The sequence below is a fragment of the Schistocerca serialis genome, chromosome 6 (assembly GCF_023864345.2).
Source record: "Schistocerca serialis cubense isolate TAMUIC-IGC-003099 chromosome 6, iqSchSeri2.2, whole genome shotgun sequence".
Classification (NCBI taxonomy): Eukaryota; Metazoa; Arthropoda; class Insecta; order Orthoptera; family Acrididae; genus Schistocerca; species Schistocerca serialis.
The window spans coordinates 341,505,829-342,659,261 of NC_064643.1; the positions used below are offsets into that span (position 1 = coordinate 341,505,829).

The window sequence follows — 1,153,433 nt, forward strand, 5'->3', positions numbered from 1 at the left end:
GTATTTATAAAGGGAAGCATATATGAATGTGCAAATTGTCGAGGCATCACAAGTCTCAGTTCAATATCGAGACTTAAAAGTAGAACAGAGAAAGATTTCGACGAAGTAGGAGAACGGAGTGGCTTTCGGGCAGGAAAGTCTTGTTTCGATAATAACTTAAGAATTAGACAGGTGACCGATAAGAGACAGCCACGAAATTTGGAGACACTCATGGTTTTCATAGACCTGCAAAAGGCCTATGACACTGTACCACTTTGTATGACGTGAGACGTAATGAATAACCAGGACATTCATAAATGTTATGTGACAGTCGTTAGAAAGCTGTATTCAGATAATACTTATCGTGTTTAAGTCGGGAAGTCGGTACCACAAAGTTAGCAATGGACCGAGACAAGAATTACGTTTAGCGCCTACCCTCTTCAAAATAGATTTGAACGAAACAACGAACAGTTGGAAAGAAAGTGCAAGAACACGGGAATTACAGCATGTGATGACATTCTTCTCCCTAAATTACGCCGACGATCAGGTTACCTTCGACGAGGAAGAAGTGGGTGTCTTACATGTTAAGAAAGCTTAAAGAAGAATATGAGCGGTGGGGTATAAAAATTAACCTTTGAAAGATTGAAAGCTTGGTTGTCTGAGGTATAGGATGGGATCTTGTTATGCTGATGGATCTATAGTGAAGTGTAGTCGACCATATAGATATTTAGGGACAATCATTTCAGATGAACGTGTTAGCAACGAGGAAATAAAGCACAGGTTAGCAAAGGGAAAAGCGGCAAATAAGCACTTACACTCCACTATTTGGGAATAAAATTACGTCAAAAAGTCTGAGGAGGAGGATTAACGAAACTACAGTTGAGAGCATTGCCCTGCATGGTGCTGAACTGTGGGAAGTCTCCAGGGTCAATGACGAGAAAATAAAGGCAATGTAAACGGAGTGACGGAGACGAAGTTGTGAAGTAACAAGAACATGTGGGCGTTACCAAGAATTTGGTAGACAAAATTGAAAACAAACGGCTAACATGGTATGGACAACTTAGAAGAATGCCAGGTGGAAGATGCCCTTCTTTAATATGGCACAACAGACTTCCACGACACACGAGATGAGGAAGACCCCGGGTACATTGGAACTATACAGTAAGTGTGCGGTGCAGGACAGACCCAAGCAAGAAGAGGACCGACAAGATAGAATGAGCTGAAAACTTGGATGCGAGAGGCGTCACGCCTTGCGATTTTGATAACTCCTTGGTGTATTAAGGAAAAGAAATAAAGAGAATTTTTACAACAAAAGAAAAACACCGTGTGAACAGGCCTTGAATGCCCAATAGCGCCGACCGGCCACCGCGTCATCCTCAGCCCTTAGACGTCACCTGATGCGGATACGGAGGAGCATGTGGTCAGCACATCGCTTTCCCGGCCGCATGTCAGTTTTTGTGACAGGTGCCGCTACTCCTCAATCAAATAGCTCCTCAATTGGCCTCACAAGGACTGAATGTACCCCGTTTGCTTACAGCACTCGGCAGACCCAGGCAGTGACCCATTTAAGTGCTAGCCAAGCCCGACAGCGCTGAACTCTGTGATGTGACGGGAACCACTGCGGCAAAGCCGTTTATACAACCACTGAATGTATTAAATTTGATCATGGTCAGTTAAAAAAAAATCTACATCGACTTGGACTGACTGCACCCCTCTTCGTACATGTGGAGACAAGGAAGATATGAAACACATAACACTAGGAGTCCTGGAAAGAAAGCTGCGAGCTATCGAATATCGAAATAATTAAGTACTACAGGACACAACGTCCCTCAAAGCGTTAACATTCTCCTAAGGACAACAGACGCTAAAGCTTGTAGACTTCTTCAAAAATTAAGAGTGTCCATATAATCAGCGGCTGAAAATTTTAGATCTTGCGAGTAACTCAAGATTTCTTTGCATGCAGCAGATGTCGCCAGAGAGGCATTTTGGACCAGAAATGAGCCAGAGAAGAACTGCAACACTAGTCCACAAATGTATACGGTCACTCCAAGGTGTCTACATCAGTACAGAAAAAAAACTGAAATTAAGAAAGGTCTGGCCTGTACGAAAGAGTTCAACTACCCAAAACAACAGAAGAGAAGTGGACATACGGAATGTGGTACATACAGACAGCGAATTTCACAAAAGTTTATGAGCATTGTACTACTTATTTTGTAAATGAATTCTCTCTCTTCCGTAATGGCATAATATTGTTATTAGCGTGAATGTAAGAGGCCCACTCATGAAGTATTAATTATTACAACGAAAAAATAAAGTCACGTAATTAATTTGTTGCTTGCTTGGAATTCTGGTAGAGAAACGGCACAACCCACTGGTAAACAGAGATCAGAAATGCACTCCGTATACTCGCTTTAAGCTCGCCAGCGAGTTCTGTGACGTCTCCGAACTCGGTGTCTCCCAGAGCCCGTAATTAAGTCTCGTGACTTGAACCTGTTGTCCGGTACAAGTGGACAGAGCTCGCTCAGGAAGGAGAGAGAGCACACGAGTTCGCAAGTATGATCGCGGACTCGAATCACTCCCGCTACATACACAACGATTTTGAAAGAAATTTCCGCCAAAAACTGTAAATAACCATTCATTCACAATCATGATTTCGGCTTTATAACCATTCTCAAGATCAAGGTGAAATGTCACAAAATACAACAATACAATGACTGGTCGGTTAGCAGTGAATATTGTTCTGTTTACACATACATTTACACAGATGAAACTTTTTCGAACAATGCTGTAAACGTTTTAAAATATTGTTTAGTACCTACCCAAAGAATGTACGAGGGTAAGTCAATTATTATCCGCAATTTAGTTATATTTTTGTTTATTTTGGTAGAACTGTCGTTTTACGTTGATGACGCATGCTTTGTTTATTTGCTGTTATATCTTTGCAATTTTGCAACCTAGTAGGATAATTTCGTTATCGCTGCCGTGCTGCTAATCATGACTGCTCCGTTGTCTATTTGCACCAAAGAAGAGCAGCGTTCAGTGATCCGTTTTTTTGTGGTCGGAAGGCATATCAGGGGACGAAATTCTTCGAAGACTTACGCTAAAGTACAGGAACAGTGTTTTGCCACAACGGAGTGTCTAAGAATGGATTGAAAAATTCCGAAATGGTCACACAAGTATTAGCACGATGAAAGAGCCGGACGACCGTTTACCACCACTAATGAAGAAACCATTGAGCGTTCACATGAAATGAGCCTCTTAGACGAACGAGAACCATTGACAAAGTGGCACATCGTTTGCATATTAGTCACGGTTCTGCCTACGATATCATCCACAACAGATTTGGGTTTCACAAACTTTGTGCAAGATGGGTCCCAAAACAACTCACACAGTTGCATAAACGCACATGGGCATCTGCAAAAAACATTTGGATCGCTATGGCAATGAAGGGGACAACTTCTTAGACAAGATCATTACTGGTGACGAAACATGGATCAGTCATTACGAGCCGGAGAATAAACGGCAGAGTATGGGATGGAAACACTCAAATTCGCCATGCAAGAAAAAGTTCAAGACCCAACCGTCCACAGGAAAACTAATGCTTACAGTTGTTTGGGACGCACAAGGGTACAACAATAAACAGTGTACATTACAGTGAGATGCTTACTCCCAGGCTAAAGCCTGAAATTCGAAGCAAACGCCGAGGATTGCTGTCAAAAGGTGTTGTGTTGTTGCACGACAATGCCCGTCCGCATACTGCTGCCCACACTGATGAAACGCTCCAGAAACTCAAGTTTGAAGTACTTGATCATCCTCCATCTGGCCTCTTCTATCACTTTTTTGGTACACTCAAACAGGCATTAAGGGGCCGTCGGTTTGCTTCGGACGAAGCAGTGAAAGAAACGGTACATTCATGGGTCGCAGCTCAACGGAGAACCTTCTTTTATGAGGGCATCAGGAAGCTTGTACAACGATGGACCAGGTGCATTGAAACGAAAGAAGACTATGTTGGAAAATGATGTTCTTGTAAGTTTCCGATTTGATTGCAATAAAATTTTATAACTATTTTGCGGATAATAACTGACTTACCCTCATATAAAGTTAAATTGTCGTAAGCACACTTTCGAGGCTTTACCGACTCTATAACGACAGAACCAGACAATGACATGAAGATGAATTGCAGTCTCTAAATAGTGATTAATTATTAAAATAAACTACACAGCGTGGACATACAGCTATACATAAGTACCTGGGCAATACCGCGTTTCTTACGAGTTATTGAAATAAACAGCAGAAGTGAATGGTAAGCTACACATGTCGCCATCATGCCATAGACGCGAGATGGCATGACCAAGCGAATACAGAAGTAGAGCGCTTTTTGTCGCAGTGATATAACAGTGACGATGCTCTGTGCTCAGTTCTCGTTTGATGCAGCACATATGTTTTCTGATAATGGAGACGGCGGAATAAACAACGATACACCCATTTTGTCTGCGTTGGACGAAGTCTGTATGTTTTACGTCTGAAGCATGGATCATAACGTGAAACTCAGTCCAGTTATCAACTTCTTGTGATTTGCAATAGTGTACTTTGCATCAGGAAATTCCGTCTTACACTCTCCACAGTCTCACAAAACACAGCTCTATTAAAGGTTATCAGATATCGACAATAGGTTAGTTCGCTTTGTCAGTCCTGCTTCACAGCACACGTGTCAGCTCGCTTTGTCAGTCCTGCTTCACAGCACACGTGTCATTTTCCGTTCTAACAAGAAGTCACGACCAGCCTTACAATCAAGAACGCTTCACTAAGAGAGAACGAGTGGAGGAGTATGAAGCGATCGCAGCTCCACATTTCACGGACTCGTCATACTCGTGGAACTACTGCGGGATTGAAGAAAGCAGGTTAATACTGATGTAACAGCGGCGCCTTGATTTGTGAAGTATGCAATCTTTGCGGGAATTATATAATGTGTGTACGAGTACAGGTTGCGACACAGGATTGACGACATACGGTAGTTTGGGCCTGGTCGTGGATCACGTGTGGGTAGCCAAAGCTGTCAAGGCGACCTCTCGCTGAAAGCGGGATATCCGGGTTAGAGTCCCGTCCAGGTACAAATTTTCACTGTCGTCATTCCCTTATAAGAGCTGATGGTCGCACATTCTGACAACTGCGAATACATTTCATATACGGCAGTGAGGAGCTGACTATCATAAAAATGTTCACAAACTGAGGCAAAGTCACAGCCTCAGCAGACAGGCATTCAGTTCCCCCATCCCACGCTCTCCAGCGGGGGTCATCGCATGGCCGCTTTCTGCCGCAAAGCGCAGTATTGTTTGTACGAGGGTCACTCCAAAAGAAATGCGCACTATTCTTTTTTTTAAATCCATCTTTTATTCTACATGTTTGAAAGTTTTACAGAGTGTAGATACATCCTTTAGGAACAATATTTTCGTTTCTCCACATGATTTCCATCCCTCTCAACTGCCTTACGCCATCTTGGAACCAGCTCCCGTATACCCGCACGGTAAAATTCTGGACCAACTTGTTGGAGACACTGTTTGGTAGCGTGTACAAGGGAGTCATCATCTTCAAACCTTGTTCCACGAAGAGAGTCTTCCTTGTTCCACGAAGAGAGTCTTTCAGTTTCCCAAAGAGATGATAGTCACATGGAGCCAGGTCAGCACTGTAAGGTGGGTGTTTCAGTGTTGTTCATCCGAGTTTTATGATCGCTTCCATGGTTTTTTGATTGACATGTGGCCGTGCATTGTCGTGCAACAGCAAAACATGCTGCTTTTGTCGATGTGGTCGAACACAACTCAGTCGAGCCTGCAGTTTCTTCAGTGTCGTCACATATGAATCAGAATTTATGGTGGTTCCACTTGGCATGATGTCTACAAGCAAGAGTCCTTCGGAATCGAAAAACACTGTAGCCATAACTTTTCCAGCAGAAGGTGTGGTTTTGAATTTTTTTCCTTGGGTGAATTTGCATGATACCACTCCATTGACTGCCTCTTCGCCTTTGGTGAAAAATGATGGAGCCATGTTTCATCACCTGTCACAATTCTTCCAAGAAATTCGTCTCCACCATTCTCGTACTGTTCCAAAAGTTCTCTGCATACCGTTTTTCTTGTGTCTTTGTGAGCCACTGTCAACATCCTGGGAAGCCACCTGGCACAAACCTTTTTTAACGCCAACACTTTCAGTATTCTGCGAACACTTCCTTCCCCTATCCAAACGTAGCGTGACAATTCGTTCACTGTGATGCGTCTCTCAGCAGTCACCAATTCGTTAACTGTCTGCACATTGTCTGGAGTTTGTAGTACGAGGCCTGCCACTGTAAGGACAATCCTCAATATTGCTGTGCCCGCTTTCATCACGTAATCTGCTTGCCCACCGACTAACTGTACTGAAATCGACAGCATCATCTCCATACACCTTTTTCAACCTCTTGTGGATGTTTCCCACCGTCTCGTTTTCACAGCACAGGAATTCTATGACAGCACGTTGCTTCTGAGGAACGTCAAGTGTAGCAGCCATCTTGAAGACGTGCTGTGGCGGCGCCACTCACGGGAACAGGTTGAACTAAGTTTGAAAACAAGCGGGATGGATGTATCTACACACTGTAAAACTTTCACACATGCAGAATGAAGACTGCATTTTTACAAAAATAGTATGCATTTGTTTTGGAGTGACCCTCGTAGAAGCCTTTGAGGAAGATGAGACCTCTAGTCAGGTGTCGCTTACCAGAGTTAAGTGCATGAATCTTCATTATCTGAGGAGCAATGCCACGAAATTAAGTTCAATTCAAATTTTTAAAATCCTGCGTTCTGATTTTTTCTTACTGTAATTTTCCATAGAGCACGCGGTTTCTCGGCTGCGCCTATGTGTCAGCCATCTCATAGGTTTGTACCAAAGTTGTGTCATGTTAATGAGAGAGAGTGTTTCTGCCTTCCTCCATCCTCCTCACCCTCCGAGCACTGTTGGTTGTAAATAACAAATATCTGCAAGAGTAGGAGATGGATTAGCATCTTTACTTGAGTTTTATTGGATAGAACTTGCAATGTCTGACACTGCTGGCCGGGGAGTTCCTGCTGTGGTAAAAAGCAGATAAGTTACAGAGAATCCAGGAAGAAAACACTTCACTCTAGGTGACGAAAGAAAACACTCCACTTTAGGCTTTTACAGAGTAATGCCTTCATGTTAGATGAGGAAAGAGTACGTGTTAGGAGATGGAGGATAGACAGCGGTCGTAGAGAAGGATGTTGCGACTCGAATTGCGAGCACAGAAAAAGTGCTGAACTTTGAGAATCCGGCCACTAACGCCAGAGCAGGGTAAGATGCGCCTTCATTACGATCGGCAATTCAGTAGGCATACGATATTACTTCAATCTCTTCAGGAGGCAGTTATTCCATTTTAACACTGGCAGCCAATTAGTTCGCTCTCAATATGTGCTTTGGTGATCTCACTGGTATTCGATCCTGTTTTACCTGTGACTAAGCTTGCTTACAGGCACTGATCGTATTCTAGCATTATCCACAAATCTTTGCTTTTATAGTGCCCACCCACCTTTCCCAAGGTTACAGTTCACCGAAAGAACCCGTTTGCCAAGTATTTAATTTTCATTTATTTATCTCACTGGATAACTCATGTGTTTTACGTCGCCGTATTAAATCTGGTTGTTACAGAGCTCACTTGTTTCTGCTATAGGTTAGATGATCCATCCTTTCATTAATATGTCTATGTGTGTGGCGTGCTACCCATATTATCATGTTTGATTGGGCCGTCCGTAATAATAGTTATTCAGTAAGACGTTTCTGTAGTCTGGCATTATTATTTCCTTTGATTAACATGCATGATCATATAGAGCGCTTGTCTTCTCAGTACGTCACCAGAGATTCAACATCAGCGTGATAGGGGTATGCAAAACAACGCAGCTGCCACCTCACATTGGACAACGCTTTATTTTTCCGAGGTGATAACAAAAAAATTTATGACCATTCCAAACAGGTAACATTGAAACTTGCTCTTTCTTAGTGTATGTGTATTATGTATGGCGGTGTGGTCGTGAGATAAAAGGCCAATAATAACGAAAATATCACTGCACGTTTTTCGAACTCTCATGCACCATTCGTTTTGCTCTACTGTAATAAGCGTACTAGCAGAAGAGTGGAAAAGAAAACTGAGGCCCACTTTGACTTAGGAAAGATAAAGGCATCAGAGAAGCATTTATGACATCATTGTTGACAGTGGAATCAAGACTGAAGAATAATCAAGGCACTTTCATAGGATTCGTCGACCTGGAAAAAGCATTTGACAATGTAAAATGGTGCGAGATGTTCGTAAGTCTGAGAAAAACAGGGGTAAGCTATAGGGAAAGAACGATAATATACAAGAACCTAGAGGGAACAAAAAGACCGGAAGACCAACAGCAAAGAGCTCAGATTAAAAAGGATGTACGACAGGGGTGCAGTCTTTCGTCTCTGTTGTTGAATTTGCACGTAGAAGCAGCAATGGCAGAAATAAAAAAAATGTTAGAAAGTGGGATTATAATACAAGGTGAAAAGTTGTCATTGCTAAGATTCACTGAAGACATTGCTATCCTCAGTAAAAGCGAGGAAGAAGTACAGGATGTGCTGAATGGAATGAAGAGGCCACTGAGCTCAGGTACGGTTTGAGAGCAAACCGAAGAATGACCGAAGTGATATTAAGTAGCAGAAGTGAGGTTAGTGAGAAAATTAACATAAAAACTGGTGACCACTAAGTAGACGAAGTGAAGGAGTTCTGCTACACTGGAACCAACGTGTAATAGATGAAGCAAGAATGACATAAAAAAGGAGAGTAGCGCTGGCAAAGAGAGAATACCTCACTAAGAACGGCTCTGCTAACATCAGACATTGGTCTCAATTTGAGGAAGTAGTCTCTGGGAATATACGAGGGGCGTTCAGTAAGTAATGCAACACATTCCTGAAAGCAAGTTGGTTTTATTCAGGATTCGAATACACCATACTATTCCCCAGTCTTATGGCTACAGAACCTTACTTTTCAACATAATCACCGTTGATTGCGACACCCTTACGCCACCATAGTGGGAGTGCCTTTAAGCCCCCATGGTACCATTCCACTGGTAGACGTCGGAACCAACGACTTGCTGCATCAGTAATCTCCTCATCATGCATATACAGTTTCCCGCGAAGTACATCGTTCACTGGACCGAACAGATGCAAGTCGGGAGATGAGGAACCTTGCGCGCATACACCTATGAGCACCCCGACTGGTAGACGAATGTGTCAGCACTACCAACAGAGACATCTAGTTGAAAAAGTGACGTGTTTGATTGTTACCCGTTGATTACTCGAATAGGAGTGTCCGCACGTTACCAACATTTCAGGACTCACGACTGTGTGCTGGCCACCACGCGGGATATTGAACAAGTTTGCGTGACCTTTTTACGACGATGACAGCGCGTCACCCAACAAGTTACCGTGCTTTTGTTCACTGCCAGGTTTCCGTAAATATTCTGCAAGCGCCTAGGAATATCTGCGATGTTGTGGTTTTCCGCCAAAAGAAACTCAATGACATCTCTCTGCTTGGAGCCCACCTCTGTTACAGACGCCATTTTGAAGGCTACGCATAGCGTCGCCACCTATCGGAACTTCATGAAACTATAGGGTCTGAAGCGGGAATACCCTATGTTGTTCCAGAAAAAATTCTGCATTTTTTCAATTGAAACTGACTGAGAAAAACACGTGTTCCATTACTTACTGATCCCCCCTCGTATGTCTGGAATACAGCATTGTATGCAAGGGAATCATGGACTTTGGGAAAATCTGACAATAAAATAAAGGTTTGAAATGTGGTGTTACTGAAGGATATTGAGACTTAAGTGGACTGATAAGAAATGAAGTGGTTCACCGCAGATTCTGCAAGGAAAGGTATACGTGGAAAACACTGACAAGAAGAAGAGACTGGATGAGGACGTGCGTTAAGGTATGAGGGAATAGCTTGCAGAATACTAAAGGACATGTGGACATGTGATAACTGTAGACAAAGACCGTAGTATATCCAATAAATAATTGAGGTCGTTGGGGGGATGATACAGGAACGGAAGTTGGGGTATCAAACCTGACGGAGGATATGTGATATAAGAAATAAAAAAATATCGGCGACTTGCATTGAGTTTGGTGGTTCTGGGTGTGAGGCCACGTGATTCCGACCTCACGTCGTTTAATGCGGCGTGCGACTCACCAACGCATGCAACCCTACACCTGGCACTCTGACCACAAAGCCGGCGCCGCCAAGGCCAGCTGTCACACGCAGAGGGGCCAAGGGTCACATCGTGTGCAACAGATCCTTTTGCAATGTCGACCTCCAGGCGGCACTTTCTGACTGCGTACTTCACACTGACAGTCATAAATAGGTGACTACAAACAGCCATCAACCTTCCAGTTTCCTCTCACTAAGTAACCGAAGCAATCTGGCAAGCCTTACTGTCGTGGACTTACAGGGTGGTATATGAATTGTTTACATATTTAATATTGCCACAACACTTTTATTTATAAAATGAAAATTTTCAAATCCTAGTGTGGTCCACGGAAATGAATGTCACTTCATCAAGTGTGCAATATGCGCTTCGTTGCAACGGACAACTTTGCGAAGGCAAGTTCACATATTCCTTACAACTTGCTGCACAAGACTTCATTTATCTCGTTGCACAGTTCAACTGTCCAGGCACGCATTTCGTGTTTCCATAATATTCTGTGGTATCAAAAGGTGCAGTTTCTCTTTCAAACATCCTCCTCTCCTCTCCCCTCCCCCCCCCCCCCCCCATCTCCCACCGCAACAAGAAAAGACAAATGGGTTTAAATCTGGACTTGAAGGAGGCCAAAAGAATCCCCCGTGATGGCGTCCGGGTAAGGATGGAACATGACACCATTGCCGAATATTTCCTGTAGAAAATCCACTACAGCACTAGCCGTATGAGGCGTTGCGCCATCTTCCATAAACCATTGTGTTCGTTGGAAGACTGGTGGCAAGAAGAGATGGCACGAGACATTTTCCAACACTGTGTTGTATCGGCCAGCATTGACAGTTTCACTGAAAACCACTGGTCCGATTAGGCCACAAATGGACAGAGATATCTACATTGTCACTTTTTCCGAATGCGTCGTTTCTTCAAGAACACGAAGATTTTGCATTTTTTTCCATCCCAAAATCGAACATTTTGTTTGTTTAATGTTACATTGAGGTGGAAATAAGCTTTGTCTGAAACCATGTCTTGAACATTATTACATCTTCGCCGTCTGCCCATAATGAATACTCCAGTCTTTTCTGTTTGTTCCGCTCAGTAGCTTCTGCAACACAGTCATTTTGTAAGGGAAGTGCTTGAGGTCACTCTGTAAAATTTTTTGTACAGAAATGGGGGATACCCCCTTTCCCCTGCTGTCCGCGTGATGACTCGTTCGGACTTCTTTGAATGGTGACCAAAAATACTGCGATGTTTTCCGGAGAACGAACAGTCGGTGCCCGAGGCCGGTTCCCTTCCAGAGAACCGCATTCTTCTTCAAAATTTTCTCGGTAATCGGAGAGTTGTGTTGTTTGATGGAACCCAACGCGTGTAGAATATTGCCTTAAACCTCCTTTGCGTTGCTGTGACACTTTTCAATTCAGCATAAACTAAAATTGCTTTAGCACGCTGCTGAGGAGATAAACGCCCATGATCGGCCATGGCGAAACGAGAACTGTGAAACAAGGGACTGGCGATATTGCAGAAACATGACCTCTATCTATGTTTCCGTGAAACAAAGTACAGCGAAATTTGAATCAAATATAATTAGAGGTACAATTTCTGTTTAGTGTTATGTATCAACTATTCGTGCGCCACACCTTACGAGTTAATAATAGGATGTTTCTACCCACCACGATATTCCGACATATCCGTCTCGATAGCACTGAAATACCACAAGCATACAGTACTAGCAGTTGGTGAATGCCGCTTAGCTACATCTCATGTGTCTACGTTTCCTATTTTGTGGTGACGTTAGCATTTGATATCATACATTATTTAACTGCTCTAAACCGTACATGATGGCGATTACAACAAAATGCTAGAGCTTTATGTGGTCGTTCTGAGCAAGGAGATGGGAGATAAAATCCCCTTCGATCTTTAGTGTTCGTTGACGAAGGTACGAAAAAAAAGTGCGAATGTGAACAGTCAGTAACTGGGGAACACGGCAACGACATACTTTAGTCGATACGAGAGAGATCCTCCAAAGCTTCATGCGTTTTGCGTCATTTCCCGAGAAACGATTTAAGATTATTTCTTTTTTGTGCAAGAAATGGTCAATGCATTCGCATAGGTAAATATGCTGTTTGCTTTAAACTGTTGTGAGAACGTACTGAAAATGTCACTTTTCAACAGGACGGAGCACAATCACACTGGCTCTTACACAAAATTTTTTTAACGATCATTTGCCTCAAAAATCTTGCATTGCATCATTGCCCTGTAACATTGCATGGTCTCACAGTACGTAATTTTACTTATTATTTTTTTCTTTAAATTTGTGAATGATCTCCTATATCTCAACCACACATATCTACTACGGTGGATACTACAATAGTCCAGACATAGTCGCAGAAGTATGGAACGAGTTTGACTATTGTCTGGATGTTCGTCGTACGTCCGGTGGAGGGCACACCGAACGTTTATGAAATGTAAACTTTGATCCCAAACGTAACTGCAAAAATTACCTCAACTTTGAATGAGCAAGCCTCTAAATCAGGAAATGCCAAACAAAATCGGACGGTCCTGTTGAAAACAAAAACTTTGTACTAATAAAGAAAACAAATTTCCCGTCTAAGTCCATGATCATTATTAATACTTTATGAATAAAATCGTCTAGATCGCTAAATAAAATGTCTTTATTATGACGCTTCAGCGTCTGCCGTTACCTGATATCAGGACGGAGGGGAGGGGGGTGGGGGGTTATTCCGTGGTTTCTCTAATTCGTTTAAGGCAAACACCGGGGTGGTTCCTTCGGAAGGCCTCAGCCGCTTGCCTTATCCATGCTTCACAATTCGAGGTTGTCCTCCGTCTCTAATGATGTCGATGTCGACGGGAAATTAAACATAATCTCCTCCTCCTCCGCAGCTGATACCAAAAAAGTTATTAGTTGACACCTCGATTAAGTATACAATTTAATATTGACACCTCACCCTGATTTGCAAACTCAAAGTTGTTTGGTGTATGATGATGGCAGGTACAGAAAATTAGTAATAAAGACATTTTGTTTAGAGATCTAGAGAGTTTATTCATAAGAAAACTATGCACTAGAAACTGATCTCCAGTTTCCTGCCAGTGTTTTACTTGGTGTCCGCCTCCGTAGTGTAGCGGTAGCGTTACTGCCCATCACGCAGGGGGGCCCGGGTTCGATTCCCGACAGGGGACTTGAGTGTTGCGTGTCCTGCATCATCATTTCCTTCATCATTGATTCACAAGTCGTCGAAGTGCGTCAACTAAAAAGGATTTGCAATACGGCGGCCGAACTCCCCCGAATGGGGCCTCCCGGCCAACAATGCCATACGATAATTTCCATTTTTACCTGGTCTTCATAAACCACGCGCGAGATTTTTCATATTCTCTCGCTCGCTTAGCGCAAACTATTAGTCCTACTGAAAAAATGAGGAGGACCTTCTTGTAGGAAATTCAGTGTAGTTAAATCTTGTACTGACATACGTTTTAGCTGGAAGCCAAGGTTTCAGAGTTATTCAAGAAAAAACGTACTGAAGTGACCTTCAAACGCACCTCCTCACCACACTCATCCCTCACCAGTCAGGATTTGTAGCAGCCGGTTACTTCGTGAACACTGTTCATTTAAACATTCCCGTGAGAGTAATGAACGAAAAACTACCTTCGTAAACGTTACGCTAAAACTAATTACGTTGACAGTTCGAACCAAACTTGACCTTTACGACCACACTAGTTTCGTAGCCAGAAGGCCTGACGAATGCAACGATGTAACTGTTTACTTTGTGTGTTAAAATTCTCAAATCTGTTAGATAAAATTTGAACAAACGCCATTTTTACAATTTGTAAGTGCTCACTAACCGGTAGCATATTAAGGCCAGTCAGTAAGGACCAAAAATATCGAATGTGGGGAATAATTCGTGCACTCGTAGATATTTGTGCAGTGGTAAGAGCGAGCGCCATGAACAACATACTAGAAATCCTGACTGGTGGGTGCTGAGAGTGACCATACGTCACTTTTGTAATTTTCTTAAATAACTGGAAAAGCGTGGCCTCCAGCAAATACGTATCCCAGTATAAAATTTAATGACATTAAATTTCCTACAAAAAGGTCTTGTACATTTTTTTTCAGTACGACTGACGATCTGCAAGTAGCGAGCGAGAATATGAAAATCCAGAGCGTGGCTTACGAAATACGGGTATAAAATTGCGGGTTGCATAAAACGACAGCAGTAAAGGCAGCTGGGCCACCTTGTATAAACTGAGTTAACAGGGAGTATATGTGGACAAAAAGAAAAAAAAAATCCCGGATTTCCAGGTTAAAAACACACTTTCTCCTCGGTGAAAACACAGGTTTTTTTCCATGTTAAATGACAATATAGCTCCCCACGGAGCTGAAAAACGTATCAGTCCTTTGAATCGTAAAGGTTTTACACACCGGCCTTGAACTCTACGGCACTTAAGGAAACGAAACCCAGGGGAAAAAAACCACGCGTTTTGGAAAGATCTTTAACGCGCGGCGACATGTACATTGCATATTTACGCATTGCCAAAGTACACATACGAATTCCACCAAAATACAGCACGATAGCTTCTGAAGCACTGAAACAGAGATTGCGAAGCGCTTTTGTCAGTCAACAGTAGCTCATGTCAAGTGATCTAGCCAGCCAATGGCAGCTGATATTCAAAGGATAGGACAATCAGCCAATAGTAGTCTAGTAGCGCGAATATGCAACTAGGAAAAGTTAATGGTTAAGTTAATATAAACACGGTATAGGTAAAAGAAAAGCTGATATTTAACATATAATGTTGATCTTTTTTAGCGTGTGTTACCTTTAAGGTATATCAAGCACAAATGTGCCAGCGAAATTTTAAATAACGGCGCAAATGTCTAATCTTCTGGGTCCGAAGCTTTTCCATGTGGTTGGTCCTCAGTGTGTTAAGTTTTGAATAAGAGTCAAACGATCTGTAATGTAAGAAATTCATCGCATATTCTCAAATGCAACAAATTCAAAAGTGTTTCAAATGGCTCTGAGCACTATGGGACTTAACTTCTGAGGTCATCAGTCCCCTAGAACTTAGAACTACTTAAACCTAACTAACCTAAGGACATCACCCACATCCATGCTCGAGGCAGGATTCGAACCTGCGACCGTAGCGGTCGCGCGGTTCCAGACTGTAGCGCCTAGAACCACTCGGCCACTCCGGCCGGCTGCAATATAATTTGTCTTGTTTAAAATGAAATTTACTTTGAAAGCAACTACTCTCAAGGCACCATTCGCAATATTTTCTTTCACCTGTTAAGGGCCCCACACAAGAGCGACGGACCGAGCGAGGTGGCGCAATGGTTAGCACACTGGACTCGCATTCGGGAGGACGACGGTTCAATCCCGTCTCCAGCCATCCTGATTTAGGTTTTCCTTGATTTCCCTAAATCGTTTCAGGCAAATGCCGGGTTGGTTCCCTTGAAAGGGCACGGCCGATTTCCTTCCCCATCCTTCCCTAACCCGAGCTTGGTTCAAATGGTTCAAATGGCTCTGAGCACTATGGGACTTAACATCTGAGGTCATCAGTCCCCTAGAACTTAGAACCACTTAAACCTAACTAACCTAAGGACATCACACACATCCATGCCCGAGGCAGGATTCGAACCTGCGATCGTAGCAGTCCCGCGGTGCCGGACTGAGCGCCTAGAACCGCTAGACCACCGCGGCCGGCTAACCCGAGCTTGCGCTCCGTCTCTAATGACCTCGTTGTCGACGGGACGTTAAACAACACTAACCTAACCTAACCCCATGAGCGACGGATCGCAGCGTCGGCGTCGTATGCAATATCTGTTATAATCGGTCGCTCGCCTTGACACCTCATGCACGAGCGATTTGCCAAGCACTTTCAAACAGTTTTATGAACGTCACTGTGTCGACGAGTTCTGCTATGAAAATGAACTGCTGTATTTAGCAACAGATGCATCTTATTTCCGTATCATTAAGAATACTTGCAAAACATGAATTTAAAATAAAGGAGAATTATAATCTATTGAACTTGTTTTGAGACGCTTTTCCTGGGAACTGTAGATTACTTTACATAATATTACATTTTTTACTGACGCAAAATGGGTCGTCTAGATCTTCCCAGTGTGCCAATGTAATTTATGATCATTAGTAGTCAATTCCTATTTATTCATTAGTATTATAATTTAATTGCTAGAATTTACACATGTCTATAGGAATATTTTCACTGAAAGCACTACTGATTACCGTAACTCTTGTTATAAATTGTGTGAAGGAGAGTTAGAGTACATCAAATGACAGAAGAGTTGAGTGTAACTGTATAATACTCGTTGATTTGTCCTAAACATTTAAATTAAAATGTCCTCTTAACATTACAGTTGGGACGTACGTCATTTGGTTTGGAAGTTAAAGAACTTTAATAAGGTGTATAATTATTTCATAACTAACTCAAGATCATAAGAGGGAGACCACTGTAGCATGACAATGACTCCCCATCAATTCCACTTATATAGCACAAGCTTCAAAATGCTAACCGCTGTAACATCGGAGGATGTTATTTGTTTTACTCCTTGATATAAATGGCAACTCTGACTTCCACTTCACTTCTTAGGGTAGTTCGTGGTCTTTGGATAACTTTAAGTTCTAAAGTAAATTTCTTACTCAACATGAGCAAAGCGAAACGAAACAAAATTGCACAACCATGCGTAATAAGTAGAAAAACGAATCTCTACCATATTGCCACACACTGTTGTTAACCGGCGAGGTAGCGGTACCGCGAGCACGAATTGCATGTGTGATCCATCAGATTGTCTGGGATTCCCACGCGATCAGTGACCGATCCCTGCGATTTGCCCACACACGTGCGATCTAAGAAGCGATAGGTCGGCTATATGATCCGTCGGTGGTGTGTGGGGCCCATCAGGAATGTAAATAGTTGTGACGTCACGCTCATCAAAAGAAGATTATCGTTACGAAGTATGGCATAGTTTTCATCCTAAAATCTGTGACACTTTTGACTGTCGGCAGACGCTTATATGTGCACTGTGTTTTGTTGTTGTAAATGGCGCATTTTCCTTGCAACTTACGTTTTATTTTGGTGTTATTCTCTTGTTTACGTTTTATTACTACGGTAGCGGGCTAAAGTAAAATTCTTTGTTATAGTATCAGTCCTTACCAGTCAAAGATACAAAAATTTAACTGAAAATTAAAACAACAAAACTTTTTGGAATTCTAAAAAGTTCTCAGTTTTTTCCTGAATTTTTCCCGGATGAAAAAATTGCCGAGTTTTTCCCAGATTTTCCGGGACGTATACATCCTGGTTAAAACCACGATACACAACTATGATTAAAGAAACCCTAACACATTTACTGGAAAGAAAGCAAAGCGTGTATCGCAACACTTCAAAATTGAACAAATGCTAGCATTTTCCATTGACAAAGAAGAAACCTAACACTAAGGTAGGAGATAGCCCGCCCGGTTGGCAGTGCGGTATAACGCACGGCTTTCCGGGTGGGAAGGAGCGCCGGTTCAAATGGCTCTGAGCACTATGGGACTTAACAGCTCAGGTCATCAGTCCCCTAGAACTTAGAACTACTTAATCGTAATTAACCTAAGGACGTCACACACATCCATGCCAGAGGCAGGATTCGAACCTGCGACCGTAGCGGTCGCGCGATTCCGGACTGAAGCGCCTAGAACCGCTCGGCCACTCCGGCCGGCGGAGCGCCGGTCCCCGGCACGAATCCGCCCGGCGGATTTGAGTCGAGGTCCGGTGAGCCGGTCAGTCTGTGGATGGTTTTTAGGCGGTTTTCCATCTGCCTCGGCAAATGCGGGCTGGTTCCCCTTATTCCGCCTCAGCTACACTATGTCGGCGGTTGCTGCGCAAACAAGTTCTCCACGTATGCGTACACCACCATTGCTCTTCCACGCAAACTTAGGGGTTACACTCGTCTGGTGTGAGACGTCCCCTGGGGCGTTCGCCGGGGGCCGAACCGCACAGTAACCCTGGGTTCGGTGTGGAGCGGCGGAGGGGTAAAGTGGACTGCGGTAGTCGTCGTGGGGTTGCGGAAAACTGCGGCTGTGGCGGGGACGGAGCCTCTCCGCGTTTCTAGGTCCCCGGTTAACATAACATAAGGTAGGAGATGATGGGGAAACAGAAATAGGAGCTCGCCTACAAAGACGGGGTTGGGCAAATAAAAGTGGGCCGGATGAGAATATACGATTGGACGTGGATGTACGCACACCACGTGTACGCCCGGCACTTGATCCACACTGGTTCAGAGTGCAGTGCGGGCTGTATTAGTGTGGGTGGAGCAGTGCAAAGAGGACGATGGTACCCACAGTGGGGCAGCTGGTGTTCGTTGTGGAAAATTACGTGTCAACAAGGTCCTGAAAACGGAGTGGTCAGTTGTTCGCTGAGAAGCTTTAGTGGTGTCAAAGTGCCAGCAACATCCCTCACAGTTTTCAGCAGCAGTACATTTCGGATGAGATTCCAGCAATTCCAGCAGTGCAGCTTCGATCCACCTTCAGCAACTTGCTGACCAGTATCCAGAAGAGTCAAGAGATGAACGGTGGCCGGCCGTTGCAGCCGAGCGGTTCTACGCGCTTCAGTATGGATGTGTGGGATGTCCTTAGGTTTAAGTAGTTCTAAGTCTATGGGACTGATGACCTTAGATGTTAAGTCCCATAATGCTTAAAGCCATTTGAACCATTTTGAACCAACCTATCACCTCGGATATCACAACATACTCCGAAAAAGAAACACGTAAGAACATCTTACTGCATTTTATTAGGAAATAAAATAAAAAAGGCGTTACATCGGCGATGATTTGGAAATAGCTTACAGATTGTCCGAAAGGGGCGCTAACGCAGCCCACGTTTATCAGTGCCAACTGTTCCTTTCATTCGGACTAGTGCAGAAGTGTATACAGGGTTTCTAGGAGGAAAGGTCAATATTCTGGGATATGCCAGGAACGATCATTAGAAGCAAAATAGCGTAGTACCATCTGCTCTAAAATGTATACTTAAGAGCTGTGCGCACTTGTTTTCAGTAGAAGAGATGTGTTTTACAGTAGCGAAGATGAACAAGTGCTCATAGTTCTTAAGGTAGGCGTCTTAGATCCCATGTTTACTAGATTTACTTGCTTACAATTGTTGTTCATGTAATATCACTGAAGACTGGCTTCTCCTCCTGAAATACCAAGCATACAGTAAATCGTAAAGAGAAAAGACTGACAAACCGACGATGTCCTAGAACTGTCGCGGAAATAGAAGAGGCGTCACTTTGTTCCTTACATCAACGAAAATTTGACAACGAGTAGGGTAGAGAGGAGGTATTCTGCTCAAAGGACTAATCCGTCTGAAATAATAAATTTGTAACAGTGTGCCAGTTCCTCACAGAGTGAAGGTCGCTTTGCCTTCAGTGTGTGCCAGTATCTGGAGAACAAAGTGTAAAGATAAGCGGATTGTGGTGGATTATTGCCATAGTTAAAGAATACAACCTAATGAATGAAGCTGTACCATACACAATAACGCGAAAATTTAAACACTTGTTGTTACTTGTATAATAACACAGGTTATGCGATATGTGCATCAAAAAATATTGCTGGCTTTTTTCATAAAGGTCTGATCTGCAGCGTCTTTCGAAATGTTTGCACATGGGGCTATTTCAGCTCGGTTATATTATTATTTAATTGATGTTTTGCTGCGACATTAGTGAGAACATAATTTCTTGGTTTCTTTGCAGATGGTCCATACATACAAAGGAGAAAGCCAAGTCCAAGAAAGATACGAAACAAGCAGTATCAAATGTTAATAGGCAGCTCCTCTGTGCTACATGGTTTCACGAAATGCATGTGGGCGCAAAAGGACGAAGAAGCTTCACTTGTGGTAACTGCTTCTGCTTTTGACACTGAAATATACTGGGCGGAATAGTCTCTTGACTGGGTGGAATAGCTCCACCATTTTTAAGTACTGTGATTTCTACCTTCTTCAGATGTTTGTTCAATACTTCGTTCATGTGAAGGAATTTCGACCTTACATATACTAGAATCATTCTCAATTAACATACCATAGTTGTATCACATTGACAGATGTTTTAAAAAGTTTCGTGTCGTAATATGTAGGGCTTACAGTAGAAATTAGCGGAGTAACCGCACTCTACCCTAATGCTAGAAGGAAATTAAATTCAAAATACGCTGAAGTGCAACCATTACACTGACGTTGCTGACAAAGCCGAGGCCCACGAGAAAGACAGGCACTGGATATTCAGAGCTGAACAACCAGTCATTTTGAATCTCAGTTCGGGGACTGTGTTCCATGTTTCGTGTGGCGTGGAAAAGTGAATCAGCCAATTTTGCTTAATTTTATTGTTTCAAAGTGTCAAGTGGTGGGTGTGCAGCCCGAAACTGCTCAAATAACAGCAGACATGGTCGCTACAAGTTTTACCGGTTTCCTTCAGATACAGATCGGCGTAAAAGGTGGCTGGTAAATTCAAGGCGCAAAGGTTTGACTCCAATACTGAGCAAGTGCCTGTGTAATATGAGTAAAAAAGCTTTTTTTCGTTGTTTTCTGAACAAATGTGCTCACAGAGCGGTGTAATTAGAAATTTCATTTTTGGCTGCCTTCTTGTGAAGTGGGTGTTTCCTTTGACATTTTCAAAACATCTAGAAATAAACTTTTCTCAAATGATGAATTTAAAAAGTCTACTAGTTGTTCAACTAGTAATGTTGCACTTGCCTTGATAACATCTAGTAATTCAACACCTCCTGAATACTTATTTGGTGAAACCTATATAACATTAAACAATTCCTCAGGTGTCACTGAATGCGTAAAGAACGTCTTTCCGTGAATTTTTGTGTGTATTACTTCCTTATGGTCTGGTGGTTGGCATGACGTGTATTTATCAGTTGCTCTCAGCTATGTTTGAGAAGTAACAGTTAAGAGTATTAGCCACTAGTAAAACTGGAAATTTGTGGTAAGGTCTTATGGGGCCAAACTGCTGAGGTCATCGGTCCCTAAGCTAACTTAAACAAACTTACACTAAGGACAACACTCACTTAGCACACTGGGCTTTCATTCGGGAGGACGACGGTTCAATCCCACGTCCGCTCATCCTGATTTAGGTTTTCCGTGACTTCCCTAAATCGCTCCAAGCAAATGCCGGGATGGTTCCTCTGAAAGGGCACGGCCGCCTTCCTTCCCCGTCCTTCCCTAATCTGATGAGACCGATGACCTCGCTGTTTGGTCTCCTCCCCGAAACAACCCAACCCAACAACACAAACGCCCATTCCCGAGGGAGGGCTCGAACATCCGACGGGGGGAGCCGCGCGGACCGTGACAAGGCGCTTAGTGAGGGGTGAGTTAGTTTATTGCTTTTTCGATCGGTTTGATATTACTTTGATTATCTGACCTAGCACCTAACACCCTTTTAATAACTTGCCACGTTGCTTCAGTTTTATTTCTAGATTTACAAAACAGTTTGTCATTTCCCAGCTTCTTTTTAAATAACTTCTGACAGATTTCTTTTAAAGCTTTTGAAATAGTCAATGAAAGAGGGATCAGTAATATACTTTGAGTACTCACGTAATTCCATCTTGTGCTGACATGAAATTTTTGATACCCGTTGTTTCATTTTAACATTGTTCCGTAATTGTTTACGAATGCAACTCTTATCGTAAACATAAGTGGACGTATCAGATGTGTAAACCAGAAAATAATATACTGGTACGCACTTTAACAGTATTTGGTAAATGTTTAGAACAGCAACGTACGACGTACATGGAACGTAAGTGAATGTATCATATTTCCAAATACTCGTCCAATCACCTATTTTAATTTGCTTGCCTCAAAGTCAAATGTAAGCCAATACATTTACTACGCTATAGTATTATCTGAGGAAGGAATGTACAGTCGTGGACAAAACGAGCGAGACCCCTCGCCTTTTTGTTTTGCTGGTCCGCACAGCTTTAAAGTCTGCTACACAGCATAACAGGCAAGGCGACGAAGTGCTACCAACATACTATGCACAGGCATGAAATTGAAAACCATCCGAAATTTGTCAGACTGTTTTCAATCATGTGTAAGACTATATTAATGCTGATTAGTGTGTTAACCACAACACCTAAATATAAGATATAAATGAAAGAAGAAACGCTAATTAGTACGAACTGTACTAATAAAAATGAATTTCAGCTTATCGAGATAACATAACTGTTTTAGTAAGACAAAGTAACCCAGATCGTTACGAATTAGCAAAATATTATGCGCATTCGGCCGCGAAATGGTCTGTGTCAACTTTCAGACCAGTCATACTGGATTACCGTTGCTGACCTTCCATAAAGGTGCGAAAATTTAGCAATGCGTGAAGATTCATAACGAAATTCAGTTAAATATCATTCAGTGCCACACTTAAGTCAATTCAATTACTGACAGAAGCGGAAAACGAGGCAGTAACAAGTATGAAATTCAACAAGAATTTCATATCGACATCCACAGGACGCCGGTACAGAATAAAGGTAGCACCAAAACATATCGGAGGCGCGAGAATTTCATAAAATTGCTTTACTGATAGTCTATCTGCCTCCATCGAGATTAGAACAGAAAATAAACCAGACCCACCCCTTGCAGTAGCAAACACATTTCACTACGCTAGCAGACGACCCAGGCAAACAGTCCTTTTGTTATTACCCCAGACATGAATAAGCCGGCAATTTCACAATGAAAATGGCAAAATGATCTGCAGTTTCTGTTGCATAAATCTTTCTGGACTCAAAAACACATATTGTCTACCCTTACGTCACCGCTTATGTGACAATCATTCGGGATGTTCATAGAAATAACAAAAAACTGTTATTAGCGAGTAAATTTAGTAGGATAATTCTGCATACCCCAGGAAATAAACGGCGACGTAGCTGCCAAACGTATTCTACAATGTTTAGAATTCTCAATTAGACATGTCACAGCCAGAAAACGTTAAATTAGCCGAAGTGTTCCTTAAGGTAGCAAGCAATGGGAATGCTCGCACATCTAAAACGCGGTGGCATTAACAGTGGGATCTGAATTACCACGTGTATAGGCAAATGGATTTTATTTGCATTCCTGTAAACGTGATTTGGATCGAAAGCGTAGCTACGATTAATATGCTGATGTATCGAATGCAACTGGAACATTTCGAATAAAGAGTAGGGGAAATCATTATGCGGCCCTCATCTTCAGTAACTGTGGTAGTTATTTTCGTTGTTAGGATTTCGTCAAGTAAATCGAAAAAAATGGAACCTTACTAGTCTCACTTTCTTGGCCGTCTATTTGTCTACCCAGCCCTTAAAACCCATTTATCTCGAGTACGGGTGGACATAATAAGCAGAAATGTATCGCACTTCCTGCGGTATACGGTCCCTTGGTGGTGTAAAAAAGTGAGCTATATCAACGCAATCCAAAGATACGGCCGTTTATGTAAAGAAAATTTACGCGAAAGGTCAAAAAATGGCTCTAAGAACTATGCCACCAAACTGCTTAGATCATCAGTCCCCTAGACCTAGAACTACTTCAACCTAGCTAACTTAACACACATCCATCCCCGGGGAAGGATTCGAACTGACGGCGCAAGGAGCCGCGCGGTCCGCGATATGACGCCGTTGAGCGCACGGCTAACCCGCGGCGGCAAGCTGTTAATACCATCTGGTGTTGCTAAAAAGTTATTCACTTCTGGTGAATGATTTTCTGCGCAGTCCATTTAAGAAAGAATAACTAAAATATATTTGATGTTACGGTAGAGGAAGGACGCCTAATTCATTTCCCCTTGTCTTTATTCATGATGTTAAATTCGCAATCTGAGCATACGTACTATCCATAACCACACTTTAGATCCAAGTCATAGTCACATACATGCGAATACAACACATTGGCTTATGCTTGAGGTATTTCGTTTCCCACGAGGTGGTGGCAGACGATGCTGTGGCGTCTTCGAAGCGCGAGTTTCTCCAGTGTTGCTATCTCAGTACATCAACTGAGCGAACTTGCACAGTATGTTGGTAGCACTTCGTCGCCTTGCTTGTTATGCTGTGTAGCAGACTTTAAAGCTGTGCGGATCAGCATAACGAAAAGGCGAGGGGTCTCGCTCGTTTTGTCCACGACTGTACATTTTATGGCCTTAAGGGCGTATTAAAAAGTGTAAGTGTTCCGTAGTTTTAATGAGCGCCTTGAACGTGGGATTCAAAATGGCAGATTGTTCAGCTTGCACTATACAGTGCTCTGGCCGTGGAGCGTACGTCACAGCACTTGGCGGGGAGTGAGTAACTATTTCAGTAAACTTTAATAATTCTTGACTGCTCGCTTAAATGCATGCAAGCACACTAGAAATTTAAGACTTTTAGTGGATCCCTTTTGAATTACATATTGATTTTCGGTGGGCCGTGCACGAAGCCGAGCGTTCGCAAAGCGTGACGCACAAGCCGACTAGTGTGACGTCACAAGTTCGTTGCAAGGCCCGTACATCTCGCGGCCGTGGCAAAGCCGACAGGCGGTATCGGAAATCTCTGTTAGTAGTCGCCGAGAAGCAGCCAGGACGCCTTACCGTGACACCGCCGCTGGCTCCTGGAGCGCTGGCGCCTCGACACTAGCGCCGCACAGCGGGCGGTCAACTTCCGCGCCGCCCTCGCCAGCTTCCCCGGCATTGTCTCCGTCACTTCCGCTCGTTTCTATGGAAACCAAAGCGTCCCTTTAATCACAACCACAACCACAACTTAGGTGTGAGTGCAGGCTTTCTCGGCGAATTTCATATATGAAGTCTTCACGGGTTGTCAACCGAGCAGCGTCGTCGTCTCGTAACAAAGTTTCGATGGAATGCGTCACCATCATTTGCAGGCGAAGTGACTTCGCCTGAAGATGATGGAGACGCATTCCATCGAAACGTTGCTACGAGACGACGACGCTACTCGGCTGACAACCCGGGAAGACTTCATATATAAGCACAATTTAGATATCCAGTATCTTTAGAATGAGCATTCAGATGGTCAGAACGGTATGTTTGTCGCCAGTATACAACAACATTCAAGCAGTTACGTGATTACGGTGCGGTGTAAGGTTTACCCGCAAGCCTCCTGCGGATTTTAAATGTAACTACATCTCTAGTACAGACAGATCTCGCTCCAAAGTACCGTGCAATCTGCGACGCGTTTCGGGTCAACAGAAGAATGGGGTACAACACGTCGGCTTTGACTAATGACGTCGGAGTCTATTCATAGACATTAATGTTTTTCGCGCCAAATATAACAAATCGGTTATCCTCTGCGGCGAGGCGTCATCATTGTAAATTGAAATAAATGAATGTATTTTTAAAAGACAAGGCTAGACATTTTGTACGATTTTTGTCGCTTGTATTAATTTAAACGATTTGTTTGTTCCAATTCATTCGGTACTTATTTTCATTCTGAACAGTTTTCACTTTTTGATTTCCGTTTGCGGCTATGGATTTATCTATTCCTTTGAATGGCGAAGGTTTGACGCAGGGTTCGCCAACTGCGGTACGGAATAAAAATTTTACAAGTGTCGCTTCTTTTTGCCTTCATTATTACTACGATATTTTCCAGTCGATCCTAGTACTATCGAAGGCTTAGAAATCGACGTTCGAAAATTGACCTATATAGGTCAGCTGAAGAATAGGACACTAGAGCTAGCAAAGAGCTTCATATCTAACATTGACATTCTGTACCTCAGTTCAACTACGAAGGTAGTATCCTGTTCTTCTGTCGAACTATATAGGTCAACTGAAGTACAGAATGCAAATCGTAACTTCTGGCGTTATTGGTCAAGGCCGAGGGGTTGTATTCCATTCTTGAGTAATCCCCGCGTTTCATAGGCGTCTTAATACGAGCGTTGGAACTTGAAGCTTTTTATTCACAACCGATACAAAAGAGTTCATGTTTGCACCTGTTACTGTCCTTCAAAGTAGTCGCCAGCGTTGTGCAGAACCCGTTGCCAGAGATGTGGAAGGCGTAGTTTACCGTTAGCAGAGCCTGTTCTGTTGTTTGTGCGAATGGAGCAGTCTACTGCCTGTCGAATCTCTGGAACAGTTCTGAAGCGAATGCCACGAAGTGGTTCCCTCATCTTCGGAATCAAATCAAAGCCACAAGGACTCAAGTCCGGGGAGTATGGTGGGCGGTGCAGTACTTCTCAGACCCATCGACCGAACAGAGCAGCCACAGTTTGAGCTGTATAAGCCCGCGCATTGTCGTACAAAATGATGGGTGGTTTGAGCAGAAAGTGTCGCCGCTTCTTTCGCAAAGCTGGTCGGAGGTGCTGCTCCAAAAACGAACAGTAATACAGTGCACTGACGGTCTGCCGTGAAGGAACGTAATGCGTTAGGATAACAACAATATAGTCGTACACGAGATTCACCATAACTTTACACCGCTCCATTCGCACCATCAACACAACAGGCTCTGCTAACGGTATACTACGGCTTCCACATCGCTGGCGACGGGTTCTACACAACGGTGGTGACTACTTTGAAGGACAGTAACAGGTGCAAACATGTAGCTTTTTGTATCGGTTGTGAATAAATGGTTGCCACTATTTAAGGTCCAACCCTCGTAATTTATATTCATTGAATAGACTTGAGTTAAAGGTTTAAGGAGATAAACGGATGAGAATTTTATAATTTTCCCAGTTTTTATTCAAACAAATTTCGGGCTTGCAGCCGATCGTTGTTGTTCAATAGATCTCACCATATTTCAACTGGCTCCTGCCAGTCATCCTCAGGTGCGCAATCGAAGACTGAGAAGAAGTCATCGGTTCCGCAATATAGCGCACTGTGAGTAATCTACATACACTACTGGCCATTAAAATTGCTACACCAAGAAGAAATGCAGATGATAAACGGGTATTCAATGGACAAATATATTATACTAGAACTGACATGTGATTACATTTTCACGCAATTTGGGTGCATAGATTCTCAGAAATCAGTACCCAGAACAACCACCTCTGGCCGTAATAACGGCCTTGATACGCCTGGGCATTGAGTCAAACAGAGCTTGGATGGCGTGTACAGGTACAGCTGCCCATGCAGCTTCAACACGATACCACAGTTCATCAAGAGTAGTGACTGGCGTATTGTGACGAGCCAGTTGCTCGGCCACCAATGACCAGACCTTTTCAGTTGGTGAGAGATCTGGAGAATGTGCTGGCCAGGACGGCAGACGAACATTTGCTGTATCCAGAAAGGCCCGTACAGGACCTGCAACACGCGGTCGTGCATTATCCTTCTGGAATGTAGGGTTTCGCAGGGATCGAATGAAGGGTAAAGCCACGGGTCGTAACACATCTGAAATGTAACGTCCACTGTTCAAAGTGCCGTCAATGCGAACAAGAGGTGACCGAGACGTGTAGCCTATGGCACGCATACCATCACGCCGGGTGATATGCCAGTATGGCGATGACGAATACACGTTTCCAATGTGCGTTCACCGCGAAGTCCCAAACACGGATGCGATCATCATGATGCTGTAAACAGAATCTGGATTCATCTGAAAAATTACGTTCTGCCATTCGTGCACCCACGTTCGTCGTTGAGTACGCCATCGCAGGCGCCCCTGTCTGTGATGCAGCGTCAAGGGTAACCGCAGCCATGGTCTCCGAGCTGATAGTCCATACTGCTGCAAACGTCGTCGAACTGTTCGTGCAGTTGTTGTATTGCAAACGTCCCCATCTGTTGACTCAGGGATCGAGACGTGGCTGCACGATCCGTTACAGCCATGCGGATAAGATGCCTGTCATCTCGACTGCCAGTGATACGAGGCTGTTGGGATCCAGCACGGCGTTCCGTACTACCCTCCTGAACCCAACGATTCCATATTCTGCTAACAGTCATTAGATCTCAACCAACGTGAGCAGCAATGTCGCGATACGATAAACCGCAATCGGGATAGGCTACAATCCGACCTTTATCAAAGTCGGAAACGTGATGGTACGCATTTCTCCTCCTTACACGATGCATCACAACAACGTTTCACAAGGCAACGCCGGTCAACTGCTGTTTGTGTATGAAAAATCGGTTGGAAACTTTCCTCATGTCAGCACGTTGTAGGTGTCGCCAGCGGCGCCAACCTTGTGTGAATGCTCTGAAAACTAATCATTTGCATATCACAACATCTTCTTCCTGTCGGTTAAATTTCGCGTCTGTGGCACGTCATCTTCGTGGTGTAGCAATTTTAATGGCCAGTAGTGTATATGTCAAAATCAAGTTGACAAACGGACCACACTTTCCAGCCGCAGAAACTTCGCTGGTGGAACCGCCGAACTCAGCTGTCCCCTGCATTGGCGCTTGCCTTGGGCGTTAGGCGCTCCGTTCTTTTCGATTAGAACAAAACGTGGAGATGATGGGGTTCTGCGCACTGTCCAACTGGTGACCGCTATCACAATTCATTAGCTTTTTGATGGTTGCTGTAATAATGGCGTCCCAAAAAGATGTCAGAATGGTAGTTTTACCATACTCCATTGAATGTCCATTGGAAACATTGTCTTCGCTAATAGCTTAGTTGTTTGGTTGCAAAAGGTGTGTCCAAATTTGATGTTCTGTGCAACGTTCTTTTACAGTGCGTGTGGTCTGACCTATGTAATCCATGTCACATTGCCAAGTTATTTAGTAAATTCCGGCCTTCCGCAATAACAAGCCGTCCTTCACTGATGCCAGAAGGTCTGCAATCTTAGATAGTGGACGGAAAACCACTTTCACCTGACATTTACGGAGGCTTGTTGCTATTTTAAAGGAAATTTTGCCCACAAAAAAATAAAAGCTCAAGATTTTGCTGGTGCGTGCTCTCCTATTTACCCACTCTCTCGTTCTTGTTTTTAACTGAAAGTGCCTCGTTAACCTGCCGGGTAGAATATCCATTTTATCTGAAGACTTTAGGCGGGCGTGGTCTTTAGGTGAACTATCCGGATCTAAAACTATGAGAGCTCTATGTACGCGTGTTTTAAACACGTTCGTAGTTTGCGGCAGGTGATAACTTGAGGCTTGCGAATACAAGTCAGTAGGAGCGGACTTACGATAAACTGAATGCCCCAGAGAACCATTGTTCCGTATATTAAGACATCTAAGAAAGGCAGACAACCATCCCTCTCTGATTCCACAGTGAAACGAATGTTGTTATGAATGGAGCTAAGATGATGATAAAACTCCATTAATTTGTCTTCTCCACGAGGCCACACTATGAAAATATCGTCCACATACCTCCAAAATACATTTGGTTTAAAGGCAGCTGATTCAACCGCTCTCTCCTCGAAATCCTTCACAAAAAGGTTGGCCGATAAGGGAGCCGGAGAGATACCCGCGGTGACGACGTTAGTCTGAAGGTTAAAAAAAGTGGTCCGGACTGCTTAGATGGAGAGCCCTCAGACTCCCGACAAAGTAAGCTGAGTTACGGATATGATGTGAGCATTTTTCACTAAAGGTTTCAGCAAAGAAGCAAGTAGTTTGGCTATTTCGTGTGCAGGAGTTCCAATGCCACTCCCTATTGGACGATATGGAACACTTTCCTTACTAATTTTTGGAAAGACATTTACTCTTAGTAATTCACAACCATGTGCTCTTAATATTATGTCTCCATGCTTGTCGTCACATAATACGTCCAGCCTTGTCGTCGAATATGGGGTGTCTAGGAATCCTTCGTACTCGGTTCGCTAGACAATCAAATAAAGCAAGTGGTATTAATGAGTTTTGTTACAAAAAAGTAAATGACAATACTTAAATCTGACTATTACACAATAGTGTTTTCAAGCAAAGGGCGACATACAAAATAAGCGATCTTCTTCAGTATAAACAATCACAAATGTGAGCTACATAGATACTACAAGCGAAGCAACATGCATTGACGCTTCTATCCAAATCACTAGTCTTGAAGCTGCTATTGAACTGGGCATCGACAGTTGGTCACGGCGCTTATATCCTCTTCACATAGGGGCCGCTGCCGTAGCATTGTCGTCTTGGAGGGAGGTCAGCTCAGTGCACAGTTGGATGACGTCTTCTCACAGCCATCTCTCACAGCCATCTCTCACAGCCATCTCTCACAGCCATCTCTCACAGCCATCTCTCACAGCCATCTCTCCTCTATCGCTCCCAACTGTCGTGCCGGTGCTTGACTTACCGCCGTAACACTTAACCACTTGATGACGTCTTGACGTAAAGAGGAGGAATTCAAGCATGCAAAACTTTTCCGCTGCACATTACCTACAGGGTCGTAATCAGTCCTCCTACATGTAGAGTCACTTAGCTGATCATAGGTATTATCATCCACACTGCGAGGCAATAAAACGCTTGCATTGCTTCCTGTGCTCTTTTGAGAGCTCCTCTGCAACGTTGTAACTTAAACTCCGCAGGAAGGACTGCAGTACGAAATTTCGAGAGGACACTGATGCAGTGATACTGAAGGCTGACAAAGATCATAGGTACTAGTACTGTCTCCCGTTGTGATCACTTTAAAATAAGCGCAATGGGGTAATGACTCATGCCATATGTAAATCTTAGTTGCAGATAAAAACTGCTGAACATGAGAGTTCTTTCAATGTGTTGACTGACAGCACACTGCCGCACTACCGAAATTATGTAGAACTTAACTCATAAATATGTGGCCATACACTGACCTACGATATTGATTCTTTATTACACTCTTTCTCGATATTTTCCAATGCAAGCTGTTACTACTGGTATGATAACAGTAATTAAACCTCTGTGGTGCTTACCTATGGAAAGTGACTATTCCTCGCTTGACGAGTTTCGAATGACAGTTCAGCACTACTGTTACTAATAAATAAATGTGCGAAAACATAGTAAATACTTAGAGAATTAAAGTTAGCGTGTTTGCGCAAAATGTGAACAGTAACTTCACAAGAGCATCATGTGGCTATTTTCATTTGACATTGGCTATATGTACTGTACAGTATGCTCATTCCGGGGTGTATAGGATGGCTAATAAGGACAGTGATTCTCTATCGAAGATGGGTGCAAGTATAGCAGAGACGCCAGTACGTGGACACAAGAAACCCTTCATTGGTATCTATTTACATTCATTAGAATCTGGTGCTGCTAATTCGATGGCAATTGCGGCCATTATACCATCACGGCACCACTCGGTACACCAGTGTCTGGCCTGGCGTTGTAGATGATAGCAGCGACTGTGCACCATCCCTACAGCTGCGCTGTGCTGGAGAACCTCACGTTACCGCCGGCCCGTAATGTGGTCAGCTTGGCAAAGACGTCTGTTGCTGCATCTTACCCTCAGTGGCATAAGGAAAGGAGTCCTCCTTTAATACCTTGGCAGGAATGCCTGCATCCTCCCCCCCCCCCCTTTCCCGTTGCAGTCCTGATAAGGTGGAAGACTGCTGAGATGTCCGAGCACACAGATGACAGGCAGAGATTTGAAGCCCAGCGATGGTAGAATGATAGAGTCGTCAGGACGATGCTGACCAGCACAGAATGGACATCACATTATTGCGCAGATGTTCGATGATGAAGTGCTGATCTCAGCGAGTTTACATGCAGGTGCTGTGAGCTGACTTTGTGTAAGAGACTGTACTTGTGTTTCACGCAGAAATGTCTGGAACAGAGACCGATAACCCATGCATGGCTGTTGTTACATGGTAGCCAGTCATGCTATAGAAACTTCCTGAAGGTTGGTCCACTCCCAGGCCACTGAAGCAAAGAAATCTGTCGACACGGAAGCACTGCTTCGGGTGAGGTGCTGGACATGCAGAAGTGTTGTCCGACAGTGTTCTGTGTCCTGGTAATTGCATTCTGTCTTCAGCTCTGAACACTGCTATGGTCTTTCCCGTTAGACGTCCTTCCTCCATACAATAATCTGGCCCTCTGGGCTTCAGTTGGAAACTAGCTATAAGTTAAGCACTGATTCATTTACAAGCATTTACAGTTTGTGTTCTCTGTTTCACTCACAGTGGCACTTGCTCCTCTCCACTATTTGCAACTGGCCTCACATTCGGTAGGACGACGGTTCATACCCGCGTCTGGCCATCCTTCTTGAGGTTTTCTGTGTTTCCCCTAAACCGCGTCAGACAAATACCAGGATGATTCCTTTGAAAGAGGATGGTTGACTTCCTTCCACATCCTCCCCTAATTATATGGGACCGATGGCCTCGCTGCTTGGTCCCCTCCCCCCAAATCAACCAACCAATCAACCACTATTTGCATTTATGTTGTGGTTTCGCTACCACTTGGCCCACACACTGAGTTTATGGATCATTATTGATACTGTCCTTTGTCAGGCTTTTCCTCATTGGTGCTGTTATTACTGGTATTAACCTGTAGGCTGAAGATTGGCAAGGATGGAATTTGGCCAACTTCCTACTTGAACTGGTAGTAAGCAACATCTGTTACGATCTAGAAGGCGCTCCGCTAATATGTAGCTATTTTGTGTAATTAAATCTGATCTAGGAAGACGGGCAGGGTCAGGTCTAAAGCGTGAATGAAGTAAGTCAGGTTTCCAGCATCTCAAAGAGCAGGTCACATCGGTAAAATAATGTGTGAGTGATTTTTAGGGTGGTGGATCCTGTTATATTGGTGCGTAATTGGAAAGATGGTTCAGATGTCTCTGAGCACTATGGATATTAACATCTGAGGTCATCAGTCCCCTAGAACTTAGAACTACTTAAACCTAACTAACCTAAGGACATCACACACATCCATGCCCGAGGCAGGATTCGAACCTGCGACCGTAGCGGTCACGCGGTTCCAGACTAAAGCGCCTAGAACCGCTCGGCCACTCCGGCCGGCGTAATTGGAAAGTTGGTCCGGAAACAATCGCATCAGGTACCATTGGTCAATAACCTTTGACCTGTGCGCCACTGTAACGTCTTTAGTTGTAATAAGTAAAAAAAATGACCACTGGGTGCGCTACCGGGTTTTCCTTTGGATAAAATCTGCTTTTTTTTTTCTGTGATTATCTCTTTAGAACATTCTGTAGCAGATATCTGTGAGAAGAGCAAGGTGAATCACACTACCTGACGACAGTGTGTACGTGTTGTACAGGGCGCATGGCAATTGGCCAAGGTTGAATTCCTGTGTTGGCGCAGGGCATGAGACTTACTGTCTAATACTACAGTTCATCTTACAGAAGTACTGATTTAGCAAAAAACCTTTATCTTTAATGCACTCTTCATAAAATAATTAACATATACGATATAACATCGTTTTTTTTCTACCAGACTATTTCTAAAGCTCTACCGCCATTTACAATACATAAAAAATTTCACCTAAAAAAACCTTCAAGCTAGCAAATAAAAAATGTTCCTTTTATGCTCAACTGATAATCTCTTTCGCAGAAACAACACTCTCTATTATTCAGTATTTCTTAAACTTATATGCACATACAACCCTAGGATGTAAACACATAAACTTCACATGTGCGCAGCATCCTTAATTATCTTGCAATCCACTTGTTACTTTTTCATTACCAATTAAGGCCTAATTGTGTAGCGATGTGTTGGGATAACTGTGGGAGAGTGCTGCTTTTCTTGTCTAATTTTACCTTTCGATTCCTTTTTTCCCAGACAGTCCTCTTCCCTATCCAACGGTGCTGCCACAAATTGAGGCAGCACTTCTGGGGTTTCTTTAAAGGGGCAGACATGACTTACAAGGAATTCCGTGGTGTGTGATGTAACAGCAGGTGACGTCATTTGTATCACTTTATAAGATCATTGGTAACATATAGCATTTTTTTAAAGTCTTTTCCCTTGGAATATACGGGTTGGATGGCATAGACCATCGCTCAACTTGATAATTTGGTAATACTGTTTTGTTATTAACGATACGTTCCCGCCATTCCAAGGCTTTATTGGTCATCTTTTTAATCTGGTGTCAAATTTTCTTTAACCTTTTCAAAAAATTTTCCTGGAGGGGTCTTGCATAACTCAAAATGAGACAATGTCTTCCGAGTGAAAACAGGCTCATATGGGGACAACCCTGTACTGTCATGTACTGTTTTCTTACACACCGCTACCACATATGGGAGCAGCGCCTCTCAGTCATTGTGATGACTGTTAACATAGTAACTCAATACTTTTCTTCGGTTAAGTTTGTCAATTTGCCTGTGAATGTAATGCACTGTGTAACCGCTCTTTAGAGAGCGGTTATACAGAAACGAGTATTAGATTAAATTCTGTAATACGAAATGACCTAAGAGCCAAAAACCGGTAGTAAAATTTCGAAGTAATTGTTAGTTAAAATTTTACAAAGAGTAGATATTCGAAATAGAGTAACGCAAAGTAGTACAAAGGGAATCCAAGGAAGACATAACAGAGCTGCGTTTTTTTTAATGTAATATACAAGCCAATGCGCAGCATTGTTAGGTCTCTTGAGTTTTTGTTTTCAGCGGTGGCGATTGTCTTCGCAGTTCTTCCGTGGTAGTCGGAATTTTGGGATTATAAGCCTAATTAAATTGCATTCTTAGAACTGGATTAGACATTGGAGTGGTGGAGAATAGATTATTTTGGGATAAATTCAGAGACGGAGTCAGAGGTGATTGAGTGTACGAACATCGATCTTCAACTGAATGGTGATTGTACGTGTTAAACGAAACGCTACGATCGTATACTTACGGTTGTGAAGAGATTCATTGACAATACGGAAACTTTTATGTTGAATTATCCGACCGGTGTGGCCGTGCGGTTCTAGGCACTCTGGAACCGCGCGACCGCTACGGTCGCAGGTTCGAATCCTGCCTCGGGCATGGATGTGTGTGATGTCCTTAGGTTAGTTAGGTTTAAGTAGTTCTAAGTTCTAGGGGACTGATGACCTGAGATGTTAAGTCCCATAGTGCTCAGAGCCATTTTTTTATGTTGAATTAGGACTTTATTCGCTGTATGCGAATTATTAAAGAGTATTGGGACCGAAAATAGTTTGGACCTTATCACACTAGTATCTTTGTCGCTCGTTGTCAAGGTGATTCTGCTAATAAACGAGAAGTGAAAAATAGTGCCCGTTCTAAGACTAAACTTGTGCTGAACAGACATTGAAAGGATTCGAACCCATATTTAATATCGTGTCGTGAGAATTGAGAAGCTTAGACATTGTAAGGCCCAGAGACATATTTATAATTTATCGGACATTAATGGCAAAGGACAGTTTCATGGGAAAGCATATCTTTGGCGATAGATACACGAAGGAATGTAGTACTGAATGACTGTTATCATATCGAAACAATACTCACTAGGATCAACTCTCCTTTCATTGACACCCGGTGCTATATCCCATTAATTCAAGAACTTAATTGTGTCAATAAAACAGAAATATAAGAGACATTCCACGTGTTTACTAAATTCCATAATGAGCTAGTACATAGATAATAATGTCTGTGAACATTCAAGGGTTATTGAAGGAAGCTGATAAACCTTTTTACAAACAGATTTAATAGGACTGAACGAATGCATACAGACTGCTAAAGTAACTAAATAAACTTACTCAGGGAAACAAATTAGTAAAAATAGACTGAAACTCAATTGATATCTTACTCCAGAGTAATAAAAAACAAAACTGTCTTTGGATCCGTCGTGGTTGAAAGTGAATGAATTATCTCTGGAAAAACGTGATCAATTTTCAACTGCTAGTTCACGCGACTAGACTCACAACGTGATTCAGAGATGTTTTATGCCCGACCCACACGGCAGGGAATGGTTCTTAACTAGCCGGAACAATATATACACAAACTTCCGAGATCAGCTCCGCTGACGGAGGAGGAGGAGGGGGGGGGGGGGGGGGGGACACGTCGAAGCGATATCTGTGCAGTCGCGACGACGGTGGCTGTTCGAGCGTAACAGGTTCCGTCTTTCTGGCACAACTAATTTATTGAATCTGACATCAGATTTGTTCCTTGGTCTATTATAACTGTCTCAGGTGTTCCAAACTTCAGTGTTCATTAGTGAAACAACGTTTGTGCCACTTTTTCTGCCTGCTGTTTAGGTATTGTACTATCATGGACATGAAATGTGAAAAATGATCAATTATTGTTAGCTCATAACGGTTCCTTGGTGGTGGCATGTTAGCCATAAGTAATCTTGCACAACTCTGCATCCTGTAGCTGCCTAGGATTGAATCATTACCCTACCTCAACACTTCATTCCGTAATTTCGCTAGTACCACTGTACATGTGAGGGCTATCCAGAAAACAGATCATATTTTCACCTGCATCGTCAATGGGCAGACCTAGCGTGGCCATATTGTTGTTTGAGCGTCTGTCCGGTCAATCGACATGCAGCAATGCCAGCAAGAGGTTCGTGTCGTTTGCCGTTATTTCACAATAAAGGTTAAAAATGTGTGCCACAATTTAAAATCCCGTTTTTGCCAAAACCATAAACTGATTTAAATTGATAAGCAACACCAGAAGTGTACAGAAACAACGTAATCACTGCAAGTGAAGTGCGCCGATGGTGCATTGCGTTTAATAGTAGCTGAACTAAGATTCATGTTTAAGAGTGAGGTGGACGACCAAGTATTGTGACTAATGAACTGGTTACAAAAGTCGATGAGGAGATTCCAGTCAACTGCCAATTTACAATGACGGATATCTCCTTTAGTTCTCCACAAATGTGACGAAGTTTGTCGCATCAGATCGTTGTACAGAAGCCAGGCTATCACAAATTTTGGTCTCGTACGACAACATTCAGCAACACATAGCAAATAGCACACAAGAAGTACTCGATGCTTTCAAGTAGGTGGTGTTTCCTTATGCACTGTACAGTCTGGATCTTGCACCTATTGTCCACTGTCTGTTTCCAACGATGAAGTTATGGTTCTCAATGCGCCAGTCTGATGATGTGGAACTGTGGGAGGACATGATTCACAGGTTGAAGTCTCAGGTGGCAGAATTTTATGACAATGAAATTTCAAAACTTGTTCACCACTTTGATGAGTACCTAAATTTGTATAAAGACTAGGTTGAAAAATAATATTTAAATGCTGCTTTCTCTCTATGTTTTTCTAAATACCGAAACGTAATCCCTTGTACCAAAACGTAATCTACCTTCTGTACAGCCCTTGTGACCTACATCTTGTCTTGCAGTGCTGCCCTCCGTCTTCCCAGCTGAATTGCGGCTGCTTAGTGAATCGTCGACAGTCTGGGTGAACGTTTTGCGCTTCTCTCCATACTTCTGTGTTTCCCCCGGCACAGTCCATGATGCATATTTTGCAACTGAGACTGTCTACATTTCTATGTGGTTTCCCCGGTTGATGTACTACCTCACAATTATATTCACTCCGTCGTAATGACCAGCTAGTTAAATGGCACGTTGGACCTTTAATTCCTAGTAACCATTTCAAAGCCATTACTTTGAAGCATCATCCCTACAGATAAGAATGGAAATAAGTTACTCCACGTATTTGCAGTTGGATTTCTTTCTCAGTAATTGAATAATTTTTTTCTGTTTTACTAAGCTGTCTTGTCGCTTATGCTATCGGATGTTCTTGTCCGTTTACCTCCTGGCTGAAAATGCAACCTAAGCGTAAATTGCTGGTGTCACATGACAGTACCAATTGCGTTGGGCAACCTGGAAAAGTGAGAGTTAGACTAAAGATCAATAAATATTTTAGTTTTACAAATGCTGTTTCAAAATATAGAGAACACTGAAACTTTACTCCTTTTTTCAATAATTGTGTGAGGGGTCCTGCAATTTCAGCGAATTTTGGAATAAATTTTCTATGAAAATTTTCTAAGCCTAGGTTGCGTTTTTGAATGGGTGTCAGGATATTTTTGACAGCATCAGTGCGTACAGCGTTCTGGCCAATAATATTGCCAAAGTAATGGATATATTGTAACATGAAATGGCATTTTTCCAGGATGAGAGTTAATTTTGCTGCACGTAAACGATCAAAAATTTCTCATGAACGCGTTATATGCTCCTGTATACCCTTGGAAAACGCAATATTATTGTTTAAATAGACCATGCATTATTTTGATTTTTATTCTCACAATACACCATTTAACAGGCACTGGAAAGTTCCTGGCGTTTTTTTTTTTCAGTCCGAAAGGAATGTGACGATATTGACAATGAACAAGTGGAGTTCAGATCATCATTTTTGGACCATCTTCAGGCACTACCTCTAATTTATGGAACTCACTTCGCATGTACAAAATTGTAAAAGAACGTCACTGGCCTAGATTATCTGAAGTCTCTGTTGTATCAGGGATAGGGTAGGCATCTAACAGTACTCTCAACAAAACCCATATGCCTTACATCCATCGGATGATTTCTTTGGGAGAATGACAACAGGTGCAGATAAAGGACTATTACTTTCTTCTGTGATCCAATATTGAAGTTGTTGATCTATTCTTCCATGATAATTTGTAAATACTGTGGAACTCCATACAGTTTCCCGTAGACAGGTGGATCAATCCCAGCTGGAATGTAATGTTTAGTTAGTGGTGTGTCAGGCAATGGTCCAGAAGGATCAGATAAATCAGCATATTATTCTGTCTCTGCATGTCCTCATTATCCTGTCCCTCTAGATGTGATACTTTACTTCTTAGTGCAGTTAAACTGACAGACTATCCTGACGTTGCGTAGACTGACGTGCAATCTCTATCTAAATCATCACTAACCAGTACTTCCAACCTGGCTATAAGCGTATCAGTTCCAAAGAGGTGAAGTTATCAATGCTGACAGGCCCAACTCTGCTCCCCTTAATTTCTCGTACTTAGGACAAACTGAGTCATGTAAAAAATTGTGCTTTATCTAATTCTTCATCCTCAGGCAAAGGCTAAACTTTTAACTAAAAGTTAGCCAGCAAATCAGTTCCTACGTAAATTCAGATTAATTTTCCGGCACATTTCGGTGTGATATCCCACGAGTCGACTTTAAGGGATCTTGTACAGAGTTTTGGCTGCAGCACATGGCCTGGGGGTGATTCCAGCCGTAAAACGAACATTAAATGGTGTTCCATACAATTCCATTCAGTCAATCGACAGCATGACGGGTTCAATTCTGTTTTACTCAGTGTATTCCTGTTTGCCATGGATACCTAAGAACCTATATCTACTAATAATTTGAACAACTTTCCTTTCGTGTAACCGGTCATAAAAACGTCTGCCACTGAATCTAGACGGAGACGACCTGTGCTCCCACTGGGAGCTTTGTGCAGTGCGCACACCCGGTTCGTGCCCCATTTAACAGTGAGTTATGAGATTCACCCCGTAACCACTTTCTTTGTCCTCCGTGCAAACTTTTTGTCGTACAGTTCTGTTAATAATGTCCAAAACTTTTAAACGCCCAACGTTGTTGTTCCCTGCAATTGTGGTTGATATGACCTGTACGATCACATCTAAAACATCTGAGATCTGTGTTTTAACACAATCTTTCTCGTGGTTTGGTGACCACAGCAATTCAGCTAGTGCTGCTTGATTCAGAATCTTTTGGAATTCCCTACAAACCTTATGTGACATTTCTGACGATAAAACCCATCAAAACGCATCAAGTGCTTTCTGCTCAGCTTTCTGTAGTGCGACCTTATAAGGATTACCATCTTCGTGAGCTCGCATGTATTAATTTTGCAAAAGTGATCTACAAATTTCTCTACCATTTCCAGTATTTCTAAAATATCCCGTTAAGATGTATCACAACGTATTTCCTTCTATTTCTGTCTATTAACCAAGTCGTCACATGGCTATTCTTCCCTTAATTTCTCATGGCACATTACATACGCCCTGGCATCTCCTTCTGCCTTAAATCTAGTTATACTCTGTAATTGCTCATTGCTACAATTTCTCAACCTGGCAGCTGTACTCAAATTATAAAAGTCTTTTCCTGATTTTCCAGAAAATGGATTGACCAACATAGTGGTGTTAATATCAAGGAGAGGGGCACTAGGATGTGACCTTTTCCTCCTTTCCTCCCATGGTGTTCCTGACTAAGGCTGCAGCTGAGCTGTTCGATGTTTCAGATGCTGAATCACCTCCTGAGCCAGAACTTGCTCATTCATATTGCCTACAAACTACCAGCGCAAATATACAGCGCACCCAAAATAATGAGGAGAGAATACCAACGACACAGGCTTAAAAAACTCTAATATCGGCACTTATGTTGCTCTGTCCCTGCTCTTCTGGATGTCTATCTTCATCTGCAGTAAATTTTGTGACATCAGTTATAACGGGGTGTGTAGGATGGCTAGGTGTGGGTGGTGATTCTCTACATAAGGTGGATACAAGTACAACAGAGAAGGCAGCTTGTGGATACAAGAAACCTGTCTTTTTTTCTTTTTTTTTTAGAATCATTTGACTTTGGTGCCGTTAATGTCGAGGGTGAACACGGCAGATACACGATACCTGGGCCCCTCAGTACGCTATCCTCTGGTGTGGCCTTGTCGGTGATGGCACCGACTGTACACCACCTCTTTGGCTGTACTGCACCAGAGAAGTCTTACGTTTCCACCAGCCTGTAGCGTGGTTGGTACGACAAAATCAGCTGTTCCGATGAAGAGGCCAGGCTGCGTCTCACCCACAGTGCCACAGGGTGAGGAAGTCCTCCGTTTATACCTTCGCAGAGGCGGGAATGTTTCTGTCACCCACGTAGTAGTCCCGAATGCCGGGATGCTCACGAGGGAGACAGAGATGCGTCATCAACACGGCGCCGCTCAGCACGTACTTGATGTCACATTATTGCCCAGCTCTTCGACAACAACGTGATGATCCATGGCGTTTTAAATGCAGCTGTTTCAAGCTGACCTTGTGGAAGAGACCACATTTTTGTATCATAGGAAATGCGTGGATCAATAGCCAGTGGCCAAGGTCCAGCTTCCGTCACACCGTAGTTGGTCAAGCCACAGAAACTTCCTGAAGACCGATCCACTTCCGGCTGTTGACATATGGGAGTCTGACACAGACAAGCGGCTGTCGCTTCTGAAGTCCTGAGTCAGTGGGCGCGTTGCCTGAGGCAGTCAATGCCCTGGTGCTAGTACTCTATATTCAATTCTGAGCACTGCTGTGGTCTATCCCATTACAGATATTACTATTCTCTTAGTACCACTGTCTGTGGGTGGGTCGTGTCTTTGATTACAAATCCAAAGGGGAATGACCGCTCTCCTTAAATGTAGATAAATGTAAGATGATAATGAATGTAACAAAGAGAACAAATAAGTCAATATACGATTTCATGATTAGTGGTAAAGGTCTTGAGCATATCACGTTGTATAACTGTTCAGAGCACGTACGGAGCCATATAGACAGCCACATTTTCTACGCTAAATACATCAACTTAATAGGGTAGAAAATCGATAATACAGCCATGCAACACACAGTGACCTACAGGGCGCACATATAGATGCAGAAAGGTCCTGGATTACCTCATTCAACCAATAAGGCGAAGGAGTTGATACAGATTTAGGAACCCTCTTACTACTTGGGGGGAGGGGGTGGGGGAGAAATTGCCTCTAAAGATCGATCAAATCAGCAGTGTCAACGGTAGTAGGATGTAGAAGGCAATGGAAAATACAGTATTAAATACATGTGTGTATCTAGAGGAAATTTGTCTTGTAATTAAAAAAACTGTCATGATGATCTCTCTATTTCTGATTAGTCGCCGTTCGGATCTCTAGGAGGAGCCCTCTAAGTGGAATGTGACTTAGAGAAAAATATTGCATAACCGACGAAATAGTATAGTACTAGTCGCAATGTAGAATGTCAGAAGCTTGAATGTGGAAGGGATGCTAGAAAATATAAATAGAGGAATGGCGATGCTCAATCTAGATACAGTGGGTTGATGAAGTGAACTGGATAGAAGATAACAACTTCTGCACTAAAATATCCCTTTAAGTTGCAGTCTTCACTATTATACGGTTTCGGCTGTATAGCCATTTCTAAATTGGTAATACCATATAACCGATGAAACGGATGATGTTTGGGTTACAGTCAAAACTTGTTGGTTATACACTGAAGGTAATGGAGGAGATGCACAACGACGTATTCTGAGCTTCTTCCACAGCTATGGCAACCGCATCATAGGAGTTTTGCTTCTGCAGCTTTTGTAATTCTGAGTTTTCTCACACTTTTCTACATACTTCCTTTTGGATCAGAATCAACTGCATGACAGTTTGTTATTCATACAAAACCATGTAGGGTCGAAGTTTTCGATAACCTGTTCCTTTATTTTCAATGCAAAATACGTGATACTGCACCTTAACCTTGATCCCCTCATGTATGGGAGTTATTTCTTATCGTGAAGCACGCCAAACGAGGATTTTATCTTGCGTTGTGCTCGATCAGAAACGACCTTACACATCATATGAAGTATGCTCCTCATCGTGACTTGCGATCACAACTCTCTGCTGCGTTAGTTGTCGGCTGTGTCTGGCGTCCAAACCACACAATTTTCTTAAGAAAATGGACGCACTTAAAGTTGCTAGAAAGCTTTCTTGGAACACACATTTGCTTTCTTTTCAATATGTTAGTCATGTTGTGTTGTCTCGAGTACTGTGTATACAGGTTGGGGGGAGGGGCATATAAAAGTGGCATGGAGAACAGTGTTCCAGGGTACAGAGAAACACAGCAGAGAAAAGGAAATACTGTACTAACCTGAAGATGGCAGATGTTGGAAGTGGTCACCATTCATCTCTTGGCACTTTTGGGCCATGTTCAGCAAATTTCTAAAGCTGGATAGAAGCTGGAATTGCTGCAACCTCATCCAAAATGTTCTGTTGCAGTTCTTGAAGACTGAGAGTTGTTGAGACACACCTTGGACTTGAGGGCTCCCCGCACGAAGTAATCGGACACCGACGCAACAGTTTAGCCGAGTGGCCAGCTAGGGCCAAGCTCAGGCTGACTTCTGCTAAGAACTCTGTCAGGAGTGAAGACTGTGTAAGTGTGATCCAAGGTTACGCCGGCTGTGTGGGCAGTTGCTCCATCCTGTTGAAAGTACCTGTAGATCTTTTCCTGCTCCGTTAATGCTGCCACAAATTGTTTCAAAATGTTGGAAATGTAATGCGGCGAAGTCAGCGACTGACGAAAGAAAATGGGACCAATAATACGGCGAGTGGACACTGCACACCAAACCCCAACCTTCTGATCATGCAACGGTGTTTCGTGGAAGTTATGTGGATTCTCCGCTGCCCAGAACCTGTGATTCTGTGAGTTGGCGTAACCACTGAGCTGAAATCAGGCTTCATTACACATTAAGAACAGGTCCATGTCCAATGTCGCGGTGGTTTGAGGTTTTCGGGCGCTAAACAGCGTGGTCATCAGCGCCCAAACGCATAGAAACAGGAACACATGCTTTGAAGGGACGAAGACGGACAGCGAACGGCTAAAAGACACAGACCTGACGCAGTTCCAAATCCTCAGATACAGAGGCAAAACAAGAGGAGAAGAAACGCACTAAAAAGGAAAGGAAACACAAGTGAACAAGTAGGTAATCGTGACTGGCGGACCTCTTACCTAAAATCTGGGTGAGCCAGTCACCCAGCAGCACATTAAAATCCTCTCCCTAAAATCCGAGACAATAAATTGGACAGGACACAAAACCGTAAGACCTTAACCACATCATTCATTGTTGTCTCAGTGAACAACCACTTGCAAAACTGGAGGCACTGAGGAGCATCTGCTGGTTTTAATTCATGAACAGCAGACACTCGGCAGGAATGCATGCATGGTTCCAGGTGGAGTATTTGTCCCTATGATCGACATGATATGCCAGTTTCTTGCGACAGGCATCGGGTTGATTTGGAGGACTCAAGCATTTTCTGGTGTGCGGACACGTTCCGGAATGTTTCAAAGTGGCTCTGAGTACTATGGGACTTAACATCTGAGGTCATCAGTCCCCCAGAACTTAGAAGTACTTAAACCTAAGGACATCACACACATCCATGCCCGAGGCAGGATTCGAACCTGTGACCGTAGCAGTCGCGCTGTTCAAGACTGAAGCACTTAGAACCGCTCGGCCACACCGTCCGGCTCAGAATTTTTCTTGATTTGTTCAAAAACAAATATTGTCTGACGCCATTTTCGGATTATGAATGCATGCACTCTTTGCTGGCACGATGACACCTCTAAACTTTTCAGTAAACAACTGACCACACCATTTTTTATTGTGACGTAACTTTTCGACAACGAACACCCGCTACTCTACTGTGAGTACCATCGACCCTTTTGCACTGCTCCACTCACACTGACATACCCCACACAATTCTCTGAACCGATGTGGATCCACTGCCGGGTGTACATGTGGTGTGCGCGTCATAGGGTGTGGTTATATGAATACATTCACGTGCAGTCGCGTGCAGTCATCCGGGTCACTTTTATTTGCCCCACCCTGTACAAATAAAAACTTTAATATCCATTAACGTGATAACCGGCAAAAGAAAAGTCCCATGTCCAGTGAGTAAGGATATCATCCATTACAAATGGTGTGATACTAATTTATAATAATCTGCCATGGAACACGAAAATTATTTCATCATTCTCCTTTTTTAATAAAACTTTAGGAACATTTTTATCAGAGTAGGGTACGTACAAAGGGGTACAGACAGTCGTTTCCTCGCCCAGTCCGCCAATTTAATAGAACAAAAAATCAATAGTATTTGTAAGATATAACCTCCGCCATGCGCTGAATAGTGGCTTACAGAGAATATGTATAGAAAGGTACTCGATATCCTTCTGGATCTACTATTTTTTGGGAAATATATAAGAAGCGTTTCATTAGACTAAGATCGAATGTTTGCTTAGTCCTTGTAGAAATGGCCAGCAGCCATCTGTTGTGATTGTGCAGGTGCACAATCACCATTGAAGAGTCTTGCGGATAATATAGCAAGTCCATAACCACCACTTGTGCACTCACAAAGTTTTTGGAATCGTCCTTAGAACCAGCAATGCTGTTATCCAGTCCCTTGCTGAATTATTAACACACGTGTAAACACTAACAGTCCCTACTTCTCACGTATTGTCCATATACTATGACCAACAGAAATGTGTGCAGTGAAATGGAACTTACAAGTTAATAATATGATGAACTGGTATCAATTACAATTGTATAACATAAGAATACAATAACAACAGTACAAAATACACCATTAAAAACATAATAATACAGATAACATTTGTAGGAATAGGGGCTTTACAAAAGAATAGAAATAAACATATACATCAGTGTTACAGGAATTATGACATAAGTAAATAAATATAAGATCAGAATAATTATTGAAATATCAACTTCACACATGAGCATTAAAAGAAAACAAAATAAATAATGTCTAAACATCTTTACAAAGTAAATAACATATTATTAGAAAAATTCTACAACATAACTCTTATTAGCTAAACACATAAAGACTGGAAAAACACAAATATACAAGAGTACACAAACACATAGGGGGATAACACAATGGAAAGGACAGGGTTCAGTTTCAGTGTAACGTTTGGTACTGCAGTCCAACCCAAAACTTCATTCCATATATCGTCCCTCTTATTTCAACATTTGCTCTAGCCAAAAAAAAAAAAAAAAAAAAAAAAAAATCCTATCCATGCATGCTTTCTGTATTCTGTTCACATCCTCTTTCAAAAATAGTTTTTCTCCACTGTGCACTACTTTTTTGTCCAAACCATTTTCTTATAGCTTCTCAATGCATTTCTTCCGATTCATCATAGTTAGTTTCTTATATAGTCTACCCCCTCTTAAGCTAACTTAAATCTACTGAGCTCAGATATATATACCAAGGGACAAGGCAATGCAGCAGCACATAACAAATTAACATGAACAGCAAGGACAAAAAAAAAAAATACAAATTGGCAAAGTAAGCAACAATATTACAACTAATATAAGGCAGTGAGCAGAAAACAAGAAAAATAAATCAGTAGTATACTGGCTTAGCAGAGTAACACAAAGTCAAATTTAGTAACACTATGCCTGGCAAACAGCAGCAGCAAATGCAATAACTTATATCTAAACATGACATAGCTCAAGCAGAAAAAATATTACACTAAAGACAACAATGCAGACAAGGGAAATGTATATTCACATCTTAATGTCTATGTAATTAAAGTGGTGCACCACAAGAAGTTATTCTACCAAAAAAAATGACCGAGTAGTTGAAAAGAAAATTCCGTACGCAATTCCTGTGAAGGGAAATGTCTTTTTATGCTCCTTCGTTTTTTTTAATAGATCGTAAAATTATTTACTGGATCCATAGGCATAAAATATTTATATTAGTACATCTATTAAATTTTATTTTAACCAATGCTGCAGTGCAGCTAGAAACTAGATATTAAACAAAATGAGTAAATAAATACATAAAGCAAGCCATATGGCATTTCTCTCAACTAGCAAGACAATAGCCGTGAAATGTTTCTCATCATTTCATTAGGCATTTTAGTAAATATCATAAATTAAGAGCTCCACAGTATAATCATATGTTTTCAAGTTTGAGCGTGTCGTATTTGCGATGCTTTGTACAAAGGAATGTCAATATCGAGGATAATGGCCTCCCTTTTTTTCTGCCTGTGCCTCTGAAAAGGCACACACTAATGGCTTTTTCTCCAGGCGTCTGACAGAGCTGGGTGCCCACAACGCATTATGTGCAGGTGGTCACTTAACTTTCTTACAGAAATATTTACAACAGCAGTTTCCACTACAGGTCAAGAATTTGCGTTACAAATCTGTAGAAACAAAATCCTATGATATAACAGTGTCCAAAAAATTTTCGTCGGCACTGTAATACATTCACGCATTTACATACATTTCATAACTCTTAAAGCACGATTCTTGGTTTCCAACAACTTTTTTCACAAACCAGAGTCCCTAACCACTACTCATTATTCCTTACCTTATTCGTCGACACTTCTTCAATATTTCATCATAACAGATACGTAGCATAATCAAATAACTCATATAGCATCAGCTTATTGATCATAAACATACTGCAACAGCATAATACACATCATCATCGTAATAATAACATCATAAAACCTCAGCCAAATTTCAAAATCGTTGTAGCTTCCTCCAATAGTTTCAAAACCTAAAAAAAATTCTCTGCTCATGTCTGTAGTGTCATTTACCTCAAACTTACTTTATAAATCATGCTCCCTTACCAAATACATCATTCAAAGCTCTCATAGTATCACAATGGTTCCAAAAAAATATGAACAGTTCACAAAGTACAGACAAAATACAATTTCATAAATGTGAAGTTATCCAACTGCGTAACTGCGTAAACATGTGTCACTGATGTAGTAAAAAAATTTTTATCTCTCAGTTAAATGATCAGATAGCTGTGTAATTTGTGTGTTAGAGAAATATGGTACCGATGTGTAAAGTTGCATAAGCAAATACCATATTAGCTAGGGCTCCTTGTGCTTGCCAAACACATGGTGCACAAAGTAAGCGTGTACCCCCCTGAGGATTAATGTAATTATACCCTCAGGTGTTACAGATTATAACAATGGAATGAAATGTATCACGGAAAACCTTTGTATCATTGTACTTCAAATATCTTTAAAAATAAATGATTTAAGTACAAAATTAATCACTCAAATACGTGTACTGTAGCGCCAAATTGTGTGTCTTGTTGTAAGATAATCTCTGTGGAAGTGTCGTAGCTGTTGTCCTCCGAAAGCTAAGTTCTGCAGAAGTCAATGTACTTACCTCATTATACACAAATGTGAAATGCTTTGCGTATAGATATCTTAGTTATTACGCTTATTGCCGTGATGAAGAAAGTACTGTGCTGTAACGTATTGTTGTCCTACGGAAAAGGCTGCCTCCTTGTAGCTATACCACAAAAGTTACTACTAAAACATGTTTTGCTTTCCAGAATAATTCAGAAAAACTGCGCAGATATAAAACAGATACAGCGCAAAAGCAATAATATAAATTGTGTCACTCATTAGTAGCGTCGTGATATAATCGTGTAGCTGTCAAATAAACTAACCACTGTGTCATCTGGTATCTCACAGAAAGTACTTTAAATCCAGAATGCATTTTCAAGTAAACCAAAACGTTGCATTGAAATCTCATTAGCAGTACTGGCAAATGTTCTAAGTATGTAAGCTTTATAGTCGTTACGTAATCGTGCAACTAACAAGCAAGAATATACACACACAATAACACTGTGTTGTCTGTTCACAATAACAATGCATTCGTAATTTCTGTTTAAAATAAGTTCTCTTGGTTCTTGACTGGATATTTAACTTCAAACATTGTTGCATGTCAACAGACTCTAATTCTGACAAAGTATACTAGCAATGTAAAGTGAAAAGTTTTATGGCAAAGACTAAGTTAAAAAGCAGATTATCTTTCAATAAACGGTTTTACATGACAAATGTGGTGTAAACCTTTACTCTCTAGTGCGCAGAGTTTCAACTTAAAAGCAATTATTATGTTGTACACGTCGGTAAGGAATGCTAAAATTTTTCTCAAGTCTAGCGTCTTATGTTATTTTTCTCGGAGCCAGCGGGCGCACGTGGCTGCCTGCGGTACCAGTCATTGTCTGTCTCTTTCTTGGCGCGCATCGTTATTGGGATTAGGAGACCTAACTTCTACAAATTCACCTTGTCGAGAGTGCCCTGCTCTGTTTGAATCCCGCCAGTTCTGATGCAATTCAGGTCTGTCGTTACGTCTCTGTGATAGTCATTACCGTGGAGAGGTGATCTTTCCCTGTAATTATTACTACTCTGCCAACGGTTGTCGTACGGGTGGTGTCTGTTTAGGTCACGATTTGTGTTGTGAGAATAGCCTTGTCGTGTCCAGTTATTATTTCTTTCATCACGGAATTGCGACGGATGTGACCTGTAATTGTTGTGTTCCTGTTTTTGCGTTCCGCGATTGTCAGTGTCAATTTCTAATTCTTGTAAGAGTCCCTGAAAAGCTTCAATGTCGTCTTTGCAACGTCCTGCCAAAATAATATGTCGTAAATGTTCAGGTAATTTGATTAAGCAAATGCGGATGAGTTCTGAGGGGCTGTATGGGTTTGACAGGTACTGATTCTTGTGCAACATGTCTTCAAAATATTTCACAAGACTGGAAAATTCAGATTGTTCAAAGTGTTTCATCATCATGATGCTATGTTTTACTCGGTCTTGTGTGGCTTGAGACCAATATGCTGAGAGGAAGGCATGATAAAATTCTCCTTCACTGTGACAATCGTGAATGACCGATCGCATTCTTACAGCTGGTTCATCCTCTAAATAGCCACACATAAATTTTAATCTGTGCTCTAATGACCAGTTGGGAGGAAAACAATGAGAGAATTGATGGAGCCACGCTTGTGGATGAATGTCGTTGCCAGAATTCTTAAATGTTTTAAATTTACATGTAGTAATGAACAGCTTATAGTCAAAATCATCATGTCGGCGAGTCGCATGTCGGTCATTGTTACGTCGTTTCGGCGGTTACATCTCAAAATTCGGTGTACCTTGCCAATTTCTTTCATAATTTCCGAAATGTCCTGTGTTATTACTGTATTTTGTGGTTGTTCCGTATTTCTATGTCCCTCTTCCCGTACTGGAACGCGAGTGTCCTCTGAAATATGTAATTCTTGTATTACTTGTGCCAACTGATCTTGTACTTCCCGGATTTCTCTTTTGTACTGTGTATTGATATGATTTTGATTTTGTTTGAATTTTCTAATTTGTTCATACTCTTCAGTGTCCGTGAAGGCTACAGGTCTTGTGTCATTCAGATCATCATCTACCTTTGTAGATAAGTTAGTGAACTGATCCGAAAGTTCAGCTACTTTATCCGATAGTGAAATTATTTCCTCTGTGTGTTTTTCTGAACCAAGTTTCAGAGTGTCCATTTGTGTTGAAATCGTATCTACTGTGTCCTTTAAGTTATTCTGAGTTTTTGCAAGTTGCGTAACCGAATCGGTAGATGCAACTGAGTCAATTTTAGCTTGCAAGGTGTCGTAATTTTCATGAACAATAGATTGCAGTTCTTTTATGGCTGCTTCGTGATTCTGTAATGCATTTTCATGACGCGAAAAAATAGGTTGGAAATGCTCACAAATTTGTGTTTTTACGTCATTACAGACTTTTTGACATTTGGATTCTATTTTATGTAACTCAGTAGTTAAATCTTCACGTGTTTGTTCAAGCGTGGTGTGAAGATTTTGTTCCATTGCGTCTAACTGTTGCTGTGTTTGTCTCTGGTGTTGTTCCAATGTGTCTAACTTTTGAAGATTTTGTTCCATTGTGTCTAACTTTTGAAGATTTTGCTGTGTTTGTCCCATTTGTTGTATTAATTGTAATAACAATGCACTGGTGTCTGAAACATGTTCCTCAGTGCTTTTCGGCAGTGAATTTGCACCGGCAACATTCACATTTTGACAAGCAGAAAATGTGTCTTGACTTATTTGAGAAAACGGTGAGGACCCAAAACCTGAATCTACAGTATTTGCGAGATTGTGTCCTGTCATTTCGGATTCCTGAGGCGAGCTGTTGCCGACCGATCGATCGATAATGCTTCCCTGTTCACTAATTGTTTCACTGCCTACACCATTATTTGCAGCCCGCACCATTTCCCTATGCACAATTACCAAATTACTACTTTGAACATTAGTTAATTCATTACACGGTGGCGCTAACACACTGCTTTCGTCTTCACTGTCATGTCTCAGTTTACTTTGGAGCCTAGTATTACGTTTTTCACACGCCATTATTGTCACAATATTTCACACGATAACACAGAAAAACACAATTTGAAGAGCAAAAATAAGAGAACACATTAACATAGCACTGAAAATAACATCTAGTTAATTGCAAGCGCAGCTGCGAAATACTTGGTGCAAATCTACATGCATGCCACAACTGTTTTACTGTACAACAATGAAAGACTGCAACTACAAAGGAGATTTTCTCTACAATTACGCGCTAGCAATAAACAAAAGCTACACTAATTACACAAACTACAAGAAAAAATCAGAAGATTCCAGTGAGGTATCCTCGGCTAAGGGTCGACATATGAAACGTCCCCTTAGAAAAATTGTACATGACTGTGCTTAAACTGACACACAATATTTTTAGCGCAACGCTATCTGACTTTCAATAATCCCTACAAAAGAGTGGCCTGACTAACATTAACCTATACCTTTCACAAATCACTTACCTTACAAAAATCTTCGTTACTCGAACTACTGCAATATAGCGAGCGCCACTACTGCCAGCTAAATAAAAGATTCAAACTACGGAAGGCACTAACTACTGATAGGCATAGTTAGCAAATGAAAGATTTTGTTTAGAACAAACAATGTATTTACCTTAATAGTGTTGAAAAATCATAATATACATAGCAGTTCATGACATCCAGTCTTACAAATTTCAAAACTCCGCTATTTCTCTCCCCACATCCACCACTGCCGGCGGCTCATCTCCAACTGCGCAACGCTACGCGCTGTTCACATCCAGCTGCCCAACACTACAATGGCAGACAACAATGCAAACTAGCCACAGACTGCACACAGCACAGCCAGTGATTTTCATACAGAGCGCTACGTAACATTGCCAATAAGAAAACATAAACAGCATACTTACAAGATAAAACATTTGATCTGTAGTTTACAACATCAGATCATTGAAACACCAGAGCAGGAAACTTCCCGAGTTTCTTTTGAACAATTACTTTCGTTTTTTTCTCGCTTACCTTTTTCTTCACACGCTTGTATCACTTAGATGAAATATCTACAGTAATTTATGGAACTCTTCTGTGTCTTTTTCTTTATAATTAGGTCAATTATTTAGGGACTGGCTTGGTAGAGAACACTTGACAGAATTTTTGATCATGAGATGCAGCATATTGCCACATATTTCCCTACGATTGTCATCCCGCTCCTTTGGCCTCACGGAGCTGATTGCACCGTGTTCCAACATTTATACCCCAGAAAAAATCTGAAAAGGTACCGGGAATCGAGCCCACGTCCTTCCGCTCTGAAGCCAGCGATGCTAATCTTTTTTTTAAATTTTGTTGAACAAATTTAACATTAACGTTACGAATACATCACAATAACGAAACCAAATCATTTTGTGAAAATTTGTGCATATTGTAAAGCATTCACACTTCAGTCTGAAGTACGGAAAATTGTAGGCGTACAGTTTCTACTTGTTTTGCAAATTAGAGTTTCGGCTATAGGACAGAACATCAAGACTCGTTTTAAAAATAATCAGAAGGCATTTCGTGAATTCAAATAAGTTTATATACCTATGTGCTCAGTTGTGAATAAGTACTTTAAAAGGCAATAAATAATTACCGAGTGCCTCGAATCCTCGCTTACAACAATAACGGTCACAACTTACAACGAATGTCCTGGTCTACCTCCCAACTGATTTATGAGATGCATTACCTGTAGCTTTTAATATTGTCTGTCTTTACACGTGAAGTGCGTTCATAATGATGCTGCACGAAACCCAGAAGCAGTTGCGCTTAAGTATGGTAGTGAATCAATGTGGTGGCTGTTATTGCTGTTCTCACTCTCAAGGCAGTGAACTGAATATTTAATTGCCTATTAAAAGTCCGCTATTATTGATGTAAAAACCAATTTTCTCAAGGTGAAACTGTCAAGAGCAAGTACTTCGCTACTGAACTTGATACTACTGACCTCACATTATAGCGTGTACGAATCTGTCGCGCAATTTGCTTAAATTAATCGTGGTAAAATAGCTTTGAAAGTTGTCGGAGTTTATTAACATGGCGCTGATAGCGATGCAGAAGGTTACGGTCCATGAGAATGCTCAATATACAGAGTGTAGAAAAATTCACGCACTACGACTTCACAGCTTGCATATATAAAAATAGATTGCAATATAGAAATGTGGAACTTCCTGGCAGATTAAAACTGTGTGCCCGGCCGAGACTCGAAATCGGGACCTTTGCCTTTCGCGGGCAAGTGCTCTACCATCTGAGCTACCGAAGCACGACTCACGCCCGGTACTCACAGCTTTACTTCTGCCAGTATCTCGTCTCCTACCTTCCAAACTTTACAGAAGCTCTCCTGCGAACCTTGCATAACTAGCACTCCTGAAAGAAAGGATATTGCGGAGACATGGCTTAGCCACAGCATGGGGGATGTTTCCAGAATGAGATTTTCACTCTGCAGCGGAGTGTGCGCTGATGTGAAACTTCCTGGCAGATTAAAACTGTTTGCCCGACCGAGACTCGAACTCGGGACCTTTGCCTTTCGCGGGTAAGTGCTCTACCATCTGAGCTACCGAAGCACGACTCACGCCCGGTACTCACAGCTTTACTTCTGCCAGTATGTAGTAGAAATGTCTCGTCAAATGCAAATTTTCGGTAGTAATTGTACCTCAAAAAAGGTAATATGGGTACTTTTTAAGCACAGAATACATTATAAAAGTGTTTCTCAGTCACTGGAATGGGTAGAGTTTTACGTTTACGACGGACCAAAAAAATTATTTTTTAAAAACTATATATTTTCAAATTTATTACAAAACAACCTTATTCTGTTCAAAATACTCTCCATTACGACTAATACATTTGTCCCACCGGTATTTCCACTGTTCGAAGCATTTTTTTAGTCATGTTTAGAAGTTGCTGTCAGCTCCTCCCTTGTTTTTTCTTGACTTCTTCGCAGGGAGCCAGGTCAGGCGACTAAGGTGCATGGGGCAGCGGAATCATGCCATTTTTAGCCAAAGACTGTCCAACAATGGCGGCTGAGTGTGTGCAGGTGGAAGAATCAGTCTCCTGTCTGCCACAAATCAGATCTTTTTTGCCGAACACTGTTACACATTCTTCTTAAAACTTAAATTGTCTGTCGACGGTCTGTGAGCACAAACTCTCGGATTTTTTCAGTATTTTCGTCGATTTGGGCAGTTGATGGACGTCGAGAACGAGATTTGTCATCAATCGACATGTCGCCATTTTGAAATCGAGCAAACCATTCGTACACTTAGTTTTTCGCACAACGTCATCTTGGTAAGCTGTTTTCAATATTAAAACAGTTTCAGAAGCATTATTACCGAGCAGAAAACAAAATTTCGCAGCTGCACATTGTTCACCTGAACGTACCGTTATAAAAAACTAACAAGAATAAAACAGCGCTAGCAAAAACAATCACTGCAGATGAACTGAACAAGCCAGGTCGACAACACAGATGGCACTGAACTGGCAAAGAGTTGCGTTATACACACCTAGCGGCAGAAATGTGTACTACACAAGGCACGCTCAAGGGAATGTTATTCTGATTTTTTTTAGGTACCTCCTCGTACACAGATGAGAGTTGGGTTCTGGCTACATTTATTAGCTAATTATAGACTGCATTGTATTTATTAATTTTAATTATTCTTAATAGTTTTATTTAATTGTTCGATTACATGGTTTCTCTCAAATATAAAACAGCAGCTTGCAGTGAAACTGCGTGCTTATGGAACATCGTCTCAGTTATGTGACTGGATTCGTGATTACTTTCAGAGAGGTCACAGTTTGTAGGAATTGATAGAAGTCATCGAGTAAAACAGAAGTTATTTCTGACGTTTCCCAACGAAGTATTATAAACCGTCTGCTGTTTCTTATCTATGTAAACAATTTAGGAGACAACCTGAGTAGCCGTCTTAGGTTGTTTGCAAATGATGCTGTCGTTTATTGTCTAGTGAAGTCATCAGAAGACCAAAACAAATTGCAAAATGATTTAGAAAAAGTATCTGTATGGTGCGAGGATTTGCAACTGACCCTAAATAATGAAAAGTGTGAGGTCATACACATGATTGCTGGAAGGAATCCGTTAAACTTTTGTTACACGATAAATCAGTAAAATTTAAAGGCCAGAAACTCAGCTAAATAGCAGGGAATTACGATTATGAACAACTTAAATTGGAAACAACACTTAAAAAATATTGTGGTGAAGGCAAACCAAAGACTGCGTTTTACTGGCAGAACACTTAGAAAATCTAGCAGATCTATTAAAGAGACTGCCCACACTACAGTCGTCCGTCCTCTTCTGGAGTACCGCAGAGTGGTCCGGGGTCATTACCAGATAGGACTGACGGAGTACATAGAGAAAGTTCAAAGAGCAGCAGCACGTTTTGTACTATCACGAAATAGACGAGAGAGTATCACTGATACGAGACAGGATTTGGTGTGGGCCTCATTAAAGCAAAGGCGTTTTTCGTTGCGGCGGAAGTTTCTCACGAAATTTCAATCATCACCTTTCTCCTCCGAATGCGACAATATTTTGCTGACGGGGACCCACGTAGGGAGAAACGATCATCACAAAAAATAAGGGAAATCAGAGCTCGCACGGGAAGATATAGGTTCTGCTTTTTTACACGCGCTGTTCGAGGATTATTGTGAAGGTGGTTCAATGAACCCTCTGCCAGGCAGACGTAGATGTAGACCGAGACTGGGAATAAAAAACATGAATCCCTCAAGAGGCTGGCGAACTTTTTGACTGGTCACGGGCCATTCACCGCCTACTGTCATCTAACTGGTAGAAGAAGGTGGTGCCTATGGTGAAGAAGGTACTTCATAACATAGTGTCGGGGATATCTGCTATATGCCAATGTTGCTGATACTAATCGGCTGCAACTGTATTGGCATGGAGGATTCAGTGTCGAGGAGATATTTCGTTGCGAGAGAATGTCGCTTTACGCGTATGTAGGCAAGCCATTTGGCACCCGAAGGTTGTATGAGGGGAGGTGAATCTGTTGTATGGCTGAACGCTAGCAGGGCCAGGGTTCAGGGAGCGCCGCGGCAGGTGGGGCTAGGTGACCAGTATGGGCGAGACCAGGTACAAATACCTTCAGCGTAGCTGGAAATGGGTAAACCGCAAAGCTAGTAATTTGGGCGGCTGTTGCTCGCATGGCTTTTGTGTAATACAATGGTTCAAGAAACGGCTGAATGCCAGACAAGCTGAAAGATGGCTTCTTACAACTCTTCAAGAATCTTTAGTAATTCACACTCAAGTACTAAAGAAAAATTATAATACTTCTGAAATGTCGGACAAATGAGGTGTATCCAATGAGACAATAATATTTCAATGCCTTTAAAACGATAGAAGTCAATATTACACAGCGAATAAATATTTTCACAATGAACTCCTAAACTATCAACTTTTAAACGCTTCATGGGATTTCACTATACGATGTCTCAGATGATAGCATTGCGCTATAGCTATCATCTATGAAAGCAATGTATCTGTATCTATTTTATTTATTGATTTATAACGATTTTTATATCTTTTCATTGTGCAAATGTTTGTCAGAACATCATATTCACCATGAATACAGCATGAATACCTCATATTTTGTCACACTTTTATATTTATTTAATGAACTATCTACTATTTTGCCAGTAACTTTGTTTCAACATTAATTACAAATGATAATACAAAATCATGTAGTTTAAGAATCCCTTGTATTAGCTGACACCACTTTTGTAAAAGAGCACCAAAAGACATTTCTGATAACCAGGCGTAAATAATTGGTTAAATAATATGTAATGACAATCTGTTGTCATTTATCGTAAGCGCACTTGTGCAAGAATACTGGCTTCTTTATTTATGGACAAACTTTCATTTATATTTATCGTGAATAGTCTGCCACGATTGTTTATAACATTTCTCTATTTACATGTTGTTGTAATATATTAGTTTACTCTGAACCATGGACCATGGGCCTTGCCGTTGGTGGGGAGGCTAGCGTGCCTCAACGATACAGATAGCCGTACCGTAGGTGCAACCACAACGGAGGGGTATCTGTTGAGAGGCCAGGCAAACGTGTGGTTCCTGAAGAGGGGCAGCAGCCTTTTCAGTAGTTGCAGGGGCAACAGTCTGGATGATTGACTGATCTGGCCTTGTAACACTAACCAAAACGGCCTTGCTGTGCTGGTACTGCGAACGGCTGAAAGCAAGGGGAAACTACAGCCGTAATTTTGCCCGAGGGCATGCAGCTTTACTGTATGGTTAAATGATGATGGCGTCCTCTTGGGTAAAATATTCCGCAGGCAAAATAGTCCCCCATTCGGATCTCCGGGCGGGGACTACTCAAGAGGACGTCGTTATCAGGAGAAAGAAAACTGGCGTTCTACGAATCGGAGCGTGGAATGTCAGATCCCTTAATCGGGCAGATAGGTTAGAAAATTTAAAAAGGGAAATGGATAGGTTAAAGTTAGATATAGTGGGAATTAGTGAAGTTAGGTGGCAGGAGGTACAAGACTTTTAGTCAGGAGAACACAGGGTTATAAACACAAAATCAAATAGGGGTAATGCAGGAGTAGGTTTAATAATGAATAAAAAAATAGGAGTGCGGGTAAGCTACTACAAACAGCATAGTGAACGCATTATTGTGGCCAAGACAGATATGAAGCCCATGCCTACTACATTAGTACAAGTTTATATGCCAACTAGCTCTGCAGATGATTAAGCAATTGAAAAATGTATGATGAGATAAAAGAAATTATTCAGGTAGTGAAGGGAGACGAAAATTTAATAGTCATGGGTGACTGGAATTCGAGACTAGGAAAAGGAAGAGAAGGAAACATAGTAGGTGAATATGGATCGGGGCTAAGAAATGAAAGAGGAAGCCGCCTGGTAGAATTTTGCACAGAGCATAACTTAATGATAGCTAACACTTGGTTCAAGAATCATAAAAGAAGGTTGTATACATGGAAGAATCCTGGAGATACTAAAAAGTATCAGATAGATTACATAACGGTAAGACAGAGACTTAGGAACCAGGTTTTAAATTGTAAGACATTTCCAGGGCAGATGTGGACTCTGACCACAATCTATTGGTTATGAACTGTAGATTAAATGGTTCAAATGGCTCTGAGCACTATGCGACTTAATTTCTGAGGTCATCAATCGCCTAGAACTTAGAACTAATTAAACCTAACTAACCTAAGGACAACACACACATCCATGCCCGAGGCAGGATTCGAACCTGCGACCGTAGCGGTCACGCGGTTCCAGACTGAAGCGCCTTTAACCGCACGGCGACACCGGCCGGCTACAGATTAAAACTGAAGAAACTGCAGAAAGGTGGGAATTTAAGGAGATGGGACCTGGATAAACTGACTAAACCAGAGGTTGTACAGAGTTTCAGGGAGACCGTAAGGGAACAATTAACAGGAATTGGGGAAAGAAATACAGTAGAAGAAGAATGGGTAGCTCTGAGGGATGAAGTAGTGAAGGCAGCAGGGGACCAGGTAGGTAAGAAGACGAGAGCTAGTAGAAATCCTTGGGTAACAGAAGAAATATTTAATTGACGAAAGGAGAAAATATAAAAATGCAGTAAATGAAGCAGGCAAAAAGGAATACAAACGTCTCAAAAATGAGATCGATAGGAAGTGTAAAATGGCTAAGCACGCATGGCTAGAGGACAAATGTAAGGATGTAGAGGCTTATCTCACTAGGGGTAAGATAGATACTGCCTACAGGAAAATTAAAGAGACTTTTGAAGAAAAGAGAGCCACTCGCATGAATATCAAGAGCGTTGATGGAAACCCAGTTCTAAGCAAAGAAGGGAAAGCAGAAAGGTGGAAGGAGTATGTAGAGGGTCTATACAAGGGCGATGTACTTGAGGTCAGTATTATGGAAATGGAAGAGGATGTAGATGAAGATGAAATGGGAGATACTATACTGCGTGAAGAGTTTGACAGAGCACTGAAAGACCTGAGTCGAAACAAGGCCCCCGGAGTAGACAACATTCCATTAGAACTACTGACGGCCTTGGGAGAGCCAGTCCTGACAAAACTGTACTATCTGGTGAGCAAGATGTACAAGACAGGCGAAATACCCTCAGACTTCAAGAAGAATATAATAATTCCAATCCCAAAGAAAACAGGTGTTGACAGATGTGAAAATTACCGAACTATCAGTTTAATAAGTCACAGCTGCTAAATACTAACGCCAATTCTTTACAGACGAATGGAAAAACTGGTAGAAGCCGACCTCGGGGAAGATCAGTTTGGATTCCATAGAAATGTTGGAACACGTGAGGCAATACTGACCTCACGACTTATCTTAGAAGAAAGATTAAGGAAAGGCAAACCTACGTTTCTAGCATTTGTAAACTTAGAGAAAGCTTTTGACAATGTTGACTGGAATACTCTCTTTCAAATTCTAAAGGTGGCAGGGGTAAAATACAGGGAGCGAAAGGCTATTTACAATTTGTACAGAAACCAGATGGCAGTTATAAGAGTCGAGGGACATGAAAGGGAAGCAGTGGTGGGGAAGGGAGTGAGACATGGTTGTAGCCTGACCCCGATGTTATTCAATCTGTATATTGAGCAAGCAGTAAAGGAAACAAAAGAAAAGTTCGGAGAAGGCATTAAAATCCAGGGAGAAGAAATAAAAACTATGAGGTTTTCCGATGACATTGTAATTCTGTCAGAGACAGCAAAGGACTTGGTTGAGCAGTTGAACGGAATGGACAGTGTCTTGAAAGGAGGGTATAAGATGAACATCAACAAAAGCAAAACGAGGATAATGGAATGTAGTCGAATTAAGTCGGGTGATGCTGAAGGAATTAGATTAGGAAATGAGACACTTAAAGTAGTAAAGGAGTTTTGCTATTTGGGGAGCAAAATAACTGATCATGGTTGAAGTAGAGAGGATATAAAATGTAGACTGGCAATGGCGAGGAAAGCGTTTCTGAAGAACAGAAATTTGTTAACATCGAGTATAGATTTAAATGTCAGGAAGTCGTTTCTGAAAGTATTTGTATGGAGTGTAGCCATGTATGGAAGTGAATCATGGACGATAGTTTGGACAAGAAGAGAATAGAAGCTTTCGAAATGTGGTGCTACAGAAGAATGTTGAAGATTAGGTGGGTAGATCACGTAACTAATGAGGAGGTATTGAATAGGATTGAGGAGAAGAGAAATTTGTGGCAAAACTTAACTAGAACAAGGAATCGGTTGGTAGGACATGTTCTGAGGCATCAAGGGATCACAAATTTAGCATTGGAGGGCAGCGTGGAGGGTAAAAATCGTAGAGGGAGACCAAGAGATGAATACACTAAGCAGATTCAGAAGGATGTAGGTTGCAGTAGGTACTGGGAGATGAAAAAGCTTGCACAGGATAGAGTAGCATGGAGAGCTGCATCAAACCAGTCTCAGGACTGATGACCACAACAACAACAACAAACTCTAGGGAAGTGATTAAGTTGACTCAAATCATATATGTAGAACTTGAGAACGATGTATTTCTGGTGTGGACGGCCTTCAGCCAATGGAAGACTATGGCAGTCAAGTGGAGACCGACTTTTCGAATGAAGAGCGCAAGGGATCGATTCCGGACACTTGCATGTTTTTTCTGAAAGAAGGCTGATCTACCTCTGATGATGTGTGATATTCGGTCGTGTCGGTGGCAGACTCTGGGCGGTGTACGGCTGCTACCCAACAAACTTCTGAATGGACCTTATATTTCGAGAGAACTGAATGTGCTCCAGAATAGAACTCTTAATTCTTTCCACTTGTACTATGGAACTGAGGATAGACAGAGTATGGGTTACTATTCTTTGTTTTGCGTGTGACAATTTCTAATTTGTTTTCAGCTGGTGAATATTTCGTACTTTGTGTTTACGAAATGAAATTATTATCCGCGTGTCTTTGATTTTTGGGCATTTTGGTGCTATTCTCGTTACGCTATGAACGTAACTTTACTGCATTTGACAAGGGTATTTTCTGTCTGTATTTTAACTGCATATCGTAGGACCACTTCCCGTTTATTTGAGATGTCCTTTCTTAAATAAACATTGTGCAATATAATTTTATGTCTCTTCAACAACTACCGAAGTTAGACTAGAAACCTTGTTATTAAATTCTTCATTTAACTATTATTTTGTTTAACTGTGTCTTTTATTAACTCGTAGCGAATGCATAGACTAATTCACTGTAGGATCACAGCTACAGGCTATTATTTGCAGCGAATTAACTACGAGGTATTAAAGCAGACGTGCGCAGCTCGACCGTTTACGACATACTGTATACAACATTATTCATACAACAGTGTTATTGAGCAACTTTAAAACGACAAATTAAAAGAGGTACACCCAAACTCGAGTCTTTTAACTCAAAACTTAACCAGTGTACTAACTGGGTAGCTCTATTACCCTGTACTGAATGAGTGTTGCCAAACTGCTATTCTTTGACGTACATTTTGTAACGAAAATATGCGCGGCGCGAAATTTAGGCATTTTTATTTTGCTACTGGGGAAGGATCACACTGTGAAGAACGAGAGCATGAATTTTCCCTCTCCTTGAATATTCCGCTACTCACTTCGTACCAATGTCATCAATGTTACCTATTCCTTTCGCGTATTGGGCGACGAAAAAATGATTTTTTTATATGCCTCAGTATGCGCCCTAATATCTCTTAACTTATGCTCATAATCCCTACGCATAAGTGGTCACAGACTTCGTCGAATACAGATTTTTGCGAAAACTGCGTCGTCTTTCTTACAAGAATTCATGTTTCAGTTAGAGCATATTTGTTACACTTTCATGTGCCCTAAACAGACCTGTTACCATCCTAACAGTGAGTCTCTGGATTCTTCGATGTCTTTTGCCATGCCTACATGATAAGGACACAAAATGCACTTACAAGGAACGTTTAAACATCCAAGTTTATAATCGTCAGCTGTAGGCTGGAGTGTATGTTTACCATTTACGCTATGAATTTATTATAAACAGCGTGAATGAAGAGGTTAGATCCTTAGCAGTCTCTTTACAAGCAGTTAATCACAGTAAGAACCAAAGTAAAGTACAGATCAGCTCGCGAGCATACACAAAATTAGTTATTCTCTCCTCAATGAAAAAAATCGGGTCTGGCAGAAAAAAGCAACACAAACATAGTAAAGATAAAATAACAGCATTAAAATAGTATTAATATCAAAAGAAACAGTCCACTTGTAGTAAAAGCAGACAAAGGGAATGCAGTATCTAGTATCTGACACTCGGTCCCGCGGCGGACCGAAGCTGTTGTGACCTGTCCAACTCGCCTTGCGCGCAAGCGTCGCTTTGGCACTCTCTGATTGATATGAGATGCTGCAGTCATGCCTACATAAGCGGAAAACCCTGCTAGCCCCGGTAGTCGGTGGTTTTTATTCCAGTCAAGTATGACAGAGTTAGCGATTGAAAACAAGTGTTTAATTTGGAATAACTATGTTTGAAAACCGAAAATATTTTATTCAGCTTCTAATACTGCTAATTATTTATGTATGAGACTACACCCTGGATACGCAATGAACTGGAAACATGAAACTTTATCTTTGACAAAATAAAAAAGCGAAATAAATCTTAACATCCAAGAAATGAAATTTATTGAAAGAGTGTTTGTAATGGTAGTGATTTACCTAGAAAAAGATAGCATAATGAAACGGGGTTCTTTCCTTAACCATGTGCTTTGCATCGTCATTGATACCAATAAAAAAAACGTGAATGTTCGTAAGTAATAATATAGATACAGGGTGTTTCAAAAATGACCGGTATATTTGAAACAGCAATAAAAACTAAACGAGCAGCGATAGAAATACACCGTTTGTTGCAATATGCTTGGGACAACAGTACATTTTCAGGCGGACAAACTTTCGAAATTACAGTAGTTACAATTTTCAACAACAGATGGCGCTGCAAGTGATGTGAAAGATATAGAAGACAACGCAGTCTGTGGGTGCGCCATTCTGTACGTCGTCTTTCTGCTGTAAGCGTGTGCTGTTCACAACGTGCAAGTTTGCTGTGGACAACATGGTTTATTCCTTAGAACAGAGGATTTTTCTGGTGTTGGAATTCCACCGCCTAGAACACAATGTTGTTGCAACAAGACGAAGTTTTCAACGGAGGTTTAATGTAACCAAAGGACCGAAAAGCGATACAATAAAGGATCTGTTTGAAAAATTTCAACGGACTGGGAACGTGACGGATGAACGTGCTGGAAAGGTAGGGCGACCGCGTACGGCAACCACAGAGGGCAACGCGCAGCTAGTGCAGCAGGTGATCCAACAGCGGCCTCGGGTTTCCGTTTGCCGTGTTGCAGATGCGGGCCGGCCCAAGTGGCCGTGCGGTTAAAGGCGCTGCAGTCTGGAACCGCAAGGCCGCTACGGTCGCAGGTTCGAATCCTGCCTCGGGCATGGATGTTTGTGTTGTCCTTAGGTTAGTTAGGTTTAACTAGTTCTAAGTTCTAGGGGACTAATGACCTCAGCAGTTGAGTCCCATAGTGCTCAGAGCCATTTGAACCATTTTTGCAGATGCGGTCCAAATGACGCCAACGTCCACGTATCGTCTCCTGCGCCAGAGTTTACAACTCTATCCATACAAAATTCAAACGCGGCAACCCCTCAGCGCCGCTACCATTGCTGCACGAGAGACATTTGCTAACGATATAGTGCACAGGATTGATGACGGCGATATGCATGTGGGCAGCATTTGGTTTACTAAAGAAGCTTATTTTTACCTGGACGGCTTCGTCAATAAACAGAACTGGTGCATATGGGGAACCGAAAAGCCCCATGTTGCAGTCCCATCGTCCCTGCATCCTCAAAAAGTACTGGTCTGGGCCGCCATTTCTTCCAAAGGAATCATTGGCCCATTTTTCAGATCCGAAACGATTACTGCATCACGCTATCTGGACATTCTTCGTGAATTTGTGGCAGTACAAACTGCCTTAGATGACACTGCGAACACCTCGTGGTTTATGCAAGATGGTGCCCGGCCACATCGCACGGCCGACGTCTTTAATTTCCTGAATGAATATTTCGATGATCGTGTGATTGCTTTGGGCTATCCGAAACATACAGGGTGCGGCGTGGATTGGCCTCCCTATTCGCCAGACATGAATGCCAGTGACTTTTTTCTGTGGGGACACTTGAAAGACCAGGTGTACCGCCAGAATCCAGAAACAATTGAACAGCTGAAGCAGTACATCTCATCTGCATGTGAAGCCATTCCGCCAGACACGTTGTCAAAGGTTTCGGGTAATTTCATTCAGAGACTACGCCATATTATTGCTACGCATGGTGGATATGTGGAAAATACCGTACTAGAGAGTTACCCAGACCGCAGCGCCATCTGTTGTTGACAATTGTAACTACTGTAATTTCGAAAGTTTGTCTGCCTGAAAATGTACTGTTGTCCCAAGCATATTGCAACAAACGGTGTATTTCTATCGCTGCTCGTTTAGTTTGTATTGCCGTTTCAAATATACCGGTCATTCTTGAAACACCCTGTAGATATTCGTTAGGAATAATGTCAAGGATGAAGAATTAATAAGGTTAGGGCTTTTTGTAATGCTCCCCAGATTTTTATTATCCCCAAAAATAAAATGGCCACTGAACTACTGAACTGCGCTGAACAAAGATGGAATTCACCGAACAAAAATGTATGCGATGGCAGAAATTTAAATTACCTGCTCTGCGTCTCTGGGATGGAGTTATAATGGGAGTTGCCATGAAGCCACAGACTTGAAGCCTATGTCCGTCGCCGGCCGCGGTTGCCGTGCGGTTCTGGCGCTGCAGTCCGGAGCCGCAAGGCTGCTACGGTCGCAGGTTCGAATCCTGCCTCGGGCGTGGGTGTGTGTGATGTCCTTAGGTTAGTTAGGTTTAAGTAGTTCTAAGTTCTAGGGGACTTATGACCTAAGATGTTGAGTCCCATAGTGCTCAGAGCCATTTGAACCATTTGAACCTATGTCCGTCATATTAGTTGCCCCAAACATTACCTTCTCCTAGAAATGATTTGGCCAAAAATGGCGGCTTGCATCACTTACGGGTGTGTAATCATTCTGATGAAAGTGTAAAGGTATCACATTTAATTTGTAAGTGGGCTCGTTCAAGCGATGTTTTCTTTTATATACTCGTACATGAGCTTCGAGTGTCCTGTTTGCTTTAACTGCAGTGGTTTTATTCCTGTCAGTTGACTTTTGATTTGTATCAGTCCAACTTGAAAAGCTCTCTGTGTGAATGCTGTGAGAAGAAAGGATTGGAAACCGACCGGACATAGCAAAATATGTTCTCAGCATTTTCCGAAAGTGGACTTACACCGAACGTCAGTTTAGTCAGTCCATTTTAAGAAAAAATGCCGGATTACGAAAGCGGCCTTTCCACACCAGATACTAGTCTTCTTAGGTATCCGGAACGTATACAAAAAAGAAATCTTCGTTAATGATGCGAAATGTGTCGTATTACTGGATCAAATACATATTTAAGATCAGGAGAACGTCTGAAAATGTCTTATTAACGAAAGCACTGTAACATTTTCTATTTAAAAAATATGTTGTGTGCACATCACAGAAATTAAGAAAAAAAAGCAATCGTAAAATGTAGTCTGCTAATATCTTGGGGCATTGAACAGGGTGGCCTGGATTAGAAACAACCTGCAGCGTCAATATGAAGAGCCATCTCCCCATATTATACCTCCATGGACTTTTGTGTAGTAACCATACAGTATTGGACCACGGCCATGATTTACTTTGTCGCAAAGTATCGTGTTGTAAATATTGTTTGAAGCGCTATGAGTTGTATTACTGAAAGCACAGGAATACATCTGGAAAACACTGGAATTCTCCGTACAGTAAAACATTACACAGATTAAGTAACATCTCTCTCAAATTTCCCAAAGACAAGAAAATTTCATAACAGATCACATTACAACACCATTCAGTTTGTATAAAAAAACTCAGAATTAAAATGAAGCAATACACAGGAACATTATTATTTGTAAACTATGTGGATGACTTACTTAATAAGGAAACCATACACAGAACTCGTTTGTGCATATATGCAGAAATTACGTACCGAAGTGCAAATAAATTGTTCAAACGGCTCTCAGCATTATGGGACTTAACATCTATGCCGCGGTGGTCTAGCGGTTCTGGCTCTGCAGTCCGGAACCGCGGGACTGCTACGGTCGCAGGTTCGAATCCTGCCTCGGGCATGGGTGTGTGTGATGTCCTTAGGTTAGTTAGGTTTAAGTAGTTCTACGTTCTAGGGGACTTATGACCTAAGATGTTGAGTCCCATAATGCTCAGAGCCATTTGAACCATTTTGAACATCTATGGTCATCTGTCCCCTAGAACTTAGAACTACTTAAACCTAACTAACCTAAGGACAGCACACAACACCCAGTCATCACGAGGCAGAGAAAATCCCCGGCCCCGCCGGGAATCGAACCCGGGAATCCGGGCGCGGGAAGCGAGAAGGCTACCGCACGACCACGAGCTGCGGACTGCAAATAAATAAATAAACCAGTATCACCAGATGTTTAAGTCCATAATAATCTTTATTTATTATATGACGGAAAAACATAACATCTCTGCAACCTAAGGGGGGCTAAATACTTGTAACATCTCTGGTAAAGCTGAAGACAGTGAATGTAACTCCAGAGCTCTCGAGGACAGCGCACAATGAAGATGGACAAGACTGCAGGTACACAGTTTTAAAATATTTCTTCTTACAAATTTATCAAAGCAGTCAGCAGTCTAAGTGGGAAACTTAAAAATTCTAGATATTTCGTTGCTGTTGATTTCCCAGGAGCAGTGAACCTGAGTTCAACGCTGGAACCGTCACCTGGTGATGGAGTAAAACCTCCAAAACGCATCGTAAATAAAAAAAAGCCCTTACATTTAATGACTCATTACGCTGTGTTTTTACTTACGTTTCAAGCCAAAAACCGCTGTGAAATAATACACTCCTGGAAATTGAAATAAGAACACCGTGAATTCATTGTCCCAGGAAGGGGAAGCTTTATTGACACATTCCTGGGGTCAGATACATCACATGATCACACTGACAGAACCACAGGCACATAGACACAGGCAACAGAGCATGCACAATGTCGGCACTAGTACAGTGTATATCCACCTTTCGCAGCAATGCAGGCTGCTATTCTCCCATGGAGACGATCGTAGAGATGCTGGATGTAGTCCTGTGGAACGGCTTGCCATGCCATTTCCACCTGGCGTTTCAGTTGGACCAGCGTTCGTGCTGGACGTGCAGACCGCGTGAGACGACGCTTCATCCAGTCCCAAACATGCTCAATGGGGGACAGATCCGGAGATCTTGCTGGCCAGGGTAGTTGACTTACACCTTCTAGAGCACGTTGGATGGCACGGGATACATGCAGACGTGCATTGTCCTGTTGGAACAGCAAGTTCCCTTGCCGGTCTAGGAATGGTAGAACGATGGGTTCGATGACGGTTTGGATGTACCGTGCACTATTCAGTGTCCCCTCGACGATCACCAGTGGTGTACGGCCAGTGTAGGAGATCGCTCCCCACACCATGATGCCGGGTGTTGGCCTTGTGTGCCTCGGTCGTATGCAGTCCTGATTGTGGCGCTCACCTGCACGGCGCCAAACACGCATACGACCATCATTGGCACCAAGGCAGAAGCGACTCTCATCGCTGAAGACGACACGTCTCCATTCGTCCCTCCATTCACGCCTGTCGCGACACCACTGGAGGCGGGCTGCACGATGTTGGGGCGTGAGCGGAAGACGGCCTAACGGTGTGCGGGACCGTAGCCCAGCTTCATGGAGACGGTTGCGAATGGTCCTCGCCGATACCCCAGGAGCAACAGTGTCCCTAATTTGCTGGGAAGTGGCGGTGCGGTGCCCTACGGCACTGCGTAGGATCCTACGGTCTTGGCGTGCATCCGTGCGTCGCTGCGGTCCGGTCCCAGGTCGACGGGCACGTGCACCTTCCGCCGACCACTGGCGACAACATCGATGTACTGTGGAGACCTCACGCCCCACGTGTTGAGCAATTCGGCGGTACGTCCACCCGGCCTCCCGCATGCCCACTATACGCCCTCGCTCAAAGTCCGTCAACTGCACATACGGTTCACGTCCACGCTGTCGCGGCATGCTACCAGTGTTAAAGACTGCGATGGAGCTCCGTATGCCACGGCAAACTGGCTGACACTGACGGCGGCGGTGCACAAATGCTGCGCAGCTAGCGCCATTCGACGGCCAACACCGCGGTTCCTGGTGTGTCCGCTGTGCCGTGCGTGTGATCATTGCTTGTACAGCCCTCTCGCAGTGTCCGGAGCAAGTATGGTGGGTCTGACACACCGGTGTCAATGTGTTCATTTTTCCATTTCCAGGAGTGTAGTTAGGGCATAGCGCAGTGCCAGTGACTATCGACTGTTTGTTTTAGTCGGGGCAGGTGTCAGGCAAACCTAATTATTAACTGATTTGTTTGGGGGGGGGGGGGGGGAGAGTCGGGGGAGAAACACACAAACCTATTGACAAATTTTTGGGAAAAGGGGGGGGGGCAAGCAAGCCTATTCGCTAATTATTTGGTGGGGTGGGGGCAACCAGACCTATTCACCGATTTCGTCTAATGATAATTAGACATAGATATTTCAGCAAAATCGTTGGACAAATATGTAAACCAATAGTGTGACAAAGTGTTAGCTAGTCAGCGCTATGTGGTTCACAAAGGGAAGCAATTAATTAACATTAAAAGTCGTAAATATAGGTCCAGTTTCATACATCATACTCCTTGGTGACAATTCTATAGTTCTGATTTTGAAACAAGACATCACATAGATAGGAAGAATTTAGTTACACTTCTTTCTGGTACTACTCACGCACAATAGTTCAGATTTCCTGGAGACTGCAATAATAATCGACCATCGATAAACCTCTTAATAATAATAATAATAATAATAATAATAATAACAATATTTCTGTATGGAACCCATTGGTTCGCGCAGTGCTTTTAGATTAATTTTCCTGATCCTCATAATGGCTTTTAAATATTTTTCATTTCAATCTATGGACGCATTCGTGTTTATAATGATTACTGGCGTAGTTCCATTTACAGATTTATTGAAGTTCTAAAAATAATGGACATGTGTTCAGAATGTACAGAAAACCAACTATTCGGATAATATAATATTCGGGAATTCCTGTCGCCCCGTACAGCCATACAGGATAAAAGAATTTAACTCTCTTTAGGAGCATGATTAAAAGACCTTCAAAATTGTCCTTGAGTATGTTCGAAAAGCAGAGCGAATTAGACATCCTTGAACAAGTGACAGGGGAAAACGGCTGCAAATGGAGTGAAGTAACCAGATTGCTTAGAAGAACTAAACTCAAAAAGCAGCAACTTCCGACAAGTAAAAGCGTACCCACCAAGGACATAGAGTATATCATGATCATGTGTAGAGAAAACGTCATAAAAATATGATATTCCCATAGATCATATGAACGATTCTCTTACCGAGATGAAGTGAAACGAGTCAGTTTACAGGAGTACATGATACATTATCAATGTTAACATTAATCAACACATTTTTAATCTTCATCTTACACTTAATCTACACTTAAAACCTAGTTTTTTATTTTTTATTTTTTTACACGCTACCAATTTTGCATAGAAATTCGTCCATGGAATAAGAGAAGTGAGCCAGGTGAAATAACTGTAGGTTAGACTTAAGACCTGCTTTACTAACTGTCAGACATATTATAAAGACGAGCTCCTCATCCATCCCGTAAAGGCCAAAGATATGTCGACTGGCCATTGCGGCATCCTCCGCTTTGGTAATGCGGGTACGGTATGGAGGGGCATATGGTCAGTGCATCGCTCTGCTGGCCATTTTGCTGGCTTTTCAGACCGTGAAAATGCTCCTGCTCGGTGAAGTAGCTTCTCAGTTGGTCTCACGAGGCTGAGAGCCCCACTTCTTAGTCCTCCCGTCAAAGAAAAATGCTTAGCAGTACCGGGAGTCTAATCCAGATCCTCCACATGGTAGCCATCTACACTGACCTTTAAGCTATTGAGGTGGGTTCAGACATTTTATGATATTGGACAAATGATCAAAAATATTTGTTGCTGCATATTGAACTCATTTCTGAGCCACGAACAGCTTTAATAATGGGCACTAAAGATCATTTTTTCCGGATTATTTATGAGGAATTTTTTAGCGAATATATGTATTTTGACGGTACAGTTAAATTGCTGAACTTCTGGAAGAGATACCTGCGGAATGATCATGGGTGAACACCACATTTGTATCAAAAACGGTTTCTTTGTAAGTGATGAGTTACCCCAGTCAGTTATTCCGTAAAACATTAATATGCGAAAATATGCGAAATGCGTCAGGAGGTTGATTCATTTGTTTCTAACACTAGCAATTATTTGAAGAGCGAAAGTGGCGAAACTTAATTGTCTGAAAAGCTTAATAACAATGATTCTACAAGTTCATGTTTTCATCCAGATGTACACCCAGAAATTTCAACGTTCTACCCTACTTACTTACTCCTGTTCATGTACAACACCAACGTTTTGTACAGACATGATGTATTTTCTTAGAGCTTGGGAATATTTCATTTTCAGAAAACCATTAATAATTCTTTGTAGAACATCATTAACAATATCTTATGTTGATTTCTCTCTAATGGAATTTATTATGACACTATTATTATTTGCAAAACGCACCAATTCTAATTGTTGAATCTTAAGTCGAGGTGCATTCACACTTACAAGGAATAAGAGTGGGCCCTGTGTTACACCCTTTGTGATTTTTTCCCATTGTCATTGTAATATTCAGTATTTGTCTGTAGTATTAAGCACAACTTTTTGCATTCTGTCTGATGATTAAAACATGTTGTGTGTAAAACCTTTAATTCCATTAAAATTAAGTTTTTATAAGAGTTTAGGATGATCTGCACAATGAAACGCCTTGGAAACATCACAAAAATACCAAATGGCGATATTTTACTATTTAAGGCATGTTATATTTGATGGGTGAATCTGTAAATAATATTATCAATTGAGTAACCCTTCGGGAATCCAAACTGTGATATGCTAAGTAAATTGTTTCTGCTAAAATGTGAGACCACTCTTTAGCACATTACTTTTCCGAACATTACGGAAAACTCTGTCACTATGGTAACTGTTCTATGATTAAAGTCTTCCGTAACGCTTAAGGCTTAACAACTGCATATTTTAACCCATTTGGAAAAATTCCCTGTGCCTTTGATGACTTGCATATGTCACTAAGGACGTTACTTATTAAGTTAGAATAACTTCTCAGACTTCTGTCTGAAATACCATCAACACCATATTAGCCTTTATTCTTTAGAACTTTTTAAAATTCTCTTAATTTCAGTGAAGAATGTTGGTTCTACTTCTAGTTGCTTCAAGATTCTGGAATGACGTTTTTATTATATTCTCTTGCTACTTAATCTGAACTGTGTAATCCTACTTTTGCTGCTAAATTTAGAAAAAGATTGTTAAAAGTACTTGCAGCTTGTGAATTATCAGTCACCACGTTGTCATTGTTGTCATTTATGTTAACTGTTTTGGTATTTTGTTTACTGGCTGGCTGCCCAACCTCCCACTTGACAATATCCCATACAGTGTCAATCTTTTAGCATGTGTTATTAATTGCTGTCAGGACTTCCATACTTCTGTGAACTTTAATGACTTTCCTAAACATATAAGTAATTTTTAAGATGGAAATAATGTCAGATCTTCACTTATTCTGGCCATTATTTATACATTTTCCTCTACCTCTTACATAAGAATTTAGTTCCCTTAGTTATCCACAGCTTGGTTGTTTTTAATGGATTTTCTGCATAATTTTTTAGGAAAGCTACTTTCAAATACTGATACAAATTTACTATGGAATAAATTAAATTTGACATTGGGACGTCTTTTTATATACACCTCATCCTGTACCAACTCAACCATCACTGCTTTATATGAACCTGCCGCAGGCATGTATGGTGTGTTGTTTATTTCCATTACTTGTGCATATTATCAAATAGAGCGTTATCTATTGGATATTCATTAATTGTTTAAACCTGAGTATTGTCTATAAAAATGTTATCAGTCAAGGAACTACTATCACGCTGCACTCGAGTTGGAAAATTAACACTGATATTAGATTGAAGTTATTACAAAATGATTCCATTTCATTTTTTTCTGTCCGTGTCTTTTTCAGAAATATTAATTTTTTCCGCAGATTCGGATAAGTTTTGTTTGTTTGGTGGTCAACATTTGTAAAACTCTAATTCTTCTCTCTCTCAAACCCTACCCTATGGGGAGACAGGGAGAGTTTTAGTTTTAGCGAATCAAAATTTACGAAGGAAATGAAGTATTTTTTATTTATCCGTAACCATTTTCCACGCAAAAATGAGAACACGGATTTTTTTTGAAACTACAGCGCCAACTACCAAGAATCAAAAGAAATGTTTAAGACAAAATGTACGTACTTTTTTTTATGTATAATCGGATTCTGCAATAAAAAATGGGGGTTCCCATTTGAAATTTTAAAGTTGCTTCCCGCCCCACCCCCAAGCGGCTGGGGTGGCGGGCTGATTTTAGCACAGGCAGATGCTCCGTCGAAAATAATCAACTTTGGATTCTACGCATGTTTTTCGTGTGAAGCTTATGTTTCGAGTTATTCTGGTTTGTCAATTTAAAATTTATGCCCTGTATACTGTTCGTCATGTCTTTCACGCAACCCCAGTGCGATGGAAATCGTCGGTTTGTTTCCCATTACAAACAAAACGATTTTAAAGTGTAATTTTAAGTGCCCATTCGACAGTGCAGTCTCAGATTAGACCAGTGTGATATTCGCTTTATTGATGCAGATTAACAGTGGCAGTAAACCACGAAGAATAGCCAGTAGCCCAGCAGCGGCTGAGCAGTGCTGCTGCGTAACAGTAGGTGTCAGAGCGGGCCAGGGAGGTGTAATGCCACTGTCAATAAGTATCGATAAAGCGAATATCACACTGATCTAACCTGGAACTGCACTATCGAATGGGCACGTAAAATTACACTTTAAAATCGTTTTGTTTGTAAAGGGTAACAAACCTCTCTTTTACGTCGACATCAGGGTTGCATGAAGGACATGATGAGCAGTATATGTTTGGGCTGAGTCCAGCTATAAACTGCAAAAATGAACCTGCAATAATATCAGCCGAAACACCAGGGAAAAGGCGCCAGAGGACTCTCAGGAGGTGTAGTGTCCCTTTTGCAATATTCACCATTATCGAGGTGAAACATAAATAAAAATGACTGTATGTGACTCAAAATGAACTGCAAACATCGATTTATCTGCGAAAGGTAATAACACTAACTGTAAAAATATACAGTATAGATCGATAGATGCAGAAAAGACGTTATTTTTATTGTATGAGCTTATAATGTGTAAGTAATTAAAAGAAGTATTATTATCTTTGTAAGAGTATAAAACACAATGCAACGCTCATTCTTCTGTCTAGTCTGTTTTGTTCTGTTCGTTCTGGTGTTGGCTGGAATAAGGTACACAAGCTATTGTGCTGCGCTAGCATTTGTTTCTGCCGTAACGTAATTGCAAATATTTAATGGTGTAAACTGTGTCCTAGTAAGAATATCTCCGTGTGTTGTTTCAAGAACCTACGCCACATTTATCTTATGAAAAGAATACTTAATGAAAATTATTTAGCGTGTTTCCAGCTGCTGCGGAGCGAGTAACAGTGATCTCTGACTATTAACAATTAGCCACCATTACGCGGTACATTTAAAAATATTTTTTCAAAGCACAATGTCTGATAGCTGGAGCGGAAGAAATTATGTAAAAATATTCGGTGAGATTAATTGAAGGAATCCAGTGAAAGAAATTTATGAAACTTGTCTGTTTTCTGTGATAGTAATAATTTCAGATCAGTGAACTGGAGCTGAGTAATACTACGCTATTGCATTTGCAGTAATTTGTAGGGAGCCTGGCGCTCGATAAAACCAGATATAATACGTAATTGGCAACCTACGAAATTCATTATTTTGCTTATTATATCTCTTTTGTATTTTTTTGAAAGCTAAACGTAAAAACTAGTAAATCAGTAACAGATCATGATAAATCAAAGGACAAACAAATTTACTAGGGGAGTGTTTCCTCTAAATAAATAGTTACATTTTTTTAAAGAGATATAATAGAGGACATCCTGTATCACATTTGCTGGAACTGAGCTTCCTGTATGAGTCAGATTACTGTGAATATTTCATGAATAAAACCGTTTGGATCGCTTATTAAATTTTTAAATTTACTATGACGTTTTGTTTACTGCCATTAACAGATATCAGAAAGCTTAGAACTTATAAAAGAAGGTTGTGTGTCAATAGTAAAACCTATGCCTAATCGGGGGATCAACTGTCACAGAACATTCTTTTATAAGTTCTAAGCTGTTTTATATCTGAAGCTGGGAGTTGTCAAAATAAAAAAAAAAACTTTCATAAGCGACCTACACGATTTTATGCGCAAAATATGTTTTTCTATAATACTTCATTTTTATTAAACCTACCTGCAAAATCACAAAATCTGTAAACATGAGTAGAACATATTTGCAGGATGATAGTTTTACGGAGCGAAGGGAGGAGGCGCAACTATAGCAGTTTTGCCCTAGGTGGAGGAAAACCGTGGTTTGTTAAGGCTCTGACTGCAGTGAGCTAAATAACATGTAAGAGTGACTCACAAACGAAGGAAACACGCCCTCCACGATGAAGTGCCTAGTGTTACCCTTTCTCGCGGTTTTATAACAGTGAAGATGGTTCTCTTCTCTCCACAGATGGAAACTACACTACTGGCCATTAAAATTGCTACACCAAGAAGAAATGCAGATGATGAACGGGTATTCATTGGACAAGTATACTATACTAGAACTGATATGTGATTACATTTTCACGCAATTTGGGTGCACAGATCCTGAGAAATCAGTACCCACCTCTGGCCGTAATAACGGCCTTGATAGGCCTGAGCATTGAGTCAAACAGAGTTTGGATGGCGGTACACGGTACAGCTGCCAATGCAGCTTCAACACGATACTACAGTTCATCAAGAGTAGTGACTGGCGTATTATGACGAGCCAGTTGCTCGGCCACCACTGACCAGACGTTATCAATTGGTGAGAGATCTGGAGAATGTGTTGGCCACGGCAGCAGTCGAACATTTTCTGTATGCAGAAAGGCCCGTACAGGACCTGCAACATGCGGTCGTGCATTATCCTGCTGAAATGTAGGGTATCGCAGGGATCGAATGAAGGGTAGAGCCACGGGTCGTAACACATCTGAAATGTAACGTCCATTGTTCAAAGCGCCGTCAGTGCGAACAAGAGGTGACCGAGACGTGTAACCAATGGCACCCCACACCATCACGCCGGGTGATACGCCAGTATGGCGATGACGAATACACGCTTCCAATGTGCGTTCAGCGCGATGTCGCCAAACACGGATGCGACCATCATGATGCTATAAACAGAACCTGGATTCATCCGAAAAAATGATGTTTTTGTCATTCGCGCACCCAGGTTCGTCGTTGAGAACACCATCGCAGGCGCTCCTGTCTGTGATGCAGCGTCAAGGGTAACCGCAGTCATGGTCTCCGAGCTGATAGTCCATGCTGCTGCAGACGTCGTCGAACTGTTCGTGCAGATGGTTGTTGTCTTGCAAACGTCCCCATCTGTAGATTCAGGGATCGAGACGTGGCTGCACGATCCGTTACAGCCATGCGGATAAGATGCCTGTCATATCGACTGCAAGTGATACGAGGCCGTTAGGATCCAGCACGGCGTTCCGTATTACCCTCATGAACCCACCGATTCCATATTCTGCTAACACCCCTCGGATCTCGACCAACGCGAGCAGCAATGTCGCGATACGATAAACCGCAGTCGCGATAGGCTACAATCCGACCTTTATCAAAGTCGCAAACGTGATGGTACGCATTTCTCCTCCTCACACGAGGCATCATAACAACGTTTCACCAGACACCGCCGGTCAACTGCTGTTTGTGTATGAGAAATAGGTTGGAAACTTTCCTCATGTCAACACGTTGTAGGTGTCGCCACCGGCGCCAACCTTGTGTGAATGCTCTGGAAAGCTAATCATTTGCATATCACTGCATCTTCTTCCTGTAGATTAAATTTCGCGTCTGTAGCATGTCATCTTCGTGGTGTAGCAATTTTAATGGCCAGTAGTGTATTAAACTCACCTTCCTTACTTTCAAGCTTGTTAAAAAAGTATTAAAGAAATCTGTGGGACAGGCACCTTGTATGTTGTCCGGGCTGCTTGCAGCAGTCTGAGCACAGGGGATAGGACCTTGGTCGGTGACGCTGTTACCTCACTACTGTATATGTATACGATTCGCCTTCTGCACAGTATGAGAACAAATGTACTTGTTTTCCGTGTAGAACATGGGCTCACTTTCATTTGCGTTGTGCTTATAAATGCAGATATATGGACTTGTATTGCTTAGAGGCTCTCCGAGACGCGCCGCGCGGTACCAGATGGCAGATAAACAGTGACATAAACACAACGCGTGTTAAGAAACGACGGACGCGAACGATTTTCTTAGCCACGGGACAGACGTCCACAAATAACGGGCGGAGAGAAGCAATCTGCCTGCTTACCAGAGCGACGCCACGCTTGAACGCTAATTTGCATCCAGATGCAGTTTACATCTCGGGAGAAATATTGACAGAGCTAATCGCGTTTGAGTAAGCACAATGAATGGCAAGCCTACAAGAAAGGTCAGGTGAACGAGAAAAACGAACAGATTCCTCATTAACCTTCTGCTTTGAGGCCGGTAAGTGCGACAGAAAAGTAATCACAAATAACGTAATTTCTCACTGTGCTGTCTATGGTAGCGGCTTGGATAATGGAGAAGTAAGTGAAAAATGACGAGAGGAACAAATGCCGTAAAAAATAGCAAAATCAATCGCACGTAACTTTCAAACAAACAAAGACACTCCCAGCAAAAGAGCGATAGCCATGATGCTTGTCACTTATTGACTGGTATTATGTTTTCGTGTCCGGGAAACGCCCATTGGGAGTGAACGTTTATCCCCTTATTGGCGGCAAGCGTGACATCCTCCTTAGTGCAAGAGTTGTCCGTTTCACGGCAGATAAATTTAACGATTGAGCAGGTAAGAGAGGCTACCCCAACCATAACTATACATTTGGAGGTGCTTTTTCCCTAAGTTGCAGAGGTCATTGTGGGTAATGTCCTGATGCACGCAAGTAATTTTTTAACGTTATAGCGGAGCAATTACGACATGCATGATTCTTTTAAAAATCCAAATATAGACGGGATTTTAAAACATATTCCATATTTTGAGAGATGGTAGTACGGACCACAACAAGACAAAAACGTCCAGTAAACGTGTGCCGTAAAATATATATCTGAAGAGCTATGAGTACTTTTTTATCTTCACTAATGTGAAACACACCGCTTCCCATATAAGTGCTTTGCTATTACGAACGACCTACAGAATGCAGTGAACAAATGAGCACACTTTCTTCTGATACTGTTCATGGACACAGTGCAGCCGGCCGCTGTGCTCGAGCGGTTCTAGGCGCTTCAATCCGGAACCGCGCTGCTGTTACGGTCGCAGGTTCGAATCCTGCCTCGGGCATGGATGTGTGTGACGTCCTTAGGTTGGTTAGGTTTAAGTAGTTCTAAGTCTAGAGGACTGATGACCTCAGATGTTAAGTCTCGTAGCGCTTAGAGCCATTTTTAGACACAATACGCAGTAAACACCTGTTCAGCCGAGTTGTTGTTCCCATTTTATGCACAATAATTTGGATGATCAAATCAGCCGTCTTCCTCCGCTGCTGCGAGTTCTGCTATTATGTGCACTCGGTGCCTGGACTCCAACCAGACTGTGCTCTGTCTGGTCTCACGCCGCTATTCATAGTCGAGTTCGACTCCTGACTGCCACTGCGCCCTTTGATGCTCTATTGTTTTATAGAGTACGCACTGACACTCCGTGAAACGCTAATTTCCTCAGCGTTTTTCAACTCTGGTGGATGTGATAGTCGGCGAGGTTTTGAGGGCCGGACCCCAAACATTATTTGCATTGAAACCTCCATCTCTGTTTATTAGATTTTCTGACATCTTTATTTCGACAAACTCCTCAATTATGCTGTTTCAGAAACATGGCGTTTCCACTACGATACTGATCTCATCGTATTTCCATTACATTATCCTATTCGAGGCAGTGCTTGTTTTAATACTTGTGTCGCTGATGTTCCTTGCATCTCTCCTCGACTAGTCTTTTAGCTTGTCCGACGTAAGACAAGCCACATTCCCATGGAATCCGATACACACCCGGCTTTCGGACGCCTACATCATTTTTAACATTACAAACACTACTTTTTATCTTAGTTGAAGGGAACGAAGTACACTGGATGCCATGTTTCCGTAGGATTCTACTGATCTTTCCGGATACTGGGCCAGCACAAAGCTGATAAGCGATTTTTGGCACCTCTTCCTTGGTCTCAGTCTCAATCTCTCTCTCAGTCGTTCTTGATTTTCACTGCATCGCCCGTTCAGTTTGATGCTCTGAGTACCCATTCCTTCGGAACACAGTCGTAGGTGTATGATTCTCCGGCGAGGCTCTCCTCGTGTGAAACGGTTCGAACTCTGTGAAGCAAAGACTTTTTGACGGATGGTGCTGCCTCGAGACGTGGATATAGGTCAGTGCGTGTAGTTTTCCTATATACACTGTGATCCAAGTGTCCGCCATGTTACCTCTTAATTAACACGTCAAGGAAAGTTTTTTGGGCGTCTTTTTCAAGTCCCATTGCGAATTTTATACTACGATGGATAGAGTTTAAATGTTCCAGGAATTCTTTAAGCTTTTCCGCTATTGTTCTACACGGGAAACAGCTGACATGGTCTTATGTAATGGTCTAGAAAATGGAGTCCTGTGACCTGTGTGCTGAAAAATATTCAGAACAGACGGCACAATATGTATAGTTATTCAGCTGTCTTTTCCTGTGACTAGTAGATTCTGCCTCTAACTCTGCCTCTGCCTTTTACAACGCTTGATCATGGAAGACGTCACTCTTGTTACGGAGGAATTGCAACGAATGAAAGAACATCCTCGAGCTTGTGTACGTAAAATCTCAGCATATATTGGGATTAATCATTCTCTAGCCTTGGCGATCCTGCGTGAAGAATTGCTGTACCCATATCTTATAAAGTGTGTCCGAGTCCTTAGGCGACAAGATCAGCATGCCAGAATGCAGGCCAGGCAATGGCTGTTGCAAAGATTTGCTGAGATCCACTTTTTACAACAATGACAGTGTTCACACGTGAGGCTTGTTTCACGCGGTACGAGGTTATCAATTTTCGTAATCAACATGCGTGGGCTGATGCAAATCCACAAGCAGTTGTGAACAGTAATGATAAGCGTTGATTTTTAATTAATATGGGCCGCGCGGGATTAGCTGAGCGGTCTAGGCCGCTGAAGTCATGGACTGTGCAACTGGTCCCGGCGGAGGTTCGAGTCCTCCTTCGGGCATGGGTGTGTGTGTTTGTCCTTAGGATAATTTAGGTTGTGTGTAAGTTTAGGGGCCGATGGCCTTAGCAGTTACGTCCCACAAGATTTCACACACATTTGTGAATTAATATGGGCACGAATTATTGGCGACAGGTTCTTAAATACTACTATGTGTTCTTATTTATTTACTCCTTTGTTTACTGCATTCTGTAGGTCGATCGCAATGGCAAAAAGCTTGCAGTAGAATAGATATTTATCATCGTAGCACAGAGGAGCAAGGGCTCATAACATTTAAGATATGCATCTTAGAGCCCATGTTTACTGCAAATTTCTTTCTTGTTTTGGTCCGCGCTACCACCTCCCATAATATGGAATATATTTCTTTAACACCCTGAATTTCTTTATATAAAATTAGTGAGAAAACAGTCTACATCGTGATGGTTATTTTATTCAAAACAATCGGTTTCGACCTAGACTTAGGCCATCTTGAGAATAGCACAGTGAAAGATAGAAAACGTGCTAGTTACAGAAAGAAGTCAGTGACTTAAAATAAAGTAATTAAGTAAGTTAAAATTGAAGAGTCGTTACTCATCAGCTGAGGATGACGATGTACAGCAACCAGTAAATCTCAATCGCTGAAACTACTGCTGTTGTTTTTTTTTTTTTCTTCGTTTTCATTGAATTTCGATACCCCCCAGAAGGGAGGGGGGGTGGGGGGTGGGGGCTGGCAGCAGCGAAATATGCCGCAGTGCAGCCTACAGAAGGGTTAAAACATAGAGGACATATCATAACAATAATAACAGGCGATAAAACGGTGACTGTTTAGAACTGGAACATGGCGAAGAGTGGCGAAGGAAAATACAAAAACAAAGGTGTGGTGATGCTGATTAAAACACATAGTAATTAGACAGGCACAATTAAAAAAACACAGCGACAGTCTGATTTCTCTTCGTAAGAGTTACAAAAACACACCTAGCGACAGTATGGTGTCTGTTTGCAGCACTTAAAAATGGGACGCACAAAACTGAACACTCATGTAAACATTGCACTATAGAGTAGACACGAAGGCTTATGGGGGGTGGGGCGAGGACCTGGACAGCTGAGGGGGAGAAAAGGGGGAGGAGAGGAAAAGGAAAAATGTGGGGAGGCGATGGAGGGAGAGAACACAGAAAAGGGGGTCAGGGCAGAGGCGAGAAGAAGTGGGGAAGGCGGTGGAGGGGAAAGCAAAACGACTCTGGGGGAGAGAATGGAGTGAAAGAGAGTAGGTGGGGAAAAAACAGGATAGAAGGGGGGCAGAGGGAGCCCGGGAAAAGGACAGAGGGAGGGAGGGGGAGGTGAGGATCAGAGTTCAAAGGAGAGCAGCCATTATCCGGGAGGGGGAGTCAACTTGGGAGAGGATATGAAGGGTGTAAAGGTGGGGGGTAGGGGGGACACAATGGTGAAGGTGAAGCAGCAGGTGGGGGTGGGAGAGGAGAGGAGCAACCAGGGGATGGGGAGGAATCAAGTCGGCGGGAGGTGTAGAGGACGCAGATATGTTTGAGGAAAAGGAGCAGGTGGGAGAAAGGAATCAGGCCATAGAGGATTCACGTGAGGGACGGGAGGCATATACGGAAGGTGAGGCAGAGTGTATGGCCCTCGAGGATCTGGAGGGAATTTGGGGGGTGGGGGTGGGGGTGGGGGGGGTGGATAACCAGGAGGGGCTGGCATAACAGGGGATGGGACGGATTAAGGATTTGTAGGTTTGGAGGATGGTAGAGGGGTGCAACCCTCATGTCCAGCCAGAGAGGAATTTAAGGAGACGGAGGCAGTTGTAGGCTTTGTACTGGATAGAGCAGAGATGAGGGATCCAGGTGAGGTGACGGTCAATGGTGAGTCCAAGGTAGGTGAGGGTGGGGGCTGCTGTTAGTTAGGCAGCATTGCATTATATAAATCTGGTGACGGCGTGTTTATGCTGTATGACATCAATGTCAGGCAATGAGGAATGATTTACATAAATCATGTATCATGTGAAAGTGAATAATTATAAAAAAGTAGCGCCTATAGGACACAACAGACTGTTAAGAATAGTGAGTAACTGTAATAAAATTATTTAAAAATTATTTCTCTTATTTCTTGTTGTACCATCTGGCGGAAATAATTTATTTAACCTGTGTAATATATCCATAGCATAGGCTGTTTAGTCAATACAATGTGTGTATGGAATAAACAAATGGATTTTTATAAAGTAATTACCATCTATGACAATTATGCAGTAATTACGCTGTGTTCTGAATAATACCAAATTTAGTAGAACATTGGAGCACTCTTCAGGCCTGAATTTGCTATCCACAGACGCCGTTGTCATGTAGATGTCTTAGCAAGATGGCCAGCAAGTTTCAAAGATATATGACATGGACGCCGAGTGTTACCATAACGACTGAGGTCGATCGCAGCCGCCGGCCGTTGTGGCCGAGCGGTTCTAGGCAAATCAGACTGGAACCGAGCGACTGTTACGGTCGCAGGTTCGAATCATGCCATGGGCATGGATGTATGTGATGTCCTTAGGTTAGTTAGGTTTAAGTAGTTCTAAGTCTAGGGGACTGATGACCTCAGATGTTTAGTCCCATAGTGCTCAGAGCCATTTGAACAATTTTTTCGATCGCAGCTGTCAAAGATAATCAGGATGGTGTCTTCTGAACTGACGCCTGTACGATTTTTACTGTAAGTTACCAGCAAAAAGCTACTCACACTCGTAATACATACATGTTTTGTATAGAACAACAGCACTTGGAAGCCAATAAACTTCTGTTTGTGGTGAAATTACGTCAACGTGTAAAATACGATTATAAAATAGCGTCTGATCATATTGTTTAATACAGAACTATTTTTTGACAAAAAAAAAGAACAGTGTACTTGGAAGCCCATAATCCCTTGTTTCTCGAGAAATTATGTCAACGTATAAAATCTGCTGATAAAAAAGAGTGTATGGTCAGTTAATAAACCTGGAAAAATGCTAGAGCAGTACTAGTGTCAACATTTTGTTAATAAATCAACAACAACATTATTGTATGTATCTATAAGTTACAAGATTTTGGTTTACAAAATGAAAATATCACTGGAAATAAGACGGAACAGAAAAGCAGCAGTCTATTTAAATGAGCTCTTCCAATAAATCGAAGGAACCTTTTTGTTTTGGAAATCTACCTGTTAATTCAACAGGGTTGGCGAATTACTTTTGAAATGCAAAAAGATTTCTAATTCTCCCAAACTGTTCAGGGATAAACTGCCGGAGTAGTTTGCAGAATTTGAGGTTATTCGTGATATCTCCTTCTGAATGAATGTTAGAATTCAGACGTTTTCCAAATACTGATTTATTACGTGCTGTACCCGAGATATATTCTTTGCATCGTGTTATGAAACTACGCACAATTTGACAAATACTTATTTTGTCACAGTCTCTGCACAATAATTTATAAACTCCTGATCTACACTGTCGATTATTAGTATTGGCAATCACGTATCTGAGTTTATTCGAAAGCATATTTGTAGTCGAAAAGACGAGAATTATGCCAGAGTTTCTAAATAGTTTGTTTATTCTCTCAGATATCGTTCCCATGCTTGTCATTTTTTTGTAAAAGCTTGTTTCGTGGGTGATGAAGCATATTGTCAACGATACGTGAATCATAGTCGTTGTTGAACGCAATTTCTTATAGCATCAATAATTCTTTTTGAACCTGTTCTGCAGATAAAGGTAGTTTAATTATTCTCTTTAGCATTGATGAACAAAAAGCGCTCTTATATTTTGCGAGATGACACGAATTGGCATTGATGATGACGTCAATAGTAGTTGGTTTCCTAAAAATAGCAAATGCATGTTTATCATTGTAATTAGAAATAGTTAAGTCTAAAACACTCATGGTCCCTTCTTTACCGTGCTCAATTGTGAACTTTTTGTTAATTTCTTCTTCAGGGCGACCGTATAATAGTACAGTGTTGTCTACATAACGTTTATAATAAATAATTTTACTATATATTTGTGGACTGTCCATAAAAAATCTGTTTCAATATAATTGACGAAGACGTCTGCATAGTACTAGCCAGTAAATTCTCCACGGCTTATCCATCATTTTGTATGCAAAATTTATCGTTAAATGTAAAAGAATTAAATCTTACGGTAGTTTCTAGCAGTGTGATAAACTCTGCAATTTCATTACAATTCATTATTAGATGCCCTACGACATTGTTCTAAGAATGTCTATAGTTTCTCTTACTGGAATGTTGGTGTATAAGTTTTTTTTTATATCGAGTGTAGTAAATGTAGACCCTGGCGGAATATCCATTTTATGAATTGTTCTTGCTAATTCATAACTGATCTTTATGGTGAAAGTTTCTTCAAAACTGTAAAATTCTTTCAATTTACTGACACTGAAGTAATGCTGACAGACTACAGTTGACTTCAATTATGTCCGAATTCAGCAGAAATAACTACAACATTCCGGTCTCAGACACTGGCAGTGGTATTGAACTACGATACAATATGTGTGAGGACTACCCAAGGATAGTGAAAATATTCATAAATGAGAATACCATGCTGCGCACTTACTTTCAGGTATCTACATTCTGAAACCTGATGTACTGGTAAGTCAGCAAAGCCATTCAGTGTGTGATTGTCTGGTGAAGCCTTACAGAGCTGGCTCCTAAAACATTTGAGAAGAAGTATTTGCTATGAATTTCGAGCATGTTATTCACTCGCTAGGAATGTGACATTCCAACACAGTAAACCACTTAGATGAAACATTCTATTTTTGACTGCATTCCCTATACCTTTATCCAGCATAGAAACGTCTAAACCATTCCATCAGCTGTTTATAGCTGATCTCTCATCATATACTATTACAGCATAGACATGTCTAAACCATTCCATCAGCTGTTTATAGCTGATCTACTCTCATCATATACTATTACAATTCTGTAAATGTGTTACTCATTCACCAGGAATGTTATTCTTTGTACTAACCTTCATGGATCTGTCGAACATTACATCAGCTTTCTAGTCCACAAACATTCAATAGCTGGTTGACAGATTTCCCGTTTCCCATTGAGTTTTACCTCATATCGTGGTGAAAGAAGGCTAACTGTGCTAAGTTTAGAATCCAAGTTGGCAACTCGTGCTAAGTATAAACTTCAAGATGCTTACTTATACTATTAGAACTAGAAACAGAGGAAATTCCATTTCTTAAGTCGAAAGGGAATTCAACACTCCGAGATCCACATTGTCAAGAGTGTACCGAGGATACCCAATTTCAGGCATTACGTCTCATCACGGACAATGCAGTAGCCGACGGTCTTCACTTAACGACCGAGAGCAGCGGCGATTGCGTAGAGTTGTCAGTGCTAACAGACAAGCAGCACTACGTCAATTAACCGCAGAAATCAGTGAGTGACGTACAACGAACGTACCCATTAGGACAGTGCGGCAAAATTAGGAGGTAATGGGCTATGGCAGCAGACGACCGACGCGAGTGCCTTTGCTAACAGCTGCAGCGCCTTTCCTGGGCTCATGACTATATCGGTTGGACTCGACTGGAAAACAGTCATCTGGTCAGATGAGTCTGGATTTCAGTTGGTAAGAGCTGATGGTAGGATTCGAGTGTGGCGCAGACCCCACGAAGCCATGGACCCAAGTTGTCAACAAGGCATTGTGCAACTTGGTGGTGGCTCCAAAACGGTGTGGGATGAGTTTACATGGAATGGCTCTGAGCACTATGGGACTCAACTGCTGAGGTCATCAGTCCCATAGAACTTAGAACTACTTAAACCTAACTAACCTAAGGACATCACACACATCCATGCCCGAGGCAGGATTCGAACCCGCGACCGTAGCGGTCACGCGGTTCCAAACTGACGCGCTTAGAACCGCACGGCCACACCGGCCGGCTTAAATGGAATAGACTGTGTCCTCTGGTCCAAATGAACCGATCATTGGAAATGGTAATGTTCGGCTACTTGGAGGCCATTTGAAGCCATTCATGAACTTCATGTTCCCAAACAATGATGGAATTGTTATGGATGACAATGCACCATGTCACTGGATCACGATTGGTTTGAAGAACATTCTGGATAATTCGAACGGGTGATCTGACCGCCTACATCGCCCCACATGAATCCCATCGAACATTTATAGGACATAACTGAGAGACCAGTTCGTGCACAAAATCCTGCACGAGCAACACGTGCACAATTATGGCCGGCTACAGAGGCAGCATGGCTCAGTATTTCCGCAGGCGACTTCCAACGACTTGCTGAGTCCATAATACGTCAGGATGCTCCGGACAAAAGGAGGTCCGACACGAAATAGGGAGGTATCCCATGACTTTTGTGACTTCAGTGTATTGTAAGTTAAAGACCTCGGCGCGTTTTACTATTTGTATGTTAAGACTAATCTCGGGAACTGGTATAGGCATTTTGGTATGGTTTTCATTAACACTCACGGGGAAGGTTTGTGTATATAATTTACTACTGCTACGCCAGAGACGTCGTCCAACTATAAATAGAGATACCTGTGGAAAGGCTAGCACCGTATATGCAGGATGTTAAAAGAAGAGTACTCCGTATTATGGGAGGTAGTAGTATGACTCAGAATAAGATAAAAAATGTCTAGTAAACATGGGTCCTAAGATGTATAACTTGATTGCTAAGAGGACTTTTTCATCTTCGATTCTGTCAAACATACGAGTATGTCTTCTACTGCAAGCTCTTTGCTATTGCGGGCGACCTGCAGAATACAGATGAGGACACACTGTCCCATTACTGTGAAACAGCAGACCTAACGTAATCTGCTTACTGTTTCATGTGACCTGCACTTATGAGCCGACCGTAGAGGTGGGTCCACGCAACCAAATAGGTTGATTGTTGCAAGGTATCGTCGGTTCCTATCAAACGCCTTATCTGTCCTGCTAGAGGGGGCATTCCAACAGCGGCTGCGAAAGTGGTTCATGCATGATGAAGCACCAATCCATGTTCTCTGAAATATCGGAGGACACCACACACAGACATTTAATGGGTAATGGATTGATCGGGGAGGTATAGTATGTTGGCCAGTTCGTTCCCCGATCTTAATCTCTTTGATTTGTGGTTGTGGAGAAACATGACATCTTTGTTGTAGACAAGCCCATTAATGATGTAAAAACATTATGGGAACGCGTCATCAGTGTCTGTCATACATCTGTGACCAACTTCGAGTTTTTCGAAGAATGCATGATTTCCTTGATGTCAGTCAGAAGTGTGTCTTACTGTGAATGGTGACCATACTGAGCACATCTGGCTCGCAAGTGCAGGCCATTAGTAATACCAAGCAGATTACATTAGAAGCTCTGCTGTTTCGCAGTAACAAATTTGCGTGTTCTCTTTTATGTACTGCATTCTGGAAATATCCATAACAGCAAATAGCTTGCAGTGGAAGAGGTGGGACAATAGCGAAAATGAACAAGTTCTCATAGCTCTTAAGGTGTGCATTTTAGAGCCCACGCTTACTGGGTATTTTGTGCTACCACCTCTCTAAACCCGGAATAGGTGTCAACATTTTATATAGAATTTCTAACCACTGCAGGTATGGCATCAACGTCATCTACGGTGTATGGACTGGACGCTCTCTACTTCCCTTTGTCCTATGCCTCTTCCTTAATCTGCTGGTAACTTCCTATCATTTACGAATGTCGTCAACTATCTCAAGTAATCGCATTCCTCTTCCTGTCTTCTGTGCAATCTTTCGATGAAAGACTCTTCGCTGCAGGCAGTTTCTTTGCGTCATTCCCCAGTCCAAGATATTTTTTTCATTATAACTATTTCCACTGGTTTTCTTCCTCTCCCATTCTTAGAAGCTTTGTTTCATTCGTTTTTATGCCACTTCGTTTCACTTTTATCTTTTTTTCCTATACCACATTTCAAAACTATCCAATTTCGTTTCCGATTTCTTTTTGACTGCCCATGATACGATGTTAAACAATACAGGGTGAGTCAAAAGTCCTTGGACACCTTCATAAGTTGGAAGATTAAAGAGAAAATTGAAATGTGAGGATGGGAACATAGGTTTGATGTGGGGCCACAACTTTTGGAGTGACTGTCATTTATGGCTACCACCTTGAAATCCGCCATTTTGGATTCAAGTATTTTTTATTTTTTTTAAATGGGAAGTGGGTGTATGACACATCAAATAACACTCACTTGATCTCTGGAATTAAGTGGTGTAATTTGTTTTTGTCTATCTTGTACAGTTTAGAGGTTATAAATGTTCAAAGTTGGGCAATTACCTGCATACCGACTGCTACAGCACGTGTTCTACATGTCCATCCCATGAAATGCACAACTGTAGTCGCCATAACCACTCTGACTGCACACAGAGGAGAGTGTCCCCTGCAATTTGGACAGAGGCGTGTTGTATGCGTTCCTCCAGGTGTCTCAAATCATGGATGCTCTCAGCATACACTATCTGCTTAAGATGTCCCCATAGATAAAAATCAAGGGGCGTTAAGTCAGCGGATCTTTGAACATTAATAACTTCTAAACTGTACAAGATAGACAAAAACAAATTACACCACTCAATTCCAGAGCTCAAGCGAGCGTTATTTGATGTGTCAGACACCCCTCCCCTTCCCATTAAAAAAAACTGACTTGAACCCAAAATGGCAGATTTCAAGATGGCGGCCATGAATGATATTCACTCCAAAAGTTGCGGCCCCACGTCAAACCTACGTTTCCATCATCACATTTCAATTTTCCCTTTAATCTTCCAACTTATGAAGGTGTCCAAGGAATTTTGACTCGCACTGTATTACACTACAAAAAATGGTTCAGATGGCTCTGAGCACTATGCGACTTAACTTCTGAGGTCATCAGTCGCCTAGAACTTAGAACTAATCAAACATAACTAACCTAAGGACATCATACACGTCCATGCCCGAGGCAGGATTCGAACCTGCAACCGTAGCGGTCCAGGCTGTAGCGCCTACAACCGCACGGTCACTCCGGCTGGCATTACACTACAGACAAAACACTTGGTGAATCTGTTCCTTAATTTTATCGCAATTCTTATTGCTGGGCAACAAATCTGTCACCTTTTCAGAAGCTCTTTTACCCACTGATATTGTTATTACCTCCGCGCAGCTTCCACTGCCTCGTTACTCAGCTGCGGCCGATCACGATGCAGCGCAATTGACGACTCACGCCCCACTTCGTCTTCTCGGTCCGCCGTTTTTTGCTGCTACAACGGCTTACGGCAGTGTCGACCTTTTGTGCTGCTCACCAGACCGGGGTCAAAGGCCACAGCGGGGTGCCCGCTCCGCGCCGCGTTTAACCCTGCAGCAGAGGGCAGCCAAAGCGGCGTCTCTATCCACACCAGGGATTCCAGCGAGGCTGAATGAACAGAGATTCCGAGGGAGCACAGATTCTTGCAAACTTTCAGACCAGAACGCTATTTACAAATCGTCCTACAATGTCGACTTTGCTCTCCAAAATGTGCTCGCTAAGCTAAACACAGGACGGCAGCTGAAAAGGACACGTCCACTGTTGAAAGGTGCCACGCGTTATTTTCAGTTTATATTTTCCTTCTACGGAGTAAAATTTATTTTAGTGTAATGGAGAATTGTTATTGTTAGTTTTTCCCTTTTTTTATTTTGTATACTGATCAAAAGTATCCAGACGCACGTAAATAATACGCATTGCATGCCACGAGAGGCGGTACATGATTATAAATGGAGAAACGTTGTGCTTGTCAGTGGAGAAACGGTAACAGCCGAATGAGTCGGTCAGGAGAACGAAGAGTAGTTACTGGTCGCCACCCTAGTAACAAATTATTCACGTACATAGCACTCTACTAAAGCTGCGCAAATCGATTTTTGGTGATGTTACTGTAACATAGAAACCCAAAGGAACAACAACAGTTAAACCAAGACCAGGCAGATGTCAAGTCTCCCCGCTGCGCGCTTTTTGATTTAAATGCAGTTTATGTACCTCTGTGTACTGCGTACGGTAGATAACAGTTCGGAGGGTGCTTGTATCAGCATAACAATGCAGCATGTGCGAGGCAATGGTTGGTGGAGAATAACATTTCTGAAATTGACTGGTATGCCCAGAGTCCCGACCTAAGTCCAGCTCAGCGTACTCCATATTAATGATCGCTATTAGGTGACCAGAAACCCTTCATCAGTGAGTGCACGTCTGTTAGTATGTCTGTACGAAACGTTCCTTCCCTGTTGATTTCGAAGTGAACCATTCAGGCTCTCCCACCCACAACCGATACGTATACACTCACAATTACGTAAGCCAAATTCTTCGACGTATACCCCACTGACTGGCTAAACAAGCGTTTATAGTTTGTTCAGATCAAACCTCATAGCCGCTAAACTTGCAATTTCCAAGATCATTTGCAAGCGGCATACATCAACGCGCGACTCTGTTCGCGCGAGATATCGATTTTGTTGACAACAACGATCGAGCTCTCAAAAGTCATTTCGCCAAATATCCGTTTTGTTTACAAAACAACGACAAAAGATGTACCAAATAACTGACAATAATGTAACCAGCCTTACTCGTGATCCAGATATTCGTCATCGACAATTCCGAATTTTGTATAGTCATCCTGGAGCAATTCTGTTTTGCCGTAGTCAGCGTCCACTTGAGCTGTAAATCTTTCACCACGTCAGGCACACGTCAACTCAGGACAAACCAAGCAATTCCTAAAATCGTTAATCAGCGCTAAATGAAGTCTAAACAGCTTTTCCCAACACACATTCTCGGTACTGACTCCCGCCATGTATTAGTAGTGCACCGGCCCCTTTTTTTTTCATTTATTGAATTTCAATTCCCCCCGAAGGGGGCGGGCTGGCAGCAGCTTAGTACGCCGCTCTTCAGCCGACAGATTTTGTGACAAAGAGCAAGAGAACAAATAATAAAAAAACAGGCGATAAAATCGGAGACTTAGAGAGTAACAAGGCGAAAAGAAATCGTGGAACTTAAAACAACAACACAGGGATGATGACGCTAATAAAAATACATACGAAGTAGACAGGGAAAACAATAGACAATTAAAAAACACGGCGACAGTCTGGATTCTGTTCGCAAAGGAAATAAAATTCACACCGAGGGACAGCATGGTTTCTGTTCGCAACACGAGAAAGACAAACAACACTGAATAGTCACTGGAACACTGCACTAAAAAGTTGGCAAATGTGACACCACAGTCGAGAGCAGGTGGGGGGAAACTGGACAGAAGATGGGAAAACGAAAAAGGGGGGGAAAGGAGAGGAAAAGCGAAGGGGGGAGCCGGGAAAGGAGCTGAAGGAGGATGAGGACCCATAAGAGGGGTGGGGGGCAGACGCGACAGGGAGTGGGGTAGGCAGAGGAGGGGAATACAAAAGGACTGGGGGGAGAAGGGAGGTAGGGAGAGGTTTAGTGGGGAGAAAAACAGACAGAAGGGGGGGGGGGGGGGAGAGGGAGCCCAGGGAAAGGACAGAGGAAAGGAGGAGGATGGAGGATCAGAGTTGATAGGAAGGATAAATGGAGGGAGAGAGGGCATCATCCGGGAGGGGGAGTTGACGGAAGCCACCTTGGGAAAGGAGATGGAGGGTGTAGAGATGGAGGGTAGGGGGGACACAACGGTGAAGACGTGGCAGGGGGTGGGGACGGGAGAGGAGAGGAGCAACCAGGGGGTGAGGGGGTTCAAGATGTGTAGAGGATGCGGATATGTTCGAGGAATAGGAGCAGATGGGGGAAAGGAATGAGATCATAGAGGATCCGTGTGGGGGACGGGAGGCGGATACGGAAGGCGAGGCGGAGTGCATGACGCTCAAGGATCTGGAGGGACTGATAGAATTTGGGGGGGGCAGATTAGTGCACCGGTTTCATTTCACTCATATATCGAGTTTGTTGAGTGCTACTGACGAGGTTCACTTTAGAAGAAGTTCTATTAACGATGCAAACAAAAACGATAACTATTCGATAACTCACGCCACGACAATCGCGCACTCGATATACAGCGTGGTCCATTGATCGTGGCCGCGCCAAATATCTGACGAAATAAGCGTCAAACGAAAAAACTACAAAGAACGAAACTTGTCTAGCTTGAAGGGGGAAACCAGATGGCGCTATGGTTGGCCCGCTAGATGGCGCTACCACAGGTCAAGCGGATATCAACTCCGTTTTTTTTTACATAGGAACCCCCATTTTTTGTTACATATTCGTGTAGAACGTAAAGAAATATGAATATTTTAGTTGGACGACTTTTTTCGCTTTGTGATAGATGGCGCTGTAATAGTCACAAAAATATGGCTCACAATTTTAGACCAACAGTTAGTAACTGATAGGTTTTTTAAATTAAAATACAGAACGTAGGTACGTTTGAACATTTTATGTTGGTTGTTCCAATGTGATGGATGTACCTTTGTGAACTTATCATTTCTGAGAACGCATGCTATTACAGCGTGATTACCTGTAAATACCACATTAATGCAATAAATGCTCAAAATGATGTCTGTCAACCTCAATGCATTTGGCAATACATGTAACGCAATTCATCTCCACAGCGAGTAGTTCGCCTTTCGTAATGGAGAAGCTTGCACAGGATAGAGTAGCATGGAGAGCTGCATCAAACCAGTCTCAGGACTGAAGACCACAACAACAACAATGTTCGCACATGCATTTACAATGCGCTGACGCATGTCAGGCGTTATCGATGGATCACGATAGCAAATATCCTTCAACTTTTCCCACGGGAAGAAATCCGGGGACGTCAGATCCGGTGAAAGTGCGGGCCATGGTATGGTGCTTCGACGACCAATCCACCTGTCATGAAATATGCTATTCAATACCGCTTCAACCGCACGCGAGCTATGTGCCGGACATCCATGACGTTGGAAGTACGTAGCCATTCTGTCATGCAGTGAAACATCTTATAGTAACATCGGCAGAACATTATGTAGGAAATCAGCATACATTGCACCATTTAGATTGCCGTCGATAAAATGGGGGCCAATTATCCTTCCTCCCATCATGCCGCATCATACATTAACCCGCCAAGATCGTTGATGTTCCCCCTTTCGCAGCCACCGTTGACTTTCCGTTGCCCAATAGTGGATATTATGCCGGTTTACGTTACCGCTATTGGTGAATGACGTTTCGTCGCTAAATAGAACGCGTGCAAAAAACCTGTCATCGTCCCGTAATTTCTCTTGTGCCCAGTGGCAGAACTGTACACGACATTCAAAGTCGTCGCCATGCAATTCCTGGTGCGTAGAAATATGGTACGGGTGCAATCGATGTTGATGTAGCATTCTCAACACCGACGTTTATGAGATTCCCGATTCTCGCGCAATTTGTCTACTACTGATGTGTGGATCAGCCGCGACAGCAGCTAAAACACATATTTGGGCATCATCATTTGTTGCAAGTGGTGGTTGAAGTTTCACATGTGGCTGAACACTTCCTGTTTCCTTAATTACCGTAACGTAACTATCCGGCGAACGGTCCGGACACTTGGATGATGTCTTCCAGGAGACCGAGCAGCGTTCATAGCCCACAACCGTTGGGCATTTTGATCACAACAGCCATACATCAACACGATATCGAACTTTTCAGCAGTTGATAAACGGTCCATTTTAACACGGGTAATGTATCACGAAGCAAATACTGCCAGCACTGTCGGAATGTTACGTGATACCAGGTGCTTATACGTTTGTGACTATTACAGCGTCATCTATCACAAAACGAAAAAAGTGGTCCAACTAAAACATTCATATTTCTTTACGTTCTACACGAATATGTAACAAAAATTTGGGTTCATATGTAAAAAAAACGGAATTGATATGTGTTTGACCTATGACAGCGCCATCTAGCGGGCCAACCATAGTGCCCCTTCAAGCTAGACAAGTTTCGTTCTTTGTAGTTTTTTCGTTTGATGTTTATTTCGTGAGATATTTGGCCCGTTCACGATCAATGGACCACCCTGTATATCGCTTGCAAATGATACTTGAAATTACCCGCTAAATTTCCAAAACTGCCTCCGTATAGTGGCCGGGCTCACAGTAACCCGTGAGAACACGTTCAGATAGTCAGCGCTCTTAACAATAATTGTACACAGTAAACACGATTTGCACCGTCAAAATTCCGGAAATTGACGGAATATTTTACACGTATTTTTATCTAAGGAACGCGTGTTCTGCTGTGGTCGTAATGTAATTATAATTTATTCGATTTGTTGCCCAGTTACATCTGCTTCTGTGAAAATATCTTCACAGCAATAAAGAAAGCCTGTAACATATACGTTCCTATGACGCACATGCGGTGTAATTCCACTTTTTTTTATTTTTTCGATGTTAGCGGTAGGATCTGATTCAGAAAAAGTTGTTCTGTTAACTGCTTAAAAGGTGTAAACTGTAGTTCACCTACCAAGTGCACTGTGTACTGGTTGCCCTGGGGAGAACAATATTTATTTATACAGAATTACGAACATTGCAATGAATAGAGACTTATGATTGTTTAAAGACCCACGTAAAATGTACAGAAAAAACATTTATCGTTCAACGTAATTGTATTTAAAAACAATATCGATTTATTGTGTATATTGTTTTTTGTTCTATGTTAAACAGTCGAATGATTTTATGTAATTTCTTACTCTGGTCTTGATCTTGGTTGATGATAGACGTGGGAGATATTCTAAGTGTACTTACGTTGCATTTTGGTTAAATATACGTGTTTATTTGCTCTTAAGATCTTTATGTATCTTTAGCTTTCCTACTTGTTAGGAAAGTAATGACTTATTTTTTCAGAATATCAGAACGAATTGTTTTGTCTGATGAATCACGCTATGCCCTGTGGTAAGCCAATGGAACGTGTGTACGGTCAGTAGTGAAATAAGGAGGAGGTGGTGTCTCGGTGTTGGAGGGTTTTCCATGGCATAGGCGTGGCCCCCATATTGCTCTTAAGAACACACGGCCGCAGCGTCTTATTTGAATACTGACAATATTAAACGGCATAGAGTCTCGGCTATAACTTGCAAAATCTGTATTTTAATTAAATTATTTTACTTTAGTGTCATTTTAATTTATCTGCAAAGACATGTTGTAGTTTTCATTAAATTCTTATGGTTGCCGCATAACGGCTATGTTTAATCTCAGCTTCGTAAATTCAAAGAAATTAACTTACTCCGAAATTGTCAGTGATAGATATGGCACACAATAATATTTTTCTACGCGAACCGATGAGGTTAAAGCAGTATTAATTTCAATGTAATGGCAAATCAAAAATAACCTGGGATGTTTTGGTAACAGACGAGGTAGTACGGAACTTCACACCGCTCTTCACGTGTGTCTCGCATTACGGGCACTAAACCTTCAAACAATACTTCCACAAAAAAGACTATGTAATTTGCCCGTAACAAGTTGTGTTGTCACTTTGGTGTGCGTTGTGTCATTTGATGTATAACTGTACGTGTATGTGCCTACAAAAATGGTTCAAATGGCTCTGAGCACTATGGGACTTAACGTCTGAGGTCATCAGTCCCCTAGAACTTAGAACTACTTAAACCTAACTAACCTAAGGACATTACACACATCCATGCTATGTGCCAACTAATGATACACTTTAATGAACTGCATATTTACACACAACTAAAGCGCATCACTTGAAGTACAGAACGGAATACAACAGACATGTTAAAAAAGAACAATACCATGGCGCCCAATATGTGGGTCAGGAATATTTTTGTGGTTAGGTTATACAATATTTGTACTTTGTTGTAATGCGTATTATGTTTTCTTTAATGGACCAAGTCAGCTTCAAGAGATAAATACTGATTGGCAGGGATTCCGCAAGAGAGAGGAAACATCGCTAATGCAGATTCTGAGAAGATTTACACTATGACAGAACATTCAAGGTAAGGAGACGGTTGTATGCCCATCAAGCTTCAAGGATACATGCAACTAGCGCCTTGAGGGCATGCAGTAAGTGATTTGTGTTTGTACATTTTTTTCTAAAATTATTTCTTGTTTCTGTACAGACTGCAGTGCTGTGGGCGATAGTTTCATTCACAGATTTGTTTCAATAGCTTATTAGACAGTAGGTTTAGTAAGCGGGGAAAGATTTTTTATTCGGTTTATTGCAACGTTATTAGTGTCTTATTGTTTTTTGTGTTTCGTATGTTATATTTGTATATATATCTAGTGTGTACTTTGTACTTAGTCATCAAAGATGGGGAGGTCGAAGAGAACGAATAGAGAGGAAGGTGACAATATGACAGACTTACAGGCGACTGAGAACATCAGGGAGTTACTGTGTACTGATACAGATGATATTAGCTCGGAATTCCAAGCTTTGGAAACCAAAGAGTCTGAATTAGGGAACTTAACGTCTAGTTCTAACGTGGAGACGTTAGAACCACAGACAAGCGCCACCTTAACTGACGCGAAAATCAATACCGAACATGTAACAGCGGTAGGAAAAGTGAAAGGGACTAAGGTCGTAGGAAATGACTTTCTCTGTACGTTAATCCATTGTGTAAATGAAATGCTAGCTGATAAGGAGCTAGAACGCGAGGAGAAAGAGGAGAGGTAAAGGATTAAGGAGATAGAACGTGAGGAAAAGGAACAATCTAAGGAGAAGGAACATGAAGAAAAAGAAGAAGAAGACCGGCTAAGAGAAACCGAAAGAGACAAGAGGTTACCGGAACAGTTCAATAAGGTCCTCGACGACGAGATAAGCGGATCGTTGACCATGTTAAAGATGAAATAAATAAACTGCGCACCCAAGTCGAAGAACTTGTTACGCAAGACAAAGATTTGCCTAACAAAGTGTGCTAACTAGACTCACTAGTCTCAAATAAAACTTAGGGAAGCTCATCAAGAGCTTTAAGAACAGGTTAAAAAGATTACGGCTGTAGACGTTTTGTCTATCAACTTAGATAGAAAAATTGAAATAAGGTAGACGGAAATATGCAGTGTATGAGTATCGCAGCGAGTTGCGAGGAAAACGAACATAGTAGAAGACTTCCACAGGATTGGCGTGAAGTACCGCAGCTTATGCCTGGGGCAGGGCGTGAGATCAGTGACAGCAAGTATCGACAAATTACTGGGACTCCACATACGAATTGTCAATGTGAATAGTCCAATCGTTGCCACGCCTTGGGAGAATTTGAATCGGTATGTTGCTGTTAGGTACAACCCGTGTAGCGAAGAACGCATTGTTTGCGTGGTGAACGCTGGAGCTGTGGGGCCAACATTTGCCCATATAAAACACGAGGAATCTGTAATCAAACATCGCCAATTCCAAACCTCGGAAGAGGAGAAAACTGCGCATCCCGCGATATTTATTAAGAGTTTCCGGAATGTACTGCCTACGTCATGGACTGAAAGATGAAAGATCCAGTTCGAGATCTCATTTATAACTGGCGGCGCAGCTATGGGCGATGGAGATCGCTGATAGTTCCCAAACATTTTTCGAATCTGAGACGGCATTCTTGGATCGCTTCTGTCGAAGTGTACACAAGAAGGCTTCTTGAAAATGAGTTTATAATCCTGAGCCATACAATCCAAAGCAGGGAAACTTGCGCAGGTACTTTGAAAAGTACTTGAACAAAACGTGGTGCTGGGACGGACTCATGCCTTCGCGCGACGTACACAACCAAACGGACATGTAAATCAAACTAAATATAACAACAATCCTAAACGATCGAACAGTAATCAGTTTCGCAATGTAAACAGGAATATTAACAGAAAACGTGGAATTAAAATAGTTATGATGCCCAATTACAACCTCAAAACATGTGTGAAATGAATGACCCTGGACAAAGAACAGAGCCAGTAAACTGGCATTCGAATCCACCACGGGATAGAAACCATCCCGTAAGCAATGTCAATGTAGTACCAATACCACCTCCTATCCTGCCACAACAGTGGATACCACCACAAAACGATATATTGCCGCACATGCAGCAGCATTCTCATAGTGTTAAGATTGTTGACGATTCTGTTGAACGCCAGCCCAACACAAGTGTCAAAATCCACACGACCTATGTAAGCTCTCTGCATATGGTCGTGGGGACACAAAAGGGGAACAACTGTCAAATAAATGTATTCACGCTCAGGTACAAAGAGCAGTTGGACCTGAAAGAGGTCTTGTGCACTGATACTTGCAAATGTGGTCTGCAGGACACTGTATTGGTGCAAGCTGCAGTTAAGGGAACTATTCATGGGCTGTCGGTGAATATTATTGTCGACAATGGTCCAAGTGTACCCATGATGGATTATGACTTATTCAGATGCATAAACCAGGTACATAAGTTACAGTCATTGCCAGTGCAGAACTGCAAAATTGTCAGAGCCATACATGGATGAATGCAACGAATCCAGAACCAGGTGCAGGCCATGATAGAAGTAGAAAACGAAGCAATTAAATGCTATGCTCATTTCTAGTTGTAAGTAATATTACGGTTCCCTGTATCGTTGGATGGGAATTTTTGGGAAAGAGGGATGGAAAAGTAGACCTTTCTTGGGCTGTCTGTTCACTTAGAAATTATGGCAGAGTTGTAGATCTGGCAACGATAAAGACCATCGCCCTGCACAGACAAAATTGTAGGGGTAAAGGTTACTTATGACTGGCCAAAGCTACTGTACATCACCTGCAAGTGTGTGCGGGAACATGGTTCGAATGGTTCGAATGGCTCTGAGCACTATGGGACTTAACAGCTATGGTCATCAGTCCCCTAGAACTTAGAACTACTTAAACCTAAATAACCTAAGGACAGCACACAACACCCAGTCATCACGAGGCAGAGAAAATCCCTGACCCCGCCGGGAATCGAACCCGGGAACCCGGGCGTGGGAAGCGAGAACGCTACCGCACGACCACGAGCTGCGGACGTGCGGGAAGACTACCCACTTACATATATGTAGGGACAGCAAGAATGAGATAGACGTCATAAAAAGGGACATCGATGCTAAGGTCACTGAGTCACATTATCTCAACGAAAGTCAACAGCACCAACTCGCAGAACCGCTAAAACATTATTCAGTGGTATTCTCCAAGAAACTGGGCACAGTAAACAGATACATATATGACATGCAAGATAAACCGCATGAGCCATATTGCCGAGCTATCTGTCCCTCAGAGCAAGAAAGAGGTTGTATCCAAAGAGATACAACAGATGATAAAATGGGGGATAATAGAGACCTTCTAATCCCCTTGTAGCAGCCCATTGCTCGAAGTCCCCAAGTCAGATGGTAGAATTCGCCTTGTGTTTGATGCATATGACATAAACAAGGTAATCATTCCTGTGTGAACACGAATGGAAAATGTGGAGTAACAAATTCACAAGTTTCAGGGAGTGAGATACCTTATGGGCTTGATTTAAAGACCTCATACTGGCAGGTATTACTATCTGAAACCTGTCGAAAATACACTGCCTTTATCTTTGCTTGTTGCAGCTAACAGTTTAGAGTTTTAGCCTTCGAGCTCAATGTCAGCTCCAGAGTTTTCATTGCAGCCTTAGGCGGTCCAGACCTGCTAGACAGGGTAACACTATGTGGACGACCTGCTTACAGTGACGATGTCATGGACAGAGCACCTGGAACTGGTAAGTCGTGTTCTGCAGAGATTTGCTGAGGCAGACATCAAAGTAAATCTTAAAAAGTCAGAATTCGAAAAGGAGGAAATAAAGTTTTTAGGACATATTATCACTCACACCTATTGGTATCAAGCCTGACCCATGGAAACTGGATACGATAAGCCGTGTGCCTTATCCCAGCACAGAGAAACAACTAAAAGCCTTTCTGTGCAGACACAGATTTTAAACAGCGATGCGTTACTGAGCCTATTGCGGAAAAACAGGCCATGGTTCTTCTAACAGGAATGCAAAAATTCATTTGACAATATCAGGCAAGCACTAGTCAGTTTCGAGATACTGCACCATTCCAATATGAACAAATACTTTTACCTTGAAACTGATGTGTCAGCCTGTGGATTGGGTGTGTATTTGTTCCAAATTGACAGTTCGTCGGTACAGAAGCAAAGGTCGTTGGCTTCGCTAGCCATCTCTTTTCTGGCTATGAGCGTGCTTACGCGGCCATGGAACTGGAGATCTTAGCAGTAGTGTGGGCGTTAAAGAAATATCACTATTATGTCGATGGCAGGTATCTAGTGGTCTTTTTGTGATCGTCAAGCCCTCAGCTTCATTTTGACATGTCGATTATTGCATACTAATTTGACCCAGGTGGGTCATTCTCTTCTATTTCAGATACATGATTGCAACATACTTATATGCAGTACAAAGGCTGAATATTCGGTACATTACGCACAAGTATCTGATTCGTGGTCACACCCAGAACGAGGGAGACGCAGTTCCCAGCAGCACTGAGAGAACATTTAAGAGTGCTAAGAAGTCAGAGCCAATTTATGTACCCAATCAATACATATCAGTCATCCGAAATGAAAAAAAAGGGAAATCCGCTACATCTTAGAGAAATGGGTTTTTCAGATTTCAATGACATCAAAGCTTTGCATGCTGAGATGGCTCCTTACATGGCCAAGAACGTTGACGGGAGTATTTTCAAAGTGTCCGAAATTAAATTATTTCGATGTGAAAAGGGATGTTACGTGTTTCAATATAAGAACAACTACAAACAGTCTGAATGGGGACAAGTTCTTTTCAAAGGGAGGAAGAGGCGTTTAACAGGGAATGTAGTTGGGAGTAATTTGGATCTGAAACCTGCTTATACTACTAAAATGACCCTCTCAGGAAACAAAATTGAAGATATAACAATTTGGTCAACAGAAACATCACTCCTAAATATTACAAGGCCTTCTATGATTCTTTTTCCACATAAATGTAATTTGTTGTTTTTATGGCAATGGCAAGGAAAGCGTTTCTGAAGAAGAGAAATTTGTTAACATCGTGTATAGATTTAAGTGTCAGGAAGTCATTTCTGAAAGTATTTGTATGGAGTGTAGCCATGTATGGAAGTGAAACATGGACAATAAAGAGTTTGGACAAGAAGAGAATAGAAGCTTTCGAAATGTGGTGCTACAGAAGAATGCTGAAGATTAGATGGGTAGATCACATAACTAATGAGGAAGTATTGAATAGGATTGGGGAGAAGAGAAGTTTGTGGCACAACTTGACCAGAAGAAGGGATCGGTTGGTAGGACATGTTCTGAGGCATCAAGGGATCACCAATTTAGTATTGGAGGCCAGCGTGGAGGGTAAAAATCGTAGAGGGAGACCAAGAGATGAATACACTAAGCAGATTCAGAAGGATGTAGGTTGCAGTAGGTACTGGGAGATGAAAAAGCTTGCACAGGATAGAGTAGCATGGAGAGCTGCATCAAACCAGTCTCAGGACTGAAGACCACAACAACAACAACATGTCATTTGGAAGTTCTTTATTTCACTTAGTATATTATTTTATGTCAGTCATAAGATGAAAGCAATAAAAATGATAATAAAACGATGAAACTGTAAGAGTGAACAGAAAATTATGGTTTAGAGATATATTTCTTTTTTTCCCACACACCATCTTTAGCCGCATTTGTTAGTTTCGACAACAACGTCGGAGGAACAATGACACATTTACTTAAAGGGTTGCAAGGGGGTGAATGGGATGCTGTTTGAAGGAAATAATTTTATATTTTGTAGAGAACACTTAGTGTCACAATCAGACCAACTTTCCATTTCAAAGATAATTATACTGTTGTTTTATGAAGTTTTTAAAAAATGTCGTTTGGCTTTCTGCCTCTCCTGTAAACTATTCATTTTGACATTTTATGTCATTGTTCTTCTGGAACGGCGGTTTGATCTTTGCACGGTACAAAGACGCTAGTGTGTTCTGAGCTTTGCTTATCAGTGGACGTGTTTCATGTGTCGTGCTTGTTCAATAAATCGTGTATCGGTAGTCAATACCACCGCTCCCGTTTCGTTAATGGTACATTCCCACCGTCTCGTAGTGGGTACCAACAAAATTTCGCTGTACTATTTCATTTAATTGGCAGGACTGGAAACTGATTTGGGTTAGCTGTAATTAAGTGATATTTCCGAGTTAATATAACGTTAACACTGACAGGGTCCCATTTAATGAGCCACGCACCAACCAACTTCATCTCGTATGTTAAGGCCAACACGCGGCCACGTGTTTATCACAAGAAACAAACTATTGCTTATTTGTCACTTGTTTCTTCTCCGGACTAAGATTTGAATGGAAAATTAACGCAACGAGGAAGGCGTTTAACGTTCTCAAGAAGAAACGTTCACATTTGTCTACCTCTACACTCGTGAACACATCATCTTACCGTGCCAGCAGGAACAGTTGCGAAAGCCGTCTTATACCCAATATTAGGGGGACCTCAGTGACTGCTGTAGGAAGTGAAATACCAATGAGTAAAACTAGTCTTTCAAATGCAATCCTCATTGTTTACTTGATATTTCTGCTTAGGCAAATTACTATTCAGAGGTAAAATGACCGACCACCATCGTTTGCAGACTGTACTCTGTCTTCAGGCCACGAGTGGCCTACCGGGACCATCCGACCGCCGTGTCATCCTCAGGGAGGATGCGGATAGGAGGGGCGTGGGGTCAGCACACCGCTCTCCGGCCGTTATGATGGTATTCTTGACCGGGGTTCACTCAGCCTCGTGATGCCAATTGAGGAGCTACTCGACTGAATAGTAGCGCCTTCGGTCGGTTTGCAGACAGAGTTTCCAAAAAAAACCATAGCAGAAAAAAAATTATCCAAAATATTTCATTTCGGCAACTTTCCCCCAGATATCTTAAACTTTTGAATCATTGTTGTGGCAGGTTGATGTGGTGTAATTGTGTGTTCAGGGCCGTTAAATTATTGTGTGCACCAAAACATTATAGTGCATAAACTATTTTTTTTAATTTGTAAAGAAACATAACAGCCTTAATAGCAAGGCAAAGCTAGGTATGTAAAGTACTTCCCCAGTTTCCCCGATACCGAAATATTCTTCCCAAAAAATTTACGTAAGGTTTCCATTTCACCAAAAGTACCCCCAAAAATATTTTTCCCCAAAATTGCAAAAAAAAAAAAAAAAAAAAAAAGTGGCAGCGGCCAGTCACATTCGTAGACAGCACTTCAACGTCTGCCGCGTTGGCACGTGCTCAAAGACAAGCAACAGTAAAATGTATTGTTCGGCCCAAAGGTGCTCTTGTCATCACATCTCACTGGTGTTGTAACTGTTTTCATAACAATAGAGATACAGCAACTGTGACCTCAAAACTGCCATGGAAAATTTTTCGGTGACATTAAAGGAATTGAAGAACGCAAAGTAAGATAATTTTGTGCCTCAGCTTTTGCAGTTCTGTCGTCCTCAGTTTCGTGTAATATAACGGTGTGTTGCTAATTTTTATTTTTGGAGCGTCTAGTTATAACTGAATGGGAGAGAGTTTGTTTGCCATACGCGTTTCGCCTTTATTCTTTAGAAGGCGCCTTCTGTGGCAGGTTTCGCGGATGTTGTGTTTCTTTTCCATTTTTGGAGATGTTCTTTTTCTTATAATTACCGTTTGAAACTTTGTTTTTCAGACTTCACACCACTAGGAACTGAACACTTGTTATTTTTATTAAGGTCATCTTGTCAGTCTCTTATTTTTCCTCAGAACTTCATTTATGAGGCCATTATCAACGCTAATAGCTGATATTAGCGAGGTGTCTCCCGGGAGTAGACTAACGTTTTGTCCAATTTGCTTATGTTGAGGCTGTACATCAATTACTTCATCCTTGTGTCTGATGATGAAGCCATTTGAAATTCAAATCTGTACCATGTGAACTATAAAACAATACAGATGAGCGGACGAGAAAATGTCCAAAAAATAAAAACGGAACGGAAAAAACAAGTGTTCAGTTCTTAGTTCTGTGAAGTTTGATAAACAAAACTTCAATTATAAGAAGAAGAACAGCACCTAAAGTGGAACAAATACACACATGTGGAACGAAATCCACAAAACCTGCCACTGTAAATGCCTTGCAAGGAATAATGGCGAAGCGAGTATGGCACAAAAATTGAGTTTCATTTTTCATTTTTAATTAACGATCCATAAGTAAAACTTATCAACACACCGTAGTACAAACGTGTTTCTTTCCTAACCATCACCACTAACTAAACTCGCTGAATTTAAGCGTACTAGAATATATCCATCTCCTCCTATTCCTCCTCCCGTACATTTTGACAAACTATAGACTGCGTGTCGTTTAAGGTCTTTATATTAAGGCTTTCTTGCTGTTATTGTCTCCCCAGAACTTTGTTCATGAGGCCATTATCAACGCTAATAGCCGGTATTAGCGAGGTGTTTCCCTGGAGGAGACTAAGATTTTGTCCAATGCGATTATGTTGAGTATGTAAACACATCAAAAAGTTTTTATAGACATTGACTGTGGGTATTGTATCAGAGACACAGTCCCTTTGACTGTTCAGAGATGTCATTAAACCCATCCAAAGATGTCAACAACTATGCATGAGCAGCGCCTATTCGGCGGAGGGGATCCGACAGGCGATCACTTCCAGTCGTTCCACCAGGAAGGAGGTACACGGCTCGTGTTGTCCGTAATTCAACCACGTCTAGATGGTTCGATCATGTCCGCGTTGTTACTTTGTGCCAGGAAGGGCTTTCAACAAAGGAAGTGTCCAGGCGTCTCGTAATGAACCAAAACGATGTTGTTCAGACATGGAGGAAATACAGAGAGACAGGAACTGTCGATGTCTTGCCTCGCTCAGGCCGACCAAGGGCCACTACTGCAGTGGATGACTGCTACCTACGGATTATGGCTCGGATGAACCCTGACAGCAACGCCACCATGTTGAATAATGCTTTTCGTGCAGCCACAGGACGTCGTGTTACGACTCAAACTGTGCGCAGTAGGCTGCATGATGTACAATTTCACTCCCGACGTCCATGACGAGGTCCATCTTTGCAACCACGACACCATGCAGCGCGGTACAGATGAGCCAAACAATGTGCCGAATGGACCGCTCATTTTGGCATCACGTTCTTTTCACCAATGAGTGTCGGATATGCCTTCAACCAGACAATCGTCGGAGACGTGTTTGGAGGCAACCCGGTCAGGCTGAGCGCGTATTGGCGAGGCATTCGTCTTCATGGACGACATTTCGCGCCCCCATCGTGCACATCTTATGAATGACTTCCTTCAGGATAACGACATCGCTCTACTAGAGTGACCAGCGTGTTCTCCTGACATGAACCCTATCGATCATGCCTAGAATAGAATGAGAAGGGCTGTTTATGGACGACGTGACCCACCAACCACTCTGTGGGACCTACGCCGAATCTCCGTTGAGGAGTGGGACAATCTGGACCAACAGTGCCTTGATGAACTTATGGATAGTACGTCACGAAGAGTACAGGCATGCATCAATATAATAGGACGTGCTACTGGGTATTAGAGGTATCAGTGTTTAGAGCAATCTGGAACCCACCTCTTAAGGTCTCGCTGTATGGAGGTACAACATGCGACGTGTGGTTTTCATGAGCAATAAAAAGGACGGAAATGATGTTTATGTTGATCTCTATTCCAATTTTCTGTACAGGTTTCGGAACTATCGGAACCGAAGCGATTCAAAACTTTTTTTTGATGTGTGTATATTAATTACCGAAACATTGCATCTGAAGACGAAGCCATTTGATATTGAAATCGGTAGCATGTGAAGAGTAAAACAATACAGATGAGCGGACAAGAAAATATACAAAAAATAAAAACGGAATGAAAAGTATATATTTCAGTCAATTGCTTCTCAAGATATATTACTCTAGTGCCAAATGTCTAAAATTTTAGGTGCCGGAATGTACCTTCCCCCTTCGCCAGCCCTAAAAACGATAAGTTTCGAATTTTGAAAACTTGTGTGATAAGTTACAATGTTCTAACAAGTGTGCAGGGCAGGGAAACAAGATGATGTGCTTCTTGGGTAAAGGAATGTAAGGGGAAGGATGTTTACGTATTGGCTCGAAAGGCTGCCAACTTTTAGCCGTGCGCGCGGCGTGCAACAAGTTGACCAGCAGCTATGGCATAAATTACGTCACGAAAGAGACAAGATTTAGTGAAAGCTCATTATGCCGACACTCCTGTTCCAATACTCCTTACGTGATTTGTTTCCCACTGACGTAAATAACACGCTACTTCATCATGCTACTAGATCGCTGAAGTTTCTGGCAATCGTAAATAAAAGGCGGTACGTACCGATTACAACTTCGAAACGAATTTCAAGAAATATCGATTACACTGTAGATCTCCGAAGTTGCTGACAGTCGCAATAACAAGAGTGTCAACATGAAGGCTATCAACATGTACCGATCACAACTTCGGAACGAAGCTCAACTTATCTTACATTTACTGGTGCCGACGCAGCGGAAAATTATAGTTAAGTTGCTATTTAATATATTCGTATTTGTAGTATTTTAAATGTATTGTAAGCTCGAAGAAAAAAGAAAGAAATAACGTTCCTGGTAGATGCAGGGACGCCTTTCCGGCCTACCGGCCGAAATTAGGCCCTGTGTTACACTTGTGTATGTACCATGGTGCACCAGCCTTGTAGCGTTGAATGGGTGCATACCTCTCTTTGTGGTGCAGCTGTTCTGCGGCCCGAGGTCCTGGAGCACCTGGAGACGTCAAGAGGGCACTTCCGTCTGGCTGGAGACGACGCTTCCAGCGGAGCTCGTCTTGACATGATTGCAGCAGCGCCGAGCCGTGGCTGGGAGGAGAGCAACGGGCATTGTTACTTGTTCAGGCGGCGGATGCGAAAGTATAACGGTTGCGGCGAAAGATCCTTTTTTTTTGGTTTCCTGAAACATCTGCCGCTGGATGCCTGCCTTAGAATGATCACACCTGTGCTGCTGTATCGCAAGGCAAGCTTCCAGCGAAGACTATATCTTAAGCACGAAGGCAGATATTAACTTGGGGTGAATTTTAACTTACGCGTAACAGTACAAGTTTCAAATTTAGAAAGAACCATCTGATTTTACAGCGGCATATCTTTTGCACGCAAGCACATATATACTTTTGGAGTACTTTCTAAAATTGGAGGGTCACATGCCAGAGTGAACGGAAGACGAATTACAAGTTTTCAGATATTGAACTCTAAAGTCCAACCGCAGAAAAAAGAATCACTTGAGATAATGACGATATCGGATGACATTCAGCAGACTCATGACACATATTCGCCGGCCGGAGCGGCCGAGCGGTTCTAGACGCTACAGTCTGGAAACGCGCGACCGCTACGGTCGCCGGTTCGAATCCTGCCTCGGGCATGGATGTGTGTGATGTCCTTAGGTTAGTTAGGTTTAAGAGTTCTAAGTTCTAGGGGACTGATGACCTCAGAAGTTAAGTCCCATAGTGCTCAGAGCCATTTGAACCATTTGACACATATTCAAAGTTATTTTTTGGATTTTCAGACAAACCACATACATTACACGTCAAAAAGAATTATGGTCATTATAAGTGTAATAAAAATTTAATAACACTGCCTCATCACAGATCTTACCCATACAACAGTCATGCTTCATTCAACTAAGGACTCTCTTTTATATTATATTATATTAAGAGACAATGTCTTGCATATCTGTAAACAGAATTTGGGGGATTCTCACTGATCTGACAATCCACCATCACTGAAATTTCCACCACTCGGAGTAGAACTTGGTAAATTTTTGAAAAATCGTGGTGATCGGGTGGAATGAAGCGTAGCATTCACTCTACGTCTTTATTGTTTACACTCCTAAATGATTTTTCGCTGGGAAACTTGATCAGGGTAATGTTTCGATGCTTAGCTGCCCTATTTCCCTACACTTTTAATAGAATTCACTTCACAGTATTTTATATCAGCATCATGTGTGTGTGTGTGTGTGTGTATGTGTGTGTGTGTGTGTGTGTGTGTGTGTGTGTGTGTGTGTACGCGCGCGCGCGCGCGTGTCCTTAAACTGCGTTACTTTCGGCTTATCTTCGATGACTGTGATCGTTTTTCCTATTTGTTTAAATTGAGGTTGAACAGTTAGAGACAACGAAATCATGATTTTTGATTTCCACCACGCCGAATTTTGGTTCTCAACTCTGCATGTTTTGATTATTTTCTGAATTTCGTGTGGACGGTAATTTGTTCGTTACATTTCAGCTTGCTCTCAATGCGACTGAATTCAGTGTAGTTGGGCAGATAACTGCGGCCTGAGATTAAAGATCTTTTAGTGGTCCCTTTGATGTGCTGAGCGGGCGCTTTAACTATTCGCATTAGAAGAGCTACAAGTTTGATTCTTCTATTTTGGTCACTACATGAATCTGACGAAAGTACTACAGTTCCTTTTTGTACGATTACATTCAAAAGATCCGACCCTGTCTCATCCAAACCTCGGCCAGATATTCGGTCATGTCCAAGTTATTCAAATCCTGCATACCCCAAATCGAAGCATAAGTTGACGTTTATGGTACACGGTACCAGCGTTTACTTCTCGGCGTGAAATTCTTTTTCTTTTTTTACATCAAATTTCGCTATTGCTTTATCTTTCGTCTTTTCACAATGTTGTCCTTGAAACGTCAACCTGGATATGACTTAGCTATTTTTGTTACCAAACATTTACGAGAGCCTTCACCTTCCAGGATTCTTGTCAAGTGCACTTGGAGACTGGATTTTTGTTTAATATGTGTCACAGTTTGTGCATGTGTTTGACAATAGATGTAAATTCAAAACGATGATCCTAAGTAATTTTCATATGCTAAAGTGAACCAGCTAATTCCTGACGTTCATGACCTCCGCGTTGAATGGATGTAATCACCTAGCAATGTATCTCTCTCTGTATAGTTGTATGTGTATTCCTCTACATAGTTCTCCTTTTACTGCTTTGATGGTACCATAACGCACCCTTCCATATTTTACTTTCGCTTATGATCTTAACTTCTTCATAAAATTGTTCACCACTAGAGAACCACGTCTTAGTTACCGTGTTTAAGTAGTTTTAAAAATTTCCTTCACTCTCTATTGAATGTGAGTCTGGTAGGGTGGGGGAGGGCGGTAGCACGTATTCTTCACTAAAACCACACTTGACAACAACACCACTATCACTTAATTCTTGTGATTTATCGTCTACAATTTGGTCCGCCGTGTTTTCGCTACATTTAGTTCACTTTCGCACCAGAAATAACTGCAGATGTGACATATGCAAAACTGCAAACATAAAAAGTATCCCTCACACTCTATCCAAAGTCTTGGTTGGGTTCGTTACAAATATTTACGATATTCAACATCAACTGAGACATGGCGAACTCTAAATGTAAAAATTTGTAATTGGTTCCCTCAAGTACAAGACCCTCCAATTACGTTTAGGACGAAAGTTTTCATTTGCATTTCGCACATGATTCATTTACGATCCAGTGCGTAGACGACAGAGTACGCCGATGGACGCGGCAACCATGGCAGAGTTCGCAGTTAAGACAGTGGGGGCGCTGCCATCAAGCACTGCGATGAATGTCACCATGAGCTTCACGCATGTGCGGAATAGACACAGCATGCTAATAGGAGGAGGCGTTCGATAAATAATGCAACACATTTTTTCGCGGTCAATTTGGTTGGAAAAAATGCGAAGTTTGTTGGGGGACATCGTGGAATTTTCCCGCTTCAGCCCCTATAGTTTCATGAAGATTCGGTTGGTAACGGCACTAAACCTAGCCTTCAAAATGTTCTCTGTAACGGTGGCGCATTCTGACCAGATATTCACATTACACGCTAACAGCCGACTAACTCCGCAGTTTTCGAGACTCCTGTTCACAGGAGCCGGGATATACGAGGTGCGGCTAGAAAAAAACCGGACTGATGCTGGAAAAAACGTTTATTTGCAATTATTTACAATTTCATGTTATCTCCTTCAATGTACTCTCCTCCTCGGTCTCTACACCGCTCCATACGAATTTTCCACTGTTCATAGCAATGCTGCAGATCATTTTCGGTAAGTCCGTACATTACTTCCATCGCTTTTTCTTTTACTGCTTCAACAGTCTCAAATCTAGTTCCTTTCAAAGCTGACTTGACTTTAGGGAAAAGAAAAAAGTCACAGGGGGCCAAATCAGGTGAGTAGGGTGGATGATCTTAGAAAGGAATGTTGTGTTTTGCCAAAAACGTCTTCACTGACAACGCTCTGTGAGCTGGGGCATTGTCTTGGTGAAGGATCCATGACTTTTTTCTCCACAAATCGTTCCGTTTTCTCCGTACTCGCTCACGTAGGGTAGCCAGGACGCTAATGTAGTAATGCTGATTCACTGTTTGTCCCTCTGGTACCCAATTAATGTGCACAATCCCTTTGATGTCAAAAAAAACAATCATCATTGCCTTGAATTTCGATTTTGACATTCGTGCTTTTTTTTGTCGTGGAGAACCAGGAGTTTTCCAATGCATCGATTGGCGTTTAGTTTCGGGATCGTAAGTAAAAAACCACGGTTCATCGCAAGTAATAACATTTTGTAAGAAGGTGGGATCACTTTCAATGTTTTCCAGGATGTCAGAACAAATCATTCTTCGGTGTTCCTTCTGTTCAATTGTGAGACACTTTGGAACCATTTTTGAACACACTTTGTTCATGTTGAAACTTTCATGAAGAATCTGCCTAACACTTTCCTTGTCAATTCCTGTTAACTCAGACACTGCTCTGATTGTTAAACGGCGATCTTGTCGAACAAGTTTACCGATTTTTTCAATGTTTGCATCAGTTTTTGCTGACAATGGTCTGCCAGTGCGAGTGTCATCACTGGTGTCTTCGCGGCCATCTTTAAATCGTTTAAACCACTCAAACACTTGTGTTCGCGATAAACAATCATCGCCGTACACTTGTTGTAACATTACAAACGTTTCACTTGCAGATTTTCCTAGTTTGAAACAAAATTTGATGTTAACACGCTGTTCTTTCTGTACACTCAACATTTTCCGACGCACAGACAAAACGTCAACTACTTAAAACAGACGCCACGGGCAGACTGAGTGCAAGAGGCAGATGAAACTCGAGCAGTAGGCGGAGCGAGAGTCACGTGACAGGCCACGCGACTTTCAGCCTTATTGCATTCGTTTTATTGTTTCACCAGTACTAGTCCGGTTTTTTTCTAGCCACACCTCGTAACAACACGCCCTTTGTCAAAGTCGCTTATGTGAGAGGATTTCCCCACTTGTGACCCATATCGACAATAGAATAATTGCCCATTACTCTCTGCTGTGCTTAGGTACTACCAAATCATGTGCCCGCATTCAAACTCGCGGTCGGCAATTGTAATGCTGTGCCTCCTCAGTGTGCATCGCGCAGTCTACATAGCCCAGTGGTCGCCAAAATGCGGTCCGCGGGCTGCGTGCGGTACGAACCAATTGTGAGAGGTGGAATATTTTACTGTTACTCTTCCAATAATAACAACTAACAAGCGTGTGCAACCATAATCAGCTGTTATGGTGTAAATGTCAAACAGAAGTAACATACGAGGGCCATTCGGAAAGTAAGTTCTAATCGGTCGCGAAATGGAACCCACCGTGAAAATCAATAATGTTTTATTTGAAACAGTTAGTTAGACCTTCCAGCTACATCTCTATGTAGTCGCCGCTCCGACTTAGACATCTGTCGTAGCGTTATACCAAATTTCCGATACCATCGACATACAAGGCAGCCGTCTGTGCTTTTCGCCAATTCTCTACACAGGTCTACAGCTCATTGTCTGTGCCAAACTGTTGTCTTTATAGCCAGCAGTTAATGTGAGCAGAGATGAAATTCAGCCATTTATGGGTTGTGTTGAGACTGATCAAACACTTCCCATCGAAAACGCTGCAGGAGCATCTTCACTGCCCCTGCAAAGTGCGGCCGAGTATTCTCATGAAGAGGGAAACGCATGACATTTTATGTGGGCTGCGTGACATCAGGCGAAATCTCTCACCAGGTACTCATACTAGGCGGGAGACACTACTGTTCTGTGCATATTTACGTATCCACTGTGCGCTCAAAACTGAAAAGAGTGACGTGACGCGATCGACAGGCATACTAGAGACACCGCCCAACACATCTGTGCAAAGCTTCATCGGATTTTCACAGTGGTTTCCATTTCACTACCGATCAGAACTTAATTTCCGAATAGCACTCGTAGATTCGTGAATGTGCGTTATAGAGACGGTCATCTTCAAATGTGATGCATGTTCGTATCAAGTAGTACAAAATTAAAGCTCTGTGCTCTTTGGTAGCACACCGCGTCCTATACACGTCCACCGCGGCGCTCGGGGTCACAGCACCAAGCTGCGGCACCTGAAGATGGGCTTATAACAGGCCGAAACCCGTCGTGTTATGATAAAAGAATCTTACAACTGAAGCGGTATTTCAACCTCTGGTAAATTAAAGCTGTTGTAATACAGTGTAACGTGTTAAAGGAAAATCACGTTCGAAACATTTAGTAAACATTCGTGATGCTGTCCCATATTGCAATTACTATTATTAATATTCTTTGTAGGTAATCGGTTAATAGTAAGATCGGTAGGGGAAGGTGTGGTGATGTGGCCAGGTCGCGAAAAGCGTATTTTTTGCCCTAACTGTGCTGCTGCCTGCCCAGAAGTAGTCACACTAGTTCGAATGTACAGGGAGGTTATAATTAAACTTTCGCTACTTGAATCAGCGAAGACGGAAAACTTTTTACTGTATCGGTATCTAACTTTATAGGAATGAAGTTCAGACTGTGCGCTGCAGTGCTTGCCGTTAGGCACCGGTACTGGTAAGGCGACGTAGGGCTGAAACACAAGCGTCAGTGTTCATTACCGTTGCAGACAGTCAACACGGATATGGCCACTGTGAGCAGGGCTTTACTCTTAAAGCTATTTTATTAATACAACACCAATAGTGCTGCTGCTCTTCGTGACTTTGACGCGTTGAGGGAATACGGAGAGATCTTCTTCCGGTACTGAAGCTCAGCAACATAATTCGAAAGTTGGAATTAATTGTGGCCGAGCGGTTCTAGGCGCTTGAGTCCGGAACCGCGCTGCTGCTACGGTCGCAGGTTCGAATCCTGCCTCGGGCATGGATGTATCTGCTGTCTCTAGGTTAGTTAAGGTTTGTTATTGTTGTTGTTGTTGTGGCCTTCAGTCCTGAGATTGGTTTGATGCAGCTCTCCATGCTACTCTATCCTGTGCAAGCTTCTTCATCTCCCAGTACCTACTGCAACCTACATCCTTCTGAATCTGCTTAGTGTATTCATCTCTTTGTCTCCCTCTACTATTTTTACCATCCACGCTGCCCTCCAATGCTAAATTTGTGATCCCTTGATGCCTCAAAACGTGTCCCACCAACCGATCCCTTCTTCTAGTCAAGTTGTGCCACAAACTTCTCTTCTCCCCAATCCTATTCAATACCTCCTCATTAGTTACGTGGTCTACCCACCTTATCTTCAGCATTCTTCTGTAGCACCACATTTCGAAAGCTTCTATTCTCTTCTTGTCCAAACTAGTTATCGTCCATGTTTCACTTCCATACATGGCTACACTCCATACAAATACTTTCAGAAACGACTTCCTGACACTTAAATCTATACTCGATGTTAACAAATTTCTCTTCTTCAGAAACGATTTCCTTGCCATTAGGGTTAAGTAGTTCTAAATCTATGGGACTGATGACCTCAGATGTTAAGTCGCATAGTGCTCAAGCCATTTGAACCATTTTTTGTAATTAACTGGCGATTTTGAAATCGCTCTTGGGAGAGCGTGATGGTCAAATACGGTACAAAGTGTTAAAGTTACTGTGGCCATGGCTGTTCCAAACTGCGTGGCCACCAAGATCACTAGATTTGAACCCCTGTGATTTCTGGCCTTGAGTTTATGAACGGGACAGTAGTACATGTTGAAAGTTGAAGATGGGCATAGCGAGGGAGGTAGCCAATATCCCACCTACGATGTTGCAGGCAGCAGTAGAGCAGTCTACTTTGGTTCCAGGCTGGTCTGGCTTGGATGCAAATGCTCAACACAGTGAGCATCATTTGTAACCAGAAACGTAGATATCATGCGCAGTTATCAAATGTTATCCTCTTGTGGATATCGAAACGGTTTTTTTTCAATGGTTTATTCGATATTTCTTTACAAATGTTACTACAAAGTTCATACGATTACTCGTTTTTAATGGGGGCCTCACAAGTAGTGAAAGTTTAACTATAATTACCCTCTAATCGCTATTATTATCAGTTATATTGACATAGGAAGCTTGTCCTTTTATTTTTTAGTATAAAAAATTTTGTTTTTGATTTGTCTGTTGTAAGAGAAGTCATTTATATTATTCTTGTTACTGCACTTTTATGGAGAGTAATAAATTTTTACAATATCAATGTTTAAACAATGTCTTTTGGGATACGAACGTAGTCCCTCGCTAGCTATTTCAGTTTGTGAATTTCTTCTGTGGACCACTGATGCCGACATGGCGTCCGATCGGGAAAAGTGATGAAACTACTAGTAGGGAAAAGTAGCCAAGGTGTTTACCGCAGTAACAGTTATTTCAAAAAATCACACACAATGCAACAAAGAAAAACAGTTTCTGTTCTATTTGGCCCAATGCAGGAGTCCAATTGAAAATTGTCTGCTGCAGGTGCTTGATATCCTTCCAGGTACCAGGACGCGAAGTTGCTTAGGAAATGTGCACGGACATCAGAAAAAAAATCCATGGGATCCTGTTGATAGCACTGGGCACACTACCCGATCAGATACGGAAAATTGGTCAGTATGTAAATCACCAAAAAAATGTAAGTAGTATCATTATAACTTCAATTAAAAATATTTGGTGTGATACCACATGATGTGCAGATTCAACATCTCAGTAACCAAAATTTGGCGAAAACTGAAGATATTGATGCAGGTGGACCCTCCTAGTGGCTCTGTAACAGTTTCCGAGATTTTTGCACAAGCAGGCAAGTGAAACAGGAATGTCTCAGAAAGGAAACTGTTAGAAGTGTCACCAAAGGCTGCCTGCAGTCTCTGTGTGTGGTCCCGTGTTCTGAGATATTGGCACAGACCATAAACTGAATCAGCTATAGAATACGACAAACACGAAGACTATCTGCTACCTATAGTATTTCACAACGAGGGCTAAATTAGAAGAGAAGAGAATAGTAGGGAAGAGCTTGAAACATCTAGAAATTGGTGCGAAGAAAATAAATTAACACTGGTAGTACACTATAAGCTACCGAAGGACTGGTGACCTCAGATGTTAAGTCCCCTCAGAGCCAGAGCCAAGCTACCGAAAGGAACATTATTAAGATCGAAAAGACCACAATCAGAACAAAACACCAACCTGTGAAGAGAAGGAAAGTACAGCATGCCTACGTATAAACATCGACGAAGTTAAAACTGACATGCACATAAATCGTTTGCCAGAGAGGCATTAAAATCCTGAGCAAAATTTCAATATCTGGCCAAAGAATTTTCCAGCTGCCTCTAAGTGCAATGAAACGTACCACACCACAATCTTAATCGCTGCTGTGGGCTACGGGAGGAGCATATGGGCCAAAAATGTAAGTACACCACAGCCTTTTCAGTGAGCATGAAGTGTACGCCTGCGCCTGATAGGTCCGTGTAGAACAACACCGACCGAGGCGTTGTTGGTCGGTACAAGAACCACACCGAATAAGGAAATAGAGCCAGACGTGAATAGAGAATGGCAAGAAAGCTGGGACAGGGCAGAAACAGGGAGGAGACCCTACCACCTCATTCCAAACATGAAAAATCGAGAATCTCAATGTCCCACAGATACTTGTGAATTTTGAGCAATCGGCACCCCATATCACATTATCTGTGAGTGTGCCATAAGCCAAGACGATACAGATCAGGCTAGGAAAGTCTTTTGCAGTTCACCTGTCTATAACACAATAAGGAATGAGCTTTGACACAAGCTGAGGTTGTTAACAGCCAAAATATGAGCTTACGAGCTGCAAGCCTACATGGCTGGGAGACAAACAGGAAGAGGCAATACATCATGACAACGAGACAGACCACGGCCGAATATCCACTTGCCCCTTCCGGGGGCAGCCAGGTGGTACGTCTTGAGGAGGACCAGACAGGATTTCCCGTGACAGCCATCCCCCTATATCTTCAACGATGGGTAGCATGGCAACAGAGTCTCCGTGAATTCCGATTTGTGTAGCAGCGCTCCAGGTGCTAATGTACAGACAAATAATTACTGTCGTTCTGATACCAATTGCAGCAGTGTAGTGTAGTAGTTTGTACTGCAGTGTTGTGTAGTATAATGCAGTATAAATTGTTATTGTTGTTGTTGTCGTCTTCAGTCTAGAGCCTGGTTTGATGCAGTTCTCCATGCTACGCTATCCTGTGTAAGCTTCATCTCCGAGTACCTAGTGCAACTTACATCCTTTTGAATCTGCTTAATGTATTCATCTCTTTGTCTCCCTCTACGATTTTTACTCTCCACGCTGCCCTCCAATACTAAATTGGTGATACCTTGATGCCTAAGAACATGCCCTCCCAACCGATCCCTTCTTCTAGTCAAGTTGCGCCACCAATTTCTCTTCTCCCCAATTCTATTCAATAGCTTCTCATTAGTTATGTGATCTACCCATCTAATCTTCAGCGTTCTTCTGTAGCACCAGATTTCGAAAGCTTCTAAAAAATGGTTCAAATGGCTCTGAGCACTATGGGACTTAACATCTTAGGTCATCAGTCCCCTAGACCTTAGAACTGCTTAAACCTAACTAACCTAAGGACATCACACAACACCCAGCCATCACGAGGCAGAGAAAATCCTTGACCCGCCGGGAATCGAACCCGGGAACCCGGGCGTGGGAAGCGAGAACGCTACCGCACGACCACGAGATGCGGGCTCGAAAGCTTCTATTCTCTTCTTGTGTAAACTGTTTATCGTCCACGTTTCACTTCCATACATGGCTACACTCCATACAAATACTTTCAGAAACGACTTCCTGACATTTAAATCCAAACTCGATGTTAACAAATTTCTCTTCTTCAGAAACGCTTTCCTTGCCATTGCCAGTCTACATTTTATATCCACTCTACTTCGAGCATCATCAGTTATTTTTCTCCCCATATAGCTAATTTCATTTACTACTTTAAGTGTCTCATTTGCTAATCTAATTCCCTCAGCATCATCCGATTTAATTCGAGTACATGTTGCAAAATTTGTGATGTAGCATTGTAACATAGTACAGATGACGCGTAGGATGTCCTGGATTTAGAATGAACATATGTGTGTGCCATATGGCCAAAACGTAGCATGTATCTCTTTAACATTATTTATATTTTTTAACTAAGCATTTTTGCCGCGCGGGGTAGCCGCGCGTTCTAGGACGCCTTACCACGGCTTGCGCGGCTCCCTCCGTCGGACTTTCGAGCCCTCTCTGGAGCATGCGTGGGTCTGTTGTCCTTAGCGTAACTTAGTTTAAGTTAGATTAAGTAGTGTGTAAGCCTAGGGGCCGATGACCTGAGCAGTTTGGTCCCACAGGAACTTTCCACAAATTTCCAAATTAAGTATTTTATCAGTTTTGTATTAAACACTGTAATGCTTAGCATACGACTATAGTGTTTGTGTCTTAAGGCGACAATGAGAGGAGGGAGAGGGTGAAACCCGGTGCCGGCACATAGCCTACTTCTCTCGAGTAGTGACAAGTGGGCTGCCGAACTTAACGTCCCCTCCGACGGACGGATCACCATCAAAAGCGTCACACTCCCTGATTTCAAGAGACACTGCGCAAAAATCTGAAATTTAACTCAGGACACTGGCGCGAAGTGTGATCGGGAACCGTACGCCACCACCTCTCATACCTTTGCCGGCCAAATAGCGACAGAAAAAATTTCATCTACCATCTACACTCATGTTCATAAACTAAGGATAATGCTGATACATGGTGAAACAATGCTCTGGTGGGCGGTTTGAGGGTTTCAATCACCTCGGGGTATGACCATGCGGTGGATTTGACCTGCGGTCGTCACACGGTGGCGCTGGCAGCAGTCCACATACGCAGAGGTGCACGTCAGAGTACTGTGCAGCGAGTAGGTGTGCAGACGTTTTCAGACGTGCTAATGGAGACTGTGTGTTGAAAATGGCTCAAAGAACTCATATTGATGACGTTATGAGGGGTAGAATACTAGGGCGACTGGAGGCTGGTCAAATATTGCAGGTCGTAGCACGGGTGCTCCGTGTGCCATAAAGTGTGATCTTAAGATTATGGCAACGATAACAGCAGACAGGAAACGTGTCCAGGCGCTACAGTACGGTACGTCCACAGTGTACAACACCACAAGAAGACCGATATCTCACTATCAGTGCCCGCCGACGGCCACGGAGTGCTGCAGGTAGCCTTGCTTGGGATCTTACCGCAGCCACTGGGACAGTTGTCTCCAGACACACAGTCTACAGACGACTAAACAGACATGGTTTATTCGCCCGGAGATCTGCAAGGTGCATTCCATTGACCACTGGTCACAGGAGAGCGCGTAAAGCCTGGTGTCAAGAACACAGTGCATGATCATTGGAACAGTGGTCCCCAGGTATGTTCACGGACGAGTCCAGGTATAGTCTGAACAGTGATTCTCGCCGGGTTTTCATCTGGCGTGAACCAGAAACTAGATAGCAACCCCTTTGGAAGGGACGGGTATGGTCTTGGTTTGATGATGTGGGGTGGGATTATTATGTGAGCACGTACACCCCTGCATGTCTTTGACAGAGGAACTGTAACAGGTCAGGTGTATCGGGACGTCATTTTGCACCAGTATGTCCTCCTTGTCAGGAGTACAGTGGGCCCCACCTTCCTCTTGCTGCATGATAACGCACGGCCCCACCGAGCTGCCATCGTGGAGTAGTACTCTGAAACAGAAGATATCAGGCGAGTGGAGTGGCCTGCCTGTTCTGCAGACCTTAACCCCGTCGAGCACGTCTGAGATGCTCTTGGTCGACGTATCGCTGCACGTCTTCAAACCCCTACGACACTTCAGGAGCTCCGACAGGCACTGGTGCAAGAATGGGAGGCTATACCCCAGCAGCTGCTCGATCACATTATCCAGAGTATGCCAACCCGTTGTGCGGCCTGTGTGCGTGTGCATGGTGATCATATCCTATATTGATGTTGAGGTACATGCGCAGGAAACAGTGGCGTTTTGTAGCGGGACGGTTTTCTCAACTTATCACCAATACCGTGGACTTACAGATCTGTGTCGTATGTGTTCCCTATGTGGCTATGCTACTAGCGCCAGTTTTGTGTAGTGCCACGTTGTGTAGCACCACATTCTGCAATTATCCTTAATTTATGAGCATGAGTGTAGATTCGAACCGACTTACCCCCAAGTCATGTGTACGTTAACAAACTCGCTACGGAGGTTCGTAGTGCGAGACTGATACATAATAATAACGTGTGTCATTTTTTCACTGGCTGTCTGATAACCTATCTTGGGACGCAGACGTGCTGAAGTAACCTCATTGCGAATCGACGTACAATGGGAGTGAAGATTGGTGAAGAGTGCATTCGCATTCAGAACTTAAGGATGAATGGTAAGATCTCCCCAAATGGATGTCCAACAGCTCTTCAGCATTAACAACGTAATGAAACTTGCAAACAATAATATGCGCTACATTCCTCTCTTTCACAAGTGGACATCATAAGTGGCACATCAGTACGTCGGGCTCATTTCGAAATACCTTAAGACTTCATCACGCCGCTGCTCCCGACGCTACGCGATTATGTCTGAATAGACAGATTGTGGCACTTGTCTGTACTTGGGCCTTAATTACTCCAAGAACCCTCGGGGCTGGTATTTTGGGGGGCATGCATATTCATGCGCACTTCCAATTGACATGTATATTCATGCGAGCTCGGGAACACTTTCATTGAGATCCGCCGTGACAGGATAATTCCTGACGATTACGCCTAACGGGACGGCACGGCGCAACAGATTGGTAACGCTTCGGAACGAGGCCCGGGCTAAATTGGCCGTAATTATTTTGCCTCCTCTGGGCTGGTCGCCTGCTTACCGCCTCCGCCTTACGTTCCGACACGCTGATGCAGCGGCGGCAACGGATGCCGGCCCACGCGGGGTCATCGGTGTCCTGTCTTTGTGGGGTTGCAGAGGTAAAACACAGCCGAATCACGCTACAGCCACCGCCTGCAATATGGCGTCAGTCGCAGGAAGGCCTTTAGGCGTTTCTCGTGTTATGAATCGGCATCGTCGGTGCAGACTCCACATTTACCTTTTGCTGCATGAATAGTACAAAGAAATCGAGCCTACTACAAAATAATGTGAAACAGAGACTTCGAAAGCGTGAAGAGAAAGTCGACTGTGACATGCTGGTAGTTACGTGCAATGTATCTGGCCTACAAAACAACTTACATTCTTACACGAAAATAAGTGTTTCTATCATGAAGAATGAAGTCGAAATAGTGAATTGTTTTCTAAAGAAACAAAAGACAGCTTCAGCTATCGGTAGGCCCTCTGTAGGTGTTTTAAATGTTATATTACAGTATTAAATGAAAATAATATTGTTACAATAACACAAATAAAGAACAAAACAATGAATTGATGACACAAGCAGCAGAGACGGGATTCCAGATCTCCATCGTGAAAATTAAATTTACGACAAACATCATGTCATCACTCTGTTTACGAGTAGTAGTAGTAGACGGGGATATCAAACGGAGGGAGAAGTTTAAATATCTAGCAGAGTGGCTAGTGCCAAACACGTATCAGAAAGAGGCGTTAGAATCACGGGTCTGAGAAATGGGAACAGCGGTGACCTAATCAGAAGTGTCGACAAGAAGAAATCCATATTAATTCTTCATTTATATCTACATCTACAACTTACAGGGTGTGGTGGAAGGTATTTTGTGTACCACTGTGACTTCACCCTTTTCCAGCTCCAGCCGTGAATGGTTCATGGGAAGACAGATTGCTTTAATCTTCTGTGCGGGCTCGAACCTCTTTGTGTGTGAAATCTTATGAGACTTAACTGCTACGGTCATCAGTCCCTAAGCTCACACACTACTTAACCTAAATTATCCTAAGGACAAACACACACACACTCATGCCCGAGGGAGGACTCGAACCTCCACCGGGATCAGCCGCACAGTCCATGACTGCAGCGCCCTGGACCGCTCGGCTACTCCCGCGCGGCTCGAACCTCTTTGATTTTACCTTCATGGTCTTTTTACGGGATACTGTATACATAGGAAGATGCGATATATTGTTTGACTCTTCTAGGAACATAAGCTTTCGGAAATTTAACAGCAATCCATACAGTGGAAGTACGCCTCTCTTGCAATGTCTACCACTAGAATTGGCTGATGGTCCCGGCGGAGGTTCGAGTCCTCCCTCGGGAATGGGTGTGTGTCTTTGTCCTTAGCATTATTTAGGTTAAGTAGTGTGTAATCTTAGGGACTGATGACCTTAGCAGTTAAGTCCCATGAGATTTCACACACACACACACACACACACACACACACACACACACACAGAATTGGCTGAGCATCACCAAGATGCTTTCACACTTACTAAATGTACCTATAATGAAAAGTTCTGCTCTTCTTTGGATCTTATCTGTTACCTTTATGAATCCTATCTGGTACGAATCCCAGACTGACGAGCAATATTTAAGTATTGGTTGGACGACTGTTTTGTTAGCTAGTTCCTTTGTTCATAAATATAGACAACACTGTCCATAGGACAATAGCGATCTGGTGCTATAATTTGGTTAAAATAACAGTCTAGATCAGAATGGTATTCATCTTCAGAGTGTGAACCCCTTATGGCTCGTGCTGGCGACTCCTCGACTATTCTCGTAGCGCACTCTGTAGATGACTGCAACTTAAAGTCGAATCCGGTCATAATAAATAAATACCATTGCGATATAGACTTTATTTTAACCAAATCACTTTATTTGTTGATGGACTACATTTTCTGACGATCCTTCCTATAAATCTTAGTGTGGCATCTGCCTTACCAGCGATTAATTTTATGTTATCGTTAGATTTCTGATCAGTCCGCATTGTCCTCGATATTTTATGGAAGCTTACAGTGATTGTTCTGCGATGGTGTAGTCATACATTATGGATTCTGTGGTGTCACCGCCAGACACCACACTTGCTAGGTGGTAGCTTTTAAATCGGCCGCGGTCCATTAGTATACGTCGGACCCGCGTGTCGGCACTGTCAGTGATAGCAGACCGAGCGCCACCATACGGCAGGTCTAGAGAGACGTACTAGCACTCGCCCCAGTTGTACAGCCGACGTTCCTAGGAAAGGTTCACTGAGAATTACGCTCTCAATTGCCGAGACGATAGTTAGTATAGCCTTCAGCTAAGTCAATTGCTACGACCTAGCAAGGCGCCAATTATCCTTTGCTATGTATCTAATGAAGCATGTACAGTAACAAGACCAATGTTCACCAATTGAGGATTAAAGTCAAGTATTCCAGCAGCTACGTACTTTTCTTTATAGCATTCATTACGTATCCTGTTTCAGACCTCACGCCAGCCTGCGTGAGTTTAAGCGCGTGCCTTTCGGTTACCCATCACTGTGGACTGGCTGTCTTGTCAGTCCACAACAGATTCTTTCTTTGTTTATGTTGTGAATTATTTGACACTCCCTCCGACAAGCATCGATACTCTATAGATCTTCCTGAATTTCGCTACACTTCTCTAGCGTTGCATTTCTCTGCTTACAACAGCATCGTCCACGAAAAGCTTCATTAAACTTCCGACGTTCTCGGTTAATTTCAAATGGGTTCAAATGGCTCTGAGCACTATGGCACTTAACATCTGAGGTCATCAGTCCCCTAGAACTTAGAACTATTTAAGCCTAACTAACCTAAGGACATCACACACAACCATGCCCGAGGCAGGATTCGAACCTGCGACCGTACCGGTCGCGCGGTTCCAGACTGATGCGCCTAGAACCGCTCGGCCACACCGCCCGGCTCTCGGTTAGGTCTTTATATATATTGCGACAAGTGATGTTCCTGTAACACTCCCCTGGGGAACACCCAAAGCTGTCTAAAGACAGTTTGTCTGATACTCCGTACGCTCGTGTTATCTTCTTTAGACGGCAGTGTGGTTCTGTATCGAACGCCTTCCAGAAGTCAAGGAAAATGGCATCTACCTGGGTGCCTGTATCTACTACCTTCTGGGTCTCATGGACGAACAGAGCGAGCCTGTCTTTCACAATATCGTTTTCGCAGCCCATGTTGATTCTTACAGACGCATTTACCGGTTCTCAGAAATACTATTATACGCTAGCATAAATATATTCCAAAATTCTACAATAGGCCGAAGTACACACTGTGAAGCGCCAAAGAAACTGTTATAGGTACGAGTATTCAAATACAGAGATATGTAAACAGGCAGAATAAGGCGCTGCGGTCGGCAACGCCTATGTGAGACAAGTGTTTGGAGCAGTTGATAGATCGGTTGCTGCTGCTACAATGGCAGGTTATCAAGATTTAAGTGAATCTGAATGTGGTGTTGTAGTCGGCGCACGAGTGATTGGACACAGCATCTCCATGGTAGCGATGAGGTGGGGATTTTCCCGTTCGACCGACCATGTTACGAGTGTAAAGTGAATATCGGGAATCTGGTAAAATATCAAATCTCCGACATCGCTGTGGCCGGAAGAAGATCGTGGAAGAACGGAACCAATGACGACTGAAGAGAATCGTTCAACGTGACAAAAGCGCAACGCTTCCGCAAATTGCTACAGATTTCAATGCTGGGCTATCAACAAGGTCAGTGTGAGAATCATTCAACGAAACATCACCGATGTGGGCTTTCGGAGCCGAAGGCCCACCCGTGTACCCTTGATGACTGTACGACACAAAGCTTTACGCCTCGCCTGGGTCCGTCAACACCGACATTGGACTGTTGATGACTGGAAACATGTTGCCTGGTCGGATGAGTTTCGTTTCAAACTGTATCGAGCGGATGGGCGTGTACGGATACGGAGACAACCTCATGAATCCATGTACCCTGCACGTCACTAGGGGACTGGTGGAGGTTCTGAAATGGTGTGGGACGTGCGCAGTTGGAGTGGTATGGGACCCCTGATACGTCTAAATACGACTCTGACAGGTGACACGTACGTAAGCATCCCGTCTGATCACTTGCATCCATTCATATCATTTGAGCATTCCGACGGACTTCGGCAATTCCAACAGGAGAATGCGACACCTCAGTCGTCCTGAATTGCTATAGAGTGCCCCCAGAAACACAGTTATGAGTTAAACACTTCCACTGGCCACTAAACTCGCCAGATATGAACATTATTGAGCATATCTGGGCTGCCTTGCAACGCGCTGTTCAGAAGAGATCTCCACTCCTCGTACTCTTACGAATTTATGGACAGTCCTGCAGGATTCATGGTGTCAATTCCCTCCAGCACTACTTCAGACATTAGTCGAGTCCATGCCACGTCGTATTGCGCACTTCTGCGTGCTCGCGGGGGTCCTATACGATATTAGGCAGGTGAACCACTGTTTTTGGCTCTTCAGGGTAGAAATATAGTTTTATGCGTCTGTTCGACGACCCTTCTTGAAAACGGGAATGACCCGGACATTTTTCCAATCACTTAGAACGTTTCGATCCTCAAGAGACCTCCCGTGCACCATTGCTAGAAATTCTTTCTCATTCATTATCTAGAATCGAACTGATAACCCTTAAGTTTCAGTGGCCTTTCCTCTGTCGAACAGTTTAAGTTACTTTTCTACCCTTTGGTCACTTATTTCGACATCTGTCATCTTGCCGTTCGTCCGACGATTTAAAGAAGAAACTAAAATACGATCTTCCTCTGTAAAACAGTTTTGGAAAAAGACTTAGTATTCCAGAGTTTTCTGTGTCATCCTCCACTTCAGTGCTACTATGGTCACAGAGCATCTGGAGAGACGGCGTCGATCCGTTTCCTCATTTATGGTGAGACCAGAACTTACGGTTTCCTGTGAAGTTGGTAGATAGAGCCTGCCTTACACTACGTTGGTTTCGTTAAGTTTTTGTTTGTCTATGAGGCTTTGGCTACGTTTAAATTTGCAGTGAAGCTGTCTCTGCTTTCTTAGTAGCTTCCTAACACGGTTGTCAAACGGTGGATCTTTACCATCCCTCACAGTTCTGTCTAAAGCGTGTTGTGCGATGTTCTTGAACTTTGTCCAGTACACAACATTGTCAGTGCTGGAGATGAAATTTTCGTGATGAGCTGTCATGCAATCTGAGATACGTCTCTTGTGGCTCTTGCTAAACAGAAAGAGCTTCCTGCCTCTCTTTGTATTCCCGGAAATCTGAAGCTGCAGTGGTGTCAGCGATCCGATGTGCCAGAGCATTCGTATCAGGTGCCCCAACACCACCGCAGCCTGAAGAATGTAGACTGTAGCCAGCACAGCTCCCCCTCGATCCGAACGCAACAGGCGCAGTCCCTATATATCTTTAATCAATATTTATCTCTGTAACTGTAACCCAAGAAGTCGCTGGATGCCATCTAAGTTCTGGGGCTACGCTGTCTCTAAGTTGTACTACACAATGTGCACTACAAGGTCGGCTCACACGAAGACAATGCATCAAAGTTTACTCCAAAAACTTAGAGTAAGATAAACACTAGTCTACGTACTAAAATACACAGGTAAAATACACTTCTCCGCAGAGGTGCGTGAAAAACAGGAACTAAACTACCTCACTATGTACTAAAGAAAACGGTACTGCTCCAGGAGAGTCCTCTCAGTTAGTGTGTGCCACTTGTAATATACATTACTGCACAGTAATACGACCGGACGTCCTATATGTCACAGAATACTTCTCTGTGAAATGACAGATCTCATCGAGAAATTAGGAGTAAAAAAATGAACAGTTACCTGGAATTTGCTAGACTAAATCAAACTTTTTAATTCAGGTGGATCAGAAAAAAACCACACAAACATCATTCATAGGAGGAGGATTATTTTGTATCGCCTCATTGGCCGTATGATTCCTACAGCTTTGAGCAGCTGGATTTTCCGCTACTTTCTTAACAAGAAAACCAAAGGAGCTTTGTCCACTGAGGTAGAAACAGGCTTCCAAGAAGTGGTAATAACAAAGAATGATACCCAAAAACCCATTACAGGCAAGAAGAAAGCCCATTAGCACCTTGTTTTCCAGGAAAAGCCTAAAATAAACAGGCTAACCGTGCACTGAAGAGAGGAATGAACAGCACAGGAAAAGAAAGCGGAAATACTGGGCTAAAGGACCATGCATAGGGAAAAGACAAACTGCCACTGAAATAGCATGGTCTGGAGACAATCAATATCAAATGGATAACAGTTACTGGTTGGTTGGTTGTTTGGTTGGTGGGGGGGGGGGGGGGGGTTGAGGACAGGGTCAAACAGCGAGGTCATCGGTCCCGTGATCCAAGGTGGTAGAAACCAATGGAGGAACAACACTAATTGCACAGTCCAGTCGATGGGAAAGGAAAATAGGTATATCAAGAGCCAGAATGTATGTCAGAGTGGCAGGAAGGGCAAAGGACAAAAGGAGGACGAAAGGTGGATAGGGGCAAGAGTGGTGGGCGTCCCAGAGAGCTGTGCATTATAGGGCGCTGACACCACTGCTGACCCACCCTGATCCCCACAACATACAGTGATCGTGACACAAGGAGGACAACAACAGGGCAAGATGACACAGGAAAAGGTGGAACAAACTGTCAGAAAGAACCAGACAAAACAGAGTGAACAGGAAGACGGGGAATATGGCTGGCATGGAAGCAAGGCCAAACACCTCCCAAACCAACACCAACGCTAACCAAGGGACTCCAGCTCCAGAAGGAACTTCAGGTAATTAGATCTTGGAGGACAAACCACTTTCTCAAAGAAAATGGAGGTGGGATGTAACCTTATGAATGTTGCCCACCAATACACATGACGAAAACAGAGGAAGAGCATGCTTAGCCCAAAGAGCCAAAACGCGGGGCAATCTGGCAAAATATGGATCACTATGAGGGAAAGGGGAAGTCTGGCGTGGGAGGGGGGGGGGGGGTGAGGACTCATTATTGACTTAAAAACAATGGGTCAACCTGGTATGGCAAGTGCAAAGATGGCAGAGGATAGTATATTCCTACTGGGATAGGCAGAAGGAAGAACACCATATGGTGGGAGTCCCATTAAACTCATGAAGTATGCTAGAGAAGATTCGGCCCATGAAAGTGAAAAGCATTTGATGTGAAGCCACAAATCCATCCCTGGAGGAGTCACGGAGAATGGGGGTAGGTGGCTGCCCCTCCTTCCCCTCCCCCACTGCCATACCATTAGCAAGTTCATTACCTAGGATACCCACATGGCCAGGAACCCAAAAGAAATCATCTGAACAAGCAGCCTGGTCAATATCGTCGAGAAGGTCGTGGATGGCAGAGACCAAGGGGTTGTGGAATAAACACTGGGTGATAGCCTTAAGGCCGCTCATTGAGACCAGACGTAATAAAGCTTTGGTGAAGGAGGACAACTTAATAAAGCAAAGGGTCTAGTAAAGGACCACCGGTTCCACAGAGACATGACAGGCAGGTTATGGTGTTCCATGCCAGCAGAAGGTCTGAAGAAATATCCCATATGATCAGCAGACTGAGAACCAATGATGTAAAAACATTAGCATTTTCAAAATCTCAAAAAGTGGGCAGAAGAAACAACAGAACACCATCAGAACGATGGAGACTTTCGGACCCTGGCATAGGTCCATACCTGGCAAAGGTCCCACCGAGGGGCAGGGTGTTCAGAAGAGACTGTGGGGAACAGGGTAAAGAGGGTGATGGAAATTGGGTAGAGAGTGGCGAAGCAGAGCCCAACTGGTAAGCCCACCCAAGGGCAGGCAGTAGACAGGCAAAGTGAAAAGAACAGCACAGGTGAGCAGGGAAGGAGTGGATAGCGATGGTAGAGGGAACCAAGAACTGTTACCACCAAGTGGAGAGGTAAAGATAACAGCGCCAGGCAGAACATTATCGACAGGCTCAGTGTAAAAGGCACCAGTGACCAAATAGATACCATGACGGTGGACCAGGTCCTAAAGGTGTGGAAGTGGCAGATGAGCCCTAAACTTGAAACGATAGTCCAGATTGAACAGAACTGAGACCTAGTAGAAGTGAAGAGTCCAATGATGGTGTGGGCAAGGGAGTGAAGTACACTGACTTTGCGAAAGCAACCAATCTTCAGAATGTGGATCTGGGTCAATAAACTAGGCTTATTGCCAAAAATAAGACTCAAGAAACGGAAATAGAGATGGGCATTATCGTAGAGCATCAGATCAGGGTTCAGTGCAGGACAGCTACAGAAATGCACCAACTGAGATTTAAGGGGAGGAAGTTGAACACCATGTGAAAGAGATCATGTGGAAGGGCGCAGGAAAGCACCCTGGAGCTCCACGGAGATACAGAGATCATCCACATACAGAGCAGTGATGACCAACAATCCGACAGTCTGTTAATAAAGCTGACGAAAAGAAGGACAGTATATGGAACACTGACAAATGCCGTTCTCCTGGGTCCACAGAGAGCTGAGAATGGAGCCAACTCAGAATGACTGGTGGACAGGGATTGGCGAGTAACAATCGGGAGGGGACCCAAATACACCACTCACGCATTGTAACTAAAATGTGATGGTGCCAAGTTGTACCGTAGGCCTTATGAAGATCGAAGAAAACTGTGACTGGGACTAAAAATAACTGCTAAATTGCGGTTTCCAACCGAAGCAGATGTCCCTCCCAAAAGCCGCAATGGTAAGGAGACAAAAAAGCCTGGGGTTCAGGGACCCAACAGAGCAGATGAGTCACATCCCAGATAACTTGCAGGGACGTTGGTCAGACTGATCGGCAGGCAACTATCGAGGGAAGAGGAGAGAGTGCCTTGGACCTAAATACCATTGAACACCTGGATAAGATATTGTCGTTGTGAAGGATTGAGGTGATGAAGCAATTTGTTATGGATGGAATCAGTGCCCAGTACTGAATCGTGGGAAGAGGAAAGGACCAGAAGACATTCCCATTCAGTAAAAGGTTCGCTCTAGGTTTCACCCTGATAAGGAGTAAAATGTAAGTAAGAAGCTTAGGCCTGTTTTTTGTTTCCAGAGGAGGAAGTTTGCTGGATAGGAGGCTGACACTGATGCTATTGCAGAATGGATCAGAAGGTATTCTGTGGCAACTGAGGATTCCATACAGAGCATAAGGAGCGCCAAAATCAGCAAGAAGGTTGTGGATAGCTTTGACCAATGAGTGGCAGAAAAAACACCAAGCGATAGCGAGAAGGCCACTCATTGAGTCAGTAAGTAACAAAACTTGGGAGAGGAAGGACTGTTTAGATGGTGTTCCATGCCAACAGAAGTCGTGAAGGCATATCTCACAATGGTGTATTTGGAGTCATCGGTGTGAAAAACAATAGCATACTAAAACTCCTGTAAGATCAGGTGGAACAAACGATAGAACACCATTGGAGCAATGGAGGTTTTTGTATCTTGGAAGAGACCCAAATCCAGGGCTGAGGAAGTGACCAACAGTGAGGGGGGGGGGGTAGGGGGAGCGGGAGGGGGCGCGGGAGAGAATAAGGGAAAGAGGACAAGGAAGGAAAATGCAAATTACGGCAGAGCCCGAGTGGTCAACTCACTCGAGGGCAAGCAGCATGTGGGTGGCATCCCAAAGCTGCAAAAGGAATAGGATAGGAGGATGAGTAGGGGAAGGGCAGATTGTGATGGCACAGGATAGAAGGTGCTGGGACTGCTGAACTGAAAGGGGAGGGATCCCAGAAACAACCAGAAGACTAAGGACAGGGTTAGTGCAAAAGGCACTAGTGGCTAAATGGATACCATAATGTGAAACTGAATCCTAGAAGAGCAGCTTTAAAGAGGCCGCTGACCCATAAACTTGACAACCATCATCTAGACGAGACAGATGTTTAATAAAGGCAGAACAGTCGAACGACCCTTGCACGAAGAGCTGTGGGCAAGGAAGCGAAGGACATAGAATTTACGAAAACAGCTAACGTTCAGCAGGTGCAATGGGTCAACCAACTAAGCTTGTCCATTAAATGAATTCGCAATTGCGAATAATAATAACCATCAGCTGTAGAATGCATAGAAAAGAAGGCCCAAGAAACGGGATTGGGGACCGAGGTAGGACTCCAGATCAGAATGGATCTGAGTACATTGACACAAACACATAGCCTTCCACTTAAGTGGAGATAGTTGAAAACGATACAAGAGTGTCCATGCAGTAGCATGCTGGATGGCACCCTGGAGCTGGCGCTCTGTAGATCCCACCAAGTGGGAGCTAGCCCAAGCACAGAAATCATCCAGATATGGAACAGTGGTGACCAATAGTCCAGCAGAGGGACAAGTTCATTAACAGCTATGAGAAAAAGGACACTTAATATGGAGCCCTGTGGAATGCCTTTCTCCCAGATCTGCTGAGAGCTGAGAACAGTGACAATCTGAACTCTAAAGACTGATGGGACAGAACTGTGTAGGGTGTCCCAAAGACGCCACTCTTGGAGCGTAAGCGGGATGTGACGGCACGAAGCTGTGTCATATTCCTTACGAAGATAGATAGAAAAAGGTAACAAAATGGCAGTGTTGAGGAAAGCCCTTCCGAACTGCATTTCCAGTCGAAGCACATAAATGATTGGAGAGCATCGCTTCTGATAGCCACGCTGTTGAGGGAAAAAGAGGTCCTGAGATTAGAGGACCCAGCTGAGGCTGGCAGCGCATGTTAGTCAGACTGGCCAGTAACTATCAATGGATGATGGATCATTGCCTGACTCAGGGACAGGAACCACAATACTGTCCCTCTACAGAGAGGGGAAAATGCCTTGGAGCCAAATATGATTAAACAACTTGGGGAGATACTGTCTTTGGGGAGGACTGAGTGTTCAATCAATTGGTTATGGAATCATGGCCAGTGGCTGAATCATGGAGAGAAGAGAGGGTCAGAAGTAGTTCCCATTCAATAAAGTGTTCATTGTAGGATTCCAGCAGACAAGTGGTACAACAAAAGTAGGAAGCTTCAACCCATCGCTTCCAGAGCAGGAAGGCGGCTGGATAGAAGGCCGACAGTGATGCCATCACAAAATGGGTCTTGAGGTGTTCTGTGAGATCTGTACAAAGACCACCTGGAACGGCAAGGCCCAGAATGGAAGACTGCCACTGACAACCTTAGAGGGTGGAGAGTGTAGCCCACATCCATGCCAAAGGGACAGAAAAAGCTAGGAAGGAGACAAACCATTCTCAACACACTTATTACCTGCCACTTAAGACGCTGCAAGGCGCAACAGCTATGACAGATGGTGATGGTAGTGGTCTTGCTCCACCAAGCAACAGGCCAGTGATGAATGGGGCCCATCGAGCGAGGAAAGGCAATGCTGGTGACGAATTATCTTATCAGGCAGACTACAAACGACTTCATCAATACAACATGACAAAGAAAGTGTAAAGACGACTAGGGAGCTATATAGAGACCAACCAGCAGAAATCCCAGTGGGGTAACCTGGCCATTGGGAGACGTAAAGGGAACGAGAAACTCAACTTGACTTTGTCACCATCACAGAGATCATCGTTGGCGACAAGTGTAAGAAAGCAAGGAGGGAAGGGGAAGTGAGCGAAAGATCAGTGGCAGAGAAAATGCCATAGGGAGCACTAAAATTATTAGGGGAGCCATAATGAAGAAGGCACAGGTCGTGGCTTACAAGAGATTGGTCAGTGAGGAGCCCCAAAGTAGATGAAAAAGCACTGCAACAGAAAGGTTGATGGACAATAAAGTTCCCAAAGTTGAAGAAGGGAGGGGGAGAGTTGCTGTAGGAGGGCAGTTAGGACAGCAGCTGAAGGTGGCCTGTCAGGAGGGAGGTAGAACTTGCAAACTGTGACCACTAAGTCCAAGTGGACCCAGACAACAACTGCTTCGACTGTGGTATGAAAGGGGATCCATGTACTAACAAAGTTCATGCAGACCAACGTGCAAATCTTACCAGAAGCCCTCAAAGGGCTGGCAAGGTTTTAATAGAATGCATGGAAGCCACATAAGGTCAGTGAGTGAGCATCAGTAAACTGAGATTTCTGGAGAATGATACAAGCTGCCATATAAAAGGAAACTCTGGAAGGTGACAGTAGTATTCATTACAATGCCATTGGATAAGCATGTACTGAGGATCAAAATGGGAGGGAAATGGGCCCAACAGGATCATCCACGACCAACTAGGATGGGCTATATCCATAAACAATGGGTCAGACTCAAGTTACGAGGGGAGATGTGGCACCAGAGGAGCCTTGTCCTGGGATTTATTTCTTATTCTTATCTTTCGTAGGCTGAGGAGGGGAGGGCCTGGAGAGGGAGCAGGCTTCAGTGAGATCTGTACTTGAGAGAGAGTGGGCGATCTACCTTGAGGTGCTTGGACTGTGGGTGCTGCAACTAACGTTTGGCAACTGGCCTCTGATCTGGGAGATGCCAGTGGAATTTGTCTCAGGAGTGTGCCTCAACACAAGCAGACATCAAAGAAGGGAGATACTGCTCCAGCTGGGTAGGGGGAATTGCACACAGAGGGGAGGGTATGGAAACAGGAGCGGATTAGGAGAGGAGAGAGGGGCGGGGCTAGCATATGGAGGTGGAGGAGGAGGTGGAAAGGACGCAGATGTCACAGGCACGATTGAAGATGATCGTACTTCTAACAAGCCTCAGTAGGATAAACGATCAATTTACCTATACTCCTGTACCTTGTTTTCTTTCTTATGAACTGGGCAATCTGGCGAGCGTGGAGAGTGATGGTCGCGAAAGTTAACATACATGGGTGGTGAAACATAGGAGCCCACCTCATGGAGTGTGTAACTACATTCGCTGCATAGGTGGTCCGTTGTACAGCAGGAAGACATGTGCCTGAAACTGAAACACTGAAAAAACCTCGTAGCTGCTGGGACATACAGCAACACTCTACACCGGTTAATCATAATGCTGACGCTCTCCAGGATGGTATACTTCTCAAATGTCAGAACAAAGGCATCGCTATTGGTGCAAATGTCTTTAAGGAATTTTCAAACACGCCAAACAAATGCATGCCCTGGTGTTCTAGATTGGCCCATTGTTCCTGACCCATTTGAAGGATGAGGTCGCTGTAAAAAATGACACCCTGAATCGTACTCATAAACTGGTGAGAGCAATGGACACCAGGATGTTGCCAAGATTGTCACAGGCACGAAGGGCTGGCAAAAGGGTTGATCAAAAGCAAATCCGACCACATCATACTGAGAGACTCCACTTCGCGAAACATGTCGTCGATAGTTCCTACAAAAGATTACTACTTGGTGGCGGTCAAAGGCTCCCTGTCAGTCCAGCTGTAGATTAGGTAGCGGGGAAAGGGCTTCACCCCAAGCAGGCGAGCCTGGCTCTCCTCTCAGTGAATAGCCAGGGAAGGGTAGGCCGTAGGTGCACAAGATACTTAGAGGACCCATTCCTGGCTGTAGAACAATGGCTAGTTTTTTGGAGTTAATACTTTCCATACGCAAAGTGTACCACCCACTCTGATCAGGAGCTCTCCCTGCGGGTGCAACCCAGCAAGGGCCATCTGACATGGTGGCTGTTGTCGGTAGTTCTGACTCTCGATAATGACAAGCAAACACGCCTAGGTATACATGATGAGGTAGCAGCTCAGGTATCAGAAGTGTGATCCCTGTGATGTCAGGGGGTCTCAACCGAAAGGATACATAGCTTACCCACCACACGGACTGGCTACTATGTTGGCTATATAGCATTAAAAGGATAATAGTGTTGAGTAATACATGGATGTGGGGATGTGGCAATAAGGCCACACGCTGAAAATGCTAAGCAAGGAGTTCTTCCTCAGTTGGCTGTGAGAACAAAATTTAGAAGGAGAGGTTAAACCCCAAATGTAAACCAAAAGCGCCGAAAACGCTGAAAAGAAAGGTGTAAAAAGAAAAGGAGGAACAAAACCGTAAGACACAACGGAAACCAGCAGGATAGACAGGCCAACATAAGCACACGGAGAACGGAGTGCAGCCTGGGAAAGAAGAAAGGACCGCAGTAGCTCAGGGCCCCGTGTGTGTCCTGCACGAACTCATGGAAAGGCTCATGAGCTCCCTAGAGGGATAATAGTAATACACTGACGTATTGGGCTTATAAAACTAAGAATTTAGCTGATGTAATGCAATGCTTCTGTTTACAAAGCGAGAACATTTGCATCGGAACATTAGAAAAATGAAGCCCTGCCCACTATTAGTTAAATGTCTGATTTCTACGAAACGAAGAAAAGTGAATGAATGAAATATATGAGATGTATTAGAACATAAATGAAGAGGATTTTCATCACATTGCCTTGGCTTTAACATGAAACAGATTCGTGCAGTGTGTGTATTTGATAATATCTGTAAAGTTCGATGCGATGTTCCTTTGCACATGCATGCATGTCCAAAGGATTAAACACTGCTGATGATTTATAGCCGAATTAAATCATGACATATATTCGCAAACTGAGAATATGGCACCATCACAGATATACTGTTTACTGAAAAAAAAGAATATTTTCTGCCAAACCGGAAGCTGAACTCCGATTTCCCGCTTTAAGCGAGTGGTTGCCTCAACCCCTTGGCTATCCGCACAGGCTTTACGGAGGAACCCAATCTTCCTCTGCTGATTAGCAGCTGTCGTATTGCTCGGCTTGGCCCAAAAGACGTGCGTCTCGTGATCACTATGAAACTGGTAGGTAAGAATACCGCTACAGCTTTCAGATTACGTACCTCAGGAATACGAGTTTCTCGGTAAAATCTACTGACAATCTATTGGCTACTGAAGCACTTCGTTGGTTAGAAAGAGCACGTCTAGGTATAAAAATGCGGCACCAACCGTTACATCCACGTAGTTCTGTTAGACGTACGCCGTTCCAGTCTTTAACTACATTATTTGTTAAGAGGTAGGTATCTCGTCTTTCGTTTTATCTAGTGCAATCCTGAGTTGAAGTTAAGGATTTTTCCAGGTTCGCTAGATGGAACGGCAGTTTGCAACTTTTTCTCCAGTATGATCCAAGGTCTCATTACATTCGTCCATTCGTATTTTTGCACTGCAATTTGGTTCAGTTTCCATTCACCACTCCAAGCTGTAGTGCGGGCTGTTTTATATCCGGCCAATTATAGTCAGTCAGTTGTTATGAGTCGAGCTGCTAGCGGGGCAGAGGGAGTCCCAATTGGGAACCAATTGTAGGGGATTACCGGTCCAGCATTTACATTACAAACGAGGAAAACCTCCGAAAACCCTTGGTCGGAACCAAAATGTAAAAGAAGTGGTTTATGTGTACTGCGTGTGTGTGTGTGTGTGTGTGTGTGTGTGTGTGTGTGTGTGTGTGTGTGTGTGTGTGTCACTCTATGGTGTCGATACGTTTTGCAAGGGTCCGTATGAGGTGTACTATTACCATAAAGAATAACTGCGACTTGAAATTTGCATCATAACTGCTCCGAATTCCGGAATTTGTTGATAATTGCTTTCTGCACTACCATTCATTGGTGACGACTAAATGTTACTCTTTGGTTAGAGAAATACTGTGTCTGTTTTGATGTATAGGATAAATAAACTGTGAGCAATGTAATAGTCAGTATCTGAATAGAACATTACAATCGAAGACTTTTACATTGTTAGTCGACTTATAACGATATAATGAACGAGCACTACCGCTGTGTCCAAATTTGGGGAAACCTGTGGCTTGTAATCGGGACATTAGCGTAACAATCTACTGTGTGCTACACCGGAGTGTAGTGAGGATGCCCGCATTGAAGGGGTCACTCTCGAAGACATTTTTGTCAGATGTACCTGAAAGTTTCCTCTCAGTGAGACAACCTATAGACGACGTGCTTAATAAATTTCAGCACTTCCTTGCGGCAAAAAGGTGTTGATTAAGGCATAAATCCACCAACTGTCACACAGAACACGTTATTTTTCGTATTTGTCTGACGCAGCGCTCTAAATTTGTAGATGCCCACTCTAAACGTCTCTTAATACCTCTCTGCAATCTTACGTTAATTCGTGGTAAGCTGAGAGCACGATGAGAGCAATTACGCGAAAAATAAAACGTCGCTCGGCAACTTTTTCGAGCAGCTACGGTGTTTCCCTTTGAGATTTAGTACGTCGCACCAAACTGGCGTTCTCGAGAAATGCTCTCTCCGCAGAGCGTTTAATCTGTATGACTGACTGCGCCGCAGAGAGATTAAAGAGCGCTGTCCGCATGGAGCTGTGATGAAGTGGCCAGCGTATTTGCTCTTCGTCTGACGTGCGAGGGCGTATGCAAAGCAGTCTTATTGCGGATGTATATCACGAAGCGCGCGCGTAATGCCGCCAACTTGTATTTCCACAGATAGGAGCGGCGCGGCGCGGCTAGCCCACACGCGAAGGCGGGCACTAGGCTTCATTCTCTAAGCCACCATATACGCACTGACCTACCCATGTAGATGTAAAGCACACAATGACTTCATTCCACGCGATATTTATGCTGAGACAGTAACAACATAAAAAGGTAGGTGTGTGTGTGTGTGTGTGTGTGTGTGTGTGTGTGTGTGTGTGTGTGTCAGAAGGCAAGGCTGCCGTTATGATGCAGTTCCAAGTGTGACTCACAGCATCACGAATATTTACTTTACAAGTCGCCTTGCCTCGGTAAAAGCGGATTGACGGGGACACAAATTAATCCCATTCATAATTATGTGAAGGTGATGGAAGACCCAGGGGCGTTTTTCTGTTAGATGGATATAATGCATTCTCCGCAAATTTTACCACTGTATGCACGGTACTGGCCTCATTTGTACCGAGACAGCGGTCCATGTGGGAGAGCAGTTTCTCTCTCCCTCTCTCTTTTTCTTTCTTTTTTTGTGGTCATCAGTCTTCTGACTGCTTTGATGCTGCCCGCCACGAATTCCTTTCCTGTGTCAACCTCTTCGTCTCAGGGTAGCACTTGTAACCTACATCCTCTATTATTTACTGGATGCATTCCAGTCTCCGTCTTCTTCTATAGTTTTTGCACTCTATAGCCCTCTCTAGTACAATGGAAATCATTCCTTGATGTCTTAACATGTCTTCTCTCATCCTGTCCCTTCTCCTTGTCAGTGTTTTCCACACATTTCTTTCCTCTCCGATTCTGCGCAGAACCTCCTCATTCCTTAGCTCATCCAGCCATCTAATTTTCAACATTCTTCTGTAGCACCACATCTCATATGCTTCGATTCTCTTCTGTTCCGGTTTTCCCATAATCCATGTTTCACTACCACACAATGCTGTGCTCCAAACGTACATTCTAAGAAATTTCTTCCTCAAATTAAGGCCTACGTTAGATACTAGTAGACGTCTCTTGCCCAGAAATACCCTTTTTCGCCAGTTCTAGTCTGCTTTTTATGTAATCCTTGCTCCATCCTTCATTGGTTATTCTGCTGTTTTGGTAGTAGAATTCAGTAACTTGACCTACTTCGTAACCATCAATCCTGATAACTTTCTCGCTGCTCTCATTTCTGCTACTTCCCATTTATTTCGTCTTTCTTCGATTTAGTATCAATCCATATTCTGTACTCATTAGATTGTTCATTCCATTCAGTAGATCATGTAATTCTTCTTCACTTTCACTCAGGATTGCAAGTCATCAGTGAATCGTATCATTGATATCCTTTCACCTTTAATTTTAATTCCACTCCTCAACCCTTTTTTTTATTTGCATCATTGCTCCTTCGATGTACAGACTGAAAAGTAGCGGCGAAAGACAACATCCCTGCCTTACATCCTTCTTAATGCGAGCGCTTCGTTCTTGGTCGTCCACCCTAATTATTCCGTCTTGGCTCTTGTACATGTTGTACTCGTATATTAACCGTCTCTCCCTACAGCTTACCCCTATTTTTCTCATAATTCCGAACATCTTGCACCATTTTACATTGTCGAACACTTTGACAGATCCTATGAACGAGTCTTGATTTTTCTTTAGTCTTGCTTTTATTATCAAGCGCAACGTCAGAATTGCCTCTCGGGTGGCTTTACCTCTCTGAAGCCAAACTGATCGTCATTTAGGACATCCTCAATTTTCTTTTCCAGTTTTCTGTATAGTATCCTTGTTACCAAGCTGATTGTGTGATAACTCTCGCACTTGTCAGATCTTGCCGTCTTCGGAATTGCGTGGATGATGTTTTTCCGAAAGTCAGATGGTATGTCGCCACACTCATACATTCTACACACCAACATGAATAGTTTTGTTGCCACTTGCCTCAATGATTTTAGAAATTCTGATGGAATGTTGCGTATCCCTTCTGCCTTATTTGGTCTTAAGTCCTCCAAAGCTCTCTTAAATTCTGATTCTAATTCTGGATCCCCGATCTCTTCTAAATCGACTCCTGTGTCTTCTTCTATGACATCAGACAAATCTTCCCCCTTATAGAGGCCCTCAGTATACTCTTTCCACCCATCAGCCCTCTCCTCTGTATTTGACAGTGGCATTCCTGTTGCAGTCTTTATGCTACCACCCTTGAGCCTTTAATGTCACCGAAGGTTGTTTTGACTTTCTATTTCTTCACGTTTTTAATGCAGCCATTTCATCTTAGGTTCCCTGCACTTCCTATTTATTTCATTGCTCAGTGACTTGTGTATCTGTATTTCTGAATTTCCCTGAACATTTTTTTACTTCCTTCTTTCATCGATCAACTGAAGTGTTTCTTCTGTTACTCGTGGTTTCTTCGCAGTTACCTTCTTTGTGCCTGTTCTCTTTCCCAACTTCTGTGATGTCCCTTTTTAGAGATGACCATTCCTCTTCAGCTGTACTACATACTGAGCTATTCCTTATTGCTGTATCTATAGCCTTAGAGAACTTCAAGAGTATTTCGTCATTCCTTAGTACTTCGGTGTCCCACTTTATTGCGTATTGATTCTTCCTGACTAATGTCTTTAACTTCAGCCTACTCTGCATCAGTACTACATTGTGATCTGAGTCTATATCTGATCCTGGGCACGCCTTACAATCCAGAATCTGATTTCGAAACTTCTGTCTGACCATGAAGTAATGAAATCTTTCCGTATCACCCTTCCATTTCCAAGTATACCTCCTCCTCTTGTGATTCTTGAACATCTGAAATTTATTACAGAACTCAATTAGCCTTTCCCCTCGCTCATTCCTTGTGCCAAGCCCATATTCTCTTTTAACCTTTTCTTCTACACCTTCCTTACAACTGCATTCCAGTCCACCATGACGATTAGATTTTCATCTCCCTTTATGTAATGTATTACCCTTTCAGTATCATATAATTTCCTCTATCTCTTAATCTTCGACTTGCGATGTTGCCATGTGTACCTGAAGTATCGTTGTTGGTGCTGGTTTGCTATCGATTCTGATAAGAACATCCCTGTCACTGAACTGTTCAATGTAACACATTCTTTGCCCTACCTTTTTATTCATAACGAATGCTACTCCGGTTATTCATGTTCTGCTGTTGTTGATATCATCCTATACTCATCTGACCAGAAATCCTTGTCTTGATTCCATTTCACTTCACTGAGCCCTACTATATCTTTGCATTTCCTTTTTCAGATTTTCTAGCTTCCATATCACATCCAAGCTTCTTAACGAGTCGCAAAAGGTCACAAAGTTTTGAGAATTGCGCTCACCTGGTGCCTTCAAGTAGTTGTTTCAGTACAATGAAAGCCGAAGCGTCAGATATTGAGCCTGTACTGTAGGCCGAAATGAACTGCTGATACAGCGAGAGCATAAAGTCCTCCCCCAATAAAAAAAAAATATTTCTAAGGATCTGCACTTGTTACAGTTGTGTGGTTTGTTGCAAATGGTAGGCTTAACTCACGAAGTTTTATATAGATACATTTCTAGTGCACTCTGATAGCAAAAATTATTTTGTCTCGCTTGTTACAAGTAGCATAATTCAGGAGTGCTGTTATCACAATGGCTTCTATGCAGGAGAAAGCGTGACGTGTTTTGTGGTTTCATGAAACATGGTCGGATATTACAGTTCAGCGGCACATCCCAAGTGCCTATTGTCGAGATCCGCCAGATGTGAACAGCAATGAGACTTTTCGCGTCTGCAGGAAAGTAAACAGACATGATGTCCGGATCTGTGGGTCGGAGAACCCACATACCGTGGTATAGCAGATAAAGTGAATGTGTGGTGTGGCTTATACATGATGTCCATAATTAACGTTCCGGTTTCAAATCGTTGTAGAAATAGAACCATTGCTCAGGTCAAACTTGAACAGCATTTTATTGACGCAAGGGGAAACGGCATTGAAACAAAATGTTAACGAAAATCAGCCCTGGCGCTTTAATCGTCAGAATACGCACACCAACAAGAGCGCGGCACACGGCTATTTCTCAGTTTGCGATCGGCTCTTTCCATGAAGGACGGCGCGCTGCTGGTAAAGCTCTTTTACAAGAACGGTAACTGTGCGCCTTTAGCCCTGCAAAAGTTCTGGGCACTTAAGGGTGTGAGAAAAGGCGATTGATGTCTGCTTGGGGTGTGGAGGAAATGATCAAAATTCGAAAGAACAGATTCTTTTGAAGTGCAGTGTGGCAGAGGGAGAAAAGCAGTTGATCCGATGTCCGTAGATGTGGCCACAGCATTGTAGGAGAGGTCGAGTGGTAATGTGCACACATGCAGTGCATGGAGAACTGCTTGAACGTTGAACATGTCTGAGAGCTCGCTGCATAGAATCCTACAAAACATCCAGCATTGCTATCCATACAGAATCACCCATGTTCAAGAGTTGCTTCCTATTGACCTGCTAGCAAGACAAACGTACGCTCTGGAATTTCTTGCTTGCATAGAAGTGGACAACGAATGACCATGGAATATTTTGTGGACAGACGACGCCCATTTCCATCTCCAAGTAAATGCAAATATGCGGAATTGCAGAATTTGGACAACGGAAACACGCACGCATATCAACCTGTACCACTGCATTTTGCAAGTCTGACTGTGTGCTGCGGGTTGATGGCATCGTTCATCGTACCGTCACTGGTAAACGCTACGAGACTCTTTTGCGTATGAAAGTCACTGCAATCCTCCAACGGCATGGACGTGTGGTAGGATCATGCAAGATGGCGCTCCTCCGCGCATAACACCGTCAGTGAAGCGGCCGCTGCAGAGGCATTTCGGAAATGCTAGTGTTATTAGCCGTCATATCTTACAGTCTGGTCTTCCAGATCACCTGATCTCAGTCGGTGTGACTTCTGGCTGTGAGGCCGTCTGAAAGATGTTGTGTTCAGTGCTCCAATTGCGAACGTAGCTGAACTGAAGGCTCGCATTGCGCAGTGCATTATAATAGTGGCCCGCGACACGCCATTATCTGATGTGGAACATGCAGTTTCTCGATAGCAGAAAACGGTGGACAGCATATTGGACATGTCTTGGTCCAGACTCACGACAGTTACAAATCGATATCCTTTTGCTTTTTATGCGGTTTTTGGCCCAAGGCCAATTAAAAACCGACTTTCCCATCCGACGTGGTACGACCTTACCGTTGTGGATGGACTTACCCAAGTGTGCCACAGCTGTAACTGCCGAACTTGTGTAGTCATGCATAGTGAACAGTACGGATGGTGTAATGTGCAACTCAATCCATAGCCATAGTATTACGATTCGTCTGTCATTTGTAGGCGACCCACATTTACATTAAGATGCTTAGAACGTAATCTACTGCCAAAATTTTCGTTAAATATTTTTTGTGTCATGACGTTTCCCCCTGCGTCAATAATATACTGTCCAAATTTGACGTCATCATGAGCACTGGTTCTCCTTCTACCTTTGCCGGCCGTGGTGGTCTAGCGGTTCAGGCGCTCAGTCCGGAACCGCGCGACTGCTACGGTCGCAGGTTCGAATCCTGCCACGGGCATGGATGTGTGTGATGTCCTTAGGTTAGTTAGGTTTAAGTAGTTCTAAGTTCTAGGGGACTGATGACCACAGATGTTAAGTCCCATAGTGCTCAGAGCCATTTGAACCATTTTGAATCTCCTTCTACACAGTTTTGTAACTTGAACTTTGGTTATGGACACTCTGTAGTACGAAATGGTGTGGTGTGAATGGTATGAAAAGTTGAAAGAGAATCAATTGAAGACATGAAGTCTGTAAATGAGTCCGCAACCATTTTTATTTTTAGCTCTTTTATTTTCAAAAATCCGTCTTGATCACACAGATTTCTTCACACTTCATTACCGATTTCAGCTTACCGGCATCTTCGGATCGTTAAAACATTCTGATAAAAAATCATCGTCAAGTTAAACATGTGAGTACATGACTTACGTTAAACATGTATACGCACCGTACGTACCATGTACTCACTTGTTTAATTTGACTCTGATTTTTTTATCAGAATATTTTAACACCCTGAAGATGGCGGTAAGCCGAAACCGGTAATAAATGTAAAGTAATCTGTGTGATCAAGACGAACTTCTGAAAATAAAGTTTACAGAGAATGGTTGTATTGCTGACAAGTTAAGAAGCGGTAGACCTGGAATGAGAGATGACACTGTTGATACTGTCTATAGAGCATTTCACCTCATTCCGTGGGGACTCACGCGTCGTGCTTCCAGAGAAACAGGCATCTCTCAGAGCACTGTGGTGAAGATTTTACACAAACGGCGGCATTTCCATGCCTACAAAATGCAACTACTGCAAGCTTTGTGGTAAGTTAATAGGCCCAGACGGGGTAAGTTTGCTAGGAACATGCCGGAGCGAACCGCTGCAAAGAATGACCACCTTAATAAAGCTTACTTTTCCGATAAAGCGACTTTTCTCATCTTCGGGAAAGTAAAGGGGCAGTCAACTGGACCTGGGGACCAGAGAACCCATTTACTACGGTACTGCACATAAGGGACAGCCGGAAAGTGTATGTATGGTGTGGCTTAATGCTCTAAAATGGTTCTAATGGCTCTAAGCACTATGGGACTTAACATCAGTCCTCTAGACTTAGAACTACTTAAACCTAAGGACATCACACACACCCATGCCCGAGGCGGGATTCGAACCTGCGACCGTAGCAGCAGCGCGGTTCCGGACTGAAGCGCCTAGAACAGCTCGGCCACAGATGCTATGGCTTAATGCAAAGTAAATAAAATGTCGTGTGACTAGGGCCTCCCGTCGGGTAGACCGTTCGCCGGATGCATGTCTTTCGATTTGACGCCACTTCGGCGACTTGCGCGTCGATGGGGATGAAACGATGATGATTAGGACAACACAACACCCAGTCGCTGAGCGGAGAAAATCTCCGACCCAGCCGGGAATCGAATCCGGGCCCTTGGGATTGACATTATGTCGCTCTGACAACTCAGCTACCGGGGGCGGACTTAATGCAAAGTGCACTTACTGGACTGCTCGTTTTCACTAAGCCTACCACTAACAACAGTCTAGCTGATGTGTTGGAACTTTACATTGCACCTCAGTTACAGGAATTTCAATCATCCATGGTGTTTCAAGAAAATGGTGCACCGTCATTCTGGGAGTGGAGGACAGATCTATTGCTGATTCAACATGACGGCCACCACGTTCGCCAGACATGATCCGTCTTGAAACTTCCTGGCAGATTAAAACTGTGTACCAGACCGAGATTCGAACCCGGGACCTTTGTATTTCGAGGGCAAGTGCTCTACCAACAGAGCTATCCAAGCACGACCCACGCCCCGTCCTCATGGCTTTACTTCTGCCAGTACCTCGTCTCCTACCTTCCAAACTTTACAGAAGCTCTCCTGCGAACCTTGTAGAGCTAGCACTCCTGAAAGATGCATGATCGCTCTTGACTTTCTTGGTACTGAGAAGGTTATGTCCACGAAATAGCATGGTTTCAGAACGCATCGCCCGTGCGAAACTCAGTGTGCCATTTTCTCACAAGATATATTGCGAACAATGGATGAAGGGCTACAGATAGGTTCCAAACTTTTAGATTTCCGGAAAGCATTTGAAACGGTGCCCCATTGCAGGCTGTTAACGAAGGTACTCGTACGAACATGTGGAATAAATTGACAGTTACTGGAGCGGATCGAAGACTTCTTAAGTAATAGAACCCTTCCTGTTGCCCTTGATGGCGAGTGTTCATAAGAGACAAGAGTATCGTCAGGTGTGCCTCAGGGAAGTGTGATAGTGTTCTGGCGTAAACACAAGCGCCGGAACGAAAAAACGGAAGACCAGAGGAGGCGGTGAAACGACTTAGGCTAATGGTGCGCTGATTAGGATCGCACCACGACAGGCGCGCCCCCTGCAAGAAGTGAATATAGGCGCCGCTCCTGCCAACCTCGGTGTCTCATATCGGTTCAGTATACTGACATCAGTGAACTGTATAGTGTAACGCCGCTACCCTTTGGACGCAAAAATGAAAAATGTAAATCTAGTCCTCACACCCCAATACAGGCCCCAAGTCCAAGATCGAAATTTCATAAAAAGAAAAACAAAGATCCTCTGTACTAATATTGCATGACTAGTAGCAAGTAGACTGAAAAGAAAGTAATATAAAAAGACATAGAAAGGAATCTTGGTAGTAAAGTAACCTAATGTTTTGAAAAAGAATAAAAAATAAATAGAATCAATTAGTTTCAAGATAAAATAATAGTAGATCGCAAGGTGGTAGACTTGTAGGTCACGGAGTATAATAAGTGACCTCAAAGAATATTCCTTGTGAGTACTCTTAGAGGACAATGCGAAATACAGAAGGTTAAGCTGCACATTGTTAATGTGCTTTTGGCGCTTGCTTTGTCGTGTCGTAGGCGATACGAGATGGTTTGTTACATTTTGAAGACCTGCGATCTGCTAGAAATGATTAAAAACTGAAAGAGGTAAATCAGCAACTTTGAAAATATCTTTGAAGTAATTCAGGCTAGGAAAATAACCGAATATATTGTCTTAATTTGATCATCATCAACGAAAGACTGAACTTAGACCCAACGTGATAGACAATTAATAGTTCAACTGATAGGAAGGAATGAATAGTGTAAACTGTGAGGAATATACCTAAACTGCGTTAAAGTAAATAGAGTAATCTGGTTCTTGCTGTGAACCCTTTGGCTGAATTTACGTAACTAATTCCACCCATCTGAAAGAAAGGTTACTTCTTTAAGACACTGATAGGATGTGCATAGACTAGAATAAACCAACATAAAGTGAATATACAGTGTTTGACATTTCTTTCAACCCATTTAATATTACGTGCTCATGAAACATTTATCTGTGCGACAACATAGATTATCAACAGAGCGCAGCCTTCATGAATATTCTTTGGTGCTCTAGAAAGTTATCGTACTGATTCACACTATTTAGCTCATGCGAACTGTAAACTTTCATAGATAAACTCTGGATGTACACCACTGGCCATTAAAATTGCTACACCACGAAGATGACGTGCTACAAACCCGAATCTAATCGTCAGGAAGATGCTGTGAAATGCAGTTGATTAGCTTTTCAGAGCATTCACACAAGGTTGGCGCCGGTGGCAACACCTACAACGTGCTGACATGAGGAAAGTTTCCAGCCGATTTCTCATACACAAACAGCAGTTGACCGGCGTTGCCTGGTGAAATGTTGTTGTGATGCCTCGTGTAAAGAGGAGAAATGCGTAACATCACGTTTCCGACTTCGATAAAGGTCGAATTGTAGCCCATCACGATTGCGGTTTATCGAATCACGACATTGCTGCTCGCGTTGGTCGAAATCCAATGACTGTTAGCAGAATATGGAGTCGGAGGGTTCAGGAGGGTAATACGGAACGCCGTGCTGGATCCCAATGGCCTCGTATCACTAGCAGTCGAGATGACAGGCATCTTATCCGCATGGCTGTAACGGATCGTGCAGCCACCTCTCGATCCCTGAGTCAACAGATGGGGACGTTTCCAAGACAACAACCATCTGCACGAACAGTTCGACGACGTTTGCAGCAGGATGCACTATCAGCGCGGAGACCGTGGCTGCGGTTACCCTTGACGCTGCATCACAGACAGGAGCGCCTGCGATGGTGTACTCAACGACGAACCTGGGTGCACGAATGGCAAAACATCATTTTTTCGGATGAATCCAGGTCCTGTTTACAGCATCACTATGGTCGCATCCGTGTTTGGCAACATCGCGGTGAACGCACATTGGAAGCGTGTATTCGTCATCGTCATACTGGCGTATCACCCGGCGTGATGGTATGGGGTGCCAATGGTTACACGTCTCGGTCACCTCTTGTCCGCACTGACGGCACTTTGAACAGTGGACGTTACATTTCAGATGTGTTACGACCCGTGGCCCTACCCTTCATTCGATCCCTGCGAAACCCAACATTTCAGCAGGATAATGCACGACCGCATGTTGCAGGTCCTGTACGGGCCTTTCTGGATACAGAATATGTTCGACTGCTGCCCTGGCCAGCACATTCTTCAGATCTCTCACGAATTCAAACCGTCTGGTCAATGGTGGCCGAGCAACTGGCTCGTCACAATACGCCAGTCACAACTCTTGATGAACTGTAGTATTGTGTTGAAGCTACATGGGCAGCTGTACCTGTACACGCCATCCAAACTCTGTTTGACTCGATGCCCAGGCGTATCAAGGCCGTTATTACGGCCAGAGGTGGTTGTTCTGGGTACTGATTTCTCAGGATCTATACACCCAAATTACGTGAAAATGTAATCACATGTCAGTTCTAGTATAATATATTTGTCCAATGAATACCTGTTTATCATCTGTGTTTCTTCTTGGTGTAGCAATTTTAATGGCCAGAAGTGTATATACATATGTAATGATGATTAGAGCAACAATCTCAGTTTGTATACATTTACGTGTAGCTAGGCTCGTACACGTCGGGGAACAAATACTCTTCTGGGTAAGGCGGTACAACCAACAGGCACTCGGCGTAAATACAGTGCGGCAAGACAATTCTTTTTTGTGACTTTCCTCGCAAACATTCTACTGCGAGCTAGCCCGAGCCTGAGCATCATTCATTAACAATCAATCAATATAGAAGGGGAAGTTATAATAGGTACAGTGGGAGACCGGGACTCGCAGATCATTATCTGTGACGTGTGTCAATTTGCAGGAAAAATGTGTATAGCAAGAACTCGGACTTATGTTGTATGTCGTCCATTGTTTGCGACACCTTTGTAAATACAAGTTAAGTATTGTCAATTTGTTTTATACAAATAAAAACTACTAATGTTATTTGCTTGTATTGTTGTATAGCATTCCGAAAACGCAGCCTCCCTTAGGCACCCTGTATACGAGACGAGACGAGTGTGCAAGACCCCAACAGATAGGACCGCTGTTCTCTATATACATAAAAGATTTGGCGGACAGGGTGGGCAGCCGTCTCGATTGTTTGCTGCTGATGCCGTGGTGTACGGTAACGTGCCGATGTTGAGTGTGTGTAGGGAGATACAAGACGGCTTGGACAAAATTTACACTTGGTGTGATCAATGGTCGCTAACTCTAAATGTGGAAAAATGTAGGTTAATGAGCATGAATAAGAAGAAAAAACCTGTAACGTTCGGATATAATATTACTAGTGTCCTTCTTGACACAGTCAACTCGTTTAAATATCCGGGCGTAACGCTGCAAAGCGATGTGAGGCGCAATGTGCATGTGGTAGAGAAGGCGAATGGTCGACTTCGGTTTACTGGGAGAATTTTGGAAAAGAATGGTTCATCTGTAAAGGAGACCGCACAGAGGAAGCTGGAGCGACCTATCCTTGAGTACTACTCGAGTGTTTGGGATCCGTACCAGGTCGGATTGGAGGAAGACATAGAAGCAGTTCAAAAATTTGTTAGCGGTAGGTTCGAACGACACGTAAGTGTTACGGGGATGCTTCGGGAATAAGTGGGAATCCATGGAAGGAAGACGACACTCTTTTCGAGAAACACCCATCTCATGGCAGTGTCGGCTTATGTGCCGTTTAGTCTGATGCCTCTTGTGCTATGTATGTGCCGGTCTTAGTCGGCTACAGCAGTTAACTTGTGCCAACACTTGCAACCATGGTTTTATCATTCTGTGACAACTGTCTTTTTTTGTTTTCATTCTTGACCCATGGAACACAAACATGTCATTTGATGAGAGCACTGTTGCTGAAATTTTAAAGTTATGTGATTTCATGTACGTACGGTTTTCTGGTTTTGGATGAGAATTTTCACGTATGTATCTATTTGTGTATATTATCTATACCTTGTACATTCTCTATGTAGCTTTTACCATTCTGGTGAAGATAGTCTCAGAACTGTAGAAATCTGGTTAATGTATTTTTTAAAAACGCTGTGTGCAACCGGTTGGCTATTGCATTTTATATAATTGCATACACGGCTACTGAGATCACAGCGACAAAATCTTTAAAATATCAAAATCTTTCACTACTAATTTTTCTCAGAGTGAAACACAATGTCAGAAGTAATACTATGAAAAAATATATCCTACATTTCGTTTCCCAACATGGGGAGTTGTGCGACATATAAGTTTTTTCACAAACACCTCCAGGGTTTCAGACGGTAACATTGCGAATCTACAGGAAACAGACGCACATCAGTGGACTTCCAAGTTTGTAGCTCACACAACAGATTCTCAGTTTGGGCACCGTTTGTGACGTGGCAGACCTCAATACGTGCGTGCAGTTCATTTGCACGAACCGTCCGGGAAGGTGCGACAGCTGCCCGCTTCGCAAAGCCGTTCATTGGGTTGCCTACCTGCAGGCACGAACTGATGTGGCAGAGGATTGGCAATGAAATTTGAAGGTGTCACAACCAAGAACAGTCTGAAAATGTAAGAATCCTGCAAACCATTACCAGGCCTCTCTTCACCAGTGGGACACTGATTCACTCAAATAACAAGCAGTAAATTCCCACAGGTTCTTTGATAACCTGTCGTGGGACACACACATTTCAAGGTATCAAAGGGCTAAATCTGGATTGTAGCTATCTTTTTAGTGTTTATAGCCATGCAATTCTATTTTTCTGTAATTTGTTTGACATTAATAAAAAATTTGGAACATGCCCTTTCTGTTCTTCAATATTAAATCCTATTGTCTTTGTGTCGGGTGTCTTGATACGTCCTGTACATATGAAGTGAGAGTTTCTGGAGCATGCCAATAATGTGTCCTGTTTACCTGTATCATGGCGGAGAACCCAAGTTGTGCGCGTTGTGCCCATTACAGTAATGTCACTGTTAACCTGTAACGTGATTTGAGGGTAGGTAATAACGTTACATACTAACTAAAAATCACATACATTCAAGCTACGAATCATTATTAATCAGAAATCAGATTTGTTTCCATAGGGAAATAGCTATGATTACACTCCTCCTAGATCGCATATGAGTACAAAATTTCTGGTAACAAATTTAATGTATTTCGCACATTATGACATTAATTAAGCGATGGTTTATCAGTTTTAACACCAAACTTTGTAAATTATAATGGATTTGTACACAAAACTCTTAAGGGAGGACAGTTTAAAGCTGAAAGATTCCTGACGTTTCGACATACTGTTGAGGCTAAGACGACTTACTGCGCCACTCTTGTCTGTTCCAATTATTTTGGCTGTACCTAGTATGTATCAAGGTTTTATTAAAGTAAAAAATAAAAGTTTCTATTAACTTAGGTATTTGAACAAGGTGTTTTGTATTTTTTTAATTATATTCAATTGTGAAACGCGCAGCAGTAACTGATGCCACTGCCTAGTTCACACAATTACCACCGTATGCAGGGTGAGTCAGGAGGAAAGGTAAATGCTTTGAGGGTGATAGTATTAGCGATTCTAAACCAAAAAACTTTATATGGACGTATGTCCTATTCCAAAAGCTTTCCGAGATAGAACACATTTAATGTCACTTTTGTATGTTTTTTCTTGAATAACTCGAAAACTGCACCCTCCAGCGAAAACGTATCGCAGTACAAAATTAGACTATATTAAATTTCCTACAAATAAGATTTTATCCATTTTTTCTCTGGAACTAATGGTTTGTGCGAAGGGAGCGCAAGAATGCTTGCTCGACACGCATGCACTGTAGCTTACGAAGTTTTTGTAGGCCAATTTGAGGTAGTTTCCTGTATCAAACTGTTCGTCTCAACTTCCTCTACACTACTGTGGTACATTGTAAACCTCAAACTGGCCTACAAAAACTACGTAAGCTACAGCGCATACGTGTCGAGCGAGTTTTTCAACATTCTCACAGTCTCTTCGCACAAACCATTAGTTCTAGAGAAAAAAATTAATAGGAACATTTTTTGTAGGAAATTTAATATAGTTTAATTTTGTATTGCGACACGTTTTCGCTGAAGGGCGCGGTTTTCGGGTTATTCACGAAAAAAGTAAAAAAGTGATATTAAATGTGTTCTATCTCGGGAACCATTCGGAATAGGGCATACGACCATAAGAAGGTTTTTGTTCAGAATCACTAATACTACCACCCCTCAAAGCATGTACCTTTCCTCCTGACTCACCCTGTATAACAGTAAAACATTAGTCACTGCTTTTAGTTTCAACCGCCTCATTTTATAAACATAAGCTTTTAATAAAATATAAAATGATAAATAAAATGGTAAAAGATACGAATTGTTAAGGTAAAATGAAGTTAATACATGTTGGTGCTGTAGACTGGTATGACGTACACTGAAGCCAGCTTTGTTGTAATTGTGAACAGCAGCCTCAGTGTGAACTCAGCCTCTGACATGAATAGTACAGTTGGGACTATGTCCATATACAAGTGTTTTTAATGTTTACATTCACTAGTGTGTATTTTATGACTGACTTACATTTAAAGCTTATGCAACTGTACATTTAATAAGGCCTGCACGTTACCTCATTGTAACTGGTTCTTCACTTTTCTTTTTTTGCACTGAAGATGACCGAAATACAGAAACACAATAGATGTGATTTGCGACTAATTGCTGTGCTCTTTACTTCTTCGATTGAGAAGTAACTTACATTCTCGACACCAAATGCTAATGTGAAGACCTAGTACCGATTGTACCATCTCAAAGATTTCGGTGAATTCGTAATACTCACGCTTTTCTTGCACCCTCAACGAGAACTTCTGTTTCGTAAAATTTTGTCAATTCTCGCACACACACACACACACACACACACACACACACACACACACACACACACACCCGACCCTGTTCACATGCCATGCTCTCTGCCATGGGTCCTTCTGACAAACTGTCGATACTTTCAGAACAACCACGCTGGCTTCTCTTCAACATGGTGCCTCCCTGTGCCTGCCACACTGTGAGCACTTCAACAAAACACAATGGTCCTCGGTAGCAAAATATGCGTGTCTCACGTGACATGACGACCAAAATGCTTGTTATGAATGATTTCCTTTTTCACGGCACTGTTACAACCGATGAATGAAATCAAGGAACCACTGACCCCCAGGGGTAAACTGAGGTATAACTTTTCTTATTAAAATTACAAAAATGTGTGTTAACAAAAATACTAGGTAACAGCTGAGGTTTCCAGGGCAATGGTCACATTACAGCGCAGCAAATATCACTTACACTACACAAATATACACTTATGAGCCAAAACGTTATTACTTGTTTGTCCGTCTTTGGAACGATATACATCACTGTTTCTGCGGATCAGGGATCCAACAGTTTATTGATATGTTTGTGGCATTAGATGTCTAAGCACAGAACATGTAATTCGAGCAAGTAACGGGCCATTGATTTGCGTACGCAGAGATGACGCGTTACAGCGACCCAGGTGGGTTCCAAAGGAATTACATGAGGCGAAATTGATCGCGGAGACATCAACGGGAGTTCGCTATAATGCTCCTCAAACCACTGTAGCACACTTCTGACTCCTAGACACGGACAATTATGCTGCTTAAAGATGACATCGCCGTTGGGGAAGACACCAAGCGGCAAGGGATGCAGGTGCTTCGCAGCTGTGAGCTTGTCTTCGATTACTACCATGGTCCCATGCAAGTTCAGGAGAATGTCTCCCATGTCATAATACTGCTCCCACCAGCCTGTGTCTGTGGTGTACTGCACGTTTCGAGCAGCCATTCACCTCGATGACGGCGCTTGTGGAGACGACCATCGACTTGTGTAGTAAAAATGTGATTCACCCAAAGAGCCGACACGTTTCCATTGATTCACGGTGGAATCCCTTTTGTCCCGTGCCCACTGCAATCATAACTGACGTTATCGTTGGGTTAACTGCTGCGGAGCTCCATGTTCAAGAATGTACGATGAACGGTGTGCTCCGAAACTCTTGTGCATGTACCAGCATTGTGCTCTTTTGGCAGAGGTGCCACAGATCATCACCTATCCTATTTTACAGAACAGAAAAACCTTCGAATCCCTGCCTGGTGAAACGTTGTTGTGATGCCTCGTGTAAGGAGGAGAAATGCGTACCATCACGTTTCCGACTTTGGTAAAGATCGTATTGTAGCTTATCGCGATTGCGGTTTATCGTATCTGACATTGCTGATCGCGTTGGTCGAGATCCAAAGACTGTTAGCAGAATATGGAATCGGTGGGCTCAGGAGGGTAATACGGAATGCCGTGCTGGATCCCAACGGCCTCGTATCACTAGCAGTCGAGATGACAGGCATCTTATCCGCATGACTGTAACGGATCGTGCAACCACCTCTCGATCCCTAAGACAACAGATGGGGACGTTTGCAAGACAACATCCATATGCACGAACAGTTCGACGACGTTTGCAGCATAATGGACTATCAGCTCGGAGACCATGGAAGCGGTTACCCTTGACGCTGCATCACAGACAGGAGCGCCTGCGATGGTGTACTCAACGGCGAACCTGGGTGCACGAACGCCAAAACGTCATTTTTTTGGATGAATCCAGGTTCTGTTTACAGCATCATGATGATCGCATCCGTGTTTGGCAACATCGCGGTGAACGCACATTGGAAGCGTGTATTCGTCATCGCCATACTGGCGTATCACCCGGCGTGATGGTATGGGGTGCCATTGGTTACACGTCTCTATCACCTCTTGTTCGCATTGACGGCACTTTGAACAGTGGATGTTACATGTCAGATGTGTTACGACCCGTGGCTCTACCCCTAATTCGATCCCTGCGAAACCCTATATTTCAGCAGGATAACGCACGACCGCATGTTGCAGGTCCTGTACGGGCCTTTCTGGATACAGAAAATGTTCGACTGCTGCCCTGGCCAGCACGTTCTCCAGATCTCTCACTAATTGAAAACGTCTGGTCAATGATGGCCGAGCAACTGGCCCGTCGTCACAATACGCCAGTCACTACTCTTGATGAACTGTGGTATCGTGTTGAAACTGCATGGGCAGCTGTACCTGTAGACTCCATCCAAGCTCTGTTTGACTCAATGCCCAGGCGTATCGAGGCCGTTATTACGGCCAGAGTTGGTTGTTCTGGGTACTGATTTCTCAGGATCTATGCACCCAAACCGCGTGAAAATGTAATCACATGTCAGTTCTAGTATAATATGTTTGTCCAATGAATACCCGTTTGTCATCTGCATTTCTTCTTGGTGTAGCAATTTTATTGGCCAGTAGTGTATTACCGCGTCACGTGCCCGCAACGCCACCAGGTGGCATCCAACTTCGCGGTGGGCAGTGGTCATTAGTGTTTTAGGTTATTGTATATGGTATGTGAGTTTTGTCTTATTGCAGGGTCATGCGTATGAAAGCGAGTGATTTGGCCGCCTGGAAATGGTATGAGGGGAGTTGAAACTGTTGTACGGCTGAATGCTAAGAGGCCGAAGGCTCAGGGCGTGCTGTGGGAGGTCCGGCTAGGCGACCGGTACGGTCGAGTCCCGTTACGAAGACGAGATGCTTTCGCCAGACATAGGTAAATCCCAAAGCTGGGGATTTGGACGGATGTTGCTCGCATGGCCATTGCGCAGGAAGTGCACCAAAAATTACGGAGTGTCAGACATGCTCAAAGATGGCTTCTTGTTGAGAATCTATAAGAATTTACTGTCAAGTATTAGAGCAAATCTGAATACATATGCGATCTCGGAAAACTGAGATGCACGTGAGGACACAATATTTTTAATATCATTAAAACCACTGACGTTAATATTTCACTGTGAAAAAACAGTTTCACAGTGAACCTACGAAATTACTTGTAAATGCATCATGCGATTTCAAAAAACAATATATCAGTTGATAGCACTACTCTATAGCTGTCATCCCTGAGAGCCACTCATGTGTATCTGTTTTATTTATTGACTTCTGACGTCTTTTTATCTTTTTTCACGGTTGTGCTTGAAGGAGGCATATTTGCGTGTGGTAACGAGTGGTACTAGATCGTGTAGATTATTGATTCTGGACGGTAAACAGCCGCTACAATAAGACAACTTTTGAAGGGACTTTATATTTGGAGACGTTTTAATATGCTCCGGAATAGGACTAACTTTCTCAGATTGAATTACGATACTGAGGACAGACAGAGTATGAGTCTCTACTCGTCATCTCGCGTGTCTTAATTTGTAAATCATAATGAATTCGGAACTATTTTGAGCTGGTGATTATTTCGTGTATTGTGATTACGAAATGTACTTAGTTTTCGTGTATCTTTGTTGACTCTTTACTTAGGAGATTTTGCTACCATTCTCGTATTGCTGCCAACGTACCTGTACTACATTGTCTATCTGTATTTTAACTTAATACTTTAGGAGCACAAACTTTTTATTCTTCTTGAACAAAGATTAGATTTTATTAACTTGTAATTCTAGCCAATGTGTAGACTATTTGACTGCAAGATCGCAGCTACAGGTCATTATTTGCAGCGAATTAGCAGACGTGCGGAATACGACCCTATGACTACAATGAACTATTCTTTCTGAAGACGCAGGTGGTTTGCTCGTGTGGGATGCTGTTTAGAAGATCAATTACACTAGCACTAACCGTTAGATACCGTCGCAAAATACTAGCAAGGATGATGTCAGAACATCTATTTGTGTACACAAAAACCAACACACACGCGAAACTGATCGTAGCGCTGAACAAAGTAATTATAACTAAGTTCCTAATGGAAATGATGTTCTTCAAATTTTTAAGGGGCTATGGGGCCCGCCCAGTAGAAGACAAGGCAAATGGTGGACTAAGAGCCTGAAACAAGTCACTTATGTTGGTGTACTAAAAATAAATTTTCGCCAGTAGGCCCCTTATTGTCCATCATTTAGTTGTATGATAATGTCCCCAGTCATGTTAACAAATAAGTTAACCAACATGATTGTTAGCAACAGATCTATATCACTTTTCTTCAAATCGATTACAGGAAAGACATAAACCGACTGCTATGAACAGAATGACCTAGGTCTCTAACTGTTTATGGTATTTGAAGTTCGAACACGAGCATGTTATCACTTATGACCATCCAAGAATGTATGACAGGCGCAGGTTAAACTGCGTTTAACATCGGTTTAACTACACAGCTCGTAGATTTTATATTTCTCGACTGAATCTTTTCCCATACTTCACTTTGTGGGCTAGTTACCCGCATTGTTATCAGTAGAGCTAGCGGCCAATCATGACTCTGTGTGAACCGAATTGTCTCTACTTACTTTCAGCCGACTGACTCGGGTAGTATAAGTGTGGCTTGTTTGTGCTAAGAATGAGGAGGTAAAGAACAGAATTTCTTGAAGTATTTTCCAATCTGAAGCTGCTTTTAATATCAAGGTAGCAATTAACTTAAGGTCGTCCGCTTGGACTTTATAAAGGAATTTGGTGATGAAAATTGAAAAAAAAAAAGAGTTTAGCACAGAATGTATCGATTTACATATCACATACAGTACTGAAACATCAATATGTAATGGAATCCTAAAAACGAATCCAAGAAAAACATGGTACCTGTGGGCATAATTTGTATATCAACATTTAACGTGATTCTCGTTATAGTCCCAAAATACAGACGTGTTGCTTTATTCCTGACGAATAGTGTAATATCGTAGAATCACAGACGTAAGGATCTGTATCTGAAACGAAAAGAGAGCAACCAATATTTGGTTCTAATCAGCGTACCAATATATGCAGCGTGTTAGAACAGATCAGTAAGTCTCGATAAAAAAAGTAAACAAGGTTTTGTAATCGTACAATATTATGCAGTCCGATGGGAATTCGATATGATATTTCTATCACGCTGATTCAGTTTAAACCGACCGTCAAAGCGCCGAAAATCAGTGTCGTGAATTCGGAGGAACACACTACAATCCGTACCCTTCCACTACGCTGCATTTTAAATTTTTCACAGCCGATGTGCGCTCTAAAGTTCCTAATACGCGCCATATGAATCTACCTGGCAGTTTTAGTTTTTATAACCGAAAGTGCATTCGATACGGCGCGAACGTAGACATTAGGTTACACTACAAATCAGTCCATTACAATCTTATTTCAGATACACATTCCTTGTAATTCTGTAACCTAACCTAGACCTATACAAGCGATCAGTCTGTCACCACAATAAATACTTTAAGGAGATGCGAAGCAACCTGCACATACTAGCCTTAAATTATTTCTCGACTAGAGAAAAAATTCGAGCCAGGCACTTAGGTGTCGAGAAACATTTATTTTCCTTGATTTATTGACATTAACAACAGTACTTTTACTGCCCACTGATTTGAAATTCTTTCCACAGAACAATTAATTAGAATTATGCTGTATGAAATTGTCATCCTAACGTAAAACATTCGACAAACTTACAAGGCTAATAACTGAAATAACATACGTGCTGTGGTCGTATCGAAAGTAATGCAGAAGTGGTCATGTGTTTTTTTATTTTTTTGTTAAGAAGAAAAAGTTAATGTTTTCGAAGCAGAATCAAAATGCACCGTGTAGCACCCCTCCCTCGCCCTTGATTCTTTGGTTCTTGAATGAACCGAAATACCATGTATGAAACAGCTTCATTCGACTGAGTACTTTACAAATGAGTTAATGTGTTAAATACACTGAAGAGCCAAAGAAACTGGTAGACCTGCTTACTATCGTGTAGGGCCCTCGGGGGCACGCAGAAATGCTACAACATGACCTGATATGGACTCGACTAACGTCTGAAGTAGTACTGGAGGGAATTGACACCATGAATCCGGCAGGGCTGCCTACAAATCCGTAAGAGTACGAGGGGGTGGAGATATCTTCTGAACAGCACGTTGCAAGACATCCCAGATATGTTCAATAATGTTCATGTCTGGGGTGTTTGGTGGCTAGCGGAAGTGTTTAGACTCAGAAGAGCGTTCTGGAGCCACTCTAGGAATTCTGGACGTTTGATATGTCGCACTGTCCTGCTGGAATTGACCAAGTCCCTCGGAATGCGCAATGGACATGAATGGATGCAGGTGATCAGACAACTTGAGTAGTCCGCTGCTGACATGCAGCGTCCATGGATTCATGAGATTGTCCATCCGCTCGATAAAATTCGAAACGAGACTCGTCCGACCAAGCAACTTGTTTCCAGTCATCAAGAAGTCCAGTGTCAGTGTTGACGGGCCCAGGCGAGGCGTAAAGCTTTGTGTCTTGCAGTCATCAAGCGTACACGAGTGGCCCTATGGACCCGAAAGCCCATATCGATGATGTTCCGTTGAATGGATCGCACACTGACACTTGTTGATGGCTCAGAATTGAAATCTGCAGCAATTTGTGGGAGAGTTGCCCTTCTGTCACTTTGAACGATTCTCTTCAGTCGTCGTTGGTCCCGTTCTTGCAGGATCTTTTCCCGGTCGCAGCGATGTCTGAGATTTGATGTTTCACCGGATTCTTGATATTCACGGTACACTCGTGAAATGGTCGTACGGGAAAATTCCCGGTTCATTGCTACATTGGAGATGCTGGTCCCAGCGCTCGTGCACCGACTATAACACCACGTTCACACTGCGATTTCAGCAGCAGTAACCGATCTAACAACTGCACCAGATACTTGTTGTGTTAATAGGCGTTGCCGACCGCAGCGCCCTATTCTGCCCGTTCACATATCTCTGTATTTGAACACGGATGCCTATACCAGTTTCTTTGGCGCTTCAGTGCATCTGACGTTAAGCATGTTAGCGAGAGGAGTGTAGAAAATATTTGAAATTATTAGCTAAATGCTATCATTAACAAACGTTGGATTAGTATAATGTGGGTAATGTTCGCTCCTTTTCAGACAAATCTAGTGTTACACGCATCTCAATGTGTATGACGTCATATCTCTGGAACTATGAATCGTCCAATTCTATAATTTTGCAGTGGTGTGTGTGAATACCGTCTGCAAAATGTTTTGCGAATAGAGTTAGTCGTAAAGAATGTAGTAATTTAGCAGTAATGTTAAATGCTGACGTTTAATGCCAGCCGCTGTGGCCGAGCGGTGCTAGGCGCTTCAGTCCGGAACCACGCGGCTGCTACGGTCGCAGGTTCGAATCCTGCCTCGGGCGTGGATGTGTGTGATGTTCTTAGGTTCGTTAGGTTTCCGTAGTTCTAAGTCTAGTGGACTGATGACCTCAGATGTTAAGTCCCATAGTGCTTAGAGCCATTTGAACCATTTTTGAAGTTTTCTTGCACGAACAGCAAAAATGTGGTAAGTTAATAAGCGATAATTGATTCTTGTGTGTGTGTGTGTGTGTGTGTGTGTGTGTAGGGGATAGGGGTGAGGGACTGTCAACCAGAAGAAGTTTCATAAAGGTTTCTAATTTTGTATAAACTGTTGGAAGTCTCTAAGTGCTCTCAAATACTGGAAGAATATACTGTGGTTACTTTGTGCGCCTTGAGTTGCACTGCCGGAGGAAATATACACGGTTTCTTAAGGTAATACTTGTCTTATTTTGTTCAACCTCTGTCATAAAATATAGTTCTTAATGAGTAGCTTATGACAACATTTTAAATTTTTAAATTCGGTCAATAATTATATAAATTAATAATGAAAATCAAATTTCTGATGGCCCTGGAAGCCATTAGATAGACCACGTACTACTGGTATTGTGCTCCGGTTTAAATGGCTCTGAGCACTATGGGATTTAACTGCTGAGGTCATCAGTCCCCTAGAACTTAGAACTACTTAAACCTGACTAACCTAAAGACATCACACACATCCATGCCCGAGGCAGGATTCGAACCTGCGACCGTAGCGGTCACGCGGTTCCAAACTGAAGCGCTTAGAACCGCACGGCCACACCGGCCGGCTGCTCCGGTTTAGCCGTTTAGTAATATAGACACACCGCGAAAGCTGCTGAAAGGGAAAGTAGGAGGGTACTTCATAGTAATGCAACATTAACACATTTTTGTTTATTTCACTAGCGTATTAAACCAGCGCGATTTTGCTGACTATGCAATGACACGATCTCCTCATCTCTTCCTCTCTAATGATCCGTAAGTGAGATATTCAGTGGGGACAGTTATACTGACCTATCTTTCTGAATACCTGTTCTCTAAATGCACCCAACAGGTCTTAGCGAATAAAAAAAAAACCTGTCATTTCTGCTCCCTGATTATCTGTTAGTTTCTCGTATGGGATACATAAAGCTACGGGCATGTGCTGAAAAATAATGCTTACGAATTTTTCATGTGAGAACTCAAAGCGTTTTAAATTTAAAAAAAAAATTATTAACATTCTACATCTTTATTTTCCATGCCCACATATTAATTTCCCAACATAGTCACCCTGGCGACGAACACATTTCTCCCAACGAGAGACCGGTTTGTTGATACCGTCATAGTCGAATGTTTGACTTTCTGGACGGAGCGAAAACCCCACTTTTGCTTGCATCGCTTCATCACTATCAAAATGTTCGCAAGTATTCTTTAAGTAGGGAACGACTGAAATTCGGGTGGGGTGAAATCGAGACTGTATGGAGGATGATCGACGACTGAACCCAAGATATCGCATTGAGTAGCGCTCATGTGTGGTCTTTCTTTCATTCTTCTATTGATTTAGACAGGAGTCAGGTTTCTGCAGTTACAAACTCGATTAAAGCACGCAGTTTCTCATGCACCGATATAGTTACATTACACACCGCAATTTTACACTCTCCAATTCGGAACCCTCTAGCGGCTGACGGTTGCAATTTGCGTCAGCGAAGCGGCTAAGTCGAGCGACTAATATGCGTAACACGGAATATTTCAACCGATATTGACAACAGAATAAAAAAGTTGGAGGCACATCTTTCTAACACACCCTCGTGTTATGATACTGGTAGCAAAGCCCTGAATTCGTATAATGATTTCTGTCATGTCTATTCAAAATGACTAAACGCTGGAGCAGTGGTGTAGAACGGCTCGCACTAGCATCTTACATCCACAGCACTTCCCCAGAATCCTACCAGTGACTAACTATTGCACACGCTTTCCCCGTTACCGTACTGAATTTACGCTTTCGTCGCTTTTCATATTGCTCCGTACTATTATCCCCAAATATTTAAACAACGTAACGGGCTCCAGAAGATTGTTGCTAATTATGTAATCGGTTACAGTCACGCACTGTACGTGCCGTTTCTTACGGTGCTGTAGTGCATTCATTCACATTAAAAGAGAGCCACCACTTAACACTCATTCTGGAAGTATTTTCCAAGCATCTGTTCATTTCGTTAATACACACATAAAAAAAGTTTTACATCACCCCGGTTCCCAGTACTTCTGAAGGCAGACATTGAGTGTGAATATTGTATCACAGACACAGCCCCTTTGACTGTTCAGAGATGTCAATAAACCCAACCAAAGATGTAACAACCATGCATGAGCAGCGCCTATTAGATGGAGGAGGGTCCGACAGCCGATCAGTTCCAGTCATTCCACCAGGAAGGAGGTACGTGCGTCGTGTTGTCTGTAGTTCAACCATACCTAGGCGGTCAATACCGCGAATCGATCGCGTCCGCATTGTTACTGTGTGCCAGGAAGGGTTCTCAACAGGGGAAGTGCCCAGGTGTCTCGGAGTGAACCAAAGCGATGTTGTTCTAATATGGAGGAGATACAGAGAGACAAGAACTGTCGATAACATGCCTCGCTCAAGCCGCCAAAGGGTTACTACTGCAGTGCATGGCCGGTACCTACGGATTATGGCTCGGAGAAACCCTGTAAGCAACGCCATGCATTGCGGTATAGATGGGCCCAACAACATGCTTAACGGACCGCTCAGGATTGACATCACGTTCTCTTCACCGATGAGTGTCGCATGTGTCTTCAACCAGACAATCATCGGAGACGTGCTTGGAGGCAACCCAGTCAGGCTGAACGCCTTAGACACACTATCCAGAGAGTGCAGCAAGATAGAGGTTTCCTACTGTTTTGGGGTGGCATTATGTGGGGCCGACGTACGCCGCTGGTGGTCATGGAAGTCGCCGTAACGGCTGTGCAATACGTGAATACCATCCTCCGACCGATAGTGCAGCCATATAGGCAGATAATTGCGGGACATTAGTCTTCATAAATTCGCGCCCGCATCTTGAACATCTTGCGAATGACTTCCTTCCGGATAACGACATCGCTCGATTGGAGTGGCCAGCGTGTTCTCCTGTCATGAACCCTATCGAGCAAGCCTGGGATAGATTTTTAACGGCTGTTTATGTACGACGTGATCCACCAACCACTCTGAGGTATCTATGCCGAATCGCCGTTGAGGAGTCGGACAATTTGAACTAACAGAGCTTTGATGAACTTGTGGATAGGATGCTACGACGAATACAGGCATGCAGCAATGTAAGAGGACGTGCTACTGGGTATTAGAGGTACCGGTGTGTACAGCAATCTGGATAATCACCTCTGAAGGTCTCGCTGTATGGTGGTACAACATGCAATGTGTGGTTTTCATAGGCAATAAAAAGGGCGGAAATGATGTTTATGTTTATTTCCATTCCAATTTTCCTTACAGGTTACGGAACTCTCGGAACCGAGGTGATGCAAAACTTTTTTTGATGTGTGTGTAGTATGATCCATCGATTGTACCCTCCTAAAGGCAATAACATAGCGAACATTCAGATAACGATGTCGGTCTTTTCCCACAGATAATTCGTGTATGCTGAGGACCTTACTGGTTGTTGTTCGCCAGAAGATGATGAATACGACACTCGTCCAAACGGTGTGGTATTTGAACATTGCTACTTGGCTAGAAATCCGAGAACTTTTCGTCAGTATATCTTCTCATAACAGCGGTTGAGTTCTTAGCGAAGAAGGACGGTTCGACGTACACAGAACTCTCAAAAATTTGTACGGAAATGACATCATGAAAAAGATCAATGCGTGCATATGGATGAAGTGTACAGAAGGGAAATACCAACCAGTGCTCTGGCAAGTGACCAAATGTTACGAAAGTGGAGAGTGAATTTTTTTCAAATAGGTTCAGACGACTATGTCGAATAGCAGCTTTGCATATAGGAGTGCAATCCATTTACATGTGCAGTTTTAACGACCATTTTTCCGTCAGTTTCAGTACAGCCCTCATATACAGTTGCACGACTGTTTACTGAAGGAGAGAGTGCAGTTTAGAAACGTGATTAATACGCCTCCAGCATGATGGAGATCGGCTTTATGTGTAGGTCATAGTCGCCTCATGTACTGTGGAAGTTGTGAACCATCTGTCGGAGTCGCCACTTATGCGTTAGTTTTCGCTTCGCAGGTACGAATCAATAAACTTAATTCAACTGTTTCCTTCGAGTAACAAAGGCTTATCTGAGACATTCGGCTGCTTGCTGTTTCTTCTGTTCTTCAGTGCGCTAAATATTCGAAATAACTTAAGCACGTCAAATAATTGGTTTTAATTTACATTGGTTGAAATGGCGCTAGGCACTATGGGACTTAACATCTGAGGTCATCAGTCCCCTGTACTTAGAACTACTTAAACCTAACTAACCGCCGGCCGGTGTGACCGAGCGGTTCTAGGCGCTTCAGTCTGGAACCACGCGACCGCTACGTTCGCAGGTTCAAATCCTGCCTCGGGCATGGATGTGTGTGATGTCCTTTGGTTAGTTAGGTTTAAGTAATTCTAAGTTCTAGGGGACTGATGACCTCAGATGTTAAGTCCCATAATGCTCAGAGCCATTTGAACCTAACTAACCTATGGACATCACACACATCCATGCCCGAGGCAGGATTCGAACCTGCGATAGTAGCAGCAGCGCGGTTCCGGACTGAAGCGCCTAGAACCGCTCGGCCACACCGACCGGCTATTTACGTTATTATATGCATCTGAAACATCGGAATTAGTGGACGACGCCATCTGAGCTGACAGACATGACTAGGTAGCCGAGATATGGGAGCTAGAAGTGACCACATTACCAAAACAGAAACAAAATATCTGAACCTTTAGGGCAATACTAATTTTTGAGTGGGATTTACTAAAACCTTCAGACATGCTAAAAACCTTAAAATTATAAGAACACTTTGGGAGAAATAGATGCTTTGACGTACTATGGAAACGTATGTATGGAAAACACAGCGCATATAAAAAGATTGTCATGACGTAACTTGTGGCTTCGTCAACTCGCAACCAGACAACTTTCCATGATAATATAGGCCTCAGTATATGTTACAGTTCGGTCTGTCTCCACGATTATAGTTTAAAAAAAGACGGTTGCGACAATAGTCGTAGGAGAACTACAGTCTAGCGATGTTCAGTACGCCGTCTGTCACTAGACTCCAGGGTTTAAATCTCGTCTAGCCATTTCAAAGTATAATCTGTTAAAACTTTTAAACTCGTGCTTGTACCAAGTTGGGTTTTGACAAATGAATAAAATTTATTCTGATATCGAAATACGTAAACCTCAGCGCAGGGCAACAAAAGTGTGCTACAGTTACATTTTGAACATAATATGCGGAGCTCACGCTACGCGATATGAGACGTAGATTGGCCAGTACATCAAACAATTCGCTGCGAGAAAGCAGTCCTTTCCCAGTCAAACTTACATACGCTATCTAACTGCAAAACAAATGATACAGTTTAAAATGTCGATCCTGATAATGTTTATCTTAACTTTGTAAACAATCACAATACCAGAACCATTAATTCCATTACACAGCAGATGAACATAAGACTTAACTCATCTAAGTTTCTGACAAAACAGCATGAAATCTCACAAGATAGCATTTTTCTGAAATCTTTTGCTGATTTGAAACCTCTAAAATGCTACGATATGTTTACAAATATATTTCGACAATCACTGGACCTTGCAGTGGACATGAATTTTGGGGATACTTAAATTTGTTGGTTTACCTGTGTGCACGGAACACTGATCTGTCCTGCAACCTGTTACTATTAGGAATATTGATCTGTCCGAAACCAAATCTCATCCGTCGTACTTTCGATGTGCAATGCAAGACGGTATCTTACCAATTTTCGCAAAAATGCTTCTGTAGCATAAAACTCGCGGTGTGCAATGCGAGTGTACAAACACATCGATAAAGGTAAACACTGAAATATGAGGAACTAAATTTAACGACTGATAAACGAGGTAGATTCCAAATACAACTGTGCTTCATTAAGCCAACAATACACCTTTCATAAATATCTCACAACTAGACAAGTTAGCAAAAATATTTCTTAATAATTTTCCTGTGTACAATTACTTTCTTTGACACTTATTTCAATTATAAGACAAATCCATATGCTTCGTTATAAAACTTCTTACAGCAAACTTTAACCATACACAGTATTCTAAGAATAAGAAACTACACAATTACGAATACATAAAAAAACTAGTTTACCTTAGAAAACTTTCCTTCTGACATTCTTCCATTCATGTGATCTCAGTTACACAAAATTTTTCCTCAGAGTATATTACTACAAAATCCTTTTCAAATAATGCTACCTCCACTAATCGGGAAGTCAGCTTCCGTCCTTCTCAAAGCAAGCACATAGCCAGACTGTCTAACACACACTGAACGCTACTCTGACAAAGTAAAACTAACCTCTCTAACCCAGATCTGTGGTCTCAGGGGCAGGATTACAAAGAGCATGGTTATATCGATACTACGGAGGTTGAGGACATTTATTAAGTTCATTCACATTTATGGATATAGCTTCTTGAAAATCGACATTGCAAATAGAAAAGTTAGCTTTCACATTCACATTACGGATTTTTCCTAAACCGTCGACAGCACGTCCGATTTTAGAGTCGAGTGAACAACACGAGCCCTCCGTATGCTCTTTCATGTACATCGTCACACAATACACAGATGGAATATGCGTTTTTTAATTGTATGAAGATGTCGTTAGTGTGTTTTGTTTACAATATGTCGTTCAGTGCTTAAGAGACCTACACACACACCGACCGACCGACGCACCGATAAATTTCGTGTGCAGCTTACACACGTCCCTACCGACTTTACTCAACGATTACAGCGCTGCCCTATTGCTATTGTTAGTTGCGATTTGTTTATAGCAACTTCATTAAATAGTTTTCGATGGTGTTGAGCCACAGTGATGCAATATTCTTTAAAAGAGTAAACCGCCATTTGACTGTGTATTACTATTTATCTTCTATCTAAATTTCGGCTTTTATGCCATTATCAAGTACAATGCTAAATGTAGCTAGACCATTATTATGTCACATCTGTTACGGCGGTCCAAAGCAGGTAAAAAAGATTACTTTGGATGGCCTTAACAGATGTAATAGCGGTATAACAACTTTTAGGATTGTACTTGATAATGACAGAAAATCCGAAATTGAGATAGTACAGAAGATAAATATAGTAACACACACTTAAAGGGCGGTTTACTCTTTCCTTTTTTTGTTAAAAAAAAAAAAAAAACAGCTTCATTATGGCTACAGTCGACGAGATGTCACTAGATTTGAAACAGAAACAAAAACTGAGATTTGCCTTGGCTATTTTTTACACGTAACAAGGCCAAGAAAAGCCGAGCGAAACCTGCGGGCAAAGAAGTTGCTAATGCAAAGAAGGAAATGCACTCAAGATTTGTTACTTGAGGAGATGGGAGCCGATGATTTTCGTAATTATCTCAGAATGGATAACACACGCTTTTTGGAACTGCTGAATATCATGAAACCATTCTTGATGCATAAGAATGTACTCGTGAGAGAGGCTGCTCGCTACATTACGATTTCTGCCACTGGCAGAGGTTACGAGAAACTCAAATGTAATGCAGTTGTATCCCTATAATTAACATCTAAAACGATTGCTGAAAAGCCCGTATCTCGTGGTCGTGCGGTAGCGTTCTCGCTTCCCACGCCCGGGTTCCCGGGTTCGATTCCCGGCGGGGTCGGGGATTTTCTCTGCCTCGTGATGGCTGGGTGTTGTGTGATGTTCTTAGGTTAGTTAGGTTTAAGTAGTTCTAAGTTCTAGGGGACTGATGACCATAGATGTTAAGTCCCATAGTGCTCAGAGCCATTTGAACCATTTTTTTTGATTGCTGAAACGTGCAACGTGATTTATAGTTGACTGAGGAAATACATCACGGTAAAGCAAAATAAATGTATTATGTAAATACATTAATGTATTAATGTAAATGTAAATGTATTAATTTATTTTTGTGTGTATCATAAAATATATGCCCTATAAGTGTAAGAAACTCATTTCAAATTACAAGAAGAAAGACTACAAATGGTGGTGGCATACATCATCTTATGAATGCAGCAACAGATACGTAAGGAATGAAGCATTCAGCAATTGTGATATCGGTTTTAGTAAGTCCTACACTTTGCTATTCATACCAGAAGGCGTGGCGATAGGCTGTTTTTTTTGGCAATTCTAAAAATAAAACAAGTATATTTTATAAATAAAAGTCCTCCGACTGTTTATATTTGGGTTTTTAGGTTTTATTTCCGACGCGAATCGGAAATAAAATGTGAACTCATATCTGTCTCTGTTTAGGCTTTTAGATTTAATTTCCGGAAAGTATCGAAAATAAAAGCTAAAAACCGAAAATACAGTCGATCGACGAACTTTTATTCATAAAAAAATATATATTTTACTGTCCGCGCGTCACAAAAAAACCATTGTGGATTCGTTGGATAATGAAACAAGTCCATTTCTTGCATTTCTATTGTTATACTCCTCCCACGACGTAACCCATATCTGTAAGGTTAAAACTTCTGTTGTTGAAGTTTCGTCCGCCTCGCACTGTGTCATGTTAGCCATATCTGAGCAGTGTTTAATCCGGCGCGCAGTGACAGAAGACGAACTTTCGTGTGGCGGGTGGCACGACGGCGTTACACACGACCCAACTGGGTGAAGTGATTCGGGGGGGGGGGGGGGGGTATCGGCTATCGGATGGTCATATCCAACCGATCGCCGAAGAATAATTGGTCGCTAAGTTGGACAAAGAGGCTACAAACGTCCAATTTGTCGGTCGGTCGGTCGGATGTTCTCTGAGGTCGAGTTGACAGATGGCGATCCAGTAAGGTTCAAATGGATCAAATGGCTCTGAGCACTATGGGACTTAACATCTGTGGTCATCAGTCCCCTAGAACTTAGAACTACTTAAACCTATCTAACCTAAGGACATCACACACATCCATGCCCGAGGTAGGATTCGAACCTGCGACCGTAGCGGTCACGCGGTTCCAGACTGTAGCGCCTAGAACCGCTCGGCCACTTGGCCGGAGATCCAGTAAGGAGGTCGATGTTTTGGATCATTTTGTGTAACTAGATCGAACACCGCTCCTTAATAATTCGTGCCCATTGTCTTAACCACTACTCTATCTTTCTTAATGATTCGGAATGTTCGTGACATGTTATACTGATAACTGACATAAATAAGTTTCACTACGAAATACTCAGAAAAATACAGAATGCGTTTCGGACACAAAATACCGGTTTCGGATCGTTAAGGTAGTGTAAAGCGAATATTAACGAGCGTTCATATTCGTCCGCACACCAGTACAAGGAGATGAATCCCATATTAGCCCCCAGAGAAAATTTGTTGGCGTGGCTCAACGGCGCACTATATCTGTCATGCGACGGAAGACGTATCGTTCAATCTAGCGGACCTACTCTCCGCTTTGACACCAGTTGGCGAACTACACGGCTGGATTTATGAAAACTATGGTGCCCCTACGTATTCTGACGTTGCCAGCATGGCCAAGAAGATCACAGACTTTTGTTGGTTAGCCGGCTGGAGTGGCCGAGCGGCTCTAGGCGCTGCAGTCTGGAACCGCGCGATTGGTACGGTCGCAGTTCGAATCCTGCCTCGGGCATGGATGTGTGTGATGTCCTTAGGTTAGTTAGGTTTAAGTAGTTCTAAGTTCTAGGGGACTGATGACCTCAGATTTTAAGTCCCATAGTGCTCAGAGCGATTTTGAATTTTGTTGGTTGTCTCAACAGTAGAACAACAAATCTTCGGTACTTAACATTTGAAAATTCCTCGACGCAGCGGCGGATACCCATGCTCACAAGTCTAAATCATACGCCGCAAGCAGAAATACTTCTGTTACCACTAACTGATTCTCCCTACCCTGTTCCAACAGCGAATGGTACTTTGAAAAAATGATTGTTGGTAAGGCTCTGTATTGACTCGAATTTTCACGTCGTCTTTATTACACGAGATGTATGTTGGAGGAAGTAATATGTTGTCCGACTCTTCCCAGAAAGTGCTCTCTCGAAACTTCAGTAATAGGCCGCTCCGTGATGTACAACGCGTTTCTAGTCTGGCAGTGTAACTCATTGAGCATCTTTGTAAAACTCTCGCGCCTGCTATGCGATCCCTCCTGACAAAACGCGCCGCTCTTCATTGGATCTTCTCTATCTTTTCTATCACTCCTGACTTACAAAGAGCCCAGACTTATGAACAATACTCCAGAATTGGTCGAACAAGAATTTTGTAAGCAATTTCTTTCATGAATGAGTTACATTTCCTTAAGACGCTTCGCATGAATCTCAGTCTAGTATCTCCTTTTCATACTATTATTTTTATGTGGTTCAAAAAATGGCTCTGAGGACTATGGGACTTAACATCTATGGTCATCAGTCCCCTAGAACTTAGAACTACTTAAAGCTAACTAACTTAGAACTACTTAAACCTAACTAACACCCAGCCATCACGAGGCAGAGAAAATCCCTGACCCCGCCGGGAATCGAACCCGGGGACCCGGGCGTGGGAAGCGAGAACGCTACCGCACGACTACGAGATGCGGGCATTTTTATGTGGTCATTCCACTTAATGTCACTCTGGATAGTTACACCTTCACTACTGGCCATTAAAATTGCTACATCACGAAGATGACGTGCTACAGACGCGAAATTTCACCGACAGGAAGAAGATGCAAGCTTTTCAGAGCATTCACACAAGGTTGGCGCCGGTGGCGACACCTGCAACGTGCTGACATGAGGAAAGTTTACAACCGATTTCTCATACACAAACAGCAGTTGACCGGCGTTGCCTGGTGAAACGTTGTTGTGATGCCTCGTGTAAGGAGGAGAAATGCGTACCATCACGTTTTCGACTTTGATAAAGGTCGGATTGTAGCCTGTCGCGATTGCGGTTTATTTTAGCGCGACATTGCTGCTCACGTTGGTCGAGATCCAATGACTGTTAGCAGAATAGGAAATCGGTGGGTTCAGGAGGGTAATACGGAACGCCGTGCTGGATTCCAACGGCCTCGTATCACTAGCGGTCGAGATGACAGGCATCCGCATGGCTGTAATGGATCGTGCAGCCACGTCCCGATCCCTGAGTCAACTGATGGGGACGTTTGCAAGACAACAACCATCTGCACGAACAGTTCGACGACGTTTGCAGCAGCATGGACTATCAGCTCGAAGACCACGGCTCCGGTTACCCTTGACGCTGCATCACAGACAGGAGCGCCTGGGATGGTGTACTCAACGATGAACCTGGTTGCACGAATGGCAAAACGTCATTTTTTCGGATGAATCCAGGTTCTGTTTACAGCATCATGATGGTCGCATCCGTTTTTGGCGACATCGCGGTGAACGCACATTGGAAGCGTGTATTCGTCATCGCCATACTGGTGTATCACCCGGCGTGATGGTATGGGGTGCCATTGCTAACACGTCTCGGTCACCTCTTGTTCGCATTGACGGCAGTTTGAACAGTGGACGTTACATTTCAGATGTTACGACCCATGGCTCTACCCTTTATTCGATCCCTGCGAAACCTTACATTTCAGCAGGACAATGCACGACCGCAGGTCCTGTGCAGGCCTTTCTGGATACAGAAAATGTTCGACTGCTGCCCTGGCCAGCACATTCTCCAGACCTCTCACCAATTGAAAACGTCTGGTCAATGGTGGCCGAGCAACTGGCTCGTCACAATACGCCAGTCACTACTCTTGATGAACTGTGGTATTGTGTTGAAGCTGCATGGGCATCTGTACCTGTACACGCCATCAAAGCTCTGTTTGACTCAATGCCCAGGCTTATCAAGACCGTTATTGCGGCCAGAGGTGGTTATTCTGGTTACTGATCTCTCAGGATCTATGCGTGAAAATGTAATCACACGTCAGTTCTAGTATAATATATTTGTCCAATGAATACCCGTTTATAATCTGCAATTCTTCTTGGTGTAGCAATTTTCATGGCCAGTAATGTAGATACTTTGCAGTAGGTACGGTTTCCAGCAATTAATCATTAAGGTAGCTGCACAGGAGTCTACTCCTTTTCCTATGTATGCACAGTACGTTACTTTTAATTTATATCCAGGGTCAACTGCCAAAGCCGCCACCATCTATCAATTCTCTACAGGTCATTCTGCAAATCTATACTGTCATTTGGTCGTGCTACTTTCTTATAGACAACCGTATCATCTACAATTCTTAAAGACCTTTGGACGCTTCCTACTAGATCATACATACATACTGCAAACAATAACTGTCCGATCATACTTCCTTGGGGCACTCTGGAAATTAACTTTACAGCTGTTGATTTTGTTCCGCTAAGACCGACGTGTTTAGTTCTTTAACATAAAATATTTCTCAGTATCGTAATGCGACATACCGTAAAAAAGTAAGAAAAATGCTGTACTGGAGAAGCCAACTTTTCTGCTGGGTCGGCGACGAAATCTTGAATCGAGTTGCAAATCTGATACGACACCCGATAAGCTCGGTTTTTTTTTTTCGCTACACAACAGTGCGGGACGATGTCAAATGCCTCCCTGAAGTCAAAGACATGGCATCAGCCTAAGCGACGTACTACAGCTCTATGGATCTCATGGACCAACAGACCGAGATGAGTTTCGCAAGATCTCTGTTTGCGGAATCTACGTTGATTCTGATTAAGGAGATTTTCGTCCTACAAAAACGTTATAATTTTTTGGCATAAAACATGTTTCGTAATTCTATAACAGGCTGACGTCAACGATAATTATATGCATCTGTCCTACGACCGTTCTTGAAAACGGGAATGACCTGCACATTTTTCCAGTTGCTGGGCACCCTTCGTTGTTGCAATGATCCACTATAAACTGCTGCTAGAACTTGAGCAAGTTCTGTAGCATAACCTTTGTAATCTTATAGGTATTTTAGGAGATGCTCTCAAAGGTTGAGTCATTCATGACTGGATAATCCTACTAAGCAATAGAATTGTTTCAGCCATAGAAGATTTACTATTAATTTAATTACTGGGTGCAACAAACTGTGATTTAGTTGTTTGTATGAATTTCTTCATCTAATGGTAATGAGCTAAATGTTTGGAGGTGTCATTGCTTATTAAGGAAACAGTATTCGATAGCATTTATTGTGACATTATCTTTGTGTTTCTTGTATGAGTAATGCTGTCGTCACAATGATGTATATAAGGCCTGATTATGATGAATTGTAGCACGAAAATCGATTGCACTGGATAAAGAAACTTTACAAAACACACAGCTGAAGGCGATTCCAACAATCCTTACATACTGACCAGCTGTCTTCCCACTTCCCATCAATGATGGATCTACGAAATTGGGATGGTTGTAGATTGTAACGTTACATTTAGGTAGGCGAGCAATTTGCCCGCATAGAGTTGGTAGGAGGTAAGGTGATCTTACTTTTGCAGACCAGGGGTTAGGGAGGAGTGGCATGGCCGCTTTAGTCTCGGATTATTGCTGAGCGGAACAAGAGAGCAGAGCGGAGGTGTGGTCAGCGCGACAGAATGTCAATCCTAAGGGCCCGAGTTCGATTCCCGGCTCGGTCGGAGATTGTCTCCGATCAGGGACTGGGTGTGGTGTTGTCCTTATCATCATCATTTCATCCCCATCGAAGCGCGCAAGTCGCCGAAGTGGCATCAAATCGAAAGACTTGCACCCGGCGAACGGTCTACCCGACGGGTAGGTATTTATTTTAGGTGTTTAATTAAACCAGTGCAGTCCTCGCCCAAGTAAATAAAAATTTTTCACCTGTATATGAATAATGCTTATTTCGTCACCTGGCACTTAGCAGCTCCTCGTTCACTACCTTTAAAAAGGCTGAAAGCAAGGGGGAACTATGTTTTTTCTGAGGACGTGCAGCCCCACTGTATGGTTGAATGAAGACGCTTATGTAAATGTATTAATTTATTTTTATGTGTATCATAAAAGATGTACCCTATAAGTGTAATAAACTCATTTTAAATTACAAGAAGAAAGACTACAAATGGTGGTCGATTGTAACGTTACATGTAGGTAGACGAACAATTTGCCTGCATAGAGTTGGTAGGAGGTAAGGTGATCTTGCTTTTGCAGACCAGGGGCTAGGGAGGGGTGGCATGGCCGGTCTAGTCTCGGATTATTGTTGAGCGGAACAAGAGAGCAGAGCGCTATGGATTTCATGGACCGAGAGACCGAGATGAGTTTCGCAAGACCTGCGGAATCTACGTTGATTCTGATTAAGGAGATTTTCGTCCTACAAAAACGTTATAATTTTTGAGCATGAAACATGTTTCGTAATTCTATAACGTCAACGATAATTATGTGCATCTGTTCTACGACCGTTCTTGAAAACTCTTGGGTAAAATATATCGGAGGTAAAATGGTTCCTAATTAGGATTTCCTCGCAGTGACTATTCAGGATTATAAAACTGGCATTCTGCAGATCGAAGCGAGGAGCTTGTTAGAGCTCTTAATCGGGCAGGTAGGTTAGAGAATTTAAAAAGGAAACTGGGTAAGTTGAAATTAGATTTAGTGGGGATTAGTGAAGTTCGGTGGCAGGAAGCACAGGACTTCTGGTCAGGTAAGTACACAGTTATAAATACAAAATCAAACAGAGGTAATGCTGGAGTAGTTCCAACAATGAATAAGAATATAGGAATGCGCGAAAACTACTATGAGCAGCACACCGAACGCCTTATCCTAGCAAACACCGACCACATTAGTACAACTTTATTTGCAAATTAACAACACAGACGATGAAGAAACTGCAAGAAAGTATGGTAATCTACATCTACATGATTACTCTGCAATTCACATTTAAGTGCTTGGCAGAGGGTTCATCGAACCACAATCATACTATCTTCCTACCATTCCACTCCCGAACAGCGCGCGGGAAAAACGAACACCTAAACCTTTCTATTCGAGCTCTGATTTCTCTTATTTTATTTTGATGATCATTCCTACCTATGTAGGTTGGGCTCAACAAAATATTTTCGCATGCGGAAGAGAAAGTTGGTGACTGAAATTTCGTAAATAGATCTCGCCGCGACGAAAAACGTCTTTGCTTTAATGACTTCCATCCCAACTCGCGTATCATATCTACCACACTCTCTCCCCTATTACGTCATTATACAAAACGAGCTGCCCTTTTTTGCACCCTTTCGATGTCCTCCGTCAATCCCACCTGGTAAGGATTCCACACCGCGCAGCAATATTCTAACAGAGGACGAACGAGTGTAGTGTAAGCTGTCTCTTTAGTGGACTTGTTGCATCTTCTGAGTGTCCTGCCAATGAAACGCAACCTTTGGCTCGCCTTCCGCACAATATTATGTATGTGGTCTTTCCAACTGAAGTTGTTCGTAATTTTAACAGCCAGGTACTTAGTTGAATTGACAGCCTTGAGAATTGCTCTATTTATCGAGTAATCGAATTCCAACGGATTTCTTTTGGAACATGTGGATCACCTCACACTTTTCGTTATTTAGCGTCAACTGCCACCTGCCACACCATACAGCAATCTTTTCTAAATCGCTTTGCAACTGATACTGGTCTTCGGATGACCTTACTAGACGGTAAGTGATCAGATAAAAGAAACTTTTTTTATATGTAAGGGAGCAGAAAATTAATTTTAATGGGTAACTGGAATTCAGTAGTAGGAAGAAGAAAAGGAAAAGTAGTAGGAGGATATGAAATGGGGGAAAAGAAGGAAAGAGGAACCCGTCTGCTAGAATTCTGCGCAGAGAGTTATTTAATTATCTCTAACACTAAGAATTGTGAAAGCAGTTTGAATACGTGGAGGAGAACTGAAGACGTCGGAAGACTTCATATTGATTAAAATTGGTACAAGTTTCGGACCCGGATTTTAGTGTGCAGGGCTTTTCCAGGGTAGATGTGGACTTGGCCCATAATTTACTGGCTATAAACTGTAAATTAAAACTCAAGAATTAGCAAAGAGGTAAGAAATTAAGGAGACAGGACCTAGATAAGAGAACGAGAGGTTGTTGAGAGTATCAGAAAGAGCATTAGGTAACGATTGAGTAATACAGGAGAAAGGAATACGGTAGACGACGAGTGGTTAGCCGTGGGAGGTAAAATAGTGAAGGCAGCAAAGATCAAATAGGTAAAAAGACGAGACCAAGTATAAATCCTTGAGTATCACAAGAGATGGTGAATTTAACTGATGAAAGGAGAAAATACAGAAGCCGGCCTTTGTGGCGGTTCAGTCCGGAATCGCGCTGCTGCTACTGTCGCAGGTTCGAATCCTGCTTCGGGCATGGATGTGAGTGATGTCCTTAGGTTAGTTAGGTTTAAGTAGTTCTAAGTCTGGGGGACTGATGACCTCAGATGTTAAGTTCAAAAATGGTTCAAATGGCTCTGAGCACTGTGGGACTCAACATCTGAGGTCATCAGTCCCCTAGAACTTAGAACTACTTAAACCTAACCAACCTAAGGACATCACACACACATCGATGCCCGAGGCAGGATTCGAACCTGCGACCGTAGCAGTCACACGGTTCCGGACTGAAGTACCTAGAACCGCACGGCCACCGCGGCCGGCTCAGATGTTAAGCCCTATAGTGCTTAGAGCCATTTGAACCATTTGAAAAACAAAAGTGCAGCAAATGAAGTAGACGAAAGCGAATACAGCCGTCTAAAAATGAGATTGACAGAAAGAGCAAAATGCTTAAGCAAGAATGGCTAGAGGAGAAATGCAAGTCTGCAGAAACATGTATAACTAGGGAAAGATGGATATCACTTACAGAAACGTTAAAGAGGCCTTCGGAGAAAAGGTAAACGGTTGCAGAACTAACAAGAGCGCAGAAAGAAAACATGCAAGGTGGGAGAGATATACAGTGTGAGTCACGTAAGACGTGACACACCTTTTATTTCATGAACTGTTTCAGATATCGAAACGTGGTTATCCGCAAATGATAGTTTGCTGTTATGTGATAAAGAGTCTTGATTCTCGCATTAATCGAGATACCCTGTATTACAGCAAGTACGATTTTGAAATAGAATGACAAGCTTTTTAACCCCATTGGAAAGGATGAGTACAGCCATATAATGTTTGCTAATTTTTATGTTAAAACTCTTCGCAAAATAATCCGAGGAACATCCCAAAGCTGAAACGCAAGCCGACACGACTCGGCAGTTACGTTGTAAAAACGCCCATGCCATAATACGTGGTTGTATCATGGCATTCGACTGTTTACTTCTCTTCAGTGCAGAACTTGTAGTCGATCGCAGTCTTATTGTAATTGGGAGAAAGGGCGCTTCGGTCGACTTATCGTGAGTTTTTATCGCGATGTTTTACGAGAATGCACTGAACCAGTTAATAGTTCAGTCTAGTGGAGTCTATGTCACGTAGTGGTCAGAGAGTGCTTGTGAAAAGGGTTGTAGTTAAATGTAAGAATTTTTACAAGTTTGATCCAGTGGTATCAATTCACACTGTAGACTTTTTCTAAGATTTCGGAGATATTTTACCCAGCTACTGGAATGAAAAAGATAAGCCGCCGTGGCGTGTACACAGTTATTGGTGCCAGAAACTAGAGATTTTTGGAAAAGGGGCAACGAACGTATGGGACATCTGAAGGGCTTGGCACAAAGTTAGTCGTGGATTTAGAAGCAGTAAAGGTTGTTATGGAGTTAAAAAAAGGCTTTTAGCCCTGAGCTAGTAAATGCAAGGGAGAGTGCTGGAGGACACTATGGTAACGGGACAGTTCAATAGAGAGAGAACGACAGTGATTGCTGAAGGGCACAGCTACTCAGTAGCAATAGGGTACGTAGACAGATTACAAAAGAGAGAAAAAAGGAAGATTATCTGCAGGCAGCTTGGGTTGTAGGTGGAGAACCGTAATGATAAAAACAATGAAGATGAGCATCTAAAAGAGGCTGTGAAGCTGATTTTATATCTGATGATCAAGGGTCTCTAGTGGCGATTACTGAGCACCAAGGTGATCAACAACTGATACAAAATATTCTCGAAGGAAGAAGTAAAGGAAAAGTACGACCTGATAGTAGTAGCAGGACTTGAACAGGTGTGACTGTGGTCGTAGTACTGGAGAAGAGCAGCAGAGGACCTGGCCATCAACGCGAAATTATTGGGTGAAGCAGCTCCAGTTGGCATGGTGGTTGTATTTCATCCGATTATTGAAGTTAAGGCGTAGACGTATGGGAGCATTTAGACAATGGGAGTGAACTTTGTGATCCGCCACTAAGGATACAGGATGTCATAAACGGTACTACGAAACTGTTAACTGTAAATGGAGTGAAGTTAGGAGGAACTAACCCGCCCGGTTAGCCGTGCGGTCTAACGCACGGCCTTCCGACTTGGGAAGGAGAGCCTGGTCCCCGGCACGAATCCGCCCGGCGGACTTGTGTCGAGGTCCACTAAGCCGGCCAGTCTGTGGATGGTTTTTAGGCGATTTTCCATTTGCCTCGGCGAATGCGGGCTGGTTTCCCTTGTTCCGCATCAGCTACACTATGTCGGCGATTTCTGCGCAAACAAGTTCTCCCTGGGGGGGGGGGGGAGGGGCGAACCGCACAGTAACCCCTGAAAGAGTGGTTCGGTGTGGGGCGGTGGAGGGGTGAAGTGAACTGCGGTAGTCGTCATGGGGTTGTGGACCACTACGGCTGCGGCGGGGACGGAGCATCTCCGTCGTTTCTAGGCCCCCGGTTAACATACAATACAATAGGAGGGACTATAGGGAGACACTAAGGCTGTCTAGTGGGCAATATTTTTACCTGTTAGTATTCAAGGGCACTATTTGGAACATCAGCTATTGATCATTCCAGGGATAACAGCACATGTGTTAATAGGGATAGGCTGGTTTAACGAAGTAAAAGGGAAAAGTGACTTAACATCTGAAGTCCTCAAATTCAGTACTGATAAATAAAGCAAGATGTACCATTTATAGGGAAGGTCAAGTATAACGAGAAATTGAAGTACTTTCTAAGATACTCGGCAAGCAATGAAGTGTATGATGAAGGGGGAGAAGCAGAAACTAAATTATTGTCATTATAATAAGAGGGTTAAATTGAGGACAGTGTTGAGAGGGTGGGTTAATTGATAGCTTGGATGACAAGCAGAAGGCAGATTTGAGAGGTGCAAACAGAAAGTGAGGGATTCGAAAAATATAAAATATAGTATCTGTGATGAAATACCACAAGAAAAGAGTGAGTCAGACTCAGATATCTCTATAAAAGAAGTCAGTAATTGTGTTGATGGAGAAAATATGGATCTAGTCGGTACCTTTGTTGCCGTCAAGTGCTTTGATGAAAAGGATAGTAGTCTCCTGGTCAGTATTTTCGATGTCGGAAATTACATCGAAAAAAAAAAGGAAATTGTCTATTACCCAAGTAAGTTATAAGATGTTGAATCCTTGGCAACACGGCAAAAATTGTAATTTCGGAAATGACATAGATGGTGTAAAGAAAACATTTCAGTTGGACTGGTTGTCATTACATCCATCACTGGTTTAGTCCAAAGCAGTTAAAGGTGCTCTTTGTAGGATCATTTTTTCCGGCCACGTATAATGCATGGCAGACCCATTCATAAACAGTTTATTCACAAATTTCGAAACGTATTACGAATCTGCGGAAATTCCGAATGGCATAAAGATGCAGTTGAAAAGTCAAGCAATTTTTTAAATGTTAAGACAAATAAAACTAAGAGTGTGGATTCTACACTGTAGAAGAATTCGTCAATAAGAATCTTACGAAATTAGTACAAAGTAACCGCGCGAAGTTGAAATCAGTTGTTTCTTGCATATTATTTCGTGGATTATTTAAATGAATTGCCTTTAAGACGAAACACAAATTCAAATGCTGTTTTTGATCATTTACTGCAGTTTGTCATGTGATATAACATTGCGGAAACATTTTGAAAATGCCATTTACATCCCTCGTAGAACCCAAAATTATTTATACTCTCAAACAAACTGTATAGTTTCATGTTTCGCAATATCTTATAGGTGTAGCGTGTGCGAGAACATGATGCAGCTTCTATATAGATCGTTTTGAAAATCGATGTTAAAACATATAGTAGTGGTTCAAAAGCACAAAATGTGGGAAACGTTGTCCATTTGAAAACTTTAATGGCTGCAAAACAGTTTATTGAGAGAAAAGGCCTGACGACGGCACCAACAGAAAAGAACGTACCGGTTAGTGCCGGGAAAAAATAAAGTCTGGAAATGTAAAAACAGGTTTCACTCTAATATTATGCCATTAACCAGTGGCGGCTGTAAGTGTACATTCTGGATGTTCACAAATATTTATATTCAGATAAATCTGAAAGTGCGAAATTAATAGCATCTGCTGTATAACAGCTATGCTTGTTATACAACTTCAGTCGCTGTCAGTAATAATAATAATAATAATAATAATCGTTATATCCATAACTTGTCTGGAAAAAGGAAAAATTGTTTTTATGGAATTTTGTTGTTTTGTATATAATTAAGCACAGTTTATAGCAAGAAGGAAATAATGTTTAAACTTTCTCTACTCTCCGTTTCGCATTTTTGTGTAACTGGGACTTTTCGTGCTATTTTACTTTTTCGGACAAATGTACAAGATCCCTAACTCACGTATTACTTAACGAATTAATTTTCGGCTGAAATTCAGGCATCTTACGTTGCACCCACACAACAACTTGAGCTTATTATGCACTTTTTTGTTAAATGTTCGCTTGTAGTCACACTTAATTGATTTCGTCACTTTCTCAGACAACGGATCTTGACTGGGAGGCCGTACTTCCTTTGCGGATAACTTTCACTGGTAATTTTCTTTTCTTGTAGCGCTTAATACAGATTCAACAGAGTTCATGTTGGCATTGCACAGGAAAGCCGATTTCTGTACAGTAAACAACCAACTCCAAACACAAACTGCTGTTTGCGGAAATTCAAGTAGTACTATCTACCAACAAGGTCACTTGATTAAAATACAAATGAGGCGCTGAGAGCCACAAGGGCCAAAAGCTCACGGTCTTCGGCCATGGTTCAAATGGCTCTGAGCACTATGGCACTTAACTACTGTGGTCATCAGTCCCCTAGAACTTAGAACTATTTAAACCTAACTAACCTAAGGACATCACACACACCCACGCCCGAGGCAGGATTCGAACCTGCGACCGTAGCAGTCGCGCGGTTCCGGACTGCCTTCGGCCCCCCATACAGAATAAAACTGCCTACAGATATTGAAGTATTTTTCAACTACTAATTGGAAATTGTCACCATAAATGTAGTAGTTTCATATAATATCTGCTCTTGCTCGATTAAGTTCAGTTCTAAACCATTCTTCGTCCTTTGTAATGCATAGAATTTATTCAAACAAAAAACTTCAAACAAGAGACTGAACTTAAGCGAAAGATCTGCTCTAAATTTCCAATTACTATTTAAAAACCTGAGTGACAGAGCAACTGTGTAGTAGTTTTGACTTTTGTTTGTTTCCACGAATAAATGATTGCCCTATAATTTTAACGACACGTTTAACTTACTTCTTTGTGCGTGGTGCAACATTTCCAGCAGGCAGTCTTTATCAGTGTGACTTCTCATTTTTCCGAGAGATGATAGCCCGCACGTTTCAATTAGTGGTATGTATCAGCAAAAACTAAACTTGAATTTGATGATCGGCAGGGTTGGTAAAGCTAAAGTACTTTACTGATGTACCATTAGTCTTCCTTTCGTATTTGCAAACCCGTAGAAGGCACGATCTGGCTTACTAACAAAGAATAACTAGCGTTATGCAACTGACGTCAATGCGCGGAGACATCTCAACTGCCGGCCGGAGTGGCCGAGCGGTTCTAGGTGCTACACTCTCGACCCGCGCGACCGCTACGGTCGTAGGTTCGATGTTCAGATGTGTGTGAAATCTTATGGGACTTAACTGCTAAGGTATAAGTCCCTAAGCTTACACACTACTTAACCTAAATTATCCTAAGGACAAACACACACACCCATGCCCGAGGGAGGACTCCAACCTCCGCCGGGACCAGCCGCACAGTCCACGGCTGCAGCGCCTCAGACCGCTCGGCTAATCCCTCGCGGCCCGCAGGTTCGAAGCCTGCCTCGGGCATGGATGTGTGTGATGTTCAAATGGTTCAAATGGCTCTGAGCACTATGGGACTCAACTGCTGTGGTCATCAGTCCCCTAGAACTTAGAACTACTTAAACCTAACTAACCTAAGGACGTCACATACACCCATGCCCGAGGCAGGATTCGAACCTGTGACCGTAGCAACAGCGCGGCTCCGGACTGGAGCGCCTAGAACCGCACGGCCACTGCGGCCGGCGTTGTGTGTGATGTCCTTAGGTTAGTTAGGTTTAAGGGGTTCTAAGTTCTAGGAGACTGATGACCTCAGAAGTTAAGTCCCATAGTGCTCAGAGCCATTTGAACCATTTTGAACATCTCAACTCGCGCTCTGGCTCGCGTGTGACGTCATAGCACTTGCAGTGGAAGGGGATGCATTCGCAGTGGCGAGCCCTTGTTTCCTTCCAACCTGGGTGCAGGGGTGCAACAGACACTTTTTTTCTCCTGTTATTATTAAACTCCTTCGGAAACAAATACAGGTATGTGTTCGATTTGTTTCCTAACCCATGCTCTGACAATACCGAGGGCCGAAAGCGGCTGTAGAATGTGCTGTAATTTATTCGCCTCCAGTCAAGATATTCGCCTCCAGTCAAGAAAATAGTTATTTTAAAAAGAATACTTGGAGTGTAACATGTTTTTAAAACGGGCTAAAAAGTATAAAATAATTTCTTCCAGCACCTTACAGATTCCTAAACCCATACAAATAGTCCTGAAAATTTGTGCTTGTGAAATTTTTATAGCTATGAAAATACTTGTAGAATTTAAAACGAAAAAAGTGGAGCGCATCCAATAGATAATAGTAACGAGGTGAACTATTGAGGTATCAATGATGTATTTCATACGTCTCACATTTTTCGTTTAAAATTATAAAACTAACGATTAAAAATTCGCAAGCACAAATTTTCAGTGCTATTCGCATGGTGTTAAGAATTCGTATGGACATAGCAGAAATCATTTTGAACTTTTTAGTCTGTTTTGAAACTGCGTCACATTAAAAAGCGTTTATTTTAATAATTATCTTCTGCTTTTTAGTCTTGAGTGTGTTAAATCTTTCATTTGATTTCAAACATTTCGATGAGATTACAACAGAAACCCGCGGTACATTTCTGGATTATCTCAGTTTTTCTTTACCTGTGTCAACCAATACATTGCTTCCTCCTACGATTATCTCCCGAAAAGACCTCGAAGGTACAAGCTGAGAGAGAACCGAGCTGACACGTGGACTTCACAAGCAACAGTTCTTACCACGAACCATTCACAAGTAGAACGGGAGAAGTGGGAAATAATAGTGATACACAAAATACTCTCTACTACGCACAAGACAAGAAAGCGACTTAACATTGCATTGTCATCTAGTTCCCAGGTATTGAAAGTTTCACGTCTCTAGCTTATCGGGAAGTTAGTTTAAACTTAATCGCAAAATTTGTACCGGTCAGACAAGAAAGAGTCTTAATGAAAAAAGGGTTAAATAGGCAATACCGGCAGAGTCACGAACGACAGCACCGAGAGGGGTGGCGCAGTGGTTAATACACTGGACTTGCATTCGGGAGGGCGATAGCTCAAACCCGCGTCAGGTCATCCTGATTTAGGTTTCCCGTGATTTCCCTGAATCGCTTCAGGCAAATACAAGGATTGTTCCTTTCATAGGGCGCAGTCGATTTCCTTCCCCATCATTCCCTCACCCGATGGGACCTATGACGCTGTTTCGTTCCTCCCCCAGATCAACCAACCACTAACCACAGCCTTCAGAATACACAACAATTAAAATGGTTCCCATAAATAATGAACAGAAATGAAGTCTAAATTCTATAGCGTACGTTTCAGTGGTGTAATGTGAAACGAGGGTTTTCTTCTTTATTCGACCACTCCGACGAAGAACACACTAACTACTATCGATGGCTGAGCCACCACAGAAGTCAGTGAGGAGGGGGGTGGAGTGAAATGCACCAACGCTGGCCACCTTGAGGCCTTGCACCATGTGTTACTGTGTATGCATGGTCGTCTTCCTTTATTTTTCTTAACTGTGCCATCGGCATAAGAAGTTATTGTAGTCTGAGTTACGTAAATTTTAATACTGGGTGGTTATAATTAAAAGTGCACTTAGTCACGGAGCTGCAGGGTGAGCTGTAATCATAGTATGGCAGCAAAACTTGGTAGGTACGCTACTGCATTAATACAGAACCGATTTACACTGGGAGAAAAATTAGTTCCAATTGTGGCCACCAGGTGCAAATCTGGTGCTGAACACCGTTTGTATGACGGCATGATACCCACGCTATCATCTGACAAGCTATAACGTGAGTGAACAGTACGGATATCGAGAAGAGAAACCGTGCACTTCAATGGAACTGTTTTACGTGAACGGCAGCAATCACAGTGCTGCATTGAGAGAGTACTGCCTCTGAGGAGAGGCTCGATCTCATTAAATGATTTAAAGAAGATGATAACGAAATTCGAAAACACGGATGAGCTTAGTGTGGCACCTGGAAGATTAAGGCTTCCTATCCGGGTGCAAGTTGTTAAAGAAATGGCTGTTGCTGTAACTGTACATGCAGGTGGTGCTAGTGTTCGTGGTACCCGTACAAGAACCAGACAGTGCAGCAACTGAAACCTCGATGATCCGCAGCAACGTTCTGAATTTTCTCTTCTGTTTCTGCCACGGATCGCAGTCGTAACCGGCAATATTCCCTGGAGCGAAAAGGCTCATTTTGCATTACAGGGTGCAGTAGAATACACAGAACAATCGAATTTCGGGTATTGTTAAACCGTCATTGAATTCACCGTATATGTCTGTGTGGTGCGGATTCACAAGCATCTTTATCCTCGGCCCATTTTTCTTTGAAGAGAATACACACAGAGGGCCTGTCAGGTGTACCACGATGTCTGCACGTTATCGAGACTTCCTTATACAGTATGTGATTCCCGCTTTGGAAGAGCGCAACTGTGTGCAAACCAAGATGGGGCAGCACACCCTAGTGAAGGATCTGCTTAATGCAACATTCCACGAGCGTGTTTTCTCCAGAGGTTTTCCAGATGCATGACCTACAAGATCAGCTAATTCGAGTCCATCCGATTTTTGGCTCTGGGGATGTCTAAAACAACGCGTTTACCAGGGACACGTTCGGTCTCTATCTGAACCGAAGGCCGGTATACAGGAACACGTTGCTCATGTTCCACTAAACTGCCGCGAGCAACTGTTAATTACATCGTTTTATGGATGCAGCAACTCGTCGACGTCTCCATTGCTCATACTGAATCAATTGCGTAAGAGCCAATTAATAATAAAATCGACATTATGCCTTTCTCACTTGTTTGGCCTTTCCTGCCCACTTCCCATTCCTAATAAATTACATATGGAAACATCTCTATACTTTTTTCCTGAGAGAAATTTGCGCCATTTGACTCTTAATTGTTCATTAATTTTACACAATCACGATTTCGGCTTATAGTCGTTCTCAAGTGCATTTTGAACTGAAGATTAATAAAGCGTATCTATCATACAGAGCAGGGCATGGAAACATGTGGTTATTGCGTATTTAAAAACATTACTTACGGTGTTTTGTGCACCGGTGTCGTATTACAGGTTACGAGTATACATCGAAGATATATAACATGGCTGCATTGTGCAAAGTGAAGAAACCGTTAACGTACAGTATGGCGTACTTAACAGCTGATGTATCCCTGAGACGTGCATTCGTTACTTCTATTCATCAACTGACGTTAACAAATGTCAAAACAGTGGCATAGATCGTAACAAAGAATCACTGCTTCAGCCATATCATCTCTGGATTACGAGAGGTATCACCAAGAAAGGGAAGGTGCATATTTATTTAGCTAAATGCTCAAGATGTCCTTGTAATAAATATTACATCATCTTACAGGTACACATTATAATAATCCATACTCAGAGTTTCTAGATAATATTTCAATTATCTCTGATGATTTTAATACCTCCCTTATTTACCTACTGTAAAATTAATGCATTTGTAGTGAATATTGAGAACTTAAAATGTTTATCGAGAAAGTTATGTATGCTTCAGTCATTAAGGCCATATCAGTATTATATTTTTCATAAATATGATTTTAAATTGGTAAGATATTTTATGAGTGTGTATAACCCCTCCTTCCTACATAATACACTACAGTGTATTGCTTTGTAGCTACATTGAGTTCGCTCTAAAGTTAGTAATATGTACTGTCACATAATGCATGACCTAAAGGACATGTTAATATTCATATTATTTTTTCACTGATTTAGTAATAATAATAATAATAATAATAATAATAATAATACCCTTCTTATTAACTATTTGTAAAATGATTATATTCATTTTATATGGTCAGACATCTAATATAGCTTACAGAACTACCATGCTCCTCCTATGCAGCCTCCCACCACCACCACTTCACCCCTACGCACATCCCCAAATCTATTCCATGCCTGAGCCACTCCAGACAGTCCTCATTGTAAAGATCTGTTGGAAACACAGTCGATTTTAACTGTCCTACGTGAATACATTTACCAGTCAGTTGTACACATCAAAACTAACATTGGTAATTACTGCACAAACAGCTCTGTCCATGACTGTGGAACAAGAGCTAGACTTACATTTACCAAGAAAAAATAAACATAAAACTCTAAAACAGCATTTTCTACCAAGGAATAAAACCGTACAACAAATGACCAAGAGAGATTAAAGAAATTGCAAAAATACACTTATTTAAAAAGGCAGCTAATTAGTACCTGTTATGCAATACATTTTACACATTGAAGGATTACTTAGATAAAACAGAGTAGGGGTTTAGTAAAAAACGTTATACAAATAAATAATGATTATAAAACATCCAGCATTACACATTACACCTTCGTACTATGTTTTTTTCCTTCTTTTTTCCTTTCCTAGAAAAACATACCCATAAGCTATGCATAGCACAATACCTCTTCATCTTTCTGAGCTCAACATCTCACTTATTATAGAGGGATGCTGACTCAGTTTTTCAGGGTAGCAAATGGGAAGTTAAGGTACAGAAAATGGCCCAGAGATCACCAGTGTGTGTGTGTGTGTGTGTGTGTGTGTGTGTGTGTAGTGAGTGAAGTGTTGTGAAACAATGTGTGTATAGTGTGTGCAGTGACTGATAATGAGATATGAGTGAACAGTGTGGCATTACATTATTTAATAAGTTTTTTGCAAAAAAAAAGTATACCAGGAGTTAATCTCATGTGTGTCTCTAACTAGAAGTCTGTAAATGTATGTGTATACGAATTAGCTTATTTTAAATTGGTCTAACCTTGCAAATACTTTGACATATCCTATATCCTTGTAAAAAGAGATATACGGATGAATAAAGCTACTACTACTACTACTACTACTACTACTACTATTATTACTATTACTCTCTCTTCTGCTCCCCTCACCACGTCTCTGACAGTTTTTCACCTGCCCCTCCTCTTGGCACCAACTTCTCCCTTTCTTTCTCCTCCCACCCAACAGTCATGTTCCATTGTGGAGACTTCCGTATTTTAGAAATGTGTTGATTATCGCTGAGTAGTTCTGGCACAGGATTTTTCATTTTCTGAGTTCTGTTGCAGTCGCACCACTTCATGTGAGTAGTGCAAGTTGTTGCACAGCTGTGGGGTCTTTCATGTGAGTCTCCACAAATCTGTGAACTGCAATAATAAAGTTCTGCAGCTAGGCGTTTGGTATGAGATAAAAAACTTACTGTGCATCTAAAATGATTATGTTTACTCTCTGAGTATGGATTATTATAATGTATATCTGTCAGAGGCTGTTAAGGACTGGTATTACAAGGACATGGTAAACATTTAGCTAAATAGGTATATGCTTTCCTTTTCCTGGTAATACCTCTGGTAATCCAAAGACGATGTGGTTCACGCAGTGGTTCCAGTTTGTACGATCTCTGTCACTGTTCTGACATATGTTGATGTCAGCTGACAAATAGACGTGACGAATGCCCGTCACAGGAATATATCGGCACTTATATAACCTTTACTGTGTGGTTAATGTTTTTTTCACTGTGCACAATGCCAGTCATATTACATATTTTGATACGTACTCATATTCTGCAATACTAGTGGTATATAAGACCAGAAATATGTTTTTTCGACGGTAAGATGTCACAGACAGGTCAGCCATTTTTAAAGTGTATGTAATGTTTTCAAATACGTGATAAACACTTGTTTCTATGCCCTGCTCTGTATGATACGTACGTTTTATTAATTTTCAGTTCAGCATGCAGTTGAGAATGTCTGCAAAGCCGAAATCATGAATGTGTAAAATAAATGAACAATCCACAGTCAAATGACAGAAATTTCTTTGAAAAAATTCTGTATTATTGTGGTCCACCACGAAAGAAAAAATATTTCTATACGTTTTTCTTGCATTCACAGCGACAAATTTGCATCTGGTGGCCAAAACTGGAACTAATTTTTTTCAGCATATATCGGTTCCGCATTAATGCATTAGAATCTCTACCAAGTTTCGCTGCCATACGATAATTACAGCCCACACTGGACGTCTGTGGGTAACTGCACTTTAATTATAACCACCCGGTAATTTTATTCAAACTCGTTCTCTTGTACAGGTATTAGCTTTTGCTCTTTGTATGTTAACGTCTGTGATAAATGCCCACTGGTAACTATAGGTATTGAGCTGTGCGCGCTGCGGTATGTAAGCGCAATTCAGCCTCTTTGCTCGTAGCTAAACGGCGACCTGATTAGCGTCCCATCAAGCGGCTCAAGTGCAGCCTGCTGCATCGACTTATGCCACCCCGGATCAGCTCGGTTCCAATCCTTGGCGACCGACGACATACAAGGGCAGCGTCTGGCCATTATGAGGGACATGGACGCGACAAGCAAATGCAGGAATTGAGTAGCCGATGGAGAGAGTGTCTGCACTGCCAATCTGTAATTTACATGCTTGAATGTAACGGATGGTGGCCTCTGTATTGAGTCAATGTGCAAGGTGTATGAGAAGCTATTTTGAGTTATCCGATCTGCCGTGATGTTCTTATACTGTGTGTTTTATGCTTCAGTTAACGCCAGACTTGCAAAGAAGCGTTTGCTGGTACTTATATTCGCGAACTTTTTTTGCTTCGTGCTTATGGCTGTCTATTGCCTTGGTGCTCTCAGGATAATTCATCAATATTATGAGCTATGCCTGTTCCATCTACTCAGTAAAAAGGCAAGTTCAATTTTTCTTTCTTAATTGAAGTGGTGTGGGCGTCTGTCTGTTTATGTTACAAATAAGGTTGTTTATTGTATTCGAGCCCGACTGGTAATAACTTAGGAGTATTATTTGGGCCGGCTTGGGTATGCAGGACTAAATGTATTACTGTTACATGAATGTGTGGCGTCTGTTCTTTCGGACATGTCAAGGAATCCACGATCCTCAGTGTGGACGCACATTTACGCTCGACCTCCAGTAGAAATATAAAATTGGCGAACATGGAGGACATGGATAGGAGCTGCAGATAGATGGCGCTAGATATGAGCATAGATCGGCCAGGAGGCATCCCAAGATGGTCCGCGCATTTATGATAAACACTGGGTCCAGGTGGCGCAGCAGTTAACGCAGCTGCTTAAAAGCAGGAGACCCGGGTTCGAGGCCCAGTCCGGCACACATTTTCACTCATTGCTGCTGATTTCGCACAAAGTCCCGACGCAGCTGACATTATTATTTCCTTCCCTTTCATTTACTGTCTCCCCCCTCTGCCTTCAATTTACATAATGTGTGTTACTGTTAGTGGAAGCCAGCTGGACGTTGTTGCCCAATGCTTTTAAAATGTTCTTTAACAGTGGCTCTTCGTCTGCAATGAGCTGATAAGTAAATGTTTGAATGTACACTCGTGTTAGATTATTGCTATACAACATCTGCTGATAGAAATGTTTTATCTCTGTTTAAGTTAATACTAACGTTGTTAATCTGTAATGAAACAGAACCATGGGAGTGAGGTGAAGCTTTGAGATCTTACTATCTTCAGTTAAACTGTTCAAATTGTATTGTTAATTTATTTGTATTTGGTGAATCTGCTATCTTCAGTTTGCTATTCCCAATTAGATGGTTCAGTTTCTAATTCTAATATTGTGCTGTTCATTTTGTTTGCATTTATTGAAATTTCTCAGAATTACTAAAGACGTGCTAAAGAAATATACACATATTTATATTTTCAGTACTACTTTTATAAATAAGTTGTTTTTTTATGATCCCAGAGTTACCTTTTTCAACCTGGCACGTTACCATTCCCAGCTCCTTCCCAGCTAAACGTTTCAGTTGTACTAATGAGGAGTTCGTTTTAATTTTTGTTCTCCTGACCTGTAAATTATTATAGTTTAAAGTATCTGAACTGAACTTCATTTTACGTTTATTATATCTGAAGGGTCTGTATTACGGAGAAGTGAGATAAAAAAAGTGATATTGGTTAGTGTGAAATATTTGATCTACCTGAAATCCAAAATTGTTTTTTGTAAAGAATATTTACGTACAAGGGCTATTCGGAAAGTAAGGAACGATAGGTCGCGAAATGGGAACCACAGTGAAAATCAAAACTATTTTATTTATAATGGTTAGCTACACCGTCGAACTACTTCTCTACACAGTCGCCACTCAGACTTAGACATCTGTCGTAGCGTTGAACCAACTTTTCAATTCCCTCGTTGGAAGACAGCCGCCAGTGCTTTTCGACAATTTTGTGCTCTGGACTGCAGCTTGTTGTCTGTGTCAAAATATTGTCTTCATAGCCAGCGGTTCATTTCATCAGAGATGAACCTCAGGAGTAGCCAATTACGGGCTGTATTGTGGGTGATCAAACACTCCCCATCTAAAACACTGCAGGAGCATCTTCATTGCATGACATTTATGTTATGTGGATTGCATAGCTTCAGGCGAAATCTTTCTCCAGGCCCTCATACTTGGCGGGAGACGCCAATTTCTAGCCATCTTTACGTTCTCACTGTGAGCTCAGAACTGAAAAGAGCGACATGAGACCATTGACAAGCGTACTAGACACTGTGGCCAACGTATCTGTGCAAACCTTCATCAGATTTTCACTGTATTTTCCATTTCGCGACCAATCGTTCCTTACTTTCCGAAAACTTGTATATACTTGTATATTAGGGATAAAAGTGATCAACCGTCAAGTTAGATCATTCTGCTACCCATCCATAGCAATTGCCGACATTTGAGGTGAAGATTTGTCATTCCCTCGTTACGTCTGCATAGCAATGAAAAATACGTGTAGAAAAATGTTGGAACACAGGAGCTAACCGAACAACGTTACCGTTATTTACAGTTTACATATATGCCGTGACACGGAACGAGTTTTGTAAGTACTTGCGTGTTAGCACGTTATTGAGGTTATTGATCAGACTGTCACTACTACACTGATGAGCCAAAACGTTATGACCACCTACTTTAAAGCGTTCAAAAATGGTTCAAATGGCTCTGAGCACTATGGGACTTAACTTCTGAGGTCATCAGCCCCCTAGAACTTAGAACTACTTAAACCTAACTAACCTAAGGACATCACACACATCCACGCCCGAGGCAGGATTCGAACCTGCGACCGTAGCGGTCGCGTGGTTCCAGACTGTAGCGCCTAGAACCGCTCGGCCAATCCGGCCGGCCTTAAAAGCGTGTTGTTCCACCTCGGGAACGCAATTAAGCAGTGATTCTGCGAGCCATGGATTCGAAAGTAATAGATAAGTTTCAAGAGGTTTGTGTCGTAAGATGCCTCCGCACAGGTCACCTACTTCCCGTAATTTACGGGGGATCGATTTGTGGGCGGAGAGCTAGCGCTCGATAACGTCGCAGTTGGGTTTCATCATTTTGTGATAAGCCGAATTTGATGGCCAAGACATCAACGTGAGTTCACTATCATGCTCCTCAAACCATTGCAGCCCGAGTCTGGCCTTGTGAAAGGGATAATTATTCTGGTGAAAGATGGCACCGCTGTTACGGAAGACATCAAGCATAAGAGGTTAAAGGTGGTCCATAATAATGTTCACGTAGGTCACAGCTGTCATGGTGCCTTCGATTAGTACCATACGTCCCATGGAAGCCCAGGTGAGTTTCCTCCATAACATAACACTACTCCCACCGGCCTGCGTCCGTGGCACGCTGCATTTTTCGACCAGCCGTTCACCTGGTTGACGGCGTGTCTGGACACGACCATCGACCTGATTTAACAATAAACAGGATTCATCTTACCAGGCGACACGATTCCAGTAATCTGAGTCCTATGACTATGACGTCGTGCTCACTGTAATCATGGCTGTCCATGTTGTTGGGTCAACATGGGAACACACAGAGGTCCTCTGCTGTGGAGCACCATGTTCAACACTGTATGACGAACGGTGTGCTCCAAAACACTTATACCTGCACCAGCACTGTACCCTGTCGTCACATTTGCCACAGATCGCCGCCTGAACTGCTTCAGAGAATGGGCAAGCCTCTGGTCCCTATGTTCTGTGATGTGATATGAACATCCAACTTCTTGTCACCTACTCATGGCTTCAGCATTCTTCAACCACATTTCACAGATGCACACGACAGTAGCACGCGAGCAGGCGACCTGCTTCGCCGTTTTCGAGACGCTCGCTCCCAGGCACTGCGCCACAACAATACTGAGCCGTGGTCGGCTCGCGCTAATGCCGTTTTTCCTTTTGGGCACTTTGTCACCATCGGGTGGCGTCTTATTCCTCCCTGAGTTACTATCTGAACGAGTTGCTCACTTGCCTCCGTCAGTGGCAGCAGCAGCGTTTATCGATACTAGTACTGCCGTAACTTTGGTGTGGCAGTTATATTTCCGTGTTATGGTGTGTGCGGGCAATTGGTCGGTTGCAGCGGAGCAGCGAAGAACGTCTCTGCGGCGTGTGACCAGACCGGGGCCGCTGGCGGCGTGCACGCGCGGTCGGAGTTGTGTGGCACCAGCTGCGAGAACTGCTAAGTTCGTCGCCCACTGCACCTGCGTACTGGAGTTGAGTAATCAGTGAACCTGTCATGAAACCTCAACCGTTGTGACCTCTTCGTTGATTGCTGGTTGTTGCATCCTGGGCTCTCCCCGCAAGCAGCAACGTGATGGTCTGTTGGAGTCGGCAATATTTTGCAGCCGTCTCTTTGTATGGTGTTTAACCTTTGAAATGATTATAATTTATTAGTGAAGTGCACCAGCGGTATCTTCTGTCTCGTGGCCGCTAGCGTTCCGGTTACCTGCCCTGGTCGTTAGCTTAGTTTTGCGGCAGTGTGTTTTCCTCGCCGTGTTGATGCTGTCTGGCACAGCGTATAGTTCGACAGCTTGGTGTCGTTCTCTTTATTTCTTTGGGTGTTTATTGTCTCTTGACTGTCTTTATACGCCAATTAAGACATAACCCTGCTGCAATCCGCGTCTTCGCTTTTGGTTGTCGTGCTGTTGGTCGGGTGGAAGGGAATTGATTAGGCGGTAGGTTGGTTCGTCAGCCGTCCGTAGGTCGTTCTGCAACCTGGTTGTTTAGTGTTACGCTTGGCTGTCTGTCTCACCTAAACTGTGGTTAGAGTTTCTTCCCCAGGCCGACTCTTGAAACACTTCTGAGCAGCACTCTTTGTTGTTTGTGATAGTCATTTAATTTGGTTGCAGGTAGTGTACCAGGCCTTCAGCCGTGTATTAATATTGTCTGTTTTATGTTCTGTATAAGGCCTTCAGCGGAACTTCATAACAACTTTAAGATTAGGCCCTCAGCTGCGTTTGTTTCAGGTTCTGTGGATTTAATATGTAAATCCTTGTCTGTAAGGTTTCTCTTTAATTATCTTGGATTCTTTAAATGGCCTTCAGCCGTATTCTGTAAATGTTTGTCTTAAGGTTGTCTTTAATTATTCTTGAGTAATTTTTGGGCCTTCAGCCGACAAGATACTTCAAGTTTTCTTAAGATGTTTTTCTGTTGTACTGTGTAAAAGCTTATCTTTAAAGCCTCTCTTTTATTATGTAAAGAAAAATTTTTTGTTGGGCCTTCAGCCGAAGAATTAACTTGAATTTTCCTTAATACGGCCTTTAGCCGGACTTTGTATATGCTTGGCTTCTAAAGAATTTCCTTAGGTGATCTGAAATATTATTTCAGCCTTTAGCCGAGAAGATATTGTAATTTTGCTTAAGTAAGGCCTTCAGCCCTTACTTTAAATCCTGGTGTTTTAAAAGCAATCATTTAAACTTATTCTGGAGATTCTTCCAATCCACATGTGGCATAACAGCATATGTAACCAATACAATTATTCTGGAGAAGTTACTTGGGCCCTTAGCCGTGAATTGATCTTTGTTGTTTTAGAGAGAAAACTGTGCATTGGTTCGAGGAATAACTTGCGTAACTAACAGTAATTGACCTTGGCCCCTTTCCACAACCTGATCCGCTCTGTCTTGCGAAACCAGATTTCAAATATAGTTTTTGTCGAAGCCGCTTAAGTCGTCGGATTTCCGCATTTGCGCCACTTATCGTCGCTAGAATTATTCCTCATTTGTCTATGCTCTGCCCATATACTTCTCTTTCCACTTCACGTGTCCTCAGCGCCACCAGGCAGCGTACAGCCTGGCGTTGGGCAGTGGTCATACTGTCTTGGCTCTGGCTTGACTCAAACGTTCATAACGGGTGGCAGGGACAAAGAATCCAGTGAAATTTTTTTAAGTGCTTTATCTGAAAACTACCTTGAGCAGTTAAACAGAGAACCGACTCGTGGCGATAACATATTAGACCTTCTGGTGATAAACAGACCCGAACTATTTGAAACAGTTAACGCAGAACAGGGAATCAGCGTCCATAAAGCGGTTACTGCATCGATGATTTCAGCCGTAAATAGAAATATTAAAAAAGGCAGGAAGATTTTTCTGTTTAGCAAAAGTGACAAAAAGCAGATTACAGAGTACCTGACGGCTCAACACAATTTTGTCTCAAGCACAGATAGTGTTGAGGATCAGTGGATAAAGTTCAAAACCATCGTACAATATGCGTTAGATGACTATGTGCCAAGCACGATCGTAAGAGACGGAAAAGAGCCACCGTGGTACAAGAACCGAGTTAGAAAACTGCTGCGTAAGCAAAGGGAACTTCACAGTAAACATAAACATAGCCAAAGCCTTGCAGACAAACAAAAATTACGCGAAGTGAAATGTAGTGTGAGGAGGGCTATGCGAGAGGCGTTCAATGAATTCGAAAGTAAAGTTCTGCGTACTGACTTGGCAGAAAATCCTAAGAAATTTTGGTCTTATGTCAAAGCGGTAGGTGGATCAAAACAAAATGTCCAGACACTCTGTGACCAAAATGGTACTGAAACAGAGGATGACAGATTAAAGGCCGAAATACTAAATGTCTTTTTCCAAAGCTGTTTCCTAGAGTAAGACTGCACTGTAGTTCCTCCTCTAGATTATCGCACAGATGACAAAATGGTAGATATCGAAATAGACGACAGAGGGATAGAGAAACAATTAAAATCGCTCAAAAGAGGAAAGGCCGCTGGACCTGATGGGATACCAGTTCGATTTTACACAGAGTACGCGAAGGAACTTGCCCCCCTTCTTGCAGCGGTGTACCGTAGGTCTCTAGAAGAGCGTAGCGTTCCAAAGGATTGGAAAAGGGCACAGGTTATCCCCGTTTTCAAGAAGGGACGTCGAACAGATGTGCAGAACTATAGACCGATATCTCTAACGTCGATCAGCTGTAGAATTTTGGAACACGTATTACATTCGAGTATAATGACTCTTCTGGAGACTAGAAATCTACTCTGTAGGAATCAGCATGGGTTTCGAAAAAGACGGTCGTGTGAAACGCAGCTCGCGCTATTCGTCCACGAGACTCAGAGGGCCATAGACACGGGTTCCCAGGTAGATGCCGTGTTTCTTGACTTCCGCAAGGCGTTCTATACAGTTCCCCACAGTCGTTTAGTGAACAAAGTAAGAGCATATGAAGTATCACACCAATTGAGTGATTGAATTGAAGTTTTCTTAGATAACAGAACGCAGCATGTAATTCCCAATGGAGATAAGTCTTCCGCAGTATGAGTGATTTCAGGTGTGCCGCAGGGGAGTGTCATAGGACCGTTGCTATTCACAATATACATAAATGACCTTGTGGATGACATCGGAAGTTCACTGAGACTTTTTGCAGATGATGCTGTGCTGTATCGAGAGGTTGTAACAATGGTAAATTGTACTGAAATGCAGGAGGATCTGCAGCGAATTGACGCATGGTGCAGGGAATGACAATTGAATCTCAATGTAGACAAGTGTAATGTGCTGCGAATACATAGAAAGATAGATCCCTTATCATTTAGCTACAAAATAGCAGGTCAACAACTGGAAGCAGTTAATTCCATAAATTATCTGGGAGTAGGCATTAGGAGTGATTTAAAATGGAATGATCATATAAAGTTGATCGTCGGTAAAACAGATGCCAGACTGAGATTAATTGGAAGAATCCTAAGGCAATGCAATCCGAAAACAAAGGAAGTAGGTTACAGTACGCTTGTTCGCCCACTGCTTGAATACTGCTCAGCAGTGTGGTATCCGTACCAGATAGGGTTGATAGAAGAGATAGAGAAGATCCAACGGAGAGCAGCGCGCTTCGTTACAAGATCATTTAGTAATCGCGAGAGCGTTACGGAGATGATAGATAAACTCCAGTGGAGGACTCTGCAGGAGAGACGCTCAGTAGCTCGGTACGGGCTTTTGTTAAAGTTTCGAGAACATACCTTCACCGAAGAGTCAAGCAGTATATTGCTCCCTCCTACGTAAATCTCGCGAAGAGACCATGAGGATAAAATCAGAGAGATTAGAGCCCACACATAAGCATACCGACAATCCTTCTTTCCACAAACAATACGAGACTGGAATAGAAAGGAGAACCGATAGAGGTACTCAAGGTACCCTCCGCCACACACCGTCAGGTGGCTTGCTGAGTATGGATGTATATGTAGATGTAAATGTAGATCAGTGTTATGTTACTTCAACAATTCATGCAAGCTGCTGTCCCATTTTACAGGAAGATTTGAATGACATTGCATGTGGACGGATCATTGGCACCATCTTTTGCTATTCAGCACAATGACAATTGAAATGATCGTATGGCATTTATTGGCCGGGATATCCCCTTCGGGGTTCGACCGCCGTATTGCAAGTCTTTTTAGTTGACACCACTTCGGCGACTTGCGTGTCAATGATGATGAAAATGTTGATGAAGGACACACAACACCCAGTCCCCTGCCGGGAATCGAACCCGGGCCCCCTTACGTGGTAGGCAGTAACGCTGCCGCTGCGCTACGGAGGAGGACAATGTTTTCCTGGGATGTGAGTGTCGCCCTTAGGAACAAGTAGACAGAGGTTTTAACGTTCCATCACCGACGACGTCAGTACCGATGGAGAACAGGTTTGAATTAAAAATAACTGGTGAGAAATGGGCCGTGTGGATTCAGAGGCAATTATCCCATTTAAACGATTTAGGTAAACTAGAAGTATAAATACAGGTGGATTCATGCGGATTTGCAACTCGCTCATCCCGAATAAAAGTTGAGAAAATCACTTTGCCACCTTCATCGGTTTGATCGATACTTCGTTTATCTCGTTTGACGACTGTGCATAAGACTCCAGTCATTACTGGTCTGTCAACGTCACATTGACCACATGTTGCAACCCACTAGTAGGATCATCATTTTGCCTTCGAATCAGCAGTCGACTTGCCCTGACTAGATACCTCTCGGCTACCTCCTGGGTCACACATCTCTCTGAGAGCGTGGAGAGATGTCTCCCTGTGCTCAACGGCCCAAAGACACATTCCCCTCAACAAAAGCTTCACAAAAGGAAAATATGATATACTGTACACCATAATTGTATTCAGGAATAAGTGGGAATTATCTCATTAATGGACAACTTGCAGTTTAGCCCAGAGAGCTATTCTGGGCATCTGTTTATCTGAATTTCCTGTGAGTCATGTTACAGGCCTACCAATACTACGGACAGAAATTACAATGTGGCGCCAGTGTTTACGTTTGGGGAGGCATTGTGATAGGAGCCAGCCTGCCACTGCGTGTCCTTCCTAGAAGTACAGAGGTTGCATAAATTTAAGTAGAACAAGCGCTGAAGAACTAGTGCTAAAAGTGTAGCAATGTAGTTCTGTATATTTCATTTGTAGATTTCTAAGCTGTTATTGCATCAGATAGTAGTGACGTAGAATCCGTGTTAGAAAAACTCATAGAAGAATATGATTGTCCCCTGACTAATAACTTATAAGACTGAATATAAAAATAAAACTGGAGATTTAGAGAAAATGAAATATGTAAGGTTTTCAAGCGTCTGGGAATAATGGTTATTAAATATGGTGAAAGTAAAGGTGACAGAAATATGAAAATTGGACAAGAATACGAAGTGAAACTCAGTATTGTGGATTCACGTGTTTACAGTAACGGGGTAGAAGTATGAGACGTAAACAAAAGGTCCAAAGAATAACTTGAACTGTTATCTTTTGGAAGTGAGTTTTGGTGAAGATGTAGTTGTCCCAAGGCCAGAATATGCGAAACTTTCTAGGGCCAGAGAAACAAAGGATATGGAAGGGAAAGTCTTAGATAAAATCGAAATAAATATATAGTGTGACTACAGGCACCCCAAAAGAATTCAATGAAGCAGTAGACGTAAGAGAATGAAAGTGGAGTCCCCAGAAAATAAGGAAACATAGGGGACCTCAAGGGGGTTGGAAGAATGATAGTTATTACGTTTTGCCCGATAGAAACGTTCAAAATCACGACTAGATTGATTGATAAATTTGTAGAACTGGAAGCAAGAAACGATGTCAGTAGCTAAAAACTAAATGAAATAAAACAACCAATGTACAATGCTTCTGACTGTCGCAGTCAAAGGATATGGCATACTAGAACGATATCTGAGTCTATTCTGTGATGCATACGTACAAGTGTCGCACGTGATGGATGACAGAACCCGGCTATAAAGAGTTGGACAAGGATACGACTGTCTGCAGCATGCAGAAGTAAGGAGTTTACAGCGACCACTTCACTCGCCGTATTTGAATCCGATTGAACAAGCATGCGATGTTTCAAGTCGAAGGTCCGGAGAGCTGACACCGCCACCACTCACCATTTCTTACCTCTAGAGGAAGTTTGTTCAGCAATGAGTGGGGCGAGTGCAAGTCATGAAGACAGTCTCAACCACAGTACATGGACTCGCAGTGCTTCCTGTATCGTTTGTACGAGAGTCTCAAATCAAATTATCATCATCATCAGCAACAACAACACAGACATTCAGTATCCACAGCAGCATAAAGGCATCTTTAAACCATTATGTACATTACAGTTTTAAACTATTTGCATTCATTTTACTCCATGTACTACCCCTATACAGAATGGTCAGAAACAGTTTGAAAAGGTTGGTTGGTTGGTTTAAAGGCGGGAGAAGGGACCAAACTACGAGGGCATCGCTCCCTTGTTCCTAATAAAACAATGCCACAAGTGTGAGAATAACACAAAACGGAAAGAAAGGAAAAGCCACAAGAACGAAGGGAAGGCAACGAATATTAAAAGGAACAAAAGAGGACAAGAAAACAACAGAGAGACGCTAGAAACAGAAGAGAGTAAAACATGAAAGCAGATTACAGTGGCTGGCCAACCACGAGAATAAAAAGGGAAAGTCAGCCACTCTGCAGCACATTAAAACCGCCACCCTAAAATCACTAGGGTGGAGGACACAGAAGGACAAAGGATATGCGCTAAAACCTACATAGACATATAAAACCCACTCTCACGGATAAAACGTAAAACTAAAGCTGCTGTGGAGGCATTGTTGCCAAACACCGAAGGTAGGGTGCTGGGAAAGTTAAAAGTCCGCCACAGAGCGGCCAAAAGTGGGCAGTCGAGCAAGAGGTGGACGACTGTCATTTGGGAGCCACAGCGACACTGAGGTGGGGCCTCGCGACGGAGTAGGTAACCATGCGTTAGCCACATATGGCCAATGCGGAGCCGGCAGAGGACAACTGATTACCTGCGAGAGGCCTGCATGGAAGACTTCAACACATTCATAGTCTCCTTAATGACACGCAGTTTGTTGTGCGTGCTGTTATGCCATTCCGTCTCCCAAAGCCGAAAAATCCTGCGGTTTAAGACAGAACTCAGGTCAGCTTCGGAGATTCTTACCTCCAGAAGCAGTTTCTGCGTCGCCTGTTTGGCCAGCCTGTCGGCAAGTTCGTTGCCGGGGATTCCGACGTGTCCTGGGGTCCACACAAACACCACGGAGCGGCGGGACTGTTCCAGGGCATAGATGGACTGCTGAATGGACGCTACCAGAGGGTGGCGAGGGTAACACTGGTCGATAGCTTGTAGGCTGCTCAATGAGTCAGTACACAGGAGAAATGAGTCGCAGGGCATGAGTGGATGTACTGAAGAGCACAAGATATGGCCGCCAGCTCTGCATTGAAAATACTGCAGCCAACTGGAAAGGAGTGCTGCTCAATATGACCTCCATGAACATATGTGAAGCCTACGTGACCATCAGCCATTAAGCCGTCTGTGTAAACCATTTCAGAGCCCCGGAACACGTCAAGAATCGAGAGGAAGAGACAGCTGAGAACGGCGGGGTTAATGGAGCCCTTAGGGCCATGCAAAAGGTTCAGACGAAGCTGCGGCCGAGGTGTACACCATGGAGGCTTACGTGAACGGACTGCAAGTAGAGGTGGTAAAGGGAAGGACTCCAGTTCGGAGAGAAGGGACCGCACGCGAACCGCAATCGTTAGCCCCGATCTGGGCTGCCGATGCGGGAGATGGACTGTCGCGGTCGGAAAAAGGAGACGGTAATTCGGATGCTCAGGGGAACTATGAATGTGTGCAGCGTAACTGGAGAGCAGTTGCGCACGTCTGATCTGCAGTGGAGGGACACCAGCCTCCAGCAGTATGCTGGTCACCAGACTCGTTCTAAAAGCTCCTTTCGCTGAGTGAACCCCACAGCGTAACCAGGGTCGAGTAAATGCAATGCTGAAGGCGCTGCCGAACCATAAAACACACTTCCATAGTCAATTCGGGATTGGACAAGGGCTCTGTAGAGCTGCAGCAGTGTACAGCGATCTGCACCCTAATTGGTATTGCTCAGGCAACGGAGGGCATTGAGGTGCTGTCAGCACTTCTGCTTAAGCTGACGAAGATGAGCGAGCCACGTCAACTGAGCGTCGGAAACCAGTCCTGATGGTCTCCACTACAGTGAGTGGATCGTAATTAAGGTAAAGTGCGGGTTCCGGATGAACGGTAAGACGCCGACAGAAGTGCATGCTACACGACTTTGTCGCTGAAAACTGGAAGCCGTGGGCTAGAGCCCATGACTGCGCCTTGTGGATGGCTCCCAGGAGGCGCCGCTCAGCAACAACAGTACTGGAGCAGCAGTACGAAATGCAGAAGTCGTCTGCATACAGAGAAGGTGAGACGGAGGGCCCGACAGCTGCTGCTAGACCGTTAATGGCCACTAAAAGTAGAGAGACACTCAATACAGAGCTCTGCGGGACTCCATTCTCCTGGATATGGATGGAACTATCGGAGTCACCAACTTGGACACGGAAAGTACGAAGCGACAGGAAGTTTTGGATAAAAATCGGGAGTGGTCCCTGGAGACCCCACTCATACCATGTAGCAAGGATATGATGTCGCCAAGTCGTGTCGTATGCTTTACGTAAGTCAAAAAAGACGGCATTAGGTGTTGCTGCCTGGAAAAGGATGTTCGGATGGCAGACTCGATGGACACAAGATTATCAGTGGTAGAGCGACCCTGGCGGAAGCCGTCCTGACATGGAGCCAGAAAGCCAATTGACTCCAGAATCCAACCCAACCGCCGACATACCATACGTTCCAGCAGCTTACAAAGAACGTTGGTGAGGCTGATGGGCCGATAGCTATCCACATCAAGCGGGTTTTTACCGGGTTTGAGCAGTGGAATCATGGTGCCCTCCCGCCATTGCGATGGAAAGACGCTATCGCACCAGATCCGACTGAAGATGACGAGAAGATGTCGTTCGTAGTCAGATGATAGATGTTTAATCATCTGGCTGTGGGTGCGGTCAGGCTCAGGAGCTGTGTCGGGGCAATGTGCAAGGGCACTGCGGAGCTCCCACTCTGTAAATGGGGCGTCATAGGATTCACTGCAGCGTGTAGTGAAGGAGAGGACGTTCCCTTCCAGCCACCATTTGAGTGTGCGAAAGGCTGGGGGGTAATTCTCCGACGCAGAGGCTCGAGCAAAGTGCTCAGCAAAGTGCTCGGCAATCGCGTTTGCGTCGGTACGTAACTCGCCTTTTATGGTAACACCAGAGACAGCTGTTGGGGCCTGGTACCCGAAAAGACGTTTGATCTTTGCCCAGACTTGGGAAGGTGACGTGTGGCACCCAATAGTGGAGACATATCTCTCCCAACACTCCTTCTTCTTTTGTTTGACAAGGTAGCGAACACGTGCATAGAGCCGTTTAAAGGGTATGACGTGCTCCAGGGAAGGGTGTCGCTTATGCCGCTGTAGAGCTCGCCGACGCTCCTTAATTGCTTCAGCGACTGCCGCAGAAGCAATTGTGCTAGACACCTGCTCAACCATCACATCGATGTTACCGTGTGCTGGAGATTCAGCGGTGATAGCAGAGGTGAAAGTTCCCCAGTCCGCTTTGTTCAAAGCCCATGTGGGCCGGCATCCGTGCGCCTGACTCTGTGTCAGTGACGGAGAAGTAGTCACTACCACACAGGTCGTCATGTCTCTCCAGTGGATAGATGGGAGAAGTCCTGGACTGCAAATTGAAAAATCAATGGCCGAGTAACTACCATGAGCCACACTGAAACGTGTGGCGGCCCCAGTTTTTAAGAGGCTGAGGTCGAATTATGACAGTAAAGTTTCGACATCACTGCCTCGGCCAGTAAGCATGGTAACAGCCCTCAAGGAATTATGGGCATTAAAATCTCCCAGAAGTAGGAAAGGTTTAGGAAGTTGATCAATCAGTGCAGCTAATACATTCAGGGGTACTGCACCATCGGGGGGAAGATATACATTGCAGACATTTCCTGTGTCGTCCTTATTTTGACAGCCACAGCTGCAAGAGGGGTTTGAAGGGGCATATGTTCACTACAGACAGAGTTTAAGGACATAAACGCCAACTCCACCTGACACTCGATTATAGTCGCTATGGTTCCTGTAATATTTCTCTTAGCCACGGAGGGCAGGGGTCTGCATTGCTGGGAACCAGGTTTCCTGGAGGGCAATGCAGATAGCAGGTGTAAAGCTTAACAGTAGCCGTAGCTCAGCCCAGCGGTGGAAAAAACAGACGTAATTCCATTGGAGGATGCCATCGTGAGACTGGGAAGGCATGGAACATTCAATAAGGCAGTTTACGCCTCAAAGTTACCTGCTGCCACCGATTTATTGCCTGAGCAGTCTGTATCCCTTATGTCTGAGGGTCTGGCGAGATCTAGGTCCTCATCGGACGCCAAAATCTCCACCCCATCCTCAGCCACAGAGCTTATAGGTAGCGGTAGTGTGGGTGCCACCGCAGTTTCTTTGGTCTTAGGGGTTTTCTTTTTGGCTTTCTCTCGCTGTTCCTTGGGTTTACCTGGCTGGAAGGACTTCGCTGGCTCAGTCTCAGGGACTGAGGATGAGTGTGAAGCCCTACAACCAGCTGCTTTTGGGCTCTTCAGCCACTGGTGGGTGTCATCTTTCTCACTAGAAGAAACCTAGGAAGGGAGTGACCCAAGGGACCCCTTCCTAGCGAGAGAAACCGAAGACGACTTACGCTTCTCCAGCTTAGAAGTGGGACGGACGTATCCGATGGTTGGGTGGGGGTGAGGGGGGGGGGGAGGTGTTGCTCGAGAAGTAGGTGGTACAGGAGCAACAGGGAGGGAAATGCCCCCCACCATCAAGATCAAGGGGGCAGGTGTAGTCTTCCAGCTCTGAGAGGTGACCTGGGTTGGCGGAGCTGGTAGTGCCAGAACTGTTGTAGCGGCGGTGTAAGACGATGTCATATGCACAGGATGCAGGCATTCAAATTTTCTCTTAGCCTCAGTGTAGGTCAGTCTGTCCAGGGTCTTGTACTCCATGATTTTCCTTTCTTTCTGGTGATCCCTGCAGTCAGGTGAGCAAGGCGAATGGTGCTCTTCCCAGTTGACACAGATGGGAGGCGGGCACATGGAGTATTGGGAGGTGATGGGCGTCCGCAATCTCGGCATGTGACGCTGGAAGTACAGCGGGAAGACATGTGGCCGAACTTACAGCACTTAGAGCACCGCATCGGGGGAGGAATATAGGGCTTTACATCACATCAGTAGACCATTGCCTTGACCTTCTTGGGAATGTATCACCCTCAAAGGCTAAGATGAAGGCACCGGTGGCAACCTGTTTATCCTTCAGACCCTGGTGGACACGCCGGACGAAATGTACACCTCGCCGCTCTAAATTGGCGCGCAGCTCATCGTCGGAGTGCAAAAGAAGGTCTCTGTGAAATATGATACCCTGGATCATATTTAAGGTCTTATGGGGCGTAATGGTTATATAAACATCCCCCAGCTTGTCACAAGCGAGTAACTCCCGTGACTGGGCAGAGGATGCTGTTTTCACCAAGATTGACCCATCTCATTTTGGACAAGCCCTCCACCTCCCCAAACTTGTCCTCTAAATGTTCAACAAAAAACTGAGGCTTCATCGTCATGAAAGATTCCTCATCAGCTCTCGAACATACTAGGTACTGGGGCGAATAAGATCTGCTGCCTTCCTTAGCCTGACGTTCCTCCCATGGTGTGACCAGGGAGGGGAACGATTTGGGGTCGTACTTCTGTGTGTTGAATTGAGATTGTGATCGCTTAGAGACTGCTGGTGTTTCACCACCACCAAGAGATGATGGACTACGCTTCATCACGTGTCATCCGCCCTGATGCCACCCACTCCAACCAGGGGCCCTCCCCACGGGCGCCACCCAGCTGCAGCAAAGGCCACCTGGCAGGACGGCCATCACTTGGAGTCCAAATGCCCCAGGAGATGGGCATCTACCCCTTGGCATACGTGGGGAGTTAACGGCGCAGTCATCAGCAGAGCGATCCTTGTGTGGTCAGGGGGCTACAAGCAACAGGGTACATGGCGGCCCCACCACAACGGACTGGCTACCGTGCTGGATATCAGATGCAAAGAAGTCCATGGTCATCGTCGACACAGAAGTCGACACTGCATAGCGCATGGTGGAAAACGCACCCAGGAAGGTATCCTCTCCCAAGAGATGGAGAATGGGCAGGACTGCAATGCGATGACGAGAAAGTGGGCTAAAGATCTCAATGCATGATGGAAACGATGCACCTTGTAAGGCGCCCTTCCTCAATTGGCTCGCTCTTCGGGAAAATTTTGAAGAATGGAGGTCAAACCCTACAGGGGACCATCACACAGAGGCTGAAACGTATAAAACTCCTTTTAGTTGCCTCGTACGACAGGCAGGAATACCTTGGGCCTATTATAGCCCCCAGACCTGCAGAGGGGTAGTTTGAAAAGCTTGTATGGGCGTTGCATGATAGTTTGCGCTGAGAAATAATTGTCAAGGAAAAAAGATTGATGCGTTACACCGTTTCCGAGGTAAGTAGCATTGAAGTAAGACAACCAGGCCGTTGGGCGGCGTTCATGGGGTCCGCAGTGATGACGTCTCCAAACGTGTTCTTCGTTTGGTATCCTAAAACCGAACAAAAGACGGTGATATAAAAGTTGAACATGGGACGGTAGTAGGAATCGGACTCGAGCCAAAGGCTGAGCGATCTCGTGCGTTATCATCAACGTTTTGAGAGCAACTGACACTAATTGGACCTGAGTGGCACTTCAGTCTCCGCGCGCAACGCCCTGACTGGCTATTTTCAATGCTAAATTACTCTGAAATGCCGCAACGTTTCAAATTTTTTTCTTAAACATTAATTCTTAGCAGGACCTACCCTCCCTGGAGCACTCTTCCAAACTTTTCACATTGTTTCTGACTCTCCATTTAAATATTATTCTTCCCTTTACTATTGTGTTTTTTCTTTATGTTTAGCAATAAAGATCAATACACTCAAACACAACAACAATATAAATTTTTCAAATATCTGTATGTATCTTTGCTAAAAGAGAGCGTTTTATCGTCCATCGAGACTGAAAAATCGAGAGGTAGGGCGGTGACAAATGAGAGGCGCAACCGTTGACGTGGTTCATGGCTTTGGAGTTTTTCGTGTGTGTGAAGACACGGATAAAACATTTAAATCAACGTGGAATGTTACGGTATAAAGTCAAGCGCCGGAACGCCAGTCGGGAACGATAGAGAAGAGATGGATGTGAGAAGACGTCAGGACGACAATGCTACAGCAGCAGCCCCTATGTGAAGAGGACATATGCGCCGCGACCTTCAACGATAGTTACTTCGCCTGTACTGTCTATGTAGCACATACTGAAGAATATTACTTATTTCGTATGTCCCCCTTTGCTCGCGACACTTCTGTGTAATTGTCAAAGTTAAATATTGTCTCTTTTCTTTTCGTAATAAAACTCATTAATCTGACTTGTTTGATTTGATTGTCTAGCGAACCGAGTACGAAAGATTTCTAGACGCCCCATATTTGACGACAAGGCTGGAGACGTAATATGGCATCTTACCAATATGAGCTGCAAGAAGACAGTGAGCCGACCGGGGTGGCCGAGCGGTTCTACGCGCTACAGTCTGGAACCGCGCGACCGCTACGGTCGCAGGTTCGAATCCTGCCTCGGGCATGGATGTGTGTGACGTCCTTAGTTTAGTTAGGTTTAAGTAGCTCTAAGTTCTAGGGGACTGATGACCTCAGCAGTTAAGTCCCACAGTGCTCAGAGCCATTTGATCCATTTTTTTTAAGACGGTGATTAATAACGAGGGAACTGCAACGCGTTTAGCGCTTTTAGCTATGGATTAACTAAGAGCCGGCCGCGGTGGTCTCGCGGTTCTAGGCGCTCAGTCCGGAACCGCGCGACTGCTACGGTCGCAGGTTCGAATCCTGCCTCGGGCATGGATGTGTGTGATGTCCTTGGGTCAGTTAGGTTTAAGTAGTTCTAAGTTCTAGGGGACTGATGACCTAAGATGTTAAGTCACATAGTGCTCAGAGCCATTTGAACCATTAACTAAGAATGTTTTTGCGTGTGCAGTGGAAGCAAATAGGTGAGCCACTGGTGTAACATCGGGTGTATACTTTATCAGGTTTGAACTTTTTGAGGAACGTTCTTTGATGTGACTAAGCCTTTTACATTGTCGTATCAATCACTGAACTGAAACTTTCTCGCAGGTGCCACGGAATAATATATTATACAGATAAATATACTTCGTAAATACGTCAATACTGCGTATTTCAAACTGAGTTCACTCTGGAGCTAAAATGTCACATCAAGCTCACGACAACAGCTGTGACAGTTCAGCAGTCTTATCAGTATCTGCAACAGATATATAACGAATCTGTAAATATTACATTCAACGTAGAATCGTCAAATATCAGCATCAGGCGTAGTCGTCGTCATACTATCACACTATCTGCCAATCCTGTAACAAGGTGAGGTGCAGTGAAAGCGGAGACTATTGAAACTGTCTGCTAAGTAAGATCAGGCTCTCAACTGTGGAAGTTGTGTATTGTTCTGTCTTTAGAATATAATGTTATTCCAGTTGCAATTTTGTAAATTGTCGATCAACAACTACATTGTCACTGCAACAGTACCAACATATAAATGTAATGTTTGCTCCACATCCTATCCTACAATTTGCCTATTTATTTTCAAAGTCGTAGTCACAAACATGGTCCAATTCATTCAGTACACTGCCCATGTTCCAAAGATTCTGATTTCTCACGTAATAAATAAATAGCTTTGTGTAGTGAACAAATCTTCAAACCGTCATTATACGACGTGCTCGCGAACCTATCTTGAATGTGTTTTGGTCTGATTGATGCAGAACCGTAGCCCGCGCTGTATCAGCATTTCACAACTTGTGTACAAGTATTTTCGGCTTGTTTGTTTATAACATTACGCGAGTTGCATGTGTTGGGCTCAGTACACTAATTCGAGTAACTGAGTGTATTTTGGGTGCGTGATTATTTGTTATTCAACAACGTTGGTACTTTAGGCTTGTGGCAACTTTGTTAATGTCAGGGAATGATGTTTATTTGATTTTTTTTCGTCCTGGATTTTGCAAGTTAGTGTAAAGTTGCAGGAAGAATATATGTACAGCATCGTTGCTTTTGAGCTACACAGTTTAACCTCATTCTTTTCGAGTTAGAAACCCACAGGTGATATGACCACTATTAATTAACACACTTAACTACGTTCAACGTAAAATAACGAAATTAGGTCATCACTTGATTCCATGGTCATTTGTATCACTTATATTTAGTTCGGCTATCACGTTGTGTTATATCCTTCGTGTTTCCAAATATCATCCCAAAATGCTCCATTGTGTTGTGCTATCTGTTTTGGTATGCAACGAAAACTTCCTTGGTGTATTTACTATCCATTCAACTTGCTGCATGTTTCATCCACCTGCATTTCATTTTCAATTCATAAATAATTACATCGTCCACTTCATCTTGTCCCTGATCCATTTGTAAGTTCTCCTGCCTCTCCTAAAAATTCCCAATGTGCATCTATGTAATTCTCGCTGAATGATGCGAAATTTTTAAGTGGTTTCTGCTCTCTACTCAATCAACGTCCTCCTAACTATAAAAGATAAAAGCTAGCACTCGCTATATACACGTTTTTCATCGTTGCAGTTATTTTACCGTCTCCTCAGCAGTCATAAAATATAGGTCTACCTTCGTATCCTACAGCTACAGAATAAACATAGAGGTACTCCCAAACAAGAGTACCGACCGACTGTGTTGAAAGACTACGTTGGCTCCTAGGAACAGCCAGAATGAACCAAAGGCCTCTAAAGCTGAAATAACGCAATGCCGCTTAGGGAGTGTCATTTAGCAGTACCAGAGCAAAGTTGTCTGGCGTACATCGCCATTATTTTTTTGCTGCTAATTACTACTCTATTCCATCCATGCAGCCAGAGCCACGATTCTCCACGGGTTCTTGTCTTCATGTAATGTTTCATGGCACAATTTACAACACACTTAGCAGTGTTCACCAAAATCAGTGGTTTCTGTGTGTGTATTTATATGCTGCCATAATGTAAAATGAGTTGTGAAGAGTTGTATGTTCTATTCTAGTAACTAGAATTAAAGGTAAAGGAAAATTAAGGAAAGGACACAGGATGTATGCGGTAAGTGGGAGATAAATAAATTGCAGAGATTTTTCGTATTACACACAGAGGAACATTCATTTTATTTCCACAAGATAGTAGTTGATATGTATGTCAGAGAACATTAATTGTAGTTAAATATTGCAATGTATTAAATCGTTACAGTGCTGACGTCTTGCATATCACTTGGAGTTACGTGTTGTGTACGGGTAACTTCTGTTATGCAGGAATTTGTCACTGTGTATGCATTAAATGTTTTCAACCTCACTAAACTCACAGCTGGAAATGGTTAAATAAGCGTCATGTAGACGAAGTTAATTGCATAGTCGGCTTTGTCACTTCGTTCCACCACAGAGCGCGTCCATACATACACTCATTAAATTATTAAAGTTCTGCGGAATGTATACTGAAGTAATTCAAGTCTTTTTTTTTTCGACCTTCGCGATTTGTACAATGCCGATTGCAGAAATAGTTCAGCGGTCAGACTCCAGTTACAACACAAACGACTCAAGCAGTCCAGCCCTTGCGAAGCAGCCTTGTTTATGTGTGATCCAACAGCACCCACAAAGTTCACTGCAAGAGTGGCACACGCGTAGCCGACGACACAGCTAATCACAGGTGAGAGTTCACGTGAGTATTGATGCTAGCAACTGCTCCACGTGACTTGGCGGCACTAATAGGAAGTACTGAGTTCAGGCCGCGTGTTATAATGCGCTGTTGTGGACGTACGCCGCAGCAAGGACACCTCCAACACCATGGCGTTGGAGAACGTGACGTCAGAGCGCTAACGGCACGTCACACGTGTCTTCAGAAACACCGACTCGTAAGTGCGCCATTGCGTGTACAGGGGTCAGGAAACACACGTGTCATCCTGTCCCATTAGAACAGGGAGCGACATCGTCAGTCCCACGTGTTACACAGCTCAGGTATCCACGCGGCAACAGGTGCCTATTTGCAAGTGTACTCTTCGGTGCGCTCGCTACACGTGTCGCACGTGACGTGGCAGCACCAGTGAAACTTGCAACGGCACTGCCACGTGCGCGTATACTGGTGTGTGTTGTAGCCGCGACCGCAGCATAGGATGTCACAGCTTCCCGTACCTGCGAACAGAGCAAACATCACTCTCATCATTACATATTGCTTCATTATGTTAAACGCTATAAGGAGTAACAAAATGGCCTTCCTGTCCTTGGCAGGATCACTTCATAAATTCAAACAGGTATTTCAAGCAATCATAGAGGTGGCAGGGATAAAATACAGGGATCGCTAAGTTATTTACAACTTTTACAGAAACCAGTTGACCAGGTATAATATAATGAAATTAATCATAAATAATAGTCACAATTTGAGAAGAAAAGCGATGTCCATACATATAACACTAGAAAGAAAAAATTATCTTTATTGTTATTATTTATTGAAACTATCAGGGGCTCAGAAACGAGTTCAGTACTCAACAACAAAAATTTTTGATCATTTACTCCATAATACAAAAGTCTAAAAGGTAGTAAAGCAAGCCTCAAACATAACATAATATCAATTCTTGTGGAGAATTCCTTGTAATCCATAGATGATTGTTTATTTTAAAGGTGGTAGCTTGAAAAAAATGTTAGTTTTCTGTCTTGCACGAGTAGAACGAAAAATAATATTCATTAATTTTAAATTTAGGCTAGTGTGCGATTTAGGAACCTGCAAATGGCCATCATGCATCCGTCCACTGAAATTAATCGTTTATACATTTTTTGTAAACGGAATCGTTCCACAAAATTTTGATAAAAAATCTTTCAAATGGTATGTGGAACATGTAACAAACTAACTAATAAACGGGGTAAAAGGCTACTAGTAGTTGAGAAACAACTGAGGCAGGATTGCTTCATATCCTCCGAAGCTACTCATTCTGCAAATTGAGCAGGTCATGGAGAAGAAATAAAAAATTTTAGGTTTGCTGATGAAAATGTAATTCTATCAGAGACAGAAAAGCTCTTGAAGATCAGTTTGACGGTGTATATAGTGTAGCTAATGAGACGAACATCAACGAAAGTTATGGTAATTGAAGGCAGTGAGATAAAATCAGGTGCCGCCGAGGGAATTAAATTAGGAAATTAGGCAGTGAAAGTTGTAGATTAGTTTTTCTATTTGAGCAGCGAAGTGAAGAAGGTAGAAGAATACAATATAGACCAGGAATATCAGGGGAAATATTTCTGCAAAAGAGAAATTTGGTAACATTGTATATATGATGAAATCTTAGGAAGTTATTTTCTGCAGGAATTTGTTTGAAGTATAGCCATGTTTGGAAGTGAAATGTGGACGACAAACAGTTCAGACAAAAAGATTATATGGATAGATCGGATATCTAACGAGGAGGTACTGAAATGAATCAGGCAGCAGAAATTTATGGCACAATATAACTAAAAGAAGGATTCTGTTGATAGAGCACATCATGAGGGATCAAGGAAGGTAAAACTTGTAGATGAGAACCAAGGCTTTTCCTACAGCAAACAGATTCAAATGGATGTAGGTAACATTATTGACTCAGAAATGCAGAGATTTGCACAGGATGGACTAGTGTGGGGATTTGCATCAAACCACTCTTCAAGACTGAAGAGTGCAACAACAAGTGCCTAGATTGCATACTGTATTTTCTATTTATTTCGTTACTAGCTGTAACCGGCCACGCGCTTTGCCGTGACTCAGTCTGCTTAAATGGAAACGAAAGAAAAGAGGAAGCATACGTTTCTAATATGTATGAGAATTGGATATATGTCCTTATCTCCTCCTCTTTCCTCTGTCCCTCTTCCTCCCCCTTTCTCTATCCATCTCCTCCTCCTCCCTCCTCTCTCAGACTATCACCTTCCGCCTTTCTCTGTCCATCTTCTCCCCCCCCCCCCCCCCTCTCTCTCTCTCTCCAGCTCTTCTTGCCCCCATGTCTCTGTCCGTCTCATCCTTCCCGTTTTCTACTTCCATTTCCTCCCACCCCTCTGTCCATCTCCCCCCCCCCCCCCGCCCCTCTTTCTCTGACCCCGAGCCTTGTTTATTGCTATTGCAGATTCACATTCTGTAGCAATATTCCAATCATAGACCAATAAGCTATAAATACGACTTCCTGTTTGCTAACAACGTTTCAGTACTAAAAGGTATATAGCCTACAAGATTTTGAACAAACGGTTACATTTTATTTATACAGAAGACTGGTATGTTTCCCATACTGCCATGAACAGATCCTGTAACTATGACCAAAATTAGTATGAGAATGTGAAGTGTTATATACTTGCTATAACAAAAATTAAGATAAGAGAGTAATGAAGACTGCCAACTTCTCATGAGTGTGGTACAGTGCCTTGTATTGATTAAATTTATTCTCTAATTGTGATGTACTTTCAATCACTCATCTCTTTGACAGTGTTACTTTATGAACATGCCCATACTGTTGCTATTACTCTCATGCTAAACAATGTCTCAGTGAAAGTGTGCTTATTTTCTTCCATTTAGGTTGCACATTAATTTAAATTTTGCAGCTCTAACTGTGTAGTTATTTAATTCTTTTCGCATTTGCAAGTAAACTGCGTCTTGAAGTCTGATCTTTGAGTATGGTTTCCACCCACTACCTTACTACACCATAAGCAGAAAATCTCCTTCCTTCCTCTGTGATGTTCAGAAGTTTAAATCCAGATGATGCCATTGTAGACTTGATCAGCAACAGAAACCGCTGATAATAATTCTATACTCTTTTGTTTCTGATAAAAAAAATTCTATTTTGTGAAGAGATGTAAAGCAGCTGATTACTTTCTCAGCAGAACTTGACATTATATTCAGCTGATCTGTATTTTGTGTCCATTGCGCGCCACTACTTGTTAAACAATAAATTCATTCTCAGTATCATTCAGTCATTCCTTACAAATGTTTAAGACTTTGAAGTTACTTTGCAACAAACTGTTATCGCAACATGTAGGTATGGGCGTACACAGAGAAGTGTTCGATAAGTCGTTGGCTTTGACAAGTGACATAGAGAATATGCGACAAATGGCGTAAAAAATATGGCGAGTACAGTGTGATCTTAGTGGCTTTTTTTTCAAAACTTCCTAAGTTTCAGGTCAGTGTGTTGTCTTCCCGGCGGGGTCAGGGATTTTCACCTGCCTCGAGATGACTGGGTGTTGTTGCGTCGTCTTCATCATCATCATTCATCCCCATTACGGTCGGAGGAAGGCAATGGCAAACCACCTCCACTAGGACCTTGCCTAGTACGGCGGTGCTGGTCTCCCGCATCTTTCCCCTACGCTCTGTCAATGAGTATGGTACTTCATCATCATCATCATCATCATCATCATCATCATCATCAACAGAAAGATGGCAACAGATTTAGAGTGGCTCTAGAGGGCGTGTTGAGGAACAAATTAGATGAAAATTGATGTCTGGGAACATTAACCAACGACGCTAAGACAGATTGTTCCAATGCTGGCTCAGACGGGACATAAAGTGTCAACCACTGGCTGGCTCGCGGACATGCAGCCATAGTATGGATACCCACCAAAAGGCCCTAATTACACGCGTTCTGCACATGCGCGAACCATTTGATCAACACTGTCCGAGTGAGTTCGAGCGGCGCATAACTGTAGCGCACATAACGACCCAACAGCCTTACTGCCCCAGCATCAAAGTTGTAGGTGCCACCGTCTGCGGCTAGGCCCCTTTGACAGCAAGTATGAATGTGCACTCTGATGGACTCTGTGTGGAACTTCATGCCATGGGTCTGACAGTATACCGCACGTTACTTGGCGTGGAATGTATCCATGCCTGTTACATCATCACTGTACCTACAAAAACTCATATTTCCTGCGTAATGAGCTCCTATCCATATTTCTTCCTCAAGACACTCTCTATAATACCCCAAGTTTGTCAGTATCCGAAGAAGGTCATTGTTTCACCGAGCTGTGTTTTAAATTACTTTATTCTGTACTGCTGGCTTCGAACACGGCCCATTCTCACTTTCATTTATAGCAACAGACGTGGATAGATCATCCTCGTCTCACCATAAAATCGCGTGCCAAGCGTATTTGTGCACACTATGGCCGTCAGCGTTCATTATGTTGTAATACATGGGTATAAACTACACTTATACACACTGTTTCGTGGAACTGACCAAATACAGCTGGGTGGAATAATCTCCTTCTTCAGATTTATCGAGACTGTGGTCCCCACCCAGAAGAAAATGACTAGTTTCGTTTTGTTACAACCTGTAGACAACACCGGTCAAGAAAAGTTAAAAACCCGCACATTAAATTTATAATTTGTGAACCAATTTCAGTAACAGTTGCAGTGAAAGCTGATGGAGGACGTCAACTGCAAACTGGGCTCTAAAGTCTACAAATCATGACACTTTTATAAACCATTATTTATAGTTACAATTAGATTAAATTCGTATGTGTGTGTTACTGCCATTTGAAATTCAAATTTTATATCTGTCGAATTGTACCCACTGGTCCCATGCTTTGTAATTCAACGTACAGTATTTACAATTTTAGAGTCTCTCCGTCATTTTATATTTACATGAACACTAGCGGCACCCCTAAGCTATCACTTCTTGTTTTACAAAGCTTTCATCCGAGTTGGCAGTTGACGCACTGCTTTGCCACAGTTTTTATTGCAACCAACACTGAACCTCTTTCCACAAGTTCTTGGTTTGTTTGTCGCGTTTTTACTTTTATTGACTGATATGTACACGGTGTTCCAAAAGTTAATGCCCTAACTGACAGATGTGGTAATGGAGACTGTATTTCGTTAAGCAATCAGATGTCAGAGATGGGTATGGAGTAAGTATGGAGTGTCCTGGAGGTCACTGGCTGCGACTGAAAATAAGCAATATGTTCCAGTCATTTCTTTTTGTGATCAACAAATGTTCAAAATAGGCATCATTAACATAATTTCAGAGACATATCGTCATAGGAGTACGTCCCATGTTCGAAAATGTGTGGGTGCTGCAAGGATTGTTGTAACTAACTCATTCTGTGATTCTACAGAGGCAGAAAAACTTCGGTTTGCAGTTAGCCCCAGGGAAAGTATAATGAGCTGCGGGCTCACGATCTTGCAGGCCAATGTAGTCGTACGTGTCCTCTGCGGTCGATACACCGTTTGTAAGAAGTATTGCTGCTCGCACTGGTTCTGAAAGTGCGCCGGGGCCCCACCACGTTCGAACCATATCGTCCCTCTGATTCGTGGAGGTTACTTCCTATAATAAAATCAGCAGGTGCTCTTGCAAGAACAATCCGTAAATTGGCAACTTGAGTAATGAGCAACATATGGTGCCCTAGCAACTAGTCACCCACAACACTAGACTACGTTTACTGCAAATTGGTTCTGATGACCTCACATAACTGTTTTATAAGGATTTTCGTCCGCCTGTAAATGTAAGTTATAACAACTGTACTAGTCTTCCTAAGAGAACTGAGTAGAAACCAGTCTACAAACACACGCCAAGGCGGATAATCACCTAATTCTACGTCGGATGAAAAGAATGAAACAGCTGTTCAAACAACACATTCCATACTTAACTATTATGAACAACAAACACAGTGGCAAAAGCTTGTGTAGAGACTCGAACTCGGAACCTTTGCCTTTCGTGGGCAAGTGCTCTACCACCATTTTTTCCTTTTTTTCCTTGATATCATTTTGTTCGTGATTGTTGTTCTATTTGTTCGGGGAGGACGTCCCATGACACTTATTCACCTTCATCGTCGTTCAATTAACTCAGTTTTTATTATAGAGGGCGGCTAACCCTCTGACCGAACACGCTGAGCTACCGTACCGGCGACTGACTGAGCTACCCAAGCACCGCTCACGACCCGTCCTCACCGCTTTATTTTCACCTGTACCTCATCTCCTACCTTCCAAACTTCACAGAAGTTGCCCTGTGAAACTTGCAGAACGAGCTCTCCTGGAAGAAAGGATACTGTGGAGACGTGGCTTAGTCACTGCCTGTGGGATGAAATTTTCACTCTGCAGCGGAGTGTGCGGTGATTTGAAACTTCGTGGCAGACTGGGGAGCTCAGTCGGTAGACCACTCGCACGCGAAAGGCTATGCCATGTCTCCAAAAATCCTTTCTTCCAGGATTGCTAGTTCTCCAAGTTTCGCAGGAGAGCTTCTGTGGAGTTTGGAAGGTAGGAGACGAGGTACTGGCTGAATTAAAGCTGTGAGGCTGGGTCGTGAGTCGTGAGTCGTGCTTGGGTAGCTCAACCAACAAAGCACTTGCCCTCGAAAGGCAAAGGTCCTAAATTCGAGTGTCGGTCCGGCACGCGGCTTTGATCTGCCACGAAGTTTGACCCACATGTTGTTTACACACATATATTAAATGGTTCAAATGACTCTGAGCACTATGGGACTTAACATCTGAGGTCATCAGTCCCCTACAACTTAGAACTATTTAAACCTAACTAAACTAAGGACATCACACACATCCATGCCCGAGGTAGGATTCGAGCCTGCGACCGTAGCAGTCGCGCGGTTCCGGACTGCAGCGCCTAGAACCGCGTGGCCACCGCGGTCGGCCACATATATTAGTTTTACTATATATATAGAGACATAAATATATGTCTGAACAATATGTACGTTGTTTATGAAATTAAATTAACTATCTGGCGGTGTGGGCTAAATCACACAACCAGATTCCCTTGATACAAGATCCTCAGCTTGCAAATGTATCATGGATTTCTGAACCTTCCAAGTCGTATCACTCCCTACAAATCGTTGAGTGAAGAGCCCTTCACTCGGCATTTTGCACCTGGCTATCTTCTCCTACATAGTTCCAGGCCTCAAACGCCTATAAAGCTTTCGCCTGACTTTATGTATCCCATAACTAATGTCCCAGAATCTGCTCCAGACCTTGAAATCCCTGCCTGTGGTCGTACATAAATACATACCGGTTTGTCATCTCCAAATACACTACTGGCCATTAAAATTGCTACACCAAGAAGAAATGCAGATGATAAACGGGTATTCATTGAACAAATATATTATACTGGAATCGACATGTGATTACATTATCAAGGAATTTGGGTGCATAGATCCTGAGAAATCAGTAGCCAGAACAACCACCTCTGGCCGTAATAACGGCCTTGATACGCCTGGGCATTGAGTCAAACAGAGCTTGGGTGGCGTGTATAGGCGAAGCTGCCCATGCAGCTTCAAAACGATACCACAGTTCATCAACAGTAGAGACTGGCGTATTGTGACGAGCCAGTTGCTCGGCCAACGTTGACCAGACGTTTTCAGTTGGTGAGCGATCTGGAGAATCTGCTTGCCAGGGCAGCAGTCGAACATTTTCTCTATCCAGAAAGGCCCGTACAGGACCTGCAACATGCGGTCTTGCATTATCCTGCTGAAATGTAGAGTTTCGCAAGGATCGAATGAAGGGTAGAGCCACAGGTGGTAACACATCTGAAATGTAACGCGCACTGTTCAAAGTGCCGTCAATGCGAACAGGAGGTGACCGAGACGTGAAACCAATGGCACCCCATACTATGACGCCGGGTGATACGCCAATATAGCGATGACGAATACACACTTCCATTGTGCGTTCACTGCGATGCCGCCAAACACGGATGCGACCATCAAGATGCTGTCCGAAAAAATAACGTTTTGCCTTCGTGCACCCAGGTTCGTCGTGGAGTACACCATCGCAGGCGCTCCTGTCTGTGATGCAGCGTCAAGGGGAACCGCAGACATGGTCTCCGAGCTGATAGTCCATGCTGCTGCAAACGTCGAACTGTTCGTGCAGATGGTTGTTGTCTTGCGAACGTCTCCATCTGTTGACTCAGGGATCGTGACGTGGCTGCACGATCCGTTACAGCCATGCGGATAAGATCCCTGTCATCTCGATTGCTAGTGATACGAGGCCGTTGGGATCCAGCACGGCTTTCCGTATTACCCTCCTGAACCCACCAATTCGATATTCTGCTAACAGTCATTGGATCTCGACCAACGCGAGCAGCAATGTCGCGATACGATAAACCGCAATCGCGATAGGCTACAACCAGACCTTTATCAAAGTCGGAAACGTGATGGTACGCATTACTCTTCCTTACACGAGGCATCACAACAACGTTTCACCAGGCAACGCCGGTCAACTGCTGTTTGTGTATGAAAAATCGGTTGGAAACTCTCCTCATGTCAGCACGTTGTAGGTGTCGCCACCGGCGCCAACCTTGTGTGAATGCTCTGAAAAGCTAATCACTTGCATATCACAGCATCTTCTTCCTGTCGATTAAATTTCGCGTCTGTAGCACGTCATTTTCGTGGTGTAGCAATTTTAATGGCTAGTAGTGTAGTAGTTGCCATATCCAATGGAAATTTCTAGCTGCCTTTACATCCCATACTAGAAAGCGATGTGGCACAATGGAAATACATTAGACTCATATTCAGGAGGACTGCAGTTCGATATCCCATACACCTGCTCAGTGTAGTGAATAGTTACCAAATTAGACGATGTGGCACAGCATCGAGACACACTTCTGTGTGTATTTAATTTCGACTACTGTGTTCAAGCGCCTGAAGATGAAGTTGTGAAAGGCTTCGAAAGCGACGCAAATACGCAGCTGAATGGAAAATCGGAAAGAAAATAGCCCAAGAAAATAGAGAGGGTGAGACGTTGGCAGATGGGCGTACTGACCCTTGGCGGTGCGGTTGCAGCGCCGCCCGTGCGTGCCCAGCGAGCCCTTGGCGAGGTCGCGCTCGCAGTAGTTGGGCGACTCGTCCAGGTAGACGAGGTCCTGGCGGCGCGGCTCTCGCGGCCGGTGCCCGTGGCCCCTGGCGGAGGCTCGCAGCACCAGGCGGCGGCCCACCAGCGTGACGGGCCGCGCGCGCGCGTACTGCCGCATCAGCGCGTCGCCCACCGCGCGGAACGGCGCCAGCGTCCGCCAGCAAGTCTTCATCGTGCAGCTGCCGGACACGCCGTGGCACTTGCACTCGGTGCGCAGCGTCGCCTTCACCGCCTGCAACACAGTGAAACGGGGCTTGTGTAAAGGGATGCTTCATCGTGCAGCTGCCAGAAATACTGTAGCACCTACACTCGATGTGCAGCGTCGCCTTCACCGCCTGCAACACAGTCAAACGGGGCTTGCTTAAAGGGATGCTACACCGTGCAGCTGCCAGAAACACCGTAGCACCTGCACTCGATGTGCAGCGACGCCTTCACCGCCTGCAAGACAGTTGAAAGGGGCCTGTTTATAAATATTATTCATCGTGGAGCTGCCCACGAACGCTGTGGCACTTGAACACAGCCGGCCGGTGTGGCCGTGCGGTTCCAGGCGCGTCAGTTTGGAACCCCGTGACCGCTACGGTCGCAGGTTCGAATCCTGCCTCGGGCATGGATGTGTGTGATGTCCTTAGGTTAGTTAGGTTTAAGTAATTCTAAGTTCTAGGGGACTGATGACCTCAGTAGTTAAGTCCCATAGTGCTCAGAGCCATTTGAACCATTTTTGAACTTGAACACACTGTGCAGCGGCGGCGGCGGCACCGCCGCCGTCTGCAATACGGTTAAATATATGTTTATCGGTGCTTCAATGTGCAGCTGCCTAACCCGTCGTGGCACTTCCAGTTGATGTGATGCGTTGCCTTCACTACAATACAGTCTAATGGATCCTGTTTACAAACACGTGCTATAAGGCTGTGGCCAAAAGGGGGGTCCAGGGTGTCCAGACCCCCACCTAAACAGCAAATGAAACTACACACGACCTAGTTGCTGTGAAGTAAAATTGAAAATATTTTTATTTTCAGTCATACAGCTTAAAAGGGATAGGCACTAACGATAGACCAACAATAGAATTGGAAGGAGCATTGGCCGTATTTTGTTTTTTTATTGTCAGCAAAATCGATTTTCGGTCACTTAGTGACCATCCTCAGTGCTCTAATATACAATTAAAATTGGTAGGCACTGGTATCAAGCTATAACCACAAGCTTAGAGCGATCACATAAACTCGCTCTAGCCGGCCGAAGTGGCCGAGCGGTTGAAGGCGCTACAGTCTGGAACCGCACGACCGCTACGGTCGCAGGTTCGAATCCTGTCTCGGGCATGGAGGTGTGTGATGTCCTTAGGTTAGTTAGGTTTAAGTAGTTCATAAGTTCTAGGGGACTTATGACCACAACAGTTGAGTCCCACAGTGCTCAGAGCCATTTTTGAAACTCGCTCTAAGCTTGTGGTTATAGCTTGATACCAGTGCCTACCAATTGTAATTGTATACTACAGCACTGAGGATGGTCACTAAGTGACCGAAAATCGATTTTGTTGACAATAAAACAAGAAAATACGGCCAATGCTCATTTTCCTTCCAATTCTATCCACTATTTGGTCGTGGTGCACACAACACGCCATGGAGTTGCCAATCAAGACCAACAATAGATTCAAACTATCTGTACATTGGCAGTACTAACGGCTATCACCTATCCCTGTTTTAGACAAGATCAGTTGTTCGTCTTGTTTGAGCTCAATTGTTCTAATGGCTCTAAGCACTATGGGATTTAACATCTGAGGTCATCAGTCCCCAAGACTTAGAACTACGTAAACCTAACTAACCTAAGGACATCACACACATCCATTCTCGAGGCAGGATTCGAATCTGCGACCGTAGCAGCCACGTGGTTCCGGACTGAAGCGCCTAGAACCGCTCTACACAGTGGCCGGCTGCTCAATTGTTGTTTTGTTAATCGGTTTAGTTCGTACTTGCAGCTGTGTTACAGTCTATTGTTTTTTGTGCTATATGGTGTAGTGATACGTTTTTAATAAGAAAAAAGGTGGAAATCGATTTTGTTTCTTCCGCTAGCGTTATGGTAAGTTAAAAATGTGTTCACCCTACTATAATCACCTAATTACGTATCCATAGCAGACTGGAGATGAATTCCGCCTCATGCAACACACCTTTATAGTAAAATTACAAAGGCGTCTTCGATAAAGCGGAATTCCTCTCAAATTTTATTGGCAAGCACGGAATTACGAAGAACTGCAAATTCACAAGATGATTATATCTATAGCAGTTTAATATTCATTAATTGGAAGCTCATTGTTGTTGCAATATTTCAGTATTTCCCAAGGCAGTGGAGCGATAAATATCATTACAAATAATATTAAATTAAAATCAGTGCATAAAAATACATTTCGATTTGTCTGCGTCGCCAAAAAATCGAGTTGACCAAAAAAATATCGCCCAAACGGCAATGATCGTATTTCTTTAGAAAAAAATTGTTCAGTATTCTGTCAATAGTTGCCCAAATGACAACATATCGACCACCTGGGCGGTATTCAATTATCAAAACCACTTTCGATTCGGAATGATGAGAAAGAGTTTGTGGACAGCTGAAGTGATACGGGAGGAGAGTACATTCTACAGTTCGTTCGTTCCTAAAAGATTTTTTGTTGTTCAAATGTGTGTGAAATTTTATGGGACTTAACTGCTAAGGTCATCAGTCCCTAAGCTTACACACTACTTAATCTAAATTATCCTATGGACAAACACACACACCCATGCCCGAGGGAGGACACGAACCTCCGCCGGGACCAGCCGCAAAAAGATTTTTTTTTTTTTTCCTGTGGGCTGATTGAAATCGTCCGAGGCAACTGCGCTCTGTATCCATCCCTCTGAAATTTTTTCACACTTTGAAATACTGTGATAACTGAAGTCTGCAATCCCGTGCACAATTAAATGTTAAAATATTTATGCATTCATGCACTATCGAATGACTAAACACGCACAATTAAAGAAGAATCATTCAACGTCAGAATTAAATCTTTTGTTGTGATGCATGTTATTTTATTTTAAAGCAATGTAAAACGGCCAGTTTTTCTTAATTCTCCACCGACTTGGGTCGCTGAGCTAGAAATCCCTGGATTCAGAAGGCGAGGTGGTTTGAACCCATTCACCTGCAAGCGTGAAAATGATTTTCTGTGGCATCACATTTTCAATCCACGCAAATGCCGGGGTTGGTCCCTTCTAGAGGTCACAGCCAATTCCTTCCGAATACCTTTCTTTCCCCGAAAGATTCCAGTTCCCTGAAAGATACAGCCCGTCTGCTTAAATGAAAAGAGCTGCATCGAAGGAGAGCCGAGTATATCTTTGGAGATTCCCAGAACTAAAAACCATATGATAAATAAATAATAATCTAAATTCTCCTCATTGAGGGTCATGCATTTGTCTGCTGGGACGTTCTTTAATGCAGAAAACGATGTTTCTTACACTGAAAGAAGTGAACATGAATACTTAAGTTAGGAAATTTGGGAGAGTGTAAGGCTGAATAATTCCAGATCCTCTGCATTTTCGCCACCAATAACTTCGGCGCGTCATACAGAATTTCGCTATTCGTCTGCGCCTCACCATCGACAACGATGGCAGACATATCGAACATGTCATAGCTGAATCCTAATATCTGTAGTGACGTTTACATGCTGTATGAAGTGTGTGCACTGGAGTACGACGAGTCTGTGGACGACCTCTGTCACGCGATGGTGGAAGGAGAGAACCTGATTCCCAAAGGCTCAGCTCCAGACGACGAAACATTTTTATATGGATGGCGTCGACGAGGACATCTAGCAGCATATTCAAGAGTGGCAACACCAGCCCAGTGAGCAATGACCAGAATCATATTCATCATTTGTGTATGCCATACGTCTACTACTCTGGTTCAGAGGTTTATAATGAGAAAATTCGGTAGGTGTACGCATGAACATTGGAGTCTGTCACGGGCTCATTACTCCGCTGGCAACTAGTCCCTATCTGGCCGACAGTGCCTACAGTGTAAATACGCCATCAGTCCTGCGCGTTGTTCCACTTGACACAAATTACCCCTATGACAGATACTGTTCTGTCCTGACACCGCTAATTGTGAAATGTTCGGTTTAGATTACACTGTTCCCCTAACTGTAATAGACGTGATGTTTCCACAATTTCATCGACAGAATAATAATAATAATAATAATAATAATAATAATAAACCCCGTGGAGGCCCGGGAAAAAATAGGCCTCCGGTATGTTCTGCCAGTCGTAAAAGGCGACGAAAAGAACAAACCACTAATAGGGCTAACCCCCCTTTTAGTGTGATTAGTTGGTTCAGGACAGAACTAAAGAAGCCTCGGACAAGCGCCGTCATGGTCGGGGACGACGTTTGAACCCTATGCCCGCCCACAATGGTAACGACACTGCTAGCCAACTGGAAAATGATTTAAATACAAATAGAGGTGTTTTGCAGGATATGCTTCCTGCAACCACCCTAGAAGGAAAACAAAGACAGAGGATGAGATGGTCAGATGAAGTTAATCGATACCTCATGTTCTGTTATTACCAAGCAACAAACCTAGGAACCAACACAACTGGATACAGATCACAAGTATACACAACATTTATTATCAGATACCCAGAATTAAATTTTTTAACAGAACAACGACTAGCTGATCAGATCCGTGTAATAATAAAAAATAGCGGGATACCCCAGTCAGAATTAGAAAACATCAAACAACAAGTACAACAAATACTGGAACAAAATAATGTGCAATCAGAAGGAGAAGAAAATACAGTAATGGACTCAAACATCCCAGAGCAAACAAACAAAGAACAACACGCATCAATTAAACAATCGGAGGAAAACGAAACCTTAAGACAGCCACCAGAACGCGCAAATAGAACTCGAAGTAACACACATGTTAGATATAGAAGAAAAATTTCAGCTTACATATATAAAATACAAAGACACAAATACAGACATTAGACCATTCTTGCATAGACCGCCAAATAACCCACAAGTCGAAACAACAATAAAAACTATCAACACAACCATACACAACAAAATAAATGAAAACACAACTATGGAAGAGTTACAACTACTGGTTTATATAGGAGCACTCACTACACTAAATATACACACTAGGCAGATCAGAACCAACCAACACACAGAAGAAACCCACAAAACCAGCATGGCAACACAGGCTACAGATCAGAATAGAAAAACTGAGAAAAGACATCGGACAGCTAACACAATTTACAGGAAATGAAATGTCAGAAAAAAAACGAAAAAGGTTAGGTAAAATCTCACAACAAGAAGCGATAGAGCAATTAGATGAAAAGAAACAGAAATTACAAGCATTGGCCAAACGACTTAGAAGATACAAAAAAAGTGAAAATAGAAGGAAACAAAACCAAACATTCAACACAAACCAAAACAAAATTTTACCAGACAATAGATAACACACACATTAAAATAGACAATCCACCAAACATAACAGACATGGAACACTTCTGGACCAACATGTGGTCAAACCCGGCACAAATAACAGGCATGCACGGTGGATACAAGCAGAAACAGATTCGTACAAGATGATACCACAAATGCCTGAAGTGATAATTTTGCAATATGAAGTCACCCAAGCAATTAATTCTACTCACAATTAGAAAGCCCCTGGAAAAGATGAAATAGAAATTTCTGGCTAAAGAAGTTCACCTCAACACATTCACATCTAACTAAATTATTTAACAGTTACATTGCAGACCCAAACACATTCCCTGATACATTTACACATGGAATAACTTATCTGAAACCTAAATATCAAGCAGACACAGCAAACCCAGCTAAATATCGCCCCATAACCTGCCTACCAACAATATACAAAATAGTAACTTCAGTCATTACACAGAAATTAATGACACATACAACACGGAACAAAATTATAAATGAAGAACAAAAAGGCTGTTGCAAAGGAGCACGAGGATGTAAAGAGCAACTGATAATAGATGCAGAGGTGATATATCAAGCTAAAATCAAACAAGGGTCGCTACACTATGCATACATTGATTACCAAAAAGCTTTTTTGATAGTGTACCCCACTCATGGTTACTACAAATATTGGAAATATACAAAGTAGATCCTAAATTGATACAGTTCCTAAACATAGTAACGAAAAATTGGAAAACCACACTTAATATCCAAACAAATTCAAATAATATCACATCACAGCCAATACATATTAAGCGTGGAATATACCAAGGAGACTCATTAAGTCCTTTCTGGTTCTGCCTTGCTCTGAACCCACTATCCAACATGGTAAATAATACAAATTATGGATACAATATTACTGGAACATACCCACACAAAATCACACATTTGCTATACATGGATGATCTAAAACTACTGGCAGCAACAAATCAACAACTCAACCAATTACTAAAGATAACAGAAGTATTCAGCATTGATATAAATATGGCTTTTGGAACAGACAAATGTAAGAAAAATAGCATAGTCAAGGGAAAACACATTAAACAGGAAGATTACATATTGGATAACCACAGCGACTGCATAGATGCGATGGAAAAAACAGATGCCTATAAATATCTAGGATACAGACAAAAATTAGGAATAGATAATGCAAATATTAAAGAGGAACTAAAAGAAAAATATAGACAAAGACTAACAAAAATACTGAAAACAGAATTGACAGCAAGAAACAAGACAAAAGCTATAAATACTTATGCTATACCAATACTGACCTACTCATTTGGAGTAGTGAAATGGAGTAACACAGACCTAGAAGCACTCAACACACTTACACGATCACAATGCCACAAATATAGAATACATCACACACATTCAGCAATTGAAAGATTCACATTAAGCAGAAAGGAAGGAGGAAGGGGATTTATCGACATAAAAAACCTATATTATGGACAGGAAGACAATTTAAGAAAATTCTTTCTAGAACGAGCAGAAACTAGCAAAATACACAAAGCAATCACTCATATAAATACATCGGCTATACCACTGCAATGTCATAACCACTTCTACAACCCTTTAGATCACATAACATCAACAGATACGAAGAAAGTAAATTGGAAAAAGAAAACACTATATGGCAAGCACCCGTAACATCCAAAACAGCCACACATCGACCAAGACGCATCCAACACATGGCTAAGAAAAGGCAACATATACAGTGAGACGGAAGGATTCATGATTGCAATACAGGATCAAACAATAAACACCAGATATTACAGCAAGCATATTATTAAAGATCCCAATACCACAACAGATAAATGCAGACTTTGCAAACAACAAATAGAAACAGTAGATCACATCACAAGCGGATGTACAATACTAGCAAATACAGAATACCCCAGAAGACATGACAATGTAGCAAAAATAATACATCAACAGCTTGCCTTACAACATAAACTTATAAAACAACACGTTCCCACATGCAAGTATGCACCACAAAATGTACTGGAGAATGATGAATACAAATTATACTGGAACAGAACGATTATAACAGATAAAACAACACCACATAACAAACCTGACATCATACTCATCAATAAAAAGAAGAAATTAACACAACTAATCGAAATATCCATACCCAATACAACAAATATACAAAAGAAAACAGGAGAAAAAAATTGAAAAATCCATCCAACTGGCTGAGGAAGTCATGGACACGTGGCATCAGGATAAAGTTGACATTACACCAATTATACTATCAACTACAGGAGTCATACCACACAATATCCACCAGTACATCAACGCAATACAGCTACATCCAAACTTATATATACAACTACAGAAATCCGTAATTATTGATACATGTTCAGTTACCCGAAAGTTCCTAAATGCAATATAACATATACCATACAGTTAAAAGGAAGTCACGCTTGATTAAGGTCCGCGTCACTTTCCATTTTTGACCAGACATAACGTCTGAGAAAAGAAAGAAATAATAATAATAACAATGCATTGAGATATGTACTACACAGCATGGGGTTACCACACTCAATGGTGAAAAGCATAAATAGTGGGGCCTTAGTGATAACACACACAAATAGTAACCGAGTTTGGACATTATTCGCAAAGCACATTGCTAGTCCTACTGGTAACGTAAGACCCTAAAGAAATATAATGGACCTGAACGACGCAGGTATAATAGTTGGTACTAATCTATGGGACCATGGAGGAGGGTACAAAGAAAAAAGGTTTCGCATCTCGTAAATGTAGTGGTGTGAATTTATTCCATGACTTGGAAAGGGCTTCTTTCAAAGCGGATCAGTCTTACATTTCTACGGTTGTAGTATGTAATTTGCAAATGTTTTCTAGAGGACCCGCTGCAATCGCTGTTGACGATTAAGGTGCCAGACACAGTACCACATGGACTAGATTTACCAAATAAAAAACATATGCTTTAACCCAGGAGCGATCCATCAACCTCTTGCATGCTAACGTAAATCTCTATCCACTGCACCAGCGGTACAGGACGACTAATGTGTGCTGACAGGGATAGTTACCACAAATATGGTTACACTGTTGCCAGATTGCCACTCTTCAACGTACTTTTTCTGCCAGATGTACTCGCCGGACGAAATTTTGTAAGAGACATTTCATTACCGCTGGCATGTGAGGAGTCGCGCTGCGAAGCCCGAGTGCGCGAATTTCGCTTCACCATATATATATATATATATATATATATATATATATATATATATATATATATGTGTGTGTGTGTGTGTGTGTGTGTGTGTGTGTGTGTGTGTGTGATTCAGCTGCACCTACCGATCGGTATTATGCAACCAGCAACGCCTAAAAATACCACTTGCAAAATTTTCATATTTTCGTTCTCATTACAGGCAAACTATAGCTCCTAAAGAAAAAACGAAACAAACTTTTTTGTAGAAAATTTACTGTAGTTAAATTCTATACTTGGACGCGTTTCAGCTAGCGGCCGTGGGTTTCGAATTATTCAAGGAAAACGTACAAAAGTGACCTTTAAATGCATTTATATTGAATAACTCGAAAACCATAGCCTCTCAGCGAAAACGTATCCCAGTACGAAGTTAAGCTATATGGAATTTTCGACAAAAAGGTAGCTAGTGAGTGAATACGAAAATACTGTGTGTGATTTTTGAATGTTTTGTGGGTTGCATAAAACACATCGGTAGAGACAGATGAAGAGCCCTGTGGATATGTACTATGTATTAGTACCACGAAGGAATTATCCAAAGATAAGGCAGAAATCGGTAGATGTGCTGTCCTTGTGCGGACAAACAAATGGTTACAAATTCAGAAAAATTGAATGGTTTGTTCAATTGAAACTGCTTTGCAAAGTGAGCAAGTCACTAACTAATTGGTCCACCCCTGGCGCATATGCGAGCAGTTATACGGAGTGTCATTCAGTGACAGAGTTCAAGATGTCCTCCTGAAGCACACTGTGACAAATTATGTTCAACTGGTGAGTTAGATCGTCAAAATTCTGAGCTGGTTGCAGGTCCCTGCGCCAAACGTTCTCAGTTGGGGAGAGATCTGGCGACTATGCTGCCCAAGGCAGGGTTTGTCAAGCTCGAAGACGAGCAGTGGAAACTCTTGCCGTGTGCGGGCAGGTACTATCTTGCTGAAATGTATGTCCATGACGGGCACCAAAACGGGCGTAGAATATCGTCGACGTACCGCTGTCTTTTAGAGCGCTTATACTGGGTGTTTTATGAAACTTTGCCACTTCATATATTACCGAAATGAAACAAAATGTTAAAAATACAATTGTCCAGGGAATCACACACTAGGGAGAAATGCACCTCCCCTAAAAGTAAACAGACTTCATTTTCAGCACAAAGTTAAGATTTTTAAACTGTTTTTTCTACTGAAATGGAAACTGAAGGTACAATTATTGGTGGTAGTTTTGGTTTCACTGTTCTGAAGCTTATACCTTCTGGAATACATAGACTTTAAATAATGGAAACGGCACGACAATTTCTGCTATAAAGCTGTAATGCCGTAAGGCAGGTTGACTGCACTGTGTTGAAGCCTGCTGTAGGCAATCTTTGCGCAGTACGACAGAAACTGTGGCGTCGTTGCCATCCTTTGAAATCTACGTATTTCAGAAGGTAGGAAGTTAAGAAGAGCGATACGAAGTCTGCAGTCACTAGTGGTAGCTCTAGTTTTCATCTGTGGGAGCGCTAACAGACTCCGCCCCTCCAGAGACGAAGCACCGTCCCTGAGCAGGGGTAGCTAGATGGTGGCCAGCGCCCAGCCTGTCGGTGTTAAGTGATAGCGCCTAAGCTGCTCGCAGCACAGCGCGGCCGGTGGGAGTTGGTCGGGCAGCGGGTGGGCGGCGGTGGCGGTGACGCGTGCCGGCCCGCGTGGGCGGCATTGTGCCGCGCGGACGCGGCCCTGTCATCGCCGCCGCTTCACGGCTGTTGGCTTAATCACCTGGCAGCGCAGCCGGGGCCCCGGCGACGCCGGCCAGTTAGGCAGCCCCGCGCGTGGGCGGCTGCCCCCTCCCCAGCCCGCCGCTGCCACACTTGGCGGCGCTCCAGGCCGCTGCGACTGCCGCACTGGCCGCTGTAGCCGCGCCTCCTCTGGCCTGGCGCCACGCGATCTGCCCACACGGCAGCTGCCACGCCGCGCGTTTGCCGCAGCTGATCGTCAAGTAGTGCATTCGCAGTACTTCTACCGAGTTTCCGGACCACAATTTCCGTACCACTGGACCACTTCACAAATCAGCATCTACAAATATACTCCGCAAGCCAGTGCAGGAGGTACTCCGAACAAATTGTAACTGCAGCCACTTCTTCCGTCTCGGCTGCTGCACACTCCTGAGCCAGATTTCCAATAATCGCAGGTGCAATGAACTTCCAGTGATCATCTTACAAAGGAACCGTAGACAGCCGCGCGGGATTACCCGAGCGGTCAAGGGCGCTGCAGTCATGGACAGTGCGGCTGGTCTCGGCGGAGGTTCGAGTCCTCCCTCGGGCATGGGTGTGTGTGTTTGTCCTTAGGATAATTTAGGTTAAGTAGTGTGTAAGCTTAGGGACTGATGACCTTAGCAGTTGAAGTCCCATAAGATTTCACACACATTTGAACATTTTTTTGAACCATAGACTCAACAGATCGCCATTATTTCATCTACATCTACATTTATACTCCGCAAGCCACCCAACCGTGTGTGGCGGAGGGCACTTTACGTGCCACTGTCACTGCCTCCGTTTCCTGTTCCATTCGCGTATGGTTCGCGGGAAGAACGACTGCCGGAAAGCCTCCGTGCGCGCTCGAAGCTCTCTAATTATACATTCGTGATCTCCTCGGGAGGTATAAGTAGGGGGAAGCAATATATTCGATACCTCATCCAAAAACGCACCCTCTCGAAACCTGGACAGCAAGCTACACCGCGATGCAGAGCGCCTCTTTTGCAGAGTCTGCCACTTGAGTTTGCTAAACATCTCCGTAACGCTATCACGCTTACCAAATAACCCCGTGACGAAACGCGCCGCTCTTCTTTGGATCTTCTCTATCTCCTCTGTCAACCCGACCTGGTACGGATCCCACAATGATGAGCAATACTCAAGTATAGGTCGAACGAGTGTTTTGTAAGCCACCTCCTTTGTTGATGGACTACATTTTCTAAGGACTCTCCCAATGAATCTCAACCTGCCACTCGCCTTACCAACAATTAATTTTATATGATCGTTCCACTTCAAATCGTTCCGTACGCATACTCCCAGATATTTTACAGAAGTAACTGCTACCAGTGTTTGTTCCACTATCAAATAATCATACAATAAAGGATCCTTCTTCCTATGTATTCGGGATACATTACATTTGTCTATGTTAAAGATCAGTAGCCACTCCCTGCACCAAGAGCCTCTGCCTCGTGATGGCTGGGTGTTGTGTGCTGTCCTTAGGTTAGTTAGGTTTAAGTAGTTCTAAGTTCTAGGGGACTTATGACCACAGCAGTTGAGTCCCATAGTGCTCAGAGCCATTTGAACCATTTTTGAACCAAGAGCCTATCCGCTGCAGATCTTCCTGCATTTCTTTGCAATTTTCTAATGCTGCAACTTCTCTGTATACTACAGCATCATCCGCGAAAACTTGCATGGAACTTCCGACACTATCTACTAGGTCATTTATATATATTGTGAAAAGCAATGGTCCCATAACACTCCCCTGTGGCACGCCAGAGGTTACTTTAACGTCTGTAGACGTCTCTCCATTGATAACAACATGCTGTGTTCTGTTTGCTAAAAACTCTTCAATCCAGCCACACAGCTGGTCTGATATTCCGTAGGCTCTTACTTTGTTTATCAGGCGACAGTGCGGAACTGTATCGAACGCCTTCCGCAAGTCAAGAAAAATAGCATCTACCTGGGAGCCTGTATCTAATATTTTCTGGGTCTCATGAACAAATAAAGCGAGTTGGGTCTCACACGATCGCTGTTTCCGGAATCCATGTTGATTCCTACATAGTAGATTCTGGGTTTCCAAAAACGACATGATACTCGAGCAAGAAACATGTTCTAAAATTCTACAACAGATCGACGTCAGAGATATAGGTCTATAGTTTTGCGCATCTGCTCTACGGCCCTTCTTGAAAACTGGAACTACCTGTGCTCTTTTCCAATCATTTGGAACCTTCCGTTCCTCTAGAGACTTGCGGTACACGGCTGTTTGAAGGGGGGAAAGTTCTTTCACGTACTCTGTGTAGAATCGAATTGGTATCCCGTCAGGTCCAGTTGACTTTCCTCTGTTGAGTGATTTCAGTTGCTTTTCTATTCCTTGGACACTTATTTCGATGTCAGCCATTTTTTCGTTCGTGCGAGGATTTAGAGAAGGAACTGCAGTACGTTCTTCCTCTGTGAAACAGCTTTGGAAACAGGTGTTTAGTATTTCAGCTTTACGCGTGTCATCCTCTGTTTCAATGCCATCATCATCCCAGAGTGGCTGGATATGCTGTTTCGATCCACTTACTGATTTAACGTAAGACCAGAACTTCCTAGGATTTTCTGTCAAGTCGGTACATAGAATTTCGGGTGGTTGTAGTAAATACTTACAAATAATAGATGATGCTCTGGTACCATGCTTTTGTCGAGAGTGTTCTATAAATACACGTTGAAAATTTTACTTCCCTACTGAATACTAAACACATCAAAAAGTGTTTTGCATCTCCTCGGTTCCGATTATTCCGGAACCTGTACAGAAAATTGGAATAGAAATCAACATAGACATAAACACATTAAGAAAATTTTACAGAGCCAAAGGCTCTTGTAACGGAGAACTTTAGTTCAAAACTGAACGACAAGGTGGAATACTTCCCATGGAGGTATTTATTCAGGACTCAGATTATTAATCATGGCCAAGGGAATATCACTACCGTCGGAAATGGCACTGCCAAAATATGGAGACAATATTGCATCAACCTTTCTGCTGAGGTCTCACAAGCAATGTCAAGGTACCAGAACACAATAGACGCTGAACAAGCGATCCTCAGAGATGAAGTGGAATTTATGTTAGAAGTGGCAGAATCAGAGATCAATTAGTGCTGAAGTCCTCAAAAAATCTTGAGTAACGTGGGTGTGGTTATCCTATGTAGGTTGTCAGAAGATCTGAACATCCGGAAATTGGCCAGACCAAATCATTCTCATACCATTGTTCGAGAAAGGTTCTCCACTTGACTGTGCGAACTTTCGAAAGGTTCCACCGTGACAGTTCTAGAATCATTTAAAGGGAGTCTACACTCTGTATCGCATAAGTACGCGGATCACGTTATATTAGTCGGAGGTGACTTCAACCTACCTAGTATAGACTGGGATGTCTATGGATTCATTAAAGGTGGTACAGACAAGCCGTCGTGTGAATTACTTTTGAACACATATCAGAAAACTGTCTTGTGCAGCTAAATCGACAGCCAACGCGTAATGGAAATGTTTTAGATCTGGTAGCCACGAACAAACCAGACGTCATCGACGATGTCAGTGTTGAGACAGGGATTAGTGATCATGATTTTGTCATTACGACTATGGTTACGAAAGTTAAAAAGTCGGTCAAGAAGGCTAGGAGAGTATTCTTGCTAGAGAGAGCAGATAAGCAGTTGTTAGCATCCCACTTAGTAAATGAATCGACTTCATTTACTTCCGGTACGATGGACGTGGAAGAATTATGGGCAAATTTTAAACACATTATAAATCACGCATTGGACAAGTATGTGACGAAAAAGTAGGTTGTGGGCGGAAAAGACCCACCGTGGTTTATCAGCGCAATTCGGAGAATGCTCAGGAAGCAAAGACAGTTGCACTCGCGTTACAAGAAAGATCGGGAGAATGAGAACAGGCAAAAGTTAGTAGAGAGTCGTGCTGCTGTAAAAAAAGCGATCCGCGAAGCATACAACCACTACCACCGTCATTCCTTAGCAAAAGATCTTGCTGAAAACCCAAGGAAATTCTGGTCTTACGCAAAATCGGTAAGGGGGGCGAAGGCTTCCATCCAGTCACTCACTGATCAGTCTGGCCTGGGAACGGGAGACAGCAAAACGAAAGCTGAAATTTTAAATTTAGCATTTGAGAAATCTTTCACACAGGAGGATCGTACAAACTTACCGCCGTTTGAGTCTCGTACAGATTCTCGTATGGTGGACATAGTGATAGACATCCCTGGGGTTGTGAATCAGCTGAATGGGATGAAAATAAACAAATCGCCAGGTCCTGATGGGACTCCAATTCGGTTTTACAGGGAGTACTCTACTGCATTGGCTCCTTACTTAGCTTGCATTTATCGCGAATCTCTTGCCCAACGTAAAGTCCCGAGCGACTGGAGAAAAGCGCAGGTGACGCGTGTATATAGGAAGGGTAGAAGGACGGATCCTCAAAATTACCGACCAATATCCTTAACATCGGTTTGTTGCAGGATTCTCGAACATATTCTCAGTTTGAATATAATGAATTTCCTTGAGACAGAGAAGTTGCTTTCCATGCATCAGCACGGCTTTACAAAGCATCGCTCCTGCGAAACGCAACTCGCCCTATTTTCACATGATATCTTGCGAACCATGGATGAAGGGTATCAGACGGATGCCATATTCCTTGACTTCCGGAAAGCGTTTGACTCGGTGCCTCACTGTAGACTCCTAACTAAGGTATGAGCGTATGGGACTGGTTCCCAAATATGTGAGTGGCTCGAAGACTTTTTAAGTAATAGTACGTTGTCCTCGATGGTGAGTGTTCATCGGAGGTGAGGGTATCAACTGGAGTGCCCCTGGGAAGTGCGGTCGGTCCGCTGTTGTTTTCTATCTACATAAATGATCTTTTGGATAGGGTGGACAGCAATGGGCGGCTGTTTGCCGATGATGCCGTAGTGTACGGGAAGGTGTCGTCGTTGAGTAACTGTAGGAGGATACAAGATGACTTGGACAGGATTTGTGATTGGTGTAAATAATGGCAGCTAACTCTAAATATAGATAAATGTAAATTAATGCAGATGAATAGGAAAAAGAATCCCGTAATGTTCGAATACTCCATTAGTAGTGTAACGCTTGACACAGTCACGTCGATTAAATATTTGGGCTAACATTGCAGAGCATGTAATGGCAGTTGTGGGGAAGGCGGACAGTCGTCTTCGGTTCATTGGTAGAAGTTTGGGAAGATGTGGTTCATCTGTAAAGGAGACCGCTTATAAGACACTAATACGACCTATTCTTGAGTACTGCTCAAGCGTTTGGGACGGACCCCTATCAGGTTGGATTGAGGGAAGACATAGAAGCAATTCTGAGGAGGGCTGCTAGATTTGTTACTGGTAGGTTTGATCATCACGCGAGTGTTACGGAAATGCTTCAGGAACTCGGGGGGGGGGGGGGGGGGGAGTCTCTAGAGGAAAGGAGGTGTTCTTTTCGTGAATAGCTACTGAGGAAATTTAGAGAACCAGCTTTTGAGGCTGACTGCAGTACAATTTTACTGCCGCCAACTTATATTTCGCGGAAAGACCACGAAGATAAGAGAGATTAGGGCTCGTACAGAGGCATATAGGCAGTCATTTTTCCCTCGTTGTGTTTGGGAGCGGAACAGGGAGAGAAGATGCTAGTTGTGGTACGAGGTACCCTCCGCCACGCACCGTATGGTGGATTCCGGAGTATGTATGTAGATGTAGATGTAGATCTCCGTGCCAGTAAAACCATGTTATTTTGAACGAGAGGCTGAAGAGCTTCTTATTCCCACAAATATCAGATAAAGGAATCTGTGAGTAAATACTAAACATCCAGCGACTCATAGGGAAAGCAAGGAAATATGATGTCGAGATGTTCATCTGCTTCGTGAACTACAAGAAAGCTTTCGGCATGGTGAAATATCCAAAGCTATGGACAGTCCTCACCGAGATGGGTACGCCAACACCTCCGGTATAGCTGATCCAGCAACTGTACTTATCGAACACAGCGACAGTAAGAATCACTAACAGCTTCTCAGAGGTATTTTCTACTATATCCCACTTGAGATGAGATTGCATTCTCTCTCCACAATTGTTCAGTGCATACCGTAAGCACATAATTACAAGGTTTCTTGATGCTGGTATGAAGGAATTGTTGTATGTGGCACAAAAATTGACAATCTCAGTTATGCAGATGACATTCATATAACAGTAACAGACGAACATTAAATGGTCGAAAGAAGCTGTGAATACGATCTGGAAATCAACAATAGAAAGTGATGACTGTTAGGCGTCCTAATGACAACGGGCCTAACATCGGAGGAATTGCTGGCTGCGAGGTCGTCAGTCGCTTCGATTAGTTAGGCTCTGTTGTCACTGATACTGGATATTGCAAGCCTGAGATCCGTAGGCGCACTTCGACTGCGAGAAATTCTACAGCAAAAGTACTTGCGTCTGAAAGGACACCCCCATCGCTGTCAAAACTAAGCTAACTAACTCTTGAGCTTCCCTATCGTGATCTGTGCAGCGGACGCTTGGATAATGAAGACGGCGGATCGTTGCATGACTGATGCTCTCGAAAATAGGTACTACGTAAGATTACTTCAAATACCATGGACAGCACGTCGAACTAATGAGTAGATGCTGAGGCAGCTCGGCATCAGAACAAGACTGCTGACTATTGTCAATCAAAATCAGTTGAAATATTTTGGTTACGTTGCCAGAAGGCCAGGGTCGATGGAAAGAACAGTCACAGAGGAAAAGTTGACAGTCGAAGACCTAGAGGACGCACACCATTGCGGTGGATAGACCAGATTAAGAGCCTGATAGGAACGAGTTTGCAGCGATTCATCATACCCGAGACAGAGCTTCGTGGGGACAGGTCATCAATGAACTTACCACATGATGCCACTTGCATAGGGTGCGACCAAAGAGAGAAGGAGCATCGGAAATCTGACTAAATATATGCCTCTGAAAGGGGAGAAATATATATATTAACGATGAAAGTTGTGTGGACGAGGAGATCATTAGAGAATAGCACAAGCCTGGACTGTGAAACGATACGTACGGAAATCGACTGAGTACTTACAAAAGAACTATCACGGCATTTGCCTTAAGCAATTTAGTAAAGTTAAGGACAACTTTAATGGGGATGGACGGGTGGCAGTTTGAACCGTCTTGCTCCCCGTACGAATCCAGTGAGCTTTCCACTCTCTCTCGGATCTTACTCGTGTCGTAAGGCATATTTTCTCTGGAATCTCGATTGTGCAGCGTGTAGATTGAGCCGCTCATATACATAATGCTCACGAAGTGCATCATGTGACGACAAGCGTCCGTGGAAAAGATCAGTTTGTTTCTCGTTAGAATAGAGACATTTTTAAGCGGAATTAGGTATTCTAAATATAACATCTCTTCGAAAGATTCCCTTTCAAGTTCCTCAAGTTCCTCAATCTCACTTCCCCTCCCCTTTTCAATAAGCCCTACGCTACCTTTTCTTCTGATAATGCCACTCTATTAATAACGACAACAGAATTCGCTTACAGTTTCCTGAAAAATATTTTCATCAACCAGGGCAATATTGTATTGTAACTAACCGTTTTGGAACACTTCCAATGCTAGACACATCACTATTACAGTACGTAGTACGTTGAAAGCTTCTCCCCCCCCGCCCTCCACCAATCCCATGGACCATGGACTTATCTTTAGCGATTATTTACTCCCAGCTTCGAAACCGAACGATGACGATTTCTCAAATATATTTAGTCTTTAATTCAGTTCTGTCCATGCTGATAACGATTTAATTTTTAAAGGTGTTACAGCTTAACGATTTTGAGACGAAACATTTGTGTGTTCTACTGCATTATTTGTTACGCGGCCCAGCGGCAGAAGCATCGTTGGAAATGAGGCGCCCACGAAATGGGAGCTACCCGTCAACTTCAGCCAATAGGTGACTTGTCCTGGTCAGAATGTTCTGTTCGATCTATAGTTGTACCACTGAGCAACCACCAGCTCGCTCTTCAGTCAAATCTCAAAGTGTAAGGAGGATGTCTTTACAGGAAGCCAGTCTCTTCATCTGAGGGTGACACTGGCAAGCTACACTCTCAGCTATTTGTTCTATGTATTTCAGTCTCAACATCCCTCTCTATAGTTCCCTCTAGTACTACTGAAGCTATTACCTGACGTTTTCACACATATAATATCACCCTGACCGTTCTCGTTGCCAACGTTTTCTAACTGTTTTTTTCTTCGCCGATTCAGCGGTGAACCTAGTCATTCCTTAGCTTATCAGGGCACCTAATTTTCAACAACCTTAGATAGCACCACACTCAAATGCTTCGAGTATCTTCTTTCTAGTCTTGACATAGTCCATGATTCATTACCATACAATTCCTTCCTCAGATTAAGGCCGATGTTTGATACTAGCAGATTTTTCGAGGCCAGTAACGCTCCTTTTCCTGTACTAATCAGCTTTTTATATCGTACTTGCTTTATCCGTCATCTGCGATTTTGCTCCCAAGGTAGCAGAATTCCTTACCTTCACGTAGTTTATTGTCTTGTGTTTCGTTGTTAAGTTTTTCACTTATCACCTTTCTGCTATTTTCATTGCTTTCGTCTTTCTTCGGTGTACTCTCAGTGTATAGCGTGTGCTCATTAAACTGTTGTTTCCATTCAACACGTCCTGTAATTCTCTTTGCCTTTCACTGAGTACAGAAACGCCATCAGCGAATCTTGAAACTTCCTGGCAGATTAAAACTGTGTGCCGGACCGAGACTCGAACTCGGGACCTTTCGCGGGCAAGTGATCTACCATCTGAGCTACCCAAGCACGACTCACGCCCCGTCCTCACAGCTTTACTTCTGCCAGTATCTCGTCTCCGAGTTCGTCCCGAGCTCGAGTCTCGCTCCGGCACACAGTTTTAATCTGCCAGGAAGTTTCGTATCAGCGCACACTCCGCTGCAGAGTGAAAATCTCATTCAGGAAACATCCCCCTGGCTCTGTCTCCGCAATATCCTTTCTTTCAGGAGTGCTAGTTCTGCAAGGTTCGCAGGAGAGCTTCTGTAAAGTTTGGAAGGTAGGAGACGAGGTACTGGCAGAAGTAAAGCTGTGAGGACGGGGCGTGAGTCGTGCTTGGGTAGCTCAGTTGGTAGAGCACTTGCACGCGAAAGGCAATGGTCCCGAGTTCGAGTCTCGGTCCGGCACACACTTTTAATCTGCCAGGAAGTTTCATATCAGCGCACACTCCTCTGCAGAGTGAAAATCTCATTCTGAATCAGCGAATCTTATCATCGACGTCCTTTCACAGTGACTTTTAATCCCAATTTCGAGCATTTCTTTTATTTTCTTCAATAATTCCTCGATACACTGGTTAAACAGTAGAGGATGTATCCCCGCCTTACGCTCACTTTAATCCGAGGATTTCTATCTTCGTCTTCAGTTTTTTCTTGTGCGTATTGAGTACTAACTTACTTTTTTTATAGCGTATACCCATTTTTCTGAGGGATTTAAACATTTTGCAGAAATTTACCTCGTTGAACATTATTTGCGGGAACACAAATCTTATTTGCTTCCAGTATCAAACGTAACATTAGAGTTTCTCTTATGATGCTTTTACCATTCCTGATGCCGAACTTATCGTAATCCACCAGATCCTCAGCTTTATTTTCCACATTTTAGTTTTGCAGTAAATGAAATACCAGTCCCAGTAGATCTTCAAAGCAAAAGTGAGGTTTAGTTATTGTTGCAGTTGAACGGAATGGACAGTGTCTTGAAAGGAGGATATAATATGAACATCAACAAAAGCAAAATGAGAATAATGGAATGTAGTCGAGTTATGCTGAGGGAATTACATTAGGAAATAAGACACTTAAAGTAGTAGATGAGTTTTGCTATTTGGGGAGCAAAATAACTGATGATGTTCGAAGCAGAGGATATAAAAGGTAGACTGGCAATGGCAAGGAAAGCGTTTCTGAAGAAGAGAAATTTGTTAACATCTAGTATAGATTTAAGTGTCAGAAAGTCGTTTCTGAAAGTATTTGTATGGAGTGTAGCCATGTACGGAAGTGAAAATAGTTTGGACAAGAAGAGAATAGAAGCTTTTGAAATGTGGTGCTACAGAAGAATGCTGAAGATTAGGTGGGTAAATCACATAACGTATGAGGAGTTATTGAATAGAATTAGGGAGAAGAGAAATTTGTGGCACAACTTGGCTAGAAGAAGGGATCGGTTGGTAGGACATGTTATGAGGCATCAAGGGATCACCAATTTAGTATTGGAGTGCAGCGTGGAGGGTAAAAATCGTAGAGGGAGACCAAGAGATGAATACACTAAGCAGATTTAGAAGGATGTAGGTGGCAGTAGATACTGGGAGATGAAGAAGCTTGAACAAAATAGAGTAGCATAGAGAGCTCATCAAACCAGCCTCTGGACTGAAGATCACAACAACAACAACAACAACAACACATCACACAACACCATTGGTTTCAGAACTGGTAACTAGTAGAGGCTATCATGAGGAAGTGACAAAAATAAGCTACAGAAAAGAAACTCAGGACATTTTGACTCTGATAACAAAAGATACGAATATTAACATAAGGTTTAATAAGAAATTAATTACATTACGAGAACTGGGTGTAAAATCTAGATCAAAATTTCTAGTGAAAGTGAAACTGCTGCTACCTCGTGTAGAAATACTAACCATGCTCAGAATTAACCTTGAATCGAAAGCAAAGTAGTGGTGAGTTTATTTGTAATACCTCACGATACGTTCCAGCGTCCTGAAGTGTGTAATTATTGCACCTGTTGGCGACTGCCATGGCTTCAGAAAGTGCTCATTGCGCTCCAGGTTGCGCTACGATCCAACGCATGTGCTAATAAGAGAAAATGAATATATGCGATAGGTCCAGTATGTTAATGTTGAAAGCCTGGAAACTAACCGAGTCCTCCTCTACTAGCTTTCCACAGGGCCAGAGATTTGCTACGACATTTCAGTCAGATACAAATATCATTAGTCTTGCAAATGCGGCATCTGCTGCTCATTATGAACAGTGACTTTATCGACCACAACGTGCGTCATGTGAATCATGCACTAAAACGCGTAGCGTTGAGTTACGCCTACGTAACAGCTTTTAGAGCCCCTGTAAAACGGAGCGCCAATCAGATAAGCGCTCGCGGCCTTTAATACCTCTGAGGCGAACAGTTCTGATGACTGCACCGAACAAAACACTGCTCTAATGTGCAGCGTGAGACCCAGCATTTATTTATCTATTTTTATTTTTTTTTTTTTTTCAGCTGTGATGTTGGGGTGTCGTCAGTTTGCTGACTGGTTAGATGAGTCTCTTTACGATTTCCTCTTCTACGTACTTCATCCAAAGTTTCGATTATTCCACTCCTTGTTTCCTGTGTTCCCATATAGTTTTCTTTCCCCTGCGCAGGTCCCTCTAGTACCAGGGATATTACTATCTGGTGACTAAAGACATGTCCTATCATCCTGTCCCGCAGACGTCATCATTGCACAGAGGCGGACAGACTAGAGCGCCGATTCACTGGTCCACTTCCAACCACACGAAAAGACCGACCGAATTCGAACTTCCCCGCCGACAGTAGAAACCTCATCACATGATTTGAACGTGACAAGGAGGTGGTGCTCTGCGTCAGACAACCGACTACATCATGCGTGACTGCAACATCAGAGCGTGCCCAGTACCAAAAACTTATGTTTGTGAACTGAAGGATACTGCAGTTTCCTCCCTGGATGGCTTGGATATTAACATATAAGGATTATGCTTGGTTCCTGTGTTCCTTAATCGAGTAAACTTTATTAGTATAAATTTATTGTCCTTTTTATTTCTTATTTTACTGTTCATTTTTATGTTGTTTTATTGCTGACTTTAATGTTCATTCAACTGCTCATCTTAATGTACAACTTATTGTTCTTCTTACTGGTTCTTCCCACGACCTGTTTTTACTGGGCATTTTACAGTTTACTGCACCACACACTGTGCTGTCCATTTTACTACATACTTCATATCAATTCTATAACTAATATATATAAAACTTAATGTATTTGTTTTCTTAGTTCCTTAGCTGGAGCCGGCCCTGGTGGCCGAGCGGTTCTAGGCGCTACAGTCTGGAACCGCGCGACCGCTACGGTAGCAGGTTCGAATCCTGCCTCGGGCATGGATATGTGTGATGTCCTTAGGTTAGTTAGGTTTAAGTAGTTCTAAGTTCTAGGGGACTGATGACCTCAGAAGTTAAGTCCCATAGTGTTCAGAGCGATTTGAACCTTAGCTGGAGTAAATTAAATGCCCAGTGTACCTCTCATGTATAAGCGTTTGTGTCAAACGCCAAATAAATGAAGTATGGCGCATTTCCCGTACCCTGGCTTGGACTGCTCATTCAAGTTATCGTCAAAAAGCGAGGTACTAAAGACTTTAGGACATGGTGTAAAAAAGATCTGAGGATGGTCATTACAGACTGAAACCGGACATCCGGTCAGCCTAAAGAATTCATTTGTGATCAGAGACTGGAATAAAAAAGCATTGTACTAAAGATGAGTGCACACTGGTCGCAAGAGGGAATTGGTCCGACACTATCGCAGCTAAGAGGCCTCTGACGTAAAGGATCGTCCCATAATGAGGTTGTGCATGTGCGCTGAGTGTGGTCCCCCTGAAACTATCGACTACATATTCTTATGACGCGGGTACCATTAAAGATAAACCCCTATCTCAGCTTGTGACGTCTGCATGTACACCTGAACTATTGTTGCTGATGTAGGTCTGGTGTCGATTGTGTTGAAGATAAGCGTGTCACTGTACTGTTTACAGGGCCAGGACCGTCATAACAGAATAAAAGGGAAGTGCGGTTTGGATGGTGCGCGGAGAGAGATACACGGCGCGTCTGCAGAGACTGGAGCCCGCGAACAGGTGGCGAGGTGCCTGGGGCGTTGGGTTCCCAGGCAGCCACCTGCTGCCGTATCTCCGCGGCCATCTCCGCCCGGGGCGCTGCAGGAGCGACGACCTGCCGCCTCCGCAGCTGCTGCTGGAACCGATCCGCAGATACCGGCGCCAATACCCCGCGGCTACACAATGTCGGCAAGCCGACGAGGAAGAACGAGAGCACCCCCTCTCTACACCCAGCTAAGACGGGCGTACTAAAGGTCGTGAGCAACCGTTCGCTGCAACTGCATTTCCAACAAGCTCGTAAAAAAGACTGCATTGGCGTAATTTACAGGTTTTAGACTATGCTGGATGTCGAATGGGGCCGAATCCTTCACGTAATTACCAAGCATAATCGTTTCCACTGACGTCTGTGAAATATTTTGTTTTTTAACAAAGCAGGCCGACAGAAATAAAAATTCTGAAGCAGCCACAAGTATCACCTAACTTTCATTTATTGGCACGTTTCATCCGACAGACACTAGCATCTTCATAAATTAAGAAGCCAAAGGCCACACGTGAAATATATATGGCAGTTATAACGCTGTACTCATACATAAAATACATTATCACATATATTTATAGTGTGCCCCTTGGCTACTTAATTTCGTAAGGATCTGGCGTCTGTCGGCTGAAACATGCCAATAAAGAAAAGTTACGAGCTACTTGTAGCTGCTTAAAATTTCAATTTCATTATTTATTTACAACTTTCGCCATTTAAAGTAGTACCCATCTTCAGGCAGGAATCTCTTCTTCTTGCTCTTTGACTTTTCTCGCAACATCCTGGTCGTTTCCGCTTTTCTATAGTCTCGATTACACCAAGAAAAACCTGTGAAGCCCTTCGCATTCGTCGCTCTATCAATATACAGGGTGAATATAATTAAAATTAAACTTTCAAAACGCTGTAGAAATAACACCACTGGTCAGAATGACGTAAAAGTGTAACCGAGTATTATCACAGAAGGGGGAAAAGTCGGCTGGGGTGGCTGAGCGGTTCTAGGCGCAACAGTCTGGAACCGCGCGACCGCTACGGTCGCAGGTTCGAATCCTGCCTCGGGCATGGATGTGTGAGATGTCCTTAGGTTAGTTAGGTTTAAGTAGTTCTAAGTTCTAGGGGAGTGATGACCTCAGAAGTTAAGTCCCATAGTGCTCTGAGCCATTTTGAAGGGGGAAAACGTATGACAGAAGAAAATAAATAGTGTGGAAATTGATCAATAGATGGCTCTGTATGTGCCAGAATACGTAAATGAAAACCCCTGTCATGTGCACGACCCATTGAAGTTGGTGTACACACGCCGGGTACACGGCTTTTCCTCCTTTCGCGTCTGCGAAGTTCGCCATCACTGTCTGAATGCAGGATTGCGCTCTGCTTGTAAAGCTGTATTATAGGAATGATGACTGTGCACACTTCGCTCTGCAGAAGTTCCAGGCACTGAAGGGTTTGAAAAAAGGCGTTGGTCCGATGACTGCTGTGGGTCTGGAGAAAATGATTCGGAAATTCGAAAAGATGGCTTCTTTTGGTGAGAAACCTGGCAGAGGGAGGAAAGGAATTCATTCGACGTCAGTGGAAGCAGTGGCCAGAGCAATACAGGTTGCTAGAATTATCAGCTGCCATTTCCCTACAGCCAGGCGGTCCCGTTCACCTAATCTTAATCCCTGTGACTTCTGACTGTGGGGCTATCAGAAGGATGTTGTGTTCAATGTTCCGATTGCAAACTTAGCTGCATTGAAGGCACGCATTGCGCATCACATTCTGAACATGTCCCAGAAACACTTCGATCAGTTGTGGAACATGCTGTTTTTAGATTTCAACTTCTTGCAGAAAGCGGAGGACAGCATATTGAAGATATCTGCGTCAGTCACACGCAAATTAATAATACGATTAGATTTTGATTGATCCTTTTTATGCGGTTTTTGGCCTCAGCACAATTGAAAACCAATTTTTCCCATCCGATGTGATGTCACCTCGCCGTGGTGGATGGGCTTACATAACTAACAGTATCACTCCTCAAAAATGGTTCAAATGGCTCTGAGCACTATGGGACTTAACAGCTGTGGTCATCAGTCCCCTAGAACTTAGAACTACTTAAACCTAACTAACCTAAGGACTTCACACACATCCATGCCCGAGGCAGGATTTGAACCTGCGACCGTAGCAGTCACGCGGTTCCAGACTGCGCGCCTAGAACCGCGAGACCACCGCGGCCGGCCAGTATCACTCCTGTACACCCATGCACGCTGAGTAGTGCAGTTGGTTTAACGTCAAATGTACACCTTAGGAATTGTTGTTTGATTCATTTGTCATTTGTAGTCGACCACTATATTAACTATGATGCTTAAAGCACCATCTATTGCTTCATTTTGTAACTGTTTATTTTTCTTCTGCCATACGCTTTCCCCCTTCTCCGATAATATTCCGTTGCTATTTGACGTCATTCTGACCAGTGCTGTTATTTCTACAGCAGTTTTAAAGTTGAACTTAAATTATAATCACCCTGTATAGTGTCCACAACAAAGCTACTTCTCGGGGCACACATTAACACCTTCTTGGGCTATCTTTCGTTGCTTCTTATTTTATTAGGTTGGTGCATAAGTTCGTAGCGTTTTTGTTTCGAATGTTGGTATTCCGGTTGCTATTGGTTCATTTTTCGATTGTCATTAATTGATTGTAGTTCACTGTTGCTATCTGAGTTTACAAATAATCATTTTATCATTTGAAGACAGCAAGTGGAGATGTGGATGCTGTAAAATGGAGTGTTAAGTGGACATGTCGGAGCATTTCCAATACATTCTTCTGTTTGAGTTCAACAGAGGAGTGACAGCAGCGGAGACAGCCAGAAACATTTGCCCCTGTATGGAGATCATTCCTTTAGGCGCAGCACGGCAACAAAATGATTTTCTCGATTTAAGAAACATCGTTTTATCGTTAGCGACTCTCCATGTTCAGCAGTTCTTCAGAGTTTGATGAAAAGCGTTTAACCGCATTAATCCACAATGATCCACGTTAGTGGATAATGTGAGAGATAATGTGAGATAATGTGGAGAGATAATGTGATGAACTGTGATCATTCCGCCATTGTGCGATATTAGCGTATATTGGTACCTTATGCTCTAAGCGAAAATCACACAAATCAGCGGGTGGCCTTATGTGCAGCTCTGCTTGCTCGTCAGCGATTGGCTCGTGAACGATTCCTATGCTGTATCGTTACTGGTGATGAGAAATGGCGCCATTATGCTAATATAAGATTGGAAAAAAATGAATGGTTGAGCCCAAACAAACCAGCAACTCCCCATACAGGAATTGCTTTGGGAAGCCACTTCACACCCACCTTATTCACCTGTTCTTGCCCCATCGAATTTTCACCTTTTCCGCTCTCTATCAAACAAACTTCAAGAAACGTCTTCCGGATTAAAATGCACTCCAAACATGGGTCGTCGAGTTTTTCGCCTCAAAACCACGTGATTTCTACAGTCGTGGAATCGAAGAGTTAACCAAGCCTTGGCAGACGATTGTATATAGTAAAGAAGAATATGTTATTGATGGCTACAGTCTCTGTTAGGTGTATGTGTTGTGTTTGTTAAACTTATGGAAAAACGTTACAAACCTAGACTACTGGCCATAAAATTGCTACACCAAGAAGAAATGCAGACGATAAACAGGTATTCATTGGACAAATATATCATACTAGAACTGACATGTGATTACATTTTCACGCAATGTGGGTGCATAGATCGTGAGAAATCAGTACCCAGAACAACCACCTCTGGCCATAATAACGACCTTGATAAGCCTCGGCATTGAGTCAAACAGAGCTTGGATGGCGCGTACAGGTACAGCTGCCCATGCAGCTTCAACACGATACCACAGTTCATCAAGAGTTGTGGCTGGCGTATTGTGACGAGCCAGTTGCTCGGCCACCATTGACAAGACGTTTTCAATTGGTGAGAGATCTAGAGAACTGGAGAATGTGCCGGCCATGGCAGCAGTCGAACATTTTCTGTATCCAGAAAGGCCCGTACAGGACCTGCAACATGCGGTCGTGCATTATCCTGCTGAAATGTAGGGTTTCGCAGGGATCGAATGAAGGGTACAGCCACGGGTCGTAACACATCTGAAATGTAATGTCCACCGTTCAAAGCGCCGTCAATGTGAACAAGAGGTGACCGAGACGTGTAACCAATGTCACCCCATACCATCACGCCGGATGATACGCCAGTATGGCGATGACGAATACACGCTTCGAATGTGCGTTCATCGCTATGTCGACAAACACGATGCGACCATCATGATGCTGTAAACATCATACGAAAAAAATGACATTTTGCCATTCGTGCACCCAGGTTCGTCGTTGAGTACACCATCGCAGGCGCTCCTGTCTGTGATGCAGCTTCAAGGGTAACCGCAGCCATGGTCTCCGAGCTGATAGTCCATGCTGCAGCAAACGTCGTCGAATTGTTCGTGCAGATGGTTGTTGTCTTGCAAACGTCCCTATCTGTTGACTCAGGGAACGAGACGTGGCTGCACGATACGTTTCAGCCATGCGGATAAGATGCCTGTCATTTCGGCTGCTAGTGATACGAGGCCGTTGGGATCCAGCACGGCGTTCCGTATTACCCTCCTGAACCCACCGATTCCATATTCTGCTAAGAGTCATTGGGTCTCGACCAACGCGAGCAGCAATGTCGCGATACGATACACCGCAATCGCGATAGGCTACTATCCGACCTTTATCAAAGTCGGAAACGCGATGGTACGCATTTCTCCTCCTTACACGAGGCATCACAACAACGTTTCACCAGGCAACGCCGGTCAACTGCTGTTTGTGTATGAGAAATCGGTTGGAAACTTTCCTCATGTCAGCACGTTGTAGGTGTCGCCACCGGCGCCAACCTTATGTGAATGCTCTGAAAAGCTAATCATTTGCATATCACAGCATCTTCTTCTTATCGGTTAAATTTCGCCTCTGTAGCACGTCATCTTCGTGGTGTAGCAATTTTAATGGCCAGCAGTGTATGTACCAACCCAACAATATGCTCAAATCACTGATGACTTAATCTCCAGCGCACTCGTTATGGACTGTGCCACTTCTGCCTTTTTTTCCCCACGAACTGAAATAAAATGATCGTATCGCATTGATGGACGGGAGATCCCATCTGGGATAGTTCGGCTGCCGAGTTGCAAGTCTGTTCAGCTGACGCCATACTGGGTGACATGCGTGTCGATGATGATGTAGTAATGATGTGGACAACACCTCACCTAGTACCCGTGCATGCTGACGGCTCATCTAAGGGGGACGGACACTTTTCCCCATATTTTGGACGTTCGGACCGTATGTACACGGGGGACCTGCAGGCATCGTCTCATAAAATTTAATTACCTGTCGTGATCTTGTTCTTTCTTTTGTTCTGACCACATTTCTGTACCGCAAGTAATTATACTGTCGATAATACTAGGCAATATCCTTGTTTCGGTGCGGTGAGAAATACTGTTGTTCGGAATCAGTACACGTGGGGACTTCGTCGCTCTTTTAGCCATGTCTACTTTCGTCATTGCATAGAACAGAAACTAAAAATTTAAAATTTTGACGTTTTCTAATTTTTCCATCTTTGAAATCTAAATACCTTCCTTGTTAACCGATACAAATGAACTCTGTCTTTTCGAAATTAATTTTGGAACCTCTTCCTGTGCGTTCCTCCTGCATTTATCTGCTGTTTTCGAAAATTATTTGGTCGCCTGCAAAAAGCAGTGAACGCGTTCTGTCTTGTCCAACTAACATACCTATCTTGCAATTTTTTTTCTGTCACGCCTCCAACGCTCGGTTTATAAGTATATTAAAAAGTAACAGAGATAAACTGAAATCTTTCCCAAGGCCTTTGATGATTTTATAGCTTTCTGTTACAGTGCATCCCAAATCTACATTCGTTTCAGTCTCCCTGTACATTCTCAAAACCCTCTCATCCAAATATATAGACAGACATAAATACAGCCACTAGTCTAAATACCAAGTCCAAATAAACAGTGCCTAAATTATACATTGCACAAATAACCAGAAAAACCGATAATAAAGTATTTCTCATGTCTGTATGGTTTTTATCTGGTTTTGTGTTCATTTGTGTACTTTAAGACTTGGGCACTGCAAATCTGTCAGACCAAATCAGATGGCCTTTAGCAGTGTGACCTAGTCCTTTGGTTTACTGGGTGTATAACCAGCTTCTACCCCACTGAGCACCTTATATCTGGTCCATAATTATGTAGACCACGGCTGTTTAAACGCCACCAGCTGTCTGTCCTCGCTAGAGCACCTGAGTCCGGTACCCGTCGGTCACACTACAGCAATCACATTACTCTATCAATGATTTCAATACAACGGACGGGCTGCCTACTCCATAAACCCAGCCGACACGACGAGGCTTTCTTGCGTGCTAGTCGAGATCAAGACAGAGGAAACACGCCAAACTCCTGTATAATAAATTCGCCCTTCATGACGGTCAACTCGTGTCGGAAGCAATTCGAGGAAAATTGCAAGATGCTATCGTGTCCTGGAGATGTAGGCAGCGCAGTAGAAAGGTTAATTTTAGCGCCGCCAACTCCAGCAACATCTAGCTGCTCATACCATCGAAGCTACTGACAGCCAAGAATCTAGGCGTCGTGCGTCGTCCTTGAGTGGCTACAAATGCGGTGGCAGCATATTAGAGCTCTTAGAAGAACGTGTTCTCAAAGTCATTCTCAAAGCATAGAACGTGGGCAGTGCTCATACGCACGTTTATAGCACCTGTCACACCAGCGTTGTATAATGCAACGTCGGAAGTCTCGCTAAAAAGTTTCCCGCAAGGCTTCAGACGACTATCTTTCACATCTACGTCTCTGCTCCTCAACCCACCGTACGATGTGTGTGACAGAGTACCCCCACTCCCCATCTCCCTCGTTTGTCCTTTTCCTATTACATTCGTGAATGGTACGTGGGAAGAATGGGCGCTGAGAACCTCCCGTCTCTGCAAGAATTACTCTGACTCTACAGTCATAATAATTTCGCGAGGAAGTAGTATGTTGCTTTGCTATTATTTGAACGAGCGCTCTTTGAATTTCAAGGCTGACACTTTCCTTGACAATCAGCGCCTCTGTTGTAGCGTCCGCCTCTACAGAATAGTGCAGTGCGTAAACATTACTTATACTCCGAAAGTATGATAGGGGCTGAAAAGCTTGTGGGACAAAAGTTGCATGGGACAACGGGGGCCATAATATGACGTTGGTTTTTGTTGCTAGGTGGGATCGCTTCAGAGATATGAAGGTCAACTTCGTTCTTTTAAATGGGATGCTGTAGTTTGGTACTTATTTTGTGATAGCGGCTATCGAGATCAATCTATTGATGTGTAACAGTAAGGTTGTTTAAGGTCAACGAAGGTCACAAAGGTGGCATGAACGTCCGTTTACAGAAGGTGTTCGAAGTGATGACCATTGGTATCAATGCAGTGCTGCAATCTTCTTATCATGGACTGACTGGTATTCTTTATCACATCAGCACTTATCGAAGCACATGCTCTGACAGTTCTCTCTAGTATCTCTTCAGATGTGGTTGGAACGTATTTATCAACAATGTCTTTTACGAATTCCCACAAGAAAAAATCCAGAGGCGTCAAGTCAGGCGAACGAGCCGGCCACGATACATTTCCTCCGCGTCCAATCCAACGGTTGTCTCTGCAACTCATTTCTAGCCATCAGCGAAAAATGTGCCGGACACCCATTGTGTTGATACCACTTTCTGTTCCTTGTTCCTACGGGTATTTCTACCAATATTGTACGATATACGAGGAAGAATTGTCAGAGCATGTGCTTCGATCATACTTTCGGAGCTATTCTTGGTGGAAATAGTTAGTGACTCACCCTGTATAGCTCACTCTACTTGTAATTTCTCCAAGTACAGTTTGTAAATACATGCAGTGCCTGATGCAGTCATATAAACCTGCCAAAGCTAGCAGATCCAAATTACCTTTTTTGTCACAGTTACAATTTTAAATTAAAATAATTAATTTTACTTTACTGTAGGGGAGACCGTTGCACCTTGCAACACTTTTCAAACTTTCGCCTCTAGCCAGCTCTGTAATAGCAGTTTTAATAAACTGTATTTTCTTACTCCATTGTTAAATTATAGCAGTCACTTTTTGGGTGCAGCGGAGTTTTTCTGAAATTACAAAAAATACTCCAGGAAGGAGGTACACGGTTGGTGTTGTATGTAGTTCAACCATGCCTAGACAGTCAATACCGCTGTTAGATCGCGTCCGCATTGTTATTTCTTGCCAGGAAGAGCTCTCAACAAGGGAAGCGTCCAGGCGTCTCGGAGTGAACCAAAGTGATGTTGTTCGGACACGGAGAAGATACACAGAGACATGAACTGTCGATGACATGCCTTGCTCAGGCCTCCCAAGGGCTAGTACTGCAGTGGATGACCGCAACCTAAGCATTATGGCTCGGAGGAACCTTGACAGCAACGCCACTATGTTGAATAATGTTTTTCATGCAGCCACAGGACGTCGTGTTACGACTGAAACTGTTCGCAATAGGCTCCATAATGCGCAACTTCACTCCCGACGTCCATGGCTAGGTCCATCTGCGCAACAACGACACCATGCAGCACGGTACAGATGGGCCCAACAACATGCCGAATGGACCGCTCAGGATTGGCATCACTTTCTCTTTACCGATCAGTGTCGCATATGCCTTCAACGAGACAATAGTCGAAGACGTGTTTGGATGCAATCCTGTCAGGCTGAACGCCTTAGACACACTGTCCAGCGACTGCAGCAAGGTGGAGGTTCCCTGCTGTTTTGGGGTGGCATTATGTGAGGTGGACGTACGCCGCTGGTGGTCATAGAAGGCGCCGTAACGGCTGTACCATACGTGAATGCCATAGTGCAACCATATCGGGAGCATATTCGCGAGGCATTCGTCTTCACAGACGAAAATTCGCGTCCCCATCGTCCACATTTGTGACTGACTTCCTTCAGGACTAGAGTGGCCAGCATGTTCTCCAGACATGAACTCTATCGAACATGCCTGGGGTAGATTGCAAAGGACTGTTTGTGGAAGACTTGACCTACCAACCACTCTGAGGGATCTACGCTGAATCTCCGTTGAGGAGTGGGACAATCTGGACAAACAGTGCCTTGATGAACTTGTGGATAGTATGCCACGACGAATAAAGGCATGCATCAATGCAAAAGGACGTGCTACTGGGTATTAGAGGTAACAGTGTGTACAGCAATCCGGACCGCCACCTATGAAGGTCTTGCTGTATGGTGGTAGAGCATGCAGTGTGTGGTTTTCATGAGCAATAAAAAGGGCGGAAATGATGTTTATGTTTATCTCTAAGCCAATTTTCTGTAATGGTTCCGGAGCTCTCGGAACCGGGCAGATGCAAAACTTTTTTTGTTGTGTATATAATGGACAACTAAAAATCTGTAATTATTAATATACTTCGATATGTCTGACAAAACTCTTGCCAAACGTCGATAATCATTGTTAGAGTTAACATTTTTAAACTGCAAGGTTTACAAAATATTATAATACTAAAAAATATGTAGAGACAAACACGCTGAAATCACTATGGCAGCATCCATACAGTGAGGAGATAAAGTGATGGGATAACGATATACACATATGCATATGGTCCATATGGTCGTAGCTTGTGAAGGTACACAATTTGCAAAAAGGCAGTGCATTGGTGAAGCTGTCATTTGTACTCAGGTGATTGATGTGACAACGTTTCCTCCGCGAGACGGGGATTAACAGACTTTGAACGCGGAACGGTAGTTGGGGCTAAAGCAAGGGGCATTCCATTTCCGAAATCGTCGGGGAATTCAATATTCCGAGATCCACAGTGTCAAGAGCGTGCCGCGAACACCAAATTTGAGGCGTTACATTTCACCACGGAAAACCCCAACGGAGAGCAGCAGTGATCCGTGGAGTTGTCTCAAGCAACACTGCGTGAAATAACTGCAGAAATCAAAGTGGGACTTACGACGAACGTATCAGCTAGGACAGTGCGGCGAAATTTAGCCTTAATGGTCCATGACAGCACACGGCCGACGCGAGTGCCTTTGCTAACGAACAGGACACCGCCCGTAGCGCCTCTCCTGGACTCGTGACCATACCGGTTCAACCCTAGACTATTGGAAAACAGTAGCCTGATCAGATGAGTCCCAATTTCAATTGATAAGAGCTCCTTTTAGAGTTCAAGTGTGGTTGAGAACCCCACGGAGCCATGGACGTAAGTTGTCAACAAGTCACTGTGCAAGATGGTGGTGACTCCACAGTTGTGTGGGATGCGTTTACATGGAATGGATTGGGTTCTCCGGGCCAACTAAACCGCTCATTCACTGGAAATGCTTATGTCTGGCTACCTGGAGACTATTTTAGCCATTCATGTGCTTAATGTTTCCAAACAACGATGAACTTTTATGGATGTGCCATGTCACCGGCCCACAATTGTTCGCGATTGGTTTGAAGAATATTCTAGAAAATTCGGATGAATTATTTGTCCACCCAGGTCGCCGACACGAATCACATCGAACATTTATGGGACATAATGGAGAGGTCAGTTTGTCCTCAAAATCCTGGACTGGCAAACACTTTCGCAATTTTGGGCGGCTATAGAGGCAGTGTGGCTTATTATTTCTGCAGGGCACTTCAGACGTTTTGTTAAGTCCAGGCCACGTCGAACTGCTGCACTACGCTGGAAACAAGAAGGTCCGGCAGGATAGCCGCGTTGTCTGAGGCGTCTTGTCATGGTTCGCGCCACTGCCCCTGTCGGAGGTTTGAGTCCTCCGTCGGGCATGGGTGTGTGTGTGTGTGTTGCCCTTAGGGTAAGTCAGTTAATTAAATTAAGTAGTGTGTAAGCCTAGGGACCGATGACCTCAGCTGTTCCAAATTTCCGACAGGGTGGTCCATTGATGGCGACTGGGCCAAATATCTCACGAAATAAGCGTCAAACGAAAGAACTACAAAGAAAGAAACTTGTCTAGCTTGAAGGTGGAAAACAGATGGCGCTATGTTTGACCCGCTAGATGGCGCTGCCATAGGACAAACGGATACGAAATGCGTTTTTTTAAATAGGAACCCCCATTTTTTATTACATATTCGTGTAGTTGGTGAAGAAATATAAATGTTTTAGGAAGGACCACTTTTCTCGCTTTGTGATACATGGTGCTGTAATAGTCACAAACATGTGGCTCACAATTTTAGACGAACGGTTGGTAACAGGTAGGTTTTTTAAATTGAAATACAGAACGTAAGTACGTTTGAACATTTAATTTCGGTTGTTCCAATGTGATACATGTACCTTTGTGAACTTATCATTTCTGTGAACGCATGCTGTTACAGCGTGATTACCTGCAAATACCACATTAATGCAATAAATGCTCAAAATGATGTCCGTCAACCTCAATGCATTTGGCAATACGTGTAACGACGTTCCTCTCAACAGTGAGTAGTTCGCCTTCCGTAATGTTCGCACACGCATTGACAATGCGCTGACGCATGTTGTCAGGCGTTGTCGGTGGATAACGATAGCAAATATCCTTCAACTTTCCCCACAGAAATAAATCCGGGGACGTCAGATCCGGTGAACGTGCTTCGACGACCAATCCACCTGTCATGAAACACGCTATTCAATAGCGCTTCAACCGCACGCGATCTATGTGCCGGACATCCATCATGTTGGAAGTACTTCACCATTCTGTCATGCAGTGAAACATCTTGTAGTAAGATAGGTAGAACATTACGTAGCAAATCAGCATACATTGCACCATTTAGATTGCCATCGATAAATTCGGGGCCAATTATCCTTCCTCCCATAATGCCGCACCAAACATTAACCTGTCAAGGTCGCTGATATTCCACTTGTAGCAGCCATAGTGGATTTTCCGTTGCCAATATTGCATATAATGCCGGTTTACGTTACTGCTGTTGGTGAATGACGCTTCCTCGCTAAATAGAACGCGTGCAAAAAATCTGTCATCGTCCCGTAATTTCTCTTGTGCCCAGTGGCAGAACTGTACACGACGTTCAAAGTCGTCGGCGTGCAGTTCCGGGTGCATAGAAATATGGTACGGGTGCAATCGATGTTGGTGTAGCATTCTCAACACCGACGTTTCCGAGATTCCCGATTCTCGCGCAGTTTGTCTGCTACTGATGTGCGGATTAGCCGCGACAGCAGCTGAAACACCTACTTGGGCATCATCATATGTAGCAGGTCGTGGTTGACGTTTCACATGTGGCTGAACACTTCCTGTTTCCTTAAATGACGTAACTATCCGGTGAACGGTCCGGACACTTGGATGATGTCGTCCAGGATACCGAGCAGCATACATAGCACACGCCCGTTGGGCATTTTGATCACAATAGCCACACGTCAACACGATATCGACCTTTTCCGCAATCGGTAAACGGTTCATTTTAACACGGGTAATGTATCACGAAGCAAATACCGTCCGCACTGGCGGAATGTTACGTGATACCACGTACTTATACGTTTGTGACTATTTCAACGCCATCTATCACAAAGCGAAAAAAGTGGTCCAACTAAAACATTCATAATTCTTTACGTACTACACGAATATGTAATAAAAATGGGGGTTCCTACTTTTTAAAAAACGCAGTTTATATCCGTTTGACTTATGGCAGCGCCATTTAGCGGGCCAACCATAGCGCATCTCTTTTCCCCCTTCAAGCTAGACGAGTTTCGTTCTTTGTAGTTTTTTCGTTTGATGCTTATTTCGTGAGATATTTGGCCCGGTCACTATTAATGGACCACCCTGTATAGTCCCCATATATAAGTAGGTGCAGCTTCCACACAAGTTCACAAAGGTATAGGGACTTCTTCTTCAGTGTTGTAAATTGGACCAACTTTATTCCACCAGTGCAAGACGACACATATAAAAGTACCATGTTCCACATACTGAAACTAGCGTGACCATCAAAACGTGTTAAGAAATAGTACTAAATGATTATAATGTTGTAGAAAATCACAATGATGAAGTATGGGTTAATTGTGGTGTATGACATGATTTTAATTCTGTAGAAAATAACGGTCGTGACCAAAAGATGATCAGAAAGAATTTTCATCTATAGCAGAGTGTGCGGGTCGTGAGTCGCGCTTGAGTAATTCAGTCGGCAGAGCCGATAAAGGCAAAAGGTCCGAGGTTCGAGCCACGGTGTGGCACATAGTTTTAATCGATGATAGTGGTTGTGTAGAGAATGATAGTGATGATCACAATCACGTTAACGACGACGACAACAACGCCGATCAGACAATGATGATGATGGTGATTTGGCACTTGACAGAAACTTCCTTGGCACCTGACTGCTACAGCGGTGTAACGAGTCGGGAGGCAGAAGCTTGGGCCACCAGGCGCGCAGACCGCAGTCCAGTGGTTCGCGGCCCACGTGGATATCCCGTGGGGCCGCCCTCGCACGCTCGCGCCATTACGCGTTCGTCACGGCGCCAAAGTAACCAACCTGTTATGTATGAAGTGTGGAAAATTCGTAAAATAGGGCCAGCGCGCTCTCGGCGCGATGTTTATGAATCGCGGGGAAAAAATAATCACGCGAAATGCATTATTCATCTCGGATTCGCTATTGGATCGCTATTAATCAGCCCCCCATTGTCTTCATCCACGTGAGCGTCTATTTAAATTTTAAATTGGCTTATTATACGATTAACTGATACGACGTGTCTAGACATCTTACAAAACTGTGGGAGTAGGCTGTTATGTCACGTCGTAGCCACACGTACTTGAAGGCGTCACCCGTCACCGGAATTCTTCAGACATGTCCCTCAGTGTCCGTCGCATCCTCCTCTCGAATAACGCGTTATAGTCTAAAACCGGTCCACAGTCGGACCGTCCAATTAAGAAACAGTGTGCAGTGCTGCTTGTTCCTTGCTATCAGTGCCTGCGGGGAAAAAAACAAAACTTTCGGAAGCTGCACGGGTCTGTTCGAAGATGATACTGTCTATATAGAAAAGACTCAACACAAAAAAAGGGTGAAGCGATATGCGGGAAGATCTGCATTTGATTGACAGTTTCACTAGAGACGAGCAGTAGATCTATAAACCATTACTGTTCGATTGCACTATTGGTGACTAATCATTGGAATCAGTTACAACTGTTAAACATCTATGAGCATGCTTTTCTGTGACCCCGTTAGGGCTCGGTAAGTAATGCCGCCGATCTCTCGAATCGGGAACTGAAATTTCTTATAAAAATTTCGGTGTCTGACCTTAAATAGTGAGATCAACGACCGCTGTGCGGTTTTATTATCATTGTAAATAAGACGACATGAGCGCTGTAAATAACATTTCTTAATAATTAGAGAGGTGAACTGTCTCTCGTTCGTTTCGCTTGGCACACGAACGTAGGCGCCTCGCAAAGATAAGTACTACCAGAAACACATTCTGATAAATGTCTGCGGACGTCAGGGTATCAGATGAGCTCATTATGCGCAAGTGCGCAGTCATATATGAAAATCATGCGCAGGATAATACAAAGACGGAAAAGGGGAGCTGTTACCGTCGATATTCAGCTGCTTTGTATTTTTATTGTAAACTCTGAACGACCTGTTATGTTCTAGGTTTTCTCCTTATATCGTGTCACAGGTCAGTTGTGGCTTTTCCTGTTTTTAATCTCTTCATCTACATCTACGTGATTACTCTGCTATTCACAATTAAGTGCCTGGCAGAGGGTTCAATGAACCACCTTCAAGCTGTCTCTACCGTTCCACTCTCGAACGGCGCGCGGGAAAAACGAGCACTTAAGTTTTTCTGTGCGAGCCCTGATTTTTCTTATTTTATCGTGACTTTTTCTCCCTGTGTAGATGGGTGCCATCAGAATGCTTTCGCAATCGGAGGTGAAAACTGGTGATTGAAATTTCATGAGAAGATCCCGTCACAACGAAAAACGCCTCTGTTTTAATGACTGCCACACCAATTCACGTTTCATGTCTGTGGCACTATCACCCCTATTTCGCGATTACACAAAACGAGGCGCCCTTCTTTGAACTTTTTCAATATCATCCGTCAATCTCACCTGATACGGATCCCACACCACACAGTCGTACTCCAGAACAGGGTGGACAAAAGCAGTGTAAGCAGTCTCCTTAGTAGATCTGTTGCACCTTCTAAGTGTTCTGCCAATGAATCGCAGTCTTTGGTTTTGCTCTACCCACAACATTATCTCTCTGATTGTTACAATTTAGGTTATTGTTATTAAAGCAAATGGAGCATTGTACTTCATTGACAGCACGCTTCGTTAAATTACTTCCAGAGTAGGGATGGCGCTGTTCTGTAGTACAGCTCGTATCCGACGACGACAGTGAGAAACTACCATATAAACCAGATGGAGCAAGTCTTGTACACTGTATGTACACGCATACCATCTAATAGGCCACATGGTAATACGTACATTATTGTATGTAATACTGTACCAATGGATGGAGTTTCTTTGTTGCTCATTTCTGTCGTCATTGTTATTATAACGCAATGTTTCAAAGCAACGCAATCTTATGAATAAAAATTACTGGCTCTTTGAAAAGGATTTGTTTAAAAACGAAATATTTAGCACTCATGCTATGGCTAGTAGAAGTTTCGGTTTTTGACCAAGCTGTTAGTAAAAAATAAAAACACCTGTTATAACCGAGCCCTAACACACACCGAAAAAATATCGGTAATTCAGATCTAAAATTCCGGTATCGTTTGTAACCAGTTGGTTTTTCCCATGCCTAGTAGCTTACTGTCGGTTTGGTGCGCTGATGTTGCAATGTACACAGTGTGTGAGAAAAATCGTGGGACTTTATCTTCCGGAGTTTTTAATTTTTTTTTTCAAAGAACAATACTGCCCTCTTCAAAGCAGTTGCCTTCGGCAGCTATATACCGACAGAGTAGTTGCTCCCAGTCTTGGTAGCAGTACCGGAAGGCTTCATGCGGTTGTGCCTTTAACATGTCGGTGGCATTCTATTGAATGCTCTCTAGAATCCCAAAGTGACGGCCTTTTAAGATATTTTCAACTTCGTGAAAAGAAAAAAAGTCACAATGACTCAGATCAGGTGAATACGGGACTATGGAACATCAGGAATGCCGTCTGAGGTAAAAAAATTCCGGAATGGAAGTGGTGGCCGTGTGACATGGGACTTTGTCGTGATTCAGCGTTCACTTGCATGCCTTTCAAGCACGTCTTTGTAAAACACTGGGCTGGTAGTTTGTCCTGGAGGAATAACCTCACAAGATCTCGAACATGTTCGATTCTTTATGCACGATACCCGTTCAACGTATTCGCCGGTTTTTGACGCTAAAGTTCTCCCTGAGCGAGGTTCACCTTCAACGTGTTCTCGCCTTCCAGAAATGACTTTTGCCAGTGAATAATTTGTGCCCTTGATAAGGTATGTTTCCCATAGGTTTGTTTCAAGTTTTAAAAGGTCACATTCGGGAATACCCCAAGTTTCACGTGATGGCATAGTGTTGCTCTAAACGCCGCTATTCTATTTTCCTAACACGCAACAAAACACAACTTCACTTACGGCGCTCTCAAAAATCACGTGATGGCTGTACGGAGCTGAAACACTAACTGAGCGTCTGGAAGGGGAGGGCACGCCGTTCTATACAAGCAGAACAAAACAGTGTTCCAGGCCATCGCCATCTACATCTACATCCATACTCCGCAAGCCACCTGACGGTGTGTGGCGGGCGGGTACCTTGAGTACCTCTATCGGTTCTCCCTTCTATTCCAGTCTCGTATTGTTCGTGGAAAGAAAGATTGTCGGTATGCCTCAGTGTAGGCTCTAATCTCTCTGATTTTATCCTGATGGTCTCTTCACGTGATAAATGAAGGAGGGAGCAATATACTGCTTGACTCCTCGGCGAAGGTATGTTCTCGAAACTTCAACAAAAGCCCACACCGAGCTACTGAGCTTCTCTCCTGCAGAGTCTTCCACTGGAGTTTATTTATCATCTCTGTAACGCTTTCGCGATTACTAAATGATCCTGTAACGATGCGCGCTGTTATCCGTTGGATCCACCTCTATCTCTTCTATCAACACTATCTGGTACGGATCCCATACCGGTGAGCAGTATTCAAGCAGTGGGCGAATAAGTGTACTGTATCCTACTTCCTTTGTTTTCGGACTGCATTTCCTTACGATTCTTCCAATGAATCTCAGTCTGGCATCTGCTTTATGACGATTAATTTTATACGGTCATTCCATTTTAAATCACTCCTAATGCCTTCTCCCAGATAATTTATGGACTTAACTGCTCTCTGCCAGCCGGAGTGGCCGTGCGGTTCTAGGCACTACAGTGTGGAATCGCGAGACCGCTACGGTCGCAGGTTCAAATCCTGCTTCGGGCATGGATGTGTGTGTTGTCCTTAGGTTAGTTAGGCTTAAGTAGTTCTAAGTTCTAGGGGACTGATGACTTCAGAAGTTAAGTCCCATGGTACTCTGAGCCATTTGAACCATTTGAACTTAACTGCTTCCAGTTGCTGACCTGCTATATTGTAGCTAAATGGTAAAGGATCTTCGTTTCTATGTATTCGCAGCACATTACACTTGTCAGCATTGAGACTGAATGGCCATTCCCTGCACCATGCGTCAATTCGTTGCAGATCCTCCTGTATATCAGTACAATTTTTCATTGTTACAACCTCTCGATATACTAAAGCATCATCCGCAAAAAGCCTCAGTGAACTTCCGATGTTATCCACAAGGTCATTTATATATATTGTGATTAGCAACGGTGCTACGACACTCCCCTGCGGCACACCTGAAATCACTCTTACTTCGGAAGACTTCTCTCCACTGAGAATGACATGCTGCGTTCTGTTATCCAGGAACTTTTCAATCCAATCACACAATTGGTCCCCAAACTGTGGGGAACTGTATCGAACGCCTTGCGGAAGTCAAGAAACACGGCATCTACCTGGGAACCCGTGTCTATGGCCCTCCGAGTCTCGTGGACGAATAGCGCTAACTGCGTTTCTCACAATCGTCTTTTTCGAAACCCGTGCTGATTCCTACAGAGTAGATTTCTAGTCTCCAGAAAAGTCATTATACTCGAACATAATACGTGTTCATAATTCTACAACTGATTGATGTTAGATATATAAGTCTATAGTTCTGCACATCTGTTCGACGTCTCTTCTTGAAAACGGGGATGATCTGTGCCCTTTTCCAAACGTTTGGAACGCTACGCTCTTCTAGAGACCTACGGTGCACCGCTGCAAGAAGGGGGGCAAGTTCCTTCGCGTACCCTGTGTAAATTCGAACTGGTATCCCATCAGGTCCAGCGGTCTTTCCTCCTTTGAGCGATTTTAATTGTTTTTCTATCCTACTATCATCTATTTCGATATCTACCATTTTGTCATCTGTGCGACAATGTAGAGAAGGAACTACAGTGCAGTCTTCCTCTGTGAAACAGCTTTGGAAAAAGGCGTTGTCAGTCTCATTGCTTTTCTGGCACACGGCGTATTACAAAAGTGAGCAAGAGTGTCTTAACTGTATGTGTCAGTTAATGGGTAAACTAACAGGGAGTTGGTGAAATCACAGTAGAAAACAGGGGAAGAATTCGGAGACACGACACTAGCCATCCGCATCACAGCAATGACGCACAGCTCACGGACGCTGGAGCTGCAAATTTGGCGAGCACGGAACCGGGCGGTGAACGCAGTCGCAGCAAGTGGAAGGCGCTTGCTCATCCGTATGCAGGCACGCCGCGGCTGCTCCTAATTGGCAGACGAGGACGCCGCGATTGATGGGAGGGCGCCAACAAAGGCCGCGTAAATCTGCCGTCTGCTCTGTCCGCTGGGCGGGACGACACGTGGATCCAGAGGACCTCTTCTGCTCTGCTCTGCTTACCTCCACCTGGACGCACCCACGCACTCTCAGCCACCTGCCGGCTCTCCAGACTATATCGCACAAGGTCGTCTGGAATCCTCACACTGCGTTGTGCTCTGCTACTCAACGTCAACGTCAAACTCAAAGGACGACAATCCCACAACGAATAATTTATAGGAGCACACCGGACAAAAAGTCCTGAGAGGATAATGGATTCTACACTGAAGCACCAAAGAAACTGGTATAGGCACGCTTATTCAAAGGAGTTGCGGGCTCATACGATGAGCACACCAGACAAAAAGTCCTGAGAGGATAATGGATTCTACACTGGAAACTGGTACAGGCGTGCTTATTCAAATACTGAGATATGTAAACAGGCAGAATACTGCGCTGCGATCGGCAACGCCAAATCAGACAACAAATGTCTGGCGCAGTTGTTAATCGGCCACTGCTGCTACAATGGCAGGTTATCAAGATGTATTTCAGTCTGAACCTGGTGTTGTAGTTGACGCACGAGGGATGGTACACAGCATCTCCGAGGTAGTGATGAAATGGGGATGTTCCTGTACGACCATTTCACGAGTGTACCGTCAATATCAGGAATCAGGTAAAACATCAAATCTCCGAAATCGTTGCGGCCGGAAAAATATCCTACAATAACAGGACCAAAGACAACTGAAGGGAATAGTTCAACGTGACGGAAGTGCACCCCTTCCGTAAATTTCTGCAGATTTCAGTGCTGGGCCATCAACAAGTGTTAGCGTGCGAAACATTCCATGGAACTTCATCGATATGGGCTTTCGAAGCCGAAGGCCTACTCGTGTACACTTGATGAGTGCACGACACAAAGCCTTACGCCTCGTCTGCGCCCGTCAACACTGACATTGCATTGTTGATGATTGGAGTCATGTCGCCTGGCCGGACGAGTCTCGTTTCAAATTGTATCGAGCGGATGGGCGGGTATGGAGACAACCTCATGAATCCATGGACCCTGCATGCAAGCTGTCTTTATTATTCCACTATTACGCATTTCGGACATTGTCCTCATCAGATATCCTGGAATATCTGTGGTGTCACCGCCAGATACCACACTTGCTAGGCGGTAGCCTTTAAATCGGCCGCGGTCCGTTAGTATACGTAGGACCCGCGTGTCGCCACTATCAGTGATTGCAGACTGAGCGCCGCCACACGGCAGGTCTAGTCTATAGACACTCCTTAGCACTCACCTCAGTTGTACAGCCGACTTTGCTAGCGATGGTTAACTGCTTACATACGCTCTCATTTGCAGAGACGACAGTTTAGCATAGCCTTCAGCTACGTCATTTGCTACGACCTAGCAAGGCGCCATATTCAGTTACTATAATTACTTCAAGAATGTATCCTGAACAGATAATATTGTGAATCATGTACCGTCAAGAGCGACGTTCATCATTAAGGGATTAATGTTAAATATCAAACCAATTACGTCCGCTTTCTGAATTCTCATTCCTTGTCATGTTCTAGACCTTACGTCAGTATAGTTCTTCCCTCCTCACGCCAGCCTGTGTGAGCTAAAACGCGTGCACTTCGGCCTCCACTCGTAACTCGGTGTTGGCTCTTCTGCTAACACAAAAATATCATGTTGCACATAGACACAAAAGTTACATGTTGTAGTACTAATGATCATAAGCAGCATAGTTTTAGAAGTTGTGGAGGGAACTTTTGAGATCAGAACACGGAGGTAACGACTGATGCTTTTACTTCTCTAGATTTGTGAAGCAGCTGAATCGGTTGAAAATAAATAAATCGCCAGGTCCTGATGGGATTCCAATTCGGTTTTACAGAGAGTACTCTACTGCATTGGCTCCTTACTTAGCTTGCATTTATCGCGAATCTCTTGCCCAACGTAAAGTCCCGAGCGACTGGAAAAAAGCGCAGGTGACGCGTGTATATAAGAAGGGTAGAAGGACGGATGCTCAAAATTACAGACCAATATCCTTAACATCGGTTTGTTGCAGTTCGAATATAATGAATTTCCTTGAGACAGAGAAGCTGCTGTCCATGCATCAGCACGGTTTTAGAAAGCATCGCTCCTGCGAAACGCAACTCGCCCTATTTTCATATGATATCTTGCGAACCATGGATGAAGGGTATCAGACGGATGCCATATTTCTTGACTTCCGGAAAGCGTTTGACTCGGTGCCCCACTGCAGACTCCTAACTAAGGTATGAGCGTATGGGATTTGTTCCCAAATATGTGAGTGGCTCGAAGACTTCTTAAGTAATAGAACCCAGTACGTTGTCCTCGATGGTGAGTGTTCATCGGAGGTGAGGGTATCATCTGGAGTGCCCCAGGAAAGTGTGGTAGGTCCGCTGTTGTTTTCTATCTACATAAATGATCTTTTGGATAGGGTGGATAGCAATGTGCGGCTGTTTGCTGATGATGCTGTGGTGTACGGGAAGGTGTCGTCGTTGAGTGACTGTAGGAGGATACAAGATACAGGATTTGTGATTGGTGTAAAGAATGGCAGCTAACTCTAACTATAGATAAATGTAAATTAATGCAGATAAATAAGAAAAAGAATCCCGTAATGTTTGAATACTCCATTAGCAGTGTAGCGCTTGACACAGTCACGTCGATTAAGTATTTGGGCGTAATATTGCAGAACGATATGAAGTGGGTCAAGCATGTAAGGGACAGTTGTGGGGAAGGCGGATAGTCGTCTTCGGTTCATTGGTAGAATTTTGGGAAGATGTGGTTCATCTGTAAAGGAGACCGCTTATAAAACACTAATACGACCTATTCTTGAGTACTGCTCGAGCGTTTGGGATCCCTATCAGGTCGGATTGAGGGAGGACATAGAAGCAATTCAGAGGCGGGCTGCTAGATTTGTTACTGGTAGGTTTGATCATCACACGAGTGTTACGGAAATGCTTCAGGAACTCGGGTGGGAGTCTCTGGAGGAAAGGAGGCGTTCATTTCGTGAATCGCTACTGAGGAAATATAGAGAACCAGCATTTGAGGCTGACTGCAGTACAATTTTACTGCCGCCAACTTATATTTCGCTGAAAGACCACAAAGATAAGATAAGAGAGATTAGAGCTCGTACAGAGGCATGTAGGCAGTCATTTTTCCCTCGTTCTGTTTGGGAGTGGAACAGGGAGAGAAGATGCTAGTTATGGCACGAGGTACACTCCGCCACGCACCGTATGGTGGATTGCGGAGTATGTATGTAGATGTAGATGTAGATGTACTTGACGCTACTTCACACAATGGATGAAATGATCTTGAAATGTCTTTAACTTGGTGCTGGTTACATGACTTTTTTCAGGACAAATACTTTAATTTTTTAATCTAGTTGCAAATTATCTGAAATTGCGTGTGTTCTGTCTGTTAAAGATCGCAAGATGAAATTCCTGTTCTGTGATTTTTTTTCCTTAATTTACGAGGACCAGTCTAGCAGCAACAACTTCATGACCAGTAGGTTTGTACATGTTCTTAAAAGTCAGAAAAATCGTTAACTTTCAGCGTACGTGTCTGCACCCACGTTAAAGACCGCAGGCTCTCTCACTGGTGCACAGGTGGGCGACCGGGCGGCTGCCACAAGAGCGAGCACGAAAGCCCGCACCGGAAGGCTCGCCGTGCGGCCGGTGCAGAGAGATCTGCCGGCCAGATGCGCGCCGTCCGCGCATTCGCGACTGCAGTACATCTCCGTAGGCTTCCACGCCCGCCGCAGACAAGGAATCGGTGGGCCGAACACCTGACTCCGAGAGAGAATGTGCACGGATTTATGTTTCCGCCTGTGCCGCGCATATTTATTACCATTGTGTGCGCTGCAGTGCGGTGTGAACATTAGCACGGCTTCTTTTATCTGCTCGTGTCAACAGACGCCAACGCGGCAGCGGCTGATGAAAATAACGACGCTCACACCTCATCAATAAGGATGACGTCCCTAAATCCGCCGGTGTGTGCCGTAGCATCTGCTGATACACCTGCAGACACCAGTACTTTTTCACTGAACCAACTCTTGGTGTTTCTAACATTCTTATTTTCGCTAATGAAACTTTATCAACACATAACATCCTCCGCACCTACAATCATCTGTGCTTGGAAAATGCTTCTTCAAAACTACCCAGATCATGAAGAAACATCAGTCTCCGCTTGAAATCAATTAGCGACCTGTGGCGCGATTGCCTGAATAGAACCGATTATCTACGAGGGGCATTCAGTGAGCAATGGAACACACTTTTTTTTTTTTTGAATGTATTGTATGTTAACCGGGGACCTAGAAGCGACGGAGAGGCTCCGTCCCCGCCGCAACCGCAATGGTCCACAACCGCACGACGACTACCGCAGTCCACTTCACCCCTCTGCCGCCCCACACCAAACCCAGGGTTATTGTGCGGTTCGGCCCCAGGTGGACCACCCAGGGAACGTCTCACACCAGACGAGTGTAACCCCTATGTTTGCGTGGTAGAGTAATGGTGGTGTACGCGAACGTGGAGAGCTTACTTGCGCAGCAATCACCAACATACTGTAACTGAGGCGGAATAAGGGGAACTAGCCCGCATTTGCCGAGGCAGATGGAAAACCGCCTAAAAACCATCCACAGACTGGCCGGTTCACCGGACCTCGACACAAATCCACCGGGCGGATTCGTGCCGGGGACCAGGCGCTCCTTCCCGCCCGGAAAGCCGTGCGTTAGACCGCACGGCCAACCGGGCAAGCCTTCTGAAAGTAGGTTGGTTTTATTCAGGGTTCCAGTACATCATATTACTCCCCAATCTTTTCTCTACAAGTCCCTGTTTTTCAACATAATCTCCGCTCAGTGCGACGGCTTTACCCCACCTTACTGGAGGGACCTGTGTGACTGCATGGTACTTCTCTAATAGTCGATGTCAGAGTCATTCCCTTGCTGCATCAGTCACGTAGTGTTTTCTTGTGGAGTGCGTCCTTCATTAGACCAAACACATGGAAGAATGAAGGTGCAAGAGTTGCGCTGTAGAGTGGATGAGGCAGAACAGTCCAATGAAGTTTCGTAAGTTCCTCGCCCAATGACTCGACGTGCTTTTGTTCACTGGAAGGTCTCCGTAGACATTCTGCAGGCGCTTATCGATATCTGTGATGCTCTGGTTTTCGGTGAAAAGAAACTCAATGACAGTTCTCTGCTTGGAACGCACCATCCTTACAGACGCCAAGTTGAAAACTACGTATAGTGCCGCCACCTACCAAGATTTCGTGATACTGTAGGGGCTGAAACTGTAATATTCCAGGATACCCGACAGCAAAGTCCGCGCTTTTGTGACAGTAAGTGGCCGAGAAAGAAATATATTGCATTACTTACTGAACGCCCCTCGGACGATCAGGAGACTTCTCTGGCGTGGCGGTAATAAACAATGAACACAAATCTCCCTTGGTAATCAGTTTATTAGCAAAAACCGTATCAAGATCCCTACACTAGTTCCAGATGATGATGATGATGTTTGGTGCATGGGGGCGCTCAACTGCGCGGTCATCAGCGCCTGTACAAAATCCCAATTTTTACACAGCCCACGTTCTACACAGTCCAATCTAGCCACTGTCATGAATGATGATGAAATGATGAGGACAACACAAACACTCAGTCCGCTGTGGCCGAGCGATTCTAGGCGCTTCAGTCTGGAACCGCGCGACCACAACGGTCGTAGGTTCGAATCCTGCCTCGAGCATGGATGTGTGTGATGTCCTTAAGTTAGTTAGGTTTAAGTAGTTCTAAGTTCTAGAGGACTGATGACCTCAGAAGTTAGGTCCCAAAGTGCTCAGAGCCATTTGAACCATTTTCGACGCAATCCCCGAGTAAACAAAATCCCCTATGCGGCCGGGAATCGAACTCGGGACACAGTTCCATAGATAAGCCTTCACAAACAAATAAAAAGAAGAAGGGAGATTTGAGTTTCTTCCGATCGACAACGCCGTCTCCAGAGACGGAGTGCAAGCTCGGATGGGGAATGTAATCGGCAGTGCCCTGTTAAATGAGCCGTCCTTGCATTTGCCTGGAGCGATTTAGTGAAATCACGGGAAACCTCCATCGGAATAGCTGGACGGGGATATAAAAATTCCCGAATGCGAGTGGAGTGTCCGGACCACTGCGGTACCTCACTCACTCACATACAGACGGGAAGAGGCGACGGACAACGTTAATGAAGTACGGTATGTGTATTAATAACTCTTTCTTCTTCAATTACTTCGATCGATTATGCCTGTATGGCAATGATGCACCATCATATGACACAGCGGTCAAGTGGCACAGTTACTTTCAGTGTCTTCAAAATACAGTGGTGTGCAAAACTTAAAGGTGAAAGTAAATTTCGCATGTGTCACTACCGAGAAATTGTACGACCCTGGTAGCTGAGTTGTCAGTGCGACGGACTGTCATACCTAACGGCCTGAGTTCGATTCCCGGCTGGGTCGGAGATTTTCTCCACTCATGGACGAGGTGTTGTGTTGTCGTTATCATCTTCATTTCATCCCCATCGACACGTAATTCACCGAAGTGGCGTCAACTCGAGAAGACTTGCACCAGGCGAACGGTCTACCTGACATGAGGCCCTAGCCACAGGGCATTTATATTTTACGAAGAGAAATATCTCTATGGACCCTGCATAGTTCAGAACAGACCTTACATAGTGTACAGCGCAAAATAACTGGAAGAAATACGCAACTACAAGAGAATAATAAACACTCAAGTCACCGCGATTCATGATGGTTCTCTTGACAGTATAAAAGGCAGAACATGGTTCTTAATAGAGTGTGGGATCACCGCGGACAAGAGTTTAGTCTCTGCAATGTGATCCCATGCTGGACACAAGGTTAGTAATAATTTTATGTGGTAGGGCTTTCCATTTCTCCAGCAGTGCTGTTCACAGTCGCTGGATTGTCGTTGATGCTGCAACATGTCTCCCCAATATACCCCACAGGTGTACGATTGGATTTGAGTTGGGACAACAGGCAGCGCAGTCCATTCGAGTTGGGGGAACGGACAGCCCAGTCCATTCGCTGAATAATCTCTGTTCTATACGGTCGTCGATTGTTATTCATAAACATGAAGTCGGGGGCGACGGACATGGGGAAGGAGTACAGTGTCATAACGAAACTGACGACTGATTGTACCGTGTTCAAAGATTTGGAGGTCAGTACGCCCATGTAACATTATGCCTCCACACATTTTCGACAATGATGGACATACCCTCATACCACGATAGTTGCGAACACGTTATGCACACGTTATGAATATTGCCGAACATGATCGTTCTGGTGGTCCAGCTGCTACTATGTGGGGAGGTGTAATCTTATATTGTACTGACCTTCAGCTCTTAGAAAACGACACACTTACCAGTAAACGTTATTAGAGCACTGTGGCATGCGTTGGGGAAACGTATTGCAACTCGTTCACAAGCACCAGCGACCATCCAGCTGTAGCGTCCTATCATAAGAACTTCTTACCACCCTTACGCCCAACAAAGGAGCATGTTGCAGGTCATGCACTGGCGTCCGAGGAGTTCACGCGCAGTATTGAGAACCATGTTCTGCCTCTTGTAATGGTGAGGGGACCATCCCAATCACAGGGACTTGAGTGTAATTATCGTCTTGTAATAAAAGTTTGACTTATGTTCGTCGCATTGCGTATTTCTACAGTTACCTTCTGTAGTATACTGTAGCAGCCCTTTGTGTGTATGGTCCGTGTTTCATTAAGCCATGTTACTTACCAGTGACCCATAATGCGAAAATTATTTTTGGCCTTAAGTTTAGCACATCAGAGTAGTCTGAAAGCCAACGAAGTGCCAAAAGTTCGCTATGTAAACAATCGGGAATCGCAAAAGAAGTGAAGGTCGCGGTGCTCGTAGACCAGTATGTCCCAGTCGTGGCAATAGAGCAAAAAGTGCAAATCAGTTACGGATGTTGTCAACATCTTGCACATTCTCAAAATGAAAAAGATGGACGTCCGATTAATTCCGCGACTGCTCTCACCAATTCTAAAGGACGCCCAACGGAGACAGCAGCTTTAATGTCGCTACAGTATCAGGCCAGTCCAGATGGATTATTACGCCATCTAATCACGATGGATGAGTGTCGGGTGTGTCACCAATGTAGCAAAGCGAGTAGTGGAGAGTTTTGGATTCACCACCGCTAAAGAAGGCGAAGACCATCATCGTACAAGTTGATTTGAGGTTTGATTTTGGGAATGCCATGGTGCGGCGTGGAGCTAACAGATTATGCTCGGAAAGAGCAAATCGTCACAGGAGCATATTGCCGGAATCTCGTGACGAAATTATGAGTTCCTGGCAGATTAAAACTGTGTTCCGGGCTGAGACTCGAACTCAGGACCTTCGCCTTTCGCCGCTAAGTGCTCTACCGACTGAACTACCCAAGCACGACTCGCGACCCGTCCTCTCAGTTTTACTTACGCCAGGACCTAGTCTTGTAACTGGAAAACTTCACAGAAGTTCTCTTACGGAACTTGAGGAGACATGGCTTAGCCACAGCCTGGGGAATGATTCCAAAATGAAATTTTCATTTTGCAGCTTTATCGGGGCTGATAAGAAATTCCCTGGTTGTCGACAGAGTACAAGCCCACGTAAGGCGAAGGTCCTGAGTTCGAGTCTAGGTCCATCACAGAGATTTAATCTGCCAGGAAGTTTCATATTACCACACACTTTGCTGCAGAGTGAGAATTTCATCCTGGAAAGACTCCCATGCTGTGGCTCAACCATGTCTCTGCAATATCGTTTCTTCCAGGAGTGCTACTCTTGTAAGTTTCGCAGCAGAGCTTCTGTGAAGTTTGGAAGGTGGGAGACGAGGTACCAGCGGAAGTAAAGCGGTGAGGACGGATCGTGACTCGTGCTTGGGTAGCTTTGTCGGTAGAATACTAGACCGCTAAACGCCACGTTTCCGAGTTCGGGTCTCGGTCCTGCACAAAATTTCAATCTGTCAGCAAGTTCCATATGAGCGCACACTCCGCTACAGAGTGAAAATTTCGTTCTGAAAACATCCCACAGGCTGTGCCTAAGCCATGTCTCTACAATATCCTTTCTACCAAGGGTGCTAGTCTTGAACGTTCGGCAGGAGAGCTCCTGTGAAGTTTAGTAGGTAGAGGTGAGATACCAGTGAGAGTAAAGCCGCGAGGCCGGGTGGTGAGTCTATTCGGCTAGCTCAGTCGGTAGAGCACTTGCTCGCGAAAGGCAAAAGTCGCGAGTTCAAGTCTCGGTCTGGCACACAGTTTTAATCTGCCATGATGTTCAATACCACCGCACACTCCGCTACAGACTGAAAATTTCTTTCTGAGGACGAACCGTCGTCCACCTCGGACGCTGAGTGGTCAGCGCGTTGGCTTGGTAAGCGAAGCGACCCGGTCCTCGGTTCCCAGTCGGGTAGCAGATTTTCTCCGCTCGGGGACTGGGTGTTGTGTCTTTCTCACATTCGTGTAGTCATAATTGACATTACACTGTTGAGATTGCTGAATGGGTACGGCCCAAAAGCCAGTAAACTGGGAAAAAATACACGAAGTGCTGCGGGAAACTTTTTTCTCCACGACAACAGCCCAGCTCATTCTGAACAGAACACTGTCACACATGCTGATGATGCTTTGGGCTATCAAATTTTGCCTTACTCCCCATTTTCTCATGAGATGGCAGCCATTTATTTCATTCACTTTTCTCGAAGTCAGAAGTCTTTACTTCGAAGATCTTTCTAGAGATGATTTTCGAAAGAGAACATTTCCCAGTCAAAATGCAGACAAGCCAAAAGGTTTCGCATTGAATAGCTGAATACGTAAAGAAGGACTAACAGCATCAAGTTTCATAGACGCGGATTGATGGTTCCGAGATAAAACTGTGTGATTACTCGTATGAAAGATAGTCACCAGTTTAGTTATTCGACGATTCCTCAGCGAGGGTAACTGCTCATGTAAATCGAAACAGAATCGACAGAAATGCTCTGGACCAAAGGGCACCGCTTCCATCGTACTTGCAGGGTTGAACAACAATATTGGAACTGTTGTTAGATTTCAGAGCTGCAAGCTGCAGAATTGGGTTGGAAGAGCAACATACACTGGGTAATAATTTCTGAACATGGAAAACCTGGCACTAAGTGTCTATACGGGATATTCGGAAATTCCCGTTACAAACCTCTAGGCCGGCCGCGGTGGCCGTGCGGTTCTGGGGCTGCATTCCGGAACCGCGGGACTGCTACGGTAGCAGGTTCGAATCCTGCCTCGGGCATGGGTGTGTGTGATGTCCTTAGGTTAGTTAGGTTTAAGTAGTTCTAAGTTCTAGGGGACTTATGACCTAAGATGTTGAGTCCCATAGTCCTCAGAGCCATTTGAACCATTTGAACAAACCTCTAGGACTTTCAGGTCGGAGTGAGCAGACAATATTTTGAATTCGAACCCACGTATGGAAACGTATTGTTTCTGTGCTACAGCCGTTTGAAAGCATATAGGTTTGCAACAGGGAAGTAATGTGGGGTTGGGCAATGTCGTTTGACTTCCATCCTACCTCTCTGACATGGTTCGTGCCTCATGCACAAGTGTGTGAGTTTTAGAGCGACATGGTTGAGTACACATTTGCAGAGTACTTCGACATGATCCTTCTGTGTAGTGGAACTCACGGTAATGGAAGAGCTGCTCGACGCCTTTATCACGAGCGTTATGCAGAACATCCGACTCCATCGCATACGGTTTTGTCCATAATTATGCGACGGCCTCGAGAAAGAGATACCTTCACCGTCAGCAGGCGTGACTGTGGTGCTCCAGGGAGACACTGCACACCGAAACTGTAAGGGGTCTACTGCATTACGTTGAAGAGAACGAGTCATGGTTGCATCAGCAGTTGCGCATGCAATGGGTGTTGCTCCCAGCTCCAACTGGCACGATGTGTTTGACCAACAATTACATCCATACCACCTCTAACACTCCATACCACCTCTAACACTCACAGACAAGTGGATGAGGCTCGAACCAGCTGGGAGAGGTAAGTTAGACTTCAAATGACATCAACCATGACTACCCTTTTGCAAACACACCTAGCAAACATACACTCCTGGAAATGGAAAAAAGAACACATTGACACCGGTGTGTCAGACCCACCATACTTGCTCCGGACACTGCGAGAGGGCTGTACAAGCAATGATCACACGCACGGCACAGCGGACACACCAGGAACCGCGGTGTTGGCCGTCGAATGGCGCTAGCTACGCAGCATCTGTGCACCGCCGCCGTCAGTGTCAGCCAGTTTGCCGTGGCATACGGAGCTCCATCGCAGTCTTTAACACTGGTAGCATGCCGCGACAGCGTGGACGTGAACCGTATGTGCAGTTGACGGACTTTGAGCGAGGGCGTATAGTGGGCATGCGGGAGGCCGGGTGGACGTACCGCCGAATTGCTCAACACGTGGGGCGTGAGGTCTCCACAGTACATCGATGTTGTCGCCAGTGGTCGGCGGAAGGTGCACGTGCCCGTCGACCTGGGACCGGACCGCAGCGACGCACGGATGCACGCCAAGACCGTAGGATCCTACGCAGTGCCGTAGGGGACCGCACCGCCACTTCCCAGCAAATTAGGGACACTGTTGCTCCTGGGGTATCGGCGAGGACCATTCGCAACCGTCTCCATGAAGCTGGGCTACGGTCTCGCACACCGTTAGGCCGTCTTCCGCTCACGCCCCAACATCGTGCAGCCCGCCTCCAGTGATGTCGCGACAGGCGTGAATGGAGGGACGAATGGAGACGTGTCGTCTTCAGCGATGACAGTCGCTTCTGCCTTGGTGCCAATGATGGTCGTATGCGTGTTTGGCGCCGTGCAGGTGAGCGCCACAATCAGGGCTGCATACGACCGAGGCACACAGGGCCAACACCCGGCATCATGGTGTGGGGAGCGATCTCCTACACTGACCGTACACCACTGGTGATCGTCGAGGGGACACTAAATAGTGCACGGTACATCCAAACCGTCATCGAACCCATCGTTCTACCTTTCCTAGACCGGCAAGGGAACTTGCTGTTCCAACAGGACAATGCACGTCCGCATGTATCCCGTGCCACCCAACGTGCTCTAGAAGGTGTAAGTCAACTACCCTGGCCAGCAAGATCTCCGGATCTGTCCCCCATTGAGCATGTTTGGGACTGGATGAAGCGTCGTCTCACGCGGTCTGCACGTCCAGCACGAACGCTGGTCCAACTGAGGCGCCAGGTGGAAATGGCATGGCAAGCCGTTCCACAGGACTACATCCAGCATCTCTACGATCGTCTCCATGGGAGAATAGCAGCCTGCATTGCTGCGAAAGGTGGATATACACTGTACTAGTGCCGACATTATGCATGCTCTGTTGCCTGTGTCTATGTGCCTGTAGTTCTGTCAGTGTGATCATGTGATGTATCTGACCCCAGGAATGTGTCAATAAAGTTTCCCCTTCCTGGGACAATGAATTCACGGTGTTCTAATTTCAATTTCCAGGAGTGTATTTTCAAACGCCTGTAGCACGGACACGATGCGCTTCCGGACATGCCGTCCTATTCGAAAAAATTACATATTCACTTCCCTCTGCAAGTCTTAGATGTTTGTTATTGGAATTTTCGAACATCCCGTATTCTTATGCATTTTACATGAACAGTCTGCCGTAGGAAGAAAGCAGGAAACTTCGTTCCTCCATGGGACGATATTCGATAAGGTACCGTCTTTACTTGCTGAGCTAGCTGATGACCTTCAGTATTAATTCATAGGCACAGCACTAGGGAATGAGCGACTTAGATGGCCATTGGAATCATGTCCGAAAAATGGCGGTTGAGCACAGCATACTTAAACAAATTTGTGAAGTACCTGAGTCCACTATTTCCTTTGAATTCGACAGAAATCAGATGAAAAAGCGCGCCAGGGTTCTCTTATACAAGGAGAGATCACCTGAAAACTGCAGTGTGGGTTATGGCGGTGGCCTGATAACCTCTGAAGTTGATGATCTGCAGCCTGGGAGCGGCGTGGATTTTTTACGGACTGACAGCAAGGCATTATGGAAATTTCATCGAGCCCTATGGAAACAGACTGAACCGTGATTACTATAATACTGTAATTCTAGGGGCACAGTACGAACTTAGCTGTCCAAAGATATGCTAACAAATCTCGTGTGGATTTGTCTACCGGAACACCCTGCTGTTCATCTTACTTGAATTAGATAAACCAGCAAACATTCCAGAGGTGCCGGGCGTGGAATCGAACACCTCACTGCGTCGCCCCCTTCCCCGGTTACAATCCTCAATGCCTTAAACAACGCAATACCCCGTTCCGAGCCTGTCTTTAAATCTAAAGCTCACGCATGTACTGTACCTTCTTGTGACTTTTACCAACTCTCAAACGTCGTAACACGGAAGTCGTTATTCACCTCCGACTTTTATAACTCGGCTTCCATTCTTCTCGAGGATAAACCTTCGGGAATCCATTTAAGCGACACTCACGGACAAGAAGGCTTAAAATACTGCTGTGATTGTAACCTTCAGAACATTGGGACAGCCTTGTTAATGTCATCTCGGAGCCCTAGTATCATACGACAGACACACAGTAATATACGACACTAGGTCATAGCAACACGGCGCTGTGGCCGCCCGCACCTTGTTTTGAGAACCACGCACGGCAGCCCCATGATTAATGGCTATCCCACTTCAGACACGTAACACGGGCAGCATGAGATCTGTCTCGCGCACGGGCCCCTGATGCTTACACGCGTATGTAACACACCTACCCGCCGTCTGTACAAGCACCGATAATATCGGGCCTTCTCGCCTGCTTTTTAGCCTCGCACTTCCATATAAACGTGCGCCGCACCGTGACGTCATGTTCTACACCTTTCATAGAGGAACTTTACAGAATGGCCCTCTTCAAGTTTCTCCCCACTTATACAGGGTATAAACGGTAACTTCTTACAACTCACATTTAGTCCGAAATGACTTTGTATCATAGGACAGCGATTTACAGAATTCAAGCGGTAGTGTTACAGTTTATGGAAAGAGCACTGGAAAAATTAAAAATATGATTGGGCAAAGGAAACATGTTATTCGACAGCTTAACCTAACAATTTTGAGTAATAAGGTCAGGAACAAATCGAAAAAGATTATATAAAAACAACAGTAGAAAGAATATAATCAGATATTTTGGAAAAAACAAAAAAAAAAAGATCAACTGCTAGCCATGGAGACGAAGTGCTGGAGTTTCAAGGTAAGACCACTTCAGATATGAAGAAAGCAAAAAAGTGGTGGAAGTAGTAGGGAATACAACGGCAGCTGTTAAGAGGAAAAGGTTGTGATTTGGAAATCTACTATGAATGGACGTTAATAGATGGCCAAAGCGGTATGGAGATTCACCCAAGAGGGAAAAAGGATATAAAATCAACCGCTTAGAAGATGGATGACAGATGTAAAGGAGAAGATGGATGACGGATGTAAAGGAAGCTATGGACTCCAGGATTCTCCAAAAGAGGTGCTAGGTGGAGGCTGAGAAGCGAGAATTGCCATTAACTGTAAATGGCTTGAACCTTTCTATATGTTTGACTGAACTTCATGCAACAGCGTTAATACTCCCTAGGTGGGAAAGTACAGCTGTGATACTATGTGTAGAAAGCTTCTACTTTAAATGCTGCAAAGTCTAGGCAGTATGAGCGCCATTGAGTGTGGGCGTGGATTGTTATGAATCATGACAATCTCACAAGGGAAAGTCACAAACTTGACCTCATATTTTAAAGAGGAAAAAGCACACATACAAGTGATCAGACACAGCAATCTATCCCGCGCGAAAATTTGGATAATAATTCTGTTACGACCTTTTGAAACTACAACTTTTAACTTAAGCGCGCATCAGTTGCTCATCACTCGCTCCACCCTACAGCAGCCGCTCAGTGCCGAGCGTAAAGTACTGTACAGTGGAATGAGTAACAGGTTTGTGAAATATTGTTTTGACGTTGGCAACAAACTTCGTTCATTGTGTCGTAGTGCGCGGTTTCTAACCTGTATTTAGTACCAGAGATTTATTTGCTCGACAATTTTTATGTTGCGATTTACGAACGCAGTGTAAATGAGTGAAACTAATGAGTGTTTCATTAAGGAGGTAGAGTAGCGCTAATTAATTATTAACATTAATGTTTTGTGTTATTTCCTGTATCATTTAAAGCCGACCCTGTTAAAGTACATTGAAGGAGATGCGCTATTCTACAACGTGCTTGGCATGATCAAATTGTATATCGAAATTCATTAACTTCATTTCATAATAATCCTCCAGTTGTTTATTCATTTCTATTTGAGGCATATATAAATGTGTGTGTGTGTGTGTGTGTGTGTGTGTGTGTGTGTGTGTGTGCGTGTGTGTGAGGTTGACATTCTTCTGTAAAATAGCCTGTGTTCTCGAACAAGATTGCAAAACAAGTAGAGCAGATGTGTCCCCCTTCCACGCCTCCTTCGTAGCCTTTAAAATCCCTCGAATAAGAGAGCCCGGGTTGTCACTCCAACGTACGGTATTTTGTGCTCGGGCATTAGACGGCTAAAGTAGGCCGGAGCGAGTGACAAATAAACAGTGCGCATGGAAGTTTTAAAGCTGTACTTTCAGGTATAACTGCGTACCATGAGAATTATGGCCCAAATTTTCTTGCCGGGTCGGTTTCTAGGGCTGATCTCTTGCATGTATTCTTCTTAAAGTATGAGGTCAAGACGTGTTGTTTCATCGTGAGACTAAGAATTCTCAGACCGACGACTCTGAATGGCGCGAAGCAGTTTCAAAGATGGCTGACAGTGCATTGCAGACGTTTCTGATGTTACCAAAACAGTGAAAGCTTCCAACAGCACAGCATTTGGTCTAAAATTAGAATTTATATGCTATTTAGTTAAATTTGAATTTTTGTTGCTTGAGGTTTTGTAATTATGAGTGATTTCACTGCATAGATTGCTGTTCAGAAGTCATATTGACAAAACATAGCTGTGTTTTATCAAGGGACTCACTACGACTGCCAACAGTGAGAAACAAAATCACAATGGTGTGAAATGGCTCTGAGCACTATGGGACTTAACATCTGTGGTCATCAGTGCCCTAGAACTTAGAACTACCTAAACCTAATTAACCTAAGGACATCACACTCATCCATGCCCGAGGCAGGATTCGAACCTGCGACCGTAGTCACAATGGTGTGATTCAGACACTGTGGTATTATTTATTTTGATAGCTATTTCAACTTTCAACTCACTATTGTAAACGAGAAAGCAACAAATAAGAGTAGATGTGAACAACGTCGAGCAAAGCCTTTAGATTTGAAAGTGGGAGGATAAACCTGAGAAGCAAGGCCAAATAAATCTGTGCAGAATTAGAGTCAGTTTGGACACAAATCAAGAAATTTTTTTCCAGATTTCCTGCAGAAATGGAGTTAAGAGGTTATGGGGTTAAATAGAGCAAAGAACACAGAAAAATGATACAAAATTATAAAAGACTCTGTAATTCTTGAATTTCAGTAGAGGGATAGTGTCATCCAGTGCTGAACGTGAAAGAAAAAGAAACGTTGCACTGTTTTACTTACAGAAATGGATATGTATAAAATAAAATATTCAATTTCTAGTTTATCATAATCATAATTTTTTGGTTATCATATCCATCATCTGAGCACACTTACTTTGTGTAGACCACATGAGTAGACTATGGTTCAAATGGCTCTGAGCACTATGGGACTTAACAGCTATGGTCATCTGTCCCCTAGAACTTAGAACTACTTAAACCTAACTAACCTAAGGACATCACACAACACCCAGTGAGGAGACTATGTCTGGAGCCATTGCGTAGTACCGAAAGATACCCAGGATCATCAGCTATCATTTGATATTACACAGTGGCTCCGAGTACTGCCTTCTCATGTTGTCTGAGCAAATTATTTCTGGTCAGATGACGGTTATGGTAACTGAAACTGGTCAGCACCAACAGAAATTTTAAAAACGTGACTTAACTTCATGCTATTATTGTTATCTGTCTTAATTTACGTTGTTTTTGTAGTCTTCAGTCCCAGGATTGGTTTCATGCAGCTGTCAACGTTACTCTATCCTGAGCAAGACACTTTATCTCCGAATAACTACTGCAACCCACATCCTTCTGAATCTGATTACTGTATTCATCTCTTGGGCTCCCTCTACGATTTACACCCCTCCCCCCCCCCCAAATACTTCCCTTGAGTACTAAACTGGTGATCCCGTGATGTGTCAGAATGTGTCCTGCTAACCGATCCCTTCTTCTAGTCATATTTCCCCACAAATATGTTTTCTCCCCACCTGTATTCAGTATCTCCGCGTTAGTTACGTGGTCTACTCCTCTAATGTTCAGCATTCTTCTGTTGCACCACATTTCAAAAGTTTCTATTCTCTTCCTGCCTGAACTATTTAGCAGCCATGTTTCACTTTGCATAAACGGCTACGCTCCATACAAATACTTTCAGAAAATTCTTCGTGACACTTAAATCTATATTCGGTGTTAACAAATTTCTCTTCAGAAATGTTTTTCTAGCCATTTCCAGTGTACGTTTTATATCCTCTCCACTTCGGCCATCATCGGTTACCTTGCCGCCCAAATAACAAAACTCATGTACTAGTTTGAGAGTCTCGTTTCCTAATGTAATTCCGTCAGCATCACCTGATCTAATCCGACACTGCCCGTTCCGTTCAACTGCTCTATCTAGTCCTATGCTGTCTCTGACAGAATTACAATGTCAGTGTCAAACATCTAGGTTTTTATTTCTTTTCCGTGAACTTTAATTCCTACTCGTCATTTTTCTTTGGTTTTCTTTACTCTTTGCTCAATACACGAGTGCATCATTGCTCAACGAATTAATATCAATACAGAAACAAAGTAAATGGCATGAAGTTTATGTGAGTGGAAGTTCTAGGAAGTTAAACTAATAAAAGGAACTGGAATGAAACAAGCTTATTAAGAAGTGAAAAAGAGGGAGGAAAATTTAAAAAAAATAGGGAAGAAAATAATAAATGCAAGGAAACAAGAGGATAAACATTTGGAAGTAAGTTATTGCAAAATGAAATGGAAAACTTGGACGAGAAAAGAAAGTAGAACATATCTCATCTTGGCAAGGAAAGTGACACAAATCAATAAACGGCAATCTTTAGTTTTTGTCACTGGGAAGTCTGTGTTGGATGCATGCCTGAAGGTACAAACATGGTTACGACAATTACAGTGAAACGTCCCTCTAGAAAAATTTATGAATTACTGTGCTGGTAAACCTTTGCTTTTCAAACAGCTCAGCAAAACTGAACGTACTCAAACATTCACTAAAGTGACACACAATACTTTTAGCGCAACGCAATCTGACTTTCAGTCCATTTCTCTCCCCACATCCACCACTGCTGGCGGCTCACCTCCAACTGCGCAACGCTACGCGCTGTTCACATCCAGCTGCCCAACACTACAATGGCAGACAACAATGCAATCTAGCCATAGACTGCACACAGCACAGCCAGTGATTTTCATACAGAGCGCTACGTAACGTTGCCAATAAGAAAACATAAACAGCTTACTTACAACAGCTGTTGTAAATGTTACGAAATTTCTTGCGTAGCAATTTACAAAGCAAGAAATGGAAGTTCATATCGAATCCCTTTTCTCGGTGAAAACTATTCCTACATCATATAATACTATTTACTACTCTATGTTTTCGTAAAATGTGTTGCTTAAATTGTACCTATGTTCCTTGATAAACTGTATTGATTTTCATGAATTACAATTTTGCGTTTTGTATTTTTCTAATACAACAATTTCAACATTTTTCCAATTTTTATTCTAACTTAAGCACTAATTTTGTCTGATGGAGTTTCGAATTCAGAAAAACAAACAAAACACCTTGAAAGACTAGAGATAGAACGTTCATATAAAGAGGACATGTACATTAGTATGATTTGTAAAAATGACTAGCGTCTGAAGCATGTCGGCCCGCGGCGCAACAGCGCCTTCCAATAAAATGTGTTTGCGGCTTTCGTTGTCGTTATAAACCTAAGGTAATGGATCAGTGTGACTTGAGCACACGTTCAGGATGCCCCGCAGACAGTACAGTGAAATCAGTGAGTTTGAAAGACGGTGCATTATTGGCATGAGATAATGTGACATATACGAGGGCAGTTCAATAAGTAATGCAACACATTTTTTTTCTCGGCCAATTTTGGTTGAAAAAACCGGAAATTTCTTGTGGAATATTTTCAAACATTCCCGCTTCGTCTCGTATAGTTTCATTGACTTCCGACAGGTGGCAGCGCTGTACGGAGCTGTTAAAATGGCGTCTGTAACGGATGTGCGTTGCAAACAACGGGCAGTGATCGAGTTTCTTTTGGCGGAAAACCAGGGCATCTCAGATATTCATAGGCGCTTGCAGAATGTCTACGGTGATCTGGCAGTGGACAAAAGCACGGTGAGTCGTTGGGCAAAGCGTGTGTCATCATCGCCGCAAGGTCAAGCAAGACTGTCTGATCTCCCGCGTGCGGGCCGGCCGTGCACAGCTGTGACTTCTGCAATGGCGGAGCGTGCGAACACACTCGTTCGAGATGATCGACGGATCACCATCAAACAACTCAGTGCTCAACTTGACATCTCTGTTGGTAGTGCTGTCACAATTGTTCACCAGTTGGGATATTCAAAGGTTTGTTCCCGCTGGGTCCCTCGTTGTCAAACCGAACACCATAAAGAGCAAAGGAGAACCATCTGTGCGGAATTGCTTGCTCGTCATGTGGCTGAGGGTGACAATTTCTTGTCAAAGATTGTTACAGGCGATGAAACATGGGTTCATCACTTCGAACCTGAAACAAAACGGCAATCAATGGAGTGGCGCCACACCCACTCCCCTACCAAGAAAAAGTTTAAAGCCATACCCTCAGCCGGTAAAGTCATGGTTACAGTCTTCTGGGACGCTGAAGGGGTTATTCTGTTCGATGTCCTTCCCCATGGTCAAACGATCAACTCTGAAGTGTATTGTGCTACTCTTCAGAAATTGAAAAAACGACTTCAGCGTGTTCGTAGGCACAAAAATCTGAACGAACTTCTCCTTCTTCATGACAACGCAAGACCTCACACAAGTCTTCGCACCCGAGAGGAGCTCACAAAACTTCAGTGGACTGTTCTTCCTCATGCACCCTACAGCCCAGATCTAGCACCGTCGGATTTCCATATGTTTGGCCCAATGAAGGACGCAATCCGTGGGAGGCACTACGCGGATGACGATGAAGTTATTGATGCAGTGCGACGTAGGCTCCGACATCGACCAGTGCAATGGTACCGTGCAGGCATACAGGCCCTCATTTCAAGGTGGCGTAAGGCCGTAGCATTGAATGGAGATTACGTTGAAAAATAGTGTTGTGTAGCTAAAAGTTTGGGGAATAACCTGGTGTATTTCAATGCTGAATAAAACAACACCTGTTTCAGAAAAAAAATGTGTTGCAATACTTATTGAACTGCCCTCGTACAGCTGGTAAATTGCTGCTCGTGCGGGACGAAGTGTTTCGGCAGTGAAACGGTTGCGTGCCGAATGGTTCACGTAAGGCGTAGAACACGACGAGATGGGTCAGATCGCACTACCCAGAATACTCCCCGAGAAGAAGGACAGCCCTCCTCGGCTCTAGTGGAACAGTGTAACACACCGTACACCATCATGAGTAACAGTCTGTCGCCGTTTATTACGGCATGGGTTATGTGCGGGTCATCCATTTTTCCACTTACCTTTGACGAATGTACCGAGACATGCCAGACGGCAGTGGTGTATGGAACGACATCATTGGGCAGAGGAATGACATCAGATAGTGTTTTCGGGGGAATCCAGGTTCTCTTTGAAATTTTCGCCGCAGACAGGGGGAGCGACATCACAGTGACTGCACTCACAGAAGACAAACAGCGCTAACTTAAGGCCTCATGGTGTGGGGCGTTATTGAGTACAACAATAAATCACAGTTAGTGCGTGTCCAGGGTACTGTGACTGGTGTGACCTACGCGAGTTACATCCTGCGACCTGTAGCCGTACCCTTTCCGCACAACACCCCAGATGCCATTTTTCAGCAAGACAATGCACAACAACAAGTTACTCCACGAGTACGTACCTTCTTGGTGTCACAATATATGAGCCTTTTGCGCTGGCCCTCCATATCACCAAACTTGTCGCCAGTCGAAAATGTGTAGGATACGGTGAAACGGCGGGTACAGCGCTGTGACCAAATGTCAACCACAAATGAAATTTGGAACCAGGTGAATGCAGCACAAATGGCTATACTACAGGACGCCATTGCCCTTATACACGTCGATGCCATCAGGCATGGAACAAGTTATCAAGGCCTGTGGCGGACCCTTTGCCTACTAGGCAACAGGACACGTAGTGAACTGAGGTGACTGAAATGCTAGTCATTTCTGCAGAAGATACCCACACACATCAAAAAAAGGTTTTGCATCACCCCGGTTCGCAGAACTCCTGAAGACACACGTTGACTGTGGATATTGTTTCACAGACACAGTCTCATTGACTGCTCAGAGGTGTTACTAAACCCGCCTAAAGATGTAAACAACCATGCATGAGCAGTGCTTATTATACGGAGGGGGGCCGACTGCCGATCAGCTGCACTCATTCCACCAGGAAGGAGGTACACGGCTAGTGTTGTCTGTAGTTCAACAATTCCTAGACGGTCAATACCGCGATTCCATCGCGTCCGCACTGTTATTTTCTCCCAGGAAGGGCACTCAGAAAGGGAAGTGTCCAGGCGTCTCGGAATGAGTGAAAGCGATGTTGTTCGGACACGGAGGAGATACAGAGAGACATGAACTGTCTCTAACATGCCTCGTTGCGGCCGCCCAAGGGCTACTACTGCAGTGGATGACCGCTACCTACGGATTGTGGCTCGGAGGAACCCATATAGCAACGTCACTATGTTGAATAATGTTTTTCGTGCAGCCACAGGACGTGTTACGATTTCAAACTCTGCGCAATAGGCTGCTTGATGCGCAACTTCATTCCCGACATCCAAAATCAAATGGTTCAAATGACTCTGAGCACTATGGGACTTAATATCTGAGGTCATCAGTCCCCTAGAACTTAGAACTACTTAAACGTAAATAACCTAAGGACATCACACACATACATGCCAGAGGCAGGATTCGAACCTCCCACCGTAGCAGTCGCGCTATTCCGGACTGAAGTGCCTAGAACCGCTCGGCCACCGCGGCCAGCGGCGACGTCCAAGGAGAGGTCTATTTTTGCAACCACGACACCATGCAGCGCGGTTCAGGTGGGCCGAACAACATGCCGAATGGAGCTCAGGATTGGCATCACGTTCTCTTCACCGATCAGTGTCGGATATGCTTTCAACCAGAATATCGTCGGAGGTGTGTTTGGAGGCAAACTTGTCAGGCTGAACGCCTCAGACACACTGTGCAGAGAGTGCAAGGTGGAGGTTCCCTGATGTTTTGGGGTGGCATTATGTGGGGCCGACGTACGTCGATGGTGGTCATGGAAGGCGCCGTGACGGCTGTACGGTACGTGAATGCCATCCTCCGACCGATAGTGCAACCATCTCGGCAGCATATTGGCGAGGCATTCGTCTTCTAGTCGACAATTAGCGCCCCCATTGTGCACATCTTGTGCAGTACTTCCTTCATGATAACATCGCTCGACTAGAGTGGCCAGCATGTTTTCCAGACATGAACCCTATCGAACATGCCTGGGATATATTGAAAAGGGCTGTTTATGGACGACTTGACCCACCAACTCTCTGAGGGATCTACGCCGAATCTCCGTTGAGGAGTGGGACAATCAGGACCAACAGTACCTTGATGAAATTGTCGATGGTATGCCACAACGAATACAGGCTTGCATCAATGCAAGAGGACGTGCTGCTGGTATTAGAGGTACCGATGTGTGTGCAGCAATGTGGACCACCACCTCCGAAGGTCTCGCTGTATGGTAGTACAACATGCAATGTGTGGTTTCCATGAGCAGTAAAAAGGGCGGAAGTGATGTTTATGTTGATCTCTATTCCAATTTTTTGTAATGGTTCCGGAACTCTCGGAACCGAGGTGATTCAAAACTTTTTTTGATGTGTGTAATATACTTGTCCTTTGAATATGAACATCCTATCTCTGGTCGTTCAATTTTTCTCTGCTTTTCTTAAGCTCGTATTTCATATTTCTAATCCCAACATTTTGGTATTCGGTAATATAATAATTGAGGCCCTGTTAATAATTTCTATGGGTTGCCTAATTTATTTGACGATGTTTACAGTTTGTCTCACACTGATCTGTGAGAGGAGCTTGGTGCTAGGAATTTTATTTATTTATGGGCGAGGGCAGCAGTCTTGCTAGCAGCCATAATGGCTTCCCATTCCCCATCCTTTTTATGATCGCCAGGATAGCACGTGGTGTCGTTTGAACGTTCAGTAGTGGCCAAAGTTTCTCCTGTTCTCAGTTCCCCAACCTGCCTTACCAACCTTGTAACTGCTATTTCTGCTCGATTTTAACGTCGCGAGGTCGCCTCCCTGTGAGATTCCGGCCCTCTGATTGGCCAGTTCAGGTGCGCGCCCGTTTTTCGCGGGTGGGCGCCAACCACCCTCTGCGGGTGGATAGTGGACAAAGGGGCAGTAAGTCAGTTCTAGTGTAACCGTGCCTGCGAATGGAGGTGCTGCTTCCAGGAGTGAAGTTTCGGTAAGCACGAGCGCCGACGTGCACTGTAGCTTCGCGCCCTGCTGCCCAGAAGGAACCTTATAGCTCATTTTACTGATGTGCGTTCCTCAAATTACGATTTACGCAATTTTTACGGGTTATGAGACTGTAGGTTTTCCTTGTACAGTTGGGCATAATGTGCACGATGTGTTGGTTAGTCACAGTAGCTTGCAGTTCGGCATTAAAGTTTATACTTTCATGCTCACTTTTCCGCATCGTGTGGCAGTAGCTCTTTCAGTTCTCCCGTGCAAAATTTGACTCAGAATTTATGTCTTCCTAGCTTGAAAACTTGTGCCCTTTGTCCTACGCCACGTGGTCAGTGTTGGCGCCCCTGCATGTTCTTTAACGTAGTCTTACCGCGAGCCAAAGTTATTTACTATCGCCTGTATGAATAGTTTCGCGACTGGCTCGTTTTATTCATTTGGTACAGGAGGCTACCTAGCGATTCACCCCCAGTAGCATCTTTCTTAGTCTTAGGTTGATTCATGGTGGTGGTCGTTGCATGCCTGCAACTCCGTCTTTTAATTGAAAAATGGCTCTGAGCACTATGGGACTCAACTGCTGAGGTCATTAGTCCCCTAGAACTTAGAACTAGTTAAACCCAACTAAGCCAAGGACATCACAAACATCCATGCCCGAGGCAGGACTCGAACCTGCCACCGTAGCGGTCTTGCGGTTCCAGACTGCAGCGCCTTTAACCGCACGGCCACTTCGGCCGGCTAGTAAATTGAACTCCATTTGATAATCACGGCGATCGTTGCTTACTTTCCTCCTGATGCCATGGTTTATTATGAACGTACGTCGGGGCAGGCTGCTGAACTCAATTCTTTCTTCCTCCACCTCCATCCCTTTCATTACGTGAAATCACCCTTGTTTGTTACAGTAGAATAATGCAGAACTATAACGGTTGCTATAAGGTAGTGCAGGTCTCGGACCTTTAATGATAGGATAAAGACTCAATATCGCGAGCCTGGCAGGACCATTGCTCGCATGGTACCGATAATAGTAATAATAATTTTCAATTATCCCGCAGTGATAAACTGGGAAGTATTCACAGCTCAGTGTGAGTACGTGAGTACTAAATCCACTTCATGTGGTGGAAGTAGTGGCCTCTGCTTTACGTTGCCGGCCGGTGTGGCCGTGCGGTTCTAGGCGCTTCAGTCTGGAACCGCGCGACCGCTACGGTCGCAGGTTCGAATCCTGCCTCGGGCATGGATGTGTGTGATGTCCTTAGGTTAGTTAAGTTTAAGTAGTTCTAAGTTCTAGGGGACTGATGACAACAGATGTTGAATCCCATAGTGCTCAGAGCCATTTCAACCATTCACTTTACCTTGCTGGTTTAGAAAAAATATCAAAACTACAGCGCCTACAGCAAGGAACAGTAACCTGTGCAATAAAGCGAGCCACAGCTTTTGATATATATTATTGGGGCGGAAAAGTGGCAGAAGAATTTGCATGAGGTGTCAAGGGGATATAGGAATAGCAAAAAAGTTTTTAGAAAGTCAAGAAAAATGAGACAACTCAAAGAATTATTTAATATTACGTGACAAGAGCTCACATTCGATGAGTTCATTATAATGGACTTTACTGCCAAAATTACTTTTAATGGACTAATTTGTATGTTCAAAATGGTTCAAATGGCTCTGAGCACTATGGGACTTAACAGCTGTGGTCATCAGTCCCCTAGAACTTAGAACTACTTAAACCTAACTAACCTGAGGACATCACACACATCCATGCCCGAGGCAGCATTCGAGCCTGCGACCGTAGCAGTCAATTTTTATGTCGATTGAGTTGTGTCAGTGTTGTTGCCGGGGTGCGCTGTGAGAAGAGAATAAGGGGTAAGTCTGAGGCTGACCTTGCGACCGGCGCGGTTGTTGTGCAGGTTCATGAGGCTGCGCGCGTCGCCCTCGACCTCTCGCGCGTCCAGGAAGCGTCGCGCGAGGCGCGTGGCGAAGCGTACGTCGGCGCTGCAGCCGCCCCACGACCAGCCGGCGGGCGGCGCGCGCGGCCGCCGGGGGTCGCAGCCGCAGGCAGACACGTTGCCGCGCGCGCACGCCGCCGCCACCGACCACGCGGCGCCCGCGCTCGCCGCCGCGTACGTGTACGCCGCCTCCCGGCTGCCTGCAACCACGACAACAACACCACGCGTAAACAACCACTGCTGCAGTACACACTCACGTAGACAACTGCAGCTCACTGAAAGATGTATTAGTAACCGTGACTCAGTTTCTTTTTTAAAAAATACCCTTATTAGGTCACTTTCTTGTCTCTATACTAGCATGGCATTAGTGCTAAATAAATCAAATATGCAAAAATTATTTTACAATTTTACATTCTTTATTTTTTAAAATACGTGTTGAAAGAACTGCTCCAGACCTGCAAAACAGGAAACCAATAAAGTAATTTATAGGTTGAAGAAACACAATAGGAAAAGATTGGTTGGTTGGTTGTTTGGAGAAGGAGACCAGACAGCATGGTCATCGGTCTCATCGGATTAGGGAAGGATGAGGAAGGAAGTCGGCCTTGCCCTTTCAGAGGAACCATCCCGGCATTTGCCTGGAGTAATTTAGAGAAATCACGGAAAACCTAAATCGGGATGGCCGGACGCGGGATTGAACCGTCGTCCTCCGGAATGCGAGTCGAGTGTCAGTAGGAAAAGACACAGCAAATCATAGAGGAATAAGCCTACTAAATGCACGACATAAAATTTATGGGAAAATTCTTAATCAAAGATTAGAAACCATTTTTGACCCAATAATCTCAGAACAACTATCAGACTTCAGAAACAGATATATAAAGATGAAAGAACAGATATCATCAATGATCATGCAGCTATCTTGGAATGAAACGATATTGAAATCAAGACTCTAACCTGTCGACAGGCGTTGATATACATCAACGGGGACAGTTGAAAATGTGTGTCCCGACCGGGACTCGAACCCCGGATCTCCTGCTTACACGGCAGACGCTCTATCCATCCTTTTTTTTTATACAAATGAATAAAGGAAAGCCGTTCCTCTTCGGCTACATAAACAAAATGATAGGAAGTCGTCCCGTTACGAGATAAGGATGCTCCATACTATAGCCCGCTGCGAATCTTTCGATGACTGTCGTCTCGAGCTGTGTTGTTTTCGTTGTTGTTCAATCTCATAAAAAAAAGGAAATTGTAAAGGTGTGCTATGGTTGTCTTCTCATGTCATCGATAATCCAGCTGCGTGGCGGATTATGGAATGCGCTCCAAAGAAAATTAGAAAAATATTGCCTCTGTTTAGGGTTCTTGACGATCGCACAATGTCGTTCGTTGAGGTAATACCAAAAATCGGGTACTGCCTTTTCGCCATTACCGAATAGGTAGTGAACAGCAAGGCCGCTAATCCACGTTACAGAGTTCGTTTTTGCTCTTGGGAAATACATCTCATCGGGGAAAAGAAGTGATCGGGTAGTTATCCTGTCGGGAGTCGTGCGTGTGAGAAAAGCCAATATCTGACGCACCAAATACCAAACGTCCTTTTCCGACCCGCATTCCAAACGATGTTCATCCGTGTCAATCACTTGTCATGTAGCACACAAGGGTGAATCAGAGATGTAGATGTGATGTAGGCGGGACTGGCAGAACTGTTTCCCATTAACAGTTACGTACCATGCAGACTGCACGTCAGTATGAAGGGTGGCAGCATTCACTGCCTGCCACACAGCACGCCACTTCGTAGTGAGGTGTTTGCTTTCAATCACATTCGACGTCCTGTTCATTTGCATGGCAGCATATATCACACTCGTTATCGGGTGGGTAATAGTGCGGAAGGAAGATTCCATCTGAGCCACCGACGGCACAGAGGATAGTGCGACTGCACGGATTTACCCTTGTATGCTCCCCGTGAGACCCACATTCCCAGCTTACTGTCCACACACTACACTCGTAGTGCCCCTGCCCATTACACTCATTACCCGCGGCAGACAATCTTACCGAGTTCCGTAAGAGTTCGGGCAATGCGTGTGCATCTAGCGCAGAAGAAGAAGGTCAATGGTCGGTTAGCCTTAACTATATGAAGATGGTATCTGTTCTTTCGGACATGTGGCTCAGATGGATAGAGCGTCTGCCAAGTAAGCAGCAGATCCCGGGTTCGTGTCCTGGCTGGAGCACACATTTTCAACTGTCCTCGTTGATGTATATCAACGCCTGTCGACAGCTTAGGGTCTAGATTTGGTTATCATTGCATTCAGAAAGAGTCATGTAATGATAATATATTTATAATAATGTAAATTTTTGAAAAAGTCGGAAATTTGGCTTAGAAACGCATTTAACATTTATTGATTTTGAGAAAGCATTTGATAAGTTAAAAACATCCCTTTTGTGGAAAATATTATAAATAAAACGTTTTCCTAAACACCTTATTAATACCATAAAGAGCCTACACGTACATACAAAAATAGTTGGAAGTTTAGATTCGAAAACGTCAGATGAAATTTTAATAAATCGCGGTGTAATAAATACTCTCTTATAAGCTGATGAGCAGTAGTTATACAGGAAACAGAAGATAATTTACGAAGAGCAGTATATAGATTGAACCAAAACGCGATATATTACAACTTACCTATGTCTACAATTAAGTGGTCGTGCGGTAGCGTTCTCGCTTCCCACGCCCGGGTTCCCGGGTTCGATTCCCGGCGGGGTCAGGGATTTTCTCTGCCTCGTGATGGCTGGGTGTTGTGTGCTGTCCTTAGGTTTAAGAAGTTCTAAGTTCTAGGGGACTGATGACCATAGATGTTAAGTCCCATAGTGCTCAGAGCCATTTGAACCATCTACAATTAAGAAAACGATAATGGCTTACAAAGCGACGAATCCAGCCGGATTGAAAGTAATAATAAACGACAAAATTTTGTAACAGGTGTCTCACTTCAATTATCTTGAATGTCATATTACTTTTAACTATGACAAAGGCATAGAAGAAGGTAAACATATATTAATTTCTCTGCAAAGCAATTGCAAGAACTTTGGGAACTAAAATTGAGAAAGAACACACAAATGAATTTATATAAATTTATGGCTGCACCCATTCTGCCGATGGACATTACTGATCTCGTCGCGTGAAACTTGCCGGGGGAGGTTCTGTGACTTTTTGGGAGTGTTTTTCGCACCATGACTTCGACCCAACCATTCAGGTTACAGTGAACGTGAAACAACACGTTCATTTCAACGTTGTCGATGTCCAAGTGTTGCACTGTCAACTACATCTTCCTGATGAACTTGCTGCGGACAGTGCCGTCTTCCAAGGGCTGCGAGCGTACGGTCCTGGTTTGACGAAGAATCGGGCACGCTATTGCACCGCGCACTATTTACAACAGCGGGTGAAAAGTGGCAACACGCCCACAGTTTGTTACCTCTGCGGGATATTATCATCTACAACTGAATGTGGCATATCAGAAAAAAACTTCTGGTTTCTCTTCCCCCATGAAGTGAGGCCATTGTTAAGGATAGCATTGAAATTACACAGTATTAACTTGACGTCTCCTGGGGGGGGCTCACATTTTTTGTCTAGTGCGCTTAGTAGTATTTGCTCACGTGTGCTATTAATTTCCGTCCACGAGGTTGCCCTGTTATACTCCTTAGGTACATAATTTTCATATTTCGTACCAGTTATTGCTCCATGCCGGCAACTGCCTGATCAAAATCTACCTGAAGTGCTTTCGGCTTTCGTGCCAACATGTAAACCAGGGACCAGCCTCGATACGAGTGTGACTATGGCGTCCATGATCTATACATTGTGCCGAGCGAGTATTCTCAATTTCCGAGTATCTTGCACAATGCACATGCGCCGAAACAAGGGATAACGGCGGCCTCTGCTAACACCAGAAGTTAACGTATTCTGGACGAGCTCACTCTTGTCACACAAAATTGTGCTTTCCTGTCCTCTTAATCTTTACCGTGATGTCTGCTTTGTTTTCGTGACACTTTTAAAAGTTACACAAGGTCCTGTTTTTTTTTTCTCCTACAACAGAGACGAGATATCTTAACGTAAAAGGTATTTACGCTTTACAGACAAAAAGCCTACACGAAGCAGAAATAAGAGAGTAAATAGATAATTGTGTTTTGACGTAAATTATTTCAACACTGAAGAAGTCAGAATTATTTGTCGAGAAAAATAATTTTCGTTGATATTTGGACCTTAACAAGGAAACAGGACGAAGGATAAAGCAAAGAGGTGCTATTTACCATGCTCTAGATACTGTGTGTTGTGTCTGAAAGTATATATTTTCTCGAGCAAATTAATGTATATGTTCTGTAATGTTTGGATGAAAGTTTCATGTTCTTACAGTTCTCAGAAGTGTAAAGAATCTAACATCGGACCTTTGACAAGATTTTCCACGACCAATCCTGCTTGGCCGAAATACGAGGTGCATTCAAGTTCTAAGGCCTCCGATTTTTTTTCTAATTAACTACTCACCCGAAATCGATGAAACTGGCGTTACTTCTCGACGTAATCGCCCTGCAGACGTACACATTTTTCACAACGATGACACCATGATTCCATGGCAGCGGCGAAAGGCTTCTTTAGGAGTCTGTTTTGACCACTGGAAAATCGCTGAGGCAATAGCAGCACGGCTGGTGAATGTGCGGCCACAGAGAGTGTCTTTCATTGTTGGAAAAAGCCAAAAGTTACTAGGAGCCAGGTCAGGTGAATAGGGAGCATGAGAAATCACTTCAAAGTTGTTATCACAAAGAAACTGTTGCGTAACGTTAGCTCGATGTGCGGGTGCGTTGTCTTGATGAAACAGCACACGCACAGCCCTTCCCGGAAGTTTTTGTTGCAGTGCAGGAAAGAATTTGTTCTTCAAAACGTTTTCGTAGGATGCACCCGTTACCGTAGTGCCCTTTGGAACGCAATGGGTAAGGATTACGCCCTCGCTGTCCCAGAACATGGACACCATCATTTTTTCAGCACTGGCGGTTACCCGAAATTTTTTTGGTAGCGGTGAATCTGTGTGCTTCCATTGAGCTGACTGGCGCTATGTTTCTGGATTGAAAAATGGCATCCACGTTTCATCGATTGTCACAACCGACGAAAAGAAAGTCCCATTCATGCTGTCGTTGCGCGTCAACATTGCTTGGCAACATGCCACACGGGCAGCCGTGTGGTCGTCCGTCAGCATTCGTGGCACCCACCTGGATGACACTTTTCGCAATTTCAGGTCGTCATGCAGGATTGTGTGCACAGAACCCACAGAAATGCCAACTCTGGAGGCGATCTGTTCAACAGTCATTCGGCGATCCCCCAAAACAATTCTCTCCACTTTCTCGATCCTGTAGTCAGACCGGCTTGTGCAAGCCCGAGGTTGTTTTGGTTTGTTGTCACACGATGTTCTGCCTTCATTAAACTGTCGCACCCACGAACGCACTTTCGACACATCCATAACTCCATCACCACATGTCTCCTTCAACTGTCGATGAATTTCAATTGGTTTCACACTACGCAAATTCAGAAAACGAATGATTGCACGCTGTTCAAGTAAGGAAAACGTCGCCATTTTAAGTATTTAAAACAGTTCCCATTCTCGCCGCTGGCGGTAAAATTCCATCTGCCGTACGGTGCTGCCATCTCTGGGACGTATTGACAATGAACGCGGCCTCATTTTAAAACAATGCGCATGTTTCTATCTCTTTCCAGTCCGGAGAAAAAAATCAGAGGCCTTAGAACTTGAATGCACCTCGTAAACTGTTATCAGTGCTTGTTCGCTTTTTTTCCTAATGAGGATAGTCGCTCATAATCTCACCTTCACGGTTCAGATGCCAAACTGCATAGTAAAACATACAGCTTTACAACATACGTAATTTTGTCGCTGACGTGTAAACGAAAATGAGCACTCGAAACAGACGAGACTCAGCATAGGAAAAAAAAAAAAAAAAACAAAAAAGCAAGGGTTGTAGCGGTAGACCGACTTGCCAGTGAAGGAAAAAAAGCAAGGCGTGTAGCGGTACACCGAATTGCCACACGTTCCTCTTCACAGGACATCTACAACCGTTATTCATCTGCACATTTCCAAAATTATTTATTTCTAAAATGGTAGGCACAGCCCGGTTTGAGGATGCGTGTCCCATTTTCAGGTGCATATTAAAAGTGAATCAATAAAGGATGCATAACTGAGGTTAAAATATACTCATGTTCAGAGAGACACAGAACACCTTGAAGGACTAGAGACAGGACGTTAATATTAACAGGACATGGACATCAGTATCTTCTGCAGAAATGATTAGCGTTTCAGTTACCTCGGTCCAGCATGTAGCCTCGTAGGCAAACAGTTCGCCTTGGACACTGATTTTGTTCGATGTGTGATGGCATCGACATGTATAAGGCGCGAAGGGCGTCCAGTGGCATAGCCATCCAAGCTGCATCCACCTGGTTCCAAAGTTCATCTGTGGTTGTCGGCATTGGGTCACAGCACTGCACCCGTCGTTTCACTTTACCGTATGCACTTTCTATTGGCGACAACTCTGGTGATCTAGCAGGCTAGAGCAAAAGGCTGACATCTTATTACACCAAGAAGGCACGTGTTCGATCTCTGTCTTCGTGAAAAATGGCGTTTGTCGTGTTCTTCAGAATGGGTAGGACTATGGGTCACCCCACACCATAAGGTCTTGCGTTGTATGTCCTTTGCGCATGCAGTCACTGCGATACCGCTCCCCTTCTCTGCGGTGAACCGAAATGCGGCCATCATTTTCAAACAAAACAGAACCGGGATTCGTCAGAAACAATATCTGTTGCCATTTACGTCCCCAGTGATGTCGTTCCACACACGAGTCCCGCCTAGTATGTTACTGTACTTTAGTTGAAGGTAGGCGGAGAAGTGGACGACGCGCACGTAACCCATGCCTTAATAAAAGACGATGGACTGTCCACCTCTGTTCCACTGTTGCACCAGAGCCGAGGTGGATGCAGATTTGTCCTGCAATACGTTTGGATGAGGTGTTGATCTTCTCGGCGAGTGGTCTGGGTGGTGTGACCTGACCCATCTCCTCGTGTTCTACGTCCTTCCGTGAAACATTCTGATTTTCAGCCATTGCACTGCCGAAACACTTCGAGCAGCACTTTTCGGGATGGATGTACGCCATTTCCTCTTTTAAATTCACTGATTTGGCGATACAGTTCGCTCATACGTCTGTGACGCATTCTACACGTCCTCTCAAGTCACGCTGATCCATTACCTTCGGTTTATAGCGAGAACGAGTGCCGCAGGCGAATTTTATCGGAAGGCGCTGTTGCCCCGCGATCGAGTTAGTTTTGAACCTGCGGGACGATATGGTTCCAATACTAATCGTTTCTGCAGAACATGCATCTTCTGTGAATATGAAAGTGCTATCTCTAGTCGTTAAAGGTGTTCTGTTTTTTCTACACATAATCTGGATTAACAACTGGCAGGCCTAGGATCGTAGAGGATATCCTGTTTCGTGCCATGTACCAGAGACGCACCATTTTAACATATTGTAACCACAGTTAGGCATCATTTATGGACTGACGTTCTAATATACATCTGAAGATGGGACTCGTATCCTGAAACCGGTTGCGCTTTCCTTTTTAGAAATGAATAATTTTACTGAGGCAACTGGATATTTTTTTTTCTTTCGCCCGTCTCAGTAGCACTGATATTTTTGCTGGAATAGTAACCGTATTCGGGCTGTCACGCCCATTCTCAAACCACACACGTTGCTATTAACCGATACTGGTCATACAATATAGTGCCAAAAGGCACGAATAGCTTCATTACAGAAAGCTGAACTGTGGACAGGAAGTACTCTCATTGATATTAGCGTATGTGTGTAGTGTTACACCCTGCGGGCAACAAGTACTCTAATTGATATTAGCCTATGAAAAAAACATCTTAACTTTCCTCGGTACACCTACCATCCAGTGGTATCATTCCTCGAATCACCAAATAATTTTACAACTGTGACTGTAGCGGATTTTATCACTGAAGACTCAGTCTCGAGTACTCAAGTGAGACAAGAGAGTCGATCGTGTACAAGGCGCTCAAGCCATTCACTCATCGCGACTCCAAACCGACTGATTGAAATTAATGTACACACGTTCGCCCGAGTGAAAACACACTGTCACGTCCCGGCACAGCGTCTCTATACCAGAATGAAGTAAGTGCGAACTGCGTAGCGCAATCGGGACGTTAAAGACAATGGGTTAGTTATAAATTGCTGTCAACCTTTATATCGGAGATGAGAGGGAGAGAATCTCCTTGGTATGAAGCAAATAAGTTTCCTGAAAATAGGTTACAGAACTGCAATAGGCAGAAAAGATTGATTAAATGGTTCAAATGGCTCTGAGCACTATGGGACTTAACATCTGAGGTCATCAGTCCGCTAGAACTTAGAACTACTTAAACCTAACTAACCTAAGGACAACACACACATCCATGCCCGAGGCAGGATTCGAACCTGCGACTGTAGCGGTCACGCAGTTCCAGACTGAAAGATTGGTTAGTTTCTATCAATTTTATTCTCACATATACTTATGTGAGGTGTTGGACCATAAACCCCGTAGTAACATTCAGTCTATTTATTCGGACTTGCTACTTATAGGAAACATATGAGAAACAAGTACAAAGCAATCACTTGTTCTTGGTTAGCACTGAAATCTCTCTAAGTAATTGAGACAATGACTGACAGCTTCTGTTCAACACTATTCCAATGAAACCCTAAAAATCCTACTTGACCTGCAGTTCCTGAGTGTCCACCAGAGTCTATCGCCGTGTTCTCGTAGTTGAAGTCTTTATCAGCTGAATCGGCTGCTGTGGGTCTAGTCGGTCCCGCCGGCGTCTCGCTGCGTGATCTCCAAACTGCCGGCACTGGCTCTGAATCTGCATCTGAATCTCTGCTTCTAGCTTTTCCGCTGCCTGGCCTTTTATTTCGTTTCTCATGTACTTGGGTGGACACGAGTTAATTTGTTTCACACGACACTTTCATTTCTAAGTGATCGGATTGCACAAGAATGTGCCGTCCGTTGTGGCCGAGTGGTTCTAGGCGCTTCAGTCTGGAACCGCGCGACCGCTACGGTTGCAGGTTCGAATCCTGCCTCGGGCATGGACGTGTGTGATGTCCTTAGTTTAGTTAGGTTTAAGTAGTTCTAAGTTCTAGGGGACTGATGACCTGAGATGTTAAGTCCCATAGCGCTCAGAGCCATTTGCACAAGAATGGTTCCACATGACACTCTCGTTTCGAATTGGTCGACTTGCGCAACAATGCCTTCAGTTCAACACGACACTTTCGTTTCTAGCTACACACAACTTAATTTGTTTTCACACGAGTCTTTTCCGCACCTGACTGACACTCTCCCTTGCTGTATTATCGCCCTGGTGTTTGCGTCTTCCATTGCGCAAGTTTGATTCATGCTGCTTCCTCAGGCAGGAAGTCAAAGACTAAGCTATTTGATCAACAAGCCATACTTGGCAGCTTCGGCCGCTTATCTTGTCCCTACGTCCTGGTGGACTATTTCTTAATGTCGGCTGACTGTTTGCCTATGGAGCCTGGACTCTTATTAGGGTCACAAAAGCAAGAATAAAAAAATTAAAATTATCTACGGTCACAACAACACTTTGTCAAAACAACAACGACCAACGAACGCCCTTCTCGCTGCCAAATAACTTAGCCCGGTTGACATAAGACCGAGGCGCCAACGTTGCCAAATAAGGGCCCCAACTGTTTTCGTGAGTAGTTGCAAGGCGGAAGGAGCTGCAAGTCCTCTGGGAGGGCGTATAGGCTGGCCTCTGCCGACAGCTCGCGTGACGCCAGCAGTGAATCGCTGCCCAGTTATCTGACGTGCCGCGGAGAGAGGCAAAGCGGCCGCTAGCTGGGAGCATCCGCCGCCAGGGGCAGAGGAGCAGGCAGGCGGACCGGTGCTTCGTTAAGGGAAACCCACACTGGTGCCGGCGGGGGAGGAGGAGGGGGGAGGCTCGGCCCAGATTTATGCCCCTCGGCCTCCGGAAGGCCACGGAGCCCGCCACCGCCGCCCTCGCGGCTAATAATGGCCTCTTCCGCCCCTGGCAGACGGCTCGCGGAGCTCATCCGTGCTTCCAGCCGTCCTGCCCGCCTCGGATTGGCTAACGAGCCTCCGCACGGAGAGTTACGGCTCTGACGGCGCTCGTAAAGCTCTCCGCTACCTCGCCTTGATCCTACTCTCAACTTCATAACGAGCCCTTACAACTCAGCCACTGCCCCGGGCGCGTACGCCGGCGATACAGCTCGGTACATTCGCACACTCCTAAAGCACTGGCTAATTGCAAAAGATGATAAATTTTTTATCTGTAGCTGTCTTCCAAAATTTAGCTTAATGACGTAATTATTGTAACAGAATACGTTAATGACGACAAACCGTTTAAGTTATGCCTGGGTATCGCTGTATCTGTCATAAACTCCACTCTCTGATTTGCTGAAGAACGGCATAGTCACCTTCAGCTGTAAGCACATTCATAAAATCAACTTTTGCAGATCAGATTGTACTGTTTCTCCTGGGTGGACTTGGGTTTTAAAAAAAATGTAAACTAAATATTACGATAGATTTGGTAAATAATCGACAAGTACAAAAACTAAGAAGAGATAGAACTACAATGGACATGTTATTCCATGGACTCTTGCGCTTCTATGCATGAGCTATCTTTCCTTTGTCATTCGCTTATCTTATTTGCTTGGATTCGGACCTAAGAGGACGTTCTTGTGTAAGGCTCATCTTGCTGTACCAGTTTATAATGTAAGTTGTACTTAAAACCCAAAAAATATAATGGTATTTTGTCAAAAGAATTACTGAATGTAGTCAATTAATTGATCGTCTGATACCTAGACTGTCTTAAGTAGTGTTGTGTACATAGATCCGCGTAGTCAGCGCGTACACAACTTTCCCACTAGAGCGCGCCCCGCTAAGCACAACAGCGCAGGCGCAGCGCTCGTCCGTCTCCGCTCTACGAGATGACGCTACCATAAAGACGGACCAAATTCTGCTTCCGCCGATCCGCGTATTAATATGTAACGCAGCCAATGAGATTGCTGCTAACGTAGAACCTTTTGTCCTCGCGGATCACACTCGCACAGTGATACCTGAACGCGCGAGGTATTATAACGAGTGTACAGACCTCCGATTAGTCAGTCTGCATTAGTCTGTAGTCAAGTTTCAGTCTGCGCCTAATGATATTATCATATTCCTGTACATAGCCATGATGATAAATGAATAGACACTTTGTCAAGTATCAGAGATATGTGAGAATAAGATTAACGTACCAAGACCAAAGGAACTTCAGATTGTCAATTGTAAACAGCATCCGGAATCAAGTTACGTAATATCTATGATTTTTATTGTTTTAATAAATGTGTGTGAAAATTAATCAAGTTCTGTTTAAAGTTGGTCACCGTCAATCTGCTACTCTAAGCGTGCAAGTGGCATTTCTATAGTCTGACCTAACGGCAGAAGATAAACACGCCACGATAAGCCCACAAGACATATTGCTGACACTCGCCTACTTCGTTAGAGCGACAAGTCAAATAACCTGATGGTGTGTGTACCGAAGGTCTTACAGTACGCACACCACAAGTAGATATGGGCCTTAAGAAAGAATTTTCATTGTTAGGCGCCATCTTAGAAAATTCTTTAACATTTTTCTTTTAGCGCATCTACGAGACGTGCCGTCGGTTAGGACAATTAACTTTATTTCGGATCCCACGAGACCGGAGGCAGCTACTAATAATTTAACAATTTTATTTATAGATTTTCTTTATGTAACGAGATAACATGCCAGGCAGAAAAGATTTGGTCACAGGATTCCAGTTCCATTATAGGATTTCATTTGTAGATGCTACTCTTGTTATCTTATATTGGGGAATCGAGACGAAACCACGATTTTGAGTTACGGAATTTATTGTTCTACATCTCTGGTACAATAAGCACACGACTTCTCACGAGCCTAGTGTTGGATAAATAAGAAAAGGACAATTAATTATCGACGTTACGTAACCTACCCTGAGAACTGAGCTAGTTTACTGAGTGCTCATACACGTCGGACTAAATTAAACAGCATATTACACTGTTAATAATATTCCTACATTAGTTATTTCCCTTTTATGCTGAGCCATTGCATTAATGTGTGTTTCTTTTTTGTATAAGTCACGGCTCATATTATTTTATTTCATTACACTAATAGTCACAAAACAAATAAAAAAATTATTTTATTACATTTCATGATCTTGAGGCCATTTTAAAGTTGAGTGGAGTGAAACTTGTGCTTAAAAACATCCAGGGATCACAGATCTCGTCATGGGGAACAACTTTCATTAGGGGCAAAATATTTGCTGACGTTTCCCGGTGACATTAGGCGTCCTTCAGTATTCTTCAGCCCAGAGACGAGAACATTTCATCGATCTACAGGGTCTACTAACCAGATGTGTTGCATACTACGTACCCCAGAAAATTCATAGATTTTCAACAAGAAAACCTTACGAATGAGTGTCTCTAAGCGGAGGAAGATATTTTAGAAGCGTATCAGGAGCCTTACTTTAGCTGGGGCTGTCCTCTTTTAAACAAACCAGATAACTGGATTATAGCAAACTGGATACCTTCTCTTGCCTCTCAGGGGCATAACTAATACAAAAGGACATGTAGTGTTACTGGGAAGCGTCAGTGAACGTTACGTCTTTGACAAAAGTTGTTCCCAATGACGTGATATATCACCTCTATACGTTTGATGCAAACACTTTGAAATACTGTGCACTCGTATGTGTCATCATCTAGTCCGTATGCTTGGCATTCAACGCTGTTGACATCTTTTACGCAAATAGCATCAGCCGGTCGGAGTGGCCGAGCGGTTCTAGGCGCTACAGCTGGAACCGCGCGACCGCTACGGTGGCAAGTTCGAATCCTGCCTCGGGCATGGATGCGTGTGGTGTCCTTAGGTTAGATAGGTTTAAGTGGTTCTAAGTTCCAGGGGACTGATGACCTCAGAAGTTAAGTCCCATAGTGCTCAGAGCCATTTGAACCATTTTGGTCACATAACATCAAACCACTGCACTTTTTCACTATATACACGGTGTAACGGGCATAAATGCTGATATTTTTATTGGCGGCTGAGAACGGTGTACTGAACAACATTATATCAATATTTACGTCATTTGCAAACTAACAGTTATAAATATTACAAGCCGTATGTTTTTAGGTTGGTTAGTATCTCTAAGTATATGTGGCAAGAGCAAGCCATTACTGCTTATTTATCCTTGGGTAGCAGGTTAAGTGTCGATGAGCAGACACATGGATCCAAAATGGTTAGCCTATTATGACAGGTTTAGTCCACTTAGTGGTGCAGTTACGACCGTGCAAAAGACATCGGGTAATGAATTACGCGACTTGTTTGCAGGAAGACTGTTACACGCAGAGAGAAAACAATCAACACCCTGATGTGGCATCACATGTAAAAATTCCCTTTACACACTGTATATCATATTTTTCAAAGTTTCGACATGCATATTTGTCATCATCGCGTCCATGTCATGGTTATTCAGTGTTGTCATCTTTTGAATAAAGACTGTTGACACGTTTAGTGGTTTCATTGTATTTATGTAAAAGATGACAACGTAACGTTATACACCTAGTATGTGGACAGTATGAAGACATACGCACATAGCCGATACTTTTAGTTTTCCTGTTTGTCGAAGCATAGTTTTCGTAGTACTTTACCTGACAATGCTATACAGCCGAAATCGCAGTAACGGACTTAGTTTTAATGTCAAAGATGACTACGACGTCCATCTAAAAAATTTTCATGATCGTGAACAACAGTCGCAAAATGTTAGTAGTCCAACATAAAATATTGTCATTTGACAGGCAGATGGACTTCTCAGCAATTCATCAAAGACAGACAGGCCTGTCGGCTTCCTCCGTATTGCCATTTCCACTGTGGAAAGCATCGTACATCGTACCTTCTAGCCCTCAGGCAGTGTATTTCTTCGCGTGCGAAAATTTCTCCCATTTTATGAAAAAAAAACCTAACATTAGAGTGCTAGATCAGTTAAGGGGAACAGCTTGTATTAGAGAAAAATGCTGGCTGACACTTGTCGGTAACGCTAGGTGTCGTTTAGGACTAGTTATGCTCTTAAAGAGGCGACGGGATGTTGGCACTCAGTGACGTTCGTATGCAATGTATGCTGTCTGTTATCCTGCAGTCTGTTCCGCGTGAAAGGCGGCAGACTAAACATAATTGAATTTTGTGGTTCACTTCCAAAATATCTTTTTCCACTTAGAGACTCTCATTCCTACGGTTATCTTGTTGAAAATCACCACCAGTTTACTAGGACAGCCAGAATACTGCACAGCTGGTTATTAGACCATTCTAGTTCGGTGGAATTGCGTCGTCACAGGGCCGGCGAACACTATAGGATTCCTAGCGTTGCTGAGAAACGTCAGTGAACATTTCGTTTGTAACAAGTTGTTACACATGATGTGATCTATCATTGGACATTTTTCGCAAAATCCTCGAAACACCATTTATACAGGAGACACAATGAAACACCCAATTTCGGAAAGAGCTATTGCCGACTGAAGTGTTTCGATAGTAAAGGGAAAAAAGCGGTATTTAACTCGGTAGAATACTTTTCTAAATATGAAGAGGAAAGATCGAAAGTGTCTCTCAGAGGGGAAAATTTCACTTCGTTTTAAGGAGCGTTGTTGCAGTTTTAACTGAAATTAAGAGCAGGTATTAGACCTATTTAGAGACGATACAGATATTGAAAGTGCCCCTGAATTTAAGAAAAAACATCGATCCTAATATAAATTTAAAACGGTTTTCTGACACGCTGTTCAGGACTTTCAAGCGGACATGGTAGGCAGCACGTGGGCGTCCGGGTGTGGGCTGTGGTTAGGTGGATTAAAGTACGATACACGTGTGTTCAGAGAGAATAACTTGGCTTTATTGCCATAATTCTACCGCTAAGGGTACAGAAGAGTGAATTTACGGCGCCTGGAGGCTGCCAACAGACAGGCAGAGGGCATACTGCCTTAAAGAGAAAAGGAACGTCACGGCTAGATCGGATGAGGGCTGACTGAGAAGAGAGCGTGCAGCCGCAATTGCAGCCCACTCGTCAGTCTTCCTTGCTTCCTTCTGATTAGAAGAGCGTACCTGCCTAAGTGACAGTGTCCGAAGGCGTTACCCCGTCAGCCGTACCTGTTGTGACAACCTATTCAAGAGAACTGAGCATGTGTAAGTGGAGATATTCAGTCGTATCCGGTGCTTGTTGGTTGTTGGTTGTTTTTGGGGAAGGAGACCAGACAGCGTTGTCATCGGTCTGATCGGATTAGGGAAGGATGGGGAAGGAAGTCGGCTGTGCTCTTTCAGAGGAACCATCCCGGCATTTGCCTGGAGTGATTTAGGGAAATCACGGAAAACCTAAATCAGAATGGCCGGACGCGGGATTGAACCGTCGTCCTCCCGAATGCGAGTCCAGTGTCTAACCACTGCGCCACCTCGCTCGGTATATCCGGTGCTAAGCCGGCCCGCACCCAGCCAGAGTTCTGCAGAGAAACGTTTCTACCTCAGATAATTAACAAGAGTTGAAAAGTTAAAAATTGAAAACTTTAAACCATGAATAAAATTGCTTTCCCACTCTGTATGTCTGTCCACCATGCTCATTGCTTACATACTCTACAGAGATGTGTAAGGTATGTAGATTTCAGATTTTCTTACATGATGTTTGTAGGATATATTTTCTATAGTCCCTGAGAACGGACAGTTGTAGTGGCTGCTTGACGACAGAAATTTTTGCGACAAAGTTTCTACCTGCAATCTTCTTTAGTTTTCAGCTGAAACTCCTGTCGTAATATCTTACATTTATTTTAACGTAATCTTTATTAGACATTCCCTCTCTTGAATCACGTCTTAATCTTTTACTCGTGAATCTGATTTCCACCAGTGCCTTGCAACACCCCATTTCAAATGCTTCTAATTTTTTCAATCCTGTCTTCCCGATTTTACATCTTGCACCCCCATCCATAGGTGTGTAACAAACAAAGCTTATTATAAACCTTTTTCTGCTCTCAGTGCTTGTGTGCTTAGAAGTTAGCGGCTTTTATAGAAAACTGAGTGAATTAATTGCTAATATCCCTTTCTTGTAGCATCTTTATCTATTGACAGCAAAATTCATCTACCTCTTCAACACTCTCTTCTAAAAGTGTCTAGCCATGTCCACCTGCTGCGCACACCACCGGAGAAGCAATAACGAAAGTAAAGGCAGTGACTGTCAAGGACAGAGTACGAGTACATTACGACTCCTGGCGAAAGGTAGGTCGGATGTCAATTGGAAATACAAATTACTGCAACCAGACATGGTCACGTCCCTACGTACCATCACCCTCCTTCTGGTAGTTGTCACCATCCGGCTTAGTTTTAAAGGGTACTTCTTACCTTGATGCCATCTCGGATCCTGAGAGTTTGTCAGCTGAGTTAGCCCACCTCGAAATCACATTTCGTTAGAATGCCTATAATGAAAGATAAGACGTGCGTTGCGCTATCGATCCATCCGTGTACTGTGTTGGTGTTGGTAACATCGAGATGGCACCAAAGTGTATGACCTTTTTCCCTACGCAGGAAGTGTTTCCAACAGGAATGGTCGTATTTTGCAGAAGTATGATGTGAAATGTGTTTTCCGACCACAATCTAAGATTAGAATAATTTTCTATAATTTATATTCAAGTATTCATGAACACCAACAACGCTTTCCAATGCTAGCGAGTACAATACACTTCTATAAAAATAGGTTCGTCAGATTCTTCACAATACTGAAAACAGATTGCAAAAAATCGTAACGGGATTTACATTATGGCTCTGTACTGTCCCGTTGCTCACGCGTTCCCAACACACGCTGATTGCCTCCTATACGTGTTGGATCTGGCGACAATGGTTTATTTCAAATTACAAGCGCTAGTGAGCTACTTAAATGATCAAATAATGCGTTACGTCAGATGACAGTAAGCTCATGCCTTATAGAAAATACTCAAATGTCTCTGAACAACGAAATTTTTTCGATGAAGTTCGGGTTCAATACGTACACCTTTTTATTCGTCTGTCTCGTAGGAAACTATGCTTGCTAATGAGACGGTATATCCGATCATCATCCACAGATTCTGGCACATGAATACTAACCGGAGAAAATACACTGTTAGGGATGATAATAACTTTGTCATGTGTCACTGCCAAGCTATAGAGCACGCATGTAATGTACGTAGAAAGTACTGCTACAGTGCAGCACAGAAGGCAATTGACTAAAAAACACGCAATGAGAAGAACAGGAATGACACTTTTATTGTCTTTCTTGGGGCCTTTGTCCCGTGTCACGTAGGGTCGGCCATGTTACTTTTGATTTGGCATGTTAATGTGAAGGGGTGGCCAGATGCCCTTCCTGTCGCCACCCCGAATCCCCTAGGACAGAATCAGTGTACCCCCAGCTGTCTGCGTCTAGTGTAAGCTATGGAATGGTGTGAATGTTCTCAAATGTCTGCGAATCGTGTAACTGAGGAGGAACGTGGGGACCAGCCCGTTATTCACCTAGTAGGATGTGGAAAACCGCCAGGCTGGCTGGCATACCGGCCCTCGTCGTTAATCCGCCGGGCGCATTCGATCCGGACCTGGCGCGCCTACCCGAGTCCAGGAAGCATCGCATTAGCGCTCTCAGCTACCCTGGCGCATCAGAAGTGAGACTTTTATTCAAAGACAATAATTACACTACAGTTACGGAGATGGCTGATGGTGCTGTGGACATAACAAAATGTAGAAAATCGTTCTTAATGGGGTGTGTAATCACCACGGACAGCAATGCATGCTCTGCAACGAGCTCCCTGCTGGCCACAACATAGGTAAGAAGTTGTTGTAGGGCGTTCTATTCCTCCACCAGCGCGGTTGCCAGCTGCTGGATGGTCACTGGTGCAAGTGGACGTGCAGAAATACTTCTTCCCAATCCATCCCACACATGTTCGATGTATTTTAAGGCGTGGGAACGTGCAGGCCAGTCTATTCACCGAATATTACGTCATTTCATGAGCTCCTCCAGGCGCGCTATACAGAGCGGGGTGGCGCAGTGGTTAACAAACTGGCGATGATTAGCCTACTCGAATAGCCTAACACGAAGGCACTAGCTTTTAAGATAGGGATTGAACCAACCCACCTCCGTAGCGAATAAAACGCTCGGGAGGACGACGGTTCAATCCTGCGTCTTGTCATCCTGATTTAGGTTTTCCCTGATTTCCCTAAATCGCTCCAGGCAAATGCCGGGATGGTTCCTTTGAAAGGGCACGGCCGACTTCCTTCCCGTCCTTCCCTAATCCAATGAGACCGATGACCTATCTGTTTGGTCTCTTTCCCCAAAACAACCCAACCCAGGTGCGCTATTCCATGAGGTCGCACATTCTCATTCATAAAAATAATGTCATGGCCGAGTGCACACCTGGAGAGACGCAGGAGAATCGTACAAACATACCGTCGTTCGACCATCAGACAGACATAGTACTAGGGCAAGTCAATTATAATCTGCATAATAATTATAAAATTTTATTGTAATCAAATAGGAAACTTACAAGAACATCATTTTTCGACATAGTCTCCTTGCGTTTCAACGCACTTGGTCCATCGTTGTACAGGCTTCCTGGCGCCCTCATAAAAAAAGGTTCTCGTTTGAGCTGCGAGCCAGGAATGCACCGCTACTTTCACTGCTTCGTCCGAGGAAAATCGACTGCCACTTAATGCTTGTTTGAGTGGATCAAACAAATGATAGTCAGAAGGAGCAAGATCGGGACTATATGGAGGATGACCCAGTACTTCGAATTTGAGTTTCTGTAGCGTTCGAGCAGTGTGGGCAACAGTATGCTGACGGGCATTGTCGTGCAACAACACAACACCTTTTGGATGTTTCCATTCCATATTTTGCGGTTTACTCTCCGGTTCGCAATGATGGATCCATGTTTCGTCACCAGTAATGAACCTATCTAAGAAGTTGCCCCTTTGGTACCACAGCGATCCAAATGTTTTTGCAGATGTCCAAGCCCGTTTGTTTATGCAACTGTGTGAGTTGTTTTGGGACCCATCATGCACAAACTTTATGAAACCCAAGTCTGTTGCGGATGATTTCGTAGGCAGAATCGTGACTAACCGGGAATCGAACCCGGGCCCTTAGAATTGACTTTCGGTCGCGCTGACCACTCAGTTACCGGGTGCGGACACCAGGAGGTTATCTTATCGTCCACCGCAGATGTAACTTTTGGCGCTGAAGTAACGTGTTTGTGCCAATCGTATGAGGGATCAATGAAATAAGACAAAATTGCACAAGAAATTATCATGTTTGAACGTGATGATGACATTACCGTGAATGAATTTGCCGGAGTTGTTTATGTTTTTGTCAAGCCTGTCTATGTCGTAGTGGATTGACGTTTGACAATGGGACAAGAGGCCAAAATCGATATCTAATGAATACATTTTAATAACAAAGGTATCAAAAGTCCTTTCTAAAATGAATGCTACATGTTTATTTCAACATTATCGGCGGCCAAGCATTTTCCTTTCTGTAATATCTTCATGATTATACTATCTGCATTCACCTCATCCAAGGTGAGAACAGCGGTGTTCACAGGGCTACAGACATAACAATGCCTGGTCGAAAGTAGCTGGACAGGCATGTGTAATGCGGAATTGACCGTCGAGCACTGCGGAGGATGGTTGTGCCATATCACTTGGAATGTGTGGTAGGAATCACACGTGTATTCCAAATTACTACCAGTAGTTCAGCTAGACCTATGTACTTAGGCAGTTAAACGTAGTTCATCGGTTTGGTTGAAGGTTTCAGGGACTGCGGCCGTTTACTTACGCAATAAAATGTTACAACTACATCCGTAATGACGTTATTTATTATATGGTGACGCCACTGGACATTGAAAGACTGAAAACGAGTTGTTCTGGATGTTTCTCCAGTCAGTTGGTAGTTGATGGTTGGAGACACATCATCGTTGTTACAGGTAGTCTACGAAAACCAGTTCATAGATGTTGGCCACTGATGAATATTGTACACGATTGGAGTCAACCCCCTCAGCGTCTGTTAAGGCCTGAGTGCACTAGTGCATCGAACCTGGCAGTCATATAATAAATAACATCATAAGGATAGCTGTAGGTGTTCCATTGTATTACATAGGGGTATAACTGTCCTCATAAGCTACAGATGCCTGTAGTGAATGGCAAGCGACGCTCAAGTTCGAGCAAAGAGCGACGCCTCTGAACAGTGGAAGACTGGAAACGAGTGATTTGAGGTAATCCGATGAAAGAGTTTGGGTTTGGCGAATTCCTGACGCTCGGTACCTGCCATGATGTATACTGTCAAGAGAGAAGTATGGAGAGGTGGCGGTACAGTGAAGGGGCGTTTTTCATGGTTAGATTGTGGTCACCTTACTGTGCCGGCCATTGTGGCCGAGCGGTTCTAGGCGCTACAGTCTGGAACCACGCGACCGCTACGGTCACAGGTTCGAATTCTGCCTCGGGCATGGATGTTTGTGTTGTTCTTAGGTTAGTTAGGTTTAAGTAGTTCTAAGTTCTAAGGGGATGATGACCTTAGACGTTAAGTCCCATAGTGCTCAGAGCCATTTTTTTCACGTTACTGTGCTTCAGAAAACGGTAAATGTTGAAGGGTATAAACCAACTTTAAGCATCATATATTGCGTACAGTAGGGGAACTTCGAAAACTGAGTCCAGTGGAACACATCTAGATGAGTTACAGTGTCCGCTTCAGACATCAGCGTCCAATATCACTACGTCCTCTGGTTTCGGTTCTAGACGAATAATGGGCTGTCATTTCTCCATAGACATTCAGACACATCAATGAAAGTGCCCCGACAGAGTTCCAGCAGTCATAAAGGTGAAGGATGGACATACCCCCATACTAATGTCCAATAACAGGTGTGATATGAAAAATGGAAAAGAAAACTGAGGATGTTAGATGACGGTCAGTTTCACTTTAGGGAATGTAAAGGCACAAGAGAGACAGTTCTGACGTTATTTAAAATGGAAGCAAAACTGAAGAAAAATAAAGCCACGTTCGTAGGATTCGTCAACCCGGAAAATGCGTTACACGATGTAAACGGAGCAAGATGTTCGAAATCCTGAGAAAAATAGGCATAAGCTGTATGCGTTAAGTACAAGAACCAAAAGGGACAAAGTCCTCGGATTAAACATGACGTAAGACAGGGACGTATTCTCTCGCCCCTATTGTTCAATCTATAGGCCGAAGAAGCAATTATAGAAATAGAGAAAAGTTTTGAGAGGGCATTATCAATGATAAGATTCGGTGATGACACTGATATTCTTAATGGAAGTTAAGAAGAATTATAGGTTCTGTTGAATGGTGTGAACAATCTAATGACAACGAAATATGGATAGGCAGTAAATCTAAGAAAAAAGAAAGTAATGAGAGGCAGCAGAAGTGTTAACAGCGAGAAACTTAACGTCAGAATTGGAATCACGAAATAGACGATGTTATGCAATTCTGTTACCTAGGCAGCAAAATGATCCATGATTGTCGGAGCAAGAGGGACATAAACAACAGACTATCTCTGGCAAAAAGGGCGTTCCTCTCCATGAGAAGCACACTAGTTTGGAGCACAGCATTGTACGTAGTGAAACATGGATCGTGGGAAAATCGGAAGAGAATGATTTCGAAGCATTTGACATGTGGTGCTACAGAGGAGTATTGAAAATTAGGGGGATGATAAGGTAAGAAGTGAGAAGGTTCTCCGCAAAATCGGCGAGGAACGGAATGTTTGGAAACCTCTGATAACTTCCATGGTACAAAACAGAGCTGTAGATAGTGAAAACTGTGGAGGAGACAGAGACAGCAATAATCCAAATAACTGTGGGCGTAGTTTGCAGTTGTCATTATGAGATGAAAATTTGACGCAGAACGGGAATTCGTGGCGGGGTGTTAGAGGGGAAAAGAATTCTGTCTCGACATTTTGATCAGATGGTCTACGTTCCTAGCTGGTTTGACGAACTCTCAGACACCGTACAGCACATCGGCTGGACGTATGAAGCATCTTATTCCATATTTTTAATCATTTGAAAAAAGTGGATGGAACTTAGTAACCAACACCCCCGCAATTTAATAGCGTTCCTAAATCTTATCGTCTCTGAGAGAGACCCGTGGTCTGTGGGGAGAGTCTTGATTAGTAGTTAAAGTTTGAACCTCGATACAGCTTAAACATTATCAGCAGTGGTGGTAGCCGAAGACTTCTGCCACTACAAGTCACTCATTTTTCCAACAGCCTTTTCAAAGAGGGCTAAGGAGTGCATAGAGGTTCAGGGCACTCACACGCCCTTGCGGTGGGGAACTGCCGCTAAAGGTGGAACAATCAGTATTAATCATGGTATGAGAATGCAGAAGGCAGTGGAAATCACTGCATTAAAGACACATAATGCGTATCCACAGGACTTGTTGCCAGTGATTGAAAAGTGTCATGATGATCTCCCCATTGGAAAAGATTTCGGATTAGGCCCCCATTCGGATCTGCGGGAGGGGACTGCCAAGGGGGATGTAAATAACCAACGAAAGGATAACTTTCTACGAGTCAGGGCGTGGAGTGTCAGCAGTCTGAACGTGGTACGGAGGCTAAAAAATCTTAAAAGGGAAATGCTAGGCTCAGTATAGATACAGTGGGGGGTCAGAGAAGTGAAATGGAAAGAAGACAGGGATTACTGGGGATGCAGTAGTAGCATGGTATTCTCCCTTACGGCAGGTCTTGTCATGGGTTAAGCCTCTTCCACTTTTGTCCGTCCATAGCCAGTCTTTTCATTTCTGAATATTTGTCTCCTTTGATATTGTCCAGCATTTGATATCTTCTTTTTCCTCTTCCCCTTTTTTCCCTCCACCATTCTTTCTATTCCTTCCTTCAATAAACAGTCTCTCCTGAAACAATGTCCAAGCTAGTTCCGTTTTATCTTTCTGATGACTTTCGGCATGTTTCTTTCTCTCCAACTCTTCTTAATACTTTTTCATTACTTACTCGCTCTTCCCATTTCACTTTTTCCATTATTCTCCATACTGGGGATGAGATAGGGTAATATCAACAACAGCAGAAAATGGTATAACGGGAATAGGATTCGTTATGAATAGAAACGTAGGACAGAAGTGAACTACTATGAACAGTTCAGTGATAGAATTTTTCTGATCAGAATCGACAGCAAACCAACATCGACAACGATATTTCAGGTATACATGCCGACGACGGAAGCCGAAAATTAAGAGATAGAGAATGTATATGGGGATATTGAACGAATAATGCAATACGTAAAGGGAAACGAAAATCTAATAGTCATGCAGGATTGGAATGCGGTTGTAGCGGAAGTAATAGAAGAGGAGGTTACGGGATAATATGAGCTTGGGACTAGGAATGAGAGAGGAGAAAGAATGAGTTCTGCAATAAATTTCAGCCAGTAATAGCGAATACTCTTTCCAACAATCAAAAGAGGAGGAGGTATACTTGGAAAGGCCTGGAGACACATGAAGATTTCAATTAGATTACATCATGTCAGGCAGATATTCCAAAATCAGATAATTGATTGTAAGGCGTATCCAGGAGCAGATATAGACTCACGCTACAATTTAGTAGTAATGAAGAGTAGCAGAAGCTAAAGAGATTAGTCAGGGACAATCAATACGCAAATAAGTGGGGTACGAATGACGCGATGCGCTTGAAGTTCTCTAAGGCTATAGATACAGCTCTGTAGGAAGTACAGTTGAAGAGGAATGGACATCTCTAAAAAGGGAAATTATGGAAGTTGGAAAGGAAAACATAGGTACCAAGAAGGTAGCTGCGAAGAAATCATGAATAATAGAAGAACTATTTCAGTTGATTGATGAAAGAAGAAAGTACAAAAATATCCAGGGAAATTCGGGAATACAAAAAATGGTTCAAATGGCTCTGAGCACTATGGGACTTAACAGCTGACGTCATCAGTCCCCTAGAACTTAGAACTACTTAAACCTAACTAACCTAAGGACATCACACACATCCATGCCCGAAGCAGGATTCGAACCTGAAACCGTAGCGGTCGCGTGTTTCCAGACTGAAGCGCCTAGAACCGCTCGGCCACTCCGGCCGGATCGGGAATATAGAATTACAAGTCACTGAGGAATGAAATAAATAGAAAGTGCAGGGAAGCTAAGACGAAATGGCTGCATGAAAAATGCGAGTTTATCGAAAAAGAGATGATTGACGGAAGGATTGACTCAGCAAGTAGGAAAGTTAAAACTACCTTCGGTGAAATTAAAAGCAAGGGTGGTAACATTAAGAGTGCAAAGGGAATTCCACTGTTAAATGCAAAGGGGAGAGTGGATGGCTGGAAAGAGTAGATTGAAGACCTCTATGCGGGAGAAGATTTGTCTGATGTGATAGAAGAAGAAACAGGAGTCGATTTAGAAGAGATAGGGGATCCAGTATTAGAATTTAAGAGAGCTTTGGTGGGCTTAAGAGAAGGGGTACCATTCCATCAGAAATTTGAAAATATTTGGGCGAATGGCAAAAAAAAAAAAACGGCCATTCACGTTGGTCTGTAGAATGTACGGGACGGACGACACACCATCTGACTTTCGCAAAAATATCATTCACATGGCTCCGAAAACTGCAAGAGCTGACAGCTGCGAGAATTATAGCACAACCAGCTTAAAAGGCTATGCGTCCAGAATAATATACAGAAAGATCGAAAAGAAAATTGAGCATCTGTTAGATGAAGATCAGTTTGGGTAAAGGCACCAGAGGGGTAATTTTGACGTTGCGGTTGATAATGGAAGTAAGACTTAAGAAAAACTGAGACAAATTCATAAAAGTTGTCGACAAGCTATAAGGAGAGACGGGTAATATACAATACGTACAAGAGCCAAGAGGGAATAATAAAAGTGGACGACCAAGAACGAAGTGCTCGGACTAAAAAGGGTGTAAGAGAGGGATGGAGTATTTCACCCCTACTTTTCAATCTATACATCGAAGAAGCAATGAGGGAAATAAATGGAAGGTCCACGAGTGATATTAAAATTCATGGTGAAAGGCTATCGATGATGATTCGCTGATGACATTGCTATCCTCGGGGAAAGAGAAGAAGAATTACTTGATCTGCTGAATGGAAGGAGCAGTCTAGTGAGTACAAAACACGTATTGGGAGTACATTGAAGAAAGACGAAAGTAATGAGAAGTAGCAGAAATAAGAACAGAGAAAAACTTAACATCGGGATTCATGGTCATGAAATAAACGAAGTTAAGGAATTCTGCTACCTAGGCAGCTTCCCACGCCTGGGTTCCCCGGTTCGATTCCCGGCGGGGTCAGGGATTTTCTCTGCCTCGTGATGACTGAGTGTTGTGTGATGTCCTTAGGTTAGGTAGGGTTATGTAGTTCTAAGCCCTAGGGGACTGATGACCATAGATGTTAAGTCCCATAGTGCTCAGAGCCATTTGAACCATTTACCTAGGCAGCAAAATAACCAATGACGGACGGAGTACGGAGGACACCAAAAGCTGAGTAGCACTGGACAAGAGAAGTCTATTAGTATAAAATATAAGCCACAATTTGAGAAGAAGTTTCCGAGAATGTACGTTTGAAGCTCAGCATTCTGTGGTGTGGAAACATATACTGTGGTAAACCGGAACAAAAGAGAACGGAAGCATTTGAGTCGTTAGGCTACGGAAGCATTTGAGTCGTTAGGCTACCGGCGAACAGAGTGGACTGACAAGGAATGAGCTGCGCAGACTCGGAGAGGAAAGGAATGTGTGGAAAACATTGACAAGAAGAAGGAGCAGGATGGTAGGACATCTCTTAAGACAACACGGAGTAACCTCGATGCTACTAGCTGGAGTTGCAGAGCGTAAAAACTATAGAAGAAGAAGAAGAAGAATAGAATATATCCAGCAAGTAATAGAGGACGTAGACTGCAATCGGTACTCTGCGACGAAGAGATTGGCACAGGAGATGAACACGTGTTGGGCCGCATCAAACCAGTTAGGGGACTGACGAATCAAAAGAAAGAAAAAAAAAAAAAAAAGAAAGAAAGAAAAATCTTCAGTCGATGCCACGCTTAGATATGGGATATTGTCTCCGAAGTGAGAGAAATAGAAAGGCTAGTGGCGGAGTATTGGCGTGATGTCTTCTGAGGGTGACAAATTTTTTGTCGTGTATGTTCAGTAGCGCAGTGCGCCACCCACGCGTGAATCGCGAAATGGGCGGATGCGGAAGCCGGGTATGGTGCTTGCGGAGACCGGGTGCAGTGTGCGCCGCGCCACCGCAATAAATTGCCGCCCCCGTCCGCGAGGCGCGGCTGGCCACGCACTTGCATATTCAGAGGAACGCCACTGCTGGCTGGCTAGGCGGACTGCACGCCCACCGTCGGCCCAGTTCTGCGCCGCGGCGTGGCTCGCCGACACGCCCGCTGGGCTGCCGCGCACTGCGGGATGCCGCCCGTCAGGCGCTAGCTGAGTGGGCGGAACATCACTTGTCACACAAATGCGCCGGAATAGGTCGGTGGGTCTACGTTGGTGCACATACTGTGGAAAGAGTTGCACACTTCGTGACGGGGGCACTACGTTACAGTATTAGTGACTATGTCGTAACTGAGCACGCTCTTAACGCTGCTTCTACATCTACCGGGTGGCTATAATTAAACTTTCCCTATTCAACACGTTATAACACGGGAACTAATTACCGTACGAGTACCAAACTTGGTAGTATTAAATTACAGAGTATTGCTGATGTGGTCTTCAGTCCTGAGAATGGTTTGATGCAGTTCTCCATGCTACTCGATCCTGTGCAAGCTTCTTCATCTCCCAGTACCTACTGCAACCTACATCCTTCTGAATCTGTTTAGTGTATTCATCTCTTGGTCTCCCTCTACGATTTTTACCTTCCACGCTGCCCTCCAATATTAAATTGGTGATACCTTGATGCCTCAGAATATGTCCTACCAACCGATCCCTTCTTCTAGTCAAGTTGTGCCACAAAATCCTCTTCTCCCCAATCCTATTCAATACCTCTTCATTAGTTATATGATTTACCCATCTAATCTTCAACATTCTTTTGTAGCACCACATTTCAAAAGCTTCTATTCTCTTCTTGTCCAAACTAATTATCGTCCATGTTTCACTTCCATACATGGCTACACTCCATACAAATACTTTCAGAAACGACTTCCTGACACTTAAATCTATACCCGATGTTAACAAATTTCTCTTCTTCAGAAACGCTTTCCTTCCTATTGCCAGTCTACATTTGATATCCTCTCTACTTCGACCAACATCAGTTATTTTGCTCCCCAAATAGCAAACTCCTTTACTACTTTAAGTGTCTCATTTCCTAATCTAATTCCCTCAGCATCACCCGACTTAATTCGACTACATTCCATTATCCTAGTTTTGCTTTTGTTGATGTTCATCTTATATCCTCCTTTTAACACACTGTCCATTCCGTTCAACTTCTCTTCCAAGTCCTTTGCTGTCTCTGACAGAATTACAATGTCATCGGCGAACCTCATAGCTTTTATTTCTTCTCCATGGATTTTAATACCTACTCCGAATTTTTCTTTTGTTTCCTTCACTGCTTGCTCAATATACAGATTGAACAACATCAGAGAGAGGCTACAGCCCTGTCTCACTCCATTCCCAACAACTGCTTCCCTTTAGTGCCCCTCGACTCTCATAAATTCCATCTGGTTTCTGTACAAATTGTAAATGTAAATAGCCTTTCGCTCCCTATATTTTACCCCTGCCATCTTCAGAATTTGAAAGAAAGTATTCCAGTCAACATTGTCAAAAGCTTTCTCTAAGTCTACAAATGCTAGAAACGTAGGTTTGCCTTGCCTTAATCTAGCTTCTGAGATAAGTCGTAGGGTCAGTATTGCCTCACGTGTTCCATTATTTCTACGGAATCCAAACTGATCTTCCCCGAGGTTGGCTTCTACCAGTTTTTCCATTCGTCTGTAAAGAATTTGCGTTAGTAGAATAGGGTGCATGATTTCCATACGTCACAGCCCCTCCATCCAGTTCCAACTATGTCCATCAGGTGCCGCAACCAGTCATCGTCAGTCAGTCTCACAAACCTGACCAGTCGCTATGCACTTCTTGACCTGCCAACATGACCTTGGACATCAGGAGCAGGTCTTTATTTGTGAAGCTCTGTTATCAAAACAACAGTAATGCTGCAGCTGCACTTCGAGTATATCGCCGCCTGAAAGGATTACGAAAGGGTTCTCTTTCTCCACCTGTTGAGCGGAGCATGATGAAGAAGTTCGAATCAACTGGATAACTGGGCGTTTCTCCGGGAAGATGTCCACGGCAGGTTGCACCACAGGTGGTTGATCAAAACGCTGTTGCTATGGCAGACAACGCTGCGCGCAATTTCCTATCGTCAAGCAGTGCGTGTGCTGTGTTATGATAGTTGAATATCTCGTGGTCCAATGTACGGAAGGTGCTTTGAACCATTCTCAAACGGTGTCCGTACAAGACCCATATCGTATAGCATCTTGCTCCACAGGACGCACAACGACGTGTTGACGTCGCTCTCCACTTTCTCGCAAAGATTGAAGTTGACGAGGACTGGCTCTGGTGCATCCTATGAACAGACGAAGCTCATTTTTCTCTGATGGGTGAGGTGAACACACAGAACTGCCGAGTGTGGGCATCTTCATCTCCAGTCACTGTGCATAAAGTTCCTCTGTATGGTGAACGCGTCACCGTAAGGTGTGGCTTCAAGCATACGTTCATCATTGGCCCATTATCTTTTGAAGAGGTTGGCATTCAATGACCAAAGACATGCAGTGTGACTGGCCACCGTTATTTCGATATGCTTGCCAGCAAGTCACATCCGCCCTACAGGGGAGAGACGCATTGAATTCTCATGCAAAGTGGTGCCCCACTGCACATCGCTCGTGAAGTTCATCTGCTTCTCCGAGTCGCATTTGGAAACGGTCGAATTATCAGCCAATCGTTTCCAAATACTTGGCCGGCACGACCATCTGACCTCAGTCCCTGTGATTTCTGGTTGTGGAGCTACGTGAAGGACAGGGTTTACCAGGGGAACATTCACACATGCGCTGATCTGAAGCGCAGCATTTCAAGAGAGGTAGCCAGCATACCTACGGACATGCTTCTTTCTGCTGTGCAGAATGCAATCCTGTGCTTTCAGAGTCTTCTGGACACTGATAGGCGCCATATTGAATCCCTTTTGTAGCAGTAATGGTACGGGTATGTAATGGTACGATGTACAGTAGCAGCAATTTAAAAGTGTTTCAATCGAACTGATTCTGCATTATTTCTCTTCCCCATGTCCTTGATTAATGCTACCAATGCATTATTTCTCCTCCCCATGTCCATGAAATTAATGCTACCAAGTTTGGTCCTCATACGGTAATTAGTTTCCGTGTCATAATGTGTTAAACAGCGAAAAGTTTAATTATAACCACCCGGTACCACTAAATCTATCACTCTCGAACAGCGCTTTGAAAAAACGAACACCTGTATCTTTCAGTGCGAACTTTAATTTCCCTCATTTTATTATGACAATCGGTTCTCCCTATGTAGGCCGGTGGCAACAAATTATTTTCGCAAATCGGGGAGAAAGTAGGTGATTGAAATTTCGTGAGAAGATCCCACAGCAACTAAAAACGTCTTTTTTTAATGATGCCCTCCTCAAATCCTGTATCATGTCCGTGATACTCTCTCACCTATTTCTCGACTATACGAAACGTGCTGCAGTTCTTTGAATTTACTCGATGTATTGCTTTTATCAAATTTGGTAAGGATCTCGTAGCGCGCACCAGTACTGCAAAAAAAGACGGACAGGCTTAGAGTAGGCAGACCCTTTAGCAGATATGTTGCATCTTCTAAGCGTTCTTCCAATAAAACGGCGTCTTTGATTTGCCTTCCCCACAACATTTTCAGTGTGGTATTTCCAATTTAAGTTGTTCGCAGTTGTAATTCCCAGATATTACTATGTAACCGAAATTTAATGGATTCCTTTTAGCGCTCATGTGGATGACCTCACGCTTTTCACTATTTAGGGTCAGTTGCCAACTCTCTCAGCCTAGAGATACCTTTCCTGAATCGTTTGGCAATTTGTTTTTATCTTATGATGACTTTAATAGGCGGTAAACGACAGCGTCATCTGTAATCCACCCACCTATGATTTGGAAGAACAATGGAGACCATAACAGGCATCCTTTCGAAATCACAACTACAGGACTTACGCAGATCCAACCAAACCGTGTCTAGGAATGCATCTGCCTCGGAAATCTTAGAGCTGCCTGAACATAAATAGAACAAGGCATGTCAGAAGGAAAGCTATGCTCTTTACGTGGAAAATGGCTGAAAATCGTCAGTGCGACCGTGGCCTTCCAGAACAAACAGTACAACACATGGTAATGCAGTGTCCACTCAGGAAATTCCAAGTGGCGTGGGAGCGTCTGCTAGCAGCAACATCTGTAGCAACTAAAATGGTGAACTCACCGGGCATCGGACTGTAGCAGACACGGACTGAGAAACGAAGTGTTCTGAAAAGTTTATTTTTTCTTTTTCATGCACCCCGCCACGAATTCCTCTCGTGTGCCAGCCTTTTCATCTCAAAGTAACACTTGCAATTTACGTCATGAATTATAAGCTCTAGGTTTCAATTAATCAAAATGAACAGTCACTATCGCGTTATTTATTTTGTCGCCAACCGGTTTCAACCCGCGATGGGGTCATCTTCAGGGCAATTTACACCATTTGCTCGCTCGTTGGAGTCGTCACCCTAGCCGTGCATGCTTGCACAGGGTGACGACTCCAACGAGCGACCGAATGGTGTAAATTGCCCTGAAGATGACCCCATCGCGGGTTGAAAGCTGCTGGTGACAAAATAAATAATGCGATAATGACTGTTCATTTTGATTAATTGATTATAAATAAACCAATCGCTGCTATCTCCACGCAACTATGTTGTCTAAAAATTTAGCTCTAGGTTTTCCAATCTCTGTCTTCCTCTACTGTTTTTACTCTCTACAGCTCCCTCTAGTACCAAGGAAGACATTCCCTGAGTTATTAACAGTCGTGTTATCATCCTGTCCTGTCTTCTTGTCAGTGTTTTCCATATATCCCTTTCCTCGCCGATTCAGTGGAGAACCTTCTCATTCATCCATCACCTTATCAGTCCACCTAATTTTCAATATTCATCTGTAGCAGCACATCTCAAATGCTTCGAGTCTCTTCTGCTCTGTTTTTCCCACAGTATCACGTTTCAGTACCAAAAGTACATTTTCAGAAATTTCTTCCTCAAATTAACCATGTGGTGCATGAATCTCACTGCAGTGGACAACTTTTAATGGTCAGTTCTCTGGCGTTTTCAATCAGTCATGAGGCTGCGAATGCATGCAGGACACAACACCAACAGCGAGTGCCCACTGCAGTGAACTGTGTGCATTTGCAGCCACAGGCCTGATTGAAAATGCCAAAGAAGCGACCTTTAATAGCTGTCTACTGTAGTGGACGCTATGCGCCACAGGGGTAAGTCCTGTGTATGATACTAGTAGGCTTCTCATTGCCAGAAATGTCCTTTTTACCATACGATAGGTAAATGTCGGGTCTGGCTCTACTAAAATCATTATGCGTCTGATATGGGTACAATTCAACTCGTTGGCAGCTTCTGCATGTATCTTAGTGTCCGAGCCATTATTGTACTGTCACCGCTCATCCCTTCTACAGCCACATAATCCATCCCCTCACAGGTTTAAATACTGTGTGGCAGTTTGATACCCAACATATTCATATTTTAATCATGTTCGATTCCATGTGGATGATAGTTACTTACTACTTTGATATAATACAGGACAGAAAGAATGTCAGCATTCGGCGTAATATGATCTGCCTTTTTTTATTACTAGTTGAAATCTAGATCTGCAATAAAAGGATGATATTGCGACCGAGGTTGACATTCTTTCTGTCTTGGACATATTTTTAAAATAATTAATAAAACGATTTTCTTCTACTTGCAATCCTAATTCCATCACTTAGCAGATATATTTACAACATAATCTAGCGTTGCTACTTTAAGGGGGCAATAAAGAAAGTGAATGTGCGGCCTGTGTAGCAAAACCATTATGTGACCTATGCTGTAAGATAACGAAATGGCAACAATTTTCAAGAGAACTGTAATCTCGGGTTGTTCGAACGGTCAAGGCTGATCGAGGCGCCTGGGCCATGACGCAGGGAGGTGTTTATCCGGCTAGAGAAAGCTGGGCAGTGGTGATCATTCCCTCAAAGGAGCCGTTACAGCACAGACGCCATGCGTTAAGAGGGAAATTTTGAATGAACTGTGAGAAGAGTCTATGATGCGAAATAATAAATCCTAATCCACAGGATAGTGGAACAGTGGGCCACCGGAAGTAATAAGTAGTTTAAAAAATAAAAAAAAACTCCTAGTAAAATAAAATAAATTATAAATATTACATAATAAGTCAGTATTTGGACATGGGGAGGTGGCATGACTTGTGGTATGGCATCTGGCGAACACCGAGTGACTCGGTTCATATTCGTGCAGTTGAATGCGAACCAAACTCCAGCACGCTGTACAGCCACTGCTTTCTTGAATGAGATCTGACATGGTAAGGACGCCCCCTAGGTAGCACACATGGATCACACTCTAGAATTAGCTGTGTAGACAGTTTTCTTCTATTACCAGTTCTATAGTATTGTTTATGATACAAGTAGCGGTAAAAAATTTTCCGTTTGAGGGCGTTGCTGCAGCGACTCTGATGCTGGATATAAGCAACTGATTTCCCCATTTCCAGCCCATATCTTCGCTAGTGTGATCCCACCCCCGTGTCCGCTCCGCTTACATAATTTTTCTATCGCGTCACGTGACCACAACGCCACCAGGTGGCATCCAACGTCGCGGTTGGCAGTGGGCATAACTGGATTTAAAAAATGCCAAATTTGTAGACGTTACGGAATCCGAACTTAGAAAATGGTTTGGGCTTGCTATCATCATGGGAACTGTGAAAAAAGCAAGGATCGATGATTATTGTTCAACGAATCCGTTGACAGACACACCGATATTTCGCAAAACGATGTCCCGCAACCGATTCAGACAAATATTATCATTTTTACATTTTTCCAACAGCAACAATGAACCAGATAATGCTGACCGGCTTGTCAAAGTGCAATTCGTGACTAAATATTTTTCCAAAAAGTTTAAAGAAACGTTTAATCTAAGTCAAAACATCTCATTTGATGAAGGAATGATACCGTGGAGTGGACCATTAAATTTTAAAGCTTACAATCCGTCGAAAATTATGAAATATTGCATATTCATTAGGATGCTGTGTGATTCGATTACGTGATACTTTTTCTCATTCAAGATATATTCCGGCGCTGGACAGCATTTAGCAAAAACAGTGATAGAACTATTGACACCTTTTGATGGAAAGTGGCATCACCATTGCATGGATAATTACACTCCTGGAAATGGAAAAAAGAACACATTGACACCGGTGTGTCAGACCCACCATACTTGCTCCGGACACTGCGAGAGGGCTGTACAAGCAATAATCACACGCACGGCACAGTGGACACACCAGGAACCGCGGTGTTGACCGTCGAATGGCGCTAGCTGCGCAGCATTTGTGCACCGCCGCCGTCAGTGTCAGCCAGTTTGCCGTGGCATACGGAGCTCCATTGCAGTCTTTAACACTGGTAGCATGCCGCGACAGCGTGGACGTGAACCGTATGTGCAGTTGACGGACTTTGAGCGAGGGCGTATAGTGGGCATGCGGGAGGCCGGGTGGACGTACCGCCGAATTGCTCAACACGTGGGGCGTGAGGTCTCCACAGTACATCGATGTTGTCGCCAGTGGTCGGCGGAAGGTGCACGTGCCCGTCGACCTGGGACCGGACCACAGTGACGCACGGATGCACGCCAAGACCGTAGGATCCTACGCAGTGCCGTAGGGGACCGCACCGCCACTTCCCAACAAATTAGGGACACTGTTGCTCCTGGGGTATCGGCGAGGACCATTCGCAACCGTCTCCATGAAGCTGGGCTACGGTCCCGCACACCGTTAGGCCGTCTTCCGCTCACGCCCCAACATCATGCAGCCCGCCTCCAGTGGTGTCGCGACAGGCGTGAATGGAGGGACGAATGGAGACGTGTCGTCTTCAGCGAGGAGAGTCGCTTCTGCCTTGGTGCCAATGATGGTCGTATGCGTGTTTGGCGCCGTGCAAGTGAGCGCCACAATCAGGACTGCATACGACCGAGGCACACAGGGCCAACACCCGGCATCATGGTGTGGGGAGCGATCTCCTACACTGGCCGTACACCACTGGTGATCGTCGAGGGGACACTGAATAGTGCACGGTACATCCAAACCGTCATCGAACCCATCGTTCTACCATTCCTAGACCGGCAAGGGAACTTGCTGTTCCAACAGGACAATGCACGTCCGCATGTATCCCGTGCCACCCAACGTGCTCTAGAAGGTGTAAGTCAACTACCCTGGCCAGCAAGATCTCCGGATCTGTCCCCCATTGAGCATGTTTGGGACTGGATGAAGCGTCGTCTCACGCGGTCTGCACGTCCAGCACGAACGCTGGTCCAACTGAGGCGCCAGGTGGAAATGGCATGGCAAGCCGTTCCACAGGACTACATCCAGCATCTCTACGATCGTCTCCATGGGAGAATAGCAGCCTGCATTGCTGCGAAAGGTGGATATACACTGTACTAGTGCCGACATTGTGCATGCTCTATTGCCTGTGTCTATGTGCCTGTGGTTCTGTCAGTGTGATCATGTGATGTATCTGACCCCAGTAATCTGTCAATAAAGTTTCCTCTTCCTGGGACAATGAATTCACGGTGTTCTTATTTCAATTTCCAGGAGTGTATTATAACAGTGTTGAACTTGCAGAGAATTTAATTGAAAAGAAAATTCGAGTTTGTGGAACGATACGGCAAAATAGAGGATTTCCGGAAAATTAAAGCGCGCAAAAGTCAATGTGTTTGAAGCTTGTCATCAAGAGAAAGGTGACCAGCGGCCGGCGACAAGCCAAGTAATCCGAATTAGCGCTGCCGGCGCCAAGTGAATAAATTTGTACGAGACGTGCGGACGGCAAAGTGTTAAGAAAAAATAAGTATGCATGCAGTGAGTTTAAGTGTATACTATACCGCATACGGGGAGAGGAGATTCCTGACCAGCTTGCAACGCTACTGCCAGCATGTAACTGCGAAGTGCAAAATCATGCCATCAGTAGTGAATGAAAACCACAGTGGCCAAGAACTGAGACACATTCAGCCATTACGAGAGCTACGTAAACAAAACTGAGTTCTTTGATTGTTGGTAGTAGACGTGCGATGAACGGCTCAAAGTCCACTTTATGACGAACTTTCTTTGGGCTATAGAGCTCTAAAAATTTTACGTTAAACGAAGCGACGCTTTATTTGAACATACATGAATAAAAGTCCTGTTTGCGAGTTGACGGTCTGATACATTGTTTTAACACTAAATATGGCTGGTGTGGCGTGGAAGTGTGGCTTGCATTAGCACTTAGGCCGTGGGGTTTGTCGTAATTCACTCGCCGTATGTCCTCGGTGCGACAACGAAGCAGACACAATGGACGATTGCGGACGCGAGCAATTTTTGCACGTCTCATAAAGTCGAGCGCAGCACATAAACAGTCACGCCCGCCACGACTGCGTATGCGTGAATACTAAACGCAGACCGTACCTGTGCCTCTGCGACGCTCATATGCGTTGCCAACGGCAGTTTCCAGAGCGCCTAAATGTACAGAATACGAGGAAAATAACTGAAACTTTGTTGTACAGCAAATCTTCTAAGATAGAATTACTTGGAAAAAGTATACTGCAACTGTCTCTCGCTCTCAACGTGACAACCTCTGTTACATTCTATGCAGTATATTACGACGTTTTGTGTGCAAAAAGTGCTCACTCCCCTAGAAGAAGGAAGGAAGGAAGGAATGAAGGAATGAAGGAAGGAAGAAAGAATGAAAGATCACACAAATGACGCGTCGACGACGACATAGAGCGGCAACGCGGGTTGTTGAAGAACGAAGAACAAAACGGGCCCTCTTCTATTAAAAATAAGAATTGCCACATTTGTCTTAAGAGATCTGGGAAACACTTTTGTGCATGGCTGTCTCTCGGCAACCGTATATAAGTTTCAACGGAAAAATGATACAGCCAGCCAGTTGCAAATAATTTTTAATACACCAGCCTAGATTTCTACACCTCTAACGATGTCATCATCAGAATGAAATTTTAACAACCGTAAAGTTATATTGCGAGAAGCCAATAGTCAAAGTTTCTAGAAGACATGCTCGAGTCAATAATTAAAAATGTCCCAGCCCTTGGTACGTATACCTTGCAATGAACAACATTAGAAAGCCACAGAAAACATTGGACGGAGATTTGAACTACGATCGATCACAATGCGAGCCAGATGCCATGTACCACTGTGCCATCCTATTAGGTGTATCATATGGTAAAATAGGAAAATAACACGATGCAGTAACGATCCTACATCAGTGACCTGTTTTCCACAAGCAGGGTCACTCAGATTTCACAGCGCGGTTCTTCGCATCCTAGCTACACGAAAATACGAGGGTCACTCCAAAAGAAATGCACACTATTTTTGCAAAAATACAGTTTTCATTCTGCATGTGTGAAAGTTTTACAGTGTGTAGATAAATCCTTCCCGCTTGTTTTCAAACTTAGTTCAACCTGTTCCCGTGAGTGGCGCCGTCAGAGCATGTCTTCAAGATGGCTGCTACACTTGACGTTCGTGAGAAGCAACATGCTGTCATAGAATTCCTGTGCAGTGAAAACGAGACATTGAGAAACATCTACAAGAGGTTGAAAAAGGTGTATGGAGATGCTGCTGTCGGTCGCAGTACAGTTAGGCGGTGGGCAAGCAGGTTACGTGATGAAAGCGGGCACGGCAATATTGAGGATTGTCCTCGCAGCGGCAGGCCTCGTACTTCACGCACTCCAGACAATGTGCAGAGTGTTAACGAATTGCTGACTGCTGACAGATGCATCACAGTGAACGAATTGTCACGCTACGTTGGGATGGGGAAAGGAAGTGTTTGCAGAATACTGAAAGTGTTGGCTCACAAAGAAACAAGAAAAACGCTATGCAGCGAACTTTTGCAACAGTACGAGAATGGTGGAGATGAATCTCTTTGGGAAACTGAAAGACTCTATTCGTGGAACAAGGTTTGAAGATGATGCCTCCCTTGTGCACCCTGCCAAACAGTGGCTCCAACAGGTTGGTCCAGAATTTAACCGTGCGGCTATACAGGCACTGGTTCCAAGATGGCGTAAGGCAGTTGAGAGTGATGGAAATTATGTGGAGAAATGAAAATATTGCTCCTAAAGGATGTATCTACACACAGTAAAACTTTCAAACATGTAGAATAACAGATGGATTTCAAAAGAAATAGTTTGCATTTCTTTTGGAGTGACCCTCATATATTTTGTTAGATGCTTATTTTCGGTATATAACTGACATCGGAGAGCGGTAATTTCAAGAAACTGTAATCAAGCGTTCCCATTCAATGCGGTACAGCAGCACTGGACAACTGGCACAGTGGATAATGTGTTGGCTAGGAATACTCGAGGAGAAGGGTCAAGTACTGAAATAAGCGAATATATTACTGTGAGTTGGGAGACTTCCTAGGGTTTGTTGCTAAAGAGTCAAGTTATAACACACTGAAGCGCTAAACAAGCTGTATAGACATGCGTATTCAAATGCAAAGATGTGTAAACAGGCAGAATACGGCGCTGCGGTCAGCAATGCCCTTATAAACAAGTGTCTAGCGCAGTTGTTATATCGGTTACTGCTACTACAGTGGCAGGTTATCAATATTTAAGTGAGTTTGAACGTGGTGTTATAGTCGGTGCACGAGCCATGGGACACAGCATCTTCGAGGTAGCGATGAAGTGGGGATTTTCCCGTACGACCTTTCCAAGAGTGTACCGTGAATATCAGGAACCCGGTAAAACATCAAAACTCCGACGTCGGTGAGGCCGGAAAAAGATCTTGCAAGAACGGGACCAACAACGACTGAAGAGCACAGTTCAACGTGACAGGAGTGCAACTCTACCGCAAATTGCCACAGATTTCAAAATTGGACCATTAACAATTGTCAGCGTGGGAACCGTTCAATGAAACATCATCAATATGGGCTTTCGGTGCCGAAGGCCCACTCGTGTGCCCTTGATGACTGCTCGACACAAAGTTTTATCCCTCGCCTGGGTCCGTCAACACTGACGCTGGACTGTTGATGACTGGAAACATGTTTCCTGGTCTGACGAGTCTCGTTTCAAATTGTACTGAGCGGGTGGACGTATACGGGTATGGAGACAATCTCATGAATCCATGGACCCTGCTTGTCAGCAGGGGACTGTTCAAGCTTGTGAAGGTTCTATAATGTTGACACGCACGTAAGCATCCTGTGCGATCACCTGCTTCTATTGATGTCCACAGTGCATTCCGACGGACTTGGACATTTCCATCAGAACAATGTGACACCTCACACGTCCAGATTTGCTACAGAGTGGTTTCAGGAAAACTCTTCTCAGTTTAAACAACGTCCACTGGCCACCAAACTCCCCAGAGATGAACGTTATTGAGCAAATCTGGGATGCCTTGCAATGTGCTGTTCAGAAGAAATCTTCACCTCCTCTTACTCATACGGATTTATGGACAGCTCTGCAGGATTCATGGTGTCAGTTCCCTCCAGCACTACTTCAGACATTAGTCGAGTCCATACAATGTCGTGTAGGGCACTTCACTGTGCTCGCAGGGGCCCTCCGCGATATTAAATAGTTCAAATGGCTCTGAGCACTATGGGACTTAACATCTGGGGTCATCAGTCCCCTAGAACCTAGAACTTTGAACTACTTAAACCTAACTAACCTAAGGACATCACACACATCCATGCCCGTGGCAGGATTCGATCCTGCGACCGTAGCGGTCGCGTGGTTCCAGACTGAAGCGCCTAGAGTCGCTCGGCCACAGAGGCCGGCCCGCGATATTAGGCAGGTGTACCAGCTTCTTTGGCTCTTCAGTGTGTTTCTGCAGTTGATCTGGCCGTCATCTTGAGGCGCTTTCCTGACTCTCGTCGGGCTGATAGTAAGTTGGAGCCGGCGCCCCTTTATCGGTCATCAAAGAGAACGCGATGAATTTCTTATTATTGTTTCTTAATTCTCAGTCATACTTGGCAGTTGCCCAAAGTTTAGTTCATAATAAACACTAACATAGAAATGAATGGACAGTCGTTTTCTATTATTCTAATCTTGAAGAAATATTTTGCATCGGCGCGTTTACTCTTTTCTCTTACAACGCACCACATGCTCCACAATCACTTGGCAGCAGTGCTACCTCTTGGACGTTGTTCCAGCGAAATTCTGTTGCGGAAATTTAGACAACCAATATTCCAGGAGGACTGCGTGAGAACTCTGGTGTGACAATCGTATACAGGGTGAATCAAAATTCGCGCAGTTTGTCTCTATTGCACGATTCTTGCATTCTCTCCAGACGTAAGTGCCTCCAATAAAATTTTCTCCTGCGCATATTTACGGTAGAAAATGGACGTCGTGCAATGTGAAGAGATGTGTATTACAATACTACAGATCGCACTTTCGAATCCAACTCCAGATGTAACTTGTCGTTTTATTTTCTAATTTTAATCTGCTCAATAATCGTATAGCATGCACGGTTTCTTAAATTACAATTTTTTGTCACTGAATGTAAAAATTACTGGTCAGACATATCAGAAATATTAACGATAATAAGTCACAGCCATTACAGACAACCTACAAATACTGCACACTGTAGACAAAGGAAAGAAAGTGAATCTGCTCTAAGAGCTAGAAATTTATATCCACAGCTCTAACTCACCAGACCTTATTCTCAACGAACAAGTGGAGCTTGCAAACAAATCTTATCTTCACATATTTCATGAATTACTCAAAAACAAAAACTAATTATCCTCTTATGTAATAACAAAGCAATATTCTATGGAAATTCGATGCAGTAGTCATGCAACAGTTCAATTGTCATTATCGTAATTTGTAATAGTCATATTCTAAACACAAACTGTAACTGTCATTGTGTAATTTGTAATAGCTTTCAAAATTTCATGTGTGTAAAATCATAGTACTTCCTAGCTCTAAGTTCTCTGACAATAGTGTGTCTCAAAACAGTTCATATATATATATAACATCATTCTACTTCCTAGATCTAAGTTCTCCGACAAAAATGTGGATCAAAAGATTTCATAATGTGTATCAAAAAACTTCGCAGTCTATAATAGCTTTTCAAGTTTCTAGATGTGCAACGCCCTTGCACTTCCTGTGGCTAAGTTCTTTGACCATAACCTACATGTTTCTGTATGAGCAACATCTTTACACCTGCTACGTCTAAGTTCTTTGGCCATAGCCCACATGCTTGTATGTAAACACTGTGTATTTCATGAGTGCACGTCGTAATAGTGAAATATGCAACTAAACTTTATAAAACTGAAATATGAACGTGAAAATGATAAGTGTGCAACTAAGTGGAAAAACTGTTACCACAGCGTAACTATAATAATGATGCTTCATCTTTATGTAAGTACAGATATATTTTCGACAAATGCTGCCTTGTCACTTGCAATTGTCCCGCTTGTATCTGTTTAGTCACCAGCAAATAATTTTTTTTTGTATTTATACAGTATCTCCAGCAATATAAACATGTACATGAATGTATAAACACCTGAGGATGGGCGCAAGCCCGAAAACGGTCGTGTGACAAATAAATAACATTTTATTGTGACTGGTATCGGAAATTTTTCTACACCCTATAAAGGAACAGTCAGGGAGTTCAACAGCATCCACTATGAGTAAAATTCACAAATAAATTACCTGCCACAGGATGAAAGGACTTACATATTGCATTCTGTAATTGTATTATTTTAAATACACTATCAGTGACCACATCTCTTTCACAAAACATACGTAATGTTCAGACCAGATGCCGAAAGAACCTTCCCCGTCTCCTGCATCTGCTTTTAGCGGCTCTTTGAATCATGCTCCTGTGAACATTTTTAAGTATAGTTGCATCCACACTTGCAAGAGCAGCTACGTAAGAGCACTACCAGTTCGATGGAGTACAACAAAAGCAAAGGAGTTTGGCAATTATCTGTGAAACAGTTTGATAGACCTAATGGTGAGGTAATGTCCTACAAAATGTAATGGACACAAAAATAGCAAGCATGATCGTTTTAACTGAGACACAGTGGTAGGAGAGAACATCGAAAACAGTTCAATGAAGTAGTGTAAAACACTACACTTACAAGGGAACCTCCCCATCGCACCCACCTCAGATTTTGTAGTAAGAGAGGTCCAGTGGATAGGTATCAAAAACTAAACATAGATCAAGCATGCAAACAGAAGGAAGGTGTACTGAACTGTGAAAGAAAAAAAGAAAAATAGAGCCAGTGAACGGTCAAAGGACAAGAAGTGCAGAATGGAGCAACCTGAAACAGAAGTGGCTTCGTAGTTAAGTGACAAGAGCGTTGGACTTCCAAATGGACAAGCGGTGTTATAAACTATTTCGTGTCATTTATTTTTTTAAACAAAATTATGAAATGTCTGTTTGGTCATTGAAATATTTGTTCTCCTTCTGTAGTCTTGGCAGTTATACTATACACTACTGATGAATGGTGAGAGCGGGCGAAGAATAGTGAGAGCAGGCTATATAGTACACAGACGTCTCGCAGAAATGAAAACGACAAATGAAGCTGTGTGAACTATGTTACGACAAAGGGATTCAAGTGTCAAAACTTCTAAAATGGAACGCAACTTCAAAAACGTTAAAGGCATATGTTTTGAGAGAGCACAAAGCAACTGTGTGATTGCGAAACTGTTGCGTTCATTTGTTGCAGCTTATGTGACAAACTGCCGGCCGCTGTGGCCAAGTGGTTTTAGGTGCTTCAGTCCGGAACTATGCGGCTGCTACGGTCGTAGGTTCGAATCCTGCCTCGGGCATGGATGTGTGTGATGTCCTTAGGTCAGTTAGGTTTAAGTAGGTCTAAGTCTAGGGAACTGATGACCTCCCATTTTAAGTGTTATAGTGCTCAGAGCAGTTTGAACTATTCTTTGTGACAAACTACTATGTCTGCATCATTTCCTTGGTAGTGATCACGGGCAAGGAGGCATATCTCACTCACTCACCAGGCGTACCGTCGGTAAGTGATTCCTATCATACGACACACGCACTGTCACTAATGTCGTGTATGACACACCAGACGTGTTTTCCTGTGGAGTATTCGGTAAACTTGCCGCCTTGTCACGAAACGTTTGCGGTTCCCATTCGAAAGCCACTTCCTTTCGGTTGCTAATAAAGTACTTGTGCACAATCAACTGTTATTATAGGTCCTTCCCTTACACCTCGCTGTTGCAAACGGACGTTACACAGACGCAAATTTGAATACAATGAACAGCGAAAAAAAAAAAGAAAGACACGACAGATGTTTAAACACGGATTTCCTGCTGAGCGGTCCAACACCTTGATCACTTATCGACGACCCCGTTGCTATGTCAGGCTGCTCTATATTGCACTTCTTGTCCTTCGACCGTTCACTGTCTCTATTTTGCTTTTTCTACACAGTTTAGTAGACCTTCCTGTTTTCATGATTGATCTGTGTTCAGTTTTTTACGAGCTATCCGCTTGGCCCTCTTACTACTAAATCTGAGAGTGGTGCTTTGGGGAGTTTCCTTAGATGTCGTGGCCATGTGATATGCAGGGTTGCAGGAGAGCTACCTATCATAAAAGAAGCAGAGATACAGTACGAGGGAGAGATTGTAGTCTGTTTTTTTTTTTTTTTTTTTTTTTTTTTTTTTTTTTGGGGGGGGGGGGGAAGGAGTTTAATTATAGGAAGGAATGTTGACAATGGACCGACAAACAGGAAGGGCTGTTTAAAGGCAAAAATAGTCTTCAAAAAAGGAATTTCTGTGTTAGTGTTAACTAATTACACAGGATTTGTTAAGACTTGATGTAATCTTCACGGTAAATGTTAACAGCCAGTCAGTTGCAGGATAAAGATATATTGAAATCCTTGACCACGGTTTCTGTATAACTAAATATACCTTCACCAGAAGTAAAAATGCGCCTGAACAAGGAGACACCTTCATTAGCAAAAAACTTATCAACATAACTAAGATAAAAGAAAAAAACAAACACATATAGCTTTAAGTACCATGAAAATTATTGTATGCAGGTGTTTTAAAAGGTTATGATATATTTTGATTTATTAAGACAGAGGGTTTGAAGTAGCATAACCTTTAAAATTTCGACGAGCATGACAATGTATCCCGGGTTCTAATGTGCGCGAGTGTCTCGCGCATACCGCAAGTGCCCTCTCTCGGTGAAACTGTCTGCCCTAGTGCTTCCACACCCTCTTCACGCTAGTTCACAGGCTAAATATTGATAATATGCCGTGTTTGCATCGACCATCTCTTCATAAATATAAACATGCTGTACTGTTGGAGGTTATATTTTAATTTTAACTACTGACGACGCCTTTGGCACGATTGTTTTACGCACCTCCACGGCAGGATGTGATTTTAGTAAGTGACTAAAAGTTTTTGTGCTTGTAATACTTTGGTCATTTTCATGGTGCTTAAAGCTATAAGTGTTTGTTTTTTACTTTTGTCTTAGTCACGCTAATAAGCTTTTTGCTAATGAAGGTGTCTCCCTGTTCATGTATGTTTTTGCTTCTGATGAAGGTATATTTAGATATACCGAAACCGTGGTCAAGGATTTCAATAAATCTTTATCCTGCAACTGTTTGGCTGTTATCATTTGCCATGAAGATTTTCAATAGTTGCTCCTTCAGCCATGTTTAAAATTTTGAGACTTGCTGTAATTGTTGTGTTACGATGTAGATACTAGATACCATACCGCGCGACATAAAATTGGAATATTATTAAAAAAAAAAGGCACAGCTACACCCAGTATGGAAGTCTACCCACAGTATTGACTGGACAACAGAGATGTAAAGGACTGAAGCAAAATACTTGTTGTAGATTACAGTGTTGCTCCTTTCTTTGACGTCTATTTTCTGCCGAAAATACGGAAATGATGTATTTTTGTACCGTTAGTAGCCAAGGAATTGCGTTGTGGTGTCTGAGTCTACGAATTGTGGTTCATCTTATGAATTGCGTAAAGATCATGGGAATAAGGGCAGAGATCTTAGGACGTAAACATAGGCACACAACAAGTTGCGTTTCCCTTGCTCAATATGCTAATGGAGTAGGGCAGGAAATCAATATAACTGGTTCGATGTAGCCTCTCCTGAGCAGTTGTACTGGATTCACATTAATGTGACCGCCGCCTCTGTGGAATAACCATTCTCAGACGACAGTTGTCAACTCTAGCAGTGGTGTGTATTTAAAGCTTGTTGGAGGGATGTGACATGGACGAAGAGTGCAGTTGGCGTCGTAATGCGGAAACCGCGTAATTTACCTGATGTCCAAAAGCGCATGATCATAGGTTTTCGAATCAAGGATGGAAGCATTCCCTAAACGACTAAGTTTTGAAACCATTTACGTACCGCCAAGGTCAAAGTAAAATGTACATATCAAAAATAAAACCGGCGCCGAGGCAACTTTGGTGTACCACATGCCATAGATGACAGGGATTAACAATGGGTGCGGAGGTGTGCAGCAGCGAATAGATGTGCAACTGTAGAGCAACTGACCGCCCAGATGAAACAATGGGTTACCAGCGATGTCTCCCCAACGATCATTCAACGAACTTTGAGACGGATGGGTTTTTGCAGAAGGCGCCTGGTTCACGCACGCATGCTGACTGTTCTTCATCGACGAGGAAAGCTGAAATTTGTACTCCAATACCACAACTGGACGTTCAGTGAGAGGTGACAGGTGGTCTTTTCAAACGAATCACGTTTTATGTTCCATCTGGCAGATGGCCGTTGGCGTGTACAGCGCGAAACGTCTGAAAGCAAACACTCTGCAGCAACCGTCAGAAGGGTCTAGGACAGAGGCGGAAGTGTTGTGGTCTTTGGAATATTTTCTTGGGATTCCCTGGGTTGTCTCATATTTTTGGAAGGCTGTAAGGTGGCAGAATAAATGGTCAGATTCGGACCTTACATGAGAGCTTTATACATCGCAACAAGAAGGTGAATATGACATGTAATGTAATTTGGCGGTTAAGAAACATTTGCCTATCAGTATGTAATGCCAAAAGGGATGACAGTCAATTGATGGTAATTAACACACTGTTCCTATACAATGCATCTCTTTGAGCGAAAGGTGGAACAGATAATGCAAGTTGTTTTTAGTTTGAAAAGCCAGGCAGACGATGGAGCAGCTAAGGCATGCTGCAGGGGTTACGGCAGAAACCACTTAAAGGGATGGCTGGAGGAAAGGCAGTGACCCTGACCAGGTGATTCAGGGAGGACAGCATGTAGCAGCACATCTGCACAAGGGACAGAGAAAAAGTTTTAGAAAGCTGTGTTTCAGAATTCCAACAGGATTAGAACACATTTCGGTCACGTATCCAGAGGGTGCGACACTCGGAAAGGTCACTGTACTTTAGACGTCTAGAACGGGCACAAAACGTCCGATTGGCGGAAACGCACTAGGAAGGAAAAAAAATACTGAAGTTTCGATGCAGTTTGATAGAAGAGACATTGTGACTGGTAGAGAGAGTTTCCACAAAATAAGAGGAACGCTCATATTGGTCGAAAAAGGCCGTGACGTGAAGAATGAATGAACCCAAGTGGGGAAGGAAGTTCTGCCATGAGTAAGGCGGGAGAGAAATTTTCAGGGGCTCTTCTCTGAACGGGCGTCAAGTGCAGAACTGAGCGCTTAATGCTCTCTATGACACAGAGAAGAAATTTGTATGGACACGGCGTTCACAACAGCTGCAATACAGCTAGAAATTAGCTGTAGCAACATTTGGCTCCAACTATGGAGTAACGAACCAGCCAAATTAGTTAACTGTTCATGTGAAAACTGAGAGGGCACTATAATAAGCATGCTGATCCAACCATGCACGTGTATATCACCACCTACAAAGACTAGCAATGTTTTCTTGCATAATAAGAAACATAGGGAAAGTTTCTGCTGGAAAGATCAGCAAAGGCCAGATTAGTTTTATAGGAATTTCAGCGGGAGAATGTGGCCTTGCAGTCGGCAGCTCGTTGCAGCTTAAGGTAAATACCCCATGCAGAGGCGTAAACTTTGTTGGTTTACCAGCTTGCGTCCACTGTAAACTCGAGAGGCCTTGGGTAATCTCGCACTCAATTTTGTCACTCATTAACCTATGCATATGACTGTGGTGCTGTTGTGCTGTTGAATTGGAGATCAATTTTTGGCAACCTAAACTTTTATGCTTCAACATTCGTCGAATACTTATGCCGATTCACTGTTGGTCATTTCGTCTGTAGATTTCCATATGAGTTGTTATCTTCCACTTCTTTTTTTTATGCCATCTTTAGGCGTTGCCAACTGGACGTTCACTGAGAGGTGACAGGTAGCCTTTTCAGAAGAATCGCATTTTATGTTCAATCGGGCAGATGGCTGTTGACATGTACAGTGTGAAACGTCTGAAAGCAAACACTCTGCAGCAATCGTCGGAATGGTCTAGGACAGAGGCGGAAGCGTTATCTCTTTGAAAGGCATAGTGGGTCAACAAAATTATGCAACTAATCTTGGGGCCGTGTCCACCATTACATGCATTTTGTTTTTCCTCAGCGCAATGGCTTCTATCAGCTGGACAATGCAAAGGATCACACAACTCGGACTGAACGTGTATGGTTCGAAGAGCACCAGGATAAGTTTACCGTATTCGCCTGGCCACCAAACTCCGCGGATTTGTATCCAATCGAGAATCTCATAGAGCACCTCGATCGGGCTGTTCGCTTCATGGATCCTCGACCGAGGATTCTAGTGCAGCTGGCCACGGCAAGGGAGTCAGCAGCGTTCCACTTCCTTGTCGGTACCTTCAAGGATCTCATTCACTCCCTCCCTACGCGTTTCGCAGCGGTCTGCGCTGCAAATGGCGGTTATTCAGGTGACTTAACTATGACTGGAAAGTGTATGTGGAAGTAAGGATTTTCGAAGCTGGGGCACCTGCTGAACGTCAGGGTCCATTTTCATGGCGCCAAGCCGCGCCAGATGTTTGGGCGAGTATAGGCGGCAGCGTGGCAGTGGCGCAGCGGAAAGATCGGCCGCCCGCGAACAATAGCCGCTCCGGAAGGCCTTTGGCAACCCAAACTCATTAGCGGACGCCGACCTGGGCGGAGAGCAGCCGCAGCGGCGGCGGTCGGCTGCCGGCTCTCAGCTTTCAACGGCCGCCACCTCTGTCGCTGTTCTTCTCCTTCCGTAAATAAGAGGTCACTCCTCTGAGGAGGCAGCCAGACACAGATAATCACTTGTCATCGGCTGTATGAAATGGCATACGTCCTTTTAAGTCCAGCGTTCGTGGAGCAATGCTTTCAAAGTGTTGTAAATCCATCGCCACTGTCATCACTGCGAAAAGGAGTGTTTCTATAGGTATTATTAAATCAATGTCCCAAGGCCATGTTTCCCTGTCTGGATATGAAGTCTAAGCTGAGAAATTACTGAAGGGATTTTGATATGGCTTTCACTAATCGATTGATTTACTATACACGATGAGTCACCTAACATTACCGCTGGATATATTTCGTAAACCACATCAAATACTGACGAATCGATTCCACAGACCGAACGTGAGGGGAGGGGCTAGTGTAATTGGTTAATACAAACCATAAAAAAAATGCACGGAAGTATGTTTTTTAACACAAACCTACGTTTTTTTAAATGGAACCCCGTTAGTTTTGTTAGCACATCTGAACATATAAACAAATACATAATCAGTGCCGTTTGTTGCATTGAGGCTCATAAAATTAAAGAGACGCCTACAGACAAAAAATCCAGACCACGTGGGTAAACCCATAGAATTTTTTAAGCGTCATGAGCAACAAATAAAAGGAAATGTCAAATTCCTCAAAAACCAGGTATCATTTCCTAGGAAAGGCCTAAGAAAATCCCAATAGGCAAACTACTTAATTGCAAAATCCAAATCATCAAACATTATTGATAAATGAAATGTCGTGTGGCTAGGGCCTCCCGCCGGGTAGACCGGTCGCCTGGTGGAAGTCTTTCGAGGTGACGTCACTTCGGCGACTTGAATGTCGATGGGGATAATATGATGATGATGACGATGATGATGATGAAGACAACACAACACCCAGTCCCTGATCGGAGAAAATCTCCTACCCAGCAGGGAATCGAACCCGGGCCCCTATGCACAGCATTCGGCCGCGCTGACCACTTATCCATCGAGGATGACACATTATTGATGAGAAATTAATTATTCCCGCAAAATGTGAGAAATCATGCACGGAGATAGGTTTGGCGATAGTCTGAAGTCAATACAACTCTCAGATGAAATGAAATGTCGTGTGGTTAAGGCCTCCCGTCGGGTAGACCGTTCGCCTGGTGCAGGTCTTTCGATTTGACGCCACTTCGGCGACCTGCGCGTCGATGGGGATGAAATGATGATGATTAGGACGACACAACACCCAGTCCCTGAGCGGAGAAAATCTCCGACCCAGCCGGGAATCGAACCCGGGACCTTAGGATTGACATTCCGTCACACTGACCACTCAGCTACCGGGGCCGGACAACTCCCAAAGGACACCGTGGTTCGTCGCATAGAAGTAACAGCTACTACCGAGCGAGGTGGCGCAGTGGTTAGCACACTGGACTCGCATTCGGGAGGACGACGGTTGAATCCCGTCTCCGGCCATCCTGATTTACGTTTTCCGTGATTTCCCTAAATCGTTTCAGGCGAATGCCGAGATGGTTCCTTTGAAAGGGCACGTCCGATTTCCTTCCCAATCCTTCCCTAACCCGAGCTTGCGCTCCGTCTCTAATGACCTCGTTGTCGACGGGACGTTAAACACTAACCACCTAACAGCTACTGACATGAAAAATAAATTGCCCCCACGTGTTCACTACAGCTCAAAATTTGCCCTGCAACTTGATAACAGTACTGATATCGGAAATCTTTCCCAGTTCCTTGCTTTTGTACGCTACTCGTATGAAAAAGAAATGCAGGAGGACATTCTATTTTGTAAAGCTCCGGAAGGGACGACTAGAGGCGTTTTCTTTCTTGTGAAATCCTTATTTGTTGATAACAGTCTGTCATGGACAAATTGTATTGGTGGATGTACCGACGGGGCGGAAGCATTTACTGGAAATTGAAAGGAGTTCATGCCAAGAGTGTGTGCTGTTTCTCCTCCTGTACGATTCACACTTTGCATGATACACAGAGAGGTATCGCATTCTAAAGGAATACTACCGGAAGTCAATAAAGGCCTGAAAGAAGCAGTCAGTGTTGTAAATTTTGTGGAAGCGACGCTCGAACAGTAAGCTATTTTCCATTCTTCGCGAGGAGATGGGTTCTACACGTGATTCGCTTCTGTTGCACTCGGACGTACATTGGTTGTCTCGTGGTAAAGTGCTTCGTCGCGTTGTGGAGCTGAAGGATTAACTTCGTCTTTTGGTATTGAAGAGCTGTCCTACATTTGCGGTTCTGACCATGGAAGAAAAATGGGTTCTAATATTGTGATATCTCGTCAACGTTTTTGAGAAATTGAATGAGCTTAACGTGTCACTTCAAGGCGGGAAGAGTATCATCTTTCTAAGGGAGGAAGCGCTTGGGTTTAAGGGAAAACTTCGAATTTGGAAAACCCAGATGGAGAAGTGTAACTGCGAGATAGTTTTGCATCTCAATTCATTTCGAGAAGAAAAATGAGTTGGCTGTAAGTAAAATTAGTAGAATTGACGCAGTACATCTCGAAGCCCTTTGTCAACAGAGTTGGAGATAATTTTCCGGAACCTTTATACGAATGTGACTGGATCCGCAGCTCGTTCAAGACGATCGTAACACATCGCTTGTCGACAGTAGACAAGAGCAGCTAATAGACCTCTGAAGTTATAGAACACTTCGAAATGAATTTAAGCCGAAGTCTCTTGAAGATTTTTAGGTGCAGACTCGGAATGAATAACCCAGTTTACCAAGAAGGGCAGTGGGCATGTTATTACCCTTCGCACCTACTTACTTGTGTGAGTCAGCGACGGCGGCTTGAAGGGGACCTGCGAGTTGCTATTTCAAAGATCCGATCAAGACTGGATCTGCTTCCTTCACAAATTCAAGCACACGCATCACACTAAATTTTAAAATGTCAGAAAATTTCTGTATTTTGAACTATGCGCACTTTGTCTGTTGTTTATTTTCTTTTCAGTTGCCAAATGGGGATTTCAATGTTGACTATTATTCTGTCTCAATTTGTTCGTCGTGATCTTTCTAATATTAAAATGAATTAAAAGCAATATAGCAATAGAGATGGAAATAAACTTTAAATAATTAACTAATTCGCAAATTAATTTGTAAAAATTATGTATCGAAATAAACAAATTTTCTAAGTTCCAATAACTTCATATGCAGTAGTAGTTATTTATAAACTACTTGTAACTGTTAACTTTCACTACTTTTGAATAATAAAAATGTATGATAGCTTTTTAAAAAAAAAAGTTCAACTCTGATGTATTCGAAGGAAACTAGCTAATTATTATTATTATGATTATTATTGTAACTTATAGTCGCAATAAATAGGCACAAACAAATAGAGCCGGCTGGAGTGCCCGTGCGGTTCTAGGCGCTACAGTCTGGAGCCGAGGGACCACTACGGTCGCAGGTTCGAATCCTGCCTCGGGCATGGATGTGTGTGATGTCCTTAGGTTAGTTAGGTTTAATTAGTTCTAAGTTCTAGGCGACTGATGACCTCAGAAGTTAAGTCGCATAGTGCTCAGAGCCATTTGAACCAAGCCAAACAAATAGATATCGCGTGCAAATTTTGAGCTGCCTAAGAGATGTGCTAAGGAAGGAAGAAAAATAGGGGGTGGGGCACAATAATTTGTTTCAGAAGGGGGGCGCGACGGAAAAAGTTTGAGAACCCCTGGTTTAGATTACCGCTGAGGCAGAGAACTAGTCTGGCCGTAATACATACTTAGTGCTACTAGTGCGAAGCTGGGCGCGGTGCTAGTTCAGTTCTAGTGCTCACGAGTATACTAGCATATGCTGCACGGTGTTTCACAGCAACAAGAATTCGTGAGCTGTAAACTGTGTGTAAAAGGTCAGCACAGCGCGCTAGAAAGCCACAAATGTGTGTTTAATAAGAAGATCCGTAAGGCACGACGTCGTAAAAATGTAGAATATTACAGCTCATATCCGCCTCCACCGCGCTGTTTACTAATTGCGCGACCCGGATGACCCCGAACCAGTCATATGATCCGCACTTTCACGACCATGACACGACGGGTGAGGGCGTTAATATGTAAATGTCAAGCCATTCGTAAACCAAGTGATAATCCCACCGGGTGGATTGCAAAGGTCATTTCTCACAAAAGGCAGCAATTGCGCTAGAACCTGACACGAGCACTAGTTAGTGGGGGTTCAAAAAGACTGCCGCCCTCAGAGAATCATCTGCCACCAGCTGTATTATTTTCGTTTACAAATGACATATTTTAATGAATTTATCTGCATAGAGAGATTTTTTCGGAGACAGTGGTTTCTCGGGTTTCAAATTCCTTCTCTTGAATAATAGGGAGCGGGGTGATTTCCGAAAGCAAGATCTGTGGTCTTGGGGTAACGTTGTTTCCTCGAGTAAGACGAGACGTCTATTTTATTTCTTGATGCTCTGAGATTGTCTGTTTTCAGTCTGACAAATGTCCCATTGGGCCCATAAAATAAGGACCAGAGTATTTTCATAACACTATTTACCACCGATATATAGGTAGAGTTTCTTTTTATGCAAGGTGTGGGGAATCCTTCTGTTCTTAGACATTTGGCAACATTTTTCATAACAGTATAGGTCATGCAGATGTTCATTACCACAAATTTCGTGGACCTTAGAACATTAACAGTTAATGACAATTAGAAATGTAATCATTTACACTACTAATATTTTACGACAGACGTCAGTTAGGTGAACGTTAGCATACCTCTCGATACGCCTCTTGGACTCAACAGACCTTCATTCACATCCTCCAAAGAGCAGTAGGCAAGAGCATTATAGAATTAACAATGCTGGAAACTACGTAGCTATTAGTACTTTATAAAATACTCTTTGAAAACAGAAGCCTTATGGAAACGATACTGTTCTTTAAATTTATGGAAGCTGTGGCGCCCACCCAGAAGTTAAAGCATGTTATTGTTGAGAGAAGAATAAAGTTCTAAGTAGTTCGTCACTAACAAATCACAAGATCATCAAAATATCTTAACTTTAAACATTTTTACTTAGTAATTTCTTCCTACACTTAGAAAACAGTGATGCAGCTAGATAACACTAGTGGTTTATCACTATAGCTGTATGTATTCGTAATTATATTTGATTATACGCAGACAGAAGAGACGAACGAAAATTTGTACCAAGGCTGGGATTCGAACACGGGTCTCCTGCTCACTAGGTAGATGTACACCACTTTTTTATGTATATATATATATATATTTTTAATCTCATTTTGTTCGCTTTTATTCGTCGCATCTGCTAGGGGCGGACGTCGTGAGCCATCCGTTTAAGTTTGTTGTTGATCGATTTGCTCAGTTTTTTTTTCCTTTTTTTTTTTTTTTTTTCCTTTGCAGAGAGCTTCCAACCCTCTGACGGAAGACGCTGAGCTACCGTGCCGGCTTTCTGACGCAGTGGCTTTGCTCAATTGCACGACTACCCTAGCACGCCTCCCTCCTCACTCCAAATTCCCATTCAAGCCTCAGTCCACTTAGTATTCATCCCAGATCTGAACAGCATTACAGAGGCTCTCCAACTGTATTCGAATAGCATCTCTGGATTCATACAGTTTCATTTGACTAAAGCACCTACGCCTGGGTTTCAGGAATGATTCTCCGTTACCTTTGATGCTGATATGCTACTCCTATAGAAATGGAGAATTTCTACAACGCTGTTCGAAATTTTTATGGGAATTCCAAGTGGACAGAGGCGTGAATAGGAATTTGGAGAGAGGCATGCTAGGTAGTCCGTGCAGCTGTGCAAAGCCACTGTGTCAGGGTGGTGTAGTGGTTAGCATATCTGTCGAATAAGCAGAAGACTTGGGTTCGACTCCCAGTTTGGTACAAATTTTAATTTTCTCCTTCAGTCTGCATACATACATACATCCTAGCTGTTTGAGACTTCGAAAGGTCTCAGCAACCATATAGTTTCATTTGATACACCTAATTACTTAACTGCCTGTAGGCCTAGGGTCAGAGTATAAATGTATATAAAATTAGGTTTTCCTGGTGTTATTGTGGTTTATACTTCTCTCACAAATAACAAAATATACGTATATTTACATCAGTTGTATAGGGCTGATAGACCACATCGTGGCAAACAGCTTTCGTTAGAGACAAAGTGTTCACTAATGCTTCCCAGCGATGCTAGGTGCCTTTCATGACTGGATATACCCTGGAGTTGTGGATGGATACAGGCACTCGGCAGCGGGCATACGCAGTGTGTGCTGCCTATAATCCACTCATCGGATCCGCATAAAAACAAGAAAAATTAAAATTTCTCATTCACTTCTGAAATATCTTCTTCTGTTTGTTTAAAATCATTCTATCAATTTACTGGGCTAGGTAAAATGCAGATCCTGCATCCTGGGCAGTAGACACTACTAGTTCACGAAATCTAGTCCTCTCAAGGCTGGCGCATTCGATAAAAAGACGTCTAGCTTCGCTGGCAAGTCAGTGAAGATTATTATCTTTGTCTCCCTAGGATTAGATTTCAGCTAAATGCGTAGCACACTGAATTGTTAGACAGCTGTGTGACGCAGGGTATACTGAACACGCGCTTTGGATTACTGATGGTGGGTTTGGCAAGATGATCATTCACCGCGCGGGCTATGGGTGATTGATCCCAGACAACTTTATGTCACCTGCTTCGATAGCCTAGGTCGCTAACGCACGTTAGTAGCGTGGCACGCGATCTGGATGTAGCTAGATCGGATTCCTGTGAGGGAAGAAAACTGTGTCACCATCGATCCAATAGTCGACGGGTGTACTGCCGGTTCGTAGAGTCCAGTGGACACAGTGAATAAGCAGTTCAGTCGTGGACTTTTCGATCAACTAATACGCCATGAGGCATTGCGACACGCTTGGTGGTCGTCAGACATCGCAGTGGCACGTTAGGCACGACAGCCAGTTTAGTGATGACCGACAGAGGTAGATCCTGTGTGTTCACCGCTTTTCTTAATCTTTTAAGTCATCAGTCTTCTGATTGATTTGATGTGGCCCGCCACGAATTCCTCTCCAACGCCAGCCTTTTCAATTCACAGTAGCAATAGCAACCAACGTCCTCAGTTATTTTCTAGATGTATTCCAATCTCTGCCTTTCTCTGCAGTTTTTACTGTCTAAAACTCCCTCTAGTACCATGGAAGTTGTTCCCTGGTGTCTTAACAGATACCGTATTATCCTATTCGCTCCTCTTGTCAGTGTTATCCATATATTCTTCCCTTCGCCGATTCTAGGTTCAAAATGGTTCAAATGGCTCTGAGCACTATGGGATTTAACTTCTAAGGTCTTCAGTCCCCTAGAAGTTAGTACTACTTAAACCTAACTAACCTAAGGGCATCACACACATCCATGCCCGAGGCAGGATTCGAACCTGCGACCGTAGCGGTCGCGCGGTTCCAGACTGTAGCGCCTAGAACCGCACGGCCACCCCGGTCGGCTCCGATTCTAGGGAGAACCCTCATTCCTTACCTTATCAGTCCAGTTTATATTCAACATTCATCTGTAGCATCACATCTCAAATGCTTCTATTCTCTTCTGTTCCGGTTTTCCCACAGCGAATGTTACGCTACCATACAATATTGTGCTCCAAACGTATGTTCTCAGAAATTTATTCCTGAAATTAAGGTCTATTATCGATAATAGTAGACTTGCCTTGACAGAAAAGATCTCCTTGTCTGTCTTTTAGATTCTCCCTGCTCCATCCATCATGGGCTTTCTGCTGCCTTCACTTCATCTACTTCGTGATCACCAATTATGATGTTGTGTTTCTCGCCATTCTCATTTCTGATACTTCTCATTGCTTTCGTCTTTCTTCGATTTCTCTCAATTCACACCCCTTACTCATTAGTCTCTTCATTCCATTCAGCATACCCTGTAAATCTTCTTCCCCTTCACTGAGGGTAGCAATGTCATCAGCGAATCGCATGATTGATATCGTTTCACCTCGAATTTTAGTTCCACTTTGAATCTTTCTTTTATTTCCTTGATTGCTTGTTCGATATGTAGAATGAACAGTAGGGAGGAAAGACTATATCCCTGTCTTACATCCTTTTTAATCCGATCCCTTTCTTCTTGGTCTTCCAATCTCATTGTTTCCTAATAATTCTTCTACATATTGTATATTACCCATCTTTCCCTATAGATTACACCTATTTTTCTCAGAATTTCTAACATTTCGTACATTTCACATCGTCGAAAGCTTTTTCATGGTCGACAAATCCTATGAGCGTGTCTTGATTTTTTTTTCGGTCTTGGTTCCATTACCACCTCAACGTGAGAATTGTATCTCTGGTGCCTTTACGTTTCCTAAAGACAAATGAATCGCAATTGTCACCACCATTAACTTGCTTCGTACTCCTTTTTATATTAAGTAATGTGACAAAAGGCTACAGTACAACGTAAACGTTCTAAGCACTAAGGATCTAGGGATATTCACAGTAGCTTCTCAGTATATATACTCTCTTATGAAATTCGTTATTAACAACCAAACCTAATTCAAAAGTAATAGCAGTGTGCATAACTACAATACTAGGAGAAAGGATGATCTTCACTATTCAAGATTAAATCTAACTTTGGCACAGAAAGGGGTGAATTATACTGCCACTAAACACTTTGGTCACTTACCAAATAGTATCAAAAGTCTGACTGATAACCAACAAGTATTTAAGAAGAAATTAAAAGAATTTTTGAGTGACAAATGGTTCAAATGGCTCTGAGCACTATGGGACTCAACTGCTGAGGTCATTAGTCCCCTAGAACTTAGAACTAGTTAAACCTAACTAACCTAAGGACATCACAAACATCCATGCCCGAGGCAGGATTCGAACCTGCGACCGTAGCGGTCTTGCGGTTCCAGACTGCAGCGCCTTTAACCGCACGGCCACTTCGGCCGGCTTTTGAGTGACAACTCCTTCTACTCCATAGAGGAATTTTTAGATATAAATTAAGAAAAAAAGAAAAAAAATTATAAAAAATAAAAATAAAAAAATAAAAAAGACACAAAAATAAAAAAAGTTGTTATATTAACTTAAGTATGTTGTTAAATTAACTTAATTATGTCATGTATTGGAAAATTTGACTGGCTCCGCATCATTACGAAATATCGTATTCATGATCCATGGAACTAGTATTAATCTAATCTAATCTAATCTACTTACACTGAGCTGTTACACCTGAGTTACGACAATCACACTTCGCGAAGGTAGGATTCTTAGCCTACGGAAAAAGAAAAACTTCCCGATTTGGCAGACTATCAGACAGTGAGGGAAAGCTAAAGGGCATACCGAATAAAATGAACAGCACACTGAGCACATAACATGGATTGAGAATAAAACAACTAATAATAAAGTACTAGGAGTAACAGAAAGGAGGCACCCAGGGATCCTTCCTCGTCAAGAAAAGTTAACTGTTATCGAATGTTAGCCTTAAATCCAGAAAGAAATTTCTGAGAAAGTACCTACGGAGCCTTTTATGGAAGTGAAAGACAAAATGTGCGTAAAAAATGGAATCGAAGCATTTGAGATATGGTGTTACACTTGCATGTTGAAAATGGACTGATAAAGTAAGCAATAATGTTCTTTGCAGAATCAGTGAGGATAAGAATATGTGGAAAACAATGGCTAGAAGAAAAAATGATAGACGATGTCTTAGAACTTCAGGGAATAACGTTACTAACGATAATCGGCAAAATTGTTGAGGAAGACTGAAATTTGAATATGTATAACAAATAATGAAATACTTTATTTATAAGTGCTATTCTATGGAGTGAAAATCGTGGCGGGCGACATCAAAATAGAAGGCTGACGACAAGAAAAGAAAAAAATATCTCCTAGTCGCCTTGGTTGGGGGTGGATGGTGGTAAGTTCCTACGGGACCAAACTGCTGACGTCATCGTCCTTAAGCTTGCACACTACTTAATCTAACTTTAACTTACGCTAAGGACAACACACGCACCCATGCCCGAGGGAGGGCTCGAAACTCTGACGGGGGTAAGGGCTTGATTAAGTGGAGGGATGAACATGCAAGTAATTGAAACTACCTGACGGATTAAAACTCTGTGCCGGTACAAATTGTAAACTTGTACCTTTGCTTTTCCGGGAAAATGCCCTACTAACAGTGCTACCCAAGTACAACTCACGATCTGCTCTCATAGCTTTTCCTCTGCCATTACCTCTGTCGTATCTTCAAAGATTCATGGAAGTCCTCCCACATACAACGCGGAACCAACAGTCTTGGAAGAAGTGATATAGCGGAGTAACGTTTCAGCCAAAGCCTACGGGATGGTTTCATCTACGTCTACTCTGTAGTTCACACCTTCAGACTGCTTCTCTAGCGTTCCGCTTTCTAACACCGCGTGAGAAAAATGATCACTAAAATATTTCGTACGAGCTCTGATATCTCTTCTTTATATTACAACGATCATTTCTCCCTTTGTAGATTGGCGGCAGTAATAAGTTTTCACATTCAGAGGAGAAAGCTGGTGTCTGAAATTTCTTGAAAAGATATCGCCGCAACCAAAAACGTCTGTTTTAATGACTGCCACCCGAAATCATTTATCATATCCGTTACACTCTTTTCCCTATTTCGCGATACACAAAACGAGTTGCCCTTCTTTGGACTTTTTCTTTGTCCTCCGTCAATCTTATCCGGTAAGGATCCCATACAGTTCAGCAGTACACGAGAAGCCGACAGGTGTGGCCGAGCGGTTCTAGGTGCTTCAGTTTGGAACCGCGCGACCGCTACGGTCGCAGGTTCGAATCCTGCCTCGGGCATGGACGTGTATGATGTCCTTAGGTTAGTTGGGTTTAAGTAGTTCTACGTTCTAGGGGACTGATGACCTCAGATGTTAAGTCCCATAGTGCTCAGAGCCATTTGAACCAAGTACTCGAGAAGAGGACGGACAAGCTTACTGTAGTCAGTCCGTTTAGCGGACCTGTTACATCTTCTAAGGGTTTTGCCGATAAAACGCAGTCTTTGGTTTGCCATCTCCACAACATTATCTATGTGATAGTTCCAATTTAAGTTGTTAGTAATTGTAATTCCTAACTATTTAGTTGACCAACCTTTCGTTTTGTGTGATTTATTCTGTAAACGAAACTTAACGGATTTCTTTTAATACTGATGTAAACTTTTCGTTATCCAGAGACAATTAATTCTTTTCGCACCATATAAATAATGAGTCGTGGTCATTTTGCAATTAGTTTAGAACTTCTGATGACTTTACTAGGCAATAAATTGCAGCATGATCTGCAAACAATCTAGAGGGCTGCTCAGATTGTCATTCTCCCCTTAAACGTTTATATAGTTTAGGAAGAGCGTAGGTCCTATAACATTTCCTTACAGAACCCCAGTATCACTGGGTATTTTACTCGACGCCTTTCTGTGAATTGCTACGAACTGTAACCTTGCTGACAGGAAATCACGAGTCCAGTTGCACAACTGAAACGATACTCCATATGCACCCTGCTCGATTAAAAATCTCTTGTGAGGAACAGTGTCGAGAGAGATCTGAATATCTAGAAACATGGAATCATACCGGTTAATGTTGTGGTCTTCAGTCCTGAGACTGCTTTGATGCAGCCCTCCATGCTACTCTATCCTGTGCAAGCTTTTTCATCTCCCAGTACCTACTGCAACCTACATCCTTCTGAATCTGCTTAGTGTATTCATCTCTTGGTCTCCCTCTACGATTTTTACCCTCCACGCTGCCCTCCAATGCTAAATTGGTGATCCCTTGATGCCTCAGAATATGTCCTACCAACCGATCCCTTCTTCTGGTCAAGTTGTGCCACAACCTCCTCTTCTCCCCAATCCTATTCAATACTTCCTCATTAGTTATGTGATCTACCCATCCAATCTTCAGAATTCTTCTGTAGCACCACATTTCGAAAGTTTCTATTCTCTTCTTGTCCAAACTATTTATCGTCGATGTTTCACTTCCATACATGGCTACACTCCATACGAATACTTTCAGAAATGACTTCCTGACACTTAAATCAATACTGGATGTTAACAAATTTCTCTTCTTCAGAAACGCTTTGCTTGCCATTGCCAGCCTACATTTTATATCCTCTCTACTTCGACGATCATCAGTTATTTTGCTCCCCAAATAGCAAAACTCCTTTACTACTTTAAGTGCCTCATTTCCTAATCTAATTCCCTCAGCATCACCCGACTTAATTAGACTACATTCCATTATCCTTGTTTTGCTTTTGTTGATGTTCATCTTATATCCTCCTTTCCAGACACTGTCCATTCCATTCAACTGCTCTTCCAAGTCCTTTGCTGTCTCTGACAGAATTACAATGTCATCGGCAAACCTCAAAGTTTTTATTTCTTCTCCATGAATTTTAATACCTACTCCGAATTTTTCTTTTGTTCTCTTTACTGCTTGCTCAATATACAGATTGAACAACATCGGGGAGAGGCTACAACCTTGTCTTACTCCCTTCCCAACCACTGCTTCCCTTTCATGTCCCTCGACTCTTATAACTGCCATCTGGTTTCTGTACAAATTGTAAATAGCCTTTCGCTCCCTGTATTTTACCCCTGCCACCTTTAGAATTTGAAAGAGAGTATTCCAGTCAACATTGTCAAAAGCTTTCTCTAAGTCTACAAATGCTAGAAACGTAGGTTTGCCTTTCCTTAATCTTTCTTCTAAGATAAGTCGTAAGGTCAGTATAGCCTCACGTGTTCCAGTTCGGTTAATAGCACTCATTATTTCTTGCGAATAAAGAGGTGGCTGTGCTTCACAAGAACGTTATTTTCTGAATACATGTTGTGTGTTAGTAGACCTTTGGCTCTGAGCACTATGGGACTTAACATCTCAGGTCATTAGTCCTCTAGAACTTAGAAGTAGACTTTTGCCTTTGAGGTAGTTCATAATGTTTGAACACAGTTCCAAAACACAACTGGAAATCTACTTCAGCGGGATTGATCTGTAATTCATCGGATTACTCCTATTTCCTTTCTTGTGTAGGCCTGTTGGTGCAACCCGTGCAACTTTCCAGCCTTTAGTTGCGGTTCTTTCGTCTTCTTTCTTGTAGGAATTTCGGAAATCTGTGTTTAATTACTACTCTTAGGGGCGCTGTCTTCGGTAATATTACCACTGATATTGCGTAGTGAAGGTATTGTGTCTTGCCGCTCGCGTACTTGACTTACGACCAGAATCTGTTTAGACTTACTGCCAGATTTAGAAACAGAGTTTCGTTGTGAAGCTATTAAAAGCATCTCGCATTGAAGTTCGCGCTAAGTTTGAAGCTTCAGTAAAACATCGACAACCTTGGAGATTTGTGTTTTTTAAAAATTTTGCGTGCTTTTTTCGATGTTTCTGCAACAGTGTTCGGACCTTTTTTGTGTACTAGAATCTGCAGTGGAGTGTTCATTCTCAATTCGCTGCAGAATGAAAACTCAACCAAGAAATTCATTACATTTTGAATCCACCTAAAATTTGGTTCAAATGGCTCTGAGCACTATGGGACTTAACAGCTGAGATCATCAGTCCCCTAGAACTTAGAACTACTTAAACCTAACTAACCTAAGGACATCACACACATCCATGCCCGAGGCAGGATTCGAACCTGCGACCGTAGCAGTCGCGCGGTTCCGGACTGCGCGCCTAGAACCGCGACACCACCGCGGCCGGCTCCTAAAATTTCATTTGTTGCTCCAATGCTGCATCAGAATATGTCGAGGCTGATACAAATAGCATGAGGCAGCCTTACTAAAGGACTAACTCCTTGAGCTATTGAAAATGACGAAAACGGTACAACAACAAAAATTGTATACAGGAATATTTTACTATAATACACTTTATTATTACAAAACTAAACTAGCGTTTCGTCCTTTTAAACCCACTTTACAATTGATAGATCGGCTGTATCTCTGGTTAGAGAACTGCAAAGGTGTGTTTCCATAGCAGGACCACGTGCAAAAGGTTGGAGATAGATGGCTGCTTTTTCTCTGTGACACAGTTACTTCACGTCCATGCTGCACGAACACTCGCGGTTCACATTTCCTTCCTTCTGCTTTTTATCTCACTAGTACTGATCCCGGGTACGAGGGACTCTGGTAATATTTCAAAATCCCCCTTTCCCCAACCTCCACACTTTTCACTGGTGATTCATGAGAACGGCGTAGAGCCCAGGTCGCCGTAGCAAAGGCGGCAGCTGAAATTATAGAGCCTCGGCGTAATGAATGACGCGCCCGGGCAAGCGCACTACCACTTGGGCCGCGCAGCTGTAACGTGTCATTAGCGAGAAACCTGGCTGCGAGGCGCAAGTCGCTAAAACTTGGCGCTACGAATTAAGCGGCGGCCGGTGGCCACGGAATTAATAACCGCATCAATGGGCCATTACCGGGTCATTCGTCCGGGGCACGCCCTGTCTTAATGTCCTAATGTTCCCGCTCCGTAATGATACAGGCACACGTTTAGAAAGTTGTTAAGAGAGCTCATTACCTAAATTAAACTGGAGCCGTCCGTGGGCCGCAGCTGGGGAGCAGGGCCCGTAAATCAGGCGGAAGAGTTCAGAGTCGCTAGTTTCGTCTGCCCGAGTTCCTGCGGCGTGGGCGAATAAGAGACGAGGTGCGGAGTCGCGACTGGCGGGGCGGTGCAAGCCGACGACCGACCAGGACTGCCGTGCAGTTTTGTGTGTGCACAGCACTTCATCATGACTCCTCAAGCGCTCGGAGAGACGTCCAATTAGATACAACACGATCTGCTATGCATTTAACTTCACCCCTCTGCCTTCTTTTTTCACTTCGCGAATTGCTTCCTCCAGGAACAATTTTAGAAGCGATACTGAAATTAGAACACCTTGTCTCACACCTGTTCCGGTGCTGCATTCCTTGGATGGCTTCCCCTAGTATTTCACCTTGGCTTTTATTCGCTGTACACTTCTTCACTAAGTTAATGCTCCCTTAGGTTGTTGTAGACTGAAGAGCCAAATAAACCCGTACACCTGCCTAGTATCGTGTACGGCTCCCATGAGCACTCCGAAGTGCTGCAACACCACGTGGCATGGACTCGACTAATGTCTGAAGCAGTGCTGGAGGGAATTGACACAATGACTGCTACAGGGCTGTCCATAAATCCGTAAGAGTACGACGTAGTGGAAATCTCTTCTGAAGTGTACACTAGCCTAGAAGAGTGTTCCTGAAGCCACGCTCTAGCAATTATGAAAGTGTAAGGTGTAGTATTGTCCATCGGAATGCACAATGGACATGAATGGATGTCGGTGATCAGACAGGATGCTTACGTACATGTCACCTGTATCGTATCTAGACGTATCAGCGGTCCAATATCACTCCAACTGCACACGTCCCACACTATTACAGAGCCTCCATCAGCTTGAACAAACCTCTGATGAAATGCAGAGTCCATGGATTCCTGAGGTTGTCTCCATACCCTTAGACGTCCATCCACTCGATACAGTTTGAAACGAGATTCCTCCGACCAGACATGTTTCCAGTCATCAACAGTCCAACGTCGCTCTTGACGGACCCAGGCGAGGCGTAACGCTTTGTGTTGTGCAGTTATCAGCGGTACACGACTGGGCCTTCGGTTCCGAATGCCCATATCGATGATGATCTCACGCTGACACTTGTTAATGACCATGCCCTGAAATGTGCAACAATTGCACTCCTGTCAAGTTGAACGGTGCTCTTCAGTCGTCGTTGGTCCTGTTCTTTCAGGATCTTTTTCCGGCCGTAGCTATGTCGGAGATGTGATGTTTTACCGGATTCCTTATACTGACAATGCACTCGTGAAACGGCCGTACGGGAAAATCCCCACTTCATCGCTACCTCGGAGATGCTGTGTCCCATCGCTCGTGCGCCGACTATAAGACCACGTTCAAACTCACTTAAATGTTGATAGGCTGTCACTGTAACAGCAGTAACCGATCTAACTGCGCCAGACACTTGTCTTACAAGGCGTTGCCGACCGCGGTGCAGTATTCTGCCTATTTACATATCTTTGTATGTTTTTGGAAATTTGTGGTAAGGTCTTATGGGACCAAACTGCTGAGGTCATCGGTCACTAAGCTTACGCACTACTTAACCTAACTTAAACTATCTTACGCTAAGGACAACACACACACACCCATGCCCGAGGGAGGACTCGAACCTCCGACGGGGGCAGCCACGCGGACCGTGGCAAGGCGCCTGAGACCGCGCGGCTACCCTGCGTGGCTCTCTGCATTTGATTACGCATGTCTATAACAGTTTCTCTGCGGCTTCAGTGTGTACAATTAACCTGTCTATACAGTCATAAATGTACACTATCACAAACCTTTGAGAAATCTACAAATGTTACCAGGAAATGACAGTTGAATTCCCAACAACTCTCCCAGATTTGTGTCATGGTGAAAATTTGATGCACGCTTTATCTTTCTACACGAAAACCTACCTGGTACTCTCGAACAATATCTTCAGCAAAAGACTACAGCTTACCAAGAATTATTAATGGTAAAAAATTTCTACGGTACGCTTATAAGAGAAGTACTTTTATAATCGTTATAATCCCTTTTACTGTTAGTTTTTGTGCAATGGGTAATGGTAGCGGATTTCCACCTTATACAAGATTGTATATCTCTTTCTGAAGTAATTTTTGAGAACGTTTCTAGTGGAGAATCTCAGCTGTCTTGATAAAATATTTTAAAATGGAATGAAAAACGGTCTTGACCGCAATAAACTATTTATTGGCAATAAGGGCTGGTTTCGGTCAAAATGTGACTGTCTTGGGAACATATTACACAGCGCAGGTATAGTGGAAAAACGAAGATGAACTATTCACTTCTTTCTGAAGTGTTCCACCTTCAACGCCTCTGCCGTTTCCCTATATTCTCCTGGTGTATTATTCTTCAGTTTCTTAGTTGCTCTATCTTCGTCCCGTTGAATTACTTCAATTTCTCGTTCCTCAACATCCTCTGAAATTCTTGTTTCTGGGAAGACAGTTTCAGAAGCTTCAGCATTGAACAACTCCTCAAAATAGTTCCTCCAACTGTGCAGAATCCACTGCTCTCGGAAGTAAGAAATATTACGAAAAATTATATACGGTGTAATTCTGTCGTAAACCAGTAGAAGTACTAACCTTGATTCTTGTCCTAGGAGGAATTCAACACAGACAAAAAGTGAAAGTTGAGATTTCAGTACTAATAATTTGGTAAACTAAAACGTCTGACACCACAAACGGTCGTCAAGCTAGTCACTAAAACAAAATATTTTTTAAAAGCTTACATGACTAGTTTCGAGGCATTTTCATATGTAATCACAAATCTAGGAAACTGCACTAATAATTGCAATCACACTTCTTTCAAATATTACGAAAAATACTCTTAAGCAAAGGCAGCAGAAACGGGTCACAAGACGTCATGACAGTTTTTGGGTGATCAGTCATTTCACACCTTAATGCGGTGTAGATGAAAGCAACATTGGGATGAAAGATATTATATACTCTTTCACTACGTCGTGCAATGATGCAACAATCATTTTGCAAACAAAGGCTGACACGTCGTAATCTTACAACCTGCAGCAAGCGCAAAACACAACACGCAATCGTAGAATGTTATGCTAATGAAATCTTACAAAGACAATGCACTCCCATTTAGGGCTGACACAATTCTTATACGAAGTGTGGTTCCAATTATTGACGCAGTTTTCCAGGATTATGATTATATTTGAAAATGATGACTCATTGCCTCGAAACTAGTCTTGTAACCTTTTAAAAATTTTATTGCTTTAGTGACTGTGGCTTGACGACAGTTTGTGATGTCAAACAAAAATTTTAAATTTCATTCTATAACACTCCTTTATGGCAGTTATGTCGGAATACAAAACTTAGTAATCGATATGAAGGGTGAGACACTACCACAAACTTCGTAATTTAGAACATGGTCATCCATAGACCCTCTGCAGAAATTTTGGTTGATTTGTGCTTTAATTATTTATCTACGCATCAAGTTCGTAGGACGAAATTGAGGAGCAAATCTCCAAGGTCTTGGTACGTGTCAGTACATGAAATTACAACATAAAAGTAATGACAGATAAAAATAAATGTTCATGAACCCGAAAAGTCAGTCCATAAGTTTAAGTAAACGCAATCAACAATACAAGAAGAATCAGCTTAATTTTTCAAGGAACTCCTCGACAGAATAGAAGGAGTGACCCATGAGGAAGCTCTTCAGTTTCGATTTGAAAGCGTGTGGATTACTGCGAAGATTTTTGAATTCAAGTGGTAGCTTACTGAAAATGGACGCAGCAGAATACTGCACACCTTTTTGCACAAGAGTTAAGGAAGTCCGATCCAAATGCAGGTTTGATTTCTGCCGAGTATTAATCAAGTAAAAGCTGCTTATTCTTGGGAATAAGCGAATATTGTTAACAAGAAATGACAGTAAGGAATATATATATTGAGAGGCCAATGTCAAAATACCCAGACTGGTGAACAGGGGTCGACAAGAGGTTCGTGAACGTACACCAGTTATTGCCCGAACCACCCGTTTCTGAGCCAAAAATATCCTTTTAGAGTGGGAAGAGTTACCCCAAAATAAATTACCATACGACATGAGCGAATGAAAATAAGCAAATTAGACTAATTTTCGTGTCGAACGATCACTCACTTCTGACAGCGTTCGAATAGTAAAAATGGCAGTATTAAGTCCTTGAACAAGATCCTGAACCTGGGCTTTTCATGACAGCTTACTATCTATCTGAACACCTAGAAATTTGAACTGTTCAGTTTCACTAATCATATGCCCGTTCTGTGAAATTAAAACGGCAGGTTTTGTTGAATTGTATGTTAGAAACTGTATAAACTGAGTCTCACTGTGATTTAGCGTTAGTTTATTTCCTGCAAGCCTTAAACTTAGGTCATGTACTGCACTATTTGAAACCGAGCCAATGTTACACACAACATCCTTTACTATCAAGCTAGTGTCATCAGCAAACAGAAATATTTTAGAGTCAACCGTAATACTAGAGGGCATATCATTTATATAAATAAGGAACGGGAGTGGCCCCAACACTGATCCTTGGGGCACCCCCGCACTTGACAGTACCCCACATCACAGCCATTATCAACATTGTGGCTGAAATGGCTTTGAGAACTATGCGACTTAACTTCTGAGGTCATCAGTCGTCTAGCACTTAGAACTAATTAAACCTAACTAACCTAAGGACATCACACAAATCCATGCCCGACCTGTGACCGTAGCGGTCGCTCGGTTCCAGACTGTAGCTCCTAGAACCGCACGGCCACTCCGGTCGGCTATCAGCATTGTGAATAATGACCTTTTGCTGCCTGCTGCTAAAGTAAGAGGTGAACCAATTGTGAGCTACTCTCCGTATTCTGTAATGGTCCAACTTCTGGAGCAATATTTTGTGATCTACACAATCGAATGTCTTAGTTAAATCAAAAAATATGCCAAGTGTTCGAAACCTTTCGTTAAGCCCTTCCAGTACCTCACAGATAAAAGGGAAAATAGCATTTTCAGTTGTTGAACGTCTTCTAAAGCCGAACTGTACATCTGATCGCAAATCGTGTGATATAAAATGATCAATTACCCTTACATACACAGCCTTTTCAGTAACTTTTGCAAACACTGATGGCATAGAAATAGGTCTGAAATTATCTACATTATCTCTTTGTTGCTTTTTATAAAGTGGCTTTACTCTGAGGTTTCTTTGTGATCACCACACAAAAACATGTATTTGAAGTATTCATTGTTTTGTGGAATATCATACTTTAGGTTCGTCTGTTTTGCTTTCACTCCTTCTTTTCGTTCAGATGTTTCATATACAGAGTGCCCCTTATCAGAGTCATCAGATGCTAATTCTCTGATGTTTCGGCAGATATACGCAATTTCGCTTTTGCAGTGTGTAGCTGCAGTCAGTCCATCTGGATTTTCTGCATACACAGATGATGTGGAGGGTAGTTTGGGCAGAAATCTGCGGTTGTATGCCGATGATACTGTTGTGTACGGGAAGGTTTCGAATATGGGTGATTGTGGAATGATGCATGACTTAGAAAAAATTTCTAGCTTGTGTGACGAACGGCAGCTGGCTCTAAATGTAGAAAAATGTGAATTAATGCGGACGTGTTGGAAAAACAGACCCATAATGTTCGGGTCCTTATTGACCAAGTCGTTTAAATACCTGGGCGTAACACAGCAAAGCGATATGAACTGGAAAGAGCATGTGAGGATAGTGGTGGGGAAGGCGAATGGTCGACCGGTTTATTTGGAGAACTTTGGGAAAATGTGGTTCATCTGCAAAGGAGACCAGGTATAGGACGCTGGTGCGGCCTATTCTAGACTACTGCGCGAGTGTTTGAGATCCGCACGGGGTCAGATTAAAGGAAGACATCGAAGCAATTCAGAGGCGAACTGCCAGATTTGCTAACAGGTAAACAACACGCAAGTGTTACGGAGGTGCTTCGGAAGCTCAAATGGGAATTCATGGAGGGAAAGCGACGGCCCTTTCGAGAAATCCTGCTGGGAAAATTAAGGAACCAGCATTTGAAGCTGAATGCAGAGCGATCCTCCTGCTGCCAACATATATTTCAAAGATGAGATATGAGAAATTAGGGATCATAGGAGGCATACAGATGGTCGTTTTCCCCTCGCGTCATCTGTGAGTGGAAGAGGAAAGGAAACGATTAACAATAGTGCGCACCTTTCTGTGGCTAACGGAGTATGTACGATAGAAATATTGTTCGTCTTTCTTGCGACTTCCAGTGTCGAGGGAAAGCGTTGGTTTGTTTCTCGCTAGAAGTAAAATGACTTTGGAAGCGGAATCTGACGTACCCATTCGATAGAGCGATTCCAAATCAGTGTAACGCAATGTCTGTTTTATCGCCATGTATTAACAGGGAAAGTAAAACAAAAGAATAACCACAACTCCAGAAGCGACAACCCCGCTTTGGCCGCGCTGACTGCTACCGCCATACGGTAGCGTGCTCAGTCGCTGGTCATAGGTACTCATCACTGCAGACAATTCTACTCCAGTCAACGTCAACGTGTCTGCAGATGCACCGGACAGCGGCGTGATAACAACCTGACTGTCCCCCGCCATAAGGCCCGACAACCAGGAATGATGGTCGGGGGTGTCATTTCTTTACGCAGAAGGTCCCCTTTGGTTGTCATCTGCGGCACGCTTACAGCACAGTAATACGTCGATGATATTCCACACCCTGTTTTGTTGTCCTTCATGGCAAGAAATCCCAGGCATACATTTCAGCAAGATAACACCGCCCGTTCACGGAGAGAGTTTGCAGTCCCTGCCTCCGGGCTTGCCAAACACCACCTTCTCCAGCAAGGTCGCCGGATCTCTCCCCGATAGAGAACTTTTGGAGCATTATGAGCAGGGTCCTCTAACGAGGTCGGGATTTTGACGATTAACGCGCCAACAGAATTTGGCACGATACCCGTCAGAGGGAACAACTCTGCCAATCAATACCAATCTAGATAACTGCTTGCATAAGGGCGAAAGGTAGACCAACGCATTATTGACTTGTTCAATTTGTAAAGAAAGCTCTTTCTCTTGAACAAATGTTCCATTTTTTAAAAAAATTGTAACCATTTGTTTGTCTGTACATGTACATCATCTCTACCGATTCCCGTCGCATTCGAATAGTTCCTCCGTGTTGAGAATTCTTTTTTTTTTTTTTTTTTTTTTTTTGTGAGAGTCTTCTGTGGCCGAGCGGTTCTAGACGCTTCAGTCCGGAACCGCGCTGCTGCTACGGTAGCAGGTTCGAATCCTGCCTCGGGCATGGATGTGTTTGATGTCTTTAGCTTAGTTAGGTTTAACTAGTTCTAAGTCTGGGGGACTGATGACCCCAGAGGTTACGTTCCATAGTGCTTAGAGCCATTTGAACCAACGGGTTTGGAGTGAGGCAGATGGATTCTCCTTAAGGGATGGTCCGTAACTCGTGGTGTAGTGGCTAGCGCTGCTGCGTCTGGATCACAAGAGCCTGGGTTCGATTGCCAGCCAGATGGGAGGGTCCGATCTTCTCCGTCCAGGGACTGAGTTTTTGTGTTGTCCTCACCATTTCATCATCATTTGGAAAAAAGGCGAGAGCATACAGTGAAAAGATTGGGAATTTGTACGGTCGCTGATAACCACGCCACTGAGCGCACCACAAACCAAAACCATCATCATCATTCCCGGCGTGGTCAGGGATTTTCTCTGCCTCGTGATGGCTGGGTGTTGTGTGCTGTCCTTAGGTTAGTTAGGTTTAAGTAGTTCTAAGTTCTAGCGGACTTATGACCACAGCAGTTGAGTCCCATAGCGCTCAGAGCCATTTGAACCATTTGAACCATCATCATCATCATTTGGGGATAGGTGAGAGTAGTTAAAAATTGCTGCTTGTGCGTTGCAAGGGGGGAAACCTCGTGAAAAATATCTGTAACTGGGAAATTCATTTCTAATTTATTGTTGGTACAATACGTCCCAAATAAGAATTTGATGATCTAGTGCATATGTTTGAGATTTCACAAAGTAAGTATCACATGTCGTTCCACGCTAATACCATTACGCTACGAGAGTGGCCCATTGTCAGAGAGTACGTGTTCCTGGTGTCCTGCAGACACAGTTCCGCTGCGGTACCGTTAACAGATACGTCATAGTGCGGAAGTGAAATGGTGTGGCAACTGGAAACGTACTCCACAGGTGAAGTATACGGCACAATGCAATTCTTGTGGGCAAAACGTGAAAATTGTGCACATCTCCACCGTGAAATTCTGGCGGTACGTGGACCAAACGCAGTCTCGCGTCGAGCTAAATGACTCCAACAATTCGAACGAGGCCACACAGGCATGTGCTGATCGGAAAGGAAGGCCATCGACGTCGACTAGAAACGATAATATCCAGGAAATCGAGCAACTGATTTGCAGGAGACGTATATTTTCCGAGATGAGGACGTTCGCACGCCAGTTCTCGAAAGGCTCCGTGACCAAAAATTTGAAATTTGTGGTAAGTTCCTATGGGACCAAACTGCTGAGGTCATTGGTCACTAGGCTTACACACTACGTAATCTAACTTAAACTAACTTATGCTAAAGACAACACACACCCATGCCCGAGGGAGGACTCTAACCTCCGACGGGGGCAGCACCGCCAACCGGGCCAAGGCGCCCCAGACCTCGCGGCTACCCATCGCCGCTCCGTGACCAAAGAACGGATTTCTGTCATCCAGCAATTGAACGACTGGTAGAACATTGTGGAAATGGATGCTCCAAACCAGGTGCAATAAGGTAATATGTCTTTTTTAGTATTTTACATGACAGGCATGTTTCGGTTTACTGCCATTATCGAGTGACGTCTAGTGAGAGTTGTGGCCGAGTGGTTCTAGGCGCTTCAGTCCGGAACCGCGCTGCTGCTACGGTCGCAGGTTCGAATCCTGCCTCGGGCATGGATGTGTGTGATGTCCTTAGGTTAGTTCGGTTTAAATAGTTCCAAGTTAAGGGGACTGATGACCTCTGATGTTAAGTCCCGCAGTGCTCAGAGCCATTTGAACCGCCGTCTAATTAGAAGTGACGACCGTATTGCATCTGTAGTAAAATATTTCTGTCATGTCTCGATAAGTATAATACTTCTTGCAGCTACGAAATGTAAAACTATGTTTTTGACAGATATTTTGACAGTTCTTCACTACGATGTATATTTTTACAAAGTTTACAGTGACCTTGTGACTATGTTGAAAAATAGTGTCGTGTACCCTTGTTTCTTTGAAACATAGTCCAGCATGCCGTAGAAGTTACTTGTGCTGCTATAATAATGTATAACTTACTTTTCGGAGCCTCCTCGTATGTGAGTCTGTTTGTTTGCGTAACAGAGTAAAGTACAATGGACTTGTAAGGTAGCACAGTCCCAGCGTGGTTTTAACAGTACGCTGGTACCCGCTTTATATAATTTATTAGAGTGTAAACATGACATGTAAGACGTTTCACATTTAAAGGTGATTTTTGTATTTTAACCAATCTCAAGATATTGTAATAACGAAGTCAAAACCTATGGTCTCATCACAATTACGCTATTCTGAAATCTTTTCTCTAGTCTCCCAAACATCGAAAGATCTCATTTTTTCTCGTGTCATCTCAGGTCGCCGAGTTTCATAATGATAAATATTAGCACACAGAATTAAACTTAATTTTTTATTTATTTTATTTTATTGTATTTATTTATTTTTTTGACGGGGTAACATTACTTCGTGCTCGTTCCTTGTGTCTCTGATTTGCATTTGTTGTATTACTATTATTATTTTTTCGTGCTCAGTCTGTAGATACTTGTGTTTCTTTCTACCATGATATCCTCAGTCAGGTAGCAGTCTGCGTCCTATGTTTCATTTCGTCCATGCTAAGGGCATTCTGCTGCAGTGACGGCGCCAAACCTGTTCCATTCTATCAGCAGTTAAGCGACTAAACAAGGGAATTTCCGGAGGAAATTAATACGAATTGTCCACGTTAATGGAGTTCTGGCAGTTGAATGTGTCAGAGTAGATCTCGCTTTGTTATCTCTGTTCAATCGACCTTCTTTGTCATGCTGTGCCGGGTTCCTGCATTCTCTTGACTGGAAACCGAAATACTTCGATTACCCTGTATTAGCGAATTTTTTAGGTATTTTACAAGATTACCTCACTCTGCAGTTAGAAACGAGTTATAATCCTCGCTTTCTCCTTAATACTGGCACAAAGACGAATAAATTATGAAGTGGGAAACACCATATATAACGTTAATTGATTTCTCCTTGATTTTAAGTGTACTAGAGCCACCTATTTGGAAGTATTCAAAAGCGAAATATATTCATAGTTTCAGGTAAATATTTAGCAACTGCAACGAAGTTTTTAGCAGAAAATTCCTTGCATATACTATGTGTCTCTACAGGAAACGATTATCGTTAACGTTTAGTGCATTTCTTAACACATCTGCCAATGAAATTTTCGTTCAGAAGTGATTGTGGTTACTTCGGATTGTAAACTAAATTGCATTATTTATTCTGTAATAACCCTTATCGTCTTCCGTAACAAGACGAACCATATTTTTCGATTACGAGATAGCGTGTATCAGAAGGGTGAATGCTATTCAACTGGGCTGTACATTTCAGGACTTTTATTTCATACGGCTAATATTTTTCGAATTTGCGAACCAGTTATTTGTAAGATAAGTCAAAGTAAATTAACGAAGTTGCTGTGGCCCAGGTATCTCAAGCCTCTGATTTAAGCCTCGTGTTGCACACGATCAACACAAATTATGCGTATCGATTGATTTGTATGTGGATAATGACTGCGGTTAAAAGCAGCTAGGATATTTAAGGATCATGTAGACAACGTCACCACTTGACAAAATGTTAAGAAAATAAAAATTAACTAGCATACATGCGTTACGGTTACAGAATATACGACAGTAACCTGCAGATTACTACCTATAGTTCAGTCCTGCGTCACAGACAGATGTTCACCTCTATCCAGGGTTGAAGAATTTCCTCGAGCCGGCCGGAGTGGCCGTGCGGTTCTAGGCACTACAGTCTGGAACCGGGCGACCGCTACGGTCGCAGGTTCGAATCCTGCCTTGGGCATGGATGTGTGTGATGTCCTTAGGTTAGTTAGGTTTAATTAGTTCTAAGTTCTAGGCGACTGATGACCTCAGCAGTTAAGTCGCATAGTGCTCAGAGCCATTTGAGCCAATGTCCTCGACATGTTGTCTCATTGACAGTGTTGTGTGACTTTAGCTCGAAACATGTTGTTTTTTTGCATTTTTTGACTGTGTAAATTGAACTGTGAGGTCAAAGATGTATGTGTAATTCGATTTTTGAGTGCTCGGTAATTCAACCCTTTTGAAATTTGCCGCCAACTAAAGGGTAAGCATTCTGATTCTCTAATGTACGAAAGAAATACGTGAAAGTGTGAAGTGTTCAGTAATGAACGGTACACGACAAAACTCAGTCCAGACGTTACTGCAGACGATTTGAAGAATCAAGTAAAGAACGGGGTCATGCGAGACGAACGCGTTACACTAAACGAGTTACAAATTCATTTCCCAAGTTTTCTCGTTATTTTCTTGCTAAAGACTATAGCTGAACATTTTACGTGTATCAAAATACGTGCACTATGAGTTTATCTGATGCTGAGGGACCAACACAGATTTGTTAAAGGACATGTTGCTCTACACCATCAGGTGCATGTAAAATGTTTTTCTTTCCAGACCAGTATTCATTCAGTCATACAGCCCGTCATCAGTGGCATATGCTGTGTACGTCCATACAGAGTGAACATTAATAAAAGCGGTAAACTTCTGGAATGTTTCTTGACTGGGAATGAAGGTCCAAGGAACATACGTCTGGAATTTAACCTGGTAGTCAAGGGAAGGCAGGATTCGGTTACGCTTGTGGACGGTGCAATACTCAGTTACTATTGGTTCCCTTTTACAGTTACACACATTTATTTTTAAATAGTAATTCCAGACTCAACAATAAGTAAAAAATACCACACGTTATTAATGAAGAAATAAACAACTGTATGAATAATAGTGTTTTCAGTGCGTTACAATTTAGTAAATCATCATAAAATACAGATACAGATAACATTAAAAAAAAGCCTCTGTGATCACGGCTGAAGGCCTTACGCGCCAAGAATGACAATAAATTGGGAATGTTTAAGAACTCACTGTAATTACAACTTACAGGTACTGAAATATTAAAAAGTAAGTGGCCACAAACACAGCAGAAGGTATCAGACGCCAGGAATGGCAGTAAATAAGGTTTTAAGGCTTACTGCTAAAATAAAAATATCGAATTATTTTTTTTAAAGCAAATGGTCACAATCACAGCTGAAGGCTTTACGCACAAGGAACGGCAATTATATAAAAAAATTTAGAAACCTGCTGTAAAACAGCAAATACAAGCAAAGGTTAATTAAAATAAACAAGCAACTGACCAGCAAACGGGTGAAATAAGATGATGGTAGCCTTGTAACACAACCCTTACACTCATCGATTTATTCGAGAAGGTGACCGGAACTATTAAATAGACATACATAACCTTTAATGTAGGCATTACAAGGTATGGTAATAAATAATACAATAATAAAACACAAGGGCCAGTCACATACAGATATCGTGTCTAAGCCATTTTGCATTTGGTATTGATCTTCTGATGACTACACGATAAATGACAACAACATCTCCAAACAACCTAAGGAGCATGGAGGGATGCTCAGATTGTCTCCTAAGTCGTTTGTATAGGTTATTAACTGCAGAGAGTATATAACAGTTCCATGGGGTCCGCAGCTCGTGGTCTAGGGGCTAGCGTTGCTGCCTCTGGATCACGGGGTTCCCGGTTCGATTCCCGGGTGCGTTGGGGATTTCTCTGCCCTGCGACTGGGTGTTTATGTTGTCGTCATCATTTCATCATCATCATAATTTGTGAGAGTGACTAGATTGGATTGCGAAAAGAAAACTGACTGTGTAAAAATTGGGACTTCGTACGGGCGCTCATGACAGCGCCCCAGTAACCAAACATCATCAACAACTTCCTTGGGGAGAACCAGATATCACTTCTGTCTTTCTCGATGAATTTCCGTCGACTACTACTGAAACAAAATCACGAAACGAGTCCCACAATTGAGACGATATTGTATTCGCATGCAATTTGATTAGAAGTCTCTTGTGAGGAACGATGTCAAAAGCCTTCTGGATATCAAAAAAAGGTTCAAATGGCTCTGAGCACTATGGGACTTAACTTCAGAGGTCATCAGTCCCCTAGAACTTAACTACTTAAACCTAACTAACCTAAGGACATCACACACATCCATGCCCGAGGCAGGATTCGAACCTGCGACCGTTGCGGTCGCGCGGTTCCAGACTGTAGCGCCTAGAACCACTCGGCCACTCCGGCCGGCCTCTGGATATCCATAAACATGGAATTAACTTTAGATACCTCGTCGATATCATTGAGTACTTCATATAAACAAAGAGCCAATTTCGTGAACGATATTTTCTGAATCCGTGCTGAAAGCGAGTCAATTGACCTGTTTCTTCGAGGTAATTCATAATGTTCGAACACTGTATATGTTCCAAAATCCTACTGGAAATGGGCGTCATCCTTATGCATTATATACGTAGACGTAAATGTTTGGCATTGAGTTGTGTACTGTGCTTTAATTGGCTAAATGGGGTACATTCCTGTTTTTATTAACTGCCTCTCTTATATGGTGGCCTTGCAACGGAGAGTGGTTTCTCTATTTCTCGGCTGTCTTAAATTGAATTAAACACTGTCGAGTGTTACAAAACTGTGCTGATAGTTCTTTGAGGTCAAAGAATATATGTTTCCTTGCACCAGTTATCTTCGCTGTCATCGCTGGGAAAAAGGCTGCCAGGATCCATAACATGCCTGTAACGGCGGTGGTACTGTAAATACTTTCAAGTCGATTACTAATGTACATTACATATGGTTGTTGCTTTTTGCCTTATAACTCTTCACATAATAAAAGTTGAAGTCATAACTGAGACGCAACGGCGATAACGGCCTAACTCTTTTGCCATCCCTGTAACTGGTGGTGACAGTTGAAACGCAGGTCGCAAATGACATAAGCCGGTAGTCGTAACATTACAATCTAATTATCCCGTTCTCTGTCGCGACCCTGCACGCTCCTCTGATAATCCATTCATTCCACATGACATTTCAGAGGCAGTGCTGAGTCGTTAACAAATGCCACGGCCGAGCACAGCTGGCTATACTTTGTAGTTGGGCTGGCCACCGCAGCACAAGGCCCCAAAAGAGTCGCGCAGGAAATGCGCAACTGATGCCACCACTCTAATTGGTAACGCGGCCAAAAATTAGATGTCAAAGGTATCGGATTTCGAACACTTTTATTATTTCAAATTCGAACACTGTAACAACTCGCCATAATAATGGGAAGAAGAACAAAAAATAATACGCTAAGAAAACGATCACCGGAATTTAAAGCTATTGCAACTCACGACTTAATTGGGAACGAACTGAATGTTGGTAACACTGCATTATTTCACATGTTATAGTGGAGTACGCTCTTTGCATGCAACTCCAACACATATGTTTTGTCTACATTGTATATCTACACGGTATATTAGATACAGTGTAGGCAGAACACATGTGCTGACGTTGTATGCAAAGCGTGTCTAAAGATAAGTTCTGTGGACGTGTCAAACGAACCAGAACGTACCAGTAAAATACTTTTAATTCATATTCGAAGCATACTTGGCTAGATTACACCTCTGGAAACATTTATAAACCGCCCCAAATTGTAATGACATCGTCAATCTGTCCGTAGCATTGATATCAAGCTTTTTTGGATGACTGTCGAAATGTGATGCAGATTGCTGTGTGCTGTTCCGGTAATGCTTGCTCACGCTTCTCGGGATCGTACATCTACATCTACATCTACATTTATACTCCGCAAGCCACCCAACGCTGTGTGGCGGAGGGCACTTTACGTGCCACTGTCATTACCTCCCTTTCCTGTTCCAGTCGCGTATGGTTCGCGGGAAGAACGACTGTCTGAAAGCCTCCGTGCGCGCTCGAATCTCTCTAATTTTACATTCGTGATCTCTTCGGGAGGTATAAGTAGGGGGAAGCAATATATTCGATACCTCATCCAGAAACGCACCCTCTCGAAACCTGGCGAGCAAGCTACACCGCGATGCAGAGCGCCTCTCTTGCAGAGTCTGCCACTTGAGTTTGCTAAACATCTCCGTAACGCTATCACGGTTACCAAATAACCCTGTGACGAAACGCGTAGCTCTTCTTTGGATCTTCTCTATCTCCTCCGTCAACCCGATCCGGTACGGATCCCACACTGATGAGCAATATTCAAGTATAGATCGAACGAGTGTTTTGTAAGTCACCTCCTTTGTTGATGGACTACATTTTCTAAGGACTCTCCCAATGAATCTCAACCTGGTACCCGCCTTACCAAGCCGGCCGTCGGTGGCCGTGCGGTTCTAGGCGCTCCAGTCCGGAGCCGCGCTGCTGCTACGGCCGCAGGTTCGAATCCTGCCTCGGGCATGGATGTGTGTGATATCCTTAGGTTAGTTAGGTTTAAGTAGTTAAGTTCTAGGGGACTGATGACCACAGCAGTTGAGTCCCATAGTGCTCAGAGCCATTTGAACCGCCTTACCAACAATTAATTTTATATGATCATTCCACTTCAAATCGTTCCGTACGCATACTCCCAGATATTTTACAGAAGTAACTGCTACCAGTGTTTGTTCCACTAACATATAATCATACAATAAAGGATCGGCTGATAGCATCAGCAACAAAAGATACAGGCATGGAATATCTCAATGTCTAAAACAGTCTAATCAGTTATTTTTAGTGTCCTAAAAAGTAAGAAGAAACTGTGTTACAAGAAGACATACAAATATATTACTGATGAATTAGATAATTATGTCGCTGGAGTGCAGAAGGAAAATTCATTCTAGAAACAGTTCCCTATGCTGTGGTTACGACACCCCACCACGATACAGGGTGTCCATAAAGTCCCAATAGCATTTCAAAAAACCATAACTTGGAAAATATTAGAGACAGAGCAGAGTCGTTTGTTGTAAAGAAGATATCGAAGTTTGTTTCTGTTAAGCCATAATTTCAACCGTCGCTCATAGAACATCAAGGCGATCTTCGAGTTCTGCCCTTGTATGGGTCAGCACTGCAGCATCAACAGTTCTAAACGATCCACTGATTCGTGCACGAAGCGTAGCAATGTCGTTGGCGAGTGTTGTGTACACGCCAACCTAGATGTAACCCCACAGAAGGAAATCTAATGGCGTGACATCGGGGGAGCGCGGAGGCTATGCAATGGGACCTCTCTCAGAAAATATGTCATTCAGCACAACTTGTACTTGGAAACTCCAAAGCCAAACTCGACCGTCGTGTGGAAGTAGGTGCTCGGCTGATACTCTTGGATCTGTGCTAGCAGAAACTTTTCGAGCATGTCCAAGTACACATTGCCCGTAATGGTTTCTTCAGGGAAGATAAATGGGTTTATCAGAGTATCGTGCATTAGGCTACACCAAGCTTTAAGCTTCGGGCTATCGTGGATACTAGGTGACACACTGGGCCTTCTCCTTGTCTGTCACCAGTTGGTGCACACCGAACAAAGATAAAAAGACACTTTGAGTGCTACTAAATGGTTTCTCTGTCTCTAACAGTTTTCAAGTTCTGACTACCTGAAATGATTTCAGGAATTTATGGACACACTGTGTTTCTTCCAGGGACGCGAGTCCCGCGAAGTATGCAGGAGAAGGTTGGAAGGTAGGAGGAGAGGTAATGGTGAAAGTGAAGCTGTGAGGATGGGTCGTGAGTAGCAGTTGGAATGATCAATCGATTGAGCTCTTTCCTGCGAAAGGCAGCAGTACCAGGTTTGAGTCCCGACTCGGCACACAGTTTTAGTCTGCCAGGAATTTTAAATCAACGCGTATTCCTCTGCATAGTGAAAATTCATCTTGGACACATAACATTTATTTAGCTCGACGTTGGGACAGACAGAGCTAAAAGCAAAGTTTCGGTATTCTTACAAATGGATTACTGCTACGAACTACTCGAATAAGTGATGGGTAATGTGACTGTCATGTGGTTTCGAAAATACAAACACGCTATCCATTTAATTTATCTCTTTCTCCCTCTCTCTCTTTTTCTTGCGTTGTTTCTAGGGGAGTATCTGTGTGTTTCTTTTTCATGCCGACATTACCATCTTTCTCACCTGTGAACGAGGTGCTGTCGATTGCCATCGTTGTTGCCGATTTTAATCTCTTTGCCTGCGTATCTCTGTCTCATACAAGTAGCTGCGTAACACATATTTCTATTAACACGGAACTTCATTGTCTAAAACTCGTCTCTGCGCCTTCAAAACATATCAGCGGTACCGCAAGCTAGTCATAATCTCAGTGAAAATCAGTTTAGCAGACTGTAATTGTCACAATATTTTATGAGATGTTTCTTAAGATCTTGAGTATTAATATCCGCTTCAGCTGTATTTAATCCTTTTATTACTGGACCACTACCGGTTTTGTGGCACTGAAACCCACATATTCAGGTGAACATCAGTGTAACAATAAATCCAGAAGGAATAATAACAAGGAGACATACACTGATGTGGCAAATTGTATTAATAGTTTCATTTATATTATTCTTACCAATAGATCACTATGGTACGATTTGTATAGGACCCAACCACTATATTGGAATCTAGCTGTTTTTATTGTGTGACATACCGTCTTATAGCGATGTTTTGTTTTGACTGACGACGAATGCTGGGTGAAGAGATTCCGAGCTTTTCCGCTCTGTTGTTTCAGTCATGTGAGTACTAACATTTGTTATTCTCATGTAAAAGTTTTTAATATTTAAGAATTTTTAAAAAATCTTAAAATAATTTGCGATACCAGTCTATGTCTCAGGGATGTTACTCCTTCTGGATTTGTTGTTATACAGATGTTTGCCTGAAGATGCCTCGAAACCGGTAGTGATCCAGTAATAAAAGGACTAAATACAGCTGAAGCGGTTATTAATGCCCAAGATGAATGTTAATAGCTGTGTTAGCCCCAGGTCGTCTGTTTCTTAAGAGTTCCGGAATGTGATTAGAAAAAATAGTGGATGCCCCCGAAAACCCGTAAACATACCTGCAGCATATACGTCTGATGTTCCCATTCAGAGGTACTGAATGCCAGCTCTGGTTTCAAAAAGCATACATATTGTCGAAATGACGTCTGTTATTGATACGAAGTTTTTATGGTATTTAGTTGACTGACATAGTCACCACGCAATTTGACTTTATTTTACATTATTGAAGGTATTAGACCAATTAAATGGTAGTTATGTGGAACGCAAGTGTAGTAAGAGACAGGATAGCTACACAGACTTTTAAAATGCTTTTAAAACTCATTCATCATCAGCCACTCGTAACGTCTGCAGAGTGCAACAATATCCGGCATGGATAAAATAAAGCTATCTGGTACACAATGAGTCAGTTTTGGTGTTGTGCCGCAGTACTCGAACCAGCATGCTGAAACAGTTGTACATTGAATTAGTGGCCGAATCGTTATATGTTGATATTTTTATTCAGAGTCCCTTGGCCTGTCACAAACAGGGCGGGCCACGGCCACTAACCACAATCGACACAATACTGGCCCCAAATGCTGTAGAGAGCGAATGTTAAGACTGCAAGCAATGTGGGCCTAAATCGTTGTCGACTGTAGAAGTGTGGAAACAAAGAGAAAGCCACTAGTCTGTGTGCTGGCTGGCCGCATTGTCTACAGCAGATAGAAGTGTTATGAGTACGCATACAGAATGGTTGCCAGTCCAGAGTCAAGGTGCATTACATGTAGAACGTCGCACGTACTCCGTTAGCTCTGCAGTCTTTAACACAAACTTCTAAAGGAACTATTTGGTATAAAAATTGATACTTTCGTATCTTGTAGCCTTATATGTCAATTTCATGGTGAAGTAGCCATTACCTCATTAATGGTCACAGTCATGCTATTTCATATTTAAGTAATACTCTGTGCCAAACTCCAATAGTCCGGAATGAATAATGAGGCTCGCTATGATTTTACTTTCGGTGCACATTAGTTTATACAGGGTGTTTCAAAAATGACCGGTATATTTGAAACGGCAATAAAAACTAAACGAGCAGCGATAGAAATACACCGTTTGTTGCAATATGCTTGGGACAACAGTACATTTTCAGGCGGACAAACTTTCGAAATTACAGTAGTTACAATTTTCAACAACAGATGGCGCTGCAAGTGATGTGAAAGATATAGAAGACAACGCAGTCTGTGGGTGCGCCATTCTGTACGTCGTCTTTCTGCTGTAAACGTGTGCTGTTCACAACGTGCAAGTGTGCTGTAGACAACATGGTTTATTCCTTAGAACAGAGGATTTTTCTGGTGTTGGAATTCCACCGCCTAGAACACAGTGTTGTTGCAACAAGACGAAGTTTTCAACGGAGGTTTAATGTAACCAAAGGACCGAAAAGCGATACAATAAAGGATCTGTTTGAAAAATTTCAACGGACTGGGAACGTGACGGATGAACGTGCTGGAAAGGTAGGGCGACCGCGTACGGCAACCACAGAGGGCAACGCGCAGCTCGTGCAGCAGGTGATCCAACAGAGGCCTCGGGTTTCCGTTCGCCGTGTTGCAGCTGCGGTCCAAATGACGCCAGCGTCCACGTATCGTCTCATGCGCCAGAGTTTACACCTCTATCCATACAAAATTCAAACGCGGCAACCCCTCAGCGCCGCTACCATTGCTGCACGAGAGACACTCGCTAACGATATAGTGCACAGGATTGATGACGGCGATATGCATGTGGGCAGCATTTGGTTTACTGACGAAGCTTATTTTTACCTGGATGGCTTCGTCAATAAACAGAACTGGCGCATATGGGGAACCGAAAAGCCCCATGTTGCAGTCCCATCATCCCTGCATCCTCAAAAAGTACTGGTCTGGGCCGCCATTTCTTCCAAAGGAATCATTGGCCCATTTTTCAGATCCGAAACGATTACTGCATCACGCTATCTGGACATTCTTCTTGAATTTGTGGCGGTACAAACTGCCTTAGACGACACTGCGAACACCTCGTGGTTTATGCAAGATGGTGCCCGGCCACATCGCACGGCCGACGTCTTTAATTTCCTGAATGAATATTTCGATGATCGTGTGATTGCTTTGGGCTATCCGAAACATACAGGAGGCGGCGTGGATTGGCCTCCCTATTCGCCAGACATGAACCCCTGTGACTTCTTCCTGTGGGGACACTTGAAAGACCAGGTGTACCGCCAGAATCCAGAAACAATTGCACAGCTGAAGCAGTACATCTCATCTGCGTGTGAAGCCATTCCGCCAGACACGTTGTCAAAGGTTTCGGGTAATTTCATTCAGAGACTACGCCATATTATTGCTACGCATGGTGGATATGTGGAAAATATCGTACTATAGAGTTTCCCAGACCGCAGCGCCATCTGTTGTTGAAAATTGTAACTACTGTAATTTCGAAAGTTTGTCTGGCTGAAAATGTACTGTTGTCCCAAGCATATTGCAACAAACGGTGTATTTCTATCGCTGCTCGTTTAGTTTTTATTGCCGTTTCAAATATACCGGTCATTTTTGAAACACCCTGTACATCGGTATGTATGAAATTTAACTAAGTAGGAGGAAATCAATATGTACCACCAATCTTGACAAAATGAATTTTATGTAGCGAGTTCACTTGCACCTGCGTGTGGTAACTGTACAGGGAGAGTGAAATATTCATAACATCTATTGTGTCTCCTAAACTGTTAGAGATATCGAAACGAGTTTTTGGTAAATGTTAACACGCAAAGAGGATAGTATTTTGCCATATGTTTAACTCGTGGAACTTTCTTATCAATAATGATATGACTAACTACAGACTTTTTAAGTGGAATAAAAAAATTTTTATGGGTCATCAATTGCTGGTGTAATGAGTATTTGTGTGACTTCGAACCATATGAGAGTAGAAATTATACGTTTATTTTTACACCGAGGATGTGCTTCTTCATAAGCTATTGACGTGACTTTCCTTCAATTCCTCATTTTAATGAACAACTGCTTCAAAATTTTGTTGCAGCTACTCTAGCATGTTGGTGACGTTGTGTATATTCCATTGTGTTTTACCAAAAGAAGCAAATTTTATCATGGGAACGACAAAAATGTAGGTTTGTAATCGAAATCACGTCTCTCTGAAGAATAAAAAGGGTAAGGCATCTGGGGCGAGTAAATAGTCCTTTAGCCGTCCGAAGTGGCCGTGCGGTTAAAGGCGCTGCAGTCTGGAACCGCAAGACCGCTACGGTCGCAGGTTCGAATCCTGCCTCGGGCATAGATGTTTGTGATGTCCTTAGGTTAGTTACGTTTAACTAGTTCTAAGTTCTAGGGGACTAATGACCTCAGCAGTTGAGTCCCATAGTGCTCAGAGCCATTTGAACCATTTTTGAAATAGTCCTTTTCTTTCAATTTCAGCGGAACTCTGTAACTCAGATTGTTTTTAATAATGCACATCTGGTACTGAAACTCACCATACAACTTTTTTTCTACATCTGAATCATCTGAGAAGTATGAAAAGAAACACTTAAAATAGCGCACCATCGTTTTGATCTTACGAGTGAACGGCAATATGTATTCATGTTGAAGTTCATTAAACATATTGAAAATCTATACCCCTTTTGACGAGTAATCAGTCAGTTTTGCAAATCATAAAAATGGTCACAGCTTCAGAGCTACAAAGTTACTGTCTCAACAAGAGCCACTATTCCAGACCCAAAACGAAGAATATTTCTACTGATTAAAATGCGGTTAATTTCTTCTATGAGCTAGTTACAGTTACTCGTCAAGATGTGAACAGATTGTTTCTTTAACTCATCAGAAGACATTTAAGGTGAAGAAGCTCACCACTTCACTCTCAATGCAGATAGGAACAAACAGAAAATTCTTTTGTAGATTTCCTTTCCAATCGTTCTTTATGAAAAGTGTGATAGGTTGTGGTATTCTGCCAAAATTTCAAAGGAATTGTCAATTTCCTTTGAAGAGACATCATAAATTATGAGTAATGACTATGTTTCTCTTGCTGATGTGTTTAATTTTGCTTATTTTGCCAAAACATAGTAAAATTTCTGCAAGCTCACCTTAATGACATACTATGCTGTAGCTGCTATGGCGGAATCTTGAAAAAAAGTGTGTTATTAAAGAAGCAGTTGCTGAACGAAAGATCAATAGCTTATGGATAACCTAATTGTGTCCGTCTGCAATATCATAAGCGAGAAAATTCCATTTTTTTTCATACTATCAAATTCTTATTTGTCTAGCTGTTGATAATTCTTAAAAAGTTACAGTACAGCACTGAAAAAAATAAAAACTGTAGTTACTGTTATATAGCTATATATATAAAAGTTTTGTGTATTAACTATGCAGCAAAATATTTATCTCTTTGAGTGATATAATTTTCCGAAACCTCGTTTTGATATCGGCAAAAATTTAGGAAATACAGTAGACGTTTTGAGAATTTAATCCCTACTGTATAGTTACTGGGTGTGAGTGTAAGCGAAGCCGCTATATAAAATCCATTTGTTTTTAGATGGAGTAGCATATAGGTCTCCTACCAACTTAAATGTTTCTTTAAACTTGTTAGCTGAATTTCATATGCACCAATATATGATCTAATATGCACAAAATGCAAAAGCATAACGACATTTATTTTCATTGCAAATTTTTCGAATTTCGGGCAACGTTCAACTTAATGCAAAATATCAAAATAACTACACCGAATAACGAAGTTACAGGCATTGCTCATTGAAGCTGACACACAAAGCTCTAAGTAACGTAAAATTGAAATTGTTTTACGGAGTAGTTTCTGTAAAATCGTCTGAGGAAGACTGCAGGGTCCGTGCCTCAATTTTGTCAGTGCAGGGCAGTGTGTCACTGGTTCTGGCAGTGCCTCGTACATTCCGGCTCGCCTGCAGGAGCGTGTCTGCACCAGACGGCGCCATCTCCCAACTGCCCTTGTATGCTGCCTCATTTCATAAAAAGGGCTCTATCTTAGGACTCGTTGAAGCCACCGCACGTTGACTACCACTATACAGGGACTCACTTCTGTGGGCACCCTAACAACACATACAACCAAATAGAGTTTGAATTCAACGTTCATGCCCGTAAAACGAAGCTGAGTACTGAAATCGATTACCTATGTAACGAAGGCTTCAATATCGAGATCCTAACAGCAAGTCATCCCGACAGGTGGGATGTATTTGAGTCTAATGGCCATCCCCCTCTTATGTGTTTGCCGAAATCCATGGAGGTGCAGCTGTCAGTGGCAGAACCTTGTGCCATGGGGATATATCATCATCTACATTTAGATAAACAGGATGAAAAGTTATGATAGTATGATACGACATAGCCACCCTCTGTGAAACTGAAGAAGAATTATAGGGCATGTACAGAATATGGATTGAGAATAAACTGAAGGAAGACGAAAGTATTGAAGAGTAGCACAAACTGGGAACCAGTTAAGGACATCTGCTGCGTTGGAAGCAAAATTAATCCCAAACGAAGTAAGGAGGACATAAAAATCTGATTAGCGCAGGCAAAAAAAAAGCATTCCTAACCAAGAGAAGTCTACTAGTATCAAGGACCTTAATCTAGGGCCTTAATTTGAGGAAGACATTTTTCGGAATATACATTTGTACACAGCACTGTATGATAGTGAATCATGAATTGTGGGTAAACCAGAAAAGAAGAGAAACGAAGGGTTTCCGATATGGCGCTATAAAAGGGTGTTGAAAATTAGGTGGGGTTATATGGTATGAGGAAGTTCTCTACGGAGTCTGCTAAGAAAGGAGCAAATAAATATTGAAAGAAGATAGGACAGCCCCCCGCTGTGGTCGAGGGGTTCTATGCGCATCAGTCCGAAACCAAGCGGCTACTACGGTAGCAGGTTCGAATCCTGCTTCGGGCATGGGTGTGTGTGATGTCCTTAGGTTAGTTAGCTTTAAGTAGTTATAATTCTAAGGGACTGATGACCTCAAAGGTTAAGTCCCTTGGTGCTTAAAGCCATTTCAACCATTTGAAGACGGAACATCATAGGTATTAAGTCATCAGGGAATAGCTTGCATGGAACTAGGGGGAGCTGTAGATAGTTGGAAACTGTAGGGAAGAAAGAAAGTAAGTAGTGTGTGGGCGAAGAGGTCGCACAAAAAGGTTCAAATGGCTCTGAGCACTATGCGACTTAACATCTGAGGTCATAAGTCCCCTAGAACGTAGAACTACTTAAACCTAACTAATCTAAGGACATCACACACATCCATGCCCGAGGCAGGATTCGAACCTGCGACTGTAGTAGTCGCTTGGTTCCAGACTGAAGCGCCTAGAACTGCTCGGCCACAACGGAGGTCGCACAAAATTGAAATTCGTAGCGAGCTGCATCAAATCTGATCAGAACACTGTGACACAAAAAGGAAAAGCCTAAATTTTTGCACCACAAGCCACAATACATTACATGGAGGATGAAACTTCATACCAATATTACAGAGCTTCATCTGTATTCCAATCGCAAATAGAACGATCGGAAAATACTATTACTGTTCATAAATATCCCTGCTCTTATGTTTATTATATTATTCTGATTCCTACGTTAAATGTACGATAGCGGCAGCATAATAGTTGCACAGCATTCCTTGAATACGGGATTTTGCGAGAACTACATCGTTTTCTTCCGAGGACCGCCACTTCCCCAAATATATGTTGCACTTTCGTATGAGCTCTATTTTCTTCTATTTCCATACCTCCAGAGTGATGTGATATTAGAAAAATGATACTGACAAACTTTAAGTGGCTATAGAGGTTGTCTTTCGAAACAAGTTAAGGACAGGAACCCATTTTTGGAAACCTCATCCAACGCCGCAAAAGAGCGTCGAGATTGTAGGGGCCGACGACTGCTCAGAGCAACCCCTTCGGCATCAGACGCGAGCTTGTACGATGATGCTGAGCTTTACGGTCTCCAAGACTGCAGTAGTGACAGGTCGGAACGCGATCGACGCCAGTTAATTTCCTCAATGTTGTCAGTCCACTGCGAGAATTCCCGCTTTCCGTCCGTCAGGGTTTGCTGCCGAAAGGGTTGCCTAACAACAGGCGTTAGTCCCTATAACGTCGCCGCCCTACCGTCTTCACTGTGTGAGAATTGTGGAGCTGTGAAGTGACTGTATCAACCAAATAAATACCATAAAATCAGTTTTACGAAAGCCTGATATGACGTCAAGTGGAGATATGTACAAACTGTCAGCGAAAACTATAATTTTAACATTTATTTCAGTTTATGTACTACAGGTTGAAATTAAAATATTAAAATGAAATTAGTTTCTGCAAGAAACTGCGAAAACGACTGAGAACACACATGCAATGTCACGATAAGTGTAGAGAGCAGAAACCGTGAGCAAGAGAAAAGTTTTTAGGACTGATCTGAAGGCTGTCAGAAACGTCACATGTAGCTGTACAGCGCTGGAATACACTGGCAACAAGTACGACAGACAACATTAAGCAACTCCGACATATGCCGATGCATTCATTCTGGAAGCACTCCTCTAAGCTGTGGATAAGCCATCTCGTCGCCAATTATTTTTTCGAGTACTGCTTGTCCCATAAGGTAAGCATGAAGGACTTCTGCTAAATTTGGAAGATAAGAGAAGAGACACTAGCGGAAGTAGAGCTGTGAGGGCAGGTTGTGAATCGTGCTTGCATATCTCAGTCGTTAGAGCACTTGCCTGCGAAAGACAAATGCTCCAGGTCAGAGACAGGGTTGATCAGCCAGGAAGTTTCAAAGATACTTAAAACATCCGGAAGGAACCATGTTCAGCAACCTATAGTGGAACGATCACGTATTTTCCGCATATACTGCAAGTTGATGACAGATTCATTATAAGTATTTGTAGAAAGTGTAATTCAGCTGCAATGGAGGTTAGCTTACAACCGTTCGACCGTTTCTCGAATACTGATCCGCAGTCTGGAATTAATACAGAAGATAGAGAAGACCCAAGGAAGAGCGACTCGTTTCATCGCAGTGTCATTCAGTTAGTGTCACGTATATTCTCATTCTACTCCAATCAGTTAGGCAAAGGCGAAATGGTCAAGATTTTTGTGCCTGCATTTTAAACTCATTTCGGAGGCACTGGAAACTTCCGAAGTGAGTTTGTCAGGGATTTTTTTCTTCTACTGTTACAGCTGCAGGTAAACGTGGGATCGTTTAAGGCACCTGCGGGATTGTACCATAAAAACAGGATCTCACAGTCGCACTGACAAGAAAAGGCAATCACGCGGAAGGATTAAGCCAATATAGGCGAAATTTGCTACACGCACGCATCTTCAGAGTGTATGTAAAACTAGAGTCCTCATTAAGTATTACGGCTAGAACATCCCCATCGTGTTTTACTGTTGTCAACACGTGAACGTCTTTATCAGTTCTGATACAGTCTATAAAGCCATCCATTGCGTCAAATGACTAGTGAACATTTTGGAGGGCCTGAAAGATTTCCACGTGCTAGAGTGAGACGTTGACAATATCTTACAGACTTTGAAAGTGGCGTCACTGTGGCTCTACATGTGGCAGGCTCTTCGAATCGTCCAATATGCAATCATGTCCGTAAAGTGTTGGCTTGAATGAGAAAGTGAAGCTCCTGATCGACCATGTCTTATCACACCAAGAGAAGATCGCCGTGCTGTGCGTGAGACACATTTTAATTCCTACATATCTGCACCTGGACACAAGTAATAGATTCGCTACAACAAACATCTCTGTGAGATCCGGAAGAGGAGTCTAGCAGAGGCTGGGCTGCTGAATCCGCGACCCATACGAAGGCAGCCTTTAACACAGCCTATGACACAGACGGCTGCGTCCGCGGGACTTACGGGCTGTTGACGGATTGCGTCTTTTCATTTTCATCGTAGGATCTCGCTTCTGGACAGCCTCGGAGGACCATAGTCGGCGATTATGGTGGTGTTGAAGCGGAGAACGTGTTGTGCTGAAGTTGTAGAGAAGGGTAGCATCATGATATGACTTCACGTCTGGTAGGAATTCAGGGACTTCTGGGGGTACAGAAGTACGCAACATACGTACTGCGTATCTGTCACCTCTGATAGCATCTTTCAACAGGAAGCTCGTCCTCACCTCTCACGTGTCTCTACGAAGCACCTGTATGATGTTAAGATACTCCCTTGGCCAACAACCCTCCTAAGCTATCCCTGAAAAGACATATGTGGGACCAATTCAGGCCTCCATCGCAGCGCCGATATCTAGGATAGAGAAGACTGTTGTGGATCGACGTGCCTCAAAAGAGGATACATTAGCTGCTTGATACCCTTTACAGTCGAATCTAGGCCGAAGAGGGCACAACCTCATCGCAAGGGACCAGTACTCTGCCCGAACTGCCCGATTTGTTGCTTATTTAACTTGATTTTGCGACCACCTGTAAACTGACGACAGGTGAAGTTTCATTTAACTTCCTCCTCTCGTAGGTGCTGAACTTTTTTTGCCACTGAGTGTTCCAAATAGCCGCCCTCTGCGCCCAAAAGCAATTGGCACTTAAGGCGGTCTTCTGGACGTATCAAGAACCTGAGTTAATGGTGGAATGGTTGTAAAACAGATTGTTTAGTGCAGAGTCGCTGTTCTCTCTGACGGAAAGAAATGGGCTCGTGGAGAGCCGTGGCAACGACTGCTGCCGCAGTTAGGAACATCTGTAGCCAGGGAGACCGAGGTTCCGCAAGAGGGCCACGCCGAGCTGTCTGGGTGGCCCACTCCGCTAATGGAGGGCGAGACGCCGAATGACAAGCCCGCAGATAGCGGCAAATGGGATCCTGAGGCCGGCTGATGGCTACGACCGGACCACACCTCGCAGGCTGCGTCTCGGTACCGAGACCGGAATGACTCTAAAAAAAGAAAAAAATAGTCGGGTAACTGCAGACGAGATACACCGACCACATCGGAGCGCCGGCGCATTTCTCCGCGACCAATAAAGCCCATAAAGGATCGGCGCGAGATCGCCAAGCCAACTCCAGAAGCTAAAGGAGGAAACGTCATTAAACGGACGACAATTTATTACCTAATCAGAGAGAACATGCCGTTAAACGCGACTCGAGGAAACACTATTTGCCCGCAGTATAATTTGTCGCGACACGATTCCGATTATATGAGACTGGGCGGAGAATGTGCGCATGCACCAGCGAAACCGGAAATTCCCATTTCCATTTGAATGGGGGAGTGGTTTGAAGTGACACGGAATGGACCGCGACAACAATATCTGCTGCCGGACGGAATAATGAATACAGATACTTCCGTAGCTTATTGCTCCATTCCTTTCCTTGCGTTGTGTGTTGTCGATTAGCAGAGGCACTTTCTGGGGGGGGGGGGGGGGGGCTTATCATTAGCTGAGTCTTTTTTGTTCCCTGTGTTAGCGGGGCATACCTTACAGTCAGCAGAAATGGAAATTTAGCCTCTGTTTGCTACCACGAGCGTCAGTGGGTAATTATTTTAAAGCTGATACTGTTTTCTGTACGTGGTTATTCTTCAGTCAAAGTCTATGTGTTCGCATGTTAGCTTCTCAAATTATTTTCGTTTGTACATGTTTGGTTATGCAAATGAAGTGTATTCCCCAATCAGTTGAAGTTTTTAATATAATTGTATAGGCATAATTCGAGAATGAGTTATTCTGTTCAGCAGATATACAGAGTGTCCGGGATAGAGGTAATTGGCAGACTTGTTGGTGTGTCAATGCGATTTGTCCATCGAATGTACAAGTAAGCCATGTAACAGTGCTATGCAACACTGGGTAACAACAGTGGACGTTAAAAGGTCCTAAAATACAGAAGGCAGAGGGTCATGCCTTGTCATGGCAGTCGTTTTCAAAGCATATTGCTGCTGTCAATTTCCGAGTGAGCGCTGTGAGGGGCACTGAATGCAATGGAAATTTGTAATCAGGAACTTCGCGATAGACCATTGATCACTGTGACACATGAAACTGCTCTTCGTCAACGGTCGCAACATCGCAGAAAGTGATCAGTTGGCTGTAGCTGTATAATGTGGTCCGACGAGACGTAATTTTGCGTATTTTGAAGTGATGCAAGGCGTCGAGTTCATCAACGTCCAATAAGGCGTAAAATCCACAGTATGTGGTGGACATACAGGGTGGGTGTTCCATTTATCTGAAGACCGCCTGCCCGGGGTACTGCAGGCCGGCTGAGGAAACCACGCCTGCCGGTCGAATGGGTCCCGCGTGTCCGCACTATACTCCCCTTTTCTTGTGGGTTTTAGCCTGAAGGCCGGAGAGACATACGTACCTTGTCGGCCAGTATCATTCGAGCAGTGAAACAGGCATCACGAGTGTAACAGCAAAGTTTGCGAACGCAACGATATCAAGAGCTAATCATTCAGTTCCACAACGAGTGTTTATTTGCGATTCTACACAAATACTCCGCTAGCCACCAAGCGGTGTGTGGCGGAAGGCACAATTCGCGCCAAAGTCATATTTCTCCCCCTCTGTTACACTCGCGGATCGCGCGAGGGAAAAACGACTGTCTGAACGCCTCAGTACGAAATCTAAATTCCCTTATCTTTGAACGGTGATCATTGCGCGATTTGAAAGTTGGTGGTAATAATATATGCTCTACATCTTCGGCAAAGATCGGATTTCGGAATTTAGTGAGCAGTCCCCGTCGTCTGTCTGCAAGTGTGTTCCACTTCAAACTTTCTATGAGATTTGTGACGCTCTCGCGGTGGCTAAATGTACCAGTCCCGAATCCTGCCGTTCTTCTTTGACCTTCTCAATCTCTTGAATCAGACCCAACTGGTACGGGTCGCATACAAACGAACAATATGCCAAGACTGGATGAACTGCCGTATTGTAAGTAAATTCCTTTGTGGAAGGACTGCATCGCTTCAAGATTCTACCAATAAACCGCAATCTAGAGGTCGCCTTGCCCGTTACTTGTGTAATCTGTTCATTCCATTTGAGATCATTTCGAATAGTTGTACCCAGATACTTCACGGATGTTACCGCTTCCAAAGACTGGGCATTTATTTTGTACTCTTACATTAATGGAGATTCTCGCCTTGTTATACGCAGTAGGTTACACTTACTAATATTGAGAGATAACTGCCAGTCATTACACCAATCATTTATTTTCTGCAAATCCTCATTGATTTGTTCACAACTTTCGTGTGATACTACTTGACTGTTTAAACAGAAGTTTCCAGGTGATCCAGTTCCGAGTCGTGATGCAGTTCACAAACTAGTGAATAAATTTCGTGAAACGGAAAGTGTTCAATACAAGAGGAGCAAATGACTTACAGTGCTCACAGAAGCTCGTCTCGATGACATTGCATACCGCCTGAAAAATTCCCTTAAAAAGTTTCTTAGACGTCTTTCGCAGCAAGCACACATATCGTCCATATCTGTACAAAGAGGTACGCTAACGGCTCCATAAAGTATCAGTAGTACAAGAACTTCGACCTTGTGATACTGCGCGCAGGGTTAAGTTTTGCGAATGAGTCTTAAAACAAATGCATGATGGTGAAATGGATCCATAGACCTGTTGTGCTTCATGAGGAACCCCTTCATGACCAGAAAATAGGGGTGTGGTGCGCAGTTAGTGGTGACAGAATAATAGGGCCAATTCTTTTAATGACGCAGTTACAAGTGAAAGATATGTGCAAAACATTTTGGAACGGTATTTTAGAGAACTGAGTGAAAGAGAACGAGGCTTCGCATTTTTTCAACAGGACTCGGCAAGGGGTCACACGGCTAATGTTTCTTTGCAGGCAGTTCACGATGTGTTCGATAAAAGAGTGATTAATAACAATATCTGGCACGCTAGAAGTCCTGATTTAGCTCCGTGCGATTTTTATTTGTGAGGTGCACTGAAGTACTAAGTGTACACAACAAATCCTCACACGATAGAGGAACTCAAGAATAATATCCGTGAAACAATTAATTCAATATCTCATAGAGAATTACATCGTGTGATTAATGATTTCTTGAGTAGATGTCAGAAATGCGTGTTAAATAATGGCAGGCATTTCCATCATCTCATTACGTGACGTGGGTGAGTACAAAATTTATTTGCTTGATTTTAAATGTAGTCATGTACTGCAGCAGTAGACGGGCGACACAGCATCTGATCGCGAGGCGCTCGCTGCCTGGAATCTACTGAGTCACAAAGGCAGTCCTCAGATAAATGGAACGCCCTGTAGTTCAGACCAGAAATTTTTCCGTGATGCTTTGGGAGTGTTGTTTTGCTCGATAACTTGGGGCCACTGACTTACTTTATCATACACGAACCTGGACTTTTATTTCAACATTCTCGGAGTCCAAGTTGTGGTCCTTTTGTGTACATCATGGAGAGTACGTTGTGGACATTTCCAAGATGGTAATAGTTGTGTTTTCAGAGCAGCAAGCATGTGTTCCTAATTTGACGAACACTCAATCATCCGACCACACCTCGACTGGTCCGCTGAATAACCTGATCTTAATCCCGCAGAAAATGTAGGGGCTATTTGTTAAAGTAAGACAATAGTGCAATTTGGTAGCGTTAATCGTAAATGAGTAACTTCCTGGCAGATTAAAACTGTGTGCCACACCGAGACTCGAACTCGGGACCTTTGCCTTTCATCCTGCGCAGGAGAGCTTCTGTAAAGTTTGGAAGGTAGGAGACGAGGTACTGGCAGAAGTAAAGCTGTGAGGACGGGGCGTGAGTCGTGTTTGGGTAGCTCACTTGGTGGAGCACTTGCCCGCGAAAGGCAAAGGTCCCGAGTTCGAGTTTCGGTCTGGCACACAGTTTTAATCTGCCAGGAAGTTTCACAACAGCGCACACTCCGCTGCAAAGTGAAAATCTCATTCTGGCTTAAATGAGTAGTTTATCTAGATATGAAATACCTAAAGATATGTGTGGACTTCCTTCCTTGCTTGAGGCCATTATCAATGCTAGAGACGGTGTAATACGAATAAGGAATTTTATTCAGATCTTACACGTCACGGACGTCAGAAATAGAGGTGAGCTTTCTCAGGGGGCAGGGTATGAGCTTTAGGTATGACGGTCGCGTCCCGTGTTGTGGGCGCCGCGGAGGCGTGGCAGAGGGCGCGGCGAACACACGCCTGGCTGTATGGCTGTGCCGCCGATGCTATCGCCCCCCACGTTGCCTTATCCCTCGCCCCCTTATTCCTCGTTTCACTTTCTCAACTTCCGCTGCGTGCAGCTTACCCATTCAGCCTCCTGCTGCCTCTCACAGTATTTTGCTTCGCTGGTGTGAGTGGGATACGTGACCTTTTCTTTTTTTAAATGCAATTTCACATGACGCTGCTCTGTTACTTGTCTTGTAGAGGAAGAAAGTCCTTCAGATAGATACTGTTTCTTTCCTGAGCTTTATTTGCGGACCAATTTCGGAAAATTTGTATTCATTCTCAGCGCTGTACAAAGAGAGAAAGAAGGCTTGTAGAGTATAAAATCGATTTCGAACGTATTTTTTTCTTTTATTTCGTAGCCTGTTTTCGTCTATACCAGTGGTTCCCAACAGGTGGTCCGCGGACCCTCAGGGGTCCGCGAGCTATGCCAGAGGGCTCCGGAAGATGCTATTAGAATAAAAAACATATTAAATATATTTCGTACGATAACAAGTTTTTTGTTTTGGCCGCTTCCTGCATGAGCAGAGCTTCAGCGAACGTTAACTTCTGCGTCTAGCGTTTTCCTAGAGCCAACTGACACTAGAACATTCTAGCACATCAGCACGCAAGGACTACATGAAACTTGGAGATAAGGCAATGAAAAAGATCCTTCGATTTGCAACCACATATCGGTGTGAGCAAGCATTTTCTTCCATGTGTTTCATGAAAAACAAATATAGGAATCGGATTTCGGAGTGAAATTTTCAAGTTTGGAACCTAACATTTCAGAAATAATGGACTCAAAGGTCAGACTGAACTCATCTCATTAAGAACTGTATACTGATGGAGAACTCTGTTGTAACTGTATTTTTTCAAATAAATAATACCTTGTATGAAATTAGTGTTTTCTTATTTTTCACACTTGTCTACTCAATGCAATCTCAAGTGTAGTACACTTGAAAGACCAATACACATAGTTTTAACACCCTGACTTGAAGACAAAGATTTTGAGCAATAATCAAAAATTTAATGATGGCTAAATTGAAAAAATTTTAAGCTCAATATTTTTTCAATAATGAATATGTCATTGTTTTTTCTAAGTACCAAAAATAAAAATCGTATAAAAAGACACTTAATTTGGATTTTTTAGGTACTTGATACTGTGATACGATAAGGTACCAATCATGCTCGAAGAGGGGGTCCTCGAGAAAATTTTGTTGGGAACTCCTGGTCTATATCATCATTATCAGGTGTGTGTGTCATTGTAAACTAGCGCATAAAACATAAAGAACTTGTAGCCAAGGTAGGCATAATCGAAAGATGTGCAAACGTAATAAAACAGCGACAACAAACATAACTGACCTGTAGTATAATGCATCTTCAAATAAATATCAGAAAATAATTATTCATTCAAAGTAGTGCAGCTATTGCTGGTATTTACGAAAACATCCGTTGCGTCCTCAAGTCATGGATAAAATAGCTACAAATAGTGGATGACATTTTTTCTATTTTATCAATTTACTAATGACTAATACACCGAGCCAGCTGTCGTAGCTTTAGTGGCCTGCTGCAAAGTCCGAATCTAAGTATTTCGTTTCCCCTGTACAAGCCACGATTTTCAAACTTGAATACATGCTACGCAGTTACACGAATTATCTTTGATAAGGTCATTAGATTCACGGAGACGGGCTGTGCAAAAGACGGAAAACCATTAGTCAACTACAGGAGAATGAGCCAACTATGAACTTGTAATTGCGACCAATTCAGTTTTGTAGTGTTTGTCAAGAAACTCGCGATGGTATCTTGGGCATTCATGTCATGAATCAAAAACATTTTCTGTAGACGCTGGGGATACGAGAACATGAACTTTAACGAAACTACACATCATACTGCTGACAAATGAAGGTAGAATGTTTACTATTACGCCACTGACGAAGGTAGGCGGTACTAATAGAGGAGTCCAGTAGCTGTAACTGAAGAGGATTGAAGGTAGAGTGTTAAAATATGAGGAGCCTGTAGTTAGAGTCATTCTTACTGACAGAATCATATCTTAAAAAAGTAACATCTAACTTTTTTTATGGGAACTACAATGCGCGCCTGGAGACTTCAACGCCAGGCCAGGAAAGGATCACGAGGTTCACGACGAAAAAGTTGCAGAAATGTTGCTCTGTTTGCCTTTCCATTTCCCTCCCACTCCTCCTCTCCGTCTCTCTTACATGTGTGTAATGTATCTTTGTTTGGGGACAAGATTTTCCCCCGGTCACGAGCAATGTTTCTATTAAATATTATGCAGATGCTCACACTGGAGTTCTTAAAATATTCTGTCTCAATATTCACTTGCCTCACATCCATTTCACTGAGATTTCGCTTACGAGAACCAAGTTCTATAACAACCACCTTTGGCTACATGGATAGGAAACGAAACATGGAAAAAAAAGTTTATGCTACCACTTACTACGTTTCTTAATGACTCTATCGCTTATTTCCTGACAGGACAGTAAGAAGAGTTAATAATACCCCATTAGCTCCAGAATTCTTCCGGAGAAAGCGAAAGAGGACCGTTACCTGTGAATAAGAAACCTCTTAATTAACGCCTCACTCTTGTGTCCCAGTTCCGTGGCGCCACCCTGTAGGAATACGCCGCTCTTACAGATGGCCCACAGAGCGGCGAGCTGCGGGATAATAATACGTACACGGGAAATCCATTCCGTCACATCGATCGGAACCTAATAAAACAGGCGTTACTGTGGATCCACTCGTGCGTGGAGGAGATTAGGGCGGAGCAAGAGATCTCATAATTGGGGGCAGTACCCGCGGGGCCGCGTGTCTGGGGCGAGACCCACGGAGATAAGGTGCCATCTGGCCCTTAGCCGCACCCTGCTAACGAGCCATTAGTCGCTCTGATTGTCTCCGCTCACGACTACATGAGCCCCCTTAATCACTCTAATCCCTCACACGCACACCGATGCAAACGGGGTGCTGTGCGTAATAGTGACGTATCGCGCTCTTCTTCGATATATAGTAAAAAGTTTGGCTCAATGAAAGCTTCCTGTCCTGGCAGTAAGAGAATGATGTTTTGGGGTAAAGAAAAAGGAGTTACTGTTGTTGTGCGCCAGTGTGGAACCATCTACAACTACTGAATCAGATCAACAGGCAGATTCTGCAATGTGTATCATGTAGCAAGAAATGAAAAGGGTGAAAGAAAAAAGATGTTGGAGGCCAACATTTCTAGTAAATATCGGGCCGAGTCTTATTCTTAAGTTATGTTTGCGGGATAATTGTTAAGTTGTGGTTACGAGCTGCCGCTACTTTCAATATGAAGTATTGTTTTAGTTGGTACAGATCTATTTGAAACGTAAGATTTTCGATTAAATGATCTTCTAACTGGGATCAAGCATCATTCTTGTCCACCCTTACAACAAATACAGTACTAAGAAATACAATACTACATCAGGACGTTACAAGTTAAAATTTAGTGTACACTTGTATCTGTTAAAGGAGATGTTCCAAGTGCTGTCCAATCACGCAGTGAGTATTCTTTTTTACATAGTCAACTTGAGGAGAAATTTTGCTTTTAAAGTGCAACATAACGGTTTGCTTTCTTGGCGTGTGACGTGCTGAACTATGGGCACAGTTTGGCTAAATATTTGTTTCAAAAATAGTGTGACTGGTTTCAGTTTTCATCCTCAGTAAGCTTTCTGTAGTTTCGGGTGCATTTCCATAGACTCATGTGCCATTTTCTGTGTCAGCAGCCTGTTAATTAAAGAAACGTGGAATGTGATCCTGGGGTTCTTGATTTCAGGTAACGAGGACACTCAAAATGTTTAAAATAAAAACGATATTATGAAATAGTGTTTATAAGCAGTTATCAACATCTGTGAACAGTACAGCAGCGTTCACACGATATTTCATTAACTATTTCGAACACCTTTTTGTTGGAATTGGTAATCTAGTTCCTCAGTCAGAAATGTTTCTAACAGATAAGAGTAAATTAACCTCGATGATAGTAAAGAACCTCACCAGCAGGTGTGCTGGCGAGTGTCTACATTGACGATAAGCTGTGCACAAAACACAGTATCGCCGATTTATCTTTTGCTGAAACTGCTTGGGAGGCGTGGTAGATTAAAATTCAAACGACGAAAAGCGTCACACACACTTGTTTCCTGGGCAGTATCTCGTTTCATTGTGTAATGTTATCTAAGGTGTTGTGTAGGAACGCCTTGCGTGAATACGAAATCAGTCGAGGAACTCGACAGAATGGTGCTGTAGCCAAACATTTAAGTGCTTGTCTTTCGTTTTCGACATGGCTATTTAAAAATCACTATCTCAGTTTTGGGACTAAGGACTACGCCCACATCATTTAGTAACTAATCGTTTTAAGAAACTGGTATGTAAATAATATATTGGCCCTCCTGGGGTGTTAAGCCAGACTTTGAACTTTGTTAGCACTGCTACAATAACAGCTTCTACCTTGACTTCACAAAACGCAGCAGGTGTTCACCTTAAAGTATATTTCATCAAAATTACCCAGAGATAAATCGCAAATTATGTTCTCAGTAATATAATCAGAATCTTGATTGTAGAGCTTTATAAAAAAACAGTAAGTGGTCCATTTTACATAAAAATCACATTTACGGCCTGACGAAATTAGTGTAAATGGAAGTATGCTCCTGTTACAAGAAAAGATTTTTTTGAGTCTCTTGAATGTGGAATGTACTAAAAAAATTTTCGGATGTTCAGGACTTCTTATGGTGACTCCCGTAATATTCAAATAAATTTTAAGTGTTATTAATAGTTGCTACTAAAGCAAACGCGAAAAATGACGATGCCAGTAACTAGATCGAGATTTGAATGTGAGAAGTTTAAATACATGGAACTGACATGGCCCACAACCAAGATATATCGTCTCTAACAATAGCTAGTGGTACATAATATAATTTATTTTTCCCTAACAAAATTACTTTATCTCGTACCACTTAATGAATCCTAAGTAAATCATCTGTAAGACCACACTCAAGAAACATGTCCATTAACAACAACAAGGGATACCACCATGATGGACACGTTTTGGAGAAAGATACGTCGCGAAACAAGGAATTTGGAGATGACTGTATAATAATTCACTTTTCACTATTTATAGCGATCAGCTCATCGAAAAAAAAGAAAAAGAAAGAAAAACAGTTGTCAGCCAGACTGGGACGGCCTGAGCATGTGGCACGGATGGCTGCTACAGCGGCAGTAACAAAGATATTAACTGGTATCCCATTGGTCCCTTTCTAAGAGTAATTTATCGTAGGTCACTTCAGCAACGAAAGGTACCCAATGATTGAAAAAAAGCACACACCATTCCCGTTTTTAAGAAAAGCCGTGAAACAGATCCACGCAAGTATAGATCTATACCGTTGTGGTAGAATTATGGAACATGTTTTATGCTCAAGAATTATGACGTTTTTGGAAAATGGACATCTCCTCTATAAAAATCAACATGGATTTCGCAAACAGAGATCCTGCGGAACTCAGCACGCTCGGTTCCTCCATGAGATCCGCAACGTAGTGGATAACAGGGCTCAGGTTGTTGCCGTGTTCCTTGCTTTCAGTGAGGCATTTGAAAAAATAAACGGCCTTACGGAGTATCGGAGCCGACTTTCGATTGGATTCAAGGCTTTCTTACAGATAGAACTCAACACGTCGCTCTTAACGGAATAAAAGCGACAGATGTAAAGGTAATATCCGGATTACTACAGGGAAGTGTGATAGGACCGTTGCTGTTTACAATATATGTAAACGATCTTGTAAAAAGCGTCAGATGGTCTTTGAGGCTATTCGCAGATGATGCAGTTGTCTATAACAAAGTAGCAACGGCAGAAGATAGTAAGGATTTGCAGAGCAAGCTGCACAGAATTGATGAATGGTACAATCTCTGGCAGCCGACCGAGGTGGCCGAGCGGTTCTAGGCGCTACAGTCTGGAACCGCGCGACCGCTACGGTCGCAGGTTCGAATCCTGCCTCGGGCGTAGATGTGTGTGATGCCCTTAGGTTAGTTAGGTTTAAGTGGTTCTAAGTTCTAGGGGACTGATGACCTCAGGAGTTAAGTCCTATAGTGCTCAGAGCCATAAAATCTCTGGTAGTTGACCCTGAACGTAAATAAATGTAACATATTGTGCATACAAAGGAAAAGAAATCCACTACTGTACAGCTACACTGTTGATGACAAACAGATGGAGACAGCGTCTGCCGTAAAATATCTAGGCGTAGCTATCCACAGCGACCTTAACAGGAATGACCACATAAAACAAATAGTGGGAAAAGCAGATAGACTCAGATTCATTGGAAGAATCTTAGTGTTACGTAACTCATCCACAGAAGAAGTAAGGCTTGTAAGACGCTTGTTCGCCCGATTCTTGTGTATTGTTCATCTATCTGGGATCCCTATCAGGTAGGACTAATAGAGGAGATAGAGAAGATGCAACGAAGAGCGACGCGTTTCGTCACGGGATCGTTTAACTGGCGAGAGAGCGTTACGGAGATGCTAAACAAACTCCACTGGTAAACGTTACAAGAGAGGCGTTGTGCATCAAATTTCGGGACAGCACTTTTCAGGAGGAGCCGGACAACATATTACTTTCCCGCACATACATCTCCGTACTGACCACTAGGAGAAAATTCGAGAAATTAGAGCCAATACGGAGGCTTACCAACAATCATTCTTCCCACGCACTATTCACAAGTGGAACAGGGTTGGAGGGATCATATAGTGGTACTGAAAGTACCCTCCGCCACACACCATTAGGTGCTTGCGGAGTCTGATGTAGACGATGGAACAAACACTAAGTAGTGTTAAAGAGTACCTACAGTAGATGCGATTATTTATTCGTTTGCTGTTTTCATTTAGTCTCTATTTCCTTTTTTCTTTTAGTCTCTTGACTAGACTGTAAGAAAAGTTGGAAGAACTGACTATAGATTTCGAGAACTAACACAAGATTGGGACCTGGCGGAAAATCTTTGAAAGTCCACAACAGAATATTGAGCGTCAACGGAAGAAAGAATATGTTTAATATGGAAATCCACAGCAGCTTACAATAGGGATTTCGCTACTGTGGGTCAAAAGTATGCATTTTTGTGAAAGTGGTGATAGAGAAAGAAACTGTCATGCATTTGTTTCTCAGAATAGAAGAATGCCTCTGACATTGTTACTGCATTGTCTGGAGCATTCGCTCGAATCAACACACTAAATAAATAACTTGTCCAGGCGATAATATTGTGTGGAATTTTGGCCGACATTTGTTCTTTACACTGCTTGAAGTACCGCAGCCCTGTCAAAGGCTAGTGAGCAACCTAGTCGTTAGCTTCGGTTATCAAAAAAATGGCTCTGAGCACTATGGGACTTAACACCTGAGGTCATCAGTCCCCTAGGACTTAGAACTACTTGAACCTAACTAACCTAAGGACATCACACACATCCATGTCCGAGGCAGGTTTCGAACCTGCGACCGTAGCGGTCGCGCGGTTTCAGACGGAAGCGCCTAGAACCGCTCGGTCACACTGGCCGGCTTCGGTTATCGGTTAACTCAATTTTCTATATGCGTTTGAGAGAACACGATAAATGCATCACTTTCTCGATGTCGCGCAAGCACTAATAAATTATTCGCAAACCGATTCTCTGCTTCGTAGATCGTCGTTGGTGACAATAGTATTTCGGAATCACAGATTAAAGTACGCATGACTTACAAAGATTCGTGATACGGAAAGAGAAGCATTAGTTTAAAAAATCAAAGGAAACCGTTGATTTTTAAAATGATTTGAATTTACAAATGTATTCTATTCTCTCACATATGCACAACTGACACCTCATTTAACAGAGGGGAAAACAGATGGCCAGGCTGACGCTCTTCCTGCGGCGAACAGTATATTCGTAACTCTATGTTGTTCGAAGACTGGTTTGATGCAGCCTGTCTATCTTCTGCTTAACTATTGCAACATGTATCCATTTGAACACGCTTCCATATTCATTTTAATTACTAATGTAAACAACCTCCGATGTACCATTACGCAGTTATTGGCTACGACCGGGTCCGTTCCTACAACTTCGGGTGTCCAAGTTGTGCTGAAGTCATGGTCTGATTATCGTTCGTAGCGTTGAAGATCAAATCCAAAAACAATATACACAAACGTATTGCCGACGCTTGGCGGAAGTTTGGTGAGCAGGCACGGCATGCTTCGTACAATAAGATATTCTAAGAAAGAAACTGATCGTAACACAATACATGTGTAATATTTTTTCTTTTTAGCTAGTACATTGTAATGTAATCATATAATTTGTTTAAAAAAATAATATTCATGTTACACTAGCGGCACCTGTCGGTCCCATTTTCAACTTCTATTGTTTACTGGTCGCAGTCTATCAATGCAATGGCGGCCTGGCTGCAGTGAAGTGCACTGTTGTGAGCGACATACGACAGATGTGTGTGGTGAATAACTGTGTATATAGTTGTTTAAATTTTGACATGCCGATGCGTCAGTCTCTAGTCTGTTACGTACCTGCCAGTTCATGACATTACTGCTATTTTAAGAAATATGAAATGGCCTGTCCGTCGAGGTATGTTGTATGTCTGTCTTTTTGTTTTTTTTTTGTTTTGTTTTATATTGCTACCTGGTACTGTATATTACAATCGTTTTGTATACAGTCACAGTCCAGATCTGAAGATGGTAACATTGATTAGCGAAACCGCTTATCGAGAATAACGGTTATTATTAGTGATATCTACAAAGAAGTTTATCTTCTCTAATGTAGATGTGTAATAATACAGTTCAGATGGTTTTCTTTACTCATTAAGATTCGTATCAACTGTGGTGCTCGTGAAGATTACTGTATGCAAGCACTGGCCTCCCTACTATTTTTGCCCCCCACATTTCTTTCCATTACCGAATTGACCATTCATCAATGCCTCAGAATTCGATTCTGTACTTTTTATTATTGGATCAACTGTTGTACTTTTCAACATTCTTCTGTAGATCCGTATTCCGAAAGCTTCTAATATCTTCTTGTTTGAACTGCTTATGATCCAAGTTTCACATTCACAAAAAAACACTCCATACAAACACCTTCAGAAAAGACCTCTTAACACTTAAATTTATATTACATCTTACGAAATATCCCTTTATTAGAAACGCTGTGCTTGTTATTGCCAGACTACATACTTTATTTTGGCTGTCGTTAGTTGTTCTTCTGCCCAAACCATCATCAACTTTTAGTGTCTCATTGCTTAATATAAGGCTCCCAACATCACTCGAATTAATTATGCTTTTCGTTACTCTTATTTTACTTTTGTTGATGTTCGCCTTGTAAGCTCGTTCCGTTCAACTGATATCCCAACTTCTTTGCCATCTCTGATACAATAACAATGTCACTCCCAAACGTCAAAGGTGTTATTTCTTATCCTTGGACTTTAATTCCCCTGCAAAGTATGTATCATACACAGTAACGTAGTGGAAAGGCTACAGTTTTCTCACACTCTTCTCAACCACTGCTTCTCTTTCATTCCATTTCCTTCTATTCTTACAACTGCAGTCTGATTTTTTTTCAAGTTGTAGATAACCTTTCACCCTCTGTGTGTTATAACTGACGGAAAGCCTGGAAGAAGATATCAACCGGCGTCGTCCCGAATACGCCACCTCACTCGAACATGGGTACGGATGGACTAAGCCAGAGATATTCAAGTCTGTGGAGCAGGCAGAGGGCTATATATGAAGAGATCAGGTGCACCAAACAAGCCCCAGTCTTCAATTAGGCAGTTTTCTGACCCTCCGAGACCAGCGCTGAAGAACGGTGCCAGCCGCAATAAATAAGCCCTCAGCCGGGCATAGTGAAAAACGAAGGGAAAACCATAATTATAATTACTCTTTTGTTATCCTCCGGAGCCGGGGATAACATGCCCTCCTGAAATGAGATATACTCCCCATTGTTCTCGCAGGAATTCAATTTGGAGAAGACGCGGTTAATGTGGAACTTCCACACTCCGGCAGGTAGGGCGAGAGGCGAGAGGTGCGCCTCATTGGCCATTCCGGGCCAGCGCGTCGATTTATTGCCATTGGTCAGACCGGTTATTAGGGCAGCCGATAAGGGCGGCAATTAGCAACGCGGAGACAATGCGCCCATTGTAATGAGCGCGCCGGGCGGGTCGGCCTTATTGGCTGTCATTAGACGAAATATGACGGCAGACTCCACCTGCTCCGGCCTAGCTCCAGAAGGGCTCCGGCTAGGCTCCGGGCACCTCTGGAGAGGGCCGCGTGGGTGCGGGCTGCAGGTCGCGATCTTTGTTCTCGGGTTGCGCGGCGTGGGCAGGGCTGAGGGCTCGGTCGCGCTAGCTCGGGTACGGGCTGAGTTACGCCGGCGCCGACAGATGCTGTCTCTGCCGGCGCTGCTCTGAAAGCGATACGCCCCGCACGTTAAGCGCCTCCGAGAAATCTGCTGGGCCCTGACAGAGCCCACTCGGTCGCCCGACTCGAAGAAAGAAGTTGATCTTTAGGAGACAATGCGTGGCACATCAGTACACAAAGCTACGACCAATACTGGCCACATTTAAGAAACACTCTACTGGGTGCCCCGAGCTCTCAGGGTCAATATTACGAGGTGTGTGAGAAAAGTAATGATGCTCACTTTTATCTACCAAAATTTTTGATTTTTTGTATACAACAATATTGTCGCCAAAGGAGCTGAGTAGCACTGTGGCGTAGAGGTTATGATACTAAACTGTTGCATAGCAGGTCGTGAGTTCGAAACTCCCCTGGACTGTACAATTTTAATTTCTATATTCGGTTCGAGTACATTCTAGAAGTATCCACAAATGTCAAGAATCATTGTTCTGGAATGTTCTGTAGCTGTATACATACTGTATGGGGTCTGGACGGAGGCAGTTCCCTCCGCGCTCTTGTATTTGCAAGTGCTGAATAAACCTTCGCTAAGTTAGTGTTCGTCATTCATCTAACTACACTTTCTTCTGCTTGACGATATTGTCGCCTTCAAAGTACTTCCCTCGAGCAGCCGTACACCGGCGGAGACGTCTTTGTAGCAGCTCGGAAAGGCTTGAACTGCTAGGACCTGTCACATGTCGGTCACATTCTTTCGAAAGTTCTCCAGAATTCCAAAACGAAGTCCTTTTAAGACATATTTCAATTTCGTGAAAAGAAAAAAGTCGCAGGGAATCAGTTTATGCAAACAGAGGGCTATGAAACAAAAGGAATGCCTTTTGAGGTAAAAAATTCTGTTATGGAAGTGGCCGTATCACATGGGGCTTTGTCACGGTGCAGCATCCACTTCTCTACAGTGTCCAGTCTCCCTCGATTCACCCTTTACCTGAGTCTTTTAAGGAAATCTCTGTTGAAGGTCTCTCTTAGAGAGGTTGATCTTCAACGTGTCCTCGGCCTTCCAGAAATTATCTGTGCCAGCGGCGAAAAATTGTGCTCTCTGTAAGGAATGTTGCCCATAGGCCTGTTTCAACTTTTCATAGGTCATACTCCAATGATTCCTCAAGTTTAACACTAAACTTGATGGCGTAACGTTGCTCTAAATTCCGCTGTTTCATTTTCGTAACACACAACAAAACCACAGCTTCACTGATAGCACTCTCAAAAATCACCTGATGGTTGGAAGGATAGCCGTCAAGAAATCTCGTTCCGGTGTCTTTCACTTGCACGTTAAGAACATTGTTACGTATGTTTTCGTGAAGTAAAATTTCCAGTTCTTCCAGCAAGTTGAGTTTTCGTCCTTCTTTTCTATCTGTAGGATTTCTAAGTCATCTCATATTCCCTTAAGGGGATGGTCTGTTCCGTGCACTTAGTCCGCAACAGCCGATTATCATAGTACCTTAGTCTGAATGCATCTTTACGTTCCTTACATCTGATCAAAAATGTCTTTCCGTTTGTCCAATAAACTTTGTATTGCAGGGCGCGCACTGTATTTTATAAATCCCCGATATTTCTTACTTGTTCCCTTTTATTACCGAAATCTTGCTTTAGGCTATACCTGATTATATTAATTGTCCGGAACGCTACTTTGACACAGAAAGCTTAAAAAATATACACGATATTTTTTGAAACTATTCAAGGGAATGGCAAAGTACCGTTTTATTCTTCGTTACGTTTATTCGTTGTATTGTTATTGCTTTTGCGCAGGAGTGTATTAACAATACCTACATCTTAATTGTTTTAAACCGCTATTTTCTTAATGACGCTTGGTTCCATATCTTTATTCTGTTGCTCACTGTCACAATGAGTGCCCTGTGTGGTAAGCTACTGAAAGAAGCCTCTTTGTAAACTTATGGATGAACGAATAATTAAGAATTGGAGCATCAGTTGTTGTCGATATAATGTAAACAGTAGGTTACAAGCGTAAATATTGTTCTGCCTTTTGATGTTCAGATCGAGGAATTGTAAATTGCTAATAATTTCATGCTGCACAGTAAACTCGATTTTTTTCGTGGCCATCGTTGAATTTTTTTGCTATTTCCTCTATATCTTCCTCAGAAGCACCAACAAGGAACAATGTATCGTCTACGTAACGTTTATACTAATCTATGTTACACATAGTGGTTTGGTAAGATTTTAAAACTATATATTTTAGATCGTTGGTAAAAATGTCATGGTGGATCCCTTCGCTAAACCATAAAAGTAATGCAGATGCATAAATATAAATTTGCGATACGTCCTTAGCCAAAATCGCTAGAAGTTGACATCCTTGCCAAAAACAAGTAGCATCTTTAAAATGAGGAAAGGTAGGGAACTAATAGAATAGCATTATGGCTGAGCCAGTAGCTGCGCTTACACAGTAATATCGTGGACATGTTCACAACAAATCAAGACATTTGAAAAAGCTACAACACGACGCTCTTTGAGCCCTCAGCAGATCTTACGCACGCGGCATCGTGCGATGACCCAGCGTTTTCTGCGTTTTTATTCTGTTTCATTTTATGAAAGCCGCAAATGAGCTGGTAGACTGATATTCATATCGGGTCTGCAGCTGGAACATATGTCATCTCGACACAATATGTCGGCGAGTCAATTAGCGGCCATCTTCAGGTGAATACGCCGTCGAACTAACTCGCCGGGACTGAAACCAAACCTTAGTGGTGGTCTACCGAGAGTGTGCGAACATAGCTGTCCTCTAGCGCAAATCAGAACAGCGCACCGGTGGTGAAAACTAGCGGAAACGATAAATCGATATCAAAAACTGTTGACACCTGTTGATAACCGGAACAAAGACCGTTGTTTTTTAACGTCAAACAAGACCGGGTTCCAGCTCTTAACTGAAGAATACCCTTTATCTCTGTTTATAATATTGTCAGGTAGCCAGATTTCAATAGCTTCTTTCACTACACAGTCCCAATAACGCGACGCGGGGGCAACCACTTGTGTCTCATCGTACAACATTTTATGTCCTTTAGTAAGACAATGTTCCACCAACCGCCTCTTTTTCTGGCTGAAATAAGCGCAAAGGGTTTGGTGCTCCACGCATCGATCTTCAACTGTATGAATCGTCTGTGCAATACAGGCCTTCCCGCAATGGTTGGTACTTTTGAAGACACTAGGCTTCCTCAAACCCAAATCATCTTTCACTGAGCCCTGCAGCGCTGTCGTCTTAGCTGGCGGGCAGAATATACTTTTAATATCGAATCTCTTTAAAATTCTTCCTATTTTTGGAGATATCCTCCAGGCGAAAGTTAGGTATCTTATGGTGGTTCCCGCGAAGGTCCAATCTTTAGAGCGCGGACGATATCTACATCTACATCTACATTGATACTCCGCAAGCCACCCAACGGTGTGTGGCGGAGGGCACTTTACGTGCCACTGTCATTACCTCCCTTTCCTGTTCCAGTCGCGTATGATTCGCGGGAAGAACGACTGTCTGAAAGCCTCCGTGCGCGCTCTAATCCCTCTAATTTTACATTCGTGATCTCCTCGGGAGGTATAAGTAGGGGGAAGCAATATATTCGATACCTCATCCAGAAACGCACCCTCTCGAAACCTGGCGAGCAAGCTACACCGCGATGCAGAGCGCCTCTCTTGCAGAGTCTGCCACTTGAGTTTATTAAACATCTCCGTAACGCTATCACGGTTACCAAATAACCCTGTGACGAAACGCGCCGCTCTTCTTTGGATCTTCTCTATCTCCTCCGTCAGACCGATCTGGTACGGATCCCACACTGATGAGCAATACTCAAGTATAGGTCGAACGAGTGTTTTGTAAGCCACCTCCTTTGTTGATGGACTACATTTTCTAAGTACTCTCCCAATGAATCTCAACCTGGTACCCGCCTTACCAACAATTAATTTTATATGATCATTCCACTTCAAATCGTTCCGCACGCATACTCCCAGATATTTTACAGAAGTAACTGCTACCAGTGTTTGTTCCGCTATCATATAATCATACAATAAAGGATCCTTCTTTCTATGTATTCGCAATACATTACATTTGTCTATGTTAAGGGTCAGTTGCCACTCCCTGCACCAAGTGCCTATCCGCTGCAGATCTTCCTGCATTTCGCTACAATTTTCTAATGCTGCAACTTCTCTGTATACTACAGCATCATCCGCGAAAAGCCGCATGGAACTTCCGACACTATCTACTAGGTCATTTATATATATTGTGAAAAGCAATGGTCCCATAACACTCCCCTGTGGCACGCCAGAGGTTACTTTAACGTCTGTAGACGTCTCTCCATTGATAACAACATGCTGTGTTCTGTTTGCTAAAAACTCTTCAATCCAGCCACACAGCTGGTCTGATATTCCGTAGGCTCTTACTTTGTTTATCAGGCGACAGTGCGGAACTGTATCGAACGCCTTCCGGAAGTCAAGAAAAATAGCATCTACCTGGGAGCCTGTATCTAATATTTTCTGGGTCTCATGAACAAATAAGGCGAGTTGGGTCTCACACGATCGCTGTTTCCGGAATCCATGTTGATTCCTACATAGTAGATTCTGGGTTTCCAGAAATGACATGATACGCGAGCAAAAAACATGTTCTAAAATTCTACAAGAGATCGACGTTAGAGATATAGGTCTATAGTTTTGCGCATCTGCTCGACGACCCTTCTTGAAGACTGGGACTATCTGTGCTCTTTTCCAATCATTTGGAACCCTCCGTTCCTCTAGAGACTTGCGGTACACGGCTGTTAGAAGGGGGGCAAGTTCTTTGGCGTACTCTGTGTAGAATCGAATTGGTATCCCGTCAGGTCCAGTGGACTTTCCTCTGTTGAGTGATTCCAGTTGCTTTTCTATTCCTTGGACACTTATTTCGATGTCAGCCATTTTTTCGTTTGTGCGAGGATTTAGAGAAGGAACTGCAGTGCGGTCTTCCTCTGTGAAACAGCTTTGGAAAAAGGTGTTTAGTATTTCAGCTTTACGCGTGTCATCCTCTGTTTCAATGCCATCATCATCCCGTAGTGTCTGGATATGCTGTTTCGAGCCACTTACTGATTTGACGTAAGACCAGAACTTCCTAGGATTTTCTGTCAAGTCGGTACATAGAATTTTACTTTCGAATTCAATGAACGCTTCACGCATAGCCCTCCTTACGCTAACTTTGACATCGTTTAGCTTCTGTTTGTCTGAGAGGTTTTGGCTGCGTTTAAACTTGGAGTGGAGCTCTCTTTGCTTTCGCAGTAGTTTCCTAACTTTGTTGTTGTACCACGGTGGGTTTTTCCCGTCCCTCACAGTTTTACTCGGCACGTACCTGTCTAAAACGCATTTTACGATTGCCTTGAACTTTTTCCATAAACACTCAACATTGTCAGTGTCGGAACAGAAATTTTCGTTTTGATCTGTTAGGTAGTCTGAAATCTGCCTTCTATTACTCTTGCTAAACAGATAAACCTTCCTCCCTTTTTTTATATTCCTATTAACTTCCATATTCAGGAATGCTGCAACGGCCTTATGATCACTGATTCCCTGTTCTGTACATACAGAGTCGAAAAGTTCGGGTCTGTTTGTCATCAGTAGGTCCAAGATGTTATCTCCACGAGTCGGTTCTCTGTTTAATTGCTCGAGGTAATTTTCGGATAGTGCACTCAGTATAATGTCACTCGATGCTCTGTCCCTACCACCCGTCCTAAACATCTGAGTGTCCCAGTCTATATCTGGTAAATTGAAATCTCCACCTAAGACTATAACATGCTGAGAAAATTTATGTGAAATGTATTCCAAATTTTCTCTCAGTTGTTCTGCCACTAATGCTGCTGAGTCGGGAGGTCGGTAAAAGGAGCCAATTATTAACCTAGTTCGGTTGTTTAGTGTAACCTCCACCCATAATAATTCACAGGAACTATCCACTTCTACTTCACTACAGGATAAACTACTACTAACAGCGACGAACACTCCACCACCGGTTGCATGCAATCTATCCTTTCTAAACACCGTCTGTACCTTTGTAAAAATTTCGGCAGAATTTATCTCTGGCTTAAGCCAGCTTTCTGTACCTATAACGATTTCAGCTTCGGTGCTTTCTATCAGCGCTTGAAGTTCCGGTACTTTACCAACGCAGCTTCGACAGTTGACAATTACAATACCGATTGCTGCTTGGTCCCCGCATGTCCTGACTTTGCCCCGCACCCGTTGAGGCTGTTGCCCTTTCTGTACTTGCCCAAGGCCATCTAACCTAAAAAACCGCCCAGCCCACGCCACACAACCCCTGCTACCCGTGTAGCCGCTTGTTGCGTGTAGTGGACTCCTGATCTATTCAGCGGAACCCGAAACCCCACCACCCTATGGCGCAAGTCGAGGAATCTGCAGCCCACACGGTCGCAGAACCGTCTCAGCCTCTGATTCAGACCCTCCACTCGGCTCTGTACCAAAGGTCCGCAGTCAGTCCTGTCGACGATGCTGCAGATGGTGAGCTCTGCTTTCATCCCGCTAGCGAGACTGGCAGTCTTCACCAAATCAGATAGCCGCCGGAAGCCAGAGAGGATTTCCTCCGATCTATAGCGACACACATCATTGGTGCCGACATGAGCGACCACCTGCAGATGGGTGCACCCCGTACCCTTCATGGCATCCGGAAGGACCCTTTCCACATCTGGAATGACTCCCCCCGGTATGCACACGGAGTGCACATTGGTTTTCTTCCCCTCTCTTGCTGCCATTTCCCTAAGGGGCCCCATTACGCGCCTGACGTTGGAGCTCCCAACTACCAGTAAGCCCACCCTCTGCGACTGCCCGGATCTTGCAGACTGAGGGGCAACCTTTGGAACAGGACAAGCAGCCATGTCAGGCCGAAGATCAGTATCAGCCTGAGACAGAGCCTGAAACCGGTTCGTCAGACAAACTGGAGAGGCTTTCCGTTCAGCCCTCCGGAATGTCTTTCGCCCCCTGCCACACCTTGAAACGACCTCCCACTCTACCACAGGTGAGGGATCAGCCTCAATGCGGGCAGTATCCCGGGCAACCACAGTCGTAGTCCGATCAGGGGATGCGTGGGACGAGCTGGCCGTCCCCGACAAACCCCCATCCGGACCCCAACAGTGATGCCCATTAGCAACAGCCTCAAGCTGTGTGACCGAAGCCAACACTGCCTGAAGCTGGGCGCGAAGGGATGCCAACTCAGCCTGCATCCGAACACAGCAGTTGCAGTCCCTATCCATGCTAAAAACTGTTTTGCAAAGAACGTCTGAACTAATCTACAGAGAGCGCAAACAAATCGACAAAATTTAAACGGTTATTAAAATACAAGATTGCCTAGTAGATGCAGTAATGCTGCTACTTGCGCACTGCTGACACTGCTCGGCGGGGAAAGGAGACTAAGCGAAATTACACTATTCAGGTACTAAAACGCGATGCTACACTCTCAAATACTATAATACGCCCGAAATTTATGAATTAAACAATGCAAGTACCAAAAACACGCAAAGAAATTAAGAATTAAACTATGTAACAAACGGGTGAGCTAGGAGTATACGACTTGCTGCTCAGCTGCTTATCCAACGGCGGCAGGGAGCACACTGACTGTCGGTATAACAATTCTCCCTAAACACTGCTTTTAGATAATCCAGTTCTTGTGTCAAACTATCAGCATCTGATATGCCATAAGCTCTTTTCATGAATGTACGTAGGACCCCTCTGCATCGGTACGATGGATGACAACTTGATGCATGAAGATATCGGTCTTTATGCGCGGGCTCAAGATAAACATTGTGTCCTAATGTCCCAAATGTTCAAACGTGTGTGAAATCTTATGGGACTTAACTGCTAAGGTCATCAGTCCCTAAGCTTACACACTACTTAACATAAATGATCCTAAGGACAAACACACACACTCATGCCCGAGGGAGGACTCGAACCTCCACCGGGATCAGCCGCACAGTCTATGACTGCAGCGCCTGAGACCGCTCGGCTAATCCCGTGCGCCTCCTAATGTCCCATCATCCCTACATTCTTTTCAACTTCCATCGTGAACTTAATACCGTGATGTAAAAAATTGAAAAGATCTAGGAATGCCATTGATGCTTTTTATGCGGTTTCTTGTCTCAAGGCAATTAAAAACCGATTTTTTCCATCCGATGTTATATGACCTTGCCGTGGTGGGTGGGTTTACATAACTAACAGTATCACACTTGTACACCCATGTACACTGTTTGTTTAACGTTCACCTTATGGGCTCTGAGCACTATGGGACTTAACATCTATGGTCATCAGTCCCCTAGAACATAGAACTACTTAAACCTAACTAACCTAAGGACATCACACAACACCCAGTCATTACGAGGCAGAGAAAATCCCTGACCCCGCCGGGAATCGAACCCGGGAACCAGGGCGTGGGAAGCGAGAACGCTACCGCACGACCACGAGCTGCGGACCATTCACCTTAGCCATTGTTGTATGATTCATTTGTCATTTGTAGTCGACCACTATTAAATTATGCTGCTTACAGCGCTATTTATTGCTACATTTATGTTTATTCTGCTATACATTTTCCCCCTTCTCCGATAATATTCCGTTGCAATTTGACGTCATTCTGATCTGTGATGTTTTTTCTACAACGGTTTGAAAGTTTAAATTTAATTATAATCACCCTGTATATCTGAAATGCAGAACTGTTGTAATAAATTAATTTTATATGGAATCCTTTTTCATTTCGTAGTCAGGTGATCTCGGTGTTATTGATTATATTGATAAGTGGTTGATCTATAACTCATGTTTTATCAGAGCCACAATTTTCTAATTAGTTTGATCCGTTGCGCACATTCTTAATTAATGCACGTGAACATACATAAGTTCGTAAATTACAACCAGTCACTAGCATCTTAGTATGAGAAATTCCTTCAAATTCTGAGTGACGAACCTACTGATGCCGAAATATTGTTCGAAATATATGCCCTGAATTGCGCATTTTATGGCGACAGCTGTATTGGGTAAAGCTATCCTACACTGGATTTCCCGCTTATCACGAGCAGTCGCTTTAACCGGCTATCAGTCCACGTCGCCAACTTTTATACATCACGCTGCCTACTTCTTCATGACGTGGTCTAATCTGACAATGTCTCACTGCTCGCCGTTTTAGATGTATAACCGATCGCGGGGGCGCGGTGGAACAGTGGTTAGCATACTGGACTCGCATTCGGGAGGACGACAGTCCAACCCCGTCTCCGGCCATGCTGATGTAGGTTTTCCGTGATTTCCGTAAATCGTTCCAGGCAAATGCCAGGATGGTTCCTTTGAAAGGGCATGGCCGATTTCCTTCCCAAACCTTCCCTAATCCGAACTTTTTCTCCGTCTCTAATGACCGCGTTGTCGACGGCACGTTAAACACTAATCTCCTCCTCCTCCTCCTTTAGATGTATTCCCGCGCCCGGGAGAATGAAACTGACGAATCGAGGCTATTTTTAATCAAAATATCCACGGGTGTGCTGCCGGTCTATAGTGTCCAACGGGCACAATATTTCGGCGATCCGGCGATCATACATGTCGCCATCATCAGGTGAACTGACGGACTGAGCTCCTGTGAACGTGCCGGCACGGAGATCCGTACGCTATGGCTGCTCAGAGGGAACTGGGTTCGGTTGCGGCGGCGGCCGATTTAAATACCCTCCGCCCGCGGCGCGCTCCCTCCACCGTCCGCGCTCCACTCTCACCGATGGTAGCGAATTTGTTCATGGAGAACTTCGAGGAGGAACCCTATCGTCATCCGTACGGAAACCTACTTGAGGGGCTACCACTCCTTCCGGTGGTAGCGATTTTGTACATGGAGAACTTTGAGGAGGAAGCCCTGTCGTCATCCGTATGGAAACCTACTTGCTTTTTCCGTTACGTGGACGACACGTTCGTCATCTGGCCACATGGTATGGATAAACTCCTTGACTTCCTTACACATCTAAACTCCACACCCTAACATCAAATTCACTATAGAAACTGAAACCTTTCCTTGACGTCTTGGTCAAGAGAAGGGTTGACGGCACCCTAGGTCATGGGGTGTATCGGAAGACAACTCACACTGATCTGTATTTGCACGCAGACAGCTGCCACCACCCTTCACAGAGGAATGGGGTACTTAAAACTCTAGTACATAGGGCGCGCACTATCTCTGACGCAGAGAGTCTACCCCAGGAATTGGAACATCTGAGAACTGTATTTCGAAAAAATGGGTACTCAGAGTGGCAGATTCAACGTGCTCTCCGCCCAACCACTGCAGCACAACCTGTTGAGATGGATGAAGTCACGAGGGAGGAGGTAGGCACTGCATTTATTCCATACACAGGCGCACTCTCGGGGAAAATCGCGTGTACCAGATTCCGTGTCAATGTGGCAAGTCGTATATTGGTCAGACGGTGCGTACCGTCGGGGATCGATGCCGTGAACACCAGAGGCACACTCGACTGATGTATCCGAGCGTCGGCGGTCGCTGAACATTGTTTGTCGGAAAATCACGCTATGGAGTATGACCGCACGAGGATTCTGGTACAGACGTCGAGATACTGGGACAGCGTTGTTAGAGAGGCCATCGAAATTCGCACCAATGACGACCTCATAAACCGTGACTGTGGCTATAATCTTAGCAAGGCTTGGGAACCAGCGATTGGGTTAATCAAAAGTAAATCGAGCAAACGTATAGTTGTGACGACCACGGCGGACAGAGCCTTCACACCGACGTCATCTCAGACGCCGTCGCAATCTGTTCCACCGCGCTACCGTGGCGCGGGGTGCGAACGGCGGAGGGAGCGCGCCGCGGGCGGAGGGTATTTAAATCGGCCGCCGCCGCGACCGAACCCAGTTCCCTCCGAGCAGCCATAGCGTACGGATCTCCGTGCCGGCACGTTCACAGGAGCTCAGTCCTTCAGTTCACCTGATGATGGCGACATGTATGATCGCCGAAATATTGTGCCCGTTGGACACTATAGACCGGCAGCACACCCGTGGATATTTTGATTATCAAATACGCCGGGAGAAACTCAAGAATCACGAGGCTATTTTTGTTCTTATTATCGTCTTATTCCCTACCTAAGGCTTGCGATATAGCTGAGTCGGCCAGGGAGGCATGCACGGTTAGCCTAAGTGATTAAGGGGACAGCTCACGATAAGCGGGAAATCCCAGTTCGAATCCTGGCGCGGCACATTCATATCCCATCGATGGATGGATAGTATAACTATAACCAATGCAGCTGATGCTAAAAGAAGTTGCAATCTATCGAATATATTTCGAAAAATACACGAATCAAAAAAGTTTTGCATCACCTAATATCTTAGAGTTCTGAGACCTGTACAGGAAATTGGAATAGAGGTGAACATAAACATCATTTCCGCCCTTTATACTGCTCATGAAAACCACACATTGCACGTTGTACCACCATACAGCGAGACCTTCAGAGGTCGTGGTGCAGATTGCTGTACACACCGGTACCCCTAATACCCAGTAGCACGTCCTCTTGCACTGATGCATGCCTGTATTCGTCGTGGCATAATGTCCACAAGTTTATCAAGGCACTGTTGATTGATTATCTCACTCCTCAACGGTGATTCAGTGTAGGTCCCTCAGAGTGTAGGGTGAGTCACGTAGTCCATAATCAGCCCTTTTCAATCTGTCCCAGGTATGTTCGATAGGGTTCATGTCTGGAGAACATGCTGGTCACTCTAGTCAAGCGATGTCTCTATCCTGAAGGAAGTCACAAGATGTGCACGATGGGGGCGCAAATTGTCGTCCATGAAGACGAATGCCTCGCCAATATGCTGCCGATATGGTTGCGCTATCGGTCGGAGGATGGCATTCACGTATCGTACAACCGTTACGGAGCCTTCCATGGCCACCAGCAGCGTACGTCGGCCCCACATAATACCACACCAAAACATCGGGAAACTTCCACCTCTCTGCTCTCGCTGGACAGTGTGTCTAAGGTGTTCAGCACGAAATCCCATTTTTATGCGTGGCGTTTTGGAACATATTGTAACAACAATAGTCTCGATTCCTCTTAATTTAATTCGCCATGGTGCGGAAGTACAAGTAAAGTTTCGAGCGCTAAGGGATGAACAGAGTAGACTATGACACAAGGAAACAGAAAATGTGACATATGGAAGTTTGGGTCGGTCAGGGAGGCGTGCACGGATAGTCTATGTTGTTAAGGGGTCTGCTCACGGTAAGCGAGAAATCCCGGTTCGAGTCTCAGTCCGGCGCATTATTTCGAAGAATTTTTTTCATACTTCGGCGGGTCATCGTTGTGTACATATAGCACGCAATCTTCGGCAATACGTTGTTGTTGTTGTTGTTGTGGTCTTCAGTCCTGAGACTGGTTTGATTCAGCTTTCCATGCTACTCTATCCCTTGCAAGCTTCATCTCCCAGTACCTACTGCAGCCTACATCCTTCTGAATCTGCTTAGTGTATTCATCTCTTCGTCTCCCTCTACGATTTTTACCATCCACGCTGCCCTCCAATACTAAATGGGTGATCTCTCGATGTCTCAGAACATGTCCTACCAACCGATCCCTTCTTCTAGTCAAGCTGTGCCACAAGCTCCTCTTCTCCCCAACTCTACTGAATACCTCCTCATTAGTTATGTGATCTACCCATCTAATCTTCAGCATTCTTCTGTAGCGCCACATTTCGAAAGCTTCTATTCTCTTCTTGTCTAAACTATTTATCGTCCACGTTTCACTTCCATACATGGATACACTCCACACAAATACTTTCAGAATCGACTTCCTGACATTTAAATCTATACTTGATGTTAACAAATGTTTCTTCTTCAGACACGCTTTCCTTGGCGTTGCCACTCTACATTTTACATCCTCTCTACTTCGACCATCATCTGTTATTTTGCTCCCCAAATAGCAAAACTCCTTTACTACTTTAAGTGTCTCATTTCCTAATCTAATTCCCTCAGCATCACCCGACTTAATTCGACTACATTCCATTATCCTTGTTTTGCTTTTGTTGATGTTCATCTTATACCCTCCTTTCAAGACACTGTCCATTCCGTTCAGCTGCTCTTCCAAGTCCTTTGCTTTCTCTGGCAGAATTACAATGTCATCGGCGAACCTCAAAGTTTTTATTTCTTCTCCATGGATTTTAATACCTACTCCGAATTTTTCTTTTGTTTCCTTTATTGCTAGCTCAATATACAGATTGAATAACATCGGGGATAGGCTACAACCCTGTCTCACTTCCTTCCCAACCACTGCTTTCCTTTCATATCCCCCGACTCTTATAACTGCCATCTGGTTTCTGTACAAATTGTAAATAGCCTTTCGCTCCCTGTATTTTACCCCTGCCATCTTCAAAATTTGAAAGAGAGTATACCAGTCAACATTGTCAAAAGCTTTCTCTAAGTCTACAAATGCTAGAAACGTAGGTTTGCCTTTCCTTAATCTAGCTTCTAAAATAAGTCGTAGGGTCAGTATTGCCTCACGTGTTCCAACATTTCTACGGACTCCAAACTGATCTTCCCCGAGGTCGGCTTCTACCAGTTTTTCCATTCGTCTGTAACGAATTCGCGTTAGTATTTTGCAGCCGTGACTTATTAAACTGATAATTCGGTAATTTTCACATCTGTCAACACCTGCTTTCTTTGGGATTGGATTTATTATATTCTTCTTGATGTCTGCAATAGACTGTGCAGGTACTCACGCACCGAACGACTTTCATAATCTCCGGGCCACCCACTCGCCGCTGGAGAAAGCGCTGCCCCGGGGGCAACATCCGCCGCTATGCTGCTGGTAATTCGTCGGCTCGGCGTAATTTAAAGCTGTGCTAACGGGCGGCGCCGGCGAAAGCGGTCAGCTGTCCGTCGTCTTCCACCTGGTTGCCCACTCGGCCGTAACGACGCAGCATTTGTCGCCGCTTGAAGCGTGACGCAACTCATAGCCCGCGGCAGATGCTTAGGCGCTTGTTCCGAGAGACCCGATCGCCGTGTTATGACGGCATTATGTCTCGCTTCTTGTCGCGTAAGCGATGCGCTCCGAGACTGCGGCGCCGGCCTGAGGTTTCCGGCCGGCGAGGTCCTCCTTTTGCTGGCATGTGGTCTGGGCCAGGTGTCGAGGGGACTCCGTCGCTCTGAATGGAAGTGCTGGCCGAGCAAATAGGTGGGCGTCTCCGCGTCTATTTAGCTGTCGTTCAGGAAACGAGCCTGACGGATGACACGCAACATCGATACTCGGTCAAGCGCGCAGGACCGTTACTCAAAAGTGGTCCTCCATTACTCTCGAACATGGTTTTCATATCCCGAATAATGGTAAACACCAGAGATTACACTACAAGTTTTAAACACTTTTTTATCCCGACTCTAATCTGGTAGGTGCCTTCTAGTTGACACACACAGTGTTTTACATAACGTAACAAAAAAGCGAAGTAGTACTGATACTATTTCATCTGTTTTCTGTGATAGACTTGAAAAGCTAACCAGAACGAAATACCTCATCAAGAGACAAAGAGAAGTACAGAAGGCAGTGATTTCAGTCATTCAAATTTATACTTTCTGCGGTTTGCTCAGCCTTTAAAGATAAAGCATTAGTAAATCATTTGTGTCAAGCAATTATCCCACTGAAACAATCTTCGGCGCGGCGTAAAAAAACCCATCAAAATTATTTTTAAATAAGTTTTTGTTTGAATTTTATGTTTGACAATGTTTCTAAGTACTCTGTTAACCGTGAATTGATGATTAGTACCAGAAAAAATAAAACAACTTGCATGACAGTTCAAATGGTTCAAATGGCTCTAAGCTCATTGGAACTTAACATCTGAGGTCATCAGTCCCCTAGAACTTAGAACTACTTAAACCTAACTAACCTAAGGACATCACACACATCCATGCCCGATGCAGGATTCGAACCTGCGACCGTAGCAGCGGCGTGCTTCCGGACTGAAGCGCCTAGAACCGCTCGACCACAGCGGCCGGCTTGCTTGACAGTAAAATTGGGAACGATACAGTAGTGGAACAATGGAAAGATTTCTCCCGCCTATGACGCGCGATTCCTCTGGACATTATATTCGACACATTCGTCACGAGATAAATCGTAAATTTTGTTGTTAACTTATCTCAGTACACACCGTCGTGATCGCATTTAAGTTATTTATTTTTTGATGACCGGTTTCGATCTTCTAACAGAATATCTTCAAATGTTATATTCGCTGATGATCACAGGAGCAGTTGGCATGGAGCAGTCAATTTGTGCTGTGTTGTCCATACCTACACAGACAGACCTGCTCCACGCCGACGGTTCCTACGGTTATAAAGGGGCATGAGATCTGAAAATGGTCTCTTAGAAGATTGAAACCGGTCACCTAAAAATAAAAATAAATAATATAAATACGATCACGACTATGTGTATTGCAATAAGCAGCAGTGTTCTCCATGCCTGTACACACGGATCTGCTCCATGCCAACGGTTCCTACGTTCGTCAAGGAATGTAAGATCTGAAGATGATGTCTCAGCAGACAGAAACCGGTCCGATAAAAATAAAAACAAACAACTTAAATGTGATCACGACTGTTCCTATTGAAATAAGTTATAAAATTATAAAAATCGCTGTTTTTCCTAGAACAATGTTCCAAAAAATTTTACCTGTGTTGATACACTCCTGGAAATTGAAATAAGAACACCGTGAATTAATTGTCCCAGGAAGGGGAAACTTTATTGACACATTCCTGGGGTCAGATACATCACATGATCACACTGACAGAACCACAGGCACATAGACACAGGCAACAGAGCATGCACAATGTCGGCACTAGTACAGTGTATATCCACCTTTCGCAGTAATGCAGGCTGCTATTCTCCCATGGAGACGATCGTAGAGATGCTGGATGTAGTCCTGTGGAACGGCTTGCCGTGCCATTTCCACCTGGCGCCTCAGTTGGACCAGCGTTCGTGCTGGACGTGCAGACCGCGTGAGACGACGCTTCATCCAGTCCCAAACATGCTCAATGGGGGACAGATCCGGAGATCTTGCTGGCCAGGGTAGTTGACTTACACCTTCTAGAGCACGTTGGGTGGCACGGGATACATGCGGACGTGCACTGTCCTGTTGGAACAGCAAGTTCCCTTGCCGGTCTAGGAATGGTAGAACGATGGGTTCGATGACGGTTTGGATGTACCGTGCACCATTCAGTGTCCCCTCGACGATCACCAGTGGTGTACGGCCAGTGTAGGAGATCGCTCCCCACACCATGATGCCGGGTGTTGGCCCTGTGTGCCTCGGTCGTATGCAGTCCTGATTGTGGCGCTCACCTGCACGGCGCCAAACACGCATACGACCATCATTGGCACCAAGGCAGAAGCGACTCTCATCGCTGAAGACGACACGTCTCCATTCGTCCCTCCATTCACGCCTGTCGCGACAGCACTGGAGGCGGGCTGCACGATGTTGGGGCGTGAGCGGAAGACGGCCTAACGGTGTGCGGGACCGTAGCCCAGCTTCATGGAGACGGTTGCGAATGGTCCTCGCCGATACCCCAGGAGCAACAGTGTCCCTAATTTGCTGGGAAGTGGCGGTGCGGTCCCCTACGGCACTGCGTAGGATCCTACGGTCTTGGCGTGCATCCGTGCGTCGCTGCGGTCCGGTCCCAGGTCGACGGGCACGTGCACCTTCCGCCGACCACTGGCGACAACATCGATGTACTGTGGAGACCTCACGCCCCACGTGTTGAGCAATTCGGCGGTACGTCCACCTGGCCTCCCGCATGCCCACTATACGCCCTCGCTCAAAGTCCGTCAACTGCACATACGGTTCACGTCCACGCTGTCGCGGCATGCTACCAGTGTTAAAGACTGCGATGGAGCTCCGTATGCCACGGCAAACTGGCTGACACTGACGGCGGCGGTGCACAAATGCTGCGCAGCTAGCGCCATTCTACGGCCAACACCGCGGTTCCTGGTGTGTCCGCTGTGCCGTGCGTGTGATCATTGCTTGTACAGCCCTCTCGCAGTGTCCGGAGCAAGTATGGTGGGTCTGACACACCGGTGTCAATGTGTTCTTTTTTCCATTTCCAGGAGTGTATTTGAAAAATTGTATTGTTTATTTTTCCGTATGCAGTATGAATAGTTTTGATCACATTCGATCATATTCATATCTATTATGCTGTGTAAACAACTTGTCACGTCTGTAGAGAAAATCATATCAGAACAAAGAATGGTAGAGCACAGAATGGCCGAAGCAACCAAGACATCAAAAGTGACTGGAAATACTGAAGGAAATCTCATTCTGATCACCCACTATGCTGCCCAGATTTAGATCTCTGTAATTTTAATCTCTGCTTAAATGAACCATTGCCTATGAAGACAACTTTTGCCACAGAAAAGGAGGTACAGTCCGGCCAAGAAAATTGTTGGAAAGTGCAAGAGACTGCCTTGTAAGACGAGGGTATTGGAAAGTTGGTACACCTGCTCCGGATGTCTAAGTCGAAGTGGCGACTAAGTAGAGAAGTAGCTGGCAGATGTAGCTAACTATTGTAAAGAAACAATTGCCGGCTGGTGTAGCCGAGCGATTCTGGGCGCTTCAGTCTGGTCGCAGGTTCGAATCCTGCCTCGGGCATGGATGTGTAGTGTCCTTATGTTAGTTAGGTTTAAGTAGTTCTAAGTTCTAGGGGACTGAAGACCTCAGATGTTAAGTCCCACAGTGCTCAGAGCCATTTGAACCAACTGATTCGAACCACTTCATTTACCAAGAGGGTGGGGCACCCCCACACTGGCATCTGGAAGTGTATGAATTTTTCAATCGAAGGATTACTGAAATTGATCGGTTGCGCTGGGCGTAATGATTCATCCTTACAGAATGAGATTTTCACTCTGCAGCGGAGTGTGCGCTGGTATGAAACTTCCTGTCAGATTAAAACTGTGTGCCCGAACGAGACTCGAACTCGAGACCTTTGCCTTTCGCGGGCAAGTGCTCTTACCTGGTAGAGCACTTGCCCGCGAAAGGCAAAGGTACCGAGTTCTACCTGGTAGAGCACTTGCCCGCGAAAGGCAAAGGTCCCGAGTTCGAGTCTCGATCGGGCACACAGTTTTAATTTGCCTGGAAGTTTCGATTCAGCCTTACATTAGTGGCCTCCAGGGTCACTGAACGTGACTGTATGTGATTATTTTTTGTAGGGGTTTATAAAAGACTCTGTTTATGTGCATGCGTTACCAACAACAATGAATGAACTGAGACGTAGCATAACAGCAGCTGTGGGAACTGTAACTCAAGACATGCTCGCTGCAGTGTGGGAACAGTTTGAATACAGCATTGACATTGCCGTGCATCTCAAGGGGGCATATTGAACACCTGTGAAAAGGCATGAAAACAAAGTTTTTGAGTTTCTCGTTCATCAAAAAACAAAATTAATTGTATATGTTTATTAGTTTCAGAAATATAGGTGTGTACTCTGCGAAGAATACACTACTGACCCTTAAAATTGCTACACCACGAAGATGACGTTCTACAGACGCGAAATTTAACCGACAGGAAGAAGATGCTGTGATATGCAAACGATTAGCTTTTCAGAGCATTCACACAAGTTTGGCGCCGGTGGCGACACCTACAACGTGCTACATGAGGAAAGATTCCAACCGGTTTCTCATACACAAATGGCAGTTGACCAGCGTTACCTGGTGAAACGCTGTTGTGATACCTCGTATAAGGAGGAGAAATGCGTACCATCACGTTTCCGACTTTGCTAATGGTCGGATTGTAGCCTGTCGCGATTGCGGTTTATCCTATCGGCGACATTGTTGCTCGCGTTGGTCGAGATCCAATGACTGTTAGCAGAATATGGAACCGGTGGGTTTAGGAGGGTAATACGAAACGCCGTGCTGGATCCCAACGGCCTCGTATCAATAGAAGTCGAGATGACAGGCATCTTATTCGCATGGCTATAACGGATCGTGAAGCCACGTCTCGATCCCTGAGTCAACAAATGGGGACGTTTGCAACACAACAACCATCTGCACGAACAGTTCGACGACGTTTGCAGCAGCATGGACTATCAGCTCGAAGACCATGGCTGCGGTTACCCTTGACGCTGCATCACAAACAGGAGCGCCTGCGATGGTGTGCACAACGAAGAACCTGGGTGCACGAATGGAAAACGTCATGTTTTCGGATGAATCCAGGTTCTGTTTACAGCATCATGATGGTCACATCCGTGTTTGGCGACATCGCGGTGAACGCACATTGCAAGCATGTATTCGTCATGCCATACTGGCGTATAGCCCGGCGTGATGGTATAGGGTGCCACTGGTTACACGTCTCGGTCATCTCCCGTTCGTATTGACGGCACTTTGAACAGTGGACGTTACATTTCAGATGTGTTACGACCCGTGGCTCTACCCTTCATTCGATCCCTGCGGAACCCTACATTTCAGCAGGATAATGCATGACCGAATGGTGAAGGTCCTGTACGAGCCTTTCTGGATACAGAAAATGTGCGACTGCTGCCCTGGCCAGCACATTGTTCAGATCTCTCACGAATTGAAAACGTCTGGTCAACGGTGACCGAGCAACTGGTTCGTCGCCAGTCACTACACTTGATGAACTGTGGTATCGTGTTGCAGCTGTTCACGCCATCCAAGCTCTGTTTGACTCATTGCCCAGGCGTATCAAGGCCGTTACTATGGGCAGAGGTGGTTGTTCTGGGTACTGATTTCTCAGGATCTATGCACGTAAACTGCGTGAAAATGTAATCCCATGTCAGTTCTAGTATAATATATTTGTCCAATGCATACTCGTTTATCATCTGCAATTTTAATGGCCAGTAGTGCACAAGGTATCAGGAAAAATGACAAATATCCATTGATACAGGGTCTTTCCAAGCCCTGACTTTTAATCCGACAGCACATAATTCGACGGTACATTTTAGGTGCAAGAAGTAGTTTACTCGGGCTGTGGGTAAGTAAGACGCAACTGGTGCTTCTCTCGTGCCAGACAGGTGTAGAGCCGTAAACAAGAATCGACCACGTGGGCGACTACCGCGGCGCTGCGAGCGGATTAGCGCGGGGTCCGCCCGGGCCGCGGGCGCGTCTTTTGTTGTCGGGGCGGGGCGGGGCGGCAGGCTAGGAAGTGAGCGGCGCCTCCCACGAGGAGCGCGGAATGCGGCGCAGCCTCACAGATCCGTATCGAGTGCTCCATAAATAATATCGACGTGTTTACCGGCCGCGTGTCCGGCGCCGCCCAGCGCCTGCGCCGGCCACACACGTGGCTAACTGGGCCACAGCTCCAGCCTAGCCCCGGCCTGGCCTCAGTGGCTCCGCCGACGCCGCCGCCCACGGCTCGGCCGTTACCTCCGTCACCCCGCTAATTGCCCGATCTCTGCACGTCACCCCCCGACCGGCTTCAGGGTGGAGTCTGACAGTCCCTACAGGCTCTGCTGATGTACAGGGCAGCGGTCGGAAGGTAACGAAGAGCGCCGTAACTAAATCAGCGCAAACTACTCGGAACAAAAATATTCGTTGACACGGGACAGAGTCAGAGCAGACTCTGCAGCAAATCAAGTAAAATCTTCTGAGTTGTTAGGCCGCGTCGTTTTCCATTTTAAAACACCCAGCTGTCTGTTACCATCTGTGCTGGCGCTGTCGCCAGCACGCTGGTCGGCAAAGATGTAGCCCAAAGATCGATAACGGGCGCTGGATCTAGCGCGCCTATCACGAGAGAGGCCAGAGACACACCTGCAAGCAACACGCCGCCAACGCTCTCTAGACAGCATGTATTTAGGCCGCCGGCGCTGACCAGATGGCCTCACTAAAGCCTAGTGTACACGACGGCATTGTGTTGCGCCACTCGTTGCGTGGAATCAGTTGCACGCAAGTGGTTTCATATGTGACTGCAGACACGGCGACACCTGTATACACTTCAGTTTCGTCGTTTTGTGTGTCCCTGAGTCGTGTCTGAAATGAAAGTTTTGGCAGCTGTGCGTCGCACGAGCTGTTTTTTGCTTGCTGTGTGGAATTGCTGCATAAGACAAAAATAAGAATCGTGTTTCGATTCGTGACTGGATGGGGTAAAGACGTCAGCTCGGTTGCTCAGCATCCTTGCTGAAATAATTTATAACGGAAGATCCAAGAAGTTCTTTTAATTATTTTAGACTGTAACCAGAACAGGTGTCCGTCCCCGGTAGCTGAGTGGTTCCGCCGGCACGTTAGCTCAGCGTGTTCGGTCAGAGGGTAACGTGCCCTCTGTAATAAAAAAAAACTGAGTTAACAGATCAACAACGAACTTAAATGGATGTCTTGCGACGTCCGCCCCGAGCAGATGCAACGAACTAAAGCGAACAAAATGAAAATAAAAAAAAATAAACTGAGCGAAAGATCATCGAACAAACTGAATGGGTGTCATCGGACGTCCGCCCTGAACAGATTCAACGAACAATATAGAACAAAAAAATTTTTGATAAAAAAATAAAAAAAAATAAGAAAGTGGTCAGCGCGACAGACTGTCAATCCTAAAGGCCCGGGTTCGACTCCCGGCTGGGTCGGAGATTTTCTCCGCTCAAGGACTGGATGTTGTGTTGTCCTAATCATCATCATTTCATCCCCATCGACGCGCAAGTCGCCGAAGTTGCGTCAAATCGAAAGACTTGCACCAGGCGAGCGGTCTACCCGACGAGAGGCCCTCGTCACACGCCATTATTATTGTTACCAGAACAGGTCACGTTTGTCCTAAATAGAGTTAATTATGGGATAAGGAATAAAGGTACTGTAATGCATGAAGCACTGTCGCCAGAACTGAAATTACATATCATATTGTGTGCATTACAATCAAGAACACTCGGCACGCTATAAGATACGGTTGGTTTTTGTCGGTGATGACATTATTTCATTAACATCAATAATTATTAACATTAACAGTAACAATTATTAACATTAGCAACAGTAATTATTCGAAGCAGGGCGTATTAAGAAGAGAATGGTTCGCAAACTACTCTCTTGAAGATAGATCTGTACAGCGACAATATTTCAAAATTCTAACATATGTGAACGGGGAGCACTGCAGCGACGTTTTAAGTAGATTAATATTGCATAAGGAATGCAGTTTCTTGAATTTGTATAGCCTTCGCTCGTGTCAACAATATTCCTTAACAAAGAGTTGGCCAACTGGAACGATGGGATTTTAGTCTTGTAGACGAGAGCATTGCCACAGCTAGAATTACACTTGCTTGTATTTTTCTTAATTCAGTTGTATAGGTGCTCCTAAATCAATAAATTTTGCCCTGCAGCTCAGATGTTGTCAAACCATGTATGTTACGATCGCACACGACGGTCTAAGCGCATCAATAAGTTGCTTATTTTTGTAATCAGCGTCACTGAAATCCCACAAAAACCTATGCAAAGCATAGAGATCCAAAAAGCGAACATTATTCTCCGTTCCCCACTTCATATTTCAGTTTATCAACACTTTACAGTCTGCGAACACACATAACCTCAAAACTCATGCAATTAGTGACGCCAAAGTTGGAACAGGCCGAAAGTGTTTAGTTGCACCAACGAGTTGCGCAAACGCGCGGTGCGCATGCGCAGTGGCCGGTAGCGCAGTTGCATGGGACCTAGTGTCGTCGTGTAAACTAGGCTTAACTCACACCCCATTTGCCGCCACTGACATCACAGGCTACGACAGTGCATATCGAACAGAGTACTATTTATAGCGGATCTTGTACTTCACCAGTAGTGAAGCTAACGTGGACCGTAACTGATGAGCTTGTACCACAGCACATGGATTAATAAAGCACCCAGTTCAGGTAAATAAAGAACTGTGTTAATCCAGGTGTGCATTTTTGTTGTAGAAAGAGGGTACTGGCCACCCATGAAAACATCCTCTCTCTTGCTTCCCTACGGTACAGCACTCTATAGTGGCGACGAGGATAGCACTGTGCCGACGAGAATACTACACCATCACTTGTGAATTCTTCACGAGTCTCCAACTAAACCAACAGATTTGGTGATTCTACTTTTCCAAACTACAGTTAATTCTCATTCAACCCACTTCGATGCCACACGCATTAGCTCGCCGTTTTCAGGATTCGGGGAGGCGAGGTGACCCGAATGGATTTCGCCCGATGGATTAATGACAAGAGCCGGTGTGGCACTCAGCTTGTATATGGTTTTTAGGTGGTTTCGCACATCCGCCTCAGCTACACGATCTGCGAACATTTAGAAAACTTTCACTCACTTTTACACGGAATTACACTAGACACAGGCAGTTGAGTTGCAAGATGGCGTAAGGAAGGGCATCCAGCTGTCTTCTACCACAAACATTGCCAAATCCAATAAATGACATGCGGACCCCGTGTAGCTACAGGACAATGGCTAGAAAAAAGGAGAAGGAGGTTTAATTCTACGGAATAAAGGCTAGAAAAAAAGGGAAGAAGGTTTAATTCTTTTGCAGTGTTTTAGCCTTCTTTTTTATTAAAGTTTTTTATGCAGTGGTAAAATTTACTAAAATTCACACTGCAGATGACTTACCATTATGCCTAACTTGGAGTGGTACTCTAACAATTTAACTTACACAATCTGCACTTGGTCGTAGATGAAGGAATTGCATTGTAGAGAAAACCAGAACGTGGTTGACTTGCAACGATATGTTCTTGTTAATGTAGATATTCCTCTTCGTTGCAGGTCAACAGTGAAACTTTGTAATCATCTGGTTTTCATCTAGACCAGGATTATGATAATAGCGAACGCCAAAACGCGTAAACGATGGATTATTAAATGAAGGAATATTGTTTCCTGGTTTTCTGTGCATTGCAGTTCCTTCATCTACGATCAGTTCAGCGAACTGCAGACCACGTAAATTATTCACTACGATCACCACACTCCCGGATGTCTTTATGGCACACCTTTGTTATTATAAGAGTGTCCACGTAAACTCAACACACAAAACACACTAGTGACAATGGAGCACCGTAGATGGTGTAGAGGTGTCTGTCATGCAACTCTACACCGGTGATTCATGGCAGTGAAGTGTTCCGCACGTATCCATTGGTTTTACACGAGGGTCAGTCTTTTACAAATGGTCCAAATGGCTCTGAGCACTATGCGACTTAACTTCTGAGGTCATCAGTCGCCTAGAACTTAGAACTAATTAAACCTAACTAACCTAAGGACAGCACACACAGCCATGCCCGAGGATGGATTCAAACCTGCGTCCGCAGCGGTCGCTCGGCTCCAGACTGTAGCGCCTAGAACCGCACGGCCACTCCGGCCGGCAGTCAGTCTTTTTATTTTTATTTCACAATAAAAGTAAATGCCATATAGATAGGGTAACACTTTTCAGTATAATCACTATCTTTGCCCACAGGTTTTTTTTTCGACCTTAAAACAAGAGCATATATACCTGTGCGGTACAAATCAAGGCCCTGCATTCTCGGCTACTGACATACCTAATTTTTCAATTCTCCACATCGTAGCATCTTCAGAGTGATAAGCTTCACTGAGTGGAAGGTGTGACGGAGCAACAGATACGATACAACTGTTTTCCTTCTGCCTTTATTGTAGTAGTCAACATTTTTGGTACCCAACGTGCACAGATCTTGAAGTAGCCCAGATTTTCAATGATGACCGTTACATATCCTTCAGCGACTGCTATCTGTTGTTACCCGGCGGTTCTCATGGATGATTTGGTCGATACACTGTAATGCCTGGCCAGCCGCTCCACCTTTCATCAACCCACTGTTTGCCCTTCAACTTCCCTACAGCGACGAACCAATCGTGTAAGGGTGCTAATATCCACCCCAGTCTCTGTCTTCCTCTACAGTATTTGTCCTCTAAAGCCGCCTCTAGTACCATGGAAGTCATGCCCTAATGTCTTAACAGATATCCTGTCATCCTGTCGCTTCTTATTGTCAGAATTTTCCACAAATTCCTTTCTTCTCCAATTCTGCGCAGAATCTCCTCATTCATTATGTTATCAGTCCACCTAATTTCCAACATTCGTCTACAGCACCACATCTCAAAAGCTTCGATTCTCTTCTGTTCAGATTTTCCCACAGTCCATGTTTCACTACATATACACTTCCGTGCTCCAAACGTACATTCTCAGAAGTTTCTTCCTCAAATTTAAAACATGTTTGATACTAGTAGACATCTATTGGCCAGGAATACCTGTTTTGCCAGTGCTAGTCTGCTTTTGATGTCCTCCTTACTCCGTTTGTCATTGGTTATTTTGCTGCCTAGGTAGTAGATTTTCGTAACATCATCTACTTCGTGACCATTAATCCTGATGTTATGTTTCTCGCTGTTCTCATTTCTGCTACTTCTCATTATTTTCGTCTTTCTTCCATTTACTCCAGTCCATACTCTGTACTCATTAGACTTTTCACTCCGTTGAGCAGATCAGGTAATTCTTCTTCACTTTCACTCAGGATAGCAATGTCAACAGCAAATCGTATCATTGATATCCTTTCACCCTGAATTTTAAGTGCACTCCTCAACCTTTGTCTTATTTCCATCACTGCTTCTCCGGTGTAGCTATAGTACGTATTGCATATTACCCCTCCATCAGAATTTCGAACATCTTGCACCATTGTACACTGTCGAACCACAACGTCAGAATTGCCTCTCAGGTGCCTTTACGTTTCCAAGCCAAATTGATCGTCATCTAACACATTCTCAGTTTTCTTCTCCATTCGTCTGCACGCTATTCCTGTCAGCCACTTGACTGGATGCGCTGTTAAGTTGATTGTATGCTAACTCTCGCACTTGTCAGCTCTTGCAGTCTTCGCAATTGTGTGGACGTATTTTTCCGAAAGGCAGGCGGTATCTGACCAGACTCACATACTCTACACACCAACGTGAATAGTCGTTTTGTTGCCACTTCCCCCGATGATTTCAGAAATTCTGATGGAATGTTAGCTATCCCTTCTGCCTTATTTGATCGTAAGTCCTTCAAAGCCCTATTAAATTTTGATTCCATCACTGGACCCCCTATCTGTTCAAAATCGCCTCCTGTTTTTTCTTTTATCACACCAAACAAATCTTCCCCCTCACAGAGGCCTCCAATGTATTCTTTACCCAACTGCTCTCTGCTCTGAGTTTAACAGTGGAATTACCCTTACACTCTTAATATTACTACCCTTGCGTTTAATTTCACCGAAGTCAGTTTACGTGAACAAGAAGCAGGATGAAGGTCTTTAGAAGTAACTCAACCAGTCGCCTTTTGTGATGGTTCAGGTTGTATACTACCATGACCGGTTTCAATTCGCCAAATGACTAATCATCAGATGGTATGCATTTTTCAAGGTCGATTGCAGCATCTTGCTGGTCGTGTAGAGTTAATCCATGGGTTTAATCTTGCTGAGCACTTTACTTCGGGAAACATAATAACGTGTGCACTAGGGTTAAATCAGTGGATGCTAATAACTCTAAAAGACTGCCACAATGCTATAAAGAATCATTAAAAGTGCGTACTATCAGAAGATGGGTCGCTAGGCGATTCTAAACCGGTCATGGTACAATCAAAACTGAACCATCACAGAAGCCGAGTGGTTGTAGACAATTCTGAAAACGTTTATTCACTGGAGTCGCAGTCTTTAACATTCATAATGGATAAAAACTTTGGAAGCAGAATGTTTACTTCAGCATTCTCGGTGACCAAGTGTTGGCTATCTTTTTACATATTCGTAATGAGTATGCTGTTGACACTTCTATCGTGTAGGATGACAACCGTTTTCACGTGAGTGCATGCATACGCTTCTACTCTGATTGACGCTCAGGCAAGTGAAGGGTGTCTTCTTCACCGAGATGAGCTACTGTCAAAGTTAGACGCGGCTATACAAATTACTGATGTGATGTCTCAGAAGATGATTAATTTCTTGTCTTATGTGCTTTGTACGTGGCTGTCAATTTTACGGCCCTCTGTACAACACTGTTTTGAATCTCATTATTCTATGATAGTTATTATTGTATTCCGTTTCACGCTGCTCATATGCAAGGATATCCAACAGGCACTTTTTTAATAATTTCTTTACATTCTTCATAATGCCAATACGATTCAAAACGTTAACACGAAAAATGGCCGTCATCAGAAGCCTAAATGAAAGCAGCGAATGGTGACTGCAGCGATAAGTGATGCTTTGTCACACTGCCGAGCGCGGTAAAACACTATGTGTCGGTGTAATCACCAGTAGCTACTTTCATTCTATAATTCTGATGAAGACCAGTATAGGCTGATACGGGTTAACGTTGTGAAACTTCTTGTGGGTATACAAAATAAAGTAAATAAAGTACAAACACTCTGCTGAAATACATTCCCGACGACAAATGTTATTCTTCCCAAAAACACAATATTTGTTTGGGCCTAATGATATACTACCAAAATCTTGTTGTTACGATGTTCTCTTTTTTCTAATCAATTTTTGCTTATTTTATTGGCATTACTATCGAGCGAAGTGGCGCAGAAGTTGAAATCCTGAACTCTCATTCAGCACGACTGGGGTAGAAATCCTCTTCCGGCAATGACTGTTCTTATCTTTGTCTACTTTGACGTGCAGTGGACATAGTCACACGAGTATGGTTGAAGGGTTCTGTATCCCATAAGGAGGCGATGATTAGCCTACTCAAATAGCCTAACACGAAGGCACTAGCTTTTAAGATAGGGATGTGAACCAACCCACCTCCGTAGCGAATAAAACGCTACGAAAATACAAACTTCGAAGGTGTCTGTGAGCTAAAAAGAATTTCTCAGCATCACACAAAGTTTAAAATTTGAAAGAAATTCGATGTCCAATTATATGTACAAATTTTGTATATAGTCAAGGAGAACAACACAAAACAACTGAAAAAATGCCAAGAACTTAGCCAAAGAAGCCAAAGCAGGTGAGAGCATGGATAGGCTATGAGACGGAAAGCCATAAAAAAGTTATCGACGTACTCTCATATGGCGGGAGGTGGGAACACGTTACGCACCCCGGAACATATTCGACCTTAATCGTTTCGATGGTCAGGGTGTTAGGAGTATCCTATGAGGTGGCATAGTGTTGCATGGGCACTGAGCTCCAAATCTTACTGTACATGTGGTATCAACGTTCGATACCACACTTCTTAAGGGTTGCAGTTATCGACCGCGGTCCGTATTAGTATCGTTGGACCCGCGAGTCGCGACCAGCGCCGCCCCGCGGCTTGTATCAAGTTTCTAGCGAGCTCTCGTCCTCTCTTGCACGGGACGTCAAGTAGTAAAGTAGCATATCCTTCAGCTGATAGGAAGCAACCTCTAATAAGGCGCTTAGTAACGTATGGCCTAAATGAGGCCTCAATAGCTATCTGTTTAAAATTATATGTACGCAGCCAAGAATAATCCTGTACAACCAGTTAAGTACAATATATATTAATTTTTACCAACGTCTTCTAATTATTTTAGTCGTTGCAGATCCAGACCATGCAGCCAACACCTTATCGGCGTTACTGACAAACCTGCTTGATTTATATGTTCCTATTTAGCATTGGGCACCAGTCAACATTGACGACGACTCTTTCGTTGTCGTCATAACAGTACACTCACCCGACAACATTATTCTGACGTCGTGTTCCCTCCCAATGTGCGTCTTTTCTGTGGAGCACTCGGTGATGACTTGATTTTTATGGATGACAATGCGTGACCGGGCCGAAGAACGCTGATGGAGCAGCTCTTGGAACGACAAGATATTCGGTGAATGGACTGGCCTACCCAATCGCTCCGACTTACGACACGTTTGGTATACGTTGGGGAAACGTTTTACAGCACGTCCACTAGCACCAGCAACCATCCAGCGGCTGTCAACTGCACTGGTGGAGGCGTGGAGCGCACTATCACAACAGTTGCTTCCCAGCCTTGTGTGCAGCATGGTAGCACGTCGCAGAGCATGTATTGCTATCCGTGGTGATCACACACTCGCCATCATGAATCGCGATGACTTCAGTGTAATTATTGTCTTTGAATAAAAGTGTCACTTCTGTTTGTCTCATTGCGTACTTCTTTCAGTTACCTTCTATACTATACTATACTGTACCGTTCTTTCAATGTGTGGCCAAAGTTCCATGAAGGTATGTTACTTGGGAGTGAAATATCATGCAAAAGCTACTTTCGTCCTTAAGTTTTGCACACCAGTGTACATTACACCATTTATCATTACACCATTTATCTCTGGAAAATGCCTGAAAGTGAAGGGACCCTAAATCTATGGCACTATGAGTCCATCACAACAAAAAGCAATGACGAAAATGGCCTATACAGTAAAAATTTAATACCTTTGCCTTTACCTCAATTAATCTTTAAATGTTATCGTTTGAAGTCTTTTGAACGCCTCCGTGTATTCACTAAGTACCAGTTGTGAAGCTGTTGCTGTGTTTTGCTTTGTTTGTCATTTTGTACAAGCAGGCTGTGAAGTGGCCTTTTCTTCAGAGGGAAAAAGCGACAGCGGGAATGAAACCGGATTGCATCTGACGGACATCCGGCCGCATTTGATGTTGGGGAAAGCATAGAAATCAAAACCGTGCTCACTAGGGAAAGACGTGGACAATCTATATGGTATTGATGGACTTTGCTGGGACAGGGAAAGAAAGTGTTGGTAGGTGGGGAGGTGTGACAAGAACGGTTGAGGGAGGAGAACACAGATATGATTGGGGTCACATTTTTTTTTTTTTTTTTGGTCATCAGTCTACTGACTGGTTTGATGCGGCCCGCCACGAATTCCTTTCCTGTGCCAACCTCATCATCTCAGAGTAGCACTTGCAACCTACGTCCTCAATTATTTGCTTGACGTACTCCAATCTCTGTCTTCCTCTACAGTTTTTGCCCCCTACATCTCCCTCTAGTACCATGGAAGTCATTCCCTCATGTCTTAGCAGATGTCCTATCATCCTTTCCCTTCTCCTTATCAGTGTTTTCCATATATTCCTTTCCTCTCCGATTCTGCGTAGAACCTCCTCATTCCTTACCTTATCAGTCCACCTAATTTTCAACATTCGTCTATAGCACCACATCTCAAATGCTTCGATTCTCTTCTGTTCCGGTTTTCCCACAGTCCATGTTTCACTACCATACAATGCTGTACTCCAGACGTACATCCTCAGAAATTTCTTCCTCAAATTGAGGCCGGTATTTGATATTAGTAGACTTCTCTTGGCCAGAAATGCCTTTTTTGCCATAGCGAGTCTGCTTTTGATGTCCTCCTTGCTCCGTCCGTCATTGGTTATTTTACTGCCTAGGTAGCAGAATTCCTTAACTTCATTGACTTCGTGACCATCAATCCTGATGTTAAGTTTCTCGCTGTTCTCATTTCTACTGCTTCTCATTACCTTCGTCTTTCTCCGATTTACTCTCAAACCATACTGTGTACTCATTAGACTGTTCATTCCGTTCAGCAGATCATTTAATTCTTCTTCACTTTCACTCAGGACAGCAATGTCATCAGCGAATCATATCATTGATATCCTTTCACCTTGTATTTTAATTCCACTCCTGAACCTTTCTTTTATTTCCATAATTGCTTCCTCGATGTACAGATTGAAGAGTAGGGGCGAAAGGCTACAGCCTTGTCTTACACCCTTCTTAATACGAGCACTTCGTTCTTGATCGTCCACTCTTATTATTCCCTCTCGGTTGTTGTACATATTGTATATGACCCGTCTCTCCCTATAGCTTACCCCTACTTTTTTCAGAATCTCGAACAGCTTGCACCATTTTGTATTGTCGAACGCTTTTTCCAGGTCGACAAATCCTATGAAAGTGTCTCGATTTTTCTTTAGCCTTGTTCCATTATTAGCCGTAACGTCAGAATTGCCTCTCTCGTCCCTTTACTTTTCCTAAAGCCAAACTGATCTTCACCTAGCACATTCTCAATTTTCTTTTCCATTCTTCTGTATATTATTCTTGTAAGCAGCTTGATGCCTCAGAACATGTCCTACCAACCGATCCCTTCTTCTTGTCAAGTTGTGGCACAAACTCCTCCCCTATTCTAATCAATACCTCCTCATTAGTTATGTGATCTACCCATCTAATCTTCAGCATTCTTCTGTAGCACCACATTTCGAAAGCTTCTATTCTCTACTTGTCCAAACTATTTATCGTCCATGTTTCACTTCCATACATGGCTACAGTCCATACAAATACTTTCAGAAAGGACTTCCTGACACTTGAATCTATACTCGATGTTAACGAATTTCTCTTCTTCAGAACGCTTTCCTTGCCACTGCCAGTCTACATTTTATGTCCTCTCTACTTCGACCATCAATTATTTTGCACCCCAAATAGCAAAACTCCTTTACTATTTTAAGTGTCTCATTTTCTAATCTAATTCCCTCAGCATCACCCGCCTTAATTCGACTACATTCCATTATCCTCGTTTCGCTTTTGTTATGTTCATCTTATATCCTCCTTTCAAGACACTGTCCACTCCGTTCAACTGCTCTTCCAAGTCCTTTGTTGAATGAATAGTCTAATGAATAAATAATATGGACTGAAAAATATCAATCTAACCAGAAGTAGCTGAAATGAGAGTAGTAAGTAACGTAACACCAAAATTGGTGATCACGAAGTAGACGACGTTACGGAATTCTGCTACCTTTGAAGCAAAATAATCTGTGGCGGACGGAGTAAGGAGGACATAAAAAGCAGACGTGCACAGGAGAAGAGAGCATTCCTGGCTAAGAGAAGGTTACTGGTAACAAACGTAAGCCTTAATTTGAGAAAATAATTTATAAGAATATACGTTTGGAACACAGTGCTGTATGGTAATGAATCATGGACAGTGGGAAAAGAGGAACAGAAGAGAATAGAAACAATTGAGATGTAGCGTTACAGGAGAAATTAGGTGGACTGATAAGATAATATATGACGAGGTTCTGTGCAGAATCGGCAAGGAAAGGGATGTGTGGGAAACATTGACAAGAAGAAGGGGCAGGATGATGGGACATCTGTTAATACATCAGGGAATAACGTCAATGGTATTAGAGGAGGTGCAGACCGTACAACTGTAGAGGAAGACAGAAATTGGGACGCTTCAGCAGATCATTAAGAGCGTTGCAAGTGCTACACTGAAATGAAGTGGTTGGCACAGGAGAGGTATACGTGGCGGGCCGTATGAAACCAATGAGAAGACTGGGAAAAAAAAGAAAAAATTAGGGGCACAACGCTTTCCCATCCAATGTCGGCTTTCTAGTCCTTCTAGCCGCCGCTGCTCGGTCAAGGAGTTCATTACTTTGCCTCAAGAGGCTGAGTGCACCACGTCCAATCTTCCCACCAAGGAAAAATATCTGACAGTACAGGAATTCGAACCCTGATCACTAACTAGTTACGCTGACCACTGTGCTACAGAAGTGGACTATGCACAGTACGTTACATTTGTTTATATTCATGGTGTGTATGTTGTATGTTAACTGGGAACCTAGAAACGACGGAGAGGCTCCGTCCCCGCCGCAGCCGCAGTGGTCCACAACCCCACGACGACTACCGCAGTCCACTTCACCCCTCCGCCGCCCCACACCGAACCCAGGGTTATTGTGCGGTTCGGCCCGCGGTGGAAGCCGCCCTCCCCCCTTCCCCCAAGGAACGTCTCACACCAGACGAGTGTAACCCCTATGTTTGCGTGGTAGAGTAATGGTGATGTACGCGTACATGAAGAACTTGTTTGCGCAGCAATCGCCGACATAGTGCACCTGAGGCGGAATAAGGGGGACCAGCCAGCATTCGCCGAGGCAGATGGAAAACCGCCTAAAAACCATCCACAGACTGACCGGCTCACCGGACCTCGACACAAGTCCGCCCGGCCGGTTTGTGGCGGGGACTATGCGCTCCTTCCCGCTCTGGAAAGCCGTGCCTAAGATCGCTCGGCTGACCGGGCGGCTACATTCACGGTAAGTTGCCAGTCCCTGCATCGTCAGAGTTGCTTTCGCCCTGCGTAGTGCAGCGACACGACGTGGCACGGACTCAGCAAGTCGTAGGAAGCTCCTGCACAAATATATAGCCATAATGCCCCTATAGCTGTCCATAACTGCGAAAGCTTTACCAGTGCAGGACTTCGTGTACGAACAGACCTCTCGATTATGTCCCACGAATGTTCGATGTCATTCATATCGGGCGATGTGGGTGGCCATATCATTCGCTCGAAATCTACAGAATATCCTTCAAACCATTTGTAAGCAGTTGTGGTTCGATGACATGTTAGGGAACATGAACTCCAAATCGTCTCAAAGTAGCCGAACATAACGATTCCAATCAATGATCGGTTGTGTTGGACCAGAGGCCACACCCTATTCCATGTAAAAACAACTCACCCCATATGGATCCACCACCAGCTTGCACAGTGCATTGTTGACAACTTGGGTCCATGGCTTCTTGGGTTCTGTGCCACACTTGAACCCTACCATCAGCTCTTCCCACCTGAAATCGGGACTCACCTGAAGAGGACACGATGTTGCAGTCGTCTGGGGTTCAACCGCTATGGTCACGAGCCCAAGAGAGGCGATGTCCTGCTGTTAGCAAAGACACTCGCGTAGGTCGTGTGCCGCCTAGCATATTAACGCCAAATTTCGGCTCACTGTCCTAAAGGATACGTTCGCCGTACCTCCCATACTGATTTCTGCGGTTATTTCACGCAGTTCTGCTTGTCTTTTAGCACTGACAACTCCACGCTAACGCCGCTGCTCTCGGTCATTATACGAAGGCCGTCGGCGATGGTGTTGTACGTGATGAAAGCTAATGCGTGAAATTTAGCGTTCTCGGCACACTCTTGACACTGTGAGCCTCGGAAAACTGAATTCCCTAACGTTTTCCGAAATGGAATGTCTCATTCGTCTAGCTCCAATTACCATTCCGCGTTCGAAGTCTGTTAATTCCATAATCACCTCGGAAACCTTTTGCACATGAATCACCTGAGTACAAATGACAGCTTCACCAATGAACTGCCCTTTCATACCTTGTGCACGAGATACAACTGTCATCTTTGTACGTGCATGTAGCTATCCCATGACTTCTGTCAGCTCGGAATAAATATTTTACGAAGTGGCAGTGTAGACTAATTCCCTAGGACACTTCGAAAAGGGTGTGTCCGATTCTTACTTGGTCTACAGATACAGAAGGAGTTATGCGAAGGTAAGTCATTAAGTTCAAAGGTGATTTTCAAATGGAGATCAATGCACTTTCAAATACTCTTGACAGCACCACGTGCTGCTCTTTTCCGGTCGTCTTGCCCTTCTTTTACGAGGGAGCACTATTCATAATCCGAACATTCAGGCTGTCTTTTGTGTTTTCTTTTGTGGTCTTGGCCATTCAACTATACCAACAGGAAAAAATCCAAAGAAGTCAATGGTGGCCAAGGTACGTGACTATTTCCGCTAATTCATCTCCAGAGGAATGTTAGTTTTAAATAATGATGGCCGGTGTGGCCGAGCGGCTCTAGGCGCTTTAGTCCGGAACTGCGCGACCGCTACGGTCGCAGGTTCGAATCCTGCCTCGGGCATGGAAGTGTGTGCTGTCCTTAGGTTAGTTAGGTTTAAGTAGTTCTAAGTTCTAGGGACTGATGACGTCAGATGTTAAGTCCCATAGTGCTCAGAGCCATTTTAAATAATGTTTAGAGAAAACACCTGCGGACGTTCTAAAAAAAAAATGGTGCAAATGGCTCTGAGCACTATGGGACTCAACATCTTAGGTCATTAGTCCCCTAGAAGTTAGAACTACTTAAACCTAACTAACCTAAGGACATCACACACACCCATGCCCGAGGCAGGATTCGAACCTGCGACCGTAGCAGTCCCGCGGTTCCGGACTGCAGCGCCAGAACCGCACGGCCACCGCGGCCGGCGCGAACGTTCTCGACTTTGGTACTCGTCTACCATATACTCTACAAGCAACAAAAGCTTTTTGTACGCAAATGCGATATCGTCATACTCAGCATTTGTAACTACTCGCGGCACGCTTAAACGATTCTGTAGAATTGGTCAACAATTGAAGAGCGGAAATGGGAATCCTTCTGAATGGCTTTTATTTTTTCAGTAATGCTCAGTTTCAGTGCTGTTGTTTTCTCGGTACACTGTTGCAAGTCCCTAGACCTGATCAAGGTGCCAAACCATTAGAAACTCTTTCAAACAAGCATTAACAGATGGCAGATGGCCTTTGTGCGAAACTGAGCTTCCCAAATTTGAAGGCTATGAGAAGTGGTTCTTGCTGGGTAGAGTGGTACTAGCAAATAACCTATCTATATTATCGCATATGAAACATAGTGCTCACAATTAATGGCACTCGGGGCAAAAACGTTCTTCTTGCTATTCTGTCGAAAACTGAGGTTTTTGAGGCCGTGACTGTGTGCAAAATACAAATTGATCTTTGCAGAGAGGAAAACTTCAGCCAGCCGTTTGTAACAACGCTACGTGTTCACAGAAACAGCGCCGATACAGGTTTCGAACCGAGGGTTCATCTTCACCCGGCCGTTCATTTTATATTACATTTGATGTTGCTACATTACTTATTGATTTTCTTTTCTACACTGTACACAAGAACAAATGCAATATAAACGTTAACAGCGTATGAAGATGAACCTGTTTGTCCGAAATGGTAAAGGTGCCGTGTATGGGAACAAATTGCAAGCTGCGCGGAGTAGACGCGCGGAATGGACGCGCGGAGTGGACGCGTTGTTTGAGGCGTCACGTCTCGGACTGCGCGACCCTCCCGCCGGAGGTTCGAGTCCTCCCTCGGGCATCGGTATGGGTATGGGTATGGGTGTGTGTGTGTGTGCGTGTGTGTGTGTGTGTGTGTGTGTGTGTGTGTGTGTGTGTGTGTGTGTGTGTGTGTTGTTCTTAGCATAAGTTAGTTTATGTAGTGTGTAAGTCTAGGGACCGATGACCTAAGCACTTTGGTCCCTTAGTAAATCACACACATTTGAACATTTTTTGAATGAATTTCATTATTAACGGTAGATGACTGCTGTTTTCTCCTTTGCAAGAATCAGCTTGTAAAAACTTTCATACTGGCACCACGTTCTCAACAACCTATTTATTTTCTAATTTGTCTCATGTTTTGCGGTGATGCAGTGAGTAGCATAATTTTGCAGTATCAAACTACCTTCTCAGTTTTTTTGAATGCAAAACAGAAATGCATCGATTTTTTCAATCTCCTGAAAAATGTCATATATGGCACTTCGAACTTAGCAATCGTTCGATAAACCCATAGCATCTGGGGTACCAACGGGTGAAATGAAAGCTTATCTCTGTGACCAGCTGCATCTCTGTAACCGATAAACACATGCAGAATCTTCTTTTCGTATTAGTCTACGCTGCTACCTTCTAAAACATTTACAGTTCCTCCTGAAACATCTTGTACCATTGTTGAGTAACGGTCGAATGGTCGTACGACATTCCTGTAGTGGAAGCCCCAAGTTACTTTTACATCTGATGATTCTACTCCTCTAAGAGGATATATTGTGTTCTATCTGCTAGGAGTCTCCAAGTTGCACGTAATTAATGGGTGGACACCAAATACAGAGAGGGAGGGGGGGGGGGGATGTGGTTGAAGTTGAAAGCCATCAAACAAGAAGACTGTTTGCTAAAATAAAACTAATAGCAACGTACTTGAAAATAGTTGCTGGGTAAGACAAGGTGCGTATGAAAAGTTCGGTGAATGGTCTCAGAAAATAAAGGAAACGTGACTTACAAAACAGTACTGGTCTTCAGAGTAATCATTATTAGCTAGAATGCTCTACTGACGCCGTTTGTAAAGCTGTTGAAAACTGTCAGCAAATGCTTGCTCGATTCCACAAGAAGGCTTTCCGTACACTTTCCAACAGCTTTATAATAGATGTCAGAAGTTTGTTATAGCTAATGGTGATTGTTTTGAAGACCAGCAGATGTATATTGTTTGTAACTCTCATTTCCTTTATTTTCTGAGGATATTCACCGAACTTTTCAGACGCACGTTGTCCAAGTCCTCGGGTCGGGAGTTACCTTACGTTTCTTCTGTTCCTAGCGTTGGATCAAGGTTTTTCTTTAGACCTAAACCGTTAACACCTCTAGCCACAAGGAGCAGACACTTTTTGAGAGTTTATATCCTACGTTATTACTGACCTTCCTTTTAACTCAAACGATATGACATTTACAATTTCCGCTCATCACGCCTTTCAGCTTCTAGCAAGAAGTCGTCGCCCACTCTTGTTGCGAGATACAAGCGATACCACGCACGACAAGCGCGAGTTGTAAACGTCACAGTCATATTCTCAGCACACTATTGGTGCTAAATTTCTGGAAGACAACTGCAGTATGTTTAGAATACGCTCGTATTTCCCGCAACACAGTGGGATAAGTTACTTCTCGTCCTGCTCCATTCTCAGCCTTGTCTCTGAGTGTGGGAGACATGTTTCTAGGTAGCTGGCATGCCAGTATTCCATTGATGTCGCAGTGCGCATCCGTCCCGAACAGATTTCTCTTATCGGTTCACTATACAGATGGCTTGTTAACTCGGTCACTATTGGTATGGGCCTTGAGGTTCCTAAGGTCCCCGTGCATCCATTTATTCTTGTTACAGCAATTAAAATATCGAAGTTATCCCAATACAACGCTTTACATCTGGGACAATATGGAGCACTCTAGTGTCCATTATTGATAAAATCAATTTATCAGTTATCTTACCATGTGTTAAAATCCACCAATAATTTTGAAAAACGTGTTTATGATACATTGAACTATGAATAAATATTCAGCTCATTGTATTTGAAGGAAACTGCAATGATCCTGACTTGTGATGCTAGGGGAATGGAACGGGAATTACCTGAATAGGAAAATTAAAATTGCCTGTTATAATTTTAAATTGCTTGCTACACAGTTGTCGTTATCAGCTAGGATGGTGGACAGGTATCCAGAAAATCTGCCGCTTGCTCTTATGTCAGTATATGTAGTTCAAATATGTTGCACCGGAAGTGGTACGGTGATGATCACATACTGGAGGGTGGTGGTGGAAACATTATAAACACGTTGTCCCGCCCAGTGCGGCGCAGGAAAAGTGTTTGCTATGAAAACAGCTTCCAGTAATCTCGGAATGAATGAATACAGGTATGGTTTGAAATCTTATACAATTCTTCCTGGAAAATATTGGCAAGCTCAGATAACAATGATAAAGGTGCATAGCAATCATGCATCCTTGTTTCCAAAGTAGACAACAATGGCTCAGTAGATTGAGATATGCTGACTGTGGTGGCAGGGGAGATGCGACAATTCATCCTTGTGCTCGCAAAACCAATCCCTGACGATGCGAGTTGTGTGAAGAGAGGCCCGTCGTCGTGGAACACAGTATCACCATTGACGAACTAACGTTGCACCAGGGTTTGGTTTTGTTTTGGTTAAGTCATGTTCCGTAGATCATTTACCCGATCATTTTATCGATATGATGTGGAACAAGTCAGATTACAAGATATATAAATAGTGCTAATATTAATATTACTGAAATTTTTAGTTCTACGCTTGCAACTAGAACAAAAGGTAGAATTTGTTTTACCATTTATGAAAACTCGTCCACGGAGTAGAAGAAATTGTCCAAAAGAAATGATTTTAAGCTAGATTTAAAACTTAATCTGCTACCTGCCTGACACTTTATGTTGTTGGGCAAATGATGAAAGATTTTTGTTGCTGAATAACGTACTCCTTTTTGAACAATTGACAGCTTCAATAACGGATAGGAAAGATAATTTTCCCCCTAGTGTTGTACGTATGAACATCACTGTTCTTCGGGACTTAAGATATTATTTGTAACAAATTTCACTAGCGAATATATGTACTCTGATGGTGCAGTTAAAAAGCCTCCTTGAAAAGGTTCCTACATGACGTCCTTGGTTGAAAACCACTAATTATTCTCACTGCTCTCTTTTGTGAAATCAATACTTCGTGTTTAAGTGGTGAGTTACCCAAGAAAACTATTCCATAAGACATTATTGAGTGGATATATGCAAAGTACGTTAGGAGGCTGATCTGTTTATTACCGTGACAAGCGATTATTCGAAGAGCGAAAGAAGCTGAATTTAGTTGTTTGAGAAACTCAGTAATATGCTTCTTCCAGTTCAAGTTCTCATCAATGTGAACACCCAAAAATTTCGAGAAATCTACCCTGTTAACTCAGCCCTCCTGATCATACGCTACATCAATTGTCGCTACGACTCTATACGTGTACAGAACTGGATATAGTGAGTTTTTTCAAAATTAAGGGAGAGTCCAATTTTTGAGAACCACTTAATAATTCTTTGAAAGACATCCTTAACAGTATCTTCAGCTGCTTTTTCTGGAATGGGATTTATTATAACACTCGTGTCATCTGCGAAAAGTACTAGTCCCGCTTTCTGAACGTTAAGTGGGAGGTCATTCACATGAATAAGGAACAGCAGAGGACATGAGCAACCGAAATGGTCACATAATAATTGACAGTAATGTGTCATTGCAAAATCCCCATGGAACCCATGGAATAATACGACATGGCTCCCCAAATCATCACCAAATTCCCGCCGTCTTTCACTCTTCGGACGTAAACTCGGCCAGAAGTAACTGATGAACAAGACTCATACTACCAAATAACTTTCTTTCACTGCCCCATAGTCCATTCAGGTTTACGGTTTCGGCACCACATTTTCCCGTTACGGTATTAACATCACTGGTGAGTGGTTTCGGAATCCCATCTCGCTCTGCAATTCTCTGCTGCTGGAGTTCCCTTCCTGTTGTTTTGGTACTGACAAGGTTCGCGAGTGCGACAGTCAGCTGTAGAATGATTTTTGGAGCTGTCGTCCTCTTGCTTCTCGTCACAGCCTCCTTCAATAATCGTCCGTCATGACCACTCAAGTTCCGTCCGCATTGTACCTTAGTGAATGATGTTTTACCTCTGTCCCTTATGCGGAAGCCGGCCGGGGTGGCCGAGCGGTTCTAGGTGCTACAGTCTGGAACCGCGCGACCGGTACGGTCGCAGGTTCGGATCCTGCCCTGGGCATGGATGTGTGTGATGTCCTTAGCTTAGTTAGGTTTAAGTAGTTCTAAGTTCTAGGTGACTGACTGATGACCTCAGCAGTCAAGTCCCATAGTGCTCAGAGCCATTTGAACCACTTGAACGTTATGCGGAATAAATCTTCGGTATGGTTCCTCTTAGAATCACCAAAGATTTGCCCTCATTTGGTTGCTGAAGCGCTCACCAAGGAAGCACCAACAAATCTGCCCACTTTCGAAGTCAGTCAGCTCCAACTTAATACACTCAACTACGCAGAACGCTGTTCCGAGCGCAATTGCCACTTGCATCGTATTGAGAACAGGTGCGACCTGCGTGACTGAGTGGACGATGAAATTGACTGCAATCTGTTGTTTACCACCGTTAAAAACTAACTTCCACTTGACGAACGATCCTCCTGTGCGGTAATGAGATGACTGTGTGCAGGGGGAAGACACGCCGGATCAAAATGCCTCTCCACTTCCTTTCTTAGCGGTCGTATCGGCTGAATCGTGTCTCAATTTATTTATCATATGACAATTTCTCCATATCCGGACGTGTTCCGGTACTCCACAAACCACGAGGTCTTTGCCTAGGTTTTGCACTCCCATATCTTGGGCAGCATGAATCATTTTTTCCATAAGACACATTTCATGGATAGATTACAGTGCTGTAAGAGATTGAGAGGATCAATCAGAACTAATTACTAATTGTAGGAATCTCCTACAAGGACAATTAAATAACAAATGGGAATGGAGGGACAGTAAATTGAAGCCCGTTCCTTCGGAACAGGAAGGAGGGAGTACGTGGATTAACATTCATCTGATAATAAGGCCTTCACCACAGCGCTAAAAGCCTCGTTTTAAAGTTGGCTTAAACGCTTGAAGAGTATAGCGTTAGTAACACTAAACTGCAGCTGAGGCTACACGTTAACTTCATAGTGTTAACGTCGTGGTCTCTCCTAAACTACTAATAGAAAACATTTCTTAGTAAAAGCTTCAAAGCTATTTAAAAAGTGCGTGTAAAATCGAATTACAGATTAATTTTTTGCAGAGACTAACATAATTTCGTTCGGTGTTTTCAAATAAAAAAATTTCATCCTCTCTGCCATTGTAAGATTAAATAATCTCATCGATCTATGTGTAGCAGAAGTGGTCTTTGTCAGAAACATATACACGAAGATTGATATGACGTTTTGTTACTGTGTGTGTTGGGGGAGGGGGAGTAATGTATCCTCACTTTCATCCGATTAATTCAGTTTTCTTTCCTGCACAGATCGCCCGTAAAGATACCCATCTGAGGGGACTGATTACCTCAGATGTTAAGTCCCATATGGTTGAATACATGTGGATGAGAAGAAGGTAACAGCAATGGCCTTGACACACACACACACACACACACACACACACACACACACAGCGAGAGAGAGAGAGAGAGAGAGAGAGAGAGAGAGAATTCTGCCTCGTGAATAGTTAGTTGATGAAATGTGATACAAATGAAAGCGAAACTTACGAAAGAAGCTGGATGCATATAATCTATAGCTCCTTCAGATGACATATGAAATAAATAAAACTGATAAGCTACACACTGACATGTTAAGAAGTAATAAAACGGTAGAGAAGAGGAACGGAGTTTCTCGCGCTAGGTATTTCTCAACGAGTTGTTAGTTGTAAAGCAAACATTATCCGGTAGCGATCAGATAACATGACATTCATTGCATTCATGTTCTGCTATCAGATGGCAGTGAGTCTCTTAAGCTGCCTAAGGAATGTTAATCTCTCAATCACAAAAATACACTCTAGCGTCAGAACAGATGTATGATACCATGTTTGTATATCCTGATATGAATGACCGGCATTATTTCAAGAGACATAAGATAGTATTCCGTCTGTTGTGAGAAATACATTTAGGTGTTTAAATAGCTATCACTCTCACTCTAACATTTATGCCCCTTTACTGTGCGTATAGATGCAAATAAGAATTGCTTTGTCGTAACCTCTTATTTCTGTTATAATTTCCATTGTCCTTCTGTTCAAACTGAGTCTGTTCGTAGAACTCTGATGGTATTAAGGAGTTAGAGCCCACTCTCACGATTAATTTGTTCACTTTTTCGTGTTACCAAGAAGGTCAGTGAATTTCATGCTCTCAGTTTCTTCAGCAATTTCTACTGAGTTGATATCATTGCCGGGTATACTTTATCATTATCATCTTGTTGTGCCTTCTGTTCAAATAGCAATTCTCAGAACATCCTTTTTCTTTATCAGGAGTCATATATCTTTCTGATCAAGAGATTTATATAACAAATTCCAAATCCGTCTTTTATTTTTTTTTTTTTGTATTTTCTAGTGGGGATTTTCGCGTCGCTTTAAAGGAGTAAGACATTTTTCCCACATACCGCTAATACCACTTGATGGCTGTTAAATGAGTCACTCCCGCTATGAAAATAGGTGATAGGACCAGGGCTCGGATGAGACTGTTTAAGTATTTTTTGAAAATTGCTTCGACCAGCTAGAGAGCCAAATTTGAGGTTAAGATCTAACGAGGACGTGCTGAAAAGTAGAGCTTCAGATTATTGTGTGAAAACACTTACAACTCTTTAAATACAACAAACACTATTGACATTCTACTTCTTTATTCTTCAGGTCTACATGTATGCAGCCCACTACCGCTAGGGAACTCCGAATTTTACCGTGTAACATGGCGGTGAATTATTTAGTTACATGTTCCACGGATCATTTTGCTCGATAGATCGTAATGATGTGGAAGGAGTCATTTTACGTTCACATCACAAATTAATTTGTACATACCGTTATACTCTAAACATTTCTAAGAATTCTTTCTTTTTTAAAATAAAAGGAAAAAAAATATTCATGTGTGAGTTAGTAATTCCTGCCCACCACCTTTTACACATTACAATAAGAGAAATTCTTCTACGGAATAGAAGGGGTTGTCATGCATAAATTTTTTAGTTTGTTTTCAAATTTTACTTTTCTGCCTGTCAGACTTTTATATCACTGCGTAACTGATCAACAATTTTTGTTGCAGCATTGTGCACTCCTATTTGTGCTACAGACAACCTTAATGTGGGGTAAAGAATGTCATTTTTTCTTCTGGTACTGTAATTATGTACCTTGTGGTTCCTTTTAAACTGTAGAATAATATTTACAACAAACTTAACGAGTGAATAAATATACTGAGAAGCAGTAGTCAAAATGCCCAACTCCTTAAACGGATGTCTACAGGATGATCGTGGGTAAGCACCACAAATTGTTGTTTTCTGGCAATGAAGATTTTCATTCTTGAAGATGAGGCATCCCACAATGTTATTCCATATGGTATTATTGAATGAAAAATGCAAAATATGTCAACTTACTGATTTGTCTCTCCCCAAGATTTGCAATGATCCTAAGAGCAAATGTGGCAGAAATAAGTTGTTTTAGGAGTTCCAATTTTTTTTTTCAATTTAAATTCTCACCTGTACGGATCCATAAGAATTTTGAAGTTTTCATCCTATTTATTGTTTACTCTCCATGTGTTACACTTTTCATTGATTTAATACCTTTAGATGTGCAGAACCGAGTATGTTGAGTCCTTTTAAAATTGAGAATGAGACCGTACGCAGAGAACGAGTTAAAGATAATTTTAAGGCTTTGTTTGCCATTTCTTCTGTTTCTGTAGATACGCTTGGATCGATTACAATAATAGTGTCACTGCAAAAAGAACTAATTCTGCTTGTTTTATTTGAGACAAAAGATCCTTTATATATATGAAGAACAGTAGTGAACTTAAGACTGAAACTTGAGGAACCCCATACATGATTTCTCCAGTGAGAATTTTGTCCCTGGAGTATGTTGTTTGAATTACTAAGTACAACTCCTTGCATTCTTTTGTTTAGATATGATATATCCCTTAGTCGGATATACCATCGAGCCCATAAAACATCAATTTGTCTAGGAGCATAAAGTGATTCACACAGTCAAATGCCTTAGAGAGGTCGCAGAAAATACTAATTAGCGTTATTTTATTATTTAGTGTTTGTAAAATCTGGTAAGTGAACGTGTAAATGGCATTCTCAGAGAGAAAAACCCTTCTGAAACCCAAACTGCGTTTTGGTAAGGATACTACTGCCGCTAAGGTGAGATACTATTCTAGAATACATCATCTTCTCAAAAATTTTGGAGAATGGTGTTAGCAGTGAAACAGGTCGATAGTTACTAATGTCTCCCCTATCACCTTTCTTAAATACGGCTTTAACAACCGAATTTTCAGTCTCTGTGGAAAAGAACTTAGAGTAAGTGATGTATTACATATTTCAGGAAAGACAGGGCTTATTACATGTGAGGAAATTTTAGTACTGTACTGGAAACACCATCAAAATCGGATTCGCACGTATTTTTGAAAGAATACACAATTTTCTTAATTTCAGAAAGAGAAGTTGGTGATACATGCATATGATTGAATTTTATGGAAGTTACATTGTCAACATACTGCTGTGATTTTGCTCTTGAACCATCTGCCCCTATGCTCTCTACAACATCTACGAAATGACTATTAAATGCACTTGCTACCTGTGACTCATCTTTTGTAGCCCCAGTATATGTAGTTCAGAAGGTGTGACTTCCGTCACGTTGAACGATTCTCTTCAATCATCGTTGACCTCGTTCTTGCAGGATCTTTTGCCGGCCGCGGCGATGTCGGAGATTAGATGTTTTACCAGGTCCTGATATTTACGGTACACTCGTGAAATGGTCGTACGGGAAATTCCCCACTTCATCGCTACTTCGGAGATGCTGTGTTCCATCGCTTGTGCGCCGACTATAACACCACGTTCAAACTCACTTAAATCTTGATAACCTGCCATTTTAGGAGCAGTAACCGATCTAACAACTGCGCCAAACACTTGTCGTCTTATACAGCCATTGCTGACCGCAGCGTGGTATTCTGCGTGTTTGCATACCTCTGTATTTGAATATCCATGGCTATACAAGTTTCTTTGGCGCTTCAGTGTGTCTTCCGTCGCTGTCCCTCGTTCATAAGAAGGAGGCACTTCCACAATTTAGGACACGTACGCAGGCGTATGGACAGTCGTTTTACCCTCGCTCTATTTACGAATATGTAAATGACCTAGTGGATAGTGTCGGAAGTACCAAGCGACTTTTCCTGGATGATGCTGTAGTATACAGAGAAGTTGCGGCATTAGAAAACTGCAGCGAAATGCAGGAAGATCTGCAGCTGATAGGCACTTGGTGCAGGGAGTGGCAACTGACCCTTAACATAGACAAATGTAATGTATTGCGAATACATAGAAAGAAGGATCCTTTATTATATGATTATATGATAGCGGAACAAACACTGGTAGCAGTTACTTCTGTAAAATATCTGGGAGTATGCGTGCGGAACGATTTGAAGTGGAATGATCATATAAAATTAATTGTTAGTAAGGCGGGTGCAAGGTTGAGATTCATAGGGAGAGTCCTTAGAAAATGTAGTCCATCAACAAAGGAGGTGGCTTACAAAACACTCGTTCGACCTATACTTAAGTATTGCTCATCAGTGTGGGATCCGTACCAGGTCGGGTTGACAAAGGAGATAGAGAAGATCCAAAGAAGAGCGGCGCGTTTCGTCACGGGGTTATTTGGTAAGCGTGATAGCGTTACGGAGATGTTTAGCAAACTCAAGTGGCAGACTGCAAGAGAGGCACTCTGCATCGCGGTGTAGCTTGCTGTCCAGGTTTCGAGAGGGTGCGTTTCTGGATGAGGTATCGAATATATTGCTTCCCCCTACTTATACCTCCAAGGAGATCACGAATGTAAAATTAGAGAGATTCGAGCACGCACAGAGGCTTTCCGGCAGTCGTTCTTGCCGCGAACCATACGCGACTGGGACAGGAAAGGGAGGTAATGACAGTGGCACGTAAAGTGCCCTCCGCCACACACCGTTGGGTGGCTTCCGGAGTATAAATGTAGATGTAGAATATGAAAGGAAATACGAGTAACTTGTAGTGGTACAAGATACACTTTGCCATGCACCGTACGGTGGCTTACGGAATACGTATGTAGGTGTAGATGTAGATTTAGACCGAGGCAAATGATATGCGCACAAATAAACCTGGCGAACTCGGTGGAACTGGTAAAACTGTAAACACTGAACGGGTCTCGAGCTGTCGCGTTCTGAGCTTTACGAAACGTGACGCTCGAGGCAGTAAAGGGAGTGTGGCGACAGAGTGTGTGCATTGTAACCGCACACCGGTGCACCTGCTTCAGGAAGCGAGGACGTTGACTCTGGCGATGTGCCGACTCACCTCCGCGCAGCGGCGGCGAGCAATTGTCCGCGGCAGACAAGACGGCGAGGTGCGGGGTGCGGTCCCAGGCGCGCCTATTGTTCGGCTAATTAGCGGACCGATCGCGAGTGGCATTGCGTGTAAGCGCCGATTCCAATTATCTTACGGGACTCTTCGTTCCGTCTGAGCAACGCAGCCGATCTGTTCAAAACAGAACAAAAACGTTTTACATTTCGGAACCATTCTTAGTCACAACAGGACGCGTACAACTCCTTCTGCAGTGCATTCGTAAATTTGAAAAAGGCCCCTCTGGAATGGCGTAAAACATTCGTTCTTTGTCAGTGTATTCAAAAATGTGCGTATTGTTAGGGTTCACAATAAGCGTACTGCTACCGGCTCCCACGTAATGAAGAAGAACTGTTACTTGGTAACGAAAGAACATCGGAAAACACGAGAGCTACTCGCACTGTTTTAATCATCGTATAAAAAAGTACCGGGTGATCAAAAAGTCAGTATATACTTAAAAACTTAATAAACCACAGAATAATGGAGATAGAGAGGTAAAAATTGACACACATGCTTAGAATGACATGGGGTTTTATTAGAACAAAAAAAAGTATTGCTAGACGCGTGAAAGATCTCTTGCGCGCGTCGTTTTGTGATTATCGTGTGCTCAGCCGCCACTTTCGTCATGCTTGGCCTCCCAGGTCCCCAGACCTCAGTCCGTGCGATTATTGGCTTTGGGGTTACTTGAAGTCGCAAGTGTATCGTGATCGACTGACATCCTTAGGGATGCTGAAAGACAACATGCGGCGCCAATGCCTCACCATAACTCCGGACATGCTTTACAGTGCTGTTCACAACTTTTTTCTTCGACTACAGCTATTGTTGAGGAATGATGTTGGACATATTGAGCATTTCCTGTAAAGAACATCATCTTTGCTTTGTCTTACTTTGTTATGTTAATTATTACTGTTCTGATCAGATGAAGCGCCATCTGTAGGACATTTTTTGAACTTTTGTATTTTTTTGGTTCTAGTAAAACCCCATGTCATTCCAAGCATGTGTGTCAATTAGTACCTCTCTATCTACATTATTCCGTGATTTATTCAGTTTTCAAATTTATACTGACATTTTGATCACCCAGTATGTTACATCTACACCTATATGATTACTCAGCAATTCACAATTAGATGCCCGGCAGAGGGTTCATCGAACCACCTTGAAGCTTTTTCTCTACCGTTCCGCTCTCGAAAGGCGCGCCGGAAAAAAATTCTCTTACTTTATTATAATGATCATTTCTCCCTCTGTAGACGGAAGCCAACCAAATATTTTCGCAATCGGAGGAGAAATTTGGTGATTCCAATATACGGAGAAGATCCTGCCGCAACGAAAAACGCCTTTGTTTTAATGACTGCCACCCTATTTCATGCATCAAACCTGTGACACTCTCTTCCCTATTTCGCGATAACAGAAAACGAGCAACCCTTCTATGAACCTTATTCATATCCTCCGTCAGTCATATCTGATGCGGATCCCACATCGTAGAACAATACTCCAGAAGAGGGCGAACAACTTTGTTGTAAGCAGTCTCTTTAGTAGACCTGTTGCACTAAGTGTTCTGTCAATAAATGGGAGTCTTTGGTTTGCTTTCCCCACAACATTATCTGTGTTATCTTTCCAGTTTAAGTTATTCGTAATGGTAATCCCTAAGTATTTAGTTGAAATTATAGCCTTTAGATTTGTTGATTTATCGTGAAACCGAAATTAAGGGGAGCGCTTTTAGTACTCACGTGGATGACTTCTCACTTTTCATTATTTAGATTCAATTGCCACTTTTCACACCATTCAGATATCTTATGTAACTCATTCCGCAATTCGTTTTCATCATCTGACGACTTTACAAGTACAAGGAGGTAAACGGCGGCATCATCTACAAATATCTAAAAGGGCTGCTCAGATTAGCTTTTATGTCGTTTATGCAGATCAGAAACAGCAGAGGGCTTATAACACTTCCTTGCGGAAAGCCAGAAATTACTTCTGTTTTACTCGATGTGTTTTCCTCAATTACTACGAACACTAACCATTCTGACAGGAAATCACGCCACAAGAATGATATGTTCTGAATCCGTACCGACTGTCAAAAAATCGCTTTCTTCGGTGTAATTCATAATGTTCGGACACAGTATGTGTTCATACAATGAAGGTTTTCACGACCGAATGTTTGAGCTGCCGAGAATTCTTCCGGGTTGTATGGCCGTGGTCCATAGAACTCTTCTATCCCTGACGTTCCGTCCAAAGCTACGTTGGACATCTTCGGACTGTCGGCAAGAGACTCAGCACAACCAGGAGAGCCTCCGAAGATGTCCAACGTAGGTTTGGACGAAACGTCAGGGATAGAAGAGTTGCATGGACCACGGCCATACAACCCGGAAGAACTCTCAGCAACAGTATATGTTCCAAAATCTTTCTGCTAATCGACGTTACTGATGTGTCTCTTTAACTAGGCGGATTACTCCTATTTCCTTTCTTGGATATTGGTGTGACTTGTGCAACTTTCCAGCCTTTAGGTACTGAACTTTCAACTAGCCAGAGGTTGTATATGATTGCTAGGTGTAGAGCTGTTGTATCAGCATATTCTGAAAGGAACCTGACTGGTATACAATTTGGATTCGAGTCTTGATTTCAGCTGCTTTGCTACGCCGAGAAAACAATGATAAGCCAAAACTTTGCGACCACTGCCCACTGTGACGTCGTATGATGTCTGGCGGCGTTGCGGTAACAAAAGTACGTAAGCGGAGCAGACACGAACAGGGGATCACCTAGAGAAGATATGGACTGCAAATGGGGAAATCTAATGAGATAACCGAGTTTGACAAAGAGCATATTATTTTTACGCAGAGCCTGTGAAAGAGTATCTCGAAGACGGGGAAGCTGTTCGTATGTTCACGTGCTTGAGTCTTGTTGCATCTACGGAGAGAGGTAGAGTGAAGTGAAACTACCACTAGGCGCTAAATGGTTGGACGTCCATGACTCTTCACAGAAAGTGGGGTTCAGAGGCTTGTATTCTCGGTAAAGTGGGATAGATGGTGATTTGTGGCATCTCAGCCGAAAGAGCAAAACGCTGGTGCGCCCACGAGTGTTTCGGAGCACATTGTTTATTGTACATTGTTGAACATGGAGCTCGTCAGCAATAATTAATAGACCACCACTACGTGTTCCCGACATCGTCAATTATGATTGCAGTCGGCACGGGATCATTGGACTTTAACCGTGGATCAATGGAAACTGCTCAATATGCTCTCTCTAGAAAAGTCCTACCCTCTAGAAAAGTCCTTCCTCAAGTATTTGTTTATTTACAAGAAGCAACCGGTAACATTCTCCTCCAGAGTATAAAAAAAGAAACAGTAAGCGAACGTGCGTAAAAATGTAAGAATGTTGTAATATCGTCTTCGAAATCTGTATCCTCAGCCATTGTTTAAAATGTTAGGTAGGACAAGAGCGGTTTCTATTAATTATTGACTCAGGAGGTGGACAAGCATAGCCAGAATTATATTACGAAATCTTTTAGGAATAAGATAAATCACTGGCATGTAAAATTAAAGTGATTCCTCCAAAAATGCACTCCTCTTGTTCAACCTTGTGACGTCTGTTTTCAGATAAAGGTAAAAAAAATCTAATGAAGCTTATAAAAATTGCGCTTATCCGATTGAAAATAATACAGAAATAAATTCCCGTGAAGAATATATAAACAAAAAACAATCAATAGAGCATCAACTGTTCAAATGGTTTAAATGGCTCTGAGCACTATGCGACTTAACTTCTGAGGTCATCAGTCGCCTAGAACTTAGAACTAATTAAACCTAACTGCCCTAAGGACATCACTCACATCCATGCCCGAGGCAGGATTCGAACCTGCGACCGTAGCGGTCACGCGGTTCTAGGCTAAAGCGCCTAGAACCGCACGGCCACACTGGTCGGCGCATCAACTGTCATCGCCCATTTTTAATGAAATGATCAATTATGCCTGGTACGTTTCCACGCTTACTGATGAAAGAAAAGTTCTTATGAATGTTAACGTAGTACGTTTGCGAACAGATTTTTTCTTTTTTTTTAATGGTTGTTGTTATAAACAGTCGTCCTTCGTAAATTGTACAACATGTTAAAATATTTTTCGTTTTCAATGTTTTTATGATCATTATCATTCTGTTGATTGTACTTAAATTACGTCATTGACAAATAATGATGATATGCTGAAACGTTTTGCATAAATAAAACCCTACCCGAAATTTTGATATAGTGGCAATCAAATCTTTAAGTTATCTCCATTAAAAATGCTTTTGAAGTTATTCACGTTTTTGAAAATGAAATGTTAATCGTAATTTCCTTTTTATGTAATTAGCTGCAACAGTCATTTCATAAATAAAATAAGTCTATTTGGTTCATTAACTTTATTTAAATATTTAAAAGTTTTTACAGTTTTTTAAAACTATTCGAAAAACAAAATAAACACAAAGATATGGTTGAACCTGGGTCGCCCGCATGTCAAACGAGTCGACTACAGGCACAGATATTTTGCTGTGTTGCCGTAGAGTATCAATTGACCGATACGTGCGCTGTGCGTAAAACTTCAGTGCCCTTGTGTTCAGAATCTTATGGCTGGTGCACTTTACAATTTTTACGGTTGGCACCCTTGGGGTACACTACTAACCTGTGAAGGATAATCCCGAACTGAATTTCCCAGACCGTAAGGTACCCTTGTTAAACTAAAAGTCTACGTAGTGATCATGCTATATGAACCGACTTCATAAATGGTGGGGGAATTTCACGGATTCGGAAGAGATATAAAGAAACGATGTTTGTTGTTTACAGGCTGCTGTAAACTGAATGTCAAATTATTCGAATTTAACTCGTTGGTTTCACAAATGACACAGACAGATATTCACTTACAGAAATTCACATCTTAACTTAGTCTAATTTTTCAGGCCAGTACTAAATAAAGATATCCTACTGGAAGTCGTCTGAAAACTCTCCAGAGTAAAAATAAAAAAAAGAACTGTCGGCACTATTTATCATTTTGGTAAAGAACCCTGAACTTTATCGTGCTTATTCAACTGTCCTCTTTATTCCACAAGAATGACATGTACGAAGATACACAAGTAGCGGCCATCTCATTTGCATTGGATTACTACCTTTGCATTGGGTGGAGAAATCTTTCGACGGAATCCAATTACATGTATATCGTGCACAGATCACAGACGTGAAGCAACCTGTTGTAAAAAGGACTCGCAAGCCAACATATGCTTCCTGATGATACATTACGAGGAAAATTAACTCGGACTACTTATTACTTGGAGTACAAGCCCTCGAGTAATTTCAGAGAGTGACCATGCTTTTCCAGCGCTCTTCAGTGACGTCAGCGTAGGTATTGCTACATACCAGAGCTAATCGGTCTTTGTGTGTATCGTACCGGACCTCATTTTCTCCTGCAGATAGTACATCTCTACAGCTCACTCTGCTCGTCAGTTTTCTCTTATGACCCCATTACCGATCTCAATTTTCCTACCAAACACGTTAAAAATGTCTGCCATCACCTGCAATGCGTTTTGTAGCTCTTTCAGACAGCTACTGCTTAGCTGATCTGAATTCATTAGTATGGTTCTTTATTTGAGCACACGCAAGTAAAACACAAGTGAGAACTTCCTCCTTTGTGAACACTCCGCGCTCTTACGCTATCCCCACAAACAGTAATCTAATGAAGTAAGATTGGGTAGCCTCGATGACCGAAAAATGACTACACAGTGACCGATTCAACGCCCACGATATGTTTCAGTAAGGTACTGTGCCATAGACTGTAAGGGACGTGCAGAAGCCGCGACATGCTAAAGGTGCATATGACATAGTGTTGCCACAGGAATATCCTCCAAGTTTGCTGGTAACACATTTTCAAACAAATCGGGATACTTTAATCCAGTAAGATGGTTATCAAAAACAACTGGATCGATGAGTTTGTCATCAATAATACCACACTGCGCTTTCACTGAGAAACGGTCAGTCAAGACAGCACTACGTAATCTAATGTCGCGTTGTTGTATTGGCATGTGAAAGCTGATGGTGAAGGAGGACAAGCGACTGAACCGCGTGATTTCCGAATAGCTCTCCGTCGGATACGGTTAAGAAAAGGGTATATGTTTCATTTGAAGTTTTTTTGTCCAGAATCATTTCCCCCCTGACTCACCTTATATAATGTACTTTGACCATCCCAAATACACTCTATGACAAGAAACGTCGAACCACAAAGGAATTTTCCGAATGGGACGGAAACCGGTAGGTGTGATGTACATGTGCAAACAAACAAATGATTACAATTTCAGAAAAATTGGATAATTTGTTCAAGAGAAAGAACTTCTCAAGCTGAACAAGTCGATAGCATGCTTGTCCACATCTTGTACTTCGTACAGGCATTCGGCTTGGTGTTGATAGAGTTGTTGAATGTTCCCATGAGGGATGTCGCGCCAGATTCTGTCCAATTGGCGAGTTGGACCATCTAAATCCGGAGCTGGTTGGAGGACCCTGCCCATACGGCACCAAGCCTTCTCAGATGGTGAGAGATGGGGCGACCTTGCTGGCCGAGATAGGGTTTGGCGAGCACGAAGACAAACATTAGAAAACCTCACCCCATGCGGGCCAGCATTATCTTGCTGAAATGTAAGCCCAGGGTGGCTTGCCATGAAGGGCAGCAAAACGGAGAGTAGAATGTCGTCGACTTACTGCTGTGCGGTAAGAGTGCCGCGTATGACAACCAAAGAGGTCTTGCTACGAAAAGAAATTGCACGCCAGACCATCATTCCTGGTTGTCGTGTCGTATGGCGGACGACAGAGAGGACGGTAACCCATGGCTGTCCAAGGCGCCTCCAGACACGTCTTCGCTGAGCCTTGGGGCTCAGTTCCAAGTGAGACGCATACTGAAGACAATTCTACTCCAGTCAGTTGAGATTTCAGGACGCAACCGTGTCTGGAAAGGCCCCAGACAGCAGTGGAATACCAACTCGACTGTCACCCCACGCCTTCAATGTGGTATCGATAGGCCGGTCTTTGTGGCCGAGAGGTTCTAGGCGCTTCAGTCTTTTTTTTTTTTTTTTACTTTATTGTTATTTTAACACCTGAACAATCAGGGAGGCTGGCAGCGGCATGCTACGCCGCTCTTCAGCCATAGAGTTGACAATCACAGTACAAGAATGGAGAATGAAAATGAACATAGTGACGGGCAAAAAATAGTGCTCACAGTCACACAAAAAACACGGAGCCGTTCACACTCGACGAGAAAGACACTGAAAACACGTTGACACGGCGCACATAACATTGATGAATCCGATGGCACAAGTGAACGGAGAAGCGTGACGGCGGACACTAAAAACACTAAACGACGTCACACACACGAGACACAGATGGCGATGATCCCCGGCGCGCGAAAGTCCACGTAGCGTGTGCGAGTCCGGGGACCTGCCAAGAGGGGAAGAAGAGTGAGGGTGGGTGGAGAGGGGAGAACAGAGATGCCAATGGCTGAGGAGAGGGGAGGAGGAGTAGAAGGACAGGGGAGGGGGGGCCGTGGGGAGAAGGGGAGGGGAGGGATGGAGGATGGAGGATGCCCAAAGGAACAGATACAGGAAGAAGGAGGGAGGATTAAAGTTGGTAGGAGGGGTAGATGGAGGGGAGGAGGACATCATCAGGGAGGGGGAGCTGGCGGAAGCCACCCTGGGAGAGGGTAAGGAGGGTGGAGAGATGGCGATGGAGACTGGGCAGGACGTGGGAATACAGGCACAGCAGCGGGCGGGGGTGGGAGAGGATCGAGGAGACGAGCGGGTGAGGAGGATCGAGTTTGCGGGAGGTGTAGAGGATCCGTATCCTTTCAAGGAAAAGGAGGAGGTGGGGGAAGGGGATGAGATCGTACAGGATCCGCATGGGGGAGGGGAGACGGATGCGATAGGCGAGGCGGAGAGCATGACGTTCCAGGATTTGGAGGGATTTATAAAAGGTAGGGGGGGCGGAGATCCAAGCCGGATGGGCATAACAAAGGATAGGGCGAATGAGGGACTTACAGGTGTGGAGGATGGTGGAGGGGTCCAGACCCCACGTACGGCCGGAGAGGAGTTTGAGGAGACTGAGTCGGGAGCGTGCCTTGGCTTGGATTGTCCGGAGGAGGGGAGTCCAGGAGAGGCGACGGTCGAGGGTGACGCCAAGGTACTTAAGTGTGGGAGTGAGGGTGATAGGACGGCCATAGATGGTGAGGCGCTTCAGTCTGGAACCGCGCTGCTACTACGGTCGCAGGTTCGAATCCTGCCTCGAGCATGAATGTGTGTGCTGTCCTTAGGTTAGTCAGGTTTAAGTAGTTCTAAGTCTAGGAGACTGGTGATCTCAGATGTTAAGTCCCATAGTGCTCAGAGCCATGTGAACAATGTGTGTGTGGTATCGATAGTTAAGATGCCAATGCGTAGCTCGGCACTACGAGAGCGGAAGATCTTCGCCGACCACAGCGCCCTCTAGCTGACGCTGTGGAGTTCTACGAGCGCCGCTCAACTTTCGCCCCGAGTTCATCAAGAGCAGATGGCCGAGAACCATCGCTTTAGCTTAGTTTGCTATTGAGGCTTTCTATCTGGACCACGGCTTCGCACCTACGAGCTCACCTGTACCAAGTTATGTATTCAAGTGTATAATTTGGGTTGGACTAAAGTAAAACCACTTTTACTTTACTTGCAGTACCGAAAGCTTTACCTCACCTGCTCCTACTCGCTTCCTTCATTCGGCTTATGTTACAGATAACAGGAGCAGACCCACGATACAAAATTCAACTGAAGGCGGTTGACCGAATACGCGGTGTGTATTTTCTTGTTTTTCCATTTATTTGCTGTCAACTCCATCAGATGGACGAGTTGCTTTAACGCGGGTGCGTGCTTCGTATGCTAGTACAGGAGGTTCAAAGACAGTTTTATGTTTTGTTTTTAATAATGACATGATATATACTGTCAAACGTTTTTAGTGTTGAGGAGAGGTTGTGGATCACCAAATAAGAAATATAGGGCTGTATTTGAAAAGGCACTCTCTGCTGTTCTTATCTGAGGAACGAAAGAAGTTATAAGAAAGACATGCTGATCAATGTCTCCCTATTAGGTAAACAACATTTTTCTTGATGCTTTTATTGTTTTTTTTGGGAGGGGGGGGGGGGTGGTCATGATAAATGTGCTTCCTTGCATATATACTACTTCAGAAAGTAAGTTACATATCTTGCCCCGCGTTAAGACCATCGTGCAAGGAAAAGTGGCGCGTTGTCAAAAGAGAGTGCATGTTCGGGGCTTCCCGCAGACACAGCTCTCCCGCAGTAGGGAGCAGAGGCTGATAACGGCGTACGAGTGAAATCGCACTGCAACTGGAAACGCACTCAAAAAGTCGAAGTAGGCGAAGCAGTACGATTCTTGTGTACAAAACATCTAAACTGCACAAAGATTCACTATGAAATTTTGGCGATATGTGGATCAAATGCACTGTCGTGCCCAACGTTAGTGAAATGGTGTCGACAGTTCTAATCTGCCAGGAAGTTTCATATCAGCGCACACTCCGCTGCAGAGTGAAAATCTCATTCTGGAAACATCCCCAAGGCTGTGGCTAAGCCATGTCTCCGCAATATCCTTTCTTTCAGGAGTGCTAGTTCTGCTAGGTTCGCAGGAGAGCTTCTGTAAAGTTTGGAAGGTAGGAGACGAGGTACTGACAGAAGTAGAGCTGTGAGTACCGGGCGTGAGTCGTGCTTCGGTAGCTCAGTTGGTAGAGCACTTGCCCGCGAAAGGCAAAGGTCCCGAGTTCGAGTCTCGGTCGGGCACACAGTTTTAATCTGCCAGGAAGTTTCAGTTTTACGAAGGCCGCACAGAAAGTGCCCGATGCTGATCAGTGAGTTCAGATCCGGCACCACATGACTTCAATCTTTCGGCGAGCTGAAGGAACGTCTGGGGGAAAGAGGTTTTCCGAAGATGAGGATGTTCAGACAGCGGTTAGTTAAATGGTATATGAAGATAGTAACTGTTCTCGAAAGAACAGATACCATTGATGACCGTGTAGATTCTCTAGAATAAATGATAATTAATTGAAGCCCTCAGCTGCCGATAGGTGTTGTTGATATACCTCGATGTGTGTCCCGACCGGGACTCGAACCCGGGACCTCCTGCTTACATGGCTGACGCTCTATCCATCTGAGCCACCGTGGACACAGATGAATAGCGCGACTGCAGGGACTTATCCCTCGCACGCTTCCCGTGAGACCCACATTCCCAAATGTCCACAATTCTACATAATTATGTAATGTACCTAATGTACCTAATAGATACTATAGATCTATTAGGTACATTACATAATTATGTAGAATTGTGGGCGTTTGGGAATGTGGGTCTCACGGGAAGCGTGCGAGGGATAAGTCCCTGCAGTCGCGCTATTCATCTGTGTCCTCGGTGGCTCAGATGGATAGAGCGTCTGCCACGTAAGCAGGAGGTCCCGGGTTCGAGTCCCGGTCGGGGCACACATTTTCAGCTGTCCCCATCGAGGTACACCAACAACACCTGTCAGCAGCTGAGGGTTTCAATTAATCACCATTTAAATGGCTTTGTGACAAGGAACGGATTTCTACGTGAGGCGTTCAGTAAGCAATACAACACATTTTTTTCTCTGCCTATTCCGGTTCAAAAAAATGTGGAATTTGTTGTAGGAGATTGTGGTTCAAATGGCTCTGAGGTCATCAGTCCCCTAGAACTTAGAACTACTTAAACCTAACGACATCACACACGTCCATTCCCGAGGCAGGATTCCAGCCTGCGACCATAGCAGTCCCGCAGTTCCGAACTCAAGCGCCTACAACCGCTTGGCCACGCGGCCAGCCTAGGAGATCGTGGAATATTCCTACTTCACCCCCTATAGTGCAATGAAGTTGCGGTAGATGGGGGTGCTCTACGTATCCTACAAAATGACTTCTGTAGCGGGGGTGCGTCCTAAGCAGAGGGCTGGGACTGACAAGGGGAGGCCACGGATTTGGGATCACAGGTTTCAAGAAATTGGTTCAAATGGCTCTGAGCACTATGGGACTTAACGTCTGAGGTCATCAGTCCCCTAGAACTTAGGGCTACTTAAACCCACCTAACCTAAGGACGTCACACACATCCATGCCCGAGGCAGGATTCGAACCTGCGACCGTAGCGGTCGCGCGGTTCCAGACTGAAGCGCCTAGAGCCGCTCGGCCACACCGGCCGGCGATCACAGGTTTACTTTAAGCTTTGTACACCTTTGATAGGCCATTAAAACAATACAATGTGCAAGAAGTGCGTTACTCTGGTAATTTCGAGAAAATCGCAAGAGAAGTTTTTCACGTCTATTTTGTGGTTCATGAATCTGTACGTAGGTACTGTCCGTTAAAGTTCATGGTTGTGAAGGGTTGGATCAACGACGAAACTGAACACGTGTCTTGTGACGCCCGCCCCAAGAAAATGCAACGAACAAAATGATACTTTAAAAAGAATGTCGTTAGCGTTTGAGATTCCTAAGACGATGAAGATGATGATATTTGATTTGTGGGGCGTTCAATTGCGAAGTTATCAGCGCCCGTACAGATTCCCAACCTTTGCTCAGTCCTATCGCGCCACTTCCACGAATGATGCTGAAATGATGAGAACAACACAAACACCCAGTCATCTCGAGGCAGGTGAAAAATTCCTGGCCCCGCCGGGAATCGAATCCGGGACCCCGTGCTCGCGAAGCGAGAACGCGACCGCGAGACCACGAGCTGCGGACATCCAAAGACGAACGTGGATGGGACGACTGTTCGACTCCCGCTCAAACACAATTTTAATGTATACTTTTTTTCATCACTTCTCATATTATTTAATTTATATGACATTTGAGAGGTAATATAATTAAAAAACCACGAGTATTTGCATGAAGGTTTAGTGAATTCATGTTATTTGACTACTTCTATTTCAATTAAATTTAATTGTTAGAACAAATATATTTATTACCATCGACAAGTAAACAAAGAAACGTGTAGAGTTCCCTGAAAATATTTGCCTGTCGCGATTTACGAAAACCCTTATCCATACAATTTTGCACCTCGACGCTTCGAGCTGCAGACACAGAGGCAGGCCCGATTTGGCAGTTAACCTGCGTAGCGTTGAGACGTTGCTAACGTGGTAAGAACAAATGGTGTAGACACAAATTTTTTAAATATCACAGAATTTACAATTGTACTGCCAAAATTAAGGTGACTCCGTGTTCTTCGACAACTGCCGATAAGGAATGTCAGGACGATTCGATCCGTCGCCTCGTCTACGGACCTCTTAAAAAGAGCGAACGCTAACCACTTTTTTATCACTTTTTGTTCGTTATTGTTCGTTGTATATGTTCGGGGCGGACGTCCCACGACACCTGTTAAAGTCAATCGTTGATCCGTTCACTCAGTTTTTTTTTAATTACAGAGGGCAGCTAACCCTCTGACCGAACACACTTTTTTTGTTTTTAATCATTTTGTTCGCTTTTGTTCGTTCTGTTTGTTCGGGGCGAGCGTCCCATGACGCTTGTTCAACTTCATCTAAGATCCATTAACCCAGCTTTTTATTACAGAGGGCAGTTAACTCTCTGACCGATCACGCTGAGATACCGTGCCGGCCTCACTTGACCGGACTTACTTCTTACAGCCAGTACCCTCGCACAGATACCTCAGTTTCGTAATAGACGTGTAAAACTTCTCTTGCGGTTTTGCCACTGAAGTGCACCTTACTGCTTGCACATTACGTTGTTTTTATGACCTAAGGTGAACAAAGTTTGAAATAAATCCGTGATCCCAATGTTGTGGCCTCTCTTTGTGAGTTTATTTTGACGGGAAACGAGAGCTTCGCAGTTATTCATAGGCGCTTGCAGAATGTCTGCGCAGACCTGGCACTGAGCAAAAATGGCGAGTGGAATGATAATTAAATCAAGACCCTAAGCTGTCAACAGATACTGATATACATCAACGGGGACAGTTGAAAATGTGTGCCCCGAACCGGGACTCGAACCCGGGATCTCCTGCTTACATGGCAGACGCTCTATCCATCTTTTTTTTTATATTAATCTCATTTTGTATCTGCTCGGGGCGGACATCGCAAGAGATCCGTTTCAGTTCGTCGTTAATCCATTAACTCAGTTTTTTATTACAGCTAACCAGCTAACCCTCTGACCGAACACGCTGAGCTACCGTGCCGGCATCCATCTGAACCACCGAGGGCACAGAGGATAGTGCGACTGCAGGGATTTATCCCTTCCACGCTCCCCGTGAGACCCACATTCCCAACTTAATGTCCACACACTACATTCGTAGTGCCCCTGCCCATTACACTCATTACTCGCGGCAGCAAATCTTACCGAGTCCCGTAGGAGTTCAGGCAATGCGTGTGCATCCAGCACGGAAGAAGGAGGTCAATGGCCGTTAGCCTTAACTACGAGCAGCATTCAAGTTCTAAGGCCTCCGATTTTTTTTCTCCGGACTGGAAAGAGGTAGAAACATGCGCATTGTTTTAAAATGAGGCCGCGTTCATTGTCAATACGTCCCAGAGATGGCAGCACCGTACGGCAGATGGAATTTTACCGCCAGTGGCGAGAATGAGAATTGTTTTAAATACTTAAAATGGAGACGTTTTCCTTACTTGAGCAGCGTGCAATCATTCGTTTTCTGAATTTGCGTGATGTGAAACCAATTGAAATTCATCGACAGTTGAAGGAGACATGTGGTGATGGAGTTATGGATTTGTCGAAAGTGCGTTCGTGGGTGCGACAGTTTAATGAAGGCAGAACATCGTGTGACAACAAACCGAAACAACCTCGGGATCGCACAAGCCGGTCTGACGACATGATCGAGAAAGTGGAGAGAATTGTTTTGGGGGATCGCCGAATGACTGTTGAATAGATCGCCTCCAGAGTTGGCATTTCTGTGGGTTCTGTGCACACAGTCCTGCATGACGACCTGAAAATGCGAAAAGTGTCATCCAGGTGGGTGCAACGAATGCTGACGGACGACCACACGGCTGCCCGTGTGGCATGTTGCTAAGCAGTGTTGACCTGCAATGACAGCATGAATGGGACTTTCTTTTCATTGTTTGTGACAATGGATGAGACGTGGATGCCATTTTTCAATCCAGAAACAAAGCGCCAGTCAGCTCAATGGAAGCACACAGATTCACCGCCACCAAAAAAATTTCGGGTAACCGCCAGTGCTGAAAAAATGATGGTGTCCATGTTCTGGGACAGCGAGGGCGTAATCCTTACCCATTGCGTTCCAAAGGGCACTACGGTAACAGGTGCATCCTACGAAAATGTTTTGAAGGACAAATTCCTTCCTGCACTGCAACAAAAACGTCCGGGAAGGGCTGCGCGTGTGCTGTTTCACCAAGACTACGCACCCGCACATCGAGCTAACGGTACGCAACAGTTTCTTCGTGATAACAACTTTGAAGTGATTCCCTATGCTCCCCACTCACCTGACCTGGGTCCTAGTGACTTTTGGCTTTTTCCAACAATGAAAGACACTCTCCGTGGCCGCACATTCACCAGCCGTGCTGCTATTGCCCCAGCGATTTTCCAGTGGTCAAAACAGACTCCTAAAGAAGCCTTCTCCGCTGCCATGGAATCATGGCGTCAGCGTTGTGAAAAATGTGTACATCTGCAGGGCGATTACGTCGAGAAGGAACGCCAGTTTCATCGATTTCGGGTGAGTAGTTAATTAGAAAAAAAATCGGAGGCCTTAGAACTTGAATGCACCTCGTATATGAAGATGGTATCTGTTCTTTCAGACATGTCCGAAAGAATAGACACCATCTTCATAAAACGGTGAATCGTTCGGCGAACCGTCTCATCATCGCAATAAGGTCGCGCAAACCTGTCGATCTCCCTCCCGGCGGCCGGTCGCACACAGCTGTAAGCCCTCAGGAAATCAAAGAAATGATCCAGTGTGTTCGTCGCCACAAAAATGCAAACAAACCCATCCTTCTCCATGACAACGTAAGGCCTTTCACACGTCTGTGCACCCGAAAGGAGCTCACGAATCGTCAGCGGACTCTTCTTCATCCACGCCACAGATCGGATCTCGCGCCTCCAGACTTCCAGCTGCTTGGCACAATGAAGGATGCACTTCGCGGGAAGCAGTACGTGGAAGATGTTGTAGGCCACTGACACAGCAGGATGTTGGCGCCGACGTCGGCTGGCAGAGTAATACCATGAGAACATACAGGACCTCCCATTAAGGTGGAGTAAGGCCGTGGTATAGAACGGAGATTATGTGGAAAAATAGGATTTTGCAGTCAAATGAGTTGGGAAGAGTATCGTTTATTTAAAACCTAAATAAAACCGACCTGATTTCAGAAAAAAAACCGAGTTGCATTACTTGTTGTGTGCCCCTCGTGTCACAGGGGAAGTGAACGACTGTTACAACGATCCAACCATTATTAACTGAGACTTTGTATCTTACAGAAAACTGGTGCATATATCTGTATCACTTTGAAGTGTAGTGGAGTATTCAAAAATAGTTATTTATCATGCCATAATAATATATAAAACTTCCTGAAATCACGTTGAGAATTGTGGTGCGTATTTATTCAAAGCACGTTATAGATAAAGTATGTAGCAATAACGATTTACTAAGTTATAGTCGACTAACTTACATACTCCGTGGATGAGTAGCATTTCTACGTTCTCTTCGTTGTGTATTGTATTCACACAAACTTGAAGACCGCTGACTGAGTGAGTGGTGTGCATTTTGCTTGTGTTTCCATTTCTTTACTGTCAACTGCAGGAAGTGAGAGAGTTATGTTACCATGGATGCTTGCACTATGAGCTGGTGCGGAGAGTCATTGTCAGTTTTGAGTTACATATGTAATGTTTTTCAATCTGTATATTGAGCAAGCAGTAAAGGAAACAAAAGAAAAATTCGAAGTAGGAATTACAATCCATGGAGAAGAAATAAAAACTTTGAGGTTCGCCGATGACATTATAATTCTGTCAGAAAAAGCAAAGGACCTGGAAGAGCAGCTGAACGGAATGGACAGTGTCTTGAAAAGAGGATATAAGATGAACATCAACAAAAGCAAAACGAGGATAATAGAATGTCGTCGAATTAAATCGGGGTGATGCTGAGGGTATTAGATTAGGAAATGGGACGCTCAAAGTAGTAAATGAGTTTTGCTATTTGGGGAGCAAAATAACTGATGATGGTCGAAGCAGAGAGGATATAAAATGTAGACTGGCAATAGCAAGGAATGCGTTTCTGAAGAAGAGAAATTTGTTAACATCGAGTATAGATTTAAGTGTCAGGAAGTCGTTTCTGAAAATTTTTGAATGAAGTGTAGCCATGTATGGAAGTGAAACGTGGACGATAAATAGTTTAGACAAGAAAAGAATAGAAGCCTCCGAAATATGGTGCTATAGAAGAATGCTGAAGATTAGATGGGTAGACCACATAACTAACGAGGAATTATTTAATAGAATTGGGGAGAAGAGGAGCTTGTGGCACAACTTGACAAGAAGAAGGGACGGGTTGGTAGGACATGTTGAAGAAGCTTGCACAGGATAGAGTAACATGGAGAGCTGCATCAAACCATCTGGACTGAAGACCACAACAACAACACGTAATGTTTACGTGAATGGTGCACTGTGTCGCGTTTCTGAACAGTTGATAAGGAGAGGAAGCGAATTACCGAATCAAAAAAAAAAAACAAGGTGTCAAGTAAACAAGACGTGTTGCTGTTCACATCTTCACAACGAACGAAGTTATAAGAAAGTCAATCATTCTGGTTAATCTCCCCCTGGTACCTAAACGCCCTGCATACTGACTCTCCTATACTGATCCTCATTCCAGAATCTCTTTCCACTTTTACCACTCTGTCGATCAAAATTTAAAACGATGCTTCATAATCTACGTACGTAACTACTGACTTCGCTGCGGCCAAGCAATTGAGAAGTTTTTTTGTGACACCATTTGTTTCATCTGCAATCTAAATCACAGGTTTTGTTCAACTGGTTACGAAATTTGACTGCATGTTGACACTGTAGTCTCGCACCACCAGGTGACAGACGAGAAATTTCTGCGGACTTCCAATCCGCACCATGAAACAGAGAGGAAACATGGGAGTGAAAAATTTGCTAAGGGGTAGACTGATCTCTTGTATTCCCATTTTATTAAGCAGGGCTTTTGTCGCTGTCTTGGTAATCAACGTCCCCTTTGTTCAATACACTATCGGCCTTCAATGCTGGAAAGTATTTCCTGTTGGGTTGAACTCTCTAGAGGCCGTTGATGTTTCTTTCATGCCATTGCACCATGAGATCAAATTACAGGTGATGGTGGCCATTTTCACGTTCACAAGAAGCTGAGGACTAAGGACTGTGCGAGACCTTTCTGACTTTAGCATTTGAGAACGACAGACGTAAAATCAATTCCCCATTCGTCGGACTCGCAGTCAAGACTTCAGAAAAGTTCATTTTGTTCCATCCAATGACATGAAAATTCGCTCTCTCTTTTCCGGGGTATTGGGTAAACTTGCCACGTAAGCTGAACTGAAGGTCAGAGTGTGATTCAGTTCATACGAATGATGCGGACATCTGCAAAGATCAAGCGATTCCACAGAATTCTGCCTGCGCAAATTCCGGATAGCTACCTGCGTCACGTAAGTTTCATTCTGAGAAATGAATTGTGTCCGTATCGTTTACCGGACATGTTTCAGATTCAGTTTCTCTAAGAAGGAAACTGATCTGCAATTTACGGAGAATTCTGCAGGCGGAAGAGTCCTGCACAAAAAAAGCAGTGGAATGTGACCGAGAGACCATTTCATTCGCGGAAGTTCCACTTCAACGAATACAGTTAGAAATGAGAGCTTACTCCCTTGACTTTCTTGCATATCTAGTGGGCAATCGCTAGATATGTGATTTGAGGAGCAATTAATATTTATACTAGTAATAGCAGCGGTCAAGCATCATACCGCTGTCCGTAAATAGCGTCACTGAGAACAACAGATTTTCTCTTAATAACGCCCCCACCACATGACCTGCCAATTCTGGCCTGTAATTTTACTTTTAACGGAATCAATACTGTGACGAACTATCCCCGAGATACAGCCTCTTATAACATCACTGCCATACTGACTCAGCTCTAACCAAATCACTGTGCAAAATATCAACTCCGGGGTTTCGTCATAGTATAGTTTCCATGTCGCAATTGCGTGACTAAGGAACACCTGATTGCATGGCGGGAAGAAAATGACTGCTGACTAGAACTGACAAGGACCACCATTTTAGAGCATTAATTTCACCTACATCCCTAAAATAATCTATTTTGTAATTATTTACTTGTACCCCATAGGCATAATTGTTAGTTAACATTTCAGTTCAACTTCAACTATCATGTGTACTACGGTACCGTAATATCGAAGTCTACAGTGAAGAACACGTGTTTGGTTTGGGATGTCCTCCATACTATACGTGCTCTATTAAGCTACTAATTCAAATTCACATTCTCTTAATGTTCATACTCGTGCAGCGAATCAATTTTATTCTAATCGACTGCCTAACAGGAAAACTCTACCTTAGTATCTTGCATCACAAAGCTCGTCTCAAGACACATTAAATCAACATAAATTTATCATAAATATTTAATTTACTGCTATGAATCTCTCCAAAATATTGAATTATACATATCTACTGTTTACCTCTCAATTAATTTTAATAACAATACACAGGTCACTTGCGTAACTATTTACTGATCATGGCAACTTATTTATGCACCGTATCCCATCGTGCTACTCTCTATGCATTTCGTTGCACTCGCTATTATGTACTATGATCAAACTTGCTCCACACGCTCAGTATTTCACACACGATATTTTTCCTGAGAAAGATACTTTTAATCTCTGGAGCGACCAGACACATTCCCCCGTTTAATGTGGCTCCTTGTGGCACTGCTGGACAGATGACTAATGTACTCACCCTTTTTTTGCTCAGAGAGTACAAAATCAAAAGCTTCACAAGATATTACTTTTCTGAATTAGCTTTGTCACATGAAGCATCCTACACAAAGAATTACCATGGGTATTGTCCGTGTTGAACCCACTACGTGTGTGACGAAGATAAAGCCCATCTTTAATGTCACTGTATCTACTAAAATTTAATTCGCTGAAATTTATATGTAAAATTAATTTCGCATGCAAATATATAAAAATCACACACGGAGTTCTGAAACTGAGTATGGTTCAGGCTCTAATGGTCTGCTTTTTCTATACAGCTCACTTTAACAAAGGCTGTACCTAAATTTATGCAGACTTGGAAAAATGTGTGTGAAATCTTATGGGACTTAACTGCTAAGGTCATCAGTCCCTAAGCTTACACACTACTTAACCTAAATTATCCTAAGGACAAACACACATACACACACACACACACACACACACACACACGCACACACACACACACACACACACACACACACATGCCCGAGGGAGGACTTGAACCTCCGCCGGGACCAGCCGCACAGTCCATGATTGCAGAGTCTAGACCGCTGGGCTAATCCCGCGCGGCTTTCAGACTTGAAGAAGTGCTTGACCTAATCAAAAATCTTCACATGGCTTTCATACAAAATCTTAGCTTACAAACTAACAAGCGATATTTTATTAACTTACATCTAAAACAGACAGTTACATTATTTTCTAATCACCTCCAAAAAGGCCAGGCCGTTGGTCTGAAACAAAGAATCCTATCATTCCCAGATTTAACTGCCTAAAGTTGCAGCAATCTCCTGAAACTCTCCCCCCCCCCCCCCCCCCCACGTGTGTGTCATAGCTGTTGTCCTGAAAATAAAAAAAAATTATTTCTAATTATAGACTTAAGTACTTCACATTCATAAGAGTTTGCACAGAGATATACGTGGTACACACTAAAGTCAACCAACCGTTCAGATACGGAACCAGCGCCAGAGTGGCGGCATAAGGCTGCTCGCAATCGTAAATAAATCATAAAACAGTACAAATGAGGACATAAAGGTATAGAATGTGAACATTCAAATCAAAGATCCCACATCGTCATTTTATTTATTTGTGGTAAGGTTTTATGGGACGAAACTGCTGGGGTCATCGGTCCCTAAGCTTACACACTACTTAATCTAACTTAAACTAACTTACGCTAAGGCCAACACACACACCCATGCCCGAGTGAGGACTCGAACCTCCGATGGGGGGAGCCGCGCGAACCGTGACCAGGCGCCCAAGACATCGCGGCTATCCTGTCGGACCTCCTTGTTCCCAGTGTAGTTCAGCAGTTCGACGTGGCATGAACTTAACAAAACGTCTGAAGACCCCTGCAGAAATAATAAGCCACACTGCCTCTATAGCTGCCCAAAATTGGGAAAGTTTTTGCCAGTGAAAGATTTTGTGGACAAACTAACCTCTCGATTATGTCGCATAAATGTTCGCACTCGTGTCGGGCGATCGGGGTGGCCAAATCACTCACCCGAATTTTCTAGAATATTCTTCAAACCAATCACGAGCTATTGTGGCCTGGTGACATGGCACATCCACAAAAGTTCATCGTTGTTTGGAAACATGAAGCCCATGAATAGTCTCCGGTAGCCAGACATAAGCATTTCCAGTCAGTGAGCGGTTCAATTGGACCGGAGAACGCAATTCATTCCGTGTAAACGCAGCCCACACCGCTGTGGAGCCACCACCAGCTTTCACAGTGACTTGTTGACAACTTGTTCAAAAAATGATTCAAATGGCTCTGAGCATTATGGGACTTAACTACTGAGGTCACCAGTCCCCTAGACTTAGAACTACTTAAACCTAACTAACCTAGGGACATCACACACATCCATGCCCGAGGCAGGATTCGAACCTGCGACCGTAGCGGTCGCGCAGTTCCAGACTGTAACGCCTAGAACCGCTCGGCCACCCCGGCCGGCTGACAACTTGTTGATGAATGTTACGCGGTGTTCCTAGTTCGCAGTCTATCGCACTACGTAGCACTTTTCATTTCTGAGCATATTGCGAGCACGTAAAGATGCCTAGAAACTAGTTTCGCCGGGTAATTGTGAAATCTCGCTGAGAGGCTTTGCCTGACTTATTTAGCACATATACCGTAACTGTTATGTGTTTCCTTCTTCATGACAATTCTCGGCCGCACACTGCAGGTGCAACGAAGACAGTTCTGCAGCGTTTTCGATGCGAAACGTTTGGTCACACAACATACAACCCGGACTTGGCTTCAACAAGCTGCAGACAGGCGTGGGGAATTCGCGGAAATCACAGAAGTTGCCATCTATGACAAGGATGTTGGAAGTTTGGTGCAACACTACGTTAAATGTCTACGTCGGAGCGGCGACGTGCAGAGAAGTACCTGGAAGATGTAGATGAACGTTGCAAATAAAACATTTTTGATTTTCAGTGTGGTTTCCATTTCACCACTGTTCGGAAATTGAAAAAGAATAGCCCTCATATATCTGAGTGTAGGTTAGGCCAGTGCCGTATTCCTAAAGAAACCAAACTCGAGAGAGTAGTGCAATTCTAGTGGCCGGAGTACTAATCTAGTGGATCTCACAAAAAAAGACGAAGGCAAACGAGAAGGGTGCTACTAGGATTGTAATAGACTGCATAATCCACACGTATGGGAAACGTGACTATAAGTTCTCGTGAGACATCATTGGATAAGCTCAGAGAATCGGTATTCGAGGTAGAATGTTCAGCACTTCTGTTACTTGTTCACTTTATGTAAATGTAAATGTCGTGTGACTTGGGCCTCCCATCGAGTAGACCGTTCGCCGGGGGCAAGTCTTGCGATTTGACGCCACTTCGGTGACTTGCGCGTCGATGGGGATGAAATGATGATGATTAGAAAAACACAACACCAGTCCCTGAGCGGAGAAAAATCTACGTCTCAGCCGGGGATCGAACCCGGCTCCGTAGGATTGACATTCTGTCGCGCTGACCACTCAGCTACCGGAGCGGACAGTTCACTTTATAATGAGTTACGGCGCAGTAACTGCAGGAAGTAACTGTTTCAAATGGTCCCGGCCGGCGATGAAAGCTTTTTCGACGCAGCAAACCTAGTCAAAAAATAGTTAGCAGACGACAACGTGTTCGGCGCGTGTACACATAACCAAAATCTGACGTAACACACAGAGATAGAGATCACTAAAATGTTATATGTAATTGAATTTGAATTTGTTCAAATTTTTTGATATGTTCAGTGAAGATATTCTTCAGACACATCGTTGAACGCTAAGGTTGGTAGTGACTGGAAACTAGTGAATATCGGTCCGAAGTCATACATCTTCTACCGAAACAGTTAATTCCGTCAGCCTCCGCACCGTAGCTTTTAATAAAGTGAACAAGTACTAGAGTGTTTTGCTTGCTGGAAAGTTTACTCAACAGGTAAAACACCCTGGAAGACCACTTGCAACAGTGACCGAAACACAGGAGAATTTTGTATACTGACAGTACGGTTATGTACCCTGAACAGCTTTATGGACAATTAGTATCCCTTCCATCGTACATCTTGGGCAGATAAGTATGACGAAGGAGAGATTAGAGACAGTGTTTTTTTTTTCCTCTCTCCATACGCGAATGGAACAACACAATGAGTCACTACAGTTGGTGCAAAAGACCCTCCGCCATGGAATTTATAGTGGCTTTCGGATTATAAATGTGAGTGTAAATGTAACCGTGCTTTTAGCTTCAACATTTACAGTTTTTTCAAACGTTATCCGTTTTTCAAATACTCCTAGACGTTCTGCGGAATTTACTAGACTGTACCACTCCACGGTCTTTATTTATGCTGCTCATATTTACATAACTTTATCGGTTTCAGAACTGTATAACTTCGTCTTCAGACGTCAGGAAAGCTGACCAAATGAATCGATCATGGATTATATCAAACAAGTCAGATCACTTACCTAAAATTTTTGTATGTTCATCCTTGCTACTGACGGTCTGTGGGACTTCGGGAGTTGACTTACATAACAAAATAAAACACCTGCAGACATCGGTTCAGTTTGATATTGTTTTATTACACTGCAAGCAGTCTGTGACTCTGTACACCATCTTCATGCCTTAACTGACGCTGAGGGGTGAAGTCCGGTCGTATACACGATCCCGTTAGTGGCCAACATCTATGAACTGATGGGATCGTGTACAGGGCTGGATTCAGTTAAAGCATGAAGATACTGTGCAGAGTCACCGAAATCGGTTGCAATATAGTAAAGTAATATCAAAACGATGGCAGTAGGTGTTTCATTTTATCACGTTACACATAAAACACCCTTTGTGCAATCGACTTCCGTAGCAAGTAATTCAATAAGACATTACTGATAATGATACACAAAAGACTATATCTCAGTTTCTGTACTCCGTTGGCGATTGACCTGGATAGCCACATGGACGACTGAGGCTGGAGTTCTATACTCTTAAATCGGCCACGTAATGTAAATACGGGCATCATAAACAAAGACAGCTGACTGGAAAGTGTTGTGCTGCCGACGCAGCTGTTGTTGGTCCTACACTCCCATGCAGTTCTTTGACGTGGGTGTGATCCCCACTCATTTGTTTTCATAAAATTATCTGATAACACCTGAAGTGAAGCTGTAAGTTTCGAAATCGGTCGTGGAAAAATTAAATAAATTACTGGCAACTGAAGCGGATTTTTATTGTATAAATACTTTCTTCAGCTCTCTTTGAAGTTAAATCGATTCCCTCCTATATTTCTTCCGAACCCAAACTGATCTCCCCGTAGGTCGGCTTCTTCCTGTTGTAGAAGAATGAATTGAAAGAATCGGTATTATTACTACAGAAATGAAAGTGTACGGAAAATGCGTTAGGAAACGTACAAAGTTGCTGGCTGTGAGTAAAACCTAAAAAATGACTCTCAAGTCTGCGGGGAAGAGGAATCATTCTTCCCTCACTCCATTTGTCACTGGACTAGGGTAAGGGAGCAATGATAGTAGTACTGGAGTAGCTCATGAGTAGTAGTAGAAGTAGCTCATGAGGCAGAGATTAAATAAAGTAGGGTGAGTGTTCGGCGATGATGTGGCATTAGGATCGGTGGAAGCCACATAAGTGTCTCCAGAGGGTCCTGACCACAAGCCTGCCGGAAGTATCGGATGACGACTGCACGTTTTAGCCTCCCCATGGGATGCTTAAAGAGCAACAGTGTACCCAGTTCACAAGCGGAAGAAGCCCGCAGATGTCCGTCGGCCACCACAAGCGACTTAGCAGCGATGTACGTGAAATTAAACCCACAAGATTACTGAGAAGCAACAAAAGTAACCTTGTTTTATCTTCCGCAAATACTGTCAGATAATTTGATCTAACGTTATAAATGGCGTTAACTTTTTAAACGAGAAAAACTGTGGGAGTTTTCGCGGGCCATCAAAACATACATTTTTCTTCTGTGTCATAATTACATGCGAGCATTTTGTAATCTGGTGGAGGGTGTAATCGCTCTCAGCACTCGTGGAGTTCAGCGTGACACGGGGGCAAATCAGACGAATGTAAGAAACGTCCCTCACGAGCTGTTGTTGATACATTTCATCTAACAGCGTGGGTACAACCTGGAACCACGTGATTGGCCACTCAGATCCACAAGCCATACTCGCGCCCATGAGTTGCGGTACTACAGCCCGCTCTGTTCCTCCATGAGATCCACAGCGCAGTGGACAACGGTGCTCAGACTAATGGCGTGTTCCTTGATTTCAGTAAGGCATTTGAAACCGTCCCGCACAACCGTTTAACGAAACAAATACGAGCTTACGGGGTATCGGAGCAGACTTGCGGTTGGATTCAAGACTTTCTTGCAGATAGAACTCAACACGTCGCTCTCAGCGGAACTAAATCGACAGATTTACGTAATATCCGGAGTACCACAGGGAAGTGGGATAGGACCGTTGCTGTTTACAATATATATAAACCATCTAGTAGAAAGCGTCGGATGCTCTTTGAGACTATTCGCAGATTATGTAGTTGTCTATACCAAAGTAGCAACGCCAGAAGACAGTAAGAATTTGCAGAAAGACCTGCACAGAATTTATGAATGGTGTAGGCTCTGGCGTTTAACCCCTGAACGTAAATAAATGTAACATATCGCCCATACATAGGAAAAGAAATCTGCTACTGTATAGCTACACTATTGATGACAAAGAGCTGCAGACAGCGTCTGCCGTAAAATATCTAGGCGTAACTATCCAGAGCGACTTTAAGTGGAATGACCACATAAAACAGATAGTTGGAAAAGCAGATACCAGACTCAGATTCGTCGGAAAAATCTTAAGGAAATGTAACTCGTCCACGAAAGAAGTGGCTTATAAGGTGCTTGTTCGCCCGATTCTTGAGTATTGTTCATCTATCTGGGATCCCTATCAGGTAGGTTTGATAGAGGAGACAGAGAAGATCCGCGTTTCTTCACGGGATCGTTTATCTGACGAGAGAGCGTTACGGAGGTGCTAACAAACTCCACTGGCAGACGTTACAAGAGAGACGTTATGCATCACGGAGATATTTGCTATTGAAATTTCGGGACAGCACTTTTCAGGAGGAGTCGGACAACATATTGCTTCTACGCACATACATTTCGCGTATTGACCACGTGGAGGAAATTCGAGAAATAAGAGCCAATTCAGGGGCTTACCGACAATCATTCTTCCCACGCACTATTCAAAAGGGGAAGAGGGTTGGAGGGATCATATCGTGCAACCTTCCTGAATTTGTCGGTTTAAATAATTTTCACGTTATTAATAGTAAATATATTGTAACAGAATATAGTGGAGATTTCTATACGAACCTATTCGGTAAAATCAATGATGACACCTAGATCCTAGACGAACTGGGTGCTTCTGTCTCCCAAATTCCAGAAATACTCCCAACAGAAGCCAAACATGCAATAGACAATACGAAAAACGGGACTGCTCCAAGCAGTGATGACCTCCCAAACCATCTTCTAAAGCTGATGGATGAGGAATCCATAAATCATTTAGCTAAGATATTTTCAGGTAGTTTGCACCGTAGAACATCACCAAGAGACTGGAATAAAGCCAAATAATTCTAATACATAAGAAAGGTAGTAGCAAAGTTATAAAGAACTATCGCCCTATCAGTGTACTCTCCACAGTGTACAACGTTTTCACTGGGATCTTTCGAAGTTAAAGTCGCCGAAGCGGCGTCAAATCGAAAGACTTGCACCCGGCGAACGGTCTACCCGACGGGAGGCCCTAGTCAACCGACTAGGATCTTGGTTCAAATGGCTCTGAGCACTATGGGACTTAACATCTGAGGTCATCAGTCCCACAGAACTTAAAACTACTTAAACCTAACTAACCTAATGACATCACACACATCCATGCCCGAGGCAGGATTCGAACCTGCGCTCGTAGCGGTCGCGCGGTTCCAGACTGAAGCGCCTAGAACCGCTCGGCCACTCCGGCAGGCACTAGGATCTTGACTACCAGATTGAGCACTACACTCGACCAGGCTCAACCCATTGAGCAAGCCGGTTTCCCATCAGGATTTAGCACACTTGACCATATCTTCACGCTACGGGAAATAATTAGCAGAATAAATGGGTACCATCTACCCCTTTGCCTTGCTTTTATAGACTTTGAAAAGGCCTTTGACTCGATCAGTCACCCAGCTATGTTTGCGGCTCCAAAAGAAAACGAGTAGAACAGGGGTATATCAAAATCCTACATAACATTTACAAAACCTCCACGGCCTTTGAAAGCGTTGCCGAAGATACTGATGAATCTCCCATTGAAAAGGGTGTAAAGCAAGGTGTTTCTATATCTCCCAAACTACTTTCATCAGTCTTAGAAAAAGCCATGTCTAAATTCAACTGGGTAGAAAAGGGAAGTTCTCGGAAAAAGACTGAACAACTTGAGGTTAGCGGATGGTATTGTCCTATTTGCAAATGACATAGAAGAACCTCGAGTATTAGTTAACGAACTTGCATTAGTGTGCTCTGAAGTTAGACTAAAAATGAACATTGATAAAACCAAGATAATGATCAATGTAATGGCTCTGCGCACTATGGGACTTAACTTCTAAGGTCATCAGTCCCCCAGAACTTAGAACTACTTAAACCTAACTAACCTAAGGATATCACACACATCCATGCCCGAGGCAGGATTCGAACCTGCGACCGTAGCGGTCACGCGGTTCCAGACTGTAGCGCCTTTAAATGATCAATGGACACCTGAGGGAAGTATATCAGTTAGAAGTACACAACTCCAAAGAGTAAGAGAATATATCTATCTGGGTCAACAGATAAACATGAAAGGAGATTTAAAACCAGAAATATTACGACGAATTAAATTGGGCTGGCAAGCTTATGGGAGGCACTCTTCAATTTTGAAATCTAATATGCCGGTTAAGCTGAAGAAATCTATTTTTGACCACTGTATACTGCCAGTAATAACTTATGGCTGCGGAACGTGGATATTAAATGAGTTCATTGTTAGGAAGCTAACAGTAGCCTAAATGGAATGGAAAGTCGGGTTACACGAAAAAAGACAGGAAGAGAGCAGTTGAAATAAGCCGAACAACGAAAGTCACCGATGTAATGGAAAGAGTGAGTACATTGAGATGACAGTGGGCTGGTCATGTTGCTCGAACAAAAGATGGTAGATGGTCTAAACAAGTCCTCCACTGGAGCCCAATTTACCAAAAAAAGACCTACATGAAGACCACCGGACAGATGGGACAGAGATATAAGGAAGCCAGTGGCATTCAATTGGCAACGGGAAGCTCAGGATCGGAAGAAATGGAAGATCTTACTGGGATGCTTTGTTACACACAGACTCAAAGAGGCCACATCATTAAGTGATAGAACTGGCTGATGATGATTATGATGATACAGTAAAACGGAACACCCGACTGCCAGCAGCCAAACCAGTAAAACAGTATGGTATCTTTCTATCAATAATACTTATGTTACTGATTTTACAAATGCCTCTGCCTAGTTTCTCGTTAACACATTCGTGTACACCAGTCATAATAGTCGAGTGCGTATAATCCATAAATATTTTTCTTTTGCGCCTTCGTGTAATAGCGTATGCCCAGTTAATATAATGATACTGTGCCGAAAACAACATCGAATCGGCGTTCCACGGAAGTCTGTCATAGATTGCGGGCAGGGTAACGTGGTTGGTGGAAGCTCAATCGGCAGGGCAAGCGCAGGGAAAACCGTAGTGCTGGGGGTTGTGGGCAGGCGCAGTAGGGGAAATGCGTGCGCTCACACTGTTTGTAAATATTAAGTGGTACCCTTCCACGGCCACACTTGCGTGGTGACCTCACAAAAACATCTACTGTCACCTGTGCTTTAGGCAGAAATCCGTTGAAAATGCAACAAAAGCAGCCATTTATTTTCACCTGGCTTGTTAACCATTGGTAACTTTCAGAAGAGCGTCATGAGCGGCGAATTTGGACTAAAACGTACATTTCTCTAGTTGCCATGTTAATATTTGCTTCTTTTGCCAAAACACTGCGTATTTTACACAATGCCACTTCACTAACATGTTGCACAGACACAATCGCGACAGATTTCTGAAACAGTCGTTTGCTAACTGAGGAAAAGTAAAGTCAATAGCTTATGAAAAAGCACATTATTTATACAAAAATAACAGTTTTGTCTTAACTTACGCTGTTCCAGAACCCACAGCATTTCTCGTGTTACAAGCTATCGATGTCCCTTAAAAATTACATTATTTCATAAAAGTTGTTGGTAGTCTGTGGAATAAAACGGTAGATAATGAAGTTTTGCGTAATAACAATATGGAAAAATACTCTCCTCTTTGTGCGCTTTCATTTTCCAAAATCTGATTTCGATATCTTAAAACGTTTATGAAATATGAGGAATATTGTGGATATTTCGTTCTGGCTCTTTCGCAGGTGCACGCGATCGCAAATGAGTGTGCTACATCACATAAATTTTCTCGAGATTTGTGATCTATACACAGATCTACAGAAAAATCAATATGTTAGCTAAATTTCGTACGCAGCAACATATTACGTAATGCGCACCATACGCAAAATCATAGCGACGCCTATTTTGCATTGCAACTTTTTCGAAGTCGCGCAGTGTCTTACTTAAATGCAAATGACACAATATCTATGACAATTAAGTAAATGAGGGGCACGTCATCATGAAGCTGACAGACGAAGCTAAAAGTAAAGCAAAAATCAACTTTTTTACCGAATATTTTCTGTAATACTGTTTGAGAAAGAGTGCAGGGCGTGCGCCTCGATTCTATCATTGAAGCGCGTAGCCGACCGGACGAAAGTAGCTGACCGATGTTGTCTCCCCTTACGAATGAACTCGCCCAGCGTTTAGCACGAAAACTGATCACTGCTCGTTGGCCACCGTATTCTGCGCGGACTTTACAACAGGGTCGGCATACTGTCAGTCTTAACGGCGTGTGACGGTCAGCTTCTTAGATTAGCAGCACTGGCTTATTACTGTTTTCCCTTTATTGCTATTTCAGTCTCATACAAAGGAGCAGGCACTGAACGGAGATTATGTTGAAAAATAGGGTTTTGTAGCCAAAACAGTGGGGAGTAAAGCGTATTGTAATCCTGAAACCTAACTGCTTTCAGAAGGAATACGCGTTGCGTTACTCATTGAACGGCTCTCGTTCAACGATCTCCCCTATAACTGCTGGCTGAAGAGCGGTTTTATGCGCGTACTAGCGGCGGAAGATAAGACTGGAACTTGGCTGCGGAAGATGGCTATGCAAACATATTACACAACTGGCCATTAAAATTGCTACACCAAGAATGCAGATGAGAAACGGGTATTCATTGGACAAATATATTATACTAGAACTGACATGTGATTACATTTTCACGCAATTTGGGTGCATAGATCCTGAGAAATCACTACCCAAAGCAACCACCTCTGGCCGTAATAACGGCCTTGATATGCCTGGGCATTGAGTCAAACAGAGCTTGGATAGCGTGTACAGGCACAGCTGCCAATGCAGCTTCAACACGATACCACATCTCATCACGAGTAGTGACAGGCGTATTGTGACGAGCCAGTTGCTCGGCCACCATTGACCAGACGTTTTCAGTTGGTGAGAGACTTGCAGAATGTGCTAGCCAGGGCAGCAGTAGAACATTTTCTGTATCCAGAAAGGCCCGTACAGGACCTGCAACATGCGGTCGTGCATTATCCTGCTGAATGTAGGATTTCACAGGGGTCGAATTAAGGGTAGTGCCACGGGTCGTAACACATCTGAAATGTAATGTTCACTGTTCGAAGTGCCGTCAATACGAACAACAAGACCGAGACCTGTAACCAATGGCACCCCATACTATCACGCCGGGTGATACGCCAGTATGTTTCCAATGCGCGTTCACCGTGATGTCGCCAAACACGGATGTGACCATCATGATGCTGTAAACAGAACCTGGATTCCAGAATGAGATTTTCACTCTGCAGCGGAGTGTGCGCTGATATGAAACTTCCTGGCAGATTAAAACTGTATGCCCGACCGAGACTCGAACTCGGGACCTTTGCCTTTCGCGGGCAAGTGCTCTACCAACTGAGCTACCGAAGCATGACTCACGCCCGGTACTCACAGCTTTACTTCTGCCAGTACCTCGTCTCCTACCTTCCAAACTTTACAGAAGCTCTCCTGCGAACCTTGCGAACTAGCACTCCTGAAAGAAAGGATATAGCCGAGGCATGGCTTAGCCACAGCCTGGGGGATGTTTCCAGGACGAGATTTTCACTCTGCAGCGGAGTGAGCGCTGATATGAAACTTCCTGGCAGATTAAAACTGTGTGCCCGACCGAGACTCGAACTCGGGACCTTTGCCTTTGGAAAGGTAGGAGACGAGGTACTGGAAGAAGTACAGCTGTGAGTACCGGGCGTGAGTCGTGCTTCGGTAGCTCAGTTGGTAGAGCACTTGCCCGCGCAAGGCAAAGGTCCCGAGTTCGAGTCTCGGTCGGGCACACAGTTTTAATCTGCCAGGAAGTTTCAGAACCTGGATTCTTCCGAAAAAATGACGTTTTGCCATTCGTGCACCCAGGTTCGTCGTGAGTACACCATCGCAGGCGCTCCTGTCTGTGATGCAGCGTCAAGAGTAACCGAAGCCATGGTCTCCGAGCTGATAGTCCATGCTGCTGCAAACGTCGTCGAACTGTTCGTGCAGATGGTTGTTGTCTTGCAAACGTCCCCATCTGTTGACTCACGGATCGAACCGTGGCTGCACAATCCGTTACAGCCATGCGGATAAGATGCCTGTCATCTCGACTGCTAGTGATACTAGGCCGTTGGGATCCAGCATGGCGTTCCGTATTACCCACCTGAACCCACCGATTCCATATTCTGGTAACAGTCATTGGATCTCGACCAACGCGAGCAGCAATCTCGCGATACGATAAACCGCAATCGCATTAGGCTGCAATCCGACCTTTATCAAAGTCGGAAACGTGATAGTACGCATCTCTCCTCCTTACACGTGGTATCACAACAACGTTTCACCAGGCAACGCCGGTCAACTGTTGTTTGTGTATGAGAAATCGGTTGGAAACTTTCCTCATGTCAGCACGTTGTAGGTGTCGCCACCGGCGCCAACCTTGTGTGAATGCTCTGAAAAGCTAATCATTTGCATATCACAGCATCTTCTTCTTGTCGGTTAATTCGTGGTGTAGCAATTTTAATGGTCAGTAGTGTACGAAATTTTTCTGTCTTGTTTTTCTTGTAGAGCCGTAAAAAAAAAAAAAAAAAAAAAAAAAAAAAAAAAAAAAAAAAAAAAAAAAAAGATTCTGATTTTAGTTCTGCCGCAGATTGTTGATCGCCGTGTTCTCGGATGCACTGCAAATCACGAGGTGATGCAGTACATAGGTCCGCTTTACACATTAACATAATTTCTGAAGTGACACACCGTGATCGTGTGTCGCCTATAACCGCTTCGCAGCCGGCAGCGGATATGGCAACGCTGTAGCACCAAGCGACAGACGTCAACTATCAAGTAATTTTAATCGCCCTATAGCAGATCACTTACATGAGATGTGACGCAACACGCACAGCAGGTGGCTCAGACGCAGATATCAGTGGCTTTTGGCCACCCCTGCCCTCCGGAATGCGGACCGCAGAGCGTGCGGTAATTGCGCACAAAACGACAATCGCCTGTCCCATTCTTACGCCGGCAGCCGCGGCGGAGAACCTTTCCTCGCATTTCTCGACAGCCCGCGCCTCCAGTCGCCAGCAGCATTCCAGCAGAAAATCGCCGCAGCAGCAGCAGCTGGAAACGGCAGCGCTGACGCTCGCGAAGGGGCTTCGTCGTTCTTGTTTATTGTGCGTGCATGCTCGTTACGTGCGCTTAACGCAGCGTTTATTGATACTCTTGCTGATGTAATCTGAGACGAATGTGGCTAAAACATAATCAAGTAAATTTAGAAATAAATTTGTCAATTTTATCAATATTAAAGCCATTATTGACAAATTGAATAAAACCTATAATAATTTGGATAACTGTCTCTTACAAACTGATCCAGGTTGAGTTAACACACTGAAATACGACCGTAAAGCCGGACGGGGTGGCCGAGCGGTTCTAGGCGCTACAGTCTGGAACCGCGCCCGCTACGGCCGCAGGTTCGAATCCTGCCTCCGGCATGGATGTGTGTGATGTCCTTAGGTTAGTTAGGTTTAAGTAGTTCTAAGTTCTTGGAACTGATGACCTTAGAAGTTAAGTCCCATTGTGCTCAGAGCCATTTGAACCATTTTTGAATTCCGTTTACACTCAAACGAATTGTGAGAAAGTCCTTACTAAAAAAAAAAAGTATTAATTACAGAGAAATTAGAGACAAATTATCTTCAACTTATCTTTTCCAAATTCAACTGCAGTAATTTCTACTGCCAGTACCGTATTTCTAAATCTGATTAATAGTTTCGGAGAAATTATAATATTTACAGCTTAGGATTTTTTTTTAACATGAAACTGATTGCTCTCTTATAAGCTTCGTAATTATTTAGCCGTTTAATAAAATCGTGACGTCGAATGAGGAGCAAACAGAGTGTTGCGCCGCCGTGATACGGGTATATAAAGGACACGGAAGAAATGTAGCTTTCGTCCAACCTGTTACGTTCACGTATGTCGGGTAGTAGTTAGTCTGAAAACACTAACACCGTGAACGGCAAGGAGCTCGGTAACGTTTACACCGCAATATCGGATTCCAAGATGGGCCCTCGTGACAGGCTCCGTCTTTCCTTTTCTTTTTTTTTTCCCCCCATCAGTGTTTTGACTGGTGTGATGCTGGCCGCAATGGACTCCTCTCCTGTGCTAACCTTTTCATCTCAGGGAGGCACTTGCAACCAACGTCCTCAATTATTTTCTGGATGTATTACAAGCTTTGTCTTCCTCTACAGTTTTTACCCGCTACAGCTCCCTCTAATACCATGGAAGTTATTCACTGATATGCCCTATTATTCTGTCCCTTCTGTTTATCAGTGTTTTCCATGTATTCCTTTCCTCCACATTCCGTATGACTTCACCTAATTTTCAACATTCTTTTGTAGCACCACATCTCAGCTGCTTCTATTCTCTTCCCTCTCAGTTTTGCCACTGACCATATTCACTACCACACAATTCTGTGTTCCAAACGTAGAGTCTCAGAAATTTTCTCCCAAAATTAAAGCCTATGTTTGAAACTAGCAGATTTATTTTGGCCAGGAATTCCCCCTTTGCCAGGACTGGTTTGCATTTTATGTCCTCCTTGCTCAGTCCGTCATTTGTTATGTTGATACCTAGCTAGCATAATTTCTTAACTTCGTCTACTTCACGATCATCATTTATGAAGTTAAGTTTCTCGTTGTCTTAATTTCTGCTACTTCTCATTACTTTCATCTTCCTTCAGTTTACTCTCAATTAACATTTTGTACTCATTAGATTATTCATTCCATTCAACGTACCCTGTAATTCTTCTTCACCTTTACTGAAGATGGCAATATCATGAGCGAATCTTAACATTCATATTCCACTCATGAACCTTCCTTTTATTTTCGTCACTGCTTCTTCGACCAATAGATGCAACAGCAGCGGCGAATGATACGTCCCTGTCTTACATCTTTTTCAATAGGTGCGCTTCGTTCTTTGGCTTCCAGTCTTATTTCCCTCTACGTTCTTGTACGTATTGTCTATTACCTGTCTTTCCTTATATCTTACCACTATTTTTCTCAGGATTTCGAACATCTTGCATCATTTCACATTGTCGAACGATTTCTCCAGGTTGACAAATACTTTAAATGAGTTTTGATTTTTCTCCAGTCTTGCTTCAATTATTAACTGCAACGTCAGGACCGGTGCCTTTACTTTGTCATCAATTTTTTTTCCATTCTCCTGAATATTATTCTTGTTGTCTGCAATTTTGAGGCATGAGCTGTTAAGCTGATTGTGCGATGATTCTCGCACTAGTCAGCTCTTACAGTCTTCGGTATCGTGTAGATGATATTTATCCGAAACTCAGATACTATGTCGCCAGACTCATACATCCTACACACCAACGTGAATAATCGCTTTTTATCCACTTCTCCCATGATTTTAGAAATTACGATGTATGTTATCTATCCCTTCTGCCTCATATGATTTTGTCTTCCAAAGCTCTTCTAAATTCTGATCCTGATACCGGATCCCTTGTCTCTTCACTATCGACTTATGTTTCTTCTGTCACGTCATCAGATAATTCCTCCCACTCAAAGAGGTCCCCAATGTACTTTTCCCTCCTGTCCGCACTTTCCTCTGCATTTAACGGTGGAATTCCCATTGCACTCTTAGTGTAACTGCCATTGATTTTAATTTCAGCGAAAGTTGTTTTGCTGACTCAGTCCTTCCGATTCATTTCTTTTTTGATTTCTTCGTCGTTTTCATGTTGAGATTTCGCCTTACCTTCCTCATACTTCCTAAGTGATTTGTATTTCTGCGTTCCTGAATTTACATTTTTGTACTTCCTCCTTTCGTTGACCAGCTGAAGTACTTCTTGTACTATCCATGGATGGCTTCTTGCAGTTACCTTATAATACCTCCTCCTTTTTTGGTTCTTTAACGGAGTTGAACTGAAATTTATTGCAGAACTCAATTAGCCTTTCTCCTTTCTCATTCCTACTGCCAAACCCAAACTCTCACGTAACCTTGGCTTCTACTCGTTTCCTTACAACTGCGTTCCAGTCGGTACGACTATTAGCTTTTAATTTGCCTTTATGTACTGAAATACCCGTTCAGTATCTACATACACTTTATCTCTTTATCTTCTAATTGCGACGTCGGTAGGTATACGTGAACTATTGTTGTCGATTTTGGTTTGCTATCGAATTAACGTAGCATTTAATGGTTACTATTTAATTCTATGAAATTTTACTATACTATTGATTTTCAGTTCACACTTCCGCTTTGTTCCTCCTTGCGACTTTTTTGTGCTTTATGACGATCCACAACATAGATAAAAATGTAAGAGACGCTTTACAGAAATAATAGCTCCATTTTGCTTTCACATTTTCAATCGATTCCATTAAAGCTATACCTGCAATATGTAAGCTCTCTTATCCTATCAACAGTTTAGACTGTGGCCACCAGACATTGGTAAGAGATGATAAACGGAGCAAAAACGTACTTCGTCGCAAAATCTGACCATGTCGTGTAAAATGAGAGCGCGTTTCTTTACGTTACAAATTTTACAGTTCTCACATTCTGGTGTAAAATTTTGCTTTCAAAGCATAACAGCACACACTCCCTTTACTGAATTGGGTAAGTAGCATAAGATCTTCCAGAGCCTACATCCCACCATGCTTGTATTAACCGTTAAATTTTACTTCGATCTTCACACTAAAGTTTGTCATTGCCGTATTTGTTATACAAATCAATTTATCACGCTATAACTATCCGCGGTAACCTTTATAACTGTTCAGATAATACTACGTTCCGCGAACAAATGCTACTAACTAAGGGTGTAATACACATCGGAGATTTTGGTGTCAGTCATCAGCAAAATACTCCCATATAGTACTTGCAGAGTTGTTTCAAGCAGGGGCGAATTTTCCCTGGTAGTTACTGTCTGATAGTTACTTGCGATTACTTTCTGGAAGTGATGAGAGTCTTGAGAGAACAAATGTTGAAAGAATTTACACATAAACAGAGTGAGAAAGTCTGTGAGAGCTGTGAGATGACTCTGTCAGTGAGATTTTTCAGTCGTAATTCTATGAGTGGAGGAACTTCCAATATTTTTCGTGGAAAAGGAAAACGTAAACGACAGCGTTTATGTTGGCTAAGAGATTGAATTAGACAGCGTACTGATTTTGGAGCATGCAAGAATCTCTTTGCAGAGCGTTTATTATAAAGTTTTTACTTCTATTGGCTTAAGAAACTACTCATGAATTGCTGAAGGTCTGTTCTTCAACGCCCAATATTAGGAATAAAATAGTATAATTAATAAATACGTAATAAAATTTATAAATACAGCTGTATTTCTTATAGTTAAATGGCAATTTTCTGAGTTGAAAAACAATTACTTTCAAACATAATTTCACTTGTTTACCTGTGTTGTCTGGTTCAAAATGGCTTTAAGCACTATGGGACTTAACATCTGAGGTTATCAGTCCCCTAGAACTTAGAACTACTTAAACCTAACTAATCTAAGGACATCACACACATCCATGCCCAAGGCAGGATTCGAACCTGCGACCGTAGCGGTCGCGCAGTTCCAGACTGAAACACCTAGAACCGCTCGGCCACCAGCGGCCAGCGTTTATCTGTGTTAATTAAGCTGTGTTATAAAACTGCTTTACCTGATTCCTTAAATTGTGAATTTTCCAGTAAATTTCTTCTGTGTAGATGTAAAAAAACTGTAGCCATTTCAGCCATCGATTCCTGTAGTCCAGTAACTGTGTATTCCTTCCCTCGTGCAACCGAATTAAATGAACAACTTCGTCATGAGTTCCCATCCTAAGGGCTTTGTTGATCATGTTTTTGACGACACATCACTGACACTCACTTCATCGTGCGTTTCCATAGTCTCAATTGTCCCAACATTGCGAGTACACATTCATCGAGCATTTTGTTGCGATGCCTACTTATACCTGCCCAATAATATTTTTGTGCGTGTCAATTGCAATCGACCGCCCCGCGCGAAACCAGAACAACGACTTCATTGTCGCATTCTGATGCGTAACCTAGAGCGCTTGGGCTCTGTTGAACGTATAAGAAAAACAATACCAACTGCCAGAAAGAAGAGCGCTCAGTGCCGAATGTTCCAAAGAACCAGCAGCTCATAAGGGGTACAAGTTACTACGTCATACTACTGTCGATATCAGTGACCCTTGCAAATAGCAATTCTGGGATTTGCACTTCATACGTCATTGTGTTGTAACGTGTATGTTTGCAAATTTCCTTGTTGTTTGTAATTTTTTGTAGTTCTATTAGTACCACAAAAAATAATTTTCATAAAAATACATTCATATTTAAAATAAAGTCATCTGTTGATTTCATTTTTGAAGTTCCCGCTAAAACGCAGCCAGTGACCGTGAGACCTTGCCGTGATGTCACCAGTCAGAGGGACTTATCAGAAAAAAATGACTCTGAGCACTATGGGACTCAACATCTGTGGTCATCAGTCCCCTAGAACTTAGAACTACTTAAACCTAACTAACCTAAGGACATCACACACACATCCATGCCCGAGGCAGGATTCGAACCTGCGACCGTAGGAGTCTCGCGGTTCCGGACTGAGCGCCTAGAACCGCTAGACCACCGCGGCCGGCTACTTATCAGACGTTATGTATCTTCCGACATCATCTTTTCCATTACAAGACTGACTGCACCGCAGGATTAGTCTGCCTATAAGTGCGGCTACGTTGGAAAAACAGTCTGAGACGACTGTGGTAAAGCCGGCTGCTGTGGCTGAGCGGTTCTAGGCGCTTCAGTCCGGAACCACGCGACCTCTACGGTCGCAGGTCCGAATACTGCCTCGGCATGGATGTGTTTGGCGTCCTTAGGTTAGTTAGGTTTACGTAGTTCTAAATCTAGGGGACTGATAACCTCAGATGTTAAGTCCCATAGTGCTTAGAGCCATTTGAATCATTTTGAATGTGGTAAAACAGACGAAAGAAAAATTATGTAAGATTCAAACTGTCTTAAGATTAGAATCAGTCTCTCCCAGCCTCGCTGGCACTTGCCTACGCAGCCGTACCCACTCACACTGAATGTAAAGTTGTCAGCAGTCTCAATATTAAAATCATTATTGACAAATTGAATGAAGTCTACAAATAAAAACACAGTTGGGTGTGGGTAACTGTCAGTAATAAAAGATCCATATCGAGCAAGCAACCATCAACATATTAAAACTCCCTCCCTGATAGTTCGCCGAAAAAGGTACACATTTTACAAAGTCTTAAAAAGTCCTATCACATTCGTTTCACTGTCTGTTGAAATAGAGAGCAGATCAGTTTGTAAACTGTTGTCTGTACATAAAACACGCTGAATTAAAATTTGATGTACTGAATCTGTCGGTCAGAAGTACTACTCACTGGAAGGTGGCCACGCCGGACCTGGAAAACCACAGTTCATCGCTCTGTGGCCTAACAGAAGCAGTCGAAGAAGGAATTCGTCTCGCTTCTGTGGCTGGAAGAGCTACATCATGGCAGTTGATTTTTCGAAGCTGAAGCTTACTATGTGTCATTTCCAACCACTCTTCTCTCTACTGAACCATTATCTTGTCCTTCTACAGCAAAGATATGCAATGTACAGGGACAGCACTGAACCACAATAGTGCTACCCATTTCTTTCCCGACAAAGAAAGTGAAGTATCCAGAAGAAGAGGAGGAAACGAAACGAAATCAAACTTTGCAGGCTGAGATGATGTGTGACGTTATTTCAATGATTGCAAAATCTAGTCAAATTTACGAAGAAGTTGACTCTGTGAGTCTGCTTATCAGCGTCACGTTTTACCCGCTCTGGCCTGGACGCGTCCACTGATTCAGTTGGAAACGGTCTCATGAAGCCGTTACATTCTCCTAAGCCCCCCAACTGTTGTAACTGGTCCTGGTTATCCTGGATACAGCAGTGCAACAGATCCAAAATGATGTCACATTGATGGACAGATCGGGGGAACTCTCTGAGCACAAGAGTACCTCAAAGTCATCCAGAGCATTGTCCTCTTGCATGAGATGTAACCCGTGAGGATGTAGGTAAACCCTAATGTACCGTTGGGCCTTCATAGTTTCCTCTATCACTACCAGCGATGTCCCGAAGTCATAGCCGATGGCACCCCACACCATGAGGCACGAAATAACACCGCAGTGCCTTTGCAAAAATTGGAAGAATAGGACCTTTGCCCAAGTCACCATCATACTCTAGAGAGGTGATCATTCGGGGTAGCGCAAAACCACGATACATGGCAGAAAATAATGCGATAGCATTCATCAGCAATCCATATTTTCTGGTCAAGGCATCACTACAAAGGCTGCCGTTTGTGCTGTGGTATTTATGGAAGATTACGCATGGGGCAGTAATTCACTTGTCTGGCCACTGATAGTCTCTGATCGACAGTGCGGTATGACACAGAATGTTGCAAGGGGTCCCTCACTCGTTGTCAGACTGCAGGCACCTATGTCAAGGGTCTATGATGTGCTTGGTGCACAATACGGAGATCATGGTGATCAGAGAAGGCACACCGGGACCCTGATGATGAGTATGCTGCCCTCACGTTGCCATGCAGTCGAATATCGGGCCACTGTCACATCCACATGTCCAACAAATCTCGATATTGCATGATTAAACCAGATGACTAAATATAAACTTGTAATGACACGTCTTTCAAACTCTGTCACGTTCTGATAAAGCTGTCTCACCACCGAGCGAGGTGGCGCAGTGGTTAGCACACTGGACTCGCATTCGCGAGGACGACGGTTCAATCCCGCGTCCGACCATCCTGATTTCGGTTTTCCCTGATTTCCCTAATTCGCTCCAGGCAAATGCCGGGATGGTTCCATTGAAAGGGCACGGCCGACTTCCTTCCCCGTCCTTCCCTAATCCGATGAGACCGATGGCCTCGCTGTTTGGCCTCTTCCCCCAAACAACCCAACCCAACCAAATCTGTCTCAGACGAGTCCTCTATGTTCTTCACAGTGATTACTCAACATGTGACATTGTACACGCCCCTTATATATGTTACCAGGCCTGGTGACATTGCACACGCCCCTTATATATGTTGGCAGGCCTGGTAACATCACTAATCACGAAGAACGCTAATCATCTACATATATAATGTATTCCGTAGCAATAGGCGGTAAGATTCGACATTTGACTTTCGCTTCTCAGTCTGCGAACTGTACCAGGTAGATATTACTATTACATTTGTCTGTTCTTTCGGATAGGTCCTAAAGAACTGGCACCACATATATAACAGTAATATCTACGCGCCTTCACGGGATTTCATGCGATATCTTGAGTATGGATGCGACCTAGGTCGAATCACTTGCGGGAATCGCGCTAAAGTTACTAGCAACAACGATGGTGGGCAAAGGTGCTCTACGAAGACAGTATGTCACAGGTTGAGGAGCTGGACGTGAAGCGTGCTCTGATAGCCGAAGCTGTTAAGGTGACCGATCATTAAAGCGGGAAATTCAGAGTCGAGTGCCGGTCCGGACAAATTTTTACTTTTCGCCATTGATTTATTTCAATAACGTCGGTATTTCTCTCTCAACATCACCAGATAGGGTTGATTAGTGCAATTAAGGAAGATCCAAAGAGCAGCGCGTTTAGTCGTTGATTCTTTTAGTAAGCGCGAAAGGATCACGGAGAGGTTTATCTAACTGCACTGGCAGATGCTATACTGGGTATCACGGTATGGTTTACTGTAAATATTCCGAGTGCGTACGCTCCTAGACGAGTCAGAAGCATTCACGAAAAGACCATGAAGATAAAACTAAAGAGATGATTCTAAGGTTCGCCAACAACATGTTCTTCACGTGCTCGATTGCATCAAGAAGGGGACAAGTGGAAGGAGTAATACACGTATTACTCTTCGCCACACCCTGTAAGGTGAGTATCAGAGAACGGATGTAGATGTAGAAGAACGTTGCATTTCGGTCGCGTAATTACTTTTGCCTGGCAACTTCAGTGCTCTTTATAAATTCGTTCCTGTACGTGTACTAGAAACCACTTGAATCTTCAAGTACAGTGGTTCGAATGCGAAAACACCTTTCATTAATGGCCATTGCAAGCGGTTCAGCTCTTGCCCACCCACGATTCCTGCATTAAGTTTTCACAGAATGTCATTAAGACGTGAGCTGTAAATGACTTTGGTGTATTGACAGTTAAGGTGGCGCTACAAATTACATTTCCGTGAGGTAGACACCAGATCGAGAGAATTCCTCACAGATAAACGCTTCGACCTCCCAGCTTCCAGTTTAATTAAACTTACACAACTTCCATTTAATGCTTTGGGGTGAAATGTTTCCCAGTTTACGCAACATTACCATAAAAAATGTGCCCCGGCGTTCAATCCTATCGATTTTTTTCCTTGTTTACTAGTGGTACCATGTCGTAGTTACATGCCTGACGGGACTGCCATAGCTCTCTACAGAAATTTTACGACGAACGTAAATTTGCCGAAATCATTTCCGGAGTTTCGCGCCCAAACCTTTAAAATAGCTTTCTTACAAAATACTGCTTACAGCTTCCATAAATAAAGTGCGTGTCGTAGTGCTGCAAGCCCTCGTCTTCAAGAAAACCGCAACGGATGTCTATGTTCCTTAGATTCAGAAGTAAAGATTGAAGACCTTTTAGCTCTCTGTCGGCTGTTACAGCGGGGTGTAAGCGTTCCATGTTACTAAGAGGTTGTACAGCCGTCCGATTTAACGACCTAGTTTATAGCCCAGTTACAACTAGTCGTTAATTTTAAAATAGTGCGTACTTTCCTCCAGCCCACGCGCAGAGTTTTACGTCCGTCCTCAACACATTTTGTGTCTTAATTCTCAGTGGGACAAGGGTGTGATTCACCTGAACGATAAGTAATGGCGAAAACATCACGCACTCCGACGCCACAGGGCGATTCCTTGCATACTTAAGGTACGGAAATGTCTTTCGAAAACAATTTCAACCTATGTATACTTTCGGCAGAAAGTGGACGTCAAAGAATTTAGCAACACTGTAGCGACCTACAAGTATCATGACCCTGTAGAGTATAACTGTGCTATCCCGTTTGTTCAGAGAGTAGAGTTTTGCGTTAGAGCAGTCGTCTTCGAGAGTTCGATTCCAGGTAATGGTGTAATTTTTATTCACACGCTCTCTCTTTTCAGTCTGTCTTGTCCTTGCTCTCTCCCTCCATTTCTCCCTCGTCCTCCTTGGCAGTCTCCTTCTCCTTCCTCTCTGTTCATCTCCTCCTCCTCCCTTTCTGTTCATTTCTTCCTCCACTTGTCTCTGTCCGTTCCCTCCTCTCCTCTTTCATTTGTCCACGAGGCCCAGAAATCAGTAGATACAGGCGCCTAGGTAGTCGGTGTGTTCCTTGACTTACGGAAGGTATTCGATACTGTTCCGCACTCCCGCCAAATGAACAATAAAATGAACAAAAAATTCTGAACGGAGAGAGAGCTTCTGATCTAACAGAAACAGCGGGTGTGTTCCAGGAAAGTGGTGTAAGATCATTGCTTTTCGCAATATATACAAGCGATCTAATACATAATGTAATTTCCAAGAGCCTTTTCGTGGGTGCTGTTTTTGTGTAAGATAAGTCGCGGCGCTATAAAATTGTAATGAAATGCAGGAAGATCTGAAGAGGATGGACGTTTCGCGGAAGGAGTGGTAAAATGTAAATGTCGTGTGACGAGGGCCTGCCGTCGGTTAGATCGTTCGCCTGGGGCAAGTCTTTCGATTTGACGCCACTCTGGCGACTTGTGCGTCTATGGGGATGAAATGATGATGATTAGAACAACACAACACTTAGTCCCTGAGGGGAGAAAATCTCCGACCCAGCCGGGAATCGAGCCCGGGCCCTTAGGATTTACATTCTGACGCGCTGACCACTTTTTTTTAATTTTATTTATTTTTTAACTAAGGAGGCGATCGCTTGGTGCCAATCACAAATTTAAAGGAACAGGAATGTTTTTTGTTCTTTTTTAATTATTTATTTTCAATAAAGATGACTCTGTTAAAAGGAACATGTATCTCATTTCATGGTATAGTATGTGCATTACATATTGAGTGGTGATAGAAGCGTGAGGTTCAATATCAGCTGTCAAATGTGCACACCGACTGCACCCGGCACATCTCAACTGCGTGGTGGGTCGAGGAAGACTGCCTGAAGATAGTTGGCAAAGATTTTCCGGTAGTGTGACCATCTATGAACCTCACTGTGGGCTTGCTGCAAGAGATACCAAAAGTGAAGTCGAAACTTGGCAGCATCCCCATAGAGGTACGCGATGTTCCAACCTTTGACCCAGATGATGGACTGTGATTTAGTCGCCGGAAAGTAGTCACTCTCCGGATGTAAGAAGGAAGCAGGTGTAATATGTTGTGGGGTCACACAGAGGTAGCAAGCTACTATCTGTCATCCTAGGAGCCAGACGTCCTCCACCGCGATACAAGTTAAGCGGTGATGGTCGTCATCCACTTGGCGACATTTCGGGCATAGTGTAGTGTCCACAAGTCAAATTGCATGGAGCCGTTGGTTCGTGCTGAACTTGCCACAGGCGACAGAGAACCACAGTGCCCGAACGAAGGTAGGAAGAAATTTTTGGTGCACATGTCTCCAAATCTTCGACCAATGCAACCTGGGGTGTTTGAGTTCAATGACATTACGACTTATCCGTCGTAGCAGCCAAACATAAAAATCCTTCGCGTATGGCGGTCTCGTGCGCGGAAGCTCGTCTCTGATATAACTAAGTTCCACGATAAATGTTGATACATGCGCAAAATGTGGCGTAATGTTGCCCACCGCCACCGGAAGTGTGAGGGACGCTGGAACCAGGAGATCCAGTAGGCGGGTTGTAAGGGAATCACCCCCGCTACGCCATTGCTTGTACATAGTGGCTAGAAGGAGCGCCGTCGCTCGGCAGTGAACATTCGTAAGTCCGAGTCCCCCTTTGTCCGCAGGGAGCGTCAGCGTTGCGTATCGCACCTTGAGGAGCGATCCAATCATCACAAAATAGCCTAGTGCTGATTGAAGTCGACGTCCGAGCGTGAGTGGTAGGGACAGGATCTGCGAAATATGCACCATTCGAGAAACCACATAAATGTTCAGATACTCTACTTGCCTCAAAGGATCAAGGTGCCGTAGGAGATGTTGTTGGACCATGGTACATGTTGTCTGTAAAATACGTCGGTAGTTAACTGCCGGAGTATGTTTCATAGATGCGGTAAAGTCTATGCCGAGATAGCGGAATCGTTGCACATAAGGAAACGGACTGATTTCTTCCGGCGTAAGGCCCCTTCCAACCCGCACTGCCGCCGATTTGTCCATGTTCACTGCACTACCCGCCGTCACACTGTGGTCCAACAACAGTTCAAGGACCGTCTTCACCTCTTCCTCAGAACGAACGAGCAGCAGGAGGTCGTCCGCATGGGCACGACATTTGAAGGTGTAGCCCCATAGTTCCATCCCAGAAAGAGAATTAGTTAGCCTCTCAATTAATGGTTCCAACGCTATCGCGAACAGCAGCATCGAAAGAGGGCAGCCCTGGCGAATGGATCGTCGAATTTGAATGGGCCCTGCTATACGCCCACCACCAAACTACCGGTGGCGGACGAAGGAAATGTGTTGAGAATACATAGAAAGAAATACTTCCCAGCAATACAAAACACGACGTTAGCTATCTACGCGGATGACACAGCCATCATTGCGCAAGATTGGAAACCGTCGAACGAATACAGACGGCACTCAGAACGCCTAGCCTTGATTGGAACGATGGCGTATTAAGGTAAACGACAACAAGTTCGAAACAGTTCTGTTCAAACGCAGATCGAAACTACTGCGCAAACATCAACACTGCAGACAGATAACCCTACATGCACGCCCAATACGTTTCCGAGATAGTCAGATATCTCGGTGTCTGGCTGGACCGGAAACTTACATGGGGGGATCACATCGAATACGGTGCCAACGGAGCGCACGCGAGGCTCACACAACTCTAACCAATGCTCAACAGGAAAAGTTCACTGAATAGGAGTGTGTCGAGGTCTATATACATGACACTGATTAGACCTCTGATGACGTACGAGCTCCCGTCTGGTGATATGCAGCTCCTACACGCCTGCGCCGCATGCAGATCATACAGAACAAAGTGCTAGGCATCATTAGCAACGCTCCACGCTCCGTGGATTTTCACAATGAATACGCCTTAAAACCCTCAAGGAAGTATTCAAAAAGCGCGCCACGCGACTATACAGGAACTCGAGAGACTCGAACAATCCTTTCATCCTTACTCTGGGAAACTATGATCGCAACCGTAAGTGGAAGCATAAGCGGCCAGAGGCACCACAAGCTAACATAAACCAACAAGCGACAAACGTCGGCAAGTCCCTGAAAGTCCCATCAGCAACGTTGACTGGATATGCCAGTTGCTATTAAAGCCGACCAACAGGCTACAGCAGCGAAACCGACGAGCTCGCACACTGACGCACGAACAAATTGCCAGCATCACCCTGCACTGTGCATCTGATATATGTATGACCTATTGGACACAAAACAATGATGAACCTAACTGTTACAGGTACGCTGACGCTGACCGAGAGATCAACACCAGCACCCAGCGGTGCCCGCCGAGTAACACCACCGCCCAGCGTCAAAGGTATCGACATGCTTGATACCCGCTATTAACAAAGCCTACCCTTGCATATTGTGTCTCAGGCAGCATTACATCCGCTACTGCTCTTACTACCCGACCTAATTATCGCATAGGTTTTTTTCCACCTTGGCTCTTGCCTTGGAACTTTTTTCCGCTCTGCCCTCCAAACCGCTGCCCTTTGTTCGACTTTCGACCCTATCTATCTCCAGATGAGCTCGTATAGTGGTTAACCTTAACCAGGCGTTCGCAGACATCGCAGTACCCACATCCTTCGACACCTCACTTTAGTGATAATTAATCCTTATGTAGAGACGGCAGTAGACCTTTTGAGTTGGCCATCATTCCGGTGTGGGCGTGGAGGGGCTCCACCTCTATCATAGAAAATCTCCTTAGTGTATATTACACAATTGCAGAACAATCACTGGAAGCAGTTACCTCCATAAAATAATATCTATAAGTATGCGTACGGAGCGACTTTAAGCGGAAAAACCACAGAAAATTAATCGAAGGGAGAGACGTCAGACCATTAGAAGAATCTTCAGGAAATGTAGTCGATCAAAAGAGGAAGTAGCTAACGAAATACTCTTTCGACCAATACTTGACTATCGCTCGTCAGTACGTGATCGGTACAAAACTGGACTGAGAGAGGAAACAGGGAAGATCCAAAGAGAGCGACACGGTTCGCTTCAGGTTCATTTAGTAAACACGAAAGCGTCACAGAAATGATCAACTAACTTCAGTGCCAGATCCTGCAAGAGAGGCGTTCTACATTATGGTGAGGATTACGGCCGCATGGAGGTTAACAAGCAATCTTTCTTCTCGCAAACTATTCGCAATTCGAACAGGAATGGTGGGAACTGACAATGTCACACAAATTACCCTCCGACACACACACACACACACACACACACACACACACACACACACACACACACACACACACACACAGCAAGGTGGGTTGCTGAGTATATGTAGAAGTACATGTAAGTGGCTCAACCCACACTGGCTGGATAAATTAGCTCAAAGATCAAAGGAACGCAAGAGTATAGCACTTCCAATACGATCATGGCTAGTATAGTACTGTGCAATTCACAGCACCCTTTGGTACAGGTCAGCTTTATTTACCTTGCGTCCATCAACCACTTCTCTGGATCTCTAACCGGCCCGCAGCGAACGTTCAATACGTCCAACAGCCTGTGTTTAGCTTTCAGTGATACCTAATGCATACAATATTCATGCCCACCCCTCTGAAATCTCTTCTATTTCAGTTGATACGAGTGTGTTCTCGAATTAAAACTGTATGGTATCTTTTACAAAATGGTTCAAATGGCTCTAAGCACTATGGGATTTAACTTCTGATGTCATCATTCACCTCGAGTTGGAACTACGTAAACCTAACTAACCTAAGGACATCACACACATCCATGCCCGAGACAGGAACCTGCGACCGTAGCAGCCGCGTGGTTCCGGACTGAAGCGCCTATAACCGCTCGACCATAACGGTCGGCTATTTTTTACAAAACAAAATAAGAACAACGATTGATGTCACCCAGCTGTGGAACACGCATATGTAAACAAAAGAGAGGAAAATATTTTGGTGATAACTACGTTGTTGTCATAGTCTTCAACCTTGATTTCGTCATCTCTTCACGGTAGTTTATCCAGTGCAAGCTTCTTCGCCTCTGCATAACTACCTCTACATACCCATCCGCTGAAACTTGCTTACTGTAGTCAAACCTTAGTCTCCCACTACCCTTTTTACCGATCTTCGTTTCCAGCTATCAAGCTGGAGATTCACTGACGCCTCAGAATGTGCCCCATCATCCGATCTCTCATTTTAGTGAAGTTTCGTCATAAATTGTCCTTCCCGGTTTGAATCAGTTCGTGTTGATTGGTTACCTGATCTACCCACCTAACCTTCAGCATTCTTCTGTAGCACCACATTTAAAGTAAGTAATTATTAACGCGATACTTTTTCCTGAAAACAGGTTGATTTCATTCAGTATTCCAACATACCATTTTAGTCCACACGACCCTATTTTTCAGCACAATCTCCGTTCAGTGCTATGGCCTTACGCCACCATAATGGGAGCGCATGTGTGCCCGTATGGTATCACTCTACCAGTCGACTACGCATCCAACGTCTTGCTCTATTAATAACCTCCTCCTCATCCACGCATTGCTTTCCTGGAGTGCGGTCCTCACTGGCTCAAACACATAAAAGTCAGAAGATGCGAGATCCAGACTGTGGGACGATCGAGGAAGAACAGCCCAATGAAGTTTTGGGATCTCCTTTCTGGTGCGCAGACTTGAGTTGTCATGGAGAAGGAGAAGTTCGTTTGCATTTTTGTGGTGACGAACACCCTGAAGTCATTTCTTCAATTTCCTGAGGGTAGTACAATACACATTAGAGTTGATCGTGGCACCATTAGCGAGGACATCAAACAGAATAACTCCTTCAGAGTCGCAGAAAACGGTCACCATGTCTTTACTGGCTGAGAACTAGGCTCTGAACTTTTTCTTTGGAGGAGAGGTGGTGTGGCGCCATTCCATGTATTGGCGTTGTGTTTCCGGTTCAAAGAGATAGACCCATGTTTCAACACCTGTAACAAGAAAATGGCCACGGTAAGCTCCGTAACGCTCAAGCAACTCCGCACAGATGGTCCTTCGTTGCTTTTTACAGCCTTCCGAGAACCATAGCTGGTGAAAGGCTGTGTCAGCACTACCGATAGAGACTTACAGTTGATGAGCGTGATGTTTGATTGTGATCAGTCGATCACCTCGAATGAGAGTGTCCACACGTTCCAACATTGTAGGAGTAGCAGCTGTGTGCGGCCGGCCGGCACGCTGGAGATCGGACATGTTTTCGAGATGTTGTTGCGATGGTGACAGACGCCTCGTTCAACGATTCACCGTGCTTTCGTTCACTGCCAGGCCTCCGGAAATATTCTGCAAGCGCCTATGAATATCTGCAATGTTCTGGTTTTTCGCCAAAAGAAAATCAGTGACAGCTCTCTGCTTGGAATGCAACTTCGTTACAGATGCCATTTTGAAGTGCGTACAGCGCCGAGACCTATCGGAATTTCCTGGAACTATAGGGACTGAAGCGGGATATTCCACAACGTCCCGCAACAAATTCCGCATTTTTCTCGAACGAAACTGGCCGAGAAAAAAAAAAGTGTTGCATTGCTAACTAAACGCACCACGTACGTCTGTTCTCTTCTTATCTGCAGTGTTTATGTTATCGTTCACGTTTCACCTACTAACATGGTTACACTCCAGTAAAAAAACTATAGAAAAGGCATTCCAGTTTTTATTCGATGTTAACGAGTTCTTCTTTTGCAGTAATGCTTTTTCTTTTGCTGTTGTTAGTCTACATTTTATATCCTCTCCACTTCACCCATCTCAGTTATTTTTCTGTCCAAATAACAAAACTGATATGTTATGTTCAGTGTCTTATTTACTAATGTATTTTCTTTAGAAACGTACGATTTAATTCAACTTCATTTCATTATCCTTTTACTTTTGTTGATGTTGAACTTACAATTTCCCTTCAGGACTTTATCCATTGTCTTCAACTCATCCGCCGACTGTAACAACTACAGCCTGGTTTCTGTGTGAATTGTAGATAATCTTTCGGTCCCTGTATTTTATCTCTGCTCTGTCCGCCCCTGGTAGTTGAATGGTCATCGCGACGTAATGTCATGTCTAACGGCCTGGGTTCGATTACCGGCTGGCACGGAGATTTTCTCCGCTCAGGGACTGGGTGTTGTGTTGTCCTTATCACCATCATTTCATCCCCATCGATACGCAAGTCGCCGAAGTGGCGTCAACCCGGAAAACTTGCACCAGGTGAACGGTCTATCAGACGGGAGGGCATAGCCACACGGCGTTTATCTCTGCTATCTTGAGAACTCCAAAGAAAATGTTGCATTCAATATTCTCAAAGGCTTTGTCTACATCTCCGAATGATATAAACGTAGGCTATTAGTCGTATGATCAGTACCGCTTGTTCCTGTATACGAGAAGCATCTGACGATGAATCGCCTCAGAAAAAAAAGGAAACAAAAGACAGAAACAAAATACCTTTACTGGCGTTCGAAGTAATCACCATTAGCTATAAAAAAAAAACTTCTAACGTGCGGGGTAAAGCTGTTGGACACTGTCAGCAGATGCTTCTTGTGGAGTCGTTCCAAGCATCTTGATCACGTGTTGTTGGACATGGGCATCATCTGACCCGGTACTATCGATATGGTCCCAAGAGCAGCCGACAGTCAGTGGCAAGGTGTTTATCCTCTACCCCAGCTCCTGAAACGGTTCGGCTGACAAACCCAAGATTAAGATGATGATGGTAGCCTTATCCGTCAACAAGGGCTTGATCCATTGTTAATTTCTGCGCAAGGGAGGTGGGGGAGAAGATGACCACCATGCCATTGAATGTCCCTTGGTCTCCGGATCGTATTGAAGGCACCGGAGCCGGCCGAAGTGGCCGCGCGGTTCTGGCGCTGCAGTCTGGAACCGCGAGACCGCTACGGTCGCAGGTTCGAATCCTGCCTCGGGCATGGATGTGTGTGATGTCCTTAGGTTAGTTAGGATTAACTAGTTCTAAGTTCTAGGGGACTAATGACCTCAGCAGTTGAGTCCCATAGTGCTCAGAGCCATTTGAACCATTTGAAGGCACCGGCTTCGTCTCCTGTGATGATGAGAATATCCAACGACAATGACCACGGGCCTCTAGCGATCTACATCTACATGTACATCCATACTCCGCAAGCCACCTGGCGCTGCGTGGCGGAGGGTACCTCGAGTACCTCTATCGGTTCCCCCTTCTATTCCAGTCTCGTATTGTTCGTGGAAAGAAACATTGTCGGTATGCCTCTGTGTGGGCTCTAATCTCTCTGATTTTATCCTCGTGGTCTCTTCGCGAGATATACGTTGGACGGAGCAACATACTGCTTGACTCCTCGGTGAAGGTATGTTCTCGAAACTCCAACAAAAGCCCCTACCGAACTACTGAGCGTGTCACTTGCAGAGTCTGCCACTGGAGTTTATCTATCATCTCCGTAATGCTTTCGCGATTACTATATGATCCTGTAACGAAGCGCGCTGCTCTCCGTTGGATCTTCTCTATCTCTTCTATCAACCCTATGTGGTACGGATCCCACACCGGTGAGCAGTATTCAAGCAGTGGGCGAACAAGTGTACTGTAACCTACTTCTTTTGTTTTCGGACTGCATTTCCTTAGAATTCTTCGAATGAATCTCAGTCTGGCATCTGCTTTAGCGACGATTAATTTTATATGGTCATTGCATTTTAAATCACTCCTAATGCGTACTCCCAGATAATTTATGGAATTAACTGCTTCCAGTTGCTGACCTGCTATATTGTACCTAAATGATAAAGGATCTTTCTTTCTAAGTATTCGCAGCACATTACACTTGCCTACATTGAGTTTAAATTGCCGTTCCCTGCACCATGCGTCAATTCGTTGCAGATCCTCCTGCATTTCAGTGCAATTTTCCAATGTTACAACCTCTCGATATACCACGGCATCATCCGCAAAAAGCCTCAATGAACTTCCGATGTTATCCACAAGGTCATATATATATATATATATATATATATATATATTGTGAATAGCAACGGTCCTACGACACTCCCCAGCGGCGCGCCTGAAATCACTCTTTCTTCGGAAGACTACTCTCCATTGAGTATGACATGCTGCGTTCTGTTATCTAGGAACTGTTCAATCCAATCACACAATTTGTCTGATAGTCCTTATGCTCTTACTTTGTTCATTAAACGACTGTGCCGTACTGTATGAAACGCCTTGCGGCAGTCAAGAAACACGGCATCTACCTGGGAACCCGTGTCTATGGCCCTCTGAGTCTCGTGTACGAATAGCGCGAGCTAGGTTTCACACGAAGGTCGTTTTCGAAACCCATGCTGATTCCTACAGAGTAGATTTCTAGTCTACAGAAAAGTCATTACACTCTAACATAATACGTGTTCCAAAATTCTACAACTGATCGACGTTAGAGATATAGGTCTATAGTTCTGCACATCTGTTCGACGTCCCTTCTTGAAAACGGGGATGACCTGTGCCCTTTTCCAATCTTTTGGAACGCTGCGCTCTTCTAGAGACCTTCGGTACACCGCTAAAAGATAGGGGGCAAGTTCCTTCGCGTACCTTGTGTAAAATCGAACTGGTATCCCTTCAGATCCAGCGGCCTTTCCTCTTTTGAGCGATCCTACAAGAGGCGTTCAGCTGCCGTTTCCAACAGCTTTACAACGGATGTCGGAAGTGTGTTGCAGCTAATGGTGATTATTATGAAGGCTAGTAAGGGTATCGCGTTTGTAATTGTTACTGTCTTTATTTTCTGAGACCATTCACCGCACTTTTCAGACGCACTTGTATTTCCGCAACCCTAACATCGATGGTAGGTATGAACAGTCATTCCGTTCTCCTGTAAGTATTTCGCGTCAGTCTTTTGCTACCATTACTTAATAAGCTATTGATATTCATCTTATCAACTTTTCAGTTCTGTTCAACCGATCTTCCGTGGTATTTACTATCCCTTCTTGAATGATAATGTCATCGGCATACATTAAAGTTTTTACGTCTTCTCCCAGTTTGTATGGAACATACGATTTGCGGAAAGTGAAATTATAAAATCCGCATAGGTGGGAAGAGATTTTGGTTGCGCAGACGGAAACAGCATAGGCAAAGAGCGACGCGGCGACGCCCCCGCATCTGCACGGGAATTACAACACAGAACGGTACAGCACGGTACGCCACGCTACGTCACGGTCTCGGACAGCGGGCAGCGGGGCAGCGCCCGCGAAGAATGGTCGCGGCGGCCCATCCGTCATGTGGGCGGCGGGCGTGGGCGGCGGGGGCGGAAGCCCGCCTCCGCCAGGTTCGTCCGGGAGCTGCCGGCGGCGGCTCTGACGCTCGTCCGCCAGCAGCGACACTGGCACAGCTCGTTGTTAAGCGGACCACTCACACTCGGCTGATTTGTTAACGAGGGGAGTAGTCCGTCGTCGTTGTCTTACATAACGACGATTAGACAGCTGTCTGTTCAGTCCACGCGAAGTCTTATTAGTCATCAGCCTCTCAGCTGGTTTGATACTGTCCTTTGTATTCTCCTATCTTGTGCTAATCTATACATCTATAAAAAAAGTAATAAGGGGAGGTCACGACGTTCGGATCAGATATTTGGTTAGTTAGTTAGTTAGTTGGTTGCGTGTTCCATTGATAAGTCGCATGGTGCGGTAGCCGTTATGATGTGGAACGTGTCAAGTGCGCAAGAAATGCACATATGAAACAAAATTTTTTAATGTATAAATACAGAGTAAAAGATTAACATTTCTGTTATTTACATCATTCCCTTAAATGGCACAAACTGGATATACTACCTTTATAGATTTATTTATTCCTATTCAAGAATTCATCTAAGGTGTAAAAGGAGTTGCCAAGGAGATATATATATATATATATATATATAAACACTCAGTCTACAGGCCACAAGTGGCCCATCGGGACCATCCGACCGCCGTGCCATCCTCAGAGGAGGATGCGGATAGGAGGGGCGTGGGGTCAGCACACAGCTCTCCCGGCCGTTATGATGGTATTCTTGACCGCAGCCGCTACTATTCGGTCGAGTAGCTCCTCAATTGGCATCACGAGGCTGAGTGCACCTCGAAAAATGGCAACAGCGCATGGCAGCCTGGATGGTCACCCACCTAAGTGCCGACCACGCCCGACAGCGCTTAACTTCGGTGAACTCACGGGAACCGGTGTAGCCACTGCGGCAAGGCCGTTCCGCCAAGGAGATATGATTTCAATTTATTTTTCAAGCTATTACTGCTGTCTGTCAGACACCTTATTTCATCTCGTAATTTGTCGAAAATTTTTATAGCAGCATATTGTACCCCTTTCTGTGCCAAAGATAGGTTGAGCAAAGGACAGTATAAGTCTTTCTTTTTTTCTGATATTATAATCATGAATATCACTGTTGTTTTTAAACTGGTCCATGTTGTTGAGAACAAATTTCATTAGTGAGTAGATGTATTGTGAGGCTGTTGTAAGAATTCCCAACGTTTGAAAAGATGCCTACAAAATGTGCGACTATGAAACCCACACATTATTCTAACCACTTTCTTTTGAGCAGTGAATACTTTTTGTCTAAATGTTGAGTTACTCCAAAATATTATTCCGTATGACATCAGAGAGTCAAAGTATGCAAAGTATGTTAGCTTACTAATTTCTATATCCTCAAAATTGGCAATTATTCTGATCACAAAAGTTGCTGAACCTAGTCGCTTTAGGAGATCCAAAATATGAATTTTCCAATTAAGATTCGCATCTATACATACACCCTGTCTACTGACTTCTGTTGATGTGTTATATTTATTGAAGGAATTGTGCTTTTTACAGCAGAAAATTGTATGTACTGTGTTTTTTTTTTTTTTTTCAAAGTTCAGAGCAAGCGCATTTGCAGAAAACCAATTATGACTTTTCCAAAGACCTTATTTGCATCACTTTCAATTGGACTTTCTTTTACTGGATTAATAATGGTGCTTGTATCATCAGCAAACAGTGTCAGTTCAGCTTCCTGTTTCAGATAGGAAGGGAGGTCGTTCACATATATCAAGAACACAACGGTACCCATGATTGAACCCTGTGGAACACCTAATGTAATTTCACCCCAGTTAGATTAAGTGGCAAACTGGTTTAAATCGCTTGACCAACATAAGGAAACTTTTTGCTACCTGTTTTGTAGGTATGACTTAAACCCCTCATATGCTATTCCATTTATACCATAGAATTGTAATTTCTGTAACATAATGTCATGGTTCACACAATCAAATGTTTTGGACAAGTCACAGAAAATTCCTATTCGTGATATTTTACTATTTAAAGACTCTATTATATGGACAGTGAAATTGTATATTGCTGTCTCAGTGGAACAGCATTTTTGTACACTTTTAGGAGTCCATTTCGGCAACATAATGTGCAAGCAGTAAGGCGTACTATTTAGGTGATTTCGAGAAAATCACAACAGAAGTTTTGACGTTAATGATGTATCGATGCGTTGCGGCACTGAGCTCGAGCTAGCGGGGGTCATGTGGGTAGCGTTCAAGCGCCTTAGTCGATGGATCGCTGGATCAGTTGCCGCTTGCGTCTTCGTTTTTAATTTATATTTTTTTTAAACAGTCATAGTGTTTCCTACACGCTATATTTGAAAGGTAATACGATGAAGAGACAAGTGTATTTGCAAGAACTTTTATTCAATTTGCAATGCTATTTGGTTGTTTGCTAATTTTTTACTATCACGAGAAATGTTATATCGACAAGTAAACGACCAAACACATAAAGGTTTCCTGAAAATGTACGGCTGTCGTGATTTCCTAAACCCGTTACACCTGCAATCGGGTAATGTACCGTAAGGTAACGAAAAGTGCTTTGCACCTTGATGCTTCGATCTGGAGACACAGGTTTCAAGGACTAGGGACAAGCTTGGGAAGCCCAAGTCAAACATCGATAAATAGAGGCGTACACAATTTTATTCAATAATACAATTGCGTGCAGGCTGTTTAGGTTTTTATGTTGGTAACGCCACGTAGCGCTCTGTATGAAAATCACTGGCTGTGCTGTGTGCAGTCTGTGGCTGGTTGGACTCATTGTTGGAATATTCGCTTGTGTAGTGTTAGGCACGTGGATGTGGACAGCATGTAGCGTTGGGCAGTTGAAGGTGAGCCGCCAGCAGTGGTGGATGTGGGGAGAGAGATGCCAGAGTTTTGAGAGGTTACTATAAGGGGACGATCTGGACGTGTGTCCGCCAGAAAAAGGAAATTTGTAAAGATGGATGTCGTGAATTGATAGTTATATATATAATGACTTTTGAACATTATTAGGGTAAATACATTGTTTGTTCTCTACCAAAATTTTTTATTTGCTAACTATGCCTACCAGTAGTTAGTGCCTTCAGTAGTTGGAATCTTTCATTTAGCTGGCAGTTTGGCGCTTGCTGTATTGCAGTAGTTCGAATGACGAAGATTTTATGAGGTGAGTGATTCATGAAAGGTATAGGTTATTGTTATTCAGGACCATTCTTTTGTAGGGATTATTGAAAGTCAGATAGCGTTGCGCTAAAAAAAATATTGTGTGTCAGTTTAGCGATGATTAGAATAAGTAAAGAGAGAACTGTCTGAGTACGTTCAGTTTTACTCAGCTGTCTCTGTATCAAATAACGAAGTTTAAGAAGTTTACCAGCGCAGTAACTCATAATTTTCCAAAGGGGACGTTTCACAATGAGTCACAATATCTGAGAATATGGACATTCGACATTACAATTGCAGGATGACAACCAAAGGGGTCCTGCTGTGATACGAAATGTCACCCCAGACGATCATTCCCGGTTGTTGGGCCTTTGGTTGTAGAGTGAAACCTTCCTTCTTGGGATGTTTCACGATTCTGGGTCAACGGGATGTACCCTGTAGGTTTTGATGAGTGAGTTTGATAGTATCAAAATACACGCAATAAATGGCCATATTTTTTTATTGCAGTGTCTTAGAAGCTTCACTTTTTACGTCGTAGACTGTAGATCTTAATACAGTGGAACCTCGCATGGCGAACACATAACGTTCCAGAGTCTTAGTCGTAGTGCGAAACACTCGTTAAGTGAAACAATTTACCCCATATAAACTAATGTGAAATCCGATAATGCGTTACATGCAGAAAAAGTACTAAAAGATTTATCTTATTCATGCCATTTATTCAAAGAAAGTTATATATACAGTATTATGTTATTATTCAGGATAAATAAGTAATTCTTTTTTGCTAGGAAGCTATCTATAGTCATTTGTTTCTGCCGACGCTTCAACACCTGACAAAAATGCGTCACAGCATTATCATCAAATAAAGTTCTAGCCACTGCTTTATTGAGGTGACGATTTTCAATGTACAATGCAACCGATTCCCACGCTTTCAGCATTTCTCTTTTTGAATCAGAAGATTGCTGCCTGGCTGTTACCTCCTCCTCCTCCTCCTCCTCCTCCTACTCCTCTTCCTGTGAAGAACTCCTGTCAACAACTTCCTGCTGTGAAACACATTGGAGATCTATAAACACTCTGGTGGTCATTTATTGGCTGTGATCTTCCACAAGCTCATCGATGTCATTGTTATCCACTTCTAGTCCCACGTTCTTGGCCAGTATCGTTGACTACAGGCTCCACAGGTACTGACTCAAATGCCTCAGAGTCACATTCGACAACGCACTCTGGCCAAATCTTCTTCCAAGCAGAAGTGAGAGTTGTGTTGGAACCCCTTACCACGCCTTTCCGATCATCTTGAAATAGGCAACGACGTTGAAGTGATATTTCCAAAGCTCTCTGAGAGTGAGATTGGTAGCTTCAGTCAACTCAAAGCAATGCTAGAAGAGTGTTTTACTGTTGAGCTTCTTACAGTTAGAAATAATCTGCTGATCCAAAGCCTGGAGTAACGGAGTGGTACTGGGAGGCAGAAATTGGATTTTGTAGAATGAGCAGGACATGGGGTTGCAGATTCATCTCAAGCAAATACTTTTTCACTGAAGGACGAAACACTTCATTGATCAAATCACAAAAAGGTCACACGTCACCGAAGCCTTGTTATTGGACCTCCACACCAAATTTAATTATTGACTTTACAGTTCTTGAAGGCTCGTGGTATTTCTGAATGATAAACAAGCAGCGGTTTAATTTTCAAATCGCCGCTTGCACTGGCACAGAATAGCTTATGACCGGGCAGTGGATTCTCCTCTGCTGTTATAAAAGTACGCATCGGTATCTTTTTCCAGAACAGACCCGTCTTGCCAACAATTAAAAACCTGTTGTGGCAGATAATCCTAACAATCTAGGAGCATTTTGAAGTTGCTGATGAAGTTCTCTGCGGCCTCGCATCACTCTGGATGCCGGTTCTTCTCTTAAACTTCACCCAAGGCTTCCCTTAAACAATTCTTCGGCCACTGATGATACTGGGGTCTTCTTAAAAAGGTTGGCGAAAATCATTCTCGCTTGCTCACAAATGATGTTCTTGTTAATAGTGTCGCCTTGCAATTGCTTTTCATTAACCATACAAGGAGCAACCTTTCGACGTCGTCCAGAATACTAAACCGTTGTTTAGATACTCTTGCCACTCCTTTGAAGCGCCTATCTCTTTAATCTTGTCCTTGTTCATGAGGACGGTGCAAACAGTTGATGTAGACCGATTGCATGTGCGTGCTAAATCAGCAACGCCTGCACCACGTACGCGTTTTTCAACGATTTTAAGTTTCATTTCTGAGGTAAATTTCTTTCTCACGTGTTCGTCGTCTTGCGGCTTTATCTTCGGCGACATTTCTATGAACGTTATTAAAACTTGCACACTAGAAAACAATGTCTGAACTTAAGTTTAGAAAAATGTGTGATCACAAGCCGCACAAAGATGGTAGCAAAAAGAGCGCTAAACCGAGACTGCAGTACGTACTAAAGACAGTGTTAATATGCCACTGCCGATACTGAAAATTGTTCATGTTGTTGAACGTTTCCCCGTTGCGCGCGAACGGCTGGTGACGTCAGAATAAATCGCAGTCACTCGTTATGTGAAACATCACTTTTTAAGCGAGTCATTTTTTACAATTTGTTTTGCTCGTTATGAGAATTGCGCGTTGTGGGAGATGCTTGTCAAGTGAGGTTCCATCGTATTTGACTTAAATTTCAATTTCATACATCTACCCATCTTGAGAAAAAGGACTCTGAACAGTTTTAGACAGGCAGGAGGACAACAAAGTAATTCCATAAGGATTCCGTTTTTTACCGATGGAAGTACAGAACCCTAATAATAACTTAACAAATACTTTGTCAAAATTTTATGATAATCTAATGAATATGTCATCAATGTTTCTAGCACCTACTGCCCACCATGAAAGCTGACACGCCCACCAGTGGGTGACAGGGCTCAGGTTAACTACCACTGCACTATTATTTAAGTACAACTTCATATCTTGTCCAAGTTATGTTAACAAATATTTTCCAGGACATCACCGTCGGCCAGGGTGGCCGAGCGGTTCTAGGCGCTACAGTCTGGAACCAGGCGACCGCTACGGTCGCAGGTTCGAATCCTGCATCGCGCGTGGATGTGTGTGATGTCCTTAGGTTAGTTAGGTTTAAGTAGTTATAAGTTCTAGGGGACTGATGACCTCAGAAGTTAAGTCCCATAGTGCTCAGAGCCATTTAAACCAGGACATCACCAAAGGATTAGAAATAAGGATTTACATACAATATAGACAGCACATTTCAAGTATAGGATGTGCCATTATGAGAGGTACCAGCCATATTCTCCACCATTATATGCAATCGTTTATATTACATAGCTGTACCATAAACAGTACAGTATGAGATCCAGGTGCTATATAATACTGTCGCTCGATATCTAGCTATAGGTTAGTGGAAATGTAATAAAACAGGAATAATTAGTAGGGCTAATGTAAAACACCGCATATAATTCTTAGACAACATATAATGAAACTGACACTGCGATGGAATCGTTAAGCTACCATATGCAACTCACGACGTTTAAAAATTAACCAGAACTCGATATCTACGAGCAATGGTGCTCGATGTCTAGGCACAGCACACAAGGACACCACCGATAACTGGAATAAGAGCACAGCAGGCTGTTCCATTAACTTGCAGAGAGTTTGAAATTATATAGACACCTTCAAATCAGCTCAATTTATTTCTTCCCACTTTGGCCGAGGCCTCCAAGCCATTTCACGAATTGGCCGTGCAAATCCCGAAATCAAGAAGAGGCATCGACCATTTCCTGACTTGGCCGGCCACCTCCCTCTTTGGTCGATGTCGAAGACTGTGAAAAGTAATGTTACTGTAAAACCCCCATGAAGCACGCCCGAAATTATTCTGATGTTTGATGACTTCTCCAAAATGAGAATGACGCACTTCGAAGATGTGCTGTGTGAACAACACACAGGAAGCACAATTTTTACAGGCAATGAGGTCAAATGACCTGCAACCCAGACGTAAGCTCTGTAAATGAATTTTTCGACGCAGTACTGTAGTGCTGAACTGCTTTGTCCTCATATGGCTCTGCGTTCCCAGCACCACGCTGAAATAGCGATTCTAAAGACCCTGCGGTTCACTTGAGCGCAAGAGAAGGAATATATCTCAAAGCACTACGTTTTTCCTTGTCATTGTACTCAAGTCGCGCCGGCTTGTAAGACGAGATCCCGCATGGGGCGGGCTGCAGTGTGAATTTTAAAGAACCCGCTGCCTAGCTCCCGACTGTTCCGCAACAGGCGTACATCGTGCCGTCTCATGCTCCGACCATAAAGAACGGGACGTGCCTCGAGCACGCGGGCTCATCCAATGCGCGGCCGCCATTGTTCGCGGCGCCAGTCCGTGGGTTGCGCATGCGCAGGCGCAGGGTTTCCCGTTAGCACTTCGCACCGTATTGTTCCGTCGGCGACCTCGCGTCGACCTCATCGCGTAATGCGAGTTGATATTAACATAGGCGCACCGGCGGCAACAGTACCCTCATTCACAGAGTTGAGTGCTTCCTTTCCGAGAAGTATTCATTGGCTGACCTCGGAGGCAGGAGGGTCGGGGTCTAATTTTCCGTCTACGACGTGGTTTTTGGAGACAGAGCAGAAACTTCAATTGAAAAGGTCTGCGCAGTCAATTGTGACCTTCTACGACGGTCTTTAAATAAGTAATGCAGCACATTTTTTTCTGAAAAGAGGTTGGTTTTATTCAGGTATCCAGTACTCGATACTATTCCCCCCTCTTAAACGTAATCTCCACCTTACTGGGGGCTTGGGAGCAGTATGGCATCAAGCTACCAATTCACTAGTCGACGTCGCAACCAACGTCTTGCTGCATCAACAACCTCCCCCTTGTCCACGTACTGCTTCCCGCAGAGTGAATCCACCATTGGGCCAAACAACTGGAAGTTGGAAGGTACGAGATCCGGGTTGTAGGGTCAATGAGAAAGAATAGTCCAAAGAAGTTCTGTGAACTCTTCCCGGGTGTACAAACTCGTGTCATGGAGAAGGTGAAGTACCTTTACATTTTTGAGGCGAAGTCGCTTCTTCAGTTCCCCGGGGGTAGCGCAATTTACTTCAGAACTGATCGCTGCACGATGAAGGAGGACATCAAACAGAATAACTCCTTCAGAGCCCCAGAAGAACGTCGTCAGCACTTTATCGGCTTAGGGTTCGGCTTTGAAATTTTTCTTCGAAGGAGAAGCTGTGTGGCGCCACTCCTTCAACTGACGTTTTGTTTCCAGTTCCAAATGATTAACCCATATTTCATCGATTGTGACGATGTTCGACAAAAAATTGTCACGGTCACCCTCGTAACGAGCAATCAATTCTGCACAAGTGGTCCTTCGTCATTGTATTGGTCTTCTGTTACGTGGCGAGGAAACTAGCGGTCTCACACCTTGGCGAATACCCCAGCAGGTGCACGAGTGTGTCAACACTACCCAGAGAAACGTCGAGTGTGCAGCGAGATGTTTGAGTGTGATCCTTCGATCACTTCGAATTAGAGTAAACAAAACGAAGCACCACAGCCGTATCATCAAAGAAATTTATTTCAAACGTCTGGTTACGGCGGAACTCTTACGCTATCTTCAGGTCTACACCTACATCTACATATATATACTCCACTAGCCACCAAGCGGTGTGTGGCGGAAGGCACAATTCGCGCCAAAGTCATACTTCCCCCTCTCCTCTGTTCCACTCGCGGATAGCACGAGGAAAAAACGACTGTCTGAACCCCATAGTACGAGCTCTAATTTCCTTTGATTGGTGATCATTGTGGGATTTGAAAGTTGGTGGTAAAAATATATGCTCTACATCCTTGGCGAAGATCGGATTTCGGAATTTAGTGAGCAGCCCCTTCCGGTTAGCACTTCGTCTATCTGCAAGTTGTAAGATGGCAATAACTATGCCCCTTACATGAAGTCATTAAAGATCACCTAACTCACGTTGAGCGAACAGTAGTGCTGAACAAAATGACTGACAAGACACAATGCATCTTGTAGAGGGTATAGTATGGATGCAGTGGAATAATTAATGTCGGGTGATGGTTTTAAAGTAATTCACACGACATGAAAACTTTGTGGAAACGAATCGATTTACTGGACGCTAGTTTACCCCAGGGAAGTATTTAGAATTGAATGTGGCCGGATGGGGAACGGCAAAGGGAAGCGACAATAGGCAGCTTAGGGCGGCTCAAGCTCTGAGAAAGCAGTAATGTGGTGCGGCCTCCAGCCGCCTTAACATGAGTGACAGCATGGGTGGTTGACCCCGACCCCATGCTGATGTACCGGGAAACAGGCGGAGAACTTTACGCCTGTTGATAAATGTCCGTCGTCCCATTTTCTGTGAAACATGCGAGAAAGCCGCGCAAAGCTACGGTGGAGCGGTCAACAGAGGTCAAAATATGTGTGTTCGTGACTATAGCAACTTCACAGTGAATTCATGGTCCGCAGAGAGTGAAGTAAATCAGGTGAAGAGCGACAGCATGAAATACGCCGACCTCCGATGGTAACGTAGGACCAAGGAATTTGAAGTACTCTCCTGGGAGTCAGAATTCCAGAAAACTTGGTGTTTGTGCAGACGCTAATCTTGATGGGTGGTCGGGGAGGAGCTATATAGCAGAAGTTGAGAAGAAGGGAAATTTTGTGGGAATTTGTTCACTTCCCAGAGCAGGCATTGGTTGGCGCTTGGAAGCGACGCATAATTAACGCGACTTGCGCTGCAATTGGGTTAAGTGATTTTGCTGGAGGGGAAACCGAGGCGCAGAGCGGACTGTGAGAAGTCTCCGTAGAGGTCTTCCATTCCCAGCTTGCCTAGAGTGCGGATGTGGTGTTCTTTACTCAGTTTGCCTGAGAAAGAGTGAGCATCTCTGCAGTTTAGGACTTAGCAAATGGAACAATTGAGCTTGGAGATAGAAAGTTTTCGTTCAACTATGTACTGAGCAAGATAGCTAGGAGTGAATAGACGAGCCCAGCCTTGCAGCACCACGAGGTCGGCCGACGTCCACACAACGACGCCGCTCCGCCACGCTGTATTCGGTGATATTGCGCCCACTCCGGCCACTGATTAATTTGTTGGATCACGTCGGCAAAGTTTCCAAGAGGGTATCATGGGCCGTGTATTGTAGAATTTTTCTCGCACTTCGCATTACACCTGGGTCAGTCAATAGGAATTACTTTTGAGTTATCACGTTTTACTCCACGCAAACGCAATTTATTACCACTGCCTGTTAGGAGAGTCATGTAATGTGATAATTGAAGGTCGTGATTTAAAGTAAATCTGTGCTAATCGACTGCATCTGTTTTCAATCAAGTAGCTGAAATCCCAAGTCACTTTCTTAATTAATTTTATGTTCAAAATTTGTATCTGGTGTTCAATAGCTGAATATAACATCAATGTGCACCCCTTTTTAATTAAATGGTATCAATTCTGAATAAATTAATGTCAACACGGCCACCACAGTTCAGTCAGGAGTCACAGGGCCATATTACTTTTTGCATTATCCAATATTGCGGCAGTTTTGCACTCTCTGTTGATCTGCTAGTCAATGAGTTGGGGTGAACACACGCCAAAACCAGCTAAGTGGCGGGTGGGGTGTTACAAAGTGTATCCCACTTCAAACTTTCTATGAGATTTGTAACGCTCTCGCGGTGGCTAAATGTGCCAGTCACGAATCTTGCCACTCTTCTTTGGACCTTCTCAATCTCTTGAATGAGACCCAACTGTTAACGGTCCCATACAGACGAACAATACTCTAAGACTGGACGAGCTAACGTATTGAAGCAATTTCCTTTGTTGAAGGACTGCGTCGCTTCAGGATTCTACCAATAAACCGTAATCTAGAGTTATCCTTGTCCGTTACTTGTGTAATCCGATCATTCCACTTGAGATCATTTCGAATAGTCACACCCAGATACTTGACGGATATTGCCGCTTCCAAAGACTGGGCATTTATTTTGTACTCGTACATCAATGGAGATTTTCGCCTTGTTATACGCAGTAGGTTACACTTACTAATATTGAGAGACAACTGCCAGTCATTACACCACGCATTTATTTTCTGCAAATTCTCACTGATTTGTTCGCTACTTTCGTGTGATACTACTTTACTGTAGATTACAGCATCATCGGCAGTCTAATGCCGCTGTCAATACCATCAACCAGATCGTTTATGTAAATAGTAAAAAGCCGAGTAGCTATTACGCTGCCCTGGGGCACACCTGATGTTACCCTTGTTTCTGTTGAAGTCACCACATTCAGGACGATATACTGCTCTGTCTGTCCACTATAAATAAAAAGAGTACTTCCACTGTTTGCCCATCTACCGTAAAATTTATATAGTAGTAGCTGACGCGGTCTGTATACATCAGGAGTGTATCCCCTACAACGTGTTGTCACCACTGTGACCATAATAACATAATGTGCTTACAGAAACAACATACGCCAAGCAATGAAAGTACTCGTTTTGTTCACAGCGAACCTTGAGATGGCGCAAGTGTTGCACCGAAACTAAGTCATTTGAAATAAATTTCTTTGATGATGCGGCTGTGGTAGTTCGTTTTCCTTACTTCCACCGTCAGCCACTGTCCCATGTCCGCGAGAACGATGAGTTTCCACAAGCGGAATGAGAGTGTCCGCACGTTCCAACACTGTAGGAGTCACAACTCCGTTCGACCCGTCGGCAGGTGGGAGATCGGACAGATTTGCGCGACTTTGTTGCGACGATGACTAACGCCTCGCTCAACAACTCCGCTCTTAGCCTCCGTAGAAATTCTACAAGCGCCTATGATTATCATGAATCCCTTTCTTGTGCGAACCTCTTCATTTCAGAGTAACGGCCTACGTCCTCAATTGTCTGTTGGATGTATTCCAATCTCTGTCTTCCTATACCGTTTCTGCCCTCTTCAGCTCCCGCTAGTACCGTGAAAGTCATTCCCTGACGTCTTAACAGATGGCTTATCATCCTGCCCCTTCTTCTTGTCTGCGTTTTCCACACATCCCTTTCCTCCCCGATACTGCACTGAACCTCCTCACTTACCTTACCAGTCCACCTAATTTCCCACATTCATCTGTTGCACCACACCTCAAATGCTTCGATTCTCTTTTGTTCCTGTTTTCTCATAGGCCATGTTTCACTACCATACAATGCCATTCTCCAAACATACATTCGGAAATTTCTTCCCTTATACTAGTAGACTTCTCTTGGCCAGGAATGCCCGTTTTGCCAGTGCTAGTCTGTTTTTGATGACCTCCTTGCTCCGTCCTTCATTGGTTATTTCGCTGCCTAGGTAGCAGATCTCCCTAACTTCATCTACTTCGTGACCATCGGTCCTGATGTTACGTTTCTCGTCATTCTTCGATTTGCTCTCAATCCATATTCTGTGCTCATTAGACCGTCCATTCCTTCCAGCAGCTCATGTAATTCTTCTTCACTTTCACTCAGGATAGCAATGTCATCAGCGAATCGTGTCATTGATTTCCTTGCGCCTTGAATTTTAATTCTACCCCTGAACCTTTCTTTCATTTCTATCATTGCTTCTTCGATGTACAGACTGAACAGTAGCCTCGAAAGACTACATCCCTGTCTTACACCCTTTTTATCCGAGCACTTCGTTCTTGGTCGTCCACTCTTATTATCCCCTCCTGGCTCTTGTACATGTATATTACTCGTCGCTCCCTATAGCTTTCCCCTATTTTTCTCAAAATTTCGAACATCTTGCACCATTTTACATTTTCTAATGCTTTTTCCAAGTCGACAAATCCTATGAAGGTGTGTTGACTTTTTTTATATTTTAGTCTTGCTTCCATTATCAACTGCAACGCCAGAATTGCCACTCTGGTGCCTTTACCTTTACTAAAGCCAAACTGATCTTCTCCTAACACATTCTCAATTTTCTTTTCCATTCCTCTGTATATTACTGTTGGCAGCAACTTAGATGAACTGTTAAGCTGGTTGTGCAATAATTCTCGCACTTGTCATCTCTTGCAGTCTTCGGGACTGTGTGGAGGATATTTTTCCGAAAGTGAGATGGTATTGTGCCAGATTCATACATTCCACTCACCAACGTGAATAGTCCTTTTGTTCCCACTTCCCCCCACGATTTTACAAGTTCTGATGGAATGTTATCTATCCCTTCAGCCCTGTTTGATTTTTAAGACCTCCAAAGCTCTGTTAAATTCTAATTCTAATACTGGATCCCCTATCTCTTCTAAACCGACTTCTGTTTCTTCTTCAACACATCAGACAAATCTTCCCCATTATAGAGGCCTTCAATGTACTCTTTCCTCCCATCCGCTCTCTCCACTACATTTAAAAGTGGAATCCCCGAGTTTTACCACCCTTGAATGAGATTTTCACTGTAGCGGAGTGTGCGCTGATATGAAACTTCCTGGCAGATTAAAACTGTGTTCCGGACCGAGACTCGAACTCGGGACCTTTGCCTTTCGCGGGCAAGTGCTCTACCAACTGAGCTACCCAAGCACGACTCACGCCCCGTCCTCACAGCTATAATTCCACCAGTACCTCTTCTCCTACCTTCCAAACTTCACAGAAGCTCTCCTGCGAAACTAGCAGAACTAGCACTCCTGGAAGAAAGGATATTGCGGAGACATGGCTTAGCCACAGGTTGGGGGATGTTTCTAGAATGAGATTTTCACTCTACAGCGGAGTGTGCGCTGATATGAAACTTCCTGGCAGATTAAAGTTGGAGACGAGGTACTGGCGGAATTAATGCTGTGAGGACGGGGCGTGAGTCGTGCTTGGGTAGCTTTGTTGGTAGAGCACTTGCCCGCGAATGGCAAAGGTCCCGAGTTCGAGTCTCGGTCCGGCACACAGTTTTAATCTGCCAGGAAGTTTACCACCCTTCCTTTTAATTTCATCGAAGATTGTTCTGTCTTCCTTATACCCTGAGTCAGTCCTTCCGACCATCATTTCTTTTTTGATTTCTTCACATTTTTCATGCAATCATTTCGTCTTAGCTTCCCTGCGCTTCCTATTTGTTTTATTCGTCTCTCTTTTTTATTTCCCCTGTCTTCTCTCTATTTTTCGCCTACTGCTGATATCTCTATCCAGCTCTCCTTCTCTTTCACTGCCAATTTCTCTCTCCCAACATAACAGTCTCTATCTCTCTCACAGTCACATTCTCCTTTCTCTTCCATCGTCACTGTCCCCCCGCTGGTCTCAATCAGCACAAAAAAGCTCGAATGTGCTCACGTACCACATATTCTGATGGCGAAGGCGCGGTGAGGACTGAGGCCCCCGTTTCATGACATTTCTGTCACAATCTTTGAAAGAGGAGCATATTCGTCTTTTTTGTGCTCCGACAGAAGCATTTTTCAGCTGGTTTCCTCCTTCTCCCTTTTACAGCAGGTTGTGCTCTTTATATAAAATCTATTCTGTAGGTCATTAAAGTTTTGAAAGTTTCTTTATGTACTTCGACACATTTACGTACTTCGACATATATAGACAATAAATATGTATGTATAACCTAATATGTAATATTACATAAATTCAGGTGATACTTCTTTAGAGGTTTGGGTTACACATACAGTATGTTTGCAAGTACAAAGGATTTGTATGACAAAATAATATTCTGACACCGCTCTTGTCCTCATGGTAAATTTTCTGAAATTGGAAGTAATTCCGAAAGGCGTCATTCATACTTGTGAGCAATGAAATCCTTCTTCATTTGCTCTATGGCTTTTCATGGGACCTAGCCATCTTACCTGCAGATCTACGCATACTTACAAGAAAGGTCAGCCGCGCGGGATTAGCCGAGTGGTCTTAGGCGCTGCAGTCATGGACTGTGCGGCTGGTCCTGGCGGAGGTTCGAGTCCTCCATCGGGCATGGGTGTGTGTGTGTGTTTGTCCTTAGGATAATTTAGATTAAGTAGTGTGTAAGCTTAGGGACTGAAGACCTTAGCAGTTAAGTCCCATAACATTTCACACACATTTTTTGAAGAAAGGTCAGCAGACTTTATGTCTTTTATTAACACACGAAATGAAAGCGAGCGCAGCGAGGACAACACAGGTGGTTATAGCAGTGCCAGTGAACACTGCATTCTATGCTGGGCTAAGGTTGGTAACGACCCAAAACAAATTAGTATCAGTCCAAAGTCGAACAACGTCTTGCGATTTTTATCGAATCTGATATTCTCATTAGTCAGCGCGCCGTGTGTCTTCTTGGAGTGCTTTTGGCAACGGGTACCACTCGTCACATAACTTTGTGCGCGAGGCGCACGAGAAAGGCTGCGGCGCATACGTCACAGCACATGACACTGCAGGTCTTACGAGTGCCAGCAGTCGTCTCCGTCAGATAGCTAGTAGCTGTCTCACATGATCTTAATAATTCTTGATTGCGTGTTTAACTGCTGCAGGTTCTCGATAGCACAAGACAAAATTGAGACCTTTAGTGGGTATCTTTTCAATTAATTACTGCATCGATGATTTCAGCCGTAAATAGAAATATTAAAAAAGATAGGAAGATTTTTCTATTTAGCAAAAGTGACAAAAAGCAGATATCAGAGTACTTGATGGCTCAACACAAAAGTTTTGTCTTAAGTACAGATAGTGTTGAGGATCAGTAGACAAAGTTCAAAGCCATCGTACAATATGCGTTAGATGAGTATGTGCCAAGCAATATCATAAGAGATGGAAAAGAGCCACCGTGGTACAACAACCGAGTTAGAAAACTGCTGAGGAAGCAAAGGGAACTTCACAGCAAACATAAACATAGCCAAAGCCTTGCAGACAAACAAAAATTACGAGAAGCGAAATGTAGTGTGAGGAGGGCTATGCGAGAGGCGTTCAATGAATTCGAAAGTAAAGTTCTGTGTACTGACTTGGCAGAAAATCCTAAGAAATTTTGGTCTTATGTCAAAGCGGTAGGTGGATCAAAACAAAATTTCCAGACACTCTGCGACCAAAATGGTACTGAAACAGAGGATGACAGACTAAAGGCCGAAATACTAAATGTCTTTTTCCAAAGCTGTTTCACAGAGGAAGACTGCACTGTAGTTCCTTCTCTAGATTGTCGCACAGATGACAAAATGGTAGATATCGAAATAGACGACAGAGGGATAGAGAAACAATTAAAATCGCTCAAAAGAGGAAAGGCCGCTGGACCTGATGGGAAACCAGTTCGATTTTACACAGAGTACGCGAAGGAACTTGCCCTCCTTCTTGCAGCGGTGTACCGTAGGTCTCTAGAAGAGGGTAGCGTTCCAAAGGATTGGAAAAGGGCACAGGTCATCCCCGTTTTCAAGAAGGGACGTCGAACAGATGTGCAGAACTATAGACCTATATCTCTAACATCTATCGATTGTAGAATTTTGGAACACGTATTATGTTCGAGTATAATAACTTTTCTGGAGACTAGAAATCTACTCTGTAGGAATCAGCATGGGTTTCGAAAAAGACGATCGTGAGAAACCCAGCTCGCGCTATTCGTCCACGAGACTCGGAGAGCCATAGACACGGATTCCCAGGTTTTTTGCCGTGTTTCTTGACTTCCGCAAGGCGTTCGATACAGTTACCCACAGTCGTTTACTGAACAAAGTAAGAGCATATGGACTATCAGACAAATTGTGTGATTGGATTGAACAGTTCCTAGATAACAGAACGCAGCATGTCACTCTCAATGGAGAGAAGTCCTCCGAAGTAAGAGTGATTTCAGGTGCGCCGCAGGGGAGTGTCGTAGGACCGTTGCTATTCACAATATGCATAAATGACCTTGTGGATGACATCGGAAGTTCACTGAGGCTTTTTGCGGATGATGCTGTGGTATATGCAGGGAATGGCAATTGAATCTTGATGTAGACAAGTGTAATGTGCTGCGAATACATAGAAAGAAAGATCCCTTATCATTTAGCTACAATATAGCAGGTCAGCAACTGGAGGCAGTTAATTCCATAAATTATCTGGGAGTACGCATTAGGAGTGATTTAAACTGGAATGATCATATAAAGTTGATCGTCCGTAAAGCAGATGACAGACTGAGCTTCATTGGAAAAATTCTAAGGAAATGCAATCCGAAAACAGAGGACGTAGGATACAGTACGCTTGTTCGCCCACTGCTTGTATACTGCTCAGCAGTGTGGTTTCCGTACCAGATAGGGTTAATAGAAGAGACAGAGAAGATCCAACGGAGAGCAGCGCGCTTCGTTACAGGATCATTTAGTAATCGCGAAAGCGTTACAGAGATGATAGATAAACCCCAGTGGAAGTCTCTGCAGGAGAGAGGCTCAGTAGCTCGGTACGGATATTTGTTGGAGTTTCGAGAACATACCTTCACCGAGGAGTCAAGCAGTATATTGCTCCCTCCTACGTATATCTCGCGAAGAGACCATGAGGGCAAAATCAGAGAGAATAGAGCCCACACAGAGACATACCGACAATCCTTCTTTCCACGAACAATACGAGACTGGAATAAAAGGGAGAACCGATAGAGGTACTCAAGGTACCCTCCGCCACAGCCCGTCAGGTGGCTTGCGGAGTATGGATGTAGATGTAGACGTAGAAGGGGTGGGAAATTCTTGACAAGTGGCAGCGCTTTATGCAGCTTTCAAGTGCGAAGCGAAAACGGCTGTTAAGCTAAAATGTTAGCCGCATATAGATCTACTACGAAGCGTTGCCATGAGATGTTTGCAAAACCGTGTTGACGACACGCGAAGCAGCTGCGCCTAGCTGTCCGGGACCAAGTTTCTTAATTTGGATACTGTGTTCATACATTTGTACAATACACATATTCCTTTGTACAAATGTTTCGCCGGGCGGGATTAGCCGAGCGGTCTTAGACGCTGCAGTCATGGACTATGCGGGTGGTCCCGGCGGAGGTTCGAGTCCTCCCTCGGGCATGGGTGTGTGTGTCCTTAGGATAATTTAAGTTAAGTAGTGTGTAAGCTTAGGGACTGATGACCTTAGTAGTTAAGTCCCATAAGATTTCACACACTTTTGAACATTTTTGAACAAATGTTTCATAATTTCAGAGTGTTTTAGGAATATATTAAAATGAGACTTTTTCGATAGTTCACTACAAACACAGTTTATTTTATGTTTATGTTTCAAATAGAAAACTGGCAAAATGGATACCTGGGCAATGGTGGGTTTCTCAGTTAGTAATTATAACAAATGCTAGCAAGAACGACGTGTTTTTATAAATCCCCGGTACCGCATGTGATGTCAAAATGCCCAGTGAGCTGTTACCTATGCTAGAGTCGCAGGTTCGAATCCTGCCCTGGGCATGGATGTGTGTGATGCCCTTAGGTTAAAGTAGTTCTAAGTCTAGGGGACTGATGACATCAGATGTTAAGCCCCGTAGTGCTTAGAGCCTTTTGTTACCTATGCAAGAGAGACCTGTATTGAATGCAGACAGAATCCGATAGCGTGGTATCACACACCGAAACCACCCGGTGGCGTATCAAGGACGGAATGGCAAGTTCCCGTACGACGCCCAGCAGCAGCTCTGTAAGATGAGCGCCCTCTGCCGTCATAACACAGGACGGCCCGCGGCAGCCGCTCAGCCCACTTCCACTTGGAGCCACTACGTTAGACACCTTCGTTCGTGCTTCTTCCTTGTGACATCGACATCATTTGTGATGAGTCTTCGTCTGTTTGGAGAATTACGCTACTGGCCATTAAAATTGCTACACCATGAAGATGACGTGCTACAGACGCGAAATTTAACCGACAGGAAGAAGATGTTGTGATATGCAAATGATTAGCTTTTCAGAGCATTCACACAGGGTTGGCGCCGGTGGCGACACCTAAAACGTGCTGACATCAGGAAAGTTTCCAACCGATTTCTCATACACAAACAACAGTTGACCGGTGTTGCCTGGTGAAACGTTGTTGTGATGCCTCGTGTAAGGAGGACAGTCGCGAACCATCCCGTTTCCGACTTTGATAAAGGTCGGATTGTAGCCCATCGCGATTGCGGTTTATCGTATCGCGACATTGCCGCTCGCGTTGGTCGAGATCCAATGACTGTTAGCAGAATATGGAATCGGTGGGTTCAGGAGGGTAATACGGAACGCCGTGCTGGATCCCAACGCATCCGTGTTTGGCGACATCGCGGTGAACGCACATTGGAAGCGTGTATTCGTCATCGCCATACTCGGGTATCACTCGGCGTGATGTTATGGGGTGCAATTGGTTACACGTCTCGGTCACCTCATGTTCACATTGACGGCACTTTGAACAGTGGACGTTACATTTCAGATGTGTTACGACCCGCGGCTCTTACCTTCATTCGATCCCTGCGAAACCCCACATTTCAGCAGGATAATGCACGACCGTATGTTGCAGGTCCTGTACGGGCCTTTCCGGATACAGAAAATGTTCGACTGCTGCCCTGGCCAGCACATTCTCCAGATCTCTCACTAATTGAAAACGTCTGGTCAATGGTGGCCGAGCAACTGGCTCGTCACAATACGCCAGTCACTACTCTTGATGAACTGTGGTATCGTGTTGAAGCTGCATGGGCAGCTGTACCTGTACACGCCATCCAAGCTCAGTTTGACTCAATGCCCTGGCGTATCAAGGCCGTTATTACGGCCAGAGGTGGTTGTTCTGGGTACTGGTTTCTCAGGATCTAGGCACCCAAATTGCGTGAAAATGTAATCACATGTCAGTTCCATTATAATATATTTGTCCAATGACTACCCGTTTATCATCTGCATTGCTTCTTGGTGTAGCAATTTTAATGGCCGGTAGTGTACAAGTTAAATCAATCGTTTCTTGCTGTGTTGTTCATTAATCATTTCTGCTCCTGTCCTGCTTTCGTCTGACGACAGTTGTCACACCAGTCCGTACCCCATCTCTCTTTAGCATTGTGTACGAAGCTGTATACAACAGATAGCAGTTCCTGTTGCTATCGATATTGCTTGTGACCTCAAAATGACGTCACGTTTGCAAGAAGTCTTGTGAAATGAAAGTTACCCTTAGCAGAGAAGCCTATCTGGGAAACTAGCGAACAACATTACTTGACAGAAACGCGATTCATCCTATCCTTTCTGAGGGAGTAATCTTGCTGTAACCAGCAGGTAGCAGATTACAGCACACACCATTTGGACCCACTCCCTAAGGAGACGTCCGCAGTGATAGTGGCTGGGAGGAGAAGGTTCCCGGAACGGCAGCAGCCGGTAAGTGGGTGCAGGGCCACACATACTCGGCCGGGCCCCGGCGCTTAAACGGCGATTAAGAGCAGCGCGCCGCGGCCATTAGCGGGGCGCCGCTATCTGCTCGTTAGCGGCTGATTTAGCGTGCGCTATCGCGGCCCACCCGCCGACAACCGACAAATTGCGACCACGAGCGACACGCATTCGCAATCAAGCGGCGCACGGCGCGCCTTCCTCCAGACGAATCACTGTGAGCGGGCTCGTGAGGAGGGGGGATGGAGCGGAGAAAGTTGCGAGGTACCTGTTCACTGCAATATAAGGCAAGCTTCCATAGGCCTCGAAAGAGCAGTCTGTCTCAAAGCCTTGAGGTCAAAATTATTCAGGTGGTACTTCGAAATACGACAAGGACTTAAGCAAGGAAGTATTCTATCTCCTGCGCTTGTTAATGTTGTGATGGAGGGAATGAATAGGGCAGTTAAAGATATAGTAAAAGAAAACGACAAAAAGATGATTTTTGCAGATGATATGGTAATGTGGGGTGATAAAGAGGTAGATGTACAGTTACAGCTTGATGCGTGGAAGGAAATAATGAAAAGGTGTGGATTAAAAATAAATAAAAACAAGAGTGAATTAATGGTATTTGGAAGAGAGAAAGGGATCAACGGAAATATTACCTTGAATGGAGAACCTCTCAAAGTGGTTGAAAGTTCCACTTATTTAGGGAGTGAAATATCTAGGGATGGAAGAATAACTAACGAAATTAATAGGAGGTTGCAGAAGGGAGGCAATTTCTACCAAACAATAAAACACCTGATTTGGAATAAGGAAGTTTCAGAAATAGCAAAACTCCTTATGTATAAGAATTATTACTTCCCTATTGTCACCTATGGTGGAGAAACCTGGACAATGACAGAAAGGGACTGGAGCAGACTGCAAACAGGGGAAATGAAATTTCTCAGAGCAGTTAAGGGAGAAACATGAATGGACAGAGCAAGGAATGTAGATATTTGAAAGGACCTTAAACAAGAAAGTATGAGAGAAGAAATTGAAAAAAAGAGATTAAGATGGTATGGGCCTGTTAAGAGGATACACGGGCAGAGACTCCCCAAAATTATGGAAGAACTAGAGATGGATGGGAAAAGACCTAGAGGGCGCCCAAGAACATGGTGGAAAAAGTGAGTGAGAATGTCTGTAGAAAGGAGAGGTGTGACCTTGCAGCAAGTGGAGGAAGAAAAGTGGTGGGAGGACCGAGCCAAATGGAGAGGAATCGTCAGCACCCAGACCCGGCAGTAGCTGGAGCGGGATTCGGATATAGATAGATAGGTAGGTACGGGACACTAAACTATTCACAGACCAGCGGTTAAAATGCTCCTATCGGAGAATAAAAAGGCGAGTATGCTCAGAACATAAGGCACATACAGTATGTGTCCAGAATACGTAAACAGATGTGCTATATGTACCGTGTTTGTATGATGTAACAAGTGTCTGTGAGCAATATGTACACTACAATGACCAAAAGTATCCGGACACCCCCAGAAACATACGTTTTTCATATTGGATGCATTTTCTGTCACTACTGCCAGGTACTCCATATCAGATACCTCAGTAGTCATTAGACATCGGGAGAGGGTATATGGGCGCTCCGCAGAACTCAAGGACTTCGAACGTGGTCATGTGATTGGATGTCACTTGTGTCATACGTCTGTACTCGAGATTTCCACACTCCTAAACATCCCTAGGTTCACTGTTATAGTGACGTGGAAACGTGAAGGGACACGCACAGCCCAAAAGCGTACATGCCGACCTCGTCTGTTGACAGACAGAGACCAAGGACAGTTGAAGAGGGTCGTAATGTGTAATAGGCAGACATCTATCCAGACCATCACACACGAGTTCCAGACTGCATCAAGATCCACTCCAAACACTATGACATTAGACGGGAGGTGAAAAAACTTGGATTTCATGATCGAGCGGCTGCTCATAAGCCACACATCACGCCGATAAATCTCAAACGACGCCTCACTTGGGTGTAAGGAGCGTAAACATTGGAAGATTGAACAGTGGACAAAGGTTGTGTGGAGTGACGAATCACGGTACACTATGTCGCGATCCGATGTCAGAGTGTTGTGTATGGCGAATGCCTGGTGAACATCGTCTGCCAGCGTGTATAGTGACATCAGTAAAATTCTGACGCTGTGGTGTTATGGTGTGATCGTGTTTTGAACGGAGGGGGTAGCAGCCCTTGTTGTTTCGCGTGGCTCTACCACAGCAGAGGCCTACACTGATGTTTTAAGCACCTTCTTGCTTCTCACTGTTAAAGAGCAATTCGGGGATGGCGACTGCATCTTTCAACACAATCGAGCACCTGTTCACAATGAACGACCTGAGGCGGAGTGGTTACACGATAATAACATCCTTGTAATGGACTGGCCTGCATAGAGTCCTGACCTGAATCCTATACAGCTCCTTTGGGATGTTTGGGAACGCCGACTTCGCACCAGGCCTCACCGACCGACATCGATACCTCTCCTCAGAGGGGCACTCCGCGAAGAATGGGCTGCCATTCCCCAAGAAACCTTTCAGTACTTGATTGAACGTATGCCTGCGAGAGTGGAAGCTGTCATCAAGGGTAAGGGTGGCCCAGCACCATATTGTATTCCTGCATTAGCGATGGAGGGCACCACGAACTAGTAAATCATTTTCAGCCATTTGTCCGAATACTTTTGATCACATAATGTATATGGACATGGTCTTATGGACAAGGCGCTTTATATTTTCAAATATTTTTCCGATGGGAAACGTTATTATGTGCTCAGTTTTATCCACTTGACATCTTGTGCGTGTGTTCAGCGTAAAAAAGATTTCAAAGACCTGAAGATGACAGCAATGACTGTTGAAACCGGTTGTCTCAAATAAAAAAGATATTTTATGCGATCATGGTTTTTGAATGGTTTTAACAAGTCAGACACCTCACAATTTCATGTCGCCATAAACGTGATCGGCTGACACAGTTCATACTAATATCCACAAATAGGTTTCCGCAAACTTTTGATCAGGAAGTCTTGGCTCCAATAGAGCTGACAGTATTGTGTCCGTATACACTTGCCCTCCTATTGTTTCTGCTATCTGCGTTGTAAAAATGCTAGAACAGATGAAAGTGGCCATTCGCCAACGTAAACAGTACTGCTGTGTGCCTACATCCTACTTGTACACTATGTAAACACACAACACTGTCAGAATATGCCACGCCGCGCTACGTAAAGCAAATGCGAAATGTTGCAGATTGAAAAGGGTACGAACTTGTTCACTCCTGCGCAATAGTGCAGAGCCGGTAAGAAAACACGTGTCGGACAGTAATTGTGGGCGCGCTGAATGGGCTCGGAACGTACGCCCGACGCAGACAGGCACCTAGGCAGTGGAACACCCGGACTGCCTTTTGTTCGGTGCCGCGGCGTCGGCCTTCGAGCAAGCAAGAACTGAACTCCAGAAGAGTGACTCGGTAGTTGAAAGCGTCGGCTAATGGAGCCTGCGAAGGACGGAAGGATGGAGGATGCTGTCAGCTGCCTCTGCAGCCAGTTTCCTCCACAAATCCATTACGGCTGCCTGGCGAGCCGGTGATGGATTAACTCCAGGTATTTGAGAATCACTGTTCGGGAGAGTCTAACAAAACGTGCACGTGCGCGCACTCAATGGAGGGCGCGGTATCACTATTAGGGAAAAGGCTAAATTGGTTAGGCTTGAAGTTAAAGCGTGGCTGAACTAGAAAAATCTGTTGTTTATTGTTTACTACAGATTTCTGAAAGGTGACATATTCGGAGGATAGAATGTGGAGACATATTTTGAGATCGTTGCCTTCCGTGAAAAAACTCTATTTGATAAGACTGGTGTACATCACGTAATAAAAACATTTTAACTGTGCATTAGGCCACAAACGTCGTGAATTTATTACACATCATTCATCCAGCAAGTTGTAATGTATTACTACTGTTCTTTGGCCTAGGTACACATGAAAATGACAGTTATGTCTAAAACGGCCAATCTTGGACTCAATAAACTAATCAAAAATTCCTCTTCCCTCTCACTACCCTAAACAATCTCCCAACGGAGGCAATTTACAGAATACATCACTGAAGGAATCATCGGATTTGGAGTTGAAGTAGGTGACAAACTACTTTCGAAAAACATATTTGTTAACGGTAATGAATGGCCTCACTGGACGTCAGTTTGATATAGAACTATAAACATATTGATGTTGTTGTTGTTGTGGTCTTTAGTCCTGAGACTGGTTTGATGCAGCTCTCCATGCTACTCTATCCTGTGCAAGTTTCTTCATCTCCCAGTACCTACTGCAACCTACATCCTTCTGAATCTGCTTAGTGTATTCATCTCTTGGTCTCCCTCTATGATTTTTACCTTTCATGCTACCCTCCAATGCTAAATTTTTGATCCCTTGATCCCTCAGAACATGTCCTACCAACCGGCCCCTTCTTCTCGTCAAGTTGTGCCACAAACTCCTCTTCTCCCCAATTCTATTCAATACCTCCTCATTAGTTATGTGATCTACCCATCTAACCTTCAGCATTCTTCTGTAGCACCACATTTCGAAAGCTTCTATTCTCTTCCTGTCCAAACTATTTATCGTCCATGTTTCACTTCCATACATGGCTACATTCCATACGAATACTTTCAGAAACGACTTCCTGACACTTAAATCTATTCTCGATGTTAACAAATTTCTCTTCTTCAGAAACGCTTGCCTTGCCATTGCCAGTCTACATTTTATATATTTTCTACTTCGACCATCATCAGTTATTTTGCTCCCCAAATAGCAAAACTCCTTTACTACTTTAAGTATCTCATTTCCTAATCTAATTCCCTCAGCATCATTCGACTTAATGTGAGGTTATAATATCGGAAAATCATGGGTGATGTTAACTCACCTAACTACATTTCTGGCCAGCTTTCATTCACCATGTTAGCGGTTCTCTGGTGTTTTACAGTCATTACCGCAGTGTCATTCTGTGGGATACGTGAGGCATCTATCTGTCATTAAAGAACTATTTTTATGAAAGGAAGATATAGACTTTACGTACCAGCACGATGACGAGATCAGCAGAGAAATGGGTCAAATCTACAAATTAAGAATAATGGAACAACACATCGTCCATGACATTTTCAAGGGAACCATGTCGGGAGTCACCAGAAGTGATGTACTGAAACCAACACTACATTTTTAATATTATTTCTAAATCTACACTTAAAAACGTGATTTTAATCTCCCTCGCCAAATAAGGAAGACTTGCTTGGTGTAATAATAATAATAATAATAATAATAATAATAATAATGCAGCGAAAACCATCAGAAACAAATGATGTATGGTGACATCAAAAAACACAGGAAGTACTTAGGTTTATATCTGAGTCCGATCATCTGTGAGAAAACAACAGTCGAAGAAAGCGCCAGAAAGATGAAAACGGCATGCCTATCTTATCATGCCAAATTCAGACACTACATTACCACAGTTAAATCAGAATGTGTATACGAAGTGCAGACAATTAAGAGAAAGGTGCTCTCACAAACAGAAAAGAAAGGAAGCTTTTTACGAAGATACTGGGGATGAAAAGTTTACCAGCAGATGGATTGAATTATTTTGGATGTTAGAACGCGACATCACAAAACACTAAAACAACCCTACAATCCATGAACGAGCTGACAGATACGTTTACATTTATTTTGAGATCAAACAAGGAATTATTTGGAAAGACTAAAAAGATTATGGACTCACATTAGGGAGGCCAACGGTACAGATCCACGTCCGGCCATTCACATGTGTTTTTCAATGATTTCCCTAAATAGCTCCAGGCAAAAGTTGTGATGGTTCCCCTGTAAAGGGTAAGGCCGATTTCCTTCTCCATCGTTTCGTAATGATCGCTTGTGCTTCGTCTCTAATGATGGCAGTGTCGACAGGACGCTAAATTCTAATCTTTCCTCCTTGCTTCAACATCAACCAAGAAAAGATGCCTGGATTTCTATTGACACACTAGAATAATGAAACCAGAATGGGTTGCAGGTAATATATTGATTTATGAGGAGAACAGAAAGGGAATTCCTATGGATGAAGCTAGTATAACAGGATCTAGAGAAGTTTGGGATAAGTAAAGATGATATAGTGAACACAGGGAGGCCGGCCGGGGTGGCCGAGCGGTTCTAGGAGCTGCAGTCTGGAACTGCGAGACCGTTACGGTCGCAGGTTCGAACCATGCCTCGGGCATGGATGTGTGTGATGTACTTAGGTTAGTTAGGTTTAAGTAGTTCTAAGTTCTAGGGGACTGATGACCTCAGAAGTTAAGTCCCACAGTGTTCAGAGCCATTTGAACCAACACAGGGAGATTGGGAGCAAAAACTAGCGGGAATGGAGGGTCTGTCTGCTGAGACAGAAAAAAAATAGGAAAAAGAGGATGTAAAATGAGACAGAAAGAAGTATTGCTCGTGGAAAAAAAGAAAAAGTCAATAAGTGAAAGCAATTGTGTAATCGTAGCCCACATGTGGCTGAAACGATCAAATAAATCCATACAAATTAGAAAAATGGAACCACGTACTTTCTCATCTCCTGAACCAGTGCACCGATATCAACCAAACTTCGGACACCCGTCCCCACAGCTTTATTTCCGTCAGTACCCCGTCTCCTACCTTACAAACTTCACAGAAGCTCTCCCGTGATACTTGAAAGACTAGCACTCCTGGAAGAAAGGATATTGTGGAGACATGGCTTAGCCAAAACCCGTGGCTGTTCCCAGAATGAAATTTTCACTCTGCAGTGGAGTGCGCACTGATACGGAACTTCCTGGCAGATTATGATAAAATGGAAATAAATCTGCAAGGATGGGTTGTGAATACTGCCTGGGTTGCTCAGCCGGAAGAGCACTTGCCCGCAAAAGGCAAAGGTCCCGAATTCGAGTCTCGGTCCGTCACACAGTTTTAACCCGCCACGAAGTTTCATATCAGGGTACACTCCGCTGTAGAGTGAAAATTTCATTCTGGCATATCATTTACTGTCCGAAAGAAAAACGGTGGGTGTAATACCAACACATTTATTAAACAGGTGTGGCTGGGCGTGAAACACAGACGCGGGAATATCCATACTTAAGTCATTCAGTATGAGGGAATGAGAGCACTTAGACACTTGCAATAAACTTCACACACAATTTCAGACCTTTACAAAACTTTTACTCGCTGAAACCCCTAGAAAATGATGAAAGGAGAAATGCGTATCGCTTACTACTCGTACATTTTCGCAGCTCATGCAGTAAAACTGCCACATGAAGCATGACGTTTTGATTTATTACTTCTTTACCACTTACTGTATTCGAAACAAATTTTGCACAAAGTATTTACAGACACCACTAAATGTACGAGAAAGGTTACATCATTGTACGATCCTTAGTTCAGGAGATATGGCGTCATGAACTCTGAAATGCGTGAGAAACTGACGCATCATGAATGGCGTTGTAATTTATTACTTCCTTACGATTAATTCTATTCACAATACATTCAGCGGATAGTAGGCACGTATACTACCGGTTGTACCTGAAAAATATTGTCATGTTATACCACACAATTCAAGAGATACAACGTCATAAACAATGAGCTGCGTGAAAATGAAACTGCAGGCGGAAATTCACTATACATGTATGTGAAATATGTGTACAGATACTCGTGAGATACATTAAATGTATGTGAAATATATTTGACATGTGTGCATGTTGGTAAATCACGGGTCAAAAGGTCATCCTAAACCCGTGAAACGATTTCAGTCTGATTTGACAGAGACATTAGTTTATAATCTGGAAAGAAATACTGTAGGGATAAGAACCACCAGCCATCTTTTGGGATGAGTGTGATGACGTGGAGAGAAAAGGGAGGACAATGAAATAGACAGATAGAGAGAGGAATGATGACATAGGCACTGATAGGAGTAGGAGGAGGTGGACAGAGATAGGGGAGGGGAAATGGACAGAGATAGTGAAGGGGGAATTGGACAGAGCTGGAGGTGGAGATTGAAATAAGAGGGGAGGAGGTGATGGAGTTAGAGAAGGAACAAGGCGATGAACATAGCGGGAAGGGGCAGGGGCAGATTGACGGAGAGAGAGAGAGAGGGGGGGGGGGGGGGGAGAGGAGGTGGACTAATAGAAGACTGGAACAGCGGCAACTTCGGGTACCCAGCTAGTAAACAAATAATAATGCTAGTCAGGTTACCTTCCATTCGGAAAGTGGGTACACTCAGCGACTGTTATGTGGCAAATCCAGATTTCGGCTAGTGGCTAGCCATTCTCAATGCACTATTTTCTATTATCGGTGCGTGTAAGTCGCTATTGTTCGGGCGTCAGTCACATTTCTTTGAATTCAAAGAAATGTGACTGACGCCCGAGCAACAGGAGCTTACATGAATCGAGAATAGGAAATAGTGCATTGAGAGTGGCTAGCTACTAGCCGAAATCGGGATTTGCGTAATAAAATCTAAAAAAGGACGACTGATCGCTGCACTCTATAATTTATAAATAATACAAGTGTCGTTCATCAACAAAAGCAAATCGAGGATAATGGAATGTAGTCGAATTAAGTCGGGTGATGCTGAGGGAATTAGATTAGGAAATGAGACAGTTAAAGTAGTAAAGGAGTTTTGTTATTTGGGGAGCAAAATAACTGATGATGGTCGAAGTAGAGAGAATATAAAATGTAGATTGGCAATGGCAAGGAAAGCGTTTCTGAAGAAGAGAAATTTGTTAACATCGAGTATAGATTTAAGTGTCAGGAAGACGTTTCTGAAAGTATTTGCATGGAGTGTAGCCATGTATGGAAGAGAAACATGGACGATAAATAGTGTGGACAAGAAGAGAATAGAATCTTTCTAAATGTAGTGCTACAGAAGAATGCTGAAGTTTAGATGGGTAGATCACGTAACTACTGAGGAGATACTGAACAGAATCGGGGAGAAGAGGAATTTGTGGCACAACTTGACATGAAGAAGGGATCGGTTAGTAGGACACTTCTGCGGCATCAAGGGATCACCAGTTTAGTATTGGAGGGAAGCGAGGAGGGTAAAAATCGTAGAGGGAGACCAAGAGATGAATACACGAAGCAGATTCAGAAGGATGTAGGTTGCAGTAGGGACTGGGAGATGAAGAAGCTTGCGCAGGATAGAGTACCATGAAGAGTTGCATCAAACCAGTCTCAGGACTGAAGACCACAACAATAACAACAACAACTAGTGTTGTTGTTATGTCGTCATCATTATGATCAACATATTTCACGTGGGGATTGCATCAAAAATTTCTCTCTAGTGCATCTCTGGCAGAGACGGAAACTTTCGAAGTCTTGACGAGGTTGCTGGCAGACCCGCACCCCACGCGTTACAGACAGTACACCACACCGTTTTCTCTCTCTCTCTCTCTCTCTCTCTCTCTCTCTCTCTCTCTGTGTGTGTGTGTGTGTGTGTGTGTGTGTGTGTGTGTGTGTGTGTGTGTGTGTGTGTGTGTGTGATATACCGACGCGCAGTCGCAGTTCGCCCAACCCTCAACCGTACCCAGGACCATTGTAACAACAGCTATAGGCCGAGCGGAATAACTTACGCAGTACAATAGCCTCGAATGGATAGCGAGGCTAGAACGAGGAACGATACCGTTCGGCAAAGCCACGCAAATTAAATGTCCTTGTTGCTACTGTCGTGTGGCGTGTGCTACTAAGAAGTCTAGGGCGTGGTTACTGTCAGTGCTATTCGACTGCAGCTAACGTCTACGCAAAGGACTGACGCACCGGCAGGCCCATAGTTTCTGATAGTGTACTGGGTACACGAACAGGTAATAATCTTATGAATCTAGAGGAAACAAGAGAGATCTTATGCCCTGTCACGTACCTATACCAAAGAACAAGTAAGAAGTAGTAAGCGGGAATTGCAGGTAGAAAAAGACATAATAAGGTTGAACAAAACAGAAAAGGATTCAAATGCTGTAATATGAAAGAGACATCTCGCTGCTTACGTTCTTGGCTAATGGGTTGCAGTTTGCCCCGTTGCTTCGCGGTGTACTAGCAATGCAAACGGCTCAGTCATTATTTGCTGTGCAAATCGGAGTTTTGTGGCTTTAGCCGACATCTTCGGTAATATTGAGGAGTACGTGATGGCCTTACGTAGAGGCGTTTATCGCGCAAATAAGTTTTCGCCTTGTACGAGTACATCCTTTCTCCGCAATTGCCAGACGCTGTAAGGATTGCATTAACAAGCAGAATCACACACAGCCGTTTGCAGTGCAGCATTAATAGTCACTGGTGGACAGCTGATTGCGTACGTACAAGGAGTAATATCTTGACACAGACCTTCAGGGTTTGCCTGCTTGTAATTCCGCAACAATTTCTAACGTACAGACTTTTGTGACTGCTGTAGTGGTACTTTTTACTGAATGGTTTTTATATACACTCCTGGAAATTGAAATAAGAACACCGTGAATTCATTGTCCCAGGAAGGGGAAACTTTATTGACACATTCCTGGGGTCAGATACATCACATGATCACACTGACAGAACCACAGGCACATAGACACAGGCGACAGAGCATACACAATGTCGGCACTAGTACAGTGTATATCCACCTTTCGCAGCAATGCAGGCTGCTATTCTCCCATGGAGACGATCGTAGAGATGCTGGATGTAGTCCTGTGGAACGGCTTGCCATGCCATTTCCACCTGGCGCCTCAGTTGGACCAGCGTTCGTGCTGGACGTGCAGACCGCGTGAGACGACGCTTCATCCAGTCCCAAACATGCTCAATGGGGGACAGATCCGGAGATCTTGCTGGCCAGGGTAGTTGACTTACACCTTCTAGAGCACGTTGGGTGGCACGGGATACATGCGGACATGCATTGTCCTGTTGGAACAGCAAGTTCCCTTGCCGGTCTAGGAATGGTAGAACGATGGGTTCGATGACGGTTTGGATGTACCGTGCACTATTCAGTGTCCCCTCGACGATCACCAGTGGTGTACGGCCAGTGTAGGAGATCGCTCCCCACACCATGATGCCGGGTGTTGGCCCTGTGTGCCTCGGTCGTATGCAGTCCTGATTGTGGCGCTCACCTGCACGGCGCCAAACACGTATACGACCATCATTGGCACCAAAGCAGAAGCGACTGTCATCGCTGAAGACGACACGTCTCCATTCGTCCCTCCATTCACGCCTGTCGCGACACCACTGGAGGCGGGCTGCACGATGTTGGGGCGTGAGCGGAAGACGGCCTAACGGTGTGCGGGACCGTAGCCCAGCTTCATGGAGACGGTTGCGAATGGTCCTCGCCGATACCCCAGGAGCAACAGTGTCCCTAATTTGCTGGGAAGTGGCGGTGCGGTCCCCTACGGCACTGCGTAGGATCCTACGGTCTTGGCGTGCATCCGTGCGTCGCTGCGGTCCGGTCCCAGGTCGACGGGCACGTGCGCCTTCCGCCGACCACTGGCGACAACATCGATGTACTGTGGAGACCTCACGCCCCACGTGTTGAGCAATTCGGCGGTACGTCCACCCGGCCTCCCGCATGCCCACTATACGCCCTCGCTCAAAGTCCGTCAACTGCACATACGGTTCACGTCCACGCTGTCGCGGCATGCTACCAGTGTTAAAGACTGCGATGGAGCTCCGTATGCCACGGCAAACTGGCTGACACTGACGGCGGCGGTGCACAAATGCTGCGCAGCTAGCGCCATTCGACGGCCAACACCGCTGTTCCTGGTGTGTCCGCTGTGCCGTGCGTGTGATCATTGCTTGTACAGCCCTCTCGCAGTGTCCGGAGCAAGTATGGTGGGTCTGACACACCGGTGTCAATGTGTTCTTTTTTCCATTTCCAGGAGTGTAAATACTTTCTCCATTGTACTAGGTGTCTCTCGTGACATGAACACTCTTAATATTACTTAGTTTCAACAAATGGGAGTAAGGTTTTCGATCGGCAGCAGAACGTGAAGGGAGAGTGTTTTACGGATAATATGATTGATGATCGTCACTTACTTATCCACTGAAATAATTAGACGAGAACTTAGAAGTTTGTGGAAATTTTTGAAAATAGTATTGTGGTGGCATACCATGTCTTTAAATTTGGAAGAAACTTTTGGAACATAAAGAACGTATCCAAGTTACCCAAGGTGAAGCCTTGCTGAAGGTTCCTACCTCCTCTCACCTATCTCCCCACTACCACCAGCGAATTACTTAAGCTTTGTGGAAAAAGGTCGTACTTTTCAGGTAGATTACGTATGTTCTTTTTTATTTTTATTTCATATTATCGTTTCTAATAATTCTTGTTTTATTCTTTGTAGTTTTTATTAACGATGTTCTTATTTTTAATAATTTGTTACTTTATTTTTTACATTTTTATGTTGGCTTTCGTTGTTTTATTTTTATTCTTATTTTGATAAATTTGTTTTGTATTCTTGTTTTTTATATTACTTGTAATAACTTATTTTATTTTTAGATATTTTTCTTTTTATATTAAGAAACAACATAATACGAGCTTTTAGTGACAGCTAACTCTGTCGTATTCCTGCTTTTATGGCTGTCCTAATTATCACTCAACAGGAATATTATCAAAATTATCCTACTGCCATACAGACACCTGTTATTTCTATTATTATACTTTTTCTTTCAACGGAATGTATTTAAAAGCACGCAGCTCCAACAAAAAATGATGCATGGCTACAGTTATTGATGATCAGGTTACATGACACAGATAAATATGTTTCCTATCTAAATTTTTGTTTTTGTAGCGTAATTCATATGTCATTAGCTGCAGGTCACATTAAATGTGCATATAAGCAAGATAATGCCCATAACAAAGAGGAAGAGTTAGACAATGTCCCACTGCAAGATCTAGAACATGTTGCATTGTTTTAATATTTATGGGGAACACTGAAAAGTGCTATAAAATGGCTTGACCATGAAAATCTCTGCAACAGGAATTCGAGTGAAAGGTTGATTTCATGGAAGGTTCCTGGCAAAATGCAATGCTTCTAGACAGAAGCCACATATAAGACGCTAGTAGGACCAGTTGCAGAGTACTGTGGCAGCATTTGTAGGCTTTATCAAGAAAAATAAAGACAAGCTCATAAGATCTGTGGACCTGGAAAAAACGTTGGACATTGTCAAATGGTGCAAGATGTTCGAAATTCTGAGGAAAATAGGTGTAAGGTGTAGGGAGAGCCGCGCGGAATGGGCTCGCGGTGAAACCTCCCCTTTGAACAATTATACACGACTGTCCTTAAACTGACATACAATATTTTTAGCGCAACGCAATCTGACTTTCAAAATTCCCTACAAAAGAATGGCCCTGACTAACATTAAACTATACCTTTCACAAATCACTTACCTCACAAAAATCTTCGCTGCTCAAGCTACTGCAATACAACGAGCGCCACTACTGCCAGCTAAATAAAAGATTCAAACTACTGAAGGCACTAACTACTGATAGGGATAGTTAGCAAATGAAAGATATTAATAGAGAACAAACAATGTATTTACCTTGATATCATCATATATAAATATAGCAGTTCATGACAAATTTCAAAACTCCGCCATCTCTCCCCCCACATCCACCACTGCTGGCGGCTCACCTCCAACTGTGCAACGCTACGTGCTGTTCACAGCCAGCTGCCTAACACTACAATGGCGGGTATTACAACAATGCAAAGCAGCCACAGACTGCACACAGCACAGCCAGTGATTTTCATACAGAGGTGGCGTTACCAATAAAAAAACCTAAACAGCCTACTTACAGCGGTTAGAGGCGCCATGTCACGAATTCGAGGCCCCTCCTGCCGGAGGTTCGAGTCGTCCCTCGGGCACGTGTGTGTGTGTGTGTGTGTGTGTGTGTGTGTGTGTGTGTGTGTGTGTGTGTGTGTTCTCCTTAGCATAAGTTAGTTTACGTAGTGTGTAAGTCTAGGGACCGATGACCTAAGCAGTTTGGTCTCTTAGAAATTCACTTACATTTCAACATTTTCTGTAGGGAGGGACGGGTAATATACAACATGTACGAAAACCAATAGGATATAATAAGAGTGGAAGACTAGAAATGAAGTGCAGGATTAAAAAGGTGATAAGAGAGGGATGTAGTCTTTCTCCCCAATTGTTCAATCTATACATTGAAGAAGCAATGATGGAAATAAAATAAAAGTTCAGCAGTAAAATTAAAATTCAAGGTGAAAGGTCATCAATGATACGATTCTTTGTCGTTACTGCTATGTTCAGTGAAAGTGAAGAAGAGTTACATGATCTGCCGAATGGAATGAACAGAAAAGGACTGAGAGTAAATCGAAGAAAAACGAAAGTCGTAAGAAGTAGCAGAAATGAGGACAACGAGAAACTTAACATCAGGATTGATGGTCAGGCAGTAGATGAAGTTGAGGAACTGCTGCTTAGGCAGCAAGATAACCAATGACGGACGGAGCAAAAAGGACATCAAAAGCGCACTAGCATTGGCAAAAAGGGCATTCTTGGCCAAGAGAAGTCTACCTGGGTCAAACATAGGCCTTAATTTGAGGAAGACGTAACTGAGAATGTATGTTAGGCGCAAGCATTGTATTGTAGTGAAACATGGACTGTGGTAAAACCGGAACAGAAGAAAATCGTATTATCTGAGATGTGGTGCTATGAAAGAATGTTGAAAATAGGTGGACTGATAAGGAATTTGTAGAAAGCACTGACAAGAAGAAAGAAGAGGATGATAAAGCATGTATTCTATTAAGACATCAGGGAATAACGTGCATGGTACTAGAGGGAGCTGTAGAGAGTAAAAACTATAGAGGAAGACAGTGATTGGAAAACATCGAGCAAATAATTGAATATGTTACTGTGAGGTTGGGTTGTTTGGGGAAGGAGACCAGACAGCGAGGTCATCGGTCTCATCGGATTAGGGAAGGAAGTCGGCCGTGCCCTTTCAAAGGAACCATCCCGGCATTTGCCTGGAGCGATTTAGGGAAATCACGGAAAACCTAAATCAGGATGGCCGGAAGCGGGATTGAACCGTCGTCCTCCCGAATGCGAGTCCAGTGTGCTAGCCACTGCGCCACCTCGCTCGGTCTACTGTGAGGTGAAGAGGTTGGCACAGAAGAGGAATTCGTGTCGGGCCGCATCAAACTAGTCAGAAGACTAAAGAAAAAAAAATTCTCCATTTATCTTGGAATGGATAAATAGAGATACCGCATGATTTTCAAGGCAATCTTATACCATTCTTCCTGCAAAATTCTGGCAGCTTCAGATAACGCTGATAGTGGACGGCAGTGATCACGTACCTTGCTCTCCAAAATATACCACAAAGGTTCAGTAATATTGACATCTGGTGACTATGATGGCCAGGGGCGATGTGACTTCATTCTCGTGCTCACACAATCAGACCCGAACGATTCGAGCTTGGTGAACAGGGCCCCAGTCCTCTTGGAATAGGTCATCACCACTGGGGACCAAAGTGTGATGTACCTGATCAGCCAAAATGGTCACACAATCCTTTGCAGTACTGGAGCCTTGGAGAGTAACCATGGGGGCCGATGGAATACCACGATATGTCTGGACAAACGATCACCTAGCCCCGTCTGTGTTCCATTCATGGGCTGTAAACTCGGTTCTAAGTTGAAAACAGAGTGTAACAAGACTCAGCTGACCAAATGACTTTCTTTCACTGCTCCATAGTCCAGGTTTTATAGCTTCGGCACCACGTTTTCCTGTTACTGGTATCTGCACCACTGATGAGTGGTTCGGTAATATCTGGTCGCCCTGCAATCCCCTGCTTATGGAGCTTCCAACCTGTTGTATTGGTACTGACAGGATTCGCGAGTGCGACATCCGGTTCTGCAGTGACCTTTGCAGCGGTCTTGCTCTTATTTTCCGGTACAGTCCTACTCAGTGACAGTCCGTGACTTAGCGGAAGACGTTTTTTCCTGTGTGCGGTATAAACCTTCGACGCGGTTCCTCTTTGAAACACCAAATTCTTCAGCTTCCTTGGTTACGGAAACACTCAAATACGAGCACCAGCAGTTTGCCCCGGTTCTAATTCATTTAACTCCGATATAGTACACTCACTGGACAGAACAGTGTTCTGACCACGACCGTCAGTTGCAACGTCTTGAACACATCGAGCAGGTGTCGTACGTGATGAAATACTGCAGCAAAACTTGCAGGCTTGACTAGCATGTGCATTTTCGTTAAGTCATTCATTTGTAGCCCTGTTTCCATGTTTTTGTACAACCCCTTTATCATTCACTCAATTGGCGAACGTGACAAGATAGGAAATTGGTTCGAAGTACCCTCCCTCGAAAGTGTACGAAGGCTTCGAAGTATATTGACGTAGCAAATTGTTTCTTTTGCACGTATTATGCTTCGCAAATTATAAGTAGCATAGTTCATTAATACGTGATGTTGTGTCTCATGACAGAAGATAATGTCTGACGGAAATTGATAATTGGTTGTACTCACAATTCTGGGCTCATTGCCACTCAGCGCAGGCAACTTATGCAAATCGTCTCCTATTTGCCGTAGTTGCTCTAGTGCCTTTATCATACTGGGTAAGTGGCTAAAGTCTAAATATGCCCAGATCCTGTTTACAAAGATAAATGAGCTAATTTTCTTGTTCCATTCTTTGCGAACGTATTGTTTATTACTCATTATCAATGCAATTTCCAACTAATTTTCCAGTAATGGCTAGCTGTTCGCTATGCTTCCATCACGTTCTAGTCTGCAAAGCCCACGATGTCGCCTGCTGCGTCCAAGTAGCTGCGCTGAAATCTCAGCAGTAGGGAAAATATAGCAAGAACGTGATTTGAAAAGCAATGAGTAAGAGGTCCAGTATAAAAGCTTGTAAGGAATAGGAACGATATTCATAATCGCAGCTGAAATTTTAATCATGTGGTGGATAGACTGTACACTATATCACTGTACGCAACCTCTAGAGGTATTCAACATCTGCGCCTCGTGTTCCAGTGTCTTTTATCAGATTAGTCATTTCTCAACTACATTGCTTAGTGGTTCAGAATGTTCGTATTCCATTACGGTTGAAACTACGTCTACACTCCGCAAAACCAGCTTACGGTGTGAGTTGGATTGTATTTAAAAGCGCTCTTCCCTGTCCCATTCGCGAATAACTGTCGATAAACCGTCACAGGTTCTGTCATTTCTCTGATTCTCGCGTCGTAGTCATTACGCGATGCGTATGCCGGAGAAAGTAATAAGCCTTCTTGGAACGTACGAACTCGGAATTTGAACAAGAAACTTCTCGATGCTGAACGCCCCTCTTGTAGCGTTTGCCAGTCGAGTTTTTCGAGCATCTCCGTAGCGCTGTCTTATTTATGAAACGGTGATTTGAGAAAAGCGCTGTTCTTCTTTGGATCTTACCTGTTCCTTCTGTTAACAAGTCTGCTAAAGGTGCCATATGGCTCAGCAGTACTAAAGAATCGGTAAAAACAGCTGTAAGCCACTTTTCTCGTGGATAGTGTCTCAAAATTCTTCCAGTGACTCTCAGCCTGGCATCTGAATTTCCAAAAATTACCTTTATGTGCTCATACCTCTTTTGGTTCTTACAGGCAGCTACTCCCAATAGTTTGTGGTTACTGTTTACAGTGATTTATAGCCAATAGTGTAATTGAATAGTAACAGACATCTTCACACTCAATACGCTACAGTACGTTCGGGATCAGCTCCCAGCCTACCCACTATCCTTAATTCTCTGCACGGATTTCTCTAGTGTTGTTTAGTTGCAACCTAGCTGTAGAGAACATCATCGTCAGCTGACAGCGTCATGGAGCTTGTAAAGCCGATATTGCCTGTATTTATCTAACTTATTTGTTTTTATTTACTGCGTCTTCTATATCACCAGACTCTTTGATGTAATATCAATATAACTGTTTTATTCACCATTTATGTCAAATTATGTCAATGTAATTAATCTATGAATGTAATTTTGAAAATAATGATCCGTAAAAGAATGGAGATGGTAAAATTCTAATTTTATTACTGGTTCATGTATAGGGAAAGTAGGTTTGTTATCATAAAAAGCTTGGAGGGAAGTTCCTCCGCAACGAAGCTGGATTGGCGTGAAACAGGAAAGGTGAACCTGGCGTTCCAACTGCAAGGCATCTTTCTGGCAAGAGTTAGACGGCGGCTAACATGCGAAGTGTTGGAATGTTGTAAGTGGAATGAGGCAAGAAGACCAGCAAGACTACATAACATAACCTCCGACGTGGAAGCAACTCCGCTTACTGTCCGTGGCATATACGAGGGGCGTTCAGAAAGTAAGCTCCGATCGGTCGCGAAATCGAAACGACTATGAAAATCCAATAAAGCTTTGCACAGATGTGTTGGGTAGTGTCTCTAGTATAACCCCAGTTAGCATCACGTCGCTCTTCTCATTTCTGAGCTCGCAGTGAGTGCGTAAAGATGTCTAGAAAATAGTGTCTGCCGCCAAGTACGAGGGCCTGGTGAGAAATTTCGCCTGAAGCTATGCAGCTAACATTACATAACTGTCGTGCTGTTTCTTCTTCAAGACAATTCTCAGCCGCATTCTGCAGGGGCAATGAAGATGCTCCTGCATCGTTTTCAAATGGAAATGTGAGATTACCCACAATACAGTCCGCAGTTGTCTCCCCCTGAGTTTCATCTCTGGTCACATGAACCGCTGTCTTTGAAGACAACATTTTGACACAGACAACGAGGTGTAGGCCAGCGTGGAGAATTGGCGGAAAGCACTGGCGGCTGCCTTCTATGATGAGGCTATTGAAAAGTTGGTACAACGCTATGACAAAAGTCTAAGTCAGAACGGCGACTACGTAGAGAAGTAGCTGAAAGGTGTAGCTAATTGTTAGAAGTAAAACATTTCTGATGTTCACTGTGGTTTCAATTTGGCGATCAATCGGAGCTTACTTTCTGAACAGACCTCGTATTTGCCTGCCCTGTACTACAAAAATTTTACTCTAAGAATAGAATATTCAAAGCCCGTTACAGAGCAAGAGCCATCGATTCTTTCTCCGTCTTTTTTTGAATAGCCACAGAAGACCGACACTGCCACGACCTTCTTTTCAAAGGATCAGTTGGGTACTGTATAACTGCACGTACCAGTTATGCGGTTTGTTATTCAGTAATAAGTGTGTGTTCTTTAAATTTTGCGTTGACCACCCGGTATTTTATCCTTAGTCACTTATCTAGACAGGGTCCTGTACCAAGTGCTGCTATATTTTCGAGTATAATCTTTTACTGAACTGAAAAGGTACTGTAATTGTGACATGAGGTCACGTAGAAAGATGCAACCATACTTCCGCAAAATTGCTGAATTGGTCGCTGATACAGCTGCCATGAAAACTGTATCAGTTACAGCATGTCTTTATGCATCTGAATACCTAGATGATCATGACTTTGTGATGATGGTTATCTCCCGAAATGCGTTAAATAAAGTCACTGACTTTTTAACTAGCGGCATTTCAATCAGCGACCAATTCAGCAGTTTCGAAGCACTCATATTAATGAAAAGCAATTACCTTCCTTAACAGAATCTAATAACTTTTGCGGAGTAGTAAATTTCACAATTATTTGAAGTATTCCACTTTATTTTCATAAAATATTAGTTAAAGTTTCACTAAATTACAATTATAAAGGGCAGATTTTAAAGTTTTCAGCTTAAAGATTCTTCTTATTGAAATTTCAGTGTAGTATTACAGTTACCTACAAAAACCGTGATGGTTCAAGAAAATTACTGGCTAGTATACTTTGAGGGGCCAGCATAAGGGTTAAGTACTTTACAGGTTTGGGCAGTAAGAGTGTTTGTTATTTCATCTGTATATACATAATAATATTTCTCATATTGTGTTGAAAATGTTCGGCCTTGATCTGAATCGTATGACAGATTAGTTTCTGGACCCCATGCTAATTGTTGAGCCAGATGAAAGTTTCATACAAGAACTACTACATTAATGGAGTGTAATTGCTAGTTCTCTACCAACTGGCTGCAAGTATCCAAACTATACTAGATCCAAGGTCCACATGTTATATATTTGAATTTAATAGTTTAAGGAAGTTAATGCCCCTTGAGAACACAAATAATAGTCGGAATAGAGAATGTAATTGCCTGAAAATCATTTCAGTGATAGTATTTTCCAGTAATTAGGTTGTTAAAAGAATCTCGTGCTCGATATTGCTCGACCATTAGTAGTTATGTACCTATAATAATCATTAGAGTTCAGCGTTAATATGCAGCTAGTATGTGTTACTGGGAGCCCGTTGCTGCAAAAACGGTTAACATTCCTTCTGTGCTCTTCGTGCCAAATTCCCGTTACATTTCTTGATAAATTGCGCTTGGAATCTTATTTGCAAAAATAATTTCAATACCAAGTGAAGTCAATCCTGATAGTTACCTGTCTTTATGCACAGTGCGAGTACTTAGTACAAATTTGTCTAATTGCGCTGGCGACCGTTCTCTTTTACGTAATTACAACTTAACTTATTACTAATAGAATCTTCGTTCGAGTCCCGTTTGTTCTGCTACTGCTTCCTTGCAACAGAAATATTTAGAAAAATGAAAATAGTCCGATACCTTAACCGTTATTCGCACGATCACGGTCAAATTAAAATCTTTTCACAAGAATAACATCATCGGTGTGCTGTTACTTTAGTAGTAGCCGGTCGTGATATAAGCTTCGGACGTTATGCATTATATCTTTTATATCTTCTAGACGCATACCGTACTGAGCGAGGTAGCGCAGTGGGTAGAACGCTGGACTCACATTTGGGAGACGATGGCTCAAACCCGCGTCCGGTCATCCTGATTTAGGTTTTCCGAGATTTCCCTAAATCACTTCAAGCAAATGACGGGATGGTTCCTTTGAAAGGGCACGGCCGACTACCTTCTCCACCCTTCTCTTATCCGATGGGACCGATGATCTCGCTGTTTGGATCCCTCCCCTCATATCAACCTGCTAACCAAACACAAACAATAGCTACCCACAAACAATGCCTTGGGGTACCCTCTACATTTCCCTTAACATAATCTATTTCGTCCCGTTAAGAACAAAGTGTTGTATATGGTTGGAAGTACTGGTCCGATACTTGGTATGCCCTTCCTTTGTTCACTAAATTACGACCTGAGGGCCGTTGTCTATGGCCGCTTGGCTCTCATGGAGAAACAGAGCGAGCTGAATTTCGCAAGATTGTTTGCGGTATCACAGTTTCTATACTCGATGCTAGTTCCAAACTCGTTACAGTTGTGTAGGGACTTTCTATTTGCTTCGCTGTTCCTACCGCAGTTACCGTTCCAGTATCAATTTTGTATTTTAACGTTTAATAGCCCAGTTAACAGCGTTTGTGTAGAATGTTTATAGCGCCATTACACTCTTTCCATCTCTGAATGTTTTTCTTACAATATTCTAGTAGTCAGAAACTAGCAGACGATCGAAACAGTTGACTGTCAAAATAAATAAATGAAACATATTGCGGATAAATAGGTTGAAGCATACATTACTGTTCCATTACACGATTCGTCGGTCTGTCAGTGTCAACTGCCACGAACGCAAAAAAAAAATCCTTGTATTAAGGGTGGGATAATTTAAAGTGATTTTAGTTGATTCATTTGTTCTTTGACAGGGAAACAACCCTTCCTCACACTCTTTTTAAATGTGACCCAATTTCCACTTTTCCCTCATCTTCTTCCTCTTCTGTCAGCCCAGGATTACGACCTGATGTGGGTTCATTACCTCCTCCTCGGCCTTTCCACACACCTCCTCCCATTAGGATTGTATTCCACTGGTTGTCGCTGGATTCTCTGAAGTGACATACGCAATACATGCTCTTTACAGTTCTGCTTTAGTTGGATTAAATTTTTAGTTAATAGCTGTATCCGCAATTCTTTCATTATTTCTTCATTTCGTATTTTGTCTTCTCTTGTGCAGCCCTTCAGTGATCTAAGGAACTTCATGTCAAATGTTTCACATATGTTACATCTACATGACTACTCTATAATTCACATTTAAGTGCCTGGCAGAGCTGGCTTAGGTCTTTTGATCTTAATGTACAACTTTCTGCTCCATACATAGTACTGCATGTAGTGCCTTGACTTCATACGTTATCACTTGGGTTCCTCTTCTCCTTTTACTCTTCAGTATAATCGTGCCACATGTATGTTGGTAGATATTAATTTTCATATGTATGTCCTTCTTTTCTCTGAAAGTTGTTTCACATGCTAGATACTCCAAACTGTTAAGTGCGACTGAAAGTCGTGAGGCGGACGATCATTTTTAATGGTTTTTCTTGTGATTCTGAAAAACCTGATACTCCACAAAAGGTATTGACTATATGTTAATGGAGCTCCTTCGTTTCATAACGCGTTTAGGGAATGGCCTATCATCAAATGACCTGCACAGTGCAATATGAGTACAATCCTACGACAAACAACTCCTTCGACTTATAAGGCAGAAAATTAGAACATTCACATAAGGATAGAAATACTGATATGGCATATTACATCCTACAGTCATTCCACTGTCCTTATGTGAATGGAGTGACTTTTTGTGACCTATCAGCTTTTGTACAATCAAAATAAAAATCACTGGAAATCGGGGCCCTGTTCTGTTATTATGTTGCTGATGATTATCTCTGTCCTTATATGCGCCGGCCGAAGTGGCCGAGCGGTTCTAGGCACTACAGTCTGGAAATGCGCGACCGCTACGGTCGCAGGTTCGAATCCTGCCCCGGGCATGGATGTGTGTAATGCCCTTAGGTTAGTTAGGTTTAAGTAGTTGTAAGTTCTAGGGGACTTATGACCTCAGCAGTTAAGTCCCATAGTGCTCAGAGCCATTTGAACCATTTTTGTCCTCATATGCGGTGGTCTGAGGCTCATTGCCACGGTGCGCGCGGCTTCTCCCGTCGGAGGTTCGAGTCCTCTCTCGAGCGTGTGTGTGTGTGTGTGTGTGTGTGTGTGTGTGTATGTGTGTGTGTGTGTGTGTGTTTTGTGCTTAGCGTAAGGTAGCTAGATTAAGAAGTGTGTAATCCCAGCGACCGATGACCACAGTAGTTTGGTCCCGCAGGAACCTAACACCACAAAACATGCTATTTTCTTTAAAAAAAAAGCCATTTTTTCCTACGAAACTGAAAATACGGGCACTAAAATTGCACTATATAATGACAATGCCTGTTGGGTGTTTCTCGACTTCCGATACATTCGACAAAGTTCCGCCCTAAAGTCCAGTAATGAAATGCGAGCTTACGAGAGAACGGACGGACATGTGGCTGTATTCCGGTATCCCTAACAAATCAATCGCAACATATCGCATTTAAAGGGTGAGAATTATCAGATTAAAAAACAGTTTCTGGTGTGTGTTATAACACGGTTAACCGTCACAATATACAAACGATTTTGTTGGTACTGTGTGTGTCTCTCTGAGATTATTTGCAGCATTTAGTTAAGTCGTAATGTCAGAAATTTGTAACAAAACGCAGGAAGAGCTACGGAGAATCTATGTTTCACGCAAAGACTGACAGATGAAGCTCACCATAAAGAAATGTAGCGTACTGATCGTAAATAGTTTCACGAATCTGTTATATCTCGATTACGCGATTAGTGATCATAAAGTATCTAGGCCTAGGCATCAAGAGTAATTATTATGGAACGACCACACAAAACTAGTTGTAGGACACACAGATGGTAAGAATAATTGGCAGAACCTTGAGCTAACATAATTCACTCATGAGAGAGGTCCACTGCGTCACTCTCATCTGACCACTACTTCTTCAGCGTCGCTTGGGGAGCCTTCCCAGGTGTGACACAGAAGAGATAGGCAACAGTCAAAAACAGTACGTTTAGTAAGCGGGAGAACGGAAAGGGGTAGCTAATACACTGGTATATATAACGTAAGTACGAAAGTAACTTTCGCATGCTGTGTCACGGCCAAGTTGTTTTCGATGGAATTTAGACCATACATAGAAAGAACTGTTACAGTTTGGTGCATAAGGAAACTGAAAGTAATACGCAATAAGACGACCAGAAATGATAATTTCATTCAAAGACAACAATTACAATTGCCGGCCGCGGTGGTCTAGCAGTTCTAGGCGCTCAGTCCGGAACCGCGAGACTGCTACGGTCGCAGGTTCGAATCCTGCCTCGGGCATGGATGTGTGTGATGTCCTTAGGTTAGTTAGGTTTAAGTAGTTCTAAGTTCTAGGGGACTGATGACCACAGATGTTAAGTCCCATAGTGCTCAGAGCCATTTGAACCATTTTTTTTAACAATTACAATGAAGTCAATTTGATTGGTGATGGTTCTCTGGATTTTACAGAAGACAGTACCTGGTTCTTAATAGCATATGTGATTACCAAGAACGGTAATGCATAGACTTCCATGCTGGCCACGAGGTGCTGTTGGCAGAGAGTTCCATTGCCCCACAAGGACGGTTAGCACCTGATCGGTGCATTACATATTCCACCACCTCTTGCTATACGACGGGACACAATACAGACAGGAACAATATCGAATATGGTCGTTTTGGTCATCCAAGGCAGACCTAATGTTTCATGGGCGTACTGACCCCCAAATCTTTGAACGCTATACACTCACTGGTGAACTTTATTGTGACACTGTTACTCACTCCTCATGTGCATGTTTCATGAGTGTATTAAACCCTGACCTCACGTTTATTGATTACAATGGGCGACTGCTTCGAACAGCGCAGGTGGAGGAGTTCGTGGGTCGATGGGATGAATGGCGAATGGACTGGGCTGCCCGTTGATGCGACTTAAATCCCATCGAGTACATGTGGGATGCGTTGGAGAGACATATTGCAGTACGTCCACATCCATAAACGACCTCTCAGCATGCAGACACTGCAGTCCGTGGTGATCGCACATCCTATTAAGAACATTCCTCGCCTTTTGTAATGTCAAGGGAACCGTCATGATTCACGGTAACTTCAGTCGTAATTGTTTTCCTTGAACAAGAGTGTCATTTCTGTTCGTCTCATATACAACCGTTCGCTCTACCAAAAATCCGTACCTAAAGTCTGGAAAGTTGCACAGGTCACACCAATATTCGAGAAAGATAGTAGGAGTAATCCACTAAATTGCATGTCATATCATTAACGTCGACATGCAGCAGTATTCTGGAACATATATTGTGTTCGAACATTAATTACCTCGAAGAAAACGGTCGATTGACACACAGTCAACACGGATCTCGAAAGCAGCGTTCCTGTGAAACACAACAGATCTGTACCCTCATGAAGTGTCGAGTGCTGTTGACAATGGATTTCACATTGATTCCGCATTTCTGGATTTCCGAAGGCTTTTGACACTGTACCAAACAAGCGGCTTGTAGTGAAACTGTAGGTGCAGTAGGTGGTATAGCACTTAGCAGCCCCATCAGTCAAACAAGTCAGTAGCAGCTTGCACTGTACGTGCTTGAGTATTGTCCTGCAAAAAGATGGCCAGGTCCTGCAGAAAGTGTCATCACTTCTGTCTCTATGTTGTTCATTTTTGAAACACAGCCTATGACCAGCTTAGAGCCAGAAGTGATGACACTTTCTGCAGGACCTGACCACCATTTTGCAGGACAATGCTCAGGCACGTACAGTGCAAGCCGTTACTGATTTGTTTGACTGGTGGGGCTGCTAAGTGTTACAGCACCTACTGCACTCCCCTGATTTAAGCCCTCGTGAGCTCAACTCGATTTCTAATCTGAAGGAAGCATTTCACGGCATTTGCTTCATAACTGCTACAAATTCGTCGATCGATAAACCGCGCCGCTCGAACTGTCAACACAACTGGCACTGCTAAGAGTATCCTACCACTTCCACATCGCTGGCAACGGATTATACACAATGCTGGTGACTACTTGGAAGGTCAGTAAAAACCTGAACACGTATCTATTTTGTAGGAGCTGCAAATAAATAGTTGCCACTACTAAAGTTCCAACCCTCGTATTACTTTGCTAGATAGTCATGTCGGGCAAGTTAGAGAAATTCGTGGTTGCACAGTCGTTCTTCCCACGAACCATTCCTCAATGAGTCAGGAATATGGGTGACTGTGATTGATAATGGTATCCGAAGCTCCCTTCGCCCACACCTTTAGGTAAATTGTGGAGTTACATACTGCCTTTCGTATATTTGCGATTTTTTCCGGCAAGGTATAGATTAATCTAGACTTTTGTAAATGAATAAATATTTTTGTTCACTCCAATCGCGTGTCTATTTTTTTGGTGAGGTTACAACAGTATAAGTGAGGCAGTCATTGAATTTCATCTGGTAGCCCATCAGTACCAGGTACCATGATTAAGATCCGGAAGTAATGCCAAGAAAATAAGTGGGAGAAAGCAGCACGTTTGTGTGTGGAGTTCCTCCCAGCAGCCATTCTGAAGCCGAGTGGGCGTTCGACAAGGCAGCATCCATCGTCTCCGCCAACGCAGCCGGGCGCGGGCGGTGTACTCTATTTACGTCATTATTTAGAGGCGCTCCCGTTTCGGCTACAAGCCTTAATTAACACGCCACAACGCCAGCTATAATAATTATGCGTGTGTAATTAACTATCGGACACACATCGCAGCGGAACCCTCCACCAGATAAGATGGTCGTAAAATTCCGCGCAGACGTATCTGTGAGCATCTGGCATTCGGCAGGGAAGGCCGTTTGCTCCGGAAACGCGATGGGAGCCCGCCGTACGGCGGTAATTGAATTAAATGAAAATACGTAATTAAGAGACGCGTGTTGGGCGGAACCCGAATGGATATGGCCCCCCTGGCCAAGACGAGTGGCTAACGTGTCAATTATAGCCGGTGTGGTCACGCCAGTTAATGTGCGCCGCTAATATGAACCGTCAGTTATTACAGCACGAAGCTAATAATGCCTGTAGAACTATTATTTCGTTTGCCTTTTCCATTAAATTTCAGGCCTGAGTGGTTCACTAATGAGAATATCGTCGTATATAAAGTCTAACTGGAAGAAGGCCTAGTTAAAGACTTCGGAAACCAACTAACGTCTTCGCAGAGGCGGAATGCTGCGGTATCTTGAAGCCAGCAATCCAAAGGTTAATTTGAGTAAGATCGCGTCTAATTAAACACATCGCTCGCCACACTTTTTGTACCTCGTTTCAGCTCGAAATACTGTGAGGAAGGGCAACTTTGACCCTGAAGAAAGTATAGGAGTTCAGGAGAGAAGTAATACTATAAGGCCATCTAGTATGGAGGTTAATATTTGCAAAAAACATTGACTATTATTGGAAAAGCGATAGTTAGTAGCCAACATGAGAATATTAATGATAGAAATATTTTTTGATTCATTGTTCGTTTCTAAATAACGCGTTTGAACTTATTTTTCACTTTTTTCCCCTTCTCTCCCTCTCAGTATTTCTTAATTCACTCTTTTTAAGTTATTCTGTCGATCCAGAGTTCTGTCGGGTGGGTTTCTGCGTAACGGTCTTAATACATTAGAGCTGTAGACATCGTTCTGTTTTGAATGATTTCCTTATGAACGCTAATTTCTTTTAGGGCTTCATTAACTTCTGTTAGCCAACTGTTCTGTTTTTCATTTATAAGGTCAAGTTTAGAATTCTATTTGTGAGCTTGTTGTACATTCTACACTCCTGGAAATTGAAATAAGAACACCGTGAATTCATTGTCCCAGGAAGGGGAAACTTTATTGACACATTCCTGGGGTCAGATACATCACATGATCACACTGACAGAACCACAGGCACATAGACACAGGCAACAGAGCATGCACAATGTCGGCACTAGTACAGTGTATATCCACCGTTCGCAGCAATGCAGGCTGCTATTCTCCCATGGAGACGATCGTAGAGATGCTGGATGTAGTCCTGTGGAATGGCTTGCCATGCCATTTCCACCTGGCGCCTCAGTTGGACCAGCGTTCGTGCTGGACGTGCAGACCGCGTGAGACGACGCTTCATCCAGTCCCAAACATGCTCAATGGGGGACAGATCCGGAGATCTTGCTGGCCAGGGTAGTTGACTTACGCCTTCTAGAGCACGTTGGGTGGCACTGGATACATGCGGACGTGCATTGTCCTGTTGGAACAGCAAGTTCCCTTGCTGGTCTAGGAATGGTAGAACGATGGGTTCGATGACGGTTTGGATGTACCGTGCACTATTCAGTGTCCCCTCGACGATCACCAGTGGTGTACGGCCAGTGTAGCAGATCGCTCCCCACACCATGATGCCGTGTGTTGGCCCTGTGTGCCTCGGTCGTATGCAGTCCTGATTGTGGCGCTCACCTGCACGGCGCCAAACACGCATACGACCATCATTGGCACCAAGACAGAAGCGACTCTCATCGCTGAAGACGACACGTCTCCATTCGTCCCTCCATTCACGCCTGTCGCGACACCACTGGAGGCGGGCTGCACGATGTTGGGGCGTCAGCGGAAGACGGCCTAACGGTGTGCGGGACCGTAGCCCAGCTTCATGGAGACGGTTGCGAATGGTCCTCGCCGATACCCCAGGAGCAACAGTGTCCCTAATTTGCTGGGAAGTGGCGGTGCGGTCCCCTACGGCACTGCGTAGAATCCTACGGTCTTGGCGTGCATCCGTGCGTCGCTGCGGTCCGGTCCCAGGTCGACGGGCACGAGCACCTTCCGCCGACCACTGGCATCAACATCGATGTGCTGTGGAGACCTCACGCCCCACGTGTTGAGCAATTCGGCGGTACGTACACCCGGCCTCCCGCATGCCCACTATACGCCCTCGCTCAAAGTCCGTCAACTGCACATACGGTTCACGTCCACGCTGTCGCGGCATGCTACCAGTGTTAAAGACTGCGATGGAGCTCCGTATGCCACGGCAAACTGGCTGACACTGACGGCGGCGGTGCACAAATGCTGCGCATCTAGCGCCATTCGACGGCCAACACCGCGGTTCCTGGTGTGTCCGCTGTGCCGTGCGTGTGATCATTGCTTGTACAACCCTCTCGTAGTGTCCGGAGCAAGTATGGTGGGTCTGACACACCGGTGTCAATGTGTTCTTTTTTCCATTTCCAGGAGTGTATATTGGTGGTTGTAAAACTGCAATCTCCGATTTCTCATGGCACTGATAATTTTTTCTGTAACTTAATATATCTCCTAGACTTCTTTTTCATTCTAATTTAATTTTTGCATTTTGGTTAAGATTTTTCTGAGACTTTTCGACACTTTTTTCTCAATGATTTGAATTTAGGATCTACGACAATTTATTGATTGTGGCACGTATTTTTTATTGCATGTGTTTCAGGTGAGGTTGTCTGCTCTTTCTTATTTACCGATTTATCATCGCCGGTTCAGCCATTTCCTCTAGACACCTGAATTTGTCTGCTTGGGAGATCTTGTCGAATTTGGTGATTAAACGTTGACTATCCAGTCTTAATCTAGTTCCTTCCACATAGCGCATCCTATCATTCGAAATCTGGAGCTCATTTCTTGTGCCCCTATTTCGTGGAGTTTCTCTACAAACTTGATTGCTTCAGGTTTATCATTGTAGAGAATTGCAGTGTCACCTGCAAATGTTAGACAAATAAATGATTTACTTTCCCATTTTCTGATCACTTTTTAGAGAACTAAACTGAACAGTATTGGCGGTAATATATACCCTTTTTCGTCCGCTGTTTTGATTTCGAAAGACGTGTTGAGTAGAGTTCGCTTTGTTAGCTCCCTTGTATGTTTGTTAACATGAAATTCTTTTGGTAGGTTAAACAGCACCTGTATCTCTGTGGAATAGTATGTCTTCTTTGAAATCAACAGACATAATTAACATTAAGCTTAGTTTGGCAGTACTTAATGGGCAAAGAGATTAAGCAACGTTTAGTTTATTGATTACACTTCACCAGCGGCAGCAGTTGTAGTCTTGGCTGTAAGAACTATGAATAATAAAGCATGCTGAAGGCAGTAGAAGAAAAGAAAGAATTCTGGTATCTCTAGAACATGTGAGATAAACATCAGCACAGAATAACAAATAAAGCATTTTCTAGGAAAGCATGCCAAGTGGAGTCAGACACAGTCTCGTAGCTGAGGAAGGACTAAAATATTGACCTTAAGAGGATGTCCTTTCGTCAAAAAACCCGTACTTTCTTGACTGTCCATTTTGACATAAGAGTCAGTACGCAGATAGGTATGTAATACCTTTAAATGTTTAATTCGCCTACCGTTCACCGAAATAGTTTTTCGCATCTCATGGACCGTTCATGAAATAAAATGGATGACACGTCTTACGCGACTCACCATATACAATGTCCTTTTCTTTTCCTGTAGTTCATGAACCAACTTACCCATTCAATCGGGTAAGGGTAGATGGGTAGGGGAAGGGCGAGGGGGGGGGGGGGGGGGGGGGGGGAAAGGGGCGGGGGTGCTTAAATTTGACGAGGGAATGTAACCAGCCACCAAGTTGGCCTTTGTCGTACATAGAACTTTACTAGGAACGAAAGCTATATTGAGTGTCAAGTAAAGTCCTCGAACTTCTTACAGGCTCGTTGACTCCTTGACTGGACGTACATGACAAAATTACCTTGTTCATGTATTACTTTTTCCTTTAATTAACACCTGTAAAGAATTTTCCTGCATGAAAAATCAAGCTAATTTGATATTTCCAATATTTTTTCTGCGGTTTCCGTGGAATTCCAATATAATAAATATGAATCCACGTTTAAAAAGTATTCGTATAACGGGAAAAATTGTAGTGGATGTCTATGTTTCCAAACAGTGTAGCAATGATAGCCTGCCACACGGAAAGTGCAGGACTTCGAATGCTCAGAACCGCACGAACATGTGTTTTGAATATAAATCAATCACCCCAAAACAGTGGCATGAGCCATTTGCCTGCGAAACTGCGCGTCTAACTACGAGAGGCATTTGAATGATCTCCTGTCTAAAACTGAGACTTTGTAACGTGAAGAAACAAAATGTCTATATTTTACGACCAAACCACGTATAGTTTAAGCTCGTGGCCTACAGCTGTGTTTACCTCTTCCGAAAATAATTACGATATCTGAACAAAAAATCTTTTTGTACTGATCTGGTAGCTATTCAATCTTCAAAGAGGAGGAGTGCAATATCAATGAAGCGATCACCGGAAAGTGAAACGGAAGAATCTGATTAAAGCCACTTTTTTTCACACTGAACGTTATTTCTGCATTCAAGATTGGAATATCAAGTTCCACATTATTTACACTTTTAAACACACCGTCAGGTGGCTTGCGGAGTATGAATGTGGATGTAGATGTAGATATTGGTATGTCAATGTCACAACTTGACTTCTGCCTAGCATATTGTGAATATATAGGCTTGTTGTTCGGTGCAGAAAGTTGGTTGTTCAGCACAGTGTGAAATCTGATGCTGAAATTGCTTGTGGTTATTTACAAAATCGACCATGCTCTTATTGCAGAGCAAACATTGCTTAAAGAAGTACACATCTGTAGCTTGTTTTTGTCCCTATAATACCGATATTTCGTTTCATCGTTTCACCAATGTTCCTCCAACAGAGCTATAACAGGCAGTCATTTAAATGTGTCTAGTAAGATAGGAAGTTTTGTACGTCAGCAGTTCTTACCATTATAAATCACGCCTGGTCGAAGTCAAGACGGAGCACAAACTTGAGTTTGATTAGGATGGAACAGGCAGTCAGTCCTAAGCTTTTTGGAGTAACCAATAAGGCATGTTTTTGGTATATAGCGAGAAACCTAAATGAAAATCAGGAGGCCGAGATTTCCCACTCTTCTTTCTTCGTAACAGAAGTTTGTGCTCAGATTTACCCAGATGAAACCTACACTTTCCTAAATTCTTGACTCTTCAACTTCGATATTTATGCACGTTATTTCAGTAATGAATGCCAACGGCCATATCGCAGTGGTAACACCGGTTCTCGTCAGATCACCGAAGTTAAGCGCTGTCGGGCTGGGCTAGAACTTGGATGGGTGACGATCCGGTCTGGCGAGAATTGTTGGCAAGCGGGGTGCACTCAGCACTTGTGATGGAAACTAAGGAACTACTTGATGGAGAAGTAGCGGCTCCGGTCTCGGAAACTGGCATACGGTCGGGAGAGCGGTGTGCTGACCACATGACCCTCCATATCCGCAGCCAGTGACGCCTGTAGCATGAGGATGACACGGCGGCCAGTCGGCTCCGTTGGGCCTTCCAAGGCCTGTTTAGTTAGTTTATTACAGTAATGAATAAAAATGAAATAAACGATCTCACCTTCCTGATAATTGTTCGTAGCCACGGGAATCGACGTTGCTCTGAGCACTATGGGACTTAACTTCTAAGCTCATCAGTCCCCTAGTACCTAGAACTACTTAAACCTGACTAACCTAAGGACGTCACACACATCCATGCTCGAGACAGGATTCGAACCTGCGACCGTAGCAGTCGCGCGGTTCCATACTGTAGCGCCTAGAACCACTCGGCCACCATGGCCGGCTCGACGTTTCTATTTCGGGATTTGATAATTATTTAAAGATTGTGGCCGGATAGATTTCCTGTCATCGTAGCTTTCAGTTCAACTAATGGAGGAAATTCATGTCTGCCGTTTGTCTATGAGTAATGTTAACACTGTTGTGCGTGTTATTGCATTTATAGAAACACAATACTGGGTAGTCAAAAACAGTCTGAAAAGAGTTCAGCCGTTTCTGAGTTAATTATAACTGAAGTTAACCAATCAGATACGCAGATGCAAGCGGCACGCCAGATACAATTCGTGTCAGTTGTTCTCATAGCGTAGATCACAGCACACGAGACTGTTCGGTCTTTGGCTCGTGTTAGATTCTTACTACTGTCCCACGTCAGATCTTTGTATCACTCTTGTTCGGTTTTACGAAACCAAACGAAGAACACGTTTGAGGACAACGCCTCTGGCGGGCCGCTTGAATATGCGCGCGCAATGGCCTGATTGACTGACTTAATTAAGTCAAAAATGCTTCAAAGGCTCTGAGCACTATGGGACTCAACTGCTGAGGTTATCAGTCCCCTAGAACTTAAAACTACTTAATCCTGACTAACCTAAGGACATCACACACATCCATGCCCGAGGCAGGATTCGAACCTGCGACCGTAGCGGTCGGGCGGTTCCAGACTGAAGCGCCTAGAACCGCTCGGTCACAGCAGCCGGCTAATTGAGTCACTAACGGCGAACCGTTTCTTAACAGTTATTTCTCAGCACAACGTACCCTGCAACACCCTAACAAGCTTTTCGTACTATTTATGATCACCGGCCTCTGCGGCCGAGCGGTTCTAGGCGCTTCAGTCTGGAACTGCGCGACCACTACGGTCGCAGGTTCGAATCCAGCCTCGGGCATGGATGTGTGTGATGTCCTTAGGTTAGTTAGGTTTAATTAGTTCTAACTTCTAGGCGACTGATGACCTCAGAAGTTAAGTCGAATAGTGCTCAGAGCCATTTGAACCATTTTTTTTAAAGGAAAAGCGTCATTAGCAGCAAATGTTGACATTATCCTTCGACACAGAACCTAGTCAACAATTAATAAAGTCGGGTATGCTTTCGAGGATCTTACACAAATAGGTCTTGCAAAGTGCGTGTTATATCTTGCGCTCATCATTTCCACGTTACACTTTCTTCTCCACTGTGCTGCGCTCCAACTCGTATTTCGATAACACATGTGTTTTCCAGTATGTTGCAATGCATTGCAAGCTCTCTCTCTCTCTCTCTCTCTCTCTCTCTCTCTCTCTCTCTCCCTCTCCTTACGAAGAGACCATTATCACGGCCAGAGGCAGGGAAACACTTCATTAGAAGAGACCATTAGGTGCAGTCCTTCGGTAGGGATTAACTTTTTTGTTCATTGTTGGTGTACCTACAATCTTATTAAGGTCAAGTGAGCCACAAGTACGCAACTAGAATACAATCTATAGTCCACTGAGTTTCAATTTGCTAAGCCATTCCGCTGACCGGGCAGTTTCCTCAGCAGTTGTTATACACAGTTGGAAAAAACATAAACCAAGCATGATAAATTGAGGATGCAACCCACGATGAAATATTTATTGGAAGCTCAGCCGTTAGTTGGCTCGTTTGATAAAGTTCTCGTCAGCGTAATAACTCCCCAAATCGAAAGGTGAAAACTTTAACTGACGGCGGCCTGCGTGAAACATCATCCACTTTAACGATCCGTAGTTCGCTTTATTGCCTGCAGGTAGGGTACTAATTTGCAATTGCACGGTCAGTCATTCGCTGCAGCTAAGAATATGAGTGTATGCGGCTCCACACAATACGGACAGTGGGCCGGGGCGCTGGTGGAGCACGGACGATGGATGGGAGTAGTAAATCACTATTTCAATACAGTGCTTCGCGGTACGAAAGGTACATTTCCTGCTCGGCCAGCCGTCGGGAACACAACGGCTGGCCATTCAGCGCGCGCCGAGGATTACAAATTGCTTATTGCTGCGCGTCGGACGAAGCCCGCCCGGGGCTCGTCGTGATGGATGGCCCTCCGCCGCCATAGCTCGCGGTGCAGGCCCGCGGCCCGCGCGGAATAACCAGCGCGGGATTCGCAAAGCACTAACAGCCCCCAGATGCGTCTGTCCGATACGCGGGCTCGAGGGCCTGCTTAGTTATGCACTGGCGTGCCCGGCGCCTCAGCTTTTCAAACACACCCGTCCAATTAGTGAGTAATAACGTGAAAGCCCAGTGGCACACAAGCGTGAGTCGAATGCGGTGTCCGATTTTATAGTCAGTTTTTTCGCATTTCACAAGCAAATACAATGGTTAGTGCTTCATGAAGTTGTTAAAGCACTAATCATGAATTCTGCGGGCTTCCGCAAACCCCATTGTACATCCCCACTCCGGTGACAGCGTCCTACATGAACAGTTGGCAGCACTGTATGAGTTTAGAAAATGGCCGAGGTTGACGTAAATATAAGGCGGTATTCCATGACTGACTTCCTTCCTGCAGATGTTGCAACGTTCAATCTCTTTCTTGAAAGGCTGAAGAAGATGTATGGAGATGCTACGGTGAACTTCAGCACCACTAGACGACTGGATCATTGCCGTAAAGAAGCTGATGGAGAGACAATGTGGCTGATGCAGCCGGACGACACTGCACTGGCTTCATACAACAGCCACTACCAAATCTACATCTACATCTACATTTATACTCCGCAAGTCACACAACGGTGTGTGGCGGAGGGCACTTTACGTGCCACTGTCATTACCTCCCTTTCCTGTTCCAGTCGCGTACGGTTCGCGGGAAGAACGACTGCCTGGTAGCCTCCGTGCGGGCTCGAATCTCTCTGATTTTACATTCGTGATCTCCTCGGGAGGTATAAGTAGGGGGAAGCAATATATTCGATACCTCATCGAGAAACGCACCCTCTCGAAACCTGGACAGCAAGCTACACCGCGATGCAGAGCGCCTCTTTTGCAGAGTCTGCCACTTGAGTTTATTAAACATCTCCGTAACGCTAACACGGTTACCAAATAACCCTGTGACGAAACGCGCCGCTCTTCTTTGGATCTTCTCTATCTCCTCTGTCAACCCGATCTGGTACGGTTTCCACACTGATGAGCAATACTGAAGTTTAGGTCGAACGAGTGTTTTGTAAGCCACCTCCTTTGTTGATGGACTACATTTTCTAAGAACTCTCCCAATGAATCTCAACCTGGCACCCGCCTTACCAACAATTAATTTTATATATTATTCCACTTCAAATCGTTCCGTACAGAATACTCCCAGATATTTTACGGAAGTAACTGTTACCAGTGTTTGTTCCGCTATCATATAATCGTACAATAAAGGATCCTTCTTTCTATGTATTCGCAATACATTACATTTGTCTATGTTAAGGGTCAGTTGCTACTCCCTGCACCAAGTGCCTATACGCTGCAGATCTTCCTGCATTTCGCTGTAATTTTCTAATGCTGCAACTTCTCTGTATACTACAGCATCATCCGCGAAAAGCTGCTTGGAACTTCCGACACTATCCCAATGACAGCCGCTGGGTAACAACACATGAATCATGAAGCCGGTTGTTGTTGTGGAGCCGGCCACGGTGGCCGAGTGGTTCTAGGCGCTTCAATTCGGAACCGCGCGTCTGCTGCGGTCGCAGGTTCGAATCCTGCCTCGGGCATGGATGTGTGTCATGTCCTTAGGTTAGTTAGGTTTAAGTAGTTCTAAGTTCTAGGGTACTGATGACCTCAGATGTTAAGTCCCATAGTGCTCAGAGCCGTTTGAACCATTTGAATTTGTTGTTGTGGTCTTAGAACTACTTAAACCTAACTAACCTAAGGACATCACACACATCCATGCCCGAGGCAGTATTCGAACCCCTGACCGTAGCGGTCGCGCGGTTCCAGACTGAAGTGCCTAGAACCGCTCGGCCACAGCGGCCGGCGTATGGTCTTCAATCCGAAGACTTGTCTGATGCTGCTCTCCATGTTACTCTGTCCTGTGCAAGCTGCTTCATCTCGGCATAACTACTGCAACCAACGTCTTTCTGAATCTGCTTACTGTATCCATCTCTTGGTCTTTCTCTATCAACGATTTTTACCCCTCCCCCCCCCCCTACCCCCCCAACACACACACTTTCGTCTAATGTTAAATTTGTGATCCCTTAATTTTTCAGACCGTGTCCTGTCAACCTATTCCATTTTCTAGTCAGGTTGTGCAACAAATTTGTTTCCTCCCCAGTTCTGTTCAGCACATCCTTATTAGTTACTTCGTCTACCCACCTAATCTTCAGCATTCTTCTGTGGCATCACATTTCAAAAGCATCTATTCTCTTAGAGCACTTGCCCGCGAAAGGCAAAGGTCCCGAGTTCGAGTCTCGGTCGGGCACACAGTTTTAATCTGCCAGGAAGTGTCATATCAGCGCACACTCCGCTGCAGAGTGAAAATCTCATTCTGGAAACATCCCCCAGGCTGTGGCTAAGCCATGTCTCCGCAATATCCTTTCTTTCAGGAGTGCTAGTTCTGCAAGGTTCGCAGGAGAGCTTCTGTAAAGTTTGGAAGGTAGGAGACGAGGTACTGGCAGAAGTAAAGCTGTGAGTACCGGGCGTGAGTCGTGCTTCGGTAGCTCAGTTGGTAGAGCACTTGCCCGCGAAAGGCAAAGGTCCCGAGTTCGAGTCTCGGTCGGGCACACAGTTTTAATCTGCCAGGAAGTTTCATCTATTCCCTTCTCGTTCAAACTTTTCATCGTCCATGTTTCACGTCCATACATGACTACACTCCATACAAATTCTTTCAGAAATGTCTTCCTAACACTTACATCCAAATTCGATGTGAACAAACTTGTTTTCCTCAGAAATACTTTTCTTGCCATTGGCTGTCTACATTTTATATCCTCCCTACTCCGGCTGCCGAAATAGCAAAACTCATCTAGTATTTTAAGTATCTCGTTTGCTAATCTAATTCCCTCAGCATCAGCTGATTTAGTTAGACTACATTCCATTCATTCATAATGGAATGTGGTCAGTTATCCATCGGTAATTCCAATGTGAAAAACTGCGCCGTTTCAAGATTTATGCACTTGGGGTACCGATAATGTTGACCGACCAGAATAAAGAGGCAAGGAAAACAACTGCATGCTGTCTGCTGCAGCGCTTAAATGTGGAAGGGAAGGATTTCGGCAATAATTATGGCTGCGGAAGAGACTTGTATTTTCTAAACCTCAGTCGAAGAGGCAGTCGATGCAATGGCATCACACAACATTGCCGCAAGGAAAAAATGGAAAACGGTGCGTTCTTTTGGGAAGGTTATAGCAACAGTCTTTTGCGGAGCAGAGGGCGTAATTGTTTGGAGACAGGGTGCACAATAAACTCTGTCCAATATGAGAAAACTATCAAGAAGTTGAAAGTAAGTCTTCAGCGAATTCGCACATTAAAGGATACGGCGGATGTCGTTCTCCTTCACGACAGCGCAAAAGCACCACCAGTCACTGCATCACTATCGAAACTGCAAAAACTGTGTAGGAGATCTTGCGCAATCCACAATATGGTCCCCATCAGACTTCCATCTGTTCAGCACACTCGAAGAAATTCATTGCTGGCATCTGTTTGAAGATGCAGAGTCACTGACAGATTCTGTGCCCCAGTGACTGTGGATGCAGGGCCACGGTTTTTAGCACACGAGTGTAATTGCTCTTGTTTCAAGGTGGAAAGAAACTGTGCACAAAGATGGCGATTGTTGTGTACTTTTTCGTACGGAACGGGAAGCAGAGGTGGGCCACAGACTGGTGCAGCAGCTTTCGTCGTAGAGAAGTTAACAGAAGCAGAAATGATTGAAGAACACGTAGATACAGTAAACAGAAGTTTCACTTATAGCTTTCTCCAAGCGTTGAGAAGAAACTTTACAAAGGAACAAATAGCGATAAAGGCCAGCTATTACAAGAAGCAAACTAAAGAGCGTCATGCAGGGTGTCTCCTGCTATTAATACACAGTGAAGTGTCGAAGGCTGACTAGCGCTGGAGACTGTCGACGACGGCGACTGAGGCTGGGCCGTCCTACACCGTGGCGATAGAGAGCGCACCTAGTCGGAGCCATTGAAGATGTGGCTCAGGGTCCCCACGCGACTGCTACTGGCGTCTGTCGGAAATGTGGGTTTCCACCGCCAAATGTGAGCCTGATGTGGAGCTCGTATTGATCTATGATACCACAGTGATTACATCAAAAAGTGAAAAATTAATTGTTAGTGCTGTATCTCTTCTCCTATGTGAATGGCATCTACTTTTCTTGTAAAATAAAAATAAAAAGTGGGGATACTACTTTCTGACTGACCCTCGTATAAACTCACGATTAAAATTGTAAGTGACACGTTTAGAAGAACACACTAGTCGCCTTGTAGTGCTGTAGAACTGGTAAAACGTAGTCAACTGATCAGCCACTCCTGGCGTACACCGTTAAGTGAAAGCATTATGACCACTAGCCACCGCGGGATTGAGTTCTGCCAGGTGATGATGCGGTTACTGATGGAGTAGGCAAACTATACATGGTGGTCCATTGATCGTGACCGGGCCCAACATCTCGCGAAATAAGCGTCAAACTAGAAAACTACAAAGAACGAAACTTCTCTAGCTTGAAGGGTGAAGCCAAATGGCGCTATGGTTGGCCCACTAGATGGCGCTGCCATAGGTCAAACGAATATCAACTGCGTTTTTTTAAATAGGAACCCCCATTTTTTATTACATATTCGTGTAGTACGTAAAGAAATATGGATGTTTTAGTTGGACCACTTTTTTTTGCTTTGTGACAGATGGCGCTCTAAAAGTCACAAGCATATGGCTCACAATTTTAGACCAACAGTTGGTAACAAGTAGGTACGTTTGAACATTTTATTTCGGTTGTTCCAATGTAATACATGTACCTTTGTGAACTTATCATTTCTGAGAACGCATGCTGTTACAGCGTGATTACCTGTAAATACCACATTAATGCAATAAAGGCTCAAAATGATGTCCGTCAACCTCAATGCATTTGGCAATACGTGTAACGACATTCCTCTCAACAGCGAGTAGTCGGCCTTACGTAATGTTCGCACATGCATTGACAATGCGCTGACGCATGTTGTCAGGCGTTGTCGGTGGATCACGATAGCAAATATGCTTCATCTCTCCCCACAGAGAGAAATCCCGGGACGTCAAATCCGGCGAACGTGCGGGCCATGGTATGGTGCTTCGACGAGCAATCCACCTGTCATGAAATATGCCATTCAATACCGCTTCAAGTGCACGCGAGCTATGTGCCGGACATCCATCATGTTGGAAGTACATCGCCATTCTGCCATGCAGTGAAACATCTTGTAGTAACATCGGTAGAACATTACGCAGGAAATCAGCATACATTGCACCGTTTAGATTGCCGTCGATAAAATGGGGGCCAATTATCCTTCCTCCTATAATGCCGCACCATACATTAACCCGCCAAGGTCGCTGATGTTCCACTTGTCACAGCCATCGTGGATTTTCCGCTGCCCAATAGTGCATATTATGCCGGTTTACGTTACCGCTGTTGGTGAATGACGCTTCGTAGCTAAATAAAACGCGTGCAAAAAATCTGTCATCGTCCCGTAATTTCTCTTGTGCCCAGTGTCAGAACTGTACACGACGTTCAAAGTCTTCGCCATGCAATTCCTGGTGCATAGAAATATGGTACGGGTGCAATCGATGTTGAAGTAGCATTCTCAACACCGACGTTTTTGAGATTCCAGATTCTCGCGCAGTTTTTCTGTTATTGATGTGCGGATTAGCCGCGACAGCAGCTAAAACACCTACTTGGGCATCATCATTTGTTGCAGGTCGTGGTTGACGTTTCACACGTGGCTGAACACTTCCTGTTTTCTTAAATAACGGAACTATCCGGCGAACGGTCCGGACACTTGGATGATGTCGTCCAGGATACCGCGCAGCATACATAGCACACGGCTGTTGGGCATCTTGATCACAACAGCCATACATCAACACGATACCGACCATTTCTGCAATTGGTAAACGGTCCATTTTAACATGGGTAATGTATCACGAAGCAAATACCGTCCGCACTGGCGGAATGTTGAGTGACAGCACGTACTTACGCGTTTGCGACTATTACAGCGCCATCTATCACAAAGCGAAAAAAGTGGGTCAACTAAAGTATTCATATTTCCTTACATACTACACGGATATGTAATAAAAAATGTGGGTTCCTATTTAAAAGAACGCAGTTGATATCCGTTTGGCCTATGGCAGCACCATCTAGCTGGACAACCATAGCGCTATCTGGTTTTCCCCTTGAAGCTAGACGAGTTTCGTTCTTTGTAGTTTTTTCGTTCGATGCTTATGTCGTGAAATATTTGGCACGGTCACAATCAATGGACCACATTGTACATGCGGAACATAAGATGAATGAGGGAATCAGCGACAATACACTCCACAAATGGAGAAATGCACTGACATTAGTGACTGTGACAAAGGGCAAATTCTTGTGCTCTGATTGTTGAGAACGAGCATCTCTGCTTTTGTCGCGAGCATCTGTAGAAATTGGTTGAAGGATGGCTAAACCTCGTCACAGAACGCGAAGGTCGGAGGCTTGCCCTCTCTTCAAGGCAGGAAAGACGGCGATCTGTGGCAGATCTGAAGACAAAGTTCAATGATGTATGTAGGCACAAATGTTTCGGAGCACGTCCTTCACTGGACGTTGTTGAATACGGGCTCCTTTACATATTCCGATGTTCACCCAACAAAATCGCCAGTTACGATTGCACTGGGCACGGAATCATTGACACCGTACTATCGATGAATGGAAACGTGACATTTGGTTGGAAGAATCATATTTATCGTTACGTCACGTCAGTGGTTGTGCCACAATACGCCGTCTCATCCAGGCGAACGGCTGCTAGAAACATGCACTGCACCTTGGCGGGTAAGGGCAGTGTTATGGTGTGAAGAAAATTCATCTGCGCTTCCATGGGATCTATGATAGTAATCAAAGGAACTATGACAGCTGGGAATCACTAAATCAGATCATCCCACCCCTCTATGCTCGATGTATTCCCCGAGGACGGTGTCCTCTACCCTCAGGATGACTGTCCTTGTCACGAGGCCAGAACTGTGCTACAGTGATTTGCGGTTGGTAATAGAGAAATCAAGTTTATGCGTAGGTCATAAAATTCGTCTAACCTGAGTGCTATAGAAGACATACCACACCCTACATCTGTGCACACAGATCGTCGGTTCGTAATGTACAGGATTGCGTGGTCTACGCGTAGCAAGAACTTGCCAAAATCCTTGTCACATTAGATCGCAGTTGCATTTCGTTCCAAAGATGAACCAAATCGTTATTCAGGGGGCTTTAGTATTGTTTTTTCTCATCAGTCTAGTCATTATTTGGTATGGTGTGACGTGCCAGTTGGTCGTAAGGAATTTGTGCTAGAAGTTGGTCGACGTGAAGACTTGATGCGCTGGGCAGCAAGGAACTGTCGTTTATGGACGGGTCTGTGACCACACTGTGACAGTAGTTGCTCGGTTTGCTGTTGCACGAATGGAGACTGTCCAATACATCTACACAGAATGTTGTGGGACTTGCAGCCATGTAGCACAGCGTAAAAGCAATGGACGTAACAAGACCCTAGTCAACAGCCAGTTTGGAAAAGATGGTTCAAGTGGCTCTAAGCACTTTTTTTTTTGGTCATCAGTCTACTGACTGGTTTGATGCGGGCCGCCACGAATTCCTTTCCTGTGCTAACCTCTTCATCTCAGAGTAGAACTTGCAACCTACGTCCTCAATTATTTGCTTGACGTATTGCAATATCTGTCTTCCTCTACAGTTTTTGCCCTCTACAGCTCCCTCTAGTACCATGGAAGTCATTCCCTCATGTCTTAGCAGATGTCCTATCATCCTGTCCCTTCTCCTTATTAGTGTTTTCCACATATTCCTTTCCTCTCCGATTCTGCGTAGAACCTCCTCATTCCTTACCTTATCAGTCCACCTAATTTTCAACATTCGTCTATAGCACCACATCTCAAATAGTTCGATTTTCTTCTGTTCCGGTTTTCCCACAGTCCATGTTTCACTACCATACAATGCTGTATTCCAGACGTACATCCTCAGAAATTTCTTCCTCAAATTAAGGCCGGTATTTGATATTAGTAGACTTCTCTTGGCCAGAAATGCCTTTTTTGCCATAGCGAGTCTGCTTTTGATGTCCTCCTTGCTCCGTCCGTCATTGGTTATTTTACTGCCTAGGTAGCAGAATTCCTTAACTTCATTGACTTCGTGACCATCAATCCTGATGTTAAGTTTCTCGCTGTTCTCATTTCTACTACTTCTCATTACCTTCGTCTTTCTCCGATTTACTCTCAAACCGTACTGTGTACTCATTAGACTGTTCATTCCGTTCAGCAGATCATTTAATTCTTCTTCACTTTCACTCAGGATAGCAATGTCATCAGCGAATCGTATCATTGATATCCTTTCACCTTGTATTTTAATTCCACTCCTGAACCTTTCTTTTATTTCCATCATTGCTTCCTCGATGTACAGATTGAAGAGTAGGGGCGAAAGGCTACAGCCTTGTCTTACACCCTTCTTAATACGAGCACTTCGTTCTTGATCGTCCACTCTTATTATTCCCTCTTGATTGTTGTACATATTGTATATGACCCGTCCCTCCCTATAGCTTACCCCTACTTTTTTCAGAATCTCGAACAGCTTGCACCATTTTATATTGTCGAACGCTTTTTCCAGGTCGACAAATCCTATGAAAGTGTCTTGATTTTTCTTTAGCCTTGCTTCCAGAATTGCCTCTCTTGTCTCTTTACTTTTCCTAAAGCCAAACTGATCGTCACCTAGCGCATTCTCAATTTCCTTTTCCATTCTTCTGTATATTATTCTTGTAAGCAGCTTCGATGCATGAGATGTTAAGCTGATTGTGCTATAATTCTCGCACATGTCAGCTCTTGCCGTCTTCGGAATTGTGTGGATGATGCTTTTCCGAAAGTCAGATGGTATGTCGCCAGACTCATATATTCTACACACCAACGTGAATAGCCGTTTTGTTGCCACTTCCCCCAATGATTTTAGAAATTCTGATGGAATGTTATCTATCCCTTCTGCCTTATTTGACCGTAAGTCCTCAAAAGCTCTTTTAAATTCCGATTCTAATACTGGATCCCCTGTCTCTTCTAAATCGACTCCTGTTTCTTCTTCTATCACATCAGACAAATCTTGACCCTCAAAGAGGCTTTCAATGTATTCTTTCCACCTATCTGCTCTCTCCTCTGCATTTAACAGTGGAATTCCCGTTGCACTCTTAATGTTACCACCGTTGCTTTTAATGTCACCAAAGGTTGTTTTGACTTTCCTGTATGCTGAGTCTGTCCTTCTGACAATCATATCTTTTTCGATGTCTTCACATTTTTTCTGCAGCCATTTCGTCTTAGCTTCCCTGCACTTCCTATTTATTTCATTCCTCAGCGACTTGTATTTCTGTATTCCTGATTTTCCCGAAACGTGTTTGTACTTCCTCCTTTCATCAATCAACTGAAGTATTTCTTCTGTTACCCATGGTTTCTTCGCAGCTACCTTCTTTGTACCTATGTTTTACTTCCCAACTTCTGTGATGGCCCTTTTTAGAGATGTCCATTCCTCTTCAACTGTACTGCCTACTGCGCTTTTCCTTATTGCTGTATCTATAGAGTTAGAGAACTTCAAACGTATCTCGTCATTCTTAGTACTTCCGTATCCCACTTCTTTGCGTATTGATTCTTCCTGACTAATGTCTTGAACTTCAGCCTACTCTTCATCACTACTATATTGTGATCTGAGTCTATATCTGCTCCTGGGTACGCCTTACAATCAAGTATCTGATTTCGGAATCTCTGTCTGACCATGATGTAATCTAATTGAAATCTTCCCGTATCTCCCGGCCTTTTCCAAGTATACCTCCTCCTCTTGTGATTCTTGAACAGGCTATTCGCTATTACTAGCTGAAACTTGTTACAAAACTCAATTAGTCTTTCTCCTCTTTCATTCCTTGTCCCAAGCCCATATTCTCCTGTAACCTTTTCCTCTACTCCTTCCCCTACAACTGCATTCCAGTCGCCCATGACTATTAGATTTTCGTCCCCCTTTACATACTGCATTACCTAAGCACTATGGGACTTAAATTCTGAGGCCATTAGTCCCCTAGACTTAGAACTACTTAAACCTGACTAACATAAGGACATCACACACAGCCATGCCCGAGGCAGGCTTCGAACCTGCGACCGTAGCAGCAGCGTGGTTCCGGACTGAAGCGCCTAGAATCGCTCAGCCACAGCGGCCGGCCCAGTGTGAAACCGAGAAGAATAGTAGCTGTCAGTGAATTCAAGTTGATGTCAATCAGTTTCAGCAAGAACATTGCGAAAGGAATGGTGTACAATGGACATTTGAATACATTGCCAAAGACTACTGCTCATATCAGTGTACAAATCTACAAGGGTTCAGTGGGACAAATAACAAAGAAACTGGACTTGAGTTGGCACTTGTGTAGCGCGATCGGATGATCCGCGATTTTTCCTTTTTTAAAACGATGCAAAGTGTTGCGTGCACTGACGGCCCAGTGGTGAATGTACGGAGGACATAGTTCAGATCGCTTCCGGGGTGGCCGAGCGGTTCTAGGCGCTACAGTCTGGAACCGCGCGACCGCTACGGTCGCAGGTTCGAATCCTGCCTCGGGCGTGGATGTGAGTGGTGTCCTTAGGTTAGTTAGGTTTAAGTAGTTCTAAGTTCTAGGGGACTGATGACCTCAGAAGTTAAGTCCCATAGTGCTCAGAGCCATAGTTGAGACCGGAGGTGATTCAGTGATATTTTTCGGGTGTTTTCCATACTTTGTCTTTGGCTCATTCAAGTTCCAGTTGGAGGAAGGTTCCAGGCTGGAGGAGGAAGCGTTATGGTCTGAGGAATGTTTTCGTGGCGCTCCCTGGGAGATTTCAACATTCTCTTGGACACAATGGATCAGCATAAGTATGCATCTATCCTTGAGGACCATGTCCACCCCTACACGCAGATATTTATTTTCCTCGTCATGAAGCATCTAGCAGCAAAACAATGCAACGTATAATATAGCTTGCAGTGTACTTGTTTGGTTCGAAAAGGAGCAGGATGAGTTTACCATACTCACCTGGCCACCAAACGTCTCGGATTTAAACCCAGCTGATGATGATTGGGACCACCTCGATCGAACTGTTTGCGCCATGGATCCGCAAGCAAGAAACCTAGCGAAGCTGGCTACGGCACGGGAGTCAGCATGTACCTTCCAGAACTTCACTGACTCTCTTCCTGCACGTCTAGCAGCGGTATGGGTATGCAGGCTTTGGGGACAGGTGGTCACATTAATGTGAATGGGTGGTGTACGATAATGCATTGCCGAAATTTCAGGCACCCTATCACTCCTGGACTGGCCCTCTAAATCATACGATCTTAAAGATACTTGGTACTATCTGGAACAGTGTGTGGAACGTAGCAGTCAATATCTGCATAGTTTGATAGCTCTACAGGAATTAATCACCAATCAATGAATATGGTGTATCTAGTTAAACTCTTCCTCGCTGAATTAAGGGCAATGACTAGTCCCATGGAATTAGTGTGATGTGTCTTGGAGTGCACTAATTGTTTGCCTGTTGACAAAAGTTGTCTGGGGTTGGAACCGCGTCATATTATAAAAAGACTGTCACTGGAGCCGGCCGAAGTGGCCGAGTGGTTAAAGGCGCTACAGTCTGGATCCGCACGACCGCTACGGTCGCAGGTTCGAATCCTGCCTCGGGCATGGATGTGTGTGATGTCCTTAGGTTAGTTAGGTTTAAGTAGTTCTAAGTTCTAGGGGACTTATGACCACAGCAGTTGAGTCCCATAGTGCTCAGAGCCATTTGAACCATTTTTTTGACTGTCACTGGTGAAAACAATGCTTCGGCCTCTGTCCCAGTGCCCTTCTGCTGGGTCTACATGGCCAAAACGTTGGTTTCACCAGTAACAGTTCTTTTTTTTTTTAATAATTTGCCGTGGCACCAATGCAGGTAACTTTTGTGTCAACTGACTCTGGCCGTACGGCGCCCAGTGAATATTACCGCGAAGCTACGGATGGGAGTCGCAGGAGCAGATCATTTAAACGTCCTCAAGTTAACAATCAAAGAAAAGTGGAACCCGAAATGATAAGAGTTGTCTTAACAGAGACTAAGAAATTTTGTCAAAATCGATCAGCTACTAATGACTAAGTTTTGGCACGAGAAATTTCAGAACATTACTTTTAGTATCTGCAGACCACATTATCAATATCTGAGTATCCTCTCGGTCTCGTATGTTTCGAACTAATTATTTTAAAGGTTCTGAATAAACAAAGTTTAAATTCAACAACTTATTTATTTAGCGCGTATCGGTTATTATTGTTTTGAAAATAACCATGATCTTTGAGGTTTAGTCGCCATGGCTGAAGTATAGTGCGTTTTCCGGTGTTCTGTTTAGTTGTTGACTCCGGATACGTAGCAAACGTGGAAAAAACGACGGGAGCTTCTAAACTCAGCCATGGGATTAGATTTTAGAAGCGTTATATTTGACACATATTCAGTCTTATAGTATACCTGCACTATGGAAGTAGTATGGCAAAAAAAGAATACTGAAACTTGATCACTGAATTTTAGGTACACAAGCGAAGCAATTCATCTTGTGGTTGACGTTCACTTTTCGTCCACGTTTACTTTCAAATATATTATCATGACAACGGGGTACTACCTTGAGCAGACACAATTTTCTTCATTAACACACATACTTACCTCAAATGAATATTTGATATGAACTATGTTAGGAATATAAATACCATAGTCTCGAAGTTGTACACATTATTATGCAAACTTTTACCTGTTATTCGACAGAAACTAAAATGAACCCCTAACGAAATGTGTGAGTGTTAGCTGAGAGACCCTATTTCCCTAATTATATTAATGAAGTTATGTTAACTAAATGAGGTTTGTTATCTCTCCATGAATGTTTCAATCAGCATACATCTTATTCATATAGTGTCAAGTTAGATTAAATTCAAAGTTTTATATTTTCAGTTGAATTAAAGACATAAATCTGCCCTTGAATTAAAATAGCAAAAAAGATAAAACAAGAAAGAATCAAATACTTAAAGTATTTCTCTCTGATATCGCTGGCCTGAACTATTGGAACACAGTGGTACTTGTCACAAGCAAGAAATACATAAGCGTCTCTATTGGGTTTGTAGTTTCAGGCAGCTTAGTCGTCGAGGGCGAGAAGTTCGTATAAACGTTTAGTCCGTACGTTAGCGAAAGGCCCTGGAGGTGTGTCTCAGTCAGTCTCTAACATTACTGAGAACGTCACGAAAAATAACTCCAAAGAGAAAAGAAAGTAATCGAGAAGAAGGAGAAACAAATCAAAATTTAATTTATCCATATTATTGGTTTTGGATTATATTATTTTAAAAAAATACAGCAACTAGCTACTTTTTTGTGTATTTTTATTTAATTTTTAAAAGATAAAGCACAGCAATCAGTTGTCCTTTTTTGCTGGTTTTATTCGGCAAATCTAGATTTCGAATAGTGCCTAGCCATTATAAACACACCATTTTATAGTATCAATGCATGTTCTAGTACGCCCCTCGCCTGTTGTTCAAGAGTCTTGAACGAACTGTGACAGAAGCCCAAACAACAGGGAACTGACGTACTTGAACATGCATTGATACTATGAAATAGTGCATTGATAATGGTTAGGCACTAGCCGAAATCTATATTTCCCGAACAAAACCTGCAGGAAAAGGTCATATCACAGTCGTTGAGTGCACCCATGTTGCTAATGAATGGTAACCTTAAGAGCTATTTTTATTTATATCAATAATCATTTGGGGTTTTCACCCAGCTTCAGTTGGCATAACATATATTAAATCTTTAGTTGAACATCGTTAAAACATCGACGACGATTTGGATGCTGCAGTTGACTTATATAAATTAGCAGTTTTGCTCAGCTACTGTACTTCGCAATTTGTATGTTTACGATACGTTACTGGTTAGATGTACTTACTTTCGTCTATGCATTATTGTTCCGGTTTTCGCTTTTTGTAACCGTGGCACGAGCACCCTCTTCGCTTGTAATTTGGATAAAATAGTGCAGTATTCTCCATGTTGCCGACATCTTTGTTTACATCGGAAAATTATACCGATGATCAAAGTTATATTTAATTTTACTTACAAGTTCTTAAAGCACTATTTCTAGTTTATTCTTCCGTATTGCTAAAAAACTAAAATTCCTTACCCGAATGTGGTGGGTGCTAATATGATTATTTGATAAGTGTGGTAATGAAACATTAATTAAGCTGTGTTGATTACTCTAAAAATAATACGAGGTGTGACAATAAAGTAATGAGACTGATTTTCTTTGCAAGATGTGGCAACCCTGCACGCTTGTGCAGGCACAATATCTTTGATCTTGGTCTATAAGCTGCTTCTAGTCCAAGCAGCACATCGATGCAACTGCTCAGTCGTGAGTTGTGCTGTAATAAGTTAACACATGTTTGTGTCTCTCGTCACGGAAATGGAACCGCATAATATTGCGCAACGGCATGTCATTTCTTTTTTGCATTAAATTGGTTGAAAATGCGACGACCACTTACGGTAAACTTCAGAAGGATTTTGGAGAGGAGGTTATGTCAAGAGCTCAAGTTTTTCGTTGGCATAAAATGTTTAGTGAAGGCAGAACGAATGTTGAAGATGAGGACCGCGGTGAACGACCATCAACCTCATGGACAGATGTCAACTTGGCCAGGGTGCATGATCTCATACGATCTGATCGAAGATTATCCGTGAAAATGTTTGCAGAAGAACTGAACATCAATCGAGAAACGGTTCATCTAATAATAAATGAAGATCTTGGTATGAGAAAGATTTGTGCAAAAATGGTTCCAAAAATCTCACACCATTAAAGCGAGAAACACGGAAAATGTGGCAACCGATCTGTTAGAACAAACGGAAATCAATCCATAATTGTTGAGCCGTGTTATCACTGGTGATGAAAGTTGGTTTTTTCAGTACGATCTGGAGACAAAACAAAAGTTCGCGATGGTGCTCAAAGGGATCACCCAGACCAAAAAAAGCTCGCATGTCAAAGTCAAAAGTGAAATGCATGCTTGTGTGCTTCTTTGATCCTAAGGGAATTGTTCATAAAGAGTGGGTGCCTCCTGGACAAACAGTTAACCAATACTATTACAAAGAAATTTTAGAAAGACTTCGTAAAACAGTTCTTCGTGTCCGTGCCAACATTGCTGATAATTGGATTCTACGTCACGATAATGCACCATCCCATACCGCTCTGTCAGTACAGCAATTTTTAACCTCAAAACAAATTTCAGTACTACCACAGCCACCTTATTCATCAGATATCGCTCCGTGGGACTTTTTTCTATTTCCAACAGTCAAAACGGCGGTCAAGGGACATCATTTTCAAACAACACAATATGTCCAAAAAGCTATGACGAGGATCGTGGAAGATATTACAGAAGATGAGTTTCAGAAATGTTACAATCAATGGCAGAAGCGTTGGAAAAAGTGTGTGCAATCAGAAGGGAACTACTTTGAAGGAGACAACACTAAACTTGACTAAAACGGTAAGCAACTTTTTTTTTCACGTCAGTCTCATTACTTTATTTTCGCACCTCGTACATTACATCTTTTATAAAAGATTTAATATCGCGTATTTTAATCACAGTTGGAGTGACAATTACAAACGATAAAAGCAGAAGAACTGACGTACTTTATGTATAATTACTTTATGTAGAATTGCTGTATGTACTGGATGGGCTGATATTGGATTCTTTTTTGACGACTATACTTCATGTGTGGCTGTATAAGTAAATTATGGCAATTACTGAGATAAATTTTTGGGTTACTGTGGTCGTTTACGATGCCATGTGGGCATGTGCATATATGAGAGTAAATTACAATTTCTTCCAATAAATTCATTCTGTTTCCTTTGTAAACCAGGTGTAGTATATGCAAGCTAAACGAAATCCACATTTGCCCAAGATGTCGCAAGTCGCAGAAGATGAACTCTAACTGACAGACATAGCTCAGAACTCACAGTCTGTGCAAATGCGTATCTCCTGGCTTGACGCCTGGAAGCTAGGCAGCCAGGCGTACTCAGCCGCGGAGAGCTACAGCGTGGTACTGCAGCTACTCCAAGACGTCACTGGGAACAAAAATAGAGAACTGCCTCGCATTGAACTGGTGAACGCCGGACAAACACGCGTAACACCCTTTCACTCTTTGTACCCGCATAAATACTGTAAGTGGAGCGCGGTTTTGAAACAAGTTCACTACATGTCATACACAGGTCGTGTACTCCTAAGGCTGCAACAGCGCTGGAAAGTCCTCGTTACTGACGAATGTCACATCCTGAAAAATGTATCACCTACAAACACGTGCCGTATTTGTATCTTCAGCCAGAGAAATACTGATGTTTCGCAATGCTAACTGTAACAGAATACGAAGAAAGGGTGGAAAATGAGGGTTTAATGACGACGTAAGGGCTACAAACGTAATACAAAGTCGGGTTGAACAGGCCTGTAAAGGAGATCGCTCGTAACAATAGAGGCATTTAGAGAAACCACAGAAAACTTAAATCTCCGTATCTGAGCTGAGAATTCAAACAAGGTCTACTGGAGTCTACTTGTGATAATTCTACATCTGTTTGCCCCATTCTTCTGTAATTTAACAGCCGTACTGTGATATTATTCTGATGAACTCACTGTTCTCACAAATCCGAGATCAATTACGATCACTCGATTTGTTCCAAATCGACTGCTTCAGTTGATAACTACTAAGTGAAGTATAACCTAGATTCTACGTAGTAAAAGTTGTTTCTGATGTAACATAACATAAACTTTCAGTCACTACATAAAATTCTCCCATTCCATGTAGATCTTTTTGTTTCTTTTATCAGCATTCTTCACGTGGTTTCTCTTTTAGAAATTATCCCCATCTCTCCTAACATGTATTGGAAGTTAAAGAACCTAATGAGAGGGCACTGGTAATTTTATTTTTTACTTTTTTTTGGCGAAACCTTTCCGAGGAATTGTGGTACTTCGATCGAAGCAAAATATCTAGATTCTGACAACTAGTTTTGTTGAAATGACGATGTTTTAATTACTATTAAATAAAACATCGATTACTATACGTTGATAACTCTCTTACAACTTATCCTAGACAAAATCCAATTTCAGTTTCGTAATCATATGACGAAACAGAATCGTTTGATACACATAATAATACTCTGTTCAATTTTTAGACTTGCATTTTGCACAGGAGATTACTTTTGCGAGGTTTTAGCCTTTCGACTTCCCTTTCAGCCAAGTTCAGTTAATCTATTATAAACACTATTTACTTGTGAACAGAACGAGCAGTTTGTAAATGACTCCTTTAACTGCACAGTTAAATGTGGTCGAGCATTGTCACCCATGAAAATGAAGTCAGGGCCAGCTGCACACCCGAAAAGACGCACATAGGGGAGGAACATTGGAAAGTTAGCATATAGTGTTCCAAGGTTTTGAGGAAAGTATGCCCATGCATGATTATGCCTTCCAAAATAGCACCTGGACCATCAAAACTATCGTTTTCGACAATGTTCATTGGTGCAGTACTCTCATGTGAAGAGAGGTAGAAACAAGTAAAGCACCTAGGAACATTGTCGAACATGGTCGTTTTGTGGTCCCTGTGTTACAATGAGGGAAGGAATAGTATTGCGTAGGTTTACTGACCTCCGAATCTTTGAACACCAGTCAACATTACCGTGACACTGTATTCCTTCTCTTACACCGGTTCACATGAGATCACCGAAGTTAAGTGCTCTCGGGCGTGGTCGGCACTTAGATGGCTGACCATCCAGGCCGCTATGCGCTGTTGCCATTTTTCGGGGTGCACTCAGCCTCGCGATGCCACTTGAGGAGCTACCCGACCGAATAGTAGCGGCTTCCGTCAAGAATACCATCATAACGACCGGGAGAGCGGTGTGCTGACCCCACGCCCCTCCTATCCGCCTTCACTGAGGATGACACGGCGGTCGGATGGTACCGGTAGGTCACTCGTGGCCTCAAGACGGAGTGCTTTATTCCTTCTCTATGAGCGAGTTTCAGGGGAGCATTCGGCCCGGACTTCATTGTTATGGATTTATTTAATCGTATGTGTAGGCCCCCCCGTCGAGCAGCCCGTTTGCAGGGTGCTGGTCTTTCAATTTGACGCCACTTTGGTGACCTGCAGTCGATGAGGATGATAGGAGGATGATGATGAGGACAGCACAACACCCAGTCCCTAGGCGGAGAAAATTCCGCGACCCAGCTGGGAATCGAACCCGGGCCCAGGGGATTGACAGTCCATAACGCTGACTATTCAGCTACCGGGGGCGGACATTTTTATGGATAACAAGGCACAACTGCATCGGGCAGCGCAGATGGAAAGGCTGTTGGAACGAGATGATTTACGACAGACGGACTGGCCTGCGGTCCTCCGACTTAAATCCCATCGAACACGTGTGGAATGAGTTGGGTAAACATATTGCAGCACGTTCACATGCACTAACCACCGTGCAACAGTTTTCAACCGCATTGGTGGAGGAATGGAAGGGCCCTTCACAAGAACTTCTCACCAACATAGTGGCCAGCGTGGGAGGACGTTGCAGAGCGTGCTATGCTGTCCTTAGTGATCCCCTACTCTTAAGAACCATGTCGCACCTTTAGCAATGTCCAGTGGATCTTCATAAGTAGCTGTGACTTCAGTGTAATTATTGTGTTTGAACAAAAGGGCCATTTCTGTTCATCTCATTGAGATTTCTTTCAATTATCTTCTGTACCATATTTTTTCAGTTCTTTCTTTGTATGTTCCAAGTTTCTTGGAGCTATTTCACTTGGCAGGGATACATCATGCAAAAGTCAGTTCGTTCTTACGTTCCGCATAATAGTATATTTTATGCCCCTTAAGGTTGGTAATTCAAGTTACATCACTCGCGCCGGCCGCGGTGGTCTCGCGGTTCTAGGCGCGCAGTCCGGAACCGTGCGACTGCCACGGTCGCAGGTTCGAATCCTGCCTCGGGCATGGATGTGTGTGATGTCCTTAGGTTAGTTAGGTTTAAGTAGTTCTAAGTTCTAGGGGACTGATAACCACAGCAGTTGAGTCCCATAGTGCTCAGAGCCATTTGAACCATTTTACATCACTCGCCCCATAAACAGATGAAGTTTAGTTGGGCTTTCCACATGAAAATATGAAATATTTTCCGTACCAGTCTTATTTAGGCCTCGCTGTAGAAGCCTCCGGCTTGTCGGTACGCACGCTCATGCATGTGCACGCTGATGTGCTTTCACAAGCTTGCTTGTTGCATGGTTGAAAATCGATCGATTCCCAAGCAGCTTGAACAGTAAGAATTCTTGTTCAAAAGCGCGCAATATACCATCTAGCCCATCTCTGATTTTATTCAATCTGTATATTGAGCAAGCAGTAAAGGAAACAAAAGAAAAACTCGGAGTAGGTATTAAAATCCATGGAGAAGAAGAAAATGGTTCAAATGGCTCTGAGCACGATGGGACTTAACTGCTGAGGTCATCAGTCCCCTAGAACTTGGAACTACTTAAACCTAACTAACCTAAGGACATCACACACATCCATGCCCGAGGCAGGATTCGAACCTGCGACCGTAGCGGTCGCGCGGATCCAGACTGTAGCGCCTAGAACCGCTCGGCCACCCCGGCCGGCTTCCAAAGTGGGCCAGTGGAATGGTTCCATGCGTTCTTGCTGGCTGGCCCTCCCAGTAAGGTGGCGTAAGGCCGTCGCACTGAACGAAGATTATGTTGGAAAAAGGAGTTTTCTTAGGAATTATTAGGAATAACATGGAGTATCATAGTCCTGAATAAAACCAACCTGCTTTCAGAAAAGAAAGTGTTTCATTACTTATTGAACGCCCCTCTTATATGCAAACGTCTCTTTCTTTTCGAATAAACCATGTAATTTTATATTTAGCTTGCATAAAAGCTACAGATACAGGTAATTATCGCCCTGTTTCATAACACAGTTACCACTGACGTGAGCGAGTTTCTCCGTGTTTGAGCTGATCCGACTTTCTCCTGGGAGACTATCGACGTCAGATAACAGGAAGCATGATTCACCTGACCTGGCTGTTCTTTCCCATTGTTCTCCGGTCCAGTCACGGCGCACCGTGACCGACGCAATCGTAGCTGCCCATGTTGCTGCACTGGGAATCGTGTCCGTAGGACTCGTTCGCAGCAGGTCAACATTTGTAACACTGCACTGTCAACATCGTACTCTGAAACGATTATACATGGGGCAGCCAAATGAAAAAGAGACATGGAAAAAATGAAGTAAACTATTTATCATCTCAAGAGTAATCACAATAACAGTTCATACTATTATCCCACAGTGAGCAAGTCGGTGATTGCCTTCAGGGGAATATGTTTGCGGTTGGCTACGGAAACATGACAGTACTCGGGCGTACACCTCTTTGGCTGAAGCAAGTCGAGGACCACGAATGTCTGTCTCCAGGGCAGCAAAAATATAGAAATTACATGGAAAGGGGTGGGGACTGTGTGGAGGTTTTGTAAAGGCTTTCCAGGATAATTCCTGCAGCGTAGTCGAAACAACTTCTGTAACATAAGGGACCACCCGGGGTGGTTATATCGCCTGATGCAAATCTCTCTATCTGACGTCACTTCGGAGACTTACGCATCTCATGATGAAGATGAGATGAAATGAAATGATGACGAAAATACCCAGTTCTAGGCTTTCCATATTTTTTTTGGTCCAACCCAGGACAAATTTACGTATTTTTTAAGTCCAACATAGGATAACAGTTTAGTGAAACATTAAACTTTATTTGTTCCTATGTATTTTTCACTAGATATGATTGTTTCCAGATATGTTTTATGGAATGTGGGCCGATAAATCAGTTCCCAAAATAGGTCTATCTAAATCATTTTGAACTTTTTTGAAGAATTTTCATTCCCCTTTCTCTTCACACCACCAAAATTATTGTTAGTGTTGTCAGTAGTATACCAAACAAACATTTTATAGTCTGTATGTTTTTTCACACGATGCAAAAGATATTGATTACTCGTAGACCTAAACTAGATGTGGAGCTCGATTTCTTAAACTTAATACACATACAGGACATGTTCCCTTTCCGCAGTAAGCTGTGAATTATACCAGCTCCTAGAGGCACTTTACTGGCCTTGCTATGTTCGGTATCTGAAATAAACGATACGTACACAGTTGGCTTCTTTGGCAGAATAATAACCAATTCTGAAATACCTGGACATATTTCCTTTCTGCAGTCAGAAATTCGTATACAGAAGTATTCTTTCATCGGCAAGTGGAGGAGTGTCGTGTTGTACTTAAAACATTCGAGACGGTTCTTTCCTGTTTTCATAGGTGAATTATAAATATTGTGCAGACCTTATGTTCTTCTTCGTTGTGATAGTTTTAGTATTTGACGCTCATCAGCGGAAATTCCAGTTGAAAATATCATAAATTGTGGTAGCTGGCACGTAAAACAGTGAAAATTACTGTTCCCTTCGCACTGGATAGGATAAAAGCTGGTTCCAAAACGTCTCCTTGATAATGGGCGTGTTAACAGATACCGTACAGCGATAAATGGTATACTTAGACTTTCAAACTGTAACAAACACAAATTGTAGCGAATAATGTTTGTTACAGTCCTGAAGTTTGTGGCAATTGTGTAATTTAGGTGTAATTCAGGTCACACCTAGCAGAAGCTATAACGAGAGAAAACCCACCTGTCAGGACACAGTGATAACGCGACTGTCATGCGAACATCACGAATCGTATCTGGGAGTGGTTCCAAATTAAGAGGAGGAAGACTATCAGGGCAAGATAATTCAGGTTTTCCTCTGTGCAGTAAACCTTACAAAACCGAGGAAAACATGGTGCGAAATATCTTAATTGAAACACTCCGTTTTACAGGCGATATCGCAGTGAATATTTTTGCGAGCTGGTCAAATGAGTACGGCTGTTCCTATACGGAGCTACTGAATTAAAAGCCGGCAGAATAGCAGCAATTCTGCGGAGGAAATACGAGAAGATAATTCTTAATAGAAGCAATTCAGTTGACAAATTTACAAAAGATCGGCTCTCGAATCGACACCGCATCTGGTTATTTACGCGCCGGTCGTAATCTAGAATCGCTACCGGGGCCCTGAAAAACAGCGTGCTGAAGGCGGCGCGACGTACACTTTGAGGCCGAAAGTTATGGGCAGAATGTTAACGACTTGTGAGTGGGCCGCACACGCCCGGGACGCGAATTTTGGGAGGTTGGCTGGCCAACAGGGCCGGCTCGCCAAATGTGATACGTGCTGGCTGGCCCTGGTAAAAATACAAAACAAGTGCGCATACACAAATTTAGTTTGACTCGCCTAACAACGCCCTTCACTGCGACGGATTTAATATGCTAATGTACGTGTTTTACTGCTTTGTATATCACATTTGTTTACCTTACTCAGCAAGCAGCTGACTAGATGGCACTACAGATGCAGACGAGGCTTCTATGACCACTTGTACATCTAACGAGCATGTGGTGTGTGGGGAGAGTAATTTGCGTAATACGTTTCCCATTTCCTGTTCAAGCTGCGAAAGGTGCACGGGAAGAATGTTGTCAACCGTCCATGTGGGCTCGAATCTAATTTGGCCTTCATGGCCTTTTAGTGAGTTACACGTGGTAGGAAGCAATACAGGGTGACCCCAAACATTCAGTATTCAACCGGCCGCGGTGGTCTCGTGGTTCTAGGCGCGCCGTCCGGAACAACGCGACTGCTACGGTCGCAGGTTCGAATTCTGCCTCGGGCATGGATGTGTATGATGTCCTTAGGTTAGTTACGTTTAAGTAGTTCTAAGTTCTAGGGGACTGATGACCACAGCTGTTAAGTCCCATAGTGCTCAGAGCCATTTGAACCATTCAGTATTCAGTGACGGGAAAGCATTCCAAAAAAAACCAGTGAACATGGGTTCTAAAATTCATACCTTAAGAGGTATAAGCACGTTTTCGTTTTCTGCACTGTCAAACAAGTCTCTACTACTAAAGGTGCTTTGCTTTCCATGTATTGAGAGGTGATGATTGGACCAAAAGAAGAAAAAAAAAAGTCCGGTAAACGTGTGCTCTAAAGCGCATGCCTTAAGAGCTATGAGCACTGGCTCATTTTCGATACTATGAAGCCGGCCGGTGTAGCCGAGCGGTTCTAGGCGCAACAGTCTGGAACCTCGCGACCGTTACGCTCGCAGGTTCGAGTCCTGCCTCGGGCATGGATGTGTGAGATGTTCGTTTCTTAATTGGACATATTATTTGTTACATATGCTGTCTTGAATTTTTTTACGTAGTAAAAATGGTTCAAATGGCTCTGAGCACTATGGGACTCAACTGCTGTGGTCATTAGTCCCCTAGAACTTAGAACTACTTAAACCTAACTTACCTAAGGACATCACACACATCCATGCCCGAGGCAGGATTCGAACCTGCGACCGTAGTGGTCGTGCGGTTCCAGACTGTAGCGCCTTTAACCGCTCGGCCACTCCGGCCGGCTTTTACGTAGTAAACAAATATGATGATTGGTGACGCAACGGTTCTTCAGGAGAAGCTAGAACTGGGTAACAGCTCTGTACTAGAATGGTGCACTGGAGAATGATATTAAAATTTCGTAAGACCGTATTCGCAAGAAAACTGAGAACAAATACTATTCTCATCGACATGTCCAATATGAAAGTTTGAATTATTATTGTGCAGTAATACTGACCGACTGAGAAGGGTATTGACGGGATATATTTACGGAGATCGTTGAACTTTAAAAATCTTGACGGTCGTTCAATACATTGTGCAATATTTTTTATCGTATGAGGATGGCATCGCGCAATATAAACGGCAGTTACTGCCGAGACCGAAAGAAATTAAAATCGCTCCGAACGAATTTCCACAAAGAACTGAAAAAAGTGGATGACAAAGGCAAGGGAGGGTACTGGACGATGTACACTAAAGTAATTTGCTTTGAGAAATGAAATCCCTGATTTTAAAGGAAATTGCAGATATTTCATTGCCCACAGTAACAGAGGAAGCAGAAGATCATAGTGTCAAAGGTGTAAGCAGAAAATTTTATTTTATTCGTTGCTGTTCCCAGACTTAGCAAATAAGGTTACGTATGTCAGCTGCAACGGTTGTCACACCACGGGCATAAAATCATGTCAGCTTTCTTCAAGAATCAAATGGTTCAAATGGCTCTACGCACCATGGGACTTATCTTCTGAAGTCATCAGTCCCCTAGACTTAGAACTAAGTAAACCTAACTATCCTAAGAACATCACACAGATCCATGACCGAGGCAGGATTCGAACCTGCGACCGTAGCAGCAGCGCGGTTCCGGACTGAAGCGCCCAGAACCGCTCGTCCACAACGGCCGGCTTTCAAGAATCAGTAAATAATTGTTTTATTTCGCTTGCAAAAGCTGTTAAGTAGAGAAACGCCTATATAACATAACATGTATGCGATATTTGCACGGGACATTTGTTTAATTTGTTTGTCAGTTGTTATTGTGGTATACAATTCTGCCTGCAGTGAACGAACCCCTGACGGTTCATTGAAATGCTTACTGGACGCTCTACAGACTTATTTCTTCCGTTCTGCACGATTTATGCTTTTTTTTTTTTTTTTTTTGGCATGGAATGCAACTCAGTCGTAAGACATACAACGTGTTTATCATCGAGCGCCAGCGTGTTCGCTAAGAGGCAGAGCTCGTGAACTATCGCGACCCGTGCATAGATATTGCGCAATAATACCATGTCGTTCTTGGCTTCACACTTTCGCTCAATATATTGATGCAAAAAGTACTGAGCGTTTGAGGGTTCCTTAACATGCACTACATGGGAGAATCATACATATGGTAACATACATACTGGTGCTACTGTCCACCATGGCTTTAGAATCACGCTTTTGACTCTTAACGTTACTGCAAGTAAATTAAGTCCTAGAGGTAGAAACCGAACACTGAAAGTCTTTAATGTCTCTACGCCTACCACATTATTAGAAGCGGAGAAAATCTCGGAAAGGACAAGGAGGCGGACAAACATGGGTAGTCTACTTCTCAAAATAACAAAAACGGTATTAATCTATTTTGGGAACTGACGAAAAACTGACACCTTGAAGATCACAACGTTGTACGAACTCATTCAGGATGCGAACATTGTACATTAACCAATGCATAACTTATCTTCATATTGAGGTATTGCTTCTCTGTAAAAATGAGTTTTCGTAATTTAAACTATTTCTTTTTGATGCTAGTAAAAAGCATGTGGTTTTATAAAAACAGAATTATTGCTTTTTAAAGTAAAACAGGCGTGCAAGAGGTTTACGTTACGTTCATTGGGTTTTTTTATACATAATATTCTTGATAATGGTTCAAATGGCTCTGAGCACTATGGGACTCAACATCTGTGGTCATCAGTCCCCTAGAACTTAGAACTACTTAAATCTGAGTAACCTAAGGACATCACACACATCTATGCCCGAGGCAAGATTCGAACCTGCGACCGTAGCGGTCGCGCGATTCCAGACTGAAGCGCCTAGAACCGCTCGGCTGCACCGCCCGGCACTCTTGATAATGTTAAACATAAAAATTTGGAGAACTAAATCCAGTCTTCATCTCTCACTTAGGTTCTGCTGCGCGGCCTGTGTAAATCGAAGAATGTTTTGAAATTTTTTGTTGTGGCTCTGTTACAATGTAATCTTCATTTTGCAGTGTTTCTGCGAAAGTTAGTCCTGTAATTCTTTTTCTAGAGGTTTGGACGTGTGTAAAATATAGTGAGCGAAATGACTAACCTGATTTATTTATTTTTCGGAAATAATTTCCAGCCGTGTTTCAAAACATCTTTTGTCGATGTAAATCTGCAGGTTTTTTGTGCAATTCAGCCCTTTTCCCAGATCTGAGACGTCTGACTCATTGAATTTCTCTGACGAAAAGTTTACCACTGCTGTTGTGATTGTCATTTAAAGCGACGTTTCTTTATCGTAGCGACCCTTTTTCGCCTTCAGTTACAGATGCTAAATATTGTTTTCCATAAAAAGAGACGAGTGATAGCAAAGACTTTGCTATTATTACAGTGTGGCTCCTACTCTAATCGTAATCGAGGTTTTTAAAGGCAAGTACTCAAAATGTTACAGAGTGTAAGAGTCAACGAACAGAGTAGCCACGTAAAATGTGTTGTCTGCAACTGTTGCACGTCTCGTGTGTGACCATTGTCGGTTTAGGAACTAATGGACTTTCTTATGTCGATGTGGCTTGGCCTTGTCTTCCTGGAAAGCCATCTGATACTCCTCTACTTCTGTTGCAACGAACTGATGTATTATTTCATGCTCCAACATTTCTCAGCACTTTCACAGTTCAATAGGTGACGATAAATAGTCCACACATATTCCGGTAAATATCAGAAGCCATTCTTCCTCAGTTGCTAGGTTAATTACGTTCATCTTGCAGATAAATATTACTATCACCCCTCTCCTGCAAGTGAGTTTTATTTTGTTTCCTAATCTAACATGTTGTATTTAGTTATTTCAGGCATCCTGAGTGATCTTAACAGTAACTGATGGATCTTGGGAAGAACCTGGCAAAAAGAGGAAATATAATACGAGCAGTGTAACAAAATTTCTGTACAAAGAAGTCGGAGCCTGTCAGTGCTAACAGAAAAGCAATCACACACGTAGTTGTCAGGAGAAGAAACAGTACGTGCTCAATGTACACACTTGACAAGTAATGAATATAATGAAACATACAGAGGTGCTACTATCAAACACTAGATACGAAAACCAAAACTTTGTAGCTATCAAATCTTTATAGTTTAACACATGTTTATGCTATGATATAACTGAGGACCAAAACAATTTGATCAAACATGGCTGGTTAAGAAATAAATTTCAGTTAAATACTTTTCGATGGCATTGAGCCAAACTCACGCAATACTTTTTGAAGGAGTAAACCGCCGTTTGACTGTGTATTGTGCATTTATCTTTTGCATTACTTGCTTTGGACTGTCTTAACAGGTATTGCTTAATACTGGTCTAACATCTTTTAGCATTGTACTTGATAATGGCATAAAAGCGAAATCTAAACAATACGAAAGATAAATATATAATAACACACAGCCAAATGGCGCTTTACCCGTAAAAAATTGGAAAATAACAAAGAATGAGTTACACAGACTAGTTTATTTGCTGATATTTTACTACATAAATAGAAAAAGCTAATCACCTGTTAGAACTGTTACAGAGAAGGAAGGTGCATAAGGCCAAAAATTTAAAACAATTATTTATACAAGTGAGAAAAAGAAATTAACGTGAATCTTTTCACTGTTAATGCAGTTAACTATAGGTATTGGCTGCCTATCTGTTGACTGTTTCTTCTGTCTCCTCAGAAACATTAAAGAAGTTCGTCAACTATACATGGCTCACACCATAATATGTCCTATCGAGTCCGTTTCCTCCGCTACGAAAATGCTCGTCTTCTCTTCAGAATAACATGACAGCAGGATCACGATGTACAAATTTCTCTCTAAATGCACATCTAACGACGTTTGCGTGTTTGTTAACACTACGAATAAACCACAGCACGCTCGTATCCCAGTAGGTGAAATGCCAGTATTGGAATTTCAAATTTCTTCCATGAAACTATGGTATGATTATTCATAGCCTTATGAAATGGTTCAATAATAATTTAGCAGGTTCTATGTAATTAGTGTAGGCCTAAACAGTTTTCGCATTGCTACATTATCAGTATTCCAGTTTCCTACTTCGTGATAATTTTTTTAGTTTGTGTCCAGTCTCGATTCCAATGAGTTCTCGCTGTTCTTGAGAGCTGACGTCGAGTGTCTGAATACCATATGCGAAAGCAAGACCTTCCATCCACTCGCTTGTACTTATTATTATTTTCATAATTATTGCTCGAGGGTGCCAAACTGCAAGGTCGTCAGCTCTTCCTGTTAGAATTGGAGACCTTAATGAGAAAAGTTAGTGGCTATTCTTGCAAAACTTATCGGTTTCTGATTTATATTGTTTTACATTTATTCGCACCTACCTGATATTTCAAGAATTCGGCAGTATCTTTTAAATATTATACAAAGAAGAGCAGTGAATTGAAAGGTTATTAAAAATACCAGTATTGTAACATAAATCCTCACAGTATTATGTCTCCAAAAGATTTCATTAATGGTTTTGAAAAAACAAGAGGACGAAATATTACGAAAAAAATTGTGATGAAAACAGTGAAATCAATTTTCAATTTAATTCTATAGTCACCAGTCTGAAAAATTATGAAATCTTTCTTGCAACAGCAAAAATCTTAGAACTGTTTTGTCAAAAATAAACGTAGACGTAGCTGCAATTCTGGTCAGCATTAACTATAAATGAATGATAACTGTGATCAGGACGTACATTACATTGTGACGGAGATAAGACGGAGACGGGTGTGTAGCCAATAGTGTGGTGGGATGTGACAAAAAGCACTGTTAGAAAATGATGAGAGAAAAAAATTCATAAAAAATGTTATTATTTGTAATGCGTCATTTTAAATAACAATAATTCTTCTAATTATGTAGGACGGATGACGTAACTTGGAAGCATCACAGTGATGGTGATGGATAACGGAAAGATAAGTAGTGTTATATTAGAACAAATAGGCCCTCGGTCACAAATATTAAGTCAAAATTGACCAGGTTTCGACGCTACTATGAGCATCGTCTTCAGAATTAAACTAACTGTTCTATAACATAATAGGTATATAAGACATTAATAAATTAAAGTGTGTACTGACTGGAAAGAGATGCAGTACTTACAAGTCACATTTAAAAAAAAATCCAAGCCCGAAAGGCGACGTCATGAATAGTTGTAAATGAGATGGCGAGCCGCTAAGGGCTGCTCGTACCTGAGTGAACAAGGGTTGCAGACAGGTAGTGCATTACCAGTCGGTGATGTGGTACTATAAGACAAAGAATCAGTTTTTTTAATCGAAAAGTTCCCTTAAAATCGTATGAGAAAGACTGCACAGCAAAGAAGGCACACTATTTACAAATATTGACTTGATATTACAATTTTTTGCAATAATATAAGATATATGTGATGTATTCACTGTTGCGATTACGAACACGCATCAGTTGTGCAAGGGAATGACGACAATGACAATTTGTGCCAGAACGGGACTCGAACCGTAATTTCCCACTTTACGCGAGTGGACGGCTTAGCCGCTTCGGCTATCTGTGCACGACCCACCGTCAGAACCAAACCTCCGTATGTCGTCATTGCTGTGTCACAACCTGTACGCAGAGACATTACGTAATTCCTGTTCAAGGGAGGACGTTTTCAAATGACAGCTGCTGGTTCAAATGGCTCTGTGCACTATGGGACTTAACATCTGAGGTCATCAGTCCCCTAGAACTTAGAACTACTTAAACCTAACTAACCTAAGGACATCACATACATCCATGCCCGAGGCAGGAGTCGAACCTGCGACCGTAGCGGTCGTGCGGTTATAGACTGTAGCTCCTAGAGCCGCTCGGCCACTCCGGCCGGCTGTTGGGTAGAATGGTGCAATGTTTCTTAAGACATGCACGCATGTCCGAAGGAACAGGCAATGCGGTTACTACAGTCATTGTGAAATCATCAACATTGCATCGCTCTTCTGAACAACAGAGTCATTGCAGTATCGTAGGAAGTAAAACGTTACATTCAAATCTAATTTCATAAGAGGGTGTAACATTACTTAATTTAACATAACTGTTTCATTTAGGAGTAAAGCATATTTCTCGGAATACCACTTAAGTGATGCAGACATGCTATTACACACATGCCCAAATCAAAACCTCAAAAGTATAGCCATCTGCAGTGCGTGCGGTATTCCTAGTAGCTGAGCCGTACTCCGAAGTGCTCTCGCATGTGTGTTCGATTCCGTTTTGCTATCGGCAACAGAGGTATGGAGTTCTGCAGCCCGCCGTCCTCTGCGTGACGTAATCGCTGCCGCCCGCCGCGACCTCTGAGCGTCGGCCGCAACAGGTTGCCGGCTGTCTGGGCAGTGTGTCACCAGAGCAGAGGCGCACAGCCGCGCCGGAGTCGACTGGGCGGGCCAATTAGACGCGCCGGCCGGCCGCTTCCAAGTTAGGGCACGGCGCAGCGCAGAGCGGCCGGCTCTGCTCTGCTACCAGCTGGCCGCAGCTCCACACGACGTCGCAGCGGGCGCGTCTCCACCTGCTGCCCTGTGTTCCAGTTTGTGCCTGTTGCCTCGCTATCGAGAAATCATCGTGTTCACGTCGAATAGCACCTGTATTCTATTCTTCCTTCTATAATTAATGTCTCCAATTGTGGATTCTCTCACAAGGGAACCTTCCTAACGCACCCCCTTCAGATTTAGATATAAGTTGGCACAGTGGATAGGCCTTGAAAAACTGAACACAGATCAATCGAGAAAACAGGAGGAAGTTGTAGAACTATGAAAAAAAATTAGCAAAATATACAAACTGAGTAGTCCATGCGCAAGATAGGCAACATCAAGGATAGTGCGAGCTCAGGAGCGCCGTGGTCGCGTGGTTAGCGTGAGCAGCTGCGGAACGTGAGGTCCTTAGTTCAAGTCTTCCCTAGAGTGAAAAGTTTACTTACTTTATTTTCGCAAAGTTATGATCTGCCCGTTCGTTCATTGACGTCTCTGTTCACTGTAATAAGTTAAGTGTCTGTATTTTGCGACCGCACCGCAAAACCGTGCAATTAGTAGACGAAAGGACGTGCCTCTCCAATGGGAACCGAAAACATTTGATCGCAAGGTCATAGGTCAACCGATTCCTCCACAGGAAAACACGTCTGATATATTCTATACGACACTGGTGACGGCATGTGCGTCACATGTCAGGAATATGTTGTCGATCCACCTAACTAGTACACTTGGAGAATGGGTAAAAAGATTCTTCTACCTTGCCCGATTTAGGTTTCCTTGTGGATGTGGTAATCACTCCCAAGAAAGTGATGAAAACATATAAGAGTTTGTCACATAAACTGCAACAAATGAATGCAACAGTTTCACAGTCGCACAGTTTTTCCTGTGCTCTGTCAAAACATATGTTTTTAACGTTTTCAAATTTTTCCATGTGTAGACCGTCAAATCCTGCATATGTCCAAGCAAATCTGAACATGTCCTGGAATTTTGGAGAGCGAAGTTGTTTATGTGTCCCCATACTACGGCGCAGTTACCTCGCATCGGACGGACGGACGGACGGACGGACAGATAATAATTGTCTGAAAATAAAAAATTAAACTTTTCCCTCGAGGGAAGACATGAGCCAAGGATCTCTCGTTCCGCAGCTGCTCACACTAATCACGGGACCACGGTCCTCCCGAGCTCACATCATCCTTGATGTTGCATATCTTGCGCATGGACTACTCAGTTTGTATATTTTGCTTATTTTTTTCATAGTTCCACAGAACTTCTTCCTGTTTTCTCGATTGATCTGTGTTCAGTTTTTCAAGGCCTATCCACTGTGCCAACTAATAACTAAATCTAAGGGGGGTGCGATGGGGAGGTTCCCTTGTCAGTATGTGTGGATTAATCTAAGGAACTACTCCAGGGATTTTCACACGCTTTCCGCTAATAGATAGACTCATTCATTAGGAAGGTTTGTGTATATCCACACGTATTATAAAAATGGATATACGTGTCTATGTATGTATGTATGTATGTATGTGATCAAAAAGTCAGTATAAATTTGAAAACTTAATAAACCACGGAATAATGTAGATAGAGAGGTAAAAATTGACACGCATGCTTGGAATGACATGGGGTTTTATTAGAACCAAGAAAAAACAAAGTTCACAAAATGTCCGACTGATGGCGCTGTACAACAAAACTGCTACCGTGACGGGTGAGAGGTACGCCGATATGTTACAGAATCGCATCATCCCCAGCCTAGCTGATAAACACCTGCTGGAACGTACGATGTTTATGCAGGATGGCGCTCCATCCCATATTGCTAGATGCGTGAAAGATCTTTTGTGCGCGTCGTTTGGTGATGATCGTGTGCTCAGCCGCCACTTTCGTCATGCTTGGCCTCCCAGGTCCCCAGACCGTGTGATTATTGGCTTTGGGGTTACCTGAAGTCGAAAGTGTATCGTGACCGACCGACATCTCTAGGGATGCTGAAAGACAACATCCGACGTCAATGCCTCACCATAACTCCGGACATGCTTTACAGTGCTGTTCGCAACATTATTCCTCGACTGCAGCTATTGTTGAGGAATGATGGTGGACATATTGAGCATTTCCTGTAAAGAACATCATCTTTGCTTTGTCTTTCTTTGTTATGCTAATTATTGCCATTCTGATCAGATGAAGCGCCATCTGTCGAACATTTTTTGAACTTTTGTATTATTTTGGTTCAAATAAAACCCCATGTCATTCCAAGCATATGTGTCAATTTGTACCTCTCTGTCTACATTATTCCGTGATTTACTCAGTTTTCAAATTTATACTGACTTTTTGATCACCCAGTATGTTCCACATCTCCCAAACCAACGGACTGATTTCAACCAAACTTGGTATACACATCACTTACTGCCTGGAAATAATCGCTTTGGGTGTAAGAACCGTCTATCAGAAGGGGTGGAGGTGGTTTATGACGCGCAAATAGCGAGACTAAATTCATCCACTATTTGAGAATGAGAGCTCTCAGTAATTTGCAACAAACTTAAAACATAATTTCAAACCTTAACGAAACTTTTTCTCGTCGACAAAGCCCACAAAATGAGGAAAGGAAAAAGTTTATCGTTTCCTACAGTTTCGCTGTTCGTGCAGTAAAATTGACCTTTTGATGTGTTACTTCTGTACTTCTAATTGTATTTTATCATATTTTGCAGAGAGCATTCACACAGACCATTGAATGTGCCTGCAAAATTTTATCATTGTATGGTACATAGTTTAAGACGTCATAAACAATGAATTTGTCAAAACTGCCACATCGTGCATGATTTTTAATTTATTACTTCTTTACTAACAACCCTATTCACAACGCATTTTGCAGACAGTATACACATATACCACCAGATACGCCTGCAAAATTATGTCATTGTGAGACAAAAAGCTGAGGAGACACGACGTAATATACATTGAGCTAGGTGAAAAGGAAACTACAGGACGAAATTCGATACCGATTTCACTTGAAATTTGTGTACAAATATGTGTGTGATGTGTGACATATGTGTTAACAGGCTAACCCATGGGTAAAAAGCTCCGCCTGAACTCCTGAATAGATTTCAACCAAGTTTATCGGATGTATTACTTACAATCTGTAAAGAAATCCTGTGGGGAGATAAGAACCAACAACTTCCTATTGGGGTGTGGGTGTGCTAAGCTAGAAAGAAAAGGGGGTAGGAGGTATGAAGAGACAGACAGGCTGAAGCAGGAGATGGGCAGAGAAAGGGGGAGGGAGAAATGGACAGAGAAAGGGAAGAGGAGAAAATGGGCAGAGAGGAGGGAGAGGAGATGAGGGAGAGAGAAGGGAAGGATGAGGCAATTGACAGTCAGAGGAAGAGAGGGGAGGAGATGATGGACAGAGAAAGGGGAGATGACATAAAGAATAGAAGAGCAGATGGACAGAGAGAGGGACAAGAGGAGATGATCAGGGAGTAGGGGTGGAAGAGGTTGAGAGAGAGTGTGTGAGTAGAGGAGGTGGTCAGATGGTGGGGGGAGAGGGGTCGAGAGGAAGGGATTGACAGAGAGGGGGGTACCAGGAGATATAATAATAGAAGATTTGAATAAATACATACACGGGCAGTGGCAGCTACTCAGCTATAGTTGAATCTTTTATCTTGGCGGCTCGCGCATGCGCGCCCAGATGCGGGAGATTGCTGTGTTGCCAGTTTGCAAACGACGCACGCACCAAGAGAAGCAGCGCCACAGTACAGTATGGTTCGCAAACTGCAAACTTACATTTAGAGGGGAGTGCGCAGTTTATTAAGTAAAGCCACCAAGGCCGCATTAACCCTTTCGCTGCTACAGAGACGTGCTCCCCACATTCCGCGCTGTGCGCGATTTTGCCATCACTGCACTGCTCTCCTGTGCAGACACATGGTGTTCTGACTGCTTTGACACACTGATCATTCGATTTCACAAAAACTACTTGGCCAAAAATTTGATTTTTACACATCTTCTTGACTGATACACCCCCCCCCCCCCCCCCTCATAAGTGACTTAATTTTGTTTCGATGTTCAACGCAGTTATTGCGCAGCATTAAATGTAGTAAACCATTGCACGAAATTTTGAGGAGTTTGCAGAGGTGAAAGTTCACAGCGTATACTTGCCACTAGAAATTTCAAAAAATTACATTCAAACGAATAAAATTTATGAAGTAAGACACATAGATATTGTTTTTAAATAAAGAAAATATTAACCACCAAGTAAAGTTAGAACTCAGAACCTTCTGCTTAGCAGTCAAACACCGTAACCATTATGCTAACGCAAGTCAACAGTCAACCAACTTCCTGTAGGACTCTAAAGGCTCACACAAAATACCGTAACACAGTGTTGGTATAACTATGAATTACTCACGTTTCGTCGAAGTACAATAGGAAATAAACAATTACCGCTGTTCTTTATTGCGAAAAAGCAGTTAGTGAGAATGCATTTCCTTGCTATGGCTTACTGCTTGTTTGGTTTAATTAATTAATAGAATATGAAGCAATTGGTATAAAGAATGCTTTTTCCAAACTTTCTTTTATAGAAAGTCTGCTATCAAGACATTGCTTTTCTTCAATTACTTTACTTATGACTGAACGTTTCTAAAACTGAAGACACTCGTCCGTGCTCTGCACCGCAGTTGAGCTCTGGCAACGTCGTTCTCTGTTCATTGGCTGACTGTGTTTTGTGACGTCAGATGCGCAGATCGAACCTAAACTCGGCCACCGTCGTAAATGACGCGCACTTTAGTAGTTTATTAATATTTCATGCAATTTGACTGAACAATGACGAATTAAAGACCCCACCACTGTAAAAACTCTGCAGTTGCCGTCTAGCAGTGAATTGCAAAATTCTTTGGAATCATCCACACATAACATAAACTAAAGCCCTTCGCCACGCTTTTTCTGGGTGTAGTCTCAAGAATCACTGTAGGGGTTTTGATATAGTTCCGTTAATACATACACTTATTGACGAGGGAGGTTTGTGGCCACAGGAGACAGCCATGAAGCTGGCTGGCTGCAGTGCTCGGCCGCCATGAGCTGTCACAACCGGGTGGACGGCACGAGCTACTGCCAACTTCCTAAATGACCCGCTATGTAGGACGCATAGCTGATAAGAGCAGACTTTTTGGGTACAGAGGTAATGTGTCAGAGGAGTGAAGGGGAAAAGATCAGGCAGAAAATGTGGCTCCCGTCGGACTGGCAGTGGAGTCGGGCGTCCGACCACATGGCCATAGCTCGCATAGAACTCGGGTACGGTCCGATGGGCTGCGCCGTACTGGCGCTGAAGTTCGGTGGGCGATTGGCAAGGGACTGCAGCTCGCAACAAAATGGCGCTGCGCTTGGGCTGATCGCGCTCAGAGCTCTTACCATTGCCACTTGATACTACTATAAATATGAAACAGGTAACCTTTGTGCCTTCCGAGAGCTTTGTTGGCGTGCCCTGCTTAAATCGTTCAAGTAACGTGAAAGTTACCTACACTGACTCTGGACAGTGATCCATTAATTACTGCTACGCTAGACAAGTCATCCAATCTTAGACAGTGCTACCAATTGAAGCCAGGGTGCATAACTAGTAAACTATATATAATAGGCAGTCAACTGAAAACGGAACACCTGCCACGACAGGACCCTGGAATGGCTCCATTCAAATGTAATCACCACGCGTGTGAAGACATCTGCCCCACCAGGATACGAAACGTTCAATACCTGTTTCGTAGGACGCGGTCGGCCATTGATGGATTCACTGAAGCACCTACTCTTACAACTGAAATCGATGACCACGCATGTCTTTCGTCAGGTCATCAAACATATGAAAATCAAACGTTTAACGATTCAAGCGTTGCAGTGTTTCTCAACTGAGTCACTGTAGGGTAGCGTTCGTGTGACTGGCAGTATGGGGCAGGTGTTATCATGACACAGTGTGACACCGTCTGACAACACTGGTTGGCGTTTTGACTTTATCACACGTTGTAGTTCAAATGGCTCTGAGCACTATGGGACTTAACAGCTGTGGTCATCAGTCCCCTAGAACTTAGAACTACTTAAACCTAACTAATCTAAGGACATCACACACATCCACAACCGAGGCAGGATTCGAACCTGCGACCGCAGCAGTCGCGCGGTTCCGGACTGCGCGCCTAGAACCGCGAGACCACCGCGGCCGGCCATGTTGTAGTTCCTGCGAAGTGTTTCATAGCACTGAGCATTTTTGTGCTTCCACGCTTGAGAAACTCGACAGGCAGAGGATCCTTGTACTCAAGAAGAAGGAACCAAAGACTGCGATTTATTGGCAGAACACTTAGAGGATGCAACAGATCTACTAAAGAGACTGCCTACACTACGCTTGCACGTCCTCTTTTGGAGTTCTGCTGTGCGGTATGGGATGATGAAAGTCATGGAAATGTGACCTCAGAAGTTAAGTCCCATAGTGCTCAGAGCCATTTTGAACCACCTTCAAGGTGTTGCGATTTTTTTCTGTCGCCGTATTGTTTACAAGCCGCTAGTTGTGTGAGCCGAAAAACTTAGGAGCCTTGACATGACTTTTTCATCCCAGGTTGAGTGCTGCAGTACGCTTTTTTCCTGGCAACCTTTCGAATCAGATTTGCTGCTGGGATATTCTTGATGCATCTCGTAAGACATACATGTTTCCTAACCGGGATCCATCCTGCATGTGCAGTTGGTTGTACTGAAATACGACTTGTTTAATGAGACACTTGTCCTCCATCTCGAGCTGCTTACTGATTCATAGTGGCTAGCGTCGGACGCCATGTTCTGTCCCAAATAAGAAAACGAAAACGGGTTCGTTCGCAAACTAAGTACCTTGAAGTTAACCTGTGTCTCGTGGAGCGCCTGTAATGCTGGTATACCTAAGACAAAATAATGACATTTTCATTGAAAATACCGTGATTTTTTAAGGAAGATGATGTGTTACGCACAGTTTCCGTTCATGGCTTTTTATGTAATCAACAGGCTGGTAACGACATCTATAGTGAATGAATGCGAATTAACCACCAACAGATCTGCTACCTCATAACCCCTTTTTTGATCCAAGGAGTAAATCACATGATCCGATTAGTGGATATCGCCCACTGGTATTTTCCTGGCCTATAACTATGTATCATACGAGAAATTTACATCACTGAGAGCGGGCGAGAGCTCCGCTCAAAATGGCGCCGCTACAAATGAGTGACTCCAGTCGAGTGCAATTTGCATTGAAGGTTGCAATTACAGGTTCTTCCGCAGGGCTTAAACGCCCTAATGGCGGGCCGCGCAGTTGCAACAGCACGGATCTGCTTTCGCCGGTCAGTCACGACCCCATAAACGTCACTTCAGTTTACGAGTGCGATCCCTCCATCGCTCAGCCACAGCGGCCGCCTGTCAGCCGTGGCCTCTTTACCGCCGCCTCATATGACGGATGGGCTCGTTCTTCCAGGACCGCAATGCTTGCAGCAACGCCTACCGTGGGCGACAGTTCCTCTGAATATTGCCTCACGGCAACACACCTGCTTCAGCCGAGCAAAAGCGAAGACGGGGAACCGGATGCGGAAGTATGCACCACTCTACAGGGTGGTCCATTGATCGTGACCGGGCCAAGTATTTTACGAAATAAGCTTCACACGAAAAAAACTACAAAGAACGAAACTTGTCTAGCTTGAAGGAGGAAACCAGATGGCGCTATGTTTGGCCCTCTAGATGGCGCTGCCATTGGTCAAACTGATATCATTTGCATTTTTTTAAAAATAGGAACCCCCATTTTTATTACATATTCGTGTAGAACGTAAAGAAATATGAATGCTTTAGTTGACCACATTTTTCGCTTTGTGATAGTCACAAACATATGGCTCACAATTTTAGACGAACAGTTGGTAACAGGTAGGTTTTTTAAATTAAAATACATAACGTAGGCACGTTTGAACATTTTATTTCGGTTTTTACAATGTGAACTTATCATTTCTGAGAACGCAATTGCCGGCCGCGGTGATCTAGCGGTTCTAGGCGCTCAGTCCGGAACCGCGCGACTGCTACGGTCGCAGGTTCGAATCCTGCCTCGGGCATGGATGTGTGTGATGTCCTTAGGTTAGTTAGGTTTAAGTAGTTCTAAGTTCTAGGGGACTGATGACCACAGATGTTAAGTCCCATAGTGCTCAGAGCCATTTGAACCATTTGAAGAACGCAATCTGTTACAGCGGGATTACCTGTAAATACCACATTAATGCAATAAATGCTCAGAATGATGTCCGTCAACCTCAATGCATTTGGCAATACGTGTAACGACATTCCTCTCAACAGCGAGTAGTTCGCCTTCCATAATGTTCGCACATGCATTGACATTGCGCTGACGCATGTTCTCAGACGTTGTCGGTGGACCACGATAGCAAATATCCTTCAACTTTCCCCACAGAAAGAAATCCGGGTACGTCATATCTGGTGAACGTGCGGGCCATGGTATGGTGCTTCGACGACCAATCCACCTGTCATGAAATATGCTATTCAATACCGCTTCAACCGCACGCGAGCTATGTGCCGGACATCCATCAGGTTGGAAGTACATCTCAATTCTGTCATGCAGTGAAACATCTTGTAGTAACATCGCTACAACATTACGTAGGAAATCAGCATACATTGCACCATTTAGATTGCCATCGATAAAATGGGGGCCAATTATCCTTCCTCCCATAATGCCGCACCATACATTAGCCCGCCAAGGTCGCTGATGTTCCACTTGTCGCAGCCATCGCGTCGTTGTCGTTGCCCAATAGTGCATATTATGCCAGTTTACGTTACCGCTGTTGGTGAATGACGCTTCGTCGTTAAACAGAAAGCGTGCAAAAAATCTGTCATCGTCCCGTAATTTCTCTTGTGCCCAGTGACAGAGCTGTACACGACATTCAAAGTCGGCGTCATGCAATTCCCTTGTGCATAGAAATATGGTACGCGCGCCATCGATGCTGATGTAGCATTCTCAGAACCGACGATTTTGAGATTCCCGATTCTCGCGCAATTTGTCTGCCACTGATGTGCGGATTAGCCACGACAGCAGCTAAAACACCTACTTGGGCATCATTTGTTGCAGGGTGCGGTTGGCGTTTCACACGTGGCTGAACACTTCCTGTTTCCTTAAATAACGTAGCTATCCGGCGAATGGTTCGGACACTTGGATGATGTCGTCCAGGATACCAAGCAGCATACATAGCACACGGCTGTTGGGCATTTTGATCACAATAGCCATACATCAACACAATAACGACCATTTCTGCAATTGGTAAACGGTTCATTTTAACATGGGTGATGTATGACGAAGCAAATACCGTCCGCACTGGCGGAATGTTGCGTGATACCTCTTCTTATACGTTTGTGACTATTACAGCGCCATCTATAACAAAGCGAAAAAAGTGGTCCTACTAAAACATTCATATTTCTTTACGTACTACACGAATATGTAATAAAAAATGGGGGTTCCTATTTAAAAGAACGCAGTTGATATACGTTTGACCTATGGCAGCGCCATCTAGCGAGCCCACCATAGCGCCATCTGGTTTGCCCCTTCAAGCTAGACGAGTTTCGTTCTTTGTAGGTTTTTCGTTTGACGCTCACTTCGTGAGATATTTGGCCCGGTCACTATCAATGGACCACCCTGTATACGTTTAGGTAAAACTGTATGGCATCGTTGGCTGTATGGCAAAGTAGTAGATTCAGCCCTCCGTCGGAAAAGGTTTTCTTCCTCCGCCAGCAGTGGCCGCTTTCTGTGTGGATATGTGGGAGCTGTGTCGCATGTGTATTTGTAGAGTGGAGGTGAGCGCAGTGTGTCCTGTACTGCTTCACGTACAGTCGCAAGCAGAGGAGGACTATACCGAGAAGTGCAGTTGCTGCCGTCGTAGGAAAGCTGGACAGGAGCAAAAATACAGTAAACAGTATCTTTATGTAACTGGTAGCTTTCTCAGAGCTTACAAAGACTCTGTACAAATGAACACGCGGCAATAAAATCCAGCTAATACAATAGAACCAAGAGCATCATACGGTGACGCTCTATCAGTGCACGAGCAATAATGACAGAGCAGCGGCTGGGTTGCGACACGTTGCAAATGGGCCGTGTGGCTGCCGCCGACCACCCTACATTCCGCTCGTGGTACCTAGCTGCTGAAGGCGTGGATCATTGGGCGTGTTCCATTTGATCTGCTGGAACCCGCATGACCGCTATCGGCATCTGACGGAAACTTGCTTTACTATAATCAACTGTAGGGCGCCATTGTGGTGATGTCGATCTATGATACCACACAATGGATGTGTGCATATGTGTATATGTATGAGGGAAGGGAGAGGGTGAATCAGGTGCCAGCTTTTAGCCTACTCTTCTCGATGAGCACCTAGGGGTCACCAGCCTTGACACCGAGCGAGGTGGCACAGTGGTTAGCACACTGGACATTCGGGAGGACGACGGTTCAATCCCGTCTCCGGCCATCCTGATTTAGGTTTTCCGTGATTTCCCTAAATCATTTCAGGCAAATGCCGGGATGGTTCCTTTGAAAGGGCACGGCTGATTTCCTTCCCCATCCTTCCCTAACCCGATCTTGCGCTCCATCTCTAATGACCTCGTTGTCGACGGGACGTTAAACACCACTAACCTAACGTAACCTAACCAGCCTTGACGTCTCCACCTGATGGACGGATCACCAACAAAAATGTCACCCGAGCGACCGCTACGGTCGCAGGTTCGAATCCTGTCACGGGCATGGATGTTTGTGATGTCCTTAGGTTAGTTAGGTTTAATTAATTCTAAGTTATAGTCGACTGATGACCTCAGAAGTTAAGTCGCATAGTGCTCAGAGCCATTTGAACCATTTGAAAAATGTCGCATTCCTACATTCCTGAGCCATGCTGAGAGCTTTGGAACTTGATCCAGGGCTTTGGTGCAAAGTCAGGTGACCAGGAGCTTACGCCACCATCTCTCCTTTCCTTGACAGCCAATTAATCGAAGTGAAAATTTGATCCACCACCAGGATTCAGATTGGCTTATCTCCATGTCGGGCACCATCGCACAGGCGTGCGTTAGCGAGATCGGCTACGGAGGCTGGTTACCTTTGCACAAGGTGCACACTATGGGCCTAAAAAGTTAGTAGCTATGCTGAACCTAACGATACTGGTCACTGGATTTGCCCTGTGGCCGACTTACTGGGTTGAGGGATCTCACGTAACAACAGAGATCAGAACACTGAAGAATACCTGTTTCGATTCTGTGTTATTTTTTGCAATGCAGGGTTTACAAGACGTGTCACCAAAATCCAGCCGAATATAAATTTAAATTTCTGTCCAACATATCCTTCCGCCACAGGTCATTGATGTCGCTCTACGCTGTCTGTTTCTAGTAAACAGTCGTAATTACAAAATGGCCAAGAAGTTGAAATGGACTGCAGAATGCGACAAAAGAGCCACGACGGTCGAAGGTTTTCCTGCTGGGCGCTCAGCATCAGATACGAGTATAATTCGATTCTTTAAATACCTCAAGTCTATGATGATGTGCCGCACAAATCTGGTTCAGAACCATCAAGCAGAGAGTTCAGAGTACCGGCGAAGAAGCATCACTTGAGAGGGCCCCTGAAGTAGTCGAAAGAGCGCAAGTGCTCATTTCCGATTACTGGTGTTGGAGAACCGACAATGCGCAGAATTGACGAGGAGGATCTTCGATGAAAGTCCTGAACATTGAAGGTCTCCGAGACTGTCAGGGCAAAGTGAATGAGTCGCTGCAGTTTGCTTCTGTTTGACTCAAAAATGACACCACGGTGTGACTTACATTATTTTCTGACGACAAATGTCTAACGGCAGACGCAAAAACAAATAGGGACTGTTAATGATGGCTTCCATACGATACAGCGGATATCCCTGATGTTGCTAAAACGAAATCTCCCTCAAGTTTTCACTCGCTGAGCATCGTACCCCACGAGCATCACGATCCGCCGCCGCTCCTCTCCCCTCTTCCTCCCACCCCCCCCCCCCTCCGACTCGCCCACCAATGAATATTGTTGATGGTGTTCGGACAGCAACCAGCCACAAATTTACTTTCAGTTCCTGTATTCAAAGGACCAACATCATCAACATTTGTGTTCAAATAACAGCCACGGTCTCCAACCATGTCATCATATGACAAAACTGAATGTATATTGTACTTGGTCTTAGTTTCAAGTGTTGTGAAGCCGTAGACGAAAACAATGACATCTTTTTCAGCAAGACGGTGCACTGGCCCACAGAAGTCATTTTGTATAAAATTGGATGTCAGATAATTTTGGTATCCTTTATCATGTAGCTAAAAAAAAAAAAAAAAAAATTCTGCCTTTTTGCCGTTGAATGATTTATCTTTATCTATCAAACATTCATACCAGACATCATTTGTGATATTCATTTTCATGTATCCACGTGTTTTTCTGTGTTTATTAAAGTGCGCGTCATTTACGACGGCGGCCGAGTTTAGGTTCGTTCTGCGCATCTGATGTCACAAAACACAGTCAGCCAATGAACAGAGAACGCCGTTGCCAGAGCTCGACTGCAGTACAGAGCACGGACGAGTGTCTTCAGTTTTAGAAACGTTCAGTCATAAATAAAGTAACTGAAGAAAAGCAATGTCTTGATAGCACACTTTCTATAAAAGAAAGTTTGGAAACAGCATTTCTTTATACCAATTGCTTCATATTCTATTAACTAATAAAACCAAACAAGCAATAAGCCTCCTAATTCAGGCGATAGAAAGGAAATTCATTCTCACTAACGGCTTTCTCGCAATAAAGAACAGCGGTAATAGTTTATTTCCTGTTGTACTTCAACGAAACGTGAGTAATTCATAGTCATACCAACAGTGTTTGTCGGTATTTTGTGTGACTCTTTAAAATCCTCTAGGAATCCGGTTGATTGGTTCAAAATGGCTCTGAGCACTATGGGACTTAACATCTGTGGTCATCAGTCCCCTAGAACTTAGAACTACTTAAACCTAACTAACCTAAGGACATCACACACATCCATGCCCGAGGCAGGATTCGAACCTGCGACTGTAGCAGTCGCGCGGCTCCGGACTGAGCGCCTAGAACCGCGAGACCACCGCGGCCGGCAGGAATCCGGTTGAACGATGAGTTGCGTTAGCGTAATGGTTAAGGTGCTGGGCTACTAATCTAAAGGTTCTGAGTTGAAATTGCCGGCACGGTAGCTCAGCGTTTTTCGGTCAGAGGTTTAGCAGCCCTCTGTAAAGAAAAGCAGATGCAACGAACAAAAGCGAAGAAAATGAGATTAAAAAAAAATCTTGTTCGGTGCCTCATATTTTCTTTACTTGAAAACAATATCGAAGTCTTATTTCATGAATTTTATTCGTTTGAATGTAATTTTTTGTAATTTCTAGTGACAACTAAAATCGACCATACGGAAAGTATGCGCTGTGGACTTTTACCACTGCAAACTCTTCAAAATTTCGTGGAATGGTTTGCTACATTTACTGCTGCACAATAACTGCGTTGAACATCAAACCAAAATTAAGTCATTTATGGGGGGAAGGTATCAGTCACTAAGATGTGTAGAAATCAAATTTTTGGGCCAAATAGTTTTTGTGAAATTGAATGAAAAGTGTGTCAAAGCAGTCGGAACACCATGTGTCTGCACAGGCGAGCAGTGCAGTGATGACAAAATCGCGCAAAGCGCGGAATGCGGGGAGCACGTCTCTGAAGTAACGAAAGGGTTAATGCGGCCGTGGTGGCTTTACTTCATAAACTGCGCACTCCCCCCTAAACCTAAGTTTGCGAACTATACTATACTATGGCGCTGCTTCTCTTGGCGCGTGCAACTGGCAACGCGGCAATCTCCCGCGTCTGGGCGGGCATGCGCGAGCCGCCAAGGTGAAAGAATTCAACTATTGATGTACGTAGTACTGGTTTCCATTTGATGGCCACATTTAAACATTTCAATACATATAACGTATACAGCAGCAGACAGCATATGGCATTGCTCACACGCTGTAGGGCTCCGATATTTTACGTCGTGCAAGCGCGCGCTCCAACGCAAATTTAAAAGCTCAAGTAGAAACACTTAATGTACTCATGTACATGTACCATATGAAATGTAAAATGATTCAATATTTTGCTGAAAAGGTTTTTTAAAGAAATTAAATTTTTTCGTGTTTTGGTGACTGATCTGGAGTATAATCTTAGGTCTAGGTGATACCGAAACGTGACAGTTCGGTTAGCAAACACAACAAATGTGATGCCACAATAGTAATAATTATAACACTTTTTCACAGCGCATATTTTACGCAAATTCGATTTTGGTGAGTGGTTTATGTCCGCCATTTAGGTGATGTCTAAGGTCAAAACTGACGGGAAATATCGACAATTTCTATAAATCAGATACGATTCTCCAAAAGACAGCACCTGTCAGCATCACACATGTCTGTCGCCACCGTTTCAGATTAGTAAAATGGCGTACAGATGGCGTTTCACGCTAGAATACTAAGTGGAGAATAAGAGTGTATCAGAGACTCAGCGATCTTCTTGTGCTCATTTTCGCACGAGTTGGGCCCCCTGCAGACAGACAGTGTATAGATTAACCACAGAATTTTAAACTGACAGCAATACTTTAGAGCAAATGCGACATCCTGCCAACACAGTCCTTACTTCACAGAATATCGACGGTGTGAGAGTGCCTTTGACACGAAGTCCTAGGAAATCCACAAGGCGACCTTCAGCGGGATTGGGCAACTCACTTCGGTCTTTTCCGAGAATACTTTATGCTGACGTGTAATTACTTCCATGCAAAATGACAGTGTTGCATCAAGTGACGGAAATGACAGGGTACGGCAGTTACAGATTGCGACTTCAGTTCTCGCAAATGATGAAAGAATGATTCATAACACGTGGTTCATCTGAGCGATAGCATCAACAGGAAGAATATCGGATTCTGGGAACGAGTAGCTTCTGATATTTGTACACGTGACTGAAAATTATCGAGAAACAGTGAGTTTATGGGGCGTCATTTGCAGCCATGGCATCATTGGGCCTGTCTTTTCCAACGACACAGTTAAGAGTGTGTGCTACGTGGACATGTTACATAACGATTTTCTTCCGGAACTTTATGCAACAGGATTAGCAACGAGGACACAATGGTTCATGCAAGATGGAACTTCTTCTCATGCAGCTAACGTTAGGCTGGATTCCATGCGTGAGCATTTCGGGCCCCGTGTGGTGTCCCATCGACATCCAGGACGTTTTCTGGGCGGTTCAATATGACTGCCATACAGCGCAGATATTAATCCCGGTGATTATTTTTTTATGGTGACATTTAAATGAGACTGTCAGCCACGTCAAACCACGTAGTCTAATGCCACTGCGAACGGATATCACAACAGTTTTCCAACGAATCGAAAATTGTTCAAATTGCTCTGAGCACTACTGGACTTAATAACTGAGGTCATCAGTCACCTAGAACTTAGAACTACTTAAATCTAACCAACCTAAAGACATCACACACATCCATGCCCGAGGCAGGATTCTAACCTGCGACCGTAGCGGTCGCGCGGTTGCAGAATGTAGCGCCTAGCACCGCTCGGTCACTGCGGCCGGCCCAATGAATCGCAGAAGACTTGTGTCGTAGGTTGTTCGCAAATAACAAAGTTAGTCTTGAAGAGGTTGTCCGTCAACAATGTTGTAGACATACTCAAAGTGTATTTCGCACACGACCCTGTAGAAAACAAGATGCACCAAGCCGTTTTTCTGCCCTAAGAACGTTGAAAAAATGTGAATATGAAATAGTTTACGCAAAACTGGAGACTCCTTTTATTTTTTATCCAACACTGTTGTCGATTTAAAAGGCTCTTAAACCCTCAGAGCAACTATTCTTCTCGTATACGTCACTTGCTATAATTTTCCCGGTAAATGTCGAACCGCGTATGCAGGGGGTTTCCGTGATGATGGCGTATGCTGTACACACTTTTCCTTTTCTGTAGAGTCGTACGCTGAATACAATTTTAGACGCTCGATAGGCAGGTCAGACCTCTTTGATACTTTTTTGCGGGTATCAGCTTCTTACGCTGAAAGGAGAAATGAATGACCGATTTTGGAAGCACTCAAGTCGCAGTAGACTGTAGAAATACTTCGGGTTCTTCAAAGAGCGTGAGGAAGGGATACGAATATGATCAGTACAAAATTTTGAATATTTTTTAGTGAGAATAAAATTTGAATAATTGTGAAAAAAGTTTATTTAAATTTTGAATACTTTTATTTTTACTTTTAGGGAAGCAAAATACTCTTCTTATTGTTCTCATCCCATGTCGCCACATGGTCGGCATATTATTTCAGATTTGGCACTATTAACGGTATTGGGTGACCAGATGCTCTTTTTGACGCCAGTACTTCGCCCAGGACTGAAACTGTTTACCCACTCTGTGTGTAGTGTTATCCCATGTGCAAGTGGCTACCACACAGGTCTTCGTCGTTAATTCGCCTGCTGGAGTACATCTCGGGCCGGCGGATCTCCCATTGTCCTAAAGGCGAGTGCTTTCACGCACTCTGATATCCGCATGGGTTATTAAGACAAAATACTGTGATTCTTTAAAAATAGTAAGTAGAAAACCAAGTTTTTTCCTAAAATAATAAGGAGTATGAGTTCATCCTTTATCATGACAGTGCTTAATTTCGAAAATTTTAGGTGCCACAACGTTCTTTACCCTTACAACCGTCGCCCCTGTTATGAAAAACACAAGTTTCCATTTTTGAAAACTTGTGGCGAAACTTACAATGAGAAATCATTTTTTTTACAAATCGCTGTTCTGAAGTTCATATTTTTAAAGCATAATTTACTTATGGTCAAATGGACAGAACAACAAGATTTAATATAAACCACAGGTGCTACTGTCTATCCCGTAGCAGTGTCACTTGGCTCCATAATTCTTCTGGCAGTCGTTAAAAAAAAGACAGGTGATATGTACCGATCACAACTGTGGGGTTGTTGACAGTTGTCAAGACAGTCGATACGAATATTACCGATATGTACCGATCACAACTTCGGAAAACGAGGCTCAACTTAACTTGGGTATACTATGCACACACACCGCACACACACAAAAACACACACACACACACACACACACACACACACACACACACACACACACACACACACACACTATATATCGCTCCATGCTGTTGCCTATCCCATCCCATCACGGTTCAAATGGCTCTGAGCACTATGGGAGTTAACATCCGAGGCCAGCAGTTCCCTAGACTTAGAACTACTTAAACCTAAGTAACCTAAGGACATCACACACATCCATGCCCGAGGCAGGATTCGAACCTGCGACCGTCCATCATGGTGGTCACCCATTTTCACATTTACGGGTGTCAGCACATCGGCAAATTACAGTTACATTACGATTTAATACCCGAGTACTGTTTTAAATATCCGGTGCCAACTTGTTCCAGTGAGTTGAAACAAAGGAGAAAAAATTTCGCAGTAGGTGCCGGAACGCCAGTTCAAGCCGAAATTAAGCCGTACATAGAGATGATACAAAAGTTTCTTTCTACAAGAAGCGTTTAATGTTGTAGCATCTGAAACATCGCTTTGATAATATCAAATAACAAAATATATCAAAATTCTTCAAAATAAATTGTTTTCATGTTTCTCAGTTCTCTTCAATAGTACTAAATTTCCACCAACCGTCACGTTTTAAATCCACGGGGAAACAATTTCTCCTACCCAGTACCCCTCCAGAGGAGGGGGATTTTCAAATGACACGAAATCGAGAGTCCTGAAAATACAAGTGGGTCTGGCGTGGTAAATTAAAAAATGAATACGTGTGCCTCCAGTTAAAAGTAATGACATAACATCGTTTTGCAGGAAGGGAAAGAGGCCTGGCTTGTGGTGGGGGAGTTATTGATCACTTGTTGGCTCTGTTTGGACTCGAGCAGTGCAATCGAACTCAAGTATGCCACCAGCACGTCACTCTTGACTGCAACTTGATAGACGTCGGAGATGCCCCAGGATCTGCACAATACTAGACGGACGATACTTTCCATGGCGAATAACTGGACTCAGTTATATTTTGCCAGATTAAAAAAAAAAAAAAATAAAAAATAATGAAATACCAAGGAGCCAGAAGAAATCTGACGCGCACAACGGTACGTCACGGGCATCCTGCGACCTCGTGTTTTACCTCTCATGCAATATTACTGTGGTACCATTTTTCAACAGGACGCAGCTGGTCAACATATGGCGTCTGTCTGTGAAATGTCTGCCGTGTGTTGAAGTACCTCCGTCGCCAGCAAGGTCCCCAGAACTGTCCCCGCCAGAACACGTTTGTACCAGCCCGGACGTCTATTCTCGGACATCTACTCCATCCAGTGTCATTATCAAGGACAAAGAGGATCAGTTACAATAGCCGTGGGCCAGTTTGCTTTAGGAATCGATATAACGCAAGTAAATTCACTATATACATCAGGGCAGAGGGAATGCAACATGATACTGACGACTGGGCTCACGCTGCCAAGTTCTCTATAAAGATGACTATTTTTTAGTCACGGAAATAACACCACACTGCATCTCAGCCTGAGTAATTTGATTTCGTTCCTTCCTCCCCTTCTAAGTGAAGCACTACTTTTGTCAGTCATTTACCTATTTTTCGACATAATCACCATTTCTGCCGATGCATTTTTGTAGACGCTGTGGCAGTTTTTGTATGCCCATGTCATACCAGCTCGCCGCCATGCTGTTCAGAAAGTTATGTACTTCTTCTTTCACCTCATCGTCGGAGATGAATCGCTTTCCGGCCAAATGTTCTTTTAACTTAGGGCGCCAAGTCAGGACTATAGGGTGGGTGGGTGATTATGTTCCAAAAAAATGGTTCAAATGGTTCTGAGCACTATGGGACTCAACTGCTGTGGTCATAAGTCCCCTACAACGTAGAACTACTTAAACCTAACTAACCTATGGACATCACACACATCCATGCCCGAGGCAGGATTCGAACCTGCGACCGTAGCGGTCGTGCGGTTCCAGACTGTAGCGCCTTTAACCGCTCGGCCACTCCGGCCGGCGATTATGTTCCACTGAAACTGTTTGCAGGAGAGCAATGGTGTGCCGAGCGATGTGTGGGCGAGCGTTGTCATGGGGAATGTGTACGCCCTAGCTCAACATTCCTCTTCTCCGGTTCTGAATTGCCCGTTTCAGTTTTTTCAGAGTCTCACAGTACCTGTCAGCGTTAATTGTAGTCCCAGTGGGCATACAGTCGAACAACAATACCCCTTCCGATCCCAAAAAACCTTTGTCATGAGTTTACCAGCAGACTGTGTTTGTTTGAACTTCCGCGGTTTCGGCAAAGAAGAGTGCCGCCACTGGCGTGATTGTTGCTCGGTCTCAGGTGGAAAGTGGTACGCCCAGGTTTCGTCACCCGTGACAATTGAGTCCAGAAAGTTGTCCTGTTCGGCTGCAAGGAGGTGAAGAAATGCGCGGGAAGCATCAGCTCATTGCCTCAGGAAACCAACGTGCAGAGATCATCCAGGGTGATCCGCCGATCTTCACGCATGCTTTGCTAAACATTCAACACTGTCTCCTCAGAAATTGACGGATTCCCGCTCATTTGTTCGTCGTGAATTTCGGTCCGACCAGCTGCAAACTCTCTACACCGCTCACGAACATTTTTGACATCCATGCACGACTCAACCATACACTTCCGTCAATTGGCAATGGATTTCAACCGGCGCAGTGCCCTTTGCGTTCAAAAACTGAATAACTGCGCGCAATTCGCACTTGGCGGTAACATCCAACGGGAGCTCCATTCTCAACGGATGCCAAGCCAAGACTGAGCGCCTCAGCGCGGCGTGCGCTTGTTTACATACAGAGCGTGAAGCACTCTTCATAACAGTGTGACCAACTTTATATATATCAACAGCATTGCCACAGTGGTAACACCGGTTCTCGTCACATCATCGACGTTAAGCGCTGTTGGGCTGGGCTAGCACTTGGATGGCTGAGCATCCGGTCTGCCAAGCGCTGTTGGCAAGCGGGGTGCACTCAGCCCTTGCGAGGCAAACTGAGGAGCCACTTGATTGAGAAGTAGCAGCTCCGGTCTCGTGAACTGACGTACGGCCGGGAGAGTGGTTTTCTAACCACATGCCCGTCCATATCCACATCCAGTGACGCCTGGGGTGAGGACGACACGGCGGCCGGTCGGTGCCCTTGGGCCTTCATTATTTATTAGGACGGAGTTAAGTTGATGTTTATAGATGGAAAATACAGGTTTATTAAACATTTACGGTGATTTCGACGAATCTAATACCCTCTTCTGAAGAAGATATTGTACCTATTAACAAGATTACGACATAGTGTGTGGAACAAAGATACTAACACTAAAATAAGCAAAATTACAGTAAATATTAGCAAGAAATTTTTTGTGAAGCATTCGGGGAATCACATTATCTATAGCCAATGTGGGAGTCGTTGACACTGTCATCCACTTAATTACTATTGAAAATACTTTATTATATAAAAGTAGTAGCCGTCTACTGTAGGGCTTTGTTTTAAAACTTTTTAAAATATCGCAAGATACACTATATCAGCGAAAAATTTATATAAAACCGACATTTAAAAACTAAAGTGTGGCATCGGACCCTAAGAAGAGTAAGTATGTCACGCTGAGAGCTAGTGACATGCACCGACTGGCTGAAGAGTAGAGGCACTAGCTTTAAATCATTTCTGGTAGGTGATACCGCTTCGTGTAGGTGCAAAGAGCAGCGTGTGCGATTTCACTAGTACATATAATTTAACAGATTAGCGTACATCACAATATCTGTGAGAGTTGACTGGTAACCTGCGCAGTCAAACTGCGGTGCTTTCTTTCTTACGTAGAGAGTATTGCTGTAACTATAAGTAGTTCTGCAGAGAGATACATCTAGGTAACTGCATTGCTCCTACACGGGACCCTGTTCATTACGAAGATGATAATGATGACTGAGCCGTGGTAAAAATTGCTGTTTTGAAGAGCGCGCCGCACCGCTTAGTGTGAAGCAGTCGCCCTCCGTTTCTGGCGATAGCGCCGCTGTGGCAATCGCAGCTTTGGTGTCTCCCTCTGGTGGGAAAGGGGAAAGGTTGCCTGTTACGTCCATTTAAGGGGCGCTATGAGCTCGCCAGTCGGTCAGTTGGTCAACCGGGTCAGTGTGGGGCAGTCAGTGTCTGTCTGTTGTCCGGGGTGCTAGTATGTGTTAGGCCGCCAGTCTGCTCGAGTTTGTTCAGGCAACGGTCATTGGCGGTTGGATCGATCGGTTGGTCGGTCGCACACTGAGGCACAAGCTGACTTGTCCGCCTAGAGCGTCGGCGCATGTGAGGGCGCCACGTGAGTCCAGTGGGCCACGCCGTATAGCGAGGAGTAGTGGCTTCGCGGCCGATACGAGAGCAAGAAGAGTCAACCCAAGACATCGGTCTGGCCGGCGCGAGCTGCTACGCCGTGAGACGGGAGATCGGCGCGCCTTCATGCGTCCGTTGAAGCGGCTGGCAGCTGACGGTTCGGGAGAGCGTTTTGGGGGTGCTGCGCCAGGTCTTCGCCAGACATCGCAGTTTATTAGAAGTTAAGTGATTCGTGATATGTTGTTTCATTTACTTGTTAAATTCTACTTGTTTTCTTGGTCAGTCTCTCGTCCCCAGCTTGCTCGTCTGTCTCTCGTCCGCATTTGTTTTAGTGACTGTCTGTCCGTCGGTCTGCCGTACGTTGATAGCTGCCTCTGTCATGTTTGTCGGATTCAGTGTTAACGAATTTATTGCTTTAAGTGTAACGGCCGAATTCCTGAAATATGTTTTTATCTTGTCTATCATCTTGAGAGGCGGTATATGTGTAATGTAGAGCATGTTTGGCCAACCTTGTATATTTAATGTAAGACAGTATTTCATGGGTTTTTATTTAAATGGTCATTTTAGTATATAAAGTTGCCACCCTTCCACCGTAAGACTTTTTTTTAAAAAATCAAGTTGCACTTTCGGTGGCAAGTTAATCTTTTAATGTTAGTGTTTTGTACCATTTCCATCCCTCGTCCGGGATGCATAGTTTATGTGAGTTGTTAAAATTTTTAGTTTAAAGTAATCTGGTGTGTTACAGATTTGCACCAGTGTAGTCAGAGGTTGTTGTGAGCGGTCGTGACTACGGCCGTGTCAAAAGGGAACGGCAAGAAAAAAAAAAAAATTCTTTTTGCCTCTGAATGAATCGTAACTTGATATTTAGAGGGTACTTTCTGGTTATAATTTTAAAGCTGTTTCAGAAAACAAAAACAAAACAAAAAAAACAAAAAAGGGGCTTATAGGAATAAAATTTCCATTTGTTGAAAGAAATTTGATTTGTTTTCATCAGTTACCCCGTGGCAAGTGCTTCCACGCTCACATAGTGTGATTAAATGTGTTAATGTTCTTGATGAATCGCTAGTAAATAAAGTAAATTCTTAAGAAAAAATTTTGAAAGTAAATTCACGGTTCAATGACGCTGTCTATCAAAGCCCGCATCTCGTGGTCGTGCGGTAGCGTTCTCGCTTCCCACGCCCGGGTTCCCGGGTTCGATTCCCAGCGGGGTCAGGGATTTTCTCTGCCTCGTGATGGCTGGGTGTTGTGTGATGTCCTTAGGTTAGTTAGGTTTAAGTAGTTCTAAGTTCTAGGTGACTGATGACCATAGATGTTAAGTCCCATATTGCTCAGAGCCATTTGAACCATTTGTCTATCAAACGGAGAAAACCGCTTAGTGGGTGGAGCAAAATCAGGTGGACTTACTGAAGCAGGGCTCTCGTAAGTAGATCACAAAGAATACAGCCAGCGGATAGTCAGCCGGTAAAACTGGATGTGGTACTCGGTGCGTCCGCCGAAGCTCTCAAATCAAACCAAAAAGGCTGGGGCAGCTCCACGTACACAGCACCTGTCGGAAGCCGGGGAGACCATTCAACTCACGCGCCGTCCGCCAGCGGTATCGTAATTTTGCCCATCAGTCACAGAGCGGAGTATAGCCGCAAGAAGGGCCCGTCTCGCCTTATTATGCTATACGGGGTCGCCGGGACGCCATGTCCGACTTAATAAAGCCATTCACATTCAGTCTATAAACGGTCTACTTCGACTTCGCCGAAGCCTACAGTATCGTGACTGGTCGACTAAGGAAGAAAAAGAGAACCATTGTTGTGCACAATCACAAAACCCCGACTTTTTTTGGCTTTTATACGTACAATATACTGAATGTTGCTCTAAAAGGATTATAGAACCACATATCTCGAAATATATGCACTACAGGCCATTACAATTGCTACACCACGAAGATGACGTGCTACAGACGCGAAATTTAACCGACAAGAAGAAGATGCTGTGATATGCAAATGATTAGCTTTTCAGAGCATTCACACAAGGTTCGCGCTGGCGGTGACACCTACAACGTCGCGACATGAGGAAAGTTTCCAACCGATTTCTCATACACAAACAGCAGTTTACCGGCGTTGCCTGGTGAAACGTTGTTGTGATGCCTCGCGTAAGGAGGAGAAATGCATACCATCACGTTTCCGACTTTGATAAAGGTCGGATTGTAGCCTATCGCGACATTGCTGCTCGCGTTGGTCGAGATCCAATGCCTGTTAGCAGAATATGGAATCGGTGGGTTCGGGAGGGTGATACGGAACGCCGTGCTCGATCCCAACGGCCTCGTATCACTAGCAGTCGAGATGACAGGCATCTTACCCGCATGGCTGTAACGGATCGTGCAGCCACGTCCCGATCCCTGAGTCAACAGGTGGGGACGTTTGCAAGACAACAACCATCTGCACGAACAGCTCGACGACGTTTGCAGCAGCATGGACTATCAGCTCAGAAACATGGCTCTTGGTACCCTTGACGCTGCATCACAGACAGGAGCGCCAGCGATGGTGCACTCGACGACGAACCTGGGTGCACGAATGGAAAAACGTCATTTTTTCGGATGAATCCAAGTTCTGCTTACAGCATCATGATGGTCGCATCCGTGTTTGGCGACATCGCGGTGAACGCACATTGGAAGCGTGTATTCGTCATCGCCATACTGGTGTACCATCCGGCGTGATGGTGTGGGGTGCCATTGGTTACACGTCGCGGTCACCTCTTGCTCGCATTGACGGCACTTTGAACAGTGGACGTTACATTTGAGATGTGTTACGACCCGTGGCTCTACCCTTCATTCGATCCCTGCGAAATCCTACATTTCAGCAGGATAATGCACAACCGCATGTTGCAGGTCCTTTACGGGCGTTTCTGGGTACAGAAAATTTCGACTGCTGCCATGGCCAGCACATTCTCCAGATCTCTCACCAATTGAAAACGTCTGGTCAATGGTGGCCGAGCAACTGGCTCGTCACAATACGCCAGTCACTATTCTTCATGAACTGTAGTATCGTGTTGAAGCTACATGGGCAGCTGCACCTGTACACGCCATCCAAGCTCTGTTTGACTCAATGCCCAGGCGTATCAAGGTCGTTATTACGGCCAGAGGTGGTTCTTCTAGGTGTCCAAATTGCACCCAAATTGCTTGAAAATGTAGTCATATGTCAGTTCTAGCATAACATATTTCTTAATGACTACCCGTTTATCATCTGCATTTCTTCTTGGTGTAGCAATCTTAATGGCTAGTAGAGTACCTATCCAATACTCCTCCCGTTACAGGAAATTCGAGACACATTTGGGGCCTTGAAGATGGCCTAATGTTTTAAGTATAAAGAAAGAGTCGAAGGAAAATGGAGGCATTCAGAATGTTAGAAAACCAAATGTGACTGACGTCCTAGTGAAGTATGACAACGTCAGCCGTTGCGCTGCAAGCATAACCCAAAACCGGTGGTAAATAAAGGTCGAGGATTATTCCAAGAGTACTTGAAGAGCAGATGTCGAGAGCCTTGAGTGTAGCGAGAGTCATTTAGTGACAGTTTTTGCGGAAGTGACAGACCAGAAAACGCTGCAGTGTGTCTAAATACTATAGCTGAAATTTCTGTATGTCGGACCGATGTGTTACACTATAGGGATATTTCCATCCCTACATGAACGAATTATTTTAGAACTCACGGATTTCCCCTAGACTCTATTCTTTTGTCTATACTTTATAGGAAATTTGCGAGTTGTCATTACTCCTATGACCATTTTCATGCCGTCAGTCATGATTTTCTCGGAACATCGTGAATCGTGAAACTATAGTCGCTGAAGTGGGAATATTCCACGATCTCCCGCAGGCAGAAGTTAAGCCAACTCATGCGGGAGAGACTCGAGGATGTGTAACAGGCAGTTACGGACTTCTTCACGCAGCAGAACACTGTTTCGCCAAACGTGTATCTTCAACTTGGTGCGCCGGTGCGATAATTGCAGCAATGCTCACTGCGATTTTGCTTGATTGGCATATCGATTCTGGACTGTACGGCCTTCGAACGGAAACTTTTTGATCGCCCCATACAGTAACTCGCTTCCCACCGGAGACGGTCGCTGCAACCCAAGACTCTTAGTGTCACGTGCTGTGACGAACGCCGCAGATCCCGTAGATGTCGTTGGCCCTGGCCCGCTTCTAGTACCTGATCATTTTCCGCATTTCGTAGGGCTGCCGGATACTTTTATTAGATATTGTATACTTTAAAAGGTATTGTTAAACAGTATTTCCATTGTATTCCTCTTCCAAAGTTATCCCTTTAACCCAGAATTTCTAGTTATAGGAAACTGATGTTTGATCTATTAGGCAATCGCTGTCAGTCGTTGCGTGAGAACCAGTACCCCGCAGGCATGACCCCATCACTAGCGTTAACAGGTTGTAGTTGAAATAGGGTTAATAGTCAAACGACAGCTTCTGAATGATATCACTGTATAGTAATCTGGGTAACGACCTATATCTACATTTTTACTTCGCAAGCCACCCAACAACGGTGTGTGGCGGAGGGCACTTTACGTGCCACTGTCATTACCTCCCTTTCCTGTTCCAGTCGCGTATGGTTCGCGGGAAGAAACGACCGCCGGAAAGCCTCCGTGCGCGCTCGAATCCCTCTAATTTTACATTCGTGATCTCCTCGGGAGGTATAAGTAGGGGGAAGCAATATATTCGATACCTCATCCAGAAATGCACCCTCTCGATACCTGGACAGCAGGTTACACCGCGATGCAGAGCGCCTCTTTTGCAGAGTCTGCCACTTGAGTTTGCTGAACATCTCCGTAATGGTATCACGCTTACCAAATAGCCCTGTGACGAAACGCGCCGCTCTTGTTTGTATCTTCTCTATCAACCCGACCTGGTACGGATCCCACACTGATGAGCAATACTCAAGTACAGGTCGAAAGAGTGTAAGCCACCTCATTGCTGATGGACTAAATTTTCTAAGGACTCTCCCAATGAATCTCAACCTGGCACCCGCCTTACCAACAAATATGATCATTCCACCTCAAATCGCCGGCCGGAGTGGCCGTGCGGTTCGAGGCGCTGCAGTTTGGAACCGAGGACCGCTACGGTCGCAGGTTCGAATCCTGTCTCGGGCCTGAATGTGTGTGATGTCCTTAGGTTAGTTAGGTTTAATTAGTTCTAGGCGACTGATGACCTCAGAAGTTAAGTCGCATAGTGCTCAGAGCCATTTGAACCACCTCCAATCGTTCTGTATGCATACTCCCAGATATTTCACAGAAGTAACTGCTACCAGTGGTTTTTCCGCTATCATATAATCATACAATAAAGGATCCTTCTTTCTATGTATTCGCAATACATTACATTTGTCTACGTTAAGGTTCAGTTGCCACTCCCTGCACCAAGTGCCTATTCACTGCAGATCTTCCTGCACTTCGCTGCAATTTTCTAATGCTGCAACTTCTCTGTATAGTACAGCATCATCCGCGAAAAGCCGCATGGAACTTCCGACACTGTCTACTAGGTCATTTATATCTATATTGTGAAAAGCAATGGTCCCATAACACTCCCCTGTGGCACGCCAGAGGTTACTTTAACGTCTGTAGACGTCTCTACATTGAGAACAACATGGAATGAATGTGTAACCTTACCGAAAACAGCAGACTTTCAAACAGATTTATTCTTGTACACAAATCTGATGGCATGTATCAAATTATTTCCCGTTCCTCTGTCTCCTGGTGTAACTCGAGGCCATAGCATAGTGGAAATATAATGACTGTAGCTAAAAATGGCGTGTCGCACCCAGGAAAAGGGCTGCGACATCTTTTAGCGCCTTCAGCTACAAAGTCGTAAGACCAAAAGAAAAGCGGTAAAGAAAAAGACGTAATATAATACGGCCATTTCGTAGGTCGAAAATTGCTTTTCCGAAATGGTAAGTCACTCACCATAGCTCAGTTCAAATTCGTTGCCGACATTATTCCTGCCCATCCACTAACGACCGCGTGTCCTGTAAGTCTAGTGAGAGTGAGACAGGAGGGGGAGGGAGGAGGGGGGGAAGTGAGGATTCTGGGGGGGGGGGGGGGGGAGATGAAGGGCGGGCAGGCGAGAAAGCGCGCACAGCCACACTCACTCAATTTGTAACGCGTCGCCAGATATTTACGGTTATCGCGCCGCGGTACTTATTTACGGCACCGATCTGTGTTTGGTCAGCGCAAAGTGGAAAAGAACCGTAATATAAGTTAACGCGCCGCTGCCTCGGCCACTTAAACACGGCCACGAATAGCCCCGGTGGTCGCCCGGCAGTATTATCTGATTTGAATAAAACACACCTGATTTCGGTTAACGTACTGTCTCTCGCGGGCTCGGAAGCGCTGAGTCGGACGGACGCGCCGATTCATTACGAGGGAGAGAGAGAGAGCCTCACTCCCTACCCCCCCACCCTCTCTCTCTCTCTCTCTCTCTCTCTCTCTCTCTCTCTCTCTCTGGAGAAAGAACGTGTACAATTCAATGGAAATGTCTGCATTAGGTGTCGCCGCCTAATGTCGCCGCACGCCCACGTCAGTCATAAGGAAGCGGGAGGGAATAATGTGGCGAGTCGCAGGTAATGGACGCGCATGAGCTACGGCGCTAAACGCTAAACGGGAGCCGGTATAGGAAGCCGCGAGCGCGTAGGAGACGCCGTAAAGCATGCCGCGCCCTTTGTCTGCTCGCAATTAACGTCCGGCGGCGCTGATTGGCTGCCGCGACAGCCGCCACTGCTGCCACCTTGCGTTCCCGGACGTCGTCCATCCGCCTCGGGCGCCACCGCCGTTTTTCATTCATAACTGTTTACGGCAGTGTGACGCTTAAAGGAGGAAGGCGACACCTGAAGCTCGCACACGGTAGTAAATAATTCTGCTCTCACGGGTTTACGACTTCGAGTGCAAAAAATGTTACGAGTATCGACGACGACATGAAGCTTTCACAATATTTTTGTGCTGTTTTCGCCATAGCCGCGAAACGCTATCACAAACAAGATTTTATTGAAAAGGATTGCTACGCATCTGCAGGTTTCTCACCAGCCGCTTCTGATCACTGTTGACGTATGTTGTTGTGGTGTTCAGTCCAGAGACTGGTTTGATGCAACTCTCCATGCTACTCTATCCTGTGCAAGCTTCTTCATCTCCCAGTACCTACTGAAACCTACATCCTTCTGAATCTGTTTAGTGTATTCATCTCTTGGTCTCCTTCTACGACTTTTATCCTCCATGCTGCGCTCCAGTACTAAAGTGGTGATCCCTTGATGCCTCAGAATATGTCCTACCAACCGATCCCTTCTTCTAGTCAAGTTGTGCCACAAATTTCTCTTCTCCCCAATTCTGTTCAGTACCTCCTCATTAGTTATGTGATCTACCCGTCTAATCTTCAGCACTCTTCTGAAGCACCACATTACGAAAGCTTCTATTCTCTTCTTGTCTAACGTAGTTATCGTCCATGTTTCACTTCCGTACATGGCTACACTCCATAGAAATACTTTAAAAAACGATTTCCTGACACTTAAATCTATACTCGATGTTAACAAATTTCTCTTGTTCAGAAACGCTTTCCTTGCCATTGCCAGTCTATATTTTATATCTACTTCGACCATCATCCGTTATTTTGATCCCAAAATAGCAAAACTCATTTACTACTTTAAGCGTCTCATTTCCTAATCTCATACCCTCAGCATCACCTGATTTATTCGACTACATTCCATTATCCTAGTTTTGCTTTTGTTGATGTTCATCTTATATCCTCATTTCAAGACACTGTCCATTCCGTTCAGCTGCTCTTCCAGGTCCTTTGCTGGCTCTGACAGAATTACAATGTCATCGGCGAATCTCAAAGTTTTTATTTCTTCTCCATGGATTTTGATTCCTACTCCGAATTTTTCTTTTATTTCCTTTACTGCTTGCTCTATATACAGACTGAATAACATCGAGGATAGGCTACAACCCTGCCTCACTCCCTTCCCAACCACTGCTTCCCTTTCATGCCCCTCGACTCTTATAACTGCCATCTGGTTTCTGTTGTTGACGTATACACAGGATGATTGTTGTTAACTTTTAGAAACCCCCGAAGCAACGTAGATGACGCTGAGACAAGTAATTTAATGTAAGGCACCTGGGCCCGCGAATTTCGAGAAATACCTCAATAGCCAGCCGGGGTGGCCGAGCTGTTGTAGGCGCTACAGTCCGGAACCGCGCGACCGCTAAGGTCGCAGGTTCGAATCCTGCCTCGGGCATGGATGTGTGTGATGTCCTTAGGTTAGTTAGGTTTAAGTGGTTCTAAGTTCTAGGGGACTGATGACCTCAGAAGTTAAGTGCCATAGTGCTCAGAGTCATCTGAACCAATACGTCAATAGTGGATGAAAAACATTGAAAATGTGACGTCACCATTTGATGTATCTCGCCGCACGTGCACCGGTTGAGCCTACCCGCAACTGATCATATCAACTCAAATATTCACGTCGGTGTGGCTCTGAGCCGATGTGTGCAAATTTTGAGCGCGGGGCCCAGGGTTCGAGTCTTGCGTCTGGCAGGCAATACTTTTTCTTGCACTTCGTTAGAAAATTATGTGTTTACATTGAGATAAGATTTATTATTTCATTTACCGGTCTCACTGTCTCCTTCAGTCTCTTGCAGAACACGGTACAACAATAATCCACAGTATAGCGTCACAAGTGAGTGAGTGTAAGCTTCTGAACTGCGTTGTTAGCAGTAAATGACCTATGATTTCTTTACTAAACAAACAAAGAAAGGACAAAAATAAAGAAACAAAAAAAGTTGCTTGGTTTCTGCGAGGACAATAATCTTGTAGCTTCTACGTTTACAACAGACTGCATTTAGACATTTAGAAAAGGTGTTCGAAAGCTGCACCGTTTGCGTCAATGCAAGTATTTCATCGCGCAGCCATACCTTCAAGCATGCGCTAGAAAATACCCTCCTTATTTTTGATCTCCGCTGCATGTGTGCCATCTGGTGCTGTCCATGTTCGACATTTGTCGTCCACTTTTGCGGTAGTTCCCGACATGTGTGGACACGTGTGTCTTTTATTAAATGTCTTGCCTCAGCTTCATCTAAGTCGCTTCACGGGTTTTTAATCATTACTAACAATCGCCAGGAATAGGTGAGGGAGTTAAGACAAGCTACTCCACGTACAGGGTACTTCTAAATTTCAAAGATCATACAGACTTATTCATGTGACCTACGGACCTACCCCTGGTGTAATTTTGTAGGAAAATAGATCAAGTTTCGACTCTCGTAGTGCCTACAGTGGTCTCGAGCGTGCCCGCTGTGTGTTTTGGTTTAAAGAATCAAACTTTGTGCCACATATGGGGTGTAATTTTCATACCTATCATGGTAAAGATCCTCCTAGTAAGCCTACAATTTATGTAACAGAATAAAAACAATCCGTTTCAGTGGGCAGTAATTTGTTATTTGGTTCAAATGGTTCAAATGGCTCTGAGCACTATGGGACTTAACTTCTGAGCTCATCAGTCCCCTAGAATTTAGAACTACATAAACCTAACTAACCCAAGGACATCACACGCATCAATGCCCGAGGCAGGATTCGAACCTGCGACCGTAGCGGTCGCGCGGCTCGAGACTGTAGCGCCTAGAACCGCTCGGCCACCCCGGCCGGCCAATTTGTTATTTATTGCACGACCCGCTTCCAAGCCTAAAGGTTAATCTTCACCAAATAATTATGAAGATACAAATGTATGGCGGCCGGGCCAGTCAGCCAAAACTAGGGTGGGGGAATCGTATCCACTTCAAACAATCGAATAGGAGCGCAGGACCAGCAACTGTGACGGCCACCGCGACAACACGATCGGAAGTGACCCTCCACGACTGCCTAGTCCGATCGCCACACGTTTATGCTTCCGTGATTATTTGGTGGCATCTGACGATGAAGCCTTAGGCTTCGAAAGCGGTTGTGCAACAAATAAGAAATCACTGGCAACTGAAGTGGATTTTTTATTCTACGTGGGCTATTCAGAAAGTAGGGAACGTTTTGGCATTAAAAAAGCTAAGTGCAAGAAATACATGTTATTATATACATCTGAAAGAGCGACTGATATAATACTTTTCCACACAGTCACCAAACACATTGACGCACTTATCATGGGGGTGGACAAGCTTTGAAAGACCTTCGTCGTAAAATTCTGCCGCCTGAGACTTCAGCCAGTGAGTCACGTGCTCGTGGAGTTCTGCGTCGTCATCAAAGTGCTGCGTTGCAAGCCAGTTCTTCATCTTGGGAAACAAGTGGAAGTCGCTTGGTGCAAGGTCGGGGCGGTAGGGTGGATGACGGAAAATTACCCATTTGAATAAATTAAGGAGTTGTTTAGTGCGGTTTGCCGTGTGAGGTCGGGCATTGTCGTGCAAAAACAAAATTTTGGACGTCAGATTTCCTCGGCGTTTGTTTTGAACTGCTCTTCTAAGGCTGTGCAAAGTCTGACAGTTATTGTGTAGCGACGGTGTTCACGAATCGTTTCATCAACTTTAGCGACAACATTGTCACTCACAATGCTCGGGCGTCCAATCTTCTCTTCATCATGAACGTTGGTCCGACCATTTTTAAATAGAATGCACCATTTCCGGACAGAACATTCACTCATTACGTTGCGTACACTTCGCACAGCTCATGATAAATTTCTTTAGGTTTTAGTTTTTTTGCCAACAGAAACCGTATCATAGACCGCACCTCACAAGTGGCGGGATTTTCGATTGAAGCGTACATTTCAAATTCGAATATCGAAAAAACCAGACGTGCAGGGAAGGTTCCCGCTGTCACGGATGGATGCCGACTGAGCTGCCGAGCACGCACATACCAAAGTATACGCCATCGGCGCCAGACGTTCCCTACTTTCTGAATAACCCTCGTATTAACATGTTACTCAGTTGAGTATGTTCCCCTGATCAAATATTTTTCCATTTACGAATGATAAAATTGTTTCATTGGAAGTAGGTCATCGGTAAGGCATAAAAAATCCTCATGTCGACCTCGAGTGTCTGATCACATTGTAGAGAAAGTGAGGTAAAGTTTCCTTAACGGACCTAAAAAATCGACCCAATATGCTTCTCGCCAGCTAGCTCAAAATGTTCAAATGTGTGTGAAATCTTATGGAACTCAACTACTAAGGTTATCAGTCCCTAAGCTTACACACTACTTAACCTAAATTATCCTAAGGACAAACACACAAACACCCATGCCCTAGGGAGGACTCGAACCTCCGCCGGGACCAGCCGCACAGTCCATGACAGCACCGCGTAAGACCGCTCGGCTAATCCCGCGCGGCGCCAGCTAGCTATTTGGCGTGAGTTAAGAAGAAATCTACACCTCAAATCGTATAAATTACAACCGTGTAAGGAGCAAAAGACGCTGATAGGATTGCTAGTAAGGACTTTTGTAGCGAAATATTACCCCGATTGGATGAAGAGGCTGGTGCTGGTTAGGTGTTTAAGAAGACCAAACAGCTAATATCATCAGTCCCCAATGCAAACCCCATTACAGAAGCAGCGTACTCAACCTGTCTGGTGTAGAGTAAATTCTGTGTGCAAGTGTGAAAAAGTTTTCTAAATATTTGCATAGCTTGTGTGTCAGGTGGATCGTGGGAACCATCTACTATTCACCTAGTGGGATATGAAAAACCACCTAAAAACCACATCCAGGCTTGCCGGCATACCGATCCCATGTCGTTAATTCGCCGGGCGGATTCGACCCGGGACCGATATACTTTCCCGTCATCAAAGCGGTCGCGTTTAAACTTGCAGCTACCCAGGTGGGACGATAAAGAACCAGCTATCATTACAAATAAAGTTAATCAACACAACTGTAGGACTTTGAGTAGTCAAAATCCACGACAAACATGTCTTTCAGAGTCCAGAAGTTCAGGTCTTTTGTACATTGACCAGGAACAAACTTAAGCTATAAAGAAAAAAATGTTATGTATTTACTGTACATTGCCAAAAGAATGGCACCAAACCAGGTCTGTAGATCATAAAATAAACCTATTAGCATTTTCAACGTTGTTATGTCATTTTGGAAACACCGCTTATGGTCTGAATGAGTAATAACGGCACATGGTTTTCACTAAGTTACAGCAGATGATATAGCGTTTTCCGATGTGTGGAAGTTACTAATAATAAATTTCTTTTGTGTTCCTTAACGCAAGCTTACAGAGTAGTATCATGATCTGTTTCGGTTTCTTACTAGACCACCATAAGATATTCTGTTTAACAAGGAAGAAAAAGGGGATAGTGAAATACTGGGGAACTTCAAAATGTCCAAATGTGTGTGAAATCTTATGGGACTTATCGGATAAGGTCATCAGTCCCTAAGCTTACACAGTACTTAACCTAAATTATCCTAAGAACAAACACATACACCCATGCCCGAGGGAGGACTCGAACCTCCGCCGGGACTGGGGAACTAAATTAAAAATAAAACTAACACGTATACGCAACAATATGCAGTTGAACCCTTTCATAGTAAATCGTCAACTGAACAAGCCAAGTATTCACATGTCTGCGCTTTGATTGTAGAAACCGAAATCCTTCAACAAGAGAAACGCTGAATCATTGGTAGACAGGACATGGGAGTATCTACCAACCGACCGCACAGGTGGTTGTGTTGCTGAACCAGCGGTGAACGAGATGGACTTACAACAGTGTGGCAGAATTAGAAGGGACGTAACTTCCAGATGTGTATGCCACAAGAAGACGGTTCGATTGGCTGTCGCCAATAAACAGGCGACTAGATGTGAAATCTGTACAGAGCTTACAGGGAGCTTGTCAACACGTACACTCGCGAACAGATCAGCCGAAGCTGAGTCGAGATACCGAGTTACCAGGTGTCTTTCACTACTGACGCCTTACCACAAACAACACAAACTTAGATGTTGTAGAAACATGTTGGACTGGTACACTGAGTGACATTCTGTGCTGTTCGGGGATCAGTTTTGTTTATTTTAGCGGCGATCAGACCGACCCAAAGTGCACGCAAATGATCTGTTAAAGGATCACAGGACACAGCGATTTTCGAGACACAAACGTCCGCGGAAGTACCGGATATGACAACATGGTAATTGTTGAAGGGAGAGAACTGATTTTGTGATGTTGAAGGGAAGCTGAATGCTAGTTATGACGAATCCTTTTGTTGTAATCCTTCATGGCCAGGTAACCAATGGCATTTTTCAACAAGATTACGCAAGACCCCAAACTGCAGTCCACAACACAAACACATCGATGATTGTACGTATTCGTGACTGGACTGCCGAATGTCCTGTTTGTCATCCATAGACCACATATGGGATGTGATGGCATGACGTATGCTTTCACAGCAGTCTCCAGCCAGCAATATTCAGGAGCTGATAGAACATGTGTTTCCGACATGATGAGAGGTTCCTCGAGGTGACGTTCACGATAGTTTACTTCCGCAACATATCGAATACAAAAGGGTATTAGTGGCCTTGGGGGACACACCTCATACCGAGTTGATGATTGACATCAGTCCCCAATGGAATGAAAGTCCTATTGATGAATATCCGTTACGTAATGAAAACTCCACAAATTCTGATGAATATTCAATTCGTACTAGGTCGTATAACTCTTTCCATTTCACTCAGTATGTAACTTCTTACCACCTCTGTGTATACACTACCGGACATTAAAATCGCTACACCACGAAGATGACGTGCTGAAGACATGAAATTTAACCGACGGGAAGAAGATGCTGTGATATGCAAATGATTAGCATTTCAGAGCATTCACACAAGGTTGGCGCCGATGACGACACCTACAACGTGCTGACATGAGGAAAGTTTCCAACCGATTTCTCATACAAAAACAGCAGTTGACTGGCCTTGCCTGGTGAAACGTTGTTGTGATGCCTCGTGTAAGGAAGAGAAATGCGTACCATCACGTTTCCGACTTCGATAAAGGTCGGATTGTAGCCTATCGCGATTGCGGTTTATCGTATCGCGACATTGCTGCTCGCGTTGGTCGAGATCCAATGATTGTTAACAGAATATGGAATCGGTGAGTTCAGGAGAGTAAAACGGGACGCAGTACTCGATCCCAACGGCCTCGTATCACTAGCAGTCGAGATGACACGCATCTGATCCGCATGGCATCGTGCAGCCACGTCTCGATCCATCAGTCAACAGATGGGGACGTTTGCAAGACAACAACCATCTGCACGAACAGTTCGACGACGTTTGCAGCAGCATAAACTATCAACTCTGAGATCATGGCTGCGGTTACCCTTGACGCTGCATCGCAGACAGGAGCGCCTCCGATGGTGTACTTAACGACGAACCTGGGTGCACGAATGGCAAAACGTCATTTTTTCGGATGAATCCAGGTTCTGTTTATAGCATTATGATGGTCGCATCCGTGTTTGGCGAAATCGCGGTGAAAGCACATTGGAAGCGTGTATTCGTCATCACCATACTGGCGTACCATCCGGCGTGATGGTGTGGGGTGCCACTGGTTACACGTCGCGGTCACCTCTTGTTCGCATTGACGGCACTTTGAACAGTGGACGTTACATTTCAGGTGTGTTACGACCCGCGGCTCTTCCCTTCATTCGATCCCTGCGAAACCCTACATTTCAGCAGGATAATGCACAACCGCATGTTGCAGGTCCTTTACGGGCGTTTCTGGGTACAGAAAATGTTCGACTGCTGCCATGGCCAGCACATTCTCCAGATCTCTCACCAATTGAAAACGTCTGGTCAATGGTGGCCGAGCAACTGGCACGTCACAATACGCCAGTCACTATTCTTGATGAACTGTAGTATCGTGTTGAAGCTGCATGGGCAGCTGTACCTGTACGCGCCATCCAAGCTCTGTTTGACTCAATGCCCAGGCGTATCAAGGCCGTTATTACGGCCAGAGGTGGTTGTTATGGGTACCCAAATTGCACCCAAATTGCTTGAGAATGTAATCACATGTCAGTTCAAGTATAACGTATTTGTCCAATGAATACCCGTTTATCATCTGCATTTCTTCTTGGTGTAGCAATTTTAATGGCCAGTAGTGCCAGTAGTGTATGTGTGTGTGCGTGCGTGTGAGAGACAGAGGGAGAGAGATATTAGGAGTGAGCTTCGGCAGCCCGCCAGGCTGCAGCTCAGTCTGTCAGCGGCCGGCGTCTAACCTGGTTACCGGCGGCTTCTTAATTGCCTGCGGGGTCGCGGCCCTTGCGTCAGTGCCCGGAGCCCATAGGAAGCCTCCGCTCTACGCCGCGGCCGCTTCTGCTGCTTTTGCTGCGAGACACAGCAGATTAAATTTAGGGCAGTCTGCCCTTGGAGGGAGGAATGCACCAGAGACCACCTGGCCTCGACTGGACAACTGAGAAGTTGCGAATCCAGTTTGCGAATTCTTAAACGACCGGAAAACGACGAGCAAATTCTCTCAGGGTTTCCCAGCATGTCCTTCCATTACTGTTGTGTTGTGCTACCTCATGAAGGCGATGCTGCCAAGCACGAATCTAAATGCGGGGAAGAATGTGTCATGAATCCCCCCTCCCCCCCCCCCCCCCCCCACCAAAAGCAACACTTTACTGAAACCGTTTTCACGTATTAATTTCTAAATTTCTTAGCTAATTTCGTAGAATAAAGTGGAACGTAAACTATGTTAGTAACGACCTTACGGGTGTCATGTCGAGCAATTTTTTCCATTTCCTGCACAATATTCCAACTACGGACCCCGCCGTCAACTTCAAGTACTTCGAGCTGTGCTAACATGTGTGATCGGTGATCGGCCACCAACATTTCTGTGAGCTATTGTTCGTCCTCGCGCAGCTATTTATACCAGAATTCGACCCCCGGCGCTTACTACGTCCTTTGATGTTCTTTTGTTTTTCAGAACACACGCACTGGTATTCCCTGAAACGAAAACTCAGTGTTTCCAGCTCTGGTGGAAGTGATGGCCGGTGAGATCTTAATAAACAGAATGACGGGTCTCAAGCCTTGATAAAATTGAACTAGGTCTTCTCAGTTGATCGAGAATTCGTCGGTTATCACATTCAGCAGAGTTAGGAACGCTGAAAGAATCTGTGTTCCACGGAATAATACTGCGGCCTCTGAAATACAAGGACGTCATAGGATGTGATGGGTGTCTGTTGTCAAACTCGGCTATAAATAGCAGCGCGAGACCAACTATAGTCCACTGCCTGGTTGCAGTCCAGGCAGCGAGTATACACAACAGTAAAAGTCACAGAACGCGAAAAACACAGCTGCGTCGATCGTCGAAGTCTTGTCCGTAATATGGAAACGACAACGCTGAAGAACACCCGGAAACACGGCATCTATGAAACACACCGAGAAAATAAGAGACAATAGAAAATGCCAAATAATTCTAGAAACTACAAGCTGCGCTTATCAGAGGATACTTCTCAGATGCTTGCTCGAGGCCATGACCTCATGGATTAGTTTCCGGACTTTACGCGAAGAAAGAAAGAACCATTCTAACACTGATAATGGGAGAGCACATTAAATTATGGAGTTCTCGAAGCTTTGAGAGTTTGTTGGTACTATGTTCTTTTACAGTTCTTAAATCAGTTGGGTGACATACGTATTTCTCAGATTTCCGGACTAAGCCTATTTAAATGTATTTCTCTAAACTGTAATTCCTCTAGAAATTATGCTGAAGTGGTTAATAAGCAGCAATGTAAAGAAAACTGTCACTATTACTGCATTAAAATTCTGTATGTTTAATAGTGATTAAACTATTAAAGTGCGCTTCATTTATGTTGGCGGCCGAGTTTAGGTTCGTTCTGCGCATCTGACGTCACAAAACACAGTCAGCCAATGAACAGAGAACGACGTTGCCAGATCTCGACTGCAGCGCATAGCATGGACGAGTGTCTTCAGTTTTAGAAACGTTCAGTCATAAATAAAGTAATAGAACAAAAGCAATGTCTTGATAGCAGACTTTCTTTTATAGAAAGTTTGGAAAAAGCGTTCTTTATACCAATTGCTTCATATTCTATTAATTAATTAAACCAAACAAGAAATAAGACTCCTAATTCAGCTGATAGCAAGGAAAGGTGTTTGTATCAATCTCACGAACCGCTTTTCCGCACTAAAGAAGAGCGGTAATTGTTTATTTCCTATTGTACTTCGACGAAGCGTGAGTAATTCATAGTCATACCGAAAGTGTTTGTCAGTATTTTGCGTGACTTGTTAGATTCCTCACTGCACATTGTAGGCAGGCGATCTGCGTTAGCGTAATGGTCAAGGTGTTTGGCTTCTACGTGATAGGTTATGAGTTCAAACCCTGTGTGGTGCTTAATATTTTAATTATTTAAAATCAATATCGAAGTGCCTTACTTCATGAATTATATTCGTTTGAATGCAATTTTTTGATATTTCTAGTGCTTTGTCTCTTCATTAACCCTTTCGCTGCTGCAAACACGTGCTCCCCGCATTCCGCGCTGTGCGCGATTTTGTCATAACTGCACTGCTCGCCTGTGCAGACACATGGGTGTTCCCACTGCTTTGACACACTTATCATTCGATTTCACAAAAAACTGTTTGGCCCAAAAATTTGATTTTTACACGTCTTCTTGACTGATTGATACCTTCCCCCCATAAATGACTTAATTTTGTTTCGATGTTCAACGCAGTTATTATGCAGCATTAAATGTAGTAAACCATTGCACGAAATTTTGAAGAGTTTGCAGAGGTAGAAGTCCATAGCGTATACTTTCCGTATGGTCGATTTTAGTTGCCACAATGTTGAGAATGAAATGTGGACAAGATACCTAAATTTCATATAAAATTTACTGTGTAACAATATCTCATTTAAGTACCACATAGGTGTCGTATGTAATATTGAGAAATATTCCGTCTTTCGCGACTGTAATAAAAGTTTTATTTACACCGGACCGTGGCTCATACGCAGGACGGTTACCATTGCGTAATATTGCTGCTCGCGTGAGCCCTATTCCACTACTGTCGTCCGAATGTGGAATCGGTAGGTTCAGAGGCCCAAGATACAGCGTCACACACTACTGGCCGTTAAAATTGCTACACCACGAAGATGACGTGCTACAGACGGGAAATTTAACCGACGGGAAGAAGATGCTGTGATATGCAAATGATTAGGTTTTCAGAGCTTTCACAAAGGTTGGCGACGGTGGCGACACCTACAACGTGCTGACATGAGGAAAGTTTCCAACCGATTTCTCATACACAAACAGCAGTTTACCGGCGTTGCCTGGTGAAACGTTGTTGTGATGCCTCATGCAAGGAGGAGAAATGCGTTCCTTCACGCTCCCGACTTCGATAAAGGTCGGATTGTAGCCTATCGCGATTGCGGTTTATCGTATTGCGACATTGATGCTCGCGTTGGTCGAGATCCAATGACTGTTAGAAGAATATGGAATCGGTGGGTTCAGGAGGGTAATACGGAACGCCGTGCTGGATCTCAACGGCCTCGTATCACTAGCAGTCGAGATGACAGGCATCTTATCCACATGGCTGTAACGGATCGTGCAGCCGCGTCTCGATCCCTGAGCCAACAGATGGAGACGTTTGCAAGGCAATAACCATCTGCACGAACAGTTCAACGACGTTTTCAGCAGCATGGACTATCAACTCGGAGACCATAGATGCGGTTACCCTTGACGCTGCAGGAGCGCCTGCGATGGTGTACTCAACGACGAAACTGGGTGCACGTATGGCAAAACGTCATTTTTTCGGATGAATCCAGGTTTGTTTACAGCATCATGATGGTCGCATCCGTGTTTGGCGACATCGCGGTGAACTCATGTTGGAAGCGTGTATTTGCCATCGCCATACTGACGTATCACCCGACGTGATGGTATGGGGTCCCATTGGTTACACGTCTCGGTCACCTCTTGTTCGCATTGACGGCACTTTGAACAGTGGACGCTACATTTCAGATGTGTTACGAAAGGTGGCTCTACGCTTCATTCGATTCCTGCGAAACCCTACATTTCAGCAGGATAACGCACGACCGCATGTTGCAGGTCCTGTACGGGCCTTTCTGGTACAGAAAATATTCGACTGCTGCCATAGCCAGCACATTCTACAGATGTCTCACCAACTGGAAACGTCTGATCAATGGTGGGCGAGCAACTGCTTCGTCACAATACGCCAGTCACTACTCTTGATGTACTGTGGTACCGTGTTGAAGCTGCATTTGGCAGCTGTTCCTGTTCACGCCTTCCAAGCTCTGTTTGACTCAATGTCCAGGCGTATCAAGGCCGTTATTACAGCCAGAGGTGGTTGTTCTGTGTACTGATTTCTCAGGATCTATGCACCCGAACTGCGTGAAAAAGTAATCACATGGCAGTTCTAGTATATTTGTCCAATGAAAACCCGTTTATCATGTGCATTTCTTCTTGGTGTAGCAATTTGTATGGCCAGTAGTGTACATTAGCGACTCTACTACGAACGTACGCTCTTGATATCTACAGCAGACTTCTCCGAGTTGCAGAATGCCTCCCTTTTAGCGTCTGCCACTGCAGTTAGATGAGAATCTCTGTGACGCTTTCGCGCTTATTAAATGTACCCATGACGAAACGCGCTCTCTTCTTTGAATTTGCTCTGTTTATCCTAGCTGATAAATGTTCCATCATTTCCTTGCGGCCCTCCGAGTGGCTGGATGGTCCTTTCGGACAATTATCACACGAGTTGGACGTGATACGTCAGCTGTGCAAAGGCGCTGGTATCAGTGGCCACTTGAACATTCTCACACCCTTAAACGAGGTTCTTGATGTCCACGAAGCACAGACGCCCGCCAGGATCGTCCCATTGTAACGGCAGCAGTGGCAAATCGTACAGCTACCACAGCACACAGAAGAGGGCTCTTGAGTCCAGACGTGTCAACACGAACCGTTGCGAACCTGTTACTAGCTGTGGGGACTACAGGCACGCACGCCTCCAGCCTGTCTTCCACTCACGCCTCGGCATCGACGTGCACAGCTGGACCTGTGACGCAGTGTGCGATTTGTAGGGGGGGATGGGGGGGGGATTCCCCCCCCCCCCTCTATCAGACCATCCCCTCCTCTGGTTTTAGTTTATGCTTCCCAACCTAGGATGTTTATTTCCCACGCACTGGAGTAAAACTTCACATATAATTTAAATTTGTGGAGCCGAACACTGAAAGTTTTTCATACAGTCTTACTATTAATACTGTTAATACGTTTGCTTATTAATTTTGAAAAAGTGTTATGTAGTAGTTAAGCATTTCAAAACATTTAGAACTAAATCATCATTCTCATATTGTCATTGTTGCTTTCGTCTAAGGTGCGTCATCCGTTTACTTGCGAGCTTGCGAGGGAAGCAGTGTGGCAGTCATACCGCAGCAGTCGTACTGCAGAGTTGGGTGAGCTGGGGGCTGAAAGTCCCACCCCGGGCCCTGACACAGGGTGGTAACCGGCCCGGTACCTGTGCGAACATTTACCGTTAGGCCACCCTTTGGCAACGGTATGACGCGGACTAACGCGCCTGGGACGAAAGCACACATTACTAAATAACGCACCATCGTCTGCTTCTAGTTCTTGGATACTATTTCGTGGACCTTCTTTAAATACTCTTCTCTTCCACCATCGTTTTCTTTTCCTTTGGTTTTCATTTCCGTTGTTAGCTGCATGTGTAAGTACCAAGTAGGCCGCCGCTGCGATACTTTATCATCCTTTATACTGCAACACCGACACACGTGTGGCACAAATTCTGTTGCTTTGGTATAAATTAACCTGCCGCATGCAACATACGCCGCAAGATGTTGCCTGTTGTAGCATGCTACAAGACGACGCACGTCTCATTTCCGTAGCATGCCACAATGTTGCAAGACGTCGCCCCAGGGTAAACGAGGCTTTCGAGCCAGGTCTGTATTGTATGGTGCATGTGATGTGTTGCGTACGAAACTAAAATCTGCAATCAGATCCAAACGTCGTGGAAAACTGTGAAGAGGCGTCATCCTGCAGCGAGATAACGCTCTCCCACTTTCTGCCAAACGGACGGCCGACGCAATAAAGGAGTTGAGATTCGAGGTGCTGGAACATCCACCATACAGTACAGACCTGGCTCCAAGTGTTTTTCACATGTTTGGACCCTTAACGGAAGCACTACAGGGAAGCTGCGGTGCAAAATTGGTTACAGATGCAACCGAAAAACATATTTTCTGATGAAATAAAAAAAAAACCTCGTAAAACGTCGGGAAAACTGCACTGACGTCCAGGGAGGTTACGTAGAAAAATAGCGCATGTTTCAATTTTCTATCATCAGAATAAGTACAGCTTTTCACAAATGTGCCTTTACTTTTTGAGTTCCCGTCGTATACCTGTATGTAGATGATTTAGTAAATAAGCTTTACCTATAATGTACATTTAAAGATATAACAAGGGATGGCTTTTCTGATAGTGCATATGCGTGAATAGTGAGTTTCGGCATTAACATCTATTTATAAATAACTGTTTAACCATGGATAACGACATCGTCCAAGCTAGTAACATATGTAATTATACTAACCCCCTAAGACATTTCCCCCCCCCCCCCCCCCCCTGGTAAAAGCACAAATCGCACACTGCGGTGACGTCAGAGGATCACTTGGAATGGCAATCCGTGGTCCTCAGCAATGAAAGCAGCAACGGGAAGGTTATATATTTTTCCAGCAGGATAATGCTCGCTCACACACAGCCCGTGAAACTTAGCGTGCTCTGGAACACGAGCAACAACTTTCCTGGCCAGCACGACCTCCGGGGCCGGCCGCGGTGGCCATGCGGTTCTAGGCGCTTCAGTCCGGAACCGCGCGACTGCTACGGATGCAGGTTCGAATCCTGCCTTGGGCATGGATGTGTGTGATGTTCTTAGGTTAGTTAGGTTTAAGTAGTTCTAAGTTCTAGGGGACTGATGACCTCAGATGTTAAGTCCCATAGTGCTCAGAGCCATTTGAACCATTTTTGAACGACCTCCGGACTTTTCTCCAATCGAGTGAGTGTGGGAGATGATGGGACGAGAAATGCACCGTGCGACTCGTCAACCAACAGCTCTTACGGAACTACGTGAACAGGTCGAGCAGGCGTGGCATAAAGTATCCCCGGACAGAATTCGCCATCTGCATCGTCGACTTGATGCCCGACTCAGTGCCTGCATTGCCACCCGCGAAGGTTACACCACTTACTAATATGGATGTTTCAGCATGTTTCGGTACCTGGTATTTCAGAACCGCTTGTGCTATTGATCTGTAAACGTAATCATTTCATGCACTCCATATGCACTGTTGCAACAGTATACCTAGAGTGAAATGTAAACCTGTAAAAGAGTATACTATTTTTTTCCGGCTGTGTAATGCTTCACAATTGATTCAAGTGCATGAAATGAGTTTTTAAAAGCGGCTGGTACAAGAACAAATTAGAAGTTGATAGGTATAAGAAAATGGAAGGCTAATAGACTCGTACGAAAGTGATCGGTTTCATTTGCGGACTGGTGCAAATCCTGATCGAAAGCCATTGTAAAGTTACCTCGCTGATATGTGGCACTGATAGTAATAACGCTAATGGAGGCAGTTCAGCCACCAGTGCAACAAAGTGAAGTTGTAAATAATTGAAATCGTTGCACGTCTAATTACTAGTCTATTTAAAAAGAGACTTCTTACTGTAATACCTGTGCGTGATGCAGCGGAAAGCAGCAAATGAGACTACGCAGCAAGTACCTCTATTGGTAAGAAAGTCTCTTAACACTTCAGTAGTCACGTATCTCGTCTTATTAATCAATCTGTCCATGAGTTCGGTGCGGGTCACAATTACACTGCCACCTTTTAATAAGCCACTAATATATCAGATCGCAAATCAGCAGTTGCAGATTTTCATTGTGCAGCCGCGTCGGCCTTAATTGGCCTGTCATACGTAACGATTGTCCAATTAATCATTAAATTGATTTATAAACCGTTAACTCGTATTGGCAAACAGAATTAGAGATCAAATCATTTACTAGCGCAAATACCTCTACCTCTCCTTTCCCGTACTTACATTCTCTCTCTCTCTCTTGCTCTTCTTTCTCTTTCTTTGGTTCTCTGCCTAGTGATTGCTTTTATGCCAGATTCACGAACTCCAGACAAAGCGCAGATCGACGAAGCTGAGGCTCTGCCAAAAACAAGCAATTCTTTTCTTAATATACATGACATAAATCGGTACGAATGTGTGTTTCTTTACTGATGTTGTTAGTAGAAATTATTAAATTTCTTTCTGAAGAACTGGATACTGCTCATGTTGACGTGGTACATCATCTTCTACATACGTAGAAAGAACTACGTTTGGAATTACTGGTACGTTACAGAAACTTAAAAAGACTTTGTACTTGGGGCACGAGGGTAAACCGGTAAAAAATAAGTGGTATCAGGTTTGTAGGATCATTTAGCGAGGTACTGTTAACGCAAAACAATTATTGCGCTGTTTGATTCGGGGAAGCAAATTAGGTACGTAGGTAAACCAACAGCTTCAACAGGAAGATGAAGAAAGAGACTATTGGTTCCTCCTCCATCGTGCTGTAAACTACGCTCGTAACGACCACGAAACACTTCGTAGTCGAATTTCTAAGTGCCTCGTGAACTTTGTGACTATATTTCAGTTCACTACCGGGAATGGAAATGCGGCGCACTTCTACTGGCTCAGCAATAGGAAATAATTTAAAAATATTTGTTAGGTATCCTCTTATCTCCACGTAACAGCCATATCTGGTGTCTCCTATAATCTTTTTTGTGTTTTCTTTGTCTAATGATTTTCTTCTCTGTTTTCCCTTCCAGTGCTAGGTAAGCTAGTCGATGATGATGATGATGATGAAGAAGATGAAAATGATGATGATGAAGATGATAGGTCTGTTTGGGCGCATGACGTTGATGTTTTTTGAGTACGTAACAAATATGACGAAAGAAGCAAGAATTATGCTGACATTATAATAAAATACAATTTTTACACTTCGTTTGTGGAGATTAACCCCCCCCCCCCCCTCCACACACACACACACACACACTGCGTCCGTGCACAGTGAAAATGCTTCTTATTTCAGTTCTTAAAACCCTATTTGAAACTAGGGATTGATCCAATAAGACAGTGATAATATGTAGCTGCATGATTACTTGACAAAAAAAAGCGTTAGCATGTGTCTATTACAGGAGCAGAAATCCACTACTGTACCACACCATTGTTGAAAATTGATGGAAATATCTAGCAATAGCTATGCAGCTTTATCGCTGGCACAAAGGTGACGCTTGGTTCACACGCCTATCTTTGCGCGTTTGAATCTAAATTAAAGACAGCGGCAATAAGCAGATGAGAGGCGCTACGATCTATAAGCTTCATATACTTAAGTTGTAAGTGGAGTGACCACAAAAAATAAATAGTAGTATAAGCAGATGTCAGAAAGCTACATAGGACGAATATAGCTACGAAAGAAGTGGCTTGCAAAACATTTTTTGGCTTTCAAAACATTTGTCCGACCGATTCTTGACTGTTGCTCACCATTCTTGGGCACTTGCCAAGTAGGACTAATGTACGGAATAGAGAAGATCCAGCGAATAGCAGCACTCTTCATCACGGAATCGTTTAGTCGACGCGAGAGCGTTACAGAGATGCTCCACAAACTTCAACGGCAGGCGCTACAAAAGAGGCTTTATGCAACACGGAAATGTTTACTATTGAAATTCCGAGAGAGTACAACGTATTACTTTCTCCCACATACGTCTCGCGAAATGACCACAACGAGAAAATTCGAGGATTATAGGTCTGTTTGGGCTCATGGCGTCGATGTTTTTTGAGTACGTAACTAATATGACGAAAGATGTTTACTGACAGTCATTCTCTCCACGCCCCATTCACGAACGATAAAGGCACGCGAGGATCAGTTATTGGTACCGAACGTATCCTCCGCCACTCACCGTCAGGAGGATTCCGGAGTGTTGATGTATACCATATCCCTTCCACTGATACCATGGTTCACCGTATACGGTTTTCCTCGCCTGCTCTTTGCAAAACCTCATTTTCAACTTTTATATATCCACATACAGCACGATCAGATAACTTAACGAAAGGGACGTAACGTCCAAAATACAGCTTTTCAAATGCAGATGTAATTTGATCTTTTCATGTATATCTACCTCTGTAAGCGTTGTATGTTTTTGCAATAGCAGTTAAACTTATTATGAAATGATAGTGAAAACCTGTGTTAACTTATTCCCTCTTTTTGTATCGTTTGTCTGTAGGATCACTAAACTATACAGAGAACATCAACTGATTGCGTGTCTAATAAATTTAGTAAAATAAACGAAAAATGGTGTAAGAACGCCATCTAGGGGGATTTTCCATTTTTGAGGCAGGTGGAGCGAGATGTTCTTTAGGCTTTGTTTCCAAGGACTCAGGACAAAGTTGATTGCATTAATACCCCACCGGGCGTCGTCGCAGTGTGCGGCAACTGCGAGCAAAAAAGGAAATATTGTGCTCAAGACGCTTTAATTAACTGCTTGTCGTGCGAGAGAGGTACTAACATTCATTACCTGAAAACAAGGATAGTAATTACTCAGGAGTTTTTGTTCCATGAGATGTTGATGGATGGTACAATTCCAGTTAAATTACCGATATTATGCACGGAAAGATTAAATCTCGCCGTATGACGCCGTCATTTCCTGCTGTACTAAAGTGTATGAAGCGTGCAGCTCATAGCGTCCCTCATCTGCTTGTTCCCTCTGTGTTTAATTTTGATTCAAACACATAAAGACAGGCGTGTGAACCAAGCATCACTTGTGTGTCAGCTACACAGCAACTACCTGTGTGTAATTACTGTAACTATTGTCTTAATTGGCGACATTTTGAACTCGCATTCTTCGCAGGTGGAACTTCACTCGTAATCAAGCCACTTAGCGCCAGTTTTCCAAGTTTACCAAACACGGTGTCAGAGGGAATGTTTTTCAGTCAGATACCAGTATAGTAGAAAAAAACTAAATTGTTGACGAAAATTGTTATCCATGTACTGAACTATAGTTACTGCGGATACTGTCTGTTTAAATGAAGTATTAGCAGTAAAATTTGCTGCCTCGTCTCTTAACCAAAGCTTTTAAAATGGCTATGAAATGAACCTCAAGTCTTCTAGTGCGAGAGAGTTAGGGTCCGCGGGGGCAAAGGTGCACACTTAACACATTTCTCTTTTTTTCCTTCTGCTTTTCTGGTTACATGGCAACGAAAATTGTACACAGTACACCAGTACACCTAGAATCTTACTTTACACGATACCATTAGTTCAAGATTGTTTATTATATGTGTTAAAAATGCCCCAGGCCTGGGGTAAACATCCAATTGTTATGCGGCAAAATTTCACACAAAAAGTAATTACTGTAATTATATCAGACTAAAGGAGTACTACAGTATTTGGTAGGTACTGCTATTATTAATTTATGTAATGCTTTACTATATCAAAATCGTCAGCCTCATCACACTCATCATTGTCTCCATCATTGTGATCGTATTAGACATCAGAACATGACACTAAGTAAGGTACCTTTAATTTAAATACAAGACATTTTAATACAAGGAATACAAGTAAACACACCGTATTATTATTATTTCGCCTTTTCTCTCAGTCTGTATTCCTGTTTCGTCTTCATTATAAATTCGATGGGACGGAAAATTATATTTGGATTGAAAGTTTCCAAGTTGCTAAAAAAAAAAGTTCCATTTGTGCTTTATTCAATCCCATTACTCTCCAAATACTCATTTTGTCAGGTAGCCTCAAACTTAGATTATGACGAGCGATGAACGAGCGAGCTCAGTTTGTCCCTAGTACTTGTGTTTCTGGATTACACGGCTGGTTTACGCCATTTCTTTCGGCAAACTGATATTCTAAATGTTGGAGGTGTTTAAACATGAAGCCCTAGACTGATACAGTGCTCCACCAGTTCAGTTTCCTTTGTCTCAGAAAATACTTGCTTGAAATGCCCCAGTAATGGCGCTCCATAGCCTGCTTTAGGACTTTTAAGTAATATGAATTCATTACATCCAAGGTTTTTAGGTGCCTTTTTAATGTAAGATCCATTTTCTATTAGCATATTAACCTCTTCTAACGCTTTAGAAGACAACGGCATGGAGTCCTTTCGCTCTCGTGGTTTCTATAACATCAACTAGTCTTTTTAATAGTGAATCAGTCGATGTGAAATAGTGGATTATAAATTAAGGTCCACTAAATACGTTAGATAAACCTACGCGTTCGGTATTAAACCCGAATAAAGGAATCACGAACTTTTGAGGCTTAGGTATCATGCCGACATTAGCCCCAACTAGTTCGTAGGATCTTTGTCCCTTGGCGCTGATTTCTGAACTTCTGGTATTAGCTGTCATAAACGACAATTTTTAAACTAGCAAATAAGCTTAAAGCGTGAGTTAGTATATGTACTTAAATACCAGGTATTGGTAATTCTATGTGATTTTATTATAGCAAATAGATAGCTATCAATTACATGATAAACACTTAGATCGAAAGTTCCAGAAAACCTACACACCCTTTATATCGAAAGCTTCAAAACACAAACCACTAACACAACGCGCCTGACCCACGATAATACCTCTCATCTGAAGATGCAGGGTTGACAGATTACATTCACAAGTTGGAAAAATACTAGATTCGAATCTTTGATCTGTAAACACCTTTGCCCCCTCCTACCCTATCGCACCAATAAAGAAAACTTAGGGATTGTAGAATCGAACTGAAATACAACAAGCTAACAGTATCAAACACTTCGTAGTCAAGGTTCATTTAAGCAGTAATTCTGCTATTCGCCTTTAGCTGTTCAAATAAATCATGGACAACCTAAGTGATGATTTTTACTGATTTCCAGGATTCTGGAAGGTATGACGTCAGCAGTTGTATGGTTTACGAAATTATGCAATAAACTGCAGAGAACCGTAGAAGCTGCAATATTAATTTTTTATTGTTTGATGACTAGTTTCGAGCCTAAGCTCATTATCAAATCACCCACTAAGCTATGTGATGGATGTTACTGCGTAGCTTAGTGGACAATAAGATTAGGCCCGAAACTAGTCATCAAGTAACAAAGAAAATTATTATTCCAACATGGTCGTTTCTCTGCAATTTATTGCCTGATTTGGTAAATAATAATTGGTGGACGAGCTCTTGAGTCTTGTGATATGACTCTGTACTAGCCTGATCCATCTTTGATCCGATGTCTCATGGGATAAAAGATCTTCGTTTTTGTCGTTACGGTGATTTTCTGTTATTAAATAGTAGATAATTTTTTCTTATGAGTATTATTTTCTGATCATTACGATTTACCTACGGAGAATACGCACAAATCCTTCAACAGGAAAATGTAACGTATTGCTGCACGAACAGATTGTGAAAAGTACCTGTGACACTGCTACATGCTAGATGTAAGAAAACAACGAATTCCTCAACAAACGTAATATTTACATCATTTATTTGTTACAGTTACATTACTACAAGGAGCTGTAGAAGGTAAAAACTGTAGTAGAAGACAGAGATTGGAATACATCTCTCAAATAATTGAGGACGTAGGTTGCAAGTGATACTGTGATATGAAAATATTCGTACGGGAGATTAATTCGTGGCGTGCTGCATCAAACCAGTCAGAAGACAAAAAAAAAAAAAAAGCTTAGCTGTCTCATATTCATTCCCTCTCCCCTGCATCAGTGATTTTATCGATTTGAATTTACAGCATGCCTATGGTCAGTCCACACACACGTATCGTAAACGTCATCACATTTTTATGAATTACTGTTTCTTGTTTGTGTGTGATAGTGAAATACCTGTGTTGATGTGAATGTACGAGTGAGAGTTAATTTGCATCGGTGCAGAAACACTTTTTTTCTCGAATAGTTAATGCTGAGAGCTGGAAGGTGTTAGAGTGATCGCATGTATAAGGAAAAACTGCTCTGTGTTCGTTGTGAATATAGTCTATTATTTGACACTCCCTCCGTAGATCTTGGCCACGTTATGCGTGATAGGGACCAGTTTGAATTAACAACTCCATCAGACTGAGAGATCGACAGATATACGCGTGTCTCCGATTTGCAGTTGTTACGAGCGTGGCGCTAACGGTTCATGATAGCCCGAATTTTATACGAGTTGCGTGATGAATATTAAGCAGCAGCACCGCATCATTAATTAGCTGAAGACCGTTGCGCTACCGGCTTACTAAACTTTGCAGATATAAGCTGGCTGGCTCTGAGCACTATGCGACTTAACTTCTGAGGTCATCAGTCGCCTAGAACTTAGAACTAATTAAACCTAACTAACCTAAGGACATCACACACATCCATGCTCGAGGCAGGATTCGAACCTGCGACCGTAGCGGTCGCTCGGTTCCAGGCTGTAGCTCCTAGAACCGCACGGCCACTACGTCCGGCGCAGATATAAGCTGTATAATGAAATCAGGAATAAACAGATTCAGGATTTGGATCACTTTCCCTCTACTACGTAATTGTCTCATTGGTGAATGAGTAGGGAATGGAATGCCAACTCGACTTCAGAAAGAGTACTGTACTTCACTGAAACGTTTCTTATATCGCATTTATAGCGAATCTTTCGCACAGCGGTCAGTCGCAAGCGACTGGGAAAAAGCGCAGATTATTATCAAATACAGGAGGGGTCAAATAAAAGTGTCCCCAACATTGCCAACATTTTGAAACCACTTGTGGCAGTATTAACGGAGGAAGAAAAGATCTACAGTTACTTACAACAGGCGGCCGAACCTTGGAGTATAAGAGGTGCGGCTAGAAAAAAACCGGACTGATGCTGGAAAAAACATTTATTTACAATTATTTACAATTTCATGTTATCTCCTTCAATGTACTCTCCTCCTCGGTCTCTAAACCGCTCCATACGAATTTTCCACTGTTCATAGCAATGCTGCAGATCATTTTCGGTAAGTCCATACATTACTTCCGTCGCTTTTTCTTTTACTGCTTCAACAGTCTCAAATCTAGTTCCTTTCAAAGCTGACTTGACTTTAGGGAAAAGAAAAAAGTCATAGGGGGCCAAATCAGGTGAGTAGGGTGGATGATCTAAGATGGGAATGTTGTGTTATGCCAAAAACGGCTGCACTGACAACGCACTGTGAGCTTGGGCATTGTCTTGGTGAAGGATCCATGACTTTTTTCTCCACAAATCGTTCCGTTTTCTCCGTACTCGCTCACGGAGGGTAGCCAGGACGCTAATATAGTAATGCTGATTCACTGTTTGTCCCTCTGGTACCCAATCAATGTGCACAATCCATTTGATGTCAAAAAAAAAACAATCATCATTGCCATGAATTTCGATTTTGACATTCGTGCTTTTTTTTGTCGTGGAGAACCAGGAGTTTTCCAATGCATCGATTGGCGTTTAGTTTCGGGATCGTAAGTAAAAAACCAGGATTCATCGCAAGTAATAACATTTTGTAAGAAGGTGGGATCACTTTCAATGTTTTCCAGGATGTCAGAACAAATCATTCTTCGGCGTTCCTTCTGTTCAATTGTGAGACACTTTGGAACTATTTGGACACACTTTGTTCATGTTGAAACTTTCATGAAGAATCTGCCTAACACTTTCCTTGTCAACTTCTGTTTACTCAGACACTGCTCTGATTGTTAAACGGCGATCTTGTCGAACAAGTTTACCGATTTTTTCAATGTTTGCATCAGTTTTTGCTGACAATGGTCTGCCAGTGCGAGTGTCATCACTGGTGTCTTCACGGCCATCTTTAAATCGTTTAAACCACTCAAACACTTGTATCGCGATAAACAATCATCGCCGTACACTTGTTGTAACATTACAAACGTTTCACTTGCAGATTTTCCTAGTTTGAAACAAAATTTGATGTTAACACGCTGTTCTTTCTGTACACTCAACATTTTCCGACGCACAGACAAAACGTCAACTACTTAAAACAGACGCCACGGGCAGACTGAGTGCAGGAGGCAGATGAAACTCGAGCAGTAGGCGGAGCGAGAGTCACGTGACCGTCCACGCGACTTTCAGCCTTATTGCATTCGTTTTATTGTTTCACCAGTACTAGTCCGGTTTTTTTCTAGCCACACCTCGTATTTACGCAATCTTCACACCTGACGGAGTTGTTAGCAGAGGTCAGCCTGGTCGCGGCCATAGCTGGCCACCCAGGTCACCTGATCTGTCAGTGTGCGATTACCGTGCGTCGGCAGCCCAGAAGACTAAGGTGCATCGCAACAACCATCATAGTTTTCAAGAACTGCAGCAGAACATCTCGGGTGAGATTGCAGCAGTTCCAGCAGACCAGCTTCAACTCGTCTTCAGCAACTTGCTGACCGGGACTGAAAAGTGCTAAGAAATGAATGGTGGCCACTTTCAAAATCTGCTGTAGTCAGGTACTGCATTTCTTTTCCTCTGCTTTGTACCCTGGAACTCTGTTCTCCCGGCCACTTTTATTTGCCCTACCGTGTACAAGACGAAAAAAAATCGGATGCGTAGAACTGTAGACCATTACCTATAACATCGGGCTGCTGCTCGATCTTGGAACACGTTCTGAGCTCATACTACAAACACCTCGCCATTTTCACATTAAATCATGAATACAACAGCCATATTCTTATTAACGTTTAAAAACCCCCGGAGTGATGTAGATGATACGGCACAAGTAATTTAATATAAGGCGCATAGGACCGCAAATGTCGGGGAATACCCCAAAAGTAAACGACAAGTGCTGAACATGTGATGTCACCAGATGACGTACCTCGCCGTACATGCCGTGGTGTCATCTACTGGTCAGTCGCAGCTTATAATCCTAAAGCCGCCGGCACACGTACCATGCTGTCGAACGTCAACGTTGAGCGTGCCAAGTTCAACGTGCTGCTGAACGCTCAGAAATGATGCGAGTTGTGCGTACGGTACGCGGGACCCAGCGTGGTATACGTGATCACAGTGCACTACACTTCTAGTTCGTAGATTACACTGTGTACTAACGGGCGCGCGTAAAATTCCCACGTTAGCTCTACTAAAACGCATATATCCTCCATCGTCCACGAAAAGGAACGTACCATGTCCAATCAATAAGGACACAGGCTTATAAAAGTTCCATTACAAACAGTGCGATACAAATTTGCAATACTTCTCCACATAAGATAAACATTAGTTCATCATTCCCTCATCTTAGTAAAACCCCAAGGTCAGTTCAAAAAATGGTTCAAATGGCTCTGAGCACTATGGGACTTAACATCTGAGGTCATCAGTCCCCTAGAATTCAGAACTACTTAAACCTAACTAAGGACATCACACATATGCATGCCCGAGGCAGGATTCGAACCTGCGACGGTAGCGGTCGCGCAGTTCCAGACTGAAGCGCCTAGAACCGCTCGGCCACTCTCTCTTTTTTTTAAACATCTCATTTTGATCGTTTTCGTTCGTTGTATTTGCTCGGTGCGGATGTCGCGAGACATCCGTTTATGTTCGTTGTTCCTCGATGAACTCAGTTTTTTTTTTATTACAGAGGGCAGCTAACCCTCTGACCGAACACGCTGAGCTACCGTGCCGGCTGACGAAGGTCACTCTTACTTGATCACTGTTCTTACCCAGTGCAACATATTAATTACGAAGTATAAAAGAGAAAGGAGCAAAATATTTTATACAAGTAGCGAAAGCTGTCCTGTAGATTAAGCCAATCGAACAAACTCACCCCTCGAAAATGGGTGAACTTAGATTTACATAACATCAAATATTATAGCATATACTTATATTAAATTAATAATAAAGTACCAGAACCTAATAAAAATACAAATTTTAGGAAAACAAATCTGAAAGTTCTGAGGCACGAACCACCGCTCTAGCTTTTAATCTTCTTATGGATCGGTGACGCTACTCACTTCGCTTTTTTTTTCATTTTTGTTCGTTGTTGATCGTTGGGTTTGGTCGTTGCGGACGTCGTCACGTGACATCCGGTAAAGTTCGTTTGTTGATCCTTCCACTCAGTTTTTTTTTTTTTTATTACAGAGGCCGACGATCTCTCTGACCGAACACGCTGAGCTACCGTGCCGGCTATCGCTAAACCATCAACACACTGCTGGGTACCAATCATAGCATATTGCCATTTGCTGAAAACTTTAATCGTAGGTATGTTAGTGATTGAAATTTAATCATAACAAATTGTACCGAGAACAATGGGTTTTGGGACGATCTTCAGTGTGTCGCTGCCTTCAAATAGCATATTCTCATAATACGCAAGTTACAATAATTCTATTGCCACGAATATGATGTTTCTCATTATTTATTGGAACAAATCACACAGTTAACAACAGGTTTTCCAGTGATTCTCAATTTGCTGGTGCTCAGAAACGGCGTATATAAACGTATAGGCTTGAAATGGATGCCAATATGGCGCCCCACAACTCTGTGTTGGAGGGAGATGGCGTGCATGTGAGATAGGTGGTGGTGTACCATCTCACTGGTCAACGCTCAGACGCACGCTCTGAATATCTGCTCTGTACGTTCGGAAAGACGCCCCAACGCGCTATTTCACGCTATGACGTCAGAAACGCGGCACGCTCAACGCTCAACGTTCTGATGCACAGTCCGTGTGGCGACGGCTTTACTCAAGTCAAGTATACGGCGTGGCAAGGCCTATGTCCGCGACTTTAGTGGTGGGGCTCAGGGTTCGAGTCTTGCGTCTGGCAAGTAATAATTTTTTGTGCTGCATCAGACAATTGTGTGTTTACACTGAGGTAATTGAGCCGTGGTGCGCGCCTGATCCTATTGGCGCCATTTGTGCGCGCGTTGCATCTACTCTGTTTCTCGTCGTATCATCTTTGCTGGGTTATGTCTTCTCTCTGGGGCTGTGTGGTGGCGAGTGGTGTGTCGCACACGGAGCTGTACGTGTGTGCCTGAGTACTGGGCGTCCTGGCGACTGCAGCCACTTAACACCGTTGACCGTTTGGCTAGGGGGTCCCGGGTTTTCCTGCAGCGTTGACGGTTGATGGCTGGTTCAAATGGCTCTGAGCACTATGGGACTTAACATCTATGGGCATCAGTCCCCTAGAACTTAGAACTACTTAAACCTAACTAACCTAAGGACAGCACACAACACCCAGCCATCACGAGGCAGAGAAAATCCCCGACCCTGCCGGGAATCGAACCCAGGAACCCGGGCGTGGGAAGCGAGAACGCTACCGCACGACCACGAGATGCGGGCGACGGTTGATATCGGCGAGTTTAGTGGGCAAGGAGCGGCTGTCGTCGCGTGCAACCTGATTACGAAGTGCATCGGTCAATTGTGGTCTACTAAATACGCCCAGATATATGGAACAGGTTGTTAACAGCCGCCCGCATCTCGTGGTCGTGCGGTAGCATTCTCGCTTCCCACGCCCGGGTTCCCGGGTTCGATTCCCGGCAGGGTCGGGGATTTTCTCTGCCTCGTGATGGCTGGGTGTTGTGTGACGTCCTTAGGTTAGTTAGGTTTAAGTAGTTCTAAGTTCTAGGGGAATTATGACCACAGCAGTTGAGTCCCATAGTGCTCAGAGCCATTTGAACCATTTGTTAACAGCCACGAGCAGCAAGGAAGTATTATCCCGTACCTACTTGGAGTCCTGAAGATATAGGCCTTCTTGGCATTTGTTTGAAATTATCTATGAAGTTTGTTTAGTAAGTACTGTACTTAAATGCTGTTAACTCTGTCCCGATGTGAGCTGGCCAGGAATCCAGTTTCTTTGTACCCAAATGTTCAAATGTGTGTGAAATCTTATGAGACTTAACTGCTGAGGTCATCAGTCCCTAAGCTTACACACTACTTAACCTAAATTATCCTAAGGACAAACACACACACCCATGCTCGAGGGAGGACTCGAACCTCCACCGGAACTAGCCGTCTTTGTGCCCTTTGCCGCTGTGTGTCTCGATCTGAAGGTTTCTCTATGCACCAAGCCAGTATTTTGGAATCTTAATCTCGTACTTAAAATCATGGTTTGTCATTATCGAGTATTTGAAACTACTGATTGTAATTTCTGTATGTTGTAGACCTCATGTCCGTTCCTGGGGCGAGTTATTGGATTTGGTCTGTAACTAAAGTTGTGTACGCTCAGCCTAAAGTTACGCACGTGTGTGTCATGTGTGTGTGCGTTCTTGTATTTGCCACTCATATACTCCGTGTTGAGGAGCCCTTCGGATTATAGCTGTACAGTTTAACCTGCCATCTGCCATTTGGTGCGTATCCCAATTACTGTGTCTGTTAGCCCCTAAGAGGCTCCACTAAAGGTATACCTTGATTTTTTAAATCTAGTAAGAATTATTACATAATTATTCTTTTAAAAGAGCTTGTACATTGCTTCTTGTTATTGATGGAAAGGTTAGCTTGCAATGTTATGAGCGGGCCGCTTCCATGCTGAAGTTTTAGTAGTTAAATTTTCGGTTGCCTATTTAAGTATTGTTGTGTATGTTAATTTTTATCAGACTTGTTCTGCTATTTGTAGTTTGGTGTATGCTGACAGCCTTGTATCGGCAGCGCTTGACGCGTTGCCTTTCTGCTGGTCCGGGCCAGGGACGCGTTTCTCTTCCGCTTCTTCAGCTTTCCCGTCATCGCACCAAAAGAAGAGACAAATGTTGAACACTTAACCTCCCCAGATCACGTACCTCGCCACATTTGCTGCGACTGTCCTTACAGGTCCTAACCCGTCGGTAGGGTGCAGTGGTACCCATCGCTCCGCTGGGCTGCTCTGGTTTCTATTGCCTTTTGTAAATGTGATCTGTTGAACACGCAGAAGTTAGAAAACTATTATACTCGTTGTAACCAAGCAAAAGCTGTTCTTATTTTGTGCTTTTTCTTTTTTCCTTGCTTTTTTCGTTTGCAGACTTCATTTAGAAAAAAAACACGTAGTTATTTACTGGTAACGGTGCAGTTCGGAGGCCTATGCTTGTGACGCAATATGGTAGGTGGTGGTTGTGCTGTTCTTGCAATTAACCAACGGAGACCGCAAGGCTGGTGACAAAATAATGAATATTACTGAGACCAAGAGCAAGGATCGGGATTAATTTAAGGAAAATAAGTGGAAGTGTGGCCCAACTTGATGTGTCATTTATCATTCCCAGACAAATTTTTTTTTTTTTAATAACAGTTTAATCAGGAGTCAACTGACAGTTACCTAGATTCTTGAGAAATAGTTAAGATTTTTAAATTAAATTCACAATGTATAAGGACTAGGCATTATGCATAAATTTACAAATAGTACTAAACTTGTGAAACACAACGGTGGTCCGACTACAAACAGTTAATTAATTCAATAAACCCGCGGCGGCACTCTGCCTCCGCAACTAGATCACAACTGTGGGCTGATCCCACAAGACTTGAATATAAGTTCAACAAACACTAAATAAAATGCATTAACCACTAGTTATTTACTCATATATAGACAAGATACGGACAAGCTGCCCGAAACCTACCCACATGTAAAGCCGAAGCAACAGTAGTACTTCACTGACTGGCCACAAGCCTATTCCACATAAATCACAGTTCAAATGATAATGACAATTAAACTCTTAGTTTTTTCAAGAAATCGAGAAACTCAGTGCTCAGTTTGCCCAAAGACTTCCGTTACACGCTCTCAAGGGCCTTACAATAACAGAAACACTGACTCAATTACTCCCCCTCCATCGTACGACACCAAAAGAATGACAATATACTACACAACCTGAGGCTGGAACGGGAGACCCGTAGAATCGCGTGTGAGCTGCCAACACCTAGGCCTCGTGCGATGACGGGAAAGCTGAAGAAGCGGAAGGGAAACGCGTCCCTGCCCCAGACCAGCAGAAAGGTAAAGCGTCAAGCGCTGCCTATACAAGGCTGTCAGCATGCACCAAACAACAAATAGCAGAACAAGTCTGATAAAAATTAACATACACAACAATACTTAAATAGGCAACCGAAAATTCAACTACTAAAACTTCAGCATGGAAGCAGCCCGCTCATAATATTGCTTGTTAACCTTCCCATCAATAACAAGAAGCATTGTACAAGCTCTTTTGAAAGTAATGCTGCAGCTTCACTTCGGGAATATCGCCAGTTGAAAGAATTACAGAAGGGTCCTCTTTCTCCACCTGCTCTGCGAATCAAGTGGAGAACTGGGAATCGCTCCGGGAAGAGTCCAATGACCGGGTGCACCACAGATGGTTGATGACATCGCTGTTGCTATGGCAGACGACGCTGGGCGCAATTCCCGATCGTCAGGCAGTGCGCGTGCTGTGTCACGACAGTTGAACATCCCATGGTCCACTGTACAAAAAGTGCTTCGAACCATTATGAAATTGCATCTGTACAAGATCCATGTCTCAACAGGTTATATGCACCGCACATCGCTCGTGAAGTTCACCTGCTCTTCCGAAACGCATTTAGAAACGATCGAATTACCAGTTGATAGTTTACAAATGCTCAACCACCACGATCACCTGATCTCACTCCGTGTGATTTCTGGTTGTGGGGCTACCTGAAGGAGAGGGACTACCAGGAGAACATTCCACATGTGCTGATCTGAAGCGCAGCATATCAAGCGAGGTAGCTAGCATACATATGGACATGCTTCGTTCTGCTGTGCAGAATGCAGTCCTGCGCTTTCAGACTCTTCTGGACACTGATGGGCGCCATATTGAGCGCCTTTTGTAGCAGTACTGGTGCCCGTATGTAATGGTTCAAAATCGTTCAAATGGCACTGAGTACTATGGGGCTTAACATCTGAGGTCATCAGTCCCGTAGAACTTAGAACTACTTAAACCTAACTAACCTAAGGACATCACACATCCATGACAGACGATGGATTCGAACCTGCGACTGTAGCAGTCGCCCGATTCCGGACTGAAGCGCCTAGAACCACTCCGCCACCGCGGCCGGCGGAATGTAACGGTATGATGTACCGTAGCAGCACGTTAAAGGTGTTTCAATTTAATTGATTCTGCATTATATCTCTTCCCCATGTCCTTGACATTAATGCTACCAAGTTTGGTCATCGTATGGTAATTAGTTTCAGGTTTTACCGTGTTAAATAGCTAAAGTTTAATTATGACCACCTAGTAAGTTAAAAAAACTGCTATGAAAAAGACTGATAACTTTAAAGAAATTTGCAGTGATGCCCCTTTGACTTGAGTCGTCAGACTACTGACTGTTTCGATGCAATCCGCCACGATTTCCTTTTTTGTGCAACTTGTAGCTCAGATTAATGGTTTCCCTCCAGTATTTATCCTCTATAGCTCCCTGTTGTACCATGGAAGTTATTTCCTGATATCCCACCATACAGTCCCTTCTGCTTGTCAGTGATTCCCCCACGTTCCTTTTCGCCGATCCTACGATGATTCCTCATTACATATGTGCTTTGTTGTCAGGAGAAAAGTCAATTTATGAACAAAAGCCTATCGCCAGAACGAATCGGTTAGCTGTGCGAGTAGATCGAGTGGTTGCAACAGATTTTTGATTTACGAAAAGATTGGATACTCCAATAGAGTTATATCATAGTCATGTTAAAAAGATCACCCGTTGCGTTCCTGTTGAAGTGATTAGCAAATCGGCAACGATGTGGATCAGGTTAACCGGGTCTGAATTCGAAGATGCTTCACTCAAGTTGGAGATCAGAGTTATGTGCGTTCCACCATCTTACCCGTTCTTTCTCGCGCTTGTGGTGGATCAGTTACTGACCGACGCCACGGCGAGAGCAGATGGATAGCGCCCACAGTCGGTAGTTCCCACTTGCTGCTCCCCGCCACCTGCCAGCATTATACGCAGCCTCGCGCCGTCGCATGAGTGTAGGGCATAACCCGCCCACCTCCCTCGTGCTCTTGTTTATGGTTCCACTAAACGCGTGTTTGTTTTTATAATTGCAGCCTTGTTGTGAGTCGGCGTTTATTTATCGTCCCATACGTGGAATTAAGCTATCTCGCTTTTACGATCTTCACTGCAAGCACACACGCAGTGCCCCAATACACGAGAGACTTACGACCAACTGCAATACAAAGCTGTAACCGCCATATGGGAACGAGAAAGCAATGAGAGGGGAGACCTTTTTTTTTTACAAAAACGCGCTGTTTAGCACTCATCTGTGACTATCACCAACATAACAGAAGTAAAGTGCTATACGGTCTGTGGACTTAATCATTATGTTTCTTGGCTACGAATACAGCCAGCACCGATTTCCTTCCTCATCCTTTTCCATCTACATATTGACTCAGCAAGCCATAGTACACTGTCTGGTTAAGGGTACCAGTCAGTCATTCTTCAGTGACGTCCGCAAATGAATCGACGAGAAGATAACTGTCAAGAGGCGAAGGACATAAAATGGCATTAGTTGTTGATAACGGAGTAAGACAGGGTAGAGCCTCTCTCGGATGGTATTTAATCTGTTTGTTGAACAGGCAGTGAAGGTAACAAAGGAGAAATTTGGTAAGCTGATTAAAATTGAAGGAGAAATAAAAACATTAGGTTGGTCGATGCCATCGTAGTTCTGTCACAAAGGGAAAAGTACTTGGAAGATCAGTTGAACGAAATAAATTCTGTCTTCAAAAGAGGTTACGAGAACCAGCAGAAATAAAACAAGGGTAATGGAAATACACTCCTGGAAATTGAAATAAGAACACCGTGAATTCATTGTCCCAGGAAGGGGAAACTTTATTGACACATTCCTGGGGTCAGATACATCACATGATCACACTGACAGAACCACAGGCACATAGACACAGGCAACAGAGCATGCACAATGTCGGCACTAGCACAGTGTATATCCACCTTTCGCAGCAATGCAGGCTGCTATTCTCCCATGGAGACGATCTTAGAGATGCTGGATGTAGTCCTGTGAAACGGCTTGCCATGCCATTTCCACCTGGCGCCTCAGTTGGACCAGCGTTCGTGCTGGACGTGCAGACCGCGTGAGACGACGCTTCATCCAGTCCCAAACATGCTCAATGGGGGACAGATCCGGAGATCTTGCTGGCCAGGGTAGTTGACTTACACCTTCTAGAGCACGTTGGGTTGCACGGGATACATGCGGACGTGCATTGTCCTGTTGGAACAGCAAGTTCCCTTGCCGGTCTAGGAATGGTAGAACGATGGGTTTGATGACGGTTTGGATGTACCGTGCACTATTCAGTGTCCCCTCGACGGTCACCAGTGGTATACGGCCAGTGTAGGAGATCGCTCCCCACACCATGATGCCGGGTGTTGGCCCTGTGTGCCTCGGTCGTATGCAGTCCTGATTGAGGCGCTCACCTGCACGGCGCCAAACACGCATACGACCATCATTGGCACCAAGGCAGAAGCGACTCTCATCGCTGAAGACGACACGTCTCCATTCGTCCCTCCATCCACGCCTGTCGCGACACCACTGGAGGCGGGCTGCACGATGTTGGGGCGTGAGCGGAAGACGGCCTAACGGTGTGCGGGACCGTAGCCCAGCTTCATGGAGACGGTTGCGAATGGTCCTCGCCGATACCCCAGGAGCAACAGTGTCCCTAATTTGCTGGGCAGTGGCGGTGCGGTCCCCTACGGCACTGCGTAGGATCCTACGGTCTTGGCGTGCATCCGTGCGTCGCTGCGGTCCGGTCCCAGGTCGACGGGCACGTGCACCTTCCGCCGACCACTGGCGACAACATTGATGTACTGTGGAGACCTCACGCCCCACGTGTTGAGCAATTCGGCGGTACGTCCACCCGGCCTCCCGCATGCCCACTATACGCCTCGCTCAAAGTTCGTCAACTGCACATACGGTTCACGTCCACGCTGTCGCGGCATGCTACCAGTGTTAAAGACTGCGATGGAGCTCCGTATGCCACGGCAAACTGGCTGACACTGACGGCGGCGGTGCACAAATGCTGCGCAGCTAGCGCCATTCGACGGCCAACACCGCGGTTCCTGGTGTGTCCGCTGTGCCGTGCGTGTGATCATTGCTTGTACAGCCCTCTCGCAATGTCCGGAGCAAGTATGGTGGGTCTGACACACCGGTGTCAATGTGTTCTTTTTTCCATTTCCAGGAGTGTATAATCTGGTGATTCTGAGATAAGTACATTAGGAAATGTGACACTAAAAACAGCCAATTAGGTTTTCCATTTGAGCAGCAAACTAACTGAATTAGAGAGGATAAATTCGTTTACATTGAAGTGCTAGGAAGTCTTTTCTGAAGGTATTCGCATAGATTACAAAAAAAAAAAAAAAAAAAAAAAAAAAAAAAAAAAAAAAGAGGGCTCTGAGCACTATGGGACTCAACAACTGAGGTCATCAGTCCCCTAGAACTTAGAACTACTTAAACCTAACTTACCTAAGGACATCACACACATCTATGCCCGAGGCAGGATTCGAACCTGCGACCGTAGCGGTTGCCCGGTTCCAGACTGAAGCGCCTAGAACCGTTCAGCCACATCGGCCGGCCATAGATTGCAGCCTGACATGAAAGTGAAAAGTGGATGTTAAGCAGCTCAGACAAGAAGCAAAAAAAATTATTCAAATTTGTGTGACTTAACTGCTAAGGTCATCAGTCTCTAAGCTTACGCACTACATAACCTAAATTATCTTAAGAACAAACATACACACCCATGCCCGAGGGAGGACTCGAACCTCCGCCGGGACCAGCCGCACAGACAAGAAGACATTAGAAGCTTTTCAAACATGGTGCTAATGATGAGGTACGGATTCGAATAAGCCAAAAGAGAAATTTACGGCGGAAATAAACTAAAAGAAAGAATCAGTCAATATGATACATCAGAAAACATTAAAGAATCGTCAGTTTGGTGATGGAAGGAAGTGAAAAGTATGGTGCAGACCAAGCTTGAATACAGTAAGCAGAACGTATTACTAGAGGCTCACGCTAGAGCTACCCGTCGGGCAGCTCACGCCAAAACCTCCAATTTGGTAGCGTGTACCACCGGTGGCACACGATCGGCTATATCAATTATGCAACTAGCAATACACTATCGTGTGATGTATTACCTAACAGCCAGGCGCTACGAACATCTCTGAATACAATTTTGTGTCACCCTTCAATGAGAGAGCTTTCTGAACAAAAGACACATTTCTACATCTACATCTACATTTCATCTACATTTATACTCCGCAAGCCACCCAACGGTGTGTGGCGGAGGGCACTTTACGTGCCACTGTCATTACATCCCTTTCCTGTTCCAGTCGCGTATGGTTCGCGGGAAGAACGACTGTCTGAAAGCCTCCGTGCGCGCTCTAATCTCTCTAATTTTACATTCCTGATCTCCTCGGGAGGTATAAGTAGGGGGAAGCAATATATTCGATACCTCATCCAGAAACGCACCCTCTCGAAACCTGGCGAGCAGGCTACACCGCGATGCAGAGCGTGTCTCTTGCAGGGTCTGCCACTTGAGTTTATTAAACATCTCCGTAACGCTATCACGGTTACCAAATAACCCTGTGACGAAACGCGCCGCTCTTCTTTGGATCTTCTCTATCTCCTCCGTCAGACCGATCTGGTACGGATCCCACACTGATGAGCAATACTCAAGTATAGGTCGAACGAGTGTTTTGTAAGCCACCTCCTTTGTTGATGGACTACATTTTCTAAGCACTCTCCCAATGAATCTCAACCTGGTACCCGCCTTACCAACAATTAATTTTATATGATCATTCCACTTCAAATCGTTCCGCACGCATACTCCCAGATATTTTACAGAAGTAACTGCTACCAGTGTTTTTTCCGCTATCATATAATCATACAATAAAGGATCCTTCTTTCTATGTATTCGCAATACATTACATTTGTCTATGTTAAGGGTCAGTTGCCACTCCCTGCACCAAGTGCCTATCCGCTGCAGATCTTCCTGCATTTCGCTACAATTTTCTAATGCTGCAACTTCTCTGTATACTACAGCATCATCCGCGAAAAGCCGCATGGAAATTCCGACACTATCTACTAGGTCATTTATATATGTTGTGAAAAGCAATGGTCTCATAACACTCCCCTGTGGCACGCCAGAGGTTACTTTAACGTCTGTAATTTCATACGATCTCTCGTTGTTTTAAGAATAAAAGGACAATATATTAAAACGGTAGCCTATGGCATTTGAACAACACGGCTGCCCCACGTTCAGAAACAGGAAAACCAGCGCAGACAGGTGAAGGAAAGCATGCACACGCGCGACGTCTCAATTCGAGCAACACAGTTCCCATTGCCCTCGTGAATGTGTTAAGTGAATGTAGGTTGCAGTTGTGATACAGAGTGAAGGGTCTGGTACAGAATAGACGAGATTGGAGAGCTGCATTACACTGTCGTAGGACCATAACAACATAGATATGTACACATATACATACATGCATACAAGACTTGATATCTCTCATTTTGTCCTTACCCAAGATTTAAATTAGAGGCAAAAAAATCATTTTAGAGTGGATCGCAGATGTTGATTCTCCAAGCGTTCTCAAAACGTTCGTCGTGTTTGAACGTGTTCATTGCGAACCAACTTCATGTTTGAAATGCATTGTCATTAGGTTCGAAAGCAGAGCTTCCCTTCTGGACACTTACATATCTTAGAGTTTCTGTATGCTCGGACCTTCATTAACGGTCTGCGGGGGCACTGTGTCAAACACTTTCCGGAAATCTAGGAAAATAGAATCCGCTTGTTGCCTTTCTTCCACGCTTCGCAGTATATCATGCGACAAAGTTTCGCTCGATCGATGCTTTCCAAATCCGTGTAGATTTGTGGACGGAATATTTTCTGTCTCAAGGAAATTTTTTACGGTCGAAGTTAGAATACGCTCAAGAATTCTGCAACAAACCTACCGTAAGTATCTTGGCATGTAATTCTGCGGAACGCTCTTACACACGCGAGTCAGCCGCGCTTTTTCCAGTCGCTTGACCTCGCACTGGATGAGGGTCTAGTGATAAATGGAAGTAAAGAAGGGGGACCAATGCCGAAGGGTACACTCTCGAAAACACAACTGGGATTCCTTCCGGACCCGATGACTTAACTGTTTGGAAATTGGAAATTTGTGGTAAGGTCTTATGGGACCGCCGGCCGGAGTGGCCGAGCGGTTCTAGGCGCTACATTCTGGAGCTGGGCGACCGCTACGGTCGCAGGTTCGAATCCTGCCTCGGACATGGATGTGTGTTATGTCCTTAGGTTGGTTAGGTTTAGGTAGTTCTAAGTTCTAGGGGACTGTTGACCTCATAAGTTAAGTCCCATAGTGCTCTGAGCCATTTGAACCATTTCTTATGGGACCAAACTACTTACGACATCGGTCCATAAGCCTACACACTACTTAGTCTAACTTAAACTAACTTACGCTAAGGACAGCACACACAGCCATGCCCGAGGGAGGACTCGAACCTCCGACGGGGGAGCCGCACGGACCGTGACAAGGCGCCTGAGACCACGCGGTTACCCGGCGCGGCACTAAACTGTTTATAACCGCTTGCGCTGCTTCCCAGCGCCAGGTACACCAATTCCTACGTCTCCCATACGAAAGTTTGTACGACGGTCTGAACGATTTTCTTGCGAAAATGATTTTTAAAACGGTACATTTAAAACTTCGGCTTTCCCTTTGCTGCCTTTCACTGACACTGTAGACTGGTGAAAGAGTGACTGAATAGAAGCTGTCTGAATACAAGCTCTTGATCCGCTTAGCATCATAGCGCGATATCGTATGTATGATCACTGGAACACGTAAAGAACCAAACTAAACATAGGAGTAATGCGAAGAGCCGATCCTCGCTACTTAAAGAGGTCTCACTCAGCATTCAGGCTAATGACAATTTCGTGGCAACCGTTCCAATAAAGAATGAAAATAACGTATGGAGCAGAATGTAGAAAATTATAAACCCTAAATATATAAAATGAAACCTCCGCAACACCATTACTCTACTACTACCAGTACCACTACTACTACTACACCTATTACAACTGATGCTGATAGTCTCAGATTACTACATCAACAACGCAGACCAATGAAACTGTAAGTCATTAGTTTGGGCGGTGGGGCCGCTAGAGCGCCTGCTGCGCTTGCTGGCGGTAGCCTACAAAGTTTTATTCTTAGTTTAGTATTTTATGACGTCATATCAATCCGGACTTGTAAGTACAGAAGTTAGAAGTGCCCAAGCCGACGTCTTCGATCTCGACCACCGAGGTGCCAGGAGAATATGTCGGCGCGAGCTATAGCGAGATAGAGATATGCCGTCCTCACATAGGGCGTGAAAGAGAACTTGGGTGAGGAGCTGATAACGTTTTATAATGTCATAGTGTGGAATTCACGTACTGGAGGATTTTCAAGCGCGAAAGGCAGAATCAAACGCCTCAGATTTTGCTTCTTGGTGAGGAATGAAATGCGAGATCGCATTTTCTTGACAAGCAGAACTTAAGAGATGACACATTGGATTAAATCGTATGATTTGTTACAATCTGACGTCAGTTAATGACCTAACCATGGTTCCAGCCTTGAGATAAAATCAAAGACACAGAACCAAACTGACGTCTACTAATTTTAGGACAGTGGATAGGGGCTTAGACTGAGCTGTGAAACGTTGCAGGTTCGTATCATCCTTCGCCGGCCGGAGTGGCCGAGCGGTTCTAGGCGCTTCAGTCTGGAACCGCGCGACCGCTACGGTCGCAGGTTCGAATCCTGCCTCGGGCATGGATGTGTGTAATGTCCTTAGGTTAGTTAGGTTTAAGTAGTTCTAAGTTCTAGGCGACTGGTGACCATAGATGTTGAGTCCCATAGTGCTCAGAGCCATTTGAACCATTTTCGTATCATCCTTCTCTTTTTATTATTCACCTTCATGTTTTCCACAAGAATCTGGGCATTTTTTTAGTAGGAGTTTGTTCTTTAACATTCATGTGATGTACATATAAGATCTGTTAACGAGTATATTGACAAAGCGAATAACATTGTGCAACTCGAAGTACACCCCACGAATAGTTTGCAAAAAGGCATCAGGGATACTCTTAGTAACACAAACTGTCTTATAGACGAATACAAAAAGAGGACCTTATATGCGTATAGATTGTATTACTGGTCTAGATGTTGGTGTGATCACTTTTTAGGATTGTGAATAAGGCTATATTATTACAGCTGAAACTATGGTCAAGGTTTAGAATATACATAATTAGTGCAACTGTGGGCTGTTTCTCATTCGAGACAATACATTATCTTCTCTTCAGGCCTATACAATGAACTATCACAGCTATGCAGTTCTCATCTGCATTTAAGTGTTGTAACGATGTTCTGAGGAGTGGAGATTATTTTCTAGTGACTTTTCCGTGATTAATCGATTAAGAAGTGATATATTCGGATATTATATGATGAAGTGTACATCATCCATTACTATGCGATTTTTGGACCCAATGTGGAGTCTCATTTGGTTTAAAATTTCGTGGTATGTACTTGAGATAGCTCTTGGTTTCTGCACTTCCCCTGCGATGTATATGGAACAGTCAACATCCGGTTTGGTTGAGCACTATTTGATATTTAAAATCCGTAGTGACATAGTCTAATAGTATATTTGTTATTTTCGCCACCTCCTATAACGAGACTACCGTTAATTATCTTCGTTCTGTAGATACTCGCCAGAAGTATGATGTTAGGAATTTTCTGCCCAAATAACTGATGTTGGTTTCCCATCTTACAAATTGTGCTCTTACAATTAGAAACATTAAAACTTTGTGTTATTGGTGGAAAAGGTATGCTTTTGAAAAGTTAACGTACGCCATATCCATTCTTTGGTTGTGGTACCCATGGTCTTCTTACATGGGTGGACACATTTTTACTTTGTTTACTTTTCAAATTTTTATTTTTTACTTCTTACAGTCGTCATCCGAGAGTGATCTTTGGATTCTTCCTTGTAGAGTATTGTTTAATAACCACTGAGTACAGCTATGGTGTTTCAATAGGTGTGATGCCTTTTTAATGTATCGTTCCGTTTTGTATACTTACTACAAAGAGTATCATTGCTTATAATGTACCCCCTTTACTTTACCTGTCATATGATCCTGTTACCTAATTTACATATGATTAGTCCGTCTCTTTACCCGCCTCCTTTACTTTTTGGCAAAAACCGGTAGAGTCTGCCACGTATAACCATACATATTTACAGACAATGGATATACTGGAATGATGGTTGCATTACTTTGACAGTTCTATTTTATGAATCCCTCGCTTAGGTTACTGATGATTTTACAGTATTAATGAATAACTATTAATTTATGATAGTGCGTATTACGTTTATCATGTAGATTTTAATTGAGACTTAATTCTATTAATTATGTAAATTAATATGTAACAATTGCATCTTTTAGACAACACGCTCTGTATTTTAATATGTACTTATTGCTCTGTTATAACCTTCATTGTATAGGCCTGAAGATGATATAATGTATTGTCGAAACTGGTAGCCTAAAAATAAAACCTAAATAACGGCGATTGGTATTTTATTATTGGGAACACTGACATTGTCCCGCACCGATCGGTGCTGCACGAAAGGGGTAGCTCCCAGCAGCATTTGTTCTGTAGTGGCGAGTGTCCAGAGGTTTATACAGTTCTCATCGTTGATTGTCAGTAATACAATCAGCAGGCCACCTTGCACTACCGATCCCCATTCTATATCGAAAGTGAACACTGTGAGACACAGCGATACAAAAGCTTCAGTAGTAAGTACATGTCTATGCACAACACAATATCACCTTGTACGTAACACCGAAAATGCAGATAAAATACCTTCTGCACTTCCAAAACTTTTTTCTGTTTAATAGCTGGTGATGAATTTTAAGACACTGCTAATTCTGAATCCGTGACCTCTATTACAGAACTATATTTAATACGCAATGGGGGTATTTGTCTGTTCATTTTTAGAATTCATTGTAATTATAATGTCAATATTGTAAAATGTTGGATAATAGCCAAGGGAATTTTATTTAAATATATTGATAGCAACGACGAAATGGCAGTATCTGTGCCGTTATTTATCTTTGCGTATAGAGAGTCTCTGTAGCGCTGCGAGCAGAGAGCAGGCAGAGCAGCTTGAGTCTTGAAAGAGTGCAGATGTGTTTGTTGGGCACTGCCGCAGACGTGGTGCGCAGGTATGATCGGGCCAGCGCAGGTGCAATTACTTTGTTAACCCGCGATTACTGAGAGCACGGTCGGAGTGGACAGCTGGATGAAGCTGCAATTCTAACTACTAAGTGTCCCATAACTATCCGTGGCTCTGGAAAGGACTCTTGTTCCGCAACGAGCAGCAACAGCAGCAGCTCAACATTGTTTTCAGCTACATGTCATTGTCCTCAGACTTTATTACCAAGCAGGGTCTCTTTCCTTTCCGTTGCAATCACCGAGTGTCGTAAAAATATGAAAATTGATCAACCATTTTTTGCCAGTTTTGTTTGTTTGCTAATGACCAGTTTCAGTCTAAATTTTGCTGCCTCAGTAACTGTTCATTCTAGTATTGCATAACAGAGGATTAACTAATTTGGAATTTTGAGCCTTAATGTCATTCACTCACAGTGAAGTAAAAGTTCACTGGAAAGACTTATAACTAAAGATATTGCACAAATTAAGAGTGCGCTATTTCATTTATTCTATGTCCAGCTTAGCGAGTGACTTCTGCTGGCTTGGTACATATCTTATTGTTCTTATATTAAAAGCAAATCACTTGTTCGTTCGCTTAAAATAAATTCAATTCAATCTTTCAATAATTGAAAGTAAATTACTTCCCCTTTTCCAAATCTTGCATTGTTTTACTCTGAGGTTACTGAGAGTCGTTTCTTTACGTAACGAAGTTCCAGTTATAGTCATTCCTTTATTTAACTAGGAACTTCATTTAATCTTTCTTTCAAAATTCAGTATTTCAGAATAAGTAACTGCAAAGTCAATGCTTTCTGATTCATTCATTTTCTCCTGAACTGTTGTGTCGTGGAAAGGCGTGACAACCTTATGTTGCCACGCCAGTGATTATTTATTTAATGTCTTTGCCATTGCCTACTTAAGATCAGGATATTCATTACCCTAGTGGTCTGGTGACCGTTTGATTATCCTTTTTTTGCCACCCAGTATTCTTTTATTACCAGAATTTTTTATATTAAAATTTTTACGTGGTACCCTTTTCCCCCCTGCGTGGTTCGTGAGCGATTGCCCTATATTTGAACCATTCAAAATTATCCGTATTTGGATTAGGTTTAGAGTAGAATCTTCCGTCAGAAGGCTCCATTATACACTTTCCTCCTACTAACCGGTATTATTTTCCTTAGATAACAGTAGCCTTACTCACTGTAAAATGTCATTAGGCATATGCGATCACGGTCATTTATATCGCAATGCAATAGCCGCAATAGGCCGATTAAAAAGGGGAGGGTTACAACCTTAAAAGGGAAACATCCACATCGCCCCCCCCCCCCCTCAGATTTAGTGGTAAGGAGGCCCAGTGGATAGTCAATCAAAAATTGAACACAGATCAATCATGAAAGCAGGAAGATGATATGCTAGAATTTGAAATAAAAAAAAAAGGAAAATGAAAATATTGAACGGCCCAAGCACAAGGTGTGCTATATAGAGCAGGCGGCAACAGAAATGCGGCCGTGGTTAAATAATTACGGTATTGGGCTGCCAAGTGGGTGAGCCGTGTTCCAGCCTACCTTGTGACTTTTTTTTTTCTTCGCTGGTCGCTTTATTCAAATTTGTGTCTGACACGTGGTGCAACGTCCGTTTGCAGCAGCGAGGTTTAAGGTAGGACCTATAATGACAGTTGATTCTGCATAACTACCCTACCAACAGCCGAAACGAAGTGGCTTTCGAATGGGAACTGCAAATGCTTGATGACAAGACGACAGGAACAACCGAATCCTCCACCGGAAAACACGTTTGTTGGTGTTATATACGGCATTAATGATAGTACGCGTATCGTAAGATAGGAATTTCTTATCGACACACCTCATTTGTACGACTGGTGAGTGAGTGAGATATGGCTCCTTACCCGATATAGATGTTCGTATGAATGTGAATGTGGTAACTCCCAAGGAAATGACGAAAACATAGTAGTTTGTCACATAGGCTGCATCAAATGAACGCAACAGTTTCACAGTCACACAGTTTCTCTGAGCGTTGTCAAAACATATGTTTTTAAGGTTTTTGAAGTTGCGTTCCGTTTTGGAAGTCTTAACTCTCGAATTCTTTTATTGTAACATAGCTCACACCCGTTTAGTTGTTGTTTTCATTTCTGTGAGATGTCTATGTGGTATCTCGCCAGCTCCCACTATTCATCATATTTACTTTACGTACTCTTACCACGTGACTCATATTCTATAACCAATGTATAGCCGAGCAGTCTAGGGTGCCGCAGTCATGGACTGTGCGGCTGGTCCCAGCTGAGGTTCGAGTCCTCCCTCGGGCATGTGTGTGTGTGTGTGTGTGTGTGTGTGTGTGTGTGTGTGTGTGTGTGTGTGTGTCCTTAGGATAATTTAGGTTAAGTAGTATGTAAGCTTAGGGACTGATGACCTTAGCAGTTAAGTCACGTAAGATTTCACACACATTTGGACAACCAATGTATAGTATGACAACTGCCAAGACTTCAGAAAGAGAACTAACATTTCAATGACCGGACGGACAGTTCATGACGTTGGGAAAAAAGAAATTAAAAAAAAAAATGGCACAAAGGACGTCTGAACACAGGTCCCTGCTCGGCGTTTACACCATGACCGTTTACCCACGACGCCGTTGTTATTTCAGCCTGACTTTTATTGCTCTTCCTGTTTCTGGAACGTTAACTGTAAAAAAAAAAAAAAAAAAAAAAAAAAAGCAGAGCCAACTACCGCTATTTGTCTGCCTCAAGCACTCTGCGCTTCTCATACAGGGCGCTCCGCCGACAACTTAGTGGTGAGTTGCAGGCCCCGCCACTCAAGTTCGCCGTCAGGCGCATGGGTGCGCGAATTCTAACCGCTGGAACATCAGCACAACAGGGAACGACGAATCCAGTCGCATAACTAAGAAGATGTTCCTTATGCACGTAGTCGATGGTCGTTTTCGGTTATGCTGTCATGGAGCGGCTTCTGGAAACATGCAATACGCCACGAATGGAAGTAAGCTAGTGTGGGCAGTATTGTGCTTTTGGGGACACTCATTTGAGCTTCCGTGTGACTTGTGGAACCATGCAGCTGTGGACTACGTGAACGTAATCCCCTTATGTCTTTCCAAACAGCGAAGGCATCTTCCAGACTAACTGTGGTGTCACAAGGCTAGAATTGTGCTACATTAGTTTCAGCAGCATGATAGGGAACTAACATAAAATCATTGGCCAACAAATTCGCCTGATCTGAATCAGGCGGTATTTTATCGGGCGTCAGTTTTGCACCCTTTGACCACTGGCGCCACATGTCTACGGTAACATACCAAGGGCATTAGAACGAAATTTTTTCTCTGCCGCGGTGTGTTCTGCTAGATCAAAACTGTGTGCCAGACCGAGATTCGAACTAGGCACATTCGCCCATTGCGGGCAAGTGCTCTACTGACTGAGCTACCCAAGCACTACTCACAACCCGTCCTGATAGCTTTACTTCCTGCAGTACCTCGTCTCCTACCTTCCAGACTTCACAAACGCTCTCCTGCGGAACAAAGGTCGCAAGCTGGAATCTCGGGCAGGCACACAGTTTTTATCTGCCAGGAAGTTTCACACCAAAGAATTGTCGAATCCATGTCAGACGGAATCACCTCTGTATTGCATTGCAAAGGTTGACCAATACGGTATTAAGCAAGTGGTCATATTAACAAGAGGATGGTCATCATTGGTCGTTGAAGTAGAAATACTTGTTTATGTTGCAATTAGAGTTGAATCACTGCGTGACCCTCATCAATGCTAGTATTAAAGGCCTGTGGACTCATAAATACAAGCATTAAAGCTGCAGTATCTGTAAATATCAGTGAAGAGTACTCGTCAGAGCGAAGGTAGAAATGCATTTGTACCTTCCGTGTCCACAAAGATTTAATTCTAGCATTGATGATGGTCCCGCAGTTACTGAAATGGATTGGCGACGGAAATAAAGATCTCTACTTAGACGACCAATGCTGACCAACCTTTTGTTTCTAATGCTGGTGTAGTGGTCGTGGTGCACGTAACTCCTGGTGGAGTCGCCATTCAAAACAAAAGTGATCATTATGGTTTGCTGTCAGCTTATATTTTCAGTTTTATGCTCATTGGCATATTTATCTGTATTATACAAGGCGTACACACAACGCATAAAGTGGTGTTAACCACGAGTCCGTTTTGCAACCTGCACCACGAAAGTAACGAGCAGCCCTCAGTGGCACGCCATCACCGTTTTCTTTATCTTAAATAGCTTTGTGACTAATGCCCTTTTGGCATATTTATTATTTTATAAATGATATATAAGTCCTGTCAGTCTTTTACGATGATTCCGTACTTATACCCTATCATACGTTTTTAGTCATTATTCTGTGACCATGTTATAGAATATAGATCATTCTTTGTTTTAAATTCTGAAGAGGACACTCCTAGCAGTGTTGAAACCAGGTTAATTTGTTAAAAATATAGTGACCGAGGGCTGTTTCTCTTTCAATTGTACTTGAATATTGTTAAGCAGTATAAGAAGAACAGAACATGCAGCTGACGTTTCTGACACTGTTGTAAAACACTTGGAGTCTGCTGAAGATGTGCATAATGGCTCTAAACCGATTGTGGCAGTACAGTAAAAGTTCTTAAGAGTATTTGTGGCTGATTGCAATTAATTTCAGCAATACTGAACTTGGCTCAAAGGAGTTATGCTCAGCAATAATCCTGTGTCCACACTGAATCGAAATGAAACAGTGAAAAAAAATGAACAAATAAAACAAAATATTAAAAATTTCAATTGTTTCGTTAGAGTCCAGACATAAAAACTCTGGTGTCAGCAGTTTCGAAAATAAAGATTAGACCTTCGTTGTGGCGTCTGTAGCGAGCTGTTTCTTTGCATGTAACATCCTAATTAGATCCATCTGATGTTTTTTCTCATGCATATACACAGACCAAATGTTGAGTGGCCCAAAGACGACACAACATATGGTCTATAAAAACAATTTAAGGAGTCAGAAGGTTTCGGAACTGCTGTTGTTTCAGCTGATTTTTTTTAAAAATTGTGTTCAGTTGTTTCAATCTTCTGTGTGACAGTATTCATTTACTAATCATATAATATTATCGGATTAAGGGTTCTCCTCACTCTTAATGTGATATGACACGGAGCTTTTCTTATATCTTCATTCCACTGTTTTTAATCTTCCATAATTTCATACATTCATTAATATCGAAAAGCAATTTATAAAAAAAATGTTACGCCGTCATATGATGTCCGAAGCCCTTTTATCTTGCGTCTATCTAATCTGAACGAGAAACTTTCGATATTCTTCACGTAGATGCGGGTGAGACAAAATGGAAATTTAATTAATGTTCGCCTGGCGAAACTCAATCTTGTTCGTCTGCGCTTTATTTGTCAATTTTGCCCTCCCTTTTTTACCCGGGAGTGCAAAAATTTAATTGACTTTCTTGTAAACCGTTTGAAGTATAACTTCACACTATTCGCCGGCTGTCCAGATTCCAATTACAGTCACTGGCTCCGGACGCTATAAATATTCACAGCACGTGTCCGAGCTACAGCGATTAACCAGCGATGTTATCGGACTGCAAGCAAATCCGATACATAAAACATGCGCTAATCGGCCCGGGCTAATGCAGCGGGCACACAGCGGCAGGAAATGCTTGCAAATGAGAATGCAGGCTTTCTCGGCGAATTTAAAGGACGAAATTGCACTTTCTGCCGGGAACAAAGTTCAATAATTTTGGGCAGAATTTCTAAATAACTCTGCTAAAACTTGCCATCACACTCTGTAACTTGTTGAGGGTTCTGTATTGAACGTAGTCAGGTCGCTCCTACACTGACATTTAGTCACAATCCTTATTAAGGTCCAAGACGCTTTACGTGGGTCTGCAGACTCATACACAAGCTGATGGAATGAAGTGCAAGCATATTCCTGTTTTCTGGAGCCTGATATGTGTTTTATTTTTCTGTAAATGTAGTTACATGAGTGTATCGCTTAATATGCAAAATATAGCATGAAACCTTAGATTATGAGCGATCCAGCCAGCTGCATGCCGTAGGCTCCTCTTAAGGCATCCATAAGTAGCTAAACTTCTTACCGCAGGCGGAAGAAGGGTCATGAATAATGCACATCTTCTGGTACAAAGTTAGTGATTGTAAACCTTTATGTAACTTGTTCTTGTTACGAGTACTGATCTCAGGAACGGATTTGTTGGTTTGAAGCATGGCAATTTATTTACAACATACATCACTGACGACCAACTTATTTATTTATACACTCATCCAAGGATCATCTCAGAATGATGTAGGATTTATCGCGGTAATCAGTTAAAAATCAGTAGCCCAAGATATAGATATAGGCGGCATAGTTAAATATGCTCTATAAGGATAGGTGAACTGTTAGGCCGTGGTATTCTCATGGAACCATCGGGTCATTTGCCTAAAGTGGTCTAGGAAAAGCACCAAAAATCCAGAACAGGATGGCTGGACAGAGCGAACCCCATCCTTCCGAATATGTAGTCAGTGCCTCAAGAGCTGCACCACCTCATTCGGTTGGTCCGTATTATACAACGTTCTTTGATTTACCTGCAAAGACCTTCTGAGAGTTAATAGTATAAAGACATAGTTTTGCTCATCGCCGCGCACATTAAGAACACCCGCTGATGAAATTTTCAGCCATGAAGATGCTGCTATGTTCTTTGCGAGGACTCCAGCCTGTTCGGATAAAGGCCGGCCCGAGTGGCCGAGCGGTTCTTGGCGCTACAGTCTGGAACCGCGCGACGGCTACGGTCGTAGGTTCGAATCCTGCCTCGGGCATGGATGTGTATGGTGTCCTTAGGTTAGTTAGGTTTAAGTAATTCTAAGTTCTAGGGGATTGATGACCCCAGAAGTTAAGTCCCATAGTGCTCAGAGCTATTTGAACCTTTTTTTTTGTGTTCGGACAAACAATTCGGATGCCACCAACATTCAAGAATTCTCCAAGTTTCCTTCGTGTCCTTCCCTCTGTCCAGATAAAAAAATTGCAACAACAGGACATTACTGTCATGTACTTTAAATACCGACACATGACTTCCTTGCAAAAACGATAAACTGTGATCAGGTATGGGAATGCGATATGCTGTTGCCGTTAACCCCTTTATTATTACCCACTACTCTGAGTACACCAAGTAATCTTCAATTGTGTAATATGCATTACTGATGAAGAATATTTTAGGTGCTTTTTTGAACAGATGTATTTCAATAATGTAGCTGTTAGTATACCTAGGCTTTCAATGGACTTTCGCAGGACATTCGTGTATTATGCTTAGGATGACAATGTTTGGTTTGTGGAAAGCCCGTACAAAGTCCCAGTTCTTACATTGTCCAATCTAGCCACTGCCACGAGTAATGATGATGATGAAATGACGAGGACAGCACAAACATCCAGTCCTCGGGCAGAGAATGTCCCCAACCCAGTCGGGAATCGAACCCAGGACCTCGTGATCCAGAGGCAGCAACGCTAGCCATTAGACCACGAGCTGCGGACGTATTCACACTTAGGTAATTCGTATTCTTCACTTGGGGCTTTGAAAACATTATGCTGGCTTCATGAGTTATTCCAAAATGCTATATCGACTAAAAATGAACTAAAAATAAGCTGAGACTATCAGTTTTTCATATTTTTACTTCATCTACGTCTGATAAAATTTACTTGCCGAAATAGTTTGTTGCATTGTTTCACTAATTTTGTGGTTTAGTAATCTCAATAGAATTTATGAACAAATCGTAATCACGAGAATTTAATAACACTGCTTCTTTCCTATTCTCATGTCTTCTTGAAATATACATACTTTGTTCGTTTATTCTTTTTTGGTCTGCATCTTCAGTAAGCCAGTGTACTGTCGCACTTTTCCGTTCTGGTCCTTTCGGAGATATAAACTAGAGGAAATACTATGTTGCCCATCTCTTTTAGGAGTTTTCTCTGCCCGGCGACTGGGTGTTTGTGTTGTCCTCATCGTATCATCATCATCATCATCATCATTATCATTCGTGAAGTGACTAGATTGGGCTGTGAAAAAGTTTGGACTCTGTAAAAATTGAGCCGGTCGGAGTGCACGAGCGGTTCTAGGCGTTTCAGTCTGGAACAGCGCGACCGCTACGGTCGCAGGTTCGAATCCTGCCTCGGGCATGGATGTGTGTGATGTCCTTAGGTTAGTTAGGTTTACGTAGTTCTAAGTTTTGGGGGACTGATGACTTCAGATGTTAAGTCCCATAGTGCTCAGAGCCATTTGAACCTTTTTTTTGTTTTTGTTTTTTTGTAAAAATTGGGACTTCGTACGGGCGCTGATGACCGCGCAGTTGAGCGCCCCACAAACATCGTCGTCATCGTCCCGTCTCTTTTAGGGACATACGCTCTCAGCTGAGTATAACGACTATGTTTCGGCTAAAAAAAATGGTTCAAATGGTTCTGAGCACTATGCGACTTAACTTCTGAGGTCATCAGTCGCCTAGAACTTAGAACTAATTAAACCTAACTAACCTAAGGATATCACACACATCCATGCCCGAGGCAGGATTCGAACCTGCGACCGTAGCGGTCACGCGGTTCCAGACTGAAGCGCCTTTAACCGCACGGCCACACCGGCCGGCAGTTTCGGCTAAAGACCATTCATTATCGTCTATGAAAATTTCATTGACTTTTGTATCCCGCCTGGTAGGCCGCGCATGGGTCTGCTCCTGCCCGAATGTAGGAAGCTAGAAGGAGCAGGTGAGGTAGAACTCCCGGTACTGCAGTGTGAATTTCAATCACCTTTACTTTAGCAAAAAGATGAATACATAACTTTGGACTGAGGAGCACATAGGTGCGAAGCCGGATGTCTCACGCTCACAGAAGTTAAACAGGCCAAATCTGTAGTGGCTCGCCCACTATGAAATAGAAACAATGTTGCTTGGTCGTCTACTTGGCATCAAAAGGGCTGAATACGGAACGGCGCTCGTAGAGCTGCACAGCGCCGGCTAGAGGGCGCTGTCGTCGGTGTCGGTGTTGCAGTGCCAACCTAGCAGAGCGCACCTACGTTGTGGCATCGTCGCTATCGGTACCACACAAACAGCTCATCTGCATTCGCCGTAGAGAAAATTCTCTCTGCCTCGCCCTATTTCGCTCTTTTCCAGACGACGTTCCATGTCTGATAACAGCTGCTCAGCCAACAGAATTCGCTGCTTGTGAGTCACTGATTCCTATTTTGTTCTGTAAAATCGTTCGAGTTCATAGTTCGTTACTAAGGAGACTAGAGAGCTACGCTCTGTGAATTGCGTAAAATGATATGTGAAGTCACGCTACACGGGGTGGAACCATATTCATTCTTCAGGTTTGAGTTTTGCCCTCTTGTTATTTTCAGTGCAGTTGTGAAGGTCGAGTGATACAAAGTCGTGGAGCTTGTAAGGCAAGTAAATATAATGTTTTTCGATGTTATAGGATGTTGTTTCGATGGCCAAGTCGAGCCATCGGGAAAAGTTTGGTGCCCGGTGCTGCATGAGTTAGGGTGCCCTGGTGCTAAGACGCAGCGAACGTAATTTTACGGGCGCGGCATTCTTCGCACCGCCGACAGCAATGTAATATTACGGACAAACTGCCTATTTGCTTCTGTCTCGGGTTCTTCGGCCTACGTTTCGCCAGCACGAGTGGCTGGCATTGTCAAAGCTTCACCCTCCATTGCCGGTGGTGAACTGGAGCCGAGCTCGAGGCCGCAGACTATATGTACCTGGTGCGCCAACGTCCGAGGGCTTCTCTGCGGTCATTTCCTGTGCGGTTCTCCTCTTGCTACCTGGGACGGTCGTTCGCTGCAGTACGGAAAGCCTGGATCCATTTACCTTAAGGCTTTCCTCTTTTTTGTTGAAGCTGTTCACGTGTTTTTGTATTTCAACAGCATTTCTGAACAAGCGGGTGTGATAGTGCTTCTCTACAGCCAGAACTTCCGTGTCGGTGAATTTTATTACGTGGTCGGTCTCACTCAGTGCGTGCTCTGCCACGGCCGATTTCTCTACCTGCCCCAACCTGCAATGTCGCTTATGTTCTTTGATCCTGGTGTTGATTGATCGTCCAGTCATTCCGACGTAAACTTTTCCGCATATGCATGGTAAGCGGTATATTCCCTACATAGCAAGTGGGTCCCTTTTATCCTTTGACGATCTAAGACAATCTGTGATCTTCCTTGTCGGTTTGAAAATTGTCTTTACGCTGTGTTTGTGCAATATACGGCCGATTGTGTCCGTCACTCGGGGAATGTATGGCAGAAAGGCCGTACCCGACATTTCTTTTCCTGATTTCTTACTTCGCCGAGTGTTTGGCTCTTTTACGCTTGTAATATAATTTGTGGAGTACCCATTGCTCCTCAGAACACTTTCCAGATGTTGCATTTCACGTTTGAGGTGCTGGGGCTCACATATGCGTCCTGCTCACGTTACGAACGTATGTATCATGCCTTTTGCAGAAAGAGGAAAGCCTTATAGTAAACGGATCCTGGCTTCCCGTACTGCAGCGAACGACCGTCGCAGGTAGCAAGAGGAGGACCGCACCGGAAATGACCGCGGAGAAGCCCTCGAACGTTGGCGCGCCAGGTACATAGACACTACTGGGCATTAAAACTGTACACAAACAAGAGATGCAGACGATAAACGGGTATTCATTGGACAAATATATTATACTAGAACTGACATGTGATTACATTTTCACGCAATCTGGGTGCATAGATCCTGAGAAATCAGTACCCAGTACAATCACCTCTGGCCGTAATAACGGTCTTGATACGCCTGGGCATTGAGTCAAACAGAACTTGAATGGCGTGCACAGGTACAGCTGCCCATGCAGCTTCAACACGGTACCACAGTTCATCAAGCGTAGTGACTGGCGTATTGTGACGAGCCAGTTCCTCGGCCACCATTGACCAGACGTTTTCAATTGCTGAGAGATTTGGAGAATGTGGTGGCCAGGGCAGCAGTCGAACGTTTTCTGTATCCAGAAAGGCCCGTACAGTACCTGCAACATGGGGTCGTGCATTATCCTACTGAAATGTAGGGTTTCGCAGGGATCGAATGAAAGGTAGAGCCACGTCGTAACACATCTGAAATGTAACGTCCCGTGTTCAAAGTGCCGTCAATGCGAACAAGAGGTGATCGAGACGTTTAACCAATGTTACCCCATCCCATCACGCCGGGTGATACGCCAGTATGGCGATGACGAATACACGCTACCAATGTGCGTTCACCGCGATGTCGCCAAACACGGATGCGACCATCATGATGCTGTAAACAGAACCCGGATTCATTCGAAAAAATGACGTTTTGCCATTCGTGCACCCAGGTCCGTCGTTGGGTACACCATCGCAGGCGCTCCTGTCTGTGATGCAGCGTCAAGGGTAACCAAAGCAATGGTCTCCGAGCTGATAGACCATGCTGCTGCAAACGTCGTCGAACTGTTCTTGCAGATGGTTGTTGTCTTGCAAACGTCCCCATCTGTTGACTCAGGGATCGAGACGTGGCTGCACGATCCGTTACAGCCATGTGGAAAGGGTGCCAGTCTTCTCCACTGCTAGTGATAGCACGGCGTTTCGTATTACCCTCGTGAACCCACCGATTCCATATTCTGCTAACAGTCATTGGATCTCGACCATCGCGAGCAGCAATGTCGCGATACGATAAACCGCAATCGCGATAGGCTACAATCCGATCTTTATCAAAGTCGGAACGTGATGGTACGCATTTCTTCTCCTTACACAAGGCATCTCAACAACGTTTCACCAGGCAACGCCGGTCAACTGCTGTTTGTGTATGAGGAATCGGTTGTAAACTTTCCTCATGTCAGCAAGTTGTAGGTGTCGCCACCGGCGCCAACCTTGTGTGAATGCTCTGAAAAGCTAATCCTTTGCATATCACAGCATCCTCTTCCTGTGGGTTAAATTTCGCGTCTGTAACACGTCATCTTCGTGGTGTCGCAGTTTTAATGGCCAGTAGTGTAGTCTGCGGCCGCGAGCTCGGCCGTTCACCACCAGCCATGGAGGGTGAAGCTTTGACAATACCAGCCACTCGTGCAGGTGAAACGTCAGTAAAATCATCAGACGGACCCGAGACAGAAAAAAATAGGCAGTTTGTCAACAATTGGCCACGAAAGCCTTAACAGTTTTGTAATATTACGGACATGGCATTTGTTTCTAGTTGTAGTTTACATCCTATTCTCTCAATATCTACGTTAGTACGATGATAGAAATGAGAAATCATATTCGATCTTCCACCGTGAAAGAATTTCGAAAGACCAGATTCAGTATAAATCTTCTTTCTGACGACTCGCGCAAGCTCCCGAGCCCGTGCGAGCGTCTCACCACACGTGCACAACGCTAGCTGGTGCGGAGGAACTCCACAGCTAGGGCGCTGCAGGTGCGAGGCTGGGAGGCTACCTGTTACAGGAGCGCTGTCGGCTGCAGCCGTAAACACGGCACCCGATGGGAGGCGCCGCCCACGGCGCGGCGGGGCGCCTGTCGCCTCCCTGCCGCCCCACACTCGCCGCCGTCGCGGGGCACCGAGCCTTCTCTCCGAATCACCGCCTTCATTGCTCCTCCGGCGCGGAGATATACGGCGCTAACGCCGGGCCCTTTATATCCCGTGACCTGTTGTCCGAGTCGCACACCCCGTTCCCTCTGTGGCCGTGTACTTCGGTAGTAGAGACATCTCTCACTCGCTCTCTCAATATTTTTCTCTACGCCACCTGTTGTGTGTTCAGTAGCGTCGTACTGCACTCCAAAACCGTTCTTCTTCTCTACTTGCGAACCCCCAGTCGTGATAAACTTTTTACAGGTTAACGCCGCAGACATACAGAGTGTCCGAAAAACTTTCCCTGATTACATGAATTGATAACTCAGGCTAGAAATAAGATAGAAATATGAAACTTGTGTCAAATTGTTTACAACTATCAAAGTTTTTTTTCTGTTTTAGGTTCGCATAACGTAAGTAGTCGATGATGTGCAGTGCCCAAGAAGCCATGTTAATCAATCAGGAGAAGGCACAGTGTCTCCTGTGGTACCATGAGACACGATCACCAACCACAGTGCAGAGACACTTCCAGACAACATTTGGAAGGAATCAAACTTATGTCAAGAGCATTAAAGCCTGGTATGAGAAGTTAAAGAACACAGAATCGGCTGCTGACCTTCAGAGGTCTGGTCGACCAAGAACCTCAACAGACAGGGTGGAAGCTGTAAGGCAGTCTTTTCTGCGAAGTCCGAAGAAATCGGTGCGCCGGGCCTCACGTGAATTACAGATGCCAAAAAGCTCTCTCCATGACATTTTACACAAACGTTTATTGTTTCGTGCATACAAAGTGCAAATCGTTCAGGCACTGTTGTCCAACGACAGTGCACGTCGATATGACTTCGCGGTCGAAATGCTATCACGTATTGAGGATGATGGTTATCTCAGACGAAATGCCTTTTCCGACGAAGCGACCTTTTTTGTCAGTGGAGTAGTGAATCGCCATAATGTGTGCATTTCGGGTTCACAACCAACTGGCGAGGTATGGAGTGCACCAGAGGCTGTCCAAAGGTGAATGTTTGGTGCGCGCTATTGCACGATCGAATTATCGGGCCATTCTTCTTCGCTGAGGCTACCATCACATCTGCAGTGTATCTAGACATGTTGCAACTGTATGCTGTTCCTCAGCTGCTTCAGTATCACCCCGATGTCTTGTTTCAGCAAGACGGTGCACCGCCTCATTGGGGTTTGGACGTCCGTGTCTATCTCGATATGACCTTACCTGGGCGATGGATTGGTCGTGATGGGCCAACGGTTTGGCCACCACGCTCTCCTGACAAACCTCATTAGACTTCTTTTTATGGGGTTGTGTCAAGGACGAGGTCTACCGAACACGTGTACCAGATCTTGAAGCTCTGCAACGGATAACCACAGCCGTTGAATCGATCCCTCCAGTGATGTTGGCTAATGTGTGGACGGAAACTGAATATCGCCTAGATGTGCTACGTGCTACCAAGGGTGCTCATGTGGAAGTTTACTGATGTGTGAAAAAAATTGATGGTTTGTAAACAATTAGACACCAGTTACATATTTGCATCTTACTTCTAGCCTGAGTTATGAATTTATGTAACCAGGGAAAGATTTTTCGAACACCCTGTATAAACTAGTTTTACTAACACGATATTAATGGAGGTGATGGGGGTGAAACCTATGAAGATTTAGTGACAAAGAATAGTCGCGTAACACAGGTCACCCAGTATTTGCCGCAAAACCGGAGATACTCCATAGCCCTACAGAAAAGAAAACTTGATAAAGCATACAGAAATATGGGCTCCCTCACGGGAGTGTGTCATCCCGTTTGCATTATAGCATCTACACAACTAATCAACCAATTAGATCTGGAACTACATTAAGGTGACAAAAGTCATAGGATACCTCCTAACATTGTGTTGGACCTCCACCTGCCTGGAGCATCGCAGGAGCTCGTCGTGGCGCGGACTCAACAAGTCGCTGGAAGTCCTCTGCAGAAACATTGAGCCATGCTGCCTCTATAGCCGTCCATAATTGCGAAGGTGTTGCTGGTGCAGTATTTTGTGCACGAACTGACCTTTCGATTATGTCCCATAAATGTCTCGCGGGATTCAGGTCGGGCGATCTGGGTGGCTAAATCATTCGCCTGAATTGCCCATAGTGTACTTCAAACCAATCGCGAACAATTGTAACACAGCGACATGGGAGATGGCCACCTGTAATATTTCTGGCTTATTCAACCATCATATTAGGCTCCAGGAAGCTATTCCCAGGGCAGTGGAGATGCAAGAAGCATAGAGATGACGCAATGTGGGATGAGGTACCGGTGACAGATTCGGTACCATTCCCGTGAGAAAGACCGCCTGCATGATGCTGCTGCTCTGTGATTGGCTGCTGTGTTCGGCGGTAGGGCGCCAAAACGTTAAACTTTAGTTGCTATTATTAATTAAACCTGTCATCCAAATTACTTCAGCCGCGCGGGATTATCCGAGCGGTCTGAGGCGCTGCAGTCATGAACTGTGCGGCTGGTCCCGGCGGAGGTTCGAGTCCTCCTTCGGGCATGGGTGTGTGTGTTTGTCCTTAGGATAATTTAGGTTAAGTAGTGTGTAAGCTTACGGACTGATGACCTTAGCAGTTAAATCCCGTAAGATTTCACACACATTTGAACATTTTGAACAAATTACTTCATTTTTTTAAATAAACATAACAGCCAGATATCAATCAGTCATTTCAAAATTATTAAAATCAAAGTATTACTAAAACAAAAGACTGACGATATTACTGCCGATGCACTTCGGCGGCAGCCGGCCGGTGTGGCCGTGCGGGTCTAGGCGCTTCAATCTGGAACCGCGTGACCGCTACGGTCGCAGGTTCGAACCCTGCCTGGGGCATGGATGTGTGTGATGTCCTTAGGTTAGTTAGGTTTAAGTAGTTCTACGTTCTAGGGGACTGATGACCTCAGATGTTAAGTCCCATAAGGGCTCAGAGCCATTTGAACCATTTTGTAATTCCTGAAATGTGGTATTCTCGGCACACTCTTGACACTGCGGATCTCGAAGTATTGAATTCCCTAACGATTTCCTACATGGAATGCTTATGGGTCGATTTCCAACTACCATTCCACGTTCAAAATCTGTTAACTCCCGTCGTGCAGGCTAAGCACGGAGAAATATTTCTACACCAATCCCCTGAGTACAAAAAACATCTCTGCTAATGCACTGCCCTTTTGTACCTTCTGTAAGCGATACTGTCGCCAGCTGTATATATGCATATCGCTGCCCCATGACTTTGTGCACCTCTTTGTAAAATATTAATTTATGTTGATAATACAGCGAATACTGCCGCAGTACCTGGCCAAGTACTGCGAGGATAAACGTCTAGAGACAAATTATGGAAAGACAGAAGTTCGTGCGTTTCATCTAAGAAAAAGAGAATCCAGAATAAAACTGAATTTTACTTCAAGAGGAGAATTATTACTCGCCTGAGACATTCCTAAGTACTTAAATACCTTGGAATGAAACTGGGCTGTTCTCTTCCACCCAGGGCCCACTGCACGGAACGCTATCATCCGCAAAGTGACAGGAACCACCTAGGACGCTCAACCAAAAGTGCTTTGTAAACTTGTCCTGGCACTGTTTTCCTCTGCAGCAGATTATTCTGCATCAGTTTGGTAAAATTCTTCACATTCAAAAGAGGTTGTTACAGTTTTCAACGAGAATGAATGCACTGTTACAGGGTGTCTACGGTCAACTGCTGTCAGTAAACTTTACCAATTTATGGTAATAGCACCACTAGATATTCATAAGAAAGCAACTTCAGAAGTGGACAAGAAGGGAGAGGAAAATGATCCCACACATCCGTTGTTTCGAAGCCACCCTCAACGGTCAAAACAGATAAAATCAGAGCTTTATGCAGACAACTATCGCAATTCCTTCCTTTCCCGGAACGCGCCGAGTGGAACTTCTGCGAGATTATTTGCCTGAAATACACCGAACAGCTGACAAACATGAATGATCCGCAAGTTCGCACCTACCTTATGGAAAACACTGAACAGACTGAGAAGTGTGGAGTCACGATGAAAAGTCAATCTCGGGAAATAAGGCTTCAGAAGTGATGCTGAAATCTGCCAGTGCGAGAACCCGTAGGACGCACGACACGTGCAGGTGCAGCTGCAACTAACGAAAAAGTATTCGAAACTGTCAAATACAAGTCACTCCACAGTCTATGAAGTGCATCATCTTACTCTTTGTTTGTTTTTTCTGATCTATATATTAAATATTCTTGTCGTACATATTAATCATTGTATTGCTGAAATTAATTTCTGTATTTAATTGAACTTCACCTGTAACTAAGTCTTTGCACAAGGGACGATCATGAAGTTTCCGTTAGAAGGCCACACTAAGCTTCCCTACCTGTAACTACTTTACTCGGGTCGGAGTCGCGCTGGGTTGCATATACACTGCAGCAATGTCCTGAACAGAAACTTATTGATCGTCCCTTATAATTAATTTCGCGTGTATATCATGAAGGCTCGACAAGCATTACAACAATTTCATGTCCTGGACAGGTAAAATAAACAAAATTGATATAACAATGAATTTCGTTTTATCTATTAGAAATGATTGGTGAAAGCCTGAGATTGCAAAAACGTTGGTCTTTGTTTCCTGCTATCAGTCACGATTTTCCTTCATGATATTCAGGATGCATTTCAGGAAGTAATTCTCATTATTAAACGCGTTTAACATATTTTATAACATTTTTACGCGTTATACAGGGTGATTCAAAAAGAATACCACAACTTTAGGAATTTAAAACTCTGCAACGACAAAAGGCAGCGCTAAGCACTATCTGTCGGCGAATTAAGGGAGCTATAAAATTTCATTTAGTTGTACATTTGTTCGCTTGAGGCGCTGTTGACTAGGCGTCAGCGTCAGTTGATGCTAAGATGGCGACCGCTCAACAGAAAGCTTTTTGTGTTATTGAGTACGGCAGAAGTGAATCGACGACAGTTGTTCAGCGTGCATTTCGAATGAAGTATGGTGTTAAACCTCCTGAGAGGTGGTGTATTAAACGTTGGTATAAACAGAGAATGGGTGTTTGTGCAAAGGGAAAAGTTCTGGATGGCCGAGAACGAGTGATGAAAATGTAGCACGCATCCAGCAAGCATTTGTTCGCAGCCCAGGAAAATCGACTCGCAGAGCTAGCAGAGAGCTGCAAATTCCACAATCAACTGTATGGAGAGTCCTACGAAAAAGGTTAGTTATGAAACCTTACCGTCTGAAATTGGTTCAAGCACTGTCTGCAGCTGATAAGATTAAAAGAATCGATTTCTGTGATTTTATCCTTGCTCAAATGGAAACAGATGAATCTTTCGTTTGAAAGATTGTGTTTAGTGATGAAGCAACTTTCCACACTAACGGGAAAGTCAACCGTCACAATGTCTGTATATGGGGCATTGAGAATCCGCGGGAAACAACTCAGTATGAACGTGACTCGCCTAAGGTGAACGTTTTCGGTGCCATTTCAGCCAATAAAGTTTTTGGTCCCTTTTTCTTCGAAGGTGCTACTGTAACTTGACTACAGTATCTGGAGATGTTAGAGAATTGGCTGTTCCCTCAGCTCGAACAAGAAGCACAACAATTCATATTTCGGCGGGATGGAGCGCCACCACATTGGCACTTATCTGTCCGTAACTACCTGAACGTCAACTACCCGAGGCGATGGATCGGCCGCCAGGAAGCCCGTGACGGAGCACTTCATCACTGGCCTCCAAGAAGCCCTGATCTTACCCCCTGCGATTTTTTCTTATGGGGGTATGTTAAGGATATGGTGTTTCGGCCACCTCTCCCAGCCACCATTGATGATTTGAAACGAGAAATAACAGCAGCTATCCAAACTGTTACGCCTGATATGCTACAGAGAGTGTGGAACGAGTTGGAGTATCGGGTTGATATTGCTCGTGTGTCTGGAGGGGGCCATATTGAACATCTCTGAACTTGCTTTTGAGTGAAAAAAAAACCTTTTTAAATACTCTTTGTAATGATGTATAACAGAAGGTTATATTATGTTTCTTTCATTAAATACACATTTTTAAAGTTGTGGTATTCTTTTTGAATCACCCTGTTTTTCCGACGTGCGAGCTGCTGCCTTCCTACAGAGAAATTCAAACATATTTTACGTCGCTTATACAGATGACCGTCCACAGTACACGCTAAACGTTTAATATGTACTGTGAACGATAACACCATATCTTAAAAACTATTTTTTGTCCCAGAGAGAGCTTTCGCTCTATAGTAGAGGGAGAGCTAGCTATAAACAACTCACAGATTAAATGTATATGCCTCAGACCGGGACTCGTTTCTCAGGACTTGTTTAATTGTTGTAAACAGTCATATTCAAAATAAAATCCAAAGTACTAAAAATTGATCCATGACTGACTTCCACTTTTCCCACTATCACCTCGACTGTGACTCGCCGGTCTTCGAGCACCCTGGCCTTCTCTTGTGATTCTCGGTTCTACATAGAGAGGTGGTCTGCCACTTCTTTCTTCGTCATTCAGACTTGTTTGACCACTGTAAGCAATTGCTCCATGTGACCACTGAATCTTTTGATGGTGCATTGTTGACGGAAAGTTCCACCAACTCAGCATGGGCTGTTGGATGGTTGCTCCCTTTCAAGGGAAAGAAAACGAATTAGTGCTCCAGCTTTCTCCCAGCGTTCTCCTCAGACTGCGAAAATATTCTGTTGGCTCCCAACTTGAGTATCCAAGTACATTGACGGGAAAAACCTCGACAGCAAGAAATGATTAATGAATGGGATTAAGGAATGCGTTACATTAGCTTTCCATACGCTACAGTTTTCTGAAGTCAGTGGTAAGGAACATTTGAAGTGGCGAGATGAGTGACAGCACTGGACAATTTGATTAGAAGCGAGTGATTTGGAGTGATGAATCAGGCTGTATCCCGTGACAATGAGAAGGAAGAGTATGGGTTTGGTGAATGACTGGAGAATTTTCCATCATGTCTAGTGCCGACAACGAAGTACAGAGATGGAGGTGCTATGGTATGCGAGTGTTTTTTTTGTGGTTGTGGTGTGGTCCGCTTACTACGTTTAAGGAAACCCTAAATACGGAAGGTATGATCACATTTACAGCACTTTGTACTGCTTTTTGAAGCGATGATTGTTTGGATCAGCATAACACTGGAACTTGTCGTAAGCAGCGTCTGTGAACACTTTCTGAAGGACGACGGTTCAATCCCGCGTCCGGCCATCCTGATTTAGGTTTTCCGTGATTTCCCTAAATCAGTCCAGGCAAATGCCGGGATGGTTCCTCTGAAAGGGCACGGCCGACTTCCTTCCCCATCCTTCCCTAATCCGACGAGACCGATGACCACGCTGTCTGGTCTCCTTCCCCAAACCAACCAACCAACCAACACTTTCTGAAAGAGACCGGCCTGTCCAGAGCCCTGACTTGTACCCAGTGGAACAGCTTTGGGATCAGTTAGAAATTCTATTTCACTCCGGACTTCAGCGTCCAACATCACACTACATTCTCTAGTTTCGGCTCTTGAGGAATGGCAGCCCATTCGTCCTCAAGATACATTCAGCCACGTTGCTGAAAGTGTCCACAGCAAAGCCACTATGCAGGTGAAGGGTGGACACAAACCATATTAATGTCCCAACATTTGATTATACAACCCACCGGCTGCACATAACTGATACGTACATTGAATGAGGTTCCGACATCTACTAGCAGTGTCTTCATCAGAATGAAATTTTGCTAAATCCTGTAAAATAATACATGAACAAAGACAACAATTTTCATGACGCAGGAAGGTTACTAATGTAAAATTACATTGCTAAAATGGAATGGTCAGAATTTGTGGCATCTATGCTAAAGTCAAAAGTAAAATAAAACATGCCTTTGCCACGTCTGCCCAGCTGGGAACAGCATCAGACTGATCGGCCTACATTACTGCCACGAAAACAAAACAAGTTGCGTCGCCTATCAGGCGTGGACAGTGACATGCGCACATTTGAAACATTATACCACACATAATTAAAAAAAAAGAGTTAGTTTTAAAAACAAAATGTATAAAGAGAGCTGCGTATTTTCAGAAAGACATTAAGTTATCTTTATATTTTGTTTTTAAAATTAGCTGTCGGTTTCTTTCGATTATTTCTATTATAATGTTTCAAATAGGCACATGTCACTGTCCACGCTCGACGGGCGGCGCATCTCGTATTATTTTCATGGCTGTAATATAAGCCACTGGGCAGACCAGTCTGAGGTTGCTCCCAGCTGGGCACACGTGGCAAAGACTAGAACGTTTTAGTTTACTTTTTACTTGAGCATATCTCCTCCAAATTCTGACCATTGCCTTTAAGCAATGTAATTTTATATAAGTAACCTTTGTGCGTCATGAAAGTTGTCATCTTGGTTAATGTGTTCTTTGTCATACCTAATTTTATATGAATTATTTTGTAGGACCTAGTAAAATCTCATTCTGATGAAGACACTCCTATTAGGTGTCGAAATCTAGGTCAATGAACCTACCAGTTACGTGCAAAAGGTTGGCTGTATAATCCGGTGTTGAAACTAGTATGCAGTTGCTAAGTAACAGCCTTGTTCAAAACTGTAATATTAATGTTCACTAATAGATGGCTGCTGCAGATCACATAATATACAGTGCCACAGATTGTTTATTAATACCGCCACACCAAAATTGGCAACGCAGATCGATACCACAGACATGAGCAATGTCTCACTGCAGTCCGCAAAGACGAATGGACGAGGCTGAAGACGACACCCACTCGCACAGCAGCGGGCTGCCACAGAGGTTAATATCGAGCCGAGTATGGAAGCGTCGTGCCACAGTACGTGACGTCAGCTGAAGCATCATCGAGTAGGACTAAAGAGCTATTCAAGTCTCAGATAGACCGGCCGCTGTGACCGAGCGGTCTAGGCGCTTCCGTCCGGAACCGCGCTGCTGCTACGGTCACAGGTTCGAATCCTGCCTCGGGCATTGATGTTTGTGCTGTCCTTAGGTTAGTTAGGTTTAACTAGTTCTAAATTATAGGGCACTGATGACCTCAGAAGTTAACTCCCATAGTGCTCAGAGCCATTTGAACCATATGCACCTCGCTGTCTGGTCTCTTCCCCCAAACAACCCAACCCGACCCAATAGCTAATGACAGTTAGAAATTATCAAGCGCTCAAGTGGCGAAGGATTGTATCTTCGTTCATATAATAAAGCGGACAAATATTTTATATTTTGTGGTTCCAATGTGCCAAATCCCAGAGTAATCAAAGAGCCACAGCTACGCCCTGCTGCTAGTGGTTTCGTCTGGTCATAGTAGGAAACTTAAGTCCTATCAAGTCTTAGAGTACACTTTTTTTTTAAAAAAAATCTTTATTACAAAACCATAATAATTATAAAAAATTAACCCACTTCGTTATGTCATTAGTGTGTCATAATAATTATACAATTGCAGCTAGTTACAATTTTCAGGTGAGCTACAGTTAGTGTTACATACAATGGGCATTTAATTTCCAGTATCTAGGGCTTATATCTATTTCTTATAACTAATTCCTATCGCCTGCAGCGTCACATGTGTGCCAGTGAGAGATATAAACCTACTTTTGATAGCCTTGCTCATCGAGCTAAACCCGAAGAGCGTGCCCCTGGCTCTGGGCAGGCCACGATGTTGATTCGCTGCAGTTCCCTAGTGTAATTTTCCTAAAAACTAAGTCCTACAAACTAACTTATCCTACGTCATTTGCGGTGCATGTCCTTATCGGTAGCATTGACCCCCACTCCCCCTAATCCTGCACGTGGCGGATTCCAACTATGATGGAAAGTTGGCCAGTTCACGCACAGGCGGTACGGGTATAGGGCTCTGGACGAAATCAGTGTTAGTTGTCTTAGTTATTCATGTCCCTCAAGTATTCTGTTAAAACTTTCCACGATACCTCGTTGGCCAATGTATTTAGCATTTGGAAAGTGCCCTCACGTCGAAGCAGTTGATACGTGTCGTGGTTTGGAAGTCTGTCTCGAAATGTAGCCGCAACATCATTGAAGAGGGGGCACTCGTAAACTACATGGTCGAGAGTACCCTCTGACAGGCCACAGTCACACGCGGGTGTAGCCCCTTCCCAAATCGACGTAAGTATGTCGGGTAGGGTCCACGGCCAGTGAGAAAATGGATCAGTCCTCGTGTTGGCTCAAAATATTTCATGTCCAAGCGCTCCCTCACATCTGGTATGAACTGGAAAGTTCTATGTCCAGTTTCTTCTACCTCCCAAGACCCCTGCCAAAGTTCCTCCCCTCTTTTCCTTATTTCCCTTTTGTCCTCCACCCTTACACGCATGATGTCTACAATTTTCTAATAATTCCCCTTTTTTGCACAGTACCAAGCCGCTTGTTCCCTTATTTTGATGCCGGCCGAAGTGGCCGTGCGGTTAAAGGCGCTGCAGTCTGGAACCGCAAGACCGCTACGGTCGCAGGTTCGAATCCTGCCTCGGGCATGGATGTTTGTGATGTCCTTAGGTTGGTTAGGTTTAACTAGTTCTAAGTTCTAGGGGACTAATGACCTCAGCGGTTGAGTCCCATAGTGCTCAGAGCCATTTGAACCATTTTTGAACCTTATTTTGATGTCCAGAGGGCAGAGCCCCATTATGACTAATAGGGCCCCCCCCTGGAGATGTTCTGTAGGCCCCCACGGATCTCAATATCATACTTCTCTGGACCCTTCTCACTGTCGGGGCGGGCACAACCCTCGTGAGCCTGTGCGCCCAGACTCCCGAGCCGTAACCCACTATTGAGGTTAGGATGCTGTTATGGTAAAGTTTAATAAGGTGTGGTGGGAGATGGAATCTTTTGTGTCCTATCGAGTTGAGATTGTTTCATATCTGAAGAGCTTTCTGGGTTACGGTGTCAATGTGTTTCCCGAAGTTCCACCTCTCATCAATGATGACTCCTAGGTAGCGTGTCTCACATCGCCGGAGAACTGGTGAGCCGTTAATTCTGACAGTGGGATTTCTAATTAGATGACCTTTTAACAGAAGGTATGTGGATTTTCTGGGTGAGATTATCATTTTAGTCGTGTGGCACCATTGTTGGAGTTTCTCCATGGCTCTCTCAATTTTCGGTTCTATGTCTTCCCGGCTGCGGCCGCAGACCAACAGGAGGAGGGCATCTGCGTAGGCTATCACCTCTAGCACTTCTTCGCTTTGTTGTAAACTGTCTAGTTTCTGCGTGACATTCGCCGTCCAGTGTAACGTTGTGCAGTTGCCAGCTGGTGCGCGGCGCGCACGCAGCTCGCGGTGCAGAACGAGCTGTCCCGGCTGGGACGCGGGCCATGGGCCGGGCGCCCGGTGCTAGCTAGCTAGCGTAGCGCCACGCGCCGCCCACTCCGGCGTCCCGAAACAATAGCGGCCGTGCGTCATTAGGAAGAGGCCGCGGCCACCGCCTGTAAATCTCTCGCGCCGCACGGCGACGCGACCGCGGCAGAGCTGCGCTTCGCTACGGACGCCACGGCGGTGTGTACGTGTGCGGCGCACGCCGAAAACGACGCGGATAAAAAGGCCGAATAAATCAGGCTGACAACGAGCGCGCGCGCGCGGAGGCGGACAAACCGTTTCGCCCGCTTTGTAATAACCGGCCGCGGCGAGGGCGACGTAAGTCACGGCCGCGGAATGAGGACGCTGGCTGGGCCGGCCGCGGCGACGCGCCCACGCCGCCGGTCGCCGAGTCGCGTCGCGTCTGCCCGGCTCCCTACACCTGTTCCTCCGCAGCGCCGCAAATTAAGACTTGGGCGCTCGTGAAACTCGGCCGGGCTGCTTCTCTCTATAATTCGTTCCACAATATCAACCGATTCTCCTCAATTTGCCAAATCGAATCAATATTTTTAGATTGCCGGAAGGCTTTTCACGCCATCCCTCATAAGCGTCTTCTAACGTGAAACTTCCTAGCAGATTAAAACTGTGTACCGGATCGAGACTCGAACTCGGGACCTTTGCCTTTCGCGGGCAAGTGCTCTACCAACTGAGCTACCCAAGCACGACTCACGCCGCGTCCTCACAGCTTTACTTCCGCCAGTACCTCGTCTGCCACCTTCCAAACTTCGCAGAAGCTCTCCTGCATACCTTTTTTCAAAGAGTGCTAGTTCTGTAAGGTATGCAGGAGAGCTTCTGCGAAGTTTGGAGGGTAGGAGACGAGGTATTGGCGGAATTAAAGCTGTGACGACGGGGCGTGAGGCGTGCTTGGGTAGTTCAGTTGGTAGAGCACTTCGCCGCGAAAGGCAAAGGTCCCGAGTTCGAGTCTCGGTCAGGCACACAGTTTTAATCTGCCAGGAAGTTGCATATCAGCGCACACACCGCTGCAGAGTGAAAATTTCATTCTGGAAATATTTTTGATTTTAAAATTTTAATTATAGAATCTTCTGCAGACATTACATTTTTGATGTTAGCGGTTTGGGGAACCCTACATGAAAAGTATGTCCTCAGGCCCCGTTCTCACAGCTTTACTTCCGCCAGTACCTCGTCTCCTACCTTCCAAACTTTACAGGAGCTCTCCTGCGAAACCTGCAGAACTAGCACTCCTGAAAGAAAGGATCTTGCGGAGACATGGCTTAGGCACAGCCTGGGGGATGTTTCCAGAATGAGATTTTCACTCTGCAGTGGAGTGTGCGCTGATATGAAACTTCCTGGCAGATTAAAACTGTGTGCCGGACCGAGACTCGAACTCGGGACCTTCGCAGGAGAGCTTTTGTGACATGTGGAAGGTAGGACACGAGGTAGCGGAGGAAGTAAAGCTGTGAGGACGCGGCGTGAGTCGTACTTGGGTAGCTCAGTTGATAAAGCACTTGCATCCGAAAGGCAAAGGTCCCGAGTTCGAGTCTCGGTCCGGCACACAGTTTTAATCTGCCAGGAAGTTTCATATCAGGGCACACTCCGCTCCAGAGTGAAAATCGCAGTCTTCTAACGTATTTGCTTGCCTATGGAGTATCGCCTCATTTGTATGATTGGGTCCGTGACTTTCTGCACTGAAACGTTCCCGTCTCCTCTACGGGGTGAAAAGTATTTAAACCGACAAACTCTGGGAGGTTTTAGGGGATATCAAAACAAATATTTTCCCCTAATGTCATTTTTTCCTATGAGCATTATTTAAACCGGTGGAGGCCGTATTACGCTCTTCATTTGTTAGAGGTCGTATTACGATCTTCAGTTGTAGGCAACTGCTGTCCACCACTGTAGTAGTCCATTTCTGTTTCTTATTTATATAAATGATATGCCTTCTAGTATTGCAGGTGATTCAAAAATATTTCTGTTTACTGATGACACCAGCTTGGTAGTCAAGGATCTTGTGTGTAATATTGAAACGTTATCAAATAATGTAGTTCATGATATAAGTTCGTGGCTTGTGCAAAATAATTTGATGCCAAATCACAGTAAGACTCAGTTTTTAGAGTTTCTAACTCACAATTCAACAAGAAATGATATTTTGATCAGACAGAATGGGCATATTATAAGCGAGACGGAACAGTTCAAGTTCCTGGGCGTTCGGATAGATAGTAAGCTGTTGTGGAAAGCCAATGTACAGGATCTTGTTCAGAAACTAAATGCTGCTTTATTTACCATTAGAACGGTATCTGAAATAAGTGACAGTTCAACACGAAAAGTAGTCTACTTCGCATATTTACATACGCTTATGTCATATGGTATTATATTTTGGGGTAATTCTTCTGATTCAAAAAGGGTATTTTTGGCTCAAAAACTGGCTGTTCGAGCTATATGTGGTTTAAGTTCGAGAGCCTCCTGTCGACCCCTATTCAATAGTCTGGGAATTCTGACACTGCCCTCACAGTATATATATTTTCTTTAATGTTGTTTGTTGTTAGCAATATTAGCTTATTACCAAGAGTTAGCAGCTTTCACTCAGTTAATACTAGGCAGAAATCAAATCTGCATGTGGAATGCACTTCTTTGACTCTTGTGCAGAAAGGAGTGCACTATTGTGGTGCATCCATTTTCAATGAGCTACCACAAGAACTCAAAAATCTTAGCAGTAGCCCAAACGCTTTTAAGTCTAAACTGAAGAGTTTCCTCATGGCTCACTCCTTCTATTCTGTCAAGGAGCTCCTGGAAGAGCTGAAAAATTAAGCAAATTCCAGTGTTACGTTGTTGATTTTCTTTATTTAAACTTACGAATTGTCGCCTGAAAACGTTTCTTGTATTTCATTTTATCTGTTTCTACTATCGTGTTATAATTTCATGTATTGACTCGTTCCATGATCATGGAGACTTCTCCTTAATTTGGTCCCACGGAACAATAAATAAATAAATAAATAAATAAATTGTCTCTGTTTACTAATGGAGCGATACACCTGGAGTGAGTACACTGATATGGTTGGTGCGTACTATGTAGTGCACTACAGTGGACGAGCTGCACAGCGGGTTTATCAACAACAATATCCTAATCGCCGTATCCCGCTTCGTACGACCTTTGCTGCTGTGTACCAACGTCTGCGTGAGACCGGGTCATTTAGCAGATTAGTTGGACAGGGACGCCGTCGCACGGTAAGAACGCTGCAGTTTGAGGAATCTGCCTTGCAGCATGTGGAGCGGGATCCTTCAATCAGCACTCGTGCAATTGCATGTAAGAACAGCCCTTCGAGAGCAATTGTTACGTCCATTTCACTTACAGCGTGTCCACAACCTGGAACCGGTTAATTATTCACCCAGAGCACAGTTTTCGCAGTGGTACCTGGAACAATGTGAAATGTATCCTACATTTCCATCCTTTGTGTTGTTTACCGATGAAGCAACGTTCGGGCGTGATGGAGTCTTCAACATGCACAATTCGCATCTTTGGAGTGAAGATAACCCACATGCTACAGTTACTAGCGCTCATCAAGTGCGGTTCTTCGTTAATGTGTGGGTCGGTTTTGTTGGGGACTGTTTAATTGGGCTATATCTGCTACCTAGGCCATTAAATGGCAGGCACTATTACAATTTCCTCGCCAGAGCATTGCCAGAGTTGCTGGAAGACGTCATGCTCCCTACAAGACAATGCAACATGACGGGGCGCCGGCACATTTCAGTCGTAGTGTGCGTCCATTCCTGGACCGACGGTTCCCAGAAACGTGGATTGGCAGATGTGGTCCTGTACCATGGCCTGCTCGATCCCCAGATATGTCCACTCTGGACTTTTTTGTGTGGGGAGAGATGCGCAACCTTGTTTACGCAACTCCTCAAATGGCTCTGAGCACTATGGGACTTAACATCTGTGGTCATCAGTCCCCTAGAACTTAGAACTACGTAAACCTATCTAACCTAAGGACATCACACACATCCATGCCCGAGGCAGGATTCGAACCTGCGACCGTAACAGTCGCGCACGCCACTCCTGTTGCATCAGAAGAGGATCTGGTTGCCGGGATAGTAGAAGCAACAGGAACAATTCAGGATACTCCTGGGGTTTTTTCCCGTATCAGACAGAACATGATTAGACGGTGTGACCTTTGTTTACGTGTCAATGGAGGCATTTTTGGAAATCTACTGTAATCGAAATTGGGTTGTGTTAATGTGTTGTCTCTTGGTCATAGAAAAATAGAAAAGTGTTCGTTGGTTTACTTAATTTCACGCCAGAGAAATCTTCCTCTACCGGTTTAAATACTCCTCACAGGAAAAAATGACATTAGGGAAAAATATTTGTTTTGATGTCCCCCACAACCTCCCAGAGTTTTACGGTTTAAATACTTTTCACCCTGTATATCTCTTTGTTTACGCAACCTTCCCTTCTACAATAACCTATGAAACCTTCCCTTACCATTTCTATCTCTTGCTTAATAACAACAAACGAAATCTTCCCTTTGAAATTAATTCTCTTTCTCAATAATAATAACTGCAATATTTGCATACGAATTTAAATGCTGCTTATCAAAAGTGATTTGCTGATTATTTCGACGAAGCATAGAATGTGTCGTCGTCGTGGCCCTCACTCGTTACCTGCAATAACCCAAAAACTGTTCCTTACCTTTTTTACTGTTACTGGATCGCCATCTGACTGCTACATCGAACTGCGACATGAATATACTTACTCTGTTCTACTATACTATATTAGCTGCTGGTGGGCTTTCATAATAAATGGCTGTATTTATTACAAAAGCTGACCTTATTCTTTAATAGCAAAGCTGACTTAATTCTTTAATTAATTTGACTGAAGTTACGTAATTCATAGTTAATCTTTTTCTTGACAACAATAAAATTTTCCAATTTTACGCTGATGGTTTTTTGGGATGGATTATAATCAGTAATGCAATATTGCTGGCAAAAATTAATTATATTCTGAAAACTATTCTTGAAATATTTACTGTTGGTAATGAAATGATTTTACAAACGTACAAATGGGACTCATTTTTTACAGTAATCTTACAACTAGCGCCGGCCGTAGTGGCCGACCGGTTCTAGGCGCTTCAGTCCGGAACCGCGTGACTGCTACGGTCGCAGGTTCGAATCCTGCCTCTGGCATGGATGTGTGTGATGTCCTTAGTTAGGTTTAAGTAGTTATAAGCTCTAGGGGACTGATGACCTCAGAAGTTAAGTCCCATAGTGCTCAGAACCATTTGAACCATTTTTTACAACTAGCATTGCGCAAACCTACCTTCAGTAGTTCTGAGTTTCTCAAAAAAATAATTCAATAATATTAGTTCCTCTAATAGTTAGCTGATGTCTCTGTACATCCGTTTATAATCTCTTGTCAATTATAGCTGGTGGCTGGCAGGCACACCGCTCCTCTCGACCTCTCGCTTCACACCTGCTACCGACTCGCTTTACATCTCACTTCCTACTGACTTCCTACGAATGCTGAAGTGTGGTCTCTCCCGGCAGCAATGCTTTCTGGTGCAGACAATCCCTGCTACCATTACAAAATGTATTAATGCGCGGTCTCTCCCGCCCTTTTTAAAATTATAAGAATATGCGGTCTATCCTGCCAACAATACTTTGGTGCAGACGTTCCCTGCTACCACAATTACTTCCAAAATGACAAATATTAATTATTCCTACTTAATCCTATTAATAAAATATAAACATCTTTCATAAATTGTGGTTTGACAATAGAAATGTACACGTCTTACAGCATGAAAGGTCAAATTTCGTAATAACTGACGGAACGTAATAAAGTAAATAGAAGTAATATCTGGCGTTCCTCAAGAAAGTATATAGGCATTCTGCTGTTCCTGATTTTCAAAAACGATTTAGGAGACAATCTGAGCAGCCCTCTTAGGTTGTTTGCAGATGATTCTGTCATTTACTGTCAAGTAGAGTCATCTGATGACAAAAACAAATTTCAAAATGATCAAGATATCTGTATGGTGCGAAAAGTGGCAATTGACTTTAAGCAATGAAAATGGGAAGTCACTCACACGAGCACTAAAATAAATGTAGCGAATTTCTGTTAAACGATAAATCACGCGGATCTAAAGGTTATGAATTCAACTGAATACTTTGGGATTGCAATTACCAATAACTTAAATTCCAACGATCATATAGATAACGTTGCAGGGAAGGCGAACCAAAGACAGCGATTTATTGGCAGAACACTTCCAAAAAGCAGCGGGTCTACTGAATAGACTGCATACGCTACGCTTGTTCACCCTCTTCTGGAGTGCTAGTGTGAGGTGTGGGATCCGCATCCGAGAGGGCTAGAGGAACACATAAAAAAGGTTCAGAGAATGGTAGATCGTTTGTTATTATCAGGAATTAGGGGAGAGAGTGAAGCGGGATGGCAGTCATCAAAACAAAGGTACTTTTAGTGAAATTTCTATCACCAGCGTTCTCCTCCGACTTCTTCACGACGAGAAATGATCATAATAATAAAATAAGGGAAATCAGAGCTCGAACAGAACTGTTTAAGAGCTCGTTTCTCCCACGCGCCATAATTCCATATGGCCGTCGAGATGCTGCGTGGCGCTGAGTATGGGCTCCTGAATCAATAGGCCGGCCGAAGTGGCCGTGCGGTTAAAGGCGCTGGAGTCTGGAACCGCAAGACCGCTACGGTCGCAGGTTCGAATCCTGCCTCGGGCATGGATGTTTGTGATGTCCTTAGGTTAGTTAGGTTTAACTAGTTCTAAGTTCTAGGGGACTAATGACCTCAGCAGTTGAGTCCCATAGTGCTCAGAGCCATTTCATTTCCTGAATCAATAGATTCACTATCAGTATGACAGCCGTGGGTTCTCGGCTGATGGGAACAGCAATATCTCGGACCGATGAACCGTAGTTAAACAGTAAACCACAGATAAACAGTAAACCGCGTCCTGCCGCTGAAGGTTACTCTCATGTGCTGGTGAACGTTCCCCCTCCTTACACGAGATTTTCGTATCAGAACCATCTCAAAAATTACCAACATTCAAATGTGATATCTGAATGAGGAACCCCTGCGTAATCTTCCTTTGTATGCAGAACCCAGATGGAGTAACTGCTATTTACTTTGTGTGGTGGCGCTGAAATGCATATCATTTCTGTATCCAAGTACACTGATAGAAAAAGATCGCGACACCAAAAAATAAATAACTTAGATTAATGAAATTTCGGGAGTACATTTGTCTAGGTAACATTTATGCAATTAACATTGCAAGATCGCAGGTAAATGTACGAGCGAGATAAGCCATTGCAAATGCGAAAGCTGGAACGTTAACAATCGATGTAGCCACCACAATGTTGAATGCAAGCATTCAGACATGCACACACGTGCCGGATGTGTTTGTGGGATGGAGTTCCATTCCTATTGCACTTGGTCTGTAAATACATGGACGGTTAAGGCTGTTTGTGGGTGACGCTGGAGCTATCGTCTGATTATGTCCTACATGTGCTAGACTGGAGACAGAGCGGGTCTAGGGATCTGTCGATACACTGTAGAGCAGCGTGTATTTACAGCAAACCTGATTTTCATCTTCGCAGCGGCGCTGCTAGCGCCACGCTTATGCGACTGATGGAAATTTTAATAGATTACATCTTTCAGATACAGAAACACGAATACCAACTTCCGTTTATGTCGCACAACTGTTTCTTGGTATTGCGATTTTTTTGTCAGTGTATATTAAAGAATATAAATAAAATAATATAAATAATTAGTTATTAGTAGTAATATGACACGGTCATTGACGGATAATTTTGACGTTTCTGCAGTGTCGCAAAACAACTATTATAACAAAATCTTAAATGTTTCGTGTTAGATGTATAGGTACAAAAAAATAAATAAATAAATAAATAAATGAAAATGAGCGTATGGCATCGTTGGCCGGGAGGCCCCTATTCGGGGAAATTCGGCCGCGAAGTGCAAGTCTTATTTCATTCGACGCCACATTGGGCGACTTCTGCACCGGTGATGAGGATGAAATGATGATGACGACAACACAACACCCAGTCCACGAGCGGAGAAAATCTCCAACCCAGCAGGGAATCTAACCGGGAGCCACTGGCATGGGAGGCAAGCACGGTACCACCCAGCTAAGCAGGCGGACGTATAGCTACAATATAGGTACGGAATGGACTGGTGCCTGAACTATAGGCGACATTTCCACTCAGTGCAGGCAACTCTTGGAGTTGTGCCAAGATAGCTGCAAACTGAAGGTTAGGTAGAAAATTTATCGTAGTGAGTTAAGTAATACATTTATCTCCTTTGCCAATCACATAGTGACCACCTGTTAAAGACCTCGACAACCACCTTCTGTAGCGCGGGCCGCTGCGAGATGTGCAAGATGAGTCAGTGAGGTTCTGACAGGGACGTGGAGTCATGGCGACTCCAGTGCCATGTCCAGCTGCGTTAGGTTTCTCGGTTAAGAATGTGTGGCGCAAACAGCCCGCTCAAGGCAGTCCCAAAACTTCTCGAATGGGTTTAGATCCAGGGAGTCTGGTGGCCTCGGGAGTTCAGTGAACTTGTCCTGATGCTCTTCGAACCACATATCTACGCTGCGATCTGTGTGAGACGCACTCGCCTGCTCATGGATGTCATCGTGCCCAGGAAAAAAAAAACTTCAGGTAGGTGTGGACGTAGTTCCCAAGGATAGATCCATTGTGCGTTCCACAATAATAAGGTCAACCAAGGAATCCTACGAAAACATTCCCCAGACCATAGCTCCCCCTTCTCCGGCATCGGGAGGGCGGGTACTTGTACCTTTTTATGGCTACGTGCAAGTCGCTGTTCGTCTCCCGAAATACACTACTGGCCATTAAAATTGCTACACCAAGAAGAAATGCAGATGATAAATGGGTATTCATTGGACAAATATATTATACTAGAACTGACATGTGTTGCATTTTAACGCAATATGGGTGCACAGATCCTGAGAAATCAGTACCACGAACAACCACCTCTGGCCGTAATAACGGCCTTGATACGCCTGGGCATTGAGTCAAAAAGAGCTTGGATGGCGTGTACAGGTACAGCTGCCCATGCAGCTTCAACACGATACCACAGTTCATCAAGAGTAGTGACTGGCGTATTGTGACGAGCCAGTTGCTCGGCCACCATTGACCAGACGTATTCAATTGGTGACATCTGCAGAATGTGCTGGCCAGGGCAGCAGTCGAACATTTTCTGTATCCAGAAAGGCCCGTACAGGACCTGCAACACGCGGTCGTGCATTATCCTGCTGAAATGTAGGGTTTTGTAGGGATCGAATGAAGGGTAGAGCCCCGAGTCTTAACACATTTGAAATGTAACGCCCACTCTTCAAAGTGCTGTCAATGCGAACAAGAGGTGACCGAGACGTGTGACCAATGGCACCCCATACCATCACGCAGGGTGATACGCCAGTATGGCGATGACGAATACACGCTTCCAGTGTGCGTTCACCGCGATGTCGCCAAACACGGATGCGACCATCATGATGTTGCAAACAGAACCTGGATTCATCCGAAAAAATGACGTTTTGCCATTCGTGCACCCAGGTTCGTCGTTGAGTACACCATCGCAGGCGTTCCTGTCTGTGATGCAGCGTCAAGGGTACCCACAGCCATGGTCTTCGAGCTGATAGTCCATGCTGCTGCAAACGTCGTCGAACTGTTCGTGCAGATGGTTGTTGTCTTGCAAACGTCTCCATCTGCTGACTCAGGGACCGAGATGTGGCTGCACGATCCGTTACAGCCATGCGGATAAGATGCCTCTCATCCCAACAGCTACTGATACGAGGCCGTTGGGATCCAGCACGGCGTTCCTTATTACCATCCTGAAACCACCGATTTCATATTGGATCTCAATCGACGCGAGCATCAAAGTCTGGATACAATAAACCGCAATCGCGATAGGCTACAATCCGACCTTTATCAAAGTCGGAAACGTGATGGTACGCATTTCTCCTTCTTAAACGAGGCATCACAACAACGTTTCGCCAGGCAACGGCCATTAAAGTTGCTACACCACGAAGATGGTGTGCTACAGACGCGGGATTTAACCGACAGGAAGAAGATGCTGTGATATGAAAACGATTAGCTTTTCAGAGCATTCACACAAGGTTGGTGCCGGTGGCAATACCTACAACGTGCTAACATGAGGAAAGTTTCCAACCGATTTCTCATACACAAACAGCAGTTGACCGGCGTTGCCTGGTGATACGTTGTTGTGATGCCTCGTGTTACGAGGAGAAATGCATACCATCACGTTTCCGACATTGATAAAGATCGGATTGCAACCTACCGCGACATTTCTGCTCGCGTTGGTCGAGATCCAGTGACTGTTAGCAGAATATGGAATCGGTGGGTTCAGGAGGGTAATACGGAACGCCGTGCTCGATCCCAGCGGCCTCGTATCACTAGCAGTCGAGATGACAGGCATCTTATCCACATGGCTGTAACGGATCGTGCAGCCACGTCTCGATCCCAACAGATGGGACAACACCATCTGCCCGAACAGTTCGATGACGTTTATGCAGCAGCATGGACTATCAACTCGGAGACCATGGCTGCGGTTACCCTTGACGCTGCATCACAGACAGGATCGTCTGCGATGGTGTACTCTACGACGAACCTGGGTGCACGAATGGCAAAACGTCATTTTTTCGGATGAATCCAGGTTCAGTTTACAGCATCATGATGGTCGTATCCGTGGAGGCGTGTATTCGTCATTGCCATACTGGCGTATCACCCGGCGTGATGGTATGAGGTGCCATTGGTTACACGTCTCGGTCACCTCTTGTTCGCAGTGATGGCACTTTGAACATTGGACGTTACATTTCGGATGAGTTTCGACCCGTGGCTCTACCCTTCATTCGATCCCTGCGAATCCCTACATTTCAGCAGGATAATGCACAACCGCATGTTGCAGGTCCTGTAATGGCCTTTCTGGATACAAAAAATGTTCGACTGCTGCCCTGGCCACCACATTCTGCAGATCTGTCACCAATTGAAAACGTCTGGTCAAAGGTGGGCCAGCAACTGGCTCGTCACAATACGCCATTTACTACTCTTGATGAACTGTGGTGTCGTGTTGAAGCTGCTTGGGCAGCTGTACCTGTACACGGTATCCAAGCTCTGTTTGAATCAATGCCCAGGTGTATCAAGGCCATTATTACGGCCAGATGTGGTTGTTCTGGGTACTGATTTCTCAGGATCTATGCACCCAAATTGCGTGAAAATGTAATCACATGTCAGTTCTAGTATAATATATTTGTCCAATGAATATTCGTTTGTCATCTGCATTTCTTCTTGGTGTAGCAATTTTAATAGCCAGTAGTGTATATTCTATGTATTGGTATTTTAATATCACGTTATTACAGTTACGAAAAAAAGTATGCTACTGTGTAGTGAAATTTCAGTGCAGCAAATATATGGTACAACCTGCTTTGGACTCACAGGAGGGTAGGTTTTATGACTGCAGTACAGAAATAAATAGCGAAGCATGTAGTACATTTGATGCCATTTTGGTTTGTTGCAATGACGTTGCAAAGTCAACAGCTATCAGTTAGATACGGAGGACTGCATTGGCTTTGATGCAGACGGCGTTACTACAGATGTAGAGGAAAATGTATTGGAACAACTGCTACGGCCTCCATTTGTCACTCTGAGTTGCGAATAGTGACGAAAATATGTAGGTGTAGCTCTTAGAATATGTGAAACATGTTTTTATGTGGATGTTGGACGACGAAGGTACATAGAGATGAAGATACCAGCACAAGGCAGGAAAAGTTGGTTAACAGACGTTCTAAAAGAATTTGTGCCATATTTTGCAATCCTATTCAGGCAGGAACTTATTTAGACTCGTTAATTGCTTTTGAAGGGAGGTAAGGAAAGTAGAAACACGTAATATGCCGCTTTTTTTGTGTGACTGGTATACCTGGTTGTGTTCCATAATCAAGTATATCTGAAACAAGCACTACTCTTCTCTTTTGTCAGTTCAACTACTATCGACAGCGCAAGTATGACGTTACCGAAAAAAAGAAAGTCTTCTATTAATTTTATTTGAAGTGTGTATGTTTTTAGAAAATAGTGGCTCTACTTATAAATATTGTATTACATATTGCGTAAATCGCGTGAGCTCAACAGCGTGAATGTGCAAGACTAATATTTCGGAACGTCTAATGATATATTACCACAGAAACGTTCCACTCTTTGAGTTCCGAAGCGTACATTGAAAGCCTTGCCCCCTTCAGCCAGTCACGTCAGTAATCTAAAAATCAATTTTCTTCTGAGTACAAAATGGACGTGCCGTATTTTGTACGAGTGGTAGTCAGCTTCGGTATCTGAGAAGGACATCTGGGAAGTCGTATGTTATTTCTGCGCAGTCAATAAGAATCGTGTGGCGAAATGGCCAAGCTTGAATGGCCACGTTGTCCGGCGAAGGTGAAATTGGTGGCCCGGGCCACGGACTTTAAGTGCAGCCCGTCAAAGGACCCCTCCCCCTAATGACTGTCGTAAGTTGACAATAACAGCCATTTGCAGTGAGCTCCACGTAATTTAAGTTATCCCGAAAACAATACGGGAGAACACGGCTCTATTAACATAAAAATTGATAAACTGGCGCCCGGACCGTATTGTTCTTACAACTTGCAAGTTACGGACTTTATTCTGAATGGGCGTGTACCTGTGAAACCTTCGCAACGCGTGACACACCCTATACTAAATGGAGTTACCGTATTTAATTTAAATTCGTCTGAAACAATGGTCTTGTGTTACCCGTTACACCTGAGACGCCAGGAACGCATCCCAGATGTTAATTTCAACGCGGAACTGCAGTGACTCACCCACGTACAGGCTTTACTCAATGACTTGAATTAATATATAGATTGTATGTGGCGCGAATGGTGTATTGCCACGCGCACAGACAACGCAACGAAGTAAGTGCTGTTGGTGACATTTGATGGAATTGTGCAGAAAATTACTAAATGTGGTATAGTCGGTAATCTACTATTTCGAGGCCAATCCTGCTCGACCAGTCCCTTTTAGACTTCACACGCTTTCTCTAAATCAGCTCAGATGAGTGCTTGGATCGCCCGTGGCTGGTTTGTTGCCTATTTTTGTCCAAATCGACCGTGTTCTCAGTCACTAATGATTTCAATCTCGATGGTATTTTGCGGTGTAACCGCCTTCCTAGGGATAATGATAAATGAAAGTGAAGGTATTAACGAATACACGAATACAAATCTTGAAGGTAGCTGAAATAGAAGTTCTTGGAGGGGTGTAACTGTTCAAAAAATGTTGGCGTTAACTTCATCTACATCTACATCTACATCTACATTTATACTCCGCAAGCCACCCAACGGTGCGTGGCGGAGGGCACGTTACGTGCCACTGTCATTACCTCCCTTTCCTGTTCCAGTCGCGTATAGTTCGCGGGAAGAACGACTGTCTGAAAGCCTCCGTGCGCGCTCTAATCTCTCTAATTTTACATTCGTGATCTCCTCGGGAGGTATAAGTAGGGGGAAGCAATATATTCGATACCTCATCCAGAAACGCACCCTCTCGAAACCTGGCGAGCAAGCTACACCGCGATGCAGAGCGCCTCTCTTGCAGAGTCTGCCACTTGAGTTTATTAAACATCTCCGTAACGCTATCACGGTTACCAAATAACCCTGTGACGAAACGCGCCGCTCTTCTTTGGATCTTCTCTATCTCCTCCGTCAACCCGATCTGGTACGGATCCCACACTGATGAGCAATACTCAAGTATAGGTCGAACGAGTGTTTTGTAAGCCACCTCCTTTGTTGGTGGACTACATTTTCTAAGCACTCTCCCAATGAATCTCAACCTGGTACCCGCCTTACCAACAATTAACTTTATATGATCATTCCACTTCAAATCGTTCCGCACGCATACTCCCAGATATTTTACAGAAGTAATGCTACCAGTGTTTGTTCCGCTATCATATAATCATACAATAAAGGATCCTTCTTTCTATGTATTCGCAATACATTACATTTGTCTATGTTAAGGGTCAGTTGCCACTCCCTGCACCAAGTGCCTATCCGCTGCAGGTCTTCCTGCATTTCGCTACAATTTTCTAATGCTGCAACTTCTCTGTATACTACAGCATCATCCGCGAAAAGCCGCATGGAACTTCCGACTTCTCTTCGTTGCTCCGCTGCAGTTGATGCTTTCTGTAAATTTCTGTAGCGATGAAGGGTCAAAGAACAACACGGACCTACAATAACGTGAAAGATCAAGAAGTGATTCAAGTATACTCAGTTTTAGCCCGCCCGGTTAGCCGTTCGGTCTAACGCACTGCTTTCCGGGCGGGAATGCTTGTCGGTCCCAGGCACGAATCCGTCCGGTGGATTTGTGTCGAGGTCCGATGTGCCGGCCAGTCTGTGGATGGTCTTTAAGGCGGTTTTCCATCTGCCTTGGCGAATGCAGGCACGTTCCCCTTTATTCCGGCTCAGTTACACTATGTCGGCGATTGCTGCGCAAACACTGTATCCACGTACGCATACACCATAGTTACTCTACCACGCAAACATTTGGGGTTACCCTTGTCTGGTGTGAGACACTCCCAGGAGGGCCACTGGGGCCCGAACCGCACAGTAACCCTGGGTTCGGTGTGCGGCGGCGGTGGGGTGAGTGGACTGCAGTAGCCTGTCGTGGGATGTGAACCACTGAGGGCTACCACGGGGCCGAAGCCTCTCCGTCTTTTCTAGGTCCCCAGTTCAATACAATACTCAGTTTTAGAACTATGAATGTTGTTTATTTCTTGACTTGATGTTACGTCACACAGGTGCAACTTAAAATCTCACACTGTAATAGCCATGTCGCGTTGTGTCTCACGCATCTTATACGCATTCGCTGACAACCTGAACATTGCTGCAAACAGTAATTTCGTTAATTGCTCTGACAGAAGTTGTTCAAATTACAGAAAATGTTATTATTCAGTGGTTACAATTTAGATACATGAATTAGTGTACAAGGCCAAATACTTGTACATCTGTCGTTTTCATGGAAAAATAAGTGAAATGATTCTAATAAACAATAGCGATTACATTTTTGTTAACTGCGTTGAGACAGTTATCCTAGGTATTCCTTTCATGCTACTGCTTTAAATAGGAGTACATTATTTTTTAGTATAGACCGAATTTCGATATATATAATCCAGTATTCCAAATAAACACTTTGTTTACTTTCGTAATTTAGTTTCGTATTGCGAATTACAGTAATTATGAAGTAATCGAATGTCGTTATGTTGCACAGTAGTATAGCAAGTCTAACAGTAAACACAATACATTTGGTGTTTGCTTAGCTATCCTTGTTTGAAAGCGAAGAGTACGTTGAATGGTTCTACTGAGTACAGTTAGAAAACATTTTTACTTCCCCTCACACTGTGAGTGGACCAAATTTTGATATTAACACTGATGCTATTTATGAGCAATCACGTTAGTGGCTCATGGATACTTTTAATTGAATTTGAGGTTAAAGTTTCTATGGGAACATCTCAGTTAGGCCATACACTCTCCCAAGAAAACTAGTAGATGAGGCTACCTCGGTTCCTGCGGCATGATCTTCCAGGTTTGCTTGAGTATGTTCCCCTTTCCAACGTACATGCATGATGAGGTCCCGGCACATTTTGTTGGTCCGACCGAAGTGGCCGAGCGGTTCTAGGCGCTACAGTCTGTAACCGCGCGACCGCTACGGTCGCAGGTTCGAATCCTGCCTCGGGCGTGGGTGTGTGTGATGTTCTTAGGTTAGTTAGGTTTAAGTAGGTCTAAATTCTAGGGGACTGATGACCTCAGAAGTTAAGTCCCATAGTGCTCAGAGCCATTTGAACCAACATTTTGTTGCTGATGTAAGACGACATCTAGCGAGCCAATATGATCCAAGGTATTCGTCGAGTAGGGCCTGTCTCGTGACACCAACATCATCTGACCATCCTCTGGATTTTTCTGTCCGGAGTCGTCTCAGAAGTGTAATGTTCACCTTGCCAGCTGGTTTCAACTCTATAATTAGAATGTTAAACTGATGACGAAAAAAAAACTTTTTTTGCGCGAAATATCCTAAGCTGGCTTAGTTTTTTTAGTATTATTTTAACGAGTGTGTCAGCTTCTACTCTCTCAAGTGCACCGATACCGTTTGACCTAGCAATTCAGGCTTCATAAATTAAAAAGCACAATGTTTCTCAATAATTACTACAATTCGTAGCGGTCTCAGTGAGATACGCGTATTGGTGGCTAAACATACATCTCGCAATCATACTCACTCGCTTTTCTACTGTAAAACCTGTCAGTAACATGCCAAAGCTCTTATTTCTATAAAATAAAAGAACATGTCACAAAGTTTCAGCAAAAATGATTTTCTTTCTCAGTTAAAGAAACTCACTTTGGTACAGGTGTCTTAACAAACAGCAGCTAGGAGGAGGGAAGGTGAAGACGGAAATAAGTGAAGTATGTCAGAGAAAAGACGGATATCGTTTTACAACGATAACATTTTACTCCAGACTTTACGTCTCATGACTGCATGTCTCATAAACAATGTTTGTTATTTATCACAAATAACACATTTATAGCTAAGCGGTTGTATTTGCTCTAAAATAAAATGTTTTACTGAATCAAAGGAAAAAGGAGAAAATTGATAATATATCGTTTTATGGCGTGGTCCAGGTTTAAGAGTGGATTGGGGTTCCTCGAAGGTACAGGGTTATCGTAAATGATGGACCCATTTTCAAAACTTGGTATTTATTCAAGTACAAATCCAAAATGAACAAGTTGTATACCAATGAAAAGAGGAAGTTTCAAAATTCTTTTCATAATGTTTGATATCAATTTAATAAATTTAATAATTTGTAGTAATTTGTAATAAATTAGTTTTTATTAATTATTTAATAAAAAAAGAAATGTGATACATGTTATAAATGTTCAACGTGGTCACTGTTCCCTGCACGGCAAACATTGACGCGGTAGCCAAACTCGTCGCACACACGCGGAAGCGTATCTGCTTTTACTGAGTACACGGCAACAGTGATCCGGTTCAACAGATTGTTCAGAGTGGTTGGTAGAGGCGGGACGTAAACAGCTTCCTTCACGTAACCCCATAAGGAATAGTCGCAGGGTGTGACATTAGGAGCTCTCCCTGGCCAGAAGTGCAGAGCCCGGTGCTCAAGACCCCTGCGGCCGATCCAACACTGAGGAAGGGAGTCATACAAAATGCCTCGTACGTCACGGTGCCAATGGGTTAGAGCTCCATGCTGCTGGAAAATGAAGTCCTGTGAATCTTCCATAACTTGAGGGAACAGCCATGGTCAGGTACGTGATTCCCGTTTCAGTTCTTTCCGCAAAGAAAAATGCTCCATAAACCTTTGCACAGGATATGGCACAGAACACGTTGATCTTCCGTGAGTCCCTTTCGTGTTGCAATGGTGAATGTGGATTTTCCGCTTCTGAAACCATCACTGCCCGCCCGCCGCCGCCCGCCAAAAACTTTGAAGCTTCCTCTTCTCATTGGTGTAAAAGCTCGTTCATTTGGGGTCTGTACCTGAACAGATACGAATTTTTGAAAATGGGTCCATAATTTAAAATAGCCATCAATAAATGACCACAGAGACGAGTGGAGTATTGCAGCCAAATGTGAGGACGAGACTTCTATAGTAGCTACGACTGTACGGTAAATTTCTCTCTACGGAAACTGGGGAACTAGTTGAAGGGCGGTGAAATAACGGCGCCCACACCTCGTCATAGAATGTGGTAGTCGGACTCATGCCCACTCTATGAAGCATGACAGACTACAATGATAGTGCGAGAACAAGTGTTTCTGAGTACACAGTTCAGCGCACAGTATTGGAGCCTCGCGGAAGACGACCCGTGCGTGTTCGCATGTCGACCTAATGTCATCGTTAGTTACGACTGCACTGATCACGAGACCGTCGAGATTTAATCGTGAATCGATGGAAACGCGCAGCCTGGGCGATTGAATCACGTTTCTTACTGCCCCAGGTCAATGGTCGTCCCGGGATACACAGTAATCAATGCGAGTGGATGCTCGAACATACACCGCACTACGGATGCAGGTTCTTGAGGCAGTATTATGCTACTGGAAACATTCACTTGGGCTTTCATGAGACCTGCAGTAATAATCGAAGGAACCATAAAAGCTATGGACTACGTGAGTATTATTACACCCATCATGCTTGATGTCTTCCTCGACGGCTCTTCTAGTAGAATGTCTCTCTGTCATAAGACCAGAGCTGTGGTCAGCTGCTTGAAGAGCGTAACAGTGAACTCAGTTTCATGTCTTGGCCGCCAAATTCACCTGATATGAACCTGATGGAACACATTTCGGAAGCTATCGGGTGCCAGCTCCTATAATTTACGTGAAATGCGTGACATGTGCCACACATCTCCACAGACGTACCAAGGATTGTGGAATTCAAGTCATGCAGAATCGCTGCTGTATTGTGTAAGCAGATCAAAATGCTATTAATCATATAGTCGTAACGTATAGTCGTAACAAAATGCCGTGATTCATGCCCGCCGATGAGCGCCGCATACAGCTACTGTGCTTTGTGCAAGAACGTGCCCTGCTTTGCTCAAACCATAACAACTCAAAATATTGCTTATCTCTCCTGCTCTGTAGGCAGCACATTAATATGGGTGCTTAGTGGTTATTTATGCTCCCGAAATCCTTTTCTTTCCCAAGAAGCATTAAGCATCTACAGCGAGAAGAGATAAAGTCAAACGACACTCTAACACGGCAAGTCAGACTCAGCTTGGAATGTTTCAGTGCTTGTGTTCATGCAATGGGCACGTTAACGCGAAGACAAACTTTGTGAAAAAATGGTTGCAGTCTCACACATAAGCACCATGTTTGATCTTAAGCGCAGATATTTCGTCAGAATTTATGTTTGTAAAAAAAAGTAAACAAAAAACGAGAAAAAACACTATCTGACCTGCTCAACAATGCTACTGCTAGTATAGGCTAACGATATTGGTACTGTATTGCAGAGACTTAGAAAGATCTGAAACGGCGAAAGGAATGGAGAGATGGTAATGCAGCACATCACTACTCATGATATTAAACTGATAGCATAAGACAATATGAAACAATCAAAATAACTATCAATTAAAAGGTGTCCTGCCCAGTAGGTACTGTCGTGCAAGGTACGCAGAGCTTGGTTAACTATCAATAACAAATCGTCCTCTATCACTGTATTCGCATTCGCCTCTGTGAAGCGTACATTTCTATTACGCCGTGATTTTTAGATGTACTCCTGCTCCTTTCAGCTTCTTAACGTCTCCTTCTGCTTCACTGAAGAATTTCTGATTTTACTTTTAACCTCACTACTTTCTAGAAGTGTTTGCATTTGTATCTGTACCACTAACCTAAAACTGTCACCCGTGACCGTGTCCCAGTTTCCATTCTACCTACCTAAGGGCTTCTAACGCAACAAAGATTTGAGTTTCGTATTTCATATAATTATTGACGGAGTATTTGACAACGACCTCACTTAAGGACTTTCAGAAAATGTTACACGTAATTTCGAACGTTTTACAAACTTTTCTTATTGATACTCCCCAAAAACTAAAGGAAAGAAAAAAGTTTATCACTTACTTATCATTCGCTATTCATGTAGTAAAACCTCAGCATCAGAGACAACGTTTTAATTTATTACTTCTTTACTACTAATTCTGTTAGCAACAGACTTCGCAGACTGTATCCACATATGCCTCCAAATGTACCTCCAAAATTACATCACTGTGTGACTCATAGCACAAGAGATATATCGTCATAAACATTGAAATGCGTAAAAAAATGCAATGTCTTCAACCATAACGGTTTTACAAGCTTAACGTCTAAGCTTGAACAAATGAACTCATTTGTAATCAGCCGTCTGAAGCTGTTTTGTACATGGGCGCCCGATTTTTTAAAGAATTGGTGGTGGAATCGAGGGTAATTGGTTGGTACCAAGAGACTGAACAAAACTAGTCGCTTTTCAAATAGTTGTTTTAACTACGCTAGACGGTTGAGTCCAGGTGTCGATATTCAGGGACTCACCAAAACTTGACATTCGTTAAGTGCTGCTTCAATAATTCCGTATCATGGCGAAATGGAATAGCCAAGTGACATTACTGCTTATATCGCGGACATGTTTTCATTCATTCGTGATGTAAAAACTGATTCATTTGTTACTTACTGGTGCAGAATGTATGCTACTTCGTCTTTTGTTGCTAACTATTGCGGTAAGCTATGATTTTAAAATACTATTAGGAGTGTATTGGAGACATACCATCACACATTGCTTGCCAAAGAGATTATTGATTTCAATTGATGTGTGTTACGAAACAATGTCTTGTGCAACATTGTCAAAGGCACCAAACACATTTCCGGAGTCCAATTTCTCATCTTACTAACTTGTGCATACACGCACACGATGTTCATATGACATAGGTACACTGCACATGTCGGATAAGTTGTCGATACCCAAACGATTGGATTCATATACATAACAAGCTTTCATATTATTGGCATGGGACATATTGTCCCAAAATTAAATTACAGTTAGTTCAAATCCCCCAGTTCTGATAAAGGTTTTTGGGAGGTTTCCCTTGATTGTAAGACAAATGCTGAAACTGGTAGCCCCTCCTAGGTATTCCAAGTTGGGATTGCCTTTGCTCCACTGGCATGTCGTGCAGTATTTGGCACAACAGTGAATGTCGGTAATTACATATTTTTGTCTGTGACAGTGGAGAGCACTGTTCGGAAGCAATTTAAAATAGTACTGATCTGATCACCTCGCCGACTTTCTTTGTCTGGTAAATCCCTGAACTGGTGATCCCCTTATCGTTTATTCCTGACTGGCAACCTATCTGCCTCCCTAACATCTCGATTGGCAATAGGCTGAAAGAACTACGACTCTATAATGGGCCAGATTCGAAAAAGCTCCCTCTGATCCTTGGAACAGAGAATGAATAGTTGAGGAAAAAGGAACTGGCGCGCATCAGTTATCCCGAATGGGAACACTTGCCTTTGTGACTGTATACAGATTACTCGTGCATCATCTGTCGATCTTATGCGCTCTATCTTAACGGAAGTAAGAAACTGACATCGATGATTTGTCGATCACTTCCTGTTTCGCGTGTTATTGGATAATCAATTCCCAATTTTCAAGGGCGCAGTTACCCTTTTCAATGACTGACGATGGGACAATTCTCTAAGACGCAGTTACTGCTCTATTTGAACAACCCCAAAGAAATAAAATGAATTGTTTCCCCTGAAAATGAAATTATAATTCTCTGAACCCAATAGGAAAAATAAACATACTTGGTTTTTGCACAGTAAACTTTTTCCTATTGTACGTTGGAAGAAAGAGAGATATATCGTACACTGACAGTTGATACTACATTACGGCCTAACTACAGCGTTTTATATATTCGCGTACGGCCTGAGTTTGTCTCGCAGTCTCTTTACAGTGTTGGCGAGAACAGTGACACGAACGAGTAGTGTGAATAGAACACGGACGTGACTTAATGTTTACCTGTGGAAGAAACGGGCGCCGCCGACCACGAGGCTTCCCTGCTCGTTTTGCATATCTCCCGAGCCCATCTGATGTCTCACATCAGGAATCCCTCAGCCCAAGCCCTGTTCTGCCATGTAATTGCTTCTCCAACACGTGTCCTCACCAGGGACAAGATAACCACTGAGATGTACTTGTGTTTTAATGGGACCAACGAGAAGGAAGTAAGTTTTCATCTTGTGTCGTCAAGCACGAATGCTGTCACGCTTCGTAAAATTGTTTCAAACATCGTAAGTGATCTGCAGAGTGAATAATAATAATAACATTAGTAATAATAATACAGTTTCGAATACGGCTGTTATTCAGCAACCGTATACTAGTTTCAATACAAGATTAAACAGCCAACCGGTTGCACATAATCGTTAGGTACACTGACCTACGTTTCAGCACCTACTAGGGGTGTCTTCATCAGAGTGAACAGTGACTAAATCCTATAAAACAATACATAGAAAATCAAATAAAACAAAAAACACATCAAACAGGATGACAATTTTCATGACTCAAAAAAGATGCTTACGTAAAATTTTTGGAAATTTGTGGTAAGTTCTTATGGGACCAAACTACTGAGGTCATCGGTACCTAAGCTTACACACTACTTAATCTAACTTAACTAACTTACGCTAAGGACAATACACACACCCATGTCCGTGGTAGGACTCGAACCTCCGACGTGGGAAGCCGCACGGACCGTTTCAAGGCGCCCAGACCGCGCGGTTACTACGCGCGGCATTACGTAATATTACATTGCTAAGAAGTGATGGTCAGAATCTGGAACAGCTACGCTCAAGTCAAAAGTAAAAAAAAAAAACAAACGTTGTAGCCTTTGCCACGTGTACCCAGCAGGGAGCAACATCAGACTGATCGGCCCAGTGGCTTACATTGCTGCCATGAAAACAATACGAGTTTCGCCGCCTGTCGGGCGTGGACTGTAACATGTGCCGACTGGGAAATTATAACGAAAACAACTTAAAAAAAACGACAGTTAATTTTGAAAAACAAAATATACAGATAACATAATGTCTTTTTGAAATTACACAGTAGTCAAGCAGAGTAAATATTACAGAGCCATCTGTTAGGCTTTACTGAAATTACTATTACGTAAAGGACAGAGTGACATAGAAGAAATTTTACAAACCGAAACGCGTTGAAGAAATTTCCATTCTACACAGCGAAAGGAAAGGTTATAGGATCTATGTACTCGAAGGGCTAGAGATTTTCAAGCGTATTTCTAAGAACGATGGCCCCATCCTCAATGAACAGTTACAACTACGTAAGAAAAACTTTTTCAATGGTTTCAATCCACTGTTCGCAGAGTTTTGATTCCTCTATTTTTTGCTAGATTTTTCCTGTTCCTCGTCTCAAAACATAATTTTCTTCTTATCTCATAGATATGTGCTACTAAAGTTACCTTCATGCAAATATTTTATAAATTGTACAGCTGCTTGTAAAATTTCTTTTGTGTCATTCTGTCCTTTGCGTAGTAGTAGTTTCTGTAAAGCCTAACAGATGGCCCTGTTATGCTTAATCTGATTGACTACTGTGTAATTTCAAAAAGACGTTATGCTCTCTTTATATTTTATTTTTCAAAATTGACTGTCTTTCTTCAATCATTTTTGTCATAATGTTTCAAATGGGCAGATGTTACTGTCTGCGCGTGGTGACGGCTCAACTCGTGTTGTTTTCATGACAGCAATGTAATCCACTGGGCCGAACAGTCTGATTTTCCCAGCTGGGTACACGCGACAAGGCTAAAAAGTTCTCTTTTACTTTTGACTTGAGGATAGCTGCTCCAGATTTTAACTACTGCTTTTTAGCAATGAAATGATGCGCAAATAACCTTTGTGCCTCAAGAAAATTGTCATTTAGGTTAATGTGTTTTTTGTCATAACTGTTTTCCTATGGCAGCGCGGTTTGAGTCGCCATGTCACGGGATGCTCGGCTCCTCCCGCCGGAGGTTCGAGTCCTCCCTCGGGCATGGGTGTGTGTGTGTGTGTGTGTGTGTGTGTGTGTGTGTGTGTGTGAGTGTGTGTGTGTTGTTCTTAGCATAAGTTTGTTTAAGTAGTGCATAAGTCTAGGGAACGATGACCTCAGGAATTTGGTCCCTTAGGAAGTCACACACATTTCAACATTTGTTTTCCCATGTGTTATTCTTTAGGATTTAACAACTGATCATTCTGATGAAGACACCTCTAGTAAGTGCCGAAACCTAGGTCAAGGTACCTAACTTTTATATGCAACCCGCTGGCTGTTTAATCTTATATTCACCATAACACCAATAATAATAATAATAATAATAATAACAATCAGTATTATTTGCAGCCGGCCGAAGTGGCCGTGCGGTTAAAGGCGCTGCAGTCTGGAACCGCAAGACCGCTACGGTCGCAGGTTCGAATCCTGGCTCGGGCATGGATGTTTGTGATGTCCTTAGGTTAGTTAGGTTTAACTAGTTCTAAGTTCTAGGGGACTAATGACCTCAGAAGTTGCGTCCCATAGTGCTCAGAGCCATTTTTTTAGTATTATTTGCTTACTGCGAATACTGCTTTCAGTCGCTCGATTTAAATTCGTAGCGTTTCATGGCTTAGACTCTATAGGGATTGAAAGTAGTGCCATCTGCCACATATACGAACTAGGTGATGGTGGTGGTTAGTGTTTACGTCCCGTCGACAACGAGGTCATTAGAGACAGAGCGCAAGCTCGGGTTAGGGAAGGATTGGGAAGGAAATCGGCCGTGCCCTTTCAAAGGAACCATCTCGGCATTCGCCTGAAACGATTTAGGGAAATCACGGAAAACCTAAATCAGGATGGCCGGAGACGGGATTGAACCGTCGTCCTCCCGAATTTCGAACTAGGAGACAGTAATTACCTGACCTATGAACTTTATTTATAAGTAATACAAATAACCAAATCTTATTGGTATGAAACACTACATGTCCGAAGCAAACGACTAAACAAAAACTTACATTAAGCAAATAGTTATCTTGTTAATTATAATTTCTTTCTGTAAATCCCTGAGGATTTCCAAAAGAAATCCTGGAGGCACGTATAGATTAGAAGTGAAACAAAATTCCGTTGTAAAATATAATAGTTAATGTTATCCAAAATGCAAACAGCATGTTTCAGTGTTATTTCGATTGAGAGTTAAATTTACATTGTGACCCTCCCCCTCGACGGTATTTTACCGTGTGTTCCATCATGTTATGTTGCATTTCCCATCTGTATATCAAATATCAGCGCAGTTGTTTTTCAACGAGCCGTATGGGCGTCCTGAAGGAGTTCCGTCGTGTGATGTTTAATCATTAACAGCACTGTCCCGATCTTGCTCCCGGTGATTTCATCTTTCCCCGCATCTCAGGAAATTCCTGTCTTCGGCAGTTTCACAATGACGGGGAACTGAAGACGACTGACACACCGTGTTTCCATTCCCAGGTTCAGGCAAATGCCGGGATGGTTCCTTTGAAAGGGCACGGCCGATTTCCTTCCCAATCCTTCCCTAACCCGAGCATGAGCTCCGTCTCTAATGACCTCGTTGTCGACGGGACGTTAAACACTAACCACCACCACCACCATTCCCAGGCAGCAGATTTCTGCGCCGTAGAAATGAAAAAGCGGATCCTGCGTTATGATAAGTGTCTCAAGAATAGTGGAGAGCATGTCGAAAAATAGCTCAAACATTGCCATATCTGGTTTTTCATGTAACGATGTTTTCATTTGTTTCTTAACGAAACTAGGGGAAGATTTTTCTGGAAGACCCTCATTAACTTCCGGCCGTGGGCTCTAATCCGCCAAATATAACATCTTTGACAATGTACCGGGTGATCAAAAAGACAGTACAAATTTGAAAACTGAATAAATCACGGAATAATGTAGATAGAGAGGTACAAATTGACACACATGCTTGGAATGACATGGGGTTTTATCAGAACCAGAAAAATACAAAAGTTCAAAAAATGTCCGACAGATGGCGCAACATCTGATCAGAATGGCAATAATTAGCATAACAAAGTAAGACAAAGCAAACATGATGTTCTTTACAGGAAATGCTCAGTATGTCCACCATCATTCCTCAACAACAGCTGTAGTCGAGGAATAATGTTGTGAACAGCACTGTAAAGCATGTCCGAAGTTATGGTGAGGCATTGGCGTCGGATGTTGTCTTTCAGCATCCCTAGAGATGTCGGTCGATCACGATACACTTGCGACTTCAGGTAACCCCAAAGGCAATAATCGCACTTACTGAGGTCTGGGGAGCTGGGAGGCCAAGCATGACGGAAGTGGCGGCTGAGCACACGATCATCACCAAACGACGCGCGCAAGAGATCTGTCTGACATTTTGTGAACTTTTTTTTTGTTCTAATAAAACCCCATGTCATTCCAAGCATGTGTGTCAATTTTTACCTCTCTATCTACATTATTCCGTGGTTTATTAAGTTTTCAAATTTATACTGACTTTTTGATCAACCAGTAGTTACTCGTGCTGGTTAAAAGACACATCAAGGTTAAATAAACGTTAGTTGAAGGTCTCGAGGCGAAAACCAACAGGCAGTATGACAATCACGTCGTTCATTTACTGCTCTGTGATAAAATCAGATGTAACACTCAAAAAATGACAAGACAATTCTTGAAAAGGTAACTGTGCCTCCGAAACGAGAAAATAAAATATTTTGTCTGTAAGACGTATCACAAACGAAAATAGTCATAACTTATAATGCAAATATGAATCAAAGATAACGATAACGTAAAGCAGGTGTCAACCAGCATGGCAGTCAAATGCAGCAGTCAAATGCAGCAGTCAAATGTGTTTATTACTCTGCCACGGCAAGGGCGTTTCCTGGCATTTACAAGCAATTTAGTAGTCTAAAACACCACATTCCACTTGTCTCAGACTAGGAATAAGGATAGTTGTAATAACTGCCTCAAGTCGTATGGCCGTAGTGGAAACTACTGGAAGACAGATGTAACCATCCTTGTGCCCGCGCTGCAGACACTGGACCGCTTCTCAGTACTTACGGGCGAGGCCCGTTAATAGTAGCCAGGAAGTGGCGGGCCTTCTCGTTTACACTCTGCCGGAGATTTAGGGGCTTCTCTCACGAGTGCGGACGTACTGTGCGGACGAGCGCCCGTTTAGTCCGACGGAGATCCTCGGCAGTCCATTGTGGTTGAATGACCGCGCCATTAGCCAGCGTCTCTCACTCACATGCAGCGCTGGAAGCGAGACGCGTTTACAGCGCTTACACGGGCATTCGTATGAGTAAAGCGTGAATAGGCGTTAATACGGCGTGCATCCCGGAGCGGCAGTCCGGCGGGAGAGTCATCGTAAGCGCTCCACCTAAAGGAGCACCGAGGAGGAGGAGTGGTGGGGGGTACAGTAAAGAGCAGAACACTGGAATTCCGATTCCATATTTCCGACTTCCTTCCGCGGCCGCCCGCCGTAACGAAGTATTGTCGTCCGCAGCGACAGGGTTATGTATGGCGGGAGATGCCGCGGCCCGCCTGGAAATAATAAAACTCTGTGCCGAGTTTATGGCTGCAGCGGGCCGGGAGCGGGGCTCCAGTAAAGGCCGCTCCAGCTCCAGCTACAGTCCCGGGCCGTTTAGCCCGCTGAGTTATCGCGCCTGTGCCGGGATTAAGTGGAGTCGCCTCTGACGGACGGCCACTGCGCGGATTACACGCTTAATCCGCGCTCACGTGTCTGTCTCCTCGCCATTGTCTGCCGCCTCCTTCGTTTCGTCTAGTTCCCTTCTGAGTTTTCCTGCTTTGAGACGTGGAAAATGACGAATAACTCCCCAGTCATAGAGTTAATCTGAAAAAAGAAACATCATTCCACTAGGCTATATTTTTAAAACAGTACTTTATTAAGTACTACAAGTTTCGAGCGTTGCTGGTTCTCGAGTGCATTTACAACGGATGTGCATACGTCATCCTCCTCAAACAGAAATTATGTGCGTAGTTGTACGCAGCACAGCTGTCAATTCTATTTCTTTCTTTATTGTATTTCGAATCCCCCCTCCCCCACAGGGCGGGGGGAGTAGGGGGCAGGCTGGCAGCAGCGTAATACGCCGCTCTGCAGCTTACTGATAAAGTTAAAAAACGTATTGAGGAGATATAGCAAAAAAAAGAAGTGATAAAATGGTGACTTTTTAAAACTGGTACATGGCGAAAAGTTGTGAAGAAAACATAAAAAACAAGGAGGTCAGTGATGCTGATTGAAAACACTTAGGAAATAGACAGGCACAATTGAAAAACAAAGCGACAGTCTGGTTTCTGTTGGCAACATTTTACAAAAGTGGACGCACAACACGGAACACTCACAGGAAACACTGCACTATAGAGTACGAAGGGATATGGGTACGTGTGTGTGTGGGGGGGGGGGGGGGGAGAACCCAGACAGATGAGGGATGTGGGTAAAAGGGGGGAGCCAATGGAGGGAGAGGGCACAGAAAATAGGGGTGGGGAGCAGGGCAAACGCGAGAAAGGAGTGGGGAAGACAGTGGATGGGAAAGAAAAAGGACTCGGGGGGAGAGAATCGAGTCAAGGAGTGGGTAGGTGGAGAGAAAACAGGATGAAAAGGGAGGGGTGAGGGAGCCGGGAAAAATACAGAAGGAGGGAGATGGAGGTGAGGATCATAGTTGATATGAGGGATAAATGGAGGAAAAGAGGGCATCATCCGGGAGGGGGAGTTGATGGAAGGCACCTCAAGAGAGGAGATGAAGGGTGTAGAGGTGGAGGGTAGGGAGGACACAATGGGGAAGGTGCAGCAGTGGATGGGGGTTGGAGTGGAGGGGAGCAACCAGGGGATGAGAGGGATCAAGTCGCTGGGAGGTGTAGAGGATGGGGACATGTTCAAGGAAAAGCAGCAGATGGGGGAAAGGACTCAGGTCATAGAGGATCTGTGTGGGGGCTGGAAGGCTTATACAGAAGGCAAGGAGGAGTGCATGGCAGTTGAGGATCTGGAGGGACTTCGTGGGGGGGGGGGGGGTGCGGATATTCAAGTGTGACTGACATAACAGAGAATGGGATGGATTAAGGATTTGTAGGTGTGGAGGATGGTAGAGGGGTTCAACCCCCATGTCTGGCCAGAGAGGAGTTTAAGATGGAGGTGGTTGTGGGTTTTGGATTGGATAGAGCAGAGATGAGGGATCCAGGTGAGGTGATGGTCAATGGTGAGACCAAGGTAGGTGAAGGTGGGGGAGAGGCAGACAGGATGAGCGCAAAGGGAAAAATCAAGGAGCTGGAAGGAGCGAGTGGTATGACCTACGAGGAGTGCCTGGGTCTTGGAAGAGTCGATTTTGAGGAGCCACTGGTTACCCCATGTGGCAAAAAGGTCAAGATGAATCTGGAGAAGGAGTTGGGACCGTTGAAGGGTAGGAGCGAGGGCAAGGAAGGTGGTGTTGTCGGCATACTGCGGGAGGTGGACTGGAGGGGGAGGTTGGGCGATATCTGCCATGTACAGGAGGTAGAGGAGAGGGGAGAGGACAAAGCCCTGGGGCACACCCGAGGAGGGTTTGAAGGTGTGGGAATTGGCGTTATGGGTGGTAACGTAGGAGGGGCGGTGGGAGAGGAAGGAAGCAATCAGACATAGTTCATAGACAGGGCGTAGGTCTGGAGTTTACACAGGAGACTGGGATGCCATATATGGTTGTAGGTCTTTTCGAGGTCTAGGGAGACAAAAATGGCGGAGCGACGGGAGTTCAGCTGGTGGGGGAGGAGATGAGAGAGGCATAGGAGTTGGTCATCAGCAAAGGTGGAAAGTCGAAAGCCACATTGGGTGTTGGGGAGGAGGTGGTGTTGGTAGAGGTGGTGATGGATGCATTCCAAGAGCTTGCTGAACACCGAGGTGAGACATATAGCGCGAGGCTGTCAAAGAGTGCAATTTAAAGTATAAAATGCACGGAGTGATAGTGAAAACGAGAATTGTGACGATACTGCGCAGTTGAAAGCCGCATACGAGATGTATGAAAAATGTAATGAGACTGATTTTTTATCTATCAAAGTTTTTTTTTCAGACAACAATACTGTCCTCCTCAACGCCCCCTTTCGGGAGCTGTGTACCAGCGGAGTACCTCTAAGCTCATCCTGACACAGTGGTCATTGCAACTGCACCGTCTACCCTAGCATACCTCCCATCATACCAGAATTCTCAACTTGTCCACACGCACACACACACACACACGCACACACACACGCACACATACACGCACGCACGCATTACTTATGCAGTTCTGCTTGCCCATTGCCCTCATTTCTGAAAGAATGGACGCCAATATATAATTAAGGCGAGATGGTCCATGATCTCTTCAGTGCAGATGCACACCAGACTCGAATTCTTACGGGAATCGGCGAAATGCCGCGAGTAATGAGGACAGTTGGCAAGGGTCGCTACATTACTAGTTAGTAGTGTGTCGATTAGTTGATAATTTGGGTCTGATGGGAGGCGTGCTAGGGTAGTCTGTGCAGTTACATTAACCACTGTGTCCGAATGGCTTAGTGGACAGAGCATCTGCATGGTAAGCAGGAGGCCTGGGCTCGATTCTCAATCTAGCACACACATTCAACTTTCTACAGCGACTTCAATCACTGCCCACTCACAGCCAGTATCTGTAATGCCTTTGTTTATTAATTAAGAACGGCTGCTGGATTAAAATGGTGTCTGTTCTTTCAGACATGTCCTAAAGAACAGACAACATATATATAAATAGAATTATCACTATCGATGTCACATTATTTCCATTAGTTCTCTCTCTCTGGGCTTTTGTCTTTCAGTCCGACCCGTAAGTGTTCTCGTTCGAGGCAAAGACCAGAACAAATATAGTGTTCGTGTAATAAGGGAAGTTGCAGCTATTCAGAATTAAGAAACTAAAAATTAGGAACTGACTTTAAATTTTGTGGTAACAAAGGCCAATGAACAGAAGATTAGTTCCGTTTAGCTTTAGACAAAAAGTAAGCGATATACGAGACCAATAAACAGCGTTGTGTACAATCTGTTGTTCCCAGTCTTGGTAGCAACTCTGAAAGGCATCAACTAGTGTGGCCTTTGTCGGTACCATTCTTTTGAATGTTCTCCAGAGTCCCAAAAAGACGTCCTTTTAAGGCATTGGAAAAAGAAAAAAACTAGGATGACTCAGATCAAGTGAACAGGGGAGAGGGGTGGGGGCTGTAAAACAATAGAAATGTCTTTTCAGGTCAAAAATTCCGAGATAGAAGTGGCCGAGTGGCATAGGGCGTTTACATGATACAGCATGTGAGGTCTTATTCGATTCGCCCTTTTCCTGAGACTTTCAAGGATATCTTTGTAAAACACTTAGTTTGTCCTGGAGGAATAAATTCTTTATGCACGGTACCCCTACCGTCGAAAAAGCAAATCAGTTTTGTTTTGATCTTTGATTTTGTCAATCGAGCTTTTCCCGGTTGAGAAGACATCTCAATGTATCAATTTGCCGCTTTGTCTCAGGATCGTACTCAAAAATCCACGATTCATCATCTGTGATCACACGACTGAACCATTCGTGGTCACTGACAATCCTCTCAAGATCAATGCACAAGTTTCTTCGATTGTCCTTCTGCTCAATTGTGAGGTTTTTCGGCGTCATTTTGGCACAAACCTTTCGCAAATGCAAATCTTCAGTCAAACTCTGATGTACGGAGAAGGTAGATTTAACAGGTCACCGATCATCCTTATTGTTAAACGTTGGTCTGATCTAGCGAAAGGACGCACACTTTCGACGCTTTCGTCGGTGTCTGAAGGTCTTCCTGAGCGAGGTTCATCTTCAACGTGTTCTCGCCATTCCGAAAATGATTTGTGCCAGCGAAACACTTGTGTTCTTGGTAAGAAATATTTCCCATGGGCCTGTTTCAACTTTTCGAATGTCACATTAGCGGATTCCCCAAGTTTAACACAAAACGTAATTGCATAACGTTGCTCTGGATCCCGCTGTTCCATTTTCGTAACACACAACACAAACACTTCCGTGCTGATGGCTGTACGAAGCTAAAACTCGGACTTGGCGTCTGGAAGGGATGAACACGCCGGCCTACACAAGTAGAACAAGGGATGCCATATCGCTCATCGTGTTGTCAGTCTCATTACTTTTGTCACACACCCCGTATATCTTCTTCTCACTGTTACCGGTCAAATGTGGCTTTTTAGTTGGTTGTTAGTTCCCGCACTCACAATCACTCCAAGCACGATACACTGTTGAAAAAAAAAATGTTCACCACCCACAAGAACAAGGTCATATTATTGACAAGTGATGTAATAGGTTGATCATAGTTTTAGGAGTTCATGATAACAAAATTCAGACCAAATGACACACAGTGAAAGACTCCCAAACAGTCACATCAATACAACCTGCACCCCCCCCCCCCTCGTCCTCTGGCAGCAACGCAGGAGTGTGTTCTCTCTTGGTTTCTTGCAAGCAACCTTGAAGGTATGTACGAAGATTGAAGTAACGAAATGCCGGGATTAGAACCCAAGTCTCCTGCTCACTACACAGATGCGCTAACCACTACGCCACCATGGCACAGTGGTTTTGCACAACTGCGCGGACTATCTTAGCACTCCTTCCTCCTCAACCCAAATACCAGTTTACACATCAGACTACTTGGTATTATCCCTAAATAGTATTGAGTTGTCGATGCTCTCCAACTGTATTTGAACAGCACCTCAGCATTGAATGAAACGGAGGATCTTGCCCGAAACCCAGGTGTAGGTCCGTTAATCAAATGAAACTATATGGCTCCAGAGACTTGTCCAAAAACATCTTGCACCTTTCGTTGCCATTCGGCAATGGTTATTACAGCGTTTGGAGAATGAGTAACTCCCTGCACCACCGTATCCCATTTGTGTTCGACTGGCGACAGGTGTGCTCTTGCTGGGCAAGGCAGTTGTACACTACGAAGATCACATTTTGCAGCAGCATCCGTATGTGGGTGTGCCCTTTCCGTCTGAAAAAGCACATCAATATGCTATCGAAGAAGTGGCAGTAGCACGGGATAACAACCTGCACAATGCAGCGGGCACTGTTTACCTTACCATGCAGAAAAACCAAACTTGACCGCGAGTTGAAACTGATGGCCCCCACACCACGAAGCTTGGGACCAGTGAGTCGTGGGCGAATGCACTCCGGGATAGGCCGCTCATCAGATCTAGGCTGTGCACGTATATTCCAGTCACTCGCATGCAGACGGAACCTACATCTATCACTGAAGTCGAGAGAGCGCCATTCAACCCTCCACTCGACTCTTAATGGTACTTAACGGTGTCCTGGTGTCTGTGGCTTCCTGGCTTGAGGCACACGTGATTTTCCCATTGGTCGTCAGTGACACCGCAGGTGGAACATCTATTCAGATTTCTTCCCTGGATGATGATCTGTCGGCCAGCACTGTTTGAGTAAGATGTCATTCTTGACGTGCGACCGTACTACGTGGCCGCCCAGACTGGTCTGCATGTGTGGGACTGAGTCACAGACCACTCCTGAAAGCAACGACTTATCGACCGATACATTGTGTGCGGCAATACGTCGTTTTGTCCATCTACACTCCTGGAAATGGAAAAAAGAACACATTGACACCGGTGTGTCAGACCCACCATACTTGCTCCGGACACTGCGAGAGGGCTGTACAAGCAATGATCACACGCACGGCACAGCGGACACACCAGGAACCGCGGTGTTGGCCGTCGAATGGCGCTAGCTGTGCAGCATTTGTGCACCGCCGCCGTCAGTGTCAGCCAGTTTGCCGTGGCATACGGAGCTCCATCGCAGTCTTTAACACTGGTAGCATGCCGCGACAGCGTGGACGTGAACCGTATGTGCAGTTGACGGACTTTGAGCGAGGGCGTATAGTGGGCATGCGGGAGGCCGGGTGGACGTACCGCCGAATTGCTCAACACGTGGGGCGTGAGGTCTCCACAGTACATCGATGTTGTCGCTAGTGGTCGGCGGAAGGTGTACGTGCCCGTCGACCTGGGACCGGACCGCAGCGACGCACGGATGCACGCCAAGACCGTAGGATCCTACGCAGTGCCGTAGGGGACCGCACCGCCACTTCCCAGCAAATTAGGGACACTGTTGCTCCTGGGGTATCGGCGAGGACCATTCGCAACCGTCTCCATGAAGCTGGGCTACGGTCCCGCACACCGTTAGGCCGTCTTCCGCTCACGCCCCAACATCGTGCAGCCCGCCTCCAGTGGTGTCGCGACAGGCGTGAATGGAGGGACGAATGGAGACGTGTCGTCTTCAGCGATGAGAGTCGCTTCTGCCTTGGTGCCAATGATGGTCGTATGCGTGTTTGGCGCCGTGCAGGTGAGCGCCACAATCAGGACTGCATACGACCGAGGCACACAGGGCCATCACCCGGCATCATGGTGTGGGGAGCGATCTCCTACACTGGCCGTGCACCACTGGTGATCGTCGAGGGGACACTGAATAGTGCACGGTACATCCAAACCGTCATCGAACCCATCGTTCTACCATTCCTAGACCGGCAAGGGAACTTGCTGTTCCAACAGGACAATGCACGTCCGCATGTATCCCCTGCCACCCAACGTGCTCTAGAAGGTGTAAGTCAACTACCCTGGCAAGCAAGATCTCCGGATCTGTCCCCCATTGAGCATGTTTGGGACTGGATGAAGCGTCGTCTCACGCGGTCTGCACGTCCAGCACGAACGCTGGTCCAACTGAGGCGCCAGGTGGAAATGGCATGGCAAGCCGTTCCACAGGACTACATCCAGCATCTCTACGATCGTCTCCATGGGAGAATAGCAGCCTGCATTGCTGCGAAAGGTGAATGGTTGCAGTTAATCAACAGGTATAGGTACTTGTCGGTGGGGCATGGTTGTAACCTAAAATGAAACTTGAAATCACTGCTCAGTCAGCACAGTTACTGTCTGCAGAGAAAAAACTGAGAGCACACAGACAACTCTCTTTGACGACAATGCTGTGTTGGCTTCAGAAAGTAAGTTACGCATGTCGTTCAACGCTAAAACCATAGCGCAAAAAGAGTTGTCTACTGTCAGAAGAGAGTACACGTTTCTTGCAGACACATTTATACTGCGGTGCGTTTAACAATTATATCACACCGTGAGACTGCATTGGCGCGGTAGCTGTGACCGTACTTCAAAGTTGATGTAGGAGGGACAGTAAGATTCTTGTAGGCAAAACATCTAAATCGATCACCGTGAAATTTTGGCGGTATGTGGACCAAATGCAATGTGGTGTGCAGCAATAGTGAAATGGTGTCAGCAATTTAATCAATGCGACGCAGACGTGTGTGATGCTGTTCGCATGAGAAGGCCAACGACATCCACCACAGAAGATAATGTCCAGACTATTGAGGAAATAATGCGCAGAAATCGCAGAGTGACTGTCGCGCATATTGTTCAGCCGTTGCGCATCTCAGTAATCGGTGCTCATTCCATCGTCCGAGATCGTCTGCGGTATCGGAAATTGTGCTCTTGCTAGGTTCCCCGATTACTGTCGCCTGCACACAAAGGCGCAGGATTTATGGCGTCTCTTGACTTCATTAGCTATTTCGTGGTAAGCAATGATTTCTTAAACCGCATCGTTACGGCTGATGAGACGCCATGAGCAGGGAATGTCATGGCCACCGTTTTCTTCCACTGTGAAGGAATTATGTACATAGAGTTTATGGCAAACTGCGCAACCATTAATGCTGATTGGTACTGTACATCACTGCCATCACCTTGCAACGCCCTAAGGAATAATAGGTGTGAAAAATTACACAAAGGCATACGCATACGGCCTAGTTCTTGCACCATACGATTTCTATCTTTTCGGCGAGCTGAAAGAATACCTGGGAAAAAAGAGGTTTTCCATCAATGAACACGATCACACAGTGATTCTCGAATGAATCCGTGTCCAAGGAGCGGATTTCTATCGTCGAGGAACTCAACGATTGATAGGACGGAACGGCCGTTGTTTACGGACTCCGGAGACGATGTTGAAGAATACTGCCAAGTACCCGTGTCACTTTGCAGTGCAGAGCAGCTTTCAATAAGTTGCTTGTCCTGCTATAATACTGTGTAACTTGCTCTTTGAAGTCCCGTAGTATATATGGCGCCCGATTTCTGATGGCTATGGTGATGTATCCACGTCAAGGTAAGAAAATTTCAATAGCCAAGACCACATAAATTCGTCTTCATTTTTGACAACCTGTTTCGACAGATATAACTGTCGTCTTCCGGCCTTCAAAACATTTTTGTTACTAAACGTGTCCAATGCGAGTTACATCTTCATCCCATGTTGTCATTATGGTGGATAAAATATAGCACCAAATTTTTTTAAATCGTATGGCTAGGGCCCCCCTTCGGGTGCCGCTCTTTCAATTTGGCGCCACCTCGGCGACCTGCAGTCGATGGGGATGATAGGCTGATGATGAAGACAGCACAACACTCAGTCCCTGGGCGGAGAAAATCCCCCGACCCAGCCGGGAATCGAACCCGGGCCCAGAGAAGTGACAATCAGTCACGCTGACCTTTTTTTTTTAATCTTATTTTGTTCGCTCTCGTTGATTGCATCTGCTCAGGGCGGACGTCGTAAGATATCCGTTTAAGTTCGTTGTTGATCGGTTAACTCAGTTTTTTTTTTATTACAGAGGGCTGCTAACCCTCTGACGGAATACGCTGAGCTACCGTGCCGGCTATTGAATGTTTTTCACCAAATAAAATAGATAGTTGTATGTATTGTATTGTATGTTAAACGGGGACTTAGAAACGACGGAGAGGCTCCGTCCCCGCCGCAGCCGCAGTGGTCCACAACCGCACGACGGCTACCGAAGTCCACTTCACCCCTCCGCCGCCCCACACCGAACCCAGGGTTATTGTGCGGTTCGGCCCCCGGTGGACCCCCCCCCCCCCCCCAGGGAACGTCTCACACCAGATGAGTGTAATCCCTATGTTTGTGTGGTAGAGTAATTGCGGTGTACGCGTATGTGGAGAATTGTTTGCGCAACAATCGACGAGGCGGAATAAGAGGAACCAGCCCGCATTCGCCGAGGCAGATGGAAAACCACCTAAACACCATCCACAGACTGGCCTGGTCACCGGACCTCGCCACAAATCCGCCGGGCGGATTCGTGCCGGGGACCAGGCACTCCTTCCCGCCCGGAAAGCCGTGCGTTAGACTTCACGGCCAACCGGGCGGGCAAATAGATAGTTCCTTTCATTTGTGTCAACATTAGAAAATTCAGTCAAGTATCCACAGCTGTTGTAGATGCACTTCAGAATGAGCAACTCTCGAAACTGGTAGTGCTTACTAAACTATTGTTTTAACCCTTTGAATCCCAACAATACGAAAAAATATATAATTTTAAAATTTTATCGTAGTGAACTAGAAATACAAGAGGAAGTTAGCAAATTGCTAAGACCCAGTTGTTTTAAGGATGTGGTTTCACTTTCGAACCACTGAGATATACAGTTTTCGATCACCTACTGTTTCATGTGATATATTTGAAAGTAAATTCACACAATCCCGCATCTCGAAACTTCCACGAACTCATACTGCCTGAAACAAGTTATAATCCTAAATAACAAGTCAAAGTGACAGTAAAATTTAATAAATATTGCAGCAAAACTGCACACTGCCCTAAAGGTTTCATTTCGAAACCACTCATAAAAGCAGTGGTAGAAACTCAAATTTAACTTTCAATAACTGTAGATACATTTACTTCGTATCTTCACGGTCCTTACTTGTAATGTACAAGGTGCATTCAAGTTCTAAGGCCTCCGATTTTTTTTCTCCGGACTGGAAAGAGATAGAAACATGCGCATTGTTTTAAAATGAGGCAGAGATGGCAGCACCGTACGGCAGGTGGAATTTTACCGCCAGCGGCGAGAATGAGAACTGTTTTAAATACTTAAAATGGCGACGTTTTCCTTACTTGAACGGCGTGCAATCATTCGTTTTCTGAATTTGCGTGCTGTGAAACCAATTGAAATTCATCGACAGTTGAAGGAGACATGTGGTGATGGAGTTATGGATGTGTCGAAAGTGCATTCGTGGGTGCGACAGTTTAATGAAGGCATAACATCGTATGACAACAAACCGAAACAACCTCGCGCTCGCACAAGCCGGTCTGACGACATGATCGAGAAAGTGGAGATAATTGTTTTGGGGGATAACCGAATGACTGTTGAACACACCGCCTCCAGAGCTGGCATTTCTGTGGGTTCTGTGCACACAATCCTGCATGACGACCTGAAAATGCGAAAAGTGTCATCCAGGTGGGTGCCACGAATGCTGACGGACGACCACATGGCTGCCTGTGTGGCATGTTGCCAAGCAATGTTGACGCGCAACGACAGCATGAATGGGACTTTCTTTTCGTCGGTTGTGACAATGGATGAGACGTGGATGCCATTTTTCAATCCAGAAACAAAGCGCCAGTCAGCTCAATGGAAGCACACAGATTGACCACCACCAAAAAAATTTCGGGTACCGGCCAGTGCTGAAAAAATGATGGTGTCCATGTTCTGGGACAGCGAGGGCGGAATCCTTACCCATTGCGTTCCAAAGGGCACTACGGTAACAGGTGCATCCTACGAAAATGTTTTGAAGAACAAATTCTATCCTGCACTGCAACAAAAACGTCCGGGAAGGGCTGCATGTGTGCTGTTTCACCAAGACAACGCACCCGCACATCGAGCTAACGTTATGCAACAGTTTCTTCGTGATAACAACTTTGAAGTGATTCCTCATGCTCCCTACACACCTGACCTGGCTCCTAGTGACTTTTGGCTTTTTCCAACAATGAAAGACACTCTCCGTGGCCGCACATTCACCAGGCGTGCTGCTATTGCCTCAGCGATTTTCCAGTGGTCATAACAGACTCCCAAAGAAGCCTTCGCCGCTGCCATGGAATCATGGCGTCAGCGTTGTGAAAAATGTGTACGTCTGCAGGGCGATTACGTCGAGAAGTAACGCCAGTTTCATCGACTTCGGGTGAGCAGTTAATTAAAAAAAAAAAAAATCGGAGGCCTTAGAACTTGAATGCAACTCGTACGTTGGCGGCAGTGGAATCGTTCTGCAATCAGCCTCAAAAGCAGGCGCTCTAAACTTTCTCAATAGCGCTCCTCGAAACGCACGTCGCCTTCGCTGCAGTGACTCCAATTTCAGTTTCCGAAGCATCTCCATACTACTTGCGTGTTATTCGAACCTACTGGCAACAAATGTAGGAGCCCGCCTGTACGTTGCTTCGATGCCTTCCTTGAATCTGACCCGGTGCGGATCCCAAACAGTCGAACAGTACTCAATAATGCCTCGCACAAGTGTCCTATATGTGGTCTCCTTTACAGATGAACCACACTTTCCTAAAATTCTCCCAATAAGCTGAAGTCGACCATTCGGCTTCCCTACTGCAGTCCTTACATGCTCATTCCATTACATACTGCTCTGTAACGTTGAGCCCAGGTATTTAATCAACATGACTGTGTCAAGCAGAACACTACTAACGCTGTACTCTAACATTATGGGTTTGTTTCTCCTCCTCATTTTTCCACATTTAGAGCTAGCTGCCACTCAGCACACCAATTAGAATTTTTTACTAAGTTGTTTTGTAGCTTCCTACAGTCATTCAACGATGGCACCTTCCCTTATGCAGACTGTTACTCACCCAGTTCCTCTGATCACTTCTGTATACTGAAAATAAATGCGGTTCTCTCACACTTCTCTGAGGCACCCTTCTGTCTGATGAACACTCACCCTCGAGGACAATATACTGGGTTCTGTCACTTACGAAATCTTCGAGCCACTCACATATCTGGGAACCTATTCCGTGTGGTTGTACATTCATTAACAGTCGGCAGTGCTGCACCGTGTCAAATGCTTTACGAAAATCAGTGAATACGGATTCCACCTATTGCCCTTCATCCATGATTCGCAGGCTCTCATGTGACAAAAGAGAAGCTGAGTTTGGGCGAGCGATGCTCTTTAAAACAGTGCTGATTTGTGAAGAGAAGCTTTACTTCGTAAGGAAATTTATTAGATTTGAACTGAAAGTGTCTTCAACGATTCTGCAACAAACTGATCTTAAAGATATTGGTCTGTAATTTTGCTGGTCAATTCTTATATACAGGATTCACCTGCACTTTTCTCATCTCTTGAGACTTTGCTGTGGGCGAGAGATTCGTGCTATATGCAGTTTAGAGTACTCTTTGTGAAATGGAACTGAGATTCCATCCGTACCTGGCAACTTATTTGCTTTCGATTCCTTCAGTTGTTTTCTATACCAGCGATACTTGTTGTTATGTCCTCCTTACGGAAGTCTGTACCACGGACAAACGACTGTATGGTGAACGCTTCTCCTTGAGTGAACGATTTCTTAAATGCGGAATTTAAAACTTCGGCTTTACTTTTGCTGCCACACCACATCCATCAATGAGTGACTAGATAGAAGCTTGAAATCCACTTAGCGATTTTATGTAGGATTCTAAGCACGATACATTGCTATGTTATGACGGTGGTAGTTGTAAGCTTCGTGCATTGAGCTTCTTACAGACGCGAGATTTTCTGTTAGCTTCATGTTTTCATTGGCGCGGTGTCCTTTGAACCGAGAAACAGTGCGCAACAGCCATTGCTTTCTTGACGTGTGTGAATTTCGTTGTTAAACCATGGAGGGTCATTTTCTTCCCTAATTCATTTACTCGGCACATACTGCCACGGGGTGCGGTTTACAATCAGCTAAGCTTTGCCCATAATTCCTCAGCCCTAAAGGCGTCACTGGATGCGGATGTGGATGGACGTGTGGTCAGAACACCGCTCTCCCGGCCGTATGTCAGATTCCGAGACCGGAGCCGCTACTTCTCAATCAAGTAGCTCCTCAGTTTGCCTCACAAGGGCTGAGTGCACCCCGCTTGCCAACAGCGCTCGGCAGACTGGATGGTCACCCATTCAAGTGCTAGCCCAGCCCGACATCGCTTAACTTCGGTGATCTGACGGGAACAGGTGTTACCACAGTGGCAAGCCAGTTGGCTGTGAGGTAAGCAAAACAAATTACCCTGTAATTACGATTTTATGCGTAGATTTAATCATTTTTACTTTGAATATTTATCTTTTATAATTTGCCTTAAATATTTCTTTGTTTTGCCTATACTTTGGCACGAAACACACACCAGCTTAAAATTGTTATAAATATCTATTCCCACTGTCAAATATATCTTACGAAAAAGTAATGTAGAGGGTACGAAGCTTAAGCGAGGTTACTTATGCGGTGATGGCAGGCGCTATCTTCTGTAAATTGAAAGAGGAGGGGGGACAAAGAAAAGAAAAGGGAAGGGAAGGAACTATTGATGTCAGCTGTTTTGGGACTTTTTGCAGAATTAGCGGTGACGAGGCAAAATGTGTGCTGGACCGGATTCGAACCCTGCGTCTCCTGCTTGCGAGGCACGCGCGTTAATCACTGCGCCACACAGAGTGTGCATCGCAGTTGCACTGACTGTCTCGGCACGCCTCTAGGCCGAAACACATTTCCACCTAGCGGCATCCATCCGCACTGCCCGTCCATGTCCTTCATGCGAACGTAAGAGTACATCCGTACTGAAGGTTGATTCATTGCCCATCGAGGCGAATCAACGGTATGAATACTGGGTGTCTGTTCTAGTGGACACTCATATAATCGCTATATTCATTCGTCAGTTAGCTATTCATATCATATCATTGTTTCTCTTCTGATATGTAGACAGTAACTTCGCATATTCTAAGTCGAAAGACGTCCTGGTTACAGGATTCCACTCATCTACATCCACATCTACATCTATACTCCTGACGGTGTGTGGCGGATGGTACCTTGAGTACCTCTATCGGTTCTCCCTTTTATTCCAGTCTCGTATTGTTCGTGGAATGAAGGATTGTCGGTATGCCTCTGTGTGGGGTCTAATCTCTCTGATTTTGCCCTCATGGTCTCTTCGCGAGATATACGTAGGAGGGAGCAATATACTGCTTGACTCCTCGGTGAAGGTATGTTCTCGAAACTCCAACAAATATCCGTACCGAGCTATTGAGCGTCTCTCCTGCAAAGTCTTCCACTGGAGTTTATCTATCATCTCCTTAACGCTTTCGCGATTACTAAATGATCCTGTAACGAACTGCGCTGCTCTCCGTTGGATCTTCTCTATCTCTTCTATCAACCCTATCTGGTACGGAGCCGGCCGGTGTGGCCGAGCGGTTCTAGGCGCTACAGTCATTCGTTTCCTGCTCGGGCATGGATGTGTGTGATGTTCTTGGGTTAGTTAGGTTTAAGTAGTTCTAGGGGACTGATGACCTCAGATGTTAAGTTCCATAGTGCTCAGAGCCATTTTTTTTTTCTGGTACGGATCCCACACTGGTGAGCAATATTCAAGCAATGGGCGAACAAGAGTACTGTAACCTACTTCCTTTGTTTTCGGATTGCATTTCCTTAGGATTCTTTCAATGAATCTCAGTCTGGCATCCGCTTTACCGACGATCAAGTTTATGTGATCATTTTAATTCACTCCTAATGCCTACTCCCATATAATTTATGGAATTAACTGCTTCCAGTTGCTGACCTGCTATTGGGCTGTGGTGCGCATTTCTAATTTTGAATTTTGGTTACAAGCCATCGTGCCTATACAAATACTATTCTGCATGTGTTCATATTTGCGATGTAAAAATGTGTTATTAATTTAGCAGGTCACCTGATGATGGGTCTTCCCGAAACGCCTTATGAAAATAAAGAAGTGCCGTTAACATCTAGCGACTACTTTTTGCCACCTATCAGCTTTTCTAGGATCATAACAAAAATTGAGTTACTTTTTGTTGAGAGTTTAGTCTCGTACACCTCTTAGCCACTTCCCACTCCCATCCTTTCCTGCACCATACCGCGTGTGGTGTCACCGCCAGACACCACACTTGCTAGGTCGTAGCCTTCAAATCGGCCGCGGTCTGTTAGTATACGTCGGACCCGCGTGTCGCTACTATCAGTGATTGCAGACCGAGCGCCGCCACACGGCAGGTCTAGTCAAGAGAGACTCCCTAGCACTCGCCCCAGTTGTACAGCCGACTTTGCTAGCGATGGTTCACTGTCTACATCCGTTCTGATTAGCCGAGACGACAGTTTAGTTTAGCCTTCAGCTACGTCATTTGCTACGACCTAGCAAGGCGCCATATTCAGTTACTATAATCTGAACAGATAATATTGTGGATTATGTACCGACAAGAGCAACGTTCATCATTAATGGATTAAAGTTAAGTATCAAACTGATAATGTCCGCTTTCTGAATTCTCATTCCTTGTCATGTTCCAGGCCTCACGTCATTATAGTTCTTCCCTCTTCAAGCCAGCCTGCGTGAGCTAAAACGCGTGCCTTTCGGCCTCCATTCGTAACACGGTGTTGGCTCTTCCGCCAACACAACACTGCGGACGTATTGCAGCTATGTGCGAAGTATCATACACCCTCCTCGTGCTCATTCGTGTAGAGCGGCGGGCGTAATATTCTCGATAAACGGTATACGTCAGGGTTTTAACACCTCAAGCGAGAAGAGATCCGCGAGGAAACACCTTCGCAGATTCCCTTCCCCCACAACTCTGCCGGCGTTTGATAACCCTGACGATGACTCTGCCGCCCACGCTATCAGGAATGCTGCGGGCCAGCCCTACAGCAGAGGCGGACGCGGCATCCCTTATGCGACGTCTCACGTGCCGCGGACCTGATACCATCGGCTCGCACAAAAATCACGAATACCTCGCGTCGCGCGCGGCCCGTTTTATTTCCCCGAGCTGTGCCCGGTTGTACCGCGGGCCGCGATGTAGATTTAATAATATAACGGTGCGTATCTGCGGGGGATCTCGCCGAGTGAAAGGCGGCCGCGCTGCGCCATTATTTGGGTCCCAGTCGGCGAATCGCGAGCGCCCGCAGCCTACAAGCTGCGTCCTAACAAAAATGGCTGGCCCGGGAAATGGATGTGCGTGTCGGGCGCAGACCTACAGAGTCGCCGGGGCTCGGTTTACATTTCCATTCATCATGCGGCAAACGTACGGAGTAAATTATTGCGAATGACGTTGTATTACATCGCACTGAATGAATTAGTAATACAGCGTCAGCATAACTATTAATAACTCGCACTTACTGATGGCCGCGTACCACGTCTTATTTCACTCAACAACTCGTGTAGCTCCTCTGGAAACGACTTTTTGCTTTCATTCCATACTAGTGGAAAGTGAAACACTCTTTATGTGTATGAATGCAGAGTCTCGCGGCGATAACATTGAATAAAATGTTCTCGGTTTTCCAACTGCATCAACTGCTTAAAACTACACGAGCTTTCGGCCAAGCACTCCTTGGCCATTGTCAAGTGTTATGACTGCTATATATGGCAATGTCACGGGCACCAGTTACGTCACAGCCGGCAGCTAGCGTATATAAGGGCGCACCAACAGCCCACTGGCAGTCATAACTCTTGACAATGGCCAAGGAGTGCTTGGCGGAAAGCTCGTGTAGTTTTAAGCAATTGACGCGGTTGGAAACCCGAGAAAATTTTATTCACTCTTCATGTGGTCTTCCGTCCACAGACTGGACAACTTTCATCCCACGCTTCCCTCCATTATGAAACCTCTACTCCTGTACTGCCTCAGGATGTTCTGTAGCAATCATTTCCTTCTTTTAGTCAAGTTGTACTGTAGTTTCTTTCCCACAATTCGATTTGACAGCTCCCCATTACTTATCCAATGTACCCACCTAATCATCGGCACTCGCCTATTGCACCACATTTCGAAAGCCTCTATTCTCTTGTTGTCTGAACTTTTTGTCGTCCACGTTTCATTTTCGTACATGGCTATATCCAGACCAATACCTTCGAGATGGTAATTTTAAAATGTGTTTTATGTTAACAACTTTCTCTTTCATTTTTAAGGCGCTCAGTCCGGAACCGCGCGACTGCTACGGTCGCAGGTTCGAATCACGCCTCGGGCATGGATGTGTGTGATGTCCTTAGGTTAGTTAGGTTTAAGTAGTTCTACGTTCTAGGGGACTGATGACCACAGATGTTAAGTCCCATAGTGCTCAGAGCCATTTGAACCATTTTTATCTTTCATTTCATATTCTATATGAAATGATAATTAATTGAAATTCTAAGCTGCCGACAGGTGTTGTTAATATACTCCAATGGGGACAGGTGAAAATGTGTGCCCTGACCGGGACTCGAACCCCGGATATCCTGTTTACATGGCGCAGACAGTTTCAGCTGTCTCCACCAAGGTATATCAACAACACCTGTCGGCAGCTGAGGGTTACAATTAATTATCATTTATTCTAGAGAACCTGCACGGTCATCAATGGTATCTGTTCTTTCGAGAACAGTTACTATCTTCATATACTTTTATACTGTTTACGGCAATGCTGGCTGGCTGGCTGGCTGATTTGAGGGTGGAGACCAAACAGCGAGGTCATCGGTCCCATAGATTTGGGAATGATGGGGAAGGAAGTCGGCGTGCCCGTTCAAAGGAACCACCCCGGCATTTGCCTGAAGAGATTTAGGGAAATCACAGAAACCGTATATCGGGATATCCGGGCAGGGGTGTTCTAACCCGTGTCTGGACATCCCGATTTACGTCGTCCTCCCGACACAATTGCGTCACAGCTCATATGATTATGTTTTAATAACAAAGAAAACAAAATGATACGAGTCAATCGGATAACACTCATTTCGAACGACTTTCTCCAAACGTGACCTCATTTCGACGTCATGCACATATCGACAACCGCAGGAACTGCTATCGACTTGAGTTAGCGTTCGTCGCGGGCCACTCACGAGACTTTATGCACGCTTGTCGGAGGTTTATAAAAACACGTCGTTCTTGGTGTGATTTATTATAGTTACTGTTATAATTCAACGTCACATAATGACTTACCGACGGTTAATAGTTTCACTTACGAGTGCTCTCTCAGGAGTGGGTTGTTATCGTAAATGATTTACAAATTAAGCGTGAAATATGTTTTAACTGTAACTTGCAGTATGCCGTTTCAAGGTAACGGTGCCTTGAAAATTCATCACGAACACATGGCTCTAAGCACTGATTTTACTGCAGTGCTGAACTTCTTACTGTTGTTCTTGGTCTTGGGTAATTACTCTTTCAAAAGCAGTGGTGTTGTCAGTTGTCACAGCCACCATAACTCTACTTTTGTTTCGCATCAGTAGAGATTCTATGAACGTGTGGACCGGAGTAATATAAGAGCAACTTAAACGCTCTTAATGAATATTACCCTGTTTAAGTAATGCACGTTGCCCGTAGGCCATTCGAGGTGTTGTGCCACCGTTGTCGGAGACTGAACTCACTGTTTTCTACGAAGAGATGTGGTTTTAACAAAATGGTACAGCATCTCCTTTCAATATTAATGTTCATATGCACCTAAACAACAATCTCATCATCTTCTGAACAGACATCATTATCACTTCGATCTCCATATTTTTATTTATACAGTATGCAATTCAGTTTCAGCATTTGTCCATTTCAAGTGGAGTTCTGCTTCTGTAATTGTGCTTCAGCTTGAAACTGGATGAAATTGCAATTTATGAATAAATAGATGACAATTAATCAGTATTCTATGACCGTGAACCTCACTCAAGAAAAGACGGATAAATTCAGAGTTGTACTGGAAGGGGGAGTCCTGTCCACGGGCAGCACAATCGCCGGATCTCACTCTTCAGAGTTCTCTTTTTCTTTCATATGGAAATACATTAAAACACTACACTATGAATCCACAGTAGAAGCTGCAGTTATTTACACACTGTGGCTTATCTCATTTTATGACAGATAACAGGGGTAGGCTGCCTGAGATAGTGCGAAAAAGTTTTATGCACCGTTGTAAAGCATCAATCGAGACAGACGGTTATCACTTTTAGCAGTCGCTATGACAGTAAGCTGTTGCTATGAAGAGCAAGTTGTTTTCGTCAGTTAAAAACGAAATATTTATTGACGACCATTCGTACGAGGGCGAGTCAAATGAAAACCTTAACTATTTTTTTTTAGATATTATTTATTGTGCAGAAGTGTTACAAAGCTATATCACTTTTCAACATAATCTCCTCCACACTCAATGCAAGTCCTTACAAAGTGCTTAAATTCCTTTTAGAAAAAAAAATTCTTTTGCACCGTTGTAAAGCATCAATCGAGACAGACGGTTATCACTTTTAGCAGTCGCTATGAGAGTAAGCTGTTGCTATGAAGAGCAAGTTGTTTTCGTCAGTTAAAAACGAAATATTTATTGACGACCATTCGTACGAGGGCGAGTCAAATGAAAACCTTAACTATTTTTTTTTTAGATATTATTTATTGTGCAGAAGTGTTACAAAGCTATATCACTTTTCAACATAATCTCCTCCACACTCAATGCAAGTCCTTACAAAGTGCTTAAATTCCTTTTAGAAAAAAAAATTCTTTTGGTAGTCCGCGCAACCACTCATGCACCGCGTGACTTACCTCTTCATCAGAACGGAACTTCTTTCGTCCCATTGCTTCTTTGAGTGGTCCAGACATATGGAAATCACTTGGTGATGAGGAATGTCGCCATTCCTTGCTCGCTCTCTTCGTTTCCGGTTGGTGGAAGTGAATCCAGTTTTCTTCCCCAGTAACGATTCTTGCAAGGAAGCACCCCTCTTCTCGTTCAAAGCGCTGAAGAAGTTCTTCACAAGCATCAACACGTCCTTCTCTCATTTCAGGAGTCAGCTTCCGTGGCACCCATCTTGCAGACACTTTGTGAAACTGGAGCACATCCTGCACAATATGGTGTGCTGACCCATTACTAATCTGAAAAGATGCTGCAATGTCATTCAGTGTCACTCGGCGGTTTTCCTTCACTATGGCTTCAACTGCTGCAACGTTCTGTCGAGTGACAACTCGTTGTGCCTCACCTGGACGAGGAGCATCTTCCACTGAAGTCACACCATTTGCGAACTTCCTACTCCATTCGTAGACTTGCTGCTGTGACAAACTTGCATCACCGTACTGAACCTTCATTCGTCGATGATTTCAATAGGTTTCACACCTTCACTACGCCAAAACCGAATAACAGAACGCTGTTCTTCCCTGGTGCAAGTCGCAAGTGAGGCGGCCATCTTTACACTGATACTGCGATGGTATGTGTGCATCCCTTCGACCATAAATATAATAGACTGGCCCTGACGTCATTTTCGTGGCTCCAACATCTCTGGGCTAAAGTCACGTAAATTTTGGCAAAACATGGTTGTTTCGTGTTGCGCTTATGGCTGTACTCAGCGTTTTGTCGGGGGAAATGGCATTACATTTCACGTGCGTTTCTATGATAGTGCAGATGCATTCATTGAAATCTGCTGAAGTGGCTTTTATATGTTTTTTACACTTGAAATAGAGTATCACGTAAATTAAAGTGTTGAAAGTGATGCCCGTAAAGTCTGACTCATATTACATTTTGGAAAGTATCTGTGATAATTCGGTTACAGAAGTAAGTATAACTGTTTCTCGTTCCTACACATAGGTTCACTAAGAATGAAAACCGAAGGCAGCTTTCGATACAGGCCCTGAAACGGAAGAACTTTAAGCCATCTGCACATACGCGCCTTTTTGTATATACAAGTGAGATTATAATAAGGTAAGAGCACCTATAGTCGACACATGAAGAGAATTTTTTTCTACATTCTAATACTATTAAATAAATGTAGGCTCCAAAATTATTTTCTGAAACTTCAAAGTCTCACCTTTCATCTAAAATATCATTTTTTTGAACTGATAGTTAAAATTTTTGTAAAAATAGTAGGAACTGAACCTTTGAAGTGCACGTAAAATTGATACTCTAAAATGGACCTGCTCCTAAAGTCGACAATTTTGGCATCTATAGTTGACATAATTCCCATATAAAATTTTCTTTTATAAGTGACTAGAGCTCTAAACGCGGCGAATCCAATATTTAAAGTTTTGACACGAGCCCACTCTTACTGTTTCAAAGAATTTTAACGACATTTTACTTTAATTGATAGTTTATAGTAATTTCGTCCCGCTGCCCACCAGAGGGGCGTTCGATGTATTTGTTAGATTTTATAAATGGTACTGTGAACAAATCCGGGTCAAATGTAGTTCAGACATAATTTTTCGCAAATAAAAAAGTAATTTTTGTTGGAAGCGTTATGCAGTCAATTGAGAAATGTGGGTAAAATACGATACAAACATAGGATGGCTGACCGCTGATTTGAAATCCCGCCACGTTTTGCCAACAGTAACGTGGTTTATACTGGAGCCACACCAGCCCTATAGCTTCTGCACAGCAAGGCCAGTCTACTAGTATATGTGGTCAAAGGTGCATCCTCACTATGCTGGCACCTACAAGCCATTCTGCACGCTGTTTGTAGCACGCTTACCAACTTACAGGATAACGGTGCGATTTTCGATTTGTTATTACAAATTTGAGGTTTTCATTTGACTCGCCCTCGTAATTCAGTCCAATACAGTTCATTTAATATCTAGTGTAAATTTGATCCTAGAGATGTGGTACACGCTGCACGTAATTGCAGGCGGAGTAAGGAGGGAGAAATAGAGGGTGGAAAGGGGGTGGTGAGCCGTGAATGGGTAAAGCTAGTGGAGACTTGGTGAACTATGTTTTACACAAACTTATTCTTGGAAATCAAAATATCCACGGGTGTACTGCCGGTCTACAGTGTCCAAAGGGCACAATATTTGGGTGATCATACATGTCGCCATCATGAGGTGAACTGACGGACTGATCTCCTGTGAACGTGCCTGTACGGAGATTCGTACGCTATGGCTGTTCAGGGGGAACTGGGTTCGGTCGCCGCGCTGCAGAATATATTGGGGCAAGAAGGATTGCCCGGTCTGAGAATAGAAGTTCAAGCCATGCGGCTACGCCTGCAATAATAAAAATTGACATTAAAACAATAGCTTTTTGGTTGTAATGTCTTTTCTACTTTTAAATGATTTAAAAATACATTAGCTGTACGGTAATTTTTTTGTATCAAATAATAATAATAAATAAATAAATATTAAATACAATAAAATAGAATTAAAATAAAATAAAATTAGGATTAAAATAAAATTAAAATTAAAATTAACTGTAAAATTATTAAAATTGTTAAAATTATTAAAATTATATAAAAAATATATGCAGAATATGTGTAGTCTTGTTATTCTCGTAGGTCATCGGGCCATCTGGTGGAGGCCAGGTAGTGCACCCAGTGTCCAAGTTCTCGTACAAGTTCGTTATCTGACTGTTGTGTGTTTTCATAAAAGGTTTTTGCAGTGGTTCTGAATCGGTCTTTCAAATAGGGTACCCCTGCGAGTTGGTGAAGTTTATTCGTTGGGAACCGGTATGGCAGATGGAGTGCTCCTTTCAGAGCACGATTATGAATTCTTTGCAGCCGTTGTATGTGGGTTGGAGCAGCATTGCCCGACACGACAGCGGCGTAGTCTAAGATTGGTTGCACTAGTGTAAGGTACAATATCACCCCCAGTCTTCATGGTAGTGTTGATTGGGTTAATCAAGAGTAAATCGAGCAAACGTATAGTTGTGACGACCACGGCGGACAGACACATCACACCGACGTCATCTCAGACGCCGTCGCAATCTGCTCCATCGCGCGACCGTGGCGCGGGGCGCGGACGGCAGGGGAGTGCACCGCGGGCGGAGGGTATTTAAATCGGCCACCGCCGCGACCGAACCCAGTTCCCCCTGAGCAGCCATAGCGTACGGATCTCCGTACCGGCACGTTCACAGGAGCTCAGTCCGTCAGTTCACCTGATGATGGCGACATGTATGATCGCCGAAATATTGTGCCCGTTGGACACTGTAGACCGGCAGTACACCCGTAGAAATTCTGATTATCAAATAGGCCGGGAGAAACTCAAGAATCATAGTATTCTTGGAAAGTTTGAAACATAGCAAATCGAACGACGGGCGGCTAGGAGCCCCGTGGTTCTAGGGGAAGGCGTGGCAAGACGGGGAAGGGCTATAAGCTACAGTTAGAGTATTGCCATCTGTGGATAGCTGCGTCAATATCATCAATACACAGGTCCCAGTGTGTTGACATTACTGAACCTTAGTTTCGGGCCGGTTTCTGTAAGCTTTTCAAGGTACGTACATTTGTTTTACTGATTTGCAATGTTTTACACCTTTCCAGGTCCTAAAACATGTGTTTCGTGAATATTTGTCCAGACTGTATATATAGCACTGAATAGTACGTCTTATTAACAGTAAACTGCTTTGTCAGTAGTGAATGTTCGCTGCATAGTGTTCATATAGGCGTAATATAACCTGACAGAATGGTAGGGGGCAAGACGGGGTGGGGCAAGATGGGGAGCTTCCCCGTCTTGGTTACACTATTTGTCCAACCATTACGTTCTTATCGTCTTATGTGTTTACTTCGCTGCGGGGTTTGAACACGTACATTATAAGTTGAATACAATTGTAAATAGAATGGTATTCGTTATTCCAACACGTTCCTAATTCATTACAAAGTATGCCTTAGGCTATATGGTGAATAAAAATACACAAAACGTGCAAAGTCAGTATTCTTACCATGCTTTAACGACTGACTATTGGAAATATGGTATTTACTGTATAATATAGATTACCAGGAGTGATCTGACTCAATAGTAAGTTCCACGTGTTTTATTTCAGATGGTTCGCAAGTATCGGCGACAAACGTCTAGGCAAGATTGGTCATTGGAGTCAATGGAAGGCGCTGTAAATGCTGTTACGGAAGGTCATATGGGTTCTTTCAGGGCTGCTCGACAGTTCAACGTGCCACAGAAATATGTGTTTCAGCGTCGGGGTGCCCACGACGCTTGTGCAGGGAGAGAAAGTGATGATGACGAGGCTGTCCACACTTGTGTACTATGTGAAAGTAAGAGGCCTAAATAAAACGTAATACTTGATTCTAAAATTCGCAGAACCATGTTTTGAAACCTTATCGTCGCATGATTTCGTTATTCCAGTCCTTATCTAAGCTTTAAAGGTGAATTCATGCTAGTTCCCATCTTACCCCGCATATGGGCCAAGATGGGGAATTGATAGTTTACGTTTCAAATCGAGATATTTCTAACTAATTGTAACAAGTTTGTAGGTTTACTTGCAGGCTACTGTAATTCAATGGTTAAATAAACAAATGATAATCAAATCTACTTGAATTTGTTTGTTTCTGTCCCTTTTGTAAGGTTTTAAAGTTAGCTTCCCCATCTTGCCCCGCCTTCCCCTATATAGCGGTGAGCTCACGGCACTTGTTCAGCCTTGCCGGAGGCCTGCACGTGGAGAGAATACAGGTGGCCACTTACCGACGACGACGACGTGGCCGAAGACGTTGCTGTTGCCGATGGCGGTGCAGTTCCAGCGGTGGTGCCGGAACTGGGCCTGGCACTCTATGGTGCCTAGACGGACGCCCTCGCCGATGGCGACCATGGCGTCCGGCGCGGCGCGGCACATGTCCCGCTGGCGGGCCGTCAGCCCGGGGATGCGGCCGCACACCACGCCCGCGCCCAGCGCCGCGACGCCGGGCGGCGCCCTGCAAAACCACCACGTCTCATCACCCGACGCAGCTTACCTCAACAACAGCCGAAATACACTGAAGCGCCACAGAAACTGGTACAGGCATGCGTATCCAGATGCAGAGGTATGTAAACAGGCAGCTGCCGTCGAAAACACCTATATAGGACAGTAGCCAAAATACACTACCCGCCATTAAAATTGCTACACCAAGAAGAAATGCAGATAATAAACGGGTATTCATTGTACAAATATATTATACTAGAACTGACATGTCATTACATTTTCACGCAATTTGGGTGCATAGATCCTGCGAAATCAGTACCCACCTCTTGCCGTAATAATGGCCTTGATACGCCTGGGCATTGAGTCGAACAGGGCTTGGATGGCGTGTACAGGTACGGCTAGCCACGCAGGCTTCAACACGATACCACAGTTCATCAAGAGTAGTGACTGGCGTATTGTGACGGGCCAGTTGCTCGGCCACCACTGACCAGACATTTTTAATTGGTGAGAGATCTGGAGGCAGCAGTCGAACATTTTCTGGGTCCAGAAAGGCCCGTACAGGACCTGCAACATTCGGTCGTGCACTATCCTACTGAAACGTAGGGTTTCGCAGGCATCCAATGAAGGGTAGAGCCTGGGGTCGTAACACATCTGAAATGTAACGTCCACTGTTCAAACTGCCGTCAAAGCGAACAAGAGGTGACCGAGACGTGCAATCAATGGCACCCCATACCATCACACTGGGTGATACGCCAGCATGGCGATGACGAATACACGCTTCCAATGTGCGTTCACCGCGATGTCACCAAACACGGATGCGACCATCATGATGCTATAAACAGAACCTGGATTCATCCGAAAAAATGACGTTTTGCCATTCGTGCACCCAGGTTCGTCGTTGAGTACACCATCGCAGGCGCTCCCGTCTCTGATGCAGCGTCAAGGGTAACCGCAGCCATGGTCTCCGGGCTGATAGTCCATGCTGCTGCGAACGTCGTCGAACTGTTCGTGCAGATGGTTGTTGTCTTGCAAATGTCCCCATCTGTTGACTCAGGGATCGAGACGTGGCTGCACGATCCTTTACAGCCATGCGCATGAGATGCCTGTCATCTCGACTGCTAGTGATACGAGGCCGTTGGGATCCAGCATGGCGTTCCGTATTACCCACCTGAATCCACCGATTCTATATTCTGGTAACAGTCATTGGATCTCGACCAACGCGAGCAGCAATCTCGCGATACGATAAACCGCAATCGCGATAGGCTACAATCCGATCTTTATCAAAGCCGGAAACGTGATGGTACGCTTTCCTCCTCCTCACACGAGGCATCACAACAACGTTTCACCAGGCAGCAACGCCGGTCAACTGCTGTTTGTGTGTGAGAAATCGGTTGGAAACTTTCCTCATCTCAGCACGTTGTAGGTGTCGCCACCGGCGCCAACCTTGTGTGAATGCTGTGAAAAGCTAATCATTTGCATATCACAGCATCTTGTTCCTGTCGGTTAAATTTCGCGTCTGTAGCACGTCCTCTTCGCGGTGTAGCAATTTTAATGACCAGTGGCGTACATTGAAGCGCCACAGAAACCCGTATAGGCATTCGTATCCAAATTCAGAGATATGTAAACAGGCAGCTGCCTTCGACAACGCCTATGTAAGACAGTAGCAAAAATACACTGAAGCGCCACAGAAACTGGTATAGGCATGCATGTCCAGATGCAGAGATATATAAGCAGGCAGCTGCCGTCGACAACGCCTATATAAGACAGTAAGCAAAATACACTGAAGCGCCATAGAAACCGGTATAGGCATGCGTATCCAGATGCAGAGATATGTAAACAGGTAGCTGCCGTCGTCAACGCCTATGTAAGTGGCTGGCGCAGTTGCTAGATCGATTATTGCTGGCTACAATGGCAGCTTATCAAGATTTAAGCGAGTCTGAACGTTGTGCTATAATCGGCGCACGAGGTAGCGATGAAATGGGGATTTTCCCGTACGACCATTTCACGCATGAAAAATGTCACAAGTGGTCTCATTATTTCACTTCTTTGTCTCTGGGGATTAACTTTCGACTACGAGCGAATGTGGCCCATATTACACTGGTAAACGCCTTTGAAAATTTTATTATGAAAGATAAGATCAAATTCCAACATTTACGGAAGGTGTCAGAAATTTTATAAAAACATGATATTTAAGAAGCTTCTTTTACAGTGGAACATAGGCCTAGCTGAATCTTTATACTATCGCCTAACGTGATGTTCTCAGTCCTCAGGGACTTTCCAGGAGCTTCCAGTAATTATTCTGGCTACCAACATCTATCCAGATAAATGTACGATGCGGATCATTCTACAAACTGAGGCATGATTTATCCCTGAAGAGCACATTTCAATGTACATTCATAGTGCAATCATGATGTTGCTGACGGCACAATGAACGGGCTTGTCTCTGCATTGCCGTCAATGCGACACTTACTACACGACATCTGATATACTCTTTCAGCCAAGCTTTCTTTCCGAGTCCAAAAGCGTCTTTTACAAATCCTTTGCAGTCCGAATTCAAGTATTTCCTAGGGAGACCTGTTCCAGGAACAGAAAATACTAACTACTGCTTCCCACAACACTTAAGAACTTTGTTATAAGTAATATACTATTACTTTTCGAAGTCAACAGCTCACTTCATGAAATCAGCGCTAGTAATAATAACAGTCTACATAAATATACACATCAAAAAAGTTTCTAATCACCTCGGTTCCGAGAGTTCCGGAACTTGCATAGAAAATTGGAGTACAAATCAACATAAAAATCATTTCCGCCCTTTTTACTGCTCGTGAAAACCACACATTTCATGTTGTACCACCATACAGTGAGACCTTCAGTTGTGGTGGGCCAGATTGCTGAACACACCGGTACCTCTAATACCCAGTAGCACGTCCTCTTGCACTGATGCATGCCTGTATTCGTCGTGGCGTACTATCCACAAGTTCATCAAGGCACTGTTGGTCCAGATTGGCCCACTCCTCAATGGCGATTCGGCGTAGATCCCTCAGAGTGGTTGGTGGGTCATGTCGTCCATAAACAGCCCCTTTTAATCTATCCCAGGGTACATATCTGTAGAACATGCTGGCCACTCTAGTAGGGCAATGTCGTTATCCTGAAGGAAGTCATTCACAAGATGTACACGATGGTGCCGCGAATAGTGTTCGATGAATTCGAATGCCTCGCCATTATGCTGTCGATATGGTTGCACTAACGGTCGGAGGATGGTATTCACGTATCGTACAGCCGTTACGGCGCCCTCCATGGCCACCAGCGGCGTATGTCGGCCCCACATAATGCTACACCAAAACAGCAGGGAACCTCCACCTTGCTGCACTCGCTGTACAGTGTGTTTAAGGCATTCAGTCTGACCCGGTTGTCTCCAAACACGTATCCGACGATTGTCTGATTCAAGGCATATGCGACACTCATCGGTGAAGAGAACGTGATGCCAATCCTGAGCGGTCCATTCGGCATGTTGTTGGGCCCATCTGTACCACGCTGTATGCTGTCGTGGTTGCAAAGATGGACCTCGCTATGGACTTCGGGAGTGAAGTTGCGCTTCATGCAGCCTACTGCGCACAGTGTGAGTCGTAACACGACGTCCTGTGTCTGCATTATTCCGCATGGTGGCGTTGCTGTCAGGGTAGCCGTCATCCACTGAACTCTTGGGCGGCCTCAGCGACGCATGTCATCGACAGTTCCCGTCTCTCTGTATCTCCTCCATGACTGGACAACATCCGTTTGGTTCACTCGGAGACCTCTGGACACTTCCCTTCTCGAGAGCCCTTCCTGGCACAAAGTAATAATGCGGACGCGATCGATCCGCGGTATTGACCGTCTAGGCATGGTTGAACTACAGACAATACGAGCCCTGTACGTCTTTCCTCGTGGAATGACGAACTGACCCCCTCCGTCTAATATCCGCTGCTCATGCATGGTTGTTTACATCGTTGGACGGGTTTAGTGACATATCTGAACAGTCAAATAGGCTGTGTCTGTGATACAATATCCACAGTCAAAGTCTATCTTCAGGAGTTCTGGGAACAGGCGTGAAGAAAACTTTTCTTGAAATGTGTATGTACAGGGTGTTTCAAAAATGACCGGTATATTTGAAACGGCAATAAAAACTAAACGAGCAGCGATAGAAATACACCGTTTGTTGCAATATGCTTGGGACAACAGTACATTTTCAGGCAGACAAACTTTCGAAATTACAGTAGTTACAATTTTCAACAACAGATGGCGCTGCGGTCTGGGAAACACTATAGTACGATATTTTCCACATATCCACCATGCGTAGCAATAATATGGCGTAGTCTCTGAATGAAATTACCCGAAACCTTTTGACAACGTGTCTGGCGGAATGGCTTCACATGCAGATGAGATGTACTGCTTCAGCTGTTCAATTGTTTCTGGATTCTGGCGGTACACCTGGTCTTTCAAGTGTCCCCACAGAAAGAAGTCACAAGGGTTCATGTCTGGCGAATAGGGAGGCCAATCCACGCCGCCTCCTGTATGTTTCGGATAGCCCAAAGCAATCACACGATCATCGAAATATTCATTCAGGAAATTAAAGACGTCGGCCGTGCGATGTGGCCGGCACCATCTTGCATAAACCACGAGGTGTTCGCAGTGTCGTCTAAGGCAGTTTGTACCGCCACAAATTCACGAAGAATGTCCAGATACCGTCATGCAGTAATCGTTTCGGATCTGAAAAATGAGCCAATGATTCCTTTGGAAGAAATGGCGGCCCAGACCAGTACTTTTTGAGGATGCAGGGACGATGGGACTGCAACATGGGGATTTTCGGTTCCCCATATGCGCCAGTTCTGTTTATTGACGAAGCCGTCCAGGTAAAAATAAGCTTCGTCAGTAAACCAAATGCTGCCCACATGCATAACGCCGTCATCAATCCTGTGCACTATATCGTTAGCGAATGTCTCTCGTGCAGCAATGGTAGCGGCGCTGAGGGGTTGCCGCGTTTGAATTTTGTATGGATAGAGGTGTAAACTCTGGCGCATGAGACGATACGTGGACGTTGGCGTCATTTGGACCGCAGCTGCAACACGGCGAACGGAAACCCGAGGCCGCTGTTGGATCACCTGCTGCACTAGCTGCGCGTTGCCCTCTGTGGTTGCCGTATGCGGTCGCCCTACCTTTCCAGCACGTTCATCCGTCACGTTCCCAGTCCGTTGAAATTTTTCAAACAGATCCTTTATTGTATCGCTTTCCGGTCCTTTGGTTACATTAAACCTCCGTTGAAAACTTCGTCGTGTTGCAACAACACTGTGTTCTAGGCAGTGGAATTCCAACACCAGAAAAATCCTCTGTTCTAAGGAATAAACCATGTTGTCTACAGCACACTTGCACGTTGTGAACAGCACACGCTTACAGCAGAAAGACGACGTACAGAATGGCGCACCCACAGACTGCGTTGTCTTCTATATCGTTCACATCACTTGCAGCGCCATCTGTTGTTGAAAATTGTAACTACTGTAATTTCGAAAGTTTGTCCGCCTAAAAATGTACTGTTGTCCCAAGCATATTGCAACAAACGGTGTATTTCTATCGCTGCTCGTTTAGTTTTTATTGCCGTTTCAAATATACCGGTCATTTTTGAAACACCCTGTAGATACTTAAGTGGTCCAAAAGTATGTCCAATACTTAGGTACACATATTTTCGAGAGATTAAAACTAAACTCCTCCCGAACAGGCCATGAAGTCCGAACGTTACCGACCGGCCGCGGTGTCATCCTCAGACCATAGGCGTCACTGGATGCGAATATGGAGGGGCATGTAGTCAGCACACCGCTCTCCCCGTCGTATGTCAGTTTCCGACATCGGAGTCGTTACTTCTCAATCAAGTAGCTCCTCAGTTTGCCTCACAAGGGCAGAGTGCACTCCGCTTGCCAACAGCGCTCGGCAGACCAGATGGCCACCCATCTAAGTGCTAGCCCAGCCCGACAGTGGTACCTTCGACAACAACGTACTTCATAAACGTTGACATTATATCTACCGGAAATTACAGCGATCACTGATTAGCTACACTTTTGCAGTAAACTTGTTCCTCATCTGCACCGTTATTCTTCATTTTTCTATGATCGCGTTTGGGTTCTGGTTCAAATGGCTCTGAGCACTATGGGACTCAACTGCTGAGGTCATTAGTCCCCTAGAACTTAGAACTAGTTAAACCTAACTAACCTAAGGACATCACACACATCCATGCCCAAGGCAGGATTCGAACCTGCGACCGTAGCGGTCTCGCGGCTCCTGACTGCAGCGCCAGAACCGCGCGGCCACTTCGGCCGGCGCGTTTGGGTTCTGAACAGCCATCACGAGAGCGATATTACATATATTACGCTTATAAACACGTCATCTCTCGGTGTTGTCTATGTGTAACCAACATACATAGCTCCCAGGAGAAACAGTTCGGCATTTAATTCAGAATATTGGCGTATTATCTCAAAATACAAATTTTTCCACTAGCTGCCTTCCGATCTAATTCGCCAAGATTTCCCACGGAGGTAGCTGTCTCGGTAGCCAGTGCGGCGCAGAATTCATAGGACCTCATTTCTAGGAACGACTCAATGGAAAATTCCGAAAGAGCTCTGTACTAGTAGTTCCTGTCGTTGTAATTAGCTTCACAGGAAACTCGTGATCAGCCAGCGGCGTCTGCATCATGTATGACACAACGTCATTAGCTGTCCTGCTTGTACTACGCCACGTTGCTATAGCAACGTTCCAAGAATGCAGTCGTCCTTTCTCAATGATGTGCCGTAGTTGCGCAATTCATCCGCGTTTTACAGCAGCCATGGTAAGAGATACTGATGCGTAATAGCCTACTCGATCCACCGTGGCGACCGCAAGACTTCCTGGAGTTGTACAGTCTGATGTAGCTTAGTAACTGCTTAAACAGAACGTGGTACCGAGTGACTACGTGCAATAGTTAAGGTAGTGTGCTCGCATTCGGGAGATGCGGAGATCGAATCCCGGTAAGGAAACCAGATTTAGGTTTTCCGTGGTTTCTCTCCAACCCTTATGGGGGTAAGGACGTCAAACGGGCCGACTTGGAGCAGGAGAGGAACCACAGGGCATATTAATTTCCACTGTCTATACTTTTACAAATACATTCATAAAACTTTGTCAGCATGACCAGGAAGGATTCAGGATTCACACTCAGAAAAGTGGAACTTAAAAAAAAAAAAAAAAAAAAAAAAAAAAAAAAAAAAAAAAAAAAAAAAAAAAAAAAACAGAATAATTTTTTTGCGTGTGAAATTTCATCATCTTTTTCACTTACTACTGGCTGAATTTGTTGCTACAGGTACACTTTCCTTCACAAGTTTCTTCGATGAATTTTGCACAGCATGCAAACAATATTTACAGGTGTATGAAACTCTAGAATTTATTTAATTTATGAAAAAAGAATGAGCGGTTACATTTTAAAGTATAGAAAAAAACTCAAATTTTATAGTTAATTACCTCCATTTTTACCACAGTTTTTAATAGATTTGGAAAATTCTAAGCCGCGCGGTATTAGCCGAGCGGTCTAGGGTGCTGCAGTCATGGACTTCATTTATTTATTTATTTATTTATTTATTGTTCTGTGATACCAAATTAAGGAGAAGTCTCCATGGTCATGGAACGAGTCAATACATGAAATCATAACACGATATTAGAAACAGATAAAATGAAATATAAAAAAACATATTCAGGTGACAACTCGTAAATTTAAATGAAGAAAATCAACAATGTAACATTGGAATTTGCTTAATTTTTTAGCTCTTCCAGGAGCTCCTCGACAGAATAGAAGGAGTGAGCCATGAGGAAACTCTTCAGTTTAGACTTACAAGAGTTTGGGCTACTGCTAAGATTTTTGAGTTCTTGTGGTAACTTATTGAAAATGGATGCAGCAGAATACTGCACTCCTTTCTGCACAAGAGTCAAGGAAGTGCATTCTACATGCAGATTTGATTTCTGCCTAGTATTAACTGAGTGAAAGCTGCTAACTCTTGGGAATAGGCTAATATTGCTAACAACAAACAACATTAAAGAAAATATATACTGTGAGGGCAATGTCAGAATTCCCAGATTTTTGAATATGGGTCGACAAGAGGTTCTCGAACTTACACCACATATAGCTCGAACAGCCCGTTTTTGAGCCAAAAATACCGTTTTTGAATCAGAAGAATTACCCCAAAAAATAATACCATACGACATAAGCTTATGAAAATATGCGAAGTAGACTACTTTTCGTGTTGAAGTGTCACTTATTTAAGATACTGTTCTAATGGTAAATAAAGCAGCATTTAGCTTCTGAACAAGATCCTGGACATGGGCTTTCCACAACAGCTTACTATCTATCCGAACGCCTAGGAACTTGAACTGTTCCGTCTCGCTTATAATATGCCTATTCTGTCTGATCAAAATATCGGTTCTTGTTGAACTGTGAGTTAGAAACTGTAAAAACTGAGTCTTACTGTGATTTAGCATCAAATTATTTTCCACAAGCCACGAACTTATTTCATGAACTACATTATTTGTTACTGTTTCAATATTACACACAAGATCCTTCACTATCAAGCTGGTGTCATCAGCAAACAGAAATATTTTTGAATCAACTGTAATACTAGAAGGCATATCATTTATATAAATAAGAAACAGCAGTGGCCCCAGCACCGACCCTTTGGGAACGCCCCACTTAACATTGCCCCATTGGGACTGAACATCACTACCACTCTCAATATTGCGGAGAATTAACCTCTGCTTTCTGTTCTTAAAGTAAGAGGCGAACCAATTGTAAGCTACTCCCCTTACTCCATAATGGTCCAACTTCTGCAGTAATATTTTGTCGTCAACACAGTCAAAAGCCTTCGTTAAATCAAAGAAAACACCTAGCGTTCGGAACCTTTTATTTAATCCGTCCAAAACCTCACAGAGAAAAGAGAATATAACATTTTCAGTTGTTAAACCATTTCTAAAACCAAACTGAACATTTGACAGCAAATTATGTGAATTTAAATGCTCCAGTAACCTTGTATATACAACCTTCTCGATAACTTTAGCAAACATCGATGGCACAGAAATAGGTCTAAAATTGTCAACATTATCAATGTCTCCCTTTTTATAAAGTGGCTTCACTACCGAGTACTTTAATCGGTCAGGAAACTGACCACTCCTAAAGGAAAAGTTACAGATATGGCTGAGAACTGGGCTAACATACATACAACAATACTTCAGTATTCTCCTAGATACCCCGTCATAACCATGAGAGTTCTTGGTCTTTAGTGATTTAATTATTAACTCAGTCTCCCTCTTGTCAGTATCATGGAGGAGCATTTCAGGTAACAGTCTCGGAAAACTTTTTTCTAAGAGCGCTATATGATTCCCTGTTGGGACTAGGTTTCTGTTTAGTTCACCTGCTATATTCAGAAAGTGATTATTAAATACTGTACATATATGCGACTTATCAGTAACACGGACATTCCCACTACGCACTGATTCTATATCCTCGACCTGTCTCTGACGACCAGCAACTTCCTTTACGACTGACCATATGGTTTTAATTTTATCCTGAGACTTAGCTATTCTATCTGCATACCACATACTTTTTGCCTTCCTAATAACATTTTTAAGCACCTTACAATACTGTTTGTAATGGGCTGCTGCATTTAGATTTTGACTGTTTCTAACGTTTTGATATAATTGCCACTTTGTTCTACAAGATAATCTTATCCCTCTAGTCAGCCACACAGGCTGCCTGTTTGTGCTAGTACCCTGTTTTAAACGTTCTAACGGAAAGCAACTTTCAAAGAGCATGAGAAAAGTCTTGAGAAAAGCATTATATTTATCGTCTACTGTATCAGCGCTATAAACATTTTGCCACTCTTGTTCCTTTATAAGGTTTACAAAGGTCTCTACAGCAACTGGATCAGCTTTCCTGAACAGCTGATGACTATATTTAACACGTGTTGCAGCACAAAAATCTTTTAAAGTTAAAATTTGTGCATCATGATCTGAAAGGTCATTCACCTTTTTGCTAACAGAATGCCCTTCTAGTAATGAGGAATGAACAAAAATGTTGTCTATGGTTGTTCTACTGTTCCCTTGCACTCTCGTTGGAAAGAATACGGTTTGCATACGATTATATGAATTAAAGAGGTCTTCCAGCATCCTCTTCCTTGCACAATCACTTATACAATTAATATTGAAGTCACCACATATAACTAACTTTTTGTATTTCCTATAAAGTGAACCAAGAACCTCCTCTAGCTTTAGCAAAAATGTTGTGAAATCGGAGTCTGGGGATCTATAAATAACAACAGTTAGAAGTTTAGCTCCGTTAAATTTAACCACACCTGCACAACATTCAAACACCTTTTCAGTGCAGTACTTTGAAACATCAATTGACTCAAATGGGATGCCGTTTTTCACATACATGTCTACTCCCCCACACCGCAAAGAGCTCCTCGAAAAGCTGGTAAAGGAAGCCTCTGAATTATCTCCTTATTTAAGAAGTGTTCAGATATACCAATAATTTCAGAGTCAACATCTATAAGCAGTTCACTAACTTTATCTCTAATACCTTGTATATTTTGATGAAATGTACTAATTCCCTCATTCCTCGGATACCTAAGCTTTGTCAAAAGTGATTCCGTTGTTAGAGAGACTTCCCTTAAGCAGGAATACCTATCAGCTGACTTCAGTCTAAAAAAGGTGCAGCTCTAACACCCACTACTGCAGGAATTTTCCCTTGAGTGATCCCACCAACCCCACCTATGCTGTCACCTATAAGCTTTGCCAACCTCCCCTTCCCATACCTGTTGAGGTGCAGGCCATGTCTAGTGAAACCCGTCCTGCTGATAGACTCCACCGACACCACTGAAATGTGACCCATGCTTTCTGTCATCAGCGCACCCCCAAGTCTCATGTTATTACGCCTGACGGCTGTATTAAGATGAGGCCGATCATGACGCTGAAACAGTTCCACGAAATGCACATTCGTGTTGCCAGTCTGAGTGGCTATCTTTTCCAGGTCACCGTCTATGTTATACTCCCCATCCCTATCAATACTATTACCAGCCCCACCCACAATCACTAGCTGATCCTCTTTAGTAAAATCCCTACATAACCCCCCTATGTTAACAGTCACCTGAGCCAACCCTGCATTAGGCTTCACAATGCTGGTGACCTGGTACTCACTCCCCAGCACTTCCTGCAACTGCTGGCCTACACCTCTGCCATGAGAACTACCTAACAGCAGAATCTTCTTCTTCCTCTTCGACTTTGCAACTGTTCTAGGCAGAGTAACTACTGAGGTCTGCTGCATACTTCCTACATCTACAGCTACTAGAGATTCCTTTCCACTAGACTCTGACAGTTGGTCATATCTAATGTAAACACTAATAGTAAAACTATCTGAAAATCTTCTTCTCCTAGCAGATCTCTTGCCAACAGCCAGCTCCCACTCCCCAAGCCCCTTCTCCCTCCTCATCCTATCTAGCTCCTCCTGTGCGTTTTTCAACTGCACCTGAAGGGCACAGGTCTTACGCTCCTGCTCCTCTATCAACTTAATCTTGCTACATAACCTGCAGTTCCAGGAGAGGATCTCACCAGAATGCCCACTGGCTTCCCCACTGCATTCCCCCCAGTGAAAATACTTCGAACAAGTCTCACACCGCAGTCCACTACTCACGAACCTACGGCAAAGCCCACACTTCTCACTCATGGTAAAATTTTACTTTTTCTAAGTTCCGCTACTACAATAAGAAGATGTTAAAAACCTGACTACAATAATCACAAACTTACTCTACAAGGGAAGTAACTACTATTATTAACAGTATTAATAAACAACAAATGTGAATATAACAAAAGACTAATACAGAAAGAGAATCAAACGTCTAATGACACAGCAACGAAGCTGAAAACAGTTCCCAAAAAGTTCTTCTGAGATTATTTCACCAGAAAACACCAAGAACACCGGTTGAAGACTACTAAAGTTCCTAAATAAACCACTGTACACAAACAATTAATTAGTACTTAGCTTCCGACGCGCCGCTACAGCTGCAACTGGTCAGCGCGGAATGTAAACACAGGCAAGAGGTTAAGTTGCTCGATACGAAACACTCACAAATATCAGGTCACAACACAAGAAAGGCAGAGGTGAATGAAGAAACCACTAATACGTCACTTATATAGTAAATATTATCACAAAAACCGTTAAAATATACCTAAAAATATATGAAAACTTAGAGAGCGATCTCACACGCAGTCACTGCGGCTGGCCCCTTCGGAGGTTCGAGTCCTCCCTCGGGCATGTGTGTGTGTGTTTGTCCTTAGGATAATTTAGATTAAGTAGTGTGTAAGCTTATGGACTGATGACCTTAGCAGTTAAGTCCCATAAGATTTCACACACATTTGAACATTTTTTTTTTTTTTTGAAAATTCTAGATCTCCTATGTTAATCGCAGATGTAAAGGTGTTACTATACATTTGGTGCACAATATGGCAATCGTCCATTGTGGTGGCCAGACGTGGTGGATCAGAAGCTTGACGATCAGTGCACCTTTCCTCACGCTCCCATGCAGCCAAACACCGGTCCACTGCCATATCCGATTGCCCTGCAAGGTAATGGTCAAATCTGGACACGCAACGAGATCACATTAAAAGTCTGTCTTATGCTGATAACGCTGTCTCAGACGAGTACGCGGCTTCTCCGCGTCCTTCAAGGTGATCACTAACATCTAACGCTGTTCGCTCCTCTTGTATATCCTATCAAATCTAATAATAACATTAAATGCGATTGACACTAATGCACACGTCACAGTGACAGAGGAATGCAATTCTAATCATATACATACCTGCCGACGGGGTGTACGTATACACAGTTACATTGCTCTGAGCATGTCTTTTGGTTGCTTCACTTTTTTATCTGGTTGTGTATTACTTACGAACCTATTGAATACATACGAAAGCGTTAATTGTCGAACAGCATCGTTAGTGCAACCAGCTTAGACTGCAGACTAGAACTCGGCCCACACGGCATTCGAGTCTCGCTTTCTTTATCTAATTTTCACCAAAACACTTGAATCACTACATGGAAACTTGTTCCTTCGGAATAGAACAACAATAATCACAGTAGTACATTCGTGATTAGATATAATCGCGATATAATAAGTGATTGTGATGAAATGTCTATTTATCGAGGCATTCAAGCGCGTATCGGAGTGAAGATATACTGGGCTATACTTTCAACGAGTAATCTACATTGTACTTGTAGTGCTTTGGAAGTAGCAATAGCAAGGACCTTTGTCACCAATTCATGGAATGGCCTGGGGTTCACTGGTTCCTTAGTTGGTGTGTTAGAGTGTGCTTCATTTCGGTAGCAGGAGTAGTCGAATTGCTACTCCACAAATATGTAATGTAAGCTACACATGTAGTACTATTACGCAATAAGAGTGGTGCATTGTCAGAATATAGTTACGTGCTTCTTGTATACTCAGTTCTGCTGCGGTACGTATAACGGGAGCATCACAGTGTGCGATTGAAATAGTGCATCAAGTGAAAACATTCTCCAAAGCTGACATTCGCGAGACAGTAGGATTATTGGGGGCAAAAAGTTTAAGAAGGACACAGATTTCCAGTGAAATTTTTGCTACATGTGCACCAACACAACGTCGCGTCTAGTCATAGTGAAATGGTGCCAAAACTCTGACCAAGACCCGGACAGTGTAATTGTTATCGGGAAGGACCACAGTCGACAATGTGCAGGCAATCAAGGAACTGATTCGCCGCAACTGCAGCATTTACAACGATGAGAACGTACACACAGCGGATCTTGAACGGCTCTGTGGGCGGAGCGGATTTCTTTAGTCGAGGAACTGAACGATCGGCAGAACGTTCCAACTGTTGTTTACAAATGCTGGGTGACTGTGATGAAAATAGTGTTGTGCATCTGGGTCTCTTTGACGTGTACTGCACCAATCAATAAAACTTTGATGTACGGTCGTAACGATGTGTAACTTTCTTTTTTAGTTCCTTCGTTCGGATACTGTAGTTGTGAGAGGGAGCCCTTACCAGGGCATTAACGGCAAATGAAGAATCATACGAGTATTTGGTGGAAGATTTTTAATGAACAAACTGGGGATTCCCGATGTCAGTACTGGCAAATTTGTATTCTGCAACCTTATTCTTGGACATTTCATCCAAAGCCTTCAAAAGATAGCATTTTTAATCGGTCTGAAAGGCGTATAAACACGAAAATCTCAGTTTTTTGCATGTAAATGCGTGAAAAACTTCGAATGAAAGCAGAAGGCAACCATCTCGGTCCACTTGCTCGAAGATTCCGCAATTCTCCGGATTGAAATGGAGAAACCTGCGCCTTCGGAAAAACCGCTCATCGACCACCCCTAAAAGGAACACAGCAACCTCAGCACTCCTGTTACAAGCGAGATCACTTTTTTCCCACACTAACAGCTTACTCGATATGACTCAGAGATGATGAAAGCAGTTGAAGTGGCGGACGGTAGAAACAGCTGGTTTCTGTAAGAACCCGCAGATACATTCCGACCAGAGATGAAGTGTCCCAGAACGAAAGGACGTGATCGAAGACGCACTTTCTTTATTGCGTCATACAAATGTCGTAGTAAATAATTGTGTTCAGCCACTACTGTAGCAAATACTTGAAAGAGAAGTTTAACTCTCTTAATTAGACTCAAACGATGTTTAATGTCCGGCTGGTACCGCTCGTCGAAGGTAGTCGTTACTTCTACTCCAAAACCTCACTGACATCCCTCCTTGTTAAATCTTTGCTACTTGACATAACCAAATTACGAAGAAGAGTTGCTTAGATAATGCTAGCTCTCGTATATGGTAAGGGTAATAATTTATAGCTCGATTAAATATTAGCCTGTACCTCGTTATTTCTTACAACTGCGTCCTTCACAAACAACCATAAATCTACCTAATTAAATGGTTATGAGTGCCTTCAGTTGCTCTACGGTAAAGCAAAATTTCTGATCCGGAAGTTGCAGAATCGCATATTGCCACGACCGGCTGGGGTAAGGAGTTTCCAGTAGCCCCGTACTTGCGGCTTATTTAGAAAGTAGTTAAACGATGAAGCCATCTGGCTGCCTGAAACCGAACGATTAATTGACTAAATGCTGCTGTTTACGTAAGTCGTAACCTATTATTTCACAGTCTGTTCCGACAACAGTTCACAGCACGGAAAGAAAAATAGCTGCCAATCTGTTTATAATAGTCAGTCATTAAATTCCCATTCACGCCTCTTCCGCACCATCCTTGTGATTACCGCAGCTTTATTATTATTTTAAAGGGCACTGTTGCGCGACCTCTATAATCATTTCAAATTTTGTAAAATTTCCTGACGAATGCCACAATTACGACCTCGCTGCAGACAGGTGAGAGTCGCCCAACCCGCTTCGCATTTGGCGCGAGCGGAGGTGAAAATTGCTCTAAAAAGCGGACAGGTCCCTATTATAATTCTTCGGTTGCGTTATATCACGAGAGTAGGTATAATACGATCTAATTGGAAAGTAATTTCAATAAATAATGATGGAACGCCCAGCGCCCGCCGCGGACATGCGCCCACACGTACTGGTGCGCAACGAGTGAGTTTTTCGTAATTGGTCCGTCTTTAAGGAGGGTTTCCGGAGTCAAGTGTAGCCACACTCGAACGAAAGCCAAAAAGTGGACGAAAGAGCCGCCGCCGCCGCTTTCCATTTACATAGGAATGCAAACTCGGGGCGGAAACCAGGACTCGTGGAACCGTTGCTGGCGGAACTCAAGACTAGATACCGACAAGCGGAGGCGGCTACTGAGCGAGGAGCTAGCCCCACGTCCTCTGTAATTACGAGCCAGCTAGAAGCCGCTCTGCCTAATGAAAAATTATCCCACTATCCGGCGTCTTTCATTTGTCTGGTTCTTGCCCCGGTTTACTTTTATTTTTACTTTAATCCTTACATATTACAAAAATGGATGTACGTACGATTTGTATTCTCCCAACTATACTTGTACCTGTCTTAAATTCAGCCCAACTTTACCTCTCACTCTATAAAAGACAACGTATTATTAACACTATGTTCTCACAAACTGTTATCCAAGTTACCGGCCGTAGTGACCGAGCGGTTCTAGGCGCTTCAGTCTGGAACCGCGCGACCGCCACGGTCGCAGGTTCGAATCCTGCTTCGAGCATGGATGTGTGTGATGTTCTTAGGTTAGTTAGGTTTAAGTAGTTCTAAGTTCTAGGGGACTGATGACCTAAGATGTTAAGTCCCACAGTGCTCAGAGCCATTTATTTATTTATTTATTTATCTATTTATTTTTTGTTATCCAAGTTAAACTCGTATGCTAACCTCTGACTAAACATAACCTATTTTGAACTGAATTGTAACTGATCTGAATGCAGCTTGTCTTTATATTAAATGCGTAACTGAAGTAAAAAAATTATCTGGCCCTAATCAAAATTTCCTCTTACCTCGCGCCTTGACAAGATTGTTGCAGATTTCTCGAAATCACAACAGCAAACAGCAAGCAGGCAGCGGCTGAGCTGTATTTCTGTTTCTAAACACATATTCAAACTGTTGCAAGTGGTAATGCTTAATGAGAATGAAGGGGGTGGAGAGAGTAACTATTCATATGAAATGATATTCCAAGACAACGATTTTAGAATGAAGTATTCAGAAAGACAGAGTAAAACTTACCCTGACCTTCACACACAAAACAGGTCTGAACAATACTATACTTGACAAAGTGAACAATGATTTGAAGAGAGTACGATGCTAACAGAGAAGCAATCAAACAGCTTAATCAGTTAATATTAATTCATGACCCAAGGATGTGGAGTGGTCTTTCTCTCAGCACGTTGACTAGCTGACAATAATCATCCCTAACTACGCAGTGCTGCAGTCTCACCTTGAACTACTTCTGTTCAAAAATATCAACATTATTCAAAATTTATATCCTTTCGCTTTGCAGTATACAGGGTGTTACAAAAAGGTACGGCCAAACTTTCAGGAAACATTCCTCACACACAAAGAAAGAAAATATGTTATGTGGACATGTGTCCGGAAACGCTTACTTTCCATGTTAGAGCTCATTTTATTACTTCTCTTCAATTCACATTAATCATGGAATGGAAACACACAGCAACAGAACGTACCAGCGTCACTTCAAACACTTTGTTACAGGAAATGTTCAAAATGTCCTCCGTTAGCGAGGATACATGCATCCACCCTCCGTCGCATGGGATCCCTGATGCGCTGATGCAGCCCTGGAGAATGGCGTATTGTATCACAGCCGTCCACAATACGAGCACGAAGAGTCTCTACATTTGGTACCGGGGTTGCGTAGACAAGAGCTTTCAAATGCCCCCATAAATGAAAGTCAAGAGGGTTGAGGTCAGGAGAGGTGGAGGCCATGGAATTGGTCCGCCTCTACCAATCCATCGGTCACCGAATCTGTTGTTGAGAAGCGTACGAACACTTCGACTGAAATGTGCAGGAGCTCCATCATGCATGAACCACATGTTGTGTCGTACTTGTAAAGACACATGTTCTAGCAGCACAGGTAGAGTATCCCGTATGAAATCATGATAACGTGGCGGTGAATCGTGGAAGTACAGTACATACTGACGAAACTAAAATGAGCTCTAACATGGAAATTAAGCGTTTCCGGACACATGTTCACATAACATCTTTTCTTTATTTGTGTGTGAGGAATGTTTCCTGAAAGTTTGGCCGTACCTTTTTGTAACACCCTGTATACATCATATTTATCCTTGCTGTCCTTTACAATCAATCTTTCTTCATATAACAGATACAATTACAAATCCACACAGCACTACTAAATATGTCCATCACCTTCCTCACTTCAACTAAGAATGTACTAGACTCCGCAGAGGCAAAGACTGTGCCGTGACAGGACCAAAGATTGTCTAACAGTAACGTAATTTGCTCTTTCCCTCGCATGCACATCGATAACATACAAAAACCAGAATGACATGGCCTCGTTACAGAGTATGTTCCACATCGCCTGCTAAACCATTGGATCGATTTCGACCAAAAATGGTACACACTTTCCTTACTGTCAGACGCCAACCGTTATGGGGGTTAGAACCGCCTACCTGTGATATTCAGGAAAGGAAAGGAAATGATCGATGGCATTCACGGCCGGGAGTCCCCACCTGGGGAACTTCGGCTGCCGTGGCAAATCCATTCACTTGACAGCACACTGGGCGGCTTGCGTGTCGATGATGATGGTGATGATAATGACAACGCAAAAACCGGTTCCACTGACCCGGCAGGGTGCATAGCAGTCAGATGCGCTGACCTCTCAGCTAAAGGTGCGACCATGTGTCAGGAGACGGGATGTCATAAACAAAGATATGCGTGAAAAACTGCCGCATCATGCGTCACTTCTGAATTTATTACTTCTGTACTACTAACTCTATTCACAATAAATTTCGCAGACAGTATTCACATATGCCGCTAACTTCACCTACAAAATTATATCGTTGTATGATGCAACTGCACGAGTACGTACACTGAGGAGATAGCGATATGTACCTATACAAATGGGGTAATGTCGCATACACAAGGTGTAAAAGGCAGTACATTGGCGGAAATGTCAAAAAAAAAAAAAAAAAATGGTTCAAATGGCTCTGAGCACTATGGGACTCAACTGCTGAGGTCATTAGTCCCCTAGAACTTAGAACTAGTTAAACCTAACTAACCTAAGGACATCACAAACATCCATGCCCGAGGCAGGATTCGAACCTGCGACCGTAGCGGTCTTGCGGTTCCAGACTGCAGCGCCTTTAACCGCACGGCCACTTCGGCCGACTGGCGGAAATGTCATTTGTAGGCAAGTGATCCATGTGAAAAGTTTTTCGACGTGATTATGGCCGCACGGCGGAAACTAAACAACTTTGTATGCGAAATGGTAGTTGGAGCTAGATGCATAGGACATTCTATTTTGGAAATCGTTAGGGAATTCAATATTCCGAGATCCAAAACGTCAAGAGTGTGCCGAGAATACCAAATTTCACGCATTACATCTCATCAAGGACAACGCTGTGGCCGACGACCTTCACTTAACGACCGAGAGCAGCGGCGTTTGTGTAAAGTTGTCAGTGTTAACATACAAGCAACACTGCATGAAATAAAGGGATGAAATCAATGTGGGACGTACGACGAACTTATCCATTAGGACAGTGCGGCGAAATTTGTTAATGGTCAATGGCAGCAGACAACCGCCGCGAGTCCTTTGCTAACCCTAGACGATGGTAAAACCGTGGCCTGCTCTGATACGTCCCGATTTCGGTTGGCGAGATCTGAAGTAGCGTTCGAATGTGGTGTATACCAGGGGCGCTGAAACATTGCACTTGACGTTTCCGTATGAAGTTGGCAGCGTAACAGAGTAACAAATGAAGAACGAGAGGCGCGAGGCGTTCAGCGTGGGGCGCCAGCCAATCACAGCGCAGTGAGCACTGCTGTTACTCACGTGCTGCGACGTCAAAGTTCCCGAGTGCCGGCTTTGTTTAGTGAATGTGTAAACAAAGTGAACTGTATGTTGTTTACCGCTTGTTTTCGTAGAACTGTGTTCTATATCGTTGTGAATTTTGTTACGTTGCGAGTTTACATACTTGGAAAATGCCACCGAAAAGACTTCGTTCATCTAGTGACAATTCTTTGCGTCGAGGGGTGCCGCTAAACATCCAGGCACTAGAGTTACTAAGCAGAACTCGTGTGAATTTTACGAGCAGGAGAAAAACTACATAAGCATTCATGGACAGCCATCAATTCCTGCCGATAAAGTGGTGGAACGTACGTCGAAAACTTCGTGCAAGAACCGTAGTAAGTAAGGGAGTATTACTACAAAACTTGGAAGATACTTAAGTGAGCCGTAATGATTCCGAGCTGTCTGGATCAAATAATACATTTTTAATGACCCCGGGAAAGAAGAAAAAGCAGCCTAGTCCTATCACAAATTTAGATTCTTTCCAGACTGATGCAATTTGCAGGCATGTTTATGCTTACTACAGAAGAAAAGAGTATCCTACTGTAGCTAAGTTATTAGTCTCTTTAAAAGAAAGTGAACTCTTCAGTGGTGGTATAACATCACTAAAAATTGTGCTAAAATATGGCTTTCCGTTACAAAACGCTAGACGGACGCTAAGTACTGTTACAAAGGGCACATATTGTTACCGCTCGAAGCATTTTCTTGCACAAAATTGTGGCCAGAGACATTCATTCCCTAACTTGGCTAGACGAAACGTTGGTTAATGCCGGGGAAGCTGTCAGTAAATGCTGGACGGATAACTCACCCAGCAGTAGCGGCCATCAGCCGACGGGAAGAGGAGCTAGATTAATTGTTGTCCATGTAGGCTCCTCCACATTAAAGCCGGTTGCCAAGAATCAAGTGGTAGGGTTAAAAATGATGTCAGATCGGATGCAGTCTTGATTCATTCCTTTTCAGTCTGCACATAGAATGAACAATGAGTGATACAAAAGAGGAGTTAAAATTAAAGATGATAGGGTATAAATAATGAGGACGAATTCCGGAACATACGGAAAGGAATGATAAGTTGAACGGAATGAACAGTATAATGAGCGCAAACTAAGGAGTAAGACTAAAAAAAAATATTCAAATAAGGTAGAGAAACAGAAGTGAGATTGGCGATAAACTTAATATCAAAATTAAGGATCACGAGGTAGACGATGTGAAGGAGTTCTGCCGCCTTGGAAGCAAAATAACACATGACAATGGGTATATATGAAACAGACTAGCACAATCCAAGTAAACGTTGCTCGCCAAGAGAAGTTTATTGGTATCAAACATCGGCTTTGGTTTGTATGAAGGGCAGTCTTGGATTGTGGTAGAAACCGGAAAAGAAGAGAACCAAAGCGTTCGAGTTGTGATGGTACAGAAGGTGGCAGAAAATAAAATGCGTTGATAATATATGTAATTGAGAGATTGTCTGCAGAATCAGCGACGAAGTGAATGTGTGGAAAACACTAACCAGAAGAGGAGACAGAACGGTAGGACTTTTGTTAATACATCATCACGGTACTAGAAGAAAATGTGGAGAGCCAAAGCTGTAGCGGAACGGAGAGATATACCCAACAGCTAATTGGGAAAGTTGGTGTAAGTGTTACTCTGAAATGAGGAGGTTGGCACAAGAAAGAATTTCTTGTTGGGCCGCATCAAATCAGTCTATCGACGAAACGCGTTGCTTTATTTGGCAATGGCCTTAGCTTTTTTTATCTACACATAATTTTGAGGATGTATTTTAAAGCAGTTCCTTTACGCCCCTACTTCTAGGGGCAGTACGTCTATTTTTGTTATTCGCCATTATTTGTACCTTTCTACGGAAGAGATCTAAGTCGGAGATACAATGTTTGGAAATCTTCTTTGGTGCTTGTAAAGCAGGGTATTTCCGCCCTGGGTTTTGTATAAAGTATGTCAAGTATCTATTTTGTCTACTTACGTCCATTCGTTTGACGTGACCCGTATTTTGCAGAGTTTTCTGTTACTCTTTCTAATTTACTTCGTTATTGTATTTTTTTAACACCGTACTTGTAACTGGATCCCAGCACTTGTCTGCTGATTTTTCCTTTTCGCCAGATCTTTGAGGAGTCCTTTGGTGCCATTCGCAACCAGGAATTTTGTAGAATACTGTGCTGAGTGGAATAAACTTTGATATTCTGGAGGTATCAGGGATAAAATACTGGGAGCGGAAGTTTATTTACATCTTGTACAGAAAGCACGCTACAATCGCAAGAGTCGAAGGACATGAAGAGGCGATAGTAACTGAGATAGGATTGAGGTAATGTTGTAGTCTGTTGTCCAAGTTACCTGTAAAGAGAGTAAAGGGGAAAGGAAAACAGTAATTTGGAAAGGAAGTGAATTTCGTGGAGAAGAAATAAAAACGCTGAGATTTGCCAGTAATTTTGTAGTTGTATCAGAAACAACAAAGGACATGGAAGATCAGCTGAACGAAACGCACAGTGCCTTGAAAAGGCGTTATAAGATGAAAGACAAAAAAGCAAAACAAGGGTATAGTCGAAAAATCCAGGTGATGCTGAATGAATTAGACTGGGCAATGAAACACTGAAAGTAGAACACGACTCTTACTAACTGGGCAGCAAAATAACTGCTGTAGACCACTTTATTGGGACCGCCACCTTACTTTGATGGCCTGTATACCTGCATGGTACCATTCTACTGGTCGGCATTGGTGCCAATATCGTGCTGCAGCAATAACCTCCGAATCAACCATGTACTGCTTCCCGCAGATTGCATCCGTCATTGAGCCAAACAGATGGAAGTCGGAAGGTGCGAGATCTGGGCTGTACGGCGGAAGAGAAAGAGAAGTCCAATGAAGTTTTGTAAGTTGCTCCCTGGTGAGCAGACCTGTGTGGATTGGGGTGTTGTCAGGGAAAAGGAGAAGTTCGTTTCTATTTTTGTGCGACAAGCACTCTGAAGTCGTTCCTTCCTGAGGGTAGCACTTCAGAGTTGAACGCCGCACATTGAGGAAGGACATCAAACAGAATAACCCATTCAGAGTCCCAGAAGACCGTCGCCATGACCTTAGCGGATGAGAGTGGGGTTTTTACTTTTTTCTTCGCAGGGGAAGTGGTGTCGCTCCCCTCCATGGATTGCCGTTTTGTTTCCGGTTGGAAATCATGATTCCACGTTTCAGAGCCTATGATGATGTTCGACAAAAAATTGCCACCATCAACCTCGTAAAGCCTAAGCAATTCCTAACAGATGGTTCTTCATCGCTCTTTATGGTCTTCTCTTGGGCGGCGAGGAACCCAGGGGGTAGACACCTTTGCTTGCCCCATCTGGTATGCGAGTGTGTCAGCAGTGGTAACAAAGACGTCCAGTCGTGCGGCGAGGTGTTTGATTGTGAACCGTTAATCACTTCTTATGAGAGTGTCCGCACGTTCCAACATTGCAGCAACGGCCGGCACACGGGAGATCGGAGAGGTTTGCGCGACCTTGTTGCGTTGATGACAGTCGCCTCACCCAGCTATTCATCGCGCTTTTGTTCACCATCACATCTTCGTAGACATTCTGCAAGCGCCTATGAATCTCTGTGATGCTGTCGTTTTCCGCGAAAAGGAAGTCAATGACAGCTCTGTGGTTGGAACGCACCTCCGTTACAGAAGCCGTTCTCAGGACTAAGAACAACACCGCCACCGATCGGAAATTCATGGAACTATACGGCTGAAGCTGGAGTATTCGACGATTCCCCGCAACAAATTCCCCGTTTTTCAATCGAAAATCGCCGAGAAAAGAATGTGTTGCGTTACTGATCGAAGATTCCGCGTATTTCGATATAGGCAGCTAGATACCAGTGACTGAAGACTCTAGATTCTAAAACGATGAAGCTGTTTAACACCGAGTTTAAATGACGAACTTAATGGATAACTTGAGCCAATTACGACTTTCGATCATCTCTTACAACGGGCCAGGATTTTACAAATACCAAACTTTTCACATAATATGATAATAAGTGCTATTAATAAGTGCTATTAATATAATTAAAAATGAACTGAATGTATCGAATGACGATCTGAATACAGTATTTACTGATAACTAGTAAATATTACTACTACTACTACTACTACTATTATTACTACTTCTGCTACTATTAATAACAATAACAACAAACATAATAACAACGACAGATACAATATCTATTTATAAGTGTGCAAAACTGATTATTTTTTCGACATACCGAGTTGTCAGAGAGAGAAAATTTGGTAGGCTGCACCGGAAATGAGGAAGGACTGATTGGGAAGTATACTCCTTAATGGCACATTATGCCTTACAGACCTTTTGATCTTAGGTATGTTTGATTAGCGTTCATCGTTGGTGTGAATGTGACTGCAAATGAATTGGAAAGGGGTATTTGTTGTGCTATTATATTCAAAAGTGACGCGCTCCCATAAGAACAGAATAAATACACTCCTGGAAATGGAAAAAAAAACATTGACACCGGTGTGTCAGACCCACCATACTTGCTCCGGACACTGCGAGAGGGCTGTACAAGCAATGATCACACGCACGGCACAGCGGACACACCAGGAACCGCGGTGTTGGCCGTCGAATGGCGCTAGCTGCGCAGCATTTGTGCACCGCCGCCGTCAGTGTCAGCCAGTTTGCCGTGGCATACGGAGCTCCATCGCAGTCTATAACACTGGTAGCATGCCGCGACAGCGTGGACGTGAACCGTATGTGCAGTTGACGGACTTTGAGCGAGGGCGTATAGTGGGCATGCGGGAGGCCGGGTGGACGTACCGCCGAATTGCTCAACACGTGGGGCGTGAGGTCTCCACAGTACATCGATGTTGTCGCCAGTGGTCGGCGGAAGGTGCACGTGCCCGTCGACCTGGGACCGGACCGCAGCGACGCACGGATGCACGCCAAGACCGTAGTATCCTACGCAGTGCCGTAGGGGACCGCACCGCCACTTCCCAGCAAATTAGGGACACTGTTGCTCCTGGGGTATCGGCGAGGACCATTCGCAACCGTCTCCATGAAGCTGGGCTACGGTCCCGCACACCGTTAGGCCGTCTTCCGCTCACGCCCCAACATCGTGCAGCCCGCCTCCAGTGGTGTCGCGACAGGCGTGAATGGAGGGACGAATGGAGACGTGTCGTCTTCAGCGATGAGAGTCGCTTCTGCCTTGGTGCCAATGATGGTCGTATGCGTGTTTGGCGCCGTGCAGGTGAGCGCCACAATCAGGACTGCATACGACCGAGGCACACAGGGCCAACACCCGGCATCATGGTGTGGGGAGCGATCTCCTACACTGGCCGTACACCACTGGTGATCGTCGAGGGGACACTGAATAGTGCACGGTACGTCCAAACCGTCATCGAACCCATCGTTCTACCATTCCTAGACCGGCAAGGGAACTTGCTGTTCCAACAGGACAATGCACGTCCGCATGTATCCCGTGACACCCAACGTGCTCTAGAAGGTGTAAGTCAACTACCCTGGCCAGCAAGATCTCCGGATCTGTCCCCCATTGAGCATGTTTGGGACTGGATGAAGCGTCGTCTCACGCGGTCTGCACGTCCAGCACGAACGCTGGTCCAACTGAGGCGCCAGGTGGAAATGGCATGGCAAGCCGTTCCACAGGACTACATCCAGCATCTCTACGATCGTCTCCATGGGAGAATAGCAGCCTGCATTGCTGCGAAAGGTGGATATACACTGTACTAGTGCCGGCATTGTGCATGCTCTGTTGCCTGTGTCTATGTGCCTGTGGTTCTGTCAGTGTGATCATGTGATGTATCTGACCCCAGGAATGTGTCAATAAAGTTTCCCCTTCCTGGGACAATGAATTCACGGTGTTCTTATTTCAATTTCCAGGAGTGTATTTCCAAATTATTTTGTGGAAACTACACGCAGTTATATTTACAACTACGATGAACACCAATTAAATATACATAAGAGCAAAGACGTATATAGCATAATGCACTATTAATTAATTTTTGTAAAGTAAGTTATAATCTTCCTGGTACATGCACCTTAAAAACATTGACTAAGTAAGAGCAATGCAAAAACTGCTCGAAAGAATTATTTCTAATATATTTTATAGAAAATGCATGCACTCAGAATGACAACATAGCATCAAAGACGTATAGTACGTAACATACCATTAACGAATCTTCTATCAAACAAGTTATATAGTAGGGTGTCTGTTATCTGTACTAATTTGGGGACATGCGTGTTAGGAAAACCGATTTATTTGGATGATCGAACTATACATTTTTATTTACCAATTTCCAAATAAAAAGTCACCTACATATGTTTATAGTTACACGAATCTATTAATTAATACAGTGGCAAGAAAAATAAGAAGGTATGTAGCACAGCCTAGTAAACGAAAAAGTACGTAATATTTATGCATTTTATATATATAGAATTAACGCTGAAAAAGTCTCCTTGATTTTCGTCTGTTAAGCAAGCCTGCCCGCTTACGAGCAGCTAAGCCACGAGATTTTTCCACGACACATATCTGATACTGGTTGCTTTCACCTTCAGTTTCAAACACCGCAAGACAGCATCTAAACATGTAAGTGCTTCAGAAGCAGCCGGTGTACTTTCATCTTCATTTTCAGTTGGACTTTGAGAATTTTCAGTAATATCCAAAATTTTATTCCAGGTTTCTTTCAAAGTCTGTTCCTGTACGTTATCCCGTGCTGCTCCGATGATGTAAGATGCACCTTTCAAATCAGTATTCTTTTTATTTCTTAACAGACTTTCTTATGCCTCCCCTTCTCTTTCTAACAGTAACTTCGGTATATTCTGTAATACCGTTTGCTAGTCTCAATAACGCCTTCATTCATGGGCTGTTAATAGGGAGCTTTCGTTAGGTGGCAGAAATATCACTTTTATGAACTCGTCCTTTTCGTTTTAAGGTATCACGTGTTGGATCAATTAGTCCGTTGTCAAAGAGCAGTAATGTTTTCTCCCTTTTGTCACTCTTTAACTGATGAGCTTTTACAGAGGGAATCTTCCATAAACCTTTCTGTGAAAATCGTGCTATCCACTCTGGTTCTCTTTTGGTGAGGTGCAAACAATGGGCATCAGAGACATATTACCATGTTTGAAACAACGCGGTTACCAGTAACGATGAAACGTGATCGGTGGCTACAACAGCATTGGCACGAGCTAAACGAGTCTTACGATCATTGCTTATTTTAGGAACACGTATTGCTAACTCACGACGTGAAGTAAGAGCTTTCTTGTCAAAACTTTCAAATACAGCCTAGTTTCGTCAGCATTGCAAACGTTTTCGAGAGCGTAATGTTCTGCCCTCAATAGGTCCCTGAGTTTCATTTTGAAGGAATCAGCTAGTGAAGAATCAGAAGACAGTTTTTCACCTTATATTGAAGTTCGTGTCTTGGTTTGAAACATTTTAACCAGCCCGCACCTGATTTAAAATTCGATGTCCCTCCCAGATTTTCATTAAATGGAACTGCCTTTCCACACAGAACGCGATCAGAAATAGTTCTCCTTGGGATTTTTTTTGTGCAAACCACTTGTAAACAGAATCATCTACATCCGTGTTCGTAGCGAGTTTCGTTTTTTTTTTTTGTTTTTTTTTTTTAACTGCTTGTCGGCCCATCACTAGAATCAAGCTTGGATATAAAATGTGTGATTATTGCATTTTGGTTACTTTTTTTACATCCGTAAATTGTTGATTTACCAATCTTGTGCGCATTAGATAACTTGATGGCAGATTCATCTTCCTATAATATTTTATCAATCTCGTATTTCTCACTCAATGAACGGACAACACAGTTATGTTTAGGCATTTTATATCGCAAGTTTACTTTGTGCGGGAAATTTGACAAAAGCGATCGTAACAGAGCGTAAAGCGGCAAACGATTAATATTGTCAGCAACTCGTCATCGGTGCGGAGGGGAGGGGAGGGGAGGGGGGTAGGGAGAGAGGGGGGGGGGGGGAGCGAAGGCCGCGTGAGTGAATAACAGTTCGGTTAAGCGGTCTTCCGGTTGACCGACGCTTTACTCTAATTCTCCTAGTATATCTTGAGATACGACTTGTTCTTATGTTAGATTCGTAAATAATTCTAACCCATTCAATGCTTCCGTTTTAGATGCTTGAAAATGGCCCACAGTCAATATTGTACAATCGTACACCAACTAAAGAAAATGTCAGCTAAAGGCATGAATACTGATTGTCAGTTAACATGGAATGTACACACACACACAAATGCTAGCAAAATGCATGTCATCAGGAAATATTGTTCTTAGTGTTCTATCACCAGCTTATAGCAGCCACTGTTATGTGGTGACATCCTATTCCTAAGTATATCTTGTTCTTATCACTTTTGGGAATCGAAGACCCAGAATATGGATACAAATTTTGACTGCAGAAAAGGGACGTAAGAATAATAATTAGTGGTCAGATTCATTGTAAAGAAGTGTTAGAAAAACTGCATATCCCTACTGCACGAAGTGAGTACATAATCGAGAAACAAGACGAGTTTGGACTAAGTTTACCAAAGAAAAAAAAACAAAAAACAAAAAGCTCTAAACAGGATATTATACCATCGAATAAAATTGTATAACACACGGAAGCCCCGAAAATATTGGTAAAGGCATGCGTATGCAGAGATATTAAAAAGGCAGAATACGCCGCTGCGGTCGGCACGGACTATGTCAAATGTCAGGCACAGTTGTTAAGTCGGTTACTGCTGCTACAATCAGGTTATCAAGATTTAAATGAGTTTGAACGTGGTGTTATAGTCGGGTGATGGCACACAGCATCTCCGAAGAAGCGATGAAGGGGGGGGGGGGGGGGGAGACTTTTCAGTACGACCATTTACTAGTGTACCGTGAATATCAGGGATCCGGTATAACATCAAATCTCCGAATTCGATGCGGCCGGAAAAATATCCTGCAAGAAAAGGACCAACGACGACTGAAGAGAATCGTTCAAGGTGACAGAATTCCAACCCCTCCGCAAACTGCTGCAGATTTCAGTGCTGGCCCATCAGAAAGTGTCAGACTGCGAACCATTCAACGAAACATTTCGGAGCCGAAGGCCCACTCTTGTAATCTTGGTGACTGCACGACACAAAGCTTTACTCCTCGCCTTGGCCTGTCAACATCGATTTTGGACTGTTGATGCCTGAAAACATGTTTCCTGGTCGGGCGAGTCTCGTTTCAAATTGTATCGAACGGATGGAAGTGTACGCTTATGAAGGCAACCTCATGAATCCGGGGACCCTGCATGTCAGCAGAGGACTGTTCAAGCTGATGGAGGCTCTTTATGGTGTGGGGCGCGTGAAGTCGGAGTGATATCGGACCCTTGGTACGTCTAGGTACGACTCTGACCGGCTGACGCCTACATAAGGAGTCTGATCACTGGCATCCGTTCATGTCCATTGTGTATTCTGATGGACTTGGGCAATTCCAGCAGGACAATGCGACACCCCCCACGTCCACAATTGCTACAGAGTGGCTTTAGGAATACTCTTGTGAATCTAAACACTTCCGCTGGCCATCAGACTCCCCAGACATGAACATTATTGGGCATATCTGGGATGTCGTGCAACGTGCAGTTCAGAAGAGATATCCACCCTCTCGCACTTTTACGGATTTATGGACAGCCCTGCAGGATTCATGGTGTAAGTTCCCTCTGTCACTACTTCAGACATTAGTCGAGTCAATGTCACGTCGTGTTGCAGCACTTGTGCGTGCTTGCGGGGGCCCTGCATGATATTAGACAGGAGTACCAGTTTCTTCAGTGTTAATTCCCAACGAGATCTGTTCAAAGGTCGCTAAATCATTCTTCATAAGTATTGCATACTACACAAATCTAATTTGCAGCACTCAAAGTAATGATTAATAATGAAATACGGTAACTACAACACCCTGTCACATTACAGTAATGTAATGCATTTTCAAGGTCTATGATGTCAGTTAAGTGTTGCCGTTCGTCCGGATTCAAAATCTCACTCATCATGGGGGCAAGCTGATTCAGATTTTCAGGTGGACTGAGGGGGGGGGGGGGGACGTGAAGACGTATAAGGAGATCAGTGGCATGTTTACGGGCCTGGCAGTCAGTTTACCGATCGGACTGGAGTTTCTCCAAGGGATATGTAGCAGCATGGTCTTGGTTCCAGAGACACCGGCGAGTGCCCTTGATGAGTCCAGCGGTGTAGAGCACCACGGAGTTTGCCGGCCAGTGTGGCCGAGCGGTTCTAGGCGCTTCAGTCTGGAACCGCGCGACCGCTACGGTCGCAGGTTCGAATCCTGCCTCGGGCATGGATGTGTGTGATGTCCTCAGGTTAGTTAGGTTTAAGTAGTTCTAAGTTCTGGGGGACTGATGACCTCAGATGTTAAGTCCCATAGTGCTCCGAGCCATTTGAACCACTGGGTTTATATCAGAGAACACTGTATAATAGAGGGCAGCAGAAAGAGGCAATGCAGTTGTTAGGACACTGACCTCGTATTGCAGATGATGATGATGATGATGATGATGATGATGATGATGACAATGATGATGATGTTGGTCCGTGGGGCGCTCAACATCGTGGTCACCAGCGCCTGTACAAGTTTCCAATATTTCCCTTTTTCAGTCTCGCAACATCCCGAATGATGATGAGATGATGAAGAGGATAACACAAACACCCAGTCCCCGGACGGAGAAAATTCCCTGGTCCCAGTGATCTCGTGTTGGAGAGAATGCAGTCTGCTCTGTCCGACCATACTGACTTAGGTATTCAGTGATTTTCCTTAATCACTGCAGATAAATGCTGGAATCATCAAGGACACAGCCCACCACCTGTCTTTTCTTCATACAGCATACTTACACATTCTCTGTGTATGTATGTTTTCGTGCTATTTATTTAAACTGTTTTAGGGTGACAAATCCAACACCATAAATCTCTCACACTGTCGGCTGGAGAGAGATCAGTTAATGCAAAGAAAGCTTCTGATATGAAGTTTTTTATTGCCTTGATCGCGTGTATGTACACTGAATTACTAGTTTGTGGATGATTAAGCTGCCATCTCAACTGTCGGAACTAGCCATCCAGTATACATACACGAGATCGAGGCAACAAAAATCTTCATTTCAGAAGCTTTCTTTACACTGAATCCAGTAGCATTGTTAGAGGATCCTTGGATAAATAAATAAATAAAATAAATGCGTCATACACCAACCATTTCGTGTGTATCGTTTTCATGTTGGTCTGTCGCCAGAACAACATTAGTTATTTCGCGTTGTGTAAACCAATGTAAAAAGTGGAACGGAATCCTATTATTCCTCGCGGAATATTTCACACAGAATGGGATAAATTGTCATAACAACCCTGTGTGGACACACGCAAACCTTCGAACGATCTTAGAAGCAAAGCACAAGGTTCGTTCTAATATCAATGTTTGCTCCAAAAAGTGCGCGATTACGGTCTATTCGATGACAAATGCGGTTGGATAGAAAGTTTTATAACAGACAGGGAGCAGTATGTCGTCCAGAAACAAGCTTAGCTTCAGGTGTGCAGCAGGGCAGCGTAATAGGTCCTTGCTTTTTATGATTTACATAAACGATCTGGTTGATGGACAGCTGCATTAGACTCTTTGCTGATGATGCTGTATTCTACAGTAAAGTAGTATCAAACGATACTTGTGAACAATTCAGTGAGGATTTGCAGAAAATAAATGAGTGGTGTAATGCCTGGCAGTTATCTCTCAATATTAGTAAGTGTAACCTACTGCGTATAACAAGGCGAAAATACCCATTAATGTACGAGTACAAAATAAATGCCCAGTCTTTGGAAGCGGTAACATCAGTCAAGTATCTGGGTGTGACTATTCGAAATGATCTCAAATGCAATGATCAGATTACACAAGTAAAGGGTAAGACAAACTCTAGATTGCGGTTTATTGGTAGAATCCTGAAGCGATGCAGTCCTTCAACAAAGGAAATTGCTTACAATACGTTAGTTCGTCCAGTCTTGGAGTGTTGTTCGCCTGTATGGGACCCTTATCAGTTGGGTCTGATTCAAGAGATTGAGAAGGTCTAAAGAAGAGTCAAGTATCTGGGTGTGACTATTCGAAATGATCTCAAATGCAATGATCAGATTACACAAGTAAAGGGTAAGACAAACTCTAGATTGCGGTTTATTGGTAGAATCCTGAAGCGATGCAGTCCTTCAACAAAGGAAATTGCTTACAATACGTTAGTTCGTCCAGTCTTGGAGTGTTGTTCGCCTGTATGGGACCCTTATCAGTTGGGTCTGATTCAAGAGATTGAGAAGGTCTAAAGAAGAGCGGCAAGATTCGTGACTGGTACATTTAGCCATCGCGAGAGCGTTACAGCTGTCATTGAAAGTTTGAAGTGGGACACACTTGCAGTTAGACGACGCGCTAAACGGAAGGGGCTGCTCACTAAATTCAGAAATCCTATTTTCGCCGAGGATGTAGAGCATATATTATTACCACCAGCTTTCAAGTCACGCAATAATCACCATTCAAAGATAAGGGAAATTAGAGCTCGTACTGAGACGTTCAGACAGTCGTTTTTCCCTCGTGCGGTCCGCGAGTGGAACAGAGGGGGCGGAATATGACTTTGACGCGAATTGTGTCCTCCGTCACACCCCGCTTGGTGGCTACCGGAGTATATATGTAGAGGTAGAATAGGCTTTTGAATGATAGATCCATGGGGCCATGTAGTTTACCGGATAAATTAACAGGGGCTGCTTATTATCAGTTTCTGTAACATACCCTTTCTGCAGTACTGGAGAACGTTACCCATGCATATTGACAACGGACGTGGTTGATGCAAGACGGGGCACTAAGGCAGCACAAGGATAAAAAGCTCGTATACGAAGACAAATATCAGAACATATTGTGACAAGACTCTGTGTAGAAAGCTTGCTTGCGCTAGAAAGACGAGAGAGAAATCACCAAAAGATTAATAACATTCTTAAAAAAGGGAAAGTAAAGACAAAAGATCGGGTTGTGGGTTCAGAGCTATACTTATGGCTAGGTACCGCTCTAAGGAATGTGTTTGGTTTATCGTTCTGGCCGAGGCGCCGCATTTTTGTGGTGGTGAGCGTGCCGGGCTACCAACAGCATGAATATATGCATGAAAGTTTCATTAATGGCACAGACATCAGAGAGCCAGTATGAGGCGGGACGCGCTCCACTCACGCACCGGGGGAAAATTGATTTCTTTTTCGGTTTTTCGGCTATTTAATCCGGCGTATCGGTGCACGGGCAAGTTGTAGAGTCTTACGTCACGCGATCAGATACCGTGTATCAGATATTTTACTCCTGTTCCTAAGAGAAAGGTGCTGAACGCCTGTACATAAATATCACTCGGTCCCGCTACATCCTGCTGTTTAACTGAACTTTTACTCATTCCCACAATGCTCGTGTTACATTTCCGGAACAGAACCGAGGCGCCGGTTGAAGGTTAGTTTGACATGTTCCGCACCCAAGAGAATCATCTCTTTTTGAGTCTATGGAACGAAAACTATCTCTAATCTAATCATTTCTTTACAGCTGTTGACGTATGACTTTCCCCTATTTTTCCTTTGTTTATTTGTACCGAGTTAATCTGAGCTTATGGCCTGACAACCACCATGCCTCTCTATTAAATTTCTATCACCTACTTAACTTTACGCGGCAGTATACCGTCAGCTGGAAATGATAGTACAAGAACAATCTTCCATGTAGGGGTTCCCAAACCGTTAATGTCAAAAACGTAATGTCTCCAGAAGATTCTATAATTAAAATTTTAAAATCAAAAATATTTCCAGAATGAAATTTTCACTCCGCAGCGGAGTGTGCGCTGATATTAAACTTCCTGGCAGATTAAAACTGTGTGCCGGACCGAGACTCGAACTCGGGACCTTTGCCTTTCGCGGCGAAGTGCTCTACCAACAGAGCTACCCAAGCACGGCTCACGCCCCGTCCTCACACCTTTAATTCCGCCAGTACCTCGTCTCCTGCCTTCCAAACTTGGCAGAAGCTCTCCTGCATACCTTGCAGAACTAGCACTCTTTGAAGAAAGGTATGCAGGAGAGCTTCTGCGAAGTTCGGAAGGTAGGAGACGAGGTACTGGCGGAATTAAACGTGTGAGGACGATGTGTGAGTCGTGCTCGGGTATCTCAGTTGGTAGAGCACTTGCCCGCGAAAGGCAAAGGTCCCGAGTTCGAGTCTCGGACCGGCACACAGTTTTAATCTGCCAGGAAGTTTCAAAAATATTTACTCAGTAATACACTTTAAAAAAGGTGGATGTGTTCTTCATGCTTCGCTGGTCATCGGAGCTCATGGCTCAGTTCGAAGTCGGACTCATTACTGAAGACAATTCCACTCCAGTCAATGAGATTCCAGGCCGAATACGTGCCTCAAGTCACAGCGGTGGGATACCAACCTGACTGTCGGCCTCCATATGGTCATACAACCAGGAGTGATGGTATGAAGTCCCATATCATTTCATAGCAGGATCCTGTAGGTTGCATCCGTGGCATTCTTACAGCACAGCCGTACGTCGTCGATATTCTATGCCAAGTTTTGTTGCCCTTCATGGCAAGCCATCCTGAGCTTACATTTCAGCATGATAATGCCCACCCGCACGGAGCGAGAGTTTCTACTGCTTGCCTTCGTGATTTCTGAATCCTACCTTGGCCAGATCTCTCCCCGATTGAGAACGTTTGGAGCATTGTTGGCTGGGCCCTCCAACCATCTCGGGATTTTGACGATCGAAAGTGCCAGTTGGACAGAATTTGACACGATGTTCCTCAGGAGAACATCCAAAAAATCTGTCAATCAACACCAAGTCGAATAACCGCTTGCATAACAGCCAGAAGTTGACCAACACGTTACTTGCTGATTTGAAAAGCCATTCATCTTCAATAAATCCTCCAAATTTTCTGAAAATGTAATACTTTTTAGTGTGTTTCTTTGGTTTGATTTCAATGGCCTATGCTAGTGAGGCTTTTGTTGTAAGTGCTTTTTTTTCTTAAGAACATGCCACTTGTGCCGTATGCTCCTGCGATTTGATTGTTCCGGTGTAGTGTGTTCGATTCACTTTGCGGTGCGCGGGTTGGTGCGCCCTCTGGTATTCCGTGCGGGAAGCCGAAAGGGAGTCTCGGGCGGAGAGAGACGAGCAGGCCTGGGCGGAGCGACGCCGGAAGATCGCGGAAGTCGCGTCGGCAAGTGGTGTGAGCGTGGCAGTTGCATTGAGGCCGGTCGAGCAGCGGAACTGGAGGTGCTGCAGTCACTCGCTGTCGTTCGTTCTGTTTACGAGTTCAACCTTCCACACGCTGTGGCTACGGGCTGGTGTTATTCTGGCCATTACCTTATTAGCGGCATTTGGATTAATATTGTTAAAGGTGAGCTGTTAGTTTGGTGCATCTTCATCTGGTGGAGTTACAGCGAGACTTCTTTCTGTCGTATTCTGGCTTGCGCTACTGAGCAGTGAGTCGAGCGAGGTGGCGCAGTGGTTAGACACAGGACTCGCATTAGGGAGGACGACGGTTCAATCCCGCGTCCGGCCATCCTGATTTAGGTTTTCCGTGATTTCCCTAAATCACTCCAGGCAAATGCCGGGATGGTTCCCCTAAAAGGGCACAGCCGACTTCCTTCCCCATCCTTCCCTAATCCGATGAGACCGATGACCACGCTGTCTGGTCTCCTTCCCCAAAACAACCAACCAACCCTGAGCAGTGAGTGTTCCCACGTCGCGTGTTGAAATACTGACTTGTACCCTGGTTGATTTACGTATGAACTGGAGTGCCTATGTGGGCGTGTTTGCTTAAATTGTTGATGAAGTGTTTCACAATACCCTTTGTATTGTATTGTATGTTAACCGGGGACCTAGAAACGACGGAGAGGCTCCGTCCCCGCCGCAGCCGCAGTGGTCCACAACCCCACGACGGCTACCGCAATCCACTTCACCCCTCCGCCGCCCCACACCGAACCCAGGGTTATTGTGCGGTTCGGTCCCGGTGGACCCCCCAGGTAACGTCTCACACCAGACGAGTGTAACCCCTACGTTTGCGTGGTAGAGTAATGGTGGTATACGCGTACGTGGAGAACTTGTTTCCGCAGCAGTCGTCGACATAGTGTAACTGAGGCGGAATAAGGGGAACCAGCCCGCATTCGCCGAGGCAGATGGAAAACCGCCTAAAAACCATCCACAGACTGGCCGGTTCACCGGACCTCGACACAAATCAGCCGGGCGGATTCGTGCCGGGGACCAGGCGCTCCTTCCCGCCAGGAAAGCCGAGCGTTAGACCGCACGCCCAACCAGGCGGGCTCACAATACCCTTACTTGAGTGTTTTTAAATTGCATTTCAGTTTGTTACTGAACTTATGCCAGTTAAGGGACGCCCAAATTGTCTCGCTAATCAAATAAAGTTTAAGTCCACTGTGACACCACTGTTTACCTGTTGGATTAAAATTAATTAAATCTTAACCACAGCTAGGAATAATTCAAGGCTAATTGTAAGTTCCGTGTATGTTTGTTTTTTGTCCTTTTTCTCTTACTCACTATTGTTGAGTGTTAAACTGTTCTGGAGACTGCTTTGATGTCATTTCACGGTGGGGTTTTAGAAAGAGTTTTGTGGGTATTGTTGTTAACGGCCCCTGTCGCAAACGGGGTTTCTGGGCCACACGTCTATCGCACGCCAGGGGTTTAGTGCCAACCGCCAACAGTGCGGTAGCTTGCTATCAGTCCTTTTCGAATCACCGTCTGGCCTACGACTATTTACGGATTTCTGTGGTAAAATTCAAATGGAGGCACTGTCTTGGTTCAAATGGCTCTGAGCACTATGCCAACTTCTGAGGTCATCAGTCGCCTAGAATTTAGAACCAATTAAACTTAACTAACCGAAGGACATCACACAAATCCATGCCCGAGGCAGGATTCGAACCTGCGACCGTAGCGGTCACGCGGTTCCAGATTGAAGCGCCTAGAACCGCACGGCCACACCGGCCGGCGGAGGCACTGTCTTGTTAACTTGTCTGAACTGAATGTGCTTGCCCTGTAAAACAGTTCATTACTGATTCTGTGTAGTTTAATCAGTGGTAATGCTCTCGTTATTCTGGACCAGACTGTACTTAGCATTAATTGCATTGTCTTGGTAAATCGGTGTGCTACATAAGGTTATAATGCAAGCGCCATTGTGGGTAATATTTACCATTTAACTATATGAGTTGGTTCTTTGAATCATTGTGGCACACAGGTTCACGTAAGACAGTGCTGTAGTGGGCAAATATTGCTATACGTCTGTGATATTATTTCCTTTAAGCCATTGCGCCCATTAGATTACGCAAGGCTTAAATACAGTGACCAGTTTGGTAATTTTCTGTGTTTCGTAATAACATTTTACAAGCATTAAAATTTGTGGAAAGGTTTTAATCTCATATTTGCATATTTTGTGATGTTAGATAACTTGTTGATGATTCATGTTAAATCAGCTGATGTAGATTTAAATGGAACACGTTATATGTCAATATTTTGTTACCCGTACCTTGCATGAATTTTTTTGCGTAATAAATTAAATGTTATATTCTGTCCTCAATTTGTTGCTCAGCCTTCCACTCCAGCAGCCCCTTATCCTGCTCCCAACCATATCACAACTACTGCAGTAAATTTCATTATACCGAGATCGATCCAGAGGTTTCTAGCCTCATCATCATATTTACCTGTTTACAGCACAGACATACAATAAACCAGTCAATAGAAACACACATTTTGTAACTACTAACAAATTTATTTACTTCTTCTGGTGACGAGCATAATTAACGGTCTTACATTAATATTATGGATGGACATCAATTAAAAGTATGTGTAATATCTAATATGCCTCATCTACACAATGATGATGTGTAACGTATTTGAAAATAACTTATGTGGCGAGCAATTCGTTTATACCCTAAGTTAGCAAAGTCTAGCTCCGTAGCTGAGGGGGTCAGCTTGGCTGCCTGCCGTACAAAGGACCCAGGTTCGATTTCACTGTGCCACGAAAAAGAACAGGCGTGGTTTTGGGGAATTTTTGTAAATTTCATGCTGCTATGGCTTGAAGGTAGTAGTCAAGGGTTCGATTGTCACATCGGATGGCAGGCATGGGCGAAGTTGATATTTAGCAAACGATTCTAGGAGGCAGGTTTACAACTGAGCCGTGCGTGGCTCGTGTTCGTGCCATTTCTTATTTGACATCTTGTTTTTACCGTACTGCCACCTCTTTATGCTAATTTTCAATTACTGGTGTCAAGGCCCTGGCGTATTATCTTTGCTGGACTGCTATTACTTCCCGGTCGTCGTGTGTTGTGAGTTAGTTCGGACCTGGCAGTGTTTGAGTTATCACGCGGCACAAGTTCAGTCGGGGCGCGGCAGCAGTGATGTCCGGACCGCCATGACTCGCCCGACGGTTGCCGACACACGTGATTGGAGTGGGGACGACTTTGGTTGGTCGTCAGTCGGTCGTCTTTCCGGACGACGTTTATTGGGCCGGTGATCGCTTACGGGTTGGCTGTGTGTGCCGGCTCGTTATTCATCCCTGTTATTGTACAGTCACTGCCGTTAGCATTGTCTAGTTCTTTGTGCAAGTGTTCGTGAAACTGTGTGCAGTTTGTGTGATTTTGACTGACAAGTAATTTTAAATGTTGTCGGCGTACTGGCTCTGAGGAGTCGGTCGGTTGGCGTGGAGCAGTGAGGAATTCACGGCGGGGCGTAGTTTGGCCGGCGCCCGCAGGCGGGTCTCGACACAGGGTCGGGGAGTGTGGCGCTGTTCCCATTGCTACGAGGTCCGCGGCTCACCGACCCTGGACACGAAAATTGAGTTTCGGTTTAACCTACCAGCAAGTCAGGACTGTTCACATTGTGTCGTTTGGATTTCGTTGTCGGCTGTTGGGATGTTCCCACGAGGAACAACGTGGTTTTCAAGTTGGGAAATTCTAGCCACCCTCCGATGGAGTTTCACTGTGTTTGGTTATTTGAATTGAAGTGCACCAGTGGAATCATCTGCCTTGTGGCCGTTAACGTTCCAGTTACCTACCCTGGCCGATGACGTAAATTACAGGCAGTGTAGTTTCCTCATCGTGTTGTTGCTGTCCAGCACGGTGTGCAGTTTGACAGCCCGTGTATGATTGGTTGTGATCTCCAAAATCTTGTACGTTGTTCCGTTGAAATCCCTGTTGAGCCCTGGTCGCGGTGAAGTGGACATTATCTTGTCGGTGGGTCCGCTAATTGTCGGTCAGTTGGGTTGTCGTCGGATCGTGAATGGTTGGCCCGAAAGCCTGTCTTACCTAAGCGAGCGTTTGTGTTTGAATTACAGGCCGACGCTCGAACATCTGGGCGCCCTTGTGTGTACTTCAAATGGTTCAAATGGCTCTGAGCACTATGGGACTTAACATCTGAGGTCAGCAGTCCTCCAGAACTTAGAACTACTTAAACCTAACTAACGTGAGGACATCACACACATCCATGCCCGAGGCAGGATTCGAACCTGCGACCGTAGCGGTCGCGCGGTTCCAGACTGAAACACCTAGAACCGCTCGGCCATTGTGTGTACTGCCTTTATTTTGATGTTGTTGTTGTTGGTACTTGTATGGCTTCTAGTTGGTTTTGTGTTTTAAATTAGAGTTGTTTTGCTTGTAAGGCTTTCAGCCTAGTTTAAAGTACTGTTTCACGTAGGCCCTTTGGCATTTTAAATTTTTTTTGAAATTTTAAGTCTTCGGCTTTCAGCCGATTTGAATTTAACTTGTTTACTTCACCCTAACTAAAGAACTTGGGCTTGCCTTTTAAAATTTCTGATTATGCTTGCGTTTTAAGTTATTGGCCTTCGGCCCTTTTTGAATTAAAGTGGCTTTCAGTTGGGCATTAAGTCCCAAATGTTAAAGCTGTGTGTTTATAATATTTTTTGGGCTCTTGTAATGTTTGATCAAATAATAAAGTTGTATGTTCGAGTGTAACTGACAGCCCCTTATTTTGGCCCCTTTCCACAATTTATTCTATCTGTCCTGTCCTGCGGGTTTAGCAGGGCGTTTCGACTACATTGCTCGCAGAAGACAAGTTACGGACCGACAGGCACTGTATACATGTGTGAAGCACAGGACACTGACGTGCTGTTGAAGAACCGTTGCATTGCAATTACAACAGCTCCTAGTGAGTTGTGTGTAGGGGCCAAAGCAGGTTGAGGAAAGCCGACTTTGTAATTATCAAAGAGCACTCCACTTGTATCTACCACAGGAAATACGTCAGAGGCGTAGGGTAAACACGTATACATAAGCGAACCCAGAGTCTCAAATCACACAGTCGTGTCGCCATTATGTCCACAGCTAGAAACAGAGAGAATGGCGATTGTTTAAGCTGCAGGCCAACCGTGACGACCTTCTGGTGATGAATATCGGCAGCCAAGTGGCCCGCTAAAACAACCACCAACCTCCGCTGCACGGACTCGCCGTAGCTGCGGCAGGGCGGGCCTGCAATCTGGAGCTGCACTGGCGCGAGGACCGAGAGGGCTGTTCTGTTAGCCTCCGCTCTGTGGGTGATATCATCCTGCGCACTGCAAGCTGCCTTGCGCAGGGGCTGGGTCGGGGCGCAGTCTTGCTGCCTCCTGCTGTTTACGGTGATTGACCGAGCTACCCTGGGCGGATGGCTCTGAGCACTATGGGACTTAACATCTGAGGTCATCAGTCCCCTAGAACTTAGTACGTAAACCTAACTAACCTAAGGACATCACACACATCCATGCCCGAGGCAGGATTTGAACCTGCGACCGTAACGGTCGCGCCGTTCCCTGGGCGGATGGCCGGAGCTGCAAAGGCCCACTCTAAAGACGGCGGACGGCTGTTTCCCTTCGGCGCTCTACATGGGGTCCACGAGTTGCAGTTGAGGGAGCAGTCAGCCGTGTCCCAGGCTACCGGCGCAGGCAACACAAGCTGCAGCCACTTGGCGGTGGCGTGAGTAGGAGCGCTACGTCTGCAAGGCGGGGCGACCAGACACCGACGCCCCACTGGCTTTTTCGCTGACCCACCAAGCACGCTGTATGGCATCATCACCTCTGTGTGGCGGCATCACCTGCATCAGCTTTTGATGCAAAAAAGTCAATGATACACTTGCCGGTGTTTCTCTGCACGTGAGTCATCTCTCCCTCTCAAACCATACCTCTCGGTCGTTCTGACAGATCACTACTCCTGAGCTCGGAGGGTTGTAACATAGGGAGTTTCCTTGATAGGATTACCGGGGCGGGCTCGACTCTCATGACACCAACTGAGGAGCCACCTGAGTGTGTAGTAGCGCCTCCAAGGTCTGTGAAGCTGACAACAGCTCGGTGAACAGTGCTTTAACCACGTCCATCCATACCGCATCCAAACGCCATTAGCCGAGGATGACAGTCCCATCGGTCGGTTCTGATTGCCCCTTCTGTGTTCCACAGCTTCGATGCTTTCCTAGCTTAATAGAAACTGAAAATTAGGGTACATGTCGTCCCGAGATTTGCCCGAAACGATGTCAAAACAGTGGAGCTAATGAGCTAAGTATTATAATTCAAAGTTCATGTCTAATAAAATTAACAAAAAGAAAAATTGCTCCCAATCAAATTTTAAGTCACCAAGGGTAACCATACACTATTAAAAAGATAGAGGAGCCCACCTGACGACACTACACAATAAACCGCAGTCAAACCCTGCTTACCACATGCCACTACATCACACACAAACATTGCATTTCCAGGGGATCCATCTACTGGAGACATCCGCGACAGAGGAAAATGGTTCAAAATGGCTCTGAGCACTATGGGACTTAACTTCCGAGGTCATCAGTCCCCTAGAACTTAGAACTATTTAAACCTAACTAACCTAAGGACATCACACACACCCATGCCCGAGGCAGGATTCGAACCTGCGACCGTAGCGGTCGCGCGGTTCCAGACTGTAGCGCCTAGAACCGCCCGGCCACTCCGGCCGGCCAGAGGAGAATCTGTTACCATTCTGTATACTACGTGACTTTAACGGTCACAACTTTAAAATAGTAGTGTTGTTCTCCTGTATGACCACATAGTGGGTGTATAAAGCAGATATTAAAACCAAACAGTTACAATCACGTTTGTGTGCATAATACACCATCCAGTTCTCACACTAGAATATATTAATTTAATGAATTAGCCTCAAACGAAAAACAACAGAGTCAGAATGGTTTACGTTCCATAAAACGGAATGCCTGCCATATATACACCGGCGACAGTACTCTGGAAAGCAATACACGGCCATCCGCGAGTGTAATCATAGATATCCACTGTTTATAGTTCATGGCTAAATGTCGAAAATGGCATCACTTGTTTCGTGTATGGTGCGAAAGGTTGTTGTGCCCTGAAAAACGAACAAATATACAGAGAAAAGTCATTCGTTAGGAGAAAATTTAACTCCGTGGACAGAAATGTACGAGAAACTTTGACTGAATTTTCGCATTATAAGAGTATTGAAGGGAGATCTGTTGTAACTGTTACAAACCACTCAAAAGCCAAGATCACACAAAATACTGTTTTTATTCGAGAGAACCGGTTTCAACGGTCTTAGCTGTCATCTTCAGATCTTAAACATCTTTTTGTAGTAAAACAAGTTCTCTTTACGCTGAACCTCAAGCACAAGATGTCAATTGGATAAAACTCAGGGTGTTATAAACGTTTGTCATCGCTAAAATATTTAGAAACACTCAGCACGTTGTCCAAATGGCCATGTCCATATACATATTGCTCACAAGTGGTTGTTACATGATACAAATATAGTACACAATAGCATCAAACGTTTATAGCTTGCTGAATTTCACCCACTTGACATCGTGTGCATGAGGTGCAGCATAAAGTGAACATGTTTTGCTACAAAAAAAAAAATGTATAAGATCTGAAGACGACAGCTAAGATTGTTGAAATCGGTTGTCTTGAATAAAAAAAAAAATTGTGTAGTCTTGATTTCTGAATGGTCGAGACACTGAGACTTTTGATTACACCCCTTTCTGTTGTGGATTAAAAGTCTAGTGGACAGAGCTAAAAGGATTTGTGCGCCGGAATACCCGGACGCCGAGTTAAAACATCTAAAGCAGGCTTTTGAGAAGAACAGGTACTCTAGTAAGAAAATAAACAGAGTTTTGCGACCGAATAACAGGAGGCCTAAGTACAACGATAGGACACAGCGATGGAAGAACACGGTTTCCCTATCCTTCATCAAAAAAGTTACGGATCAAATCGGCGATATTTTAAGGAAACATAACGTTCGACCGATGTTCAGACCAACTAAGAAAATAGGCCAAGTTCTTCATTCCGTTAAGGATAAACGTCCCCCTCTGTCTGCAAGTGTTGTATACAAGATTCCGTGTACGTTTGTTAGAGTCTACATTGGAAATACACAGAGAAGTGTGAATACACGGTTGAAGGAACATAAAAGTCTTTGCCGACTAGGGAAAACAGACAAGTCAGCCGTGGCGGAACATACACCTCCGTCGGCTGATCACGTAGTGAAATTTTCGGAAACTGAAGTTTTGTGTACTACGACGCACTATTATCCACGGCTATGTAGGGAAGCCACCGAAATATGTAAACATGGGAATAATTTTAACAGGAAAGAAGAAGCTATGAAACTCAGCGATATATGGACAATGGCGTTACAGAATCGATGAGAAGTTTTTATCTTGGACGTACTATGATCGATAGTTTTATTTTATCCTTGACAAGATTTATCTCTGCGGTCACGTGAAATCTAGACCACGCTCACTTTCCACGGTACTTAGGCCGTTCTTCGACGTACGACTCGTTAGTCGGCAAGAGTTAGCACAACCAGGAGCACCTCCGAAGATGTCCAACGTAGCTTTGGACGAAACGTCAGGGACAGAAAAGTTCCATGGAACACGGACATGCAACCCGGAAGAATTCTCGGCAGCTACGTATCTTGCCGCCACATTTCAGTCGTCCTGTGTGTCGAGTCCTGAAGCGACAGTTTCCAGGAAAATGGATTGGCAGTGGTGGTCCTGTATCATGGCGTACTCGATTACCTGTTTGACCCTTCTCAATATTTTTGTGTGACGAGAAATGTGCAGTCTTCTTACAAAACCCCTGTTGAATCAGAAGAGGATCTGGTTGCCATATAGCAGCAGCAATAGGAGTTGAGGAGACTTCCTCAGCCTTTCACCGTGTTAGATAGAATATGACCCGCTGGTGCAGCCTCTGTTTACAAGTCAATGGCGGCATTTTTGAAACTTTACTGTAACTGAAGTAACTGTGTTGTGTTAATGTTGTCTCTGGTGATAAAGAATGAAAACTTGTTTGTGCTACTTTTTGTCCTCACAAGGAAACACTGTAGAAAACGTGGTTTCATTGTCCCATGCAACTTCCAAGATTCTATTGGTTTAATTAATTTTCATCCAGAGAAAATTCCTTCCACAGGTTAAAAAAAAATCATCTCAGGAATACATGACATTAGAGAAAAAGTTTTTTTTTCGGTGTACCGTGAAACCTCCCACAATTTGTAGATTTAAATATTTTTCACCCAGTATAGAGACAAGTAATCGTTTAACGTTGTTACTAAAAATGCAGAACTGTGTTGACCCATTTACCTCAGATTTTTACTCCATACGCTAATAAACGTTGGGACGGACATGTTTGTGGAATATAAATATCTATGTACCATATAAATCGTAGGTCTTGTTAGCAAACCAGTTCAGATTTCTGCACGATACTTTACTAAACGTTTGGATGAACATAAGCTACATACATTTTAATATACATGGTATATAAATGTATGTACAATAATATACAAAGAAGAGACGTCGTTAGCAAAAATTTCAAGAAGTTCATGACCGGTTTGCTTCAAATTTTGACATAACACTCGAATAAACTTTTGGACAGACGTAATCAATATGTTTTTAATATATGTGACATACAATAACATATGCATACACGTTATAAAAATTGATGTATATATGCATGTACGGTTGTATATATGTATGTGTGTTTCACATCACCTCCCACATCACTGGACCGATTTCAGCCAAACTTGGTATACACATTACTTAATGTTTGAAAAGAATGGCTGTGAAGGTAAGAACCAGGTACGCATAAAACGTTAGGAAGTGTGCGGAGGGGGTGGTGTGGGATGAGGGGGGGTGGAGGGTAAAAACTTAGTGTAGCCCACTACGTGCGAATGCCCTGTCTTTATTCATACAGTATTTGCGGTTGAGAGCTCTAGGTGACTTAAAACAAGCTTTATACATAATTTCAAATATTGACGAAACTTTTTCTCGCTGACACCTCCACAAAATGATGAAAGGAAAAAAGTTTATCGCTCGGTACATTTTCGCTGTTCGTGCAGTAAAACTGCAGCATGAGGCACTACATTTTAATTTTAACTTGTTTATTGCTAAGTGTTTTCGCGTCACATTTTGTAGACAGTATTCACATACGCCGCTGGATGTACCTGCAAAATTATGTCATTATACAACACATAGTTCCGGAGATATGATGTCGCAAATACAGAGCTGCGTGAAAATGAAACTGCTGCTCGAAATTCGCTGGAGGGGCAGGTGGAATTTGTGTACAAATGAGAGTGAATTATTTTAAATATATGTAGCTTGTGTGTACGTATGGGTAAAAAACTTCTCCTAAACTCTCGCATCGGTATCAGCCAATGTTGGCACACATTTTGCTTACTATCTGGAAAGCAATACTGTAGGGATAAGAACCAGAAATCTCGTATTAGGGTGGGGGTGATAACGGGGAGAGAGAAGGGTGGAGGAAGGAAGAGATGAACTAATAGAAGACTGAAATAAGTACGAGGCTATTCGGAAAGTAAGGAACAACCGGTCGCGAAATGGAAACCACAGTGAAAATCAAAATTGTTTTATTTGCAACAGTTAGCTGCATCCTGCAGTTATTTCTGTACGTAGTCTCTGTTCCCACTTACACATCTGTTGCAGCGTTGTACCAACTTTACAATACCCTCGTCACAGAAGGCAGTCTCCTGCGCTTTTCGGCAAGTTTCTACATTGGAATGCAGCTCGCTGCTCATGCAAAAATGTTGTCTTCATAACCATCGGTTCATTTGAGCAGAGATGAAAATCAGAGGGAGTGAATCTGGACTGTGTGGTGGGTGATGAGACACTTCCCTTCGAAAACGCTGCAGGAGCTCCTCAGTGCCCCTGCAGTGTGTGGGTGAGAACTGCCATGAAGAAGGAACTGCGTGACAGTTAAGTTATGTGGGGTTGCATGAAATCAGGCGAAATCACTGTGCCATCACCTACACTTGGCGGGAGACATTATTTTCTTGGTACTTTTATCCACTCACTGTGCGCTCAGAACTAAGAAGAGTGACGTGACACTTTCTATGTGCATGCTAAAGACATTGCCCAACTCATCTCTGCAGAGCTTCATCGAATTTTCACTATGTTTTCAATTTAGCAAGAGATCGTTCCTTACTTTCTGAGTAGCCCTTGTATGCACCCAGGCATCGCCAGGTACCAACTAGTAAGGCAATGATCACAACAGACACAAAATGCTTTAAGGTCTAGTTTTTAACACAAAATTTGTTACTTAAAATATGTTTGCTATAGAAGTACCCACTGAGGCTTGCACAAAAATGCCAAAGCATGTATGTGCATTAAAAATAACATTTTTTTGCATACTGTTATTATTTTAATCCCGATAATTTACTATGAATATGTCCTACAAGCAAGGGAGACCTTCCATAAACCCTGGTCGGCACTGGAGGATTGGAGCTAGTTTTGTTTTATTTCATACGGAACCACAGTGCATTTTCTGATACCTGTTTGTGTGGTTATTAAACTGAAGACTTGCTTGACACGTGTATGGCGTTTTAGAGGGTTTGTCTCCCAGTCAAGTCGTCGGCATAGGGGACGAGGCAACTAACGTTGATGTGCACACAGACAGGATATCCAACATCACAAATTAAATTCCTACGTTAGCTCTATTAAACCGCACGTTTCATCCCTTGTCCATATGCTAGTTGTGTTGTTCTGTCTGTGGTGTATATGGATAAAATCTTCAATATCCGTGAACATGTAATAATACAAAAAGAAAAGATACGTGTCGGCGGCAGGAAGGACCTCGTTGCTCACCAAATCGAACAAACTCACTCCTGACACTTTATTTGCACAAAATTAAGTATTTCAGAAATTATTTCTATTAATTTCTTAAGGAAGTCCCTCAACGTTTTGGAAAACATCAAGGCGAAAAAAGTTCTGTACTCCAATCCTATATCAAATTAACCCCTATTCCGTATCATGGTGCCTCTACCCACTACCCTTCCCTTTTTTTAATAGAAAAACGGTAGGCTTATTTCCGATTTCACAAAAACAGTATCAAAAGTGACCAGCTTGCAGTGAAATGACGTAAATAAGGTGGCAGTTAATTACAATAAATTACAGCATGCATAGAATGAGGAATGGTATTAAGTCTGTAACAGTAGAATATGGAAACAAATTTAACAACGTACTCCATTCGAGAGATATCTTCGCTGTCACCTTCAACTGCTGGCAGTTCAGCATCCACATTCTCTTCTTCTTCTTCAGGCTGAGGTTCCTCTTCATCAATACCCAGACCCAACTTAATCATTCAGTAACTCTTTGATTTGTACCCTTAGTGCCAAGACTGAAGCTTCATAAGAAAGACTTCGGATTTTGTCGTATAAACTTCTATAGGATCTAATCGCCGATACGTTATAAATTTACATTTAATTATAACAATCTTAACAAGAAAGACACGTTTTTCATGAATCTTTAATGTGCAGTTGCCTCAAAACTGCTTACTCTGATAACACGCGAGCTACAACGTGATACTAGCTAAATACGAAAAAGTCTAACCACTAATATAGCGTTCCCCGTAGTTTACTACAGCAAATCGTACCAGTAACGACTCGTTCTCGAGATATTCAGTGTGCTGGTGCTTAGAAACAGCCTGTATTCATAGGATGTAAAGCATAATATAAAACAGCACAACGCAGCGCAGGTCGCACCAGTGTTTAAGAAGGGTAGTAAGAGTAATCCATCGAACTACAGACCTATATCATTGACGTCGGTTTGCAGTAGGGTTTTGGAGCATATACTGTATTCAAACATTATGAATCACCTCGAAGGGAACGATCTGTTGATACGTAATCAGCATGGTTTCAGAAAACATCGTTCTTGTGCAACTCAGCTAGCTCTTTATTCGCACGAAGTAATGGCCGCTATCGACAGGGGATCTCAAGTTGATTCCGTATTTCTAGATTTCCGGAAAGCTTTTGACACCGTTCCTCACAAGCGACTTCTAATCAAACTGCGGGCCTATGGGCTATCGTCTCAGTTGTGCGACTTGATTCGTGATTTCCTGTCAGGAAGGTCGCAGTTCGTAGTAATAGACGGCAAATCATCGAGTAAAACTGAAGTGATATCAGGCGTTCTCCAGAGAAGCGTCCTGGAACCTCTGCTGTTCCTGATCTATATAAATGACCTGGGTGACAATCTGAGCAGTTCTCTTAGGTTGTTCGCAGATGATACTGTAATTTACCGTCTAGTAAGGCCATACGAAGACCAGTATCAGTTCCAAAGCGATTTAGAAAAGATTGCTGTATGGTGTGGCAGGTGGCAGTTGACGCTAAATAACGAAAAGTGTGAGGTGATCCACATGAATTCCAAAAGAAATCCGTTGGAATTCGATTACTCGATAAATAGTACAATTCTCAAGGCTATCAATTCAAACAAGTACCTGGGTGTTAAAATTACGAACAACTTCAGTTGGAAAGACCACATAGATAATATTGTGGGGAAGGCGAGCCAAAGGTTGCTTTTCATTGGCAGGACACTTAGAAGATGCAACAAGTCCACTAAAGAGACAGCTTACACTACACTCGTTCGTCCTCTGTTAGAATACTGCTGCGCGGTGTGGAATCCTTACCAGGTGGGATTGACGGAGGACATCGAAAGGGTGCAAAAAGGGCAACTCGTTTTGTATTATCACTTTATAGGGGAGAGAGTGTGGCAGATATGATACGTGAGTTGGGATGGAAGTCATTAAAACAAAGTCGTGTTTCGGTGCGGCGAGATCTATTTACGAAATTTCAGTCGCCAACTTTCTCTTCCGAATGCGAAAATATTTTGTTGAGCCGAATCTACATAGGTAGGAATGATCATCAAAATAAAATAAGAGAAATCAGAGCTCGAACGGAAAGGTTTAGGTGTTCGTTTTTCCCGTGCGCTGTTCGGGAGTGGAATAGTAGGGAGATAGTATGATTGTGGTTCGATGAACCCTCTGCCAAGCGCTTAAATGTGAATTACGGAGTAATCATGTAGATGTAGATGAATATTGGCTTCTACTGAACAAGGCAAGTGCAATATGTCGTCACGTTTCCTGTGGGTCTCGAGCTTTCTGCCTGTGACGTGTGGGTTCTTGCTTCCTATTGGTCCTACTTTACGCCGAAATATCGCAGAACTTATTTTGTGTTTCACATGATTACGTGGCTCATCCATGTGAAGTAGAAGGAAGTTCCGTCACAATACTCGTAAGAGCCACGTCAACGTCATTTAACTCGTACCGTGTACAGACAGCTTAAGGAATTCAAGAAATGGGAAGAGCGTCACACATTTGGCCGTGAGGTACGGTGTATTTACGTCGTTGTGACGGCGCTCCGTGGGCGCTATGTTTTCCGGACGTGTCGCGCCCTGTAACTGCCCCTACAGCGCAGTTCCGACGCACGCACCCGCTGGGTTTTAATTACGGCCCGAGAGTGGCGCTTAGTATGGAAAGTGGCGTCCCCAATATACATGTTAAGCGGAGTTAGGCGCGAGGGCCAGTGGCGGCGGCGGCGGCGGCAGCTTCCTGTCCTGGCGAGAACACAGTTGTTCCAACAAGTGTCAGCCGCTCTCTCTTATCTGCCCCGGTGGCTGCCCGCGCGACTCTGCCCGCACACTTAACGCGTGATTATTCTTCCCACGTGGGGCCGGCGGGGCGGACGACAAAGGCAGGCTTATGTAGGCCACATCGAGATTATAATCCGGATTTACGGTTCTGAGCTGCCACCTTCTGGCCACTCGGTATACACCGGAACGTACAGCGTTACAAAGTGAAACTCAAACATACTTCATCATTCTTCTTCTTTTTCTCTCTCTGGTTTACAATGTCGCCGGTGAGAGTTCACCAACAGCGCTCGTACAACTGCAATTACTGGAGGCAAATGTGTTTTATTTGCCACTAATGAGCGAGTTCGGCGCGAAGTGCACTTTTAAATTACAATTATTCCATTCACACCCTGACTAACGTTGAAGCAGTAGTAAGCATTATTCAAAGATCGGTGACAGCGCAAATTTTGGAGACCAGCAAGAAAACTTGTGGAGATTGAAGTCATGTGCTGCAGGTCGGCTACGCCGTTGCTAGCGCAACCAGGAATTTCAGTCTGAAGTTAAATCTGTGTCCTTCTCGTGAGGTAAACAAAATGTAACATACGTAACTCACAGAGAGTGGGTTGGTCGATTAGTGGCAAGTGTGTATACTACGTGACATCCATGAAAAACTAAACAATCCTGGAGTAATACTACTACATAAGATTATTTCTGAACATAATAAAAAACAGAAACACCAGCAACTGAATGAAATATTGACAAGATTGTTGATAGTTAATATGGTACTAAGCTGTCAAATTATAGGTTAATGCACAAAAGAAAAAACACAGCCACAGTCGAAAGGAACAGATAAACACAAGCGCGCAGATGCTACAAAGGAATCGTTTTTCTAAACGACGATCGCAAAGAAACAGCAAAACCAGGGGAAGCTGAAATCCCGCAATTTATTCAGCGAATACGGAAGTGTTACAATGTAGACAGTTGTTTATAAATTCTGCATCTACATTTATACTCCGCAAGCCACCCAACAGTGTGTGGCGGATGGCCCTTTACGTGCCACTGTCATTACCTCCCATTCCGGTTCCAATCGCGTATGGTTCGCGGGAAGAACGACTGTCTGAAAGCCTCCGTGCGCGCTCGAATCTCTCTAATTTTACATTCGTGATCTCCTCGGGAGGTAAAAGTAGGGGGAAGAAATATATTCGAAACCTCATCCAGAAACGCACCCTCTCGAAACCTGGACAGCAAGCTACACCGCGATGCAGAGCGCCTCTCTTGCAGAGTCTGCCACTTGAGTTTGCTAATCATCTCCGTAACGCTATCACGCTTACCAGATAACCCTGTGGCGAAACGCGCCGCTCTTCTTTGGATCTTCTCTATCTCCTCCGTCAACCCGACCTGGTACGGATTCCACACTGATGAGCAATAGCCAAGTATAGGTGGAACGAGTGTTTTGTAAGCCACCTCCTTTGTTGATGGGCTACGTTTTCTAAGGGCTCTCTCAATGAACCTCAACCTGGTACCCGCCTTACCAACAATTAATTTATTTGATCATTCCACTTCAAATCGTTCCGCACGCACACTCCCAGATATTTTACAGAAGTAACTGCTACCAGTGTTTGTTCCGCTATCATATAATCATACAACAAAGGATCCTTCTTTCTATGTATTCGCAATACGTTACATTTGTCTATGTTAAGGGTCAGTTGCCACTCCCTGCACCAGGTGCCTATCCGCTGCAGATCTTCCTGCATTTCGCTACAATTTTCTAATGCTGCAACTTCTCTGTATACTACAGCATTATCCGCGAAAAGCCGCATGGAACTTCCGACACTATCTACTAGGTCATTTATATATATTGTGAAAAGCATTGGCCCCATAACACTCCCCTGTGGCACGCCAGAGGTTACTTTAACGTCTGTAGACGTCTCTCCATTCAGAACAACATGCTGTGTTCTGTTTGCTAAAAACTCTTCAATCCAACCACACAGCTGGTCTGATATTCTGTAGGCTCTTACTTTGATTATCAGGCGACAGTGCGGAACTGTATCGAACGCCTTCCGGAAGCCAAGGAAAATAGCATCTACCTGGGAGCCTGTATCTAATATTTTCTGGGTCTCATGAACAAATAAAGCGAGTTGGGTCTCACACGATCGCTGTTTGTGTTTATTTTTTCAAAGACGGGCATAATGTCACAACGAAGGAAAGAAATTCATTTTTACGCAATTATTCTTTATCTTGTCGTTAGTTTTCCTACCTCACCCCATGTCTGTGTGGAACTGTATGAAGATGCCAATACCATCCATCTGCAGGACCTGTAAACTGTGGCGTGTGCATGCTGTGCAGAAAAACTGATGACAAGATTTATTTTGAACTGGGCAACTGAGGAAAAATTGGTACGTTAGCACATTGTAACTACGATACTCATAGAGGCTATAGAAGTGCGATTGGTAATGTATTGTTTGTGGTAATACAGTCGTTAATCGTAGGTTTCTTTTCATATTTGCTGTAAAAGATCTGACGATGATTAACACCGAAACCGATAATCATAACGAAGCGCATATGCGATCCATGGCTGAAAATAATTGCAGTAAAAATGTTTTCATGTTTCTTTGTGATGTAATTGCGTAAAAGAATTATAACTTGTGGAATAAAAATTTGTTAAAAAGCGTAAATGTCAGAACACACATTCCAAGGTCTAGGGTTCAATCCCCTTGACCCTAGGATTCTTTTTCAACGTGTTGTCATCTCTGGCAATTATTTGTGGCTGAAGAATACTAATCTCCACTACTGTTCGAATCCACGTCAATCTCTAGGTCCTCCAATAACCGGCTTGTTACGTTAGTTCAAAAGTCAAAGTAAGGCAAAGGCATACCTTCTCTACTAGAATCATGTTTAGTAAATCACAGAGATGTTTAAATGAATGTTCTGACTGAAGACAGCTTTCCTTTTTGTAGTTCTATGTAGCCGTAAAAGGATTTCATGACATATTTCCCTTGCTAAAGAACTGTGTGACTCAAGTCTCCTCTAGTCAATATTTCCATCTGCTACAGTAGCTTTACCTTGGTATAGTAGTGCTACCAAGAACTTCGAACTTCGAGTCGCGCTGGCCAATCGGATTGCTTGGCGGCGAGATTTGAGCTCGCTGTGGCAGCGTGAAAGCCATACAAAGCACTTTCTGCTTCCACCTGTAGTTGTGAATACCTTCTGCCGTCTGCCGACTTGTACGGACATTTGTCTTGTGACATTGTAGTGAGCACATTGAAGTTACATCGTCGAGAATTATTAGTGTTGCTTGCTTGCATTGGCGTTAAAAATATGTTACGCGATTCATGTTATGGGATTAATAACACATTTCAGTGAGTCATCCGAGCATACCAGTCGCTTTTCGTAATTCTGTAATGAGTTTTTAAGTGCTACTACTTGTATATTTATTTAATGGTATGGTTATTTTATACAATATACAGTTTATTTAAGACAAGTGATTTTATACAATGTACATATCATATAAGACAAGATTAAAATTTGAAGTCCGTGTTTTTCAACCAATTAATTAAGTTACTACTTGTGATTGTTATGAATATGGAGTTAAGTTTCAGTCTGTCGTAAATGTATGGTTATGTTCAGCCACGTGATCCATTGCAGGTATTTGGGTGTGTCATTCACAAACTTATCTGTCTATTTCCTGAATAACAATTGAGTTTAAAGTCAACTCTCTCGGAATTGTTTTCTTCACGAAGTCATTGGTCAAACCTTCGAACTTTAATGCTTATCCTCACTTATGCTTATTTAGCTTTCTTCATGAAAGTGCCACGTTCAAATGCAATCTGTTTCAAATATCTCTGGAACTGCCTCCAACATAACGTTATTTTCCGATTTTATATGCAGTTTTCAGCTAAGGTCAGTCCGAGCTGGAGTGATGTTCAAGACAGATGTTGCAGTGACGAAAACTGACAGACTTTGCTTTCAAATAAGTCATTTCCCATTCATTATGTGTCACAAAATAAAGTGTACAGTAACATTTGTATTACACGTGGCACTTCTATAGGGAGTGATACATTAATCCTGACAGGTTGTAATAAAATCCGGCCGGAGTGGCCGAGCGGTTCTAGGCGCTTCAGTCTGGAACCGCGCGATCGCTACGGTCGCAGGTTAGAATCATGCCTCGGGCATGGATGTGTGTGACATCCTTAGGTTAGTTAGGTTTAAGTAGTTCTCAGTTCTAGGAGACTGATGACCTCAGAAATTAAGTCCCATAGTGCTCAGAGCCATTTGAACCATTTTGTAATAAAACAGTTTTGGTTGCAATTTGTCATGATTTAAATTCCTCTTTACTCCGCTGCGCGTTGAAAGTTGGTTCACTAAAGCATATTTCACTAAAAGTAGGTCCGCAACTCGTGGTCGTGCGGTAGCGTTCTCGCTTCCCGCGCCCGGGTTCCCGGGTTCGATTCCCGACGGGGTCAGGGATTTTCTCTGCCTCGTGATGACTGGGTGTTGTGTGATGTCCTTAGGTTAATTAGGTTTAAGTAGTTCTAAGTTCTAGCGGACTGATGACCATAGATGTTAAGTCCCATAGTGCTCAGAGCCATTTGAACCATTTTTGAACTAAAAGTAGTTGTATCATGGAGAAATTTCATACAAAGGAAGATGTTTACAGATGACGTAATATGCTGTGTACTTGTACATTAAAGTTAGAAGATAGTAACAGGTCAAACGGAGTACAAGCCCGTGTTGGGAAAGGGTGACAAAGAAACTAACCCGGGATTTGCCCTAAGTGATATAGGGGATCTGAACCGCTCTTCTCCAAAAACGAATCCAGCTGCACCAGCGCACACGGTAAGCTTGAGGACCTTTTATCGCACGATCACTAAAGAAGGTACTAGAGGCATGCTGCGTTTCAAAACAACGTTGGCACTGTCTGAAATATCACATCAAGTATTGATCGTCTGTTGTTAGCACCATACTACTATTTCCCAAAAATGCCTCTAATTTAATCATTTTTACTGTCTTAAATCATGAAAAAGTGTCCCATCGGTAATATGTGGAAGAAGAGCTAAAAGCGCTCGAAATAGTGGGCAGACTTACTTACTTACAGGGTGTTTCAAAAATGACCGGTATATTTGAAACGGCAATAAAAACTAAACGAGCAGCGATAGAAATACACCGTTTGTTGCAATATCCTTGGGACAACAGTACATTTTCAGGCGGACAAACATTCGAAATTACAGGAGTTACAATTTTCAACAACAGATGGCGCTGTAAGTGATGTGAAAGATATAGAAGACAACGCAGTCTGTGGGTGCGCCATTCTGTACGTCGTCTTTCTGCTGTAAGCGTGTGCTGTTCACAACGTGCAAGTGTGCTGTAGACAACATGGTTTATTCCTTAGAACAGAGGATTTTTCTGGTGTTGGAATTCCACCGCCTAGAACACAGTGTTGTTGCAACAAGACGAAGTTTTCAACGGAGGTTTAATGTAACCAAAGGACCGAAAAGCGATACAATAAAGGATCTGTTTGAAAAATTTCAACGGACTGGGAACGTGACGGATGAACGTGCTGGAAAGGCAGGGCGACCGCGTACGGCAACCACAGAGGGCAACGCGCAGCTAGTGCAGCAGGTGATCCAACAGCGGCCTTGGGTTTCCGTTCGCCGTGTTGCAGCTGCGGTCCAAATGACGCCTACGTCCACGTATCGTCTCATGCGCCAGAGTTTACACCTCTATCCATACAAAATTCAAATGCGGCAACCCCTCAGCGCCACTACCATTGCTGCACGAGAGACATTCGCTTACGATATAGTGCACAGGATTGATGACGGCGATATGCATGTGGGCAGCATTTGGTTTACTGACGAAGCTTATTTTTACCTGGACGGCTTCGTCAATAAACAGAACTGGCGCATATGGGGAACTGAAAAGCCCCATGTTGCAGTCCCATCGTCCCTGCATCCTCAAAAAGTACTGGTCTGGGCCGCCATTTCTTCCAAAGGAATCATTGGCCCATTTCTCAGATCCGAAACGATTACTGCATCACGCTATCTGGACATTCTTCGTGAATTTGTGGCGGTACAAACTGCCTTAGACTACACTGCGAACACCTCTTGGTTTATGCAAGATGGTGCCCGGCCACATCGCACGGCCGACGTCTTTAATTTCCTGAATGAATATTTCGATGATCGTGTGATTGCTTTGGGCTATCCGAAACATACAGGAGGCGGCGTGGATTGGCCTCCCTATTCGCCAGACATGAACCCCTGTGACTTCTTTCTGTGGGGACACTTGAAAGACCAGGTGTACCGCCAGAATCCAGAAACAATTGAACAACTGAAGCAGTACATCCCATCTGCATGTGAAGCCATTCCGCCAGACACGTTGTCAAAGGTTTCGGGTAATTTCATTCAGAGACTACGCCATATTATTGCTACGCATGGTGGATATGTGGAAAATATCGTACTATAGAGTTTCCCAGACCGCAGCGCCATCTGTTGTTGAAAATTGTAACTACTGTAATTTCGAAAGTTTGTCTGCCTGAAAATGTACTGTTGTCCCAAGCATATTGCAACAAATGGTGTATTTCTATCGCTGCTCGTTTAGTTTTTATTGCCGTTTCAAATATACCGGTCATTTTTGAAACACCCTGTACTTACTTACTTACTTACCCACCTACCTACTTCCTCCTGAACGACGGGTTTGTGCCCTGTCCCGACCTCGGATTTCAGACCATCCCTTTCTTCTTCCAGTAGGATGATATTCGTCCGCAAGTTACAGGAATCTGTTTTTTTCCAATCATAGAAGACAGTCTTTCTATTTGACTCTATTGTGAGACACATTGTCATTAAAAGAAAATATTTTAATTGCTGTCTAATTTCTTCATTCCTTTTCCTATCCTTTAGTGAGTGACCTTTTATTACTCTCAGAAATCTCGTTTCACGTGCCTGTATTTTATTTTTGTATTCTGTTCACCTACGTCTCATTCCCATGCATCAGAGTCGGGGCCTCCATAGTATTACAGAAATTAATCCAAGTCACTCTCGTACCTTACCTTTCAGTTTTCTTCCAGTTGTTCCGCACATACGAACGAAATTCAAAAAGTGAGCTACACATTATAGCAGGCGAAGTAACGTTTACTGAATGCTGAACTACCCGTCAAACGGACAAAGGAATATCACACCATTTTCCAACACAGTCGCCATGCAGAAACCGTTTACTAAGGATGGAGGACGCATTGTATTTGTCCTCATACCGCCAGAATTCCACGGTGAATCTGTGAGCAACTGAGACGTTTTGCCCACGAGAGTCGTAGTCTCTCGTACTTCAACCCTGGAGTACGTTTCCAGTTGCCGCACTGTTTCAATTGCACTCTGCGATGCATCTGATATCCGCACTGCACCAAAACTGTGTCTGTAGGAAATGAAGAACGTGTTCTGTTTTCTTGCAATGGGCCACTCTTGTTGCGGAGTGGCTTAGGGTGAGGCATTTACAGGCATTAATCCTCAATGATGCACGTCACTGTACTCGAGAACTGGCATATGTTATGAACTTTAATCATTCCACATGTGCATTGAACGGGGAAGGTTCAAAAATCGGGTGTATGAGTACTTCATGTTCTAAGCCAAAATCACAAAAATCGGCAGGTTGCCATTTGTGCATCTCTGCTTGCTCGTCATCAATTGACTCGCGAACACCACCATTCCTATCCTGTATCGTTACTGGTGACGAGAAATGCTGTCTAACATAGGGAAAAGAAGGGAGTAGCTAAGCAAAAAGAGAGCAGCAACTTCCCGTACAAAGATCTGCGAGCATCAACAAAAAATGTCATTTGTCTGGTGGAACAGTGACGGTGTAGTGTACTGCGAATTTCTTCCCCGAGGTGTAACCATCCCTCCTGACATTTATTGTCAACAACTAAGACGTCTTGCACACGCAATCCAAAACCAACAACCAGAAAGACTGCGTGAAGTGATGCTTCTCCACCATAACGCCCGCCCGCATTCTGCTGGAGTGATAAAAAGCGCTATGCACGTGTTGGGTAGGGAAGTCATTCCGCACCCACCTTATTCACCTGAACTTGCGCCCTCATATTTTCACCTTTTCCTCTCGCTACCGAACAACCTTAAAACTGCCTTCCCGGACGAAAATGCGCTCCGAACATGGCTTGATGAGTTCTTCGCCTCAAAACCACGTGATTTCAAAAGTCGCGGAATCGAAAAGTTACCCCAGCGTTGGAGGACTGTATAATATAGGAGAATATAATGTTAATGACTAAAGTCTCTGTTAAGTGTTTCTGTTGAGTTCATTAAACTTACGCAAAAACGCTACGAACTTATGAAGCAACCCAACACTTTCAATTGTCGTGTAATTTTTATAAAGGTGATCTCTCCGGCATCTATTCCTCAATCACTCCTTACAATCGTAAGTTGCAGTTCATGCTTCCTCCTCTGTATTTCTCACAGAAATGAGGCTCCACATACAGTACTTCTGCGACACTCTCACGACACATTACACAAACCAAACGGTGCAACTCTTCGTTAGATCTGTCCTCTCTTCTGATAACCAAAACTATTAAAGGCCTCATACCGATAAACAGCATACTAGAATTCTTTGAACGATTTTTTTTTCGTTTCTAACAAAGACGGTGAGGGTAAAGACGAAGAAAATTTTACTCGAGGATGATAGCTAGAAAACGTTTTGTTGCTAAAACAGAAACCATCGTTGACATCTGCTCCTGTTCCAAGTGTTTTGCGAAGTCGCTGGGTTCATTTTAGGGTTAATAGAAAACGTATTCCGCTGACTATATAAAAATTATCAGGTAGCTTTGCCGAGGGTGCGCAAAATGTTCAGAAACTATGAAAAAAATCAACAACATTTTCGTGTTTGTTATTTATTATAAAACGCAAGGGCTACACTTTCGAACATGAAATGTATGCCTGTTGTGTTGGATGAACTTTCGTACCAGCAGCGCACAATTAAACGGAATATCATTTCAAGAAACCAAACGTAGATGGCATACAGATGATATTCGTTAAGCGAACGTCTGTCAGCACTCAGTTCCCGAGCTACCACAGAAGAAAGATTATACACTTCAAATTAAAACCATATATGTCCATCCTTAACGAGATATCTGCGAATGACAAAGCGGATATTTCTACTACTGGGAATCGACAACATAGCCTGAAAGGATTCGCCGTAAGAGACTTGTTGCCAGCTGTTAATCACCAGGTCAATCTAGCTCTGGCCGACGTGTTAGTGGAGAGCGGATCTGACGGAATTCCACGTCCACGAGTATCCGCATCATTTGTTAAACGTCTGCTGCTTCTCCGGCAGTTCATCGACATTGCGCAAAAAAACTGAAAACGCATAAGATATCCGGATTCCCAGACTAAAAGGACTAGTTTTCAGTGGTCACTGATCGAACGAAATTGCGCTGTGGTTGATCCTCTGAATGTTTAACAGCCAACGAAAGAATGCCGCCAGTTGGCAATTTCGGAATTTCTACATGGAAACAACTCTTCTGGCCTGGGACTACCGTCTGCCCTGAAACATCTGGTGCTCCGTCATTCCGCAAGAACGAAACCGAACCGCTCTTGTTTAGAACCAGAACATGTCGAGATTAGAAAATAATTTCTTTTACACCGTGTACAAATTTTAGGGATTGATCAAACAGAAGATACGGAACAAACAGACTGCGGTCTAATATGCACTGTACCATGGAGCCACAGTTACAGTATGTATGGTTTTCATCTAGACGGTGGTACTGTTCCTCATGTCATCTACATCTACATTTATACTCCGCAAGCCACCCAACGGTTTGTGGCGGAGGGCACTTTACGTGCCACTGTCATTACCTCCCTTTTCTGTTCCAGTCGCGTATGGTTCGCGGGAAGAACGACTGTCTGAAAGCCTCCGTGCGCGCTCGAATCTCTCTAATTTTACATTCGTGATCTCCTCGGGAGGTAAAAGTAGGGGGAAGCAATATATTCGATACCTCATCCATAAACGCACCCTCTCGAAACCTGGACAGCAAGCTACACCGCGATGCAGAGCGCCTCTCTTGCAAAGTCTGCCACTTGAGTTTGCTAAACATCTCCGTAACGCTATCACGCTTACCAAATAATCCTTTGACGAAACGCGCCGCTCTTCTTTGGATCTTCTCTATCTCCTCCGTCAACCCGATATGGTACGGATCCCACACTGATGAGCAATACTCAAGTATAGGTCGAACAAGTGTTTTGTAAGCCACCTCCTTTGTTGATGGACTACATTTTCCAAGGACTCTCCCAATGAATCTCAACCTGGTACCCGCCTTACCAACAATTAATTTTATGTGATAATTCCACTTCAAATCGTTCCGCACGCATACTTCCAGATATTTTACAGAAGTAACTGCTACAAGTGTTTGTTCCGCTATCATATAATCATACAATAAAGGATCCTTCTTTCTATGCATTCGCAATACATTACATTTATCTATGTTAAGGGTCAGTTGCCACTCCCTGCACCAAGTGCGTATCCGCTGCAGATCTCCTGCATTTCGCTACAATTTTCTAATGCTGCAACTTCTCTGTATACTACAGCATCATCCGCATGGAACTTCCGACACTATGCCCTATGCCCTATGCCCTAGCGCCCTCTCCTGCCATAGTAATTGGTGATGTTGTGTCCGATTCTCTTTTCTTGCTGACTCACCTTGTAGTTGATGTGATACAGCATTGTACACAATGGTTCCGTACTCGAATTGAGTGCTTGACGACAAGGAGTTTTCTTATGGAAAGGCAAATGGCAATGGGCGGCGGACAGCAAGGTTGTGTCAGGATATATATCCACAGCATTCTATGTTTGTAACAGTGTTTCGTCGTTTGTCTGAGACAGAGTCGTGTCAGGAGGCAGGCAATCGTGAAGGACGTGCCTGAAAAGTTCGGACACCAGACTTAGAGGCAAATGTGATTAACACTGTGGAAGGCCCTACAGTAAAGGTAAGCCAGACGACCGAGTGAAACATTCTCTATGATAGCTGTTACCACCCTGATCACTTACAGAGCGTATCGACTTTCCACATCAGGTACATTCTGTCACTGGATTGTTCACCAGGTAACCACGATTCCGGGATTTGTATCATCCATCCCATTCGCAGTTGAGGCAACCTTTATACGGAACGGAATCTTCAACTTTCATCTGTGGGATAGCATGCAGAATCCTCATGGTATGGTGACAGCAATCATCAGCATCGGTGCAGCCGGAATGTGTTGGGTTGGGGTAATTGGCGACCGTATTTTGGGAACAGTCCTCCTCCTTCAGAGCGTAAAGGCCGGAACTATGGGCGTGACATTGCCTGCCCTGTTGGAAGAAGTACCATCGATGATTCGAAGGGTTATGTAGCTGTTACATGATGATGCTAGAGCCCACATCGCCTGTCACGTCCGGATACATCTCAGTCGTGTCTTCCCTAGTCAATGGATCGAATGAGGGGGTCCAGCTCCATGGGCTGCTCGTTCACCGGATCTAAGCCCCTGCGATTTCTGGTTATGGGGCCGTCTCAAAAGTGTAGTGTATACAGAGCCCTAGGTACCAGATGTGGAGCCTGCCGCTGTGGCCAAGTGGTTCTGGGTGCTTCAGTCCGGAACTAGGCGGCTGCTACGGTCGCTGGATCGAATCCTGCCTCGGGCATGGATGTGTGTGATGTCCTTAGGTTAGTTAGGTTTACGTAGTTCTAGGTCTAGGGGACTGATGACATCAGATGTTAAGTCCCATAGTGCTTAGAGCCATTTGAACCATTTGAACTTGGAGAAAGTGTTTGCGCAGCAATCGCCGACATAGTGTAATTGAGGCGGAATAAGGGGAACCAGCCAGCATTCGCCGAGAAAACCGCCTGAAAAACCATCCACAGACTGGCCAGCACACAGAACCTCGACGCTAATCCGCTGGGCGGATTCGCGCCGGGGACCGGCACGCCTTCCCGACCGGGAAGCAGTGCGTTAGACCGCACGGCTAACCGGGTTGGCTATGCTATCTTAGTGGAAGGACTTGTATGCCCGCATGGTACCGCTCCACTGGTTGACGTCGTGTTACACCAATAACCTTCACATCATCCACATATTGCTTCCAGCGGACTGCATCCTCCATTGAACCAAACAGATGGAAGTGGGAATGTGCGTGATTTGGGCTGTAGCGTGAATGAGGGGAAACATCTCAGTGAAATTTTGTGCTCTATTCTCTGGTGAGCAGATTTGTTTGAGGCCTTGCGTTGTCATGGAGAAAGAGAAATTCGTTTGAATTTTTATGGCGTTAAACACGCTAAAGTCATTTCCTCAATTAACCGAGGGAGCGCAATACATTTCAGAGTTGATTGTTGCACCTTGAGGGAGGACATCAAACTGAGTACCCTCTCAGAATCCCAGAAGATCGTCGCCATGACTTTACCGGCTGAAGGTGTGCCTTTAAACTTTTCTTCGGAGCAGAGGTGCAATGGTGCCACTCCACGGATTGCTGTTTTGTTTCCGATTCGATGTGATGAACCCAAGTTTCATCGCTTGTGACGATTTTCGACAAAAAATTGTCACGATCTGCCTCGTAACACACAAGCGATTCCTCACAGACGGTCCTTCGTTGCTCTTTATGGTGTTGTGTTTGGCGGCGAGGAACCAATTGGGCACATACCTTTGAGTACCCAAACTGGTGGTAGAGTGTATCAGAACTACCAACAGAGTCGTCCAGTTGTGGATCGAGGTGGCTGATTGTGATCCGTCGAGCACCTCGAATGAGACTGTCCACACGTTCCCACATTTCAGGAGACACAGCTGTGTGCGAGAGATCGGAAAGGTTTGACCGACCTTTTACGATGTCAGACGCCTCGCCCACAGACTCGCCGTGCTTTTGTTCACTTCAAGGTCTCCGTAAACATTCTGTAAATGCGTATGAATATCTGCTATGCTCTGATTTTCCGCCAGAAGAAACTCTATGACAGCTATTTGGAACGTACCTCCGAGACAGACGCCATTCTGAAGGCTACGCATAGCGGTGCCACCTATTGGAATTATTTCACGATGCTCCAAAATAATTCCACTGATTTTCAGGCGAAATTGGCCGAGGGAAAAATGTGTTGCATTGCTTTTTTAACACGCCAATGGGATGTCTGGATGCAGGACCTACCCTGCGGTAGGGTGGGAATCTTAGGAAGGTGTCGCTGCGTTAGAAGACGGAGGTAGCCGTTGGACGAGACCGCCGGGGTAGCGACGAGGGCGTGATGCGGTGCCGCCTGTTGCGGCTGGGAGGATGGTACACGCGTAACCAGTCCCAGCCAGGCGGCAACAGGTGTCGCGGTGTCGGCCATAAAGCACGCAGCCGACCCCACCAGCGGATCGTCGTCGCTCCAGCCAGCACAGCGCGCTGGCGGACTCCGCCTCTGAACAGTTACGCTTCCAACTCTCTCATAACGATAGAATGTTACCGTCAGTTCTACATCTACAACGATACTCTGCAAACCACTGAAGCGCTTCTCATAGTACCACATATTCCGGTTCCTCCCCATTAGATTCATGTGGAGTGCGGTAAGAAAGGATGCGGAAGTGGCTCCGTGCGAGCTTCAGTTCATCTAATCTTATGTACAGGTCTGTGGTATATACCTCGATTCCCCCCTTAATGATAGTCATTCAGACTTTACAAGTAGGCTTTCGCTGGACAGTTGGCTCCTATCTTCAAAACTCCTCCAGTTTAAGTTTGTCATTATCTCTGTTAAGCTTTCCCGAGGGACAAACAATTTTGTGAAACGTGTTCGTAATTGCGAATATGGACCATAAGCCGTATAATGGATTGACCACAGTGAACGTTTGTGCTGAACCGTGATTGGAACCCGGATTTCCCGCTTACTGCGAGCGGTCATCTCCATTATGCTATCCGAGCACGCTTCACACCTACACCCAAACATCCATATAATGTAAATCATGTGTCTACAACCTGTACTCATCTTTCCATTTTGTAAATTCCCGTACAGTGGACACATTTTAATTGAAAGCCGCTTTCCGCTTTCGGAGGACAGATTGGATACTGGAGTGCCTGTGTTGTTCAGAAGTACGATGTAAAGTTCTTTCGTAAATGCATGCATGTCTTTTTTTTTAACTTATTTTGATAGCTTTTGTTCGTTGCATCTGCTCGGGGCGGACGTCGTAAGACATCCGTTTAAGTTCGTTGTTGATCGATTAACTCAGTTGGTTTTTTTTAATCCTCTGATCGAACACGCTGAGCTACCGTGCCGGCGTGTCAGAAGCTACAGGGAAAATTGGAAATTTGTGGTAATGTGTTATGGGACCAAACTGCTGAGGTCATCGGTCCCTAAGCTTACATACTACTTAATCTAACTTAAACTAACTTACGCTAAGGACAAAAAACACACCCACTCCCGAGAGAGGACTCGCACCTCGATGGGGCAGCCACGCGCCCGTGACAAGGAGCCTAAGACCGCTCGGCTACCCCGCGCGACAGGTACAGGGATACTGGCGACTGTGGTCATTATGAAATACACCGAAGAACCAAAGAAACTGGTACACCTGCAGAAGTGCAGCAACTCGACGTGGCATGGACTCGACTAATGTCTGAAATAGTGCAGGAGCGAACTGACGCCATGAATCCCGCAGGGCTGTCCGTAAATCCTTAAGAGTACGAGGGGCTGGAGATCTCTTTTGAACAGTACGTTGCAAGACATCCCAGACATTCTAAATGATGTTCATGTCTGGAGGATTTGGTGGCCAACGGAAGTATTTAAACTAAGAGGAGTGTTCCTCGAACAACTCTGTAGCAGTTATGGACGTGTGGAGTATCGCATTGTCGTGCTGGAATTGCCCAAGTCCGTCGCAATGCACAATGGACGTGAACTGATGCAGCTGATCAGAGATGATGCTTAGGTACGTGTCACTTGTCATAGTCGTATCTAGACGTACCAGTGGTCCCATATCACTCCGACCGCACACGCCCCATACCATTACAGAGCATCCATCAGCTTGAACAGTCCCCTACTGACATACAGGTTCCATGGATTCATGAGGTTGTCTCCATACCCGTAAACGTCCATCCACTCGATACAATTTGAAACGAGACTCGTCCGACCAGGCAACATGTTTCCTGTCATCAACAGTCCCATGTCAGTGTTGACGGGGCGAGGAGAGGTGTAAAGCTTTGTGTCGTGCAATCATCAAGAGCATGCTGCGAAAGCACAGATCGATGATGTTTCGTTGAACGGATCACACGCTGACTCTTGTTGATGGCCCAGCACTGAAATATGCAGCAGTTTGCGGAAGGGTTGCACTTCTGTCACGTTGAACGATTTTCTTCCGTCGTCGTTTGTACCGTCCTTGCACGATCTTTCTCCGAGCCTAGCGATGTCAGAGATTTGACGTTTTATCGGATTCCTGACATTCACGGTACTCTCGTGAAATGGTCGTACAGGAAAATCCCCACTTGATCGCCACCTCAGAGATGCTGTGTCCCATCGCTCGTACGCCGACTATAACACGAAGTTCATACTCACTTAAATCTTGACAATATGCCATTATATCAGAAGTAACCGATCTAACAATTGCGCCAGATACTTGTTGTCTTATATAGGCATTGCCGACCTCAGCGCCGTATTCTGCCTGTTTACATATCTCTGTATTTTAATACGCATGCGTACACCAGTTTCTTTGGCGCTTAAAGTGCATATGGAACCTATTCGCAGTTGCGAATATCGACAACTACTAGCTGTATAATGGAATGAAGGCAATAAAAATTTGTGCCGGACCGAGACTCGAACCCACATTTCCCGCTTATCCTGAGCGGTTGCCTTACTATTAGGGAATCCGGGCACCCTTCACAGCCAGACCTCAAACGTCTGGGTATCGTCAGCTATGTGTCTACATGCATTCGTGTCAGAAGGAACTTTTGATCGTTTTTCTGGACAACATAGGGACTGCAACATTGTAAACAATTATGTGATCATGTCCACTGCCTTTTATAGGTTAGTCCTACTCCCTATGGTTCTACTCACTACAATATTCTTGGATGAGTTGCACCAGTGTTTTGTAATCAAAGGTCCTCTCTAGACGCATTTCAGTTTCCCAGCATCCTACGGATGAAACGATGCGTAACTTTTCCTACGACTGAGTCTTTGTGATCCATGTCCCTAAACATTGTTACATCCTGGTATTTGAATGTTTTGGCAGATTTCAAATCAAATGGTTTAAATGGCTCTGAGCACAATGGGACTTAACATCTGTGGTCATCAGTCCCTTAGAACTTAGAACTAATTAAACATAACTAACCTAAGGACATCACACACATCCATGCCCGAGGCAGGATTCGAACCTGCGACCGTAGCAGTCGCACGGTTCCGCACTGAGCGTCGCAGATTTCTCTTGTGACCAGCTGATACTGTAGTCATTCGGTTCCACTTTCCTGCACTTTGTGTTGCGCAAAATTTCACATTTCTGAACATTAAAAGCATTACATTATTAACGCCAGTGAGGCACATTTCTTATTTTATTTGGCGCCACAACCAGATCATTATCATACTGGATATTGAAAATAATTTTATCACATCTGCAGATGACCTGACGACCGAATCCGATCGTTATCAAAGGTTTATTTTATCATCAGTTCTTCTGGAGTATAAATTTTCGACGGTGCTGAGCCACAGGCATATGGCTTTTTCTTTTTTTAAGGAGAACACCGTTTAACTGTATATGTCTGTGTATTTCCGATGCACAATCTAGATTTCGCATTTCGTGCCATTATCGAGTACAGTATCAAGGCAGTAACACGCAAATAGTAAGACATGGATTAAAAAATTTGAAAAAATAATAGCTGCAAGCTGGTGTAAAACTACGAGAGATTCATTTACTTCTTAGACCATTAACATCATTTTTCTGTACGCTGTGTAGGATGACATATACACAGATCAACACATGTATTGAACATGATGTAAAGGCAAGGATGATGATTCACAGTACCACTTCCAAAGTTAATGTCTTACTTGCTTTTAGCATTGTACTAGACAATGTAAACAGGAAATGTTCAGAAATATACAGTCTTCCGAAACAGCTTTCTTGAAGTGCGACCTTTTAAAATAATTATAGCTATAGGACGCGAACTGCACAAAAAATCTGACTAAACATGTTTCGTAGCTTTTTTTCATACAGGATGTTTCTGAAAGAGCGAGTAAAAATGTAACATGACATAGAAGAATGTCCACTGAAAACTTTGAGGTAGGGAACCTGGGGCTGACAGAGCCAGCTTAAGGAGATAACAGGAATAAAATAACAGGACTGTGTACTTTTTTATTTACATTAGTTACAGTTAACTGCAAATACCATCACTGACACAACGAATGTACCATGTGTTCTGTATCTTAGAAAATATGCTTAAACCGACGGCCATCAACCTCAATGCAAGCATGACATCGGCAAACAAGATGCTGACTCAAGCTGACAAATGTTCCTAGTGTGTTTCGAATCACATCACAAGCAGCTACAATTCTGGTAACTAATTTCATCCGCGTAATCCATTGGGGGTCTCACACACAAGTGACTTTAGATATCCACAAATGAAATAAACAAGGGGATTCAGGTCACGTGACCTTGCAGGCCATGCATTAGGACCTCCCCTTCCCTTCCAGCGACGATGAAATACAGCATCATGACTTCTTAGTAATCAGGTTCGTCCTCCTCGTTTCCGTGCAGGAAATAAAGAATATATATGTAAATAAACATAACAGCACAGCACGTGCAAATTTGTGCGCATGTTAGTTGTAAATAAGCAGGAAAACAGTTACGCTAGACAAGCGATAGACAATATTACATCCAATACCTCGTTAAGCTAGCTTCTGCGACCCCAGGTTCCCTGCCTCAAGTTGCTCAATGGAGCATTCCCTATGTTATGTTACATTTTTGCGCGCTCTTACGGAGATACCCTGTATATTACTTTGTTTGATAGCTGTATGACTCTACGAAATTATGGATTTGCTGTTAATATTGCCTGCCACGTCATAAATACACAACATGAACAAAAAGAGTCTCAACACAGATGAGGCACGCCTGAGGCTACTTCTACATCTGGTGACGATGTTCCGTTCAAGATAACGGACTGTGTCCTCGCTACTAAGAAATTCTCAAGTCACTTAAGGGCTGCATACAACGTACTTTTGTTAATAAGCGTGATGAATCTTTGAAGGGTGTTGTTCAAATGGCTCTGAGCACTATGGGACTTAACTTCTAAGGTCATCAGTCCCCCAGAACTTAGAACTAGTTAAACCTAACTAACCTAAAGACCCCACGCACATCCATGCCCGAGGCAGGATTCGAACCTGCGACCATAGCAGTGGCTCTGTTCCAGACTGTAGCGCCTAGAACCGCTCGGCCACCCCGGCCGGCTAAACGATTTATAGTCGCGCGTGATTAGCCGAGCGGTGTAAGGCGCTGTAGTCATGGAGTTTGCAGCTGATCCCGGCGGAGGTTCGAGTCCTCCCTCGGGCATGGGTGTGTGTGTTTGTCCTTAGGATAATTTAGGTTAAGTAGTGTGTAAGCTTAGGGACTGATGACTTAGCAGGTAAGTCCCATAAGATTTCACACACACACACACACACACACACACTACCCCTAAATGAGATGAGATATTTACCTATATTCCCTAAAAAGTGTACCACCAAATCCAAAATAGGAGAGGGCGGGGGGGCTGTAGGGTGGGAGAGGGATGTACTTTTACACATATTCCAATATAATCAATTCAATGAATAACAGCTCCACTTTCTAAGAAATTCATTATTTTATTACTCGACAGGTCTCCTTTATTACACCGAAAAAAAAAAATTAGACACCCGGAAGCGAAGGAGGAAACAAAACATCATGGGTTGAGAGGGTACGTGACTTTATTTGAGTGGATAGAAGTTCGATGCTGTACACCTCTGGCCTGGATGCCTGCCCTGATTCAGTTGGGAAGGGTGTCATAAAGCCATCGTATCCACTTCTGAGTCAAGATGTCCCTTAACATGTAAATGGTGCTCGATATCCTGAATACTGATTCTGGGGCGGAGATGCGTCAGAGGTGGTTCCAGATTTGTTCTACTGGGGGCAGGTTTGAGGATCTGAGAAGCAAAGCGCTGACTCACCCTATGATAGTATTATGAGGAATATGAGTATTTTAGTTCTACAGCTTCCATTAAGGTTCATCAGGATAAAAAGAAAGTCAAAAATTGAAAGCTGAGGCGGACAAGGCGTCTAGAGAGTTTGAGGAGCCTCAAGAAGTGTGGGTGACCCACCGAGCTAACGGAAAGACCTTCTCTCCAGACATTATTGAGAAAAAGTCAGTAAAATTAAGAACATCTTTTACGCTGACATCAGATATGTAGCTCACCTTCTTTAAGTCTGTGTACGGATGCAAAGAAAAGTTAATTTTTGCACAATAAGGAATTCTGAACGACGAGGATCTGTAAAAATGGTGGGCAGCAAATTTTGATGGGATACTTTCAAGAAGAGAGACAACTCACACTTAGGATTCCAGAAAATGTTGCTGCCTTCAATGAGCAAGAAAAAGACTATTTATGACTTTAAAAAATTATAGGACCTTCTAATAGATCTGAACGTAAGGGAAAATACTGGTACAGACAGCAACTGCAATAAAAATGCTGTGTCACACATTGGTAAATCCGGAAAAGTAGTATCTACATAAGGAAAGACTGCATATTTATAAAAGATTGTATGAAACGGGGAGAAACTCATATTGAATCTGTTTCTGCTACTGGTGCATGGATACCACTTATAATTCATTCAGGGGGTATTAAGTGCAGTAAACTACGAAGAACTAGTTCAGCAAACGTCCTGGTGACACTTTCTCCGAAGGGTTGGATGCGTAGTGAGACTTTTCTTCAGTTTCATTCCACCTACCTCGTTTGGAAACGAAATTATTAGTTATTGTCTTTAGTGTTTAAGTAACATACATTCAACTTCTACTTGTAAGAAAAATGCTGTACCTTTTTCCTTGAGTTGAGTTTCTTAACATAATTAAAGGAGTTAGATGCATGCTTTCTTGTTAGGAAAGAAAAACAAGTTATAAATAAAAATCTATCGCTAATTCATTACCATTTACCTTAAGACAGAAAATGAACCCTTGGAAAAATAATATAAGGAAATATACCCGCCTCTGAAATGCGATAAAGATTTCATTAGTATATCCGCCTTCGAAGTACAATACATACTTCATTATAATGTAAGGGGTGGTATTGAATTAAAGTACTTAAATGATTTACGTCTTTCTATGCCATATTACCTACTATATTGTCAAAACTATGTCAAGGGCTCCGTGATCTCGCGATAGATGGAAAGTTTATAGTCATATTTACTGTTCCGGCTGACTGCTCGTGACCTCTTACAGGCTACTATTACGGTCGCGATAGTTATTTTTTTCTAAGTTACAAGGTACCAGTTCACCCGGATACAACAACTCGCCGGCTTGCGATTGTCCATCGTACTTGGAGCCCCCGAGGTCACCTATAAGTTACGGGGATGACACGGCGCAATAACAAGTACCGAGGTGTTCCAGACGAGACACATTACTCGCAAGTAATTGGTCGTTAATGCCTACATAATTCAGCATACGGCAACGAGAACTGCAACTGATCACTTCTAACCAACGGCTCGGTCAAAGGTTAGCATTGCTAATGTAGGATTTATGCCATTCATAACTTTGCATTAGTAGTTCGTGTTGCAACACCCTTCGAATGATTGAAGAATGGTATGGGATACGACTCAACAAAATATGTGTCTAGGTATTAATCGGGAACATAACAGCGGAAGCCTCTTATTCCAAAAATTTTATTCATTACCAATGACCTTTATTCGCCCTCTGGGCTTACGATTTACGTAAAGGAAGGAGGACAGCAGCAGATGTCCTCGAAGAAAACAAAGTGGACTGTAAATTTTACTTCTCCTGTTGTGAATGAGGAAATGGGTGGGTCTTAGAATAGTTTTTCTATGCTAGTCAGCATATGTGAGTAAATTTAGTTCTGAAACATAACTCTTTAGTTACCTGTGTAATCATCCACACGCATCATTTACCAGTGACGTTACAAATATCCCCTTAATATAGATCCAGTTCCATGGCCACGACCTTAATTCTTTTGTCTATTATCTCTGGGGGTACCTCAAATAATGCGTAGCAGACCACCCGGATGCAAGAACTTTTAATCGACGTCTCATGGAAACCTGCGGAACAATTTGAAACCGTCAGGGAGTATTTGGAATGGTATGACGCTCCATGATTCGACGAGTGCATGTACTTTTAGAAGCAACAGGGGGACATTTTGTTTTGAGTTTGTGTGTTGATAAGCTCCAATCACCTAAATTGAAAACATTCAAAAAATGGTTCAAATGGCTCTGAGCACTATGGGACTCAACTGCTGAGGTCATTAGTCCCCTAGAACTTAGAACTAGTTAAACCTAACTAACCTAAGGACATCACAAACATCCATGCCCGAGGCAGGATTCGAACCTGCAACCGTAGCGGTCTTGCGGTTCCAGACTGCAGCGCCTTTAACCGCACGGCCACTTCGGCCGGCACTGAAAACATTCATTAGTGACTCGAAAACGATGTAATTTCGGACAATATATGATGTAATAAACTTCTCAAAGTTTGTAGAAGTATTTTTGAATCAATGTGTATATTATAACGCCTGTACTTGAAACGTATGTTCTTGGAATTTTAACAGTTATCCTCTGTGTGACGAACAACGCCTGCATTGTACCGTCTATGCCTGGAAGTTTTTTAATCTTTTTGTGAAGGAGTCGCGCTTGCTGGAAGAACCCGTGACAAAACTCACCGTTCTTATTTAGATCTTCTCAAAATGGCTCTGAGCACTATGGGACTTAACAGCTCAGGTCATCATTCCCCTAGAACTTGGAACTACTTAAACGTAACCAACCTAAGGACATCACACACATCCATGCCCGAGGCAGGATTCGAACCTGCGACCGTAGCGGTCGCGCGCTTCCAGACTGAAGCGCCAAGAACCGCTCGGCCACACCGGCCGGCTGGATCTTCCCCATCTATTCTATTACCTCTACTTCGTAATGTTCCCAGTAGGACGTGTAGTTTATCACAGATCATAGTTAAAGATGTAAAGGACAAAATAATGAAGTGAAGTGTAGCAGAAGCGAGAATACCAACAACTTGCTAAGTCTCAGTATTGAGGAGAGGTATCGACACGACATTTCGTTCATAAGTTGACCGTGTAGCAGCTTCAGACCAAGAATAATTCCAAGTACAATTGAAATAAGTAATGAGTCGAAACTGGTTTAGCCACCGAAATATTTAATACGGTTATATAAATATAGTAATAAGGCGATGGACTGTCGCCATTATTGTTAAGTTTTGTGCTGGAGAAAATCATGAGTGAATGGAGCAAGATATGCCCACCATCTGTTAAGATTGGAAGAAAGATTCGACTCAACTGCCTTGCATTTTCAGATGATTAGGCGCTGTTAGCAAACAATATTGACGAAGCAAAGGTTCAGATAGAACAACTAGAACTGTAAGCGGCAAAGGTCGGATTGCAAATGTCGTTTGAGAAAACAGAAATGATGCCCAGCTTCCCGGTTGACACATCCCATATCATACTCCATAATGATCAAAAAATTAAAGTAGTAAAAAAGTTTAAATATCTTGGTGAGATTATTGGTTCAAATGACTCTGAGCACTATGGGACTTAACTGCTGAGGTCATCAGTCCCCTAGAACTTAGAACTACTTAAACCTAACTAACCTAAGGACATCACACACATCCATGCCCGAGGCAGGATTCGAACCTGCGACCGTAGCGGTCGCGCGGTTCCAGACTGTGGCGCCTAGAACCGCTCGGCAACCCCGGCCGGCGGTGAGATTATTACCTGGAATGTTGATGAAAGAGCATCAATAGATAGTAGAACATTAAAACTTCAGCGAGCGCAGAGAACCACGTGGTCAACTTACAAAACAACGCTCTCTCTCAATAAATGCTAAATCTCGACATCACTCCTCCGTCGTTAAACCGGAAACAACAAATGCAAGTGAAACACTACTCAGACTAAATACTCAAGCGACAACTGACGAATAGTAGAAAGTTGATAGAAGAATAATACGAACAATTATCAGTAAGAAACATCAAGATAATGGGCAGTGGAGACTTTTGCCCAATTCTGTAGTGTATAAAGAAAGTGAAGCCATTACTGATACAATGCGGAAAAGAAGGATTGCATTTTTCGGTCACATATCTCGCCTACCAAATACTAGAGTCCTGAAGCAACTTTTTGTATACTTCTGGAACAGTAAAACCAAAAACATCTGGTTTAAAGAAGTACAAAGTGATCTGGTTGAACTGAACATCACTACACACCAAATTCAACACTGAGAAGAGAAACTGCTTCTGGAGAACAAAATACACACGGCTGACATCCAAACCATCAGAACGGAAGAAGTATGTCATATCTGCAGAAGAACGAGATGCCAGCTCAAAGGGAATGAAGAAGTTTTGGGAAATGAAAAATTTGGTGACTGCTGAGACCTAAACTTAATCATTGTACATTCTCTAGTATTATGTTTGATTTTAGTGCTCCAATGTGGGCGTAAACTATGTAAATATGTGGAGTTTAATCTTAGAACAAAATTAGCACACATAATTGTCGGGTAAGGCATTATCTTTTATTGCAGAATAACACGATGCATATTAATCTCTAGCTGGCCTGACATTGTTCGAGATTAGTAGTGGAAATAAACTTAACGACCGTCCAGTGACTAGTTGTAGCATTTCGTAACTATCACCCATAAAATATGTAATCATATTGCTATAAACATTACTATAGTCGTCAACTACCACAGCAGAGATGAGTAAGTTCTGTATACGATCGAGGTAACGAGAACGAAGCCCGATAACTCTACGATCGCTTCGCCTAGTAAAATAAAAGTTACGGAAGGTGGCCACAAGCGTGCCTAAAAATATTGAGGAGGATCAGAGACCGTAACGTTATCATAGACAATGGTAGTAAATGTAATAGGTGTTATGGATCCACGATCGATGGCTGTTTTTACAGGTCGAGGTAAGGACGGGGAATGCGTTGCTGGCAGTTCCAAGCAACGGTTGAGGTTCGTGCTTTGCGCTTGATGTAAGCGTGTATTCCCGCAAATTATATCTCTCGCTGGCTTGTGTAGAATTTATCGCTTACCGCCCCCATCAGCCACGACAACTCACAACAAATGGAATAAAATTTCGCTAAATAACTCGCTACGATCTCCATACAACACCACAGCATAGCGCTCATATACTGCTGTACCAGGGTTGTAACCCTTGTTCACTAAAGTACGAGCAGCCCTTTAGCGGCTCGCCATCTCACTTACAACTGTTCATGACGTTGCCTTTCTGGCTTAGATCTTTTTTAATATGGGACTTGTAAGTACTGCATCTTTATCCAGTCAGTACAAACTTTAATTTTATTAATGTCTTATATACTTAATATGTTTTAGAACAGTTAGTCTAATTCTGAAGACGACGCTCATAGTAGCATCGAAACCTGGACAATTTTGATTTAATATTTGTGACCGAGGGCTTATTTGTCCTAAAACAAAGTATTGTAATTTTCAATACTACTAGTAGTAGTTGCTCTAGACATATTTTATTGTAATAGTACTATGCTATGATGTAAGAATACCAACTGGAGAATGCAAGCTCACTGGACAAAACAAAAAAAAAATTAGTCACTCCAGTTCTCACGCACAGATGATTTGTTAAGTCGCAGCAAGCGAGTAAGGTGCTCAGCCACGCCTGCACTCCCTCTATGAGAGCGTAAGGCAATAGCGATCAGTGAGACATCTGTATTTCAAGGGGACATTGTACGTAAACAGGGGTAATTTTAAGAACGTATGTTACTAGGCGACTGACTGAGGATTTTTGCGGATGATGCTGTGGTATATCGAGAGGTTGTAACCATGGAAAATTGTACTGAAATGCAGGAGGATCTGCAGCGAATTGACGTATGTTGCAGGGAATGGCAATTGAATCTCAATGTAGACAAGTGTAATGTGCTGCGAATACATAGAAAGAAAGATCCCTTATCATTTAGCTACAATATAGCAGATCAGCAACTGGACGCAGTTAATGCCATAAATTATCTGGGAGTAAGCATTAGGAGTGATTTAAAATGGAATGACCATATAAAGTTGATCGTTGGTAAAGCAGATGCCAGACAGATTCAATGGAAGAATCCTAAGGAAATGCAATCCAAAAACAAAGGAAGTAGGTTACAGTACACTTGTTCGCCCGCTGCTTGAATACCGCTCAGCTGTGATCCGTACCAGATAGGGTTGATAGAAGAGATAGAGAAGATCCAACGGAGAGCAGCGCGCTTCGTTACAGTATCATTTAGCAATCGCGAAAGTGTTACGGAGATGATAGATAAATTCCAGTGGAAGACTCTGCAGGAGAGACGCTCAGTAGCTCGGTATGGGCTTTGTTGAAGTTTCAACATACCTTCACCGAAGAGTCAAGCAGTATATTGCTCCCTCCTACGTATATCTCGCGAAGAGCCCATGAGGATAAAATCAGAGAGATTAGAGCCCACACAGAGGCATACCGACAATCCTTCTTTCCACGAACAATACGAGACTGGAATAGAAGGGAGAACCGATAGAGGTACTCAAGGAACCCTCCGCCACACACCGTCAGGTGGCTTGCGGAGTATGGACGTAGATGTAGATGTAGAAAGTGGCAAACAGGACAATCGTATTTGGGTGTTCCCATGGCCATACGGTGTGTGAAGTTGCTGGATCTGATGTTATTTTGCGGCTGCTCAACGTGTCTACAAGCAGTGGTGTAACACACTTGGCCACGAAACACTACGTCCCACCCGCGAACGGAAAAGGATCCTGACAGACAGGGACCAGAGATGCATTTCACTTTCAAACTCGACATGAATTGCTGCATGGCCAGCGGGTAAAACGCCATCCTGAGCATACCCGCAATTTAGTTGAACTGCACAATCAAATCGTCAGCGAACAGCTTATCCTGGATGCAACGCATCTGCACAACATTGCAGACTCACTTCCTAACAGAATCACAGCGTTATCAAGTGCAAGGGCGGAATTGCATGGTATTAAATGATGATTATAATGATTTCTCAAGCTTATAAGGATGTTGTTGTTGTGGTCTTCAGTCCTGAGACTGGTTTGATGCAGCTCTCCATGCTACTCTATCCTGTGCAAGCTTTTTCATCTCCCAGTACCTACTGCAACCTACGTCCTTTTGAATCTGCTTAGTGTATTCATCTCTTGGTCTCCCTCTACGATTTTTACCCTCCATGCTGCCCTCCAATACTAAATTGGTGATCCCTTGATACCTCAGAACATGTCCTACCAACCGATCCCTTCTTCTGGTCAAGTTGTGCCACAAATTTCTCTTCTCCCCAATCATATTCAATACTTCCTCATTAGTTATGTGATCTACCATCTAATCTTCAGCATTCTTCTTTAGCACCACATTTCGAAAGCTTCTATTCTCTTCTTGTCCAAACTATTTATCGTCAATGTTTCACTTCCATACAAGGCTACACTCCATACGAATACTTTCAGAAATGACTTCCTGACACTTAAATCAATACTGGATGTTAACAAATTTCTCTCCTTCAGAAACGCTTTCCTTGCCATTGCCAGCCTACATTTTATATCCTCTCTACTTCGACCATCATCAGTTATTTTGCTCCCCAAATAGCAAAACTCCTTTACTACTTTAAGTGCCTCATTTCCTAATCTAATTCCCTCAGCATCACCCGACTTAATTAGACTACATTCCATTATCCTTGTTTTGCTTTTGTTGATGTTCATCTTATATCCTCCTTTCAAGACACTGTCCATTCCATTCAACTGCTCTTCCAAGTCCTTTGCTGTCTCTGACAGAATTACAATGTCATCGGCGAACCTCAAAGTTTTTATTTCTTCTCCATGAATTTTAATACCTACTCCGAATTTTTCTTTTGTTTCCTTTACTGCTTGCTCAATATACAGATTGAACAACATCGGGGAGAGGCTGCAACCCTGTCTTACTCCCTTCCCAACCACTGCTTCCCTTTCATGTCCCTCGACTCTTATAACTGCCATCTGGTTTCTGTACAAATTGTAAATAGCCTTTCGCTCCCTGTATTTTACCCCTGCCACCTTTAGAATTTGAAAGAGAGTATTCCAGTCAACATTGTCAAAAGCTTTCTCTAAGTCTACAAATGCTAGAAACGTAGGTTTGCCTTTCCTTAATCTTTCTTCTAAGATAAGTCGTAAGGTCAGTATTGCCTCACGTATTCCAGTGTTTCTACGGAATCCAAACTGATCTTCCCCGAGGTTGGCTTCTACTAATTTTTCCATTCGTCTGTAAAGAATTCGTGTTAGTATTTTGCAGCTGTGACTTATTAAGCTGATAGTTCGGTAATTTTCACATCTGTCAACACCTGCTTTCTTTGGGATTGGAATTATTATATTCTTCTTGAAGTCTGAGGGTATTTCGCCTGTCTCATACATCATCCTCACCAGATGGTAGAGTTTGTCAGGACTGGCTCTCCCACGGCCGTCAGTAGTTCCAATGGAATATTGTCTACTCCGGGGGCTTTGTTTCGACTCAGGTCTTTCAGTGCTCTGTCAAACTCTTCACGCAGTATCATATCTCCCATTTCATCTTCATCTACATCCTCTTCCATTTCCATAATATTGTCCTCAAGTACATCAAGTACATCGCCCTTGTATAGACCCTCTATATACTCCTTCCCTTATAAGGATAACGGTTTCGAATACGGCTGTTAGCAACTGTATACTAGTTTGAACATAGGATTATACAGCCAACCGGTTGCACATAACTGGTAGGTACATTGACCTAGGTTTCGACACCTACTAGGGGTGTATTCATCAGAATGAAGCAATGTTCAGAATTTGGAACATCTATGCTCAAATAAAAAGTAATATAAAACGTTTTAGACTGTGCCACGTGTGCCCAGCTGGGACCGACATCGGATACCTTCAAAATCAGACAAGTTAATTTGAAGTAGAATGAAGGCTTGAAGTAAGGTAAACTTACAGTTTTTTTCTGTTACAGTAAAGGAAGACGCGACTAAGACTGGATAAAGAAGCTGTAGGGATATAGAAGTACGGGTATCAGTCTAAATGTTAGAGCAAAAGCTGCAGAAACAAAGAAGAGAACAAAGAATATAGTAGTATATGGTGTTGTAACAATACCAACTGCAGTAAGTACGCTCACCGGAGAGAAAAAAATTAGTCACTTCAGTGATTATACTAATTCAATCTTCAGAACAATTATAGGAATAAAAAATTAACAGATTACCATGAAGATTGAAATACATGTTCGTAACTCTGCGTTTAACGGTCCATTTTTGTCATCAAATGGTTCAAATGGCTCTAAGCACTATGGGACTTAATATCTGAGGTCATCAGTCCCCTAGAACGTAGAACAACTTAAACCTAACTAACCTAAGGACATCACACACATCCATGCCTGAGGCAGGATTCGAATCTTCGATCGTAGCAACAGCGCGGTTCCGGACTGAAGCGCCTAGAACCGCTCCGCCATAGCGGCCGGCTCCATTTTTGTCATCAAGAAAGCGTTCTGTGATAAATAAATAAGTAAATCAACAACAGAAGGAGCGAAAAGTTTCGTTCGAAGGCCTTACAGTCTAGAAGCGGTAAGCCAATCAGGCAAAATCGCTGTGGACCTTTAGGCAATCTTCCCACCAACGCACTACGTTGAAGACAGTCGTTAGGTAAAACTACGTGTACTGCTGCGAGAAGAAGTCCTTAACTACCTCCTGAAAACCTTCGTCTGACAGGAATCGTCGACCCTTGAAGGCCTTTTTTAAGGGATCGAAGGCGTGATAATTGCATGAGGAGACATCAGGACTATAGACCGGGTTCACGAGTGTCTCCCACTTGGCGTTGCTTCTACATTACGATATTTGTGATATAGGGACGCACGTTATCACGAAGCAGCAGCACGCCTTGTCGTACCATTGTACAACAGTGGTTTTCGACACACTTGCGGCCCTAAACAGATTCCTCACTTTCCAGTGGATATCTACTAATGTTGTCTTTCGGTATCCAAGAAAAGAGTACCATCACGTTGGTCCTGTTTGGACGCATTTGGTAATAACGTCTCCATAGTTCACATTCTCAGATAAACACCAAAGCCACACTGATCCATTGCCAACACGTAGGGGCTTGTATACCCGTATCTGAGTCTCGCTACGTTGCATATACCCTGAAACTACGTCGCCACTGAAACTGTTTGACCGCCCCTTGTAATACACAATCACAACTAAAAGGTATTCCCAGTGGATGAGCTTAATTTAAAAAAAACTAAAAATTTGGTTGTGACTGATAAGCTGATAGCCACAGATTCTGCCTCATATCGATGGTTAATACCGCTGCCTTAGCAAATCGTGTAAAGGAATTAACGTAGGCCTTAGCATTAATACATAGGGGACACCAGCCGACAAGTGTTTGGCGGCCGGAAGCAGCGGCCTCTGGCCCGGTGGATGCAGCGCAGAGGAAACCGCTCCAGATAAGACGGCCATTATCGCCGGTCCGGGCGATAAATTACCTGCTGCGGAGGGCCACACATAATTACTTTATTAATAAGACAAGGCGCACGGACACGGGCAATTACTCGCCACCCTGTATCGGACGGACATCTTAATGTTTACACTCCACCGCCGGTCGCGCCGTTGCAATTAAGCGGCGCCGATTTCTCACGGGATAAACGCAACACATGCGCTCACACACACACACACACACACACACACACACACACACACACACGAGGGGCGCTCCGTCTTGCTGGCATCGACTGCCTCCAAGAAGATGTGGAACTTATGTGTGTGGCTTCACGGAGTCGCCAGCAATGGCCTTTGGCGATTACAATCTATACAGCACCTCCAATGTGGACCAATTTACGGATTAAGATTCGTTTATTAAAAATTGAATCGGAGGACCACCCATATTGGTGTAACGTATATGACACATGTTTTTGTGGACTGTGCATTTCGAAGCTGACATCGTAATCACCGGAGTTGCTGTTTCAATAATGATACCTCTTACTTCTGCTTCTAGTTCCGGTGTTGCTTAGGGATCATTGTCAAGCAGACAGTGTTATATTCAAAACACCAGGTGCTTTCATGGTTAGTACTATGACATCAAGGTATCTTGTTACATGGTATTAATTGAAGTCAGCCACCGCCTTTTTATAACTGTAAATGAGGGCTAACCTCAGGAACTCCTGTTGGGATTTTGATATGCTTTACACTAAGAGAAAGACAGATTCAGGAGGGAGGTTTGTGTATGCAGTTTGTTACCGCTAGGCCAGACAAGTCGTCCGGCTATATACAGATACTTGTGAAGCCGTACTTTGTTCGAGTTCCGGTCTGACACTAATCTTCACTTTTCAAGTCATAAATATCGCGTTGCAGGATCGCAATTTTTGAATGTTTTACACAGATACCACTTCCTTTCATTGCACCTTCATTGATTTCATTTTCATAGACCTGCTGATTTCATTTCATTCCATTGAAGTCAGTTGATTATAGTGGTACCAGGCGTACGCTACACCATAATCCGTAGCGTGGCGTGAGTGCCGGAAGAAGACAAGGTCATACAAAATCCTACACGACAAACTTAATAAAGTGCTGTGGTGTTTAAATCAGAATAAGGATCCCGTTACCCTGAATAGGATGTCAGAAGAGCATGTATCACATTCGTGGTCGCACTCGTTTTGTGTGACCAATGATCAGTGCCCAATAAACTAATACAGGTCGTTCTTCCCATGTTTTGTAATTTATCTTCACTATCGTCAGTGGCACGGCAACCCTTTGTGTGCCTTGGTTTCCTGTAGTAGATTATTCCACTCCTTCCTGTTTAGTGTCGAACTGCTCCAGTTCTGAATTCCAGTTTTCCTTGTGCCCTCTCTGACATCTTCCTACCACCTTAGCTTTGCTCTTTCTATCCTCCTGGTTTCTTCAGACACTGCGTTGACTATCTGCTTAATCATTCTGTCTATCTCTCAGTACATTTCACAGTTGTTTATTCCCCTCCGGACACCATTTCCTTCCACTGACCCAAGAGACATTCTCAAGATATTTCTTTCAAATATGCCAAATTGCTTTTGATCTACTTTAATTACTGTCCAGGTTTCAGCACCGTATATTAGCAACGGCCTCGCAAAACTTATTGCGTCATAACATTAGTTTTCCTGAACAGCAACTTAGATTTCAGACGGTTTTTGAGGTCATGGTAGCACTTTTTGGAGGACAATATTCGGTTTTGGGTTTTAGAGCTGATTTTATTGTTACTCTTGACTTATGTTTCAAGATAAGCGATTCTACGCACGATGTACAACTTACATTAACCAAGTTCTATGAACGGAGGTACATGTGGATAATCATTCTTAGTGATAGGCATATACCTAATTTTCCATTATTATTATTATTATTATTATTATTATTATTATTATTATTTACATTCACAGAGCATAAATAACATTGTTACCTTCTTTTGTAAACAGTTAGCTGTGCGACTCTGTAACCCACTGCATCACTATAAGACAAAGGCTATGGACTTTCCAAAAAATGGTTGAAATGGCTCTGAGTACTATGGGACTTAACATCTGAGGTCATCAGTCCCCTAGAACTTAGAACTACTTACACTTAACTAAGGACCTCACACACATCCATGCCCAAGGCAGGATTCGAACCTGCGACCGTAGCGGTCGCGCGGTTTCAGACTGAAGAGCCTAGAACCGCTCGGCCACACCGGCCGGCGTATGGACTTTCTAACCAGATTAAAAGACATTACTAGTCATGGCAAGACAATGATTAAAGAAAATAGTATGGTAATACTGGGTGACCGTAGTAACTGCTCATGACTCTGTTACTGCATTGCCTGCACACGAAGGACAATCGCAGCGATGGTGACTATGCTGTCCCAAACTAGTGAACTGTCCTTCATTCTAGCTGATGTTCACGATGGTCCTCATGTTTTCTGTCATGTAAGTTGCTATCCACCATCTGTGACTGTGGTCCTCTCCTTCATCTGGCACTGCAGACTCTTCCTCTACTGGTGGCAAACACTACGTGCCAAGACAAAACTGCTTATACTTTACGTGAACTCAGCGGTCGAGGCTCCTGGCTCTTTCTTAGACCATGCGATGACGCCAGGCTACTCTGATGCTGGGTATACCGAGATACAGCGGTCCATGTTGTCTTCCTTCTTGAAGATGAAGGTTCTTTTGTAGCTCTCTGCTGGAATATGCACTGTCCAATCACATGATTGTACCACCTGTCAAAAGCAAGAATAACCATCATTTGCAGCGCGAATCGATGCAAGAGGGTCGATGATATTCTGGAAGGTACAGATTTCTGGAAGGTACAGACAGGGATGTGGAGCCATGCTGATTCCAGTACCGTGTCCACATGCGCTAGGTTTCTCTGTTGAGGCTACATGGCACGAACAGGCCGATCGAGGTCGTGCCGTAGAGTCTCGATTGGGTTTAAATCTGGGTAGTCTGGTGGCCAGGGGAGTACGGTAAACTCATACTGTTGCTCTTCGAACCACGCAAGTACACTGCGATCTGGGTGACACTTGTATTATGCCATCGCTTCGTGGAGAAACAAATTGCATATAGGGATAAACATGGTCTTCAAGGATAGATATAGGCTTGCCTTGGTCCACTGTGCCTTCTAGAATCACGAGATCACACAGGGAATGCCCTCCGCCTTGACCTTTCCGACGATTGTTGCATGATGTTTTCTGTCAGCCGTTTCATGCAGTACATGACATCGGCCATCTGTTTAATGGAGCGTAAAACATGATTTATCTTAGAAGGCTACCTATCACCACTGAGTGGACGTCCAGTTTCAGTACTGAGACACGCGCACCTCCATCCAATATTTCAACAAAGGCTTAATCAGTCTTATACAAACAAATATTATATGCGGAGATAGGGAATCACTGGAACAACTGAAATAGCACATAACTTCACTACAATTTGCTTTTATTGTAACACTAGATAACAGACCAAGGAAAATGTCGCGTGTTACACCTGACAGCTAACAGCACTAGAACAATAACACCACTTAATTCAGTTTTCTGCACTTTAGTTCAACAGACGAACACAATTCAAGTTCTCCCATAAATATAAAAATGCGCGTTGGCGCGTTAAAGAACTTGTTATGAAACAGTCACTTATAAGATCAAGGCAGGTACACTCCATTTGAAGGGAAAATAATTAGCAAGTTTACACATTGACTAGAACATTAAGATGAATAACAGCAAATTGCACCGTCCACAACACCATACAGCGACAGTTAACCTCCAATAAGTTCCTTTCTACATCTACATCTATACTCCGCGAGCCACCTTACAGTGTGTGGCGGAGGGTACTTATTGTACCACTATCTGATCCCCCCTTCCCTGTTCCATTCACGAATTGTGCGTGGGAAGAACGACTGCTTGTAAGTCTCCGTATTTGCTCTAATTTCTCGGATCTTTTCGTTGTGATCATTACGCGAGATATATGTGGGCGGTAGTAATATGTTGCCCATCTCTTCCCGGAATGTGCTCTCTCGTAATTTCGATAATAAACCTCTCCGTATTGCGTAACGCCTTTCTTGAAGTGTCCGCCACTGGAGCTTGTTCAGCATCTCCGTAACGCTCTCGCGCTGACTAAATGTCCCCATGACGAATCGCGCTGCTTTTCGCTGGATCATGTCTATCTCTTCTATTAATCCAACCTGGTAAGGGTCCCATACTGATGAGCAATACTCAAGAATCGGACGAACAAGCGTTTTGTAAGCTACTTCTTTCGTCGATGAGTCACATTTTCTTAGAATTCTTCCTATGAATCTCAACCTGGCGCCTGCTTTTCCCACTATTTGTTTTATGTGATCATTCCACTTCAGATCGCTCCGGATAGTAACTCCTAAGTATTTTACGGTCGTTACCGCTTCCAATGATTTACCACCTATGGCATAATCGTACTGGAATGGATTTCTGCTCCTATGTATGCGCATTATATTACATTTATCTACGTTTAGGGAAAGCTGCCAGCTGTCGCACCATGCATTAATCCTCTGCAGGTCCTCCTGGAGTACGCACGAGTCTTCTGATGTTGCTACTTTCTTGTAGACAACCGTGTCATCTGCAAATAGCCTCACGGAGCTACCGATGTTGTCAACTAAGTCATTTATGTATATTGTAAACAATAAAGGTCCTATCACGCTTCCCTGCGGTACTCCCGAAATTACCTCTACATCTGCAGATTTTGAACCGTTAAGAATGACATGTTGTGTTCTTTCTTCTAGGAAATCCTGAATCCAATCACAAACCTGGTCCGATATTCCGTAAGCTCGTATTTTTTTCACTAAACGTAAGTGCGGAACCGTATCAAATGCCTTCCTGAAGTCCAGGAATACGGCATCAATCTGCTCGCCAATGTCTACGGCACTGTGAATTTCTTGGGCAAATAGGGCGAGCTGAGTTTCACATGATCTCTGTTTGCGGAATCCATGTTGGTTATGATGAAGGAGATTTGTATTATCTAAGAACGTCATAATACGAGAACACAAAACATGTTCCATTATTCTACAACAGATTGACGTAAGCGAAATAGGCCTATAATTATTCGCATCTGATTTATGACCCTTCTTGAAAATGGGAACGACCTGCGCTTTCTTCCAGTCGCTAGGTACTTTACGTTCTTCCAGCGATCTACGATAAATTGCTGATAGAAAGGGGGCAAGTTCTTTAGCATAATCACTGTAGAATCTTAAGGGTATCTCGTCTGGTCCGGATGCTTTTCCGCTACTAAGTGATAGCAGTTGTTTTTCAATTCCGATATCGTTTATTTCAATATTTTCCATTTTGGCGTCCGTGCGACGGCTGAAGTCAGGGACCGTGTTACGATTTTCCGCAGTGAAACAGTTTCGGAACACTGAATTCAGTATTTCTGCCTTTCTTCGGTCGTCCTTTGTTTCGGTGCCATCGTGGTCAACGAGTGACTGAATAGGGGATTTAGATCCGCTTACCGATTTTACATATGACCAAAACTTTTTAGGGTTCTTGTTTAGATTGTTTGCCAATGTTTTATGTTCGAATTCGTTGAATGCTTCTCTCATTGCTCTCTTTACGCTCTTTTTCGCTTCGTTCAGCTTTTCCTTATCAGCTACTCTTAAACCTATGATGAAGCTTTCTTTGTTTCCGTAGTACCTTTCGTACATGATTGTTATACCACGGTGGATCTTTCCCCTCGCTTTGTACCTTAGTCGGTACGAACTTATCTAAGGCGTACTGGACGATGTTTCTGAATTTTTTCCATTTTTGTTCCACATCCTCTTCCTCAGAAATGAACGTTTGATGGTGGTCACTCAGATATTCTGCGATTTGTGCCCTATCACTCTTGTTAAGCAAATATATTTTCCTTCCTTTCTTGGCATTTCTTATTACACTTGTAGTCATTGATGCAACCACTGACTTATGATCACTGATACCCTCTTCTACATTCACGGAGTCCGGTCTATTTGTTGCTATGAGGTCTAAAACGTTAGCTTCACGAGTTGGTTCTCTAACTGTCTGCTCGAAGTAATTCTCGGACAAGGCAGTCAGGATAATGTCACAAGAGTCTCTGTCCCTGGCTCCAGTTCTGATTGTGTGACTATCCCATTCTATACCTGGTAGATTGAAGTCTCCCCCTATTACAATAGTATGATCACGAAACTTCTTCACGACGTTCTGCAGGTTCTCTCTGAGGCGCTCAACTACTACGGTTGCTGATGCAGGTGGTCTATAGAAGCATCCGACTATCATATCTGACCCACCTTTGATACTTAACTTAACCCAGATTATTTCACATTCGCATTCGCTAATAACTTCACTGGATATTATTGAATTCTTTACTGCTATAAATACTCCTCCACCATTGGCGTTTATCCTATCCTTGCGGTATATATTCCATTCTGTGTCTAGGATTTCGTTACTGTTCACTTCCGGTTTTAACCAACTTTCCGTTCCTAATACTATGTGCGCACTATTTCCTTCAATAAGAGATACTAATTCAGGAACCTTGCCTGGATACTCCTGCAGTTTACCAATATTACGTTAACTTTTCCTGTTTTTGGTCTCTGAGGACGGACGTTCTTTATCAACGATGATAATGTCCTCTCTGGTAAGCCGTCAGGTATTTTATCGTTTCGCCCAAGGGGGGGTCCCTCTAACCTAAAAAAACCCCGTGTGCACGCCACACGTACTCTGCTACCCTAGTAGCTGCTTCCGGTGTGTTCCGGTGTATGTTAAGTAGAGCTCAATATGAATAAAAAATTATATTCCAGCGATATATATATATGCATAAGCACGATTAAAAACTGGTGGAAAAACACTGAATTGGAAATTGACCTATCTATACTCATGGAGCCGCACTCATCTAAACACCCTAAAAATGGCAACTTAATGGCTACCTAGAGTAACAAATTAAGAATAGCATGCTTATAGATTGACTAGAAAAAATAGAATAATAACACATACACGGCTTCTGGTGACCGACAAACTGTGTTGGGCTATTGAGCAGTGATTAATTTAAGCTAGCCACAACATACGCTAACCAGGTTTGCGGCGTATTTAAAGACAAGCGTCTAGCAGGAACCCTGATCAGAAGGCAATGGAACCAGTACTAATTTACAACTAACTATAGCATTGAAATCAATTGATGACAGATTGACCATTACCGATATGGCGAACGATGGACAGTCAATAAATAGACCGAACACTCAGCTGAAACCCAAGTATAATGCCGAGGGGTGAAACTCCCAGCCCAAAGCATGTTTAGCGTAAACACCTAGTTTGAGAACAAAACAACCATGAAACAACAGGGTGATATTGCAGCTTGCAGTACAAATGCCAGAGCCCGAATATAGCCTTAACCAAGGGCAGGACTAAAGCACCCAAGTTTCTCTCTCAAAGTTTCCAAAACAATCAAAACTAGCAGGAGTCCCTTACATGGCAGACGTGACAACACTTCCGTTCATACCCCACAATCAACTATCGCAACATAAATGATTGATACATTTCAGATAATATTTTAAAACAACGTCTTAAAACCTTTGTTTGCTACATGCCTTAATTAGTTAACAGGTTAGGTTCTGTTATTGATGCCACGCAAATGAGGTAGCAAGTAAAGGTCTACAATTATAACTTGCCATTTAACACGCGTCGTGACGAGGATGGAAAGAATCAAATGGCTGGCTTTGAGCACTATGGGACTTAACTACTGTAGTCATCAGTCCCCTAGAACTTAGAACTACTTAAACCTAACTAACCTAAGGACATCACACACATCCATGCCCGAGGCAGGATTCGAACCTGCGACCGTAGCAGTCGCGCGGTTCCGGACTGCGCGCCTAGAACCGCGAGACCACCGCGGCCGGCTGGAAAGAATCCACCTAATTAATTGAAAGTCACTACTTGGATTCAGTATTTGACGATACGCTTAAAATCAACAGACGAAGGTGAGCGTCAAGTTTAAACTCGCAAGCTGCACACGCAGAACACGAGCATAAGGTGAGCATTAAATAAACTGCTCCTTGTTCAATCATTTACACATCGACGAAGATTTTCGCCGAAATACTGCAGCCACCGGAATCCCCAGTTGCTTGTAAATGACGCAAATAACGGTCAAAACGTCTTACTTTAAGTCCGATGACATCCGTAGGATAGGAGTTTCAGTGGACAACCAGGCCTCATCCCCTTGGATCCACCTGCGACCAAGACAGTAACACTGCCCGCATCTCGTGGTCGTGCGGTAGCGTTCTCGCTTCCCACGCCCGGGTTCCCGGGTTCGATTCCCGGCGGGGTCAGGGATTTTCTCTGCCTCGTGATGAATGGGTGTTGTGTGCTGTCCTTAGGTTATTTAGGTTTAAGTAGTTCTAAGTTCTAGGGGACTTATGACCACAGCAGTTGAGTCCCATAGTGCTCAGAGCCATTTGAACCAGTAACACCGGCTGCTATCACGGCTTTAACGCTGCATCACACCTGACACGGGTCTCGCCAAACCATCAACAAAACGGCGTGGCCTCCTGTACGCTCTCAGACGTCCACAGTTAGAGTTCCTCCTCTAGACCGACGCTCTCCCGCAAACACGGCAGCCAGCCGGCCGCAGCAGCGCCACAGCGCCCTCTGGCTAAGGTAAGAAAACAGCAGAGCGCTAAGCGGGAATTTCAAAAGGAACGCGCTACAGACAAGGAGGAAACGCAGAGAACCAACCGTGACATTTTGTCACGGTTCAAGTACTGGCGAACAAATTCCAGTCTTCATCGCCGATGAATAACAGTCAGTGTGGGTGCATGAACCAGGCACCTATCGCAGAGACCCGTCCGCAGCAACGTTCGCTGATCAGCCACTGAGGAGACACTATTAGTAGACTCTTGGCTCATGTGGGCGGTCACTTGATCAACTGCTGAACGCCTGTTCGCTCGCACACATCTCTGCAGCCGCCGATCACACCTGTAATCTAGGGCTCGTGATCCACTTCAGTTGCTTCGGTGCCAGTTTTGTATAGCGTCATTTTGCCATGCACGGTACACTTTAACCACAGCGGCAAGCGAACTGTATACAAACTTAGCCGTTCCAGAAATGCTTCCACCCTTGGTCCGAAGGCAGTATTCATACCCTTTTGGACCTCAAAGAAATCGCTCCGTTTCCGCATTACTGTAACGACTGCACATTTCTGCGTCCTCGCGAGATGTTTTATATTCCCTCCATTGCTAGTGTCGCCAACTGCAGTCTGTGAGTGGTACTGCACATTGACGTCGAATGTAGGCAGAAGACACATTAATGTGACTGAACAGTGTATGTCCAATGGCCTGTTCAGAGCAGCACAAGCTTCTCTGTCAAGTATAGTACCATACAAACTAGGACCTCTCAAACCAGTGCTTCCCAACCTTTCTTAGACTATTACCCTGAGTGCAATCAGATACTAGCTAATACCCACCCTCTCCCACACCACATCAACATTAGCACCTAACTGAACTTTAGAATGAAAAAGTATTTTCTTTGAACGCTTTTATTTTTTAAATTATGGAAGATAAGTGATATTTAATTTTCGTTGGTGTCGTATTAAACCCCGAAATGATGAGTCAATGAGACAATTGGTACCACTTAATTTTACCAACATTTTATTTATATTTATAGAAGGATGAAGTAATTCTCAGTGCATTGGGAGTGCTACCTACAAATCCTCCTCAAAAAAGAAAGCTGATTATCCAAATTGATGTAAAACGTGCTTTCTTCTGCACCATTCCTTTCCATAGTGACATTGCTTTACTGAGACCCGGTAACCCCATTTTAAAATCAACCAAATCAAAGTGTGTACACTATACCTGCTGCTTGAGTTCCACTAGATTCCTGGACTCCTAAGCCCTGAAATCGTAGATATTGGAAGACTTTAGGCTGACAACGTTTTGCGTCTGACGACTGGCGAACGGCAATACAGCAGCCATTACATAATTACAGTTGTGTTGTGATCTCAATAAGATCGTTTATTGTAGCGAAGCGAATAATGAAGCAGTTTCTGGTGTATTGTGGGAACTACATAAACTCTGACGAGGCATTAAACAGATATGTATCAATTTTACCGTTGCATGTTGATGACACAAAGTATATATGCAGTATTAGTACTATGTAAGGAACATGGAAGATGTTCTTAGAACAGTCCACGGGTGTACTGCCGGTCCATAGTGTCCAACGGGCTCAATATTTTGGCGGTCAGACATGTCGCCATCGTCAGGTGCGCTGACTAACTGAGCTGGATACTATGGACCGGCAGTGCACCCGAGTGGACCGTTCGAGCAAGAAATACGCCGGGAGAAACTAAAGAATCACATGGAAGATGATGTTCATACATTCGTTTTACAAGCTCTAACCACCATAATATCTCACGCGTTAATGGTAGTGTTTGAAATACACAATGTAATTATTAGTAACTTACGTGATCAGCATTACAGTTTTACGAAATAGTGATGATGATTATAATAATGAGCTTTTGTAAACAGTTCAGTTTCGAGACCGAAACACTACTGAACCTTTTTCTCTTTATCTCTTAGAAAATTTTATTTTACCCCTGATGGGGTGATTACTCCCACATTGGGAAACATTGTGTTAAACTGTCTGCTGTCTGCCTCTGCATCAACTTTAAGACTCTGATTGAAGCACTCTACACTCAGGTGTTCGCGTTTGTCGCTGCTAAATCTACAGGGTTATTACAAATGATTGAAGCGATTTCACAGCTCTACAATAACTTTATTATTTGAGATATTTTCAGAATGCTTTGCACACACATATAAAAACTCAAAAAGTTTTTTTTAGGCATTCACAAATGTTCGATACGTGCCCCTTTAGTGATTCAGCAGACATCAAGCCGATAATCAAGTTCCTCCCACACTCGGCACAGCATGTCCCCATCAATGAGTTCGAAAGCATCGTTGATGCGAGCTCGCAGTTCTGGCACGTTTCTTGGTAGAGGAGGTTTAAACACTGAATCTTTCACATAACCCCACAGAAAGAAATCGCATGGGGTTAAGTCGGGAGAGCGTGGAGGCCATGACATGAATTGCTGATCATGATCTCCACCACGACCGATCCATCGGTTTTCCAATCTCCTGTGTAAGAAATGCCGAACATCATGATGGAAGTGCGGTGGAGCACCATCCTGATGAAAGATGAAGTCGGCGCTGTCGGTCTCTAGTTGTGGCATGAGCCAATTTTCCAGCACGTCCAGATACACGTGTCTTGTAACGTTTTTTTTTTGCAGAAGAAAAAGGGGCCGTAATCTTTAAACCTTGAGATTGCACAAAACACGTTAACTTTTGGTGAATTGCGAATTTGCTGCACGAATGCGTGAGGATTCTCTACCGCCCAGATTCGCACATTAAGAAAAAATGTTGCTTCATCACTGAAAACAAGCTTCGCACTGAACGCATCCTCTTCCATGAGCTGTTGCAACCGCGCCGAAAATTCAAAGCGTTTGACTTTGTCATCGGGTGTCAGGGCTTGTAGCAATTGTAAACGGTAAGTCTTCTGCTTTAGCCTTTTCCGTAAGATTTTCCAAACCGTCGGCTGTGATACGTTTAGCTCCCTGCTTGCTTTATTCGTCGACTTCCGCGGGCTACGTATGAAACTTGCCCGCGCGCGTTCAACCGTTTCTTCGCTCACTGCAGGCCGACCCGTTGATTTCGCCTTACAGAGGCATCCAGAAGCTTTAAACTGCGCATACCATCGCCGAATTAGCAGTTGGTGGATCTTTGTTGAACTTCGTCCTGAAGTGTCGTTGCACTGTTATGACTGACTGATGTGAGTGCATTTCAAGCACAACATACGCTTTCTCGGCTCCTGTCGCCATTTTGTCTCACAGCGCTCTCGAGCGCTCTGGCGGCAGAAACCTGAAGTGCAGCTTCAGCCGAACAAAACCTAATGAGTTTTTCTACGTATCTGTAGTGTGTCGTGACCATATGTCAATGAATGGAGCTACATTGAATTTATGAAATCGCTTCAATCATTTGTAATAGCCCTGTATAGCAATGATTAGAATAAGGTCCGTGCCTTGTCAGCATATGGCTCATCCCATTCGAAGAAGTCAGGTGACTCACTTTCGCACGTTGTCTGTCGTCTGGTAGAGGGTTTTAGATTCTTATTCCGGTACTGTTAGTGTTACAGAAACACACTCATACACTTGCCATCCATGTTTTTAGCTCAGTTGTTAATACCAGAATGAGCCTTTCACTCTGCAGCGAAGTGTGCGCTGATATGAAACTTCCTGGTAGATTAAAACTGTGTGCCGGACCGAGACTCGAACTCGAGACCTTTGCCTTTCGCGGACAAGTGCTCTACCAACAGAGCTGAAGCACGGCTCACGACCCGTCCTCACAGTTTTAATCTGCCAGGAAGTTTCAGTTCTTAATTGTTAGTTAACTTGTTCTTTCCATATATCTCTGTCTCTCTCTTTTTTTTAATTTTTTTTTTACTGGCATTCTGAACCCATTCCCCTGATCTGAATGTCGCTCGAATATGTCCCACGTATCGCTAAGGTATCGTTAAATGACATTATGCTGCATCCTTCGTAGGATTCGAACAGGCACATTTGTCGAATCTGAGCTACTCCCGGAGTGCGAAACCGCCCAGGGGCGAGCCGTGTGCAGGTTGTCAGTACCACATACACTCGTTGGGTGTGAGGGAGAAAAGGCTGGCCGCGCGCAGAGGCGATTTTTGCAGTTGGCCGCCGCAACATCCGATACGGCAGTGGGCGGCCTTCTTTGGCGGCTCTGGTTACCATGGCAACCAGCCGTCCAGCGGTTGACCGCGCGCGGCCCCCTAGCGTGGCCAACGGCGCGTGCACGCCGGAGGCGCTCTACCGCAAACCGGGCTTTACTGCGCGTCATTCCAGGGAACTAGGACGCCGCCACGCCTTTAGCGAGGGAGCGAAGGAGGAGGCTCTAAAGAATACTTGTTGCAGTGGTGCTGAGCGATAAATTCCCAGTGATGACAGTTACAGATAAAGCTCTTTACGCTAATCTACCCTGTATAAGTTTCTTCATATATACTACTATACAAAGACAAGACGTTGTTTAACATTGTTACCACAAATCTCGAAAAGTTCTTGACCAATTTGTATTGTATTGTTTTGTATTGTACTGAAGTGGGCACCTAGAAACGACGGAGAGGCTTCGTCTCCGCCGTAGCCCTCAGCGGTTCACAACTCAACAACAGGCTACAGTAGTCCACTCACCCCACCGCCGCCCCACACCGAACCCAGGGCTATCGTGCGGTTCGGCCCCCAGATCAAGCCCCGGGAACGTCTCACACCAGACGAGTGTAGCCCCAAATGTTTACGTGTTAGAGTAGTTATGGTGTGCGTGTACGTGGATACAGTGTTTGCGCAGCAACCGCCGACATAGTGTAACTGAGGCAGAATAAGGGGAACGTGCCTGCACTCGCCGAGGGAGATGGCAAACCGCCTTAAAAACCATCCACAGACTGGCAGGCACACCGGACCCCGACACAAATCCGCCGTGGGGATCGGCATGCCTTCCCGCCCGGAAAGCAGTGCCTTAGACCGCATGGCTAACCGGGCGGGCTTTGACCAATTTTCTTTAGATTTTTAAACGATACTGTAATAAACCGTCGGACGGACAGAGGCTACATTTTTAAAACAAATATGCTGCATAGATATTTATTTCATACATAGAGAGGAAACATTTTCAGAAAAAATCTCGAAGAATTTCTAACGATTTGCTTTACATTTCTTCATGACACTCTAATAAACGTTCGGACGGACATATATATTACGTATTTTTTTTAGTATACACAGTATGTAAATATATGTAACTATAATACAGATGAAACATTGATACCAAAAGTTTTCGAGAGTTCTTGTCCGATTAACTTCACATTTTTACACGATATTCGAATAAACATTTGAACAGACATAGGTTCTATATTTCTGCATAAACGACAATGTACAGTTTTTCTGTTGAAACCGACTGCAGGAAGAAGATGCTGTGGTAAGATTTTCTGTGAAAATATGTGGTTTCTTTTTTTTTCTCGTTGTCGGTTTTGAACAGCCGCGCAAATAAAATTTATTCCACTGATATTTCGGCCGAATATCGTCCGGCCATCCTCAGAGTAAGTTGCAAGACTGGCGACAAGGTGCCAAGCGCGCCCCTATATGCTCCACCGCGGCGGCACTGCGCATGCGGGTCACAGACGTTGGTCGGCGGCAAAGAGATAGGCTTACACACGCGTCGCTTGTGGCGGAGTACAGACATTCGATTCGCTTATCGATGCATGCCCCGCAGTGGCTACACCATGACGACCCCCCTACAGCTTAATTACCCCAAGAGCCGTATTCCATGATTTGTCCAAATTAAAACCATTATCTCTATTTATTGAATTATTAGCTAAACTAATCCCCATAGCTTCCTTGAAGGCAGAATCCCAAAAGGAGAGGTGGGTGTTAAAATCTTCACATCACTGTAATTCAAGATTATTTTTATCACCAGCATGATAACAAGCAAAATTCAGACTCACTGTATCTGTGCAATAGGCACCTGAGTGCTCTCTGGAAGACTGTAAATGAAGATACAAATCACTTTCAAAGTCTGGGCAACTTTATAAAAAGTGCAAGTACTGGATAGCATCGACTATTGATCTCAATATGATAAGGAACTATCGAAAAAAACAACCATATGCTGCAAAACTGACTCTCAGATTATGAGCTACGCAGTGCAAAGATAACGTAAACTGCATACGCAGCATTTACTCCAAAACAGCTAAAGAAGAACCAAGCTGACCGCAGGCACCTAACAGCAATTCTCCAACAACGAGACATGAACAGCCACGCAGTACGCGTCCCAAAGTGACTACTGAAGAACTCCGATCTTTCACACACGCTTAAAAATTACCGTAGTAGGTGCGGAAATTGTGAAGTTTGCCACATTGATCACTGAAAATTGCCCTCTTTCTTCCTCACGCGGGAAAAGTCTGCAGAATTTACTCCTCCAGAGCTTGTTAAGATCTCCGTTAACGAACTAAAGGTTGGCGGTGTTCTGGCCTTGGTCTTATCATTGGCCAGAAGATGCCTGGATGTGAAAATGCAGCTCACTTCCCATTCTGTTTACGGAAACAAAGCGGTGGCTCTTTCTCTACATCCGCTACTAGGAAAAACTCTGGGCTTTTGAGCAGTTGTCGAGGGAACTCGCGTGGTTTACAATGCCTTGAAAAGCGCTTTTGAAGTAATTGGGCTTACTCACGTGTCCACTGACTGTGGGAGTTCTGGGTGGGAAACCTCTTGGATTTCCGCCATCGTCTATCCAATGCGTAAAGCTTGCAGTTGGAACTTCTAGCCACATTCTCAACAAGTGATATTTCTAGATTTCCGGAAAGCGATTGCAGGCTGTCAACGAGGGTTCCAGCATACGGATTAAGTTCACAGATCCGCGAATGTATGTTAACCTCGACGGCGAGTTTTCATCAGAGAGAGGGCTATCGTCAGAAATGCCCCAGGGAAGCGTGATGATCATGATGAGGTCCCATACTACGAGGAGCGTAGGGGACGATGCGGGAGACCCGCACTGCCGTACTAGGCAAGGTCCTAGTGGAGCTGGTTTGCCATTGCCTTCCTCCGACCGTAACGGAAATGAATGATGATGAGGCCGACGACGCGGCAACACCCAGTCATCTCGAGGCAGGAGAAATCCCTTACCCCGCCGGGAATCGAACCCGGGACTACGCGTGCGGGAAGCGAGAACGCAACCGCAAGACCGCGGGAAGCGTGACATATACATAAATGATTTGGCCGACAGGGTGAGTAGCAGTCTGCGGTTGTTTGCTGATGACGCCGTGGTGTTCGGTAAGGTGTCGAAATCGAGTGACTGTAGGTAGACAAAATTTCCAGTTGGTGTGATAAATGGCAGCTGGCTCTAAATGTGGAAAAATGTAAGTTAATGAGGATAAGTAGGAAGAACAAACCTGTAATGTTCGAATGTACGTAGTATTACTTGTGTCCCTCTTGACACAGTAAAGTCGTTTAATTATCTGGGCGTAACGTTCTAAAGCGATACGGAGTGGAACGAGCGTGTAAGAACTATGGTACGGAAGGCGAATTTTAGGGCCCGCATAAAGGATGCTGGTGCGACCTAATCTTGAATACTGCTCGAGTGTTTGGGATCCGTACCAGGTCGGATTGGAGATAGACATCGAAGCAATTCAGAGGAGGGCAGCTAGATTTGTTACCGGTAGGTTCGAATAAAACGTAAGTGTTACGGAGAAACTTCTGGAATGGGAATCCCTGGAGGGAAGGCGGCTGCTTTTCGGGAAACGTTATTAAGAAAATTTAGAGAACCGCCATCCGAAGCTGACTACCGAACGATTCTGCTGCCGCCATCATACATCGCGCGTAAGGAGCACGAAGATAAGTTACGAGAAATTAGGGCTCGAATGGAGGCGTACAGATGGTCGTTTTTCCCTCGCTCTGTTTAAGAGCGGAAGAGGAGGCGAAATGACAAGTAGTGGTACAGGGAACCCTCCGCCACGCACCTTACGGCGGCTTGCGGATTATCTACGAAGAAGTAGATGCAGAAGTGGGAAGAAACACGATCAAAAGGTCAGAATACACAGGCCCTGCTCTTCCATTCAGAAAGTTTACGAGTATACAACATAAAATTAAGATGTATTAGCGAGCATGTGACAAGCCAGTGGCGTCACAATGAGTATGCGGCCATGTTCTGGAGTGTGTCAGTTTCTGTGAATGTCGCCCCTCTGTCTCCGTGTGCTCAACAATCACCTGCGTACCTGCATCTTTAAACCTAGCTGTGTACAGCAACCGCGAAAATATTTTATTTTTATAGTAATGACAGCCTACTGGTTGCAACGGACTTTATAGTCGAATTGAGCATGGTTTCGACTCCTCAACTAAGGGAGTCTGCATCAGAATTTATATTACCTAAATAAGTGGGATACAAAGTTAGCCATTAATAAGAAAAATACAAGACAGTAATTTTTTTTTTCATGTATTGAATTTCAATTCCCCCCGAAGGGGGCGGGCTGGCAGCAGCTTAGTATGCCGCTCTTCAGCCGACAGATTTTGTGACAAAGATCAAGAGAACAAATGATAAAAAACAGGCGATAAAATCGGAGACTTAGAGAGTAAAAAGGCGAAAAGAAATCGTGAAACTTAAAACAACAACACAGGGATGATGACGCTAATAAAAATACATACGAAGCAGACAGGGAAAACAATAGACAATTAAAAAAAAAACACACGGCGACAGTCTGGATTCTGTTCGCAAAGGACATAAAATTCACACCTAGCGACAGCATGGTTTCTGTTCGCAACACGAGAAAGACAAACAACACTGAATAGTCACTGGAACACTGCACTAAAAAGTTGGCAAATGTGACACCACAGTCGAGAGCAGGTGGGGGGAAACCGGACAGAAGATGGGAAAACAAAAAAGGGGGGAAAGGAGAGTAAAAGCGAAGGGGGGAGCCGGGAAAGGAGCTGAAGGAGGAGGAGGACCCATAAGAGGGGTGGGGGGCAGATGCGACAGGGAGTGGGGTAGGCAGAGGAGGGGAATACAAAAGGAGTGGGGGGGAGAAGGGAGGTAGGGAGAGGGTTAGTGGGGAGAAAAACAGGATGGAAGGGGGGGGGTGACAGTAATATTTTTTTTTTTTCCTTTATTGTAATTTTCAGCACCTCATACAAGGCGGGCTGGCAGCAGCTTAATACGCCGCTCTTCAGCCGTATGGGGTACAATAATATGAGATAGGTGACACAGAAAATACAAAAAATGGCGGGCAAAGAAAGTAGTTACAAAAAAACAAAAAACAAGAAGCCGTTCACGTTGGACGAAAAAACACTAACACTTGTTGACACGGCGCACAAAACACGGAGAGCTGCGACAGCACATGTGAACAGTGGAGTTGTAACTGCACGAAACACAAAACGAAGCACACACACTAGACACTGACGGCGATGATCTCCGGCGCACGAATGTTCACTATGCGTGTGTGAGTCCGGGGACCTGCCAAGAGAGGAGGAGGAGGAAGGGGAGTGGGAGAGGGAGAGGAGAGAGCAGAGATGCCACGGGCAGGGGAGAAAGGGGGGAGGGTGGAAGGGGGAGGGGAAGCCCGGGGGGAAGAGTGGTGGAGGGAGGGGACGGGGGAAAAGGAAAGAGAAGGGGTGGGAAGGGAAGAGAAGGGAGGGAGGGAGGGTGCCTAAAGGAAAGGACACCGGAAGTGGGTGGTGGGGCAGGGTCAAAGTTGATAGGAGGGGTAGATGGAGGGGAGGAGGACATCATCAGGGAGGGGGAGCTGGCGGAAGCCACCTTGGGAGAGAGTAAGGAGGGTGGAGAGATGGAGACCGGGCGGGACGTGGGAATACAGGCGCGGCAGCGGGCGGGGATGGGAGAGGATTGGGGAGACAAGCGGGTGAGGAGGATCGAGTTTACGGGAGGTGTACAGGATCCGTAGCCTTTCAAGGAAAAGGAGGAGGTGGGGGAAGGGGATGAGATCATAAACAGTAATAATTATTATTCGCATATAAAGATGTACTTACATACGTAAGAAGTTGAGCATAACAGCTCTCGTCATACAATTATAATACCAAAAAGGCCACGTCACATAATAAAACATCCTACGTAAAATTTTTACTGTCATTTCTTGTCAAAAATTAAAGATTGCCGCTAAGGGCTGCTTGTGTATACTGAAACAGGTGGCATCAGACTGGGTGGCGCGTGCGCCGGCTATACTACGATGTGGACACGAGGTGTCACGCCATCTAGTGATGAAAATTGGTAACATCTGCTTTACGTGACAGAAAGGTCACAGCAGTTTGTATAGCAGAGGTGTCTACAACGTTTAAACATTTTATAGTATGAAGAAATATTATAATTTGAAAGCAGCAAGGAAATTTTTCTTCCAGTAATTTGTTACAGTAAAATACAGTAAGTGATTAAACTGCAATGAGAGTATGGGGAGGAAAACAACATTTTAGAAAAAACACGAGGAAAAACTGACACAGACGAAAAATATCTTTCAAGGGTCCTTCAGTAAAGGTTTGAAGCCATTGAAAAAATTCTTGTTACGTAATTGTAACTGTTCATTAAGAATAAGGTTATCATTGAGAGAGAAGTGTTTGAATATTTCCATTTCCTCAAGAACATCAAGTCTACGACTTTTTTTCTCTGTGTACAGAATATTAATTTCCTTAGATTTGTGGCCTGTGATCAGCAAATGATCAGTGAAAAAGAATTATGAATGTTAGTGCCTTTTTTCCTCAATAGATGCTCTTTATATCTGACTGAAAAACCTCGCCCTGTTTGTCCTATATACAGGGCGAGTCACCTAACATTACCGCTGGATATATTTCGTAAACCTCTTCAAATACTGACGAATCGATTCCACAGACCGAACGTGAGGAGAGGGGCTAGTGTAATTGGTTAATACAAACCATAAAACAATGCACGGAAGTATGTTTTTTAACACAAACCTACGTTTTTTTTAAATGGAACCCCGTTAGTTCTGTTAGAACATCTGAACGTATGAACAAATGCGTAATCAGTGCCGTTTGTTGCATTGTAAAATGTTAATTACATCCGGAGATATTGTAACCTAAAGTTGACGCTTGAGTACCACTCCTCCGCTGTTCTATCGTGTGTATCGGAGAGCACCGAATTACGTAGGGATCCAAAGCGAACGGTGATGGACCTTAGGTACAGATGAGACTGGAACAGCGCATTACGTCCACGTGCTAACACCTTTTTATTGGTCTTTTTCACTCACGCACATATACATTACCATGAGGGGTGAGGTACACGTTCGACGGGCCTTTCATAGGACGTGGAGGACGTATAAATTGGCCAGCCCGTTCTCCTGATCTTACACCTCTGGACGTCTTTCTGTGGGGTACGTTAAAGGAGAATGTGTACCGTGATGTGCCTACAACTCCAGAGGATATGAAACAACGTATTGTGGCAGCCTGCGGCGACATTACACCAGATGTACTGCGGCGTGTACGACATTCATTACGCCAAAGATTGCAATTGTGTGCAGCAAATGATGGCCACCACATTGAACATCTATTGGACTGACATGTCGGGACATACTCTATTCCACTCCGTAATTGAAAACGGAAACCACGTGTGTACGTGTACCTCACCCCTCATGGTAATGTACATGTGCGTCAGTGAAAAAGACCAATAAAAAGGTGTTAGCATGTGGACGTAATGTGCTGTTCCAGTCTCTTCTGTACCTAAGGTCCATCTCCGTTCCCTTTGGATCCCTACATAATTCGGTGCTCTCCGATACACACGATCGAACAGCGGAGGAGTGGTACTCAAGCGTCAACTTCAGGTTACAATATCTCCGGATGTAATTAACATTTTACAATGCAACAAACTGCAATGATTATGTATTTGTTCATATGTTCAGATGTGCTAACAGAACTAACGGGGTTCCATTTAAAAAAAAACGTAGGTTTGTGTTAAAAAACATACTTCCGTACATTTTTTTATGGTCTGTATTAAGCAATTACACTAGCCCCTCTCCTCACGTTCGGTCTGTGGAATCGATTCGTCAGTATTTGAAGTGGTTTACGAAATATATCCAGCGGTAACGTTAGGTGACTCACCCTGTAATATGAAGGACATGTGTCGCAAATGATTTTATAGACTCCTGAATGTAACAAAGGGAAACGTACTGGTTTTAAATTTTGAAGGAGATTGGTTTTCAGGTTATTATTAGTGGAGAATGTAACATTGCCTCCTTAAAAACAGATGTAACTTCAACATCAGTGGACACACCCACCCACCCACCCACCCACCCACACACACACACACACACACACACACAATCAGAGAGAGTGAGAGTTATCATTATAGGCCATTCTGATTTCTTCTGAATCCAAGACAAGCCTCTGTTGCTCTTCTAGCCTGAAGCGTCCGCACGAACACCGCCGTCGCCTTCTGGGACCTCGACGAAAGCGTAATGGCGCTCGTTGCCGCAGATTGTGTGATTCACGCGGCCGCATACATACGCGGGCGTGCGTATTAGAAGGCTGGGGCGATCATTCACGATTTGAGGCGCGTTCCGTGGACAGCTGGGCGGTGTGAGCCCACGGCGGCCCCGCGACGGCGCGCAAATTACAGGGCCTGCCCAGTCTGTGGTGCGTGGCCTGGCGCCTTCGCCGCGCCCTGCCGCTCACGGCTGACCTGTTCCGCGCTACACACCTACTGGCGCCCGGCACCGGCTGTTTCCTTCCAACAGCTGTCTGGTACCGGACAAAAGCAAAACCAACTTCAGAACCGTCGACTTTGTCAGTTGTCAGCTTCATCTCAGTCAATGGTACCGGGTAATCAAAATATCCACGGGTATGCTGCCGGTCTATAGTGTCCAACGGGCACAATATTTCGGCGATCATACATGTCGCCATCATCAGGTGAACTGACGGACTGAGCTCCTGTGAACGTGCCGGCACGGAGATCCGTACGTTATGGCTGCTCAGAGGGAACTGGGTTCGGTCGCGGCGGCGGCCGATTTAAATACCCTCCGCCCGCGGCGCGCTCCCTCCGCCGTCCACGTCCCGCGCCACGGTCGCGCGGTGGAACAGATTGCGACGTCGTCTGAGATGACGTCGGTGTGATGGCTCTGTCCGCCGTGGTCGTCACAACTATACGTTTGCTCGATTTACTCTTGATTAACCCGATCGCTGGTTCCCAAGCCTTGCTACGATTATAGCCACAGTCACGGTTTATGAGGTCGTCATTGGTGCTAATTTCGATGGCCTCTCTAACAACGCTGTCCCAGTATCTCGACGTCTGTACCAGAATCCTCGTGCGGTCATACTCCATGGCGTGATTTTCCGACAAACAATGTTCAGCGACCGCCGACTTGCTCGGATACATCAGTCGAGTGTGCCTCTGGTGTTCACGGCATCGATCCTCGACGGTACGCATCGTCTGACCAATATACGACTTGCCACATTGACACGGAATCTGGTACACGCCGGCCTTCCTCAAACCGAGGTCATCTTTGGCGCTCCCCACCAGTGCACGAGTTTTATTTGGAGGACAAAACACAGTTCCGACCCGGTGTTTCTTCAGAATGCGGGCGATTTTCCCCGAGAGTGCGCCTGTGTATGGAATAAACGCAGTGCCTACCTCCTGCCTCGTGACTTCATCCATCTCAACAGGTTGTGCTGCAGTGGTTGGGCGGAGAGCACGTTGAATCTGCCACTCTGAGTACCCAGTACCACCCTTCACAGAGGAATGGGGTACTTACAACTCTAGTACATAGGGCGCGCACTATCTCTGACGCAGAGCGTCTACCCCAGGAATTGGAACATCTGAGAGGCCATCGAAATTCGCACCAATGACGACCTCATAAACCGTGACTCGTGCTCTGGTGGGGAGCGCCAAAGATGACCTCGGTTTGAGGAAGGCCGGCGTGTACCAGATTCCGTGTCAATGTGGCAAGTCGTATATTGGTCAGACGATGCGTACCGTCGAGGATCAATGCCGTGAACACCAGAGGCACACTCGACTGATGTATCCGAGCAAGTCGGCGGTCGCTGAACATTGTTTGTCGGAAAATCACGCCATGGAGTATGACCGCACGAGGATTCTGGTACAGACGTCGAGATACTGGGACAGCGTTGTTAGAGAGGCCATCGAAATTCGCACCAATGACGACCTCATAAACCGTGAACACCAGAGGCACACTCGACTGATGTATCCGAGCAAGTCGGCGGTCGCTGAACATTGTTTGTCGGAAAATCACGCCATGGAGTATGACCGCACGAGGATTCTGGTACAGACGTCGAGATACTGGGACAGCGTTGTTAGAGAGGCCATCGAAATTCGCACCAATGACGACCTCATAAACCGTGAACACCAGAGGCACACTCGACTGATGTATCCGAGCAAGTCGGCGGTCGCTGAACATTGTTTGTCGGAAAATCACGCCATGGTGTATGACCGCACGAGGATTCTGGTACAGACGTCGAGATACTGGGACAGCGTTGTTAGAGAGGCCATCGAAATTCGCACCAATGACGACCTCATAAACCGTGACTGTGGCTATAATCTTAGCAAGGCTTGGGAACCAGCGATCGGGTTAATCAAGAGTAAATCGAGCAAACGTATAGTTGTGACGACCACGGCGGACAGAGCCATCACACCGACGTCATCTCAGACGCCGTCGCAATCTGTTCCACCGCGCGACCGTGGCGTGGGACGCGGACGGCGGAGGGAGCGAGCCGCGGGCAGAGGGTATTTAAATCGGCCGCCGCCGCGACCGAACCCAGTTCCCTCTGAGCAGCCATACCGTACGGATCTCCGTACCGGCACGTTCACAGGAGCTCAGTCCGTCAGTTCACCTGGTGATGGCGACATGTATGATCGCCGAAATATTGTGCCCGTTGGACACTATAGACCGGCAGCATACCCGTGGATATTTTGATTATCAAATATGCCGGGAGAAACTCAAGAATCACAATAGTACCGGGTAGTTACAGTTAAACTTTCCCTATTTATCACTTTATAACAAGGAAACTAATTATACAATGAAGGCTTTCACGACCGGATGGTACTGTTGTTGATAATTCTTCCGGGTTATATGGCCGTGGTCCATGGAATTCTTCTATTCCTAACGTTTCGTCCAATACTACGTTGGACATTCTCAGAGGTATGGCTGGTCCTGCTGAGTCCTGCCGACTGACGAGTCGGGCGTCGGAGAGCGGCCTAAATACCGAGGAAAGTGGGCGTGGTCTAGCTTGCACACAGTAGCAGAGAGAAACCTAGTCGAAGATAAAATGTAACTATCGATAATAGTCCATCACAGATAAAAATCACTTATAGATTCTGTAATACCACTGTCCATATCTCGGTTAATTTCAAGGCCTCTTCTTTTCTATTAAAATTATCTTCATGTTTATAAATTTCAATAGCCTGCCTATACAGTCGTGGATAATAGTTCGCCGGCCGGTGTGGCCGTGCGGTTCTAGGCGCTACAGTCTAGAACCGCGCGACCGCTACGGTCGCAGATTCGAATCCTGCCTCGGGCATGGATGTGTTTGATGTCCTTAGGTTAGTTAGGTTTAATTAGTTTTAAGTTATAGGTGACTGATGACCTCAGATGTTAAATCGCATAGTGCTCAGAGCCATTTGAACCATTTGATAATAGTTCGTGGTAACACTTAAAACTGTAGTTTCGGAAAACTTAAGTACATGGTCACCTGACTGAAATGCATGTTCCGCAACGGCCGATTTATCTATTTTTCCCAGTCGGCAAAGACTTTTATGCTCCTTTACCCTCGTATTCACACTTCTTTTCGTAGTACCAATATAGACCTTGCCACAAGTACACGGAATTTTATACACACCTCTAGATGATAATGGTGGCCTTCTATCTTTCACAGAACGAAGTACTTGTCCTATTTTTTTGGTAGGTTTGAATACCGGTTTCACTTTATGTTCCAGCAAGATTTTGCGAATTCGATCTGTAACCTTACTAATGAAAGGTAAAGACACCGTGTTCTTCCATTGCTCTGTACCATCCTTGTCCTTTGGCCTGCTGTAATTAGGTCTTAAAACTCTATTAATTTCTTTGTTTGAGTACCCATTGTTTTCGAAGGCCTGTTTCAGATGATTCAGATCCGTATCCAGATGTTCCGGCGTACAAATCCGTTTTGCCCTGTCCACTAAACTTTTGATTACACCTCTTTTTTGTTGTGGGTGATGATTGGAGTTCTTATGTAAGTATCTATCAGTATGTGTGCTCTTCCGAAACACTTTATGGTTTAGACTGCCATCGGTCTGTCTCATGACTAACACATCGAGAAACAAAATAGCCTGGTCTTTTTCCACTTCAGTGGTAAACTGAATTTTAGGGTTTATGCTATTAAGATAATCAAAAAATTCGTCTAAGGCTTTTTTCCGTGTGTCCAAACCACGAATGCGTCGTCTACATAACGATACCAACAACATGGTTCCTTATTTGCTTTATTCAACGCTAATAGTTCAAATTTCTCCATGTAAATTTTGGCAATCGCAGGGCTCAACGGGTTACCCATGGCAACACCATCCACTTGCTCATAAAACTCCTCATCCCACTGAAACTAGCTAGATCTGAGACAGTGTCTAAACAGTGCGGTCAAATCTTCAGGGAAAACTTCCGTTATGTAAACCATAACTTCATTGACTGACCAGAATGTCTTCAGGAGCCAAGGCTAGACCTTTAATTTTCTCAATAAGTCGGCAGGGCTCAGCAGGACCAGCCATACCTTTGAATATGTCCAACGTAGTATTGGACGAAACGTTATGAATAGAAGAATTCCATGAAACAGGGCCATATAACCCGGAAGAATTATCAACAACAAGGAAACTAATTACTGTGCGAGTACCAAACTTGGTAGCATTAATGTAAAGGAAGTCAACCAGGTAAATCATGTGAGACAGCTCTCCACTAACTCGTTGGGAAGATGGAAAAAGCACTTCACTTCCAAGAAATAGCCCTCTGGATCTTCCTGGATATCGAGGGGTCCTTCAGCAACACGACCTTCGATTCCATGGTAAGAGCAGCAGAGGTCCATGACCTGGGGACCACTACATGTAGGTGGACCAGGGCCATGTGTAGTTGAAGGAAGGTAGAGGCTACCATGATGAATGAAAAGATGGCAATTAAGAACACTAGAGGCTGCCCACAAGGACGAGTTTTGTCTCCTCTATTGCGGAATCTAGTGGTAAACGAACTCATTGAGAAACTAAATTCCAGAGAATGCTTCTGCCAAGGATTCGCAGATGACCTTGCCATAGTAATACTTGGCAAATTCACTGACACAGTGTAATGCCACGTCCTCGGACGAGAAATAAAAATCAAAAATTAACTCCCAATACCCCAAAGATTCCCCCCCCCCCCCCAAGTCCTAAATTCCCAGGAAAGTGAATAAGCGAACGAAGTTCCATTTATCACTATTATTAGGACAATAACAAGTAATTAAATCAGGAATCTAAGACTTGACAATTTAGCAATCTACGAAAGAAAGATAAAATTTCAGTAAAATTAAAATCAAAATCATAATAAATCGCAAAATTAGCATAAATTAACATTCGCAAAGGAGAACCAACGATCCCAAAGAATACTCCGTGTGAGTACTCTTTCGGAACGTGAGTAATGACTAAATATAATTCAATACATTATCACTACGTTACGAGAGTTGGCCGAAGCAGGTCATATATTTGAATGCTCGTACATGTAGGCGCGCTTAGATTGTTTTTGAGATTGAATAATTGCGATCTACACTCCTGGAAATGGAAAAAAGAACACATTGACACCGGTGTGTCAGACCCGCCATACTTGCTCCGGACACTGCGAGAGGGCTGTACAAGCAATGATCACACGCACGGCACAGCGGCCACACCAGGAACCGCGGTGTTGGCCGTCGAATGGCGCTAGCTGCGCAGCATTTGTGCACCGCCGCCGTCAGTGTCAGCCAGTTTGCCGTGGCATACGGAGCTCCATCGCAGTCTTTAACACCTGAGCCGCATGAGTCTGCAGCAGACTACCAGATGCACATGTGGGGAAGAAGGCTCCCCAGAACACACTGTCCTATTCTGCGGGCAACGCACAAACATTAGACACACACTACACATTACCCGGCAGAATACCCAAGATGAAATATACACCATTCTACGAGACCCAGACCTATGTGACAAACTTAATACACTAACTGACGAAATATCCAGGTCTCTGTATACCGAATATCTAAACAATAGACCATTCAGAAGGCAAGGCCGGGGACGCAGACCACAGAGTGCCCATGAGATGGATAGCAGTACAAACACCTCGGGCGAAGACACAGATGTTGAGATAAGCCATGTCGACGACCCATTGTGGCAACCTGCGTATGAGTAGTCTAGGTACCTGAACAACATCCAACACTAAAGAACACACACATGCACACAAAATCACAAATGAGTAATAGTCAAAAGCCAGGCACTTACCCCAGGGACCTACGCATCCTGGCGAGAAGCAACACCCAGCCTGGATGGAAGGATCTTAACTGTGGTTCCCCTTAGCTGGGCCCAACCCGACGGATACTTAACGTAGATCGGGGAAAACCACCGTCCAGGCTGAGTTGCCGCGTAACCAGGAGGCGGGAACTGGTCTTACATGCACATGTACACACATACACACACACGCACATAGCACATATATACAAGAACACACACAAGAGGATATGCAGTCAAAGGTGACATGACACCTGTAAACAAGGGTTAACTCCAAGATAGGCACCTACCATACGAACCTACGCCTCCCGACGAGAGGCAACACTGGGCCTGGATGGAAGGATCTTAATTGTGGTTCCCCTTAGCTGGGCCCAACCCGACAGATACACAATGTAGATCGGGAAAAACCACCGTCCAGGCTGAGTTGCCATATAGCCGGGAGGTGCCAATCATTCATCAAGCGAGAACTTGTCTGACAAGCACACACACACACCCACAACCACACATAATGACACAAACACAGACCTAAACAAATTCAATAAAATCACTCCATCACATCTAGACTAGTTAATTTAATTTTGCACTATGTAAGTAGTAATAAGCTAATGAAGTATACAAGTACATATGTGAACTGTGAGTGGCGGCCAGCGTCTTGAAGGTCATTCCAAGACCCTGACCGCAACCCACACATAGGTGGTGGTAATTTCTCTATCCTTTTCTTTCCTATCTTTCTGTTTACTCCTTCTTAAATTCAAAATGAAATTGTTTTCCATTTCCGTATTATTTATATTATTTGTAATGTATCTAAAAGCTGCACAACGAACAAAAACGAACAAATAACGTAAAAGCCCGCCTCCACGTGGCAAGACTTGGGCAACAGTGTGAGTGGGATCGGGAACAGGGGAGGTAACTCACATAACCAATCCTGGGCCCGAGCCCAGTCACAGTGGCTAAGAGGCTTAATACGACCCACCATAAGCAATTAGAAGGTGGGTCAATAAATAAAGAGCAGCAAGTGAAAAAAAAAAAAGTCTTTAACACTGGTAGCATGCCGCGACAGCGTGGACGTGAACCGTATGTGCAGTTGACGGACTTTGAGCGAGGGCGTATAGTGGGCATGCGGGAGGCCGGGTGGACGTACCGCCGAATTGCTCAACACGTGGGGCGTGAGGTCTCCACAGTACATCGATGTTGTCGCCAGTGGTCGGCGGAAGGTGCACGTGCTCGTCGACCTGGGACCGGACCGCAGCGACGCACGGATGCACGCCAAGACCGTAGGATCCTACGCAGTGCCGTAGGGGACCGCACCGCCACTTCCCAGCAAATTAGGGACACTGTTGCTCCTGGGGTATCGGCGAGGACCATTCGCAACCGTCTCCATGAAGCTGGGCTACGGTCTCGCACACCGTTAGGCCGGCTCACGCCCCAACATCGTGCAGCCCGCCTCCAGTGGTGTCGCGACAGGCGTGAATGGAGGGACGAATGGAGACGTGTCGTCTTCAGCGATGAGAGTCGCTTCTGCCTTGGTGCCAATGATGGTCGTATGCGTGTTTGGCGCCGTGCAGGTGAGCGCCACAATCAGGACTGCATACGACCGAGGCACACAGGGCCAACACCCGGCATCATGGTGTGGGGAGCGATCTCCTACACTGGCCGTACACCACTGGTGATCGTCGAGGGGACACTGAATAGTGCACGGTACATCCAAACCGTCATCGAACCCATCGTTCTACCATTCCTAGACCGGCAAGGGAACTTGCTGTTCCTACAGGACAATGCACGTCCGCATGTATCCCGTGCCACCCAACGTGCTCTAGAAGGTGTAAGTCAACTACCCTGGCCAGCAAGATCTCCGGATCTGTCCCCCATTGAGCATGTTTGGGACTGGATGAAGCGTCGTCTCACGCGGTCTGCACGTCCAGCACGAACGCTGGTCCAACTGAGGCGCCAGGTGGAAATGGCATGGCAAGCCGTTCCACAGGACTACATCCAGCATCTCTACGATCGTCTCCATGGGAGAATAGCAGCCTGCATTGCTGCGAAAGGTGGATATACACTGTACTAGTGCCCACATTGTGCATGCTCTGTTGCCTGTGTCTATGTGCCTGTGGTTCTGTCAGTGTGATCATGTGATGTATCTGACCCCAGGAATGTGTCAATAAAGTTTCCCCTTCCTGGGACAATGAATTCACGGTGTTCTTATTTCAATTTCTAGGAGTGTATTATGACGCAGTAATACGATCTTTTGACTTCAAATATCACGGCATTAGAATTCGAACGGAGGACTTTTACCTACTAGAATAAAATGAACTTTTAACAATACAATTGAACTAAACATTACTTAGACAGTGATTTAGGCAACGAACACTGATAGACAACTTTCATTCATAATAGCCAGTGGTTTATGGAACTTCAGGGATAGGTCCGAAGCATATAATTTAAATCCCCCCAACACCTGGGAAAGTTTTCTTCTCAAGGCTCGGTGGGGAAGTGACTGATATTGTGCAATAAAACACCCTCTCGTGCCAAGTCGTGCATTTGTGATTTAAAATTGTATCAAATTATTGACATGAAACTCCCGAGTAATAATTACGCGCAGCAATAATATTTGACTGTAGCGCTTGGCGCTTGTGTAGAATCTTTCACTCAAATAACAAGCCCACTGTTACGATTTCTTAGATAATTGAAATTACGACCAGCTTGTAGGAAATTTGTTGTGAATGTGACTGTATTGGTTTTATCATTAATATTTCATCATTAATCAGTTAAACATCAATTACGAACGATTAATTACGATTCTTGGTGAAGTAAATATCTCATGCACGTCGACATTTCGATAAGCACTGCTATTTTGTGTAACGTCGTCTTCGTAACTTGATAACGATCTCAACACTCTACCGACTGTCGCCGAGTTTTAGCCGAGGCCAAGTACAAATCAAACCAAATCATCAAGAAGAGCCGTTATAACAGTCAGGAATATGGCACAAGGAGGGTTGGACATTGTGCAAAAATGGTGCATTAAACAGGATCTGAGAGTTCATCCTAAGAAGACTGTTGTGGTGGCATTTACGAAGAGACATATTCAGCACGCAAGTTGTAATCTAAAGCTCTTCGATGAAACTCTAACTGTGAAGGGGTTAGTGAAATATCTAGGGGTAACCTTGGATGAGAAGCTGACTTGGACCCCTCATATTAAGAGCATCTGCTCCAAGGCAAAAAGTACTTTAGTGAGTACTAGGAGGGCTTGTGGCAAAAATCGGGGCCTAAGCCCCAGGGTATGCACTGGATATACACCACAGTGGTTAGACCTACAGCCGGTTGCTGCTAAGGAGCTTGCTAAGGTGCAGCGATTGGCCTGCTTAGTCATAACGGGCGGAATTAGCAGCACACCAACCGCTGGAATGGAAGCCACCTTTGGGTCAAGATGGAGGCAGAAGCTGGGGCACACAGACTTAAAACTGGCCAAAACTGGGTCTTTCGGATATCCAAAATCACACACTAATATACTGAGGCAAATATAGGTATCGCTGGGGAAATGCCTGCCGACTGTATAACAACTCCCAACTGCTTCGACAAGCCTTACAACATAATAATGGGAAATAGGGAGCAGTGGGAGAAAACAGTTCGACACCATACGGGGGACATCGTTTGGTTCACCGTTGGGTGAGCAAGGCGTTGGGGCAGGGTTGTACGGGGTTCAGCCAAGACTGGAGTGCATCATCTCTCTTGGGAAACTGGCCTCTGTATTCCAAGCTGAAATTACTGCAAGCAGGGCATGTGTGGAGAAGAATATGCATAGGTGCAACAACGACCGTAGCATCTGCATCTATTCAATCCAGGCAGCCCTGAAATCATTGGTAGCTTCTGCAACAAGATCTAAGATTGTTGCAGAGTGCTACAGGGCTCTGGTGGAGCTAGGGGGAAGCAATAGTGTCCCTGGCCATTCAGTGATCTGTGGCAATGAACAAGCCGATAGATTGGCTAGTATGGGGACATCTCCATTTATTGGACCGGAACCTGTCCTGACAATCATCAATGCTATGATCAAATCAGAACTACGGAACTGGCTTAGGAAACAGTACATAGTATATTGGACTAAGGTCCATAAACAAAAACATAGTAAGGTAATGATGCCCAAACCATGTTTTAAAAGAAGCTATGTAATCCTGGGATTGAACAGGATAGAGATCAAACTCATGACTGGACTAATGACCGGCCATGGGAATTTCAAAAAACACCTACACACAATGGGTATAACGGAAAAGGACCCCAAATGTAGGGTCTGTGATGAGGGTGAAGAAACTGCATCACACCTAATCTTCGAATGCAAGGCATTGGAGTGTAAAAGATACAGAATCTTCGGAACAACTAGGCCTGAAGAAATTGTGTCTAACAAAAAAACTGGTAGAGGGACTCCTTGCACTATTTAAGGGCACTGGTTGGCTTTACTAGATATACAGGGAACGATACCGCACAATAAACCTGTTTTAGCTCCTCTGTTAAAATCAATCATCAATCAATCAATCAATGTCAAGGACATGCGGAAGAGAAATAGAGCAGAATCAACTCAACTGAAACATTTTTAATGTGCTGCTACGGTACATCATACCATTACATACCGGTACCATTACTGCTACAAAAGGGGCTCAATACGTGTACATCAGTGATCAGAAGAGTCTGGTGGCGCAAAACTGCATTCTGCACAGCAGAACGAGTATGTCGGTACGTATACTGCCTACCTCTCTTGATATGCTGCACTTCAGATCAGAGCATGTGTGAATATTCCCGTGGTAAATCCTGTCCTTCAGGTAGCCCCATAGGGAGATAGGTGTTCGTACCGGCCAAGCATCTGGAAACGATCGGCTGATAATTCGATCTTTTCCAAATGTGTTTCGGAGAAACAGGTGAACTTCACGAGCGATGTGCGGTGGGGCCCCATCTTGCATGAAGGCTAGTAAAATCAATGCGTCTCTCTTCTGTAAGGCGGTTAGATGGCGAAGCATATCGCAGTATCGCTAGCCAGTCACAGTGTACATCTTTGGTTCTTGAGCGCTAACATGTTCAATAAAGAATGGGCTAGTCATGAACGTAGCCGTGACGCCATACCATTCGGTGACGCGTTAGCTATACACAGGAACTTTATGCACAGGGACTGGAGGTGAAGATCCCTAAACTCGGTAGTTCTGTGTGTTCAACTCACCCATCAGAGGAAAATGAGCTTCGTCTGTCCATAGGATCGTCCAGAGCCAGTCGTCAACTGCAATCCTTGCGAGAAAGTGGAGAGCGAAGACAACAAGTCGTTTTGCGTCCTGTGGTACAAGCTGGTGTACGATATGCATCTTGTACGGATACCATTTAAGAATGGTTCGAAGCACCATCCGTATAGTGGACCATGGGATGGTCCACTGTCTTGACACGGCACGCGCACTGCCTCACGATCGGAAATTCCGCCCAGCGTTGTCTGTCATAGCAACAGCCATTTCATCAACGACCTGTGGTGCAACCGGTCGGCGGCCTCTTCCCGGAGTGATGCCCAGTTCTCCCGTTGATTCAAACTTCATCACGCTCCGCCCAGCATGTGGAGAAAGAGGACCCTTCCGAAATCATTTCAGCCGCCGATATTCTCGAAATGCAGCTCCAGCATTACTGTTGTTTTGATAGTAGAGCTTCACCAGTAACTTCCTCCTCCTTTTGCCCAAGCTCGTGTTGACACGTCAACAAGTGCACTGCGACTGGACTGGTGTGTGAGACTATGAATCACGATGATTGATCACGGCACCTGATGGCCATGGTTAGAACTGGACGGTGGCGCTGTGCAGCATGGAAACCATGCATCTTACGTTCTGCACATCAATACTGCCAAGTTTGCTAATCGTACAGTAATTAGTTTCCGTGTTATGACGTGTTAAATAGGGGAAGTTTAATTACAACCACCCAGTACTCTATGTATAACATTAGACAAGTCGTACTCATGAACAAATTGGATTTTTATCGCCGTTAAGACACGAATGGTGATTTTATGATTTGATTTCACCTGCGACTCACAAGGGAAGTGGTCGAATAGGCTTTTCGAAAACACCTTCACGATGCTTCCATTCATCACAGCTTGCGGTCATACATCCTGTTGGGAGCTAGTTTGCGAGTAATCGTCGTAAAAAAATCTCGATATCTACTACAGGTTTGAAAATAACGCTGTTTTTTTTTTCTAACGACACCGTAGCTATCAGTTACGTTCTTCAGGTGCTATGCAGAAGGTTGTGTGTGCCATCTAGATTTTTCAATTTTTTTCGAAATGACTTTGATTGTAATTTTAGTCCAATTAATTCGTTTACACAAATGATTTTGCACGTAATTTTTTGCCGCGTCGTTTAATTTAATTTTTTATTTGTTGTCATTATTTCTCCCTTTTATTTTTTCTTCATTTTTTATGTTTGCCAATGTTCTTTTAACTAATTCTGTGTATTTCCTGTAATTTTATTTTCTTTCTTTCTATCACTTCATATTTTCTTCCATGGTCTTGCAATTCTTACTTACATGAATGATTTTGCTCAAATTTCGTTTTATTTAAAATCGTATATTTCTTTCATATCTTCATTTGCATTATTACAACCCTAAAACGTATTTTATGATTACTGTTGTCAATAAGACACTGTAAGATACTTTTTCTCAGAGCATTTATGGCGGAATCTAGGATGCTGTTTGACCACTCCATTGGGCGACTTGCCGCTATCCAATCATTGTCTGCCTGTCCATCATCCGCTGTGCTTCTCTGCGTTTTCAACGTGCGTTAATTCTTTTCGTTTTCAGTTCCTGGATCAAAAGGCACATTAGTCACTTCCATCATCTCCGAAATGCGCATCATTATCTCGGAATCCTCCAGTTAACTCATATCATACGAATAGAGTTAACAAAGTTACTTTTGCCCTACCTTTCTGTGTTCCACGGTCTGTCTCGTTGTGGCCCACTCACTGTTTCAGGTAAATTAAGCAATGCTCATTGCGTTAAATTTTTTTATTGGCTGTGATAGGTGACGGTCTACTTGAATGTAGCTGGTCCTGGTTTCTGCAATCACCATATCGAACGCTCTGAAGCTGTCGAGGTTCATTCCTTCAACTCATAATGTTGTGCCCACACACTGCTTACTGTTTGCTATGAATCGGGGTTACTGGGCCGTCCCGACGTTGACGGAGTAGGTCGCAAAGTTGATCATCCATGGTGAATTACCTGAAACAACAGGAAACAGGAATTAGGTATACAGCAGGTGGTAACGGTAATTTTTTTAACTGTAAAGTTTTTCATCCTACAACTGATGTTCTTAAGAAAAAAAGAAGATACTAGGAAAGAGCTTGTGAAATGACCAATAGTACAGTAGATCATACGGAAATAAAGGATCTGGACAAAGTACTAACAGGACAATGCTTATTAAAACTAACTTAAAAGAAATGGCGAAAAAATCAAGGAGGAGATTGAAGAAAAATACAAGATGATTAAAAAATCATAATACACAAGGGTTATTTAATTCCGATAACCAAATTAATGGGGAGAAAAAGAATATGGAGCCACCGTTTTGTAAAGATGTATGTAACAGGAAATTAAATGAATTTAATAAATAGTAGATTGCTCGTTACGTTTAGGTTGACTGTTGCACGTTCACACCTAGTATAATGCTAACGCCATGTAATGTAAATGTCATTCATCACAATCGATGTTTTTCGAAAGGCTGTAACTATGTCATTAGTGATCTAAATAGTAAATCACTGTGTCAGTTACGTTTTTCCACGCATAGCACGAAACGTTTCAGAAATTTATTCCTATTTTCGAGCGCTGCTATTTACAGAAGTATTGTAAATGATGCCAGTGTGTATGGTGTTCCGCTTCTCTCTCCTACACTTGTCTTTCTGTAATTTTACTGACATCAGATATTCTAGTAATTCTCGTGTATCTGTAAGGACCAATCAAATGAAAACGAGACAGAGGTAAAAAAGAAAGTAAACTGTCTATTATTTCAAAGAAGATTTTAATAAACGTATCCCGCTGTGAGACAATGCGGTCAGTGCTTTCAGGGAAAAATGTTTGCTGTTGCCTACGGTACCATGAATGTATCGAGACGTGAACCTCTTCTTCCGAAGCGAAACGGCGGCTACGGATGTCTTTCTTCAGGGCTACAGAAATACGCAAATCACATTGAGGTATATCGAGATTGAATGGAATTTGTGTAACGGCTTCCAGCGAAACTCCTGCAGCTCAATCTAAACAACCTTTCCAACATGTGGGCAGGCGTTATCATGCGATAGAATGGTGCCGTCCGTCAACATTGCTAGGCCTTTGAACTTCATGGCGCGCTTCAATTTTTCACAGTGTCGACATGCGGTTGTGCATTAATTGTGGCGCCGTGTTCCAGAAAGACACTGAGCACTGGGCTCTTACAACCAAAGAAAGAATTTATAACTTTCCTGGAGCTGACGTACTTGCTTCAACTATGTTGCAAAAATTTCACAGGGGAGCTCTTACGCATCATCCGTACAGTAGCGATCTCTCCCCATGCGATTTTGGTATTGATGGAGCTCTGAAGAAAGACATTCGTGGCCGTTGATTTGTCTCTGATGAATAGGTGCACGCATGCGTAGAACCACGGTTCCGTAGGCAAGAGTAAACATTTTGCCATGAAGGCACTGACCGTCTTGTCTCGCAGTGGAACAAATGTGTTAACTGTTATGGTGATTACTTCTGAAATAATAAACAGTTAACTAATTTTTTTCCATCTGTCGCGTTTTCATTACACTGCCCCTAATACTTTCTGGTATTATGCCTCCTTCATAGCGGAGTGAGTCACACACATACTGTGACACACAGAATGGAAAGCATAACCGTTAACTTAGATAGTGGTAAATTAAAAGGGCCAAAGTATATAAACAATTTTAAACAAACAAATTTTATGACAACGCGGTCCAGTAAGTGGTGAGAAATACAAATGCAATACAGGTAACGAGTAAGACCTTCAAGTATAGTTCGGTAGCGATAATAGTAATTACTTAAGGCCAGGTACTTGATCCTTGAGTATATACTCTAACGGTAACCCAGAAAATAACAACAAAGCTCGACAAACTTGTACCTTAGAATGTCTAACTTGAACAAGTGAGGTGGGGCACCAAACATTTAAGAACTATTTGTGCCAAATGACGGGAGTGATGACAATTTTTCTGATTTGCAGTTTTCACTTGATCTGTCAAGCACAAAGCACCAGAAAATACGTGCAACACGAGATTAAAATGAAAAGATCCTTATATAGATTATGCGGATGTATTTGTTACTCATAGTTCCTGAGGTTTCGCATCTGCACAATTTACAGTTTAATCACCATTAGAAAAAGTGGTTAAAGGTATCAAAATTAACCAAATTCAGAATGGTTCAAATAGTTCAAATGGTTCTGAGTACTATGGGACTTAACAGCTGAGGTCATCAGTCCCCTAGAACTTAGAACTATTTAAACCTAATTAACCTAAGGACATCACACACATCCATGCCCGAGGCAGGATCCGAACCTTCGACCGTAGCGGTCGCGCGGTTCCAGACTGTAGCGCCTAGAACCTCTCGGCCACTCCGGCCGGCCAAATTCAAAATCTTCACACTGATAGAAGCCCGTTGGAGTCAAAATTTTAGCGGTAACATGCAATTCTGTAGAATTTCGATAAAAAAAGAAGTCAGCTGGCCAGCTACACAAATCAACGAACAAATATGTCTAATGATCCATTGTCGTCAGGCACAGACAGGGTGCGATATTGCAGATGTACAACCACTCATGATAGTCATTCTAATTGTTGCCTGGAACATAATAAACTTCATTAGTAGACTTACTACTCACATAAGCCTGCGCATCATGTAACTTAAAGAGCATATAAAACAGGTGAAAACCAAACGAAGCAGATTTTGCTAGTGAAATTCTGATAAATACGCACCAGCGACCGACATACCCGACATAAAAATAAAGCAGGAAAGGGAAAGCTACGTCCTACGCTCAAATGCGATTAGCATCCGTGCGTTAGATGCTACTGACAAACATAAAACCTAACTATGCACGACACGTGAAGAGGCTGACGTGGCGCCTAGAATAGGGAATGATTGCCGCGCAGTAGGGTACAATCAACGGACATTACAATATAAATACGTCCTACGTGCAAATGACGCGATTACCAGCTTGGCGGCGCCCCTCAAGTAGGAAATGACGGCCACCCACTAGGGTACTACTGACGGACATTAAACAGGAGAACAACACAGTAAAAGAAACAAGGACACGTGCTGCACACCAAAAAACAGACTTACCTTCCTACAGTATAACGATCGCGGACATTCTGCAGTTTACAGAAGATTTAAACATAAAAATTAAATACAAGTTGCTGTCGGATGGACAAGTGACACAATTCAGCATCAAAAAACATCGGACGTCATATACATTGATCAACCAGGACATTATGACCGCCCACCTACTTTCGACATAAACCCGACCAGGCGATAGCAGCGTCGCATGGCGAGGAATGACTGTCAGCCAGACATGCGCACGATGTATGTAGTATCAGCGTGCTTGTTGTCGATGTGCGCTATGGGGAATGCGCGCAATCGGTCTGAGTTTGACTGAGGGCTCGGCTTGAGCATTTCAGAAACTGCACGAGTTATCGGGTGCCCGAGGAGTGCAATGTTGAGTGTCTTCAACACGTAGCGAAACCAAGGTGAAACCACGTCCATACGTCGTAGGCGGCCACCGCTTATTACAGATGTCGGACGTCGTGAGTTCCTCAAGCTGAAACGTCCCCTTTGAAAAATTAAGAATGACAGTGCTAGAAAAACGCTTACGTTATTTGATTTTCAAGCAGCTGAGCAAAACTCAACGTAATCAAACAGTTTTCCCTTTACTTATTCTGATCATCACTAAACTGACATACAATATTTTTAGCGTAATGCAATCTGACCTTCAATAATCCCTACAAAAGAATGGCCATGACTAACAATAACCTATACCTTTCATGAATCACTTACCTCACAAAAATCTTCGTTACTTGAACTACTGCAATACAGCGAGCGCCAATACTGCCAGCTAAATAAAAGATTCTAACTACTGAAGGCACTAACTACTGATAGGCATAGTTAGCAAATGAAATATTTTGGTAGAGAACAAACAATGTATTTACCTTAATAATGTTCAAAAGTCATCATATATATCATGACATGCATCTTTACAAATTTCCTTTTTCTGGCGGACACACTTCCAGATCGTCCGCTTATAGTAACCTTTCAAAACTCTTGCATCTCTCTCTCCACATCCACCACCGCTGGCGGCTCACCTCCAACTGCACAACGCTACGCGCTGTTCACATCCAACTGCCCAACACTGCAATAGTGAATATTCCAACAATGAGTCCAATCAGCCACAGACTGCACACAGCGCAGTCCAGGCCCCCACAACCGCACGAGTGGTCCACTGTGAAGAGCGGACAAATTGAATAGCTGGCCGGCGGGCATTAGAGTGGTAAACTGATGCGCGGATTTCGAATGTTTATACATCGCTTTTGGTTATAAAAAGCCTTCCCTAGAGTTAGGTCAGAAACATAATGCCTCATTTAAATACGTTACTACAATATAGTTTTTAATTTATGAACAAACAACAACTAGTCACTGTTTATGAATTTATATTACGTAGTACATGGAATATGCCGTAGCTACAAGTTATGCACTGGACCCCTAGCATTTTTCGTAGTTCATTTACGATAGATGTACGCAAAATGCATCAAAATACTCGAAGATTTGCCCACTATGTTAATAGATATTTTCTGACTCTACCTTGCTTTAGATTTTATGACGAAAAGTGCGTTATATATGGCATAGTGCTTTGGCAACTCACGACCAAATTATCAAGTTTCAACCTAACCTAGACCATGAAAACACTACCGATCAGCCAGCTACAACAAACAAGACTTCAGGCAGGCATCCAGTATCGCATTAGTCACAATATTTACTTTCGAAGATGTACACTTCAGTTTATATGTGTGGTTTTTTCATATAATAAATAAAACTCAACAACTGTTCCATCGAGAGAAGTTGTGAAATCAGATTACAATTACACACATTCAGTTGCATTTTATAACGATAAAAAGCCTAGTAACTCAAATTTCGTGTTGCTTGCAACTCAACTTTTATAGTTAAAATAAAATGTGGTTCACAAAGAAAAATTTATCTTCTGCTGTATATGGTCTGGAAAACGAAAGATGGATGGAACAGCATCATCTTTCAGCTTTCTGTGATTTACGTAATTTTCAAGGAAACAACTTTCTTCAAAATGATCGGAACATATAAAATGGTATTCTGTCGGTCGGAAATCTTGCCTCCTGACAGCGTGTAACCATTTTTGTAAGAACTGTGGTTTTGAGAAAGGAAACCTGCAAATATATGCACAGACATTATGCTAATACCGTGTTACAAAAACATTTACTAAGCAAGTGCACTGACATACAAAACAACTTAAAACATCCACATACCTGTGAAATGTAATATTCGTTCCTTTCTCGAATTTATTTGTACAATTAATCGCTGCACAACTCTTCACCATTGTACTTCTTTTGATTGGAACGTACAGACAGTAGAATTACGAGTAACAAATACTGTATGTACGCCCCAACAAATATACAACGTTGAATCAGGGTCTTCATAAACAACAGTACTACACAACACATCAGACTACCACCACTATAATGGCGTCCAGCCGAAGGTTCAAATTATCCCGCGACTGCAGCGCCATCAGTGAGTCTAGTTATTTTTTACAAGGTCTTTGGCGCAGTCACCGATTGTCATACAGAGCACTACGTGGCGTTACCAACATAAAACCCTAAAAAGCTTACTTACAAAACCAGTGAAACAGGACAGGCAGCGAACTGTGGAGGAACTAACATCAGACTTTAAGGCTGTGCAGAGTACAAGTGTGTCTGAACACACAGAGCACCGAATATACCTAACGACGGGCCGCCGCAGCCGACAACCTACGCGTCTGCCAATGTTAACTCCACGACATCGGAAACTGACCGAAATGGGCGGGTGATCATCGCCACTGCACGTTGGCGCAGTGGCAGAGCGTTGAATGTACTGATGAATCCCGATAACTTCTTCATCATGCCGACAAGAGGGTGCGAATCCGTTCCAGGGGAACAGCTCCTTTACATGTACACTGTGGAACGGAGACAAGCTGGCGGCGACTCCATTACGCTCTGGGGAATATTCATGTTGACATCCGTGGATCCAGTTGAGCTCGTGCAAGACACCATCGAGATCTCCTGCTGTACCCGTAGGACAGGACAGATAGTTTAATTTGTGAAAGAGGCAAAATGATTGGCTGTCAGTTGCACTCGAACATACTACTTTATTCATTTGACAAACATTACAAGAGTAAAGAGGACATTAAAAAAAATGGTTCAAATGGCTCTGATCACTATGGGGCTTAACATCAGAGGTCATCAGTCCCCCAGAACTTAGAACTACTTAAACCTAACTAAACTAAGGACATCACACACATCCACGCCCGAGGCAGGATTCGAACATGCGACCGTAGCGGTCGCGCGGTTCCAGATTGTAGCGCCTAGAACCGCTCGGCCACTCCGGCCGGCAAAGAGAACATTAAAATCAGAGCAAGCAAAACATTAATTTTAGAACTTAATTCCCGGCTAAATGCGCCATTCAATCCCATGCCTCAAGGGCAAAACAACTTTAATTTAAAAGTGGCTGAAGGCCAATCACTTAAGACTCAAAAACAAGAATTTGAATTTTAAAAGGCAAAAGGCGTCATTTTAAAACATTTCTCTGAATTGCGATGAAGGCCCAAACAATCTCATGCCTTAAGGGCAAAAGAACTTTAAAATTGGCTAGAAGCCATACAAAAACAAACAACAAGGACAAATAAGAAAAGGCAGCACATCAAATGACGCTCAGAAGTTTCCAAGGGTCGGCCTGGAATTCAAACACTTAGGTGAGACAGGCAGTCCGCCCAACAATTCTCAATCCGACGGCAACCCAACCGACAGAGTGTTAATTGACTAAGCGACAAGATAACTTCTGCTCCATCCGACCACAACAGCGAGTTCAATGGAACAACGCAGAAGGTATCGGCACCCACAACGAATTACAAATTCAGCTGTCAAACTACACGCCGTCCTAGACAGCCACCAATGAAGAGGAAAATACACTGCCTGAATTTACATCAATGGCCAGGGCAGGTAACCGGAACGTTACTGGCCACAAGGCAGAATATTCCACTGGTGCACCTCAATTAAGAAATAATCAAGTTAAGTTAAACTTCACAGGAGGGCAGCTAGAATTTCACCGACGTGAAAACACATGTTGTTGCTCATGGGAATGTCCCAAAGGCCCACAACGAAATTCAAACGACACAATGTGAACAGTTGGGGCTGATTGGTAGACTAAGTAAAGATTCAACTTTCGTGTCGGGGATCGGTGAGCCACGGACCTCGTAGCAATAGGAACAGCCCCTCACACTCCAACCGCTCGTGGACGCCGCCAGCGGCCCCGGCCAGACAGGCACCACGGAGCCTTCCTCGCTGCTCCACGCCAACCGACCAACTGTCCGCACACGGCACAGCCGGAAACTATAAGAGCGAGGCCAAAGGTAGGACAAGAGAGCGAATATCGATACACAATGCTGCAGCGACTCGTGGGGAGAGAGGATAACAGCATAACCGCAATAACCGCAGGAGACTAATCACAGAATAGCAACTAAGGTTTAATGCAAAGCATAACACGAGCCAGCCACGGCTCAACCATGAAGTATCATACACTTGTTGCAGACCACGTACACCCCTTCATGTTTTCCGACAGCAGTGGCATTTTTCAACAAGATAAAGCACCAAGTCACAAGGCCAGGAGTGTGATGGAGTGATTCAAGGAACACAGTGACGAGCTCCAGTTGATGTGCTGGTCTCCCGACTCACCAGATCTGAACCCAATCTAACACATCTGGGATGTGATTAAGCTTGGCGTCAGAGCTCATCATCCCCCTCCCCGGATTTTATGGGAATTAGGTTCACTTGCGTGTGCAAAAAATGGTTCAAATGGCTCTGAGCACTATGGGACTCAACTGCTGAGGTCATTAGTCCCCTAGAACTTAGAACTAGTTAAACCTAACTAACCTAAGGACATCACAAACATCCATGCCCGAGGCAGGATTCGAACCTGCGACCGTAGCGGTCTTGCGGTTCCAGACTGCAGTGCCTTTAACCGCACGGCCACTTCGGCCGGCTTGCGTGTGCAGATGTGGTGCCAATTCCCTCCAGGGACGGACCAAGACCTCGATGATTCCATGCTACAACGCGTTGCCGCTGTTACCTGTACCAACGGTGGACACACCGGCTTTTAGGTAAGCTGTCATAATGCTCTGGCTGATCAGTGTAAATGACGATAGCTGATCACTCGGTGCACTTAACCCGCCATTTAAATTCTTGCACATACAATGACTCTGGATCAATGGTTCCAGAAAGAACAGCAGAAGAACATTTAACAACTTAAGCGGCCACACACAACAGCCAGACGGTAAAAGGCACTCGTAAACAAGGAGATGGAAAGCAAGAAACTTTGAACAACAGGCAGAAACCTTCAGATAATACGGAAGGCCGACGCTCACCATTAACATTTGCGCCCTTTTCAGAAAATAAGATGACAGAATGTTGCGGTTAGCGCCACAAAAAATGTAAGGCGCTAGGCTGTTCGCATCTAGTTCACTAACTGGCAGCAATGAACACGAGACAAGCACGCCACTTCCTCTGTACTCAGCGGTGCACAGCCAGGAATAACATGCCGCGGCGAACGTGATTCATCAGCGGCACCAAGCACCTCCAGTCAGTCAATTCTGCTGCCTGCTCAAATCAGCCAGCGCACAGCCTTAAACAGGAGTGCGACCATTCACCGGCCCGCCACATCGCGGGACTGCATTGTTTCCTAGGCAGCGACCGGAAACTGGCGCATCCACGGCTCATATTCTGCTTGACACAGTCGTGGTATAAAAAAAGCATTGGTTTAGTACTTAAATCATTAAAGGAAATTCTCATACGGAGTTGTTCTTTGTTGCAAACAACTCTTAGGAGATCAACAGTTACCTTATGACGCCGTTATGACGCCAGCAGTCTTCTGGTGTGCATCCGAGACCTTGTTACCTCCACAGTCCATAATTCACTTCCACATAATGCCGTGGTCCAAAGGTACATTACCAGACATTTCTTCCTCAAGGTAAGACCGATGTTTAATACTATCAACTTCTATAGCCTGTACTAGTCTGCTTTTTATATCCACCTCAGTTCGTTTCACTGTGTTATTTTGCTTCCATGGTAGGGAAATTCTTTCATTTCGTTTTCTCCTCCTCTCCCCAGTTTTGAGGATGACTGTACAGCTAATATTTCTGTTTTATTGTATTGTATGTTAACCGGGCACCTAGAAACGACGGAGAGGCTCCATCCCCACCGCAGCCACAGTGGTCCACAACTCCACGACGACTACCACAGTCCACTTCAACCCTCCGCCGCCCCACACCGAACTAGGGTTATTGTATGGTTCGGCCCCTGGTGGACACCCCCTCCCCTTCCCCCGGGGAACGTAATGGTGGTGTTGAGTAGTGGTTAGGGACCCTGAGTTGTGAAAAAGGATGTTGGAAACCAAGAATCGTACTTTAAGAGTTATGAAATGTGTGTAAATGCGTGAATGTACCAGAATGCCGACGAAAATTTTTTGGACACTGTTATATTTACAGGATTCTGTTTCTACACATTTGTCATGCAAATTCTCAACCTGTGAAATTTTTTTATATGAGACTGCCACTGTAGCAGAAACTGCTGTTGTAAATATTTCGGTAAGAAAGGTAAGTGACCTTGACGTAATGTGTTTTGGGCGCCCAGCTGAGAGATAGTCGTCTGACAAAAGAAAGCCATTAGGTGGAGAAAAAAAGAGGCCATTATCCTCGCTATTGACATTTCTTTGTAGAAAGCATCGCAAATATGACACGCTCAAACTTGAAAACATATGATTACACTGTGGAGCTATTAATTTATGCTATTTACTAAAATGCCTAATGAACTGATGAGAAACATTTTACATCTATTGTTTTTCTAGTTGAGAGATTGCTCATTTTGTTTAATATCTGATTTCCAGCTGTGTTGCAGCATTGGCCTTATAAAATAAAATTAAGTGCATTTGCTAATGTGAACACTTTCTGCCAACAGATCTATTAAATAATAATTTTATGATCCATATTCTTCGAAAAAGGAGCACTTGGAATGGAAAGAACAATAAGAAGGGATTAATAACAGTAACTGCATACATAATTTTCTTTTCAACTACTTGGTAATTTTTTTGGTAGAGTAAGTTATCGTGATGCATCACTCTAGTGTTAAGATGTGACATAGGTATTAAACATGGCCATTTTTACTGTAATATTTTTTCTGCTTGAGCTTTGTCATGTTTAGATATAAGTTGTAGCATTTGCTGCTGCTGTTTGCCAGGCATAGTGCTACTAAATTTCTCTTTGTATTACTCTGTTAAGCCAGTTTTACCACTAATTTATTTTTCTTGTTGCTGCACATTGGCTCATATTAGTTGTAATGTTGCATTTTCTTGGTAATTTAGATTTACTGTAGCTTGCTTTGCCAATTTCCATTTTTTTGGCATTGCTGTTTGTGTTAATTGTTTTGTGCTGCTGCATTGCCTCGTCCCTTAGTTTAGCATCTGAGCTCAGCAGATTTAAGTTAGCTTAAGATGGGGTAGGCTATATAAGAGAACGAGTTGTGATGAATTGGAAGAAATGCATTTAGAAGCTATAAGAAAATGGTTTGGCCAAAAAAGTATTTTGAAAGAGGATATGGACAAAAAAGTAGGGTTTAGTGACAACAGGTTTAGGTAGGATTTTCTTGGAAATAACTGATGAGGTAAGATAATGGAAAATAAATGAGGTAAGAAATATGTGAACATATAAATACAGAAAGCATTCTTGGATAGGATTTTTTTGGTGGAAACAAATGTTGAAATAAGACGAAAGATCTATGGAATGAAGTTTTGGGTTGGACTGCAGTACCAAATGTCACACTGAAAACAAACCCTGTCCTGTACCTTTGTGTTATTATGCTATGTGAATTTGTGTTTTTCCTGTCTTTTTGTGTTTAGCTAATAAGATTTACGTTGCTGAATTTTTCTGATTTTTAGACATTATTTATTCTGTTTTGTTTTAATGCTCATGTGTGAAGTTGATGTTTCAAAAGTTAATCTGATCTTTTCTGTATGTACTTACGTCATAATTCTTGTAACACTGATGTATATGTTTATTTCTATTCTTTTGTAAAGCCTGTTTTACTACAAATGTTATCTGTATGGTTATGTTCTTTAATGATGTATTTTGTACCTTTGTTATTGTATTCTTATATTATAAAAATGTAATTGACACCAGTTCATCAAATTAAGTAACTTGCAAGTTACATTTCACTGCACACGTTTCTGTTGGTTATAGTATATGGACAATATGTGAGAAGTAGGGACTGTTAGTGTTTGCACGTGTGTTGATAATTCAGCAAGGGACTGGTTAACAGCACTGCTGGTTATAAGGACAATTCCAAAAACTTTGTGAGTGCACAAGTGGTGGTTTATGGACTTGCTATATACTGTCTGCAAGACTTCTAAGGACAATTCCAAAAACTTTGTGCGTGCACAAGTGGTGGTTTATGGACTTGCTATATTCTCCCCAAGACTCTTCAATGGTGATGGTGCACCTGCACAGTCGCAGTAGATGGCTGCTAGCCGTCTCTACATAGACTATAGTGGATCTGCATCTTTGATGGCCCACCAATACCATTATCTCTACAAGGACTACAGTGGGTCTGCATCTTTGATGGCCCACCAATACCATTATCTCTACAAGGACTGCAGTGGGTCTGCACCTCTGGTGGCCCACCAATACCATAATCTCCACTAGGACTACAGCGGGTCTGCTCCGTGATGACCTACCTACCATTATTCTTCAACTTCGACTGACTCTGCTGTGGGTTTGCTATGTTATGGCCTATTACCTGTCTGCAAGTAAAGAGTCAGCACTGTCTTTCCGTCGGAAGGACAACAATACTTCAAGACTGCATGGAAATCCACTACTTCCGTGTGCATTTGCTTTTACTGCTCAGACTTTGAGAAAAACACTGCAATTTTACTGTGATGAACGATCAGGACTGTCTTTATGGACTGTGAGAAAATTTTAGCTTTTGACCAACATTGTATCGATAACTGTGTGCATTTGATTTTTTTGTTATTGTAATCATGAAAATTTTTTTCAAATCTCTATTGGCCACTGCCCAAAACAATTTGTAAAATTTTTTGTGGGGAGGATGGGGGCTATGTGAGTTGGCTGTTTAGGTTTTTATATTGGTAACGCCACGTAGCGCTCTGTATGAAAATCACTGGCTGTGCTGTGTGCAGTCTGTGGCTGGTTTGCATTGTTGTTGGCTATTGCAGTGTTGGGCAGTTGGCTGTTGACAGCGTGTAGCGTTGCGCAGTTGGAGGTGAGCCGCCAGCAGTGGTGGATGTGGGGAAGTGAGATGGCGGATTTTTGAGAATGGATAATCTGGAGGTGTGTCCATCAGAAACAGTACATTTGTAAGAATGCATGTCATGTACTGCTATATATATTATGACTACTAAGGTAAATACATTGTTTGTTCTCTATTAAAATCTTTCATTTGCTAACTGTGCCTATCAGTAGTTAGTGCGTTCAGTAGTTTGAATCTTTTATTTAGCTGGCAGTAGTTCGATTAACGAAGATTTTTATGAGATAAGTGATTTGTGAAACGTATAGGTTAATGTTAGTTAGGGCCATTCTTTTGTAGGGATTTTTGAAAGTCAGATTGCGTTGCGCTAAAAAATATTGTGTGTCAGTTTAAATGCTGTCATATATAATTTTTCTAAGGGGACGTTTCAGTGTACGCGTACGTGGAGAACTTGTTTGCGCAGCAATCGCCAACATAGTGTAGCTGAGTGGAATAAGGGGAACCAGCCCGCATTCGCTGAGGCAGATGGAAAACTGCCTAAAAACCATACACAAACTGGCCTGATCACCGGACCACAACACAAGTCCGCCGGGCGGATATTCGTGCCGGGGACCAGGTGCTCCTTCCCACTCCGGAAAATTTTTTTTAATCTCATTTTGTTTGCTTTTGTTCGTTGCATCTGCTCGGGGTGGACGTCGCAAGACATCCGTTTAAGTTCGTTTTTGATCCATTAACTCAGTTTTTTTATTTACAGAGGGCAGCTAACCTTCTGACCAACCATGCTGAGCTACCGTGCCAGCAACCACTCGGCTAACCCGGCCGGCTTAATATTTCTGTTACTCCTCATTACTAAAATCTTTCCTCAGTTTACTCCGAATACACATTATGAGTGCAAGATAGCTTCCAAACATGTCAACCAAAAATAATCTCCCCAGTGCTGGTGCCTGTAAGAAATCACAAAGGAAAGGGGAAAACCAAAGACTTTGGATCATACAATGTTGGCTTTCACAGCCTTCACTTAAAACTTCCGGACAGATTGGTCATGGTCGATGCATAACACTTTTCTCTAAGGTTTCATGTCTGACTGCGTGAGACATTGTCATCGGTACAGCAGCTTTCCTCTGAAGATGGTTCCCCGCAGTCGGAGATGAAATGTTAGGAGGATGAAACTTCCTGACAGGTTAAAACTGGGTGCCGGACCGAGACTCGAACTCGGGACCTTTGCCTTTCACGGGCAAGTGCTCTACTTTTCTATTCATTGACCACGGGTTATGAGTCCAGAAGTCTTCTTCTTCTTCTTCTTCTTCTTCTTCTTCTGCTGCTGCTTATCTATTAATGGAGATTGGCGACCACATGTTGCATTTCTCTTCTGTGAACGGCAGTATATAGCTGGTCTACACTTCGCAGTCCTGTCCACTGATTTATATTGTCCAACCGGGATGTTCTTCTTCGCCCTTGTCTTCTTTTTCCTTCAATCTTCCCTATTACTAACTGCTGAAGGTTATATTTGGTGTTGCATACTATATGTTCTGGCAATGGCTTTGCCGCAGTGGATACACCGGTTCCCGTGAGATCACCGAAGTTAAGCACTGTCGGGCGTGGTCGGCACTTGGATGGGTGACCATCCAGGCCGCCATGCGCTGTTGCCATCTTTCGGGGCGCACTCAGCTTCGTGATGCCAATTGAGGAGCTACTCGACCGAATAATAGCGGCTTCGGTCAAGAATACCATCTTATAATTGGGAAAGCGGTGTGCTGACGCCGCGCCCATCCTATCCGCATCCCCATCTGAGGATGACATGGCGGTCGGATGGTCGCGGTAGGCCACTCGTGGCCTGAAGACGGAGTGCTTTTTTACTATATGTTCTAGGTATCAGTTTTTCTTCTTTTAAGCACTGTGAACATTTCATCTACATCTACATTTATACTCCGCAAGCCACCAAACGCTGTGTGGCGGAGGGCACTTTACGTGCCACTGTCATTACCTCTCTTTCCTGTTCCAGTCGCGTATCGTTCTCGAGAAGAACGACTGCCGGAAAGCCTCCGTGCGCGCTGCTTGTTCGTTCGTTACAGTACTTCGGTGTTGGTTATTCTTGCAGCCCACGGTATTTTAAGCATTCTGCCATAAATCCACATTTAAAAGGCCTCTAACTTCTTCGTTGTTGTCATATTTAGTGTCCATCCTTCAGAGCCATATAAAAGCACGGACCACATGTAGCATTTTACAAATCGGACTCTAAGGTTTAGGTCTGGGCTTGTAAGAATATTCTTAAATTTTATGAAGGCGTTTCGGGCGTTCTCTGTGCGGCATTTTATTTCCATGTCTGTTCGCCAGTCTTCACAAAGCCAGGTTACGAGGTATTTAAACTTGTTGGCTCTTTGTATTACAGACCCTTGAAATCGTAGATTTGCGTCTTTAAATGAGTACTTAGGGCAATGTGATATTTCCCCTCACATAGACTTTCGTTTTAAGAAAACAACTTCCATTTCTGATGAAATATAGGTGTTGTCCAAATGGGAGAGGTAGCCATTGATGCATTCTTCGATGTCATCTCAGTATTCAGAAGTTCAACAACCTAGACGGTTTCACATTTCCACATGTGAGCTCGACATCATTGTTTTATTTACTTATTTTACTTGGATCTGCTCATAGCCCCTGTTGGACCATGCTCACCATTGTTGTATAACATTTTTATTTAGAGACATCTGCCACTCTCTGAACCTAAATTATCAGTGACAACTGACATTAGTAATTTCAACGTCCGTTGGTGACTGCGTCAGTAGTACTCCTCATTGCACCTTGGAACACGCATTAAGCCATTTAGATAACATGGGACAATGACCCCGTAACTAAATCCGTGATAGCGGCTCATGCCTTTGGTAGTTAATTCGCGTGCCGTGGTTTTAATTTTTAGTATTGAGATTTCTGAAATTAGTAAGTCAGTAGCACAGTTCTTATACGGTTTAGCATAGAAAACCAGTTATACCAGTCTCTGAGAGACTACAATAAAACAGTTAACGTGCCAAATTGGACTCTCAATTTTACAAGCAATTCAACAGCTTCAGTATACGAGGGGCGTTCAGTAAGGAATGCAATATATTTTTATTGTGAAACCAGGTTGCTTTATTCAGGATTCCAGTACACCGTGTTATTCCCCACTAATTTGGCTGCAACACCCTATTTTTCAACATAATCTTCGTCCAATGCACTGGCCTTACGCCACTTTACGGGGAGGGCCTGCATCACCGCTCGGTATCACTGGAAGTGATGAACCAACATTAAGCAACTCCAGACAGATAGTCCTTCGTTCCTTCTTATGGTATTCCGTTAGGCGGAGAGGAACCCAGCGGGAACACACCTTTTGTTACCCCAACTGGTGAACGAGTGTGCCAGCACTACAGACAGAGATGTGTAGCGAGGTGTTAGATAGGGATCCGTCGATCGCTTCGAATGAGTGTGTACACACGTTCCAACACTACAAGAGTCTCAGCTGTGTGCGGCCGGCCGGCACGCTGGACATGGGATAGATTTGCGCGACCTTCTTGAGATGATGATCGACGTCTCGCCCAACGACTTGCCGCGTCTTTTTTTTTCTTTTCACTGCCAGGTTTCCGCAGATATTCTGAAAGTGCTTATGAATATTTTCGTTGTTCCGATGTTTCGCAGAAAAATACCAGACGATGGCAGCTTTCTGTCTGGAATGCGCCGTTTTGAAGTCTACGTATAGCGCCGCAACCTATCGGAACATCATGAAGCTGTAAGGGCTGAAGCGGCTATGTTCGTCAATGTCCCACAAAAAATTTCGCATTTTTTTCAACTGAAACTGGCGTTACTTATTCAACCTCACTCTTATTTCAATTTGAGTATTTCTCTCAGTACGTATTCTTAAGAGAGGCACTACATATCCCCATAAGCTCTCCATTCGCCATACCTAGTATTTGACGGCCCATTTAAAACCGCTTCTTAGTATTACCTCTTAATACTCAAATGATGTAACGCGGTCAAGGCTCAAGATCCTGAGTAATGACTTCGTAATCTTGTACTATCGGTTTCATTTCCTTTCCTATAGGTTTTATCTTACGTTTATTCAAATTTAAAGAGGGCTGCCGTTCACTGCACATGGTGAAAATTTTGTTCAAAAAGTTCAAATGTGTGCTAAACCCATGACCGAGGGACGACTCGAACCTCCGCCGGAATCAGCCGCACAGTCCATGACTGCAGCGCCTTAGACCGCTGGGGAAATTTTGTCCAAGTCTTTCTGCACTTCCTTAAAATCGTCCAAAGACCGTTTTTTTCAGTCGACGACAGCATCTTCAGCGGACAATCAATTAGTACTGCTGATTCTGTGTGCCACATGGTGTCTCCATCTGTCTTATAGAAAAAGAGCTGCTAATCAAAACTTCTTTATTGCGACTGGTTTCAGTCATCAGTCATGTCATTGTTGTCTAGTAGTTACTACTTACAATATAATATATTTTAATATACGGCAATAGTAACTTGCGATGGATTTTATCCTGTTTGAGCTATAGGTTTTACATCGTAAGCTGTTTTAAATATCTGAGGATACCTGATAACTTTAAGACCGAAACCGCTTATAATAAAGAAACAGTGGCAGCTCTGGGCGCCGAATCACGTTGTTTTTTTAATAACTTACGAGGTTTGTCTTTCATCCAGATCGAACCGCAGACCCCTTCCTCCCCCCCTCCCCCCCCCCCCCCCCACTCCACGAACTGGGAAGGGGTGATGCCCCAGTGGCTGTACTCGGCACGGGGCAGCATCCCGTATCGGCAGAGGGTGCCGTGTGTCGGCAGAGGCGGCTGATTTACTGCGACGGCCTCTTAAGAGCGTTTTCGGGTCTGCTGGCGCCGCACCCTCACCAAAGCCCAGGGCTCCCACCGGCTCAGCTCCCAGGTAAACGTGGGAGGGGATCCCCATCGCTTGTCGCGCCGCTCCGTCTGATCAAAACTACTCGGTGTCTCACACTTCGTGCCTTGCAACTGATTTCTTGGTATCATTGACTCTGAAAATCACGATTCGATCACTTCCCTATAGAAATACCATTATATACGACTCCAGCTGATGTTTCCTGCAAATTATAATCGAGGTGAAATGTAAGAAACGCAATTGGATTGGATACTGAAGCCTTCTAGGCACATAATGTGGTTCCTTTGACGTATCATAATGATACCGTACCTACTACAGTAAATTTTCAAGTTTTATAAAGACAGGGTCTTCGGCTCCCATCCCTGAGACAAAGGTAATAAGAAATCCGAAATATCGATCCATGCCTTGGCGAACTCTGTGAGTGTAGTGGCTCAACGTAAATTATCATTTACACTTTATATACGGATCAGTAAGTGAGGACGTTTTTTCTACTATAAAAAGACGATGCCAAAAACAAAAGCCTCCTTAATCCCTCCAAAACAAACCCACCTCGAAAAAAATTTTTATGAACAGACTGCAAGGCGTACCTCTCTTCCATATCAGATCTGGCAATGATAAGAGTCAACGGTAAACCTCTGTGTCCAAGACTTATAAACAACTGGGCTGAAAGCTTCGTGGACGTTATTAGACCTCAATCGGCAGGAAGAGAAACAAAGTGGCTTTGAGCACTATGGGACTTAACATCCGAGGTCATCGGTCCCCTAGAAATTAGAACTACTTAAACCTAACTAACCTAAGGACATCACACACACACCCATTCCCGAGGCAGGATTCGAACCTGCGACCGTAGAGGTCACGTGGTTCCACACTGAAGCGCCTAGAACCGCTCGGCCACACCGGCCGGCTGGAAGAGAAACATTATAGTTTGAAAATAGTATTCACCAAGAATTAAAGACGTCTAGAGAATTATTTAAGAAACTGTTTACAATTCAAGCAGATCAGATATATTTAGTACCATTATTCATATGCTGCAATAGGAAGATGATGTCTACATGTATACAGAAATTGTCAGCTATGAGCCGGCCGCGGTGGCCGTGCGGTTCTGGCGCTGCAGTCCGGAACCGCGAGGCTGCTACGGTCGCAGGTTCGAATCCTGCCTCGGGCATGGGTGTGTGTGATGTCCTTAGGTTAGTTCGGTTTAAGTAGTTCCCAGTTCTAGGGGACTTATGACCTAAGATGTTGAGTCCCATAGTGCTCAGAGCCATTTGAACCATTTTTGTCAGCTACGACATGTGTTGCTCATGAATACTGCAGGTTATACTGAATGGTCCCTGACAGCTTCAAAATTTCTATGGTTCTCTTTACACGAAAAGGGCGAAAGTACTCATGCGATAACACCGGGACCTTTCAAATTTAATGTTCGAACACCATCAAAAGCATTCTGGCGTCTTCTGGACAAAAAAATATCCTGGACCGAACATGCGTATCATATTGTTACGAAAACAGAAAGAACACCGAATGTCTAACGCACATGTTTAGTGGGGGACCCAACCGAGCGTCCTTATCATCTTTTACTGAGTTGGATACGCCCTGCAATGGACTACAGAAAGTTTCTTCTTGGAAATGTTCAAAATGGTTCAAATGGCTCTGAGCACTATGGGATTTAACTGCTGTGGTCATGAGTCCCCTAGAACTTAGAACTACTTAAACCCAACTAACCTAAGGACATCACATACATCCATGCCCGAGGCAGGATTCGAACCTGCGACCGTAGCGGTCGCGCGGTTCCAGACTGTAGCGCCTAGAACCGCTCGGCCACTCCCGCCAGCTCTTGGAAATGTCATGCAGTATGTACTACAAAAACAAAATGTACTTCAGTATCGGGCGATCAGGCAGTGCCCAGGAGCAATGATGCCTTCACCAACTAATGTCTTGATAATGGAAAAGAAATAACTTCCGCAGAGAAGCGGTAACTAAAAAGTTTCTGCTTCAAAGACCTATAATAATTTGTCATCCTCTCACGGTTAAAGCTCAGTATTTGGCAGAAGGAGAGTACCCAGAAGAAAGCAAACGGACACTACTGTCAAAAGGCTGTCTCAGATTCACGTTCCCTTTCACTCGGAAGGACAGAATGTTACCAGTGTTTATTAAAAATTATGAAAAATCTGTATGTCAACCTGACGTCTTTTATAGCCAGTCACATTGGGTCAACGCTTTAGTGTTAATGATGATGTAATAAATTCAAATGGTTCAAATGGCTCTGAGCACTATGGGACTTAACAGCTGTGGTCATCAGTCCCCTAGAACTTAGAACTACTTATACCTAACTAACCTAAGGACATCACACACATCCGTGCCCGAGGCAGGATTCGAACCTGCGACCGTAGGATGTAATAAATTACCTGGGAAGCAGATGGCCACATATTCACTGACAAGGAAGTCAGCTGTGCATATTATTGTCGAGCGATGCACACAGCGAAAAAAAATTCATTACCACAATTAAGTAGTGTTTACATTGGAGAAGTAACAGCAATCAAAATATGTATGTATGTGTATGAAATCTTATGGGACTTAACTGCTAGGGTCATCACTTCCTAAGCTTACACACTACTTAACCTAAATTATCCTATGGACAAACACACACACCCATGCCGAGGGAGAACTCGAATCTCCGCCGGGACCAGCCGCACAGTCCATGAATGCAGCGCCTTGGACCGCTCGGCTAATCCCGCGTGGCAAACAAAATAAGAAATTTTGTCCGGGACCGAATAACAAAACAAAACATAAATCTGACCGACACTAAAAGGGTTTTGGAACAGCCACATTTATAGCGTGAAGGAATTTGAAGTGAAAGTCGACAGAGAAAATTAAACCTTTGATCTAATGCGGTTAAAAGGGCACTCAGGTATTCGGCACAGTGAAGTAGTAGATGGTCTCGGAAAAGACGCACCAGAGAAAGGAATCCAATATTGAATATTGATACAGGTTTCAATTTCGACTTTTTCCATGATTCAAGGAAAGATGCTTACCAGGTACAGGAACACCAGTGGCTAATACTGCAGTAGAAAAAGTGGTCTTCGTTCGCTTCAGAACAGTCGAATCTTATGAGTAGACAAGTAACCTCAATTGTTGGTGTAAGATTGTACCACGCATGTTTCCCTGAACACCTCTACAGGCTTGGGGGGATACACTGTCCCAAGTGTAGCGAACATCCGGAAGTCAACACGAAGAGAATTACATCATTTTTGAAAGTTCTTAATATGCATCACACAAAAATAAACTGTGGAGAAACATTGCAAAAATGAAGGTTATTGCCAATAAATATCAAATCTCCGAGAGATCGGAAAAACATCGAAATTAACAATTTAACGACGAATGGTTCAAATGTCTCTGAGCACCATGGGACATAACATCTGAGGTCATAAGTCTCCTAGAACTTAGAACTACTTAAACATAACTAATCTATGGACATCACACACATCCATGCCCGGGGCTGGATTCGAACCTGCGACCGTAGCGGTCGCGCGGTTCCATACTGAAGCGCCTAGAACCGCTCGGCCACACCGGCCGGTATTTAACGGCACGTTAATTGCAAAGATCGGATATAGATCCAACGTATCTCACTGGCCTCAATAAGCAGATCTGATGCCTGCATTGTTTCCAGAAAAAAATCAATAAACTAATAATAAAAACTAGTAGCAGACTGCTGCTTTCTGCCACTGGCATAAGTCATGGCAGCGAAATGATGTACATTGACCAGTTAGACCACTATGACAACCGATCTGCTATGGATATAAACCTGTCCAAGCGATACCAACGTCACCTGACGAGGAATGACTGCTAGTCAGATACCCATAAACGGTGTATGCAGTACCAGAGAGCGTGCTGTCCGTGTGAAAAATGGGGAAGGTGCGCTATATATCTGAGTCTGACCGAGCGCAGATTGTGGTGACCCGGAGGCTCCGCACGAGCCTTTCGGAAACTGGACGACTTGTCGGGTGTTCATGGAGTGTTGTGGTGAGTTTGTCCAACGCGTGGCGGAACCAAGGTTAAACCAAGTCCAGCTGCTCCAAAACGTATATTAAAATAAATTTCTCAGTAATGTATTACAGAATTTAAATTTTCAGAATGAATTTCTTATGTTTCCCACACGGATTTAAGTAATGCCTGTTAACATTTTTGGAACTCTTGATATTTGATGTCACGCGATGTTTTTCGAACAGGTAGAAGCTGCCTTGAAATCCCGCTAAACCCTCTGCAGAAGAGGTGTGTGGGGTGTGGTTTTCTCGGATTACAGCTCTTATGGGAGTCCCGGAGGCTCTGGTGTTTCAGCCTAAGGATGTCCTACTAACCTACACACAATTTTCACTTTCCACTGCTTACATCAAAAGGAAATAAATAGAGTCGCTGAAACTTCGCTAGCGAATATCTGTCTCTGTATACCTATATTATGCTTTGATGCGACGTTTAATATTATTGGTCTGATAATGATTTATTTGTGTCATTGGCCAATCTATCCACTGCTGTAATAAGTTTGCACATGTCTTGCCAGAGGGTACTGGAGTACAATAACAGTAAGGATTTCACGAATGAGTAGAGGAAAATGGGTGCGAAATGTACCCCTTGCGCGGAATATGTCAAGTTCCTGTAGTTTCCTTGCTTGCTGACTGCGGGTAATGTGCGATATTAGCAATTTTCTTTCTGTGAGTGTATTATGTACGAGTTTAGTTTTACTTTCTTGCGAATAACAGCAGCTTGCCACGAGTTCAAAAATTACAAAATATTTTGGCGCTCGCTGTATTGCAATAGTCAGAGTAACGAAGATTTTTGTGAGGTGATTTATGAAAGGTATAGGTTATTGTTAGTCAGAGCCATTCTTTTGCAGGGATTTTTGAAAGTCAGATTGCGTTGCGCTAAAAATATTGTGTGTCAGTTTAGTGTTGATCAGAATAAGTAAAGAGCGAAATGTCTGAGTACGTTCAGTTCTACTCAGTAATTCAATAATTTTTCTAAGGGGATGTTTCATACACGTAACGACAGGATACACAATATGTTATCGGCGGCACTGCTCATTTTTCAATTACTTCTTGACGCACTTCCTCTGAATCATTTACTTATTTTATCATTTTACTGTAATAGCACTTGTAGCAACACTTCAACTTCCATACTAACAATGCCTCTCACATTCAGAGCTACACACTACGCAACATAACAGTTCCGTGTCCCATGCTCGACTCTACAGACGCGGCTGCCCGCAAAGATACACCGCAACCAAGCCAGGGATATGACAGTACGCTTACATGTTTACTCCATGTTTACAGAAAGTATTAAATACAGCAACAGAGCTGGCATTGCTGCATTTAGTGAAGTGTTTTCTGTCTTATGGTGTCTTTGTTTTCGTAAGTTTACTTATTATGCGTAAAGGAGTGAGAAAAAGTTCTTTGAACATGTCGCTTTCAAGTAAAACACAAAGAAGATAAAACTTTAGTTAATGAAATCGCACCTCCTTTCCTGTCTGTATCGGTGCCACGTAATTGGGAAATGTGCAGGGCTGATATTTAAGATTCCTCTGCAACCGCCACCGTTGGCTCGATGTCTTCAAGTAGTAAACATTGTAATTCTGCAAACACCAACTAGGAGACTAGAAGGAAAAGCAGAAGCAAAAGCTAACGAGCCATAGAAAAATCCTTTGTAGTCTGAAAATAAGTCACTGCATACTGTAAAACGTGAAAATAATGAGTAGTTACAACATTATCTCACCTTTTAATTGCCCAAATAAAAGGAGCAGACTGTCGATGGTAAAGATCAAAGATGTATACATGGGTGTTGCAGGTACTTTTATTTTATCTTTAATCGACTGCAGTATTTCGTCGATTCACTGATGACTTGAAAGAGTACAGAAGAATCTACGGAGTGTCGTCATGAATTGTAAATACAATGTCATAGTTATAAGGCGTAAGATGGAAAGATACAGAGCATGTAACACTGCACAGACGTCCTAAACAAAGTCTTAACATCCAGTAAAGAGCAGAAAGTTCTGAAATTCCCGTATTAGCGCCACGTTCAGCTGACATGCGTTGGCTTTACAGCACAAAAAAGAAAGCAAATTCATTAGGATAAAGAAGCCATTTAAAGGAGTCTACTAAAGTAAGATAAAGAGAAGGGCAAAGGGACAGAATTAGCAACAAAGATGTAAGATGAGAGAGAAAAAAGGTCAAAGGTAGCATTCATCCACGCTAAAACAGTAAATCAGCGCTGGACAGACTACGCCGTGAGATCAGATAACGGAACAAGCCAACCACACAATGGATACCTCTGGAGGAAAAATGAGATGGGGAAGACAAAGAAGAAGGCATGGCGAGATAAGGCCAACGTGATTAGGACACATCGCAGCAGTCAGGACCAACGACATAACAGAGACAGAGGCCAACGAGAACAGATAGCAAACTACAGTGCGTAGCACTGTAGCACTGATGACCAACATTTCAGGATTGCTAACCCATAACTAAAAAGATAAAGTACCTGTGACTAGTCAATGTGCTTCCTCTGTTTGGAAAGCTGGTATTATCCGCAGACATACTTTACGTTCACTTAATTGTATTACAGGAGTGTAATTTACCGGAATGAATGGAAACATAGACAGTACTACTCGTTTTGTTAGTGAAAAAACTCACGTTGTGGCTACCAAGTCTATATCTACAGGGATACTCTGCAAATCACATTCAAGTGCCTGGCAGAGGGCTCATCGAACTACCTTCACAATTCTCTATTACTCCAATCCCGTATAGTGTGCGGAAAGAACGAACACCTGTATCTCTCCGTACGAGCTCTGATGTCCCTTATTTTATCGTGCTGATCGTTTCCCCCTATGTAGGTCAGTGTCAACAAAATATTTTCGCAATCGGAGGAAAATTTGTTGATTGGAATTTCGTAAGAAGATACAGTCGCAACGAGAAACCTTTCTTTTAATTATCTCCAGCCAAATCCTGTGTCATTTCTGTGACACTCTCTCCCATATTTCGTGATAATACAGAAAGTTCTGACATTCTTTGAACTTTTTCGATGTACTCCGTCCTAACCCACTCGGCTCAGCAGTATTCTTAAAAGAGGGTGGACAAGGGTAGTGTAGGGAGTCTCCTTAGTAGATCTGTTACATTTTCTGAGTGTCCTCTCAATAAAACGCGGTCCTTGGTTAGTCTTCACCACGACATTTTCTGTGTGTACCTTCCAATTTAAATTGTTCGTAATTGTAATTCCTAGGTATTTAGCTGAATTTACGGCCTTTAGATTTGACTGACCTATCATGTAACCTAAGTTTAACGGATTCCTTTTAGCATTCATGTGGATGACCTCACACTTTTCGTTATTTAGGTTCAACTGACAATTTTCGCACCATTCAGGTATCTTTCCTAAATCGTTTTGCAATTTGTTTTGATCTTCTGATGACGTTACTAGTCGATAAACGAGAGCGGCCTTTGGAAACAACCTAAGGCTGTTGCTCAGATTGTCTCCCAAATCGTTTATATAGATAAGCAACAACAAAGGGCCTATAACACTACCTTGGGGAACGCCTGAAATCACTTTTGTTTTACTCGATGACTTTCCGTCAATTACTACGAATTATGACTCTCTGAAAGGAGAGTAATATAACTACAAAACTGAGACGATATTCCATAAGCATGCAATTTCACTACAAACCGATTGTGTGGTACAGTGCCAAAAGCCTTCCGGAAATCCAGAAATACGGAATCAATCTGAAATCTCTCGTCAATAGCACTCAATACTTCATGCGAATAAAGAACTAGTTGTGTTTCACAAGAACGATGATTTCTAAATCGACGTTGGCTGTGTGTCAATAGACCGTTCTCTTCTAGGCAATCCATAATGTCCGAATACAATATATGTTCCAAAATCCTGCTGCATCTCAACGTTAACGATATGGGCCTGTAATTTAGTGGATTACTCCTACTACCTTTCTTGAATATTTGTGTGACCTGTGCAACTTTCCAGTTTTTGGGTACGGATCTTTTCTCGAGCGAACGGTTGTATATGATTGTTAAGTATGGAGCTACTGCATTAGGATACTCTGAAAGGAACCTAATTGGTATACAGTGTGGAAATATGTTTATTTTGCATATAAAATAGTTATTTCCCTCACCTCTCAATTAAAGAAGATTGCGTCTGTTGGCCCGACACAAAAAAAAATGCAGAGAATTCAGGTTAGTTTACTTCACGTGGACTTAATGACATTTCAGGCCACGAGAAACAACTACTTCATTCCCTGTTCATAAATAAGCTGTGCTGCATTATTTATTGTTTTCAATAACTTTATTTTTATTCCATAGTTCAACAGTTTTGTACTTTCTAGCCTCTCTGCCAGCTTACTTAAGTCCCACATCAACTCGAATCTGTGTTTCTTTGTGCGGATCCATACAGATTACAAGTTCTTCTTTTTATTAGTATCATGCATTGCTATGAAGATCTAATCCAACAAACTAATGCACAGCGTTTTAACTTAAGAAATAGGGAACGAACCGGACCCGGATCGAAGGTGCATGCTGAGTTAAATACAGTAACACCGACTAGTCAGTGTGAAGTTTTTTAGGGCGCTTTCTCAAGATTTCTTAGGCAAATGCTATGCTGGTTCTTTACTTCCGCCTCAGAAAACACGATACACAAACAGTTAAAATTACGAAAAAATAAAGAACGAATAAACAAGTAGTGATTGTTGAAAATTCGGGCCTCACTGAAGTTGGAACTTGGATTACCTGCCTGCCCTTACAATTTCGGAAATATACCGCGTACCGCGTAAATGTGGGAAAGTGTGTGTTTGGATGACTGGAAGGTCCATCAGTACCATGATCACCGAGCAGAAACTACAATGCAGGTTGGGACAGGTGAAGAAATCGGTTGTACCAGAGCACGCTCTGCGTGAGACCTACCACATGATAAAATTCGCCAACATTGAGCTTCTCGCTGTGAAACTACCTCGCCAGATTGTTCAGAAAGGCCACAAAAATGCACAAACATGAGAATAGTTTGAACAGAAAAGAAGAAAGCCTCAAGATAAACGCATCCTGGAGTTCCATGCTCCAGAGAAGGCCGTTGCAGGTAACAAGGAGAGACCCACAGCGATAATGACCAAACAAGTACCATGAGACGCTGATGCGACAGCTGCATGTGATCTCTGGCTGCGATCTCGACTCCAGTCCGCAACCAGCAATGGAGCGTGAAACGCTGACGATTCCATACAATCGTACTGCTGAAACGTCATTAAACTCCTTCAAAAAACCGGCCGAAGAAGCCGAAACAGAAGCAGCAGGCAATACGTAACCCAAAGAGGCTGTACATGCGCATAAAAGATTTATCATAGTAAAATCGAATTCTTTTTTTTATAACCAAAGTTTTATAGTGAATTTTACCCCAAGATGCTATATTCATTCATGTAGATGATAAAACCTTGTGAAATAGGATTATTCTCTTTAGAAAAGAATGATCCTATTTCAGGGTTAAGAATGATCCTATTTCAGGGTTAAGAATGATCCTATTTCAGGGTCTTTCAAACACCCTATACCTTACCCTTACTAGAACCAGTCGGATGAGGTCTCAGTGCAAATAGCAACTGATTTGAAAGAACGATTGGTGATTGTAATAACAATGTTGCCGAGGGTATAAGGAACTCACCGTATATTTGCCATTGCGTTTCATACAATATTGTGGGGAAGTTAACTGTCAGGTCCGATTTCGTCACGTTACTTTCCTGAAATGACTTTTCAGTAAACAAAACGCACGAATTTGTTGAAAATATGACATCTAATGATGGGTAACACAAAAGATCGCAGGAGAAGATACGACTCAGAATAAAATGTTATGCTTTGGTGTAAACGAAAAATTAAATACACTAAGAGCCAAAGAAACTGGCACGCCTGCTTACTATCGTGCACGGCGTCCGTCAACACGCAGAGCTGCCGCAACACGACATACCATGGACTCGACTAATGCCTGAAGTAGAGCTGAAGGAATCGACTCCATGAATCCTGCAGGGCTCTTCACAAATCCGTAAGAGTACGAAGGGGCGGATATCTCTTCTGAACAGCACGTTGCACTTCATCCAAGATATGCTCAATAAAGTTCATCTATGGGGAGTTCGGTGGTCAGCGGAAGTGTGTGAACTCAGAAGAGTGTTCCTGGAGCCAGTCTGTAGCAATTCTGGACGTGTGAGGAGTCGCACTGTCATGCTGGTACTGCGTAAGTCCGTCCGAATGCACAATGGACATGAATGGATGCAGGTGACCAGGCAGGATCTTTACATACGTGTTACCTATCAGAGTCGTATGAAGACATATCACGAGTTCCTTATCACTCCATCTGCACACGCCCCACACCACAGCAGAGCCTCCGCCAGCTTGAAGAGTCCCCTGCTGACGCGCAGCGTCCATAGATTCATGACGTTGTCTCCATACACGTACACATCCATCCTTTCGATACAATTTGAAATGAGACTCGTCAGACCTGGGAACATGCTTCCAGTCATCAACAGTCCTATGAAGGTATTGACGGGCCCAGGCGAGGCGTAAAGCTTTGTGTCGTGTAGTCTTGAAGGGTACATGAGTAGGCCTTCGGCTCCGAAAGTCCATATCGATGATGTTTCGTTGAATGGTTTGCACGCTGACACTTGTTGATGACCCAGCATTGAAATCTCCACCAATTTGCGGAACTGTTGCACTTCTGTCACATTGAACGGTTCTCTTCAGTCGTCGTTGGTCCCGTTCTTGCAGAATGTTTTGCCGGAAGCCGGGACGCCGTACATTTGATATTCTACCGAATTCCTGATATTCACGGTACACACGTGAAATGCTCGTACGGGAAAATCACCACGTCATGGATACCTCAGAGATGCTGTGTCCCATCGCCCGTGCGCCGACTATAACACCACGTTCAAACTCACTTAAATCTTGATAATAGTAGCAGCAGTAATCGTTCCAATAACACCGCCAGGCACTTGATGTCTTATACCGGCGTTGCCGACCGCAGAGCTGTATCCTGCCTGTTTACGTATCTCTGTGTTTGAATAAGCATGCGACACTGTGCTGCGTCGCTTCATCGAGCAGGAGCGTCCGGATGGTGAGTCAACGGGCAGACACGGTGCGAGACCTTCGTGGCTTCCTTGGCTACCGTCCTTGGTGGAGCGGCCCTCAGGTAACGCAGCATGTTCATGACCGCTGGTGACGCTGCACTCGCAATATAAGCAGGTTTACAATCGCCATCACGACGGATGAAAATCCAATATTGAAAGGGGAGTAAGGCAACCTCAGCAGCTCTAGAGGAAACTTCCTGAACCTTAAACAGGAGAAACGGAAAAGGAAGATGTGCTAATGGAATAGTTATGGGCCACCACCTTCTTGATGAGTATATTGAACTGTCTTTCTCTAGTGTAGGCAAACAACGCATGGAAAATTTTAACAGATCTTATTTTAAAGTAAGGCTGAAATTCTACAGTGTTAAAAACTAACATAATGTATAACCAACCTATCGAACAGAGGACGGTAGAAATTAACAATGAGGGTACTGGAGAAGCTGATGAGGTTTTTTTATTTGTTGCAGTTGAACTTTTGATTTGTTAGGAGAAATAAGAAACTGCCTGCAGTGGGAGACGTAGTTCTGACTAATCAAAATGAATTAGAGGTGATAGGACACGTAGTTATGTGTTATAAACTTGACATGTTTGTCACTGATACTAAAAAGACAGTGTTTCATGAGTATACCTTAAGTAATGGTATACTGTGCTCTTAGTATCAGTGACAAACAGGTCAAGTTTGTAATCTACTAGGTGACCAACCTGGCAGAAGCTGGGTATTAGATTTGCCAATTTTCTATCAGCAACGAAAACAAAAAATGAACTGTGTTGCATAGAATCGAAACAATTTCATCTCTACGTATTCGTGGAAACACCTTTGAAATTTTGAAACAGTAACACAAAAAATATGCATTATCTACTAATGTATATGCGCAACATCCAAATTAAGAAACATAGTATGCAAAATACTAATTCTCGTAACCTAATGAAAACCAAAAAAATATAATTAAAGGTTCGCCAATTTCTTAAAAGATACGATTATGTGACAAAGAAAAAAATAGGTAGGGTAAGGCATTCACATGCAAAAGGATTTGGGTTCGAATCCTGTCAGGTGCTTCAAATTTTTGTATTTTTATAACTTTATCTAAGTGACTTCGATCATTATTTTTATTCAATTAATTTGTTTAAATATGTTTTTTATTTCTATTTCTTTGTCACATCATTTTAACCATCGTAAGAACTCGTTCATTTATTATCAGTTTTTCTTTGTATCGTTCTTTATGCTCTCGGAATATCTGCGAACGTCAATTGAATTACCGTTATCTATTATGATATTCAAATATTTGAAAACACCGATCCGAAACAAAAGAAATAATCTATTCGTAGTGACTGTGCAGTGGAGTTAAAAATGTATTTTTCGTTAGAAGATGTGCTTCTTTTACGGTAATCGTCATCCAAATATTTAAAACATAGCGTAAGTTCCTATTGTACTGCTGGAAAAATAACGCAAACATGTAAACGGAAGATGGTATTACACTACTAGGCATTAAAATTGCTACACCAAGAGAAAATGCAGATGATAAGCAGGTATTCATTGGACAAATATATTATACTAGAACTGACATGTGATTACATTTTCACGAAATTTGAGTGCATAGATCCTGAGAAATCAGTAACCAAAACACCCACCTCTCGCCATAATAACGGCCTTGATGCGCCTGGGCATTGAGTCAAACGAGCTTGGATGGCGTGTACAGGTACAGCTGCCCATGCAGCTTCAACACGATACCACGGTTCACCAAGAGTAGTGACTGGGTATTGTGACGAGCCAGTTGCTCGGCCACAATTGACCAGACGTTTTCAGTAGGTGAAAGATCTGGAGAATGGGCTGGCCGGGCAGCAGTCGAACATTTTCTGTATCCAGAAAGGCCCGTACGGGACCTGCAACATGCGGTCGTCCATTATCCTGCTGAAATGTAGGTTCATCAAGAGTAGTGACTGGGTATTGTGGCGAGCCAGTTGCTCGGCCACAATTGACCAGACGTTTTCAGTCGGTGAGAGATCTGCAGAATGTGCTGGCCAGGGCAGCAGTTTAACATTTTCTGTATCCAGAAAGGCCCGTACGGGACCTGCAACATACGGTCGTGCATTATCCTGCTGAAATGTAGGGTTTCGCAGGGATCCAATGAAGGGTAGAGCCACGGGTCGTAACACATCTGAAATGTAACGTCCATTGTTCAAAGTGCCGTCAACGCGAACAAGAGGTGACCGAGACGTGTAACCAATGGCACCCCATACCATCACGCCGGGTGATACGCCAGTATGGCGATGACGAATACACGCTTCCAATGTGCGTTCACCGCGATGTCGCCAAACACGGATGCAACCATGATGTTGCTGTAAACAGAACCTAGATTCATCCGAAAAAATAACCTTTTAACATTCGTGCACCGAGGTTCGTCGTTGAGTACACCATCGCAGGCGCTCCTGTCTGTGATGCAGCGTCAAGGGTAACCGCAGCCGTGGTCTCCGAGCTGATAGTCCATCTTGCTGCAAACGTCGTCGAACTGTTCGTGCAGATGGTTGTTGTCTTGCGAACGTCCCCATCTGTTAACTCAGGGATCGAGACGTAGCTGCACTATCCGTTACAGCCATGTGGATAAGATGCCTATCATCTCGACTGCTAGTGATACGAGGCCGTTGGGATCCAGCACGGCATTCCGTATTACCCTCCTGAACCCACCGATTCCATATTCCGCTAACAGTCATTGGATCTCGACCAACGTGAGCAGCAATGTCGCGATATGATAAACCGCAATCGCAATAGGCTAAAATCCGACATTTCTCAAAGTCGGAAAAGTGATGGTACGCATTTCTCCTCCTTACACGAGGCATCACAACAACGTTACACCAGGCAACGCCGGTCAAATGCTGTTTGTGTATGAGAAATCTGTTCGAAACTTTCCTCGTGTCAGCACGTTGTAGGTGTCGTCACCGGCGCCAACCTTGTGTGAATGCTCTGAAAAGCTAATCATTTGCATATCACAGAATCTTCTTCCTGTCGGTTAAATTTCGCGTCTGTAGCACTTCATCTTCGTGGTGTAGCAATTTTAATGGCCAGTAGTGTATAAGTAAAACGAAATTCAAGCAAAATGAGGAACAGAAATAATGGATGTAATAACATGGACGAAAACAACAGGAAGATGAAACGAAAGGAATTAAATCGAAATTAATACATAAACTTGATTAAACTTACACGAACAGAGATTTCAAGTGGGAAAAGAATGATATGAAGAAAAATGAGAGCAAGTAAAGAAATTGATATGATGGTTAAAATGATGTGACAATAGAACAGAAATTAAAAATTACATTTAAACCTATAAAATGAATAACAATAATGATCAAAATCATTTTGATAAAAATTTAAAGTACTTGATGAGATTCCAACCCATGACCTTCTGCATATGACAGCCCTACCCTCGCCATTATACCATGCAACCAGTCAACATGCTATAATTTTTATAATGCCATCGATCGTGACGCGAAATTCTGAAATCTTTTTCGTCAATTACTCGCAAATGAGAGCCTATGAGCATGAACGGCTGCAGGGCCTGATGCATGGGTTCTTAACCCACATCACCGTATACAAGGTTTCTCAAAAGTCGATCCCACCGCTGGGGACCTCACCTTGTTACACAATGTTTGAAAGTTTATGATTTTTTTTATCGAAACGATGTGGAACGAATCCATTTAAAGGCTACATAATCATGATTTATTTGTTCCGTATGGTTACATACTTCATCCATTTACAGGTTTTTAAAGCTGCAGTGTCTTTAAATTCATAGGAATGAACATTTACTAGTCTTAATGATTACTCCTGTTACTAGTGATATATTTAATTAAATTCCTCCTTTTTTAACTATACATACAACCAGTTAATTATTGAATATTCAACTGTTGCATAAAGGAATTGTGCAGAAGAAATACTATAGGGTCCATTTAAAATCAGCTGCCTGTCATACATTTTAAGTTATTGGCTGGATTATGAAATATCTAGTGATTGTGTGATCAACTCCCTTCTGAAATACTGACGGCTTTTGTAAGTCTTCCATTGTTTTAGCTGTAGACTTCACTTTATTGGACGGTGGGGGGGAACCTCTTTTTTATGCGTTCCACCAAGATTCTCCTGAGCCGAACTCCTCATCTCACAGCAGCACTCACATTTACATCCGCACTTATATTTCGCTAACTCCACCAATTTCTGCCTTCTACGGCTATTCCCTCACGCCTCAACACACGTAGTATCACACTGTCATTTTATCCACATCTTCCGACTATCAGAGAACCTTATTTCTTATCAGTACACATTTTCGGCATTCTTCTGCAAAACCAAATCTCAATCGCTTCGATTGCCGTCTTTTCCGGGATTCGTAGTACATGATTCACGTCATTATTATGTGAAGAAGCAGTTAAAATACCACACTTCTTGAAGAGACTTCAACAACTAGAGGCATCTGCGCTAAGACTGGTTGAACACCAGATATTGTTCTCAATGCTAAGTGGAGAGTTATCCCAGAAAATTATCCCGTAAGCTGATAACGAGCAGACATGTTTTCCCATGTTCATTTGCTTGATTCAGAACTAACAATTACACAGGGAACAATGGCTGCTGCGCTCAATAGTTTTAGCTACTTAGGAACAGTTACAGTTTTCATTAAAATGAACTTACAAAAATTTGGAGCATTCTACCCCATTTAATAACTCTTCTCTGTGTACTACATAACATGATGGCGTTTTTCTATTGATGTACAGAACTTAATACACAGTTTCTTTTTCAGTGTAAAGGAAGAATCCATTTCCAGAGACACACACAATGATGATTGAAAAAAAAAACATTGTTGACAATTTCTTCTGTTACTTTCTCCGTAACTGAATTAATTATAGCACCTCTGCTGTCTACAAAAGTACTAATCCTGCTTGGTGTAGTTTAAGTGGTAGGTCATTGAAGTGACATACACATCATGTTTCAGCAGCCACTAACGACGTCATTTTATGAAGCCTACAATGTTAAATCTGGTCTTATCAAACCACACGCGAGATTCTCCTGCTAGCTACGCGCAAGATATTAGCCCTACAGAAAAAAAATTAACAGGACCTGTTCGTAGGAAATTTAATGTAGTTAAATTTTTTGCTTTGATAAGTTTTCGCTAGAGGCCGCAGTTTCTCGAGTTATTCAAGAAAAACGTATGAAAGTGACATTCAAGCGCACCCCCATCCCCATAATCATCCGTCACCAGTCATAATTTCTAGTATATTGTTCGTGGCACTCCGTCCTACTACCGTACAGAAATTCCCGACTACTCTAAAATATTCCCGATATCAGATCTTTTTTGATCTCTATTGATTGCACTACACACCGGAAGCAGCTACTAGGGTAGCAGAGTACGTGTGGCGTGCACACGGGGGTTTTTTAGGTTAGAGGGACCCCCCCTTGGGCGAAACGATAAAATACCTGACGGCTTACCAGAGAGGACATTATCATCGTTGATAAAGAATGTCCGTCCTCAGAGACCAAAAACAGGAAAAGTTAACGTAATATTGGTAAACTGCAGGAGTATCCAGGGCAAGGTTCCTGAATTAGTATCTCTTATTGAAGGAAATAGTGCGCATATAGTATTAGGAACGGAAAGTTGGTTAAAACCGGAAGTGAACAGTAACGAAATCCTAGACACAGAATGGAATATATACCGCAAGGATAGGATAAACGCCAATGGTGGAGGAGTATTTATAGCAGTAAAGAATTCAATAATATCCAGTGAAGTTATTAGCGAATGCGAATGTGAAATAATCTGGGTTAAGTTAAGTATCAAAGGTGGGTCAGATATGATAGTCGGATGCTTCTATAGACCACCTGCATCAGCAACCGTAGTAGTTGAGCGCCTCAGAGAGAACCTGCAGAACGTCGTGAAGAAGTTTCGTGATCATACTATTGTAATAGGGGGAGACTTCAATCTACCAGGTATAGAATGGGATAGTCACACAATCAGAACTGGAGCCAGGGACAGAGACTCTTGTGACATTATCCTGACTGCCTTGTCCGAGAATTACTTCGAGCAGATAGTTAGAGAACCAACTCGTGAAGCTAACGTTTTAGACCTCATAGCAACAAATAGACCGGAACTTTTCGACTCCGTGAATGTAGAAGAGGGTATCAGTGATCATAAGTCAGTGGTTGCATCAATGACTACAAGTGTAATAAGAAATGCCAAGAAAGGAAGGAAAATATATTTGCTTAACAAGAGTGATAGGGCACAAATCGCAGAATATCTGAGTGACCACCATCAAACGTTCATTTCTGAGGAAGAGGATGTGGAACAAAAATGGAAAAAATTCAGAAACATCGTCCAGTACGCCTTAGATAAGTTCGTACCGACTAAGGTCCAAAGCGAGGGGAAAGATCCACCGTGGTATAACAATCATGTACGAAAGGTACTACGGAAACAAAGAAAGCTTCATCATAGGTTTAAGAGTAGTCGAATCATAGCTGATAAGGAAAAGCTGAACGAAGCGAAAAAGAGCGTAAAGAGAGCAATGAGAGAAGCATTCAACGAATTCGAACATAAAACATTGGCAAACAATCTAAACAAGAACCCTAAAAAGTTTTGGTCATATGTAAAATCGGTAAGCGGATCTAAATCCCCTATTCAGTCACTCGTTGACCACGATGGAACCGAAACAGAGGACGACCGAAGAAAGGCAGAAATACTGAATTCAGTGTTCCGAAACTGTTTCACTGCGGAAAATCGTAACACGGTCCCTGACTTCAGCCGTCGCACGGACGCCAAAATGGAAAATATTGAAATAAACGATATCGGAATTGAAAAACAACTGCTATCACTTAGTAGCGGAAAAGCATCCGGACCAGACGAGATACCCTTAAGATTCTACAGTGATTATGCTAAAGAACTTGCCCCCTTTCTATCAGCAATTTATCGTAGATCGCTGGAAGAACGTAAAGTACCTAGCGACTGGAAGAAAGCGCAGGTCGTTCCCATTTTCAAGAAGGGTCATAAATCAGATGCGAATAATTATAGGCCTATTTCGCTTACGTCAATCTGTTGTAGAATAATGGAACATGTTTTGTGTTCTCGTATTATGACGTTCTTAGATAATACAAATCTCCTTCATCATAACCAACATGGATTCCGCAAACAGAGATCATGTGAAACTCAGCTCGCCCTATTTGCCCAAGAAATTCACAGTGCCGTAGACACTGGCGAGCAGATTGATGCCGTATTCCTGGACTTCAGGAAGGCATTTGATACGGTTCCGCACTTACGTTTAGTGAAAAAAATACGAGCTTACGGAATATCGGACCAGGTTTGTGATTGGATTCAGGATTTCCTAGAAGAAAGAACACAACATGTCATTCTTAACGGTTCAAAATCTGCAGATGTAGAGGTAATTTCGGGAGTACCGCAGGGAAGCGTGATAGGACCTTTATTGTTTACAATATACATAAATGACTTAGTTGACAACATCGGTAGCTCCGTGAGGCTATTTGCAGATGACACGGTTGTCTACAAGAAAGTAGCAACATCAGAAGACTCGTACGTACTCCAGGAGGACCTGCAGAGGATTAATGCATGGTGCGACAGCTGGCAGCTTTCCCTAAACGTAGATAAATGTAATATAATGCGCATACATAGGGGCAGAAATCCATTCCAGTACGATTATGCCATAGGTGGTAAATCATTGGAAGCGGTAACGACCGTAAAATACTTAGGAGTTACTATCCGGAGCGATCTGAAGTGGAATGATCACATAAAACAAATAGTGGGAAAAGCAGGCGCCAGGTTGAGATTCATAGGAAGAATTCTAAGAAAATGTGACTCATCGACGAAAGAAGTAGCTTACAAAACGCTTGTTCGTCCGATTCTTGAGTATTGCTCATCAGTATGGGACCCTTACCAGGTTGGATTAATAGAAGAGATAGACATGATCCAGCGAAAAGCAGCGCGATTCGTCATGGGGACATTTAGTCAGCGCGAGAGCGTTACGGAGATGCTGAACAAGCTCCAGTGGCGGACACTTCAAGAAAGGCGTTACGCAATACGGAGAGGTTTATTATCGAAATTACGAGAGAGCACATTCCGGGAAGAGATGGGCAACATATTACTACCGCCCACATACACTCCTGGAAATTGAAATAAGAACACCATGAATTCATTGTCCCAGGAAGGGGAAACTTTATTGACACATTCCTGGGGTCAGATACATCACATGATCACACTGACAGAACCACAGGCACATAGACACAGACAACAGAGCATGCACAATGTCGGCACTAGTACAGTGTATATCCACCTTTCGCAGCAATGCAGGCTGCTATTCTCCCATGGCGACGATCGTAGAGATGCTGGATGTAGTCCTGTGGAACGGCTTGCCATGCCATTTCCACCTGGCGCCTCAGTTGGACCAGCGTTCGTGCTGGACGTGCAGACCGCGTGAGACGACGCTTCATCCAGTCCCAAACATGCTCAATGGGGGACAGATCCGGAGATCTTGCTGGCCAGGGTAGTTGACTTACACCTTCTAGAGCACGTTGGGTGGCACGGGATACATGCGGACGTGCATTGTCCTGTTGGAACAGCAAGTTCCCTTGCCGGTCTAGGAATGGTAGAACGATGGGTTCGATGACGGTTTGGATGTACCGTGCACTATTCAGTGTCCCCTCGACGATCACCAGTGGTGTACGGCCAGTGTAGGAGATCGCTCCCCACACCATGATGCCAGGTGTTGGCCCTGTGTGCCTCGGTCGTATGCAGTCCTGATTGTGGCGCTCACCTGCACGGCGCCAAACACGCATACGACCATCATTGGCACCAAGGCAGAAGCGACTCTCATCGCTGAAGACGACACGTCTCCATTCGTCCCTCCATTCACGCCTGTCGCGACACCACTGGACGCGGGCTGCACGATGTTGGGGCGTGAGCGGAAGACGGCCTAACGGTGTGCGGGACCGTAGCCCAGCTTCATGGAGACGGTTGCGAATGGTCCTCGCCGATACCCCAGGAGCAACAGTGTCCCTAATTTGCTGGGAAGTGGCGGTGCGGTCCCCTACGGCACTGCGTAGGATCCTACGGTCTTGGCGTGCATCCGTGCGTCGCTGCGGTCCGGTCCCAGGTCGACGGGCACGTGCACCTTCCGCCGACCACTGGCGACAACATCGATGTACTGTGGAGACCTCACGCCCCACGTGTTGAGCAATTCGGCGGTACGTCCACCCAGCCTCCCGCATGCCCACTATACGCCCTCGCTCAAAGTCCGTCAACTGCACATACGGTTCACGTCCACGCTGTCGCGGCATGCTACCAGTGTTAAAGACTGCGATGGAGAGCCGTATGCCACGGCAAACTGGCTGACACTGACGGCGGCGGTGCACAAATGCTGCGCAGCTAGCGCCATTCGACGGCCAACACCGCGGTTCCTGGTGTGTCCGCTGTGCCGTGCGTGTGATCATTGCTTGTACAGCCCTCTCGCAGTGTCCGGAGCAAGTATGGTGGGTCTGACACACCGGTGTCAATGTGTTCTTTTTTACATTTCCAGGAGTGTATATCTCGCGTAATGATCACAACGAAAAGATCCGAGAAATTAGAGCAAATACGGAGACTTACAAGCAGTCGTTCTTTCCACGCACAATTCGTGAATGGAACAGGGAAGGGGGGATCAGATAGTGGTACAATAAGTACCCTCCGCCACACACCGTAAGGTGGCTCGCGGAGTATAGATGTAGATGTAGATGTAGATTAGGCTATAACGCCACTAGCATAGTCGCCAACTTCGTTAACATTATTAATTTAAACTGCCATTGAGAGAAATAAACGATAAAATACTTCTGTAGACGTTACGCTAAACCTATCTACGATGAAAGTTCGATAAAAACTTAACCTTTACAAGCACAGTAGTTTCGTAGTCAGAACGATGTAATCGTTTATTTTATGCTGTTAAAGTGCACAAAATTTTATGGTAAATTTTACTCAAACTTTAGTTTTACAATTTGTAAGTGCTCGACTAAGCCAGTGGCGTAAAATAAGACCATTCACTGAAGAGCAGGAGAGGTCGAATGTGGGAAATTATTCATACAGACGCAAATCTTTTTTACACTGATAGGAGGGACTGCCAAGAACGACATACTAGATATCAGCAGTGGGGGCTAAGTGTGGGTGCGGGGGTGTCTTTGAACGTCACTTTTGTACGATTTCTTGAATAACTCGAAAAATATGTCCTCTTTCACAAGCAAATTCCAGTACGAAACAAAGTGAAAATATGGAAGTCTGTAGGCTTTCATGGCCGTTGTAACAGAAGTTCTGTCTTGTTGGGCCGCGTCATATTTCTTCAAATAATAGATGTTTCGATCCCTCTGCTAGGATACTTTTCATGATCTTGTGGTGGCCATTGTAGATTGAGTACCACAAGATCCTGAAGAAGATCCCAGGAGGCAGGGTTCGGAACGTCGATTGTTTGAAAAAAATATAACGCTGCCTTACAACCCATAAGATTTTAACTTCAAAATTTAAGTACATTAAATGTATTAAATGTTCTACAAAAAGATTCTCTTCTTTTTTCAGTAGCCCCAACAGTTTGTGCGTGGCGAGCTAGAGAATATGAAAATCTCTTACATAGCTTATGAAGGCCATAAATAATATTGCAGATTGTATAAAACGACATCGATAGATACAGCTGAATCACCCTGCGTAATAAATGGGAGTGGACCCAAAACTGAACCCTGTGGGACTCCCTTCTTTGTGGTTTACTCCTTGTCACCGGATGTTTCTTCAGTTGAGAATTGTATGATCGATACACTGCATTGATTTGCATATCTTTATGGTGATTCAAACCAATTGTTTCTCCAGAAGAATAAACCTATCCATTAATGTAAAATTAATAAATAGCTGGCCATAGAAATCAGCAAGGATGTAAGTCTTGCACCAGCGATTTGATATCTGCTGGCATATGGGAGTGAACGATAAAGTCCACACTGCCAGAGCTGATAGAAAGTGCAGCCCCGGTCGGACGGAAAAAAAGCTATGGGAGGGGAGAATTGGGCGTAAATTGAGTTGCTCTGCGGCTTCGGCGGCGGCGGCGGCGGCGGCGGCGGCGGTGACCCCATGCGCAGGTGGCGCTGCCAGCGGCAAACACCGAAATTAAACACTCGCGGCCGCCGTGTTTGCTCGCGCCCGCTTGCATAAATATTGTTCCTTGCCGAAATGTGAAATAATGGAGAGCGCGGCGGTTTCGGCCGTGTAATTACAGCAGAGCAAATAGCGAGCCCGCTGTAAATATTCCAACCGCTGCTGCTGGCGCAGCCGCAGCCGCCGCCGTCGGCACACGACGCCAGAGTTAATTCAGGCGGCCGCCGTCCACCAAGACACGAAGAACAAACAGCGCCTCCGGCCGCGCCGTGATTTTTCCGCCAGGCGTGTACGGAAGTGTTCATTAACAGAGAGTTCACAGAAGGTTCTCGTCCTTTTGTGTTTGCTCGCCGCCGCTGCGTCATACTTACTGATGAAGGTTTCTCGTTAAAATTTTTCCGTCCGCAAATATGGGCCGATGACGTGTTCGGTTGGCGGAGGATAAAAGAATTTGCCCAGCGACCACTCTCCGAAGAATAAACAACACCGAGGCAGGGATCTAGTTCCTCTCATGTTAATGTCCCTCGCACGAGATCTATTCATCACAGATTTCTCCGAAAGCCGTTCCCTCGGGGAGGGACATTTATGAATATTGGTGCAATCATTTGCCCTTCTCTGGGTGGAAGTAGAAAAATGCATTGGGTTTCCCTGTCATGAAATATATTCAGATATATAATGTCTGTAGAACTCAACGTAAATAAAAATGTATTTTATCTAGGGGTATCCACGCGGCTTAAGCCAGCTTAAAGAAACGTCTTTTAATAGACATCATAACATCTAGTGTAAGAGAGACAGCGATAGCAAGAGAATAATTTTAAGTTTTGGTTATTTCGTCGCCGCCACAGATCGTACAGTATTTCCAAATGAATACTAATTTATTATTTATCTATCGCGTCAGAAGCAAGAAACATACAATATATGGATATTCGACTAAGAACGAAGTACACGGACTGGTTCTATTTCGTGCCTGCCGCATTTGCCTCGACGTCAACGTGCAATAACCAGTTATAGAAGGCACGCTCCAGCACTAGCAGTGGAGAGAATACAGCGTGGTCCACTGATAGTGGCCAGGATAAATATCTCACGAAATAAGCGTCAAACGAAAAAACTACAAAGAACGAAACTCGTCTAGCTTGAAGGGGGAAACCAGATGGCACTATGGTTGGCCCACTAGATGGTTCTGCCATAAATCAAATGGTTCAAATAGCTCTGAGCACTATTCGATGCCATGGATCAAACGGATATCAACTGCGTTTCTTTAAATAAGAACCCCCATTTCTTATTACATATTCGTGTAGTACGTAAAGAAATATGAATGTTTTAGTTGGACCACTTTTTTCGCTTTCTGATAGATGGTACCGTAATAGTCACAAACGTATAACAACGTGCTGTCACGTAACATTCCGCCAGTGCGGTCGGTACTTTCTTCGTGATAGATTACCCGTGTTAAAATGGACCGTTTACCAATTCCGGAAAAGGTCGATATCGTGTTGATGTATGGCTATTGTGATCAAAATGCCCAACGAGCGTGTGCTATGTATGCTGCTCGGTATCCTGGACGACACCATCCAAGTGTCCGGACCGTTCGCCGAATTGTTACGTTATTTTAGGAAACAGGAAGTGTTCAGCCACATGTGAAACGTTAATCAAGACCTGCAACAAATAATGATGGCCAAGTTTTAGCTGCTGTCGCGGCTAATCCGCACATCTGTAGCAGACAAATTGCGCGAGAATCGGGAATCTCAAAAACGTCGGTGTCGAGAATGCTACATCAACATCGATTGCACCCGGAATTGCATGGCGACGACTATGAAGGACCTGTACAGTTCTGCCACTGGGCACAAGAGAAATTACGGGACAATGACAGCTTTTTGCACGCGTTCTATTTAGCGACGAAGCGTCATTCACCAACAGCGGTAACGTAAACCGGCATAACATGCAGTATTGGACAACGGCAAATCTACGATGGCTGCGAAAAGTGGAACATCAGCGACCTTGGCGGGTTAATGTATGGTGCGGCATTGTGGGAGGAAGGATAATTGGCCCCCATTTTATCGATGACAATCTAAATGGTGCAATGTATTCTGACTTCCTACGTATTGTTCTACCGATGTTACCTCAAGATGTTTCACTGCATGACAGAATGGCGATGTACTTCCAACATGATGGATGTCCGGCACATAGCTCGCGTGCGGTTGAAGCGGTATTGAATAGCGTATTTCATGATAGGTGGATTGGTCGTCGAAGCACCATACCACGGCCCGCACGTTCACTGGATCTGACATCCCTGGATTCTTTCTGTGGGGAAAGTTGAAGGATATTTGCTGTCGTGATCCACCGACAACGCCTGACAACATGCGTCAGCGCATTGTCAATGCATGTGCGAATATTACGGAAGGCGAACTTCTCGCTGTTGAGAGGAATGTCGTTACATGTATTGGCAAGTGCATTGAGGTTGACGGACATCATTTTGAGCATTTATTGCATTAATGTGGTATTTACAGGTAATCACGCTGTAACAGCATGCGTTCACAGAAATGATAAGTTCACAAAGGAACATGTATCACATTGGAACAACCGAAATAAAATGTTCAAACGTACCTACGTTCTGTATTTTAATTTAAAAAAACCTACCTGTTACCTACTGTTCATCTAAAATTGTGAACCATATGTTTGTGACTATTACAGCGCCATCTATCACAAAGCGAAAAAGGTGGTCCAACCAAAGCATTCATATTTATTTTCGTACTACACGAATATGTAATAAAAATTGGGGTTCCTATTAAAAAAAAAAAAAAAAACTTAGTTTATATCCGTTTGACCTATGGCAGCGCCATCTAGCGGGCCAACCATAGCGCCATCTGGTTTCCCCCTTCAAGCTAGACAAGTTTCGTTCTTTGTAGTTTTTTCGTTTGACGCTTATTTCGTGAGATATTTGGCCCAGTCACGATCAATGGACCACCGTGTATAAAGCGAGTAGCGGGTAGCGGTTGTGAGGGTGGAGGGAGTGGGGTAGGGGACGCCGCAAACAGTGCAGTCGTTGTCGTCATGCGGAAACGTATTTATCTGACGTCCAAAAGGAGATAGTCATTGGCTTTCGGGCCTACGATGAATGCGTTTCCGAAACGGCTAAGTTAGTAAACAGTTCACGAGCCGTTGTGGTTAAAGTAAATCGACGCTATCCAAAGCCGGCGAGGAGGCAACTGTCGTGCTCCACGGGTGACAGATTACAGGCGTGAACGAAGGCTGCAGAGATTTGTGCGTACAGATGAACTGGGGGCTACTAATAGTGCCTCCACAACAAACGTTCAGCGAAAGTATGGACCTCTCAGCAGGCGCCTGGTTCATCAACCCATGATGAGGTTTGTTGATTGGCGACGAATGTTGGAATTTGCACGCCAGTACCGTAACCGGACGTCCACTGAGTGACGACACTTGGCATTTTCAAACGAATCACGTTTTATGCTCCACGAGACAGACGGCAAACACCCTGCAACAAACATCTCAAGGGCCCAGGCTGGAAGAAGCGTTATGGTCTGGGGATTTTTTCCCAGAATTCCCTCGGTGATCTCCTCATTCTCGAAGGTATAATGGACCACCAGAAGTAAGCATCTATCTTTGGGGAAAATTGTTCACCCCCAAAAGTAGTTTTTCCTCGGCACAATGGCGTCTACCAGCAGGAGTATGCGAAGTGTCACGTAGCTCGCAGAGTACACGCGAGACTCAAAGAGCGCCATGATTAGTTCACCGTGCTCCCCTGGCCACCAGTTTTCCCGCATTTAAACCCAACGGAGATTCTATGATACCTCCTCGATCGGGGTTTTCGTGCCATGGATCCTCAACCGAGAGACGTAGCGCAACTGGCCACGGCATGCCTCCACATCCCTGTCGGTACGTTCCAGAACCTCACTGACACTCCTCCTGCACGTTTCGCATCGGTCTGCGCTGCGAAAGGTGACGAAAAACTCTGCTCTTCTTTGGATCTTCTCTATTTTCTTTGCAATTCTGTCCCGTGTAGGAGCCAGCCTGACGAGCAATGTCCAGATATTAGCCGAACGAGGGCTTTGTAATGTACCTCTCTTGGAGGTGGACCATACTTCCTGAGGATCTTCTAATGATTCTGTCTGCCTCATCTGCGATTAGTTTTATGTTGTCGTTCCACTTCATTCTGGAGCTAAGATGCTTTTGCGCTTTGATGTATGCATATATCTATCGGTCATGTCCGACAGAAAAGACAGGACTCATACACATTTCTTCAAGAGAGTGTTGGCTCACTGACATTCGTTTCAGTGTGGCTGCTCGTCTGGACTCTTACGGGAGTCAATAATTTGCGAGTAGGGCGTCAATGGGCGACTAACGCTGTGTTGGAGCGGGGAATAAGTTGAAAATATCGGTCGGATGGAAAGCGTGTCCGGAAGGGCGACGCTGTTAAGGCAACCGTTCTTTAGAAGAGGAGCCGCGCGGAGTGGCCGCGCGGTTAGAGGAGCCATTTCACGAATTGCGCGACCCCTCCCAATGGAGGTTCGAGTCCTCTCTCGGGATTGGCGGTGTGTGTTGTCCTTAGTGTAAGTTGGTTTGAAGTAGTGTGGAAGTCTAGGGACCGATGAACTCAGCAGTTTGGTTCCTTAGGAATTCACAGACATTTGAACATACAGGGTGTTTCAAAAATGACCGGTATATTTGAAACGGCAATAAAAACTAAACGAGCAGCGATAGAAATACACCGTTTGTTGCAATATGCTTGGGACAACAGTACATTTTCAGGCAGACAAACTTTCGAAATTACAGTAGTTACAATTTTCAACAACAGATGGCGCTGCGGTCTGGGAAACTCTATAGTACGATATTTTCCACATATCCACCATGCGTAGCAATAATATGGCGTAGTCTCTGAATGAAATTACCCGAAATCTTTGACAACGTGTCTGGCGGAATGGCTTCACATGCAGATGAGATGTACTGCTTCAGCTGTTCAATTGTTTCTGGATTCTGGCGGTACACCTGGTCTTTCAAGTGTCCCCACAGAAAGAAGTCACAGGGGTTCATGTCTGGCGAATAGGGAGGCCAATCCACGCCGCCTCCTGTATATTTCGGATAGCCCAAAGCAATCACACGATCTTCGAAATATTCATTCAGGAAATTGAAGACGTCGGCCGTGCGATGTGGCCGGGCACCTTCTTGCATAAACCACGAGGTGTTCGCAGTGTCGTCTAAGGCAGTTTGTACCGCCACAAATTCACGAAGAATGTCCAGATAGCGTGATGCAATAATCGTTTCGGATCTGAAAAATGGGCCAATGATTCCTTTGGAAGACCAGTACTTTTTGAGGATGCAGGGACTATGGGACTGCAACATGGGGCTTTTCGGTTCTCCATATGCGCCAGTTCTGTTCACTGACGAAGCCGTCCGGGTAAAAATAAGCTTCGTCAGTAAACCAAATGCTGCCCACATGCATATCGCCATCATCAATCCTGTGCACTATATCGTTAGCGAATGTCTCTCGTGCAGCAATGGTAGCGGCGCTGAGGGGTTGCCGCATTTGAATTTTGTATGGACAGAGGTGTAAACTCTGGTGCATGAGACGATACGTGGACGTTGGCGTCATTTGGACCGCAGCTGCAACACGGCGAACGGAAACCCAAGGCCGCTGTTGGGTCACCTGCTGCACTAGCTGCGCGTTGCCCTCTGTGGTTGCCGTACGTGGTCGCCCTACCTTTCCAGCACGTTCATCCGTCACGTTCCCAGTCCATTGAAATTTTTCAAACAGATCCTTTATTGTATCGCTTTTCGGTCCTTTGGTTACGTTAAACCTCCGTTGAAAACTTCGTCTTGTTGCAACAATACTGTGTTCTAGGCGGTGGAATTCCAACACCAGAAAAATCCTCTGTTCTAAGGAATAAACCATGTTGTCTACAGCACACTTGCACGTTGTGAACAGCACACGCTTACAGCAGAAAGACGACGTACAGAATGGCGCACCCACAGACTGCGTTGTCTTCTACATCTTTCACATCACTTGCAGCGCCATCTGTTGTTGAAAATTGTAACCACTGTAATTTCGAAAGTTTGTCCGCCTGAAAATGTACTGTTGTCCCAAGCATATTGCAACAAACGGTGTATTTCTGTCGCTGCTCGTTTAGTTTTTATTGCCGTTTCAAATATACCGGTCATTTTTGAAACACCCTGTAGAAGCGGAGCATCCGGATTCAAGTCACGGTCCAGCACAAAGTTTCAGCTTTCGCCACTGCATTACCAAAGTATCCTGTCCGGCTGCAAGTCACGATTTCCTACCATCCTCTCCCTTTTCTTCCCCCTTCTCTGTTTCTTATAAACTTTGAAGTATGTGTTGAGGATCATTTTGTCGCCAACCAAACTACGCGCCTATTAGTGCAACATCACACATATTGCCAGAAACCGGTTGTGGTGTGTACAAGACCACTTCCTCATCAGGTTCTCCGTGATTATGCATATTAGACTGATGCTGAATCCATCACTCTAGATCACATACACTGAAATGACAGAAGCCATGCAACAGCAGTATGGAGGTTTATAGAAGATGGTAGTACGCGTCCACAAGATGTAAAAGGTAAGTGCATTGGCGGAGCTCTCATTTGTGCTCAGGTGATTCATGTGAAAACGTTCCCGATGTGATTATGATCGCACAGAACTTAACAGACTCTGAATGCGGAGTGGGAGCTACACGCATGGGACACACTATTTCGGAAAACGTCAGGCAGTTATATTTCGAGATCCACAGTTTCAAGAGTATGCCGAACATACCAAATTGCAGGCATTATTTCTCAGCACGGACGACGCACTGGCAGACGGCCTTCACTTAATGACCGAGAGCAGCGGCGTTTGCGTAGAACTGTCCGTGTTAAAAAACAAGCAACAATACGCAAAATAACCGGAGGAATGAATGTGGGACGTACGACAAACGTATACTTTAGCACGGTGCGGCGAAATTTGTCGTTACTGGACTACGGCAGTAGATGACCCACGCGAGTGCCTTTGCTCTAACTGCGCGACATCGCCTGCAGCGCCTGTCCTGCACTCCTGAGCCCAGACGACTAGAACATCGTGGCCTGGTCGGATGAGTCCCGATTTCAGTTGGTAAGAGCTGATGGTAATGTTCGAGCAGACAACGCGAAGCAATGGACATAAGTTTTCAAGAGGGCACTGTGGCAGCTGGTGGTGGCTCCATAATGTGTCTACATGGAGTGGACTGGGTCCTGGCTATGTCCGGCTACTTTGAGACCATTTGCAGTTCTTATGGATGACAATGCGCAGTGTCAAAGGATCACAGTTATTCGCGACTGGTTTGAAGAAAGTTCTGGACAATTCGAGCGAATAGCTTGGCCACCCAGACCGCCCGAAACGATTCCCATCAAACGTTTATGGGAACTAATCAAGAGGTCACTTCGTTCACAACGTCCCCTACTACCAACACTTTCGTTATAACGAACGGACACAGGGGGAGCATGGCTCAATATTTCTGCAGGGGAATTCCAACGACTTGTTGAGGCTATGCCACGCGGTGTTGCTGCAGTACTCCGGGCAAAAGAAAGTCCTGCGCGATGTTAGGAGGTATCCCACGACTTTTGCCACCTCAGTGTGTAATGATACATTACCCGTATGAAGCTAATAGGCTGCTGAAAAATCAACTGCCACTCACACTGAAAATGTTATTGGTAAGTTCGTGAACTCGATAGGGCCTCGCCTGTTGCTTATAGTAGTTGGAAGATCTGGGCATTTCAATTGAATCTTTTATTGTTCCTCAAAGACAGAGCTTGACGATAGAGCTTTATGTGGTAAAAGTATATTAATTCGAAAAATGTGCAAATTACTCAGAACATATATATGTCGAGGTTATAAAACAACGTGAGAATGAATTTACATAATTAAAAATAAAACAATGCTAAGGAAATGAATGGTTATTAGGGTCGTCACCACCATGGTGCAGGACAATTACAGCTGAGATGGTGCCCAGAAACTTAAAGGACACGAATTTCGTTTGGGCGGGCCGCTGTGACCGAGCGGTTCTAGGCGCTTCAGTCCGGAAACGCGCTGCTGCTACGATCGCGGGTTCGAATCCTGCCTCGGGCATGGATGTGTGTGATGTCCTTAGGTTAGTTAGGTTTAAGTAGTTTTAAGTCGAGGGGACTGATGACCTCAGATGTTACGTCCCATAGTGATCAGAGCCATCTGAACCATTTGAAATACGTTTCCAACAATTCTACATAATCACACAAAAAGAAGTATGAATCGGAATAAAGCACATAACAGAAAAAAATAAAAGAAATAGAAGTTATCATCACCAGGCAGAGCACTCCAGGAACGAACTCGATACCCAATCGAAACGTGAGTAGTTACGGAAAAAGATCCCCTTTGAAGCAAGAAAAACATGCATATCAGTGTGTGAAGCGCCTACACCAATTTCTGAAGACTAAGAATAGAAAACGAGAATGAACTACTCTCCCCTCAATATATCGCGATCACTGAGGTCGCGAGTGCGTATTGCTGACGTTGTCCTACCATGACTACATTTGAGATGGCCGTGCGCCTCGCTGCAGTCTACCGATGTGATTTGATCGCCAGTGGTGGATAACATCCAGATTACCGATCGCCGATCCTCATAAGTTCAAAGCAGAACTTCGGAAACTCGGCAGGAGGCCTAAATCGAGAAAAACTATTACAAGCGCGGAGTCCGAAACCCATCAGAGTGTAGAATCCGCAGGAGAAGCGGAAAACTGAATCGAACAGAGAATCAAAACGAGAAAGCTTCTCTAACTTTTGATAGTCTTCCTTCGGACCTCGGATAGATACCCAGTACAACCTTCCTAGCCAATCCCAGAAAGGCCCTAAGTGCTCCTCCAGTGAGCCACCTGGAAATCTTTTCACGAGCTCCCACCACCACGTAAAATATATATACTCCAATGAGAGCCGTGGTTATGGAAACGAGAACATAGAGTCGCCCCGTTCCCACGGCCAAACTTGTCTGTCGTAAATACTGGAAATTTTATAGTTACGCAGACTGTTCTAACGGAAAGGGCAGAGTTTGGAAATATCGCAGACCGATTCGCAACCGTATATTTAGCTTCTGGGAACGGTGTCGGTGTCTGGAGACTAAAGCACAGCGGGATAACTGCTGAGGACGTCGCAAGCGGAACAAGAGGATTTGCTAGGAAGCGGAGTTCTCAACCCTTCCACCGCTGGTTTCCCGTTCAGCTACAGAGGATATCAGTCGACCCTTCTACCGCTCATTGTTCGGCGTACCTGTTGGGTAATCGCTGAAAGGCTTGCTCAGCTGTCCATCAGATCCGCTGACATGAAAACTTGCACCTACAGATAGGCAGCTCTTCAAGAGTGTACGAAACGTTTCATTTGTTTTTGTCCCCAGCGAAAAGGAGTTTCCACGATAAATCAAAGGCAAAGGTTACTAAAAGAGTGAAATGTTAGATTAGGTACGGAGAGAGAAACTATTTAAGAGGGGTATTCGATAAATAATGATACACTTTTTTTTCCTCGGCCAATTTTGGTTGAAAAATATGTGGAATTTGTTATGGGACATCGTGGAATATTCTCGCTTCAGCCTGTGTAGGCTATACGTAGCTTTCACATCGGCATCTGTAGCGGTGGTGCGTTCCAGGAAGAGAGCTGTTATTCAGTTTCTTTTGGCGGGAAACCAGAGCGGATATTAATAGACACTTTCAGAATGTCTACGGAGTCCTGTCAGTGAACAAAAGCACGTTGAGTCGGTCGATGAGGCGCCTGCGATCGTCACAAGGTCGCCCAGTTCTGTCTGATCTCCCGCGTGGCGGCTTGTCGCTTACAGCTGTGACTCCTGCAATGTTGGAACGTGCGGACACTCCCATTCGAAGTAATCGACGGATCACAATGAATCACTTCGCTGCACAACTGGACGTCTATGTTGGTGTTTCTGACACACTTGCCCGACATTTCGGATACTCAAAAGTGTGTGACCACTGCGTTTCTCGCCATCTAACAGAAAAACCATAAAGAGCAGCGAAGGACCATCTGTGTGGAGTTGTTTGAGCATTACGATGCCAAATGAAGGATTCACTTCACGGGAAGCACCACGTGGAGATAGGGAGGTTACTGATGCAATAAGTCGGCTCCGTCGTGACCAGTGGAGTAGTACCACGCGAGCATGGAGGCCCTCCCAGTAAGATGGAGTAACGCTGACACATTGAACGAATATTCTGTTGAAAAACAGGATTTTGCAGCCAGAAGAGTGGGTAATAATTTGGTACTCTGGAATCCTCAATAAAAACAAACTACTTTCAGAAAAAAAATTGTATTACTTACGGAACACCCCTTGTACATTGCTACAAGTTACGACCGAACCACTCATGTAATCAACGCTCAATATGGGTGAAAAGTAGACAAATAAAATCCGAATCGGAAACTAAATGAAGCAAAAGACTCTTGTATGCAAATTCAGCATGCAGTTAGGATGAAATTTTAGGTTAAATGCCTGAAACACGCGGCGTTCTCACAATGTTTTAACCAGCAGCTACCCACGCCACAGGTCGACATAAAGGTGAGAATTTCTCGCAAAAAGATAGTGTGGGCAAAATACAGGCTGGCCATATCTGCGTGTTAGCTATAATATTAGTTATCACATGGCGTCAGGTAGCTGCTTGAGTTTACCTACACTACTGGCCATTAAAATTGCTACACCAAGAAGAAATGCAGATGATAAACGGGTATTCAATGAACAAATATATTATACTAGAACTGACATGTGATTACATTTTCACGCAATTTGGGTGCATAGATGCTGAGAAATCAGTACCCAGAACAACCACCTCTGGCCGTAATAACGGCCTTGATACGCCTGGGTATTGAGTCAAACAGAGCTTGGACGGCGTGTACAGGTACAGCTGCCCATGCAGCTTCAACATGATACCACAGTTCATCAAGAATAGCGACTGGCGTATTGTGACGAGCCAGTTGCTCGGCCACCATTGACCAGACGTTTTCAGTTGGTGGGAGATCTGGAGAATGTGCTGGCCAGGGCACCAGTCGAACATTTTCTGTATCCAGAAAGGCCCGTACAGGACCTGCAAAATGAGGTCGTGCATTATCCTGCTGAAATGTAGGGTTTCGCAGGGATCGAATGAAGGGTAGAGCCACGGGTAGTAACTCATCTGAAATGTAATAACGTTCAGTGTTCAAAGTGCCGTCAATGCGAACAACAGGTGACCGAGACGTGTAACCAATGGCACCCAATACCATCACGCCGGGGGATACGCCAGTATGGCGATGACGATCCGTTACAGCCATGCGCATGAGATGCCTGTCATCTCGACTGCTAGTGATACGAGGCCGTTGAGATCCAGCACGGCGTTCCGTATTACCCTCCTGAACCCACCGATTCCATATTCAACTAACAGTCATTGAATCTCGACGAACGCGACCAGCAATGTTGCGATACGATAAACCGCAATCGCGATAGGCTACAATCTGACCTTTATCAAAGTCGGAAACGTGATGGTATGCATTTCTCCTCCTTACACGAGGCATCACAACAACGTTTCACCAGGCAACGCCGGTCAACTACTGTTTGTGTATGAGAAATCGGTTGGAAACTTTCCTCATGTCAGCACGTTGTAGGTGTCGCCACCGGCACCAACCTTGTTTGAATGAGCTGAAAAGCTAATCATTTGCATATCACAGCATCTTCATCCTGTCGGTTAAATTTCGCGTCTGTAGCACGTCATCTTCGTGGTGTAGCAATTTTAATGGCCAGTAGTGTATATGCACCCGTAACTCTATGGTTGTTTAATAGCACAATGTTCATTTTGGTAAGAGACCCAGTCTGATCACATATCTGGAGGTTGTTTTCTATATTAAGGTTTAACAAGCTGTTCATAATAAAATATTACGTAAATGATGCACTCCAATACCCGCTAACTGTAACTGTGATGGGTGGTAATGCCAAAAACTGGTCCGGCAGAAAATCAATATGAGCAGCTTTTGGCGACACTTAATTGTCTAAAATGACTTCTATCTATCAGCCGAATAAGAAATTATATTACTAATAACGTTTAGTGTAACTTCTAGCTGGAGGTTGTTTTCTATATCAAGATTAAACATGCTGTTCGTAACAAAAGATTACGTATATGGTGCACTCTAATACCAACTAATTGTAAATATTCTGGCCGAAGGTGATGGGTGGGTGCCCGAAACTGTTCCAGAAGGAAACCAATATAAGCAGGTTTTGGCGACAGTTAAATGTCAATGAATAAGAAATTACAATATTGATAACGTTTAGTGCAATCTTGAAGCTTATTATTATCCAGATCGAGTATGATATGATTAAGCCTGTACAGTCCCTGGCGGTTTCATGTAACAGTGCACAGTGACTCGAAGATTTTAGATGTAGATGTCGTCGCCGCCGTAATCTGGGCGTTAAGCCCTAATATTCCATTCTTCACTTACCGGTACCCAATTTTTTTTGGATCTGATAAGTAACAGAACTGACTAGTTGCTGTTGTAAGGTAAGTAGTTTGTGAAAGAGAAATCACAGTGCGTACTTGCTGCAATTAGCAACGGATCGTGGCGCAGTTATCAGGCACTCTGCTTCCAGATAAACGAATAGGTACCATTAAGCTGTCACAGAACTTATAAAGATAATAACGGCGCTGTCAAGTACTTTGCGATAATTGTGAGGCAGGGGTACGATGGAGCAGCGTAGACGTCCAAAAGTGATGCAACTGAGGCTTGCCCAGGCAGCAGCTGGCAGGTAGTTTTTAATTAAGAGCTCGGCCGGAATTTGTATTAGCAATTAGCGGCCCGCACTGTGCCGCCACACATAATTATAGCGCTTTATGGGGAACCCGCCGAGAGAACCAGGCTTGGCTTTTAGGGAGGTCAGCTTGCGTGGTCCACCGGCCTAGGATAACACGGTGGAGGCGGCGGGTACAAAGGAGCGGTGGACGAGGAATGGCGTATCGGTTCCGTACGGAAGAACACACTAACCTCATCAGTTGTATAAGTTAGTCCCAGTGTAAGACCGAAAATGCAGATAAAATACTTTCTGCACCAGCCAAAAATGTTCAGGGTTTAATACCCGTTGATAACGTGTACTGTACTTCTGATTCTGAAGCTGTATTACAGAAACTATGTTTAATAAGTAATCGATGTAATAGTGTATTTATTTCTGACTGTATGTAATTGATTGTAATTATAATGAAATTGCTGGGTAATGTAATAGCCAAGAGAACTTTATTTAAATGTGTGTGTGTGTGTGTGTGTGTGTGTGTGTGTGTGTGTGTGTGTGTGTGTGTGTGTGTGTGTGTTGGGGCTTATGGGCGCTCAACGTCGAGGTCATCAGCGCCCTGACACACATTAAAGGGAACGAATGTGGACAGACCTAATAAAACTGAAACACACACGCAAAGAAAGCAGGAAAAGAAGAAAGTAGAAAGCAAGGAAAGGGAAAACGTAGCAAAAAGAATGCCACAGTAAATTGTCATTGGCTGGCCACTTACATAAAATATGGGCGAGCTTGTCACACAGTGAGCAAATTAAGATCCTAAAATCTTTGTTAAAACATTTGACATGGCACAGAACTTTAAAACTTTAACCACATTCGTCCGAGTGTTGCCTAAAAGAGATGGCAGGTCCGCTGGCAACTCAGCCGCGGCCCACTGGTCCGAAAATAAAACGCAATCCAATAAAACGTGGCGCACAGTGACCTGGACGCCACAAGCACCACACATTGGAGGGCCCTCCCGCCGGAGCAGGAAGCCATGCGTCATAGGGCTGTGGCCTATCCGAAGCCGAGTGAGGAGAACCTTGTCCCGTCGACGGGGCTGAAAGGAAGTACAGCACACACGCGCTGTGGGCTTGACTATACGGAGCTTATTGTCAGTCACTTCCAGCCACTCATCCTCCCACCGACGCATGACCCGTGAGCTCAACAGCGAGGTGAGTGCGTGCAAGGGGATAGCACACTGAGATACTTGTGGATCGAGACACGCCTCCTTGGCTGCGAGATCTGCCCTTTCATTCCCAGCAATGCCGACATGCCCGGAACCCAGCAGAAAGCCACCACCTTCCCCAATCGCTGTAGGTGGAGGAGGGCATCCTGGATGGTCTGGACTATTTTATTTGCCGGATACAAACGTTGCAAAGAGTGAAGGGCACTTAGTGAATCGGGACAGACAAGAAATTTAGGACAGGAAGAATGTCTCATACCGATAGCAACGACGAAATGGCAGTAGCTGTGTCTTTGTTCATCTTAGCGTATGGAGACTCACCGTCGCGTCGCAAACATAAAGGAAGCAGAGAAGCTTGAGTGATGAAAGAGTGCGGAAGTGTTTGTTGGGCGCTCCCGTCGAAGCGGTGTGCAGCTATGCTCGCGCCAGTATAGACGCACCTAATTCCTTAACACGTTAGTATTGAGAGCACGGTAGGAGTGGACGGGCGGAGAAAACTGCAGTTGTAACTGTTGCCTGTCCCGTAATCAACCTTGGCTATGGAGACGATCGGGGTTCTCAAACAACAGCAGCAGCAGCAGCAGCAACAGCAACAACGGCAGCTCAGCATTGTCGTCGGCTACATTCTTGGTCGTCCGCACAACTACAACATCGTATGACTGTTAACTGACAGATCTAGGAATGCAGAGGCTTTACCCAGTTATATTTCTTTCACAAAGTACGACTAAGTGTAATAATAACTTGCAATAATTAAAACTTGTAGGGTACCTGTGCTGTCATTGTCATCAGACACTATTACCTGGCAGGGTCCTTTTCCATCCCATGCAATCACCGAGTGTCGTAAGAATATTCATTCTTGTATTGCATAACAGAGGCTAAACTAATTTGCAAATTTTGGTATTAACTTTATTTACTTAACGTAACGTAAAATTTAACTGGGTAAACTAATAATAAAAGATATAGCACAAATTAAGAGTGCGCAATTTCATTTATTCTATATTTAGTTTATCGTGTGAATTCTGGAGGCTTGGTATGTATTTTATTGTTGTTATTTTAAAAGTAAACTCAGTTGCTCGTTTTCTTAAAGTAAACTCAGTTCAATCTTTGAATAATAAGTTAATTGGTTGCCTTTTTCTAAATTTTGCATTACGTTACTCTAAGGTTACTGAAAGTCATTTTTACATCAGAAAGTTTAAGTTAAGTCAGTCATTTGTTTAACCAGTAACTTCATTTAACTTTAATTTCAAAACTCAGTATTTCAGTTTAAGTAACTGCAAACTCAGTGCTTTCTGATTCATTTATTTTTTTCTGAACTGTTGTGCACGCCAGTGATTATTTGCTTGAATTTCTTTGCCATTACCTATCTTGCGATTCTGGAGATTCATTGGACTAGTCGGCTGGCAACCGTTTAATTATCCCCTTTTTTAGCTGATCAGTGTTTTATTTGTATTATCAATGATTTTTGTAGTAAATATTACGTGGTATCATTTTTCTCCCCCTGAGCGGTTCGTGAGCGATCGCACTATATTCCATCCATTTCAAACTTATTATCAGTATTTAGCTTAAGTTTAGAATATATTCTTCCTTCAGAAGAGTCTGTTGTACACTAACCGGTGTTATTTTGCTTCGGTAACGATAGCCTTACTCACTGTATATTCACATCATGCATATGCGATCACGGTCAGTTTTATCACAGTGCAGTAGTCTGATTAGGAGGGAGGAGGTTACACCAGGACAGTCAGCTAGTTATTCATTCACCTGAGTATACAGATCATTTCACAAGCAAATTAGCAGAAACGAATGTGGTCAAAACGGAGAAAATGCGAGGAAAGAGATAAAAATCAATCCTACATTAAATAGCACTCACGATGATGCTACACATTTTAACTTTGAACGACAGTAAAACATAATTATATATAACGAACAATTAAGCTCGTGGATCTCTTAGTTCCAGAATGTAGCCTGCACTTGTAAAGTAAACATGGGTATCGGTATGTTCAGTACATGATATGGAAATACAAGGTATCGATCCATTCATTTACTTTCTAGTGACGAAGTATCGGCCAGTTGCACTTCTAATGTTGTCACGAATATATATTTGTTCAGCACAGGATTTTCAGAGATAGCTTATCTACCATTTTATTTATTTTTGCCTGATAAGTGTCGGTTATTTCAGTTAGTGAAATTCAAAAGGTTTAGTATCAGTGGTTCATTTATAATTTTCGAGAAGCTAGGTAAAAACATTTCATGAGTTTACCGATTCCAGCTGTGAGACGTTGATACTGTAGTCACAGAATACAAAGCGTTTTTTCGTTTTGTGAAGTTTTTACATTCCTGAACATTTAAAGCAAGTTGTCAAACTTTCCACCCTTTGAAATCTTATGAAGGCATAACTGAATAATATGAGCTTCTTTCAGACTGGTTTTCATTGCAGATAACTGAATCAGCAGTGAAAAGTACGAGGTTACTATTATATTGTCCGCAAGTTAATTAACGTACGACATGAGCAGTAAGGGATCCAGCTCACTTCACCCGTAGTTCCGTCTACATATGTCTATGACTCTCTATGCAAGGCCCTCCCTATCAAAAAATCCTCATTCCAGCGCTAAATTTCGTTTGATACCCGATGTGAGCGTACTTTTGATAATATGCTGAAGTGTGGTGTCGAGCCAAATACTTTTCGGAAATCAGGAAATACTGCATCTACCTGACTGCCTTATTCCTTGGGTTTCAGTATGTCATGTGAGAAAAGCGCGAGGACTGTTAAACATTTTTATCAGAACTGGACAAAAGATGTTGGGTCTTCTACTGGTCACCGTTTGAAATAAATTATGAAGTAAATATATATCCCTGAAGATGTGGCTCTAACGCCACTAAACTAGTTACTAAAGGTTCATCATACAGCTGAGGGGGCCTACGCTCATCATTGTACTATTCTTCAGCAATGGATGCTTAAAATAAAAAAAAATTGCTGTTCGTGATACCTTATTATTGCGCACAGAATATGTTTTAAGATTCTACAGTAAATGTATGTCAAGGATGTTGGGCAGTAGTCGTGTGGATCAGTTCTGCTACCCATCTTGTGCACGGGTGTGACGTTTGCTTCCTTTCAACTACTGCGGACGGTTTTTTGTTCCAGAGATCTATGACAGATTAAAACAGGGGGGCTAAATAAAATGCAGATTTGGTATATAATCTGACATGGTTTCCATCAAGTTGTGGAACTTTGCTCAATTCTGATGATTCCAACTGTCTGTAAATGTCACTTACATTAATATCTATTTCACTCATGTTTTCAGTAGTATGGGAATTAAATTGAGGCAATACTCCTGTCTTTTATTTTTTAAAGGAACATTTGAAAACAGAGTTAAGCATTACTGCTTTTGCTTTGATACTTTCAGTTTCATTTCTTGTTTCGTCAGTGAATGACTAGACGCTACCCTCAGTATCCCGTTACAGTACTTTTCTATCCAGTGCATCGTCAACCATTCTTCCGAACCTGAACCGTAGTTCTTCTACACGCTCCCGTTCCGGGTTAAATGTTTCAAGTTCCTCGTCAAGATATGACAGTGCTGCCTCTTTGTACTTCAGTTGTCACTGTTGCTGTCACTGACACCAGTTTCGATGTGGACATCCTGAAGGTGGACAGATCTGCTACTGCCGTAAGAGCTAATATATTTTCAACATAAGTGGGGTTTCGAACTACCTGGTCTACATCAACGTGAATACCCCTCAAACCACATTTAAGTGCCTGGCAGAGGGTTCATCGAAACATCTTCATAATAATTTTCCATATTCTAATTTCATAAAGCGCGCGGAAAAAACGAACACCTATGTCTCTTTGTGAGAACTCTTGATTTCCCTTATTTTATTGGTTCAAATGGCTGTGAGAACTATGGGGCATAACATCTGAGGTCATCAGTCCCCAAGAACTTAGAACTACTTAAACCTAACTAACCTAAGGACATCACACACATCCATGCCCGAGGCCGGATTCGGACCTGCGACCGTAGCAGTAGCGCGGTTCCGGACTGAAGCGCCTAGAACCGCTCGACTACCGCGGCAACCCCTTATTTCATTATGGTGATCGTTTCTCCCTATTTAGGTCGGCGACAGCAAAATATTTTCGCATTCCGAGAAGGAAATTGATGATTGAAATTTCACGTACAGACCCCGTCGCAAAGAAAAAAGCATTTGTTTTAATGTTATCCACCCCACATCTTGTATCATTCCAGTGGCACTCTTTCCCCTATTTCGCGATAATACAAAACGTGTCTCCCTTCCTTGAACTTTCTCGATGCACTCCGTCAGTCCTATCTAGTAAGGATACCACACCGCGCAGCAGTATCCTAAAAGAGGATGGACAAGCGTAGTGTAGGCAGTCTCTTTAGTAAATCTGTTACGTTTTCTAAGCGTCCGCCAATAAAACGCAGTCATTGGTTAGCCTTCCCCATAACATTTTCTATGTGTTCCTTCCAATTTAAGTTGTTCGTAATTGTAATTCCCAGTTATTTAATTGAATTTAAGCCCTTTAAATTTGACTGATGTATCATGCAACCGAAGTGTAACTGATTCCTATTAGCACTCATGTGGATGACTTCACACTTTCCGTTATTTAGATCAGCTGACAATTTTCGCACCATACATCTCTTTTCTAAATCGTTTTGCAATTTGTTTTGATCTTCTGATGACGTTACTAATCGATAAACGACGGCGTCATCTGCAAACAACCTAAGACAGCTGCTCAGATTGTCTCCTAAGTCGTTCATACAGATAAGGAACAGCAAAGGGCCTATTATACTATCTTGGGGAACGCCAGGGAGGACTTCTGTTTTACTATATGACTTTCCGTCTATTACTACGAAATGTGACTTCTCTGACAGAAAATCACGAATCCAGTCACTTAACTGAGACGATATTTCATATGTACTCAATTTCTCTACAAGCCGCTTGGCGCTACTGCTACGATCGCAGGAACGAATCCTGCCTCGGGCATGGATGTGTGTGATGTCCTTAGGTTAGTTAGGTTTAAGTAGTTCTACGTTCTAGGGGACTGATGACCTCAGAAGTTAAATCCCATAGTGCTCAGAGCCATTTGGAGAATTTTTTTTTTTTTTGACAAATCAGGAAATGTCGGATACGGTTTACTTTCAAAACAAACGACCGGTGACAACCCAGCCACACGTCTGCGTAACTCGCGTGCGGTCTCCCGTCAAATCTCGACCAACCACAGCGTTCCGCGCCCTCTGACCCGTCGCCAGGCGGAAATATCTTTACATTTCCGAATCGACCGCTCAGCAAAATAGACGGGCACACATCAGGTAGAAAAGTATATGAAGAAGAGGAAGAGGTATTTGTTGACATCGTTCTTAAATTTAAGTGTTAGGATGTGTTTTCGTTTGGTATTTGTGTGGAGTGCAGCTTTGCACGGAAGTGAAACGCAGATGATAAATGTTCAGACAAGAAGAGATTAAAGGCTTTTGAAATGTAGTGCTACGTAAGAATGCTGAAGAGTATGTGGGTAGACCACGTAGCAGCGAGGAGATGCTGAACCGTAATGGGGTGAAAAGGACTTTACGGCACAACTTGATTAAAAGTAGGAATCAGTTTAAAGTGCACTTTCTGAGGCATAAAAGAACTGTCTAGATCGAAGTTTAGGAGGATGGGGGGGGGGGGGGGGGGTGTATAATTGTGCAAAAGGACCAACGCTCGAATAAAACAAGCTTGTTAAAAAGAATATAGGTTGCAGTACCTATCCGAGCTGAGTGGCCTTGCACACGATATACGAGAGTGGAGGACTGTATCAAACCAGTCTTCAGGCTGAAGACTACAACAAGAACAGGTGGACCAAAACGCCATTAATCAGGCGCTCTTAATGTTTCGGCCCATCAGTGCATAAACTGGATTAATGAAAACATAGGGTGTATTACAGAAATATCGGAGATTAGCATAGTACAGGGGATAAAAAGAATAAGTCTAGAAGAAAAATAATGGATCAGATGTTTTGGCGGTGAAAATGCTTGAGGAACAGTTGGTAACGTGTGTCCTGTGTTGCTAGTCAGGGGTACCCCGCACCTACTGGAGACTGAGTTATGTATGTGGGGGAACAATAGCCCCGCGTAACATGCAGTGTGGGCCAAAAGGCTGGGGACACCAACAAGGCAACTCGACCTGGGAATTGAGGCGGGTGCCGACAGATTCCAGTGTGTCAGGGCCCTGGACTTTAGTGGCCCCCCGGCCCCCCGTGGAGGAGGTGAGAGGCCGCACAAAGGACCGCACAATCGGTTCCGCCAGCCACCAAACGAAACGAGACGAGACGAGGAGAAGCGAGAGTCCCAGCCACAAAAACAGCGGCCGGCGTGGCCTGCACGCGAAGCCGGCTGACCCGCGTCTTCTCCACACGCACCGGCAACCGTCTCTGCTCTCTAATACCGCAGGCTCCTAGCCGCAGCAGAGATATGGACCCTGCACTCCCGCAGCCACCCATAGATGTTTCTGTTATCACGATATCGTGTTCCTACACAGTAAGCTCAATACTAAACTGGAGAGGCAATGACCCGAAACAAAACCGTGACCCGTGACGTCACAGCTGCCGTGTTAAGTCCCGTAAACTCAAAGTTGTTAACGCTTTCGTGGCCACTTGTTGACAAATTGCCTATTGGCTTCTGTCTCGGATTTTTCAGCCGACGTTCATCTGATGATTTTACTGACGTTTCGCAAGCACGAGTGGCTGGCATTGTCAGGGCTTCATCCTCCATTCCCGATGGTGAACTGTCAAATTGGACTGCTATACATAAGAACTAAGAATGTACAGCAGGATTTTGGAACATATATTGTGTTCGAACATTATGATTTACCGCGAAGAAAACGGTCTATTGACACACAGTCAACGAGGATTTAGAAAACTTCGTTCCAGTGAAACACATCTCTCTCTTTACTCACACGAAGTGTTGAGTGCTATAGACAAGGGATTTCAGATTGATTCCGTATTTCTAGAATTCTAGAAAGCTCTTGACACTGTACCACACAAGCGGCTTGGTTCAAATGGCTCTAAGCACTATGGGACTCAACATCTGAGGTCATCAGTCTCCTAGACTTTTATCTACTTAAACCTAACTAACCTAAGGACATCACCAACATCCATGCCCGAGGCAGGATTCGAACCTGCGACCGTAGCAACAGTGCGGTTCCGGACTGAAGCGTCTAGAACGGCTCGGCCACTTCTTAATAGTCGTTCGACTTATTTTCTCTGGTCTTTCAGCAATTTCGGTTCTGCAGTATAGATGATGTCTGTAAAAACAAAAACTGCTCGTCACGTCTTTTAGGCGACGCCCAGTGAGGCATCACCAACAAAATGTGCCAAAGAGATTGCGAATATCTGACGAACTACCAGAGAGAAAGGGCATGGTGACTGTTAGGCTGGACATATATATATATATATATATATATATATATATATATATATATATATATATATATATATATATGCACGAGGGATGGAACTTAAATAGTGGCAACTATTTATTCACAACTGATATAAAGTAGTTACATGTTTGCACCTGTTACTGTCCTTCAAAGTAGTCACCAGCGTTGTGTGGAATCCGTACCCAGCGATGTGGAAGGCGTAGTACACCGTTAGCAGAGCCTGTTCTGTTGATGGTGCGAATGGAGCTGTGTACTGCCTGTCAAATCTCTGGAACAATTCTGAAGCGAATGCCACGAAGCCAAAACTGAAACGCAGATCAAATGAATGGCGTCATTAAGGATCGCCGCGAAAGTCGAAAGTGGATCAGAGCCCTAGTATGGTGAAAGTTACGGTGATTCTCGTGTACGACTGTGATGGTGTTATCCTAACGCATTACGTTCCTCGACGGCAGACGGTCAATGCACAGTATTACTGTTCGTTTTTGGAGCATCACCTGCAACCAGCTTTACGAAAGAAGCGGCGACACTTTCTGCGTAACCCACTCATCATTTTGTACTACAATGCGCGGGCGCATACAGCGCAAGCTGTGGGTGCTCTGTTCGGTCGATGGGATTGGGAAGTACTGTACCATCCACCACACTCCCCGGACTTAAGTCCTTGTGACTTTTATTTGATTCCGAAGATGAAGGAACCACTTCGTGGCATTAGCTTCAGAACTGTTCCAGAGATTCGACAGGCAGCAGACCGCTCCATTCGCACCATCAACAGAACAGGCTCCGCTAACGGTATACTAGGCCTTCCACATCGTTGGCAACGGGTTCTACACAACGCTGGTGACTACTTTGAAGGACAGTAACAGGTGCAAAAATGTAACTCTTTTGTATCAGTTGTGAATAAATAGTTGCCACTATTTAAGTTCCAACCCCCGCATATATTTTTGCATTTTCATGACGAGAGACACTGCAGACATATCCGTGAAATCGTATTGGATTTGACGTAGATTAGTTTGTTGGTTCCCTTCCCTTTTAATCTACCTTCGGTCAGCGCTGAGTGTATTGAGAAGACTCGGGGATCCTGAGTGGGAGCAGTTAGGCGCCATGGTGGAGGCAGTGGCACCCCCGGGCCACCCCAGGGTGCGGCGGCCGATCGGCGTGCGTTATTTATGGCCGGTCCGGGGGGCGCGCACACGACTAAACACTCAGGCAGCGCAGATAGCGTATCGCGGCGCGCCTCGCCGGCATTAACCAAATTGATCCCGGCACAGATCGCATCTCCCTCACTCGTCACCCTTTCCGCCGCCTCCCGTGGGTGCTGCACGCAGCAATCCCGGCGTGCGTGAGTTTCGTGCGGTTTCCCACGACTCCACCCTGACGGGTTTCCGTGCTCGGCCACTTACGCCGGACCGGCAGTCCCCCGCCGTCATCGGCCGCGCTATCTGCGCACTGCTCCTCCACACCCAGAAGAAGAGGCTGGCTGACGTATAATCTTGGATTCTCCTACAACAATGAAAAAGGAGGTCAGGGCTTATCAGCCTCTCGATTTTAGGACCACTGGAGACAGAGTACTCGCTCACCTACGCATATGTTTAAGTTTATTAGATCCTATATTCTCAGGCAACAATACTATCGAAGCTGGAAGAAATTCACGACATCACTTTCTAATTTTTCATTCAATACCTTCTTACTTCCACTTTTTTTTTTTTGTTTAAATATATCTCCAGCTCTTCCAACAGATTAATTTCACGACTTACTTATTGTCTCATCGAATTTCTTCAGACACTTTGATAGTATTCTTAAATAAGAAAACTGTCAGACTGATGCAAAGACGTAAGTAGCCTTGGAGTTACTATATAAATAACTGTTTTACTTTGCTTATGAAAAATACCCTCTACGCAAAAGAACCATACACGTAGACGGAAAAATAATGGCAACACCAAGAAATTCATGTAGAGTAATTAGATTTCGGGAATACATTTGTCTAGGTGACATAATTAAGTGATTGACGTTGCAAGATCATAGATTAATGTAAGAGCGAGAGACGTCATTGTAAATGTGAAATGCTGCTAGATTAATAATCGGTATAACCGCCAGAATGTTGAATGCAAGTATACAAATGAATTTCCGAGACTGATGTCTGAAATACTACTCTGTGGTACAGACAAGAGGGAGATTCAGTCAATAATTAAATCACTGAAGACTAAAGACTCTGCCGGCCCGGGTTGGCCGAGCAGTTCTAGGCGCTACAGTCTGGAACCTCGCGACCGCTACGGTCGCAAGTTCTAATCCTGCCTCGGGCATGGATGTGTGTGATGTCCTTAGGTTAGTTAGGTTTACGTAGTTCTACGTTCTAGGGGACTGATGACCTCAGAAGTTAAGTCCCATAGTGCTCAGAACCATTGGAACCTCTGCACTAAGGACTCTCATGGTTATGATGGAGTGTCTAGCAGAATATTAAAGTACTGTGCTGCACATTTTAGCTCTGTATTTAGCCATATTTGTAATTTTTAGTTAAGGATGGTGAGTTGCGTGAGCGGTTGAAGTACTCAGTAGTAAGGCCGCTTTATAGAAATGGAGAAAGGGATAATTTAGATAATTTTAGATCTATTTCTATTCCATCAGTGTTTGCAAAAGTTATTGAAAAGGCTGTGTATGTGGGGTTAATTGATCATTTGATATCACTCGATTTGCTATCAAATGTTTAACAACTGAAAACACTATATTTTCTTTTCTCTGTGAGGTACTAGGTGGGTTAAACAAAAGGTTGAAATGGTTGAAATGGCTCTGAGCACTATGGGACTTAACATCTGAGGTCATCAGTCGCCTAGAACTTAGAACTACTTAAACCTAACTAACCTAAGGACATCACACACATCCATGCCCAAGGCAGGGTTCGAACCTGCGACCGTATCGGTCGCGCGGTTCCAGACTGTAGCGCCTAGAAACCGCTCGGCCACCTCGGCAGGCTAAACAAAAGGTTTCGAACACTTGGCATATTTTTTGATTTAACTAAGGCATTTGATTGTGTTGATCAAAAAATTTGCTCCAGAAGTAGCTCACAACTGGTTCACCTCTTACTTTAGCAGCAGGCAGCAAAAGTTCATTATTCACATTGTTCATAACGGCTGTGATATGGAGTCTGAGTGAGGTACTGTCAAGTGGGAGGAGGGGGGGGGGGGGGTTGCCACAGGGATCAGTGTTCGGGCCACTCCTGTCCCTTATTTATATAAATAATGTGCCCTCTAGTATTATGGGTAACATTAAAATATTTCTGTTTGCCCATGACAATAGCTTGGTAGTAAAGGATGTTATGTGCAACACTGGCTCAGTTTTAAATAGAGCAATACATGACCTAAGTTCATGGCTTGTAGAAAATAAACTAACGCTAAATCACAGTAAGATTCAGTTTTTACCGTTTTTAACGCACAATTCAATAAAACCTGACGTTTTAATTTCACAGAACGGGCATATGATTAGTGAAACTGAACAGCTCAAATTTCTGGGTGTTCAGATAGATAGTAAACTGTCGTGGAATACCCAGGTTCAGGATCTTGTTCAAAGACTTAATACTGCCATTTTCACTATTCGAACCCTTCGAACGGTATCAGAAGTGAGTGATCGTTCGACACGAAAATTAGTCTACATTGCTTATTTTCATGCGCCTATGTCGTATGGTATTGTATTTTGGAGTAACTCTTCCCAGTCTGAAAGGATATTTTTGGCTCAGAAACGGGCGGTTCGAGCAATAAGTGGTGTACGTTCACGAACCTCTCGTCGAGCCCCGTTCACGAGTCGGGGTATTTTGAGATTGGCCTCTCAATATATATATTCCTTACTGTCATTTCCTGTTAACAATATTAGCTTATTCCTAAGAATAAGCAGATTTGGTTAATACTCGGCAGAAATCAAACCTGCATTTGGATCGGACTTCTTTAACTCTTGTGCAGAAAAGCGTGCAGCATACTGCTACATCCATTTCCAATAAGCTTCCACTCGAATTCAAAAATCTTAGCTGTAATCCACGTGCATTCAAATCGAATGTGGGAGAGTTTCCTCATGGGCCACTCGTATTCTGTCGAGGAGTTCCTTGAAAAATTAAGCTGATTCTTATTGTATTGTTAATTGCGTTTACTTAAACTTACGGACTGACTTTTTTCGGGTTCATAAACATTTATTTTTTCTGTTATTTGTTATTACTTTTGTGTTGTAATTTCATGTACTGACAAGTTCCATGACCTTGGATATTTGCTCCTCAATTTGGTCCTACGGAACTTGACGTGTAAATAAAAATAAAATAAACAAACGGGCATGCATTGTGTCGTACTTGTGTCAGACGTTAATATGTGGAATGGAGTTCCACGACTGTTGCACTTAATCGATCAATACAGTGATAGTTAATACTGGCTGTGGATGACAATGAAGTCGTTATCCGATGATGTTGCATATATGCCCGATTGGAGACGGATCTGCTGATCGAGCGGGGCAAGCCTACATATCGACACTTTGTAGAGCATATTGGATGACAACAGCGGTATGTGAATAAACATTATCCTGTTGGGAACACCTGCCGGCCGCTGTGGTCGAGCGGTTCTAGGCGCTTCAGACCGGAACCACGCGGTTGCTACGGTCGCAAGTTCGTATGCTGCCTCGGGTTTGGATGTTTTTAATGTCCTTAGGTTAGTTAGGTTTAAGTAGTTGTAAGTCTAGGGGACTGATGACCTCAGATGTTCAGTCCCGTAGTGCTTAGAGCCATTTGAACCATTTGAATGCTGTTCACGAATGGCAGCACAATAGGTTGAATCATCAAATGTTAGTAAAACTTTACAATCAGGGTATGTGGCACAACGACGACAGTGCTCCTGCAGCCATATGAAATCGCACCCCAGATAATAACTCTAGATGCCAGTCCAATGTGCCTTGCATACTAACAGGTCCTCAACTGGCCACCCCCTAACCAACACACGGTCATTACTAGCACCAAGGCAGAACTGACTTTCATCAGAAAACACAACAGGGCTCCAATCGGCCCTCCAACGAGCTGTCACTCTACACAATTGAAGTCGCAAATGGCGGTGCTCTGGGGATCAGCCCAACGCACACTACAATGCGTCTGGTTTGGAGCTGTCCTTTAAGTAACCAATTTGCAACAGTTCGTTGTGCCGCTGTGGTGCAAACTACTCTTCGAATTGCTCCTGCCGGCGCAGTACAATGCACCACAGCCACACGCCTAAAATTAAAATATTCCCTCTCGGTTGTGCCACATGGGCGTCCGCAGCCCGATCTTCTAGCGACCATACCTTCCCGTGACTACCGCACGAAATGCAGCTGGGTACGCCTTACAATGACGTACAGTGGCTGCATTATTGCCATCTCTTGAAACGTGCAGTAGTTTCCGCTCTATAAGCAGCAGGTTTCGCTGCTCGCCCGCACCGAGAGATACAAACAGAGGCGGCTCTACCACCAATTTTATTGTACGACGCAGCCGGCCGCGGGTGCAACAGAACCCATGTGGACGGGTGGAAAGAAATGTGTCAGGCTTCATAATACGTATATGTGACGTGTTTTATGCACTTCTTGTACGTGAATGTGAATCTGCAACATGAACTTTCCTAATCCTCCTCACACCTTTCCGTAAATCGTGGCCAAATCTTTGTTGGGAAGTAGTTCTGTAGTATAGTAGTGCCAACCTCACTCCTGGGCAGGGGATCAGAGAGACATCACAGGCAGGTAAAAGTAAAAGACGTTCCAGTGTCACAAGATTTGGGCTGGAGAGGCTGGTCACGGCCAAGTGGTTCGACCATCCCCTCCATCGGGGCCCAGGAAGACCTCAGGGTGCCCGCCATATTCGGGGAGTGTTACAGAAGACGGATAAGTGGGCAGACGTGCCCTCAGTGCGTCTGTCTCGATGTTCACGCATGGAAGAGAGGTATTTGAATATTTGTATTAATTCTTTTATTTCCAGATCCGGATTGTGTAAGGAAATGAATGTTCTCGTTTAATTTCGGAAATTTGCCCCCCTTTGTTAATGTATCTGGTCCCCAGTTTGCCCGTTATCCTCCTCACATAGTGGATGTACCATGTAAAATATTGGGAGACTTTGGTGGTATCCATTTGGCCAACGCAATTCCGTCTTGCCCGTAGAAATCTGCGTGCAGATTAGTGTATAATATACCAGAGCTATAAGTTGTAAAATTGTAATGTCTGTAAACTGGAACAATTGCTGCAATCGCTGTAAAGTCGAGTGATAATGTTTAAAATAAATAGGTAATCAATTGTCATCAGTCTTTAACATACCTTAAAAATCACAAAGAAGTCAAGTTAAAGGAATTCATTTAAAATAAAAGATATAGAATGCAGGGACCCACACATCAGCGCGTGAGCCCTCGAGCCCCTTGCCTAGTATCGTACACAAAGGATACCCTCTCTAGGGAGCGCTCTCAAGCTCCCCTCCCCAGTTATCCGTTGCGCAATTTTCATTCAGGGCTTGACGACGTCAACTTTCGTCTGGTGTCCCTAGGCAAGGAGGTTAGACGGGAACCTTTCACTCTTTCTACAATATAACCGAAGGAACAGCCCAACATACGACCTCGTTCAGACTCGGTGAGCTGCTGATAGTGGTGCCCTCGTCATCTTAAAGGTACTCTTGACTAAAATCGAATCACTAGGTCCAGTGTCGAAGGTAACTAACGCTCACGACCGTTTCAGAAAGTATTTAAAGCAAACATGATTATAGTGGAGCTACTAGCGCCACTCTTCAGCTACTGACGTGAAATTTTACAGACGTCATCCTTCGGATGCAGAAACACGCCTACCAACATTCGTTTATCTTGCACAACTCCTCCTTGGAGTTGCAATTTTTTTCCGTCTGTGTATATGCACTGTGGACGATCTTTCAAGCGGTTCACATGGCTCTGAGCACTATGGGTCAAAACATCTGAGGTCATCAGTCCCCTAGAGTTAGAACTACTTAAACCTAACTAACCTAAGGACATCACACACATCCATGCCCGAGGCAGGATTCGAACCTGCGACCGTAGCATCAGCGCGGTTCTGGACTGAAACGCCTAGAAGCGCTTGGCCACCGCGGCCGGCGGACGATCTTTAGTACCGTAAATCTGTTGAGAATGTGTAATGTATCTGCGATTGTGAAATTTAAAATTTTCCCGGAGAATTACATGTTCCAAGAGATTTCGGAGCTGCAGCCGTCCCGTCCGTTCGGTCGTCTTAAACTTCACTCCACGGTATTTCAACTGGACACCTATCAGCCATCTTCATTTGAGCCATCGAAGATTGACGAAGACGTTCTCCGCTCCGCCTTACATAGAGCTCTGATAGCATCACCACGCATGCGTGAGAGTCACGGTGAGAGAAGGACCACATCGCCCTATGGCAGCGCCCTTGTTGGTGGAAGTGCAAGATCAGCTACCTTCGGCGTTGCCGCTCGCCGCAGTCATCGGAGTAGTCTGGCGTCTTCGTCCGGAAGAAAACTCGGAGATGAAGGGATTCCACGCATTATCCAGCTGATAGCCGCTATCACGGTTTATTAGATTTTCCGTGATGCGTGTGTCAACGTATTCTTTTGTAATGAAGGTCTCTGGAGGTAACGAGGAAGAATCCTTAAGTGTTTACGTCTTCCGTTGCACACGTGCTATAGGGTCGTGATCAATCTTCCTGTACATAGTATCAAACTTTAAGTGCTAGCGGGGTTCGAACCTGGGACAGAGATCGTTTTGATTACTAATCAAAGACGGTACCCCCTTTTTTTTCATTTTGTTCGATATAGTTCTTTGCGTTTGGTCTGGGCGGACGTCACAAGACATCCGTTCAAGTTGATCGTTGACTCCATGACTCAGTTTTTTTTATTACAGAGACCACGCAGCCCTCTGACCGAACACGCTGAGCTACCGTGCCGGCTTACTTGAACACCGCACTACAAAATTGGTACAAATATGATATACCACATCCGAGGGCAGATGGGGGGAACCTGGACAGATGACTGGAAAGGAAAGGGGGGCGGGGAAGGAGAGGAACAAACGAAGTGGGGGGGGGGGGAGGGGAGAGCATATATATATTTTTACTTGTGCGATATCCATTGTCCCAAGCGACATATTCTCTGCACCTCTGTCTGTTGCGTGTCACTTAGGTTCTCTCATCGGCTGCAGAGTCTGACATATTGCGAAGCCTTCCTGCGCCAACTACCTTCACAAAAGGAATCCCAGAGCAGGTAATTCCGTGAAGCGTGAGTAGTAGGTCACATTTGCATTATAACAGCAAATCTTTCCTGGAAATACGTTACGCTTAGTTCCCACCGACTGTCTCATTGTGTGTCATGATGACCACACTATTCTCAATCATAAAACGGTCCAAGCCTTTGGAGATGTAGAAGGGCTTCCAACAGTGTCACATTTGGAGGTGATAGGGTATCTCGGGTATCACTTTAGAATAAAGTACTGGTTTAGAATCCCAAAGAAGCCCGTATCACACAAGTTTTGTGGCTGCAGAAAGGCAGTTCTTGCGTATCCTGTGGATTTCCAGCTGTTTATAAAACCATTCGTGCTTCATCTGTACCCTCCGAGTTTCCCATAACGTCTAATTTATGGTGAATAATGGACAGAAGGCTATTAATGGTCAAGGCTGTGGAAGGAATTCGACAGTGAAATTTTCAGTTAAGCATCCCGAGGCATAAAGCGTTCAGAATTCAGGAGACCTACAAAGGTTTTTCGGCCATATTATCGTTCTTCTGTTGAAACGAAAAGCGCGCTGTTTAATAGCAATCGCTACTTAAGAGGAACATTACTTATTATATGGTTCAAAATAACTAGCACTTCGAATTTCCTTTAGCTGAGCTACTCGCATCCAGCAACTCTCCAGATAAAAATACTGTGTAAGACGTGTAAACGCTGTGGCCTGATGCGATTAAAGTATTCACTGTTCGGTCGAAAATAACAGAAGAATCACATATGGGCAACTCCTTTTGTCTTGAACTCACTGCAGAATCTACATACATCCTCCCTCCCTCCCCACCCCCTCTCCCCCCCCCCCCTCTCTCTCTCTCTCTCTCTCTCTCTCTCTCTCACACACACACACACACACACACACACACACACACACACACACACAAACACACACAGAAAACGTCAGTGATTACTGGCTAGGTAGTGCCCATCACTCTAGCTCCCCAGTTCTTGTGGTCGCTAAGAGTGAACGGGATCCTTATCACTCCGATCTGTTACGTATACCATTAGCTCACTACGTACCAGCACGACGGAGGAACAACAACTTTCTTCTTTCGACCATAGTGCCGAAGGCGATTGAGCTACAGCGGTTTTCAATTCCATAGAAATTTATCCAGATCCTAGTGCATCGAAACGGCAAATATAATAAGTACATGGATCTCCGCGCAGAAGATGCGGCGCACAACGGAAACTTTCTTACCCTCGACTTGTTTGATTCTGAGGACATCCCTGAGCTTTAAAGGAAGTCGTATAACGCGAGGAAAGACGAGCGGGAAGATAAACGGCAAGAAGGCCACAAGTACTATTATCTACAACTTGTCCCCCACAGAAAATAGTAGTTTGTCAAGTGCCTAACCGGTAGACGGCGTCTAACGCCCATTATAAGGACAAGCCTCCAACACTGGTAGTTGCCCAGTCACCTCCACAGCAGATGCGTCGAGTCTGTTCAACTTGTTTTGCGCAACTCAGCTTCAGTAGGTGATTTAAATCATTTGTTATTCTCGTAGGATGGCCAACGCGACCACTAAGTTATTATGTTGAAGAGACTAAGCAGACTGAACCTAATTTCGCGATAGTATGGTCTCTACAGGTCAGGAATTAGTGCCATGGTTTCATGTTGATTAACCACTAGATAAAGGATCATTTTTGTTTCAGAAAAAACCGGTGTATTTGTGGGGTTCTTTAGTGTTTGTGAATAATTTAAAAATTTCTTTTTAGCCGTTTACCATGATGTTTTAGTGTCCAACAACCGGATTGGTTGGCCTTTGAGATGGGTGGCGATGATGGATAGATCGAGATCAGAAGATCTATGTATCACCATCTAGGGCGAGGGTGCGCAACAGTGAGGCGAGTGGTGTGCAGGGATGTGAAAAACCGACCGTTTAAAACCGGTCTTTTAGTTTCGAATAACGGTTTTTTGGGTATTTGTTTGCTCTCGAGTATAACAAGTTTTATTCATTTTTTGCTAATAACATGGTAAACAAATCGGTATTTCAATTTTCCATAGCAGCAGTGTTAAAATTCTTGTTTTTTAAATAAATCTTTACATAAAAAATTCCATTTTTCGAAATTTTGGGGGGTTGTAGGAAATGGGAAAACTGATTAGCCCCTTTTCAAACACTCTGAAGCGCCAAGGAAGCTGGTGTAAACATGTGTATTCACAAGCAGAGGTATGTAAACAGGCAGAATACAGTGTTGCGGTCGACAACTCCTATATAAGACAACAAGGGTCTGGCGCAATTGTTAGCTCGGTTACTGCTGCTACAATGGCATGTTATCAAGATTTAAGTGAGTTTGAACGGGGTGTTATAGTCTGCGCACATGCGATGAGAAACAGCATCTCCGAGGTAGCGCTGAAGTGGGGATTTTTCCCTTACGACCATTTCACAAGTGTACCGCGAATATCAGGAATCCGGTAGAACTTCAGATCTACGACATCGCTGCGGCCAACGACGACTGAAGAGAATCGTTTAGCATGACTTCCGCAAATTGCTGCAGACTTCAATGCTAGCCATCAACAAGTGTCAGCGTGCGAACATCATCGATATGGGCTTTCGGAGCCAAAGGCCTACTCTTGTACCCTTGAGGAGTGCACGACACAAAGCTTTACGCCTCGCCTGGACCCGTCAAAGGCGATGTTGGACTGTTGATGACTGTAAACGTGTTGCCTGATCTGAGAATCTCGTTTCAAATTTTATCGAGCGGATGGATGTGAACGGGTATGGAGACAATTTCATGAATTCGTGGACCCTGCATGTCAGCAGGGGACTGTTAAAGCTGGTGAAGGTTCTGTAATGGTGTGGGACGTGTGGAGTTGGAATGATATGGGACCCCTGATGCATACGATTCTCACAGGTGACACGTACGTAAGAATCCTGTCTGATCACCTGTATCCGTTCAAGTCCACTGTGCATTCCGACGGACTTCGGCAATTCCAGTAGAACAATGTGACATCCCACACGTCCAGGATTGCTACAGAGTGACTCCAGGAACACTCTTCTAAGTTTAAACACTTCCGCTGGCCACCAAAGTCCTTAGACATGAACATTATAGAGCATATCTGGAATGCAATATGCTGTTCAAAAGAGATCTCTACCCCGTGGCACCCTTACGGATTTACGGACAGCCCTGCAGGATTCATGATGTCAGTTCCCTCCAGCACTACTTCAGACATTAGTCGAGTCCATGCCACGTAGTGTTGCGGCACTTCTGTTCACTCGCGGGGGCCCTACACGATATTAGGCAGGTGTGCCAGTTTATTTCACTCTTCAGTGTAAATCGCGGACAGTTGGAAACTAACAACAAACACATGAAGTAAGAATCGTTATAACACTGCTGAGACAATGGTGTACCTGTTACCGTGTACGTGCAATGAGCAAAATTGAAATTCAAATGGCTCTGAGCACTATAGGACTTAACTTCTAAGGTCATCAGTCCCCTAGAACTTAGAACTACTTAAACCTAACTAACCTAAGGACATAACACACATCCATGTCCGAGGCAGGATTCAAACCTACGACCGTAGCGGTCGCCCGGTTCCAGACTGTAGTGTCTAGAACCACTCGGCCACTCCGGCCGGCGCAATGAGCAGGTCTTGCTCTCACCTGTGTCTACGGCAGTTTGTTAAGCTGTTGTTCTTATACGTCAGTTGTATTGCGAAATGAGACCATCCCAAGTCTCAGTTTTACTGAGTGTGGTAGCAATGAAGTATCTATAATGGTTCATTATCTTTTATAGGTTAAAAAAAGGAATAAGCACAACAAATTAGGGTGTTGCATAATTCATATTACACATTCGAGGTCGTAGAGGGGACTTAGTAGATCAAGTCTTAGATTGAAACCCTTGTCCAAAAATGTTATCTAACGACGCTATAGAGCATCAAATTTATAGGCGTCGTCACCTGTGAAGTGTGTGTATACAGGGTGATTCCGTGATGTTACAAACATTCTAGAATGATGTAGAAGAAATGTGTCAATCTGAGGTACGTGTCCCTGTACCGGAAACGATGGAGTCGAAAATAATAAGCGAAAACTGTTCTAATACCTCTGACAATGGAATACATGTACGCCCTGTTGTTGTTATTATAACTGAAGGGTAGGGAACTTTCAGAGGTGGTAGTAGAGACCAAACCAAGGAAAAATCATCCAGTAAATATGGGTACCTGAGGAGCTTTGAGCACGTGATCATCTTCACCACTGTGAAACACATCTCCTCTACTGCAGAAGTGCCCATAGCTCTTAAGGTATGCACTTTAGAGCCTATGTTTACAGTACATATTTTATTGTTTTGGTCCATACTACCACCAAAGTTGCTGATAAGCTGTAGGATTGGTAAGCAGGGCACATGGGCTGCTGGAGTGCAATGCTGAACCCATTTGAGGATACCAAAAATTTATTTTCATCACGTTAATTAAAACAGAGCACTGGTAAGAACCCAATGATTAATTAGTATTTGAAAATTACAATGATATACACCGATTATTCAGTTGTATGAAAACAACGATGATAATTAAAAAAATTAAAAGAAAAACAGCCTTATGGCCCCAACTTTAAACTCATTAAAAAAATTACTTTACACAAATATAACCTTAACATAACTGCAGATCTGAGATCACTAATTGTGAACATGAAATATAATAATTTGTAAAAGCTATTAGGTTTCAAAAATACTCAAAAAGCAATATCTCGTAAGTAAGTGAGTTAACTATTATGGAAAACATTAGGCAATATGATATTATGATAGCTTGAAAGATATAGACAGAAATCAGCACACTCTCGACGTTTGGCGTTCACATCGGCCGAGTGTCTGAATTCTGTGCTCGAGAGTCAAGTGAGAGCAACAGGCAGGAGGGCCTGCTCACACCAGTAACGGCTTCTAGAACACACAAACCCAGTATTACTACACAGTTCACTAAAATACTAAAACCCACAGCCAAGCACTGGGTAGAGCCAAATGCAGAAAGATATGTTCAAAGGTTATAGTGTGACAAACGCAATTACTTATAAAGCAATATTTCATTAAACAACCTTCAATGACGTTAAGTTTCACTTGATAAATTTATAAACCGCAGCTAGCTCAAGGTGATAAAGAAGAGACAATCCACACAAAACCTTAAATATCAAAGCACCGTTTGACGGTGCAAAGTTGTTGCTATGGTAGTTGACAGCCAGAAGTTTGCAATTCCAATTTAAATTGGAGGCTGATGTTTTATTTAGAAAATAAACTCGTATTCAGGGAATTCACTACTTAACGTATTAACAATAACAAATAAAAAAAGGAATCGCAGAATATCTGCCACATATGTAACGCAACAGAACAAGGGCACAACGCAGTTACATGGACTTTCAGTTCCAAGTATCGCGGACCCACGTCCAGGTGGTTTAATTAATGACTAGCGAAGGATTCTGTTTTTGTTTTGAACGGCCAGTGTCGGTTGGTCACAGTCAGTGTGCTCCCTGCCGCCGTTGGATAAGCAGCTGAGCAGCAAGTCGTATACTCCTAGCTCACTCATTTGTTACATAGTTTAATTCTTAATTTCTTTGCGTGTTTTTGGTACCTGCATTGTTTAATTCATAAATTTCGGGCGTATTATAGTATTTGAGAGTTGTAGCATCGCGTTTTAGTACCTGAATAGTGTAAATTCGCGTAGTCTCCTTCCGCCGCCGAGCATTGTCACCAGTGCGCAAGTAGCAGCATTACTGCATTTACTAGACAATCTTGCATTTTAATAGCCGTTTAAATTTTGTTGATTTGTTTGTGCTCTCTGTAGATTAGTTCAGACGTTCTTTGCAAAACAGTTTTTAGCATGGATAGGGACCGCAACTGCTGTGTTCGGATGCAGGCTGAGTTGGCATCCCTTCGCTCCCAGCTTCAGGCAGTGTTGGCTTCGGTCACACAGCTTGAGGCTGTTGCCAATGGGCATCACTGTGGGGGTCCGGATGGCGGTTTGTCGGGGACGGCCAGCTCGTCCCACGCATCCCCTGATCGAACTACGACTGTGGTTGCCCGGGATACTGCCCACATTGAGGCTGATCCCTCACCTGTGGTAGAGTGGGAGGTCGTCTCAAGGTGTGGCAGGGGGCGAAAGACATTCCGGAGGGCTGAACGGAAAGCCTCCCCAGTTTGTCTGACGAACCGGTTTCAGGCTCTGTCTCAGGCTGATACTGATCTTCGGCCTGACATGGCTGCTTGTCCTGTTCCAGAGGTTGCCCCTCAGTCTGCAAGATCCGGGCAGTCGCAGAGGGTGGGCTTACTGGTAGTTGGGAGCTCCAACGTCAGGCGCGTAGTGGGGCCCCTTAGGGAAATGGCAGCAAGAGAGGGGAAGAAAACCAATGTGCACTCCGTGTGCATACCGGGGGGAGTCATTCCAGATGTGGAAAGGGTCCTTCCGGATGCCATGAAGGGTACAGGGTGCACCCATCTGCAGGTGGTCGCTCATGTCGGCACCAATGATGTGTGACGCTATGGATCGGAGGAAATCCTGTCTGGCTTCCGGCGGCTATCTGATTTGGTGAAGACTGCCAGTCTCGCTAGCGGGATGAAAGCAGAGCTCACCATCTGCAGCATCGTCGACAGGACTGACTGCGGACCTTTGGTACAGAGCCGAGTGGAGGGTCTGAATCAGAGGCTGAGACGGTTCTGCGACCGTGTGGGCTGCAGATTCCTCGACTTGCGCCATAGGGTGGTGGGGTTTCGGGTTCCGCTGGATAGGTCAGGAGTCCACTACACGCAACAAGCGGCTACACGGGTAGCAGGGGTTGTGTGGCGTGGGCTGGGCGGTTTTTTAGGTTAGATGGCCTTGCGCAAGTACAGAAAGGGCAACAGCCTCAACGGGTGCGGGGCAAAGTCAGGACATGCGGGGACCAAGCAGCAATCGGTATTGTAATTGTCAACTGTCGAAGCTGCGTTGGTAAAGTACCAGAACTTCAAGCGCTGATAGAAAGGACCGAAGCTGAAATCGTTATAGGTACAGAAAGCTGGCTTAAGCCAGAGATAAATTCTGCCGAAATTTTTGCAAAGGTACAGACGGTGTTTAGATAGGATAGATTGCATGCAACCGGTGGTGGAGTGTTCGTCGCTGTTAGTAGTAGTTTATCCTGTAGTGAAGTAGAAGTGGATAGTTCCTGTGAATTATTATGAGTGGAGGTTACACTCAACAACCGAACTAGGTTAATAATTGGCTCCTTTTACCGACCTCCCGACTCAGCAGCATTAGTGGCAGAACAACTGAGAGAAAATCTGGATTACATTTCACATAAATTTTCTCAGCATGTTATAGTCTTAGGTGGAGATTTCAATTTACCAGATATTGACAGGGACACTCAGATGTTTAGGACGGGTGGTAGGGACAGAGCATCGAGTGACATTATACTGAATGCACTATCCGAAAATTACCTCGAGCAATTAAACAGAGAACCGACTCGTGGAGATAACATCTTGGACCTACTGATAACAAACAGACCCGAACTTTTCGACTCTGTATGTACAGAACAGGGAATCAGTGATCATAAGGCCGTTGCAGCATCCCTGAATATGGAAGTTAATAGGAATATAAAAAAAGGGAGGAAAGTTTATCTGTTTAGCAAGAGTAATAGAAGGCAGATTTCAGACTACCTAACAGATAAAAACCAAAATTTCTGTTCCGACACTGACAATGTTGAGTGTTTATGGAAAAAGTTCAAGGCAATCGTAAAATGCGTTTTAGACAGGTACGTGCCGAGTAAAACTGTGAGGGACGGGAAAAACCCACCGTGGTACAACAACAAAGTTAGGAAACTACCGCGAAAGCAAAGAGAGCTTCACTCAAAGTTTAAACGCAGCCAAAACCTCTCAGACAAACAGAAGCTCAACGATGTCAAAGTTAGCGTAAGGAGGGCTATGCGTGAAGCGTTCAGTGAATTCTAAAGTAAAATTCTATGTACCGACTTGGCAGAAAATCCTAGGAAGTTCTGGTCTTACCTTAAATCAGTAAGTGGCTCGAAACAGCATATCCAGACACTACAGGATGATGATGGCATTGAAGCAGAGGATGACACGCGTAAAGCTGAAATACTAAACACCTTTTTCCAAAGCTGTTTCACAGAGGAAGACCGCACTGCAGTTCCTTCTCTAATTCCTCGCACAAACGAAAAAATGGCTGACATCGAAATAAGTGTCCAAGGAATAGAAAAGCAACTGGAATCACTCAATAGAGGAAAGTCCACTGGACCTTGCGGGATACCAATTCGATTCTACACAGAGTACGCGAAAGAACTTGCCCCCCTTCTAACAGCCGTGTACCGCAAGTCTCTAGGGGAACGGAGGGTTCCAAATGATTGGAAAAGAGCACAGATAGTCCCAGTCTTCAAGAAGGGTCGTCGAGCAGATGCGCAAAACTATAGACCTATATCTCTGACGTCTATCTGTTGTAGAATTTTAGAACATGTTTTTTGCTCGAGTATCATGTCGTTTTTGGAAACCCAGAATCTACTATGTAGGAATCAACATGGATTCCGGAAACAGCGATCGTGTGAGACCCAACTCGCTTTATTTGTTCATGAGACCCAGAAAATATTAGATACAGGCTCCCAGGTAGATGCTATTTTTCTTGACTTCTGGAAGGCATTCGATACAGTTCCGCACTGTCGCCTGATAAACAAAGTAAGAGCCTACGGAATATCAGACCAGCTGTGTGGCTGGATTGAAGAGTTTTTAGCAAACAGAACACAGCATGTTGTTATCAATGGAGAGACGTCTACAGACGTTAAAGTAACCTCTGGCGTGCAACAGGGGAGTGTTATGGGACCATTGCTTTTCACAATATATATAAATGACCTAGTAGATAGTGTCGGAAATTCCATGCGGCTTTTCGCGGATGATGCTGTAGTATACAGAGAAGTTGCAGCATTAGAAAATTGTAGCGAAATGCAGGAAGATCTGCAGCGGATAGGCACTTGGTGCAGGGAGTGGCAACTGACCCTTAACATAGGCAAATGTAATGTATTGCGAATACATAGAAAGAAGGATCCTTTGTTGTATGATTATATGATAGCGGAACAAACACTGGTAGCAGTTACTTCTGTAAAATACCTGGGAGTATGCGTGCGGAACGATTTGAAGTGGAATGATCATATAAAATTAATTGTTGGTAAGGCGGGTACCAGGTTGAGATTCATTGGGAGAGTGCTTAGAAAATGTAGTCCATCAACAAAGGTGGTGGCTTACAAAACACTCGTTCGACCTATACTTGAGTATTGCTCATCAGTGTGGGATCCGTACCAGAACGGTCTGACGGAGGAGATAGAGAAGATCCAAACAAGAGCGGCGCGTTTCGTCACAGGGTTATTTGGTAACCGTGATAGCGTTACGGAGATGTTTAATAAACTCAAGTGGCAGACTCTGCAAAAGAGGCGCTCTGCATCGCGGTGTAGCTTGCTCGCCAGGTTTCGAGAGGGTGCGTTTCTGGATGAGATATCGAATATATTGCTTCCCCCTACTTATACCTCCCGAGGAGATCACGAATGTAAAATTAGAGAGATTAGAGCGCGCACGGAGGCTTTCAGACAGTCGTTCATCCCGCGAACCATACGCAACTGGAACAGGAAAGGGAGGTAATGACAGTGGCACGTAAAGTGCCCTCCGCCACACACCGTTGGGTGGCTTGCGGAGTATAAATGTAGATGTAGATGTAGATGTAAATAAAAGTGGCTGCTCGGAGCAATGACATCCAAAGTTTTCGCCACCAAATGGCTCATCATTTAAAGTCAGTCCAGGAGCTCGCCGTTAACATGCACGCTCTCCTAAGGATTCTAGACAGACACGACTCTTAAACAGGGCCGGCCGGAGTGGGCGAGCGGTTCTAGGCGCTGCAGTCTGGAACCGCGTGACCGCCACAGTCGCAGATTCGAATCCTGCCTCGGGCATGGATGTGTGTGATGTCCTTAGGTTAGTTAGGTTTAAGTAGTTCCAAGTTCTAGGGGACTGATGACCTCTGTTGTTAAGTCCCATAGTGCTCAGAGCCATTTGAACCATCTTTCTTAAACAGGGCCCATGTTGACCGGTGACTGCTTTCGCACTCCATTTCCGATCGCCGCCAGACCCGGGCGCCGGAATGTCAACATCGTGCGTCCTCGCTGTATATCAAGCGCCGACTGACTACTCGCGATGCTGCGTGCGCTGTCTTCCCTCTGTCACTGCCTCCGACGGAGTGCCCTCGCTGTCTAGCGAGCCGCGGCCGTCCTAAACAGAGGGCGCTAGATACCCTGGTCGCCGCAAAGCGGGTAACTTCGACAGAGAAACTTACGAGTATGCTGTCAAGATCATCGCAGGAAGTCACGGCTCAGTTGCCTCTTTGCAACAACGGTACCAATACTGACTGAGGTATCAGAACGGTTTTCTGATCTACTAAGTTCCCTCTGCAGCCTCTAGAAGTGTGTAACCTATATTTTGAAACTCCCTGGATACGGAGAAAAAATCTCCTCTGCAAGAGAAGGTAAATTTGACTGATACACCTATAATTTTAGTGACTTTCTATAAACGTAGAATGACAACTGAGTCCTAACTTTGCGGTTGCCTCAGCGTGAAAAGTTGATACCATCCAAAAGTGATGCTGCAGCGAAGTTAAGAACTTCTGACCTTCCGTTCTTGCCATCCCATTGTCTGTATTCTCCACCTTCGCCATCTTTGCTGAAGGCAATGAGACCGATTTCTGCCTCAACAGTATATCAATAAAGATCTTCTAGTCACTCATTTTCTTCAAAGTTTGTTAGTATTTTGCGCTTGTAACTGGAAATAATAGGAAGTAAGAAACCGAAAGTCGTATATTTCAGAAACTGATTATTTTAAGCGGTTTTATGTCAGATAAAACTGGAGACGAAAAGAACCTGTATAACTGATAACAGATTGTTTCAGCGATGATCACCATACCTAGTGGTTAGTGGATTCCTGCTAGATGTCCGGTGTGACGTGAGAGAAACAGTATTGACAACGTAAACATTTTTTATTCAGAGTACAATAGTAGTTGATACGTCACTCCATGAAGCCAACGCTCGTGGGTCGGAAGCAGCCTGCCTCCAGAAAGGGGATGCAGCCATCAGCGAGTGTTCATTGTTGTCATGGCAGTTGACGTCACAGGCTGAACAAAGCTGCTGAAGTGGCAGTTTATTCTCCCACACGTCTGCTGCACTGCCCAGAGGCAGCCAAAGATCAAGCACGGGGCACGCTGAGACACCATATCACGCCGTGGTTCCAAAAGTAGGAGAGGCAACCTATATAGCATGGTCGTTTGTTCACAGGAGCAGAAGGAAGCAGCAAGGAATCCGCTTGCCCTTGCAATGGCAGATGAGTGGCAGGCTTGTACTGTAGGCCATCAGCAGGACCGCTACACGATATGCACTAAGTTCGCCACATCAGGCTCGACACGAACAGCGTCCATGGAGGGACTTGCAGTTCCACAGGTAGACTACTAGATGAAAAGATGGTAGACCGACGTAAGTCCCTCCTCACAGCTGGGTGTCTGCAGACTGAGTACGTCTCAGAATGAGGATCTGATTTGGGAGAGAAGGCAACAGATCGTAGCAGACAGGAGGTGCCATTGGCTGGTGACAACGTCATTGGACCTGGTCTTCCTTCAGCTCCTGAAGGAACCTAGCCAAAGCTGTAATACTGCTCAACTTCAGGGCCGCTAGCCAACTTCTTCCGTTTTTTCGGCTCCCTGAATAAGTATTCTTGCACTCTGTATAAGTCTTCTTACTTCACAGTGCGTGGTTATCACAATGACGTCATCTCTCCCCCTTATGACGCTTTTGCTCACTTCACGCCAGACAGTTCAGTATTCCCGACAAAGGCGTTGCTCAACACTTCCTTTCCATAGCTTCTTCTGTTAGCAGAGAAGGTATCTTAATTTTTACCCAGCTATGATAAGTACATTATTTTGCTGCACAAAAATATGATATGGTATCAGCTTTTTTGTGCCATTTATGTCCTTACACAATTTTTTAACCATCAGATGAGCCATCGATGTGATAACGCGATTGCCGGCCGCGGTGGTCTCGCGGTTCTAGGCGCTCAGTCCGGAACCGCGCGACTGCTACGGTCGCAGGTTCGAATCCTGTCTCGGGCATGGATGTGTGTGATGTCCTTAGGTTAGTTAGGCTTAAGTGCTCAGAGCCATTAGAACCATTTGATAACGCGATTGTTCTATGGTAGGTGTACTAGATGTCGACAGATGCAACGAAAAGTAAGTCAATTAGAGAACTTCGAAGTTCGATGTCCTAAATTCAACGGACATCGCTTGTTATATAATATCAGTGGAAAGATGTTTGACCCCGGTAGCTGAGTGTTCGGTCAGAGGGTTAGCTGCCCTCTGTAATAAAAAAAAACTGAGTGAATGGATCAATAATGAACTTCAACGGGCGTCAGAGGACGTCCGCCACGAACAACTGTAACGAACTACAACGAACAAAATGAGATAAAAAAAAAGTGGTCAGCACGACAGAATGTCGATCCTAAGGGCCCGGGTTCGATTCCCGGCTGGGTGGGAGATTTTCTCTGCTCAGGGACTGGGTGTTTTCTTGTCATAATCATCATAATTTCATCCCCATTGACGCGCAAGTTGCCAAAGTGGCGTCAATCGAAAGACTTGCACCCGGCGAACGGTCTACCTGACGGGAGGCCCTAGTCACACGACACTTACTTTTTTTTAGTGTAAACATACACTCAGTTAACAGAAGTCATGGGATGACGATATCCACCTATACAGATGGCTGTTGTATCGCGTACTCAAGGTATAAAAGGGCAGTGGATTGGCGGAGCAGTCATTTGTTCTCAGGTTATTCAGGTGAAAAGTTTTCCTACTTGGTTATGGCCGCACGACTGGAATTAAGACTTTTAATATGGAATGGTAGTTGGAGCTTAACGTATGGGACATCACATTTCGGAAAACGTAAGTGAATTCAATATGCTGAGATCCACAGTGATGAATGTGCCTAGAACAGGCATTACCTCCCACCACGGACAACGAAGTTGTCGACGGTATTCAAGTAACGAGCGAGAGCAGCGGCGTCTGCGTAGCGTTGTTAGTGCTAACAGGCCAGGAATACTGCGTGAAATAACCGCAGAAATCAATTTGGGACATACGACGAACGTATCCGTTAGGACATTGCGGTGAAATTTGACGTTAATGGTCTATGGTACCAGTCGACGTATGCGAGTGCCTTTGCCAAACTGCACGACATTGCCTGTAGCGCATCTCCTGGTCTCGTGACCACATCCGTCGAACCCTAGAAGACTGGTAACCCGTGACTGGTCAGATGAGTCACGATTTCAGTTGGTAAGAGGTGATGCTAGGTTCCGAATGTTTCGCGGACCCCATGAAGCCATGCATCCAAGTTGTCAACAAGGCACTGAGCAAGCTGGTGGTGGATCCACAATGGCGTGAACTGTGTTTACGTGGAATGATCTTCTCCTCTGATGCAAGTGAACCGATCATTGACTGGAAACGGTTATGTTTGGCTACTTGGAGTTTGGCTACTTGGAGCCATTCATGGTCATTACCTTTCCAAACAACGATAGAAATTTTATGGATGACAACGAGCCATGTCACCGGTCCACAACTGTTCGCGATTGATTTGAAGAACATTCTGGACGGTTCGGGTGAATAATGTGGCCATCCACATTGCCCGACATGAATGCCATCGAAAGTTTACAGGGCACAATCGAGAGGTCAGTAGATGCACAAGATCCTGCACCTAAAATACTTTCGCATTTATGGACTGCTATAGAGGCAGAATCACCTCCGCTAGGACCTTGCCTAGTACGGCGGTGCGGGTCTCCCGCATCATCCCCTACGCCCCTCAGAGTATGGGACCTCATCATCATCATAGAGGCAGAATAGCTCAGTATTTCTGCTGGGGACTTCCGATTTGTTGAGTCCATGCCACATTGGGTTGCTGCACTACTATTAGGAGATATCCCATGACTTGTCACTTCAGTGGATAAGGGTCACGTGGTCCCCACAGCAATGTTAGACACAGAGTTGCCCTGTAGTTGTCCAGTTCCATAGCGTAGCCACAAAACTGACACTTGTGGCGGAGTGCCCACCGAAGACACATCGATTAGGTCTATGCCATGATGCCATGCTGTTTACCGGACTAGTAAGATAGGTAATCGGAAGCATTTAAAAATCAGCGTACTTAGTTATTTTTTCGGTCACTGCAACCATCACAGTTCCTAAAAATGCCCATCTGTCTCTCAGGCAGTTTTATAAATGTGTTGTCCGGCCACTAGCGTTTCATAAATCTGATTTCTGGCCTGCCGGGTGTACAGCGACGATAAAATTGCTACGTTAGTCTGCGGGGCTTACAAAGAATGACGATGTCGAGAATAATGATGTTAGAAATCGGGTTAGAGTCTTCTCAGTGCCTACCAAGAAGATAACACGGTCGTTTCGTGAGAAGTAGTGATCAGTTGAGGGAAAGCTCGGATTCCCAGTACGACTTGTGTGGAGGCGAACGTCCTACAAACGTCGTCTTCAGGAGATTGAGAAGTTATGGCAAAGTCAACCACTCTCGAGAAAGGAATGTCGCGCGGGACTGACGTAACAAAAGACGAGCAAGCATAAGAGAATAGAACGACAGATGTAACGTAGATCGCTTACAGGATACCCTCAAAATTACTCTAAGAATTATAGAGACAAGCCACTTTTTACACAATGTCGTTTTTACCAAGATGGGTTCAGATTTTCACCCGTCTTTAAATGCCCTTACAAAGCTGTGTTTTATTCGTTATAATGTTTACGCCTACTCCTTTCTACCGTTTGAGGTGGCGCAGTGGTCAGCATGTTGGTCTCACATTCAGGGGTACGAAGATTCAAATCCCCGTCCGACCATCCAGATTGAGTTTTCCCGTGATTTCCACAAACTCCTGAGGCAAATACCGGTATGATTCCTCTGAGAAACGAGATTTTTCTCAATCTCTAATGACTTCGTTGTCGACAAGTTTAAATCATCGTTCCATTTTCGATTTCTTTTTGAGCGTTGCAGCTGCCTTGTGTGAAATATTAGTCGCCACTTTTCGAAATACTATATTTATCGTTAGGCGCACGTATTTTTATTCTGTATACAGTGGCTTCTTGTTTCGATATTATGTACATAACACAAATACTTCTATGTTCACTGGCATACAAATGAACTGCAGCATTAAAAATGGTGTTATACAGATTAACAACAGTCTTACACATAACATAACAATTATTTTAAAAATCTCACGCTTTAGTAAAACTGTAAGGTAGTAGTGGGAATGAAAACACCTTTGAAAACGAATCAAAAATGCGAAATAATATTCATGAATTTATGATACACTATGTGATCAAAAGCATCCGGACACCTGGCTTAAAATGACTTACAAGTTCGTGGCGCCTTCCATCGGTAATGCGGAGTTCAATACGGTGTTAGTTAGCCTTGATGACAGACTCCACTCTCGCAGGCATAGGTTCAATCAGCTGCTGGAAGGTTTCTTGGGAAATGGCAGCCCATTCTTTAGGAGTGCTGCACTGAGGAGAGGTATCGATATCGGTCGGTGAGGCCTGGCACGAAGTCGGCGTTCCAAAACATCCCAAAGGTCTCCTATAGGATCCAAGTCAGGACTCTGTGCAGGCCAGTCCATTACAGGGATGTTATTTTCGTGTAACCACTCCGCCACAGGCCGTGAATTATGAACAGGTGCTCGAAAGTGTTGAAACATGCAGTCGTCATCTCCGAATTGCTCTTCAACAGTGGGAAGCTAGAAGATGCTTGAAACATCAATGTAGGCCTATGCTGTGATAGTGCCACGCAAAACTACAAGTGGTGCAAGCCCCCTCCATGAAAAACACTACCACACCGTAACACCATCACATCCGAATTTTGCTGTTGGCACTACACGCGCTGACAGATGACGTGCACCGGGCATTCGCCAAACCCACATCCTGGCATCGGATCGCCACATTGTATCCTGATTCCTCACTCCACAAAACGTTTTTCCACTGTTCAATCGTCCAATGTTTACGCTCCTTACACCAAGCGAGGCGTCGTTTGGCATTTTCCGTCGCGATGTGTGGCTTGGCCGGCCGGAGTGGCCGTGCGGTTCTATGCGCTACAGTCTGGAGCCGGGCGACCGCTACGGTCGCAGGTTCGAATCCTGCCTCGGGCATGGATGTGTGTGATGTCCTTAGGTTAGTTAGGTTTAATTAGTTGTAAGTTCTAGGCGACTGATGACCTCAAACGTTTAGTCGCATAGTGCTCAGAGCCATTTGAACCATTTGATGTGTGGCTTATGAGCAGCCGCTCGACCATGAAATCCGAATTTTCTCAACTCCCGCCCAACTGTCATAGTACCTGCAGTGGATGCTGAAGCAGTTTGGAATTCCTGTGTGATGTTCTGGATAGATGTCTGCCTATTACACACTACGACCCTATTCAACTGTCGGCGGTCTCTGTCAGTCAACAGACGAGGTCGGGCCGTACGCTTTTGTGCTGTACGTGTCCACGTTTCCACTATTAGATTGGAAACAGTGGCCCTAGGGATGTGTAGGAGTGTGGAAATCTCGCGTACAGACACAAGTGGCGCGGAGCGCCCCATTCTGCTCCCTCACTATATCTAATGAATACTATGGTCACTGGTATGGAGTACCTGGCAATAGGTGGCAGCACAATGCGCCTAGCATGAAAAATGTATGTTTTTGGGTGTGCCTGCATATTTTTGATCACCTAGTGTATATCCTTGCATATGCATTTACATCTGTCCAAAAATATGTTTTGCCCGGCTTGTACGACGGGCAGAGATCAGAGACCGTCAGGAGCACCACGTAACCAGTAACTTAAACTGTGTAAACATTTCCAAAGACTGTAAACGCGTTTGGCCGTAGTAGCAATGGAAAAGAAAATTTGGGATGTGCTAGGTGACGATCAGTTTGGTTTTAGGCACACAGAGGTAATCCTGACGTTGCGGTTGATAATGGAAGCAGGACTAAACAAAAATCAAGACTCGTTCATAGGATTTGTTGACCTAGAAAAAGCGTTCGACAATGTAAAACGGTGCAAGATGTTCGAAATTCTGAGAAAAATAGCGGTAAGCTATAGGGAGTCACGGGTAATATGCAATATGTACAAGAGCCAAGAGGGAGTAATAAGAGTGGACGATCAAGAACGAAGTGCTCGGATTAAAAACGGTTTAAGACAGGGATGTGGTCTTTCCCCCTTACTGTTCAATCTGCACATCGAAGAAGCAACGATGGAAATAAAAGAAAGGTTCAGGAGTGGAATTAAAATTCAAAGTGAAAGGATATCAATGATGGATTCGCTGATGACATTGCTATCCTGAATAAAAGTGAAGAAGAATTACATGATATCCTGAACGGAATGATCTAATGAGAACGGAATATCGATTGAGATTAAATAAAAGAAAGTAGTCAGAAGTAGCAGAAATGAGAACAGCGAGAAACTTAACATGTGGATTGATGGTCATGAAGTAGATGAAGTTACGGAATTCTACTACCGAGGCTGCAAAATAACCAGAATCGAACAAACCCGCTAATGAATGGATACCGTTGTTACATATATATATATATATATATATATATATATATATATATATATATATAAAATAAAAAATTACATTACGTATTTCGTACAGAATCTTCCAGAAAACACGAAGCTGACTAAAACGTATATACAGCTAGTTGCCAACCAGCAGCCTCTCAGGGTACAATCGGCGTCTCTATACGCATCACTGAAGTTAACAGACGTTATTCTGAATCTATATCTTTAAAGTGATCCAAAGGCTTCAATCACTGATAAGTCATTACTTAACATTTGCTTGCAACAAATCGCAAAAAACGAGGTGTTTACGATAAATCTATTACGCACTAGTGTCTTGAAAGGGAAAATTTTTATAACACGTAAAATATAATAGGATAATGTATTAACCACTAATATTTCTTTTCACATTTTATTACAACAATATGTAGTCTACCTTTTCAAGGCATCCCAACGCCGGCCGCGGTGGTCTAGCGGTTAAGGCGCTCAGTCGGGAACCGCGCGACTACTACGGTCGCAGGTTCGAATCCTGCCTCGGGCATGGATGTGTGTGATGTTCTTAGGTTAGTTAGGTTTAAGTAGTTAGTTCTAGGGGACTGATGACCACAGATGTTAAGTCCCATAGTGCTCCGAGCCATTTGAACCATTTGAGCATCCCAACGCGCCGGTGCTTCGAGACTGTATATATTCATACCACACCATCAAATATGGGCTGCAAGTGTCGTAATCCAATATGACTTCTCCTCTGCTTCTAACGTAGAATATGATCTTGCATCTCATTTCCAAAGTTCATTACCACGAAGAAAATATCTAACGAGTCTGCGTCTGCCCCTCATATTTGGGAATGGTCCGAAACGTGGGATTCCTCGTTCTGACGTCTCAAAACTCGACTACTTCCACGTCCACGTCCGCTTTCACGGATCGTATGTACGACTGTCTCTTGACGGACGGAGGCGTCTGTAGCCAGGAGGCCAATAGGGGTGGCAGCGAACGCGGAAGGCGCCCCGGCATGGCATCTCGGCTAACGACGTTACTGCAAAACACTGTCATTACGCGCAGCAAATTGCTCTCTTTAACCTCGGACGAGCAAATCACTTCAGACTCATGTTGCGCGTTCCCATTACGCGCGCGGAGCGAATCAAAAATTCAATCGTGGGCGGAGGCGATGGCTGGAGCGGGAATTGCGGGGAACATATTCAAATCAGCCGGTGGCCTTCCGCCGGGATTCCGCGCGGCCGGCAATTTCCTCATAATGAGCGTGCCACGACCGATAATTTCGCGCTCGTTAGGGAGACATTTCTGTTTAGTGTCTCTGTGGCCAGTATGCTACTGCCGGGTCATTTATTACTGTTTAATTGAGGCTGTCTTCTGGTAAATCGGCTTCTGATCAGCTTCTCCTTTCCTTGTCGGTGTAATCTTGGCGGCCTTATCTGTTGTTATTTGTTTAATACTCTGTAAGTGCACGCAGTTTCAATGAGCATTGAGTATGAGAGGCGAAGAGCAAAAGGTCATCTCTGCGGAGCATTTAACTGGCCATTCTAGGGTTGCATATAGCCAGTAAAAACACATGTCGCTATCAAACCATTCTTCTGAGCTTTCACATCAAAGCCTGAGTTTCTTTTGATGCAACGGGTTACTTACTTGCGAAATAGTAAAAGAGGAACATGACGCGTGCTAACAACTACAACGTTTTACCTTCAACATAAAACTGGTCTATGATAAGTACTTTACAAGAAAAACTGAGGACGGGCTGAATTAGTCACTGCTCTAGAGTACCCTTGGCTTATGTTCAAAAAACTTATAATTTACACATGATCTCAAATTTCCTGTCGAGGAACGCTGAACAGTATGGAATTATCCTTCATTAATGACGAACTTTTCATACTTGATAGCAATTTACATTTTGACTTAGGAGCACATACGTTAGTGCATGACAGTCCATTTTTTAGTGACATGGGTAACGCGGAATGTTTCACTAAATTGACGTAGTAATTATATACAAAATAAATACCAAATAAGAAACTATTTTGAAACAGCCATAAGACGCAAGAACTTTGACAATCCCTGTCCCTTTTACTGGCTAAATAATACAACAGATCCACAAAGAAAAAAGTTTCTAGTGCCGTGACTCAATCTGCGTCTCCGTTTTCCTCAAAGATGACACTGCTTCTCAGCTGGTGAAAGATCTTGCACAAGCGCAATTGATACCATCCCTTTTATAATGCTTAAGTCATAACGGTTAGTTCTAAAGGTACCCTGTAAGACTGCAGTCACAGCGGCACCTACAACTATCCCCAGACGCCGTAGGCAGAAGTCGCCCGGTAACATCGGCCTATACCTTGCTCACAACGCATCAGATCTCAATCGTCAGTGTTTTGGTGGTGTGGATGCCAAGACGCTTCTGTGCAGACAGAAGTGTTCTTCACTGTGGCTTTTGGTATAAGGACGACGCGGAATGCCTGCGTATTAGCTATATCTGTCTTTCCAAGAATGTGAGGAATAACATACGTTTTCTCAGTTAATGGAAGAACCAATCAAGTTTTACTAATATTTAAGAATGAAGAGAGATCCTTTCTATTACTTAGCCGAGATGCTGCGTGATTTCAAAAGAAATCCAACCACAGAAAACGCATTTCAATGGAAGCGAGACTGAAGGTAACTTCCTAGAGGAATGACATTAGCTGAAGATAACTTTCTTTATTCGTTCTATTTCCTAAGCAGGCCCGGATCTGGTAGGAGGGGTGGGGGGGACGGGGGACGGCATACCAGCGTATCTCCGTAGGGCGGCAATTTCAGGAAGCGCCAAATTCATATTCTTGAAAAAAAAAAAAAAATCCGGCTTTCACAATGCGCATATCATCCAGCACACATTGCTCTATCGATTATTCATATGATTTTGGCGCGCATCCCAGTTGGTTTCTGAACATTTTTGAACAATTTTAACTTGATTTCAGAACAAACTGTAAGTTGATTTTTGGATGCATGCATAGAGTACGTGATGTCTCGGACAGGTGAAACCCCGTCGCATCTATAAATAAAAAACTTTCTCGCAGACTAAAGGGGACGGGACTATACGAGTGAGCCGAATAAACCCGAACTGGTGAATTTCAATTGCTGTTAGCTTATGTATTGATTGGGTGAGCGAATGATCAGCGTTGTTATAATTATTAGTGGAATCCATAGCTTCAGATTACAAGAATGGAAATAAACGGCTAACAGGAATGACAGCTAAGAAAGATTACATAATATCTTCTTGACGTATCCAAGAAAATGAAATTTTGACAGGAAATTTTTGCCAAATCGTTACATTACCAGTTATATAGTCCTCGGTTAGCAGCCGATTTAAGTTCTACTCTAGGAATAGCGCGGAAAACACGTCGTTTAAACACATAACAACGCCTAATCGGAGAATAAACGGGGGATCACTGAACCTGTGTTTCTGGCAGGGTTAGTGGAGTTAACCGGAGAATAAGATTTGACAGTGGGAGGAATAGTTACAGAATTAGTGATGACAAGATTGTTTGTTAGAACGAGGAAGGAGAAGAAACGGGGGCATCACACAAATCATATGAAAGAATTTGACGATTACAAATTTATGGAAAAGTTTCCTACTACTACTTTTCGATCTCATGCTTGAGAAACTAGAATGAAATGTGAAATTATTTCCTAAGATAAAACGATTTGCTTGTTGTAGGCCTAATAGGCGTTTGCTGTTGGTATTTTGTGAATGATGTTCTGTCATGTTATTTATGTAAATGAGGTAGATAAAAATGACTATTTGTGGCAAAAAAGTCTCGCTTATTTAGAATGTGTTACAGCTGCTGCAATATTAGAAAACCCTATTTCGCTTTAACTGCCAGACAGTGACAAAATAGACGTAATCAATTCAAGAAACTACACCAGTCTTGGGTACTATTCGTATTAACAACTTTTTCAGTATCAGACAACGGCATTTTGACTTTTCGTGTAGCAAAATGTTTGACGAACTTTGAGGTAATAGATTCTATCGCAGAAAGGAAAGTACCCTGTGTAACGTTCTAGCAAGATTAGAGATGAAAAAATGCGGGGGCCTAAGGATTGAAGAAATGTGTACTGTCTTGCTTGCCTCTTATCTTTACTGGTTCAATGGTTCTTATATTTAATTTTATGTCACAGAAAAGAGCAAGTTATTAGCTAATAGGCGATAAAGAGTGCAAATTTTTTGAAGAGTCCTTATTATACTAGTCACAAATAATCCCACCAAGTGTTAATTGTGAGTTCCTTTTTAAGCAGGGTAGGAAATCAAACTGGCCGACTGGGACCAGGAGAGGCACCACAGGATATTTTAAATTCCACTGTCCTGAATATAGGTTTAATGGCTTCCATTACAAAAGTACATGAATTCCACAGAGCGAACTGCAGTGACGTGCGATAGAAGAATGTTGTATGAAGAGCCGTAGCACTGCACTTTGACACACTTAAGACCAAATAACATGCCTTACTTTTCCTAAAACATATATGTTTTACGTATTAAACTCTTCAGAAATATATGCGCTAGAAAATGAACAAATTTTTGAGAAATAGTTTGCCTTAAATTTTTGGCGTCCTATCTTAAATGCTCAAGGGAGGGGAAATATCGTAGATCCCTTGATACCAAGTTAAAAAAATTGAGATTATTCTGCATTTGTTATTAACCCCACTTACGCTACTCAACTGACCATCTCACACTATACCCAATGAAATAATGAACAGCACAGCCTACAATTTTGCACTGAGTTTGCTCGCAAATCTTCTGCATTCTACACTTCATGCAGTCAGTTAAGTTTAAGGGAACAATTTTGATTTATCTATGGTTAACGTATATTCCATAGTTAACAAAAAATAAAGCCATATATTTAGAGCTCTATCCCTGCTACAGTATCTCTCATCCGCAAGATGTCGCAAATTACTTTCATGTACTGAACTTGTAAGTTTCTCACAATCCATACTTTTGACCCTCGGTATGTCCCCGAAAGGATCGTAGAAAACAAACTAAATTGAATTCCGCCGACCGTCATCGGAAGCCCGTACTTTCTGGCACTGAATTTAGTAACACTGAGACAGTGTGCAGGCTGACGTATTGATTTGAAAAGATCGGCCGATTTCGTTCGTCGGCAGAATAACCTGCCGCCGGTGCCGATGTGACCACAGCCCAATACTCTATACTCTCGCTTCACTGGGGCATCTCCCAGTGGACATTAATACGAATATGGTTTGTGTCCAACCTTCGCCTTTATGACGGCTTCAACTCTGTTTGGGACACTTTCTGTGTTGGCGTAAGCTGTCGCCAGCACACAGGTCGGCAAAGATGAGGCGAAGAGCGATTAGTAGCTGCTGGATCAAGAGCACATATCACGAGAGAGGCCACAGACACACCGACAAGCAACAAAGCCGCCAACGCCCTCTCGACAGCAGGTATTCAGGCCGCCGCCGCTGACCGGAGGGCCTCACTAAACCACACTCCAGTCTGGCATCTGTCAGTTCAATTTCAGAGCGGTTTCAGTTCACATCGCAAGATACGACAGTACGTAGCGACCAGATTAGTGCCTATATCGGGACTAGCAGTGAGATTAATGTTTGTAATTGCAAGATGACTATTACTGATGAGCTTATGCGACAACATCCACAGCTCGTGGTCTTGTGGTAGCGTTCTCGCTTCCTGCACACAGGGTCCCAGATTCGATTCCCAGTGGGGTCAGGGATTCTTCCTGCCTGGTGATGACTGGGTATCGTTGTGTCGTCTTCATCGTCATCCATCATCCCCATTACGGTCGGAGGAAGGCAATGGAAAACCACCTCCATTAGGACCTTGCCTAGTACAGTGGTGCTCAGAGTATGGGACCTCATCGTCATCATCATATATGGTAACACATGGACTCTATTCCAGATAAGTAAAATTTCCAGTTCTTGTAAATAAAGAACCGTATTAATTCATGTATACATTTGCGTTGTAGAAAGAGGATACTGGCCACCCATTACAACATCCGCTTCCTTGCGGTACAAGACTCTAGAGTGATGGCGAGGATACTACACTTTCAGTATGGTGTCTGAATGTTATGGAGGAATTGCAACCGATTCTTTTTCTCAATAGCATGAACCAGAGAGAGTAGTCGGTGGGATCTGGAGTCTCTAGTGAAGTCGACGTTCTAACTCATCCCAGTGGTGTTCCATTAGGCTCAGGCTGGGACTCTGGGCAGCCAAGTCAACTTCTGGAATGCTATTGTCCACAGACCATTGGCTCACAGACGCTACTTTATGACACGCTACAGTGTAAGCCGATACAATCATCATCTCAGAAATGCTCCTCTACGATACGCAACACGTTAAGCTGTAAAATGTGTTCGTATCCTTTCACATTTAGTGCTTTATTAGGAGTAATGAGGGGACCACACCCTAAGCATGAAAAAAGGCTTCATATCGCAATACCATCCATTCAGTAGTTCACTGTTGGTACTAAACATGGTGGCATGTAAGGTTCTCCAGTTATTCGTCATACACAAACCCTCTCATCGGATTCCCACAGGGCAGAGCGTGATTCACAATTCCAGACAGTCGATTCCAGTCATCCACTGTCCACTGGCGTCGCCCTTTACACCGCCTCAAGCGTCGCTTAGTATTAACTACAAAAATGGGTGGCTTATGAGGAGTTCCTCGACCATTGTTCCCCATTCTTTGTAACTCCCTATGCACAAGCATTGTGCTAGCTGGACTAGTGGAACCACTTAGGAACTCAGGAGTAATTCCTTCCTCTGATATAATGCAGTTTTTTACAGACACTCTCCGCAATGCTGAACGGTCACTGTCCAATAGTACGTCAGGTGTGCCATGTCAGCGAGTGAGGTGGCCCAATGGTTAGCACACTAGACTCGCATTCGGTAGGACGACGGTTCAATCCCGCGTCCGGCCATCCTGAGTTAGGTTTTTAGTTACTTCCCTAAATCGCTTCAGGCATATGCTGGGATGATTCCTTTGACAGGGCACGGCCGAGTTCCTTCCCCATCCTTCCTTAATCCAATGAGACCGATAACCTCGTTGTTTGGTCTCTTCCCCCAAATCAGTTCATTCCAATCTGCCTTGTCTTGGTTTAGCTGTGTTTGTTTCTATTTTACTTCACCAACAGTAGACTCGGGCAGTTTTATATGTGTTCAAATGTCCTGATGGAGGTTTTCTTTTTCCAAGTGATATCCAATGACTAGTCCACGTTTAAAGTCAATCATCTCTCCCGAGCAACCCATTCTGCTGTTACTACTCCCATACTGACAAATTAATACTCCCCGCCTCGTCCTATAGTGCTGGCTCCGACTCTCCTCGCAGCTGATGATCATTCTGTATTATGTGCTTGTCCGGATACTTTTGATCAGATAGTACAGCTGACGTCACTTATCCGGCGAACTAGAGCAGTCAACCTCTGTCCAAATGCCTGAGACTTGCAAATATACGTCCAAACTTATAAAAACTCCTTCATAAGCGTTACATCTTTTATTTCCATCTTCATAGCCCGTCCTTTATAATTGGTTGATCGGGATGTAAGCTTAACAAACTTAAAAGTTTCTCATTTCTCCGTTCTTTAAATTTTTTCACGAATCCCAGTAAGATACAAGTTTGCTATCAGTTCGAGCATTGTGTGTGAAAACAGTTTGAAAACCGCAGATAACCAATAGGTCCTTCTTCGATAACGGCGTACTGGAAGACTTGTAATTAGTTCCCCGACCGGAAATACTGATTTATGTTTTCCATAGTTTCTCTAAAACTCATAACCCTAATTCCAGCTATTTCCTTTAAAAGGAAACTGGCAATTTCCCTCCACAATACGAACTTGTTATCTGGCTCTCAAACGGCACCGTCACGGATGACACGCTAAACCCCATCCTTCCTTCATTTCATCACATTTGCGTGATTAGAGACGCTCGAGAGAGCATGAACTTAATGAGCTCTCGGACTGGGAAAATTAGCAACTGACAAGCTGCGGACAGTTCCTTACTGTTCGGCTTTGCATTATCTGAGGCTGAACTTCAGAGTTGCAGCAGCGGCTTCCAGTAACAGGTAAGAGCAGAAGCGATATGCTGTCTCGTAATGCAAGTTGATTGGAAATGTGAAACAATCTCTTTTCAGCGCGGGTTTGCAGGACTGCGATTAGGAATCAATATGTACGTATTTTATCAGAGCAATGTCATCAGCGAGCACTGAAAAACTTTCATAAATCAGTCACTGCCTCCCGCAATCCTGGCGAATGAACAGGTAGGCGGTGTGCGATTAGTCCAGACAGAGTGAATGCCAAATGGCCCTCTTTCTGCGATTAGAACCCGATACTAGCAGTCTATCATTAAGGAGTATAAACAGACGGACAAACGGCAGATTTATCTCTTAAATTACGCTAATTTGAGTGGTACATTACTGACCCGTGCTGCGCGCACGCACTACAGTCCTTGGGCTGTGTAACTACGCTGTATTATAAAAGCAGTTGCATCAGACGCATTCCAATATATGGAAGTATAAGTGACGGGAAATAACTAGTCCTGTGTTAGTAACAGGTACGGTTGCACAATGAAATAACAAACTAAAGCTCTCTGATTCAACAAATTGTGATTGCTGCGCTTAAAGATTTGTCTAGCTTAGTTCGTCAGTTGGCGCCTTTGTAAAGACGTTCATCTCCGTAACGAAATGCATATTCACTGCCATGTGAAATAATTAGCTGGGTACCTAGCCACGTCTTAACGCGCTTGTGAGGGAAGTTCAGTGGTGGCATCCATCCTTTTGCAGTCATTGGTGAAGCAGAGAATTGTTCGTAGCTGGAAAAAAGAGTGAAAAAATCACGTATAATTCAATGGACCGTGGCGACCACCATCCACTTATTGAGAAGACGTTTAACTCATAACTTCTAATTGTGTCACGTGTTACGGTGTCATGGGGACCTTCAGAATGTGACGTGTTTGATTTTAATTTGTTGTTGTTGTTGTTGTTGTTGTTGTTGTTTGATGGAGCTCTCCGTGCTAATGTATCGTCTTCGAGCCTCCTCGTCTCTGCATAACTGCCGCATCCTAAATCCGTTAGAACCTACTTACTGTATTCTCTCAAGAGAACTCAGTATTGTTGCGTCTCTGCTGCGGCGCCAGCAAATTTCCATCGTACTTATTATTCTTAAAATTATTAATTAATTAGTAGAACATCTCCGCAGATTTTGTTCACCCCTGTCATTTATGGTCCGTGGAGCAACGCAGTTGCCTCGTCGCCGGTTCTGGATAGTGCCATTTCGCCGTGCGCTCTACACTTTAAACATGGTGGCACGCGAAATGTTTACAAACGTAGCCGTTTCGGAAATGGGGCGCCCTTCGCTCGAAAGTGAATGATTCATCGACTGCAGTGTTTTCCGCATTCTATCCACACACTTCGTTTACCCACCACCGCTAGGGCTGGCACCTATCGCCTGTGAGTGGTCGCTGCACGTCCACGTCGAACGTAGGAGGCGGTCACGTTAATGTGATTGAACCGTTTATTACGCTCACTTGGGATACAACCGATGTTACTCCCGTTTCTGGTGAACATTCGATGTCTACTGTAACGTATTACGGTATATGAGTTAAATATTCTTCGAGCAAGTCGACAGTAATACGGAAACACCAAAAAACACAACACATTTCCATGCGTAATACGGTGATGGAAACCCCTTGGTATTAAAACAGTCTCCACTCGTTGGGAATGGGTAAACAGAGGTATAGCTTTGTTCAGTTTTTCCTGCAAAAATAGTGGCGTTCAGGTACCGATGATGGATGATGATGATGATGTTTGGTTTGTGGGGCGCTCAGCTGCGCAGTTATCAGCGCCCGTACAAATTCCGAACCTCTGTTCAGCCCAATCTCGCCATTTTCATGACGATGGTGAAATGATGAGGACAACACAAACACCCAGTCATCTCGAGGCAGGTGAAAATTCCTGACCCCGCAGGGAATCGAACGTGGGACCCGTGCTCGTTAAGCGAGAACGCGACCGCGAGACCACGAGCTGCGGACCCGATGATGGAGGCGGATAGCGTTCACACACTATTATTTCCAGGGTAGACCACAAAGACTCAGTAATATTGAGATCTGGTGACTTTATCGCCAGGAGAGATGCAGATATTCATCCTCGTGCTGACAAAACCAGTCCTGTACGATGGAAGCTGTGAGGACAGGGGCCCTATCATGCTGAACTCAGAGTCACTTTTGGGGAACAAACATTGTACCATGGGATGGACTTGATCAGTCAAAATGGTCACATAATCCTTGACAGTAAAACGACCTTAGAGAGTAACAGTAGGGTCCATGGAATGTCACGATAGGGCCGCCCAAATCATCACCGAAGCCCCCAGCCATATTGCTCTCTTGGGGTATAAATTTGGCTACAAGTTGGAAACACTGTGCAACAAGACTCATCCGACTAAACGACATTCTTCCATTTCTCCATAGCCAGGTTTTATGGCTTCGGCACTACGTTTTCCTGTTAAGGGCATATTCATCACTCATGATGGTTTTGGAATTCCAATTTTCCCTGCAATTCCCTACTTATGGAGCACCCTTCGTGTTGTTTTGGGCCGGTCGCGGTGGCCGTGCGGTTCTGGCGCTGCAGTCCGGAACCGCAGGACTGCTACGGTCGCAGGTTCGAATCCTGCCTCGGGCATGGGTGTGTGTGATGTCCTTAGGTTAGTTAGGTTTAAGTAGTACTAAGTTCTAGGGGACTTATGACCTAAGATGTTGAGTCCCATAGTGCTCAGAGCCATTTGAACAATTTTTTTGTTGTTTTGGTACCGACAAAGTTTGCGAGTGCTACATTCACTTCCGCAGTGACTTTTTCAGCTCTAGTCCTCTTATATTTCGTCACAATCCACTTCAATGACCGTCTGGAACGACCATTCAACACACACTTCTGTCCGCGTTGTGACTTAGCGGATGACGTTTTTCCACTTTCCCTATATGCTGTATAAATCTTTGATGTGGTGCTCTTGAAACACCAATTACTTCGGCTACTTTGGTCTACATCTACATTTATACTCCGCAAGCCACCCAACGGTGTGTGGCGGAGGGCACTTTACGTGCCACTGTCATTACCTCCCTTTCCTGTTCAAGTCGCGTATGGTTAGTGATAAGAAGGACTGTCGGAAAGCCTCCGTGCCCGCTCGAATATCTCTAATTTTACATTCGTGATCTCCTTGGGAGGTATAAGTAGGGGGCAAGCGGTATATTCGATACCTCATCCAGAAACGCACCCTCTCGAAGCCTGGACAGCAAGCTACACCGCGATGCAGAGCGCCTCTCTTGCAGAGTCTGCCACTTGAGTTTGCTAAACATCTGCGTAACGGTATCACGCTTACCAGATAACCCTGTGGCGAAACGCGTCGCTCTTCTTTGGCACCCGCCTTAACAACAAATAATTTTATATGATCATTCCACTTCAAATCGTTCCGCACGCATACTCCCAGATATTTTACAGAAGTAACTGCTACCAGTGTCTGTTCCGCTATCATATAACCACACAATAAGGGATCGTTCTTTCTACGTATTCGCAATACATTACATTTGTCTATGTTAAGGGTCAGTTGCCACTCCCTGCACCAAGTGCCTATCCGCTGCAGATCTTGCTGCATTTCGCTGCAATTTTCTAATGCTGCAACTTCTCTGTATACTATAGTATCATCCGTGAAAAGCCGCATGGAACTCCCGACACTATCTACTAGGTCACGGGTACACCAACATATGAGCTTCCACCGTACGAGCACCAACAATTTTCCACGTTCGAATTCACTTAGTTCCGACATAATGCATTTACAACTTTATAGACCACTATTCTGACCACGACTGGCACTTGGAACGCATTGAAGGTATTGCACGGTTCGTGGTCAAACACAGCAGCCGAACTTGTAGGTTAGGATAGCATCTGCATTTATGTTGAATCATGGATTTCTCGCGGTGTTTCCATATTTTGTTCAATCGCTATATATCTGTGAAGATATACTGTAAGCTCGTATATGGGTTAGTAGTCGATGATGTGGCCTACAGTGTCGAATGCCTTTCGGTATGGAATGATAAGAGGTAAGGTATAATCTCATCTTGAGTGTTGAGCGCTTAGTTGCAAGATTAAAGCTACAGTGTGTGGCGAGTCATACGGCTCAACTGGCGATAGAGAAATATTTAGTATTTTGGTAACGTACAGCGAAGATGCTAGATCTTCCGATATAATACTGCAGATATAGAGTGGTGGTAGGTACCTGGTGGTGGGGGGATATACTGAGGAAAACAGTGACTATGAAACCGGTGAAAAAAAGTGTGTGCGATATTAACGTCACCTTTCCAGAATGAAGGAACAGTGCAAGAATGGAAAAGTTAAACGTTCTAAGACCCATAATCACAAAACACACGCCGGACGCTGTGGCCGAGCGGTTCTAGGCTCTTCAGTCCGGAACGGCGCTGCTGCTACGCTCGCAGGTTCAAATCCTGCCTCGGCCATGGATGTGTGTGATGTTGGATGTGTGTGATGTCCTTAGGTTAGTTAGGTCTAAGTATTTCTAAGTCTAGGGTACTGACGACCTCAGATGTTAAGTCCCATAGTGTTGAGAGCCATTTGAACCATTTTTTTTCACGAAACATGTTTACACTGCTATTGTCCCTACACTTGTTCAAAGTGTGAAACCACGGATAACATGTTTCCAACATTAATTACTAGACGGCTCTGATCTTTGTACCAAGCAGTGATTCCGTCTGGAGCTCCAAGTGCGATGCGGCAAGGCCCTCTCGTCTGGGATGGTTTGAAGATATGAAACTGAACTTCTTAGTGAGTGGGTACAGCTTTCTGAGCTGCGACACAGACTTTGCAATTATACAGAAACAAAGAATGTTAAGGAAGGTCTGTGTCTCGCAAGAGTCACGCAAGGTTGTTGGGTCAACTAACGCTGTGAACCCATTCCGTGCAATAAAACTGATTTCTTTGTTATAAAAATGCAGCTGGAACATTTTTGTCAATGCAATCTTGTAAGATCTCTAAATTCACTATGTTGAAACTGTCTCATACTCGTCCATCCCAAATACCTATTAAAAATAGTGATGAAGTGAGCAGCATAATTTTATGGTATCAAAAGACGGTATCAGTTTTTTGAATATAAATAAAGTATGTACAAAAAGAGATACATTGTTTTTGATTCTCCTGGTAAATGTGAAATTTACACTACTTACACGTGTGGTATTTCTACTATTCAACTTGCGTGATGAAACAACAGAATTTTACACACTTAGCATTCATAGCTAGCGTGAGACCTTTGGAGTTTTCACTGTTTGTGGGGTGTCGAACTACATCAAATTAGTAAAGACTTGGCTGAACTTAAAACTGGACTAATAGGTATTTTTCTAAGCCTTTCGATTGCTTATAGGGAAGAGAGAAATTTCCTGCATGCTGTAACATTGTGTTCTACCTACATTAAATGCTCATCCAAGCTCATGTTTTTATAGGATAACATGACACCATCAATAATTATATTAGGAAAAACGTCACGAAAATGTCCGCCCATCGATTTTCTGTGCGACTGGGGGACGACCTCCGACATGTTTATGCAAACTTCGCGACGTAAGGTGCCAATGAGGGCGAATGATGGGGACCTTCCCAGTAGCAGCGGTCTGTGTCTCCAAGCCGCCAGCGCCGTACTACGGCTATAATATACTCCTACCCGTGATGGAACGGCGCAGCCCGGTACGGCACGTAAAATAAGCGACACGTCCTGCGGCCGGGTACGGCTATCCGTCAGGCATCTCCGTAACAAGAGCCACATAAAACTTTAGTATGCATAGAAGCAGGAAAGCGGGGCGGCCGCCACACGCAATCACAATTACGTGCAGCCTATAACGCGACACTCCCTGCGGCCGACCACCTCGCGGTGAGCACAAAAGGGCGCACAGTCCGTGTGTCGAACACGTCTGTGACAGCGGCCCACCTCACCCAGCAGATTCGCATTTGAGGTCCCTACTTGCAGCGGTGATCTACAGAAGGAAATCAAGAGGAGAATTGCGTTGAGTTGCGTTGAGCAGCAGTTCCATAATGTTATACATTGCCTCCAAAAATTGAATTTCGCTACGTATTCCTTCTGTAGGAACATTAATTTTCAGTTTTTATGCTATCAGAGAACAGAACGAGTAATAAACGACAAATTGCTGCCCTTTTGTAATAATAATTACTCCTACTTATTTAAGCATCGGCTCACTGCATTTTCGTAACATTTTTACAAACTGAGATGCGTTGAACGGTATGGAGTTTGGAATCGGAAGTTTCGTGATTTTTTATCGAAACGGATAACCAAAGATTGCTGACTTAAAACCGCTCTTGTTTAATACACTAAACAGTTAAAAGAACTGTGATTTAGTGCCGGCCGGGGTGGCCGAGCGGTTCTGGGTGCTACAGTCTGGAACCGCCCGACCGCTACGGTCGCAGGTTCGAATCCTGCCTTGGGCATGGATGTGTGTGATGTCCTTAGGTTAGTTAGGTTTAAATAGTTCTAAGCTCTAGGGGACTGATGACCTCAGATGTTAAGTCCCATAGTGCTCAGAGCCATTTGAACCATTTTTTGTGTCACTTGTCCATCCGATAGCAACTTGTATTCAATTTTTATGTTTAAATCTTCTGTAAACTGCAGAATCTCCACTATCGTTACAGTGTAGGGAGGTAGGTGAGTTGTTTGGCGTGCAGCACGTGTCTTTGTTTCTCTTAATATGTTGTCCTGTTGTTTAATGTCCGTCAGCAGTACCCGATTGGGTGGCCGTCTTTTCCTATTTCAGGGGCGCCGCCAAGCTAGTACTCGTGTCATTTGCACGTAGGACGTATTTATATTGTAATGTCCTCTGGTAGGACCCCACTGCGCGGCAATCATTTCCTATTCTAGGTGCCACGCCAGCCTCTTCACGTGTCGGGCGTGTTTAGGTTGTTATGTATGGTGCAGGGGACCTTTGCTATTCACAATATATATAAATGACCTTGTGGATAACATCGGAAGTTCACTGAGGCTTTTTGCGCATGATGCTGTAGTATATCGAGAGGTTGTAACAGTGGAAAATTGTACTGAAATGCAGGATGATCTGCAACGAATTGACGCGTGGTGCAGGGAATGGCAATTCAATCTCAGTGTAGGCAAATTTAATGTGCTGCGAATACATAGAAAGAAGGATTCTTTATCATTTAGCTACAATGTCAGCAGGTCAGCAAATGGAAGCAGTTAATTCCATAAATTAAATGGGAGTAGGCATTAGGAGTGATTTAAAATGGAATGACCATATAAAATTAACCATCGGTAAAGCAGATGCCAGGCTGAGATTCATTGGAAGAATCCTAAGGAAAAGGAAGTTCCATAGTGCTCAGAGCCATTTTTTGTGGTTTAGTTTTGCTGACGCATTCGTGTATAGCAGGGACGCCTGGGACGAAGGGAATGTTCAGTTTTTTTTTTTTTTTTAAAAGTAAGATTGGCAGGGGTGGGGTATCGAACCATCGATAGAATGACCGACACTAGACGATAATGACCTGTTAAAATGCATGTGCCAATTTCGTCTCTTCGTATCCCATCTCTGCTTTTACATTCAGATAATGTATCTAGACTTTACAGTTGACATCATACCAACAGGATAATCCCACATACTATCCGACAGAAAGCCGCAACAGACAAAGTACTACAACGTAAAATATGGGGAACAAATCCTCCATTAGCAAATCTACAAAAGCCTCAAAAATAGTTCAAATGGCTCTGAGCACTATGGGACTTAACATCTGAGATCATCAGTCGCCTATAACTTAGAACTAATTAAACCTAAGTAACCTAAGGACATCACACACATCCATGTCCGAGACAGGATTCGAACCTGCGACCGTAGCAGTCGCGCGGTTCCAGAATGAAGCGCCTAGAACCGCTCGATCACAACGGCCGGCTACAAAAGCGTCATACGACCCAACTTTACGTCTCTGAATGATGCTTCGATTTCTCTTTCTTATTGGCATTTGGTTTTATGACTATACAGCCACCAGATTTTATACATATTAACCACTGTCGGCTTTCAGTACTACATACAACAATATAGACATATGAATGGCAATATTATTTCCGTAACAAATAAACGAATTCATTTACAAACCAAGGAGTATAATTTTACTAATCTAATAATAAAATTATACCTTCAGTGTTTCTCTTCAATTATCATGCCTTCCAAATTCCTGGCTCTGCAAGTTCCCAATTCTGTAGAGAATCTCCTTATGCCTGTCTCATCAGTCCACATAATTTTCAACGTCTTCTTGTAGTTTCAATTCTCTCCTGTTCCGATTGCTCCTCAGTCTATGTTTCACTGCCATAAAATGATGTACTCCAAGTACACATTCACAGAAATGTCTTCCTCAAATCAAGTCTTTTGGCCAGGAGTAGCCTCTTTGCCTATGCTGGTCTGCTTTTTACGTCCTCACTCCTTCGTGCATCAAGTGTTATTTTGCTTCTAATCCAGCAGGATTCTCCTGTGGTCACCGATTTTCAAGTTAAGTTTACCGCTAATCATTTTTTATCTTTCTTCTGCTTACCCTCAATTCATACTCTATAATTAGGCTGTTCACATTTCATTCAACAGGATCTGTAATTCTTCTTTACTTGCACTAAAGATAGCTGTTATTATCGAATCCTATCAGTGATATACCTTTACAATGAATTGTAACCCAGTGTGGAGTCCTTTTTTTAAATTGTGTCGCTACTAAACAGTAGCTGTAAAAAGCCAGTATCTTTGTGTTACCCTCTTTTTAATCCGAGCACTTCGTTCCTAGACTTCCACTCTTATTGTTCTTTTTTCCTTGGAGTACATTTGATAGTAGAGATGCACGAACGGAACAATTCCCCCCCTCCCCCTCCACTTATCCATCTCTAAAGAGCACGGTGTCGACGGGAAGTTAAATCCCAGTCTTTCTTCACTATTACACTAAGCTTTCGGATTGATCCATTCTCCGTTTTATTTCTGCTATACTAACCTGTTTACTGTATCTGCATTTTCTGATAACTAAGAGTATACTGTACTTCGTTATATCAAAGAAAACCTGCTTCGTATCTATTTTTTCTCTAGTGCTGGCTCTGTTCATTCATTTTGTATTTTTAGATAAAGTGAAGTTTGTTTTCGATCTGTATAAACAAAATAAAATATTGCTGCCCACTACAGCTTTGGTTCCGTTGGAGAAAACTACTTTTTTCGGTTGTTTTTCTATTTTTCACTGCTATTCGATTTGTGTTTTCAAATAGCGGCAAATTTGATTTTGATAACTGTGAGTTGAAAAAAATTTAATCTGCGCCAGTATCGTTTCTTTTAGTTTCTAATGGAAACAAAATTATATTTTTTTAGCAGCTGATATATAACAATATTGCTATTGATGCTACATAATTTATGAGCTACGTTACTTTCCAAATAAAACTCTAAATCTCATATGTAAATACTTCTTAATAGATATAGGAGGAAACAAATGACATCGAAAATTATTACTTTTATTGTTGCTTGCAACAAAATAGCATATTTTCGCACGGTCCCAAATTACCTGTTGTAATGAAATGCACCGGTATTACTTTAGATAAATGTTTCATGCTTTAATATTCGAAACACAATGAGCCTACAAGTAGTTTCACACAGTGTTCGTGACATAAAGCTGCCTATTTACATTCTACCAGAACATCCCACATCTTCTTCTTTGAGATATTTGTTTAATTCTAGCGTAAACAATAAATTTATTATTCGATCGAAAACTTTCATAATTGAGCAAATTCAATGGAAATGACTATCGACACACAGTTCTGGACACCGCAAACCGTCTTATGGTGTGTATTGAAGGGTCCTTTGGCATCAGTAACATTTCTATCATCCCTATTCCATTTGCAGGTAGCGCATCGGAAAAACCGCATTCGGTAAGCCTCCGAATGAGCTCTATTTTCTCTGGATTTTTCCGTCGTGGTCAGTTTATGAGAGATATATGGAAGGATGTATATCACTTGACTTTTCTTGGAATGTACGAACGGTGTATTTTCACATTAAGCTTCTTCCGGGAGTGTTACTTATGGAACAATGCGGCTTCGAAAACGAAAAGTCACGTAGCGTTAATACATTTCTTGCGAGACAAAGAACACAAAAAAGGAGAGAATTTAATTTAACAACATAATTGGGTTTCATAGAGTTTGGAAAGGCATTTGACAGGGTGGATAGACAGAGGTTGTGGGAAATTATGTCAATATGGGGATACCCAAATCACTTAATAAACTTCATTAAGTCTGTATACTGGAACTTATGATTGACGCCTCCAGTTACATAGCGGAAAAGAATTTAGTAAACCAAGGTGTGAAACAACGGTGTAATTATAGCGTATTCTTTTTAATATTGGTATAGGCGATGCTGTCCGAAAACGGAGACAAAGAACGCCACATGGGACCTGTATGAACAGCGATGAATATAGTAACATAGAGGAAAGGTGCCTAATATGAGACACACTTTTGTAACCCCACTTAAAAGACCTAAAAGTAAGTGCAACTGTATTTTTTATGATGCTAATAATATCTTGCATTATTTAATTTTATCATACGATTATCTTATTTGTAATAATAAAAAATCTTTCAGAGTAGTAATTAAATCTTCACAAACAAGGCATTTCGTAGAAATGAGTTCAAGGTTTCCTAATATGAGACAGTAATAATATTTTGCTTTAATTATTTTATTACAGAATAATGACATACGAATATATAATTTTATACATGGTCATTCATTTCTGTTATCCTTTACTCATTTCACACTACTTAGGTTTATATTTACTACACCCGGGGCAAACAAAATTGTCTTCTGTGACACCGCAATCTTCATGAGCTCATAACATTTCGTGCACTGTGCCCATTTCTCCCCTTGTTTGTCTTCAGAAAAGCGCCCAGTACAGAACAGACACTCTGCGTCATCGTCATCACTGCTGTCTGAATCCCCACTGCGCTCAAGATGGACATCGGATGCCGATTCACTAGACGATTTTTCTGCTTTAGGTCTACGATTTGAAGATTTTCCACTCTTCTCCCCAAATAACTTTTTGGCTGCTTTCTTAGCTTCTGATTTCTTCTGTTTAGATTCTTGCAATTGCTTCGCATAAGGAGTTGAAGGTAGCATCGCAGCAGAGCACGAACGCGATGTTTGACCTACTTGATTATCTCCAGGTGGTTTTGCGATGTGTGGGAGAGGTCTGATGTCTGCCGGGCTGACAGCTTGACCATCACCATCAGTAGTACCATTTTCGTTTTTGGCATCTCTTTCTTGAAGTGCGTCAGCATGGCGATGAATTGAAAATTCATGTTCCCTAAAGATGTTTCTGTTGCCTGTTTTCCTGAAGCTATTCACAGATGCTTCCATTGTTGCTGCTCGGTTGTAAGCTGCCCCAAATAGGCTGGCTATTGATAATGGGGTTATAACACGACCTAGGTTACTGGCCAACCACGTTTCTATCTCTTGGGCATAGTAGGTTTTCAAAGGCCCCATAAATCCAACGTCAAGTGGCTGCATTTTATGCGTTGAGTGAGGTGGCAAACATACAGTATGAACATTGTTTTCACGTGCTTTATCTAACACATCGAGATGCTTTGTGTGGGAATAATGCCCATCAAGAATCAAAATGACAGGGTCATTTGAAGATGGCTTTACATGACTCACAAAATGATCAAACTACTGAGTAAAAATGTGAGTTTGTATACAGCCACTTGGATGACAAGCTGATATTGATCCTGCGGGAGCACCGTCCACCAATTCCTCCTTGATATTCTTCCTTGGGAAGACGATTAGTGGTGGAACACAAGTGCCAGCTGCGTTCATACATGTTACAACTGTGATGAGATTTCCCCTTTCTGCTGAAGTCAAGGCAGCAACTTGTCTCTTCCCTTTCATAGAAATAACCTTGCTGTGTTTGTGCTGCACAGATGTCACCCCAGTTTCGTCAACATTGAAGACTCGATGCGTGTTATCGTTCACTTTAGATATCACAGATTCGTTAATATCAAAAAATCTCCCCACATTTTCTGGAGTGAAACCTTTCACTCTTGCTGCTGGAAGACCCTGAGGAGTTCTCATTGATAAAATGGGATGTCTCTTACGGAAAGCTCAGAGCCATTTCTTTCCTGCTGAAGCCTTTTCTGAATTGAAGGGATTCTTGAGCCTATTCCTGATAGCTAACTGTAAGGCCATGCTTCGTATGTCCTTACATTTAAGAGCATAAAATCGCTCTTCCATTGCAAGGCAGTATTTCACTAGTTCATCTTCCAGTTGAGATGAGAGAACAGGCCTTCTGCCAAGATTAACATCAACCAGCTTCTCGGGTGTACGAGTTTTATCCTTCACATACCTTTCCAAACTACGTTTTGGTACAGCAAAAACTTTTAAGGCTTTTAAGTACCCCATCTCGCCATTTCTCACACATGTAATGTCATGAACCATGGCGTCTTTACCCCACGTTTTCCTTTTAGGTGCCAATGACATCTACAAAGAATAAATACAATAATCAGAGATACTTCTTAAAGGACTTCTTCTATGATTTTATTTGTTAGATTATTTTTTATAAGTACAGTGAACGGTGTAACATTGATCAACTTCTGAGCAAAATACTGCCTTGAAAGAAAGTTCCAGAAAACATTCCAATTTCTGATCATAAGACTAGTCAAAGCAATCCATGTTTATGATAATTTCATCGAATTAAAATAAACGCAGTTGCGGAAATTTTACTACAATAAATGATAAAATATTGTTATCTCATGATAGTATTGCGTAAATTACATATAAAAAATCGTGAGAGAACGAGTTCCCCAATATTCGAGAGGTATCGTAATATGCGATACTGTCGCATATTTGGATCCCCATACTATCGCATATTAGGAATTTCGCCATCTTACACAAAGAATCACGCACTTGCTAACAACATTCGTTGGAAAATGAGCTTAGTTGTCAATAATTATTGGTAATACCGTCACAAATAACAGCAATAAAAGAGTACAGTAATATCCACTCACGTTTAAGCTGAAATATTGTCTTAACACCGGTGTCGCAAAAACTCCAAACACAAGAAATTTTGTATCAACCACTACATACTGTGTCCAGGTCAACTACCGCGTCCCACTCGCTGTGCCGTCGTCTGGCACGCAATAGACGTGTTTAAGAAACTCTCCACCAGAGTGCAACCCCTAACATGAACACAGTTAGGGTGTCTCATATTAGGGAACTATCGCATAATAGGCACCTTTCCTCTACTATTATATGCTGACGTTATTCTATTAATGGCAAATTCTGAAGACGAACTACAAAAATTAATCCACCTTTTAAACTTAATTGGATGGAATTGTAACTTTAAGATACCAATAAATAAAACTAAGACAATGACATTTCGTAGGATATACCTAGTATAAAACAAAATTGTAACTAAAGATCCGATTTTTGAACGAGCACAGAACGTCTGTTACTTTAGGAATCATATTAGTTACAAAATTGTAATAGTCTTGGTCACAATACAATACAAAATTACAATCTACTAATTACCGGTTTTGGTTGATTAACAACCTTCTTCAAGTCATCCTTACTAAAGAACGGGTACCTGCGTACAATAACATGTGTTTTTGGGTCGGGTCCGCCTTAAGCAAAACACTGTTTTGTTTTTGTCCCAGACATGTTTCACTGCGGTTGCAGCATCATCAGTGTTTTTATTATTATTATTATGGCTGTTCAAAAAATGGCTCTGAGCACTATGGGACTCAACTGCTGAGGTCATTAGTCCCCTAGAACTTAGAACTAGTTAAACCTAACTAACCTAAGGACATCACAAACATCCATGCCCGAGGCAGGATTCGAACCTGCGACCGTAGCGGTCTTGCGGTTCCAGACTGCAGCGCCTTTAACCGCACGGCCACTTCGGCCGGCAGTTATGGCTGTTAAACATAAGGATTGTTCTTTACTGTTTAAATACATACAATTATTAGTTTCTAAATCGTAATTACAGGGTTTTGAGGAGCACACTAATATTTGTATGTATGTAAGCAGTAAAAAACATTCCTTATGTTTAACAGCCATAATAATAAAAAAACCACTGATGATGATGCTGCAACTGCAATGAAACATGTCTGGGACAAAAAGAAAATAGTGTTTTGCTAAAGGCGGATTCCACTCAAAAACATATGTTATCGTTAAACTCGAACTCAGACAAAAGAACTTCAACTTGAAGGTGATTACCTGTGTACAATGTTGGCCACAACTTCGTTGCTGCCAAGTGTAACTCATATCTGTACCTATGTACAACACTGGCAACATCATCGTTGCTAACTGTAACACGGCAATAGCAGAAAGTTCGTTACAGCTCGACTGTCAACGTTTAAAACCACCTGAAGATAACTTTTAACGAAGATAAGGCTGTAGAATTAAATTACAGAGTATATGTGTCATTATAAACTGAACATTAAAAAATACACGAAGAGATACAAAAATGAAATTCTATAAGGTGACGGCTTTACCTGTTCTACTGTATGACCGTGGAACGTGGGTTACGACAAGATAAGATTCTAGCAATGTTCAAGGGTTTGAAATGGAATTTTTACGAACAGACAAAGGTTGCATTAAGATGGACTTGATTCTCAAAGTGTTAAATAAGAACAATATTTTTGCAGTAAATGAGAAAACAGAAGAACACAAAACTGGAAAGAAGATCTGCAACTACTGGAAGAAACAAGCATTCCAAAGATGGCTTTACAGTACAAACCCAGAGGAAAAGAGGGACATAGGACTGCCAGTTTCAAGAACAGATAATAGGCCTAATATGAGAATGACAGAAGAAGAAGAAGAAGAAGAAGAAGCTCCGAGACGCACAACGTCTTTCTCGTGACTCACAGCAACGTGAAAATACGACACTTCAGAAGCTGCCTATTCGCAGAAGTTGCCGCTGCAAATCTGGTAGTGCACGACTCAGCCAGTGCCATTAATTTACCAGTGGGCGGTATTTGAGTGCACTTCAATAACTGGGGACGTGTAAGATTTAATTTGAGCTGCCATTGCAATAACTAGCGTGAGTGAATAATACCGTATTATTAGTGACACGCCCCATCGGCAACACGAACAAGTCCGCCCGCCCTCGCCAAACGCCGCTGACCGGCCGTATTTCAGCTGGACGGCGAAACTGCAGCGGGATTTCGTCACAGACCACCCACAACCGCTTCCAGACGAAGGAGATCAAGGATGAATTACAGGGGATAAGTTTCGCCAAATGGGCACCCCTAGTGCCATCGATCCATGTTAAACGGGCCACCCACAGTAAGTCAAGCACTAGTAAATGTAGCAGGTCGAAGAGTTACAGTGGACAAAATGCCAAATTTCCTGGTGTACGTAAGGACATTTACAGCTACCGAAGTAGATAAAGGAATACCTCTGCCTTTGAAGCAAAATATCAAGTGACGAACGACAGATCAGTATGGCCAAAAGGGGTCTTTGTGGATAAAATAAGTCTACTACTGTCGAAAGACGCCTTAATTTGCGAAAGAAGAATCTGAGAATCTTTGGTGTGTAACACAATTGTATGAAAGTTAATTATGAATTGTGAGGAAACTGGCAAACAGGAGAATCGAAGCGTTTCGCATGTCGTGGTATAGAAGGATGTTAAAAATTAAGTGGATTGATAATATAAGAAATGAGGCTCTCTAAAGAATCAGCAAGGAGTTCATTACATGAGAAATATTGACAAGAAGAAGGGACAGATTGGTAAGACGTGTGCCAAAGTAACATGGTAAAAACTGTATAAGATTATGTCCAACAAGTAGTAGGGAGCGTAGGATGCATCTGCTACTCGGAAACGATTATGTTGGCACGGGAGGGGAGATCGTCGCGGTCCACATCAAACCAGTCAGAAGAGTGATGTCCACAAAACAAAAAGCTGATGAATTGTCAAACTTTTTTTAAGAAAAGAACGATATATATATACAGGGTGGTCCATTGACAGTGACCGGGCCAAGTATCTCACGAAATATGCATCAAACGAAAAAACTACAAATAACGAAACTCATCTAGCTTGAAGGGGGAAATCAGATGGCGCTATGGTTGGCCCGCTAGATGGCGTTGCCATAGGTCAAACGGATATAACTGGTTTTTTTTTAAGTAGGACCCCCCATTTTAATTACATATTCACGTAGTACGTAAAGAAATATGAATGTGTTAGTTGGACCACTTTTTTCGCTTTGTGATAGATGGCGCTGCAATAGTCACAAACGTTTAAGTACGTGGTATCACGTAACATTCCGCCAGTGCGGACGGTATTTGCTTCGTGATACACTACCCGTGTTAAAATGGACCGTTTACCAATTGCGGGAAAGGTCGATATCGTGTTGATGCATGGCTATTGTGATCAAAATGCCCAACGGGTGTGTGCTGTGTATGCTGCTCGGTATCGTGGACGACATCATTCAAGTGTCCGGACCGTTCGCCGGATAGTTACGTTATTTAAGGAAACAAGAAGTGTTCAGCCACATGTGAAACGTCAACCACGACCTGCAACAAATGATGATACCGAAGTAGGTGTTTCAGCTGCTGTCGCGACTATTCCGCGCATCAGTAGCAGACAAATTGCGCGTGAATCGGGAATCTCAAAAATGTCGGAGAATGCTACTTCAACATCGACTGCACCCGTACCATTTTTCTATGCACCAGGAATTGCATGGCGACGACTTCGAACGTCGTGTGCAGTTCTGCCACTGGGTACAAGAGAAATTACGGGACGATGACAGGTTTTTTGTACGCGTTCTATTTAGCGACGAAGCGTCATTCACCAACAGCGGTAACGTAAGCCGGCATAATATGCACTATTGGGCAACGGAAAATCCACTATGGCTGCGACAAGTGGAACATTAGCGACCTTGGCGGTTAATGTATGGTGCGGCATTATGGGAGGAAGCATAATTGGCCCCATTTTATCGATGGCAATCTAAATGGTGCAATGTATGCTGATTTCCTATGTTATGTTCTACCGATGTTACTACAAGATGTTTCACTGCATGACCGAATGGCGATGTACTTCCAACATGATGGATGCCCGGCACATAGCTCGCGTGCGGTTGAAGTGGTATTGAATAGCATATTTCATAACAGGTGGATTGGTCGCCGAAGCACCACATCATGGCCCGCACGTTCACCGGATCTGACGTCCCCGGATTTCTTTCTGTGGGGAAAGTTGAAGGATATTTGCTATCGTGATTCACCGACAACGCCTGACAACATGCGTCAGCGCATTGTCAATGCATGTGCGAACATTACGGAAGGCGAACTACTCGCTGTTGAGAGGAATGTCGTTACACGTATTGCCAAATGCTCTGAGGTTGACGGACATCATTTTGAGTATTTATTGCATTAATGTGGTATTTACAGGTAATTACGCTGTAACAGCATACGTTCTCGGAAATGATAAGTTCACAAAGGAACATGTAACACATTGGTACAACCGAAATAAAATGTTCAAACGTACCTACGTATTTTAATTTAAAAAACCTACCCGTTAGCAACTGTTCGTCTAAAATTGTGAGCCATATGTTTGTGACTATTACAGCGCCATCTATCACAAAGCGAACAAAGTGGTCCAACTAAAACATTGATATGTCTTTACGTACTACACGAATATGTAATAAAAAATGGAGGTTCCTATTTAAAAAAAACGCAGTTGATATCCGTTTGACCTATGGCAGCGCCCTGTAGCGGGCCAACCATAGCGCCATCTGGTTTCCCCTTTCAAGCTAGACAAGTTTCGTTCTTTGTAGTTTTTTTCGTTCGAAGCTTATTTCGTGAGATATTTGGCCCGGTCACAATCAATGGACCACCCTGTATGGTTCGTTGACCGTATGACACGAGGGGGCTACAGCACACAAATCAGCTTAGCCTAAAATACTCTTTTTTACTTGAGCACACACGACTCCTTTGAACGAAACAATGGAGAAACTGAGTCAAGGCAGACAATTATAAACAATGACATCAGATCTGGACAGCCACTAAGAGGCAAATCAAGAAAAGATGATTAGAGTATCATGAAAATAGTATCTGTATGAGCCACTCTTTCTCTAACATACTACAAGCTTCGACGTAAGACCTTCGGTATAAGGGAAGAGACAACACAAAATAGTAGAACACATGCCACATTCAGCTCATTATATGACATCCACAGCTGCAAGAAATACTATAGACTCTCGTCTTACACAAACTAAGATCATCTTTCACCATTTATAGAAAGGCAAATCATTTTTCACGGTATCTATAAGGGCATAATCTTGGATGGTGCTGCATTTGTGCCTTGAAAGTAATTGGTTGTGTACCTGTAAAAATATTGGTGGTCATTGAACATTTCACCCGGCTGTATTCTCATAATAAGACCACTGTTTTAGAAAACTTACGTGTTCAATGGACATCGTAACGCCATATCAGTCAGAAACCGCAGAATATCTGCTCCAGGCCGGCACAAGATGCACTTTGTCAGGTACGTCAGCTGCAGAGACGAGGAGTTTCGCTTTGGAGAGATTTATATAACTCATTAAGGATAATACAGTGACTTAAAAAAGCCCCTATTCCTTTCCACAATGTTTGACAACTACCGAAATTCTGATGCCTGCAGCAGAGGTTTGCAACAGTGACGTGCTCTGATGCCATTCCAGAACACACACAGTGTGGAGTGGGACTCTCATGGTCCATCGTGATATGCAACAAAAATATAGACCAGGTCCAGCAAGAGAAAAATACTTTTATTAAGGTTCTTCAAAGCTGATGGGTCGCAAGAAGTAGTCACTAAATGTTAATGGAACTCTCTTATTTTCGCAATACGGAACCCCTCGTCAGGTGACATAAATTAATAACACATTTTTAGACTACAAATAGGAACACTCGCAGAAACTTATATGTAGAGACAAAGTAGTTTGTAACCTAAATGTCAAATAATACTAGTAATAACAAAAATGATTTTCACAAAAATATGTACCACAACGCAATATAAGTACAACACATAATACATGAAGTTACCATATAAAGAACAGAAATATTGAGGCGGTGTAGTCAGCTAACAGACTACTGAATACAGCGGCTCTCAACCTTGCATAAAAAGTCACTCACTAGATAACGCGTGAGTGGTGGCGCTGCAGCCCACCAGCAGATTACTTTTTAATAATATTTATTACACAACAGGAAACAGGTATCTGCACAAATTTTATGTATTTCATGCCAACTTAGGGGCAAAGTGAAACATATTTAAGACAAATGGTAAAAGAAATAAATAAAATGAAAATATTAAACTTACGCACAAAATAGTAGTTACAAATTAACATTTTTTATTTGACACAATGTGTACATCACAAATAAAACAGAAGATAGCGTATCAGTACTAGTGAAAATTGAAAAAGAGAAATTGAGACAGCAGCTCATCAAAAATGTCGAAATACATTGTCTATAATTTGTTGCTTGTTCATTGATTACATCACCTGGGTTTTGATGACATCCTGCATAAATGTCGAGGTCTTCTCAAAAGTCCGAATCGCTGCTTTTGGGTTGCCAGACTAGAATGTTTAAACTACTCTCAATAGGACGTAACTGCTAGGAATTTTCCTCAAATGACAGCCCAAAACACTGCCATTACTTGCACAATTGTGCTCCGTGAATCTTGTTTTAAAATCCATCTCTATTTGACCTCTGTAAATATTGTCACAAGATATACATCTAATCCTATAGACACCTGTATTTTTCACCCAAACTACGGCCCAGGAAAAATCCAAGGTTTTTTTGCTTGTACGGAATCCAGCATGCTAAAGTGCAAAAGTCCTAGGTGCTTGAAAACCAGCAGAGGCAAGAGAAGCACTCTGAAGTTGAAGGTGAAGGAGCGAAACCTGCCTCCAGCCGTCAGGGACTCTCGGCACAGATTCTTTCAATACAGGTATATTTTTAAAATTCTCAAGAAAAGTGGGTGGGAGCCACCGAGGGTTTTGCGGAACTGTGGGGTTAGAGTTACTATCATTTTCCGAAATACTCGTTCGGTATCTCAAACTATCCATGAAATAAAAGGAGTGCGAGTTTTAGGTATATATATATGTACAAAATCATGTTTCGGTCCTCCTTGGTCACATTGACAAAGGACATTTTCAGAGTGCTGACTTAGCTTTTCTTCGTGTCCACATTACTGTCATTCTCTCACGGTGGGCTTTTTTGCAACTATGAGACCATCTTCTTCTATTCTTGTGTTTTACTACAGGGTGAAATGTCAAATCGTGAATTTTCTAAAACTTTTCTGTCTGTTTTATCAAGTAGTGTTATTCCTACGTCGTTCAGGGTCTTTTTTTCCAGCATTGATCCATTTTATTGTTTGTATTTTAGCCATACTGTGACTTATGTAGAAAACCAGAACCTATTTGGTTGGTTATGTTCTCTCAAAATGCCCACAGAATTTTAGTCTACATACTTTATATCTGAACATATGTCGGTATGATTTTCAATTTCTTTGTTTGCTTTCAGTATGGATGTTGCTTTTTCAGTATAAACTGGATCTAAAATTTTCCTAATTACTTTTCGTTCTTTCTTGCGGATATCTACGACTTTCATTTTGTTTAGAACGAATATTTCTACCTCTCAAAGACGCTGTTGTTTGGTGAGGCTGTTGTAGTAGTTCAGTTGCATACAGGTAACTTTTTAAGGTTTCTAATGTAACAGACCGAGAACCACGTGTTGCAGTATGCCGTACCATATTAAGTATACAAGTCGAGCCATATATTGTTACGTTCGTAAATATTCAAACAGGTAACTTTATAAATTAATTTACGTTAATTACCGATCGGTATGTTATTCTTGAGTACAAACATCATTGTTATTATTCAAGATGGAAAAGATGTATTTGTTCGCAATGTAAACTCGACCACATTTTCAATATTTACACAGTTTCAAGCAAAAGTAGGAACTGTACATGAATCTGACCAGTGTCAAATCGTGTCATGAATTTTAGCAATATAACTGAAGAATTAATGTTTGATTAGAATTTGACACCTTTGAATTGTTGAAAACTTTGTAAAACTGATAGTAAAACGATACACATTGCGTGTTTCTGATTAACAAATACGTGTATACATTTTATTTCGCATATAATAGTGTATCCCACTTGGACTGCAATTAAGTTTAATGATTGTAATTTGATTAATATTGTAATATTGTGAACAGGTGGGCTAGTTTTGATTGTTTGAACTATACTTATAGAAAGGCGGTTACATAAGGCAGGGGTGGTACAATTTCAGTGAGAACGAGTGTTAAAGTCAGAATATAATTGTAAAAGCGCTTTGTGGAAAGTATCTGGTTCTCATTAAACTGCAATCAACACTGTAAGTAATTAGTGCTGCACTTATGTAACACTATTTACACCCAAAATGATGGAAGAAACAGCCAACAGATGGTCCATGTGATGATGAGCATTTTTTTTTTCTTTGACATCAGTCTTCTGACTGGTTTCATACGGCCCGTCACGAATTCCCCTCCTGTGCCAACTTCTTTATCGCAGAGTCGCACTTGCAACGTGCGTCCCCAGTTATTTGCTAGATGCATTCCAATCTCTGTCTTTCCTCTCCGATTCTACGCAGAACCTCCTCGTCCTTTACCTCATCAATACACCTAATTATCAACATCCATATATAGCACCACATCTCAAATGTTTCGAATCTCTTCTGTTCCGGTTTTCTCACAGTCCATGTTTCACTACCATACAATGCTGTGCTCCAAAAGTATATTCTCAGAGATTTCTTCCTCAAATTAAGGCCTATGTTTGAAATTAGTAGACTTCTATTGGCCAGGAATTCCATTTTTGCCAGTGCTCGTCTACTTTTGATGTCCTCCTTGCTCCTTCCGTCATGGGTTATTTTGCTGCCTAAGCAGTAGAATTCCTTAACTTCATCAACTTCGTCACCATCAATCCTGATGTTAAGTTTCTTGTTGTTCTCACTTCTGCTTCTTCTCATTACTTTCGTCTTTCTACTATTTACTCTCAGTCCATATTCTGTACTCATTAGATTGTTCGTTCCATTCAGCATATCATGTAATTCTTCTTCACTTTCTCTCAGGATAGCATGTCATCAACAAATCGTATCATAAATATCCTTTGACCTTGAAATTTAATTCCAGTCTTTAACCTTGCTTTTATTTCCATCATTGCTTCTTCGATGTACAGATTGTATAGTAGGGGTGAAAGACTACATCCCTATCTTACATACTTTTTAATCCAAGCTCTTGAACATATTGTACATTATCTATGGCTTACGCGTATTTTTTTCAGAATTTCGAACATCTTGCACCATTTCACATTGTCGAACGCTTTTTCCAGATTGACAAACCCTATGAACGTGTCTTGATTTTTTTTTTTTAGTCTTGCTTCCATTATTAATCGCCTCTGTTAGTAACTGCCTCTGTTGCTGTTATCTACCCTAAAGCCAAACCGATGGTCATCTAATACATCCTCAATTTTCTTGTCCATTCTTCTGTATATTACTCTTGTAAGGAACTTGGATGCATGAGCCGTTAAGCTGATTGTGCGATAATTCTCGCACTTGTGAGCACTTGCAGTCTTCGGAATTGTGCGGATGATATTTTTCCGAAGGTGAGATGGTATGTCTCCCGACTCATACATTCTACGCAACAACGTGATAGACGTTTTGTTGCCACTACCCCCCAATGAGTTTAGAAAGTCTGATGAAATTTTATCGATCCCTTTTGCCTTATTTGATCCTAAGTTCTCCATAGCTCTCTTAAATTCTGATTCAAATACTGGATCCCTATCTCTTCTAAATCGACTCCTGTTCCCTCTTCTATCACATCATAGAAATTTTCGCCCTCATAGAGGCTTTCAATGTATTCTTTCCACCCATTCGCTTTCTCCTCTGCATTTAGAAGTGGAATTGCCGTTGCTTTTAATGTCACCGAAGGTTGTTTTGATTTTCCTGTATGCTGAGTCTGCTCTTCTGACAATCATGTCTTTTTTGATTTCTTCACATTTTTATGCAGCCATTTCGTCTTAGCTTTACTGCACTTCCTATTCATTTCATTCCTCAGCAAGTTGTATTTCTGTATTCCTGAATTTCCCCGAACATTTTTATACTTCCTGCCTTCGTCGATCAGTTGAAGTATGTCTTCCGTTACTCATGTTTTCCTGCTGTTACCTACTTCGTACCTATGTTTATCTTTACAACTTCTGATATTGCCGTTTTTAAAGATATTCATTCCTCTTCAATTGTAGTGCCTACCGAACTATTGCATATTGCTGTATATATCGCCTTAGAGAACTACAAACGTCATTTCTTACATCTTCCGTATCCCACTTGCATCCCGCATCCCGACGAATCTCTTAAACTTCAGGCTACTCTTCATCATTGCTATGTTCTGATCTGGTTACGCCTTACAATCCAGGATCTGATTTCGGAATCTCTGTCTGACCACGATGTAATCTACCTGAAATCTTCCCGTATCACCCGGCCTTTTCCAAGTATACCTACTTCTCCTGTGATTCTTGAGCAGATTATTCGCTACTACTACCTGAAATTTATTACAGAAATCACTTGTAGTTTCTCCTCTCTCATGCCTTGTCCCAAGCCCATATTCACCTGTAAACGTTTCTTCTACTCCGTCCCCTACAACTTCATTCCAGTCCTCTATGATTATTAGATTATCATCTGCCTTTTCGTACTCTATTACCCTTTCAGTATCCTCATACACTTTCTCTTTCTCTTCGTCTTCAGCTTGCGACGTCAGCATATATACCTCAACTCATTGTCGGTGTTCGTCTGCTGTCGATTCTGATGAGAATAACCCTATCACTGAACTATTCACAGTAACACACTGTCTGCCCTACCTTCCTATTATTAACGACTCCTACTCCCATTATATCGTTTTCTGCTGCTGTTGATATTACCCTATACTCATCTGACCAGAATCTTTGTCTTCTTTGTATTTTACTTTACCAACCCCTGGATTCAGCCTTAGTATTTCCCTTTTCAGATGTTCTAGCTTGCCTACCACGTTCCAGCTTCTGATATTCCACGTCCTGACTTGTAGAACGTTATCCTTTCTTTGGTAATTCAATCTCTTTCTCATGGTCACCTCCCCCATGGCAGTCCACTCCCGAAGATCCGAATGGAGGACTATTTGGGAATTTTTTGCAATGGAGAGATCATCATGACACTTTTTTTCAATTACATTCCACATGTCCTGTGAATACACGTTGTGTGTCTTTAATGCAGTGGTTTCCATTGCCTTCTGCATCCTCATGCCGTTGATCATCGCTGATTCTTCCGACTTTAGGGGCCTATAGAGGCGTTTAGGGGCGTTCCCAAGAGATTGCCATGCTGTCCGCTTCTCCGTCCTCTTTGACTATGCCGTTGGCTTCTTATGCCGGAGGTCTTCGGTCGTCAATGCTGATTATTTATTGAAATTTAAGCAGTGGCGGGCTTAGAACCCGCATCCGAGAACGTTTTGATAACTGATCAAAGATGCTATCCGTAGACCGCGGGTGCAGAATGATGAGCATACAAACTAAGTAATATTCTACGATTTCATTACATCCTACAACTGCTTTTACTAAATTTGTGGTACGAATCATTTCCTTTCCTTTGTTTCTTTTTTTTTTTCTTCAAGATGAAATTATTATGGTTCCTATAGTTTTATCGGTAGATGGGTAGCTGCAAATGATGGTATGCATTCTATCTGTTCTCTCTGACATCAACGCTCACACCTATATCCACGCACAAAATGCCTCTTTCTGTTAAATTTTATCTGTTAAGTATTGGGTCTTCCTTCAGATTCTGATTTCATTTATTTTTCGCCCATACTTACACTTCAATATTCTCCACTTATATTATTACAGATACATAATATTTTCCCTACTACTTAATCACTGTTAGTATGATATTACACAGGGTTGTAGCCTATCCCCGATGTTATTCAATCTGTATATTGAGCAAGCAGTGAAGGAAACCGAAAAAATCCGGAGTAAGAATTAAAATCCATGGAGAAGAAATAAAAACTTTGAGGTTCGCCGATGGCATCGTAATTCTGTCAGAGACAGCAAAGGACCTGGAAGAACAGATGAACGGAATGGACAGTGTCTTGAAAGGAGGATATAAGATGAACATTAACAAAAGCAAAACGACGATAATCGAATGTAGTCGAATTAAATCGGGTAATGCTGCGAGAATTAAATTAGGAAATGAGACGGTTAAAGTAGTAAATGAGTTTTGCTATTTGGGGAGCAAAATAACTGATGATGGTCAAAGTAGAGAGGATATAAAATGTAGACTGGCAATGGCAAGGAAAGCGTTTTTGAAGAAGAGAAATTTGTTAACATCGAGTTTAGATTTAAGTGTCAGGAAGTCGTTTCTAAAAGTATTTGTATGGAGTGTAGCCATGTGTGGAAGTGAAACATGGATGATAAATAGTTAGGACAAGAAGGGAATAGAAGCTTTCGAAATGTGGTGTTACAGAAGAATGCTGAAGATTAGATGGGTAGATCTCATAACTAATAAGGAGGTATTGAATAGAATTGGAGAGGAGTTTGTGGCACAACTTGACTAGCAGAAGGGATCAGTTGGTAGGGCATATTCTGAGACATCAAGGTATCACCAGTTTAGTATTGGAGGGAAGCGTGGAGGGTAAAAATCGTAGAGGGAGACCAAGAGATGAATACACTAAGCAGATTCAGAAGGATGTAGGTTGCAGTAGGTACTGGCAGATGAAGATGCTTGCGCAGGATAGAGTAGCATGGAGAGCTGCAGCAAACCAGCCTCTGGACTGAAGACCACAACAACAACAATGATATTACAATTATTATTGCGCAAAAGCAAAACTTTGTTATTAATTTCGTCATGGGACAAGTTCTAATATTGTTATAAACAAAAACTATTACACGAATACAAACAATAATCTAAATACAACAGTAAATGAAGGCTTTCACGTTCAAGCACACAAGAGCTGAAACAGCAACGCTACTGTCTCTTGAAACGTTGTAAAAATGTTTCCTGAAGGTCATACAGCCGCAGTATGGAGTCGGAAGCGAAGGGCCAAGGTCGTCTGGTGGGCGACAGGCGAGCAGGGTTGCACAGGCGTGTCAGCCAGTCTGCAACCCGCGTCGCATTTCCGGCCGTAAAGCACGGCGTGTTTACGGCAGCTGTGTTTCGCTGCAGAGACGCCCGGGGAGGCGTTTAATTGGCGGGCCGTCGCGTCCCCCTCTCTGTCCGTGCGATAAATTATAGCCTAGGCTTTCATGTTACAGAAATATAAAAAAAAGAACTAAGGACGGAGTTATGCCTGGCAAGACACAACGTGATAGATCGTGACAGTGGAAATGTCGGAGGTTGTACGTTTAGCCTACGCAGTTTTAAATACTCTGCGAGCAACTACGACAGTAACAAAAGCTAATTAAAAAAATAGCTATTGCATGCTAAGACTCCTTACGAAAGGGTCACATGTTCGAGAACGGCGTATGCGTGGTTTGTAATGCAGATACGCCTCGTCTGCGTGATATCCTGTGTTGCTTTTGACAGTAGGACAAAGCTGTAAATGCCCGACGTTGTGTTAATGTTTACTTACTAAAATGCAAACTGTTTACTCTTGTTCTAAGAAAATTAAATTCTCCACCCTGATATACAACAAATGAGTAATAAGCTATTTGTAAGTCAATATTTCGGGGAGGAGAGGGACTCCGCAATTTAAAAAATTTGCAAGATGGGCCCTCTAATCTCCCAGCCCGAATTTCGTAACTTGTGCTTTAGGACCTACATGTATTTGGGCAGACAAATCCTCAATGCTTTTGTGGACGACTAATGCGCGGGAGGAGTTTTTATTCTTGTTATAACTCTTTGTTTGAACCTACATCTACATAGATAATCCGCGAGCCATCGTACAGTGCATGGCGGAGGGTACCTTGTACCACTACTTGTCATTTCCCTTCCTGTTCCACTCTTAAATAGAGCGGGGGATAAACTACTATCTATAAGCCTCGGTATAAGCCCTAATTTCTCATATGTTATATTCGTGGTCCTTACGGGGAAGGTATCTTGGCGGCAGTAGAATCCATCGGCTGTCAGCTTAAATTCCGCTTGTCTAAATTTTCCTCGAAAATAATGTCGCCTTCCCTCCAAGGTTTCCCATTTGAGTTCCCGAAGTATCTCTGTAACTTTTGCCTGGTGTTCGAACATACCGGTAACAAATCTAGCATCCCGCTTCTGAATTGCTTCGATGTCTTCCTTCAACCCGATCTGGTACGGATCCTAAACACTCGAGCCGTGCTGAGGAGCGTCTCGCACCAGCGTCCTATATGCGGTCTCCTTTACAGGTGAACCACTCTTTCCTAAAATTCTCCCCATAAACCGAAGTCGATCATTCGCCTTGCCTACCACTGTTTTCACATAATCGTTCCCCCTCATATCGCTTTGAAACGTTACACACAGATATTTAAACGAATTGACTGTGTTGGGCAGAACTGTAGTACTTTGTCCGAACATTACAGGTTTGATCTTCCTAATCATCCAGATTAACTTCCATTTTTCCATATTTAGGGATAGCTGACATTCATCACACCAACTGGTAATTTTGTCTAAGTTGTCTTGTATCTTTCTGCAGTCGCTCAACTTCGAAACCTTACCGTACACCACGGCGTCATCAGCAAACAACCGCAGATTGCTGCCCACCCTCGACTCATTCATCATATTCACTTCTTTTGAGGAACTTGAGAAGAGTACGAACACATTCTCACTTTCAGCTAAACTGTGTCGGTTCTGGTCCCGTACCATGCACTGACAACATAATCAAACAAAGGTTAGTTAATATTAACTCAGACCAAAACAGTGCAATGGCAAAACTAGCGCATCGCATTTGGGTTTATTACACATCAATTCTTCAAGATCTATAACAGCGGCAGAAGCATTAATTTTGTTTTCATAAAATGTTACAGATAATGTATCAGATCTTGCATCGTCGGGTTTAGGAAAGCAAACCTCAAGGAATCTGGATAGTTTTTGAGATCGTCTCAACCGGAACAGCAAATCGCCACGCAGACATACGTTGTAAGGAAAGTACTTTTATCCAGAAAGTAACATTTCCTTTCCTTTTACAAAATGTCATGTATACTTTGTTCTTTATACTTATTGATGAGTATTTCGTAGAATGCTTAAATGTTAACGATAGTTTAAAAATTTCTTCCGAAAAGAATTGCTTTTATCTGCACCTCATTATACTTACTTTTTTTTAAACACATCTTTATCATGCTCCTGTCAATCAGAGTACTTGAGATAATGAATTATCCTTTTATTAAATTTTACAATAAGAGCGTATCAGCACTCTTGAGCTTATCATTGCTACACTCGAACAATTTGATTTACCGACATGTTGGGAGGCAAATGGTTAAGAGAAAATCACAGATCTGCTGCTAGCTGAGGAGTTTGAGTGCTGGCGATAACGTCAGTTTTCGCAGTTTGCAAAATTCGAGTAGTGAGCAAGCAAAAGTTCCCGAGTTCGTGCAAGCAGAGTTCTGGGCCACACCAACATTAGTACGCTCAGGAAACAGTTCTCTTTTATGACAAACTGCCTATTGGCTTCTGTCTCGGGTTCTTCGGCCGACGTTCATATAATGATTTTTCTGACGTTTCGCCAGCACGAGTGGCTGGCATTGTCAAAGCTTCACCCTCCATTGCCGGTGGTGAACTGGAGTCGAGCTCGCGGGCGCAGACTATATGTACCTGGTGCGCCAACGTCCGAGGGCTTCTCTGCGGTCATTTCCGGTGCGGTTCTCCTCTTGCTACCTGCGACGGTCGTTCGCTGCAGTACGGGGAGCCAGGATCCGTTTACCTTAAGGCTTTCCTCTTTCTTGTTGAAGCTGTCCACGTGTTTTTGTATTTCTACAGCTTCTCTGAACAAGCGAGTGTGATAGTGTTTCTCTACAGCCAGAACTTCCGTGTCGGTGAATTTTATTACGTGGTCGGTCTCATTCAGTGCGTGCTCTGCCACAGCCGATTTCTCCACCTGCCCCAACCTGCAATGTCGCTTATGCTCTTTGATCCTGATGTTGATGGATCGTCCAGTCATTCCGACATAATCTTTCCCGCATTTGCATGGTATACGGTATATTCCCGACATTGCAAGTGAGTCTCTATTCTCCTTCGCCGATCTAAGACACTCTTTGATCTTCCTTGTCGGTTTGAAAATCGTCTTTACGCCATGTTTGCGCAATATACGGCCGATTCTGTCCGTCACTCTGGGAATGTATGGCAGAAAGGCCGTACCCGACATTTCTTTTTCTGGTTCCTTACTTCGCCGAGTGTTTGGCTCTGTTACACTTCTAATATAATTTGTGGAGTGCCCATTGCTCCTCAGGACAGTTTCCAGGTGTTGCATTTCTCGTTTGAGGTGTTGCGGCTCACATATTCGTCCTGCTCTCACTACGAGCGTACTAATCATGCCTCTTTTCTGGCTCGGGTGGTGGTTTGACAGTTTGTGCAGGTATCGGTCCGTGTGTGTCGGTTTTCGATATACGCTGCCATTTCTAGATGTGCTGGTCACAAGGGACGGCGAAAACCTGGGACACAGCGTGTATCGAAAACCGACACTCACGGACCGATACCTGCACAAACTGTCAAACCACCACCCGAGCCAGAAAAGAGGCATGATTAGTACGCTCGTAACGAGAGCAGGACGAATATGTAAGCCGTTACACCTCAAACGAGAAATGCAACACCTGGAAACTGTCCTGAGGAGCAATGGGTACTCCACAAATTATATTAGAAGTATAACAGAGCCAAACACTCGGCGAAGTAAGGAACCAGAAAAAGAAATGTCGGGTACGGCCTTTCTGCCATACATTCCCAGAGTGACGGACAGAATCGGCCGTATATTGCGCAAACATGGCGTAAAGACGATTTTCAAACCGACAAGGAAGATCAAAGAGTGTCTTAGATCGGCGAAGGAGAAAAGAGACCCACTTGCAATGTCGGGAATATACCGTATACCATACACATGCGGGAAAGTTTATGTCGGAATGACTGGACGATCCATCAACACCAGGATCAAAGAGCATAAGCGACATTGCAGGTTGGGGCAGGTGGAGAAATCGGCCGTGGCAGAGCACGCACTGAATGAGACCGACCACGTAATAAAATTCGCCGACACGGAAGTTCTGGCTATAGAGAAACACTATCACACGCGCTTGTTCAGAGAAGCTGTAGAAATACAAAAACACGCGAACAATTTCAACAAGAAAGAGGAAAGCCTTAAGGTAAACGGATCCTGGCTTCCCGTACTGCAGCGAACGACCGTCGCAGGTAGCAAGAGGAGAACCGCACCGGAAATGACCGCAGAGAAGCCCTCGGACGTTGGCGCGCCAGGTACATATAGTCTGCGCCCGCGAGCTCAGCTCCAGTTCACCACCGGCAATGGAGGGTGAAGCTTTGACAATGCCAGCCACTCGTGCTGGCGAAACGTCAGAAAAATCATTAGATGAACGTCGGCCGAAGAAGCCGAGACAGAAGCCAATAGGCAGTTTGTCAACAAGTGGCCACGAAAGCCTTAACAATTTTGTAGTTCTCTTTTATGCTTTAACTTTCGGATGTGCAACATCATAAACATTACTTCTTCCAGTATTTCGGCTGTCTTCAAAGTAAGCCAACACACTGAAGCTATAGTACTCGCTCCTTCCTTTCAAACCACAGACACCCACAGAGCATACACTGATCAGCCAGAATTTAACGACCATCGACCTACTATTGATATAAATCCGTCTGGCCGATAGCAGCGTCCCCTGACTAGGAATGTCTGCTAGGCAGACACACGCACGGTGCATGCAATATCAGTGAGTGTGCTTTTCGTGTGTAGAATGGGTAATGCGCAGGAATTACCTGAGCCTGACAGACAGCAGATTGTGATGCCCCGGAGGTTCGGCACGAGCATTTCAGAAACTGCACGACGTGACGAATGTTCGAGTAGTGCTGTGGTGAGTGTCTTCAACACGTGGGGAAACCAAGGTGAAACCACGTCCAGACGTCGTGGGGTTGGGTGGCCACCGTTCATTACAGATGTCGGACGCCGGAGGTTTGTAACGTTCCCTGGCCGCACACACACTATTAATAAACTAAAATTTAATTGTACTATATACGCCGCTATGAAGCTATTTGTATATACTGTAATTATTTAACAAAAAATATTATTTAATTTTGTGTAAAGGACATTCGTTATTATTGTAATATTTTCTGTAGTAATATTCTCGATGTATTTATGATTGTAATATTTATATACTCATAATGTAATTACGAAATGTGTCAATATCTGCGATAAGAAAAATGTAAAATACAGCCGCAGACTGCAAAGAGAAATTAACGGTTGAGAGTCGTATAAATAGGAATGCATAGTGTGCATTCTTTGTCTTCTTCCTCGAGAGCTGAGAGAGAAAGAGGAACCTGTGACATAGCATTTTATGAATGGGTAGACTTCATTTGTCTGTATCTAGATTTAGCCGCCATTAGAGGAGAAATTACAAACTAATGTAAGTTGAATTATTGTTGTGGTCTAAATACATTATAATTTATCAAAAGTGTGTATTACTAATGTAAATTAGCTTGCCCATGTCATCTATAATATTTCTTTAAAGAATTTTCAGCATTTTTAGCGGTGTTGCTGGGCTGTGCCGCTTCCGAACGATTTGCAGCGGCGGCACATTTAAAAAATTGTTCCGCTAAGAAAAATTAACCAAACCCGTAAATCGGGAGCAGATAAAAATTAGCAGTGAATTAAGAAAATGTTTTTCTTTTACAGCGATCCAGAGACTGACAGAATTTATTATTAGTTTCACATTTGTGCATTCATAGGCGGATAGTTAACGTTGAAATTTAACAATTTGTTGGTTCTTTCAAATAACTTAAATGTATAGTGAAGTGTGTTTTATCAATGATAACTAAACGTCGGCTTGGCAATATTTAACCATTTTCTGCTAATAGAGACAGTCTTGTGTTCCATAGCTAACGCCGGGAAGGAATTCAATAAATATTAAAAAAAAAAACTCACTGCATTTAGAAAATGTGTGCCAAGGCCGAATTATGTAAAATATATAATCCTCAACTAAATATTCTTAATCAGTTAATATGAATTTATCAGCATGAGAGGGTTGACTAAGTTCACGTAATTTTAAATGTAGTTAATTCTGTCTAAATGAATTTTTATTACCACACGTAAATAAGGGGTTCTACAACAAAGTTCGTACTGATTGAAAGAAAGAGCAAATAAGAAATAACAAAAAACAAATTTAAAAAAGGTAACTATTTATTTTTTTAATTTAATTTCATTAAAGGTTGGGCAGACTAGAAAAACAGGACAGGTGGCGATCTGTGGCGAAAATAATATCAGACTTTAATGCTCGGCAGAGTAAAAGTGAGTCTGAACACACAGCGTATCTAACGCTCCTAACGATGGCCATCCGTAGCCGACGAACCTATGCATGTGCCAATGCTAACACCACGACATCGGCACGTACGACTGAAAGGGCAAGTGACCGTCAAGACTGGAGGATGGCGCAGTGGCAGAGCGTTGCATGGTCTGATGAACCCCGATACCTTCTTCATCATGCCAATGGGAGGGCGCGAATACGTTGTCCTCCAGGCTCCTTGACACCTGTACTGCGGGACGGAGACAAGCTGGCGGCGGCTCCATTATACTCCTGGAAACATTCACGTTGGGATCCATGGGTCCAGTGAAGCTCGTGCGAGGCATAATGACGGCCAAGGAGTTCCGTACACTTGTTTCAGACCACGTTCACTCTTTCGTGATGATCATGTTTCCCGACGGCAATGGCATTCTTCAGCATGACAAAGCGCCATGTCAGAAGGCCAAGAGTGTGATGGAGTGGTTCGAGAAACACAGTGGCTAGTTCCAGTTGATGTGGTGTCCCCTCAACTCGCCAGATCTGAACCCAGTCGAATGCATCCGGGATGAGATTGAGTGTGGCGCCAGAGCTTGTCGTCAGCCTCCCCCCGAATTTAGGGAATAAGGTGACTTTTGTGTCCAGACGGGGTGCCGACATCCCCCAGCGTCCTAGTAAGGCCTCAGTGCTTCCATGCCACGACGCGTCGCCACTGTTATCCGTGCTCAAGGTGGCTATTAGGTAGGTGGTCATAATGTTCTGGCTGATCAGTGTACGTAAACTGAATCTACAGCTACGCTGCAGATTCACGTTGGAATATCGACGTATGATTACATCATTGTTGAGAGTTTATTAAAGAAAGCACCGGATTCCATGTTTTTTCCAGGTTGAAACCGCCGTCTCTGTCAAGCCAGAATATCGATATTTTCATACCGGGTCGCTGCGCTGGCTGGGCACAGCCGCCCGTCTGATACGCGAAAGACAATAGTTGCCGCGACTCTTGTAACCCCAGCCGTGCACAGTATTAAACCCAAAGTGCTGGTGTCTCAGGTGAAGGGCGAGAAACCACTTTAACTTTAAAACATCCCGTGCGAGTGTGACCTTTCGTACATCGGAGAGCCAACTCGTGCAACCCATGACAAATGTACGGCACACCGTAAGTACATCAGGCCCTATGCGTTACGACAATGTCGAAACTCTGGCATCATGTTTTTGGGAGCCTGCGGTGAAAGAAACAGTTGAAATTCGTTTGGCGAAGAATATAATTAACAAATGTAGCGATTTCAACCTAGACAAATCGTGGAATCCGCCGCTTTCGCGAAGACATTCATGGGCATTGATCGACTGCGAAGCTGCAGATTCAGTTTATGCATAATATTTGGGGCCGATAAACGTATCGGCGCTTGTTTATCTGTGGTTTAAGTAGACGAAGCGAGTACTGTAGATCCGGTCTGTCGGATTACTCTGAGAATGTCCGAAAGGTATGAGGCTGAAATATTGGAGGAAGAAGAAGAAGAAGAAGAAGAAGAAGAAGAAGAAGAAGAAGAAGAAGAAGGAGGAGGAGGAGGAGAAGGAGGAGGACCAATACACGCGGCTGCATTCCTGATATTTAATCCATTAGGTATTATGCCATGGCGGGCTGGAGTGGCCGAGCGGTTCTAGGCGCTTCAGTCTGGAAACGCGCGACCGCTGCCTGGGGCATGGATGTGTGTGGTGTCCCTAGGTTAGGTAGGTTTAAGTAGTTCTAAGTTCTAGGCGACTGATGACCTCAGATGTCAAGTCCCATAGTGCTCAGAGCCATTTGAACCATTACGCCATGAAAACACAAAGAGGCGCAATTGTTTCGTAGCTCATCCACTCGTGAGCTGTCTGTGGCGGTTGTTAATTCACCTGTGTCATTCTGGCTTTTATTAAGGCTACTAGTTTCAGAAGATTAGGGTGAGTTACCAGGCTGACAACACTTACCATGTCATATGGGTATAATCGTGTACAATTATGGTGAATTAATCTCCCGAAACCGCTAGCCTGTAATAAGAGGCTGTGTGACAAAGGTAAATTTTTTACTTCATTTCCTAATATTCCGACTGATTCTGTCTATCAGCTAACATGATACACAAAGAGCACAAACTTTGCGATAGGTCTGATATTCATGGATGATTGCGTATGTTGAAGTGGTGCAGTGATCATCACCAATGATTCTTTCAGCTGCCTCGATGTATCTGTCATTTTCCGAAGAGGGTGACCTACCCAAAAATTCTTCGTCGCAGACAGATACACGTCCTGTTTTGGAGTTGTCGGGTTGTCAATATCTCGTTCACTAAGTCAACTATCATCGTACTGCAGCTGCATTCTGCGAATAAGCTGAACAACTTTGGTCCATTCGAAGTACAGGAAACGATTCAATCTCATTTGTTTCATAGTGCACACGGACAACGGCCGGTCGGTGTGGCCGTGCGGTTAAAGGCGCTTCAGTCTGGAACCGCGTGACCGCTACGGTCGCAGGTTCGAATCCTGCCCCGGGCATGGATGTGTGTGATGTCCTTAGGTTAGTTAGGTTTAATTAGTTCTAAGTTCTAGGCGACTGATGACCTCAGAAGTTAAGTCGCATAGTGCTCAGAGCCATAGCCACACAGACAACGGAGTGCTTGTAATAAATTACCTTGATATTACTACGCACAGAGGGAGATAACGCATCGAACAATAGCGAGATTAACGCGTGTCAGTGTCGCCAAGCTATGGAACAGAAAATAATTGCCTTTACTTATTAACCTGACTCCTTGTACCGTCCACAATCAGTAACGTCTATCTAAATTTATGCAGCGGCGTTTAGCAATGACAACATCGCCTTTCTGTATCTATGACTGTGAACGTACGCTTCCCGGGTGAGAGTAGCACATTACAGTCCCTGGTTCGATTCCGTGCGTGGGTGGTCCCCGCAGGCAGTGCTCGGCCACACACGAGGCGATCCGGCGCGCCTGAGCTATTTTCGCGTCGATGTCCATCAGTTCCCTGCCTCAGGTCTGAAAAAACCGCGTCTCCTAAATTACAGTCATAACGAGCGCTGAGCTATGATAGCAACCTCGTTGCAGCCGACTCATAGGAGACGGACGGGAAGCGCAAAACGGTGGACCACACTGGCGTCCATCCGTCTGGTCATTATCCTCTCCTCCAGTGCCGTACTATTACGATTACGATGACTTAATTTAGTAGTATCTGCGGACGTGGAAAAACGTCTACAGCCAAATGGTAAAAGATGGCCGTAACGAGATTATAACGAGGCGTTGTACGATAGCAACGTAATTGCTCTCTGAGGAGCAGTTCTGTCCATCAAGAAGTCCCTCGACTACAGTTTTGCAGTATGAACACCCGAATTAGACGTCTCAAGGTTGAAATTAGTGCGTGCTCCGTTGGAGTAGTCTTATTACTTCGCCGTCTGCGTGAGAAGGTTCGAGGACAGCTTCAGCACGCAAATTTTCTGACGGCGATGTACTGCTCCGCTAAGTAGAGTGTGGAGAGCTTATATTTCAAAACACGGCACAGTTTTCACAGACGAAACCTGTTATTTCGTGAGGGAATATTTATGAAATGATTAACGCAGTACGTACTGTATTCTCATCCTTCAAGCACGCACAAAGAACTTTTATTCATTCAAATAGGTCGACACTGACAGTCAAACAATCGCTTTCAGATTATGGTTCCTGCCTAAATTCCACTACTTAGGGTGGTATAAACTCTCATTAATGACACATTCATATGAAAAGATCGACACATTTGAGTTTTGCAAAACCCTGTAAAGGAGAGCAAAAAAATGACACAGCACGAAGAAATTATGCGAATGGGACGGTAATAGGTAGATGTGATGTATATATACGGAAAAACTAATTATTACAGTTTCAAAAAAAGGACTGGATGATTTATTGACGAGAAAGAACTTCACAACCTGAGCAAGTCAATAACGCGGTGGTCCACCTCTGGCCCTTATGCAAGCAGTTATTCGGCTTCACATTGAGAGAGTTAGTGGCTATCCACCTGAGGGATAACATACCACAATCTGCCCAACTGGCGTGTCAAATCGTCAAAATCCCGAGCTTGTTCGACGGCACTGCCCTTATGCTCCAAAGGTTCTTAACTGGGAAGAAATCCGGCGACCTTTCTGGCCGATGTAGGGTTTGGCAAGCACGAAGACATGCAACAGAAATACTCGCCTAGTGAAGACGGACATTATCTTCCGAGGGGACCTTCTAGGAGGTGCATCGTATTATGAGCTCCCACTTCGCCTGCTTATTGTGTGGGTAGGCACCTATCACAACCTAAAATTGTAGGTGCCAATGTGGCCTCGTTTTTGAAATATTGCCTTTTAAAATTTGGGCAGGTCTTTATATACAGAAAAGTTCCACTATTGTGGCAGGTGAGCTTGTAGCAGAGTAACAAGGAAGGTAGACTCCCTTCCAAGCGACCCTGGTTCGATACCCGTCTATGCTACTTTTGTTTTCTTTTGTTTTTTCGAATGTTTGTTCTAATTTACAGTTACTTATGAAAATTTTGGAAGGAATTGATTAAAAAGAATTACAAGCCTCTATAAATCAAAATTACACATTAATGTCAAATTTTGTCAAAATTTGTTAACTCCTGCCGTTCTTCATTAATATGTGGAGCTCACAAAAGATCTCCCTGGTCTTCCACCAAATGTTCAATATTGTCAAAATTGCACTGACTGACAACTCGTGAAAAGCTTGCACTTTTTGCTCCATTTTAAAGGATAAAGGTCTGCACACTTCAAAGCCAAGCTTTCAACTGACGAGAAACGTTTATTCGGCAGTTATAACCGTCGCTACTCACCTACACAGAGAGTAGAGTCCCTTTATTCATGGAATGGCAGGTACAAATAGGGGAACGCCAACGGTCACCGACCATAAACAGGATTTAGGCGCGACGATGCGTCGTTGACCATAAACAGGATTTATTTTTCTTTTTTTTTCATTTTGTTCGATATAGTTCTTTGCGTTTGGTGTGGGCGGGCGTCACAAGACATCCGTTTAAATTGATCGTTAATCCCTTGACTCAGTTTTTTTATTACAGAGAGCACGCAGCCCTCTGACCGAAAACGCTGAGCTACCGTGCCGCCGGATTTAGGCGCGACGAAGCGTCAACGATCTGACAGGTACAAAATTTTCTAGGACCCTGTCCCAACATTTGTATGACGGGTTTATGACTATTTTCGAAGAAATATTTTAACAAATTCTCTCAATTTTCAGGTAAATAGGCAAATTTATGTATGCCAACGTTTTAATTGCGGTTAATTCTCCTGTTGAATAAAAATAAACGCAAATGATTGAAACAAAATGTGACATTCAATTTGTAATTTTGATTTATAGAGGCTTGTAATTCTTTTTAATCAATTCCTTCCTAAATTTTCGTGAGTAATTACAAACTAAAACAAGCGTTTGAAAAAACAAAAAGAAAACAAAAGTACCATAGACGGGTCTTGAACCAGGGTCGCCTGGATGGGGGTCTCGCTCGCTTGTCACTTTTTTTTATAATTTGTATTGAACAAACTAAATGTACATATATATTCACTATGCAAGAGTTCTTCAATGTACCATTTAAACACATTTTTTTTTTTAGTCGATGCATGAGAACGTGGATAAGGGTGTTGCATCATGTGACAGGTAGGCATGGTACACCCCAACTTTGAGGGGGGTCAAGGAAGACGCTGCGGAGATAACCGGCAAAAGTTTGTCGGTAAGATGGTTTTCGGGTGTGGGTGCTATGCGCGGTCACAACTTTGTACCAGAAGTCAAGGACTGTATGTGGACCACTCTGAAAGAGGTATTCGAAAGCCTGTCCTCGAAACCAGATTAGGGTATGGTGCTTAGCAACAGGGTAGTGAAATGTCTGGGGCAACAACAGGAAATCCGGGGTTACCGTCGTTGGCGGGGCACGGAGGTAAAAGCCCACGATTCGTTGGATGAGGAGCCATACGTTTTGTTTCAGGGGGCACGTAAGACGGTGCTCGTCGGTGTCTTCGAGCTGACAGTCGGGGCAGAGTGGCCTGTCCTATGCGATAAAGTCGACTATTAGTTGGGAATTTTTCATAGACTAAAACATACCAGAGTGCAGACACAGACGACGGTAGAAAGGGTGCATGAACACAACCCCAAACCGTGCGCCAGTTAATGTCAGGATGCTGTAGCACCATGGAGTCGCAAGGGTTGGACAGCATAAACAGACGATAATAATCTTTTGTACGGGGAGGACGGGTGATTGGAAGATCGGCCCGAACGTAGCTGAGTTCTATGAAACAACTGCGACGTGGTACAATAATGGAGAAATAGGTGCCACATTGATCGGTGGATCGAGAGAATCTGGTCGGAGGATATCTAAGAGACTGCGTGTTAAGGACGGGACCGGCCCCTGCCAGTGCCGCATCAAAGTGTGGACAAAGAGTGCAGAAGATCGTGCCCGCACGTTGACGAGTCCGAGGCCACCTTTTGCAGGAGGCAGTGTTAGAGTGTTGTAGCGGACTTTGAAAAGTGCCCCTGCTGACACGAAATATCCGAAGGCTGATTGGATGCGGCGGCCAAGAAATAACGGCATTGGGAGGATCTGGGCGACGTGTACCAGTTTAGGGGCGACATACATGTTGACACAGGACACACGTTGGAGTTGGTTTAAGTTACGGTGCACTTGACCGCGGACATGGTGCCGAATCGACTGCAAAAGCCGCCGGTAAGAAAGGGTGGCACTGACTGGGAGTGGGGTCGGCACCATAGCCGGGAGGCCGCGCCCAATGTGCATCATAGTCGATTTATGGACATTAAGAATGCTACCAGAAAGACGTCCATACTGGTGGATCCATTGGATGGCGTCATTGAGTTCCGTGGAGGAGCAGGTGAGAAAGAGGAGATCGTCCTCATAAGCCCTATAGTGAAAGGTGTGGTCACGCAAAGTGAGGCCCTGCAGTCTAAAGTCCAGTGATGAGGGGCTCAAGTGCAATGGCATATAGTAAAGTAGACATAGGGCATCCTTGACGCACAGAGCGGCCTGTAGGAGTCGGTCCTACAAGCCTCCCATTGACTTGTACCATCGAGACCGCGGGAAGTAGTAACCGGCGAATGGCATCGACAAAAAGTGAGGAGGAATGGGTGTCGAACGTGATCAAAGGCACTCGTGAAATCGACGGATACCAGTGCTGCAGGAAGGCGACAAACCGACGACAGTGCAATGAGGTCACGGCATTCTCCTAGGGCTGTTTGTAAGGTGGCCCTACAACCACGTGCAGCCTGCTCAGGTGAAAGGGCCGCAGGTAAGACGGTGCGTATGCGCGCTGCTAAGAGGCGTGCATAGATTTTATAGTCTGCATTCAGTAGTGTAAGGGGGCGATATGCAGCGACATGAGACCCTCCCCTCGGTTTAGGCACAGGTAGAAGAATGCCAGTGACGAATTCAGGTGGAATTGGGAAGGACGGAGTAAAGAGTTCCTGAATCATTTCCGTCCAGCGAGGAAGCATTAACGTGGTGAACGCCCGGTAAAACTCCTCTGGGAGACCATCTGGTCCGGGTTATTTGTTCTTGGCCCCTTTGTTGATCGCATCTACCACCTCTTCTGCGGTGATTGCAGACATCATGAACGTTGACTCCGCTACGGTGAGGGTCCGATCAGGGGAAGGACGGAGATCATCAGGAATGGGCGTCGCCGTCGGTTCATCATCCTAAAATTGGCGATAATGTTCAGCAAAGGCAGACACCACTGCCGCCTGTGTTGTGTGGTGAACACCAGCGGATGTCGTGATGGTGGGGACGAAAAGTCGACGTCGACGACTATGGTCGGATGCGGCATGGATTGTGGATGGGGTTTCGTCGTGGAGGAGGTCTTGTCGTCGGGAACGCACCACGACACCATGAAGTCGTGCACGTTGAAGAGAGAGGAGACGAGTTTTAGTACGTTGTCGTTCCCTATGGGTGTCAGGTGATGGAGGGAGCGCATCGAGCTCACGGAGGACGGCGTAGTGAAAATTTGTGGTGTCTCGATGCCATGCTGCTGCTTTTTTGCCACATTGTATGAAGGCCTTTCTGATCGCAGGTTTGGCACATTTGAGCCACCAATGGAACGTGGATGTGTACTTCGAAAGGCGTCTTTCGCAAGACGCCCATGTAGTGGCAATACATTGCCGGCAGTGTGGATCATTAAGGAGGGAGGTATTAAGCTTCCAGTAACCTCTGCTGCGCCACACTGACTGAGGTGGCAGAGCCAGGGAGCAAATGACGGCGCAGTGGTCCGAAAAAGCAAGGGGCCATCGTTCAGCTTGGGCGACTTCATTGCCAAGGTGGGCAGAGACATAAAACCGGTCCAGTCTGCTAACCGGTCCTGTCTGCTAGCAGAATGTGCTGTATAATAGGTAAAACCGTGGGTATTGCCATGAATTTTCTCCCAAACGTCCACTAGATGAAAATCTTCGATTAAGGTGAGAAGCGCCGGGCATGGCGAATAACCAGGCATTTGGTCCTGCGGGTGGAGGACACAGTTGAAATCGCCTCCCATGATAAGGCGATCACAGCGTCCAGAAAACAGGGGCGCCACGTCATGTCCGAAGAGAGTGGACCGCTGCCGACTGTTCGTGGAGCCAGACGGAGCGTAGATATTGATGACGCGCATGTCGAAGATGGTAACAGCCATGCCTCTTCCACAGGGAAGGATTGTCGTGTCCTTGAGTGGGATTCCTTCGCGTGTGTAGAAAGCCACTCCACGCCCTGATTGATCACATGTGGACGTGTATGAGTCGTAGCCGCAGACTGGTGGTAGTGTGGCAACGCGTACTTCATGGAGAAGGGCGACGTCGACGTCAGAGGCCCGAAGCATGTCACATAGGAGTTGCAGCTTGTGTGCAGTGCCGATCATGTTGATGTTCAGTGTGGCAAACCGGTACGTTTGTTTCAGTGGTGGTGGTCGCGCATCTACCATCACCAAGGGAAGTAAGAGGAGGGCACCGACAGGAAGTCCCGTCCTATCAGCTGCAGTGCCTCGCTTTTGATGTTAACAGGCAGCCTTGGTCGGCGGAGGCAACGCATCCGGAGGAGGGGGCGTATCTTCCTCAACGTCCTCGGCCCATGCTCCTGTGCCGTGGGTCTGCCCAATGTCCATGGGAATTGCGTCGTGGTGAGAGAGATCTGGAGTTGTCGGCGGGGAGACAGGCGTCTCAACCGGCGCACCGATCGTTACATTGTGCGTGGCGACCTCCATAGTGGTCCCGTCCTGCGAAACGTCTTGTTCATCGTGAAAGTTGTCCGCCGACCTCTGCGTGGAAATGTCGGCTGGTTGGGGCTTTGAGAGCCCGTGGGTGAACGGCGACGGCGTTTGCGCCTACGTGGCAAGCGTTGTTTGCGCACGTGTTCCTCAGTGTCGGACGACGGCAAGGAGGAGCGTCGACCTGGTTCGAAGGCGTCGGTGGGTACAATGAAATTGTCAAACAGGTGTTGTGAAGAAGTACTGTTCTCCTCAGCGTCCGGTGTGGGAGCCTGTTCGGCGGCAAGGTTGTCAGGTGGGACGTCCGCACCGTTCATAGGTGACTGGGACGGTGGGACGTGCCGATCGGAAGGACCGGGCGACGGACTGGACGAAACTGTAGACGTGGCAAGAGCCGCTGCGTAAGTGACCGGTAGGGCGGTCATCGTGGGTGTGACGGACGCTTCCGACAACGGGAGCTGCGCGACACGTCGTTGAATGTATGCAGACCGTAGGTGACCTTCTTTCCCGCAACCGGAACAGGTCCGAGGTTGGCCGTCGTACATTATAATAGCACGGCAGCCTCCGATACGTAGATAGGAAGGCACGTGTTTCTGCAAGTCGATGCGGACCTGTCTAACACCGTTTAAAACGGGATAGGTTTGAAATTGTACCCATCGTTCGGCAACATGTTCCAGAACGTTGCCATAGGGACGGAGCGCCTCGATGACGACGTCTGCAGGTAGTTCGAATGGCAGTTCGAAGATCCTTTTCTTCCGTGTGCCGAGACCTGCGTGATCGACGGTAGCGGGTCCGACGTTGCCGTCGGAATGACAGAAGCGCAGTCCACGTTTGCCTCTTGAAGCACCTTGTCGCACGCCGCATCGTTGATCATTTTGACGTAGACGGTACTGCTAACTATGGACAAGTGGATACCAAGTAGATCCGTTGGTGGTATTTTAACTTCATCGCGAATAAAGCGTTGTCCAGGGCCTTGGGTCGGACGAAGTCGGAACAAAAGTTGAAACGTAATGTCTTCTTCCGATAGTTGTGCGCCATGGTGGTCTAGAAAGGATAACGGCACTTAACAGCGGCCGAAGTAAACACGAACACACGGTGCGCGCCTAGCACGCAGCGCTCTGCGCGTGACCACCTCGCAGCACTGCCGGCGGCAGACTGCCGCATTGGCACCTACAATTTTAGGGTGTGATAGGTGCCCACCCACACTATCAGCAAGTAAAGTGGGAGCTCATAACTCGATGCACGTCCAAGAAGGTCCCCTCGTTGGTGAAATGTAAGCCCAGGGTGGCATGCTATGAAGGGTAACAAAACTGGGCGTAGAATACCGTCGACGTACCGTTGTGCTGAAAGAATGCCGCTGATGAGAACCAAAGGTGTCTTGCTAAGAAAAGAAATGACACCCCAGACCCTCATTCCTGGATGTCGGGCGTATGGCAGGCTACAGCCAGGTTGGTACCCCAGCGCTATCCAAGGCGTCTCCAGACAAGTCTTCGGCCAGTAATCATTGACTGGAGCAGAACTGTCCTTAGTGACGAGTCTCGCTTCGAACTGAGCCCCGAAGATCAGAGAAGACGTGTCTGGTGACGTTACGGACAGCGGTGGAATAACAATCTGACTGTCGCCCGCAATACAGTCCGACAACTAGGAGTGATGTTCTGCGGTGCCAATGCTTTTCATAGGAGGACCGCTTTGGATAGCATCTGTGACGTCCTCACAGCACAGCGGTACATTCTACGCTCCGTTGTGTTGCCCTACATGACAAGCCATCCTGGGCTTACATTTCAGCAAGGTAATTCCCACCTGCACACAGTGAGAGTTTCTACTGCTGGTCTTCGTGGTTGCCAAACCCTATCTTGGCCACCAAGGTCACCGGTCTCTCCCCAACTTTGAACGTTTGGAGCATTATGAGCAGTGTCCTCCAACCATTTCGGGATATCGACTATCTAAAGCGCCAATTGGACAGAACTTAGCCCGATAACCCTTGGGGGGACATCCAACAACTCTACCACCCAATTTCAAACCGAATAACTGCTTGTATAAGGGGCAGAGGTGGACCAAATAGTTACTGACTTGCTCAAATTGTGGAGCTCTTCCTCTTGAATAAATCATCCATTTTTCTAAAATTGTAACCATCTCTTTGTCTGTACATGTAGATCACGTCTATCGATTTCCATCCCATTCGGATAGTTCCTTTCTGGTGCATCTGGTTCTCTTTTTTGTGTTAAGGTTGCCAACCCCAAACACCTTCTTGTCCAGAAGCAAAATAAAACAGTTATCAAGGAAACGCTCTTTGGTTGCCAGATGGACATTAACCAACATGATTACCTATCGTGGTGCTGTACATCTTTTTTAAATAGCACCTTGCATTTCATACTCGATAATCCTCTTCCATTAAGAACTGTTCAAAAGTACACCATAGTGTAACATTCACGTAAACATGACATTAAAAAGGTAATATATAACTGACTTTCACTGTCCTGTGCTAGAACATAGTGCAAATAGCCGGAGTAACGTAACTCGTCCATTTACTCGATTTGACAAACAACTGGTGACAAGAGGAAAAGCATACCATTCATTAGGTAGCATTTCTATTTTCTCTTCTGTAGTGTACATTAGTTTTCTCATAACGTAAGAGTCCTTTCGAATGGCAGCAATGACAAGTCCTTTCGAATGGCAGCAATGACATACAGAATTGCTTGGCAACAGCCCAAAAGGAATCAAATATAGGGAAAACGCCTATTAGTCTGGAGGAGAGCGAAATATAAATAGTCTAAGGTTAGCAGATGAAATGAAAGAAGGAATAAAAATAAACATATGAGGAAAGCTTTGATGATCGTGTTAATCAGATGTTCATCTAGAAGATGTAGACGAGAGTCCTCCCCCCCCCCCCCCCGGAATTTTTCTGAGACCGCTACCACACCTCCTCCCACCAATATTAACATTAGTGGCTAACTATAGAATGAGAAAGAATTTTCTTTGTAGCCTTGCAGATTTAAATGACGAGAGATAAAAGATATTTAATTCTTCCTCATTTCTTTTCAGAATCATGGAATGAAAAAGGGATTGTCAGCGAATCGTGAGTGTACGTGACATATTTTGCATGTTTTCATTCAATAATGTCATATGGAGTAATGTTATGGGATAACTCATCCTTGCGCAAAAACATGCTGTGAGAATGACATCTGGTGCTCACCAACAATCATTTTGTAGACATCTGTTTAAGGAGTTGGGCTTTCTGACTATTGCTTCATATTACATTTATTCCTTCACGAAGTTTGTAGTAAATAAACCACTATAGTCCGAAAGGAACAATGATGTACGTAATTATAATACCAGAAGGGAAAATGACATTCATTTCTCCACATTAAGGTTTTCTTTAGCATATAAACGGTTGCACAATGCTGTAACAAAAATATATGATATAAAATGTCTGACAGAGAGCAAAGTAAAATGTGAAAGTAAAGAAAAAGTTTCTCCTTGATGACTCCTATTCCGTAGAAGAATTTCTGTTACTGTAATGTGTAAAAGGTGATGGGTAGCAATTACTAACTCACATCTGTACATCTTAATACATACAAATTAACTTGCGATGTTAATATGAAATGACTCGTTCCACATCATTACGCTCTATAGTACAAAATTATCTGTGGAACATGAAACTAACTAATAACTTATTCTCAAGAAAGAATGCTATCTATCCACTTTGTGAGTAGACTCTCGTTATAAAACATGCTTTCCCTGCGCCACTCCTTTCCCTGGCAACGCTTTGATTCACCCCGACCTGCACCACCGTTTAAAATCAAACACAGAGGTTCAAAATGCCGCTTCAGTCGTAAATTAATTTATTTTCACACGACCGGTTTCGGACTGTTACAAGCCCATCCTCAGGTGTCGTACTGGAAATAGCAAAAGACGGGAGATAATTTTCACTCGCAGCAACACACATAAAGAACAAAAAACCAAATTTTTCCAAAAATTCTAAAAAATTTTAAAAAACATTTCGAAACCGCCGGTCGGGCTAAGTGCTATGAAATCGATGTCAATGCGCAAGTGGCACTAGACAGTACTACGGACAACTGTCTGGGTAGGAAATATATACAAATGATATCACGACACTTACGCTGTGCTGCGGTCCCCGAGCGCCGCGAGTACGAGGCGCGGTGTGCTGCCTATGGCCGTTGAACAGGCAGTAGCGCATGAGAACGAGAAGGCAAATTGATAAGCCAGAGTGGCAAAAGTGCTACTGACGGGGAGAAGAACACGGGGCCACTAGCCCGCCCGTTCACTACACAGGTAGTACTGTCTGGTGCCACTTGCGCATTGGCATGGATTTCATAGCACCTAGCCCGACCGGCGGTTTTGAAATGTCTTTTTAAAAGTCTTCAGAATTTTTGGAAAAAATTGTTTTTTGTTCTTTATATATGTTGCAGCGTGTGAAAATTATCTCCCGTCTTTTGCTATTTGCAGTACGACACCTGAGGATGGGATTATAATAGTCCGAAACCGGTCGTGTGAAAATAAAATATTTACAACTGAAGCGGTATTTTCAACCTCTGCTATAATGCTCAGTTGCGGATGTTCTGCCAACAGGATTATTTGTAGTAAAATCAAACGAGTTGAAATTATGCACTAATGTTTGTAAATCACTCGATTGCTGGACGTCTTACTTCCGGAATGGTAGAAGTTCCAAGACCTGGGGCTGCGGACATTTTGTGTATGACCACTGTTACTAATAATAATAATAATAATAATGATAATAATATAGTAATGAAAAATTGGAAAACCACACTTAATATCCAAACAAATTCAAATAATATCACATCACAGCCAATACAGATTAAGCGTGGAATATATCAACGAGACTCATTAAGTCCTTTCTGGTTCTGCCTTGCTCTGAACCCACTATCCAACATGCTAAATAATACAAATTATGAATACAATATTACTGGAACATACCCACACAAAATCACACATCTGCTATACATGGATGATCTAAAACTACTGGCAGCAACAAATCAACAACTCAACCAATTACTAAAGATAACAGAAGTATTCAGCAATGATATAAATATGGCTTTTGGAACAGACAAATGTAAGAAAAATAGCATAGTCAAGGGAAAATACACTAAACAAGAAGATTACATATTGGATAACCACAGCGACTGCATAGAAGCGATGGAAAAAACAGATGCCTATAAATATCTAGGATACAGACAAAAAATAGGAATAGATATTACAAATATTAAAGAAGAACTAAAGGAAAAATATAGACGAAGACTAACAAAAATACTGAAAACAGAATTGACAGCAAGAAACAAGACAAAAGCTATAAATACTTATGCTATACCAATATTGACCTACTCATTTGGAGTAGTGAAATGGAGTAACACAGACCTAGAAGCACTTAATACACTTACACGATCACAATGCCACAAATATAGAATACATCACATACATTCAGCAACTGAAAGATTCACATTAAGCAGAAAGGAAGGAGGAAGGGGATTTATCGACATAAAAAACCTACATTATGGACAGGTAGACAATTTAAGAAAATTCTTTCTAGAACGAGCAGCAACTAGCAAAATACACAAAGCAATCACTCATATAAATACATCGGCTACACCACTGCAATTTCATAACCACTTCTACAACCCTTTAGATCACATAACATCAACAGATACGAAGAAAGTAAATTGGAAAAAGAAAACACTACATGGCAAGCACCCGTATCATCTAACACAGCCACACATCGATCAAGACGCATCCAACACATGGCTAAGAAAAGGCAATATATACAGTGAGACGGAAGGATTCATGATTGCAATACGAGATCAAACAATAAACACCAGATATTACAGCAAGCATATTATTAAAGATCCCAATACCACAACAGATAAATGCAGACTTTGCAAACAACAAATAGAAACAGTAGATCACATCACAAGTGGATGTACAACACTAGCAAATACAGAATACCCCAGAAGACATGACAATGTAGCAAAAATAATACATCAACAGCTTGCCTTACAACACAAACTTATAAAACAACATGTTCCCACATACAAGTATGCACCACAAAATGTACTGGAGAACGATGAATACAAATTATACTGGAACAGAACCATTATAACAGATAAAACAACACCACATAACAAACCTGACTCATACTCACCAATAAAAAGAAGATTTTAACACAACTAATCGAAATATCCATACCCAATACAACAAATATACAAAAGAAAACAGGAGAAAAAATAGAAAAATACATCCAACTGGCTGAGGAAGTCAAGGACATGTGGCATCAGGATAAAGTTGACATTATACCAATTATACTATCAACTATAGGAGTCATACCACACAATATCCACCAGTACATCAATGCAATACAGCTACATCCAAACTTATATATACAACTACAGAAATCTGTAATTATTGATACATGTTCAATTACCCGAAAGTTCCTAAATGCAATATAACACAGACCATACAGTTAAAAGGAAGTGACGCTTGATCAAGATCCGCGTCACTTTCCATTTTTAACCAGACTTAACGTCTGAGAAAGTAAAGAAAGAATGAATGATAATAACAGTAATGTATAGGCCCTATAGCAGTGTAGCAGCCATTACACAGCTATCGTTGTGTTGGTTAATTTTTCCGTTTATCTGTTTGAAGTGCCAACGGCCTTGCCGCAGAGGAAACATCGGTTCCCGTCATAACAGCTAAGTTAAGAGCTACCGGACTTGGCTAGCACTTGGACGGGTCACTGTCCGAGTCTGCCAGGTATTATTGGCAAGCTGGGTGCACGCATTTTCGGACGGTGTTTGTTTGCTTGTTTTATTTGTTGTAAAGTGAATAACGAAGAAATTGCTAGCTTGTTACAGGAACTACCTACAACTCGGAGGAGGCATTTTAAAGAGATATTTAAGCATATGTGACAATGTGCACTGAGGTGACAAAACTCATGGGATAGCGACATGCACGTAGATGGATGGCGGAAGTATCGCTTACAGAAGGTATAAAAGGACAGTAGATTGGTGGAGCTTATAACGGTACTTTGCGGGCAGGCGTGTCAATTAGCATCATATTAATGAAAATCGGGGAAGAATTAAAAAGGGGGAAAGTAATACGAAACTTTAATAACTGCACAGTATTACTAAGAATCAATATAATGAAAAGTAATGAAAAGCAAAGTAGCAAAGACCAAGCAGGACAGAAAGATATATGGGCGCGTGTGTTTTTTAATACATATAAAAGAACATGTAACACATTATTCAGCTCTCTACCTTCAGTTATCGCGATCGGGCTAGTCGATGAAAAAGTGGTACGCGACTGCGAAATTCGTTAAGGAGATTATTTAAAGACTCTTCGAGCACGTTTAAAATACATTACGTGTGACGAAGTGATCAGAAACGTTTATTGCCGGGTGAAGTGAAAATGTTTCTGACAACATAATTCGAACTTTGTGTTAACTGGGAAAAATACTGTTGGGAAACTATTATGGTTGTGGAACCCACGAAAGTTGTACGCAACGGAAAGCTATAGTTTACGTAATTCTACATTTTATAAAATTGTGAAACGCGTGTGCGCGAAACATTAAGAGAATCTTATCCTTGGACGGTTGCGGGGGTAACTGATACAAACAACGCGCCAGCATAAAAATAGTTCGCTTATTAACTACCAGATATTAATTAACGGGCACCTAAAATACAAAAAACAGTGCATGCACCGTTAAATTGAACCCTGGGTGTGAAAGACAATAACATCGAACATTTCGAGAGCGAAGAATAGACATTTAAGTGCCGAACTGAGAGCCTGGGGCGTGTCGATATTTGGACATTGTATGACACGCGTTATTCAGGACACGATATCGACCATTCTAATACTGAAAAGAAGGATAGGATCATCACCTCCAATCCCGATTCATAATTCATATTTAGTTAGTGAAAAGAAAAGTGTTAATAAACAAACTACATTTCAATTTCATCCACGATTTTGGCTTCATTACGTAGTCTTGACTACATGATAAACATTATCTGTGGAAGTTGTATACAACGTATCGTCATAATATTGAGCCAACCAATATTGTGGGACACCAAAAATGTAAATGCATGAAATTGTTCTTACAGCGAATGTATAATGTGTGAGTGCGACGAACTATATTGAGAAACTAAACATCCATTACGTACTTGCATGTTTGTCTGCGAAAATGGTCCTTGTCGGTACATCGGCATAAGAGTTGGAATAGAATCGCTGGAACATTGCAAACCATTCAGATTAATTGAACATCTAAATAAGCATAATGCTGGTGTCACCAGGATGTGTTCTTTCTCCTCACTCCCATGGCAGTAATTGAATTAAGAGTCAGCCGGGAATAACATTTAAATCAATTGACGACCATTGAGCTAGCGTCACGAATTTTCAAACGTCCACTGCCATGTATGAAGGCGAGTGACACCACGAGTGCTAACGCCGATCGAGGGGTGTCGTCGTGATCGTATTGAATGACATTGAGCGAGCACAGTGTGATGCATCCGACGTGATTATGGCCGCACGAGGGGAATTGCCAGACTTTGGATGCGGAATGGCAATTTGAGCTAGATGCAGGGACATTCCATTTCCGAAATCGTTAGTCTCAAGAATGTGTCGAGAACACCAAATTCCAAGCATTACCCTCACCACGTACAACGCTGTGGCCGACGGCCTTTACCTCTCAAAATGTGGAAGGCAAAGAGCTTGCAGGAGAAATTATGCTTCACAGTTGCGACGATGAAGAAGAGCTCATAGCTCATAAGGTATGGGTTATGGAGCCCATGTTTTTGCTTCGAATTATCGGTCCAGTCGTAACTCTGATTTCTGACCATTCATAGTGGGGTACCATGTGCATGTAGTTGTTGATGCAGAGCCATTGAGATTCAACGTGGGCCAAACACCTGAGGCGTGGATGAGTACCACTACGTCGGCGGGACGGCGTGGTGCGGGCGGCGCTGCTGCCCATATTAAAACATCGCCGGCAGATCTCCATAATCCCCCACGCCGGTCGCTGCTGGCAGTTTATAGGCCGGGCTCCGCCGCTACCAAAATGGACGGGTCACCGCTCATTTCCTGCAATTAACCAACTAGTTATCACCATAAATTCTTGCTTCCCGAAATTCAATGACCCACGTCAACAAGCGGTCGACACGTCGCTGCTGGCTTGAGTATCCTTATTAGTGAATGACGCGGACTCCAGGGAGAGCTAACGTATTCGTCTCCCACAAAAAAATTGGGAAGCTTGGAGACACGGCCATATTCAGTGTCTCGAAAGCGAACCACCAGTTCCAATGTTTTCACGGTAGTAACTACCTGATTAGCAGACAGTCGTCGTTCAGTGTAATGTTACATTTATCCTAATTTATTGTGACTTTTCATCTCACATAATGCAACATTATTCGAAGAATTAGGCAAGTATGTGCCTCAGATTGGTGAAGTACTCAGCCTCAAATTTTATACGATTGTTCAGTCGACTTTTAATTCTGCAGACGAATGCGCTGCTTCTAAGCCAAGCTCTTGAGTAAAATTTCCAGCGGATTAGGAAGAAAATACTCAACTCATTTTGATTTCTCACTTATCGTTCTGTCGCTAATATTTCAAGAAGTTCGCGGATTTAGTGGCCAGGGAGAGAGTTCACCCCCTCTTAACGAGTCTCCTCTTCATAACAACTTCTTTGCTCATCTAAATTTATACCACAAGTCCATGAACGCGAACCCGCTAAGTACCTGCAAATGTTCTATTTTTATTTATTGGTATATTTATTGAGCCATCAATCTTCTGACTAGTTTTTTGTGGCCCGCCACGAATTCCTCTGCTGCGCTAACCTCTTCATTTCAAACTAGCACTTGCATCCTACGTCCTCAATTATACGCTTTATGTATTCCAATCTCTGTCTTGCTGTACAATTTACCCTCCACAACTCCTTCTGGTACCGTGGAAATTATACCCCTGATGCCTTAACAGATGCCCTATTATCCTGTCCCTTCTTCTTATCACTGTTTTCCACATATTCCTTTCAAATGGTTCAGATGGCTCTGAGCACTATGGGACTTAACTTCTGTGGTCATCAGTCCCCTAGAACTTAGAACTGCTTAAACCTAACTAACCCAAGGACATCACACACATCCATGCCCGAGGCAGGACTCGAACCTGCGACCGCAGCGGTCACGCGGTTCCAGACTGAAGCGCCCAGAACCGCACGGCCACACCCCTATCCCTTTGTTTGCCGATTCTGCGGAGAACCTCCCCATTCCTTACCTTATCAGTCCTCTTAGTTTTCAACTTTCTTCTGTGGCACCACATCTCAAATCTTTCGCTTCTCTTATGTTCTAGTTTTCCCACAGTTCGTGTCCCGCTACCATACAATGCTGTGCTCCAAATTTACATCCTCAGAAATTTCTTGCTCAGGACCTATGTTTGATACTAGGATACTTCTCTCGGCCAGGAATGCCTTTTTCGCTAATGCTAGTCTGCTTTTGATGTCTTCCTTGCTCCGTCCGTTATGGGTTATTTTGCTGCCTAGGTAGTAGAATTCCTTAACTTCGTCTACTTCGTAAGCACCAATTCCGTTGCGAATGTCCTCTCTATTCTCATTTCTGCTACTTCTCATTACTTTTTTCCATATTCTGTACTCATTAGACTGTTCATTCTGTATAACAAAGCCCGTCGTTCTCCTTTATTTTCAGTTGGGATTGCTTTATCACCAAGGAATCTTATCGTTCATATCCTTACACCTTGAATTTGAACAACGCTCTCTCTTTTGTTTCTGTCATTGCTTCTTCGATGAACAGATTGAGAAACAGGAGCGAAAACTTTGCGTTCCTATCTTACACGTGTTTTAATTCGAGAACTTGGTTCTGATATGTACATTATATAAAACCACAAAACTGTGAAATCCGGCTACTAGAATTGGCGAACAATTCAGCAGACAATTTCTGTTTAGTACTCCTCTTCAGGCCACCAAAAAAAAAAAAAACGGCAACAGCGCATTGTGGCCCGGATGGTCACCCATCCAACTGCCGGCCACACCAGACAGCGCTTAACTTCGGTGATCTGACGGGAACCGGTGTATCCACTGTGGCAAGACCCAATTTCTGTTTGCCATTATTAAATACAGTTAGAGCTTAAACACCTACAGCGTGACATCTGCGTGTTAGTTCGTAGAGTTCTCTTTCCTCAATGTAAATTTTCACAACTTTACAAGTATGCAACTACGATTGTGTCCATGTTTACACTTTTATGTACATGCTGCTCTTTTACGCAATGAAGAGTACTAAATCCACCGAGAGAAGCTCACTGGCAAACTTCAGCTTAAGAGCTTGCCTTAGAATTAGCATTACTCGAAAAGTGGTAGCTTAGGTTTCCAGTGGGGAAAAATAATTCTGTTGCAGCTACGACACAGTAAAAGTTACTGTACACGACTGTAGCCAGAGGGTCTAAAAGGGTTAAAGTATATCAGAATTGCGTTCAGTACGAGCAAACTATGACTGTCAACGAAGTAGGATTTTTGCCCTACTGTAGCTGACGTTGGTTAGTTTTACAAACTTTGTTCAATCTTGCTATCGTGTTTATGTGAAGTCAGAGAGAAAGAGTAACGTTGCCCGAAGTTTTGAGAAGGATGGGTAGTGCTTAAGAAGTAAACTTCTTTTGACTATTAGGTTTAAATCAGATGTTGAATATGTATTCTATACGGATTTTAAATGGGTGTATACGCTTACTAATAACAAGAAAAGCTACATACATAATCTGCCTTTTTGTAAGACTTTTGTGTTTAGAGCGTAATTGTTCGAAGTTCAGTGTGATTTTTAAAATCCTTGTAAGACACTTAACGCCTAAAAGGTTTGTATTGAATGAGGTTCTAATTTTTATTAACTTGTGTTCTATATGAAACTGGAAAGGTACTTTAGTCGTGTAGACGCTATTTCGAGAACTAATATTTGTGGTAAGATCCCATGGGACCAAACTGCTTAGGTCATCGGTCCCTAAGCTTACACACTACTTAATCTAACTTAGGGTAAGGAACACACACATCCATTCCCCGAGGGAGAACTCGAACCTCCGACAGGGAGAGCCGCGCGAACCGTGACAAGGCGTGCTAGACCACGCGGGTACCATGCGCGGCGAGAATTAATATTTTCCTGTGAACTGAGTAATACGGTGGAACACGGTACAAGTGTGCAGCTGTGTTGTATTATTGTTTAGGCTACTGATGTTAAATAATTGTTTTAAAATTTTCTCCTGAGATTCAGTAAACATCCAGTATGTTCCACTTCACTAAATCCGTGTCCTGTCATTGTTCACCTTTACATCTGTCGTTTTGAAACTTCTACCGCTTAGAAAGTTCTGAATCCAGTCCCAAATCTGTCTCGATGGCCTAATTATCACCCCTACTAGCGGCGTAGGGATGGAAGTGGGATCCACAAAAATACGGAACGGGTACAGCTAGCGCTGAATACGGGAGGAGATACGGATACGAACATCGACGCCAAACCACGATCTCGCGGTTAGCAAAGGGGCGCGGATTTATGAGTGCAGCATCGCTGGCAGGAAATGCAAATTCATTACGGCTTTTAGTTTGGCGGTCGCGACGGGTGTATAAATAGTGGCTGTGGCAGCGCTTGAAATTCATGGAGCGGCCATTAGCGAGTGGGAGCCCGTCGGCGGGCCTTATTAGCGCCATCCATCACGGCGCGCTCGCCGGCCGCCGCCCACAGCAGGCCGTTCCGCTCCGCTCCTGTCCGTCACCCTGGCCGCCGGCCTACCTGCGCCACGTCTGCGCTGGTGCGCGCTGGACCGACGCTACGCCCACGTGGGTCACGTGGGCCACTCATTAGCCAAGTGTCGTGTCGTGTCGTCACCACAACACGTGTTCGTGGTGCGCTTGCCCGAGTGCTGGGATCTGGAGGGGGACAGGGAGAGGGAAGAAGGGAGAGGGGGAGGGAGGCAGGTATGGGAAGAGGGAGGAAGGTATGGGGAAAGGGAGAGGCAGGAAGGTAGGGGGAGAGGGAAGAAGGGAGAGGGAGAGTGAGAGGGAGAGGGAGACGGAGACGGAGAGGGAGAGGGAGATGGAGAGGGAGGAAGGGAGGCTGAGATGCTGAGAGGGAGAGGAAGGAAGGGATGGGGAAAGAGACAGAGAGGGGGAGGGGGAGCTAGAAGGAATTATAACCGAACGAATAAGGAGGAACTGAATCAATGTTTAAAAAATGTCAAATTACCATCTAGAGCTGCTGGTAAAATACCTTATTTACCCAACCAGTTGCAGTAATCTATCATCAGGTTCCTATGTACCAAATAAAATAATACATAAATAACAAAAAATGGCTATAAGCACTATGGGATTTAAAATCTGAGGTCATAAGTCCCCAAGACTTAGAACTACTTAAACCTAACTAACCTAAGGACACCACAAACATCCATGCCCGAGGCAGGATTCGAACCTGCGACCGTAGCAATCGCGCGATTCCGAACTGAAGCGCCTAGAACCGCTCGGCCACCGTGGCCGGCTACATAAATAACAATACAGGCTTAAACTGTCATGAATCTGTAAACTGATGTAAACGTTAACAACAACATACATGTAATGGAATATGACATGCTCATCACAGTTTACTGGTAGAGCTATAAATAGTCATAGATGCCTAAATACATTGATAGTGACTGGAATCTTACCATCTGTGATTGTAAGCTCGCGAACTGCTGTTTGATGCAACATATAGAACACTTGTTATGACTGTTACATGTACTTTTCGTAGCAGGCGATTCACTGTCTAGTAAACGTAAGATTCTAGTCGTTACTGATATATGTAGACCTGTCTGGTTATGTTTAGCTCTAGCAGTGAACAATTAGCTCTTCAGTCACCCCTGTGTGGCATGAATCTGTTCACAATATTAACGCCGATTAGTTTTAAAATGAATATGTACACGCCTTGGCACAGTTTTTTGACGACGTTATTTATATTACGCCGGCCGCGGTGGTCTAGCGGTTCTAGGCGCGCAGTCCGGAACCGCGCGACTGCTACGGTCGCAGGTTCGAATCCTGCCTCGGGCATGGATATGTGTGATGTCCTTAGGTTAGTTAGGTTTAAGTAGTTCTAAGTTCTAGGGGACTGATGACCACAGATGTTAAGTCTCATAGTGCTCAGAGCCATTTGAACCATTTAATTTATATTACGATATCATAACAGACAACCCTGTACAAATGTTAATCATTTACATTTTTCTGGTATGTGATTTTCGTAATGCTATGGTTTTATTTTCAGTGTGTTATTCATGGTTTTATCACTTGACGATAAGGATTTTATATTTCACCTGAGATGAAATGATGACACTTTTATGTATCTCCAACTCCATTACGTTTTTGACATGTTGGACTCTGATGCTGGTCAGATGGCTGAAAGTGGCTGTATAAGACAGATTTTTACCGACAGTTCCCGGGGGTTGTATGACGTTATTCAAATATATAAGAGCTGAGGGGCGCCGCCTCCTGAAAATATATTAAATCAGTTTTTGATTGAACACTGGTATACATCATTACTGTGGTTAGGAAAACTCGTGCAGCTCACCAAGAAGAGCACATCTTCCTATTGGGATTCTATCTTCAAGGAATCTATAGAGATTAGATTAGCTAGTAATTTAAGAAACAGATATAACGGTTTTAATTTGGACAAAGCATAGAATCCGGCTCTTTGGGTAATTAAACTGCAGAGAAGTTTTCATGGTGTTACCCCCGCCGCACATTCATCGATAAGCGAATCGAATGTCTGCACGCCTTCGCCGCAGGGGGCACATCTGTAAGCGTATTTCTCTGCCGCCGATCAACGTTTGTGACCCGTATGCGCAATACCGCCGCGGTGGAGCATGTAAGGCGCTTGGTACCTTGTCGTCCGTAAGGCGACTCACTCTGAGGATGGCCGGACGATACGCGGCCGAAGTATCGGTGGAACAAATTTTATTTGCGCGGCTGCATGCCCTAGATTTAATAGACTATTCATTACCCCGCGAGAAGTAGAAAATGCACAGAAAGCATCTGTTGTCCCTGCACATCCTGGAGATAGGCTATAATGTCCGTTGTGACTTTGGGGCATTCGGCGCCAAGGGGCGTCTTCCTAGAAAGCACTGTCAGTCTAAACCCGGGCGTGATTCCTTGTACATGTGCGCGCGGGCCTTACGTGACGTTCTTCTAGGGGCTGTTTCCCTGCCGGCTTTATTGCTCTACAGCCCATTTCCCCCTCTACAGCTGAGTGGAACCTGCCTTCATACTGGGTTCTCACGTACGTGTACATGAGTTTCAGTGTAGGAACCTGTAATCGCTGGTGCGGATTCATATTTCATTTTCCAGCAGAGATTAATTTATTACAATGTGATCTGAGTTTTTCTAAAAACTGGTCGCGTAACGGTGCAAGACAGCGTTGTCAGCATCTTGACAGAATTCGAAGGAGCCTCACTGTGCGTCTCCATTGGTCAGCCAGTCGAATCATTTAATATCCTGATTTGTGAGACATTCAGATGTGTCATTGGATCAGTGCTCAAATGCATGAGAACGTGGGGGCAGGCAGACTCGTCGTCAAGGTTACAATCGATCATGTATAATCAACCAAGAGGGAGGCTTTCCGTATTGTGCACAAATCACATGGTAACCCTTTCACATGTTCGCCCATCATCCAATAGCAAACAATGAACATTCTGTGTCATACCGCACTATACTCGGAGCTAGCAGCTGGCCGCCTAGGGAATTAGTGTTAAATTCATCTGCTACCGATAAAACAACACCAAGGCTATGGAGCGGTGCTGTGACCAGGAAGTGTAAAATGGTTCAAATGGCTCTGAGCACTATAGGACTTAACTTCTGAGGTCATCAGTCCCCTAGAACTTACAACTACTTAAACCTAACTAACCTAAGGACATCACATACATCCATGCCCGAGGCAGGATTCGAACCTGCGACCGTAGCGGTCGCGCGGCTCCAGACTGTAGCGCCTAGAACCGCTCGGCCACTCCGGCCGGCCCAGGAAGTGTAGACTGCTGATGAATGGCATAGCATTGTTTTCAGAAATTCATCGCGATTCTGCACTACTCTGTTCGACCATCGTCGACGAATATGACGCCGACTTGCAAAGGTCCCAATCTTCCATTGTTTTGGAGAACCACAGCGCTTTTTTGCTGGTGGCATGTAGTGGGGACCCATCAGGTATGACTTCAGGTTATCCTTGGTAGTGACGGAAGGAACAGTGTTCGCTAAACAGTACGCCACGGATATCCTGTGTCCTCATGCATTATATGTCATGTGACGGTATAGTAGAAATACACTAACACGCAAAAGAAACTGGTACAGGAATGCGTATTCAAATATAGAGATACGTAAACAGGCAGAGTACGGCGCAATGGTCGGCAACGCCTATATAAGACAACAAGTGTCTTACGCAGTTGTTAGATCGGTTACTGTTGCTACAATGGCAGGTTATCAAGATTTAAATGAGTTTCAACTTGGTGTTATAGTCGGCGCACGAGCGATGGGACACAGCGACTCCGACGTAGCGATGAAGTGGGGATATTCCCGTACGACCATTTCACGAGTGTACCTTGAATACAAGGTATTAGGTAAAACATCAAATCTCTGGCATCGCTGCGGCCAGAAAAAGATCTTGCAAGAACGGGACCAACGACGACTGAAAAAAAATCGTTCAGCTTGACAGAAGTGCAACCCTTCAGCAGACTGCTGCAGATTTCAATGCTTGGCTATCAACAAGTTTCAGCGTGCGAAACACTCAACGTAACACCATCGATATAGGCTTTCGGATCCTAAGGACCACCATCCTAAGGATGACTGCACGACACAAAGCTTTACGCCTCGCCTGGGCCCGCCAACACCGACATCGGACTGTTGATGACTGGAAACATGTTGCCTGATCGGACGAGTCTCGTTTCAAATTGTATCGAGCGGATGGACGTCTAAGGGTATGGAGACAACCTCATAAATCGATGGAACCTGCATCTCAGCAGAGGTCTGTTCAAGCTGGTAATGGAATGGGGCATTTGCCATTAGGTGATATGGGACCCTTGTAACCTCCCCACAAAATTTTAAAAGAAAAAAGAATGACAATACTTAATAGAAATGGGAGCCGAGTGTAACCTCCCCACAAAAATTTACATGAATGACAATATTATTTAAGAATGCTAATGGTCATTGCTCTATGCGTAACCTGCCCACAATGAAATGTACTGACAATGGGAACAAAAATGTGAAATTCGCAATCTGACTCAAATATAAATTCTTCACCAAAAAATTAAAGTCCATTCAGTGACAAGAAAATTCAATTAAACCGAAACATCGGTCTTTGGCCCTGTGTAAAACAATCAGAATTAAAGTCTTACCTCAGAATAACTGGATGTCAAATTTCTGCTCTTATTTCTGCGCACGGCTTGGAGGAACTGCATTGCAAATAATAATATTCCTTTTTTCTGTGAATTTACTGAAATTTTTCTTCAAAAGAAGTGGAATGAAATGGGAAGTGCAACGAAATCTTTAGTTCAATAAAAAATTAAATTTTTGAAAAAATGCTTTTGAAATCAAAATTATTATTGGGGGACTTGTTAGAGATTGATTACAATAAATAAGTTTTACATTGTCTAATGATTATATTAATTAACAGTGTACCTCATTCAGCATCTTGACCAGTGTTGCCGACCGCCTACATCACACAACCGCACTGGGCTGCTACAATTGACCGACCGCTCTGCATGACGACTACTAGCGTACTGCACTGCACGACTACACAGAGCTACAGACTCGCAACGACTGCCTGACAGAGTACTGAGAACCGCTCGCAACACTCGCGCGTCAAGCGCAAACTCTCTGGTCACAGATGCTACAATGCCTCGCCATCGCTGCTATGTTACATACGTGTTTCATAACCCTCCACTGGGGGGGGCAAAAATTTGGCAGCGATGGTGAGTCATTTGGACTTGCCAAGCGCGGCAAAATTTTTCTTTAATTAACAAAATCCTACAACTTACAGAATATTTAAATGTTGTGCACACGCACTAAGTACAAAATATATCAGACAAAGACAAAATGTGAATACAAAACATAGTAGCAAATCAGAAAAATGTATATACAAATTATTTGACAGAAAACTAAGTGCACAGGCACTGAAAAAATTCTTTAGCATATTCAGAACAAATAAACAGACTGGTAAGAAAAAATATCATGATGACAAGTGACATAAGTGTACTCGCACTGGAGTTCAGCGAATCGAAAAATGTATAACCTATGAACATAAATGATGTTACAAAAAAATTTTTTTTCTTTATGTGACAAGAATCAGGATAGGAAAGGGAAGGATTGTATCATGGTTGTAGCACTTTAGATTGCACACAGCTGTTCTGAAAGTCCATATCTTTCCACAGAAGTACAACACCAAGTGACACAACTTGAAGTTCTTTTCCCATCAGAATTTATCAGTGTAGCCAAGACACTGAACTGTCGTAGTAATGTTCCATGTTTTCATTTTGGCAGTACATTACGTACACCAAACAGTGGGACCATAATAATGTCTTCATCGCTCACGGTGGTGGACAGCATGTCGTGTCAACACCACGCTCTTATAAGGCACACCAACGTAGAATTAGTGCAAAACCAAAGATAGTGCTCCATGATCACTAGGATAAACAGGACAAATGGACATTGCAATAATTCAGGGTAGTTAGCTCATGAGGTGAAGGACATTATGTCACATACCATTGACAATTACAGTCTTCATTAGTAGTTTGCGGCATTCATAGCCCAGTTATTGAACATTTCTGTACTAAGTATGCAGTATTACAGAAAAATGTTCATTAATTGTTTTACATAGAATCAGTAGCCTTCCTTTCCTGGTTACAAAGTATTATGAAATAATCGCATTCTTTTCAGTTACAGAGTATAATTAAGAATCATTAACCTTCTCCTAATTACAAAGCATTATTAAACAGTCACATTCCTTTCTGGTTACAAAGTATCAACATTGGAAACAAGAGCTAATCAATGGCATAATTAATAACAATTCGTGGAGTGACATTAATTATTGGCACTCAGTGGCCAGCAAGTATTGAATAGAATCATCATTCAGTATTATTCAGATTATTACGAAGTCATTATTAAAAATCCGTTAATTACAGTCATAGCATTAATAATCATGGGCATTACAAGTACTCATTACAATAAACAGTGTTCCTCATTCAGTAGTATTCAGATCATTACAAAGTCATTATTAAAATCAGTTAATTACAATCAAAGCATTAATAATCACAGGCATTATAAGTAGTCTCATTACAATAAAACATTGTTCCTCATTCAGTCAGATCATTACGAAGTCATTATTAAAAATCAGCTAATTAGTCATAGCATTAATAATCATGGGCATTACAAGTACTCATTACAATAAACAGTGGCAGTTATTAGCTAGTGACAAAGCATTATCTTAAATATATACCTTTTTTTTTGTCTCATTAAGAAGTCATTACTCAAGTGACGTACTATTCAGAGCTAATCAGTATTATTCAGAATTATCATAAACTGGTGACATTATGTGGGACTGGTAATACATTTTTTTTGGTAGCAATGCATTGCGTTGGGATCGATAATTAATTGGTGAGGCATAACACTATTTGCTTTTGACCTATTGCTGCAAATGAGGATAGGTAACGTCATTCGTCATGAGTCAGCTGTAGCAAGGTTATGTAACAAGGCAGTATATGTGATCACATTTATAAATGATAAACACAAATGGGTAAAAATACAAAAAAAATGCAAGTACTAGAACAGGTATAATAAGTAACAGGTTTATCAAGTATCATGAAAAGCTTCTCCTGGAAAAAATACAAAAACGGATTATTGACCTGAAAGAAGAAACGCACACTATGCTGAAAAGTAGTGAACGTCGAATTAACAGGTAGTGAAATGTGTATAAAAATGTGTTCCATAGCTGTCCTTTCCAAAACTTTCCGTCATCCTACTATGCAATATAACACCTGCTGTCAAAACAAACTGCAACAAATACTTAAATAACTACGTAGCATAAATACATAACTTCAACATTATCCTCATCTGTAAAGAAAAAAACTTCATTATCCATATCATCATAACTTCACTATTATCATCATTTGTAAAGAAAAACTTCATTATTCATAACATCATATCCTTCATCATTATTCATCAGTATTCATTATCATCTGCAAAAAATCACTTCATTACTCATTACATAACTATTCCTTATCTCTAGCATATTTCATCACTAAAACTAAGATGTGTAGTTCAGTCTGACAGCCTGCATCAATCACCTTGTATTCTGAAAGAAAAAATTAGTTAAGACTGCTATTCTGTGATGAGTATAGTATAGTCTTGTTAATGCTTGTTAATCCTGATCCATTTACTCTTCCTCATAAAGTTATTGCATCTCCTTTCGTTTATTCCGTAGGTGAAATTCCCATTTCTGTTGGATTTATTTCTTACATACATCATTTCTTTCTGAAATTGATGAACAGAGAGTAATGTCTTGCATTTAAATCATATACCCACTAAATAATGACTGGTTTATGGTAACATACTTAAGCATACAGCATAACATGACAGAAAACGTAATATGTCAAAAACATTGACAGTGTTCAAATGCAAAAATATACACAGAATAATACAATGCAGCAGCAAAAAAAAAAATGTGAAACGGTCACGATGTTGAGATGTCATAAGGCAAAAAAAATGTCAAAGTCGACTGGTGTGTGTTATATCTTAACTATTTCACAGTGCATATAAACAAAACTGGAGTACAATCATATACACAAAAAAGTGGAAAATGTGCACGGTCTGATGTGTAACGACAAGAAAAGCGACCTGCTAACCTTACCTTGCCGGGCACTTGCCAAGAAAAAATACGATAATCATCAGTAATTAGTCACGTGAAATAATTGCATTAGTAAATGGCATCATAGTGTGTTGAATCATACAGTGGTTTCACTCAATAAACGGTTTAATGTTTGAGATATGGTGATTGCCTTTCGATTTTCTAGTTCTCAAAGTTTCGACGTGTACAACATTGGGGTGAGGGATGCTGCGAATCCGATACGGACCTGCGTATAGAAGTTCAAATTTACTGCACTTACCTTTTAATTTGCTGGATAAATAGTGTGTACGTACTAGTATCTTCTGTCCAACGTGAAAGTCACGGCGTGTACAAACCTGTTTTTTGCTGTCTTCTCCGGCGCTCTGCGGCACGTTTGATGTTGTTCAGCGCAATGTCAATTATTTCGTGGTGTCGTAATCGACGAGATGTAGGAAATGTTATTAATTCTTTAATTTTGTTAGGTGGTTCAGCATTTTTCAGTATAACAGACGGAGATAGCATAGTGGATTCATTTGGAATGGAATTAATTACATCTTGGAATGAGAATATGTGTGTGTCCCAATCAATATGTCTTTTGTGGCAGTATATTCGGCACAGTTTACCAATTTCTTTCATTAATCTTTCACAAGGGTTCGAAGAAGCGTGGTACTTGGATATATATATCGGAGAAATGTTTCTAGCTCGTAACATGCGTGTCCATACGCTACTACGAAATTGAGATCCATTATCAGAAATTACTTTCATTACATGCCCTACATGAGATAGAAAATGTTTTACAAATGCATTTGAAACTGTTTTAGCAGTAGCTTTGCGTAATGGAGTGAAAGTAACAAATTTTGAAGTGAGCTCAACAGCGACAAAGATGTAGCAAAAACCTCTGTTAGTTCTCGGAATCGGACCAAAAATATCTACTGCGGCCATATGTCTTAATTTAACAGGTACAATGGGATATAAAGGAGGAATATGTGAAGTGGTGTCTGATTCAGCTTTCTGGAAAATTTTACAAGACGCTAAAACTCGTCGTATATGTTTTTCCATGTTAGTAAAATAACAGTTCTGTCTCAGTATAAGAAAACATTTTCGTGCTCCGTAATGTGCGTAACTTAAATGAGTGTACCAAATTAATTTGTTAACCAGTTCGTCAGGTATGCATAATAACCAATTGTTGCTGTCAGGATGAGAGCGGCGAAACAGAATGTCATTGCGTACAGTGTAATGGTTCCTAATCGTTACATTATTCTTATCTTGCCAAAGGTGTTTAATTTCTTTCCACACATTGTCTTTATTTTGCTCCTTTGCTATGTCCTGTAATGACGATGAAATAAAGTTTTCAAACGCAACTTGCTGAATGTACATGACACTGAAATTTGTTTTGCAGAAGTTGGTTGCTACGTCTTGCTGATTGTTGCCGAGAGAACGCGATAGCGCGTCTGCTATAACATTTTGTGTGCCAGGAATGTGGACAATCGTAAAATTAAATTCTTGTAAATATAGTTTCCATCTGCTTAACCTGTCGTGAGTGAGTTTAGCCGAAAGTAAAAATTGTATCGCTCTGTGGTCTGTGTAAACGGTGGTATGTCTGCCATAAAGAAAGTGCCTAAATCTCGTAAAAGCCCATACAACACATAATGTTTCCAATTCTGTAACGGAATAATTTCGTTCAGCAGGTGACAGAATGCGGCTTGCAAATGCGATGTTTTTAATAACTGTTGAGCCTTCTTCTTCAATTTCCTGGAAAATATGTACGCCTAAAGCGGTGTTAGAACTGTCGGTGGCAATGGAAAAATTTCTAGTAAGATCTGGGTGCGATAATAGTGGTGCATTCAACAAAGCATGTTTCAAATAACATTCTCGTGAGCAAAATTCTGCGTGTCAAAAGTAATGTTTGCGTTACTGTAATATGCAATCTGTGCTGTGTCTGGTCAAATTCTGTCGTACGTGCTATTATTTACGGGAGAATATTGTGGCATATCCCCTATATGAACTGTACTGTTATTTCTTACTGACGTATTACGCTATGGATGACACCTATTGTCTGTTCCATTCATGATTATTTGTTGTTGCTGATGTTGTTGCTGCTCATAAGATCGACTGTTATTAAATGTACGCTGAAAATTGTGCTCATTATTTTTACGTTGGTCATGATAGTCACTTCTATACGGTGCATTGCGATATGAATTCAAATACTGTGTTCTCTGTACGTAGTTATTTCTTTTCTGCTGTGCGTTACTATTTGTTGGATCTGGTACTACACGTGCACGCGGCGAAACATTAAAGCCTGGTTGACCTTGTAGACTACATTGTTGGTTAGGTACGCCAAGCGGCTGACTTTCATGCTATTGTGGTGTAAAGGTCTATTGTTACCAAAAATGCGCTTGCTGTTAATTTTATACATACTGATGATTACGATTTTATCTGTTATTAAAATTACGGCGGTAGTTGTCATTACGGGAGTGCCTACTGAAAATTGTCACATTCGGTAAAATATTTCTCATATCCGGTTTTCATTACAATATTTCTTAATTCTACATAGAGCAATAGTTGAAGAGCAGTTTTGATAGATATAAAGGATAGTAGAAGAGAAGGCAGCAGTGCAGAAAACTAAAGATGAAATAGCACTACTACAGCTCGGGGCCCTATGCTCGCTACGGCACATATTCATTAAAGCGTAATGAATCCCCTGAGGTCAATTACGCATTGCAAATAAATTTCAGCTTTTGTGTTATAGGCAATGGCGGTACAAATTCAGAAATAAATTGCTGTCTGCATGCTAATTGTTGTTTCTTCATTACAGGCAATGCTGTTGAAAATACAAAAATAAATTGTCGCATCTGGTTCAAAGCTAGTTTCTGCATTACAGGTAATAGCGATGAATGTACAAAGATAAATTGTCGTATACAGTGCAAAGCGTGTGCCTGTACGCTGTCATTATTAAATTCCTTACATTTTCTGGCGGATAAAATTTGCTCGTAATCTACATTCTCGTCATTGAATTTGAAAACACGTTCGGGTTTGTGTGTGAATCTGTTTGTCTGTGTCATTTCGGATTTCAAGTTGCGTAGCTTTTCAGATTTTAATTCGCGTAGTCTCTGTAAATTGTTCACATTATACACGCTGCGTGACTCTGATAAATGCTCGCAACGTGGCGGATTCTGTGACGTATTGGTGACTGAAATAATTGTTAATTCTGTTACTTTAATACTTTCGTCAATCTGGTTATTGTGTCGTTCACTTTTCTCGTCAACTTCCGTATTCGGAGTGTATGAAACTTCCACTGACTCTAAATTAACTTCGTCGCGAATCTGTACTTCGTTTTTAGGACATTCTTCAGTGACTGCATTAATTTCGTGTATCAGTGTTTCGTTTGCTGAACATTGTTCAGTGACTGCAATAATCTCGTCTTTATGTGATTCGGTTGTGCCTACACGTGTGCTACTGAATTCTTGTGCAACAGTGCCAACTTCTTCATTACTGTTATTAGCACAAGTCTTAGTATCTACACGTAATTGTACTTTATTGTCCCGACATTGCACGGTAATAGCTGTATTCTGTTCACTAACTTGTTTGTTCTGTTCTTTAAGATCGTCTTGTTTTTCATTTGTGAGCTCGAAACTTTTATCAATTGCTTCGCTAAGTTGTTTGGAATGGTTGTCGAAAATTTCATCAAGTTGTTGTTTGAGATTTTCATTATCTTGTTTGTTCTGTTCCCTAAGTTGTTTAAAATCTTCACTCTGTTGTCTGACCTGTTCACTAAGTTGTCTGCAATTTACAGTAAGGTCGTTCTTAAATTGTAGCATTATTGCCATAAATTGATTCAAATCAAAAGTAGCAGTTGCATTCTCAGTGCTCTGTGATGGAGTACTTGCAATTGTCATGCTCTGTGCGACCATTTGGTCATTCTGTATTTTAGAAAAAGGTTTGCCAGTCAAATGTACACTATCAGTCATTGTTTCGGAATTAAATAAATCCGCCCTACTTTGTGTGATCTGTTCATTTTCACTAGACAAATTTGTCTGTACATTACTTGAGTTTTCTAAATCGGGTGTGTTAAGCTCGGCAGCGCTCATTACTATAGAGCGTTCTGCGTCATCAATTGTCGTCAAGTTAACAGACGAGACAATTGAGTTCGTTTGTTCATCATGAGGGTAAAAGTCATCATTAGTGGTTGGAATGCACAGATTGTTAGTGAACGCAGGATTGTCATCATTACGCTGCGTATCACAATTACTATCGGTAAAATCATTTGAGCCGGTAATTTCGTTCGTAATACCTCGCGATACACTATTCACAGTCTTTCGCGGCATTTTTACAATAGTCAAATTTTTTCACAAAACACATGAACACAATGCAAAAGTAACACACAAATGCAACAAAGCAACAAATTGCCGTTGACCTGTAGAAGGAAAGTCACAAGATTAGTAAAAGCGTAGCGCCAAATCCTAATTATACTTAAGCAAATAAGAGCAGATATCTGACTGTCGCTCAAAAGACTCTCAACGAAATACGATCCTGGACTGGGTGTCGCCAAGTGTAACCTCCCCACAAAATTTTAAAAGAAAAAAGAATGACAATACTTAATAGAAATGGGAGCCGAGTGTAACCTCCCCACAAAAATTTACATGAATGACAATATTATTTAAGAATGCTAATGGTCATTGCTCTATGCGTAACCTGCCCACAATGAAATGTACTGACAATGGGAACAAAAATGTGAAATTCGCAATCTGACTCAAATATAAATTCTTCACCAAAAAATTAAAGTCCATTCAGTGACAAGAAAATTCAATTAAACCGAAACATCGGTCTTTGGCCCTGTGTAAAACAATCAGAATTAAAGTCTTACCCCAGAATAACTGGATGTCAAATTTCTGCTCTTATTTCTGCGCACGGCTTGGAGGAACTGCATTGCAAATAATAATATTCCTTTTTTCTGTGAATTTACTGAAATTTTTCTTCAAAAGAAGTGGAATGAAATGGGAAGTGCAACGAAATCTTTAGTTCAATAAAAAATTAAATTTTTGAAAAAATGCTTTTGAAATCAAAATTATTATTGGGGGACTTGTTAGAGATTGATTACAATAAATAAGTTTTACATTGTCTAATGATTATATTAATTAACAGTGTACTTCATTCAGCATCTTGACCAGTGTTGCCGACCGCCTACATCACACAACCGCACTGGGCTGCTACAATTGACCGACCGCTCTGCATGACGACTACTAGCGTACTGCACTGCACGACTACACAGAGCTACAGACTCGCAACGACTGCCTGACAGAGTACTGAGAACCGCTCGCAACACTCGCGCGGTCAAGCGCAAACTCTCTGGTCACAGATGCTACAATGCCTCGCCATCGCTGCTATGTTACATACGTGTTTCACCCTTGATACGTCCAGATAACGACTCTGACAGGTGACACTTGCGTAAACTTCCTGTCTGATCACCTGCATCAGTTCATGTCCATTCTGCATTTCGAAGGACTTTCTGAACTCCAGCAGGACAATGCGACACCCCATACGCCCAGAATTGCTACAGAGTGGCTCCAGGAACACTCTTCTGAATTTAAACACTTCCACTGGCCACCAGACTCCCCAGACATGAACGTTATTGAGTATATCTGGGATGCCTTGCCACGAGCTGTTCAGAAGAGATCTGCCCCCCCCCCCCCCTCGTACTCTTACGGATTTATGGACGGTCCTGCAGGATTCATGGTGTCAGTTCCCTCCAGCACTATTTCAGACATTAGTCGAGTCCATACCAGGTCGTGATGTGGCACTTATGCGTACTCGCGGGCGTTCTACACGATATTAGGCCGGTGTACCAGTTCCTCTGGCTCTTCAGTGTCATACTACACAATGTCGTGAGAAACTGGTAAGGTTGGAAGTGAAGGAACGTCATAGTTTCCAGTGGGCTGTTATTTCAAACGAAAATTGAGCACTACCAGGTAGTTATGAGTGCTTTCTCAAGAGCACAGTGGAACTGGATACATCATCCTCTTAAGTAATACAGAACAGAAAATGATTGTCATTAACAGTTACGTCTGAGACGCTCGTCAATTATCATGTTCTACAAATGTTACAGTTTGCAGTTCCGCCACGTGTATACAAGTGTGAACCTTATTTGCGGATGAACAGTGCTAAGTTAATCACCTACCATACTAACTTGATTCCTACTGATGCAACAGAATACTAGTGGCTGTAAGTTTTACAATTAAATGTGAAATAATAATAGGATCAAATCAGCTTCAATAAATTACGAGGTACAAAAACTGTCCATTTATTTTTTCGTTTGTGAGCAAATTATTTTTAATAATTTTTTTCTTTGGTTTACCTTCAAATGAAAGTGACAGTACGAAAAGTGATAGAAATAATTAAAACAGATAAACACTTGAACTTGTGGTACATAGAGTTCCGTGGAAATGATTACTGAATTTAGTCGAAACGTTTGAAATTTGCATATTGTGCTGCAACCCAAAGCACTCCCTAACAAGCAGCGAACGTACTGTGCTACTTTCGATACCTCGACGTGCTGCTTTATGCGCGATGTGCGCTTTAGTGTGAGCTTAATCATTTCGCTAACCAAATAAAAATGCCGCGCGGGATTAGCCGAGCGGTCTAGGACGCTGCAGTCATGGACTGTGCGGCTGGTCCCGGCGGACGTTCGAGTCCTCCCTCGGGCATGTGTGTGTGTGTGTGTGTGTGTGTGTGTGTGTGTGTGTGTTTGTCCTTAGGATAATTTAGGTCAAGTAGTGTGTAAGCTTAGGGGCTGATGACCTAGATTTCACACACATTTTAACATTTGAACAAATAAAAATAAAACCGCCAAGAAGTCATGCTGTTAATTTGATAGCTTTTCATCCTCAGCCAGCATCTATCAGTTGTAACTACATAATATATTGTTTGTCTTGCATATTTAACTAACGGTATTTTTAAAAGCAGTCAGTTTTTGCTTATATTGTTTCAAAATGTCATATGACGATTCAGTTTGGTAAAGTTCTCAACAGGTAACTAAAATTTTAATGTTGGAACATAATATGTACTGCTTATTTTAAAAGAACAATAACTGAATGTGGTCATACTGCCCTCTTTACAATTTTATATACGCTACTGCTCAAAATTAAAGCAACAAACGGAAATTTTGCAAGATTGCTTTTACGTTGCTACAAAACAGTATAAACAAATGATAGCAAATTAGAAACAATGTAAAGAATACAGAACGTAAACAACTGCAACACACATAACAGTAGACGAAAATGTTTTTCGTTTTTTCCAACTTAACATATTTGGACACACATTCTGACAACTGGTTAACGTGCTCAGTATGGGGTGTGACCACCTGTGGCAGCAATACAGGTCTGACAACGATGGAGTATGCTCTGAACAATGTTATCAATGCCATGTTGAGGCAATAACGCCCATTCTTTCTGCGGCGCTACTCGCAAGCCTTGTAAAGTAGTCGGTGGACGCTGACGTGATGGAACCCGTGTCCCTAGTGCATCCCTGACATGCTCTGCGCGATTCAAATCGGAAGAGCGATCAGTCTGCGCCATGTGTACAGTATCTTTCGTTTCCGAGAAAACATTGACTACTTGTGCTCTATGAGGTTGAGCATTATCGTCCATTAATACGAAATCTAGACACACACACAACACCGCGCAGCAACCGTACATGAGGTCCCAAGACCTCGTCACTATACCTGACAGCAGTTAAACCTTGCCGATTCACCCGTAAAATTTCATGAACAGGTGTTAAAATGATCAACATAATCCCTATCCGCACCAGTAGCGATCATTCTCGATATCGGCCCCTTTTCACAAAGTTGGGATCTACAAAACGTGTTCTACATTCCTTTCAGATACGAATCCATTGAGGATCACTCTCCAGACCAAATCGAGCCTCATCTGCGAAAAGAACGTTGGCCCACTGTTGGACTGTCCAGGTAGCATGCTGACGACTCCACCCTTGACGTTCCCTTCTGTGAAGATGCGGCAGAGGCATATATACAGCAAGTCTCCGACAGTAGAGGCCACTCTGTCGAAGCCTTCTATACAACGTCTGCCTCGATACAACACGTCCAGTTGCTGCGCAGTACTAAGGTAGTACCATTGTGCCCTTACAGCCAAATAATGGTCCTCACTTTCCGATGTTACATATGGTTGGCCCTGCTCTGGTCTTAGTGATACAGTTTCGGTCTCTATAAACTGTTGCCACATTCTAGAAACAACAGAATGATGCACGTTAAGCCATCGGGTCACATGAGTTTGCGACTCTCCTGGTTCCATTCTTCCTATGGCCCCCCATCGCAGAGTCTGATACTTGTCTTTTCTGTGCCATACTGCACTGTGTGACTATGTGCACAGCGAGTGTGGGTGTGAGACTACCCAGCAAACACTGCTCTGTTTGATAGGTGCCCTCGCGTCATCGTTTGCGTGGTTTTCCGTTGACCGAAATGTCGTGTTCCGTGCAGAACACGATCGTACGGACGTCTGTTGACAGTCTGTATGATTATATCCTGTATTAGACACAGGACGGGGAAATAGAGGTTTGTTGCTCTAATTTCGGATACCGGTGTATAAGATTGTATGACTGTGACTTCTTTCTAGTTATGTACTAATACGACTCCAAGCATTTGAGATGTGGTGTTGAGGGATAACACTGTATATACCAGTGGACTGACAATCTTTAACGAGTAAGTGCTGGGTAGAGAATGAGAGACCACCCGCAATAGTCACTGACATGAGAAACGACATATTTAGTGACTTACTCCATGATTCATCCTAGTTCGGTTCTCTCACCGAGGTAATAATAGAGGGACGGCGAATATGAAATTAAAGCTGGCAAAACGTACGAGATCTAGAGACTAACACAAAGAAAGAAGGAAGTATGAGTCCACAAAAGTTGGGTTTGAGGAGGGAAAGGAGAAATTCTAAAAGGGTACACATGACCCCCTTCTAACTCTTCCCTTTGCTATCTCCTCCAGCCAATGTCTAAATAAGTGGCAAGCTGTAGATAGACACACTTCGGGGTGAATGGTGATATTTAGTGATGACTGTTGTTAATTAGGCTGGAGAGCTGTTAATTTTTCTACTGATTGAAATCTGTTGTACAGACTCAAACAGGTCATCCTGTAAATGGCGTGTGCAGTAATAGTGCAGAATAGGAGACGAGGTACTGGCAGAACTGAAGCTGTGAGGACGGGTCGTGAGTCGTGCTTGGGTAGTTCAGATAGTAGAGCACATGCCCGCGAAAGGCAAAGGTCCCGAGTATGAGTCTCGGTCCGGCACACAATTTTAATCAAGTAAGTTTCAATCATAGTTCAGATAAACTGCAACTTACAAGCTTTGAAATTCGAGACTAATTGATTCTTCACCAAAAGAAAAGGAGATAAATACGCACTCCGCTATTACGGTCCACAGAACGGAAGTAATATCGCTTCTAAGTGGAAGGATGCATCTTGTGTATACAGGCTACAGAAAGTCTGCTATGGTCTAAACGACGAGAAATTACGTCCATACAGTGGTGGTGTCACACGTTACACCTGAACTAGTGAAATTATTTCCTCAATAAATATTCAGATCAAGTAATTAACTACATGCTAACCCGTCCCCTACAGACTTGCCAATAACAAGTTTCAATGTAAGTTTATTGGAGTAATGAAGATAGAGAGGACGAGTGTACTGAAACGGACGAGTGCAGAAACAGGAGTGACAGGGAAAATGCAAAGTGGTGTCAAAGATAGAGATTGAATGATAAAAACTAATTTTACGAGATACGAACTATGTAATGTCATACTTTCATGAGAAGCAAGTGAATATCTACAGTCAAACCTCGTGGAATTCCATAAATGACATCTCTTTAATCAGAAAAAAATTTCCTTGGCGAATCAGGCACAACACCTTTTTCATTGTTTTCGTCAAGTGTGGTTAAAAACGTGTGTTAGCTACGCAGTTAATTTGTTTTTTTTTAAAAAAAACGGTGTTTCTCTTAAAATGTTGTCCACACCGCCAAAACCCTTTTGTATCTTATAGAAACTGTAGACCAGTGATTTTACGCTAATTAATCTTTGAAAGTGCATTATCTTTTGCGCAACCTTCCTGAAGTCCAAATTGTGATTTACTAAGTATATTTGTTATAAAAAACTCTACCATCTAGTGATCAAGATGTATGAGACAGGCGAAATACCCTCAGACTTCAAGAAGAATATAGTAATTCCAATCCCAAAGAAAGCAGGCGTTGACAGATGTGAAAATTACCGAACTTCCAGTTTAATAAGCCATGGCTGCAAAATGCTATCACGAATTCTTTACAGACGAATGGAAAAACTGGTAGAAGCCGACCTCGGGGAAGACCAGTTTGGATTCCATAGAAATGTTGGAACACGTGAGGCAATACAGACCTTACGACTTATCTTAGAAAATAGATTAAGAAAAGGCAAACCTATGTTTCTAGCATTAGTAGATTTGGAGAAAGCTTTTGACAATGTTGACTGAATACTCTCTTTCAAATGCTGAAGGTGGCAGGAGTGGATGGCTATTTACAATTTGAACAACAACCAGATGGCAGTTATAAGAGTCGAGGGGCACGAAAGGGAAGCAGTGGTTGTGAAGGGAGTGAGACAGGGTTGTGGCCTATCCCAGATGTTATTCAATATGTATATTGAGCAAGCAGTAAAGGAAACAGAAGAAAAATTGGGAGTAGCATTTAAAATCCATGGAGAAGAAATAAAAACTTTGAAGTTCGCCGATGACATTGTAATTCTGTCAGAGACAGCAAAGGACCTGGAAGAGCAGCTGAACGGAATGGACAGTGTCTTGAAAGGAGGCTATAAGATGAACATCAACAAAAGCAAAATGAGGATAATGGAATGCAGTCGAATTAAGTCGGGTGATGCTGAGGGAATTAGATTAGGAAATGAGACACTTAACGTAGTAAAGGCGTTTTGCTATTTGGGGAGCAAAATAACTGATGATGGTCAAAGTAGAGAGGATGTAAAATGTAGACTGGCAATGGCAAGGAAAGCGTTTCTGAAAAAGAGAAATTTGTTAACATCGAGTATAGATTTAAGTGTCAGGAAGTCTTTTCTGAAAGTATTTGTGTAGAGTATAGCCATGTATGGAAGTGAAACGTAGACGATAAATAGTTTAGACAAAAGAGAATAAAAGCTTTCGAAATGTGGTGCTACAGAAGAATACTGAAGATTAGGTGGGTAGATCACATAACTAATGAGGAGGTATTGAATAGAACTGAAGAGAAATTTGTGGCACAACTTGACTAGAAGAAGGGATCGGTTGGTAGGGCATATTCTGAGGCATCAAGGGATCACCAATTTAGCATTGGAGGGCAGCGTGGAGGGTAAAAATCGTAGAGGGAGACCAAGAGATGAATATGCTAAGGAGATTCAGAAGGAAGTAGGTTACAGTAGGTGCTGGGAGATGAAGAATCTTGCACAGGATAGAGTAGCATGGAGAGCTGCATCAAACCAGTCTCTGGACTGAAGACCACAACAATATTTGTTATAAAAAGTTATGGCAATATTTTCATTACTTACTAAAACAAAAATGACAAAAGTCAGCAGTGAGCTCCTAGTCGTTGAATATTGACCATTACAAGGAGCTTTGAATTGTCAGAATAAGTGAAGATCCTATGGTGCAATGTTTGGACTGGAAGTTGTGGAAACATTGCTCACACCATTTGGCTAATTTTCTGAACTGTGATGAATTCAGTCTGCTGTCTTGCTTTGAAAACTGTTTTCACGATACATAATGCAGCTTGCACAAAAAAGAATCATTCCATGGAGGAGGATTCCGATGATAGCTCCCATACAATCAAAAAAGACTGTTGCTATAATCAGAAAGACTGTTGCAATTAGATTATTGAGTGACCTGACCTGTCGGAGATCCTATCAGCAAGGTGGATCCCGAATGCGTCCATCGCATCAAGCGCCTTGTGATTTGAGTTTGCCAATGCGCAATGACTCCGTGCTGACATTATACAAGAAAAACCCATCACCATGCAGATCATCATATACGTCTTCAAGATTTATATCATCTCTCTGATCAAGAACGTGAAGTAAACAAAAAATTTTCTGTGCTACACTGACGCCATATTTTTTAGCACAGACTTAGCGCCATACTTGTCTTCTCTATCGCATGGTGATGGATATATCAATTTGGATGACTTTATCAAAGGCTGATCCATTTATCGCAGTTGTGAGGTAGTGTGGGTTAACTGTACTTGGCAGTCTCATAGTTTGTTATCGGCGTGGCGAAAACAATGCAATTCATGGAAACACATTAATTCTGTTCATTGTGTTGTCCCCGTATACATGGACCAACTTACTTTCGTCTGATGTTGCTGGGTAATCTGGGAATCCAAACACTTTGTTCTGGCGTTGTAGAGTGTCACGCTGACCGTCCATGGTGGCTTACCTGCAACAACAAGATGAAAATATTAGGTATAGGATGGGTTTTAATGGGCATTTGTTTTTTAACTACAATATTTCAATTCCTTGATGTTTACAATTACCTTGTACGACGGACTATGGCATACTTTGGTATGGAAACACAAAACATATTAACATGGCTAAATACCCTTTGTCATTCAAAGCAGTTTACAGTTGTGTCAGAATGGATAACATGTACTGCACAGCTTTCAAGGGAACCTCATACTATTCACCAATAGTGGCAAGTTCAGTTAACGTGCATGGAGGTGGATTGGTTCAAAAATGGTTCGAATGGCTCTGAGCACTATGGGACTCAACTGCTGAGGTCATTAGTCCCCTAGAACGTAGAACTAGTTAAACCTAACTAACCTAAGGACATCACAAACATCCATGCCCGAGGCAGGATTCGAACCTGCGATCGTAGCGGTCTTGCGGTTCCAGACTGCAGCGCCTTTAACCGCACGGCCACTTCGGCCGGGTGAGGTGGATTGGGATCACGCACCCTTCTCTCCAAAGTAGATCACAAAGGCTGAACAATATTGAGATCTGGATACCGTCGTGAGCGGGGCAGGCCCGGCGATTCATCCTCGTGCTCACAAAAACCAGTTCTGGACGACGGGAGCCGTTGAACGCAGCATAACCAGTGGAGAATAAACATTGCATCACGCGATGGACCTCATCTGCCAAATGGTCACACAATCCTTCGCAATTGCCAGTTGGTGACGTTGCAGAATAATACTGGATCCCATGGTGTACCAAATACCACGACATGGCTGTCCAGATCTTCACCGAAACCGTCATGTTTCAATTCTGGTACGTAAACTCGGCCAGAAGTTGGAAATAGTATGAAAAAAAGAAAAAAGAAACATCCGAAATGGCATTCTTCCATTGCTCCATAGTCCAAAGTTAATGGCTTCGGCAGCACGCTTTCCTGTTACGGGCATGTGCATCACCGATGAATGATTTTCAAGTTCCAGCTCGTCCTGCATTTCCCTGCTTCTGGAGCTCCCTTCTTGTTTTAATTCACGAGTGCGATATTTCGTTCTCCAGTGACTTGCCGCTGTCGCTCTCTTAATTTTCATCACTGTCCTCTTCAACGACCGCCCGTCAAGGTCACTCACCAAACACTTCGTCCGCATTGTGGGTAAGCCGTGACTCCGTTTTATCCTTTCTTTGAGGACTGCTAGTCTCGAAAGGTGTGCGAGAGAACTTTGAATTTTGGAATGTATGAGATGAGGTACTGGTGGAAGTAAAGCTGTGAGGGTGAATTGTGAGTAGCGCTTGGGTAGCTCGGTCGTTAGAGCACTTGCCCGCGAAAGGAGGACAAATGTCCCAGTTCGAGTCCCGGTGCAGCACACAGTTTCATTGTGTCAGGAAATTTCACTTGATGTTTGGTATGTTGTTGCATTGTTCTTTCTCCAAAAAAATTCATGCATCAGTTTCATTCAGAAAAATCCCATATCCCAAACAAACAACGAATCTCCTCACACTGACACTTTAGGCATGGTGTAAACGCTGTGGGTGTGATTCAACTGATCATAATCTCAAGAGTCGTGCAATTTCATCCCCGTTATACCGAACCACACTCCTCGACGCGCCAGCATCTCCAGAGCACCGTCATCCAACCGACAAGGGGCCCAGGCCTATCTGTTATCATCAACTTCGTCCAAATTTATGCTATATGTCAGTCTTAAGCGCAACAAAAAGTGATCGAAGTGGGAGCTCCAGATGGCTATTTTTGGCGCGTGGGTGAGGGGAGGAATAAGCCGTTTATGTTAGCGTAGTTTCCAGGCAGCGGTTCTCGTTGCTTCGAGTGCCTATGTGAAAACTATTTTATTTTCAATTTTTGCGTTACTTACACTGCAAATAAAGCTAGATGATGCTTAACATATTGTGTTTGGTATGATTAATCTCTGTGTACAGAAAAACGAATTTCTTATGCACACTAACTCGTCGGGAGGACAAACAAATCCATAATTAGACTACGAGATTTACCAAGATGAAGAACGACTGTTGTCGGGCAGTATTAAAGTGATCTCTATTTCCTCTCACCCCCCCTCCCCAAAAGTACCCTCAGCAATATTTGGCGAAATGATGGGTTATGTGTGGTTTACTACCAAACCGTGGCACGAGGGAGAACATTTTATGGACGTAAACTAAGTTTGCTCTCGACTAGAAATTTTAGGTTTTAGAAAAATTTCCGCTGCCAGTCACAATAAAAGGTTACTTGTCACACGACTGGTTTCGGGCTTGAGCCCATCCTCAGATGTTTATACGTTCATGTAAATGTTTATATTGCTGGAGATAACTGTACGAATACAAAAAAATTCTTTCACCACAGCGTAACTATAATAATGAAGCTTTATCTTTATGTAAGTACAGACATATTTACGGCTGCCTTGCCACTTACAATTGTCCCACTTGTATCTGTTTAGTCACCAGCAAATAATTTTTTTGTATTTATACAGTGATCTCGGCAATATAAACATGTACATGAATGTTTATACACCTGACAGTGGGTGCAAGCCCTAAATCGGTCGTGTGACAAATAAATAACCTTTTTTTGTGACTGGTAGCGGAAATTTTCCTACAACCTATAAAGGAAGTCACGGAGTTCAACAGCATCCACTATTGATAAAATTTAACTATGTAAATTCTAAAAATGTGGCGTCTACAACGTGGGCAAGATGCCGAGAAAATTAGTGCTTCCTCTATTTTTACGAAGAATCTTACCGCAACATGTGCAAATCATCAACTGTAAAATAATAAAAGTATCTACTTTCGTATACTAAACTCTCGTGTTAGTCTTATAGTCCATTCATGGAAATTTATTTGCAATCCAAAAATTTTCCTTCGCGTTTCCTTTTTATGCACTAGTGAGTAAATAATATTTTAAGGGTATTAAGTACGATGGAAATTTGCTGGCGGCCCATAAGAGAAGCATCAATGGTATGTGTGCATGGGAGCGTGTGTCTCATTTAATTTACGCACGGTGATGCACATTCCAGATAGTGTCGGTTTTGATTTTTCGTATACAAGAAAAATCTGTAGCGAATAATGTTGGATTATTAGATGATAGTTCTTCGAGCCTTGAAGTTATTTACCTCTCCTTTGAAAGCAGTGTTACGGCGTCCAGCTCGCTCTGCTTAAATTTCTTGCTTCTCCCAAGTATTACAGATACCGGCAACGCAAATAGATAGATCAGGTGAAATAAGGAACTGGTAAATGACGTTGACATCGTACTGTAAGAATTATTATGTTTCACATTATTAGTAAACCAGAGAGAAATCCAAGTCCTCTCACAGTTATGGACGGGAAAAGAGAGACTACAAGATCGGTGAAACATCCGACAAGAGTTTTTACAAACGTAAGAAAATGAATGTTTTTCATCTTTTCCCGCTACCTCTAGAGGCTTGATAGTATATCGCCTTTTACCCAATGCCGCAGAATACTTAGGCGAATGAATGGATAAAAGATTTAAAAAAAATGAAACATATACCCAATTAGGTAATCCAGTATTAAGTTCCAATACAATGCCTTACCAATAAATACAATAGACCGGGCATTATCTCTTTTTATGCCCTGTTTTCTAAACGCTTGGGCATCTGGTGCCCTCTGTTCTGTCACTCTCATTCCAGACCGAGGCCGGGCTATAACATCAGTTTGGACGAAATCGGTGATTACGAGTGGGCGCTGTCTCCGTGTGTGTGTGAGTGAATATTACGACCAGCGAGTGCGAAACAAACAACAATGATAATTCATATAACGTTGTCTGATGGCAGTACTTATTTTTGCTTGTTCATAAAATTTAACGAGCTGTTGCTGCATGATTATCGATATTCAGGATGCAGCCACAATAAAGGGTATTACAAAATGTCGAAAATAGGATATAGGGTCCTTACAAAGGACTCGCTTAGTCCACAAGCGTCAGATGGAGGAGCGTATGCTACAGTTAGTTGAAGAAAAACTCCTGTACAGCACAGCGTGAACCACACAACTAACTGCAGCCTTCCAAATGCTCAGACTAATGTACACATAGGGTACTGTGATATGGAAATACTTGCACAACAAAGCACTCTGCTGACTCTTTTGACCTAGCGTCAGTACAACGACTGTGCTTGGACCTGCAACCAGACGTCGCTCAGCCCGTCCTATGAACAAGCGTTCATCTCTAACATGTGTGCCTTTCCTGACCAATGGTCACTAGGCTTGTTTCCATTTTTTGATAATTACTGTAACTTTCCACAATATTCGACATCTTTTTAATTTCCTTACAATCCTTATACAGGTGTCGCTATTATCAATGGGCAGTAAGATACTGTGTATCTGTACAAGATATTTCGGATACCTAGGAATTCAAATCTCCCTATACGCACGGGTCCATGATTTATATCGCATTGCGAGAGAGAAAACTTACGTGTGGGTGACGTTTAGAGTCAGCGTTAGAAGAGAAGATTTCGTTAGTCTAGCAAAGTTTGTAAATTAGAGCTTGTTAATACAGACGGTAGCGAACTTGTTAAAAATTTGGAGAAATTTTCCTTTATTGTCTTTAAAATGAAGTTTCAGTCGCTTGGAACTGTTCTTACCCAAGAAATTTATAATAAGCGTAAATTAATGAGTCGTTCCTTTTTATGTGCATCGTGTTCATAAAAGTTTTAATTGCTTTTCGGAACTGTATGTAATAGTTTCTGTGGCAACGAGAAGTTTGTGCGCAATGAATCATAGTAAAACATCGTGTACGGTTTCAAAACAGAAGAGGACTTACTGTTAAGACCTGCAGCGAATTACTGCATACCTGTGCTGCTGCGTAATTTATTGACGTATTTAACCATGTCTCGTCCGTCACATTCTTCGGAGAACTCATCTGGGTTCTTGTTCTGCATATATCGAGTCAGGTCTGACCTTTAAGAAAACAATGGCTTACACAATCAACGTGTAAGGTATTAACTCATTTCGTCAGTTAAACACGCCAATATGACATTCACAGCTACATGAATGTCGTTGAAAAATGTTGCTGTCAAGTGTAACTGACTTCAACCATTAATACTCCACTCAATTACAACTTTAATTTACTGTGTGATTATGATCAGGAGCTTCATTCTACTTGCTGATACTTCCACATGACGCTATTTCCTGAAAGGTTGTCCTTAATGCCTTCGTTACCGTCAAACAGGTTTTTTTTTTGTAAATGGAAATAGAAGCGGCGCTCTATGGAGACGCATTTGCAAAGCACGAACTTACAGGAAGTAGACAAAAGTGTGGGAACATTGTTAGAAACACGTGCCTGCTGATTGCTCTGTTGTACGTGGGCTATTGGGATAGTCAAACCTATCGGTCGCGAAATGGATGCCAGCGTGAAAATCAAAAATGTTTTGTTTGCAACACTTAGCTACAAAAATGGCTCTGAGCACTATGCGACTTAACATCTGAGGTCATCAGTCCCCTAGAACTTAGAACTACTTAAACCTAACTAACCTAAGGACATCACACACATCCATGCCCGAGGCAGGATTCGAACCTGCAACCGTAGCAGTCGTGCGGTTCCGGACTGAGCGCCTAGAACCGCTAGACCACCGCGGCCACTTAGCTACACCTTCCAGCTACTTCTCTACATAGTCGTCGCTCGAACTTAGACATTTGTAGTAGCGTCCTACCAATACCCTCGTCATAAAAGGCCGTCGCCTGTGCTTTCCGCGAATTCTCTACGCTGGTCTACAGCTCGTTATCTGTGCCAAAATGTTGTCTTCATAGCCAGGAGTTCATGCGAGCAGAGATGAAAATCAGGAGGAGCCGATTACAAGCTGTATTGTGGTAATCAAACAATTCCCACAGAAAATGCTGCAGGAGCTTCTTCATTGCCCCTGCAGAGTGCGGCCTAGAACTGTCATGAAGATAGAAAAACACAACATTTTACGTGTGATGCATAACATCAGGCGTAATCTCTCACCAGGCACTCATACTTGGCGCGAGACACTATGTACCCGTATGTACGCGTCTTAACGTGCTCACTGTAGACTCAGAACGAAAAGAGCGTCAAGACACGATGGACGGGCATACTAGAGACTCTGCCCAACCCAAATGTGCAAAACTTCACCGTATTTTCGTTGTGGCTTTCTTTCCGTGCCCCTTACTTTCCGAACAGCCCTCGTATTTGACCACGAACAGCACCTGTTCAATGTCCTCAATACGTTGCAAGTGCCAGTAATAATCAGGATGTTGTTCTGAGTAGTTGCGAGTATGTTATGTCGGTGCATTCGAGCATGGGCGGACTGTTGAGGCTAGTATGATGGCTGTAACTAAGGTAACCAAAGTGTTTGGTACTTAAAGAGGTACCTTATCGAAGATTTACTCCGTATATAGGAGAATCAGAAAAACATTATCCGCTACGGCACAACACGGATGAAATTCTGAATGTACATTATGTATTCGTAATAAATTCGTTGACAGTATCATAATTCCATACTTAAGGAGCACGTAACTAATTCCTGGAATAAATCAATTAACTAACTGACTCTTCTAGTTACCATTAGTCGACTGGAGAACAATGATGTAGAAACGAATTTGGAGAGGAGGAGTAATGTAATAATGTACCATTGTCACTAACATTGCAGAGGAAGTGGTAGAAATTCCACTGCTTACCTTTTGGGGTAGGGCCTACTGGAGAGCTCGTGACCCTAAGACGCTGGAAAAATTAGCCAAACAGCTAATTATATGGCAATCTGTGACGTGGTTGCTTTTCAGTGTACTCTACATGGGCTCATAGATTGCATCAGTTTGTTAAACCATAGTAAAAATTATTCCCATGATATCTAAACTTGCATCTACATAGATACCACGCATGCCATCAGACGGTGCTTGGCGGAGGGGACCCTGTACCACTACTAGCCATTTCCCTTCCTGTTCCAATCACGAATAGAGCGAGCGAAAAGCAAATGTCTATTTGCCTCTGTATGAGCCCTAATTTTTCGTATCTGATCTTCGTGCTTCTTAGGTGGAATGCATGTTGGCGGCAGTACAATCGCTCGGAGTCAGCTTCAAATGCCGGTTCTCTAAACTTTGTTCTCGAAAAGAACGTTGCCTTCCCTCCAGGGATTCCCATTTGAGTTTCCAATGCATCTCCGTAACACTTACTTGTTGTTCAAACCTGCCGGTAACAATTCTAGGCCGGCCTATGTGGCCGAGCGGTTCTAGGTGCTACAGTCTGGAACCGCACGACCGCTACGGTCGCAGGTTCGAATCCTGCCTTGGGCATGGCTGTGTGTGCTGTCCTTAGGTTGGTTAGGTTTAAGTAGTTCTAAGTTCTAGGGGACTGATGACATGAGAAGTTAAGTCCCATAGTTCTCAGAACCATTAGAACCATTTTTTGAACAATTCTAGCAGCCCGCCTCTCAACTGCTTCGGTGTCTTCCTACAATCCGGCCTGGTGTAGATCCCAAACACTCTAGCAGTACTCAAGAATAGGCTTCATCAGCGTAGTATATGCGGTCTCCTTTACAGGTGAACCATTCTCTCCTAAAATTCTCCCAATAAACCGAAGCCAACCATTCGCTTTCCCTACTACCGTTCTTACATGCTCGTTCCATCTCATATCGCTTTGCAACGTTACGCCCAGATAATTAAACGACATTACAGGTATGTTCTTCCAACTCATCCACATTAACTTACATTTTTCCACAATTCAATTCTTCACACCAACTTGGAATTTTGTCTAAGTCGTCTTGTATCTTCCTACAGTCACTCAACTTCGACGCCTCACCGACACCACGACATCATCAGCGGACAACCGCAGACTGCTGCTCGCTCTGTCAACCAACTCATTTAGGTATATAGAAAACAACAACGGTCCTGTCACACTTCCCTGCGGCACTTCTGACGATACCCATGTCTGCGATGAACACTCACCTTCGAGGACAACAAACTAAGTTCCACTACTGAAGAAGTCTTGGAGCCACTCGCACATCTCTGTACTTTCTTTAACAGCCCGCAGTGGAGCATCGCGTCAAATGCTTTCCGGAAACCTATAAATATGCGATCTGCCTGTTTCCCTTCATCCATAGTTCGCAGAATATCATGCGAGGAACGGCAAACTGAGTTTTGCATGAGCGATGCTTTCTAAAAATACGCTGATTCGTGGACACAAGCTTCTCAGTTTATTATATTCGAATTGAGAATATGGTAAGGTCTCATGGGGCCAAACCCGCTGAGGTCATCGGTCAATTGAGAATATGTTCAAGGATTCAGAAGTAAACAGAATTTAGGGATATTGGTCTGAAATTTTCCAGGTCTGTTCCTTTACCCTTCTTATATACTAGAGTCACATGTTTCTTTTTCCAGACGCTTGGAACTTTGTGCTGGGCGAGAGATTCGCGCTAAATGCAAGCTAGGTAAGAGGCCAGTGCCGTAGAGTACTCTCTGTAAAATTGAACTGGGATTCCATCTTGACCTAGTGATTTGCTTTCAAATCTTTCAGTTGTTTCTCTACGCCAGGGAGCTTATTACTGTGTCTTCCATATGGGAGTCCGTACGCTGGTCAAATGAGGGTATGTTCGTACGATTCTCAGACATGTACGATTTATAGAAGGCGAAGTTTAAAACTTCGGCTTTCGTATTTGCTATCTTCAACTGCCACACCACACTGGTCAACAAGGGACTGAATGAAAGCCTTAGATCCGCTTAGCGATTTTACATAAGACTAGAGTTTCAAAAATGGTTGAAATGGCTCTAAGCATTATGGGACTTAACAACTGAGGTCATAAGGCCCCTAGACTTATAACGACTTAACTAACCTAAGGACATCACACACATCCATGCCCGAGGCAGGATTCGAACTTGCGTCCGTAGCAGCAGCGTGGTTCCCGACTGCAGCGCCTAGAATAGCTCGATCACAGCGGCCGGCGCCAATAGTAATAGTTCCAGCTGCTGTACTGACACCAGACTAGAGTTTCCTGGGGTTGTCTGCCGGACCTGTAGTAAGTTGTGACGGTGGTAGTTGTATGCTTCGCGCATAGATCTTTTCACGGACGCACGAATCTCTACTAACGTTCGCTTGTCGTCGTTTGTGTGTTGTCTTTTGAACCGGGAGTGCAATAGCCTCTGCTTCCTCAGCATCCACCGGATTTCGTTATTAAACTATGGTAGGGCTTCTGCATCCCTTACCCACTTACCAGGCACACAACTCTCCAGACCACGATTTACAATTTTAAACTTTGGCCATAGTTCCGTCTTATTGGAACTAAGTAACGGCAATTTACTGTCTAAGTGCGATGATAATACCTGCATATCTGCTCTATCTAGCAGAAACACTCTCCTAGCCTTCTTGACCGAGTTATTAACTTTCGTTAACATAGTTGATACAATGACATCATGATCGCTAATTCCCGTTTCGATAAGGTCCGGTCTATTTACAGCTGCAAGGTCTAAGGTATTTCAGTTGAGTGTGGGCTGCCGAGATAGCTGCTGAAGACAAATTTTAGAAAACTTGTCCAAAGGTATTTCGCATGACTGACTGTCTGTACCTGCAGTGAATCCATAGACAACCCAGTCTGTACTCGGTAGGTTAGCCGACGGTTGTGGCCAAGCGGCTCTAGGCGCTTCAGTCCGGAACCGCGCTGCTGCTACGGTCGTATGTTCGAATCTTGCCTCGTGCATGGATGTGTGTGATGTCCTTAGGTTAGTTAGGTTTAAGTAGTTCTAAGTCTAGGGGACTGATGACCTCCGATGTTAAATCCCATAGTGCTTAGCGCCATTTGAACCATTTTTCGGTAGGTTAAAGACGCCTCCAGCTAGTATTGCATGATCTGGGTATTTACGAGTTGTTGATCGTAGACTTTCCTTGAATGACTCACTTATTGAGCCCACACTCAACGGAAATATCTTACACCTTGCAGCTGTAAATTCATAATAATTGGTGTAAATAATAAAAGGTTATAAACAGTTCGTACGTGCAAACGGTGTAATGATAGCAAACCAAAAGTGAAATCATTCGTGTTGCTAGAAATTATTGTGAAACATACTCATAGCTGCCCGTAATTAACTCGACAGAAACTGCAGTAATCTGCAACCACATAACTGACTTAGGACTAATTTGTGCCTAGAGCGTTGTGAACAGAATGGCACCACTTTATTAACACTGTTGATCGATCGTCAACGCGCCCGTACGTCTAATGCCAGACCTGCCATCCGATACGGTACAAACAGAGGGTGCTGCATACCAAGCAGTTTCCAGCGTGGCGTCACAGAGTTATCTTCAGTCGCCACCTAGATGGCGCACATGAGGGGAATGGCGTTATGCACTGCCCACACGACATACAAATAGTCCTATCCATCCGCCGATAGTTATGTCTGACGCCACCGAAGGTGCTGATATCAGGAACATCCTTCATCCACCAAATATTTCGCACATGAACATTTGACCGACGAACACAGATTTAAGAGGCCGTAAAGTCTCCTCCGTCAGTAGTAATAGTTCCAGTTGCAGTATCAATATCATACCAGTAGTTAAAAACAAATATCGTCACGTTTCCGTGACCAAGTGCCGTCGAATGTTTGTGAAGTGTGACTGTATTTATAAGCTATCGCTGACAGCAAAAAATGTTCAAATATGTGTGAATTCCTAAGGGACCAAACAGCAGTCATCGGTTCCTAGACTTTACTTAAACTAACATAAACGCCGGACGCTGTGGCCGAGCGGTTCTAGGCGCTTCAGTCCGAAACCGCGCTCCTGCTACGGTCTCGTGTTCGAATCCTGCCTCGAGCATGGATGGGTGTGATGTCCTTAGGTTAGTTGGGTTTAAGTAGTTCTAAGTCTAAGGGACTGATGACCTCCGATGTTAAGTCCCATATTGCTTAGAGCCATTTGAACTAACGCCGGCCGCGGTGGTCTAGCGGTTCTAGGCGCTCAGTCCGGAGCCGTACGACTGCTACGGTCGCAGGTTCGAATCCTGCCTCGGGCAGGTTAGTTAGGTTTAAGTAGTTCTACGTTCTAGGGGACTGATGACCATAGATGTTAAGTCCCATAGTGCTCAGAGCCATTTGAACCATTTTTTGAACTAACATAAACTAACTTATGCTAAGAACAACACACACACACACACACACACACACACACACACACACACACACACACACATACACATACACCATTGCCCGAGTGAGGACTGGGACCTCATCAGAAAGCAAATGGTTGCCTCTGAGACGAACGCCACACCAAGAGCGCGTTTTCAAGATCTCGGCAGCGGAGGTATGCCTTAAAAAAACGTAATAGTTCACTTTACGAAAAGTAGCTGAATGTGACAGAATGTAAGAAATTCTATATATTATAAATCAGGATCCGTTCGAGAGGACGTAGCGTAGCATGTTCTGTAAGATGCATTGTTAGTTTCGAAGTCATGTCTTCTTCGTTTAGAGGTACAGTGTGTGTCTGGGAGGAGCTTACCGAGTAGTAAGGACTCAAGCCGCACAAGACATTGTACCAATCGTGCTGAAGTTTACCTAGAAACAGAAAGACACAGAAATTTGCCCTACGCGCGACAAACTTCACACTTTGCGTGAGAGATGGTGGGTGGTGATGTAAACGACGCCTGCCTCGCACTTTGAATATTCTCGTAGGGTGTCCTTTTATGGACATGACTTTCTGCGAAAGTGGCAGTGATACACAGAAATAAAAACATCATTTAAGTAAATTAAGTTATGTAATCTAAACTGAAATTCTTTTCTGAAAAACTACAAAGCACAGATTTCCAATGTTACTGGGACACGTATTTACTAAGCAAGTTTATACTAAGCAGAAACAAGTCACTATTGGCCAACCTGTATCGATTCGTCCACTCCCAAAATTATCCGTGCGAAGTGCCCAAGTTGTATTGTACACAAGCTGTAAATGTTGGCCGGCCGAAGTGGCCGTGCGGTTCTAGGCGCTGCAGCCTGGAACCGCGAGACCGCTACGGTCGCAGGTTCGAATCCTGCCTCGGGCATGGATGTGTGTGATGTCCTTAGGTTAGTTAGGTTTAACTAGTTCTAAGTTCTAGGGGACTAATGACCTCAGAAGTTGGGTCCCATAGTGCTCAGAGCCATTTGAACCATTTTTTTTGTAAATGTTGTATACAGGGCCACAAGAAAGCAATTCCATATGTATAGCCGATGCTCAACCTCCCGCCGCATATTCGAAAGTACCCCTCGCCCCCCCTCCCGTTTTCACCGTCACGCCAGTTCTCTCTCTCTCTCTCTCTCTCTCTCTCTCTCTCTTCTCTTCTCTTCTCTTCTCTTTCTCTTTCTCTCTCTCTTTCTCTTTCTCTCTCTCTCATATTTGGTACACCTTAAAGCCATACATATTTCACGTAAAATATATACAACAAACGCAGGAATATAACGGTTGGAAACCTTTTACGACCTTTCTACATCACACATATCTAATTTCTAATTAAGTTTCAGTTAAATGGAGTAGCATGGCATGAGGACCATAACAGCTATCACGATAAGTTTACATAACGTCTTGTACATGCGTACATAGAGCCTATTCTAATCTGTAGAGCCCTACCATTATTTGATCGAAAACTCCATTTAGCACGTAACCAATATCATTTCCGTCGGGAAGAATAACATCATCCCTTCTCTTGAACGGGAAACATTCTGACTTTGGACGTTTTATTCACCATAAGTGTTACTTTTGGATGAATATATGCACGTTATTACAACTAACTGAAAAGTACTATTTGAGTTCCTCTTCTCAACTCTGTAAATGTAAGCTCCAGTACAGAGGTACAAATCCTTGGTTTTCATCGGTTCATTCATGGGCACTTGTGCTAAAATTCGTCATTTCAGATTTATGGTTTAAAACTGATGTGTTTGTATGCAGCTGAGTGTTTTAATCTGCCTGGGAGGTGTTTCCTAGCGGTATCAGAACGAAAAGGTTCAGAATGGTTCAAATGGCTCTGAGCACTATGGGACTTAACATCGGAGATCATCAGTCCCCTAGAACTTAGAACTACTTACACCTAACTTACCTAAGGACATCACACACATCCAGCAGGATTCGAACCTGCGACCGTAGCAGTCTCGCGGTTCCGAACTGAAGCGTCTAGAACCGCTCGGCCACCGCGGACGGCTCAGAACGAAAAGGAAGACGCTCTTACACAATATACTGGGTCCAAATTATTAAAAAAAAAAACGCAATCTAACTAAGGAAATCGAAACAATTGTAAATACGAACACATTGCGCAAATACAGAGTTCCACTTTATGGCCATATTTTATTAATGGATAACACACAATGAACGATATGCATCTTCTATATCTTTGACTCGAAGCGTGGTACATGAACGTCAACAAGGAATGTGATGAAAGCCGTAGTGGACACAGCGCATTAATGAAAGACTTCTGACTTACAAAGATGGAACTGACAATGAAGGATTTTCGTGATTCTTTGACAGCTATGTAACAAAAAAATAATAATAAAATGGTAGAAAGAAATTGTTTGAATTTATCCCTGAATCACGCTGCTGACAGGTTTTACATCAGTCGCATGCATTTCCCAACACTCCATTGTTCGCCCCCGCATCTTCAAGTTGCTCCATAAATGACAAAAGAGATAACGTAGGGTACTGAGGTGAAGTTGTGAAGCCCGCTAGGAAGTTCACACAACAAGCCTGAACCGAAGGCACTCCCTCGTAGATGCAATTAAATTTATTGTTCTGTTTACGTGAGACGCCAGGTGCGCCTCAGAAGGGAAGACCACTAGGGTGGAGACTTGAATGCACGGGCGGAAGGCGAACACGATCGCTTGTTCTATTCCCATCGCGTTCTCGGTGAATGGGACGAGTGAAATGCTACGACAGGCGTTTCACTTTGCATGTACACAACCAATTAGGTACAGCAAATAAGGATGCACTAGTAATAATGCACAATAAAGAGTCGCCGTTGCATTACGAGATGGAACTGACGTAATCACAGCTATCTGAAACTTTAATCCTCTGAATTTTCTTCCAAGCGGTATTCTGCAACGAATCAGTTCCTCAGTTTAGCATTCGTGGGCAGAATATTTCTAATTTTATCACCAGATATACCATTTTATTGTTCGAAAAGAAATACTGCGGAGAGTCGCTTCGTATTTCAGCTGAATGATAAGCATCAGTGCCGCAGAATGCCGTTAATGAACCTAAAATGGCGAGGACCACACAGCATCCCGTGTAAAATACACTGCTTTGAGGTGAGTGGGAACGTCTCACTTGACGCCGTTAACATGTATGACACGGGATGTTACCAGGAATTAATTAGCCCATTAACATAATCGTAGACATACATTACAGGAGTTTTATTAAAACATAAAGTGGCCCATGCCACGGCTAATGATCTCTGCATTTCCGCGCCTCATTTGCTTTCATACCCGTCAGCGCTCAGGGCAATGAGCTGTAAAGTGATATACAAGTCGTCCTCTTGTCGACAAAATCAAGTATCATTGATGGCTTATCTACGAGTCACGATTATAAGCGAGCCTTATAATGCAAGAGCATGAACGAGCAGCAGCAGACGACTAAAGCAAGTTTCAAACAATTACTGTTTGGTGTCTTCTATCTTAAATGTAACGCAGTTTGAGAAAGACTCTGTTGATAAAGCATCAGCAGTGGTCATTCTGCAGACATTTTGTATACATTTACGTTTTTATATTTCCATTATTACAAACAGTTGTGCTTTTCCTTTATCTGTATTTGGGTTTCTGCGTTTCACTTTACTCTCCTAAAACTTCACACAAGTTGAATTCAACTCTCTTGTGAAAAACATTACAGCAACTAAAGGAAGTGTGTGTTTGCAGAAGTAAAGAAAAGCAACTTCCGAGAGCGAAATCAAAATTTTTTCGACTGAAACCCTTGATAGCAAAGATAGGATGAACTAGTAGCCTTCAGAACATGTAATAGAGAACAATAAACAACGCAAGTAACGACATCTCATTCGTTGGTAAAACTGTTTAAACGCAAAAACATTCTGTAGGCAAAATTGGTTCTGACTCTACAACAATAAGACAAAACGCGAGTAACGACTCCAGTCTGCGACTCATACTCAATTAATGAATTAAAGACATAATTTGCAGCCTTCAGTCGTATATTTAAAGATTTCCTCACTCAACGTGTTTTGTGAACAGACCAAGACCCTTACAGAATAATATGCATTGACGGAAAAAAATTGCACCACCAAAAAGTAATTAATGTAGAGTAACGAAATTTCGGGAGTACATTTGTCTAGGAAACATATTTAACTTCTTAACACTGAAGGTAAATGGGTTACCGTAAGCGTGAGATAAGCCACTGCAGAAGTGATATGATGGTACATTAAAAACCAGTGTAACAGCCAGAATGTTGAATGCAAGCATGCAAACGTGAATGCATTGTGTTGTACAGGTGTCGAATGTCAGTTTGTGGGACGGAGTTCCGTTGCAGTTGCACTGCACGGTTAATGCCCGTTGTGGATGACGTCGGAGTTGTCTTCAGATGATGTCCCATTGCGCTCGATTGGACACAGATCTGATGACTGAGCAGGCTAAGGCTACATGTTGACAATGTGTAGAGATAGTTCGTTTACAACAGATGTATGTGGACGAGTGTTATACTGTTTCTGTTCATGAATGGCAACAAAACAGATCGAATGACCAGACTGACGTACAGATTTGAGTCAAGGTGGTACGCGAGATAGCCACGAGAGTGCTCCTGGTGCCATTACGAAATCTCAACTCAGACCATAACTTCAGGTATAGGTCCAGTGTGTCTAGCACGCATACAGGTTAGTTACAGGCTCTCAAGTGACCTTCTAATCCACATACGACCGTCACTGGCATCGAGGCAGAACCAATTGTCATCAGAAAACATAACAACTTCCTCCCAGCTCTCCAGTGGTCTCTCGCTTGACACCATCGACGTCGCAAATGGTTGTTTGTTTGTGGTCAGTGGAAAGCACGCTGCAAGCGGTCTGTCTCGGAGCTCTCCTAGAAGTAACCGATTTATTATGTCGCTGTGGTGCCAACTGCTGCTTAGACTGCTGCTGCAGATACAGTACGATATGCCAGAGCCAGAGCCAGACACCGAACACGATGGCCCTTCGGAGCCAGTGACCACCGCTTCTGGCAAACACGTGCGTGGCTACATTCCTGTCAGGTCTTCCTGCAGTATCGCAAAGGAACATCCTAGTTACACGACCTCGTTCAAATTCAGTGAAGTGCCGATAATGGTGCCTTTGTCGCCTTAAAGGCAGTCTTGACTAACATCAATTCACCACGTCCAATCTCAAAGGTAACTAACGCTCACGATCTTTACAGAGTATGTTTAAAGCAAATATGTTGCATCCTCATAGTGGCGCTACTAGCGCCATTCTAATGCAACTGACACAGAATTTGAATAGAATCTTCTTTCAGAGCCGGCCGCGGTGGTCTAGCGGTTCTGGCGCTGCAGTCCGGAACCGCGGGGCTGCTACGGTCGCAGGTTCGAATCCTGCCTCGGGCATGGGTGTGTGTGATGTCCTTAGGTTAGTTAGGTTTAAGTAGTTCTAAGTTCTAGGGGACTTATGACCTACGATGTTGAGTCCCATAGTGCTCAGAGCCATTTGAACCATTTTTTTCTTCTTTCAGATACAGAAACAGGCCTACCAGCTTTCGTTAACATCAAATGTATTGGCAGTTGCGAATAAGGACGACCATCGGTTGTAGATTGGACTGAAAACTTTTGTCAGACCGGGACTAGAACCCGGATTTCCCGTTTATCGCCTTACCATTTGGCTATCCGTGCACGACTCACGGCCGTCTCAAACTTCCATATGTCGTCAACGTCCTATACTTGTACATCCATTATATGTATTTCCGTACAGGTCAGACGTTTTAGATCAAAGTCGATTGCCCAGTATCGGCAGAGAAATACCATATTGCAGTACCTGTGTTATTTTGATTAATGAAAAATCTTTAGGACATGCGTCCATTTTCGTTTACTTCACAAATCTCCTTCTTGGCGTTGCGATTTTTTTCCGTCATTGTAACTCTCTGGCATTTTGGTTACTGTAGTATTAAAAAGGCTGTAAGACAAGGATGTAGCCTTTCGCCCCTACTGTTCAATCTGCACATGGAGGAAGCAACGATGGAAATAGAAGAAAGGTTTAGGAGCGGAATTAAAATTCAAAGTGAAGGGACAGCAATGATACGATTCGCTGATGACATTGCTATCTTGAGTGAAAGTGAGGAAGGATTACGATATCTGCTGAACGAGATGAACAGTCTAATGAGTACAGAGTACGAATTGAGAGTAAATCGAAGAAACACGAAGGTTATGAGAAGTAGTAGAAATGAGAAAAGCGAGAAACTTATCAGGTTTAATGGTCTCGAAGTTGATTAAGTTAAGGAATTCTGCTACCTAGGCAGTAAAATAACCAATGACGGACGGAGCAAGGAGGACATCGAAAGCAGACTAGCTATGGCAAAAAAAGCATTCCTGGCCAAGAGAAGTATACTAATATTAAAGATCGGCCTTAATTCGAGGAAGAAATTTATGAGAATGTACGTCTGGAGTACAGCAAAGTATGGTAGTGGAACATAGACTGTGGGAAAACCGGAACAGAAGAGAATAGAAGCATTTAAGATGTGGTGCTACAGACGAATGTTGAAAATTAGGTGGACTGATAAGATGAGGAATGAGGAGGTGCTGCACAGACTCTGAGACGAAAGGAATAGGTGGAAAACACTGATAAGGAGAAGGGGCAGGATGATAGGGCATCTATTAAGACATGAGAGAATGACTTCCATGGTACTAGAGGGAGCTGAAGAGGACAAAAACTGTAGAGGAAGACAGAGATTGGAATACAGCCAGCAAATTATCAAATAATTGAGGACGCAAGATTGATGACAAAAGAAAAAAATAGGCGGATGCATCTGTATGTTCTAGAGCTTGGTGACTCAGTAATAACCTTCTACAAACAAAGAAAGTGATTAATGAATTTTTTGTTAATCAGTGACAAATAAGACGAATAACGATGTAAATGAATTTTTCTAGTCGGAAAGTCCTAGCACTAGCAAAGAGCAGTACCTGATCGGGTGTTTTGTGCCAGGAGGAAAGCGGTAGCAGCAAGAGAGGACCGAGAGAGGTGGCGCAGAGGTTACCACACAGGACTCGAATTCGGAACGACCAAGCTTCAAACCCGCATCCAGCCACTTCAAGAAAATGCCGGGGTGGTTTCTTTGAAAGGGCACGGCCGACTTCCTTCCCCATCCTTTCCTAATCCGATGAGCCCGATGACCACGGCGTTTCGTCCTCTCTCCCCAACCAACCAACCAACTATGAACCGAGAGAAGAGGCAAAACTTTGCTTAATTTCCAACGAAGTTCGGTTGGCTTCAGGCAGGGGAGGTATCGAGAGCCTCCAGCAAAGATGCATCCGGAGAAAATCTTTCTTCAGTTACAGTACACTTTAACAAGAAACAAATAGTTATGTTCTCTTTATTTTTTTCTGTACGTATATTTTCACGTCGCAATCTCCATCCACGTCGCAATCCACAGACTGTAGAGCGTTTTTTGACTTCGGATCTTTCGGCGACTGTTTGTACGTGATTGCTCAAAATGGAGGTATGTGCTCGGCACATTTAAAAGAAATCTAACTGGTACGCGATCTGGACCAAACGACTTCCTTTTTTTTCCTTTTTCCTCTCCTGTGCCAACCTTTTCATCTCATAGCAGCACTTTCAACCTACTACCTCAATTACTTGCAGGATCTATTCCAGTCTCTGTCTTCATCTACAGTTCTTACCCTCTACAGCTCCCTCTAGTACGATGGAAGTTATTCCTTGATGCCTTAACAGATGCCCTACTATCATGTCCTTTCTTCTTGGCAGTGTTTTCCGACTATTCCTTTCGTCGCCGATTCTGCAAAGAATCTCCACAGTCCTTACCATAATAGTGCATCTGATTTTCAACATTCTTCTGTAGCATCACATCTGAAATTCTTAGATTCTCTACTCTTCCAGTTTTTCCAACTGTTCATGTTTTACTATGGTGTGCTCCAATGTAAATTTTCAGAAATTTATTCCTCAAATGAAGGCCTATATTTGATATAAGCAGATTTCTCTTGGTGAGGAATGTCCTTTGTGCCAATGCTAGTCTGCTTTGAAGTCCTCCTTCCTCCGTCCATTACGGGTTTAGCTGCCTATGTCACAGAATTCCTCAATTTCATCTACATCGTCATCAATTCCGATATTACGTTTCTCTTTTCTGCAACTTGTCCTTACTTCCGCCTTTCTTCGATTCACTCTCAATCGATATTCTGTACTCATTAGACAGTTCATTCCATTCAACAGACCTTTTAATACTTCTTCACTTCCACTGAGGGTAGAAATTTTGTCATTGAATCTTATCTTTGATATCCTTTCACCTTGAGTTTTAATCAGACACTTGAACCCTTCTTTTATTTCCGCCATTGATTCTTCAATGTGAACACTGAACAGTAGGGGCAAAAGACTATAACCCTCTCTTAAACCCTCTGTAATACGAGTACTTCGTTCTTGGTCTTCCACTCTTATTGTTTCCTCTTGATTCTTGTGCATATTGGAAATTACCCGCCTTTCGTTATAGCTTTCCCTATAGCTTACTTTCTTATAGCTTACTTATTCTGTCTCAGAATTTCTAACATCTTTCTCCATTTCACACAGTCGAACGCTTCTTCCATGTCAACAAATCCGATGAAAGTGTCTTGATTTTTCTTTAGTCTTTTTTCCATTATCAGTCGGAACGTCAGAACTGCCTCTCTGGTGCCTTACCATTCCTAAAGCCAAACTCAGCGTCATTTAACACATCATCAATTTTCTTTTACATTTTCTGTATATTATTCTTGGTACCAATTTGGATGCATGAGCTGTCAAGCTGATTGTGCGACAATAATCGCACTTTTGGCTCTTGCTGTCTTCGTAACTGTGTTGACGACGTTTTCCGGAAGGTCTGACGGAATGCCGCCAGTTCCATACATTCTATTCACCAACGTGAATAGTCAATGATTTTAGAAACTCCATGGAATGTTATTTATCCCTTCTGCTATATTCTATCTTAAATCTTTCAAGGCTCTTTTAAATTCTGATTCTAATACTGGATTCCATATCTTTTCTGTGTCGGCTCCTGTTTCCTCTTATGTCACGCCATCAGACAAGCCTTCCCCCTCATAGAGGCCTTCAATGTACTCTTTCCAGCTATCCGTTCTCTTCCCTGCATTAACGTCGGAATTTCCATTGCATTTTTAATGTTAGCATCCTCGCTTTTAATTTCATCGAAGGAAAAACTTTTGGAAATTTGTGGTAAGTTCATATGGGACTAAACTGTTGACGTCATTGGCCCCTAGGCTTACACACGACTTAAACTAACTTACGCTAAGGACGACACACACACTCATGGCCGAGGGAGGACTTCAACCTCCGACGGAGACAGTCGTGCGAACCGTGGCATGACGCCCTAAACAACGCGGCTACCCCATGCGATTTCACCGAAGGTTGGTTGGTTGTTTTGGGGGAAGAGACCAAACTACGTGGTCATCGGTCTCATCGGATTAGGGAAGGATGGGGAAGGAATTCGGCCGTGCCCTTTCAAAGGAACCATCCCGGCATTTGCCTGGAGCGATTTAGGGAAATCACGGAAAACCTAAATCAGGATGGCCGGACGCGGGATTGAACCGTCGTCCTTCCGAATGCGAATCCATTGTGCTAACCACTGTGCCACCTCGCTCGGTTTCACCGAAGGCTGTTTTGACTTTCATATATTTTGAGTCGGTGCTTCTGACAATCATTTCGTTTTCGATGCCTTCACATTTTTTTTATTTAGCCGTTTAGCTTTAGCTTCCCGTCACTTCCTTTTTGTTTCATTACGCCCTCTCTTGTGCTTCTGTATTCTTGCGTTTCCCAGAATATTTTCGTTGCCTTTCTAAGTGGCGTAACTTCGTTCGTTAAACCAAGTGCATCTACTTCGAAATTACTCATGTTGACAGCTGTAGCTGATTCAAACTCTGGTAATTAACTCTACGTTTTCGATGAAGAACGTCGGAAATCCATATTCGGTAACGCCACTTCAGTGGCTCTGTCATCGGTAGCCTTATCATGGCTACCACGCAGTACTTTATTTACATACTACCAGAATCCCTGTGGACTTTCTGCCAGATTTCGAGACAAAATTTCGTTGTGTAAACTATTGAAAGCATTTCCTCTGAAAGTAATTCTTAACGGGTCTGATGACTTTCCCAGCTTTAGGAGACGAAACGTTAGGCAGAAAAACATCCCTTGGCCCAGGGTCTAATGCTGTAATATATATATATATATATATATATATATATATATATATATATATATATATATATATATCGTCAAAGAAGAGAATTACGGCCATGAAAGCCTGAGCTGTTTATGCAATTAAATTGCCTTCGCCACACGTTCCAGTCTCCATGTCACTGAGCTTCGTCTGGGTCAGTGGACTACAGCATAAGCCAGCGGAGCGGCACTGAGTGTACCCGCGCGGGCGTTTAACTGCAGACCTCATACCTCATCCCTGCAGGTGCGGCCGCTACAGACGGAGCGGTCTTTATAGCAGACCGCCCCTCCATCTGAGTGCCACTTCGAGCGAAGTCGGAAGCGCTCTCATGAACGCTCCCTTACGGGTCGCCGACCGTTTCGCCCGGCGAATGAGCTCATCTCGCGAGATGGCCACCTGCCGTAATCACCTGACTACCAACATCGTATTTCAGTAGCAGATTTTTGTTTTTATTTTCCCCGCGTGCCATTATCTCTGTTAATGGAGGAACACAGTTCACGCAGCAGCTCAGATGGATGACTGGTTTACTGAAAACTCAATGACGCCTTTGTGATCCAGTGGCCAACTGCGGCTTAGCATTCATTGCCTCTCCGTACCGACACAGGTATGTAAGTAATCGGTGCATTACCAGCTCTACGCTCAAACTTCTGTGGGGAAAAATGTTAAGCTACCACGATGAACACCAACAGGTGGTCGGAAGTTTTCGAAATTGGATCTTTCACTCTGCAGCTGCATCTACAGTGCTTTTTAAGCTTTCTGCCAGAATTTAAAATGTTCCTGTCCTGGCGTAAACTGTCGCTTGCACACCGGTCGGCGAAGATGTAGCAAGAACATCGAGAGTAGGCGCTGGATCAAGCGCGTCTATCAGGAGAGAGGCCAAAGGCAGACTCGCAAGCAAAACGCCGCCAACGCCCTCTCGACTCAAAGTATTTACATCGCCACCGCAGACCGGAGGACTCAGTCTCACCTACTATCGCAGTAGCTCAGTCAGCCTCAGTTACTAGTGCAGTCGCTCAGTCACCACCTCAGACGCTGACGCATGAACTCGCCCTCTAGTTTGACGTCTGTCATTCATCGCATAGCGGGACTTGTACTTCACCAGCAATGAGGCTAACGTGGAATAGTATTGAAGAGCCTGTGCCAAAACACGTGGACGCTGTTAAAGTAGCAGCTATCTGTATAAGTAAATAAAGAACCCTGTTACAACACGTGTGGAGTTGTGTTGTAGAAACAACGTCCTCTCCCTTGCGTCCTTGGTACAGGACTCTTCAGTGGCAACAAGATACTACCGTGACGAAGACGACACTACAGCATCCCTGACCGGTACTAGAATACGGGAGCTTACTTTTCGCGGGTTACGCTCTAGCCGTCATTTTTTTCACAATATTTCATTTGTGAAGTAAAAAGCTCCACACAGTGTAGTAACAGATATAAAATCAGTTTATACTAATGTAGACTGGTAATACATTCACTCTTCAGTTTTCAGTATCGAAATTGTGAGGGTACGACTTCTGCTTGTTACGCGTCTTGTCAGCTTTCTATGCTTCTAAGGAAATTGAGGACCCATAGAGTATCGTCTCTGTTGTTGGACTGAATTCGTAATATCACGTCGGCAACGTCACAATTCGCAGTAATTGACGGGAAGACATCTGGTAAAACAGACGTGATATTTGGAGTTCGCCAAGGTAGAGTAACAGGCCCTTTGATATTCTACACCTAGAAGGTGGTCAGAAACACTCTGAAAAGCTTGTAATGGTGTTGCAGGGTAGGTTGTGCTGCGACATAATTGTTGAGAAAAAAATTCGATACTTTGTGCCGTTTCCGAATTAGTATTGAAGTAGCAGCTACGCCCGCAAATTTAAGCGGGCCGCCTATACAATTAGTATCAGTTCTTCTCATAGCGTAAATGAAAACTCACGAGACTGCTTACCCTTTAGCTCAGGTTGCATCCAAGTTACTGTCCCATATCCAACTTTGTATCCCTTTCTTCTTCGGTTTTAAGAAACAAAAAAGAACACGTTTGGTGACACCGCCTCAGGCAGTCCACTTGAATTTTCCAAGTTTTGTGTCGCCCTCTTGTTCGGTTTTAAGAAACCAAACGAAGAACACATTTGGTAGCATCGTCACTGACATGTTGCTTGAATTTGTCTTAAGGCTGACATCAATCCTAATTAACTCGCAAACAGCGCAACGTATCGAATCGTATTTTTTTCTCAGCATAACCTATCATTAGAAGCCTTTCAGGCTGTTTCTGACCACGCTGTGTATAAACGACGTAGAAAAGAATCTGTCCTGCACTCTTAGATCGTTTACAAGCGATGCTGTCGCTTACCCCTTAGTAAAGTCATCAGGGGATTAAAAAAGATGAAAACTGCATAACCATTTAGACTACATATATTCACATCTTCTCGGTGTGAAAAGAAAAAGGTGTCCCTAGAAGTTTGAGGTCCTCGACATAAGCACTAAAAAAATTCCGTTAACTTTAGGTTACATGACGAATAGCACAAATATAAGTCCTACCGACTAAACTAAATACTTGGGGTTACAATTAAGAACAACTCTAACTACAACCATCACGTAGAAAATTTATTTGGATTTTCAGTGGAATATTTCGATAAGATTCTGGTACGGCTCATGCTCTGCGTGCATTTTGTTTCACTACCGAGAGAGGTGACACCCTCGGCAAGAGCGAAGTTAAAATCCAAGACCAGTCATCTCTATTTAGGTTTTCTGTACTTTTCCTAAGTTCATGAAGGTGAGTCATATCTACGTTCATTCCAAGCCTGATCTACGTCTGTAATAGCCTAATCACCGACGGGGCGTTTAATCCTAACCTTTCCTTTGTTTGTATGACGATGTACCGCGGGCCACAAGTCGGAACAGGAGAACGGAACAGGACCCTGCTTCGGTTGGCCAAGGAGTGATGTAGGCCTTCGTCGTCACCTCGTTTGTCAACGCCACGAAGGGCCGTCTTCCGCCTTGATTAGATAACGGACCTGCAGACAAAATGATTGATCCTCTCACGCATTAAGCACGTAATGACGCGGTTTCATTATCCCTGAAACCGTGTTAATCACGTAATAATTAGCCGTTCCTCCATTGTGAGACGAATTTCTGTCAGGGTGCTATACGGCACTCAGAAAGTTGCCCATCCATGAGACAAATGGTGTCTATGATATTCGTACATTCTTTTTGTTCATCTTGCTAATCCTTTTATAATTGCCACAAATCCTTTTATACAGCCTCCTCTGTCCTCTCAGCCTCTGCCCCTTCGCAACCCTGCCCTTGTTCATCCACCCCCCCCCCCCTCTCTCTCTCTCTCTCTCTCTCTCTCTCTCTCTCTCTCTCTCTCTCTCTCTCTCTCTCCCTCCTTGTCCTCATGTCTCCCTACTCTCTGATCCTTACCTCTCTCCTCCCACTTCTCACGTCGCTCTTTTCGCTCTCTCCTTCCTATTCTTCTCCTTTCCTCCTCTCATTTCTCCCCTTCTCCTTCTCCGTCTCTCCTCTAGCTTTGCTCTCCCGCTCTGTATTACCCTCTTTCTTCCCATTCTCTTCGGTTCTCCCCTCTCTCTTCTGTTTTCTCGTCCTTTCTCTCCTCTTCCCTCTCCCCTCCCCATTCCCCACCACTTCTGTATTCGCTTTGTCCTTCATTCATCTCTACCTCCCCTGGCTATTTTTTTCAGTTACTGCAGTGTCCTACCACATTCGAATCAACGAGAAATCAGTTTGAAGAAGGTCATGATTTACCGCTAAGAGTTGCTGATAAAATTTCTTTATAGAACAACCATTTCATAAACCATTTACATCATACTAGGCGATATAAAATCAATGTCATCAAATTATAAAACCCCTGCACTCGTCACTGTGGTGTACTAGAAATATAAATTACACCGTCAATAGCCGGCCGTTGTGGCCGAGCCGTTCTAGGCGCTTCAGTCGGGAACCGCGCTGCTGCTACGGTCGCAGGTTCGAATCCTGCCTTGGATGTGTGTGATGTCCTTTAAGTAGTTCTAAGTCTACGGGACTAATGACCTCAGATGTTAAGTCCCATAGTGCTCTGAGCCATTTGAACCATTTGAACATCATCAATCACAAAATATGCCAAACAGTGCACTAATTCACATTTAATGATTGACGAATTATTTATATTACTGTTTGACAACAGTAACGACTTCTTCGATTTATACTGAGGACCTCATTTTCCCCGGTATAGTGCGGCAACTCGAAATCGCATGGATTAAATAAGTCGTTGAAAATCCCGTGATCCTCTACTTTTTTGAGTCATCAGTCTTCCCTCTAGTTTGGTGCAGGCAGCTAAGAATTTCTCTCCTGTGACAACATCTTCATCTCAGAGTAGCACTTACAACCTACGTCCTCAATTAATTGCTGCGTGTATTCAAATATCTCTCCTCCTCTACAGTTTTTGCCCTCTACAAATCCCTCTACGACCATAGAAATCCTTCCCCGATGTCTTAACAGATGTCCTATCATCCCGACCCCTTTACTTGTTAGCGTTTTTCCACAGATTCCTTTCCTCACCAATTCTGCGCAGAATCTTCTCATTTCTTACCCTTCCATTCCAGAGGGACGAGGAATCCAAATTATGTGTACCCCAGAGCCTAATCCTCGGTGTGTTTAAACGGTTCCATCAGTCTTCGTGTAGAGGTCACCAGCAAATCCATAAAGCGCAACTTAATGTGAGGGAGGAGCTGGCCTGGGAGGTTTGGACTGGGATGTTTGGAGGCTGATCACTGAGTGCGAACAATGCAAGGCGGCTCAACCTGATTTGAGTCCCAAGAGGGGTTTTCTGCAATCAAGCCACGAATTTCAATCATTGGACAAGCTCCATATTAATTACCTGACGCACTTGCCCCGTAGCCAGAGGTGAAACCTTTTGTCCTTGTCGTGGTCGACGCCTTCACTAGGTTTGTCTGGTTGAACCCTAGCAGTGGTACCACTGCCGCTATTAATATTTACCCTCTTGAGGGAATTTTCGCCAGTTTTTGACTCTTTCTGCGCAGAATCTTCTCATTTCGTACCCTATCGGTCCACTTAGTTTTCAACATTCGTCTGTAGCACCACATCTCAAATGCTTCGATTCTCTGCTGCTCCGATTTTCCCACAGTCCACGTTTCACTAACATACAATGCTGTACTCCAGACGTACATTCTCAGAAATTTCATTCTCGAATTAAGGTCGATATTTAATATTAGTAGACTTCTGTTGGCCAGGAATGCTTTTTTTGCCGTAGCTAGTCTGCTTGCTCCGTCCATCATCGGTTATTTTACTGCCTAGGTAGCAAGAATTCTTTAACGTCATCAACTTCGTGACCATCATACCTGATAAGTTTCTTGCTGTTCTCATTTCTATAACTGCTAATACCTTCGTGTTTCTTCCATTTACTCTCAATCCATACTCTGTACTCATTAGACTGTTCATTCCATTCAGTAAATCATGTAATTCTTCCTCACTTTTACTCAGGATAGCAATGTTATTAGCGAACCTTTCTTTTATTTCTATCACTTATTCTTCGATATACAGATTGAACAGTATGGGAGAAAGTGTACATCCCTGCCTTAAACCCTTTTTAATCCTAGGACTTCGTTCTTGGTCGTCCACTCTTAAGGGGGGTAGGACGTCAAACGGACCCACTTGGAGCAAGATAAAGCGTATGAACGTGTCCTGATTTTTCTTTAGTCTTGCTTCCGTTACGAACCGCAACGTCAGAATTGCCTCTCTGGTGCCTTGACCTTTCATAAAGCCAAACTGATTGTCATCCAACACATCCTCAATTTTCTTTTCCATTCTTCTGTGTATTGTTCTTGTCAGCAACTTGGATGCATCTTGAGATGCGTAACTTTTTTTTTCGACAAAAATATTTTAATGAAAAAACGTCAACGATATTTTCCATTTATTGTTTACAGTAAGAGTCACACAACTGTTGCAAATTTTTTGAAGTTCCCTTCCTTTTGTCAGTGAAAATACAGATTTCATTCTGAAAAACACAGGACGTGCTAAGTGCCATACAGGTATCGGCAAATACGAGGTAAGCTCCCATGAAAGATATCTCAAGAATTTATGAGTTTTGTTAATAGATAAACGTTTCAAAGGTACACTATCCTGTGATTAATGATTTTGAATCCTTCTTTTAATTTTATAGAGCACAAAGTAATTTTAATGGGTTGACTGTTCGAAAAGTGTTGTATTAGCTACTTTCAAATGCGGCAGCATCTGTTGCAGAGCCTTTTCGTCTGGAGGTGCCAAGTTGTTTTTACAGTGTTGTGACAGTAAAACTATGTTTTTATTGTGTCAGTTGTAATCCCATTCTTGAAAAAGTAAATGCTCCAATCTTCAGGTTCGTTTAACGTTGTTGTCACCATGATGACCCCAGGCACAACATTTTTCACTTGAATCCAACTGCATTTGGAAATATTTATTTTCTTTGAGTTAATATTTGTATTAGCTGGTTTTTAAAAATAAAAAAGAACTCAGGCTGAAGCATAGTAAGCACTAATGGAATGTTAGGTGTCGCATTCTCCATAAGTTTTAGAAGGTACTCAACATTCTTCCCAGCATCTTACGTTTTTCGGTCGGGGCAAAATTTCTGTCACACGCTGCAAACAATTGCAAAGCTTTGTGGCACTTAGCCCGCCTTAGCCTCACCAGTGGGCCGGCACACACTGCTCACGCTATCTTTCGCGCCTTATATGTACTACTAGAAACAATCGTGGCGTTTAGCCGACTTTTCAGGTTGTTGGCAACGGCACTTTGTTCTTTCGGGTCTAACTTCCAAAAAAAATTTTTTGTTCTTCGCCAGTTATCGATTTCCACTCTAAAATTATGACGATACGAACGTGAGGACAACACAACACCCAATCCCCGAGCGGAGAAACTCCCCGACCCGGCAGAGAATCGAATCCGGATCCCTTCGCTTAGCAATCCGCCGCGCTGACCGCGCAGCTGCCGAGGCGGACCCGTTGCGTCTTAAGGGGGGTAGGACGTCAAACGGGCCCACTTGGAGCAAGAGAGGCACCACAGGAGATTTTAATTTCCACTGTCTATACTTTTACAAACAGATTCATAAAACTTTGTCAGAATGACCGGGAAGGATTCAGGATTCACACTCATAGCAGTGGAAGTTTAAAAACATAACAAAATAATTTTTTTTCATATGAAATTTCATCATTTTTCCACTTACTATTGGCTGCATTTGTTGCTATAGGTACATTTCCCTTCACAAGTAAGAGAGATTCTTTGATGAATTTTGCATAGGATACAAACCATACTTACAGGTGTATGGAACTCTAGAATTTTCCAAACCTATTTAAAAAATGGTAAAAATTGACATAATTAACTACAAAATTATTATTATTTTTTGTCTAAACCTAAAGCTTAAAACGTAAGAGCTCATTCATTTTTTCATAAATTAAATAGATTCTAGAGTTTCAGACACCTGTAAGTATGGTTTGTATGCTGTGCAAAATTAATAGAACAGTCTCTCTTACTTATGAAGAAAAGTGTACCTATAGCAACAAATGCAGCCAATAGTAAGTGAAAAAATGATGAAATTTCACAGGTAAAAAATTTATTTTGTTATGTTTTTGAACTTCCGCTGCTACGAGTGTGAATCCTGAATCATTCCTAGTCATCCTGACAAAGCTTTATGAATTTACTTGTAAAAGTATAGACAGTGGAAATTAAAATGTCTTGTGGTGCCTCTCCTGTTCCAAGTCGGGCCGTTTGACGTCCTACCATCCTTAAGTCACCGGGTACAGATAGTCCTAGATACTTGACAGTTGAGAGCGATACTGGATCTTTTCGGCTCTATACGCGTAATAGATAGTTTGCATTTGATGTACTGGGGATGCCTGCTGCCAGCATAAATAAGAGGGAATGAATTGGTCCGTACATGAAGGCGGCTGCAGAAAACTCGTGCAGCAATATCTATTACTCAGCATAGCGTAAGTGAATCGTGGCCTGCAGACCATTAATGATGTATTCAGACCCTCGGGACGTATGAAAGTGTAGCAACTGGAGCGCGAGAAGCGGACAAAGGTGGCCGGCCGCCGTGTGGGTTCCGCGGCCCGCGGCGCACACGCTGCAGGCTGCAGACTGCAGCAGGAACGAACTCGTCGCTCGTTAGTCCGCTTGTCGCGCCGGACGGCACATAAATCTCCGCCGGCGCGCCTGTATTTGTATCGCAAAAACCTCGGCGCTGCCGCGGGGGACGCCGGCCGGCCAGCAGCTACACGGCGCGCAGTGTGCTGGTCAGGGGAGGCAGGGCGAAAGAGGAGGAGGAGGTGGCGGAGTGAAACATTGCGAGGGACTTATCTGCCGGCACCGGCCGCGGCCGGGAAACTTGAAACTGGTGAGAGCGGCGCCGACAAGCCACGTCCGGCCAGCCGGCGGGCCTACCTAGCTGCCAGCGCCCCGGGACCAAGCGGGTGAGCAACGGCCGCTGCCCACCGCGGCACTCAGTGCATCACAGCTGTACGTGTACGGTGGTGCCTCGCAGAGGAACGAGCATCGTGTTTAGACATCCCGTCGACTACGAGGTCGCTAGAGACAGAGCGCAGTACGAGTGTTCATTTAGGGCGGCCTTGATCGAGTGGTACGTTCCATATAAAATTGTCGGTAAGGCGGGTGCCAAGGCAACGGCCTTGCCGCAGTGGATACACCGGTTCCCGTGAGATCACCGAAGTTAAGTGCTTTCGGACGTGGCCGACACTTCGATGGGTGACCATCCGGGCCGCCACGCGCTGTTGCGATTTTTCGGGGTGCACTCAGCCTCGTGATGCCAATTGAGGAGCTACTCGACCGAATAGTAACGGCTTCGAACGACCGGGAGAGCGGTGTGCTGACCCCATGCCCCTCCTACCCGCATCCTCCACAGAGGATGACACGGCATTCGGATGGTCCCGGAAGGCCACTCGTGGGCTGACGACGGAGTGATTTTTTTTAAAGGTCGGTGCCAGGTTGAGATTCATTGGGAGAGTCCTTAGAAAATGTAGTTCATCAACAAAGGAGGTGGTTTACAAAACACTCGTTCGACCTATACTTGGGTATTGCTCATCAGTGTGGGATCCGTACCAGGTCGGGTTGACAGAGGAGATAGAGAAGATCCAAAGAAGAGCGGCGCGTTTCGTCACAGGGTTATTTGGTAAGCGTGATAGCGTTACGGAGGTGTTTAGCAAACTCGAGTGCCAGACTCTACAGGAGAGGCGCTCTGCATCGCGGTGTAGCTTGCTGTCCAGGTTTCGAGAGGGCGCGTTTCTGGATGAGGTATCGAATATATTGCTTTTCCCCACTTACACCTCCCCAGGAGATCGCGAATGTAAAATTAGATAGATTCGAGCGCGCACGGAGGCTTTCCGACAGTCTTTCTTCCCGCGAACCATACGCGACTGGTACGGGAAAGGGAGGTAATGACAGTAGCACGTGAAGTGCCCTCCGCCACACATCGTTGGGTGGCTTGCGGAGTATAAATGTAGATGTAGATGTAGCTCAGAACATATCACGGTTAACGCTTTACGCAGGCGTCACTTAGTACGGAAACGTCCGTCAGCTCCGCACACGGAAGTGTCAACGAATGGACTCACGAAACAAGACTATGATCTTATGTAAGTCTGCTCGCTTTCGGGGCCATTCTAATAGATGGTAAATTGTTCTGGTGTTAGGACGCGTTGCACTTATTCTGCACGGTCGATATTACCACCCTTCTTCTAGGATCGTATTCAAGAACTTGTGGTGGTCACAGTTAGCTGAACACTGTCGAGAACCCGTGTGGCGTTCTCTTATAAAAGGGGATTATCCCGCGCTGATGTTGTTAAATGCGGATAGGTCGAAAGAGTATAGTGAAGGCCTCTATGAGGGGGAAGATTTGTTTGATGTGATGGAAGAAGAAACAGTCGTAGATTTAAGAGAGTTGGGGGATCCAGTATTAGAATCAGATTTTAAGAGAGCTTTGGAGAACTTAAGATCAAATCGAGCAAAAGGGATAGATAACATTCCATCAGAATTTCTAAAATCACTGGGGCAAGTGGCAAGAAAACGACTATTCACGTTGGTGCGTAGGACGTATGAGTCTGTCCACATACCATATGACTTTCGAAAAAGTATCATCCACACAGTTCCGAAGAATACAAGAGCTGACAAGTGCCAGAATTATCGTACAATCAGCTTAACAGCTCATACATCCAAGCTGCTGACAAGGTTATTACACAGACCGATGGAAAAGGAAATTGAGGATGTGGTAGATGACGATCAGTGTGGCTTTAGGAAAGGTAAACGCACCAGAGAGGCAATTCTGACATTGCGGTTGATCATGGAAGCAAGACTAAAGAAAAATCAATACACTTTCGTAGGATATCTTGACAGGGAAAAAGCGTTCGACAATGTTAGCTGGTGCAAGATGTTCGAAAGTTTGAGCAAAATACGGGGAAGCTATAGGGAGAGACTGGTATGTCCAATATGTACAAGAAGCGAGAGGGAATAATAAGAGTGGACGACCAAGAACGAAATGCTCGGTTTAAAAACGATGTAAGGCAGGGATGTAGTCTTTCATCCCTACTGTTCAATCTGTATATCGAACAAACTATTATGGAAATAAAAGAAAGGTCCACGACTGGGATTAAAATTAAAGGTGAAAGGATATAAATAATTCTATTCACTAATGACATTGCTATCCTGAGTGAAAGTTAAGAGGAATCACATAATCTGCTGAATAGAATGAACAGTCTAATGTGTGCTGATCTTGGACTGAGAGTAAATTGAAGAAAGACGAAAGTAATGAGAAGAAGCAGAAATGAGAACAGCGAGAAACTTAACATCAGGACTGATGGTCACGAAATCCATGAAGGAATTCTACTACCTAGGCACAAAATAACCCGTGACGTACGGAGCAAGGAGGACATCAAAAGCAGGGAATTCCTGGGCAAGAGAAGTCTACTAGTATCAAACATAGGCCTTAATTTGAGGAAAAAACTTTTGTGCATGTACATTTGGAGCACAGCATTGTGTGGTAGTGAAACAAGGACTGTGGGAAAACTGGAACAGAAGAAAATCGAAGCATTTGAGATGTGCTGCTACAGATGAACGTTGAAATTATGTGGGCTGATAAGGTGAGGAATGAGGAGGTTCTGTGCAGAATCGGAAAGGAATATGTGGAAAACACTGACAAGGAGAAGTGACAGGATGATGGGACTTCTGTTAAGACATGAGGTAATGACTTCCATGGTACTAGAGGGAGCTGTAGAGGGCAAAAACTGTAAAGCCAGACAGAGATTGGAATACATCCAGCAAATAATTGAGGCCGTAGGTACTCTGAGATGAAGAGGCTGCCACAGGAGAGGAATTCTTGGCAGGCCGCATCACACATGTCAGAAGACTGATGACTCAAAAAAAAAAAAAAGAAAAAAAAAGAAATTCCTGTGGCTACCACTGGACGCCCATCAGTCATTGGATAAAAGGGGCTTGTTCCACTGTTACGCCGAAGAAGAATTATTGGTTAAGGTTCTTCCTGCAACTATTGGTGGACCGTCGTCATTTGATAGAAGATAGACGAGCAGCGCAAGAGAGAGAGAGAGAGATGTTTATAAAAAAATTATTGTCCACATAGATGTTTGTATTGCTTGCGCACCACGGCCGCGTATAATCATTTTCTTGGTGGCAACAGGCCACGAAGCCGGAAGACTATTCTATTGAAGCTGCATTCGTTCTTGTAAATCTCAATCGATGTTTGGTCTTTTTCTATAAATGTTTGCTTTCTCGGCCAGTACATGTACGTCGTTGAAAGCATATTATGGTCCCTACATTTTATTCAAAATTACTTTAGGATTGACAATAGGGTGGAAGAAGCGGGGTGAGGTTCTCGCAAGATTACGGCACGAAGTCAATCCTATGAGACCTATAGCTGCACCAAACAGCCGCTGTTGCCATACTTTCATCTCAACCTCTTCAGAACATATCGCTTGCACTACGTTTCACTTTCACGTTGTTTACTGTCCCGTGCGGGCGTTCGTTGCAACAGGTAACTTTGATTTTTTTTTCCTTTTTACAGTTCCAATATTTATTTTATTCGCTGTATGGCACTAAAAAGTGCCGGACGCCAGTTCGTAGAAATGAGCGGAAAAGTTCGTCGTCGTTCTTTTGGCCGATGTAGACATTTTAATACGAAGGACATTATCAGCAATTAACTCAAAAAGAAAGTCATCTCACCAATTCGGTCGACGCCACACAAAATAAATTTTTTTCCGAGTATATCGAGGTACCACGTTGTGTCGCTTTTCTATCTCTCTCAATAATGCTTCGCTCATTTAAGATACGTTTTCCACCGTTCTAAACACGCGTAAGTGTAATTTTTTGTTACGTCTGACATAAGAAAGCATATAAGAAAGTCTACTAATAGGATAATTGTAAATCTTGCGATTTCCTTCGTAACAAAACAAATCCGGTTGGCGTTTTAGTACCTGATTCATCAGCGGACCGTTTTGCGTCACATTTAACTTAAATTATCTCGTGTTATAAATCTCTGACATAGTTCTCGGTTAGAGCAATGAAAATGTGATGTATTCTTAAGATTTCATTTCAGAACGTGTTGGCCTAACTTCAATAACAAAAAAGTTTTTTGCATGGCGTAAATTTGATAACGGCTCAGGAAATGCATTTTCGTAAACTCACTATATCGTCTTAGTAATGTGTCGCAGCAAAAGACCTAAAATTGAAACATAGTGCAGCTCTTTCAGAAGCCGTTTTCATATTTATATAGTTTGCTAGTTTGTGCGAGCTGAGTGGATTGTTCGGCTACGCATGGTTCTATGCGGAACATAGTAACAATTCCACGCCTGGCGTGCTCCTGTACACGCTTCAGTCCTCAAGTAACCATGAACAAACCATAAATGCCAAGAAATGAAGTACGTATTCCTATACGTCTTTTAGAATCGGGTTACCAACTGTACTGGCTAAGTTGGAAATACATATTTTTTGTTGATATATTGCAGTTTAAAGGCTTTAGCATACTATTAATTTTCTCATGAAATATATAATTAGTTTTTATGTAACAAAACTGAGTGCATGTTACTACGTATTCATTCTCAAAAAGAACGTCCAGATATGAACAATAGTAATAGTAATTTTCCATGTTTTGTGACGTGCACTTGAGACAGTATTCTTTTTACGTTGTTATTGGTTTCACTTTTATCACAAGAATGTTATTAGGCTTTTTGAAGAATTAGACTTGAGAAGACTCTCACGTAATTCCTGTTTTCAAGGGAGAAAGAAGAATTTTTAAAAAATCCGTCAAATCTGATTACAAGTTCAAAGTTTGTACGGCCATTAAACAATTGTTGTATAACAATTTACAAAGAACTTAATTTGCAATTGGCACAGAAAATTTTCTTGGGTAAGCCGAACCAAAGGCTTCGTTCTGTCGACAGAAGCGTAGAGGCTGTGACATATCTAAAGAGGCTGCCGTCACTAGGCTTGTCTGTCCTCATCCGAAGTCCTGCTGCATGGCATGGGATCCTTACCACATAGGATTTACGGAGAATGTCGAAGAAGATTAGAAAGCAACTCGTTCTGTATTATCGTGAAATAGGGAGAGAGATTGTCACACATATTGTAATCTAATTGCGGTGGCAACTATTAAAACGAAGCCGTTTTCCGTTTCGGTCAGATATTTTCATGAGATTTCTATCATCAACTTTCTCTCCGAATGCGAAAATATTTTGTTGACTCACAGCTAGAAATGGAGAAATAATTATTTCTGCAATCTGAGAAACTAGAGCTCACACGAAAGATTTGGATGTTCATTTTTTCGACGTAGCCCTTCGAGAGTTGAGAAAATGGTTCAACTGGCTCTGAGCACTATGGGACTCAACTGCCGTGGTCGTAAGTCCCCTAGAACTTAGAACTACTTAAACCTAACTAACCTAAGGACATCACACACATCCATGCCCGAGCAGGATTCGAACCTGCGACCGTAGCGGTCGTGCGGTTCCAGACTGTAGCGCCTTTAACCGCTCGGCCACTCCGGCCGGCGAGAGTTGAACGTCAGAGAAATTGTCTGAAAGCGGTTTCATGAACCCTCTGCCGATCATTAAATTGTGACTTGCAGAGTAATCATGCAGACATAGATGACAATGAATTGTCGAACTGATTCAGATAATTATAGCCATTAATAACTGACGTCCGTATGTCGTAGAATTTTGGAACATATTCTGTGTTCACTCATTATGACGTCGTGGAGAAAGAAGACCTTCTCTACAAGAACCAACATGGATTCCGTAAACAGAGATTTTGTGAAACATAACTCACTCTGTTCATCCATTGAAATCCAGTGCGCTGTAGATAAAGGCGCCCAGTTTGATGGCGTATTCGTTGGCTTCCGGGAGGCATACGGCACAATTCCGCATTGTCGTTTAGCCAACGAAATACAAACAAATCCAGTATCGGACCAGATTTGTGACTGGGTTCAAGACTTTCTCGGTGAGAGATCTCGAGACTTTATATCTAACGGGACGAAACTGTCAGATGTAATTTCTGGAGTACGACAAGTGAATATCATATGGTCATTTCTGATTGCAATGTATATGAACCGCACGCTACTGAAAGACAACACGTCCAAAGTACTTACTTTCACAGTAGATCCAAACAACTGAATAAATCTGGTTTAATGCAGTTTACATCGAGACACGTGTTTCTGGTTTCTTGATGTAGTTATACTTGACGTAAAGAGAAAGAGAGGGACGATTTTGTCGGTTCTGGACACGTCCTTCTTGCGCTAAACTGGATTTTCAAGTTAATTTTAGAGTTAAGTCACTTGTTTTAAAATGGAACTGTACATATAAGTGTCTTTTATTGTAATACACGTTGTTTGTTTCTGGGTGATAATCGAAGTTTTGCGTGGTTGCGTTACTCAATTATTTTCATCTTCAACTCGAGCAGCAATTATCGTTGGCGACTATGTGACTGAATTCCTATATTGTGTCTTGTCTTGAGAGATATCGACCAAAGAGTTCTTGATGTCATCCATTTTGTTGTTATATGTAGGCAATACAGGACCGTAGGCTTTCTCTGAACGGAGCTCCACAGGTTGTACAGCTTTTCTCAACCAAAAAGTGGTCATTGTCAAGCCAGCAATATACATGATGCAGGTAACACTATGTCGATTTTCAGCTGAAAGATCATCTCGTGGTATTTAGAAACTGTGAGACCCCTTTTCAGATGTCTAGGAACGACTTTACCACATGAATCATCGCTCAGGCCGGTTCTTATATACAATGTAGGCCGCCAGTAACTTAAGTCGATAAAAGAATCAGGCTTTATTTGAACAATAGAAAACCGGCTATCGTTAAAACTGTAGAGCCGCCACAAAGCGCATGTAACTTTTTCTTTATGTTTTTGGTTTCACTTGACAAATGCAAGTATCTTTGGAAATTACGTAGCAGAGGGCCACACTTCACGAATAACGGGCTGTGTACAGCACCGCCTTCGTACATATCGTGTTTTGATGAATGTTTTATCAGTTCAACGACCTCAGCCATTGTGTAGTGTCTTTCCTCCTTCCAGCAACGTGTCCCGGACTAGTTCCCTATCTGCAGTAAACAGAAAATTGACGGCGTTGCCAGACCAGTGTTATCGCACTGGCAGCTTTCCTTTTTGCGGTGAACATTGCTTTGATCCACTCACAAAAAACTAGTTACACTTTTGCAGTATACGATTCATATAACTGACAGACTGCTTAACGTCTGAGGCTCCAAGAGGTGTTCTGCAGACGATGTTGATGTCTACAGACAGGTGGTACCTCCGGAAGACTGTGAAAAAATGCAGGACGGATTGGTTACTGGTGCAGTGACTGGCAGTTGAAACTGAACTAAAAAAAAATGTAATATATTGCGTGTATATAGGCGAACACATTTGTTACTTTCTGATTGCACTGTTAGAGAAAACTCAATGCAAACAATAACTACGATAAAATAGCTAGGCGTGACGACCTAAGGTGGAATGACCATAAGAGTGAAATCGCAGGAAAAGCAAATGCCAGACTGAGATTCAGAGGGAGAAAAGGAATATAAATCATCCACGGAACATGAAGCTTACAAAACATTCATTCATTCACTGTTCTCCAGTCAGGTATACTTATTAAGTAGTATTAACAGAAGAAATAGAGAAGACCCAACAGTCCGTTACTGGTTGGTTGTGCTGGGGGGAGGAGACCAAACTGCGAGGTCATCGGTCTCATCGGATTAGGGAAGGAAGTCGGCCGTGCCCTTTTCAAAGGAATCATCCCGGAATTTGCCTTAAGAGATTTAGGGAAATGACGGAAAACCTAAATCAGGATGGCCGGACGAGGGATTGAACCGTCGTCCTTCCGAATGCGAGAGTCCGTTACTAAGATGGCAGTAGCGACTGAGATAGCAGTCGCTATAAGAGAGGTGTGTAACACGGAGAGGGATACTTCTGAAATTCCGAGAGCGTACGTTCGAAGAAGAGTCGGTAAGATATTACTTACTCCCACATATATCTCGCGAAATGATTTCGAACAGAAAATCAGAGAAATCTGAGCTAATACAGAGATTTATAGACAATCGTTGTTCCCACGCACCAGTCGCGAATGGAACAGAGGAGATAATGATGTTGGTACCAGAGGTACCCTCCGTCACATACCGTAAGGTAGCTTGCGGAGTATGGGTGTAGATGATCATGCATACGTAGTCTAATTATTTCACTTCATTATCAATCGACAGTATGCAAGTAGATGAAATATTAACAGAAAAATCACGATAATTGATTATTCCAATAAAGTCGTGTTCATGTACCGATTAACTCAAAACACGTCATCCGAAAATGAAGAAATAAAAGAACCGAAAGGACTGAAATCCTGATTGGCAGGTACACATTTTATAACTCTACGTTGATAATACTCAACAGTTTTGTATGGTACGTTGCAAATCAGGACTCGATGCAGAATTCCACGTACTATATTTTGCACACGAAACTACCCAAAAACCTCCTGCTTGGAGGTAAGAGGCCGTTTCACCGTTCTAAACAATTGCAGACGTACGTCTGTAATAAAACCACCGCACACAAAATGTTGAATATCGCACAGATCGCGAAATTTTCAACAGATCGAAAATGCTCCTCAGAACGACCAGCCAAACTAAAGCGCAGCAGGAAGTGATGGAGATGGCGCTACACTGTCTACGAACAAATACTTTTGGTAGCCATCGCGTGATGAGCCTCGTAGGAAGACACGCTCTTACTGATCAGTCATATGACTGGTCTCGTGCTTAAAAGGCTTATGGCCGCTCCTCGGCCAAGAGAGTAAGCATCCCCCAGACATGGTAAAGTCGGAAGGTAGAGTTATCTGCGTGCTTACGTGCAAAAGCTTAGGGGACGCCGGGGACAGCAGTGTTAACCCGTGCACAGTAATGTTTGCTACGATGTGGTGTACCGGTATTGATATGGAAACATAACGGCTACAGTAAAACCGAGGCTATTAGCAAAACTAAAAAGTTGTGGGTCTTTATGTGTAAAGTGTTAGTTTCTTGGCGACAGCTTTATCGGAAATTCACCTGAAGGGATTAGACGTGATGCAGGGTAAAAGGGAGCCGCGCGACCAATGACAGATCGCTTTATGGATGTTTATGAGACATTCATTCTAAAAACTAAATAGGAAAAACGCGTGGGGTGGAAGCTTGAAGTCGGGGTGGGGCTTGTGTGCTCGACTGGAATGTAGAGGGTGAGTGGTAACTATGGAGGCAGTGAGCGATCAGCAATGAGGGAAAGGATGTCAGTCTTACATGGAGAGACGAGGTCTTCACCCAGCTAAGTAGACTTCCGAAAGGGACTCACTGTAGTTTACCTATAGGTGCGAGAAAGGAATTCTGTTCAGCAGAACACTGAAAGACATTTAACTTCCTTTTATGTGACTAGTTTTGAGGAGGAGTACAGAATTTCTAATTTTGTTATTGAGATTTATTTAGTTACATGTTCCCTACATCATCTGAACTGTTCTGTTATCGAAATTATGTGGAACGAGTCAGTTTACAGAACATCGGTCCGTGCACGACAGTGCACTATACCAATATGCTAAAAAAAAAACCGCAATAGAAAAAGCACATTTCAGGAGGTCATATTCGGCTACTACTAATCACAGAGATAAGTGGTCGGTGTTCTTCCTAGTCCTTAGCCTAGTGAGCATTTGTATACTTGTCAGAAGAACGGGCATACTGTAGTCATCCCACAGTGCAGGAACAAAATTTTAACATTACTCACTTGCTGCAGCCTGGGAAAATCGAGCGAATCGGTTAGTTCTTTTGCATTAGGTGTGGTCTAGGGTGGAACTTAGGCGGTTTACAAGAACACCACTCATTCATGGACGGTTCCTGTTAAAGCCTTGAAAACCATGATCTTTGGGTACGAAAAGTATCGACTGAGGCGACGGCCTCTTCTGTAATTTCTATTCATGGCATATTGTCAAAATTTGTGCTATATGTTCTTAAGATGATATTTTCGGGGAACTTCGAAACTTTGTTCGACATCATTGTCTGTTAACGACATACAGAGGTTCAATAGTTACCGTACTTATGCAGAAAGCCGCAAAACCGATTTTAGTTGTGTCTGCACCGTTGAACTTGATTATCTAAATAGTAAATGACTAAAATTTTAACTGTAAATCATTTTTGGCGTTTTATAAAATCTGTATCCGCTATCAAGATACACTAAAAAAAACGTGATTTTTGGGCACCGAAAATACCATTTGTGGGGTAGGCCGCTTCTATAATTTCTATTCATCTACAATCATAATTTTTTAACGTATGTTCTTAAGATAATATTCTCCGGGAACTGTTAAACTTTTTTTGATATCCTTATCCGTTACAGGGGACAGAGGCTCAAAGTTATCTTACTTATGCTTGTAAGATACGCACTTAATATACGGTCTGAGGCGTATATGCAGTTTCGGGTGACGTAATGGGCACATGAAAAGGGCTTCTAGGTTACCTCAACGGTTCTGATGTCAGCGAACTATGTTTTTAGTCACCATTTTTTCACCATTAAATCTTCATGTCGTCCTGGCTCTTTATAATGGGAACTTCACGCCTATGCAGATATGCTCAAAGTCCTACTGCAGCGACAAAAATGGGGTAAAAATTGTCTTAAAATGCATGAAAATAACTTAAAACGACTGCCAAAAATAATGTAACCATTAAACGGGAGCAAATTCAATAAATATTTCTAGTAACATTTTGACCCTTTTAACACAGTCACGAGTCTTGCAATGAATTGCGATCGATGAACGAAGAATCGAGGAAAAATGTAAAGCCGCGCTGGATTAGCCATGTGGTCTAGGGCGCTGCAGTCATGGACTGTGCGGCTGGTCCCGGCGGAGGTTCGAGTCCTTTCCTTCCCCCGGGCATATGTGTGTGTGTGTGTGTGTGTGTGTGTGTGTGTGTGTGTGTGTGTGTGTGTGTGTTTGTCCTTAGGATAATTTAGGTTAAGTAGTGTGTAAGCTTAGGGACTGATGACCGTAGCAGTTAAGTGCCATAAGATTTCACACACATTTGAACATTTGAAAAATGTAAAGCAAACGATTTTCTGCTAACCTTATATTATGCGTTCTTACTTGTCGTTAATGTGTGTCAAAGCATATATATATATATAAACCGTCAAAACTTTACTAACATGTAGAATTCGTTTTATATGAATAGCACACACTGCTGCAGCAGGGAAAAGAAGGGATCTAACGAAAGAATGCTCCTTTCGAAGCACAAAGAAGGCGAATATCTTTCTCATTAAAAGACTCTGACAGAAAAATGGGGAACCAACCGTCTCAATCCTCATTCCGCCTTCCTCAATAAATTTTTGCATGCGGAGATATTTGCGCTTTTTGTGCAGAAATGCAGCAGAGAATGGAGAAAGTATCAGTGGGAGGGAGGGAGGGAGGGAGGGAGGGAGGGGAGAGGGAGAGGGAGAGGGAGAGAGAGAGAGAGAGAGAGAGAGAGAGAGAGAGAGGCTGACACACTGACAATGATGGTGGAAGAGAGAAAGTGGCGCTGGAAGAGAATGGTAGATGAGTGAAAACAATAGTAGTGGGAGCCAATGAAAAACAGTGGCAGTTAAAGAACAGGAGAGATGAACAGAGATTGAAGAAGTGGGAGCAAAAGAGAGAGGAAACAGGGAAATAAAAAACACATATGGGTTTAGACCACACATAGCTTACGGGCTCTGGATCTTCTCAGACCAGCGAACTGTAACTTTTTTTTAAATGGGCCTCTCCATTTGGCTGTGTTGTTTATTTAATTACGACCCACGTTTATCTGATTTTCAAGTGAATGGCATAAAAGGCCGATACCTGCGTCGTAACTAACTAAACAACAATACAGTCAAATGGCGGTGTGTTGATTTAAAAATTATTGCATACTGTTGTTCAGCAACACCATGAGCTCTAACATGTTTGTATTGGGGAGGCCGCACTGTGGACAAAAACTATAAAAACATGGGTACGGGGGATAAAATAAGTTTTTCCCTCTCAGAATTTTTGATCTGCTGAGGCATGGTGGAGACAATGGCAGTGGGAAAGAAAGGGAAAAGAAGTGTAAGTGAGAGAGAAGACAGTGCCTGTGTGATTCACTTCAAACGATGGGAGGAAAGGGAGGCAGTGGGGGAGGCAGTGGCAGTGAGTGGGAGATGCTGAGCATGAAGGCTTAACTACAGAGAGAGTTAAGATGGAGTATTTAGAGTGATGAGCATGAAGAGCATGAATATGTTCGCATGCCAGAATTTCTGGGAAGGAAGGCTTCTAACGACTGAGGTACCTGGTACACCACTTTTGTGACAGAGTGTTTTAGAGAAATATACTTCCCTTTTTGTGCTCCGACAGCAGCATACTTCTCCTGGTGTATGCATCAGTAACGTTAACATTAAACAAAAATATCATTTCCAGTCCTATTCACGCTGCTACAAATAAAAATTAGTTTTTTAACAGGCTGTTAGTTTTTAAAAAATATTCACCCATGGAACAGGAGTTGTCCAGGAGGAATTATTTCAGGCTACATTTGTGCTTTACAACCTGCTGACATTTTATGATACTGGGTAAATTATGAAAAACTCAGTGTTAATAATTAGTAAAAAAGTTCATTTTATGCTCTAATGTTGTAAGTAAGGGACTTAACTTCTGAGGTCATCAGTCCCCTAGAACTTAGAACTACTTAAACCTAACTAACCTAAGGACATCACACACATCCATACCCGAGGCAGGATTCGAACCTGCGACCGTAGCGGTCGCGCGGTTCCAGACTGTAGAGCCTAGAACCCCGGCCTACGGACATCACTCTTCTTCTTAAAATATGACTGTTTATCATGAATTCCGTTAGCGGATGTAGATTATTGTGATAGTAAATTTTTAAAAATGAATGCTATTGAACAATACTCGCTCGCTTTTGTGAAACCCGTGCTGTAAATGAGGGTGGCGAGTGACCCAGAAAATTATTTTACGACATAGTACTGACTGGAAACATGCAAACCATTTCAACCCTACCCTTCAGCGTTAGCGAAGGTGCAGAGCCAGCAATTGCTGCAGTAATTCCTGACTTTGTACCTTTCCTCACATTCAAGCTTAGGGCTGACATGTATTGGATATTTTCATTCAGTATTGTCTTATGCTGGTAACCCAATTAATTTCGATTTGCGACGTACAGTCCCTATGGTAAAGCGCAGGTGTTCGGATATGGAAGGAATTCTCCTATGTTCTTTGCAAAGGAACCATCTCGGAATTTGTCTTAAACGCTTCGGGTAAAACAACTTACTTTACTTTACATGTGGCAAGGGCCTTATCGACCATACGCCTGCTCTATGAGCCTCTTCCAATTCTGCCTGTCAAATGGTTCAAATGGCTCTGAGCACTATGGGACTTAACTTCTTTGGTCATCAGTCCCCTTGAACTTAGAACTACTTAAACCTAACGAACCTAAGGACATCACACACATCCATGTCCGAGGCAGGATTCGAACCTGCGACCGTAGCGGTCGCGCGGTTCCAGACTGTAGCGCCTAGAACCGCTCGGCCACTCTGGCCGGCTCTGCCTATCCAATGCACTGTTTGTCCAGTAGTTGTTGCTGTTCATCCTATTTGTGTCCTCCCGCATGTTATCCCGCCTTCTGATTCTGGGTCTCCCTCTTCCTCTCGTTCCATCTATTGTTCTGCTGAATGCCATTCTAGATAGTCTATTCTCTGTCATTCTTGCTATATGGCCTGCCCAATTCAACCTTCTCCTCTTGAGCACCGACGATGTTACGGTGTTTGCACAGCCCTGTTAATTCTTCATTTCTTCTTATTCTCCATTCCATGTTATTTTCGTCGTATACAGGTCCAAAAATTTTAATTAGTACTTTTCTTTCGAATATTAACAGTTTTTCTTCATCTTTCTTTCTAAATATTGTTTCACATCCATATAACATCACAGGTATAATGGTCGACTGATATAAGCGGATTTTGAAGTTACTGGTAAGTGATCTTTTTCTTAGAATATTGATGAAACTAAAAAGTGTCTTCAGTAATTAAAACTTCCGGGCTAAGAGGCCGTGGTCCAATAGTAGAAATACTTCTCCCTGACGTTTCGTTGCCAGCTGCGGGCAACATCATCTGACGTGAGTCTACGTCTGGCTGCTAGGTCGTGGAGGTCCTGTTTATATAGAGCGCGTAGAGGGCGTCACCACTCGTCACGTGTTGTCAACAGTAAAACTATCTCTGGCTGGCGTCATTACTCTCGATCGAAGGTAATCGATCGTCATATCTTTGGTACAGAGTCGATCGCCATATCTTATCTAGCTTCAAGCCTTCTTCTTTCCTGTTAGAATTATTGTGGTGTTTAAAAATCTCTACAGCCTCTGTATACATACGCGCATAATAATGCGATGTCTTAGCTAGCACGCTCGTCTCACAAAATTTTATTTCATGGTCACCCGTTTCAAAATCACGTTCCGCTACAGCCGATTTGTCCGTGTGTCCCAGTCGACAGTTCCTTTTATGTTCAGTTAGGAGAGTATTGATACTTCTTTTTGTGGTTCCAGTGTAAACCTTACCACAACTACACGGAATCTTATACACACCAGGAGTAGCTAAAGGGTGTCGTGCATCTTTCGCCGATCTTAAGCATTCACTAATCTTCTTGATGGGTCTGAAGATTGTTTCAACTCTGAACTTGACCAGCACTTTCCCGATACGGTCCGTAATATTGTGGATGAATGGAAGAAAAACTTTCCCCACCGATGGTTGTTGTTGTTGCACATTTTCGGACATTTTTCTTCTGGGATGGAGTGCTCTATCTATCTCCTTGCCAGCGTACCCATTTCTCTGGAAAGCGGTTCGCAAGTGGTTTAGTTCCTCTTGCAAATAAGCTGGCTCACAGATTTTATTAGCCCTGTCCACCAATGTCTTGATAATACCTCTCTTCTGCCTGGGATGATGGTTTGAATGCTTATGAAGATAACGATCGGTATGCGTATCTTTTCTATAGACTTTGTGACCCAGAGTCCCATCTGCTCGTTTAATTACTGAGACGTCCAAAAAATTTATCTGTCCATTACTTTCTGTCTCCATAGTGAATTGTATTTTTGAATTGATGCTATTCAAATGCTTCAAAAAAACGGTTCAGTTCTTCTTCACCGTGATTCCATATGACAAAAGTGTCGTCCACATACCGATACCACTTCAAAGGCCTTTTTCTGGCTGACTGCAGTGCTTGCTGTTCAAAAAATTCCATAAAAATATTAGCAACGGCTGGACTTAGAGGGCTACCCATTGCCACTCCATTAATTTGTTCATAGAACTCATTATTATACTGAAAATAAGTCGTGGAAAGGCAATGTCTAAACAAAGCTACTATATCAGTAGGAAATGTGTGGGAGTACCACGTACGTTTCACGTGTAGCAGAGGCGTTGGTGTCTCTTCTCCCCGCACTGCCAGTGCGAATCTGGACGTCAACTCGGGTGGAAATGACAGTGTGGCTTGAGAGAGCGACACGTGCCTGCGATTGAGGAGAGACGTCTGTGAAATATATTCATTCCTATAGTACGGTCGTTAGACAAGACAGAAGCGTAGTAAGCACAATGGACAAAAGATCAGCCCTCCCTCCTCCAGAAGATACCGCATAACACCGCCTCTAGCCTCAGGAGGAGAGTACACGAGTTTCTTCAAGCATGCCACGTCCAGCTAAAGCCATTCATTGATGATTAGATCGTCCAAGTGCCGAGATGTGGGGGATGTTGTCGGCCGCGTTCCACCCATCATTCCGAACAGGGGTTACATCAGTGATCTAAACGCTCGGTCGAGGATCCATATGTTGCCTGAGTGTTCGTGAGAGTAGGAACGTATTCATACGGCTCGTGAATGTAGCTGCTGCTGTATCGGACGACGGGAGTGTCCACGGAATATTTTTTATGGAGATCTAGAGCATAGGACAACTGATCACCATGATTTATGAAATAAAGATGCTAGGTTACATTCACGGTAACCGTAGAGACTGAGCCCAAGTCGTGGCACGAGAAACACTCCCAAAACAATACAAACCGTCTGCGGCCTGAACTACACTCTCCAGACAGAGTGAAACGCCTCAATGGACCGTCTGTGCACCCCACGCCTTGCGTCATTTGTAATTAGGCAAAATGGCGACAGGTAAAGCAACACTGCGTACCTCCAGTTAGCTGCTTCCCAATTTATGTGTTGTTTGGTCCATTGAAGACGTGCAGCTCTACGTATCGCAGAGAGCAACGACCGTCTGCGAAGTATCCCACACCCACTGTTGCATGCCGTTCCGTTTGCAATGTTCACTCAGATACTATTTGAAATTGTCTTGTTTTCACTGACAGGAGCAATTCTCGAAGGTTCTGACCCGATTGTCATTGACAAGTCACTACATTCGTGTCCAGTTACCGTCAGTTACGATCTTGTTACAACCATAGTTTGTACGACGTTTTACTTGGGTACAAATGGTAGACTATTTCTTGAAGACACAATGGACAGTTCACGTTGATTCACCAAGAAACTGACTGAATTCACTCTCGTATTGGTCATTGGCACGTCCAAAACTCGATACGTAGCTTATTTTTCCTAATCAGTTATTTCTCCAGAGTGACACCTTATTGCGCTGATTCCATACAACCGACTGGCTCGTACACAAAACTTAACTGCAGCTGCATTGACTTACATCAACGGTCACGGCTCACACTGACCGCCTCGTACCAGTTCTACACTTTATACAGCGCTACAAAGAGACCAGCCTTTCTTCTAAGGGGCTGACAAAAGACTTGTCCGATAAGCTTAAGCTCGCAAGTATTTCTCGGTTGACCTTTGTTGACTTTTATATTCACAACGGCACAAAATATGTTAAGAGTTTCTTACCGTTCCAATCGTGTACATAACGGGAGAAGAATGACTGCTTACATACCTCTGTAGGTGATGTAGTAAGGCTTATCTCGCTTCCGCAGTCTATACGAGAGTGATACGTAGGGAAATGTAGTACATCCCAGTAGTATATTTAAAGCATCTGACAGCTGAACTTTCCCGGTACACCCGAGACGCTCTCCTGTGTGTCAAACAATGACCGATCGTGCTGCCCTCCGTTGAGCAATATTCTACCGTAGTAGTGTTTTGTAAGACTAACTGCCTTTTGTTGTATCCAATGAATGAACCAAAATCTGCCAGCTGCTTTACAGACGATTGGGAGTGTATGATCCATATTCTCATAAACTGTTACACAGAGGTGTTTCTATTAGTTGAGTGATGCCAACTGTGACTTATTGAAAATGATACTGATTTTCTGATTGCGGATCACTGTGGCCCAGCGGTTCTAAGCGTTTCAGTCCGGAACGGCGCTGTTGCTATGGTCGCAGATTCGAATCCTGCCTCAGGCATCGATGTGTGTGATGTCCTTAGGTTAGTTAGGTTTAAGTATTTCTAAGTCTAGGGGACTGATGACCTCAGATGGTAAGTCCCATAGTGCTTAGAGGCTTTTTTTTTTTAATTTTCTGTTTGTGTTTTGTGAAGTCTCCAATTTTACATTTTTACGTTTAAAACACTTTGACAGTTTTTGCATCACTTTGAAATCTTATTTATTAATGACTGAGTACTTGTGCAGTTTCCTAAATGCAGTATTTCATCATAGATAACTGCATTATTTACAGTCTAAGATCAGTATTAATTTTACACTGCCTATTATGAAAGTTGCAACAGTAAGGACACATGTGATTACAATGAAATTTATTTCACAGATAAGGAACATGGATAACATGTTAGGCAAACGTGTAGGCCAGAGAAGCGGTGATACCCTTCGTTCTTCCTGGAAGACTTGCACATTCAGAGGGTTCAAATGGCTCTAAGCACTATGGCACTTAACCTCTCGAGGTGGCGCAGTGGCTAGACACTGGACTCGCATTCGGGAGGACGACGGTTCAATCCCGCGTCCGGCCATCCTGATTTAGGTTTTCCGTGATTTCCCTAAATAGCTCCAGGCAAATGCCGGGATGGTTCCTTTCAAAGGGCACGGCCGACTTCCTTCCCCGTCCTTCCCTAATCCGATGAGAGCGATGACCTCGCTGTCTGGTCTCCTTCCCCCAAAAACCACCACCACCACTTAACCTCTGAGGGCATCAGTCCCCTAGACTTAGAACTACTTAAACTTAACTAACCTAAGGACATCACACACATCCATGCCTGAGTCAGGATTCGAACCTGAGACCGTAGCAGCATGTGGTCGGACATTGTCCTGCAAAATTATGTCAAGTGGAGTTCACTGCAGGAGGGGCATTGCCTGGGGCTCTAAGAAGTCCCTGATGTAGCAGTTGTTGCTCAGCTTGTCCTCATTACGTAGATCTTATGTTACAGCCAATGGTGCACTATAACACGAACGGAATTTGTCAGCTACGTCATCAACAATGCAGTCTGCCAGATAACTGTCACCACGATAGCGTTTAAAAACACGCTGCTGCCACTCAAGGGTGAGCTGGAACACTACTCGCACGAAAAAGCTAAATGTTGCCGGTGAGGAAGCCAATGCGGTGTTCACGTGTCCAAAGCAGTCTGAAGTGTTGATGATTTCTGGTAAATGGAAGGCGACGCAGTGGAATGCGTGCCACCAGTCTAATCCTCAGCAGAAGGCATCGAGTTGTCGGCGCAGACATGGCCACTGCTGACGGAGTGCTCCAACGCTGCGAACGAAGTTGTTTCCGTCGATTAAGGCTACTAGCGAAAGAGGCGGTCACGTTGTACTGTCCGGTACGTGCTCGTCGAAGTATACGACCATCCACTTTCCACACACACATCGCTGTCGTAACAAAGTGGCCTGTTCGATTCGCAATGTCCCGGTACGACAAACCCGTTTCCCAGAGAGCAATAATTTTAGCCCGTTCGGTCTCACTAAGATATTGCTCCATTTGCAACGAAACGTACCGGTGCTTGCTTGCACTTCGTTTGACGGCGTTTGATTCAGTTGGCGTGGGGTGACAGTCACGTCTTTGGTCAAACAAAAAAGAGAGATGCTGGAGCCATGAGCATGCCGTAACTCTCTTATCTTAATCATTTATTATGAATACACTGCTCTACACGTCCTCTGACTTTGGAGCGATTATTCTGAGGAACATCAGTGTTCCTCAATCGCTTGAGTTACTTACACTAAAGAGTCAAAGAAACTGGTACACCTGCCTAATATTGTGTAGGGCTCCCGTGAGCAGGCAAAGTGCCGCAGCACGACGTGGCATGGACTCGACTAATGTCTGAAGTAATACTGGAGGGAACTCTCACCATGAATCCTGCAGGGCTGCCCATAAGTCCTTAAGAGTACGAAGGGTGGAGATCTTTAAAAAAAATGTTCAAATGTGTGTGAATTCCTAAGGGAACAAACTGCTGAGCTCATCGATCCCTAGACTTACACACTACTTAAACTAACTTATGCTGAGTACAGCACACACACCCAAGCCCGAGGGAAGACTCGAACCTCCGGCGGGAGGGGCCGCGCAGTCCGTGACATGGCGCCTCAAACCACGCGGCCACTCATCGCGGCGGTGGAGATCTTTTCTGAACAGCATGTTGCAAGGCATCCCAGATATGCTCAATAAAGTTCATATCTGGGAAGTCTGATGGACAGCGAAAGTAAACTCAGAAGAGAGTTCCTGGAGCCATTCTCTAGCAATTCTGGACTTGTGGGGTATCGCATTCTCCTGCTGGAATTGTCTAAGTCAGTCGGAATTCACAATGGACATGAATGGATGCAGGTGATCATACAGAATGCTTACGTGTGTGTCACCTGTCAGAGACGTACCTAGACGTCTCAGGGGCCCCATATCACTCCAACTGTACACGCGCCCCACCATTACAAAGCCTCCACCAGCTTGAACAGTCCCCTGCAGACATCCAGGGTCCATAGATTCATGAGGTTGTGTCCATACCTGTACACGTCCATCCGCTCGATACAATCTGAAACGAGATTCGTCCGAGCAGGCAACATATTTCCAGTCATCAACAGTCCAACGTCGCTGCTGATGGTCCCAGGCTAGGCTTAAAGCTCTGTGTGGTGCTGTCATCAAAGGCACACGAGTTGGCCTTCGGCTCCGAATGCCCATATCGGTAACGTTTCGCGGAATGTTTCTCACGCTGTTACTTGTTGATGTCCCAGGATTGAGGTCTGCAGAAATTTGCGGAAGGGTTGCACTTCGGCCACGTTGCACCATTCTCTTCAGTCGTCATTGGTCCCGTTCTTGCAGGATCTTTTTCTGGCCGCAGCTATGTCCGAGATTTGATGTTTCATCAGATTCCTGATATTGACGGTACACTAGTGAAATGGTCGTACAGGAAAATCCCCACTTCATCGCTACCTCGGAGATGCTGTGTCCCATCACTCGTGCGATGACTATAATACCACGTTCAAACTCACTTAAGACTTGATAACCTGCCATTGTAGCAGCAGTTCCAGATTTAACAACTGTGCTGGACATTTGCTGCCATATTGAAAGTCGCGAGCTCTATCTTCTTATCTCGTGTTTTCTACTGAAAATCTCGTGCTTGTACTCTTGTCAACTTTACTATTACAGAGATCGCCTGAACTTTATTTTTTTATTGGTCCTGTGCGCAACAAATAACTTAATTGGTCTTTCTGCTGCCACTGCTTGATCTGCTGCATTCCATTATTTAACAAAAACATAAAAAACCTATTATTCATGCTTAGTGCAATGCATGTTCCGTATAGCGGCTCCTGCTGTTGCTGCGGCTGCTGCTGCTGCTTACTACAACTACATATAATTCAAGAGAAAGGGTTTGGTCAAATCTAAACTCGATAAATGATAACCCAAACACGTAATTGGTTTTTTCCCAAAACTATATTTTGAAAGCGATTCTTTCTCATTCAATTAACAAAACGCTAGATGCTCTTTGAACAACCGCTTCGTATGTAAATCTGCCTCCAGTGGCATTAAAGCAATATTACAAATTAATCAAACTCTTGAGACAAACTGAAATACTTCTCAATTAAATACATAGTGAAACTATTCCCTGACAATTACAAAAGAAATCAATGACAAAAATCAATACTTAATCTATTCGCCTAACCACAACGCAGTAGTGTGCTTGGGGTTCATATCTCTGTATTCGAATACGCATGCCTATATCAGTTTCTTTGGCACTTCATCGTAGCTCTATGTTGTTGCTGCTGTTGCTGGACTTTTTTTACCTTTGAAGTTTGAGGTTCAAACTCTGAACCTTCAGTTGCGATAGAACCGCATTTTAGAAACTGTCGGAGGCGAAATCGGAAGTGCAGTTTCAGTGGGAAGTTCCGACCTTTCGGGGTCGAGGCACCATATACTGCCGTAATGAGGATGCACAGCCTCTGGTGTGAACGGGCCCTGGACTGCATCACGCGACAGCGCACGAAGCGCACGCGAGCGACCGAGCGCAGCCAAGGAAGAAAGCGGCGGCCAGCTGATTTATCTCGCATCACGGCCAGGCCGGCCGGCGGTAACTCCCGCGCTACATCTGTATTACCCAGCGGCCAGCTACTAAACACTGCATTAAATTACGCCGCATCGGGCCGTAACGAAACAATAACACGGCGTGCGCCGCGGGCCGCGCGATGCTGGGACGACATGTGGGCCGCGGCCCGCCGGCTCCATTTTTATGCAAATGACGGCGGCGACCCGCGGCGAGGCGCGCCGGATACATCAGCGCCCACTGGCCGCAGCCGTAGACGCCGCGTTTGTCACCGTCGCCCTATCGACGGACATCTCGCGGCCGAAAGCACCGCGCATGCAGCGGCCGCGGGGCGGGGAGCGGAGTGAAGACATTGCGCAAACAAACGATATCGCTCCAAAAATTCACTAGGTCGGTTGAAGCTGCCGACACCGGACTTAGCCTTTGACCTGTGACGTAACCCCGGGCGGAGTGGCCGAGCGGTTCTAGGCACTACAGTCTGGAACCGCGCGACCGCTACGGTCGCAGGTTCGAATCCTGCCTCGGGCATGGATGTGTGTGATGTCCTTAGGTTAGTTGGGTTTACGTAGTTGTAAGTTCTAGGGGACTGATGACCTCAGAAGTTAAGTTCAAAAAATGGCTCCGAGCACTATGGGACTTAACTTCTGAGGTCATCAGTCCCCTAGAACTTTGAACTACTTAAACCTAACTAACCTAAGGACATCACACACATCCATGCCCGAGGCAGGATTCGAACCTGCGACCGTAGCAGAAGTTAAGTAGTTGGGAGCTCCAACGTCAGGTGCGTAATGGGGCCCCTTAGGGATATGGCAGCAAGAGAGGGGAAGAAAACCAATGTGCACTCCGTGTGCATACCGGGGGGAGTCATTCCAGATGTGGAAAGGGTCCTTCCGGATGCCATGAAGGGTACAGCGTGCACCCATCTGCAGGTGGTCGCTCATGTCGGCACCAATGATGTGTGTCGCTATGGATCGGAGGAAATCCTCTCTGGCTTCCGGCGGCTATCTGATTTGATGAAGACTGCCAGTCTCGCTAGCGGGATGAAAGCAGAGCTCACCATCTGCAGCATCGTCGACAGGACCGACTGCGGACCTTTGGTACAGAGCCGAGTGGAGGGTCTGAATCAGAGGTTGAGACGGTTCTGCGACCGTGTGGGCTGCAGATTCCTCGACTTGCGCGATAGGGTGGTGGGGTTTCGGATGCCGCTGGATAGGTCAGGAGACCACTACACGCAGCATGTGGCTACACGGGTAGCAGGGGTTGTGTGGCGTGGACTGGGCGGTTTTTTAGAATAGATGGCCTCGGGCAAGTACAGAAAGGGCAACAGCCTCAAAGGGTGCGGGGCAAAGTCAGGACATGGGGGGACCAAGCAGCAATCGGTATTGTAATTGTAAACTGTCGAAGCTGCACTGGTAAAGTACCGCAACTTCGAGCGCTGATAGAAAGCACCGAAGCTGAAATCGTTATATGTACAGAAAGCTGGCTGAAGCCAGAGATAAATTCTGACGAAATTTTTATAAAGGCACAGACAGTATTTAGAAAGGATAGATTGCATGTAACCGGTGGTGGCGTGTTTGTCGCTGTTAGTAGAAGTTTATCCTGTAGTGAAGCAGAAATCGATAGTTCCTGTGAATTATTATGGGTGGAGGTTACACTCAACAACCGAGCTCGGTTAATAATTGGCTCCTTTTACCGACCTCCCGACTCAGCAGCATTAGTGGCAGAACAACAGAGAGAAAATGTGGAATACATTTCACATAAATTTTCTCAGCATGTTATAGTCTTAGGTGGAGATTTCAATTTACCAGATATAGACTGGGACACTGAGATGTTTACGACGTTTGGTAGGGACAAAGCATCGAGTGACATTATACTGAGTGCACTGTCCGAAAATTACCTCGAGCAATTAAACAGAGAACCTACTCGTGGAGATAACATTTGGACCTACTGATAACAAACAGACCCGAACTTTTCGACTCCGTAAGCGCAGAACAGGGAATCAGTGATCATAAGGCCGTTGCAACATCCCTGAATATGGAAGTTAATAGGAATATAAAAAAAGGGAGGAAGGTTTATCTGTTTAGCAAGAGTAATAGAAGGCAGATTTCAGACTACCTAACAGATCAAAACGAAAATTTCTGTTCCGACACTGACAATGTTGAGTGTTTATGGAAAAAGTTCAAGGCAATCGTAAAATGCGTTTTAGACAGGTACGTGCCGAGTAAAACTGTGAGGGACGGGAAAAACCCACCGTGGTTCGACAACAAAGTTAGGAAACTACTGCGAAAGCAAAGAGAGCTTCACTCCAAGTTTAAACGCTGCCAAAACCTCTCAGACAAACAGAAGCTAAACGATGTCAAAGTTAGCGTAAGGAGGACTATGCGTGAAGCGTTCAGTGAATTCGAAAGTAAAATTCTATGTACCGACTTGACAAAAAATCCTAGGAAGTTCTGGTCTTACGTTAAATCAGTAAGTGGCTCGAAACAGCATATCCAGACACTCTGGGATGATGATGGCATTGAAACGGAGGATGACACGCGTAAATCTGAAATAGTAAACACCTTTTTCCAAAGTTGTTTCACAGAGGAAGACCACACTGCAGTTCCTTCTCTAAATCCTCGCACAAACGAAAAAATGGCTGACATCGAAATAAGTGTCGAAGGAGTAGAAAAGCAACTGGAATCACTCAACAGAGGAAAGTCCGCTGGACCTGACGGGATACCAATTCGGTTCTACACAGAGGACGCGAAAGAACTTGCCCCCCTTCTAACAGCCGTGTACCGCAAGTCTCTAGAGGAACGGAAGGTTCCAAACGATTGGAAAAGAGCACAGGTAGTCCCAGTCTTCAAGAAGGGTCGTCGAGCAGATGCGCAAAACTATAGACCTATATCTCTGACTTCGATCTGTTGTCGAATTTTAGAACATGTTTTTTGCTCACGTATCATGTCGTTTTTGGAAACCCAGAATCTACTATGTAGGAATCAACATGGATTCCGGAAACAGCGATCGTGAGAGACCCAACTCGCTTTATTTGTTCATGAGACCCAGAAAATATTAGATACAGGCTCCCAGGTAGATGCTATTTTCCTTGACTTTCGGAAGGCGTTCGATACAGTTCCGCACTGTCGCCTGATAAACAAAGTAAGAGCCAACGGAATATCAGACCAGCTGTGTGGCTGGATTGAAGAGTTTTTAGCCGCAGCGGAGTGTCGTAGGACCGTTGCTATCCACAATATACATAAATGACCTTGTGGATAGCATTCGAAGTTCACTGAGGCTTTTTGCGGATGATGCTGTAGTATATTGAGAGGTTGTAACAATGGAAAATTGTACTGAAATGCAGGAGGATCTGCAGCGAATTGACTCATGGTGCAGGGAATGGCAACTGAATCTCAATGTAGACAAGTGCAATGTGCTGCGAATACATAGAGAGAAAGATCTCTTATCATTTAGCTACAATAAAGCAGGTCGGCAACTGGAACAGTTAATTCCATAAATTATCTGGGAGTAGTCATTAGGGGTGATTTAAAATGGAATAAACATATAAAGTTAATCGTCGGTAAAGCAGATGCCAGACTGAGATTCATTGGAAGAATCCTAAGGAAATGTAGTCCGAAGACAAAGGTAGTAGGTTACAGAACACCTGTTCGCCCACTGCTTGAACGCTGCTCACCGGTGTGGGGTCCGAATCAGATTGGGTTGATAGAAGAGATAGAGAAATCCAACGGAGAGCAGCGCGCTCCGTTACAGGATCATTTAGCAATCGCGAAAGCGTTACGGAGGTGATAGATAAACTCCAGTGGAAGACTTTGCAAGAGAGACGCTCAGTGGCTCGGTGCGGGCTTTTGTTGAAGTTTCGAGAACATACCTTCACCGAAGAGTCAAGCAGTATATTGCTCCCTCCTACGTATATCTCGCGAAGAGACCGTGAGCATAAAATCAGAGAGATTAGAGCCCACACAGAGGCATACCGACAGTCTTTCTGTCCACGAACAATACGAGACCGGAATAGAAGGGAGAACCGATAGAGGTACTCAACGTACCCTCCGCCACACACCGTCAGGTGGCTTGCGGAGTATGGATGTAGTTGTAGATGTAGATGTAATCTCGCCTGCAGGTATGAGAATGTACACATGACAACTGATACAAGCCTCGTTACACAACTGACGCAGCATGTCCAGCTTACATGGCAATCCTCCGAGAGGACCATCCAGCCACTCGGAGGGCCACAATCTGACCCCTTTCAAACTTGCTCAGTTGGCCATAGGAAGCATGAGTGCCTCTCTGTGGCATTGTTGCCTGCTTGCTTCACACATCTGCAACACATACTGCCTTCTGGTTGTAAATATTAAAAGATAGGCACAGATGGCATTCTGTAGCTATGCCACTATGATCAGTGGGTCTGCTATATCCCAGGTGGCATATGCCATCATCGGATCAAAATTGTCTTCGTCTTTCTAGGTGACTATTTTTTCTGGCAGAGTTATTAGTAAATAAATAATACTGTAAATTAAAACTTCATGCATGATTCAGGAGTTTTTCACGCATCTCGTTGTTTATTATGTCATATCTCTTCAACTATGATAGGTAGGTAATTCTTACCCGCACAGCGATTGTTACATGATGGTAAGGGATGTGTGTACCAAGTTTTGTTGAAATAAATCCAGTGGGCCGGTCGAAGTGTCCGAGTGGTTCTAGGCGCTGCAGTCTGGAACCGTGCGACCGCTACGGTCGCAGGTTCGCATCCTGCCTCGGGGATGGATGTGTGTTATGTTCTTAGGTTAGTTAGATTTAAGTAGTTCTAAGCTCTACGGGACAGATGACCTCAGAATGTAAGTCCCATAGTGCTCAGAGCCATTTGAACCATAATCCAGTGGTTTAGGAGGAGATGTGGAAAAAAAACACACACACACACACACACACACACACACACACACACACGCGCGCGCGCGCGCGCGCGCACACACACACACACACACACACCTCATGCAACAGATACATCCATTTCTATAATATGTTTGGATTTAGCTAGACGTCCCAGCTCGTTCTCTACATAATCACATTTGTCGTAACATTGTACCAATTTTCGAATACTTGTGCTTTCCGACGATTGTCTATGCTGGTCTGCAGGTCGTTCTCTGTGGCAAAAACCTGTCCTCATGTGAGAAAAAAGGTAAAAATGACAGAGAGCGAAGTTCAGGCTGTATCATCGAAACCTCTGCGTCTCTGTGGAGCAGAGCACTCTCCCGAAGAAGGACATTGCCTCATCACAACATTCCTCTTTGGTTGTTAAGAAATGCTTACCATAGGTGATTTTCTCTAATAGCCCGATCCACTCGCTGAACAAAATCTTCAGTTGACGCTAGCTTTCTTCCCAGTTCACGTGCACCATGAACTTCTATAAGTCCAGTTATAAAGTTCCTGCGCCAACCGTTCCGCTGCCACGCACAACAGTTTACTTTGTATTTTCACAGTTACTTTCTGTGGGCTGCGTGAAATCAGGCAGAACCCCTCAGCAAGGGAAAAAAAAAAAAAAAAAAACGAATGACAACGCGCACGTCACACTAGGCATCTTCAGGTGTTCACTGAGTGCTCAGAATTGAAAAGTGCGACGTGACGCGATCGATGGGCATACTATAGAAACTGCATATCACATCTGCACAAAGCTTTATAGGATTTTCATTCGCACCTCGTACACAAAGAGTGGGAGTTTGATAAAAAAGCAAAATAAGTAATTAAAATTAAAACTTCTTTGTGGTTTCACACCAGACTCTCTTGCTATAATATTTTTCCTGAATAAACTTAATCCAAAACACTGCAATACGTAATAAACTCACTGGGCAAAACATTAGTCATCGCTTAAGAAGAGTATGCTGGTCGCTTTGGAGGCCTGTAGGTGGTGTAGAGTTGGCACAAGTTTGTCACACAAATCTCCTTGACTGACGTAAGTCATGGTAGTTAAGTGGTGTGTATGTGCCAGTCAGCTGTATGGGGTCAGCGCAGTGAGAGTGGTCGGTCTGGAAACAAAATTCCAGAAAGCGGCTTGCAAGCCTCCCCTACGTTAGTAGCACGTGTTAGGGTGTCTATTTGTGCTAGACTGACCGGACAGGTTGCTGCTGGAAGTGTGTAATGTATGAAGTGTCTATATAAGCTCCTCCGTCGCAGTACGTAGCGCAGTTCGCTGGCTCGCGGCACTGATATTGCTGCAAGTTGTGAAATAGCTAAGAGGAGTCTGGCAAACAGTTGACTATTCGTTGTTAAATAACATCACAAGTTCCTTTAGGAACGCCTAATCCAGGTGTACTTCAGATTTCACTGCACATCGATGTTGCACAAACTGTCACAATTCAATACATAAATTAAACAGTAAAATATGATCGTACAAACACACTCGCGACCGATTCGCTCGACATTACCGCGATTCGATTGCTGTTTACCGCGGCATCTTTTAATATTTAATAGATCTTTAGAAGTTTGTGACGATCGCGTTCAACATGCGTCCATTAGCACTGGACGTCCCTGCTCGTACGACTGTGGCCACGCAACAGTGTACTTGGGCTGCTAGCTGCAAAAAAATCCTCTCGACCAATCCGGGTCAGAGATTCGCTTCGCTATATGGTTTGTCTCATCTCAGCCAATGAGACGCGAGCACTCAGTTCCGCGTCACCTGGTTGTCATGTGTACAGTCGCAAGTCACTGAAAATTACGTCAGACGCTTCTGCAGTAACCAAAATTGAATATTACTGCATTCTTATTACTAAAATACTGAATGTTGCATATGTCGTATGGCATATAGGTATTACAAGCTGTCGCGTTTGCTCGTGCACTTGACTACACCGTGAGTTGCCCGATTAGTCAGTGTATCGACTGGGACTTTCCAATATGTCTGCAAGAAACGGAGTGTCACTCAAAGCCACGAAACACAACGAAAGGACAGTGGTCGCAGAAAGTTCCCAACTGACAGAGCCAGAGATTAGTGTCACGCCTTGTAAATGGTAATCGCTTTCAAACCCGACAGAAATTGCTGGTCAGTGAATGAAGATCCATCTCAGCCAGTTTTCGGGCAAATGTTGCGAAGGGAACTCCTTGCAACGGACATTTGGGGACGGGTAATTCGCAATAAGCCATTGTGCAGAGCGGCATATAAAGTTTCAATTGGACGAAAAATGATGATGATGATTTATGGCGGAGAGTGGTAAACATCAGCGCCATCAGCGCCCTTGCATTGAATATATGCCAATGAACATTGTGAAAATCTACAGAAAAAGGTAAATAAAACGGATAACAACGTTTCATTCCCCACGCAAGAATCGTAAGGCAACCCCAATAAAGTCAGCTTCATAAAAGCCCATAATAAAATCCCAACGAGACAAAGCAGAATAATTAGATAAGGTCATGTATAAAATGCCTGTAAAGACATGGTTAAAAAGTGACAGACAGCCGCGCTGGATGACTATTTGTAAGTAATAAGTGACCCAGCCACTCTATGACATATTAAGCATATGCGATTTAAGTAATCGTTAGCGACATCAGTCCTGTAGAGAATCTCAGTTGCAAATTCAGAACGTGTCAGCAAATCATTCGGTTGCAAGACCTGCAAGATTTATACTTTGTAAGCATGCAACCTAAGCTTTTCATGAAGAATCTTCACCACACTTGCTTGCGGTATTTGAAGTTCACGTGATGCTTGACGAGTTGATTTAGACGGACTCCGTTGAAACGATTGCCGAACACGGTCAACAGTTGCATCATTCACACGAGGCCTACTACTTCGAGGAAGTTCTTCAACACTGCCTGTGTCGTTAAACTATGCATACCATCGCTTTATTAATTTAACCTCGGGAGAGCTGCGTCCATAAGAAGCCTAAAATTTATGATGAGCACTGATGGGCGATTTACGTTTGTGAAACCGAAGCACACACACTGCGGTTTCTCTTGCTGCGACGCCATTTCGACAGCAACTAACGTGACCTAACAGATCACGTCGGTGTTGTGGAGCACTAGCGCCATCTATTCGTCACAACAACTAGTAACACTAACCTATGTAACGGCATCAAATGTAATTTATTATGTCAAACGGTTATTCTGTTATAAAGTTTTACAATCAGGGCAAGACTTCGTGCTCGCTCTGTATGTAAAACAGTGACAGGAAGAAGCGACAAGATGGTAGAATAAGTGTTAAGACATCACGGGATAACTGCCATGGTACTAGATGGACGGTAAAAAATGTAAACGAATACAGACACATCCAGCAAATAACTGAGGCCGTAGGTTGAGGTGAAAAGGGTGGCGCAGCAGAGGCTGTTCGCGTCAAACCAGTCAAAAGATTGATCACTCGAAAAATACAAACTTTTAGTGAAAAAGAAAGAGATCACCAACTCTTCTACAAAACCTTACAAAATAGGACCCACGTGCCAATACCACAGTTAAAAGAAATATCTTAAATATTTGAAGTCTATGCGTTTAGATGTTTTTGAACAGTCACATAACAAGTATTCGTGCGAGTACATTAGCCATCCATTCACATTGATATCTCCCCATATTTCTGTTGCTCCAAGCACTCAGAGTATTACGATGTTATCAACAGAGGTTTGGGGAAATACTCTTTAGTTTAAATGGGTCCCCCCACAACAAGCAATAGGCGTAAAATTAGCAATAAAGACGGGTGTGACTACGTAGACTTTCGCGGTATAATAACTGATAATATTCTTCTCAGGTCTGGATCCGAGTCATGAAGTCGCCTTGACATAATATTTCCATGGTCCACCTAGCCGCCATTTTCAAGCGAGTATGCTGTTGCACGAACTCTCGGGATCTGAATTCAGACTGCGAGCGGCGGCTCCTTTAGGAGCCATGTAAGGCCAACAGCGCACGCGCAAGAAATCGTCCTAATGAATTATTCTAACACTCATCATTGACTGCTGGCCGACCCTGACCCGGTTACCTTTGTGATACACAGCCAGTTTCGGTGAAACTATTGTACCAATTAATAGCATTTTTTCTTAGAGGTGCTGGCTTGCGATATTTAGTCCCGAGTTGTCACTGCGGATTTGGAATCATGGAACCGTAAACAACACTGCATAACACTCTGCACCGTTATACGACTCTATGATGACCGAGGGAACAGCTCATTGGTGCATGCTACCTACTGGAAAAGTCGGGAACTAACAGATTTGGGGTGGGAAGAAAACTTGAAGATATAGTACACAGTCAGGGCTGATCAAAAATTTCTAGAAGTTATTTACCCTTTTCACAGTTAAATGTTACTTTTGTATAACTAATTTATAAACACCATGTGCATCTCCATATTAGATAAAAGAGTGGAAGTAAGCAAAGAAAATAAAGCATCGTATTTAGCCAAGATAGCAACGTACAGTTTCTGCATAAGATCTTGCACGAGATACATCCAAGAAAATGCATGCGTTGCATTCTGTTAAACGGTAATCTGATCTCTGAAACCCAGGTGCCACCGTTACTGACATTCTTATCTACATCGTTTGTATTATGTTTCACGTCTTTCACAAGAAATTTATGTCATCTTCAAAGAGAACAATTTTTATTTCAGCTATCTTGTTTAGAGGCACTCATTCAAATGCACTAAAAATAGCAATGGAGTCAGAACAGTACACTAAATCAAAGAAAATATATGTCCCTAATTCTAGCCATGCTAATGTCTAATACGTAACAGAATAAACAGAGTTTCTATGGACACACTCTTCCTGAAGCCAAACGGAGTCTGATACGAGATTATGCGTATTCAGATGTGCCACTCTTCCTTATATTGTTTCCTCAAAGACTTAAGAAATACTATTAGCAAGCAAATTTGTCGGTAATGCTCTAAGTCATTTCTTCAGTAAATAGTGTAGTTTCATACATCAAACACTCCAAACAACCCCATAAGGAACAATTTCTTATTTTTTTAGTAGAACAGGTTTTTAAAACGGACTAAAAATTATAAAATAATTGGTCCCAGCACCATACAGATTCCGAACCCCATACAGACAATCCTGAAAATTTGTGGTTGTGAATTTTTAATAGCTATAAAAATATTTGTTAAAGTTAAAATAAAAACTATGGGGCACATGGAATACATAATTGGAGCATGAATAGTTCACTTAAGTCATTAAAAATTTTATTGAACTGTAAATGGTATGAAATTTTGTGTGACTTCTCTTACCAACAGCTAATCTCTAAACCCCATAGTATTATATACTGCATGCACCCCACGTTTTTCCTTTTTAAATTGTACAGGTTTTGTTATTGTTATTAAAAATGCACAAGCACAAGTTTTCAGGACTATCCGTGTGACGTTCGGAATGTCTATGGGGCTTTTTAGTCTGTTCTGAAAAGGTGTTATATTAAAGAGTTTTCTATTTAAATTACTACTTCCTGCTTTTTAGTCTTGCATGAGTGAAATTTTTCATTCGATTTCAAACATTTTGATAAGATTATAACATGCACTTGTAGAATATTGCAGGTTTGTTTCAGTTTCTCTTTCTCCTATGTATCTATGAAGGAAAAAATTGGAGTGAATCCAGCTCACACCGAGGCTTAACAGCAATCGTTCTTACCACAAAACATTTGCAACTGGAACAGGAAAATAAGGAAAATAGCAGTGATATAGAAAGTACCCTCCACCACCCGCCAGAAAAGGAAACTAGTTAATATTACAGTGTCATTCAGTACTAAGCTATGTTGATAGTTCCATGTCCCACTGGAGAATTATTTTAAAATCAGTTTCAGAAATTGTACCGGAAAAACATACAAAGAACTGACCTAATAAAAGAGAGTTAAAAATACACAGCAGAGACATTGGCGATCACAGTGGCCGTGGAACGGACCTCCCGCTCCAGCTGGAGGATGAGAGTATCCGTCGTTTAGGTGCTCACGCATACTAGTAGTGAAGTCTCAATCAGTAGCACACAATAAGAAGTTCAGACTTCAACAACTCTGACAGCACATCTCGGACGGAAACCAGGTAATTTACAACATTCATGCTGGAATAGGGCAACTATAGTTGTGTTATTTGTAGTTGTGCAATTCCAGCTCACAACCTGAGGGACAAACATTGTTGGTGATCCGAGACGACCATGGCTCATTCACAGTCATCACTCCAGAACATGGCTATTGTGGCAGTTCTTATTGTATCTATACCACGTACCCTAGTGCGAAACGATATGGCAATAGCATTGAATAGTCTCTTCCATACAGGGCAGAACATGGACGACGAGCCGTGTTGCAGCAGAGGCCGCCAGCGGGGTGCGAGTTAGATAGGCAAACCCATAGATTACTCGATCGTTTTCAACAACCACCTACAGCGCCAGGTAAAGCCAATTCGCATAGTGTATATGAAGAACTTCTCTACATTCCGTTAGAATATTATGTTGAATCATTTTGCAAGAAACTTTTGAACCACAAAAATTATGAAAATTTAGCATCAGACTTGATCGTTCCGTCACACACACGAAATAATAACAAGTAACTGGTGAAGAACTATCAGGCGTGTTCAATAAGTAACACAACACAACTTTTTCCGAAAACAGGTTTGTTTTATTCGCCATTCCAATACGTCTTGTTATTCCCATAGCTTTTGGCTACAAAATCCTATTTTTCAACATAATTTCCGTTCACTGCGACGGCTTTACGCCAACTTACTGTGAGGGCCAAGGTGCCCGCATGGTACCACTCAACTGCTCGACGTCGGTGACAACTTTTGCTGCATCAATAATTTCCCCATCACCTATGTACTGCTTTCCCCAGAGTGCATCCTTTATTGGGCCAAAAAGATGGAAGTCGGAAGGTGCGAGATCCAGGCTGTACAATGAATCAGGAAGAACAGTCAAGTGAGCTTCTCTCGGATGTGCAGACTTGTTCAAATGGTTCAGATGGTTCAAATGGCTCTAAGCACTACGGGACTCAACATCTGAGGTCATCAGTGTCCTAGACTTACAACTACGTAAACCTAACTAACCTAAGGACATCACACACATTCATGCCTGAGGCAGGATTCGAACCAGCGACCGTAAAAGCCGCGTGGTTCCGGACTGAAGCGTCTAGAACCGCTCGGCCTCAGCCGCCAGCCTGCAGACTTGTGTGAGGCCTTGGAGAAGGAGAAGTGTCTGACTGTGATTCGTCGATCACCTCGAATGAGACTGTCGGCAGATTCCAACATTGCAGGAATCACAGATGTGTGCCGTCGGCCGGCACGCGGAAGCTCAAAAAGGTTTGCGCGACCTTGTTGCGGTGATGACAGACGCCTCGCTCAATCATTCGCCGCGCTTTTGTTCACTACTGGGTCTCCGCTGACATTCTGCTAGCGCCTATGAATATCTGCGATGCTCTGGTTTTCCACCAAAATAAACTCAGCCTGTCGGAACTTTATGAAACTATAGGGGCTGAAGGGGAATATTCCACGTGGTCGAAACTGGAAACATTTGTGATATGGTACTATCGGAAAGAAAAGTGGTCGAATAAACTGCGAAATGAAGAAATGCTAAAAATGGAAGATGAGAAAAAGAGTGGCGAGCTGGACAACCGCATCGCCATCTAGAAATAGCGAATTCGACGCTGGATGGAACTGTGTATGGGAGATGGGAGAAACAGAAAGGGGAGACTAGAACGAGCGAAACAGTTTGTAGACGATGCTTTGAAACGTACGAGGGGGCACAATAAGTAGAGCAACACTTTTTTAGCCACTTTTGGTTGGAAAAATTCATAATTTGTTGTGGGACATCGTGGAATATTCCTGCTTCAGTTCCTATAGTTTCAAGAAGTTCTGATAGGTGGAAGTGCTTTACGTACGCTTCAGAAAGGCGTCTGTAAAGGAAGTGCTTTAAAAACAGAGAGCTGTCATTGAGTTTCTTTTGGTGGAAAACCAGAGCATCGCAGATATTCATAGGCGCTTGAAGAATGTGTAGAGAGACCTGGCAGTGAACAAAAGCGTGGTGAGTAATTGGGCGAGTCGTCTGTCGTCATGTCAACAAGGTCGCGCAAATCTGTCCGATCTCCACGTGCCGGCCGACCACACAAAGCTGTGACTCCTGCAATGTTGGAACGTGCGGACACTCTCATTCGAGGTGACCGACGCATCACAATTAACACCTGGCTGCTTAATTGGACATCACTGTTGGTAGTGCTGACACACTCATCCACCAGTTGACATACACAAAGGTGTGTGCTCACCGTGTTTCTCACCGTGTAGCAGAAAATTAGAACAACGAAATTTCTTGCGCGTTACGAAGCTGATCGTGACAGTTTTTTGTCGAACATCGTCACAGACGATAAAATATGGGTTCATCGCTTTGAACTGGAAACAAAATGGCAGACCAAGGACCGGCGCTGCACCATATATCATTCGAAGAAAACGTTCAAAGCCGTACCTCAGACACTAAAGTCACGGCGACGATCTTCTGGGACTCTGAACGAGTTTGATATCCTGTTTGATATCCTCCCTCAACGTGCAACGATCAAGTCTGAAGTGTATTGTGCTACTCTCAGCAAACTGAAGAAACGACTTCAGCAGGTTCGTCGCCACAAAAATGCAAACGAAATTCTCCTTCTCCATGTGAATGCAAGGTTTCTCGCAAGTCTGCGCAACGAGAGGAGCCCAAAAAACTTCATTCAATTGTTCTTCTTCATCCTCCGCACACTGCGGATCTCGCATCTTCTGAATTCCATCTGTGCGGCCCAATGATTGATGCACTTCGCACGAAGCGGTTGTAGATAATGGGAAGGTCAATGATGCGGCAAGATTTTGGCTCCGAAATTGGACAATAGAGTGGTATGATATGTGCATACAGGTCTTCCCAGTAAGGCGGTGTAAGGCCGTCGCATTGAACGAAGGTTAAGTTGAAAAATACGATTTTGTAGCCAAAATGGTGGGAAATAGTATGGCGTGTTTGAATCCTGATTAAAACGAACCTGTCAACAACAAAAAAAAAAAAAAAAAAAGAAAAAAAGCTGCATTACCCCTAGTTACATAGACATGAGAAGATGGGAAATCATAACACTCGTCGAAGGGAAAGCGTTGTAGTAATCAAACTGATGTAGCTGACGTATCAGAGTTACGTGCGAGCTGTGTTGCTCCGAGTGTCTAAACACTAATGCACAATTTATTAACTTCTGCTTAAGTCATAAGTTTGCTGTCCGTATAAGAGTAATTAAGTCCCAAACTCGCCGCTAGAGGGACACGGGAACACACCCACCTGATGACAGAGCGAGCACGCGCCCGCGTCCACCGTCTACTGCACTCAGTCGTGCTAAAAACAGTGTAAGGGAGGCTTCGAAAGAAGAAAAAAGGCGTACAGTGCGCTTCCTGTCAGCGGAAGGAGTCCGAGCAATGAAAATTCGTCGAAAGGAACGGAATTGTCTTGCGAGTGTTCGGTAAGTGTGCGCCCCCTATATGCATCACATTCAAATTGCACGGGGAGGTTGTCAAATTGGACCACTATGCCAGGGAAGGCAATGAGTTCCTGTCACGAATGGTGGCTGGAGACGAGACATCGTGTCGTCACTTTCAACACGTGTGTCCAGTCTGCAGCTGAAGCGCGCTGAGTCGCTGCTACCCAGAAAATCCAAGGCCGTCCACACAGTGGCGGGAGAGGTTATGATCAGTTTCATCTTTGACTAAAAGCTTCCATTGATATTGACTTCCTGGAGAATGTGACGTTGGTGCATGCGTACTCTCAAACCTTGATCTCCCTTCGCAAAGCTATCAAAACGGAACGACCAGGGCAGTTCACCCGCACGGTCATTCTGCTCCATAACAGTGCAAGGCAGTAAAGAAGCTCTTGCAGCCGTTCGAATGGGAGCTTCTCAGTCAGCCTCCATACACTCCGGACGTGTCTCCCAGCGATTATGCCATTTTTGGTGAGCTGAAGGAGGCTCTAAGAGGAAAACGGACGAGGACGTTAAGTTGTACGTTCGGAACTGCTTCACAACGCAGTCCCAGGAATTTTACGAGACGGCCATTCACCGTTTTGTGTCGTAGTGGCACTAGTGCCCCGACAGTGATGGGCAATACTTTTGAAATAAAGTTACAAGATTGTATTTATAGGTCTCCGGGTCGTTTTCTTTAATGCCCCTTATATTACGAAAACTGCTGGAGTGGCAATATGCGTCCATTCGCCTCCAGGCACGCAGCTTGACTGTGAATGGACCTAATTAGTCTCTGACGACGTGCGTCGTTGCAGCTTTTCACCCGCGAGAAAATAATTCATTCGGAGCCGTGTCAGAGCGTACGGAAGCAGCACGCTAAAAGCACTCACCTGCTCGGTCCGGCAGAACGAGTGAGTGAGTGTGCGAGCGAACCGGTGGTCGACGGCTCGCATCCTGCGGCGGAAACTGCGTGGGCGCTGGACGGCTCTATCGCCGTGCTGACGTCTGATTAATAAGAGCCCGACGTCCGTGCGCGATCTCCCGCCAGATAGCGCGGCCGCGATTAATTTCTTTGTCGGCCAGCGAGAAATGAACCGGAGCCGCCACCGAATTCGGCTCGGTGAGCACTGCCCGCCGTAGGCACAAAAACGTAAGCGTTATTAGTGGCCGAGAAATGGATCGGCTGTGTGCTATTGAAGCGGCGAAAGAGATATTCCCGAATTAAAGAACGGAAATGCTGACAGGTGACAAATTGCGAAGGTTCTCGTATGGAATACAAGCCTCTAATTTCAATAAAAGAAATTAACGATCCTATGAGAGATGTATATGACGTACTTAAGGACCGTGACTTCTAAATTTTTCCCTTTCACTAGTCTTCTGACAAGATTTCGTCCTGAAATACGTATTGCATTTCGGCCTGTTGACCGACGCCATCATGGCGAGAACGGAGAGCAAGCACGTTCACGTTGAAGTTAAAATCTTTTTGGGTTATTAGGCCGCGTCATATTTCTACTAAAATGATCGACGTTTCGACCCCTCTACTGGGATCTTCCTCAAGACCTTCTGGTGTCCACTACTGCTGGAACACTGTCAGTGAAGAGTGTCGCGTCCTCCAATAAAGGGGAGTTTTCTCGCGTTCGTGCTGGAGAATTGATAGGCTAATATTCCCGCTCTGATGCAGAAGAAGGGGCATTGTTGGCTAATCTCCTGTGGATACCATTGGCGGTCATTGGATAGAAAGGCACTATTCCACATTTACACTGGAGAAGGGGTATTGGTTGAAATTCCTGCTACCGCTATTAGTTGGTCGTCATCAGTGGCTAGATTCGAAACGGACAGAGCAAGAGAGGTACAATGTTTCCCCAAAGTATTATTGTTCGCCGAGGTGACTTGTAGCGCGTTGTATATGTCGCTCGCACAACGCGGCAGCGTATTTACTTCCTTGATGGCGGGGAGCCACGATGCCGGAAGCCTATAGCCGTCCTATCTATTGAAATTACATGCATTCTTGAAAATTTCAACCGCTTCTCTGACTTTGCTTCTATAAATGTTTGTTTCCTTAGCCAGTACACGTACGTTATTAAAATCGATGTCAGAGCCACAATTCTCATGATGTTCCGCCACTGCCGATTTTGCTCTTTGTTTTAGCCGCCTGTGACGTTCGTGTTCCTTAATGCGGGAATATTAGTCTATGACTATGGCCCACCAATGGTAGCCATATGAATTTTAACCAATACTATCAATTTTCCAGCACGATCGCGAGAAAACTCCCCTTTATAAGAGGACGCGACACTCTTCCCTGACAGTGTTCCAGCAGTAGTAAACACCAGAAGATCCTGAGGAAGATCCCAGCAGAGGGGTCGAAACATCGAACGCCGGCCGTTGTGGCCGAGCGGTTCTAGGTGCTACAGTCTGGAACCGCGTGACCGCTACGGTCGCAGGTTCGAATCCTGCCTCGGGCATGGATGTGTGCGATTTCCTTAGGCTAGTTAGGTTTAAGTAGTTCTAGGGGACTGATGACCTCAGAAGTTAAGTCCCATAGTGCTCAGAGCCATTTGAACCATTTTTGAAACGTCGATCATTTTAGTAGAAATATGACTCGGCCTAATAACCCAGATGATTTTAACTTCAGTGACAACGGCCACGAGAGCCTGCAGAATTACGTTCACGTTAATCGGAATAATTTGTGTGGGAACGATTTCAGCGCATCTTTCTGATTGTGAGGTGTACGAACACGAACTATTTTTAAAAAAAATATGCTATATCGCTTTCGGGTTGACTTCATTCTGCCACCTTACGCAAAAATTAATTACAAAGATAATGTATTAAGATGATACACTAATCAGCCAGAACATCATGATAACTGCCTTATAATCCGTATATCCACCTTTGGCAGGGAAGCATTGAGGCAGTTGCTGAAGGGAGTTGAGACCACATTTGCACAGGTCCTGTAAATTACGGGGAGGGGAACGGGGTGATGAGCTCTTATGCCACGTTCAATTACACTCCGGATGTGTTCAATTGGGTTTGGATGTGGCGAGTTGGGGGAGGGGGGGGGGCAGCAAATCAGTTGCAACTCGCCACTGTGTCCCTCCTGGCCTTTTGACATGGCTCACTATCTTGTTGTAAAATACCTCTGTCATCGGTAACACAATCGTCATGAGGGGTTGTACGTGATGTGTAACCAGCGTAAGATATTCCTTGGCGGTTATGGTGCTCTGCACGAGCTCCACTGGACCCACGGACGCCCAGAGCGCAATGGAGCCGCCGACATCTTGTTTCCGTCCCGCAGCACAAGGTGCTATTCCACTGTAACAGATTCGCGCCCACCGATCGGCGTGGTAAATAGGGTATTATGATTCATCAGATCATGCAACGCCGTGCCACTGCGTCAACGTCCAGTTACGATGGCCAAGTGCCTATTTCAGTCGTATTTGCCTATGTCGTAGTAACATTGGCAGATGCATGGGTCGTCTGCTGCGGAGGTCCTTCAATAAAAGTGTTCGAGTGTTCGGTGCACTGCGTCTTCAGATGCACTTGTACTCAGCCTAGCATTAATATCTGATGTTAGTTCCGCCACAGTTCGCTCACTGTCCTGTTTTAGCAGTCTGCCCAGCCTACGACGTCCGACACATGTAAGGATACTGATACTACATGTCCCGTGCGTGTATGTGTGTGCCGGCCGGGGTGGCCGAGCGGTTCTAGGCGCTACAGTCTGGAACCGCGCGACCGCTACGGTCGCAGGTTCGAATCCTGCCTCGGGCATGGGTGAGTGTGATGTCCTTAGGTTAGTTAGGTTTAAGTAGTTCTAAGTTCTAGGGGACCGATGACCTCAGATGTTAAGTCCCATAGTGCTCAGAGCCATTTTTTTGTATATGTGTGTGTGTGTGTGTGTGTGTGTGTGTGTGTGTGTGTTGCGCGTGCGTGTGTGTCTACAAGTAGTCATTCCTCCCAGGTGACACTGCTATCGCCTGGACTGGTTTATATTATTGTAGGTCGATGGTCATAATGTTCTCGCTGATTAATGTATATACATCTTTATGTTAGTTTGATAATTAATGAACAAAAATAGTAAATGATATTAAACTCAGATTACGATATTTAAATCACTCTTTATATTTAATATTCATGTTTCGCAGTTTCTGGCATGATAATATTCGGTAATGGAAGGAAACACATTCCAGTAAAGACGGACGCGCCAACGAGTCGTTTGCGAGGTAACTACCAATATTTACTTACGACCGGCATATGATTTTAGAACTCTGTTAGTACAAATGAACAGTGGAAATGTCAAACGATGTAAGTTCCAGATTTCATATTTGTGAGGAAAATCAGAAAACAAGGTATCCCTTTTTATTGTAAATACATCTACAATATATTTGCATCCAGAAAATTGATAAGGTATTTCGATAACGACAGAATTATGCTGTTCACCTCATCACTACAAAAAATATTGAGACAAATTGTAAAATAAATAATAGAGTAATAAAGTTCCAGATGTCTTACTAGAGAGCTGACTGGTTCTGACTAGGGGCGGGCCGGTGTAGCCGAGCGGTTCTAGGCGCGTCAGTCTGGAACCGCGCGACCGCTACGGTCGCAGGTTCGAATCCTGCCTCGGGCATGGATGTGTGTGATGTCCTTAGGTTAGTTAGGTTTAAGTAGTTCTAAGTTATAGGGGACTGATGACCTCAGATGTTTAAGTCCCATAGCGCTGAGAGCCATTTGAACCATTTTCTGACTAGGAAAGTATTTTCGTTCGAACGAACATATCTGTACGAAATTTTGGTTGTAGCACCATCACGTACCCCTCAATGCGCGTGAGTGTCGTTTTCCCACAAGACTCTGCACATGTGCTCTAAATGTCACTGCAGAAGCTACCATCAATGAAGGTATCTTAACTGTCAAGTGCAAATGGGAAGTTCCAAAATAGAAAATAAATAAATAAACAACTACGCCAAAAGCAGTATCAATGACTACGAAGCATATAGTGAAGAAAAGCAAGCTGATCAGATGCCATAACTGCACATTCTATAATACCACTGCTGAAAGCCACAACAGTGACTCTTTTTAAGGCGTCCACAGGTTCATCAATATCGCAGCCAGTATCCTGCAAGCATAACAAAGCTTTGGTCTATATACTTGCGCAGATAGTTCATTGTAAATGGCATAAAGCATTTTCATGATAAAGAATCTGTCATGCGATTTTGCCTGCATGTTCGTGGAACGTACTTTAAGAAACTATTACTCTCTTGTCTTATATTTTATATTATCTGAAGAAATACACATCCAGGTGGTGTGCATATTTTGTAGTTCGAGGTGCATTATTTTTAAAATTATGTATTTTCTCCAGAGGCTTCCGACACCATTTCTTCATCCTTATGTCCAGACCTAGAGTCACAAGGTAGTAGTGACTTTATCGGAAAATTTGGATTCAAAACTGACAACTTGGTGGTAAGGTCTTATCGGACCAAACTGCTGAGGTCATCGGTCCCTAAGATTACGCACTACTTAATCTAACTTAAACTAGCTTACGCTAAGGACGACGCACACACCCATGCCCGAGGGAGGACTCGAACCTCCGACGGGGGAAGCCGCGCGGACCGTGAAAAGGCGGCTAGACCTCGTGGCTACCCCGCTCGGCCCAAAACTGGCAGAAAAAGTGTCTTGATATGATATTTCATCGTCTTCCCGCTCACACTTGCTTTTTCCGTGACATTTTGAGGGCATCGTATTTCTATTTCCCTTGACAAGTGGATCCCAGACTTTCCGTTTGGTTTTTGGAAACTTATATAGAGTTTGTCTGCCAATCATCCGTCCACTGATACAGCAATGTGGATGCTATAACAGTGTGTTGTACACAGCAACGTCGAGACGGATTTCTCTCCTCTTTCAGGAACAGCGTTCTTTCGGAAGAAAGCTCGTAGTTGAACTGAGTCTGATCACAGTTCCATAAAGAAGGCATTTCGACGTTTTCTTTCTGATACGCGCATTGATTTCAGCAAAAACGTTTGTGCTCTTTGAATCGTCTCTTCACTATCTCCCTTATCTTCTCGTGCTTTGGGCATAGTCATACGGAGTGATGTCATCCTAAATTCTTTTCTCAAACAGATAATAAATCCCTGTGAAGTAAAGTTTGTAGATTCTGGCTACTCCCAATGTGCAAATGCCAATGATGAAGGGAAGAATTGCATTCTCGGGCTTTATTAAACTTCTCCATTACACGCTGCTTGAGCATATTGAACTGCAGCTTACGATTTCTCTTCCCTTTGCCGCATAGTCCAGTAGGCTTTTAATATCGCTATTAGCCGACAGTTTATGGTCTCTCTTCAGGAGCTTATCGTATGTGTTCAGACCTCCGACGTGATAGTCATCGATACGTTCTCTAGTGTGTCATCAAACACAGTAATGACACTTTCGACTTTAAACTTCTGATGAGGAGAAGACTAGAAGTCGCTTTCGACGCTTCCATCGCCCTTTCTAGAACTTGCAGAATCCCTACGGTGTGCAGTGAGGCGTTCGTCCTTATCATCCCTAGCATCACAGTTACCTGTTAGTGTAGCAACACTATCCGTTTCTAACCGGTGATAACGTGTTTGCCCTATAATAGATACCAGAAAACATGCCAATATCTTCTACAGCATTACCGTCCACACGAAGAAGAGTTCGTCGTGACTTCATCTCAGCCAGTCGCAGTAACCGAGCGAGGTGGCGCAGTGGTTAGACACTGGACTCGCGTTCGGGAGGACGACGGTTCAATCCCGCGTCCGGCCATCCTGATTTAGGTTTTCCGTGATTTCCCTAAATCGCTCCAGGCAAAGGCCGGGATGGTTCCTTTCAAAGGGCACGGCCGACTTCCTTCCCCGTCCTTCCCTAATCCGATGAGACTGATGACCTCGCTGTCTGGTATCCTTCCCCGAAACAACCAACCAGTCGCAGTACATTAGCAAGGTTGATTACCAATCGTCGGCCGGCCGCTGTGGCCGAGCGGTTCTAGGCGCTTCAGTCCGGAACCACGTGGCTGTTACGGTCGCAGGTTCGAATCCTGCCTCGGGCATGGATGTGTGCGATGTCCTTAGGTTAGTTACGTTTAAGTAGTTCTAAGTCTAGGGGACTGATGACCTCAGCAGTTAAGTCCCATAATGCTCAGAGCCATTTGAACCATTTCGAACCGATCGTCGACACATCGGACGCTTCACTACACAAATAACTTGTCAAAATACAACTTCACACACACGCTGCAACGACTGTACTGGTGTCGACTGGAGTTGCGGCAGGCAGATGTCGGATTTGGCATGATACAGTCATCTGTGTCTAATGGACGTCTGCAGAAGTTTGCAAACAAATGTATATCACCGGCGCAGTTAGGCACCTTTAAATGATCCTTTACGGGATTGTGGTGAAAATGTGTTCGTTCGAGCTCAAATAATTACCCTGTAAGCGCTAATAAGAAAGTTTTTGTTTGAAGTACCACTAATACTGAGACACTAAGTTGTATTTGTGATAATACAAGTACAGTAAGAGAGCAGTAATGTTTAACTAGAAGTTCTTCTTCTTCTTCAGTAGCGCTACAGCCCTTGGTGAGCCTTGGCTTCTTCAACAGTCTTCCTCCACACTTCTCGGTTATTTGCTGCTCTTTTCCACCCCCGGACTCCCATACTGGTGACATTCATTATTACCTCGTCGATCCATCTTCTTTTAGGTCTCCCTTTTCGCGTAACTTAATGGATCACACCTTTCATCATTTTCGTTGGAATTCTATCCTCTGCCATTCTCTCCAAGTGTCCTAGCCATCGTATTCGCTGTGATATCACAAATTTTACTATGTTCCTGCCTCGTATTAACTCTTGTAATTCGGTATCGTAGCGTATTCTCCACCTTTTTCCCTCCCATATTGGCCCATAAATTTTGCGTATTATTTTCCGTTCAGTGGTCCCTAGTGAATTTTAATTGTGTTCTGTCGACGTCCATACCTCTGATCCGTAGGTGATAACTGGACGGACTAGGGAGTTATATATTAGCAGTTTAAATTTTCTTGTAACAAAGCTATTTTTGAAAAGTTGCATATTCGCAAAGTAAGCTCTGTTTACTGCTTGTATTCTTTCCCTTATAGCCTTTCCAATACTGTTATCATTTGTTGTTAAGGCTCCAAATTAGTTAAAAGAGGACACTCCTTTTCCATTGATGTTTAGGTTTTTAGAGGTTCTTCTGGCCTCAGATTGTGACATTACTATGTATTTTTTTTCATTTACTATGAGGCCAATTTTTAAGGCTTCTGTTTCCATTGCCCGGTATGTTTCTAGGAGTGTATTGGTATTTCTTCCTACTATAACAATGTCATCAGAGTATGCACATATCTGGCTAGTTTTCATAAATATGGTGCCTCTTTTGTTGATTTTATTTACTGCACTATGCAGGGCTGTGTTGAATAGGACAGTGGAGAGACTATCCCCTTGCTTCACACCTTTATTAAAGTCAAAGCTTTCACTTGTTCTGCTAAGAACCTTTACTTTTGCTCTTGTCTCTGTCATTGTCATTGTGATTAGTCTTATTAGTTTAGCAGATATACCAACTTCTTTCAGTACTAGTAACTGTATTCTACAAAAGGTATTTATCATACGTTTTAAATTTTTGTACATGAGAATAACAAATTTAAAATCAAGAAAAATTGACTTCTTGTACAACTCAATTCTTTAGATCAGATGTTGCGAAGTTTATTATAGAACTCTCTTTCAACATCGTCAACAAGTCTATGTTCTGCAACAGATAAACATGACACATCTTTGAGAGGCGTGGCATAGGTCAGCCGTAGTCTTTCCCCTTTTGAGTAAATTGACTTTTTCCCTTTCTTCTGCTCCAGCGGAAGAATTTTTACTAGCCATTTAGGACGGATTAGCGTGAGACACACTGATCACGCTGCATTTGGAGATCTTAAATGCCTGGATTGATGATAATTTTTCGGCAGCATCTTTAAAATTACGTGGAATCTGTTCATAGCTTCAGCTTACAACAGCTTTGTGTACACCTCGTGGAACATGAGCCTTCATTACCTTTCTTCGTGCGCACAATTGCGCTGAAAACACGTTTTTGGAACAATGGCACTTGTAATGATTGACATTTCCACTCTTCAGATGTATTTGAAATACAAATTTCTATCAAGTCTGGTTAAGGACTGTGGTATTTACATGACAAGGCGCCGGTAAACTTATCTGCTAATGTAAGACGATAAGACGACGTCTAACGCACCGTTATGTTCCACTATGTGCAGGTACGGTAGAACATCAGCTTAGCCCACAGGATCACCTGACCACAGTATTTTAGATTTTGCTGTCTGGAGTCACGTCAGACGTGGAGAGTACAGCATTTTCTTTGATATGGTGTAGGGTGTACTAGATAATCCTGGTGTGTTCGGAAGATTTGGCCACTCACTGCAGAAACAAGTGCGTTATTGCAACCAAACGCCAGAAAGACACGTGGAACATCTCTTTTAACAGATACGAGCGAACGGTAACTTGGCTTTCGTCTGGCTGGGCTCCACAAACCTCAAAAACAGACTAAAGAAATTTATTGGTCCGTAGAGGCTGTATTTGTGTGTTATAGTTTATTTACTGCTATTGATCAATTTCGACCATACGGCCATTTCCAAGCTGTCCTAGAGGATATATCAAAGAAGCGTTTAATACACAAACATAATCGAAAAGTAATTTAAATATTCAGAAATATAATAAAAATCTGAGAGCGGAAGAGAACGGCGTAGAATAAAAGCTTTTCACATGCGCATGTGGTGGGACCTTAGACTGGGTCACATGAATCCATAAGTGTATTCTCGGTACATCAATCCTTACATAATAATTACAATGTAGGTTAGCGTTGATACAAGCATGACCTTATTACGCAGTATCTATAGCATGCAGTCGTACCAGCGGGTTAGCCTAGGAACTGGAACATTTTGGCTTCCGTTATCGTATATTTTCATGCTTGTCTATTTTCGCGAGTAATTATTGCTCCAGATCGGAACAGCTAACCAAATACGGAGACTGATCGAGACAGTGGCTTTTTTACATTGTAGCAGTGCATATGGTTTCCTAATACTTAACCTCAGTTATGAAACTAATAATGGATAGAAAATATCGCTAGCGGACAGAGTTGGCAGCAGGCGTCTCCACGGTCGGGCGCGCTGCCGCAGGAAGAGCTGCTTGCATCAGCAGAGGTGGGGAGATGTGGATGGCTACCCAGCCGCCGGTGCCGTTGTAATGCTCTACCGGAACCACACACACACGCAGCGGCTGTTTCCGCGAGTCTTTTGTTGGCGCTGTCCGCGGCCCCAATTACTGCTACACGCTCGGCGCCAACCGCCGCTTGTGGACCACACTGCCGACGTGTGCCAGAAGAGGGCCTACCGAGAACAACGCCCCAACTGCCATACCGATCTTCTAAGAGTTTTTTTCTCGTCTACCAGTGTAGTGCTGCATAGGGTCATAAGCAGCGAGCTTGTCCGGGTTCATGATGTTAGGAAGTATTCCGCTAACAGTTGGTAAAATTGTTGCTTATTGAACGACAACGGGTTTCGCGACCTAAAGCCACATCGTCAGGTGCAACCTACACGTTAAAAAGCAAAGTACAGCGTCACCACTGTTGATATTAAAACCAATAACGGAATGTTTAAAATATACTCACAACGTTAAAAGATCACATGCATACCCATCGCTCCTAGTCAACATTTACTGTTCAGTGAATATTGTTAATACTATGGGGAGCGAAGGATAACTAGGCATGCTCCATTCATTTAGGACAAATTGCTAACAGGTCAAACTGGCGGTTAAAAGTCGTGTTTAAAATATGCATGTATCTAAAAAGAAAAAAGAAAAATATCTTATAATGAAAGGGCACTAAAAGTTTTTAAAGGGGCCGGATAGGCCATACATCCCACATAGTAATTTGTATGGTGCTACGACTAATCATGTTAACAGTGGCAATTTTTATATCGCCAGTCCGACCCCTTTAAAAACTTTTAGCGTCCTCTCACTAGAAAATATTTTTTCTTTTAGATGCAGGTGAATTTCAAAATACGGTTGTGTAGCCGCGAATTCCACCTACCAGCTGTTTGTCATAAATGAAAGGAGCAAGTCTTTGTTACCTTTCGCTCGCAATAGTATTGGCAACATTCACTGAATAGTAAATTTTGACTAGGATCGACGGGTATGTTTTTGATCTCATAACGTTGTGAGTATATTTTAGACATTCCTTTATTAATTTTAATACCTACAAAATGTGGTGACACTGTAGTTTGCTTTTTAACATGTACTCGTAGATTGCACCTGAGAATACGGCCTTAGTACGTGAAATCCGTTATGTTTCAATAACTGACAAATTTCCCTGCTTTTCGAGGAATTCTTCCTAACAGCACGCCCTTCAACAGCTACGGATTCCCAGCATATGAAATAGTTTGTGTTCGGCCCTTATAGATTGGTTCCATATTTTCAGGATACAACAAAACGATACACTCAGACGTACAGGACAAGTTCATCGCTGATAGAAAAAGAAAATACAATGCGTTTCAAAACGATTTATCTTCTTTCACATGACTGTAACCAGCCTTTGTGGCCGAGCGGTTCTAGGCGCTTCAGTCCTGTACGGCGCTGCTGCTACGGTCGCAGGTTCGAGCCCTGCTTCCCGCATGGATGTGTGTGACGTCCTTAGGTTAGCTAGGTTTAAGTAGTTCGAAGTCTAGGGGACTGATGACCCCAGATGTTAAGCCCAAAGTGCTCAGAGCCATTTGAACAAGACCATACTTTCGTCATAGCGTATAACTTTGGCTTAAAATTACCAACTTGTTATTATCGCAACAACCATCAGACTTTATAATGGTATATCTTTAACATGAATTATGTTGTAACTTTGTGGTACTTTTTAAATCTGCTTTTAAGATCAATGCGTCCACTACAGGAAGGACGACAAACATCCGGCCGATAGACAAACTCGGCCCATGCTTTTGCGAGCATGAAGGTAGTTACTGCATTCACGGTTTTTGCCATGCGGCGTCCCAGTCGACATAAGGTTTTTCATGATCTAATTCATTATTTTCGAAAGACAATAGTGTTTAGGGGTTCCTAACAGAGTTCACACGCAGACTGGAGCGTCGAATCAAAACTTATACTATGGCCGAGATTCAAACCAACGCCTCCTGCTGACTAGGCAGTGCCGCTAACCACTGCGCCAATCTGGCACAGAGATTTTACACAACCTCCACAATCTAAATTCCCCGTCACACCAGAGCCCAGTCGGTACTATCCGTAAACTCATACAGCATTGCCGAGGCTCTCTAACTACAGTGGAATACAGAATGAGATTTTCACTCTGCAGCGGAGTGTGCGCTGATATGAAACTTCCTGGCAGATTAAAACTGTGTTCCTTACCGAGACTCGAACTCGGGACCGCTGCCTTTCACGGGCAAATGTTCTACCAACTTGCCCGCGAAAGGCAACAGTCCCGAGTTCGAGTCTCGGTCGGGCACAAAGTTTTAATCTGCCAGGAAGGTTTACAGTGGAACACCACCTCAGCATCAAATGATATGGGGGATCCTGCCTGAGTTTTAGAGGAATACCAAGTGAACTGAGGCGTGAATGAGAATTTGGGCTGAGGAGGGAAGCGTGCTAGGGTAGTCCGTGCGAAGCAACTGTGTAACACCCCACCCGTCACTTATCTGGTTTTGGTGTATGCGGGTGCAATATCACCGAATTCAGCGTGGGGGAGCGGTGTCGTCGTGCGGACGTCGGCCGACCTCATTGTGCTGCAAGGCTGCGCTCGTCTATTCACTCCTAGCTATCTTGCTCAGTACATAGCTGAACCAAAACTTCCTATCTCCAAGCTCAATCGTTCCGTTTGCTAAGTCCTAAACTGCAGAGATGCTCACTCTTTCTCAGACAAGCTGAGTGAGGAACGCCATGTCTGCACTCTAGGCAAGCTGGGAACGGAAGACCTCTATGGAGACTTCTGCCAGTCCGCTCTTCGCCTCGGTTTTCTCTCCAGCAAAATCACTTATGCCAATTGCAGTGCAAGTCGCGTTAATTATGTGTCGCTTCCCAGCGCCGAACAATGCCTGCTCTGGGAAGTGAACAAATTCCCACAAAATTTCCCTTCCTCTCAACTTCTGCTATTTAGCTGCTCCCAGGCCATCCATCAAGGTTAGCGTCTGCACAAACACCAATTTTTCCGGAATACTGACTCCCAGGAGAGTACTTCAAATTTCTTGGTCCTATGATCCCATCGCAGGCCGGCGTATTTCATGCTGTCGCTCTTCACCTGCTTTACTTCAGGCTCTGTGGACCGTGAATTCACCGTGAAGTTGCTATAGTAATGAACACGCATAATTTGACCTCTGTTGACCACTCCACCATAGCTTTGCGTGGCTTTCTCGCATGTTTCACAGAAAACGGGACTACGGACATTTATCAACAGGCACAAAGTTCTCTGTCTGTTTCCCGGTACACCAGCATGGAGTCGGGGTCAACCACCCACTCACTGTCACTCATGTTAAGGTGGCTGGAGGCCGCACCATGTTACTCCTTTCTCAGAGCCTGAGCCGCCCTAAGCTGCCTATTGTCGCCTCCATTCGCCGTTGCCCAGCCGGCCATGGTCAACTCTAAATACTTCCGTGGGGTAAACTAGCGTCCAGTAAATTGAATCGTTTCCACAAAGTTTTCATGTCGTGTGAATTACTTTAAAACCATCACCCAACATTAATTATTCCTATGCGTCCATACTATACCCTCTACAAGATGCATTGTGCCTTGTCAGTCATTTTGTTCAGCCCTACTGTTCGCTCAACGTGAGTTAGGTGATCATTGTCCGCAGCTCGTGGTCGTGCGGTAGCGTTCTCGCTTCCCACGCCCAGGTTCCCGGGTTCGATTCCCAGCGGGGTCAGGGATTTTCTCTGCCTCGTGATGACTGGGTGTTGTGAGATGTCCTTAGGTTAGTTAGGTTTAAGTAGTTCTAAGATCTAGGGGACTGATGACCATAGCTGTTAAGTCCCATAGTGCTCAGAGCCATTTGAACCATTTAGGTGATCTTTAATGACTTCATGTAAGGGGCATAGTTCTTGCCATCTTACAAGTGTGCCTGGCTGGCCTACAGATTAGTGCATTTGCTATTGCGGCAGAGTCCTGGGCTAAGACATTTGTCTAAGTACTCGGCCGAGTGACTTCAGAGAAGATTCGAATGATTACACACGTACGAAAGGGGAAGTGGCGAGTCAGTCTGCGTTTCGTTAATGACGTGATTAGTTGTGATTCGAAATATGGTTTCGAGAAGAAGCAAAATCAGTAAACTGAAGAGACTAACATGTCGTGGTCGGGATTCACAGTCATGCGGAATTTTTTAAAGGACATCATATTCGCCATTGACTGTAGAAGTTATTTATTTCACAACTGCAATTTCGGCCTTTTCAGGAGTTCGTTTTTTCCGCAGGCTGTTGCAGAATGGAATAACAGAGAATTTTGTGAAGGTGGTTCGATGAACCTTCTGCCAGGAACTTAAGTGTGATTTGCAGAGTATCCGTGTACAAGGAGATGTAGATGAAATAAACTACGACCTTCGGAAAGAAAGTGTTAAGAAAAATATTGGGACCTAAGTCGGAAAATGTAATGTTTAGAAGAAGGAAGAACATAGAATTCCACATGCTGTTTAAAGCGCCCCATGTGACAGTTGTAAGAAAGAGCAGAAGTTTCGGTGAAGGAGGCAATAAACCGCCGCGGTTCATATAGTCGACTAAGTAAGCAAGCATGTATCAGAAAGGGACGCTCGCTACGGAAGGTCCATTCACTGACTTGACTGATGGCAGTATCCGAGTAAAGCGCGAGTATATCACCAAGCCAAGCCGGGCGTGGACGAGGTACTTATTCTGCCGACAAAAATGGAATAATTGTTAATCCACTGTCTCGGTCGCCACACGGACCGCGCATTCGAACGTCGACGTTGAGCTTGCCGATTTTCTGAAGTAGTAACGTTAAGAAAAGGACCATGGTGAGTCTTTCAGGACGTGTAGAGCAATATCAAGCATGACAGATATTCTGGACTTGCGTCTGCGCGTAGACCAATGCGGTGGAAGATTGCCACCTACGTCAAATGAACGCCATCTCTCTTCAGCGAAGAGTCTGGAGACGCCTTATTGGCTTTTAGTTTGGAAGCTATATTTGGTGGGTTTTATATTATAACTTACGTCCTATGAACATATGTTGTTTCGAAGCACCAGCACTTGGTCTCTCGAAGACCTGTCGTTTACTGGTACGATGAGAGCGCTAAAATGACGAGAAGCGTCATATTGACCGTAAAATAATTTTCCAATTGTAACTTGCGTGTTATGGAAGTATGCCGTTTCAAGGCAAAGGCACATTAAAGATTCAACAAAAAATACGTTTTGCATCGTACGATTTGTAACAACTAAATATTGGTTAACAAAATATCTGTGATTAAAGCCTTCAGTAGAAACATAGAGACAGGACCGGATGCTGCGGAAGTTCCGTGCAGCGTGATGGATAGAGACACAGAATTATAAAGTGGTGAATGATGTGTTGCAGGCTAGCGCCTTATCAAAAACCCAACTTTTTCTAAATCACCTTCGCGTTTTCTAAGAGGTTTCTTAAAAATTTAATGCAGATAGACCTCTCTCTCTCTCTCTCTCTCTCTCTCTCTCTCTCTCTCTCTCTCTCTCTCTCTCTCTGTGTGTGTGTGTGTGTGTGTGTGTGTGTGTGTGTGTGTGTGTGTGTGTGTGTATCAACCGATTGCAACCTAACTTGGTACACACATACTTTACTGTCAGACGATAGTCGCAATGGGTTAAGAAATACATAGCTCTCATAGTTCAGGGGATACGACATCACACACAACGAGGTGCGTGAAAATCTGCCTCATCAAGCATGAAGTTTAAATTTACAACTTCTGTGCTGCTAACTCTATGCGTAATAAGTTTCGCAGACGGTATCCCATAGCATATCTAAATCCCCCTACAAAATTATATCATGGTATCATACGCAGTTCAAGAGCACACATTAGCAATTCATTATGCAGATAGGATCCAAGTATGCCGATTACGTACCTACGCAAACGTACCATTGTACAACACATAGTTCAAGATATATCACGTCATCAGCATTGAGCTGCGTGAAAAAATAGCGCCTCAAGCGTGAAGTTTTAATACATTTATTCTTAACTGCTAAGACACTTGTAGAGCCGAATCAACTGAAGGAAATCTCTCACATCTGGCAGCACTTTTGACTACTTTCAACTTCGAAGCACAAACGGTTGTAGGCGAAAATAATGGCTGTCTATAGAGCAATGAAAAAGCGTTGGCATAGAGACGTTTACAAAAATGCATTGTAGATACGTGAAGCAAGTGCGCCCAGCGTTTAGAAACAGTCCAGGATGTTTGCACTATTGTTTCTGTGGTGTCACCGCCAGACACCACACTTACTAGGTGGTAGGCTTTAAATCGGCCGCGGTCCGTTAGTATACGTCGGACCCGCGTGTCGCCACTCTCAGTGATTGCAGACCGAGCGCCGCCACACGGCAGGTCTAGAGAGACTTCCTAGCACTCGCCCCAGTTGTACAACCGACTTTGCTAGCGATGGTTCACTGACAAAATACGCTCTCATTTGCCGAGACGATAGTTAGCATAGCCTTCAGCTACGTCATTTGCTACGACCTAGCAAGGCGCCATTACCGGTTACTATTGATACTGAGTCATGTACCGTTAAGAGCGACGCTCATCATTAATGGATTAAAGTTAAAAATTCCACCAGCTACGTCCGTTTTTCTACGGTCTAATTTCCCTGTCTGTTCCAGACCTCACGCCAGCCTGCGTGAGCTAAAACGCGTGCCTTTCGGCTTCCTCTCATACCCGGTGTTGGCTTTCCTGACAACCCACAACAGTTTCATAACAAAAAAGGTGTTTTTACGAACACATGGAAATGAATTTTTTTTATAGTGGACTAAAAACACCTCATTGTTTTTCTAGAAGAAAATTGGCAACATGGTTACTGGGGCCAATGCCTGGTTTGTCAGTATTCTATAAATATTGGATATTACGCAAATGAAAGTGCGTTTTCTCACAGGAATGTATTGTTCGTTTGGCGTTATCAACAAGGGGATTTTCATTAGTTGCAGTAAGATAATTTGAACTCTCTTGTATGGTCTTGTATTTCACAAGTTCTAAATATTTTCATATGAATCACCTGAATACAAATGACAGCTCCGCCAATGGACTGCCCTTTTTTGCCTTTTCTACGCGATACTACGGCCATGTTTATTTGCGCATATCACTGTTCCATAACTGTTGTCACTTCAGTGTACGTAATCATGTATCAAAAAAGAACGCTCGCCACAAAAAAAAAAAAAAAAAAAAAAAAAAAAAAAAAAAAAAAAAAAGTGGTTCAAATGGCTCTGAGCACTATGGGACTCAACTTCTGAGGTCATTAGTCCCCTAGAACTTAGAACTACTTAAACCTAACTAACCTAAGGACATCACACACATCCATGCCCGAGGCAGGATTCGAAACTGCGACCGTAGCGGTCTCGCGGTTCGAGACTGCAGCGCCTAGAACCGCACGGCCACATCGGCCGGCTCGCCACAAAAGATTCATTTGTTGACTCGACTGATGACAACGCCTTAGTAAACTGCGGGTGTATCGCCAAAGTTAAGGCGGTCTTGAAGGGGGTATTGTTCCCTTCGAGAAAATGGAACACTTGTTTATACACTGTCGCGGCCGGATTGCTTATTCGTTGCCAGGCCGGACACTGACTGTATTGTCTCGGCCCAGCTCTCGGTGGATCTAGTACGACCTAAAGGGCCGTTAACACCCCACAGTAGAACTGCCAGTGACGTAGCTGGGCTAAGACGCTGGGCTCGTGTACAGAGTTGCACGCCCAGTACCCCGGCAACCGGGCCGTGGGCAGAGGGCAGCCAGCAGGCGTAGCGCCGCGCCGCTTATGATCGGCTGTGGCCGTCTCGCCGTGAGTCAGCGCGGCGCAGCGCGGCGGCTGCCGTGGGCGGCGCCGGATCTCGCCTATACGGCGGCCGCTATTCGGGGTCGGCCCGCGGTACAGGCGAGGCGGGCAGGCGCCACGCCGTGTCAAGGTCGCCCTGGCTCCAGGCAACTCGCGCGCCCATCGCGGGCCACGCCACGCCGCAGCCGGCCCACGAGCGGAAGTCGCGCGTACAGGGCAACGCGGGACCGAGCAACAGTAGGCCGCCGCTACGATACGGTAGCTGGAGGCGGCAGAAGCTATCATCGTTCAGCAACTGCGGGACAGGCCGGGGCGCACAGCTTCCAGTCGCGAGAGACACTGCGCCGACATCGAAATCTGCATCCGTACGTCTTTTTCTTCTGCTGTCAGACTATTAAATGGTTAGATGTGGCCAGCCAGAACTTCCTCTCCTGCACGAATCTCTTCATAGCAGGGTACCACCACCCGCCTATGGGGCCGAGAGGACGCCAACGCACGTCTGGTGCTCGACCAGGAGGTAAGCATGTTCGAATCTTGGTCGTGGTTTGGTCGGCAAGTGGAGGACAAGTACTAGTGTGAAGTTTATGGTCACCAGTCTTTACCCTGTGTCCTGGACTTAGTTCCAAACCCTTTCTTACAGTGTATCTTAAAGTGTGGTCATGTGACACTGTTGCTAGAGATCCATCCTTCAGATGGAGCCTGCGGGCATGAACTCGGAAAATCTTTCGAATAAGGCGACTGAACCTGCCCTTCAGAGTCTCCCAGCCATTCGTGCCATACGACTTTACTTTTTTTGGCACTTACACCCAACGTTCGGCATTATTTTTTTAAAATAAATTTCAGTCCCCCTCTTTCTCTGTAGTTATTGACCTATACGGTTCTGGAAATCTCAAATTGACTCCGTATTTCTAGATTTTCAAAAGGCTTTTGTAACACCCCACCCGTTACTTATCTGGTTTTGGCGTCTGTTCGCCCCAGCTAATTGACTAACAGATCAACAGAGAGTGCAAAAACTGCCACAATATCGAATAACGCAAGGAAAGAAATAAGGCCCTGAGACTCCTGATTGAACTGCGGTGGCAGAGTTGACATTGATTCAGAATTGATCCCTTTTAATTCAAAAGGGATGCACATTGATGTTATATTCAGCTATTGAACACCAGATGGAAATGTTGAACATAAAATTAATTAAGAAAGTGACTTGGGATTTCAACTACTTGATTGAGAACAGATGCAGTCGATTAGCACAAATTTATTTTAACTCACGACCTTCAATCATCACATTACATGACTCTCCTAACAGGCAGTGGGAATAAATTGCGTTTACGTGGAGTAAAGCGCTATAAATCAAAATTAATTCCTATCAACTGATCCACGCGTAATGAGAAGTGGGAGAAGAATTCTACAATATACGGCCCATGAAACCATCGTGGAAACTTTGCCGACGTGATACAACAAATTAATCAGTGGCCTAACTCAATCCCGAGTGGGAGCAATATCACTGAATTCAGCGTGGCGGGGCGGCGTCGTTGTACGGACGTCGGCCGGCCTCGTGGTGCTGCAAGGCTGTGCTCTTCTATTCACTCTTAGCTATCTTGCTTAGTACATAGCTAAACAAAAACTTTGTATCTCCAAGCTCAATCGTTCCGTTTGCTAAGTCCTAAACTGCAGAGATGTTCGTTCACTCTGTCTCACGCAAGCTGAGTAAAGAACGCCACGTCCGCACTCTAGGCAAGCTGGGTACAGAAAACCTCTACGGAGACTTCTGCCAGCCCGCTCTTCGCCTCGGTTTCTCCCCCAGCAAAATCACTTAAGCCAATTGCAGCGCCAGTCGCGTTAATTATGCGTCGCTTCCCAGCACCGACCAATGTCTGCCCTGGGAAGTGAACAAATTCCCACAAAATTTCCCTTCCTCTCAACTTCTGCTATTTAGCTCCTCCCAGGCCAGCCATCAAGGTTAGCATCTGCACAAACACCAATTATTCCGGAATTCTGACTCCCAGGAGATTGCTTCAAATTCCTTGGTCCTATGTTCCCATGGGAGGCTGGCGTATTTCATTCTGTCGCTCTCGACCTGATTTACTTCAGACTCTGCGGACCGTGAATTCAGCATGAAGTTGCTGTAGTCACGAACACGCATATTTAGGTCTCTGTTGACCGCTCCACTGTATCTTTACGCGCCTTTCTCGCATGTTTCACCGAAAACGGGATGACGGACATTTATCAACAGGCATAGAAGTTCTCCGTCTGATTCCCGGTACACCAGCATGGGGTTAACCACCCCCTCACTGTCACTCATCTTAAGGCAGCTGGAGGCCGCTCCCCGTTACCGCCTTCTCAGAGTTTGAGCCACCCTAAGCTGCCTATTGTCGCTTTCCTTCACCGCTCCCCAGCCGCGCCACGGTCAACTCTGAATACTTCCCTGGGATGAACTAGCCTCTAGTAAATCGACGCGTATCCACAAAGTTTTCACGTCGCGTGAATTACTTTAAAACCATCACCCAAAATTAATTATTCCAATACGTCCATACTATACCCTCTACAACATGCACTGTGCCTTGTCAGTCATTTTTGTTCAGGCCTACTGTTCGCTCACCTGAGTTCGGTGATCTTTAATGACTTCATGTAAGGGGCATAATTCTTGCCATCTTACACTTTTGAGACCGCTCCTCACCATCAACTTATAACACAGTTGCTTAACCATGAAGTATCGTCTCGGCTCTGCTAGTAGTTTCCTGTTGGAAAGATTACAGTTCGTAGTAACTGAACAAAAGTCATCGAGTAAAACAAAAGCGGTATTCAGTGTTTCGAATGAAGTATTATAGACCCTCATCTATTCCTAATCTACATAAACAATTTAGGAGACAATCTGAGCCTCCATGTTTGATTGTTTGCAGATGATGTTGTCATATGCAGTCTATTACTGTCATCACAACTTCAGAACCCATTGCAAACTGATTAAGACAAAATATCTTGGTAATTGACCAGGTCATCCACATGAGTGCTAAAAGGAATTCGTTAGTTTTCGGTTACATGATAAATGACATGAATTTAAAGACTGTCGATTCAACTAAATATCTAAGAATTAAATGAATTAGTATGACTCACAAATGTCATACTAACAAATGTAAACCCATCTGATGATGGAGCTTTAAACCTTTGAAACGCATCGTTGAGATAAATAAACAGTGACTGGTAACAGTAAACTTGTTGTTTCATTTAATGTTAATAACAGTCACGGTAAAGCCTAACCTAAAGTGTTCGCAGTGAAATCAAACAATTACTATTATGGCAACTTAAATTGGAACGATCACGTAGAGAATGTTGTGGGGAAAGCAAACCAAAGACAGCGTTTTATTGGGTTTTATTGGCAAGACAGTTAGAAGATGCGACAGGTCTACTAAAGAAACTGCCTACACTATGCTTGTCTGTCCTCTGCCAGAGTAGTGCTGACTAGGATGACATTCTTACCAGACACGATTGTCGGAGGACAACGAGAAAGTTCGAAGAAGACCAGCTCGTTTCGCATTATCGCGAAATTGGGTAGAGAGTGTCACGGGGTATGATATGCGAGCTGAGTTGGGAATCATTATAACACCGGCGTTTACGTTGCTGCGAGACCTTTTCACGAAATTTTGATCTCCAGTGTTCTCCTCGGAATGCGTAAATATTTTGCTGATACCCATCTATGTAGAGAAAAATGGTTGTAGAAAAATAAGAGAAATCAGACCTCACACGGAAAGATTTAAGTGTTTCATTTTCCCGCACGCTTTTAGAGAAATTGTGTGAAAGTAGTTTTATGAGCCCTCGACCAAGCACATAAGTATTAATTGAAGAGCTGCCATGCAGATGTGGATATATTTTCTCCCTCTAATAATAATTAAGATTCCAGTAATTTCTCACAGTTAACGATATTGTATCCTTTCATCTAATTTTGCTCATTACATTATATTTATTTATGCCGCCAAGGTTTCCACTAACAAAACACTAAGCAAAAATTTCAGTTTTCCTGTAGATACATGCGTCGTGGGCTAACAGCTTCAAAGGGTTACATACTTCATCTGCTAGCTTAATTACAGGCACTGATGAGCCAATCATTATGGCCACCTGCTTAATAGCATGTTGTTCCACCTTTGGAAAGCAATCCAGCAGCGATTCCTCAAGCCTTTGGTTGGTTCCCAGAGGTATGTAGCACCAAATATCTCTGCACTGGTCATGCAATTGCAATCACCCTACAGCATCCCAGGAGTATTCCATCGGTTTTAGATCGTGTGAATTTGGAGGTCAGTTCAAATGGTTCAAATGGCTCTGAGCACTATGGGACTTAACAGCTGTGGTCATCAGTCCCCTAGAACTTAGAACTACTTAAACCTAACTAACCTAAGGACATCACACACATCCATGCCGGAGGCAGGATTCGAACCTGCGACCGTAGCAGTCCCGCGGTTCCGGACTGAGCGCCTAGAACCGCTAGACCACCGCGGCCGGCTGGAGGTCAGTATATCAACATGAATTCACTACCATGCTTCTCAAATTACTGCAACACGGTTCAGGCCTTGTGATATAATTCTGCTAGAAGATGCCATCGCGGTCGGGGAAGACAAGCTTGAAGGTAAGCAGGTAGTTCATAACAATGTCCACATGAACCACATCTCTCTTGATCTCTTCCACAAGTATCATTGAAGCCCACGTTAATAGGCCCTATAGCGTAATACTGTCTCCACAGATATGATTCCGCTCTGCATGTTTCGAGCAGCTATTCCCCTGGATGACGACAAGTATAACAATATAAGTGATTCGCTCGACCAGGTGAAACGTTTCCATCGATCCACGATCCAACCTGCAGTGCCACTGCGATCATAATTGACTACGTTGTTGGGTCGTCTGTTGCGGACCCCACTCCTCCGAAACACTTTTGCCTGCACTGGCGTTCTCCGCGTTGTCAGATCTGGCCCATATCGCGCCTATCCTACTGTACCCAGCGGGAAAGCCTCTAGCCTCCAGGATCTGCAGTAACACGTGGTTTCACCGTCCTTCCGCCGCTTTCCATGAATTCTCAAAACAGTAGCAAGTGAACAGCCGTCCAGATTCGACGTTTCCGTTATGCTCGTTCCCAGTCGCTGGGCCATTAACTGCCCTTTAATAAAGTAGTGGATTCCACTGTTTCTACATCTACATCTACATTTATACTCCGCAAGCCACCCAACGGCGTGTGGCGGAGGGCACTTTACGTGCCACTGTCATTACCTCCCTTTCCTGTTCCAGTCGCGTATTGTTCGCGGGAAGAACGACTGTCTGAAAGCCTCCGTGCGCGCTCTAATCTCTCTAATTTTACATTCGTGATCTCCTCGGGAGGTATAAGTAGGGGGAAGCAATATATTCGATACCTCAACCAGAAACGCACCCTCTCGAAACCTGGACAGCAAGCTACACCGCGATGCAGAGCGCCTCTCTTGCAGAGTCTGCCACTTGAGTTTGCTAAACATCTCCGTAACGCTATCACGGTTACCAAATAACCCTGTGACGAAACGCGCCGCTCTTCTTTGGATCTTCCTCTATCTCCTCCCTCAACCCGATCTGGTACGGATCCCACACTGATGAGCAATACTCAAGTATAGGTCGAACAAGTGTATTGTAAGCCACCTCCTTTGTTGATGGACTACATTTTCTAAGGACTCTCCCAATGAATCTCAACCTGGTACCCGCCTTACCAACAATTAATTTTATATGATCGTTCCACTTCAAATCGTTCCGCACGCATACTCCCAGATATTTTACAGAAGTAACTGCTACCAGTGTTTGTTCCGCTATTATATAATCATACAATAAAGGATCCTTCTTTCTATGTATTCGCAATACATTACATTTGTCTATGTTAAGGGTCAGTTGCCACTCCCTGCACCAAGTGCCTATCCGCTGCAGATCTTCCTGCATTTCGCTACAATTTTCTAATGCTGCAACGTCTCTGTATACTACAGCATCATCCGCGAAAAGCCGCATGGGACTTCCGACACTATCTACTAGGTCATTTATATATATTGTGAAAAGCAATGATCCCATAACACTCCCCTGTGGCACGCCAGAGGTTACTTTAACGTCTGTAGACGTCTCTCCATTGATAACAACATGCTGTGTTCTGTTTGCTAAAAACTCTTCAATCCAGCCACACAGCTGGTCTGATATTCCGTAGGCTCTTACTTTGTTTATCAGGCGACAGTGCGGAACTGTATCGAACGCCTTCCGGAAGTCAAGAAATATAGCATCTACCTGGGAGCAAAATAGCATCTACCTGGGTCCATATCGTCGCTAGATTGATTCCCCATTCGTTTAGTCTCCTCTTATGTAATGGAAATTATTCTTGAGAACGTGAGACCACAGTTTGTGTTCGATGTCGCGATCCTTCGAGAGTATCGCAGATAAGTTCTAAGAACTGAAAGCAAGCATGTAAACAACTATCGGCGCAGCAGACATACGACGGATCTGCTTTCCCCATGTGAGGAGGGGAAGATCAAAGACGTACCACGAACACCTTACCCGTCCTCCACGGCACGTATCAACTACAAACCACTTCAATAACATAATGATACAACTGGAGGAGGGAATACATCAATGAATGCATAACAAAGTGCGGTAAGGTCGCCGAGGCGGTTGGGAAGGGGAGAGGTCCTGTGACCTCAGCTTTGAAATCGCGCCATACGTTTTGTCCGACCAAAAATGTCATCCATACTTATTTCATGGGAAATTTTATCCTCTTTATTTTCACAAATAGTCAACATTCCAGAAAATCGTGTCGTTTCCGAGTTATAAGCGAAAAACCAAAAGAAGTCCCCTGTTTAGTAGGTTGCTCTATTTCTTCACCAATTCAAAGGCCGAAATTTTTGTAGAACTTTAAAAGTTCGGATTCACCACCCTCATAAACATTCAGAAGGCTTGTCAAAACACTTCCACAAAACTTTCCACTGTTTGGTTTTTCTGACACCACTTGACTGGGCTATAAACATGGGTTCTAAAAGCATACCGTGAGAGCTATGAGCACTTGTTCAGTGGAAAAAGGGTGTTTCGCACCGTGTAAAATAAACAAGTGAACGTAGTTTTTAAGGTATGCACTTTAGATCCGATGTTTACTAGACGTTTTTGCTTCGAATGGTCGTTCCTGTCACATCCCAGATATTGACCATTCCTCGTCGGACACCCTGTATATACACTGAAGCGCCAAAGAGACTGATACAGGCATGCATATTCAAAGATACGTAAACTCGCAGAATACGGCGCTGCGGTCGGCAAGGCCTATACGGGGTGGTCGGAAATTCCCGTTACAAACTTCTAGAATATGTGGAGGGTAGTGAGTACATAATATTTTGAATAGGAACTCATGTCCGGAAACGTATCGCTTCCGTTCTACGATAGTTTCAATGCAGATGATTATCTCATCCACACCCACGTGAGGAATGTGCTTAGGCGAGACCCAGTAAATCGTTGCAATCCATTTGAATAGAATACTGACTCTTTCCGTTATTACTTACGCATCTGCATTACAACTTACACCTTTTGGTTTACATTAGTCGATAACAACAAGAACCCAGCATCTACGGCACCAGCCTCAACGAACCGATGCATTACAACAGCGGCTCTATGTGGCGACCACCAACGTTGTTATACACATTGTACTTCCGAAATATGTTCTGGTACACTCTCCCCATCCCACCTGGTGTCTTTTCAGTGTCTTGTGCAGCGGCCAGAACTCGTGCCAGCAGATCTTCCTGTGTCTCTACAGCTGTTTCATAAATTAGGCTCTTCATACGACTCCACAAGAAGTAGTTAAATACGGCGATCGCGGCGGCCACGTGGTTGGACCACCATGGCCTATCCATCTTTCATCATACCGTCTGTTGAGATGTCTCCGGACAGCCAGTGAAAAGTGAGGTGGTGCTCCATTATGCTGAAACCCCATTTCCTGACGGACATTCAATAGCACAGCTTCCAAGAACGGGTCCATTAAGTGTCGTAGGAAGACTAAGTACATGGACCCGTGAGCTTGGATGGAAGGAGACATTTCTCTTGCCCAAAGCAGACGTTGGCGAGGTATTCTGAACCGAAACTGTCGTAGAACGGAAACGATACGTTCCCGGATATGAGTTCCTATTCAAAATGTTATATACTCACTACCCTCTACATGTCCTAGAAGTTTTTAACGGGAATTTCCACCACCCTATATAAGACAAGAAGTGTTTGGCGCAGTTGTTAGATCGATTACTGCTGCTACAATGGCAGTTTTCTAAGATTTAAGTGTGTTTGAACGTGGTGTTATAAACGGCGCACGAGGGATGGGGCACAGCATCTCCGAGGTAGCGATGAAGAGGGGATATTCCCGCACCACTATTTCACGAGCGGACCTTGAATATCGGAAATCCGGTAAAACATCAGATCTCCGACATCGCTGCTCCCGGAAAAATATTCTGCATGAAGGGGACCAACGACGGCTGAGGAGAATCGTTCAAAGTGACGGAAGTGCAAACATCGGCAAGCTGCTGCAGATTTCAATGCTGGGCCATCGACATGTGCCAGCGTGCGAACCATTCAACGAAACATCATCGATATGGGCTTTCGGAGCCGGAGACCCACTCTTGCCCTTGATGACCGCACGACACAAAGCTTACTCCCCGCCTGCGCCCATCAACACCGACAGCGAACTGTTGTTGACTGGAAACATGTTGCCTGGTCGGACGAGTCTCGGTTCAAATTGTATCGAGCGGATGGACATGTACGGGTAGGAAGACAAGCTCATGAATCCATGACACTGCATGTCAGCAGGGGACTATTCTCACTGGTGGAGGCTCTGTAATGGTGTGGGACGTGTGCAGTTGGAATGACACAGAACCCCTGTTGCGTCTAGATACGACTGTGACAGGTGACACTTACTTAATCACCCTGTCTGAACACCTGCATCCATTCATGTCCATTACGCATTCCGACGGACTTGAGAAACTCCAGCAGGACAATGAGACACCCTGCACGTCCAGAATTGCTACAGAGTGTCTCCAGGAACAATTTTCTGAGTTCAAACGCTTCCGCTGGCCACCAAACTTCCCAGACATGAACATTTATTGAACATATCTGGGATGCCTTGCAACGTGCTGTTCAGAAGAGATCTCCACCCCGTCGTACTCTTACGGATTTATAGGCAGCCCTGCAGGATTTATGGTATTAATTACCTTCAGTACTACTTCAAACATTAGTCGAGCCCATGACACGTCGTTTTGTTGCACTTCTACATGCTCGCGGGGCCCCTTCACGGTGTTAACGAGGTGTACCAGTTTCTTTGGCTCTTCAGAGTATAAAGATGTTCGCCTTTCTTTGGGTCATCCTAAGCTCGTGTACAGTATTCATTAGACTGCATTCAGTTATCGTTTGCAATCTAATTCGCACCGAGGCTGCTAACATTGAGTTTCGCTATCCAAGTTTACTCGCTGCGCACGCGTGTTAGAGCTGCGGGCTGGGGTCTACGGCGCCTGGTTGCTGCCACTACTGCTGCTGGTGATGAGAGCGGTGCTCGCGTGACGGGGCTGCCGGTCGTGATTGCGGAGCGCTGCCTTCCCAGAACAGCCACAGCTCGTAATGGCGGCAATTTGTAGCCCGCGAGAGCGCGCCACACTCACAAAAAGCCTGCGACGCCGGTAGCCGCTGATCAGGGAACCACTCCGCCTTCCCGCGTTCCACCGCTCCTCCAGAGAAAGCTTGGGAGAGTCAAAAGTCCCAACCACAACTCCCGCGGCCGCTGCAAACGAGCCCAGCGAGGGGCAGTAACTACACGATAAGGAGTTCCCCGCACTTTCTGTATTCGTTATAAATGATTATAGCAATGAAGTGTGGCATAGTCGTGATGTGCTTTGCATCTACATGTAACGTCTACGAATGACTGAAGAGCTTCAGAGACTATACCCTTTATTATGAAACTTAAACACCACTCAAGGATTATGTACACCAAAGAGCCAAAGAAACTGGTACACCTGCCTAAAATCGTGTAGGCACCACGGGCACGCAGAAGTGCCGCAACACGACTAATGTCTGAAGTACCGCTGGAGGAAATTAGCACCGTGAATACTGCAGAGCTGTCCATAAAACCGTATGAGTACGAGTGGTGGAGATCTCTTCTGAACAGCACGTTACAGGGCATCCCAGATATGCTCAATAACGTTCATGTCTGGTGAGTTTGGTGGCCAGTGGAAGTGTTTAAACTCAGAAGAGTGTTCCTGGAGCCACTCTGTAGCAATTCTGGACGTGTGGGGTGTCGAATTGTCCTCCTGGAATTGACAAAGAGCATCGGAATACACAATGGACATCACTGGATGCAAGTGACCAGACAGGATGCTTACGTAAGTGTCACCTGTCAACACTCGTGTCTAGACGTATCAGGGGCCCCATATCACTCCGACTGCACACACGCCACACCATTCCACAGCCTCCATTAGCCTGGACATTCCCCTGCTGACATGCAGAGTCCATGGATTCATGAGGTTGTCTCCGTCCCCGTACACGTCCATCCACTCGATACAATTTGAAACGAGACTCGTCCGACCGGGCAACATGTTTCCAATCGCCAACAGTGCTATGTCGGTGTTGACGGGCCTAGGGAAGGCGTAAAGCTTTCTGTCATGCAGTCATCAAGGGTACACGAGTAGGCCTTCCGCTCTGAAAGCTCATGATACGTTGAATGGTTCGCACGCTGACACATGTTGATGGCCCAGCTCTGAAATCTGCAGCAATTTGCGGAAAGGTTGCACTTCTGTCACATTGAATGACTCTCTTCAGTCGCCGTTGGTCCCGTCCTTGCAGGATGTTTTTCCGGCCCAGTGATGTCGAAGTTCTGATGTTTTACCGGATTCCTGATATTCATGACACCCTCGTGAAATGGTCGTTCGAGAAAGTCCCCACTTCATCTCTACTTCGGAAATGTGTCCCATGGCTCGTGCGTGGACTATAACATCACTTTCAAACTCACTTAAGTCTTGAATCTTGCCATTGTAGCAGCATTAACCGATCTAACAACTGCCAACTGCGTCAGATATTTATTGTATTATATAGGCCACAGCCCCGTATTCTGCCTCTTTACATATCTCTGTATTTGAACACGCATGCCGATACCAGTTTTTTTGGCGCATTTGTGTATTACGTTAAGCCTGCTCCGACTAGCCGACTGCTGCCTATAAGGCTGTACGAGGAGTGGTCTGTCATACAGGCTGTAAGAAAAATGTACGGCACAAATTACGGGACACACTTTTCACATATAGACGCAGAAATTATGCTAATGAACATGGGACTGGAAACGCTTTGTTGCCATGCTACAACCCTTTTCTCCAACTCATTGATCATAGGTAACTCACAAGAACAGAACGTTAGAATAGTGGGGAACATGCACTCTTGTTGACGTCTGGTTACGTTGTGCAGCCCCCAGTTTGTTGTTTTCAATGTCCGTGCTGCCACGTAACGCACGTCATTGTTTGTTTACAGCCAACATCAACTGTTACAGAGATCAATACGAACGTTGAAAGCACACGGGGTACTACGTAGAGCTGGTCACGGACTTGGCTCGTGCAGTGACAGTGTACACAGATGCAGAGATGGCAGATGTCCTAAGCTCGTTTCTGTATAATTTCTGGCTAAGTTTTCGATTCCTGTATCTTATCCTTGTTGACTTCATAATTTTGAAGAGTGTATTCTAGTCAACATTCTCGAGTACTTTTTCTATATGTACAACTGTTGTAAATGTGGCCACGTTCTCCTAGCGCTGATAGGTAACAACCGTCGTCACAAAACTGAAACTTCACCGCGTTGTTGCCTGACATCTCCCCTCTACTATCATGCATTCAGATGTAGCACAGAGTGTGATGTCACCGCCAGACACCACACTTGCTAGGTGGTAGCTTTTAAATCGGCCGCGGTCCGGTAGTATACGTCGGACCCGCGTGTCGCCACTGTCAGTGATCGCAGACCGAGCGCCACCACACGGCAGGTCTAGAGAGACGTACTAGCACTCGCCCCAGTTGTACAGCCGACTTTGCAAGGAACGGTTCACTGACAAATACGCTCTCATTTGCCGAGACGATAGTTAGCATAGCCTTCAGCTACATTTGCTACGACCTAGCAAGGCGCCGTATTCAATTGATATTGAGATTCTATTAATGCATCATGAAGAGCGATGTTCTACAAATGTGGATTAAAGTTAAGTATTCCAGAAGCTACGTACTTTTCTTTATAGCATTCATTATGTATCCTGTTTCAGACCTCACGCCAGACTGCATGAGTTTAAGCGCGTGCCTTTCGGCTTCCTCTCATTGTGTCTAGGCTGTCTTGTCTAGACACAACACAGAGTATGATCATCCCCAGGCGCGATCGGAACTAACTTTCTTGACGATACTGATGTTACGATAATATCGCGTCATATACATTCGCTGTACGTCAGTTAACTCAACAAGCTTCATAGATTACTGTGGAATTTGACTGGTATTTTGTTATTTGAAAGGATTTGATTAATACGATTGCGTGTATCAGGGGTCGGCTGCTACAAAATAACTAGACAGAGGAAGAAGATGGAAGACGAATGAAAAAATGGGAGGTACGTTGTAGCTATTAAGACGACAAGAACGTCCAAGAATATAATAGCGGTCGTTATACTTCTTTCTCTTGCTTTGCAATCTCTTTTTCAAGAAAAAACTCGGGCCATTCGTTCATACCGTTTACAAAGGAGCTCTGTCAGCCATTTGAGATTTCTGAGTGTAGAAAACTGCATAGCGAAGTCTAACAAATTCATTGTGCTCTGCGTAGTTTTATTACATAACATCTCCAGCTTTAAATCAATGTTCGTATTAAATGCTATGTTAGCCTTCTAAAACACTACAGCAGGGAGACAGTCCCTGCATGGAAAGCGTATGCCAAACCAAGAGATCGGTAAATTCGATAACTTGTCGGCCTGGTTGTGATACATAATTTTTCAGGTCAAAATTGCCGATATTTTTCGCGGCAGTTCTTCTTTACCATGAAGCACGCCACTCAACGTATTTCAGGAAGTAGATTTGATACGAGAAGCTGGAAAGCCTGCAAAATAACCACCTGCCGTATCCTCTATTTTAGACCCAAAATTTTTACGAACGCAGTTATTTAGAAGCGGGTAAAGATGAACTTCAGACACACCGTATCCATTAAACAGGGTGGATATTTCAACTAACCGCAAAATAACTGATGATAGCCGATGTAGGGAGTGTACCAAATGAAAGACGTCTGTTTTCTGGAAGGGCTCTGGGAAAATGTAATCTCCTAAGTATATCATATACAGACGCAAGTGCGACCAGTTTTATTGTTGCAGCGTTTCTAGCCCTTATCAAAGAGGTACGGCAACACACATTGAACGAATCCAGAGTTGTTCCGCTAAGACCGTAAATGGTCGGAATAGCTCTCACGAAAGTATAATTGGATCTGCTTGGGGAACTTAAATGAGAATCTCTGGAAGAAATGTGACACTGTTCACGCGAAAACCTCGTTAGCTATAATGTGAGAACCGGCATCCGCGTAGACATGTGACATTTCAGCCATCACCCTCGTATTCCCGAGCTGGGACCATAGGAATAAGACAGTGTGGTTACATGGGAGGAGGAGATTCGTGTTCAACATCCCGTCGACAACGAGGTCATTACAGACGGAGCACATATTAGGGAAGGATGGGGAAAGAAATAGGCCGAGCCCTTTCAAAGGAACCATTCTGGCATTCACCTGAAGGAATTTAGGGAAATCACGGAAAGTCTAAATCAGGATGGCCGGACGCGGGCTTGAACCGTCGTCCTCCCGAATCGAATCCAGTCTGCTTACCATCGCGCCACCTCACTCAGTAGTGTGGGTATAGATATTTTTCCTTCCAATGAATAGAATAAAATGGTAAATCTCTCATATTATTTCGAAGCGTTCTTCCAACACGCGCCGTATAATGTCTTGCGGAGTATAAATATATGTAAATGTACGCACGTGTGTTCAGCAGTACACAAGTTTGCTATTTCAGCATGACGTTACGTTCATCCGCCATGTAGTCTTCTCCAACACCTTCGTTAACAGAGACATCAGTCCATTACACCGAAAGTCGACATTGAAAACTGTTTGCATGAAGTTAACCTTTCAACAAAGGCAGAGGAGCAGATATGACAGTACTCATTTACAAGTGATAAATGTGTGCATGCTTACTGGACAGGTGTCACATTCATTACGTACTTTCTCGTAGATGTCATCCACGGATTAATTAATAGCGCGTATGACTCGGCAGTTCTATTAGTTGTGTTTTGACATTAACAAGAGGATACAACAAGCAACCGTGCGAAATGCATTTCTATCCTGTCTACTGCTAAAAAATATCAAATTATTAATCACTAATTCGTGGTTATATTTGTTGTTTTTTCCGACCTTGAGTGAAATTATTACATTCTTTTTATTACCACAAGTCATTATCGTTAGATTTTCTGCTTATCATTATAGAAGTACATCTAGACCAGACTCAATCAGAACATGCAAAAGCGTACTATCTATAGCAAATTTATAGTAATTTTATTTCGAAAAATATTAATAAATACTATATCGATAAAAAAGAAACACTTTCTTGGTACTTAGTTGCAATGCCTCATAATGGACTAAATGGTTCAAATGGCTCTGAGCACTATGGGACTTAACATCTATGGTCATCAGTCCCCTAGAACTTAGAACTACTTAAACCTAGCTAACCTAAGGACAGCACACAACACTCAGTCATCGTAATGGACTAAGAAGCGGAACATTGTTTAAGGAGTAAATAACGAAAATGTTTACTTAACCCGCTATCGCTGCTTGGCACAAATATAGTAACAGAAAAAGAAAATTCTCTTATGTTCGCAAGTATTTACCTACTTATTCATTGGTTAACCACTCTTCAGTGTCTTAAGCCATTGATTATTATTGCATGTGATGGGGTAAGACGCTGAAAATCAATTGCGAGTACGTAAATAAGTCTCAGAACATAAAAAAAACGTTCCATTTTTGTTATTATAAATGTTGGAGAATATCAGAAGTCGATTGGTAATTACTGTTGCTATCGAGTAAAAAAATACTACATTGACAATTTTTTTCAGAGTAACCTTCCATCTCCTGAAAATAAACCTGGATTTTCTACATGAAAAGAAAGGGAAAACAACAAACTTAAAGAATCTCTCCTCCCTCCCCCCCCCCCCCGAACCCCCCCTCCCCCTCCCTACTTGCTCGCTAAAGAATAATAGTCGTAGGCTGTACACTTTAGGCTCAACCACATTTTACTATGAAAAGCACTATAATCGATGCGTTCCGAAGGAGCTAGCCTTCATCATCAGTATTACTCTACAAGAATCTGTTACAAAAGCGATAAGAATATAAATATTAAAAATTAGTGGTCACTTACTTTATAGCCTTGTCTTCTTAGAATGTGCTCCCACTCATTCAGACGGTAAAAAATAAATAAATAAATAGAAAATACATCAGCGCTTGCAGTTCGTTGACGTAGACAGTGTAACGGGGACAGCTATTCGCGTGTATGTCGGTATTCATGCAGCGAAGACATATGTGTGGAACTGACCACTAACTGTGCATGATCAAGAAATCAAAGTCTCTCTCACCAAAGTTGAAGGATCATGCACGCCCCTGAGACACTGGGAGTGAAAAGCACTTGGATATATCCTAAGTTACGTCACGATAAATTAGGCGTATGAATTTAAACGAAGCTACCGCCTCGACAAAACAGAACTCACCGAGAGCAAAGTAATGCTAGAGTAAAACATCGGTCTTGTATTTGGCAGACTGGGCACAAACCTGTTTACCCTTCACGGATAAGGTTTTTCGCCGTTTTCCTTGTTTCCTTAGCACTCCCCCTTGTCTTTCTTCAAAACTGTGAGATATACGAGAACAAACTGTCGAAAAAACTGGTTTGTTAGCAGAAGCACATTGTTAAGGGAAGTGTTAATCCTCTACTACTAAACGGAGGTATCTAAAAGCGTCGGATACCTCGTATTTCAGTTAATTTTCAAGTAAATATACTATGGCTTCGCGTATTATACCAATGAAACTGATGGCTGCAAAAGCGTGCTGTACGTAAAATGTGAGCCTGTCATTATGTTCCAAAATGGAGATATGGAATTTATGTTTGATATTACACACTAAATATCACCGATTGTAATCTATTCCATGTCTCAGGCGCTGGAGAGAGAGAGAGAGAGAGAGAGAGAGAGAGAGAGAGAGAGAGAGAGAGAGCGGAGGTCAACCAAGATGAGAGAAATAACATATTAAAAGAAAAATAAACAAAAAGCTTCGACAGGACCCGCAACTCCGATAAAATTTACTGCGGACTACATAATAATTTCTCGTCAAATTTGCTACACTGTCATAACTTTTTGGCGTTTAATTACATGCTGACAGTCTCGGTCGTATCTCTTGAACGCGGACAACCTCGTGTAGATTACGTCGGTAGCGTGCTCAGAGATACACGCGTAAGTGTGGTTAAGGGTCCTAACGTATCTTCTCATTTTACGCGATATGTACACACGCATTTGATTGTTTCGTTTTGTTTGAAAGTTGAAAAATACTAAAAGAAATTTACAGCACTTCCATACAGGTAAGGTTGATGAGCTACTATTAAGAACGCGCCAGCCCGTGTCACGCACGGATGTGAAGTGCAGGAGCAACAATCACTGAGGCATAACTGTCTTCCTGCTTTCAGTCCCCTGTACCAAGAGGCGGGGAGGGGACGGGGTGCAGGAACCCTCCTATATCCACATTTAGTAATCGGGAATTGGCGTACGATAGGAATCGTTTAATTTAAATCGGTAATATTATCGCATCTGTTCTACTGATAGTGTCCTACTCAAAATTCTTAGTTGCTGAAAAATGTACTCACAGATCGAAATCGTATATTAATATAGTTACGCATTAGATACAGCAAAATAAACCCGCGCAACCTGTAGTTGAACAGTGATTATATTTTCGATACAATGATTCTCCTCACTTTTTAGTTCTGGTCTGGAAGACAGATGCGACTTCTGGAAGAAGGTGTTGTTTGCCTGATGCCATTAGTAACGACAGATTGTCGCAGTTCCCACCTAATAATGGAGGTACTACCGCAACTGTACTACCACAGAAAAAAAAATGTGATTCCCCATAAAAGTTGTATTTTGCACATAAAACTGTAAGTAAAGACTGGCTTGCCACCTCACTATAAATTTATGTGTGCTGTAAGTGACGCAATGTAATTACTTGGAATCTGTACATCCTCAGATATTGCTGAAGTCCCACGTTATGTTTTTTCTGTCTTCATGTCAAGGCTAAGCTTAGGATATAATGTACGATTTCTGATAGGGCTTTCACTACTGCATTGATTTACGGAAAAGGTTTATTTACACAATTTATTACAGCTACGTCATCAAGTCGTCCGGTCGCTCGATATTAACTGAAATCGTCCGTAGTGAGCTGTACAACACGAAACAGAAGCCATAGTTAAATGTGTGTGTGTTACAAATGCGAATTTTGGAGGTACTCATTGCCTACCCATCTATTCCGCTAACAATTAGAACCCAAAGAAGGGAGAGCCGCGTCATTTGGCATCGAAACCATCTGACTCGATTCATGGGGGTGTAGGTGAACAGGGAGGACTGTAGCACAATCACAACAATGAAGGGTGACCAAAATTGAGTCATTAATAGAGCCGTGGTCTAGGGGTAGCGTCTTTGATTCATAATCAAAACGTCTTCGGTCCCGGGTTCGATCCCCGCCACTGCCTAAATTTTGATAAATAATCAGCATTGGCGGCCGAAGACTTCCGGCATAAGAAGTCAGCCTCATTCTGCCAACGGCCTTGTCAAACAGGGCGGAGGAGCGGATAGAGGTTCAGCGCACTCTCTTGTCCTAGGGGTGGGAAATTGCCCCTAAGGGCGGAAGAATCAGCAATGATCAACGACATGAGGATGCAGAAGGCAATGGAAACCACTGCATTAAAGACACGTAACGTGTATCCACAGGACATGTGGCCTGTAATTGAAGAAGTGTCATCATGATCTCTCCATTGGCAAAAGATTCCGGAATAGTCCCCCATTCGGATCTCCGGGAGGGGACTGCCAAGGGGGAGGTTACCATGAGGAATAGATTGAATAATCAACGAAAGGATAACGTTCTACGAGTTGGGGCGTGGAATGTCAGAAGCTTGAACGTGGTGGGGAAACAAGAAAATCTGAAAAGGGAAATGCAAAGGCTCAATCTAGATATAGTAGGGGTCAGTGAAGTGAAGTGGAAGGAAGACAAGGATTTCTGGTCAGATGAGTATCGGGTAATATCAACAGCAGCAGAAAATGGTATAACAGGTGTAGGATTCGTTATGAATAGGAAGGTAGGGTAGAGGGTGTGTTACTGTGAACAGTTCAGTGACCGGGTTGTTCTAATCAGAATCGACAGCAGACCAACACCGACAACGATAGTTCAGGTATACATGCCGACGTCGCAAGCTGAAGATGAACAGGTACAGAAACTGTATGAGGATATTGAAAGGGTAATGCAGTATGTAAAGGGGGACGAAAATCTAATAGTCATGGGCGACTGGAATGCAGTTGTATGGGAAGGAGTAGAAGAAAAGGTTACAGGAGAATATGGGCTTGGGACAAGGAGTGAGAGAGGAGAAAGACTAATTGAGTTCTGTAACAAGTTTCAGCTAGTAATAGCGAATACCCTGTTCAAGAATCACAAGAGGAGGAGGTATACTTGGAAATGGCCGGGAGATACGGGAAGATTGCAATTAGATTACATCATGGTCAGACAGAGATTCCGAAATCAGATACTGGATTGTAAGGCGTACCCAGGAGCAGATATAGACTCAGATCACAATATAGTAGTGACGAAGAGTTGGCTGAAGTTCAAGACATTAGTCAGGAAGAATCAATACGCAAAGAAGTGGGATACGGAAGCACTAAGGAATGACGAGATACGTTTGAAGTTCTCTAACGCTATAGATACAGCAATAAGGAATAGCGCAGTAGGCAGTACAGTTGAAGAGGAATGGACATCTCTAAAAAGGGCCATCACAGAAGTTGGGAAGGAAAACATAGGTACAAAGAAGGTAGCTGCGAAGAAACCATGGGTAACAGAAGAAATACTTCAGTTGATTGATGAAAGGAGGAAGTACAAACATGTTCCGGGAAAATCAGGAATACAGAAATACAAGTCGCTGAGGAATGAAATAAATAGGAAGTGCAGGGAAGCTAAGACGAAATGGCTGCAGGAAAAATGTGAAGACATCGAAAAAGATATGATTGTCGGAAGGACAGACTCAGCATACAGGAAAGTCAAAACAACCTTTGGTGACATTAAAAGCAACGATGGTAACATTAAGAGTGCAACGGGAATTCCACTGTTAAAAGCAGAGGAGAGAGCAGATAGATGGAAAGAATACATTGAAAGCTTCTATGAGGGTGAAGATTTGTCTGATGTGATAGAAGAAGAAACAGGAGTCGATTTAGAAGAGATAGGGGATCCAGTATTAGAATCGGAATTTAAAAGAGCTTTGGAGGACTTACGGTCAAATAAGGCAGAAGGGATAGATAACATTCCATCAGAATTTCTAAAATCATTGGGGGAAGTGCCAATAAAACGGCTATTCACGTTGGTGTGTAGAATATATGAGTCTGGCGATATACCATCTGGCTTTCGGAAAAGCATCATCCATACAATTCCGAAGACGGCAAGTGCTGACAAGTGCGAGAATTATCGCACAATCTGCTTAACAGCTCATGCATCGAAGCTGCTTACAAGAATAATATACAGAAGAATGGAAAAGAAAATTTAGAATGCGCTAGGTGACGATCAGTTTGGCTTTAGAAAAAGTAAAGGTACGAGAGAGGCAATTCTGACGTTACGGCTAATAACGGAAGCAAGGCTAAAGAAAAATCAAGACACTTCATAGGATTTGTCGACCTGGGAAAAGCGTTCGACAATACAAAATGGTGCAAGCTGTTCGAGATTCTGAAAAAAGTGGGGGTAAGCTATGGGGAGAGACGGGTCATACACAACATGTACAACAACCAAGAGGGAATAATAAGAGTGGACGATCAAGAACGAAGTGCTCGTATTAAGAAGGGTGTAAGACAAGGCTGTAGCCTTTCGCCCCTACTCTTCAATCTGTACATCGAGGAAGCACTGATGGAAATAAAAGAAAGGTTCAGGAGTGGAATTAAAATACAAGGTGAAAGGATATCAGTGATACGATTCGCTGATGACATTGCTATCCTGAGTGAAAGTGAAGAAGAATTAAATGATCTGCTGAACGGAATGAACAGTCTAATGAGTACAAAGTATGGTTTGAGAGTAAATCGGAGAAAGACGAAGGTAATGAGAAGTAGCAGAAATGAGAACAGCGGGAAACTTAACATCAGGATTGATGGTCACGAAGTCAGTGAAGTTAAGGAATTCTGCTACCTAGGCAGTAAAATAACCAATGACGGACGGAGCAAGTAGGACATCAAAAGCTGACTCGCTATGGCAAAAAAGGCATTTCTGGCCAAGAGAAGTCTACTAATATCAAATACCGGCCTTAATTTGAGGAAGAAATTTCTGTGAATGTACGTCTGGAGTACAGCATTGTATGGTAGTGAAACATGGACTGTGGGAAAACCGGAACAGAAGAGAATCGAAGCATTTGAGATGTGGTGCTATAGACGAATGTTGAAAATTAGGTGGACTGATAAGGTAAGGAATGAGGAGGTTCTACGCAGAATCGGAGAGGAAAGGAATATGTGGAAAACACTGATAAGCAGAAGGGACAGGATGATAGGACATCTGCTAAGACATGAGGGAATGACTTCCATGGTACTAGAGGGAGCTGTAGAGGGCAAAAACTGTAGAGGAAGACAGAGATTAGAATACGTCAAGCAAATAATTGAGGACGTGGGTTGCAAGTGCTACTCTGAGATGAAGAGGTTAGCACAGGAAAGGAATACGTGGCGGGCCGCATCAAACCAGTCAGTAGACAAAAAAAAAAAAAAAAAAAAATGGAGGCAAGCGAATATCAAGCATTAAAATCGGGAGGAAAGAGTGCACACATTTTAATGACAAGGCTGACGTGCGATCAAGCATTAGTTAAAAGTTATAATACACTGAAGAAACAAAAAAAAAATGGTATACCTGCTTAATATCGTGTATGGCCCTTGCGAGCACGCAGAAGTGTCGCAACACGACGTGGCATGGACTCGACTAATATCTGAAGTTGTGCTGGAGGGAACTGACCGCATCAGTCCTGCAGGGCTGTCCATAAATCCGTAAGAGTACGACGAGGTGGAGATCTCTTCTGAACAGCACGTTGCAAGGCATCCCAGATATGTTCAATAATGTTCGTGTTTGGGGAGTTTGGAGGCCAACGGGAGTGTTTAAACTCAGAAGAGTGTTAATGGAGCCTTTCTGTAGCAATTTTGGACTTGTAGGGTCTCCCCTTGTCCTGCTGGAAATGCCCAAGTCCGCCGAAATGTACAATGAACATGAATGGAAGTAGGTGGTAAGACAGTCTGCTTAAGTACGTGTCACCTGTCAGAGCCCTATCTAGACGTGTCAGGGGTCCCATATCACTCCAACTGCACATGTCACACCGTTACAGTGCTTCCACTAGCTTGAAGTCCCCTGCTGACATGCAGGATCCATTGATTCAAAAGGTTGTCTCCATATCCTTTCACATCCATCCACTCGATACAATTTGAAACTAAGTCCGTCCGACCAGGCAACATGTTTCCAGTCATCGGCAGTCTAATGTCGGTGTTGGTCCCAGGCGACGCGCAAAGCCTTGTGTCGTGCAGTCATCAATGTGTTCACGTGTGGACCTTCGGAGCCGAAAGCCCATATCGACGATGTTTCGTTGAATGGATCGCACGCTGGCACTTGTTGATGGCCGAGCCTTGAAATCTACAGCAATTTGCGGAATGGTTGCACTTCTGTCACGTTGAACGATTCTCTTCCGTCGTCGTTGATTCCGTTCTTGCACGATCTTTTTCCCGCCTCAGCGATGTCGGAGATTTGATGTTTTACGGGATTCCTGATATTCACGGTACGCTTGTGAATTGGTCGAACGGGAAAATCCCCACTTCATCGCTACCTCGGAGATGCTGTGTCCCATAGCTCATGCGCCGACTATAACACCACGTTTTAACTCACTTAAAGCTTGAGAATCTGTCACTGTAGCAGCATTAATCGCTCAACTGCGCCAGAGACTTGTCTTACGTAGGCGTTGCCGGCCGAATCACCGTATCCTGCCTGTTTACATATTTCTTTATTTGAATACGTATCAGTTTCCTTGGCGCTTCAGTGTGTAACAACAAAGAAGCCAGTACATTGTTGAATCTAGAGAGAGGGAGAAATTCCAGAAATGTAGAGCAACGGTAGAGCACCATGGCATGTTACCCAGACTATAAGGCGTAGCAGCCTACCTTGTGCAGATGGCCGCTGGCTGCAACCTTGTCTTTCTCCATTATTAGCCTCTGTTTCCCTTTCCTGTCTTTCGACTCTTACGACTGAAATGTGGTGTCTGTCCAACTTAAAAATAACTTTTGGTTCCCTGTATCTTATCGCTGCTGCCTTCAATATTTCAAAGAGATTATTTCAGTCAACTCTGTAAAAAGCTTCCTCAAAATGTACGATTACTATAAACATTAAGTTTGCCTATCTTTAATCCATCTTCTAAGCTAATCTTTGCTCTGTATTGCCTCTGGTGTTCCTACAATTGGATTTACGGAGTGAATGGTACAGAAGTGGTTGCACCACCTGCGAAGGTGTATGAGGTTAGGCTCAAAGAGAACAGAGAATGAAAGGGACAAGCCCTATAAAATTGAAACTTCGTGATTGACTTTGGAACCGAGCAGTGCTTGTATCTTCCTAACGTTTGTCTGATAATAGTGAATAGTGAATCAAATGGCGCGCGACATTCATCTGAATCCTTCAATAAAATTCTTCAGGGTATCAGACAGCATCGTCATAATTTAAAATGCGCCAACGTTTCGGCCAGCGTTGCAGCTAGCCTTCATCAGGGCCTTACGATAACGTAAGCGGTCTGATACCCTGAAGAATTTTATTGAAGAAGACAACGGCCGCGGAAGCCTACGCTTACATTCATCTGAATGTTAAGGAGAGCGGTCGCTGCTTTCTTTGCAAGTGAACGTGCATTTCATCAATTATAAAATATTATGAAACAGAACAATAACCAAAGTACACTTAGTGTCATGGAAAACACACATGTTCACCACCACCACCACCATCATCATCATCATCATCATCATCATCATCATCATCATCATCTAAGACTGATTATGCCTTTCAACGTTCAGTCTGGAGCATAGCCTCCTTATAAAATTCCTCCACGATCCCCTATTCAGTGCTAACATTGGTGCCTCTTCTGATGTTAAACCTATTACTTCAAAATCATTCTTAACCGAATCCAGGTACCTTCTCCTTGGTCTGCCCCGACTCCTCCTACCCTCTACTGCTGAACCCATGAGACTCTTGGGTAACCTTGCTTCTCCCATCCGTGTAACATGACCCCACTACCTAAGCCTGTTCGCCCTGACTGCTACATCTATAGAGTTCATTCCCAGTTTTTCTTTGATTTCCTTCTTTGTGGACACCCTACTGCCATTGTTCCCACCTACTAGGACCTGCAATCATCCTAGCTACTTTCATATCTGTAACCTCAACCTTGTTGATAAGGTAACCTGAATCCACCCAGCTTTCGCTCCCATACAACAAAGTTGGTCGAAAGATTGAACGGTGCACATATAACTTAGTCTTGGTACTGACTTCCTTCTTGCAGAAGAGAGTAGATCGTAGCTGAGCGCTCACTGCATTAGCTTTGCTACACCTCGCTTCCAGTTCTTTCACTATGTTGCCATCCTGTGAGAATATGCATCCTAAGTACTTGAAACCGTCCACCTGTTCTAACATTGTTCCTCCTATGTTCACACATCAGTAAAATCAAAATCTGCTGCTGGATAGACCCCTGCGGCCGCAGGTTCGAGTCCTCCCTTGGGCATGTGTGTGTGTGTGTTGTTATTAGCATAGGTTAGTTTAAGTTAGTTTAAGTTGTGTGTAAGTCTAGGGATCGATGACCTAAGCAGTTTGGTCCCTTAGGAATGCACACATATTTGAACATTTTGCTGCTGGATATCGTTCGATACAGTGTTCTCTTCCCTGTGCGTTGTTACATGCTTGGATCCTCCTTTTTATTCTTTCTACAATGTGGTCGACGCGTTGTCTCTCAACTCTGTCATGCATTCCGACAGAGCCCCTCCTGAGGTCATCCGGTTTGTAACAAGGTTTCCTGAGACGAGATACAGCTGATTTCAACTGGTTTTTAGTATTCTCAGCAGGCCCAAACGTCGAGATGGAAGCACCAGCTTTGACCATTCAGAATTCCTGAGGCGAAACGTTGGTGGTTTTAACTGGTACCAACCATTCACAAACGGGTCTTTAGTATCCTCGCTGGACCCGGACATTGACTTAGAGATGGAAGCACTGGCATTGCCCATCCAGAGTTGTTTGGTTTCCCAACCGCACAATGGGCAGTACGGACTTAGCGTCAGTTGACAAGGTCCTTTAGTGACGTAACTAATAGGAAACTATGAGCGCTTTCCTCGACCAGTGATCTTGACGTTCGCGAAGATTTCCGATCTCCGACGTTATTTTCACAGGTAGTCTCTTGCTTTTGGTTTTTCTCTCGGTTAGGTTTTGTGGCTTTGTCCGCACGCTGTTGATGTTTCTTGGCTTTCAAAGTTTGGATTACTCTCCGTCTGGACTTTCGGAAGTGTGTAGGCCTACTGTTTCTGCCATCGACTACTCACTGTTCCTAAGAAAAATCCTCATGGTCTTTCCCAACCTGGGTAGTGCGTTACTGAAGGGTTCATACTGAAAACCATCAAATTCGGTTGATTTCTGCCTCCTGCGGGAAAATTTTCACGAGTAAGACGCGGAGAGTTTGTGCGCCATCTTACAGAATGACGAACCAACCACCTAAATGTTGTTTTAGAGCTGGGAATATGTTCGATAACCCTGTCCTTATTCTCCACAGCACTCAAATTACCCTCAGTTGCAGACGTCTGACTTTTGTACTCGAAACTGGTCCAAAATATGGGTCCACTCCTGTGATTTATCAGCTGCTACAGGACGTGTGTGGAGGTGGTTAAAGGGATAGGGTGAGCTAGCCAAAATTGCATTTCGAACAAGGATTTAGGAGGTAGATCTAAAATTTGCACAGAAGGGGATATCAATGCGACATTTCTGTAGGTAAGGAGAGGTAGATACGAATGCATGATACACAAGTCAAAGTGGTTTCATAATACGGAAATGAGGGTAGCGGAGCAGATGCGAAAATCATGCATCGCCAGTCTAGGCGAGGATATGGTTTGCCGCTGCGTTCCTCAGACCTGTTACGAAGTGTCAAGCTTGTATCTATGACACGTTGTTCACTGTGGTAAGTGCTTGTGGTGTGTGATTTCGGACTGTGTTATCATGGATGAAGGGAAGGGTAAGGGTGGAACCTGGCGGCACATGGCCTGCTTTTATCGTATGGCACAAAGAGGTCCGCCTAACTTAACGGGCCCACCGGACTGACGGACCACCATCAATGTCACACGACATTGCTTCTTGATGCATTCCACTGAAGTGAGGAATTTGAACCAAGACATTGGCGTTTCACCACCACCTCTTTTCACTCGACGACCAAATATATGTAGTGAAAAATTTCCCACCAGCAATATTCGAACGAGCGTTATCTCAGAGTCGAGAGCCACAACATAGGAGTGCGTTAGCGACGTCGGCTCAGGAGGTGATAGGGTTTAATATCCAAGTGTCTTGTGGGTTTGCTTTTGGATGGTTAGTAAGTAGGGTTGCAAGTCTATATCTACATCGATACTCATCAAGCCACTGTATGGTGCGTGGCGGAGGTTACCCTACACGACTACTTATCATTTCCTTTCCTGTTCCACTCGCAAATAGAGCGAGGGAAAAGTGATTGTCTATATGCCTACATATGAGCCCTCGTTTTATCCTCGTGGTCCTTACGCGCAGTATATGTTGGTGGCAGTGTAATCGTTCGGCCGTCAGCTTCAGATGCCGGTTCCCTAAATTTTCTCAATAGTGTTTTCGAAAAGTGCGTCACCTTCCCTTCAGGGATTCCCATCCGAGTTCCCGAAACATCTCCGTAACATGTGTTGTTTCAACCTCCCGGTAACAAATCTAGCAGCCCGCCTCTGAATTGCTTCGATATCTTCCTTCAAACCGACCTGGTACGGAACCCAAACACTCTAACAATAGTCAAGAATATGTCGCACCAGCGTCCTATATGCGGTTTCCGTTACAGGTGAACCGCTCTTTCCTAAGGTTCTCCCAATAAACCGAAGTCTACCATTTGCCTTCCCTAACACAGTTTTCACATGCTCTTTCCACCTCATATCACTTTGAAACGTTATGCCCAGATCTTTGAACGACTTGACTGTGTCAAGCAGAACACCAGTAATACTATATATGAGCATTACACTTTTGTTCTTCCTATTCATCCGCATTAACTTACATTTTTCCATATTTATGGCTAGCTGCCATTCATTACACCAACTGGAAATTTTGTCTAAGTGGTCTTGTATCACCTTACAGTCACTCACACCACCGCAAAAGAACAGCAGATTGCTGCTCACCCTGTCTGCCAAATCATTTATGTATGTAAAGAACAACAGCGGTCGTATCACACTTCCCTGGGGCGCTCCTGACGATACCCTTGTCTCTGGTGAACACTCGCCGTCGAGGACAACACAGATAAATGCAAGATAGGTAAGGAACCACAGCCGTCGAGTACTCTTTGTAAAATTGAACTGGAATTCCATCCGGACCTGGTGATTTATTTTTCATATCTTTAAATTGTTTCTCTACGCCAGAGATGCTCATTATTATGTCGTCCATACTTGAGTTTGTCCCATGGTCAAATGACGGTATGTTTGTACGATTCTCCTGTGTGAACGATTTTTTGAACGTTAAATTTAAAACTTCGGCCTTCGTTTTGCTATCTTCAACTACCACAGCAGACTGATCAACACGTGACTGCATGGAAGCCTTAGATCCGCTTAGCGATTTTACGTAACACCAGAATTTCCTCGGGTTCTCTGCCATGGTTTTTGCTAAGATGTGACGGTGGTAGTTGCATAGCTCTTTTCACAGGCGCTCGACCTTCTACTAACCTTCGCTTGTCGTCATTTCTGAGTTCCATTTTGAACGGAGAGTACAATAGCCTCTGATTCCATAGTATCCTCCAAATGTGTCTATGAAACCATGGTGGGTATTTTCCATCCTTTATCCACTTACTAGGCACATAACTCTGCAGACCACGACTTAAAATTTGCTTAAACTTTGCCCGTAATTCCTGAACATTCGTCTTACTGTACGCCAATTCTCTTTCTAAGTGAGATGATAATAACTGTTTTTTTGCTCTATCTAGAAGAAATACTCTCCTAACCTTCTTGACTGATTTATTAACTTCAGATCGACTGTCTGTCCACGGTTTTTTTCCCCTAAACATCCCATCTTTTCAACAATCCATCCGTGTGGAAAACTCTAGAGCTCTGAATTGTTGCACTATTAACTGAAAGAAAACAAAAAACCAGAGACTAGTGCGAAGAAATCAGTGTCGCTCCTTTGGCCTATATATCGTCATGCCAGACAATTCATAAAAGACGCAGAGCCATTCAGTTGTATCTGGAAGATAAATGGTAACAAATTACGTATTGAGAGATCCCTATCAAGTCTTCACAGACACTCGACACGCCGTCTGATGGCGGGAGATAGCGTGTAAAAGGGCAATTGGATGCAGAGCGAGAAATTATTAGCGACGAAATTCGCATTGCGACGCCGTATACCCGTCACGGGATAAAGAATAAACACGGAGAGGACCCTAATTCGCGGCGAGCCTCCGGCGCGCACGCCCTTGATCGCAGCCACAATGGCGTGTAATGCGCACCCGTTATAAACAGAGTCGCCGCTTTCTGCCATTGTGAGGCCCGCCGGCCTTGATTTATGACTCATTGTCGTCTCCACGTCCCCGGCATTAAGACGTCAGTTGGCGGGCGCAGACAGCCGCACTCCGGCACCCGAGGTCCCGTTCCGGGCAACCCGGCCAAATATCTGGTCCTGCAGCCTTCACGTTCCCTGATGTGCAGTGCACGTGTAGAAGATGTAGTCTGCCTCTTTGGGGACTGGTGTGAAGTATCTCACTGAGACGTCTCAGACACAGGTCGGCGGTTCGGGTGTACTGAACCGACTGGTACTGGACGTCGTCACTGACAAGTGACGTATTAGTCACATGTGCGCTGACAGAAATGGAACACACACTGAAAATATTTGTTGTTTTGCTTGTATTATTTTTAACCCTTATGAGTCATACAGCCAACATTTTTGAAAGAATTTTACTAAATCGAATCAGTGAAAAGATAGAAAAGAAGATGAGTGAAGAACAGTACTGGTTTTGGAAAGGAAGAAGCACGATCGACCTGATATTTTCTATCCGTCAACTGATGGAAAAAAGTTGAGAGTACCCGATAATGGTTTTTATAGACAGGGAGCAGTATGTCGTCCTGAACGGGGTAACAGAAACAAGAGCAACATCAGGTGTGCCCCAGGGCAGCGCAATAGGTCCGCTGCTTTTTACGATTTACATAAACGATCTGGTTGATGGTACTGACAGCGGCCTTAGACTGTTTGCCGATGATGCTGTAGTCTACAGGAAAGTAGTATCACACGAAAGTTGTGAACAGATCATTGAGGATTTGCAGAAAATAAATGCGTGGTGTAATGACTGGCAGTTATCTCTCAATATTAGTAAGTGTAACCTACTGCGTATAACAAGGCGAAAATCCCCATTAATATATTAGTACAAAATAAATGATCAGTCTTTGGAAGCGGTAACATCAGTCAAGTATCTGGGTGTGAGTATCTGAAATGATCTCAAATGGAATTATCAGATTACACAAGTAACGGGCAAGGCGAATTGTAGATGGCGGTTTATTGGTAGAATCCTGAAGCGATGCAGTCCTTCAACAAAGGAAATTGCTTACAATACGGTAGTTCGTCCAGTATTATTGTTCGTCTGTATGGGACCCTTACCAATTGGGTCTGATTCAAGAGATTGAGAAGGTCCAAATAAGAGTGGCAAGATTCGTGACTGGTACATTTAGCCATCGTGAGAGCGTTACAAATCTCATAGAAAGTTCGAAGTGGGACACACTTGCAGATAGACGACGCGCGAAACAGAAGGGGCTGCTCACTAAATTCCGAAATCCAATCTTCGCCAAGGATGTAGAACATGTATTATTACCACCAACTTTCATATCGCGTAATGATCATCATTCAAAGATAAGGGAAATAAGAGCTCGTACTGAGGCGCTCAGACAGTCGTTTTTCCCTCGCGCGATCCGCCAGTGGAAAAGAGGGGGGGGGATATGACTTTGGCGCGAATTGTGCCCTCCGCCACACACCGCTTGGTGGCTAGCGGAGTATATATGTAGATATAGACATAGAAAAGGCATATGACTCAGTTAACAGGGTAAGACTCTTGGAAAAAATGAAAAAGATAGATATACAAGATGGATACATTAATGTAATTAGGACTGTGTACAGAGGACACAATTGTAGAATTAGAACACCACTGGGGAACTCTGAATACTTCGAAATTAACAATGACTCAAACAAGGAAGTATTCTATCTCCTTCACTTTTTTATATTGTGATGTAGGGAATGAATATGGCAGTTAAAGATATAGTAAAAGAAAAAGACAAGAAGGTGATTTTTGCAGAGTATATGGTAATATGGGTCGATGAAGAGGTAGATGTACAGTTACAACTTGATGTGTGGAAGGAAATAATGAAGAGGTATGGATTAAAAATAAATAAAGATAAGAGTGAAGTAATGGTGTTTGGAAGAGACAAAAGCATCAACGGAAATATTACTTTGAATGGAGAACGCCTCAAAGTGGTAGACAGTTTCACTTATTTAGGGAGTGAAATATCTAGTGATGGAAGAATAACCAACGAAATTAATAGGAGGTTACAGAAGGGAGGCAATTTCTGCCAAACAATAAAACACCTGATTTGGAATAAGGAAGTTTCAGAAAAAGCAAAACTTCTTATGTATAAGAGTTATTACTTCCCTGTTGTCACTTATGGAGGATAAACATGGACAATGACAGAAAGGGACTGGACCAGACTGAAAGCAGGGGTAATGAAATTTCTCGGGGCAGTTAAGAGAAAACAAGAATGGACAGAGTAAGGAATGCAGGTATTAGAAAGCACCTAAAACAAGAAAATATGAGAGAAGATACTGAAAAAAGAGAGATTAAGATGGTAAGGGCATGTTAAGAGTATGCGTGGGCAGAGACTCTCCAAAATTATGGAAGAACTAAAGATGGATGGGAAAAGACCTAGAGGGCGCCCAAGAACACGGTGGAAGACGGGAGTGAGAATATCTGTGGGAAGGAGAGGTGTGACGTGGCAGCAAGTGGAGGAAGAAAAGTGCTGGGATGACCGAGCCAAATGGAGAGGACTCGTCAGTACACAGACCCGGCAGTAGCTGGAGCGGGATCCGGATGTAGATAGCTTTTAGAAGTATAGGTTGTCGTGACAACTGGTCCGTAGCGTATTGGTTAGGTTCATAGGTGACAGCAACGAACGTGTCTATGAAAGATTTGTCCACAAAGGTTCCATTATTCTCAAACATCCATTTTCAAATTACCGGAAGGCTTAAAAAGTTTAAGTACTAATTAAGTTCAGTTCAAGACGGAAATAAAGGATTTCCTCGTGGGCACCTACTACAATGACTGGTACGAGAGTCGTCCACAAAGAACTGCACCACTTTTTTTCAGTCACCTACAGTGGTCGAATACAAAACTTAGGTAAGCACTATGTTCTCCTCATCATTTGTTTGTTACATGTGCTTCACATCTACCGATTTCCGTCTCTTTCGTCGGATAATACATCGGTGGTGCTTCGTGGTACATTTTTCTTGAAGGGTTCCTTGCTGCAGTCGGTAAAAATAGAACCGTTATAGGAACGCTTTCTTGTCCACCAGCCATTCCGACTGTTAAAAACCGTTCTTCCGACTTACTGACGCCCATGGTCTCTCGGCGGTGTAAAACGCGAAGCTTCTAAGCCAACGCGGCCGAAAGATACGGCCATTTGTGTCACATATTTTCATACTCGCACTCACTTATCAAAACCAGCAGGGTACTTCCCGTTGGCCTAGAATCGTGAAATTTAGCAAAAAGTAAGATTTCACATTACAATGAAAATTCTAAAACTGCAATTTTGTAACTATATCACACGAAAAAAAATTGTCATTTCTTATCTGCCTGTTCGTCCATCTATTAAGGCCCCTTTTTCCTCAGGAACGGGTAGACGTGTCAAGTTGAAATTTATGTCACATACTGAGGTCCATGGGCCCTTGCCGATATAATCAGCTTTAGCTTCTAAGTTAATGTAATCAAAACGTACGCCCATTTATGTCACGTATTTTGATACTCGCAAACTCACACCTCAAAACCTACAGTACTCTTCCCCCGGATCTAAAATGATGAAATTTTGTAAGAAGTAAAGTTTCACAGTGCACCTGAAGAAAAAAATCTGTAAATTGTTAATTTGTAATTACATCACACGAAAAAAAGTTTCTTTTATCATTTTTTATCCGAAGTCAAACTTGAAATTAAAACAATCAATAGTTCTCCATTCAGGTTGACCGGGTCGCAGTGGTAAAAGCCAAACAGCAGGCAGTGAATGACGTCACTGCTCATATGACGTTGTTCAGAGTAAATTCATCATCAGATATCCAGGAGCGATTACTGCACGTAGATATGACGTTTCATGTTGTATGTAAAACAAATATTCGCAGACTGGTCTGGGAATGTTTATTTATCATACAGCTTGAAACGCCATTACCTGCATACATAATGGCTCTTGGATATGTTATGCTGGATAAATTCCGAAATGCGTCATATGAGCAATGACTTCATTCCTTGATGATGTTTGGCTTTTACCACTGCGACCCGTTCAGCGTGAATGGAGAACTACTGATTATTATAAAAATGGTCGCCGGTATCCTGCATGACCTTATGTCGCATTTGTTATTATTATGTGCGATTAAACCCTGTTGGATCACGCTAAGCTTCTTGATTCTTTTTCCTTTTCTTCCACACTGCTGTCATTTTTTCTGCATGGGCTCTCTTCCTTTCGCCTGTTCATTTTCTCCCTGCTTTCTTCGGAGCTTAGTTCTCTGACTTAACTACCCATCTGTTAACTTTCTGCTTAAGGACCTTTCTGTCCAAAATATCTGACTAATTGATCTGAACTTTTTGTAGCTCCTTTTTGACCTCTTGTATCCATGGTATAGTGTTAAGTCCTTCTATGTATTTAAGAATTTTGTGTAAAAGTCTTGTTTTTGGAAGCCTAGAGACATTCCCATAAAATTTTAATCGCCTTTTTCTAATGCCTGCTGCAAGGTTGGACAACTTCTCAGTTGTTTGACTAGATTATAGTCTGTAGCCCTCTTCTGTTTTCTTTGGTCCTAGTATCTTTCTGCTGATTTTACAGTCTTCCTTTAATAAGTTTTCTAGGTCACATTTTATGTAGACTGTCAGGGTTTCACTGGCATACAGGACTTCAGGTTTTATTGCCGTAATATAGTACCTAATTTTAGTGTTCTTGGACAAGCATTTTTTATTGTACGCCTTGTAAGTTCTTCCATTGGCTCTCTTTAGTTTTTGGAGGCGAATGTTTTGCGCTATTTTTTCTCTCCCCGTAGGTTCAAGGACTTCAGCTAAGTATTTAAAATATGGGACTCTATTGATATGATCGTATTTTGTACTCAAGTTTTGAGTGTCGCATTTATATTATTCAAATTAAAACATTCTCGAAAATCTTGGAATTCTTGGGACTGACATCTTGCAGTATTAATAACAGGCAAAAATGGTCGAGATTCTCGATTCCCGAAATGGGTGAACTGTCTATACACACAATTAAGTCTGTAGGGAAGCCTCAGTGTGCGACTCTTACTCGCACTTGGCCATTTTTTCATCTGTGTGTGAATTCCCAAGGGACCAAAATGGCTCTGAGCACTATGCGACTTAACTTCTGAGGTCATCAGTCGCCTAGAACTTAGAACTAATTAAACCTAACTAACCTGAGGACATCACACACATCCATGCCCGAGGCAGGATTCGAACCTGCGACCGTAGTGGTCGCTCGGCTTCAGACTGTAGCGCCTAGAACCAAACGGCCACTCCGGCCGGCCCTAAGGGACCAAACTGCTTAGGTCGTCGGTCCCTAGACATACACACTACTTAAACTAACTTACACTAAGAACAACACACACACCCACGCCCGAGGGAGGACTCGAACCTCCGGCAGGAGGGGCCACGCAGTCCGTGACATGGCGCCTCTAACCGCGCTGCCACTCCGCGCGGCACTATTTTTTCTTAGAATGTGTACAAACAGTTTAGGACACGATCTGCCTTCTTAGGTTGTTTGCAAATGTTGCTAGGATTTAGTGTCTAGTAAAGTCATTAAAAGGTCAAAATAAATTGCAAAATGGTTCAGACAGCATATCTGCTTGGTGTGAAAAGTGAGAATTGTCCCTAAAGAACATTACACGACAAATAACACGAATTTGAAGGTCATCGACTCAACGAAATCCCTAAATCCCTAGGAATTCCGACTACGAACTGTTGTAATTGGTGCCATTACATAGAACAATTGCAGGGAAGGCGGGCCAAAGATTGCGTTTTATTGGCAGGACTGGTACAAGGTGCATCATTTCTACGAAAGGGTCTGCCTAAACGACGCTTGACTGCCCTCGTCTGCAGCACTGCTACGCGGTATTCCTACCACGTAGATTGACGCAGGACAACGAAGAAGCTAAAAGAAGGGCAGCTCCTTTTGTATTATTGCGAAATAGGGAAGAGTAGTGTCAGAATATAAGCAGTGAGAGCAAGAGCGTTTTTCTTTGCAGAGAGATTTTCTCATCAACTTCAGTCACCAGCTTTTTCCTTTGCATTCTAAAATATTTTGTTAACTCTCACTTACACCAGGAGAAATCATTACCGTAATAAAATAAGACAACATTTTGGGTGTTTATTTTCCCCACGTTCTGTCCGAGAGCGGATCGGGCAAGAAACAGTCTGAAAGTGCTTGAATGAACTCTCTGCCGAATACTTCAAGTGTGAACTGCGCAGAAATCACGTACATGTAGATGGGCAATAGAACAGTTGAGAACAGTAACGTTTCCTTGGTAAGTGCAGGAAACCAAAAACACTCCCACTGCACGTGTAGAACATCAGTGATAGGCTGTCTAGGAACGGTGTTACGTGTCTGCTACTTGACTGGCATGCTGCTTTGCATGCCGCTTATTTTGTTATACTCTCAGCAATTCAGCTATGTGAAGGAGAGGAGGTAATTTGGCCACACGTTGTCGAAGCTGTTGGAAAAGATAGTGCGAAACGTTTTGGAACTGTGAGGAACTCTGTCAATGGGGAATGACGAATCCGAAAAATGATGATAACCTCGCCGTTGAGGGCCTGCACAGCCCTCCCCCCGCCCCCTCCCTCATCATCAATTCAAAAGGAAAAAAAAAATCATTACCTAAGATCAAATATCTAACCTAAGATGATAACTTGCACAAATATGGGGCGAAGTGGACAATGTAATAAGACCACAAGAAATTCGCCAGGATTAATGCAGAGGAGTCTCCAGAAGGAACAAGAATATAAGAACGGCTGAGAAAGAGATTTTTTAGGTTATGTGGTAAGGGATATAACTTTTAGGAAGTGTCTAATTGGAGAGAAAATTCTAAAAACTGGCAAATTTGGTAAGATATTGTTTGATTAGTAACTCTTAATTGCTTTGTAAAAATGACAATGTCGGGCATGTTGCTAAACTGTGTGACTGACAACGGAGGGATCACAGGATCAAACCCCGGTTGGACCAAGAAAGGTTTTAGTGCCTTTAATCTGGTCTTCACCTCTCACTAATCTGAAGACTCATCGTGAATGACACCTGTTTCGGATTCCACGCTAAACTGTAAGTCTCCTTTCCTTGGTTGGACAGCTGAGGTTGATTAGGGAAACGCAAGTGGCCGAAATGGTGTTCAATTTAAAGACATGCACCCAGCCTTCGAACCACACGTAATGAATAATAATAAAAATAACAATAACAGTAGTAGTAATAATGATGATGATGATTACGAAGAACGCACGGTTTATTTTGGATATCATTGATATCCAAAACGTTTCTTTGTCGACCATTGTAGCTCTTCTAAGATGGAAAATTATGAAACAAAACTTGCAATTCCTCTGTAAAACTTCTGGAATATTTTAATTCTACCACTGATGTTGGGCGCAACGCCCTTTCTTGGTTCGACGTAATGAAGCAATAACAGACACAGCGTTTTTTATTAACAGCACTGGAATGAATTTCTTGAAACATGTTTTCCGTTGCTGATAAATTATATCATAGTAATTACTTTCAGAAAGAATACATATTATCCATTGCTTTAACGACTCAAAGTTAAAGGCACGCAATTCTCTATTCTATCTCCCAGATTTTTTTTTCAATTATTTTCTGTCTCTTAAGCTACCATAAAATTTTCACGTTATTCTGATTGATTTGTTTCACTTTATTACACCGTTTGACGACAGTTCACAGTTCATTTATATCTTTTCTGTCATGTCTCTTTAGAGTATGAGAGGAACCCTCAAACCTATAGACCAAATCAACCTGAGGTTAACCATCTCTTTACTTTTAACCAGAGAATGATGTTTAAACAATATCAAGCTGCTTATGTGAGGCAAACCTTGAAGTCAGGCATAGATGTTGACTTACTGTTAATAATCAAATGTGTCTCCTACTTTACTTTAGTCAGTAGTACAGAAACTCGTAAATTTTGTATATGAAAAGTATAAATAGCACCACTAACTTTTTTTATTTATCAGCCATGTAGATTTTAATCAGGGTTACAATAAAAGAAGAAAAAGCGCTTAATAAATTACATGGGGCTACAAGCTCAATTGGATAATCTTCGTAAAATTCCTTTATATCCTATTACTCGTAACGCCACTCTCTAAATTAGTTAGACTTTACGAAATGCGGAAACAAATTCCTGCCGAGTTAATTGGAAAGTCCTTTACGAAATATGTGAGCTAGAATCGAATTTGACATACGACCTTGCTCAGTTTCGCTGGCGTGATTCAGTATTGCCTTACTTTTATTTCTGAGACTTTCGCTCTCGTTTTGGTTATAAGATCGCCACCTCGTCGCCACGAAACTGGCTCGGTTCCTCGGACCAAATTTAATTATTGCTGGACGAGAGGTAATGCAATTATAATACTCAAACACAGTTATTAGCGGTCCTGACTCATTTATGCATGGGGTTCCTTCCTAAAGCTCGGGCCTGACGAAGTTAACGTCACTTAATTCATCCAAAAAGCCATTTGCATTCGAATTGGTGCTCACTCGCTCGTAAAAACGGTTTCCGCGTGATTTAGTGACGTTTGCAGATCCTTTTTGCTTTCTAGAAGCAGTTTAGTATTCGTGACGTACGAGACCGCCCGCGGCCCCAGAAACCAGTCACGCCAGCAGGCGGGATTTAAAACAACGAAGACCTCTACAGGATTCGCCCTGTTCGTGGGAGACGAGCGCAGTTTCGTTCTGGACGAGCGGAGAACTGCGAGTGGGCAGAAGCGGAGCAGGGATGGGAAATATGAGTGTGTCAGAGGAGTGCAAGCGAGTGACGCCTTTACAGTGGTCTGCAGATCTCATAAATCGTACCCAAGCACATTAGCTCTTCTTGAAACCCTACGACGCGTTGTCACGGGTGGTCGGGGTGATTCACTGAAGTACTGCGTTCGGGTCGCTGTCTTGTCCTCAGAATACGGCCTCGGAGTATACAGAAGTGTGGCGAGAGGCTGTATAATGCTTTAGTTACGTACTCTAAGGGCTCTTTCACAAAATGCATATCCGCTAACGAGTCGACACAATTAAAATTGTGTATATCCTGACTGAAGTGACGAATGAAACTTTGTACCAGGGGTCTCGTACTCGTTAGACACAGTGGCTTCAATCAACATATAAATTCAAACAGTAATATAGATGCTCTCCAACTGTATTGGAATAGCACCTCAGCATCGAACGAAACATTCATTAAAGTACCTATGCCTAGTTCCAAGCAGAATCCCCTGTTTCGTTCGACTCTGTAATGCTGTTCAAGTTTAGGGGGAATACTGAGCAGGCTGAGGAGTGAATGGGGATTTGGACTGAGGAGGGAACCATGCTATGATAGTTCGTGCAGTTATGCAAAACCACTGCGCCAATTTGGCGTAGTAGTTAGTGCATCTGCCTGGTGAGCAGGACGCGTGAATTTGAATCCTGGCTTTGGTACAAATTTTCGTTCGTCGCTTCAGTCTGTGTGTTTACATCATAGATCTCTGGAGTTATATAGTTTCATTTGAAAATTAAAGTTATGTGCCGCATCCAAACTCGATACCAGACCCTTTTGCGGTCAATGCATTTCCCAAATGTAGGGCTGATGACAGGCTTTCACGACCGAATAACATTTCTGCTACTATACCTTTCGGTGTATAAGGTCGTGGTCCACGAGACTCCTCTGCTGCTAAGTATCGTCTGGAACTGCGCTGAATATCTTCAGAGATGTTGCTCCTCCGTTGAGTCTTGCCGACTGACGGGTCGGAAGTCTGAAAGCGACAGCTATACTTCAGAAAAAGAGGCGTGGCAGGAGTTCCATATGATAAGCGGAGATGATCCTTGTCAAAGAGAAAATTTAAATATGGATTGAAAATGAAATGAAATGATCGTATGGCATTGTAGGCCGGGAGGCCCCATTCAGGGGAGTTCGGCCGCCGTATTGCAATCCTATTTAGGTGACGCCACATCGGTGACTTGCGAGTCAATGATGATGAAGGACACGCAACACCCAGTCCGCTGCCGGGAATCGAACCCGGGCCCCCTACGTGGTAGGCTGTAGCGCTACCGCTACGCTATGGAGGCGGACAATATCGAGTGTCGTCTTGTTAAAGATAAAAAAAAATGTTCAGCGATTCTGCATATGTTGCTAAGTTTCATGGTCTCTTCTTTCCTATTAAAATTAACCCTATATTTGTATATTTCAATTGTTTCTCTACATAGCCGTGGATAATACACTGAAGAGCCAAAAAGCAGGTACACATGCTTAATATTGTGCAGGGTCTCCGCGAACAGGCAGAAGTGCCGCAACACGACATGGCATGGACTCGTCTAATATCTGAAGTAGTGCTGGAGGGAACTGACACCTTGAATCCTGCAGGACTGTCCACAAATCCGTAAGAGTACGACGAGGTGGAGATCTCTTCTGACTAGCAAGTTGCAAGGCATCCCAGATATGCTCAATAATGTTCATGTCTGGGAAGTTTGGTGGTCATCGGAAGTGTTTAAACTCGGAAGAGGATTCCTGGAGCTACTCTGTAGCAATTCTGGACGTGTGGGGTGTCGCACTGTCGTTCTGAAATTGCCCAAGTCCGTCGGAATGCACAATGGACATGAATGGATGCAGGTGAGCAGACAGTGATAACAGTGATCTGCTGACATGCAGGGTACATGGAATCATGAGGTTGTTTCCATACCCGTACACGTCCAACCACTCGATACAATCTGAAACGAGACGTATCCGACCAGGCAACATTTTTCCAGTCATCAACAGTCCAATGTCGGTGTTGACGGACCCAGGCAAGGCATAAAGCTTTGAGTCATGCAGCCGTCAAGGGTACACGAGTGGGCCTTCGGCTTCGAAAGCCCATATCGATGACGTTTCGTTGAATGGTTCGCACGCTGACACTTGTTGATGGCCCAGCACTGAAATCTGCAGCAATTTTGCGAAAGGGTTGCACTTCTGTCACTTCGAACGATTCTCTTCAGTCTTCGTTGGTCCCGTTCTTGAAGGATCTTTTTCCGGCAGCAACGATGTGAGAGATTTGATGTTTTACCTGATTCCTGATATTCACGGTACACTCGTGAAATGGTCAATGGGAAAATCCCGACTTCATCGCCACAGCGGCGATACCTTGTCCCATCGCTCGTGGGCCAACTATAACACCACGTTCAAACTCACTGAAATCTTGATTACCTGCCATTGCAGCAGCAGTAAAAGATCTGTGAACTGCGCCAGACACTTGTTGTCTTACATAGGCTTTGCCGTGTTCTTTTTTTTACGTATGACTGTATTTGAATAAACATGCCTATACCAGTTTCTTTGGCGCTTCAGTGAAGTTTGTCGTCGGAGGTATATATATATATACATACATATATATTCAGAAAACTTCACTTCAAGACTTCCCGACTGAAGAATACGCTCTGCTACAGCTGCATTGTTTATAAATACGGTGTTAAATTTAATAGGAAAGAAGAGACCATGAAATTTTAGCGACATGTGGACAGTAGCTCTGCAGAATACCTAAACAGTTTTTTATGTTTGACAAGACGACAATCGACAGTTAAGTTTTATCTTTGACATGGCTCATCTCTGTTTATCACGTGTAAGTATGCTACGCCTCTTTTCCTGCAGTATATATGTCGCTCTTAACGCTTCCGATCCGTCAGTCGCCGAGACTCATCAGAGGAGCGACACCTCTGACGGGGTCCAGCGAAGTTCTTGACAAAACGTTAGGAACAGAAGGGTTTCGAAAACTATTGATGCCTGGATACGTTACTGCTCTGCAAACCACTGTCAAATGGATGAAAGCGGGTACTCAGTATTGCACCGCATACTATAGTTTCTTGCCGTTCCAATAGGATATGCAGCGTGGGAAGAATGCTTAAATGCTTCCGTGCGTTGTGTAAATTTTCTTCACTTGAGGAATAGGAAAAATTAACCAAGAGAAAAGACTACCACCAGAAACAGCAACAAATAGTAAACCACTTACACCAAAGGAAATATAATAACGGATCTCTACAAGAGCGAAACGTGAGGGGCTGAAGGATACCACCAGATTCTTCACTCAATGTTGGTTCTGTAAATTTTATAAGTAGGAGTGTACGGAATAACTTGCGTCTATCTTCAAGATTTTTTCCATCACTTCTGCAACGCTTTCCCATGTATTAAACAGTCCTGTGATGCCACTTTTCTCCTTTATATTTTACACGTCTAGTTCCGTAGGACCAAACTGAGGAGCATGTCTGTATGGTCATGGAATTCATGGAATGGGTCAGTACATGAAAGCAACATAAATAACGTAGACAAATCTTACGCAGATTCAAGCTGCGAGTATATAGTAGCATAAACAAGGACTTTTTTTTTTACGAACTCCTCGTCAGAATAGGACGAGTGATTCAGGAGGAGGTTCTTGAGTTTAGACTTGAATGTGTGAGGAATACTGCTCGGTTTTTTTAATTCTTGTGGTAAATTATTGAAAATGGATGCAGCAATATACTGCACGGCTTTCTGTACAAGGGTCAAGGAGGTGTGGTCCAAATGCAGATTATATTTCTGCCTAGTATAGCAGAGTGCAAGCTGCTAATTCTTGGTAAAAGCTCATCTTCCTAACAACAAATGACATTAAGGAAATAAGTATTGGGAGTTGCAAGTCAGAATTCCTAGACTCATGAACAGAGGTCGACAAGCATATCGTGAACTGAACCGCATATTGTACAAAATTGCCGTTTCTGAACCGAAAATACTCTTTGTGAATGGGAAGAGTCAACCTGGAATATAATCCCGAATGTCAAAAAGAATGAAACTGAACAAAGAAGATTAGTTTTAGCGTTGGACACTCACTTATTGCAGATGTTCTAATGGTAGATATAGCAAGTTCATTTTTTAACAAAATCCTGATCATGGGTTTTGCCTCTCCGTTTACCAGCTATCCGTGCTCCTTGAAATTTGAACTGTTTAGACTCGCTAATTGTATGCCCGTTCTGTATAAGCAAAACGTCAGTGTCAGTTGAACTGGGTGTTAGAAACTGTAATAACTGAGTCGCACTGTGATTCAGCATCAATTTATTTTCTACAAGCCTTGAATTTATAACTTGAACTGCAGGATTTGACATACTATGTTGCACTCAATATCCTTCACGTCAACAAACATACGTTTCGTATCCCCTCTTAGCCATTTTTTGTGCGAATCCCGCAGACTTGAGCAATATTCTATGTTGGGACGCCCATTAGACTTTTAGGTACTTTTTATTTGAGACCACCTTTTCCCAATGTCTTTCCACTGAACTTACCTACTACATATCCTGTGTGATCAGTCCGTTTCATACATTTCAAAACAGTTATAAACAGCAACTCGGTGTTCCGTTAAATTATTTACAGTAGACAGCGAAAACTTATCTTTAGAGGACACTGTGGAAAACACACCAGTTCCAGAACACTTTTTAAACACGGGAATGTTGTCGAATTCTGCTGAACAGAAGGTGAAGCTAATGGGCGAAACTCCATCACAGCTTATGCGTAAAGTAACAGATGACAGTCCTATAACTGTGAACGCATTATCGAGGAAGGATGTATATTCGCAACAACTTTACTCACGCTGCTTTGAAGATATGCCGAAACTGCCAAAATCCGCGATCGAACTCGAGGTTGCCTTATTCAAGGTGAAGGTGACAGCTACAAAAGGCGAAGCCTTTGTCCTTAACAACAATGTAGAAAATTGTCATGTTGTTTTTTCAACCGACTCGAGTCTACAATACCTGTGTCAGCAGGGAACTACATTGACGAAAGGCACTTTTTTCAATGTGCAGCGAAACACTTTTTCCAGTTATTAACGTTCCACAGTTACTTTGTAGGTTCCTAAATACCATTATTTTTCCGTCTTAGCAAAGATAAAAAGGAAATATATTCGAAAACTATACAGTGTGTTCAAGATGAATGTAGGAAGAGGCAAAAAGGGTGGTAACTGGCTTCTAACAGTCCGTGTATTAGAGTATTGAGGTTGCCTGTTTCACCTGCCTAAGGCCTTGTAAGTACAACTATAATCGTTATTTCAAGAAAACCATATTACTATTTAACGATAAACAGCCAGAACTGATATAAAATATGATCTGCCTTAAAGAAAAAATAAAAATGAAAAAGTTCAATAGAATGCAGCTATTTCTAAAAGTACGTTATTCCTTGAATTAGTTGTACATCCAACATTCAACCAATTTGTTTACATTGTCTGAGTCCAGAAACATTATTTACTTTTGCATATTTCAGTTAGCGAAAAATTCAAACACTTGGTCTGGCTTCGATGTACAAAGGCCAGATCAGTGATAAGGGGCAGTGGCTGTGTTACATTTTTGGCCTTAATACTTAAATTCTCAAGATGTTCCATATGCTGACTTGAGACAGCTTGCAACCACAAGACCAAAATACACATACAATTTGATGATTACGCAACTGAAAATTACATTGAGGACAGAATATGCGCTATTTCCTCCTGCCGGTCGGTGTGGCCTAGCGGTTCTAGGCACTTCAGTCTGGAACCCCGTGACCGCTGCGGTCGCAGGTTCGAATCCTGCCTCGGGCATGGATGTGTGTGATGTCCTTAGGTTAGTTAGGTTTAACTAGTTCTAAGTTCTAGGGGCTGATGACCTCAGATGTTAAGTCCCATAGGGCTCAGAGCCATTTTTCCTCCTCAAGTTTGGCCAGCTCACTGCGCTTACTTATGGAGAACCAGTAACTCTTGCGAAAGCTTTCATTCGCGTTTCAACGCTTCGCGTGACTCCCGTCATCCAAACATCTTCAAATTCGTGAGAAGTCTGAAGCGTGAACAAACTGATACCTACAAAAGAACTAAGAAGTAGGAACCCAGTGGCTATACAGAGTGCTGAGGGTGGTGTGGAAGGAGAACAGAATTCCTGAGGATTGGAAGAAAGGAATTATAGTCCCGATCTTCAAGAAAGGGGATAAAAGGAGATATGAGAACTGCAGAGGAATCACCCAGCTATGCCACTGTGGAAAAATCTATGAAAAGATCCTGGAGAAGAGAATAAGAAGCAGTATTGAAAGTAGACTGCAAGAGGAGCAGTATGGTTTCAGACCGGGAAGATCAACAACGGACCTCATATTTGCGGTAAGGCAACTGCAGGAAAGGCACTATGAGTACGGGAAGGACTTAATCATGGCCTTTTTAGGTATTGAGAAGGCGTATGACAGTATCTATAGGGACAAGCTCTGGGATGTGCTGAACGCAAAAGGGATAGATGAAGAGATAACACGAAAAGGCAGAAAAATGTATGAGGGAAGTGAGAGTTGTGTCAAAGTGGGGAGGGAACGTACTGCATGGTTCAAGCTGGAAAATGGGCTGCGACAGGGAAGTGCACTTTCGCCTTTATTGTTTATTATTGTTATGAATGAAATCCTACAGCAAGTATCAGATGCAATTGGAGATCATAAAATGAAAGCAGTGCTTTTTGCCGATGACCTGATGTTATGGGGAAATTGCGAGAGGGAGGTGCAACAGCAGTTAGATGTATGGGAGGCAACGGCAGCACAATATGGAATGCATTTCTCTGCAAAGAAAAGTGAAATAATTGTCACAACAAGGAAGAAGAATAGGCCAAATGTGGATATAACTTGTGGAGGGGAAAAACTACAAGTGGTAGAGAACTTCAAGTACCTGGGAAGCATGATTGAAAGTAAGGGGGGAAACGCAATGGAAATAAATGAAAGGTGCAGAAAAGCAGGGCAGTTATTCAAATGCATTAGGGGGCTTATTTGGAGCAAGGAGGTGCCACAGAAATTCAAGGGAATCATATACCGAACCTACTTTGTCCCCATATTGGCATTCGGAAGTGAGACATGGGTAATGCACAAAAGCGACAAAAGTAGAATACAAGCTAGTGAAATGAAGTTCCAGAGGAGCAGGTTGAGTAACAAGACGAGACAGATTGCGAAATGTGTATGTGAGGGAAAGACTAAAGGAGGAACCAGTACAGGACAGGATAGAAAAATCAAGACTGCAGTGGTATGGTCACATGAAGAGAATGGATGAGGGAAGAATTCCAAAGAGGATGTTTGATCTGCAACTGGAGGGGAAGAGGCCGAGGGGAAGACCAAGAGATAGATGGGTGAAGGGAGTGAAGGAATGTGTGACGAGAAGAGGAGAGAACTGGACGAAGGTGGAAGAGGGGGAATGGTGGAAAGACAGAACACGATGGAAAGGCTTGTGTTCCCGACAGACCCAGCCAGTGGCTAGAAACTGTCCAAGATGATGATGATGAAAAGAACTAACTCTAAAAAAACTGGTAACATCGTCAAAACGGACTCAAAAACCAGAAAAAGGCATGCATTCCCACAGCAAAAATTAGTTTTACTCAGTAATTGTGCAAATGACAAATTAGAATTTGTAAACTGCGTTTCATTCAACGCAGTCATGAGCAGAACATAATATATGAGAAATGCTGTTGTTTTCAGGAAAGGTAACGGAGGTGCGTTCCAAGCAGGGAGCTGTCATTGAGTTTCTTGGCAGAAAATTGTTATAAAATCTTTTTGCTTACATATAATTTGTTTCCTTTTATATTTTGTTCATCAGACTGTATTTACAATATTCTTAAGAACATTGCAAATAGCGGCGGAGGTAGTGTACTTGTTTCATTCAGATCTGGAAGAGTTTGCAGTTGGTCTGCGGAGTCCGGGCGAGCCGCCTCAGCCCGAGTTCTCCATGGTCCATGCCGCGCCGCAGTTACGGTCAGCCCAGCGATGTCCGTCGCTCTCCAGCTTGCGATTACGTGTTCATCGCCCGGATGATGCAGATGGCTAGGCTGGCTCCTTGCCGCCCACCGTCTAGTGCCTACCTGCTGCAGATGCACTGCTCTACTTTCATGTACGAGAATAAATCGTCTTGGTTGCAGATTCTCTATCTACATCTCTGCACCTCTATCCACGTTCAGCAGAAAACCGCTTACACACACCTTTCTTTACAGTATCTTAAGTTCACTAGGTTATAGAGGTACATTCGTTAGAAACAGTGCAGATAAAATTAGCAAGGACGCAGCTCTCAGAGAAGCGCACAAGTATTTTTCCTATGTTCCATCCATAAATGTAACGGGAAAAAGCCTAAACATGTGGTGGAGTTAGAAGTATCATCTTCCACGCAATTCACAATGATTCATTCGCGTAGTGAAGAAGCGGTGGTCGAAGAAGAAGAAGAAGAAGAAGAAGAAGAAGCATACCCTGTGGCTCCCGGCTTACTGCAAGCCTTCCGGATGCAAACTTACTTCGGTAGTTTCCTTGTCATTATAGGTACCTAATTAATGGCGTTAGTGGGGCCTTTTAGGCGGTTTTCCACGATCTTTTAGTGGAGAACATGATAAACAAATAGTTACAACATTAAAAAGGTCGCCCTGAAAGTAATACACCACTTTTTTTTCTCATAAAACAACAATGGCACGAATGCGAAACTTTAGGTATGCGTTGTTCGAAGTTTCGGGAAAGGGCGTGCAAATTTTTCGTTTCCTCCAACAGATATCGTAGCTGCAGCAATGTTTCAAAATGATTTTTGTAGGTGATGTATGTTACAAGCAGCGTGTCATCAGTGAATTTCTTGGTGCAAAGAAATAAACTGTTAGGAACATTCACAAACGTTTGTGTGCTGTTGACTGAGGATCTGCAATCGACAGGTGTACCGTTGGACACTGGGGATAGAGGGTGAGGCCATATGAGATGGCAGTTCGGCAGAGCTCCAGGACTGGCAGCGTTCGGGCAGGCCATCCATGGCTGTCACATCTGACAACATACGTCTTGGTGAAGTGCTCATTCGCGAAGACCGACGCATAATTCGGCAGCTGGCGCTTATGCTAATGGTAGCAGTCAATAACCGAGGAGGGTGCTTGATTCAACATGATAACGCTCAGCCAAACACAAGTTTGATGACTTCGGAATCGGAACACATCACTAAACATGGTTGGACAGTGTTACTCCATCTATTCTACAGCCTTGACTGTGGGTCATTATGTTGACAAAGACATGATTCCCACAGTGGACATTGGAAATTTGAGGAAATTCTTATGGGACCAAACTGCCGAGGTCATCGGTCCCTAGGCTTACACACTACTTACGCTAACAGACACACTCATGGCCGAGGGAGGACTCGAACCCCAGACGGGGGGAGCCGCGCGAACCGTAACAAGGCGCCTCAAACAACGCGGCTAGACCGCGCAGCCTTCCCACATTGAAGAAATGGCTTCGTGACCAGGACAAGTAGTGGTCCGAAAGGGCATACACGCCCTTGTGTCCCACTGAAGGAACGCCATAGAAGAGGAAGGAGATTACGTTGACCAATAGTGAGTGTACAAGAAATATGTCTTTCTTGTGTGTACGTTTCCTCGTATTCAATAAATAATTGTTGGAGAAAAAAATGTGGTGATCCTCGTATAACAGTCAGACCGATGCTTACAAGATTAACATATACTAGGTGCACACGAGTTCTCTCCCTCAGATTAACTGACTACAGTGGCGACAGAGAGTACATCCTGTTGTGGTAGGTGCTGATAGTCTAGCGTGTCCCAACAGTTTTAACCACTCTAGAGAAACCAAGTAATGTTTTGTAGATTCCATGGATATTAAAACACATAAAAACTAAAAATAACTCCATCCGAACAGCCCTCGCAAGGCCCAACGGTACCGACCGACTCCCGATAGGCGTACTTCATGCGGATATAGAGGGGCATTTTGTCAGCCCACCGTTCTCCTGCCAGTTTTCAGTTTTCGCGACCAGAGCCGCCACTTCTTAGTCAAGTAGATCCTCAATTGGCCTCGCGGTGGCTGAGAGCCATCAACAGCGGTCAGCAGACCTGGACGGTGAGCCAGCTAAGTGCTAGCGAAGTCCGACAGCGCTTAAATTCGGTGATCTGCTGGGAACAGGTGTTGCCACTGCGGCAAGGCAGTTGGCCATTTAAAACCCATGCACAGAAAAACTCACTCGTTCTGTTTCATTAACGAGGTGCATCGAAATTAACGAATTAGATATAAACCCTATCTATTCATGTGATTTTAGGCTGTTGAAACACCATGAGTTGAGTACCTCTTGTTTTCTTTAAAATAACTCGCTTACAGACGACTGCAAATGTCAGATTCCATAGATCCAACAATTTAGGCAAAATGGGAACATCAAGTTTTGTTTAAGATACCAAGTACAGTAGTGCAGTGTTGTTTGCTGTTGTGTAGTGCATGTAATATCGTGTAGTCTAGAATCATACAGCACAAAATTTGGTTCTCTCTTAAACACCATAATGCTGAGTTATATTAATACATTTAAAATTTACTTCAAAATATTGTGAGCGTCTATATCCAATTAACGTGCAACGTTTGTTCTTTATTACTAGATAAGTCTAAAAGAAAAGGTAAAATAAATAAGATTACCATTAACTGCAATAGCTGAACTGCCTGTTTCATTATAACAGAAAGTTAAAATAAAAAACTGCGAAATCAAGGAAAACTGCGGACACCATACGACAGGGATAGTCACCATCTTTTACATACCGGACGCTTTTCTATCACTGTTAGAAGTAATTTTTTTTTCTAATGATCCCCCTCCCGGTTACACAGTAAAGATGATTTATAAATTAGGGAAGTAACTTTACTTCATAATATTTATAAAACAGAGTTATAGTAAGTAAAGCGTATTTTGAATCGAAGTATTGTGAAAACTTAGTGAAAATGTTTTTGATTCCCTAGCAACTACCGCCCACCACGAAGTAGCAAAGCGCTGGGGACTAAGTTGAGTACCACTGCCGCATGACGTAATAAAAGCTAGGAAAGAGAGATAATTAAACTGGAATTTAATCTTATCTTATTCTGTTACATTAACATGTAACAAACATTATGGACTACGTTCATTGTTGGCACTCCTGATTCCTGCTTGTGAGAGCAAGGCAAGCTGAGATGTTCAGTATCGACTACCGCAATAATGGATGATACGTTTGAGGGGTCCACTTGTACTTGGAGCCCGATTTTGTAATATATTTCATGAAAAATGACATGAACTGGTTATAACTTGTAGAAGAGATTCTATCTTTGACACCACTGAACCAACGATGTTGCCTGAGTGGAAGAATCTATTGTAAGTAGGAACGCGCGGGGCGCAGTAGTAGTTGCTGTTGTTGCTCTGTTAAAGGTAGGAGGTAAGACTTTCAGCTAGTGGCTAGCTGTGAGAATTTAGCTGTTGGACAATGGTCGCAGCATAATACAGTTTGTAAGGTAATGAAATTATGTATATTTAGTTTAAGTATGCAGTAACACAATGTGGATTTTGCTAATTTTACAGTACTGACCTTTGAATGTATGAACCAAGTATTTGCCATCAGATTTAATGTATAGGTTGATTATGTATACCCGATTTGTAATATTTTGTGTCTTTTGTAAACTTGATACAAGGAAGTTAAATTTTGGAATCTATTTTGTCAAACGATGTCAGACCTTTGTCCTGTAACAATCCTTGTGTCTTTAAGAACATCAGTAAGTGAGATTTTTAGAGCAATTGAGAAGTTCACTGATTTTGAAGTTAATGTAAAATGTTTCATATTAGATTTTGTGAAAGAGGAACTTTATATTGAAAACAATTTTAGAACTGAAGAATTCAGTCTTAGCATATCCTATTATCAGTACCTCATCCTCTTCCACATCATGTTTATTTAAATCCAATGAATATTTTTTAAAATAAATGAATTTTCAATCAGACTCAGAAAAAATTTAATGTGCCAGAATCAGAAAAGTATTAATGTTTGTAACAGCTTTAATGCGGGCAGCATTGCACATCGCTGAGCCAATATACAAAATCATCACTGAATCTTTGCAAGATTATTCATTTATCAACTAATATATTGACATTATTTATATGAAGCTATTTTACGGCAGATATTGTACTTAGCTGAGCCAAGATCGAATGTTTTGTATGCGTACTGTGCAGAGAATAGAATACCAAGATTACATCCGTTGTGACTCAAGAGCTAAGGTAACTATGTTTCATTTGTTTATTTGCATAGGGAATTTTATCAGTCTATTGCACAGGGCCATAGAACTCGGTGGGCAAGACTCAGTAAATTTCAAAGGGATTGATTTCATTATAGGCATTACATACTGGCTTTCCAGATTGAGTTGTTTGATTTTTCTTTGGATATCATTTAACTGATTATGCACACCATTTACTCAACAACACATTACACAGAAAATTTGCAGTAGACAAACATTAGGCACTATATATACATTAAAAATATGAATAATAATTTAGAGAACGTTAAAACGTGCAATGAACAATATGACGCTTTGAAATTTTGCTTTCGTCTCAAAAAGTCTGAGCTAAGGCCTATGCAATGTTACAGGACGCCTATGGAGAATCTATTCTTTAGTACAGCTCAGCTCGCAGATGGTTGATATTGTTTAAAGATGGGAAAACCAATTTCAAAGGAAGGTGGACTCTCTACTCCAATTACTGTTCTCACAGAAGAAAACACCAACACCTTCGCTGCCATAGTGAGAGGATCAATGAATAACATTGTGAACACTTTTTGAAATACTGTACATTAATCTGGGCGCTGCCTACAAGTTGGTGACATGTTTGTGAGTGGTGGATTCCAAGACCGGCTATTCCCGAACAAAAGGACATTCGCATGGAGGTCTACAGTTCAAGTTGATGTTAAAGGAAGATCCGGAGTTTATGTTAAAGATAATTACTACTGATGAAACTAGGCTACATCAGTTTGATCCTGAGAGCAAACACCAAAACTCAACATGCACACCTCCTTCAATAGCAAACCCCAAGAAAACAATAGGGGTTGTTTCTTCTAGGAAAATTATGGTGACCTCATTCTTTTATATTTATGCAATGGGGTGTATCAGCACGTTCTACCTGAGCACACATACGAATAACTGGACAGTATCACAGGGATGTCCTAGATGCAAGGGCCACATATCCGTGAAACTATTCGTGCAATGGTATATCAGCATTTCTACCTGAACACACATGAATAACTCGACAGCGTCACAGGGATGTCCTAGGTGTACGAGACCACATGTTCGTTTAACAGGGTAGATACCGCACAACGATAATGCACGACCACATACTGCAAATGATGTTACTGACAATTTTGCCATAATCCATGTGAAGTGCTTTCCTCACCTTCCTTATTGACCGGATGTAGGCCAGTCTGATTTTTTTTTATTCCGTTATCTGAAGAAACACTTTTGTGAGTGACATTATTCATACTCAGAAGCTGCGGAGGTGATTCTGAAGGATGTTTCTATGGGGACTGAAACGAGGAACGAAAATTTGTACCACGGCTGGGATTTTAACCGCGGCCTCCTGCTGACTGGGAAGATGCACTAACCACTACGCCACCCTGGCAGTGTGGGTGGCTTTGCAGTGCGCGGTCTAGTGTACCAGCCTCCCTCCTCAATCCAAATTCCCACCCACACCTCAACACAATTGGTATTCCCACTGCGCTCTTCAAGTTTAAGGGGAATACGAAGTGGGCTTAGGTGTGAATGGGAATCTGGATTGAGGAGAGAGGCGTGTGAGGGTATTCCGCACATTTGTGCAAAGCCACTGTACCAGGATGGCGTAGTTGTTAGCACATCTGCCTAGCGAGCAGGAGACCCGAACTCGAGTCCCAGCCTTGGTACAAATTTTCTTTTGTCATAGATGTTTGAGACTTTAAAAAGTCTCTGGAACCATATAATTCTACATGATTCCGAAGTAACTTTCAAAAAATTATTAGAAGTGTATCTTCGTCGACTGGCAGAAACGCATCACATCCAAAGCATATTACACTATTGGCCATTAAAATTGCTACACCACGAAGATGACGTGCTACAGACGCGTAATTTAACCGACAGGAAGAAGATGCTGTGATATGCAAATGATTAGGTTTTCAGAGCATTCACACAAGGTTGGCGCCGGTGGCGACACCTACAACGTACTGACCTGAGGAAAGTTTCCAACCGATTTCTCATACACAAACAGCAGCTGACCGGCGTTGGGTGGTGAAATGTTGTTGTGATGCCTTGTGTAAGGAGACGAAATGCGTACCATCACGTTTCCGACTTTGATAAAGGTCGGATTGTAGCCTATCGTGATTGCGGTTTATCGCATCACGACCTTGCTGCTCGCGTTGGTCGAGATCCAATGACTGTTAGCAGAATACGGAATCGGTGCGTTCAGGAGGGTAATACGGAACGCCGTGCTGGATCTCAACGGCCTCGTATCACTAGTAGTCGAGATGACAGGCATCTTATCCGCATGGCTGTAACGGATCGTCCAGCCACGTCTCGATCCCTGAGTCAACAGATGGGGACGTTTGCAAGATAACAACCATCTGCACGAACAGTTCGACGTCGTTTGCAGCAGCATGGACTATCAGTTCGGAGACCATGGCTGCGGTTACCCTTGACGCTGCATCACACACAGGAGCGCCTGCGATGGTGTACTCAACGACAAACCTGGGTGCACGAATGGCAACACGTCATTTTTTCTGATGTATCCAGGTTCTGTTGACAGCATCGTGATGGTCGCATCCGTCTTTGGCGACATCGCGGCGAACGCACATTGGAAGCGTGTATTCGTCATCGCCATACTGACGTATCACCCGGCGTGATGGAATGGGGTGCCATTGGTTACACGTCTCGGTCAACTCTTGTTCGCACTGACGGCACTTTGAATAGAGGACGTTACATTTCAGATGTGTTACAACCCGTGGCTTCATCCGATCCCTGCGAAACCCTACGTTTCAGCAGGATAATGCACCACTGCATGTTGCAGGTCCTGTACGGGCCTTTCTGGATACAGAAAATGTTCGACTGCTGCCCTGGCCAGCACATTCTCCAGATCTCTCACCAACTGAAAACGTCTGGTGAATGGTGGCCGAGAAACTGGCTCGTCACAATACGCCAGTCTCTACTATTAATGAACTGTGGTATCGTATTGAAGCTGCATGGGCAGCTGTACCTGTACATGCCATACAAGCTCTGTTTGACTCAATGCCCAGGCATATCAAGGCCGTTATTACCGCCAGAGGTGGTTGTTCTGGGTACTGATTTCTCAGGATCTATGCAGCCAAATTGCGTGAAAATGTAATCACATGTCAGTTCTAGTATAATATATTTGTCCAATGAATACCCGTTTATCATCTGCATTTCTTCTTGGTGTAGCAATTTTAATGGCCAGTAGAGTATTTTGAGAAGGACCGTCAAAATTATAAGGAAGACTAAGATTGGTTTGCCCAAAGGAAATTATGATAATTCTTCATTGAACAGCGCTCTTGAGAGAAACTTTCCCACCATAAATGAATCTGAAATCATCACTGGGAAACGAACCCGGGCCTCTCTGTGTCCGCTACATCTCGCAGGTACTTAGAACACAGTGCCGGGCCTTGGCGTTGCCGGATGGCCCGCCTACCCAGAACGCTGCAACGGGCGGCTGCCGCAGGGCGCCATCCATCACGGCTGAGTGGCCCGCTTTGCGCGGTGCGGAGCGGAGCGGGAAATCAGTTTGCGGGCCCCACCTCCCACCTCCCACCTCCGCCTTCACCTTCGCCTTCCCTGCGCCCGCGCCACAGCCTGTCGCGTGATTAACGACGCGCACGCCTCGGACCCCAGGCCGCATTAACACCTCCCCGCCTGTCAGGTTATTTTCACATCAGGCCGCACCTCACAATAGCCTACGTGTGCCATATCCCTCCGTCGGAGGGAACGCTGCTCGCTAGTACCTCTAAGGATATGCTACGTAACAGGTGATAGTCAAGCAACGAGCTGGATCATCTCTTCTCAGAGGGAGAACTAAGAGGGGCTATCAATAAGTAATTCAACACTTTTTTTTTATCAAAGCAGGTAGGATTTATTCAGGATTCCTACAAACCATATTATTTCCCACTGTTTTTTCTAAAAACCCAATCTTTCAACATACTTTCCGTTCAATGCGACGGCCTTTTGCAACATTACTGAGACGGCCAGTGTGTCCGCATGGTACCGCTCTATTAGTCGGAGCCAAAGTCTTGCTGCACCAATAACCTCCCCATCATCCGCATACTGCTTCCCACGGAATGCATCGTTCATTGGACCAGACAGACAGAAGCTCTTTACGGACTTCTGTAAGATGTGGAGGAATACAGCGGTCACACAGCTTAGAATACCTCAATAGGTGGAGAGTTTGTCAGCAGTACCAACAGAGACGTCCAGTTGTGCAGCGAGGTGTTTCATTGTGATCCGTCGATCACAACCAATGAGGGTGTCCACACGTTCCAACATTTCAGGAGATAGCTTTGAGCGACCGACAGGCACACGGGAGATAGAACAGGTTTGCACGACCTTGTTGTGATGACGGTAGGCTCCTCTCCCAAAGATTCAAAATGGTTCAAATGGCTCTGGGCACTATGAGACTTAACATCTGTGGGGATCAGTCCCCTAGAACTTAGAACTACTTAAACCTAACTAACCTAAGGACATCACACTCATCCATGCCCGAGGCAGGATTCGGACCAGCGACCGTAGCAGTCGCACGGTTCCGGACTGAGCGCCTAGAACCGCTAGACCACCGCGGCCGGCTCTCCCAAAGATTCTCTGTGCTTTTGTTCACTGCGAGTCTCCGCAGGCATTCTGCGGGTGCTTATGAAAATCTGCGATGCTGTAGATTTCCGTCAAAGAATAACAGCTCTCTGTTTGGAATGCACCTCCATTACAGACTCCATTTTCAATGCTACGTATAGCGCTGCCACTTATGGGGACTTCATGAGACTATAGGGGCCGAACGGGAATATTCCATGATGCCCCACAGTAAATTTCGCGTTTCTTCAAGCGAAATTGGACTAGAAACAATGTGTTGCGTTCCTTACTGAACGCCCCTTCTACTTCCCGATCAGACAACTCACAATAAAGGTTTTCCAATTGAAATTCAAGTTTGGTGTTAAATGTACGGAATCCCATTAAATAAAAATAGCTACCAACTTGAAATATTTTCGGGATGTTGAACCACGGGGTTACTACGGTCGCAGTTTCGAATCCTACCTCGGGCATGGATGTGTGTGATCTCCTTAGGTTAGTTAGGTTTACGTAGTTCTAAGTCTAGGTGACTGGTGACCTCAGATGTTAAATTCCGCGTAGTGCTTAGAGCCATTTGAGCCATTTAAGGTGCCGTAACATATTTTTATACAACCGATAGAACGACATGAGGCGAGTACTTTCCTGCTACATTTTTCCTCCATCATTGTTATTTAAACTTTACAAGTTCCTCATGCAGGTCCTGAAGGCCCGAGATGCAGAACTACCACCGTATTATCCATCCTCTGCCATGTGACGTCGTGTGGATGCGGTATGGAGGGGCATATGGCCACCACACCTTCCAGAGCTTGCAGTTTCTACTTCTCAATCGAATAGCTCCTCAGTTAGCAGCGCGAGGTTGAGTGCTCCCTGGACCAGCCTTCCATCAAGAAAAAGTCCTTGGCAGTATCGGGAGTCGAAACCGTGTCGCGCGCACAGCAGTCATCTACGCTGAGCACCTAGCATAAGAGGCGGATTTTATCTCCCGGGCGTTAAATGGTCAGCAAGTAGTTGAATGTCGTTCGTCCGCAGAGGAACGTATTCAAAGGAAGGGTTCACTAAATGTAGCATTAAGATCGAGGAACACTTGTGAGGAACGGTCGTTGAGATGTTTCTTCAGAATATATGTCATTGAGCAGAGCCTAGCTCTAGTGCATATGTGTACCACCTATCGTTAATCAAACAAACATAAAATTATAAAATTCGTTTGAGTTGATACTGTAAAACGCATATTTCTCTGCCTCGTGATGACTGGGTGTTGTGTGCTGTCCTTAGGTTAGTTAGGTTTAAGTAGTTCTAGGTTCTAGGGGACTGATTACCATAGATGTTAAGTCCCATAGTGCTCAAAGCCATTTGAACCATTTTTGTAAATCTCATATGTCACGCAAAAGATACCATAACCTGTATTTAAAATCAGAATTTCGAGACGCTCAAACAATGGTGGTATTCGTTTGTTAAAACAGAAAAATGAAAAGGTAATTCTACTTTTTTATTAGCACTGGATCACTTCTGTCTGGTCTTCCATCTTCTGGGCTGCAAAGTAGACACATTCGTCTCTGTAGGGTAAGTAATTATTCCATTGATTTTAATTAGGATTTAACTTCAGTATGTAATTTAGTCTGTTCTTATCATTCACAAAAAATTTCTTTTCCTCAAGCTTTCACACTTATATGTATTTGTTCACTATTTTTCAGAATATCCAATGTCTGGAACAACGACGTCGGCAACAATATTGTTGGCAGACGAAATGAACGGACACATACCGTGTTCCGTTATTTATTTGCTTTTGAACAAAATACAAAGCTACCCTGAGATACAGCACCGACCATTTAAAATATCTTGCTATGTTTCTTCGCGCAAGCTATTCTGAGAATGATTCAGTCATCGCGCTCCAGTCAATGACGTTGTCAATTTTCACTACCAATTAGTCACAGTCCCCGACGTTCTATTACAAAGTACAGTGCTACAAAAAGGGTGTAATATTTACGTTCAGCGTTCGGTACTGAACATAAGCACGAACCCCGTGCTATAACGGAATTATTTACCACCGTCAAATGAATTGCTGTCCTCTCGCGGCGTTTGTTGTCTTCACGTGTTACATGTATTTTATTTCATGTAATTAATTCAACTGATTCGCTTTTCTGAAAACCTTTACAACTTAGAGAAAGCGAAGGGAGGAAACACTTCACCATTCACCGCTCAATTCACGCTGGTTTCGTTCCCACCTTGGTTTCATTCGTCGGTCTCGTTATTCGTCGGGTGGTCACTAATTCCTTGTACTAATTCCATCGTTTTTCGTTCAGTATCTAGCTTTAATTTCTATCGTTTATTGCGTTAGCCCATTCATGATCAGTTAAAAACCGTTGACGAAATCTCGACTTCTCACGTTGTTCAGTGTACATTTTGCTATGATCATTTATTAAAATTAAAACAAATAGTGATTCACTGAAATTCTGCTTTCGATATGCTACTTTGCGTTTTTTAAAGTGAATTGCCTCTAATTTCCACATCAGCTTTCTCTAATATGATTTACCCACGGCAGTGTTTGAGTTTTTAAATACGTGCCCTATGAGTCGTTAAAAGAAATTAAAATGAAATGCAGTTCCCTGCAACATTTTCGCAGCACCTCTGAAAGGATTGAAGGAATAATGGAGCCCATTCTGATGTCAGTTTCGTTCGGTAAAGTCATCAAGTTTTTTAGATCGAATATCGAAAATCTCTGATTCCACTTGAGTTTCACGTACATATAAGGGACGATGAAGAAGTTTTCTTTCTGAGGCCCTACAGACCGGAATCGGTATACCAATCAGGCAAAATCACCTTGAGCATTGAGGCAACCATCCCACCAACGCACCAGGTTGAAGAGACCCGATTGGTAAAATGTTGTGTCCTGCTACGTGAAGAAGTTCGTAACTGCTTGCTGCACAGCCTCGTCCGACAGTAATCGTCGATCTATCAAAGCCTTTTTTAAAGGACCAAAGGCGTAACAATCGCACGAGGAGAGATCAGGACCATAGAGTGGGTGCTCGGGAGTCTCCCACGACATTTGTGATATTGGGACGTGTCTTATCATGAACCATCATCATCCCTTGGCGCACAATTCCACAGTTTTGACAGATATGCAACCACATACGCATTCTTGATTCTCCGATGGTTGTCTGTCGGTGTTTGTGCTTCGGTAGCCAAGAAAAGAATAACAGCACGTTGGGCCTGTTTGAACGCTTTTGGTAGTAACATCGCAAAATCCAAATATTTCAATTTTAGAAAGAAAACCTTTTTGTTTCTGTTTAATTTGCCGGGAAGTTTCATACCAAAGCACACTCCGCTTCAGAGTGAAAAATTCATTTTGGAAACGACTTAGCTTCAGCCTGGGAGATCATATCTCCGCAATATCGTATCTTCCAGGAGTGCTAGTCCCCCAAGCTACGCAGGAAAGCAGTTTGGAAGGTGAGAGAGGAGGTAATGGTGAAACTAAAAGTCTGAAGAGAGGTCGTAAGTCGTGCTGGGGCAGCTGAGTCAGTAGAGCACATGTCCACTAAAGGCGAAAGTCCCGGGTTCGAGTCCCAGTCCGGAATAAAATTTTAACCTGTCAGAAAGTTTCTCTCTATATAGTTTTTGTTACTGGAATTTCTGTCCAATATTCTGAAATGTGGTTGTTATGTGGAGGAAGGCATACCATGTAAAACGAGTTGCAACGCTCTCACGCCCCTCCCCTCCCCTCCCCACTTCTCTCTCTCTCTCTCTCTCTCTCTCTCTCTCTGCTAAGATCCTGGGTACACTTTTGTTGTTGGGTACAGTGCTAAGGAATGACGAGATACGTTATACGTTTGAAGTTCTCTAACGCTATAGATACAGCAATAAGGAATAGCGCAGTAGGCAGTACAGTTGAAGAGGAATGGACATCTCTAAAAAGGGCCATCACAGAAGTTGGGAAGGAAAACATAGGTACAAAGAAGGTAGCCGCGAAGAAACCATGGGTAACAGAAGAGATACTTCAGTTGATTGATGAAAGGAGGAAGTACAAACATGTTCCGGGAAAATCAGGAATACAGAAATACAAGTCGCTGAGGAATGAAATAAATAGGAAGTGCAGGGAAGCTAAGACGAAATGGCTGCAGGAAAAATGTGAAGACATCGAAAAAGATATGATTGTCGGAAGGACAGACTCAGCATACAGGAAAGTCAAAACAACCTTTGGTGACATTAAAAGCAACGGTGGTAACATTAAGAGTGCAACGGGAATTCCACTGTTAAATGCAGAGGAGAGAGCAGATAGGTGGAAAGAATACATTGAAAGCCTCTATGAGGGTGAAGATTTGTCTGATGTGATAGAAGAAGAAACAGGAGTCGATTTAGAAGAGATAGGGGATCCAGTATTAGAATCGGAATTTAAAAGAGCTTTGGAGGACTTACGGTCAAATAAGACAGAAGGGGTAGATAACATTCCATCAGAATTTCTAAAATCATTGGGGGGAAGTGGCAGCAAAACGACTATTCACGTTGGTGGTTAGAATATATGAGTCTGGCGATATACCATCTGACTTTCGGAAAAGCATCATCCACGCAATTCCGAAGACGGCAAGAGCTGACAAGTGCGAGAATTATCGCACAATCAGCTTAACAGCTCATGCATCGAAGCTGCTTACAAGAATAATATACAGAAGAATGGAAAAGAAAATTGAGAATGTTCTAGGTGACGATCAGTTTGGCTTTAGGAAAAGTAAAGGGACGAGAGAGGCAATTCTGACGTTACGGCTAATAATGGAAGCAAGGCTAAATAAAAATCAAAACACTTTCATAGGATTTGTCGACCTGGAAAAAGCGTTCGACAATATAAAATGGTGCAAGCTGTTCGAGATTCTGAAAAAAGTAGGGGTAAGCTATAGGGAGAGACGGGTCATATACAATATGTACAACAACCAAGAGGGAATAATAAGAGTGGACGATCAAGAATGAAGTGCTCGTATTAAGAAGGTTGTAAGACAAGGCTGTAGCCTTTCGCCCCTACTCTTCAATCTGTACATCGAGGAAGCAATGATGGAAATAAAAGAAAGGTTCAGGAGTGGAATTAAAATACAAGGTGAAAGGATATCAACGATACGATTCGCTGATGACATTGCTATCCTGAGTGAAAGTGAAGAAGAATTAAATGATCTGCTGAACGGAATGAACAGTCTAATGAGTACACAGTATGGTTTGAGAGTAAATCGGAGAAAGACGAAGGTAATGAGAAGTAGTAGAAATGAGAACAGCGAGAAACTTAACATCAGGATTGATGGTCACGAAGTCAATGAAGTTAAGGAATTCTGCTACCTAGGCAGTAAAATAACCAATGACGGACGGAGCAAAGAGGACATCAAAAGCAGACTCGCTATGGCAAAAAAGGCATTTCTGGCTAAGAGAAGTCTACTAATATCAAATACCAGCCTTAATTTGAGGAAGACATTTCTGAGGATGTACGTCTGGAGTACAGCATTGTATGGTAGTGAAGCATGGACTGTGGGAAAACCGGAACAGAAGAGAATCGAAGCATTTGAGATGTGGTGCTATAGACGAATGTTGAAAATAAGGTGGACTGATAAGGTAAGGAATGAGGAAGTTCTACGCAGAATCGGAGGGGAAAGGAATATGTGGAAAACACTGATAAGCGGAAGGGACAGGATGATAGGACATCTGCTAAGACATGAGGGAATGATTTCCATGGTACTAGAGGGAGCTGTAGAGGGCAAAAACTGTAGAGGAAGACAGAGATTGGAATACGTCAAGCAAATAATTGAGGACGTAGGTTGCAAGTGCAAGAGGTTAGCACAGGAAAGGAATTCGTGGCGGGCCGCATCAAACCAGTCAGTAGACTGCTGACCAAAAAAAAAAAAAAAAAAAAAAAACAGTGCTTCTAGTTTTTCCATTTTGATTGGCATACTTGGCATACGACTACAGAATCAGTACTTTATTCCCTCGTCTGTGTTAGCTTCGTTACTACAGGCGGCACACGACAGTGTCATTATGTACTGCAGAAGCAGGACGTGTAAGTGGCCTGGTTGTATCGAGCCACATCAGATCAAGACGCTAAGGTTCTAATAGTTCTATCAACCAGGCGTCTTCATGCGATATTGTTATCAAAACACAGAAATTGCACACAGATCTTGAGGCCATTGCGCTTGAGATGTTTTAATGAAATTGCAATGAAGACTATTAATTCATCTAAGAAATGAAGTCGTAAGTTCTTAGGAATGACATATTTTTTACCACAAACATTACATCAGGAAAATAGGAAATGGTACTACAATGTTGCATTATCATGCTCTTTCGCAAAATCTTAAGTCGTTCTCTTTAGTCAAAATACAATTCTGTGTCACTTTTTAAATGAAAAGACTTATTATTCACACATCGCAAGACACATTACACGTTCCTGAAAAAATATAATCTTCGCTGGTCTGCCGGTCGGGATGGCCGAGCGTTTCTAGGCGCTACAGTCTGGAACTGCGCGATCACTGCGGTCGCAGGTTCGAATCCTGCCTCGGGCATGGAAGCGTGTGATGTCCTTAGTTAGGTTTAAGTAGTTCTAAGTTCTAGGGGACTGATGACCTCAGAAGTTAAGTTCTATAGTGCTCAGAGCCATTCGAACCATTTGAAGCTTCGCTGATCTATCTTAGCCTCCCACTTCCTAACGCTATCCTGCTCACGCTGTCGAGTCGTTTAAATACGTGGGCGTAACGTTGCGAAGTTATGGTAGAAAGGTACGAGTACGTGAGGACTGTCGTAGGGAAGGCGAATCGTCGACTTCGGTTTGTTGGGAGAGTATTAGGAAAGAGTGGTTCATCTGTAAAGGAAATCGCATATAGGAAGCGGGTGCGACCTATTATTGAGTAATGCTCGAGTTTTTGGTTCCGTACTAAGTGGAATTGAAAGACGAATCGAAGCAATTCAGAGGCGGGCTATAGATTTGTTACCGATAGCTTCGAACAGCACGAAAGTGTTATGGAGATTTTTGGGAAATCAAACTGGAATCCCTGGAGGGAAGGCGACGTTCTTTTCAAGAAATACTACTGAAAAAATTTAGAGGACCGGCTTTTCAAACTGTCTGCTTTCGATTCTACGGCCGCCAACACACATAATGATAGTTGTTTTTCTCTTGCTGTATATGCCAGAAGAACAGGAAAGGAAATGGCTAGTAATGACACAGGGTACCTTCCGCCACTCACCGTGCGGTGGCTTGCGGAATATCTATGAAGATATAGATGCAGATGTAGATGTGGGATCAGACTTAACGATGACTAGTTTGGCACAAAGAATTTCACTGGATGGTCTTTAGAGCACTGCCGATAACGCATGAATGATACGTGTCTCATTAGAAAGTCGACTGGTTATCCAAAGTGGACTATAAAATTATGTGCTAATTACGTCATAATGCTATAGTGCTGAGAGAGGTTCCCATGCTAATTTGGAGTGTATGTGAAAATTAATTTACTTACACTCATGCTCATAAATTAAGGATAATTGCAGAAAGTGGTGACACACAACGTGGCACTACACACTGCTAGCGCTAATAGGATAGGCGCATAGGGAACACACACGACACAGATCTCTAAGTCCACAGTATTGGTGATAGCCGGCCGAAATGGCCGTGCGGTTCTAGGTGCTGCAGTCTGGAACCGCGAGACCGCGACGGTCGCAGGTTCGAATCCTGCCTCGGGCATAGCTGTGTGTGATGTCCTTAGGTTAGTTAGGTTTAATTGGTTCTAAGTTCTAGGCGACTGATGACCTCAGAAGTTAAGTCGCATAGTGCCCAGAGCCATTTTTTTAGTATTGGTGATAAGTTGAAAAAACCGTACCGAAACACATGTGCTTCAAAACGCCAATGTTTCCTGCGCATGTACCCTGACATCAATATGGGATATGATCACCATGTACACAGGCCTCACAACGGGTTGGCATACTCTGGATCAGGTGGCCGAGCAGCTGCTGGAGTATAGCCTCCCATTCTTGCACCAGTGCCTGTCGGTCCTCCTCAAGTGTCCTCGGGGTTTGAAGAAGTGCAGCGATACGTCGACCGAGAGCATCCCAGACGTGCTCGATGGGGTTTAGGTCTGGAGAACAGGTAGGCCACTCCATTCGCTTGATATCTTCTGTTTCAAGGTACTCCTCCTCGATGACAGCTCTGTGGGGCCGTACGTTATCATTATCAGGAGGAAGGTGGGACCTACCGCACCCCTGAAAAGGCGGATATACTGCTGCAATATGACGACCCGATACACCTGACCTGTTACAGTTTCTCTGTCAAAGACAAGCAGGGGTGTACATGCACCAATCATAATCTTGCCCAACATCATCAAACCCCGACCTCCGTACAGGTCCCTTTCAAGGACATTAAGGGGTTGGTATCTGGTTCTGTTCAGACTTTACCTGGACTCGTCCGTGTACATAACCTGGGACCAGTGTTCCAATGACCATGTACTGTATTCTTGAACCAGGATTTACGGGTTCTGTGACCAGGAGTCAGTGGAATGCACCTTGTATGTCTTCGGGAGAATAAGTCATGTCTGTTCAGTCAGCTGTAGTCTGTGTGTCTGGAGACAACTGTTCCAGTGGCTGCGGTAAGGTCCCGAGCAAGTCTGCCTGCAGTACTCCGTGATCGTCTGCGGGCGCTGATGGTGAGATATCGGTCTTCTTGTGGTGTTGTACACTGTGAACGTCCCGTACTATAGCGCCTGGACACATTTCCTGGAATCGTTGCCATAATCTTGAGATCACACTTTGTGGCACACAGAGGGCCCATGCTACGATCTGCTGTATTTGACCAGCCTCCAGTCGCCTTAGTATTCTACCCCTCATAACGTCATCAATATGTGTTCTTTGAGCCATTTTCAACACACAGTCCTATTAGCACGTCTGAAAACGTCTGCACACCTACTCGCTGCACCGTACTCTCACATGCACCAACACACCTTTGCGTATGTGGTCTGCTGCCAGTGCCTCCGTGTGACGACCGCAGGTCAAATGCACCGCATGGTCATACCCCGAGGCGATCTAAACCCGCATACCGCCAACCAGTGCGTTGTTTCACCATGTATCAGCATTATCCTTAATTTATGAGCATGAGTGTATTATTAATTAATGAAAATATGCGGTCTGGCGCACATTAAATTGGATAATCATCTCTGGTTTTACTACAGCAGCCAATCACAACGAAAATACACCGCCTGACAAAAAACTGAAGCATTCGCTGTGGAAGGAGGAAACAAAATGGATCTCCACGGGTTCAGGAGGAATGTGATTCAGTCATTACTAAAGCGACTCAAATCTACAAGGAACTTGTTAGTACGAGTTTACTATGGCGTTTCACCACATCTGGCCAGGAAACATGCACTGATTTGAATGGGAAGGGCGTGCTAAAGCGGAGCCTCTCCTGGGGAAAGCTGTCCCACAACTGTTGGAACTGGTCAACCGGGGTGGTACAAAACCGTAATTCATCGATGTACACAATACGACGTAAATCATCAGCAGCCCATTCTTGCGAATCACGGCATCACTCGAGTCGCAGCCGTTTGTGTATTGCTGTTATCGGCAGCATACGCGTGGGACGGTAACTCTATAACCCAGCTGCACGACCAGTGGTGTGAGATGGCACAGAACCTGAGGAGTCCACTGTTCTCTGATCGCAAAGGCACTTGTGAAGGTGCCACCATGGGCTTAGTGCACAATACGGCGGTCCTCTCTTGCCGTTGCCAGACCAGAATCCTGACAACGAATATTACTGCTCACACGTTCCCAAGCAGCCCAACATCGGGCCACTGTCAGATCCGAATACATCACGAATCTGGATACTGGACAATACGACTAGGCTGCCACACTGATGTCCCTTTCAAACACTGCCCGGTGTTGATAACGCTGTCTCGCACGAGTGTCCTTCACAGACTCAATATCAGACTGTGTTCACTCCCCTTGCACACCTTGGGAGGCCTGGTGACAACACTAAACACCAACTGCGCCGATGCACTCTGGTGGTCGTTGTACCTGTCATGGAGAATTGCTGTTCTATTCGCTTACAAAACTGCGATGGTATGTACCGTACGTGTGTCAAGTTACATTGACATCCGACCACGTCTTCTGGTTGCTGCACTGTTTCTCAGGCAGTGTGGTTTCTGTGGGCGCAGTGTTCCACGAGTGCTGCATCTCTTATGTTAGCCTCATCCCTATATTTGCCTCATCCCATCTTGTAGCTTCATAGGTTTGCTACTATGGCGTCACTTAAGTAAGATGTAATCTGTGGAGCAACAGCTCCAAGAACTAGAAATGTTACAGCAGGGTAACTCCGTGAGAGTTGGGCCTCTTTTTTTCTTCAGCATAACATCTGTGTCTTTGTCAAGTTTTTTTGACTTCTAGTAGTACGTTCGTATGATGTCTCACAAACGTAAGTACAATACATTATTGAGGCACTGCCTCTCAAAATACAAGAGATAAGATAGAACGAAAATTTGCACGAGTCGCCCATCTCACCCAAAGGTGTATGATTGAGACGGACCAATGTACTAGGAGAGACGGGCCCTGCAAAAATGCCTCTACCTCAAGAAAAGAGTCAACAGAAATTGCGTTATGTAATTTCGAATATCTTGTAATAAATACAGAATTATGCTATTTAATAATTTAGTGCAAAACAATTTTGTCAGTTTCTTACACACTGGAGAGCCAAAGAAACTGGTATAGGCAAGCGTATTCAAATACAGTGATATACACTCCTGGAAATGGAAAAAAGAACACATTGACACCGGTGTGTCAGACCCACCATACTTGCTCCGGACACTGCGAGAGGGCTGTACAAGCAATGATCACACGCACGGCACAGCGGACACACCAGGAACCGCGGTGTTGGCCGTCGAATGGCGCTAGCTGCGCAGCATTTGTGCACCGCCGCCGTCAGTGTCAGCCAGTTTGCCGTGGCATACGGAGCTCCATCGCAGTCTTTAACACTGGTAGCATGCCGCGACAGCGTGGACGTGAACCGTATGTGCAGTTGACGGACTTTGAGCGAGGGCGTATAGTGGGCATGCGGGAGGCCGGGTGGACGTACCGCCGAATTGCTCAACACGTGGGGCGTGAGGTCTCCACAGTACATCGATGTTGTCGCCAGTGGTCGGCGGAAGGTGCACGTGCCCGTCGACCTGGGACCGGACCGCAGCGACGCACGGATGCACGCCAAGACCGTAGGATCCTACGCAGTGCCGTAGGGGACCGCACCGCCACTTCCCAGCAAATTAGGGACACTGTTGCTCCTGGGGTATAGGCGAGGACCATTCGTAACCGTCTCCATGAAGCTGGGCTACGGACCCGCACACCGTTAGGCCGTCTTCCTCTCACGCCCCAACATCTTGCAGCCCGCCTCCAGTGGTGTCGCGACAGGCGTGAATGGAGGGACGAATGGAGAAGTGTCGTCTTCAGCGATGAGAGTCGCTTCTGCCTTGGAGCCAATGATGGTCGTATGTGTGTTTGGCGCCCTGCAGGTGAGCGCCACAATCAGGACTGCATACGACCGAGGCACACAGGGCCAACACCCGGCATCATGGTGTGGGGAGCGATCTCCTACACTGGCCGTACACCACTGGTGATCGTCGAGGGGACACTGAATAGTGCACGGTACATCCAAACCGGCATCGAACCCATCGTTCTACCATTCCTAGACCGGCAAGGGAACTTGCTGTTCCAACAGGACAATGCACGTCCGCATGTATCCCGTGCCACCCAACGTGCTCTAGAAGGTGTAAGTCAACTACCCTGGCCAGCAAGATCTCCGGATCTGTCCCCATTGAGCATGTTTGGGACTGGATGAAGCGTCGTCTCACGCGGTCTGCACGTCCAGCACGAACGCTGGTCCAACTGAAGCGCCAGGTGGAAATGGCATGGCAAGCCGTTCCACAGGACTACATCCAGCATCTCTACGATCGTCTCCATGGGAGAATAGCAGCCCGATATACACTGTACTAGTGCCGACATTGTGCATGCTCTGTTGCCTGTGTCTATGTGCCTGTGGTTCTATCAGTGTGATCATGTGATGTATCTGACCCCAGGAATGTGTCAATAAAGTTTCCCCTTCCTGCGACAATGAATTCACGGTGTTCGTATTTCAATTTCCAGGAGTGTACAAAAAGGAAGAATATGTCGCTGCGATAGGCTTATTTAAGACAGACAGTGTCTGGCGCACTTGTTAGATCGGTTACTGCTCCTACAAAAGCAGGTTATCAAGATTTATGTGAGTTTGAACTTGCTGTAATAGTAGGCGCACGTTCCATGGGACGCAGCATCTCCGAGGCAGGGAGGAAATTGGGATTTTCCCGTACGGCCATTTCACAAGTCTACCGTGAATATCAGGAATCCGGTAGAACATCAACTATCCGACATCGCTGCAACCGGAAAAAGATCCTGCCAGAACGGGGCCAGCGACGACTGAAGAGAATCGTTCAACAACATAGAAGTGCAACCCTTCCGTAAATTGCTGCAGATTTCAGTGCTGGGCCATCAACAAGTGCCAGCGTGAGAACCATCCAACTAAACATCATCGATATGGGCTTTCGGAGCCGAAGTCCACTCTTCTACCCTTGATGACTGTACGACACAAAGCCTTACGCCTCACTGGGGCCCGTCAACACGGACACTGGACTGTTGATGACGGGAAGCATGTTGCCTGCTCGGACGAGTCTCATTTCAAATTTTATCGAGCGGATGGACGTGTAGGGTATGGAGACAACCTCATGAAACCATGGATCCTGCAGGTGACTGTTGAAGCTGGTGAAGACTCTGTAGTGGTGTGCGGCGTGTGCAATTGGAGTGATATGGGATTCCTGATACGTCTAGGTACGACGCTGACAGATGACACGTACATAAGCATCTTGTCTGACACATGCGTCCATTCATGTCCACTGTGCATTCCGACGGACGTGGCAATTCCAGCAGGACAATGCGACACCGCACACGACCAGAATTGCTACAGAGTGACTCCAGGAACGTTCTTCTGAGTTTAAACATTTCCGCTGGCCACTAAACTCCCCAAACATGAACATTATTGAGCATATCTGGGATTCCTTGCAACGTGCTATTCAGAAGAGATCTCCATGCCGTCGTACTCTTACGCATTTATGGACAGAGCCGCAGGATTCATGGTGTCAGTTCCCTCCAGCACTACTTCACACATTACTGGAGTCAATGCCATGTCATGTTACTGTACTTCTGCGTGCTCGCGGGGGTCTTCGACGATATTAGGCAAGTGTTGCATTTTCTTTGGCTCTTCAGTGTACACTCCTGGAAATTGAAATAAGAACACCGTGAATTCATTGTCGCAGGAAGGGGAAACTTTATTGACACATTCCTGGGGTCAGATACATCACATGATCACACTGACAGAACCACAGGCACATAGACACAGGCAACAGAGCATGCACAATGTCGGCACTAGTACAGTGTATATCCACCTTTCGCAGCAATGCAGGCTGCTATTCTCCCATGGAGACGATCGTAGAGATGCTGGATGTAGTCCTGTGGAACGGCTTGCCATGCCATTTCCACCTGGCGCCTCAGTTGGACCAGCGTTCGTGCTGGACGTGCAGACCGCGTGAGATGACGCTTCATCCAGTCCCAAACATGCTCAATGGGGGACAGATCCGGAGATCTTGCTGGCCAGGGTAGTTGACTTACACCTTCTAGAGCACGTTGGGTGGCACGGGATACATGCGGACGTGCATTGTTCTGTTGGAACAGCAAGTTCCCTTGCCGGTCTAGGAATGGTAGAACGATGGGTTCGATGACGGTTTGGATGTACCGTGCACTATTCAGTGTACCCTCGACGATCACCAGTGGTGTACGGCCAGTGTAGGAGATCGCTCCCCACACCATGATGCCGGGTGTTGGCCCTGTGTGCCTCGGTCGTATGCAGTCCTGATTGTGGCGCTCACCTGCACGGCGCCAAACACGCATACGACCATCATTGGCACCAAGGCAGAAGCGACTCTCATCGCTGAAGACGACACGTCTCCATTCGTCCCTCCATTCACGCCTGTCGCGACACCACTGGAGGCGGGCTGCACGATGTTGGGGCGTGAGCGGAAGACGGCCTAACGGTGTGCGGGACCGTAGCCCAGCTTCATGGAGACGGTTGCGAATGGTCCTCGCCGATACCCCAGGAGCAACAGTGTCCCTAATTTGCTGGGAAGTGGCGGTGCGGTCCCCTACGGCACTGCGTAGGATCCTACGGTCTTGGCGTGCATCCGTGCGTCGCTGCGGTCCGGTCCCAGGTCGA

At 43.7% G+C, this 1,153,433-nt stretch overlaps 1 protein-coding gene, 4 non-coding genes and 2 pseudogenes across 5 annotated transcripts; 4 read left to right on the plus strand and 3 right to left on the minus strand.

The window, feature by feature from the left end:
• Positions 1 to 207,212: 207,212 nt before the first annotated feature.
• Positions 207,213 to 719,055, minus strand: LOC126484862 (protein Wnt-2). Its single transcript, XM_050108457.1, has 5 exons — positions 719,030 to 719,055; positions 718,652 to 718,878; positions 284,713 to 284,978; positions 216,805 to 217,126; positions 207,213 to 208,248 (listed from the first exon to the last, which is right to left on the minus strand). Exons 1-5 carry the CDS (start codon positions 719,053 to 719,055, stop codon positions 208,097 to 208,099), a joined length of 993 nt encoding a protein of 330 aa, XP_049964414.1. The 3' UTR covers positions 207,213 to 208,096.
• Trnat-ugu (transfer RNA threonine (anticodon UGU)) lies at positions 445,821 to 445,895 on the minus strand. The gene has a single exon. It is a non-coding gene; the product is annotated as a tRNA-Thr (tRNA).
• Trnat-cgu (transfer RNA threonine (anticodon CGU)) lies at positions 446,129 to 446,202 on the plus strand. The gene has a single exon. It is a non-coding gene; the product is annotated as a tRNA-Thr (tRNA).
• On the minus strand, positions 466,205 to 466,279 carry Trnas-cga (transfer RNA serine (anticodon CGA)). Its single transcript has one exon. It is a non-coding gene; the product is annotated as a tRNA-Ser (tRNA).
• Positions 466,602 to 466,676, plus strand: Trnaa-cgc (transfer RNA alanine (anticodon CGC)). The gene has a single exon. It is a non-coding gene; the product is annotated as a tRNA-Ala (tRNA).
• LOC126485743 (5S ribosomal RNA) lies at positions 540,542 to 540,659 on the plus strand (annotated as a pseudogene).
• Positions 719,056 to 846,027: 126,972 nt separating the features above from the next.
• Positions 846,028 to 846,145, plus strand: LOC126485407 (5S ribosomal RNA; annotated as a pseudogene).
• Positions 846,146 to 1,153,433: the final 307,288 nt, after the last annotated feature.

Coding starts and splice junctions, on each gene's coding strand:
- LOC126484862 (XM_050108457.1), bottom strand. CDS start 719,055: ATGGCGGGTAGTGTATTTTGGCTACT. Junction 217,127..284,712: donor ACAACCGCGCCGGTCGCAAG/GTCAGCCTCAGA, acceptor ACTGTGTTGCAG/GCGGTGAAGGCGACGCTGCG. Junction 208,249..216,804: donor CTGCAACCGCACCGCCAAGG/GTCAGTACGCCC, acceptor CTCTGTTCGCAG/GTACGGGAAGCTGTGACATC.